This window comes from Chrysemys picta, chromosome 3, assembly GCF_011386835.1.
Source record: "Chrysemys picta bellii isolate R12L10 chromosome 3, ASM1138683v2, whole genome shotgun sequence".
Lineage (NCBI taxonomy): Eukaryota > Metazoa > Chordata > Testudines > Emydidae > Chrysemys > Chrysemys picta.
The window spans coordinates 203,346,419-204,471,721 of NC_088793.1; the positions used below are offsets into that span (position 1 = coordinate 203,346,419).

At 42.7% G+C, this 1,125,303-nt stretch overlaps 8 protein-coding genes across 37 annotated transcripts; 5 read left to right on the plus strand and 3 right to left on the minus strand.

Annotated features, from left to right (window-relative positions):
* Positions 1 to 13,848: 13,848 nt before the first annotated feature.
* On the minus strand, positions 13,849 to 15,973 carry LOC135982573 (uncharacterized). The gene is made up of 2 exons (XM_065589822.1): positions 15,048 to 15,973; positions 13,849 to 14,452 (listed from the first exon to the last, which is right to left on the minus strand). Exons 1-2 carry the CDS (start codon positions 15,586 to 15,588, stop codon positions 13,950 to 13,952), a joined length of 1,044 nt encoding a protein of 347 aa, XP_065445894.1. The 5' UTR covers positions 15,589 to 15,973; the 3' UTR covers positions 13,849 to 13,949.
* A 40,196-nt stretch (positions 15,974 to 56,169) lies between these two features.
* On the plus strand, positions 56,170 to 395,668 carry SLC24A3 (solute carrier family 24 member 3). 2 transcript variants are annotated; one of them, XM_065589824.1, is made up of 17 exons: positions 56,170 to 56,864; positions 102,859 to 102,996; positions 259,052 to 259,128; positions 290,672 to 290,746; positions 298,256 to 298,340; positions 300,835 to 300,938; positions 339,437 to 339,511; positions 345,581 to 345,606; positions 347,378 to 347,431; positions 348,091 to 348,224; positions 354,090 to 354,250; positions 354,854 to 355,118; positions 356,845 to 357,011; positions 359,337 to 359,451; positions 361,038 to 361,150; positions 378,864 to 378,929; positions 379,708 to 395,668. In XM_065589824.1, the coding sequence occupies exons 1-17, from the start codon at positions 56,648 to 56,650 to the stop codon at positions 379,855 to 379,857; spliced, it is 2,022 nt and encodes a 673-aa protein (XP_065445896.1). In that variant the 5' UTR covers positions 56,170 to 56,647; the 3' UTR covers positions 379,858 to 395,668. The 2 variants fall into 2 exon arrangements, with proteins under 2 accessions (XP_065445896.1, XP_065445895.1); XM_065589823.1 differs by having other exon boundaries at positions 56,171 to 56,864; positions 348,091 to 348,236.
* Positions 395,669 to 415,253: 19,585 nt separating this feature from the next.
* RIN2 (Ras and Rab interactor 2) lies at positions 415,254 to 529,482 on the plus strand. Of its 17 annotated transcripts, none has more exons than XM_042846621.2 (14): positions 415,505 to 415,523; positions 427,742 to 427,819; positions 461,871 to 461,963; positions 478,619 to 478,684; positions 480,828 to 480,922; positions 490,199 to 490,391; positions 492,973 to 493,084; positions 495,166 to 495,238; positions 500,213 to 500,304; positions 503,401 to 504,531; positions 518,073 to 518,378; positions 520,606 to 520,737; positions 523,388 to 523,551; positions 527,578 to 529,482. In XM_042846621.2, the coding sequence occupies exons 2-14, from the start codon at positions 427,784 to 427,786 to the stop codon at positions 527,896 to 527,898; spliced, it is 2,814 nt and encodes a 937-aa protein (XP_042702555.2). In that variant the 5' UTR covers positions 415,505 to 415,523; positions 427,742 to 427,783; the 3' UTR covers positions 527,899 to 529,482. The 17 variants fall into 17 exon arrangements, with proteins under 17 accessions (XP_065445898.1, XP_008172198.2, XP_042702560.2 ...); XM_008173968.4 differs by lacking the exon at positions 415,505 to 415,523 and adding an exon at positions 416,847 to 416,990; XM_065589826.1 differs by lacking the exon at positions 478,619 to 478,684 and having other exon boundaries at positions 415,254 to 415,523.
* A 2,682-nt stretch (positions 529,483 to 532,164) lies between these two features.
* Positions 532,165 to 540,189, plus strand: NAA20 (N-alpha-acetyltransferase 20, NatB catalytic subunit). Its single transcript, XM_005287481.5, has 6 exons — positions 532,165 to 532,316; positions 534,755 to 534,779; positions 535,278 to 535,368; positions 536,463 to 536,598; positions 537,681 to 537,826; positions 539,543 to 540,189. Exons 1-6 carry the CDS (start codon positions 532,264 to 532,266, stop codon positions 539,626 to 539,628), a joined length of 537 nt encoding a protein of 178 aa, XP_005287538.1. The 5' UTR covers positions 532,165 to 532,263; the 3' UTR covers positions 539,629 to 540,189.
* Positions 540,190 to 542,182: 1,993 nt separating this feature from the next.
* Positions 542,183 to 566,352, minus strand: CRNKL1 (crooked neck pre-mRNA splicing factor 1). The gene is made up of 14 exons (XM_008174011.4): positions 565,996 to 566,352; positions 560,256 to 560,408; positions 558,776 to 558,867; positions 558,501 to 558,659; positions 557,968 to 558,134; positions 557,094 to 557,272; positions 554,720 to 554,890; positions 553,330 to 553,521; positions 552,318 to 552,377; positions 550,296 to 550,376; positions 547,406 to 547,645; positions 544,829 to 544,930; positions 542,877 to 543,125; positions 542,183 to 542,439 (listed from the first exon to the last, which is right to left on the minus strand). The coding sequence occupies exons 1-14, from the start codon at positions 566,041 to 566,043 to the stop codon at positions 542,272 to 542,274; spliced, it is 2,061 nt and encodes a 686-aa protein (XP_008172233.1). The 5' UTR covers positions 566,044 to 566,352; the 3' UTR covers positions 542,183 to 542,271.
* CFAP61 (cilia and flagella associated protein 61) lies at positions 566,063 to 760,994 on the plus strand. Of its 3 annotated transcripts, XM_024110661.3 has the most exons (28): positions 566,109 to 566,185; positions 567,110 to 567,224; positions 569,834 to 569,984; positions 571,886 to 572,033; positions 574,982 to 575,058; positions 575,998 to 576,065; positions 576,429 to 576,555; positions 585,064 to 585,196; positions 588,192 to 588,345; positions 594,593 to 594,684; positions 596,389 to 596,481; positions 597,778 to 597,965; positions 602,919 to 602,958; positions 610,526 to 610,665; positions 618,398 to 618,524; positions 618,898 to 618,975; positions 620,254 to 620,460; positions 624,240 to 624,374; positions 656,974 to 657,101; positions 683,728 to 683,826; positions 689,385 to 689,553; positions 693,884 to 694,058; positions 704,359 to 704,651; positions 712,961 to 713,288; positions 717,441 to 717,532; positions 722,156 to 722,361; positions 756,157 to 756,247; positions 760,537 to 760,994. In XM_024110661.3, exons 3-28 carry the CDS (start codon positions 569,842 to 569,844, stop codon positions 760,735 to 760,737), a joined length of 3,732 nt encoding a protein of 1,243 aa, XP_023966429.2. In that variant the 5' UTR covers positions 566,109 to 566,185; positions 567,110 to 567,224; positions 569,834 to 569,841; the 3' UTR covers positions 760,738 to 760,994. The 3 variants fall into 3 exon arrangements, with proteins under 3 accessions (XP_008172205.2, XP_023966429.2, XP_065445897.1); XM_008173983.4 differs by lacking the exon at positions 567,110 to 567,224 and having other exon boundaries at positions 566,063 to 566,185; XM_065589825.1 differs by lacking the exons at positions 566,109 to 566,185; positions 567,110 to 567,224 and adding an exon at positions 566,517 to 566,767.
* Positions 760,995 to 765,492: 4,498 nt separating this feature from the next.
* Positions 765,493 to 771,025, plus strand: INSM1 (INSM transcriptional repressor 1). The gene has a single exon (XM_008174184.4). The coding sequence runs from the start codon at positions 768,009 to 768,011 to the stop codon at positions 769,461 to 769,463; it is 1,455 nt and encodes a 484-aa protein (XP_008172406.2). The 5' UTR covers positions 765,493 to 768,008; the 3' UTR covers positions 769,464 to 771,025.
* Positions 771,026 to 793,682: 22,657 nt separating this feature from the next.
* Positions 793,683 to 1,070,821, minus strand: RALGAPA2 (Ral GTPase activating protein catalytic subunit alpha 2). Of its 11 annotated transcripts, XR_010599988.1 has the most exons (42): positions 1,070,077 to 1,070,821; positions 1,058,921 to 1,059,031; positions 1,055,626 to 1,055,675; positions 1,031,135 to 1,031,192; positions 1,024,833 to 1,024,876; positions 1,024,284 to 1,024,461; positions 1,022,005 to 1,022,120; positions 1,017,562 to 1,017,700; positions 1,015,372 to 1,015,571; positions 1,013,260 to 1,013,484; positions 1,008,718 to 1,008,885; positions 1,007,576 to 1,007,713; positions 1,004,316 to 1,004,464; positions 1,001,729 to 1,001,840; positions 997,262 to 997,499; positions 994,974 to 995,138; positions 987,497 to 987,637; positions 983,284 to 983,421; positions 981,138 to 981,235; positions 979,378 to 979,468; positions 979,026 to 979,202; positions 966,960 to 967,153; positions 966,198 to 966,296; positions 965,709 to 965,864; positions 942,689 to 942,817; positions 938,547 to 938,675; positions 935,948 to 936,006; positions 931,580 to 931,688; positions 924,956 to 925,066; positions 924,428 to 924,496; positions 924,124 to 924,258; positions 920,390 to 920,573; positions 912,986 to 913,757; positions 912,433 to 912,504; positions 907,335 to 907,458; positions 902,490 to 902,645; positions 894,256 to 894,414; positions 882,461 to 882,588; positions 818,199 to 818,320; positions 800,930 to 800,969; positions 799,254 to 799,400; positions 793,984 to 796,212 (listed from the first exon to the last, which is right to left on the minus strand). XR_010599988.1 is itself a non-coding variant. In XM_024110679.3 (41 exons), the coding sequence occupies exons 1-40, from the start codon at positions 1,070,180 to 1,070,182 to the stop codon at positions 800,965 to 800,967; spliced, it is 5,754 nt and encodes a 1,917-aa protein (XP_023966447.2). In that variant the 5' UTR covers positions 1,070,183 to 1,070,821; the 3' UTR covers positions 793,880 to 796,212; positions 800,930 to 800,964. The 11 variants fall into 11 exon arrangements, 9 of the variants coding, with proteins under 9 accessions (XP_023966447.2, XP_042702491.2, XP_065445905.1 ...); XR_006173556.2 differs by lacking the exon at positions 800,930 to 800,969 and having other exon boundaries at positions 793,683 to 796,212; XM_024110679.3 differs by lacking the exon at positions 799,254 to 799,400 and having other exon boundaries at positions 793,880 to 796,212.
* Positions 1,070,822 to 1,125,303: the final 54,482 nt, after the last annotated feature.

Genomic DNA, 1,125,303 nt, shown 5'->3' on the forward strand with positions numbered 1-1,125,303 from the left:
CTTTCTCTTCTCTGATTGGCTAAGTGTAACTCTTAGAATTAAGTTTCCATTGTGAAGACTTGTGATTTATCAATGAAAAATTAGCTTTCTGCAAACCCTCCCTTTCCATAATTACTTTAAAATATGCTGTTTCTATGAAGATTCCTTGTTTGCTGGACTATTCATAGGAAGCAAACACACAGTGGAATTAAGCGTTTTAAAATTCAAATGGATATTCACATTTAATTTTTTCACAGTACTCACCCAGTCTTAGTTGTAACAGTTGATTACAACATCTGGGAGCAGAGCTTTCCCTAGGCCACGTTGGATTGATGTAGTGAATCATGCTGTCCTCCTCATATAGACAGGATGTCACAAGCACTGCACCTGCATCCATTCAGCCAGTCCTCCTAACTGCATCTCACAGTGCAGTGCCTCTGGTTTGGAAATTACCTTGGCAGTACTGGGTTGGTGTTTCACAACTCCTCCAATTCACTGGCACAGCAACAGCTGCAAGGCATTCTGATGGTGGATACTTCAAAGCAATTTTATCAAAAACAGTGTCGTTGTGCGCATACGATGAAGTAGGCTCTCAAAGGACCCTAATGATCTGGAAAACGCCAAGGCTTCAACTCAAATGCTCAGTGATGGCCAAAAAATCCCAAACCAAAACAACTAGAAAGTTAGGATGCATAAAGAATAGGATAGAGAATTGAGTTGGTAGGAAACATGGGTTTTTTTCAGACATTTTCTGTGGAAAACTTCAAAAAAACAAAATTATCAGATTTTCAGCTAAAAATTGAAATTTGAAATGTTTCAGCCAAACCCTGAAATATTTTCATTCTGAAATGCAGCTATGGTGCCTCATGGAAGCTGTAGTTCAGGTGCCGTATGGTCCTATTCTCTATAAGCGAACTTCCTGGTTGGACTGCATCTCCCATGATGCACCAAGGTCTCCCCTTTTGCTGGTGGGAGCTGTTGCATCATGGCAGTTGCATGGATACAGTGCGTCATGGGAGATGAAGTCTGGATGAGGAGCCTGGCCCATAAAAGAAAAACGAGAGCATGAGGCATCCAAACTACAACTCCCATGAGTGATCTCAGCACCATTTCAGATTAGAAAAAAATCAAATCTTGAGTGTTTGATTGACGAAAAACTGAAATTTTCTGTGGAAAGCAGATACTTTTTGTGAAAATCTAGTTTATCTGGAAACCCTTTTTTTTCCTACCAACAAACAATTTTGAGAGAGAACTTTAAACCAGCCCTAACAGAAAATATTATTGCCAATATACAACTGATCATAAGCCCTTGTGTAGAATACTGTTTCAGGTCTGGGCATCCTCTCTTTCTAAAAGGATACAGCAGGAATAAGTGTGTCCTGAGATATGTGATTAGAAACATGGAAATACTTCCATGGGAAGAGAGAGTGAAAAGACTGGGGACTGTTTCTCCTTAGAGAGGAGAGAAATAAGAGCCAAATAATGAATGGTCTGGAGATATTAGATCAGGCATTTCTATTCAACCTGTCTCTCAATACAGAAACAAGAACTGCCAAAGGGAAACGCACAGATTTAAAACTTTATAAGAGTGTAAACTTTTTTTACTTGGTACATGCTTGGCCTGTGGAACTCATTGCCACAAGATGTCATTGAGGCCAAGAGCTTAGCAAGATTCAAAAACAGGATTGAATTAGATGACAAGACTATCAAGAGCTACAATAGCAAGGAAAGGATTAAAAAAAAAAAACCCAACAAACAAAATGAGGAGTTTGGAAAGGATACAAACTGCTTCAGGGCACAAACCAACCTCTAACTACTGGGGTTTAGGAGGGAATTTTTCTTGGAGGCAGATTATCCCATAGCTGCCTCTGCAGGATTTCTTACACCCTGTCTCTGAAGGATCTGGTATTGGTAACTATCAGAGACAGGATACTAGACTAGATTGACCCTGGATCTGCTCCAGTCTGTCAGTTCCTACATTCTTATTGCTTTTAAGCCCTGGTTCTGAATAGCTGGCTATTTTTGTCAAATAGGATTGAGACATTATGGGTCTTCCCATATGGAGTAGCAGTTTTTGGCCAAGCCAGGCTGTGGAGAGGGAGGGAGTGATACATGCTTTGGTTCCTGGCTGGATAGAATCTATTGCATTTAATAGAAACTGGCTGCTGCGGCGCCCTTTGCCTCTTCTTGCACAATTTGTGTAGTGTTGAGCACTGGCTCTCTGTAATCTTCCTTCCCCGAGTACCGTTGTCCTTGTGGTGCTGGCTCCCCACTGGCAGCAGCCTTGTGGTTTGGTTGGCGTGCTGCCGAGATAAGGGGCTCTTGAATTCTATCTGTTCCCTACATGTTTTGCGGTTGGTGTGTGTTTCAGCAGGAGAGTGCAGAGCTCATTTTGGGGCTGCCCAAGAACAACTGACAGTGGAAACACAAATCGTTCCTGCTAAGGGATGGTGTTTGCTTTGATCCATGTGCCAGCCTCTGAGTATCACAACAGTTTGTTCTTTTTCCTTCTGTCGACTTACTCGTTTAAGCTGTTCTCCTCTCCGGTTCAGTGTATGTCTTTGGTTCTGCTACGTTGTGCAGGGCCATCAGCCTGTGAGACTGGTACGTGCATACACAGCTGGGTATGAGGGAGTGCATCTTGCAGAACCCAACAGGGGATCTGCAGTGATCGTACTGTGAATACGTGAGCCACAGCCAGTATCTGAAACATCGGCTTGTTTAAAGGAAGGACATCAGGGAATGGTGTGACCTCCTGCACGAGCTGAGAGACATTTGTGTCTAGGCCTGTAGGTGGCTTTTTGATAAGGCAGACGTACGCAGTTCATCAGGGGGTCCCTTCTCTTTGCTGTCAGTGAGACGTACCTGCAGTGGGCATGAGTGAGGGGGTGTGCAGGAGCTATGGAGATGCCTGGTTAAGTATTTAGGTCATTCGGGTTTAATTTGACTGTACATTCTGACATGAACAGCTCAGGCTGTTGTTATCCAGCATAGTAAGGTCTCTATTTTGGTTGATTTGCCTTGTTTTCCCATCAGTCCTTCCCCTTCCTTCACCCATTGGTCAGATAGGCACACTACTCTCTGCCCATGAGCCATGTGCCTAGCCATTGACTCCCCTTCTGAGATATCTGAAGTGATCAATTTTCCTTCTGATTTTAGGCCAGATCTTGCTGCTGAGAGAGACACATTTCTGGTGCATCCAAGGAATCTTTTAGTACATCAGGTAGAACTAGGAAGAGAGAGTACTCTTCAGTTCTGGGCCCATCCTTTTAATTGACTGCAGGGCATGCGTGGCAGGTGATGCATAGCACGCAATGTCGTGTTGATTTCTTGTAAACGTGGAAAGCTGAGTGGTGTTCAGTCAATGCCGTCCCTGGTTATTGTTTGTACATTTTCAACCACAGGAGCTAGTCCATTTCATACAGAGCAACTCTGCCCTCTCCCCATCTTCACATAAAGATCCCAGATCAGAACTTACCATGACACAGGGGACTGCCCCTGTTTCAATATGCTGCTCACTGGTCTAAGATGCTGCTGGCAGTTGTTATTTCCTGCTGTAGTCTAGCCCTTTCTTTTCATGTAAGGATTTGGGGTTAAAGTCTGCTGCAATAGCCCCCTTTTTCTGCATCACTTCTCTTTTGAGCAGGCATATAGCTGACGGGATGAGTTGTCGATACTGCCCCAAGTGGCGTTTGCGTTTCTGATACCGTCGGTCTGTCTCCTGGGTCTACGTGTGCGCCTCCCATTACACAATGGTCACCACATAGACTCTGCTCAGCCTCCTGCTGAAATGCTAGCCCGCCGGCAGAGCAAAAAAAAAAAAAAAAGATCGGTCGGGACACGGGACAGACACCGTAATATCGGGACGTCTGGTCATCCTACCTGGAATAGTGCAATATATTGCCCCAGGGAAGCAAGCACTCTCTAGATGCTGAATGTGTAGTTAGCATCAGGCAACTCCTGAAGTCAGAGCAGGGAGCAAACGTTCAGAAATCCTCTTCTGCTTGCCCATAGCTTTGAAAATTCCCCTGATTTTGAAGAGCATCCCTCTCTGAGCTCCCCAGTGTTCTGATACAGGCTCACTCTTTGCACACCAGCCTGCTTTGTGTCTGAAGATGGACGCCCACAAAACAGAGGTATCTGAAAACAGCGAACATGGGGGGCACGTTGTGCAGTTTTAGAACACTGGTGACAGTGCAGTGTCCAGCCCAAGCAGCTTAGATCTATCTTAGGCCCTGGTCACTGTAGTCTCTGAGCACCTTACAATCATTAATAAATTTATCCTCCCACACCAGTGGGAGTGCTATTACCCCCTTTTTACAGGGGCGGACTAAGGCCTAGTGACTTATCCAAAGTCATGTAGAAAGTCTGTGGCAGAGCAGGGATTTGAACCCCGGGCTGTTGAGTCCTAGGGCAGCATACTAACCACTAGCCCATTGATCAGCGCATTCATACAGTGTGTCGTTTAAGTGCAAGAATGCCCCAAGGAATTATTTCACTGCACCTCCCTCAACCCAGCCCTCGGCCCCATGTATTGTGGTGTCATTGCTCATGGCAGGAAGGAGGAGGCTACGTTTGTGGGGATGGGGTGTTGAAACTCTTTTGCAGGCTCACACAAAATTGCTAAGGCCAGCAATGAGAAGGACAGCTGCACCACTACAAACAAAGACGGCTGTGCCCGTGGCTGGTGCTAGGTTGTTGCTATTAATACAGCTGCCCGGGCTGCTTGCCTCTTTTGTTCTGCGTGTCTCCTTGCCCACACTTGGCTCCTCTGCCCCTGTGTCATTAACGTCTTTCGTGGAGCCGGAGCCCTGTGAATGCAAGCTGTTTCATCCTGCTGGGGTTGTTTCTATTAGAACGTGTAAGGTCACACTAATTGCTTTGCTGACCAGGGTAGCTGCTTAAGCGGCAATCCTATGTGCCATAGCAAGATATGGGGGGGGGGGTTGTAGCTGCCAGTCCTTGACTTGACCCACACCCTTTGATGGAGTAACTGCCTACAGTAGGATCTGCCTATTGGGCATCAGTCCCATCAATGCCTGGACATTGAACCAGATTCATCACAGGAACAAAGGGTAGGTTACGTCTTACTTTAGTCCAGGTTCAGTCAGTAAACGGCAATCTGAATGTAACCGTTTCCTTTCCCATTTTAACTAGTAGTTTTTGCGGTGGTGACCAAATTCTGGGAGAGATTGTCTGCCCATCCCAGCCCTTATATGTCACTGGGGCAGGGTATGGGGCTAGACAGATGCCTCGAGGGGATGGGAAGAATTCCCCCATCCCAGAAACAGTCTGGGATCGGCAGAATCAGCCCTGGACAGCTCCTTTTGCAAGCCCTGGTGTAGGGAGAATGCCATTGGGCCGTCTCCATAATGGTGCTACAGTAGTGATTCCGCACCATGAGTGACACAGCCCAATAGGCACTGTAAATTGAAGCAGTCCCTCTGGCTCCTCTTACATCTGTGGGGCTCAGCATTGGTTAGGGGGTTGGATGGTCTCTGTGCTGTGGGTTAGCTCCTGAAAGTCCATGTGGTGGGCTCCATGGGTGATGCTCACCTTTGGCAGAATTGACATTAGGGGGTTGGCTGCTTGTGCTTAACTGCAATACACCGGCCCTGCACTGCCAGGACTCACTGTTAACAATGAGCAGCCATTGAGCTTCCATCCTGCAGCCCCCAGTTCTGGCCGTGTGCAGTGTGAAGTCAGACCCCTCCAGGCACAAGAGCTCAGTAAGATGATCAAGCAATGCCTGCAGGACAGGGGAAAGAGAAAAATATCTGTTGGCCCTCCACCCTGTGCAGTGGTCATTATCTCACTGTACTTGCGACTACTTCTGCAGTTAGAAGTTGATGGAGAGGCCATGCTGGAAATCTCAAGGGGCAGCAAATATAAAATATGAAAACCCGCCGATTGCTGACATGTGGCAAAACGGGATGCAGCATCAGCCAGTTTGCGTATCACAAAGACGTGGGGCTCATGTGAAGCTCACTACAGATCATCACTTGTTGACTGCACCAGCGTCTATACACATCTGTCTGTGCTAAAACAACATGGTACCAGCACTAAGAGAATATGTCAAGACTCAGCAGCAGTATCCACCTTGCAAGGAGTTTGAAAATTCCCCATAGGCTTGGAGGGAGAGACTGGACTGAAGTTGAAAGTTAGTCTCATAGGGAGGCTAGGGGAAGGAAGGAATTTTTTCTATGAGCTTCTTAAATTGTTCTAGTGTTCCCACCGCTAATAAAGAACATGGCACTTGCTTGGCGGATTGACTCACCTGAAATCAGAACAGCTCAATGGAGCGATGTTAACTTACGCCTGCTAAGGATTGGGCCCTCTGACTCTGCAGCAATGTGGGGATAGAAAAATAGGTCCAGACAGAAGTTGAATTAGAACTGGTTAGGCAACCTGGCTGAAGTCCATTTGTTTGTGCTGTTATGTTCAATGCAACAGCTGGGTATAGTGCTCGACTTACTTTGATGTTTAGGTCAAAGGTGTTCAGGAACCACATCAGATCTAGCTGGCAGAGGACAGAGACAGACTTGGAGTGTTTTTTTCCAAACCTGGGTCAAGATCCTCTGCTGGTGTAACTGGCATTAACTTCCATGGATCTATGCCGATTTTCAGCCCCAGCTGTCTTGCTTGTTTCTTATCCTTCTTGCCACACAGGAGTGCTCTTCGACAGCAGCATGGCCAGGGTACTCATGGTACGGCCTACCACCACACCTCTCTGGATGCAAAGGACAGGCTGGCTTGCCTACTCGCTGGAGAAATCAGCTGTCCAAAGAAGAAATCAGAAAGATAAGCTGACAGCTGTATGGAGAGAGGGGGCCAGAGATGGAGACAGTCGAGCAAGAGGGGGTAGTGTGGTGGGAAGCTAGGAAAAGGTCTGTCGGAAAGAGGCTTTTACCTTGCAGGGTTCTGGTGGTGAGGAATTTGACACCTCAGCCTCTTCAGAACTTGTAGCCGAGCTTGGAACGCTGTCAGCTGGAAAACCTTGTAAGTTCTTTTGGATAAGATGTAAAACTGAGTGCTGCTGAGTGCCCTCCCATGGGCATGACCTAGCACAGGGTGGTTTGGTTTGTTTGTTTTGTTTGCAAGAACAGGGCATGGTTAACCAAATTCCTAACCAGGTGCCAACTTGTGCTATAGCATTCTGCCTCCTTCATTCCCCTCTGCAGTCTCAGTTGACTACGTTATTCTTCGCTGCCCCTCAGTAATGGAGTTGCTGGCATAGAATAGCTGCCATGTTCCACCCCCAGTGTGAGTGGGCGGGAGGTGCCTATGGGCTGAACACAGATCTCCTGCAATGAAAGGTGTTCTATCAATCAAAGGTACTAACAATCCTATATAATTATAGGGGTCTAATGCACTGAGTGAGTGAGGAACAAGACGTGCTTGAGCAAAGAACTACTACGGAGGAAACATACTGGAGACAATGGGTCAGATCCTCAGCTGGTGTAAACTGGTGTAGCTCCATTGTTGCCATGCCAATTTGCATCATCTGTGGCTCTGGTCCTGTCTTTCCATGCAAAACACTAATTCAGGCCTAATTCTTCATTCCCATGCATTTTGTGGAGTCATTTACAGCAGTAGCATTTTACTCTCACTTTGCATGGTTCTACACCCTTCTCTGCATTCATTCACACAGGTGTAATGACAACACAAGGTGCAGGGCGATGGGGAACCTGGCTCTACTGCTTACCTTCGTCTTCACATTGCAAGTCCTTTGTTTCTTATTTAGAAGGACGACTTGCTGCAGGTCAATGGCAATGCCAGGAATAAAACCCAGGTCTCCTGACTCCCAGTCCCAGTATTCTGCTCATTAGACCACATGGCACCCCCCAGTTGTCGCAGCAGTCATACAATTCTGAATCCTATTAACCTAAAAGGAAGGAAAATCTGATGAAGAAAAAGAATCATTTTGACCTTTAATTAAAAAAAAATCTGGGGACCAAAAATTTGCAGTTCTCGCGGGTGGTTGCTTCAGATCCATTAACTGCAAAATGATTATTATTACTCACTAAATCTGGTCAAGGCAATCATACGCTCTCACTATAGGCACAGAATTGCCAGGCTTAAAACACTAAGCTATCCAGGAACCAGCTACTGTGGTGGATGGTCAGTCATGTTGGTGTTGATTTGCTCAGACAATACAAACATCGTTCAGAAGTAAACCCCTACTGGGCCATCATGTGCCTACGCAGATGTCTGATATTCTGGCAATACCCGGAAGTGCTGCGCATTAAAAAGTGTTGCTAGTGATTGTTTTAAGCTTGTAAACAGGAATCCTGAAGAGACGCACTGTTAATCCTCAGTGCCAATGAACATGATGATTCACGCTCTCTGACCATCCAAGTATTCCAGGCAAATTGTTCCACTACACCTTTGCTGTTACCAGCAGAGAGGGAAAAATTATCCACCACCTGCCTGCCTGCCTAGGAATTCTGATTGACATTATGAACTCTCTGCATGTTTCTATCGCAAACGATCCGCTCCGTTTTGATTGCAAGGTGGGTCTGTGCCGTCTGCTGTCTTTTTATCTGAGTGTTGGACTGAAATTCCAAGGGGTGTTGACCCAGGGTTAACAGTGGTGGGTCATTACATTTTGATGGTCTTCTAGTCAAATGGAGTCACTCTAGGTTGATAAACTGGCTGTTATGTTTTGCAGCGTACACGCAGAGAAGTTGGATAAAAAACATAAAATTCTCTTGTTGGAAGGTTGCAATGTAACACGACTGTATTTCTTAGAATCCAGAATAAAACACAAGAACCCTAAACCCTAACCCTTAAGAAAAATAGAGGCATAACTCACCCAACCTTACTGTAGCTGTCTGTCTGCAAACCGACATGCATGTCTAGAAAGCCCCCTAGTCTGCAAGCAGGACTAGAAAACTGCCTGAGAATTTTAAAGGGATCACAATTTTAACACAGTTTTCAATACATCATGCTAGCTACTGCCCAAAAAAACCGGTTCAAGTTGGTAACTAGGCAACTGGTCACCTGACAGGGGGCTTGAGAGTGACCAGAAGGGTCATGTGATAAAGGGGTCTGAAAGTCTATGAAAGGACCAGGTCTGCTCAGAGCTGCTGTCACTCACCGACCAGAGCAGGAAGAGAAGTATGCGCTGGAGGAGTAAAGTCCAGAAGAGGGGACTCTGGTCAAATCCCACAGAATGCTCAAGAATGATGAGGAAACTGAGGCAGGGAAGGGCATAGAAGTATATGTTGTTTTGCCTACTTCTGCATCTCTCTTGAGCTAAGGTGTAGAGTGAATGGGTTCAGGAATCCTTCAGCAAAGCCTGTCTCCATTTGCTTCAACTATCACGAGTCTCTGAAGGATTAAACCGTAAACTAGAGCGTCCACAAAGTGGCGCGCTGAGAAAGGAGTGCTTAAGCTCAGAGGGTCCGCAGAGGGTCTGGAGGCCTAGGGCTGCTGGGGTGTTGGGTCCTACTTCCAGATGGGTACCAGACAGAGAATCTGTGCCCTGGAAGTGTGCCAGAGAGGCCAAAAAAAAAGACGGTGACTGAAGCCTGCCCAGACAAAGGGAAGCTTATGAATGCACGTGGGCGCAGCATGTGGGTTTACGCACAGCAGCCTGGCCAGCAGGGGGATCTTGACCAGGGCTATGACACTGCTGTCAGACAAGTGAAAATGACTTTGCCTGTCCGGTAGCTGCAGACAGGGCTAGACTTTCGTAAGTGATCATTACCCACAACTGCAACCAGATTTTTCTGGTGCCCCGGAATAAGTAGCTAGATTTTCAAAGCACTCAGCAGATTGGGTGCAGACTGAGTACCGAGTGCTTTTGAAAACCTGGCCCTTATTTAGGTGTCAAAATGGCAGCTCAGCGCTCTGGCAAATGCCCCCCTGCCCCTTGTGGGTGCTGAGCCCTTGAAAATCTGGTCCTGAGTTCCTTTAAATCTGGCCTGAATTCTCCTTAGTGGCTGAGGTGTACTTTGTGTTGGGTGGGGAAGAAGGGTTAGTGGATTGAGCAAAGGAGCCACTTTTTATGTTCATCGTTGTTTTTTTCTTATGTACGTGTTTGATCTTTGTCTTACCGCCTCCTCCCTGGGTTCCTTCTGCCATGGCAAATAGGGACGAGGGTGGGGCTCAGGGCTTCCTGACCTGACAAAATATTTGTTGTTTAAATCCTTTCCTCTCTAGTTGCTGCGTTTCTATGGATAAATAAATAATATTTTGCTTGTTGGAAACTGCTTGGTATTAGTGCGTGTACCTAGTCCTGGGGAATGCTTAAAACTTTTGCCTCGATAGCTTTGTTAGTCAGGGGAGTTATTTTTCGTACCCCGGATTGACACAGCTATTCTGGCAAAAGCCCTACTAGAGATGCAGTTATAGCAGCAAAAAAGTACTTTTCTGGGTATAGCTTATTCCATTCAGGGAATTGGTATAACCTATACCAGCAAAATCACTCTCTAAGGGTACGTCTACACTACGAAATTAGTTCGAATTTATAGAAGCCGGTTTTATTGAAATCGGTTGTATACAGCCGATTGTGTGTGTCCACACAATAAAATGCTCTAGGTGCTCTAGTCGGCGGACCGCGTCCACAGTATAAGGCTAGCGTCGACTTCCAGAGCATTGCACTATGGGTAGCTATCCCACAGCTATCCCACAGTTCCCGCAGTCTCCGCCACCCCTTTGAATTCTGGGTTGAGATCCCAATGCCCGGATGATGCAAAACAGTGTCGCGGGCGGTTCTGGGTACATGTCGTCAGGCCCCTCCCTCCCCCGTCACAGCAACGGCAGACAATAGATTCGCGCCTCTTTACCTGGGTTACCTGGGTTACCTGTGCAGACAACATGGAGCCCGCTCAGCTCAGCTCACCGTCACCATATGTCCTCTGGTGCCGGCAGACGTGGGACTGCATTGCTACACAGCAGCAGCTGCTAACTGCCTTTTGGCGGTAGACGGTGCAGTAGACTGGTAGCCTTCATCGGCGATCTGGGTGCTGGCAGCCGTGGGGCTTGCCTTTTGGCAGTAAATGGTGTATTACGACTATTAGCCGTCCTATTACAAGTCGGGTCATCGCACGTTAGCAGAGTCTTCCCCGAGCAGCCGATTGTGCAATAGGCCTGAAGACCATCGTCATACGCCGCCCCGTATTTGCTGCCAAGCACCCAGAAAGATGCCGAGGGCTATCAGTCACGCTGCACCGTCGTCTTAAGATGTAAAAAATAGATTTGCTCTGTATTCATTTGCTTCCCCCTCCCTCCGTCAAATCAACGGCCTGCTAAGCCCAGGGTTTTCAGTTTAATCTTTGGGGGGAACATTCTGTGTGACAGTTGTTTGTGTTTCTCCCTGATGCACAGCCACCGTTCTTGATTTTAATTCCCTGTGCCTGTACGCCATGTCGTCACTCAGCCCGCCCTCCCTCCTTCCCCTAGTCCGTCAGATACTACGTTTGCGCCACAGCTCAGAGAGCCGAGAAGCGGTTCGCGCCTTTTCTTTGAATTCTGGGTTGAGATTCCAATGCCCGGATGATGCAAAACAGTGTCGCGGGCGGTTCTGGGTACATGTCGTCAGGCCCCTCCCCCCTCGTCACAGCAAGGCAGACAATAGATTCGCGCCTTTTTACCTGGGTTACCTGTGCAGACAACATACCACGGCAAGCATGGAGCCCGCTCAGCTCAGCTGAGCTCACCGTCACCATATGTCCTCTGGGTGCCGGCAGACGTGGGACTGCATTGCTACACAGCAGCAGCTGCTAACTGCCTTTTGGCGGTAGACAGTGTAGCATGAGTGATAGCCGTGGGGCTGGCAGCCGTAGGGCTGCATTGCACCAGCCCCTTGCAGGCGATGGTATATTATGACTGGTACCCGTCATCGTCATACTGGTATGGCTGTCAATCATGGCCACCTGGGCAGACATGCTACTGTTTTTATGATGATGGTTACCAGTCGTAATATACTATTTTCTGCCAATTGCCCAGTATTGTCTGCTAAGCACCCAGAAGAGGCTGAGGGCGATGCTGGGTGCTGGCGGACGTGGGGCTGGCAGACGTGGGGCTGCATTGCTACACAGCAGCAGTCCCTTGCCTTTTGGCAGATGATGGTATATTATGATTGGTACCCATCGTCGTCATACTGGTATGGCTGTCACTCATGCTGCACCGTCGGCTGCCACCTTAAGATGTAAAAAATAGATTTGTTCTGTGTTCATTTGCTTCCCCTTCCTCCGTGAAATCAACGGCCTGCTAAGCCCAGGGTTTCCAGTTTAATCTTTGGGGGGACCATTCTGTGTGACAGTTGTTTGTGTTTCTCCCTGTTCCTGTACCTGTACGCCATGTCGTCACTCGGCCCTCCCTCCCTCCCTCCCGCCCTCCTTCTCCTGGTCCATCAGATACTACTTTCGCGCCTTTTTTCTGACCAGGCGCCATAGCTAGCACTGGGATCATGGAGCCCGCTTAGATCACCGCGGCAATTATGAGCACTATGAACACCACGCGCATTGTCCTGGAGTATATGCAGAGCCAGGACATGCCAAGGCGAAACCCGGACCAGGCGAGGAGGCGATTGCAGCGCGGCGACGAGAGTGATGAGGAAATTGACATGGACATAGACCTCTCACAAGGCACAGGCACCAGCAATGTGGAAATCATGGTGTCACTGGGGCAGGTTGATGCCGTGGAACGCCGATTCTGGGCCCAGGAAACAAGCACAGACTGGTGGGACCGCATCGTGCTGCAGGTATGGGACGATTCCCAGTGGCTGCGAAACTTTCGCATGCGTAAGGGCACTTTCATGGAACTTTGTGACTTGCTGTCCCCTGCCCTGAAACGCCAGGATACCAAGATGAGAGCAGCCCTCACAGTTGAGAAGCGAGTGGCGATAGCCCTGTGGAAGCTTGCAACGCCAGACAGCTACCGGTCAGTCGGGAATCAATTTGGAGTGGGCAAATCTACGGTGGGGGCTGCTGTGATCCAATTTGCCAGGGCAATGAAAGACCTGGTGATAGCAAGGGTAGTGACTCTGGGCAACGTGCAGTCAATAGTGGATGGTTTTGCTGAAATGGGATTCCCAAACTGTGGCGGGGCCATAGACGGAACCCATATCCCTATCTTGTCACCGGAGCACCAAGCCACCGACTACGTAAACCGCAAGGGGTACTTTTCAATGCTGCTGCAAGCCCTGGTGGATCACAAGGGACGTTTCACCAACATCAACGTGGGATGGCCGGGAAAGGTACATGATGCTCGCGACTTCAGGAACTCTGCTCTGTTTCGAAAGCTGGAGGAAGGGACTTTCTTCCCGGACCAGAAAGTGACCATTGGGGATGTTGAAATGCCTATCGTGATCCTTGGGGACCCAGCCTACCCCTTAATGCCATGGCTCATGAAGCCGTACACAGGCAGCCTGGACAGGAGTCAGGACCTGTTCAACTACAGGCTGAGCAAGTGCCGAATGGTGGTGGAATGTGCATTTGGACGTTTAAAAGCGCGCTGGCGCAGCTTACTGACTCGCTCAGACCTCGGCGAAAAGAATATCCCCATTGTTATTGCTACTTACTGTGCGCTCCACAATATCTGTGAGAGTAAGGGGGAGACCTTTATGGCGGGGTGGGAGGTTGAGGCAACTCGCCTGGCCGCTGATTACGCGCAGCCAGACACCAGGGCGGTTAGAGGAGCACAGCAGGGCGCGGTGCGCATCAGAGAAGCTTTGAAAACGAGTTTTGTGACTGGCCAGGCTACTGTGTGAAACTTCTGTTTGTTTCTCCTTGATGAACCCTCCAACCCCCCCCCCCCCCGACCCGGTTCACTCTACTTCCCTGTAAACCAACCACCCCACCCCACCCTCCCCTCCCGCTTGCAGAGGCAATAAAGTCATTTTTTTTTAACATTCATGCATTCTTTATTAGTTCCTTACAGAGGTAGGGGGATAATTGCCAAGGTAGCCTGGGATGGGTGGGGGAGGAGGGATGGAAAAGGACACACTGCATTTTAAAACTTTAACTCTTATTGAAGGCCAGCCTTCTGATGCTTGGGCGATCATCTGGGGTGGAGTGACTGGGTGGACGGAGGCCCCCCCACCGTGTTCTTGGGCGTCTGGGTGAGGAGGCTATGGAACTTGGGGAGGAGGACTGTTGGTTACACAGGGGCTGTAGCGGCGGTCTCTGCTCCTGCTGCCTTTCCTGCAACTCAACCATACGCTCGAGCATATCAGTTTGATGCTCCAGCAGACGGAGCATTGCCTCTTGCCGTCTGTCTGCAAGCTGACGCCACCTATCGTCTTCAGCCCGCCACTTGCTCTGTTCTTCCCGCGATTCAGCCCGCCACCTCTCCTCTCGTTCATATTGGGCTTTTCTCATCTCCGTCATTGACTGCCTCCACGCATTCTGCTGTGCTCTATCAGCCTGGGCGGACATCTGCAGCTCCGTGAACATCTCGTCCCTCGTCCTACGTTTTCTCTTTCTAATGTTCACGAGCCTCTGCGAAGGAGAAACATTTGCAGCTGGCGGAGGAGAAGGGAGAGGTGGTTAAAAAAGACACATTTTAGAGAACAATGGGTACACTCTTTCATTACAAGGTCGCATATTTCGGCTTGCAGGCAGCCATCATAGGCCACAGTGTTTTGGCTTTTTTAACCTTCTTAACATGCGGGAAAGGTTGCAAACAGCAGCGCATTTCCCATATCAAGGATGAATTGGGTTGTCCATTTAAAATGGGGTTTCAATGTAAAAGGAGGGGGCTGCGGTTTCCCGGTTAACATGCGGCACAAACACAAGTAACCCCCCCCCCACACACACACACACGATTCTCTGGGATGATCACTTCACCCCTCCCCCCACCGCGTGGTTAACAGCGGGGAACATTTCTGGTCAGAAGAGCAGGAACGGGCGCCTCTGAATGTCCCCTTAATAAAATCACCCCATTTCAACCAGGAGAGCTTTCTGGAGATGTCCCTGGAGGATTTCCGCTCCATCCCCATACACGTTAACAGACTTTTCCAGTAGATGTACTGGCCGCGATTGCCAGGGCAAAGTAATCATTAAACACGCTTGCTTTTTTTTTGTAATGTTTACAAATAGTTACAAAGTTACACTCACCAGAGGTCTCCTGTGTGCCCTGAGGGTCTTGGGTGAGTTCGGGGGTTACTGGTTCCAGGTCCAGGGTCACAAACATATCCTGGCTGTTGGGGAAACCGGTTTCTCCGCTTCCTTGCTGCTGTGAGCTACCTACAGTACCTCCATCGTCATCTTCCTCGTTCCCCGAACCGTCTTCCCTGTGTGTTTCTCCAGTGAGAGAGTCATAGCACACGGTTGGGGTAGTGGTGGCTGCACCCCCTAGGATCGCATGCAGCTCCGCGTAGTAGCGGCAAGTTTGCGGCTCTGCCCCGGACCTTCCGTTTGCTTCTCTGGCTTTGTGGTAAGCTTGCCGTAGCTCCTTAATTTTCACGCGGCACTGCTGTGTGTCCCTGTTATGGCCTCGGTCCTTCATGGCCTTGGAGATCTTTTCTAATACTTTTCCATTTCTTTTACTGCTACGGAGTTCAGCTATCACTGCTTCATCTCCCCATATGGCGAGCAGATCTCGTACCTCCCGTTCAGTCCATGCTGGAGCTCTTTTGCGATCCTGGGAGGACTCCATCACGGTTACCTGTGCTGATGAGCTCTGCGGGGTCACCTGTGCTCTCCACGCTGGGCAAACAGGAAATGAAATTCAAACCTTCGCGGGTCTTTTCCTGTCTACCTGGTCAGTGCATCTGAGTTGAGAGCGCTGTCCAGAGCGGTCACAATGAAGCACTGTGGGATAGCTCCCGGAGGCCAATAACGTCGAATTCCGTCCACACTACCCCAATTCCGACCCGCAAAGACCGGTTTTATCGCTAATCCCCTCGTCAGAGGTGGTGTAAAGAAACCGGTTTAAAGGACCCTTTAAGTCGAAAGAAAGGGCTTCGTTGTGTGGACGTGTCCAGGCTTAATTCGGTTTAACGCTGCTAAAGTCGACCTAAACCCGTAGTGTAGACCAGGCCTTACTGGTATAAGCTCTGTCTCCACTAGGAGGGTTTTCCAGTATAGCTTGACTGGTAGAGGTATAGCTCTACTGCAGAGGTGGGCAAACTACAGCCCGTGGGCCACATCCGGCCCACGGGACCGTCCTGCCTGTCCCTTGAGCTCCCGGCCCCGCCCCTGCTGTCCCCCCTCCCCTGCAGCCTCAGCTTGCCGTGCTGCCGGTGCTCTGGGCGGCGGGGCTGCGAGCTCCTGCCGGGCAGCGCGGCGGCATGGCTGCCAGTCCTGGTGCTCTGAGCGGTATGGTAACGGGGTGGGGAGCGGGGGAGGGGTTGGATAATGGGCAGGAGGTTGCAGGGGGCAGTCAGGGGACAGGAGCAGGGGTAGTTGGATGGGGCAGAGGTTCTGGGGGGGGCGGTCAGGGGATGGGGAACAGGGAGGGTTGGATAGGGTTGGGATCCCAGGGGGGCGGTTAGGGGCAGGAGGTCCTGGGAGGGGGCAGTCAGGGGACAAGGAGCAGGGGGGGTTGGATGGGTCAGAGGTTCTGAGGGGGCAGTCGGGGCGGGAAGTGGGAGGGGGTGGATAGGGAGCGGGGGCCAGGTTGTTTTGGGAGCTACAGCCTTCCCTACCCAGCCCTCCATACAGTTTCGGAACCCTGATGTGGCCCTCAGGCCAAAAAGTTTGCCCACCCCATCTCTGCTGGCAAACCCTTTCTAGTGTAGACAAAGCCCTACTGTTCACAGCTGAGGGGAGCATATAGCAGGAGCCAAACTGAATTGGACCTGCTGAGGAAACGTGGTTGGTAAACAGGGCTGGGATAACCTGGGGACCTGGTCTAAAGCTGGGATGAATCGTGGGACTCCACTCTCTGAGAGACGTGCAGGTGATGGGCTTGTCCCCTGAAAGGAGTTCCCATGGTGGGATGGAGTGAGGAGACAAAGGTACAGTTCACCCTGGAACCGTCACTGTTGTTCTCCCTGTCCCTCTTCATTGTTAGCTGATGGGGCAATGTCAGAAAGAGCATACTAACCAATGTAACTTTGGTTCTCCAAATGTACCACCTCTGCAGAGCCAGCATGGCCCTTTCCCCTCCCCTCTACAGCAGAGCTTTAAAGGATGTGTTGGGGGAGGCAGGGGCTTTCAGACCCGTGGCTCTAGAATTCTGGGACCGAATGGGACTGCACACACTCTCCCAAAAGCTGACTGCTTTGAGATGGCTTCCACACAGGTGGTCCTGCAAAGTCGATACACCCAGAGAACAAAGGATACTTCAGTCAGTAACCCTTTATAATTTCCCCAATGCACTGCCGCTACAGAAATCTTGCTACACATTGATTAACGTAAGCGGAGAAGCAGCATTACATTGAATTGGGGGTGAAATATACACAAGGAATTCTGCACTGACTTGACTAGGGAAGGTGAGAAGGTGGGGAGAGCATTGCGTGATCCCAGTGAGCCTGCTGCCACATAATTCCAGCAACCCTGCTGCATAATTTAGCTCTACAGGACACAGGGTCTAGAGAGAGTGAGAGAGGACACAAGGGCATGTAGCATGTGAAGCAGAGGCAGTTAGCTTGCAGAAGAGAGATCCTCTTCTGATTAGGGGAAAAAATCAGTTGTGATTTAGAATCAGTAAAAGACATAAGCTGATATAAATTTGCATGACTATATTGATGTCAATGAAGCTATGCTAATGGACACAAACTGAGGATCTGTCCCACTATTATTTTCTATTTCTGCATGGTCTCATTTATAATTGTTGACTAATATATGCTGGCTAGCATATAAATATAACATAAGAACGGCCGTACCGGGTCAGACCAAAGGTCCATCTAGCCCAGTATCCTGTCTACCGACAGTAGCCAATGCCAGGTGCCCCACAGGGAGTGAACCTAACAGGTAATGATCAAGTGATCTCTCTCCTGCCATCCATCTCCACCCTCTGACAAACAGTCTAGGGACACCATTCCTTACCCGTCCTGGCTAATAGCCATTAATGGACTTAACTTCCATGAATTTATCCAGTTCTCTTTTAAACGCTGTTATAGTCCTAGCCTTCACAACCTCCTCAGGCAAGGAGTTCCACAAGTTGACTGTGCGCTGTGTGAAGAAGAACTTCCTTTTATTTGTTTTAAACCTGCTGCCCATTAATTTCATTTGGTGGCCCCTAGTTCTTGTATTATGGGAATAACTTTTCCTTATCTACTTTCTCCACATCACTCATGATTTTATATACCTCGATCATATCCCCCCTTAGTCTCCTCTTTTCCAATCTGAAAAGTCCTAGCCTCTTTAATCCTTCCTCATATGGGACCCGTTCCAAACCCTAATCATTTTAGTTGCCCTTCTCTGAACCTTTTCTAGTGCCAGTATATCTTTTTTGAGATGAGGACACCACATTTGTACGCAGTATTCAAGATGTGAGCGTACCATCGATTTATATAAGGGCAATAATATATTCTCCGTCTTATTCTCTATCCCCTTTTTAATGATTCCTAACATCCTGTTTGCTTTTGTGACCGCCTCTGCACACTGCGTGGATGTCTTCAGAGAACTATCCACGATGACTCCAAGATCTTTTTCCTGATTTGTTGTAACTAAATTAGCCCCCATCATATTGTATGTATAGTTGTGGTTATTTTTTCCAATGTGCATTACTTTGCATTTATCCCCCTTAAATTTCATTTGCCATTTTGTTGCCCAATCACTTAGTTTTGTGAAATATTTTTGAAGTTCTTCACAGTCTGCTTTGGTCTTAACTATCTTGAGCAGTTTAGTATCATCTGTAAACTTTGCCACCTCACTTTTTACCCCCTTTCTCCAGATCATTTATGAATAAGTTGAATAGGATTGGTCCTAGGACTGACCCTTGGGGAACACCACTAGTTACCCCTCTCCATTCTGAGAATTTATCATTTATTCCTACCCTTTGTTCCCTGTCTTTTAACCAGTTCTCAATCCATGAAAGGACCTTTCCTTTTATCCCATGATGACTTAATTTACGTAAGAGCCTTTGGTGAGGGACCTTGTCAAAGGCTTTCTGGAAATCTAAGTACACTATGTCCACTGGATCACATGTTTGTTGACCCCTTCAAAGAACTCTAATAGATTAGTAAGACACGATTTCCCTTTACAGAAACCGTGTTGACTTTTGCCCAACAATTTATGTTCTTCTAGGTGTCTGACAATTTTATTCTTTACTATTGTTTCAACTAAATTGCCCGGTACTGACATTAGACTTACCGGTCTGTAATTGCCGCGATCACCTCTAGAGCCCTTTTAAAATATTGGCATTACATTAGCTAATTTCCAGTCATTGGGTACAGAAGCCGATTTAAATGACAGGTTACAAACCATAGTTATAGTTCCGCAACTTCACATTTGCGTTCTTTCAGAACTCTTGGGTGAATGCCATCTGGTCCCGGTGACTTGTTACTGTTTAGTTTATCAATTAATTCCAAAACCTCCTCTAGTGACACTTCAATCTGTGACAGTTCCTCAGATTTGTCACCTACAAAGGACGGCTCAGGTTTGGGAATCTCCCTAACATCCTCAGCCGTTAAGACTGAAGCAAAGAATCCATTTAGTTTCTCCACAATGACTTTATCGTCTTTAAGTGCTCCTTTTGTATCTCGATTGTCCAGGGGCCCCACTGGTTGTTTTTATACTCCTCCCTGGACCAGACATGGAGATTTTTACACCTGTGCTGCACAATTGGGTAATTTCACTATCAGATTTAGGAATACATGCTTCCGGTGATGGCTATGGGAATTAGCCCTAGAGTTATGCATGAAAATCCCCCATGAATGGAGAATAAACCTGTCCACAGGATCTAGGTAATTTCAACAGCTTTATAAGAGGTCCACTATATTAAAGAAGTTGCAAAGAGAATGCTAGATGAGTCATTGTAAATCAGTGGTTTGTATAGAGCACTTTGCAAGACTCTCATGGCTAGCACTGGTGGAAAAACTTTCAACCAAACTTTTTTGAAAAATGCTCTTTCACCAAAACATTTTGTGAGTCCAGGGTGAATCTCCCTCCCCATCCAATAACCCAGTGGTTAGGGCACTCACCTGGGATGAGGGAGACACCATTTTTAAGGCCTTGTTTGGCTTGATTCAGAGCAGAGTCTCTCCCGCATCCTAGCCAAGTGCCCTCAAACCCTGGGCTATCGAAGCCAGTTTCTATGGCCCTGTGGATATTTAACTAGTTATATAAAGTGGAACACTGCCAACAGGAGTGACAGAGAGGCTGACTTCATAGCCCGGTATTCAGAGCACTTGCTTGAGAGGTGGAAGATCCAAGTACAAGTTTTTGTTCTGCCTGGTTCAGAGCAGGCACTCCTGGGTCTGCTACATCTCAGGTGAGCGCCCTAAGCGCCGGGCAGTTGGCTGTTCTGGGGCGTCTCATGTTTTTTCACAATTTTTTTTAAAGGCCTTGTCTTGTTTTCATTCTGCATCAGAATGAAACCTTGAAATTTTTTGTGAAATGGAATTGTTTTCTGGCCATCCCTACTCACAGCACTTCTGAGAATTACAACATGCCAATATCTAGGAATCCCTTCAGACAGCCCACCAGTGAAATGCATTCACCTCTGGGCAGCCACGCTTTAACAATGAACAGTAACACTGTACAAATGTTTTAGGACAGGAAGTGGAGAAGAATCCTGTATCCGACTGAAAATACAGCGGGGAATGTAGAATGCAATGACCCAAAATGTAATTTAGCTGGGACATGCCAGCTCTTTCAAAAATCACCAGGCAATCCTCTGTATGCAATGCCTACCTTTCCTCCTGGGCTCTCCCATCCAATAAATTATTTGATCTGATTATGTTTAGTTTATAAGAGCTGCCCCAGATCACAGCATAAGGTGTTATTTCTTACAGACAAATGTTATTACACTCGTTATTACACTCGTAGACAAATGTGCTTAGACTAGTGTGTGTGTGTGTGTGTGTGTGTGTGTGTGTGTGTGTGTGTGTGTGTGTGTGTGTGTAAGAAGTTGATGTAATAGCAATGTGTAGAGAAATGTAAAAGGGTAGCTACGCGATGCAAACCAGAATCCTCTACAAGTGTTTATTCTACACTGTTTTCTGTTCCAGTTGATTCAACAATCAGCAACGTAGCAAACACAGAAATACACAAAACTTATTTCAAAACAACTTTGGAAAAGGTCACATCAAGTTTACTCAACCAGTTAGTCATATATTAATACACTACCCTAGCACACGTTACCGGAAAATGAATCAACATGGTTTTATCTCATCCTGATGTCAGTCAGTATGGTTGTTTTGAGTGCAGTGCATAATTTTATAATTAGTACCTTCTCCTATTTCTAATATAAGAGAATGAAACAAAAAATTTTTTTAAAAAGGGTGTATTATTAATCTGACATGTATTGGGTGGCTTGTAAGCTTAAGAAACGTCAGATGTTTTCATTCCCAGTAGGCTGATTATGGGAATTTATTGAAATGATTCCTACCGAGTGCCGACATCAAAAGCCAGACACTGCTTAATGAAGGAAGGCAATAACACACATGTCAGGCTCTGCCTTGCTCTGAATTTGGACCATTCATTAGCCAGGCAGAACTGAACAGCCAGCCACTAACAATAATGGGTCAGGAGAGCATTGAGAGCGGCATGGTGAAAAAGAACAGAATGTAATTGGTGATTGATACAATCTGATGGAATGCTGAAACAGAAGGAAGGAAGTCGCCTGCCTCATTGCTTCCTGCACCGCAACCTCAAGAGCTGTGGCCGCTGCTGAAATGTACACCGTGCCTTGTTGATTTCCCAAGTGAATGTCTCTGAACTCAACGCTGTTACACTTACTGTATTAACGTGTGATAGGAAGTTATCGTTTCTTTCTATTCATCCAGATCGCCCCGTATCACTGACCCGTCCTCTTCATTATTTACCACTCTCCCAATTTTTGTGTCATCTGCAAACTTGATCAGTGGTGCTTTTATGTTTTCATCCAGGTCATTGATAAAGATGTTAAATAGCATTAGGCCAAGTCCTGCCGGACCCTAATGGAAACAGACCCACTTGATGACAGTTCCCTATTTACAGTTACATTTTGAGATCTATCAGTTAGCCAGTTTTTAGTTCATTTAATGTGTGCCATGCTAATTTTATATTTAGTTTTTTTTGCTCGTGTGGCATTGAGTCAAATGCTTTACAGAAGTCTAAGTATATTATGTCAACACTATTACCTTTATCTGCCAAACTTGTAATGATATCCCGTTAGGATCTATTTTCCATAAATCCACATTGCTTTGCATTAATTACAGTCATTACCCTCCTTTTGTTCATTATTAATCAAGTCCCATGTCAGTCGCTCCATTACCTTGCCCAGCATCTATGTCAGGCTGACCGGCCTATAATTACCCTGGTAATCCGGTTTGCCCTTTTCAAAAATTGGCACAACACTAGCTTTCTTCCAGTCTTCTGGAACTTCCCTAGGGCTATGAAACTTATTGAAAATCAGCATTAATGGTCCAGTGATCTCCTCAGCCAGCTCTTTTAGAACTCTTGGGTGCAAGTTACCTGGACCTGCTGGACATTTAAAAATGTCTAACTTTAGTAGCTTCTGTTTAACATCCTCCAGAGATACAAATGGAATGGAAACTATCACCATATGATGAGACTGCATCATTTGTTTTCTCTCCAAATACAGAACAGAAATATGCATGGTTGTCAGTCTTTGCTATACATAGCGTGTGAACCATCTACTCACCCAGCATGAAGCTGGAGATGGTTGCTCTGCTCTCAAACAGTGCAAGCAGGGACAATGTGCTCAGCACATGGGAACCTTAATATGATCCAGGACATGACCACCCTAAACAGCAATAGCAAATATGCTTTCAGTGAGTGCTTTTCCCCGCAGAGTCTCCTCCATCCCTGAGCCAGGGAAAGCCTTGCTTTTCTCAAATATAGCAGGGTCCGGTATTTGTGTTGAGGCCAGTGGCTAGGGTTGCCAAATCCAAGACACCCAACCAAAACCCCCACTTCACTCCCCTGCTGGTGTCCCATGGCCCTGCATTAGCCTCAAATTCCCTGATTAACTGCTTGCTCCCGAGGGACCAGATTCTCATCTCTGAGCCAGTGACTTTGCAGGGCCTGAGTGGCCCAGAGAAGCCAGAATTGGCAGTACCTGGCAGCAGAGAGTTCCCTGATGCCTGGAACTCCGAAGTGGCATAAAACTAGCAGAGTTGGCTTCTGCACCAACTCTGAACCCTCTTGGCACTGGAAGTGGGTCTGGGCATGGCAGAGCCCCCATCAGCTCTGCCAATCCTCAGATGGAGCATGTTCCCTTATGCACAACTGGTCTAACTTAGAGCAGCTCCTGGGCTGCTCTAACTCACGCTAGGGCTGGCGCAGGCTAACCCAGAGAATCAGGGTACCATAGCCAGCTCTGTGACTGGTTCCCCCCCCGCCCCACACACACACATTCTTCTTCTCCGAGTGGCTCTCACCACAGCAGAGAATCAGTCCCTGAGCAGCACAGTTGTGCTCAGATTTGCTCACGTACACATGTGCGCACACACTCACAGAGCCGTCTGTGCTCTGTTGTGTCTCTGGAGTTTGTTAATACATTTGGAGTGGGTGATACCTCAGGAGCTTCATCTGCCCCTGTTGTTTTGATGGTGCCTCTGACACAGCTGAGCTCCTAGCACGTGGGGGAGTGCTATTGAAAATGCTGGCTAAGCAGCCTGCTCCTTACCCACAACCCAGCCCCATACCCCCAAACTCAGGGACGGGGCCACCACTACCAAGCTGATCTGAAAATCCCCTGGGCACCCAGCTGTGTGGTGAGCCCCATTTGCAGTGTGTGCACTACTGTCTCCCTCTTCCCAGCGGCAGGTGCCTTCCCCGAGAGCTGGAGCAGCAGAGCTCAGTGCAGCACAAAGCAGAGGAGCAGAGAAAGGCCTGGCCCAGAAGAGGCGGAGAGCAGGGGGCCGTTAGCGAGAGATCTATGAGCATGTAGTACAGACGGATGGAAGAAACCACTTCTCTGGCGCTGTGGTTTGGCAAAACTGGATGGTGACAGCCAATACACATTCATTTTGCTTGGGCTCTTGAGCAGCACTAGAGAAATGGGGTTTCTCCCAACCAGGGCCAATGAGAGAGCTGGTGTAAAAGCGAGTTAGCCGCAAACTGCTGGGTCAGAGGGCCTGGGAAAGACAATGCCGGGCACTTAAAGAGGTGAGTGTATTCACAGCCACTGCCTCTTGGGGGCAATGTTCCTGTGACGGAATGGGGCACGCGTAGGATGGAAGATACACAACGAGGAATGTGACATGTTAGACACATGAACATCTTAAAAACGCGTTTTGATTCTTCTTAATGTTGGTTAAGAGCTGGGCCTGGAGTTCTGCTGTGGTCTCTGCCTGCTGAGCATGGACCTCTCCGACATTTTCAGGCCAGGGTGTGTGGAGCTCCTCTGAGTTCTCAGAGTGAGGGACATGGAGCTCTGCTGGGTTCCCCATGTGTTGCACATCCTGTCACACGCAGATCTAAGAGGAGATTCAGCAGCTTAGGAAGAGACCTAGGCTCAATATACAATAAAGGAGGAAGCTGGAGGCTACAAGCAACCAGAGGCATGAACGGGGCAGGCAGGTCTCAGGGAATCACAGCAAAATCTTCTGCCCCCTGGGGACATCATCAGGGAAGGTGACAGGGGCGGCACTTCTCTGTGGTGTTGTCCAGAAAGGAGGAGCTGGCAAGCCTCCTTGTGCCTACAGGCTTGGAGGGGGACTTCCTTGACCCAGACCTGGCCTGTGAGTGGCTGAAGCCTGGCGTGGTCCCCTCCTGCCATGGACTTACTCCCTTGTTCTTCCTCACCTACTGGTTCCGCTAGGATCTCAGGGTGCCCCTGTTCCTGGGCCAAGTTCTCCTGTTCTCCATGGTTGACTGGCCTTTTCAGGATCCCAGGTTGCTCCTGTTCCCCAGCGATGCTCCTCCCCTGCCTCTGGTCTACTGGGCCTCCCAGTGTCCCATGCTGCTTCTCTTCATTCCTGTGCAATATAGTAGGGGCCTCTCCTCCCAGGTCGTCACCCTGGGGACCTCTATTATTGTCTCCCACACTTTCACCCTCCTCTCGCCCAGGCTGGTCCATCTCCTCCAGCAAGTCCCCTTCATCCTCTGTCCTGTGAACCATGGCCACCACCTCAATGTCCCTACAGTCCCCTTCCATGCTGGTGTCATCTGGGAAGAGGCGAGAGAAGTCATCCACCCTCACCCTCTCCAGCTCACAGGGGTCCCAGTCACTGATGGAGAAGCTGAAGATCTCTTCTGCAGAACTGTGGAGAGACCTGAGAGTTAGGATCAGGTGGAGCTGTATATATAGGGGACAAGGTGCCCTGCCTCTGTTCCAGTACATAGGACTCCTGGGTTCTGTACCTGGCTTTGGGAGGGGGAATGAGAGGCAGTAGTTACAGCAGAGGGACTAAGAGTCAGAGTTTCTGGATTCTATCCCACGCTCTGGCTGGGAATATTAACTGGCAATGTTCCCTATTTAACAACAGCCCCTAAAAGGAGCTATCAAGATCAAGAGAACAATAAAAAGATAGGAAGAAACCCCCCCCCAATGCCTTTATGTTAAGGGTTTAATACCCAAGCCAAATCCCCTACCCCAACTAACCTATATCTCAGACAGCAGGGCTGAGACGTATACAGTAACCCTCTGGTCCTGCCCCATAGCACTTATAATGTGAAGATCAAATTGGACTTCCCTGTGGCCATTAATACCGGCCAAAATAATGAAAACCACAGATTAGAACAGAAACTAGATGATAGAGCTACATATTTGTGCTGGGATGAGAGGTGAGTTTAGAGATTAGATAGAAACAGAGAAACTAGAGGTTGTCTTAGAGATGGAATTAGATAGATTAGATTGATGATACGAGATGGATGGATGGTAAAATAGAAAGGTGGATGAGGGATTGGGATAGACAGATGGATGGAATAGACAAAGATGACTCACTGGGGAGGTTAGAGAGCGGGATGTATTAAAAATTGAGATGCTGACAGATAAATAATGGCTAGGTTAGAGATTGTGATGGATAGATGGGATAGAGATTGAGAGATATTGATAGATAAGTGGATGGACTATGGATTGTGATAGATGGGTGGAGAGATGGATGGCATGTTAGCTTTCTCCCCTAATCTAAGGCTGGTGAGAGAGACTCCCTATGTCTCTGCCGTCCCCCCACCCCAATCCTTTCCCATCCAGTCCCAGCCTAGCTTTGAATCTACCTCCTCCTCTTTCTCCCAAAGCAGCAGATCAGGGGACCGCAGAAGGAGCTCCAGCATTTGAGCTTCCGCATGCTCTTTGACATCCTGGTCTGGGCTAGAGCCTCTTGTGAATCAAGATTCAGCTGCAGCCTGAACCAGCTTGGGATCAAATTTTAGCAGGCAGGGGTGCCACGTAGGCCCTAGGTATCCTGTGCCAGGGCTCTATGACGCTAAGGCCAAAGCCAGCTCATAGCTGAGTGATGTCACTACAACCGCTGAGCTGCCGTTAGCCAATCCTCGCCTTCCCCCTCCAGTTCATTTGCATATTGCCACCTTATTAACTAAGCTGCAGCAGCCGAAAAGGCGACAGGGAGGCAAAGGCAGACCCATGGCCTGATGGTCAGAGGTGCTGAACACCTTCATACCCCAGTGAATGCAAAGGATGCTCAACCCATTTGAGAATAAGGCCAGGAAACCCTCTTGAGGAGAGAGGAAGCAAAGAAGTGGGGGGAGATGCAGAGGCCCAGTGCTAAGGGGAGCGAAACAAATGAGAGCAGATAGAGAGATAAAGGGCAGGGGAGAGATGGCTATATTAGAGATTGAGCGAGATGAATGGATAGATTAGAGATTGGGATAGGTGGAGAGAGGAATGGTTAAATATTTTTAAGGCAGGCTGAGAGCCTCGTAATCACAGGACTCCGGGAGCTGGAACTTCAGAGGAGAACACCAAATAGGGCAAGACCCGAGATAACATGGCGAGAGTTGTCAGTCCTGGGGATTCCCTATAGGCTGCAGGTTTCAGACACTTTTAAGGAACTATGGAGAAACCCTGTGAGTCAATGGAGAAAGCCCTCTGATTGGTTGTCCTTCCCCACTTCTTCGCCCCTTCTGGAAAGGCAGCCAATCAGAGATGCTTCATGGGGTGAGGAGCTTCCTCTCTTGGCAAATGGATCAGCCCTGCAGAGCTCTCCCTCCCCACCTCTCCCACAGGGCTGGGGCCTACTGCTCAGTCTCCTGCTCCCCTGGTGGCTTCGCAACAACCTAGTCCAGCTCCAATGCTGCCCCCTCCAAGGCTGGGATGTGGGGAACACACTCCTCCTCACATAGGCGCTGACTTCCTCTCTTCCCGGGGGGTGCTTGACCCCGGTTCCACCCCAGGCCCTGCCCCCACTCCACCTCTTCCCTCAACCCCCCACCCGCCACTTCCAGCCTCCTCCCCCGCGTCTTCCTGCCCCTGCTCCTCCCCCTTCCCCCCAGTGCCTCCTGCATGCGGCTGAACAGCTGATTGCGGGAGGCACTGGGAGGCAAGGGGAGGAGCTGATCGGCTGGGCCACCGGCGGGTAGGAGGTGCTGGAGGGGAGGGGGGCTTTGATCCGCTGGGCTGCTAGTGGGTGCAGAGCACCTTTTTTTTTTCCTCGTGGGTGCTCCAGCCCTGGCGCCCCATTGGAACCGGCGCCAATGTTGGCTCATCCTTGCAGAGAAGGGTCCAATCGAACACCTCTGAACTCTGGGGAAGTTCTGATCCAGACGCAAACGTCACCACCAGCCTTTAGCACTGGAATGGGACACGGAATAATCGTGGATCTTAGAACTCTGGCACTTTGCTTCTAGTGACCTTCTCTGCTTCTTAGTGTCCTGGCAACATGGCAATCGAATGCCTTTGTTTTTTATTTATATTTGGACCTCAACATTCATTTGCTGATATTTTGTGGAGGTGGAAAAAAGGGAAACTTTAATTCCAATGTGCATACATAGCATGGTACCACCATGGGACAGTGGGTCCCGTGATTAGGCTACAAAACTGGCATTTGAGAGACCCACATTCAATTCCTTGCTATGCTCCAGAATTCCTGTGTGACCTTGGGTGTGACTCAGTGCCCCATTCCTGAAATGGGGACAATAGCACTGCTCTGCCTCCCTGGATAAATACACCACAATGTTCTGAGGTGCTTGATGCTATGTGACAATGGGGTCTATATAGGGAGCTGTGATAGAATTTTGTACCATCTCCCCAGTTCGTCCCATTTACAGTCAGTCTTTGAGTGTCATGCTCACCTATGGTTGAACTTCTGACATGATCTCTTAACAACCAAATGTCGTGGAAAAAGTCACCCAGGCATTGATTTTAGTTCACAGACTCAAGCCTGAGGCCAGTTTATTGCAATACGTACCAACGCGTTGGGGTAACTGTCCGAAAACCACTACACCCAGCAGCAGCTCGCAGGCTGCTTTATTCTGTCAAACCGCAAGCATATTACAAATAATACGTCATTTATGTGAAAGAAGAGTAGGGGTCTGTTCCTTTTTCCTGGTAGCTTCCTCATTATTTACGGTACCTATTGGGAGGGGGGTTTTCTTGGTGGTTTTGACATGGGTGGTACTTGGCACCAGCGGGGGTGCAGTTATCATGTTTTTCCATCAAGCAGTTGTTATCATATTGCTAAGGCCTTTCGCATGGCTTCCTTCCCCTCCCTCCTCTGGTCATGGCCCATGACCGTATTTGGCAGGGGATTGCACAGCCTAGTGTAGTTCAGGTTCTGGCCTGTACTGCCTTACGTAAAGGCCGTCTGTGTAGTCAGCTTCTGTCAGAGGGCCTGAATTTGGGCCTTTGGTGTTACTTTGGTTGTCATTAAGAAGGCTACCTAGTTCTTTATCCCCACACAAGTTCCCTTGCTGGAACTCCTTGAGCACTTCAGCCAGTAGCTGATGCGTTTCTGCGAGGTAGATGGCACCCCACCTTGCACAGTTTATGTGGTCATATCATGTGAAGAATGGCAGCATATATTTGAATGTGAAAAGATGTGGCTTCCAATTTCCTTCTGTCTAGGCACACTTGGACATGAGCAGTATGGCCACCATTTCTATGTACTCCTACCAAAAACCTGAAGTTCACACTACCTTTACCTTTGCTGGTCAGAGGTGAGCTTTCGAAATCCTTGTGGAGCATGAACTGAGGTGAGCTCACCGTAAGAGTGTGGCTGATTAGCTTTCAGACTGAGCTCTTAAGCACATGCTGCTATCAAGTCCAAGTGTTGTGGAAGAAGCAGACACCACTGTGCTTGAAATGTCAGTTTATGGGCCTCCATCACCCTGGCATGCGACATGCCATTCAGAGCTTGTTCTGCTGAGTTTAGGCCAAGAACTTTATTTTCAATCCAGGCATCTGATGCTTGTGTCTGCTGGCCTATAAGTTTTTGAAAGTTCATTGAGATATAGAATATCAGGGTTGGAAGGGACCTCAGGAGGTCATCTAGTCCAACCCCCTGCTTAAAGCAGGATGAATCTCCAGATAGATTTTTGCCCCAGATCCCTAAATGGCCCTCTCAAGGATTGAACACTCAACCCTGGGGCTAGCAGGCCAATGCTCAAACCACTGAGCTATCCCAGATATAGGGGTTTCCTAATCATGGAATAAGCAACTCTCTGTACTCTGGTGTGTCCCATTTTAGTTCCATCAGTTTACAGTACAGAGTTTCATCAACAGTTAGAACCCCATGCTGCTGCCCAAGCACGGAAGACACGCTTGCACCTTCCTACAACAGTATTGACGGTGTTTAGCTCATGGACAGAGGCTTGAATGATTGGCAAGTATCCAATCACAGTTATTTCTGTTGTCATGTGCAATTGGCTGAAATGTGTCCATCCACATCTTGGGCTCTCATTTTGATATTTATTATAAAAGCTGTCTCAGTAGCTTTTTGCCTGCACTGCAGCTTTGCAGTTTTCTTCAGCTTCAGAGTACCGCTCTTTGCAAACACGGTCCTTGAATACTCGTTTAGCTTTACCCTTTCTCACCTCGGCTGGTACGAGTGTGTAAATTGCATCAGGAACATTGAGTGTGCTTTTATCTGATGGTTTTAAACCACTCAACGCCAGATCAAGGGCAAGCCCTGTTTGCCAAGCAACCACTTGGGTAGCATGGAATGTGTTTTTCCCCACCCAGAGAAGCATCATGAATGTCAGTATTGTTGGCTGTATAGTGAACAAACTTCCTGGGAATGGGTTGGGAGGAATAACAGCATCCATAGCGTGTAGGATTTTCTCTGCTAGGGCTGTGTCCACCTTCAGGATTCCTTTGTAACTAATACAGTGGCCAGCCTTCTGGAAAAGCGGAACTAGTTGTCTGGACTTTGCCTGAGAGAGGGGGCAGCCAAACCAATATGCTTTGGTGTCCATTTCATTCCAACACTCATATTATATACAATGTCTTGAGCTAAGCACCTTGAATGTCACTGCTTCTTGTTTCTCAATGTTCTCCATCAATATCCCACTCAGAAAGAGATCAGCCTTCAAACAGCAGGTGGCGGAACATGTGTAGGCTCTGTGGAATGCAAGCGTCATCCTCACTGCCACTCAAACCTCTTTGGCCAGGGCGTGACCAAGTATCTCACTGAACTTTCAATGCAACATGTACCAGTGACAGAAATATGTCTCTTGGGGATGGTAAACGGGGATGGCCATTTGTGAGGTGAGTACATATTTATACTTCTCTGGAACAAAGAGTGTTTGTCTCTCAGCAGGAGACAGATCAGGCAATGAAATGAAATAAATCCCCAATCTGAGCTTGGCATTTTTCCTTGTATGATGATCCACAACTGTTGTAGGAGTGTGGAATTTCAATGCTGGTTTCCTTTGCAAGGTTGCAGTAATGATGCCAAACCTCAGGTAGCTCCAAACCTGGCCTTGATTTGGCTGCATGCTGAAGCTCATTTTGAAGCCGAGGCGTTGCTGTGTCAGTAATTTTGGTGCCCTCATTCTTCTTCATCACAAACCTCATAAATGGGATGTAGCGAGTCAGGTGGTACTTGCCTTCAGCAGCTATGAAGTCATTTCTTCCAGCTAAACGAACACTCATTTTGTGGTCAAATACAGCTGCCTTCATTACCTGTGCTCTCATCTTGAAAGTAGTTATAGAGATGAGTCTCTGTTTAAAGTGCACTTCTTGACAAAACATGCAGCATCTTCCGTCCATAGGTTTCACAGAACTGGACTCTCTTGTACTGAAGACACTGGTGTCTTTAGGGATCGCCACAACTCGCCACATGTGATACATCAGTTGCAGATGCTCTTTCTTTCTGCAACCTCTGGATTTTGCGTTTGTCAGTGTATTGGGCATAGCAATTTCAAGGCCACATGACTGTCACTGTCTGTTCTGAATGAAAGATGAACTCAGTTCTGTCAATGGCCTCTCTGTATTTGACATCTTGCAGTTTCCTTCTAATGGCTGTTGCCTCCTTTATTCTATGCAATTCTTGTTCACCTGCTCCATGCACATCTTTACTTGGTTCTTGGCAAATAATGCAGAGACTGTGGGAAACTGGCATGGATCTCTTGAGACTTACTACCAGTTGTATGGTTTACCTACAATTGTAACCAATATGAGTATCATAAACCAACATTTTATCTAACTACTGGTGCACTGTCTATCTGTAAAAAAAAAAGACAACCCCAAACCCATCACTTCTATGTTAATTCTGTTCTAACTACAAAATATTATGTACTATAAAAACAAATACTAAGTATGCAAGAAAATGATTTCACATTACAGGAAAAATAACTTCTGTGTCTGATTAACTTGTATCTAATATTATGATATATGGATAACTAAATGCTATAAAAAGTTCAATATAATAGGTGTTAAAACCATGACATGTCTCTACTAATTTCATTTCTTAATAGGCTGAAAAAGAATTATGCCAAACAGCTTGATTTTGCTGACTAGTTCATGCACAGGCTGTTGGTGTATCGAACATTTCCGGTGAATGTTGGTGGCCATATTTATTTGCAAGTTTGAGAGTCTAAACATCAAAATTCACCTTGGTAACAGCCATTTTTGAAATAGGCAGGTTCAAATTATTTTAGAAACTGTTGTCACCATCTTTTAACAAAAAATGCCTCTGGACTCTTTATAGAGGATTGATTTCTGAGATTTCTATCTGATCTAGTAGTGAAACTGACCTGACTCTTGTTGTCAAGAGCCAATATCACTGTTGCTGTTTCCCAATGGGCAGCTGTGGAAATGACAAGAATTATGTCAGATCCAGTCAGCAGCTGGGCTTTCAAGGCTCCCTGCTAGCCAGCCTGAAAGCCTGGGAAGCCCAGGGAGCTCAGTAGGCCACTGTCTGAGGTCTGTTGGAACGTTGTTGAAATTGAACTGTTCCCATGAAACAGCTTGTTTTCGATGAATCTGAAAATTCCAATGGAAAGTTTTGTCAAACTTTTTTCTGACCAGTTCTGGTGAGCACGTTATAGGAGATGGCTAGTAACGTGAAATGCTTTGTACTGCTTTATCTTTATGAAAACATGTTAATTGTAGCCGCGGAGGGTAGAATGGGGGTCAAATACAAGAGGCAGGAAGCAATGAAGAGCTGCAATCGCTATTTTTCTCTCTTTGGTATTTATAGAACACAAATCACCAGATTATCTAGGCCCTGAAATACAATAAAATAAGAAAGGCATAAGCCTGGAAGCCAAAGTGGGCTCAGGTTTTTGCTCTTGGTCCTTGGATTCTTTTTTTCCTCTCAGTTTATTCTATTATCAGTCAGTTTGGAACTATGCAGAGGGTGACCAGATGTCCCATTTTTAAAGGGACAGTCCCATTTTTTTGGGACTTTTTCTTATATAGGTGTCTATTACCCTCCACCCCGTCCTGTTTTTTCACAGTTGCTATCTGGTCACCATAACTATGCTGTTCATACCTACCAAGACTTATAGGACAGTCAATAGTGTCTTGCGGTTTACTGTGCTGAAGGCTGCAGATAGATCGAGTAGGATGACCACAGAAGTTTGACCTTCATCTACAGAAATGAGACCACTGATGTGTGCTGTATAGGTCTTTCCTATGGCACCACCCAGTCTGAGGCCATGGTTCAGCAAATCTCTTAAATATGTGCTTAACCTTAAATGTGGGAGCAAATCTATCCCTGTTCACCAAAGCTCTTAAATTCCTGTTTGAGTGCTTTGATGAATAGGGGATGGATTTAAACATGGGCTTAAAGTTAAGCATGTGCTGAAGTGCTTTTCTGAATCAGTTAATTCCTATAGAGATAGAAAAAACCACTACGTTAGCTAACTTGATTCCATAGGCATAGATTGGGGGAGGGGATTGCCCCCCCCACCCCCAAACTGCAAGCCTCTGGCAGGCGTGGAATTTTCCCACTCACGTGCGGCCCTGCTGGCCTGACTGGATCTGCCCGCCCAAATATAGAAATCAAACTACACCTATGCTTGATTCTAATTATTACTGTGATTATCAGTATAAACTCTTTTCCCATCCACATCACTTGCAGGTTCCAAAATGATGGATGCATTGTCCTCCAAAATTATAAAGCCTAAATATTCTGTGCTAAATCCCTGGAAGTCTGCAGGAAAGCATACACAGAGGCTTCTGCGCTGTTCTATGCTGTGTACAGGTCCTTTCGTATCAAAATAATAATACACGTAAGTAATAAGGGCTTTGAGATCTCAAAAAAGGAGACTGACCTTTCACTACCGAAGTTTTAAAATGCATGGGTCTCGTTCTCTTTTTGTTTACAGGAAAAACTCAACTGAAATCAGTGGAGTAAACGGGTGTAAGGGAGAGGGGAATCAGTCCATTGCCTAAGGATTTAATGAATCTGCTGAGTTGCCAGGTAATGAAAGGCTGGGAATGTGGATGATTAACTCACTGAAACAATACCGTGAACACCAGAGAGTCTTCTTTCAAAGCCGTAGCTATTTACTTCAAATATTGGTGTCTTTCTAACTATACAGCTTTGCTATGAGCAGAAAGGGAGTGCTCATTTACTGCCCTAATTAACGACATAACTTGTAATTATCCGGGATACTACAGGAGATCACCACAAAATGCATTACAAGCAGAATGACTGAATACCTGCTTGGCTAATTGGAGAAATATTAAAGGATAAAGTGGATTTGTTAGTTAATATTGGTCATGCTAAATCGGTCTTGGCTAGCACAGAGCATTTCATCATAGGGTGGTCCACTTGTGTAGCTCTGAGATCTGCAAATTAAAGGGTCCTGTGCAAAGGTGAAGTATTAGTGCAATCGTTATAATACTATCAGCTAGACTGGTGATATTAGTTTGTGACCAGTAGGTAAGATGGTTTTATTACATCCCAGTTTTGCTAAACCAGTGGTTCTCAACTTTTCCAAACTACTGTCCCCCTTTCAGGAAGCTGATTTGTCTTGCGTACCCCACATTTCACCTAATTTAAAAACTACTTGCTTACAAAATCAGACATAAAAATACAGAAGTGTCACAGCACGCTATTACTGAAAAAGTGCTGACTTTCTCATTTTTACCATATAATTATAAAATAAATGGTTTGGAATATAAATATTGTACTTATGTTTCAGCGTATAGTATGTAGAGCAGTAAAAACAAGTCATTGTCTATGTGATATTTTAGTTTGTACTGACTTTGCTAGTGATTTTCTGTACCCGGTTGTAAAACTAGCAAATATCTAGATGAGTTGATGTACCCTGTGGAAGACCTCTGCGTACCCCCAGGGCTACGCATACCCCTGGTTGAGAACCACTGCACTAAATTATAGTAAATGCCCAATGTAGCACTCCCCATCTGCTGTTCTCATAAGTGTCCCCCTTCCCCGCCATCTTTACTGTGCTTATCTTCAAAACACCCCTGTGAGGCAACATCCCTGTTGTACAGATGGGGATCTGAGGCCCCAAAACCCTGAGTAACCAAGACAAAGTCACACAGGAGAGTCCATGGAGAGCAGGGAATGAAACCCCAGGCTCCTGAGTCCCAGGGTGGCACCCTAACTGCTGGGCCATCTGACCTTCCCTCAAGACTTCTCTTATAACAAGCCCCACACCCCATTTCACATGCTCGTGTTTAGGTTATGAATTTAAATGTGCAAATGTCAGGAAATGCCACGGTGTCGAGTTTGGGAGAAAATCTCCTTGTGACACATGCATTGTATTTTTTATTTTTGTCACGCTTTAGCTCTATTAGGTTAAAATTTTCAAAGATGCCTAATGGGATTTGAATGCCCAATTCAAATAATGACAATGGCATGTCCAAATCCTCTATGCAGCTTTGATTGTCAGACCTTTTTCCCTTTTGTGTTGGACCACCACGAACGATCAGCGCATATCTCCATATACCTGTTGCTCCAGCTAATCATGTCCAAATCTAGCCTTTTGTGGGGCAACCTCTGGTAGAGTCCGCTCTGGATGGAATCACCATAGGATGCTACCTTGTGAGGTTGGAGGCCCACCAATGGGTATCATGATGGGTCAATGATGCTCCCAATAGAATACCAGCCGGTTGGAGCAGAGGACAATCACAAACGCTCTGAAGAGATTAGCTCAGTCCATCCGCTTGTATTCCATGAGGTCACAATGTGATAACTACCAGGTCTCTGTAAGAAGTCAGAGGGGATGGTTAACTAGCCACCAGAGTGGGTGATCTGCATCCTATTGTGGGAAGAGTAACAGAAGCTGGCTGAATCAGCCATCTGTATGGGAGGGAAATTTTGGGGCCGAGACTGTCTTTTTGTTCTCTGTTTGTACAACGCCTAGCACGATGGGGTTCTGGCCCATGACTAAGGTTCCTAGGATCTACAGTAATACAAATAATGAATAGTAACAATAATAAATACCTGACTGGCTGTGGTGTTCATCTCCCCTGGTAGGAGAATGGAAATTCTGCGAGGGCTTCCATTCAACTCAGGAGTTCTCATTTCAGCAGAAATCTGTCTCTCTTCTGCTCCAGGCACTGGGAAAGAGGTGAGTGGAAGATGAAGGCACTTGTGTCAAAATTTAAGAAAAGTCAGGCTAGAGGATCTAATGGTCTCTTCTGGCCTTAACATTTGTTATTTCATTGTTTTTACAAAATATACATTAATTAAAAGGCCATGACATTAACACAGCGAGCTATAAAATGTTACCAGAATTAATGAAAGCTACATTACCATTGAAAATACAAATCAACAAAGTGCATTTCATGATGTTTGCCTTGCTTTTTGTAACACTACTTAGTCGTTTGTGAAAAAATTCTCATTTGCATAAGGACTTTCAGTCATTAATGCAAATGAGTGAGGTTCTACTGCATTACAGTTGACTAATTACTGTGTTTCGCTGGCTACAAATTACTGCTGTGTCTCTTACAGAAGTGATAACTAATTTCAGAGATTTTTAAACTGCTGCTCCTTTGTGCATGGGGCATTGTGAGATGGATAGTGCGACTCTGACCATTATTGTCCTTACAAGACCGTTGTTCATGATCTGGCTAGAAATGGCGGAATAGTGAGGGGAAGGTAACTGCCAGTGATCTGCAATCCTTTTGGAGCTGAAAAGCGATCCCATTAATTCCCAAGGTAAATGGTAGGACTAGTTGAAAGAATGGGTTGGGGGAATCACAATTTAAAAAACTGATTTTTTTTCTTGTTTTTGTTTTCCAACTTTGGAAAATATGCTAAATGTTGAAAAAGTAACATTCATTCCAAAGCCCATCAAAAAACGAGGGGGGAAGAGAAATTTCCCTGACTTTATTTTTTCTTTTTTAATTTGGAACCTTTCAATAATTTCTAGGAAGTGGCTGGTGTTTTAACAATCCAGGTGCTAACCAGTGGCTGGGCTTATGTTCAAGAGAAAACTCAATTAGTTCGAAGGAAATAGCAGGAGGGTTTTGATCCTAAAAGTGCATTCCCCCTTGCAGAATTAAGGGAGATTAATATGTGATGCTGATGCATCTTCTCCTTCCCCTCTGCCCTTCCTGTCTTCATCACCCAACTGCATAGCTCCCTCTAGCCAACCCCTTCTTCCTTCTGCTCACCCCCTGTTTGGACATCAGCCTGCTTCTCCAACGCTTGCTCAGCTCTCTACTGGTCCCCACCCAGACATGCACTCCCAGCTGATGTGCCTCTCCCCAGCGCGGAGGCCAATGTTTAGAATAGTATAGAATCATAGAAATGGGGGACTGGAAGAGAAGCCATCAAGTCCAGCCCCCTGCACTACACTAGGGATCAGCAATGTTATCTGGTAATGGGAAGGGGGTGAGAAGGGTGGATCTAGATTCAGTCTATACAAAAATCCCAACCCTCCCATGTATTGAGAAAATCTCACTGACCTCTCTCTAGCAAAGCCGTAAACTCAAGCAAACTGTATTCTCCCTGATCTTTCCTTCCACTTCTAAGCTTAGCTCTATAGTGTCACAGACAGGGTATGTCTACACTGCCGTCATGGGGTCTAGTTGCAGCTCATGTAGACATACCTGAGCTAGCATTAGGCGAGCTAGCTCAGGTCCTGGAGCAATGAAGTTATGCTGATGCATGCGCGGTTGAGGCTTAGCTGTTCTGGTTAATGTTAGCCGTGCTAGTGTTAAACTGCTGAGGACTGGCGATGGATTTGAAGCACGTGTTTCCAGGCCGGAGAAGAGTGTGCTATATCTGTATAGCAGCCACATCCTAACTCTTTGGGGCGCCCTCACTTTGACCTCTTTTGCACGTTCAGTTAAGGCTGCTGAATTTTTAGATGCTAATTGATGAAATGTTCTATAAAGCCTTCCCTGCCCCCTGCACACATTTTATCGGACAACGTAAAAAGGATGGTGAGCAGCAGAGCATATAACTAGTAACAGGAAAGATCAGCACCGCTCTGATCCTTGCATCTACTCTAATTAAATGACTTCAGCGGGTACAGTAAGTTTAGCTCACCCAGCCAGGCTGCAGAAAGACAGCAGAGTTTATTATAATTGGGGAGTCTCCAGCGAAGCTGCACTACCAAGAACTGCTTGTGTCAGGCAACATGCGATGTGCTGATTTGGGGCTAGAGTTTAACCCCGGGAACGCTACATAGCCCAGGTCCTTTGGGGGCACAGAGAACAAACAGCCTATTCCCAGCAGGTTCAGAACACCATTTCCGCTCTCCGTGAGCCTTACGAACACCGGAAAGAGTCGTGAGACGATGGCGTTGAAGGAGGAAAGAAATATTTATCTGCTGGCCAAAATAAAAAATATGGGAAAGGCCCCAAAGAGTGATAACAAAGCATCTGATTTTACCAGGGCAAGGTAATTAGTGTCTGGGAAGTGGCCCTTTGCTATGGCTTACTGGAGATGTTGAGCTAAGCGACAAGCACTGCTGCGTCTCTAATCCCTGAGTGAGGGCTGAATAGCCAAATCCTTGCACTTCCTTTTTCATTAAAAAAAAAAATAGGTATGCTGTAGCGAGTTGGAGTGGCCTCCCTCTGTGGCTGACAGGGAGGAACCATTCTCCGCCCTCTGATGGGCAAAGCCAGGCCGGGCCCACGCCTCACGCCAGAAGCAGAGGGGTGGAACTGGAAGTATAAGAGGCTGGGTCCAGTTGAGTTGAGTGAGAGACAGGGAAGGAGCTGGATGCCTGCGCCTTGCGGGTGGCCTCCGCACTAGGGACTGAGTTGTACCAACCCCTGCCCCGGAGGAGGACCCCGAGGGAGGGGAACTGCTGGGACTGCCAGCGGCCGAGTACCCCGAGCAGACTGAGGACCCACGAGCAATGGAGCTTTATGGGCAGGCAGGGGTAGGAAGGAACTCGATGTTAGTCCGGTTGTGTTGCTGTAACCACGGTCAGCATGTGGGTGCTTGGGGTGGAGGAAGGGCACAGATCTAGGAGCTAAGGGAGGGACATGTCGCTGCTTCCGGGGAGCCTGTAGGGAGCCTGCCAGTCCCCCCCCACAAGAACTCGCGGCACCCCCCAGGGTCGCCCCCCCCACAAGCACCCGCAGAGCCCACCCCCCCCCCCCGGGCCATACCCCGCCACGAGAACCTGTGGCACCCCCCGTCCAAGATTTAATCAGGGGTATATAGTACAAGTCATGGACAGGTCACGGGCCGTGAATTTTTGTTTACCGTCCGTGACCTGTCCATGACTTTTACTAAAATACCCGTGACTAAAACGTAGCCTTACTCATCAGACAAGTCAAGTCTAACATCTTAGTTATTTTCACTCTTCCACTATGGAGTTTTCTTTCAGGTACTTTCATAACCCCTTATCCATGTATACTTTTATAAAGATTTATTGCATAGAGCTGCAGTCAGGTCCATCCAACACTTTTCCGCTGTGCTGACAGGGTTTCTAGCAGCCGCACTTTGGCTGGTTAACACTTCGTGACCGGCCCGAATGAGTCTCTGAATCCAGAGTTGAAAGGGATGTGAGGAGTGCCAGTCTCCAGAGCCACTGGAACAATATCAAGATTTGGGAGAGTGGGATCCAAACCGAGACACACAGACAAAACATCTCTTCTGGGAAAAAGAGCCGTGCATCTCACGTTTATTCCAAACGGGTGAGATGAGGAGGTTGGACTGGTTACGCATCGGCATGAGAGGCATGAATTAATCACACACATCGTAGGCCTATTCTGCGTGTGTAAGAATGTGGAGCAATGGAACAGAAGGCAGGAGGACGCCCATTGAATAGGTTTAATAGACACCGAACTGCTTTATTTATAAACTCGATCACTTTAAAAGTTCACACACTGGCTGCCAGAATTAAAACAAATCCCCAAAATAGGTATGGCACAGCCTCCCTTTCAAACCACAGGAAGCCCTGGTATCCAGTGCCGTAACTAATATTTTTTTAATCGTACCAGGACTTTTATAGCATCTTTCATCCTGAAGGAACCCAAATTGTTTTATACATTCAGCAAACTCAGTGTAGTAATTGCTTCTCCTGCAACTGAAATAGACACCCCTGAGTGTAGCAGCTATTTAACAACACACACAAGACAACACAACGGTTTAGTCCGGGAACTGAAGAATACTGTATCCATTTGAAAAGGCTGGGAGAATTTAGGTAGACAGCATGCTAATTACCCAGATTGGAGTTTGGCCAGGACACTACTGTTAATACAAGAAATCAAGAGTGCAGGCTCTTATCTGAACTCAACGCATACAGTGCTAGGGCATTGGTTTAATGCTAACTGAGAAGGAGGAATGCGCTCTGCTGAATTACAGATACTTAGATGTCCCTTGGAGGTTTCCCAGCCCTACACTGACCTAGGCTAGCGCTGCTTTTCTTGTGAGATCTGACTGGATTTCACCACGCTGTTGCCTTGACTCTACCACCCAACTGTACTCTGGCACCCAGCAAAAGAAAGAAAATCATTCTGTGGAACTGACTGTGTAGTAAATGAGCTCCAGTGTGTCCGGACGGTGATGCTTCTGCCAGTGGAACAGAAGAAGACCCTAAACTACAGGTATAATTACCCAGAATTCCCAAGAGCATCACACCCTAACGATGTAGGCGAGCAGCAAACACCACCTATTTGACTTAATGCATTTCCGCTACAGGCTCACACATCATATATCATTTGAAATTTATTTTGTCTGCTCTAAGTGAAGTATGATGCGGAGCTGCCAAGTGGTGCCATTACCATAGAAATGGGGATAAACAATGACACCATCGACATGTTAAGATGACCGTTTTGAAATATTTGCATTCCTTTGTTTAATGACATAACATCGGATTTCCTTAGGACTTCAAAGCATCCCAACAACAATCTAAAGGCTAAAACGAAATTCTAATAATAAATGTATACAAGGATCATTGGGAAAAAAACAGGATTTCTCCATATTCAAAGGCAGTGTGTACTACTTCTGGGAAATTGAACGTAGCAAGAATGCAGATTGGTATTCACCTGGCAGAGATTGGCCTGTTTCCTGTAAAGAAGAATGGAAACATGGCATGCTCTGTGTGTAGGCGAAGTTTCTAATCATCCTTTTGCTCTGTACAGACATTTAGAAATAGTATCTGCATAATCTGGAGGATATGATCCCAGAACTTGAATGTAGGAGACGGGGCATATTCCCATGTCTGAAATCGGCCCAAAGGCGGTAGCCTATGCTGAGCGTCAGCATCATCAAGTTCTTTAATGACCTGTTGTAAGCACCCAGTGTCTTCAGACTCAAACAGCTTTTGAGTGACAGATAACCTTTGCCAGACAAATGCTGGAACTGCATGAGCACCTCCTCCCTTGTGGTTGAAACCAGTCCAAAAGGGAATCACCTGAATATGAACACTTATCAGTGTCATTTGGTATGGGCAGGACATCATGAGGTAGTAGTCCTAAGACAGCAAGAGAGACCTCGGAGAGCATTCACCTGCAGGTGACAAGAGTTTATTTTCTGAAGTACTTTTTCATGGCAAGGTGGCTCTGGACATGTTCTAGGTTTTTCAAATGCTGCACACTGCATAAGAGACTCAGATTGTCCGACGAGAGTGACTTTTCTTTCACACGCTTCAGTGATATTTCTTGTGATGCTGGACTATCTGCAGACTGTTCTTAAAATATCCCTCCAGCCATTGAATGGCAAGTGATTTAGTTGGGGTTGGTCCTGCTTTGAGCAGGGGGTTGGACTAGATGACCTCCTGAGGTCTCTTCCAACCCTAATCTTCTATGATTCTAAGTGTTCTTTCCATCAGTGGCCTCTGCCTTGATGTCTTAGAATCATCTCCTCCACCGATGAGATTTCCATCCGGAAAGAAGTGATACTATTCCATTTGGAATGAACATACCTCTCTAGAGTCTTTCTGCTTTAATTTTTGCAGCAGTGGTGAACCAACTCTGCTCGTCATAACTAATACAGAGTCTACGAAGGTGGTAGGATGTCAGTTAAATTGTGAGACCCAAAATCACGGTATAGCTGTGCAGCAAGGCTTATATGCAGTGATGTGATAATTTTGGAACTGTTAAATACTATGCACTGCACAACAGAGAGGCACCTTTTTTGAATGCCTTCTGAAGGATGATACTCATTGCTAGCTGAATTACATGCCGCTTTATGTATCAAACAAAGGACAAGTTCCTGCACTAATTGGGGCACAAAAATAGCTGACCTCTGGAAACTTCAATCATTTGGCTTTGAATAATATTCTGAGGGTTTCATTTCAGCTATTTCAGACATAAGGATTTAAGCGGCATTATACAAAACCACATAAGAACATACGAACTGCCATACTTGGTTAGAACAGTGGTCCATCTAACTCAGTATTCTGTCCCCGCGAGTGGCCATTACCAGAGGTTTGTGGGGCGTATATATACAACAGGGCAATTTTAGAGAGATCCATCCCTGTTTTCCCCTCCTGGCTTCTGGCAGTCAAAGGTTTCAGGTCATCCCGAGCATAGAGATCCCTGACCATCTTGGCCAATAGCCAGTGATTGGACCTATCCTCCATGAACCTATCTAGTTCTTTTTTTTAACCCAATTACAGTTTTGGCCTTCACAGCATCCCACGGCAATGAGTTCCACAGATTAATTGTGCATTGTCTGAAAAAGTACTTCCTCATGCTTGTATTGAACCTGCTGCCTATTAATTTCATTGGGTGACCCCTGTTTTTTGTATTTTGTGAAGGGGTAAATAACACTTCTCTATTCACTTTTTCCTCACCATTCATGATTTTATAGACCTCTATTAGAAGGTGAACACCCCTAATATTTTTAGTCTCTCCTTGTAGGGAAGCCATTCTGTACCCTTGATCATCTTTGTTGCCCTTCTCTGAACCTTTTCAACTTCCACTATATCTTTTCTGAGATGGGGTGACCAGATGTGGGTTCACCATGGATTTATATAGCGGCATTATGATATCTTCTGTCTTATTTTCTATCCCCTTTCTAACCGTTCCTAACATCCAGTCGTGATGGGTTCCCCCCGGGGTGCCACTTGGAACTGGGGTACCACTGAGCCTGCCTGACCCACTAGCCTCGGCTCCTTTTCGCACTGTACTGTAACAGGCTCTCAAGCCCCCTCCAGCACACATACAGGTAGGGACACACCCAGCTGCAGCCTCACAGAGATGCTGAGATCAGCTCTGCATGGGACGGCTCAGCTAAGGCACCTCCCAGTTCCTAAGGCATGCACTCACTTTGCAGTGTAAACCCAAAATTATACCATTTTGCGCTACAAAGGGAACTGTACAGCATACGCTTATAATATTCGTCCCCTCCCTCAATGTGACGAGAGATATGCAACAGCTTTCTGCCCCAAGTTATAATTTCCACACACACTGGTTTAGACAAAACAAGTTTATTAACTAGAAAAGATAGATTTTAAGTGATTCTAAGTGATAGCAAACAGATCAAAGCAGCTTACCTTAGTAAATAAACAAAACCGCAAACTGAGCTTAACACACTAAATAGGTAGGATATGAAATAGCAAATTCTCACCCTGAGTGATAAACAGGCTGGCAGATTCTTAAGGCACAAGCTGCCTTGGCTTTGCCAGGTTTTCATACACAGGCTAAAAATCCTTCCAGCCTGGGACCATCACTTCCCACAGTTCAGTCCTTGCCCCTCAGGTGTTTCCAGGTGTGTTGTTGCAGGGAGAGTGAAGTACCCTCATGATGTCATTGTCCCCCTTTTATATCTTCTTCCCACTTGCTGGAATGCTGTTTTGCTGTGACCTGGGTCAAACAATTCCCATTGTGTAGTGCTATCTCTGAGAGGTTTCTATTGTACACAGTTCCTGGGGTAATCCTTGTGCTTGTGTGCATCACCTCAATAAGCCATTTACATTGTTTGGCCTTTTTACTGTTGTACACGTTTCAGTGACACATACATAGCCAAACTTCATAACTTCACATATGACGGTAGCACATAAAATCCAATGAGCAGATCAAGACTTTTAGAATGATACCTAACAAGGCATACTTTGTACAAAACATATGCTAATGACATGACAGTGGTGAATATTGGGATGCCAGGGTGTCACACCAGTTAGCTCTTTTGACCATTGCAGTCCATTGTTCATTTGAAAGCCGTTCATCAGGCTCACTCACTAGAAGAACATTCACAAAACACATGGATGACTCTGTTCCTGCTTCAGATTACTGGCAGCTTGGATAGCATCAGCTAATGTTATTGTGCTGCACAGAACACGGTAGACTTGCCTTGTCCATGCTGGGCATGGAATGAAAGTGAAGAACCCTAGTGTTTTGCTAAATCATGTCGGTAATTTGCTGCTGGAATAGCTTGCCATTTGTACATCTGAGGGAAGTAGCTCTTTATATCTTTGTAGCAGTTTGGACAGGAGAAGAGCCTTCTTGTTGTACGTAAGATCATTGTCTATTTCTTCAATCAGCTGATAAAATGCAATGTCATAAGGTGACCGTATTGTTGCAATGGAACTAGCTGGTTTTGCGTTCAGGTTTGTTGGACTCAAGTAGGAAGAAAGGCGTGTCGAGTGATAAACGGCATCCTTAGCAATTACGTCTTCCACGGATACTCTGTACCACGTGTCATCATCTCCTTCTGGACATGCTGCCTCTCTCAAATTGGTTGCTTTCTCAGGTGTTTCTGTTTTATGAAGTTTCTTGACTTCTTTGTGTGTGTTCTCAAGCAAACAATGCAACAAGACCAATCACCGGAGGACATTGCTTGCTCTGGTGGCTACAGAAGCAGGTGAATCTCATGCTCTCTGATCAGATTCAGAGTCTGTTTTCTTTTCTGGGTGAATTCACTACAACTCTGACAGGTCGGTGCCAAACTCACCTAGCTAGTGTATTTCTGAAAGCAACACGTGATGGAGTACTGGTGGCACATCATCTCTACTAAGAGAGGTTTCAGAGTAACAGCCGTGTTAGTCTGTATCCGCAAAAAGAAGAACAGGAGTACTTGTGGCACCTTAGAGACTAATAAATTTGTTAGTCTCTAAGGTGCCACAAGTACTCCTGTTCTTCTTTTTTCTACTAAGAGACTCATCCAGTAGCCACCAATATAATCTCTCCGGGCTCCTGCTGCCAGCATCACAGAATCCTGCCCAGCACTGGTGGCTTTTGCCAGTTTTGCATCCTTTTGATTTCCTGGACAAATAACCCATTTTTCAAAGTTTGTGGAGAGTCTTTTTCTCTTTGGTGGATGCTTTAAAAAGCTTGTATCCTCATGTCTTCATATTCTGTAATTCCCTGAGGAAGTAAAATTTCCAAAGGTATTTGGTTAGCACTGCCCCTACCCTACCACTGGTTTTCATGTTATACAAGGATACAGACTTGTGCGAATTAGATCTCTCTGTTAGTATCAAAATTGCCATTTTCGTTGAGTGAGCACTTTGACTGAAGCCCTGTAGGAAGCTGTGTATTTTTAATCTCTAAAACTGTGCATAAGTGGTGCTGAATTAAAAAGCTAGTTTGTAGGATATTTCAAAGGCGAGCACTGCATGCATAGGCAATTACAAATTAAAACCGTCTACCAAGCAGACTAGATGCCACATTGCATGTAAAAAAGCTGACAAATGGAGAAGCATTTCATGAGGAATTCACATACATTTATATCTACCCACTCTGCAATACCAAGGGTGGGCATGCAATCTACTACTACTGCTGCACAACCTTCAGTGTGAGATTGTCTGGTTAGCAAATTTCAATTGAAAATATAGAAAACTTATAATTGCTTGTGAGGTACTTTGACGATTAAGAATACGCCACGTGATAACATTTCATGTGCGTATATTGCAAAATGTTGATCTTTGCCATTTTTGCCACACGTTAAATAGTCTCATCATTTAAGATGCAAAACCAATAAAAATGGCTTAATACATCGTTGTATGGTGGCATTGACCAACAAACACCACATTCAGTGCTTGAAATGAACTAAAACTGTAAAAACTGTAGTCTGAGCCACTTGTGGTGTTTCTGGACCTGTGCAAAAAAAAAAAAAAAAAAAAAAAAAGACGTTTGCTCATTTTTGGGTGCCATCGTTCCAGGCTTACAGCACCATCTAAACGTACTTAAAATAAGCGTTCAAATGCTTCATGAGGGGTGTGTGTGTGTAGGGTGGGTGCATCAAACACCAAAAATGTGGCCTTTTTTGGAAAATTGCCACATACCTCATGGGTAGGACCCTACTAAATTCACAGTCCATTTTGGTCAATTTCACGGTCAGAGGATTTAAAAAATAATAGAATTCATGATTTCAGATATTTAAATCTGAAATTTCACGGTGTTGTAACTGTAGGGGTCCTAACCCAAAAGAAGGTAGTGGGGGCATCACAAGGTTATTGTAGGGGGGTCGTGGTATTGCCACCCTTACTTCTGTGCTGCTGCAGGTGGTGCTGCCTTCAGAACTGGGTGCCTGGCCAGCAGCCGCTGCTTTCCAGCCATCCGGCTCTGAAGGCAGCACAGAAGTAAGGGTGGCAATACCATGACCCCCCTACAATAACCTTGCAACCCCCCCTCCTCCCGTGACCCTCTTTGGGGTTGGGACCCCCAGTTTGAGAAACGCTGGTCTTCCCTGTGAAATCTGTATAGTGTAGGGTAAAAAGTACACAGAAGACCAGATTTCACTGTGGAGACCAGATGTCATGGTCTTGATGTGTTTTTCACAGCCGTGAATTTGGTAGGGCCCTACTCATGGGCCTAGCTTCCTCAAGATCCTTTGGGGAAAAGGCCTCCATCCCTGTGGTCAGTAAATGGGGCTTTGTCACTAATGTGCACAGCCTAGCTCCAGCACACTGTCCCCGGGCTGTCACTGCAGACTTCTGAAGCGGCTGGAACTGTGAGGGAAAGGACCATTTTCCCCTCTCCATGGAGGGGCTAGAGCAACTCTGCAGCTGTTACTGTAGCCTAAGTGTTGCCCTAGCTGCCATTCTTGCTATGGAGAAGGCATGGCCAGTGGATCTGGCTAGTTACAGACTGACGGGCTTTGATCCCCAAGCACACCTGCTGTGGGGTACAGGAAACCCCCGTGGAGCTGTGCTGAGCCACAAATCAGCTATTTTGCAGGATTTTTATTTTCTTAAACAGCTGATAGACTGAGCGTGATTCCCTCTGCCCCCTTTAAAGATCGGTTTTGTTATATATAGTTTGACAGACACCAGTTGCCCCGGCCAAGAAAGGAAGAAAGAAAGCCAGAAAGGGGGTGGTGTGTGTGTGTGTGTGTGTGTGTGTGTATCATTAGAACAGAGCCAACCAGCACTGCTTTTACCCTACACCTTGCACTTTGTTGTTTTTTCAGCTGAAATGTTTCTTTATTTTATGATTGATCTGAGCCCACCCAGGAAGAGAGCTGAACTGAACTGGCCAGATTCACTCTTCCTTTGAGTATAGCACCTGAGGATGGGGGAGCAAAGATGGCTTTAAGCCACCTTTGTGACTCCATAATTCGGGCCTTCCTAGGTCCTGGCGTAATTTAGAGTAGCTCCGGGGCTGCTCTAAGCTGTGCTGACCCCCTCTGTGGGTATAGAGTAGCCAGAGCACACTGAGCTCTGGTCTTGCCCTCTCTGCAGGGGAATGTGCGGGGGCTGGCCAGGAGCCATTATGTTAGTTCTCGCTACTGGAGAGGGAACCCCCTCTTACTGCAGGGAAATCCTTTGCAGTTGCATGTTACCCTCAGAGCACATTGGGCAGACACTTGCCCAGATCCTTTTGAATCTGGGGAAATGATCAGCAATTGGCGACTCGTGGCTTTTTCTACGCAAGACGTTCACTTCAGGTGTGAATTTAAACCGGTGTAGTTAAACTGATGCAAACCTCTATGTAGACACTCCCTTATTTTTGTCTGAGTGGCTGATTTAGATTTAGCTTAAGTTGATTAGAAACAGGTTTAAGCTAAATCAATATAAGCTTCTCTTAATTTGAAATCAGAGCGTCCACACAGGGTTTTGAACCACTGTAACTAAACTAAATCAGTTTAAAAATGACAGGTTAAACTGATGCAATTTCCCCATGTAGGCAAGGCCTTAAAGGCTGGGTATGGGAGAAAAACAAGACATGGGAATGAAAGGCAGACCAAGAAAACAGCAGGCATTTGGGGTTGACACCTTTTTCTGTCCTTAGGATAGCATATGTGCTGACGTACATGCAGGGAGAGGAATCATAATTTAGATTCCTAAAGTGAGAGGACATACAGCAGTGTTACCTTGTGGGTAGAGCACTGGACCAGGACTCAAGAGACCTGCCTGGTATCTTGGCTCTGCCTCTGGCCTGCTGGGGGCCCTGCCCTGTGGTGAGAGAGTCCCAGCATGGCACCCTGCTGCCGTGGAAGGAGGAAGTGAAGTGCCAGGAACAGATATTCAGAAACCCTTTGTGCCTCTGCAAATTCCATCCTTTGTTTTTGATTTGTGGCCGAGGCTGATGATCCGAATCGGGGTCTCGGGATCAAATGTTTATACCTTGATCCGCTTGCAGCTCCTAGGCCCAGATCCTCAAAGGTGCCAAACTCCCACTGCAATCAGAAGTCAGCGCAAGAGTCCCAACTGACTCCAAAGAGGCAAGACATGGCGGGTTTCAGTTGCAGCCCTGGTGTGAGAGCTGCTGACAGAAAAGTACATAAAAGATTGCTACAAGGAGGAGGGAGAAAAATTGTTCTCCTTCACTTCTGAGGATAGGACAAGAAGCAATGGGCTTAAGTTGCAGCAAGGGAGGTTTAGGTTGGACATTAGGAAAAACTTCCTGTCAGGGTAGATAAGCACTGGAATAAATTGCCTCGGGAGGATGTCGAATCTCCATCATCGCAAATTTTTAAGAGCAGGTTGGACAAACACCTCTCAGGATGGTCTAGATAATACTTAGTCCTGCCATGAGTGCAGGGGACTGGACTAGATGACCTCTCGAGGTCCCTTCCAGTCCTACAATTCTATGCTTCTATTACATTAGCTGCCCGTTTTCCTCCTCTGTCATGCATTGTTCTTCGTTAGTGCTCTGTTCCTGTGCCACTGGCGGTGACCATGCGATCCTGGAGCGAGATGAGTGAAGGATCTCAGAGCTTCTCTCTTTCTTGTGAGTGTCTCTTGAGCCCACGCCTTGCTGTCACAGAGCCGTTCTCCATTTCACCAAGCCAAACAATGACGAGAGAGAAATACAGGTAAACAGTGCTGCCCCCTGGACGCCTGCTCATTTGAGTATTCTTCTTCCTTGAAGGCCAGCGGGACCCTTGATGAGCGTCAGCGCTGCGTTAAGGTCTGCCTCACGACGGAACAATACAACAAACAGCACTTGAAGCCAAGCAGTCTCTTTCCCTGTGCAACGGCAGTGCACTCAACTCAGATTTGTTATAGGAAAATGGCTTGGGGTGAGTGAAAGGATATTTTTTTCCCTTTAACAACGCTGGTAAGGAAGCAAACGTCACTGGTTGTCAAGTTACACAAGCTGTGTGAGACTTCTCTATTGTATATGTTTTATGGGGACGTTGTCAAGGCTAATAGAACTCCGGGCCAGATTATGCCTGGGCCCCAGCTCCAGGAGTCATGTGATGACTTCAAAATCTCAGCTTTCATTTAGAAAACAAGCTTTGAGCCCTCAGGGTTGTGACAAGAACTCCCCCATCACTAAAGTACCTCAGAATTTTTAACATGTGTCTTTTTACCACAACTCTGTGAAGCAGGGTAGTGCTATTATCTCTATTGTACAGACGGGGAATGGAGATGCAAAGAGACCATATGACTTGCCCAAGTCACACAGTAAATCTGTGACAGAGCAAGGACTGGAACTGAGGTCACTGGTTTCCTAGGCTAGTGCCCTATCCACTAGATCACCCTTCCTCCCTGTTGGTTGTGATAAGCTGGTATTTAGGGCCTGATCCAGCAGCCATTAGGGTGGCCAGTTTTGGTTGATGTGTTCCTGGAGGTTTCTTCGCATGACAATCCTGGAGGGTTGGCAACCCTAGCAGCCATTGCTGTCAATAGGAGGCTTCCCATCATTACAGTGGGAGCTAGAACCAAAGGGGGACCACGCGAGCTGTCTGACAGGCTGCCGATTGCCACTGCGCTCTCAGGGTGGAGCTGTCACGAATCCTGAATAGCTGAGATGATGCTGAATGCAACTTGTCCTGGCCCGTGCTGAGCACCGTGCCAGCTCACTGGGACGCTCCCACGTGTGTTCCAACACACCGTGCCATTTCATAACACAGACAATCCCTCAGGGAGGAGAAGAGCCCTCCACCTTTTCTTCTTCCTTCCCCTTTCCTGACAGGGTTTGCTCTGCTGCTGCCTGGAGGCACTCGCCCTTATAGGAGTGATGTGGCTTGGCGTGGAGGTACATCAGAAGGTTCTTTCCCTGGGTGTCTAAAATAGCGATGGCATTTCCCATCTCCCTCTTTTGTCTTCCTTTTCTTAGGTCTTGGCTAAATGTGAGTTATCCCGGAATAGTCAGGAGCCCTGAGTTCTATTCCCTGCTCTGTTGCTGATCCGCTGCGTGACCTCGAGCAAGTTTCTTCCCCTCCGTTTCCCCTCCCACCTTTTATCTGTCGTGTCCATTTCGATTGCAAGCTCTTTGGTACCAGGCTTACTATGTGGGGCCCTGATCTCAGCTGAGCCCTCTAGGCTTAATTTTAATACTAACACGTTACAGCGCGGCTTACACGCAGGTAACTCCAAATATTACAAGGGGAGACGATGTTGATTCTCCTCTGTGTTGTGAAAAGGAGGCGAAAAAAAGTTAAAAAAAAAAGAAATAAGAGAAAGGAAGCCCCAACAAATAATTAAAAAAGAATGTGTAATCGCCTGCTCTTGGTGGTCTTGATATGAATTTCAGCCCCACAGTGCATCCACCCAGGGCCGGCTCTGGCTTTTTGGCCGCCCCAAGCAAAAAACAAAACAAAACAAAACAAAAACGGGGCGGCCAGAATGGCAAAGCAAAAAAAAAAAAAAAAACCTGCGGCGCGGCCGGAGCCAGGGTGCAGGGGGACTCCCTGCCCTGCAGATGTTCCCCGGCTAGCAGGGGGAGGGGGAGGGAGCGGAGGGGAGGGGAGAGAGAGAGAAGGGGGGCGGCCCCGCAGCCCCGCCACCTGTCGGGAGGGCTCTGTGCTGCTCCGGTTGGCTGGGAGGGAAGGACGCGGGCTGCCCTGGCGGGCTTGCTGCAGGGCACTCCCGTCCTCCGCGCCGCCGCCCCCTACAGGAGGGCCGCAGTGGAACACCACCAAAAAACCCCCAAAAAGGCGGCCGTGCCGCCCTAGGATTGGGCAGAATGCCGCCTCCTACAAGCTGCCGCCCCAAGCACCAGCTTGCTCGGCTGGTGCCTGGAGCCGACCCTGCATCCACCATCTTTGATGCTCGTTGTTTTTAACCTTGTTATGTACACGTGTGTTTGAGGGCCTAATTCCCTGCTACCCTGCCCACTGTATAGTCATCCACATCTCATAGACTCAAAGACTTTAAGGCCAGAAGGGACCATCGTGATCATCTAGTCTGATCTCCTGCACATCACAAACCACAGAACTAGGGTGACCACATTTCTCGAAGGGAATACAGGATACTATGCAGGGCTGACCTGAGCCCTCCCCACTACCAGCTGCTCGCCTGAGGTGGAGGAAAATAACATTAAGGGGAAAAAGTAACAGATCCATCAAGGTTTCCACTAGAATGGGTTGAAATTTGTCAAACACATTATTTTGGCGTTGAAAAGTGGGTGGATTTTTTTTTTTTTTTCAAAAATGAACTTTTTCACAAAAACGTGTTGACATTTTTTGGTTTTCACAAAAAAGTTCATTTTTTTCTACTGAACATTTTAAGAGAAAACATTATTGATGTGATCATCACAATTTTGACAATGCTTTTAATAAAAAAAATTGGGTAGGTAAAAATTCACCAAAAATTCCAAAAGTATGAAAAATGGGTCCATTTAGAAACAAAAACGTCGTCTTCTTTTTTGTGTGTCTGTGCAAAATTAGCTTTTCATTTTTCTACTATCTCTAATTTGCGTAAACTGTCGGTCCTTCATCAGTTAAGACTGAGCCGATCACAACACGTCTTCCAATCTTCTCTCGCTCTGGCCATCCTTCGCCATGCTTGTCCATATCTCCTTGTTAGGAAATCATCCCACCTCTTTGGAGGCCGACCGCGTGGCCGTTTCAGTTCTCGCGGATACCACTCAGATATAGCTGCAGTCCATCTGTTGTCACTGAGTCTCTAATTTATGCATGTCTTAATGAGTAACTGGGTGTATTATCATCAGTGCACTCCCTTCCCCCTTCCTTGCCTTTATGGCCTTTGCTTGTTGTGTCTTCTTAAGTCTAGTTTGTATACTCTGCAAACCTGGCACTGTGACTTTGTTTGCTCTCTGTAGCCTCTAGAAAAAATGTATTTCATTCGATATAGGCACTTTATACTATGCTCATTTCTGTAGAATATGAGCACCTTCCAGTTGTACATGAAGCCATGTGACTAACCTCTGTCACATGTAGTTTGTTCTTTCTCTCGGCCTTTTTTCTGGAAGAGAGTTGCATGTGCGGTGCAAGGTTTTGTTTTGGTAGGGTTTTGTTTTTGTTTTAAATGTCCACGCTGCCCTGTGTTGATGTTGAAGAAGGAATTGAAGGAATGCACCCTTCACTTGGAGTAGAAAGTGGTGAGGTTTGATAGTCCTTAGTTTCTGGGGGAGCTCATTCGACAGGCTTGGACCAGCGCCCAGGAAAGCTCTGTCTTCTACACAGATGAGCTTTACCCTTGTGGTAGAAGGATAGAAGAATTTTGCCTGCTTATACATATAACAATGATAAGAAGAAGAAACCGAGCCAAAGAGCAAGAAGAACATAACATTTTCCTCAGAGGCTGAAATCTGTGCTGCATTTTTCCAGACCGTAGTCTCAGCACAAGGGGAGCAGTACTAACGTCTCCATGTTTCCCGGCTAAAGTTCCTTAAAGCTGACATGAAGGAGCATCCTTAAGGGGTGAGAAGATAGTTCAGACTCCATGGCCATTCACTCCTTGGCCTTTCTGCTGAGAATGCCAACAAAGCTGCCAGTTAGGCCAAGTACACTGGTTCCTTTTGGTGACATGTTCGCACTGGGAACTGGACTGAGACCACTAAACTCATTTCACAGAAGCCACTGAATGGCCCATCAGATGCATCAACAATTTTAGCTTGGATTTGACAGGTGACCTAGTGGTGAAAGTCTCTATAACTCCCTGAGCCCTGCAAATCTTGGATAACCAAAAGCACCTACTGCCCCCTTGAGGTTACTCCTTGGGAGTAACTATAATAAAAACTAAATGAGGAGCAGGAAGGAGAAGAGGAGGTATATATCTAGGAACATATGAAGAATAGTGTTTGCCCCTACCCTGCCTGGCCTATGCCTTCTATGTTGTTTTTTCATGCGCCATGCTCCAGAAGACAAAAATAGCAGATTTTCTCTCAAAAGAGTAACCTCCATTGAGATTTCTCTCCCTTCTGTTTCATTCATGCTGACAGCTGAGTTCAAAGCCTGCTCCACCCACATACTCAATTATCAATGGGAGAGAAGAAGAAATTCTCTTCTGTCTCCGATAAGGAAGTGTATCCGTCTATTTAATAGAACATCAGGACTAATATGCTATTAAGCAACTGACTAGAAGGCCCCCTAGATATAGGTTAGTTACACGGAACTCTCTTTTTCGTAAGCTCCCCTTCAAACCCGCTCTGATGCTTCCCAGGAAGCCTGCCAAAATTTCAGGTTGAATTGAATCGTTCCATGAGCAGCAGAGTGGAGCAGGCCCAAGAGGCATGACCTGAGATGAGCTTGATGTAACTGACACAACTTCTTTTTCCTCATTTCATTATGTCCCTCCCTCCATCTGATCATTAGGCAATTCCGATGTTTTGCAGAGTCTGTGTTTTTTTCCTGCTCTGGTTAGTGCTTGCTGACCATGTAGCTCCAGCTGAGGGGAAGAGGTGTAGAAATACCAGGGTTGTGTGAATGAAAATAGCATTGACAAGGGTTGGAGGCTAGTGCTTCAGTTCTGTCAGGAACATGAGTCCCATGTGAAAGTCAGTGGGACTCATGCTCCTAAATTACTTAGGCTATCTTGAAAATGCCAGCCTCTTTTCCTAATATAAAATACCTCCAGATTAGTGCTCACGCGCCACCCTACAATAATAAAACTGCGTGCATAAACAATGGAGGTGGGAAAACAATTTTTGTGAGGAGACTTACGGTAAAATGTTCACAGAGTTTCCAGACACTGAATAATTATGTTTAAACTTAGGAAAAATATCTCAGCGCTACCCTCTTTAATGTTGTCTGTGTGACATATCTCAAAGCTGTGTGTCAGCCGGAAGCCAAAAGGAGCTTTCTGTGATCACGTGTGTCATTCTGGGGATTGTATCCGAGCATATTAGTTGGTTTCACGCTGGGACATGTGAAACATTTTGGTGATTTCTTTTCACCTACTACACCAGTGCATGGTGAGTGCAGTGGACATGTTCATGAAGAAGAGAACACTGCATATGATCCTAAACCCTTAATGACCACAACTAAGGTTTTCCCATGGTTACAGGTCACATAACTAGCCTATCACCAGACTGTCAGTGCTGTGGAGGTGGGAAAGAATGAGAGAAGGAATTGTTTTCTATGTCCATGTGTGTGATTTGGGGATCTGTGCACTCATAGTGCCTCAGTCCCTCATCTGTAACATGAGGATAATAAGTCTCCCTTTGTGGACTGGACTGTAAACTCTTTGAGTCAGGCGCTGTTCTCACAGTGGATTTGTACAATGCCTTATTTTAAGTTGTAGCTTCTAGGTGCTGGGTAATAATAAAAAAGAGAGAGGAATGGAAAGATTCAGGCCATTTCAGCTCTTTGAGACCTTGATTCACAGCCCACTAAAGCCAATGAGAAACTGTAAAGCTTGTCTACAATGGCATTTTTCTCAAAATCCTCCACCATTGCATTACCTGTGATGTAGCAACCCCCGGTGGTTGTATTGGCTTGAGTGCTAGTGGAGTCTGGCCGTCAGGTTTATCACCAGAGTGCTGTCTAACTAGACCTGCTGAGAAGCGGAGTGGTTAAAGTGCTAGCAGTTTACGCTAGTGCTCTTGCTGTTGTGACCACTGGGGGTGCTGTGCTGGTAGGAGATTTGAAGCAAAATGCTCAAATCGACAAAGCCTGAGTGTTTGGAAAGGGGAGTGTTCGGTTAGAGAACTCTGTACCAGCCGTTTAAATAGACAAGGTATCGGGGTCTAGGCGCAGTTTATTTGACTGCAGAGTATAATCTTATCAAAGTGAGATAACCTGCTCTAAGACTAAATAACGAATATTTGCATTTATGGGGCACCTCCCAAGCATGCTTTATACACACTGCTGAAGCGGAGCGACGATACTCTACGAGGTAGGAAAGTCTTGCTGTGCCCATTACCGAGATGGGCAGACTGAGGGACAGAGCAGTTACCTGACACATGGCCAAGGCCCCACAGGAAGTGAGTCACAAAAGTGGGGCCAGAACCAGCTCTCTACTCCCAGCCCAGGGATTTAGTTACAGGACCTGTTGGAGGCTTGTCTGTTGGGTATGTCTACACTGCACACTAAATCCAGCCCGGCTCCATCGCCGGTTTGAACCCAAGCCCCCTTTCCGTCCACACACAAACCAGTCTCACAAAGGACACAGCTCCTAGAACCTTGCTGGAGGAGGTTGGTCAGAGCCTGAGTTCAGCCAGGACTTGGGTTCAAGGCCTGTTATTTTGCAATGTGGACACAGTTCAGGTCCCAGACCTGAGTCTCAAGGTCAGTGCAGTGCAGTATGGATGTATTAGCAAGGGTGTGAGAGCCAGGTCCAGCAATTATAAGCCCAGGTTCCCCATGCACGGTGGACACTTAAGCATGGGCTTGGAAACACAATCCGGGGTCCTGGGACCTGGGTGGACAGTGCAGTGGAGACACTTAGAGGGGCCGAGCACCTGCCTCTCCTATTGATTGCAGCTGGAGTTGGAGGGGGGGAGGCTCATTGGTTCTGACTGGCTTGGAGGAGCCCAGGGGCCCCATTTCACCTCATAGCTCCTTGGGAAGAGTGGGGTTGCAGGGGAACCCCTATGGTTCAGACAGCGCTCAGGACAGGCCGCCCTAGGTACCAGAGAGCAAGTGTGAAAAATGGGGACACTTTTTTCGGTGGTGGTGGTGGGGGGGTTATATAAGACAAAGCCCCTAATATCGGCATGGCCCTGATACTATGGGGCCCTCTGGTCGCCCTGGGCCGCCCCCTCCAGGGGAGAGGCTGGCTGGGCTGGGGTGCGTGAAGCAGCCCACACCTGGCTGTGTGGGGCGGGGGTAGTGTATGGGGGACCCCCAAACACACACACACTCCTCCACCCCAGTGCCCGGGGACCAGCCCGGGGGGGGCGCCCCTCGCTGCAGCGCGGCTCCCCCCGGAGCCCCGCCCGCCCGCCCAGGGCTGGGGAAAGCGGGGGACCGCGGCGAAGGCACTCGGGGCGGATCGGAAAGCGTCGGGTGGCTCCTGGCCGCCTCCCCCTCCCCTGCCCGCGTGTGTGTCTCCCTCCTCCGCCCCTCGCCGGGCTGGCTGAGCAAGCGGCTGCACACAGGCTGGGGGCTCGACTCCGGCTGCTGCTGCCCTCGGCGCCCCATCCATGGCACCGCCCGCCGCCGCCGCTCCCCGGGCCGCTGCCCCTGCACCCCGGCGCGGCATGGAGTAGGGGCCAGGCAGCCTCCTGCGCCGCGCCGAGCCGAGCGGGGGGTCCCCCCCTTGGAGCTCCGCGCCTGGCAGCGCCCCCAGCGCGCCCCGCAGCCCCCCGTCCCCTCCTGGCGCCTGGGCCGCCTCGCCAGCCCATGGAGGCGGCGAAGGAGAAGCGGCGGCAGCCAGTCCCGCCGGCGGTGGCCGGGGCTCGGGTCTCCCGGCCGGAGATGCTGCTGCCGCTGCCGCCCGGGAACCGGCACCGGAGCCAGGCTCGCCCGAGAAGGAGGGAGCTGCTGCTGGCTCGGCTCTGCCTCGTGGGCTCGCTCACGCTGCTCCTGGCTTCCCTCTCCAGCTGGGCTGGGCGATCCGGTGAGTCCCCAGCCCCTGGCGCGGCCATCGATTATCCCTCCGGGGGCCGTGTCTCGGGGGGGTGGGTGATCCCCCGGGGCCGGGGATGGAGTTCATTCTAGGGGTTCTGCTTCCCTGGGGGGGAAGGAGGGGCTCTCCGGGTGTGTTAGTTCAATGGCAGGTATCCCCAGAGAAGGGTCACGATCCGTGGCTGTTCAGGTATTCAATCCAACCCTTTTTCGCTGGCTTTTGTGTGCGTGAATGTGATAGCTCTGTAGCTGTGCAGTCAGCACCGGTCGGGCTCTTGGTGGTCTCCAAGAAGTCACTGTCACCTCCTGGAGTCCAAGAGACCAGCTCCTACCGCTGAGTTGTGCCGAATAGCTAAAGATATTCGCTAATCAGGGTCATTTACTGGCAGGTGTGCTGCTAAAGTGACCTCTAGCATGACACCTAGGAAAGAAAGTGAGGAAAAGTTGTTGTAGCTGGTCTCACTCCATAAATATGTTTATATGTAACATTCTGTCTCCTGCACTTACCTCCACCTCGGTAGCTGTGCACATAACCACCTGGGTTTCCTTCAGCACAGTGAAAAGATGGACAATATCTTTCACATTCCTCTACATAGAATATAACTTCACCTTATGCTATATGCATTAACACTCCTCACTTGCTGTGAATGTAAAAATAACTAATAAAAGGTGACTTTTTGGCGTGACTTAGACATTGCTTTCAGTTCCTCCAGTTTTGATTAGTATTAGTGAGATCCCATCACTTGTGCTTATGGTGCCATGGGAATCTTCACATTTTGCTTTGTATGTGCCTTTTTCAAATCTGTTTTTGAATTTCTGCAGTCCTCAGTGAGATTGACAGTCCACTTTAAGCTCAGTGCCTGTTCAATTTCCACAGCCTCAGATCTGAGCACCAACACAATCCCACTCCTCACGCTTCCCAGTCCTGGGCCTTTCCTGAGATGACATAACCAATCATGGAAAAATGGGGTAGTCAAATGTGCAGAGGAAACTACCTGGACTGAGATCGCTGTCCTCATTTCGCTTGTGATCTAAGCAGGCTAAAACCCAGGTCTCCAGAAGAACTGTGCATTCAACCACTCTCTTAAATTCTCTTAAACTAGTCTCTGAAATTGCATGATTGGTGAATACATATTGAAAATACCGCACAATATTCTTATCAAGCTATAACACGTGATTAATATTTGCATGTAAAATATGCCGGTGTAAGCAAAAACTGTGCAAGGCTATTTTTCTTTAAGTGCAGTACAATGGCTTAAATTTGGTCCGAAGGGAACATTAATGTTCATAGTGTTTAACTGTATAAAGTAAAGAACTAGGTAGTTTGTAGTATTTAGGAAAGGCTGTAAACACCCTGAATAATGGTTGAATGCAGTATTTTATTTATTACGTGTACAACCACGTTTTGAAGGATTATTGTAATTTTGGACTTAGTGCCCCTAAACTATTTAGACGTTTCTTTGCTCTTATTGTTTTTTAATTAAAGCTATTTCTTCTTAAACATATTCATTGCTCTTTCTACTTTGAGAGATCAATATAGGATCAGAAAAGACAGAAAACATCTTAAATATAAATATATGCAGATATCTTCCACTTTTATAAATGACTTTCTTACAGAAAAATCCCAACGTTCTCCTTTGCTTTGAGAGCTTTGCCATTGACTTCAAAGTAACCAGGATTTACCCTCTCTCTATATCAATTGCATAACCTAACACCACTGAAATGCAGCCACCTCTGAGATGGAACATAGCAGCTGCTTAATATTGCACAGCATTACTATAGAGCAGTTATTAGATCATGTGGAAAAGGGGAATACCAAGTCTATTTTAAAGTGCAAATGTAGGGCAAAATTCTCTGTGATCTGTAGTGTGGATTTCTGTTGCATATTTTGCACTGGTTGAATGCACAGTTTTCCCACTGATGTCAAAGGGAACTCCATATGTGGAACAAAGGCAGAACATGCCGTAGAGATCTGTACTGAGATAAGAGAGAAGCGTGACCATACTTTGTTTAAATTGTTCAGAATGTTCTGCACCAGGTACTAATAAATTTTGTCACCGCTGACCCTGTTTTTGTCTTCATTCAGTTTTGGTGAGTGTCTAGCAGCATCCGTAGTCAGTGTTGCTTGAAAACTGATCTGAGAAATGAGAAATATCATTGAGCGTCACACATGCACCCCGGTATATACATCAGCAAGGTGGCAAGATGGAGCTGGGCGCAGGTACATTGTGCATTCAGGTCGCAATAAGTGGGATTTTCAAAAGCTCTCAAGTGACTGAGGAACACAAATCCCATCGACTTTCCAATGGGACTTATGCCCCTAATTCACTTAGCTACTGTTGAAAATTCCACCGACTGATGATAGCCTGTATGTTTTAACTTGGTTGTATGTGGCGGAATTTCTACATATTATATTTTAATGATTTTTTAATCTGTGCAAAAGTTGTGCAATTATTTGGAAAATGGGATCAGACACAAGCAATGCGCTAGATTATAGCACCCTTATGTTGACTCATGCCTTATACCATAAGTAGCTCCATTGTAGCCTACTCAGTGTGAGTAAGATGATTTCAGCCTAGCCCTATGGTGTTTAACTTTATATTAAAACAGACACTATAATGTAAGTTTTTAAATTAAGAACAGAGGCCCTAACTCAGTGAAGTATATAAGCAGGTGTGTCTGACTTTAAACACATTAGTCTCAATGACTTCACTGGGATTATTCATGTGCTTAAAGTTACGCAAGTGCTTAAGTACCCAGCTGACCTGGGGTTGACATGGAGACGTGGAAGCAGTCTCAGTTCTCATAATGCCTTTTAGATCCAAGTATGACAATATTAAAACAACACAATGTTTGAATCATCTAAGCCCTATTTAATACATGTTCAATTTTTCCCTTGCTTTACATTTTCTCCTTTGATCTCTTCTGCTTTTCTCAGTTTTCCTAGCTGTTCTTTTCACCCACCTTTCCCCCGAGACTTCAGCAGCGCTGTTGCCTGAGACATCACTGTGGGACTCTTTCCCAGAGAGAGCTGGCAGAACTGACAGAGAGCTCATAGGACTGTGTAGATCAGCCTGACAGTACAAGATTTTTACAACACCCCTGAAGCCCAATAAAATGTGAAATGAGTTTCTGTCCCTAACACTTCCCCACTACAAATGTAAATATTCACTGTTCATTTCTAAGGTTTGGACTGAGTCTAGTTTCTCTCTCTGTGTTTGCATGTAAGTACTTCAGTCTACCTAGAAGAATCTTAGGAAAATAGGCTAGAGAATAGCTGAGGATTGCAAGCTGTCCCTAGGAAAGGACTTGGGGAGACTGGTAACCAAGGGTAACTATCTTTACTGTGTGTGGCCTACTGCCTAGAGGACTGAACTGGGACTCAGGGGACCTGAATTCTATTCCTAGTGTTGCCACTCATCTGCAAGGTGACCTGGGGCAAGTCATGGTCCCGCTCCGTGCCTCAGTTTCCCCATCTGTAAAAAGGGGAAATGATACTGACCTCCTTTGTAAAGTACTTTGAGATCAACTGATGAAAAATATTATATAAAAGTTAGGTATTATTGATGTATCATGGAAGAAACACGATGTATGAATTAAAAAAGGTGTACCCATCACTTGTGGCTATATTTTCTTACTAGGGCTTACAAGTATTGTATAAAGTGTGTTCCCATGCATCATATTTTCCCCTAGACAGTTGCGTGGAACTTCCAAAATGCATTCCGTGCAAATGGATGGGAATCCAAAGTCACAACATGCATTTTCTGTGCACAGAAAGAAATGTGTAGCTGGGGTGCCTGGCTGGCTCCCTCCTCAGGCTGGTGTTAAATCAGGAGTCAGTGGAGTCACACTGGTGTAATGGAGATCAGACCCACGTCTGTGGTGTTGGAGTGTAACTGAGTGCACCCAGGATCTGCTCTGCACTGTGCAGTGGATTGGAGGTTAGGGAGAATTTTAGAAGTGTCTCATTACCTGTAGCAATATTTATTGTTTCTAAGACTCCCCTGGAGAGGGAGACAAATCACAGGTTCCAAAATCCTGCACTTGGGATTTTTCCCCCTTGCTCATCAGCCTGACTCTTACGCGTGTTTTACGGGAGAGGGGAGGAGTGCGACACCCTCCTTCGGATTGCGATGATTCCAGTGTTTTGGGGCAGGTTTCTGAGTCCTGACCGTTGGGTGCTGGCCTCGTGTACAGGAGAAAAGGGGGAAAACTCTTTCCCCGGGATTGTTTTAATTGCCTGTGGTTTGGGAACAGCGGTTAGGAAATGCCGGGCCCAGTTCTGCAGCCCTTATTCATGTGAGTAGGCTCATCCGAGCAAACGGAGCCACTCACATGATTAAGGGTTGCAGGACAGGGCCTCTTGGGAGTTTTGCTCTAACTTGAGCCATGTTGAGGGTTCAGAACGAACTCTGAGTCAAGGCCAAGCTGGCAAACTTTGTCAGGTTCCGTGTCTTGTTATGAATCCAAAATTCAGGCCGCTTTTACAGAAAGGATAGCTGAGTTCCACTGCCTTTTTGACCTTCGTGGGCCAGAGGAGGGCTCTGAGCCTGATTATTGATTATTAATTATTATTAATCATGTTTATTCTGCTTGTATATAAGAGCCAACCAAGAGTGAGGCCCCATTGTGCTGGGCAGTGTACAAACACAAAGTCCCTGTCTCAGAGAGCTTACTGTGAAAAGTGACTTACAATCTGATGCTTGGTTACATCGTTCCTGCATTTGGGTAGGGTTGGAGGAGAAAAGTGACTAAATTACTGTATGCCATTTGCAATCCCTTTATTCTGGGCCCATGCAAGGGTCTACCAGGCCCAGGGTGTAAGTTAGAACAACCTCAGGGCTGATCTAAATTACGCTCTGCTTCCCGTGGCCAGAGACAACCCGTGCCTGCCGACAGTAGGGGGATGGAGGAGAGGGGCAGAGTGAGGGCAGCTGGCTTCAGCAGTGTTACTGAGCATGCTCAGTCTGTGTGAGCATGCTCAGTACAAGTCAAGCAGCAAATCTGGGGGGAGACACGTGACCCCGCATGTCCCCCACATGCATCACCTCTGCCCATGGCCCACTATGGGACATTGGAAGCAGAGAATAGCTGTAGCAAAATGCACTCTGGCCGTGTCCCTGACATGTCTCTGATCCCTCCCCCACGACTGGGTGGGCAGTTGGGAGCAAGGGCTGTGTCTTTATGCCAGCTGTCTGCTGGCTGGGGAGGCTCCAGTCTTCCACCTTCTTTAAGGCCCCTTTATTGTGGCTGGAGCAACATAAAAAGTTGTCAGCTGAACTTTGGGTTAATTCGAACTGAGAAACTCAAAGCAAACTTAAAGGAGCATACAATGAAACCAAAAAGCGTTCGTCCTCCACACCTCTGGAATGAAACTGCCGTTGCACGTGACTCTGATCCTAACCTGATGTGTTGCTGTAGTCCGTGGACTCCAGGCTATGGGAATATATTGTCAGAAACCAGGGCGGGCATCAGGTCAGAGCCTGATATGTGACCTTTTCTGCAGGGAGCTTGTTAAGCCTTGTGAGAAATTACTTGTTCGTTTATTTAGTGCTTGTTCACGGTCCTGGACTGACAGCCTGGGAGAAGGCAGTGCTCTGTTTAGCCATAGGACAGCATAGGCAGCAGCAGCGCTCACCAACGGCTCTGCTTTGTCACCGTGGCTTCACCACAACTTTAGGCCCCCTGCCGACAAAGCCGCGTTCACACTGCTGCTTGCGTTGGCAAAACTTTTGTCTTTTGCGGGGGGGGCTTTTTAAAGTACCCACCAAAGACAAAAGTTTTGGCGACAACTGCGTAGTGTAGACATACCCTCAGTGACGTTGATGGAATTTAAGCATGTCTTTAAAGTGAGGCATGTCCTTAAGTGCCATCCTGAATAAGGGCCTTAAAGAGTGAATGGCTGAATCTCCAGGCCTCTTTGCTCCCTGGTGCCTTTGCCAACAATGCCAACAAATGTGCCAATTTGTCCAGGTTGTGACGGTGGTTTTTGTGAAATGGATGTTTCCCAGTAGGATCTGAACTGAGTCCCCCAACTAATTTGTCATCACCCTCAAACGGTCATAAGATAGTCAGTTTGCAGCGTTGTTGTAGCCATGTTGGTCCCGGGATATTAGAGAGACAAAGGTGCGTGAGGTGATATCTTTTGTGGGACCAAGTTCTGCACTCGAAGAAGCACTCTGTGTAGCTCAAAAGCTTGACTCTTTCACCACCACTAGTTGGTCCAATAAAAGATATTACCTCACCCCCCGTTCTCATTGTATAAGGCAGAATTTTGAAAAGTGACCGGTGATGTGGAGCACCCCCATTTTCAGGCACTGTAACAGGGTGGGTTTGCCCCGTGGACTGGAGAGCCTGGAACTCAGGTTGCCTGATTACAAAATGGCCCCCACCTGACAGCAATCAGATGATTCCTGTGTAGAAGGAGCCTGGCTTAAGTAGCGATAAAGCCCACCTGGGGAAAAAGCTGGAGGGAGATTCCTATAAAGGCAAGAAGCTCAGGGAAGGAAGTGTTAGTGAAAGGGGGAAAGCCCAGGAAACTGCTACTATAGCAGGAGAAAAGCTCTCCAGGGAGGGAAGGCTGGGAGAGCCCCTGATCAGACAGGGAAGCGGCTGAAAAAGAGTGCTAAAGGGGAAGATGGTTCTGTTTTTGCGAAAGACATCTTCGGGGATTTCTAGTGTGGACCGCTGTGTTCCCTGTCGGGATGGACTAAAAATTGCCCTAGCTGAAGGCCCGAGTCCCCGGACAAGTTACCAGGCAGAGAAACTGCTGGAGTGACCTTTGACAGGGGATGCTAATCCAGCAGGGAGCTGCTGTGCCATGCCTGGCCCCGAGGGGGCGCGTAGTGGTGAGTGCACCCAGTTACAAGCCCTAATTAAAATAGTTTAAAGGGGTCTGATTTCCAAAAGGCAGGTGCTCAGCATTTCCTGAAGATCAAGGCCTCCCTTTAAAAAACAGAACCACCAAAATCACACATTCCTTTTCAGAATCCTGGTTATAAAGTCTCCTTATGTAGCAGTGGGATGGCTTCCTGGTGGTGGTGAGGGAGGTACAGGTGAAAATTTCTCTTGTTCCATCATGGCTAAGTCGTCTCTGAATAGTGAAATATACCAGATTGTTCCAGAAATTCCTGCTAAGTGAAACTCAGTCACATCTCACCATCTGAATTACTTTCTTTCTTTATGTGATGAACATGGAGTTGCACTGTAGTACTGTATGGAGGCTGCAGGATGACCTGGTTATTGAGATGTTCACTGTCTGAATATATCAGTTTAATAGTGGGCTATAAGAAAAAGCAGGCAGGGAGGAAACAATGGCTCAAGATATGCCACTCCTCAGTAAACACTTAAGGGTTGTGAAGAGACAACGATTAGCTGTGAAGACTACCTCCTGGGTGCAGTTGTCTTACTGGCCTGGTTTGGTCAAGAAGGACAAATGCTCAGGAAATGAGAAGAAATGAGGGACTGTGGCTGAATTTTAAGGGACTCTTTGAAAATTGGAGAAGTTATCAGGGTGCTGATGTCACGGAAACCAGCCGGATACTGGCACCTGTTGAGTTCTCTGAGGAAGCTAGGCCTGCCTAGGCCTCCATCACGGAGTGGTGGTAGGGCTCTAGGTAAGATAGACCTGTGTAGGTTTAAATACTTTGTTGCTATTGGTAAAATTAAACAACACTTTGCTATTAAGAAGGCCATCTAGTCTCTCTGTTCACTACTGGTCACGGACTCCTGAAGGGAAGAACCACAGGTGCCACACCCAGTGGAATCTGCTGGGTAAGCAGTGTTCATACACAGGGAGCTGTAAGCTCTGGTCTGACCTAAGAGTGAAAGAACCGCAGAGTGCCACGCTAGAAGAGGTACAGGTGAGAGGCCCGACACCTGAGGGCATGCTCTGAGAGACCAGGATGGGGACAGGTAGCATAGCTGTGACACATCCTTTCCCCCTTTATTGACTTCTTTTAGCGGTTTCATGCTTTTAAGGCAGTCATCTGCCCCAGGCCACTTTGTTTGCTCCGTTTCATCTGTCTCCAGCTCTCTAAATTGGGAGCTGATACATGTTTTGTAGCAGGAAAAATTGTCTAAAGGAAAAATAAAATCTTTCAGTGAACTGTCACTTGAACTGGATTGAGTTGCGTAGATATCTGTCAATCAGGAGCCAGGTCCCCAAGAATCATGAGATTTTTAAGAAAACAATAAACTTGGAGTTCTTTATATTTGCCTTCTGGTTTCTGAGTCTTTTGGTTGCTCTTGAGGGATACTTTCAAGCTTCTCTGAACCTGTGAGGATTTGAATTTTTTTTTAAGTGATAACCAAGATTATAGAATCAGAGAAGTTGGGCTGGAGGGACCTTGAGACATCAGCTAGTCCAGCCCCTTGTGCTGAGTCAGGCCAAATATGACTGGACCATCCCTGACAGGTATTTATCTAACCCAGTGTCTCTCAACCTTTCCAGACTATTGTACCCCTTTCAGGAATCTGATTTGTGGTGTTACCCCCAGTTTCACCTCACTTAAAAACTACTTGCTTACAAAAACAGACCTAAAAATACAGGAAATGTCAGTGTTACTGAAAAATTGCTTCCTTTCTCATTTTTACCATATAATTATAAAATAAATTGATTGGAATATAAATAGTGTACTTACATTTCCTTGTACAGTATGTAGAGTGGCATAAACAAGTCATTGCATGAAATTTGTTTGTACTGATTTTGCTAGTGCATTTTCTGTAGCCTGTTGTAAAACTAGGCAAATATCTAGATGAGTTGATGTATCCCCGGAAGACCTCTGCGTACCCTGAGGGGTACGTGTACCCCTGGTTGAGAACCAGTGGCCTAATCTGTTATTAAAAACCTTCAGTGATGGGGATTCCAGAACTACCCTTGGAATGTGCTTCTAGTTAGAAAGTTTTTCCAAATATCTAACCTAAATCTCGCTTGCTGTGGACTAATCTGATTACTGCTTGTCCTACCTTGAGTGGTCATGGAGAACAATTGATCACCATCCTCTTTATAGCAGCCCTTAACATATTTGGAGACTTATGGGGTCCCCGTCCCCCTGGTCTTCTTTTCTCAAGACTAAACATGCCCCGTTTTTCTAACTTGTCCTCATAGGTCAGGTTTTCTAAACCTTTTGTCATTTTTGTTGCTCTCTTCTGGAATCTTTCTAATTTGTTAACATCTTTTCTAAAGAGGGGGGCCCAAAACTGGACACCGTACTCCTGCTGAGGCCTCCCCAGTGCCGAGTAAATTGGGACAATTACCTCCCTTGTCTTAAATACGACACTCTTATTAATACATCCTAGAATATTACCCTATTTTGCAACTGCATCACATTGTTGACTGATTCAGTTTGTGATCCACTATAACCCTCAGTCCTTTTCTTCAGTACTAGCCACCTCGCCTGTTCATTTGAGGTTTTTCTTCCTAAGTGTAGTATTTCACGCTTTTCATTACTGAATTTCATCTAGGTGATTTCAGAGCAATTCTCCAACTTGTCAAAGTTCTTTTGAATTCTAACCCTGCCCTCCAAGTGTTTGCAACCCTGCCCAGCTTGATGTTACCTGCAAATTTTAGAAGCATATGCTCCACTCCATTATCCAAATCATTAATGAAAATGTTAAATAGTACCGGACCCTGGACAGATCCCTGTGTGACCCCACCAGGTATGCCCTCTGTTTGACAGTGAACCATTTATAACTGCTCTGCGAGTGTGGTCTTTCAGCCAGTTATGCACCCACCTTACTGTAGCTTCATCTAAACCACATTTCCCTAGTTTTCTTATGAGACTGTCATGTGGGACTGTGTCAAAAGCCATACTAAAATCAAGATCTATCATGTCTGCAGCTTCCGTCCCCCTGCCTCCCCACCAACTATTCCAGGATCCCTATCAAAGAAGGCAATTAGGTTGGTTTGACATGATTTGTTCTTGACAAATTCTTGTTGGCCATTTCTTATAACTCTACTATCTTTTACATGCTTACAAATCGATGGTTTAATAATTTGTTCCACTATCTTTCAAGATATTGAGGTTAGGTTGACTGGTCTATATTTCCCCGGTCCTCTTTGCTTCCCTTTTTAAAGATTGTCCTCTAATCATATGCCTCTAGGAGCTGGGGCTTTAAGAAAAGCACCGCATAGACTGAGACTCACGATAAAATCACAAGAGTTGGCAACACTGCTTTAGCCTGATTCCCAATATGCATAGTGAGAGCATTTTCCATCAGGACACGTTTAGTGTGGATTGCACAATGTTTTATTTTAATGACAGTTGCATCCATGCTTAGGTGTTTTTTTAAAAAAGTCCACAAATACAGGGCCTTATCATTTGGCCTGATCTTTTTGAGAGACTATTCCCGCTTTGTGTAGCTAGATAATGCTGAGGGCTTTTTGTTGCCTTTTTCAAGTGAGAATGAGTTCATGAATTAAAGTGTCTGATAGAAGCATCTGGTTGTTTCCACTCTGGTGCGGTTTCATTGGGTAATTTTGAAAAGAGGTCGTTTTCTCACAGAAATAGTAATAAGCTCTTGACAAGGCTGCTGCCTTACAATGATTCCCTTCCCTTCCAAGGCCTGTGAGAGAATTTGCAACTTGCTGGAGTAGAGCTGTGAATTGCCACACTTGAATTCACGTTATGTTAATGTGAGCAACCACTGTGTAGTTGTGTTCTGATTGTATATTTCTTCAGCGAGTGTTTGTTTTTTCATTAAAAAGCAACAGAGGGTCCTGTGGCACCTTTAAGACTAACAGAAGTATTGGAGCATAAGCTTTCGTGGGTAAGAACCTCACTTCTTCAGATGCAAGAAGTGAGGTTCTTACCCACGAAAGCTTATGCTCCCAAGAACCTCACTTCTTGCATCTGAAGAAGTGAGGTTCTTACCCATGAAAGCTTATGCTCCAATACTTCTGTTAGTCTTAAAGGTGCCACAGGACCCTCTGTTGCTTTTTACAGATTCAGACTAACACGGCTACCCCTCTGATGTTTTTTCATTGTTGACATTGTCTATTGCTTTGTCTAGAGGAGACTTTAAGCAGGGGATTTTCAAAAGCACTCAGCCTTGGCCTGCTCTATAGGAAGTTTTACTTCTGTGGGAAAAGAGGTAGGTGCTCTTGATAATTCTACCCTGAAATTTTCCACTGCTGCAGCTTCACCAATGCTAACAGGGGGTGGAGTACTAGTGTAGACAACATTGATGGGTGCTGGCATTTTAACCACCATTTCCTCTAGACATGCTCTGAGTAAGGTTAGATAACACAGTGGTTAAAATGTCAAGGTTGGTCTATGCTAGAGCTGAACTGGTTATAGTATTGGTGGGGAAAACTTCTGAAAAGTTTTGACACAGTCTAAAGTTAGTGCACAAACTCCCTGCTGATATGAAAGGGACTAAGGTTCCATCTCTGAGTATGACTGGTAGAATATTAGATCCTTTCCCAGCTTTAGAACAGCTTGTCCTTGCATTATTTAATGTCAAGGACAACGTGACTGGGGATTTTGCCGTTAGCTAGCTGAAACTACACACAAGGGCCAGTTTCATCTTTCTTTCTTTTGGCTTCCAGCAAAAGATACCCCAAACTGGCTTACATAACTCTGCCCCCAAAGAATACATCTGTGCCACTGCATAGTGAGATTTCAAATAAAAGCAAACTGTTTAATCTCTAGAGGCAAAATACATGTGGGTGGTTTACTGGATAATTCACTAGCCTTTACCTCAAAGACCACACCTAACATCTAGTCCTGACCAGACAGCAAATCCTGTTGACCAGATAACCCCTACATGAATTACTTCACTTTTGAATCCCATGAAGATGACATCTGGACTCTCAAAATCATCTGCCTTCTCGTCAGGAATGTTTCGATTAACACCCCCTTGCCTCCCTCTCCACCCCCCCCCCAACCTGAACTCTTGCCTAAAATTGTAAACCAGAACCTTTTGGGTTAAAAGAAATTCACATTTTTGATTTTTTTTTTTACATCACTTTTGTTCTCCAACACCCCTGAACTTTGTCCTGGACTGCAAGCAGAAAAGCAGAGGTTTTCCGAGACGGCTTGTGTAGTCATTTACGCCAGTGCAAAGTTTGTGCACGAAATCAGCAGAGTGGCAGAGCCTCGTTCTTTTCTCACACCATTGAAGTCAGTGGATTTACACGGGTGTAAAATAATTATAAGCGAAAGGGGACTCTGGCCCCAAGTGAAAATACATCCACTTTACGCTGCTGTAAATGGCTACGTAGGATGCAGGGCAAGAGAGAATTCAGCTCACTGCTCTTGTACTGATGCCAGAAGCAGGAAAGACTGAAGACCATGACCCAGAGATTGTTCACCCAGCTGACTTTCTAGATTTAAGAGGTTCAGAAACATCTGAAGTTTGTGGGTGCTTAATTGAGACCAAATCCCCAAACTGTTGGAGCCCTTCACTAATCTTCATGCATCTCCGCACAAAAAAGCGATATTGCAAATAACACAGAAATAACTTTTCACTAGAGTAAGATCAGCGTCAGCCAGGGCTGAAGACAACTGGAAATGTACTTGGTGGAAGCTAATTACGTGTTTGTCTGCCATGCGCTGCCAGCTACTATTAGGCCCCAAGCTAAGGACTGACTTCTCCTGTCTGTGGGAATAACCTATGCAGCTGAATGGCAACTCAGGGAGTTTTAAGTTGCCTGGTTTCCACTGAATTCTCCTGTCAGGAGGGGGTGGGTTTCTAGCCAGAGATCTCCTGAGATCCATCTGGGGTCTACTAGAGGTAAGACATCTACATGCATGCCTGATAAGGAAGCAAAGGGCATCTAAGTGCTCCCACACCTATGGACAGCTCAGGAACCCTCCTCCAGGGGAGCAGTTCCATACCACGGCCAGGTAGTTCAAGGGGGATCATAATGGTCCCCTAATGCTGTCCCCTGCATGGAACTGGGGATTCCTGGTGGACTGTGTCCATAAGCTTGGAGGTGAGGGGAAAGGAACACGCCACATAGGTAACACCCTTCCTCCTCACCTGGGTCTTTTGTGTGAGGAAGCAGAAGATTGTGGGAAATTCCATGATATTAGTGGATGTGGTGGTGGGAGTGTTACAATCTCCACTGAAAATAAAACTGTCTTTAGGTGTGCACTGGCTGTAAAAATAATTCAAAGACATGAATTTAGTTGCCTTTAAATATTCCCTTGGGCTGTAAACCCAGCTGCTGTGCCAACCCGAAATTGAAGCTTCCCCATGTGTTGACCATTCTTTACCTTCAAGAGCCATCATCTCTTGCCAGTCTCATGTATAATACTTGAGACAGGCAAGAGATGATGGCTTTTGCCCATAGGAACTTGGCTCTGACTTGCCAAAGCACGAGCTTCACTTGAAGCATGAGCGTAGTGCAGTTGACTTCAATGGGAATTCCTCTGTGCATGAAGTTATGCATAATACCACCTAGCTCTTTCATCAGTAGATTTCAAAGTGCTTTACAAAGGAAGTCAGTATCATTCTTTCCATTTTACAGACAGGAAATGACTTGCCCAAGGTCACTTAGTAGGCTGGTGGCACAGCTAGGACTAGACCCCAGGACTCCTACAGCCTAGTCTACTATGCTAACCATAGGACCACACTGCCTCTCATAAATTCCTTTGCAGGATCAGGCTGTATGTAAGTCTTTTTCAGTGTTGAAGGCGACCAAAGGGTAAAAAGTAAACGAGCCCTATTGATGGTGATATGTGTATATGTTGCAGTGTTGGAAAGGGGTAAGAATTTTTGTTTCGAGAGAATTGTAGATTGAGAATTTCCCTTCTGCTTTGTCTCTTTGACCTTCTATTTTTAATAGTCACTTCACCTTTCATTCCTGCTAACGGCACCTATTTTTGAAATAAGAACTTCAAACAAATGTTAATAGTTTCTGTTATGCAAAAGCACATTAAAGGCCAAGAAAAGAATCCTTTCTGATAGGCAAGCCAAAAAAAGGTTAACAGAATTTCAAATAATGGAAAGGTCTGCTATTAAAGTAATATTCATTCAGCAACATATTTGTTTCTTTTCCCTAAGATGGCCCAGAACATCCTTCAATATTAAGGACAGAGAGAGAGAGAAAACTATCCTTACATGGGCATTCCTTTCTGTGTGGAGAAGATGTGCCTTTCAGTTCCTCTGAGTGCACCTTCCCTTCGCCCCGGTTGTTTTGTTTGACTTCTCCCCCCGCCCAGTTCGTTGGGAGCATTTTCAGAAGAACATTGTGTGTGCATGTGAGGGCAGTGCAGGGGTTTATTTTAGGCAGTACATCGAAATGAGCCATCCCAGTTGACAGTTGCAGAACAAACTGTGTTAAGGGATTCTCTCCCGTGTTTCTCATTTTTAGCGAGGTGCCACATATGCAACTCCAGGGGGTGGTGAGTAGAAGAGTTTTAGTGAAAACTTTGCCATGCAAACTGTTAATTAGAGTAACTCCTCACTTAATGTTGTAGTTATGCTCCTGAAAAATGCAACTTTAAGCGAAACGACGTTAAGGGAATCCAATTTCCCCATAAGAATTAATCTAAATGAGGGGGCGGGGGGGTTAGGTTCCAGGGAATTTATAATATAGTCTTTTGTCTGGTATACTTATACTGTGTGTGTGTGTGTGTGTATATATATAAACACAGTATAAGTTTTAAACAGTTTAATACTGGTACACAGTGATGATGATTGTGAAGCTTGGTTGAAGTGGAGGAGTCAGAGGGTGGGATATTTCCCAGGGAATAGCCTTACTGCTAAATGATGAACTAGCAATTGGCTGAGCCCTCAAGGGTTAACTCACACTCTACAAGGCAGCAGGAATGGAGGGAGGGGAGAGAGCATCGCAGACAGAGACACGCACTGTGTGTGTGAGAGAGATGCGCATTTTCCCTTTAAGTACACTGCCTTGTTAATTAGATCAGCTTGCTGAGACAGCAGCTGCTGCAAGCTCCCGCCGTCCTGAGCCCTGGTGTCCCCCCCCGCTCTATGGAAGATGGGGTGAGCAGGGGGGAGGGGGACACCCTGACATTAGCCCCCCTCTTCCTTCCCTCCCCCCCCGCACAGCAAGCAGGAGTCTCAGGGAGCAGCACATGGCAGTGGGGGGAGGGACAGCTGCAATTGCTAGCCTGCTGGGCAGCTGCTGCACAGGGAACTTAGGGGGAGCTGATAGGGGGGGCTGCCGGTCCACCCTGGTTCCAAGCCCCCACCAGCTAACTGCGACGGGCTGCTCTTCCTGCAAGCCGTGGACAAAGGCGGCTGCCAAAGGACGTTAGAAGGGAGCATTACACAACTTTAAACGAGCATGTTCCCTAATTGATCAGCAACGTAACAACGTTAACTGGGACGACTTTAAGTGAGGAGTTACTGTACCTTACAAGTCATGGGCTTTCAGCCATGTCAACTGTCATAATAAACTGTTTGAGTCACTCTCGTACAAACCATAATGCACTCCAATCTCTCTCTGCTCCTTTCTGTATACAGTGCATTATGGTACAGCAGTATCAAATATATACAATACTCCTCCAATACAGATGACACCATAAAGAAATACATACCTCAGCTTCATCAAACTCTCACTCTAATGCAAAACTTAACAGTGAGCTCAGACGTGTCAAGGCAGAATAGTTTTCCCAAATGCATAGCAGGTGGGGCAGTCAGTTGTGCTGATCTGTTAATATTAAAGCATATAGGGTCATTTCATGTTTTGTGCAGGTTTGTTGAAATTGCTTTTGAACGTCTGCTGGAGATGGAGGTAAAAGCCTTACGGAGAATTGGAGTGAATTCGTGACAGTGCTGTTGGTCACATGAAGGTGGAAAGGTAGCACAGAATAATAAAACGATGGGCTGCAAGGGACTTTGAGAGGTCATCAGGTTTAGCCCCCTGCTCTAAGGCAGGACCAGGTAAACCTAGACTATCCTTGACAGGTGTATGTCCAACCTGTTCTTAAACCTCCAGTGATGGGGAGTCCACAACCTCTCTAGGTAACCTGTCTCACTACTTACCTGTCTTTATAGTTAGGTTTTCCTAATATCTGGCATAAATCCCCCTTGTTGCAGATTAAGCCAGTTATTTCATGTCCTGTCTTCAGTGGACATGGAGAACAATTGATCACTTTTCTCTTTATAACAGCTGTTAACATAGTCAGAGACTGTTATCAGGTCCTTCTTCTGTCTTCTTTTCTCAAGACTAAACCATGCCCAATTTTTTTTAACCTTTACTCATAGGTCAAATTTTCTAAAACTTTGATCATTTTTGTGGCTCTCCTCTGGACTCTCTCCAGTTTGTCCACATCTTTCCTAAAGTGTGACACCCAGAATTGGACACAGTGCTCCAGCTAAGACCTCCCCAGCGCTGAGTAGAGCAGGACAATTACCCCTTACATCTGACACTTCTGATAATACATCCCAAAATGACATTAACCTTGTTTGTAGCACATATTGACAGACAATCCATTAGAACCCCCCCAGATGCTTTTCAGCAATATTACCACCTTCCCAGTTGTTCCCCAGTTTGTTGTAGTTCATTTGAGTTTTCTTTCCTTCGCATTTGTCTCTGCTGAATTTCATCTTGTTGACTTCAGATCAATTCTCTAATTTGTCAAGGTCATTTTGAATTCTAATCCTGTCCTGCAAAGTACTTGTAACTCCTCTCATCTACATTCTACCCGCAAATCTTGTAAGCATACTCTCCACTCCAAGTCATTAATGAAAATATTGAATAGTCCTGGACCCAGGGCAGACCCCTGTGGGACCCCGCTGGATATGCCCTCCAAGTCTGACAGTGAACCATTGCTAACTACTCTGTGAGTATAGGCTTTCAACCAGTTATGCATCCACCTTTCAGTAATTGCATCTAGACCACAGTTCTGTAGTTTTCCTATGAGAATGTCATGTGGGACTATGTCAGAAGCCTTACTAATATCAAGATATCATGTCTACTGCTTCCCCACTCATCCAGTATTCCAGTAAGCCTGTCAAAGAAGGAAATTAGGTTGGTTTGGCATGATTTATTTTTGACAAATCCGCATAGAGTGATAAGCAATAGTCAATTTTCCTCGAGGTGCTTATAAATTGATTGTTAATAATCTGGGTCCAGTATCTCTCCAGATATATGCAGTCAGCCTAACTTCAATAATTCCCCAGGTGGTTTTCGTTCCCCTTTTACAACATAGGTATTAATGTTAACAAGGGGAAGAGGAACACAAGCAAGAAGAGAAAAAGAACAGGTTAAAGAATATTTAGATAAGTTACTATTAACTTTTTTAGTGAAGACTAAAGTAAAATAGGCATTAAACACCTTAGCCTACTTGATGTCATCAGTTCCTCCTTCATCAGTTCTCCTTCCCCACTGAGTAGAGGACCTATACTTTTCTTTGCCTTTCTTTGGCTCCTGATTGCCTTTTATGTCCTTTGCGAGGTATACCTCATTTTGTGCCTGAGCCTTTCTGATTTTTGTCCCTATCATGCTTGTGCAATTCTTTTGTAATCCTCCTTAGTAATTTGCCCATGTTTCCACTTTTTGTAGGATTCCTTTTTTGATTTTTCAGGTCATTGGGGATCCCCTGAAAATTGGGGACCCATATTGGCCATTAATATTAACATAAGAATGGCCATACTGGGTAAGACCAATAGTCCATCTAGCCCAACAATGGCTAGTGCCAGATGCTTCAGTGGGCATGAAGAGAACAGGGCAATTATCACGTAATCCATCACCTGTCATCCAGTCCCAGCTTCTGGTAGTCAGAGGCTCAGGGACACCCAGACCATGAAGTTGGATCTCTGACCATCCTGGCTAATAGCCATTGATGGACCTGTCTTCCAAGAACTTATCTAATTATTTCTGAACCCAATTACACTTTTGGACTTCCAAATATCTCCTGGCAATGAGGTCTACAGGTTGACACTGCATTTTGTGAAGAAGTACTTCGTTATGTTTGTTTTTTTTAAACCTGCTCCCTATTAATTTCATTGGGTTACCCCTAGTTCCTGTGTTATATGAAGGGTAAATAACATTTCCTTATTCACTTTCTCAACACCATTCATGATTTTATAGACCTCTATTATATTCCCCCCTAATTGTCTCTCTTCTAAGCTGAACAGTCCCAGTTTTTTTAATTTCTTTCATATAGAAGTTGTTCCATATCCCAATCATATTCTTCCTGTCTTTCCTTTGCATCAGGATAGTTTGCAGTTGTGACTTTAATATGGTCTTCTTGAGAAACTAAAAGCTGTCCTGAACTCCTGTATCCTTTAGATTTTCTTCCCCTGGAACATTAGCAAATTCAGAAGACTGGTAGGTAAAGTCTGCTTTTTGAAGCCTATTTTCCTTATTCTGCTGCTCTCCTTCCTTTCCTTAGAATCGTGAAATCTATCATTTCATGCTCACTTTCACCTAAAGTGCCTTCCCTCTTCAGATTTGCAACAGTTCCTCCCTGTTGCTCAGAATCAATCTAAAACGGCTGCCTCTTGGTTTCTCTTCCACTTACTGTAACAAAAGTTGTCCCCCAAACATTCCAAGAACTTATTGGACATTGTGTGTTTTGCTGAATTACTTTTCCAACAGATGTCTGGGTAGTTAAAATCCCCCATTACTACCAGGTTTTGTCTTGGATGTTTGTTGTAGAAATGCCTCATCCATCTCCTCTTCCCGATTTGCTGGTGTATAGTAGACTCCATGATGTTGTCCCTATTCTTTTTTCTCTTTTTAATCTTTACCCAGAGACTTTCAACTTGTCTGCCTCTCACCCACTTCTGGACCGCAGAACAAGTGTACCTGTTGTTAATGTATAATGCAATACCTCCCCCGTTTTTTTTCCTCTGCCAGTTCTTCCTGAAAAAGCTATACCCTTCTGTACCAATATTCCAGCCATGAGATTTATCCCACCAAGTCTTTGTGTTGCCAGTTAAGTCGTATTTTAACTTGTGTACTAATACTTCCACTTCTTCCTATTTCCCCCCCATGCTCCTTGCATTTGTGTATAGACATCTAAGATATTGAGCAGATTCTCCCACTAGTTTTCCTCTTGTAGCTTCTATGACCTTATTGTAATTTTCCATGTCCTCCCAACATCTTGCTGTATGTTAAGATCACACTGTTTTGTGCTCACCCATGGGCTTTTGTGACATTCCCCCCCCCTTTGAACCTAGTTTTAAAGTGCTCCTCACTAGGTTAGTGAGTTGTTGATGCATGAAGATACTCTTCCCTTTCTTGGCCAGCTGGACCCTATCTATTCCTTCCCAGTACAGCCTCCCATAGTCGAGAAGGCTGAAGCCCTCCCACAGATATAATCTGTGCAGCCTTGCATTCATCTCCACGATGCACATGTCTCTGCCTGAGCCCTTCCCCTCCAGCAGGAGGATGAATGAGAATACAATCTGCACCTCAAACCTTTCATTCTCACTCCACAGTCCTGTAGCCACTGCTCCGGGTCAGACATGGCCGTATCATTAGTACCCGTGTGGATGAGCAGCATGGGGTAGCGGTCAGAGGGATGGATGAGCCTTGGCATCCTTTCTGTAATGTCTTGGATGTGGGCTCCAAGCAGACAGCACAGCTCCCACAGATGTATCAGGCTGGCAGATGGATACCTCCATCCTCTTCAGAAGGGAGTCCACAACCACCACATCACCCCCTGTGCCACCTCCTCTTGGGTGTGGTGGCCATGAGCCTCCCAGGTTTGGGGGGCAAGTGGCTTATCCCCCACAATGCACAAGTCCTTCCTCTTAACTTATTACTTGTGCTCATAAAGTTTTTGGAGCGGATGAGGTGTCCTGCTGCAACTTTAGCTTATTTATTGGTATTGTGGTGGTGACTGGGACCCCTCTGTGCTAGGCACTGTACAGACACAGAACAAAAAGATGGTCCCTGCCTCGGACAGCTTACAATCTCTAAGTAACTCTCACTAAAGGTAGCTTGTGTTCACTAATATACACTGGTTCAGAATAGCCTGATCTGCCAAGAATGCTGCAAGACACTTGTTCTTAAGAAGGGTGGTGAAGAAGCAAGTGTTTTTATTCTGGGGGAGGGGAGATGTTTAAAGAAAAATGGTGAATTCATTTTATTTTTGTACTGCTGGCTATTTATTATTCATTATTATATGTTTCGGGTTCCTGTTTATTCTTTACCCTAAAAGTAAAGAACAAAAATCCTTGTTTGGAATAGCTCAACATCTGAGCAACAAATACTATCTCAGTATACGTTCTAGGAGCATTGTCTTCTTGTGTCGCTCCGTGCTCATCACTCTTACCATTCCAGTGCAATGTGCAACAGCAGATTTCAGAAAGGGTATAGGTCCTCCTCCAAACCCCATTGAAATCCGTGGAAAAACGTCTGTTGATCTCAGTGGACTTTGGCTCAGTCCCAGACTGTGCAGAAAATGGTAATTCCATGAAAAGATGGTGGTATCTCTGTTAGCTGGAAAGTGTCACAGTCGGCAGTACCTCTAGGGACAGCGGGAGTGACGTTAACTCTTTAAGACCCTGATTCAGCAAGGGTCAGCCTCCGCTTTAAGCATGGGGGTAGCTCCATTGACTGGCTATGTACCGCCTCAGAGTTATGCAGTGCTTAAGTAGCTTGTGCCTACGGCTATGTCTACAGTTACTGCAGTGTCTAGAAAAGCCCAGGCACTCCCTATGGAGCGACAGGCTACAGTGAAAGGCTCTGGCGGCAGGGAAAGGCTCCACTGCTAAAAATAGCAATGTAGACGTAGGAGACACTGCTTTGGCGAGTAGAGACCCTGTACAGGGTATATACGCTGGAGACTGAGGTGTGTAGGGCGTTCTACTAATCTAAGCAATGCCTCACTATCTGCACTGCTGTTTATGCCCACGCTGACTGGGCGTGCCACGTGTGTGTGTTTACTCTACATGCCAACATGAGTTTAGACATACCCTAAGTAGCTAAGTGTCTTCTACAACGCTGCCTACCACGGTGGTCAAGATAGTCAATGGACCAAATGTTCTTCTGATGGCAATGGGATTTCAATGTGAAAAGTCAGTACAGCATCTACCCTATACAGCACCTAACTGCAAGATTTTTTAGTTGCCTGGGGATTTAGTCAGACCCAAATCAGTGATTTTAATAGTGCTAATGACACTGCAGCAAGCCTCAGAGGTGTGTGTGTTTGGTAAAAGATTGTCTGAGACCATGAGATTTACAGAAGCTGTGTGTGTTGCAAAGCTACATATTTGGGCCTGAGTCTCATTTTGCACTGCTCTGGCAATGTGAGAATGCCTTTAATTGGGGGTCAGTAACCCTAATTCACTCCCGAAGCATTTTTTTTAAGGTGGCAAGTATCAGAGGGGTACCATGTTGGTCTGTATCCACAAAAACAGTGAGGAGTCTGGTGGCACCTTAAAGACTAACAGATTTAATTGGGCATAAGCTTTCATGGGTTAAAAAACCCACTCCATGCATCTGAAGTGGGTTTTTTACTCACCAAAGCTTATGCCCAAATAAAGCTGTTAGTCTTTAAGGTGCCACCAGACTCCTTGTTTTTAAGGGGGGATTTTCAAAAGTGCATAAGTGATTTATGAGAACAAGTCCTGGTGAAACCCAAGCCCCCTTCTGACATTCCACCCTTAGTGCGAATGAAACACATGGGGGAAGGGATAGCTCAGTGGTTTGAGCATTGGCTTGCCAAGCCTAGGGTTGGAAGTTCAATCCTTGAGGGGGCTAGTTGGGGATTGGCCCTTCTTTGAGCAGGGGGTTGGACTACATGACCTCCTGAGGTCCCTTCCAACCCTAATTATTTGTGTAAACTAAGGCTGTTTGCTCCCAAGACAGACAATCGGCATATTCTGCACTGCTTAGTCACACTAACCAACAAAGCAGTTTGTGAAAGTTGAGAAGACATTGGGAAGATTTGAAACCCTTAAAATAAAAAAATCAATTCCTTCCCATTGCCTCATGCTGATAATTACATTAAGGTAATTATGCATCAGTTAATGTTTAACAGAACTTACAAATTAAAAATACAGTATCTCCATTTAAATGTTCCTTCAAAAATGTAATTATCTTACAATCAAGTTTTTAAAATCAATTTATCACGTCTTAGATTATTGAATTGATTTTCCTTTTTAGTAAAAAATATCTGAAGTCTTTTCCTAGGGCAGAAAAATTGTACTAATAAATACCACAAACCTCATATATATTGCCTTTCTTTCATAGATCTCAAAGCACTTTATGATGGAGTTAAATATCATTATCTTCATTGTGTAAATGAGAAAACAGGCACAGAAGGCTAAAGACCAGATTCTCATCTGGTATAGATTGACTTTGACTTTGCTGGAGTGACACTGATTGACATCACTCAAGAATCAGGCCAGAATAACTTGCCTAAGGTCACCTAGCAGGCTAGTAGCAGACCAATGAATAAAACCCAGGTCTGCCTAATATCACTCTGAGATAAATGACAAATGAATACTGCCTCCTGAAGGAATAGTGTCAAATGTTTTGGGATGATATGGATACAGTTTTTTTTTTTTATTAAAGCCAGTGCTGAAAATTCTCTGATTAAATAGAAGCACTCTTTTCTATAGTGTATAGCCATTTGTTCTTCCCAAATATTTTAGGACTTAAATTATTTTATTAAGAGGTGCACAGGAGCTGTATTTCTTAATAAAAGTAAGTAAACTCAGCTGGTTGAAGATCATTTCTTGGAGAGAGGAAAAAAATGGGGTGGCTGATGTACTACTAGCATTGATATCTGCTTCTGTTTTGTCTGAGTGTAATGCAGGAGGTAGGGAGCCATTCCCAAGACCATGCTAAAAGTAGTGAATGATTAACACACTCCTTTTCCTAACCTCACGCACATGTAGAGATATTCTGTAGATCAACTGAGATTAATTAGTGTGTGAAATCTGGAGAAGTTTGGAGAGGTATTTCGACAAGCTAGGAGACTGACATCCTACTCTCCAGCAGCTAGGAAGAAGGCTGGCCACTAGAAACCTACTTCTGACCACTTGACACCATTTCAGATTTTGGGTAACTATATCTGAGGTGTTTTAGACTATTGTTTTAGATGTGTGCTTTAGAGTCAATAAAAACAAACATTTTTGAGTGAATGCGCTCTTGGGTGTACCGATCATTTATCAAACAGAGGAGGTGTGTCCCCACTGATTTATGTCTTGAAACCACCTGGAAAATGAAGACTAGTTACCATAGTTTCGGGTTCAAAAGAAAACCCCGGGTAACAACACTTCTGAGTTAGCTCTCATGGGCAGGGAACGTTTCACAGAAGAGTGTTAATTGTACAGGAGAAAGTGTGATTACAACACTGGAATTCTTAAACGAAGAGCTCAAAAAAGTCTTTCCAAAATTACCAGCTCTGCTTCCATTTCTGTGCCTAATTGTGAGAGAATGATTTAGAAGTAGCTTCCTCATTTACTTTCTTTCACAGGTCCTGCCTAATGTTTTCAATATGCTGTACAGCTATTAAACTGGAAACAAAGGACCTAGGTTAAAATAACACGCAGGTACATTTTCAGAATGATGCCCATTGATGGGAATCCCACTGCTAATTTCCCCATGTGTGGCAGTGACGAAGTACCCTAAAGGTTCAAAACACAAAACAACCAAAGCAAGAGACTTTATCTCAACCCTGTTACTCCTAGGTATTGCAGAACACCCCCATGGCTAGCTCTGTTAGTTAGAGTAGCTGTGCCAAGCCGGTCTCGTATACAAACGTAACGTCTTGCTTCCTGAATAGCCATGCTGGAGGAGGAATGGCTTTCAATTTGCATCCTGGGACAGAAGGGAAAGAGTTAACCCGATGTAGCTCAGCAGAGACACCTGCTGGCTAATCAGGAGGGCCAGTAACTGAGACCCAAACAGGTCAATGCCACAATACAAGACGTGTACCCAAAAGCCAGGGGAAAGATCAGGCTAAACCTAGGCCTGCTTCACATGCATGGAAGAGTGCATAGAACGCCAGGCCCCATCGTGCTTGTGTGTATCTGAGGAGCCTACTGTGGGAGAAGCCAAAAGTAGAATTAAGATTGTCATAATGTGGGTTAAGAAGTGAAATATACCACACAGGGGAATGTTCAATGTATTGGTACTCTTGGATCAGTCATGAGCTGTTCTATAGGAGTTCTTCCTGATAAATGTAATGCAAACATTCACACATGGCCCAAGATTGTCAAAAGCAACTTGAGATGCCCAAAAGCAGCATGAGTTTCAGAGGGTGGGAGCTCAGCAGCTATCAAGACCTTTTCAAGTGTGTCTCAAGTTGGGCCCCGCAAATCACTAGTCACTCAAAATTTTTGGCTACGGCCACTTAGCGGAAGTTCTCAGAGCAGCGAGTCATCTTACACTATTAGCACTGAAAGCATTAGCATAGGTGGTTCCAAGGGAGTTTGTGCAGAAGTTGCTGGGATACAGATATGGTCAAACAAGCAACTAAAGGAGGTCCAAGCTAAGCAGTATGTGGCTGGAACATCAGCTGCATGGTCTTATGCTGTCCTCCAGCGTATAACAAGCTTCCTTCTCATTGCAATAGAGAGTGGATGAAAGAGGGGATGTTACTCCTGCCTTCTGGCAGAAGTAACAACCTTGGGCTGGAAAGGAAACAGCTTCACTTCCTTCACCTAGATGGTGGGAAAAACCCAAACACGGATCCCAAAACAAATCCACTCCCCTGCCTGGGATTTCTTATTCTTTGCTTGTTGTCTCTAAGCCATCTGCCTAGTCTCCTCAGGGATCCACCTACGGTCACTGCTCTCTCTATGGTTCTCTCCCTGGTACGAAGGAGAGAAGGGTTTATATAGCAAGCCCTCTTTCCCAGCATGCTCCGTGGTAGCTGCCAGGTGTCTTTTCGAATGACAACGTCCCCGGATGGCTGGCTTGCTGAGGTTAGGTAGCATGGCACCCTGTTTTAAAGGCGCGGTATGCCCCATTAAACTGCTCACCCCCGATCCTCGCTACCCTTCGCTTGTACCAATGCTATTAGTCCTTTTGTTTCTTGAGCTCTAAATTCACTTATTAACTTGATTTACTTCTTCTGATAAAATCTCACAGAGAGGCCAAGATAGAGATTTCCGGGTGGATTTGTATGCTTTCCTGTGACAGGCAGGATAAACTGCCTAAAAAATGATTGATAAAGTCAGGTTGTGAGACCAGCAGATATGTGAGTGGGATAAAATTCATAATAAATATGCCAAGTTATAAATAATAAACACAGCCACACTGACATAGCTAAAAGGTAATCGCTCCCTCAATATTTAATGAAGCCAGAGCTATAAGGGAAACATTATATGTAGAGTTACCGAGGTAATTCTTCAACCCAGCAGGTCCACAGCGTCCTATAGCATTCTGAGTCCCAGCAACAGCTGGGATACAACAGACCCTTGGGTTTGGCTACACTGCAATTAAAAACCTGCAGCTGTCCCAGGCCGGCTGATGTGGGCTTGTGGGTGTGGGGCTGCTGTGCTGTTTAATTGCTGGGTTGATGTTTGGGTGCAGGCTCTAGGACCCTGCAAGGTGGGAGGTGCCAAACCTCGGGCTGCAACCCAAGCCAGAATGTCTACACTGCAATTATACAGTTCGAGTCAGCTGGCATGGGCCAGCTGCGGGTGTCTCGTTGCAGTGTAGACATACCCTTGAAGACCACAGCTTCATGGTAAACATGGAGAAGAGTTAAATGTCTGCAGTACAGACATAATCACAGTATTGATCGGAGAGGTGAGACAGGCTGAAGACATCATAACAAAGGTCTGCTGGTCCTCTGCACCTTCAGCACAGTCTTTAATGTACCTTGTAGGGATGATGATCCTACACTGTATGGATACTCTACAAAGGCCAGACTTCACATGAGGACTTTCCATGGCTTTCTTCTCTCCCTCCCACAGCCCAGCAGACAGAGGCAGAGTCCTCTCCAGGCTTGTTCTCCGGTGGATGGAAAAGAGCAAGTTTGAAAAGGGGGCTGCTGGATTGCTGAACCAGACGGAACAATCCTAACAGATACCAGCCAGGGAGACTGGGAAATGCATGACTGAAGGGGACAGCTCTAGGGAGTTTGATCACATGAAGACAGGAAGCTCAATATCAACTGGCTGATAGTGGCAGCTAATTCAGAACAGATCATTCTTGAACCCAGAGGTCAGCACATACTTAAGTGCTTTCCAGAACTAGGGCTGTAACATACAGGGAAAGGATACTAATGTCCCTTTGTGAGCAAAGACCATGCGTATGCATCACCAGGTTCTAATTCTTTGCCATCCATCAGCTTCTCCACACTTGCTTTTCACTAAATATCTCCCACTCTTTATACGAGCACTTGGGAAGTTCAACCCGCGTCCATATCCCTGGGTGCACCCATGTAGACAAGACCCATGAGAGCGAAGCTTGAGTGGTTTGTAAGGGGGTCAGAACCCAAGGGAGGGGGTGTAGATGCACAAAGGCACATATCTTCCGTTTTTCTGTTTTGTGTGTTATTCTGTGGCTATCACCAAGTTTTCTTAATTTTTCGTTTCCCACAAATGCATCTGAAAATGGTTCCAGGGGACCAATCCAGGTACAGAATTCTCTGAAAGTGTTAAATACCAGAACCCTTGTCCTCATATTTACCTGTAAAGCACCTAGCACATTTTCGATACTATATGAGCAGTTCATAACGACCGTTAAATGCCACAGATTTATGTAGCACTATTCTAGAGAAGCATGGGGGGAAGAAATGAAGAGGCAGAGGGAGGGGAGAAAATAGAGTCTTTTTAACAAGAAAAACATGTTTTTATTGAAATCAGACACAACTCCCCTCCTTTCCTTCTGTGTGTTTGTTTGTTTTTTTGTAAGATTCTGTTTTTTAACAAAAATGAAGAAAAAACAGTTCTTTGGCTTCATTCGCATGGTTACCCTGTCATCAGAGCACTGTGGTGTTTAGACAGCCTTGGCTCACAGTTACTTGTGTTGTACTTATTCTTTTTGTGTGTGTGTGTGTGTACGTGTGTGTGATTTTTAGATATATAATACACTGGCCACCAGAGAGGTACATCACACACTCAGCTGGCATATTACGTATCCAAATAATAGTTGCGGTAGCTAAAAGCATCTGCAGCTTGTTCTTGGCAGGTGCCCATCTTCCACTATGGCTGCCTCTTGCAAGGTTCTATCCTGTTGGTTTGTAGAGGGGCATGGGAGACAATGCCTTCAGCATGCTGATGATGCCTGGCTTTGTTTCCTACTCATCTGGCGCTGCTGCTGAGGTTCAGTAATCTAACCGGATCTAATTCAGTTGAATTGTAGCTTGGATGAGGGATACATCCTGGAGAAGACTTAATGATAGAGAGAAACAGCAAGAAGAACTGACTTGAATTGTACCATACTCCTTGATCTGTGGGAGTATGTCTGCTATTGATACTGGGGTCCGTAACCTAGGTCTTGGCAGATCCTCATCTATTCCTGTATGTCTCTAAATGGCAACATAGCCAACGCTGCCTTTTATTGCCTATGCTTGGCATGGAAGTGCCTCCTTCTCTTTCAGTTGCAGGCTTTGCTACCATCACCTGTGCCTTTTTCACCTCCATCTTGGATTGTTGCAACACCGTCTACGTGGGCTCGGATTGTCTGGGGACTAAGGTTGATGCGAAATGTGCCTGTTGTAGAAAGTGGTTGGGCTTGCTTCATGGCATTTCATGCCGAGAGCATGTCAGCAGTTTGGAGATCTGCTCTAGTTGCTGGTTAAGTGAACTTTAAGGTGTTGGTTTTGATGTGAATGGTTTGGTGTCTGTTTACCTAGGAGACAGGCTCTCTGCCGGTGAGCGTTGGAGACAGCTGAGCCAGTATCTCCTATATTTAATAGAGATGGCACAGAGAGATCCTAATTTCTGGAATTCATTTCCCTTCTTGGTCAGACGGAACCTGGATTTGTTGACCTTCAGGAAGGAATTTCCACTCTTCAATGTCATAAGACATGCGGGCAGGGGACTGGACTCGATGACCTCTCGAGGTCCCTTCCAGTCCTATAATCTATGATTCTATGGTTCTATGATTCACGGCATGGCCCATTTTTTCCTTGGTGGGAGCAGAGTGGGGATTCCTTCAGTTTATTATCTAATTTGGAGGTCCTTCACTGTTATAAGGTAGATTGTACTTTGCAGTGGCTCTAGGTGGTAAAGGCAATTTGCTATGAAGGATATGTCTGTTGGATGTGACTTAAAATTTTGTGCAAACACCGAGGCTCTCAGGTCCTTTTAAAAACTGAAATAAGTAAATGTTCTATGCAAGCATAACAACATTGTGATAATAGCACTTGCACAGTGTGTACTCCTCCGTCTCAGCCAGTGCCACCTTTTAATATTCAAAATTTCAGACTAGTTTTTAGACAGTTGTTATTTTTGTAACGTCACTTCCTTGTTGTTTGTGTGTTTCTATTGCAGTAACACCTAGGAGCCTCTGCCCTGAACCAATCGTGCTAGGTGCTGTACAGATACGGAGTAAAAATCAATCTTCCTTCCACATCGCCAAGAACATGTGCATGTTCCCTCCAGAAAATGACCCTGCTCTAGGCTCCAGGGCTTACGGCTTCTAGTGACATTGCTTAAACCATCCTGGTTAGAAACACTTGTCTTACGACATTGAAGAGTGGAAATTCCTTCCTTTCCAGCTACATGTGACATTTTGTTTCCAGGTCTAAGTAGCCACAAGACCTTGGGGCTTAAAAACGTAACATGCTGATGGATAGGAAATCAATTTTAGATTATTTTTAGACGTGTTAATAATTTATTAGCACTAATTTTTCCTCTCTGCCTACCATTAAAAAAAGAAAACCACACCATGTGGTGATAAGTTTCATTCACGTAATGATCTGGGATGACCTGCATGAGTTGTAATGCAGCCATTCCAAACACATGCCAATGAAACTTTATACCACTGTGCTCTCCAATCGTCCTTTGCTTTCCTCTTCTGCCAGCCCGGGAAGGCAGGATTATGGCCTCCTGGCTAAATCAGTATTCCCCCAGGGAGTATAAAATGGGACTGTAATAGTGATAAATCACTCTGCCCCTAGTTTTCTCTTCCTCCTCTTTTCTTTTTTACAAGCTGCTCAGTAAAGGAGGGAGGGGGCCTTGGGGCCTGGGCCGAAGCCCATTGAAGTCAATGGGAGACTTTCCATTGACTTGGCTGGATTTTTGGATCTGGCCCATGCTTAGAGCAGTGGTAGAGGAAGAGTTTAGGAATGTTTTGGACAGACTAGAGCAGGGAGAAGTGGTAAACTGAGAGAGGAGCAGCAGGATACAGTGTTGTAAGCGGAGATGTCGGAAGAGCGGACAGGTCTTTTAGGGGAAAGAGGGGAATGTTAACATGGAGTCATAGAAAAAGAGATAAAAGGCCCCGTAGCAACTCCACAACCTGCATCAGGCAACTTGGAAGAAACAGAGGAGAGAGGAGGATTCAAGGGAAATTAAGTGCTTATTGGGAGGGTCAAGGGGAAGACCTCGGTGATGCTGTGGTACTTGTGTATGTTGGGGGAGATTTGCACAGTCACAGATGAGATTTAGGTGCCCAACTCCCTTTGTGCCTTTGAAGATCTCCCCTCTTCATGAATCCTGAAGCTCATCCATGATTAGTAAGTAAAAGAAATTGCTAGTAACTCATGCAAGGCAAACCAGAGGGCATCACTCCAGCTGCCCCCAGGATTAGTCTCTGGAGCAGACACAGAGCACGCAGCTATGCTAAGTATAATTGGTTGTATTTGTCCTGGGCAGGGTTGGGATATTACTGGTATTTGTACCATTTTGGGGAGCAGCAGCACAGGGGAAAGAAATGGTCTATCGCTTTGTCAGGAGAGAGGTACTATACCAGGGATACAGACAAAATCACGCCTGACAGTCAGCAGATGCCAAGCATCTCAGATAACATCAACAGCTTTCAGATCATCTGTGTGTAAAAGGCAGCTCGTTAATGAAATAAATGTCCTGGTGGAGAATTTAAGATTCCCCTGAGTAACGAAGCACCAGAGAATAATGCTAAAAATACTAGAATGCCCTTGTATAAATCAGGGGAGCACTCTCACCTTGAATGTTGCATGCGGTATAATTTCAAAAGGGATATAGCAGAAAGGGAAAGGTCCAGCAATGCCCAATGGAAATGATGAGAGGCATGAAAAGGTGTTCATAGGAGGAGAGATTCAAAAATGTAGATTAGCTTAGAGAGGAGGAGAATAAGAGGGCTCAGGGTAGAGGTATATAAAATAATGGTTGGTATAGAGGACGTCAGTTGGGCGCTTCTATCTAGCCTCTCTTATAGAATAAGAATAAAGGGATGCCCAGTTAAACTAGTAAGCAATTCATTAATAACAAATAAAAGGAAAGGTAATTTTTGAAACAACATATACTTAACCTGTGAAACTCTCTGCCACAAGATAGTAAGCAACAAATGTAGTCTCCTGTTCAGTTAATCTCTTAAGCATGTGCTTAAAGTCTGCCCCTACTCAGGATGGCATTTAAGCAAGTGCTTAATTTAAACATGTGCTTAAATCCCATTGCCTTGAATTGAACTTATGCATGTGCTTAATATTTAGCACAGGCTAACTTGCTTTCCTGAACTAGGGCAATTGTAGGGTTAAAAAATCAACATTTTAACGGTTTGCCAAAAAACCCCATTGTTCAGTAAACAAAAATGTTTAATAATATTATCAAAACATTAACAATCAAAATGATAAAAATCACAATCAATTTAGAAAAAGCCAACCTTCCCCCCCGCCAACTTTTTGCTACTGAAGAAAAGGCCATTTTCCACCATGAAATATCTTTTATTTTGGAAAAAGTTCCATCGACTTTACCAGTAAACCTTACAGGGGATATTGGTGGAAAATGCCGAAGACGTCAAACAGTTGGACGCACTTATAAATAGGTATTTAAAATGAATTTTGGGAAGACCTCTCGACTTTTAAGGAGCAGAAAAGGAAAAGTGCTCCTGAGGTTAAAAGATCTTATTCTTCGCTAGCTGAGTTGCTAATTTTCTAGTGCCAGTAGTACTCAGAGTGCATTATTGCCCCAGCTGGGGGCCTCCATTTCTCACAGTAGCACAGCACTGAATCAGGCACTATAGAGTGTCATTCCTCCCGAACTAATTCAGCTTCCTTGATGCTCCTTTTTCTTTAATGAATTCAGGCCCTCATGACTCCTACAGCAGTGACAGACAGTGCTAACACTCATACATACAGGGAGGAGAATTGCTATTCCCAGGAAGGAAACAGTGTGTGTGTGTGTGTGTGTGAATCCCTGTGCTAGGAGTAAAAGTATTTAACATTGCACAAAGTCATTGCATCTACCTTTCATCTGCACTCAGATAATGGGTCTGACTTCCCCATTATTAATTATTATTATTTAGTTATGTTATGGTAGCACCTAGAGGCCACAACTCAGATCAGGGTCTCATTATGTTAGCCACTATATGGACATGTAGTAGGATACAGTCTCTGCCCAGAGACGAGACAGACCGAAGGTGGGAACAGGCACAGAGACAGAAATGTCTTGCTTGAGGCCATACAATAGGTAAGAAGCTGAGACTCCTGACCCGCTGCTTAGTGCTCCATCCACAGGCCCAGACTGGTCCAGTCTGATCTTTGTTTTCTTTTAAGTTATTTCTTTTTTAAAGTAGTGACGTGAGCAACAGAATGTTCTGCCTCCTGCAATGTCCTTCTTCGATATATAGGACTTCATTATGTGGGCTGTGTAAACATTTGAATTAACTCAGCTCAGTACGATCGTCCACTAACAACCGCACGCACACAATTAGATGTATGCAACATTTCGAACACCAGCGCAGAGACACACAACTGTGTCAAAACCACACATAAGTGGGAGAAGCCCTGATCAGTGTCACATTTAATTTTGAAAGGAAAAGGTCCGTTTCAGGTGAACCACTTGACAAGTTTTTCTTAACTAAAAAATGGATGAGTTAGCCATAGCATCTACATGTCTGTGGTATGTCAATATCTCCATTCATAAAGGTAAAACAGTGAATGAGAATTTGTTATTCCCAAACTTCTAAACAACGAAACACTCTCCTGTAGGGATTATTAAAAGTCCTAGCGACACTAGCTCATTGAGTGAGGCGCTACAGGTCTTGAACCCAGAAGCAGGGGTTATGAGGAAGCCTTTGCATTCTGGCTGCCATCCGGCAGCTTGTTAGCAACCGGTGACTGGAGTGGTAAAGGGAACCTTAGCCCCACCACAGGCACCGCCCACAGCAGTCCTGATTGGGGGAGTGCCCGTCCCACTGATTGGTCCAGCCGTGCTACTTAAGACCGAAGGAGATGCATAGACAGCTTCCTATAAGTGGAGCAATTCCTGCTTGGCTGCTACATTTGCCCTGCCGCCTTGCCGGACTGCTGAGCCTGGGTTCTGGCTTTCCTGCTTTGTTCCTGATCCCTGCCTTCCAGCCTTGTTACTGACTCTGGCTCTGACCCTTGGCTCAATCCTGACTCAGACTCCTGCTCTGACGGCAAGGTCTGGTCACCCCAGCCCTGGCTACTCACATATGGAAGTGTTTGCAAGTTTGGAGCCTTTGGTTAAAATCATCTTTATCTGGACTGTAGATACTCGGGGGTGGAGTTTTCCAAAGCACACATCATTGACCCATCTCTGTGCTCATTGAAGTTCTCATTGATTTCAATGGGAAAAGAGAGAGGCCCATACCGAATGTTTTTGGTTAATTCCTTCCTCAGGCAATAGGTGCCTTAGGGAGGTAGCTTTTTTCATGGAAAAAAAGCTAGTCTTCTAAGCGATAGGTTCCCAAATTGTGCTATGTGAAGCAGGTCACAGTCACTAGTGGCCTATAGACAGCTCTCTGGTCACATGGTCTTGGCTCTCTAACCTATCGCCAAGTGCTAAACTGCATTGACAGACAGCTGCTTCCCTGCTGGTACTTTTCCATGCAGGCCGTGGCTTGAACAGCAACAGATGGGTTATGCTACAGACCTCCAGGATCTGATTTGGATATGGATACAAACCTCTTCAATATTTTAATGAAATACATGCTACTGGAATTTGTGTGATTTATGGGAGACTTTAATTTCCCAGATATAGATTGGAGGGCATGTGCTACTAATAATGGTAGGGCCCATATATTCCTGGGTGTGATAATCCTCAGATTTCTTCACCAAATAGTCACGAACCAACAAAAGTTGATGCCATTTTAGCTTTAGTATTGATCAGTAGCAATGACCTCATAGAAGAACTGGTTGTAGAGGCCAACCTTGGTTCAAGTGATCATGAGCTAATTCAGTTTAAACTAACTGGAAGGATAAACAAAAATAGATCTGCAACTAGGGTCCTTGATTTCAAAAGGGCAGAATTTAAAAAAAAATTAAGGGAATTAGTTAGGGAAGTGGACTGGACTGAAAAACTCAAGGATCAGATTGTTGAAGAGGCTTGGAATTACTTTAAGTCAAAATTGCAGAAACTGTCTGGAGCCTGCATCCCAAGCAAGGGGAATAAATTCATAGGGAAGGGTTGCAGACCAAACTGGATGAACAACCATCTCAAACAGACGTGTAAGAGGAAGTCTACAAGGAATGAAAGATGGGATGGAGCATTCCTTGCTGATATCTCTTGGCAGTCAGAAGGTGAAAAAGTGAGAACTTTCAAAAGCCAAGCAGAGTTGGACCTTGCTAAGGAAATTAAAACCAATAGTAAAAGGTTGGTTTTTTTTAGTCACATAAATAAAAAGAAAACAGGGAAAGAAGTTGGACTGTTAAGCACTGAGGATGGGTGGAGATTAAAGATACTCTAAATATGGCCCAAGCGCTAAACGAATGCTTTGCCTCCCTTTATTAAAAAGGGCAATGAGGAGCTTGCGGGGCAGTGGCAGAGTGGCTAATAGTAATGAGGACATGGAAGTAGAAATTACCACATCCAAGGTGGAAGCCAAACTAAAACCACTTAATGGGACCCAACTGGGGGGCCTGGATAATCTCCATCCAAGAATATTAAAAGAACTGGCACATGAAATTGCAAGCCCAATAGCAAGGATTTTTAACGAATACCCTGTGACGGGAGAATCGCTAATATAGTATCTATCTTTTAAGAAAGGAAAAACAGTGATCTTGGAAGCTACAGGCCCATTAGTCTGACCTCGTTTGTATATAAGGTCTTAGAACAAATTTTGAAAGAGCTAGTAACCAAGGATGTAGAGATAAAATACAATATGGTTTTACAAAAGGTAGATCATGCCAAACCAACCTGATAGCCAACTTTCTAGACCAAGGAAATGCAATACATCTAATCTACCTGGTTTTCAGTAAAATGATACAAACAGTTCCACATGGGAAATGATTAGTTAAATTGGAGAAGATGGGGATTCATATGAGAACTGAAAGATGGGTAAGGGACTGGTTCAAGGGGAGACTGCAGTGAGTCATGCTGAAAGGTGAACTGTCAGGGGAGAGGGAAGTTATTAATGGAGTTCCTCAGGGATCAGTCTTGGAACCAAACTTATTTAACATTTTCATTAAGGACCTTGGCGCAAAAAGTGGGATGTGAATACAATTTGCGGATGATACAAAATTGGGAGGTTTTGCCAGTATGGAGGAGCTATGCAATATCATACAAGAAGATCTGGACAACCTTGAAAACTGAAGTAATAGAAATGGGATGTAATTTTAATAGTGCAAAGTGCAAGATCATGCACTTAGGGACTAACAAGAAGAATTTTTGCTCTAAGCTGGGGATTTACCAGTTGGAAGTGACAGCTGAGGAGAAAGACCTGGGTGTATTGATCGATCACAGGATGACTATGAGCTGCCAGTGTGAGTTGGCTGTGAAAAAGGCTAATGTAATCCTAGGATGCATCAGGTGAGGTATTTCCAATAGAAATAGGGAAATATTATTACCATAATACAAGGCACTGATGAGACCTCATCTGGAATACTGTGTGCAATTCTGGTCTCCCATTTTTACGGGAAAGATGAAAACAGGTGCAGGGCCACTAGGATCATCAGGGGAATGGAAAACCTACCTTACAAGAAGAGACTTAAGGAGGTTGGCTTGTTTAGCCTAACCAAACAAAGGCTGAGGGGAGATATGATCACTCTATAAATACATCAGAGGGATAAACTCCTGGGAGGGAGCGGTGTTGTTTAAGTTAAGGGCCAATGTTGGCACAAGAACAAAGGGATATAAATTGGCCATCAACAAGTATAGGCTTGAAATTAGATGAAGGTTTCTAACCATCAGAGGTGTGAAGTTCGGCAACAGCCTCCCAAGGGGAGCAGTCGTGGCAAAAAAACTAATTAGTTTTAAGACTGAGCTTGATAAATTTATGGAGGTGCTCATCTGAAGAGATTGCTTACAATGGCATATGGCCCATCCACGACTGCTATTAGCAAATATCACTAATGGCTGGAGATGGGACACTAGATGGGGAGGGCTGAGTTACCACAGCCAATTCTGTCTGGTTGGTGGGTGTCACCCACATGTTCTGGGTCTAACTGATCGCCATATTTGGGGTTGGAAAGTAATTTTCTCCCTCCCAGGTGAGACTGGCAGCGACCCTGGGGGGTTTTCACCTTCCTCTGTGGTGTGGAGCACGGTCACTTGCTAGTTTGAACTAGAGTAAATGGTGGCTTCTCTGTAATTTGAAGTGTTTAAATTAAGATTTGAGGATTTCAGTAACTCAGCCAGAGGTTAGGGGCAAATTACAGGAGTGGGTGGGTGAGGTTCCGTGGTTTGCGATGTGCAGGAAATCAGACTAGATGATCACGATGGTCCCTTCTGGCCTTAAAGTCTATGAGCCTGTATGACTATGAAGGGGAGGGATGTAGGGTTTGTATAATTGGGGAGGGGAGGGGAAGCAGGGTCCGTGTTGTTGTGAAGAGGAGGTATTGGAGAACCTTGCGAGACGGGAGTGGAGAGGATCCATGTGATTGTGAGGGAGAGGGAAGGTGGATCCATGTGATAAAGGCGAGGCGGTGGGAATGTGAAGGGGTGGGGAAGTGGGGCCCATGGGTTTGTGAACAAAAGGTGTTCCACAAGACAGAGAGACTCTGCACCTGGGAAGAGTTTGAGAACTGGTCTAAATCCATATCAGAATAGTGAGAGACATCCCTGTCTCCTCAGACTCTGTACTAAAAGGAATGTATATTGCCAAATCCTGGCCCATGGCATGTTTGTGGGATAGTCACTCAGGACCTTCACAGCTCAACTTGGCTATGTAGCCGTGGAGGCTAAAATGGCTTCTGCAGTCGTGGCCATATGTCACCTAAGCCACCAGCCAGCTCCTCCACAGAGCAATGCCCATGACTCTTGCATCCCTCCTCTGACTGCCCCACATGGCAATCAGGTGATGGGGGATGATATCAGATGAGACATTCTGAGAGGACAGAGTCTATCAGGCCAAAGACCATCTCTCTCGTAACAACCCACATGGGAGCAGGGGAAGAGAGAAGGCCCAGATTCATCCCGCCAAGCCCCTTCCCCCTGGAGGAGGTGCTGGATCCTGGTCCTAGACCCTAGAGCTGTAGTAACCCCTGTAGCCCCAGAAGGGAGGAGATGAATGTCAGGATCTGTGGATGAGGGAATATCTTTGACTGGTGAGAGAGACAAGCTTTCGAGCTTACACTGAACACTTCTTCAGGGCCAGTCAAAGATATTCCCTCATCCAATTTGTCTCTTTAACATCCTGGGACAAACACAGCTACGACAATATACGTTTTTTGGAGGGCTGATATGGGCTGATAGTATTTGTGGGAGCGATTCCCCCCGCCCCGCCCCCCCCTTCAAAAGCAGCTCCCACAGTCTCTCTTCCATAACAGTCTCAAGCTTTATCAGGATTGGCTGACTCAGTGCAGAGGCGAGTTACTGCAGCGCTAACAGGCTACCACGTCCACGTCTTGGGTACAGGGTTTGCTTCGGGGTTAAGACGTACTGAATGGGCTTGGGCAGAGAGATTTAGAAATCAATACCCAGTCAGGCAGTTCTTGTCCAGAAAAGATAATCGCTCAGGGCGATAAACTATAACAGCCGGGAAGAGTAAATTCCCAGAAAGGCCTGTGAGACAGAGGATGAATCCAGTTAAGGGGCTCTCAATACATTCAATGTGTATGGGCCAGGGTATTGAGGCTGTAGACATGAATTATAAGGGCTGGGGCAGAAGAAATCCTGCATCTCTTCAGCTGCCAAGGTCATCAGCTTTTCCATAAGTCAGCGATGAGGATTAATGAGAACCATGATGAAAGGCGCTGAGGTCCCCCAGCCCTGAGCCCAAAGCACCTCATCAGCACACGAACCATTTTGTGTTCCCTGTTACCCAACCACATCTGCCTTCACATCCTCTGCCTCTCTGTGAGCCAAACTCGTCCCCCGCCGCCCTCCCTCCGCACAGTCAAATACTAGGGACACCCCTGCACCCTGTCATCTTCCACTAGCCAGGGGAAATGGATTAGGTTTCCTGTCATGGAGTAGGGCCACTTGACTTTAATAGCACCAGTTGTGGTGGGACTCTCAGCTAGCTGTATGATCCACTCTGTCCAAATGACAGCAAGAGGTAGTTCCTTTGGCTTCTCCGAGACAGCGGATTTTTCCCAGAGCCTCTGTTTTCAAGGGTGGTTGTTAGGTTTGCAGTTCCTGCAGGGCCTCTCAGAGTGTGCAATGCTGCAGGAGCTCAGTGGGTAATGCTCTTTGCAGCTGCCATGTTAAAGTGCTGGGGGATGACTGATTCTGAGGTGAATATTAATTTCACCAAATTTCTTGTTAAAAGATTTTTCAAAAGTACCTAAGTCCCAAATGGCCTTAGACATTCCAATGCTGATCATTGTCGTGCCTATCTTTTAGGGGCCTAGCCAGCCAGTGGAATCCACAAACCCCGTCTACACTCCCTAATCAATGCATGGGGGGGTGGAGTGGGGAGAGAGATTGGCTCCTAAATCCCTTGGGTGCTTTTGAAAATCCCACCCACTGTTAGGTAATTTTAAAATGCCTCTTAAGTGATCTGCTGCTTGTTCTCTGAACCTGGGACCTCCTGATTATCTGTTTATATTGTCACTGCTGCTGAAGCTACTTCTCCTTTACTTTAGCGTCTTGTCTTGCCTTAAAGGGGACAGTATTTTAACAGGATTCCAGATCACAGTGAACCAGTGATCAAAGGCAACATAATCTTCTGTAGGGCCCCAGAAGGGTGGGTTTGAAGAACTGTGGAAATTCAGAAGTTCCTTGCAAACAGGAGCTTAGAGGCAGTGTTGTCCAGTGGCTAGGGCACTGGGCAGGGAGTCAGGAGAGCAGTGCTGTATACCTGTCTCTGCCCCGACTGGCTCTGTGACCTTGGGCATGTCCCTTCATCTCTCTCTGCCTTTGTTCCCACCCCACCCTCTGTTGCTCTGGTCTAAGGTTTTCAAGGCAGGCAATGGGTCTTGCTATGTGTCTGTACAGAATCTAGCACAATGACCTCTATGTCCTACTCTGATACTAATACAGATGATGGTGCCCTAGGGGACTCCTATTGCACACCCTCCTTTCCCCTTCCACTGAAGTTGGTACAAATAAAATTGGGTTTGAAAAACTGGCTGCTATTCAGAGCCAGGAATTTTGTTTTTTCATAGGCAGCCTCTGGTGCATAAGCATTTATTGACCCCCCCCCCCAAATCAGACTACAGTGAAATAATCAATGTATGAAATGATTATGCAATTCTGAGCTCAGATTACTCTGTGAAAAACTGATGTGTCTGAGCTGACCCGGAGGCTGTTGATTACTTACCACGTTCCACCTATAAATGCTGGGGGAAGTGGACCAAAAGCAGTACATTCAGAGGAGTGAAATGAAATTAACAAGGAATAAAAATGAAAGGATAACTTCATATGGTGCAGTGCTCCAGTGAATGCAGCCAAAGCAATCCTATTAAGGAGACTCGCGGCGGGATAGCTTGCTGTGAACCCCCAGCAGTTTGCTGGCCGAGGGCCGCATATGAGATTGTTCTTGGTTGCTTCGGTTTCGTTCTCCCCAGGAATATTGTGCTGTTGTAATCGCTGTAGTTATTATAGAAGTTTTAGGGAGGTGGAGATAATTTGTCCAGCCAAGCGGAAAAAAATAGAGACAAAGAAGAGGGAAAAATACAGGAGAGAGAGAGAAAGGCAAAAGGTCTTAGAAAAGCGGCGTTGTTTTCGGCTCCTGCCAGCAGTATCTGTGTGCATAGAAAGTAGTTTATTGTAAGCGAGAGCTGAGGATACCTGCCATCATTGGAAAGTCCTTAGTGGTAATGCATTATGTTTTTGAAATGCCACAATGACAAATCAGTCCCTTTTGTTTGTTCAGCTGGGCTAGTCTCTGGTCTGTCAGCTTCTCTCCGCTGTCTTTTTTTTTTTTTTTTGTCAGCTAATGTAAATCAGTGCAGCTCCATTGGAGTCTATATCCTGATATACACCAGCTCAGGATCTGGCCCATCGTCTCGTCTTATGAATGTTGTTCCAGCTCAGAGTTCTTGTGTCCACAGCCCAGACTCTGTTAGGACAGCTATGCAAAACTCAGGCTTGCCCTCTGGCTCTTGAGTTCTCTCTCTATCCCGCCGTCCAGCCCCCGAGCCTCAGGTGCACTCCCGCTGGGGTCAGAGGGAAGAATATGCCCCTAAATCCCGTGTCTCCCTTACTGTGTTGAGTTGCTTGTTGGCAGCACATGGCTTTCAACAGGTGATCGGGTGGAATCCAAAGCGTTGGTCTTCACCTAAAAGCCTGGAGTTGGCTTGGGTCCTAGTTACCTAAGGGCCCTCCACTTCTTCTGTGCCGTGCTGCTACACAGGCTCTCAGGGAGGGCTTTGGATGGAGCTGGCTCATTGCAAAGGGGTGGGCATGGTTGGCAGGGCGTTCTTTTGGAGGGTCCCTTGAGTTTGGAGGTCACTCCCTTGCCCCCCCAGAGCCCAGGTGTATTAAACTCCAGGCAAGCTGCAAATCTCAGGCTTTTGTGGCGGGGCTGGGCTGATGACTGAGATTGATCTAGCTGTCCGGGTGGGATGAGCAATTCTTTATACCGTAGGGTACGTCATCGTTAATATCTGGAATAAGCACCCAGACTGTGAATGTCTCCATTCTTCCCATTTATTACCTTGCACTCTCCCCCATTTATTTATTTTATCCATTCGCTGTGCTAGACCTATGTATAAATTGTGAACTCTTAGGGGCAGGGACTGTACAGCGCCTAGCGCAGTGGGGCCTGATCCCTGACTGTGACCCCCCACCCCACAGGCATTATCATAATCAGAATCCTTTCCAGCTGGTCAAACATTGCTTAGGGCACAAATAAGGCTCTACCACCCCGTCTCTTCTGGGCCTGTCCAGCTTGGGTAACCCTATCGGGAATTAAAACTCACCCTGGCATAACTCCCACAGGGTCACTGGAACACACAAGCCTTCCCAGCACATCTAGGTGCAGTCCCCAGGGATGGACTGCCATGGCAGAGGTAACTACTAATAAAAATCGTGGGGAAAGGGCAGGATCGTCTATAAACGTAGAGAGATAAAATAAAGAAGGCAGGTTTTTCCTCTTCTGTGTTGGGATATTAAGTAGCCTACACGTGCAGCTGACTGGTTTTTAGGGAATATTTGTGCATGGGTACTTAGTTGGCCATTGAAGTGATGGGCAGGGTTAATTTTTATCCCCAGGGAAAAATCACTAGAATCCCCTACAAATAAATCATCTACTTGCCTTCCCCTTGCCAGACACTTTTTTTTTAAATGATAGTTACATTGACTGGTCACATGAAGTCACCCCTGCTCCCCAGCCGTGTGTGTGTGTGTTTGTGTGTGTGTGAGAGTGACTGAGAGAGAGAGAGCGAAACCCAAGGCCAATTTGGTTTGTACTCATCAGAACATAACCAGGTATCATCTCTGAGACCCTATTAAGGCTGTTCTCAAGACTCTTTTAAGTCTGTGATCAGCTCTTAAGGTCTGACTTTGAAATTCAACAGACATCCTTGAGATCAGTTTGTAATTGAGGGACACAAGTACGTTGCACACTAATGTACTTGATCCATTAAGACACAGCCTGCAGGGTATTTTGATGTGTTTCTTTGCTACTTCAAGCAGTATACTATAGACCGTCTGTTTGAATGAATAAATGAGAGAGACAAGATGGATGAGGTAATATCTGTTATTGGATCAACTTTTCCTTTTTCCTTTTTCTTCATGTTGTGGAGTTTCATTTCAGATGGTAAAATTTGATATCTCCACTGTTGTTTGCAGTATTGTTGTAGCCATGTTGGTCCCAGGATATTAGAGAGACAAGATGGGGAAGCAAAAAGACATTCTAGTTATCCACCACTGAGGGGACATAGGCTCAAAGGGTGCTGTTCTCTTATTTCTTAAGTCCCTATGTCCCCTCAGTGATGATAACTAGAATGTCTTTTTGCTTCTCTATCTTGTCTCTCTAATATCCTGAGACCAGCATGGCTACACCAACATTGGATGAAATAAGACACTCTGTCCACAAAAACCTTCACACAAAACGGAGACCTGATCAGCTGTTTCTTTTCCTGCATTTCACTTTTGTAACCATTAGCATAATGCAGCAGCTATCTCATAATAGAGCTTGTTCTCACAAGACTGCTGCCCCGATTTGGCAGCTCCAAGAAGAGTTTTGGATAAACACACACATGCTATCTATATTATTTAGGGCCTGTCTACACAGGAATACTCAGGAAAATTAATCCGATTAACATAAAACATGTATTTAAAGGGGATTAGTTAAGATACATTAAACCCCTGTGTGGATGCTCTTACTCAGAATTAAAGTGACCTTAATTTGGTTTAGTTTAATTCACTTTCAAAGGGACGCCTGGGCAAACCCAGTCTTGACTCACTCTAGTGCTTCCTCTGATCTACCCTGCCCTTTCTTCCTTGCCCAGATCTCTCCCTCCTGCCTAGAACAGCACTCCCTGCTGACCTCCCTAAACCTCAGAAGACTGATCAGGTTTGATGCATCTCAAGGGTTAAACCTGAGTTAAGTCAGTTCCACTTTCACATAATCTGCCCATACACTGAGTCCAGGCTCCTGTGTTCTCTTCACTACAGCTGATGACATTGCAACCACCTCAGGCAGGGTTAGCTTCAAGCCGCTTCCCGCTCAACTTCAGGATGCACTGGGGAAATGTGAAACCCCAATTTTGGGCCTTAGCAGCAATGGTGTGCGGTGGTTGTTTTTTTTTAAATTACATCATCAAATGTATTTATCTGGAATTTTAAAATCTTGGCATGCATTCTGTTCCTGGGCCAGGGTCTTAAAGGGCCGAAACTTTTAGTAAAGGATTTCATTTCACCTTTTCTTTTCATTTCCCCTTGATTTAGAGAGACAAATTCTCTTTACACCGGAGTATCCAAAGGCAGAATTTGGCCAATAGGTTGCAAACTCCGCTCTGAGATGGTTTAACCTAATTAAAGCTGGAGTCTCTGAGCCAGATCCTTCAATGTTGTACATCAACAGAGTTTCATCCATTTCAGCTGGAGCTAATTCTGCTCTTACGCACACCCATTTAAGTGAGTGCAGAATGGAATCCTTTTACTCACTGTACGTCCTTGCCAAATGGAGCTTTTCCCAAGCTCATTCTGAATGACTTATGTTTAGTTTTCCTTTTGGATAGGTCCAAATTCTGAAACAAGAAAGCTGCTCTGTATTGTGAGGAGAAGGAAGAGATCTGTCAGGCGTTTAGGGGAATAAAAATCCTAGAAAGAGGATGGGGTTTTTTTTCTCTTTCCCTTCACCGGAGAATGAAACTGTAACTGCTCAGAAAAAAGCCCTTCGCTCTGAAAACAAGTGCTGTGTGGATCTCAGACTGCTTAGCTCAGCTGATGGAAGTATGTTTATTATGAAAAATGAAGGCTGATGCTGTAAATGAAGTTACAAAATTCATCTGAATTAATGCCTTGGGATTAAAATCTGTCTCCATCCATGACATATTTATACAGTTAACTCATTGAAGGTCACTGAGAGACAAAGCAATTAGGAAACAGTGTATTTTGAAGTGCGTGAAGTGTGTTGAATGCCTGTCGTTCTGACACGCAGAAAAGCTAAGTTAAAATACTGATGTTTAATTTACTAAGTCAAGTGCTCAGAAGTGGCAAAATGGCAGATTTAACGTTGCTTGTGAAACTTTAATTCTGCCCCCTTGTGTGTATCCCCTCTGTGGACTGAATGAGGCGGGGTCCTGTGGAAAAAGCAGTATGTGATCATATAATTAAACGGTGTCATAATACATACTAACACAAAATGGAATTTCTTGGGACAAAGAAAAGGCACTTTTCTGACCCCGGTGATTTCTCCCTGCTGAATTTTAGAGGCTTGTTGCAAACCATGGAGATGTTAAAGCTTCTCAAAAAAAGGTCACAAAATCTTTTATAGTGGAAAATATCAGGCAACCTAAATATAGGGGCTGTTCCTTTTCTTTAATCCTCAGTGTCCTGAGTCCCTGCCAAAGATTTGATGATCCCTCCTGCTGTATTTCCCTCACTGTCTCTCACGTTCTCTCTCCCTCTCATACTGTGATGGGCTGTATGAACTCTGCACTGGTACTAAAAGGGTTAAGGGGAGCTAGAGAGCAGAATTAGTGCCCATGATGGCAGCTGGAGGGTGTATCAGGTTTAATTAAGACTGAAACCAAGCTTGAGAGGAGCTGCAGGAGGGAACTGGGATGGGCCATGAAGGAAGAAGGGACGCAGGAGTGAATTGAAACAGGTCTGGGAAAAAACCCTGAGGGTCAGCAGCTTGGTTGGGAGGAGCTGGTGTCAAGGGAGGAAAGTCCTGTGAGGCAGCACTTTGTAGGAGAGCAGCAAGGCGCTTTCCAGAGCCTGGGAGGGCAGTGAAAAATGTGTTGAGGATTGGGCCTAGCAAGGCTGGAAGAGTGTATGTTCCTTTGCATTTAGTTTGGACTGTGGGTATGTAGTGGGAAGGAGTGAGAGGGAACGGGACCTGGCTGGAGGGCCAAGTCATAAGAAGTGGACCACCAGCAGGCTTGAATGGCATTTGGTGAAGACCACGGAGAAGGCCTTGCAGTGCCCAGCTATAAGGGGTCGTGCGTGCCAGTCAGCCATTTTACAAATACCCTCCATCCTTCTGTCTGAGAAGGATGGGGTGAGGCTCCCTTTTGAAGCTAACATAGTGTAGTCCCCAGTCCTGTACAAGGATCCTACCTCTGAGCTGACCCTCCCATGCGCTGAAATTCTCTTCCAGATTCAAGGCCGTAGTTTCTTAGTTGTCTGGAAGAGCCTCAGTTGGTTGATACGAAACCTCACCTCCTCTCTAATGGGTAGAATGACAGAGCTTTGCAGCACTCTGAACAGCTGTCACCATGGGGGCAAGAGACCAACTGCGATTATATGCATCTTTAGGATAACATGTAAAATGCTGAACTAGCAAAACAAGAGTTAAAGAGAGGCTGGATTCTAATGAAAGAAAGATGTACAGATGTGATGGAAATCCAGCCTAAACTCCATTTGCTACTTATTACATTGGACTCAAGGATTCAGTAGGAGATGTGCTTAATTTTTTTATTTTTATTACAATGGGCACCCCTCTGTCTTCAAACTTTGAGGGAAAATATTGTTTTAAGCTCTGTAGGATGGATGTAGCTAACATATGAGCATACACTCTCACTAATTAGACCAACATGAAATGTCCAGGCCTGAGCAGCGTCATGCCAAGAATGTTATGGAAAATGGCCAAGTGTTTTTGTTGATATTGCTAAAGTAGGGCTTCATTTAGCAGCATCTTCTCTAAGCCAAAGCAGAGAGAGAAGATGGGAAAGTGTGTGTGTGTGTGTGTGTGTGTGTGTGTGTGTGTGTGTGTGAGTGGGGAGGGGAAATAGGAAACAAAAGTAATAACTGAATAAAGAACGAGGAGTCCTTGTGGCACCTTAGAGACTAACCAATTTATTTGAGCATAAGCTTTCGTGGGCTAAAACCCAAATAAATTGGTTAGTCTCTAAGGTGCCACAAGGACTCCTCGTTCTTTTTGCTGATACAGACTAACACGGCTACCGCTCTGAAACCTAATAACAGAATGTTACCTTTCACCAGGTTACTCACAATATTCATGAAAATGAAACCATCCTGTCATCTGCAAAGACGTGAATGACAGAGGGACCAAAATATTCAATTGGAGATGATTGCTGGTTTTGGTACACAGGGTTGGTTTTGATCGTTTCCAACAGCAGGATATGCTTTAAGCACTCATAGGAGTCTGGGTTCTGTTCTGAAATGTTGTATTTTCAAGTTCGTTATGCATAAATTACAATTAGTTTTGGTGGCCAATTTGTCATCTTTTCCCTTCACAATTGTAAACTCCCACTTCATGCGTGACAATTTGGGGTGTCTCTGGACCGTTCAATCAAGCTTGTCTGCAAGAAGGGCTGGTTGGAGCAGTGGCTTTTCCCCAGCTGGAGAATAAAGGAACCAGGTGGTGGTGGTAGCAGGACGTATACATTCAGAGGGACTCAGAAGTGCAAAGCAAGCTTGTGCAAGAGAGAGGAAGAGAACTGCATGTTTTCATAGCAGAGGGGTCTCGTTTAACTGCGGGACCAGCCAAGGTCAAAGGCAGTTGAGCTGGAGCAGAGAGGGAGACTCCATCATTTGGAGGAAAAATCATGAGCCATATGAGAAGGTTCTTGGCCACCCTAGAGAACTTCGCCCCTAAGCCCAAAGAATGCTCCAGAGTGGTGAGGAAACGGAGGCCGGGAAATGTGTATAGGTGTTTTATTATTTTATCTGTCTCTGTACGTATTCTGTGCTATATACAGAGTAATTGTGTTTAGAAACCCTTGCAAAGCCTGTGCGTGAGCCATCTGCAACACCTACTATGTGTCCCTGAAGATGTAAACTGTAACCCAGAGTTACCACAAGATGGAGCTCTGGAAAAGGGGTGCTTGAACTACTGGGAAATCTGAGACTAGCCCTGGGGGGCTAGGCTAGCTAGACTGCAGGGCCTCGGTTCCGTGAAGGCGTAGCAGATAGTGTCTGTATCAAGGAACTGTGAAAAGACCCTTAGGAGAATATAGGCACTAGCCTCTTTATCCTCCTCAGAGCAAGAGCATTCATCTCGTGCCCTTTTCCTCTAGGTTATGATGTCTTGAGCTATCCTGTGGAAACTTACGATAAGTGGAGTGGGAGGAGGCTGCTGCAGGCAACAGAGGACAATGCCACTGAGATCCCAGAGGAGACAGAAAATCGATATATCAAGAACTGCACTGAACCAGGTAGGAATGAATAATTCCTCCTCTTCCTCCTCCTCTTGAGGTTATAGCCAGCTGTCCTAGCTACTGAAATTCTGTACTGATGCCACCAGGGGACTTTGGTTGCACAAATGCTGTACCTATTAGTTTTAGAGTCCTCAGACACTCTAATCATATAGCCCCAGGTGTATTAATGTTGCAAACTTCCTCTCCTGATGAGCTCCACAAGTTGGCAGGTATTGGCTACCGAGCAAGGCAGATATTTGGGATGTATTAGTAGCCGAATTTCCGGATTAAGCAAGCAGATGGGAAGGTTGAGATCATAGGAGGAATGTTTTGCATATTTACTGCCTGGAAATGTAACTCGAACCTTGGCATAATGGTCAGGAGTCAGGTAACTGAGACTCTCACCAATAGGATGACAGTCTGGAAATATGGGCTGTAGTCTTATAGTAACAAAAAAATCAAAAATTGATTTTGGAGGAGGGATTAGGCAGAGCTGAAGATGTTTTTTGAAGCTACCTTTGCAAGTTGTTTGCTTATTCTAAATGCCTCCATATCTTTATTTATAGGGTTATATCCTTTCACCGTCATTAAAAAACAAACCACTTGCAGCTCTGCACAAAACTTTCACAGGTCTTCCTGAGCATAAAAAAAAGAGTAGGGATTCTTTAATTTGCGTTCACTTGATTATGTATCGCCTTTGATTTACCTAACTGAAAACCCTGATAATAAATCACTAATGGTAGGGGAAGCTTTATAAGAAACCCAATCCTGTATTTATTTTTTTAATGGAAGAATTTTGATGTGGTTCGAAGTTATGGAAATAACTTAAGGCAGTTCTGTAATCTTCAAAGGATTATATTGGTTAACCTCTCGAAGAAATTCTGTTAAATACAGTTTGTATTGTAACTCTGTGCATATATATTTCCCCCTTTGTAATCCTTAATAACATTTCTGAGACAGTTGGATGATTATGTTCCATTTTCAAAGACAAATATATTACAAAAATTATTATACCACTCTTTCCTTGATTATAATCCTCCCATGCAAAGAAGATCCCTTCTTACACTTTCATACCAACATTTGTAATAATCCATCTTCCTCTCTTTCTGAGCATAACATCTGCTGTCTCATCACCATAAGCCTTTTCCATTACCATCCCAAAATAAATTTTGTCTATTTGAAATGTATTTTTTGCAGGCGTGTGAAGAACAGTAATCACATGAGTTAACTGTGTGGTTTCCATGAGATAAAGCAGAAATGGTAATGCAAATTACGATTGTTACCATGAATTGCCATGAGGTGATGATGGAATATGTTATTTTATGGTAATTATGAAGCTAATTAACACGTTGTTGGCTATTGTAGACAAGTAGGGTTCTAAAAATGATTTCTCTTTCATTGAAAGCTGATGCTGTTTTTGTAGTCCACACCTAGCCAGCCCTAAAGGAGAAAAACATGCTTTTTGTTTTTCTCCTAAACTTTAGAATAAGCCTCTGTGTTAGAGCTGGTCAAAAAATGGAACACTTTTCCATTGGACAATTCTGATTCGACAGAATCTAGACGTTCCTCAGGAACATAGATTCCATCAAAATGTTTGACGAAACACCAGCCAGGCTTGCTGCCTCTCAGCCCGGTTTCCTGCCAGCCAGACCAGGTACCCCTGGCTTCCTGATCCCCCTGGGCAGCTGCCTTCTGGCACTGCCCAACCACCTAGGCAACTGTCTGCCTGCGGAATCAGGTAGCCCCAAGAGCCGGCTGCCCAGAGAATTGGGCAACTTGGTGCAAGCCCGTTCTCCCAAAACGGAATTTTTTATTTTTTGAAAAACTACAATTTATTTTACTTCTTCATCCTGATTCCGGGCAATTCACCTCTCATTTCCTCCCTCCCTTCCCAAAACCAGAACTTTCTTTGAGAGGGAAATTCCATTTCCCAGCCTTCCTTTCTCTTTTCCTCTGACCTAGAATGGGAAGAACCTCCTTTTAGCAAAGCCCCAGTAACAACTTTCACATTTACACACATGGACAGGGTGCATTGTGATTTCATTCGCTGCTAAGCTTCACTGATACTGATCATTCTGCCACTGCTAAACATAGCTGATCCAAGGTCTTTGAAGTCAAATCAAGTATTTCCACTGGCTTCAATTGATGCTGGATCTGGCCCTTACAGAGCATCTCGTCTACTGTGATGTCTACTTCCAAGCTGATGATAGAAAGTGGAATATAAGGAGTAGAAGATAGAATCTGACAGGCAAGAAGGCTGTAGTCAGAGAATGTATCTCTTTGCCATCGTACCATAAAGGCTAGTATAATTTTTTGTGTCTTGTTTAGTTACAAAACTGCATTTTCATTATAAAACCTGGAGTTTCTAACAACAATGGGTTAGAATTTTCAGGAAAATTTCATCCCTTTATATGTTGAAATGTTGATGGAAAAGTTTAATCCAAATTTGTAAATTTTGACTATTTTTGCTATATTTGGCTTTTATTTTTCCATTAGCCTGCAGTGCAAATTGGGAACAAATTCTTGTGTAAAAATGTATATATCTCTTCTTTTAACACAGTGTATTTTTTCAGTTTCTCTTGAGAGCACAGTCTTACATTTTGTGCCTGCTGTCTTTTTTTCTTTTTTCTTTCTCTTTTTTAGGTAGTTTTCAGAGAGTGCTCACTAAGTAAGCCAGTTAAAGAATTTTATTAACTAAGATTCACACAAAATACCGTTTGCGTAATTTCCTTTGACATATACATTTAAAATGCATTCTGGAAATGATGATTATTAATAATGATAAATAAATATATAATTCCTAGCTTGTATGTAGCATTTTTCATCAGTAGATCTTGAAGTGGGAATACAGGGCCACATTCTGAGCTCTGTAATACTGGTGTCAACACCACTCAAGTTAATGCAGTTACCCTGGTAGAACCGACAGTATCTGGCCCATGTATGTTATTCTACTGTATTTGTATGCATACTTGTGACTTCTCACTCTGTGAAACCATCACTAGTTACTCCGTTGGAATTTATGAATGAACGGGATGAATTTGACCCATTATCTTTGTAATTCACTGTAATTGTGCGTTACGCAATTCCCTCTGGTCCCATCCCATGGAGCGTGTGAGTCTGTTGCAGCCCCTGGATGCAGAGCCTGGCTCTGTAACTCAAGCTGTAGGAACTCCTGCTATTAGCTCTGGAAGATCCATGGTTCAGTCTTAGGTGTCGGCCAAAACTGGAGACTGAGCTGGCATGTCTTTATTTATAAAACCTGTCAAACATAAAACATGCAATGCTGATCTAATATCCATCACTACCTGTCTCTTTGTATTTTATCAGTACATGCAGAATTTGTTAGCTAATGTAAATATATTTGGATCACACACCGAGATCTTTTGTGAGCGACCTGTTCGAGAAGCTACTGCAAACTAGAACCAGTTATAAAAGCTACAAAAGGTGCACATCCAAACTAGAATAGTTTTAAAAAAAAAAAAGGTACATTGCAAACCGAGATAAAATTCGCTTCTGGATTTATAATGGAAACCATATTTTTGCAAATATATTCATTAATTTTAGCTACGTATTCTTACTAGCTCCCAGCACCTGCAAGTAGATTTGAAATTCATATTGCTTGCTGTTGGGCCTGGTATACAAGAGACAGAATTTGGATGGCAATGTTATTTATTATTTGTACTGTGGAAGCACCTAGGAACACTAGTCATGGATCCCGTTGTACTAGGCACTACATAAACCCAGAACAAAAAGATGGGCCTTGCCCCAGAGAGCTCGCGGTGGTGGGCAACCTGCGGCCCGTCAGGGTAATCCACTGGTGCGCTGTGAGAGAATTTGTTTCCATCGGCATAGCCGCCGGCAGCTCCCAGTGGCTGCGGTTTGCCCTTCCCGGCCAATGGGAGCTGCAGGAAGCGGTGCAGGCCGCAGGGATGTGCTGGCTGCCACTTCCCGCAGCTCCCATTGGCTGGGAAGGGCAAACTGCAGCCACTGGGAGCTGCCGGCGGCTATGCCAATGTAAACAAACTGTCTCGCGGCCCACCAGCGGATTATGGTGACGGGCCGCAGGTTGCCCACCACTGGTTTACAGTCTGTGCATTTCTACTCTCTGCGACACAAATCCTTCAATCAGATCTGCACTCCACTGGAGTCAATGTGGTTCCACATAGGTGCGGCTGATTATGCTCTTAGGTAAAAGAAATTCTGTCTCCTTTTTGCAACCATCACCTTTTCCTCACTGTTTGGTTTCAAAGCAGTGATCAGTGGGATTACGCAGCACTTTTACTGATGCAAATCCTGTTGAAGTTAATGGAAAGACTCCCACGGTGACTTAAGTGAACTTTAAATCAGGTCCTGTTTGCTCTCTTATTCTGAGCTAGAAATGCTCTATAGAAATGTAATGGATGAAACATGTTGTGGGAGGAATCCAAACTTGCTCATCAACAGCCATAAAAGGAAAGAGGCCTGATCCTTCACCTCTGCTGTATCAGCTGCAGGATCTACTAGTTTTTTATTTTGATTCGGGTTTAATGTGAACATTTTGGATGTTCTCCTAGCTTCACCATTCAAAACCACAGCTAGCAATGACGGTGAGTAATCACTTTGAAGAAAAGATTTTTATTAACCATACCATGCATTTCAGCTTTTAAGACCATGTGCCACTTTAACAGTTGTGGATCTTAAATGAATTAGAGTGAATATTGACTATTCATTTAAGGAGCTCTCCTACCATTTATTTTTTTAAACGCAAAGGGACATGTGGAAGGATTTTGAGAGGAGACCAGTTTTTTCCGCGCTGTCTGTGCAAACTGTTCATACACATAACCCTAATGAACAAAAGTTAATAATCTTTCGACAGTTGGGCTCACAGCATAAGCAATATAAATAAATACAATCAAATGACTTACTGTAATCCAGCAACCGAGTGATCATTTCTCTAAGTAGGGAGTTTGCACAGAGGAGATAGGCCAGGAAAACATGCTAGATAGCAGCTTCTTAATTAACAGTGGCCCACAAGAGGCCAAAGGACCAGGAGGCTAGAACTAGGCAGGGATTTTATACTCCAGACTAATGAATAATTTTAAAGCATCTTCTCAAGCATGGAAGTAAAAGAGCCTGATAATGTGTACTTCAAATAATTCAGTGCCGCCTAAGATCTTCATTTTTCAGAAGGTCTTTAAAAATCACTGCTATCAAAGGATGCAGCTGGGCTGACTGCTAAATAGCACGGAGGCGCTGTCATGGGTGCCCTGGACACATTGGGGAGAAATTTGCAAGGAAATAACCATGTCGCTGCCACTTGTGTTAAGGGGAATCCATTATATTCTCCTGTATCACAGTGGAAATTTACTCAGAGTGCTGTAGAGAAGTGGGCACTCATTAAAAAGAAAAATGAGCATGACTGGAGTCCAGCATGATGCATGGTCACCATATGCGTTAGGCCCCTCTGCAGTCCACACAGGCTGTGACCCCTTTGCTGATTGCAGGATCCAGGGCTTTAGCCTAGGGGACAGAGGGTTCAGTGTACAGAGTATATAATTAAGGGGATGGTCTAGACAGTATTTGGTCCTGCTATGAGGGCAGGGGACTGGAATCGATGACCTCTCAAGGTCCCTTCCAGTCCTAGAGTCTATGAATCTAAGGGGACAGAATGAACCACCTTCACATGTGTACCAGTGTCACAGTTTGATTTTTTTTTTAAACTGTGGCCTGCTGTTACATAAGCCGATTGGACTTCTTTTGAAAGAGACTCCCTTCCAGTAGTTTCTGAGGAGAATGCTGGGTGTGAACACTTCAGAAATGATTGAATCTATTCATTTTCTGAAATGAGCATCGCAGAATATTAAACCCCCTCTTAACTTATTTAGCGACAGACTGCGTTTGCTGTACATCCAAGTACCTCTCAAACCCCGGCAATGATAATCCTGTCTAGGACCTAAAACAGCTCAAAAGCCTTCAGCACAGCCTGGCTGGGCTTCCAGGCTAGAAATATGGGATACTAAAGTGGAATGGGCTGTCAGGTACAAGTAGTGTCGTGGGTTCATTTTGCCGGCTGCATGGAACGTTATACTGTAGCTCCCATCCATGCCTTTGAAGGAGCAAGAGTGCAATCAGTCGGTATTTCTAAGTGCTTAACCAAAGAGGCAAAATCCGAGTGCTCTGGCCTATGTCTCCATGTCAACATGGAGAAATCATAGAAATTGAACTTGGAAAAGACTTATTTGGCCCTTTTAGGTTGTCAGAGTGGTCCAAAGGAACCTTAGGGCCAACGTGCAGGGTAATGGAGAAGCAGACCGTTAGGTCAATTAGTTGATCCTTCTGTCCGATCAGGATTATTAATGCAGTAGGGGCACAATAAGCTAGGCAGATAAGTAACAAGTGCCTTAGCCCCATTACAAGAACAGAAAATCCTGTTTAAAGAGTGCAGCGTACAATATTTCTTTCAGATGTCCTGATGCAAATGGCTTGAAAAAAAACTGACAATGAACAGAGATGATGAACTATCTAGAACTGAGGATCCCAGCCTGTGCTCCATGGACAATGGTGGTTGAAGAGTCCCTTTCAGGTGGTCCGTAGAGCTGCTGCTTTCAGCATCGATCAGTTTTTAAGCACCGACGTTTCCCCATACTTGCAGCCCAATCCTAGACTCTTCAGAGGACTGCTCAGAGGATTTTCTTGATCAACTAAAGTAAAGATAAAAAACAAATTTCTGCACCCCAGGCAGCTGCTCCATGGTTTTCTGTGCTGAGAGTATTGTTGGTATAAAGTTCAACTGTTATCACATTTGTGGATGACACCCTAATTGGAAAAGGTGGCAAAACAGTGGAAAACCGATCCAGACTGCAAAGGGACCTGGACTGATGTAGAGCAGTGAGGGCTACAGTCAATGAGGAGACATCCAGGACTGATAAATGTCAAGATGTCTGACACCTAGAGAGAGGAGTCACACAGCACCACTTGGAACTGAAAAGACACTACAGCGCACTGAAGGCAGTATATTTTCTTCTGGTCTCCTTAGTACTTTTCATGTAACCCACCAGCCAGTGTGTGTCATGTCTCCCCTTTGTGCCTGATCCAGAAGATATGGTTCTCTTAAGTCCCCAGCTACGGAGTTGCTAGCTCAGGCTGTAGAGACTCATGCTTTCGCTCAGTCCGCAGTGGTTGGCCAAGATGACCGCCATTCAATGAGCGCTATCATTTCTGCCAGGGGATTGGGTCTTGGACACTGCCCACTAGAGCATTTCCACTTGAGAAGTGGTCCCCAGTAGGAATAAGTTTGGAAGCCCATTGTGAGGACTAAGACACTCTGGGCCTGGTTCCGCCCCGCCTTATGCAGTTACTTTAGTGCAAATTGTGTGTAAGTCGTTACCATTCTAACCTGGGGGCATTTATACCCACGCTGGCATGAAGGACTGCACAAGGTGCAAGGCAATGATAAAGCTGGCCCTCTGTGCTAATAACTGGCAGTTGTTTTACTGTCTTAGGGGCGGATTGTTCCTCCTTGACCTAAGAACAGAGAGGTACCGACCTCCAACCTCCCCCCTGGAGCAGGGTCTGTGAGCCCCGGAAATGGCTACAGAAGGAAATGGGTGTCTGCATTTCTGCTGTGCTGGTGTTAGTGTAGAAGGGAGACAGAAGAATGGTTTTTCCATCCCCACTTCCTCCTCCAGGATCTCCTGGTTGTTTGCAGAGGTTAATGGTGGCCTCTGCTAATCTACCCCTCTCCCATTATCCTCTTTTGTTTTGTGTTCCCCTTCCCTGGGCCAGCAGCACTGGCAACCTGGAATTGACCAGGTTCTTGTCTCACAGGGATCTGATCAGCTTGGACTCTTAATCAGGGTGGAGGTCATGGGCCTAGGCAGTTAAGGAGATCCTGAATTCTTGGCACAACCTAGAACACTGAATTGTGGCATGGGGAATTATTGCACAGAGAACAGAGTTTTGCTCAGTTACTGTGGCAGCTGCCATGAAATACATTTTATCCTTTTTATTAAGCACACTTAAGATGAAGACAGAAACTTAAAATGAAGAAAAACTTTCATGTTTGCAGTTTTCCTTAGTCCCTTTCCCAGCCGTCAAAGGAAATCTCCTTTGATTGACAGTCATTTGTACTCTGTCTTAAAGATGGTGACACATGAACATGATGTGGAAAAGAGAGCATCAGTTTTAGGTGGTACCCTTTGGGTTGCTGTCATTGGAAGTCTGAGCCTGATTTGCCTTAAACAAATACATACACAGGTTTAGCTGCTTGAAAAATTACAGCCACTGCACATGGTCTCATAGACTTCAAAGTCAGAAGGGACCATCATGATCATCTAGATCAGTGTTTCTCAAACTGGGGTCGCTGCTTTTGTAGGGAAAGCCCCTGGCGGGCCGGGCCGGTTTGTTTACCTGCCGCGTCTGCAGGTCCGGCCGATCGCGGCTCCCACTGGCCACGGTTTGTCGCTCCAGACCAATGGGGGCTGCTGGAAGCGGCGCGGGCCGAGGGACATACTGGCCACCGCTTCCAGCAGCCACCATTGGTCTGGAGCGGCGAACCGTGGCCAGTGGGAGCCGTGATTGGCCGGACCTGCGGACGGGGCAGGTAAACAAACCAGCCCGGCCCGCCAGGGGCTTTCCCTACACAATCGGCGACCCCAGTTTGAGAAACACTGATCTAGATCATTGTCTCATTAGCCAAACTTTGAGCAGAGTCAGGCTCAAATATAGCTCATAACCTGTCTGGTCACAGCAGTGTTGCAAAAGCTGGATTTGTCCTGGCTGGGTAAGCAGTCTCTAATTAGACAGAAGGCATAAAGAGAAAAGTAAGAAGGGAGGTAGAAATAAGAGGGAGGGATAGAACACTGACACACACAAAAGGTTAACAGAAGGAACCTCAAGTTCTTTTTATTTGCTTTCTCACTTTGAGCCTTTAGGGTGGACCGGGGTCACATTTTGAAGCTTTCTATGCAGCCACGAGGGCTAGAAACATACTTTTTCTTTAAGAACTAAGGCTGAAATCATCACAATCCACGTGACTCCAGGATCTGAGGCTTTAAGGAAAACAATTATCATCATGATACTCATGACAAAATCATGAGAGTTGGCAACACTGGCTATGTATAATAGTCCCACATGCTGAGTTTCAGACAGGACTGGCAATAGGATAGGAGATAGAGGAGGGTGTTTGGTTTTGATCACAAATGTTAGGATTTACCAACTTCTGTTGGTGAGAGAGACAAGCTTTCGAGCGACTCAGAGCTCTTCTTCAGGTCTGGGAAAGGAATGAGGAAGTTTCTGTGTTGCTCGAAAGCTGTTTTCTCTCACCAACAGAAGTTGGTTCAATAAAAAACGTCACCTCACCCGCCTTGTCTCTCCCATATCCTAGGACCATCATTGCTACAACAACACTGCATACTGTAATTTACCAACCTCAGAGAAGTTGGCCTGTTAATATAAAGGTATAAAAAGCTGTTGAGATACTTAAGAGAGAATTACCATGTGGTTCATTTTTTTGTGGTTATTCATGCAGCTCTTGTTTTGGAACTCTGTTTTTGAAGGGTATTTTCCATCCATCTGGTCCTTGGTATGGCAATACGGCTGCTTGGACTTCTGATATTGCAGCTTTCCTGCCTGCTTTCTAACTCTATGCATTCAGCGCAATTGGATTGTGTTTCAGTGTGAACTGGAATTAGGATTATTTTTTCTTCTGCAAGGAAACATTTTTTCTGAGGGGAGTTAAAAAAAACAAACTTGTCAGCACGTTTGCGTGTGTGCGCTCAGCACAAGTTGGTGTGGGTCAAGGAAGGGGGACCATCTTCAGTTAGGCCCCCACATCCCTGAAGAAATGTGCTGTCAACAGCACTCAGCAAATATGAAGTCTTGTTGGTCAGCTTTGCTGGTCTTGATTCATTTTGTTATCTGGAACTGACAAAAAATAAAGACCTGGAGAGATGAAAATGACAAGGCATAGAGGAGCTTATTTAGAGGGGAAATAGTGCCTTTTCCTTAAGGGTAAAGTAACTTCTATTTACCACTTGGCTGGGGAAAAAAATAGCAAAGATGGTCAATGACAGAGCTGTTGCCATAGTATGTAAAGCTGAGTGCTAAGATATATTTCACTGTCATGGGAGCACATGTAAAAAGAACTAGGGGTCTGTTGTCAGTGGGAAAAGATTCCACAGCTGGTTTTGCTTAATACTCCAAGTGGGGAAACAGTGCTTTGCTCTTGGGGATTTGTGCTTGGAAAGGGGAGGGCCGGGGGAGGAAATTATAGCGACACACTTCAGGGGACTGTAGCTGACAGTGTTGGGGTTTGCAGTGGGGTTTAGCTATGGAAAGACTCAATGGGAGCGGCATGAATACTCTGACTGTCCTGTGACATGCATAGTCTGTGTGTGGCATCCACACGTGCATGCAGTGGAAGTGCTCTTTTAGTGCGATGTCATAAAAATGATCTTGCTGGAATTTGACCGTGCGAGAGTTTTAGCTCCAGAGTCGTGCTGTGACTTTATTTTGATTCCTTACAAGTATGTTTAGCCGTTCTCAAATTAGAGCAGTGCAAGCAACATATTTGAACTGAAGAGCAGTGCAAGCAACATATTTGAACTGAAGAGCAGTGCAAGCAACATATTTGAACTGACTTTAGATATTGCTGTGTTCTGCACTTAGTAAATAGGTTTGCTTTGTACACTGTATTTTGCCGGCCTTTTGTCTATAGGATCTGTTAGACCTATTTGGCTGGGTTTGGTTTCTTTAATTGGAGATAGTCGGGTACTTATGCTGGGACTTTCAAAGTAACCGAAAGGATGGCCAGTTCACTTTGACTTTCAATGGGATTTGTTTCAGTGGTAGCCGTGTTAGTCTGTATCAGCAAAAAAACCGAGGTGTCCTTGTGGCACCTTAGAGACAAACACATTTATTTGGGCATAAGCTTTCATGGGCTAGAACCCATTTGTTAGTCTCTAAGGTGCCACAAGGACTCCTCATTTTTTTAAATGGGATTTGTGTGTGTAATTTCTTCAGGGGCCTTTGAAAATCTTAGCCCTGACTTGTAAAGCAACTGAGGTATAAAGTTCTGGGTAACAGCCATTTTCCTTAATGCACGTGCTAGTCGCTACTTATAAAACATACTTTTAGGAACTAAAGGCTGTGTATTTTCACATTGTTAAAACGATAGACTTTCACAGTTATAATGGTACTCAAAACGTTAAGGTCATGGGCCAAATTGCTCTAGTGTCACTGAGGCCAGAATTTGATCCCTGGTATTTAGAGAGACCACCGCTGCCTCCACTAGTCACTCCGGAGGGAAATAATTTGCTTCTTTGCTATTTAGGAGAGCCCGCAGTTGGTTGCTCTTAAAGGGATCCATTTTCAAAGGGACGGAAGCCGGACCTCCCTGCGTGTAGGTGCTATTTGCGCCCACATTTTTATGTCTCCCACTCTGGGAGTTTGAAATTGAAGTCCTCAGTTTTGCAGTTGCAATTCAATTGCAAGTAGAAAAGGCAGGTGCAAGCTGCCCATAAACACGGAGGCAGACAAAAACTGCATAGGAATACAGCGCGGTCACGATGAGCAAGGAGCTTGAACTCTGCACGAAGGGTTAGTTCCAACCCAGATGCAAAAGAGATTGGAGTATCTTTTTGGACCAAGGGAGCTAGAGTCTAGGACAAAGGGGTTCTGCAAGGAAAACCCAAGGAGCAGCCAAATTTAGGGAGAAATATTTTGGCTTCAGTTTTTCTTTAGCGGTGGTTGTCTGAATTATCAGCAAAGACCAGTCCCACCAAGGGAGTAAATTAGATTAGATAGAGAATGTATATTCTGTTCAAAGCAAGATGGGAACTGCTACCTGGTTACACCACCCTACTGACAACTGAACACTTGTATGTGCCGTAGACGGCAGTTTTGGTTTTCTCAGCATTGCCATCTCCAAGTTTTCAAAAATCAAATGTCGCCCCCCCCCCCCATCCATGTGATGGCTTGAAAATCATGAGATTTTACAAAATAATACATTTGGGGTTCTTTTTGTTTGCCTTTGGGTTTTTGAGTCTCCCGAGTCCACTCTGCTCATATGTCCTCTGCAACGAGGAGAGCTAGAAACATTGAATTTGCTAGGAAAGCTGAGCTTCTCACGTAATCACCTGACTCCAGGAGCTTGGGCTTTAGGGAAAACACAGATAACACAAGGTTTGTGATAGCATTGCCAATACTTGTGATTCTATATCCCCATTTGTCATTGGTGTCTTGCATTTGGTGACATTAAAGTAGATGTAACAAAATGTAAAAAAAAAAAAAGGGTTATGCCGTTCCAAAATGAGTGTCCCCACACAGTCCCTCTCCTTTTCTAACAATTTTTCTACATAGAGGGAAGTTTGTTAATGCCTCATCCCCTGGGGACTAGAAAGTGCCACAATACTCTGGCACAAAGTTATTTTGGTTTGTAGAATAAGTTATTGTAAATGTCAATATATATTTTAAAATACTTATTATTTGTGTTCCACTAGTGCTTACAAGCCACAGTGATGGAGTAGGACCTCCTTGTGCTAGGTGCTGTACAAACACAGCACAAAAAGTTGGTCCCTGCCCCAAAGAGCCTACAATCTCTAATACAAACAAGCCCCATTAGACTACTTGGCTTTTGGCTCATCCATCATTCAGCGTCCAGCTTTGTGTTTCTCAACACGCCCAAGGTTTGCTCCCATAATCTACTAATGGAAACCTTGTTGTGACTTGCTGCTTAATTGGTGACACTAGTTATTAGCAAGTTTCCCCCATAGTAATTATTTGTTAGTGGAAATTACCACATTGTTACACCCTAGCTATGCAGTAAAGGACATATTTATGAATTTTTAGCATGCATTGGAGGCCAAAGGATGAATGACCTTAGCCAACCAAGAAATACAATAATTGTCCTGAGAAATAATGCCTACCAAAAAAAGGAACATATATTCATAAAATAAGTCTTGTGCTGTTTGTGATAGACATTGGTAGGACATCACTAAGAACCAATTAGAAAGATCCCATTGTCTTCAGAAATTGACATGGGACCTCCTACAGCCATTGAGTTTAAGGTCAGAAGTGACCAGCCATTCATCTAGGCTGACATCCCGTGGATCACAGCCCGGCCACCCCATACCAAGTCCAAGAACCAGGATTAGACCAAAAGATTCCAGGCTTTAGGAGACTATTTTGTTATGCGCCACAGGAAGAGAACTGGGGGGTCCAAGGTGCACCAATGCCCAAGGCCCCCACAGTGGCAGGGAACTGATTAAGTGAGACATACCCAGATGATCCTGACAAAGACGTGCGCTCCATGCTGAAGAGGAAAGTGACAATCCCCCAGGGTCACTACCAGTCTGATCTGGGGGGAAACTTCCTTCCCAACCCTGTATCTGGCGATCAGTTAGATTCTGAGCACATGAGCAAGACACGCAAGGCAGGCATCTGAGAGCGAGAATTCTCAGTACTGCTTCAGAGCACCGACCCACCTTGTCTGATGTCCCATCTCCAGCAACTCTTAACAGTCTGACATCGATACTAGTGCCTTTCAGCCTGAAGCGCCCAAAGATTATTGCAAATATAATAGACTTAAACAGGACCTCTTGAGTACAGGGGCAGCCGCATCCACCGCCAGCGTGTGGGGTGGGTCACAGCAATCGCATGTACAGAGCAGCGAAGTTAGGGGGGATTTAGGGCCTGACTCACTGGCACGGATAGGACTTGTTGAATGGCGTTAGATCAGGCCCTTACGTAGGTGATATATAATTACCTGATTTGGAATTTGACCACAGGATTGTAACCTTTGCTTGTCTCAAAAAAAATTTGTGACATTTGATCAGGGTCACAGCGCTGAACTTCCTCTGGAAGACGGCGTCTCCAGCTCAACCTAGATGCTCCTCCAAGGGCCTTACCTTGCTTAGCTCTCCTGAGCTCAGCACCTGCAATTCTGGGCAGCCTTTACGCAATCCACGAGGGGCAGGGAGTCCTTATTTCGAACACGCACACACTCGCTCGCTAGCTCTTAGTCTTTTGCATTTCATACTGCTGTGCTAGCAATAGACTGCACAAATGAGTCAGTCTTTGAAATAATAAGCCGGGGACTATGTGCATTTTCAGATTAAAGTCATGGACCCTTTAAATTAGGCGTAGGTTGGGCGTGACAACTTTTTCCTTTTGTCTTTTTCAGAACTATGCTAAATACAAATCCCCCAGCCTCCTCCCACCCTCACTATTGAATAAACCCTGTTCTCTAGGGACTGTCAACCCAGCGTCTTTTGCAGGCACTAAACAATCTCCGCATTTTAAATCTTGACTTTGACACCTGCCAATTATGGCGAGAAGGTTTCCTCTCACAGTGGCTTTTATTAGAACTCCTTTCAGTCTGGATGCTGGCAGCAACTGGAGGCTGGCTTGGTACATGCTTGGAGATGTCTTATTTCCACTGAGTGGGGGGGGATGTGCAGTCACAGAGAAAGGAAATGGGCCTCCAATACACCCACTGACACCGGGGGCGGGGGTGGCTGAAGAAGAGACCTTTTGGGTCACTGATGCTTTGCCGAGTGCATTTGGAGCCTGGTGTGTGGGAGGATGACAGCGTAAGGTGTCAGGCTTGCAAATTGATTTCTCTATTAAACTGGGGCTCCGAAGGACATAGAGACTATATAGGCCTGAACCTAGGGGGATGAACTTCTTTAATTTCTTCCACTGACGGAGCGCGCCGTTGCAGTCTTCCCTCGACGCAAGCTTCCAGCTCCTGAGAATGCCCGGCCTGCCAGAGCCTGCGATGAAATACACTGTGTGTTTGTGTCTTGGTTGCTGTCAGCTCTGGAATGGGTTGAAAACCTGAAACTCATTTTGCTTTGGACCTCAGCTTGGCTGGCTGCCAAAAAATGAAAAACAAACATGACAGGGCTGCACTGTACATCTCAACCCAGCAGAGCACTTATCCCATGTAATGTGCACAGCTCGCTTCGGAGACCACTGCTATTTTTGTTCCTTTCTTCCCGGCGTAACCCTTTGTTTTCCCTTTCGAAGCCGGGGCAAAACGCAGGCTCACAAAGAATGAGCGGTGGCCCACCAGGGATCTGGAACCCAGTTTGTTGGATTGAGGAGGGAAGAGACTTTTTGTGAAAGTGGTCCCCAGTTTAAAAAAAAACAGAGGAGCACAGGGTGCAGCATTAGAAATCAAAATTCCTAAGCAGATTTGACTGATCACGGTTGCAAAGGTAACTGCAGTTGGATAAACAAATCTCTGTTACTTTTTGTCTAAATGCAGGGAGCAAATACTAGCGTTCTTAAGTACAAAGAAGGGGGAAATACTTTCCTAGGTACATCGCCTACAAATTCTGACAAATATCAATCAAGAACCCATAATGAAAGGAGATCAGCAATGGAGGAAAAACTGGGCTCTTGTGTGTGTGCGTTTTTTTTTTAATGATTTATGGAAGAAAGCCACGATGATTTTTTCAGTGTAATTTTTTTTCAGCTTAGTTTTTGTTTTAGAAATAGACCCTGTTAAATCTTGTTAGGTAGTGGTGGGTGTTGTGTGTGTGTGTGTGTGTGTGTGTTTGGAGGACTTGCATTATGTGGCTTGGGGAGTGAAACACGATCAGCTGCCTGCTGTGTGTGCCCCCTTGTGGACAGGGTTGCCCAACTGTGCCTTGCCTCAATTCCCCTCTTCGTTCCTCAGTAAACTCAAGAGACTTGTATCAGTCCAATAACAGCCATTCTTGGGGTCGGTTTCTGCTAACATAAAGTTCCAAAACAAATACACAAAGTCTTTGACTCAGCGTTAAGTTGGGCGTTGCCCCTCCTGCCTGAGGTACGGCCACCTCCTCTGTTCTCTAAGTCACTGGAGCGGACACAAGGCCTGGCCTGCCTTCTTTGCCTCTTCCCCATTCCTCCTGCAGGGACCACTGCAGGAGACTCTCTCCTTGAAGCTTCACTCTGCAGCCCCCTTTTGTTTCTTGTTGCGTTCTGGCTCTTTATAGATGCCAGTTGCAACAACGACAACAAATTACCGTGATTTTAAAGAGTCACATAAAAATGACATCCAGTCTCAGCAAATCAGATTTCACTTCTTTGTTACCTCTGAAGTCCAACTGTCTGCGCTACCCTAGTTCTCCAGTTACCCACCGAAACTTCCATGGTAGCCAGACCTGAATTTATAATGTTATAAAAACAAGCAGAAATAAAAACCCCAGTGCATTTTTTGGGGGGGGGAATACTTTTCTTTTTTTGGTATACATTCTAAAGAAGCCAAACATGACTCCAAGCCAATTTGTATATAGTGGGTGTATGTATTATTCTGTACATTGAGAGATTACAAGGCCAGAAGGGACCTTGATGGTCATTTAGCCTGATCTCCTGCAGAACACAGATCCTATACCTTACCCAGTCATTTCGGCATCAGGTCCGCAACTTCTGTTTGAACTAGGCTCCTTTGAGAGACATTTTCTTAATTCTAATACTTTGCATCACCAGCATAGAGAGCCCAGTTCTGCCCTCTGATATAGCCTTGCAACTCCTATTGAAAACAATGGGAATCATGTATATCTGAGCACAGGGGTGGACCCATAGAAACCCGCCCACAGAGCTTATAACTTTATGGGGGAATACCCATAGCTACCTTGTATTTGAGATCTTGCCTTCTGACGGTTCAGTGCAGTCGGCAAACTACTGCCTATCCGGCTAGCAAAAGCTTTCGAGTGAGCTGCATCTCTGAAATCGTATGCTTGATAGATGAGCCTTGGTGAGTGGAGTCCTTTAGAAGAGGGATCTTCGCTCCTCTCTTATGGACAGTCTGAGGTCAACACTGCCATATCAGCATGGATTAAAGCTCCACCTCAAGTTTTGCAAATACAATGGCAGAGCTTGATTAGATAAAGGAATAAGTATTTTCAAGCTGCACCATTGTTGTTGCAAGACTCTTGCTGTGGTGCTCGTAGAAACTTCTGTTGGAATTGAGTCAGTCTTGCAACACACAGCCACATTCCATTGCTGGGGATAACTTCTGTGCCTCTCCCTTTTAGTTTCTAGAGTGCCCATCACCTTACTATCTAAAGCCCAGATTTTTGCAGGTATTTAGACGTTGTTCCACTCAGCGATGCAAGGGCTAGGTGACTTAGATGGCTAAGTCCCATTTTCAGAAGTGTCTTAGGCACTTAGGAGACTAGGTCCCACTGACTTTCATTGAGACTGTCACTTTCATTGAGACTGTCCATTCCTAGGAGCCTGTCACTTCTGAAAATGGGACTTCACTATCTGTCACATAGGCCTTACAACACTGAGTGGAGCAGCCCTAAATACCTTTAAAAATCTGAGCATCAGAGCTTCCCAGGTACATTAGAGCACTATGGTGAGTTCCTTAGGGATCTCCATGGGTCCCTTGTTCTTTTCCCTTCCCCGGTTAAATGGGCTTTGTTTGAGTTATACATCTTCTGCATCTCTCCTGTCACTCTAATTTTGGTGTGGAAGCTGTCTCAAAGAGTAGGGTCTGGCAGAGAATCCTGGAGTGTAGTCAGGCTCCAAATTAGCCTGATCCCCACTGGATCCCCTCAACTAAGGATGCTTTATCTCCAGTTCTCAAATGCTTTCATGGGCTTTATGAGGTGTGTTCTCCCAAGAAGACCCAACTGTCTGGGAGGATTGTGGATAGAATTGCTGATGTAGCTGGGTCCTAACACTTTGGAGTCTTTTAGGATCAGGTTCAGTGCCTTGAACTGGCAGTGGAAGTGGACTGGGAGCCAGCAGATGGATCAGAACACAGGAAATTATGTGTTTGTGGTGTCCCGTCCCACTGAGGAGGCAGGCAGTCACGTTCTGCAAGAGTTGGAACCTCAGCATGGCTTACACCTTTGACTCCAGACACAATGACGTGCATTAATCCCACTGGAGGTGACTCTTCCACGGATCACTGTGGTCAGATCCACATCTGGGAGGAAGGGACAACATTTCCTAGCACGCTTGGGGGAGGGATGGGGGGAAGAAGGCATCCTTTGTCACTGACGCTACCTGGTCTTCTAGGCTAAGTGACAGGCTGAGCAGGATCTGTGGGCTTTGCACTGGTTTGACAAATGGGAAGTAGATGCATTCTTCAGAAGGGGAAAGGACTGTGTCTTAACTATTTCTTCAAAGCCTCTCCACCTTCCAACCAGTATCTTGCCCAGACTCCGTCTGAGACAGCTGCTGTTCAGCCAGTGGCCAATCTGTTGTAGGAATTGGGACTTCTTTGTGGTGGCGCTGATTACATCTCTGGAAAGAGAGATGCACGGCTGTGAGCAGCTCTTTGGTAGTGCAGCCCAGCGGGACTGACCACTCCTCCATGTGGCCTCCTGTACATCTTCTATTAGAAAAGAGGAGGGACGGTAGATTCTTGTAGAACTGGTCAGGTGAGAGCCTTTGAGGAAGAAGAGCAGTAGGCAACTATAGTTCTCTGGGTCAAGCCACAGCAGCTCTGTGCTATCTACTCCAGCTGGGTCATGTGAGTGAGTCAACGGTACTTCGTGGTCAACTGAGTCGAAGGCTGGAGATAGTTCAAATAGCATCCGAAATGTGATGTGGCCTCTGCCCACTAGGGTTGACTCCATGCTGTGCCTAATTGTGAGGCATCTTGAATTGGTAGATGTCACATGTTGTCACTATCTTCTCAGTGATTTTTTTTTTGTTTGTCTAGAAAGGGGAGGTTGGAAATGGCAGGGGGTTGGCTGAGGAGGCATTTGGAGAGGCTTTCTGCATCCAATGTTGGGTATTTGAAGATTGGTAAATCTCTAGTATTTTTCAGGGAGGAAAGCAGGTTTGCATCTCTGGTGATTTCTGTTACCAATGGCCGTAGTTGTTGTTCATTGGCTTTAACTAGCATGGATCTGTTTTGCAGGTGGTGTCTCGAATGTCGCTATAGAATTCTTGAGTTTCATTGTGTACGGTTGAGCCAAGCTCTGTCAGGGTGATGGGGCAGGTAATGCCGTCTGGGCCAGAATCTACTTTTCTACTCATTGGGTTCCTCTCACATTTGGTTGACCTTGTCTGAGAGGCAAGAGTAGAACTCTCCACAGCTGTCAGTGATTGGGTCTCATTAGAGGAAAGGCAGTTGCTGTGCTTAGGGTAAACTTGCTGAATAGTGGAACAGCATTCTTGGAAACTGAGCTCGTAACAAACTGGATTCTGTTTCCAATTAATTTGAATCTTTCCAGAGTCTGAGATTATGCCCTCCCCACCGTGTCCTGTTGGGAGTTCATTGGGCAATAGTTAAAGTCCTGATAATCAGTTTATATTCCCTACTGTATGATTTTAGGATTTCATATTTTGATTTGTATGTTTTAGGTGTAGAAAAAACATTAACTTAATTTCTCTTGGGAATCTGCTTTCTTAGGGTGTGTGTGTGTGTGTGTGTGTATTGTGTGGTAATATGCTATAAATGAAGTGTATCTGTAACGAGCCAACTTTAACGCTGAGAAATCATTCCGAAGCCAGAAGATCTCAGAAGTTCAGCTTAACTTATCCATAACTTTCCCCCTTGTGCAACTTTCTTAAAAATATAGTCTGTGTTCACTTAAAGGTTACCTATGAAGGAAAAAAGGGAGAAGAAAGCCCCCAGCCCACGTTTCTATACGCCACAAGAATACCTGCAATAGAAACAGGGAAGAAAAGACCTGATGTTCCTGAGAGTTCAAAATGAAAAAAGAATTAACAAGCAAACCCCAAATCCTTCAGGCCTTTGTTACATACATTGCAAGGAAGGCTGGAAAAGGGCACAAAGCTCCCCTCTCCTCCCCTCCCCATTCCCCTTCTTTTCAAGCCATCTTTAACTAATACAAATGGAATATAAAAATGGAATTCCATGTGCCACTTTACGTACCATCATCAGAATGTGCATTGCATGGTTGGTTACAAGGATGTTACATCTTAGTAAATGGTTGCTTAGCAGCAAGGGCCTGATCCTGCAAAGTGCCAGGTGCCTATAATAGGGTTCAAAAAAGAACTAGATGAGTTCATGGAGTCCTTCAATGGCTATTAGCCAGAATGGACAGGGATGGTGTCCCTAGCCTCTGTTTGCCAGAAACTGGGAATGAGCGACAGGGGATGGATCACTTGATGATTACCTGTTCTGTTCATTCCCTTTGGGGGACCTGCTACTGGCCACTATCAGAAGACAGGATACTGGGCAACATGGACCTTTGGTCTGACCCAGTATGGCCATTCTTATGCCTCCTTTCAGATGCTGAGCACTGCCTTTTGGGAAGTTTTGGCAATGCACGATGGGGCCAAAATGAGTTGCTGAGGGGTCACTGGGAGCATGGAATCAACTTCCCAGTATGCAACTATCTCCATCGCATACTGTCAGTTGTATCCCATAATTTTTGCTCCTTTTTTCAAATCCCACAAACCCGCACGGCCCTCCTTGCTGTCCGTCATCTCCAACAGAAGCACAGAACCTGCACAGTTCTATACTATTGTCACGAGCTTTGCAAGTACAGGAAGCATGATCGTGCAGTATTTGCAGAGCCACAAGACGTACCGAATCAGTGGGGAACATGATGATTCCTTGGAGGACAGATTGCTGTGGGACACAGTGAGAACCAATTCAAGTGGTTGGTGGCGTTCATGGAGCAGCTGCAGATGGTGAAGTGCCGCTGCTTGGCCCAAAAAACAAGCACTGACTGGTGGGATCGCATCGAAATGCAGGCGAATGACAAGCAGTGGCTGCAGAACTTTTGGATGCGCTAGGCAACATTCCTAAATCTGTGGGCCAAGCTTGGCACAGCCCTCCAGTGCAGGGACACAAAAACAAGAGCTGCACTGACCGTGGAGAAAGAAGTGGTGATCACACTACGGAAACTTGCAATGCCAGCTTCCTTCCGGTCAGTCTGAAATCAATTTGGAGTCGGGAAATCCACCTCAGGGGCCATTGTCATGCACGTGCGCTGGGCCATTAATCTCCTCCTGCTATGCAGGACTGTGACTCTCGGCAATGTGCTGGACATAGTGGATGGATTTGCAGCAATGGGGTTCATGGACTGCGGTGGGGCTATAGATGGTGCACACATCCCAATTTTGGCACCAGACCACCTTGCTACAGAATACATTGACAGAAAGGGCTACTTTTCTATGACAATGCAAGCATTGGTGGATTGTCAGAGATGCTTCACTGACATCAGTGCGGGCTGATTAGAGAAGGTGTATTTTTAAGAACACAGGACTATTCAGAAAGTTGTAAGCAGGGACTTTGTTTCCTGACCAGCAGATTACCATTGGCAGTGTTGAAATGCCAGTAGTGATCCTGGGCAACCCAGCCTACCTGTTGCTCCCCTGGCTTGCAAAGCCGTATACCAGCCATCTTGACAGCACCAAGGAACGATTCAAATAATTCAACAACTGGCTCAGCAGGTGCAGAATGATAGCTGAATATGTTTTTGGTTGATTGAAGGAACACGGGTGATTTTTACTCACAAGCTTAGACCTTGGTGAGAAAAATATCCCAATAGTTATAGCTGCCTGCTGCATCCTGCATAATATCAGTGAAGCAAAGGGGGGAACCTTTTCACCGGGGTGGAGGGTGCTGAGTTTGAACAGCCAGACGCAAGGGCTGTTAAAGCTCAATACGGAACTGTACGGCTCAGAGAGGCTTTGAAAGACCATTTTAACAGTAAGCCCCAGTAATGCTTTGTTGCACTGTGCACTACCTGTGGCCTGTTAGGAATTGTGTGGTGATTGCTGTACATGTAGGAATATGATTGTCAGTACATCTATTCATTTTGTTTGTGGCTTATTCTAGGAGTTACATCACACTGTCAGTAACCAGTAATTGGTTGCTTTCTGACCTGCTAAGCACTCAGTAGCAGATGTTTCAAAGTAATAAAGATGTTGTTTTAAATAATAGACATTTATTTTGTAACAGAATTCAGTGCAAAAAAAAAGTGGAATTTTAAAACAAGTATATTTAGAACTCACTAATGGAAAATTTATGTACACACTTACCCAAGGTTCTTTCCCCTGCATCGGGTTTGCCCGTGCTCAACTGGCTGGACTGCGATGGAGTCAAAAACAGGCCCTGGCTCACTGCACAGCTGGAACCCCCGGTTGCCTGTCCCTGATACTCCTCCTCTTCTTCCTTGTCCACCGCCTCCTCCTTGCTGTTCATGGCAAAGGCCTGTGACTCAGGCTCCTCATGGGTTTCAACAGTGTTGTGCAGGGTGCAGTGGGCTCTTTGCCGAATACGGCGTGCAGCTTGTAAAAGCGGCAGGTCTGCAGCTCAGCACCAGATCGATTGTTGGTTTCCCTGGTCTTCTGGTGTGCCTGCTGCAGTTCCTTGGCTTTCTTGCGGCACTGCTGCTGGTCCTTTTTATACCCCCCTCTCTTGCATTCCCCCAAGGATGGGGGGAGGGATAGCTCAGTGGTTTGAGCATTGGCCTGCTAAACTCAGGGTTGTAAGTTCAATCCTTGAGGGGGCCATTTGGGGGCAAAAATCTGTCTGGGGATAGGTCCTGCTTTGAGCAGCGGGTTGGACTAGATGACCTCCTGAGGTCCCTTCCAACCCTGAGATTCTATGATTCTAAGCAATCGGCTTGTAGCTGTTCATATTCCTGTGGCTGGTTCAAAGCTGTGCCCGCACAGCCTCTTCCCCCCACAGGCCCAGGAGAGCCAATATCTCTTTTCTACTCCAGGCCAGAGTGTGTAGCCGGCAGGATCAGCTGGGAAGTTGCACTCAACAAGGAGAGCTGCTAGGTATGCTCAGCAAGCCAGGCAATCAGGAGAAGGAATTTCAGAAATTCATGGCATTTTGAAAAGGAGCGGGGCTTTTGGTCTACATGAATCCGGTCAGTGGAGTTCACAATGGTGACCAGAGCGGGCATTGTTGGGCATTGTGGGGCAGCTGCTGGAGGACTGTTAGATTGGACGTAGGTAACGCAGTGTGTACACACGTGCTGCATCGATCTCCGTTTGACCTTGGCTCAATGCTTCTTGTGGAGGTAGTGTTACTATGTCAGCGTAATGAGCCACCTACATAGGTGGCAGACAAATTTTAAGTGTAGACACATGTACAACTGGGTCAACACAAGGCGGCTTACATTGACATAACTTTGTAGTGTAGACCAGACCTTAGTCATCTCTTTTTAGGGCACTCCTTTCCAGCAACGCAATCTTCACACCAGAGCAATGTGGGTACTTCCCATGACCAACAGGCAGCAGATATCTGATACTTTGTTGAGGGTGTTTATTTTTATACAATGCTTGTCTAAATGGGCTTATGAGGAAAGACATTGCGACTGGAAGCTAGGATAACCACAAGAGAGATGTTGGCCGTCCTTACAACCCTTGCTCTCCTTATGCAAATGAAGACTCTCTGAAAGCATGCTGGTAAAACCAGAATTATCAGCTAGGCTACAAAAAGAAAGAAGGACTCGTAGTTAAAGCACTTGATTGGCGTTCAAGAGATCTGGTTCAGTTTCCAGCACTTGTACAGACTTCCTGGGAGATGTTCACTTACTCTCTAGGTGCCCTAGCTGGAAGGCAGTGTGGTTGAATCCCTAGCACACTGGCTTGGGGCACTAGAAACCTATTCCTGATTCTACCACAGGCCTGCTGGATAAATCATTTCCCTTTTCATTCCCTCAGTTTTCCCAGCTGTAAAACAGGGAAAATAATACTGACTCCATTATAAAGTGCTTCTGAGATCTACTGTTGATAAGAACTAGGTATTAACATTATTTGTTCCCTATCTGAAAAATGGGGATAATAATGTTAACCATACTTCCTTTGTCTGTCTTGTCTATAAAGATTTTAAGCTTTTGTGGGGCAGGGACTTTCTCTTATGATGTATATTTAAAATGTCCAGAATATTGCTCTCTGTAGGCTCTAATGAAATACAAATAGCCAATCAAAGTAAATGTATACCAGATATAGATGTTCTAGCAAGCAAAATCTTGACATACCAAATTTAAGTGTAATTTATTTTTTACATCCAAATATTATTCTCGAGTTGCAATGCATGCAAACTACTGATCTAAATATTTTTAAATGTCCAAAAATATTGCTCTGTTTTCTAAAATGACATAATCCGCAACACCATCCTATTTCATACACCTGGTGTTTTGTAAACGTATTTCCTGTGGCATTGTATGACCGTGCTCGGAGAGGAGGACAGCTGGGTTTTTGAACTATTTTAGAGCTCTGAACAGATGTAAGTTCTCATAATGCTGCAAATGTCTGCAAGCCAGCCCTGTTGTGTAGCACAAACATAGCGATTTGTGAGAGGGGGGATTATGAATAATTGAAATTCTACATTTTCTATCTTCTCACTGACAATACAGTGATTATACTGACAATTTAGAGGCAGACTCTGCTGGCCAAATCCTCAGTTAGTGGAAATCAGAGGGGCTCTGTTGGACTCAGTGGAACTATTCTGATTTACACCAGGTGAGGATCTGGCCCTTGGTCACACAGTATTTAAAGCATAGTGTGTCCAGTGGGACAAGTGCAGGTCCCTGGTGCAAAGCCTGGGAAAATAACAGGATCTCTGTGGGTGTTCTGGGGTACATATCTTTCCCTCCATCTGTGTCTGCAGCCTATAACCCCAGACGATGCCTCTGTGTGGGAGGGGGGAGTTTGAACAGTCGAAAAACAAAGTCGTCAATCCTCTCTTGGACTGCCTCAGCCCGCATTCCACTCCAAAATGCTGAGCAGAGAGTCACTGCTCTTTGGGTGTGAGAAGTTGGATCCCTGAGCAAGGTCTCTCCGTGGCCTGCTTCCTTGTGTGCCATACAGTGGTTCAGCCACTTTGCAATCCTTCTGAGCCCATTGATAAGGGAACGGGGCAGCATTTGCTCCAATATGTTTAGTGTTCAAGAATGCCATTCTGCATCATAATGTATAGTCTGTTGTTTGACAAGTAATATACAGTGATTTAAAGGGAGACCATATTTTATGCACCAGGGGACAGAATTATGGTTGAGCTTTTCAGCCTTAGCCTTAGAAATTTCCTGAGTGCTGAATATATGATTTCAGAAACATAATATTTCATTAAGACCAGTGCTGGTATTTTGCATTAAATTACATTTTCATAGTTTGCACAAAGGAGGTGATGGGGGAAGAAACAAATCCAAGCTATTCAGCTTCTGGGTCGTGTATGTTCTTTGTCCCAGAGCTATTCGTCTTATACAATTTGAATGTGAAGCTGTTTTACTTGATACATCTTGAACCCAGTCACCTTAACTGAGGCCTTCCAAAACTACCTATCCTTAAAAGACTTTTATGTTTTTCTCTCTAAAAATATTAGACTCAGATAATTCAATTATCTTCAGTTATAGATGCCAGAATTGGCCTTTTTGTAGCTTATACTGAGCTAGAATAATTGTACTAGAAATTTCTAACTGAAAATGCTCATAAATTTTCAAATTCTGGACCAGTTAGCTTAAAATTTGGCTTGATAGTTAAACCTCAATGAGATCTACAAAAGAAGCTGAGTTTGAAGTTTCTAATTTTAGCTCTTTCTTTTACTCTGATTTTTTTAAAAAAAGACTTTGGGTCAAAGCATATGGAAAAACAGTATCTTTTCTAACTAAGGTAGTTTTGCTCAAACGTTCAAAAGAAAAGAAGTCTCCTTTGAGTGGAGATTGAGACCAGTCATAGAAAATCTCAACCCCAAAGAATAGCTATATGTAATTGAAAAGGGAGGTTTAGAGCAGAAATTGGAATTCAGTCTTAACTATAGAAGACTCTTCTAACTCCAGCCGTTGTGTGTGCACATGCGTGTGTACTTGGCAGAAGATACTTGAATACTTAATTTTTAAAAAGACTTTTAATTATTATGCTCCAATAAATATCTGAGAGCTTTGGTTTTTTTTTATCAGAAGGGACAATACATTTTCAGAAAACCAAATGCAAAGAAAGAAAGACAGTAGATACCTAAGAATGACCATATGGGGTCAGACCAATGGTCCATCTAGCCCAGTATCTTGCCTTCCAGAGGGATTGAACAGAACAGGGCAATTTATCAAGTGATTCATCCCCTGTTGTCCAAACCCAGCTTCTGGCAGTCAGAGGCTTAGGGACACCCAGAGCATGGGGTTGCATCCCTGACCGTCTTGTCTAATGGCCAAGGATGGACCTATTCTCCTTGAATATATGTGGCAGTGGGTCTCCACGCCTTGGTTAACAGTCTGAGGTTCGCACTGTGGTGCTAAAAATAGCCATGTAGATCGTGTGTTAAGTTGCATCTTGGGCTGGAGCTCAAGCTCTGAGACCCACCCCCCTTCCTGGGCTTCGGAGCTTGCGCTCCAACTTGAGCCGGAACATCTACACGGCTCTTTTTAGCACTGTAGCGTGAGCTCCACGAACTCACATTTGTTGTTCACCCGGGCTCTGAAACTCACTACCGCGGGTGTTTTCTCTTTTTTTTTTTTCAGTGTAGACAAACCCAGTGAGGGAAATGAATTGCTGAATAGAAGTGTTAAAACTCACCTTTTTGGGGTACTCTATATTATCAGCAAAATAGCACACCTGAAGTTACACCTGTTGCGTAAGGCTGTATTCTTAGGCTAGATTCTCCGCTGTTGTAAATAGGTGTAGCTCCCTTGTCTTTAGCTGAGTCATGCCAGTTCACACCAGCTGAGGATCGGGCCCTCTGTATCTAATGAGGCTTATATCACTGAAAACTAACCGCTTGCAGAGTTTCTGAGACCACCAACTACAAGTTAACCTGAAACAGCTTCTCTTACGCGAGTCTGAGTTTTGGATCTTTCTGACGATCCAGAACCGCTAGCACTGCAAGGGTCCATTCACTAAAGTGTAATAAATTACTGTGGGAAACCTATGGAAATAGCACCGAGTGAATTCATTACGAGCAGTGGACGCTCAAGGAATTCGTAGTAATGGGACCCTTACACTGTCACCATAGACCCCTGAAATGCTGTATGAGTTTTTGAACGAATAGGCTAGTATTCGTTTTGTGCTCAAAGGACGCAGAACCCAGTATCCCACTACTCTGAAGGGCACTGAGGTAGAAATTGACGGGCATTCTTGGGTCTGATGACATCCCTACACTACACGTTGGCCCCAGTTTGGTAAAGCATCATTATTCAGGAAAGCACTCGGGCAGGTGCTTCACCTTGGGCTTCGTCTGCACATAAACGTGCACTGGTTTAAGTAATTCCATTTTTAAACCCATTGAGTTTAAACTGATCTAATCCCCTGTGTGGATACTTTTAAATCTGTTTTAAAATGATTTAGCGTAGCTGATTCTTCACCAACGTAATTTATAGCACCAGAAGACATTTTAAAACCGATGTAAGTGTCTGCACGTGGGGGGATTTGCACAACTTTAACTAAATCGGTTTAACAGCTAGGACAAGATTGTGTGGAGACAAGGCCTAAGCACTGTCCTGAATAAGGAAGGACTGAAGCATATGCGTAAACACTGGCCAGACTCCGAGCCCTTCAGATGACCCATATAAACATTAGAGGCATGACCTGAAGAAGATTGGTCCAATAAAAGTTATTATCTCACCCACCTTGTCTCTCGAATATCCTGGGACCGACAGGGCTACAACAACAATGTATACTTATAAACATTAGTAAAATAATGTTCAGGCTTTATCTTGCCCAAATTAAATAATTGTCATAACAAAATAGTCTTCCCTCTGTCAATATGTGGAATCAATCACATTAATGATTATAGGAAACGTGTATCAGATGCATGCTGACCAATATCATCCCATTGATTCCATGTAATGGAGTCTCTCATTGATACTAGCCTACGAGGATTCAGCAAGCACTGTAGATGACCATATATATGTGAGGTCAGACCAATGCAAGAACCGCAAATATGGTTACATATGTGACAGACGAGATTGTCCATATCCATTGCAGGCTGTTGTATCCTTGCTTTGCGCTGTTCATGCGTTTCACATAAGGTGTTAATGCACCTTCCTTCCAAGTGATTAACGGTGACAAGACAAAGCTACCGTCACCTTTCTCTATCCTGGTATGTTGCTTCCCAGTTGCTGGGGCCAATGTGACATGCTTTTAAGTTTGACTTTGGGGTGTCTTTGTAGCGTTTGTACTGGCCATCATGAGATTGGGAGCCTTTCTTTAGCTCACTATAACATATGTCCTTGGTATTCTCAAGTCGGCCAGATGAATGAGATAGCCAGACCAACACAGCTGAGCTTTTATGAGCATGCTTTGAATGCCAGACATCTGACATCCTTGTAGTCCCCCCGCTGGTCTGTCTGTAGCCATCTGTTGTCTCTAGTCTTATATTTACATTGTAAGCTCTTTGGGGAAGGGACTGTCTTTTTTTTCTTTTGTGTTTGTACAGCACCAAGCACAGTAGAGCCCTGGTCCATGACTAAGGCTTGTAGGTGCTATGGTAATACAAATAATAAAAAGAAGAAGATGTAGCGAGAAGAGGATCTACTCCAGCATTTGCATACTGGATACTTTTTGGAGTGTCTTTCCAGTGCGGATACTAGGGTATTTCATCCGAGGGAATATGATCCAACATGTAAAACACCCTAGCATCTGTTTCCTAGGACCCAGTGCAGTTGATATCATCTTAATTGTTTTAAAGAATTTCAAGAGATGCTTCAAAAAATATTCCCTGCATCAGATAAAGAACATGTCAGAGCTAAGTGATCTTTTGTTTAAAACATGACCGCTGCCAGAGTGCAGGAAGTCATGGCAGTTGGGGTACTTGTTTGCAAAGTGTCAACAGTAATTACAAAGCAGACAGTTTAAAAGCTAGACATGAGTGGAAGAGTGGACTTCACACTGACACTGGGGCTGTGTATCGCTGGTCTGTCAGCACGCGGAGTACCTAACACAATTTCTGCATTGCTAGAAGAGGAGATTATCACTATTAAACACAACATGAAACACTTCTTAGAGCTCAGAAAATAATTAGAAGGGGCAAAAAAACCCGACCAAAACATATTTCTCTTGTTTTTAGCAAGTCCATGAAGCAAGACATAATAGGCACTAGAAATACAGAGTCGCTAATAGTAATGAGTTTGGGGCCTTTCCCGAAAATGTGTGTCATTTAATTGAATTCAACTACACCAATTTGCACACACTGAGAATGTGGTTCAGGGTCTGAATAATACATAATCTTTTTTTTTTTTGTCCATAATGAAAGAGCTCAGTATAATTTAGATTTGCGTATCATCCCAAAGAGAATAAGGTAAACTACATCTAGAAAGAAATCCAACTAATTCAAGCCCCAATCAGCAAAGCATTGGCGCATTTGCTTAAGTCAGTCTCTGTTCAGTAAAGTAATTAGGCATGTGCTTAACTCCAAGCACATGCTTAAGTCCCATTGAAGTCAATAGCCTGATTCTCTTTTCCACTAAGGTCACTTTCTAGGACTTTAGCAATGTAAAGGGGCCTTAAATTGTAGGTGTAAATATAATTTCGTTCTACTTCTAAGGTTCCTTTATGCTGCCAGGACAGGATAAAGTGGCCTTAGTGGAAATGAGAATCAGGCCCAATGGATTTAAGCACTTTGCTTAAGGTTAAGCACATGTTGAAATGCTCTTCTGAATAGAGATGAATGGCTAACTCAGGGCCTTAACCCTAAATTAAGGTTTCATTGACTTCAACAGGGCTATGTTAGCTTATCCCACCTGCGGATCTTGCCCACTGTATTTAGGGTTGTATTATATTATTCTTGCCTGAACGGGTTTTTGTAATTGGCAAAATTGCTAAATTTTGAAACTAAAATGGGTAAAGAGGAAGAAGGTGGGTGACCCATCAGAAGCTGTTGAAGTTTTTGGAACTTGGGAAGTTCATGCCAATATCAGGTATTTAAACATCAAAGGCCCAGATTCTCAGCTAACGTAAATTGTTTTTACACACACACACACACACACACACACACACACACACACACACACACACACACACAATTATGGTTTGAATTGTCAGTGTTAAAGCAGCCTCGTTTAGTGCAGAGCAGTGGGTACAATTAAAATGGAATTTTTCAGCGCTTGCATAAAGCATTGTCCAGATGAGCCCATGGTCACTGACGTGTAAATTCTTTGTTGCTCCCCCCACTTTTTCCATTCGGGAAGGGAGAGGCGAATGGTTCTGTCTGATAGCTCTGCAGGAAGAAGAGAGGCTTCACGGTTGGTTCAGTGGTGAGAGCAGGTGGCCGTATTCTCAGCTCACCATAGATGCAGACACCACAAGCTGGGAGGAGCAAGCCACCAACCGACCTCAATGGTGCCACATCCTCCATCAGGCAGTGGCCTGCTTTGAGGAGAAACGCCTTGTCCTCGAAGCTGAAAAGAGAGTGCAGGAAGGAAAAAGAAAGGACTTTCTCCCAGCAGGTAGTTGGCCTGCCAGGAAATGTCTGTATCTACTGCGGGCAGATCTGTGGTTCCAGGATCGGACTTCTGAGTCATCTCAGGACCCATACGTAAATCTGTGCTAGAGCTCATCCTCGAATTGAAGGATTGCTGATAATGATTCTCAGGGAAGAGGACTGTTTTTCTGTTTGGGCTTCTCCTGCCAGATTTCCATGGATGATAGCACTTGGCAGCCCCCACTCTTGCTGGGCACATAGTAGAAGACAGCCCCTACACCAAAGTTCTTACAATCTGAAGAGACAAGACAAAGGGTATGAGGAAACACAAAGGATACGTCTACGCTGCATTTTGTCTGTGATACCTGGGCTTGTGGCATAGGTGCTAGAACTAGGGGTACTGGGAGTGTGGCCGCACTATCTGGCCTGAAGTGGTTTCTATCAGGGTTTACACTTAGGTTCAATGGCTCTCTGCACGCCCACTATACAAATTGTTCCAGTGCCGCAAGCTTGTTGAGTTGGTGTTTTCAAGGCCGCAATTGAGCGTCCCCACTACATTGTAAACCTGGGTTCACCATTGCTGGACCTGCATCTCACAGCTGTGCTAACACATCCATACTGCACTTCTGACTTGGGTCTGTGGCTTGAGCTGCATCCACACTGCAAAATGACAGAGCTTGGATCTGTGTCACAGCGGGACTTGGGCTCTGACCTGCCCCACTGGGAGGGTCCAAGGACCTGGGTCCTGAGTGCTTGCTGATCTGAGTCAGACTGATTTGTGTATGGACAGAAGAGGGACTTGGGCTCAAAGCTGAATCAGAGCCTGGGATTAGTGTGCAGTGTAGACATACCAAAGAGGTGAAGCGACTTCGACAATGTCACACAATAGATCAGTGGCAGAGCCAAGACTAGAACCTAAGGAAACTCTACGCTACAAAAAAACCAAACAAATTCTGCAACAGCGAGTCTCAGAACCTGGATCAACTGACTTGGGCTTATGCTGCTGGGCTAAAATAGCAATGTAGACATTCCTGCTCGGGCTGGAGCCTGGGCTCTGCAACCCTCTGGTTTTTGGTATTTTTAGACCCATGCTCTGAGACACTTAGCCGCAGTGGGGGAGGTTTGTTTTGTTTGTGGTTTTTGCTATGTAGACATACCCAAACTCTCCTGATTTGCTGGCCAGTGTTCTACCCAGTAGACTACACTGTTTCTCCGTCAGAGGGCAGCATGACAATGTTCATCATTGCAAAGTGTTTTTGGTGCAAGTGTATTCTGCCTTCCTCTCCTTTCGCCTCACCGTGCACTTAGCCACAGAGAGGGCATCCTGTGTACGCCCAGGGGTGACAGATGTACACGGTAAGGAAAGATGAGACAGTAGAAAACAGTAGAGTGCTGAAATTGAATAACACAGCTTAAAAATTATACCTGCCAGAGACTGAGTGGGGCTATTTGACATTTGTAAAAGTCATCAACGCATCAGATGGAAATTTTAAAAATATACACCTCAGCTCAACGTTACTCAGTGGAAAGGGCTCTGACCTTTAAAACTGGCTAAACATGTGTGCATCACGTGCGTCACCCGCTTTGTTGTGACTTAGGATGCAATTGCAACGTTAAAGTCGCACTGAACACACCGCCTGCTTGTCTCATGCTAATGTGTTATTTCCACATTAGTTTCTTTACCTTTTTCATTGGAGGCTTTGTTTTCCCTTCCAGTGCTAGCTACTAGAGAGGCAGGGTGGTCCAGAGGTTAGCGTACTTCCCTCCGACTCAGCAGATCTTGGTTCAACTCCTTTGTCTGCCCCAGATTTCCTCACTGACCTTGGATGAATCACTCTGTGCTTCATTTTCCCATCTGTACAATGGGGATAACAGCACTGTTATGAGGTGCTCAGATACTGTGGTGATGGAGATCACATAAGTACATGAGACCGAGTTTAGTGTATCCTTAATTCCATTGCTATTCAGCTGAGCAATTTGTTGACTGTCATGGGACTTAATAATGTACTTAAGGGTTTTGCTGAATGTGATCGGATCCAGCTTGGGAGTTCTCTGTACCCCAAAGAAGCTCTTCGCCTTTGGATGCATAATCAATCATGCTCTTATCCAGCCATGAGGCATCCAAGCCCCCTTCAGCTTATCCCTCTAGGCCAGATCCGTAGCGTCACTAAGGCCGGCTGACAATGGAGGATGTGTACCTCTGTAACCAAATGGAAATGTTCCTTCTTTGCCTGTACACAGCGCCGTAGATTTTCAGCAATGCTCAGGAAAGCAAGTGGCACCCACAGGGCATGGCTTTTTAATCAATTAGCAAGGTGTACATTATTCAACTGTAGCTGTATGTCTTGGATGTGTGGGGAGCTGCCAGGCTTAGAACAGCCACCAGTATTTATTTTTCCCTGCTCGCTCCGGGATAAGGCCAGTATTCAAAATAATACTTTTTTTTTTTAAGTCTGTCTCCAGGACAGCTCTGACTACTAACCATGCACAAAACACCAGCTCTGTGTAAACACTTGCTTGAGAGCTGCTGTTAAGCATCTTCCCAAAGGGAATAGTTCTTGAAATATATCAGTGCCTTCTGGGATGAAACTGTGAAAGAAAGTGCAACTATACAGAAAACAAACAAAACCCACCCTCTCCAATGCAGTATATTCACAGCTAGTAATTATTTCCAATGAGAAGCATTTAAATATCCAAATAGGCTGCTTTATGTGCATTTAAATATCCAGAAAGGCTCCTTTTTCCTCTTGTTTCTAGCTTTTCTTCTACCCTTTTTCTCCTACCCTAGGTGTCCTCTTTCACCCCGATTGAACTTGTCCTCAGCACTGGTGGCCAATGATTAAACTTGCCAGGACCTACTACAACCTCCCATCCTTGCTATCAATAGCAGATATCAAACCAATCCATCCCTTCAGAGCAGACTAGATACAAGATCAGCTTTGGGGGTTAGTTAATCATAGTAACAGCTGGTGATTTCTGTCTGAGGGGAAAAAAATCTTTAAAGCAAATCCTTTTATTAAAAAAATATTAAAAAGGTACCAAGCATCACACCCACATCTACAGCCTAAAACAGTCCTGAGTCTAGGAAACCTGTCAGCTGAAGAAATGCAGAAGCAACATTCAATACGTCCCATGCACTTGATGATTGACAGGGTGGGGATGATGGGGGTAAATGTCCGTTTCTGATTAGCACTTGTTAAGAGACTCTCAGAAGAAACCCATGGCAGAGTTAGTTCTCCTGCTAATCGCTACATGACTTCCAAACGACCTGCCGAATTGTGACCCTTCTGTCCTTCTGCAATTCTTTATGCCACCACTGTCCTGATCACTTCCAGCTGCACTGGCAACAAGGAATGAGAGGTGGTTATTAGCCATTAGTAAAAGACGCTGTCTTCTGATCGCTTAATTGAGGGGAGAAGAAGGAGAGAGAAAGAGGTGATAATTGTTTTGTGTTAACCGGGAATAATTACTGCTGTAGAATTCCACTACAAACCAAAGCTGCAATTAATCATTAATTGCCAAACTAAGAGGCAGATTAGCAGAATCATGGGTCACCAATTTTCCTTTGGTCCCAGTTATGGCCAGGTGGATGAGAAGTGTGTCCCTCTAACTGTGGATGGGCTGGCGAGCAGGAGCATGAAGATTCACAGTGAAAGTGTCTGACAAATTGTGACCCACCGTCTCCGAAGGAAATAACTTTATGGTCTATGGAGTTTGGAAGCAAGGTTGTGTTGCTCTGTAAGAGCAATGCTGGGAGCCCTGTGCATTGCAGTCTGACACTTTTAGTAGCAAGTTGGGAATGAGGCTCGGTCTGGGCGTCAAGAATCAGGGCCTGCAGCTGAGCCTGTGACCAGGAAACAGCCCTGTCGCTGAACATCCTGATGGACCAAACCACGAAACTGGCTGAGAGGTGTCAGACCTGTTCTTCTGCCCAGCAGCAGTAGGCCAGCAGCTGCTCAATGCTTATACCTGCAGCTGCAATCATTCCTGTGCCTGCCTCGTTCCCAGCCTTGCTCCAGCCCTGTTCGGTTCCTGATTCCTAGCTCTGACCCCTGGTCCCTAACTCTGGCTCTGACCCTTGGCTTTGATTCATGGTCTCTGACTGTGACTCTGACCCTTGTCATGGTTCCCGGCCACCTCTGCTCCGACTAAGAGGCATGACCACCTGTGCCGCAGTCCATGAAACTGGAGACCAGGCATCCCTTTGGGACTATAAAAGCGTACAAGACAAGGATGTTTCAGAACGTCTCTGACACAGGAAAGTGTAAAATGCATCTGATCCCAGCAAATCCATGCAGATTTATGATGTGAACATCAACTAAGGCGTATGGTTTCACCAGGCCAGCTCCCAAGGAGATGAGAGGGAGTCTTTTTCCATTCACCTTAAAGGGAGTTAGATTGGACCCTCCATGAGAGGGGATAAGGAAGAGCTGGAGATCCAGAACGCTGCAGTTTTCCTGCAGCTGTAGGAACTAGTTCCGAGGCCGTGGAAGATGACTGTTTAATGGCAATGCAAACGATGAAATAACCTATAACAATTCAGCTCAATCAGAGGATATGAGCAAAAGCATGGTGCTAACCCCGGTGTGTGGGTGCAGGGAGACCACAACATATGTGTGCATAGGTACACCTAGCAGTATTGCATCAGCAGCAACGGCCGAGCATGCTTGTCAGCTCTGCAGTGGTGATTGTCTCACTAACGCCAAGGGAAATGCAGTGTGTAGTTACATTGGATTAACAACATTACAATTCTGCAAGACGTTAATATGAACGTCAGTTTCTCTTCTATTCTGGGGGAGAAAGGGGGAAGATAACTGACTTTCTTCTCAGCGCCTGGCTCTGACTGAAGGAGTGCAGATTGAGAGGGCTGCCATTCGCACTACTGACTGGTGTTGCCCAACGTATGGAAATCAACAAGCTCAAACTCACACCAGTGGCACACAGCCCACTGCTGCTATGGGCAGTTTTAAAATGCACTTGCAGCTGTTATGAAAACCAAGGGAGAGAAATAAAAAATTAAAAAAAAAAAACAGAATCCCCAAAAAGCAGAAGCATCTAGGGAGTGGCAATAAATGTCAGTGAATATGTCTTAAATTGAGACTTTTGAACACCTGCTGAGCATGGGACATGGGTAACTAATGCCAAGTTTCTCCCCCCTTTTTTCCCCTGTTTGCAGTAACTACAATTGCAGATTTAATCAGGGTGCATGAGTAGGCAAATATTCAGGCTGGACTATGGAAAGTTCCACTGACCCACCACCTAATGGGGCGGCGGTGGCAGTGGGGGTGGGGAATGGGGAAATAAGGTGTTCATGCCGCATACATGCTTGAATTATTTTTATGTTCCTCTTACACTTGCTCTTTTTACATTTTAAGTGAGACTGTCACAGCCTGTTTCAGAGCTTTGCTACAAGCCAGCATATCTCCTCCTTCACGCCAAACACATCTCCTTCTCACTTCCCCCACTGCATAATAAACGGGATGTCCTTGGATTGCATTGATGTCTTTTGTACTCCCGGGAAAGACTCTTGCATGGAGGGACACTTAACTTTTCCTTCAGTTTAGAATTAATTGATAGGTTAGCACACAGGAAGGGGGAAAACGTGTTGAATTTGTATATCTGTTACCATTAATTTTTAGGATTGCATTTATTGAAATAGCTCCTGAAAGGTGCCAAACCATTTACAGAACATTAAAAAGTAAGTGCTCCCCAGTAGTAGTAAAGGTGGCACAATCAAACCCCAGAAATAACGTTTAGCTCATAGATCATAATGAGTCAGTTGGAAGGGGGCCAGGAAGAGGAGGAAGGGGGAGGTAAGGCCCCCAAAGAAGAGGACGTAAAGCATGGGGGGAGAGATGATAGGAAGAAGAGGAGTGGGCAGAGGTGAAGATATGAACAGATGACTAAGAGCCTTCCTTCTATTAAAATGGTGCAGGTGGGAACTTCGAAAGCCCTCAGCTTTGGCCCCACTCTGCTGTCATCAAAACAAACCACCAAGCTCCCATTGACACAGTGGGAACGGAGGTAGGCCAAGCCTGAGCGCTTTGAGCAAGAAGGACGAGAATAAGGCCCACTGACGTACCTCAATAAGGGGCAGGTTTTCACAAGTGCACAGCACCCTAGTGGAAGACACTATACAGCAGTGTTTCTCAAACTGGGATCGCCGCTTGTGTAGGGAAAGCCTCTGGTGGGCCGGGCCGGTTTGTTTACCTGCCCTGTCCACAGGTCTGGCCGATCGTGGCTCTCACTGGCCGCGGTTCGCCGCTGCAAGCCAATGGGAGCGGCTGGAAGCGGCGGCCAGTACGTCCCTTAACCCGCACCGCTTCCCGCAGCTCCCATTGGCCTGGAGCAGCGAACCGCAGGCAGTGGGAGCCACAATCACCCGGACCTGCGGACGGGGCAGGTAAGCAAACTGGCCCAGCCCGCCAGGGGCTTTCCCTACACAAGCGGTGACCCCAGTTTGAGAAACACTGCTATACAGGCTTCCTCCCACCAGCTCTGCTGATGCCACTGTGGCCTGCAGCATCTCTACTCTTCTATTCGTGGTCCTCCTGTGAGCAGGTCTGTTCCTGTGAGTTCTGTGACCCAGGCAAATGTCTAGTGATGAATTAATTGATTAAGACACATGAGGGCCTGAGTCTCATTTATATTGTGGGCTCTTTACACTCTCTGGGAGTGTAAAGGTGCCTAGGAATGCGTGTAAATGGAATTTATGCCACTTTATTTTCGATTATCTATTTATTGCTATGATTTAATTTGTACTGCGGTAATGCCTAGAAGCACACTGACAATCCTGGACTGGGGCCCCATTGTCTAAGGCGCTCTATAAACACAGAACAAAAAGACAGCCCCTGCCCCAAATCGCTGACAATCTAAGGCCGCTGTAGACCATCAGAGTGGCAGAAAAGGTCCTTCATGTACATGAGATTCTGACCCATACATATTTCCCTTATGACCTTAGCTAGATTTCAGGCTAGGTCATCAGGATAAAGGCCAGTGATTTAACACTCATTTGCCGTCTAGCTGGTTGACTTTGCTTGTCTTTTTCAAAGTTGTTTGCAAAGCTCTTGTATCCGTGTTGGTCCTAGGGTAGGAGAGAGACAAGGTCTTTTATGGGTGGAAGAGACACACTTTGGAACTACACAGAGTTCAAAAACTTGTCTCTTCCCCCAACAGAGATGGGGCCAATAAAAGATATTACCTCCCCCACCTTGTGTCTTTCTTTCTGAAAACTGATCAGTCCCATGAACAAGTGGCAATTCGATCCGGAAAACGGAACCTGGCGCAATTTTGGCTTGTCGCCCCTCTTCAGAATTGTGTTGCATTTTTGAAATTCGGAAAGAGAGATGCTCCTACTTTTTACAGCCTTTTATCCCAGCCCAGAACAAGTACAGTACTGCAAGGCAAAAGGCTCCCTACGCTGTGTAGATCTTAAAGGGCATTTTCAAATTCTGAGCGAGATCTGTATTATGCGTATGTGCAATGTCATGAAAATTAGATACACTGTTTAAAAAGACATTGTGTCCATATTATTAAAGGCCGAGTATTTGGGGGTGATTTTGAATGGCTCAGGTAATGAAGTGGTTGAAAAATGGCAGAGCCTGGGGCTGATTCACCTCTAATATACACCTGTGAACATTTGGAGTAGCTCCACTGAAATCAGCGCAGGTACGGCCGTGCAGAAGTGGGGTAAGTGAAAGGAGAATCAAGCCCAAGCGGGACAGCTTAGAACATAAGAACATATGTTGGGGTTTATGTTCTGGACAACTGTACTACTAGGAACTGGACTGAGGCTACTTACTCATTTCACAAAGGGCACTAAGCCACCATATAGTAAAGTATGTTAGTCACTATCACGCTGGATAAAATGAAGCACTGGATTTCAATAACTTTGGCATACATAAGAATGACGGCACCCTTAGGGAATGCAGTAGCTGTTAACCTGTCATATTGTTCCATGTGACAAATTCTCCATCCCTTGGAACCTTTAAACCAAGATGGGCTGGCCTTGTAAGGGATACAATCTATTTCAACCACATGGCATTGGGAAGGAACTGCTAGGTGAAATCTAGGCTTATATTTTTTCAGGAGAGGATCAGAATTCTCCATTCTGGCCATAGAATCTATGAATAAAATAGAAAAATAGTGCTACATTACAAAAATACTACTACTACTAAATAATACATTGAATAGAAGGGTGACAAAGTCTGTTTTCTAATTACAGAGCTATATGTAAATCAGACAAATCAGACTTAATTTATTGCATAATATGCTGCTTCAATAAGATTTTGGGAAGAGACATTTTTCTCTATTTTAGCAGTAAATTTTTCAGAAACGGCTGAACTATTAAAATGACATTTGCATGTGTGATGGATTAGATGTATGCAAAACCACAACATAATTAATTATCCAGTGCTTGGCATTGTGAAGATCATTCCCCATCAACTTTGTAACTCTGTGTTACATTATTATGTAAGTGCTATAAATTGCAGAAATAGAAGGCAACACAATACAAAATAATGCGATATACACTGTAAAGTATTGACATTTTTAAAGTTTCTGTATAGAAGCCAACGAGAAAAAGGTATAAAGTTTAAGTGCCACTGGGAGGTTCAGAATCCTTTATAGCATATTTAAATAACCTTATATTCTGTGACAGTATATACCCTTTTGCTAGTCTTTCTCTTTAAAAGCCGAAATTGTCTGAGGCTCTGAAAGCATTAGGGTTTATATTGTATGTTATGACAAAGCTTTTCAGTGAAGTGGAGATGTATTGATGTATATGGGGCTGAGAAGAGAAGGTCATTTGAGATTCAGGGTGAAAAAGACTATTCTGAAAATAAAACTACCTCTTGAAAACTGATTTACTTACCTACATTGTAAGCTAAATCAGGTTTCCTGTTCATTTGACTACAGAAAACTCCATGATTAGTTCTTACATGAATATGTGTTAAAAGAATATTAAGGTTGCATGGCAAAGCAATCCAAATTTTGGACATGTCAAAGGTAAGGTTGCCTGTGCAAATTCATATCTTTGCCCCCCTGTGAATTATGACACCGTCTCTTCACACAATCCCGTTCTTTATTATCTGCAGGATCCCTACTTTGAAAAGAAGACACAGTCAAAACCAGTTTGAAACTAGACAGTGTTGTAGGTATCCACAGGAATCCCCAAATAAGTCCAGGTTTGCTCGGGGGGTGCAGAGCAAGTTACAGTTTTATAATGAAACCCCAAATCAGTCTAGTCCTGCACAGCTCTATCACATCATCTGCGCTTGTGCACTGCACTGCGCCACTCAATTCTGTGGCCTCTACTCACATGAGTAGAGCCATCAAAACCAGTGTACTACTCAGGTGAGCAAAGGAATTGGGGCTGGGTTATTCAAAGTGGCCTGAAAGGGTTAGGCACCCAACTCATTAAAAATCCATGTGATTGGTCTCCTAACTCCCTTAGGTTCCTTTGAAAGCCCCCACCTTCTTGGTTCTAAGTAAAGGGATGAGAGTCAATTGCAAAAAAAAAAAAAAGTGACACCAAGACTTCCTTGTGACTGGCAACATTCCATGAGAGGCTTGGGGTGAAACTCTGTCTCCACTGAAATCAGTGGCAGTGCTCTGAACGGCTTCAGCAAGGCTGCATTTTCATCCATGGATTTCATCTGCACCATCAACAGCAACCTCTTTTCCTTTGAAATAAAATTTTCCCAGAAAAGGGTCTCGCGGACCGGTAATGTTAATAGCTGAGTTATCTTTGAAACACAGGACCCATGTTCCTAATTATCTCTGGATGAAGTGTTCCCGGGGTGCAGAGAGACTTTGGGAGAGGGTTGCCTTGCGGAGCTGTCACAGGTGTGCAGTGGGTTGTTGAAAAGGGAGGGTAATTACACTTGGTTTGCCAGGTGCAGTGCTGAAAAATAACCCTGGGTAATAATTATATCTTTGGGTGGCATGTTGCATGCTCAGAAGCTAATTGAAGTGCCGCCCAATTTATCGTGAAGTTATTTTAAAGGATTAAAAGGACCGCTTTAGTAATTTCCAAGGGATTTGCTACAGTGCCATTATTGTGAGCCTCAGAGTTTCATCTGGGCACTCAAATGCACATGACATCAACATCTAGCCCAGACAAGATCATTCTCACACCTCCAGGCCCTCCCCATTAGCTGGTTGAATGGTCTTAAGTGAAGATGATTAAAGGATTTGATACATCCCATGACGAACCCCCCCCCAACAACTGGCACCTAGTCATAGGCCTTCTCCAGTGGACCAGTTCACTCAAATAACTGAGTCTCTGATTCTCCAAGTATTTAGGCTCCTAAATTCTGTTGATTTCAATGCATGTTAGGAGCCTAAATGCCTTTGAGGATCTGGGCCTGAGTTGCTTCTGTGGTTAAGTAGTTTGAAAATTCAGTGCATGAAAGTGAATCTTGAAAGGTGCTTTGGTAAGGTAGGTGCCCGTATTCTGCTGAATGGGGACATCTATGCAGTTTGTGCTCCCTTAGAGCTTGTCTCCGTTTACCGGGGGCTTGACACACGGTGATCGATCCACTGGGGGTTGATTTAGCGGGTCTAGTGAAGTCCCACTAAATCGACCGCTGATCGCTCTTCCATCGACTCCAGTACTCATCTCATGCATCTCGTTGCAGTGAAGTCGATGGGAGAAACTATCCCGTCGATCTAGCGCGGTGTAGGCACTGCAGTAAGTCGACAACGTAGCTGGAATTGCGTAACTTAGGTCGACTTAACCCCGTAGTGTAGACCTGCCCTCAATGTCCAGTCTTGAAATCTTCACTCAGGCAAAGCTCTCATGATTCTATTATCCATTCTTATGCATTCTTAAAGTGGCGCTTTACTCCATGACAATTCAATGGGATATACTTCTGGAGTAAGGTACTGCTCAGTACGAGGAAGCGTTGCAGAATCTAGTCCTGAGCAAGGACTCAGCCTATAAGCAGCCTCTTTGGTAGAAATGCCTGTTTAAAAAAATCCAACTGCTCCCCTTTGTAACCGATGTGACCCGTGGGATTTCATGTAAAGTGAGCTGTGCATATGGTTTATGGCCAGTTCACTGATGATCCCTCGACTTTTGGGCCTGACAAACGCTGCGAGTTCATTTGATGATTTACAGGGAAGTAACTTTGAACATTGCATAGTGCAGTTCTGCTCTGAAAAATGAGCCCATGAAACCGCTGTATGGGGCTTCACACAGCTGTTCAGCTACATAGGCGTTCTGGAAGCAAATGTTTTAACTAAGTGCCTTCTTCAGCGTGACACTGAGCAGAGAGAGGCAAAGAAGGCGTTTCGCCAGAACCTTTGTCTGCAGAACATTATTTATTTAGCTTTGGACTTGCAGTGCTTCTAAATGCTCGTGTGTATCTTTTCTTTGCTTCATTTTAAGTGGAGCCTATTAAGTGTGGCCATGTCTACCACAGGTGCCAACTTGTGTTTCTGGGGCTGGAGCTACTAGGACAAGATTTTCGAAAGCAACTTATGATTCTGAGCGCCACAGTTTTTGAGCATTTGGAGCACCATAAAGGAGCCTGATTTTCAGCACGTTCAGCCGTGTTCTGAGAATCCAGTCTATTTAAGATGCCGCAAAGAGACACCCAAAGTCACTAGTCACTTTGCAAATCTTGACCTGTCTCCGCTTTTATGGATTAGAATATACATCTCTAACTCGATCTCCAAGTGTGTCAACTGCAGGCTATCTAGGCAAGGCATGGAGTGATTTAAAAATAAATGTAGTGAATATAGCACTCTTCAGTCTAAAAATGTGTAGCATGAAAATGGAATGTTTCCTTGTCTATGACTTCTTCTTTGGGTTTTTTTCTTTACTTGTTATGGCTGGAAAATTACAATCTGGTCCATGTTATTTCAGAATCTCTGTAACTACCAGCCGTCTTCCGCCCTTCTGTATGTTTTTCCTACATAGTGAGAAAGTTCTGTATTGTTGGAGCTCTCAGCTAAGCACTCGTGAATGTAGAAGGGTCAGTGTATAACAGATGGGTAAAGAGTGTCTTTGGAATCAGAGCTTTGAGCACTAATTTGGGGCTGAGACATAGTAGTTCAATTATTGGACAGGTAGTGAGTCTTTAAAGCGAGAGCTGGGTACAGCTCCTGTTCTATTTTGCAGGCCTCAGGTACTTTGTTTCCGGCATGGGCTGCACCTAGCCACTGTGAAAAGAACCAGCAACTTTCAGCAACAGACTGGTGGGAAGCCCGCCCTGGTCAGGGCCGGTGCAACCCATTAGGCGACCTAGGCGACCACCTAGGGCACTACAATTTGGGGGACAGCGACCGTAGCGGTATTTCGGCGGCGGGACCTTCCGCCGCCTCTGCGGGGGGCGGCATTTCAGGGCAGGACCTTCCGCCGCCTAGGGTGGCAGAAAAGCTGGTGGCGCTCCTGCCCCTGGTAATTGGACTTCCAAGAGAAGAGGATCACAGTGCATGAGTCCGGGAAACAGCCTACTGGAGTGGTGTGGTAGGAAGCAGTGAGGGATTGAGAGAAACTGCTTCACGCAGACCCCCTGGATTGCAACCCCGATGGTGGGTGGGTCTGGGTTCCCCTACCAGCCCAAGCTGAGGGGTTAGTAAAGCCTGTGGAGCAAAAGGGTGTGAACCCCAAGAGGCTCTTGTCTGTTGACCCTTTGCTAGAGTTATTGACCTCCTGACCCACCAGATTCTTTGCTGGTCTGAGAGGGGAGAGACTACTAATGACCCAGCCGGAGTGATAGTGAGGAACTACCAGCCACAGGGCTAAATGGTGATTTAGCTAACAGAGGGGAAACTGAGAACATGTCATAACAGCTGCTCAGACATGGAAGGGAGCAGCAGCTGCTGAAAGCAACCCCATGCAGGCTGCCTTTTATGTTATGCATTAGCTAGTGAGGGCAAAATAGTCATTTTCTGGGATGAGTACACATGCATGTACAAACCACAGCGAGGAATCTCTCAGTGGGTTAGCCTGAAATTCATAATGAAAGAAGCAGAATTTCCCAGTATCTGTTATAGCAGATAATTGGTAGCAAAACTATAGTTAAATGTTGACGGCTAATGTAACAAAGTTTGCAGAACCACTTCCCCTGTTCTTACACAGCCACTATTCTAGGCAACGTTTCCCCATTAAGCTGCAATGCTCTAATCTTGGTCGCGATCCAAAATGACCTATTTTGGGGAGGAGTGTTTGCATTGTGGGGAGGGAGTTTGAACAGAATCCAGGATGGCATTTTTAGTTAGCAGTTACGGGAAAAAAACATTTTTTTTCTCACAGGTCATTGTGTTTTCCCACATGGATAATTCAAAAATGGCAGACGGTTGGCTCTCTAAACTGAGCATCTAAGGAATGCTCAGAGTGAATGGTATGCTCCAATCTCACGCCCCCTCCCCCCCACACACACACGCACCCATCCATCAGAATAAAATTTTAAAGAAATGGGAACTCCCACCATTGAACTTCCACAGATGCAGATCGAAAGGCCCAATCCTGAGAGGTACTGAGTGTAACATTTTCAAATCCACCTTAGTGGTTTAGGATCCTAACTCCCCTTTACAAAAATGTCTTAGCCCCAGATCCTCAAAGGTAGGTGTCCAAATAGCTTTGAGGATCTGGCCTTCAGGCTCCTAAATCTCATTGAAAGTCAGTGGGACGTCAGCTTGTAGGTTCCTAAATCCTATTTCCAAAGTGATTTAGTTGCATAGATGGCTTGGGAGCCTTTGAACATGGAGTCCCTTTAAATGAGTGGGGGCAGTCAGCATAAATGAGAACAGGGGGAACTGCTGGGTGCTGAATACTTCTGCAAATCGGGTGGTTTCAATCGGATCCCTTAATGGAAGACGACAGTCCAGCTATTACTGGGCAGATGCTGTGCAGAATGGCTACGTCCCATCTGGTGGGCTGAAATGCGGCGATTTTGCAGTTACTGCAGACGAGGTATCCAACATGGGTAATGGAGTTGGGAAATGAGCCATGGCCTTCTGAATGCTTGCCAAACCTCCTCCTAGAAAGGGCTTTCAGTAGTATTACTCCTGGGATTATAGCTCCCAAGGGGTGTGAACAATAATCACTAATGACTTTCCAATTGGAAAGATGCATAAGGGGCCAGAAACAAAGCCACCCCCTAGTGCAAATGAGAAGTTGTGTTATTTTAAAGTATTTTGACCCTTGGAACATTAACACAAACAAATTGATTGTGACAAACTAGAGGACAGAGGGACCAGTGTTACAAACAGCCGCTTGCTTATAGTCAGGTGCACCGTCTGCAATAGACAGCATAGAAGAAAAACAGATCAGCAGACCAATGAGACTTTCCAGTAAATACTTTGTCTCCTTTGTCAGGTGTGACCACTGTATATTTCAGAATTGTCTAGGTACGCTTAGGAGGTTGAAATTCACCAATAGATGTGGTGGATTGTCCATCCCTGGAAAGAGAGACTGGATAGCTTTCTAGAAAACACTCCAATTCATTGTTTCTCAGCCTCTCCACTTTGGGTACCCTTCATTTGAACTCAAAACATTTCACAACTCCCCTGTTACATTTTTACTCTTTCTTTTATAGTAAGTGTCTACAGGCTGAGTATTGATAATTGATTGATGTGTGCTATGTGGGGAGTGAGACTTTCTTTGCTTTAGATTGTAATAAAACGTCCAACATCACGTGATGCATCCCCAGTTGTGTGTTATGCCCTCTCCTTGTGGGATGTGACAAACCGGTAGAGGAACACTGCACCAGTTCAGCCACAGGTGTGGTAGTTTGAAGCAGCAATGACCAGGTGATATTTTATGGCCTGGGTTATGAAGGAGGGCAGATGATCAGAACGGCTTTAAAATCTATGAATATGTATTTTTTCTTCTTTGTGAATCACATTTTTCTTCTGGCAAAGGTGAAATAAAAACCCTCTGGTCCTTTAAATATTTTCTTAGTTGCCATTAATGAATGAATATCAGATTTCCCTAAAGTATCTTCTTTTTTATCTTGTCTCCTGCAGCTCCCACTGGTCTTCTCCATTTCCCTCTCTTCTCCCCCACACGCCGGGGCCAAATATTAAAGTTTTAAATAAAGGACAAAGTAGTACAGGTTAGTCATCTCTGTGCAAATCATGCACACACAGGGCCTAGACAAAGGGATGGATTGTATAAAAGGGCCACTGCCAACTGATATTTGATCCCCTACTAAAAATGGTATAAAAACAAGCTTTTATAAAATCTAAAACCCATAGAAATGCCTCCCCCTCCCCCCAATTTATTGTTTCACCTTCCAGGAAAACAGTTGTGTTTAAATCAAATAAACATTACCAGGCAGTGTCTGAATACTGTGACCCTAAGGCCCCGATGCAGACAGGTACTTCAATACGTACTTATTGGAAGCCCTACATCGGATGCATATGACTCCCCCATCTGTACCAGCACCACTGTGTTGGCTGGCAGATAGTGGATGTGGCAGGGATGGGGGCTTCACCCATTCCTCACCCTTGCCTGCCCACATGCACAGCTGTCCCGAAGAGGCTGCTATTTTTCCCCCATCCCCCCCTCGGCGTTGTGCTAGCCAGGTAGCCTATGCAGGGGACTCAGGGGGACTCTTCTTTTTCTTTCCCTGCATGGACTTAGAGAGAGATCCACGGCCTTAGCCCATGATACGTTACTATGGGACTATGCTAAGGTCGCACCCTCTGAATGAAAGCTGGTGCACCTGGAAGCGGAAGTAAACAGAACTGAAGAGCCGTGCCAACATAGAATTTGAGCTTGTAGCTTCTCAGTGCCGTGTGAGTCGTGGCTCTGTCTGGATGTGCTCACAGTCATTACTCTACGCAGCAAGTTGACACAATAGTTATGACCTCCATTCTACTCATGTGGATGTTCAAGCTTAGAGACTGTCCAGGGATTACACCCATAGCTGAAAGGCCATATTTTATACAGTCCATAGAAATAAAGGACATGTTGGCAGGGGGGGAATGGAGCAGGATCAGCAATACCTGAAACTCTCACTAAACGTAGCTGGATGATGTTGTCTAAAGTGTCCCCTTTTAAGTAACTATTCCTAATTCCTTGGAATTAATGTGTGGTTCCTTGTGCTAACACTTACGGCTGGTGGGGAATGTGCCTCAATTTGAGTTCTCAGTAAACAACGTCATTGATTTGTGTAATACAGGACAAGACTACTGTTATGCAGGAGACCAACATCAATACCCCCTGGGGAAGGGAAAGTTGGTTCTATTGCCGACCAATTGCAAAAGATCACAAATGACTAATAGTCGATGAGATTATGAACATACTGTAAATGAATGGTACTTGTGGAATGGAATTCTGCAAAAATAAACAATACTAAATAATAGTCAAGAGGGTTGGAAGGGATCTAAATTCTCATGCTTCAGGGCTCAAGTGAACCGCTAACTAACAGAGGTCAGGAGGGAACTTCCCCTGGGGCAGTTATCTCATCACTGCCCACTGCTGGGTTTCTTGTATTTTCCTCTGAAGCAGTGGTATAGATCAGTGTCAGACAGGTGTGATATTGGGGACTGTGCTTTTAGGGACTGAGCACAGTCAGTTGAAACCAAACCTAGAATAAAGCAGATATCTTGCTAAACCTTAAGTACTAAGTGCTCACTGAACTAAATGGACCCCTGGTCTGAGCCAGTCTGGCAGTTTGTATATTCCTGTGTAACACAGGGCATGGTTAATGCCATGAAACATACAGTAGTGCAGTGGAAGGGCGAAATCCTGGCTGCACTGAAATCAATAGGAGCTTTGCCATTGTCATCAGTGGAGTCAGATGTCACCTGAAGTGTCCGGTGACCATTGTTTCAAAGTTAACATGACCAATTCTAGGGAACATGGGGGAGGGGCAAAAATGGAAAGTCCTCTTCAGCATTCAGCGGGGAAGAAGTACTCAGGGATACATTTTGGGCCCAGTTCAGGAAAGCATCCCTATTCAGGAAAGGCACTTAAACATCTGCTTAGCACTGAGTATGTGCTTAGCTGCTTTGCTGAATCGGCGCCATTATGAACAAACATTAGCGCACAGACTAAGGCTTGCAAAATTGCATTTGCTAAAAATCAGTTTTGCTGCACAGATGCCCCAGAATCTCAGGACAAGGCTGTAAATGATTAAAAAAAAAATGGATTCAAGTGAAACAAAATTGCAAGCAACCAAATAAAATCAGCATTGAGTCTCACAACCTGTGGGCCAGGGTTCAGCCTGAAGTGCATTAAATAGATGAGGTACCAACCCTTCAACAATGTGACTGCAGTGGAAATAAGGACTGATCCTTAACAGGCTGAGTATTGCTACCGCACATCCATAATGCGTACATCCCCATCCGCAAAAGCCTTTTGGGAAAGGCTGCAGAAACATGCGCATTAAGCATTGCTGCACACTGGGCTGTCCAAATGCACTTCATGGGGTCAGCACCTATTGATGTGAGAGTGGTGATCCCTGAGGATATCCGCCTTTCCGTTGATGCTGCTTGGCCAATTCATTCCCTTTGCCCTGTGATTTTCACATTAGACACCTGCTATTAGGCATTTAGTTTCTGATCTTGGATTTCATAGAACTCGAGGCTTGAGTTAAACACACCGGCACTCAAGGCAAGGGGGGAAAAAAAACCTTGGGCTTTTCACCATGGAAAATATAATTGCATTCTTTGAGCATGGACTAAGATCTGATCCACCTTGTGTCAGACGGATCAGGAAGCATATTGTCAAAAAGCCAATGTCCAGAATTCCAAGGGGCGCATCTTTTATCTCCTTGGAAGCAGGCTTTTGATCAAGCGACACAATGCCCTGAAACATGTATGTTTCGTAGTCTCCCCCCTGCTCCCCGGGATGGGGTATACAAACCCCACACAGGCTGGAAAGGGTTAATGAACTGCGGTGAGTACAATCAGCCCCATCTGCTACAGCTGTAGTGGGTCTCGGCCTGTAGGAAGAGGCTGAAAGGAGAGAGTTCACCTACTGGCAGTCAGGTGGCTGGGAAGGAGAGCAGCCAAACTGCTGTCACTTGGGGAACGGAGCCTGGCTGGATCCAGGAGCCACATAGTATGGTGGCTGGTCAGAGCCTGCCTGGAGAGAAGGCAGGTCTGACACTGGACTCTTTGGGTTTATTAGGGGCCTGGTTGGTAAGCCAGGAGACTGCAGGTGGTGCCCCATGTGAGGGGAAAGATGGGGCAGGTAGAAAAGAAACTTCAGAGTGGGGGCTGAGCATTAAGCCCAGCTGGGATAAAATCTCCTTTATTTTGTGTAATTTTGGAACCTGCTGCCCGGGAAGGGGTTTAAACGTTTGTAGTGCCCTGGCCAGAGGGTTGAGCCATAAGACAAAGAGATCAGGCTGGCAACCCTGTTGGGGAAACAGGCAGAGGAGATGCTACATCGTGCCTAGCCATAAGAAGGCACATGGAGACAGTGACTTGATGAGACCACCAGCTATCCGTACGCTCACTAACTTGGGGGCATGGGTAGAGCCATTAAAAACATGAAAGCTGACAACACGACTCCACCCTGAACTCAGAAACCATTTACTTTGAATCCTTGTGGTCATTGCAACTTGTTCTTATTGCATTGGGGTGGGCTGGAATTTCCAAAGGAGACTAAGGAAGTTCAGTGCCTATTTTGGTAGGATTTGAACTTCCCTTAGGCTCCTCTGAAATTCCCAGCCTTAAACAATATCCCTCTCTTTGTTTTGCCTTTCAGGGCCTAAATCAATCTTAAAGTGCAAGTTCTTCTATCTGATTTACTCATTTCAGTTTCGTAGTGCCCATCCTACTCCAACGAGCGGGGGCAGTCCATCCCACTACAGAGGGAAGGGGAAGTGGTTGTGGAATGTAATTTATTCAATTATTGGTCAACCAACACCTTGAGATTAATTGCAAAGCAATTTTTTAAATTCAGCAGGCTATGGTTCCACACCACTTCATCTGAGTCTTGCAAAATTTCAAACACTGCTTAGGCTGATCTCCCCCCCGCCCACCCATTTGAAACTTGATCTTTTAAGGGGGAGGAAAAATCTGAATCCAAAAGGGGAGATAAAGAACCAAGATCTGAACAAAGAAGCTTAAATTATTGTCCGTGGATGCTTGTTGCAATGAATTAATTCTAAATTGTCGCTGGCTCTCCTCTGTAGGGCAGGGTGAAGGGAATACAGATTAAGTTGATTAAGAAAGGATTCGCTTCGTCCACTAAGCTAGTCCCCGCAGCTTGGAACAAAAGGAAAGCTTCAGCTGTTTGAACTCAAAGTGAAAGAATAATTTTTATTACTAACAATAAAGTCATAATTAGAATAGATGGCCTACTAAATGAGGGCCCCATTTTTTGATCCATTTTTATTCATGGAAACCAAAACCATACCATGTTTTAGGACATGCAAATCAGTTTATAGCCCTTATGTAAGGATGTGTCAGAATGTCATGAAAGGATAAAGGAGCAGACAGTTAAATATTCAGAACTCCTTACATTGGGGATTGCTGACTGGGGAGGGTGTAGATCTACAAGGGCATTCCCTTTGCTTATATTTCCAGTTACGCAAGATCCTGTGTTTTGATCTCTCATTCCGCTTATCAGGTAGCGGAGAATGAGTACGTTTGGAAATAGAGTGCTAGCACTTTAAGAAAAAAAGGAATACAAAACCAACCCCGTATTGCCAGACTCAAACGCTCAAACCTCATGAGTCATGTCCCTGAAAATTATGAGGTTGGCAAAAAATCATGACTTTTTTTTATTAAAGTAAAAAATCATGGGTTGTTCCGATTTGGGAATCACATTTTCAAGCCTTTCTGTGGAACCACGGAAGTGAGAACTTGACTCATTTCAACAAAGCGTGTGTGTTGTCCCTTTGACTGCGATGAGACTTAAGCCTGTGCTTAGCGGTGAGCATGCGCTTAAGTGCTTTGCTGGCTATGGGGCTCGTTTAGAAAAGGGAGACCTTATTTTCCAGAAATGTCAGTATTGTCACCCCTGTATAGACAAATATCTGCCTTTGAAGTTGAATGACCTTGCTAGACTATGGTAGCCTGACTCTGGCCATTTTTAGTCACACAATTAGGCTCGTTAAAGTTGCTGAAACTACTTGCGTGAGTAAGGATTACTCAGGTAAGTGTGGGTTTGCTGGAGCAAGCCCTTCACTGGCTTGGTTGGGGCCCTAGCTGCACAGAGAAAAGTAGAAGTTGCCAAAGAGTCAACGAAGAGCAGGAAGGGGTCTAGAGAGGAAATGCAGCTACGTGCCTGCCACTAGCCCCGCTGTACAGCTCACCCCACTTTGTGGTGAGAAGGAGTGGATGAGGTGGAGGAGTGGGGAGCAATGCCTTTGCATGGCATGTCTCCCGAAGAAACCAATGGCAGTTGCACAGATCTTTACCGTTCAAGTTGTTTCTCCAAGCAGCGTTGACTCTCCGTGTGCGCTGAAAGCTCCTTTAGGGGCAACAAGGCAACCGAGCGCCTGTCAGTGGCATATGGGCAGGTTGCTGCTGTGGCCCTGATCTGCAAGCATGTCTGCATGTAGAGATTACTCATGTAAGTAGGGTGAAGCGCATACTGCAGTGTATGTGCAACCAGTGGGGGGAGTGTTGCAGGTCCACAGTGGATATGAGGCTGTTACAGCCCACAGTGAGGCCGTCTTGGCTCAGTTATTCAAGCTGTATCATCGCATGCCTTTAACTCAGGATGTCTCCAGTTCAGTCCCTAATATGTACCACAGCTAGTGTTTCTGAACTGTCTGAAAAACGCATCAAGTGTTTTCTTCTGGCCAGTGAGCATGTATCTATTCAGGTGCTTTCCTAGAGTCTCATGATAAATAAAGGAATTTGTGTTTCATTTGACCAAAATAGGCATTGATGGCTACGGCCTCCTCTGTCAACTGCTTTTCCGCCGGGGCTGTTGGTTAGTATTTCCGCTTGGTGCGGGAAGCTTGTTAGCCTCTTATGTAGATTACTTTGAGGAAGAAAAGGAACAGTTTGGGTAGCTCAGCTGTCTGATTGATAAGAAAAGACTTAAGAACACAGAGTTGAAGGGCAATCTTACATTTCCCCAGCTGTTCTATTAGAATTCTGCTGAATTTCAGCAATCGCAGAGATTCTATGCTAATTCTGCCTCGTAGAGGTCTCGTGGTTTCTTGTATTGTCTGCCACAGGCATATGGCAGCAGTATGAACTGTTGCCATAGCAACCGTTCAGCAATATGACATCACCAGTGCTGTCAGATTTAAACCCTTCAAGGCTTTTGGATTTCAAGGGTTACATAACTTGGGACGGGTTAGGCTGGGGCATGGATCTAATCAGTTTTCAAGGTTTTAGTCAAATTAAAATGAAATAAAAGTTTCATGGCAGCATCAGCTTTGATCTGGAGCATTTTACAACTTAGCTACGCATGCACTGCACCATGCTGAGTTATGGGGAGCCCAGCAGTAGAAACACTGGATTTTACCCTATTTAGGGATCGTCTCCACCTTGAGTCCTGTTGCAGACACCTATATGTTGTCCCTCTGAAGCCCAAAGTGTCCCCATGCTGGAGCTGTGGCTGAGAATCATTTGGTCCATGAAACCGGGATTGATTGTCTACCCTTGGTTGTTTTAAAGCACAGAATATTTATTCTGTGGGTTGAGAAGAGTTGTGGGCATTTTAAAAAGACACAACTCTGTGGTTGTGTCCACCCAACCTCCATGTTTCCCAGCACAGCCACGCTTAAAGGCCCATGGCCTATGTGGTAGCACATGGTATGCCACCAGTCATGATGTGACTAGGGTGGCCAGACGGCAAGTGTGAAAAATCAGGACGGGGTGGTGGGTAATAGGAGCCTATATAAGAAAGAGACCCAAAAATCGGGACTGTCCCTATAAAATCGGGACATCTGGTTACCCTACGTATGACCCACATGACATCAGTGCATTGCCATTCTGCTATTGATTTAACTTACAGGTGGCAAGAAGGACCAGTGATGGAGATAGCAAGATGCCTGCAACGTCCATGTTGGGGAGAGGGCTGGCTAGGAAGCAAGCTCACTGCAAGGAAAGTGAGAGCCGGAGAACAGGGTAGTCCTGATGATTCCTGACGGGCACCCTCTTGAATGGAGAAATCAATTGAGTGGAGTCACATTGAAGTGGGGGAGAATAAATGTGGGCTGGCAAGTGTGCACATCTATACATGCATATAGGTGCCATGCATTCCAGTGGGTCCAGATCTGCTGACGGGCTGAACACCCATCACTCCAACTGATCCCCCCCCAAGGAGCTACCACTATTCCAGCCCCATGAAAGGCAGACCCCTGCTGTGGTGTGGGGAGGTGCATTGAGGCTGAGGGAATGTGCTGAAATTGTAGAGGTCAGGGTCTATGCTCTGAGTCTCAGATCAGCCAGTCATACAAATTATAGTAAGATAAGCGTTTTGAGGAGCACTCCTGAAAACAAGTCTATGAATTCATCCTGCAGCCTTCAGGGGCATTGCTCGCTGCCTACTGCTTTGATTTAAATGTTCTGACAGAAGGAGACATTTTAATAAGAAAAAATAAGTTTGATGTAGTCTCTTTTTCTTTAGTCAGCATCTGCACTGACCTCCATAAATGGGTACCTAGATAGCTGGAACCTAGCTGTGTTCTGTAATGATTTTATAACAGTATTTCCATACAATCAAGTCTAGTTTTGACCTTTATCCTGCTAGAAAATGCTATGCAGAGTGGAACGGAGCATTCAAAATATCCCAGCCACCCGGTTACTCATAATGATGTTTTGAGAGTCAGTTTAAGTGAAAGATGGGCATTTAAAACATCTGAGAAACAGTATGATAAAACTATGAGTTTCTTTCTGTGATTGTTCTACTTATCTAGTCTGTGCTTCTGACTGAGTGAACCAAATGATGATTATACAGAAAATATTTGCCTTTACAAGTAACTATATAGTAGAGAGAGAATGTATTTTTCTTACTTTTAGGTCAATAGGCGACTATATTCAGTGCTGACATGGTTTTATGGGTATTTTCCTTGGGTAGATTTCAGCGTTTTTCAAATGAAGTGCTTCCTGAGGGTAAGAAATTGCCATTAATTGAGAGTAATGCTTTTTAACACCCCACCACCACCACCACCACTACTAAGGATTATAAAGGGTTTATTAAGACTGCGGTTGTGGAGTAAGTTGTAGGATGCAAGTGATGGATAGGACTAGAAGTGTCTAACGCCCCAACTGCTGCAAACATCTAGAGACTTAACTCTAGCCTGTGAGTAGTCTCCTTGATTTAAAGAGGACTACTCATGTGAGTAAAGATAAGCATGTGCGTAAGTGTTTGCAGGGGGGATCAGGGCCTGAGCTGATGCTGTTTTTTTAAAGACAGCACTATTGAATTACTATGGCATGTTCTTAGCACAGATTTACTCCTGGGACAAACAAGTATTTACTTGTTTTATTTGTGTTACAGTAGATGTTGGGGATCTAATTTCCTACACTTATTAACTGAACATTATCCAATATTCTTGTCATCTTAAAAGCTGAATTGTTTTGCTTGTAAGCAGTTTAAAGTCTTACAAAACGTATGAAACAGCCATTTGACATGCACTGTCTTGGTATATAGCTACAAGATATCATAACGTCTGGTGGCTGAAGCGGGCTAGGGGCAATTCTGAGCAGTGGGCAAATGTGTGTGGGTGGTAGGGTTACCAATTTTGGTTGGACATATTCCTGGAGGTTTCATCACATTACATAATCTTTGATTCCTGGAGATTCCAGGACAATCCTGGAAGGTTGGCGACCCTAGCACTGGTCGGGTAGCCAGGAGATCGGTCAGTATCGGTGGCACTCTGGGGCAATGGCCGGAGTTCTGACAGCGGTCAGTAGCCGGGAGATCCAATTCAAGGCGGCGGATCTGTGGGTTAAGAAGGTGAGGGCAGCAAGGTAGGTCAGGTGAGGCAGCAACCAACAGGCAATGGCTTGCTGCTCAAACAGCTTCCTCTTTCTGTTGGGGTCTTTCTATAGTCTAGGTATCCAATGAGAATCCAGCCAAACGGGAGGCTGGGGTGGGGCTGCAGGCCTTGTGCCCTAAGGTTGTTGACCGGGGCGACAGTTCAACATGCTATTGTGACACGTAGGCCAGGGATGATGCCTCGGGTCCCGGCTTATCGGGGTTCAATAGCAAAGTCCTGAAAGATAGAGAGAAAATATGCTGCAAGGAGAGAGGTAGTGAAAGGAACTTAGAAAAGCGAGTCATGTAAATTAAAAGGTAACTTATTCATTTAGTAAAAAAAGCCACTTTGGGAAACACTGTAAAAAAAATCCTAATCAAGTTCAAGTACGTGGTATTTTATGGGGGGCTAAAAATGGAGGCTGAGATTTACAAAAAAGTTACTTTAAGGAAAATCTCACCCATAAATTTGAAATAGTACATTGATTTTTTTAAAGAAAACATTTCTTAACTATACATATAGTTTCTGTGTCAGCCTGAGAACAAAGTATTCTGAGGAGTCAAGTTTCACATGCAGGTATTACAGCCTTTGTTTGGTTTTTAAGTATGTGAGTCCACGCAGTGGCCAAGAACGTGAGGAAGTATTTAACAGGACTAGTAGGTGTCCTGCAACCCGTCACACAGCTCTGCTACTGCACTTGAATCCTGATGGGCAGCAGTCCTGCTCTTGAAATGATTCTATTCAGGCTGAAAGAATGACATTGCTAAAGTATGTGGCGATTTTGGATTGTGAACCAAGGAAGAGTAAAATAAAACCACCACTCTCATTTTTAGGTCTAAGTAAGGGCCCAATTCAGGGGAGCACTTACCATTTTAATTGGACTTAAGCACATGCTTAAGTAAGTTCCTGACTTAGGGATGCCTGGAAATGGGGTCTAAACCAGGGTTTGAATTTAATTTGGGGGGTAAAAACTGGTGTACTAACTCCCTAGCTCCGGAACCGTTATAGTGCCTTAAATTTAATCTCTGCATACTTTGAGACCCTTTTTAAGAGTGCACTTCTCACAGTGGATAAGGATCAGTGCAACTTAATTAAAGGTCATCCTTGCCTTTCCCTTCTCTTCACTATGAAATACCTCACTGAAGTGTTTGTTTGCTCTTTACTGGCTTAGTTCCAGTCCCATATGCCCTCCATTTTAATTTTTCATAGTTCTTAGCTTTGGTATTTCTTTGTCCACCTTGTTTAGACTTCCGTGGCTCCATTATGTCTTTTCATTTCAAGCTCTTCTCCAGCACTGTCAAAGACTTGCAAAAGCGAGTGTCTAAAATGTGGCTCCCAAATCCATATTTAGCCACACAAATAAGTCACCTGATTTTCAGTGATTTCATTTTCAACTCCCGTTGAAGTCAAATGGAACTTCCAGGTGCTCAGCCCTTGGGAAAATCAGGCTACCTCTTTAAGTGGCTAACCCATAGATTTGGGAACTTAATCAGAATCGCCCACTTTAGATCATTCGTGCCAAGACAAGGGTAATCAAATCACATGTTTCAAGACTCATCACCACAAAGAGGAGGAAGGAATTTTTTCCAGTTGGCCAGGTGTATTATGGGGTCATTATTGTGTCATCATTGCAAGTACCAGGTAGAAGCAGGACACTGCACTTTATGTTCCAGTGGTCTGATCCAGCATGGGAAATCCTATCTTCCTTTTACATTAGGGATATTTGTCTTTTACCGGCTCTGTTCCTCCTGTCATTCCTTTTTCCCCATCTATATCTGCTGCTTTCCTTCTCTCATAACAGTGAAGATCTAAGTTCATCTAGTTCTGTAACTTTTCGATTGGGTTACAGCTGGCTATAAGGTGAACCCAGATTTTTCTCTTGGAGAAAGAGATTCAACGCCTTCTTCCTGTAGTCTATAATGCTGTCTTAATCTTTTGTTTGTGTTTGCCCTTGTATTTATGAGTTCTCATTATATTTGCAGGTAAAGAAAATTATTGACACTTAAAATGCAATTAGCATAACTCTCAACCCTCCAAGACCAAAATTGGTTGCACAAAGCTTTTAACAGCTGTCATAAAGATTCTAAGTCAAGTACACAACAAAGATAATGGTGGGGGGAGCTTGAAATGATGCTGGATGCATGTTTTTAAACCATGTATAAAGTGTTCTGTACTCTGGATTCATGATTCAGCATTCTTGATGTTAATAATTTACAGTAATACCTGGTGAGTTAATACCAGGTTTGTCTGGGACAGAAGAATGTCTTGATCTGAAATGAGTGACTTATCTTGGAATCAGGCTGAGTGGAATCAGCGCTACCGTATGGAAATGAAGGGAAACATTGAAATCAAGAGTAAACCAGCATTTCCATTCTTAAGCAGCAGCAGTAGGTTTTCATGTGGACCTGTGCAGAGCTCTGTTCTCAGCACAATGCTGCTAAATGTTTCTTAGAAAGAAATGCAGCAAAACACACATCTCTTGGAAACAGGTACTGGAGAATTTTCTTTCTCTGTTTACCTGCAAAAGGTGCATTTTATATCTCATGTCACTTAGGCCTCGGTTGTGCATTTGCAACCATGTGTAAGAGGTAGCACATAGCCATGCTATCCCAGGAGCATCATGGGAAAGCAATCTTGACTCCAAGAGGATAATGCCCCTTTGCTCCAAGGAGACAGTAATCTACTACTAGCCCGGACCAGTAGCAGATTACTACCACGCTTCCCAGTCCGGCTCATCTTTCCGGACCTGTGCATTGGGAGCAAAGACAAGGTCTCCACTTGTTTGCCTGGTAGAGAAGATTGGGTGCGCAACATCCGCTTACCCTGCGCACCCAGATCCAAAGTCCGGGATGGCCATGTAGGGGAATGGGCGTAGAAATGTAGGGCTGAAAGGAACCTCGAAGTCATCAAGTCCGGCTCCTGTACTGAGGCAGAACTAAGCAAACACAGACCATCTACACCAAGTGTTTGTTCCACCTGTTCTTAAAAACCTCCAATGACGGGGATTCCACAACCTCCCTTGGAAGCCTATTCCGGAGCTTAACTACCCTTAGAGTTAGAAACTTCTTCCTAATATCTAACTTAAATCTCCCTTGCTGCGCATTAATCCAATTACTTCTTGTCCTACCTTCAGTGGACATGGAGAACAAGTGATTACCATCCTCTTTATAACAGCTCTTAACATATCTGAAGACTGTCTCTCTCTCTCTCTCTCTCTCTCTCTCTCTCTCTCTCTCACACACACACACACACACACACACACACACACACACACACACACACACACACACAGAGTCTTCTTTTCTCATGCCTTGTTTTTTAACCTTTCCTCATAGTTCAGGTCTCCTTATAGATCAAGTTAACCTTTAAGCATTTTTGTTGCTCTCCTCTGGACTCTTGCCAATTTGTCCACATCTTTCCTGAAGTGTGACACCCAGAACTGGGCACAGTACTCCAACCGAGGCCTCACCTGTGCTGAGTAGAGTGGGATAATTGCCTTACATACGACACTCCTGTCAATACACCCCAGAGTGATGTCAGCCTCTTTCGCAACTGCGTCATTGTTGACTCCTATTCAATTTGTGATCCATTCTAACCTCCAGATTTTTGTCAGCAGTCCTACTACCTAGCCAGTTAGTCCCCATTTTGTAGTAGTGCAGTTGATATGTCCTTCCTAAGGGCAATACTTTTCACTTGTTTTTTATTGAATTTCATCATGTTGATTTCAGAACAATTCTCCAATAACTCCCTATCGTGCCCCTTCACAGCCATCTAAGCCGGGCGACGACCTAGCCCTTTACCCATAGCCCAGGGTGGAGTGTAAGCCAGTGGGCAAACTCACTGACTGGAAAGGGAGGGGGAAAAAACTCACAACAATCTCCTAATGCAAAACTCTTTCCCCAGGGCTGGGTACTAACCAGCTAGAGATTTCCAGCTCCAACAACCGGAAGGGGAAAGGTCACCCCCTTCCTTGCTATTGTGGAGAGACCCATTCTAGGCCTTCCCTGACACTCATTCTCTCATCTGTTGCACTTGCCTCAAAGTCAAGGAGCCTTCTGTTTAGCTTCCTGCAGGTCACATGCTTGCTCCAAAGTCATGTGACCAGCAGCTACAACCCTGGGTTATAAAGGGCAGTAACAGGTTCATTGGAGCATGTATATGGGCCCCAAGGCTTAGAACAGTCTTACAGAGGGGTTGGGCCCCCAACGCCCAATAACATTCCATGGGCGTTGGGCATTCAACTCCCCTTTGTGCCTTTGGAAATCTCTCCCTTATTCAAAGTGGCCACTGAACATGTTCTCCTCAGAAAAAGCTGGAGCCCGGATTCTGTGTGTAGCTGGAGTTTAGGTGCTATTTATCAATTCATGCTGTGTCTGTCTTGGACCATCTTTTTCAAAGCACCATCGTTTTGAAAGATGTTTGATCTGTGCCGCCTACGGAGGGTTGAGCCAGTTTCTAACAGTCTCTGCCGGCAGTTGACAGCTGTCCAGGGACAGGAGACAGTCACTGAGCAGGAAAAACCGAGTTGTATGTATTAATCTGTTTTACGGTGTCAATATCTTTGTGTACTTGTCATCTCCTAGCACACGTGATGGACGAAAACAGTGATTTCCACTGGGCCGGGGATTGAGTTTCATCACCACTTTACCTCGCTTCACCTCAGTGGTAATATTGAGCATTTCATGATTATGTCATTTGAGCATAAGAGCCAATAATAGTTAGCATACATTTGCTGCTCACCTACTTCAGCAATCACTTATCCGACTCTTTGGCATCATTAAAGTGCACGTGTGTTGCAATACGTACTCTATATAGGCAAACTTAATTCCATATGGGACTACAGATTTATTTTTTTTAACGGCACAAAAATTGCACCATCATGGAAATCTGCCTCTATAAATAAGTGGTTCCACTGCAGTTGTTAATTGCTGTTAGTTCTTTTGCAACGGGGCGTGACTGAACAGAGACATCTAGGGGTATGGTTCCGGAGAAATATAGCCAGGCAACTTTTGCTGATGTTGGTGGAACTCAGAGGGTAGCTCTCTCACAAAGAAATGAAACTATACTCGCTCTCCTCGCTGAGTGACGGGAGCTGCTTGTTGAGCTCATGTGTAGCTCTGCACCTCTTGTGCCTCTGAAACCCCAGCCTCGTTCCTATTCCTCTTACTCCCTTTTCAGTGGAAAGTTTTTAGTAAGATCTCTGAAGTCTCAGCTTTTTCTTGAAAGGCCTCTGGGGCAGGTATGATGCCATTTGGCATCAGCATGCACCTCTGAGATAATGAGGAATTGGCTGGATGGAGAAGGATATGAAAGAGCTCTCCTGACTGAGTGGCTCCTAACTGGATTTATAAGCTCTTCTGGCCATAATCTGCCCTCTATTTGCATGGGAAACTTCTCTTGCTGTTAAGGGAAGGTGTATGCATGTATCAAGGACAATATATGTGCTTCCAGTGCTGCCCGTGTGGGGAGGTCCAGTGAGCCAGAGAGTAATTGGGCATTTGGGAGTCAAATAAGCCCAGAGTTGGCTTCTAGAGTCTCATCTATGAGTGCCTGCCTGAGCCAAAAGTAACTGGGACATATCTAGCCTTCCAACCTGCACCTGAGTAAGGAAGGTGCAGCAAAGCCAGCAAAGTGAGGCTCAAAGCCTTAGAGAAGGTGCTGAATAGGTCTGGGTGAGGGGGTTGAACAGGAGCTGGAATCAAGATCTCTGGAACATGAGTTGTTCTTTTCATATTATTTTGTGTTTACGGACCATTAGGCTGCAGGGGGGAATGTGGTTATGGACTCTGCTGGTTTGTGGTTCCGCACAAAACCTGTAAAATAAATCTGAAACTTTTGGGAGGGTTTTCTCTACCTAATGTGGGAGTCATGGTGCATGGACAATGGGACCCAATTCACCACTGCATCTTGTGGAGTCATTTATACCCGTGAAATGTGAAGTGCCACTGTTCTGATCTGACAACGTAAAGGAGCAGAAGAATACCCAAAGAGAAATGTGACACGGGTTGTATTGCAAGAGAACTGAGTGGGACATATGAGTTGAAGATATTGGCAGTGAAAGACAAGCACAGGCAAATAATTGAGGATGAACAAGCAGAGAATAAGCAATCAAAATATTCTTTCTAAGAACAGTACAAGATGCGGAACAGAGTAGATGAAACAGTCCTGGAGAAGCTTCCCAGTCGAGATGAGGGAGAGCAGATGCTGGAATTCTTAGAAGAAATAACCCTCTTGATAGAAGGTTTGGAAAAGAAAAAGGCACTGGAAGTGACAACATAGCAGCAGAGCTTCTGCAGGAATTCAAGGAACACACATGGGCCATGCCCAAGCTGTTTAACAAGATTTACAAACGAGCAAGTGCCGAGAGAATTGGGGAAAATGAAATCTCCTTTTTTAGAGATGGTACTGTGTGTGAGCTCAAGAACCCCAGAGGAATGAGGTTATAGAGTGTTCTGGGAAAAGCGTTCACCAAGATACTGTTGGGGGGAATTAGAGATACTTAGAAATAGTGCTTGCAGAGGAACAGGCCAGATTTAGACCAGGACAGAGTACAGCAGATAAGCTATTTGTGATAAGAAAAATATCGGCGAAGTACATAGAACACAATCTCACCTGCTACAACAACTTTATAGACTTCAAACAGGCTTTTGATTGCAGAAAGGGCTATGGCAAGTTTTGAGAACATATGGCATCCCCGAGAAATTGATCAAGCTGATAGAAAACATCTACAGCAAGTTGATGAGAGTGGACAAGAAGCTGACAGATGGTTCAGGGCGACTGTAGGAGTGAGACAAGGATGCATTCTATCTCCAGATTTCTGGAAGCAGCAATGGTTGAAGCACTGACAGATGAAAGGGGAGGAGTCATGTGGGAGGACAACGAATAATCTTAGATTCACAGATGTTATTGACCTCATAGCATTGACCAAATGAGGATTTCCAGAGAATAACTAACAAGATTGACCAGGAAAGCAGAAAATTTGGATTGAAGATCAGTACAGAGAAAATCAAAATTATGGCAATTGGAAGACAAGAGGAAGTGGCAAAGATCAAAGTCTGAGAACTAGAACATGTGGAAAAACTTCTGTACAGTGGAGGACTGGGATTGAAGAATGGGAATTGTGAAGATGACATTAAAAAGAATTGGACTAGCCACTACTGAATTCGGAAAACTCCAAAGAGCTGGAAGGCTACACTCATTTCAATTTAAAAACAAAAATGGCATATACTAGACAATTGTGCCAATGCTTCTCTATGGGTTGGAATGCAGGAGTATGAGGAAAGCTGACAAACGAAAAAGATTTCCTGACTGCAGAAATGAACTGGCTGAGGGGAATACTGAGGTTGTCAAGACTGTAGGAAATAAAGAAGTGATAAGAAAAGGGCAAGAAATTACACCGTTACAGAAGATTAAAGAAAGATGACTGCAGTGGTTTGGGCATGTGTCAAGAATGGACCTGAAAAGGAAACCACGCATGGTGATATATATCAGAGCATAAGGAACTAGAAATAGAGGAAGCCTGAGGATGCATTGGGTAAACACGGTGAAGAATAACATACCACAAAAAGGTTGAGAGATGAACAAAGCTGTGAAGCTGGTACAAGACCAGCAAGTGGTGGGAAGACTTCATTTGGCCCCATCATGACTGTTGAGCTATCGGATGGAAATCAAAGATGACAATTCTGGTCTGGCAGCATTTTACACTTGCTTTGTAAGTGACTAAACTGTGGGTAGGCAATGGTGAACTGGGCCCAAAAAGATTAGGAGGCTTATTGCGTCAGTGTACCGTCACTAACAAAAAAGAGATGTTCTTACCTCGTGTTAGCTAACGCATGGGATAAAATCCTAGTGAAGGCAACACAAGGAAGTGTTGTGTTTTCATATGAATTAGCAAGTCAGGGTGAAGACTATGGTGGAATCTAGGGTTAACTCTAGTCTGGTAACTCGTGAAAATAACTCACTTCCTTGTATTGCCTTCACTAGGAATTTACCTCATGCGTTAGCTAACATGAGGTAAGAGTACCCTTTTTTCCCTTGTGAATACAAGATCTAGACAGGAATCAGGCCCTTTGTGTGTGGAGAAAATAAAATTGTGCCATTATTATTTTGTAAATGTCCACTGTGAAAACTGAAATTATTGGAAAAGTACACTTATTTTTTGGCCATTGTAAGGTTTCAGGTTAATTAAAAGTAGATTTTTTTTAAAAAATACATTCTTATTTGTTTAATAAAACTAACTTTCACTGAACACTTATGCTTGTCAGAGCCATTTGCATCACAAGACACTATGCCCAGTAGTGTTTATGGGACTAGCCACTTACTGTTTAAACAGCTGGTCGCACTGGCAAAAAGGGAAGTTGATTTTCCTGCCTTTTGACATAACAGAAAATGTGTAATAAGTAGGTGGTCGTGGGTTTGGATTTTTTTTTTTAACGCAAATCTTGCAAAATATTGTGTGGGGTGGGTTTTTTGGTGGGGAGGGGTTACACCTCTAATAGCAAGAAATAATTTGGTTAGCTTCTGTCTCTGAATACTGAATATTGAGTGGGATAGCTCAGGTGCCTGTGTCTATCAATTAGAGAGGACATTTAAGATTCCCTTGACAAGGTGGCTTGCACAATTACGTGCCACAATGCACCCGATGAGAAATAACGTGTAACTGAACTGGATTATAAACAAGCGATCTGCTCTTCAGCAGGTATTAATCAACGCAGGCCCTTTGCAGTGAGTGGATCTGATCTGATTTACACCAGCCAAGGATGTGGCCAGATAACTTTGTGATAATTCTGTTTTTGGTTTATATATTTTAAATTGCACTAAATCTCTGCTGTAAGATTAGCTATCAGCTCCAAACGCACAGCACAATGCAGCCTCTATTTGGTTCCTGTAGTGTCACTTATGTAGATAGTGGGGGAAAAAGGGATAAAATCCTGGATTCATTGAAGTCAATGCAAAAATGCCCTCCGAGTTCAACAGGACCATGCCTTGTCCCTTACAAAGAAAAAGTTCCTTCCCATGTTTTAAATTATCCATATGTCTAAAGACTCATATGTGGTTTTTAGTAACTCTGAGTACATGTAAATGAAATATTCAACTCTCTCTCTATTTTTGTGGCTCTGTAGCCCGTCTCCCAGTGTTACAATAGAAAAAGCCATTGCTGTCCTGAAGCAGTACCTGCTACCTGATATGCGATGACTGTCTTGAAATAATACTCCAAACTATTCCCCAAACCTTCATTCAGTCTAGAGCTTAACCAAAAACATCCGCACTAAATAACCTTAACTGATCATGTCTCATATTGCGTGCGCCAATCAGATTTGCTGGCACTCCACTGATTTGGTGGTGGTGTAATTGGAGGCAGATTTCAACGTTATGCTGTGTAAGATATCATTAGCAAGGAACAAAGACAATCATAAAATTGAAGTTAGTAACTGAAAGTCAGGATTAGGGGTTGCGTGTGTCCAGGTGAAGAACTGAAAGTGTGTTTTTTATGTAGCATGAATTGTGTAAGTGGAGTTGGATATACATTTGATTTTATATTGAGTATGTTTATCTGTGACATTTAAAGACAGCTGGGGAGAGGTTACGTAGGGACCATTGCATCAATAGTCATAACAGATATCATCTCCATCATCAATAGAGTGCTTTGTTTTCCATGGAAAAATTTCACTGGTTGAAAAAGTGAAACCCAAAATATTTCTGCCAAAAACCCAAATATTTTGATTTGGAAATGGTGCCTGCTGGCTCCTGGTCAGACTACATCTCCCACGATGCACCATAGTCTCCCATCATGGTGAGGGAAGGTGGCTGCATCATGGGAATCTCTGACAATGGTTCATCATGGAACATATAGTCCGGCTGGGGAGCACTGCCACTGAGTAGAATGGGGATATGAGGAAATTGAACTACAACTGCCACGAAGCCCTGAAGTATGGTATCTGAAACAAAAGATTTCATGTTTTGGGCAAATTTTCCAAAGAAAAACCAAATTTTTTCCATGGGAAGTAGGCACTTTTTGTGGAAAAATTTCATGTTGTTGAATATTTTCCATCAGAAAAACAGTTTTGATGGAAAACTTGGCCCTAGTCCTGTGATGACATGAGAAGCTCAGCTTTCATTTCTAGCCTTCATAGTTATGGAGAAAAGCTGGAAAACAGGAACTCTAAAGCCCAGAAATTAGAAGGCGATTAGAAAAACCTCAACTCAAATCATGCGAATTTTAAACCAATCACTTTTTCAGGGGGTCAGACTCACGATTATCATCGATCGCTTGATGTCGTCAGTAGCACCCGTCGTACTGAGCTTTTGGAAAAATTAGGCCACTTATTTGGGTGAAGTGGGAGTGGGGTTCTATGGAAAAACTGGCCCTAAATGTGGGTGCCATGATTTTTTTTGAAAACGTTGCCCTTAGTGTTTCCCGTTCAGTGGAACGTCTCACCGCTAACGTCAGGTCCATGCTTAAAAGCAGCTCTAAAGAGCAAGGAGCTTAACTACTGGAAGAAATAACTTCTTGAATCTCTAGCAATCCCAAAACAAAACAAATTCCCACTTCTCAACTAGATCCAGGGTAATCAAATGGATCAGTATGAATTGCAGTTTATCCCCATTTGGTTGACTGGACTATCCCTTAATTGAATTAATCATTTATGTTTTAATTACTAGCTGCCCCTGGGAACGGTCCCCTGTCCTCACCCGAGGGTTATTCTGTTCGTTCCCTAGATTTGTAAGTCTGAGACTTTAATTATTGTTTATTGTAATGTTGGGCTTTTAAGGGAGTGTAACGAATGGCTTGGTGTCAAGGCAGTTGTTATTAATGATAATTGTCAAGGTAGTAAAATAAAAACCATTTGTTCTTAAAAAATAACGTGCCAGAAAAGCATTGCACCTGATTAGGGATTATAGAGTGTTGTCAAACGCAAAGCAAATTTTAAGACCACTTTTTGCAAAGCACTTTTTATTTATGTGGTTAAAAAGGCATATCAGCTGGAACAAAAATACTGAACCTTGGGTGATCCACAAAGCAGATGGCAATTTACTGCCTAAATGAATAACATTTGCATACATTTGCTTGTCTGTGAAGAATGCCCTTTTTTTTCTGTCTACAGCTGAAAAGAAGAGTGTCTCCTCCTGTCGGATTTAGAATTAAGCACAGTGATCCCCACACATCAAGACTTTCATGCTTGATGACTGGAAGTCTCTGGGTGGGTGTCCACACAGCATTCTGGAGCGAGCCTAGGGGAGCCTGCCACCCCAAGGCAACAGACTCAGGCTAAAGGGGCTTGTGCTAGCACTTGAAAAACAGCTGTGTAGACAGCGCTTTGGTCATGGCTAGGCCTGGAGCTTGAGCTCTGAAGTCCACCCCGCTCCCTAGGTTTCAGAGCTGGAGCTCCAGCCCAAGTCCCAACTTCAGAGCATGGTCTATACAACTATTTTTAGAGTGCTAGCATGGTCTGTCAACCCCGGCTGAGGGGCTCCTTCCTGTGTGCTCTGAAATGCTGCGTAGGCATACCCTGTATCTAGTTATGGAATTGACTAGATTAAGCCTATAGTTGGTTCAAAATTTAGAAGTGCTCAAAAATGAAAAAGAAAATTGCAAATATTTCAAAGTTTTTTTTCATTTCATAGGGTTCAAAACAGCCTCTCTTGTCTTTAAAATTTTATGTTCAGTTCTTTTGACTTTTCCCGCCAATTTTTAATCAACACGTTATTGGTTATTTGTTCACTAAACAAAAGATGTCCATTAATCCTGTTGATAACATTTTCTATAATGTTCTGATAAGGCACTACTTCTTTGAAAAAAGAAAATCAACAGTGTGTTGTGAAAAAATCTGCGTTAACAAATGCAATGCCCCCCTCCCCCCGAAAAATGAGTAATTTCATGCAGCTCCGTTCAAACACAGCAGCCTGTATGCTCATCAATGCAGGTTTCAGTCTTCATCTTCAAAATCCGTTATTGGATTGGCCCAAAATACCTGAGGGATTATCTCCTGCTGTGGCATCCTGACCTTTTATGACAGTGATGTTCCACTAGAACAGGAAACCTCAGCAGTGAAATTCAGGTGTGCTGGAGATTGTTTCTCCTCCACACCTAGCCTGTGAGTCGGTACTCACTCTCAAATAGAACAGCATGACCAGAACAGAAAGATAAGAACTTAGAAAACTCCACCCTGGAAAACCAAATCCTTGTGTTTCTGTATTTCAGAAATAAAATGTGTGAACATTCTGGGAGTGGAGAAATTACCAGGGAAACAAGGGGTCTGACCCCATTAACCATAGGCCCTACTAAATGCAAGACATCCATTGCCAGTACTGCTGACACGGTGTTCAAAAATTGTGAGTTGGGCCTCAAATGATGAAATTGGCTTGAAAATCATGAGTTTTTTTAAAGTAATCAATTTGGGGGTCTTTTATATTCGCTTTCTGGTTTTGGGGCCTATAAAGGTCGCATTTTCCAGCTTTTCTCCGCAATCACGAGGGCTAGAAACTTTTGTTATGCAATGGAAGCTGAGATTTTCCGGTAATAATGTGACTCCAGGGGCTGGAACTTTAAGAAAAACACCAAGTATTGAGAGACTCATGATAAAATCACCACAGTTGGAAGCCCGGCATGACTATGTCGAGGTGGGGGGGAGGGGTGTTTAAGGAGTTTTTCGACTCTAGTCAACATTTTTTTTGTCATCAGAAACTGCTGATTTGTTGAAACCAAAACTTCATGCAGAAACGTACCAGTTGTGGCTAAACTTTTTCAGATCCAAATTGGAATGTTTGGTGAGAGAGACCCAGGTTCAAGTCCCTGATCTGCCTGATCACATTCAGCTGAATGCCCTAGCTTAGTTATTGGTTACAACGGGGTGGGTTTGGGTTTCTCTCTCTCTCTCACTCTCCCCTCCACCCCCCGTTTTTTCATTAAAAAATCTTCAAATGAAACTAAATACCAAAACCTCCAAATCTTTCACAAAACAGAACTTTTGTTTTCAGGCCAGCTCTAAACCGGACCGTATGAATGTATTAGATTTTGTTCCTTTCTGGGATACAAAATAGGTCGGCCATGAACTTAAAACCAACCCTTCTTGACTTTACATTGACCAGGAGTACCCTCCCAAGCACCCAAAATATGGGACCTAATTCTTATATATGCTAGGTTCCCCTTACACTGCTTTGCCCCCCTGCATGTTTGATTCATACTGATCCTAAAAGCTCATGCTTCTGGGTTTCAGACAGCCACCTTCAGGGGTCAGGAAGGGATTTCCCCCCAATGGGGAAGGTTTTTTTTAAAATCTCCTATCTCTGAAGCATCAGGGATGGACACAGCTGTAAATGGGACACTGGCCAAGGTGGGCCAGGGCTCTGAGTTGGCACTGAGCATTGAGCTGGTTGGCTGGTTCTTGCTCACATGCTCAGGGTCTAACTGGTCACCATAGGTGGGGACAGGAAGGAATTTCCCTCCAGCTCTGATTGGCAGTGGCCTGGATGGGGGTGGGGGGGGGCAGGAGGAGGCGAGGTTCACCTTCCTCTGCAGTGTGTGGGTCATTGCCAGTATTATCTGGGTGTATCTCACTTAATTATTTCTCTGCCATTGTGGGGGCTTCCGGCATTGGTGTACTTTGGTCCCTCCGATTATCTGCCTGTGGCACACAGTAGTCTCATCTCCTGTGGGCTGTAATGCTTTGGTCTAATTTTGGTGGTTGGGTTTAGCGTGTGCGTGCTGGTGGCCTGTGATAGACAGGCGGTCAGATTAGATGATCTGGGGTCCCTTCCAGCCTTAAACTCTATGGTCTGCTTGGGTTTACTGACATGGAGACTTTTCACTCCTGACATCAGCACAGAGTGAGTAACCTACATAAGAACATAATAAGAACCTGGGAAAGAGCAAAAGGATTTCTGCTCTCTGTGTTGTCAGGATCCTTATGATGGTCTGCTATGCGCATCACTAACAGCAGAACACTTGCTTTTGAGCCACGAGGCTCCACTAGTTGTTCTGGCAGCGAGAGATCAATCTTATTTTAACTCATAAACTGATCAGATTCGATGTGGAGGGAGAATGAACGTGCAACCGCAAATGTCAGTTTTAGTCTTGTGAGTTTGGGGTGGGTGTTCTCATTTGGTTTGGAGCTAAAAATCGCAGTTGGGTGACAAGGCTGTTAGCATTTACTGCTGCTGCCACAGACTAGCTTGCATCCATGGACGCACGTTACTGTCACTTGCCTGGATTGGCAGCCACTTGCAGTCCTGCCTAAAGAAGAGACAATGTGTAGCTGCACTGCTGCAGGTGCAGGGCAGAGAGAGACTGAATGGTGCCTGAGAGTCACCATGTCAGCACGGCTTCCCCTTGGCTCTCGTGGGGCAAAGTAAGTAGTGCCAGCCTTTATCCTGGTAGAGGTCACTTCCCACTCAGTGTTGGCTCAGGTATCCTGGCTGGCACATGGGTGGACGGGAGGCTCTAATGTCCAGTGGCCAAGGCAAGGCGGGGGGGGCCAGTCCAGAGCAGTAGTCAAGTGTGTGCGTGTGGTTGGGTAGCTGGCAGGTGAAGCCGTATCCCAGGCAGTCCGGGGCAATGGTCGGAGTCTTCGCCGGGGTCAGTAGCCAGAAGATCCAATCCAAGAGTCCAGGAAGGCAAGGTCAGATGAGGTGGCCGGGCGGGATCGGACGAGGTAACAGGGCAAGGTGGTCTGGGGAGCAACCAGCAGGTACTAGACTGCTAAAACAGCTTCCTCTTCCTGTTGGGGGCGTTTATATAGTCCAGGTACCCAGGGAGAGCACTGCCTGCCCATCCAGTCAGGGGCCTGGCTGCTGTGGGCATTAGTACTGAGGTCAGCAATGACAGTTCAGTACGTCCTGCCTGAGGACCTGGGTTCAGTACCAGGGTCCTGAGAGAGACAGAATCAAGGCTCCCCCCACTCCCTGCATGGGAGGGGGAGCTGTGGTCCTGCAGCCTGTGTTCTCCCCCTTGTGTTGTGACCTGTGATGTAGGTAACAAGGGCAGGGGCTGCCGTTTATTTCCCTGGGCAGCACACTCCTGGGCTAACACCCAATCCCATGGGGATTGGCTGGCAACTTCCTGCATCTTGCTACCAGCACTTCACGCGGTTCTCCCATAGACTTCCTGCCCCTTCCTGTTGGGTTGGGCGGAGGGGCAGGGTCGCTAAATACAGCTGCGGTGCTGGGAGTTGGTGCTGTGCTCATCAAATACAGCTCCACTGCTGGTGGTAACCAGTTTTACAGGGTGGCATGTGGCTTCAGATTTAATTCTTAAAACCAAAACAAAAGACAACACCTACTTAGTCCTTTAGACTGGGTGAATGGCTGGGGTAGCTGAAGTCAGCAACCCATTCGGCATGTTAGACTTGGCCACGTTTACCAGCCCCCAAGCAGGGACTAGAGCCAAGACTTTCCCTTCTTCACTAGTGCCACACGAATGCCCGACCGACAGCAGTGTTTAGTAATGCCGCCCCTCTGCCAGACCTGACTAAAACCACTTGATAACAGCACCAGCACTTGTAAAATGATGCTGACGATTTATCTGTGTTACAAAAATTAACCGATTAACCCTTCCTGGTAGAAAGGTATTATCATCACCATTTTACAGATGGGGAGGCTGAGGCAAAACAGCCAAGTGGCTCCCTCAAGATCCCCGTGCAAAGTCCGCGACAGAGCAGGGATTGGAACTCAGCGGTTTCTGGTTTCCAGTCCCATATTCCGTCTGCTAGACCCCCATCTTTGTACTCTGTGTCATATGTGAAGGGAGCACGTCCGCCAACCTTCAGGCTTCTCCCACTCAGCACTATGGCCACAGCCATATATGTATCTGTGGATGCAGGACCACTTCATACCAACTCTTCACATTCATATCCCAGAAAATCCCCTCGGCCAGATTTGTAAATCAGCGTAGCTCCATTGACCTCAATGGGACTATGTTGACTTACTTCATCAGTGGATACGGTCCTAAAGCTTTAGATTTTTTTTAATAAAACTGGTGAATTATACTATTATAAATATACTATTATATTATTATAAATAACTATTGTATTATTATACTGTGCCTGCGTGCTTTACCATTGCTCACAACTACGCTTTAAGTAAAGTAGAGCTGGTCTGATGCAAAGCCGGTTGAAGCCAGCGGAAAGACTCCCAAGGACTGCAGTGAACTATGGAACGGGACTGTATACGCTTGCTGCAATGTTCATCCCATGCAGTCATGGACAGGCATTTCACCAGCCTTGTCACAGGGGTGGGAAGGCTTACAAACCACCTCAGGGATGGAGCCATGGCATTGGCAAGGGATGAGGTTCATAGTCGCCGATTCTAAGGCCAGACAGGACCACAGTGATCATTGATCTGATCTCTTGCATAGCACAGGCCACAGGACCTCCCTGAATTGATTCCTCTTTGAACTAGAGCATGTCTTTTAGAAAAGCATCCAGTCTTCATTTAAAACTGCCAGTGATGGGGAATCCACCGCAAACCTTGGCGAGTTGTTCTAATAATTAATTATCCTCACTATTAAAAATGTCTTATTTCCAGTCTGAGTGTGTCTCGTTTCAACTTCCAGCCATTGGATCTTGTTATACTTTGTCTGGTACTCAATAGTCCCCTGTTTATACATTCAAAGATGGTATTAATCCTTTGGCCACAGCAACGCACTGGGAGCTCATGTTCAACTGATTATCCACCATGACCCCCAAATCATTTTCCGAGTCACTGCTTCTCAGGATAGAGCCCCCCTGTATGTATGGCCTGCATTCTTTGTTCCTACATTTTATGATTGTTTGTATGATGTATGATTTTACATGTGGCGGTATTGACACACATAATGTTGGCTTGCCTCCAGCTGCATGGACTCATGTCACTCCAGTTGTAGGGTTGGGACCACAATTCTTCTCCTCCTTTTTTTGTGTTGCGGGAATCTAGAAGCCAGAGCCACAAGATAGTCCCTGCCCTGAAGAGCTTACAATCGGAGACAATAAGTCCATTCTCCTGTATTTTATATCTAAACTATAAAGGCATTTCTCAACTCAGAGGAGGTCTCATGAACAATTCTTTGTTAGTTTAGAAACAAGGGAAGGGTTACATTGATTTCATTCACTTACATAACATAGAAAACACAGTAGCAGGTATCAAAGGTAACCCCCAGCACAGTGTGGATTGATCATTTCATATGTTGCTTTTGCTTAATCTTCAGCATACAAGAAGAAAACAACGGTGCCTTTTGCTGGCAGCCCAGGGTCCCATGTGCTTACCCACGTGTGCAGCACCAGCTTGCAAATAATTATCTGATTGGCTTCTAGCCATTAAACTTCCAGTGACCCGCCTGCTGATGTTATTTTGTGTTCTGCCTTCTCCTGACATATCTCCGCTAAGCACATGGCATTGTTTTCGGGATAAATACAAAGATCAACGAAGAGAATTGGAAACAGCCGCCTGGGCTGGCGCTGAAGAATAAACTTCGCGATAGGTATCGGAAGTACAATCTCTGTTCTGGCTGCCCTCTGTAAAAAGGAGACCGGTTGCTTTTAAAGTGAACAATACCAAAATGAACTGTGCTCCACTTTCGCCACCTCTGCCCCAACACACACACACATGTAGCGTAGGCAAAAGGCAAACAAACAGCAGTTATTGAAGTATCATGCTGTCGTGTAGGTGAATAGCCCGGGGCTTGCTTTATAAATTCATAGGGATGTAATGGCCTTTCTAGCTGCATGGTCTAATAGACAGAGCGCTGTATTGGCACTCGGGAGGCCTTCGTTCTATTCCCAGCTCTGCCACTAGTCTGTTTCCTGAGCAAGTTACTTCCCCTCTCAGTGCCTCTTTCTCCTCCCTTGCTGTGTGTGTCTTGCCCATATAAACTCTTCAGGGCAAGGAACTGACTTACTATGTGTTTGTACAGCACCTAGTACAATATGCTCTGGAACTTGGGGGGTGGGGCCTCTAGGTGCTACGGTAATATGACTGATCTATTGACAGTGTAATTTTACTTCTTCTTTGAGTGATGGTCCCTATTGTATTCCACTGTGGGACACTCATACGCCCTGGAGAATTTGAAGGTAGTGTCTGTGGATCCGTGCATGTGCCCTGGCTGACCTCCAACCGATGGGATAAACGGTGGGGCAGACCAACCACCTCTCCAGTCCCTTCTCATTCCGCATGCTCCAGGTCGGAACCTTTACTGTCCGCAGCTTTGGCTTTGTTCTACAAAACAAAACCCTTCTAGTTTTGTAAATAGTTTTAATAGTTTTTAGTCTCCTGCAGGGACACCCACACCCCATCCGTACCCTGCTTGGCTACTGGACTGTGCCCACTATTCCAGGCTACAAACTCTGTACTTCCTGCCCACAATCCTTCTTGGTCAGGGATGACCACAAGTTCTGCCTGTACGACCTTGGTGAAGCTCACATCACTGTGAGGTGCAGTATCTGCCCATTGTTCCCCAGCTGTACCCGAGGAGGATGGGAACTTTGCCTCTGCAATTGCCTTCTAGAGAAGGCCATGCCCCAATCAGATCCAGGCTGGGGAACTGCCCCTGTACATCAACCTGATTCAGCAACGAGCGTGCCTCCTGCTGCAAAGTCCGACTCTGGTCCAGGAGAATCTACCCCCACAGAACCCACGACAGGGTCTTGTTGGGAAGCCGGGACGCACTCCCATAAGCACAAGACGAAATCTTCCTCAAGGTCCACTTCAGAGAAGGCTGATTCAGTTGTAAGCAAGCCTACCAGCTTGGCCCTTGAGGATTTAATATGTTCCAAGTCTCAGAGGCATGACAAGCAAGCCCCTAAGCATTGGGCTCCTTCGGTTCCAGACTGCGTTCCATCGGTACCATCATCCCCAGCTCCTCTGAAACCCTGGGATCCATCAGCACTGACAAAGTCCCATCACTTCCAACTTTGGATACCACCGTCCTGGGAGGTGCATGCTTAAAATCTAAGGGAAAAAATTATTGATGGTGCAAAGGAGTGGATGATTGGCAGTGAATAATTTTGTATTTATGTTCCCACACTGAGTTTGGGGGTCAGAGGAAGGTTTATACTACCAATTACCTCTGTTCTCCAGTTGCAGGAGTGGGTAGAAACTATTGGACTGAAATGCTGATCCTTTTGCATTACTTATTTTTGCTCTGTAAAACAAAACCATAACAAAGAACCCGAAGTCTCTACCCATTGTGAAGTCATTAAGCATTTCGAATATGAACCTGTGCGTTTCCTAGAGAGAGAGCCGGACAACATCAAAATCCTGTTTTAAGATGCATAGGTGAAACGTCACCTTTTAAAAAAAGTTCTGCATGGGGAATTTTATCTAGACACTGCCACTCAAGGCAATAGGATTTTGAGGGATAAAATCTCAGACATAGAACTCTTGAAAATTGACCCTCCAGCAATTTAATGATCTCATAATGTTCCAACTTGGCAACAAAGAGAATAATGTGGGGGGAAAATCTCTGCATTAAAAGAAATTTCAAGAACACCTTGGGAAACGTTCCCAAGCAACCACAAACTCGCTCAAGGGTCCTGGCCACATATTCTAGAGAAAGAGCTGCACATCCCAAAGAGTTCAAGAGGAAATATTTGGTACCGTAGCTCTTGGATGGAGGAGAGGCAGGGTTAGATGTACTGCCAGAGTGCTTGAGGAAAAGAAACTGCTGTGCTGAACTGACCTGGTCACCAGACAGGAAGCCTTTCAGGAAACTAATAAGAAATAATATTAGGGAAGAATTGTAATACTTTCCCCACGTGTCTTGTAGGAATATCCTGCCCATCAAGCAAGCATTGCTACAGCAAAACCAACACTTTCATAGACTGTCGCAAGACTTGGTGATGGGTTTGAATGCATGTTACACGTGGCCCAGATTCCCTGCTGGTGCAAATTGGCATCGCTCCATCTCAGCCATGGGGAGGGAGAAGCCTGTAAACGAGTCAAGGTGTGTCCCAGCCTAGATAGACAGACTGACCAGGGGTGGGGGAGAGACTTGCGCTAGCCTGCCAAAAATAGCAGTATGGACCTTGCAGCTTGGGCTCTCAAGCCTTAGGGGCCGGGTGAGCTTAGGAGCCTGACCCCAGCAGCCCTACTGCTGGCTTTAGTGTAATACCTCGAGCGTCACTAGGATGACTCTGACTTTGTCTGGGCACGGAGGCTTGCTCCCAGCTGCTGTGTGGGCTTACTCTAAGGGGCGTTTGTCTGCAAGCAGGCTGTGAAGGGGCTGGATTCTGACAGCTCCAATCTGAAGCACAAGGATATGACTCTAGAACAGGGGTCGGCAACGTTTGGCACGCGGGTCACCAGGGTAAGCACCCTGGCGGGCCAGGCCAGTTTATTTACCTGCTGACGCGGCAGGTTCGGCCGATCGCGGCCCCCACTGGCCGCGGTTTGCCGTCCCAGGCCAATGGGGGCGGTGAGAAGCGACACGGGCGAGGGATGTGCTGGCCACGGCTTCCCGCCGCCCTCATTGGCCTGGGACGGCAAACCGCGGCCAGTGGGGGCCGCGATTGGCTGAACCTACAGCGTCAGCAGGTAAATAAATCGGCCCGGCCTGCCAGGGTGCTTACCCTGGCGAGCCACGTGCCAAACATTGCCGACCCCTGCTCTAGAACATACAAGGGGTGAAGAAGGCCTATAGCAAACGTCCACCATGAGCGTGAGAGATCCCTCTCTATACCAGGGGAAGGTGGAAGGAAGTTAGTGCACTTTTCTTTTTAAAATGCCCCTTGCTGGGATTGCCAAGAAGCCATATTTAAAGCCTTTTCACAGAACTGTCTTTATTTGGTACCATGCTTGACCATATTATTCTTTCTCCATTTAGGAGAAGCAGGTTAGGATCACATTAAGCCGGTATTTAGTGGTGCAGAAGAAAATGGCAAAAGTCCTTGATTGAGAGGTCTGAGTTAGAGATACTGTGAACTTAATTGTTTTACTAACATCTGCACCCATGTTACAAGGAACTTTATATTTTTAAAACTGTTCTGCCTCTAATCACCTGGTTTCCTTTTCTCAGTCTGTGCTACTTGTTACATTTCGCATTTCTCTCAGCGGCTACAATTAATCTGCGCCAGGGCTTTGGAATTTTTAAATCCAACCGAGTGTTTGCCTGGAAAATATTACAATGATCATTAAAGGGCTGCTGGCTTTTTGCCCTCAGAGGGAACCCAAAATGTATATCGACACCAGTGGATTAACTCCAGATTGACACCAGCGTCACTAAGAACAGAATCTGGCCCTGACGTATTAATGAGCACTTTTAGATTCCCAATCCCATTACTTTTCAAAGGGAATTGGGTATCCATGTCTCTTAGGCAGCTTTGCCAATTCCAGCCTAAAGGCTGATGCTATACTTTGTGGTGGGTATCCTGGAAGCTTTGTAGGGAAACTATCTAGCCTTCATTCCTCCCCCTTTTGCTTCCCAGTGAGCTGTTTTTATAAGGCTCCCCAGTAGAAGCCCTTCGCTCTTGATGGCTCTCAGTCCGCTGCCTTTCTTCTTTACCCCAGCCTGAGATCTGAGCGGGAAGCCCTGTCTGCTGGATCCAACGTCAGGCCTCCCCCACGTTGCTGTGCCAAGAGGTTGAACTGGATTTCAGGGACACGCGTGGTGTTGTTAATTACCTGGAAGCTTTACTACTCAGCCAGGACAAATCAGAGCAAACTCAGTTCATTCTCTGAGCCTGGTAGCAAGCAATGAGGAATGCAACGGAGGAAAAACCTGCAGCTTAAGCTCTCTAAGGGCCTGATCCAAAGCCTTTGGAAGTCAATGGAAAGACTTCCACTGGCTTGGGTGAGCTTTGAATCAGGCCGAAGACTGTAACTTCCAGGAGGGAAATATAAAGACAGAGATGCATAGGTTGAGGGGAAAGGATATTTTTAAACTTCCATAAAAGCAGCTTAGATGGAGTCGTGCTACATTTAATGTTTGTATCGATCCATGGAAGGATAGGAGTGGATTGCTGGTATTACACAGAGCCTTGTGGAAGCATTAGTAGGTATTGCAACCATCCTGTATGGACCTTAACCTTTGCACACTCCCTGCCTGCCTGCACCAAACTGCCAACTGCCTCCCCCACATGTCGCTGCTTGGAATCCATGCCACCAAATCCTGGTCCTTGCCCCCACTACTTCCTGCTGCTCCATGATAGCCGCTTCCCATTAGTCCCTCAGTAAGGGAGGGCCCAGGACCTGCCAGTAGAACTTAGGTCACTGTGAGAAGACTGGTTCCTGGCAGAGACGAGGCGAGTTGGGACTTTAGCTAACTGATGTAGTTCTGCCTTCTAGCACCCACACATCTTTCCTACTTCTGGGGAAAGCACGTAACATGCTAAGGGCCCAATTCACAATTGCCCGGTGTCTTGTGTTGTCACCAGTGCAAAGCAGGGCTGAATCCCTGCCGTTCTGATGGGGTAGCATTTTAGATTGGCTTCTTTGAAAATCCCAAGGGGAGTTAGATGCTTGATTCCCGTAAGTGCCTTCAAAACGCCTGTCCTCTCACTTTGCACTGGTGTGAAAGGCTGTGCAGAGTACAAGGCAATAGTGAACAGAGCTGAGCAAATAATGGGTTTTTCCATTTCCAAATCAAAAAAAATGGTTTGATTTAAACCAAAAACAGTATTTTAAAAACGTGTTTTCATTGAATAAAAAAACCTCAAAATTCATTTTAAATTGACTGTTGTGAGTCGACTCAAAGTTTCAAATTTTTTTTGAGTTCTTCATTTTGATTAGTCTGTTTCAGGGTTCCTCACCACCCTTTTTTATGTTTGGCCAAATCTGAATGTATTGGCCAAATTTGAAATCAAGATTCCTTTTCACATCCATCTTTTTCTAAACCAAATCTTTTGAAAAGGAAACAGCTGACACAAAATGTCTCAACTCTTTTTTTTATTATTATTATTTTCCCCAGCCAAATCTATTCATTGACTTCAACCTAAATTTGGCAAATAGTTTGGAAAAAACAATTGGGCGAAAAAAATGTTGCCCAGCTCTAATAGTAAATCAGGCTGAAAAGAAGCCAGTCCCCAGGTGAGCCCACCTGGGAACCATGCAGTTTGCTCAGAGAAATAATGCAAAAATCATTTTTTGTGTGTGTGTGGGAACATTTGAAATCCACACACCCTTCGTAAGGAATGGAAAAAGATCATGGGAATGAATGCCACAAAGAATCTGAGAAAATGCATCTTGAAGGCAAAACATTGCACTCATGATGAAACGGTGAGAGATGTTATCACTGGAAAAGCAAGGGAACGTGAATCTGCTGAACCAGCGGCTCCTGCATTCTGGCGTGAGTCAGCAGTTGTGGGCTTTTTATTAGTTCAGCAGCACGAGAGGATGATATGTTTAGTCTTCTTCCAGATGACTAATAATTAGCAAGTGTTAATTAGAAATTGCAGTCTAGGAAAGAACAGGAGTACTTGTGGTACTCCTGTTCTTTTTGCGGAGACAGACTAACACGGCTGCTACTCGGAAACCAGTCTAGGAAAGGTTTCTTGTCTGGTGTTTAGAGCAGGGGTCTAGGAACCATAGCTCTTGGATTGTATTCCCAACTCTGTGCGTTCGGTTCCCTGCTGTATGATTTTAGCCAAGCTACTTAATCTCTCTCTCTCTCTCTCTCCCTCCTGCTTTACTTCTTGGTAAAATGAGAAGAAGAAGACCTACTTCACAAGTGTAATACTCTTGGAGATCATTAGATGAAAGATGGGCTAGAAGTGCAAAATGTTGTTTGTAATCGGAGTGCTCAAAACTACTCATCCATCTCTGAATTTATACCCATGTTATGTCTGCAAATGTCAAGTGCCTTACATGCAATACAGGAATTGCCTTCAAATTATCTTTGCAGAATTATTTTATGAAATGCCAGTCTCGCTTCTCGGTTAAAAACAGTAATTAAAATATCACACTCGGCTTGATTGTAATGTGTGCTGTCATATTTTAAATGGTATCCCTTAGTTTGAACTGTACCATTTTGGTTATGAAAACGCCAATGGCTCCAGAGGGTTTCAGTCTAGATGCTACTACTAAGGGAGAGTTAATATACAGCCGATTTATTTTTTTTTTATCCAGTGTATCCCAGCTAGGTGATGTTTTCTTTCTACTTTTAATCTCAACTGTTCCCCAATTAGTTGTGCTAAAGACTGAAGGTGCAATTCTGGCCCCCTTGAAGTCAATCGTAAAACTCCCATTGACTTCAACTGGGTCAGAATTCCACCCCCGACGTGGTTTGTAGGTCTAGCCACCCCTTTGACAAGGCTGGTGAAATGCCTGCACAGGCCTGCCAGCGAAGGACGTTGCCATAAGCTCCGCCAACTGCCGTGAGCTTTGGAGGAGGGAGTCTTTCCATTGGCTTCAGTGGGCTTTGGATCAGGCCCTAAATGTACTGGGACTTTCCTGGAATTAGCAAATTGCCACCCCACCTACACAATCCCGAGAAATGGCTCACTGGCAATGCCCATAGCTCCCAAAGTTCTGCCAATCCCACCCCTTCTCTCTCCTCCCGTCTGTTGCAGTAGCTGCATCTTCCAAACTGAACTCTTACTTGATCGGACTTGAAAATCTCTGAGTTTAGCAGGCTGGGATTTCAGCCCAAGCAAAACAGAGCTTGATTCCTACATTCCTGAGAATGGAGCAGGTTGGCACAGCTGTTTCATCCCACCTGTACTTGTTCTGTAGCTAAACTGCAAAGTTCAGTTTACAGACCTGTGAGTCTAGCACTAAACTCTCTCGTTTAAAAACCAAACAGCAGACCCCTCGAATCTATCGGCCGAACGCTTGTGTGTTAATAGCCCAACAGCCATTCTTTGCCATTCTTCCTTGCCAATATAGTAAATCTCCTTATTTTGATTCATGTCAAGATCATCAGTGGAGCGACACCATTCTCTCTCTGTATTTGTCTAGCAAAGTCACTCTTTCTTTCCCATGCTTAGGACCCAGTCCAACTCCCATTAACTTCAGTGGGAGTTGGCTCCTACCTGTACATATCAGTTGCCACCAAGGTGGATTTGATTTAAATCAGGTTGATTTAAATCACTGGTCAGGAAGACTCGATTTAATCATGGATTTCTACATAAAAGTGCATTCTGTTGGTTGTTATAACCTTAATACATATTCTTCACAACTCCGAGATAGATGTAGGTTTCATTTTTAGAAGATACACACTATACATTTTAAAATGATTAATTTTGAAAGCTTTTCAGATTAGTTTTACAGCTATATCAGAAAATTTATGATTGTTTGGTTATTTCATTTACCAAAGGTAATTGAAGCAGATATTTATGAAGTCACTGGGAGGTGAACTACCTCCAATTCAACAGGTTAATCATTAATATTTGGAGGATTTTCTTGCCCTGCTGTATTAGGAGGAGAACATCACCAGACAGACATTTAAATTGTTTTATTTAACTAAAACAACAACGTTATGTATTCTGGATTTTTTTCTTCAACAGCAAACATATAATATTTTAACAAAACAAGCATATGAATATTTGAATTTAGTTAAACCATTCAAGTTTTTAAAAATCAGGTTTGTTTTTGTTAAAATTGTTTTTAACTAAAATAGTTAAATGAAATATTATTAAAAAAAACCAACTCTGATCTCAGTCAGTAATATGATGATTACTTAATTTTTTTATATTGTGGTAGCACTCAGTGGCCTCACTCAGGGTGCGGTGCTGTCCCAAGTGCTATCTATATGTGAAATTAAAAGACAAAGCCTGCCTTAAAGATCTCATGACCTCAGCATATGGCAAAGAACAGCAGGTGGAGAAAACCAGCAAGCACAGCATGATCGAGTGTGGCATCATAAGTTGGAGTCACAGCATACCAATGGCAGGATCTTTATTGGAAGTTACTGTCCTGTAACCTGTGATCCGGTGCCCCCTGTATTTTATATTCTCCATATCTGGTATTTTTGCCAGAACTACAGTAGAATGGTCACAGCCTGAATTTTATTTAGAGGTTTCTATAGGCCAGGATTTTCAAAGGTGATTTTTGAGGGCCTCAGTTTTTGGGTGTTCAACCCTTAAAGGGGTCTGATTTTTCACCGGGTGGGTGCTCAGCACTTTCTGCAAATCCGGCCCCTTTCAGGGGTCTCAAGCTAGGCACCACAGACTCAGACTGAGGCCCCCAAAATCAGGAGTAACTTTCTGAACATCTTGGCCTTGCAGCTTTTTGTTTCTCAAAGCCCATGAGATGTTATTCCCGGTGACCTAAAACGCTACATTATTCACAACTCTGGCCCATCAGATAGCCTGTCTGTCTGTACAATTATCATACAGGACTCATTGCACTAAGAGGAGGATACAGGTTATGGCAACTTTTGTTCTTGGTTACATCATTGATGCTAACGTGGCGTTGCACAAATCACCCCCTGCATTGTCTGTCACATTGTATTGATTGTCGGCCACTAATTGCCTTCCACACAATTGTGTTGTCATGCTTTTCTCTCTGTCTGAATCATTAAGAAGCTAAACTCACACATGCAATATGTAGCAAGGAAAAACCTTATGAAAACAACCCCCCGGATGGATCATGAACATGGGTTTAATATTTCAAAGGTGTCCGTAATTCCAACACAAGAAGACAGAATATGATATTTTCATCCAGTAGTTCCCCTCTAGCTAAGGGTTAGTCAGCATCCTGCTTTATAGGCCACATCCTCAACCTGGTGTCAATGAAATCAGCAGAGCTACCCTGATTTACACCAGCCGTGGAATAAGCTCTACCACGTTTTTTTTTTTCTAAAGCACATAAGACTTCCCCGTACAAATGGCTAGAAAAAGGAATGTCTTCTATAGCAGAGACATGCTTCTCCAGGCATGTTCCCTGCTGTGAAACAGTCAATACGTTGAGATTTAAAAGGATACTCTTTTTAGAAAAGGTGGGAGGATACAGAGTGTACGGGACTGATCTGTAGCTCACAGGAACCAATGGGAATCTTTCTCTCCAGAGCCCAGGGGCTGCTCCCTCTAGGTGACGTTAACTCCCGTGTGGAGGACCAAAATAAGATGGTTGAGTCCAGTGGGTGGGGCAGTGGCCAGTGAGTCAGGGTACCTGGGTTCTATTCCAATCTCTGCCACTGACCTGTGTGATTTGGGACAAGCCGTTTTGCCTCCCACCCTTTGAGGAACCAATCATGATTTTCCTGAATAAAAGTCATACCTTTTAGTCTTATTAATATTTCTGCTCATCGATGATATTTTGCTTCATTTAAAGCTCCTTTAGAAATAGTGTATGATCCTCCTAAATGCATACCACACCAACCTAGCAGGATCTAGATAAGGCATGTTGGAAAGACCTTTTAATTTACAATAATAGAAAAATGAGAGTGCACTTGCTACCTTTTTAATTCTACACAGGCCAGAAAAAGCATCTTCAGTCTGGTTGATTATTAGACAGATATCTGATATTATGTCGCACTGAAGCAGGGACAGCTTGCCTGTAATAAATCTTTCATTTTTTTTAAAGCACCATCTTTAGCATTAAACATATTAACGAGGCTTAGAAAGGAGTTAAATTGTTGGGCAGAATATTATTTAAAATGGAGGAGAGTGAGAGAGACAATACAGCACTAGTTGTTCTCAGCTGTTGACTGGGACCTACAAATCAAAGCAGATGTCAAGCGTGTTACGCAGGGTTCTGTCGGTTTCATCCAATTTTTGGTATGCTTGTATTAGCAATAGTCATGTTACTGAGGCACTGTTGCCAGCTCTGGAGATGTCTTATGATATCTGGAGTTTTTATTGTAGTTCCAACTGCTGCAATCCAGAGATGGCATGAGAACCTCAGCTTTCATTAGTGGGGGGAAACAGTAAATTTCTAGCCCTCGTGGTTGCAGAATAAAAGTTTAAAAACATGAAGCAAGTGTGATCTATAGGGTCAGGAACCAGAGGGCATATAAAAAGAACCTAACATTTATTATTCTAAAGCTCATGGTTTTCAAGCCAATCTTATCTTTATGTGAGGCCTAGCTCATGATTTTGAACACTTGAGGTTAACAAGACTGCAGTAGCACCTAGAGGCCTTAAGCAGATCACAAGGTACTGTATATACACTAGGTATGTCTATACTGTAATCAGGAGCTGTGATTGCCTCATGTGGAAACATAACCAAGCTAGCTTTGATTCAGCGGGAGCATGTACCCAGGCTCCTAGGCAGGTGGGCTTAGACTGCAACCACCTATCCTGCCGCAGCGTTGCTGCTGTTACTAGATCAAAGCTAGCTCAGATATGTCTACACACGCTGCAGTCACACCTTCTGATTGCAGCGTAGACCTACAACTGGCAAGAGACAGTCCCTGTGCTGAAGATCTTACACTCTCGTCTGTAGGGCAGGAAGGGAAGTAAAGGTACAGAGAAGTGAAGGGACGCGCCCAATGTCATGTATCAGGGCAGTAGCAACTCCTAATCCATCCCCTCCTTCCACAACACAGGAGGTGTAGCATTAGGGTGACCAGATGTCCCGATTTTATAGGGACAGTTCCAATTTTTGGGTCTTTTTCTTATATAGGCTCCTTTTACCTCCCACCCCCTGTCCCGATTTTTCACACTTGCTGTCTGGTCACTCTATGGAGCATGGAGCAGGGGGGCATTGCTATGGTGACCCCATCTGTCAGAACAACCCTGCAACAATCTTGGGGTTCATTACACAATGAACCGGAGAATGAGAGGAATAAGACTTCTATTAAAAAGGAGAGAACATCCACAATGAACTGCTGTACACAGCTACCTCTGTTCTCCACACTCTTGCTTCCAGAGCACATCTCAAAATTCCTATATTCATAATACTGTCTCTTCTGGGGGAGTCGCTCTAAATTTATCATCTTTCACAAACCCACTGGAACCAAGGGCAGCCAGTTCCAACAGCAGATAGGGCCAACGTTACTATATAGCCCCCTTTGCACACAGCCCCGTGCACCCACGCTGCACTGGGCGCACAAAAGCGAGGACTCAGGAATGGCTCATTTTGTGTGGCTTAATTTGCAGAAGGCCAGGGTCTGAAAAGTCCACTTGCCCATTCATATTACTGCAAGATACAGACGCAATCCTGCAAATAGATAGAATTAATCATACGCGTAAATGTTTTCAGGATCAGGCCCTAAATGATTAACCTTTGACGTACAGGAGATAGTATAATTGAAGCACATACTTTTCATGAGAGTTTAAAATATGTAGGGAAACCTTTGGCTTGACATGAAAACCACAACATTTTGAATATAATGCATTAGAAAGACACACAGCACACAATGTGATTCTCAATGCCAGCCAAAGCCCCGAAATCCAGTAGATGAATAAATCAATTGAAAGGACATTACACTGGAAGACTGTAATGAGACCCACTACACCGCAAGTGATATGGTATGGAGAAAATTTATGGTGTGGTGTATGTCCTGAATGGAGAAACATAGTGCAAATGTCTCTTCCTCATGCTGAATAGAGATCTCTTACAGTTTTGAGGCTTCTTAAATGGTGCTACTTAAAATGGTACAGTATGCCCTAAACATATATTTTAGTTCCTGACAGATGAAACTGTTGTCAGAATAGGTTTACAGAACTTTAGACAGACAGGAACATACCGCTTGCACTTCCTATGGCAGCATTTGGAAAAAAGGCATTTGACAGCCTTGAATAACCAAACATTTCTGTAATGTGTATCCTTATTATGGGTAGGCCTGTTACTCATTGTGGAGGGGGGGACAATAACAGAAAATGTGGAAATGGCAGAAATGCTAAATTACTTTCTTTTTTGTAGTTTTCATCAAAAAGGTTAGTAGCAATTGGACATCTAACATAGTGAATGCTAATGAAAATTAGGTAGGATTGGAGGATAACATAGGGAAAGAACAAGTTAAAAATTACTTAGACAAGTCTTCAAGTCACCAGGGCCTGATAAAAAACACATCCTAGAATACTGACTGAGGTGATATCTGAGCCATTAGCTATTATCTTTGAAAAGTCATGGAAGATGGGAGATATACCAGAGGACTGGAAAAGGACTAATTTAGTGCCCATCTATAAAAAGGGAAATAAGGACAACCCGGGGAATTACAGACCAGTCAGATTAATTTCAGGACCCAGAAAGATAATGGAGCAAATAAGCAATCAATTTGCAAACAACTAGAAGATAATAAGTAACAGTCAGCATGGATTTGTCAAGAACAAATCGTGTCAAACCAACCTAATAGTTTTCTTTGACAGGGTAACAAGCTTTGTGGATAGGAGGGAAGCAGTAGATGTAGTATATCTTGACTTTAATAAGGCTTTTGATACTGTCTCGCATGATCTCATAAACAAACAAGGGAAATACAACCTAGATGGAGCACTACTATAAGAAGGGTTAATAACTAGTTGTAGAACTGTTCCCAGAGAGTAGCTATTAATGGTTCACAATCAAGCTGGAAGGGCCTATCGAGTGCGGTCCTGCAGGTATCAGTTCTGGGTCCAGTTCTGTTCAATATCTTCATCAATGATTTAGATAATGGCATAGAGAAAGTTTGTGGACGATACCAAGCTGGAGCAAGTGCTTTGGAGGACAGGATTAAAATTCAAAATGATCTGGACAAACTGGAGAAATGGTCTGAAGTAAATGGGATGAAATTCAATAAGGACAAATGCGAAGTACTCCACTTAGGAAGGAACAATCAGTTGCACACATATACAATGGGAAATGACTGCCTGGGAAGGAGTACCGTGGAAAGGGAGCTTGGGGTCTTAGTGGATCACAAGCTAAATATATCAACAATGTAACGCTGTTGCAGAAAAAGCAAACATCATTCTGGGATGTATTAGCAGGAGGTTTGTAAACAAGACACAAGAAGTAATTCTTCCTCTCTACTCCATGCTGATTAGGTCTCAACTGCAGTATCGTGTCCAGTTCTGGGCACCACATTTCAGGAAAGATGTGGATAAATTGGAGACAGTCCAGAGAAGAGAAACAAAAAAGATTAAAGGTCTAGAAAACATGATCTATGAGGGAAGATTGAAAAAATTGGGTTTGTATAGTTTGGAGAAGAGAAGCCTGAGGGGAGACACGATAACAGTTTTCAAGTACATAAAAGGTTGTTACAAGGAGGAAGGAGGTAAATTGTTGTCGTTAACCTCTGAGGATAGGATAAGAAGCAATGGGCTTAAATTTCACGAAAGGCAGTTTAGGTTGGACACTAGGAAAAACTTCCTTTCAAGGAAGTTAAGCACTGGAATAAATTGCCTAGGGAGGTTGTGGAATCTCCATCATTGGGGATTTTTAAGAGCAGGTTGTACAAACACCTGTCAGGGATGGTCTAAATAATACTTGGTCCTGCCATGACTGCTGGGAATTGGACTAGAAGACCTCTCGGGATCCTTTCCCCAGTCCTATGATTCTATGATTAACTCAACACGACTTGCAGAGAGAGTGTACTGTACAGTTAACTTCACATACACTGACTATTGGATCTAACCGGCAATGGGATGGGGTGAGAAGGTAATTTCATTTTAAGCCCTGTGAACGGTATAGAAAAAGTTCTCTGTGTGCTGAAATTTGACTTTCAGCCTGGAATTGATTTCTCGTATGATATTTAAAGCATGCTGTGAAACTGAAGGTGAAAACCTCATGTTTCTTCATTAGTTAGTTTTCAGGTGCTATTTTTTTCCTCACCTCAAGAATTACTTCTTTATCATCGTCAAACTTGTCCTGGACTTAGTCTGACATGGAGACAAATGGTGTTGGCCAAACCCGAAGAAATTTTGTTTGAATCAACAAAGTTTTAGAGCATTAAAATAACTAATAGAAAGTAGCGGGCTGCTCCTTACAAAAGCCTGTGAAGTGAGATGCTCCAGACATACATATCTTCTAGACTATCAGGCCGTTCTGTTCAGTGTCAATCTCATTGGTCAATCTTAACCTGGACAAGACGTGACCCTATTCTGAGGACTTAAGTGGTGCATAGACCTGTCCTCCATAGAGGTGAATGTCACCTACTGTGACTGAGTATGGGGCCAGACCCTCAGTGGCGTAAATCAGCCAGGTCGATTTACAGCAGCTGAGGATCTGGGTTATAAGGTGTAAACTGGTGACTACGTATTTAAATAAACAGAGTAGGGGTGTGAATAGTTGGGCAGAGAGCAAGAAAGACCAGCACTGACATGGTAGATGGACCAATAATAAATTATCTTGAATTTCACATGCTCTGTAGGCACAGTCCCAGAACATTGTGAGAAGAATGTGGGAGCTGGTGACCACTAATTAAGTTATACATTTTTGTCTTTTGGGGACATGCACTTTCTTTTCCTTTCTTTTTAACGAAATAAGAAATAAAAATCAACCCCCCAGGGGAATCCTGTAAATACAAACAAGCCATGCTCATGAGACATTAACATTGAGATTTCACGCAGAGAATTCTGGAATTCAAAGTTATAGTTTCCATAACCACCGTCACAACTTGGCCACCTACTGAATGCTACATACACAATGGAACACACCAGGAAAACAAGTCGCTCTTTAGGGAACCAGAGCTCTGGAATTCTTAACTCTAAAGCACGCAAAATGTCAACCATAACATTTAAATGCATTGTATTAAGGACTCAACTTTTGCTTGGCCACAAGACCTGAGTACGTAGTTGTGCTGCCCCAGGAGCAGACCAGGAGCCAGACTGCAATCCAGAATCACAATTTAGTCCTAACTTCCTGCTTCACCCTTTACTCCAGGGGGGAAGTAGACTGCTCCAACTCCTATACCTCCCCCAGACTTCTCCCCAATATGTGCCCACTCAAACAAGGCTGTGTCCATTTGCTGCCCCTGCCCACCCATGCCTTGCCCACCTTCATGGGAGAGGGAGTACTAGCCTCACTGTGGCTGCTTCCCCGCACTGCCCTGCTGTCCATAATATGGGTATCCCGGGCAATGGCACTAGGGGGGCATAAGGCACCATTTACTCTATGCACCCACTCACAGGAATAAGTGAGAATCTCACCCTAAATAGTTAATCTGATAGGGGGCAAGGGTGAGCACAGGACTGATCTGTTTACCTACTGGACCTGGAACCGCTTGCTGAGGGAAGTAATCTATGAAGAGATTCTGATGATAGCTCACAATTTGAGTGGACAGGGAGCGCTGCAGAATTCCAGAGAAGTAATTTCACAAGAGAAAAAATCCTGGAGCAGAGAGAATATTCAGGATGACTCCTCTCCCACTTAACAGAGGATAGACATCTATAGCAAAGTCCCCCAACATAGAAGAGTGGCGAGAACTACTTGAGGGAAGAATAGTGCCTGCAATCAGCTAAGATGACACCACCTTTCCTTGCATGGAATAGGGGCTAGGAAGTTTCAGGGAGAATTCACTTCAGCATACCTATCAGTGACGAGGAGAAATGCCTGTTTGCTTATGTGGCAAAACTTAGCATTTGAAAGTTAGGCTTTCTTTAAAGAAAGCTGCCCCAGTTTGCTCAGGGCAGCGTTCGGAAAGCTCACATAGTGAGAAACTCCTCATCCATATAAATTAAAAATTGCATTTGCAATGAAAGGTTGGATTCAAATTGGCATTTCGGAACCTTCTGCTGCCAGCAACCATATTACTGTAAAGAGATGTAATTTATATTTGCAGTGGTGTTGCAGCGGTGTTAGTCCCAGGATATTGGAGTGAAAGAGAAGCTTTTGAGCTCCACAGAGTTCTTCTTCAGGTCTGGGAAAGGTACTCCGTTTCACAGCTAAATGTAAGGTGGAACAGATTGTTTAGCACAAGGAGTTCAAATATGGTAAGAGACCATTCAAGTGAAGTGGACAGTTAACACCACTGCAGTTGTAGGACAAAGGAGAGTTAGTGGGTTATAGACTGTTGTAATGAGCCATAAATCCATTGTCTTTATCAACTCCATGATTTTTAGTGTCTAGCAGAGTTATGAATTTAAGCTCCCAGGCTCATCTTTTGAAGCTGTTGTGGACGTTTCTTTTGAGGACGAGGACTGAGAGGTCAGATGTGGAGTAATTATTTTGTGAAAAGTGTTTGCCCACGGGTGATATGGTATTTTTGTCTTTTATCATTTTTCTGTAAGAGCTCATTTGAGAGCGTAGTGACTCTGATTTCACCCACGTAGTTGTTGGGTCATTTAGTGCAATGGATGAGGTACACCACACGTTGTGATAGGCATGTGTAAGACCCATGGATCTTGAAAGGCATGTCATTGGGGGTATTGATCATTGTAGCAGAGGAGATACGGCTGCAGGTTTTGCAGGATCTTGCTCCTATGAGCTTGGCAAGGTTGGAGGGTTGTTTGAAGGCTAGAAGAAGGGGCTCGGGACAGATTTCTTTGAGGATATGGCACTAACTGTTTTTAAGTGAAATTGTGACCCAGTATTTCAGTCTCTTGGGAATTGCCTGATTTTTCTTATCTGGGGCCAGATTCTGCCACACTTACTCCGGTTAAGTAGCATCTAGCTCGGCAGGTAGTCTCATTGAAACCAGAACTAATTAACATGTTTTCTTCAAAACTTTTTTTTTCAATGAATAATGACTTTTTTGACCACAGCAAATTTTTTTGCAGAAAATTTTTGTTTTGGTCAGATTTCTGTTTTGTTGATGGAAAAAGCAGAAATTGGAAATTGAAACACTTACTTTTGGTTTAAGTTTGGTGGCGCTGGTAAAAAAAAAATTGTTTTCATTTGTCTGTAAAACTTTTTGAAACAGAGCTATTTAACCAAAAACTGACCTTTTTTTTAACCAAAACTAGTTTTTCAAAACCAACTGTTTGTTTTTTGTTTTCTGTCAAACTACTGAATGTTTTTCACCAGAAACTTTGAGGAAAAACAAGAAGGTTTTTTTCAAACGTTCATGTGAAAAATTATTGGTATTTTTTGGTTAATTCCATCTCTGATTGAAACTAATGGGACTATTAGCTAAGTAAGGCAGTGCTCAGCCTGAAGAATGCTAACAGCATCTGGCACCTTGGGATTTCTTGTTCTGGATAGATGCCCCTTTCTGGGATGCTCTCCATGCTTAAATAGTGCACCTGGACCAATCAGAGGTGATGAGGTTCCAGAGGTGATGATCAAGCACTTCCTGCAGTGCTTGATCCCCTAGGATTCATAATGCCTGGATCACCCCTCAGCCATGGCTGCTGGCGGGCAGTGTGGAATCGTTGGTCACCTGGAGCCCTGCGGATCCAGGCCTCGGGATCCTTACAGTTTCCCTACCTTTGTTCATAGCCCACAGAATCTCTGGTGATGCTTGTGGCCTTGTTGTGCGTCTTCCCATCTCTGGGGCTCCCTCAGTGTCAAAGGTACACGGTTGATTCTGTGGCTCTTTGATCCTAGTGAACCCAGGAGAGTGAGATTTTAATGAGGCCAGCAGAAAATGCTACTTCTGCTGAATGCCAACAGTGGGAAATAGTTGCAAAAAGAAGGGGAATTTCTTAACAAAAGTGTGTGTGGGGTGGGGGGGGACTGAGTGTGTGGGGAGAAGGAAGAGGCATGGTGAGGAATCTAAGCATTGGAAGAGAAGGGTAGATAATGGCAAGAAGCCACCTTTTCAGGCTGTAAGAGGAGGGAAGTAATGCAAAGCTCACTATATGGGAGAAAGGGGTCAAAATTAGGGAGTTGGATAGAAAGAAAGATACTGTCAGGAAACAGAGATGGGTTTTCTGTTTGGGTTAGAGAGAGGAAGGGCTGAGATGCAGAGAAGGCCAGTGGATTTAGGGGGAAGCAGAAGTCCTCAGACGGTTAAATGGGCTTGGGTAGGCACTAGGTAGGTAATAGAACCTCCAAAACTTTAGAGGTTCGCCTACTGCTAATTAGTGGACTACCCAGAGGAAGGTCCTGGATAATACAGTGCTCTCAATTTCTTCAAGCAAAAGGAAGAGTAGCATGGTAGATCCCACCTCACCTTTTCATTGTTAAATCCTATTACCTTGTTTTTCAAAATTATATGAAACAATCACCAGAGAAAGCAATGTCCACTGCATCCACCTTTTGTGCATTCAGATGTAAAGAGAAAACGCCACCTACCTTTTAATGAAGGAGGGACCTGGCAGAATTAGAAATGAATCTGAGTGTGCCAGCAGAAGAGGAAATTGAAGCTATTAATGCATGCATTCATTTCATCCAGGCCTGACTTGTCCGATGCAACTTTAGTATGTTCACCCAATAAAAAAGCTGACTTGAAGTTCACAGTTCACTGCCTTTTCCTAACTTTCACATTCACGCGTCTAGTTGGCTTGGTGGCTATTAGCTGAATGAGAGATTGAATATAAAGTTAATTCACTGGCTCTTTAACCCTTTAAAAATCAATCCTTTGCTACATTTCTGATATACAGCAGGGCCGCTTTTCCAGCTGGCTCAGCATTGTCTTCTCATTGCCTCTGAAAAGCCTTTTGAGCTTGTCTGTCTGCCCACATGGTTTTTGTTTATGGAATGGTCTTCCTGTGAAAACCAGGGTGAAATCCTGGCCCCTGGGATGCCATTGGGACCCATTATCTGTAATATTGTAGTTTCCTTTTTCATTTATTCATCAGCAAAGACCCTGCTCTTTCATTCAGGTTGTGCGTATATGTAATATGACTCCTTTTTACTGTATGTGACAAATGACAGACATAATGCATCATGATGGGTCATTGTTTTCTTCTTTGCAACAAGAATACACAGTGTACTAAGCCTCCCCTCCCGCACCGACTGGATGGCAGATGGGTGTGGTTTGAGAAATAGCAGGGGGAGTGGGAAATTGAAACAGAGCATCATTTAGATGGTGCCAGCTGTCTCCCGCTGTAGGAGACATAGACACTGACGGTTGAGGGCACCAATTCCACTGAAGTTTGTTGGATTTTTAGATAATGTGGTCTTGCCTCATTTTTTCAGCTACTCCTGATGTTTCAACAGCATGACAGGGTTTTTGTTTAGCGAGGAAACCGCTTTTGCTTTAGAGTTTGGGTTCTCTCCATGAATAGTTAGAGAGCGTGCGTGTTTATCCCATGTGACTCCAGATGACTATAAAATCCAGAGAGGGCTGTCTAGACGCTTTTTTGCTGGATGTCGCACAGCGAGTGCACGCGACACGAGGAAGCCAATACTTTCAGATACACTAGTAGTGTTCAAACATCCTAGCCAGCCTACTGTGTGTGTGGGAACGTACAGGGTGGAGTTTCCAAAAGCGCTCAGAGTGAGCAAGTCTCAGAGGGGTAGCCGTGTTAGTCTGAATCTGTGGCACCTTTAAGACTAACAGAAGTATTGGGAGCATAAGCTTTCGTGGGTAAGAACCTCACTTCTTCAGATGCAAGTGTGAGCAGTTACATCAATACTGAGGTCAGTGGGAGTTTTTTACCATGGATTTCAGTGGGAGCAGAATTAGCCAAAGTGGAATGAAGATCAAAATTTAAGTGACTTCAGAGCACAAGTCCCATTGAAAGCCAATGACCCTCGTGCACACGTAGGTGCTTTGGGAAATCCTGCTTTGATGGGGTTCCCTGTCTCCTGCTAGAGAAGAGGAAATAAACACAATTGAGACATGTTCCACACTGTTGTAGTGATCGATTGCCTCCTGGCCAGAGGGGTGGAACTAGGTGGTGATCAATTAGGCATCTGGGCCTGGCAAGCTGGCTGAGGGAGTGACCGCATCGGAGACAGGGCTCTTATGCAGGGACAGGTCCAGAAGTTGGGGACTGGTTGTGCCGGGGAAGCTGAGCTGCCGTAGCAGAGCTAATTGGAGCCCTGGAACAAGAGGCCAGGTGTCCAGAGAGGCAGTCCTAGGGCTGATGTTCCGGTAGAGGAACGGGGGATAAAAGAGGAGCAGGGTAGGCTCCTGTGGAAGAGCCCTGAGCTAGGGCCTATAAGGAGCAGAGAACTGAAGAGAAGACCAGGAAGAACTGTGAGCTGAGCCCAGCCCCTGAGGGGCAAAGGACCTTTGGATTGTGTTGAGCCTTTGCGTATCACGGAAGGGGATTGAGCTTTGAACTCTCATGTGACTTGGCTGGAGGGCTGGGCCACGAAAGACCCAGAGTTGGATGGCCTGCAGCAGGTGCTGGAGCCAAGGATACCTGCAACATTCTGCCCTGATTCAAAGGGGTGCTTTAATGGTGGGGGTGCACCATAGCGCCTACCCTTGCAAATAAGGATATCCTGAACTGGCCCTAAGTGATCCCACCCCCACACAGTTCTCCACTGTCTCAGGCCTTCGGTAGTGACCGTGCTTCTCAGTTCGGATAGCTCAGCACTCCGCAGCCTTGCGGCATGAATTGGCTCGAAGCTCAGAAATGTTTAGCATCGCATTACTCCCTGTGTCTTCTACAAACGCTGTCGGGAGCATTTGCAATCATTTCAGACACAAGTCCCCATGGAACCTCTCCACACAAATCACAACCTGTGGGGCGCCCTTCTGGAATGCCCTTTGCAGATTTCATTTATTTAGGGAGAGATCTTAAAAGGCACAAGCAGTAGCGAGGCAACCAATTCCCATTGGCTTTCAGTAGTAGCCAGGTGCCTTACCCCTAATCCAAGCCTTATCTGCAGCGGGTAACAGCAGAAATAGCCATGGGCAGTATTCGTGCTTCTGCTAATTGCGTCTGAGCCGCTGGTATGCTCTCTTTGAATTCACACGCAGCGTCTCCTTCAAAATGTTCAGCATTTCCAGCTTTGTGCATCAGTAAAATGAAATGTCTATGCAAAAAAGAATGATAGGGCCTCTTGGAGGGGTGGTTGTCGATTACTCACTTCAGAAAACTGTAACCAGTAGGCAAAGGTTACACTGCTAAGGGTTACATGATAGTTAGCATCACAACTCCCATTGAAATCAGCTATATAAAAGAAACCCACAGATCACCACTCATACCTACACAGATCCTGTAACCACTCCAAACACGCCAAGAAATCTGTTATCTACAGCCAGGCCCTCAGATACCACAGAATATGCTCTGAGGAGAAAGTCCGGGATAATGCTCCTGAACATATTCAAAATTTCCTTCACCAAACAAGGACACTCTACCAGAGAAGTAGATTTCATCATGGAACGGGCCACCCTGATACCCTGAGAGAAACTGCTTCAATAGGGGGAGGGAATCCTCTGACTGCACACCCCTAATTGTCCCACACTGGAATCCATACAGGGTATCATGAAACAGTTACAACCCATAGTTGATGGGGATCACGTACTGAAATAAATCTTTCCCAAACCCCCTCTCTGGCCTTCAAACAACCCCTGAACCTCACCAAGCTCATCACCAGAAGCAAGCTCCCCACAGTCCAGGGTCTACCAACTCACAGCAGCCCCAATCTCTGCCATAACAACAGATACAAAACTTGCAGACATCTCTCCACTGCTACAACGATCAACACCCCCCATAACACACTTTTCAAGATTCATGGGTCCCACATATGCCTATCTCCATACGTATGCAAGCGTTGGTCCCAGGATATTAGAGGCACAAGTTGGGTGAGGTAATATCTTTTATTGGACCAACTTCTGTTGGTGAGAGATAAGCTTTTGAGCTTACACAGAGCTTGTCTGTCTCACCAACAGAAGTTGGTCCAATAAAAGATTGCCTCACCCGCCTTGTCTCACAACGTATGGTGTATCTCATCCAGTGCAGTAAATGTCCCAATAACAACTGTGTGGATGAAACCAGATAATCACGATGCTCTCAAATGAGCTCTTACAGAAAAATGATAAAAGACAAAAACACCATGTCAACCATGGGCAAACTTTTCACAAAGCGATCACTCCATATTGTACCCCTCAGTCCTTGTGCTCAAAGGAAACCTACACAACGCCTTCAAAACACAAGCCTGGGAACTTACTCCGTATCTTTGCTAGACACTAAAAATCAGTGTCATGATAAAAACTCTGGATTTATTACTTATTACAACACTCTGTAACCTACTAACTCCCTTTTTTGTCCTATGACTGCAGCGGTGTTAACTGGCCACTTCTCCTTGAATAGTCTCTTACAATATGCATTAACTCCTTATGCAAACCATCTGTTCTGCCTTGTATTTAGCTGTGACACTGAGTACCTTTCCCAGCCCGGAAGAAGAGCTCTGTTGATCTCCAAAGCGTGTCTCTTTTACCAATAGAAGTTGGTCTAATAAGAGAGATTTCCTCACCCACCTTGTCTCATTGAAATCAATGGACATTGTGGCTAAATCTCCGTACGGTGCTTTGGAAATGTATGTCTGTTTCCCCCAAACATGATTCAGATGTAGGTAGATATGAACAGGGAATTGTCTAACTCTGATTAAAATTAGAATATTTATTAAATACTCTCTACCGTTATGTTGTGGCAGGTAATTTCACTGTCTCTCCAGTCTGCACCAGGCCTCTTAGCTACCAGGCACTGAAACAAGCACCTTTCTCACATCTCGGATCAGGGGAGGCTCTCCAAAGCCCAGGTTCATGGAAGCATCTCCGTTCAAGATAGTACTTAAGCATGTGCTTAATGGGATCCACAATGGAGTTTAAGTGCATACCTAAAATTAAGCAAATACTTAAGGATTGGCCTGCACAAGGATAGATTTCAACACATGCTTTCCTGAGTGGAGGCCCAACATAATGCAGCCTCAGGCTGCGTTCACATGCATCAGCTTCCTCTTCAGGTTTCAGGGAAGCAACTGGAAGGTTCCATCTGGCCACACTCTGGCCTTCCTCCCACTTCTGGAACCCCACAAACCCTGCATAGAGGAGCTTCTGCGCAAAGGCAAGCAGGCTGCGAAGGCTGCACTCCTCCTGTCTTCAGAGGTAGACTTCCACCCCCTCCTGTCACCACTGGGTTTCTGGTCCAGTCTTGGGCAATACAGGTGCTCACTGCCCTTTGGCTCAGACGTTCATGGCAACAGCTGCCCCCGCCCCCCCCCCACACACACACCTGCCCCAAATCATTTCCTTTTCACTCCTTGTGGATCTCTTACCTCCTTAGCCCTCTAACTTTACATGCTGTCTCATTGGGGGCTGTATGGAAGCATAAGGAAACTGCATTCTGGCAGGCTGATTTTGCTCAGAGGACATGACCGCTAATCCAATAGAAATACCATGGTGGACATTTCTGAGCAGGTGGAGTAAATGGGAGGCAGGCGGCTATTCACGGCTCAGTCCACTGTTGAGACCTGCCTTCTAATTGCACTGGATGAGCTTGCTATAGGGACAGGAGTGCGGCATGCCGAACCATTGACAGCAGTAGAGCAGTTATCCCTGCGAGCGCAGGCTCTTTGTCACCAAAGTTTTAATTTTCTGCTTTGGCAAGAGCAATGAAAGATTTGCAAACAATGCCCTGAAATCTAGATATTTGCAACTAAAATATCCAAACTACCCTGACTGGAAATTTCTCAAGGTCGGGTGGAAAGCTATGTTTTTCGACTGGATCCTTATGTTTTATCACCCTGTGCGATATCTTCCTCCCCACACTTTTCAGATGCGAGTGAATTGTAAAGTAATGGTCATTCAAATTCTAACCCAGCATCTCTAGCTACTAGAGTGTCATTCTGCTTCTAGCCTGCTGAAACAGAGAAACATTTACCAACCTCCTTTGCTTTGTGGTGTAGATGTATTTTATCTCCTTGTGTCCATTAAGGCTTAAAAGCCACATGTTATGCAAGTGGATTTTCTCTGTATTGGTGTTTTCAGGAGCCTAGTCCATTTCATGGGTATGTTAAAAAGAAATGGAGTCCCACTCTTGGGAATCGATGACATTACAAAATAAAACATTTGAGGCTTATACTACAAATAGCTGCATCTTTGCAACCGATGATTAAGGTTCTCACAAATGTGCAATCTGTCCATAGGTGTGGCAGAATTTGATTTAAAAAAATGTATGTAATTCTGACAGATATTGATTTATTTTAACAAATTTCTATTTAAATTTTCACAGTGGCAGGAAAGTATCAGGTGGGGAGGTCAGGTAATAATTACTTGATGACTAATAACATTGAGATTCAAAAAGTTAAAGCATTATAACGGTTAAAACACAATTTGTTGACATCACCTGTCAAAATATACAGAGTAAATATCCTTAAATCAAACTCTAAGTTCTCAAGCAGCATTTTTCTTTCTTTGCCTATCTGTAAATTTCAATTACCTTCAATGGACATATTTTTTGTTGATTTGTGTGTGTCTTTGGTAAAATTGACATTTACAGATAATACCCTTCTAAGCCTATCTATACTTTAGAAGGGGCAACGTTAAGAACATAAGAACATAATAACGGCCGTACTGGGTCAGACCAAAGGTCCATCCAGCCCAGTATTCTGTCTGCCAACAGTGACCACAGAGGGAGTGAACCTAACAGGTAATGATCAAGTGATCTCTTTCCTGCCATCCATCTCCACCCTCTGACAAACAGAGGCTAGGGACACCATTCCTTACCCATCCTGGCTAATAGCCATTAATGGACTTAACCTCCATGAATTTATCTAGTTCTCTTTTAAACCCTGTTATAGTCCTAGCCTTCACAACCTCCTCAGGCAAGGAGTTCCACAGGTTGACTGTGTGCTGTGTGAAGAAGAACTTCCTTTTATTTGTTTTAAACCTGCTGCCTATTAATTTCATTTGGTTGCCCCTAGTTCTTATATTATGGGAACAAGTAAATAACTTTTCCTTATTCACTTTCTCCAAATCACTCATGATTTTATATACCTCTATAATATCCCCCCTTAGTCTCCTCTTTTCCAAGCTGAAAAGTCCTAGCCTCTTTAATCTCTCCTCAGATGCGACCCGTTCCAAACCCCTAATCATTTTAGTTGCCCTTCTCTGAACCTTTTCTAATGCCAGTATATCTTTTTTGAGATGAGGAGACCACATCTATATGCAGTATTCAAGATGTGGTCGTACCATGGGTTTATATAAGGGCAATAAGATATTCTCCTTCTTATTCTCTATCCCTTTTTTAATGATTCCTAACATCCTGTTTGCTTTTTTGACTGCTGCTGCACGCTGCATGGGGACATTTTCAGAGAACTATCCACGATGACTCCAAGATCTCTTTCCTGATTAGTTGTAGCTAAATTAGCCCCCATCATACTGTATGTGTAGTTGGGGTTATTTTTTCCAATGTGCATTACTTTACATTTATCCACATTAAATTTCATTTGCCATTTTGTTGCCCAATCACTTAGTTTTGTGAGATCTTTTTGAAGTTCTTCACAGACTGCTTTGGTCTTAACGATCTTGAGCAGTTTAGTATCATCTGTAAACTTTGCCACCTCACTGTTTACCCCTTTCTCCAGATCATTTATGAATAAGTTGAATAGGATTGGTCCCATTTTTTAACATTGCATATGTTCAAAGATCTCTGACAAGAAAAAAAAAGAAACAAACAAACTACTGGGACCAGGAGCTAAAAGTCCCACAGTTCCTTTGTGATATGTAATGGGGCAATGTCTCTGACCTTGTCAAAATAACACAGAAAGAAGCATTCTGAACTGTTTAAGGGGCTTAATATGCCTTTCTTAAATGAATTTCTAGAGAATAATTTCCTATAGGATGGAACCCAATTCTATTCTGTGCTCTGAAGAACTCTGTTAAACCTTTAGAGGTTCATGAAATATGAAAATGTAGTTTGCTAAAGAGAGAGCCTAGGTAGTCTGCAGTAAATTAACCCAATTAACGTTGTAATTTGTCAGAGTGGGTGCTGCATGTTGGAGCTCTCCGACTAAGATGGCTGTTCTCTACAGGCAGCCATGGAGCTTTCCTGCCTTTAATTAATGCATTTTCTTAATTGTGCAGTTGCCTGGAATGGATTCCATTGAAATGAATGGATTTCCTGTAGAACAGAAGGTAGATGACTAACGTGTTGGTTTAATTTGCTGCACAGGAACGGTTGAGCTAGGCAGCTAAGGGGCTCAGTCAATCCCCACACATAGCTCTCTCCTGAGCTCAACGGGAGCAGAACTAATTGGAATGGATGGATCTGTCATCTCAGGAGAATTTCTGCAGCCTCTAGATCCCCCCTTCAAATGCATGATGTAAGCTGTCGGCACTAGCTGCTGCTCTCAAGGCATACTTATGCAGATGCTAATGAAAAGCAGGGCATAAAAGGGATTCTTTGCAGATTCATGCAGAAAAAGGCTCTCATTTCTTCACCAGCCTCATCACTACCACGTGGCGCACAGACTTTGTACAAAATGCACATTTCATTTCTTGAGGGAAGCTGCCCGTTCAGATGAGGAAACTTCCTCAAGCCTGGGAATGCTGATTTTATTCAGGATGGCAGAAGGGGGATAGGACAGGGCAGAATGCATTGATAGACTTGAAATAGACAATTAAATAAGGACCATAATGCATTTTTCTGTCTGCTGCTGCAGATGTAACCAGTAGGTGAACATGCCAACTCAAGAAATGGTGCCTGAGACCTGACAAAGAAGCCACTCAGTATTGATAGACTTTGCATTAGAAAATAATGTTGGTGCAAGAAAAGAAATAGGACTTGATGTAAGGAGGGAGGGATAGCTCAGTGGTTTGAGCATTGGCCTGCTAAACCCAGCGTTGTGAGCTCAATCCTTGAGGGGGCCACTTAGGGATCTAGGGCAAAATCAGTACTTGGTCCTGCTAGTGAAGGCAGGGGGCTGGACTTGATGACCTTTCAAGCTCCCTTCCAGTTCTATGAGATAGGTATATCTCCATATATATATATATATATATATATATATATATATATATATATATATATGAGGACCTTCTAGCCCAATGCAGTATGTGTTTGGATTGTGCACCCAGAACTTTGATAACATAATCCACAATGTTGCCTTCTGCTAAGACTGGCAGGCTTCTCCAATAATGCTTTTGGATGATCCTTTCGTGCTTGGCTCTTTATAATCTACTTGCTCCTGGCCAACACTTTTAACTATATGACTGTTAACCCAAAACATAACTTTTCCCTCTGGAATTCATCTGGATTATGCTAGGACCAGCAGCCGTTGAGATGGACCCCTTGTTCAAAAGCAAGAGCTCAACCACAGCAATGCAATGAGAAGGACAGTAGATTAACCTCTTGCTTGGAAAAAAATACTTTCAATCAAAACTTACCAGCCATGCAATTTGATTTTGTAACTCAGGTAAATCCAGTTATACTCTGCCCATTGAAACTGGGTTAAACTTTATAGGCTAAATTCTATGCCCATGTAAACTGGTGCAGGGCTGCTGATGTCAGTGGAACTGCATCAATTTATGTCAGCAAAGAGTTTGTTCATAGGCATTCTGTATGTGCAATTATTACTTGTTAACTGGGTTGTGTTAGGGCCTGGAGGTGTTGGGTTCCCAATGTGCTAGATGCTGTACAATTAATACTTATTTGTATTACCCATAGAACCCATAGCATCATGGGTCCCTGTTTTCATAGAATCATAGAACTGGAAGGGACCTCAAGAGGTCATCTAGTCCAGTCCCCTGCACTCATGGCAGTAATTATCTAGAGTATTCCTGACAGGTGTTTGTCTAAACTGCCCTTAAAAATGGAAATGATGGACATTCCACTACCTCCCTAGGAAATTTATTCCAGTGCTTAACCACCCTGACAGTTAGGAAGTTTTTCCTACTGTCCAACCTAAACCTCCCTTGCTGCAATTTAAGCCCGTCCTGTCCTATCCTCAGGTTAAGAAAAATAATTTTTCTTCCTCCTCCTTGTAACAACCTTTTACATACTTGAAAACTGTTATCATGTTCCCTCTCGGTCTTCTCTTTTCCAGACTAAACAAACCCAATTTTTTCAGTCTTCCCTCATATGTCATGTTTTCTAGACATTTAATCATTTTTGCCACTGTTTTCTGGACTCTCTCCAATTTGTCCACATCCTTCCTGAAATGTGGCGCCCAGAACTGGACACAATACTCCAGTTGAGGCCTAATCAGAGAGCAGTAATCAGAAGAATTACTTCTCGTGTCTTGCTTACAACACTCCTGCTAATACATCCCAGAATGATGTTTGCTTTTTTTGCAAAAGCATTACACTGTTGACTCATATTTAGCTTGTGGTCCACTATGACCCCCAGATCGCTTTCCACGGTACTCCTTCCTAGGCAGTCATTTCCCATTTTGTATGTGTGCAACTGATTTTTCCTTCCTAAGTGAAGTACTTTGCATTTGTCTTTATTGAATTTCACCTATTTACTTCCAACCATTTCTCCAGTTTGTCCAGATCATTTTGAATTTTAATCCTATCTTCCAAAGCACTTGCGACCCCTCCCAACTTGGCGTCATCCACAAACTTTATAAGTGTACTCTTTATGCCATTATCTAAATCATTGATGAAGATATTGAACAGAACCAGACCCAGAACTGATCCCTGCGGACCCCACTTGTTATCCCCTTCCAGCATGATTGTGAACCACTGATAACTACTTTCTGGGAATGGTTTTTCAACCAGTTTTGCACTTACCTTATAGTAGCTCCATCTAGGTTGCATTTCCCTAATTTGTTTATGAGAAGGTCATGCGAGACAGTATCAGAAGCCTTATTAAAGTCAAGATATACCACGTCTACCACTTCCCTCTATCCACAAGGCTTGTTACCCTGTCAAAGAAAGCTATCGGGTTGGTTGGACACGATTTGTTTTTGACAAATCCATGCTGACTGTTTCTTATCACTTATTATCTTCTAGATGTTTGCAAATTGATTGCTTAATTATTTGCTCCATTATCTTTCCGGGTACAGAAGTTAAGCTGACTGGTCTGTAATTCCCCGGGTTGTCCTTATTTCCCCTTTTATAGATGGGCACTATATTTGCCCTTTTCCAGTCTTCTGGAATCTCTCCTGTCTTCCATGACTTCTCAAAGATAGTCACTAATGGCTCAGATATCTCCTCAGTCAGCTTTTTCTGTCTCTATTTTCTATTACTTCTCACTCCTTTGCCACCACGCAAAGTTCTGTAATTTGTTGATCCGTAAATGTAGCTTCTTCCAGGGTAACCAAGTTGTGTGTCCTCCGACCTTGATTCTGAGCCTCGCCATCAGTGGTAAGGTATTGTCCCATTTTAAGACCCTTGATAGTGCCAGAGCACTGGTTCCATTTAAAACAAAAAGAATATAATGGGGATAAAGAAGAAGCTTTATTATCTTAATAAAACAGATGATCCTTTATCTAGCCCTACACTAAATAAAGTCCTGCACGTGTATGGATTTACATGAAATTATAGCCACCCTTGTAGTTTGCTGATTATTTTTTCAGTTTTATAAGTGGGAGGAGACCAAAACTACATGCACCTGTCACTCTAGAGGTTTGAAAGTTCTTAACTCACTTCTTGTAAAGTGGTCTGTGCAAATGGAACCTGATCAGCCCCCAGTGTCTCCTTAATTTCATTGGGACTCCCACGGCTGGATCTCTTTACAGGCTTGGAGCCTGCAACTCGGATCTGTGTTGGTGACATTTCTCAGAAAGTTTGAGCAAAATTTTTTCTGCCATTTTGATATTAAATGGGAGTGGGGATACATTTCCCCCAGTTTACTAAAATCGTACCTGCCGTTTTGTTTTGTTTTGTTTTTTCAGACAGGGTTCTATTTAGAGCTGGTCAGAACAATTCAGCTGAATCATTTTTTGTTGGAGTTTGCCGATTTGGTCAAAATGTTTTGCAGAGCCTGTTGTATTTCGATAAAGTTCAGTCGGACACCTGTCTGGTTTCCTGCTATCTTGCTCACCTGGCGGGTTGCTGGGGAGCCCAGGCTTCCAGCTTCCTGTCTCCTTGGTAGACAACCTGGTGGGTTGACAGGGAGCTTGGAAGTCCAAGAAGTCCCAGCTCCCAAGCTCAGGGCTCCTCAGTAGCCCATCAGGAAGCTGGAGCTGGGCTCCATTCCCATTTGCTGAGAATTTATTTTTTGGGCAAAGGGAGAGGGTTAAATTCTGAGTTAGACCAAAACCAGACTTCAAAATAATACAATCTGCCACCAAACGGAAATGTCTTCCTCTGCCCAGCACTAGTTCTGACAGAAATGGCTGAAAAGTCATGACCACAGCCCCCACTAAGGTCTAGTTATGCCTTCTGCTTGTTTTGAAAAATATTGGCTAAGATTTAACATAGGAAGATGTAACTTGGGAATGAGTAATCAATTGCACAAATACAAAATGGGAAATGACTGCCTAAGAAAGAGTATTGCAGAAAAGGATATGGGTGCTATCGTAGATCACAAATGACATATGAGTCAGAAATGTAATACTGTTGCCAAAAAAGCAAACATCTTTCTGAGTTATATTTACTGGAGTGTTGTAAGAAAGACACGAGAAGTAATTCTTCCACTCTACTCAGTACTAATAAGGCTTCAACTGGAGTAATGTGTCCAGTTCTGGGCATCATACTTCAGGAAAGACGTGGACAAATGGGAGAAAGTCCAGAGGAGAGCAACAAAAATAATTTAAGATCTAGAAAATATGACCTATGAGGAAAGATTGAAAAAACTGGGTTTGTTTAGTCTGGAGAAGAGGCGGCTGAGGGGGGACATAAGTCTTCAAGTACGTAAAAGATTGTTATAAAGAGGAGAGTGATAAATTGTTTTTGTTATCCAGTAAGGACAGTACAAGAAGTAATGGACTTTAATTGCGGCAACGGCAGTTTAGGTTGGACATTAGAAAGAACTTCCTAATTGTCAGGGTGGTTAAGCACTGGAATAAGTTGCCTAAGGAGGTTGTGGAATCTCCATCATTGACTGTTTTTAAGGACGTTTTAGACAAACACCTGTCAGGGATGGTTTAGATAATACTTAGTCCTGCCTCAGAGCAGGGGACTGGACTAGATGATCTATCAAGTCTCTTCCAGTCCTGCATTCCTATGATTCGGTGATAGACGTTGGCATTTGAAAACCGCACATTGAGCATGTACAGGAGAAAATGTCGTCTTTCCAATGTACATACTAAGGCCCCAATTCAGCAAAACACTTAAGCACACACTTAACTTCAAGCATGGGAGTAGTCCCAGGGTGCTCATGCACTTAAAGTTAAGCATGGGCATAAGTGCTTTGTTGAATCAGGATCTGAAACATAGATGCATGCACAGCTGACTCAGTTTGCATTTGGATCAAAGAACTTTCATGCTCAAATGACAAAAATTAGTGGCGCTTGTAAAGAATGCAAGTTGATTGCATCTAGATTTTCTTTTTTCTTTAGTTTGTTTTGTTCCTCCATTCCCCCTCCAAACGTCTTAAGATTTTTAAAACAAACAAAGCTAGACTTGGTGCAGCATTCATTATTTGAAGTCAACCTCTCACACTTAGAGAATTCCGAAGTTTGAGTTTGCTCTGGCACCCGTTAACTTGGCTACATTGCATATGTGTAGTATCATCTTTTCCTCTTGTTGACTATAAATCATGTTGTATTATTGCTTTTTGTTATTAAGGTATACAGAGCTTTGGCATAGCATGGGATGTGCAGGTTGGCTGAGTTAATGGAGAATCAAACTTTAGAAATTTCCTAACTTGGAGTTCACAACCTTGCTCAGTCCTTTCCTTTAAGTTATAGCTTTAGTCAAGTACATCAGCCTAGCTCCCTTCAAGTCTGTGGCGCTAAACTGATTGATTTACACCAGTTAAGAATCTGGCCTACAGTTTTCATGTCCCTTATAAGGTTATAGGAGCACTGTGGGATCAATACTAAAAATAAAATATTTACATGAGAAAGACCACAGTGTTGCTGTCGCTAATCATGAAAACTTTCTCCTTGGAAACTTCAAAGACAAGCAGGGGGGAGGGGAGAAGCTAGGAAGGGATAAAGCATTATAAATGTCTCTACAATTAAAGCCACTGCTGCCAGAATTTTACAGCTTCTTGCTAACATTGTCATGATGTTATTTTGGAAGAGTATTAAAGGTGACCTGCAAAGACATTTTAAAAAACTTGGACTTCTGCCCTCTTTTTCCTTCTCTGTGATGAACAAAGAAGGCCTGGAAGGTTTTATTAGTTTTTAAAGAAAAAGGAGATTTTCTGTTGGTGTGTTTTTTTTTTAAATTATTATATTATTTTTGCTTTAACCTTAGCAGCATCGGGAATGTCGTGTTTGGCTTTCCCTGGCTTGTTGGAGACCTTTTGGGAGGCCTAAGGCAGGTAGTTCTTCTGGTGTCCCACAATTTCAGTCCCCACTTCAGCAGAAGATGTTTCTCTGTCCTTCAGGAAGGTCACAGTCTAGGTCAGCAGCAAGTAGTGGAGAATATGACTTATGGAGCACTGGAGCACATGACTTATGAGGAGAGGCTGAGGGAACTGGCATTGTTTAGTCTGCAGAAGAGAAGAATGAGGGGGGATTTGATAGCTGCTTTCAACTACCTGAAAGGGGGTTCCAAAGAGGATGGATCCTAGACTGTTCTGAGTGGTAGCAGATGACAGAACAAGGAGTAATGATCTCAAGTTGCAGTGGGGGAGGTTTAGGTTGGATATTAGGGAAAACTTTTTCACTAGGAGGGTGGTGAAGCACTGGAATGGGTTACCTAGGGAGGTGGTGGAATCTCCTTCCTTAGAGGTTTTTAAGGTCAGGCTTGACAAAGCCCTGGCTGGGATGATTTAGTTGGGGATTGGTCCTGCTTAGAGTAGGGGGTGGGACTAGATGACCTCCTGAGGTCCCTTCCAACCCTGATATTCTGTGATTCTATGATTTAGGGCAGGGATTGTCTTTCTTTTCTGTCATTGTACAGCACAGAGCACGAGGGGTTCTTGCTCCATGCCTGGGGCTCCTAAGTGCTACCGCAATACAAATAAATAATAATGCTAGTAAGTGGTATAGCCATCTAGCCCTCCCTAAAATCTAAATCTAGGTAATAATACCTCAGAGTGGTGAACCCAGACTGGCACCTGGCAGATTAACATCATCTTCCCCTTGCAGCCTCTTCCATCCTCCTGAATTTCACATAATTTCCTCATCAGCAAAAGGATGGTCTTGTGGGAAGGGCACTGGACTAGCACTCTGGAGATCTAGGTCCATTTCCTAGCTGTACCACAGACTTCCTGTAGGGTGGTGGGCAGGAGTATTATAACCTGAACGCACAAAGGGGCCAAATTAAAGTTGGGTAAGCATCCTTCATTCTAGCATTGCTGAACTTTTGAGTGTACAGTGGCAACATTCTTCTAATGTCATTTTTTTTTAAATGTACGTTTACAATACTATTAAGCTCTTTTAAAAAGAAAAGGATGTTTTGAGTCATGGCCAGACCAGCTACAGGTGTTAATGTCCTGCATAATAGCCAAAACAACCTTATCTTTGTCCAAAGCATGCTGCACATCTGCACACACCTATAGCATCTTCAGGGGGCTACGTTATTTGAAGATTCTGGGGACAGGAGTAGCTTTCAAGATTTCATCCGAACTAAACAACCTGCTTTCTCAGTACAGCTTTCTCATGACAAATCAACACACTGATATCAAAAGTATCAAGAGGAGTGGTGGATTTTTCCTTTCTCCATCTGGTTTATATATATAATAGTTCTCAAGGCCACCCTCTGAATGTTTAACAACAGAATATTTCTTCATTGCATTCTGTCTATGAGGTATGTAGAAACTTTAACATGCCAAGGACGAAGCAATTCCAGAAGCAATGTATTTGTATGTCACTTTGTTTGTCTGAAAGTAAGACAGTATTTTAATCAAGGAGAAGTCCTGGTCAATAATGTTCCTAGGATTCAGTATTTGCTTTTGAGGGTGAAGAACTGTCCCGATCAGTACCAACAACAGCTACAGGAATGTTTTGCAGTACATGTAATGCAATTTAGCACAGTTTAGCTCTACTCTTGTTACCTTCTGAATTGCCGCTCTATATAAATAATCATGTATTTGCAGCATATTCTACTGGTGGAGTTCAGTGACTCTCGGCTGGTGTACATCTAGGGTGGTTGAGTTCTTCTATCTCCTCCCCCAACATATCTTCACTCTGAGCAAAGCACTAAGCAAATTTTTCAGACAGAGTATCATAAAAAATTTGGTGTGACACAGGATACCAAAGAGAAACGAAACAAAAGTGATCCACCCAGCGTCACACTCCAAAAAAGACCATACAGATCCCCACAGTAAATTTTCACAAATGTCCTCCACAAAGTTTTGATCACCCTCACCATTCTTAGTCAAATATACATGAGGTGTCCAGATGGCAGAAGTAATGTGTTTGTGTTGTAATGCTAATTCCTAGTAATAGTACATTTTATGTTCCTTGAATATCGTAGCACTGTTCTCTTCAAAAATGGTAATAAAGTGCACATTTGCTTATTAGTAATGAATGTCAAACCATTCACCATGATGGAAATATCCTATTTCCATGGCTTTGATAAATAGCTGCTGGAAATCATGCATTTTTAATAGCAGTCCTATATTTAGGGGCTTTCAGTTTCTGAGGGAGATAAAAGACTCTTCAGGGACAGAGCTCTGCAAGCGCCTAGTCTTCTGCAACTGCTGGTACCTATTTAAAGCCAGTGTTGTCTTTGTGATGTATGACTGTTATGCAGACTTTGATATGGTTTTTATGCTGGAGATCAGGCTGTCCATCAGGATAAATCAAAATATGTTTCTGCAGAGGAAGCTGCGTAGTATCTAGGTTCATGGGGATGTTTTTGTTTGGTTTTTTATATGCTCTGACCACTCTGATTCTCATTTACACCAAAAGTGGGTATAAATGTAGTATGTCCGATCAATGTAAAGAGGTCATAGTATAACTAAGAATCCAGCCCTAAGGTTTAGGTGTGTGCTTCATTACTTGCTGTAGAAAGCACACAGCACGTCCTGTATAAGTGAATATGCAAGAAATATCGTCATGTTCCCTCTTCACAGCTGCAGCCACTGTGGGAATTTGGCGTATTATGATAATACACTCAGTACAAAAAGGGCATTCTGAATTATAACCATGGAATGTACTATGCCTTGTATTAATGAATAATTAGTTAACTGATGACCAATCCCAAAGGGGACCCTGAGGATACGTCTATACTTACCTCCGGGTTCGGTGGTAAGCAATCGATCTTCTGGGATCGATTTATCGCGTCTTGTCTAGACGTGATAAATCGATCCCGGATCGATCCCGGAAGTGCTCGCCATCGACGCTGGTACTCCTGCTCCACGAGAGGAGTAGGTGGAGTCAGCGGGGGAGCCTGCCTGCCGCGTGTGGATCTTTGGTAAGTACCTTTAAGTTCGAACTAAGGTACTTCGACTTCAGCTACTTTATTCACGTAGCTGAAGTTGCGTATCTTAGTTCGAACTGGGGGGTTAGTGTGGACCAGCCCTTAGTGTATTAACCCAACTAAAACAAACTTTGAAGAACAAGATGACCAACCTTATATGAACCTGAGAGTGAGAATACACAGCACCCACTGTGACCCAGAATTGACACTGGTGCAAACCAGTGTACAGTCCCTAAGCCCTGATCCTGCAAAGTCTCAATGGGACTGTTTGTGCGTTTAAAGTTAGGCACTTGTGTGTGACTGGGACACCGACCTCTGAAAAGCTCTCTTGGCCTGCAGGGTGTATTCTGCTAAATAACATTGAGATCCTGTAACAAAGATATTGCCTTCTCTGCAGAACAGAAAGCATTTTGAAGAACTAGCTCTGTGCAGACAATTCAAAAGAGAACAAAGTCATCGGAGCTTTGCCCTGCAGAGTTTAAGTTTTGAATTTTGGGACAAGTGGAGCGTGTGTCCTATCCAGTCTGTGGGTTGGGATAGCCAGCTGTTCCAGTTTCACTGATTGAAGCCCTCAGGTTTTTTTTGTTTTTATTTAGTGTGCTGGATTCTTAACTTGTGTGTATCAGTGTAGATCCACTGAAGTCAGTGGGTGAGATTCCCCAAGTGACAGATTCTCTGACGATGTCAATCAGTGTCGTTCCGCTGAAGTCAGTGAGACGGATTCACAGCTGGTGTCCATTGTCAATGTATCATTGAATTCAATGGGCCAGCCCCTCAGTTGGTGTAGCTCAGTGTCGCTCCATTGATTTAAATGGAGCTATGGAGCTGAACACCAGCTGAGGACCTGCCCCGCTGTGTCGGATACGCACCGCAATATTTCTCTTTGGCTGCTTTAGAGTGTGGTCTGTAATTGCTGGAGGCATAATGTGATCAGCGACAATGAGTGAGCTGTGACCAGTGTTCATGTGGCGAGCCTGCGGGTTTGATCTCCTGTCCTAGTCTCTCTTCCCTAGGACAGTAGGAGCTGGGGATACTGTAAATGCACCATACACATGGCTTGCTAGAGAAGGAGGACTTCGTGCTGCACCGTTGGTGACCAGTAGAAGAAATGTCACTGACAAGGTCTGTTTCCAGCTTACATGGCCAGAAGCACAGGGAAATGTGTGGCCTGAGTTATGAGACTCAGGGATGTATTTAAACACTACGGGTACGTCTACTCTACCCGCCGGATCGGCAGGTAGTGATTGATCTATGGTGGACTGATTTATCGCGTCTCGTCTAGACGCGATAAATCGATCCCCAAACACGCTCCCGGTCGACTCTGGAACTCCACCGCTGCAAGAGGCAGAAGCGGAGTCGACGGGGGAGCGGCAACCGTCGATCCTGCGCCGCGAGGACGCGAAGTAAGTCAATCTAAGTCGATCTAAGATATGTCGACTTCAGCGACGCTATTCTCATAGATGAAGTTGCTTATCTTAGATCGATTGCCCCCCCCCCCCCCCGTGTAGACCAGGCCTTTAAGTAGGAGCCACATCACTGATTAGTAGATACAAATTTGTATCCGCATCCAATCCACGATCCACAAACATGATCCGCGGATATAAAGAGGATATCCACCGATTTGCTGGGCTCTATTGATTAGCCAGTAAATTATTTGTAAAGATTAGTTGCTTGGGGAGGGTACTGTATCTTGGTATGTTTTTGTACCGCACCTAGCAGTTCTGGTTGGGGGCTCCTAGGTTCAATCTCAATATAGGGGAAGACTTTCAAAAGTACCATAGGATTTAGGAGCACAAGTCCCAATGATTTTCAAGGGACTTGTGCTCATTCCTTTAGGTGCGTTAGATAATTTCCCCCTTACATTTAAATAATAATCATTTGGAGCGTTAACTACAGGGAAGTGTAATACCTGTGGAAAAAACATACCCAGAGAGATTTCAAACGCATTTGCTCAAACTCTATTCTGCTCATACAAACCCTTAATTTGCTCATATGTAGATATGCGTGCATGCACATTAGAGCTTTTACATGCAATTTGGACATGCACTTTAATGTATGTTGTTTTAGAAATCTTCCCCACTTTGAATAGGTTTTAGGTTGATAATTTCAGTAGTAGTTTATTTCAACTAAATTATCGCTGTTTGGCATGGATTACAATACTGATCATGATGATTGCATTTGGTATTCCAATGAATACTGTAGGTTTATTTCCACAAGAGTTTCCCTGTAAATCAGCATTCATTAATATACCATTAAATAAAGGATTACTCTTAATTTCCCTCTTAAGGCTTCATTAGTTTGGCATATCTTCTGCACTTTGCAGCCTCGGGATGAACATTTAAAGTCTTAGTTTTATATGAGAAAAGCAAAAATATGGATGCCTGCAGTATCTAACTCATTTCTACCTGGGTATTTTCTGTTCTTAAAATTGACCAAAGTAAGTATGGCGAGTGTCTTGCTTGGGACAGTTAGTGTTGGGATGGGAGAAGGAAGTAACAGCAATGTTCCTCTGCTCGCTTGTGAGGCTGATCCATTGAGGGTCTGAAATTTGAAAGAAAAATCCCAATAACGGTCGAGGTGCAACATTTGGAAAATGATTTATAAATCCCTGTGTGTGCGCGAAGTAGCCAAAGTTGCAATGGCCCTTTCAAAGGCTGCTGCAGGGGATGTCTTTATACATCAGCTTTGAAAACATTTGCTCACGGTGAAGTGACTGGGTCACACCTTGGTAGAGTGGGCTCAGTCCTTCATCATTCAGGTGGATAAACAGTTTCATGCAATTTACTGGTGATTTTTAAGACCAGACCATACAAACTGAAGCTGTCATGGCTGCGTATGAGCTCATGGGGCATCTTTTTTGGTAAGATTACGGGGTTTATGCAGTTGTCGTTCAAAATTTCCCATCTCCAGCTCTCCGCACTGTTGTTCAGCATATTGCACGTCAGCTGGCTGCCGCCCTCTTACTCAGAGACCGTTTTAATTCCATGATACCCTGTGTGCATAACAACAACAACGAGTCCGGTGGCACCTTAAAGACTAACAGATTTATTTGGGCATAAGCTTTCGTGGGTTAAAACCTCACTTCTTCAGATGCATGGAGTGAATCAGGCATTCTATAATGACACATGAAGAGAAGGGATTTACCTCACAAGTGGAGAACCAGTGTTGACAGGGTCATAACGTGCAAGATGCTTTGGGTTGGAAGGTGCTGTATAAACATAAAATAGTGCAGTGTACTCATGTTTAACTGAGACGTGCAATATGACAGGACATTTCTCTTATTTATATGTCTCCCAGGAAACTGATGCAGCCTAGTGATCATGAACCATAATGATCCCGGATTAACTGGGATAGCATTAGTGTCAATGGAGCAAAGACAGATTGCTTAGGCCCACATTCTCAAAGGTATTTAGGCAGCTAAATTCCATTGAAATCAATTGGAGTTAGGCACCTAAATACCTTCGAGGATCTGGGCCTTAATGGAAATGAAACCAAGTGTTAAATAGCTTTGAAATTCTAGTTGGTATTTTGAATATACCAATTGCTAAATAAAGATTACAGCTTAGATTTTCAAAGCTAAAATTCATAGGAATTGGGCATCCAAATCTGCTAGATGGCTTTGAAATTTCCCCCTCCTGGTATGTTTTCCTGGGCACTCACGAGCCCTTACTGAGGGTTGCTGGGTCCTAGTGACTTTGGTTGAGGGTAACTAGTTTGGGGAGTGTCTAGTCCACATCATGGCATTTACGTGCTGTCCTTGCTTTTAGATTTTGCAAACCATCAAAGCTTCAAAGTCCCAGAGACAGTTTCTCCTGATTTTGTGTTTTTCCTAAACAAAATGAACCAAATAAAAAAATCTGAATTCCCACATACCAATGTCACATTAAAAATGACATTCATGGACGTTTAAGAGTTAAGCGCTCCAAGTCAGGAAATACCAAAGTTAAGGCTGAACGTACAACCTTGTCCCCTTCTGTGTGCCTTACAGTGTTCTAATTACATGGTAAGATACTATTTGTTAAGCAGTTGTATAATATACAAGTTGTATAGATGTGCTGGTACAGCATCTTGTAATAACTATCATAGAAACATAGGGCTGGAAGGGACTTTAAGAGGTCATCTACTCCATCCTCCTGGTTGAGGTAGGACCATCCCTGACAGGTGTTTGTCTAACCTGTTCTTAAAAATCTCCTGTGATGGGGATTCCACAGCCTCGCTTGGTAACCTGTTCCATGCTTAACTATCCTTATAGTGAGAAAGTTTTTCTTAATATCTAACCTAAATCCCCCTTGCTGCAGATCAAGCCCATTACTACTTGTCCTACCTTCAGTGGACACGGAGAACAATTGATCATCCTCTTTGTTATAACACCCCTTGGTCATTCTTGTGTATTTATGCTAATTTCGCTGTCATAAATATATCTTTATTAATAGCCCTGCTCAGCAAAGCACTTAAGCACATGTCTACCTTTTAAGGGCTTGACTTGAGTAGTCCCAATGAGCTGTTAATATGGTATACTCTATTTTCTTCAAGGGATGCATTTTAATAACTTTGTCAGCACTAACGTACTAGCTTTCAAAGCCTTTTTTTGGCCATGTTTTTGCAATGTTGAGCCTCAATCCAGCTTAGTCATTTTGTTACTAATGCAATATTTTGCACATTGCAGAAGTCACAGCTGTATAGTGAAGACATCCAGCTGTTGTTGCTTAGTTATTTTGAGCTCCTTTAATGCAAACTTTTTCAGAGATAAGTTAGCGGTGACTCACTGATGTTGCTGAGAATAGTCAGAAGCGGGGGTCAGAGATGTTCTCCTTTCCTCCCACTGTTTCCAGAACTCCCAGCACTGCGGTATAGTTGGGGTGCTGGGAGGATGGCAGCACCTCCTGGCTTGACGTGCTTTCCATCATGTACAGCGTCTACAGTTTTGTTCAATGGCTTTTAGAACCCCCCACCAACACCCTGGGTATACTACTGGTTCCACTTAACTTAGTTCAGCATTTCACAGCTACCTGGAGCGTACAAATATTGGTAATTCAGGCTTCTGTGCTGGGCTCCCTGGAGGGAGGCGTGAAAGTCCTTAGGCAGTTAAACCCCAGACTTGGGTGCCTAAGTCTCAGTTCCAGGACCACCGTGATCCACAAACCTCCCACTGAACCCTAAAAGCACCTTCGCTTACTCAGCACCTAAGTTTTTCATAGTTAAAGTTTCTTTGGTGCCTCAGTTTCTCCCTCTGGGCTTGTGCACTGCTGTGTCATTCCAGGCATTCAGCTGCCAATTTCCTGTCTAAGCTGCAGAGCAATCCATGAACCAGGGGAAGGTCGCCATTCAACCATCTAAGCCACATTATCATTCTCTCTCTGTCTCTGATCCAGTGACTGTTCACTGTGGATACATACTTGGGGTCATTGGGCTAGAGAGAGAGAATGAGGTGGGAGACCCCTTCTCCAACCACTTTTTCATTATTTAATCCACAGTGGAACAACTTCAACAGGAGGGACTGAGGGAGCCCCCACATCAGAATATCCCATAGCCCAGTGGTTCTCAACCAGGGGTCTGAGGCCCCCTGGAGGGCCATGAGCAGGTTTCAGGGGGTCCACCAAGCATGGCTGGCATTAGACTTGCTAGGGCCTAGGGCAGAAAGTCAAAGCCCTGCCACATGGGATTGCAGCCCAGGGCCCAGAGCTCCACCACCCGGGGCTGAAGCAGAAGCCTGAGCAACTTAGCTTTGTGGTGCCTCCTGTGGTGGGGCCCCAAGCAATTGTCCTCCTTGCTACTCACTAACTCCAGCCCTGGCTTTTATATGCAGAAAAACAGTTGTGCCACAGGTGGGCCGTGGAGATTTTATAGCACGTTGGGGAGGGGGGAGGGGCTCAGAAAGAAAAAGGTTAAGAACCTGGGAGGTGCAAGTTCAAGTCCCCTCTCAGGTATAGGGGCAGAGGGAGACCCCTGTTCAAATCCTTTTTCCCTCTCTGCTTGAGGTGGGAATTGAACCTGTGCCTTGCACATGCCATGAGAGAGCTCTAACCACTGAGCTAAAAGTTATAAGATGGGCAGTGGCCCCTCTGTGTGGAGCAAAGCGGGTACCTGACTCATTCCCTAGGCTCTGACAAGTGGAGGGTGCCCACTTGTGGATCGCGAAGCGCCTCCCTGCAGCCTGGAACTTGGTGTCTGCCTCTGAGAACGCTGAGGCTTAGCGCACACCCCAGTCGTCAGCATCTCCCATTGGCTAGCTTAGGTGGCTCCCTGCCTAGCATGTTGGCTTTTGTGGATCTCATTCTTTGGTGACTGTCTCCTGCCATTCATTGCACGGGGAGCCTAGGCACCCAACTCGGGCTTTCTGGATCGCAGTGGTGTTCTTGGATTTTCTAGGCACCTGGAAGTTACGTGCCGTGATGCTCAGCATTGCAACACCTAAGTCCCTTTGTGGATTCCAGCCCCCCTTACTCTTCTAAGGATGACCCGTGGCCTCCATTCAGCTGTGCATACTCTAATTTGTAGTGCAGCATGACAATAAGACTGGGTTAATTCACACCCCAACCTTCACTGTAGTGTAAAGTGCAATTTCAACAGTCTGGGTGGGCAATTAGCACTAGTTGGTAAAGGTGTGGTTGTCGTCTGGCAAAGTAGTACAGTTGACAGGCACTATCGCAGTGTCATAAAGGCAAGATGGATGAAAGACTACTCCAGGGACATGAATGCATAACAACATGTAAGCCTAGATCTTTGCTAGGTCATAAAGATGCTTTCCCTCACAAGTTCTTCACAGGGGCCAGGGGCCAAGTTTGTGATAAATCGTGTCCTTGTGTCTGTGCTGGCTAATTCTAGCAGGCTCGCCGTGTTATCTTTGTCACAACCTCTTCTGTGTTCATTGCAGTAAAGGAAACTGAAAGGGAATTGCAGCTAAGGGGACTTGCAGCTCCGTCTGCCTGTATCTCTTTCTAACAACTAAATTGGATAAGTGCCATGCAGTTTGCCAGCCCGAGTCTCAGTTGCAGCTGCCTAGAACACAGAAGGAAAGTTCAATTAGAACTTGATTGAAAAATAGACATCTCAGGGGATATGATGGATTGCACTGGAGACTTTGCTCTCCTTGTCTTAGGATACAGAGCATATGGTTAGGGATGTAGATTTATGTTGTCTTAATCTTTAATTTATTTTTTATTTTTTAAACACCTCTGAGTCATTGTGGTTCCCTTTCAGTCTGTCCTTGGCTGGATTTTACTTTTTCCAAGCATATGTGGTTTTTTAGAGTGCTGCATTAAAGAATTACTGATAAAAGAACAAAACCTTTATAAAATCATCTGTCTGTACCCCACACAATTTTATAAGTCATGCTGATTACAAATTCAAATATGAATATTACCAAAATGGGTGATTTTTAAAGACTTTTTTTCATCTATCATATTTATTTGTAATAAGATCAAATGGTCTTGGACAATGTGCCTTTTTCTTAGGAAGGTTTCAGAGATGCAGTTTTAAAGTAAATCTTTTTAAAACTGAATTTTAATGATTAACCAGAGACTTAGAAGAGACCAAGATGATCTGTTGCATGTACACACAAAGTCTGTACCAAGAATAGGCACTTAACTTAAATAAATCAATAAAACAAAATCTTCTTGACAGCGGTCAGTCCCTTGATGTGTTCTGACAACTGCTTATGCTAACCATTATCCTTCATAGGGAGGGATAGGAGAGAGGTCCTGGAGACCAAATTTAGGCTGCTAGGTACGAGATTGAAGTCCAGGACCTCCATGGTAGCATTCTCTGAAATGCTTCCAGGGCAAGCTAGACAAGCAGAACTGCAGGGTCTCAGTGCGTGGATGAGACGATGGTGTAGGGAGGAGGGATTTAGATTTATTAGGAACTGGGGAAACTTTTGGGAAAGGGGAAGCCTCTACAGGAAAGATGCGCTCCACATAAACCAAAATGGAACCAAATTGCTGGTGCTTAAAATTTAAAAGGTCGTAGAGCAGTTTTTAAACTAAGGGCTGGGGGAAAGCCGACAGGTGCAGAGGAGCATTTGGTTCGGACATCCCTTAGGAGAGGATCTATAAATGGAGATTCCCTATGTCCTAATAAGGAGAGGATGGAAGATGATAAAATACAGGTAGGATCTGATGAGAAACAGTCAAATGAAAAGAAGTCCCATTCAATTACATCATGTAATGACAGACAGCTAAAACGTGACAAGTTTTTAAAGTGCTTATATACCAATGCTAGAAGTCTAAATAATAAAATGGGTGAACTAGAGTGCCTTGTTTTAAATGAGGATATTGATATAATAGGCATCACAGAAACTTGGTGGAATGAGGATAATCAATGGGACACAGTAATACCAGGGTACAAAATCTATCGGAAGGACAGAACAGATCGTGCTGGTGGGGGAGTGGCACTATATGTGAAAGAAAGCGTAGAATCAAATGAAGTAAAAATCTTATATGAACCAAACTGTACCATAGAATCTCTGTGGATAGTAATTCCATGCTTGAATAATAAGAGTATAGCAGTAGGGATATATAACTGACCACCTGGCCAGGATGGTGATAGTGACTGTGAAATGCTCAAGAAGATTAGAGAGGCTATTAAAATAAAAAACTCAATAATAATGGGGGATTTCAACTATCCCTATATTGACTGGGTATATGTCACCTCAGGACGGGATGCAGAGATAAAGTTTCTTGACACCTTAAACGACTGCTTCTTGGAGCAGCTAGTCCTGGAACCCACAAGAGGAGAGGCAATTCGTGATTTAGTCCTAAGTGGAGCACAGGATCATATTCAAGAGATGATTATAGCTGGACCGCTTGCTAATAGTGACCACAAGGTCGGTCCCGGAGCTGGTTTTGTTCAACATCTTTATTAATGATCTAGATCGGGGTAGGCAACCTATGGCACGTGTGCCGAAGGTGGCACTCGAGCTGCTTTTCAGTGGCACTCACACTGCCCGGGTCCTGGCCACTGGTCCAGGGGGCTCTGCATTTTAATTTAATTTTAAATGAAGTTTCTTAAACATTTTGAAACCTTATTTACTTTACATACAACAAGAGTTTAGTTATATATTATAGACTTATAGAAAGAGACCTTCTAAAAAGGTTAAAATGTATTACTGGCACGCGAAACCTTAAATTAGAGTGAATAAATGAAGACTCGGCACACCACTTCTAAAAGGTTGCTGACCCCTGATCTAGATGATGGGATTAATTGCACCCTCAGCAAGTTCGCAGATGACACTAAGCTGGGGGAGAGGTAGATACGATGGAGGGTAGGGATAGGGTCCAGAGTGACCTAGACAAATTGGAGTATTGGGCCAAAAGAAATCTGATGAGGTTCAACAAGGACAAGTGCAGAATTCTGCACTTAGGAAGGAAGAATCCCATGCACCGCTACAGGCTGGGGACCGACTGGCTAAGCAGCAGTTCTGCAGAAAAGGACCTGGGGATTCCAGTGGACAAGAAGCAGTGTGCCCTTGTTGCCAAAAAGGCCAATGGCATATTGGGCTGTATTAGTAGGAACATTGCCAGCAGATTGAGGGAAGTGATTATTCCCCTCTATTCAGCACTGGTGAGGCCACACCTGAAGTATTGCATCTGCTGACAAAAACTCTTCCAAATGGTGAGACCTGCACAAGAGATTGGTTATGCTGGAGTACAGACAAACAATCTCTGTACTGTGCACCCTGCTTCATTTTGAACAAAAGTGCTGCAAATGCATTAGTTCTCTCTGATCAATCAGGATGGAGCATCAACGGAGGTTGGAGGAAGTTGAAAGACCGAATTCCATCCCATGAGAGTTCAGCATCACACAAAGAAAACTGTGTTGCATGGAAATCAGCCAGTAGGGCAGCATCAGCTGAAAGTTCAGTTGAGAATTTACTCTTGACTGACGTCTCTACAGAAACTAATAACTGGAAAAAACGTCTTGAACGCATCCTGAAATGGCATCCTTTTTCTTTCTGAGCGTGGACTGGCTTTCTTTGGTTCCAGTCAATGTATTGGTGATCATGCAAATGGAAACTTACTAGGCATAGTTGAGCTCCTCAACAAATATGACCCACTTTTATCAGAGCATGTTCAATGTGTTCGAGAATCGCAAGAGAGTCAAAAGCACATGCAAGTCCATTCTCTCTCCACATGCATACAAAACGAGTTTATTGAGCTAGGTGGGTCATTCATACAAACAACAATTCTTGATGAGATTCGAAATGACAAGTATTTTTCAATTGTTGTTGATGCCACTCCAGATTGTTCTCACAAGAAACAGACTACTATGGGTATTCTATATGTTAAGACTGTAGACAGCTCACAATTTTCAATTGAAGAAAGGTTTATTTTGTTTGATAATTTCACAAGAAAAACTGGGAAAGAAATTGCTGCTCAAGTATTAGCAGTTCTAGAAGGTTTTAAGTTAGATTTTCAAGTCTGCACTGGTCAAGCCTATGACAATGGATCTAATATGGCTGGGAACTACAGAGGTGTACAAGCAGTTCTGCTTGAACATAATTCAAACTGTATTTTCTCCAGCTGTGGAAAGCACACACTAAACATTGTGTTGACTGTGCACGGATTGATGGTGTTCAACCAGTTGCGCAGCATTTGAATTCAATGAGAAAGGCTTTAAAAGAGCTTGAATCTCTCAATCTCACTGCACAGGGGCTTGAACTGAACTTCAGTCTGTTCAGAAGCACGTCTAAATTTGAATGCATTCTGATGTCATCTTTGTGGATGAAGCTACTTACAATGATCCACCAAACTAATCTGGTAATTGAAGCATGCAATGCTACTCTTGATGTTGAGAAGGATAACATTGAAAGTCTTATCAATGACATTCAACAGATTCATGAACAATTGGATGTAATCCTGACTGAGTCCAAATAAGTAGCACAGAATATGGGCATTTCATCTGAGTTTTCCACCAATCTCAACTTATCTACTGAATCCGATGCCGAGCAGCATTATAGGGTCAATGTCTTCCTTGTCATCGTTGACTCTATTCAGTCAGGTCTTACACGTCGATTTGAGTCACTGCGACTAAGTTGTACCCTTTTGGGGTTTCTTTGACAGTTCAACAGACTGAGTAATGAAGATCTACTTTCTGCAGCTGAACAATTTCAGGACCAGAACAACAAAGCAATCTCAAAAGATCGCTGTGACGAGGTCATCTTCCTCAAACAAATATATTCCACGAACTTTAAATTGGATTGCAAGCCAAAAGAATTACTTCAAGAAATACTCGAACTTGGACTCTCTGGGGTGTTTCCTAATATCACAATTGCATTGCGTATTTTTGTCAGTTTGCCTGCATCAGTGGCTTCAGGTGAACACACCTTCAACGTGCTGAAGCAGGTAAAGAACTATCACCATTCAACTGTGGGACCAAGAGCGTTTGAATGGGCTTGCCATGCTTAATATCAACTGTGACATTGCACGAAAGCTAGATTTTTTTCCTCAATAATTAGTGCATTTGCACAGAAAAAGGCTAGAAAAGCATTTGTTAAATAAAAAAATATTCAAATTGTGTCTCACCCTTTTTTTGGTGCCTTATTTTGTTTTCATGTGTCATCATTTTTTATTTTTATTGTGGCCAGGGGCTTCAAAAGCTGGAAGTGGCCCTGGCCTCTCTGGACCTCTGAGAGGGCCTGCCTCTCTGTGTACCTCCAGGGATACATATACCCCTGGCTGAGAACTACTGGCATATCTGATAAATTAATAAAATATTTTAAAGTAATCCATTGTACTAATGCACCAGCCATTATTTTAATAGTTGACTTTGTAATTGGCAGGATTATGAAATATGAGAACAAGAATATACCATATAATAGTAAATTGTGTTTGTAGAGAGAGAAACCCTCAAATTAGGGCATAAAACAATCACTAACTACTGGGGGCTAGGAAGAAACTTTCCCAGGGGGCAACTTATCCCATCACTGCCAGCTACAGGGTTCTGACACCTTCCTCTGAAGCATGTGGAACCAGGGCCGGCTCCAGGCACCAGCGAAGGAAGCAGTTGCCTGGGGCGGCCAATAGAAAGGAGCGGCACTCTGTCTGTTGTTGGGGCGGCACGTCTGGGTCGTCAGCGGTGGCACTTCAGTGGCAGCTTAGTCGGCCCGCTTCAGTCTTCGGCGGCAATTCGGCAGCGGGTCCTTCACTTCCTGTCTTCCTTTTCGGCAGCACTTCGGCGGTAGCTCAATCGGGTTTTTCTTCTTTTTTTCTTTTTTTCTGACGCTTGGGGTGGCAAAAAAGCTGGAGCCGGCCCTGTGTGGAACTGGCCGCTGTCAGAACCAGGCCACTGGATTAGATGGACTGTGAGTCTGATCTAGCCATGCAATTCATATATCCGACTAGTGGGACAAAACTACGGCTGGACAAGTCTCGTTGGAATAGCCAGAACTGCTTCTTCACAGTGCGATCTGCTAAGCTGTGTGATAGACTTCGGAAGACGCGGACGAAGCCCCCCGCCATTTGCAGTATTTATAACTAGACTAGATAAAGCCCTACAACAATGATGTGTGAGGAGCAGGGTCCCAGCCCTGACTGGGAGCTGAGTGATTCAATCAAGCTTTTCCCTTTCTAGCTTCTACGATGCTATGAAATGTGTGCCCCGCGCTTAGCAAAACCAGCTCACAGCTGCCAAGTTGTGTGCAGCTCCATGTGACATTTCTCATCCCTGAGCTATGAGGAGGGTATGTATGGGTGGCCAGCAAGAGGAGGAGGTCAGAACTGTGTCCATCCCACTCTTCAGGACTGGGGAGCCATGCACGACTAGGGATCCTAGTGAAGAGCCAGTGATTGAAGGAAATCAGGACCAGCTTGAGGGAAGGATTTCGGATGGGGAGGGATCCAGGAAGGAGGTTTATAGTGAGGAGAAGGAGACTGAGCCCCAGGGGGTGGGGGGTGTGAGGGGAAACAGCATGGAGCATCCTGCCAGGTTGCTAAGGAAAGTGAGAGCCAGGACTCTTGGGAGGTCGCTGAGGGATGACAAAGCTTGGAGTGGTATGGGTAAAGGACCATGGGTAGCCTTCCTCTTTCTGCCCCTGTCCTCATTAACCTTCCCCCACCCCACCTTCTTCTCTCCCTGTTCCCATCCTCCCGCCACTCCTGTAGACTCCATCTCCTCCTGAATCACTGGTGCAACTAGTGGCTGTTGTCTCTTCGTCCCTGCAGGTGCCAACTCCATGTTGGCTCATAACCAGCAGAGGGAGCACTGAGAGTAGAGGAAGAGAGGCCACCTCCCTGCTCTCAGTGGCTCCACATAGCCGGGAGGGTGAATTGGTGGGATCCCTGGTCACAGTTTCAGGGTAAATGCACCTGTCTGTGGTCCTCACTTAAAGGCTTTCCGCTCCCAGCTGTCACATCTCTTGGGCAGAGTCCCACCTCTCATGCCCTTCTGTCCCAGGGTTTTAAAACTGCATAGCTCCCTGATCTATACTGTGATAAACCCAGCAAGCCAGACTGCTCCTAAAGGCCTTCGCCAAGGTCTCCTATGACCCGTGTATTGTCCTCAGTCATAAGTTACCACCCGGCTCCTTTTAACCAAGCACTTTTATTCTTAAGGTAAAAGAGAGAGCATATAAAAACCTCCACCCATGCTAAAAAGCTGACCAGAGTCCACCCCCAACTCCAACCTAGCATTCTGTTAGAGGTCAAACCCCACAACGGGATTTCCCACTTGGTTACAAGTTCATGTCGGGCTTTAGATCAGGAACCAGAACGAAGGCCCTGAGTCAGTTTAAGCTCAGGCTGTTTATCCAGAGATTCTTGGCCTGCAGGTTTCTGGAGAACCTGGTTGGAACCAGAAGATGTACGTGTCCTCAGGAGGTGGTACCTCTCGGGAGGTGTTATAACCTGAGTGATTTGCATTGTTCATTCCCTACTGTTTTCACTTCCTGGAGGAGCTGTGGGAACCCTCCCCTGTGGAGTGCACACAATCCCTGGCCCACAATGACATGCAAACCATTTATACCCTGCATACGATAGGGTCTCCCAAAGATATTGCGAGAAGTTGCCCTGTCTGTCACACCCTGCAACCCTGCTGGATGCTGCAGGAATGCGTTTGTCATCCGCAATGCCTGGTATTGGGCATCCTTGCCAACTAAAATGGACTCTTTTTTTTTGTTTTGGGGCTTACTCTAGCTAGAGTTTCAAAGGATGTTGGGCGTAGCCATAAAGAGAGCACGGAGATAGTGGACACTGAGTTGGTATGACTGTTTTAATAGAGAAACAATTATTTTAACTCACTTGCCTTGTCTGAGCCAGTCTGGCTAGAGGAAGAACAGGCCGTGTAGCTTAAACCCCCATACGCTGCTCCGAATTAATCTCTCAATAATGCCAAATGCTGACTTTATCAGAGTTAAATAGTTAATGGGGATGCTTACTGTAAAATAACCAAGAGATTGTAATAGCTTAAAGCGTTTAGAATTTTGGGGGAGCTTAAAGAGTATTAGAGTTTGCTGCGCAGATGAGCTGGACAGTTTAAAAGTCAAATTTCATTTGCCAGCTACAAATCCTTGCAGTGATGACATGGGCACATGTATGTGAATGCCAGAATGTATGGGTCACATTGCTGCACCTTCAGTTCGCAAAGAGCAGACATGCTGTTACAGGTGGAGACCTGTCTTAATCAGAACTTGGGGATGCATGTTTGCCAGCTGTTTTTTGGTAGGGAAATCAGATGTGCTTTGAAACTCATAGTAAGATCTCAATGTTTGGTAGCCACCCTTCCACTCCCAGGATTTAAACGTCTCCCTGCTGCATATTCAACTTGTCATGATTATTCACGTTGCTGGTGTTACTGTTTCTTGCCATTTTATCATGAGTCTTGATATTTGGGGTTAGAGCCTCATTTCTTCCAAGTCACGTTAATGTGCGAGAATCTCAGCTTTCATTTAAAAAAAAAACAAGTTGCTCACCCTCATGTAGGGGAAAGCCTGAAAATGTGCACCTGAAATGGGCCGATGCTAAAGGCCAAGAAAAAGAACCCCAGATGTATTATTTTTTAAATCTTGTGATGGGGGGGGGGGGAAGAGGGGGCTGACACACAAATTTTAAATGGTTGGGACTGAGACCTTTCTTGTTTAATTAGTGGGATTCTTCCTGTGCCATAAGCCACTCCCCCCACAAAGAAAAAAAGACATGAACCAAGAGAGTTGGGGTGAGGGGCTGGTAGATGTCTGTACGAGACATTGTGACCTTCACTTGACGTTGTAACCATCATTTTGAAGAACGTGGCTTGCATTTTGAGCGTGTAGCTGTGATTGCGTAGAGATGTCAAGGACAGACCAAGGCAGCTTATTGTAATGCCGGACGCCTTCCAGATAGATTGACACAAGAGTCGTCAATGGTCATTGCCTTAACAATAGGTTTGATACAGGGAATGGCTAGGCTAAAGGAAACTGGTGTCCCAGTTGCACTCCACGGAGGCCAACCACCTGACTAGGGCTCTGTAGCTGACCAGGTAGTTATATGACAGAGCGGCCAGAAACCTTCTTTAAGTTTAGACTAGTCCTGCTCCCAAACTTGTGTAGTTGTAGTTTATTGGGTAGCAGTCTGATTACCATCCTGGCAGAGGGTTTAGTTACTCTCACCAGCCTCTTCTAGACAAGGTGCTCCTCTAATAAAAAAGGATCCTCTTCTCCCATCAGCCCAGCTCTCTAGGGCAGTGACTGGAAGTAGGTGACTTCGTAATTCTCTCCCTTCACTCACCTGTCTCTTGCCTTCACCTAGAAGAGACAACTCAGCTGTCCCATCTCCGTGTGGAGGAGCAGGTTAAATGACTCAGACTGTCAGGGAACCATTGTGAACTTCAAGGACCAAGTCCTGTACCCTCTGTAAATACATCAGAGGAAGCAACATCTGAAAAGCTCCAAGCGTTGTTATGAGACTTGGGGCCAGAGTATGATCCCAGGACAACAGTAGGGCTGCAGTGGCCCCTACAGGGGTGGGAGGGATTCCCCTACTGCAGGAGCAGCATAGGGGTGATGTACATGACCTTACATTGCTCCCCACGTGATGGGGGAAGAGGGAGAGTAACCATAATGCTTTCACTATGCCTTTTCTTCCATTGGAAGCCATAAGGGATGGCAGCATCTCCAGCTGGATCCAGAATCCAGGTGACACAAAGGTGGGTTTAAAACTGTTTGCCCATTTGACCTTATGTGCTGTGCTTCACGGGAACCTTGAAGTATTCTTTTAGCAAGTCAGCACAGTATGAACCAGCCCAGACCCCTCCATTCTCTTAGAGATCACACTGACTTGAATGACACTCGAATTCCTGCCCCCACAGCCACCAGGCCTTGTTTTTGACATTGCCATCACGCATTTTGCTTTAAAAGTCTAGCTCGGGCTGCTACAGTCTGACAAGTCATTCCTGCATTGTTATGTACAGTATCCTCTGATTAATTTCAATCATTCTAGTTTAATAGCACGTTATGCACCTGATGACGGAGCAAGTGCCTACTGCACTGTTTCAGGAGAATGGCACAATAATCTAATACACTCATACTTTGTCTCTAAGCTCTATTACCACTGCAGAAACTCTGGTATTTTACATATAACTTCCAGGGGCGGAAGACTCCAGCTTTCTGTGTTTATTCTCGGGTCTTTTGCTGGAAACCGACACTCTCCCGCTTTAAAAAAACAGAAACATATTCAACTGTTTCCTTGCTATTGCCTCAGCCTCCTTTTGTCCCTTTCTGAATGCTGATGTTAAAGGCATGTCCTGCTTCATTTGCATCTGAGTGTGCACGTGTGCGTGTGTTGGGGGGAGGAGGTAGCTATTGCTATGGGCAGAAAATGTCTTTGGATGGTTTGAAAGATCTTTCGTTCCTCCCATGTCCTCTATCCTTCACTGCCCACCCTCCTCTACAGGTCAGCATCACCCAGGGCCAATAACATTCAATAGTCTCATGTAAAAAGCCCGCTAGGAAAAGACCAGCTCGGGTTTTTAGGAGAAATGGTTTTGGATTTGAAAGAGGAAAGCATACGCTTGTGCTCGGACTGGAATGCTCAAGTAGTCTGGGGTGACCTGAAGCAGGCATATGCCAGATGAAGTCCATCAGAAATGCCATTTCAGGTCAGGAAGTGGGAAAGGTTTTATTTTGGTTGGAAACTTATATAAGGGATATGCTAGTGCTTCAGCCTGCAAGGCAAAGCGAGGGTGTGTGTAGCTTTGTGTAGCTCTCTGATTGCATGACCTCCCCTTGACTGGGCAGCCTGAGTTCTTTACCATCAGCTGCTAGTCCACAAGTCCCATTCTCTAGCCCAGCCCCCAAAAGTTCCTTTCAAGTTGCAAGGGCATCCTGACTACATTAGCACTTTGGTCCCAGTCATGGTGTGCTTGTTTGTAGAGTCTTCTACATTCCCCTGCTTTAGACATAAAGAAACAGAAGCATCTATTGTGGGCCACAGAGCCTGATCCAGGTTTGGCTGCTGGAAGGACCCATCACTGAAGGGATAACAGCTGGAAGCACCATTCCCGTTTGATTACTGGAGGGTCAGAGGGAATGAGCTAAGCAACAGCCCTTGCACAGTTGTCTAAGGTGGTGTAGCATGCACCCTCTTTTCCCCCTGTCACAGTTCATTGGTAATAGTTCGTGCGCAGGAAGGAAGGGCAGGGCTTGGGCGGTTCAGGGGTAGGTTGAAAACTGAGACTAGTTTCCAGGAAATTTTCTAAGTTGTTTCTGTTTAAAAGTTCCTGAAATTGTCTCTTTTTACCACAGTTACTCTGAAGTTGCTCTTCAGATCAGCATGAAACGTAGACTCAAGGTTTCTCAGTCGTCTTTAAAAAGCGTAAAGCAGAAGTGATGGGATTTCTTTTTCCCTGGATTTCACTTAACTGAAGAAGGGACAACATTGGAGGGTGAACTGGAAGCTTGTTTAAACAAAAGTGATTCATAACAGTGATCTACAAATAGTAGTCCCCCAACCATCCTCTTCTGACTGCAAATACCAGCTATTATGGCCCTGACTGATTGCCCCTAGTGGACAGTCACCAATCCGTTGAACGGGACCCAAACTTGGGATCCCAAGTGCTTCCAAGCCAGCTAGGTCTGGGCAGCATCTATCCCTGTTTCTAGCGCTGGACTTCTAAGGCACACACCTGGGTGCTGACTTCCTGGGAAGTGGAACTTCACAGTCCAAATGTTCCAGGCCCAGAAACTGGTGCTAAACCTCCCAAGACTCCCCAGATGATTATGCATGCTCGCCCCAGAGGTCCATGCTCTGGGTTATACTTCAACTCTTCAGGGACCACAAGGCAGGGAACATAAGGAACACAGACTTTGCATGGGGATTTCTAAAACCAGTAACTTTTACTCTCAAAGCATACAAGCGTTACAGATCGTTAGGCAGAAGAGCAAAACCCTACATGCTCTCCCCTATGAATACAATCACCCCTTCGTGTGAGTCCTTAGGCCCAGTGTGTGTGTCAAGCAGGTAGTTCGCTCCTTCCTTCTGCTTCCTGCAGTCCTTCTGTTGCCAGTTGATCTTTGGCTGGTCAGAGAAGGAGAGAAAAAAACTAGCTGGACTGATCCTGCCCTTAAATCTAGTCCTGGTCCTTCATCTGCAAAAGCCGTGCTTCCACCACTTGAGCTACCAGAGAATAGCCACTGTTGGACCTATTCTCCATGAACTTATCTGGTGGCCGCTTCCTGGGAGCTGCAGTAAGCACTGCCAGGACCCTGCACCCCAATCCCTTGCCCCAGCCCGGAACCCCCTCCTGCACCCCAGACCCCTTATCCCCAGCCCCACCCCAGAGCCCACACCCCTAGCTGGAGCCCGCATCCCCTCCTGAACTCTGGAGCCCCCTCCTATACCCCAAACCCCTTATTTCTAGCCCCACGTAGAACCTGCACCCCCACCCCAAAGCCCACACCCCCAGTTGGAGCCCTCACCCCCCTCCCACACCCTACCCCCCTGCTCCAGCCCGGTGAAAGTGAGTGAGGGTGGGGGAGCGTGAACGACGGAGTGTGGGGGGCAGGGTGTTCGGTTTTGTGCAATGAGAAAGTTGCCAACCCTAGCCTACTGGAGCAAAGAGAACATTGGAAAAACATAACAGAGCTTGCCTTCTAGGCAGACTTTTGTAGCTCTCCCAGCTTTATCTTGTAGGGTTAATATAATAATCCATTCTCTTTGAAAGAAGACCATTATCTGATTGCTTTTGAAGGGGAGTGCTGAGTACAATTAGCTGGAACAGGATCAAATTTGCAACTCAGTGGACTGTGGTTTCTACATTTGCTCCCTAAAGATTGTGAAATTACTTATCTTTATAGTCTCAAAAAGAATTCCTTGAAAATGTTTAGAGATGACACGGTCGCTTTCTTAAAATTTTCAACTTCTCCCTGATATCCAGTCCTGGCATCTTCAGCAAACGCTTTGCGTGAAAGGTACTGATCATTTTAGGCTACTTCTAATGAAAAGTTATTTTTCTTATGTCCTGGGAAACATCAGAGCTCACGCTTTGGACTCACGGTCTCCTCTCCGTAAAGGGATTTAGAAGCATTTGTCTTTCTTAATGGCCATTGGTACGAGGCTAGATCCCTTCTTGTGTAATCACAGAATGCCACAAGTCACTACCTTTGATGCATCCCCAGTTCGCAGTGGTTCCTGCCACCCAAGATAATTAGAGGCTCTAATCAACATGGTTTAAGATTGAAAATCTGTTTTAATTTGGATAAGATGCTTTCTTTATTCAGATCATCCGTTGTTTCGAGATCCAGGCAAAACATCAAAAGAGCTTTCATAGATATGTTTATTCTTCAGACGCACGCTTCTTTGGACTTTTAGCCCATATGTACATATCCTTATTTAACTTAAAGGTGCTTGTGAGTAATGAAACAGCAATATAATGAAAGAGTTGTGCTCGGGTTTGTTTATATTCTGTAAAGCCTCTTCAATGAGTAGAGCAGCTCTTCATTTCTTGGCAATGCTTTTCTTTCAGACTGAGGGCTTACGCTTCGCATGTATCATTGGAGGGGCTGGTAGCACTGCCTACTTATTGAAGTTGCCTGACACCATTATAAAATCTTGTACTCAGTTGCTTTCAGCTTTGCCAAACTTTAACCATTGGTCTGAAATCTTCCATACTGGGTGTCTGTCTCAGGCTGATTTTGAAATTTCTGCCATTTCTGAAAACGAGGATGGGGGAAACTCGTTTTTTCCCATGTTAAAAATTCTGGCAAATTCTTTGATAGTGCTTTGCAGTAGGGACTTGAAATTTGTCAGTGGGGTGGTCTTTGTGTCAGGGATGTGCCTTTTGCTGTCCTCATGAAAATCGGCCCAAATTTGGCCAAATTATTAGCCTTTGAAAAATTGCCGTTTGCACATGCCCAGTTGAGACATCTTAGATTTTTAAGCAGCTAAATTCCCTGAAGATTCCATCTGTACTGGCGCCAGTCCTGGGCTGAGAGTACTCTCCACCCCAATCTCCCCTTCCCGCCATGCTCCTTTGTGCATGTGCATTATGGTACAGTCTTTAATTAGATGAGCACATAGTATTTTTTTCCACCGGACTTCTGCTTTATTCAGTGCACAAGATGGATCTGCTCTAGGGATGAATCAGGGTGGTATATCGCTGGTGGCTGTCCATAGGACCACGGCTTCATTTGTTGCAGAAGCTGGAAGGTGTGTAGTGAATGAGACAGGGGATTGCAGGATGAAAAAGCAGGGTCTCCTGTTTAAGGTAATTGAATGTTGCCCTGGAGAACTGGATTCTATGTAGCATCTGCCACAGTGTTCTTGTATGATGCTGGGCAAGTCACTTACACCAAACTTTTCACAAGTGGTTGCTGATTGTGTTCCATATTTACTGGGTGTGTGACTTGAGGCTCTGGGGCCTGATTTGCAGAAGTGCTATCTAAATGCTAACCAGTCTGGAAAAATCAGATCCTATGCAGCTCAAATTGGGCACCCAAATATAGTGGATAATTTTGACCTTAATCTCTTTGTGCCTCAGTTTCCCATCTGTAAAACAGGGATCCACCCTCCCACCTCACAGGGCCATTGTGAAATTCATTCAGTAATGTTTGTGAAGCGCTCAGATCCTGTTGTGGTGAGCACCATAGAAAAGCCCATGAGAAAATTAATAATTCTATATTTCCAGCAGGGTTTGAATCGTGTGTGGTAAATAAGGCCTGGGTCACACATCAAACAATGAGGAGAAAAGAAAATACCGAATACCCGCTTGTTAAGTAAGCACCATCCATTTGGTGCACGGAATGAGGCAGGGGTCCTGTGGAAGAAATACTACATGATCATGTAATTAAAGGTATAAATAAATAAGGCTTATGCACAAGGGGGCCAAATTAAAGATTGCACAGACAACCTGAATTCTGGCATTTCCTACCTCTCGAGTGCTTTACTTTGCAGTCTTAGTGGTGTTGTTTTAGTGGAGTTGTTTTGTGTGTAACAAGTCTTAGCCAGACCTGCGCTGCTCAGGGGACAATGTGATTTAATTTCTGTTTGATGACAGAATAGCGTGTTCTGATTTTAAAAGCTGCGAGTTTGGCTTATTACTATTGTAGTAGAGTAGTTTTGCTTGTAAGCCCATCAGTTCAGCCTGTCCCAAGCACACAAATCACCTCTTTGAGTCCTAGGCAAAAATGAGATTTAGAGTGAAATCCTGACCCTATAGAACTCAGTGATAGTTTTGCCATTGATTTCAATGGGCCTAGGATTACACACACGCTTTCTGTCTCCTCCCAGGAACAGCTATGCTGCCTGGCCTTCACTCGAACCAAAGAACCCCACCCTAGAGAACCTATTCAACATGCTACTCTTCTTCCACTTGCAGTTGTTCACAAAGATTGGGCATAGATTTGAGAGTGCTCAGAACCCGTCAGAGTGCGCTTAGAAGAATCCAGAAATAAGAAAATAAGAAGTGGCTGTTCTAGCTGCAGTGACAATGATGAAGTTTGTCCGAAGTCTGAGCTAAGCCTGTTCCAATTGGCGGAAAATACTGTTACCATATCTGAACAAATTAGGGTGAATGATGGTAGCTATCCCCTCCAGCGGTCTCTATTCAGCTCTCCACTTCTGCAGTGTTATCTTAATTTAGATGGAATATATGGGCCAAAGGTGTTAACATAACCCAGTCACTGTCCAATATTAAACAGTGTTAAACAAGGTCTGGGGTTTGATTTAAAGTACCATGGCAATCACACCATTAAACATCCTTTTAACTTTTTATTAAAGATAAAGAAAAGCAGCAAAAACAATTATAACATCTGAAATGTAAAGTATTAAATAAGGCTTTTATCTTATCAGCTTCCCTTGTTCGCTCCCCTTTAGCTGGAGGGAGTTTTTAGAAGGAAATCCCCTTGTCTGACTGTTTTAGATGGTATCCAGGATGGTAATAGCTGTCCTTTTGGGGAAAAGAGAAGTTAGTTGAGATGAGCTGTTGCTGCTGTTGTTAATGTCCAATCCCATTTCATTCCATGGAGTGGCTGGATTCAGCTGGAGCCGCAGAGGTGGTGATGTCATCTGCTTCACTCTCTCTGGCCTGGTCTGGGCAGGGCATCCCTCAGGATCAGGGTGATGAATATGTGTGGTCCCTAGGAGACAGTGGGGGTCATAACCACGATGGGAAAGCTTACTGCAGAGCCTCCATCTGTTCTTTATTCTCCCCTCCCCCAGCAAAAAATCTTCTTTAAGGACCCAAAAAGGGAGTGGTGGTGCCCATGCCCCTTGTTATTTTGTCCACCAATTAAGCCTAGTTTCGGACACCCTAATTTTGGTTCAGTGAGTTCTGGTTCCACGCTTTCTTCTTCTTTATCAGTCATTATCTCAACACAGTCTTCATGTCATATCTGTAGGCCTCTTTGTCTGGACTAATTCAATCTTTCTGTCTCCCTTGTGTACCTTTTCCCATCAACTTTTGTTAGTACAGGTTATTGTGATGTCTTATGAACTTTCCCTTCTTTTTTTTTTTTATAGTTGAGCTCACACTTAGGGTCCATTTGTAGGCCCAGTTATCACAACAGCAGTGAAAACATTGTCTCGCTTTCTGCAAGCCAGGATATATCACTTCTGCATTTCTCTCTGCTGAGAATATCTTTGGCATCCGTACCAAATAGCTAATATTCCTATGTCTCTGGCCACACATTGACTTCAATGAAGCGATGACAATTTACACCAGCTGTGCATTTGGCCCCAGGACATTCTACGGGGTAACAGTGTGGAGCCCTACAGTAACCTCATACTCCCTGTGTTCAAAGTCTGAAAACATCAGCACATTTTCCTCTCCAAATGCAAGTTGCTTCCCCCAAGATGTGACAACGATCCTTTTTTACATTCCTGATTTGATCTCTTTTTTCAACAGTCACTTATAGCCAATACAAGTCACCCCCATCCCCCAAGAAATGAAGGCTGGGTTTATTTTAAAAAAATAAATGAAGTTAATGGAAGAGGAAGCAGATTCTGCTCTTTGTTAAAGTGAGAGCACTGTAGGAACCTAAGAATGGCCACACCGTGTCAAACAAATGGTCCATCTGGCCCAATATCCTGCTTTCTGACAGTGACTGATGCCAGCTTCTGGCAGTCAGAGGTTTAGGGAAACCCAGAGCATGGGATCGTGTCCCTGACCATCTGCCTAATAGCCATTGATGGACCTATTCTCCAAACATGTATTTAATTCTTTTTTGAACTCAGTAATACTTTTGGCCTTCACAACGTCCCCTGGCAATGAGTTCCACAGGTTGACTTTGCGTTATGTGAAGAAGTACTTCCTTCTGTTTGTTTTAAACCTGCTGCCTATTAATTTCGTTGGGTAACCCCTGGTTCTTGTGTTATGTGAAGGGCTAAATAACACTACCTTATTCACTTTCTCCACACCAGGCATGATTTTATAGACCTCCATCCTCCCTTGTTCATCTCTTTTCTAAGATGAACTGTCCCAGTCTTTTCAATCTCACCTCAAATGGAAGCTGTTCCATCCCCCTCCTCATTTTTGTTACCCTTCTCTGTACTTTTTCCAATTCTAATATACCTCTTTTGAGATGGGGCGACCAGCACTACTTGCAATATTCAAGGTGTGAGTGTACCATGGATTTACATAGTGGGGCTATGATATTTTCTGTCTTATTAGCTCTCCCTTTCCCAATGGTTCCTAACATTCTGGTTGCTTTTGTAAAGCCAGAGTAGTTGTATGTAAGCCAATGAAGTTTTCCACCGGTGTACAGGGGGGCATGATCTGGCCAAGGGTATTTCTTCCTTGTCAGGGATTTGTTGTGGTCATGGTGTTTGTAGTGAGCTTTGTCAATGCCAGTTTTTACTGACCAGGGGGCCTGGCTGATGACTGACAACCTTACATAAGCATTACGTTTGCTGAGGGAAGCTTTTGGAACTGGGCCTGCATGGACTACCTCCAACAGGCTACCAGCTACTGGCAAGTTCGCTTATGCCTCAACTTGTTTTTCTTTTGGAAGAGTAACAGTAAGGGTAGCAGTGAGAAAATCACAGCATGTTAAAAGTGAATCCGCAAAAAGCTGGGGGGCCCTGAAAATCACTGCCCCAAATCTGACTTATGGCAGTAGAAATAAAACCCTTCCTCTTAAAAAATGGCATAAAACCATCTCTTTTGAAAAAGCACCTGTAGTCCTTAGCAAGCCCCCCTCTATGAACCATCCAGCTGTGCCTAGAGCACTTCTCTAACTGCCTGCTCTCAGCTGTATTACCCTCGTCCTCCCTTGCCCTCTCCCTCCTTTGTTTAGCAGACTCATTTGTTGCCTGTTTTAAATTAGACTCTGATCCTGGAAACTGTTCCACATGGGTAGACATTTTGCGCAGAACCCCTTGGCCCTCACTGGGGCCCTAAGCAGGTATTGGGGTGCATCCTCAGGAACAGCTCCCAGGTTTGGGGCCATACATGCTAGGGCGAGAACTGCCTCTCTTTATTTCTGGCCCTGATCAGTATTTAGGACCTGAAGGTGCTACAAATAGAATTCAGCTTTTCAGAAGACTTTTTGGGTGCCTGGGAAGGAGTGTACTACCTCTTTAAGGGACAGGCTGGAGCCTGCAACCAAGACAGCCTGGATGTAATCAAAGAGGCACCCACTTTAAAGGTGCCTGCGTTTTAAAAGATGGGTGCTGTGCACTTTCTGAAAAATCAGGGTGTCTCAGACTCAGCGTCCAAAAATGGAGGCGCTCAAAATCACAGGTCACTTCTGGAAATCCGTTGTTATAAATAATGACAACAGCACCGCTCCTTCTTTAGATGCCTGTTAAATAGAGTAGAACTCCAACACAAAATATCACATTGGTGTAACCTACACATGGCCAGACCTTCACACCCTAAGGCCTAGAGCAGGAACAGCAAAAGTTGCTACTGAAGTCAGGAGTGGGGCTTATTGGCGGAGTTAATGGGGAGAACATTTACAGACAGGGAGATTTGCTGATTGGCTTATTAGGGAAACCCTGAGCTCTGTTGGGCCATGCTTAGTGCTGTTGGTCTCTTGCTTCTCATGTGCACTTAATTCACCCAGAAATGAGAGACAAGCCATTGCTTCCTATGAGAGTGAACATGTAGTTACAAGCAGTACAACTATGCATGTTACATATTGTATACATTCCTATCCTGCGGCCTCACACTCCTCCTCCTTCTCCCCTGCACACACACCTTTTCATTCTTTGAAAAATCCAAACAATTCAAATTATGTTTATCAAACGGTGGATTCAAATTGGCAGTTAGGAAAGGTGGGTAATTGGTAAAGGAAGCTAAAGGTATGGATGAAAAATATATGATCATTAGGGTTAAGGATAATAAGAAGCCTAAATTAATGTATACATCCAAAGCCCACTGAATCCATGGGACTCTTTCTCCGTTGACTTCATTGAGCTTTGGATCAGGCCCCAGATCCTCTGTCCTTGTGTCTGGTCCTTTTCCCTCCATTTGAGGGTGATACTGAATTATTGTTCCTATAGGAAATGTGAAATTTTATTAAAATATTATTCCATGCTGCTGAAAAGGATATATAAGTAAATCCCTCAGTGAACATCTAATTAGCTGGATTAAGAGAAGTATTTTTGGACTAATTGGATTGTTTTTTATGGAGAGATGAGGGCTCATTCATGAAACAGCAGCATCATAGTGACTGAGGAAAAGATTGCCGGAGGGTGGGGTGGGAAGGAGGAGCATGTCTTTGATTGCTGCCCGCTAATGATTTTTTTTTCAGGGACAAATTGGCTGGGCAATTCTGATAATATTGCAAGATTTCTCCTTGAGGAATAGGCAAAAAAAACCTAATGGTGTAGTTCCTAACCTGTAGTGCAAACTATCTCAGGGCCAGGTTCTAATTCCTATTATGAACTAACTCCTTTTAAGTCAATGAAGTGACTACAAATTTACATGGCTAGCACTGAGATCAGAACGTGAACCTAAAATGTCTGTGGTTGTTAACATCTTGCCTTCTTTAAAAACAAGGAAGAACTGGGGACTGATACATTTTGGATGGTATTCCAGGCCAGTTAGGATGCAAGAGAGGCATTCTTAATGCATCCCTTTCTGTTCAAGCATGCCTATTTAATTCCCTGTGCTCTGATTGGCTGGCAAGGACTATGGAAACATTTGGTCATGTATAGTTGTTTCTAGGTTCCCTTCCTCATCTCTCAGAGCAAGTACAGTCCAGCATTGTTGCATTGTAAGCATCTAGCCAGCCAATCTAAATGCAAGTGACTATAGGCATGTTGGAATCCAATGAGAAAAATGTTCATCTGCTTAGCAAAAAAATGAGCTGAAACAGTTTGAAACTGACACGCTGCCCATTCTTAAAGGGAAAGCACAGCACATTGGAATGGAATGCAACAGAGAGCAAGTCGCTGCAAATGATTTTGGATTTCTGGGTGTCTTGCAAAAGATGTTTGCATTTACCTGCAGCTACTGTATTGCTATTCTTTGTTCATTGAGACCAATGCAATTAAACTCCTCACAGTGCCCATCTCTTCCAGTGGGATTGCCTGATCATTTCTCTATAATGGGTGCAATCAGTCCTGGGCTGGAAATCCTTTAAAAAACACACAAACGCAGGGTCAGAGTCTGTGATCAGGTGACTCAGCACAGGGGTAGTCCGGGCAATGACTGGCCCGCCTGGTTTCTGGACTATTCTGGAGCCTGAAACATCCCCTTACTACCCTTGGGCTCCTAAATTAAGAAAAGCCATAGTCAGACCAACAGTCCATCTAGTCCAGTGTCCTGTCTCTGACAGTCAGGGCCGCCCAGAAGGGGGGGCAAGTGGGGCAATTTGCCCCAGGCCCGGGGCCCCGCAAGCCCTGGCCGAGAATCCCTTCCCTGGCTACTCACCCGGCAGCGGTCCGGGTCTCTGGTGGCACTTCGGCGGCGGGCCCTTCAGTCGCTCCGAGTCTTCGGTGGCATTTCGGCGGCGGGTCCTTCAGTCGCTCCGAGCCTTCGGCGGCATTTCGGCGGCGGGCTCTTCAGTTGCTCCGAGTCTTCGGCAGAATTTCGGCGGCGGGCCCTTCAGTCGCTCCGGTCTTTGGCACCATTTCGGCAGCGGGTCCTTCAGTGCTGCCGAAGACGCAGAGCGAGTGAAGGACCTGTCGCTGCAGACTCGGAGCACCGCCTGGTGAGTACAAGCGCCGCAGTGGGTGGCGCCTTTTTTATGTCCGCTCCCCCGCTTTGCCCCAGGCCCACTGAATCCTATGGGCGGCCCTGCTGACAGTGGCCAGTGTCGGATGTTTCAAAGGGAATGAACAAAACAGGGCAATTATCGAGTGATCCATCCCCTGTCGTGCAGTCCCAGCTGCCTGTTAATTTCATGGGGTCACCCCTAATTCATGTGTAATGTGAAGAGGTATATAACAGCAGTGTGCCCAATGCTGCCTATGGCTGGCATCACATGCCAGAATGGCGGGTGCTACTGCCCTGCCCCTGGGTCCACCCTGACATGCCCCATGTGCTGGGGATTGTTGTGGGAGGGGAGACAGTGTGGAGTTACAGAGTATAGGGGCCAGAGCAGGAAGCAAGGCACAATTCCTCCTATTGTCCGTGTGTGTTTTCAGTTTTGCAGCAAAGTTCTGTGGTGCTATCCACCTCGCCTTTAATTTTCATTGTAATTTTTCTGCTGCACTGTCCACGTGAATAATTTGGTGATGAGAGCTGTGCACACACGGCGGGCTAATCGGCAATTCTTGGGACAACGGCTCTTTAAAGGGCATCTAATTAGAAGTCTAGTATAGTAAGAAACAAGCAGGGAAATTCATTGAGGATTTACACACCATGCAGGTCCCAGTGAGGCCATGGCATTACAGAGGGTGTTAATCGTCAATGAATTTGCCCCAGAACCTAAAATCTCAAAATATCACTTCACTAGATACCAGGAACATAGGAATTTTCAGACTGGATCAGACCTGAGGTCCATCTGATCCAGTATCCTGCCTCTGACAATGTCCAGCACCAGATGCTTCAGGTATATGACTCCCCACAGTAGGCAGATGAGGGGTAATCTGTTCCCCCATGAAGGTCTCATCCTAATTCCTGATAGAGATTGTCTTAAACCTTAAGACATGAGGCTTTCTCTCCCTTCCAAATACTGTTTTAGGCTTAACTTCACGTTGTTCAAAGAAATGTCCAGCCTCTTTGAATCTTTCTAAATTCTTGTCCTCGGTGACTTCATGTGGCAATGAGTTCCACAGACTGATTATATCATGTGCGTATGGAAAAAGTTCCCTCCTCTTGGTTTTGAATTTGCTACCTTTACTGCGGGTTTCCTATGTTGCAATCTCTGCTTTTATGTTGGGAAAGTGGATCGCACCTTCTGGAAGCTGTCAAGATCAAATAAGAACAATTAAAATATCCTTACATAAATCATGCTTGGAGTCGACTATATCAGGACAGCCACTCCTAGCAAGTCATCTGGTGGTGGCTTGTCCCACCTCCTTACATCCTGGGGCTGGTGCAGGTGCATATACACAGTCAGGGGAGCCTCCAACTCTCCAGCATAGCACAGTTGCTCAGGAAGGAGCTGCAGAAACCTATGGGGACCTTGTGGCTGTCTGCCCTAACTCCTGATCTGTAGAGTCATTCTCACTCCTTCTGGCCCAATGCGTATTTATTTATCCAAACTAGAACTGCTTCAAGACTGAGAGAGCCCCCTCAGCCTGTGTCATTGCCTAATGGTTAGGGCACGTACCTGAGAGCTGGGAAAACCCTGTTCAAATCCCTGCCCATTAGGCAAAGGGAGGAAATGAACTAGGGTCTCCCACAGAAGGGTTATAAAGGAGGCTGCTGCCACTTTCTGCCTCCCACAGTTGTTTTGTGTGGAGTTAAGCAGGCCAAATAGATGGAGCCCCGCAGGTGAGATAGACGGACAGTGCCTGTCTTCACCTGGTTTGAGGATTGCACTGGGCCTGTGGCATTAGATAGGTGTGTGGGTACCTGCCTGAGGCAGCAGCGTGCATACAGAGGCAGAAACATAGGTAATAGGGAACTTTTACAGTGAAAGTGTAGATGCCTCCTGAGTTAGGTGACAGCTGAGTGGGGCCTGTCATGGAGTGTGGGGGAGTCAGGGCCCTGCACCCCCCACTTCCTGCAATTCACCGTGACTCTCAGCCAGCCAGTAAAACAGAAAGTTTATTAGACAACAGGAACACAGTCCCAAGCAGGGCTTGTAGGTACAACCAGGACCCTTCTGCCAGGTCCCTCTGGGGGACAAGGATCTTAGACCGCAGACTTGGGGTTCCCTGCCTCTTCCCAGCCAGCCCAAAACTGAAACCAAAAACCCCTCCAGCAAGTTCTCTCCCTTTGTCCAGTTTCCCGGGCAAAGGTGTCGATTCGCCCCACCCCCCTCCTGGCTCAGGTTACAGGTTCAGGTACCGTCCCTCACCTAAAGTCATCCCCTGCTCTCCCATCCCCCATGCAGACAGCCCCAGTAAAATTAAACGACATTCCCAGGTCAATCCACCCCGCTCCCTACTGCGTCACAGGGCCTAAATCTGGTGTTAGGTGGCAAAGTCCCTTTGTTGGTCTGGACCCAAGTGACTTGCCAAAGCTCACATACCAGATCAATGGTCTAGAACCCACTTCTCCCAAATCCCCATCCAGTGCCATGTCTTCCTGCTCTGTCCAATTCATTTCAGTTTTTTATTAATAAAAACTGCATCCAATCTCACTCCACCTTTGATCTGTCTTAATTGGCACTCTGCCCTCAGTAACGCTGGATATCTTCAGACAGCTAGGAATAGTTCAACACAGCTGCATTCAGCCTGTCTAACCAAAAAACAAACAAACCCCAAACAAAATATACAGCCCTGTGTGATTAAGGAGTTGAAACTGCACTGTGATTTATATTCAGGCAGCATGCCATAGCTCCTTTTCTCTTGCCATAGTTAATTAAAGGGGCTGCTTTTCTAAAGTATGCACCTCAAGCAGCCAGGAAGGTGTGAGTACATGCACAAACAGAAACATTTCAGAAGAGCAATATATGCGATGAGTGCAATTGGGGTTAGAGAGGTTTACGTGAGCAATAATAATATCAACCAGCTCTTATGCAGCAATTTTTACTAGGTCAGTTTCACTATCCCCATTTTACAGAGGGGAAAATTGAGGCACAAGGAAGTGAAGTGCCTTGCCCAAGGTCACCGGATGCATTAGGAATAGAATTCAAGTCTCATGAATGCCAGTACAGTGCTATATCCACTAGGCCACACTGCCACCCAATTGTTTGCATGAACACACTAGATGGGATTTTGGGTCCCACTATGGCCCCAGGATGCTGCTGCCAGCCTTGGGGCAGACTGTCCAGGAACAGGGCACACCCCCCAAACTGGTGGTATGTTCTATAATTCAGTTTCACCAACCGAGGAACAAGTGTGAACTCCTAAAGCACTATAACAGCCTTACCATGGAGTCACAGACAGTTCCCATTGGGCACTCCAGTCTATCTTTCCATCCAGACAAGCTTGTCTCTGTGATAGATGGTCCCTTACATCAAAAATCACAACAATATTCAGGTTACTTCCAGTCCCAAAGGACCAGTCACTTACCCCAGGTCAGCTATACTCAGATCTCAAACCAAAGACAGCACTCGTAGCCAATCCTGTAATAAACCATCTAAAGATTTATTGACTGGGAAAAAGAAATAGGAGTGTTGTTTACAAAGTTAAAGCAGATAAACATCTACACACAAGAGTTACAGTCTTAGGTTCCAAAAGGTAATAGAAACTTCTATAATAACTAAACTCTGTATATCTATTAGGGCTAACCCAAGATAAACAGCTGGGGACCCCTTGCTTATGCTTAGAAATCTTTGGCCCTCAGAGTTCAAGCCGCATAGGGATCACAATTTCTCCTTAACAGGCATTTGTATTCCCTTCCTCCAGCGTTCAAGCTGTGATGGGACAAGGTCTTGTGGCTGTACCCACTTCAGGTGTGGGGGGGAAGCAATCTACAAAGTGTTTTGTCCCCAATGGCTTGTTTGACGTCAGTAGACCTTCTTTTGTTGAGGAGGAGATGACACCTCTTGTGGTAAACTAGTATTTCACACTTGGTAATACTTCTCCCCTGACTGTGGGGGATTCACAGTCTTAGCAAACATTTTTACAGTTACAGAGTAAACATTTAAACCCGGGGTTGGCAACCTTCAGCACACAGCCCATCAGGGTAATCCGCTGGCAGGCCGCGAGACATTTTGTTTACGTTGACTATCCACAGGAACGGCCCCCCCACAACTCCCAGTGGCCACGGTTCACCGTTCCCGGCTAATGGGAGCTGCGGGAAGTGGTGGCAGCACGTCCCTGCGGCCTGCCGCTTCCCGCAGTTCCCATTGGCTGGGAATGGCGAGCCACGGCCACTGGGAGCTGCGGGGGGCCCTGCCTGCAGACGGTCAACGTAAACAAAATGTCTCGCGGCCCACCAGTGGATTACCCTGATGGGCTGTGTGCCGAAGGTTGCAGACCCCTGATTTAAACTTCACCTTATCACGTGGGACACAGATATTATAAGTAGGATTAATACATACAGCATCCTATAAGCATTCCATAAAGTCTAAACACTAACACACAGGTGAGCCAGATTGGATTCCAGCTGTGCATTTATCAGTGTTCACTGAGTCCTGGGGCCTTGGCATGGGCTGGCACTGGGTCTGCCAGCATCACGCCAGGCAGAAAGGCAGATTTTTGCCCTCACTCCATTTGGGCTGGGTCAGCACAGCACAGAATCTCAGCCTCAGTTAGATGTCCAAAAAACTAGATTGTCAGAAAGTTACGGGGAAAATGGATCCCAAGTGTCCACAGATCAAAGTCCCCTTTGCTCATTAACTCATGTTCCCTCCTAATTCTGCTCTGGTTTATGCTATTACCTCTGCTTCTGACAGCTCTTCCCTTCCTTCAAGCAAATAGCCTCTCCGATAAATAGAAAGCCAGTGACATGGGAAAGGTGGGGTTTTACTGATGCTGAATCGTGTATTATGTTAATTACCTTAAACAATATTAAAAATGTTTCTTCCAATCTCCTTTCAACTTTTCAGAGAGACTGAATTTGTACCTCTGGAAAAGAGGCTCCCTCTCAGAGAATTTTAAAAAAGAGTTTTGACAAGAAAAACAGGGTTTCTCCTTCCTTTTACAACCACTTAAGTAAAAGTCTTTTGTTCAGTGGGATTTGTATGGAAAGGTTTTTCAGCTCTTTCCTATTACTTGGGCTGTGCAATAGACGATGAATGGGAGCCTTTCTCTAAGAAGGAGCGATTTGTTATCGGAATTTGTGGATGTTCATAATGCATCAGACACGGATAAGCAGATAGAGCTTGCCTTACTCAGGGATGAGTAGGGGGTCTCTTTTGTGTGCATATAAACATAATGAATTTAAAGTCTGTTATCTCTGGCCTTTGCTGAGTAAAACTAGACAGCTGGGAAATCTTGCCTCTCCAGTGGTATAAAGTATAAGTTTCCCATTCAGGTAGGGCACACGTGTTACTCATATTGAAGTCAATGAGAATTAAGCACGTGCTTAAGTTACGTGCTTTCCTGAATCCAGGCTCCTCTTTCTAGTGGTGTATGTCAAGAGAGAGCAGAGTTTATAGCTATAACATTTTGGGGTATAGAAATGTTTCTATTGAGCCAGGGCTGATTTCTGCCCATCTCGGGCACTGGGCATAGTGGGATTGGGGAGGAGGAAGGAAGATGAAAATTTTCAGAGTGTTTTTTGTTGTAAACTTTTTAGCCAGGCAAAATTACGTTCACGTACATCATTCACTGCTCGTTACTTATTCAGGATTGGATTATGTGACACATGGCCGGAAAGGGTTAAACATCCTGCAACATAAATAACCCTCAAATGACGCGGGGAGATAATGTTTGTGTTTTTGTGTATTTACATATGTATGAGTAGGGTCAACGATGGAATCAATAGTCCCTGTCTATGCTGTATTCAGATAGTTCTGAGATCAAAAGAACATCCTAGCATTTAAATGAATTGTAAACACTGGATATCTCGGTATTCATCTCTCTTTGAAAGATACTATGAATGGTGGAGGAACAAGCAAATGGCCTTATGTCAATTCTATAGCTAAGTACCCATGATGGACCTCCTTCAAAGTCATCCTAATTACCTTTTGTTCCCTGAGGGAATCCCAACTTGTCAAAAGAAATGAAATTGCATAAAAGATCCTTGGGTCCTGATTCTGTCATCTCAGATCTGCTTAAGCTTCCTCGGGGGAAGTTTGAGTCACAAGACTGAGGTCCCAGTTATGCTGGTACACCCTGAATATGGACATTGGACTATAACCTATGAACTATTTCTGAAAGAACTCTTTGCAACTACAAAGCTCACCATCTCTGCAATGAATCTGCACCTAAATGAATTGAACTCATGTTTGTATGTATATTGATCTTTTAACCATACTCTCTCTCTTGTTTTTTAATAACATTTAGTTTAGTTTAGTTAATAAGAATTGGCTGTAGCCAGGGCCAGCACAACCCATTAGGCGACCGCGGTGGCCAGATCTTCGGCCGCCCCGGTTGTCATCGCTATTTCGGGGGCGGGAGCTTCCGCCGCTTCTGTCGGGGGCGGTATTTCAGGGGCGGGACCTTCCGCTGCCTCTCTTGGGGGCAGCATTTCGGGGGCAGGACCTTCCGCCACCTGGGCGGCAAAAAAGCTGGCGGCGCTCCTGGCTGTAGCGTGTATTTGGGTAAGATCTGGAATATTCAATAACCTGGGAGGTAATGTGTCTGATCCTTTGGGATTGGTAGAACCTTCTCTTTTATATGATGAAATAAGATTTTCAGGAATCTTCATCATATTTGACTTAGGTACCTGGATGGAGGCCTGAGGCTGTATCACTTTAAGGGAACTGTGTAGTTTGAACTTCTGAGTAACCAGTACGGTAATAAAGAAGCTGTTTTATGCTGGCTTGGTGAATCTAAGTATTGGAATATCCACCAGGGTTATGGGGATTGTCTGCCCCATTCTTTGCAGTTCACCCTAATTGAGTGACCATAGCTGGTCCCCATTGGGACCCTGGTCACAGGTTAATATTTAAAGAACAGGGCTAAAGATTCTGGCTTGCTGGCTGGGAAGTCACCCTCCTCTGAGTATGCTAAAAAGGGTGACCAAACTTCTAAATGCCTGTCCTCTTCTTTAGCACTTCTCTTGGTGTGAGAGCTCTTCCATTACAGGGACAGACCATGTTTTACTGTGCCTCAATTCCATAAGAGCAAGGATTGGAGAAGGTGGCTATTGAAAACTGCCCAGCTGTCTGAATTGTTAGAATAAGTCCCAAGGGAGAGGGATTAGTAAGCAGAAAGAAGGCCAGGTGTTTACAGATGCAGGAAAAATACATCACATGGCTGTGTGATTTGTCACATAGACAGTATTTCGACATGTGCGGTATGTGTAGCTCTATATTATCGGTATTGCCATCCATAAGTGTTCAAAAATCATGACTCAGGCCCCCCAATATCATGAGATTGGCTTAAAAAGCACACGACTTAAATGGATCCCGTATGTTTTTTTTTTTTTTTTTATTTGCCATCTGGCTTTTGAGCTTTCAGGGTTCACGTTTTCTCTGCAGTCACAAAAGCTAGGAAGTTTCAGTTAAAAACAAAAAGCCCACTGAGATTTTTCACGTAATCACCTGGCTCCAGGAGCTGGGACTTTTAAGAACAACTCCAAATATGGTGAGGCTCACCATATAATCACAAGACTTGGCATAACTGTGTTTTATATACTTAGATACATACACTTAGATTGTAAGCTCTTTGGGACGGGGGCTAATTTTTTGGTTCTGTGTGTATACAGTGCCTAGCACAACGAGAGCTTTGGTCCATGATTGGGGCTTCTAGGTATTACTGCAATTCAAATAAGTAATAATCACTATTAATAATAAAACATATAGGGTCTGATTCTTTCTGATACTCAGGCAGTCTGAGCATCATTTTTGGTAGTGTAAAGGGGTTGTAATGTGAGTGCAAATTACATGTATAATTACTTTACGGCCACGTCATACTGCTAAACCGTGCAAAGGGCCTAAGTGTAATTGAGAATTAGGCCGAGATGATGGATTGGTAAAAGCCTCCATAGCTATGTTATGTGGTTGGGCTCAGTGGAAGTGCGCATCAGACGTGCATGCTAAAAAAGCCACAGGTGCGAACATGCCAACAGCTGTAGCAATGCAGTGCATCGGGACATGCTGGCTTAAGATAGAACAACCAGCAAGAATCACAAGGGCTTGTTCCATTCTCAGTATAACATTTCTGCTAAACATTCAAAACTGCAAGCATGAACTCTGAGCTGGCTGGTGATAGGACTAACCTGATTTTATAGCCACACACATAATACACGATACTGATTTTGCACACGCGTTTAACCATTGTGCAACAAAAACAACAGTGGAGAAAATGGAAGCAGCTATAAAAGAAACCTAAGAACAAAAGAAACCCTTTTGTTCGCTCTCCCGGTACCCATGACCATATGTATTGTGTGTATCTCCAGTATTTCTCTGATCAAGCAGAGCAGTGAGCAATAAACCGTAGAAATGAATCCTTGAATAAACTCACTGCAGTCTGAACATCTACAATAAATATTTCAGTTTTAGTTATTAGAATTCATTACTGCAAAGGTACAGAGAATCCCATCTGATCAAGCATTGTTAGGCAAGAGTCAGGCCTTGTACCATTGTTACCGTGTATGGGATAGTGCCAACAATGACTCTCGGAGGGGGGGAGGGGGTGCTGCATGATTTATAAACGTACTCAACAGCACTTTGCTATTTCAGTTGTTTGTTTTCAGTAGTTGAAAGTAGAGATGCCTGTAAAACATTAGCAAGATGATTTATGATTGATATGGAAACATAGCTTGGTTTCTTTAAATTGTAACTCATGTCACTCTAAGGTAAACGCCACCCTTATGTCTTCCATGTAGAAACATTTTCCGCCACCGCAAGGAGTCAGAATGCAAGAATTTAACATTTTTAAATATATTGGGGGCACTGACAGACTCTGGGGACTGGTGATGGAATCTCCAAGGATGACAGTTCTAATGTAAGCTGGATTGCTTGTAGTGGCAGTAGCATATTGCCAGCCAGTGACTGATGTCTTACAGCATGGGAATTAAGTTGGTGGTCTCAACCCAATTCCTAATGGTCGGATGTCACAAGCACAGAGCCCATCATCTTGATGGTCGGCCCCAGCAGAGAAGTCAAGGATTGAATGAGCACAGGGACTATTCGATCTCTTCACTCCGCGAGGTGGTCCCTACAGGTCCGAGTTGTAGCGCACTAGTGGGACAGCATGAGGAGGTTGTGTTGCTGCTCTCCATGCTCTGCCTGCCTGCCCATAAGCTGAGAACTCTCATCAGCCTTTTGGGGGAGCGTCATTGTCTTTATTCAAATATTGCAAATGACCATCCTGTTAATTGATTTGCTAACCCTGAAGGAAGCAGTTCTAGTTGAAAACTGTGGGTCAGGTGTTCATTTGCATGGAGGCCCCTTGTGACAGAGTGTGAGTAGGCTTGGGCTGACATCACTCTGGGCACTTGGTAAGCGTACCCCATGGGAGAAATTAGAGAGATAATTGGTTAGGGATGGAATGATTAATCAATGATCATGGTGGCTCAGCTCATCAGGGGAGGACAGCTAAGAGAGAGATGGGAAGAAGAGGGGAGAGAGGTAGGCTGGAGGGAAAGGCCAGAGAAACCCAGGATTGCAGAGAAGTGAGATCGCTTTTCCCCACTCACCCTGTGCTTGGGGAGAATGTAAGAACCATGAGCTGTGGGGAACGTGTTCTGTTATATTCACACTGTAAATAAGGCACTTGGTTTTGCATTTGCCATGCGTTCTGTGTGAGGACTGTTTGCATGCAGAATCCAGGGTGAGGAAATCTGGCCCGGTGATACCCCTTGGCACCCGTCTGGCCTGTATGTAACTGGGAACCTGGCTCTGTATGTTGTTGTAATTGCACTGGTTCTGATTGTTTTGAATCAGAATTAGCCCCCAGTGCTATTAAAGGCAATCAAGGGTTTCCATGGGCACTTGCATGTTTTTTGCCACTAGATTCAAACAATTCACTTGGCTGGTCCGGCAAGGCGCTGAGCGCTCCAGCGGGGGACTAAGCGTGGGGCAATCTCCACCTTGTATGATTGAGTCCTGAAGCCAAAGTATGAAGTTGCAGTTCAGAACCAGTCCTTCTAATGTATTAATAGAGCATCTGGAGGCTGCTGTACCACTTCTTCGCTCTCTTCACACAGCACTAGGCTTTAACTCAACAGATGTTCTGGGCTTGACGCAGGAACGACAGACTGGGTTAAGTTTTCTGGCCTGTGTTACGCAGGACGTCAGACTAGATGATCGTAATAGTCCCTTCTGGACTTTATATCTATGGGTCAGATGTAACCTCAGCAGATGGCTGTGTATTCCACATCTTGTTCTAACCGTTATTAGCTTTTAGGGGTTGGAGCTTTTAGTAACTTGATGCGCTTTCAAGGGCATTTATTCTGCACATCCAGAGTTTCCCCTTTAACATGGTCTGTCCTGAGCCCACATCCTTCTGTACCCTCACCATGCTGGGGAGCAATCAGAGCGACTGAGGTCTGAGAGCAGCTGGTGCTACTGAAAGCATGTGTCTGAGCCCTGCCTGGGGCTGCTCCGTTCTGTGACCTCCCACTGCTGAGTGGCTATTTGGAGAACTGAGTTCTGCGAGCAGCTGATGCTGTCCTGTCCCTGTGAGTTTGAACTGTATCAGCCTTTTCCCTTCTGTGACCTCACCCTGAGGATTGTTAGCTGAGGAATGGAATTCCAAGAGCTAGCTCTTTTTCCTTTGAGTTTTGGTAGGGCCTACAGCAATGTCAAGTTGATAAAACTGAGAAGCTATTAATTATTACTGTTATTGTAGAGGCCTCGACCAGGTTAGGGCCCATTTTGGAAGGTGCTGTATAAACAAATCGTAAATTTAATCACGGTATTTCCAGCCCCAAGTGAGTCAGGCTCCAAAAACCACAAGACTAGCTTAAAAATCCTGAGATTTTTGTAAAAACATACATTTTGGGTGCTTTTTATTTGCCTTAGGTTTTGAACCTTTATGGTTCACCTAGATCACATTTTCAATCTCTTCTCCACATCTGCCTCTTTAGGTACCTAAATACATTGACTTCAGTAGAAAATGAGTTAGCCAAATGCTGAGTGCTTTTGAAAATCCACCCCTGAATTTCCTGGCTCTGTGTGGTCTCGTTTTCATTTACACTAAGGGTTTGTCTACACTGCCCCGCAGTTCGGACTACAGGGTGTGAATAGTAGCAAAGTGAAAAGTGCTGTGCTGTAACTCTCTCATGCGGAACTCTGTTAATGTGAACTAGGAACCTTTTGGTTTGCACCTGCAGCTGCCACACAGGGGAGTTACACTGCAGCACTTCGGTGCGCACTGCTATTTGGACCCCGTTGTCCGAACTGCTGGCCAGTGTAGACATAGCCTTGAACACCTTTTCCAGTTCTCTAGCAACGTAAAGCATTCTTTTAATGAACGTAAATGCAATTCACCTTAGCCCTCAAAATTGTTGATCAAAAAAAAATGTTGATGAAATTTTTTTAAAGTCTAGGTAATTGAAAATTGTATTTTTAATGAGCAGTTTGGTAAAAATGTAGAATTCAGAATTTTTCAACCCTAATTCGTACCCACTTTAAGGGCCATCTGCTCTGCCATAATGGTGTGGAGGAGCCTTCATGTAAATGACCATCAGGGCCTCATGTGTTTTAACTCAAAGCCCTAACAGATTAAAATTCACATATGTCTGAACATTTTTTACCTAGTATTGTAACATGAAGTGACTATAGAATCATAGGACTGGAAGGGACCTCGAGAGGTCATCTAGTCCAGTCCCCTCACTCATGGCAGGACTAAGTATTACCTAGACCATCCCTGACAGGTGTTGGCCTAACCTGCTCTTAAAAATCTCCAGTGATGGAGATTCCACCACCTCCCTAGGCAAATCTCCCTATGGCTGAATGAGATCAGAGGGGAAGAAATTCTTTGTTTATTTTTTAATTTGACAAACACTTGGTGCATAGTCAGCTTCCAGGTCCCCCCTGTCAGTTAAATGTCCCCAGTTTTTTTCCATGGGTCCTTCTCCAGCAACAGGAGAGAGAAAAAAACCCTTTGTATTGATAAAAGTAAAAGGTGGTTGAGAAACCACAAAAATGAGTATGTGTAGTACCTGAAATTACTCAAATAAACGCTTTGGGGCAGGGACTGCCTCTTCATCATATGCAAGGTACCGCACCTAGCCTATTGGGGTCCTAATCCCTGACTCGGGCATTTAAGCACTACTGCAATTCAGATAATAAACTGGCTTTTTGTTCCCTGATGGATTTAAAATTATACAAGCAAAGAGGTTAGTTTAGAAATACGCTGAAGTCACTTTCTGGTTCCTGAGTCTTTCACCTTATCTGACTGTAGAGTTTTGTTTATAAAACATAGACTGGTGCGCCAGCAACCCTAGTATTTTATTCCCCCACCACTGGAGTCAATGTCAAAACTCCCATTGGCTTTATTTGGGAGAAGAGCAGGTCCCAGAGTAGTTAGCCTGGTGAGAAAAAAGTAAAGAATTTTGTTTAAAATCCTATTGCAGCTCCAAGAGCTATTGATCTGGTAGAGAATGTTATTCAAATCTTTGCAGTGACCTAATTTTTCATTTAAACTGAGATAGCGAAAGGAGGGTTGACCTGAGTTCATAGGTTTCTCGGGTCTCAATTGCATCTTTTTATATACTTCTCACACAGTCCCTAGAGCTGGTGGATTCCATTGTTTGTAATTAGATTTGACAGCTCTAAAAGTAACAGTGCTAATATCTTTTTTTTTTAAGGCAGAAGTACCCTCTCGGTTACATGAAATCCTAATGTCATTCATCCCATGGAAACAAAGAACCCTCTATAGTACAAATGTAGGAATCGGTACTAGTTCCCTTCAGTAATGCAACTTTGCTATTGTGAATCCAAGGTTTCTATGGAAACCTCTACAGCTCACTTTGTCTTGGGAGCTGCACTTAAAAAAAAAAAAAAGTTTGGAGGGGAACCATCAAATAAATGGGGGGGAGGGAGAAGAGAGGTTTCCACGTTGGTGAGAGCGAATATTTTTGGTAATGTTTAAGTGACTGACGAAGCGTCGTGTTCTTTCTGCATCTGTTCTCCATAGCAGTGTGCAAACCACTCTGAGGTAGCGCTCTCTGCTACTCTGAACAAAGAGGAGATTCTGTAATACTTTTCCATTCAAAGGATTTTCACTTGTAATGCAGATGATTTTGTAAGGCAGTTAAAGCTTAGGGGAAGATAAGCAGGATTCTGATTTAATAAACGACATGCTGATTTTAAAAAATGGCAAAACTTCATTCCACCTACCCATTTTATTTTGACTGAAATATAACCAAGCAAGGATAAAAATCCTCATCACATCTTGACGAGGGAATATGCTCTTATGTGTCCTTTTGAACATTTTGATTAAAATTAACAGCCGCAGGATGAGTCCTGATCTCTTCTATGTTAGTGGCTATCAATGTGTGTGTTGTAAAATCAATAGCCGATGTTATAACGTGATAACCACCATCTTTGAGATCAAAATGACACCCATTGTCTCTACTGCTGCTCTGTAGCAGCAACTAAATAAATAGTTAAAGAACTGGGGCCCGATCCTTAGTGGATGTAAAACAACATAACTCCAATTTCATTTAGACCAACAGAGGATCTGGCTGTTGATTATTTGTCGTTAACAAGTTAGTCCATAAAATGCCATCTGGCTAATTCAGATTCTACCACTTCTAATAGCTAATAGCTCCGATGTTTACTTTTGTTTAATTGCTAATCAAACGTTGCTGACAACGGAGTGCACTTTACAATTTGAGCCGTTCAAGCAGCCAGTCCTCTCTGAGGACATGGCCCTTTCATTATTCGCGCCTTCAAAAAAAAAAGTGAATTGCAAGCATTTCGACGCTGAAATTCATAGGAACAATAGTAATAAGGGCCTGATACTGCTGACTAACATTGTACCTAATATCTACATAGAAAATCTTCATGGAAAAACTGATCCTGTATGGAAATCTTATTCTCCTGCAGAGTTTGTAAGCCAAGCTTCCTGCAGACATTGAAGGCCAGAATCAGTCCGACTGGACAGAAACTCAGCAGGAGTCATTTATTCTGTGGTTTCAGGTTTATTTACAGGTTTTTCTGGTACAATCTGGCAAAGTCTCTGACCACCTTCTCTCCTTGAAGCTGCACAATCTGAAGACGCTGTAATAAACAAACTAAACACCCGACATGCAGTTCAAACAGGGCAGCTGTTGGCTGAGTAGCTTCCAAGTAGCTTCCTCCACTTCTTCAGAGAAAGGAGCTCCTTTTTTAGTAAGACAGTGCTCGTATCTGTGTTTATCTGTCCCTGATTCATCCCCGCCAACATCCTCTAACAAAAAATGCAGTAGATAGCTTATGCAAATTTGCAGTCTTTTATAACTCCATGAATTCAGGTACAAACCATTCAAAGCACTTGCCTTCCGACTATGTCTTGATAACCTAGTGAGAGACATCTTAGAAAAACCTTGGGTAGAGAGGTGTCGTGCTAGAGAGGTGGGAGATCTGAATTTGGATAGGATTAAATGTTTCTGTTATGCACAAAAGGAGTGAGGTCTGGGATTCCCCATCCCTTTCCAGTTGCTTGCAACTTGCTTTATTTTTTTCCTACCTGCTTTCACCGTTGTCACTCTTCTTGAATGAGTACAGACACTGGATAGGAGACTGAATTTTTATTATCTCCATGTGTCAAAAATTGTCATGCTAAATTCTTTTATGCCTATGTGTGTGCATGGGGGTGGGGTGAGTAGATACTTGTGTGTTAGTGAATCATTATGTACATTCATAAAACCATGCCTGTCATGTTTCCTTTGCAATCCCTGGTAGTTGTGATTGATTGTGAAAATCTCTCAGAAGGAAGATGTGATGTGAACGTTTGCCTTGCACATAACAGCGCTGTAGCTGAGGAAAATTGAATCATTTAAGATAGTTTTCACCTCATTGCCCTTTATCTTTGCCTTCCGTGGTGTTTTTTTATTTTTTTTAAATTCCAGTATTAGTGCTGGAATCTGTTTAAATAGATTCTTAGACAGTAAATTCTTTGAGGCAGGCAGTCTGTCTTAGTATGTATTTGTACAGTGCCGAGCGCAAAGGGGGAGGGAGGGGAGATCTTGATTGGGGCATCTGGGTGCTACCACAAAATAAAATAGTAATAATAAAATACCCATTGCATCGTCTACCTATGGGTCACAGACGTCAGTCCACATAAAAGGACTGATTCTGCCATTTGAGGCATTCACATGGCTTCATCTGTGGCCCAGAGTGGGGTGTAGACAAAATGTACAGCCAAGTGTGCTTTGTCCTCTGATTGCTGGAGACAGTGGGTGATACCTGGCAGGATGTTTGCCGCAGATTGCTTTTAGTAAGGTCCTGTTGAATAACTATGTAATTGCACCAGCTCACAGTTTCCCTTCAGCCTGTGTGTGCTAATGGGCCTGTCTTTGCCAATTATGGGTATATTGTAGCATGGGGCAGTGAACAGTCTTTGTTTGCTAGCTACTTCCCCTGCTTCCATTCACCTGATGTCTGGTGTGACAGAAAGACTCTCCTGTTTCACAGGGTTGAACTGTCTATACAGTTCATTTCATAGAATATCAGGGTTGGAAGGGACCTCAGGAGATCATCTAGTCCAACCCCCTGCTCAAAGCAGGACCAATCCCCAATTAAATCATCCAACAGATTTTTGACCCTAAATGGCCCATGACCCTAAATGGCCCCCTCAAGTATTGAACTCACAACCCTGGGTTTAGCAGGGCAATGCTCAAACCACTGAGCTATCCTTCCCCCCTTTGTCATAGGGTCTCTTTTCCTACACTGTGGGATTGTCTTCATTGCAACAGTTAGCGTCAGTACACACGAGGTATTCTGGAGTGAGAGCAGAGCCATGACGCTGCAAAACATCCCATGGGCTCGTCTTACTTGCAGGGGTAGCTTGCGCTATAACTTGAGTTTTGTCACAGCCCGACTCCTGTCCACACACACAAATCTTTAGCTCCAGTTAAGTGGTGCTTTAAACTCCAGCAATGAAGACAAGCCCATAGAGGACTCGGGGCATGGCAGCATGGGCTTGGGACTCAGGGTATATAATATACGTGAGCGGCCAGCCTGTACTGCCGCCTCTGCAGCTGTGGTGTCACGGCTATTGTTATTCAAGCTAGATAGATCAAAACTAGCTCAGGGACGTCTATGCATACTGCAGTCACACCTCTGATTGCAGTGTAGACGTACCCTCTGCGGTATTGCTGATACTACCTCTTTCATGGAAAGACTAATACTAAGATGTCCTCTGTACTTTTATACTGGCTCACACCCTAGTTTGATGATAACTTTGGCAGGACTTACGGTATAACAATGTAAGAACGGCCATACTGGGTGAGACCAATGGTCCATCTAGCCTAGTATCCTGTCTTCCGACAGTGGCCAGTGCCAGGTGCCCCAGAGGGAATGAACAGAACAGGTAATCATCAAGCGATCCATCCCCTTTCCCATTCCCAGCTTCTGGCTTATGACACATTATAACATTGCATTTTTACACTCTCTGAAATGTGTTATTACCAATGCTAAACTGCTGTTTTGGTCAGAAAAGTGACTATGTGAAAATGGCAGTTTTTCACCTGACAGCTCTGCTCCCTGTGTGTATTTAGTCTTTGCTGCTTACATTAGTCACATTAGGATGTAGCTTTTTACTCCCCTTACACGGCAGAGGTAATCCAGCTATGGGAGAGTGAGCTGGATTGTTTTTGATGTAATCATCTACAGAATTGTTAATTAAATTCCAACTGTAGAACTTTATTAATGATAACGATGTGAAAGCCAAGAAGAACATAGCTTGATTTTTGGACTCCTGGTTGAATGTGTAGGGCTGCTGGTTAGCAAAAACGACAGCTTTTTATTTGTTAGCTGAACAAACTCAATCTGGAGTTATTGAGCGATACGACACATTTGGAAGGCCATTTCTACAACTGCTTTTCAGCATATAACTGAAAGCTATTCCGGCAACCTAACAGGCTGACAATCTTTAAATGCTTTTTAATCCAATTAACACATGTAGCGTTAACACAGCATTTCATTAAATGAAAGTAATTTGCCTTTATTTGACTAACAAAACCACATTTGCAATACTAATCATCACATTATCCATCTCTATTACATGCCTCTTTAGATGGTGGTAGTAATTGTCTGCTCACCTTGGAAATACATTGGCTAATCCCGCAAAATACCTTATTTACTGACAACAAATCGAATGATTTAAGCGAGTGAGAGGTGTGGGTTTTATTTTGTCTTGTTTGCACTCTAGTTAGTCGATAGTTTTCCATGACACTTGTTATGTTATTGGAGAGAATCAGTAAGTCTGTATTATACTGTAATAAAGGGTACGTCCACACTACCTGCCGGAGCGATTGATCTATCGGGGATCGATTTATCGTGTCTCATCTAGACGCAATAAATCGATCCCCACCGCGCTCCCTGTCGACTCTGGAACTCCACCAGGGTGAGAGGCGGAAGCGGAGTCGACGGGGGAGCCGTGGCCGTCAATCCCGTGCTGTGAGGACGGGAGGTAAGTCGAAATAAGATACGTCAACTTCAGCTACGCTATTCTTACATCGACACCCCCCCCTCCCCCGTGTAGACTTGCATCCGGGGCTGGTAGAGGCGAACTGCAAACCGTTGATATATGTACATTCAATACACTAGGCCTGATACCTCCCCTCCTGCTGTAAGGAAGGAGGGAAGCAAAAGCAGGTGCAACATGGATATAGGTGAGGAAGCAGTGGCTCCACTCCATTGGCTGCAGGCTTGTGACCGAGGTAGCTACAAGACAATCTAACCTCTTTCAATTGTACTGCAATTAGTGTCGTTAGTGGCTTGCAACACCAGCATTTGATTGGCCAAAACGCATTAATACTGAACAGATTTTAATCTATTTCTTTTCAGTTTCAATATTAAGGATACAGCTTCCTAAAGAATCCACAACCCAAAGCAATCTGACCGAGCAAAGAGACTAGGGGCCAAATTCTGATCCCTGTTATGCTGCTGTAAGCCCTCTGTTTTCAATGAAGTCATTCTAGGTTTACATCAAGAGTAACTGAGATCAGAAAGTGGGCCTGTGTTTTCTCGTGATGGACAGTTAAAATGCATGTGATTTGGTATTTCTTTCCATCACCTTATTTGAAATAATTATGTCTCTGCATGAAGTTTCTTCATGGTTGACTTCTACCAACAGATGCTCTCTTCTAAGCTAATTAGACCATGGAGTTTGCCTGAATCCTACAGCATTACTGCAGAGTAAACATTCATATTCTTCATTCAGAGCAATAATAACTTTGCCTTTGAGTCTGCTGCAGGGGAAAAGCTATTATTTGAAATGAATACAGAACATCCAATGGAATCTTCTCTCATACAGGCAAATACATCTAAATATAGAGCAGCTGTTATCTCTGCAGAGTGTGTTTACTGGACTCTGCAACTGGGGTTTGGTTTTGAAAGACACACCAACCCCACACAAACTAGCATGCAAGCTTTGATTAGGAACAGTAGGAGTAGGAGCTGGAACTCTTACCAGAGATATTGGCCCTGAAACAGGACTTATTTCCAGCAATTTATTTATGCACTGGAATGCTACTGAAGTGAAGATATAAGCAGCTGGTAGTGTCTTAGCACACGTGTTCAAATGTGATTTGCTGGCCTGCTGGGTGACCTTGGTCAAGGCACTTACCTCCTTGTGCCTCAGTTTCCCCATCTGTAAAATGGGGATAATGATCCTGCTCTCCTTTGTAAAGCACTTTGAGCTCTATGGATAAAAAGTGCTGTATAAGAGCTAGGTATTATCAGTGATTACAAAAATGAAAGAAATAATAATATTTAGTCCTCATAATACTTCTCAGTGTCGGGTAATGTTAAGTGCATTTACCTTTTTCCTGGGGAGTAGCTTGGCAGTCACCAGCATATGTGACACACTCACTTGATGAATAATGTAGTGTTGGCACCATGCAACCTCCAAGCTGCTCTTCTCCAGCTATGTGTTTCATATTATGGCCGTGCGGGGTGAGGTTGTAGTGTCAATAAGTGTGTCGCACCAGTAAGGCACAGTGAAAATCCTTGCATTCAGAGTTCTTTGCTATTTTTCAGCATAGTTTGCTCTGAGAACTAACAAAGCTCCTGGTAGAGCTAGTGTCATACAGAAAGAGTCTTGCTCACCTTGGGGACATGGAGAAATATTTTAGGTAAAAAGGAATTTGGTTCTGATCCACGAATAATAAATTCAGGGCAAAGTTCAGAGGTGAGATCAAGGATGTCTACAGTGACATAATTTGCACCGTGCCTTCTCAACATGTAGATGACACCATTTGACACACCTTAGATCATCCTGCATTTATCTAGAGCTAGTTGAAAAATAGGAATTTTTGTCCCATGGGAAAGGTCAATATTTTGACATTTATTTTCGCTCTGAATCAGTCAAAATTTTTCATGGGACAGAAACTTCTGAAAAATGTTGGCCTGGAAATGTTGAAGCATTTTGCTTCAACTTGGTTCAACAATTATCCCCCGGAACTGCCATGGTGTCTCATGGTAGAGTTGAAAGGATTCAATTTTTAGTGGTAAATATTGGCAAATGTCAATTTCACCATATATACACGATCCAACAAAATATTTCCATCCATGATGATTGAAATTTAATGATAGGCAACGTAAGAAAAGTTCTGTTTGAGAACTTACTAAAGTCAAAATCCAGAGATTTAGGCTTATTACAAATGGACTAGTGAATGAATAGTGAAAACAGGTATGATTTGTTGATTTAAGGGTTTTTACTTTTATTATTGTGACACAATGTTGACAATTTGTGTTTTAATGGTTTATAAAGCTTTAACTTTTTGAATCTCAGCGTCTATTGTCATTAAATAACTCTGACCCACTGCCCCCAATTTCGCACAATTGTGAAAATTCAAATCACTATAATTCTAAAAAACACTTACAACATATCATTTTGCTGAACTGTGAACATTTACATTGATAAAAATCTAAAAAAAAATGCTTAAAATAAACATTGATAGTATCCATCGAAATTGTTATTTAAAAAAACAACAACCAAGTTCTGCCATGTCTATTCATGGGAATTGTAGTTCAAGTACTTCATGCCTCATTCTCACTGGGCCATACCGCTTTTCCCATGATACACCTTGGTTATGTGACTCCCATCATGCATCACCTTCGTTCAACCAGAGGAGAGACCTATGTGAGCTTGGGCAAGGCACTTTGGCCCAGATTCACAAAGGTATTTAGATCCCCAGCTCCCAGGGGCTAAGTACACTAAGTGAACTAAGTACAATTGCTAGATATGAAAAACAAACATGACCTCAGGGAAATGCCCTTTCTGCCAGAAGAAGAACTAGTTCGAAAGTATATAGGCAGGTACATGTGCAGATCTTTTATTGCTCCAGAGGGAGATGGGGCCAAGCAGCCATCTGTTCATCAGGACAGCCCAGGGGATGATGCTATAGTTTATAGTGCTGTTAGTGCTATCCTACCATTGGAGCTGTGACATCTTCCCAACCCAGCAGAATACACAGGTGATGGTTCCTGTCACTTGTGGAGAGGAAACTGCCTCTATTGTACATCCACCCATGATAGCTGTGGGTGTCCACTTTGAAAATGATTGCTTCACGCTTGGTTTGAATTGTTGTTCTCCCTCCTGTGTGTTCAGATCGGATGGATGGTGTTTTCTGAGGGTGCAGATTACCGTCTACATTTATTTCACTGTGGCTCAAGCATCCACACCCCAATCACATTGTTAATGCCGTCTCTTAATACATCTCTGTATTATGTTTATTCCCCTGTCCAGACCAAAATGGTGTTAGGAGAGGTCTGACTCAGAAACAAGACCCAGCTGTTCCTAATCATGATGGGTTTTGTGTATTCCAGGAGTGTATTATGCTGAGAAGGCCATGGCAATAAATCCTTTTGACTTTAAACATTTCTAGCACCTGCCATTCTTCTCCCCATCCCATTCTGAGGGTTTTCCCTTTTCAAATACAAAACGTTGTGTAAAAAATGCTTTGTGATCTGTATTGCTGCACATCTGCTTAATCCAGAGTAGAACATTTTCCTCTTTAACACTGTATGGAGTATGATGCTGAGCTTAGAATTTGTTCGGGATCTCCGAGGCATCTTCGTGAGATATAATGTTATGGTTGCTATGGCTCTGAATTACACAGTAAATATACACAGATCTATAAATGGCCAGAGGACAGATTAAGCAAACTAACATAACATAAAGCAGTAGCAAAACCCCATGGCACGGGATCCCATATTCCTGTCTGTTGCAAGATTACCAACCTACAGAAGGACTCATCTGTTTTTATTACCTTACTTTGCCATAAATTGTTTCCAATACCCTGATTAAATGTTTCTTTTTTCTCCTTTCCCAGCTCTCCATGAATTCCCCAGCGACATCTTTACAAATGAGGACAGAAGACATGGAGCTGTAGTCCTGCATGTCTTCTGTGTAAGTGTTTTGACTTCATTTGCACTTTTTTTAAAACTGGAAGTAAAATATTATCAGACAAGCTGATGTCATTTCTTATTCATCTGGTTTTCTGTTGTTGCAGTTTCTTCCCGTGGATATATGCTTATGCACAGAATTCTCAAGAGCCATTCTCAACCTCGTTTGAGAATGGCGAGTTACAAATAATTTTGATTCTTTAATATTACAGCTTTTCCTTTATATACGTTATTATGCTTTTAAAGGCCCCGATCCAGCATGTAAGCACATGCTGAAATTTGCACAAGAATAATCTCATTTAAAATCAATGGGACTGTTCATGTGTTTAAAGTTAAACATTTTATGTGGAAATCATTGGGAGATAAGATAATCTATACAGCTTCAGGATCCCACTTTTAGGGGCTGCTTTTTGGCATAGGATCTGCCTTTAATGTTCTCTGCCCACTTGCTGTCTCTTTGACTTTTGATAGCTCTTCTTTGTGGTGTTATTATGCAGTAGGCCAAAAAAAAAACCCATTTTTTAAAATGAAAAATCAGTTACAGTTTTCCATGAGAAACGAACAAGTAGAAGTGGTTTCAAGGGAAGGTACAATTGTAAGGCTGAAATGCCAGGCAAGCTTGAGGGAATCTGAACACACAATGTTAAATCTCGGAGCTTTTCGTGGCAGGGACCACGTCTGTACAATATGCCGCCGAGTCTTGGCCAGTGTGTGGTACATCACGGGAGCAGGGCCTGGCCCAGGATTCAAACTTCTGTGGGCCTGAGGCACTCAGAATGAGCATCCTTTGAGCAAAGGAAGTTTGTAAGAAACTGGTGAGTGTGTGGTACAGGTCCCCCTTGGTGCCAGATCCCCAGAGGGTATAAATCTGTTACAGGCCCAGCTGGAAAGCCTGCACTTAAGCAATAGTAACATCTTATGCTTTTAGCTCTGAAATTCCCTGGTTCAATCCCAGGTGTATCACCCAAGATGGTGGCCATTACATCAGGATACTCCCAATGCCTCACTAATTGCAATGTCACTGCCAGGCCTCTATAACTTTATCTTTTAGAAGTAATTTGATGTATTTTTGTAGTATTATGAGGTACTCGGGTACTTCAGAGATGAGCACCATAGAAGTATCTATAAATAACAACAAATAAATGTAGTGCCCCACATTCTGCGGCATCATAAATACAATATTCTCTCTCCAGTACTGCCGAAAGCATTGCAAAGTCAGAGTCAGGCCCGAAAAATCATGAGATTTCAGAGGTAACACTACGATGGGATGTGTACCCCCACACAGGCCCTGAAAGGGAAATGAGGGCCTCAGAGGCCAATTACATTATCTGGTTGCACCCGGAGAATGGACAAGGCTTAATTAGGGCTGAAGCCCAACTCAGGAGGAGCTGGGGAGTGATTATAAAGGCAGGAAGTTTAGAGCGGAAGAGGGCTGCAGGGAGAGAGTCTGGAGTCACTCTGGGATTAGAGAGGAGGAAGTCCAGAGGGAGAGCGACCTCTGGATCCTCCCCTGAGTAGACGAGGCTGGCAACTGGCCAGGAGTTGCATAGAACAGCCTCACTAGTGGGGAGCCCTGGCAAAACTGGAGTCCCTGGGAAGGAGCCCTGAGAGGCATTTACTTGAGAGGGATGTAAGGTCAGGCTGGGAGTTTGCTAGGGGATTCCAGGAGAAGGCCCTGAGAGAAGGGAGGACTTAGAGTGGTTGTGGGGAGTAGGCGTCAGGAAGGCTGCACAGGAAGAACCCCAAGGAAGCAGCCACAAGGACTTGGCCTAAGCAAATCTTGGCTGCTGGGTTTAGGGTCCCTAGGCAGGAACATAGTGTAGCGGGAGGGCCCAACTTCCCCCACCCAGCCACTGCTATGGTGGCATGAGGGACATGGACAACGGAGAGCCCTGAGAACAGGAAGTGAGGCCCACGAGGCCCAGAGTCAAGGCCAAAGATGTGATACAGGGTCTTGGATTGAAAGGGTGGACTAAATCATATCCTGGCCAGAGGGCTGAGTCACAGGAAGAGACAGCCACTGCAGGACCAGAGCGGCTGTCAGCAGGAGGCACTAAATGGAGCAAAAGCTACCACGCCACACCTGGCCACAAGAAGGTGTTCCCCAGAAGTGAGTCCATTCCTTACCAGCACATTTTGGATTTTTTTTATTTGCCTTCTGGTTTTGGAGCCTTTGGGTTCTAGTTTTCAAGCTTTTACCCACTACCATGTGGGCTAGAAATTGTATTTAAATGAAAGCTGAGTGTCTTGTATAATCACATGACTCCAAGAGCTGGGGCTTTAAGAAAAATGCCTAATATTATCAGGCTCAGGATACAATCTTGAAAGTTGGCAACACCGTCTCTCAAATACTTCTAGTAAGAAAGAGCATGTGCCACAATTTGCAAGACTGAGATTTTTGAAAATTGTCACAGAAGCACAGTTATCATGGGAGATCCCCTGCAATCACAATTGAAAGCCCAGATTTCGCAAAGTACTTAAGCACGTGCCTAGTTTTAAGAGGTGAATAGTCCCATTGTAGTCAATGGAATTGCTCATGTACTTAAAATTAGACGTGCTTAAGTGCCTTTCTTTATTGGTGCTTTGAAGTACTAAAGTAGTAATTATTGTACTCCAGGAACTGGGTAAAAATAATGAGTGTTTTGAAACTGGAATTGTGTGATGTAAACTCTGGTCTGCCAATCCATTATTCTATGCATCCAGGACCTTATGCTCAACAGCTGCTGTAATCTCAAAGAAATAGAAGTGCACTTCTCCCTCCAGAGCCTCTTATTAACTTTTGTACTGTAGATGAAAGACCATTCTTTTCCTTTTAATGTCTTCATAATTGATATAGAAGTGCCAAATCGTCCCTACTTCTCATGGGTGAGAGGCATTTTCAAACAGCCAAGAAAATACCTGCTTCTGATGAATATTTAAAAACATTTTATATCTTTAGTCGGCTTAAATGAACAGTCACTGTTAGAAATGTGTGATTCATGATTTCCTTTCCCTTTCAAATTACAATGTATCACATTCTGTCATCATGCAAATACTCTGTGTTATGATTTTTTAAGAGCTAAGTGACTCCAATTATAAATTTGTTGTATAGCGTCAGTATTAGAAAGCTGAATATTTCCAAGGATTGGTGGCAAAATATTTGACTATGGGATGTTCTGGACTGTGTATCCTAAACCAGGGTTAGAGAAAGAGCTCATTTAGTGGCTTAGATTACAATTTTTACACCTGGGTGCCCAAAGAAAGGTGCTTAAATAAGGGTTCAGATTTTCAAAGGTGCTGAGTACCCAGTTGTTCCTGTTGATTACATAATGATTTTTGAGTGGTCAGTGCTTCTGATCATCAAGCCGTTTACTTTAAGGTGCCTAAATATGGATTTAGGAGCCTAATTTGAGGCATTCGGTTTGAATGTATCTACTCTTTGAGCAGCCTGAATTTTTTTAGGGTATTTTGGTCATGTGCAAATATTCTAGGAAAAGAAATAGATGATCGAAAAAATCCCACTTCTCAGAAAGTTTTGCATGTGCCAGAGCAGGAAAAAGAATCCTGATGTCTGGGGAGGCCTAACTCTCACGCGACAATAGCTCTCCAACAGATGGCACCAAATCTTTGTACTTGGGCCAAATGTAAAATCAGGCTGATCCTACTTGCACTGACCTTTTGTAAACTGCTTTGAGATCTGCCGACAACTCTGTAAGCAGGTGTAACCGAGGGCCGGACAGGTGCAATGTCTTTGCTGGGAGTCAGTGCGGCCTTGCATGGTAGGGATTGGCTGTGGAACCCAAACTATGGGTTTGAATCTTAGGCTTGATGCTTAACTCGCAGTGATGGTTTTAATTCTACTTACCGTCATTTGGTGACTATGCATGCTGGTGCCTTAGCTATGTAGAATGGGCTTTCCAAATTCCCTCAGTCCTACCTCTGCTCCATTGAAGTCCATTGTGGTTTTATCACTGACTTCAATGGGATCATACTTGGCTGAAACTGAGCACTTTGGGAACTTTCACCTATAGTGAGTGTGCACATCTTGTGAGGTGGAATGAGGTGAGGCTGTCGAGTGTCCCTGTACTCTGTCACTGTGTGCTATACACAATCTACTAAGGATTGAGGGAAGTGGGTCATCTAGGGCCAGTCCCCTGCGCTGAGGCAGGGCTAAAGATGATCTAGACCATCCCTGACAGGTGTTTGTCTAACTTGTTCCTAAAAACCTCCAGTGACAGAGATTCTGCAACCTCCCTAGGTCATTTGTTCCAGTGCTAAAATACCCTTACAGTTAGAACGTTTTTCCTAATGGCTAACCTAAATCTCCCTTGCTGCAATACCATACCATGCCACCCTTTCTTCTGTACTGCTGCTGGTAGTGGTGCTGCCTTTAGAGCTGGGCCAACGGGGAGCGGCAGCTGCTGGCCAGGAGCCCCAAGGTGCTGGGGCTGTGAACTGCCAACTGGAGATGCCAGGGCTCGCCCCGGCAAGCCCTGACACAAATTAAACACTGTAGGCACCTAGTGGGATTTTCATAAGCACCCACGCATCTTTAGGTGCTTAAATACCTTTGTAAAACTGGCCCTTGGTTACTGTGTCTTGAGTGATATGCAACTTTGCTTTGTCTGAGTATTTTGTCAACCCATATTACCTTCTTTAATCACTGACTGTAAATTTACTCCTGAACTGTAGAAATGACTTTACTGGAAGTCATTCACTCCACCCTAGGACAAAATATGAACCTGTGTATGCGTGATGTTCCACAATCAATTCCTATACTGTTCAAGTTTCTAAGGTCTTAATCAAAGAAAAAAGATATTTTAAAAAGTGAGCTAGACCCAGAAATTGCTTCATATTGAACCCATTGTAACAGTGAGATAGTAAAATCGTTATTTTCCATCTCTGTGCAACAGAACACATTTGCTCAGGCTGCTTAAAGCAAAGAAGAGAGAGCTATATTTTTGATTTATTAATTACATTGAACTGACATAAAGTTTTCTGGATTCAAGGGACTGAATAAATCATGAGTCAGGTTCTTTTCCAATCTACCCATGATTTGGGCTTCAGATTTTCTGCTCCTAGGACAGCTTAATATTTTATAACCTTTTATATTATTTTTGAATAAATGAAATGCAACTGAACATAAATCAAAACAAATTATGTTCATTGTTTCCTGCAGGCCTAAAATTCAAGGTATAGCAACTATATCAGATTCAAATATAGCAAATATTCAAAACAGGTAGCTGATATAACAATATTTAAGAATCTGCTATCCCAATAAGAGAATATTTGTTTTTTTCCTCTAGAGTGACACATGCAAAGTGGTGAAGCAGATGTCTTACTCTACTGGGGTACTGTCATTCCATGTAATTAAAAAAATCTGTATTTTGTGGAGGGCAATGATATTGTTAAATTATGGAAGAAATTAACCCCCCAAAAAAGAATGCATGTCACACCATGTCTAAACACCACTCATTTAATCAGCTAGGCACGGTTTTAACAGTTTAATATTTTAACATTTTTAATAATATATTGGTTAATATTTAGTTGCCAATACATGAAGGCCTATTAGGTCATATTTTGCTTTCATTCTGCAAAATGAATGTGTTTATTATATAAACAGTCAAAACCCGCTGATTTGAACAATGGACTCGTCTAAGTCAGAGTATTCTGTTTTGTTTTTTAGTGTAAATGTTCAGCCCAGACCACAAGATTTTAACATTAGAGACTTGTAGTCACCCCTCCACAGTGCTGAACTGTCATCTCCAGAGGCAGTGACTAGAACAGGGGTGGGCAAACTACAGCCCGGGGGCCGCATCCGGCCCTTCAGATGTTTTAATTGAGCCCTCGAGCTCCTACCAGGGAGTGGGATCCAGGGCTTGTCCTGCTCCGCGCAGCTCCCGGAAACAGCAGCATGTCCCCCCTCCAGCTCCTACGTGTAGGGGCAGCCAGGAGGCTCTGCACACTGCCCCCGCCACAAGCACCGCCCCCACAGCTCCCATTGGCGGGGAACCGCGACCGATGGGAGATGCAGGAGCAGCACCCGCAGACGGGGCAGCGCGCAGAGCCACCTGGCCGCACCTCTGTGTAGGAGCCGGAGGGGGGACATGCCTCTGCTTCCAGGAGCTGCTTGAGGTAGCACTGCCCGGAGCCTGTGCCCCAACCCCCTCCAGCGCCCCAACCCCCCGCCCCAGCCCTGATCCCCCTCCCGCCCTCCAAACCCCTTGGTACCACGGTCCTGCACCCCAGAGCCCGCACCGCTAGCTGGAGCCCTCATCCTCCCACCTGCACCCCAACCCCCTGCCCCAGTCCGGAGCCCCCTCCCACACACTGAACTCCCTCATTTCTGGCCCCACCGCAGAGCCCGCACCCCCAGCCAGAGCCCTCATTCTCTCCTGCACCCCAACCCCCAATTTCATGAGCATTCATGGCCCGCCATACAATTTCCATACCCTGATGTGGCCCTCGGGCCAAAAAAGTTTGCCCACCCCTGGACTAGAAGATGGTCAGTGGCAGTTAACTTTTGCCCCGCATCAATGCCCCTGACCGGTGTTTGGCAACTCTGCTAAGAAGTGTTAACTGACAGTTCCTTGTGCACAGCTAGATACAAAGAGGAGACTGTACTTAGTTTCAGCTTATGATGGCAAAGAAAGAGTTTAATATTAGTCATTATTGTCCAGGGCTGCAATATAGCTCCCTTTCCAATGCCCTTGAAAACATCTTTAAGAAGATAAGTGTTCCACTTCCTGCAGCCAGCTCCCTTGTCACTTTCTGTACTTCATGCATGTCGACAGCCCAACCTGTCACATGCAGACTCCAAGCCCATGCAAGCCTGCAAGCAGGATTGTTGAAATCTGGAGGCTCGTCTAGGAAACCAGGGAACTCCCTGTGTAGAACTTCTTCATTTGCTACCCCAACAGCAGACCTTGGACAAGAATTTGGGATGGAGTCTCCTCTTCCTTATGCTATGAGCTGGCAACCTATTGGAATGAGGTTTTCCCAGCTGTCTTTCCTCATTTAAGGATTCGTAATCCTTGCCCGACTGACATTTACCCAAACAAGATTCTGAGCAATTTTAAAGTTGTGCGTCTGAACTGACTCTGTAACTGAAACTTCTGCAGCTCTGTGTAGTTAGGAACATAGGAATTGCCAGATTGGATCAGACCCAGGCTCCAACTAGTCCAATGTCCTGTCTCTGTCAGTGGCCACCACCACATGCCTCCAAAGAAGGTGTAAGAACCCCTCAGCGGGCAGGTGTGGGTTAATCTACCCCCCATCCCAGCCTCATCCTGACTTCCAATAGATAGATTCATAGATTCTAGGACTGGAAGGGACCTCAAGAGGTCATCGAGTCCAGTCCCCTGCCCGCATGGCAGGACCAAATACTGTCTAGATCATCCCTGATAGACATTTATCTAACCTACTCTTAAATATCTCCAGAGATGGAGATTCCACAACCTCACTAGGCAATTTATTCCAGTGTTTAACCACCCTGACAGTTAGGAACTTTTTCCTAATGTCCAACCTAGACCTCCCTTGCTGCAATTTAAGCCCAGTGCTTCTTGTTCTATCCTTAGAGGCTAAGGTGAACAAGTTTTCTCCCTCCTCCTTATGACACCCTTTTAGATACCTGAAAACTGCTATCATGTCCCCTCTCAGTCTTCTCTTTTCCAAACTAAACAAACCCAATTCTTTCAGCCTTCTTTCATAGGTCATGTTCTCAAGACCTTTAATCATTCTTGTTGCTCTTCTCTGGACCCTCTCCAATTTCTCCACATCTTTCTTGAAATGCGGTGCCCAGAACTGGACACAATACTCCAGCTGAGGCCTAACCAGAGCAGAGTAGAGCGGAAGAATGACTTCTCGTGTCTTGCTCACAACACACCTGTTAATACATCCCAGAATCATGTTTGCTTTTTTTGCAACAGCATCACACTGTTGACTCATATTTAGCTTGTGGTCCACTATAACCCCTAGATCCCTTTCTGCCGTACTCCTTCCTAGACAGTCTCTTTCCATTCTGTATGTGTGAAACTGATTTTTTCTTCCTAAGTGGAGCACTTTGCATTTGTCTTTGTTAAACTTCATCCTGTATAACTCAGACCATTTCTCCAATTTGTCCAGATCATTTTGAATTATGACCCTGTCCTCCAAAGCAGTTGCAATCCCTCCCAGTTTGGTATCATCCGCAAACTTAATAAGCATACTTTCTATGAGAGCCGGTCCCAAAACAGACCCCTGCAGAACCCCACTTGTTATGCCTTTCCAGCAGCATTGGGAACCATTAATAACAACTCTCTGAGTACGGTTATCCAGCCAGTTATGCACCCACCTTATAGTAGCCCCATCTAAATTGTATTTGCCTAGTTTATCGATAAGAATATCATGCGAAACCGTATCAAATGCCTTACTAAAGTCTAGGTATACCACATCCACAGCTTCTCCCTTATCCACAAGACTCGTTATCCTATCGAAGAAAGCTATCAGCTTGGTTTGACATGATTTGTTCTTTACAAATCCATGCTGGCTATTCCCTATCACCTTACCACCTTCCAAGTGTTTGCAGATGATTTCCTTAATTACTTGCTCCATTATCTTCCCTGGCACAGAAGTTAAACTAACTGGTCTGTAGTTTCCTGGATTGTTTTTATTTCCCTTTTTATAGATGGGCACTATATTTGCCCTTTTCCAGTCTTCTGGAATCTCTCCCGTCTCCCATGATTTCCCAAAGATAATAGCTAGAGGCTCAGATACCTTCTCTATTAGCTCCTTAAGTATTCTAGGATGCATTTCATCAGGCCCTTGGTACTTGCAGGCATCTAACTTTTCTAAGTGATTTTTAACTTGTTCTTTTTTTATTTTATCTGCTAAACCTACCGCCTTCCCATTAGCATTCACTATGTTAGGCATCCTTCAGACTTCTCGGTGAAGACCAAAACAAAGAAGTCATTAAGCATCTCTGCCATTTCCAAGTTTCCTGTTACTGTTTCTCCCTCTTCACTGAGCAGTGGGCCTATCCTGTCTTTGGTCTTCCTCTTGCTTCTAGTGTATTGATAAAAAGTCTTCTTGTTTCCCTTTATTCTCGTAGCTAGTTTGAGCTCATTTTGTGCCTTTGCCTTTCTAATCTTGCCCCTGCATTCCTGTGTTGTTTGCCTATATTCATCCTTTGTCATCTGTCCTAGTTTCCATTTTTTATATGACTCCTTTTTATTTTTTAGATCATGCAAGATCTCGTGGTTAAGCCAAGGTGGTCTTTTGCCACATTTTCTATCTTTCCTAACCAGCGGAATAGCTTGCTTTTGGGCCCTTAATAGTGTCCCTTTGAAAAACTGCCAACTCTCCTCAGTTGTTTTTCCCCTCAGTCTTGATTCCCAGGGACCTTACCTATCAGCTCTCTGAGCTTACCAAAATCCGCCTTCCTGAAATCCATTGTCTCTATTTTGCTGTTCTCCCTTCTACCCTTCCTTAGAATTGCAAACTCTATGATTTCATGATCACTTTCACCCAAGCTGCCTTCTACTTTCAAATTCTCAACGAGTTCCTCCCTATTTGTTAAAATCAAGTCTAGAACAGCTTCCCCCCTAGTAGCTTTTTCAACCTTCTAAAATAAAAAGTTGTCTGCAATGCAGTCCAAGAACTTGTTGGATAGTCTGTGCCCCGCTGTGTTATTTTCCCAACATATATTTGGATAGTTAAAGTCCCCCATCACCACCTAATCTTGGGCTTTGGATGGTTTTGTTAGTTGTTTAAAAAAAGCCTCATCCACCTCTTCCACCTGGTTAGGTGGCCTGTAGTAGACTCCTAGCATGACATCACCCTTTTTTTTTACCCTTTTTAGCCTAACCCAGAGACTCTCAACACTTCCGTCTCCTATGTCCATCTCCACCTCAGTCCAAGTGTGTACATTTTTAATATATAAGGCAACACCTCCTCCCTTTTTCCCCGTCTATCCTTCCTGAGCAAGCTGTACCCATCCACACCAACATTCCAATCATGTGTATTATCCCACCAAGTTTCAGTGATGCCAACAATGTCATAGTTGTATTTATTTATTAGCACTTCCAGTTCTTCCTGCTTACTACCCATACTTCTCGCATTTGTATATAGGCATCTAAGATACTGGTTTGATCTTGCCTCCCAGTTTTGTCCTGACCCTCCTTTCTCTCTGCCAATATAGCCCACACTCCCTCTCGTTTCCGACCCATCTCCCAGGTCTCCATGTTCCCCACTTACCTGTGGGCTTTGCTCACCTGTCCCCGTCGAACCTAGTTTAAAGCCCTCCTCACTAGGTTAGCCTTAAGATTGGCTTAAGCTCTGAAGTTTAGTTATCACTTAAAGTGACAGTGGCAGGTTGCATGATACAAACCACAACGTACATCTGAGCTGTGTTTGTGCTGTGGATCTGAATTGTATAAGTTAAGGGACCAGGTGGGCTCATGAGGTGTGTGTGCTTACTTCCTACACAGGGCTTGCTGTGAAACCAGACTTAATTGGCTAATACTAACAGAATTCTTAGAGACAGCATTTGTACACATGAGGGAAGATCCTCCGCTGATGTAAACTATCATAGCACTATTTGGAGATGTGACAGTTTATACCACCTGAGTATCTGCTTGCGTCTTTTAGTGGGCCAGAACTGAAGCCCACTGAAATCAGTGGAAAGATTCCTATCAACACTGGTAAATATATCACTTGTTCTTCAAATGGGTGTAACTGTTATTTTAACATAGAGTCATGGTGAAAGCTGATCTTAACAAAAATGGAAGGCAGTAATGGGCTTTTATAAGGATGCCTCTTTCGTCTCAGTCAAAAGAAGTTGTCATCTGGCTAGGATGCTAAAGCTGTAATTCTGTTTTGTTTTCTTTTCTTTTCCCCCCCTCCAGCAATACACTTACCAAATGTCTGATCAAATCAGAGAGTGTGCACAACAATGCACTTTTTAAAGAAGGTTGTAACCATAGAATCAAATTTTTATTAAGGTTCTCGAAACCTGTGGAGAAATTTGAACTTCACAAAATGGAGTTTTAAAAGGGGATGAAAGAGACTTTTCCTCACATTTGTTGATATTCTGTCAAACTCTTTTGTTACTAATTTTAATGAAAATGTGTTTCCCTCCTCCTTCCTCTTTATCCTTATTGGTGACTATGTCTGTAAGGGTACGTCTTCACTACCCGCCGTATCGGCGGGTAGCAATTGATTTATCCGGGATCGATATATCGCGTCTCGTTAAGATGCGATATATCAATCCCCGAACGCGCTCACCGTCGACTCCGGAACTCCACCAGAGCGAGCGGCGGTAGCGCAGTCGACGGGGGAGCCGCGGCCATCGATCCCGCGCCGTCTGGACCCCAGGTAATTCGATCCAAGATACTTCGACTTCAGCTACGCTATTCGCGTAGCTGAAGTTGCGTATCTTGGATCGATCCCCCCCCCCCCCAGTGTAGACCAGCCCTAAATTATGCTTCAGCTGAACTGTTTTTAGGGCTTGGCTGAAAATTGCAAAGCAGCCCGGGTAAATACTACAAATTACTGAGTATTTTAGAAGGAGCAATATACAGCCTTTCTAGGGAAATCCAGAGGCATCTTCCTCTTGGCATTACAAAACTATCAATCAATAACACAAAGAAATAATGATATAAAATAAGTTGTTATAATTTGATTCATTCCAAAGGCAAGAATTAAATTACTCTTCACAAATACCTTTAAAAATCCTGGAATCCTGCATGGATGGTTTTGCTATGCCCAGAGAAGGGGTGTCACATACACACGTGCTTCTTTCCACTGTGGCAAACTGCAGCTGTGTGCAGTTGTGATTAGCAGAGATGTCTGAGCTGGAGACACCACAGTTTAAACAATAAGAGGCTGCTGGCAAAATGTTCTTCATTGTGAGGTGAAAAGGTAAACTCACATGGTTAAAAAGGTTTGGCGAAGCTATAAGCAAATTAAAATAGGATCTTATAAGGGGAAGTATCAGGCAACCTTAATAATAGATGGCACAACCAGCCCTGCCTGTAATTTGGCCACATCCTCAGTTGGTGTAAATAATTCATTTGCAGTCAATAGAGCTACACTGATTTACGCCATCTATGGATCTGGCCCCCACTATGTATAGTGTGTATACGTGTATAAAAGGATGCTAGCATTCAGTATTAAATAATGCTTTCCTTCAGAGTTCAAATATCGTAAAAATAAGGACTATATAGGCACAGATTTTCAGAATTGTGCCCACATATAATTTGCACATGTAATTACAGTGATTTGAGCACAAGTAAGCAATTGTATGTGCATTTACAGGGCATTTATATATCTATTTTGTCATTTTTGACTATAGTCATGGTAAGTGTGTACACAAATTATGCACCTGCTTTAGTGTGAGCAGTTCCTAAAATCTAGGCCATTATTTATAGAGATTGTCTTCTTTTTTTCTTCTGTATGAAACTAGAGACCATCCACACCTCATCTGTAAGACCTGTAATTGTCTCAGCTTGTTGATTTTTTTTTATATATATATACATATACTTCCTGAACATTTTTATTTAGTTGATTGGAGACCATTATGACTAGTTGTTGGTTCATGAATTGCACTGATACAGCAAAGTCACTGCTACCCCGAGTTGACTTTGGTCTCATTTTTTTTATTCCCCCCCATTATGTGGACTTCAAATGGCTGAGTAAGTATTTGGAATGAAACAAAGGAAGGTCCAATCTTCAATTACTGTAACCTCAGTGTTTCATTATAGAACGTTTTCAATGCCTGCGTTGTATAAGTTTGCAACTATTTTTCTGTGGAGGTCATGTGGTTAGGAATGGGCAAATTGGTTTAGATAAAATATAAATTCAGATCAGCCTTTGTCCTTTGTTCAGGGCTCAAAACAAATGAGTTCTAAGAAACTTGTTTCCTCTTTATTCCTCCCACATGTTTTTACACATCCGGGTTTATGTTGGCACCAGAAGTGGAGATATTGAGACATAGTTAGAGAGGCCATTCTCCTGGAATCCCTGACCCAGTTGGAACCAGAAAGTACCAGAAACTAAAAATAGTCTTACAAGACTCAGCTTTGTTTCTAAAACAAAGAGGTTTGGTTACGCAACAGTTGAGTTTTCTGAGGTACATCAATAACTGCTAGGAAGCAAATAACCAAATACCTTTGAGCTACCTTGAATTATTCCCTTCTCTCTCTCTCTCTCTTCCCTCCCTCCTCACCAACTATGTTTTTGGCTGTGTTTACTTTTAGATCTTTCCCTGGACATGACAGAATTTTAACATCAAACCTTGTAGGCATAAAAAGGGACTGAAAATTATGGTGCATAACAAATACTCTGTGCAGTGGGGTATAGCCTTTGAAAACAGATATGGTTCCTCCAAATTTGGTTCTGAGACGCTCTGTTATTATCACAGTGCCTTCCCGCCATAGGGGAGGGGCGGGAGAAGAGCACTGGAGGTAATGCTGGGTAGAGATGTATTTGTGGCCACTCTGACTAAAATCCAAGGAAACTTTGGTTGTCTAGAACTAGATGACAACAGCTTTGTCAATCCAGTGAGACACCAAGTGGCTAAACTACCGCAGTGATCTGGGGGGCAGATCTAATGATAATTTGATAGTTCTTCCTGAGAGAACCATGGACAGCACCCTTTTGAGTTCTTTCCCACTGGAATGAAGGATTTTTGGTAATGTAGATCCAAAACATTTGAACAATGTTCAACTTGCCCAAAAGGGATATTTTGGTTTTAGCTTCTTTCTTTTTAATTTAATTTGTTTATTTATTGGCTAATAAATTTGGATCCTTTGGCCATGGAACAGCTGTAGCTCCAAGCCCTGACCCTTGACCACTAAACAACACCTCTGCTCTCCCAACTTATTTCCATATATTCCTTATTTCTTATGTTAGATCGGTTGATTGACTTTATAGTGCTGTGAAATGATAGTACTTCTCAGCAAATGGTTGAAGCAGGATATGGTACTGGACGGGGAAGAATTTGGGTTATTATTCATGTTGGGTCCTTTCTGTTGCTTTGTAAGATAGTTATTGTGGTCCCACTGCTTGTGAATAAATCAGGGTGTTTTTTTCCAATAATGAAAGAGAACTGGATCAGGAAGGAAGGAAAGTCTGTCTTCAAATGCCTGGTTGATTTGGTATGGCCTCTAATTCTGGAGACACAGCAAAGAGAGGGGCATGTTCTAAGGCTCTTAGAAAATTACTTTTTATTGCACATGTTAATAATAATACATGGGGAAAGTTGATGCCTTCTCTTCTTCTCCATTGTATCTGCAGTGCGTCCAGATGCAGAGCCTTTCTATAGTGCGAGCAGCTTTCAACCTGAATACAGGAGGGACAGGATATTAACTTCTCAAAGTCGAGCAGGGTCAACACATAATATCTCACTGTCATGCAGTGAGCCGTACACCACACCTTTTCTATATCACTCCTGCCATACGAAAGCTGGTCCTGAAAAGGAAAAGAAAAAGATGAGGAAAGACATTAATTACTTGTTGACAGATTATCCCCAATGATTAAAGAGTCAGCACTTCTGGGAGCCTGAGGTTCGAAGCGCAAAGAATGAGTTTGGAAAAACTGTACAGACATCTGCATATTCAACTGAAGCTAGTGGGGAGGCATAGCCAAAAGCAGTCTCCCCCACCTCCCCTAACCTAAGCAGAGCTCCTCTGCAGTCAAAGAGGCGGGATTTCCTCTGGCAGGTACCCTGAGGAAGAAGATTCGTGAGTTCCAATAACCCTCATCTCGGCTAGGCCGGTTGTGCCTCTACTACTTACAGAGCTTTCGGTGACAGCAATGTGACCTCCTTAAAAATGTAGAGCCTAGATTCTCATTTGTGCCAGAGCTGTGTTTGGTGCAAATAAAAGAAGGGGTAAAGGTGGCTTTAAGCTGCCTTTGCACTCCCACATTCTTTGAAGCAAGAATTCAGTCTCTGTGGTAAATTAGAGCAGCCTTATGGCTGCTCTAAACTATGCTAACCTTGTAACAGCCCCCGAAGGGCTGTTATTCTGGACTGGAATCACCAGCACTGTCTTAGATTTGGCACACCCCCAGGAGGGGTGGTGCAGAGCTGTAGGAATCCCATCATGCCCATTTAATAGGGCCTTGTGGCCCTTCCAAACCACTGAAGCCATGCAAGGAGGTCTTAGCATGGGCCAGGATCTGGCCCTATGGGTTTTAGGCTGCATGCAACTAAATATAGGAAACGTCAAGGTAATTTGAGTGCATCTTTATAATTGCTTTGCAAGTTGTGCTGCACTCTGATATTATATCAGTTTTCTACATTTTTATAGTATGGTAGCCTTTGATGCTCTATGTACAGCCTTTTAGTCATTGGTGGTTAAGTCTGCTCGCTGGTCATCGACGAGCCCTTTGGCAGAGTGGCGCTCAGAGCTACATTGTGATACACACACCTGGCTCTTCTTGCCTTTTAAATATTCCCATCTGAGACTAGTTCCTTCCTTTCACCACATACCTGCCAATGTAGGTGATTAAGGAGTCCCCTTTGTTGGCTAGGAGGCAGATATAGGTCGTAGGAAGTGAAAGTGAATTAATGGGACAGAATGGAGTTAATGAGTTCTTAGTCCTAACTAGCTTTGGCAAGCAGAAAGGAGTGTGTGTGTGTGTGTGTGTGTGTGTGTGTGTGTGTGTGTGTGTGTGTGTGTGTGTGTAAAAGAAACTGATACGTCCCTCAGGGACACAGAGTATTTCTTCTCTTCCCATATCCTCTTGGAAAAATATCACTAAATGCTAGAGCATTTCAATATTTCTTTGATGGTTTGTTTCTTGTGCTAGGTCTGTAAAGCAGCAGTTAATTTTAGTATAAGTACTGTTATGAATAACTAGAAGATATATTGGACAAATATGGTAAATTATCATTTGTAATCAGCCAGCCCAAGAAAACACATTTCAAATAAAATATGTGATCTGCTCTGATGTAGAGAGACATGATTACTTTTCCTGTCCTTGTTTGTTAGAAGCATTTTTTATAAAATGATCCGAATGTATTACTTTACTCAATCTGGCATTTGTAATCTTTTTATGCAAAGCATTGTATCTTCATTTTTTAAAATGCCCTTTTAGGGAGGAAAAATGCCAGATAAATAGGCTGCCTATTTAAAGGCTTTAAGACGTGCTGAGCTAAACGTTGCTAAATGAAGATTGACCTAAGCCTAATTTTTTTGGACGTCCTCTGCTATCGTTGCCTCCCCCTGTGCGCCTTCTTCTCCAACACCAACCTTGACACTTAATTTCCTTCTTTTCTCCTATTCCCACCCCAGTCCATGTTTTCATGCCCTTTCCTATGTGTGGAAGGGCCTCTGAGTCCCAGTTCACCAAGCTACCACCATCTCCTTGTTCAGATGCCGCCTCAAAACCCACTTCTTCCATGATGCCCACAAGGACTGAACTTACCATAAATGTAAGGGAAGAAGCGAAGAGATGAAAATTCCCCTTGATTGTCTCTACCTCTGGATTCACTAGTGTGTCTTGGCTTCTGCGTGTTGAGCTTTCATATCATATCTGAATCAGTTATTAGCCAGCTAGCTCTCATGCAAGCCTCAGTTTTGTGGAGGCACTAGGAAAGCTGGGAAGACTGCACCGTCCAGTAAGGAGAGTGGATGCTGCCTTTGATCAATCCATTGATGACACTGCAGCCCAAATCATCTCACTATCTCCCTTTACACGTTAAACAGGAGGGACCTTGTGTTACCCCACACAAGAGAGTTCTCGGGGCACAGAAACAATTGCCCAGTACCGCCCTATGTTCTCTTCCAATTGCAACTCTATCTATCCTTGTCAGGTTCTGCCTCTGGGAAAGTCTACACCGGGGGGCAAAACTGATCAGCTACCAGAAAGAGAGCAGTAGGCGTCCTGATGCAGCAGCAAGCCAAATTTGGGTTGAATGCAAAACCTGAGACCCTCCAGGTCTGCTGTCAGATTTCAAAGAGTGGGTTGCACATATGGCCGTGTTTCAGTTTGGGAACCAAATTGTTTTCTGATCAGCCACTCTATGTGTTTTATTACACCACAACCGCTGCCTCGCTACTGCCCACTAATTTTAAAAAAGGGGCCGAATCCCAGCCAAAAACAGCATTTCAGCAACACCGAGCTGGTTGTAAGAGAATAATCAAAGTGATGGGTCAAATCTGCTGTGCTGAGCGGGCCCGATCCAATGCCGGTTGAAGTCAGTGAACAGACTCCCATTGTCTTCTGTGCACTTTGGTTCAGGTCCTGTGTCCCACCACACCTTGCATTTCCAGTAGGCACAACAGCCTGATGTCCAAAAGGTTAGAGGACATACGGCACTCCATGTTAATTTCCCCACTTTTATAGTTTTATGTCACTACTTTTAATGTTCTTCTAGGCCCTGACCAGGCAAACACTGAAGCACATGTGTAAGTTTACTCATGTGAGTAATCCCACTGAAATCTCAGTGCTGTTTTTGGCTGCAAGTCTACTCCTTTTAAAAAAAAATCAGTGGGCTGCGGTGATCTATGGTTTATATGTTCTAAATACACCAGGACTACTCACATGAGTAAAGTTATGAACATGCTTCAGAGTTTGCAGGATCAGGCCCTTATTGGTTGTGAAGGCTGCTTTTCTGTCCTGAAGGCTGGATGCACTTTCATTAGAAAAGGACATTGAATTTAATCTGCTTCAGTTCAGCATGGAGGGGTGAAACCTATTTTTTGAACAGGCATTGCATGGATTCCCCTTGCTGCTACTCAGAGTCCTGTCTGCATTTGCAAATGATGTAAGTACAGTTCTCACTTCATTTGCTTTTCATGTAAAGACTCCCACAAGGATTTTTATGCACTTCATCAGACGGTCAGTTTTAAGTACGGTATCTGTCCAGACTAATTGCTGACAGTATCTACTGCATGTAGCACAGAGCAGAATAACCTTGTGTGACCTGGAAAAAATAAAAAAAAGCAAAAGCATACAGTAAGTGGAGATTCTGTGCCTCATGTTGAGACAGATGCTGACATGGACAATTTGCAGAGCTTGAAATGACCTGATTTGCCTTTTAAGTCTTTGCTTTTTCTCAGGATGAGAACCACGGTACTAAACAATAGCAGATTGTAGGAATCCCAGGCATGCATATGTATCCTATGCTCTGTGATGAATATACATTATATCAAATATAGTCAGCACACTCAATTAAGAATGTGGATTGGTGCTTCTGGAAGGCATTAAAATGCATTTAAAAAGGGAAGATGCCTAGCATGGCGGAATGACCCACAGCAGACTGACTATATGCTGAGAAATGGATAGTAGCAAGACATAAATAAGCAGGGCATCTTTTTAGAAAATAAAGTATCCACGAAGGAGTTCTATTTCAATGGGATGTAGGCACTTGAACTCTCTTAGGCTCCTTTGGAAAGCCCACTTCTCATTTCTCAACATCTTTTCTATAAAGCATAATGTTTGAGCTTCCCTGTTGTTGTTGTTATTTATTTGTATTGCAGTAGCAGCACGAGACCCCAGGTACGGATCAGGAGGCTCCATCACGCCAGGTATATTTGTAAGACCAGATTCTCATTTTCGCATAGGCCCCTTTGTACCCTAAAGGGTTCTTAAAATGGGCATAAATTCCATTTATACCTATTTCATATGCCCAGTATAAAGGGCCCTCAGAGAAAATGAGAATCTGGCCCATAGTCTTCAAAATGGCTGTTATTATTTTGACACCAAACTCCAGTCTGCCCCGGTAGAAATTTTCTGTCTCAACTGTTTTTTCGATGGAAAACTGGGTTTTCAACAAAATGAAAATTTTCATGGAAAGTATGTTTTTCACAGTAAATTTTGACATTTCCTTGAAAAGCTGAAAACCAAAACCTTTTTCTGCCAGGTTTTTGATGAAAATTCAAATTGTTTCGTGGAAAATGTTAACCATTTTCCCCCGAAAATTTCTACAAAAAAAATCCATTTGCCGACCAGCCCTACTTAGAGTATCAAAGCCTTAAAGGTGAACAAAGCCAAGTTACCCATTAGTGACCTGGCACTCCGTTTACACTTCATAAGTACAGGAGTTATGACTTGAGGGCAAGAGATAAAATTCAGCAATGTGAGGGTGCCATCTGAACTCCATTGTGTAGATAGAACCACACCACAGAGACCTGGGTAATAAGGGCAAACACACACAAAGTTAATGGTGGAAAATTCCCTCCTTCCACTGACCTAAGAAACCTACCTACCTTTGCTTCCTCACCCATCCCAGGAGAATATGGGAATGAAGAGCAAACATCTTTGTAGGCTGGGAACTATGGCAAGATGAAGATTACTGGAAGGAAAATACCATTTCCTCCCTCCTTTCCTGACAATGTGAAGCAAGGGAAGAAACAGTAGGATTAAAAGAATGTTTTAAGATAAGACATAAAATTTGAGGTCTGCAGGAAATCCGCACCAAAGGTTATACAAGCCCAGGCTCGGAACTTCCCTTGAAGGTGCCGATTCAGCAGCAGCATGTGCCAGAGTTTAACTGATTGACTTCAGTGGGGCTTCTTGTGTGCTTAAAGTTAAGTCCGGGCTTGAATACCTTGCTGAATCAGTCCAAGTAGGGCTCTGCGGTAGCTGCCAGTTCCAGAGACAGTGACAGCTCATTAGCAGGCAACCCGAGAGCCGGCAGAGAGAGACAAGGCCTCGTAAGGTGGTTCCGGCCTATTGCAGGTCCCATCAAATCAATAGTATTTGGTGGCTGAATCCCCCCTACCCATTCTATGGAGAACAAGGGAAACCTCCACCATGGAGAGCTCCTAGGAAACTCCCCTGAGGGGTTTCGCTTGGAATTTTCCTCTTCTCCCAAGTTCCAGTCCATGCTGTAACAGTATGTTGCGAAGTCCGTGGATTCTGACCCATGCCCACGTGTCAAAGGCATGGTGACAAGGGAACTGTTTTGGTCTTACACACACCACAGATGTGGATTCTACTGCCCTGACCCTCTTTACAACAAAGTCTTGGTTTGGATTTAAAACTCAACAGATGTGCAGTTATAAGTGCAGTCACAACGCAGATGGATGGATATCTGTGTTACTTCTGAATGGCTAAGGATGCACACATCCTATTACTTTCATTAGTGTTAGCAAACATTAACTACTTAAGTAGTAGTTTACACATAGCCCTGTTGTGAGGGAAGTAGAGCCTTATTATCCTTATTTCCCTGATGTGGAAACTGAGATACATTTGACTATATTTGAACCCTGGGTCTAGTGGCTCCTCCCCTTAAGCTGGGGGAGGGGCCTTCCAATGCTTGTGCCCGCCCGCTCCCAGAATTCAATGGGTACACTTTACTTCTGTGTCTCTGTTTCCCATCCCATCTTTTGTTTGTTTAGACTGAATCCAGTTTATAAACCTACTTATTTGCTTTGTTATAACTTTCTTATCTTAAAATTGACATGACACAATATCAAAAAGGATGGAAGGATGAGAATTTAGTATTAAGGTTTACAATTCAGATAAATAATTAGAGCTGAGGAGAGCAGCCAAGGTTTGTGGAAAACAGCAGTTTTATAGTCTTCCGTGCAAGATTTGCATTGGCTTTATTTTCATCTAAATTAAAATAACTTTTAAAATGTATGAGAAAATAATGATCTTTCTGCTATTTGTCTTTCCTTTTTTACCAGTGTGTCTACAAAGGAAATTGTATTACTTTTTTATTGGGTGAGTTATCAGAGTCATTTAGATTGCTTCCTGAGCCCACGCCATTTTATAATTGGAATTATGTGGATTCTCACATAACAAATAGGCAATTCATTTCTTGCTTATCTCTAGCATTTTTCTTTTGTTTTTTTGCTGGAGTAAAGGTCGTGTTTCAGAGGTATTCCCACTTGCCATTTTCCTGCTTGAGTGCCTGCATTAGCATTTCTGCGGTAATGTAGATCAGACAAGGAATTATCATGAAAACATAATCAAATATTTAAAGATATAAAAAGCTACACTGAAAGTTCTTCAGAAAAACCTTTGTGCCTTGGTGTCACACATTCTGCATCAAACACTTGAATACTGATCCAAATGTTGGCCTGGATCCCACAAAGACTTATGCATGGTTTTCACCTTATGCACCATGAACAGACCCAGTGCATATAGTTAAGTATGTGCGTAAATCTTTGCCTTGGGCTTTCTTCAGCATTCCTTACTCAGCGAAACTCCCATTATAGTCTAAGGGTACGTCCAGACTACCCACCGGATCGGCGGGTAGCGATCGATCTATCGGGGATCGATATATCGCGTCTTGTCTAGACGCGATATATCAATCCCCAAACGCGCTCCCGTTGACTCTAGAACTCCACCAGGGCAAGCGGCGGAAGCAGAGTCGACGGGGGAGCCACAGCCGTTGATCCCGTGCCATGAGGACGGGAAGTAAGTCGAAATAAGATACGTCGACTTCAGCTACGCTATTCGCGTAGCTGAAGTTGTGTATCTTACATCGACCCCTCTCCTCCTCCCAGTGTAGACCAGCCCTAAGTCCCAGGAAGGAACTCGCCCCACTGTGATATACTGTTAATGTCAAGAAATTCAAGCATCCTTGTTCTACAAACAGACACTGACTAGGTGCTTGCCCCGTGGTACCTAGTGTACTGATAATAATCAAAAGACTTTCATTATTCCTGGTGAATGTCAGTGGGGTTTGCCTGAATAAGATGGGCTGAACGGTGCCTTTGGGGATTTGTCAGTCCAGATCAGAGACGGCTTTTGCCGTCCTTGCAAAGCCTATGGCTGTGGGCTTCCCCTAATTTGTGGAACCCAGAAATGTAAGCAGGAATCTCAGCTTTCATTAAGAATAAATAACGTTTTTAGCCATTTTCCCACACTAGTGGCTAGGGTTGAAAGCTTGTCTCTGATTTTTTCCTGAAGTCCGCAAGTTATGATTAGTGTTGTTGTTCACAATCCCAGCACAGCCACCTAGGGCTGAGTTTTGGGTTCTAGAACAACCATAGCCAGACAAACCTGGGTTTTGGGGAAGACCCCAGATGTACAGTTGTAGGTGACAAGTGCCACCCAGGATATCACTAGGGTGACCAGAGAGCAAGTGTGAAAAATCGGGACATGGGATGGGGGGTAATAGGCATCTATATAAAACAAAGCCCCAACCATCGGGACTGTCCCTATAAAATTGGGACATCTGGTCACCCTAGATATCACTGAAGGCACTTGGGCCACTGCAAGTTGCCTGCCAGCTGTCTGCCTATAGCTGAGCCAGCTTCTCTTCTGAGCATCCAGCCCCCTGGCAGTACCCCTACAGTTCTGGGTCTCCCTCTCCCAGGGGAACCCGCACCCACTATCCCCACCTCGCCTCAGTATAAGGCTACTGCCAGTCCTCATCTAGCCCCACGCCCTGGGGCAGACTGCAGTATCAGCCTACTCATCACTGGCAAGGTTGGGTTTGGACCTGCTGCCTTGGCCTACCCCTGGGCTGCCCTCCACAACCCTCAGTACCCCTTGGCCTTCCGCTAGGCCGCAGCCTGGGGCTTTCCAGGCTGGAGCTCCCCAGCTCCTCTGCCTTTCCCCAGCCCTGCTCCACTCAGGTACCCTGTCTCTAGCTCCCTGCAGCCAGGCCCTTCTCTCTCTGAAGGCAGAGAGAGACTGCTGAGCTCCTGGCTCCCAGCCTTTTTATACAGGCCAGCTGTGGCCTGATTGGGGTGTGGCCCAACTGCGGCTGCTTCCCCAATCAGCCATCCCCAGGCACAGCCCTCTCTAGGGCTGCTTTCAAGCCCTTCCAGGCAGGAGCGGGTGTCCACCCCACTACATGCCCCTAGAATGCTGGCACCCCTAGGCACATGCCTACTGTGCCTAATTGGAAATCCGGCCCTGCTGATCCCAGAGCTCACACAGACTCTTTCTCTTGTCTTGGTCAAATCACATACCTGGCATAGGCCCAAATTTTCAGACTTGGGAGCCTGAAGTTAGGTACCTAAATCCAGAAGTGCTTAGCTCGTCCACCTGCCATTGACTTCTGTGGGAGATGTGGATGTGAAAATCAGGTAATTCTTATTCTGGTATCTAAATATGCATTTATGTGCCTAGTTTCATGTACTCAAATATTTTGGTTTTAACTTCCGTGCCTCAGTTTACATATCAGGGAAACAGGGATAATAAGGCTCTACTTCTCTCACATCAGGGTTGTATGTAAACTACTATTTAAGTAGTTAATGTTTGTAAAGTCTATATCAGTCCTGAACCTCTCCAAAATGCATGCCAAGCCCTCCAGTGTCTGAGGACTTAGCAGCCCCCAGAGCCTCAGCTGACGTGGACAATAGTCCTGTGCAAAACTTTTATACATATTGACAACTATTGGCACAACCCAGCACAAGCAATTGGGCTTTACTTCTGCAGTTGTAGCCTGTTGGGAATGGGGCCTAAAGATCCACCTTGCATACATAAGAACTGACATATCGGGTCAGATCAATGGTCTATCTAGCCCAGTGTCTTGTCTCCAGCGGTGGCCAGTACCAGAGCTTCAGGAGGAGTGTACAGAACAGAGGAGTTGGAGTGATCCACCCCTGACTTCTCCTCCCAGCTTCTGGCAGTCAGAGGTTTAGTGTCGTCCCAAGCACGGGGTTGCATCACTGACCATCTTGACCAATAGCCATTGATGGACCTATTCTCCGTGAACTTATCTGGGGTTTTTTTTGAGCCCAGTAATACTCTTGGCAATCACAACATCCCATAGCAATGAGTTCCACAGGTTAGTTGGGTGAAAAAGTAGTTCCTCTTGTCTGTATTAAACCTGCTGCCTATTTCACCAGGTGAACCCTGGTTTTTGTATTGTGGGAAAAGGGTAAATGATACTTTTTTGTCATCATTCATGATATTATAGACTTCTAAGATATCCACCCTTAGTCACATCTTTTTTAAAAGAACAGTCCTAATCCTTCAAGTCTCTTCTCATGTGGAAGCCATACTTTTGATCATATTTGCTGCCCTTCTCTGAACCTTTTCCAGTTCTACTATATCCTTCTTGAGATGGGATCACCAGAACTGCACATAGTATTCAAGGTGTGGGCAAAGGATGGATTTATATAGTGGATTTATGATATTTTCTGTCTTATTTTCTATTCTTTTCCTAATAGTTCCTAATGTTCTGTTAGCCTTTTTGACCACTGCTGCATATTGTGCTGAAGTTTTCAGAGAGCTATATATGGGTATCCAAGATTTCTTTCTTGAGTGGTAACAGCTAATTTAGAACTGATCATTATGAAGGCTAAGATTTTGTCATGGTTATTTTTAGTAAAAGTCACGGACATGTCGCGGGTAATAAACAAAAATTTACAGAAGCCGTGATCTGTCTGTGACTTTCGCTGCTGCGGCTCCATAGTTTCCCCCACCACCGTGGTGGCTGGGAGCTGTAGGGTTCCCCTCTGCCCCTGGCAGCTGGAAGCTGAGGGGGGCCCCCTTCCACCCACAGTGGCTGAGAGCTGCAGAGTGACCATTTTTCCCAAAGAGAAAACGGGACACCCCTCAGCCGCTTGCCCAAGGTGTCCCCCACACAAGACTGTCGCCTGTCGCTGGAACCCTGAGGAGGGTCCCCTCAGGAGTCTGTCACCAGAACCTTGCAGGAAGTCCCCTGTCTCCTGCCGCTGGAACCCTGCCAGGGCCCCGTTGGCTTCCAGCTCCAGAATCCTGCCGCCCCTGGGGCTGAAGCAGAGAATGTCACAGAGGTCTCTGGAAGTCACCATGGCCTCCGTGACATAAGTGTAGCCTTAATCATTATATATATATGTGTAGTTGGGATTATTTTTTCCAACTACATGTTTCGTACATGATGATTGTTGTCATTTAACATTGCTTGTATTAAGGTAGGACCCACAGTGGGCTAGGTCCGGCATACAGTAAGTTGAGCACTGCTATAAAGAGCTCACAAGCTAAGAAGGCTGGAGGAAGAAGGGTAAAACATGCGTATTTTTTCCAGCTGGGCCTTGACCTAGTTGGTGAATTTTACAGCAGAAGTGGGCCTTGTGGGAGGACTTAGAAGAAGAAAGAGTACTTGTCCTGTTGATCAGTTCAAATAGGGCATCCAAGGCATATGGGGTAACATGGAAGAAAACATAAAGATGGTTGTGGAAGAGTCAAACAAATAGAATCTTGAGACCAGGATCATCGGCAGGGTCAGAGAGGAGCGACACAGTGAGAGGTGAATAGGCAAACACGGAGGGGCAGAGTTGCGAAGGGACAGTTAAGTCGGGGGGGGGGGTTACTGGCAGCAGAGGGAGGTCAAAGAATCATCTCGCTAACTCCATCCCAAATCCTCAGTCTGGCCCTGGGAACGTTGCTGTGATCAAAGACTTTACATTTGTTGGGGTGGCAAAAAATTGTTTTGCAACCTCTCCCCCCACCCCCACAAAAAAAATGCTAAGCCGGATGCTGCTGGGAAGCGCTCAAAGAAACAGTTATGCACAAAACCAACAGGCATCCTGACTTGGATGAGGAACAGCCACAGAAGTTGTGCTGAAATGACACAGATGATACCTCCCCTCCGCTGAAGTCTTCACTCTGTTAAAAATAGACCAGTCACGGATTTACTGTCAACCGCAGGTGTATCATTATGCATTCTCTCCACTGTTCCTATGCGCGTGGCTTCTGCAGAACCAAGCTTTTACGGAACTCATCAAGAACTTCTTGAGATCTTCAGTAAGTCAAGAGAGACTCGGGGTTTGCAATAGTGTCAATAAAACACCAACTATCAAAAAGCCAGAGTGCGACTGTCTGACAGATGAATGCATATGCAAAAAGTCAGAAGGTCCCTCATAAATGTTAGGCTGCTTGAGTCTGAGTCACTGCAAATGTTTACAGTAGATAAATAGTGTGAGACAGTGTTTACATTTAAAAATGGTTTTATAAAGCGACCAGATTTTCAGTATTTACAGCAAATTAAAACAGCCTTGTATGCGGTAATTCCTAATGGAGATTTATGTAACTTCATTTGCATCTCTTTAGTAAGATAGAGTCAAGGCTCCTAAAAAATATCTTTCTCTGTGACCAGCAATTCTCATTTTGATAGGTTTATCTTGAAGAAATACATGATTTTAATATAGATTTTTAGAACAGAGGCTCTACCAACAATCCATGTCTAGGTGTAAAATGTTGCCTCATTAAAATTACCCAGAAAACTGCAGTCAGAGTGACAGAAGACTTCTAGGATGTGAATTGCACCTACAGAATCAACCAGCCTCAGGTTGGAAGGAATTGCTGTTGAATTCTCTGAGAGAACACAAAGCAATCGGTGACTTCCATGTTATGGAACAAGACCTCTTCTAAATTATAATCATGAGTAAGGTATTGGGTGTCCTAGAAGCATATTAAGATACCATCAGAATAGTGACAGTGACCATAGAGGCAACCTGTTTTACTAGCTCCTGTGGAACATTGCATAGGGCCCCCAGTGGCAGGAAGTCCGCTGCAGGATTGTTGTCGTGGTTGAAAGCAGATTAAACCTCCCTTTTGGGGAGGTCTGTAATGCCTAATGGTGAGCAGGGTTTACCCAGGTGCAAAGCATGGCTGCCAGGGTAGCCTGGTTCCCTGGAACCATCTCTGGCTTCAGAGCTCCCCGTCCTGAGCATAGCTGGTGCAGTTGGAGGCCAGGGGACCCATGCAGTGTGTTCTCTGCTGAGTCTTCATTCCTCCACTGTGCTCGTGTTAAATCCCTTGAAAAATAACACACCTGTCCTTAGTAGCTAACTGCTTACCGTGGAGGGGTGGTACACTGATGCTGTGAGAACGTTGGCATCCACCATTCCCAGGGGAGCAATGCCACAGGCATGTTAAAGGCCTAGTGCATGGCACATGGTATTACACACTCTTAAATGGCAACCTCTCATCCCTTCAGTAGCAGCCAGTGTAAAGCGAGCATTCGGGGAGGCCACGTGCACAACCCATGGGCATCACTACTGTCTTCTTCAGGATGGGAAAGGGAAACTAAACCGAGCAGCCTAGGCCCCACTTCTGCTTTGCCAGGAGGAAAGTAGGGAGCTGAGGAACACCACGGCACCGAGGCCTGCCCCCTTGCTCAGGAGGGGAGGGGCAGCTGAGCATTCCAAGTGCCCCTACCGATTTTGCTGAAGGGGAAGAGGCCCACTCCATTTTATTGGGGAGCAGGGGAAGGCAGGAGTGAGCATGTGAGCAGATGGCTGCATACTGTTGTGTGTGTGTCAGGAGTGGGTGCATGTGTGATGGAGGGGGCATGGGTGAGATGGATGTGAGGGAGTAGGTATGTGGGAGTGGGTGCACAGACTGGATGAACACAATAGATTAACTTTGATCTTTCCTATGCAACAGTTCAGGAACCCTTCGTTGAAAACCGCTTCAAAGCAGGTATAAAAATCCTGCCTTGACCCTGGATCTAACCTATCAGCTTTGAGGCCCGTATTCTTATGTCTGTGAATTTTAGACAGGGGTCTACAGTCGGGCTGCTAAAGAAAACTTACCTGCAACCTTAATTATGGAGCCGAGTAACATGCATTTACCTGTGGGAGCATCCTAGCTTCTGTCTCCCAATTCACTTTCAAAGCAGGACATCAACCATGTTGCATTTACTTTGCGGGATGGGGCGGGGGGAAGAGGCTTGGTGACCTGGAGAGAGCGAAAAGGAGAAAAGAGGGGAAATGTGGCAGAAGATGAACAGGGAGAGGAGCTGTCAAAAGCATGTTTACCTTTTGTTCTAATGATTCCCAAGCAGCCAATTCACTATCCCATTTTGACTCTTCTTGGTTTTTAGGGCTCTTTCGTTCCAGTTTGAATATTGAATTTCAAATGTGTGTATTTCAGCTTGAGGGCACCTTCTGTTAAATTGGCAGTAGCCAATCCTGGCTATAAATTCCTCGGCCTTCCTCTCAATACTTCAGCCCCTGGGTTATCTCATATACAGGCAGCAAGCCCAAGTTACACTTAAATATGGTCTCTAGAATTCTTTGGGTAGCTCCAAAATGGATTTCTTTTTCAGTTGAGCATCAACCTAAAATTCTCACTGTCAACAATATACATGTATTAAAATGTTGTGGGTTTTTTTCTATATTTAATTCATTTTGTTTCTGTTGCTTTCTCCTTATCATTAAAGATTTCCATTTGCCCAAACCTCTCCTCATTTTAAACCAGGACCTTTTTTCTAGTCAAATATGGGGATTCTTTCCTGCGTTCATTTTATTTTACGATCAGCATTTCCTCTTTATAGAAAATCCTGCTGGCTGAAAAAAGCCAGGGAGAGAACAGGGAAATGGGAATGGTGGTTAGATCATGTCAGCAGGGTGAGGGAATTGGGAAAGGCCTAGTTTAGCCCCCAAACAATTAGCAAGCTGTGTGGTTACTGGGTTGTAAGTTTTGTAATGGAAAAAGATGACCAGAAAATAAATATAACTGTGTGTGATCATTTAACTTGCAACGGAGAATGAAGCCAAATGAGGACAAATAATTGACTTTATTCAAACATAATTCCATCAGAATTCCAGATTGATTCCCACAGGTCTCTATTCCACTTCTCTAAAACCACCTTATAAACAACCATCAAAAACCCACAAAGAAACCTGGGAGGTATAAATTCAGTAAAGAGGCATATGGGAAATTAGTCTATTGCGGCTAATGCTGAATAAAAGTGCCACAAACAGCTGTGGTGCTGAAGTTGCACAATTTGAATAAATTAAGTAATGCAATTAACGATCCCTCTTATACAGTAGAACCTCAGAGTTACAAACACCTCGGGAATGGAGGGTGTTCGTAACTCTGAAATGTTCGTAACTCTGAACAAAACATCGTGGTTGTTTGTTCAAAAGTTTACAACTGAACATTGACTTCGTACAGCTTTGAAACTTTACCGTGCAGAAGAAAAATGCTGCTTTCCCTTTATTTTTTTTTTACTAGTTTACGTTTAACACAGTACTGTACTGTATTTGCTTTCTTTTGTCTCCGCTGCTGCCTGATTGCATACTTCCGATTCCAAATGAGGGGTGTGGTTGACTGGTCAGTTCGTAACTCTGGTGTTCATAACTCTGAGGTTCTACTGTATTTAGATAAGTGCAGCCGAACGCAGTTAACGTTGATGACATCACTGTCCATACTCATTTCCTACTGCTTTTGGGGATCATTGATATGCTGTGTGATGGCACATCCTTGCTTTGTGGTTTGGGGTACGTCTACACAGCAAAGAAAAACCCATGGCTGGCCTGTGCCAGCCGTCTCAGGGTCACGGGGCTCGGCCTGCAGGGCTGTTTCATTGCTGTGTAGACTTCCAGGCTCGGGCTGGGGTCCCACAGCCTGAGCGCCAGCCCGACTACGGAAGTCTACACAGCAATGAAACAGCCTTGCAATCCGAGCCCCACGAGGCTGAGTCGTCTGGCACAAGCCAGCTGTGGGTTTGTCTTTGCTGTGTAGACGTGCCCTTTGTGTGATGGTGGTGGTGGTGTTTTTTTTAAAATACTCTTCTTTCCTTGATACCAGTGGAGAGCTATGATCATGACAGCCTGTTCCTAGGTGCTCACGCCGGTAGAAAAGCTGCACTGAGAGCAGTGTTGTACCGTTGCACATTCCCTGCCCCTTCTGTGGAGCCTATGGCCCTGATCTTGCAAACATGTCTGTACTTAACTTTAAGCACATGAGTAATCCCATTGGGCCAGAACTCCGCACCACTGAAGTCAATGGGAATTTTGCCATTAATGTCCCTGATGCAGGATCAGGCCCTCGATGCATAAGTGTTTGTATGATTGGGGCCTATGCTTCTTTACCTCTTCACCATGCCTAGTCATCACTAGCTCTCTGCAAGCCACCATCGGCAGTCCTGTCCAGAAATCAGTCTGCATCACAACACAACGTACCACCCCAGGGCCCAAAGCTTGCTAGAGCTTTTTTTTATGAGTTCAAACCAGTCTTGTCTTTTTTTCCTCTGTGCAGCTTGTAAAAATAATGCTATCAAGGGATATGACAGGCAGCGCAAAATGTGTAGACTGCTTTGAACTTTAAAACAGTTCAGTCTCACTCTGAGGTTGGAAAGGCAACTGAGGTTGTAATGCCTTCAGTAGAAATGTAAAAAGAAGGGAATTCGGGATACAGTGGTGCGCCCTATGGGCCCAGCTGTAAAAAGCACTTATTTCTGGGGATCTGTACTGTTCACTTTCAGACATATCCAGTCAATTTTACTCCATCTGACAGGCTATGTGTTTAAAAAAAAAATAACGAAAATTGCAGAGAGAGAGTTTCTAAGGTGAGGGTGATTTGCTTAATCAAGTGAGACGGGGGCCATAAACACTTGGCAGGATGGAACTGCAGATGACAGGGGCTGTTGTGGTACTATAAACCAGCCCTGAAGCAATGCAATGTTATCCTAACGTTAATGGTTCATTTTGATACTCCAGTGAACGATATACGCAATTTCATTTCCGAATCCACCCTAATACCATCATTAATGACAGTAACCCCATGCAACTGTGATCATTACAGTATTATTTATTGTAATACCTGAAGATCTCCCCTAGTACTCCCTGTGAAACTTACAGATACTGGAGTCTGCTAGGAATGAGATCCAGGAGAGAAATGTTGTATCCCAATACACAGTGGGGCTGTTCCGTGGCAGTTGATTGAGGCAGACCATTTCCTAATCTCTGTGTGGGATGCCAGGCTCATAAATACAGCATATACCTCATTTTCCATAAAACCGGTAGAGCCAAATTATTGCGGACCCTACATGAGTGCACTGGATGGGAAGAGAACAGTCATAATTCGGCTGCAGGCGCCCAAAGCGCGATGAGGAGCACACTAGCCAGATTTGGAGAGAGGACTCTGCCTTTCCTCTTGTGTCTCCCCTTTCCATACTGGGAGAAGCCCTGGCTAACCCGTCACCAAGGGAGTCCAGCATCTCACTGCTCTGACCTCAGCCCCACTGGATGCTTAAGGCTTTGCAAGAGCATAATAAGCCAGATCCTTAGCTGGTGCAGATTGGAGTAGCTCCACTGAACGATTTAAACCAGCTGGGGAACTGCTCCTGTGTCACATGGCTCTGGTCTCCCCAACTCAGTTCAGACCCTGAGGAGCCATAGTGGGCCCTATGATTTTAGTTAACATTAAAATGACGAATTTACATCTTTTCCAGCCACTCATTTGGGGGGGTGGGGAGAGAGTTCTTTCTAAGACTAGCATTACTTTGGATTAAATAAAATCCTAGGATTAGAATTCTAGGTATCATTCCAGGGAGTCTAAGCACAAACACACTTCTTTGCTCAGCATTGAAGCACTAGCAATTGAAAACCCCTTCTGGAGAGTTCAGATTTTCATGGGACACACTCATACTTTAAAAAAAAAAAAAAAGACCTCGGATTTATGGAAAAGGGGGATAAAGGAGATATTGAACGTGTTTCAGCAACATCTAGAGAACTTTAAAAAAGCATCTGTCACTGTCTGATGCTAAGTGACGGTGGCACTTGATAACTTGTAAGACGTTTTGGATAAATACTTCATGAGCCTTCCATTAACTACTAAGATGCCCCATAAATTGCTCTAGCAATACAATTTAAAAACCCAAGCTCAAGTGGGACTTGACAATCTGTGTCTTTCCCTGGCACCTTCTAAACTCAATGTTATGTTTTCTCTTTCAGGCCATGTATATGTTCTACGCTTTGGCAATTGTCTGTGATGATTTCTTTGTCCCTTCATTGGAAAAGATTAGTGAAGTAAGTATCTGTAGATATTTCTTGGACCTGCATGTCACTTTAGTAGCAATTTCCCTTGAAAACCTCAAGAGGTGTCCATAGTAGATAGCATTATATTACAGTTTCTCCTTGTATTTTTTTTTTTAATTTAATGGGTAAGAAAACAGATGTTTGTTTACATTGGATTATAATATCGTGTAAATGATTGGTTCAGCTTTGTGTGTTTCTGTTATGGGAGCCTGCGTGTGCATTTCTTACTGGGAAAATAATGTTTGTAGGGTACCCTTATAAAGCTTGTGATTGCACTTCAATAACAATAAGAACAGTTATATCTGCAGAGCACTCCTCTCTTTAGCAAATAGTTAGAGGCCCTCTACAATAGAAAAAGCATAAATACTATATAGTAAAAAACATACCTTAAGAGGTACCCAGGAAAAATTGGTCTTGTGGTTAAGTTGCTCATCTGGGACTCAGAAGTTCAGTTCCTGGCTCTGTAACAAACTTCTTGTGTGAGACCGTGGGCAAGTCACTTAACCTTTCTGTGCCCCAAAGGTTATTGGCGTTTCTTCTCTCCCAACAGGTGAGGTGGATGAGGCTTTTTTTAAACAACTAACAAAATCATCCAAAGCCCAAGATTGGGTGGTGATGGGGGACTTCAACTATCCAAATATATGTTGGGAAAATAACACAGCGGGGCACAGACTATCCAACAAATTCTTGGACTGCATTGCAGACAACTTTTTATTTCAGAAGGTTGAAAAAGCTATTTAACAAATAGGGAGGAACTCGTTGAGAATTTGAAAGTAGAAGGCAGCTTGGGTGAAAGGGATCATGAAATCATACAGTTTGCAATTATAAGGAAGGGTAGAAGGGAGAACAGCAAAATAGAGACAGTGGATTTCAGGAAGGCGGATTTTGGTAAGCTCAGAGAGCTGATAGGTAAGGTCCCATGGGAATCAAGACTGAGGGGAAAAACAACTGAGGAGAGTTGGCAGTTTTTCAAAGGGACACTATTAAGGGCCCAAAAGCAAGCTATTCCGCTGGTTAGGAAAGATAGAAAATGTGGCAAAAGACCGCCTTAGCTTAACCACGAGATTTTGCATGATCTAAGAAATAAAAAGAAGTCATATAAAAAGTGGAAACTAGGACGGATTACAAAGGATGAATATAGGCAAACAACACAGGAATGCAGGGGCAAGATTAGAAAGGCAAAGGCACAAAATGAGCTCAAACTAGCTACGAGAATAAAGGGAAACAAGAAGACTTTTTATCAATACATTAGAAGCAAGAGGAAGACCAAAGACAGGGTAGGCCCACTGCTCAGTGAAGAGGGAGAAACAGTAACAGGAAACTTGGAAATGGCAGAGATGCTTAATGACTTCTTTGTTTCGGTCTTCACCGAGAAGTCTGAAGGAATGCCTAACATAGTGAATGCTAATGGGAAAGGGGTAGGTTTAGCAGATAAAATAAAAAAAGAACAAGTTAAAAATCACTTAGAAAAGTTAGATGCTTGCAAGTCACCAGGGCCTGATGAAATGCATCCTAGAATACTCAAGGAGCTAATAGAGGAGGTATCTGAGCCTCTAGCTATTATCTTTGGAAAATCATGGGAGACGGGAGAGATTCCAGAAGTCTGGAAAAGGACAAATATAGTGCCCATCTATAAAAAGGGAAATAAAAACAACCCAGGAAACTACAGACCAGTTAGTTTAACTTCTGTGCCAGGGAAGATAATGGAGCAAGTAATTAAGGAAATCATCTGCAAACACTTGGAAGGTGGTAAGGTGATAGGGAATAGCCAGCATGGATTTGTAAAGAACAAATCGTGTCAAACCAATCTGATAGCTTTCTTTGATAGGATAACAAGTCTTGTGGATAAGGGAGAAGCTGTGGATGTGGTATACCTAGACTTTAGTAAGGCATTTGACACGGTCTCGCATTATATTCTTATCGATAAACTAGGCAAATACAATTTAGATGGGGCTACTACAAGGTGGGTGCATAACTGGCTGGATAACCATACTCAGAGAGTTGTTATTAATGGTTCCCAATCCTGCTGGAAAGGCATAACAAGTGGGGTTCCGCAGGGGTCTGTTTTGGGACCGGCTGTGTTCAATATCTTCATTAACGACTTAGATATTGGCATAGAAAGTACGCTTATTAAGTTTGCGGATGATACCAAACTGGGAGGGATTGCAACTGCTTTGGAGGACAGGGTCATAATTCAAAATGATCTGGACAAATTGGAGAAATGGTCTGAGGTAAACAGGATGAAGTTTAACAAAGACAAATGCAAAGTGCTCCACTTAGGAAGAAAAAATCAGTTTCACACATACAGAATGGGAAGAGACTGTCTAGGAAGGAGTACAGCAGAAAGGGATCTAGGGGTTATAGTGGACCACAAGCTAAATATGGGTCAACAGTGTGATGCTGTGGCAAAAAAAGCAAACATGATTCTGGGATGTATTAACAGGTGTGTTGTGAGCAAGACACTAGAAGTCATTCTTCCGCTCTACTCTGCTCTGGTTAGGCCTCAGCTGGAGTATTGTGTCCAGTTCTGGGCACCGCATTTCAAGAAAGATGTGGAGAAATTGGAGAGGGTCCAGAGAAGAGCAACAAGAATGATTAAAGGTCTTGAAACCATGACCAATGAAGGAAGGCTGAAAGAACTGGGTTTGTTTAGTTTGGAAAAGAGAAGACTGAGAGGGGACATGATAGCAGTTTTCAGGTATCTAAAAGGGTGTCATAAGGAGGAGGGAGAAAACTTGTTCACCTTAGTCTCTAAGAATAGAACAAGAAGCAATGGGCTTAAACTGCAGCAAGGGAGGTTTAGGTTGGACATTAGGAAAAAGTTTGTAACTGTCAGGGTGGTTAAACACTGGAATAAATTGCCTAGGGAGGTTGTGGAATCTCCATCTCTGGAGATATTTAAGAGTAGGTTAGATAAATGTCTATCAGGGATGGTCTAGACAGTATTTGGTCCTGCCATGCGGGCAGGGGACTGGACTCGATGACCTCTTGAGGTCCCTTCCAGTCCTAGAATCTATTAACATTTTTTAAATTAAATTAATGGAGATATCCTATCTCCTAGAACTGGAAGGGACCTTGAAAGGTCATCAAGTCCAGCCCCCAGCCTTCACTAGCAGGACCAAGTACTGATTTTGCCCCAGATCCTATGTGGCCCCCTGAAGGATTGAACTTATCACCTTGGGTTTAGTAGGCCAATGCTCAAACCACTGAGCTATCCCTCCCCCAAGTTTGACTGTCTTATCTATTTAATTCACAAGCTCTTCGAGGCAGGGACTGTCTCATAGTGCATGTTTGTTCAGCATCTTGCAAAATGAATTCCCAATTTTGGCTGGGACCTCTCAGTGCTACTGAAATAAAAATTATAGTAATATAGTTCTAAAAATACAATCTAGCGTACTGTAATTCAGACGAAGGTGGCCAACAATTGCATATTTTTAGCCTTCTGATGAAAAATGTCTGTTTGAGCCTGGATTACATTAAAATAGACATTTTTTCAGTAAAAGCTAAGTTTTAAAACTTGCAAAATTACAGCTTCTCAAACTTGTGCACTCTAAATTCTGATAAACTACCAGTAAATCATTCCATCAGCTCCACTGGCCAATTCTTGGGAGGGAAAATGAGAGAAATGTATCTTGACTTGGCCATGAAAATGTTGATCCACTGGATACTTCCAAGTTTCAAATGATGTTTTAAACCCTCTCTGTATCACACTGAGGCAAACAGGTCACCCAAAGGGGCAGAGTCTGGCCAAAAGAGGACTATTTTGGTCCTACACACACCACAAATGTGGATTCTACTGCCCTGACATTGATTACAACAAAGTCTTGGTTTGGATTCAAAATTCAACAGATATGCAGCAGTCTCCTTATATGTGCAGGCACTGGGCAGATGGATGGATATCTGTGCTCCTCCTGCTTGGCTAAGATCCTATTACTTTTGCTACCTTAGTCCCCACCCCAACCAGCTTCTCTGCTCCACCCACCTGGTGTCTTGTCTTTTAAACGATGAGATCTTTGGGGCAGGCCTTTCATTTTCTATGTTTTACACACCTAGCATTGGGAGCCCTTTGTCTCACTGGCCTGCACATGCTACTGCAATATGAATGTATAATAACAATAATAATTAATGGTAAAAATTCTGCTGAGTGCACGTCACATTGCAGACTTCAGTTTAAAACACTGGGCCAGATCCTCAGCGGATATAAATTAGGAGCTATGGTTGATTTACATTAGCCGAGGCTCTGATCCCTTATTTGGATTTCAGACCTCCCTGCAAGATTCTAATTCCATTTTAAATTGTACAGCAGCAGGGAAAGCTGCTCTCACACATTTCAAGCAATTGCAAAGGAAACTATCCCCATTTGGCTCAGGCCAGCAGGATGAAATTTTAGAAGATAAGGAGTATTTCCCAGCCTGAATAAACACAGAAAGATAATTATTTGTTGAGCGTGGGCCATATGTTTGAAGTGTCTTCAAGTCTTTCCCAAAGCCAATTCCATGTAACGAAATCTGTGCTCCAGGTAGAAAATACAGATTGGTTTTGCCACTTCGAGATCTTTGTCAATTAGGAAAGACACCTACAGATCTCCTCTGATGGTAGAACCACAATTATCCATCTTCCTGAAAACGGAGCTGCTCCTGTGCTGGGGGAGGAGGTGTGGGAGGTTAGTTGCAAAATCATTTCTATCTGACAGTCTGATGGAAGCTGATTCCTAAACTGTACTGGTGTTTCTGGTTCATCGGAATACAGCACAGCAAAAACCGTTTGGATGATCAAAGGGGTGACTGGGCAACTGATCCATGCCAGAGATATAGTTGTGGTGCAGAGAAGAGGGAGTGTGGTTTAACAAATATTAGATAAATGTGATCATACTGTAGACCATAGCAATGTGATATAGGTTAACAATACATGTTAACCATGATTATCCAAAGATGCCTTAACTCTCTCAAAAACATGAGGGTTTTTTTTTTTTTAATATATTTGTTCTCAGCCCAAAGGTGACCTTTTGGGGACACAAAGTCCTTTCTTTCCAACGACATCAAGCTGTTCTCGAGTTCTGTGACGATGAAAGAAATACATGTTCCTCTTTTCAGAGTTGCTCCAATTTTTTTTTTTTTGGTCTTAATCTGAAATGGCTTTTCTTTAAAACTTCCAACTTGCCTGGACATAGCCTTCAGTGTTAGCATTCAGATGTTCATGGGAAAGAGGCCCAACTAACCTGGGAAGGGTCTCCACTGCCTTTTCTCCTGGCGCCCTTGTCTGCCTTTTTCAGACTAACGGGGAAATAGTTTGATCACACTTTCGGATAACATCTGGGGCTGGATTCTGCTGCCCTTCCTCACACAAAGTAATCGTCTGCTCCACAAGAAGTCCCATTGAAATCAATAGGACAGCTTTGAGAGCCGGGGATTATTCAATGTCACTAAAGGTGACAGATGTGCAACCCTATCGGATGATGTGATATGCTTTGTATATTTTTAGTAGCTTCTCTCACTTGTTAACTTGCAAAACTTTGTCATTGGAAAGAGGTCTCGTTGTCATTCAGTCACATTAGGGAAGTCCTATTGCCTAAGGGCTTGTAAGCACTTGGAAATCGACATTCCACAATAGCTCCTCATGTGGACATGCTTATTCCAGAATAAGAATGGCTTTTTCCGGTTTAGTTCCATCAGCACTGGAAGTGTATTAATATTAGGGTTATAATAGCATATACAGGCCCCAACTGATAGCACCGTGGAATAGATTTTTACTTCCCTTTCCACATCTTTGACTACCCAGCTTGTCGTGGCCATTTGAATACATTGCCTCAGATTTCTCTGCTAGGGAAGCCACTGTTATAATAATCTGTCTTTAGGAAGTACAAACTCAAGCATATCCCTTGACTGATTATCCCTCCTCCAAAGGCATCAGCGTGGTGCAGGCTGTATGTTATACGATGAGTGAATCTGTGTTTCCACTGAGCCTGGTGCAGAAGAAACTAGCCCTTTGGGAGATCTGCCTTTGTTCCTAGATACGTCTTTCACAATATTTTTAGTCCTGGTTAGATCACTTTCAGAAAAGCTTTTGTTTAATCAATTTGTCACACATTATTATGATAATATAACACTTTTAAGCTTTCTGCCTCCCATGGAGGCCAGACTCTGCCCACACACCTCCTCTTCCATTGCCCCCCTGTAACATATATGAAAGACTGTATAATTAGCATGTGAGGGGGGGCAGAGTTAAGGGTATCTGGTGTCCTTGTGAGAAAATGGAGCTGTGATTGGACTGTTAATTGAGGATTCGATTACATGTTCTGCATTTTTTGCAAAGTGAATTAACTCTCTACCTTATCTTTGCATAAATATAGTTTGCTGAGATAAATATTTATGAAGAACCCTCGGAGATTCTTGTGGTAAAAGTACAATGCGCGATGGGATTTTTTTCAGTTTTCAGCCTGAATTAATGGAAGATAGAGGAAGTGTTTAGATCGCCTGTCTGCTTGCTTGCTCTTTGTTGTTTTAAACGACGAGTGCTGTCTGGAAAGCGTTTCTTCACATTCCACTGCCCCTCATTCCACTGATGACCCATACCCAGGCGCTGCAGCTTACGTGTTTGGGTCTGTTTTGTGTAGAAACAAGGTAGCAGTTTGCAGCCGTGCTACAGGGGGGTTGTTTTCTAGCTTCTTCGCATAAAACAGTGGGCGGTGCCAGCTGGGCCTGTTAGTTTTAGTAGTTTGGTCCCATTTACTGAACTGTAGCTCGTACCGATGGAATGGTGGGACTGCACAAAGCGTATAGTAAATAGTTAACTAAGCAGATATTGGAAAAGGTTTATACCAATGAAATCTGTATACAGTAGTGAATGCTTTTCCTCTCAGGAAATAATGTTTTAAATAAGATCAGCCCCCCATATGTCTAGGGCTATGAAGGCTAGCAGTGGGCTTTTGGGTTTCTTACAGCTAAAACAAATTTGGTAAGTATGGGTATTTTAAGAGAATGCCAGTCCTTGATTATCAGTGGAGATTATGTTAGCTGTGCTGGGTAAATCCCATACAGCGAAGTTAGCATCTTCCGTCTGGGGTACTCACACCGTTACATACTCCCCAGAGCACATGGGCAAGAACTTGGCTCCATCCCCCAGCCCCCACCATGTACTGGCCAGAGTAGGTGAGACAGCGTGTGCATGGAGACAGGAAAGGAATCGTGACTCAGAGGGGTGTCATCATGCCTCCTGGGGTGGAGCAGCTAATATACCTTGCCCTGCACAGGGCAGTGCCCAAAGGAACAATCTAGCCCTCTGTAAATTGAAATCAGAAGGCACAACCATCTTGCTTTTTTAGACTGAGAATGCAATATTTCCCCCTGGTAACTAATGCCTCTCTGTCCTGTTGGTTCGTCCCTTCTTTCCATTTTAGCATATAAGCAATTTCCTGCTCAGACAGACAACTTCACTTTTTCAGGTGAATTTCTTCTCACGTGCCAGTGTTATAATCATGGACTTCATTTTGTTTCTCTGCAGCGCCTGCATCTTAGTGAAGACGTGGCTGGGGCAACTTTCATGGCAGCTGGAAGCTCCGCTCCTGAGTTGTTTACATCTGTTATAGGTAACTAACTAACCAGCCATTTCTTCTTTAAACAGTTTTTAAAGGCATTAAGTACAGCTGGAATTGCCAAATGACATTAAGAGTTGTAATAAGTCTTAACCTGTTCTCTCATGGACGCATGGAAGATTAATTGTTATAAATCCTTACTAAGTCTAGGAGCTATATGTATAAATCTCCCGGTGTGGATGAAAGAACAAACTCCTGAATTTCTGTTTTTATGTACAATGTGCGTCACCGAGCATAATCCAGGCTCTGTGCACCGTGAATAGATTAACACCCACTAAAGTGTACCTACACACACAATGGCCATGCTTTGCGTCCATTACAGATGACTAAGCACAGTTTGAGAATGGGCCAGTCCCATCTACACTGCAAGACAGAACCATGTTTTTAACTGTGTTGAGGGGCTACATAGCTCGATTACAGTGTGGATGGAAATTTTAGTGCCTATCAGGGGGGTTTTATGTTTGGTCTTGTTTTGGATGAGAGGCTGGAGCCCAGGGGTATAGCTGTGTGCACTGGAGATCTATGCAAGCAGTTCTCTCGCATGTCCAACCAGCCCCTCCTCCTCTTCCAAGAACATGGTGAGAAATTCCCGACCCTCTCTGTGACGCATACAAGGGCATGCCGTGAGGGCTGGTGGAGGCTGCTGGCTTGTGAAGTTGTGGATTCAAAACCTTCATAGGGAGAGATTAGTTGAAAGCTTTAAAAAATTGTCCTTCATCCCACCAGAAGGCTCAGTTTAGAAGAGAAGGATGCGTAGCCATATTGCTTAAGGCACTGCAGGAAGGTACTCAGATACTACCTTGATGAGCACAATATTGAACAGAGGAACGGAGGGGCTCCCTCACAGCAGCACTCAGCTCATGGGGGGCAGAATAGGGGGCTATCCTATTGCAGCAATGCTCAAGAGTGAGGGGCTTCTTTCTTCTACACAATTGGTTCAGAATCAGCAAAGCCTGCTAGTTTCAACCACGTTTCACCACTGTTGTTGTTAGCACAGTCCTAGCTGTGGTTCCTTTGACCAGTGGGGACATGGATTTTGGTCTGAGAATCATGCTATAAACTACCTGGGTTGAGGGAAGTGCATAGCCCTGTTTATACCCATCTGTGCAGCAAGAGAGTAATTAACCACTGGCACAACTTACCAAGGGTTGTGGCAGATTCTCCATCACTGGAAATATTTTAATCAAGATTGGATGTTTTTCTAAAAGATCTGCTCTCATTCAACCACAGCTATTGGACTTGAAACTGGAATTCATTCAGGGAAGTTCTATGGCCTGCATTGAACAGGAGGTCAGACTACATGATCACAGCGATCCCTTCTGGACTTAAAATCTATAAACCTAAAATTGACCAAAACGGGGACCGTGTTATAGTAAAAAGGTCAGCATTGTAAGCTGGTTTCAACATGATTTGGCTGTACAGGTGGGACCACGTTTCAACATGGTCAGGTCACTACTTTGTTATAACAAAGTCCCCGGTTTGGTAGAATGAGCCCCTTGTGTAGCATGGTTCTGAGGGGAAAAAATCCCAGGCCACAGTGGTCAGGGAAACTCTTCCAGACCCCTGCTAGCAACAGCTGAATTTCAACAGACTTGTAGCTAGCAGGTGCCGTTGGGGGGTTATTTTTTATTCTCTGACATATATTTCTATAGTACCCATTACTGTAGCACTTTTGATAAAATTCTCACTAATCCTATCAAAGAGCCAGATTCTGCCTCCTTATTCGCCCTTTTACTTTCCTCCACAAGTTGTCCTATTAAATTTGAGTCAAAGTGGCATAATCAGGCAAATGACCAAGATCCGGGTACAGTAGAACCTCAGAGTTACGAACACCAGAGTTACATACTGACCGGTCAACCGCACGCCTCATTTGGAACTGGAAGTACGCAATCAGGCAGCAACAGAGACCCAAAAAAACCCCACAAAGACAGTACAGTACTGTGTGAAACGTAAACTACACCTCTACCCCGATATAACGGTGTCCTCGGGAGCCAAAAATCTTACTGCGTTATAAGTGAAACCGCGTTATATCGAACTTGCTTTGATCCACCAGAGTGCGCAGCCCCGCCCCTCCAGAGCGCTGCTTTACCACGTTATATCCGAATTCATGTTATATTGGTTCGCGTTATATCGGGGTAGAGGTGTATTACAAAAATAATGGGAAAGTTTAAAAAAAAGATTTGACAAGGTAAGGAAACTGTTCCTGTGCTTGTTTCATTTAAATGAAGGTGGTTAAAAGCAGCATTTTTCTTCTGCATAGTAAAGTTTCAAAGCTGTATTAAGTCATTATTCAATTGTTGTAAACTTTTGAAAGAATCACCATAACGTTTTTTCAGAGTGATGAACATTTCAGAGTTACGAACAACCTCCATTCCCGAGGTGTTCGGAACTCTGAAGTTCTACCGTATACAGCAAAGGGATGCAGTTTTTTGGAGTAGGATCCCTGTTCTTTTCGATTTACTCCGTTTGCCTTGAACTTGTTTTTCAGGTGTTTTTATCACAAAAGGAGACGTAGGAGTCGGAACCATTGTTGGCTCTGCCGTATTCAACATTCTCTGTATAATCGGGGTGTGTGGCCTTTTCGCAGGACAGGTAAGAGCAGCTAACGAGGTCTACAGGGTTCTCAGTTCCACTGGCTCTCCATATATCCCAGCAAAATACCAGTGCAAGGCAGCAGCTCATGCAGACTGAGGTATCCGTTCGTGGGGGAGCTCTGGGTGTGCAAAATACAAGGGAGCTTTATTTAATTGGGGGTCTGAAGACAGCTTTGAGGACACCAGCAACAGCGTGGAAGGGAACAGCGTGAAATACTGCTGCCGAAGCAGCTGGTTCTGAAATAAATGGGGGAGAAGGGAGGAAAAGCTACATTTTCTGGAAGTTTTGAGTCTCGACTTTAGTGGAAGGAGCAGCAGGTCTGAAGACCATTCCCCAGCATCATGTAAAAAGAAAAAAAGAAATAGGGGGCAAGCGAGACATACGTTAGTTCTTGAGCTTGTGCTAGTTGAACTCAATGACCCAAAGAAATATGCCATCCTTCCCTTCTTCCCTGTTTTCACTCTTCCTTTACATTCTTCCCCCAATTTCCCTTCATTTAGTGCAGGCCAATTGAGGCTTCTGTCACCAGCCGAGACATGACCGAATTAGTAGCCAGTAAGGCCTTTGAGGTTTGGTTGCAGATAACTTTTGTGTTTCTCACCATTTCGTACAAAGATATTGATAACCACATCCTGGGCGCTAAAGCCTAGTTGCTAAAACAAATCTGAAGTTATAGAAGGAATGCAACAAATGATATGAAAATATCTTACAAACAACATCCTATAAGCAACTGCACGTCAGCTGTATTGGCAGCTTAGACGACAGCTGCAAACACTGGGAATGTTTATGGCAGGGAGGACAGGGCTTTATCAGCAGTGAGACCTTGCCTATGGAATGCAATCCCACCAGAAATGAATGAGCCCAGATCTCACCTCTTTCAGATCAGAGGGGAAGAAACGTCTCTTCCCACAGCAACAGGAACACAATGGCCTGGCAACACCTCACTCCAGTTAAATAAATAATGATTTAAAAGAATGTCTTGTTTTTCTCATACAATCAGACCTTATAATCGAAGGGTGGAAAGGAAAACACTATCGGGCCAGATCCTCAGCTGGTGTAAATCTCCATGTCTCTGTCGAAGTCCATGGACCTAGGCTGTGTTATACCAGCTAAGGACCTGGCCATATAGTCTTGACAGAGTTTTCTTCTGTTTTGTCCCATGAAGGATGGTGGTGGCTGCACTATAAAAACCTAGATAGATTCAATTCAGACTTTATGAAACAGGTTTCAGATCATTAAGGGGGATGGAAATATTTTACATAGGTCAACCCTGTGATTTCCTCCGCCGGGAGCAGCAGGGATGGGGAGCCGCTGAAGGTGAGCGCCCCCCATCCAGCACCCCAAGACCTCTTCCACACCCCAAGCCCCTGCCCCAAGTCCCCTCCCAAACCCAAACTCCCTCCCAGAGCCTGTGCCCTGCAGCCCCTCCCATGCCCCTGCCCTGCACTCCAAACCCCTCCCTCTGAGTTAACTGGCATTTTAAATGTACCGGCACCCCCCGTTCCCCCAGCATGCCGGTTAAAAAAGCTTTTACTGTATATTGCTCCAGGCATAGGCGCTGACTTCTGCTCATGCCAGTGGGTGATCAACCCCCCTCTGCCCCCGGCCCCACCCCGACTCCACCCTGACCTGTCCCCTCCTGCCCCTGACCTGCCCCATTCCAACCCCTTCCCCAAAGTCCCCGCCCCAACTCTGCCCCCTCCCTGCCCCTATTCTGACGCCTTCCCCAAATCCCCGCCCTGGCCCCACCTCCTCCCCTGAGCATGCAACGTTCCCACTCCTCCCCCCTCCCTCCCAGAGCTTGCTACACTGCCAAACAGCTGTTTGGCGGCGGCAAGTGCTGGGAGGTAGGCGGAGGAGCAGGGATGTGGCGTACTCAGGGGAGGAGTGGGTGAGTTGGGGCCGGGGGGGAGCTTGGCTACCAGTGGGTGCAGAGCCCCCACTAATTTTTCCCCATGGGTGCTCCAGCCCCGGAGCACCCACGTAGTCGGCGCCTATGGCTCCAGGTCAGTGCTGCAGGGCCAAGGAAAAAATAGTATGTGATCATGTAATTAAAAACTGTATTATAATGAATACTTCCAGAGGCTACACATTTAAGTTTGCGCAGGCAAGTTAAATTCTGACATTTCCTAGCTTTTGGGTGCTTGGCTTTGCAACCTTAATGTTCTTTTAATGTAGCTTTTGGGGTGTAATATGTATTTAAATGCACCCATATAAAGCTCTGGGCATCATTGAAAAGGGGTGCCATCAACTCTTGGTATTATTTCTTGAATGCTTTTTGCATGTCAGACTACCTATGGTTTCCTGAGTTATCCATCCGAACTTAAAGTAATTACATTGTGAGATTTGAGTTCCTGTCTGAATTAGTCAGGTGATTGACTCTGTGTAATTAAATATCTGAGTATTGGAGTTTGCAGAAATGCCAAATATTTTCATATTCTTTAAGGTAGTCTTTGAAATGTCACTGTATGATCCTGTCTATAAATGGGAAGTGAAGAACAATAGTGCAGGCAATACAAGGCAATGGGTCAATTAACTCTGAAAGACCAGACAGGGAGAAGGGGATTGGATACCTGGATCAGTACGAGAAAGTGAGCAGGCAGTTTGAGTTTTCACCAGAAAGTTTGGAATTCAGCTTTTATCATTTTTTCAAGATGAAACTGGATATTTTCACTATTAGGAAAATTTCATGGCTAAGCTGTAGATGGATTCCCTGAAGGAACGTGCAGTTTAAAGCTCGCTATGTGTGCTCAGTGTTTAAGTGGCACCATTGTAACTCGTACGGTGAAAGCCCATATGATTCAGGCCAATTATTAATTACCAAAGCTTTCCCAGGGCATTGAGCAATGTTCCCTGGAGGTGTTCTCTTTTAATCAGCAGGAATTTTTCTCAGTCAGGTTGCCATGAACAACATTTAAACAGATGGAGATTAACTGTGCAACACGATGACCTAGGAACAACCAAATATTTCTTCTTCCACTATTTCCTGGCATTGTTGTCCATCAGTCTGAAACCTGCTCCGAAAACACAACCACAAACCAGAATTCTAGATGAAAAGAAGTTGGGAAGTCCAGAAAAAAATTGAAAATATTTTGGAAGCCCCTTAGATATTTTTTTTAAAAGACATATCTTAGAACCAAAAAGTTCTGTCTCAACTCTCCTCCACCCTTCCACACCAGATATATTTCAGAAGTTCAGGAGGGACTTGGCTGCACTAAATTATTCTGTGTGTGGTCTAATGACTACAGACCTAGGAGTGTGGAGCTCTACTTGTTCTTTTAAAGGCCTAACTCCCCTTGATTTCAATGGAAGCAGGGCCGGCTCTAACTTTTTTGCCGCAAAAAAGAAGAGCGCCGCCCTGCCATACCTCCCCCCCCCGCGAGCGCCGCTGAAATCCCCGCCCCCCCAGCACCATGCCACCCGAAGCCCCCCTCCCCCCGAGCACCGCCCGAAGCCCCGCCCCCCTCTGAGCACTGTGCCGCCCAAAGCCCCGCCCTCCCTCCAAACGCCACGCCGCCCGAAGCCCCCGCCCCCCTCCGAGCACCGCGCCGCCCGAAGCCCTGCCCCCCCAAGCACCGCCCAAAGCCCCCGCCCCCTCTCCGAGCACTGTGCCGTCCAAAGCCCCGCCCCCCCTCCAAACGCGACGCCGCCCGAAGCCCCGCCGCCCGAAGCCCCACCCCCCCTCCGAGCGCCGTGCCGCCGAATCCAACTAACTAAATAAATAAATAATGGAGCGCCGCCCTGCCTCAAGGTGCCGCCCGAAGCACGTGCTTGGTCGGCTGGTGCCTGGAGCCGGCCCTGAATGGAAGTGAAGTGTAACACCGACAGACCCCAGTCATTGGTGGGCAGGATTGAACCTGGGACCTCTGGAGCTAAAAGCCACAGGGCCCTTAGGGAAGGCTGTAGCAGACTCATTAATCTCTAAGTGGTCTCGATGGCACTAGATGGGACAGAGCACCAAACCCAAGCGGTATGTGGGTTACATACTTCCCGTAGCTGAGGAAGCGCATCCCAAACTTCAGAGACTTTCCAGTTGAAATCCGGGCTGAGCCCCCACTTGTAACACCGACAGACCCCTATCGTCGACAGGCGAGATCAAACCTGGGACCTCTGAAGATTAGTGCATGAGCCTCTACCGCATAAAAGCCACGTGGCCCTTTGCTAAGGCTGTAGCAGACTCATTAATCTCTCTCTAAGTGGTCTCGGTGCCACCAGACGGGACAGAGCACCACACCCAAGCGACGTGTCGGTTACAGAAGCACCTTAAACGTTAGACCTTTAACCTTTGTTTGCTTAAGTTTTTTCATCTGTCAGAGAGCAGGTGTAACCATACTTACTGTAACAGGGTAGCTGGCCCCTTAAATGAAATTGGGCTCAGCTCTCCTTTCCCCATCCAGGTGCTGAGCCAATTAAGAGGGTGGGGCAATGCCTGGGGGGCTATCTGAGGCCTGGTGAGACAGAGTGTTAGAGCAGTCTGAGTCAGTCAGGCAATGTCAGCTCCTACAGAGAGAAGGGGTTCCTGGGGGAGGTCTGAAAGCAGGGGAGCAGTAAGGGATTTGCTGGCTGGCATCCCCGAGCCAGGGCCAGAGGGCTGAAGGCAGGAGGAGCAGCGGCTGAGGGAGATGCCTGCTGGCTCTAAGCCGGAGAGTCAGAGCAGAGGGGGTTCCCTGCTGACTTCCCTTTGCCAGAGAGCTGGACTCTAGAGGAACCATGACAGGCTCCCAGCGGAGAGGCTGTGCGAGCTCCTGCTGGTAAGAGCAGGGTTGTGCCCCAGAAGGAAGGGCTGGGGGTGGCGAAAGATGCCGGGATGGTAAGATTGAAGCTGGTTTTAAAGAGTACAAGTCCCGAGGGACATGGACTATGTTTGGGGACTTTTGCTTATGGACTGTTTGCGCTAAGTGTTAGTTAATAAACGCTGTTGATGGATTGGAAGATAAGTTCGTATGGAGGTAGCGGGGACCCAGAAGGGAAACCGAAGTGAGGGGCCACTTGCAGGGTGGCCCTGAGGCTACTTGTTTACATTTAGTTCATGAAGCAATTCTGACCATTACCTTCCAAAGCGCTTTGAAATCCTCAGATGAAAGGGACTGTAGCAAAGCGAACTATTATTTCCAGTTCATGAGAACTTGGGAGTAGAACGTCAGTGGATGGGTTTTTAAAAAGTGCTCAGTTTTGGCGTAACTCTGCTTCCATTGAAGTTAGGGAGAGTTTGACCATCCCCTAAATGGGAGCAGAGTTAATCCAACACTGAATGCTTTTGAAAAAACCCCACTAGCTTTTTGCAAGGCTTTGTAAATTTGACCAAGGATACTGATTCCGTTTCTGCTGAAGAACACAGTATTGTGTGGTAAACATGGCCAAAATTAAGAGTTTTCCCAGATTTGTCCAATAATGAAATGGTTGCCATTTTCGCTGTATATTCTCAGAGATCTTCTAAAACAGACGATGTGTATCGGAAGAAAAGGAGAGTAGACTTTTGGTTTTGACATTGTAGCACACAAATCTCAGATGCCTCTTCGCATGGCTTATGTTCAGTGAGGGAAACGGAACTTTACAAGGCAGCTTTTCTATGCCAGTTTCAGTCCCACAATGTTCAGGTGAGCTTCAAATTCAGGAATTAACCAACTAACTGTCCCTACTCAACCTTCCTTTCCAACTGTGGCTGTTAGGAATCGCCAGTATGGACATAGGGTTTAACTATCCTCTCTGGTCATGCTGTCTACCTCATTATTCTACAATTGCCTCAGGGGGTTGATAGACCCTGTGGGTCTGCGAATTAGGAAAGTTGCTTTAGTTTTAGCATTTTGGTTTATTGCACTATTCCCGGTTTCTAGCACCTTTTCCTCTTTACTCTTTTTCCTAGTGAGACTATGTGCATTTAGAACCAACTGTTATTCCAGCTCATTATTGTAACTACTTGAGTGCTACCTCAGTACCAGGCACATCGCTTTGAAGAGCCAGCTTTCCATTAGGAATATGTTGTTGTGCGTCAGCCTCCCTCTCCCTTGCCTGATAACTTTTCCCTACATCATCCCATGTAGCATCTAATTTACATTGTACGCTCCTTGGGCCAGAGAAGCATGGCCCAGATCCTCAGATGCGGCTGAGGAGCGGTCAGCACATGTGTGTGTGGGGAGGGGGGGAAATATGCTGATCTTCAATCAATAAAATGCTTTGCATACCTAGCTACAGTAAGTCTGTGCTGCTGCCCTGTATAACAAGCTAATAATTCTTGATGAAGTTGAATTCAGGAAGCAAAGTGGTTCATCTTTTCCTTCTTTGGGGATTTGGTCAGCTTCATCTTAGAGGGAGTGATATGGGGGCCTTGAAGGAACTTAGAGGACAGTGGAGAAATTGAAGCAACCAAAAACTAATGACCGATATAAATGGATCAAATCTTTGGCTAGCGTAAATTGGCGTCGTGCCATTGACTTCATAATGTTGCTGTGTGACTGTGTATTGCAACCCCTACTGAATCTTTATGCAGTAGCACATGGCAGATACACGAGACCCAGCCACTTCAGTGCCCTAGATGAAATCAGAACTGGTTTTTAACTATGCAGCAGTCCTTGGGGGAGCAGTTTGTAACGTTGCTAAATGGAAAGAAACTGGAGAGACATTTCCAAGCATAACTCTTTGACTAAGGGATTCTCTGATATGACGGGTTTTGTTTGTTGTGAGGGATGCGGGACGTTATTTAGGACCCACATAAGCAATTCAGCAAACAGCTGTATTGTAAATTAAATGAGAATCCTTACATAAAACATACAGGGCTGCTAATCCAGCCACAGAGCAAGAGGCTCTTCTGACATCTCAGGGAAGATGGTTCTTAAGCTAATGGCCCATCTGGGCTCTGGGGTGCCATGACCTAACCTGGATAATTACAGCGCTAATGCGGCAACAGTTTTGAAATGATCACATAGCTGTTCCCTGTAAGGGTGGTTCCTAGGTCATCATGCTGCACAGTGGGCATAGAAGTGCTCTGGGAGTTATTTTTCTGCACTCTTTTCCAGCAATGGGTGTGTTATTTTATCTTAACTAAAACATAGGTAGGAGCCTATATTATTATGTGTTATTTCTATTGCAGTAGACCAGAACCCTCTTGTGCTTGGAGCTGTACAAACACAGAAATGAATCACAAACTCCACCACAAGCAGTATATGATCTAAGTAAGCTTGCAGTCTAGGTTTACCAATGAACAGAACATGCTTAGAGAGTGAGAGATACCATACTATGGGCCAGATTCGGGCTGGCTCTTTGAGATGGACAAGTTGGGGAAGGATTCAAGGAGCACTCTTCCCTATACAGGTCAGGCATAAATGCAGCCCCTGATGTCTTCTGAGTTCAGGGACTGTTCTGTTGTATTCTCTCTGGGGATAGCCCTTTGAAATCGCCCGGGCCCCTGGGCAATTGCCCCCTTTGCCCCCCTGTCGACGGGCCTGGTTAGGGACCATTGCTTAGTTACATGGTTGTGTAATGCCACTGCAGAACAAATCATGAACAATGTGCACCAGACTCCTGCCTTGGCTCCAGGAATGCAGCTCGCACTGCTGCGTAGGGCACTTCTGAGGATGGAGTCTGGCCACACAGCATGAGGTCTTATTTTGATTTCACCCCAGAGAAATGAGTTTATTTTCGGAGGACTGTTTTTATAACTATGACAGTCTGAGTACATTCCCAGCCCCGAAGAAGAGCTCTGTGTAAGCTCGAAAGCTTGTCTCTCTCACCAACAGAAGCTGGTCCAAGAAAAGATCACCTCATTCACCTTGTCTCTCTATTTTTATAACTGCAATAAATGTGGAAAAGAAGTCCAGAATTAGCAAGTCAGTATCAAATTTGTCTGTCTTTTCAGAGCTGGAATGAAAGCCATCTAGAAAGAGTTTGTCCAGATGTGTTTATAGGATCTTGTGATTAAAGCGGCTCAAAAAAGTGGTAAAAACATTTAGAAATTTGTTGGTTTTCTTGGGGATTTTTTTATTTTATTTTAATGTCAACAAAGTATTTTGAAAATAAAGAAAAAATGCAACCAGCTTTTTATCCTTGGGGGGAAATGGATCGTTGCCAGCCCATTAGTTGAGCACCTTACCTATTACAACAGAAGACCTAGGAATTATCATTATTTCATTACTAGATCTCAAAGCACTTTATAAAGGAGGTCAGTATCATTACCCCTGTTTTACAGATAGGGAAACTGAGGCACGGAGCCATGAAATGCTTTACTCAGGTTTACCCAGCGGGCCGGTAGCAGAGATGGGACAAGGACCCAGGTTTCTGGAGTCTCAGGCTGTGGTCTAGGCAACACTGCCTTTTATATTTAGTAATTATTTGTATTGAAGTAGCTTAGGCATGGTCCCTATTCTGCCCGGAAGCTGCACTTTACTGTAGGGGAAACAGGCTGGTTGTGTTCTCCCCACAGCACACTCCAAAAGGCAGGCCTGACTTCCCATAATGGGAGAAGACTGCAGTAGGGTTCCATGGTACAAAGGCAACAAGAAGGTAGTAGGAAGAAATGCTTCACCTAGGAGGGAGCTTTTGGAATTTGAATAGGATAGTAGAATATTCTAATATAATTATTAGTGTAAAATAGCATTCGGAAGTGCGCACCTGACACCCTAAGCCAGTGCAATAATTATACAGACTTCCTTTTGCTTTCTTTATTTATGTATTGAATGTGGATTTTCTAAGGTAGTTCTTAGCTGGGTAGCTAAGACCCCAGTCCCGCAAGTGACTCCATCCAGACACAATCTGGCACTCTCACGTTGGTTTCCATCGCTTACAGAATTAGGGCTTAACAGGCAAGGATAGAATCTCTAGCCTACCCAATTCTTCCTGGTTTTAGTATCTCATCATGGCTCTACTAGATAACTGAGCGTTAATGTCACGGGTCCTTTTAAAAAACATTCTTAAACTAAAACTCAGTCACCACTATAGATGAAAACCATGTTCAATATTGCGTTGTCTCTTTGTTCATTTTTGGCCCATGTCACGGAGTCCCCGGGTGATGCTCTGGAACTGCTCCCCACATAGCCAGTCAAGACTTTGGGGAGCCTCCTCTCCCATGGAGCAGACTGTCTTCAGGGCAAGAAGCTCACACGGCTTCACCTCCTGGGTCTGACCTTGGAGCATTCAGCATATGCCCCTCCGTGCGCTTCCCACAGCGAGTCCGCCCAGGCTGGGTCCTGGGGAAGCCAGAGGGTCCTGCATGCACCCCCACTTCACAGTCAGACTTGACTCTCAGCCAGCCAGTAAAACAGAGGTTTATTAGATGACAGGAACACGGTCTAAAACAGAGCTTGTAGGTACAGAGAACAGGATCCCTCAGCCGGGTCCATTCTGGGGCCCAGCGAGCCAGACAACCCCATCTGCACTCAGCCAGCTCCCAACTGAAACCCCCTCCAGCCCTTCCTTTCTGGCCTTTGTCTCTTTCCCGGGCCAGGAGGTCACCTGATCTCTTTGTTCACCTTTAGCTATCCCCTTGCAAGGGGGGAAGGGCCCTGGCCATTTGTTGCTAGGAGACATATTGTTGGCCATTTATGCACACTGGAGAGTTAAGAAATGCATAGGGGAAACTGAGGCACCCACACAGTATTCAGAGGAAACATTAAGAACAGTCCCACTTCGTCACAGCCCACCAGAAAGAACTAGGTGGACTAGAAATCAGAGCACCTTGAACAAGGTCAGCAACTAAGAAGATTCACTTTGTGGCTCTCATTTTCCAGCAGAGCTGCAATTTTTGAGTTGCAAACACTGAAAGGAGGAGAGATAAATATGAACAAAACTGCTTTCACTGAACACTTTAAAAATCACAAAGACATTTCTATTAATATTAGGCCCTGCCTCCTCCCCTTGCCCCTTTTTAAAATAATACCTACAATTTGAAAATGCAGCTTATGTACTGATATTTATAGGCGTACAAAGGAAGTGTCATCTCTCCCCGTCTGACCCTAAAATTGGCTGGTTTCTTTTAGACTTCGGGGCAGAAGTGGATCAGAGTCCATCAGAGCTAGTCAAGTTAGGGTGTGTTCTGAAATGTAAGATATGGTCGCCTCAAAGTGAGTCAGTTTTCTCTTCCAGTGAGTGATGTGACCCTTATAACTTAAGAACAGTGAGAATAGTGTACGTAGGGGCAGTGATGGAATTGATCACTGGGAGACGGAGCGGCCCAGGGAGTATAATAATACAAGAACTGGAGCCACGCTTCCTGCTCCCCAAGACCAAACTGACCCCTGGGCGATCACAGGGCTCAGTGCCCATCGCTGGGGGCAGAGGAGGGGAGGGAAGGCTGCCCTACAACACAATCAGGGTTCAGGGCAGAGGCTGAAAGAGGTCTGCGTAGCTCTGTTTGGGGCTTGAACCCCCCGTTCCAGAGCTTCACCCCATCGGGTTCCCCCACACACTCCCCCCAGCGGCTCCTGGTCCCTCCTCAGTCTGGGTGGTTCCATGGCACAGCGACTGTCTGTAGGATCGTGTGCTCTGGGCCCTGCCCATTGTGGACCCAGCCTAGCATGGAGCTGCTGAGTGAGGCCAGGCTGCTGACCTTCCTCCATGGCTTCTAGGGCGGCCGTCTCTGCAACGTGGAGCTGCTTGAGCACTACAGGATCCAGCGGGAGCTCGGGGACAAGGGGGGTGTTTGAGGAGATGATGGTCCCTGGAAGGGGAAGCCCCCGGATTCTTTTCGGTGGGGGGGGGCGTCTATCTGTGCCACTGGGGATGGGGGTGCCCCCTGTGCGTCACTGAGCCCCTCATGGCCGCAGCACAGAGCGGGCCTGGCCACTGCCTCAGAGACGCTGGGCACAAAATCAATTTCTAAATGAGAATTTCAGGTGGATCTGACAACCCAGGGAGTCTCATATGCTTTTCCCCCCGGCCATATGCTCAGCCCCAGGGCAGAACCCCCCAATCAGCCCTTCCCCCGCACCCGTTCCTTAAGAAAATTCTGATTGCCCCCTGCTTGGGGCTTGTATATATTGTTCTCACCGAGATGAGCAGTGACATTTCCCCAGGCCTTTTACCCTGTTACCCGAGGGCCAAGTTTTGCACAAGTGACTAGTTTCTGAGCGCCCAACCTGACACACCCGAAAGGGCCTGGATTTCAGCAAATGCTGAGTGCCCCGCACTGAAGATGAGGCCTCTTTGGGCAGCGAAAAACAGACACATCCAAAATCCCTCTGTATTAGGGTTACCATATTTTGAGTGTCCAAAAAGAGGACACTCCACGGGGCCCCAGCCCCGCCCCCAGCCCCACCCAACTCCACCCCTTCCCCAAAGTCCCCGCCCCAACTCCGCCCCCTCCCCTGCTTCCCGCGAACATTTGATTCGCGGGAAGCCTGAAGCAGGCAGCAGGTAAGCTGGGGGAGGGGGAAGGCGCGGCCCAGTCTAGCCCCCCAACCGAGCGGCTCCCTCCGGCCCCGGCGTCTCCTGCCTGGCTCGGCTCGGGCCCTGGGGTGCTGGTCCCGGGCCAGCCCCCGGCCTAGCACCCCCGGCCCCGGGCCCAGCACCGCCGGCCCCCGGCCCTGGGCCCAGCACTGCCGGGCCCAGCACCGCCAGCCCCGCACCGCCGGGCCCAGCCCGGCCCCCGGCCCAGCATGTCCCTATTTTCCCGGACATGTTCGGCTTTTTGGGATTTCCCCCCGGACGGGGATTTGAGGCCCAAAAAGCTGGACATGTCTGGGAAAATCCGGATGTATGGTAACCCTACTCTGTATGTTGAAGCAAGAGAGAAACTCATTCCCTTGAAAAAAGCAACAGAGGGTCCTGTGGCACCTTTGAGACTAACAGAAGTATTGGGAGCATAAGCTTTCGTGGGTAAGAACCTCACTTCTTCAGATGCAAGGCTTGCATCTGAAGAAGTGAGGTTCTTACCCACGAAAGCTTATGCTCCCAATACTTCTGTTAGTCTCAAAGGTGCCACAGGACCCTCTGTTGCTTTTTACAGATTCAGACTAACACGGCTACCCCTCTGATACTCATTCCCTTGAGTTACCAGACACAATCCCATGGACTGAAAGAGGATTATGCACCCAGAAAGCTTTGTGTTACCTCTTCCCTGGAACCTCTACAATATCACTGAAGTAGTTTGTCACTAACACAGAGAGAGACTGAGTTGCCCAGACAGCACTATACCACTCGGAGCTCTAGATACATTTTCCAAGGGACCTCCACAGGTTCGATTCATGGTGCCATGGGTCCACAAATGTGCTGGCTAGGCTGCAGGATGGGTGTCAGAGAAGCTGTTTCCCTTGTTGTCTCTGTAGCTCAAGGAGCTCGTGTCTATTCCGCTTCAGCTGTAGAGATCTCAAAGTCATGTAGCATTAACACTGTTTATTTAGCCGCTGTCTGATTTATTTGTACACTTGGGAGTGAGGGAAATTGAGGAGGAGTGGGAGAAATCTGAGAACACTGTGTGCGATGAAAGCAGGATATCAATTCCACCCTTAAGACACAAATCAGCCAACATTTCTTGATGATGCTTGTTATACCCCAGGGCAGAAATGTGAGAGTGGGAGACTTCCCTTTGAGCTGGTGGTGGATTTAATTAGGATCGTTCCTTGATTGTCAGTCACATTTGTAGAGATGTGAAGATGATGCCCCAACCCATAATTCCACCCACACCTTATTTTCAGTCCCACAGTCCTCCACTGTACACTCGTCTGTGGACCTGTGCCTCCTTCTTATCTCCTTCGTCCCACCCTCTCCTCATCCTTGGCTGGAATGGTGTGGAACTTTTGCAAGCACACAGTATTGGTCTACCTCTGCTGGCATTAAAGCCAGTGGAAGTTATACCCATTCGCTTCAATGGGAGCATCTCATCTGGATGCCTCATCCTGACCTGCAACTTTGCTGTGGTCTTCAGTGCCTGTCTACTGATATTCCTCAGTATTCACCCAAAATAGAGAAAGCAGCTGTAACAGCATGAGCTTCAGACAGCTCACGGTGTTGTCATATGTAGAAGAATTCTTATATATATCATACAACTTGCATTTGTTAACTAGGCACCTAGCAGCTGGGTTCTTGTTACACCACTGTACCCGTCTCCGTAATGAGACAGGAGACTGTTCTGAATGGCATTAGAGGCTCGCAGTTGCAGTCATGTGCTGGAGATTCTACAGTTGTTATCTGGTTGTTCAGCGTTGACAGTGTTTTTCTAATTGTGGGTATTTCATAGATTCATAGACTCTCAGGCCAGAAGGGACCATTGTGATCATCTAGTGTGACCTCCTATATAACACAGGCTATAGGAATTGGATTAATTCCTATTTGAACTAGAGCGTATCTCCTAGAAAAACATCCAGTTTTGATTTTTTAACATTCCATCTGATTGAGAATCCACCACATCCTTAGGTAAGTTTTCCCAATGTTTAATTAACCTCAATGTTAAAAATTTGAATCTTATTTCTAGTCTAAATTTGTCTAGCTTCAGCTTCCAGCTGTTGGATGTCATACCTATTCCTTCAGGGCTCTCTCAGATAACTGTGTTGAACTACCTAATTTGTTAGGGTGGATAAGCAGTGCCTACTTACCCAGAATCTTTCAAACGCCCCATTCAGAGGTAGCCCAGTTCATTGCATTAATCTTGTTAGTCTGTCTCTCACTAAAACGCCTCAGAACCTAATGGTACATTTTCATTATTGTGTTTAAGAGACAGATGCTGTCAAGTACCAAAATCAAGTGCGTTGGGTCGGCCACATTTCCACCTCAGTAGCAATCTTTTGTCTGAATAAATAAAATGAATGCTGAGGGTTTTCCATTGTATGAGCTACGATTAACATATGTTTAACTGAGGAATGCTTCTGAAAAGTTGTAAACTAGATAGTGCTTTGATATATCTGGACATGTGAAAACTTTCCCCATGAAATAGGTGTTATAAATAAAGAAGAGTAGGAAAAAGAACCTGTGAACAGGAATTTAATAACCAGGGGGAATACTGCTTATTGAAGAGATTGGGATTTTGCAATCTAATTTTGTATATTTTGTTCTTCCATACAGTTAGTCTGCATGCATCTTAATCTTTTAAGCTTTAATTTCACTGTCTTCATGCATTCAGACTGGCCCAGCTATTGACCTCTGTTTTTGTGATTGTATTTATGAGATTCTTTCCCTCTGACTTTTTTATTTTATTTTTTGTATTGGAAAAGGGTTTATAGACATGGAACAGTAGTTTAAGGACACTGTGCTGTTTTAGTAATATAGGGCAACATTTTGTTTTGTGTCAGAAGCTGCGGGCCTGATCCTCAACTAGTATCAGTCGATGTAGCTCTGGGAAAATTAACACAGCTAGACCACTTAACACCAGCTGAGGATCTAGCCCTGAGGATTTTAGTTAAATGCAAAATTTGTCCCAAAGCTCAGCACATTGACCTTAATGGAAATATCCAAATAGCTGCACATCTGGCCATATATGCATGAAACCTGATATAAGACTAGAAAGAAGGCAATATTATTCATTACATACTGTAGCATGTGGGGGGGGGGGTCAAAAAGGGGCCACAGCAGAACATATAGAGAGGAAAGGGGGTATCACTAGGGTTTTGGAACAATGGGGCATCATCTAATATAAATACATTGAAACAGGAGCCTGAAAAACAAAGAATCACACTGTCAAATCACCCAAGCAGTGAGCCCTCTAGCTCTCCATCCTCCAGCAGTGTCACTGGGTACCCGACAATCCAAACCACAGAGCAGGTTGAGCTAAAAGTTGAATTGGCATCGCGTACTGCAGGGTGAAAGGAGGTGATGCAGCGGCTGCAACTTCCTTTACATGTTGCCCGTTAGCTGTACAGAGGTATTGCTGAGTGCTGTGGGACTTTCCATCTCTTACCCCTACTGACCTCTTGAAATGATTGAGCTGTATTTTTCCTCTTTCTTCGCTTTTCTAGAATTGCGTTTTCTCAATATTTCTCCCTTGAGCAGCCCCTCCAAAAGGACATTCACCGACTGCAAATGCAACAGAATCTTTCTGGTGCTGTATTTTCCCAAGAATGCTCCTTTTTCTCAAGATTTTCCCCCAGGAGGTTTGGCACTGGTGACTTCACAAAGAACAGTTAGACCAAAGTTGAATGATCCGGCAAGTTAGATTTCTCTTCAGCTTCCACTTCCTATGCAACAAGCATTGCAGCCATGGGAATCGAATATTTATTGATTTCTGACGAAACTGTGCCAGGCAAAAAAAATGTCTTTACCTGGTACCAAAAACTAGTGGAGAAGGTTGTTTTCCCAGTTCATAGGTACAGCACTACGCCCTGCTGCTTTTGTCCCATCCACTCTAGCACATAGAGAAAGCTATGCCAAAGGTGTCCCTGAAATCTGTTCCTTCTAACAGGTTACATCAAGCGTGTTCCTTAAAGAGGAGAATCTCTAAAGGGTTAGATGTGGAGTTTGAATAAGCACTAAAGGAGCTTTTATGCTTATCTGACCCTTCTCGAATTAGAGACACAAGATGGGTGAGGTAATCTCTCTTATAAATCCAACTTCAGCTGGTGAAAGAGACAAGTTTTCGAGCTCCACAGAGTTGTTCTTCAGGTCTGTGGAGCTCGAAAGCTTATCTCTTTCACCAACAGAAGTTGGTCCAATAAAAGATATTACCTCGCCCAACTTGTCCCCCTCTCATCCTGGGAGCAACAGGGCTACAAGAACACTGCAAACATCTTCTCAAATTACCCATGCTACTTGAGAACAGCCCCCCTCACAGTACTTCTGCATGGGCTTACATGCTTTGCTGTGTCAGATCCTTCGCTTCTAGTTCTAAACTAGAACCACAATGTGAAGGCATGTTCATTCCCTTTAACGGGGGTAGGATCAGGCCCTTCATCCTCTTCTCCTGAGGGTCAAGTCTATTATTTTTGCAATCACACCTAGGAACCCTAGTCATGGACTGGGTCCCCATTGTGCTAGGTGCTGTACAAACACAGAACAAAAATACAGGCCCTGCCCTGAGGAGCTTACAACGAAAGTATAAGACCAGAGACAGCAGGTGGCTTAACAAACAGGGAGCACAAGGTAATAATGAGACAGTGCTGGTCAGCATGATAGGCAGTGGTCTCACCACACCAGCAGCCTGACCATTAGTTGTCAAGTGTTTTGTAGGCTGCATGGGAGAAGAAGGGTTTGAAGGAGGACAGTGAGGTGGCCTTGCAGATGTTTACAGGGAGCTCCTCTCATGCATAGCAGCTGGCCTGAAAGAAGGTGTGTAGGTACTTACTGAAAAAGTTAACCCATGGACCATGAAGGCTGGCACCACTGGCAGAGTGGAGGGAGGAGTCAACGTCTAAGTAGCAGATTACAGATGATTTTGGATAGGGACAGGCCGTGAAAGTTCTGCCAACTTCTCAACCATAAGCCCCTTTATTCAGTTAATCATTTGTTGCCCTAGAACAGTGTTATCATCCAGGGAGGTCATGAAAGACAATGGAGGTGGGGGTGGAGTGGCGAGGTGTTGAAAATTTTACTATGGTCTAAAGCAAAGAAAATGTCCCTCCCCACAAACCCAGACCCTTCAAGGTCAAGTACTCTCTGTCAACCTCTCGAAACACACACACACACAAATCAATTCTATAGGTTTATCATTGTTAGCGTCAAGACACTTTACTCTTACAATAAATGTAAAGGGATCACAAACATTATTGCTTCTAATAAGGGGCCAGCTGCCTGAAAAGATTAGGAAACACTGTCCTTCGCCAACTAGTCTCCCAAATATCGACATCTCTCTGAACTTGTCTGTGAATCCTTCAGAGAATGCGTCTTTGATTCAGAAGGCCGCCCTTATACACAGCACAGGGACCTACCTACTGACCTATCTGCCTAAGAACTCCAGGAATTTTAGCTGAAAGATTGCATTAATCTGAGCAGTTCAGTGGGGATTATGACTGTCAGTCGAAGAGGAAAGTATTTTGTTTACCTAGTGATGTTTGGAATTAGCATCCTCCCTGTTTCCATTCTGAGCATGTCACAGAGACAGATGGCTGCCACCCTAGCAGAATACAAAGTGCTGCTTAAAAGAACCGAACGTACACAGAGAAATAATCAACATCAAAGGAGGCATTCTGTGCTGATCATCACATGCAACCCATTGGATTCTACAAAGAATAAAAAGCCAGCAGCAGGCTGAAGGCCTGATCCAAAGCCCATGGAACTTGGTTCATGAACTTGGTTCACACAGTGCAGTTAGTGCAGGTGGGTGCCCTAGTACCATAGAGCTATCTAAAGGACGGCTTGAACAGCTAGATCCCAGGCATACAGCCCACAGGCCTGATTCTCCTCTCATTTACCCCGGTGTAAATCAGGAGGAACACTGTTGAAACCCCTGGAGTTATGCCAGTACAAAACTGGTGTGAGAACAGACTCGGGGCCCCCAGTTCAATGACTGTGTCTCTCTAAGGTCCTTATGGCCGCCACCACCATAGTATCTGAGCATCTCAGAAGCTTTAACATATTTATCCTCACAGCACCCCAGGAGATAGGGCAGTGCTATTATCCCCACTGCACAGATGGGGAACTGAGGCACAGAGAGACCGAACTGGTTGTTTGGTTTAGTGCTGCTGGTGCTGGTGGCCTGTGATGCACAGGAAGTCAGATTAGATGATCTGGTGGTCCCTTCTGGCCTTAAGCTCATGCTTAAGCTTTGACAATGGTCTCCAAACAGTGGGGTGCACCCTCCTAAGGGGCATGGAGGAATGTTTGCGGGGGGCACGCAACAGGGCCCGGGCCAGCCCCCACAGAGGGGTGGGGAGGGAGCACCACCCAGCTGCAGCTCTCCTACACCCCACCCCCTGCTCTGCCCACAACCCGGCCCCAGCCACTGCACCAATCCATCCCCTGCTCCAGCCCAGCTCTGCCCTCATTCCCTCTCCACCCCCAGGCCAGCTCCACCTCTAGCCCCAGCTGTCCCCCCATCCCCAGCTCCACCTTTAGCCCAAGCTCCTCTGCTGAGCTGACTGTGCAGTGGTGGAGCGGGGGCATGGACAGATTCCGTTACTGGTAACGGGGGGCGTGACAGGAAAAGTTTGGGCACCACGGCTCTATGACTTGCCCAAGGTCACACGGGAAGTCTGTGGTGGAGCAGGAACATGAACCCAGGTCTAACACGCTACCTATGGGCATATCTTTCCTGCCCTGTATGTTGTATATTGACTTGCACCTAAAAGCACTGCTAACCCACCCGCCACAAAGTAACTTATACACTGGCTTCCTGCAGTCATTTCTTATTGTGAGTTATAGGCAGATTTGCAGTATAATTGAATACTAATAACAAGATGTCACTACCTTAAATTAAGATATAGTGCTTCATAAAATAACGACACATTGTGATTAAGAGACAGGTAGGGGAATCCCTTTAATTATCTGAATGTAACGAGGAATTGTTAGAATAATAAATGTCAAGCACGGAACTGTAGATAATGCTCTTTGGAAGTGAATTGAGAATGCCTGAAAAATACCTTTGTGTCTCTCTTGGGTCTGAAGCCCTCCACATAATCACAAAAGAGAGAGAGTGGGGGAAACCTGCCCCATTGAAGTCAACGGCAAGACTCCCAGCTTTCACTCAATGCCGGCTTCCCTTCATTGCCCCATTAGTGTGCCTCTGCCCTGGTAGGGAGAGTAATTTTATTTCTGTGTCTGTTCCATCTTTTGGCTCTGTCTAACGAGGCTGCCAATAAGGCTGTTCCTAGTGACATGTATAGTGTGGACCACTGGGAACTGTACAGCACCAACCAGATGAAAACCTTCAGCCACTAAACATCTCAGCTTCATTCAACCTGGTGACCCAGCCCTGAGAGTATCTGTAAACTCAGTTGGTAGCGCAGCAGACCTTTAATCTGAGGGGCCAAGGTAAAAGTCCCTGTTGAGGCAGAAGTGCGTTAGAAAGGAAGGGGTGAACGAGTAGTTAGGGCACAATTCTGGCGATTGGGAGATCGGTGTTTGATTCTCTGCTCTTTCATCGACTTCCTGTGTGATTTTTGGGTAAGTCGCTTAACCTGCATCTCAGTTCCCCATCTGCAAAATGGGGTTAATAGAATTGCCCTACCTTACAGGGTGGTGTTAAGGATAAATACATTAAAGATTGTGAGGTGCAGTAGCTGAACACTACTCTGGTAATGGGGTCCCCCCCAAGTCGATAAATGAATAAACCATAACCAACCCCTTGTGCCACTCACCTTCCCATTTTTACACACTTGCCAGCATGACTAACACTTTCCAGTTCTACCTCCAGAAGCTTCGTAATATAATTTAGTTGGTATAAAATTGCACCCAAGCATTAGAATGTCCCTGCAACTAGTAGCTAGTTGGCCTTCCATTTTACTGGGCTAAGCCCTGGGGTTAGAGGGCAAAACAGAACTCTAGGCGCTCCAACTCTTCCTAAATGCCAAGCGAAAGTATGTAATTAACGGATGGATCCCAGTATGCTGTGAATCCAGGGGGTTGGCTTGGGCTTCTCTCTATTCTCATTTGTCATGGGGTGTAACATGCTGCATTTACATAAGAAAACAGAAGAGCCCTGGCATGAGACAGTTCTGTACATCTGTGTGTCTTCAGGGGGTTGCATCTCTTTTCTGGACACCAGTGTTGTTTCATTGGTGCCTTTCTTCATGTGTAAAGAGAGATGAGCAAAGGGCCCTAAGATATTGCACTCGGCTTTGCTTCACCTTGCAAGTAAAGCTCCGTGACATTTGATTGTTGTGGTTTGAAGGATCCGTAAGAAATTTTTTAATTCTGTTCCCCTTCAGGTATTGTTTTTAATCCCCAAGTTACAACTGGAGTGCCAGATTTGAACAAGCCGAATAGACTTCAGCAGAAACTACACCGTTTTGCGTGGAATGCCTGCGAAATGGAGTTTCGCGTGATTTCCACCCAAAACAATGATAGCAAACCTGTTGCAAATTTGAGCTTTGCAGCAGAAGTTTGGGCACAGGTCAGATTGCCACCTACCATATCGCGTTTGTTAACATTACAGTCTAGTTTACCGCGACCTGGCCTTCTTGTAGGTATTGTATCACTGTGTCAAATCAAGTCATTACCTCTTTCACAAATAGCTGTCAGGAAAAGCACCAATCATTTCATGTAGATATTTTAATTTTCTGCTTGGATTCACTGAGCAGCTGTGATTTCTCATCTTTGGACCATTGGTTGGATGTGCATAAGGCCATTAAGGACTGTTAATGATGTTTATCACCAATACAGCTGCCATTTATATTAGTGTGGCGTAAGTAGAATTAAACATCACTAATATTAGTCATTATTATTGCCAGTGCAATTAACGATCCTGAAACTTATCAGCAAGATGATGATCTCTCAATGTACTGAGTGTATATTACCTCTGCAGAAACAAAACTAGAAGCACTAAAGCAAAGTTATCACAACTTTGCTCGCACTGAATGTTAGAACTGCTGCAATACAAGTGAATCCGAATGATTATCAAACTAAAGAGCTCTTGTGCCAGTTACTGACCTGCCTGAAAGGGATTTGAACAGTCTTGTGTCTAACGGTTTGTTCCATGTTCCCTAGACAAAGGGAGGATTTCAGGACAGGATTTAAGGCTTTTGCATAGTGAAATGATGCAATGTTTTAACAGCATTTGCTGCTTCCTGGGGGGATTTAGCTGTATCCTAACCCACCCCATTTTAATAAGGAGTTTGACATGCTGCAGTGTCTATATGAAGGATTCTGTAGGGCCATACAGAGGGACACGTCCCCTGTGGGGTTCAGAATTCAGCTTTTCCTGAGCACTGCAGGCCAGAAAGGGCAAATCTAGATTTACTGCCACCTAGATTGTAAGCTCTTTGGGGCATGGGGCCGCCTTTTTGTTCTGTGTTTGTACAGCAGCTGGCTCAGAGGGGGCTTGGGGCAGGACTGGAGGTACTAGCCATTATGGTAATGTAACCCACACATCTCCTGGGTGTGCTGTTCTGGCCCATCTAGTGGCACCAAGAGCACTTAGAGTTAAATGAGTCTGCACTACAGCCTTAGATAACAGCCAGTTGGCTTTTAGCTCATGCAGTAGAGGCTTATGCACTAAGCTCCAGAAGTCCTGGGTTTGATCCTGTTCTCTGACAACTGGGGTCAGTCAGCATTATAATATATGGAGATATACCTATCTCATAGAGCTGGAAGGGATGCCGAAAGGTCATTGAGTCCAGCCCCCTGCCTTCACTAGCAGGACCAAGTACTGATTTTTGCCCCAGATCTCTAAGAGGCCCCCTCAAGGATTGAACTCACAACCCCGGGTTTAGCAGGCCAATTCTCCCATCCTTTCTTCTCTCCAAGGAGGCATACAATTGTCACAGTTCCTTTCTCTTGTTCCATGGAGCTGTCCAGAGCAGAGCCCTGGTATTCAAGTTGTGCTCTACCTCTCCGAATTTGGCCCTGGGACAGATTAGTTTTGGTCTACCAGTAATTCAAATTTGGGGCCTCATCCAATGCCCACTGAAATTCATGGGAGTGTGTCCACTGGACTTTGGCTTGAGTCCTTAATGCAAAGTCAGGCCTTGTCTACCCTCAGAAATTGCACCGTTTTGACGCAATCAGTTTCTAAATCGATTTGTGTAACTCTGTGCAGTCCCCCAGCACAGACACTCTTAAATGGGTTGAGGGGCGACTAATGTTCGTGTAGCTTAATTCAATTTGTTAGGGCTTTAGGTGCTAGACTTTTCTTAGACGTCTGTCAGTCAAGCCCAACTCTGCCAGTCTGAGGCAGTCAGAGTAGAATCAGCTGTTTAATTAAAAACTTAAATACTGCTGCAATTCAAGGGGATTAGCAGATATCCACAGTAAATGCTGAGCAATAATACGACAGTATTCCCTTCCTAAAGGATGTATGGACACACACTGTGGTTAATTTAACTATGCACTTAATGCAACTGCCTGGGCAAACAGTTAAGCAGGGGAATTTTTCCATGCAGTTACTCAGTATTCATACACGGTTGTGGTGTTGGGATATGCAGTCCTTTTTCCTCCTGCCACAGGACCACACGTGCAGTCAGTTGGCTCCCTCTCTGTTCAGAGAGCAGGCAGGTGGCTGGTTCTCAGCGAGGTGCCCTCCGCTCACAAACAAGTTTCCTGACCCTCCTCTCTGTGTTTCCCCCACCCCAGCTCCGGGATAGCGCTGGTCTGTTGACCATCAGGGCCTGTTGCAATGTCTATCTGTTTACATGGGCTGCTGCAGAGGCTGGGGTTTGGATCTGTATGGGGAGAGGAAATCTGTGTGGTGTTGGACACTGAATTCTGCCGGCTGTTAGGAGGTACAAGTGCTATTTAATTTTATTCTTGTCATTTGCACTGGGGGTGCCGACACCTTGGAGAGAGGTCCCTTCTTATTTAAATTAGACACACATTTTAAATGGGCAACTGTGAGCCTCAGTTGCCTTAAAATCTGGCCCAGAACCTCCATCTCAGTTCATTCCTCACGGCAACACTGGCCAGCAATTAATCCTTTGACTTCCATCGCTCTGAAATCCTATTACGATATCCGAGGACTGATTAGCAGCTTCCATCAAGGATTTGAAGAAATATGCATGTCAGACATGCCACTGGGCCCAGAAAGCCATCTTCCACAGGGAGCTCCCTCTAGCTTTAAAGGGACTTCCCTGGCTCCTAGAATAGCTCACACAAATCAGAAGTAGCATGCAAGGAGATTCCCAATTTATATCTTGCCACAGCTAATTAAAGAGCCTGATACTGTGTGTGCTCCCTGCAAATCGCAGGGCTTCGGGATGCTTGTAAATTACCATGGATAGCAAGCAATATGTCAGGCAGCACAGAAAGCATTTAGAAACCTGATCTCGGCCTCCAGCTGTGTGGCACAGACGCAGCTTCACTGCCTGCTCCCATGCAATTCCGACCGGAAAGGGAAAAGTGCAAAGAATGATCCAAACCTCTGTGCTTCCTTTAGATCATCGTAATGCTTATTATGGGCTTATTAAGAGTACTGAACAGCTGAGGTAGCCGTTCTAGCTCGCCCTCTTGCCTTTCCTGTAGCCACTGCAGGATGGATGTGTGTCACGATGGAGATCCAGCCGCAGCAAACCTTTCAGTATATCCCTTTCTGCACGTCTCTAGTACACTTTCCTTCATCTTCTCTTAAGAACCTGTTTGTTGATACAATTACCTTTGTTTTTGCCTGCTATTAGCGGCATGGAAGTGGCTTGAAGTGGTGTAAAAGAGCTATTCCATCATGGACAGTGGGAAAATATTATTATTATTATTATTATTATTATTTATTAAACATGTATAGTCCAGCAGGGCCTAGAGGACAACCAGATCACAGCCCCTTTATGTTAGACACTGTACAAACGTATAGTAAATGATAAGACACGCCAGTGGGCTGAGATGGGGATTGTGGGAGCTGGGATAACGTTCTTAGCCAGAATCAGAAGCTGTAATCAGCACCCACCTCCTATCCAATGGCATCTACTGGAATCAACCACTGTTCATTTCACCACGTGGCAAGCTTTCTCTTGGTCATTTTCCTTTTATGTTTACAGCTGCTTCGGCATGCATCATACTGGCGATCAGTGTAAAGAATGAGTGAGAGGTGACTTTATAAATTAATTGTATTTACAAAGTAATTTCACATACACTTAGGGCTTGATTATGCATTTGCACAAAGCCCTGGGCTGGGGGCAGTGTGGAGTCACACTGCCCAGCGAGGAGCAGCGTGGGAGGCTGTGCGTGGGATAGTTTGGTGGCACGTGGGGAGGAGGTGCACTCTGCACCATGGCACTGAGATTGGAAGCTCTTTGAGGCAGAGACTGTTGTTCTGTGTTTGTACAGCACCTAGCACAGCGGGGTCCTGATGCACAACTAGGACTCTTGCGCTCTACAGTAATGCAAATAATAAATAATAATAATAACAGCACAGACTGCTTCCCCACTGCACCAGCCTGGCTTTGTGGGCCAGTGCCGAGGGGAAGGAGGGCAACAGCTACGTCTCACCCTGCCCCTGGTAACTTGCCCCCAAGACAGAGTAAGGCAAAACCACTCCCCATTCACAGGGGTTGCTGTGAATATGCCACACTTCTTTCCTGCACCCCGCTGCCTGGGCACCTGCATGCAACAGTGAACAGTCTGGCCCTACATGTCCAAAGCACACATGCCGTTGTTCCATCTTATTACAGGTCAAGCTTGAGATTTTCAAAACCACCCAGTACTGGCCTAACTCTGCTCCCATTGAAATCAACTCCAGTGCAAGCAAAGTTAGGTGGTCTCACCCCAAACGATTAGCTGTCTGTAAGAATACCACAGAAATGATCTAGCCTCTCAAGTTAAGTCATCACCTGGGAGAGCCTAGCGTTGTCTTTTATCCATAGTGTCAGGTAAGGAAACATTTTGCTGACTGCAACTCAGTTTTACAATGTGTGTCTTTAAAGGGAAAACTAGACACTGTCACTTCAGCAGAGTGAGCGTTTCATCATGGAGTTTAAAAGTTTCCTTTAAATGAAAACTGCCCTGCTAGTCACTCTAAGTGCAAAGCAGATTAAAACCGTCACTCTAGTCACATTAAAAAATGGAAGCCACCATATTGTTTGTGACAAAGGAAAAGCTGCTCGGCAGATGAATACTAAGAAAATGGTTCAGAGAACTATAATATTATGCCTAGCACCTACTGTCCAAGGATCCCCAGGCACTTTCTGGGATCTTAACAGAACAGCATCCCTATGTGAAGCGGGGATTGTTACCCCTGGTTTACAGATAAGGATTCTGTGGGCCAGGTACTTTCCCAAGGTCACTTAGCTGGTCAGTAGAAGAGTCAGGACTAGAACTCAGAGCATATGGATTCCAGTCCTATTGCTTATGTGATGGCTCATGACTGCCGTTGTGGCCGGCACACTGGGGACTGAACCGGGGACTTCCAGAGCTAAAGGCATAAACTGCTGCAGCTTGAGCTAAAAAAGGCACAGCCCCAGCTGAGGCAGTAACAGAGTCACACCCTCTGTGGGTGAGGCACGCACCAATCAGTGGGTTACATTTAACCACTAGATCAAACTCTCTCCTGAAAACAGAGTTTGGGCTGCCAGCGTGGCTTCTTATGTAATCTTGGGGTGAAATTCTCGCCCCACTGAAATCAGTGCAAAACATCAATTGACTTCGGTGCGCCAGGATATCACCCTTGGAGCGCAACACTAGGAAATCCATGAGGATTGCTTATATCAAAGCTAATTTAAATTACATAAAATCTAGAACGGCCCTGGAAACAGCTCTCAAAGTCTTCACTGCCGTGTAAGTTTTCAGTGCTACGCACAGGGCTGACGGGTCCAGTTGAAACCAAAATATGTTGCAGACATGGAGCTAGCTGCAAATCGGGTGACAAGTCTGGCCAGCTCTCTTCTTCTGGGGAATGCCGGGGGCTGGCAAGAAGGTTTTCTGCCCCTGCTAGGAGGAAAGGAGTAGTCAGGAAGAGTGATGGAGGGGCATGTCTAATAGAGGAGATAGATGGCCGTGTGGGTAAGACACTGGAATGAGACTCAGAAGCCTTGGAGTAAGATGCTGATTCGGCGACAGACTGTGTGATCTTGGGTAAGTAACTTACTCTCTCTGCCTCTGTTCCCCATTTATAAAATGGGGATAATAACACTTCCTTGGGCTGTTCATATTGTGTGCTCTTTGGGCCAGGGACTGTCCTACCGTGGGTGTGTGTACAGCACCTAGCACACTGGGGGATGATCTCAACTAGGGCCTCTTCGGGTACATCTCTAGTGCAATTAAACAACCGTAGCTGGCCCAGATCAGCTGACTCAGGCTCACTGGGCCTTATCTACAGGGCTAAAAATTGCAGGGTAGGCATTTGGGCTTGGGCTGGATCCCAGGCTCCAGCCCAAGCCCAAACGTCTACACAGCAATGGTTAGCCCCACAGCCCTGAGCCAGCTGATCCGGGCCAGCTGTGGCTATGTCCGCGGTTCCTTTTTTCCAGTGTAGACATGCCCTTAGTGTTACTGTAATACATACAATGTCAGTACGTGGAGGTAAGGATTGGTGGGAGTGTTTTCTCCAGTGGCTGAGAGGGTAGGGTAATGATCATCATTTTGCATGGATCATAGCTTGGACTAGATCATTGGATCTTAGACTTTTTCCTTTTGCAGCCTGTGTTCCTGAGCTTAGCTCATGGTCATGGGTGCTGGAACTAAGGGTTGAAGTGGTTTTCATTATATACAGGGTTTACAGTTTGGTTCAATGGCTCTCAGTGCCCCCACTATCAAAACCGTTCCAGCACCCCTGCTCATGGGAGATGGATTGGGTTTCCCTCTGCAGGACACGCAGAAGCACTTTACACCTGGAAACTGACTAGACTAGCAAGTCAATTGCCCTCGGCAGTAATTCTGTGGGTAAAGTGCTAGTGTTTTGCCTCTGTAGAGAAGTCAGAAAGCAGGGAACGATGCAAAAAGACTCATAAGAGGAAAAGGGAGAGGAAAGAAGGCACAAAAAGAGAAACAATGGGGGAAACTTAGATGCTATCAGAGTATAAACGTTTAATAATAAATCATAAATTAATTGCCCTGATTTTAAACTATCCCCTGCTTTCCAGAACTTCATAAGGTAAGTAGCTTGGTGATAGCAGTGGCATGATTGTGCACTGCATGCTGAGGTCCTTTCTTCTGGTGACCCGATTGAGTGGGGAATGACCACCCAGACCTCAGCACATCCCAGCAACCCTACCACTGGGCCCCAGACAGTTGTAACTGAGTGTCCCTGTGATCCAGAGTTCTTGAGCACTCTACAGCTAACAGCTTGATAGCAGCAACCGCTGAGTTAACAGAATCATCAGCGCAATGTTAACCGGAGGAAGGGGGATTTTTGTAGCCCTTTCAAGTGCAGCTCTGCTCTGGAGAGTGGCTTTGCAAAGACAGCACCGGTGGGTTCGACATCTCTTCTGTTTCAGTGATGTCCATATCCGATTGCGTGATGTAGGAATAAAAGAACAGATTGCCCATCGACCCTCCAATCTGAGCCTGGGCTCGGGAGATGTTTGCTTTTTCTGGCTCATGCATCTTCATTAGTATAATAAAGATGTTGCCCTCAGCTACACCTGTGTCCCTCTGTTGTCCCCATTCTTCTCTCAGTTGGGATGCACGAGTGTAACTGGCAGGATTTGAAGAAAATGAGGCTTCACAGATGGCCTCACAACTGGAAATTAGTTAACTACTGTAGTCGAACAGGCTCCCCGTTCTCCGATGAGTCAACAGGTGCTTGTCAGACTGACCAGCCTGGCTACCAAGCATACTATGGCGCTTGGGGGTTTGGGGTAACCCCTGATGACCTTCCTAAAGCTCACAGGTTGGGAGAGACGACAATGAGACTAAGGCATGGAAGAGTCCTAAGGATCATTTGGGATTCCTCCTTCCAATAAGTCTTTAAGGGCGTCTAGGGAGCTGGTTGGGGCATTCCTCTCCGTCCTATGGACCTACTGAGGTCTGCAGGATGAGAGAACCTTCAGCCATTGGAAGGAGACGGTCAGAGCCCCTCGTGAGCCTTTCGGTGGGAAAGATCACTTTTTTTCCTTTACCCTCCCTGCTGATTGGTTTACATGTTGAAATCTACATCTGTGGGAATTCATTTTTAATTTTAGGTGTAGTCTCCAGTACTCATGTGCTTTGCTTTACTAGTATCAGCAACGCTTGTGATCCCTAGTCACGCCCCCGGTTCAGAAGTTAATAACTTGTGAAATTAAAGTAAAATGAACTAAACGTTAGTGCTGCGCACTAGATCTCAGCTAGGGGAGCCCAGTAAACTAGGGTGACCAGATGTCCAGATTTTATAGGGACAGTCCTGATTTTTGGATCTTTTTGCACTCTTGATCAGAGATTTTGTCAGCAGTGTCCAATGCGTTTGAGGTCTTGACAGCAATAATCAAAACTAGGAGAGTTTTGACACGGGCTGGATGTAGTGTCTTCCTTTCTTGCTAATTAGTTCCTTTCTCCCCTCCCCTGCACATGCTGTCTGTTGCCTCGTATTTCTTTCCTGTATTGTAGAGTTCTTTTCAATGACTGAGGAGTCTAAAGCAGTGATACTCAGACTGAGGCTCGCGAGCCGCAAGTGACTCTTTAATGTGTCCGCTGCGACTCTTTGCAGCACATATTAAAACACCGTGTGATTTAATTATTAACCAGTCCAAGTTATTAACCAATCAGGATGCGTTTACTATGTTATTAACCAATTGTTGTTGATAAAATAATAATACTTGGTCAGTCATTTTGCTGTGAGAATTTTATACATATTTTATATAATTTCTCCTGTTATACAGTTTAAATATGAATACATAGTACTACAGTAAATGAAACAATGAATGCACACTACAGTGGCCAGGGGGAGGGATGTTTTAGGTGTCTTCTAATTTAACTCTGTAGCCAGGCACTTTGCAGACTTAATTAGGTTTAATTCAGAGACCAAGGCAGTTAACAACAAGCTAATATCCCTGCAAACTTAGCTCCCAATTCTGCAACCTGCTCTCTGATGGAAAACAAACCACTCCATCTCATGGAGTTCCATTGAAATCAATGAGATTCTATGTAGTCTGTATCTGTAGCAAATTTTCACTGTTAATTTCACTTCTGGCCAGGGGGAGGGATAGCTTAGTGGTTTGAGCATTGGTCTGCTAAACCCAGGGTTATGAGTTCAATCCTTGAGGGGGCCACTTAGGGATCTAAGGTAAGAATCAGTACTTGGTCCTGCTAGGTCAATGACCTTTCAGGGTCACTTCCAGTTCTATTTAATAGATATATCTCCCTCTCCATATATATATATAATGCCTGAGTATCACTGGTCTAAAAGGATCAAGATAAATAACTCCATTTTAGATACAATAAGAGAAAAAATGGTATTTCCTGTTTTCCTTTTTCTAGAGTGTTTTCCTCTCCACATCATTTCTATCCCTACTCTCACTGTCACTCGCCAAAGATTTCTTCACTGTGGGACACTTGGTCATGCTGAGCCAGATATGGGTTTCAGGAGCATTTGTAATCAGTCCCCATAGGGCAACTTTTCCATGCTGCATGGCTTGACAACTTGATGCTTATATTGCTTTGGTTACTATGGTTGCAGTGCATAACTTAAATGGCAACACCAGGAATTAAGTTGTCTCTTGGATACATTAAGATGTATGTGTCAGCCTGTGAAAGGTTTAAAAATGTAACTAACAGCCCTTCACATTTTCCACAGTAACTCTTTAGGGATTGACCATAAAGAGACAAGGAGAGTGATATATTTTTAACTGAGCAATCTGTAATGTCATAGTTACAGTTTAGCTGTACCCTATAATGAAATTCTTCATCTCACAGAGAAATATAGGGCCAGAGTCTCTCCCCCATCCCAATCCCATTGCACTGCTCCAGCAGCACAAAGGAGACTGAATTTGGCCATATATGGCCTGCTGAGAATTCGCCTGGGGGGTTCTCATCAGGCATAAATCTGCTGTAACCTATGCCATCCCCACCCCCAACCCAGATCTCAGCTTTACTTTGCAATAGCAGCATAGATGTATCATGAGCTATGTGAAACATGAACTCCTCGTACAAGCCCAATTCCTTATATAGGTCCCACTCAACTTGGCATCAGAAGCTAGGTTCTTTCCAGCTCTTAAAGCATCTCCAGTCTGCCATCGGGTACATGTTTGTAATCCCCTTTGATATAATGGGGTTGTTCAGGTGTGATGCAGGGCCGAATCTGACCATCTGTGGGATAGCCCGGCTGTATCTGAAGGTCGATTTTGACCTTCAGGATTGTTATTACATATGATGATCTATGAGTCAGAAAAACGCCAGCTTGACTTTCAGATTCCAACCTGAGATGGACCCATGAAGCTTACATAAGGAGTTCACAGGAAAAGTTATGTGAATCAGCTGATACAGGGTATTATCCCTGTATAGTGATCATTCATTAAATGGAGGTTCCATGGCAACCAACAAACTTCTTTACTTGGGAAATGGTAGAACTGTTACCACGTCTCTAAGTAATGCGAATGATTATAGGGGTAAAATGTCCAACCCTGATTCCGCCCACCCCAGCACACAGGATGTTACACAGCATCATATCAACAAAGTTAAATAGAATAAATGTAATTTTATACAACGCTTGTAAAAATGAAAAAACAAATTCAAATGAGGGAGCCCAAGAAAAAAAGACCATCTAGGAGCCTAAATATGGATTTAGGAGCATACCTCTAGGCATCTAAATTTGAGTATTTCAATCAGAACCTACAGATGTGCATAGAGACAGACCCTCAACTGGTGTACATCTAATCTGACCCACCGATCGCATGGGCCTGATTCTCATTTCAAATAAACGTTCTTTCCACGGCTCTGGCAGTGTAAAGCGTTGTTAACTTGAGCATGAATTACACTTACAGCTACGTAAAAAGTCACAATGTAAAGAGGCCTTAGAGTATGACATTTCAAACGATTTGTTTTGCTAGCAGTCTGGAAAATGCCAGGAATGGAAGGGTTAATACCAGAGATCTCTGGGGAACTGTTTTCTTTCAGCTTTCTGAAACAGGACCCTTTGTCTAGATAACGTGGAATGAATGAGTTGCAGCGTGTTGATTGGATTGAATTCTTGCACAAGCATGACTTGAGGATGTGGCTGGAACACGTATTTATAAAGATAAAGCCAGATCCTCTGCTGGTGTAAGTTGGCCCAGCTCCCTTGACTTCACCAGAGCAGTGCGGATGTACACCAGCGGAGGATCTGGCCCAGAATGTTTGAAGTGCCCTGGAGAAATGGAAAATAGAGATTTGAGGAGACAATTCAGCTGTGGGGACATCCTAGGGCTGCGGAAAAAATAGAGCATAGTTTAGCAGATTGTAGATGTTACAGCCCCGTGACAGCTTTTAATCTGCCCTTTTGAGACTATTAGCTAATGAAGTCAAGGACTGAATTACTCAGTGGCCTTTCTCGTCTACAGTCCTGTCTAAATTGGCCCACAGTGACCCAAATTCCTTCCGATTTCTGTGGCTTTGAAAGGTATTGAGTGAGAAGAACTATGCAGCAATCCTGTTTTATCCTCTATTGAACGTGTATTGCATGTCCTTTTATTCTTAAGGCTTGTCTTCACGGCACTGCTAGCTTGAGGTATAACTTGAGTGCCGCCCTTAATGCAACTCCTGTCCACACAGTGAAATCTCTAGCTCAAGGGAGATGGTGTGTTAGACTTAAGTAGCTGGCCTGTGGGGGACAAGGGGAGGCTTTGAAGCTCAAATGCTGCTGATACTGGAATTAATAATATGGAGGGGACAGCTGCAATGGGCTGCTAATAATTAAGGCTGTAAGAAAATCAAAGGCCACGAGTCCGGTGCAGCAACAGCAAATTTTAACACTCACCGCAACTGTCAAATCACGCTGCAACTCTTTTGAAATGCCACTTGCAAATTTGCCCCAGCTACCACTCCATCACTGCCCATTGGGGGCAGGGATGGAGGAGAGTGGGGCCAGGGACCCGTGTGGGTCAGGGCCAGGATCTCCAGGGGCTCCCCCAACTCAGTACTCCGGCTCTGTTGGCCTCACACTTTGTCCAGGTGCAGTTCTGCCTCTGTCACGTGGCACGGGCCAGGCCTGCTGAGCAGCAGTGGTTCCTGCACAACCTTGAGGACTTTGCCTTCCATAGCTGCCTGGCCACATTGCGGGATGGGCTCGGGGAGGGCTAGGTGGGGGTTGGGGCGTGTGCCTCTCACAGAGCACAGGGCTGTGCCAGCCCCACACAGGGCCTCCAGCAGTCTGAGCTGGGGCCAGCTCTAAGATGTGGGGTCTCAGCCCTACCCCCACCCCACCCTACCCTATCGACTAGAGAAATGGGACGATAGCCAGCCACTGTTGGAAAGTAAAGGACCCAACCTCTAGTCAGGTACAAAACAAGTGTTTAGGTCCTGCACCCTCCCCCACACACACGCAGCACCCCAAACCGCAACTTTAACAAACAGTGGCAGCAACTTTTGAACCAAAATATCACAACTTTCTGACCGCCTTACTAATAACACAAACCCTGTGTGGGTATATCTACATCACAGCGTAAGGCGTGATTGTAGCACAGGTAGGCCTGCCTGTGCTAGCTTTAAGCTAGCCAGCACCGGTAACAGTAGCAGTGAAGATGTGATGGCTCAGAATTCAGCACAGGCTAGCAATCTGTGAATACTCAGGGCCTGATTCTCATTTATACTGTCTCTCTTTACGTTGCTCTGGTGGGCTAAAGAGCATAGATTGGGTGTAGGTTGCAGTTACAAGGCCCCGTTATACTGCCTGAATGGTGCAAAGAGGCCTTCGTGTAAATTAGAATCATGCCCGACATCTTCCAGAACATTCCTTGGGCCAGCAGGCTGCAAAATGCCCAGTGTTCTAAGGGTTAATCGTTGACAATGTGGGCACACAGTTACGCTTCAATCTTCTGTGAAAAGAAGGGGTTTTACAAATAATGAAAAGTGAAAATGAAGTTTCTTTTGGTTTGATTGAATTCATGAAGCAACATGACTCGGGGATGTGGATAGAAACCATATTTTATTAAGGGAATGTCTGACGTACCCTCTAGAAATGGAAAATAAGGATTTGAGGAGACAGATTAGTTATGGGGCTGTGGAAGAAATAATCATAGTTAAACTTTAGCTGATTGAAGAAGTTAACAACTGTATGAGCATTTGTCATTCACCCCATCAGTGCTTTTAGTTAAGAAAGTCAAGAACTAAATTAGCCTTCTGTCTTCATGGATCATGGTTGTCTCTGACGTATATATTTTAATAATGTGTGTGCGTTGTGTACTGTACACAGAATCGTCACCTCTCGCAATTTTGTTCATAGATTTTAAGGCCAGAAGAGAGCATTAGAAAGGCACTAGCTCCCCCGAAAGTGGGCAGGCAGAAAGCAGGACCATGTCTGTGGAATGAAGGCTTCCTCTAACAATGTCTATCAGAACTACCCCTGCGCTTGTACAGCGATGCCCCACCTCCATCTCAGACCTGTGTCTTATGGGACCATCTGGCCTTCGGAAGTTCAAAGAGTCCCTTCTCACAGTTCTAAAATTGAATGCAACCACTTGAATGCAATGGCCCCCATTTAAAGTCGACATTTGCCAGCAGTGACCACAGAGCGAGACAGGGAAATACTGCAGTGTGAGATAACTGACAAATGTTGCCTTTTTCATGGCAGCCATTGTGCATGCATATTGCAGAGTTTTCCTAAGGAGAACTCTTAGAGGTTTAAATAACCATCCAGTACAGGGAGGGAGAGCTCAGTGGTTTGAGCATTAGCCTGCTAAACCCAGGGTTGTGAGTTCAATCCTTGAGGGGGCCACTTAGGGATCTGGAGCAAAATCAGTATTTGGTCCTGCTAGTGAAGGCAGGGGGCTGGACTCGATGACCTTTCAAGGTCCCTTCCAGTTCTAGGTGATAGGATATCTCCATTAATTTAAAAAAAATTATTAATTACATGTTGTGACAGACCCAGACCAGTGGGGTACAGGAGTCGGGTAGAGGGCAAATATATACTGGTCACTGGATGAGTAGTTTTCTGTTCCCTGAGTGACCAGAGCAGGGGCTGCACTAGAGTAATCAGGAACCTGCTAGAATCAATTAAGGCAGGCTAATCAGGGCACCTGGGTTTTAAAAGGAGCTCACTTCAGTTTGTGGTGTGAGTGTGAGGAGCTGGGAGCAAGAGGCGCAAGGAACTGAGAGTGAGAAGGTGTGCTGCTGGGGGACTGAGGAGCACAAGCGTTATCAGACACCAGGAGGAAGGTCCTGTGGTGAGAATAAGGAAGGTGTTTGGAGGAGGCCATGGGGAAGTAGCCCAGGGAGTTGTAGCTGTCATGCAGCTGTTACAGGAGGCACTATAGACAGCTGCAGTCCACAGGGCGCTGGGCTGGAACCCGGAGTAGAGGGCGGGCCCAGGTTCCCCCCAAACCTCCCAATTGACCTGGACTGTGGGTTCTCCCAGAGGGGAAGGTCTCTGGGCTGTTCCCCAACCCACATGGTGAATCTCTGAGGCAAGAAAATCTGCCAATAAGCGCAGGACCCACCAAAATAGAGGAGGAACTTTGTTACACTATCCAAAGCTCAGGAGAATGGATGGACTATGAAAGCTAAAATACCAATAGCTCAGTCAAAAATGTGAGAGCCTAGTGTTATAGGGATAATTCCACTGATTTTTGCCTTTGGACTGTAATTCTGATTGTGACAGAGTTATGCTGCTTTAAATGTAAGCCTTCCAAAAAGGAGATTCTGAATATAAGACTCGGTAGTATATCTGATCTTTCCCCAAGTATGTTTGTCCAGTGCGACCTAGCTAAAGAAAGGCTTTTCTGTTTCTGAGAAATATTATAAAAATATTCTCAATGACCTTGCCCACGGTTTTGAAAATGTGTGTGTTGCTCGAGAATTGAATCTTAAATTCAACCACCTTCTAAGGTAAGTAATCCCTATTCTAAGGACTTGATCTAGATATCTCCAGATTAACTCATCCTGTTGTTATTGTGTTGATATCATCTCATAACTTCTGAGTTGTTATGCTTGATTAGATTTCCTGTATAACACAGGCCAGAGAATTTCACCCAGTTACCCCTTCACTGAGCTCGATGATTTGTCTGACTGTTAAAAATGTGTGCCTTATTTCTAATTGGAATTTGTCTAGCTTTAATGTTTTAGGTGTCTTCTAATTTAACTCTGTAGCCAGGCACTTTGCAGACTTAATTAGGTTTAATTCAGAGACCGAGGCAGCTAACGACAAGCTAATATCCCTGCAAACTTAGCTCCCAATTCTGCAACCTGCTCTCTGATGGAAAACAAACCACTCCATCTCATGGAGTTCCATTGAAATCAATGAGATTCTATGTAGTCTGTATCTGTAGCAAATTTTCACTGTTACTCTAGCCTATATACTAATATGGAGCACCTATAGATATGGTATACTGTGTTCATTTCATATACATGACTTTGTTATCAGCAAATCATTGGTGGATGATATGAAGTTGTGAAGCATTGTCAATACAGAGGAGGATCAGAATATTATACAGGAATAGCTGGATGACCTTGAGTCACAGAAATGAGATGAAATTCAATAATAAGGTCCTGCACTTAGGATCTAATAATAAAAATGTCTCCCACAAGCTGGGGCAACAGAGGAGAAGAAAGACCTGGGTGTGTTGGTGGAACACAGGATCACCATGAGCCACCAACATGATGCAATGGTGGAAAAGGCAAATATGATCCCAGGATGTATCAGTCGAGGCATTTCCAGTAGAGAGAGAGAAGTACTAATGCCATTGTACATGGCACTGGTAAGATCTCAACTGGAATGCTGTGTACAGCTCTGGTCACCCATGTTCAGGAGACATGAATTCAAACAAACAGGTGCAGAAGAGCTACTAGGATGACCAGGGGAATGGAGAGTCGATCTTATGAGACTGGGAAAACATGGCTCGTTTAACATAGCAAAAAGAAGGCTGATTTGGGGGGGGGGGAGGGGAGGGATATGATTGCTCTCTGTAAACCCTACGGAAGGTGAAGAGCTATTTAAGCTAAAAAAAAAATGTTGGCACAAGAACAAATGGACCAGGAACAAATTGAGGCTGGAAATTAGAAGAAGGTTTCTACCCATCAGAGGGATGAGGTTCTAGAACAGCCTCCTAATAGGAGTTGTGGGGGCAAACAACTTAATTAGTTTTAAGAGCGAGCTAGACAAATTGATGAGTGTGATTGTATGTCCTGATTGCTTGTGATGGTAGGTGGCAGGGCTCACCAGCCCTCAGGCTCACTTCCAGTTTACACCTTCTGTTCCTAAAAGCTTATGTTTCAGGGTTTCAGCCAGACACCTGGAGGGGTCAAGATGGGATTCCCCCCCCACAGACATACAGTATACTCTGGATTGGGTCTCCTTCCTCTGAATCATTAGAGATGGCCATGTTGGAGATGGGACACTGGACAGGGCCAGTGCTGTGAGGTGGCACCAAGCATTCTGTCCCTAGGGTGCTTGGCTGGCTGGTTCTTGCTCACATGCTCACAGTCTAAGTAGTCGCCGTGTGTGGGGTCAGGAAGGAATTTTCCCCCATGTTAGGTTGGCAGTGACCTTGAAGGTGAGGGTGAGGTTTCACCTTCCTTTGCAGCAAGGGGTGTAAATCACTTGTCAGGATTATCTGGATGTATCTCATTCAGTCAGCTCCCTGCCACTGAGGGGACCTCAGGCATTGGTGCAAATAGTCCCTTTTATTTTCTGCCTGTGGCACATGATAGTGTAGTCTCCTGTGGGCTGTAACAGTTTGGTCTAATTTTGGTTGTTGGGTGGTGGTGGCCTGTGATATACAGGAGGTCAGACTAAATCATCTGGTGTTCCATTTGGCCTTAAACTCTATGACTTTCATGACTTCTGTTTTCCTGTCCTACTCAAAGTCATTATACACAGCCCTACAAGAGTCTACTTAACTATCTAAGTGTGTAGGAAAAGTCATCTTCATATTATATGGTACTACTTGCATATGTGACCATACAATTCAAGACTAAATTGTACCAGATATGCACTAAGGGGCAGAGTTAAGGTTATGTTACTTTAGCATTTTTTGATTTTTTTCAGTGCTTAACTTTGCGACCATAACACAGTATTTTGTATGAGATTTCCTAAGTTCTGTTTTTTTTTTAAAGAGAGAGAAGTAGTAAAAAAGTAGGAAAAAAAATAAGAAAAGAGTTTCATTGTCCAGGACTTCAAACTCTGTTGGTTTACAAAAGTTTGTGAAGAGTGGTTGTGATTTTTTGACTTTTAGAAGCACAAATCAGATTGACTGCCACTGATAGTTGTGCTTCTGAATCCCATTGGCTTTCACTGTGCTTCGTGTGCCTAAATCACTTGCACCCTTTTAAAAATCCCATCTAGAGTGCGTAACTAGTTGACTGTTGTGCACCAATTGTGTATGTCTGAAGGTCTTTGGCAACACACCACCAAAATGCCCAGCATGGTGCATTTCCAGAGATCTACAAAAGGCAGCTCCTCTCCACACTGCATTAGGAGTTGTGCTGCATCTCAGATGCATTGGAGCAAAACTCCTTTTGTGAGCTCTTCACAAAATGACAAGTTTCCTCACAGGTCTCTTTTGAAGTTAAATTAATTAATGTTGGTGAATGCTTGGAGATCCTAGGGTGGGAGGTGCTTTCTGTACAGTGTTAGTCTGCATTTCTCAATCACAACCCAAAATTGGGATGGGGAGGCAGAACATTTCAAAGGATTCACGCGATGGCTCCGGGCCTGCAGGATTGGCTGGGCTCAGCTCCCTACTCTGGGTGTTGGATTCTGCAGGGTTACAGCGCCACTCAGATTTGGCCCAACCATCCCTCCATCAGGAAGATGCAGGGGTGGGGGGCTGGGTCAAACTTGAGTGAGTGGCACTGTGAGCCCATGCACCAGGTCACAACTGTGCTCACACAGATTTGGCCCAGCTGCCCCCCCACACAAGGGAGTTCAAGGCCAAATCTAAGCAGCACTGCAACCACAGAGGTTGCAACACCCAGAGTGAGGAACCGAGCCCAACCAGCCCTACAGGACTGGAACTGCAGGAGCCGTTGCTGCGGGGTGACTGCAGGGTGGGATCTGCAACAAAGACCCCCAGGCCTCCTGCCCCGCCCCCTGGGGCCAGGACCCACCACCCCACCACCAGCCTTTTTACTGGCTTATGACAGGCCCTCAACCTTGACAAATGGGTCCTGAGCCTGAAAAGTTTGAGAAGTTCTCATGTAAATGGCTCTGCAGGGTGGGAGGCAGCAGAGAACCAGGGCCCCCTGCATCCTCCCAATTTTCTGTCTATTCCTTTCCATTTAAAATATAAACATTCCCTACGTTTCGCCATTAAAATCGGATATTGTGTGGTCCTGATCCCGTCACATAGGGCACCAAAAGCTCTCTCAAGGGGCTTGCAGGGTTTTTAACAGAAGATCAATACCTCAAAGGATTGAGGGGGGCGGGATAGCTCAGTGGTTTGAGCATTGGCCTGCTAAACCCAGGGTTGTGAGTTCAATCCTTGAGGGGGGTCATTTGGGGATTTAGTGTGGGATTGGTCCTGCTTTGAGCAGGGGGTTGGACTACATGACCTCCTGAGGTCCCTTCCAACCCTGATATTCTATTCTATGATTGGGCCCTCAATCCCTCCACCACCCACATGCCTTACAGGACTCTAGAACTGTGACTTTCTCCTAACCAAACGATTTGGGCCCAAGTTCTGCCTTCAGTTACAGCTATTAAAAAACCTACTGATACACAGGGATGACTAGACCTGCCTAGAAGTAACTGAGGGCAGAATGTGACCCTGGATAAACAATGCAATGCAAGTGCTGACCATTACCATGACTTTAGGTGCCAGAGATTCAGTCTCTCCTCTGGCCTTTTTGTGCCTCTGGGTAGTGGTCTCAGAAATGCAATGCATTCCTAAACTTGGATTTCCCATATCACGTGCTAATGTATGGGGCCAGCTAGCACTATGAAATGACAGTCCATCCTTTGACACAGAGAACTTGTGATGATGAGAGCCTGGCTCAATCCTCCTTTTTGTGTATTCTCTCAGGTGGTTGCACTGTCATCGTGGAGTCTGCTGCGAGATTCAACCTATTACACACTGTCTGTTGTTGCACTCATTGTGGTAAGTTTTTGAAGGCTATTATGACAGTGCTGCTGCTCAGGAAACCTAAGTGTCTCCTACGATCCTCATCATTATTGTCACTGGGGACAGATTAAGACATAGGCACTATAAACTTGTGCCCTGCCTCCAGGAGTCATGTCACAGCTAAACCTCAAATACCTCCCCCCCGCCCTCCCCCCCCCCAAAAAAACTGCTTCTAGCCTTCCTGGTTGCAAAGGCAAGCTTAAAAAGGATACAGCAGTGCTCACTTGAGTCTGCAGAGAGCATGAAACAATAGCTCTGAGAGGAGTGGACAGCCCCATTCATCTCAATGGGATGGTAACTCTGAAACCCACAGTACATCTATACTGCATCTGGGAGAGAGCCTCCCAGCCCGGGCAGACAGACTTCTGTTAGTGGGGCTCACATTAGCCCACTGAAAATAGCTGTGTGGATGTTGCACCAGTGGAGGCTCGGGCTTGCCACCCAAGCTCGGACCCCTCATACCCCCAGAAATGCACGAGCACAGGTCCCGCTAGCACAAGTCGGTCTACCCGGGCTGGGAGGCTTGCTTCCCGCTGCAGTGTAGACGTATTCCCAGAGCTCTGGCCTCCAATCAGGCCATGGAGTGGGTGCTTAGTCCTGTTTCGTTCCTTATGTGGGGAGAGGATGGAAGGATCTGTGCATTTCCAACTTAAAATTTGAGTCATTTCCCCCCATCCCCTTGGTCCTCTGGCTCTGCTACCAAGAAGCCCTCCATACTCCAGGAGGGACATGCTTTGCCCCTGTGGGAAGGAAATCAATTCATGAATACAAAATGTTACTGTGAGTCCTATACATGCACACAGGCTCATGGGATTTAGTGGGTACTAGTGCCAAACCCTACTGGTGAGGGTGCAAGATGGTTTCATTGATAACACCTTGTGACCAATTGTTATAATTCTCCAAAATATTTAGCAGTTGTGAAAATCAGGCCACTTATATAGCACCCTAACCGTGGATTTAGAAGCCAATGGCCTGGTTATCAACAGTGCTCCCTGTTCAGCTCCCATCATGTGCTGTGGGAAGTGTAGGTGCTCAGAACGGCTGAAAATCAGGCCACAAATGGAAACAATGTTAGCATAAGAATTGAAATGTGAAAACGACAGCAGTTAAATGGCACATTTTCATCCAAACTCGCACAAAGTCAGGAAATACAAAAGTTACATTTCCCAGAGCAAAGCTGCATATTGCATAAATGTTGTTTTCATCTATACATTACTGTCGTCTTGGACATGTTGCCTAAAATAAACTATTCCCTACTAAATAGGGGAAAGGGAGAGTGAGATCTTCTTGTGTTCACTTTAATACATTTGTAAGGTCAGGTCAGCGTCATGGTGAGAAGATGAACGTTTGCAGTTCCAGAATTTGTGTGACTGTAACTAGGCAACATTAAAGTTTCCTGGCTGTATTTTCTTTTGCCTTTAGCATGTGTGTGCCTGCATACTGGGTACATATTCCATGTGCATAGCTAGTCCCTCCCCCTGAGACTTCCAGCAAAGAGTTTGCCTCAACTTGTTTGAGTTTTGTAATCTCAACACTGCAAGGTCAGCCTTCTGCAATGTATGAAAAATAGCTTGTCTTCAATCTAATTCATACCTCCACACCCAGGCAAGAATAAAAGCAATGTAATTGACAGCAATGATGTGTGAAACCAACAAAGGCTGCTTTGTTACTTCCAGGGCTTAAGAATAATGAAGCACAAGAAAGTGGCTTTTCAACAATAAACGAACAACCCCATATATTGTAAAAAATTACCTCCCAAGGGCAGAAAGGCATGTAGGCAACATCCCAGCCCTTTGATTGATTTATTTGTTTATTTTTAATCCAAAGGAAGCGTGGCTATGGAAAGCCGCTTTGCTTCTAACCTGATAGCATTCGGATTGTGTGTTTCATTTGCAGAACAGTTGCAAATCAGTCAGGGGAGGAGGTGGGGGGGGGGGGTTGTTTGTTTTTTTAAAAAACCTTCCAGTGATCTTTCTGCTCACAGGGCTTGGCAGCTTTATTTTTGGATGCTTCTCAGCAACCTAACAGTGGCCTGATACAATCATACCTTTTGTGGCATATCTAGCATATTCCTTAAACTAGGTATACAGCAAGAAACTCAGACAGATCATTAAACAGAACTCTCTGGTACCTGTAAACAAGGTATATATTACTCTTTCTTTCTGGTTCCTTCTCTCTTCCCTCACAAATGTCTTCCAGGGAGGGCTATTCTTCATGGCTACAGAACTACAAAAGTCCTGTTCCTTGGGATCTTCACTCCAAAGGACTAGGATATTATCATTCCTTCTTGGGCCTGTACCCCACTTGCCCAGAGTCAAGCCCGATCCTTGGCAGCTCCTTGCTATCAATAGGACTATGTCAATTACCATTTGTTAAATGCACATAAAGGGGAATGGGGAGAAAGGAAAAACAGTTAAAGTATTTAACCCCTCTGCTTGACATTTTCTCTGGTGGCATTAAAAGACATTGTTAGGTCAAACAGAGTCAGATTTCGCTGGTAGCACTTGTTTGGTTCTTAAAATATGTAGCCTGCCTTCCTCCCCTCTAAGACCCCACCTCCACCCAGAGACAACCACCTGACAAAGAATACACCATCACCTTAACTCTGCCCACAAGGGATGCTGGATTTCCAGACCCCCGTGCCCCAGAAGTGAGTGGGTGCTGCCCCAGAACTATACCAAAGGGACGCCCACTGTTCTGTGCTGATGGGTGAAGGAAAAAGGGGGCTGTCCTGCTAGGTGGCTTAACTTTTCATTTCTTTGCTTTTGAGGTTTTGCATCAGGTTGGTTACACATGCAGCACCCTTAAGCGCGCCATCCTGTAGCGTTTAGTGTCTGAATTTTTAAATAGTATCACTCAGTTGCGGAGGAACATGGAAGCCTCCTTAGCATAAACTCCCAGGGTGAAATCCTGGCCCACGGAAGTAAAAGGCAAAACTCCCCTTTATGTCAGCAAGATGAGGATCTCGCACACACACCCAGTCTTTAGATGCTGTTCCAGTTCAGTGCTGTGCTCCCTACTTGAAATCATAGTGATCATAAATTGTACTTGTGTAGCACCTTCCTTTCGCAAGGCACATACCTGCTGGAGTGAGTTCAGCCTCAGCACGCTCCTGTGAGATGAGCTAAGACAATGCATTGTCTTCAGGCCCAGCACTACCTTTCCCCCACCATGCAGGGTGAGTTGAGGACAGCCATTCATAACGAAATGGTCCATTTTACTGGCTGCTCTGTGATTTGAAGTGAACCAGTTTCTCTCTTGCCTTCCAAAGACACGGTCGTGCTGAAATAAACATTTATTTCACATTAACCATGACAATAACTAGATTAATGTCATAGAGAAGAAAAGGGAAAAGTGGTAAATTTCACAAAATACAGGTGCCGGCTAGTTACACTTATAACTGATCATTCTTGCTCTACCAGTCATCTGAATGTTCCCTTAGCCACTTTTTTCTATGAGATAAAATGGGCTTCTTGATCATTGAAAGAAGGAAGTAAATTTTCTTGGGTTAGAATAAATAAATCCCATATGATTATTGTTAATTTTGAGACATGAATGTATACAAACAAGAAATGTCCAATCACATGTAGGTCCTAGTTCAACAAAGGACTTAAGAACATAAAAAGCACATAAGTATGTGCTTTATAATAAGTCCCTTTGATTTAAATGGGACATAAGCACATACTTAACTTTTAGCACAATATGGGATCTTCTATAATGGATGGTGTTGTGTGTGTGGAAGGTATCCCATGTTCTTTTAATAAATAGACTGTGATGCTCTCATAGATGTGAATGCTCCACCATTGTTTTGCCTAACCATATATGTGTCCCCATTGATATTGAGTATTTTAAAGTTATGGGTTTAACATTAAATCACTTAAAAATCCAGGGATTAGATGTAAACTGGCTTGGCTTCATTTACACCAGCCGAGGAGTTGGCTCTATACCTCTTTTCCAAATAAAAAATCCACCAAGACCTTCTTTTAATTAGAGCTTGGCAAAACAACATCTAATTTCTCAAACTGTTCCAAAGTTATTCTTCATCCTGCATTAGAATGAAAAAAATTCAACAATTCCAAATTTTAAAGGGATACTAGCCCAAATCCTCAAAGGTATTTAGGTGCCTAACTTCCACCGATTCCCATGGGAGTTAGGCACCTAAATACCTTTGAGGCTCTGGGCTGCTGTCAAAGTTGTTAGGTCAAAACGTCTGGCCCATGGCTTATTTTCATTTTTATTCGCAAAGATGAGTGTGCGTGCTTGCGTGTCCTGTCACACCAAAACATCGCAGCCTGAAACTATTGTTGCCACATAAAACCCTGGTGAGTATGAGCAATAACCTGTGGTGTGAATGATATATAACAGCCACGTTATCTTCTGATAACCAATATTACTGGTGTACATTACAAAGAAAGAGATGTTTGCTCTTTACAGAGTGTGCAGGCTAAGGGGGTGTTTCCCTTTCCCTTGGTTGCTCTCTGGTACCATAATAGTGCTTTTTCATGATGGTGTTTTCCTAATGAAACTGTATCTCTTCATGTAGTGTAGAGATGAGGGCAAATAAAGAGCCATGAAGCTTTAGAATGGCTGAGCAAAAGTTTCCCCCAACCTAATAAAAGTTGAAACCAAGTACAACACACAGTCATTTCCTGGGATGTCAAGTTGTAGAGTGACTATGGACTGAGGCTGCAGGCCACATGGCCCAGAGAAGTACAGCTCTGGCATTGATGCGGTGGCATGTTGGCACTTAGCTATTCTGGGAGGATGCCCCTGGTCCCAGGTTACTGTAAGCATGTCACCTACGCAGCGCTGGACTTGACAGGGTCACATTCTAACAACAGCCGTGGTCTGACACTGAGCCAAAGGGCAAAAACCATGGGGCCTCTTTCCTAGCTGTCAGGTAACATAAAATATGTTACATGATGTGTCTGTTCAGCAGAACAGGAAGGCTGAATGGCGCCAAGGGACGGAGAGAGCAGGTGCTTTGGCAGAAGACTTCAGGATAAGCAACCCAAGGAAGCCCAGCTATCTTCTTGACATTGTGTTGCCACAACATCTTGTCATGGCGCATTACAACGTGATACCGTTCCACTGGCTGAAAACAATTTTGAAATGAGGCCTGTGGTTGGGGGTGATAGTGAGGAATCAGCAGGGAAGCCAGTAAATTGCAGATGTCCATTTAAAGTAAGAGTGCATGGAAAGACTGGCACCGCTGACTATTACCAGCGCGATATCCACTGGCACTCTTTCATTCTCCTCTCCCATCTCTCCCAGAGGCCCTGTTGGAAATAAGCTGTGGAACATGAGGGCCATCTAGTGGTGACTAGGAAAAGCTCACCTTTAAGTTTCTACTTTAAAAAGTGAAGCCAAGGATAAATTGACAAAAGTCAGATGTAACAACTTTTGTGACATGATGTTATTGTTACTCAGAAAGATGCCACACTCGGAGAAAGACATGTTCCCTGCCCCAGAAGGTTTTGTGTGGTGTTATTGTGAGGCCCTGTTTTCACCAGTGTTTTGAGTTCAGTTGGAATAGTAGGTGCAGCTCAGCACCTATGAAAATCAGGCCCTGGGCCAGATTCTTAGCTGGTGTAAAATGCATGTAGCTTCATTAATTTCATTGGTGCGATGCTGATTTACACCAGCTGAGGATCTACCCCCCCCCCCCCATGGTACATGTTTATCACATGATTTCCATGGGACACCCTTTTTCCCACATAACTTCATGTGCTTTACCGCCATTAAAAAACTCACATCCTTTGGACACTTGCTCTGAATGCACCTTTTATACAAAAATCTCAGAGCACTTGGGTAAGTCTGTCATCCCCATTCTACTGATGGGACAGACTGGGGGACGGAGAAGTTAAATGAGCCCAAGAAAACAGCACCCGTGTGGTACCTAGGCCTCATGCTTCTGTCTCTCGCTCTGATCACTAGATGATGCTGCCTCTCCGTGCCACGTGTTCAGGTAACAGGGTATTTTCAGCTCTAATGTACGCTGTCGCATTTCATGGATAACGTGACTTTTTTTAATTTCCTCCACAGTTTATTTATGATGAAATCGTTTCTTGGTAAGTGTATCCAGCTGTCACTTTCTGATTATATTGCAGGAGCTGAAAAATCAGGGTTAATGAGAGCGGGGAAAACTAAAGTTCTGCAGAGCAATTCAGGCACCAATTTCCTGCTCAGCAGGAAACCCCATTAGCAGGTGGACTGGCATCACTCATTTTCTAAGCTAGGGAGGAATGCCCAGGAGAGGTTCATTCAGAGCATCCCCTGATGCAAGGAGGCAGTGGTGTCGGTCTGCACCCTCTGTCCACCCACATACACTCCCCCAGAGGGCAGCGGTGTCTATGTGGGCAGACTGGCAATACAGCATGGCCCTTAGTCAGAGATTTGCTGCCAGGGTGAGGTCAGAGCGACTGGGAAGGGGCAGTGAAAGCCAGAGGGGAAATGCCATGAAACATGAGCATTAGAAAGGTCTTCCAAAATGTCTTCCTTGAGTTTGTCCAAACATTTGAACTTTTAAAAAGAAATGGAATGGTAGAACAGTATCTTTGTAATGGTGGTGTTAAAAATAAAATGACCTGAGATAGCATTAAAGGGGCACTGTCCAGTTAAAAATCATATATTAAAATGAATGCATTTCCCTGTGTTATTAATAACACTGCAGTTTAGTAGTGGTGAAAATAGAAAAATCTAATTTACTTCAGCTGTTTACTCTGTTTGCTGCCTGTCTCTCAGATCGGACAATGCCATTAGTCAGTTTAACTTTTGCTCATAGTCAGTTAAACTTCATTTTCAGGTTTTCTATAATGTTTGGGTTACAAATGTTGCAGGGAGTTGCGGGGGTTAATTTGTTCCCCCCGGGATGTTTACTTTTAATTTGAGACATTTCCACAGTTTGGCAGAGGTTTTTTTTTTTCTTTTTAAACTAAAATTAAATTTGAGGGCAAATTAGACATAACTGCTTCCTTTTAATGAAATACATCAACGGGGAAGCAGAGCGCTGGACTGTCAGAAACAAGGGAAATGAATTAATATGGTCAGTGCTAAAGCTGAGAGATCAAAAAGCCACAGCTCGACTTAAAAGAAAATGAACAATGAGTCTTATTGTGTAGGACTGTGGTGATGCTTATTGCTGGAGCTAGTTGTTTGTCACAGTAAATGTAAGGGTGTGGTTAGAGGAGCGGGGGGAAAACTCCATACTGAGAAGTATCGAAAGCCATTGGCTGTCTAATTTTAATACAAATGTCCTTTATTTTGTAGTAGAAACTGCTACAAAAATCATTTCATAACATTTAACTAGCCGTTTAAACCATGCAAAGTTGCTTGTCCAGTGCCTGCCAGCTCAGCTATGTAGCTGCAGCCACAGCCTGGAGAGAGAGCTGGAAAGAACTGGTGCTACCTCTGGTTCAGTCTCTTCTCAGCAGCAGTAGCGCTCTTAAACCAGCTCTGGGAGCTCCAAGAGCCTGATTCGCCATTTGCTTTGCACCGTGTGTCAACATTCACCTTGTGCAAAGTGGGCACAAAATATCTCCACCCGCTCCACTGCACCCCATGCCCCAGGCTGCCCTTCCCAAAATGTCCAAGTTGCTTAGTGGCTGCACAACTACATTATATTTTTTTCAGTTGACTTTGATTTTTTTGCCAAGCAGGATCAGAGTAGGAGTTAGAATCCCGGTGCTTTGTGTGCCGCTTTCTGTGTATGCAGTACAATGCCCAGTGGGTTGAACATTTCCATGTGGGTTTACTGAATGACTAACGCAGGGAGTGCCGTCGGGCACAGGTGACCTCTCTCTGCTCTCCTGTGATTTGTCCCTCATCTGCCTTTGTTTGCAGGTGGGAGTCCCTCGTCCTAGTACTGATGTACTTCATTTACATCCTGATCATGAAGTAAGTCAAATATGCCCTTGGCCTGTTTAAAATGAGTCTGCAGAGGTAATTCCAGAGCAGAAAGAGGTGGAGCAGGGTTTCTGTAATGCCATCTAGCCCAGGTGCTTCTCTAGCTCTAATGTCTGAGTACCTGGCAATCTTTGATGTATTTATCCTCACAACACCCCTGTGAAGTAGGCTGGTGCTATTATCTTTATAGTGTATCGGTGGGGAAACCAAGGCACAGAATGACCAAGTGACTTGCTCATGGTCACACAGAAAATATGCGGAGGGTCAGAGAATTAAACCCAAGTCTCATGAGTGTCAGGCTAGTTCCCTGACCCCTATACCATCCATCTTTTGACCAAGAGGCTGATTCCACTGACATGGCGGATGGTGTAACAGAATTACAATCTGTATTTGTTTTAGCATCCAGGACACTTTTTACACATTCTGTTTTATGGACTGTCATGTTTGAGGACACAGAGATTGTTTTGCGTGTAACTAAGCTACAGCTGTCCTATTCTAAGGCTAGATTTCTTTAAAACCAGCGGGGCCTTCCTTGTCCTCTAGAATGCTATAGTTTTGTCCTACGTGGTCTGGCTCAAGAAAAGAAGGGCAGTTGAGAAAGCGGCATATAGGGAACAGAGATACAACAGGCGTTTGTTTGTTTTGCATAGGTTTAATTCCTCCATACATCACTGCTTTGAAAGGAAGACAAAAAATGCTGCAAATATGGTGAACGGATTAGCAAATAACACAGAAATGGACGATAACAGCAATTGTGACGCCACCGTGGTATTACTAAAGAAAGGTAACTGTTCCAGTAAGTCACGCTGCTTGTTTGCATCATTCTGAATAATTCTCACTCACGTTTGCTAGTAATTGAGCTACCTGGAATGGTTCTGTACTGTCAGGGATTGAGATGAAAGGGAATATAGAAGAACTGGCCCGTTTTTAACCCACACCACCAGATGGCAGTGTAGTTACAGTGGATGCAGGTCCATTTCCAGTTGTGTGCATCCCATCCTTGGAGAACCCCTTCTCTGAAACGTCTTAGTTTAGGATTCCCTTCCCCGGGGCAGTGTGCACAGAGATGTGCTCTCACTCTTCTCTGGGAGCATATCTACAAATGATGCAGTTCAGAATTCCATACGGAGCTCTAATTACAGTCGTCATCCAGACAGTGAGCACCATAGAAACCGAGCATATGCGGAAACACAGCAGCAGGAAAACAGCTCGAGTTTTTCCGCTACCCCCAGTTAAAGTAAGGAAGTGGTGGCTCATGCACTTCCTTTCCTGAGCTAGAACTGATTTGCAGTTAGGGAGCTATGCATGTGCGCTTGCCACTGCTGCAAACTAGGGTTTTCCTTGTAGTAGACAGCTGTTTCTTCCAGCTAAAATTACTGCTCTGGATCAAGAATTTGAACCGCTGCTGCTCTTCTCAGTCAGTTCCTCAGCTGGTGTAAACTGGCATTAATTTCAATGGAGCTACACCAATTTACAGCAGCTGAGGGTCTGGCCCATTACGTTTGCAAACCTCTGCATGGACCTTCTCATTTCAGATCAGGGTTTGTCTACATGGGAGATATTTCCAGTTATCCCAGTATAATTATACTGCAATAGTTATACCAGAATGACCCCTTCTGTGGACACTCTTATTCTGGAATTAGTGGCTTTTTTTTTTTTTTTTTGCCTTAATTTAAACATCTTCCATATTGACATTAGCTTAAACTGGAAAAAGACCATTCTAATAGAGGGTTGCCAGGCGTCCAGTTTTTGACCGGAATGCCCGGTCGAAAAGGGACGCTGGCGGCTCCAGTCAGCACTGCTGACTGGGCCGTTAAAAGTCCGGTTGGCGGCCCCAGGTCGGAACCCCCTCCTGCACCCTAACTCCCTCCAAGAGCCCGCATCCCAAACCCTCTGCCCCAGGTTGGAACCCCCTCCCACACCCACACCCAACCCCAACCCCAGCCCTGAGCCCTCTTGCAGAGCCCGCACCCCTTCCCACACCCCAGCCTGAGTCCCCTCCCGCACCTAACCCCTGCCCCAGCCCTGAGCCTGCTCCGGCACTCCAAACCCCTTGCCCCCAGTCTGGAGCCCCCTCATCCCCAGTCCCACCCCGGAGCCAGTACCCCCAGCTGGAGCCCTCACCCCTCCCGCACCCCAACCCCCTGCCCCAGCCCAGTGAAAGTGAGTGAGGGTGGGGGAGAGTGAGCGACGGAGGGAGGGGGGCTGGAGTGAGTGGGGCGGGACCTCAGAGAAGGAGCAGGGCCTCAGAGCAGGGGATGGGCAAGGGTATTCAGTTTTGTGCAATTAGAAAGTTGGCAACCCTACTGTAATACCAAAATAAGGGTGTCTACAGGGAGAGTTACAGTTGTACAACTATAGTGCTTTAAATTCACACCCTACCTTATACTAATGTAACTCCCCTTGTGTTAGGGTTACCATATTTCAGCAAGCAAAAAAGAGGACGGGAGGAGCCCCGCCCTAGCCCCGCCCCTCCCACTTCCCACCCCCCCAGAACCCCCAACCCTCCCCCCGTTCCTTGTCCCCTGACTGCCCCCTCCTGGGACCCCTGCCCCTAACTGCCCCCCAGGACTCCACTCCCTATCTAAGCCTCCCTGCCTCTTGTCCCCTGACTGCCCCAACCCTTATCCACACCCCCACCCCCGGACAGACCCCCTGGGACTCCCACGCCCCATCCAACCACTCCCCACCCCCTGACAGCCCCCCCCAGAACTCCCAACCCATCTAAACCCCTCTGCTCCCTGTCCCCTGACTGCTCCGATCACTCTCCCCACTCCTGCCCCCTGACAGCTCCCCCCCAGAACTCCCAGCCCCCCACCCCCCCGCTCCTTGTCCCCTGACTGCCCCCTCCTGGGACCCCTGTTCCTAACTGCCCTCCAGAACCCCACCCCCTACCTAAGACTCCCTGTTCCTTGTCCCCTAACTGCCCCCTCCTAAGACCCCCCCAACTGCCCCCCAGGACCCTACCCCCTACCTGTACCCTGACTGCCCAAAACTTTCTCCACTCCCCCCAAAAAGCCCCCCCCCGTTTCTTGACTGCCCACTCCAGAACCTCCCTGCCCCTTCTCCTGCACCCTGGCCCCCTTACCCTGCTGTTCAGAACAGGGTGTTGGGCTCTGTGCCAGCCGGACACTTGGCTGCGCTCCCCAGCACAACAAAACCCGGTCCCTGGCCCTGCACAGTGCTGCCGGACCGGGCTGCAGGGGAGAGCTGCCCTTGTATCAGCACAAAGTGCTCTCGCTCCCGTTTTGCTACGCTGCATGGCAGAAACCGCTCCCAGTTGCAAAAGGGGAGGGCTGCACTTTGTGCTGATACACTTGCTCAGAAGGCAGGGCGGAGCTCCTCTACAGCTGCTCCGGAGTCCAGCCCGGGACTTTCCTGCAGCCCTCCCAGCCGCTCGCTCTGCTCTGCCAGGGGAGGGGGGAAATCCCGGACATTTTGAGTGCTTTACAAATTCCCCCCGGACGCTATTTTTAGCACAAAAAGGAGGACATGTCCGGGTAAATCCGGACGAATGGTAACCCTACCTTGTGTAGACAAGCTCTTTAAAGGGCTTATTTCAGTTTAATTTAAACCTGTTCTCAGTTGATTTAAACTAAACAAAAAAAGCCATTAGTTGCACCAGTTTAACAAAATCAGTTTAAATTCACACTTTAGGTTAAACTGGTGCCAGTTTCTCTTGTAGACGAGGCCTGTATAGTGTCTGAAACCATCCTGATTTGTGTGTCTTAATGACAAAGGGAGGTCTCAGGGCAGAAAACCACTACCTCGTGCCTTGTCTATGTTTAATAGTTTTGACACTTAATTATGCCGGTATACTTAAAGCAGCAAAAATACAGGGTGGCTGGTCCCTTTTAAGAGGAGACGGGGCTGAGGCCCCACCTGTGCCAGGATCAGCTCACCTCCTCAGGTGGGGAATAGTCCATGAGGAAGTAATGTGGCTGTGTGATTAGCTCAGGCTAGGCTGGGGACATAAGGGAGGAAAGACCGATTCCTGGCTAGTCTCTGGGGAAGGAAAGTTGTGTGGGAGCCAAACACTCCAGCTAGGCAGGGCTGAGAAAACCACTCAGGACGCTGGCCTGAGAAAGCAAGACTGGCTCCTGGAGGGAATAATAAGGGTCTGTTTGATTATAAGCCAGCTCTGGGAAGGAGGGCTAGGGGCTCCTTACTCAAGGAGAGAGGAGAATGAGGGTATGTCTATATACCACCCAGGCCATGCTGCGGGTCATTTATCCCAGTGTAGAGCAATGCTAGCCCATCAGGTGCCCTAAGCAAGAATATTTTTGCCCCGCCCCCAAACACACAACACATACTAAAAAAGTAAATAAAGGGCCCCCCCTTGAGCTGCTCGGGGCCCTAAGCAATTGCTTAGTCTGCTTATGCCCACCCAGCGCTAGGTCTGCCTGAGAGCCAGAGGTTGGAGCAGAAAGGAGGGAGAAGGCAGGCCGGGCCTTGTGTCTGCTCCAGCTGCTCAGGGAGCAGGATCTTAGCGTATGCACAAGGTGCCTCGGGCGGACTCATCACCGAATTTGATCAGCTGGTTGGATCATTAGCTTCCCTGGCTTGGGCTGTGTACTGAGCAGGATGAGACAGTCCCTCAGGGGGGAGGGGCAGGGCCCAGCTGAGGTCTGGACGGAAGAGACTTTATTTTTCAGTGTATTTGGACTCAAAGTAGAACCTCAGCAAGGGACTTTTGTCTTCCGTCTTTGGACTGTGTGGCGTTCTTAAGGGACCCTAAACAAAAGGGGAAATTGTGGTATGGTATTGCAGAGCCCTCTGTTTTCCCACTGGCCCAGCGCGCACACATACAGGCCATGAGGGGGCGCAAAGGAGACAGCTGATCCTGTTACATACTGGTATAAAAGTGCTTATGCCAATATATTTTATTCTGGTTTGAGGAAGTGAAATAAGCAATACAAGCATATAATTGTGTCTGCGCTGTGGCCTTAACCATCATAGCTCTGTCTGCAGAAAATCACACCCCTTACTGACATAGTTAGGCCAGAAAAAAAATTAAGCGTAGACCAGGCCTTAGTCATTCAGGTAGCTGACATCAGGGTTACTAACACAAATCAGAGAGTTTTGGTTATGGATTCGTTTACGCACACTTCTTTACAAATATTTCCTTTTTTGCATGACATTTCTCGTGTCTGGATAGCTTTTTTGTTTTGAAACTTTGTGGTTACTAAGACAAGTCATTTGAGAGAAGAGATGTTTCTTCACTTTTTGAAAACAGTTTCAAAGTTTATCTGGCAATTGGCCACTAGTAGCCAACAAATGACTGACAGTAAATCTCCAGTGTTGTTTCACACGCTAATCTGAAGTATTAGCTCGCACACCACACTGTTTTTACCAGTTTAGACAGGAAACTCTTTGGGGCAGGAACTGTGTTTTTGTTCTGTGTTTGTAAAGTGCCTAGCACTAGGGGGCGCTGTTTCATGACTAGGGCTCCTAGGTGCGCCAATAATACATCATACGCTGGACTGCAATTCTATTGCAAGGGTCTCGGGTTTCTAGTCACTTTCTCAGCCTCTGCTTTTCTGGACACACTGAAATATGAGAGTCATTCTGTATTTTGAACTGTGAAATCTTATTGGATCATTTTGATTAATGCCCGAGTTCTGCCCGAAAATCGAAAGCCCCGTGGGTCTGCTGTGTTTCCCGCGAGCGCCATTCTTGAAATACAGCTTTGACAAAAGTTTCAAGTGACAACAGTTCCGTCATTTTGGTTTATACTAGCATAAAAACAACATCTTTTCCCACTTCAGTAAAAACAAAGCGAATACCCAGGCAAAATGTTTCCTTGATGAGTTAAGGCTGAGAATATATTGTTCTTTGTGGCAATATGGATAAAACAACAATAATAATAGTTATTAATTGTGGCCAGAACCCCATTGTGCTAGGATCTGTGCAAACACAGAAGCGCACTGCCCAAGGATACAAGAACCTGCATTGAATTTCCCGTATTGCGCCGCAGATACACAGCAAAAGCTACCTGCCCCAATACATGATGAAATGGTGGGTGAGGATTATATCCTCGTGCACGTAAAGATTAGGCTCTTGGAATCAATGCAGCCAGTACCACAGGCCTAAGCACCAGATGGCATCTACTGCACTGGGACATCTGCTCTTTGGTGTGTAATCATTGTGTGTAGGAAGTGTGTGATAAATTCTTGAGAGTAGGTTAGATTTTGCAATGAAAAGCCTCAATGATGGGCCAAGTGAGAGATTTATTTCAAAATCCGGTTGCTCAAGGACAGAAATGAATGAGAGAAGAGGCCCTTTTGATGCCAGTGTCTGAAGTTGAGTGTCTCACCCTGGGCCCACGAATCTTTATGGTTCACTGAATTCAACCTTTTGAGAACCATGTAGTGTGGGGTGGGAGATAGAGGTCATCTTTCCTGGGCCACTCTTGCCAAATGGTTCCTAAGCTCCTTGGGGCTAGGGTGCTGAGAGGAAAGGGTCGCTCTCTTATGCGGTGGCTTGCAGAGTGAAAAAAGGATGGAAAACCTGTTGCTCTAATGCAAAGTTGACTGTTCGGGCTGCTAGCTTTGAAAAGAGGGAGGATTGTAGAACTCTCTCATTCTGAGAGGGGCCACTGGATCAGCAAGCAAGGTACCTCACCCCTTTCTCTGTTAATTCTCTGCAGGGAATTTCCGTCGTAAAGCCTCGGTGATCATGGTGGACGAGCTGCTGTCTGCCTACCCACACCAGCTTTCCTTCTCTGAGGCTGGGCTCCGGATAATGATCACCAGCCACTTCCCTCCCAAAACCCGTCTCTCCATGGCCAGTCGCATGTTGATCAACGAGGTACGTGTTACTCCCTGCTCCTCAGCCCGAGTCCGTGTCCATCCTGAACTCTACTGCCACAGCAGTCTTCAGACTGAAGGGAGACTGACTGACAGACATGTCTGTGCTCTGATGGAGTTTCTCATCTTCCTCACCCCTGTCCAAGTGTGCTGCTAAGCCATCCCTTGACACTATTCCCTGATGAGATACCAGAAGAGAACGCTTTTTCCACACAATGTACCAGATCACACTAAATGGCAGAAGAGTTCCATTTCCCTCCCCACAGCCGCCCCCAGGAGAAGATGCTCCCAGACATTGGTCTTATTCTGATCTCACTTATGCTGATTCTACAAACACTGTAATTCCACTGACTTCAGTAGACTGGATTAGTATATGGCCCGTGCTTTCAGTGTCAATCTGTTTTAGATTCCCGTATACTCGGTCCTTCATTTACCGAAATGATAGTATTTGTGTCCGATCCGCAGCAGGTGTAGATGTCAAATTTACACCAGTTGAGGATCTGGCGCCATATTTTTGAAAACCTGCTTTTACCAAATTCTTCAGATTTCTCCTTATTTTTGTTATCATCTCTTTTTCACCAAGACTTTGTAACTCTGTTTCCAGAGGCAAAGGCTGATAAACAGCAGAGCCTACACCAATGGGGAATCGGAAGTGGCTATCAAAATTCCTATCAAGCACGCCCTGGAGAACGGGACAGGCCCCAGCAACTCCACTGAAAGGGGCGTGAATGGGACCCGAAGAGACGAGGACATGGCTGAGGCTGGAAATGAGACCGAGAATGAGGACAATGAGAACAACGAGAATGATGAGGAAGAGGAGGAAGAGGAGGATGATAATGATGGCCCTTACACTCCTTTTGACCTACCCTGTAAGAAGCTCCTGGGCTTTCCTTGTTTCAGTATAACTCTGAAAACACCAAACAGCATGACAGTTACATTTGAAATTCTAGGTGCTTCTCTGATAACCCCATTACAGTTTAATTCCTCATCATTGCTGAAATGGGATTGTGTCCATCTGGTTTAAATAGATAAGGCCCCCTCCCCTCTGATGGAAATAACAATAGAGTGGGATGTGACAGAACCCAACCAGGCTGCTGTAATTGCTAAGACTTGTCTGGACTAGGAAAAAGGGTGTGTTCTTATCTGGGTTATCTAAAACCTGGTAACAACACATGGTGAAAGCCTACTGAAGACAAGGCAGTGGTATTATTAACAGGTGTTAACAGGTCAACATAAACACCTTTAAAAACTACACACTGCCTTGTCTTCAATAGGATTTTTCCTCATGTTAGGTTCAATCCTAGTGAAGACAAGGCAGTGTGTCGTTTTAACAGGTGATAACAGGTTAAAAGTATAGGGGAGCCTAGGGCCTACATCTACCTCGACATGTTAACCCCCTTTTATACTAGCTCACTAACATGAGGGAAGAACAAACCTTTATTCCTAGTGTAGATGCGCCCACGATGAGCTCCGTAGTCCACCTGGACTGCACAAACAGTCAGAACCGTTGCATTTTATCATCACTTTGCACTGGTATAAACAACTACACAAGATGCAGGACAATGGTGAACCAGACATCAGGGCCTAGTTCTCAACTGCACCAAGCCCCCTTTACGCTCCTCTGGCTGTATAAAGGGGCATTCAAGTGTGTGTGAATATGGTTTACTCCTATTTTATGTCCCCATCTATACTTCCAGAGAGATATAAGGGGGTCTTAGTGCAAATGAGCTTTTGGCCCATTATGTTCAATATCCTGAAGTCCTGAGAGTCATTTATACCACTCCGGCAGTGTAGATGGGCCTTAAGTGGGCACATTTGGGGTTTATTTTCCAGTCTTGGTCTCTTGTTCCCCACTTTGACATCTTCCCAGGGCTGCCAACATCCTAGTGTCACCTCATGATGCAGTGCTGCCCTGTTACTGTGCCTTTACCAGCATACAGTAACACTGTGTGGGTGCAGAAGTTACATCAGTTCCACCCTTTACCACCCTAGTACTAGGTGTGCCAGCTCGGGATTGGCCCTTTGAAAACTGGGATGAATTCCATAAATCTGTGATGAGTGACAACCCTAGGCACACACAGACCTGGAGTGCTGCAAATTAGCCAGCATATTCAGCCCCTATAAGGGACTGTTCCTGCCAGATACAGAGTGGTTTCACAGCAAGTCCTTTTCCAGGGCTACTCACCCAGAAAGCCGAGCTGTAGTAGGAGGGTGGTGCTTAAGCAGGGGAAAATGAAGGCTCTAAGAATGCTATCAGAAGGCTCTGTGAGCCAGGGCACTAGATCAGATCCCTCCTTAAAACTCTCTTCTTCTGTGATAATGTGATACAAAATACTTGACAGCAGCTAGGCAGCTGATGTGCTATGACCATGGCTTATCCCAGTAATCAGGATCATCTCAGTCTCCTTGCATCTCCCTGCCCCTTGTCTTATCCTCAGCTTGTATGTTCTTGGGCAAGGACTGCCTCTTTGTTATGTGTTTGCTGAGGGCTCAGCAGTCTCGCTGTAAGCACAATACACGGAATAAACCCTGCTCGGGATTCAAGCGGAGAGGATGGGGCAGAGATGTATGGTTGTCCCCTTTTGTTTTTGGCAGCTGGCAAAATGGAAATCCTGAAGTGGCTGTTCACCTGGCCGCTGAGCTTCCTTCTGCACTTCACGGTGCCCAACTGCAACAAGCCCTACTGGGAAAAATGGTTCATGGTCACCTTTGCTTCCTCTACCCTCTGGATTGCAGCCTTATCCTACGTGATGGTGTGGATGGTACGTATCAAGCCGGGTGGGGAGCTGACTCGGGGCTGGGTCCAGAGTCTGTTGAGGTCAATGCCTTTCCATCAGCATCAGTTCCCATTTATACTACAGCCCCTTTACGGGGGAGGGTTCCAATGCTGGCTCCATTGAAGTCAGGGCAAAACTCCCATTGATGTCACTGGGGCCAGAATTTTGCCCCAGGTTTTTAATTTGGGAGTAAATTCCACTTACACACAATTTAAGGCCACGTTACCACCAGAATAGTGTAGACCGGCCTTAGTGCAAATGAGAATCAGGCTCTTTAATTGCTTTCTCTCTCTTTCTCCATGGAGTAAGCAGGTTTGAAAGGCAGGGCTGACAAACGCTACAGCCCAGCCCCTGCACATGGTAAGCCATGAAACTCAGCCTGTTGCTGCATTACTGCTCTACTCAATAGAAATAGATTAAGTAGTTCCTATCTTGTTATTTAAAAGGTGGTTGGGGATCAATAAAATGAACAGAAGCCATCCAAATGTAATTGGCTTATTCTCTGCAATTACAGTCCCGTGTGCTTGTTAGTTCATTAAGCTGCTGCAAGCCTCATTAGACAATTGGGTAGGTGATAACATTTCTGTAGCCCCAGTTATAATAATGCTAGCAATGCAGCATGGATCATGCTTCCTTTCCAATCCCAGCTGTCTTGAGGAAAAACCAGACAGTCATGGGGTGCAGAGAAGGTTTGGGGGAACTTGGAATAGAGCTTATGCACTTGTGACTGAGCATTTGACAACTTATTCTCATTTTAGAACTACAGAACTACATCTAATCTATTTCTAAAGAACTGAACAGGCCTTCTTCACTTGAGATCAGAAATTAGAGAAAATCTTCCAGTCCATGCACAGTTAACTCCTGTACTGAATACAAAATTAAGGTCAGGGTTTTCTCTCAGAGCCAAGCCAAAATCTTGCGAAAGAAATTTTAAAGAGAGCCTTAATTCCCTAAACAGGAAATGGAGAGTGACTAGTCTCCCCCGTCCCCCCAAATGTTCATTTGAGAGAATGAACTGTTTTTAAGAACGAGTACCTGTCCAAGCTTTCCAAAGCTGGAATACCAGAAGACATAGGATCTCTGGGTTGCTTATAACATATGGTTCAAATTTGTTAGACTACATTTTAGAGAGCATGGAAATCAAGTATTATCCTGAACTGAACTTTTTTATGTCACTCCTTGCAGGCAGATATGACCGCTAGTGTAACTTGATAAGTTCTGTGTTAAGCAAGAGCTTTCAACGTTCCAAAATGCATAGTGATTCAAAGAACACTAATAGATTGTAACATGCATACCGAAATATGATTAGCAGTATCTTCTTTGTGTTAAGTTGCCTGCACTGACTTGAGGCTATACCCCTGAATACAATATGCTTATGATATAATTATCTGTGGTTTCCATGATTATTTAACTATTATTTGTATTATAGTAATGCCTAATGGCTCTAATTCATAGATTTTAAGGCCAGAAGGGGCCATCATGATCATCTAGACTGACCTGCACATCGCAACCCACAGAACCTCGCCCACCCACTCCTGTAAGAGCCCCCTAACCTCTGGTTGAGTTAAGGACATCCTCAAATCATGATTTAAAGACTTCAAATGACAGAAGCTACGTCTACACTAGAAACTTCAAAGTGCTGCTGCGGGAGTGCTTTGAAGTGTGTGTGTGGTCAGGTGCGAGCACTGGGAGAGAGCTCTCCCAGAACTCCTGGTAACCAGCCTCCACAAGGGGAATAGCTCCTAGCGCTTGGAGCCTGTCCACACTAATGCTTTAAAGCACTCAAATTTGCTGCACTCGGGGGGGGGGGGATTTTTCACACCCCTGAGCCAGCAAGTTAGAGCGCTATAAAATGTAAGTGTAGACAAGCCCAGAGAATCCACCATTTATGCTAGTTTAAACCTGCAAGTGAGCGGTGCCCCATGCTGAAGAGGAAGGCAAAAAACCTAGTGAAGATCAGGCCACTGTTGTGCTAGGCACCGTACTGACAGTCCCTGCCCCAAGTAGTTTACAGTTCAAATAGTCACAGCAGATAAAGGGCGTAGAGAAACGAAAGGCCTTGTGAGGTGAAGTGGCTTGTCAACGGTCAGTGGCAGAGCGGGGAATAGAACTCAGGTTTCCTGATCCTATGCCAGTTGCCCTGCCCACTAAACCCCTCCCTCTCTTAATTTTCCCTTTTAAAAAAGTTCTTTTGCATCACCATCCAACTTAGTTATAGAAACTGACCCAGAACATATTGCAATGTAGGGACAAGTTTGATTAGGTTTTAAATGAATTTAAGCCTCTTGACAATTCCATTTATTTCCTTAGGTTACGATCATTGGCTACACGTTGGGTATTCCAGATGTGATCATGGGTATCACATTCCTGGCAGCTGGCACCAGCGTACCGGACTGCATGGCTAGCCTTATAGTAGCAAGACAAGGTAGGTTTGCCTCCTATATCAGCAAACATGGATGTAAAGCATCTCCTACGCGTCCACTGCCTTGTAAGGAGGTACAGAGGAAGTATGGATTGCTAGCCTCCAGATAAGCTTTCCCGATAAAGGGGATGATATGGAAGTGCATCTTCCCTGAGGTGTACAGATGCTATTCTCAGGGGGTCCAAGCTTTGAAAAAAACCAAGCTGGGGCTGAAGGGCAGGACATGAGCATTCCCCAGCTCACCCTTACCAGCTCAACTGGAAAAATGGGCATGATGTTTAGTGTGCCTGCTACTCGGGTTCTGTAATACAGGGTTTCCAAGATGTGGCATGACGTAAGGGTTTCAAATAAGACTCCAACAGATCTGTAATAGGCATAATTACTTGAAGCCATTGCAGCCTTTGGACATCCACTCTATTATTCAGAACCATAGGTTTCCAGAGCTATTCTCTGGGCAGGGCAGAATGGGCAGAGGGGCATGACACAGATGAGATAGAACAGCCTCTGTCCTTCTGTCCTTTTCCGGTTCTTATGCCTCTAGAGGCAGATCATCAGCTGGTGGAAATTCTCATAGCTCCATTAGAGCAGAGGAACTGGCCCTTGGAGTCTTGTGTTGGTTCCACTTAACATTTGGGGAGGGCCACTTTAGTGGCTTACTAATATGTCCAAAGGAGCAGCAGGGAGTGGTTCTGAGGAGTGAAATCAACGCTGATTTGAAATTTAATATTTGCAGAGAGAACAGAAGATTGTCCTAGAACAGGGGTCGGCAACCTTTCAGAAGGGGTGTGCCGAGTCTTCATTTATTTACTCTAATTTAAGGTTTCACGTGCCAGTCATACATTTGAACGTTTTTAGAAGGTCTCTTTCTATAAGTCTATAATATATAACTAAACTATTGTTGTATGTAAAGTAAATAAGGTTTTTAAAATGTTTAAGAAGCTTCATTTAAAATTAAATTAAAATGCAGAGCCCCCAGACCAGTGGCCAGGACCCGGGCAATGTGAGTGCCACTCAAAATCAGCTCGAATGCCGCCTTCGGCACACATGTCATAGGTTGCCTACCCCTGTCCTAGAACTAACTTGCCATCACATATGATAGTAAAAGGCCATTACTGAATCTGGACCCTGCTTTAGCAGCATAGCCAATGCCAAGCACTCAAAAAAACATGTTTAACTTGAAAATTAAGGATTTTTTTTTTAATTGGGCTTCTGTTTATTTGCCTTTTGGTTTCTGAGACTTTGGGGGCACTTGAGTCATTTTCTCCAGCTTTTCTCTGCAACCAGGAGGGCTGGAAAGTTATTTTTAATGAAAACAGATTTCCCATGACTCCAGAAGCTGGAGCTTTAAGAAAAACTGAGTTGGCAATACTGCTTTAGGAGGCCAAGAGGATGTTTCTTAGTGAAACATACGCTTTCCCAGTATGCCCATTATTTTTTGGAAGAAATGAGCATCAGTTATAAAGAGAGGCCAAATCTAGCTAGTGTTAATCTATGCAGAGTCAGGAGTAATTCAGATGCAGATATTCTTGCTGAAGAGCAAGAAGCCTTTACTGAAACGACTGATTGTATCCGGTTTCCTGTTTCTGCAGGCATGGGGGATATGGCTGTGTCGAACTCCATTGGAAGTAATGTTTTTGACATTTTAATTGGCCTGGGTCTCCCATGGGCTCTGCAGACTCTAGCAGTGGATTATGGTTCATATGTAAGTCCTACGTTTGATTGGTTTTTATTTTTATTAAATAAAAATATTTCTTTTAGGCGCCTGCCATGTTTTCTGTCAGGTAAAAGTTCTTTCAGTTGAAATTTGAGTGAGCAAATAGCAATACCTATGTATGATGTAGGAAACTGTAGTTAATTCTGTCTAGGATTTGTGGCATGAGTACTTTTATTTCCCGTTGAATACAATAGCCCAAACTGCAATAAGATACCATATTATACTGTATTTTGAATAGATACATGAGAGAGACAGAGGTAAATTGCTTAATAATAGACTGAGAGCTCTACTCTGAAGGGATAAAAATAGAATGATAAAATACATAGATGAAAAAGTTTGGATAGAAACAAACCAGGATAGCTTTTGGAAAGGAAAATCATGCCTCACTAAGCCATTAGAATTCTTGGAGCATGTCAATAAAGGAGGCTGTTAAGAAAACTAAGTAGTCACCAGATGATGGGTAAAACACTACCATGGATCAGAATATCACTAACAAGGCAGAAAACAAAGTGTAGAAATAAATGATCAGTTTTCAGCATAGGAGAAGGAAGCTAAGGAGGGCTGTACTGTGCTTCCCTCTTGCTCCTGAGCCTAACTCAGCAGCAAAGGTTTGCACCCCTGTGCCGGCTCGGCTGGACAAAGTTTTGTGGGGACAAAGTCAAGGCTGTAATCACACCCTGCCCTATCCTTGCCCACCTGCTACAAGCAAGGGCTGGCATGGGCCTATGGCATCCACTACCCCCTGCACCCACAGACTTAGGGACAATCAAGACCATAGTGAAAAGCCCATGGGTCTTGTAAAGTGCAAAGGGATTAGGGAGTCCTAGTGAGCTGGGCTTGCACTTGCACGGTTGTACCTTTGCTCTGCCGCTCTCCAGCAGACCTCGTGAGGGCTCAGGAGAGGGTATCCCTCTTAAGGTGCACCGGAAAGTGCTTTCTGACGGCGTTGAGCGGAACAGTTCCTGATTATGGAACTGACACCCGCCATTGCCAATTCCTGCCAGCCAGGTGAGCTTTCAAGTCCTGCAGAGTGAAGCTGCTGCTTCCTCGTTTCATGGGTTTCTCTCCCCGCCTCGTACCCTCATCTACCAAAAAAAACCAACAACCCCAAACTACAACCTGGGAAATTCCTTATCAATGTGATAAGGGAACATTAAAGGCACACGGTCAGGCACTCAAGGGTCAGGAATTGCCAAGAAGGTTTCCCCACCCCCACAAATGCATCTAGGATTAATTCACAAGAGGAATAAAGACACCTTTGCACGTGGATTAAACGTTGGCACCCTATTGGACAACGCCAGTAGGCGTTGTTCATTGCTTTAAGTGAATACAGTGCATATTACCTGGCATCCCTGAAGATTGCAGTCCCCTGTCTGTCTTCAGGGCATGTTTGGTATTTAGAGGCAGTGTGGTCCAATGGATAGAGTACTGGGGCTCAGGTGACCTGGCTTCTATTCCCAGCTGTGCCAGTGACCTGCTCTGTGTGTGACCTGGGACAAGTGCCTGCCCCTCTCTGTGCCTTTATTTCACCTCCCACCCTTTATCAGCCTTGTTTATTTACATAGGAAGCTCTGGGGGGCAGGAACTTGCTCTTACTTTGTGTCCGTACAGCACGTAACCAGATGGGGCCCCAATCTAAGAAGGGGTCTCAAGGATCTGCAGTAATACAGAATCCTAGAAATGTAAGGCTGGAAAAGACCTTGAGAAGTCATCAAGTCCAGCCCCCTGCACTGAGGTCTAATATACAGAGACTATCCCTGACAGGTGTCCGTCCAACCAGTTCTTAAACACCTCCACTGGCGGCACTACATTCACTTAAAGCAATAAACAACACTTAGTGGCTTTCAAATATGATTCTGTATTACAACAGCACCTAGAGACCCCCACCCCCACACTCAGCTCAGGGACCCCTCAACCTCTCCTGGAAGCCTATTCCAGAGTTTAACTACCCTTAGCTGTAGAAAGTTTTTCCTAATACCTACTAAAAGTAGCAGCAGTGCAAGCTCTCCTGCCCCACCCCACCCACATGGCGCCAAGAGAGAGCAAAGGACTAATTAAAACGCAGTACATATCAAAAAGATCTGTGCCTCTATTTCACCTATTCATCGTTTTATGCTTCAACGTGTGAAACATCTTCCATGAATAATGATACTTTCAATCTTGAGCTAAAGTCTCCGTGTGGAGGAGCAGTGACCTTATGACCGAACTCTGACATTTCACTTGGACTGGGGAAAAAGGCTGGGGTTAAAAACAAAACTAAATTAAATGTAGTAGGGATCAAATTCATTTTTCTAGATCGTAGCTCTTCCCTATCCTTGTTGTGTTTTTCCTCTAAAAGGGACACAAACAAGAGGCTGAACATGAGTAGCGTGCTTTCATCCATGTGTAACAATGTCCTCACTGTTTAATTTATCCCGATTATTTGTTATGCAATGTGGTCACATGTTTAAAAAGCAGCTTTAACAACAACCCTATAATTCGCCATGAGCGTTTCCTCACTATTTACTTCAAGTTAACGGATTTAGCCCAGACTCCACAGCCAGCCAAACTAAAAACTGTATCTGGCGTGTAAGGACTTGGCTCAGTCCGCTGACACGGACAACACTTGTGAATTATGATTGTTCATTATTTATTCAGCCCCATCGGTGTGCCTGGTACTGGACTAAATCTAGAGAAGACAACCACACGAAGCTTACGCTGAGGGATTTGTGAAAATAAGTGTTAGGACTCCTCACACCAACAAGGCTTACTCACATCATTCAGGCCCTGCACAACTGGGCCCATGTTTTTAACAGACTAATATGACTTTGCTTACATGTTAAACACTGGAAGATTTCAAAGCTAAAAATTACCATTTCTATAAATGTTTGGCAGGTTCCCAACTTCCCATTTGGATTGCCTCGTCCGAAAGAGGAAGTCCCCAAAGCTATTTCTGAAGCTTTGAAGCATTTCTTCCTGCCCCCCCCCCCCCCCCCACACACACACACACAAGAAAAGATTAAGAAAAGAAAAGCCAGTTTGAGCATAATTACTTTTAAATTACCATCCAAAACTGCAAATGACCCCACCGGAATGAGCAAGATAACTGAATCATGCCACAGCCGGATGACGGGATTTGAAATTAAATTTGAGAGAAAGCAGAGGGTAAATGCATTTTAATAAACAAACTGTTAAGGCACTTGTAGCTTTAAGACCAATGGAGCGAAGACACTGGTGGAAAGAGTAGATGGGCTAAAAGTGAAACCTCCAGTCCAGAAATGTGCTTAAGTGCATGAGTAACTTTAATCATGTGAATAGGTTCGTTTGCTTCAGTGCCATAGGGAAATGAAGTTTAATATTGAACAAGACATTTCAGGTCATTTCAACAAATCAAAATCTTTCAATTCAGGACAGCCTGATCCAAAACAAAATAATGTTTCGGTTTTCCTGAAAGAAATTTTTTTTCTTTAAATGTTGGCAGAATTGAAGTTTTCCTGTGGAAAAATTTTAATTTTGTGAAACCACATTTTCCATAGAAAAACCCTTTTGATGGAAAATTCCCAACCATCTCTTCACTTGAGTACATGTTTGTCACATTAAGTCAATGGGATTTAGGTCCATGCTTAAAGTTAGGCACGTGCTTCCATGCTTTGCTGAATCAGGTCCAGGATGAATATCTTAAAACACATAGGGTGAAATCCTGGGAGTTTAGCCATTGATTTTGGGGTGGGGGGTGGGCAGGATTTCACCCATATCATATGCTCCTGGGGCCAGAGTTAGCTCGTGCCATCATCCATCAGAGGAAACCCATCCACAGGGTCCCTGAACTGGTTAGCCTGCTTGCCGGGAAGGTACTGGTGACAGAAAGCAGCCAAAGGGTCTGTGATGAGCAGTGCAGCCCAGAAGGTGGAAGGATCTGCTGGTTGGGACGAGGTCCTGGGCAGAGCAGCCAGTGAAACATTGATTCAGTACATCCCTTCATCAGTCTCTGCCAGGAGGACTGCTGTGGCACCGAGGGTATGTCTACACTGCATTTTAAAACCATGGCAGTGAGTCTGAGTCTGAGTCTACAGACTCAGGTGCTCAGAGCTTGCGCTGTGGTGCTAAAATCAACACTGTAGATGTTGCTGCTTGTGCTGAAGCTTGGGCTCTGACCCACCCTCCCACCCTGGGCTTCAGAACCCTTGCTTCAGCCCAGCGTCTACTCAGCTGCTTTGAGTGCCATAGCACAACCCCTAGTCTGTAGACCCTGAGACTCGCTGCTGTGGGTTTTAAAACACAGTGTAGACACCACTCTAGTCACATACCAATGCTGCCCCCACCCCCTTCCTGAGGCTAGGTCAGTGAGGCTGCCTGTGGGGAACCCTAGAGGGATCCTCCTGATGGAGGAGAACGGGCAGGGCAAGAATCCATGTGAATGATGTGCTCTGACATTCAGATTGACATCTGCTCCTAGACTGGTCTCCTATGTCAGGTCTGGTGAAATCCCTCGATGTCTGTTGTTTTGTCCCATCCGATTTATAATCACCAGTGGCCAAATTCTGCTCTCATTTTCACTGGTGTAAATCCAGAAGAAATCAGTGGCATTACGCTGGTTTTACACTGGTGAAATGTGGAGCAGCATCTGATTCCTTTTTCTTTTGTCTGTGTGACAAGCTTTGGTATCGAGATGTGTGTACACAACTGGCAATGTGCTGTGCTATGATTTTATACGTGCTGACATTTTTTTAACCTTATGTGGTAATGTGGTTTCACCCACTAACCAGCCGATCAAGTGCTCATAGCAGGAAATAGGTTTAAGTGGTGAAGTTCTGAATGTGAGGCCCCATTGTGTTGTTAATATTGTGTTGTGCTTCATCCAAGGATCTCTAAGTGTCTTACAAACAGTAAGCCTCACAAAACCCCTGTAAAGCAGGATTCCTGTGCCCATTTTACAGAGGGTCCATTGAGCCACAGAGATATTAGGACATGAGGTCGGCATTCTCTTGTTTGCTGAATTGTAGCTCGCTAGCATTGTAAATACTTCTAACATATCACAGCAACTCTGTATAGATTGTACTGATCAATACTAACAGTGCTGTGATGAGACTCATCCCAAAAGGTCCCAGTTCTGCCTCCTTAGTAATAGAGTAGTATTATTTATTATGTGTATTACAACCACACCTAACGGCCCCAACTGAAATCAAGGGCCATCATCCTAGTCACTGGAGGCACCTAAGTCCAATTGAAATTGTTGGCAACTAAACATCCTTAAAAATCTTGCTCAGTACAAACACATAATATAAACAGAGTCCCTGGAAAAAAAATCTTCCTGGTAAAGGAACCCGTCAGAGAGATGAATTGACTTCCTTAAGTTCACACAGTAGGTCAGAGCTGGGAATAGAAGTCCCAGTTCAGTGCCCAGGCCACCCCATTGTAAGTGACACTCCTGGTTCTGATGGCTTGTTTCCCATGCTCTTTGCTTTGGTACATGTACATTTTAGTGCATGGATTATCTTATTCTTCAGCTTTTATTTCAGAAAAAAATCTCTATCTCTTGTCTCTTGTTATGTGTTTGGAAGCCCGCGCCCTATTGTCTGAGTTCGTGGAAGTTCCCCTCCTCCAACTTTCCCAAGTAGTGTCAAGCATGTCTACATTTTGAATGCAGGCCGTTAGTACCCATCAGCATAAATGGAGACCTAATCCAAAACGTCGCTCATCGCAGAAGGCATTTTTCCAGTGCCCTGAGAATCTACAAAGCGGGTGCATCATTCATCAAAATCCAAAAGGAATCCTTCAAGAAATGGAAACCTGGACAAATTGCTAAGGAGTACAAAAGAACAGCACAAGCATGTAGGGACAAAATCAGAAAGCCTAAGGCACAAAATGAGTTACACCTAGCAAAGGACATAAAAGGCAATAAGAAGAGATTCTTTAAATACAGCAACTCCTCGCTTAATGTTGTAGTTCTGTTCCTGAAAAATGAGACTAAGCGAAACGATGTTAAACAAATCCAATTTCCACGTAAGATTTAATGTAAAGGGTGCGGGGTTAGGTTCCAGGGAAATTTTTTTTCACCAGACAAAAAACTATATTTTATACACAGGGGAGTATTAACAGGAGTATGGTATGTAAGATATGGAAGGTAATTATCCTGCTTTCCTCAGCATTGGTGAGGTCTCAGCTAGAGCATTGTGTCCAATTCTTGGTGCCACCCTTTAGGAAAGATGTGGACAAATTGGAGAGAATCCAGAGGAGAGCAACAAAAATGATCAAAGGTTTTAGAAAACCTGACCTATGAGGAAAAGTTGAAAAAAGAGGGCATGTTTAGTCTTGAGAAAAGAAGGCTCAGGGGAGAGCTAATAACAGTCTTCAGTTATGTTAGGGACTGCTATAAAGAGGACAGTGATCAATTGTTCTCCATGTCCACTGAAGGTCGGACAAGAATTAATGGGTTTAATCTGCAGCAAAGGAGGTTTAGGTTAGATATTAGGAATAACTTTCTAACTCTAAGCCCTGGTCTACACTAGGGGTGGGGGTCGACCTAAGGTACGCAACTTCAGCTACGTGAATAGTGTAGCCGAAGTCGGCATATCTTAGGTCGACTTACCTAGCCGTGAGGATGATGGCGAGTCGACCGCTGCCGCTCCCTCGTCGACTTCGCTTCCGCCTCTCATGAGCTGGAGTTCCGGAGTTGACGGGGAGTGTGTTCAGGGATTGATTTATCTGCGTCTAGAAGAGACGCGATAAATCGATCCCTGATAGATTGATTTCTACCCGCCGATCTGGTGGGTAGTGAAGACCTGCCCTAAGGGCAGATAAGCTCTGGAATAGGCTTCCAAGGGAGGTTGTGGAATCCCCGTCCTTGGAGGTTTTTAAGAACAGGCTGGACAAACACCTGCCAAGGATGGTCTAGGTTTATTTGGTCCTGCCTCAGCGCAGGGGGCTGGGCTTGATAACTTTGAGATCCCTTCCAGCCCTGCATTTCTCCGATTTTATCATTTGGTTTCTGGTATCATTCTCCCTTTCTCACTCGGCACTGGGAAGATCTTGGAAAAGATGGGCTCAACCGAGGTGATCTTTAGTTCTTTGCCTGGAGTGAATCTTGGCTATAGTGAATCTCCCTTCTTGGAATCATTTGTTCCCCCATGGACTACAATGTGGACTGCTCCTTTACAATGTCAGACAACCTCATTGTGATCATTTCTCCTGGCACCCAGGAGGCAAGAAGCCACCCTGATATTTTTTTCCCTCTGGGCACAGATGCTTGGAGCCAAATCTCTTCCTGTGCAGTCACCAATCTGGATTACTGGATCTTTCTTTCTTTCTTTCTGTCCCTGGCTTACTTCTTGGTCACAGATTGACAGAAGTCTGGTCAAAGCTTACAGCTAGTTCTCAATTTAGTTTTCCTCCAGGGCAGAACAGCTACCGTTGGTGACCAAATTGAAAGGTTCCATAGTTGTTTGCTGTCTCCTCCTTCAGGAGGATTATCCATGATCTCAACCTGTGATATCCCTGGTGGTTCCTTTTTTTGCCTCATCCATCTTGTCTTCTTAGGTTTCTCCCAATGCCTTCAGCTGTTGCTCAAACCACCACCTCCATCCTTTCTCCGCCAGACAGTAAAGCAGCTTGCAAATCAGATGCAAATGAAACCCTCCTAGCCTTTGTCTTAGAAAATAAATATCAAGAAGCTTCCTCACCGGATTACCTTGGTTCCTTCTGTATCTCATCTATATCCCAGTTATATTAATTCGAGGTAGCTTCTTTACTTGTTAAGACCTGTCTGTCTGAAAGACCTGTCAGTCTTACTCCTTCAGAGCTCGCCTCATCATTGCTCACAGAGTTTGTTTGGTCACACACCCTTCTACCTGCCTCTGTACTGGCCCTGTCACTCATCCAGCCCTCATGCAGAGCTTTCCAGCAAAGAACCACACGATCCTTGTCCCCGGCAGCCCTCACATTTTCAGTTCTTCAACACTCGGAGTCCTGAACTGGTTGTTGCTTTTGAAATGCCATTGGACTCAATCCTTGGGAGCCAAGTAATGCAGGCCTAGCAAATGCAGAACAGAAACAAAAACCGTCCATGGAAAAGGTTTCCTATCTTTCTTCCAGGTGCTTCTCAGGGTCTCCATCTGGCAGCCGTAGTGAACCTGCAGCACCGTCAGCAATCAGAACAGGTTTGGGCCAGGACTTTTTTTTTTAACTTCCTTAGAAGAGCAGGATCAGCTCCACCTTGAAATGGAGCTGTCAGTGATCTCGCCCCATTTTCCCCTCCTGTATCTATTTTCATTCTATGTATCTGTATAGCGAGTATACTAGCTGCACTATGGACTGTTGATCAATCTCCCCATCAGCCACTGGGGCAGGCTTTAACTGCACAGGCTGTTGAAAGCTGATGTCTGGCTCCTGTTTTGGGCATCCCCCAGGTGCATCGGAGAGAACTGCCTGTGAGATGAGAGGTGAGGCTAGCACTAGCTCCTCCACAGAAGAACGTTCGTGCCTCCAGCTGTGGGACTGTGTCGTTTCTTTGGCCAGGAGCTCTCAAACAAAACCTGGTCCTTAGGCCTATTCAAATTATATAATAGTCACCTGCTAATGTCTGCATACGCCTTCCTAATGAGTGTGCTTTGCAAAAGTGCCACCGATGACCACGTGTTGGCATCAATTCATATCACAGTATAACAATGACTGACCGGGCATGTAGCCGTTTTGTGTAACTAGGTCCTGCCTGACAAAGTATTGTTCCACCAGTGGCGTGTGCCCTCCGACTCAGCCTCCATGGTGTGAAGTCTTGTACTCTTCAGAAGCGCTAGCAACCATAAGGCCAATTTTGCAGCCCTTACTCATGTTAAGTCGCATCTGTTCACATGGGGCAGGATTGGCCCTTGCAGTCCAGTCTGAGCAAGGCCCTGTGCCAGGAGTAGGGCACAGACTGAGTGGTGTGACAGTCACAGTTGGGTCTCTGTTTCAACATTGCCTCAGCCTTTGCAGTGGGACAACTTCCTTCCCAGTCCGCGCCAGCTCAACTGTGTTGGACTGGGGGGAGTGAAGCTAATTTCCCACCCATCTGCACAGGCAGGGGAATAGCAGCTGCTCTCTCCCGCACCCAGAGCCTGATGATATCCGTAGCCTGTGACTGGGAGTAACAGAGATCATGACTCCCCTGGGCAGGGGCATAGCCGGCCTAGAATTGAGCCCTGCGGCTTCCTTTACCTAGTTTGCATTGATTGATTGATTGATTGATTCTCTTCATCACGGGCTTTTACGACTGGGTGCTGGAATGATGTACAGTGAGAAAAGCTTCCAGTTAGGGTTACCAAGCATCCGGTTTTCGACGGCGCAGCAGGGCCGGGCCGGTCAACGGCACAGCGGGGCTAAGGCAGGCTTCCAACCTGCCCTGGCTCCGCACAGCTCCCGGAAGTCGCCGCTAGGTCCCCTGCGGCCCCTAGGCACAGGGAGGCTCTGTGCGCTGCCCCCACCCTGAGTGGCAGCTCCACAGCTCCCATTGGCCAGGAACCGCGACCAATGGGAGCTGCAAGGGCGGTGCACGGAGCCTCCCTGGCCACCTATGCACCCAGGGACCGCAGAGACCAGGCAGATGCTTCCTGGGAGCCATGGTAAGTGCCGGCGGGACCCCGCACCCCCTCCCTCACCCCAACCCCTGCCCCATCCCAGTGAAAGTGAATGAGGGTGGGGGAGAGCAAACAATGGAGGGAGGGGGGAATGGAGTGAGTGGGGGGTGGGGCCTCGGAGAAGGGGCGGGGCAGGGCAGGGGGCAGGCATGGGTGTTTGGTTTTGTGTGATTAGAAAGTTGGCAACCCTACTTCCGATCCCAAAGGGATCTCTCAGCACAGGATCCAGTCCTCCTGTACTCCAGCATTCATTCCTTATTACCTTGAGTTTGTAGATGCCTGCATTGTTCAAAACCAAGCCCTTGGTGATACGAATTGTGTTGGATTGTACAAAGGAAATTCACACAGCAGCCCTACTCAAAACTATCCAGTAAGGAAATGCACACAGACAGGCAGGAATGTAACATATGTCCTAAATTACAGCTGGATTTGTTGCACTCTGGAGACCCCGTCATATTTCAGGGAATGCAGAGTTCACTGACTTGTGATGCCAACCCCAGCACTGCAGGAGAAGCTATACCAAAATTAGGTTTGGGAGCAGACTTAGAACCCTCAGCTTTTGCCAGCAGGGAGGGCTGGAAATATACCAGAGCCCTTGAGATCAAATGAGATAATTTCTTACATATATGGATCCTGGAGCAAAATCAGTTTGGTTTTGGCAACAGCAAGTCCTTTTCCTCTCAGCAATTTCCAGAACAGAACTGGAGATTGGAATTACATTATTTCCCTTTTATCCCCAGTGTTCAACTTCAAATGCTGCTAGGCAGGTTGCCCTTCAGGGCTCATTACTGCAAGAGCTATCTGGATTCATGGTAGCATCTTTGCATGTGCGGTGCAAGAAAGGGGAGAGGGGAAGCGCCCTGTTTAAATTCAAGCTGTATGTATTTTGAACTTGCAAACCTGTCAACTATAATCAGTCAACGCAGGGTATTCTCCTGTTCTGCTTAGCTGTGTGATTACAAGCCAAACCTCGAAGGAGAGTTTATTTCTCCTGATTTCAATACCAGACCATGCTTTGCTTGTAGACAATTGTCTCCCAGGAAAGGATTTCCTGTTTTTAAATAAAGGGAGGGAGTTGAGTTTTTCTTTCCCTCTATGATTTAGAAGGAAGCGGTGTTGGTTGGAAGTAGGGTAAATCCAACTAAGGATGCGTCTACACTGCAAGTCAAGGTGTGATTGCACCATGAGTAAGCATACCCGGGTTAGCTTTAATCTAAAATACAGGTGACAATAGTAGTGTAGACGTGGCAGCACGGACTTCTGCACAGGCTAGCAACCAAGAGTACAAGCCCACGGGGGAGCCTGGGTATGGACTCTGATTCCTAACCTGTTCTGAAGTCCATGCCAACATATCTACTAACTCTTGTTACCCAGGCCCTACCCATGCTACAATCAAACCTTCACTTGCTGCGTAGACGTACTCTTAGACCCCGTCTCCCACTCTGCTCAAAACGCAAATGAAGCCCAAGCCCTGTTTGAGTTTTTAAAACATTTTGCTGGCTTTATTTTCTCTGAATTTAGAAATAGTGACATATGCCAAGCAAGCGTGTTTTTACAGTATTCCAGAGCTAAACTGGAGGAGCAGGAAATACCAGTAGTCTCCTGAGAGAGCTTGGTCTTGGTTGATTTCCAGCTAGGGTGACTAGATGTCCCATTTTTAAAGGGACAGTCCCGTTTTTTTGGGACTTTTTCTTATATAGGTGCCTATTACCCCCTACCCCCTGTCCCTTTTGTTCACAGTTGCTATCTGGTCACCCTATTTCCAGCTTAGTTTTGAAAGTTGAGGAGGTCTGAACACTTTTGCCTAAGCATTTGAACCAATTTTCAGAGCCGTTGCGGCTTCCCCTGTGGCTAGTGGGAAGCTGAATCGGGAATAGGTCAGGCTGCAGCATTATAGTGACTGGCAAAAGGAGACAGTGAGAAGGCTACAACAGTAAAACTATGTGCCGGTAAAGCCAGTGAGACACTGAGCCATATTGTGGGCTGAGAACAGCAGCGTATGTTACATGTCGGAAGTAAGTTGGCTGGAAGACGATAAAGCAGTGTGACCTGCATCACTCTGGCCATAGGTGTGTATGTAAAATGGGCGTAACTTACACCCCACATGACAGAAGCGGGTGTGCCAGGGAAAACATCTAGCTGGTTAAGCAGTGAAATAAAGCAGTAGGAGCCCATTTCCACCTGCTTTGCTTTCCTGCCCTATTGTCACATGTCATGGGACACCACTGTTTACATCACCAGATAATTTGGCCCAGGCAGGCACTTGCATGGGAGATGCAACCTGCTTACACCAGGTCTGAATCTGGCCCCCTGAGCACTCATCTCTTCTTTCTTTCAGGGATAGAAGAATCACAACTGTGTCTTTTGGAACAAAAGCTACTGTGTTTTCATGGATATTAGGGGAGTGGGTTTAGGTGTCTTCACCAGAGGTGCTGCTAGGGCTAGGAATGGGCTGGCTAAGTGTGCAGCTGCAATCTCTCTCCCCCGTGCTGCTCAGACAATGAACTCAGCCCTGCTGGGAAGAGACCTTTGTCTCCTAGAGTGAGAACCCCGTCCAACAGCCCTTCAAAAACTGGAACAGCTTCGCCCTCCAGATCCAAATGCCCTTCATCTCAAAGAGGCCTGGTCCTTTTCTGCCTGCCCAATGTAAAGCCCGTGATGACAGAGTCCTGTAGGATCCTAGTATTCAGTGACACGTACACACCCTGCAGCAGCAGGAGGGAGGCAAAAACAGGAACTGAAGCTGGAACAAAAAAATGAATTATATCCATGCAGCGGGCCAACTCCTCAGCTGGTGCAAATCAATGCCGCTCCTAGTCAGAGGGAACCACAGGAGCTGTGCCTATTTACAACAGGTAAAAATCTGACGCGTGGGCAGTTTTTTATTGGCAACTTTCTTTGCCTTCTGTTGTTCTCAATTCACCTACTAGCAGATTCTTTCCAGTTTTCCCCCTTCCAGTCTGAGTCCTTCCACTTCGCTGGGCCCGCATGTGGCATACCAGAGACACATTTCCGACTCCTGAACCACCATGGAAACTTCTTCTCAGTCGCTTGTATAATGCTTTGCGTTTCCCAACAAGGTTTTTGCCCAGTGAATTGTAGTTTTTGTTCCAGAAAATACAGCTGCGATATCGATTCCAGCCAACTGAGCTTCCTGACAAAGTGCATTCCATGGCGACCATTGTTTTCCCCAAGGAAACCATCCCTCTCTGTTTACATGGAAGGGGTTTAATCCTGCCGTCAGAAAAAGGCTTGTGTAATGATTTTCATTGCAATGAGGCTGTAACACTCAGCAGCACCTCCTCGGGCCTCATGTGGGGAAATCCTCACCCCTGTCCGCACCCTGTCCAGAAGCCACTCAGCCCCTTGCTCCAGTCAGTCACTCTGCAACTGCTGTCCTGCTAGTCCAGAGCTGCAGTGCCTCTCTTTCGTGGCTTAGCCCTCCAGCCAAGTCACCACCATTCTCTCCTTCTGGGATATTATCCTCTCCTTCTGGGATATTATCCTCAAAGTCTCAGGCAGTCTCCTCTGTGCTGACTCTGCCACTCTTGCAGTGGTTGGTAGGGGAATCCGGGCCCACCCTCTGCCCCGGGTTCCAATCCAGGGTCCCTCAAACCAGCGGTTCAGATCTATCCCTCTCAGATCTGACTGTTTCCTACCCTGCCTTTCTCAGGCTCCTGCTCTCCCCCTTGTCTCAGGGAGTGTGACCGCAGATTCACCTGACTGCAGCCCCCTATCTACTGCTAACTTCCTCTCTGTATAGACCCTGCCCAGCTCCTCCCCTAGCTGGACTTCATCAGCAATTAGGCCCTAGCACTCCCTGGCTTTCCTCCAGGTGCAGCCAAGAGGTTAATTGGCCTAATTTACCCCTTCAGGCCTCGTGTGGGGGTGGATACCCCATCACAGGGGCATAGAGTGCTCAGACATGAAAATTAAAGTAGATAAATTAGACAAATATTCTCCCGTCGCTTCCAAGAAATCATCCTTTTCTAGGAGGATGCCAAGCCTCACAAAAGAAAAGCTGTTGCAAGGTTGCCTGTCTACAATGGGTCATTTTATTTGACTCAAGGATAGAAGCATATCTAGTTACCTAAAGGTGACAACAAGAACTGTCAAGCTGGAGTGAGAGTTCATCTCTCCTAGTGCAACTCCATTACATGAAAACTGATGCTCAAGTCTCCATCTTGAGGAGTTGTGATGGGTGGCAGTTGATTGGATTATTTGATTTGCTGTTGTGAGGTGAGACACACTTTATACTGTTAATAAATAATTAAAAGACGTTGTAAACATGTTACAGTCTTGAGTCATGTGTGTTATAGGGGGTTGTTACCACATCAGTAGAAGGTGTTACAGTGGTCATAAGCAATCCATTGCCCTTAACAGTTGAGTAATCATTTAATAAAACATTTGTTAACCCTTATTAACCCTTTATAAACTCAACCTTCTTGTCAGGCCTGCTGGGTTTTAAGACCAGCAGATCTTATGGTCATGCCTTCTATTAAGGCTCCATTTGTAAATAGTGTATAAAAGATTAATAAATGATTAACATATGTTTAGTACATTTTAATAATTCCTAATTAAGAAAAGGATTTTTTTTTGCAGATGGGCTGAAAAACAAATCCCTGTAACAAGTGTCCTTTTATATGTCAACATTTGGCCCATTTTAGATGTAGGTTTAAGAACTTTTCTGCTTTCAAAGGTACATTTCCTGTTTTCAGACCAGTCCAGTCATGTCACTGAGAAGCACCATCTGTCCTTCATGTTGAATGCAGGTATTTTCCATGCTAAAAACATCCAGCTACGTCAGTTTATTTCTTTTTTCGGCTAGATTCCACTTTAGTTGGTGTATTTAATACCACCAGCTATTAAATATATTGGAGCCTGTGAGAAACAGCTTCTAATCAAAATCCAAACAAGAATTATTGTACAAAAAAACTAGCGATTCTGGGTCAGCCACTGGGAGCTCTGCAGGAGCCTAGGGGCTGGATTCTGATCTCAGTTACCCCAGTGTAAATCCATACTACTGTCATTCATTGAGCCAGTCAGACTACTTGCTGTCCTAGTTTAGGGTCAGGAAAGGATGGGAGTGGTCCAAAGGCAACAAGCAAAGGGGAAGTGTCAGCATGGTCAAAAGGCCAGGAAGGGAATCTTGTCCAGACCTCCTTCCCCATAATTACAATGTGAGGATCTCAGAGGAGAGCAGACAGGTTTAGAGAGAAGTATTGGAGAAGGTCCTCAGAACTCAGACAAGGAGGCAGACACTCCTTCCAACCCTAGGAGAAAATGTTGTTTCAGAAAAACTGTGAGGGAGGGCTGTGAAGAAGCGGTAATTGCTGCTGTGAGCAGAAATGGCCCAGGAGTCTTCTTCCGTTCTCCATCCACAGCTACACAAGCACACAGCGCCCTGGGTGGCACTTGCAGCCTGCAGTTTACATTAAAAGCAAGATCAGTACTTTTCCCTCCGTCCGTTACATGGTCGATGCCAGATTTGGCCTTACTGTTTTGAAGCACTCCATGTTCTAGTTTCCTGGGACAGTCAGACTACTGAGAATAACACATGATGGTCTCATTACTCTGGGGCAGCAACAGAATTCCAGAATTTGATTGGGCTACAGGTCATGTATAAAAACCGTAACCTCTCCAGTTTATAGCAGCAATACGAATTTAATGAACGGTTCTCATTATTATAATTTAGTTTCATTCCAGTGGTTTGCAGAGGTCCCATTGTGCTGGGCTCTGAACAAGCACGAAATAAGAGACAAGCCCCTCCAGCACAGATGCCCACTTCATAACTGTCGGTATTAAATGTGCCAGTTGAAGTGGAATCTAGCGGAAAAAGAAATAGTGCCTGCACAGAGGGATCTGCCTTTATGTGGTTTATTGCAGGATTGTGACTGCCAAATACCAGAATTGAGCTCCTCTTTCCAGTCAAATTCTACTCTCAGTTGCACTGTGGGACTGAAATCGGTGGAGTTATTGTGGATCTACACCTGTGTCACGAGCACAGAGTTTGGGCCAGCAGGCGGCCAATTTGTTTTTCCTGGGTGTATCTGTAGAACTCCGTGAATGCCTTAGGAGTCCTGTGCCATGTAGTTCTTGAGCTTTTAGCCATCCCTTGCATTTGCAATTCCTAATTCTCTTACAAATGTGCCACTTTATAATCCAGCTGAGAGGATGTGAGTGCTGAAAGATGGCTGGTGATACACTGTGTACCATTATTTCCCTGTTGGCACTTGAGTAAATTACATTGTCACAGAAAATTCTCATTTGAATTGCTCATTGGATTAAGGACAGTTTTACAAATCAGAAAGAAATCCAGCTGTTAAAACACAAGGCCCACATTGTTAGAGGTGTATGAACTTTTATCCTCAGAATTATTTTCTGCTCTGCAAATCATTTGCAGTAATGGACTAATGCTTTTGCTTTGCTCTGTATACATTTGTAGACCCAGCTGAGTAATTAAGAGCTGGAAATCAGCCCACTTAAGGAAGAACACTGCACTTTCAGCTGTCCCCTTGGATCCCAGTAACAAGTAGAGTTATGCTATTGGAAATATTCCGGCTCGAAATGAAAATAAACACACCCAGACAAACATTAGAAATGTCCTCATTCGAAGTATCTTTTAAAGATGCTTGTAGTGTGTAAAGTGACTACAAAGAATCTTAAACTGCGCGAAATGATTTGCCTTTTGGAGGCCTATTGATTCTAACTGACCTTTGCTAATGATTTATTTGCACAGAATGAGCCAAATTCTTCCCTTCTGTAACTCCATTGATTTGAGTGGAGGACTAAATTTGGCTCAGTTACTTTATAATGCTCTGTTGCTAGTAGTGCACTATGGGAATACTGCTTTAATAGACTGCAGCATCTACCCAGCAAAAATTCTCTACATTAACTTGCTTTTATGTGATAATATAAAATAATTTTTTTAATGAAACTTATTCCGTGAGGCGTACCCAGGAAAGCATAAGCAGAATTTGAGACAGTCTTAGATTATTTAGGCTTTAAGGTTTTAACTGCATGGAGAAAATAAAAAAATCAGGAGCCTGAAGGGTTAAATTGCAGTAGCCTATGCTACCCACTGCACAATGGCCAGCCGCTTTGCTTCCAATTGGGAAGGTATTAACCTTCCAGTGAAGGAAAAGACTCTTGTACATTTCTCTCTCATTGAAATCCTAGTGCAAACACCTGGCCTTCCAGGTACGTGGCCCAGTTGAAGCAGAGAGTTTTGACTCAACCAGCCTGAGTCCGGAACTGAATTCTCCAATATGCCAGTTAGAAAAAAACAATTAAAGTACCTAAAGGAACAAACAAAAACAGCTCTGACGGACTCATATGAGCATAAAGGGAGGAAGGATGATCCAGTGGTTAGGAGTTTATCCCAGGACTCGGGAGAGATGAGTTTGATTCCCTGCTTCTGGGTGACTTTGAGTAACTCGCTTAATCTCTGCACATCAGTTCTCCAGCTGCCCAGTGGGGATAATAGCACTTCCCTACCTCACAAGGCTGTTAGGAGGATAAATTCATTAACAACTGTGAGATGCTTGCATACGCTGGGTGGATGGGAGCCTTAGTTAGATAAACAGAACCAAGAGCCTTAGCACTAGATCGTTGAGATCCCCTTTAATGACATAAACTGACCATGCCAATTTGCACTATTAGATTCCATCTTTGTTTCCTTTATGCAGCCTAATAACAGTACGGGGGAAAGGACATTTTTATCCTGGGATTTCTTTCACAATAGTTGGGAAATCAAATTATGGGTCAGGAGAAAAAGGCCTTTCCCCATCTTATTCATGCAGGAATCACACAGGAGTCAATCAGAAGGAAGGTACATTCTCATGGTATAATGAAGAGACAAGTAAGAAAGTTGGGGTGGGAGTGGCAGGCTTTGTAATGCTCTCAGTCTCTGAGTTTGTCACCCTTTGATCAAACACCTTCTTCTGGAATGAGGAGTGGGCTAATAACAGTGATGTAATGATCTTACTTGGCTTTTACATTGCTGGAGATGTCGTTTAGAAACTGCGGTTTAGGGCTACAGAACAATTAGCAGAGATTAACTCTATTCTTCAAACTTCTCACATAGTTTTAATAAAATTCCTTCTTTTCAGATCCAGTTAAACAGCCGAGGACTTATCTATTCCGTCGGCTTGCTGCTGGCATCAGTTTTTGTCACCGTATGTATATAATCTCTTGTTTTTCATTTCCAAGATAGTAATTTTATAGACGTTTGCTTTTTCTCCACGTGCTCCTTTTCTCTTAGAGTCCTACTGTAAAATTTCCAGGGGCCTAATCTGGTACTTTGCAAGCAATTATTTGGCCCTGACACAAGATGGCTCATACATTGTGTATTTTTTCCTGAGAGGAGCCCCGGGAAATTCACTAGTAATCGTTGGTTACTTTCTGGGATAGAAATGAAGCCAGACTTACTCTTGTGCACAATCCACTCTCCAGCTGGGCAGATATGAGTTTGCCATAAAAAACAACAAAACTGACATGTTCATATTCAAGCATCAGGCTGTTTAAAGCATACAGAGGTGTTTGCACCTGCAAATTGCAGGCCCAGGTACACAGGTGAAAGCTGTTTTAGACACACAGAAGGGAGCTGGCCGTTGAAAAGTTTAAGGGGTATGAATCTCGTAGAATTAAATGCAATTGTTCTTGCCAGAATGAACTGACTATTAAAATATTGGGCCAGATCATTAGCTGGTGTTAATCAGTGCAGCTGATGTAGCTACGCCAGTTTACTCCAGCAGTACGTCTCGCCCACTGTATAATAATATCCTAAAATGATAAATTGCAATTGAGAACAGAATATTCTTCAAGCAAATCAATGGCACTCAGCAACGGAAAAGTAAATTTCATGGTCACGCTATTGAGAAAGGTGCTTGCCACTGATTGTAAATGTTTTTGATGTTGCTGTTTACTCTGAGCAAATGACTGTGTGTATTGTAGGTACTTGGTGTCCACATGAACAAATGGAAGCTGGATAAGAAGCTGGGAATTGTGTGCCTTTTCCTGTACGGCATCTTCTTATGTTTCTCCATCATGACAGAATTCAATGTTTTCACTTTTGTGAACTTGCCGATGTGCAGAGATCACTGATCCAGGTGGCAGACTGTCGAGAGGTACTTCCTTCTTACCTGTGCAATACAAAACACGGCTGGCATCTCCAGAACACGGTGCACCCGACGGTCGTGAAATATATCCTGCTCACTGTTCATAGGATTCTCCTCCCATCTCGGTTTACCCTCTTCCGACCCCGAAACCTGGAAAAATCCTGCATCGATGTGAAGATAATTTTTTTTTCAACATTAATGTGATTTCCAAGTTCAGTTTTTGAACAGTGACTGGGATTCTAAATGAACTGGCTGCTATCTGGCGTTGAGCCAGGCAAAACTGGTCTGCTACAATTCCTTCCTTTTTAAGTTATTTGGTGGAAGACTAATCTAATTTATGATTTAAGACTATTGCTAGAATGCAGAAGAAGAGGGTACATTGTATATGGGGTGTTTTTCAAGCAGAACTGTGGGAATCTTTTATTTTTATTTTTTTCAGAGATCAACAGCCTCTCTTTGCAACTTCTTCTGAGCGCTGGATTTCGTGTAATGATCCAAAGGTCACAAGTGCAGTGTATTATGGGAACTCAATTTGAAATACTCAGCATATGAGTGGATTGACTGTTTATTAAAAAAAATGACTGGCAAGGCAGTGGATAACAACTTTATACTATGATTAATGCATCTCTTAAAGGTGTTGTAAGGAATGCAAGGTGAACATGGATTCAAAGGGTAAACACTGCTACCATTTTCATTATTAACGTCAGAGTTTTATTGCTAGGTTATTTATATGTCCTAGGTTATAAGCAATGGTTTAGGACTGCCAGCCTCACAAGGACTAACGAGGAGGGGTCCTGGTTTTTAATGATCCACACATTGCGATGCAAAGTCAGAAGCTTCAGAAGATCATCCAACTTCTTGTAGCTTTTTGGGGGAGTGTGTAGTTTTATGTCTTTTTCGTTGTGAGAGGGACATAAGCACAGTCACACATTCTCAAAATGAGTTGTAGACACTGGTTTCTTTAAAAGGAAAGAGGCATATTTTGCACCGACATTGTTACTGAAGTCATAATTTGCCACTCTTTAAAGAATACACTGGACCTGGCCAAAAATTTTTACAGCTGAACTTACCTGATATCAGATTGTTGTGGATTTATTCCACCTCCTTCTGGAGGAAGAAAGAGAGAGAGAGAGAAATGGCACTTTTAAAATGCAGAATATCTTTAATGCAGATTCACTCACAAATCTAAGTTATGATGAAGGTTTTGCCATTCGCTGTTCTAACAGACCTGCAAGGTTTTGTATAATACTGTATTAATATGCAGGCAAATTCCACTACATGAGGAACACCTATGATTGCCACACTTGTATGTATTGAAATTGTGGAGTCTTGCCAGTGCTGGCTGTTGTATTTACTTTAAGCATTGATCACTTCTGATTCATTTGGTATGGTTTTTTCCTCTTCCTTGTATATGTTCTTCTATGAAGCGTAATAAGATACTACCAACAAGGTGAATGTTTTTGTCTATGGTACAGACAGTGGCCAATATTGGTAGACAGGACACAACAAAACAGGGCCCTAAGAGAAAAAAAAAAATCTGAACTAGCAGAAGAAAAACAGTTCAGAGTGAAGACCCGTTTAGCAACTCATTTGCACTTGATTATTTAAGATTAATTCTCTTCGGACAAATAAACGTTTCCAATCTGTGATCTCCATTCGACACAGCACGTTACTTTCTATCCTTTTCACACGGAACAAGCGAAAATACAAGTTTATCAGGCAAGTTCCATGGAAAGTTGATGCACATCCACCTTGGGTAAAAGCAGACTGGTGGGTCTCTGGAGGAAAGTAGGTGTGAAGACAGAGCAGATGTGGATAAAGGGGAGAGAAAAGAGGGGCTCCATTTTATATATGTGTTGCTATTTTTTCTTCAGGAACATAACTGTGATCCCACTTGTTTCGCTAAGCAGCATTCTAAGAACAGCATGCTAAGAACTACACCATATGGAAATTCCATTGCATTAGAAATCCCCATTGTACCTTCTTAGTGTGTTTTTAATTAATAATAACCACTCAAATGTCTCAAAAGACTTCCTTAAATTAAAAAATAGGAGCATGATGTGATACATTTCAATAAATTCCAACCTTGAGGACAGTTATAAGCTTATAACAAGATATAGTAGCTCCTAAGCTGAATCTTTCCTTACTCACAGAAGAGACAATATTTGGAAAAAAAAAAGTTTCACATCAGGGCCTATTATTATTTCTATTTTGAATATTTATACTGCTGCTCCAATGGAGCCAGTTGGATCTATTTCTACGAAATAGCCATTATCTATCCCATGGCACAAAAACTGCATGACTGGTTTTTTAGGAACTTTTCCTGTTGACGTACATCAAATACTGTAGTATCGCAGCTTTGCATTGTATGTGTATCCTGAACTTTGTGCATTTTGCAAGAATATTCTGAAAGTTGCTCATTCCAAGTGTAAGCAAAGAGGTATCTTAGATGCACTGAACTGCTCTTACCTGTGCCATATTCTTACGAGATGTGATAGAATGTTTTCTTTGATTACCGTTTGAGTTGGATGTACTTGTGATCTGAAACCAAAGCACATGATACAAGCATGATTTGAAATTGAGGGCAGGTTGAGTGTGTGAGTTCTCATTTGTTTTTAAAAGAAAGAGCCTTTCAAACTGATAGCTTGATTAAAGCCCAGGGAAAAATCTCCAAGACAAAAATGTAAGCACTTTTCTGTGCAAAGTTTATTCTGCGATCACTCTTCATGAAAGGTCTCCCTAAGGCATACAATAATAAGATTGCTTCATATGCTGACTGATACAGTGACTATTCACAGCTTTCATTTTGTTTTCCTTCCAAGCTTTCACTTTAGTTTTCCTTCCAAGCAATCGTAGACCATTTTTAATGAGCATTTCAAAGAGAGCTTAAAGAGTCTTCTCCCCAGTAGTGAACACCTCACTGCAGCTCTAACTTTTGACCTGATTTTGTCTAGGCTGACACCAAATATCTGATCCCATAGTTTCAACTCTGTTTGACACATGGTTAGCCCTCCCTTGACAGTGATTAAATGCCAAAATCTTGTGATGTGGGTGGTTTTAAGAGACAAAGGAAAGATTGCTTTTGCCCTGCCAAAGTAGAATTCTATACCTGCATTTTATTATTATTATTATTATTTTATTTTTAAGAAATAGTGCATTTTTTTGTAGCTATAGGTACCTACAACAGAAAATATCTCGCGTGGAGGGCATTTACACTAGTGTGGTTTGGGAGATTTCTGTGTTGCTCTGTTCCTTTGTGTTTGACTTTGTGTCCTGAGCTGTGTCATAGAAGTTAGTGAATTTGCATGCTTTGGATTTGTGGCTTTTGCGCCTGTGAAACAGCAATTTATGCTAATTTTAAGCATTCAAATGCCTAACAAAAAATTATTTAAAAAACAAAGAAAAGAAAGTGGGAAAAACACCCACAAGTGCTGAGGACATAATGTTTAATGTCAGTGTAAGAACCGGAGGTTAACATCTAACGTGCAATGACAGTAGCCCAGATTTTCAATGACTTTTCCTAATAATCTGTAGAATAAAATGTAGGTAGCAAATACTGTTGGATACAAAAACTACAACTTTCTGGCTACTGACAGATGTTTCTTTTACCAAATTTATCTTTCCAAATTAAGTATGAGGACATGTCAGATCATGCTGCAATGTCAGGCCTTGTCTATATTCAGAGATACACCATTCATTTGATTCATTAATTCTCCTGCTCATCGAGAGTAGAGTACACATGTTGGATCAACCATTTCTAGAGAGCTCAGTCTCCTGTCAAGGTTGTGGCCTGCTCCATATTAAGGCTGTGGCAGGCGAAGTCAGAAGTCACAATATCCTTCCAGCCTGTGCAAGGCCATCCACCAGGTCTTCACCGTCCTGCTTTTGTTGAATCAAATGCATAAAGCTGTTGGACTGGTATGGACTCCAGTATATGAAGCAGATGGCCAAGCTAGCTGAGATGGTGTTGAGTCACTTGGGAAGACACTGGAGACTGATTGGTCTGACACCTGACATCCTCATTTAGAACATGATGAAACCACCATATACTTTCAATACGACGTTACTGTTTCATGTCGAAAGCATCCAGTTGGCACATTTGCATCTCTGTGGTGGCCCAGGTTTCAGAGCCATACAAAAGGATGGAAGTCACTGCTGCTTGATAGATACTCATCTTAGAGTTGATATGTGGTGTTGATGCCACAGAGGCTTCCAAAGAGCATGCATAACAACCTTGACCTTGCTGAGTTGATGTTTCATGTCAGCAAGGCAACCTCCCTCCCTAATGACGATGGAACCAAGACACTCAAATGCATTGACAAATTCAATCTCTTGCCCACTGATTATGATGGATAGGGGTAGAGGTCCATCAGCCCCTTTCATCAGTTTGGTCTTCTTCCAATTGACTTGAAGACCAGTCTTACTTCTTACTTGCTTCTTCCATAAATATATTCAGGGCATTGATGAGATTAGTATTTGAGGATGAGAGTCTAGCTGTGGTATCTTCATATTCTAGGTCTGCTATGCAGGAGTCATGCCAGTACCACCCCTGGTATGCGACTAGTGACAGTTTCCATCGTTCAGTCAATAACAGTATTGAGCATATCAGGGCAGCCAAGCATCCTTGATGGACACTGCTGTTCTACTCAAACCAGTTGGAGATCCTGATACCTAAGTGGACACAGCTCTCACTTTGGTAGTGTATTTCTATGAGAAGGTGGAAGAGCTTACCAGGCACACCAGCAGCTTGCAGACAGGGAGCAATGATCAACAAAGTTGGAGGCAGCGTTTAGATCAATAAAAGCTGTATACACCTCATATTCTCTGTGCCAAAACTCTTGATCTTTTCCAATAATTTGTCTAATGGTAAAAATCTGCGCTGTGATTGATCGGCTTGCTGTAGGTAGCGTAGATTCTTTATCAGGGGGTTAGCATGCTCACGAAGAATCAGCGTGAACAGTTTACTTGCAATGGAAAGCAAAGTCATGCTGCAGTGATTGGAACACACCAGACTATCGCCTTTTCCTTTCTAAAATGGGAGAATAATCCCATGGCTCCAGTCATCAGGTAGTTTCTCATGAATCCATACGTCATTGATAATTTGGGTCAGCCATCCTAAGATAGAATCCTGGCCATTTTTGATCAGTTCAGCAGCTATACCACAAACATGGGCAGCATGGCCATTCTTGAGCTTACAGGCTGCGCTTCAAACCTCCTCGACCGTGACATCCTCTACATTACATGGAGGGGCTCTCATTGGGCTCTTCACATCCTCCCGGAGATGTGGAGCTGCAGCTCTGATAGGATGGTTATAAAGCACCGGAAAATGTTTTTTCCATCTACTCAGACATTCTGCCTCAGTGAACACAACACATTACTCAAATGGAACCCAGAAGAGACGCCCCCTCTTCCCCACTGGCTGATGGAACCACCATTTTTGGACCTTTGCACACAATGTAGATTTGCAGTTTGGAACGTACCCTGAAAACCATTGGTACTCCTACCCTCCCAATTGAACCAGTAAGACAATGATTAACAGCAATCGTTATGTATGGTCAGGCCTCAGCAGTGTTGTCTTGGCCTTGTCAAGGAATGCTTGTAAAGCCCTCATAAGCTGATCTCCCATCTCCAAATGTATCATGTGGCAAGGACTTTCTTATAGACATGGCAACATCCCTGCCATTGATGCTTATGGCCCCACTTACCTTGCCAGTCAGGAGGACAAGGACCAATACTCATGAGCCATGTATTATGTCATCAGACGAGTATCCCCTCATGACAGTATCATTGCGCTATGTGATGCCAGCACTACACTGGGAGCCAATACTAGGAAAGCTTGGCCAGAAAGCATTGGGCGTTTTGTTGCGGATGCAATTGTGAACAGCAATCGTGAGCGACTGCTTGAACTTTGTGCTGCAACTGGACTCCATGTTTCTGATACCAATTTCCAATGGAAGAACATACACACATGGACTTGGTATTCCAATGAGGGACAAACCCACAAAGCACTTGATCACATTCTCATATTTTAATTGGTGGAGAAGTTGTATGCACCACGATTGGGTGTTCAGGTGTGCTGAAGTGGTCAATATCGATCACAGGTTGCTCGTGGCCATGGTGGAACTGAGGTTGAAGGCAACTCAAACCAAGCCTTCCATTAGTCATTTAGACTTACTGAAATTGATTGACTGCTGCTGTCAAAATGGAATGCCAGCTGAAATCTGCAACTGATTTGACACTCTGGCCCTTGCAGAAGAAAGCCTTGAATAGGAGCAAGTCAACAATTTATGAGGCTCTTTCCAGTCTTCTGTTATGGATGCCATCAACAAAGTGCTGGGGAAAAGGCACCCCAGGCCTAAACATAAATGGATCAGTGAACAGACCCTGGGCATCAAAGAAAAATACCATGTGGCTTGCTAAAATGGGAACAATCAAGAATACCAATGCCCCAAAGCAGGACATTTGGGGCAAATAAGGCTCAGTTGATGGAAGCTGCATCAGCCAGAAATGACTGTGGGACTGTCTATAAAGAATTGTGCACCTTAAAAGTTGGTCCAGGGAACAAATCCTCACTTGTCAAAGATGGATGCTATAACACGCCAGTTTAACTTTAAAATGGTTTTAAAAACGATATAGTTAAATCAGTGCAAACTCAATGTGGACAGACATTCTTAATTGGATTTAAACCTGCCTTATAGCAATGAAACTTCATTTGGTAAAGCATTGGCTTAAGCTAAATCAATATAAGGTAGCTTTAAATCCAATTAAGAGCATCCACACAGGGATTTGCATGAATTTAACTGAATCAGTTTAAAATCACACATTTAGGTTGAAGTGATGCGAGTTTGAATACAGACATGGCCTTGGCAGCTTTGTTTCAAACATAAGGAATTATGCCTGGTAATGCGTGTAGTTTGAATAAGCTATACAAATGCATTGGGTATATTGTGAGGCTCTAAGTTGAAAGAAAGATAAGCGTTTCCAGTGCCCTAAGACTCTGAGCGAAACCTTGGCGCTGTTGAACTCAATGGCAAAAATGTCATTGCTTCAGCAGGGCCAAGATTTCTTCCTATATGTCTTTACAACAGCACATCCTGTTGGTCTTAAAAACAGTTACACCTCTACCTTGATATAACGCTGTCCTTGGGAACCTAAAAATCTTACCGCGTTATAGGTGAAACTGCATTATATCGAACTTGCTTTGATCCACCGGAGTGCGCAGCCCCGCCCTCCCCCCATCTCCAAGAGCACTGCTTTACCGCGTTATATCCGAATTCGTGTTATATCGGGTCGCATTATATCAGGGTAGAGGTGTATTTAAAAATATGAATAAGTGAATCAGACACAGAACTCTTTTTTTTAAGCCAAATCAACAAACTAGTTCTTTCTAATACAGCTTGGCACAAAGAAGGAGATTGCACATGGAAGTGTTATAGGAGTTAGGAACTGTAGGAGCCTGAACTTGGAGCATATTTCACTTGGAGCAAATTCATTCACTTTATCCCTAGCTCTGCTGACTCATTGGACAGACAATCAAAAGTTTTTAAGTTTCCAGAACTGGAGTTGTAGCCAAATTTATGCCACGGGGGGAAAGGCAAGGTATGCCCAACGAGGCAAGCATGGAAGAAAAACACATTTTTGTTTTGTTTCTTTGATCACACATCAAGTGGTATAATTTGTAACATTTGGCTGTGAATCTAACTCTATCCACTTCTAACAGCCCACTAACTATGCCAAGTCTTTGAAGAGTGCGTGGAGCCAGCTAATTTCATTTCAAAAGCTTTTAGTAACAGAAGCACAGTTCTTGTAAGGTTCCAAATATTTTTAATAGTTTTTCATTGTAATTTTAAAATGATCAGTAAAACAAGTTTTAAAACTTCCACACCAAAAAAACAAACAAACCCCAAACCCCTACCTATTTTGTTCTTTTCAACTGAGTAGTACTTGAATGTGCTAAAATTAACATGGAAGTTTTTAATAATAAACGTGACTTTTTATAGCAAGTTGGAGAAATGAGGTTCAGTGTTAAGTACCTGAACTTTCATGGACAATCATTATAGGCACAGAAGTTTGTTCAAATGCTGAATATTTTCCCGTTAGCCTTGTGGTTTCAGATCAGCATATCTGTGACAGGTAAAGCAGGTAATTTAGGAGGTCTCTGTTATTGGGTCCCATAGAGCAGTGTACAGATTTCATAATAGAATCAGCTGTAAGGTTGTTACAAATCGTATCTGTTTCTTTCTTACCTCTTCTTGCAAAGAAAAAATGTCTATCAACATAAATGGGCTTCATCAGCGATAAGAAACCTAATCTTAGTTACTATGTTACTAGAAGTGTCCAGGTAAAATTCTACTTACAGATAGATTTAGATTTGAACATAAGTAACTGATACTGGATGGTTTTGGTAAAACAATTCTTTGGACAGATGATCTGTTTACAAACCGTTGTCTACCTACAGAATGGCAAGATTATAAGGATTCATGCCAAATTTTTGAGCCGTTACACTAGATGAGAGCCTTAGGAAAGAACACTCCTTTACCTTCACTATTAACAGAAGAGGCAAGAAAAGAATGCAATTGCCAATGACATTAAGTTAATAACATCAGGAGTATTTTGAACAGAGTAGCTGTTTTGAAGTTTCGGTACTTCCCTAGTTTTAGATTTCATTCTTCACATTTAATATACATTACCTGAATGTTACCATCTTTGAGAATGAGCCAAATGTTTTGATTCCTATCAAGAGTTGCAGTTATAACTCAGGCAGATGTATACAATACAGTTTCATTTTGACGGGGGTCAGGCTGCAGTTACTTTGCTGTTCAGCAGAGCGTTAGAGGGAGATAACCACAATCAGAATAGAGTTTCTGATCATGTATTTCCTTTCAGTTAGCCATGACATTATGGAAAAGAAAAATGTGCTTAATGTTCCGCTGTTGTTGGTTTCTGAAATTAGATAGGCTTAAAGTATTGGAGGAGAGGGGGTGCCCATAGACATGATTCAGCCCAGTGTCATGATGGTACTTATGGGCTTAACGCCACACACAGTGCTTCTGAGGTAGCCAGCGCATCAGGAAAGCTTGTCTGGGAACCTGCAAAGACACAGTGAAACCCCAAAAATGTGTGGCATTGAACAGGGATGGGGCATGACTAGTATAGCTGATTTTGTGTAGCACACATCCCCCCTCCCCTCTATCAGCAGCACTCCTGTGGAGGTCCAACCATAACTTAAAGTTCTCTCTCCACCCAGGACCCTGAGGTTCATTGGGGTAAATGCCCATAAGGATATAGGGGGCCAGGCTGACACAACATGGTGTCATTTACACCTCCCTATGGGCCTGTTCCAACTTCCATTACAGGCTCTGACAGGAGTCCCATGTACTATAATGAGAATTGCATCAGGCCCTAAAGCCTCAATTCAGCAGAGCATTGAAGCACGTGCTTAAGTTTCAAGGAAGTCAATGGAGCTTAAGCGTGCACTGAAAGCTAAGCATATGCTTATGTGCTTTGCTGAATTGGGGTCTAAAGGTCAGGTTCAGTGGATCTAACCCATTGGCATCAGTGATTTTTTTAAAGTGTTTCAATGAATACAGTGTCTGCACCATAGTCGTGTGGATTTTATAAACCGTGGATGCAGTAACGTATACCCATTCCAAGTAATGCTGTAGAAAAAAGTCATTCAGTGATGAATGAGCAGAATACAAGACTCCAGCAAGGAGAGTCTTTACCGAATGTGCCTTTGACTGAAAAGAGAGAAGTGACTTTGAAAGGCTTCGTAGATTTTAACTAAGAGTGAACTACTGAGCAAGCTTTTTACTCTTTATAGTATTCTTTAGGAAAGTAGATTTTCCCTGTTAAGTTTTGCCATGAGTTGGCATATCACATTCCTGGATTTTGCTACACAAATGAGGCAACATGTCGGAATGTTTTCGGCAAACATGGCCTGATCTTAAGCCCACTGAAGTCAATTGAATTCAATGAGCTTTGGGTCAGGCCCACAGTCAGGAAAATCAAGAATGCTTATTACTGTTTTCTCCTACAGATAGATCACAATTCAGCTGGTCTGATTAGCAAAGTTTGTGTGTCACTGTTCATTTGATTCTGAGTGATTCATAAATACATAAAAGGGTGTGAGATAGCACATGCTATACGTTCAGTAAGCTTGGCAGTTTCTCTGTATTCCAAATGTTCGTTGACTGACTTGGAGCTCTTTGTTGCATTTTAGTGTTTATAGCCTAGTTTGGAGGAGAAAAGAGATTTCTGGTACGGCTGACAAATTTTGGCCTCAGGTACTGCAGTGATAGTTACCCCTTTTCTCCTTCTGTGTATATGGCTGCATCGGTAGGTGTGGAGGCTAAGATATAACATAAGAGAAGAATCCTGGCCCCACTCAAGTCAATGGGAGTTTTGCCATTGATTTCAAAGGAGCCAGGATTTAACACAGAATGTTGAAAGCACTCTTATGATAACATTCTAAGGTGAAGGTTCACCCAGAGTCTGAGTCCAGTCGTTACTTACACATACAGACCCATTTGAGTCCATAGGATTACTGTAGGAAGGGCTACTCTTGTGATTGAGAGTTTGCAGAACGAGTCCTTTATCAGTACAAGTCTCATTGTCCCTGATGCTGTTCAGGACAGTCTTTGTCAACTGAGGAAAGGTTAGTTTCCTTTAGTCGGATGGGGAATGCACCTTGCAATTTATTTATGAAGGTCCTTATGGGGTGGGTGGTACAGAATCCATCCACCAGTCTCAAAGCTATAAAATGAAGTCTATAGCACAGGAAAATGTCATCCCTGTTGTAAGAGTAATAGAGTTACACCAAGGATGACTATAGCTCCATGTCATAATATTTGTAGCAAATGATAATAATAACTGAACAAAAATATGTGGGGGGGATGGAGTGGGAGAAATACATTTCATAGCACGGACGCTCTTGAATGTTTGAAGGGTGAAGGATCAAATTTCCCTATAAATATATGACCGACTGCACGTCCCACCACATTTTTAGGACACAACAACCCGAGTGATGGCTGGTTGGTCCATAGACCATTATATCGGAAGACTTCTGATATAGTTTGAGAGGTGGAGAATTTGAAAAATTAGCAGATGTAAAATAATGTTGGGCAAATGCTGTGGATTCTGTTTCAAAAGCAGCTTCCCCTCTGAATCTGGTTGGTTGCTTGTCGATGGGTATTATTGGTTTCCTTGTGTTAAAAAGGATGTGAGTTTGTGCTCCCATAATCCCTTTATTAAGTATAGAGTCAGCCTGTGGATTTAAATGTTTACAAGTGCACTACCTAAGGCAGAATTCATGCATTGGACTAACAGAAATAGGAGGCAGTTTTGGGCCCAAGAATAGGTGAGAGAAAATGCAGAGTGGACCTATTGCTTCAAGTACCTGTCTCGATACCACGCTGGTGTAACTCACAGTGTACCCTTACACTGCACATGTTCATTGAAACATCAGCTCATTACACAGGCCATTGGAATCCTCTCCCAAAATCTTTTCCCAAAGAGAAATCAGTGTCTCTTCAAAGTGAAATTTGCACAATAGGCAGGTATTTTATATCCGATCCTCTTCCTGGGGATCCCTGTTTTGTTCATTTCTAAACAGACAACATGCTTTGTCCACTGTAAGCGAGTGAAGTGGACAGGATCCTGGCTTTTTTATAGACAAAGACCATGATTACACTCTGAGCGTTACTGATTCAACTGAATGATTATAGTTTTGACGTGGATATTTTGAGCTTCCTGAAGCCAGGCCATCCCATATTTAACTATATTCATTAAAGGATTTGGTCATGAATATGACAGATTTTGGGCCTTATTTTTTTAAATTTTTAAACAAAGATTTATATTATGTACTTTAACCCAGTATATTCTCTGTCATTTAAACAAAGCCCTGTGGTAGCTGGCTGCCATGTGAATAGGAAAAGAAATCTATTATGGCTATTGAGAAGACAGAAACTGATGTCAGTATTTAAGATACTTACACACACGCACACGCACATTTTTTGTAAGTGCAAAAGATGGTTACTTGTTTTTAATTTGTTTCCATGTTTGTATCAGCAAGTAAATATTAGCGTTGCATGCCAATCATATATGTATCTAAAAAATATAACAGGACAAGTCGAAACAGCATATCTTTGTAAATTCAATAGTATTTCCAATTATTGTTATACTACTATGCTAAATTCTAGTTCCCTTTCCTGAATGTAAGCAAGTTTTTAAAAAATGATCAAAGAGGTCAGGAAATTGTGCACTGAAATATTTATACACTTATTTATTTATTTCTCTTACATGAAGAATTACGCCCCTGAATCAGGAAAGCATTACCTTGTTCAGGAAGAACAGTTAAAACCCAGGGCAGTCAATGGAATTTAAGCCCACGCTTAAAGTTAAGTGCAGGCATCGGTGCTTTCCTGAACCAGGACCTAAAGTTGGAGCTGTTTAAACACATTAGTACCATTCTTTTGAACTTCTGTGAAAAGCGGTGAGACATTTAATTTACTGTGATTTTTTAATCAGCTTGCTGGTCCCCTTCCTGCAACCTGTATGGTGAGGGTAGTTATCGAACATTGAGAGAACCTGAAAAATGTCTCTGTGCTGGTCACTTGTACTGATCGCTGGAGTAGAAATGCGTAAATATCAAACCTTCACCTCCATCTGTCAATCTATCATATTTTGAGGGCAACCAGACCTGTTTTTTCTGAGCACCATTTACAGTCATTAAAATTTACATTTCGTGAGGTGCCAACAGGTATTTTATAAAAGATCTTCCTTTCCCAAATTTGCATTAATTTCTTCCGAAAACTGTTTTTAAAAAGAAGTCTAATTGACATCAAGTTACATGTGATGAGCTCCATTTTTATAACATGAAAATAAATGTTTGGGTGCAGATTATCCGCCGGTGTAAGTTGTCATGGCAACATTGACGGAGCAATGAATCAGCCCCTTGAAATCTTGCAATAAAATGCTCTTGCTACTTGCAAACATGCAAGTGGGTACCCTCATTTCAGTAAACCTGTTTTTTCATGTAGGTCAGTACATCTCCATTCTAGGAGGATGTATCACCTGGCATTGCTGTCAGGGGGAATTATGGTAGAGCTCAATGTGGAGGAGGCAAGGAGCAGTGCAGGAGTCTTCGTAAGAATGGGACAGTGGAGAGGAAAGGTCAGAATTTTATGCTTGAGGAAGCTCTTAGACACTTGGGTGTTATTCATTTTAGGAAAAAAGCCTGCAAATCATAATCAGCCTGCATAATCAGTCTGATTATGAAGCAAGAAAATTGCATAAAATGAACCTCCATTTATTGTAGAGTTCATGACTCAACTGAATTCTTCTTCTTAAGTTCTCACAGAAAACATCTTTCTTTCTGGTAGCTCTCCATAGTGAGTCTAAATCTTCACGTACAACATACATTTCTTTGTATCAAAATTGGGATTTGAAATCAGAACATTCCTAGATAAACTAAAACTCCAGCTAAAATATTGCATTTGTTGAGATCTTGAAAAAAGACAAAAATTAATTCTTGATATCTTGGTCATTAAAGCTTTCTAATTTTAAAAATGAATGACATATCAAAAGGGCACAGCAGATAAATACATGTTTTATACAGCACAAGTGGAGAGCAAATGCAAAGGAAAGTAAAACTGCATTATGAAACACAGATTCTTGTGTAATGAGAATGTTTGCAAGTTTTTCAAGGATTGCATTTATGTTGTGATGTGTCTGAAATAATATTTGATCTTTACAGTTCACTTACCAGTTCAGAAAAAGGGTTTGGTTTTGGTTTTTCCAGTAACAAGTACTGTATTTCTTTACCAGGCAAAATGGGGAAGATGAGTCCAAAATATTGCACGCGTCAGACTTGATTCTTACTTTAGGTAAATAAGTGTGTATCACTGATCATGAAAATCTACTGTGCACATGTGTCAGTCTAGACCTATATACCTTAGAGACGAATTGCACCCTTGCAATTACTGAATTCTCAGGGCCAAATTGTGACCAACTTCCTCATAAGAGAAGCCTCACTGAGTTCAACATCTACTCTCATGAACAAGGAAGTCACAATTAGGCTCTTAGGCCTAGATCCTCAAAGATATTTAGGTACCTAACTCCATGGTTAGCTGATTAAATAAGTTTAAGAACTACTTTATTCCCCACAGTGAAATACAAGATGGAAAATAAGCTAGAAGAGACATATTCCCCTCTCTGGCAGTGTCCTGTGTAATGTCAAATTCCCCAGTAAAATGGTGAAACCATGGAAGTGTTCTCATGATTAGAAAGCACAAGCAAAAATTCAAAAGGGTGTGTACACACAGGAAGAACAGTACTGGTGCTTTTTTTAGTGCATTGTTATGTATCCAGAAATAGGCACAGGATAAGCAATTCTATGGGGTGAACTTCACCGCGTGCAGAAAAGCAGTACAAGGCTGATGAGACATTTAAACCCATAAATAGGATTTAAGTAGGATTTACGTGCCACATAAGCCTAGTACTAACCCTCTGCAGAGAGGTGAATTTCAGCCATCATAAGTAGCAGTGCTTTCAGGGTCAGATGTTCATTAGCACTCAGCATCCCGACAGCTCCCATTTAGGCACTAAATAAATGGATGGCTTTAAAAAAACTAAATGCTGGGCACGCAGTGACTCCCATTGAAAGTAACGAGTGCTGCCGAGTGTGAGCCCCTTGATTTTTTTTTAGTGGCACTGGCTTGACAGCACATGCTTCTGTGGCTAGAATGAGTTTACAATTACATTGTTGTAAGAGATAAAGAATAATGTAATGTATTCCCTGGAACTCTTAAGGAAAACTTTTTTGTTTTGCTAACCTTGCTAAAGTCTCTAGACCACTGAATGCAGTCTCTGGTGTGGCTTTTTCTAAACTAAACAGTGATCAAACTGTATAGCTTTCCTTAAACTCTTGTGTGCATGCTTAATTTTCTACTTAATGGTGCATCAGAAGCACAGCAATAAAAGTGATTGATCTGAACATCTTTTATTCAAATAACGTCATCTGGGTTCTTTTCCATTGAGTTTGAAGACTCCATGATGCTTCTAACCATAATGAAGAAAATGTAGGTGCAAGTGAGTGTAAATCTGAAATGCACACAACATATAGTTCACTTATAGCAGCCGGGGCTCACCAGCAAGGAGAAAATTCAACTGTTTATAGTAATAAAGTTCTATTCCAAATAGCGTCTTATTAACGTGCTTTTGAAATGTCAAAATGGCGGCGCCACAGACAAAACATTTGTTACCTTTTCAGATAAGTTACAATAATTTTGTCATCCTTGTACAAGTATTATTGTCTGTCTTTCTGTACATTTGTTTTGCAATTTGTTATAGAGTATTACTTGTATGCATAGTTGTTCCACTTGCCTGTGTCAGTTAGAAATTTAACAGAAATGAGAGCATGCATTTCTCTATTTGCTGGTAACCTATGAATTAGAAACTTGTATTTTCTGTGTTTTTCAAGTGTTATAACTATAAACAAAAATTCACATCACTGTTGTCTAAGGAATATCAGAAAGTTTTAATAGATTGAATTACTTTACATGTTTTGTCATTTGATTTGATACTGTGTCAGATATCTACACTAAGACAATACGTTTTATCAATAAAAAAAATCTTCTCTTGGTACCAACTTAACACTTTAGGGCACATTGTGACAAATAGAAAATCAACTGTGGGTCAGTATCCTACTTTTTAATTTTCTGACTTATTCTTCTAAGGACACCCAGTACCATTGTTTTGAGCTGAACATTTGAATAAAAAAAACCAGGGAAAAGAAATGTAGTAGTATTTATACTTTACATTCCCTTCACTATTAAATTTTCACCCTCTGGGACTTCAGAAGCTCTGTTGGACATAGTGCGGAAGGAGGCTGCTAGATTGTATGTATCTGACTGCCATATAGAAAACAGACACTGAGGAATGTTATTTGCCTAATAGATGGCCAGATTCTGCTCTTTTACATCCATATAAATCTGCAGTCATTCCACTGAAGTTAATAGAGTTGCTCCAGATTTACCTTGCTTTAACTTGGAACTGATCTAGTCCAATATCTTTGTTTTGGGACCAGTCTTGCACCACTGATGTTGATGGCAAAGCTTTCATTGACTGCACTGGTGCAGATTCAGGCCCCATGGAGCCAACCTTAGAAGACAAAACTTAGGAGGTTCTATTAGTACAGCAAGACTTGTTGTAATCAACTTTTGTTGGGAGCCAAGCTTCAGTACCCTGTGAAAAGGAATATTATAGATAGGAAGGGTTGTACATACTTCTGGAATAGTGAAGTACCAGTAAGTAACTTGAAGAGGAGCAATTTTTGTCTTCCATGAATGAGTCAGACAGTAATTTCTTCAGGTATAAAAAAAAAAAATACGGTGATGACAATGTTATTATGTAGGATAGCCCTGTGATCAGATGGAATTTATCCAGTGTACATTCTGCCCTGCACCAAAAAGAACTTGGATAAAGGTTAGATTTCTCTTGTCCCTATTCAAAATGTTGCTTGGATCTCACAAAACATTGACATGTACATTTGCCACACCTGAGCTGTCCCATCCATGCAAGGACCACAAAACTGCTCATCTTTCACATGGTCTCTGCATCTCCCGACTTGTGGAATTTGTCTCTCTGGTGATGCTGATCTCTGTGGACCTTCTTGGAAAGCGTTGGTCATTGGGAATGCACAAGCTCTCCCTTTGCAGCACCAAGGATTCAGAGCCATAGTTATCAGTGCCAAGATCTCCTTGGATATGAGATCTGACTCTCCTCTGCCCTCAAGCACCAGGATAAGAATAAGCAGAGCTCAGGGATAGTCTCCACAGCATGGGACTGGGTGTTATCACAAAGGAGGAACAGCACCTGCAGCCAGGGAGCTCAAGAATAGATCAAAAGTTTCTGTTCCAAGGGCACCTCCCGCCCTTACAGTAATAACAATGCCTAGGACTCTGACAGCTGTCCCTGTTTGGGTGACAGGTTCTTTGTGGCTTCTACTCAATATAATTCTTTATTCATGGGCAGCAGTGTGGCCTACTGGATAGTGCACTGGACAGGGGTTCAGGACAGTTGGGTTCTATGCCCAGCTCTTCTACTGACCTGCTGGGTGACTTTGGACAAGTCACCTCACTTGCCTGTGCCTCAGTTTCCCCATCTGTAAAATGAGGGTAATGTTACTGACCACTTTGGAACGTTCTTTGAGAGCTATAGATGAAACATACTGTATAAGAGCTAGGTAGTAGTATTCCAGCAAGCTGAATAGGTCTCATCAGAAATGTCCGGTCCACATGCTGACTTTGGCTTTTCTTATCATTTATCCTTTCCCTAAGAGGTTGGTTTAGGGCTCTTCACCTATCAGGCTAGCTTGTCTCAGATACTTTTGTGTGTGTGGGTGACAGCCACTACCACAACAAAGTCTTTCCTTTGGCCATTCTGAAGCACCACAGCTGTTCCCCAGTAGTGGCTGTATATCTCTTGCATCAGGAAGGACCCATATACCCCTACATGGACAGCTTGCTGGCTGATTCAAGCTTACACAAGTTTACACCCTTTGAGAAGTCCCTGGCAAGGATAAATTATCTGTTTCAGTCATGTCCATGAATAAATGGAGAATAATCTGCCTTGATGTTCTTCATCAATTCAAGACAGACACAGACTGGGGAAAGAATTGGTGTATGCATTTCCAGTCGTTCTGCTGGTACTCTAGAAAGTGGTTGGCAGAGGGCCCAGGCCAGTCTGATGGCTCTGTCTTAGGCCAGACTATGTTGGTGCACAAATCTGCAGGGACACCCCATTGGACACCCCATGTGGTTTTTCACTCTCACTAGACCTTTTGACTCAGGAAAATCTAGGTTCACATCCTCATTTGGAGCCACTCCACCTGGCTACTTAGCTCAGGGGACATTAGCTCAATGGACTCGGTCTTAAAGGTGCGCTGCAAAGGGCTTAAAAAAAAAACCCTGGGCTTAGGCTGTTATTTTATTCTCTATGATATATAAGAGCCTGGAAGTTTGGGGAGACAGTATTTATTACTGTTGCTTTTTTAACCATAGACATATCAGAAACATCCAGACTGGTCTTTCCTGGTTTTGCTGGAGAACCTTTGAGAGGTGTCTCTCTCAGGGATGTTGATTGTAAGTTCTAACACTTTAACTGAAGGAGCAAGAGTGTTGAATCTGTAACAGAACTTTCTTAAGCCAAAATATTAATCAGTCGCTGAAGTTTCATAGGTGTAAATAAAACACAAACTACAAACAAAGTTTTAAGCATTCTCACTCAAAAATACCTTCCTCACCCAGCCTCTTAACTTCTGTCATGTCACCGTTGCACTTATTCTCCAGTCAAAGTCTTCCAGCCTTGACAGGACCTGAATTTCTAGGGTTACACACTCACACACACATGCAGGAAGGAAAAACTAGGGCACAACCCCATTTTATTTGTCTCTTTGAAGGTCACCTTTAGCCTACTCCATGGAGGTTCAACCTGTATTTTTGTCATCTGCTTTGAAATGTTACTCCCAGAAACTCTCCCAGAAAAGGCCTCTCTCTCTAGAGGTGGCAGATAACATCCATGCTCTGCCACATTGATTTGGGGCTGTTTATTACACCTGAAGTATCTCTGCCTCTGCGTGTCATGGATCAAATTGCACCTGTCTGTAGCCTCATCATACAGCCTCCAGTTGACAAGGTCTTCAGCCATCTCAACATCCTGGAGCACCTCAAAGGGCTAGTTAATTATTTCCTCTGTTGCCTTTTTTTTTCACTGAAAAAAAAAAAAACATCTGCAAGAAGTGTTAGATGCAGATTTTGATGATTGGTCATCCAATCTCTTTATTCTACAGGGACAAAGTTGCCCTATATTCACATCCAAAATGTAGTGTCTGAATGCACCTGGACCAGAATGTCAATCTGGTTTTCCTTCCAAATCCTCATTCTCACCCAGAGGATACTAGGCTCCATACCCTCACCAGAAAGAAGACTTACATGATTGTTTATTTGGGTAGGACTAAGGCCTTTAGGCAATCACCTGAACTTTTAGTTGCGTTTGGGGTTCTATAAGGGGAGTGCAATTTCCACCCACTCCCTATCAAGGTGGAGTAGGCTTGGCACTGATCCTTGTTCTACCCAGGCAAGAGCATTGGTATCTGCAGGTTTTAGGCCTCATTTGACCAGGACTAAAGCAGCATTGACAGCCTGTCACTAGTGTTCCAGTTCCAGATATGTGAAGGGCTGCTACCTAGAGTTCTGCACACAGCTCTGCTCTCTCACCTTGGCAACAGAGCTGGTGCTTGTTTTGGGAGGGGAAATCTACAATACTTGTTTAGTTAGAACACCTCAGTCCACCTTCCTGGGGGCTGTACTGGCAGCTAGACTCCCACAAGTGAGAATAGACAAAGGCCACCTTGCAGAAGAAAGAGTTATTACATACCGGTAATGGTGGCTCTTGGAGAGTGTTGAACTTGTATATTCACACGCCCTGCCCACTTCCTCAGGTTTCTGCTCTCTGGGACTATGTGATTTTTAGCAGAAGAAACTGAGGCAGTTGGAGACCTCTCAGCCCATTGTAACCTCAGCTCCTACCATTTGGTGCTGTGAGGTAGGGGCTCTCATGCAGTCCCAACAGGCTGTCTAGAAAGTTCCAGAAGCTCATTAGCAAATGGGTGGCCACATCTCCCAAGTGGGACTATGCAGAAGCAAGACTCAAGGGGAAACCCTGGGTACCCTTTTTTGTGGCTGTTGCTTCAGTAATTATCTCTCCTTAGACCAGCTCAACATCTGCCCCATTTCCCTTACATCTGCTCTAATTGGGATGGAGTGCCTCTTAAACCGCCTGTCTGTCACGACCAAGCATGCTCTGAAATTGGTGTGACCCTCTCTATAGGGCCAACCAAATCACTAGAGATGAGCAGCATGGAATATTAAAAACAAGCAAATACCACAGTGTTGAGAGCAGGTGCAGAGAAACCACTTCAGAACTAAGCAGTCACTCTATGCCTCTCACACAAGAAGATTTTACAAGCGATCCTTTTTAGAGAATGCATGAAAATAATGCAGCATACTTAAAGTATCAGCTGTGGTAAAAATGTGTCATGCAAATAGCATTGAAAAGAAACTCAGTTATATTTCTTAAATCAAAGCTTTGTCTGCTCATAGAATCATTTGCTTTAGTTGCAGAGAAAGCTGGTTTTCAGCATTATATTTCCTAATGTTGCAGAGCAATGCCATCTGGTGCATACACACATACTGGTGAGTATTTTCCGCCCCCCCTTAAATTGGATAATAATATATATTAGATCTGGGTGGGAAACAGTTTTTCTGTACTGGGAAAATTTGAGATTTCAAACCTTTTTCCGATCCCAAATTGGGACAAAAAGATGAAATCTCAAAAATTTTTGCAACCCAATAATCTGAGGAAAAAATTAGTTCGGGTCGATTAAAATGTTTAATTTCAGTAATTTCATCATTGTTTTGTTGTGCTTTCAACTTTTTATTTTTATTACCATTTTTTTCTATAAATTAACTTAAAATTTCAAAAATAAAAGTCCTTTCAAACCAAAATATGGTACTTTATGTTTAGAAAATGCCAAAACAGGCCACTTTGACAATTTAACACCGTTTTTCAAAAAAAAAATTTTTTTTGAAAGGGCAAATTCATTGAACTGGTCTCTTTCCCAGAAAATGTTTTGGTTTTGATAAATGGACATTTTTATGACAGCAAAACATTTTGTCAAACATTCCTGAGCATCTCTAATACTTATTTTAATGCAATTAGAATTTGCTCATGTCATACTTATTAGTGGTAGCTGCTTTTGATTTTCCAGGATATGTTCTTTGTCAGATAGTAAATGACAGCTTTTTCTTGGTGAAAAAGAGTTGGAAGCTAACTGAGCTTGTGTGTGTATAATAATACACTTAATCATTTTAATCTGTGTGGCATTGCCACTTTATTGATATTCTTACTAATCATCAACCACTGGAGGCCGCTACGGCTGGCAATAATTAGCGCAGTGTGGGGGTAGAAAAGATAATTACCATCTTGTATCCTTGGATGACAACTGAAAAATGTATGTATTATAGGCCACATTTTGGCACCCGTACTCGTGGTGAGTAGCACTACTTGAATAATCCCATTAAAATCAACATGGCTATATGTAGAGTAAGGTGCTGTTTAGCATGAATAAGGCAATAAGAATCTGGCACTATTTTAGCTATATCATTACCCTGGATATCACCATTACCTGGGCTGTTTTATATCATAAAAAATTGGCAGAAGATTAAGGGCCAGATCTTCAGCTGCTATAAATCAGCATGGCTCCACTGGGGTCAGGGGAATGACCCTTAACTGGATGAGCGGGAACTATACTTTCTTACACTCTTGGGCCATGCCGACATTTATGGCAGCATGTAGAATACATACACTGCACTGCTTAAGCGAGTGGAGCACAAACACACCAGAACCCTAGGGTGTGTATCCTACACAGCTCTCAACACACCCAAGTAGTGCCTCACCCATCTACATTGCTATTTTTAGCAGCGTAGTGTCCCATTGGAACCTTTCACTGCTGCATGTAGCTACACACCGCAGTGTGGACGCAGCCTACTTTTCACTGTGGTATGTACCCTGCATGTGGCTGCCATTGTAGACAAGGCTTAGGGGTACAGTCCTGGACTTTCACTCCAGTTGCATCCTCTCAGTTGGCATAATTAAATGCAGCTGGGTCTTCTTTGTAAGGGGAGGAGTTCAGCGCACTGATGAGGAGCTGGGAGGCCTCGAATGTGATGGGAACTCTGGCCAAAGGCCAGGAGGGTCATGGAGAAGACGCTGGTGGAGAGAGCCCTGTGGTGAGCCTTGATAAAAGGGCAGGAACTGGATATCTTTGGGCTCAACCTTGCTGATGAATGACACCAACATTCAGCTAGGTTTTAGGAGGGCATCACCTTCATAGGGGATTTCCTACACAGGTTTACACCTGGGACCTGCCCCCACCCCAGTCAGCAGATCACCTGAGGTCCATAGAGGCTCATTGTTTTCACAAGCTGAGGTAAGATGTGGTCTCTGTGCTGCCTCCCCCGGGCAGATCCCAAGCACACTCCCAGCAGGGTGCTGATACCTTTGGAGGGAAGGTGAAGCAAAGCTGGGGAGGAGCCCCTCTCACAGCAACAGGCACGGCCCTTTGTTGTTATAACATGAAAGCACCTGGGGAAACGTCCGCAGTTCAGTTGCTAATAAAAAAATCATGGGCGTGCTTAACACAGCTGCTCTCATTTCTTTCCTGTCTACTGACACAACAGGCACATCACTGCACAAACAAGGATAGGACCCGAACTTGTGTCTGGTTTGTGTGTGGCATGCCTATCTGCTTCTCTGGGAGTTCAGTGCCTGGCATGGCTGGGAGGTTACGCCAATACAGAGCATCATGCAAGGGAACGATTCTGGAGACCAGTGTGGAATGGTTCACCCCACACTGGCAGCAGAAGGGTTAACAAGAGCCTGAGGCCTCAACTAGCTTACATGGTGTCACCTAGAGGGTGTGGCAAATCAATTTGTTATTAGACCCTGCTGGGCCTTCTTCATAAAGGGAGGAGCACAGAGCCTTAAGGGTCCTTTCCTGAGATGGGAACTCTGGCCAAAGGCCAAGAGTAACACAGAGAAGCCATAGGGTGGTGTGAGCAAGTCCCTGTGGTAAGCCTTGATAAAAAAGCAGGAAGTGGACCTCCAGGGAGGAAACTCTAGGACAGTGTTTCTCAAACTGGGGTCTGTGGACCCCGGGTACTCCAGGAGGTCCGCAGGCCCTGCTGATCAACTCCTCTTCCTCCCTCCCAGTACCTCCTGCATGCTGGGGAAAAAGCTGTTGGAGGGGTGTCCCTGTAAATTTTTTAATCAAAATGGGGGTCCTGGAATTGCTAACGTTTGAGGGCCGCTGCTCTAGGAGAACATCCCTGGGTACAAGAAGCCAGAAAGAACTCTGCAGAGCCCAGAAAAGGGCCTAGAGGCAGGCCAAGGTAGGAAGATATCCCCAGAGACAGGCAGGAGTCTGGGACTCTGAGAAGAAGGCAGGCCTGGGCCCCTCGACTGGCCCCAAGGAAGGTGATGTGAAACTCCTCCTGACAGCTGACTCTCAAGAAGAAGGAGACCGCTGATGTGGCTGTTGGCAGAGGGTAACTGAAGAGAGCCTTTTGCACCACGCCTGTCCATGAGGAGGCACGCTGGCTGGTGACTCACACTCTGTTAAAGCCTTTATTCCTCTCTTACCATGTTACAGCTTGCATTACATGCACACAACCTGGTGGTGGGGTATCATGACTACAGGATTAGCTGTATGTTTGACCCATCTTGAGTCTCTCTGAGGTCTCTTTGATTAAGCCTCCAGCCTTTCCTTCTCTGGGGTGTAATCCCATGATTCTCCCACTTGCAGACCGGCCCCTAGGGTACAGCCCCATGTACCAACAGTGATTTGTCAGCAGGTTTGACTGGGTTCAAAGCATGCAAATCTTCCTACACGAGCTATGAGCAATGGTTAATACAGGGAGTAGAGAGCTTTCTTTTAGCAAAGCACTGTTTAATCTTAACAGCAGGAACACCATAAAACATAAAATAGGACTTTAGAACAGTGGTTTTCAAACTGGGTCTGGCACTGCAAGGCACTGGATCGCAGTGGTTCTGGTCAGCACCATCGACCGGGCCGTTAAACATCCTGTCAACGGTGCTGCCCAGATAAGGCAGGCTAATTCCTACCTGTTCTCCACGTGCTGCCCCTGCCCTGGGCCGCCGTGCCTGCGGACGGTCAGTGTGAACAAACTGTCTCGCGGCCTGCCAGCGGATCACCCTGACGGGCCGCAGGTTGTCCACCATGGGTCTGCACTCATGTCTATCTTACCTGAAGCTTACCATTCCCCTGGAAGTTTAGGAAGGTCCAATGACTTCAGGAAACCAAGCCAGTGTGGGTGTTCCTCATGGACAGTCCCTGACAACTGCCACCACCTCTGGACACAGAGAGAGTTTTTAAACTGTTTTTGGTCCTTTTTGATCTGTTTGTTTCCAGGCTTGGCAAAACAGCTCTATATCTTTGGCTGGAGCCTCCAAGTAGTATCTTCACAGCTAATAGCTCAGGTATTGTTGCTTAACCTCCTACAAGTTTACCCAGAGGTGCTTTATCTGGATCCATAGTGTTGCCTTCCTGCTTGTTTCCTAACAACCTTGTTATTAAACGAAAACATTAGAGTGGTCATATTGGGTCAGACTAATGGTCCACCTAGCCCAGTATCCTGTCTGTGACAGTGTCCAATGCCAAATACTTCAGAGGGCATGAACAGAACAGGGTAATTTCAAGTGATCCATCCCCTGTTGTCCAGTCCCAGCTTCTGGCAGTCAGAGGTTTAGGGACATCCAGAGTATGGGGTTGCATCCCTAACCATCTTGGCTAATAGCCGTGGATGGACCTGTCCTCCATGAACTTACCTAATTCTCTGTTGAACCCAGTTATACTTTTGGCCTTTACAACATCCCCTGGCAAGAGTTCCACAGGCTGACTGTGCATTGTGTGAAGAAGTCCTTCCTTACTTTTGTTTTAAATCTGCTGTCTATTAACTTAATTGGGTTACTCCAAGTTTTTATGTTATGTGATGGGGTAAATAACACTTTTCTGTTCACTTTCTCCACACCATTCATGATTTTATGGACGTCTATCATATGCATGCCTTAGCTGTCTCTTTTCTAAACTGAACAGTTCCAGTCTTTTTAATCTCCTTGTATGGAAGCTAATCATTTTTGTTCCCCTTCTCTGCACCTTTTCCAATTCTAATATATCTTTTCTGATATGGGGAGACAGAACTGCATGCAGTATTAAAGGTGCGGGCATACCATGGATTTATATAGTGGTATTATATTTTCTGTCTTATCTTTCCCTTTCCTCATGGTTCCTAACATTCTTAGCTTTTTTTGACTGCTGGTGCACATTGAGCAGATATTTTCAGGGAACTATCCATGATGACTCAAAGATCTTTCTTGAATGGTAACAGCTAATTCAGACCCCATCGTTTTGTGTGTATTGTTGGGATTATTTTTTCCAATGTGCGTTACTTTGCACTTATCAACACTGAATTTCATCTGTCATTTTGTTGCCCAGTAACGTAGTTTTGTGAGATCCCTTTGTAACTCTTCATGGTCAGCTTTGGACTTCACTATCTTGCGTAGTTTTGTATCATCTTCAGATTTTGCCACCTCACTGTTTACTCCTTTTTTTTCCAGATCATTTATGAATATGTTGCACACATGTCCCAATACGGATCCTGGCGGGACACTGCTATTTACCCCTCTCTCCATTGTGAAAACTGATCATTTATTCCTACCCTTCGTTTCCTGTCTTTTAACCAATTACTGATTCACAGCAGAATCTTCCCTCCTATTCCATGACTGCTTGTTTTGCATAAGAGTCTTTGGTGCGGGACTTGCTCAAAGGCTTTCTGAAGATACCATATGCATACAGTGAACTAACCTAGTGTAGCCATACAGTAAAAATTCCAGTGACCCAGTCCTGGAAGTGCTAGTCCACTCCCTGCTTCATGGAGCTATGTTGATTTACACCAACACACAGTCCTCTTCCTATTTCTTTCATCCCAGCAACAAGAAATTATTTTTGTATTTAAAAGGGTTGATCTGGTTTTCAGAGCCTATATCCCCAGCTGCACACAAGGCAAGCCCATATTTAAGAGAGCACCAACAGAATAATTTAAACTCTTTTTTGGCGCCTTGAAAAATAGCACATTTAGCATCACACACACAATACCAGAAGAGCATAGTAATGGAAGTCCTGGAGAGCAATGAGCAAATGTTAGCTGCACTAATTAAATGTGAATCTGATTAACACATCTTTGTTAGGTTCAGTTAAAAAGCAATTTGTGTTAAGAGGTATATGTCAAGGTGACAGATAATTAGTTAAATGTTGTTCTCTCCAGTGATTTGTTTTCCTTTAAATTAACAGCCTGTGTATTGTTTTCCCCTTTTAACTGGAGGTTTAAATCACTCTCATTTGCCTTTAATGGAATAGCTTATGGGCCGATCTCACAACCTGAAACGTGGCCATTTTCCTTTCTTTTCCTTCATCAAGTTTTAAAGATGAAAGCAAGGCTCAAGTTCATTAGTGTTCTGCAAGTTAAGACTGTCCTGACTCCTGATGACTGGAAAGGCCAGCAGGTGGTTTGGGGATGGAGCCAAAGAAGCTGAATGAGATCCCTGGTGTGAAGATGTATGATAATGTAATGGTGCTACTCCATCATGATAATTAAGGTTGAGACTAAGGCTTGGGAGTCAGGTGCCTAAATACCATTGAGAATCTGGGACTAGCTTTCTGTTTAACTTTCTAAGCACTCTAAATCCTGGCATACTCTGACTTGAAAATTGCTGTGCTTAGTGAGGGTCTGAGATGGGGGTAGTGGTCCAAGTTTGAAATTGTTTAATTAAGGGTTTCTGAGATACATACAGCCCCCGCCCCCCCCCCATAACAGGGCAGTCTGCATTCAGGGCCAGGAGGTCTGGGGCCAGTGATCCTACTCTGCTACACCTGTCCTGGCATTCTGGATTTAAGAGGAAAGTCCAGCAGCTGGGGGGGGGGGGCGGGTGACTAAGGAGGAGAGTTGACATGCTGCTCTTACCTCAGGGGAAGAAGCCTGGGTTTGAGGGCCAGGAGGACTGTGGCAGGCCAGGGTCCTTTTGTAGAGGGTGTGACATTCCCCTCTGGTGTTATCTGGACCGGTGATCTGCTAGGTCACTCCAATCCTTGACTCTGGGAGCCAGCCTTACTTTGCTTTGCTGTGAGAACCCCCACTCCTGGACTGTTCACGCACAGCCTCTGGCATGTAAGCGGCAACTTGGATTGTGGAACCGAATGACACTAACCAATATCTCTGGTCCCAGACACAACCCTAGGAACTGCCGTCTTGCAGTGTCCAGTTATGCCAGCTGGACGCTGCAAAGTTATATGAGTTCGTCAATTTAACAAAGAAATTGATATGTGTCAGGCTTGTTATCCCAAGGGGAGTCTCTGAATACTTCAGAAATATTGTATGGGAAAATAGAATTAATTAAATATAAGGAAGATGAAAGACTTTAGTTAGCTTTAGGGTAATGCAATCATGCTGCATGCTCCTCACCCATTGCCTGAACAATGGCACTGAGTGTGATCAAAGAAAAGCAAGAAACTGCAGTTTTCATCAATAGCAGCATGTTCATAGTGACTGCTAAGCATCAGAAATGCACTCCCAATAGAGAACCCTATTCTAAGGACTGGCACATGGTTGACATTGACAAAGGGCTTGTCTACACTTACATTTTATAGCGCTCTAACTTGCTGGCGCAGGGGTGTGAAAAATCACCCCCCCTGAGCACAGCAAGTCTAAGCATTTTAAAGCCTTAGTGTAGACAGGCTCCGAGCACTGGGAGCCGCCCTCCCAGTGCTCAGAGCTAATCCCTTTGTGGAGGTGGATTACTAGGAGCGCTGGGAGAGCTCTCTCCCAGCACTCGCGCGTGACCACACTCGCACTTCAAAGCGCAGGCGCAGGAGCGTTTCCATGGCAGCGCTTTGAAGTTTCCAGTGTAGACATACCCTAAAAAGCAGCACCTGGATATGTTGTCAGACAAACCAGTGGCTTATGTTTTAGAATGAAAAACAAACATAAAACAAATTTGAGCTCTCTACAATAATTCATCCAATCTACACAAACTAAGGGATCACATCTATCACTCGCAACCCTCAGAGTTGTAGTTTCTTGGAAGGAGGGGTCCAAAGGAAATATCAGACACCAGAAAACATTCAGTCACATGTCCCTTTTTGAAACAGTCATAGCAAACCTCCAGTTACATCCCTCTCCCCCTGCCCCCGGCCTCACAAACCCTATCGAAAAATCAGGCAGTGCATAAACAATAAGCATGTGTAAATCCTACTCTAACCCAACAGACAGACCATCTGTAGGCTTTTTTCACCCCTGTTAAAATGGAAACCCTGGTGTAGCCTGAACAGTGGTAACACTATTGCCCCACAATAATATTGCTGTGCCACAGAGTTAGTGGGTGCAAATTGATGTCATTTTGGTCAAGGCTCTTCAGGGCTTGTCTCCATGGAGTAATTGAGTGGAATAGCAACTTTGCAATAGTTCCCCCTGTAGACACTCTTATTGTGGAATAAGTGTCCACATAGACAGTTATAAAGGAATAGCTATTGTGTTTTAAATTCACACCCTATGTTATTCTGGAATAGCTCCCTCGTGGAGACAAGCCCACCGATACACCTCCCTCAATAAGGACCTGATTTTAATATTTAAATTGCTCTAAAACCCACCTGGATAGTGAGATTATTTTGAAAACTGGTATTCCTTAACAGGGGGTAGAGGCAGAGGAGACATGAGACAGATGGGTCAGTTCATGCCTCCGGAGCTGTATTCACTTCCATGTGGTTTTCTGATTCATCTGAGAACATCCAAATGAGATCAATAGGCCATTTCACACCTCTCTTGTCCCACTGAGAGGTTGAGGGGTGTGCATCCCTTCGCACACTAGCCCTGGAAGTGGAGCGCAGGCTCAGGCTCCCTTCCCCTACCCCCATCACTGCCTCCAGCTGATAATGTGCTGCTCCCAGCCCATCAGTTACCACCTTCCTTCCTCCTCATGGTGCTGCCCATCCTACTGGGGGCATGGAGGACCAGGACAAGGGCAGAGTTGATATTTGTGTGGCAGTGAGGTATTCCCAGGGGTCTTCTTTATATCTCCCCCCCCACACACACAGGTGCTTCCCAGTCATGCCCCCCTCACTTCTCTCACTTCCTCAGAAAACCAGGGAAATTCAGTGCCCAAAAATGTTATGTATGTGAATAAATGATGGCCCAGCACACTCCTGACTCATCTCATAGCGCTCTGTCCTTCCAGAGGGTATGGGGCACTGCAGAAACTCAGCATGTGGGGTAGTAGGAGCAACTGTCAGATCATGTTCTCTCTAAGTTGTACCTAGGGCAGGTTATGCATGACCTATAATTAACCCCTTCCTCTACTCTGCAAAACCACCTTAGTGTTACCACCTCTTGTCCTTTGTCCCAAGGAATCCTTCTGGAACCTCAGCTGCACTTATCTCTGCCTTATAGTGCACTGCCAAGTATGCTACAGACTGCCCTAACTGTCTACAGCAATAAAAGACTTCTGTGCTCCTCTACTCGCACAACAGACATCACTCTGCACAGAAACCACAGATCCAACATCCCCTGGAGGCAGTTCCCCATTACAGACAACGACCTGAGGCACAGTTACTTGCTCAAAGTCATACAGGCAGCCTGTGTCAGAGCTGGGAATTAACCCAAGATCTCTGATTCTCAGCCCAGGCCCTCAACCATAAGCCCATCCGTCCTCTCCTCCCTAGAAACCACTTTTCAGCCCAGGCTTTCATTGGCAGCCAGCAGTTAAATGATATAGGAGAGTTTCCGTGCTTACCTGGCTGTCTTGCCACGCCATATTTTCATGGGATATGGTGATGTTCTGCTCAAGACACCCAGAGCTGTAAGCCATGGTGCTACCTCTCTGCCTCAGCAAGTGAGAGCTTTGCTGCTGCTAAGCTGTGTGCCTTAAGAGTCTGCCAGTGTAAACCTTGCTTTGCATGTAACAATCAGTGAATCCCAGTTCCCCAGAGATGTCGTTTTGCAGTGTCCAGTGTGACGGGTTGGATCACAGAAATCCCCTTTGTAGCTGCCACCTAATGTACCAAGACTAACTCTGCTCCTGTTTTCCCTGCCAGCTCAGGACTCCAGCACCCTGTCTTGCAGAGCCAGACACTCCCATCTGCTCCAACACAGACCCAGGGTCTGAATTACTTGCCCCAAAGCTGCAGGTTTACCTGAAAACAGCTCACAGAAGTGTACTTGTCTTTAACACTCAGATGCCCAAATCCCCATGAGGTCTAAACCCAAATAAATCCGTTTTACCCTGTATAAAGCGTATGCAGGGCAAACTCATAAATTGTTCGCCCTCTATAACACTGATAGAGATATGCACAGTCATTTGCTCCCCCTGGTATTAATACATACTCTGAGTTAATTGCTAAGGAAAAGGTGATTTTATTAAATACAGAAAGTAGGATTTAAAGTGGTTTCAAGTAGTAACAGACAGAACAAAGTAAGTCACCAAGCAAAATAAAATAAAATGCACAAATCTATGTCTAATCAAACTGAATACAGATATGGTCTTGCATGATATTCTTATCGATAAACTAGGCAAATACAATTTAGATGGGGCTACTATAAGGTGGGTGCATAACTGGCTGGATAACCGTACTCAGAGAGTTGTTATTAATGGTTCCCAATCCTGCTGGAAAGGCATAGCAAGTGGGGTTCCGCAGGGGTCTGTTTTGGGACCGGCTCTGTTCAATATCTTCATTAACGACTTAGATATTGGCATAGAAAGTACGCTTATTAAGTTTGTGGATGATACCAAACTGGGAGGGATTGCAACTGCTTTGGAGGACAGGGTCATAATTCAAAATGATCTGGACAAATTGGAGAAATGGTCTGAGTTAAACAGGATGAAGTTTAACAAAGACAAATGCAAAGTGCTCCACTTAGGAAGAAAAAAATCAGTTTCACAAATACAGAATGGGAAGAGACTGTCTAGGAAGGAGTATGGCAGAAAGGGATCTAGGGGTTATAGTGGACCACAAGCTAAATATGAGTCAACAGTGTGATGCTGTTGCAAAAAAAGCAAACATGATTCTAGGATGTATTAACAGGTGTGTTGTGAGCAAGACACGAGAAGTCATTCTTCCGCTCTACTCTGCTCTGGTTAGGTCTCAGCTGGAGTATTGTGTCCAGTTCTGGGGCACCGCATTTCAAGAAAGATGTGGAGAAATTGGAGAGGGTCCAGAGAAGAGCAACAAGAATGATTAAAGGTCTTGAGAACATGACCTATGAAGGAAGGCTGAAAGAATTGGGTTTGTTTAGTTTGGAAAAGAGAAAACTGAGAGGGGACATGATAGCAGTTTTCAGGTATCTAAAAGGGTGTCATAAGGAGGAGGGAGAAAACTTGTTCACCTTAGCCTCTAAGGATAGAACAAGAAGCAATGGGCTTAAATTGCAGCAAGGGAGGTCTAGGTTGGACATTAGGAAAAAGTTTCTAACTGTCAGGGTGGTTAAACACTGAAATAAATTGCCTAGGGAGGTTGTGGAATCTCCATCTCTGGAGATATTTAAGAGTAGGTTAGATAAATGTCTATCAGGGATGGTCTAGACAGTATTTGGTCCTGCCATGCGGGCAGGAGACTGGACTCGATGACCTCTCGAGGTCACTTCCAGTCCTAGAATCTATGACTCTCACCCTCAGAGGTGCTTCAGTAAGTTTTTTCTCAGATTGGACACCTTCCAGGCCTGGGCACAATTCTTTCCCCTGGTACAGCTCTTGTTCCAGCTCAGGTGGTAGCTAGGGGATTCTTCATGATGGCTCTTCTCTCCCCTCTTTGTTCTGTTCCACCCCTTTGCATAAGGTGGAAACCCTTTGTACCTCTGGGTTTCCACCTCCCCCTCCCCACTGGAAAAGCACCAGGTTAAAGATGGATTCCAGTTCAGGTGATATGATCACGTCACTGCAAGACTTCATTACCCACTTGCCAGCACACACACATACAGGAAGACTCACAGGTAAACACAGCCATCTGCAGACAATGGGAGTCATCAAGATTCCAAACCACCATTAATGGCCCACACTTTGCATAATTACAGTAGGCCCTCAGAGTTATATTTCTAGTTTTAGATACAAGAGTGATACATTTATACAAATAGGATGATCACACTCAGTAGATTATAAGCTTTGTAATGATACCTTACAAGAGACCTTTTGCATGAAGCATATTCCAGTTACATTATATTCACTTACTATCATGTTTTTATAAAACCATATAGACTGCACAACGTCACATCCAGTCCTTCCCACTGTGACTCTTACAGGAATTATTAAGATCCCTGCTTCTGAAGAGACAGTGTAAACACCAACCTGTTCATCTAGCTTGGAGCCTTACACTTCGTTTCAGTACATAGCACTGCGCTAGTTTTTTGTAGTAAAACAAAAATAAGTTTATTAACAAAGAACAGAGATGTAAGTGTTACTAAGCAGAAGGCAGAAACATTGATAATTATGGATGTAAAAGCTTAACCGGTAAGCATTAGTCTTACTGGTTAACCTGCCTCAACTGTTAACTCCGGGCCGGCTGGCTGACCCCCGCGGCCCTGCGTCAGCCGGAGCCGTGCTACCTGGCCCAGCCCCAGCCACGCCGGCCCCAGCCGCTTAAGCGGTTAACCGTTTAAATGACATTTTTAATCATTTAAACGGTTAACTTTTTAAACGGTATTTATATCTCTAGTATGGCTTTTCAATCAGTTGTGCACCTATTTTATAGTAATTTAATCTAGACCACATTTCTTAGTTAGCATATGAGTATGTGGGGCAAAAGACTTATAAAATCAAGATGTATCACATCTACTGCTTCCCCTCCTCCACTAAAACAGTAATCCTGTCAAAGACGGAAATGAAGTTGGTTTGACATGATTTGTTCTTGACAAATCCATGTTATCTATTACTTATCAGCCTATCAGCCTTTTACAAATTATTTTAACAATTTATTCTAGTGTTTTTCTGGGTATCGAAGTTAGGCTGACTGATTTGTAATTCACTGGGTCCTCTTTGTTCTCCTTTTTAAAGATAGGTAGGTATTATGTTAGCCCTTCCCCAGTCCTTTGGGACCTCACCCATCCTCCAGAAGTTCTCAAAGATAATTGCTAATGATTCTGAGACTGCTTCAGCTAGTTTCTAAAGTACCCTAGGGTGAATTTCATCATCCTATGATAGCTAGTTAATATAAGCAGTGCAACTATTGGTGCAGCACATATGAGTAATGCTGCTACATATCCTTAAGTTAGTAAGCTCAATAAAATTGTTTGTTTGTTATTCAAGTGTAACACCTTGGGAGCAATCATCCACCAGGGCAAGTTAGAGCAGCCCTGAGGTTCTGGGGAGTAGAAAGGTGTATCCATCTGGGGATCTGGCCCAGAATTGTCTTCTAAATTATAGCTTCCTGATGGATTCTGAATTAATAGAATCAATTGCAATCAACAAGCGAGTATTAAGTAGTTTGCTTGATCTCAACATTCTCTTCATGTAGCTGTCCACAGTGACTTTGTTCCTCACTCCACCAAGGCACCTGCTAGTTGGCTCCATAAAAGAAAGGGGGGAAGGGTAAATTATTTAAAAAGTGATAGGGTTTTTTTGGGCTAGCAAAGCAACTGGGGAAAGTTATATTCCAATGCCAGCACATGCAGAAATGTGTGAAATGCTTTGGTGTTATGACGTGTTACCCTCTGTATAAACCTATTGGGTCCATAAATTAAAATGTCAAATCACCAGTCTCGGGGAGAGCGGGGTTTGCTTTTAACGATATGGCATGGCCTATGCCTCCCTGTCTCTCCCTGCTCCTTTGCACCGGTGGGGAATAAGCAGGCATTTCACATCCTGACCCAACTGCTTCCTGCTGGGGCATGTAGTCCAAGCCAGTCCAGTCCAACTAAGGCACCTGGCTTCAGACATGAGGAATAGAAAAGTAAGTCATATTAATATTTCTGTTTATAAACTCCTTAAAACATTTCTGAAACAAAGTAATGGGCAGATGCACAGAATAGAGTCAGAGATTCCAAGGCCAGAAGGGACCATTGTGATCATCTAGTCTGACCTCCCGTATAGCACAGGCCAGAGAACTGCCCCACAATAGTTCCTAGAACAGATCTTCAAGAAAAGCATCCAATCTTGATTTAAAAATTGTCAGTGATTGAGAGTCCACCACTATCCTTGGTAAATTGTTCCCATGGGTAGTTACACTCACCATTTTAAAATGATACCTTATTTTCAGTCTGATGCTGGTTTAGTGAAATATAAAGGCTTTATTGGCACTTATTTAGGATGGCCTACAGAATCTATTTTGCTACACCACGTGTGAATAATGCAGACGTTCCAATAAAAACTTTACATCACATCATCAGGAGCTAGCTGTAATTTACAGCGGGGGCTACACTGGAGCCCCATTAGCAGAAGCTGCTCAGGGCAGGTCTTCACTACGGGTGGGGGGTGTCGATTTAAGATACGCAAATTCAGCTACGCGAATAGCGTAACTGGATTCGACGTATTGGAGCTGACTTACCCCACTGTGAGGACGGCGGCAAAATCGACCCTCGCGGCTCCCCGTCGACGGTGCTTACTCCCACCTCCGCTGGTGGAGTAAGAGCGTCGATTCGGGGATCGATTGTCGCGTCCCGACGAGACGCGATAATTCGATCCCCGAGAGATCTATTTCTACCCGCCGATTCAGGCGGGTAGTGTAGACCTAGCCTCAGATGTACTTGATGACTACCTGTTCTGTTCATTCCTCTGGGGCACCTGACATTGGCCACTGTTGGAAGACAGGATACTGGGCTAGATGGACCTTTGGTCTGACCCAGTATGGTTGTTCTTGTGCCTCCCGCAGACTATTCTGGCCACATCCGCCCCCCGGGTATCAATGCCCTTTTGGAGCATCCCTGAATTCTTGTGACTCTTTGCACCCAGTATATGTGAGGGAACTGAAGATACTTTGTGCCACCACAACCTCCCTCTATGGATTTTCCAATGCCTGGGGCTTTGGCTTGAATCAAGCCCTACCAGTGTTTGAAGTGTAAACAACAACATGGTGTTTGGTTGCACTAATACCCCAACATGGCTCTCTTAAGAGTGCCCTATTTATGGAGAAAGCGAAAGCCATACCATAGGGAAAGGCTTGTTCTTAAAGTTTTGTTAATGAAGCAAAATGCAATAAAATAAGTCTGATGTGTTTGTGAAATATTGTATGTGTGGATTTTGGAAAGAACACACCTTGTCTGAACTACACAATCCTTATATTCAAAATGCATTGGGTGCTGTAGGTCATTTTCAATGTCTCTATTGCATTAGCTGAAGTAATGAGACTGGGTGTGGAAAAATCTGGCAGACCAAAAAGGTGCAGGAGGGAACATGGTAATTGCCATAGTCTCAGATGGGTAATCAGTCCAGTATCCTGTCTCCACTGGAAGCCAGTGGTATCCGTTTTGGATGAAGGTCCAAAAAACCCTGCAGCAGGCAATTGTGGAATAATTTGCCCCAGGGAAAGTTTGTTCCTAACCCACATCAGGGAAAGAAGTGTGTTAAGACACCCAACCACAGACATTGTCATGCAGTTACACACACTCCTCAGCAAGTCTGGACTTGCTGGGGTTTATTGCACTTATGCCATTAACCCTCTCCTGCCTCTGAGACACAGGAGGTTTAGTCAGTTGCTGTGTGCAAGCCACTGGGAGACCTTGGATGCGAAGCGCTTATAGCACAAATCACTATGATCTGTGTCCCTCTGCCCACACAAAGCTGGGGTTTCAAGCGCACAAACAGCTAAACAGGCACGCATTTGGAGCAAAGGGATTCAACAGATGCCTTTGGAATGTAGCCCTTTAAGTATGCAGCTCGCTAGCTTCCTATGTTAGTGTTTAGCAGAATTCATATCCTCTTCCTCCTCCTGTCCTTCGGTTATCCAGCTCCATTCTCTACCCACTGCCTTCCAGGCGTCAGGTGAGACTCTCACATTTCCCTTTGTCCCATTTTCCTCCATAGCTGTGATCTCCCCTACAGCGCAGGGGAGAGCCAGGTGCTGAAGGGAAATGGGGCTGGCCCTTTAAGGACACAAAGGGCCCCCCACTACCCCTGCTCCCCCCATTACCCCAATCCCTCCCGCTTCCAGCCCCCCAACTTCCTCATGGCTCCAGTCCCTGCCACACCTCCCAACCCAGCTACGCCTGCCCCTCAACTTTCCTGCTGCTGCAGAGCCCTGATTGTCTCTGCTCCGCCAACTCCCCCTCCAGTTCCTCCCCGCCCCCACCACTGCCCCCCAGCCTCTGCCCTCCTGAGCTGCTCCCCGCCCCTCAACTCCCCCCAGTCAGTCAGTCCTGCCCCCAATCCCTACCCCTCAACTCGCCCAGTTCCTCCCTGCCCCCACCACTGCCCCCCTGCACTACTCCCCGCCCCCAATCCCTACCCCTCAACTCCCCCAGTTCCTCTCCACCCCCACCACTGCCCCCCTGCACTACTCCCCCCAATCCCTACCCCTCAAGTCCCCCAGTCACTCCTCGCCCTCACCACTGCCCCCGCCCCCAATCCCTACCCCTCAACTCCTCCCCAGTCCTCCCCACCCCTGCCCCCCAAACTCTGCTCCCTGCCCCCAATCCCTACCCCTCAACTCCCCCCATCCGTCCCCACCACTGCCCTCCTGCGCTGCTCCCCGCCCCAATCCCTACCCCTCAACTCCCCCAGTCCCGCCCGCCCCCACCACTGCCCCCCGCCCCCAATCCCTACCTCTCAACTCTCCCCAGTCCCCACCACTGCCCCCTGCGCTACCCCTCAACTCCCCCCAGTCCTCCCCACCCCGCCCCCAATCCCTACCTCTCAACTCTCCCCAGTCCCCACCACTGCCCCCAATCCCTACCCCTCAACTCCCCCCAGTCCTCCCCACCCCTGCCCCCCAAACTCTGCTCCCTGCCCCCAATCCCTACCCCTCAACTCCCCCAGTCCCTCCTCGCCCCCACCACTGCCCCCCAACCTGTGCCCTCATGGGCTGCTCCCCCACCCCCAATCCCTACCCCTCAACTCCCCCCATCCGTTCCCACCACTGCCCCCCTGCGCTGCTCCCCACCCCACTCCCCCCCGTCCCCTCGCGGTCAGCACTGTCCCTCCCCGCGGCTGCCCAGCTCCCGCAGCAGGCGGGACGGCAAATGGCCGCAGCGAAGCCCAGCCCCTGCCCCCTGCCGGACCCTTCTGCCCCGCCCTCCCGGGGGGCAGTTGAGGGGGCTCGGCGCAGGCGCCCTGCCCCGGGGGTTCGCCGGCCGGCCGGCCGGCCCTCGGCAGTGGGGAGGGGGTGAAGCGAGGGAGCCTGGCCGGCGCGGCCACACAAAGCCCCGGCTCCTCCCTCCCTCCCCGCCCGGCCGCTCGGCGAGCGGGCAGCGCCGGGCTGCTCCCGCCGCCGTGGGCAGGAGGCCGAGCAAGGTAAGGGCCGCGGGGTGCGCGGACACGCGTGGGGGGCAGGGGGCGCAGTGGGAAGAGGGGCTGGGCTGAGTGTCTGCGGGGCCCGGGCCGAGCGATGGTCCCCAGCGCTCCCCCTTGCCCCGGGGGTCCCCCCTCCGAGCGCTGGGGCACGGGCGGGGCCCCTGGCGATGGGGCCGGCGCCTGTCAGGGGCCTGGGGGGCGCCCGTGGGGCCGCTCTGGGTTTGCGCTGCGCCGGCTGGGAGGAGAATCTGGGCTTGTTTGGGGGAGGGATTTTCAAACCCCTCTAGGTGATTTCGGAGCCAGTCTGGAGCTCTGAAATGGCTCCGCTGCTTTTGAAATTCCCACCCTTTGTCCCAGGGACTAGGGTTCAAGGACCTCCTGTGTGTGTGGCAGGTAACCTCAGCAACCGAAATGAGACCGAAGTATTACAGCCCACCCGAGACTAGACTGTCCTGGGCCCTAGGCAGGGAACAGGATGGACCCAGGCCTTCTGGGTCCATCCTGTTCCCTGCCTCGGGCACAGGACAGTCTGGTATTCAAGGCCCCCACAATGGCAAGGACATGACTGAGATACACCTCGCTGGTCCTGGCAAGTGACCCGCACCCATACACTGCTGAGGAAGGTCATTGCTATGGGGGCATTGACCTGGGGAGGGGACATTTTTTCCTGACCCCATATATGGTGATCAGTAAGACTCGTATAGGTATCCCGAAAAACTGAATAGGAAGTTGTTCTTATGAGCAATGCCAAGCAAAAATATTAGAATTCTTATGAAGTCTTATTTTTAGCCTCCTTTTAAATTATCTTATTACTCTCCTTTATTGTCTAGTATCCTTTTGAGGGTCTCGCACTCAGTTACTAGTGGTTATACGTGAGGAAAATTTCTTGGTTGATTTTCTCTTTAGTAGTTTTATGAGGCAGATCCTCACCCTATACAAAAAACACACTACTTTAAAAGGATTCACAACAACCAGGTTGCAGGTGTAACTGACATTGATTATCACATGTTCTCACCTTAGTTTGCCTTCTGTTGTTGGTTATACATACTTGTCACTTTGTCTTAACTTAAATCATAAACTCTTTGAGGCAGGGACTGTGTCTTACTATGTGTTTGTACAGTGCCTAGCACAATGGAGTCCTGATCCTAACTGGGTCTGTTGGAGCTACAGCAATACAAATGATAAACTTGGTCCAGTAGTCTGTTCCAGTGACTGTTAGTCTCTTTCAAAATGGGACGGGTGTACACACTCACACCCCATCTTTTAAATCTTTCCTTAAAACTACCTATACTATGATATTTACAAATTGCTCCCGTCTGGGATTGGCTAGGCAGGTTGAGAACTTTGACTTCTGATTTTCTGCAAAATTTTGTTTTTTTATTGTTACCTCATTCTCTCAACTCAGCCAGTCTCCACTTACTGTTTTGCCCACCTGTTGCATCCTGTCTGATGTGTAGATTATGAGCTCCTTGGGGCAGGGACCATCTTCTAGCATATGGTGTGTAGCACAAGGGGGCTCTGATCATTCTGTGGAAGATCATTGAGTGGGGAATTCCAGGCCTACAGTACAAACTTTTGCCAGCTTAGCTATGTTAGTAAGGATGATCCCAATATAGTATAGGCCAATATAGCTGTGCAGGCAAAAGTCCCTGGTGTATAGTTATACTGGTATAATTTATTTCACTTGGTAGTTAGGGGTAGGGCACTGGAATAAGCTATGCCAGCAAAAACACATTTTGCTAGTATAAGCTTCATCCATGCTAGGGGCACTTTGCCAATACTATTCAAGTCTATTATAGGTTTTGTATACTGCATGCATCACTGTAGTATCTGAGTGCCTAAAAAGCCCTTGCTCCTTAACGGGACAAAAGGATATATTGCATAGCTATACCAGGAAAGTGCTCCTAGTGTAAACCTGGACTGAGAAAACACAACCACTTCTTTAATATGTAAGCTCTGTTATCTTTAAGAGAATTTAATTGTTTCTTAAATAGTAGACTCTATTTGGGACAGACTTTTTGGAATGTTACTTGATTATATGGGCAGTTAAGACTGTACTAGCTAGAAACATCTATTAATAACATGTTATTTGTAATGTTGTCGTTGTAGCAGCCAGGTTGGTCCCTGCATACGAGACAGGGTAGGTGAGGTAACCATTTGTTGGTTCAGTAAAAATATATTACCTCACTACCGTGTCTCTCTCTCAATCACATAACTAAGCAAGAAAAATGGGCCATATTTCTTTCTGAATTGAATTTCTGATTTGGAACAGTCTTATTTAGCTGTACACTATTAAATACAGACTGCATTTGATATCACTAACAAAAGGTGTTGCTAAATGCATTGATTTATCTTTTATATTAATTTAAAAATAAAACTAAATGCTTAGCAAGATTAGTATTGGAGGGGAAATAAATATTGACTTTCTCAAAATATGGAGGAACAGTTATGTAGATCAAAATCCTTAAATCTTGCAACTTTCCCTGAATCCACTCATCGAAGATTCTATGTTTATAGCTCTCAATGTTCTCATCATAATTTTGTTGGGAATCTATCTGGCTATTTGTTCACATTTAATAAACTAATAAGAGATTATATACGAAGTTGTGAGAAGAGCTGGTCAAAAATGTCAATTACGCCTCCCCCGCCCCCAAATTTCTCAAGAAAATTTTCTGGTTTTATCAAAAACTGAAATAAAAACTCAAAAATTTTCAATTGAAAGCAACCCAACTCTTTCAAGAACTGAACACCATATATTGTTACCAAAAGAAAATCAATTTCTGGCTTTTCATTGGAAAGCTTCAAGAAAAAACAAACTTTTTCTGTGAAAAGTTTTGCTTTGGTGATGCAGCCATTTTTCATCTAAAAATGTTTAGATGAAAAATTTGCAATCAGCTTTTGATATGATCATTGTGAAATGAACTGGTGGATTTGTACAGCTAAATACCCACCTCCTTTCCCCCCTAAGGATCTTCCATATCCCATGGTGGTGGAGTTCTGAGGATTCCCACCACACATACTATTATTTTTAACATCCCTTCAGGCCCTGGGTTGCAGCCGTAGTCTTTCAGGATGAGGAGAATTGGACTGGTATTGGTATTCTACGAAATGTATTGATCTGAGGATCATTGTTGTGTGAGATACGGTAGTTCCTTCTCTAGGGTTTAAACGTGATCTTTCTGCAGCATTCTTTGTGTCTCCTGACCCAGACGATAAGGATGGAAATGGGAACCCAGCTAGGGTGTCTCGCCTGGAAATGGAAAGCATCCCTGATAGGTCAGTGAGTCAGTAACCCACATATGTTGTGGAGCAAAGTAATCTAGTATTTAAAAATAGCCTCTAAAAGTGCTTGTATAAAACACAAGAGTTTGGAATGGCAGAGTAAATATTCAAGTCTAAGCAAAGAACATTGGAAATTTCATATTGGTCATATCTTTGAACATGAGAATTAATAGATTGCTTAAAAATCGCTGCCAAATTGGGACGTTGTTTTTGCTGATACAGACTAACACGGCTACCACTCTGAAACCTGTTATTAAGCAATACAGTTGCTATTGAAATGGTGCTCTTGTATGCAACAGAATATCAGTGCTGAAAGAGACTGTTTATACCAGGGGTGGCCAACCTGTGGCTCCGGAGCCACAGGCGGCTCTTCAGAAGTTAATATGTGGCTCCGTGTATAGGCACTGACTCCGGGGATGGCGCCAACTTGCCAATGTGCTGGGGAGGGGGGTGCTCACAGCTCAACCCCTGGCTCTGTTACAGGCGCTGTCCCCACTCCACCCCTTCCCGTCCCCTCCCCTGAACCTGCCGTGCCCTTGCTCCTCCCCCAGCCCCACAGAGCCTCCTGCACGTCACAAAACAGCTGATCAGGAGGTACAGGGAAGGAGGGAGAGATGCTGATCGGTGGTGGGCAGGAGGCACTGGGAGCGGGGGAGGAGCTGATGAGAGGCTGCTTATGTATTATTGTGGCTCTTTGGCAATGTACATTGGTAAATTCTGGCTCCTTGTCAGGCTCAGGTCGGCCACCCCTGCTCTTCCCCTTCTTCCCCCCCTCCCCTTTGTAGCCTGATCACAGAGCTGAAATGGGTTGGAAGGGTCCTAGTTTGCATTGAAAGTGAATCTCACTCTAAGGTTGTGTCTACCCTAGACTTCTTAGCCTTAAAAATTCCTATTCTTTCTAGCACTGAGTCAGCTCTATCAGTGATAGCAATGGTGGGAGCACTAATGCAGCCACTGGTGCCTTGTGTTACAATTACAGTGTAATCTAATCCCACACACAGCAGTTCTAGACAAAACAGTGGTTAAAATGCAGGTTGTCTACCTATGCTAATTCTCCCACTCTTAGGTCCATCCATGGACCTGAACCAGTTAGTGCAAAAATGAGAAGGCCATTTGAAAAGAAGGCTAGTATAGACAGGTGATGGTGGGTAGCCTTTCAACTACACCTCTACCCCGATATAACGCTGTCCTCGGGAGCCAAAAAATCTTACCGCGTTATATCGAACTTGCTTTGATCCACCGGAGTGTGCAGCACCTCCCCCCCCCACCCCCCCGGAGCACTGCTTTACCATTTTATATCCGAATTCGTGTTATATCGACATTACTCAGGATAAAAGCAAAAGTAAGGAACCGTGTGAACTTTGCAAGGTTTCACAGCTTATTATTTGTGCAGTAACAATAGCAGAAAAGAGAACCTTGATTCGATCTAGATTAGGGGTCGGATTCTCCTTTTACATCAGTTTTACACTTCAAAGGAGTTACTTCTGATTTACACCATTGTCAATGAGAGCTGAATCAGGTCCAAATAGTTGATCTGCACTCTATAACTTGCTGCTGCCTCATTGTACTTGCATGTAAGCACATCTATTATTCAGTGCTGTTACATTGAGCACATGTTGTTGTACTTTTAAGTACAACTGAACATTCATTTTGCAAAGAGAATCCCTGAAACTATACCCTCATTTAATCTAACCAATAGTATGGGGAAAAGATAGTATATTTAAATCTTATTTCAACAATGGTTTGCTTTAAGTAAAGTGACAAACAATTGTGATATCCTCTTAATGCATTTTCATGAAAGGATTTTTGTGATGTAGCCCTTTATAGAGCCATTAAGGAGCAGGTCAGGAATATTTTGCATTCTGTGTCTAGTCATTTAAACAATAGCATAATCAAAATTCACGTCAATGTTTATTGTTGACATATGGAACACATTTCTCCATTTCTGACTGCATGCTGGTTTATATGGACTTTACTGTTGCTTTGATCTTCATGCGGAGAGTGCAGTTTGGAAACATGGTCCAGGTGTCACCATGCTGTTTGAAACTGAGGGCTTGTCTACACTGGCACTTTACAGCGCTGCAACTTTCTCGCTCAGGGGTGTGAAAAAACATCCCCCTGAGCACAGCAAGTTCCAGCGCTGTAAAGCACCAGTGTAGACAATGCACCAGGTTCAGGCCCCATTGTGCTGGGTGCTGTACAAACACATAATAAATGACAGTTCCTGCCCCAAGGTACTTACAGTCTAATACACAAGACATAACAGGTGGGTGAGACAAAAATGTGGGTGGCATGGGAAGGAGGACAAGGTAGCAGTAATGAAAGGGAACTTAATCCTCTCCTTCCTTAAACCTCAGAACACAGGTGAGTGCAAAATTCCCTGCAAAAATAGGTTCTTTGGAGAACATGTGTTTTAAATACCCAGTTCAGGTTTAATATCCAATTTTGCCCTTGGGCCATGATTCTCTCCCTGAATTCAGAAAAGTTCTGCCCTGTGTAATTTTGTAAGCTATTTAAATACCGAGAGCCAGATCCTCAGATGTAAATCAGTACAGTTTCATTGGCATTAATGGAGCTGTGCAAATTGACACCAGCTGTGGATTTGGTCTGCACTGCACACACTAATTTGAGGCCTGTTCAATTTTCAAAGCCTTTCCTTTCAGAACCTCTTTTTGCTCTCCTTTGCACCATCTCCAGAATGTGTATGTCAGTCTTTTGGCTCAACGCCTAGGACTAAGCACAACACTAAATGTGACCTCACAAGTGCTTCGCAGAGAAGAATTGTCTTTCCTTACTTGTAAATGATTCCCCTGCTTCTGCATTCGAAATTATTCTTTTTACTTTTACTTTGGTTTTGGTCAACACAGAGTCCCTATGTTCATATATTTAACTCTGGGGTTCTTTTCATTCTGTGTTAGAGCCAAAATACATTTCAACACAAAAATAACATACAGTCTCATTAGCTTTCCCTGCATGCATGACATTACATTTGCTGACATTCCCTTACCTTGATTCATCTACCTGAAGATCCCTAACATCCTCTTTCAGCTAACTCTTGCTTCCTTTGTTCTGTTAATGATTGACTCTGGACATATGCCATATAAGATATTTAAATACCCAATTAGAGAAAAGTTCCGAAGTACCCAAGCTGCATCTTGGCCAGACTTAAAATAGCAGATTCATCTGTATGCTTAGAAGGGTGAGTATATGGAGAGACCTGGAAATCCCAGCGTGGCCAACCTGAGACTGCTTTATGTTCCTCCAGGAGCTGAAGGGTATGGCAGATTGGGTAATGAATGGGATGGAGCCTGGACTCAGCCAGCTAACATAGCGGAGCTAGTGCATAGGGGGAAGTAATTTGTGTCATGTAATGGACTTGCATGGATTACATTCCCCCATGGAGCAAAGGACAAAATTGTGCCTCTCTGAGTCCCAGTTCAGCCTCATATCTGCTCCTGGACAAACATAACTATGCTATATCCAGCCTTCTACTCAGGATTCACAATACTCCATAATTGAGTCATGTATTAGGTTTGACCTGATAATGATTGAGGGCCAGAATGCAATATGAATATTTCCACTGGCATTAATTAGACTGTCTCTGTGTGTGTGGAACAGCTCATCAGTTTGAGCAAATGAATTCAGTTTGGGATAAACATATCATTATAAAAAAGAACATCAAGTTCACGAGAATAAACACCCACCGCTTTTGGTGACTGGGCCCTTGCTGCATTGCTGACCCTGAGTTTATTTGGCCAATAATTTCTTGGGAAAAAGTTTAGATGTTGGGAACTGTGGGAGATAGACAAGTAGTAAAATTTTTATAATAAGCTGTTCTAGCAATGGTTGGGGATTTTAAAAAAAAATGTTTTGCAATGTTCAGAGCAGTTAATGCAAGATGAAAAAGATGATTTAGAAATTTTAAATAGCTATCAAAAAGGAAGCCAAAATTCTTAGTGTGTTCATAAGGCCCACACCTGCTTGGCTGCTTGGGGAACATCAGGGTACCATATATCATTTAAAATTTCTCTGTCCAAGTGCCAAGTCATGAGCACTGCTGTTATACACAGCTTTTATTAGGGTCTAGAGAAAATCTTATAAGTTGTGAATACACTGGAATTGGAATTTGATAAAAAACTCAATATTTGACATGAGTTTCAGTTTTGGAAAGTGTAACTTGGTGATATAATATTTTTGGTCCTGTAATTTTTATAATATGAGACATTTGACCTTGATTTTTATACATATGAAGCAGTTTACTCTAGCTAAGATCAGGTATCTTTCATTACGTACATTAGGAACTGGGAGCTGAATGCTTTGTAAGTTGGCTATAAAAACTGAAACTTGGAACATGTCTTAGCAATGAGCAAACTTTTTCTCTTTTAGTTAGATTTGTTGAACTATACATACCAGTGTGGGAATTTGTAAATAAAATGCCAAAAATACAAACACATGCCCAGGTCTTGCAAAAGGAGCACAGGCACCAATCCTGGAAAGACTCCTGTTGACTTTGATGGGCTTTGAATCAAATCAAATGTAGGCAGAACCCATTGGGACTTGTAGGAGGGATCTGTCTGCATAGATACAATTGCAGGATCAAGGTCCCTACTTGCACAGAAATATGCCATAGAAGGCTTTGGTTTTATTGCCTTTCATAATTTCAAGGATCCCAGAGGGTTCTCTGTTTTAATATCAGGGAATGGAGGGGTGGAAATTGTTCCATGGTGACACCTTTTTCCAAGTGTCAGCACAGCAAAAGAATAGAAAACTCATTTACAAATTTCTGAGCAACAAACCTGAGGTCAGAATGGAAGAGCTACAAGAATATCACCTATAGCTGCAGTGGCAAGTGACAGCTTTCATGAAAGTTGTATGGTACAGAGCAAATTCAGGCTGTAGAAGATATACCCCATTGCCACATTACCCCATCCTGTGTTAAGAGCTATAGGAGGAGACTCTGTGGGAGGAAATATCTGAGGAGACTCACAGCATCCTGTGATGTCCCAGTGTAAAAAGTGTGTGATGACCATGCCTGAACTTGGAGTGCTACCAGGCATGAAACCAAAATATGCTAATTCTATGATGGTATCAGGGTTATCGAGAGTTATATCTAGCAGTGGCAGCTCTATTTTTCCTTGATGCAAATATAAAAATATAAAGAAATTCCCAATAAAAGTTATAGTTAATAGACCACAAAGGTTGTAGATACCTATGTATTACATAAAGAAACACCATCCATTTGAAATCTAGTCAGGCTTAAATTTGAGATAAAAATAGCTTTATGTACTTCATGTGTCCTTTAGTCCTCTTGCCAAGTTTTGTGATTTTACAGCCTCTCCTTTTACCATGTAAATGTGTTTAAAATATTTTTCTCTCCCCACACGACCCGCATAGGCAAAGAAAACAAGATTTTATTGGTTATGCAGAGTAAATAGTGGAATTGACTACGTACCATGTTTTTCCTAGCTCTTTCAATTATAGTAATGTTAGGTTGTGGTCCTGCAAACACACACGAGACCCAGTCCCGGAAAGACTTAAGCATGTGCTTAAACACATTGACGTCAGTGGGATTACTTGTGTAGTTAAAATTAAACGTGTACATGTTCAAGTGTTTGCTGGATTGGGGCCATGACTAGTTCCACTCAGTGTCCTGGGACTATGTGTGTGTGTAAGTGCTTTTAGGAATAGGCTCTTGAATCTTGCCTGACACTGGTAAGTGTGACATTAAAAAAAAAACTGTCTGAAAAAGTTGTCAGAATCCCTTTAAAAAAGTAAGTTGTGATTATAAAAAACAAAACAAACCCCCAAATACTGGAAAGCCAGGAACTAAACTGACGTTAAAGTTTTGAAAAAATATAACAGAAATGTTTCAAAGTCTGGCAAATTATAAATAATGATAACTAAAGGTTTCACAGACAGCCTTAAGTCTGAGGGCTGGTCTACACATACAGTGTTAAATCGGCACTGGTGCAGCGGTGCTGCTGTAGCACTTAGTGAAGATGCTCCCTATGCTGATGGAAGAGCTTCTCTCATTGGTACCCCACCTCCTCGAGAGTCAGTGCTGTATTGACGGGAGAAGCTGTCTCAACAGGAGTTTGGGTTATATACCTGCGTTGCTCAGAGGTGTGGATTTTCCAAACCCCTGAGCGCCATAATTATACTGAAATAAGGCTATAATATAGATCAAGCCTGACCTTGTGTCAGTTCCCATTTACTTATCCACTATGCTTTTTGCTAATTACTGTGCTTGGAATTCTTGGCATAGCTGGTAGTATTAGAAATGAAGCTGCAGTATCTGGAGAACAGTAAGCCTTACTAAGGTTAATTCAAGTTTTCACATAATTTTTTCATCAAATTTTGTAATTATAATCAAATTTCTGTCTCGCCTAGGCAAACGGATAACACATCAAATTGAGTAGGAATTATTATTAAACATATACTTACCATTTTTATATGCGTCTTTGAAAACACACTTTTGTTGTGGCTTTTTCCAAAACACGCAAACTGCCAAGATAAATATTTGATTTACTAGATTTTAGATTCACTTTTTTTATGTCTAGAAGAAAAGGATTATTTAATCCCTTATTATTTCAGCAACTGTTGCACACATGTAAGCTATCATTTATAATATATGTTTCCCATGTGGTTAACCGTGGTTCTAGAAACCAAAGAAGTGATTTGGCTCTACTTCACATCTCTTGTTCCTTGCTGAAGATAGCTTAATGATATGTATCCACCTTTCTTCTAGACTAGGCATTTCCCGTTTATTGCCTTCCTTTTATTGGTAATTTTATAGTTGCCATGTGTTGTTGTGCTGACTGAAAATCCCTACAGTTTCTGTGATGTGGCATATAGTGGAGATTAAATGTCCCCAAAACACCTTGACAGTTTTGGCAAACTAAAGCCTTATTCTGCTTCAGCTTTCTTTTGAGGCCAACCAATCCACAAAAATATTCTGCCAAGTTACTTGATTTTGTGTGACTTAATTTTCATGATGTATTGTGTTTTGCCAATCACTGAAAGTTATTTTATAGGTTGTGTAAGAAACAGTAATAACACAGTACAGTTGCCTTCTTTATCAGTTACAGCTACTAAACCCCCAGCTTTATTGCTAGCTACTCATGTATTTTGCAGAGATGTCTGTCATAAGGTGGGAGTACAGAGGTTTACTCTGTAGAATTGTGGAAAAGTTTGGAGCCTTTGAATATGCCATTAATATGTTTCATAGAAGGCCGAAAGCAGAACGTGCTATTCTAACTGTGCTCATAAAACACATTTATTTTCTGCTAGTGACTAGAGAGGGCTGCTCTCATAAGACCAATTAATATACTTTGTCATACAGCCAGCTCTTCCTTCCGAATCAACATCCTTGCAGACATTATTATAACTCCACCTACCAGGAAACTATGTGTCAGTTGTGACTGGCAGACTTTTATTTTATTTTTTTGCCTTCTTGCTTCCTGGTATAGGTGGAGCTGTAATACTGTCTGCAGGGATGTTTCCTTTCCAGGATGGGAGAAGAGACAGACCGACAAAATACATTACAGGTAAGTAATTATTTTCTTCTCTGTGTGTAACCAAGCCTGGTGTACTCTTTTGAATTCCGTCAAATCTTACAGAAGGAAAAAAACTTTACTTTTTCAGCAGAGCTTGATTTGGAGTAGTTTCCTGACAGAAATCTGGATTTCATAGGACAAGTGTGATGAATTTAAGAAAGGCAGCTGAAAGGAACTCAGCCCTGCTCAGTAGTGCCCTGATGCACTGAGGTACTTGACTTCAGTAGGACTATGCACGTTTAAAGTTATGCACATTCTTAAGTTAGATCTATCATGGCATAGGCCAAGAAGAGATTTTTACTTAAGTGTAACTGTTAGAGTACTATAATGGTCCTAGTACAGTATTGGCCTTAGTGGTGTAGAGCTTGTACCCCAGTCTCCATTGTTTTTAAAACAATATTCAAAATGTGGTTGCTCATTTAAATGTATGATTGCAAAAGTCTCATTATGCTTGGTACCTTTGATAGCTATACGTTAACGAATTTTATAAAGGCATTTATTCCCTATGAATTGAGAAACTCAGGGCCAAATAATCACAGGTTTGAGATTAGTACTTTAATTTTACTTTTGGGAGCATCAGACCAGATTACACAGCAGATGTTCTTTTAAAATTATACAAGATATTGTTACTTGATAACTAAATAGCAGAAGTACACGTAGAATATTGAACTTTATTAAATGCAATACAATGAGTGTTGTTTGGGGGTTAATTCATGATAATGAATTTAAATGTCTAATACACCTCTACCCCAATATAACGCTGTCCTCAGGAACCAAAAAATCTTACTGCGTTATAGGCGAAACTGTGTTATATCGAACTTGCTTTATCTGCCGGAGCATGCAGCCCTTCCCCCCCGGAGCGCTGCCTTACCGTTTTATATCCGAATTCGTGTTATATCGGGTCACTTCATATCAGGGCAGAGGTGTACTATGAAACTCTGTGCCAGTGAGAAATCACTCCTTTGAACCGTATTAAATGTTTCCGCTGTCTTGCACTCTAAACTTTCCTCTGTATTGTAGTAACCCAGACAGTGAACAAACTCAAACTCTTTTGCTTCCGGGTAGCTGCTACACAGTCTATTAATCAAATCCAAATAGCAGGTTTACTTTCTTTATCCCCTCTGGAAGATTTTGGTCCAATTTTCCAGAAATAGGTACCTAAAGTTGGGCTTCCAAATCCATATTTGCAAGAGTGCTCGATTGCTCAGTAGCTCCCATTGACATCAGTAGAACCTTCTGGGTGAGCAACACTTTTGAAAATCAGGTCACTTATTTAGCAGCCTAAATAAAGACATAGGAGCCTAACTTTAGGCACCCTTCTTTATGGAGGGAGAGTTTTTTTCAAAGGCATACAAGGCAGCTAAGCATCCAACTCCTATTAACTGTCGATAAAAGTTTGGTGCCTAACTGCCCTTTGTGCCTTTTGAATATCTGCCTCTTTAACTATGGCTCCTAAATCCCTCTGTAGGTACCTATATAAAGTGTCCTGATTACCAAAGGTGCTGATCAGTGAAGCTCTCATAGATTTCGGTGGAAGTTGAGAGGACTCAGCACCTTAGAAAATCAGGTCGCTTTTATTTAGGTTCCTAAATGCCTATTTAAGCACCTAATTTTGAGCACTCAAATTTGAAAAACTTCCCCTTTATCTCTGTCACTGCATCCCTTAACTAGGATCTCACTCTGGTTTTCAGAATAGAAAATATATTTGGAAGGTCACTTGTTCAAGAACAACCTGACTCTCACATTTGGTTGTATGAGAAGAAAATATAATTATTCCAAATGTCTTGGTTTTCTAAAATGAATAGTTTGGGTTTTAAAATGTTCCTTCTTCAAGAGCAAGATGCTGAGTACATCTAGAGGAATGATGGCCCAGAGATCAGAGTGCTAGTCTGAGACTTAGGAGACCTGGGTTCCACTCTCTGCTCCTCCACAGACTTCCTGTGTGTAAAGGAGGGTAATATAATTAATGTCAGTCAGCATGGGTTTATGGAAAATAGATAATATCCAACAATCTTTTTTTTATGAGAGTGCAAGTTTGGTTGATAAAGTTAATAGTGCTGCTGTAGTATACTTAGACTTCTGTAAGGTGTTTGACTTGGTGCCACATGACATTTTGATTAAAAAACTAGAACAATATAAAATTAACATAGAATCATAGAAATGCAAGGCTATAAGGGACCTTGAGAAGTCATCAAATTCAGCCCCGTGCTCTGTGGCAGGACCAAATAAACCTAGACCATCCCTGACAGGTGTTTGTCCAACCTGTTTTTAAAAACCTTCAGTGATGGGGATTTCTCCCTTGGAAGCCTATTCCAGATCTTATAATTAGATAGATTTTCCTAATATCTAACCTAAATCTCCCTTGCTACAGATTAAGCGCATTATTTTTTGTCCTACCTGTAGACAACATCGAAAACAATTAATCACAATCCTCTTTTGTAGCAACCTTCAACATATTTGAAGACTGTTATTGGGTCCCCATCTCAGCCGTTTTTTCTCAAAACTAAACATGGCTAATTTTTTTAACTTTTCCTTTTATAGACCTTTTATAATTTTTGTTGCTCTCCATTGGACACTCTAGATTTGTCTACAGCTTTCCTAAAGTGTGCTGTCCAGAATTGGAAACAGTACTCCACTGGAGGCCTCACTAGTGTCATGGCACACATTAAATGGATTAAAATGGGGAATCATCACCAAGTTGGTACATTTTGTGGTGGGGTCCCACACGGATTATTTGGCCTATACTATTTAACATTTTTATCAATATTTTGGAAGGAAACATAAAATCATCACTGATAAAGTTTACAGATGACACAAATTGGTAGTAATGAAGAGGAAATGTCTTTGATACAGAGCGATCTGGATCTCTTGGTAAACTGGGCACAAGCAAACAATATGCACTTTAATATGGCTAAATATAAATATATACATCTAGAAACAAAGAAGGCAGGCCATACGTACAGGATGGAGGACTCTATCCTGGGAAGCAGTGACTCTGAAAAAGGTTTGGAAGTTGTGGTGGATAATCAGCAGAACATGAGCTCCCAGTGTGACACTGTGGTCAAAAGGGCTAATGCGATCCTTGAATGTGTAAACAGGGGACACAAGTAGGAGTAGAGGGGTTATTTTACCTCTGTTTGGCAGGGTTACGACTGCTACTGGACTACTGTGTCCAGTTCTGTCCAGAATTCAAGAAAGATGGTGATAAATTGGAGAGGGTTCAGAGAAGAGCCACGAGAATGACTGAAGCGTTAGAAAACAGGCCTTACAGTGACAGACTCAAGGATCTCAATCTATTTAGCTTAACAAAACAAAGGTTAAGGAGTTATCATAGTCTGTAAGTACCTTTGTGGTGAACAAATATTTGATAATGGACTTTCTTTAGTCTTCTTTTTGATCCCACCTCTAAATAGCAGTTACTCCCAGGACTGTAGTTTGGGAAGAGTGCACGCACTATATAGTTGGTCATTTTGTCTTCTCAAAGTGCAGGATGGGGTCTGACTGAGCTGTCACAGAGGAGTTTAGGAAAAGTAGAGGATCAGATGAGCAAATCAGCTTTCTTTTTTGCATCCAAAGGTGTTTAAAAGTAAACTAAGGTAAGGGTGAGCTTTCATTTCCAGCCTTGAAATGGACTGCACCCATCAGTCCATGCTCTCAGTATTGCGAAGTGCAGAGGAGCAGCTTGTCTGGCATGCAGCAGTTAATTGTCACTTTTCTGGAACTAGTTTTGGGTTGTCCTGACCTGATGGACAATAGAATTTTTCTTGGCTTGTTGGTTTTCAGCAGTTTATGCTTGGCATCCAAAACATGAGTACAGAGCTTCAGAGGCTCAGTGAAAAATCAGGTCAATGTAACACCCATAACAATGAATAAATGTCAGAGATGTTCCCGCAACTGCTGGGCTCTGTTGGCAAGCATGCAGTTCTGACTTATACAGTAGAGATGTTTAATTTACATGTATGCTGACAAATGTTAGCTGGCATTACAGATATCTCTCTTAAAATATTATTTCAGAAACCTACTTTTTATGTTGGAATCACAGCCTCTCCCTCGTGTAGTTTTGGGACTGGGACGGCTGCTTGAATGAATCACAAGGGTTATAAAAAATGTTAATGTTGTAACATTGTTAATCGACAAGGTATACTGAGCAGCCACCTGCATGATACTTCTTATGCCCAATATGAACAAATTAACATTTGTAATTTATCCAGTTATATGTACTTTATTTTGTTTTGCATCACTCTGCCTGGTATTTTGTGGCATTATTTCTTTATTTCGTTGTGATAAATTGGCATTAGATTAAGGTTATGTTTTAGGCCCTGCTCCTGCAAATACCTAAGCATGTGCTTAACTTTACACACAGGCAGTAATTCCATTGACTATAATGAAACTATTCCTTGTGTGTAAAGTTAGGCTTGTACTTAAGCCTTCGCAGGATTGGGGACTTAGACTCTGTCCTGAAAAATATACAGTCTGTATCTTTCTCTGTGAAATTAGGGTTGTACTTGAACAAGAGATATATCCATTCAGATCTTCCTTCAACATCTCAAACATTGAAGATGGACCGGCTGCTTCAGGATTCCCCAAGACAGAAAGTAAACATGTTTTCTTCTGAGCTACTCCCTCTTCTGACAGAGGTTTTCTCAATGACCCAGCACAAGGAGGCACACTTGTTATGGCAGGTGTCACCAGGTGTTTCTGTTAAATGTAGGGTATGTGTACACAGCTGCTGGGAGCCAGTCTCACAGCCCGGGTCAACAGCCTCATGCTGGAGCACTAAAAATAGCCATGTAGACATTGCTTTGACATTCGGGCTCAACTGGAGCTTTCCTTAGAGATGGGTGGGTAAGCTTCGGAGCCTGAGCTGGAATGTCCATATTGCTTTTTTAGTAAGCTTTTTTAGTGGACCTAGGCTGCAAGACTCGCTCCCAGAAGTAGACAGATCCACCATGTGAGCAAGTGTTCAGTTTTGGGAAGTCGTGCTTTGTTGTAGTCAGTTTTTGTTATGCAAGGTTCTGTGCTGAGGCAGTGAGTGGCCCTTAGAGCATGAGCTCTGTGAGCAACAGGGGAGTTGCTTTCTGGTTAGAGCCAGTTCATGAGACACAGATGTTTCATGAGAACTGGGCACTGGAGTTAGGCTGAGATTCCTGAAAGGTTGGATTGCCTTGCATGCTGTTTGACCACCTCTGTTCCAGGACTGGTACATATGTATAAAGAAAAGAAGTTACACATCAAATATACCCAGACTGGGAGTCGGTGATTTTTTTTCTTTGACTGAGGCTGATTTGCTACCCCTTAACAGAAGGGCAGTGCTTGTATTGGAATGTAACACTGGTGTCAGAAGAAGGAGCAATAGCGTAAATGAGAATCAGACCTCTTGTCTGCTTTTCCAGCCCTTTTAGTATGTTAGGCCTCTATCACACCATGCCCAATAATTCCTTTTTGAACATACTTAGCTTATTTTGAAACTTTAATAAAATGTAGATGGAAATACTAAGTAAGACAGCCAACATCTGTTATGTACAAGATAACTTTATAGAGCTATTTCTTACCTTCACAAGACAGACAGGCTGCTAGGGGTTTACCTTTCATAGATAGTTTACCTCCTTGAATGCTTTCAAACCTCCATTTTTCCTGTATTATTATTGACGCAGATAACCTATACCCATCAAATTTTGCACCGCAAAGCAGAGTCCAAGATTCAAATTCTAAGCATAGTCTGCAGAACCCTTCTTTGTCACGTGGGATATTGAAACACAGCTGCTTTCCAGCTCAATCTGTTGTGAAGTTGTTAGTTTAACTGTATCTATCTTGTCATTTCTAATTCCCGTTTTGCTAGCAGACTGAGTTTAATGCGGCACATGTTTTTGTAGTATCATTGTATTAAAGCAGCGTTTCTCAAACTGGGGTGCACGGGCCCCTGGGGGTCCCCCGAGGGTACTCCAGGGGGACCCTGGGACCCCTCCCTCCCCTCAACTCCTCTCCCTCCTTCCCAGCATACAGGGGAACAGGCTTCCTACCTGCCCTAGCTCTGCGTCGCTCGTGGAAGCGGCCGGCATGTCCCTGCAATAGGGCGGGGCTAAGGGTCTCCGTGTGCTGCCTCCACCCAAGCGCCAACTCCACAGATACCATTGGCTGGGAACTGTGGCTATTGGGAGCTGTGGGAGCAGTGCGCAGAGATCTCTAGGTCCCCCAGCCTAGGAGATGCTGCCAGAGGGATGTGCCGGTTGCTTTCGGGAGCCACCTGAGGTAGGTGCTGTCTGGTCGGAACCCACACCCCTGACCTCCTCCTGCAGCCAAACCCCCAGCCCAGAGCCCGCACCCAAATTCCGTGCTGCTCCCAGAAGCGGCCTGCACGTCCCTGCAGCCCCTCGGGGAAGGGGTCTCCGTGTGCTGCCTCCGCCCCGAACGCCAACTCCGCAGCTCCTATTGGCCGGGAACTGTAATTCTAAAATTGTGTTTGTTGTTAGAAGATTGGAGTGAATATTGTGCATCACAGCGAGACTTCTCATTCTTTGATGCAAGTACTGAGGGTAGCAATATAATTGAATGTCAACATATTGGAGAAGGTGTTTAGTGTGCTGAGCTGGGTGTCATGATGGTAGCAGGCTGATGCTTGGAGGTTGTTGTATTGGGTGTGACTGTTGTCTTGACTCGTTACTTCCTTGTTTTTTAGTGTCTGCGTTTTGTGAGGAAATACACATGAGCAGCCTAACTTTGAAATTAATGAATTTCTGAAGTGTGGGATTATATATTGAGAATCTGTGGTGGCGTTGTACAATTTTTTTTGGCATGAGTTTGTTATGGCTGTATTACCCATGAGTGGTAGTGAAACCACAAGTTTTGGGATCAACTGAGTAACTTGCAAGTCCCCCCAAAACTTCATCTCTTATTATATGAACATGTATTCTGTAAATATAACCAAAAGGACCAGAGAAATACGATCTTCCAAGTGATCACTCTGACCACTTTGCTTATACCTTGTATCTCTTTCCCTCACCTTTTTATTGTTTTACTTTGTAAGCTCTTTGGGGCAGGGATTGAGTCATCCTGCGTGTCTACATTGCGTAGTAGCACATTTGGAATGTCACTGTGATAAAAATAAAGTCTAGTATAAGCTACGTATTTAACAGGAAGCCACTTACATTTTTTGATTATTTTTTGTATGCTTCAATCTGTAAAGCCAGGTGCCTTATTTACTGTGTCCAACTGTGCTTAGAAGCGCAGGGAGAGAAAGAAATATAACTAATATATTTTGTAGAACTTCTGCAAATAACCTCAAGTAGCTTTTCTGGACATAAAAAGGTCATCTTTAAATATTTAATATCTCTAGACAGCCCAGGACTAGATGCATGTGCTTTGTCTTAATGGAAAGCAGCAATGTTCAGTGGTAAGCTCCCAAGTTCTAGCCTTGGTAGTCATGAGATCACAGATCTTAAACTCACTGTTCTAGGAGTGAATATGAAAAGGTGCTGCTTGTGTAACTTGTACGTGGGTGTGGGATGGGTATGTTCATGTGAAATTCCACATTTGGGGAGAAAGAAAGGAAGCATGCTTGTGGTAGGCTGCTTAAAGAAACGGCAGCTGTTTAAAGCTGCTCACAAGACTGGAATGTTATTAATCCTGGCAAAGAGAGATTAATGGGCAGAGGCAGTCAAAGGCCTGCAGTAAATTCATTTTATCAAAGGGATGTTGCCCCTAGATGTATGCTTATTATCATTATTTATACGATGGCAGCACAAAGTGCTGCCCCTTGCACTAGGCACTCTACAAATGTATAGCAGAAGCCATTCCGTGGCCCAAATAACTTAGTCTAAATCGACAAGGTGGACAATGGGTGGGAGGGGAAACAGAGGCACAAAGAAGGGAAAGTGACTTGTCCAAGGACACAGCAGACGTGGCAAAGCTGGGACTAGAACCCAGGTCGTCTCGTCTGAGTGCCGGTCCGCTAGGACACGCTGCCTCTGATTTGTAATAATATCTTTGGGCAAGGGAGACTAATGTGGTCAGGTTCTGCAGAAACTGAATTTATTTAAAATAAATTTAAAAACAGGCTCTCGCCCTTAAGGCTGTGAACAAAACCTTAAAAACACGAGCTGAGTGTAACCAGTGCAGCAGCTGCCAGGCAATAGGAGAGGAGCTGCCACTGCTGTCCCTTGCTCTACCTTCAGTTCAGCAGCCGAGCATGTGGCAGGTCAGTTGTGTAACAGCTGAATCCTCTGGGCCCAGGAGGAAGGGGAGGGATGATCAGCAGCCCCTCTGGGCTCTACCTCTCCTGGGCCAGGATGGTTCCCTCCTCACCAGATGCCATACCAGTGGCGCTCCTACTTAACCACTCGGAGGCTTTCTCCCATGGCTGGCTCTAGCTGGCTCCTCCTCTTGCCCAGTTCCAGTGATTGCTTTCCCAGGCCTAGTGAGAGGAACAGATAATACCCAGCTCCTTACCCACCTCTAGGGAGAGGCCAAAATGTTCTAGCAGCCCTGGTGGGCAACTCCTTAAGGGGAGGAAGGGACAGAGCAGGGCCCCCAGCCCTTTTTGGGGGGACTGGGGAGGGGGAGAGAGGTGAGAGGGCTTCCATCAGGGGAAGACTCAAGGCTCAACTGAGGGAAAGATGCTGCAATCACGAGGAAGCCAGGGTAGGGCTTATATGACTGGTGCAACTGTGGATACATGGTGCTGAAAGCTGGGTTGGGGAAGAGAACTGGTGAATTTGGGGTATGGGTAGAGAATTGATAGGCTGAGGGTAAATGGAGAGGTGAATGGCAGGCATATCCCCAAACGAGGTAGCCTTGAGAACTGAGTGAATGACTGGGTATGTGGTTGTGCAGTTTGAGACACAGAGGATTTGTGTGTGTGAGTGAGAGATTGGTATGAAGTTTGCATGTATAGTGTCCATGAGTGTGTGCGTGTATGTTACATAGTGCAGGGAGAAGTGCACGTATTGGTGTTTAAGGATATGTGAACAGATCTCTATCAGGGCTGGTAAGATTTTTATTTTTTGGGACCATTTTGCCTGGGTTGTTATATACAGAGAGAAATAATATTGACTAGCACTAATGGCAATACCAACAAAACATTGTCCAAATATTGCCATATTAAAAACAGGTCTTGAAATTATGGCATACAACCGAAAGAACAATTTTTACTCGCAGGCAGTTTTCTTTTTTATGGTCTCTGGAAAGAGATGGGATTTAATCACTTCCCCCAGATGTTAGTTGCATTACTTAAACAAGCTAACTTATTCTTTTCCAAAAGAGCAGTAAAACCTATTTTCCAGCACCCTCAGTGATTATTTTTTTCCAGAATTAATATAAGTTGTCAATATGTTTGTTGTTACTATCAGCCATGGGAATTCCCCAGGTGCCAGTATTCCAGAAAGCATTTAGCCAGTAAATGTATATTTAGCTGATTGACACTCCCCTTTGGGTTTTACCACCATGTCTTGATTCACATCAGATACATAACACACACAATTTTAAATTAATAAACACATCCTGTATAACACAAATCCCTGAGTATAATAAAGTGTTGGACTCAGCATCTGCACTTACCAGCATGTTTCACTTTCAACCTTCCTCCTCTACTTTGGTCACTGCTTTGATCCTACCATATGAGGCTTGTTGTTTTTTTACAGAAGCTTTTTTTCAAATCTCTAACTCCTGGGAGGGAGAAAAAAGAAAAAAAATAAAGAATGAAACCTCCACTCTCCTTTCCTGAGGTGTTCCACTTTTAGAGATCTCTAGAAACTCTCAAATCCAGAGGGGAAAACAAAGAAATGTTTAAATAGGTTTCAGTCAGATTATTCCTGACACTAGTGCTCTGTGTGCTCCTTGTGGCCGGGAGTAAGCAGGATAGAGTGGAGTGAGAGTGCTGTTATGGCAGAAGACACCAGACACATGTAGGCTTACAAGTTTTTTTCTTGGCATATGAATAGTATATAGTCTTGGAAGAAATGTGTATTATTGTTAGGCCATATCTACACTACCATTTATGTGGACAAAACTTATGTCGCTCAGGGGTGTGGAAAAAAACACCCCCCTGAGTGACGTAAGTTTCGCCAGCATAAGTGCTAGTGTGCACAGCGCTATGTGGGCGGGAGAACTGCTGCTGCTGACATACCTACTGCCGCTCATTGAGGTGGTTTTATTATGCCGATGGAAGAGCGCTCTCCTGTCAGCATAGAGCGGCTACGCAAGTGATCTTACAGCAGCGGAGTTGAATCAGTACAGCTGTGCCGCTGTAAGTTTGCTAGTGTAAACATGGCCTTAGTTTTTTGATGAAAATTCTTCCGGGAAAGCTGTGGTAAGCTGCAGGAATTGGCTTTCTGCCTTGATCACGTTACTAAAGTCAGTTGAGATTGCTGTTTGGCCCGAGATTTCTGAAAGGGGGGGATTTCTATGTGGTATTTGTGACTACCTCTGTTCAGGAATTGGTGTTCAGCTTAAGATTTCTATATATTGTTGGTGACCACTTCTGGACTTTAATTTAAGAAAGTGATGGGACGTTAATGAGAAGATGCAGGAAAGACAGAGAGATGAGAGTCTGAACAGTGGAGGATCTGTTCAGGGTGGATGGGGAGATTTGAGAGGACAGCAAACACGTGATAGCGGGACCCTGGTTATGGGTATGTGGACACCCACATGGTGAGTGTAAATTTAGGAAATAAGGGAACCAAGAAGAAACCCTTGAGGTCAGGGACACCATTAGACGTGGGAGGTGACAGGAAGAAGATTCACGGAAGGTAACCCTGAAGAAGTGTCAGAGGAGTAGCCGTGTTAGTCTGGATCTGTAAAAAGCAAGAGAGAGTCTTGTGACACCTTTAAGACTAACCAATGTACTGGAGCATAAGCTTTCGTGGGTGAATATTCACCCGGTTAGTCTTAAAGGTGCCACAAGACTCTCTCTTGCTTTTTCCTGAAGAAGTGATTATCCTTGTAAGTGGAGAACCAGGAAAAGAGGGACATAGAAGCCCCAAAGAAGGAAGGTTTTTAAGGAAATGTGTGTGACTGACTGATTCAAAGATAGTAGAGAGATTGGGGAGTATGGAGAAGAGACACTAGGTTTAGAGCAATGTCAGTGGGCTAGAGAAGGCCTAAGTCAAACTGGAGCGGCTCAAGGAAGGAATTGGAGGGAAGAAATTCAAGACATTGGGAACAGATTGCTCAGTAAGCATAGAGGTGTAGACAAGTGGAATGAGGGTGTGGGGGGAAAGGGAAATGGATCAAGTGAGGATTTCTTTAGGGGCAGGGAAATGATTTCTTGAAGGAATTCAGCGGGCAAGGCAGCATTGCCAACTCTCATGATTTTGCCAGTCTCATCATATTTGATGTCTTACTTAATGTACCAGATTCTGGAATTATGTGATTAGGCAAAATTCTCAGCTTTCTTTTTTTAAAAGTGCGTTTCTAGCCTTCATGGTTGCAGAGAAGAGCTTGAAAACATGACCCGAGTCAATTTAAGGGCTCAAAAATCAGAAGGCAAATGAAAAAAATCCCAAATTTAACTTTGTTGTAAAGTGTTGTCAGATGCTACCAGTGTGGTGCTCTGCTTTCTCCTATGTTGATATCACTCGGCTGCGTGCGTGTGTTCCCTCTGTGTGCTGCCCCAGCTCTGCAGATAGCTGACACAGCAAACCCGACGAGAACCCCCAATAACCACAGAGTCTAGTAAGATGCAAAGTCACGTCGACTAGGTTTATTGCGACCTCGGACACAATTGCAGTTCCCTGTAGGTTTCTTAGCCTAACTCAGGGCATACTACGAGAAAGTGCCTCTTGGCAAGGACCCGGCTCAGTGGCGGGACTTTCCACTGCCCCCATGGCTGGACAAAGACACCACCCCAGGGATACATTCTTATACACAGGTACAAACAAGTTACACATCACTCCTGACGTATTGAGGTGCAACCCCTCTATGTAGTAAGGTGCCGCCTCTCACCTTGTACATGTTGGTTCGCTCAAAACAACTCTATCCATCATTTTACCCTTTTGCCCCTGTCATTGGGATGGGTCAGCCTGTTCCATGTTATCTGTGGAATGTTCCGGTATAGTGTATATTCTGATATCTGGTGTCCAGTACTTGTTAGGTATGTCTCTTTTTGCAGCATCAGCCCTTTCCTTGCCAGCTTCTGTGAGCAGGGCCTGCCTCTGGCTCACAGCTTAACTTTGCTTTATGTTAGCAAAGTCTTGACCATTACTTTAGTTCAGGCCTTAGGCCTCATACCAGGCCTCTGATACCAAGGTTTATATCTCAGGGCCTCCTCTTAACTACATAAAGGTTATGATTTTGGAGAGCCTAACTCATGACACTTTGTCTGGAGTTGGTAATACTGGAAAGGAGCCAGTGGAGAGACATCAATTGATAATCAGCGATAAGGGATTGAGGGGAGGGAGCAATGGAGGTTAGGAAATATGCAGGGATTGGTTCACTTTGAAGGAAACCAGGGAATGTAATGCACCTGCTAGATTCTTTTAGTTTTGCCTTTAAGATCTAAGGGAGAGAGAGGTAGAAAAGGAGAAGAGCGCTTGATCAGAGACTTAAAATGGTGCCAGATTGTTGCGTATTAGAGACATGAAAGCGGATAAAGGAGGAGAAGTGGGATGGGTAGGCCAGGAGCAGAGCAGAAAGAAAAAAATATGTATAGTGGAGAAAGCTGACAATCTTGGGGACTGCCTCCCCTGGTGCTCAGCAGTATGAAAGAAAGAGTAGTCTTTGGAAAAGGCTGGGAATAGGCAGGGCAGAGAAATTGATTGAAAAAATCACAGGAGAGGTGCACCACAGAGTGTGAGGGGGAGGAGAATGAGTGATCCAAGTCACTGAGATGGTGGTCAGGGAAAGGAAACTGACACTGAGGTCAGAGAGAACAATGTTCTGTGAAGATCAGGTCCAGAGGGGAACTGTGACTGAGAGAAGGATAACATGTTTACATGCCACATAGCTTGGAGCTTCCTGGCTTTGGTCTAAGGCTGACGTTCAGCTCTATACTACAGTGTTTTACATAAAGAAAGAAAGAGCAATGATATTAGCTCAAGGAGACTGATCAGCAATTTTTAGCATTGAATTTCCTGGGTTTTGTTAACGTGTCGTAACCTCAATATCATCTCACTATTTATCCTCTTTTCTTGACACAAGAAAATTAAACACATTATAATAGATCAGACCATCATGTTTGATATCTTTCCGATCTTGTCGGTAAATATATATATTCAGAATGAAATCCAAATTGGCTTGTAGAGTAAATATGTAGATATCTGATTTTAAAAACAAAAACAAAAAACCAACCAGCCAACCATGTAAGAAAAAGAAGCAGGTCAGCTGTATGGAAAACCCATTTAGAAGAGCATTAGTGACATAAATGAACAAATTAAATAAGTCATAATTAGAGCTATAGGGTAACATATATAGGGTAAAGCGACTTAAGCACTGATGTCCCAGTGACTGTCAATGAGACGTCAGCACTTGGTGCCTCATCTTAGAAGTGTTAGATGCAACATCGGTGTATGAATCACAAGGCCAAATTATCTTCATTGCATTGAAAGAATAAGGGGTATATAGATATTTTATATTAAAAAACATGTAACCTCTTTCTTCAGTCTCTCTCAAAAGAATCAAATAGTCAAGTGGTTGGGCTCACATAGACTTACTGTGTCATCAGAAATACCAATAGCAGGGTATGTAGTGCCTGTGAGATCAGTTGATTGGTCTACCAGTTGGGAAGTTGGGAGATCTCACGAGATATACAGACAAACTTCTCTAGTGAGTGCTTGGGAAGAGTCCACTGTGGTTGTTCATATTGGTACTACTAATAAACAGAGGCCTAGGAGAGAGAACCTAGAAGCTACATTTAGATTACTAAGAAAAAGACTCGCATCCAGAGCCCCTATATTAGATTTCTTCCAATTCTGTGGATAAGGACAGCAAGACAGTAGGGACTAAAGCATGTCTGTGTGTGGAGATGATATCAAGTGGAAGAAGTTACATTTATAGGGTACTGAAGAACCATTTAGGAAAGGGAAAGATCTCCCTTAACCAAAGTGGAACCAGAGTGCTGGCACAGACAGTTGGCTGACTAGGTTTCACAGGGTTGATTATTCAAACTAGGAGCTGGAGGAAAGCTGACAGGTGCCAAGGGGCACTGGTGTTTGCCAAAGACATCTGGTAGGGATCTCAAGAATACAAATGTATCTGTCTCCAGCATATGCTAGGAGAGAAATTTAACTGCAAGAGGACAGGTGTTGAGTACAAGGAATAGAACCTTGACAGAATAGGCATCTCTGAAACATGAAGGGATGGCAAAACTCAAGGGGATGTTATAATACTGGCTATGAACTATCCAAGAAGGGTAGCTGAGGTCCTAACAGAGAGAGAATAACACTATCAAAAAGATTCCACAGGATACCATGCCATTTTCCTACATTACTAAATAGTCTGTTTCTGTTTTCCTATGATATATAAACCCCTGTAATCTCAATACATGGAGCAGTGCCTTGCTATGTCATCGTTCAGGTTGCAGCTATGTTTCTGTTTAAAGGCAAAGTTTGCATTAATCTTGGGTACTTGTAAAGTTTGCTTTAACATAGCAGAACAGTGGTATGTTTAGTGCATTCTGGAGAACTTCAGAATCTTGGAGCACTAAACATACTGGACGAGAAGTAAGGGCCAATAAAACTTTTTTTTCCAGAGGCTTCATCCACTGCGATATGTAGCTGGCCTCACTGAAAGGACAAGAAAATGGTTGTGCTTTGAGGATTATCCTGCTTGGTATGTTGGCACACTTGTCTGTGAGTCAGTTCAATGCTGTACATGGCTCAATCCCTGTTTATTTCCATAGCTTAGTTGAGAGAGTGTGATTCAAGAACAAATTACACATTCGGAGCAAGACTGTCATTTTCCCTAAAAGGATCTTAATACCCTGTTGCCACTGGTACACTTTAAGGGGAGGGGCAATGGGGTATTATGATCATTTTATTTCTCTGTGTGGCTTACTCACATTACCGAGCTGGTCCCATTCCAAAGTGAAGCCAAATAATAGTAGTAATCTGATACAGAATGTTTCATACCAGCATATCACCAATGCATTCTAACTGAAAATAGGACCGTCAAAGCTGTGCGTGTTTAGAGCTCTGTTTTAGGCTTGCTCTCATTAATGTCTATTAAATTTACTTGCAGGGTTTTTTGTTATTCTGTGGGATAATAAAAGTCTGTTTTCGTTAGATAAAGTATATGTCTCCAGCAATCTTTGTGTGTGATAAAGTGGAAAATGGACATATTGAGACATTTACGCACCATCGTTTCATGTCTGTGGTTTTTTTTTTTTCCAATGAAAACCTTTTCTTTCAGTCAGTGAGTCATAAATGTGTTTTTTCCCCTGGTACTAAACTTCATGACTCACTGTATTTATACAGTGTATCTGCAAGAGGAATTGACAGCAGCTTTGAAGAGTGTGCTGCAGAAGACAGGACTAAAAGGAGGGGATGGTATTTTTGCAAAATATCTTATAGGTGAATGTTGAGTGAGAAAATAAGTGAAAACTATCTGTAAATCCTATCTCATGTGGGTGGTGGGGATGAATAATCGAGGACCTTATTTGTGGTTCATGTAATGTGGGATATCCATGCATTAACTTTCTGGGTAGGAGGTGAAGGTTATGATATCAGAAAAACAACTGATCTCTTTTTGTTAGAAGTATTTCATGCACAATTGTTCACGAACCAAAAAACCCCCCTGAGACCAGAGGCAATGCGTGTGTGTGTGTGTGGGGGGTCACATGGGGGTCACATGCTCTCCCCAATTTGCTGCTTGGCTTGTGCTGAGCATGCTCACACGGACTGAACATGCTCAGTAACATATGCTGAAGCCACTGCTCTCACTGTGCCCTCCCGCTATCGGCTGGCCCGGGTCGTCTCTGCCGGAGACTGTGTAGTTTATACCAGTAAAGTTAGTAAATTGTAACTGAGCCAATAAAAAGCAACTGCTTGTGAGAATTCAAAGTCAATAATATTTCCCAACAGACATGATGAAAATTCAGCCCTGATATTTCTGAAGTCAAAGAATTTCCAAACATTTACTCTAGCTGGTCCAAAATGTTCAGTCTGTTCTCATTCTTGGGGTGGAGGAGTATCTTTCCATTCCATTACATCTTTACTGCTTTTTTTTTTTTTTTTTTTTTTTTTTTAAATTAAGATACATGTTCTGCTTCACATACCACTTACTGGATGAACTGCCAAATTTCTATTCATGTTTTCCTTTGGGGGTGGGGGGGAATAACTAAATAGCTGTGACTGCTTAATAAAGCTGTCCATTGTAGACCAAAGAAATCCAAAATTATTTTCTCTCTGCTGATGTCTCTTCAAAGATTGGTCAGATATTAGATGTTTTCTTACCTAGTGGTGAAGCTAGTGAGTTTTACCTTTCTGAACTACTTCTGAAACCATTGGTAGGGCCACCTTAAATCTTACTCCCCAGAAGTACTATTAATTCAAAGATTTTTATTCCCAGGAGTAAGCTCAAACTGTTCTATAGTATTAAGTCAAACAATACGGAGCGATCACTCCTAAGGGTGAAATCTTGGCCCCACTGAACTCTGTGGTGAAACTTCCATTGACTGCAGTAGGAGTAGGGTTTCATCCTAGGTGTTTTGCCTTCCATAGGGGGTATTCACAGGAATTAATAGTAGCCATATTTGCCCTTTCCAGTTCATTGTCCCACAGAGAGCACAAGCACAGAGTATCCGGTATCTGCCCAGATAGATTATTTCCATTTCACCTTTACCATAGGGTCCCTCAAAATATTTCCATTTGCATATAAATATAAAATTACAACTTAACAGGTTTTGCATTATTTATAAAATAATTATCAGGGTTTTAAATATGTGAATTCCATTGAGCTATGCAAATGAAGTGACACCGTGCAATAGTATCATAGGAAAATTTGAGTTACAGAAAGAAGGCAAGAAACAAAGGTTTCATTCAAGAACTCATTCTTACTTTCCTCCCTTCCCCCCAATTAAATAAAAATCAAGGATGGGAAGCAGACTTGGACAATACAGGTCTGTACTTTGCTTTCTTATCTCCTCTGTATAAACACACTTGTGTAAACTCAAGACCTACTTCCACTCCAGTGCTATATATAAAAGCATATCTGTGTGAAGCTCCTGGTAAGTCAAGTGGAGAGGAAATACTCATTTTCTTGACATTTCCATCATGGGTGTAGCCCTTGTTTGTAGTGAAAGAGAGCCTAATATATGGTGGTGTAGAAACCCGGAGTTTCTTTTTAAATTATTATTAGGCAATCAGAGACTTTATATTAGTGTTGTATGGTGGTCACATGTTGTCTCCTTATCCTCATCTCCAGTGTTCCTACTGGAACAGGGTTCCCTGTTACGCACAACCAGCTTTTTTTGTTCTCCTTTCTTCCTTGTGGTCTCTCCTGATTTTGCTCTCTGTCCTCAGCCCACTGTTCTTATGTTTTCCCTCCTGCTTATTGCCTTCCTGTATTTGCCTATCTGCTGCAGGTACTTACAGGGCCCCAGAACACCATAGTATTTGAGCGCCTTACATTCTTTAATGCATTTATCCTCACAACATCTCACACAGGACAGTGCTATTATCCCTGTTTTTACATATAGGGAACTAACACAGAGGGACTGGGGACTTGCCCACGTTCACAAAGGAAATCTGTGGCAGACCACTCAAATCCAGGTCTCTGCCCTACCCACTGGAGCTTCTTTCCCCTCTTCCACAATATGGTTCCTTATACTCTGACAAAGGATATTAAACTTTAACCAATATGACAGTTAAAACAAGAACATTAACTTGTGTTCCTAGAACAAGCTGCATGCCAGCAGTAAAGGGGCAACCAGCTCTATACTGGGAGTTCTTCGAAAAATAAAGATTCTGAAAGTACTGGGTTTTTTTTAGAACAAGCAGGTGATACCCCAGTTCATAAGTAAAATGTTAGAGTAATGGGAGCCAAATTATTTTAGACTCTAAAAGATAGTTTCTTAGAATGTCTTACATAAGACAGTTCAAGGTTAGTAACACAACTAGAATTTACCTTTCCTTCTAGTAAATCATTACCTCAACTTCTAATGCTGTGCTCAAGTCCAGATGCACAATTAATTGTAGCAAATACACTGAGAAATTGCATGCAACAAAAACGGGTGAGTACTATAAACTACTTCTATTTTAAAATATAATTTGGAATGACAGGTTTACTGGCTTAAATACTTCATTGGCTTTTTGTGCAAGCTGTTTAATTCACTGTAATTTGGGTCCCGATCCAGTGCCCATGAAAATCAATACAAGTCTTTCTGGTGTCTTAAAGGCATTGGGTTTGGCCTCTCATGTATTAGCCACTTCAAATAGAAAAATCTTTCGCTTTCCTAATCTCCATAATTTAGCAAAAAGTAATCACTAAAAATATGATGTTTTCATTAGAATAAATTTGCAGAAGGGAAAAAAATTAAACATGAATTATTTTGCATTTACATAATAGATACTATCATTCTAAAATAAAATGATCTATTAAACAGAACTGATACATCTAGAATAGCAGACTAGTAAAAACTATAAACTGCTCCAGTATTATAATTTGACAAGTAACATTTGATAATTATGAACTTAAATGCAAATTTTCTAATTATATTTAATAGTCTTTAAAATACTGAAATGGCTAAAAGATGCATGTTTTCTTTTCACTGAAATACTATAGAGCATCGAAGCAGCCTTTTCAAATTACCTTGCTATCTTTTATGTCCGTGTGTGTATGTGTGTGTTGAAAATGTAAAGGTGGCATTTCTGAGCACTCAAAAGTCAGGAGATAACAAAGTTAGGGTTGCTTATCTAACTCTGTCCTGCATACGAGTAGTATCTTTTACTGCATGCTACTTCATGTAAACAAACAGAATCCTGAAAGTCAATCATATACAGAGTGTGGAATTTTCAAAATCATTCACTATTGGCCTAACACCGGGATTGGAATTGTCTTCATTGAGAACCAGCCAAAGGCCATTACTGAGCCGTATCCAAACAGAAGGAGTGCTATAAGTCATCTCTTCGATTGAGTTGAACCACTGGGTTCCTGACATTAGGGCAAGAAAGGACATGAATAAAGAGAATAGTTAAAAGTGTTTTCAGGCTAACTAGATAGTGCATGGGAATTTTAGGTCAAGATTTTAAAAAGAAAATAACGATTTGCGGGAGCTTGAATTTTTGAAGGTCCAACCGCAGACACCTTAAAAATAACCTTATTTTTTTCATGTGGTGGGTGCCCTGAACTTTCTGAAAATGAGGCCACATTTTGAAATGTCCCTGGTTGGGCACCTAGAAACTGAGGCACCAAAAATCACTAGCTGTTTCTGAGAATCTTGACCTTAATGCTTGAGTAACATATTGGCCATTCCTGCTCTCAAAATTGATAGAATGGATTACTTACAGAGCCTGCCTTCAGCCCAGTATTGAATCTCCCTCTCCTCAGACAAATAAGCTGTGGCCATTGGATGGCCAACACTTGTGAAAGGATGCTGCTGCTGCTGCTGCTCTGTGGATGTATGCTTCATTACACCTCTAGTCTCTGGTCCCTGATTTTATTAGGTTGAAGTTGTTGCCATTTTGTGGTCAGTCTAGGGACAACAGGAAATGATGACTCTTTGGAGGCTTAGACGAGAAATGACACATCGTAATCTGAGGATGTCTGTCAGTTCTGGAAAGTTACTTAAAAACTTGGTTTAAAGATTGGTTTAAAAATATAATCATCCATAGGTTTTATACCAGATATCGGCAAACTTTGGCACGTGGCACGTCCGGGAAAGCCCCTGGCGGGCCGGGCTGATTTGTTTACCTGCAGCGTCCACAGGTCCAGGCCAGTGGGGGCTGCGGGAAGTGGCGCAGTCCGAGGGATGTGCTGGCTGCTGCCTCCCGCAGCCCCCACTGGCCTGGGACGACGAACCGTGGCCAGTGGGAGCCACGATCGGCTGAATCTGCGGACGCTGCAGGTAAACAAGCTGGCCCGGCCCGCCAGGGGCTTTCCCTGATAGGCCACATGCTAAAGCTTGCCGATCCCTGGTATATACCTTATAGGCAGCTTACTACATTGAGTAGATTTTATTTATGTTCTCTATTTTTAATTCCTTGGAGTTTGTGTGTGTATGTGTAAAATAGAAGATATAGGAAATTACTGCTGATTTTGTGTGTGTGTGTGTGTGTGTGTATATATATATCTATATATCTATATCTATCTCATGGTGTACAGTGCTGAATTTAATTTTAGGTAAGCAATTATATACAGGTGCATAGAGAGAGTATAGGAACTGTTAAACTGTTGGTATTAGGATAGTATTATATAGTATAGGTATATGTAATCACTTAAAGCTAGATTGTGGAATTACCATGAGACCAAAGTAAGCAGTGTCATGTAATTGCATTGCCCTAGGAACAGCTCAGGTGCTTGCTTCCTCCTTGGTGTGGGAGGAGGTGGGAGAGAAGTTATATGTGACATCACTATAGTCAAGGCTCTGCCCAATGCCTGCCCCTAACTCGCACCTGCCCAGGAAGGAGAGTAGTTGCCCCATGGGAGCTGCTCTTCCCTCTTCTGCGATCTGTGATGCAGGTACCCCATGCAGGGGAGTAAAGGGGCACTTACATAGGGGCATAAGACAGTTGCATAATTTGAAAGAATGAATATAATCTCTTTCTGCAGTCAGAAAACTGACGGAAGTTGGAATCCTTTTAATATAATTATCTTACTTTTGCTTGTGGATACAGCTGTACTAACACAATGTAACGTTTGAGTTAAGAGGTCTGTTAAAATCCTGGCACCAAAAATAGTTTTCATACTGAGGCCCTTAATTGATAGATATTCAAAGTGATACTGTGTTTGGTTGCATCAATGTGCTGCTTAAACTAGCCCTTCAGCTGACCTCCAAAAGGAAATAATTTCAAAGGGAAGAGTTTAAGTTTGCCAACATCCAGATAAGGACATCGTAATTAGACAACCTAGGGCTTTGTGGATTAGAAATAAAATACAATTCTTTTGATGGGGCAATGCAGTTGCACCAAGAAAATGGGAAATAAAATGTGTGAGGCTCATATGATGTGATTACGATCTGAAGTTTTGAGTCTGTCTTTTAATTTACCCTGAAGAGCAAATCTGATTTTTTTAGAAATGTTCCTTCTCATTAAAAAGAGTTTGAAAAATGTATCTAGCCTACATTTTCTTAAAGGTAGGGAGCTTTTAATTTAACCCTCAGAAAAAAGATTCACTGAAACTGAGTGCAGCTTTGTTGCTGGGGTCATTATTCGCATTTTGTTAATTTAATTTAAAAAACCCCATATTTCCTCTTTATTGCTGTAACATTCTTGCTCTGATATGATATGTGGTGGTGATTCACAATGGCCTATTAGGTACATAAATAATACTTCCAGACAACCAGCATGTGTTTCTGTACTGAGGTGGTGAAGAATATATTTCAGCTACTATATCATAACCAGACACTGGATAAATGGAAGGCAAGGGGCCAGATTTTAAGATGAGTAAACAATTATAACTCCAGTGACCTCAATGGAGCTATGCCAGTTTGCACGTGCTGAGGATTGGCCCTTATAGTTGGGATTATTCTTCCATGGTAGGGAGTAACAATCATTATTTATTAGTGGCAGTGCAGCAGCTCCTAGTAGTCCCAGTCATAAATCAGAGGCTGCATTATGCTAGGCACTATGTAAACATAACAACAAAAGATAGTCTCTAGCCTGACGACTTCAAGTAACAAAAATGGGATCTAGAGTGGGATTTTCAAAAGCACTCGATGTTGTCTTCCAAGGTAGAAGAGTCAGGTGAGTGCTGAGGACTGCCGAAGATCCCACCGCTGATCTTTGTGAGCCAGGTGGGGTGGTAGTGGAGTTTGACAGTAAAATTGTTACTTTGTAACAATAAAAGAAATTTCAGTATCGAATGCTGCATTTGCACTGAATTTTTCTCCATTGCTTCAGTGTTTAGTTCAGAGCTTTCAGATACCTAGCCTATGGGCTGGATCTGGGCTGCTTGATATATTTATGCATTCCCTGTAGCGTATTCGATTCTGTGGATTTTTTTTTTTTTTTTAAGTTTCTAGCACTCATAGTGTCAAAGGAAAGCTTACACTCACTTCATATTTGTATCTCAGGGCTTGTCTACACTTCCATTTTATAGCACTCTAACTTGCTGGCGCAGGGATGTGAAAAATCACACCCCTGAGCTCAGCAAGTCTGAGCGCTTTAAAACACCAGTGTAGACAGGTTCCGAGCGCTGGGAGCCGCCCTCCCAGTGCTCGGAGCTAATCCCCTTGCGGAGGTTGGTTACCAGAAGCGCTGGGAAAACTTTCTCCCAGCGCTTGTGCGTGACCACACTCGCACTTCAAAGCGCTGCCACGGGAGCATTCCCGCAACAGCGCTTTGAAGTTTCCAGTATAGCCATGCCCTAATTCAGTTCTGTCTTCCTGAGTCTGCAGACAGCCTGAAACAAGGGCATTGCGAGGGTGTGAACTCATCATCTCCCCCATTAATGTGATTGGGGTGTAAACTCCAAAGCCAATGCATGCACTTTACTTGCTATTGTTAATGATTTCATCACTGGTCATCGTATCAGATGGGGTTGGGAACCAGGTTGCAGTAAACCCACAGGTTCCAGGAATTGGTAGCTCCTGCCAGGTCGGGAGAAGAAAGGAGGAGAGATGCAAAGACAAACGGAGGAGAGAAACATGAAGGAGGATGTAGAAGGGAGAGAAACACAGGACAAAAATGAAAATGGTCCTAAAGATGAATTTATTTTCCCAATGAGGAATGCTAAATGAGACTGAATAAATAACAACAGTGCTAACTAAAAGTACAGGACCTACTCTTCCCTGGATATGTGCTTTGGGATTACTCTGACTTTGGTTACTGTTAGACTAGGTCGTGTAGCTTTCCAGGCTGGTCTGTCTAGACTCAGAAAACTAGGTAGAGCTCCATTATCCTCTGTTCTTGTGTGCAGTTTCCAGTGATGTCAGGGGGAGTTGGATGCACTGATTGAGACATGATATGGCCCCATAAGTACCTGAAACCTAGAAAAAAGTACTGAATAGACTCTGTTCAGAGTTAATGGATTCTACAAATGTTGGAGTTTGCCTCACTGGGATTATCTACAATACACGACCCTAACCACAGTACAATGTTCTAGTGATGTAAATGGGTGTTGGATCAGGAGCTGTGTGGAGTTAGCAAGCTAACTTTTTTTCACAGGTGGGTCTCCTACTCAGGCGAATACACCTTCTCTAACTAGCTAGGGTTAGGTAGGTCGACGCAGGTAATATAAATTACATGTTCAGTATAATTAGATAATACAGCTCATATGCATGTAATTTGTTAATTGAAACTATTGGAGCTTTATGCAGTACTGTTGTTCTGGTGTGTGTTTGTCGCATAAAATGGGCCAAAGCTCTGCTGGTATAAAATGGCATAGCTCCATGTAGTCAGAAGCATCATTTTTCTTTCTTTGTCTATCTCTAAATTTCAAGTATTATCGGTGGAAATATTTTTTGTTGGTTTGTGTATGTACAATGAAGTGGATATTTGCTGACCTTTATCAATAAAGATCTAATCCTTCCAAGCCTATTGATAGTCATTGTTTCCATGGCACCAAGGGAGATTCCATTGGCCTTCATTAACACCCTTCATTGAAAAGATCATTAAATTGGACACCATTTCACAACTACAGTGTGACAACTGCTTCATTGTTGTAGGAAAAGAGAACTAAAGGATTTGACTGGTTTTTGGAAACATTTTAAATAAAAAAAAAATAAAAAAATCTCTGAACTCAATGGACTTTGCCTTTATTAATATTACATTTTTAATTAAAAAACCTCTTAATAGCCAGTTTCATTTTTATTTGTAGCTTTCAAAAGACATGCAGATATGTTCAGATTAGAACTAACTTTTTATTTCTTAAAAACAACACATTTACACAGATGAATAGATTAGTTTTTTAACAAACTAACTCAGCACCTTTTTGTTGCGTTCCTTATTAATATATTTTGTATAATTAAGGTGTTGCATGAATTCCTGGAACAAGAGTTAAAGCAGAACATTCTAATCTGCTATTCCTCCTCCTCCTCCAACATTCCTGCATAACTAAGGGCTCCTGTACACTTAAAATGTTACAGCAGCACAGCGAGCCCCTGTAGTGCTTCAGTGTAGACCCAACCTATGCTGATGGCAGGGATTCTCCAGTCAACATATCCATCTCCCTAAGAGTCGATAGCTAGGTCGACAGAAGAATTCTTCCATTGGCCTAGCACTGTCTATACAGGGATGTAAATTGGCTTAACTATGCTGCCCAGGGATGTGGATTTTTCAGACCCCTTACCACTATAGCAAAAATAACCAAATTTCCTAGTGTAGATCAGGCCTAGGTAGCACTTTGAGATTGTAGTCAGCATGGATGGTAGGGGCACCAGTCTTTTCACTTCAGGTAGAAAAATTCACTCTGCACTGAAATTAGAAATATCTGATTCAGCAAAACAATCAGGCGTGTGCTTAACTTTTATTTGCATGCCTTGGCTTTTAAGCTTCTGCTTTGCAGTCGTTCCATAATATGAGCAAATATATTTTTTGGCCTGAATTTTCATTTACGCTAAGAATCTCTTGACATTGCTTTAGCCATGTGTAAGGGCCAGAAAGGTGGAGTGAATTATAGTTACACCTAGTTAAGGCTTGTTTACTCTCAGGCTGCCTTTAAACCCGATCTGAATGTGTGAAGTTCCTATTTGAGTGAGGAAAAGGAGGAATTGTAAACATCCTGGGCCTGATTCTCCCCTGTGTTCCACCAATTTTATATGGAGGTAACTTCATGGAAATCAGTGGAGTTGCCCTGGGCAAAAACTGGTATGACAGAGAGCAGAATCATATTTAACTGACACAATTTTAAAAATATAATAAATATGCATACATTTCATATAATGTAATAAATGCTTAATTGTATATACACAAAAAGAAGAACAGGAGGACTTGTGGCACCTTAGAGACTAACAAATTTATTAGAGCATAAGCTTTCGTGGACTACAGCCCACTTCTTCGGATGCATCCGAAGAAGTGGGCTGCAGTCCACGAAAGCTTATGCTCTAATAAATTTGTTAGTCTCTAAGGTGCCACAAGTCCTCCTGTTCTTCTTTTTGCGGATACAGACTAACACGGCTGCTACTCTGAAACTTTTAATTGTATATAGTGTACCAACACCCAGAACAAATGAGATCATTATAACCACTCTCTTTAAAAGGGCTGAGTTTTTCTTTTGGCTACTTACTATCCAACACAAAAGTAAGCCTGCAGAGATGATACTCAAATACGTGAGTAAATTGTGTTTTACCCTTTCATGAGGGTTTTTTTCAGACTCTGTTTTTTTTTTAAAAAAAGTCCATATAAATGCCTTATAAACAAATAAATATAAACCCTCACTCTGTCTACTGTATAGCTTCAATCTGATTTTATGGCTCTTGTCATGACCTAAACATAAGTTTCCATGTTTAATGTTTTTCTCAGTACTTCCTGATCCAATCAACGTACTTAGCAAAATTTGTTTTGTTTTTAACTGCTAGTCCTGTAATCTCACCCCAGGATCTGAGAGCCAAACTACATTCTTCCCTTCTCATGGATTGTCACAAGGAATCCAGGTTCTGTAGCCCAAATTAATCCCTTTGTTACATCTATGTCATATTCAGCTAAACCATGACTGAGGCTGCACATGTGTTCGTCAGGGCATGTTTGAAGACAAGGGGATTTCACAGGTGTAACTGCGGAGATGGTTTGACCATCAGAATCTGTATTTCTGAGGCTGATGCTCACACAAGGGAAAATCCCAGATTGACTTTCAGATCTCAGAGTGAGTTTATGGGGTTGGCAAGTAAGAGAAAAAAATGGAGCATTTCAAACAGAGTACATTTGATCTGGAAAGTAGAGAGATACAATAAGCCGAATTGCACAATGTCATTTTTCAGAGCAGAACAGCATTTAGTGTGTAACTATAATTAATGGGAACTACACCTCTACCCTGATATAACGCTGTCCTCGGGAGCCAAAAATCTTACCGCATTATAGGTGAAAGCGCGTTATATCGAACTTGCTTTGATCCGCTGGCACACGCAGCCCGCCCCCCCTGGAGTGCTGCTTTACCGCATTATATCCGAATTCGTGTGTTATCGGGTCGCATTATATCGGGGTAGAGGTGTATCTGTGCACGTACCTTTTGTCTACCCAGCTGGAAGGTAGGATCGGTAATCTTGCTGTTTTTGTGTTTGTGAAAGTATGCAGTGCATTACCTGCATTGTAACCCATAGAGCTGTTGGTTCCTGAAAAACAGAGGCAGATGTTATCACTGACATCTTACCTGATTCCTGGGTGTGCAGATGTAAGTTCTATAATTCCTGGATGGCTCCTTCCCTCCTGCTAGACCAGGGATTCTCAGACTTTTGTTACTGGTGACCCCTTTCACATAGCAAGCATGTGAGTGCAACCTCCCCTCCCCCTTATAAATTAAAAACACTTTTTAAAATATATTTACCACCATTATAGATGCTGGAGACAAAGCAGGGTTTGGGGTGGAGGCTGACAGCTTGTGACCCCCCCCATGTAATAACCTCACGACCCCCTGAGGGGTCCCGACCCCCAGTTTGAGAACCCCTGTGCTAGACTATACAATTACAAGTACTGCTTTTCTTTGGCTGTCTAGAATCTGGACGTGGGAAGGGGGGGGGGAAGAGAAAAAAAAAATCTGCTTTGTTGATTCCTCTGAAATTCAATGCCATAAACTACATCTTCTCCTGGATGTCCCAACACCCACTCAAGCTCTGCATTACAAAAACTGAACTGCCACCTCCTGCTTCTCAGTTACACTAAGCCTTTACCCTGTCTGGCCCTTAGTGTAACTGAGACGTCTGACCTTTGTCTTGGGGGAAATAGCAGAGATTTTCACTGTCTCTTGTGATTGTTTTTTTGATTTTTATAATTATTAGTAGTGGTTTTGCTATCAGAGGGGTAGCCGTGTTAGTCTGTATCCACAAAAATGATTTATGCATATATGAAATGGTGGCCCTGATACTGCAATCAGATCCACTAGTACAGGCCCCTGTACCAACATAGAGCCCCACTGACTTTAGTAGACATCTGTACTAGCAGACCTGAATGCAGAATCAAGTGTAAGTCTGTACTCCCTGCGTCTAATTGAAATAGAAGCTCATTGCTGGCAGGGGCAGCATCTGTGTTTTGTACAGCACTGAACTACATTCTGAATGCTGAATAAATAAATAATACATGTATTCTATACTCATCTGTTGGCCAACGTAGGTTATTGGGAACAAACCACCTGATAATGCCTCTCCTGATTGAACTCTCAGTCCAGTTCAAGGTCACTATACTGATTTTCAAAGCCCTACCTAGTCTTGGCCCTGGTTGCTTGAGAGACCGGGTCCCCTTTTAGAGACCATGACCTGATGACAGCTTCGCTGCACTGGCAAAGTGATGCTGTTGACAAACATGGGAAGACCCAACTTGGCAGGAGCTGGACCCAAGGCTATGGCATTTGCTGCTAAAAGAAATAAGCATGACCTGCTACTTTCTGCATATTCTGAGCTAAATTCAAACCCCACCTCTTTCACTTAGCTTTCTTGCACTAACTCTTTCAAACACAGCAGCATCTTCACGCTTTACATAAAACCAAACAAACAGTAACTTGCAGCTTGTTCCTACCGGTAGGGCTGGGGGATAAATGTTTATATAATTTTGTGCATTTGTTTTTATTGCTCATGGGAGCAACTGTATTAAAACCTAAGTAGGTAGGTAAGTGTATAGAATTGCGGTAGCAGTGCTATCACTCAGGCCCTATAGCAGCAAAACGCGTAAGCATATGTTTAAGTCCCATTAAAGTGAATGGGATTTAAGCATGTGATTAAAGTTAAGCTGTTAGTGGTTAGCTGAATTGGGGCCTTAGGTCACAATGGCACTTCTATTCTTACAACTCTCTCTGTACATCAGCCTTTTAACCAAAATTTCTCTTGCTTCATCTTAGCACTAAAAATATTTTTTTTAACAGTTTCATTAAAATCCATTGAGCCATTTTTAAGGATATGGGTGTGAATGTTTTTCACCAGTTAAGAAGCTTTCCAGATCTTTTTTTGCACTCTGTCTCTAACGATATGTCTACACTACCTGCTGGATCAGCAGGCAGCGATTGATCCAGTGGGGATTGATTTATCGCATCTAGTCTAGACGTGATAAATCGACCCCCGAGCGCTCTCCCGTCGACTCCTGTACTCCAGCGCCGCGAGAGGCACAGGCGGAGTCGATGGGGGAGTGGCAGCAGTCGACTCACCGCGGTGAAGACACCACGGTAAGTCAATCTAAGTATGTTGACTTCAGCTACGTTATTCACATGACTGAAGTTGCGTAACTTAGATCGATTTCCTCCTCCCTCCCCCTCCCCCCCCCCAGTGTAGGCCGGGCCTTAGGCTATGTCAATGCTGCAAATCGGCGGTGGGATTGCAGCTTGCATAGGCCCAACAATCTAGCTAGTGTGGCTAAAAATAGCAGTGAAGAGGTAGTGGTGGACTTCAGGGTTTGCTGAACAAGCCCCCCTGGAACCTGGGGTACATATTTGCATTTCGAGCCAGGGCTGAAGACTGCACCTTCACTGCTATTTTTAGCCATGCTAGCTAGACTAAAGCTAGTGGGGGTTTGCCTACATGAGCTGCAAAATCATATCTTTGATTGCAGTGTGGACATAGCGTAAAATAGGAGGCTAAGATTTAATGAGGAAACCTTTTTCTCTTGTTGCATTTACCTGTTGATAAGAACAGCCACAGGACCATTTCCTTGCTTGTGGGTTTTCACAGTGTTGCACTAAAATATTGATTCATAGATTCCCAGGCCAGAAGGGATCACTATGATCATGTAGTTTGATCTCACGTGTAGCGCAGGCCATAGAACGTCCCAAAAATAAGTCCTAGAGCAGATCTTTTAGAAAATTATCTAATTTTGATTTAAAAATTGTGATGTAGTTGTCTCAATGGTTAATTCCTGTCTGTTTAAAAACTTATGCTTTATTTCCAGAATTCATGAGACTTCTTTCCTAATCTCTTGGTTATACGGTTCCATTTGTGCTATTGTTTTAGGAGAAAGGCAGTTGCCGCTGCTAAACTGATGGCTTTTGTTCTTTACCTACTTCAGCCTGTTTTATACCTTTATTGGGGTAAATGAGTGTATGATCAAGTGTGGCTCAGTTCATTGTGAAATGCTAGAGTATGCATGGAGCTTACTCTGGACAGATGAAGCTGTTTCTTTCTCTGGCAACTGGGGAGATGAAACAGGATATTTTAAAGGAGCAATGGGTGTAATTTAAGGAGTCTGTGTTTTTCACAGAAACTAAGGTTTGGCTGATGTATAAAGTTGCCCTTAGTGCTGGATCTTGAATAGAGAGGCGTATTTGGAGCTGAGAAGTTCTGCTTTAATGTGAAGCACAAAAGGAAATATACATTATGATTGTTTTATTTATTATTTAGAAAGATCTGCTAAAGAGGATAAGGGACTGGTCTGGAAGAGGAATTAAGAGTACTGTAATTGGTTTAACAGAAGGTTTTTGAGTCAGTTTTTGGTGGGAAATGTTGAAGAATCAACTGAGTTTGATCTTGGGTTTTCCGGTACACTTTAAGGTGTCCGCTACCTTGCTGGGAATTTGTTTATTATAAAGTCCTTCGTCCTTGACCTTGGTCTTTGCCTTTTTGGCTCCATGACCAAGACCTTGGGGGCTGATCTTTCCTCCAAAGCTCCTAAACACATTTGGGGTGTGTATGTGTGTGGAGTGGTGATGGAGGTGTTAGCATGACAGTAGCACCTAGAAGCCCCAGCTGAGACCAGAACCCCACTGTGTTAAATGCTGTACGTGTACATAGTAAACTCTTTGGGGCAGTCTCTTGCTATCTAAATGGAGAAGAAGGACAAAGGTTGGGAGAAGGGAAGAGGTTTTAGTCCCATTTTACAGATGGGGAACTGAGGCACAGAGAGATTAAGTGACTAGTCCAAGGATCGCTCTTTAGTTCCTTACTGAAAAAGACCCTTATTAGCATCAGCCAGGAAATATAAATAATGAAATTTAAACAAAACAAATCAGGCCTTACTATTTAAAGAGAGCTCTGTCAGAAACTTAAATCTCTCTTAAAATTAGAAAAGTTAACCACATCTCTTTAAAGAGAGTACCTGCTTCTAGCTACTCCTGGGGGTATGTCTACAGTGCAAGCTGGAAGTGTAAATTCCAGCTCAAGGAGACGTACCCATGCCAGCTCTGATTGAGCTAGCATGCTAAAAACAGGAGTGTAGCCATGGTGGCACAAGTGGTGGGAGGGGACAGTCTCCCCGGGTATGATCCCATCCAAGACACTAGATGCATAGCAGGGCAGCTAGCCCCTCCCAATATTCATGCTGCTGCGGCTATACTTCAAGCTACCGTGCTAAAAATAGATCAGAGCTAACATGGGTATGTCTTCTTCCGCTGGAATGTACACCTCCACTTTGAAGTGTAAAAGTACCCTGGTAAACCAATCAGGGCTGCCCAGAGGATTCAGGAGGCCTGAGGCAAAGCAATTTCGGGGGCCCCTTCCATAAAAAAAATTGCAATACTATATACTTGTGGGGGCCCCTGCGGGGCCCGGGGGAAATTGCCCCACGCCTGAGACCATCCAGTCAGAGATTTTTCCGGGTTTCTGATACTCTGCTGTCTTCCTTGACTCATATCTGTCTCCAGAACGTCGGGTTCATTTAGGTTAGAACATAAGAACAGCCATACTGGGTCAAACCAAAGGTCCATCCAGCCCAGTATCCTGTCTACCGACAATGGCCAATGCCAAGTGCCCCAGAGGGAGTGAACCTAACAGGTAATGATCAAGTGATCTCTCTCCTGCCATCCATCTCCATCCTCTGACAGAGGCTAGGGACACCATTTGTTACCCATCCTGGCTAATAGCCATTAATGGACTTAACCTCCATGCATTTATCTGTTTCCTAGAGACTGGCTCCATGGGGTCCCTCACAAACTGGAGATGGTTACTATGGGTTTGTCTTTAGTATAGCTTATGTACATACTCCACGAACTGAGCATTTGAGCTTGTTCCAGAATCTGGGATGAGCCTATGTTGTGAAAACTGAAATGCTCAAAATAGCACATGCATGTGAATGGACACAGGGTGCTAAAATTAAATTAACCCAGGGGTTCTCAAACTGGGGGTCGGGACCCCTCAGGGGGTCACAAGGTTATTACTGGGGGTCGCAAGCTGTCAGCCTCCACCTCAAACTCCGCTTTGCCTCCAGCATTTATAATAGTGTTAAATATATAAAAAAGTGTTCTCAATTTATAAGGGTGGGGGGTCGCACTCAGAGGTTTGCTATGTGAAAGGGGTCACCAGTACAAAAGTTTAAGAACTACTGAATTAACCCCTTTGAAGCCTGAGGGAATGCAGGGGAGGGGGGTCTCCCTTGGTAGGGTTGGGAAGGAAGTAGGTGGTGTAGGATATTGCTCTTCTCATGTGATCCCTCCCCCAGTGGCTATTTTTAAATGAAGCTACCCTCCCCTGACATGAATCTCCCTATGGCACTGAAATTAAATGTAGACTATAATTTGGCATGAGAAGTGAAAGGGACGGCAGCCATAACGGAAAAGCTAACAGCTTGGCTCTTCTGCAAGCCTCCAACTGCTGAGTGAGCTTTAGGGTAGAGAAGGCTGTGCCTCCCAAACAGCTTGGCCCTGCCCCCATCCGACCCTCACCCACTTCCTGCCCCCCAACTGCCCGCCCCCCTCAGAATCCCTGACCCATCCTGCTCCTTGCCCCCTACCGTCCCCCAGAGACCCCCCACTACCACCACCCCGGGACCCCACCCCTGCTCCCTGTCACCTGACTGCCTTGACCCCTATCCCCCCCCCCCCGCTGAATCCTGACAGACCCCCGGAACGCCCACGATCCAGCCCCCCCCATTCCCTATCCCCTGACTGCCCCCCCCCCAGCCTCTGCCCCCTCCCTGTCCCCTGACTGTCCCCGGGACTCCCTGCCCCTTATCCAACCCCCCAGGCCTCTTACCCCCAGTTCCCCACCCCCCCTTAGCGCGTCGCATCCAGGAGCATCCCTGAACAGTGGTGCAGCGTGGCTCCAGCAGGGCCTGAGCTCCTCCCCGCTCAGAGCCGCGTGGTAAGGGGGCAGGCCTGCGAGCTCCAGCGGGCCCTGAGCTCTTTCTGCTCGGCCTGGAGCTCGCAGCCCTGCCCCCTTACCACGCGGCTCTGAGCGGGGAGGAGCTCAGGCCCTGCTGGAGCCACGCTGCAGCTGTTCAGGGACGCTCCTGGATGCGCTGAGGCTCCTGGAGAGGAGCGGAGGCGGGGTTGGGCCGGGGCGGGAGCCTCAGCCGTTCTCTTGGGGGCCCCTCTGGAGCCCAGGGCCTGGGGCAAATTGCCCCACTTCCCCCTCCCCCCCTCACCCCCCCCGCACCCCGGGTGGCCCTGAAACCAATGGAGTTTGAGGTCAGTTTGGTTAGGCGTACAGAATTCAAGATTCAGATTGAAAGTCTCTTGAAAACAGGCTCATTCCTGAGTTTCCCAGCCCTAATACTTTTCTTTCTGGCCGCACCTCATAAGTGAAAAACGATCACCTCTTCTAACGTTCTGCACTTTCAGATTAGCTCTAGAAATGGGCACAGGTTCAGGGCGGGGCGAATGGTAAGCTTCCTGCTACATGCTAAAATGAAAGAAAATACTCGGTTTTCTCCCTCTCTCCTCTTCTAGTTCATAGTTTTCCCTCTCGTTCTTTTGTAGGTCTTTTATCTGTTGCTTCTCCACTCTTTTCAGTCACCCGTTTAGTATTATTTTTTTAACTCCTCCTTCGTCCTTGACCTTGGTCTTTGTCCTTTTTGGCTCCTTCGAATAATGCCAATAAAGGAAAGCAAGAGTGGCTGGTAGTGGTTGTTTTTTTTAAAGCTCTTGCAGACATTTTTGGCTCAGCTGCTACTTTCACTCAGACTTAAACTGCAGCTATTCGATGCACTCAATTTTTCACGTACATTTGTATACAAACAAGCGTCACGTTTTCTGTGGTATGGTACATTTTGCACATCCAAGATTTGTAGATAATTAGGTGAAAACGCCAACATAATAAACTAATGTAATTTAATGAAGCGGGGGTGGGGGGGCGGGGAAGGAGGAGAATGAGTTTTTAACTTAAGGTGAAAAATGATGACTAAGGACTGCAGATTTTGACCTTTGTTTAGTTCAGGACTATGTTTGCAGGAAATACAAACTTGAGGCAATTGAGACTGTTTTCAGCTAAATATATTTATGGATACATGCATATAGTAAAGATATGTTTGTGCAGTCATTATATTCAGTGAATCACATTTTATTCAGCTATGGAAAAAGGTGATATCTTTGTAATTGCTATGGGAAAAGGTGATATCTTTATAATTGCGTCCCCAGTATAAATTTCTCTGATGCAAGGGTTCAGAAAGGTTAATGATTATTTCATCGTCTTAAAGTAGGATTTCCCCCCTCCCCCCTTACATTTACAGTAACTTGTTCTCTGTCCCTTGCTGATGATATTTTTTTCTCTGATCAGCTACATTAACGCTGTAATCTTTGGGAGCGGATTGTGGTGACATCGAACATTTGTTCTATTTGTACTTCAGACTGAGGTCAAGCAAACAAACAAAGCAATCATTATGTTTTAGCATTCTTTTTTAATGAGTGCATTAAAATCCTCTCAGAGAGCATTACAGGATCAGTTGTGAAGGGGAAGGGGGGAGAAACGGAACTTCTAGTAGCTGTCTTTTGAAGCAGTGCAATTTATAGGAAATAATAGACAAAAAGGATATGTAAGGGCTTTGGTGGGAAATCAATGGCACTATGTTGTTGACGGAAAAAGATCTTGGCAGCACTGTTGTTGTGACTGTTCCTGTGGCTTAGAAAGGAATTTCCTACAGACTGGACTAACCTTTAAAAATGTCTCTACTTTTAGGAGTTCAAGACGTTCAGTGGAGTCTTCCCAGGGAAGATGTCGTCTGTGACAATGGAAGCCCGTTGTCTGGAAAAGAGAGGAAGTTTCTTTAAGGTAAAAGGAAGATCTGATTTACTTCAATAATTAGGAAGACACATTTGCTTTGAAAAGTATGGCTGTTTATAATCTCACTACCAGCTGCAGAGAACCTTGGTACTTTTACAAAGCTATGCTGCGAGAACTTGCCTTAGCACAGTTGGAAGTTTATCCTGTCTTCCAGCAGTTTAGGATTTTGTAATTGAACAGACAAATACAAACACAAAGCACATGGCTTTATGTGAAACTGATGCTGCAGAATATGCCAAACAGCCTTTGATATGTAGAGCGCTTTATTTGTAAATTGGTAAGCATCTTACTATGTGTCTCACTTTACAAGTTTTCCGGTCTGATTTAAAGTCCAGTCCTTTCATTTGTGTGTTTTTTGCTATATACTGTATATAACTATACATTCTGTGTAAAGGTTTCTCGTGGCTTTCCCTGCATCTGCTACTGACAATACACATTATACACACACACACAGACATCACCTGTTCTTAAAGTTCTTACAGCAGGTATTGCTGTAGTTAAAGTTGCAAGACAACTTTGACTTTTTTCATTCTAACTCCTGATTTTGCTTTGTTCATAATTTTTCTGAAAAAATTCTCCCTTTGGTTGAATCTTTCTGTGCTTAGTTTCAGTCCATAGATTATTTTATGAAAACTTGTAGAAAAAGTCTTTAATGGTTTTTGAGTTACCTGAGCATGAAAAAATATATTGTTTTTCTACTTTAAGCTGATATTTAAGGTTTTTTTTTAATGTACTGATAAACTCAAATGACTGGACTTTTAAAATTCTGGATTTCGTACATGGCTAGTCCTCAGTGAGGAATAGCTGTGTCAATTCTGAGACCATATTTTAAAATACCCAGTTAAAAGTGACCTGAAAGTGGAGTTCATGCATTTACTGTTAAATAATGTACTAAGTTTTAAGCTACATGCTCATCTGCAACACTATGGAATAGCAAAAAACATAATTGTGTAACACCACAGTCCTACAATCAGGATTTTTCTTTCTTCCACTCCCCTGAGTTATATATTTGTAAGTAAAAACAAGGAAATTAAATGCAACAACCATTTTTCATGTGACATTAAGACAGCAAATTTCAACACAACAATCACAAAATTGGAACAGTAAAAGTTTACATAGCAACATTGATTTACCTCCATGGTGCACAAAGATATAACAAGATCTAGTGGCTGGAAGTTGAAGTTAGACAAACTCAGACTAGAAATAAAGAGGAATTTTTTAACAGTGAGAATAAGTAACCATTGGAACAATTTGCCAAGGGTTGTGGTGGATTCTCCATCACTGGCAATTTTAAAATCAGGACGGGATTATTACTAAAATAGATGCCGTAGTCCAAACGGAAACTATTTCAGGGAATTATGGCCTTTGTATTATACACAAGGTCAGACTCAATTATCACAATTGTTCCTTCTGGCTTTGGAATCTATGAATATTTTTTATTACTACTGTAGTTGGTATGTTAAAAGTATACTTAATGTGCAGAGAATGTGTGAAGTTAGTTAATTCTCTGTTGCACCAACAATGTATTGCTGGATTGCGGTTTGTTTTATATTTTCATTTTATTTAAGAAATCCTTTTTCCCTCCTGAAGATAAGGATATAATGAAAGCTTTTACACAGAAGGTTGTTGCATGCTGACATAAAAATCATTAGTTTGTGATGTGGAAAATGTCTGTGACTCCTAGGGGGGGCATGTGTGTGTATGTCTGAGGTTTTGATGATACTTGCCCTTTTGAATATTATCCGCCTGTACATTACAATGAAAACAGTGTTACAATAGACAGTGAGGACACTGCAGGAACACTTGTTTTTTAAATTTAAGAATTTGCAGTTATCTTCCCTGCTAACTTAGGGTCAGATCTTCTGAGGCATTTAGATGCCTAAAGATGCAGATAAGCATCTAGTGAGATTTTCAAAAGAATCTAAGAAGGCTAGATGCCTAATTCCCACTTAGGCCTTTTTGAAAACCCCGCTTGGTACCTATCTATATATTTGGGAGACTAAATGCCTTTGAAACTCTGGCCCTTAGACCCTTTTTAAGTTGCTTAGACCAGTATACTGGGTGAAACAGATATTGAGAAATCCATCCACCATGGCAATATACACATTGGGTTTATTGAGAGGAAATGCTAATAGCTTCACATAGGATACTGGTTAATGCTCTCTGATTCTTAGGATACTGTTTTAGCTGTCACAGTTGCATACAGGTACTGATATCCTATGTTTCAATACAAAAGGCCAATGAACCTGTCCATTCTGCACTGCAGAATAGAGCTAAAGTGTAAGAATTGCATGAAATGGGCCAGGAGGACATTTATAGAAGGATGGAAAAGAACCAACAGCCTGGCACACCGTCTGAAGCACTGACACCAGTTGGGGGTTCTATAGATTTGGAAGGGAGATCTAACTGCTCAGAGCTGGGTGACAGTGTGGTGCCCCTGCTGTAGGCATCATGGGCGCCTCAGAATCCTACTGAATACTCCTTGGAAGTGCCTGAATTCCTGAACAACAGTAACTTCAGATCCAGTGTTTTTTTACCCCCACTAAGCTAATCAGGAGCATCTGCTTGGGGAAGGTACACCCTGTGGATTCCCCAAAACCAATGGGCCAGAGCTTTCCACAGATCCTTAGGCTCCCCATGAATGAAAAGTCTACTACCCCCTCCCCCATTCCCACCCGTTGTGCACCGCTACAGATTCCTACTTCCCCAGGGAGCATGTGTCAGGAACTATCCTGCTGAGTTTTTGACCTAGCTGTTCCCCCTTTTCATTGCCGAGTCAAGCCAAGTGATTAGCACCTGGGGAACTCAGCCTGGGTGTGAGCAGCCACACTGCAAAGCCATAACCCATTTACTGCATCCTCCCCATGTGTGTCGCTAGGATGCTGTGCACTGCAACCGCTCAGATTCTTTCCCAATGAATTGTGGGAGAATTGGTTTGTCATTTTGGGCACATGGTAGGGAATTGTGGGAAGGAATTGGAGGACATTGAGTGGTTTAGCCTGCAATCTTACTGCGAAGTGGGTGGATTGCCCACCCAAATGAAAGCAACACTTGGGTTTTGGCCGATGGCTCAGATGAGCGGCTGGCTTGGATTGAAAGTCCCTCTAAACTTGGGAGAGAGGATTTTGTGTGGATGGGAGAGGAATTGAGGCAACACCTGTTTAGAAGCATGAGTTAACTCTGCAGTGAAGAGGTATCCACAGAGTGATTCTCCACTAGGAAAATCTGTAATTCTGCCCCAGCTCTACTGACAGCGTAAATAGTAGTGCAGACCAGACACTGGCATTTCTGTTTAATTCTGCTCCCGGACCAGTCTGCACTACACCTTACACCACTGCTGAAAAAGTACAAGTTTCTCTAATGTAGACAGGGCCTATAAGTAGTGACTGAAATGCTAGGAGGCCTGGCTGGTGCTGAATTAATATGTTTGGATTGTTTTTGTCTCAGAATATTGTCATACTGCTGCAAACTTAGTTACTTGACACTGAAGAGATGGATCTTTCAGAAATAATGGTATTGACTCTCTTTGCCTGGCATTGCTGCTAACATACATAAAAAGCTAAAACGTAACTGACCCTGGCAGCTGCCATCCTGCTGAGTCTTACTTGCCCCGCCTTCCCCATCTGTTCTAGTCACACCCTAATCTTCCCCCCAGCAGGTTACATTCCAGACATTTCACAGCTGTTGCCCTTCCCGCACCAAGGCTGAAAACATCTCTTGCTGTCTGGAATCCCTCCCAGCAAATTGTACCCTAATGCCTTATCTACAGAAGAGACATTTGGTATGCCTAGCATGCCAGCAACACTTCATGTGCCCATGAACCTCTGTGCTCCCAATGGTGCAGAGACAAGCACAGCAGTTTGGATTAGACTTGCTTCCAGCAAAGCTAACCATGGTGTGCCTCTCACGAGTGCCAGTATGAATGGGGATAGCTTACATAATAGCTCTAGGTTTCAGAGTAGCATCCGTGTTAGTCTGTATCCGCAAAAAGAAGAACAGGAGTACTTGTGGCACCTTAGAGACTAACAAATTTATTAGAGCATAAGCTTTCGTGGACTACAGCCCACTTAGGAAGTGGGCTGTAGTCCACGAAAGCTTATGCTCTAATATAATAGCTCCACTGGTTTAAACAGTCTTTCCAGAAGGCATTCTGAAATCTCCCAGAAGCCATTGCTTCAGGGAACTGTGCTGGGGGCTGTGAGGTAGGTATTCGGAGGACAATGCAACTGCATTGCAAGAGCAGCTGTCTGGCAAAAGTGCATTAAAAGCAGCATTGGTACTTGCACCAGTGAAATCTCACCAGTTCAGTTATAAATGGATCAGTTCTCCAGAGTGGAATCAGCGCTACAGTGTGTCTACACTATAGTGTTTTGTACCAGTTTTCTAGTAAAATCTTAGTGATGCTGATGTTAGTAAATGCAGTGCTTAAAATGGCCAGAAATGTGTGTGTAGGGGGGGAGGGAGCGCGTAGAATGTCTCCGTATCCTCACATCAGTTAATCCTCCTGCCCAGCAATTAATTCTGCATCCCAACTCCCAAATCAATTTTGCCCAATCTATTCTGTCCCCTCCAGCCCCGCCCCTCCGCCCCCCCCCTACACCCCTGCTCCTCCTTCAGCTCCTGGGGTCCCTTTATTCCTCTCTCTCTGGCCTGGGGTCCACACTCCTTCCCAGGCTGGGTGATTCAGGGAGAGTGGAGGAGCTGTTGTTGCTTGGAGGGGGAGGACGAGGGAAGGGAACTGCCTTGAGGGGATGGGCTCTTTCTGCTCCCTTCTCCCCCTCTCTTTGTGTGAGAATGATGTTCTCTTGCTGAAGGGGGAGGGGAGGAAGAGAACTGTGCCTGTTTCCTGCCAACTGCCCTACCTACCCCAGGAGACAGGCTGAGGCAAGTGGAGAAAAGCAGCCAGTCCGAGGTGGCTTTCTCCCAGGTGGTACTAAGAATGTGCAACTTTGAGCTGTCCAGCTCACTTCTTAGAAATTTTATTTCTCAAGTCTGTGAGCCCCTCAACCTGACGTACTTCAAGCACTGAGCAAATGTCGGAAGCAGTGGAGAATAGAGGGCTCAAGTGTTTTAACAACTGGCACACCGATAACTGACACCTTATCTACACTAGAGCTTACGTTGTTGCTAGCATTGGTATTGCTGCACCACTGATGGAAAATGGGTACAAAATTTCCGAGTGTAGACAAGTCCCTGGAGTCTGGTATTCAAGGTTCAACCAATTGAGAGATTTTCCTCTTTCTCCCCTCTACTCCGCTCCTTGATGAAGGATGGTCAGTATCTGTGAACTGTGCGCTATATGTATGCTGGAAAGGTGGCAGTAGAGGGTGTCCACAATAGTGCAGTGGGACATATGGGTATGGCAGGTCAGACACAACCCTACTCGCTGTCTGTCCTGCAAGATGGATCAGAACTACCTACAGCCATGGAGAAGTTAAAACTTCTGTAGGCATTTCTTAGCTAGTATGTCGGGTTTGAATTGTAATGCTATAGCCTGGGGTTTAAAAAAAAACCCAAAACTTAAAGGAGTTAGGTGACCATCTTCCTCTGAATTTCAAAGGGATTTGGACACCTTAAGTTCCTTGGAAAATCCCAGCCGTACTCATTTTAAAATATATATTTATCAATCCAGCTGTTGTTTAAAAAACAAAGTGCAAGTCTTCCTTTTAAGTCCTTAGCTGGCAGTGGACGTGCCTAGACTCCCCAGCACATAGGGGGTTATAATGTTAATTGACAAAGCATCATGTCATTAATTTTCACTTTGACAGCTTCATAGTCCGATTACAATGACATACTTGCATGTTAAAATGCTCCGTTAATGCAGCACAGATTTTGTTTGTCTATTATTTTAACACAGTCTTATTAGGCAAGTCATTGGAAAACAAATGAGGCATGAGTTATATTGCAGTGATAGAGCTTTTCCCCCTGTGGTAACTTACGGAAAGCCTCATGCAATCAAAAATAACCAGGTTCATTTGGGGATAGAATTAGCTTCTCCGTTTTTGGAACACATCCTGGTTATGTCGTGCTTTGTATAAACCCAGCCTTTGTGTTTATTTGGTGGCAATCAACAGTCTTTTTCATTTTGAGTGAATGGCCAGGCAATTCATTAATATGATCAAGCTATCTCAATTTCTCAGGAGTATGTGGAGATTATCTTCAGACATGGTGGAGGCCGGGAGTTTAGGAGGGTATGTATGGTCTACATTGACTTCAGTGGGACTTAAGCACATGCATTGTGCTTTACTGAATCGGGTCTTGATGATTTTTTTTTTTTTTTTTTTTTTTTTTTGTGGTAAGTGAGATGCTCTCATTAGTTTATGTATAATTGTTGAAAACTATTGCTGTTTTCAACTAAGAAACAAACAAAACAAGACCTCATGGTAACTAAAACAAACAAACACAAACTGACCATTTTATCTCCTTTTTTTCAAGCCTCCTTATTGTAAGACAATTATATTAGGAGACCAAATTCTCCAGGTTATGAAGGCTTCTTTTTGACACTATAGCAACATAAGCAGCTGTAACATCAATTTAACTGGTCACTGAAGATTTCCACCCTCCTTTCTCCTCCTTCCCCATGTAAGGGAATTTTTGGGTGGTACAAGCACTTCCCGCCAGCCTTGCGCACTGGTATGTGGGTAACTAGACAAAAAGGGGTATGATTAGGACACATGTGTGCCCCAGTAATCTCTAGCTACCAGAATGTCCCCTTGTGGCATTAGCAGCCAATGTAAAAACAGCCCCAAGGCTGCTCTCATTTTTGCCAGGGACCAGTCGAGTAGGTGGATGGCCCTTGGATTGGACGGGTGGAAATGTGGCTCAAAGCTACCTTTTCATTCCCACTGGAGAATTGTGCTGAGTACAGTTTGGCTGTAGCTCAGGATCTAGGCTAGAACATCTTGGCAGTTTCAAACAATCTGTGTATTCAGGCTGACTACATTCCTTTTGTATTGTACAGTTGGAGAGCAGATGTATTGGTGACGTCTTTCACTCTACAGGGGTGTTTCCTTCTCTTTCTCCATATGTGGGGTCATTAGAGCACAGCTAAGTAATGTAGCTGCATCTGGATGGGATAGACAAGAAAACACTTCAAAGTTCAGATTTAAAAAAGAATGCTATATTATTTTCTCTTTTTTTTATTTTTATTACTGCACCCAAATATTTTACTTAATCTTTCATTGCTTTGTGTTTGGAGGGCATATCAGAGACATGTTCATATCCATGACGACTCCTAAGATATATTTCTCAGAATGTCCTCCCAAATTCACAGCCTGTCGTCATAGGAGAATTTAGGGACATTTTGCTAATATGTTTTATTTTACATTTATTCCAGTTACATTTAATCTGCTGCCCAGTTTCTGAATGTACTTAAATCTATCTGGAATGTCTTGCCATTCTCAGTACCTTTTACTATAAAAAAACAACCAACACAAAAAAACCTCCTAACAGGTGTCGATGGCAAACTTCATCAACTTGTTGTCCTTTCTCAATAATATTGAAATGGTCCCCACTGTAATAGCTTCTGAGCACCTGGTAATTTTTAATGTTCATTCTCACAACGGAGGAAGCTAGGGAAATATTACTATTCCCATTTTACTAAAAGACTAAGGGCATATATGCACTTATTGCGGATCAGCGCTGGGGTGATCAATCCATTGGGGGTTGATTTAACAGGTCTACTGAAGACCCGCTAAATCGACCGCAGATCGCTCTCCCGTCGACTCCGGTACTCCACCGGAACAAGAAGTATAAGGTAAGTCGATGGGAGAGTTTCTCCTGTTGACCCAGCGCGGTGTAGACTCCACAAAAGGTCGACCTAAGCTATGTCCAGGCCCACCGAGAGCGATTCTGGGCCCCAGGTCCAGGGTCATCCCTGATGGGGGCGGGGCCCGGGGTGAAAGTGATGATTCGTCACTTCTGACACCGTTACTTCTGGGACCGACCATGCCAGCCTGCGGGGGCCCCCAAAGCGCAGGGCCCAGAGCAGTCGTGCACGTCCGTAGGAGCCCTGCGGCCCACCTGGGCGATTTAAAATGGCCCGGGGCTCCCAGCTGCCGCTGCTGCTACTGCAGCAGTGGTGGCAGCCGGGGGCCTCCAGGCCCTTTAAAATCTCAAGGGCCCCTGGGCAGTTGCCCCCTCGCCCCTCCACCCCACCCCCAGGTGTAGACCATAGTGTAGATCTGCCCTAAGTGACTCACCCCAAGGTCACACAAGATTTTTTTTTTTTTTTTGGCAGAGAATTGAATCTTCATCTCCCTAGTCCCAGGTTAGTATCTAACCAACAGGTCAGGTCATCCTTCCTCTCTGTTGGCTCCCGCAACCGTCAAAACATTTTAGAGGGACCCATCTATTGTCTGTCTTCCCTGAAAATAAACAGTTTCTAAGACTTGCCTGTTACTTAACCAGATTTTAATCCATAACAGAGTTAAATGTTACCAGCCCAAGGGAGGGGATATTAGAAATTCCTGGCTCACGGCACAAATTGCAAGTTGCTGAAGTATATAAATACTTCAGTTCTGTACAGACATTGGGAAAAGTCCACAAATAGGAACTCTTGAGCATTCGGCCATCATTGGCTTTTTGCCAGGTTCTTATACAGAACGTCCTTTGAGAATTGCTGCACTCCACTTATCAAAACAGGAAGGAAAAAGCTCAGATGCCAAAGAGGATGCAAGGCTCCAGAAAGAATGAAAAATGGAAATGCTGGGGGGAAAGGGAGCTAGAGCAGAGAGTTGCTTCCTGATGAAGTACAGCATAGGTCCTTGTTTTTAGGCTATGCTCCCTTTCCAGGTTAGAAATGTTTATCCTCCTTTTTCCATCTTAGCTATTTTAAAGGTCTGAGGGTATTCCCTTGGAAACATTCAGCGGTCGCCACTACAGTTGATCTTTGAAGTGCATTATGAGCAACTTGGAGGTTTCATAAATTCACAGTGAACTTTTAGTTACATTGCAGTACAGAAGCAGGTAATGCATCTGCCATGCAAAGATGGGCATCATTTTTCTTTCTAACCGATGTCTTGCAACATCCATCTAGACAAAAGGCACCTGTTTTGCAACACAGACTTTTTGCACCAGTCCAATGGATAGAAAGACCCACCTGTAAAAATCAATGGTATGGACAACTTTCCGAGGGCTATGTGAGATAGGGGCTAGATTATCCATTGTAGCTGCACTCCTCTAGACACAGGGCAGTAGTGTGTGGTGATGGGAGGGGGACTTCTGGGAGATGGTTATAGGTCTCTGATTGTGTGGTGCTTGGCCCCAAAGTCTGTTAGAATAGCTTAGAATAGCAGTTCTCCAACTATAGGTTGGTACCCCAAAGTGGGTCACAACCCCATTTTAATGGGGTCACCAGGGCTGGCTTAGATTTGCTGGGGCCCGACGCAGAAGCCTGAGCCCCACCTCTTAGGGCCGAAGCTAGAGCCTGAGGACTTCAGCCCTGGGCAGCGGTGCTCAGATTACAGGACCCCTGCCTGAGGCTGAAGCCCTTGGCTTCGGCTTTGGTCCCCCCACCCAGGGCAGTGGGGTTCAGGCTTTGGCTTTGGCCTTCCCCCACCCAAGGCGGCAGGGCTCAGGCAGGCTTAGGGCTTTGGTCCCCCCTCCCTGGGGTCGTGTAGTAATTTCATTGCACCGCGATCCCCTTCTGACAACAAAAGTTTGAGAACCCATGGCTTAGAGGCTGTTCTGACTTATACCACTGGTATAAGGTCCTAAAGATGGAAAGCAGAGTGGAAGAGCAATTTCATCCGTTCAGGAGCAGAGGAAACTGATGTGCATGAATAGCAGTGGTCTATTCCATTTGTGGACAGTGTATACTAATCAGTATACCATCTGTACTAGCCTTCAAAGTCTAGGCCTATGGGATGAATATTGTTGGCTGACATTAAGCATAATGGGTTGCAGTATAAAAGAAAACGGGTGCGTGTGTTGTTTTGAGATGCTTGTATTTTGCAATTTCGTTCCTGGATTTTGTGAGTGTAAATAATTAGTACTTGGGTAATGTTTGGAATAGGTTTTGTTGGGCAATATCATGCCAGAGAAGAGTTCTGTGGTTGCTGATGTATACTATGATGGTATGCTAATATGTGATGTCATGTACTCTGGGTCATGATAATAATTATTTGGGTTTATAATGGCTGTGTATTTCTTCAAATGAAAATGAATGGCTAAATGATGTTATTACAGAATTTGACCTTGAAAAGGGTTTTCCTTTTTTGGATTATTTCTGAGGAAGCATTGTGGATGTGAAACTGGTTGTTATATATGTAGAAATTACTGACTTAATTTAAACTTTGGATTCCAGATGATGACTTTCTATTTCCACCTAGGCGTTTACTCTGTGTGGTGGTGTTTTATCTTTTTATTCTTTGTATATGTGCACCAATGGTCCCAGTTTCAGTAATTCCTGTAGTATTGGCTTTGGTATCAGTATCTCATTGCCATGAATAATCCCTGTAAGATCTCTGCAGATCACTTCCATGGTCTTAAAGCTTATGATTGCTATGAGCTTGGTACAGAGCCTGCAAACCGAAATGTATTTCCATCTGATCTTTTAAGAAAATTTCCTCAAAATATTAGTCTTTTGGGGCCTGATCCAAAACTCCTTGAAAGTCAGTGGTCTTTTTCCATTGAGTTAAATGAGATTTCAAACAGACCCTTTGTGAAGGCAGAACTGAATTTCAAGAATTCAACTATATTGGGCCTGATGAGGTAACGAGCACCTGCAACTGCATTGACCTCTCTACATCATAACTGTTGTCATTATGTCAAGTATCAGGGGGTAGCCGTGTTAGTCTGTATCTACAAAAACAATAAGGAGTCTGGTGGCACCTTAAAGACCCAAATAAATCTGTTAGTCTTTAAGGTGCCACCAGACTCCTTATTGTTTTTGTTGTCATTATATGTTCAGCGTTCTAGCTGGTAGTTTTGGGTAGAAGTGTGTTTGTTAAGAGCGCCATGTAAAGATCTGCACACAAGCTGCCCTTTTTGGTGTACAACTGTGAGCAACTGGGGGATCTGTCTGGACAGCAGTGGTCACCAACTGGTAGATCGCAATTGACTGGTCGATCCTGGAGCCTCTGACAGTTGATCGCGATCTCTGTCTGCTAACCGGGAGCTGCCCGAGGTAAGTGCCACCCACATCCCAAACCCCTGCCCCAGCCCTGAGCCCCCTCCTGGAGCTGTACCCCATACTCCCTCCTGTACCCCAACACTCTGCCCCAGCCTGGAGCCCCATCCTGCACCCAAACTCCCTCCCAGAGTCTGCACCCCACACCCCCTCCTCACCCCTACCCAAGGCTCAGCCCAGAGCCACCTCCCACACTCTAAACCCCCCAGCCCCAGCCCAGAGCCCACACCCCCTTCCCGCACCCACCTTCCTGTCCCAACCCCATGAAAGTGAGTGAGGGTGGGGGAGAGCGAACAATGGAGGAAGGGGGGATAGGAGAGGGGTGGGGCCTTGGGGAAGGGGCGGGGTAGATCCTGGGTGGCACTTAAATTCAAAAAGTGATCTTGTGCGTAAAAAGGTAGCAGACCACTGCTGTACAGTCTGTGCATTCTGTGTGAGATTATGAACTCTCTCTATATATACCAAAATGCAAACTCCATTTTGAATGTGCAGCCTTTTGCCTTGTCTCTTGTCTGTTTCAGCTTATCCATTCATATGGGTAGGTTCTATTCAGTTCAGGTTAATTCTGGTCTTGAACCAGAATGTTAAGTGATTCAAATATCTCATCCCTTCCCTTTTACAATCAGTGTGCAAAGTGCATAGGGAAGTTCAGACATGCATACTAATCAATAACATATTACCAAAATTTCCACATCCATCCCAACAACAAATATTTCTATTGATCCTAGAAAACCCAGGAACTATGCTACACATTCTTGAGCTCCATCTGCTGGTACATTAGCTGTTAGCACCTCTTGTAACAATATCTGCCTGTAAATAGCAAAAAATGTAAACATTCTTATAACAATTTCCAGTTGGAATTCTGTCAAGACTAGGGCAACTATTTTTGCTTTGACTAATTGTTTGTTTGTTTGTTGCAAAAAATTGTTTGTGCTTTCTGTGAAAAATTCATTTTTCTTTTGTCAAAACAAAAACAAAAAAACAAACTTGAAAACAAAAATATTTTGGCCAAAAACTGAGATTTTGATTTGGATATGTTTCCCCAATGCCTTCTGGGAATTGCAATTCGGTTGGCTTATGTCCCCATTCTCTTCTGTGGTTTGTACATGTCAGCTGGGCTTCAGCTCCCAAGATGCATCCTGGTCAAAGAACTCCCATGGTGCACAGCCTTCTCTTAACAAATCGCTGCGTCCTGGGCTTGCACCAGCTGTCCTGCCACTGTGACAGGGAGCGACACTGCTCCCCACCTCCAGTGTGTACCTCCGCTGCAGGTACCCCATCCTTCTCCCCCAACTGTACCCCCTCAGTTCCTGCCCCTCCGGCAATGTCCTCTTTTTGGGAACTTGAAAGATGGTAACCCTAGCATGGGGTCGCAACGCCACTCATGTTTAGCCTGCCCACCCCTCCATCGTGGATCTTGGGTGGATTGCCAAAAAAGAGAAAATGCAGTTTATGGGCCACCTTCATAAAAAGTTTGGGAACTACTCTGTTAATAAACTCCACACAGGCTCTCTCATGGCTAACACCAGTCTTGCCTGGAGCAGGTTTAATAACAAACAATTCAAAACAATCCTCAAAGTCCTAAAACAAAGTCCATCACCACAACAACATAAACATTCATACTCCACTCTGGGACATTCAGCCAGTCCTGAAGCTTTTTTGTTCCAGTCTGTTCTTCATCAAGCAACCACTCCCAGACCTTCCTTGCTGGAGCTGAGCCTTTTTCGTCTCTCCGTCTCTGGATAGCCCCCTTTTGCTGCTCTCCTGGACCCTCCTCTGGTTATTCAGGGTCTCCTGCAGGAACTTTCTGCTCTCTACAGCCTCTGCCACAACTTCCTTTAGCAACATCCTCACCTCCCTGGGTTGAGAGAAGTCAGCAGGTAGCCAGCCTTCCCCTTTTGCAGTCTCCCCCTTTATAATGCCCAGGTGCTTTTCCTTAAGCCCAGTTGGGTAGCAGGTAATCCATCGCAGGTGCACTGGCCCCTGCTCCCTCTTAAAGGGGCCAGTCATCCAGTGACGACAGATTGCTTTCAATAGAAAAATAACACAGGGCTACTGTATCAATTGGTTGCTTTATTCCAATATTTAGTTAATTTAAAAACCTCAATTTTTCAAAAATAAGTGAAGCTGCTGCAACAGTGGCAGTTTGATACCCCATGGAGTCCAGGGATCTTGCTAAAGAATTTAGGGCCAGCTTTCTGTGGACTAGCTAGGGCCTTTTCTCAGATGGACAAATGGTTCTCTAGCTAGATGAGATTTTGCTTGGGTCACGCTTAAGAGGCCATGAGGAAACAATTAAATAGCAGAACTTTGGAGGGGCAACCCAGGTTGTCTTTAGATTCCTGTTCCTTCCTTAGAGTGAAGAGCGCTGTGATTTTAATGTTCTCCCCTGCTGTTCAGAGGTTTCCTTTTGGCTATTTTTTTCCCCCTCTTCGGTTTAGTTAGGCAAGGCTAAGAGGAAAGCAACCAAGTGCTCCTATTGTGGTGAGAGTGCACAATCAGGTCTGACCAGCTCCTCTGCATTTTATATGGCAAGCTTCTCAACTGTAATGCATGATCATGGCTGAGGTATCTAAAACACCCAGCCTTGCTGCCGCTGTAGCTACTGAGGAGAGCAGACCTCTACAATTGAAGAGTGGTCAAGGTTGGTAGACCTCTGGGATGCCAAAGTAGTACAGGTAATTAGAGAAATGACTCTTCCTTCCCCCCCACTCCTGATAGACTTCTCTGTACCAGTTGCCTTTGTGGCAGCCAGAGGGCAGCTGGAGAATCCTTCCTCTGCTCCTGCTAAGTCCTAAGAAAGCACCTGAAATTAAAAGAGAGACCTATCGTGGAAGTCACTTGGGTTGCAAGTCAGTGCTTAAGAAATCTCTGTTCCCTTTGCCTCATTTGATAATGTCTTCTTAAAAACTGTGGCTCCCTCTTTTAATGTGCCAATTAAAAGTGGTCCACACAGTTATTCTGAATCTTTGCCTCATGTAAGATGCTTGCAGGGCAGGCCTTAGGGCTTATGGGACCTTGTGCAAAGAAGGGTGAGGTACTATTGTAGTTCCTCCCTCCTTGCGATCAGGCCCTCCATTCTCTATGGTGTTGTTGGAGGCACTCTGACAGGAGGATTGGGTAGGAGGAGAGGGGACTCTGTGTCACCACATACATAGCATAGGTCTCAGGATGCTCCTAAATACCCAAAATGCTGCTCTCTTGACTTCAGAGATGTCCCTGTCAGCTTAATACTTCATATTGCAAAGGTCATTTTTAGAGTTGGTATACTGAATTAACCAGAATAATCTTTTAATAATAATAATTAATAATATATTTTAAAAATCTGCTTCTGTGTAGTGATTTTCATTGTAGGATGAAAAAAGAAGAACAGGAGTACTTGTGGCACCTTAGAGACTAACAAATTTATTAGAGCATAAGCTTTCGTGGACTACAGCCCACTTCTTCGGATACAGAAGTGGGCTGTAGTCCACGAAAGCTTATGCTCTAATAAATTTGTTAGTCTCTAAGGTTCCACAAGTACTCCTGTTCTTCTTTTTGCGGATACAGACTAACACGGCTGCTACTCTGAAACCTGTCATTGTAGGATCTTGTACTTTATAAAGGTAAATAGAATTACAGGTCACACAGTGCATCATTGGCAATCAAGAGTTTGAACCCAGGTTTTCTAACTCGTAATCTTCTATTCTAATAATTAGCTGACGATGTAGCAAGTCTCCTGGAAGTAAGTGGTTACTCATCCCTGTACTGACCTCAGCATTTCAGCCACTTGGCATGCTCAGGGTTTGAAAACTCTGTTTCCTCACAGTGAATAGGAAACCTCTGAGGGCATGTACCATCACTTTCCGCAGAACCTAAGCGTTCTTCTTTTTTCCAAAACGAACACAAACCAACCCCACCAAAAAACCAACAACAAAAAACCCCAAATAACCGTTTCTAGCCCTTATTGTGCAAAAAAACAAAAAAAAACTGCCAATCCGAGGTTAATCCATTGCACTGCTGCCTTTCTGGATGTGCAGACAGATTGTTCCAGTGCCTCTGCTGCTGCTCATTGCTTTTTCAAACAGTAGGAAAATGGAAACAAGCCACAATCTTTCAGTTTTCAGTTCTCTGCAATGATAGTGAAACTGACAAAAATAGTTCAGTTGCACTCTGCTGCCTCTTTGGAAAGCTCTTAGCAGCAGCAGAGATGATCAGTTGAGGTATTTGCTGGGGAGAGAGACTCAAAAATGAAGGATGTAGGAAGGGTAGAGTAGTGGAAACACCAATATTCCAGCCAGAAAGCTGAGGGAGGAGGTAGAGTAGTGGACTCACACGTCTCTGTTGCAGCAGTCACGAGACAGAAGGGAGGTATAAAGTACTGGAACCTTGAGAAAGAATTCTCCTTCATTCTTCCAGGAGTCAGGCAGGTTGGGGAGGGAGAGAGAAGGTGCATGAGTTTTCCAATTTATCAGACACCTACTAGCTGGAAGCTGATATGAAAGATAGAGCCCTGGAACATTACCCTTTCCCTATATCTTGATGGGGTAGGGAGGGATGGTACAGTAGAACTTCAAAGTTACGAACATCTTGGGAATGGACATGGTTAGTAACTCAGAAATGTTCGTAACTCTGAACAAACATTATGGTGGTTCTTTCCAAAATTTACAACTGAACATTGACTTAATACAGCTTTGAAACTTTACTATGCAAAAGGAAAAAATGCTGCTTTTAACCATCTTAATTTAAATCAGGGGTTCTCAACCTTGGGGTCGGGACCCCTCAGGGGGTCACTAGGTTATTACATGGAGGGTCGTGAGCTGTCGGCCTCCAGCATTTATAATGGTGTGAAATATGTAAAGAAGTGTTTTTAATTTAAAAGGGGGGTCGCACAGAGGCTTGCAATGTAAAAGGGGTCACCAGTACAAAAGTTTGAGAACCACTCATTTAAATGAAACAAGCACATAAACAGTTACCTTACCATGTCAAATCTTATTTTTTAAACGTTCCCTTTATTTTTTTAGTAGTTTATGTTTAACACAGTACTGTACTGTATCTGCTTTTCCTTTCCTTTCCTTTCCTCTCTGCTGCTGCCTGATTGCATACTTTCCGTTCTAAATGAGGGGTGTGGTTGACTGGTCAGTTCGAAACTCTGGTGTTCATAGCTCTGAGGTTCTACTGTAATTCATTTGCTGAACAGTGGAACTCTGAATCTCTTGTCTGTGTCTGCAGCTAGAAAAATTAGTTCTCGGGAAAAATTTCCCAGCCTTGTTATTTGAGTGCACAGATGATGAGATAAGTTTGGGTGAGGGGAGAGGGAAGCACTCTGTGTGTATTTTGTGCATATCTGTATAAATATATGTGAGATTTTATTGTGGGAGAGAGATGTGGTGACAGAAAGAGAGACAGAATATATAATGGAGGAGGTAGCGTGCACAATTTAGGGAAAAGGAGAAGAGAGAAAGAAAAGTGGAAGCAAACCTTGAAGACAAACCTTGAAGACAATTCATAAATTCACTATGATTTATTACAGGAAAGAGAGGAAAAACTGGAGTGGAGTCAGGAACAGCAAGAAGGTTATAAAAGCCAGAGAAGTGCAGTAAGTCGTACTGGTTGTGTAGGACTTGGCATATATATTTCTTGACTAGTTTAGCTGATGAATAAATCTAGCCTGGGACTATGGTGATGTGAGTTCAATTCCCTGCTATGTCACAGACTTTTGTGTGACCATGGCCAAGTCACTTAATCTCTTTGTGGCTCAGTTCCCCACCTGTAAAATGGGGGATAATAGCACATCCCTGCTTTGCAGAGATGCTGTGAAGATAAATGCATTAAAGATTATAATGTGCTCAGATACTGTGATAATGCGAGGCACATAAAATAGATAATACCTCAAAGGGATCACTCATCCTCGTGGCCTAGGTCTATCAATGACTAGCCTGCTTTTTTCCAACCAACAGGGTTGCCAATTATTTCTAGGCAGCGTCTCCCACCTAGCACTTCCCGGTAACTGGTTGATTGATAGGATTGTTCGCTGTTTATAACCTCAGAAATACATGACCACATGCTAGAATTGGATTAGGTTTGGCCAACTACATCTTTCAGTTTAGATTTTCAACTATGGAAACGAGGACTCTTTATTTTAACCATATAAAGCAGGACTACCTGGGCTGGATTCATCCCTACGGTAAAACCGGGAATGAATTTGGCCCCATGTATTAAAAGCCAACCGAATACACAGCTCTGTTCTTGGCAGTAAAGATGCCATTTCCATTGGTGTGTAGTGCACAAGAGGTGGGTTGCCTCCTAGTGTAGGGCAAGAAAATGACTTCAGTACAATTTCACTGTCAGTGTGGCTACTTCTGATGCCTAGAGACTCACCATGCTTTTTCCCAATTCACTGTAGTGAGTCAAAGGATGCAATATGCGCATTTTCCTTAGTCAACAGAGGAAAGTCTTTCTTTTGTAAACTCTCAAAACAATGGTACACTGGTACTTAAGATTACTTACTAGAATTGTGATCCTGAAAGGGAAAAAGCCTATGAAAAGATAGAAGGATGTACTGTATTTCCTGTAGTTTTATTATATAAACCCTGGAACCTATAACAGGACTGGAGAGCTCTAATCTAAATGTAGACTGAAACTTTGCCTTTGGATTGATCAAAATAATAATGTGCAATAAAAGAAGGCATGCCTGTCTGATGTCGGAGGAGAGTCTCTTTGTGATTATGACACAATGGGGAAAAATGGTGTTTGGTAATAATAGTACAGCACTTTGAAAACACTGTTCTTGTAAGGCTACCAATATTACTAAGGTCTTAAGATATTGCCTCTTATGTGATGAAGAAGATAGCTTAGAGTTGGGTTGGAAAGGGTCTGGGTTTTGTTTTGTGGGGTTTTGTTTGTTTTTTAAAGCTTTGCTTACTTTTGGCTATTTTATTTTTTAAAAATCTGACTTCTCCTGTATTTATTCCATCTCACTTGCATCATGTACCAAGCACACTTTGATGCTATCCCTATGGAAAGTATAGGGGACTGAATGATTATGACTTGTAAACTTGATGGGAGAATCCTTTTCTGCTGTTTCCTAGCAAAATATTTGCAAACATTGGATTCATATAGGCCATAATTCCCATAATTGCTCAGTCACTGAGATTTCCCAGTAACCCTAAACTGAAGTCTCGTTCTGATCCCTTTGTTAAAGTACTGGACCACTTCATCATTTAACTAATAACCGGTCTGTTCAGATGCAGTCCAAGAGTTAGTGCAAAAAGTAATTACTCTTTTATTTGTGCAAATATATTTATTTTTGTACCAAAGAATGCTGAAAATATGGTTTTGTGTACCTGTGAAAGAACTTTTGAAGTTTGTGGGTTTTTTTTGATATTTTTATGGGCCTTTTTTTTAATTGTAGAACTGAATGTTACTGTAGTTAAACCATGTTTTTTTTTTTAATTAATACCTTACTATGTTTGTGCCTATTGAGACTACGGTATTAATATATCTAATTAAAATAATAAACTGATCCAGTTTCCTGGGATGTTATATACTGCAGTTAAACTTCAATTGTCCTGCCTCCAAGAACAAGTACAGTCTGTCCCTTACCCTTATTTTTTCTATTGTAAGGGAAGTCCAAATAGAATGGGATAAAAGGTTTGTAATGTCCAGTGACTAAACTTGTCCATTCTGTTTCCACGCCTCTTCCGCTTGCTTGACGTCATACTATTTTTGTCCCTGTCTAGCTCATTGACACAATTGCCTCAGAAATTGGAGAACTGAAACAAGAGATGGTACAGACAGATCTCATGCTGGAAGATGGATCCACTGATTTGCAAAGGTGATTTAAAAGTATAATATACCGGTAATAGTTCCTGGCAACATAAAGCCTATTTTCACCGTGCCGCTTTATTCAGGAAGCTGACATTTCTGTCATATTCATTAGCTTTCCTCCTGCGAACACAAAACGTTGTCGGTGCTGTGTAGGTGCTGTTGTAGGTGCCTTAGTAATGAAGGCGTTTTCCTGTGAGCAGTGGGAGTGTCTGCCGAGTATGTTGTATGTGTATTTGTTTTAATTTCTTTTAGAAGCAGTTGAACTTTGTGCACTCCCAGTTCCTTATAACAAACAACAAATCCCAGGAAACGGATACACTTTTAAACACGGAAACTACTAACATTATTACTGCTGGTTGTGGAAATGAATCTAACTTTTACACTGTAAAGTGTTTTAGAAATATTCTTTGCTCCAGTCAACTTTGTGAAGATTCAATGGAACTTACATACAATAACACATGGTAGTTTTGCCATTACAGGTTAGTAATAGTAAAGTATCGACTGCTATAAAGTGACCCACGTTATTAAAGTATTTGTGAGATATGTGTGAAGTTAGTTTAATTGAGACAATCTTTAAATATATGGACAATTGATGAATTTTGGGAAGGCTAAGAAAGATGTTACAGTACAAATAAAGTTCTGACTCTTTTTTTAAATGAAAGAGTGCAGGTGTGGGTTATTGTAACTGTTAATCTAAATCTATTGCTTTCTGTTGTCAAGCTAGGGAAATAGATAGTGTATGGTAAATATTAGGGTCAGACCTCTTTGGTTTTATCTTTTTTAATGTCTTTTTTAGCAGTATTGATATCTAGAAATGTTTGACAATTCAGTCCATGATGTTAAATTTTAGGGGATTTTTATTCCTCCTAAAAGGTGAAATATTAGTTGTGAAAGGAAAGTAACAGATCCAGACCTTTGAGTGTATTGGGTAAATACGCAGGTTTCTAACTAACTGATCTTTTTTAATATGCAACCTTGTTGTAGCTGTATTGGCCCCAGGATATTAGAGAGACAGAGATTAGAGGTTATATCTTTTATTGGTCCAATAAAAGATATTACCTCACCCACCTGGTCTTTTATAAGGCAGTGAAATGACCTCTTATTGCAGTACCTATTCATATCTCTGTAGCTAGTGCTTAGTTGCTGTTTTCATTGCAGATGCTCATTCAGGCATCTATAACTTGATACTTGAATTTGAATCCAGAGAAAATGTAATATACAAATTGTGAGCCAATAGAGGTCTGTGTGTTTGGTTTCCTTTTAAAAATGATTTAAATCATCTTAATCGCTTTTCAGATACCCAGGATTTTAGAAATGTAGCGGCTGCAAGTACCTGTAGTTGTGTTCTAAAACCAGCTCCAAATAAATGTTCAAATTGTGACGTTTCCACTTCCATTCATTTCAGCAGTTGTGTGGCACAAAGAAGTCTTAAAGAGATGTAATCAGCATCTTGGGGAGTGTAGCTAGTGTTGCCCCACCTTCTGTGAGTTGGCTCCCTTCATTAACAGGCATGAGGGGGAAGGGCATACAGGGGTAGTAGTAAGGAGCGCCACAAAGCCCATTGCTCTCCATGCTTTCTGAGCCATCCTGCTTTGTGCCTACAGGACAGCTCAGGGGTCTTCTGTTTGACTCCTGCTATTCTGTCCGTCCATGTCTCCCTCCCAGCCCCCGCTATTGTTCTGATAAGGCCAGAATTTGGCCCTGCCTTTTTCAAATGGAGTCTCATGTAGGTTTTTTTTTTTTTTTTTAACTGATTAGACATAAGGCTGCCAGTCTCACTTAAATGTGTTTTACATTTGTCAGGGCCAATTAATAATGTATTTAAATACTTTTCATGGTGTGGTATTCTAAGGTATATTGTCCATATTAGTGTCATCTGGCAGAGATTTTTTTTTTTTTTAAATCAGTGGTTCCATTCATTTCCTTCCAATCATAGCAGCATGGAGAAAATTCATCACAGAGCTACCTCTTCCTGAGTGAAGGAGAGGAAACAGTCATGTCTGCAGCTCTGTTCGCTCTCCTCTCCTTCCTCCCCCAACCTTTCCCTGATCCCTGTGGACAGGAGAGAAACAGGCTGGGAGAATGCACATCACCACTGTTATATGAGGAACTTGCTGTCATATGCTACACTGGAAAGTTATGCAGCCCTTCCGCTCTAGTGAAGTCCCCTTGAGGAGCTGGGGCCCAGAAGTTCTGAGGACTAAAGGAAGAGCTGGCAGCAAGTCTTCATTAAGCTGCACTGTCAGGGAGGTGTGAGGGCCCCAGAGTCAGATTTGAGACACAGGGCCTCTGTTTGTCTCTCTGTCTAGAGACCATGGTACCCTTCATCCTAGTATCCGAGCAGTGGAGATAAAGTAAAAGTGGCGTGGAAATTTGTTGAGGAGTGGGACCAAGAAAGAAAGAACAAATGCATCGGCAAGCACAAAATAGAGGGTATGTCTTTGGTGCAGAGGTAACTCAGGCTCTTACTAAAGCGTTGCCCCAGCCGTCCTTCTGTCCATACACATAGTTCTCTCATCCAAATGAGGTGGTGTCTTGAACCTGGGCTAGCTGGCCTGTCTGGAGCTACAGCGCTATCCTTGAGCTGGTAACCTGGGTACACAGGCTAAACCACTCAGATTGTTAGTCCTCCAGTGCCTTCCCACAGTTCTCCCTTGTGCCCAGAAGGACAGACAAGTTCTCCCCCAGTTTACTGAAAAAATGGAGTGATTCAGCTTATTGCAGCATGGAGAGCCGTGGGATTCCAGTAACACGCTGGTGAGAACAGTACCTGTGAGAACACAGTAACTTGGGTAGGAATTTGCAGTGTGCCTGCTCACACCTGGGCTAGGTTAACCTGCTGCTCAGACCCAGGTGCTGATCACCGAGTTAGCTCTGCAGTGAAGACATACCCAAAGTTACAGAGTAGGGGAAAGACGCTGTGTTTTATGTGCATGCTTTAGAGGGAAAGCTCCACTATCCTCTTAGGGTTTGTCTTGGCTGGGGCTTTGCTATAATGACACTCATCCGAGCTGCACCAGCACAGTCCCTAGTCTAGGCAAACAGTGATGCAGAGCACTAGTGCAAACAATTACTTCATCTGTCTACACTCCAGGTTGGACCAGTGTAGCTACACTGATAGCTGTCATTGGAGCAAATCCTTAAACAAGGCCTTAGACTTAGGGCACATCTAAACTGCCTATTAGTTTGGACTACAAGGTATGAACAGTAGTGAGCACCAAAGTGCTTTGCTGTAACTCCCCCATGTGGACGATGCAAGCATGAGCTAAAAGGTTCCTAGTTCTCATTAACAGTCCTCTTCATACAGAACTTCATTAATGTGAAGTAGGAATCTTTTAGTTCACACCTGCAGGGTCCACGCAGGGGAGTTACAGCGCAGCACTTTAGCGCACACTGCTTTTCACACACCCCAGAGTCTGAGTTGCAGAGCAGTGTAGATATGCCTTTACACAAGGCCTTAGACTCCGGGAAGGGACAGCAGCTCAGTTATTGCTACTACAACTACAGCAGCATAATTCATGTCTCTGAAATATGTGCAATCAGTAATGGCCCTTTGCACTACAGAAATTTTAATCTGTTTATCATGAAAGTTGAACTTACAAATGTAGAATCATGTACAAAAAAACTGCATTCAAAAACAAAACAGTGTAAAACTTTAGAGCCTACAAGTCCACTCAGTCCTACTTCTTGGTGAGCCAATCAGTCAGACAAACAAGTTTGTTTACATTTGCAGGAGATAATGCTGCCTGCTTCTTGTTTACAATATCACTTGAAAGTGAAAACAGGCATTCGCATGGCACTGTTGTAGCTGGCATGGCAAGATATTTACATGCCAGATGTGCTAAAGATTCATATGTCCCTTCGTGCTTCAACCACCATTCCAGAGGACATGCTTCCATGCTGATGATAGGTTCTGCTTGATAATGATCCAAAGTAATGCGGACTGACATGTGTTCATTTTCATCATCTGAGTCAGATACCACCAGCAGAAGGTTGATTTTCTTTTTTGGTAGTTCGGGTTCTGCAGTTTCCACATCAGAGTGTTGCTCTTTTAAGATTTCCAAAAGCATGCTCCACACCTCGTCCCTCTCCGATTTTGGACAGCACTTCGATTCTTAAACCTTGGGTTCAGTGCTGTAGCTACACCTCTACCCCGATATAACGCAACCCAATATAACATGAATTCTGATATAACGCGGTAAAGCAGCGCTCTGGGGGCGCGGGGCTGCGCACTCCGGTGGATCAAAGCAAGTTCGATATAATGCGGTTTCGCTTATAACACGGTAAGATTTTTTGGCTCCCGAGGACAGCGAGGTAGAGCTGTATTTTTAGAAATCATACATAGGTACCTTCTTTGCGTTTTGTCAAATCTGCTGTGAAAGTATTCTTAAAATGAACATGTGCTGGGTCACCATCCAAGACTGCTATAACATGAAATATATGCAGAATGCAGGTAAAATGGAGCAGGAGACGTACAATTCTCCGCCCAAGGAGTACAGTCACAAATTTAATTGACGCATTATTTTTTTTTAATGAGCATCATCAGTATAGAAGCATGTCCTCTGGAATGGTGGCCGAAGCATGAAGGGGCATATGAATGTTTAGCATCTCTGGCATGTAAATACCTTGCAATGCTGGCGACAAAAGTACCATGCAAATGCCTGTTCTCACTTTCAGGTGACATTGTAAATAAGAAGTAGGCAGCAGTATCTCCCGTCAATGTAAACAAACTTGTTTGTCTTAGCGATTGGCAGAATAAGAAGTAGAACTGAGTGGACTTGTAGGCTCTAATGTTTTACATTGTTTTGTTTTTGAGTGCAGTTATGTAACCAAAAAAATTCTGCATTTGTAAGTCACACTTCCACAATAAAGAGATTGCACTTCAGTACTTGTATGAGGTGAATTGAAAAATACTATTTCTTTTGTTTATCATTTTTACAGTGCATATATTTGTAATAAAAAATATAAAGTGAGCACTGTACATTTTGTATCCTGTGTTGTAATTGAAATCAATATTGAAAATGTAGAAAAACATCCAAAAATATTTAATAAATTTCAGTTTGTATTCTATTGTTATAAGTGCGATTAATTGCAATTAATTTTTTTGAGTTAATCACGTGACTTAACTATGATTAATTGACAGCCCTACTTTTTACAGTTGAGCTCACAATTAGGGTAAATTTGTATGCCCAGTTATTACAGTTAGCATGGATTAAATTTAAAGATCACTTTAAGGTTCTTTTATGCTGCCTAGGTGGTATATAGGGGCCTTCATGTAAATGGGAATCAGACCCACCATCCTGTTTGCAACAGTCCCGGGAAACAATAAGGACTCAGTTCTGAATTTCCTAACCTTTGTGGGTTAAACTCATTGTTATATGAACAGCAGACCAGCCAGATCTCCCGTGTTTGGGGTGTGTCTGTCCTGCCCTCTTGCTCGGAGAAGATCATTTTCTGCATTTTTTTTTCTCGAAGGGATAAACTGTCACAGTAAAGCTTGCAGGATTTAAGAAGAGACTTGGCCTAGGAATGGGCAAGAACCTTTAAAGATTGTATAATCCCCCATTTGTATAAGAGAACAGCTATTCTTTTGTGCCCTCTCCTGAAAAAGTGTCTTTTTCTTAGATATCACTGATTTCATATTAGATTTCTAACTACAGGTGTGTTAAAATCAACACTGGTTGATTTCAGTTTCTGCACTTTTTGGTGAGGGTTTCAGTGGGGCTTTCTTGGCTTCACTGCCCAAGAACTTTAATTTTGATTTCCAAAGCCCAGAATGCTTAGACATAGCTGCTAAGCACAACAAAATCCTGTTGTTTTGGTTTGGGGTTTTTTGTGTCACTTCCCGGCCTAACAAAGAGAAATACTGTATGGGGAGGTGGTCTGTATTTTTACTGCCGGAGCAAGTCATCTGAGCTTAAGCAGTGATGGGCAGCGATGACACAAGCAACTAAAGGCCTGCTCCAGGTAAAGAAGTGCCTGCAGAGACCTTAAATGAACTGATTATGGGGGGACTAAAAATGAAAAAAACAGAGTCAGGAGTGCAGGTTACAGGGTCAAAGCAAGAGATCCAGAGGGGATTGAGAAACTGACAAAAAGCCACTATAGCTGACAATCCCAGGGGAAACGGACACATTGGGTGGCAGAGGTGTGCACATGGATGTGGACACACATTCCAGCCCTCTGCTTACAGGCAGTAGATCATACTGATTACAAGTTTCAACGTGCGCTGTGGACTTATTACCATGAGTTAATTGTAGTTAGGATACAGCTAATTATTCATTTCAGCTCTTACCTTCCAAGTATTTCCTCCATAATTGTGGGGTTTCATGAACATAAACAAACTAGGCAAAATGTCTGGTTTTCTTTAGTTCCCATGTGAGTTATGCTGAAACCTAGGGAGAATGTAAATCTTTCTAGGGGGATTTGAACATAATCAGTGCAAAACATACCAGAATCTATAATAGTTTTATCTCAAACCTACAGAACTTCCATGCAGATTTTTGTTTGCTTTGGTTTTCTGGTTTACTTGGCACTAGTCTTGAATATCAACAGAAGACAGCATTATAAAACACCGGGAGAATCATTAAATAGTAAAATGTAATGCATTTTAAAAATTAACTTGTGTGGGGTTGATAAGATGAGTCACTGCTGATCCTGCTCTGAAGCATTAGTTCATGTGAATAAGAGAGAGCATTTGGTAGGTGTGGAAAGACACTTTACACTGATGTATCCATAATCTTTTGTCTGTGTGAGAGGCCAACATAAACAGCTGCAGTGAGCTTCTGCAGTTTAATTTTGTGTATCTAGGTCATGGAGGTGTGGACACCTATACTATGTTCCTTCCTGTACCTGGCATGTGGAATGGTTAGTGTGGATAGAGCTTTTGATAAACACACTCTGGCTGAAATAAGTAGGTGTCAAGGTTAATCTTCTAACATATAGCATAAAGAGCGTGTATGACCATGCGTTTGGAAGCATTAAGATCTGAGTTGCTTTTAATCCACTGGTAAATCACTCACTCACTCACACTCACACACACACACACACACACACACACACACACACACACACACACACACACACACATCTCTGTAACTTGTTATAATTTATCATTTGTTTCTGGCAGCACCAACAGCAGCCTAGGTGTTTTGCAAATATAAAAGGGCCTGTCTCCACTTATAGCTTGTATTCTAATGTAACAAGCAGAGATGGAGGGTAGGGGAATGGGGAAATGCAAGCCAGGCAGGTGGTGATTGGACACATTGTGGTAATAGAAAATTTTCATGACTGTTGTAGCTCTTACCTGGCCATGCAATAAGAGTGAGTAAGTCCCCATCCCTCCTCCCACTCCCCCCCCCAATTTCCCTTCTCAGACTTTGATCATAGTAGGGAGAACCTGGGACTGTTTGTCCAGCTGTCCTGACTGTGAACAAGTAGTCAGCGAGTGGGGGAGCAATGGGGTGTGGGGCGTGGCTCTGCCCCTCCTGTTCTGACTGGAGTAGCTGGCAGGGTGCATAGTGGAGAACGAGCTGCTCCATGAAAAGGGGTGAAGCAACTTACTCCCCCTTCAGAACAAGCAGTGAGCATGGAGAAAATGTGACCTACAATTTGGTCCCTGATCTGCTCCTGGGGTGGCACAGCTACGTGCCAGACCTTCATACTCAGGGCAGATCGTAAAGTCACAACGTAGTCTGGTGTGACTGGTAGGATTGAGAGCCATGTTCTCTCATTCGGAGGCAGAACATCTCTGCTCTTGATCTCTAGGGCATACAGCACTTGTGCTCAGAGTTTTCCTGTGCCTGGTCTAATTTCTGCATCAGGAGATCAGTTACCAAAGTAACAGTTCTGTAATTGTTTCTAATAAGGGAAGAATCACAGGATGTTCTTTAGTTGGGAAATAAGGAAGGAGTGCAGACATTTATGCGCAAGCCATACTGCGTGTTCAAAAGTTTGGAATTGATGAAGAAAATTGGAATAAAACAACCATACAGTGCTGAGTTCATTTTGTTTCTTTGCAAGCACATGGTTTTAGTATGTAGTATCAGCAGCCCCAGTGCGTGCTGTTATTATTCAGTTAAACAAGCATTTTAATAACTTGCTACCCCGCCACTAAATAAATTTAACTCAGGATAGCTTGCCAAGTTCTCCTTTTACGGCCAGTTTCTGCCTTCTTTCCCTACTTGGAAAGAATTAAGTGTCAAAACCAAAGCACTTTAAACTTTATACATCGATTTATCTGTTTACTTTCAATTGTGAGGCAAGGACATTTTAAAGGTAGTGATGAAAGGCCTCACTTTGACACCCAGTAAAATGTTCGATAGAGAAGCTGGAAGAAAGTGGGTTTAAAATGCAGGCCACGTTTGTTTGCATTACGTTAGTACCGACAGGCCGTGGTTAGGATCAGAGTCCATTGTCCTTGGCGCTGTAGACGCAGGAAGGACAAAAGTAGTCCCTGCCCCAAAGAGCAAACAGTCTCTGATTATGTTAGAACACAGCAGATGGGTAAATGGGAGGATGAGGGATTGGTGAAACAAGCCAGTCACAGCTCATTGTGGTCCGCTGGCAGCATATTGTAGGCATCATAGTCAAGGTGAGTCTTAAGGAGGATCGTCTGAATTTTTTTGGAAGGGTTTCTCCCATGCATAAGGGTCACCAAGGGAGAAGGCAGAGAGGTGTTTGAAGGAGAAGCTGAGTGACAGGAGCATTAGATTAATAGAGTGGCTAGGTAGGGGGAGCCTAAGTCATGAAGAGCCTTAACAGCAAAGAGAAGAAGCAGGTGTTTCATGTGGAGGAAAAGGGAGTGCCAGCTGAGTGGTGCAAAGAGGGGAGTGCCACGGACTGAGCAGCATTTTGAATGGACTTGAGTGGGGCAAGGTTTCTGCAGGTTCTAACTTTTGGGATCCAGATGGGAATAAAAATATCTGAATAATAATAATAATAATAAAACTCTTAACATGAACATAAGAGAGGAATGGGTTTTAAAAACAATACCCTACTTAATATAGACAGGCATGCATATGGGTGTGTATAGTATCTCCTTGTAGTTAATTGCTGGACTTCAAAAGGCTATTATTCACCAGACAGTAATGTACTGTAACTTGCTCTTAAAGAGAATTTGTGGTCAGTACTAGTGATATGAAATCTCAACAGCAGAAATAGCTAGTAAGGGGGATACCCACAGTGTGGTTATTTAAGAGAATTCCCTGTTTGTAGAATTGTTTGTTCTTTGAGAAATGTACTTGCCTACATTTTAATTGTTGTTTAATTCTCTTCCTCATAGCCTAGTAAAGGACATGGATAATGTCTGTCCTGAGAAAAAGGACTTAAAAGGCTGTCCCCGGGACTCTGGCTATGACAGCCTCTCCAATAAACTCAGCATACTAGATAAACTTCTCCACACCCATCCTGTGTGGCTACAGCTTGGCCTGAATGATGCTGAAGCAGTGGAAATTCTGCAGGCCCAGCCTCCTGGAGTAAGAGACAAATCTTCATCATGTTTTAATTTATTTACAGTCTCTCTTCCTAAGGTAGCACACGCTCCCCAGTGGGTTACATACATAAAAGGAAGCTCATTCCTTAGGGCCACAGCAGTTCGAGTCTGGGATGAGACATCCCCCTTATGTGATAGCCACCATCTTGGCTGATGCTTTGTGGATTGAACTAGGGCCAAAAACATGAGCTGATATAGCTACAGAGCCCTGCCTCTCTAGCTGGGGCTGTAGAAGACTCATGTTTTCTATGGATCAGGCACAGAGGAGGGACCTGTAACGCACACTGACCAATGGCTCTCACTATTATTAGATTTGCTGGGCCGGACCCTGGGCCCAGGTAAAAATTCTCCCTAGGCGAGGGAGCTCTCGGCTAGTGTAAAGCTGGAGTAGCCAGTTTGTTCTCTAGGTGCACCCCACCTCCTGGCCCACGGGGCTTGTCAGAGGTGGGAGTGGGCAGGGTGGAGTGCAGCTGCACTCCATTAATTCTTGGCTGGTGTATGGGCCTTGGGGACTCTGAGACTCCAGATCTCTCTAGCCTGTGCTGGAGCTGGATTAGATGCAGCATGTTAATTTGGGGAGCCTTATCTGGCTCTCTGATAGCACCTCATCTTTCTCCTACCCTCAGCAGATCTCTGTGCAGGAAAGAATCTGACCTGCTAGGCTTACAAGTGCAAACAAAAATCTTTTTCTAACTATCAGCACATCACACTTGGCCTAAGGCCTAAAAGGGCCATCATCAATTTGAATAGCTCATTTCTGTCTGAAAATGTTGATCTTCCATTATTATGAGTAATACTGTGCCTAAGCTGAAAACAGTTAGTAGAAAACCATTTTCCCACCTTTTGTTTACTTTGTGCCAGTGACAGCATTTGTGTACAGTCAGTGTAATTGTTTCCCTTCTACAGTCAGGCTCCAGTCCTTCAATGAGCGCCGTGTGGGTGGACCTCAGTGTCCATGTGGAGCCCTGTTGACTTACATGGATTATTCCTCAAATATGTGAAAAGCAGCTTGCAAGAATGGGACCAAAGTTAGTTTCTTTCTTGATGAAAAGCCCCTTATAAACATTGGGAGGGGAGCAGAACAGTGCTTATAAATCCATTTTAAAAAAACAAACCTTCAATTGAAGTGAATTTCGGTGGGAATTGGGCACCTTAACTCACTTAAATTCCTTTGAATGTCCCAGATTTAGTTTTTCAACTCTCTTATCCCTGTAATCAAATCAAAATTTACACTTTATTAAACATATTTTGGGGATTGAAATTTGCATTCTTGATTATAGCTATTTACATCCTCAAATATTTGTGTTGCATTTGTGTTTTAAAATGTATAACCCTGGAAGTTGAAGCTAGACAAATTCAAACTAAAAATAAAGCTCACTTTTTTTAATAGTGAGGGTAATTTAACCATGGAAGCAGCGTACAGATGGATATTAGTGGATACTCTGTCACTTTGTCTTTTAAAATAAAGATGGGATCTTTCTAAAAGATGTAGTTTAATTCCACCATAAGTTATTGGATTTAAGAAGACAGGTTAGTAATGGAGAGTGAGCGAGATCACTTAATCAACTGGATATAAGCAAATAATATGCATTTTAATACAGCTAAATATAAACATAGACCACTGGGAACAAAGAATGTAGGCCACACTTACAGGATGGGGGACTGTGTCCGGGGAAGCAGTGACTCTGAAAGATGTGGTGTGGAGGATAATTAACTGAACATGAGCTCCCAGTGTGACTCTGTGGCCAAAAAGAACTAATGCAATCCTGGGATGCATAAATGGGGGAATCTCAAGTAGGAGTAAACAAGTTATTTTACCTCTGTTTTTGTCACTTGTGTGACCACTTATGGAATACTGTATCCAGGTACCCACAATTCAAGAAGGGTGTTGATAAATGGGAGAAGGTTCAGAGAAGATCCACAAGAGTCATTAAAGGATTAGAAAACATGCCTGTAGTGATAAACTAAATAGATGGAGCTCTTTGTATCTAATGGGGAACAAATATTTAATAACGGGCTCTTCAGTTTAGTAGAGAAAGGTGTAACACGATCAAATGGCTGGAAGTTGAAGCTAGATAAATGTAGACTGGAACCGAGGTACACCTCTACGTCTATATAACATGACCCGATATAACATGAATTCTGATATAAAGTGATAAAGCAGTGCTGGGGGGGGGGGGGGGGGGAGTGGGTGGGCTGCGCACTCCAGCGGATCAAAGCAAGTTCGATATAACGCGGTTTCACCTATAATGCGGTAAGATTTTTTTGGCTCCCGAGGACAGCGTTATATCGAGGTAGAGGTGTATACATTTTTAATGGTGAGAGTAATTAACCATGGAACAGTTTACAAAAGGTGATGATGGATACTCCATCACTGACAATTTTTACATCAAGATTGGATGTTTTTTTAAAAGATCTGCTCTAGGAATTTTGGGAAAGTTCTCTGGCCTGTGTTATGCAGGAGGTCAGATTAGATTATTTTAATGGTCTTTTCTGGCCTTTATCTATGAAAAGCATCTATAACAAAGATTTCTAAAGTTTTATTTCTTTTCCCCTCTTGATAGATCTTTCTGGTTAGGAAATCCAGAGGAATGCAGAAGAAAGTCCTATCGCTCCGTCTACCCAATGAATTTGGATCTCGCCTCAAGGAATTTGCAATAAAAGAAAGCACATATAGTAAGTCATGTATCATGGGAGTCATTTGCTATACTGTATGGGCCAGATTCACTTTGCATCGGTGACACCCAGTGTCTGGGCTCTAGGCTGTAAGCAGCAAAAAAAATCAACCGGAGTCAGGGGAATAACAGTGCAAGCTGCCTACAACCCACACTCTGCTGTGGATTCCAAAGCCATCTGGGCAGACCTTCACGTGAGTGGGGCTGGCCCTGGAGAGTGTGGGCAATGTGCAGATTAAGGCTTTGATTCAATGAGGTACTTAAAAACATATGCCTAACTTGCCATAAGCAAGGGAGTAGTCCTACTGAAGTCAATTAGAATACTCATATACTTAAAGTTAAAGCATGTGCATAAGTACCATGCTGAATGGGGGCCTCACTGCTTGTTATAGGCAGTCTCCACTTGTGAGGCTTCCCTAGAACCCCACCAGAATTTAAAATTGTCCTTCCCTGATGATGCCACCATCACCCTCCACCAGGTGACTTCTCTTCTGGCACATCTTTGCCCCGGGCACAAAGGAGAATCTGGGTTTATGTATTATTTTTAGTCATTTGTTTCTCAGATTTAAGAACAATTTTCACCAATCACGGGATCAGAAATGTAACCCCATTGAGAAACATTTCTAATAATCCTTGGTTTTCATGATGATGCAAGTATTATTTGTTCCATGTCTAAGGCCTTGTCTAAACTGCCACTTTACAGCGCCGAAATTTTCTCGCTCAGGGGCGTGAAAAAAACACCCCCCCAGAGCGATGCAAGTCTCAGCACTGTAAAATGGCAGTGTAGACAGTGCACCGGCGCTGGGAGCCGTGCTGGTAGCTCCTCCCCTCGTGGGGGTGGGTTTTTTACAGTGCTGGGAGAGCGCTCTCCCAGCGCTAGTGCCTTGACTACACAGCCGCGGCAGTGCTTTAACATTGGTAGTGAAGCCATACCCTTAGTTAGGAACATAGGCTGGGTTCCAGTAAGTTTCAAAACAAAGCTGTAGTGATCTCTATGAAAAGAGGGTGTGAAAAACAGTTCTAGGTAAAACTGAAAATAAAAATAGGAAGCTGTATCTTCCTCAGATTGTAGCACAGTTTGGAAGCTGCAAATAGAACAAAGGGGTTATCTTAACAACATGCTGAAAACTGGGATTGAAATTGAGCAACGGAGTTTCAGCTAAGCAGCCTTCTTCAGGAATGATCTGTGAAGGAAAAGATATAAAGACCTTTATCTTTTTATGGTGTCCTTATGTGATTGAGCTTTTTTTCTTTCTCGTGTTTATCCATTACGATTCCCCTGAATCTTTACTTACATGGCTTCTTTACTCAGAGTGACATTTACTACTGACAGGAATGGCTGGCTCCATGTTTGAAGTCAATGGAGTTGCACCAGCTTGTATTTGTATTTATCCGTGGTCTGTAAACATGTATTGATATCAATACAAAACCATGGTGGAAATTACATGGGAAAGGTCTTTATTATTTCTGTGCATTTAAAATAACAATTTTTGAATTTTTAGAAAAGTTCTAGTGCAGCTTTATTAGAAAAAAAATATTTAGCTAAACAATTTGTAATAGCCATCACAAAGCATTAGTATGAATCAGACTTGGTTGGAGAGCTTTGTTAAAAGGGGAATGATTCATAGATTTGCCACCTATCATTACTAGTGGTTACTGTATTGCTGCTAATGTAATTGAGGCAAAAAATGGGTGCCAAGAGAAAGAAAGAAAGAGGTTTTTAATTAACTTGTCTGTATTAGTACTATGAATAACACAAGGTCTCAGTTGTTGACTGGCTGTTCTGTTAGAAGTTGTGCAATTTTAATCTCCTTTGATTCATTTCCCAAGGATTAGAACATGTTTGGAATGAAAAAAACAAACCCACCGCCCAAACTATCAGTATGTTTACTAGAATGTTTTTGACCAAGACACATACTCCTCCACACAGTTGTTTTTGATTAACAAAACAGTAGTCACTTAGATGCTGCAAACTCCTTACTACGTACGCTGTGCAAAAGCCAGGAGTGTTTATATTAAGCCTGGTTTCTTGGAATGTGCATTTAAAGACTGATCTGTTTTTTTCATAATCTTTCTTTGCAGCCTTTTCTTTGGAGGGCTCTGGAATAAGTTTTGCTGATTTATTCAGGCTCATCGCTTTCTACTGTATTAGCAGGTAAGATTGTATTATGTTATGTTTTGAGTAGCGTTTGCTAGACCATCCTTAAAAATAAGTAACCATCCATAAGGATTTTCTTGATTAAATATGGTATAAATATTCATCATCATCATCATCATCTCCCTTTGCCAAGGTTGGATAGGGTTGACTTCCATTGGTTTCTTGGCTTAGATAAGTACCTAGACTGCCAGCCACCTTAAGTCTAGTATAAATATTACTAATCTATAAATATTAGTAGACTGTTTTAGAGGATAACTGGCTAAATAATAAGAGAGCATGAACTGAAGCTAAGAAAACACGAAAGAAAGTCCTTGTTACCCACTGTCTTACGTGGCACTGACTAACAAAGGATAGTGACTGTTATTGCAGAAAGTAGTATAGAACACTTCATTGACTAGACAGGGTAAATGTCTGTTTGTTATGCAACAGGACAGCCAAAAGGTTTGTAAACTGCAGAGAAAATGTGAAAGTTTTGACAAATTTCAGTGTTATGATTGTCTTGTTAAACCAGGGGTGGCCAACCTGAGCCTGAGAAGGAGCCAGATTTACCAATGTACATTGCCCAAGAGCCACAGTAATAACGTCAACCGCTCCCCATCAGCTCCACTCCCCATCAGCTCCCAGTGCCTCCCGGCCACTGGGGATCAGTGCCTCCCCCTCCCTCTCGATCAGCTGTTTTGTGGCGTGCAGGAGGTTCTAGGAGGGAGAGGGAAGAGCAAGGGCACGGCAGGCTCAGGGGAGGGGACGGGAAGGGGTGGATTGGGGGCAGGGCCTGTGGCAGAGCCAGAGGTTGAGCAGTGAGCACCCCCCGGCACGTTGGAAAGTTGGCACCTGCAACTCCATCCCCGGAGTCGGTGCTGTGATGGGTTGGATCACAGAAATCCCCTTCGGAACTGCCACCTGATGTGCCAAGACTACTTCTATCCCTGTTTTCCCTGTCAGCTCAGGACTCCAGCACCCTGTCTTGCTGAACCAGACACTCCTGTCTGCTCCAACACAGACCCAGGGTCTGAATTACTTGCCCCAAAGCTGCAGGTTTACCTGAAAACAGCTTGCAGAAGTGTGCTTGTCTTTAGCACTCAGATGCCCAACTCCCAATGGGGTCTAAACCCAAATAAATCCGTTTTACCCTGTATAAAGCTTATACAGGGTAAACTCATAAATTGTTCGCCCTCTATAACACGGATAGAGAGATATGCAAAGCTGTTTGCTCCCCCAGGTATTAATACATACTCTGAGTTAATAAGTAAAAAGTGATTTTATTAAATACAGAAAGTAGGATTTAAGTGGTTCCAAGTAGTAAGAGACAGAACAATTGTAAGCTACTAAGCAAAATAAAATAAAATGTGTAAATCTATGTCTAATCAAACTAAATACAGATAAGATCCTCACCAGTTCCAGAATGCTCCCTTTTACAGACTAATCTCCTTTTAGCCTGGGTCCAGCAATCACTCACACCCCCTGTAGTTACTGTCCTTTGTTCCAGTTTTCTTCAAGTATCCTGGGGGGTGGAGAGGCTCCTTCATTAGCCAGCTGAAGACAAAATGGAGGGGTCTCCCAGGGGTTTAAATAGAATTTCTCTTGTGGGTGGAGACCCCCTCCTCACCCTGTGTAGAATCCAGTCACAAAATGGAGATCGGAATCACATGGGCAAGTCACATGCCCATGCATGACTCAGGACTTGCAGGTAGCAGCCATTACCCACATGCTACCTTGAACATCCTCAGGTAGACTTCTTATGTGGATTGGAGTCTTCCAAGCTCTTTTGTCTGTTAAGCGCTTCCTGATTAAGCACCTAATTTGCACATTCCTTTCCCAAGAAGTGACCAAATGTTCTAACTAAGGCTACTTAGAAATCAAGCAATTATACAGCCAGTGTTCATAACTTTGAACACACAAATGGTGCCTGCATACAACTAGGATGAACATAACCAGTAGATCTAATCTTTACATAGATATGTTACATGGCATATGTAGCAAAACCCTATTCCAGTTATATCATACATACATTTATGAGCACCTCCCCTATAAAGCCTTATGGGGTACACTGTCACAGGTGCCTATACAAGGAGCCACATATTAACCTCTGAAGAGCCGCATGTGGCTCTGGAGCCACAGGTTGGCCACCCCTGTGGAAAACAGTTGCCTCACTGGTTGTGTGTGTGTGTGTGTGTGTGTGTTGAAGTGCCTGGTATGTGCCCCCTAAATTCCTTATGTGTGAATTCAGTACCTGTGACAAGTCCCAGATTGATAGCTCTGGGGACTCGGGTCCTATGTTTAGCCATAGAACAGGTAGAGCAAGGCCAAACTTCATCTCTACGGGAATCTGTTCTAAGGGCGGGGGCTGGGAAGAGTTCGATCTCCTTGGCTCACACTGCCAACATGGTTGCCAATTATTGCTGGTTATGGTGGTGATTTATGGCAGTGTGAATATTTACTCCTGGAGACTGAGAGCACCAAGCTTGTTGTTATTTACTTTATGGAGCACACAGAACCCCCGAGATCAGGACCCCATTGTGCTAGATGCTATAGACGCACATGGTAAAAGACAAGCTCATTCATGTAAATAACTTAACAGCACTCGGCGAGTGACTGAGCCAGACTGGATTGAAACTGGTAATTTAGCAACGAAAGGTCCTCTATCTCATCCCCATTCACACTCTGTTTAAAATTCCGTTTCTACAAAATGGCTTTTAATTTTCCATACATTAATTTTTGTTCGGTGCAAGGTTAAGCCTGAATCTCCAGTTAAGGCCCAGCAGTCGCATGGAATCCTCCTGCCTGGAGAAATCAGAAATTGCAGGGGTGGATGCAAGACTGCACCGTCCCTGCAGCTGTACGCTAATTTGCAGCCCTGCTTCCTTTCTTGCTGCACCCTCATACAGTGAAAGACGAAGAAAAGTGAGGAGAAAACGGAAGGGTGATGCAAACCCACACATGGCTGTAACTATTCCAAAATGCTACTCCTGGATGTTCATAAAGACACCCTCACCTGAAATCATATCCAGGGATTTTAATAGATTTTTTTTTTTTTTTTACCCTCCGTCATTAGCAAGAAACTCCTAGAAGCTTGTGGTTTATTTCCCTGCCAATGTCTGTCTTTGATGAACATTTTATTTTGCTGTTTCTCGAGTAGCAGAAACCATTCCAGTTCCTATCCTTTTCAGACTGTGTCTTGGCATCATGTGGGATATAAGTGGGAATATGCACAGTACTGGGGGAAGCTGTAGTCAGTGACTGTGACAGAGCAGCAGAGGGAGCACATGACATCTGTTAGTGTATCTAAGGCCTTGTCTACATTACCAGGGTAAGTAGACCTAAGTTACGCTACTCCAGCTACGTGAATAACAGAGCTGGAGTCGACGTAGCTTAGATGGACTTACTGCGGTGTCTACACCACACTGCGTCGACAGGAGATGCTCTCCTATCAACTTACCTTACTCCTCTTGTTCCACTGGAGTACCCGAGTCGACCGGAGAGCATTCTGCGGTCGATTTAGCAGTTCTTCACTAGACACACTAAATCGACCCCCTGCTGCATCGATCGCAGCAGTGTCGATCCCTGGTAAGTGTAGACATGGCCAAAGAAAACACAGGATAGATTCTTGACAAGAATGGAGAATTTAAAAAAACACAGGTGGGGTTTGCAAAGGAGCCTGTGAGAGTTGGGTACCAAAGTCACAGTGAAATTCAGTAAGATTTGGGTGCCTGATTTCTTTAGGCTCTTTTGAGAATCCCAGCCTATGGGTGAAATCTGTGTCCCGGTGAGATCAATGGGAATTTTGCCATAGCCTTAAGGAGGATCAGAATTTTACCCTATATATTTAGCATTTGGAGACATTCCACCCTAGATTAAAATGGAACTCAGATTTTGGCCCATGGAGATGTTGACAGTGTCCTTTCAATTACTTGTTAGTAAGTGTGTCAACTCACTGCATATGTTTGTGATTTTCATCTGTTTGGAGTTTGCTGTTGCTGATTTTTGAGGGTGTAAACATAAAATATGGCAATTCAGTGATCAAAGAACTGTTGTCTGTATTACACCAGATGCTAAATGTGCTTGCAGTTTTGAAAATAAATCACCTGTATTGACACCAGTTGTATCTGAATGTACATAAAAGTGTGTAGGACATTTTTGCTACATGACCAGTTCTTATTTACTTACTCTCATTACATAGGTACTTCTACAGATTTTGCAGGTTTTCAGGCTCTGGTGTTTAAGAATGCACTGTTACAAGTATAAACAAGTGGGTAGAGAAAAGATTTAATATACAATGTAATAAATGCTTACACAAAGTACTTAGACAAAGTAATTCTTAAGTTCTTGTTTCAAAGGATTTATATAGTCAATGTGGTTTGTAGTTAAGTACCATCTGCGGAGTCCCATATGTAAACATCCATTTATTATTTTAATACGTATTGAGTAGAAAACAGATATGGTGACAGTAGTATGAATGGAACTGTATTTATTGGAATAAATATTTTCAAACTAGAGGTATGTTCAGACTGACAGAGTTTACAAGCACTTCTGTATTCTCTGTCCTAAAATACATTCAGGTTATTTTTGAAAACTGGAGGTTAAATTGGAACAAAACTCAAGTTTTATTCACAAATAGGAATTTTGGATAAAGTGCTGATTTTGGCAGATGTACGCTAAAAGACCAGTGGAAAAGCTACTGCTGTAATAAGAGGAAAAGTGGGTGGAACAGGGAGAGTCAGTCCAGAAGAAAGGAACATCGGGGGACTGATTCTCATTTACCCTAAAGTTTCTTTACACCAGTGGGGTTTAAAGGATTGTTGATTACATCATACTCACTTTATGGCCCCTTTCAACTGCCAGAGCAGTTCAAAGTAGCTTTGCTGGAAATGAGAATCTGACCTGTTGTCATTGCATGTGCTGGAAATAAGGAAAAATTTAAAATATGGAAATAACAGCAAAAATGACCAATACTGTTCTTTCTTTTAAAATAAGGGATGTCCTGCCATTCACCTTGAAATTGCCTCATGCTATTGCGGCAGCAAAGACAGAAGCTGAACTTGAAGACTTTGCTCAGCTGGGACTGAGTAAGTATGACTATTTACATAGGTTTATTGCCCTGTGTCGTTGTAACCGTATCAGTAAAATAGTCTTTATGCAAAAAATCGGTAAACGATGGCAAAGATGATATTGTTGTTTGTTTGTTTGTTTGTTTGTTTGTTTTGCTTGTCTTGCATCTGAAGAAGTGAGGTTCTTACCCACGAAAGCTTATGCTCCCAATACTTCTGTTAGTCTCAAAGGTGCCACAGGACCCTCTGTTGCTTTTTGTTGTTGCAAGTAGCTTAATTATCCCACTTAGTAGCAGTCTATTGCCTTCCTATCCTGCCGATAAGCCTCCGTGATTTGGTTTGCTGTACTGCTGCCCCCTACTTTCTGTCTAGCTGTATGCACTCTGTCCCACAGAACACCTCAGACTGATCCAAATACAGTCCCATAGTCCTGACAGCAGGGTTTGGTGCAGTCCCACATGCATTGTAGGTTAGAGCAGATGCAGCTGAAAGTGGAATGGCAGTTATTGGCTTGTACAGCATAGCTCTTAGTTTGGTAATTGCTGGAAGATTTTGAACGGAATTCATCATGAACAGCACATCATTGGCACATGCTTACATTTGCAAAGCGATTTAGGACTGACTGTTCAGAGGTGTGCTGATCTGAATGCAAGTAGAAACACATGTGAAGTATATGTATTCACATTAGTATGATGAGTATTTTCAAGTGGGAGGGAAAATACAGGGGCGTGTCCCTAGCAAATGCTTAGTTCCACTGCTAAAACAAATACGGGCACATCCCAAAATGTGCCTTGAGCCTAAAGCAGAACTGAAACCTGGCAGAATTTGAACATGGACCTGAAACAGATAGTGTTGAGCACCTCCGGGCCATGCTGAATTCTCTTTGAAGTCAGTGGGAGTTGAGGGCACTCTGGCCCTCATACCCATTTAACTGAGAGCAGAATTTGTCCCAGTAAAGTTTTGTGTGCCCTTTCCCAGCACAGTGATTTGCTCTGTAATATGACTTGAACACAAGGATCTTCACAGGATTTTACTCTGCAGTGAGCCCCTGAGGTGGCTCTGGATTTTGTTTGCAGCAGTAACCCTGGTGATCATTTTATAAGACTCTGGTCACTGAAGTCAGTGTAAAGTGTGCTGAAGAGTGTTGTCTTTTGCATTGATAATCTGTAGCTTTAGGTAACTAATGAAAGTTTAGACTTACACATGCTGCAGCCAGGCGAGGGGGCAAGCACTCTCTTGGGGGAGTTTGTTAGGTCACTGTACCCAAAGAAGGGCATGATGAGCTGGGTTGGGGTGATATTGGTATCTCAGCCCCTTGTACACCTGATGGCAACACGTACTAGAGGAATCTGTCCAAAGGAGGTGCATATGCCACTGCTCACAAGCTCTCCACCACATCCATACCTAGAGTTATTGTGCTTGTGTTTGTCCTGTGCAGATAGAATACCCGAGAGCACCACTGCTTGTGTGCTGCAGGTCTGTAACCCCTATCCCTAGACTTCCTCTGGCTGAATTTCTGCCCTTGGTTTTGAAAATAATAATAATATGTTTGAAAGCTGAGAGAGGAATGCTCTAGTGGCTAGGCGTAAGCATGGGAGTCAGAAGCCCCAATTTCAATTTCCTGCTCCACCACAGACTTCTGATGTGACCTTGGATGAGTCACTTAGTGTCTCTGCCTCAGTTTCTCATATGTAAAATGGGGTTAATAGCATTTCTCTGCCTCATGGGGTATTGTGAAGACCAATTGGAAGGAAGTGTTGTTTACTTCTCATAACACAAGAACTAGGGCTCACCAAATGAAATTAATAGGCAGCAGGTTTAAAACAAACAAAAGGATATATTTCTTCACACAACACAGTCAACCTGTGGAACTCCTGTGAAGGCCAAGACTATAACAGGGTTCACAAAAGAACTAGATAAATTCATGGAAGCTGGGTCCATCAGTGACTATTAGCCAGGATGGGCAGGGATGGTGTCCCTAGCTTCTGTTTGCCAGAAGCTGGGAATGGGCGACAGGGGATGGATCACTTGATCTGTTCATTCCCTCTGAAGCACCTGGCATTGGCCACTGTCGGAAGACAGGGATACTGGGTTAGATGAATCTTTGGTCTGACCCAGTCTGGCTGTTCTTATGTTAAATTCATTTGTGTGCGACACACTCAGTTGCTGTGATAATAGGGGCCATATAAGCATCTAGATAGTTTTTGAATGTAATTGTCAGTTAGTGCCCGAATTTATTTCTGTCTGATGACTTCATTTTTGAGCTAGTCAAGCCGAAGCATGTTGAACACCTGTAGTATAGTTTGCAGGAGTCTGAGGTTGCTGAAGGAACTGTTGTCTGATTTCCATAGACTCTCACAGATGTATTACTGAGGGCTATGAGGAGACTTCAGTTGCAATTTGTCAAGTTAGTATAGATTTTAGTGTTAGTGTCAGTACACATTTTTTGCTGATGGTCCTGCATATTCAACTATTTATGTGCTGCTGAGTATCTTAAAATCTCAAACAAATTGTGTAATTATTACAAATGCACAGCTGCAGGTTGAAACACAGACCCGAATGCCTGATCAGCATGACTAAAGATAGTATCTGCCAAGGGGACAAAAATCTGATTCCAACCTCGTCATGCTCAGCTTGTTTAATTTTTTACTCCAAACAAAAATACAGTTTTTTTGCAAATTCCCAGGGCTTAACCTTTGTAAATCAGCATAGTCCTGCTGATGTTAGTGGAGCTACGCTGATTAACACAAGCTGAAAATCTGGCTCTTATTTTCTAATCAAGGCCGGGGGTATTAGCTCAGGGTCTATTTCAGTCTCAAAACAGGAATAATGGATACTTTATAGCAATCATTCTTTTCGGTATATCCCAATTTATTTGCTATGAAGATTCGCATTGGCCAAGATATTTATAAACTCTGTAAACAAATAGCTGCAGCCTGAAGGTTTAGCATTCAGTTGTGTCTGGCAGTGTTTTATGAGGCTTAAGAAAATTTTTTAAAAATAAAAGCTTGTTTAAAGTTTTCCACGCTTCAACCTTGTTCTATTGAGTTTAATGTTCTGAAAGCCAACTGCATAATATCTAAATTCTTATGTTAACACAATAATGATTTTCAGATTTTTGGAGCTCTCCGGCTAACAACAACCCCCCAAATCCTTCACCTCCCCGTAGGCCTCTGCCCTCAGACAATGCTTGCAAAGACTCACATCAGCTCTGCCTTATAAATGGAGTGCATTCTATAAGAACCAGAACGCCTTCGGAGCTGGAGTGCAGCCAGACCAACGGAGCCTTGTGTTTTATTAATCCTCTCTTCTTAAAAGTGCACAGCCAGGATGTTAGTGGAAGTTTGAAAAGGCAGAGCCCAAGAACTCAAGATGTGAATGGGACAGAGAAGCCTCGCTCCCCCCCACCCAGACCTCCACCACCTTCTATTAATAGCCTTCTCACAAGTCCACAGCTCTCCAGGACTATAAAGCAGGCGAGCATGCCAGGAACAGTCAACCATAACAAACATAGGAACTTGGATTTGCTGCAGAAGAAACCAACCCCTGTTCCGCCTCCTCGTCTAAAGAAGCAGGCTGTTTGCTTAGAAGGGGAAGGTAATGCAAAGACCGTGGCAGTAATTCGATCTAGTCATAACTCGGTGCGTGGGTCAGAAACTGCGAGCGTTCCAGGTGAAGCCCTGTGTGAGCAAAATTTAGCAGCTTGCAGAAAGACCTTGGCTACAAACTCTGAGTCACAAGTACAGTGGAATGGAGGCAGGCAGAGACTGAGCGACATGAGTATTTCCACCTCCTCATCCGACTCGCTCGATTTTGATCGTAGTATGCCATTGTTTGGCTACGAAGGGGACACTAACAGCAGCCTGGAGGACTTTGAAGGGGAAAGTGACCAGGAAAGCATGGCACCCCCTTTGAAGCCCAAAAAGAAACGGAACAGTTCATTTGTTCTCCCCAAGATTGTGAAATCTCAGCTGAGGAAAGTAAGTGGGGTGTTCAGTTCTTTCATGACCCCCGAAAAGAGGATGATCAAGAAAATTGCAGAGCTGTCCCAGGACAAGCGCACTTATTTTGGGTGCCTGGTGCAGGACTATGTCAGCTTTCTCCAGGAAAACAAGGAATGCCATGTTTCGAGTACTGACATGTTACAGACGATTCGGCAGTTCATGACACAAGTTAAGAACTATTTGTCACAAAGCTCTGAACTGGACCCCCCCATTGAGTCACTGATTCCAGAAGACCAAATAGGTAAGAAAACATTGTCTCTCTCTTTTCAGGGCCTGGAAAAAAAATAATTCTGAATCTGTGGTCTGAGTCTTTGAACCAGATTTGGCGATATAGATTTTTCTAGCAAAATTCAAAACCACTGATTTTTGTGTTTTTGTTTTTGTGTTTTTTAAAGCTCAAATGCAAAAGTTCCATACAACTATGTTAGAATGAAAAGAGTTTTTGAGAAGTTGTCTTAAAACTATAATGGTGAATGTTGGACTTAATTTACAAGTGACTAATTTTTTTTTTAATTTCAGTGCTGAAATATTACATTGGCGGATTCAACCCTGCAGTTTTTCTCTGACGTGTGTGGAAATATTTTTAGTATTTATTTAAAACAGTGTACACACACACACACACACACACACACACACACACACACACACACACACACACACACACATGCACCCCCCATATGTTAATCATATACGGCAACCATAAAATTAAAATACATTGGAAATGAACAACAGATGGTGACATGGAGAGATTTCATAACTTACTATCCAAATACTCTCTCATTCACTATCTGCAATTTGCACTGTCTCCACTTGATGTTGTGATATAAACGAGATTTTTATAAAAAGGAGAGGGAGATGCTAATCTCTGGATTTCTGTGTCCCTCTGTCTGTAAGTTTTTTATAAATGTCTGAAAATGAACTGGATGATTGGGTTCACATTTTACTAACAGAGAAGGATTTATGTATGCACAAAAGTGAAATAGTTGGATGGATACACACATTATACTAACAGACAATGACTTGTGTATGTACAAAAGTGAACTAGTTGTATAAAAACTCTGATTGTCCCTTAGTCTTGATGTTTCTCAGTGGTGTTAATAAAAGAGTTTGTAAGCCACATTTACGAGGTAAACATCCCTGAAAGAGAAATACTTTCCTTGTGAGGTCATTTCAGTCATAATTTGCTTGTTTTCCCCCCTCACTTCAGTGTCCTAACAGTTTGGCCAGTGAATAACTCAGTGACTTTTAAAATTGGCAGATATTTCTTTCACTGGCAGTGGTTAGTGTTTTTGTTTTGAAATTTTGGAACTTATTGAGTAAGAGGTGCTTTTGTCACATTGCTAGTCAACAATGAGGGACTGAGGTTAACAAGTACTGCCAGGCAAATAATACACTCTGAAAAGTTTCCTGTAAAAGCAAGAGTATTTTAAAGATTCGGATTGCTTTAGTTAGAAAAGTAAAAGTATTGTGTGGACATTGTGTTTGGGCTTTTGCTCTGTACAAGTATCAGTTCTGTTGTGTTCTGCATAATCTTAGATATTTGACAAAGAAATACAGAGCTTCTTTTTCGTGATTTGGTCAAGATTTGATTTTAACTTTCACTGTTCTTTGCAAGGGTGTGGTTTAATCCAGCCAGTGGGTCTCATAATAGCTTGCTAAAATGAGGCTTGCTTTTGAATGTCTCAGTAAATTAGAGTGACTGAAGTTATTGAGCACTGTAACCAAACTGCCTTAGTCTTCTTCAGTGATTGAGCGTCTGACTTTCTTTGTGCAGTTTCTTCTAAATAATTTATACACTGAGGAAGTTAAAGCAAACATGGAACTTGCATTTGAACAATCTGTTGCTTTCACCACTACTGGAGCCCGCAAAACACCACAGCAGAGCAGGAACATCAAATGTTGCTGACCTAAGCAGATAGCTATGCGGCAGACAGGCTCAGTCATCCTACATAGCAGAACCTTTTACAACAGAACAAAGGCCAGTCTAATCTCCCATTTAGTGTTTTATTTCACGGTTTTGGTACTGAATTGCAACCAGACTTGTGACTACAGATAAATAGTCTGTTAATTTATAATTCCTATTAAAGTTACATTGTGAGACAAAGGGCTGGTTTACACTACACAGTTAGGTCGACATAAGGCCCCTTATGTCGTCCTAATTATGTCAGTGTCTACACTACAACCTTCCTCCCACTGATCTAAGTGCCTTACTACACCGACATCATAACTCCACCTCCACGAGAGGCGTAAGGCTTATGTCAGTGTAGTTAGGGTGACACCGAGTCTGTGTAGACACTACATCCCTTACATCGCCTGTCTTGTCAATTTCATGACAGGAGCCCTCAAATTGACAAAAAAAAAAAAAAAAAAAAGCCCCTGCTCCCCTAGAGATCTGGGCGTCTGGACGCTGCTCCTAACTCGGAGCTGGGGTGAGAAACCCAGGAGGCTTTCCCCCACTTCTAGTTGGGAGCTGAAACTGGGGCGGCTTCTGACCTCTGCTCCCAGCTGGGAGCCGGGGTGGTTTGGGATCCTGCCCACCCCTAGTTTGGAGCTGGGCAGTGAGCTGTGAAACTGACAAAGCTGCCTGGGTCCCGGGGAGCAGGCAGGATGGGGGAGTTAGAAGCTGGGGCAGTGGGACTCCACTCCCAGATGGCAAGAAGCCCCGGGCGGCTTCCCCCCTGCTCCCGGTAGGGAATAGGGTGGGGGGTGAGGAACCCTCGGCAGCTTCCCCCCATTCCCAGCGGGGAACAGGCATGGGGCAGCCCACCGGGAGCCTGTGAGGCAGCCAGGCCCCTGGCAGGGAGCTGCCAGCAGAGCTGAGAGACTGGGCTCTCAGCTCCCCACACTGTCCCTCATAGGTCAGTGGAAGCACTCCTGGTGAGGACACGCACCACCGACCCAAGGAGGGTAGCGTGGACATGCTGTAAGTTGAACTAATGTAGGTCGACTTAGATTTGTAGTGTAGACATAACCCAAAGGCTGTTACTGTAGGTACATCTGACTTGCTTATAGATCTGCTGCACCTTCTGGCATGTTTGGAAAATATTTCCTTTTAATATCCTTCATAGAGTATGCCGTGGTGTTGGTGGTGGTTATTAATAAATGTTTATTTTATGATTATATACACTTGCTCTGATCAGGGTCCTATTGTGCTAGGCCCTTTACAGACATAGGCCTGGTCTGCATTACAGCTGCCGGTCGATCTAAGCGACCCAATTTGAGTTACGTGCTCTACCACCGACATTGCTTCCACCTCTCGTCGAGGTGGAGTACAGAAATCGATGGGCGAGCGCTCTCCATCGATTGAGTGCGTCTTCACTAGACCCGCTAAATCGATGCCACTGCATTGATTGCAGCAGCGCTGATTTAGCTCCATATTGAAGACAAGCCCATAGAGGCAGTCATGGCACCTGCCACAAAGAGCGGATAGATTTAGAGCCAGTGGGCGCAGCTGCACCCCATTGGAAATGCTCAGGAGGAGGAGAGGTGCTGTTTGCAGTACTGCCTTCCTGTGGGGAAGGGCAGCTTTATGTTGTCTCCAGGGCTGGTGGAGGCTGGATACAGGACTCTTTGAATAAGCACATCTTTGGGCATCCTGACCGTTTCCCTCTCCCTGGCCTGTTCTGCACCCTTTGAGAGCTGCAGTAGCCAATCCCTGCCTCATTTCCGCCCCCCCCCCCCAACAAAACAAGTGTTTTGGCCAGCTTGTTCCACTGTAGCCAGTCAGACTTTCTTCAACAGGCTCCCCCATATCCGAGGTTATGCTGCGGGAAGCTGGTGTAACCCTGGGCTTGGGCATCAGAGCTCCAGTTTCTGAGAGTTCTGTTTAATTATCTGCGTGACCGCGTGTAGTTTTTCTCAGACTCCTGAAAACAAAAGATACTGTAGGAAATCGTCCAGGTTTCCCAGAGAGAGGCAGATGAAATAGTTTAACTTCTGCCAAACCATCCAAAGAACATGCTCCAGCCTTTCTAATGATTCCTGACAGATGTCACCTAATTTTAATGCTGTAGACTGCTACCCCTTTATGAAATAACAGCCTTCCCCGGTAAGAACAAAGGAGTAGGCTCCTGTGCATTAGGACTCAGCAGAGCATGCGTGTATTCCTCTTTGGCACCAATTTGGAAATGACGGGGGAGATTTGTGAAGCCATAAAGGGGAGTTCGGTGCCTCAATTGCATGGGAGTTGGGTGCCTATCTGCCCTTTGTGCCTTTGAAAATCTCATTTCTAAATTTGGGAACTTGTTCTTTCTATTCTGTATTGCTGGGATAGTAAAAGTGGGGGTATATTTTTACATTGATGGACAGTAAATAACAGCTGATCAATATAATAAACTTAAAATAAAGCTCTAAGGTGAGATTTCAAAGATCTTAAGGGATTTGGTTACTTAAATCCCCTTAAATTTCAATGGAGTTTGAGCACCTAATATTTTAGGATGCTTTGAAAATCCAGTCCTAACCCATTTTATTATTTAAGAGTCAATAGAAACTAAACTGAGTGTAAAGAGTTGAATCCACGTCTAGCTGTATAAGCACAAAATAGAGATTGAGACTGGTTTTGGAAAACCCAGGTTGAATTCAAAGTTCACAGATGTTTGAATTGCAGATGTTGGATGCTTTATTTATGTTTAATCTCTGTGGCACCTGACAAAACAATAACAACAACCCTGATTATTCTTCTGTCCCTGGCCAGAAAAAGATTAATGTGAATGCTTATTGAAGGCAGTTGTGGCTAGAAAGGATCTAAAAAACTCAAGAGCTCCAGCCTGAGCCCCAAAATCTAGGCCTATCCCAAGAAATTCCTAGTTTAAATACAAACAGGTAATAAAACATTGAGTGGTGGGAAAAGGCACCTAAATATAAACTAAATTGTTTGTTCTGGCACTCTTAGCTGTTCACAACATGCTTTTTAAGGTTTGTATTTTAATGCAGGGCCTATTAGTATCAGTTTGGAATTGGCCAGTCCCTTCATTCAGGACATCCTTTGTCACAGACCGTTCCACAATTGAGAAATGGGAATCAATGTTATCCTGTGGTGAGAGATCAGAACTGAGAGACGTGACTTCTGGTTTCTTTTCCTGACTGTACCTCTGACTTGCTGTGTGACTTTGAGCAATCATTTAATTCCCCGTCCTTCAGTTTACTCTTTCTGTAAGAAGAGTGTAATGATGTATACCTACCTCACAGGCAAACTGTGCAATTTAGTCTAATGTCTGTAGAAGCTTTAACATACTCTGATGAAAGGCACTATAGAAATGTCAGGAAGTCCACCAAGCATAGGAGGCATAACCTTTCCAAACTAAACTGTATCTCTCTTGTAGCTCCATGTGGTGTAGTACCAACCTGCTGATGTATGCAGGGTATTGAGAAAAACCCAAATTAGGCTAACACCGTACAGTGTGTAGCAATCAGGTCCCCCACATTTCCATCTCCGCTGTACCTAGGTGATCTTTTTGTTTTCAGCCTTCCAAGAAATTCTGTTCCTACAGGCTGCATCTTGTTGTGACATTGCCCAGACTGGGCGCATCTCCCCTCAACACTGTCCGTCTTAAATTACCAAAGTGGTAAACAGAACAGTGCATGCGGTCATAATAGAGGGAAACATGGCATGGGTGTGAGCATGGAGGCTGAAGGGGAAAGGGGGGAAGATAATCTCAGTGGAGGAGCTGTAGTTGGAAACTGGGTGCAGAGAAGTTTTAAAATTGGGACCTTGGAGAAGGGCAGGGGAAGGTGAAGACCATGGTATTCTCAGTGCAGGGAGGACTTGCAAAGACACTTGCTATGACCAGTGTATCAAGCATCCCAGATTTAAACTTGTCCTTTGTTGCTCCTTTGCAGAGTCAGCACAGGGTACAGATGTATTTCCACAAGCCACAGCGAAACTCGCTTTATCAAAGCACTTCCCGTTCCCATTTTGTGGCTAGTGACTAATAGAAAATATTGAGTAAAGAAGGCATAACAAGACTTAATTTAAAACTATGTACATGGAACCCCTCAGTGAGTGTGTGCTGATCCACTGAGGAGATGAGTTGTTACAGCCCCTGGCGCGGGGGGGCTTGGGACTTAAGCTCAAGCTGTAGCAGCTCATGTTTTTAGTTCTGGAGGTTCCTGGTTTGATCTCCAGTGCTTTGGCCAAGATGGTGGCCATCACATAAACACTTAAAAATGTGAAGTATATGTATTTTTTTTTATACAGACGCCCCCCAAGTTACGCAAACCCCACTTACGCAAATCTGCACTTACGAAAAAAGTTCTGTAAGCTAGAAATCGGAGGGTGGTGTTTTTTTGTTTTGTTTTTGTGTGTGTGTGTGTGTGTGTGTAATTGTTGGGTATATGATTCCGATTTACGTAAAATTTGAGTTACGCAAGGCATTCCAGAACGGAATGCTTGCGTAAGTCGGGGAGCATGTGTAATGTCCCCTGAACACTCTTGGTAGAATTTTCAAGAATGCTCAGCGTTGGCTAAACTGTGCTCTTGTTTAAATCATTCGGAGTTATATCACTGATTCCAGTGGGAGTTGAGTCAGGCCAATGCTGAGTGCTTTAAAAAATCCCAACCTCAATACCGCAGAAAAACACAGGCAACTAAGGTTGTCTGTGCAATATATCCTACCAAATATTCATTAAATGCTATGTTTTCAGTTCCCAGATTTCCACTGGTCACTAATGCAGCCCATTAGGAAGATAGTAATTGCCAGACTGAGGGCCATCTAACACAGTATTCTGTCTCTGACACCTTCCGGCACCAGATGCTTCAGAGAAAGGTGTAAGAACCCTACAGTAGGCACACCCACGTTAGGTCTCATCCTGATCTCTAATAGCTGGAAATTGCCTTATGATATGAAGCATGAGGTTTAATAGCTTTCCCAAGTGTTTGTAATTCATTGTGATCACTCTGGATATTCTTGTTTATCCGTATAGAGGTCCAATTCCTTTTTGAATCTAGCTAAATTCTTGGTCTCCAACAACTTCCCGTGGCAATGAGTTCCACAGTCTAACTTCACGTTGTGTGATCAAATATTTCCTTTGATCAGTTTTGAATTTGCCATTTTAATTTAATTGAATGTTCTTTTGTTCTTAGTTTATTCTGATAGTTTGGGAGGGAGGAAGAAGGATTTTTGCAATAGAGACTATGAGATTAAAAGAAAAGCAGCTATTTACAATAATAAACCAAATGCCAATGTAGTCGTGTTGTCAGTTATATTCTCTTCGGCAGTAAAGAAGTAAATGACTTCCTTGGTCATTGATTATCTCTGTGCAAAACCACTATATTAAAAAAGGGCCATTAGCTTCAATTTGTCTAGTCAAGTCTAGGCATGATTAGTGTGTCTTTGAATAGTGTATACATTTTTTCCCCTAAAATGTGGTCTTCCTTTATTTAATTTTCATCTTTCTTATTATGTGTCATGAAGTGGGCCTGATGAAATGCATCCTAGAATACTCAAGGAGCTGACTGAGGAGATATCTGAGCCATTAGCAATTATCTTTGAAAAGTCATGGAAGACGGGAGACATTCCAGAAGACTGGAAAAGGGCTAATATAGTGCCCATCTATAAAAAGGGAAATAAGGACAACCCGGGGAATTACAGACCAGCCAGCTTAACTTCTGTACCCAGAAAGATAATGGAGCAAATAATTAAGCAATCAATTTGCAAACACCTAGAAGATAATAAGGTGATAAATCACAGTCAGCATGGATTTGTCAAGAACTAATCATGTCAAACCAACCTGATAGCTTTCTTTGACAGGGTAACAAGGCTTGTGGATAGGAGGGAAGCGGTAGATGTGGTATATCTTGACTTTAGTAAAGCTTTTGATAAGTTCTCGCATGACCTTCTCATAAACAAACTAGGGAAATACAACCTTGATGGAGCTGCTATAAGGTGGGTGCATAACTGGTTGGAAAATCGTTCCCAGAGAGTAGTTGTCAGTGGTTCACAGTCATGCTGGAAGGGCATAACAAGTGGGGTCCCACAGGGATCGGTTCAGGGTCCGGTTCTGTTCAATATCTTCATCAGTGATTTAGATAATGACATAGGGAGTACACTTATAAAGTTTGCGGACGATACCAAGCTGGAAGGGGTTGCAAGTGCTTTGGAAGATAGGATTAAAATTCAAAATGATCTGGACAATCTGGAGTAATGGTCTGAAGAAAATAGGATGAAATTCAATAAGGACAAATGCAAAGTACTCCACTTAGGAAAGAACAATCAGTTGCACACATACAAAATGGGAAATGACTGTCTAGGAAGGAGTACTGCGGAAAGGGATTTGTGGGTCATAGTGGATCACAAGCTAAATATGAGTCAACAGTGTAACCTGTTGCAAAAAAACCCAAACATCATTCTGGGATGTATTAGCAGTATTGTAAGCAAGACACGAGAAGTAATTCTTTCGCTCTCCTCCGCGCTGATTAGGCCTAAACTGGAGTATTGGGTCCAGTTCTGGGCGCCACATTTCAGGAAAGATGCGGACAAATTGGAGAAAGTCCAGAGAAGAGCAACAAAAATGATTAAAGGTCTAGAAAACATGATATATGAGGGAAAATTGAAAAACTTGGGTTTGTTTAGTCTGGAGAAGAGAAGACTGAGAGGGGACATAACAGTTTTCAAGTACATAAAAGGTTGTTACAAGGAGGAGGGAGAAAATTTGTTGTTCTTAACCTCTGAGGATAGGACAAGAAGCAATGGGCTTAAACTGCAGAAAGGGAGGTCTAGGTTGGGCATTAGGAAAAACTTCCCAACTGTCAGAGTGGTTAAGCACTGGAATAAATTGCCTAGGGAGTTTGTGAAATCTCCATCATTGGGGATTTTTAAGAGCAGGTTGGACAAACACCTGTCAGGGATGGTCTAGATAATACTTAGTCCTGCCTTAAGTGCAGGGGACTGGACTAGATGACCTCTCGAGGTCCCTTCCAGTTCTATTATTCTAAGTAATTGAGCCGTATGGAAGGATTAATATCCTCACCCTACGCCTTGCCCCATGCACACTTACGAATATCCCCCAGATACTCTGATTTGCTTGACCAGAGTAATGTAACAGAAGCCATTAGGAACAGACTTGTATTAAACTTTTCACTCTTTGCAGAAAGGATGAGACCAAGTATTGTTAACATTCATGAATCACCAGCAAGTATTCTGTGAATCACAGTTTGGGGATTTCTGCATTAGACCATGCTGCTGCTCGTGCTGCTATGTTGCCTGCCTTATGGCAAGATTGTATTGACTGCTTTGCAGAGGAGCTGTCTCATCTACGGGCAGCTGGCTAGTGGTTGTGTGGGAGCTTGCGATGCGTAGCACTGTCAACAACTGCCTGGGCAGTTCAACCTCTCTCTGTGTACAGTTCCAGATAGAGTAAGTTCCCTGAAAAATTGGGGAACTTATTCACTGGCTATCGCCGGTATGACGGGTTCGGTCACAGAGACCCCCTTTGGGACTGTGACTCGATGTGCTGAAATTACCTCTGAGCCCATTTTCCCAGCCAGCTTGGGACTCCAGAACCCTGTCTTGTTGAGCCAGACGCTAGCCTGCTGCAACACAGACCCAGGGTCTGGTCCATGCCCCCAAAGCTGCAGACTTAACTGAAAACAGCTCACAGGTACCTATCCCCAGCACCCAGAAACCCAGTTCCCAAGGGGATCCAAATACCAAGTAAATCCATTTCACTCGGTATAAAGCTTATACAGGATAAACTCATAAATTGTTCGCCCTCTATATTACTGATAGAGAGAGAGAGATACACAGCTTTTCGTTCCTCAAGGTATTAATCACTTACTCTGGGTTTATTAATAAACTAAAGTGATTTTAATTAAGTATAAAAAGTAGGATACAAGTTACCAAGCAAAATAAAGCAAAACCACGCAAGTCTAAGCCTAATACATTAAGAAACTGATTACAGGTAATATCCCACCCTCAGAGATGTTCCAATCAGCTTCTTTCACAGACTAGACTCCTTCCTAGTCTGGGCCCAATCCTTTCCCCTGGTACAGTCCTTGTTGGTTCCAGCAGACATCTCAGGTGGTAAGCAGGGGTTTTCTCATGACTGGAAGCCTCCTTGTCCTGCTCCACCCCCTTTTATAGCTTTGGCACAAGTTGGGAATCCTTTGTGTCTCTGGGTCCCCACCCCTCCTTCTAAATGGTAAAGTACCAGGCTTAAGATGGATTTCATTGTCAGGTGACATGTTCACATGTCCTGTGAGACCCCAGCCTCCATTCTTCCAGGGCTGGCCCACAGGTACCCAGGAAGGTTTGCAAGTAAACAGAGCCATTTACAGGTCACTGATTCTGAAGCACCATTAATGGCTTCCACTTAATATGTTTACATTAGTAATACAAGTTTATATCTTTATTCTCCTAAATCCAGACATAGAAATAATACATGCAAACAAGTAGGATGAACACACTCAGTAGATCATAAGCTTTGTAATGATACCTTACAAGACACCTTTTGCATAAAGCATATTCCAGTTACATCATATTTACACTCATAAGCATATTTCCTTAAAACATATGGAGTGCAATGTCACAGCCAGCTCCAAAGGCCATATCTTGGGATAACTCATGATTGCTAGGAATTACTATGACAAATTGCAGATGTGATGGCAGAGGCAAAGAACTTTCTCTTTGCCTTCCTGCACGGCCGCAGTAGGAGAATTGAAAAACTCTCAGACGCATTGTAATCACGGTAATCCCAGAGGTCTCAGATTCTGTGATTTTCCGGACCTCCACAACTTCTTCTGGGGCTGGAGCAGCAGCCCCTGGAACAGCTGTCTGAGGGCCAGCCTCAGGGCTGCCGGAGAAGCAGCCAGGGGGTGGGCGCCTGAACAGCTTGACCAGTGGTCAACCCCGGGGCTGCCAAGCAGCTGACTGGCAGCCAGCCCCAGGCCCGCCAGAGCAGTGGCCCCCAGAATAGCTGGCCAGTGGCCAGCCCCAGGGCTGCTGGAGCAGCGGCCGGGATGTGTATATGTCACTAGAATAGCTGATGGGTGGCCAGCCTCAGGGGCCCTGAACAGCTGACGGGTGGCCAGCCCCAGGCCCGCCAGAGCAGCAGCTTGGGACAGCTGCAAGCCCCGGCAACGCTCTGTTTGTCCTCCCTCCCTGCAGTTATTTTTAGTAATAATCAGGGACAGGTTACGGGCTTCCATGAATTTTTGTTTATTGCCTGTGACCTGTCCCTGACTTTGACTAAAAATACCTGTGACAGAATCTTAACCTTACGCGTTGTTTATCCATAAAGCAGGGTGACCTGTGAGACTGACGTCAGGGAAGAGGGTACCACCCACACAAAGGTTAGAGCTTCATCATAATCTTTTGTCCTCACTAACGTATTGGTAGAGTGAGTGCTGGCAGCATTCTCCCTCCCAGCCCTTTGAGACTGCTTAGGTTCTGTTAGCCTCTGAAGACTGGCCAACAAAACAGGTGCCTTGCCTCAATCGGAAACAAGTGCGCCAGCTTCGAACTACAGGAGGTAGTGATTGATCCAAGCCATGGGCAAGAGTTCTGTCCTCAGATCCTAGCCTAGACGCTCCCTTAGATGCATGTGTCAGATAAAGACAGTTATCACGGACATCCCACTGCCATTAGAACCAGGCGATGTAGGGAATCTAAACTGGATCTGTTGCATTCCAATGGCCTTTGTATGATTTTGACACGATTTGTTTAGATTGTGGTCTCTGTTAAGGGTCAGATCCTGCTAGTTCTCTGTGTAAGCAACTCCAGTTGAAGTCAGTCAATGGGAGTTTTGATTCACAGTGAATGGAAAGTTAAGGCCTTAAATGTAATGTTTGGCAGCACTTAAAAAATAGCCTTTGATTTTGACTTCAACAGATTCCAACAGGTGAAATGCTAGCTACAGAAGTGTTCCACTTAAAAGCACATCAGTTACACAGAGCTTTTGATAGTTAAAGAGTCAGTAAAGTTAAAAAAAAAAAAAAAAAAAAAAAGGTAAACTGCCAATAAATACATAAATAAATAAAAAATCTGACATTAATGATCTTAGCAAGGAATAGTATGTAGCATACTGAAATAGGATTATCCTAGTTCATTTACATTGAGGATTAGGGTGTGTATTTCCTGGATGGGAACAAATTTCTCTTCCACCAAGTATGAATGTAAGTACTTTCTCATCAAGCCTGATCTTGAGTGAATGTTAGTCCAAATGGGGTCTAAAGATTCTCACTCTATTCTGGAATCCACCATTTATACCTCTGTTCCTTCCTGGTATTCCTTTATGCTTTTTTTCTGGCTGGGTGAGCAGTGGATCTCAATGGATGGGTCAGGAGGGGATTGCCTAGCTCACTCCCTAATGCTATAGATAAGATACAATTCATTTGAAATGTCATATCTGGTCACAATTGGCAGCTATGGCATAATGGAGACTTATGGGTTAGCTGAATCCACCTCCACCCTTCATGTTGTATCTTGTATACTTTGACCTGGACGGACCATCAGTGGTGTCTGATCGGTAGACAGCTGGCAGGTCACATGGTACTTCAAGTTGCCTTTACAGGCTCCATTGCCAAGCGCCTGGATGCCTATAAAAACAGCTGGAAATGAGACGGAGCCAGCTTACCTACCTCCATGAGGGGCTTCTACCTAAGAGGAGGAGTGGAAATAGGAGATCGGAGCCACCAGCAGGACTGGAGCATGCTAGAGGAGGCAGGAGCTGCCTGTGGGAGAAAAAGGAGTTGGTATTTTGGGAAGTATGTGCCGGGAAAGAGGAGATGGGGGGTGGTGGTCATGTGGTGGAGAAACGTGGGGAGGAAGCAGTGGGAGAGGGGTTTGAGATTGAAAGCTCTGCAGGGTATAGATTCTTTCTGTGTGTTGACAGTGCCCAGCATAATAGGGCCTGAGTCCTGATTGAAGCCTTTGGGAGCTATTGCAGTACAATTAATCATGTAGTGACCATATACTTTCCTAAAGTTGTTTTTCCATATGAGCTACTGTTGTCATTGCCATAAGGATGCTAGATGATTGTGAATGAGAGGTGATGTGGTCTGCATGACTGCAAGGGTAGAAGAAGAGACCTGGGTACCCATGATTTGCAAAGGAGGTGATCCACAAAGATGGGGTCCACACTGAAAAAATCAAGAGTATCTGTTGTTAAACCTAAGTGGAGCAGGAATAAAAAGCCAAGTGGTTGCTATATCATGTGTGCCCCGTAGCTAAACAAAGACCATTAGGATTGATGACAGAGTTGAGCATGACTTCCATAATGAAATCTGAACTGGACAAAAACAGCTTGATTTTCATTTCAGTTGAAAAACCTATAACCAGGCCAAAGTTCATAAACCTTTTGGCAAAGCTGGGCTATTTTAGCAAATCTGGATTGATTTATGGCTTCTGATGGAAACTATGCAAAACTGGATCGTTTCAACCCCAAACCAGAGAAAAGTTATGGGTTTTGACTGAACTGTATTGAGTTGAGATTTGTTTGAAACTGAAACTCAAAGCAAAACTCAGAGTCCCTAGATCCTTGTCCATCAAATCCAAGAGGATAGGTTTGCATGAACTCCTGTGAACTCGAGCAACTATGTTCCATACAGCTGAATAGTCTGTTTTTATTTTGTTTTTCATATTTGCCAGACTGCTGTGAATTCAAATGAAATACAGATTCTGTTTTGCCTTTTGATGCCTTCTTAGCAAACATCTGGAAACTCGGCTGCATTAATATATAGACCTTAGTGAATAGCGTCTACTCTAATTTCTCCTTTGGGAGTGGATATGTAAATACTGATTCTACTCTAGACGCTGAAATCAAATGAACGTGTGTTTCCCTTTGCAGATGTTGTGCTGGAGAAGGCCATGCACAAGTGTATCCTGAAGCCCTTGAAAGGCCACATTGAAGCAATGCTGAAAGAATTCCACACTGCGGATGGCTCTTGGAAACAGTTAAAAGAAAACCTGCAGCTGGTGCGGCAGAGGAACCCTCAGGAACTGGGTGTATATGTCCCAACACCGGACTTTGTGGACGTTGAAAAGATTAAAGTCAAGTTCATGACCATGCAGAAAATGTATTCACCTGAAAAGAAAGTCATGCTGCTGCTGAGAGTGTGCAAACTGATTTACACGGTCATGGAGAATAACTCAGGTAATGCTCTCTTCAGGTTAGATCTCCCTGCTTTGAAACCGTTAGGAGGGGGGGAGTAAATCCTTTGTCTCCCTGCTGATTGGAGTTCCCCTTCCTTTCTTCCCTTAGCTTTGATCTCTTGTCATCTGCCTCTCTGTTCCTCAGAGTCTCTGATAGACTCTGCGACTCAGTTTCTTTCTAGAGAGCTGTGCTGCTCCTGGCAGCGGATCAGTTAAGATACGCAGATTTATGAACTGCAGGAGCAGCCCTTGGAAGAACAGCTCTGGTTAACTACTGGCGTTTGAAGTAGACATTGAAGCTATGAGCACAGATTTCCAGAGCTGTCCTTTGGAGCCTGAATTTGATATTCTTAGGCTGTATCTATATTACAGCTTATATCGGCAAAACTTACGTTCCTCATGGGTGTGAATAAGCCACGTCCCTGAGCAACATACAGTTAAACGCATTCTGTATTTCTGTAGTGGAGTCTAACAACGTAATACAGTACTACAGTCTGAAAAATACTTTGTAACTGGAAGGTGGCAAACAAAGGCTATACTTCTGGCTAGCAGTGCCCGTGGATGTTCTACTCTGAGCACTATCTTTTATGTTTTAGATCAAAAATAACATTACCACTTCTACACTGCAACAAGTATCTAAAATACAACCAGGGACCTTGAAAGCTAGATAATGAAATGGAGTTACATACCGATAAGAGGCATTTTTAAAATACTTGTGCAGAGTCAACAGGAGGCATGCAGCTAAAACGTGCTGCTAGATGGTGAGAATGCAGGGGTGTCACCCTGTTCTCAGGCTGTGGCCTTATCGGGTGTCACAAGCGAAGTTGGGTGAAGCTTGTGTTGGGAGAGTTCCCAAGGCAAATACAAGATGTTGCAGGAAGTGATGTTGGTAGGTGCATTTTTCCTCTCTAAGGAGACACTGAATCTGGACTCCAGGATAGGGTGACCAGACAGCAAATGTGAAAAATCGTGATGGGGGTGGGGGATAATAGGAGCCTATATAAGGAAAAGACCCCAAAATCGGGACTATCCCTATAAAATCGGGACATCTGGTCACCCTACCCCAGGATGGTGCTAGAGGCCCAGTGCTCTTGGAGGTGCCATCTTTTCTTCCTATGGATGGCACTTCTGCATGAGTCAGGTCCGGTATCCTGCCCAGGTTATATTCTGCCTGTCTGAATTCCTCTTGCAGTTTCAGTCTGATGTAGTAGTGTTTACTTCCTGGCCCTAAACTGCTGCAGGTTGTTACTTTGTGGTATTTAAATGGCTCTTACGTTACAGTGTTGGGTGAAGTGTTTCTTGCATGGATAATAAAAATATTTACTGACTAAGAAGTGGTGGGGCTGGGAGCGGGTGAATGTTCCTGAGTTGTGCTCTATTGCTAGCAAGCACATTGTTGCTCCTAAGTGTTACTGTAATATAAATCATGAGGGGTGGGGCGGGAGGGCTTTTTCAGGGGTTAGGAGCTGCTTAAGAATCTCTGCTGTATATCCAGCCAGCAGAGGAGTCTCTAGGGGGCCATTTAGCTGGTGTAACTTAGGGTCTGTCTACTCAGCAGCTGGGAATGTGCTTCCCAGCATGGCTAGTCAGACATGAGCTAGCTGTGCTTCAGATAGGGTGCTAAAAATAGCTGTGTGGCCACGGCTGTACAAGCAGCGGTGCGGCTGTACAAGTGCAAAGTATCATTGTTGTTACTATTAAGAAGAATAAAAATAATGTAGCTCAGGAGTCTAATGCTCCTGTATATTCAGTCTTCTGTGCCAGAATATCTGGTTCAAATGCAGGCCCGAGGATTTCCAGTCAGGTCTGCCTAGAAATAGAATTTTATTCTTAAATATAAGAGAGAGGAAATGGTTGCTTTCTGTTAATCTGCTCATGGAAATCTATGTGGAAAACGTCAGAATTGTATGGCAAGTTTGGCCTCAGTGAATCAGTTAGTTGTGTGCCATCAGCAATGGATACCAACATAGGCCTTGCTCCTAAATTCCTTGTGCATCCAAAACTCAGTTTTGGGTGCGTCAGTAATACAAGATCAGACTCTGAGTTGGTATGTTGCTATAGCCGATTTCCAGAGACTCCCACCTTGCCACACACCAATAAACACCATTCTGTAAAACAGTGTAATTGTGCAGTATCGTGAAAACAGCAACAGATTGTAAGCTTTGACCAGCTGAAAACAGCAAAAGGGTTTGGCCATTGTATCAGTGTCTGTGCTCCTTTTGCTCCAGGGAGGATGTATGGAGCGGATGACTTCTTGCCAGTGCTGACCTATGTTTTGGCCCAGTGTGACATGCTGGAGCTTGATACTGAAATTGAATACATGATGGAACTGTTGGATCCGTCTTTACTACATGGAGAAGGTAAATGTTTGTTTTTGTTTTTATTAAAACCAGTTGGAAGTGTGCGGGGGGGCAGAGGAGGGGAGGGGAGTTCCCTCATAACATAATGTTAACCAAAAGTATTTAAAGGAGCCCCAAAGCTAATGGTGTGTTGCCAGTAGGTTAACAAGAGGCTCCCAAAACTGTCCTCCTTAGGCTGTGATATACCCTGAGTCCCAGGGGTGCATGTGGTTGCAGCGTGTAGAGGTGAGGGACTGGGGAATCTGTTTGCGTGGGTTCCCATTTCTGTGACTAGGATTTCAATAACCCAGGAGGGACGTGGCATGACTTGGCAAACAAGCTTATATTATGTGCACATGCTGGATGTGTTTTATACTTCAAGTCCTGAAAAATATTCTGAGTCTATATATAGTGCAGCAGCTTTCAATTCACATGTAATTTGGAATGGGGGCTGGGGTGAATGCTTGGGGGATTCTCTCCTGGGAAATAGTTTGAGAATACCTCCCACGTGATACACTCTGGCCTATTCCAAAGGCAAAATATTTACTTCTTGGGAAGTATTTTTTTTGAGCCCCTGGAACACGTTATCTGTGGCTGGGAGACAGAGAGGGCTAAATGCCATCAGAGGCAGGAAAATCACCCCAGCCCTCTCCAGTTTCATGGTGATATTTAACAAGGTGCTCCTGCGAACTGCCCATTGCTATCTATAGCTAGGAACATAGTTCTTAACTCCTGTGGTCAAGATCACTTTTGAGTCTAAATTTACGTATTTTTGCCATCAAGAAAATTCAACTCCCTACTCTCATTAGACTGAACAAAACTGCCGTATCCCATTGGAAGTTGGCATGTTTGAGAGGATTAAGTCAGGTCTCTTCTGATCCCACAGTTGTCTGTTCCCTGCGTTGGAGTATAGAGCTCCTCCAGCACATTGTTCAGAAATCTCATAATGGAAAACATGTGATGTATGAAGCTGAGGAACATTAACATGCTTGAAACAGAGAAACATCTGCTGAACTAACAGGAAGTTTTGGTTTTAGTTCAATAAAAGGAGAAGTCCACAGTTGATTGGCTCTTGTCTTTAACACCAGGTGTTCTGATAATGCGTAGGAAGAACTGTCTAGTGATTTGGGACCATGCGGTTCTAAAGGAATGTACTGTCCAGTTTGACTGGTGGGGTTAGTGGTTATGTCACATGTTTTATGTATAAAACTTGTTTGGAGACTAAAAGCCAAGAGGACGCTAATTATAATCCTAAAATTACTGCCGCCAGCATGTTGGTAATCTTGAAATGGCACTGAATGGCTATAGCTTCAGCTCAGTGGAAATCTCCCATTTGACTGGCTTGTTTAAAAAACAAACAAACGGGGTGCCCTGTGTCCCCTACTTGCAGAGCGCTCAGTCAGTGTTACGATTGACTTCACTCTGGGACTTTTACGGCTTTGGGGCTTGCATTTTCTGCTGTAATTCTGTCTTGGCTTCATTTAAATCCCTAATAAAGATGAAGTAAATAGCAAGAGAGCTATTTACTAGAGACTACCTCCCGAGCTAGACTGAAACAAGGGGATGCCGAAGGAGATAAAGAGCCATGGGAGATTCCTTTTAAAAAAAACACAAACTAGGGCCAGGCTTCTGGCCAACAGACTGGATTGTGTCTCAGCCTCCACATTGTAGCAGACTCTCTGGAATATTTGTGAATTCTTAGCTGTTGCTTGAGAGCAATTACAAAACTCAGGAGGGGGGAAAAACCCCACTATTTGAAAATGGGGTGTTCAAATTAATTAAGGGAAAATAATATCCAACTTCAAAGAGCGTAGTGCAAATGCTCCGAAATAAAGGAGCATTGCTTATGTCTTTTTTTTTTTTTTTTTTTAAAGAAAGCACATTTTAAGTAACTATGCACAGTATTGCTGCGCCTAGTGCTATAAATGCCCCATCACTTCATAACGTGCAGTGTCTATAAAACTGAGAAACACAGGTACAGAGCGGGGGGAGGGGCCAAGCTTACTGACCCTCCGAGCTACATACGACAATCTTCAGAAGTTTGAGAACCGGGGCGCGCCTGCCGGGGCTTGGGGCTTCAGCCCTGTTCCTGCTGACGCCCCGAGCCCTGGCAGGTGTGCTGAAGCCCCGAGACCCCCCCTCCCTGCTGGGCAGAAGCCCCTACCCCACCACTGTGCTGCAAGGGAGGGGTCCCCTCTCCCCTGTCCCAGTCTGGTAGGTGGAGAATGTGGGGGAGGGATGTAGGGTGCTCCACGAGCTGGACTTTAACTGTAAAAGAGCCGCATGTATCTCACAAGCCATGGTTTGGCCACCCCAGTACAGAGCAATTTTAATCAGCCAACGCGTTAACCAAATCCATTACTGCAAACTACATGGATGGATGGATGGATGGATGGATGGATGGATAGACTGATTTCAACAGATGAATTTGTATTTTCCACTAGTGTTAGTAAAAGTGTTGTCTGGTTACATTGTTAAGAATGTTCACATAGGGTAACAGACCCACTGTGGTTTTGTTTTTTTCTGTAGCCAGAATATGACTACTTTGGAAATAGTATAGAGCATTTTATGGGTATTCTGATTATAGTTTTTCCCCTGCTATATCAGCAGGGCTGACTAATTTCATGTTCCTGAACATTTTGAAAATCTCTTCTCTTGCACTCCTTCACAGGAGGCTATTACTTGACAAGCGCGTATGGAGCACTTTCTTTGATCAAGAATTTCCAGGAAGAACAAGCAGCCCGGTTGCTGAGTTCAGAAGCCAGAGATACCCTTCGGCAGTGGCATAAGAGGAGGACAACTAACAGAACAATTCCTTCAGTTGATGATTTTCAGGTACTGCATATGGCTTGTGAGAGAAATAAAGGGCCAGATTCTCCATTGCGGCTATGATCTCTTTGGGGAAACAGCTAGTTTGGCCATGAGGAAAAGGGTTATGGCTCCCCAATTCTTGTCCAGCTCTGCCGTGGCACAGCTTAGAGCAGCCTGGAGGTTGCTCTAACCTACAGCAGCTGGCAGTAGCCCTTCAGGCCACCTCCTCTGTCATTCCCCACCATATTCCCTAGTATAAGGGAGCCTGTTACACAAGCTGTATGCCTTCTGGAGACCTTCTGCTGGGAGACTCGCCAGATAGAGAGATGTTGTTAGTTTTCACTCCAGAACCTGACCCAAAATGTCTCACTCAGTTTCTTTGACAGTCCTTGCATCATACTGTAGAGTTGAATTACCGGATGGCCTGGAGAAAAAACATTAACTGAAGGAACTTAATTTTTCCCTCCCCTTTGTACAAGTATAAAGGCTCACAAGTGTGCTAACCTGCTGCATCTTCATTTGGTTTCACTTCTCTATTTGCTTCACTACTGTTGTTATAAACCAAGCACAGGCGCATCCCGTCAGCTTGTGTAGTTTAGCATAGCTCTGTTGAAGATAATGGAGCGAATCCAATTTACAGCAGCTGAGGATCCGGCTTACTGTGTTTCTGAGAAGCCTAAATGGTGAGCTGAGTTGCAGACATTGAGTAGTCTTTCTGCCTTTCCTTGCTACTCTTTAAGTGTAAGGCAGTAGATTCCACTAAAAAATTACTGATATTAGCGTTGGGATTGTGTCACCCCTTTAGAGCAGAACTGAGAGTCGTTCACAGAAATCGTGGTGTACCCAAGTACTGTCTAGACAGACTGTTCTTGCAAATTACTTCAGATTAGTTGGCTAGATTGTGACAGAGAAATTAGATTTTTACTTAAAGTGACTTTTAAAATCATTTGTTTAGTTACGTAGACACACTTATTGCCTGGGACATACTCATCCTACAACTTCCTGTGAATGTTTGACAATAACAACTTGTCCTTTCAGATCAGCATTAATAAGAAAAGCTGTTTCCATCCCCTCTCTTCACTAGTATCAGAGGGGTAGGCGTGTTAGTCTGGATCTGTAAAAGCAGCAAAGAGTCCTGTGGCACCTTATAGACTAACAGACATATTGGCACATGAGCTTTCGTGGGTGAATACATGCATCCGACGAAGTGGGTATTCACCCACAAAAACTCATGCTCCAATATGTCTGTTAGTCTATAAGGTGCCACAGGTCTCTTCACTAGGTATTTCCTGCCTAAAATTGTGTTCTTTGGAACTTGTATTATAATTTGTGAGCCATTTATTTGCATTCCTATAAACTCAGAAACTGAAGTGGTATTTCTTTCTACCTTCCTCTCCAGGATGAGTCTATCCCTTTAAAACTAACACACAATCATTACTTCGCTTTTCTACTTGTATATAAAAGCCCAACTTCAATAATTTTGCTCAAAGTCTGAAAGTTCCATCTCTCTCTGAATGTTTCTTGCATTTGAAAATAAAGGCCAAGAATTAAAAAACGAGTGCCTAAAGTTAGTCTGTTAAATAAATTTGACTCAAAAATACTGCACACCCTTAGCTCCCGCTGAGTACAGTGGTTTTGAAAATATTGATAAAAATTAAGCAACAGAGGGTCCTGTGGCACCTTTGAGACTAACAGAAGTACTGGGAGCATAAGCTTTCGTGGGTAAGAACCTCACTTCTTCAGATGCAAGAAGAAGTGAGGTTCTGACCCACGAAAGCTTATGCTCCCAGTACTTCTGTTAGTCTCAAAGGTGCCACAGGACCCTCTGTTGCTTTTTACAGATTCAGACTAACACGGCTACCCCTCTGATACTTGATAAAAATTGTAATTACAGTTGGAATTTCTAGGCTATCTTGCTAACAGACTGACTGCAGTAATGGCATTGGCAGTATTGAGAACCTAGTATAAGAGGCTGTAACGCACCATAATCCTTGTGCAAAGTTTTAACATTATAAAAGACCTTAGTATGGTTCTACTCTGAAAAGTGTCTGTACAGACCTGTGTTCTGGGTGTATTCAGAATCCTATCAGTTGTCAGTGACAAGGAAGTGTTTTACTTCCTCCTAACACAGCTAAGAAAGGGTGAGCTGGGACAACATCTGTTTTAAGGGAGGATAGTTTTTCAAGTCTAGAGTTACACAACTCAGATAGGTCAACTGCTGGACTAAAATATGTGGGTGGAGGGTGGATCCAGAGAAAACTCTTTGGTTTCAGTTATTTACAGTTCACATCATATTCTCCAAAGTTTCCATATTCGTTAATGATGATTATCTAGTGCGAATTGCACAATCAAGGACTGAGGGGGTAAGAGGAGGCTGTCAGTGGATAGTGAAAATTTATTTCATTCAAGGCAACTATAATGTTCTCTCTGCCTGCCTGGCAGTTTTCATTGCAAAGAATTAAAGATTGAGGTTGAATGTGAGGGAGTTGGGAAAAAGAGCAGTCTTGCATAATGTCTCTTTTTAGGAGGAGGATTGATTAACTTCGACAGCTAACCATGACCACTGCACAGAGCTAGTCACGTCTCGCCGAGATCCATTTTATAATTACATCTCAATTTTCCTGTACTTATGACATCTCAATCTACCTGAACAACAAGGAGTCTGGTGGCACCTTAAAGACTAACAGATAGTCAAGGAGTTTGAAGTGCCACCAGACTCCTTGTTGTTTTTGTAGATACAGACTAACACGGCTACCCCCTGATACTTGACATCAATCTACCTGAGTCTACCCTCCCCATCTACCAGACTATTGCAAACTTTTTGTAGCAACTTTGCTAAAGAAATGTCCTAATCTAAATACATCTCCCATGGAGGACTTCATCTCAGAATGCTTCTGCTGTGGGCTAAATTCTATACTCTGTGCCACCCCTTCTTCCTGTGCACTCAGATTTCAGAGTCAAGGTGTGTCACATGACTGGGAATTGTGCTGAGTGAGGATGCCTGGAGAACAGATTTGGCACTGCATAAGAGAGATCACAGCTTCCCTTTCTGGGTGCTTCTTCCAAAACAGAATCTTAAATCATCAGGATTATACCCCAGCCAGACTACGCTTAGCAAAATTCATGCACTCAGCTGGCTGCTAGCGATGCCAGAATTCTTCAGATCCTTTCTCACACATCCTGTGTTCCTGAAATAAAATGTAAATGCACAACTCACATGTGAGTTGGCTCCTTTAATGACTCATTCCATTTAGTCGCACACAAACACAAGTCCCATCTGCAGTTCTCACTCAATACTAACCTCTTCTTCCTCGATACTAGCCCCTTCTTCTTTCTCACTTTTTCCTTTCCTCCAATTCGACTCCCAGATACATTTTTCCTGCAGAAACTCTCTGTAGCAGACTTATTTTTTCTTGGTTAAAAATGTGGATATTATTTCTCAGTTTCCATATTTTACTTTTCTAATGCTTATTGGAAAGTAGAAAGGTAATATTATTTCTTCTTATGTTGTAGTATTTAGCATTTATATGTAATGCCTGGGGGAGAGGGTGTCACTTTGCAAAGAGAAAAAAGATCTAATTCTGCCTCAACATTGTATCGATGCATTCAAATATTGCACAGTGGATTGTCTTCAGGTACCATCTTTCTGTGCCTCTTAAAGAAAAGTAAAAATGTAACTTATTTTAAAATAGGCAGAGAGTTCAGAATTCATCTGATTTGTTACACCGATTCTGGTGCTTTCCTAAAGTCTCTATCCTGCAATCTAGCACAACAGCAGTATCTTTTGGACATACTGCCCAGGATGTGTGTATTGTTTCCCAACATTACAAATCACATTGTTCATCAGCAGTGATATCAGTTTCGTAGCAAGATGGTCTCCACTTACAGGAAGCTTGGAAATGTAGTGTGATATTTCTCACAATTAACGTGTGGTGAGCTTGCTGCTTACTTGTTGACCTTTCAGTCTGCTGGGCTGAGCAGAACAGTTTCACATTTCTTTTTAGGTGTTTAATTTGACTTTTGGTTTCTATCTGTTTTCTCACTTTACAGAACTACCTTCGAGTTGCATTTCAGGAGGTTAACAGTGGCTGTACAGGAAAGACCTTATTAGTAAGACCTTATATCACCACAGAAGATGTGTGTCAGCTCTGTGCTGAAAAATTTAAAGTGGACAACCCAGAAGATTATAGCCTGTTTCTTTTTATTGATGATACTTGGCAGCAGCTAACAGAAGATACTTACCCTCAGAAGATTAAGGCAGAGCTGCACAGCCGTCCACAACCCCAGGTTTTTCACTTTGTCTACAAGCGCATTAACAGTGATCCTTATGGTGCCATTTTCCAGAACAATGATGACAACTCCACTTTATAGAACAGATGCTTGTATTTGTGTTCCTTGTTAAAAACATCTCTTGGGTGGCTGTCTTCTTCTTTAGGAGGCAAAACAGTCTATAGATTAAATGCCTAGTAAGAACACGAGCAGCAGCTTTTAGCACTGCCTATAGAAAATATACATACAGTACTTAAGGCCAATTGTGCAGTATATGCTACCACAGTGTCTGAGTGAACAACCCATTCAGCTGAGTTTCTTGGTTCACAGATTCTTCTACGATATGTTACACTGTGGCCCTCTGCAGGTCTATCCCTGTAAGCATGCTGAGATTAAGTTTCTCATACTTATCCTTCAGCCAAATGTTGTCTTGATTTAAACATGTATTCTAGACAAACTTTTGGGTGGACTGGCTGGTACACTCTCAATTTCACCAGCATAAGTGTGACAAGACTGTCCGATGCAGGGCATCAATTAATTCCCAATTATGTGGATGGTTGCATCCTTTTCTATCTAAAACTAATTTTTTTTTTTTACAGAAAGACTCCATGTTTTTATGTATTTCATAGAAATTTTATAGCAGTTGCAGGTAAACTGTAAGGGTGGGTTTTTAAAATATTTTTTTAACTATAAAGTATTCTACAATTATGCATGTGACTTTAACATTTAATATACAAAAATAAATCTCTTGCTGGTTTTAGAGTATTGCATTAAATGTCTGTATTTTTTCTCTTCCTCGTTACTGGAGGGTTTTATGCAACTTTTGTTTTTGAGATTGTGTTTCTGTAAGCAATTTGTATTGTTGACACTGGCCACTTAGATGCCTTTAAATGAACCTGATGTACTGTTATCCAGACTATTGTTTATATACAGCAGTTTTAGACAAGCAGGTACAAGCGTGTGGGGGGACATGAAATAAATGGATGTAGAGAAGAGGTAGAGAATGTAGAGAAACTAATTTAGGAATCAAATGTGTTAGTCTGCTGGTTCAGGCGCCTTGCTAAAAATGGGTGAAGAAGATTGATAAGGAACAATTGTATGTTTAAAGTACTGTAGATATGCTGATGGATAACTCTCCCAGATATTAGTTGTGTTAGCAAAGGATTAAAAGCACCAATAAAATGGATGAGAACACTAACCATTTTATATAGATTGATACTAGCAACCTCAAACATGTTTTTGACTGAAACAAAGATTGTTGTAGCTTTTGATGAATCTGAGATTGTCTTTAGACAAGAGAGAAACTGTAAAGACACCTGAAAGTCAAAGCCTTAAACATAGAAAGGTACAATGAAATTAAACGTTTATGTTCTATAAAACCTGTTCAAAATACTGAATATTGTGGTTGAAATTCTGGCCCCCATTGAAGTCAATGACAGTTTTACCACTGACTTTAACAGGGCCAGGATTTCTCCCTAAATTCTTGTAGCAGTGTAATTGAAGACAGGTGGTCACAAGAACATAGACCTTGGACTTGTACGGATGTGTACATATAAGATCTGTACCTTTTTTCATGTTGGTTTGCCACATATCTGAAATCCTTGGCACATGTTTGTGTTTTTATTTCATTTTGTAAATGATAAACAATGAGTTTTGCACATAATACATTGTAATACTGTATTATAACCACAGGTGTTGTGTGATTATTTTGAAGACCGTCCATGTGTTGAATGTTTGTTTATCAATAGAATTTTATGATACAAATCTCATATAGTGTATCAGTGGGTAGCCCAGCCTACATGGTTTGCTGTAAGAGAAGGCCCAGGAAGTATTTGCTAGTCTGTATAAAATATAGTTGTGAGGAGAAGCTGAATGATTTCATTAAAGGAAAGCAGCCTTTCATTTTTATTGAAATTAGGAATAATTAATACAAAGAAAGAAAATGATTGAGTTGGATGGTACAGGAAGGCAGCAGCAATATGAAGGAGCCTAAAGTTAGATTTCCCCCATCCAGTGTCTTCCTCTATAAACTGGAAGCAGTGCTTATTTATAACATTTCAGTGCACGTTTTGTTAGGCCTTAGCCCTGCACTGACTTTTAAAGACCATGCGTGTTGAAGGTAACACCTGAAGTTCTTGGTGCCAGGGACTAGAACCAGTCAGTCGTTCTCCATGATTAAATCCTAGAAATGTAGGGCTGGAAGGGACCTCGAGAGCCCATCTAGTCCAGTGGTTCTCAACCAGAGGTCCGGGGGGCTACAAGCAGGTTTCAGGGGGTCCTCCAAGCAGGGCCAGTGTTAGACTTGCTGTGGTCCAGGGCAGAAAGCCGAAGCCTCACCGCAGAGGGCTGAAGCCCAGGGCCCTGAGCTCTGCTACCTGGGTCTGAAACCAAAGCCTGAGTAACTTAGCTTCGCAGGGGCCCTGGCTTTTATATGCAGAAAACCAGTTGTGGCACAAGTGGGCTGTGGAGTTTTTATATCATGTGTGGGGGAGGGAGGGAGGCTCTGAAAGAAAACGGTTGAAAACCCCTGATCTAGTCCCTCCTCCTGTCTGAGACTGTGACTTATTAAAAAAAAAAAAAAGTCTAGTGAAACAGGCTGCTAACTTTATTGCTCAACCATTTCTTGCTAAGTCAGGAGTGACACTGGCTCCACAGGAAGTTCTACCATTCTTATTTAGCTGACATCTATGATAAGGAAGGGAGGAAAAGAGAAAAATTGTTGGGTAACTTCAGAACTTCAAATGTGCGATGCAGGAAGCCAAAAAAGGAGCCAGGAGTGGAGGTGGGAGGGCGGAGACACGTGCATAAACCACCTCAAGATGATTCTTCTGTACACTTACGCAATTAGAACACAATGTTTTTTAACTAATTTTCTTCACTGGGCAAACATTTCTCACTTCTCATAATGCCAGGAAACAGACGACAGTAAAGGTTTGGAAAGGATACATTGCAGTAAAAATAAATTGCTCACTTCTTGTTGGAGGAACAAAAGAGCATGCTATGACATATTAAGAAACCAGGGGAAAGTTTTCAAACTACGTATTATTTGGAAGTTATATAACTTACTTTTGAATGCGAAGTCCCTATCAATTTTCCTTGCTGAGTTGGAGAAGTGACCAGGGCCTAGGTATGAATAAAGCTAAACACCTTGGAAGACTGCTTCAAACTGAATGAGTCAACAATGTGATGCAGTTGCAGAAAAGGCTAATATTCTGGGATGTATTAATGGGTGTGTCATAAGGGAGATAACGGTCCTGCTCTACTCCGCACAGGTGAGGCCTCAGATGGAGTACTGTGTGCAGTTCTGGGCACCACACTTCAGAAAGGATGTGGACAAATTGGAGAGTGTCCAGAGGAGAACAACAAAAACGATAAAAGATTTAGAAAACCTGACCTATCCAGAAAGGTTTTTAAAAAAATAGCTTCTGGGCATGTTTAGTCCAGAGAAGAAAAGATGGAGGGGGGGAAACCTAATAAGTCTTCAAATACCTTGAGGGCTGTGATCATTTGTTCTCTATGCCCACCGGAAGTAGGACCAAAAGTAATGGGCTTAATCTGCAGCAAGGGAATTTAAGTTAGGTATTAGGGAAACCTTTTTTACTATAAGGGTAGTTAAGGTTTGGAATAGGCTTCCAGAGGAGTTTATGGAATTGCTGTCCCAGGAGGTTGTTAAGAACAGGTTGGACAAACACCTGTCAGGGACAGTCTAGGTTTACTTGGTCCTGCCTCAGTGCAAGCGGGGTAGACTATCCCCTTCTCAAGATCCCATCTAGCCCTTAGGGTCTAGAATTCCTTGGTGGATCTTAGCGATACAAAAACGCTTGCACGGCACCCGCCAAGAGTTCAGGCCCAGTTCGGAAATAATTCCTCCAAACATAGACCCTGAATTCAGAAACAAGTTCTGGACAATCGCAATAAATGAAACGTTAAATGACCCCCCCCCCCCCCAGGGGTTATCTGTGCTCTGAGGTTGGTTTCTCTGGTCTCACTGTGAACGTTTTAACCTTCCTCACCAGGCTGGAGCTCCTCTGCTCCCGGGAAGCCCCCGCCCCGCCTTGCAGGCCGCTCCCGCCCCCGGGTCTCCAGGAGCTGGGCCGGGCATCCTGGCGCCGTGCAAGGGCTGCCCGCGCGAGGTGCAGCTCCCGGGCCGCACTGCCCGGGCCGGCTCGCAGCGGGACCCGGGGCCCGCCTCTGCAAAGCTCCGAGCAGTGACGGCGGGGGTCGGCGCGCCCCGGTCTCTGGAGAGCCGGGAGCCCAACCTGCCCGCGGCCCCAGGCTCTGAAATTTGGGAGGAGGGCGGGGTCTATCTCGGCCAATGGGGCGCAGGCTTGTCAGCGGCTCGCCTCTAAGGCCGCCTGCCCACAGTGTTGCTTAGCAACCCCACCAGGACGGAAGTGATCCCGTCTAGGTGGGGTCAGAGGTAGCAGTTCCGGGTCGGCGCCTGGCCGAGCGGGGCGGAACGGAACCATGACCTCGCTCCGGGCCTTCACCTGCGACGACCTCTTCCGTTTCAACAACATGTGAGCGGCTCCCGCCCCGCCCGCCCCGCTCCCGGGGGGTCGGAGCGGCCTGGTCCCGCGCGGGGACGGGGTCGGCGTTAGTAGCGGGGGCGGGAGCCGCCCCTGCCCTGTGGGGCCCCTCAGCGCGCGGCTTCGAGCCTGCGGCCTCCCCGTGCTCCCTCAAAGCCCCCGCCGCCCTGGGCTGTTCGGCGGCCGCCAGGGGCAGCCCGAGGCGGGTTTCCCAGCCGCTGTCGGGGTTTGTCCCCGCGCCCTCTTACCCCCGGGGCTGTGAGACCCGCTCTCGCTGTGTCTAGACCCGGGCTCGAGGGGGTTGCAGTTGCTGGCGCTGGGTCTCGCAGCCAGGCGTGTCCACAGATCTGCTGACTCGGATCCACGACTTGAGCTGCGTCCGCACTGCAAAATGACAGGGCTTGGACCCGAGTCACGGTGGGATTCAGGCTCTGATCTGCTTCCCTAGTAGTGCCCTAGGACCCAGGTCCTGGGTGCTCGCTGATCAGAGCTCGACTGATATCCTGAGATGGGGTGACCAGGACTGGTAGGTTGTAGCAGAAATAAAACCGGTCTGGAGATAGATAACAAAAAAGATTATAGGCGGGCAGAGACTTTCATACAAGGAGAGAATGGAATTCTTCTGTTTGGAAAAAGATAAATAAAAGGGGGTATAATAGAAGTGTAATAATATAAAACCAAGAAATGGTATAGAGATGGTAAATCTTACCTTTGCTGACAGTAAAGTGCAGGCGGACATTCAGAGAAAGTGAAAAACAAATGTAAAAGGAAATACATTTTAGGCAATCCATAATTTACCCGTGGGACCGTGAACTACAAATATTGAGGCCAGTTGCATAATAGCATTTGAAAAAAGGTTAGACATTGACATTGATTAGACATGTTGATAATGGAAACATTGACAATGACATAAACATCTTTTAAACATTTTTCTAGAGGGGGTATAAACCCTTATGCTTTGGGCATAACCTAAACATGAACTGATGGGAGCGAGGAAGGAACTTTATGTATGGACAGGTTATCCCATAATTTTTCACTAGAGGGTTTCTTAACTTGAGTGTTTGATACTGACCTTTGTCAGCGATGGAGAACCAGGTTAGATGGACCTCAGGTGTGATCCAGTAAGGAAATTCCTGTAGTTGGTGGGACAACTTCCTGGGGTTAGATATTAACTTGTCTGCCTATTATGAGGGTAAGGGGGGAAGAAAGTCCAATATTTTTGATCATTGTCACTGACATTTACTAGTTCAGAGTGAATAATAAGAGCAAAAGAGTTAGAATTAGGAACTAAAATGGCACTTTCATATACAATTCCCTACTGTATCTCTAAGTCTTTCCTTTAATTTGGACATTTGAGTAATTTTAAAGTATAATCTTCCATATCTCCTGTTTTCAGAAGGGCTTACAGCTAAGGCTAATGAGAAGTTTTGGTGCAGAACAGAGTGTGAGCCACTAAAATATCCCTTTGAGCTGGTTCTAGGAGTAATGGTTGTAGACCCTGCTAGAACAAATAACTTATTCTTTGTTTTTGTCTTTAAAAGAAGGGACAGTCCACAGAGGATGGTAATCACATGCCAAGATTTAGTTTCAAAACTGGCACTATAGCTGTCCCCTAAGCAGCTACTAAGGGCTGTGGGGAAAATAACAATGAGAAGCAAAGAGAAAATAATACAGTAAGAAAACTATTAATATGGTGGAAATAAATGAGTCCCCATCCCCTTCAACAACTCCTTTTTAGTTCAGATAACAAAAATAAAGATTAAGGCCACAATCCTGCTATTTAATCCCCATGTGAGTACAATAGTCCACTTGAACAAGAGTCCCATTCACCTAAAGGCAACGCTGTACAGGTATAAAGGTCTGCCATTTGGATCAGGGTGCAGGAGCAGGGCCCCAAGACATTGTGGTAGCATCTGATGGTGAATTTCAAATATTTGGCGTTCGAACTGGATGCTCCCTCTACAGCTATATCTACACTGTAGTTGGAGGTGTGATTACAACTCATGGGCATACCACTGCTAACATGAATCTAGCTAGCATGGCTAAAAATAGCAGGGAAGGCGTGGCAGTTAGGACTCTGGTGTGGGCTAGGAACGCCAATACATACCCAAGTTTCTGGGTATGTTTGTATAGCCCATGCTGCCAGATTAAAGCTAGTGTGTCTATGCTTACATGAGCCTGAAATCACATGTCTGACAGCAGTGTAAACATAGCTTAAAGTTGTTGCTTTCACACCTATATGAACTCATTCAGTACTGAACATCGTCACCAGTGATCGATTCTTTTTGTGTGTGTGTGTGGGCGGGGCGGGGATTGTGTTGTCTCTTGGAAGTGTATTGTTTGGAAGTAAAACCTAACCAGATTAATATCCAACTAGAAATATACTTTGTAAACGTTTTTAAAGTTTAATCTGTTCTTATTTTTTACAGTAATTTGGATCCACTTACAGAGACTGTATCCTTATTAAGCTTTTCATTTGTACTGTACATACAATGTTGATAGCAGCTTTGTTTCTTCCCATTATTGTAGTTCTTATTACTACACGCATCTAATGTACCCAAAACCATAATATGGTCTTTACTAAGTTTATCAAAATTGGGTAAATTAACTTACAATAATTTGTAGGGGTTCCTCAGGGCCTTACATTTCCCTGCAAGCCACCCTAACCTTTAATTCCTTCTAACATAATACTGTATTTAAAACCATTTTGTTTTATGTTGCTCTCACATAGACTATTTGCTGCCTTATCCCTACTCATCTCTTAAAATCCTGGGGGGGGGAACCCAGACACAAATCTATTTTATCTGAGTAGAAAGCTGGCCATCCAAGGTACTGATAAAAGGAAGGTATAAATGCAACCAGTGGAGCTAAGACTCGCAACAGACAGCACATGCTGTTCAGTGCATGTTGTTTCAGTGCTATTCTGTATACTTCTTAACAAGAACTCTGTAGTATGGGATACCCTTTTACCTACAGTATCTGGCTCACTGGCCAGAGTATTTTATTGTTGCAGAAGCACCAGGTGGAGAGTTAATGGGTTACAGTAAGTGGAATATTGAACACTTAGTGTGACAAAGCTTATAATTTTTAACCATTTAAGATTCTATTGCATTTTAATACTTTGGGGCTATAAATCAGATTTCAGTTCACTTCCTGTTTTTTAATATTCACACCAAATTGGAGCATTTACTGCTAATGCCACCTGACAGATGTTGAAGGGCATTACATAAATTATGCACTCATGTTTTGTGGTGGTGGTCCTTGTGTGGCAGTGAAGCAGGACGAATGCTGAGCTCTAGCAAGACACCTGCTTATGTTACATTTGTGTAAGTCTTTGCAATATCAGGGCCTTTGTCATTGGCCTACCATCCTTCTGCTCACATGTGAGGGGAAATGTTATCCTTTTGTTCACACTCTTGCCTTTAACAGGACACAGTCAACTGGATTTATTTTTTTAAATTAACTAATTTCAGCACATTCAGCTTTCTCAGAGCTCCCTCCTTTTTTTGTTCGTTCCTTAAAACAATTTTTCTGCTCCCCTGCTTTATTTATAAGAGGCTTCTGGGAGGGTCTGAAAGCAACGCTACCTAACATGCTCAGGCCCGCCTCTTCTTCCCCTCCCTTTTCCTGTATACATGCCCACCTGCTTCTGCTTCACTTTATTCAATTCCTTACATAGCAGTGAGTGAGTGATGTCATTATGGTAGTGCATGAGACAGGAAGCACAAATGACTCTTCGTAAAGCAAAGCTGGTCAGGAACAAAGTGCTGTCAATCACATTAGATAAAGACCTGATCTTGCGAGGAACTCTGCCCACAGTCAATGTGCAGGATCAGGGCCTCGGCGATTAGGGTTACTTGTAACACTCAGAAGTACACAATTTTCCAATGGAAATGTGATTTTTTTTTTTTTTAATGTTGACTGTCCCCTGTTCCTTCTAAATGAAGCTTGTGCAGTTAACTATAGTAAAACTGTTTCATTCCATCATCCTGAAACACCACTACTGCAGCCTTTACAGACTCACTAAAACATTTTGGCTTAGAAAGCGGTTTCAAATACATCTGTGGGTTTCCTTTGCGGGGATGGCGTACATTAATTCCAGCGTGCTAGCTTGTTAAGTGCTCCTTCCGTTTGCAGTAATGGGTAAAGCTGAAGGCTCCGTGGCCAGGGAGGAGTGGCACGGGCATGTCACTGCTCTCTCCGTTGCGCCCGAGTTCCGCCGGCTGGGTTTGGCTGCTAAGTTGATGGAGCTACTGGAGGAAATTTCAGAAAGGTGAGCACCATGTACAAATTCTAAGTAACTTTTTCTTGTGTCCCAGAAAACGGACCTTGCTTGCCCACTGAACATGTGATGTTCTGATTATGATTCCCAGTGGTTACAGAGAGCAAGGTTTAAATGATAGCTGGCAAATTTTAAGATGTTTCTTAGCTGTTGTGAAAGTCTATTTGTGGGGATGAGAGGGAAGAAACTCCAGGTCCAGCAGGTGCACCCTGTAAAATTGCTTGTCTTGGGCAGAGAGAAGATTCCCTTCACAAAGAGTCAACTCTTTTTCCTGTAGTGCCCACAACAGTGTGTGCAGTGTGCAAACAGGGTGGGAACTGCCCCTGCCTCAAAGAGCTGACTGTATGAGAGAAGTAGAGAAAGAGATTAAATCTGTGAGGCTACTGAGTTTAGTGCTCACAGGTTTTTTTGTTTGTGTATTGGGAATGAGATTGTTCCCAGCTGATATGATCTGAAAACACTGGAGTCTTTTTTTTTTTTGTGAGCAGATAATTTCTACAAAATGATCAGGACACAGCTTAGCAATAGATCAGATAAGCACCGTCTAAGGTAGGATAAATGTATATAATGCAAGGGGGAAGGTAAAGCCACATTTTTTGCAGAGCTGAGGTCCGCAATAGAAATACAAAAAATAATTACATGTGTGACTCATTTCTGGTGTACAGGGCTCTCCCCTTTCTTGTTTGAGAGATGAGGCTAGCGGGGAAAGTTATTCATGTAGGTCTTTAAATGGATGGGTAAAAAAGTCTGCTCCCTCTCTCCTTCTGGAGTGCAAACTATATCAAATAACTCACCCAGTGTTTCTTTGGTCACTTGTACACAACTCCACTCTGCAGAGAGTGTGTGAAAGCCTGAGATTGTTCATGTGGACAGACTCCTCAGTTGTACCCCAGAAAAATACATCTGCCTGTAATATAAATCAATAATGCACCTTTTATCATCATTGAATAGGATGTATTCTGTGCAGAATCTTTGGAAGAATTTCTCTTCTCTCTGATTATTGGCAGTAGATTCATTATATTATGAAATGTATTCTTTTGCTCTTCCTCATTGTTGTTTTTTCCTTTACAAAGAAAGGGTGGCTTTTTTGTGGATCTCTTTGTAAGAGTGTCGAATCAGGTTGCAGTAAATATGTACAAGCAACTGGGCTACAGTGTCTACAGGACGGTATTAGAGTACTACTCAGCTAGCAATGGGGAGCCTGACGAAGATGCTTATGGTAAGTACTTGGTTCCTTAAGAGCAAATCACCACATAGGTGGAAAGCTCCAGTGTTGTTTTCTTTACTTTTTTGAAAATAAAGCTAACTCCGTTTCTTATCAAGTACACAAATCTATACTTTTGGATAGTTCTTTAAAGAACAAATCTGACTTGAAATTACACTTCAATTATACAATTTGAAATTTTTCAGCAAGTTATACTTTGTGGTATTTATTGTATCAATATGATACTTTTGTTTTGAATGTCATTATTAATTTGATACTTACTCCTTTATCCCGATAGATAGTTTCAGTAGTTTAAACAAGTTATTTTGCCATTATAACGAGTACAAGAAATGCCTTCTATAACGGTGGTTAAAATGCAGTGACTATTCTGATCTCTCTTTTCATATGCACAGAACTTTATCTAGCAAATTCATCTTGGGCTGAAATTATTAACGCTTTGCCTCATCCCAAAAGTGAATTTATTTTATAAACAGCAGCAAAATTGGTTGAGTATTTCTGCAGGGGTTGAAAAATTCATTCACTTAATCATCAATGACAAGTAGAACACTTTCCCTGGTTAGGGACGAGTCAAGTCTTCAATTTCTGCCGAACATGAGCTTGTTGTGTAAACTGGGTTGTGAAGATAACCTTCCAAATGTAAATGGATACAGTGCTGTCTTCCTGAAACTATAGACACATGCTGCCTGAGCACTGCTGATGCCACTTACAGCTTTTCCAAGCAGTTGAAGAGTGACACTGACATGTTCCTTGTCCTTATTACTGTCACTATTCAGAACCCTATGGACAGCTGCTGAAGCTGACCAGAACTTGTGTTAATTTCACTCTGCTGCTGGCAAAAGCTGGAATCAGCAACCGATGTAAGGAACAGCAGTTCACAGGGAAAGAGGACCCAAAAGAAGTTGGGACAGGAGAGCACCTGAGACTCCCAACTTTCAAACACCCAGGATCCAGGGGCTGATATGAAAGCCCTGAACCTGGGAACCAGCTCCTTTCCAGCTGGGAATGGAGGGGGCAGGGCTTTTTACTAGTTCTATTGGTGGGGGGCCAAGCCAGCCATTCATATTTTGTTTGGCCTCTGGATAGCAGATGCTGGTAACCCTTTGAAGCCTTGCTTTTCTCAGACACCCTGATCTTAAAATTGTGAATATTTAAAGTCAGGCAGCGATAAATGCATGCCTTGGAACGTTTCACTGTGAATGCATTTGTTAATGACGTATTCCGCTGGCGATGCTTGTCGGTTCCTCAGGCAATAGAGCCCTGGATATTCTTTTTTCTATTAAAAAACAAAACAAAAAACGACATTGATGCATCACTATACTTAAGATATCAAGCAGTCACTGTTTGAATTTTATTATCTTTGTTTGCTCCCTGAAGATTTACTTGGCTGCTTTTCGCATTGTTTTTGTTCCTGCTTTGTTACATGTAAATATAGGTAATGATTTTATTAAAGTATACAATAAAATACATAAGAGGTGACAGCTCACATTCTTGGAGCAACCTTACATCAAGTGTTTGCTATTTTGACTTTAATATTGCATCAAAGCTAATATTTTTGCATCTAATTGCATTTTATTTGTAGCAGTCTTATAGTACTGGAATTTTTCTCATAAAAGATGAGCTTTTTTATTATAATCTACAAGAACATTCACTTAACATGGGCTTGTTTAATGTTGTCTGTCTTGTAGTAGTAACATTTGTGTTTGTCAACAGATATGAGGAAAGCGCTTTCCAGAGATTCAGAGAAGAAATCAATTATACCATTACCTCATCCTGTGAGACCTGAAGACATTGAATAACTTTAAGCTGTGGTTCTCAGGCAACTTACCAAAAATAAGGTTTATGGACAATTTAAAATTTGCAGTGCAAAGAGCATCAAATGTTTTTTGAAGGTAACAGAAAAGATCTTGGCTGGATGAGGAGGAAGGCAGCACAGGCTGAAAAAAGGAATTCAGACACAGGGTTTTACTTTTCATAAAGCCCCAAAAGCAACAATAGGAAGTTTACAGTCACACTGCTTATATTTTGATTTCCTGTGCTTTATAAAAAAGCAGACAAGTTTAAACATTCCACCATCATGTTTTATACCCCATATTAAAACTCAGTGATGGAAAATATCACTACTTCCTCCTACTGGGCCTGAGAATCACAGCTGTGAATGTTCTTTTTTGTTCTAACAGTCGAAGCTCTAAGGGTAGATATGAAAAAGATGAGGTGCATAATAAAATACAAATTCAGCTGGTTTGTGTAAAGTTGAGCCATGGCTCTCTCTTACACTGTTTATTTTATGTCCTGTTCACATGTATTGTTGTAGCCTTCCTTAATTAGTTTTCTCATTTAAAAATCAGCTTTGGCAGAAAGTGGGATATTGCGCATCAGTTATTGATTAGACCAATCCAGTTGTGTGTGTGTTCTGTACAGTATTATTGGAGGTAAGTCAGCACTGTTCTAAAACTGTAAAAAAAATGTACATTTATTCGCTCTTTACAGAAAATTTGATTTTACAGGCCAAGACACAAAGTTCTGAAATCAGAAAAGGTGGCACCATTTGTTACCAAGTTAGAGTAGCAAGTCCTATACTAAAAAATGAAAACTTTAGGCTGCAGTCTAGTTAGTTTTTTTTAATACTGTGCTCAGTGCAGTGACGGAGCAGCACTTTAACATTTCCTCCTCGCAGATTTTTAATTGATGGAAAGTTAAACAACTGACAGAAGCTTTGTGTGGGTGCTCAAATGTTTTCAGGGGCTGAGTTTCAGTCTAAGGCAGCTGTTGAAAGCTCTGTAACGTCTCCCTCATGTGGTTGACAGATCTGTGGTTCCATCAAAACGGAGCCTGTTGTAGATGGTCGTGATCAGATGGGATTCCTCGGGGCATTTTAGCTAGGTCCAAAGTCTTGCATGCCATAGGAAGCTAGTGGAGAGCAGAACAGTAGGGCGATGTCTGTTGGGCAGTTTCTGTTGCTGAAGAGGGTAGCAGATGCAGGCCTAGTCGTAGGAACCTCACAAAATGTTTTTGGCTGGTGGTGGTGTGCTGCAGGAGTGATTTGTTCGAGGATGAGGAGTCTAATGCTGTGTAGTTGTGCTTTGCTCTGTTTAGTGAGAGGTGGGAATAAGAACTGAGCAGGAGCAGCTAATTCATGTTCCCAGACTTTCTCCACAGAAAGATTTGAATAATACATGGATTTTAGTCTGATCATTGAAATAAGCCTCTTTCCTCAGAAGTAGGGAACAAACGGGAGATTGGCTTCTTGAGGCAAAGAAAAGTCAGAAACTCCCCGTTTTCTTCAACTCACCTCCAAATTGCCCTTACAAAAGTTACAAAGCACATTAGTCGCTTTGGGTGTTACACTGTATGTAACACTTCAAAAGAAGTGATATTCATTCCAGTATGCTAGTGTTAACTGTAGAGAGAATCAAACTGCGGGAAGAGAACAGAAGCATCTGTGTTAACATGCAGAGCGCCAATCATACTTCAGTCCTGCAGCCTACTGTTGCATATTAAAGTCGTACATGAGAAGGTAGCGTAGTATATAGTTAAAATCTACAAACAAATTCTTCAAAGATGTCCAAGAGCTTTGTCTTCGTTAAGGGAAAGGGTGAGGCCGAGAAGTTTTAAAAAGCCAATTGTTAGTCTAATGTGATGCACGTGACATGAGCTGGCTTGACTAACAGCTTCCATCGGAAGGTCTCACCCCTGTTTTACAGAGCGGTGAAGTGACTTCCCCGCAGGGCTACACAGCAACAGTTGGGAATAGAATCCAGCTTTTGAGTCCTAGGGCATGTCTGCGGCAATTAATGCACTGGGGGTCAATTTAGCGGGTCTAGTGAAGACCCTCTAAATTGACCGCAGATTGCTCTCCCATTGACTCTGGTACTCCACTGGAACAAGAAGCATAAGGTAAGTCAATGGGAGAATGTCTCCTGTCCACCTAGCGTGGTGTAAACACTGCAGTAAGTCAACCTAAGCTACATCATTCATGAGTTGCGTAACTTAGGTCAACTTACCTCCATGGTGTAGCCATGGCCCCAGTCCAAATACCTCCCTGGGAACTTCTAGCTGAATGGAATGTTATTAAACTCAAATTGACCCTTTAGCTTTAAAGCTAGAGAGAGGGATGGCAAATATTTAACTCACTGAAAAAAATTAACATCTGCACACTGGCATATAATGAAAGTGTTTTAAGCCCCCCGTAGAAGGCTTAGAAAACAACTGGACTGTATGTGTTCCATTTCCAGCTACTGTGATCAGAGAATATGAAAAGGAATTTAGAAAGTGTTAAACGAGGTTCATACGCAGTCTCTTAGGCAAGGGGTCACCTGCTTGGCGCTTTTCTAACAACTTAGTATTAAAAAGTTACTCAAATACATTTATTCAGTCAGTCACAGATGAAATACTGTACAAAAATCAAATGCACAGGGGGGCAGAGGAGGAGAAATGCAGCGCTAGGATTCACTCTCATCAATGTCCTTGTCTGGATCCATCTCTTCAGCCTCATTTTCTTGTTGCTGTTTCTTCCAAAGTTTAGCCATAGCAAGCAATTTGAGGTTGGGCTGGTTGGCAGCATCTTCTGGAAAGATATAATCATAATATTCCTCCCAGCCAGCATCGGACTAGAAAAAGAAAAGTACAAGCCCTAGGTTAGTTTATTTAGTCTGAACACATGTTTTCACAGTAAGAACATTAAGTTCCTGGAGTACTCCGAATCCTCCTCTCTAACAAGCATGGCAATAAGGGCTAAGGACTAAACCAGAACTGAAGTTTTTATTCTTCATTCATTAGCGGACTGCTAAAACTAAGGAATCAGGAGGGCATGGAGTCCACTGCCCATTAATGTTGCTGCCTCTCTTACATGTAACTAAAAGGGAGAATGTATACAGAAGAGAGAGTTGAATAGCTTGAATACACTTAGCCTTCATTCTCAGAAATAACACCATGCATATAGTTCAACTAAATTAAAGTTTAGTCTCAGATGCATTATAATGTATTGTACACAAACAACTTCCTGTGATTGTAGGTGGCATTTTATTTTCCCAGCCTTTACTCTTACCCCATCTTCAGCCTTTAATTTTCTTCTCTTCTTGACTTTATCTGGCATAAGTTTATCTACTCTCTCTTTATTGCAATCTGTTCCAAACTCCTCTTCAAAGTTTCTCCAGGATTCCAGAAGCATGAGTCTCTCCTCCTTCTCTTCGCAGTTTCGCATTGTTTTATTAGCCTCTTCGTATACCTGTCTGCATCTTAGCAAGCTCTCCTCTTTTCCCGCGGACAGTTCAAACTGAGCAAAACTGATCCATACCTAGAGGAAAAGCAGACAAAATCTAATGGAAATTTCATGGTGAAAATGTCACTACAATAAAAACCAGCAGGATGTGGCCAAGCTGGAAACCATCTATGTTAGTTTCAGCACTTTTTCAAGCTTTATAAACACCAGCTAGACAAAACTCACGTCAGAGTAAGATTTGGTTACAGCCCCATTTTAGTATTAAGAATATTCTGGTTTTACAGCAGAGTACCATTGTTTCTTTCTTTCTTAAGAGGGAAGTGATTTCAACAAGGCTGAAAGTTGTCTTCGCAGAAATCTTGCATCGAACCCGATGTTAGACACCCCTCATAAGTATAAGAGGGGTAAGACTAGTGTCTTGGTTCAGTCCATCTTTGGTCTTTCTACTCAATTTTCTGCCAGTTTTTGTAGCCTGACCATAAGAAAGTGGATTAACACTCCCAATTCATTTTCTGTAAGCCACTTAGTCAGCTGGTGGCAATTATTTTTGGTCATCATAAACCTGGCTGAATTTAGTGAAATCATAGAACTAAAGCAGTGCTAAGGCTGGTTGTTTGTCAAAGCGTCTGCAATTTTTTGAGAGCAGTTTTTTTTTTTTTTTTTAAAGAGACCATGGCTGCTCAGAAGAACAGACATGCTTCTGCAGAAGTGATATAGTTTTTTCTCTTTTTTAAAATTAATTTTATAGCCATTGTGGGGTTGTCAAGATAATTTTCCAAATGTGGGAAGTGGAGGAAACCTGACATGAGAAGTAAAACTGCCTCTAAGTCCTAGTATCCCAGGGATTCTGCAGAGTGATCCTTTTTTAATAGAAAGATATAAAGACATCTCTTATCTCTAAACGTGTCATTTAGCAATACTAACATTTTCCCAAGGCCCTGAGTCACGAAGGTCCCCACAGAATAATGTTGATAGTTAATTTTACAATGCCATACCACTGAAGTAGCCGAGATTCCTTCCCCTAATGTAGGATTCTGACTCTGGCACATAGAATGTTGGGAATCATTAAGAAAATGACAGATAATAAGACAGAAAATATATTGCCTCTGTATAAATCCATGGTACGCCCGCATCTTGAATACGGCATACAGCTGTGGTTGCCACATCTCAAAAAAGATGAATTGGAAAAGGTTCAGAAAAGGGCAACAAAAATGATTACGGGTATGGAACGGCTGCCATATGAGGAGAGATTAATAAGATTGGGACTTTTCATCTTGGGAAAAGAGATGACTAAGGGGGGATATGACAGAGGTCTATAAAATCATGACTGGTTTGGAGAAAGCAAATAAGGAAGTGTTATTTACTCCTCCTAACACAAGAATTAGGGGTCACCAAATGAAATTAATACACAGCAGGTTTAAAACAAACAAAAGGAAATAGTTTTTCACACAACACAGTCAACCTGTGGAACTCCTTGCCAGAGGATGTTGTGAAGGCCAAGACTATAACAGTTGTTCAAAAAAAGAACTAGCTAAATTTAGGGAGGTTAGGTCCATCAGTGGCTATTAGCCACGATGGGCAGGGATTGAGTCTCTAACCCCTGTTTGCTAGAAGCTGGGAACGGGCGACAAGGAATGGATCACTTGTTTTGTTTATTCCCTCGGGAGCACCTGGCACTGGCCACTGTCGGAAGACAGGATACTGGGCTAGCTGGATCTTTGGTCTGCCCCAGTATGGCCGTTCTTGCGTATGATCAGTTGTGAGTACACAAACATTACCTTGACATGCTGTGTCCGCTGAAGCAATCTGCGGTAAAGGTTTCTTGTTTTCTCATACTCTTCTTGCTCAATTTCAAAGTCAATGTAGGATTTCCAAAGAACCTGAGAGAGAATGGGTCAGTAAGTTCAAAACTATTGAGGTTATGATTGTTCAATGCACTTCATAATACAAGCCTTAAGAAGTTAGGTATAGAGGTTACTGAACAGAAAGGTAGCCAAATAATTTTAAACATTAAGGCAGTACTAGGTATTACTGTCACACATAGTATCACCTCTAATCTATAGCTCTAGGTAAGGGTAACAGGACAAAGGACAGAAACCACTATCACAAACGAGTGAGTGAATAACTGGTTCTAGGCTGAATGAAACATTGGGGTTCCAAGAGAAAGAGGTGACATCAAATCATTAGAATTTAGATGGAGGAAAGAGGCTGAAAAGGGATTTAAGAGGCAGAGAGTCAGAAAAATGTGAACAATGAGGCAAAAGAAACCATTTGATACTCTGCTTGCTTTTGGACTGATTGAAAAGAGGATGCTGGAAGACCACCCTTGATATTTCAGACACTGAAGCACAAGATCACAAGTGTGTGTGTGTGTGTGTGTGTGGAGGGGGGTGTCAGGATTTCTGCTCTAAAGCAAAACCTGTGGATTTGTGAGTTGCTTAAACTTATATGGAACATTTAATATCATGGGAAACGTAGTGGATAATAAGTTGCTCGACAGACACCATCTCAATAATGGGAGCATTGTCCAGAGTGAAAGGTGAGCTGTAGAAATAAGTGGGGGAGACATTAATTTGCCATTGCAGTACTTGTAACTTGAAGCAATTGAAACTGGAGAGACACAACATTCTAGGTATAAAAAGAGGGAGGGATGTAGTTGTATATTCACCTCTAGCCTGTTATAACGTCACCCGATATAACACGAATTTGGATATAACATGGTAAAGCAGCGCTCCGGGGGGGGACGGGACTGTGCACGCCGGTGGATCAAAGCAAGTTCAATATAACGCGGTTTCACCTATAATGCGGTAAGATTTTTTGGCTCCCGAGGACAGCGTTATATCAAGGTAGAGGTGTAATTAGCTTATAAATGATAGCTTAGGCCATGAGCAGAGAATATGGCGAACTGAACAGACACATCCTATAAGTAACAAATTATTTGAAGACACCCTAGAAGACTGACCAGCTATATAAGGAGGAAACTACAAAACACTGGAGTGCAGCCTCAGAAAAGACATTATGTGCAAGCAACAGAAGTAGACAGGTAAGCTATAGTGTCCAAAGCATCTAAACTACTAAGAACAGAAGTGTGACCTATTTTACAAACATATGTATTGCACCATTTATTTTAATATATATATATATATATATATATACAGAGAGAGAGAGAGCGAGCGCAAATTTGATATTACGCAACCCTGACTCTAGCAACCTCCTATCTAATACCGAGGCAATAATATTTTTTTTTAAACTAGAACACATGGCCATGAAATATTGAGGCAAAGAATTCAGAAAAGAATTAGATACATACAGAATACCCAATTATACTAGCTAGGATAAGATATAAACAGTGTCAGCCCTCATGCTACAGACACAAACCAATCACTAACTACTTAGGATTAGAAAATTATTCCCTGAGGCATGTTACACCACACTTGTTTATTGTGGACTTGTCTACCACCTGCTGAAGATGTAGCTGAGCTAGATTAAATGGACCACTGGTCTGATATACCATGACAAGTCCTATGTTTCTATTAGCACAGGGGTGGGCAAACTATGGCCCGTGGGTCCCGGCCCTCGAGCTCCAGCTGGAGAGTGGGGTCAGGGGCCGCTCTGTGCATCTCCTGGAAGCAGCGGCATGTGTTCTTCTCCCCCTCTCTCCCAGCTCCTATGCGTAGGAGCAGCCGGGGGGCTCTGCTCTACACGCTGTCCCTGCCCCAAGCACCACCCACACAGCTCCCATTGGTCGGGAATGACGGACTGCAGGGGCAGCGCCTGTGGATGGGGCAGCACGTAGCAGAGCTGCCTGGTCATGCTTCCGTGGAGGAGCCGGAGGGGGAACATGCCGCTGCTTCCAGAAACCACTTGAGGTAAGCGCAGCCCGGAGCCTGCACCCCTGAGCCACCCCTCTGTGCCGCAACCTCCTGCCCCAGCCTTGATCCCCCTCCCACCATCTGAACCCCTCAGTCCCAGCCCGGAGCACCCTCCTACACCCCAAACCCCTCATCCCCAGCCAGAGCCCTCACCCCCGTGCCCCACCCTCCCTGCCCCAGCCCGGAGCCCCCTCCCGCACCCTGAACTCATTTCTGGCCCCATCCCGGAGCCCGCACCCTTAACTCATTTCTGGCCCCATCCCGGAGCCCGCACCCTCAGCCAGAGCCTTCACCTTGTCCCGCACTCCAACCCCAATTTCGTGAGCATTCATGGCCTGCCATACAATTTCTATTCCCAAATGTGGCCCGTGGGCCAAAAAGTTTGCCCACTGCTGTATTAGCAGGTTAGTTGATTCCCCCCTGCCCCCAACCATGCAGTGTGTTGAGGAGTAGTACTTCAGAGTTCTTCATGTACCCCCTTACCTCTGGCATGTCTAACCGAGGTTGACCAATAGCCAATTCGTATATTGCCCGGGCTCTGTCAGTATCACCAAGAATGGTTTCTAACTCAGCAAATTTAATCCATGACGTGCAGTTTTCAGGTGTAAACTCTAGGAATTTTTCATACAGTTTCCGACAGCGATCAAACTCCCGCAGTTGTAGCTCCAGTTCAATGTAGCCTTTAAATAGTTTGTTCTTTGGGCATTTTCCTATGGATGTTCCCTATAAAATGAAAAAACAGTAACTACTTATGCCATTTCTATGAAGAAGTGCTTTTTTCAGTGACCACTTACTGTTCGGTAGTAGTGTTTAAAGTAATCTCTGTTTCACTACAGTTTCTGTTGACTACTCCACTCAGGACTAGTGTGAAATCTAACTAGTACTGATTCAGCCAGATCATTACAAAACTAACGTGTATAAAGTATCCAATTAGTGCTCTGAAAACAGAAAAAGTACAACTTGTTGCAGACAGTGTTCAGGTGTATAACGTTTCTCCATGAGACATCACTCAAAACTGAGTTTATGCAAATGAGTGCTTCATCTTCTGAGTCTCAAGACTGTCACCACACCGACAAAGGATGGCTCCAGCCTCTGCTTCTCCAGGTAAGGGGTCCATAAATATATTCATAGTGTGAACCACATCTTAAGAAATGTGGTCTCAGGGACCACCTCCCCTCCTACTCACAATTGCACAACCACCGTCGGGTGCCTATAGTAATAACTACCAGGATAAGTAAGCTTAGAAAAGTACTGAATGTATTTTAGCTCCTTTTAATTCACTTTAGGAGCTGAAAACAAGTAGAACCACCACCACCACGTGCCCAGCCAGGATGGCAACCCAAGAAGTAGCATTCTGTGATTCATAATTTGAGAACCTCTCAGATTAAACAGGTTCAGAGAGGAGTGCTTGAGGACAGGGAAGAAAGGACAAGCCATGTGTCTCCTGCATTATTGGACTGTTATACTGGAACAACAGAACTCACGCCCCTCCCCAATCACTTCTGAGGGAGGCAATGAACGCAAAAATATTCAAATATTTATAAAATGTGCCCAGTACCTAAATCTCTGCCCATGAGCTAAAGTAACTGACTTTTTAAACCAAAGTCTGCACACTCCCTCAATATAGTCCCCCACAAAACCTTCCTTACACTTAGAAAATGCACGAGAGTCACACCCTATCACTATACTCACTACAAATCAAGGAAGCCATAAGTCAAGCTAGCATTAGCATTCAATTCACATGCATTACCAATCAAGTCATCAGTTCCAACATGACTACCCATGCTACACCCACCCACTTCGTTCCTCCATTTCTCCTACCATTACCTTTGTTTTATCCAGATTAAGGTCCAATTTGCTGTCATCCAAGTCCTAATCTCTCACAAATACTGGGAAAGCAAAGACCCCACACCATATGGGTCCCATGAAAATAAGGCAGAACAGTGTGTTATCTGCATACTGATCACAGCTCAAAAGCAGGAGCCTCACATATGTTGAGAGAGAGAGAGAGAGTGTGTGTGTGAGAGAGAGAGAGAGAGAGAGAGAGCAGAACCTCGCAATACCTCCTAGAAAAGCTCTGGACAGAAGAGTGATTATGTCCTTTTGGGATCTCATTGTGAACAAAGAATGGAATTGCATACCAGCAACAACGTCAGGGCCAGAGAGGGACTAGAGCTATATCAACAAAACCTAGTGGCCAGTACTATCCAAGTTGAGCTAGTGAGAAATCTTCAATCGAGGAAACAAGCACAGTTGCCCTAACATACCCAAATCAAAAACGGGTCTTTGAAAGGATCAAGGAAAGCTAAGATTTCTAAATGGGATCACACCTACCTCTTTAGAACCTACTAAATCACCTACCCCCAAATGGGAAGGTTCGAGACAGTGCTAATTGGTGAGAGTGCCAATGTGAAGAGATGGCATCTTGAGAAAAGCCCCAGCAGCAGCACAGAAGGACAGATGGCAGACTGTCCTCCTGCAGGGAGACATTAACCACTTCACAATGGACTTCACCCTCTGCTTCATTTTACCAGCCAAGGGCAAGAGTCCAACTCAGCAGGCAAAGCCCCTCCAGCATTTCAGGGATCAAGCAGCGCACTCTCAGCCAGAGAAGACATTCATATTTACTCCCAAGCCCTGCTCTGCCACCGTAAAACACAACAAACCTGATCTGTTTTATCTACAAAGAAACAGATGTCTCCTCACAGCAAGAAGAGTGACTCAGTCATTACTAGACTAGCTTTTCCTCGGTCACAAGTAAAATGCCTCAGTTTTTAACCAAGACTACTGGAAAACTAAGAGTGGAGGGAAAGGGAAAGATTTTCATTTAAAAGGGGCTTCTGTCAAAGCCGACTCCATCTTTGGAGAGGCACTACCGTGTTACTAAATTCGGCCCAAGAGCTTGATGCAGTTTCTTAAGAGACTGTCCAACGTCCCTCATATTGCTTTCGCTATTAGTCTGGATGTTGCACTCAAAACTCCCAGGAAACATGTCCTATTACCTGGATGCTCAGAGTTCTCACAGAGCCAGGGTGGTTTTTAAATGTTTTCAATTCATACACCAATTAATACTCTATAAGCACAGAAAGCTGATTCTCTGGCTTCTCAGCTGAATGCTTTCCAGCTGAAACAAGTGGGGCTCCATTACTTCCAGCTATTATCCAAACCTCTAAACAAAGCCATGCCTGCCTTTAAAATACGCACAACAGCATATATGGGACACATACAGTTCTCAAATACACGTAGACACTTTGATTTGCTTAGCTGAGTTGTAAAGGAGACTTTTCAAAATTCTTTCAACTCTGTTAACCCTAAAATTCTTAATTTTCTAAAAGACAATTCAGTAATTACCCTCTTGTCTTCCTTTACTTACCAAAGCTCTTCTGGCAAATGGAAGATTTTTCTGTCTTATTTCAAACTGAGCATACAACAGCCACATTTTGGCAAATGTAAACTGGAAGAAAAAAAAATCAAGACACATTTGGCTTAGATGGATTCTTAGCAAATAATGCTACTTATGTAGTTCCAGACATTATTTCAGTTTTTTACTGACTGTGTAGAGTCAAGTAATATTACTGTAACTGCATGGATAGTCTTATTTGAATTAACAATATTATTCTGCTGAACAGGTGAATGTTACACAATCCAAAACAATTTATCATGACTATGATAGGGCATTCACCCCACACTGGCAGAGAAGAGGTTAATAGAGCCCTAGGGAGGCTGTGCAGGAAGCAGCCAATTAGAGGGAAGCTGTACGGGGCAGCCAATCAGGGCCCAGCGGGCTCACATAAAAGGGAGCTGCAGGGCAGCAGAGCAGGTTCAGTTGGTGCTGGGAGCACAAGGAGTGAACACTGCATCTTTAACAGGCTGAGATACCTGCAGCACCATGGACAGAGCAACTGCTGGCAGAGTCCATGGAGCAAGAGGAGCTCCTTGCTGGCTTCCAGGACTGAGCAGCTGAATGCCCTGAAGAAGGTACTGGGGCCATGGGGAAGTGGCTCAGGGAGATGCAGCAGCAGTGAGAGGAATAAGAGGGCTGGGACACAGAGTAGTGGGCAGGTCTGGGTCCACCCCCAGTCACCACTGTGGAAGTGGCTAGACTAGAGAACTGAGATACCACCCCCAGAAGGGGGGAAAATGAGGATGGTGACATGGCCAGAGGACCAAGTCATTAAGAGGATGCTGCAGTACTTGGACTAAAGCCAGTCAGCAGGTGGCTATGACAATGGGCAGGGCACCACAGGTGAGGGTGCATTGGGTAACAGAGCTAATCCCTGTGATGGCCAGCTGGGGGTGCTGTACTAGTGAGTGAACCCATGACAGTGACTGGCAGAAACTGTCTTCCCACAGGAAGAAAAAAAGCTATACTTTGCAAATTAAGGCTTTTGAGAGATGTCTTTAAGAACTCAATATCCTGCATAGATCAGGACAATGCCACAAGGGAAAAGGAAATATGACATGCAACTGTTTCCAACAGCAATATACACACAAATTAAAATTAATTTCTTCTAACAAAACAAATCAAGTTAGTACTATCTATACTAGGGGAAAAAAGAAAATCAAAAATGTAAAGACTTGAGTCCAAATGGACCAGGCTAATATAGGGAAGATTCTTTAACTGTAACATTAAACTTTTTTAAATTAAAAGCAAAACAAAATGTACATCCACATTTTCACTAAGTCACAAGTTTCCATTTTGTGAAGCAGAATAGCATCTGCTCTCTAATTCACCCGTAGCAGCTTTAAAAACGTTTTTTTCCATTAAACAAGGAAACCGGGCTTGTATGGGGATAATATTAAGCAAGTCATTAATATGCTAGACTGTACTTTGAGCGCTGTAACAAGGTGAAATAATGTGTAAATTTAATGTTCTGATAAAAGAAGTGGAAAAATACCCCAACGAGTACAATTCCTATATTAGGAAATACAAGTAGCACATTTGGCCTGCTGTTACTCACATACCATAAACGTCTACCAGATTTCTATTATGCCCACATAGGCACTATTTACTGATTTAAATATTTCTTTTTTAAATAAGGGACTAGAATCAACTTAATAAGCAGCAAAAACAAAATGTAGAGAAGGAGAAAGCAGTGTTTTTATATCTAACACAATGCTGGAAAGGAACCTAATCAAAATCCAGAGTAACCCTCTGACTCCCATTCCAGAACAAAGACTACATGTCTATGCTGGTGATTCTGTGCACAAAACACTTCTGTGGGTCTGAGCCCTGCATCCCCTGCTGACTGAGAAGGGAACAGTCCAATTGATCTCGTTACCAGGGAGGAGCACGTAGACCTGGGCAGTACAGGGGTAGGTAATATTCAGGATTTTGAATAGTGTGTTTTGAGCCAGTCAGGGTTTTGCACTAGACCCATTAGAAAAGCCATACCTTTTTGTGGGGAATGAGTTCCACACATGCTTGATATACCTGTCTGGTTCGTTCTGGATCCTGGAAGGACAAGCAAGCTGGGTTTGGGTTAAATATTCTATTCAATACAAAGATTATTGCATGGCTCTAATAAAATTCAGATTTAACAAACTAAATTCTGAAACAAAGGAATTTTTGGAGAATTATGTTTAAGGCTAAAAGTTTAAAACTATGCAAACTAAAATAATTTTTTTTAATTATATACTCAAACAACTTGCCCACCCTGTTGTGTGCACAAATCTAAAAAGCTGGCTCTTCAAGGTTTAATGTTAGGATCAAGAGTATAGACCACTTTTTAGACCAAAGTATTATGGTAAGGGTTACAGACCTTCGACCCTTATAGTGGGAACGTTTTTGTAGGAGAATAGCTATGATGCTATGTAATCATATTAAACAAAACTTTAAAGCAACTACAAAATGACTGATTATAAACATGGAAAAAGAGGTTCTATTTCCACTAGTAACTTAAATCACTTACTCAGTGGCTGAGGCTAGAGTAAGAAGGATTTCAGATATTCCCTGCAAGAGTCATTTTTTAAATAGTAGTTTTACTGAATTTGAAAGTGCTACCACAAAATGTGAGTTCAGACAACAGCCTGCCATGGGTAATTTATCTAAGCCTGAGGAGGCTTGGTTCTACTTTTCTATACCAATAGGTTATCAGTGCGGATTGGGGAAAATGTTGAAGGATGTACCATTAGCAACTTCACAGGGTACTTCCATAAAATGATTGTTCAGTTCATGGCAGATTACCAGAGATAAGCATATAATTTAAATGTCTGTTATAAGTGGAAAGCTTAATTTTTCAGAGAAAAATAACAACTCTGCCTAGAAAGTCAAACCCCATTTCAGTTTTGCAAATTAAATAAGACAATAGATTTTGCTTATTTAATAAGAAAAACTCAGAACCAGACAGCCTCTTACTTAGTAGGTCACAGCCAGATGTGGAGAAAGGGGAGACTCGTGTTTTTACCTTTGCCTCCAGTTCTTCATACAATGCATAGTTGATCCAGAGATATATGTATCTCTTCCAATGTCTCTTCTCTTGAATTGGTGGAACGTTAGCAATGGCTCTTTCATAAACTTCACGTACGGTATCCGGATCTGCATCACTTTCAACCAACCGCAAGTAATCAAACCATGCATCGTAATTGTGGGGATTAGCCTTCCGGAAAGGGATGGGAAACTTTCATTAATGCAATTATAATACAGGTTCCTCTCCCTATAGTTTAAAGCAGAACTGTGTAAATCTGTAAACTTGCACATCTACTTTTTTCTAAAGTATTCACTGAACTATTAATGAAAGGTAAAAATGTTCGAGTGTCTAAATCATTTAGGCATTTTTGCAGCTTTTACTCAGATTCATGAGGGTTAAAATGAACAACTAGAGTGGGAAAGAACTGCCACCATTCTATGGCTTCAGCAGTTCAACAGTTACATTTACTAGAAAGTGGGCATACCAGATTTCCCCCCATCGCCCAAACATAGTTAGACAGAACTAAAATGCTTTGTAAATGTCTGTGAACAAGTATATGAACCGAACTTAAATCTAATAACTGACTATCAGCAATAGTGCAATTTGCAAATATAGTAACTGTGTTCCAAAGGAACAAAATCCTGGTTTTGATTTGTATTTGACTAAATGGGTTGTCAGGCAGGCGTCCCAGTCTGTGATATTAGTTACTCAGAAGTGGAGAAGACAATCAAAGCACTAATTTCATTCCTTCCCTCAATCTTTCGACTTAATCTGAAAATATAACCCCTCCGTTGCATCAGTTTCTTGGCAACACCATGGTGGATAAAGAAAAAATTAATAATTCATATCTTAGCAGGTAATTTTGGAATATGTTAAGTTAAGGGCCAAAACACTCATGATATCATGAAGCCGTAGACCCCAAAGCTGATAAATACCCAGAATGTTTGTTTCTAGATGAGAGGGAAAGAGTTGTTAGGTTTAACTATCGTTGAGACACATTAAATATTTAAAAGCCAGTATGCAGTTCTAAAACAAACAAACAAAAATCCAAAACCAAACAAACCCAAGATTAGGCTAGTTTTTGTTACACTTTCTGTAGTTCATGTAGTGAAACTGAATCTATCCCACTCAACTGACATGTACCCCCTATAGCCCAATTCCCATTAAATCCAACAGCTAGATGTTTTAAATGCAGTACGAGGAGCTCCAGATAAACTTGTATCACTTGCAGATAAGTGACGATTAAACTAAAAAGTCAATGATTTCATATCACCCACACGTGCCCTTTAAAAGCAGTGCCTCAAGACCAATAGACACATGAGAACCTCAATCAGCATTGGAGATTGGAAAGTGTTTCACATCTGGAAGCCTCTAGATCAACACTTACCTTCACTTCCTCTTCGTACTGGAATCTCCTTTTGCTGACAATAATGTCTTCAATGCCTCTTCTGTCTCCAAACTTCTTTTCAAAGACGGTGTAATTTTTGAAGAGTTCTTGGGCCTCCTGTTTTGGAATTCTATCCAGGGCATATTTGTAGATGACTCTCACCCTCTCAAACTGAAAACATCAATACATGACAAATCAAAGTGATTGTAATACATTTTATAAAACATCTCCTTTCTTCCACTCCCCGTAATCCATAGCTAGTAGTAGATTAGTTTGCTAAAGGTAAAGGATATTTCAATCTCTCACTGAGTACACAGCAACTTTTCAATATAAATGTTTTGCCTTTTTTATCACAGGGCTAACATGCATTCCTTCATGAGCTCTGTGAGGAGTAAAACTTGGAATAATTGTATTACTACCATCAATTAAGCTGAAATATTACTTGCCTTCTACACTGCAAAGCATGGCATTGCTATCAAAGAAAGGAGCAAAATCAAAAGCCACTGGCATATTGAAGAATAGGCACCAAAGGTCTGATCCTGCACCACAGAAGTAACTGGGAGTTTTGCCACTAATTTAAGTGGGAGCAGGAGCAGGCCCAAGGAGAGGAAGAGAGAAAAAAGCCTTTTACCTAATATACAGGAAAACCAGAGATGCAGGTGCCTCAGTGGGTTACTACAGAGAGAAAATGAAATGGGGAATACAGCAGAAACATACTCTGGACTACTTTGTTGCACAGTAATTGTATAAGCTTTAAAAACCTATCAAGATACTCTCTAGGGCTGGGACTTTGTTTGCAGAGCACCTAGCACAATGAGGTCCTAACCTGATTGGCCTCTAGATGCTCCCACCATTTTAATTAATAGTAACATGCAAAACTTGTTTTTCATATTGCTGATAAGTCACCAATCATGATATGACCATGTTAAAAAACAGCAACGTAATAAGCCACAATCCCTGCCTTGTGCCACAAATAAGAACCTACAACAAGCACTTGCATGGTAACATCTAAGGGGCTGGAAATCTGACAAAGCAAGGATCAGTGGTAGGAGATAAAAGGGTCGAGTACATGATGCTTTGGTGGGGAAATGTTCTATGGCAAGCAGGGTTCACACAGAAGGAATCTAAAAGATATCAAATCAACGAGGGAAAATTGTACACTAAGACGTAATGTAATATACCTTTGGCTCTAAGTACCGTTTTTCCTAATGAAACTTCTCTCCAGTTTATACTTTTAGACTGAATCCCTGCTTTATAAAAATAAATCCAACAATGACATTTAAACCAAGAGCAATGAGACAGTGTATCACAGGGTTCTTTAGGCTCCCTAGCATCCTAGCTTGTCACAAAAGCTCTACAAGGGGGCAGTGTTTGGTGTATACCAGAATTAGAAAACATTGTTCAGCGTTAACATGAGGAAGCATGGGACTGTAGGCAAATCTGTGCAGAAAAGTAGGTACTGAGCCAGCCCCTCAGCTGGAGTCGGTGAGTGTAGCACCATGCTGATACACCAGCTGAAGATCCAGCTCATACCATATGTAAAATGATAACAATTTGGGGTCCTATTTTTCCCTGTGTTGGACCCCACCCTTTCTCTTCTCTTGTTTAAAGTTTCGGGATAATTCTTAAATGGTGGATTTTTTTTTATTTAAGTTACGTTTTAACTTTTAGGATGTCTTTAGTGTATTGTTACTAATGCTCCAGCGGGGACACACGTTTATCCCTGCAAGTTTCTCATATATTGGGTAAAAAGACAAATTTAGGCCATGATTAGAGCCCTGTGCAGATACAAAATTTGTATCCGCATCCAATCCACAAACATGGTCTGCGGATATCCACAAATTTGCAGGGCTCTTGCCATGATCCTGCAGAAACTTACCCATGTGAGCATTCCCATTGAGTTAATCACATTAATTCAGGGGGGGAAGATAGCTCAGTGGTTTGAGCACTGGCCTGCTAAACCCAGGGTTGTGAGTTCAATCCTTGAGGGGGCCATTTAGGAAACTGGGGTAAAAATCTGTCTGGGGATTGGTCCTGCTTTGAGCAGGGGGTTGGACTAGATGACCTCCTGAGGTCCCTTCCAACCCTGATATTCTATAAGTGTTTGCCAGATCAGGGCCCAAGTCTCCTGATGGCAAGCAATAGTATCTTGCTTAAGTTAACAAGAAGAGAATAAGTTTCCCTTGATATCAACAAAAGGCAAATATAAAAAAACCCAGCCTCCTTGTTACTACATTCTACACACAAGTACTATGAACTCCATCAAGATGCCGAGAAACTACAGCCAAAGAGAATTTTAAATGGCACAGACCACAACATTCAACAAGAAATCTGCCTTTTTATATTAGTTCAACACACTTTAGCAAGTCCTTACTTCTTTCTGGTTCTCCTCAAATTTTGCAAAGGCCACAAACAAATGCTCATTCATATGTTCTTCTCCAAAGAACTCCACTGCTCTCTCATATACTTTTCTTGCATGGGCAAAGTAACTGTGTTTCTCTTCAAAGCGGGCGTACTTGATCCAATTCTTAACATCAGGATGCACAATGACAAGTATAGAAATGTTAAGGAAATGGTAACAGTTCTCCATTTCAAATTCCATTCTTCCCGGGATCACATGACCATGGATCATGTGAGAACAATAGTTAAAAGATGAACCATGCAAAGAACATGCCCAAGAGGTAGAAGAAGAAGGTTCAGGGGTGTTCCATACACAGGGGGTTTCAGACTCAGGCCCTACAAGTTTTTAGGAAGGAAAAATAGTGAATTAAAAAAAAAGGGGGAATATAAGAGGAGGAACTACTTTTTAGTAGCTCTGGCAGGAAGGAGGGGCAAACATCTCAGAAGAGAGACGTGACCCTCTACCTCATAGCAATTTTTAAATGCAAACTTCCAAAGCTCTCCCACCACACTTTACTGTAGTGCTTTGTAACGTTTACTGTTTTTGTGTGTGTTTTGTTGGTTACAGTGCTTAAATTGTCAGCAACTTTCAAGCCAAAAATATACACCTATTGTGGCACAGTTAAATTACAAGCTCTTCCAGGACATTTATACTCCTTTAACTGAATTTCACTGTGGTAAATAAAAATTCCCATCCACGTGTACGCCTAGGTATCAGCAGTGTTTGTTGCTCACAATACAACTAAAGTGGAGAAAGGTCACATACAAATTCATGGGCATTTAAGATGGATAACGGTAAAATGTGGATCTAAATATAAGTGCAAGACACACTGTTTTAAAAAGGATATATCTCTCATAAATAGTGCGTGCCCTCTCCACCTCCTTGTATCTCAGTTCAAAGTTAATATAGGAATGCCAAGCTTGTTCCTCCGGTTGCCACTCCATCCAGCGTTCAAACACCTGACGTGCTCCAGCAACGTTCCCCAACATCTCTTCCATGTAAGTATACTTGTACCTTTAAAAAAGGCAAACAAGAGCTATCATTGACAAAACCATTTAGAAATGTCCTTAACAAAAATTAGTATTTATAGGTAACTCTTTTGGTGGTATTCATTATTTGCATCACAGAATTGTCCAGAGGCTCCATTGTGCCAAACTCCTATCCTGGTGAAATTACAATCAAGGGGGGCGGGGGGGACACTTTCCAGTAATGTGAGGCTTTTTTTTATATTAGCTTGCAGAGTCTGAGAAAAAGAAAACTGAAACACCAGAGATGTTGAAGACTATTTGCACATGCAGACAACTTTCTTTTTCACTAAGTGAAAGTTCAATTGTTTTTAGTATTAGGTGAAATAGCGAGTTCCTCTGTCTGAAAACTCACCAGAACTGGTTGACCCTGGGGAGGGTAGTGATGGCTCGATCCCAGATATTGCGGGCATGGTTAACCTGGCGGTTCTTCATTTCCATTTCTGCATACTTCAGCCAGAGAGTGACATTTCTGTAGTCCACGTCTAAAGCACGCTCGTAGATGGAACGAGCTCTGGAAAGCAGACAACATTGTTGAAGTAAATGCATGTATGATGCAGTTCAAGGACTCTGACAGAATTAGTTGCACATATTCTTGAAGGCATGTGAGATGGCCATCTTCATAATTACCTTTGTACTTCTTTTAGGCTTTCCTCCCATTGTGCGTACTTTATCCAGTTACTGATAACAGTCCTGTTTTTTCTTATATTATCTTCAAAGGTCTGAGAAGAAAGTTATAATTTATTTTTAAAAGTAAAATATTTCTCTATGCAGAAAGATCCCATTATAAACCAAGAGTGATGTACTGGTAATTCAAATACAAGATATCAATAGATTGGACTAAAAATCCCAAACATATTACAATTAGTTTAAACAGATGTTACAATAGCTTAACTTTTGAGATCAAAATGAATAAGAGGTTTCCTAAGTCATGGTTTCCTAACTTGAGCAGTTAGAAATGTAGCTGGAGTTGTGATCAGTGTAGATCATAGGAGAGCTATAAGCCTGTGTCCATCTGTAACACCGATGGACTAACAATTATAACAGCATTCAAAATTATTTTTAAAACCCTATGTTTAGATATTTTAATAGTAACATTAATTGAAGTTATGGGGCTCAATTTTTGCACACAACACTGACAATGTATTAATTTGAACATGCCACATGCATTCTTGTGTGGCTATAAACTGATCACTTGATGGAAGTATCTGATATCAGACATGCCAGCACTTCGTACTTCCCAATGGTCCAAACATCTATAACATGTACATACTTTACTAGAGTTTATAGGCCCTAAGAGATGCCTAGGAACTCTCCCTCTTCTTGACTAAGTATATTATGACTCATTTATGTGACCAAATGTCGGGAGGCAAGTTTTCAGTTCCATAACGAAGCATTTCCACAACTTGATGCAGCAGAGATAGCACATTCAGTGTTACAAGTTGCCCCCAACCTATGTCCAACTAACATCACAGTATCATTCTTATCTAACAGATGGGTATGAAGGGAGATAGCCCTTTGTATAGCCCTCAGCACAACAGGGCCCTAATCCTCATTCAGGGGCTCTAAATTCACATCCCTTTGGAGACTAGCTTCAATAAGCATTCAGACACTATACACCAGGGGTTGACAACCTTTGGCACGTGGCCCATCAGGGTAATCCATTGGCGGTCTGAGACACATTTTGTTTACGTTGACCGTCCACAGGTTCCCGGACAATGGGAGCTAAGGGAAGCTGCGACCAGCACATCCCTATTCCCTCCCTCTGGCTGATTTTTACTCTTATTCCCTTTTTCTATAGCCTGCCTCTCAAGATTCTAGCACATATGAATAGACTCATTAATAGTATACATACAGTTTCCAATACAAAATCATAAGTTTTACTGTTAATTTGCTACTAAATCCAAATTCTAAAAAATTATGTATTTAATTGTTTAAAGGGAACAGGTTAAGTACCCTTAAACAGCTATTTGTGATTTTACCTTACAACCACAGAATATCTATTTTTTCTCTGAAGTTAATGAAGAATGAATGAAAACGTTCAGTAAAGTTTAAAAATATGCTAGCTTCTTAGTACTGTACAGGAGCATCAAGTCACTTGTGCGCTTACCTTCCTTTTCCGAAGCTTGTAGTCATTTAGCTCTTCTTCATCTGTGATCTTTTGTTGCGGAGGTGGTGGAAGAAGTTCAAGTTCTCTCTCCTTTGCTTCTCTTAACAGCTGTTCTGCTGTGATCTGTACTTCTGCTGGCGCTTTGTTTTTCACCTTTGGAAGACAAAAAGATTTCATTTTTTTGGTAATTTTATATTTTTCTACACCCATAAAATACCGAAAAAAAAACAAAGTGAGTTGACCCAATGATTTAATATGTGAAATATATAAAGGAGCAAGATTTGGTGACTGGCTGAGAAATAAACGGAACTGAATTTGCAAACAGACAGGAAAGAGCAACACCAATTATAAAATACTTGTTACTGTATCCATTTCACCCCATAAAAATGTCAAACTCAGAAGCTATAACCCTGCCTGGAGTGCAAAAAGATGGGAAATGTTGGAACAAGTCCTAGGAGTGTATTCATGCAAGTATATGTGGGACCGAGGTGACCACCTACCTTGGGGGGAAAAAAATTTAAATATGAAAATAGATTTGGAAACCTTAGTTTATTTATCAGATGACATGTAAAGTTGGGAATATGATATCCTCTTTTTAAAAAACTGTAAAGTAAAAAAATCATATCACAGACAATTTTACTTTTTACCTATGTTACTGATAACTCCTTGATATTAAGCATGAAAGAGTTTTTAAACTCCAACTTGACTATTTATGTCCTTTCTTTACTTTTAGCATTGGACAATGAAAACCAATGTTGGTTGGTTAACTTTGGTTTCACATTTTCAGTACTGTTTCAAAATTGAAGAGCAATATTCATTTGTTTTAAAAACTCTTTGCTTTTCAAAAAAATGGTGTAAACAGTCTATTGAGATTACAGGTTTCATAAAAGCTGGGATTTAGAAAGTTTGAAGTGGGGCCACACCTCTGGAAAAAAATGGCATATAAGCTATTGACTGGATTAGAGATACCACAACTACAAAAAACAGGAATATCATCTGTTAGGGAAAAAGTAAAAGTATAAAGCCAGGAGTTTCAACATTTTTTGGAATATAGAGTAAAGCTCCAACCCTGAAAACACTTATGGACATGAGTAGTTTCATTGAATAAAAGGATTATTCATACTCAAAGCTAAAGACATGCATGTCAGAACCGCATGGGAATTTTTTTTAGGATACTTTTTTTGTTGGAAAATGCAGATTTGTCAAAGCCAGAACTTTTCACAGAAACGTATACTTTCATTGGGAAGTTTTTTCAGGTCCCGGGTGGAATTTATGGTCAAAATCAGAAAAAAAAAAACACTCAACCAGAATAGCCAACAGCCCAATGATCAGGAAACTCACTTGGAATGTAAAACACCCAAATTCCTGCTCTGCCTGATTCAGAGCAGGGACCTAAACCTGGGTTGCCCACATCCCAGCTGACTGCCCAAACCACCAGAGTATTAGCTATTCTCAGATAGGTCTTTCTCAACATCTCCGGTTGGAGCTCTTCCACTTCATACAAATAATTAAATATCCATTGAGCCAGAGAGAGAGAGTGACTCTATGGCATTGTTCTTCAATTGGCGTCTCGCAGGCTAGATCCTGCCACCAGGGACTTCTGTTTGGCCCACTGCTTGGCATTAGCTGTTCATTCATACCCTCAAAAGCAGCCAATTAGAGCTCCTTGGAAAACTGTGGCGCTCACTCCCCCGCCCCTCAGGAGCCCAACCTATTCTCACGGGAAGGGGTGGGGGGAGCTATCCGTGCTTACAAGAAGGGTGGGGGAGAAGGGTGCAGAAAGAACCCTGCAGCTCAAGCTAGCTCCACTCCTTTTTACCCCTCCCCTCTATAAGCAGGGATGGCTCCTCCCTCCCTCCAACACCCAGCCAGGGAAGCAGGGGATGAAGAACCCCTGGAGTTGCCTGGAAGGGGGAGGCGGAGGGATACCACCGCAGCCTCCCTCCCCTTGGCCTGGGATGGGGGGGTGAAGAACCCAGTAGGAGCAGAAGTGAGGCTGGAAGCAGGATGGGCTGAGCCAGTGGTTCTCAACCTGTGGCCCAAGTGGCGCACAACTGTGGCCTATGTGACATCCTTAGGGCTATACAGGTAGTATATATATAGTGTGGATGTGGCCCACATAAAACAGAGAGGTACATACGTGGCCCACAATGGTAAATAGGTTGAGAACCACTGGGCTGGGCAGATGCGGGGAGGCCACAGGGCAGAACTGATGGGAACTTGGCAGATGCACTTAAGTTTATTTTCCCTATGTTTACCATCATGCCATGTATTTACTTTAGAAATTTTTCATTTACATTTAAACACAATGGAACTAGACTGTGTTGATGCATTTTGACTTATGGTGATACGCTTTTAATCAGGCACTTAATCAAATGCTTATGCAACATAAAATCATCAGTAACTGATGTACTTTCATTAGTTAAACTGACTGCACAGTACTTTTTTGCGAAGGTGTGCGGGCTGGGACAGTGCAAGAGTGTCAATATTTCAAGCAGTAAGAAAGGGAAATTAGAAGTTAAACTCACAGGAAATTAATGAACTTCTAATTTTAATTTCATAGTTGTAATAGAATTAACATTAATAGCATTACAGTGTATTTGTATAATAATTTGTTTGCAAGATTATGTTGTACTCCTGTCCACTGGCATGCTTAGCCTTTTACTTTGAGATTAATAAATAATATCTGTCACACCACTCTTTAAAGGTTGCGACCTGTGGCCAGTAGCAGACTTACTACAGAGCAAACACCTGAAGAGCCCTTTGACCTAGCAAGATTTGGACATTAACTTATTTAGTCCACCAGAAATTTTAATTGAATACCACTGCTCTAAAGTGTAGTAGATAAAGCACCAAATCAGAACAGGGACCTGAACCTGGGTCCTCCCACATCCCAGGTGAGTGCCCTACCTACTGGCTACTTGCTCTTGCTCACACTCCCTCACTGGTCAGGGTTTAATCCAGATATTGAAACGCTGAATTTTTTTCATAAAATGGAATTCTTGCTTTCGGGTCAGCCTTAAAGCACACGTTTGCAGGACCAGAGTTTTAGACACTCACAATTCTGGTCAGCCTTCTGAAAGTCAGATGATTGGCTTGCAAAGAATGGTCTGTTTGGATCAATGGGGCTCCACGTGGGTGTCTGAGTCCATGTGGGGACTGAGTCCAGGATCAAGGCCTTAGTAATAACTGATTATATGTTGTTGTTATGGCAGCAATGCTATACCTAGCAATAATTATTGGAGGATTCCATTTTTGTTACTTATGAATTACAAGTATTTTAAAAAAAATTAATGTGGATGAATTTCCACTAGCAGGAAATTAACTGGCCCAGAGCTTCATAGCGGTAGCCTCTGTGCGTATACAGAGCTCTACTGCAGTCAATGGGGCAGTATGCAGGCTTTGGCGCACCAGCAATGTCAATGGGGCACCAAGGAGGTGAAGTGTCTGCCATGATTTAACTCAGTGTATGGTCATTGCCTATATCTGTATTTAGTCAAAATAATGACCATAGACGCAGGGATTCAGACTCTTATTTCACCAGTCAGTACTCCAGGATTAGGGTTGTCACCGTGAGGGGGGAAGTCACAGACAGCATGATTTTCCCCTTTGCCTGTGGCTTGCTTCTGTGTCCATGACTCCCCCTACAGCAGCATCTCCAATGGCTGAGCCTGGCAGGAGCACCGGGTCACAGCCCTATTCAGGTTTGAGCACCCTGGATGCTCTGTCATGACCAGGGGTGGGGCGCAAACGTCAGTGAGTGGCATTGTGATCTGGTGCACTGGGTTGCAGCGCTGTTCTGGTTCAGCCCACCTGACCAATGGGGGGGGGGGGGGGGGGGGGGGGCGGGGAGAAGAAACCTGAACAGCTTTGCAACCCCACATGCCAGGTCTCAATGCCTGGAGCAGTAAGATGGGCACAGTTCTCCACCAATGGTAGCAACACTGGCAACTGTAGCGTAGACAAGGCTCAGGTGTTTTTAACCATGATGTCATACAACCCATCAAACTGAGAGGGTTAGCTGCTCATACAGTGCTGGCTCCTTCTCTTCACTAACAGATACTAAGCGTGATTAAAATATAGCTTAAAAAATACATCTGATACTTTCCTAATTTTACTTTTCTATGTTAACAGGTGCTGTAGTTGCCACAGGGAGGTGATGGGATAGGGAATGGGAGTGGAAATGATCCACAAGACAATCTCCCCATTAAAACATGGGGATTTTGATGACAGTTAAAATACCCTCCCTGTGTACACTTCAGTCTCCCACATTGCTACTAGTGCTGTAGCCACATCAGTGGTTCAACAGGTGCCATTTTCCCAAGAGTAAACAGCTGGGATAACTTATCTGTAACCTTCAGTTCAGCTTCATCCCTCCCCCCCCCCCCCCCCCCCCCCCCACACACACACACTGTTGGGTTATTTTCACATTCTTTAAACTAAAAATGGCTTTGAAACTGTCAGTTTTTTTAAAGAAACACTATAAGTGGGTTGAACAGAAGTAGTGCTTTGTGTTAACTCCATACCAGGACTTTTCTGGTGGTCTCCTCTATTTCCTTAATATTTAAGATTTTATTTGAAAACCATGTTTTTGGCCTTTAGTTGTTTAGAAAACTTTCCCAAGGGAACATGTCATTCCCAAAGGGACATGCACAACAATATGCCATATTCAGATCCTGGTGTAAGTCAGTGCAGGGGGGCTGAATTTTGCCCCCCAGTAGGTCTGAGATGGAGAAACTGACCTTTTGTATTTTAAATAGCTAAAATTGCTAATCATTTAACTGCGTCATTTTAGCAGAAGTTTCCAACTGCTTTGGAACCATGGGATGAGGAAAATGGGGAAGCATAATATATTTTTCCTCCATGAAACAAGGATACTCCACCATTCTAAATGTCCCGTATTTAGTACTGACATCCCCCAGCATGTATCCCAGAATGGTCCACCAGTATGTGTGTTTGATCAGATAAAAGTTAGTTTTCAAGCAAGAATCATGAGAACCATTGTTGTACCAAAAAAAAAAAAAAGTGAGTGAGGCTGTTTCTAAAATGAAGCCCCCACTAGTAGCTGGGCTCATGCTCTATATTACAGACAGCGAGCCGCAGAGCACTATGCACAAGCTAGCATTTCCAGCAGGATTCGCACCAGTGACCCCACCACACCCACTTTCCCCATTGCCCTCTCTCCCTCATCCCCCTCCCTGGTCCAACTGGGCACCCCCCGTCCACAGGTCCCCCAATTCCCCAGCACCCCTGAGCCCCTCACCCCCCGGTCACAGGTTCCCCAATTCCCCAGCACCCCTGAGCTCCCCAGTCACAGGTCCCCCCAATTCCCCGGCACCTCTAAGCCCCTCACCCCCGGTCACCCCAATTCACTGGCACCCCGAGCCCCGGACACAGGTCCCCCCCAATTCCCCAGCACCCCTGAGCTCCCCATCCTCCGGTTACAGGTCCCCCACTTCCCCGGCACCCCCGAGGTCCCCCCCCCCTAGTCACAGGTCCCCCGATTCCCTCCGCCCCCCGCTTTGCCCCTTCTCCCCCATTCCCCTCCCACAGACACCCCGGCCCCCGAGAACTTTCACTCCCTCCCGCCGTTCCCTCCACTCTGCCTCCCCCTCCAGGCACCCCCCCCCGTCTCCTTTCCCTGGGCACCGCGATCCTACCCCCCCCCGCCGGGTCGCCCCCCGGGGCTGGGTCACACCGGGTTATTCCCCCCGCTCAGCGCTGACCGCCCCCCCCGCACCTTCGCCACTTTGGGGATTCGCTGCTTCCCAGCCGCCGTAGACGCCATGTTGCCGCCGCTGTGAGCCCGAGCTCCGTCGACCCCGCCCTGACCCTTCACCTCTCACCCCGCGCAGCGTCGCCCGGGTTGTTGCCACAGTAACGGCGGCCGCGCGTCTCCCAACGGCTGCAGCGGAACCGCCGCGTCCCAGGTGAGTCGTCGCCGGTTCCTCTTAGCGCTGACCGGGGGGACCCCGCACACGCCGCGCCCGACGGAACATCCGCGACGCTCTGGGAGTCCGGGGAGGAGGCGCTCACGGGACTGGGTGTCCCATATCGCACAGCTCCCCTCACCTTGGGACTACGCCGCCCAGCATGCAATGCGCCCCCCCCCCCACGGGGACTACAAGTCCCAGAATGCAGCGCGTCCCAGTCCCTCCTCTCCCCCGGGTACTCTTTCTAGCGCTTGCTCTGCGCAGCCCCCTAACGGCCCGCCCGAGAACCGCAGCTGCCAGAGCTCGCCCAGCGGGGTCATGAGCCCCCAGGTGTTGGGGATTGCGGCCATCCTGCTCTTCCCTCTATTGCTAGGTGGGAGGGGCATGGGAAAGGGGTTGCAATGGAGAAAACAGGCTGGCTAACTACCACCTGGCTCGTCCCTTGTCCTTGCAGCCCCACTTCCCATGGACTCCTTCTGTTGGCACCTGCAGACCCATGTGCCAGGGGCAAGCCGGCCCGTCGAAGGACCGTTGTTCCCTGTAGAAGGGTCAGAGTCTTGTGGCAGTGTAGCATTTACTGTAAGTTGCAACAGGATTACCACCACAGAGTTGTCTCCAGACAGTAGATCTGTGCTAGCGAGCCAAAGGGAAGACTTCCTGTGAGCTAATGAATTTCCCACTCGCTCTAAAATGCGGCCCAGACTGACGGCATTGGGCCAAAGCTCACCCCCGTCCAGTCCAAACCTCAGCCCACCCCCAGAGTCCTCTCCCTCAAACCCAACAGCCCACTGTCAGGATAGTCCAGCAGTTTTCAAACTTTTTGAACTGTGCCCCCCGACACTCACCCACTCTCAGTTACAATTCTTGGTTGCACCTCCCCAGCCCAAATAAAAATAGACACAATACCCCTTTGGTTTTCAGGATTGGCAAAGGTGTGTGATGGTCTCTGGGGGGCAGAGCTAGCGCTGGGTGTGGAGGCTGCTGGGAGCAGAAATCAGCACGGCTGCAGTGGATGTTGACATTGACCCACAGGCTGGTGAGTTAGGGAGTGGAAGTGACGTTCCCTCCCCGAGCCCTGCCTGGGGTGGCTGCTTACCCCCACCCGAAACATTCCACTGCACACCGTAGGAGGGTGTGCCCTCCAGTTAGAAAACCTCAGGGGTAGCCCTACTCTGAAGCTTAATGTGTCCATTTTTATTCCTTCCAGTCTTGACATTGGTGGTGTGGGAGGAGCTGCCCATAGTCCTTGTCTCCAGGACAGTTAATTAACTCCTTCTTCCCTGATCCAGTGTGGAATTTGTGCATCTCATCACTCTTCCACAGTCAGAAACTTGGGGCTGTGCTAACCTTTTCCTACATAATCTTATCACAAGTACATATATGACATATTTGATCTGATTTGGATATAAGCCTCAACTCACCTAAAGAGAAAAGATGGTTAGGATGGGAAATTTCTGTTGTGTTTAAAAAGAGTGTTTGTTTAATGTTGATAAACCAGAGAGGCAATTACTGGAAGAATTGGAGCACGCAGGGAGCAGAGTCCCCTATTTACCTGCATGGTTCTCCAGATTCTCTGCTCCTAATCAGTGCTCCCTGTCTCAGCTCTCCTCCACTCCCCAACTTCCTTCTTTGCATATCTTAGACCTACAGGAGCTAATGCAAGAAAAATATGTTTCCTATCCATGCTCTTAAAATGTCACATTTGGTCTGTGCACTTTGTGAAATAGATGGTAGGGACATTACTCCTGTGGACCTTCTAAGACCTTCCCTAGCTCCTACAGTCTTAATTTTAAAGCATTTAGAAAATAAATTCATAGCTGCATAGTGTTTTTAGAACACAAGCAACCAACTACGAACCATGGAAATTCACCAAAAAATATATTTATCAGAGTTAAGTTTCTGCTTACCATTAAAAGTTAAAATTGAGGTATACAGTACAATTACAATTCTTAAAAAGATTATCAATTTAAAAGTGTGGACATGAACAGTTAAGGAAAAGTAGATAAATATTCAAGTTCAGTTCATACAACCTTTTAAGTAAATGTGTATTAAGTGGAGCCTTCTCTTTGCCCATTCTAAAAATCAGCATTCAACTATCAACTCTCTAACCAAAATATACCTGTCATCATAAGTATTATAATTTAAGACATTTATTTAAAATATTGTTTACGCAAGAAAATATAATTAATTCTACAGACTTCATTGCCATTTTCTTCTCTACTGTTGTGATGAATGCGGCAGTCTGAGATCAGTGGCCTCTAGAGTCTAATGTATGTGTAGCATGGAATGAGTAATGCTGGATGCAAAGTCTGTATCTGGAAAGTGAGGATGGTGAATGTGGAGGGTAAAGTGAGGTTCCCAGTTCCTGTAGGGACAGTGGATGGGGTAGACTGGGTCTTTTGCCCAATACTGGAAAGGCGGATGGGAAGAAGTTGGTTCTGGAATGTATATGGGCAGTAAGGCCCAATTCTGCTCAGAGAACCACATCAATGTAATTCCATTCAAACATACTGGTCTCAGCGTGAGCATAGAGATCCGCAAATATAAACTTGCAGGACTGGGACCTATGATACTATATGGTGTGGCCTCTTGACTATAATGGGAAGTTGGGGTGGGCTCATGTCTCTATTCTATAAAGGGGAAGATATAAGATGAGATGTTGGTGTCTCTGCCTCATATTACACAGGTGTGCTGGTAGATGTTCTGAGATAGGATGTGTGGGCCATACTTGGGATTGTGGTGGTTTGCCTGGGGTTGCAGCTGATATGGGAAATGTATATGATGTAGGGAGGATGAATATAAAAGATTTTCTAGTCTATAGCTAGAGTCTGGGAGGGGATGGCGAGCACAGTAAAGATTTATTTATTTATTTTATTTTTGAATGGGCAGTGTTATATTTTACATATAATCTTGTATGTGAGTTATTGTATGAACTGTGATGGTATTTGAACTGTTCATTTTCATACCTTAATGCTTAGGTTTTTTTTACTTTAAATTGTGACATTATTTGGTATGTATACATTTAAACTTTAATGCTAGGTGGCAACAGAATTGAAAGGTAACTATGGTAAGATTTTGTTGGTTAAGCACAGTTGGACTGAATTCATATCACATTATATATTATGAAACTGTTAGGTATACAAAGGACAAAATGGGTTACGAGGACACTACAAACACATTGCACATGGAACTGCAAAATAAATTTTTATTTGCATCCAGGGTTAGGGCTATTCAGTAAAGCCTTCCACTCTTCCTGAAGTGTAAATAATCTTATTGATTAAAAAACTTGGCTTTTGGACAAATAGTTTGAAACGGTCGGATACTATGATGATGAGCATTATAGAAATGTCTACAACTAAATGTGAAACCATTTCATGCAGTTGTTGGCCATTAAAAACATTCCCTCACTGTACAGTAATATTTTAGGTGGTAACCATTATACTACATCCAATTTGAGACTATGGTTTTCAAAGGGGCCTGTGGGAGTTAGGCACTCAAATCCCATTGATTTTCATTAGGATTAAACTGCCTAACTCCCTTCCTCCCTTTGAAAATCCCATCTAGAATGACTAACTTCAAGGCTGAAATCACTGCAGAAGCCGTTCACATTAGATAACAGCAGTGTTTTCCTTGTTTTTGCTACAGTGTATAAAATGACTGCAATAACTTCTGCAAGAGGAAATACAGAAGTGGTCACTGTCAGAAGAACGGAAGCACATGATGTTTCTGGTATTATCAGTCTCATCAGCTATTTTACTGAAAAAACTTTTGGAAGGATTAATGTCATCTATCTTTTGTAAGTAGCAACATTTTAAGACCATACATGACATTCTCCTCAAGGTACCCAAAATCATAAGCCACCGTGTTACCTCTCTGCTTCAGCAAGAGAGTGCTTTGCTCAATTGTGTGTCAGCTCCCTGCCTTGCGACTCTGCCAGTCTTAACCTTGTCTTGCAGGTAATAATCAGTGAACTCCAGTTCTCAAGTTCCCCAGAGAGGTCTCTGTCAGTATCCTGTTACTCTCACTTTATTTCAGTATAACAGCACTGAGATAATTCATAGTAAAACTAAGAATATGTTTCTTAATAAAGAACATAGATTTAAGTGATACCAAGGGTGATAGAACCTACCCAAAAGTTGGGGGGGGTCAGGGGCCTGGGCCCCCTACCTCTACTCTTCTGTCTGAGGCCCTGCCCCAAGCCAGAGTGGGCCAGGAGCCACAGACTCTCCAGCTGCCTGGGGTGAGGGGGCCAGGAGCAGCCCCCAGCCTGTGTTCCTGCCCCACAGGCCCCTGGCCCAGGGGAGGTGGAGGGACCATGGCACGGCTCCCCACAGCTGCCCTCGCTGCTCTTACCATGGCCGGGCTGTAGCCCCTCCCTCCCCCCCCCCAGTTGGAGCCAGGTCCTGGTAAGAGCTGCATGCAGGCAGCTGAGGGGAGCCACAGATCCTCCTGCCTTGGGTGCAGGGCCCGTGGGATGGGGACGCAGGCTGGGGCCTGCTCTTGGGCCCCTCTAACCTGAGCAGGTAGAAGGTCCACAGCATGGCACCCCACAGCTGCCCAGGACCCTGGCTGGGCTCCAGCTGCTGTACCAGCCTGGTCAGGGGGACAGGGCCTCGGGAGGAAGAGGAGGGGTGGGGGTCGGGCCCCTGCCAAAAAGTGGATGGTCCAGGCCCATCCACTTTCAAAAGTGGTATACATCCACTTTCAAAAAGTGGGAGGGCCCTGGCCCCTCCTATTCCGGTGCCACTGAGTGATACTAAGCAAGAGTAAATGAGGTAATTATGGTTACAAACAAAACAAAATAAAACACACTTTCTAGTGTCCAATTCTTAACTTTAAAAAGCTACAAGCTTTGTCTAAACAGCTTTCTCACTTACATCAAGTTACCAGCACCTCCAACCTTACAGCAAGAAGATCCAAGATGACAAAGCCCTGGCTGGGATGATTTAGTTGGGAATTGGTCCTGTTTTGAGCAGGGGGTTGGACTAGATGACCTCTTGAGGTCCCTTCCAACCCTGATATTCTATGATTCTATGATTCAAGGTTCACAGACTCAGAAGGTGCTGTCCCCTTTGTTCTCTGAGTGATGGATAACATACTAGTTGTGTCATGTGTAGGCTAATAGAGTAGTCAGTAAATACCCAGTAATAAATCAGACACAGCTTTATGGTCCATATTTTCAAAAGTGTCTACTGATTTTGGGTGCTTCAGTTTCTGTGCCCAGCTTAAAATCTCTTGGGCTTGATTTTCAGAAGTGGGGAGTACCAACAGCTCCAGCTGAAGTCAGTGGGAGTTGCAGTTGTACCTCTGGAAAACTGGGTCCAATATGGCTCAAATGTATGGTCTAGGTATACTTAATCCTGCCTCAGCGTGGGCAGACAGACTACATGACCTCTTCAGGTCCCTTCCAGCCTTACATTTCTGTGATTCTGTGAAGTTGGGCATCTAAAATCAGAGGACCCCAGATCAGTGGCCAGTTTTGAAAATGTGATTGTTAAACTCTCTTGGTCCCACAGAGAAGATGGATTTACTGGCAGGAAGTGTTTGTATAGATAGTATCAGCGACCCTATCTTCTGGTTCCCTCATGATGCTGTTGAACAGTTGTTAACTTGAAGACTAAGAAATCTAAAATCACTTTCTGAATCTTCTTTTTGTCATTTCTTTAACTTTTTTGCAAATCGAAATTGTTTCCACAGAGAAAAAGCTAATCTTGCTGTGACACTCAGCAAGAAGAATGAGGTTATTGCCCATGCTGTATTTCTGGACTATCCAAATTGGAATATTGTTGATCAAGCTGATTGGGAATCATTCTTACATGAAAACTACAGTGATAAAAAGTGCACAGTAAGTAGTTATTTTGTTTCAGATGTGTTTCACTTGAGGGACCTCAACTTGGTTTTCATTTTGTTCCTTTTGAATACTGTATGTGTTCAATTTTTGGTACAATATAGGGGGAAAACAATTAAATTGCAACCGATGTTAGAGATGCATTACCCTTGTTACCTGTATTGCTATTCCCTGGGATTTGGGAAGATCAGCGTAAAAAATGGTATTCCTTTTACTGGAGATTTTTGTTTTGTTTTCCATTCCAAGTGATTTCTTTTTTGTTTGACTAAATTGGCCAATGGATTTTTCTACACAAATGTTCTGACTCACTGAAAGCACATCACTTGGGGTCCTAAACATTCTCAAAACTAGAAAATAACATATTAGATTTTATAACATTACCTCTCATCCTAAAGCCCCGTACGTTTTTACAGCATTGCCAGCTCTTAGAATTTTATTGAGAGTCTTGCTATATTTGGCATTTTTCTGAAAGCCCTAGCTTCTGGAGTTAAATCATTATGCGAGAATCTCCACGTTACTTTTTTCATAAAAGGAAATTTCTAGCCCTTTTTGGTTGTGGAGAAAAGCTGAAAAATTTGAATTCTAAAGGCTCAAAACCCAGAAGGCAAATAGAGAAACTAAAATGTTTTATTGTTAAGCCAGTCTCATGATTTTTGACCATCTGGAGTTGGCAACACTGAAATTATCCAAGTGATAGGCAAACTACCTAGAAATAATGTTATCCACTAGTGATATTAGGCAACTGTTTTAAATAAACTATCAACTCCAGTAGTGCCATCTGAAATTGTTGTGTATACTGTTATTAAAATAAACTCTTAAAGTTATTATAACTGAAGACACTAATGCTATGTTTTTTTCAGTTTGTTTTCTTTGTGCACTTGACAGTATTTTGAATACAGTTGATCCCACTGTATTGTTGATGGTGCATGCTTTTCCCCAGGCTGTGCACCGGGTGCTCACCAATATCATCATCAACAAAGCTGTAACTGAACCTGAAGAGACAGCTGGCAGAAGTGTGTACAGAGAAAAGGTGGAAAAGAGAGAGCTTGAGCATGTGTGATGTTATTGCTCCCATGCCTGCCCTGAAGTCCTTTCTGAACATGGGCAAAAAGCAGAACCACCCTTTTTATATTTTTAAAAAGAGGATTTTTTGAAATTGAGGAATGTCATTTTAAAAGTGTTTTATGGTCCTGATCCAGAAAAGCAATTCAGCATGCGTTTAACTATAGCCACATGAGTATTCCTGTTGACTTCAAATGAAAGCTAAAGTTAAGCACATGCTTAAGTGCTTTATTGGATTAAGGCATATCAGAAAATACAATTTTAAATAAAATAAATAAATAAATGGAGATATCCTATCTCCTAGAACTGGAAGGGACCTTGAAAGGTCATTGAGTCCAGCCCCCTGCCTTCACTAGCAGGACCAAGTACTAATTTTGCCCCAGATCCCTAAGTGGCCCCCTCAAGGATTGAGCTCACAACCCTGGGTTTAGCAGGCCAATGTGCAAACCACTGAGCTATCCCTCCTCCCTTGAAAAATTCAATTTGAAAGTGTCTCTTTTTCAGAGCACAGCAACACTAAACTAGTTTAAGGTCATAAAGTAAAGAATGCTACATCCAATTAAAATCTCAGGGGCATTTACATGGGCAGAATATAGTTACCCAAACTGAACTTGGCAGGAATGTCCTGGTTAACATCCCTACTCAGAATCAGGATTGGAACTGAAGTTCTTGATTCCCAGTCCTACACTTGGACCTCTTTAACAGCCCAGTCTCTCTTTCCTCTCTCTCTCCTCCATCTTTCTCTCTTCCATAATACTATACATTTAAAAAAGAAAAAGAAAAAAAGGAAAGGAAAGACATCTCTGTTTTCTAAATGGATCCTGACATTTAGGGCCAGGTTCACTGGTATACTCTGGCTGCTTCCTGCTGCTCCAGCAATGCAAAACAGTAGGAAATCCAGTTTAGTTGGCCAGTTATACCATATTTATGGCTGCTTTGCATTGCTGGAACCAGGCTCTGGCTACATTGCATATTGGTGAATCTGGACTTTGGATTTTAGTTAAGGATTAAATTACCCCAAGGATCAGGGAAAATCTCCATATCTAAAAGGCAAAGAAGAAAGGAAAAAACATGGAAAGGAATGATCTATCGGTGTCTCTGTCTAAGCGAGGCTTTCATTGTCTCACCATTTGGAATAAGGATGAAAAGACAAAACTGATGAGCGAACTGTAGTTTCCCTCTCCACTTCAGGTGTACTCCTCTGGCTGACATTTGTGAGGTTAGCTCTGCAGAGCAGTATATGCCAAATATGAATCTTTAGGCTGACCCTACTCTAGATGGAGACGTAAACATGCATGTAGCTAATATATGATGATATAGTGTAAAGGTTTTATTGGCATGAATTTGGGATGGCTGCATTACGTAAAGAATAACTGAGCCACATGTGAATTATTCAGGCAATTCGTACATTTTCATATGGTAGCATTGTTTTTGGGTCTCAGTTTACAGAATAACTGTTTTAGAAATGTGTGATTTGTTTTTTTGCTTTCTGTATAAAAAAATTACAAAGTGTTTTCAATCAAGTTTTGTTAAATTAAAAATGTAGCTCTGGTACTTTAAAATTTATAACTGTAATATCAAACTTGAGTGTAAGTCAAGTGTTTTGGGTTTTTTTTGTTAATTTACTGCATAGCGAGAGAGACACACACACAAATCCAATCATTAAGACCCCGCTCCTGCAAACACTTATACACATGAGTAAATTTACCCATGCAGTTAGTCCCATTTAGTCAATGAAGCTACTTATGTGTGTCGAGTTACTCACGTAAGTATGTACTGACAGGATCGGGAATTAAATTTGTATATTAAGATTTTAATTACTTTAAAAAACACTATATGCATGATCTTATTTTATTTAATTCATTCGTTTCTTTGTACTATAGCCTCTGAATACACTGTTTATGCATCTTTTTGTGGCAAATGATGAATATGCGGTTGGATGTGCCCAAGAAATCATTAGGTGAGTTGATGTGTAAGTTGATGCATAGTGAAGCATGTACAGTTTCCTACTAACTCTCACCTGTAGAGACTGTGGAATTAAAAGATGGTAATGTAACAAAAAAAGCTTAAAGGTAAATATTAAGAAAATTAACTAAATTTCTTAACAATTTCAGTATGTGACATGACATGACACAACTGTGTGTAGCCTGATGTACATTCTAGATTTCAAAGCTAGACTCTTACAGTTCTGAACAGTGTAATCCTAACAGTGTAATTTCTTGCTATATCTTTTGCTGTTGTTCTTGACATAAATATCATGCGGTCATTGGGACAAATTGATTTTTTCGAGTGGAGGGATAGGAAGGTTCATAGTGCACAGTTGTGCAGGAAGCCTAAAAGCTGTGGATATTTCTGAAAAATCATTGTCTGCAGGTTATCCTTTGAAATGTTTGTTAGGTACAGACTATGCAGTACAAATAATACAATATAGCAGAGTGCTAGCTCAAATCACAAACAAACAAAGTGCTGCTTAAGTTAGTGAGGTTCAGTGCACGGCATCCCTACATAAATAGAGTAAATTGCCTTTGGTGCTGTTTCTGTCGGCTTTACAGTTACCCTGTAACTGTAAAAGCCAGCTCATCCAGATTCCAGGTCAAATATCTGCCAGCAGAGATCTGGCATCTTTAATTTTTCACCACTGGGGAACTGATATAAAAAGAAAGCTATATGAAATCACAGGATTAGAAGATTAAAGAAATGGGGTTGAAAAAACAGTGAAAAGGCCTTAATAATTTTCATGTAATCTTTTTTGAGAAATCACATTTTAATTTTTTAGCCATGTGTATTTATGAGGGAAGATTCAGGCACTGGAGAACAAAGTTTCTTTCATTAAGAGACTTGGTGCTAAATTTGATGTGTGTCGTTACTGAGACTAAATAAAGTAATATTGTTTGTCCAGGACAGTTTTTAATGCAGTACCAGAAGTGCACTTTATTCTTCTTTTCGTACCAAGTCATGTGGATTTAGGTAAGAGTTTATTTAATATTATTTTAATCTTAAAACAATTAGTGTAGTCTTACATATCATTATGATTAATACAATTGTGTGGTTTTCAACATATTAACAGAAATGATTGTCCTCTAGACCTGTGGAAAAACTAATCCTAACATAGCATTTTATACTTCGAAAAGCATAATCTCAGCTATCTTGCTTAACATTACATAAAAAGGCTAACCGTGTATGGTCCTGATCTGCCATGGTAGTAGAGCATAGCGCAGTATCATGGCCTAAATTTGAAATCACATTTTGCTCAAACAGTCCTACTAATGGGTTAAGAAATTTCTTGGTGAAATTCCTTGATAGTTTTTAACTTGTTTTTGTCACTCTTAGGCCCAGGCTTAGGAACTTTTTTTGAGCGGATGATGAGTGTTCCAGGTTCGACAATTGATGTGGACTTTACTTTGTTTGTGTGCCACAGGCACCAACATTGTCCCCAGCTGTACATTCGCAAAGCAAGGTAATATGCCTTCATCTGCTTTGTCTGTATGAGTTTGTCTGGATCAATTGAAGGAATCCTGTGACTACGAATTGAGAAAGTGTCATTTTCATTAAATCACCTAAATGTCTCCTCCTCACATTTTCCAATTTTCTTGATGACCCAAGCTGTTGACTCATGACTGCTACTTTTATTAAAGAGACAAGGTGGGTGAGGTAATACCTTTTACTGGACCAAGATACTGCCTCACCCCATCTTGTCTCTCTCTCATATCCTGGGACCAACAACTACGACAAATCTGCATAGTTACTTTTATTCTAATTTGTCACAAGACTAGTTGTATTTTTTATAAGATAGGTGGCCTTATTTCCATATGATTAAACTGACGGTTTTATAGCAGTAATACAGTTTCCAGATTTTGATATTTCTCCTATGCATCCGTTTATTTCCCCATGTCATGTTGCTACATATTTTACTGGGTACAGAACTTTTGTAACTTCCACATTGCCTCTTGGAGTAACTTGCTGTGTAGTTCCTGTTTTCTCCTATTAGGCCAAATTCTGGGCAAGGTCTGGGTAAGTAGATTTTGCTGTAAAGGAATTGCATTTGCATAATAAAACTGACAAAGGAGGCCTTAGGCCCAACAATCCTTCAAACATGCTAGTGCCTGCCTTCCTAAACATTGTTTGTCACTTGTGAATGTACTCTGTGTACAAACCCATTGGGGAACCCCTTAGCAATCTCTACTCACTGTCTGCCTGGGCAGGCCTCCATGCTGCAGAGGGGGTGCAAGAAGAAAACAGGAATAATAATCCTACTTTTCTCCCACTCTTTGTCTGTCTTATTTATTTAGATTGTGACCAGTTTGGGACAGGAACTGTAGTTTGTACAGTGCCTTCCACAGTGGAGCCCAGAACTCGGTTTGGGCTTTTAGGCACTAATGTAATAAAAATAATAACAACAACAACAACAAATAGTTAAACAGTGCAGAATCCAGCTGTGTGGCTGTCTGCTTCTCAGTCCTCCAGCTCATTGGAAGTGTAGCGTTTCTGTCACATTTAAGCCTTAGGTGGTCAAGGATATCCCTACAAAATTCATCCCTAGTTCTTTGCTCTCCGTTTTATTATTCTCTATAACATTTTCAGTACAGTCTAGGTCCCTATAACCAAGAGGTGTTATTCACAAAATACCTGCACGTGTTTTCTTCTCTCAGGAAAGGTATTCCATTGCAATTCCTTTTTTAAAGAAAAAAATCAGTTTCTTTTAACTAGGAAGTTGTGAGGAATATGTTTCTTAAATCATTCTGTGTGTTTATATACTGCGAAATGCTGCTCTAGGATGTTCTTTACAGGTTTGAAACTTACGCTTTTCTCCAAAGAACATCCACCATAGTAAAGCCCCAAATGCAAAATCACTTAACACACATTTCAGCATGCCAACATTGGTGTGCAGATTGGTTCGCGTTTCTCTTTAAGTCCACATTCAGTCTTTTTTTATATTTTATACTCTCCACTATCAATCAATCGTGTGTGAAGGGACCTTAGTGTTGAAGTAATAGCGCAAGGTAAACTCACTCCTGGGCCTTGAAAGGTATCCATGCCCCTTGATTCTGTCGATCATGTTTGTCCTTTATTAATCTGAAGAACATTTTTACCTTTGGGGGCTGTCAAACAATGCAGTTTGGGAAATAACATTTTTGACATGATTGAAAATGTTAAGAAAGCCATTCCAGTATTATACTGAAGGGATACCATCTTGCCTGAGTTTTTGTAATACATATAGGGTAATAATGGAATGGTTAGCTTTAATGAAAAGCAGAGTAGAAAACTAACCAACAAACAGTTTACTCCTTTTAAATAAAGTAACTACTTGTGCTGTAAAATTCATAGTTTAGTATAGTTTGTCATAGATTCTTCTAGTAAGCTAAATTATGTTTACTACTGATGCTTTTCCTTCCCTTTTCCTCTGTATTTGCCTTTCTACTTCACTAGCATCCGTAGTGACATTCAGTGGAAACTCTTTAGAGACTTATCCATGAAAAGGTTTTGACGCAATCCCCAGCCACCTGCCTAGCAACACGTTCTGGGTCAATGATATGAGATTAGAGTAATCTCTGTTCCCTCGCCCCCTTACCCACAGGAAAAAATATGCTGTAAATTGATCCTTTGCTTAACCCCTGTATATTGAAGTTATTCTTTATCTGACCTTTAAAATGTGAAATAAAGCTGTAGCACCCTAGAACACAAACCAGTGAGCTTTCATATTGAAGTCCCTTGCCTGTACCTTGCCATTCGATCTAATTATCGTTGTTTGTGCTTCTCTTTACTTTACAGCTGTGTACAATAGATCACAAATCTGCCTTTACAGTGGTGTTTGTTTGTTCCAATCTGGGAAGACAGTAGAATAGTATCCATATGTGTGAAAAGCCTCTGCCTCTTATAAAATAAAAAAGGCAGGGGGATGGTTTGTAGAAGTAAACATTGTGGTTCCCATCCTGCAACACATAGCATGTGGGGAGGCTGTTGCACTCACGGGGAGCCCCACTGACTTCAGTGGAGCTTTGCATGCATACCAAAATTATCTCATGCTACAGGCTTGCAGGATCAGGGCCCAAATCCTGAACTGTGATCTCAGGCAACCTCACGTTTTAGGAGGGAGAGTGTAATTTCAGTATTGCACTGCTTTAAAAGGGCCAGTGGCAGCAGTATAATGAAATGTCATAGTGGTAAATATATAGGTTTAACACTTCAGTTTAACTGAAAAAAATTGTGTTTCTTATCCCTTTCTACCTTTCACTGGTTGGCACAATAAAACAGCAAGTTTAAATTATAGTACAGCCTAATGGATTTGAACAGAAAGTTTAGTTCTGATTATTTGAAATTTCATAGTAAACACACTATATAAAATTCAGTTAAAGTAATGAAGACATGGTAATAGATCCCACTAGAGGCTTCCAACCAGGAAATCTTGCCTGAGAAGAACGGAGAGACCACCATTTTTGAGTGTGAATTGTGAAGTGTGTAGATTATTAGTTTTAGCCAGGGTCTGCTGTACTAATGGAGTCATTTTAGGTGGAGGTTTCAGGTGGATAACTAGGGTCACAATTTATAGTGCGTTATATTTACCCATAGTTCCTTCTTGCTTATATAAGCCCATTTAAATTACCTATCCAAAAACTGCAGTAAGGGATGGAGGTGAGATGTGGGGTGGGAAATTTTTGTCACTGATGGCAGTTTGTGCTCCCAGTTTGGAGTGGGTAGCTGCAGAATCCACCTGTATAGGGTCCCCAAGATTGTCATCCAAACTTAAAAATCATGTGAAAGAATCCAGTCACTACTAGCAGAAAAGGAACAAAATCTCTAAAACTATTATGCAGAATGAAACAACAGTCTGACTGCTTGGGTGTATTTGTCTTGACACACTGATGGAGACAAGATGACATGCAGGCACCCACCCTTCCTGCTGCAAAAATTGATAACAAATGAGTTACTAAGAGAGATCAAGGCATGCATAGCTGATATTCACTCCAAACTACTAGGTATTAAAAACAAAACATTAGTGAATCTAATGTAATAGAGACTGAAGAGAAGACACTGAATCTTCAGACCAGAATCAAGCAAATGGAGAGAGAGGGACAAGGTGGGATCTTTAAAACTAATGGTGCCGAGAATGATAAAAGAAGGGACAATGTAAGAATAAAAGGATTCATTGATGACCGGGAGAAAGGGTAGTCTTACTCTAAGGGTCATATTCACTCCTATGCATAAGGTCAGCACAAATCATCTATGCACCACTTAAGCCATGCTTAAACCCTATGTTCCGTTCTGCCATTCTACTAATATTTACAAATTTGGCCACAGTATTTGTCATAAAATTAATAAACAGAACTGTTGGGACGTTTACATCCACTTTAAGGCCTCTTTAAACTGCCAGAGTGGTCTAAATGGGAATCAGATCCTATATTTATTTGTTTTTTAATCACTGGCTGCAGGAAAACTCGGTACTAAGGAAGAACAGGAGTACTTGTGGCACCTTAGAGACTAACAAATTTATTAGAGCATAAGCTTTCGTGGACTACAGCCCACTTCTTGTCCACGAAAGCTTATGCTCTAATAAATTTGTTAGTCTCTAAGGTGCCACAAGTACTCCTGTTCTTCTTTTTGCGGATACAGACTAACACGGCTGTTACTCTGAAACCTGTCGGTACTAAGGGTTTCATTTTACGTACTTGATCAATAGGAACATAAAGGATGTTATGTTATGTTAGTTTTCTGAAAAGTTGGAGAAAGGAGTTAACAGAAAAATAACCATTCTTCAATGGCTATTTTTCTGTTATCAGTATGATCTTCAGAAAAAAAAGCTTATCTAGTATGTACTGCTCTAAAGGAAAATTAATTTTAGATATTGTTTCAGTGGCACCTTATTCCAGAAAAGCTTAACAAAAATTATAAAGCAACTGGTGACTAATGGTGATGAGGATGCGGGAATATTGGAAGCTTTACTCATATCTAGTGGGATTGCTCACAGGTAGAATATTATTGGGGTGGGATTACTAGTCAGATTGGTTCAACAACTGTATGTGGTCTGTTTTAAAGGACCACTAGTAATCCTTTTAGATCTCACAATTAATATCATGGCCTTCAGTTAGCATAATTCTTCAAGATTTTTCATAGCAATATGGCTCTTATTAGCCAGGGATAGGAAAAAGAATAGTCTCTCTTTTGTTAATATTTTGATTCATTAGAGTTTTAGGACATAGTGGAAATGGAGAAATGGATGCGTCAAATTAAAACACAATAAAGGAGACAAAAACCTAACATACCTAGCTTCCCACCTTTCTTCTATTGGATTTTCATACCAGAAACAACCACTCGCTGTAAAACTGACACACTTAAAAACTCTGGGTTTTAAATGAGAGGTTGATTGTGAAAATCTCCAGTGGAGAGGGCCATCAACAATAGCAAGAAATACAGACATGTGCAACTGCCCTTCCTGGGGAAAAGGAGAAAGAAAATAGACTTAAGACTGGTTTTATTTTAAATTAGTGCAGCACCTAGCAAATTAGGGCCTTGACATAGCTGACTTCTGGGAGCTATCACAGTATAAATGTTATGTAATCATAATTAATGGATTAAAAACAAAACACTACGTAATAAATAAGAAAGAAGTGTAAATTAACTAAGGCTTAACTTTACAACCCTCTATAATGGAAATTATTATATTGATTCATGTATTGTAGGAACACTGTAAGAATGTCTTATTTTTATTTTTGTTTTGTAAACCATTTTGAAAAAAAAACAAGTTATTTTTTTAATGGCAGGAAGGTGCCAATTTTGAACACTGATCCTGTTGTTTTGTGACCTCTGTTTATAAAGAAAACAAAAACGTGAAGAAAAGGGAAACTACTATAGTATATCAGGCAACCTTTTAATCTCTGACCTATAGATTTCTAGGAGTACAGCATGTAATGACATTTTCTAGTGGTTTTCAAAGGCTGTTTAATAAAAGGATTGCCCCCAATTAATGAAGGAAATTGATGAACTAACAACTAAGAGATTTAAGACCATTAATCTTCTGAGGGATTTGCAAGTTACATGGCCCTAGCCTTATAAAAAGTTTCCTGAGTAATTAATTGACTATGTTACAGAACATTTTCAAATGTGCTGCAGCACTGTGAGTGCTTGGATGAATAATTTATAAGAAATGTGTTTGTTAGTTGACCACTAGAGGTCACTAGAGACCTTGCAACAAAATAACCACTCACATTGCTTCTGGGTGGCAATACATGTCCCAGTTTTGGTTTTATTATCTGAATTGAGCCAACAGACGGGCCTAATTGTAGCCACCCCAGCCCTTTATTACTTCATAACTGTATAATACTCGACAGGTCGACATGATGATAGTGTGATAAAGATTGACTGCACCGCCTGTAGGTGTAATGTGCCCACTCTTTGCCAAAAATGTTAACAGTCTTGGGGTACTTTGGGATCTCCAGCTCCTTTTAGATTTCAAGGTAGCAATAGTGGTTCATTCTACTTTTTAAAATCTGTGGTTAGCGAAGAGGTTGTTAGATATTGCTAGTCATCATGCTCTAGTTATCTGCAGTGCGCTATACTTCCAAGGTACCTTTAAAGATGGCCTATAAGTTTTAACAAGTGAAGAATGTGCTGGCCCACTTGTTTTAGTGCGGGGGGTGGGGGAGGGGGATATATCACCCATATGCTCAGTGAACTGCCTTGGATGCCTATCTTCTCTTGGGGCAGTTCATCATGTTGGCTCAAATGTCTAAAGCTTTCCTGAGTTTGCTTCTTGGCCTTTAGGGACCATCTCTGCCAACAGTGTACGTCAGGCCAAGTGGAGACAGGTTGAGGTAGCTTTCACACTGACAGCAAGTTGAATGTAGAAGGAACAGTAGAAGTAGTTAAGATCTGGATCCTGCAAATTGCAACATTACCCCTGTGCTGGAGCCTCATTTTGACTTCAGTGGGAATCCATGTGGAGTCAGGGGTCTGTCTTTGCAGTAAGTTGTAGGATTGGGGCCTAAGTCTTTACTGCTCCCTTCAGTTTAATGATTTATGTTGAAAAGTTGATTGGCAGGTGTCAGGCAGAGAAGGTGAGGAGATTTTGACCATCCTTTTGGGCTATGCCTCCAGGCTCCCCAGCCTTCATGAAGAAGGCAGCAAGTGCTTCACACTGTGGTGCCATCTTCAGACATCAACCACAAGAGCCATGGAAGACCGCACAGGCTCTCCACACAGAAGGAGAACCACCCAGGAGCTCCTTCCAGTTCTTGAATGCAGGGCTGACGTGCTGAAACATCCAGCCATGAAGTGGTTCCCATGCCCAGATGGCTGCCAGTGGGTGCAGATCTTAGCAAGGTGACCTCATTTCAGAGCTCCCCTACCTGAGCACAATGAAAAAGAAGGTAGGGGGTTCCCTTTAGGGAGTGTAGCATAGGCTAACCTTCAGAAGTAACTCACTGGGCATTTTAGAGGCAATGTCTGGAATGGGAACCACTTGATGCTAAATCTTCCTTTTGATTGGTCGTTTGCTCACTGACACCAGAGTTGAGGGAATGCACCTGTTGCTCACGCTAGCTCCCCAAGTCACAGAACATCAACTAGCGAGTAAGCACATTTAATTCTTTTGAATGAAATTAGATAATTTAATGGTCTCTTTCACACAAAAGCACACAGTTGCGGCAGATTCTGCACAGGTGTGCTGGGGGAATAGTAAAGGCACAGGGAGCTCCTCCCTGCCCATCTTTGGTATGGCTCCTTTAAGAGATTTCTACCAGCTGAGGATCTGGCCAATTGAATGTAGATTTTTGACAGCCGTGTGTTGTTTTTTTGCAGCTGGGGGTTTTAGATGAGCTATTTGAGTGTGTAGGCTTGCTTTGTAAATTAGCAATCACTGCCAGCAATTCAGCAGTACATTAAAAGGACAAGTTTTTATTTCTCATCTTCAGGTAAGAGCCTAAGCAAAAGCATCCTCCTACCTCAATCATTATCCCATTTTTTATTTATTTTGTCATGGTAGTAGTTATAGACCACTGACAAATATATGATGATGAACATGACGAGACTATTGGTTTGTTAATGGTATTTGTTTCATTCCTATGTTACTGTCATGGGCCAGTATACTCCCCTCTGTTGCATAGCAAAATCACAATGCGTTTTTTGGTAAATGCCATTGGATGCACTGCAGGGAAGAAGGTTATTCAATATGTTCATTCCCCATCTCAGAGTCAATGGCAGCCCCTTTATAACAGCAGTGTGGAATTTCTGTTTCATGTCATTCAAGGATGTGGGTGGGTAGAATCGGAGTCACACTATATAGTGTAAATGGCGCTCAAAAATGTAGTATACGTTATTTCTGGCCTGAGCAGCAGTAACTTATCCTGTTATTAGAGGAGTCATTTGCATCTGCCAATGGAAGCATCACAGCAAAGAGTCCGCTATATTGCCAATACTGGAATTGTGGGGCGGGGAAGTTCACAGAGGTCTCATAACTAGGCCTGGCTGTTTGAAGATGCCTGGGGTTGGGTTTCCTTATGGATCTTTGGTTTCTGCTTCAGCAGGGGCCACACCTCCAGTAAGGAAAGAGGTGGTCGATGTTTAAAGTCATGGCTTCAGCTACATTCGTAAGATCTCTTGTTTAAAGTGTTGTAAAGAGTGTCTGTGCTGTAAGAAATAACAGCTCCCCAAATTTCCCTTTTCAGTTACCTCTGGTGTGCCCAGCAAGACATCAGTTCTTTCCTTCTCTGTCCTTCTCTGTAGTGCATCAGAATAAATTCATAAAGAGTTTTAAAAAATATTTAACAATATAACACTGAAAATATCAGTTGTTTTTTGTTTTACAACATTCTAAAAATGACAGTGTAATTGAAATCAAATAAATGGTTGACTTTGTGTAGAAGTTATCATTTGCCTACACTCTGAAAAACAAATTAGGGAGTGAAGGATCAGTATTCTAGTATTAGAAGTTTTAAAACATAACTGACTCTAAAAGAGAACATCTGTTTTACAGGGTGGAAGACCATGATGATCTCATGCCTATCTTCATGCACCAGAATGAAATTCTGAGAGAAACCTATGGAGAATACTTCCTTGCAGAACTCATAGATGCTCAAGATGAAAAAAATCATGCTGTTGTTTGTGAGGTAGGTCCTTGACATGCACTAGGCATGGGTATCCCTAACATTCATTATGCTGTATTTGGTAACAGCTGGTGCACTGGCTTCTTGAATAAAGAAAGAACTAAGTAGGACTAACTATGCCTTAGAAAGCAAAAATCGTAATTTTGATTGCCATTTGACACTTGAGAAAATCAGCCATTTTCCTAGTAAGCTTTCAGTTCTTTCAGGAAAATGATTGCCCTTTTACAGTGGGTATAACCTTTAAGGATGGAACATGACAAGTGAATCAGTAATAAATAGTAACAATACTTGGCATTTCTAAAATGCCTTTCCATCAGAAGATCCCCAGTTACTTTACAAATCTCATTTGTACCTCACAATATTCTTAAAAGGATGGCAGGGTCACCCATTCTACAGATGAGGAAATTGCGGGCAAGCAAATTAAGGGCCCATTTCTGTGGGATTCTGATGGTCTGTGAGGAGCCATATGACTTTAACTCATGTTGACCTCATTACGCTTTGAGGCTGCTCAGTACTTCACAGCAAGTGCTCCCCCCCTTTGCAGACTTGGGCCTTAAGTGACAACAGAATCATAATTGTATGTCACATGAGAACTTCTTTCAGAAAAGAATGGAAATGTATTAATTTACTCTTGACTGAGAGCTCGACCTTGGCCAGCTCTTCTGTGGGAGGCAGCCAGGAGCTTCCCTGTCCTTGTGTAGCTAGTAAAAGCGCTATCCAGAAGATCAGCTCCTCTGGTCAAGGAAGCATTGAGATTACTGCTGAGATGTTTCCATCGGGAACATCTCATTGAAAAGGGGCAGGGAGTCATGGTTCTGCTCCTCCCATGCAGAGGCCAGCAGAGGTGGCTGGACATACCGTGAGCAGTATGTTACACCCTTTAAAGGGCTGCAGCAGTTTGTATTCACCCTAGCACAACTGGAATGTGCAGGCAGGCACTGCCTTTCGATGCTCCCCCTGGGGCAGCCTGTATGCTCCTGAAGCTGTGCCTCCAATGGAGGACTGTGGCTAAATGCCACCGTCTAACCCAGCGTGATTAGTTTGTATATTTTGTTTCTCATCGTGATATAAATGAAGTTACAATTTAGACAATTCGGTAGATTTTCGAGATAATTGGAAGAGGTGATCTTAAATCAGTTATTGTTATTTTAGGCACTTTGCATTATAAATAACCAAATTAAATCCACTAGCAACATTAATACTGCATGTAATGACTGGTAACCAAGGATACGTAGTCAAAAATATCTCCAAAAGGTAGAATCATAGATGCTAGAGATGGGCAAGATGAGTGAATATTGTAGTTTGTTTCCATCTCCTGATCCATGCAGGAAAATGTATGCCAGCTCCAAAAATCAGGAATTAATTTCTTAATTAAAAGAGAAATGAGAGTGGCCAGCATGAAACAGATTTTTAAAACATTGATATTTTACATTGTCTCAGGGGCATGCATTTCTAAAAGAGCATTCTGTTTTACAATATGTAATTGCCATACTTTGTAATTCTGGGAAGTATTGTAGGCAGATAGGAGCTATAACCTACTTTAACTCCAGAGATCTGCTTCCTTTAGCAAAACAGTAAAAAAAAAAAAAAAAAAAAATCTTTAAAATGTAATCACTGCAGTTTGAAACCAAGTGGTAAACAATAAGCCATTAGTGTAATAACACATTACAAACAGCTATCTTATAAATAATATATTTCTATCATACATTTATGGCTCAATATGAAACCTGCAAAAGGTGCTTCAGGCCTTCATAGTATAGACTCACCAATGCTGCTGCAGATTGGAAAGACGCCTCCATGTGAACCAAGATAGATGCCAATTTTCCCTGCAGAGAATGAAGCTGGCAACCTCTTTTTGCACATATGGTAGATGGATTGGTTAATCAGCCTCTGCTGAGCCTTGGGCCTAAAATTACATAGCAGCCAGACAACTGCAGAGACCCATCTTTTGTTCAGTTACGCAAACAAGACAAACAAACAATCACTTGTTGTTTGGGGAAAAAATAAACTTTTATTTTTATTTTTATTGAAGTGTTGGTGGCTTGATAAGACAGCTGGACAAATCCAGCATTTTATCGCAAGATTTTATTAAGTATAGGAGGAAAAATACATATAGTGGTTATTTGTTTTATCAATAGGTTGCAAATAATACTAAAAATTAAGTTGCTATCTTCTGCCTGCCTTGTTTTAGTGAAAAATCAATGATGATTCTTATTGTCAGTGTCTGTTTCTTGCTTAATATTGTAACTTGCAAGAAAATTCCAATTCCATGCATTAAACCAATGTCACCTGCTATTTCATCAATGCAAAAAAGGTCCTTATCGCTGTCATATCTGCCTGTGCATCTATTAAGGCATTTGTTGCTTTATATGTCCTTTAAATTATCTAGTGCTTATAATTACTATGCTTCCTGTCCCTGAATTAAACCATGTCACAGGGAAATAAAATATTTTCTTCCATTTAAGAGCACAAAGAAATTTGTATACTAGTGTTTAGTAATTAGGCAACCATTGTATTTAGCTAGATCCAGATTTTACTTAAAAACGGTTTTAGATTAAACAAGAATCTTTTCTGAAATTTATAATTACAGAGCGCCATCTTTAGCTATGTTTTGTAGCTCAATATTTATTTATAAATGGTACATGGAAAAACACATCAACCCTTATAGACCATAACTAACAATATTTTTTTTATTCTTCCCCTGTGCATATTTAAGTCAAGATAAATTACATTTTCTTGTACCTTCCTCTGAAGTATCTGGTATTAGCCACTCTCAGAGACTGGATACTGAGCAAGTCGGACCTTCGGGCTGATCCAGTCTGGCTATTCCTATTTAAATCTTTCAAACCCTGGTACAAAGTAGCTTTGTTAAGGTGGGATTTAAGATAAAAAGTATGCAGTATATTGGACTGTCTGGCCTTTTCTTGTGCCCCAAATTCATGTCTTTATATAGACTTGCAGCTTTTAAGAGTGTGATCATGTTGTTTTGATATTTCAGGATGATGGCACTGCAGTAGGTTTCATGAGTGTGTGCTCTGAAGTGAATATACAATTGCTTCATGACTGTTTTGACCTGGGGCCTTTCCATGGTCTCTGCAAACCACATCCTGATGATATTCTCAAACTACCACAGGAGCCAAGTATTGAAACAGGTAAAAACAGGGTAAAATATATGGATTCAAAATCAGTTAGGCTACATTTATTTTTAACTTCCAAATACATTATTATTTCATGGGGTTGGAAGGGAACCTTTTGGAATGGTCTATGTCAACACTTTCTACATCAAGCAGAAAACACAAAATGACTGTCTGGCATGGAGATGGTTGCACGATGCACATTACTTGCGGGGGAGGGGGGGTTGAGAAGGTTTGACAGCTGTTGTCTCTGGTTATTATATGCTTGTCACTGTTGAGGAGAGTGGAGGATCTTTCAGGATCAGTAGCATTATATAAACACAGTTCACATTTTGGAAAGTTAAAGCACTAGACAGGTCCCCCAGATGTCATCTGCAACTGGGCTGTTAATTGAAGGTCTCATTTTGAAGCTGATTCTAATGTCTGAGAATAGTTAGGCAGCTGACTAGTATCATCTCATTGTTTCTTTGTGCTCCTTCTGTCTGTCTGTCCTGTCTGCCTGTTCTGTCTATAGTCTTGTACCTAGTCCCTGACCCGAAGAGTTTATAATCAACCTCTTTGTTATATGTTTGTATAGTGTCTAGCACAATGGGGCCCTGTCCTTTAAGGGCTACTATAATATAAATAAACAATAACGATAATAATAAAGTTGGTGCATGAATTGCGGAAAAGTTCTCTCAATGATGCACGGTCATCCTCTGGGCTCTTAAGAAGCACTGAAGAGTTTTTTGTGTGTGTTTGTTTTTTTTGCATAGACAACTACATTTTGCTATTTGTTAATAATCAATAATAGAATAAGAATGAGCACTAATAAGAAGTTACCACAATTATCTGTTTCAATGAATGCTTCTAATGCCTTATCTCTAGGGTGACCAGATGAGAGGAAGAAAATATCGTGACACATTGGGGTTGGGGGGATTCCGCCAGTGGAAGAAAAAAAAAAAAAAAAAGCTGAGTGCTGCTGGCGGAGCCAAATATCGGGACAAACACCCAAATATCAGGACGGTCCCGATTTTATCGGGATGTCTGGTCACCCTACTTGTCTCAGACAGAAAAGAGGGTCACTGAGCAGCCTAAAACCAGTCACCCACTGATATCCTAGAACTGTCAGCCTCAGGGAAGAGGATGGAGGAAAGAACCCACTCCTAGCTATCCTATCAACTTTCCTTTACCTCCCATGCAAAGAACCACCATGTTAATAAAGGAACTCAGTCATTTTATTCTATCTCACCTCCTTGCCCCTGGAGCTGCTGGAGTGTTACTGCAGACCTAGGTGAAGGACAGTGCTTGGAATACAAATAGGGCTGTGGGAGGAGGAAAAATCATTAGTACAAGTCCACTGTTTGTTGAGAAGCTCCAACCTCTTGACTGTAGTGTGTGTGGGTCCCCTCTTTCCTAACCTTGCATGCTGGGTCAGCCTTCTTCAGGATCAGTTGGCCAGGTACACAGTCAGCTGAATGGATCTTCTAAAGCCATGTAAATTAGGGTCAGGATTGGGTCTTTAAAAGGCCAGATGAATATTTACCAAAAGACACTAAATAATTTAATCTTCAAAACTTTAAGAAATACCTTTAAAACACTAAGCTGCACCAATAAATTCTTAGTAGGTATTGCATGTATGCTTTAAAGAGTTAATCTATTGTAGCTGGCCAAAGTGGCCTAGAGAAAATGGTTCTTGTTGTTTTTAAAATCAAAGTAAAAAAGTTAATATATCATCTATTACCAAATTAGTTGATATACTAGCTGCTTGGAGGTTACAAAAATGTGTATGTCTATATTTGTTGTCATTTTGCATGGCTTCTTTATTGAAAATTTGCACTTTATTTGGTAAGTTTTCCAAAATCTGCACCTCAGTTGATTATTTAATAAGAGCAGTTCTTCCTATTGTTTGTTAGTTATTAGAGTTTAATGTCTGTTAACAGAAAGCTAGTGTTGTAAACAGTCTGTATAAAAAACACTTCTGCTCTCAGTTAATCAGGTTTCACTTATGTGGCATATGTGATGTCGTAAATCTTGTGGCTCTCCAGTCATTCATAAAGAATGTCAAGAAAAACAGGTGACCCAAAATTTTTAATGTAAAAAACAACACACTAAAAAAAAACAAAAAAAACCTTTCAAGCTTTTTTTTTTTTTTTTTTTAAGAAGTATTCAGGAAAAAAAGGCATAAATCTAATTCCCCCCTCCTTTCTGTCATCTTTAAAAGTATATATTTTTAAAAGTAATGTTATATGTTATAGCTTGATTATGGTAGAAAAAGAGTCAATTTATAACAATTGCATCTTGCTATTCCCTGGATGAGTCTTTGCAAAAATCAGGGTTTACCTACAAGCTTGAAATCAGTAGAATTACTCATGTGGCTAAAGTTAAGTGCATAGGTATATCTTGCAGGATTAGTACCTTTATTTTTGTGGGTGCACCATTTGTGCACTGCTTTGAAAATATGGAACCAAATTGTCTGCTGGTATAAAGAGAATGAAGCTGTGTTAATTTATACCACCAGAAAATATGGGCCATTATATCTTTAATGAATTCAAAGTCTGAATACTTAAAATGTAAGCTATGTTCATGTATAAATAGCAGTAATAAAGATTTCCAAGCTGTTTAACTTGCTCTAGCCCTTGTACATGGAGACCACAGGTTGTTGTTGTTTTTCCTTTCAAAATCTAATACTGGGCAATAAAAATGAAAGAGTATACAAAATCTATGTTTAACGTAATGTTGATATGCCACTTACATTTCATGATAATTATAGTAATTTGGCTGTTACTCTATATGGAGTCAGGAATTGGTAGCTAGAAAACACTATGATACAGTGGGAATGATTCAAGAGGTTTTCATCAGGCTTCTTATTGAACTGGCTTTTTGATCCTGCTGACTTTTACTTCTACCATCAACCTAGCAAACAGAATCCTTTTAATTTTCTTTTGGTTGAAGTCTTCTTACTTCAGTTACAATACATAATGTTCCTCCAGATCACACATGTATGTCACATATACAAATAACAGTGATGCAACTGTATTTGACTGTGTTGGATGGAGGAGCCATTAGAGGGTTGCATTTTAGTATAACATCAGAAACAACATATCAATATTTATATGTAAACTGGAGGCATATATTAATGAGAAATACTGTTGGATTAATCAGGATAACATTTGATCATTTCTATGAAGATGCCCATCTGTGATACCCCTAGAGAAACCACATATTATATATAGTATGTGCACTTTTGTTTGCCTGCACATTTTGCGTCAACATTTTTTTCTTCTGACAGTGATTATAGCTTTTTTTAAAAATATCATGCTGAATTATTTTAGGCCTTTGAACTCATTATTTAAAAAATTAAATTGCCTGAGATTGTCCCAATAACTACTTACCTCAGGGAATCTAACTGTAAGTTAGTTAGGTTTCTCAACACAAAGCATGCATAGTGTTTTTTGAAGCCCCCTCTGAGGGCTCAGAAGTCTTCAAATTCATAGGTTACTGTTTTGCCATGCTTTATCTTAAAATCTCAAAGAGTTTTTGTTAATTAAAGCTTCTCTTCAGAGACTTCATTTTTAAGTATATAAAAAGATGAACTAGGAATATGTTTTTAGGATTTGGAAAGTGACTTTTAAGGAATTTTGATAACTACCGGTAATTAACATATATGAAATGGCTTACATATAGGGATCTCAGATTTTATTGTTGTGGGTTTTTGGTGGTTATTTAATTTATTGGGTTTTTGGTGGTGGTTTAATTTATTGATGCCATCAATGTTTTTAACTGTTTCTCACTTAAATGAACTATAATCAGTTAATATTTAGTCCCACATATTGAATATAAATTTGACAATTGCAGCAGGATTTCAAATTATTTAAAGTAACTCATCTTGATATTATACGTAAACTACGGGACCGTTCCTGCAAGATGTTGAGTAATCTCACCTCTCATTGACTTCAAAGGGAATATAGTGTTCCTTACCTGGCAGGGCAGCGTTAGAGACTGTGTTTTCCCAAAATTGTGTAAATGCTGTCAAGCAGCTACCCAAAGGCTGCCAAACACATAGATGGAATGAAAGTAACACAGCAGTCAACTTCTGTTGCATTGATGTCAGATTTCAGTAGGGTCCTATTGCACAAATGGTACATGAGTGTAAAATAGGTAAGTTGTACACAGTAGTTAAGCCATTACAAATCAAATGCAATAAGGCATCATAAACATTCTGAAATTGATTTTGGACATTTTTATCTGGATTTTCCTGCCATTTAGCATTTTAAATGTGAGGAAACAACCTTGGGCCAGATCATCATCTGATGTAAATTGGCATGGCATTGATTTCAGTGAAGTTATGCCACTTTACACCAGCTGTGGATTTGGTCCATGTGAATAAAAAGTTGAACATGGTGAAAATTGTGAAATCTGGTGTTTATCAATATTAACAAAATTAACTCTATTGTTCAAATTTCTGCTTTAATTGGATCTTACTGGTTTAAACTGTAAAACTAGAAACTCTATTGACACAATATTCTCTTTCTCTGTATAAATAATAAAAAATATCATGTCTTTCAATGGCTAAGTATAAGTTGATAGGGCAAGTCACTAAAATTAATTGAATCCTATTGCTTTAGTCATCACTTTTGACACCAAAAATACCATTAACCTGTTAGCAATTGACTAAAACAGAATCCCATCATCATTGCTTTTATTACTAGGCATTGAGCTCAGTCAGTGTGCTCAACGCTGTGTAGACTTTAAGATCTGGTCTCCGTGAATTTGAATGTGTGTTGTCCTTTCCTTTCTTGTTTATAGAGCCCTTTCATCCCTGCTTCACTTACCATAGTTTAAAAACTGGTTTCTTTGTATTTATCTGCCTCCTCTGCTAAAATGGGTGTTCATTAAGCAGATTAGCCAGTGTCTGCCTTTTGGGACTGAAAAATGTAGCCAAGCTCCTTTCTAACTAGTTGACACAGTGCTTTAAAGCAGTTACTTCAGCATCCAGTGGAGAGACTCCTGCTGCTACTGAAAATCATAGGTAACCAAAACCCTGGTTCATACTAAGAAGGTGAAACCCATTGCCAGTCCAGTAGCTCCTCTGGGGCTCAAATGTGCTCCCAGATCCATATGCAGATGCTGCAGTGCTTCAAAGGAGCTGCAGCAGTTGTGTAAAAGGAGCCTGGAATATGTCTGATCTGAGCCCCCAAAGGCAAGCACCAGCTGCAATGGAGGAGACAGGTAAGTAACAAGATAGGAGAGGCACCGTTAACCCTTTTGGACTGCCAGCCAAAGTATTGCCTAGGGCCAGAGTTTAAAAATTGCTCAGCATCACTACCATAAAATATAGTCTTTAGTTTCCAAAAGGTTAAGAATCCATTAAAAAAAAAAACTGGAATAAAAGTAGTAGGGGGAGAGAGTTCCTCAGGTAGACTGGGAGGGAGAGGAGAGAAGGGAAATTTTCTTTTATCTCCTGGGTTTTTTGTTTTAGTAAAGGGTGTATATAGCAGGTGGAGTAAGTAGTTTATACTGAAAACTAGTGACCCTTGGATTTAAAAAAAGAATGAGACTATTAGTAAACTAGTACCTTCATTTATGCCTTTTGAGATGTCAAATTTGTCCGACAGTTTTTCAAGCACTGTGTGATAATTTCCCACTAAAATACACAGGATCTCAAAGGGCAGACTTCCATAAAATGTAACTATAGTCCCTTTAAGGTAGGGAATTAACTATTTTAATTTTATAGATGATAATCGTAATACTTCAGATTGCTCTGGCACCTGCCATCTGAGGATGTGTCACTTCTTCACAAACACTAATGAATTAAGCCTCACAGCATCTCTGTGAAGTAGAGAAATATTATCTCCATTTTACAGATAGAGAGACTGATGGAGACAGGTTAAGTGATTTGCATCAGAGATGGGTCCTGAATGCTAGGAGACAGACTATCCAATGAGTGGTTCAACCGTTGATCCACATTGTCCCCCTTCAGTTAGAGTCCAAATATAATTTTACATCTAAACACAGTATTAGTCAGGAATGTCTTCCAGGTTATCTTTTGTTCAAATCCTCTGTTTTAAAATGACCTCTACAGTTTTGTCTTCAGAGTAAATAATCAGATTTGCTGAAGTCTTAGTAAAGTGAATGTAATGGGTCAAACTTAACCATGATCATAAGAAACATCTTAATGGTGGTGTTCTGCTGAGAGTTATACTTTGTGTACTGCTGTGATTCTGATGTTTATGGCTCCATTTTGTAAGCTTGTTTGAAGCATTTACTCCTTTTCATTATTCAGATGAAGAAAAAAGCAGCCAAACAAGTCAAGAAGCCGAATCTGTTTTATCTCAAAACTCTGAATGTATTAGTGCCCATGATATGGATATTCAGGTAATATTACTAAACATAATTCATTAGACATTTAAACAAATGCCATAACTATCAAATACAGGATGCCTTTTAAATAAAGCACTAGAAACATAGTCATAAATTCAGAAGGATAAAAATTGAGATTTGTTGTTGCTTGTTTAAAAAATACATGCAAAAGAGGAGTCCAGACTACACTTAGTCTCACTATGTGGCTCTTTATTCACCCAAGTCATGCCTCCCTGTTTACACTGCTCTTTTTAGCAGTGTAGTGTCCCACTGCCTCCCTGCAGGAAAAGACTCTGGCAGTGGGGAAGGGGTCTGGCAACTGGGAGGTAGCGGGGAAAGGCTCTGGCAGCTGGGAAAGACTCTGCCAGCTCTCTGCTGCTGGATCCCTTCCCTGCAGCAGGGAAAGATTCCAGGAATGGGGAAAGGCTCTGGTGGAGGGAACGCTTCCCCACTGCCGGAGTCTTTCCTCGCTGCAGTGAAAGACTCCAGCAGTGGGGAGCTATTTAAGCCTTTTTCCACTGCCTCCCCTCTGCCAGAGCCTTTCACTGACACATATAGCTACATGCCGCAGTGTGGACACAGCCTGCTTTTCACTGTGCCATGTTAGCCATATGTACACTATCCGCTGCCTCCAGTGGTGTGTAGTATAGATGTAGCCAGAGTAGCCTGAGTAGTTAAAGTATCTAGCAAGATCCACTGGAGTTGGGTAAGTACTTAACTATAAATCTGCTTGTCTGTTCTTTTACAAAATTACTCCTGTAATTTTGAAGATGTCAGACTATTAGGGTCCCTCTATTTCCAACTCTTTTGCAGTACTTTAAGAGCATTCATACTCACCTGTGCAGTAAGGCTCAGGGAAGTTATGAAGTAGTCCTTAGGATTATTTTGAAACCACTGGCATCTGAATTGTCTTGAAGCATCTGGAAAACAGAGGAGGAAATAGCTAGAATTAAGTTGGCCCTGGTGCAGCTTTGGGGAAGGCACTGCCCACTGACTATGAGTATGCTTGCATTCTGTAACACTATGGGAGCTGGGCACTTAGGCCTTGTCTACATTAATAAACACAATAGCTGTAACTGAACTCCAGAGAAGCTCCGCTGTGGGAGAAGCACTAGTGTAGACCAAGCTTTGGCATTTTTGCCACTATGTTGTAGAATTAAGTGACGTGGTAAAAATCCCCATGTCCTATCTACACTATAGCCTCCATTGTTGCTACCTCTGGTGAAGCTCCAGGGATGGTGAATCATAACTATGAAATTTACTAGTTCAGATGCAGCCTTTACAAGCCAACGTAAATCTGGTAAGGCAGATGGCAAGGAAGGTGGAGTTAGGATTGCCAGATTCCAGTTTAGTTGCCGTAACAGCCTGACTAAATGAATCTCTATCTGCCAAAGGAATCTGGGATGAAGAAACCAAGCAGAAGACTCTGGAATGTTTTTGTATGTGTTTTTATTGTCCTTGGTGTTGCAATAAGCTGCCTTTGTCTGCAGACATAATTGGTTTTAAAAGGACTATTTGAAATGGCAAGAGTCATGAGCCAGTTACACTAGGTAGTGCTCCATAGAGGGGGCTTTCAAAAGCGCTGCGAGTTTTTACATTGATTTAAAAGGGATCAGAGTTATGAATGAGAGCTCAATATGTCCAGAATTAGTGATCCACAGGAAAACAAATGATTCATGAATCTTAATTTGTATATGTTACTGATCACTTTCTCTTCAGATGGACACTAAAACTGAAGATGTCCTTCCCCAAACCTTGGATATTGCCACCTCACATTCTACAACAGAAAGTGTTCAGAATAATGTTTCAGAGGTGAGGTCCAGGTATAATCGAGAGTTTATCAAAATATTCATCCTCAGTGCATTTTTTAATGAAATTCATTTTTTTGGCACGTGGCCACCCAAGGCTTTCCCGTTGTTGCCAACTTTTGCAATACTTGGTATTTTTCTTAAACCTTCAGCTCCTGGAGCCATGTTATTACAACAGAATCTCAGCTTTCATTAAAAAAAAAAGGTAAGATTCTAGCCCTTGTGGTTCCAGAGAAAAGTTTGAAAATGTGTTACCTAAATGCTGAATAACCAGAGGACAAAGAAAAAGAATGCAAAGTTATTACTTTTTCAAATCATTAATTTTTGTTGGCTGTTTCCCAACTGTATTGACACTGTGATTTGCTTCCACTCTTTAAAGTGAAATAATTTGTTATAAAATCTTTATTCAATATTAGCATTTAGGTGACATAGCAGGTTATAATAAATCAATTGACACGACGCACATTGAGTGGATTGATTATTTTAAATACATATAAGGTATGGATATTTTGTACAAAGTTCTCATTTGAGACCTATACAATAGTAATCAATTTTAATATATTGTTAGATTTGGTATTGGATCTCAGGGAGACCAATATACCAAATCTGAATTCTTCCATGCAGATCTAAAAGGAAATTTTTTTTAAACAACAAAAAATAATATTTATGAAGTACAACTATTCATACATAGGAAATTAGCATTTCTTTAAGTGAGATGACGCAGGTTCCCTTACTATGCAAGACTATGTCATGATTTATACCCCCTGCTACCCGACAGAAGTAATTTGATTTTGTATGGGGTCAAAGTTAGTAGAGAATTTGGCCATAGAATTTTAAACAATTGTATCTGTCTTTTATTCTCCCTTTCAGTCTATTTTCAAAACTAGTTTCTTGTTCTTCAAATATAGCAGTTGTTAATCTCCAAGATGACATTTTCTGAATTGCTCTCATTTTTGTTCTTTCAAATTTTTACATTGGAAAATATTTCCTAAGATTAAATTTCTGTTACTGTTCCACATAGGGACAGTAATGAGAAATATCTGTTCCCAAACATATTGTTGTCTTTATTTCAAACCTCTTACTGCAGGCATTAATCATTTTATAGCCATCAGAAATTTCATTAAAAATGCCCCCCTAAACTTCTAGATGTGGCAGAAAGTAGTGTGCTGGGTGAAATACAACTCTGTATTTCTGCTGGGAATGCTGTAAAATAAGAATGATGCAACAAAAGATTCATTAAACAAACACACAAAAAAGGAAATGTGGTTTCAGTTTGGTCCCTTGTCTCTTCTTGCTGCAGAAGGAGGGCGTAAACATTGTTTCCAATGCTGAATTGCCAATAGATGATGTCATAGGCACAGATTTGAAAGCCGCTGGGACACCTACCTTAGAGACTGACGAGAGAGATTCCTTTCATCCTGTGTACAGAGGAGCTGTAACTGCTTTCTGTATTCAGCTATTCTGTATTGATGAGAAACATGAAACAAGGCAAGTATAGACATATAGGTATTCAGTTTCTAGTTTCTAATAACAGCTTAACAGAACCCTGATTTATTAAGGCAACTGGGGGAGTGACAACATCTGCTGCAGTTAAGGTTGAATTAATTTCCATCTAACTGTTTGCGTGCATTCACTCATAACTTTATGAAGCATTCACCTTCCACCTAAAATTTTTCACACATCTCCTCTGATGGGGTGCCCTATGACAGAAAAGTTATCAGGTTGCAATATAAGCAGCCATCCTTTTTTGGGCAAATACTAATTGCAGCAGTGGAACAAGGCTCACATATCCTGTAATGGGGCAAACCTGTCTTTTTAGAGTGGAGGAGGCCAGAAGATCCCATGCCAGGGAGCTGGACTCAACAAAGATCCAGGAAATGGCCTGGTAGAGGAAAAGAGGAAGCAGTGCTAGGGAATAAGGAATTGGATGGGGTGGGGGAGGGACTTCAAGACTCTGTTCCTTTATGGGCCTGGGATCAGGAGCCCTGTGGGTAGGATGTGGCAGGCTCCTCTCTTCCAAACAATCAGGAGGAACTCTCTGGAGAAGGACAGTATATAGACTGCCCTTTCCCTCAGAACAGGGGAGACAGTGGTAAAAGAAGGAAGCCAGAGTCAGAATGCTAAACTCCAGGGAGAGAAAACTGTGAGGCGCTCTATACCTCAATACAAATAATACAAATAATAAATAACAATAATATGTGTGTGCTCTAGACCTTGTTGATATTTACATAAGGATACATCTCAAGCACGGAATGTATTTCAGATTTCATATGGAAACAGCAACAATACAGTGTATTGCCTGTTGGGTTGGTATCAGTGCTGCATGTTTCCATCAAATGCTTGGTGATAGTGACCGTGAGCCTTCATAAATGAGTGAATGCCCTTCCTTATCTAGATGAAAGATGTCAGATATACAACCTGCAGGCCAAATCCAGCCTGCATAAGATATTTATGTGGCCCACGTGACTTATTTGGATGCTCCAGAATCTAAACTTTTTAAAGTAAATTTCTAGCCCTGGTGACTGCAGAGAGTAGTCTTCTAAACATGAACTGTGTGTACACAATATTTGCCTGCTAGTATATGCCTGAGTCTGCAGATGTCTTGGAACAATGACCCAGAGGAGTCAACTCCTCTGTTAATCTGATTGGAATGTCAGTTTTACAGTCCCATGAAGACACTTGGATGTCATCCTTAACTATTCAGTCACTGATTACTCAGCAATAAATATGGGTAGGGGATGGCAGTGAAACACACTGAATTGGTAGGGGATTGAAACTGTGAGTTGCTGCAGGGAAGAAAATGTAGGGGGGAAAACGGAGGAGACTCACAAAGGAGAGAAAGGGGGGAGAGATAAGAGGATGTTGAAGGAAGAGAAACAAAGAGCAGAAATAGCAGTGGTCCTAATGGGAATAGATTTTCTCACTGATGAGTGCAACAAATAAGCACCAAAATAACAAAATGTTTCGTTATTATTTATAGGTCTTTTATGGTCCCTTTGATCTCTGGGTATATCTCTCACTGACACTCTGCACTATGGGGACCATATAGTCCTAAATTTATACCCCAGGCCACAGACCATAAACACAGAATTTGACCCTCTCCTTCGAATGAGTGATGCCCTTGATCTAGATGATTGGTTTATCAGAAAACACTCTTAAAATGTCTCCAAGGATGAGGTAGTTTACTCACTAGGAGCTTGTCTACATGGGAAATGTACAGGCCCAATTATGCCACTGTAGTTATATCAGTGTAATTTCTGCATGGACACTCTTACTTGGAAATAAGAGAGTGCACATGATGAGTTTACACCAGTTTAACTACAGTGGTATAATTATACATTGTAAGTATGTTGGTAAATTTCCCCATGTAGACATACTCAAAGTCACAATTTAGTTTGTTCCTCAGAAAGAATTATAGTACGTAGCAGCTATGCTAGATTCCACTTCTCCAGGACGAGATGTGTATCACTGTGGATCTGACAGATGATTTACCAGAGCCAACAGGTGTTTCCTAGAGATGAAGTTATGAATTTTGAATCTGATGATTGTAACATTATTTGAAATACTTATGGCACATTTCCACATGAGACAGCCTCAGGAGACCCTCGGTGACTGACAAAATCTAAGCTTCACTTAGTGGTAGTCCAGAAACAAAGTATAATTAGGAGTGGACTTCAAAATTCCTTCAATACCAACTGGATTCACCAAAGATTCACCCTGCTTGGAATGGGGAGCCCCCCCCACTAAGGGTGTTATGTACCCCATTGAGTATCAGCAGCTGTATGTCTATTTTCTGGATATGATGACAGTCCTAACTGTTCTAAGAACCTTGCGATATTTTAGTATCCCAACAGGTGGCTATGTTTCAAAAAGACAATCAGATTTTTATAAACAAGCAAGGAGGGTCAGGATCATGCCTCTTGGGTCAGGAAATCCTGTTACGTGTAAGATTGGGCAGTGTCCCACAAGACATTCCCTTGTCACGTACCTGGAAGAAAAAGGAAAGGTTATATTGAGAGGTATATGTGCTACATGTGCAAGTATCCGTTATGTTCGCATTCAGGAGAGATGCAAAGCAGGCATATAATCTTCTGTATGTTTTTTACCAAGCAGTCTTGCCTAGATTCAGCATTGAGAGAGAAATCCAACTTTGAGCTATCAGTTTTACAAATCTATGGGTTGTGTACCAAGGGAAATCGATGGGCACAGCTATCACTGAATTCCACTATACCTATTCTGGAATAATTTCCCTGTGTGGACACTCTAATCTAAAATAAAAGAGAAGTGGAGTGATTATTCCATAATAAGATCACTTTTATTTTGTAATAGTATGTCCATATGGGAGAGTTATTCTGGAATAGCTCCCAATGTAATGGAACAGCTATAGTGGAATAGTTATTCTGCTATAGAATCATAGACTATCAGGGTTGGAAGGGACCTCAGGAGGTCATCTAGTCCAACCCCCTGCTCAAAGCAGGACTATAGCTGTGCTGGGAAATTTCCACCATGTAGACAGGACCTATTTGTGGGTTGAGAACATCCAGCTCTTCTGCCCTCTAGCAGTTTTGTTTTGCTGGGGGATGTATCTTTAATTTATTTGTCCACCTTTATATTTTTCTCTTGACATTTCCCCCTTCACACTCACCATTGTTGCTATTGCTCAAGGTATGCTCACCTTGCTTACCATTATACACTACAGATTGCAGTCTCCTTGACTTTTTTTCTTAGAGACATCTTTGGAATTGGTCAGACTCCAAGATGGATATCTCTGGGGAAAAGATCATTACTTACCTGTAACTATTTTTCTCTAAGCTTAACACTGAAACAGCCACCTCGTCCATGCAGTTGAGTTGTCTGTAAATCTTGTGACTTAAATATATATAATAATAATCATATACAACATATATCTGTCTCTCTTTAATTAACTTTACCTGAGTGTATGTTTACCTTTTTCCGTGAAAGAAACTGACCACTAGAGCACTGGGGGTAGAATAGGTATCAGAGGGGATGGCGTGAGATAATTGAGACTGGGAGTGGTATTTTAGAATGTTGTACTGAAGGAATTCCTACTGAACTTGCATGCAGAAGCACAGATCCAAGAGTAGTAATTTGCAAAAATGTAACAGTTACTGAGACGTAACTATCTTTTACCCCTCAAGGGGAATTCAGTAGTGAAGAATTTGTATTATCCATTAGTTATCAAATGTTTTCATCTCTTTAAATCTAGAGCCAGAATGTGGACTGGAAGTAATATATGAATGAACTAAACTTCCAGTCTATCTGAAATTAGATTCTTTGATCCTTTGCTAATGACAGAAAAAAAATTATGATTCCTCTGGGGCCGCCCTCATTCTTCAGCCCACTTCTGTCAAGAAGATACTGAGTGTTGGAGAAAGGGACATTGCATTGTCATGGATTTACTATATGTGGGGGGGGGAGGGGAAGACTCCTCTCAATTAAGCATAGCTTTACATTTATATTATACAGGATAGGTGAATGTGTTACTGCATTATTTTGGTTCTACAATCCCAATCCCAACATGTGGAGTCATTGTATTTTCATAAAGTTTCACTTTTATCCACTCAATTATAAACACCTCAGTTAAAAATGATTACTCTTTCCATTTTTATTGGGACTGAAACCACAGGAGGGTTATTTACTTTAATTGTTTACTGCCACTGTTATTAGTCTTTTGAAATAACTGTGCATGTGAGTGTTGGATGCATATAAAATACATACTTTTTTCTCTTTGAGAGAGTAGAAATAAAACTTCCACATAACTCTTGCTGGGTTTAGAACAGTTTCATATTCTTTTATGTAGCAGAAACCGGATAAAATAATTAAGTTTTTATTGTCTTACTCAACTTGAACATTACGTTTCACTTTCACCAGGGAAAAGAAAGGGGATTTATTCCAAAACACTAGGTGAAAAGTGAAAAGAAGGAAAATGTACAGGAACAATTTTCAAAGTATAGATGTTCCTTTTAGTTTTAAAGGTATTGGGTAGGTCTACTAAATGGATATTAGTGGAACAGTAAGTCTTTTGGTGCATGATGGAAATACTTTAGTCCTTAGCTACAACTCTTTGTACCCCCTGGTGATCAGACTTACTGGGCACTAATGCTACTAAAAGTCTTCTGCAGGATGCTTCTGAGTAAACATCATCTTACTTTTATTTCTTTCTCGCATAGAGGAGACTTCTCTTGAGTTAACAAGCTCAAATCTCTACGCTTACTGTTGCTTACAGTGCTGGAAAATGACAATTGAAGTACAGCATACAACTTCTGCAATTGATTAGTGCTGAACTAGATGCAATTTCAGATTAGAAAGTATGAATAAGTGCTGCCTGGATGGATGGGGGAGAGAAATCTTTTGAAATATACAGTACATATTGCATATGCTTTTGTTTATTCACATAAAAGTGTTTGCTCTTGATTGCAGGTCACTGGATTTCTTGCAATATGTTTTCAAGCTCTTTCCAGTACGTATAAATGAAATCTTAAGGTGAAACAAGTCTTTTCTTTGAAAGTGAATGAAAATGGTATGATAAGAAATAAAATCACTTGTAACTTGTACATAGCTTGATTTCTCCCCTCTTTTGGGGGACCCACCCCTACACACCAGCATTAGGGGCCTGTGGGAAGGAAATCTCTGTGAGGAATCACTTGTTATTGTTGGGTGGTAGCACCACAATGGATAAAGTTGAGATTAGCTTACAATTTAACTGTTTTTTTTTTCAAAGTGCTCTGAAATTCACATTCTTACTCTGTCTTGAAAATTGCTATGCTTCATGGGGATCTGGGATAGGGCTACTTATCCAAATTTGATGCTCTTTGGTCACGGAGTTGTCAAGATACAGCCCCCCCACCCCAAAATCATGTAACATCAACATTTTAGAATTCCTATCATTTTTTTTGTGTACCCCGAGGATTCAAACTTTGGCTCAGATCCACCACAAACTGATTTCACCCTCTTAGGATTGAATGAGAAGCAATATTTTAAAAGTTATTCAAGATCAAAGTTGGATCTACAAGGTGGGTTGAGCTAGGTTGATGAGTCAGAGAAAGTAATTTGTGTACATGCAGCAGAACTGGGGCTCTGTTGCAAGTCAGAGTATTTGCAGCCAGCCTGATGTCAGAGTAGGGGGCTAACTTAAAGTTCTTCTTCGAGTGCTTGCTCATATCCATTCCATTAGGTGTGTGCGCGCCGCGTGCACGATCGTCGGAAGATTTTTACCCTAGCAACACCGGCGGGTCGGCTGTGGAGCCCCCTAGAGTGGCGCCTTCATGACGCTGAATATATACCCCAGCCGACCCGGCGCCCCCTCAGTTCCTTCTTACCGCCCCTGACGGTCGTTGGAACTGTGGAGCGCTGCTTAGCTGTTCTCCACTTTCCCTAGCTTATATTGTTGTATCATAGTTATAGTTATAGTTATAGTTCTAGTGTTTGTAGTAAATTAGTTAAGTAGTTTTAAAGTTGTTCTAAGTAGTCCAAGGGATTAAGGGGGTCGTCTCCCCCCTTTCTCCCCTGGCCGCGGGGCCGGGCTCATGCCCAACGCTCCCGGCTTCAAGCTGTGTGCCTCCTGCGCTAAGCCTATGCCCACGAGCGACCTGCACGACTCCTGTCTGAAGTGCCTGGGAGAGTCACACCAGACAGATAAGTGTAAAATCTGTAAGGCCTTCCGACCAAGGACCAAGAAGGAGCGGGACTTTCGGCTCAGGCAACTTCTGATGGAGGCGGCACTTAGCCCGGACACTCCTTCCACGGGCAAGGCCCCGGCGCCTAGCACCTCGGTGCGCAGTGCCCCGGCGGCACCGGCTACGACGACCACGCGAGTGGCGTCAGACAAGCCTCCCCGGCACCGGACCTCGTCGGCACCGCAAGCACAGCAAGTGCCTCGGCGCCGGTCCTTATCCCCGGGGCATAAAAAAGCCCATAAGACGGGGACATCCGTGCCGAAGACGCCGGCTCCCCCAGTGCCGGGGGTAGAGCCGCGTCCGCCGGTGGAGCAACGGAAACAGGTGCCTCCAGCACCGTCGACTCCGGCGCCGAAGCCGTTGAGTCCGGTGCAAATAGCGTCTCCTCCCAGGCCGGCGGTGATACAGTGCCTCCCGTCGACTCCAGAGACCTTCGCGGCGGCGAGAGACTTAATAGCTCTCACGGAGCCGGCACCGCCTCAACCACCGGCACCGACTGCACCGTTGACTCGCTCGGTCCAGTCGAGGGGGAAACCTGCCTTGATGCGCCCGCCATCACAAGGGCTGGAACCTCGGCACCGATCCAGGTCCCGTAGCAGGTCCCCACGCCGCTCGCAGTCCCGGCACCGAATATCACCTCGGCACCGGTCGTACTCGCGGCCAAGATCTTCTTCGCGGCGCCGCTCTTCGTCTCGGCACCGATATGATCGTCGGCACCGATCAACGTCGAGACGTAGTTCTCGGCACCGCTACGGTCGACGCTCGACGTCGAGGGGTCGCTCCCGGCACCGGGCATACTCCAGGTCCTCGTCGAGGTCCAGATCCGACTCCCGGCACCGACGAGGTCATCGGCACCGGTCGCGGTCCCGGCACCGATCGCCGGCACCGCGCAGAGATAGATCATCTCCGGACCGGCACCGTGCGGCACCGCAGCCCACCGGGATGGTTTCATCTCTCTCGGCACCGCCATGGCCGTCAAGATCGGTGTCTCGTTCCTCGGAGGACCTGTCGAGATCGGCATACCCCCCTCAAGGGCAGGCCGAGGAACAAAATTTCGGCCATTGGCAGGAGATGGCAGAGGACCACTCTCATGGACCATCTCACTGGTCGTTTTGGACCCCGTGGGCGTACCACCAGGAGCAAGGGGCTCCAATACCATCGACCTCTCGCTCGGGTCACTCGGTCAGAAGGGCCCCAGAATCCACCATCTCTCGGGCTCCGCCAGGAGGCATGGAGGCTTCCGTGTCCACGCCACCCGACACCAGGGACCCAAGTGCAGGTGATGCTCCGGCCCAAGAGCAGGGGGATCAGGACCCCCCCTTGGATCCGGTACCACCGGAGGCATCCTCTTCCTCCTCTCCGGATGAGGCAGTGGCGGGCACTTCATGTACGGGTCCCCCTCCGATAGATCTTCGGGCTCACCAGGATCTCCTGCGTAGGATGGCCCGCAATATGGACCTGCAGGCGGAGGAGATAGTGGAGGTGCACGACCCGATCGTGAATATCCTTGGAGCGGATGCCCCATCGAGGGTGGCGTTACCCCTGATCCGCACGATCCAAACGAATGCGGATACGATATGGCAAACTCCTGCCTCTATTCCACCCACAGCGAGAGGGGTGGAAAGGAAATACTTTGTCCCGTCTAAGGACTATGGGTACTTGTATACCCACCCCCAACCGTGTTCACTGGTGGTGGAATCAGTGAATGCACGAGAGCGCCACGGCCAGCAGGCTGCAGCGCCTAAATCAAAAGAGGCTAAGCGGCTCGATCTGTTTGGCCGTAAGGTTTACTCAGCCGGAGGGCTACAACTTAGAGCGGCAAACCAACAGGCGCTACTGAGCCGCTACAATTTCAACTCCTGGAACTCTATGGGGAAGTTTAAGGAGTTGATTCCCCAAGAGTCCAGGGAAGAATTTGGAGCCATGGTAGAGGAGGGTAAGAAGGTGGCTCGGACCTCCTTGCAGGCCTCCTTGGACATTGCAGACTCAGCTGCGAGAACCCTGGCTTCGGGTATCGCTATGCGTAGGATTTCCTGGCTTCAGGTTTCGGGTTTGCCTCCGGAGCTGCAGCAAACCCTACAAGATCTGCCTTTTGAGGGTCATGGATTGTTCTCAGATAAGACGGACTCTCGCCTGCAGAGCCTCAAGGACTCGAGAACAATCATGCGCTCCCTCGGGATGCATGTTGTGGGCCCTCAGCGCAGGCCATTTAGGCCGCAGCCCCAGCGCTTCTACCCCCCCCCGCCTCGTCAGAGACAGGACTCGGCCCGGAGGCGAGGGCGAGGTGGTAGAAGAAGGTGGACCGGCCCTCAGCCTGGTCAGAACCAGGGGCCACCTAGACCACCTTCAGGCCCCAGGCAGAACTTTTGAAGGTGCGGTCGAGGACGGCGCCCCAGTCATCCCCCAGGATCCAGCCCCCTCCTTTCGGGATCGCCTCTCCCACTTCCACCGTGCTTGGTCACTTATAACTTCGGACCGTTGGGTCCTTCGCACGGTGGAGAGGGGATACGCTATCCAGTTTTCTTCTTTTCCCCCCTCCTCCCCCCCTTCCCTGTCCCTCTTCAGGGACCCTTCTCACGAGCAACTTCTTATACAGGAAGTTTCTACGCTCCTCGCTATGGGGGCCATAGAGGAGGTTCCAGTGGAATTAAGGGGCAGGGGATTCTATTCCCGTTACTTCCTCATTCCCAAGTCCAAAGGACTTGGACTTGCGCGGACTCAACAAATTCGTAGTAAAGTTGAAGTTCCGCATGGTCTCTCTGGGGGCCATTATTCCTTCCCTCGATCCTGGAGACTGGTTCGCCGCCCTCGACATGAAAGACGCATACTTTCACATTGCTATTTACCCGCCTCACAGACGCTTCCTGCGATTCGTGGTACACAGGGTGCACTACCAATTTGCAGTCCTTCCCTTCGGCCTATCCTCGGCCCCACGGGTGTTCACGAAATGTATGGCTGTCGTGGCAGCGTACCTTCGTCGGCAAGGGATACAGGTGTTCCCGTACCTAGACGACTGGCTGGTACGCGGTCGCACCAAACAACAAGTTCGCGATCACGTCCACATAATAGTGCACACATTCAACAGGTTGGGTATCCTACTCAACAAGGACAAATCCACTCTAGAACCTACCCAGAGAATAGAATTCATCGGTGCGGTTCTAGACTCCAGACGTGCACAAGCCATCCTGCCACACAATCGCTTTTGCACCATCACGAGCCTCATTCAAGGACTCAAGGCCTTCCCAACTACCACGGTGAGGTCGTGCCTTACCCTGCTGGGTCACATGGCTTCCTGCACGTACGTAACCAGGCATGCCAGACTTCGGCTTCGCCCACTCCAGACCTGGGTGTCATCAATATACCGCCCACATCGGGACAGCCTGAATATGGTGGTGACAATCCCGAACTCGGTCCTGACCTCCCTCACATGGTGGCTAGATCACAATGTGGTTTGCGAAGGGATGCCGTTTCACGCACCACAACCCTCTCTGCACCTGGTCACAGACGCTTCTTCTCTGGGTTGGGGCGCCCATCTCAACGAGCACCATACCCAGGGCCTGTGGACTGCACCCCAGCTAGCCCTGCACATCAATGTTCGGGAACTGATGGCGGTGCGCCTGGCGTGCCAGGCATTTCTCAACCTCCTACGTGGCCGCTGTGTGTTAGTTCTCATCGACAACACCACGGCCATGTTTTACATCAACAAGCAAGGAGGAGCACGTTCGTCAATTCTATGCCAAGAGGCCATTCGCCTGTGGGACTTCTGCATCGCCCACTCAATCCATCTCACGGCATCGTTCCTCCCTGGAGTCCAGAACACTCTGGCGGACCGACTCAGCAGGTCCTTTCAAACACACGAATGGTCTATCCGTCCGGACATCATACATTCCGTTTTCCAGAAGTGGGGGTTTCCCCAGATAGACCTGTTTGCATCTCGAGACAACAGGAAGTGCCACGTGTTCTGCTCCCTGCAAGGTCGAGCCCCGGGCTCCCTCTCGGATGCGTTTCTCCTTCCATGGAAGGACCACCTGTTTTATGCCTTCCCTCCGTTTCCTCTGGTCCACAAGGTACTGCTCAAATTGCGCAGAGACCAGGCACAGGTGATTCTGATCGCCCCAGCGTGGCCGAGACAACATTGGTACACCACGCTGTTGGAACTCTCGGTTCGGACACCGATCCCGCTTCCATTATGCCCGGATCTCATCTCTCAGGACCACGGTCGCCTGCGTCACCCCGACCTGCAATCACTCCACCTCACGGCGTGGCTGCTCCATGGTTCACCCGGGCAGAGCAACAGTGTTCCCACTCTGTCCAACAGATTCTGCTGAGCAGTAGGAAGCCCTCAACACGAACCACATACTTGGCCAAGTGGAAGCGATTCTCCTGTTGGTGCGAACAGCGAGCCACGTCCCCGTTGCACGCACCTATTCCTCTCATTTTGGAATATCTCCTCTCCCTAAAACAGCAAGGGTTGGCGATATCTTCAATTAGAGTTCACCTGGCCGCTATATCGGCCTTTCATCCAGGGGAACTCGCGTCCTCGGTATTTTCTAACCCGATGGTCGCTAGATTCCTCAAGGGCTTAGACCGGATGTACCCACAACAACGTCAGCCCGTTCCGACGTGGGACCTCAACCTGGTTCTTTCCAAGCTCACAGGTCATCCATTCGAGCCACTGGCCACCTGTTCACTTCTGTACCTATCCTGGAAGACAGCCTTCCTCGTAGCCATCACCTCAGCAAGGCGCGTTTCTGAACTCAGGGCGCTTACATCCGAGCCCCCTTACACAGTTTTCCATAAGGATAAAGTGCAGCTTCGTCCACATCCTGCCTTTCTCCCTAAGGTGGTCTCTCCATTTCATATCAACCAGGATATATTTCTCCCGGTCTTTCACCCTAAACCACATGCTACTCGCCAGGATCAACGTTTGCATTCTCTGGACGTACGCAGGGCCCTGGCCTTCTATATTGACCGCACAAGGCCCTTTAGAAAGACGACGCAACTCTTCGTTGCAGTGGCCGACCGAATGAAAGGCTCACCGGTCTCATCACAACGCCTATCCTCCTGGATTACGTCTTGCATCCGGACTTGCTACGATCTGGCAGGTGTCCCAGTACCACACCTCACCGCTCACTCCACGAGGGCCCAAGCTTCCTCGACGGCTTTCCTGGCGCAAGTTCCGATCCAGGACATTTGTAGAGCTGCGGTTTGGTCGTCAGTCCACACGTTTACGGAACACTATGCACTAGTGCAACAGTCCAGGGACGATGCTGCCTTCGGATCAGCGGTTTTGCACACAGCGATGTCTCACTCCGACCCCACCGCCTAAGTTGGGCTTGGGAGTCACCTAATGGAATGGATATGAGCAAGCACTCGAAGAAGAAAAGACGGTTACTCACCGTTGTAACTGTTGTTCTTCGAGATGTGTTGCTCATATCCATTCCAAACCCGCCCCCCGTCCCCACTGTCGGAGTAGCCGGCAAGAAGGAACTGAGGGGGCGCCGGGTCGGCTGGGGTATATATTCAGCGCCATGAAGGCGCCACTCTAGGGGGCTCCACAGCCGACCCGCCGGTGTTGCTAGGGTAAAAATCTTCCGACGATCGTGCACGCGGCGCGCACACACCTAATGGAATGGATATGAGCAACACATCTCGAAGAACAACAGTTACAACGGTGAGTAACCGTCTTTTACAGGCTGTGGCTATTGAACTCATGTACTTTGAGTCCTGGCACTGAGGCCATTTCTGAGAATGTGTGTTGTACATATTAGTTGCTCTCTGCCTACATTCCGCAGGGGATCCTCAGGAAGTTTTGCACTAACAAGTAAATTTCTGGTTTAAAAGCTGATATTTCAAACTGCTCTAAAATCCACAGAGACAATCCTCCATCCCACAACCTTAACTCTGCCCTCTGAGTGATGCCTCAGCATGGTCCTGAAAGACCCCAGAGCACACTATCCTTCCAGATGGTATGGAGCACTGTGGGGAAGTGGCATATGGGTACAGTAAGAGAAACTGTCAGATTGAGTCCCCACTAAGACAAAAGTTGTATTTAGGGGACCACGGATCTTAAAGCATGAGGTTCAGCTAAAAAGTATGGCTGGACTTGTAGCCAAAATTCATCAACATCTATATTTGGTCCAATCACCACTAGAGAGGGACAGAGTGCCACAGAGTGTAGGTGAGAATTATACTTGCAGCACTGTGTCTATTTTAAATGTTGATCTACATTTATATGTCCATTTTTTCTTAAGTTTCAGTGGGAACCTGTTTAAAATTTGTTTTTAAAATCACTAATAGCCTGTTTGTTGTTATTGACTGATATAGAGTATTCTTTGTCAATCTTTTCAGGACAAAGACTTTTGCATCATCACAGTGCCACATCTTGTGCCAGAATTCCTTCTGATCCAGAATTTTGTTCGAGTTAATCCTTCCAGCCACTCCACTCTTGATCATGAGCTCTATGTGTTTCACCGTGCAGGACTGCTCAAGTAAACGTTTTGTTATAACAAAGTATATTAACATAAAGGGACTGTATAGACCGTGGCTGAAGTACTTTATATTTTTATTTAAAATTAATTAATGAATGACTTTCCTTCAGTGAAATTACAAATAGGGAGACGGCTACAAATGCAAAAGCAAACAAGCTTCACTGGCTTGCAAAAATTCATATTAAAGTAATAAGCACAGTAAAGTGCTACATTAACAGATTCAGATTAGTTACAGATGCAAAGTGGTATAAAGGAATTAAATTCTCTGAATTATCTAATTGTAGACTAAGAGCATGTAATAAACATGGGGCAGATAAGGAACAAACCAATCTAATTTCTTTCTTTGACAGATAACCGGCCTAGTGGATAATGGGGAAGCAGTAGACATGATATATCTGGACATTAGGAAGGCTTTTGACATAGTTTCACATGACATTCTCACAAGCAAACTAGGGAAATGTGGTCTAGATGAAATTTCTATATGATGCACGTACAACTATTTGAAAGACCATACTCAGAGTAGTTATCTATGTTTGCTGTCAAGCTGAGGGGGGGGGGAGACATATCAAGTCGGGGCTTGCAGTGGTCTGTCCTGGGCCCAATTCTACTCAAGATTTTAATTAATCACATAGATGCTGGAGTGGAGAGTGCACTTATAAAATTTGTGGCTAACACCAAGCTGGGGGAGGTTGCAAGAACTTTGGAGGACACGATTAAATTCAAAATGACATTTATAAATTGGAGAATTGGTCTGAAATCAATCAGATGAAATTCAATAAGGTGCAAAGTACTGCAGTTAAGAAGGAAAACTCAAATGCATAAATTCAAAATGGGGAACAACTGGCTAGGTGGTAGCACTGCAGAAAAGGATCTGGGGTTTATAGTAAATCACAAATTGAATATGAGTCAATGGTGTGATGCTGTTGCACTAAGGGCAGACACCATTCTAGAGTGCATTAACAGGAGTGTTGTATGTAAGACACGGGAGGTCATTGTTCCGCTCCGCTCTGGTGAGACCTCAGCTGGGGTACTGTGTCTGGTTTTGGGCACCACACTTTAAGGAAGTCATGCTGCAGGTTGCCTGAACTGTAAGGTCCTTATTGCACCTTCCTGTTCACTGTTTTCTGCCTACTGGATCATTACCATTTTAATCAAAGACTGCCTTACCTTTGAAGCAATGCATCTCTGAAACACACAGACCACAATGATAACTTCATTGGGAAAGTCCATTTCATCACCTTATTTACCTCTTAATTTTCTCTTGTAGGGCATGTACTTTGTATCTTTTAAGTTTAGAAATACTCTGAACATTGCTGTTTGCTGGGATATTGGCCATGGTCTTATGTCATGACTTTAATAGTTTATTATAACTCTTATGCTGTTTAGCATGATAAAGTTTCTTGCTATGAGATTCATGTCTTCCACCTCTTTCATAGTGTAGCAGCCATGCTGGGCCCGTAGCCTGCCTTAAAGGGCCCAGTGCACCCTGTTACAATTATATATTGTCCATCCCATGGTCTTGTAAATTCAGTTGTTCATTGAATAATTGCTCAGCAACACTTCCATTTTGAACTTGTAATTAGTCACCTCAGGTGATATACCAATAATTCATGCAGTAACAACAGTTACTCATGGGCCTAAGCAAAAGTTTATTTCCAGAGAAGGAAACTGGGCTTCTGTGTGTTATGTACAGAACCCATTTCATCTTCCACTTCGTAGGAAGTCATTGAAGTAATTACTGGTAATCTCAGGCACAGCTGTTGAGTAATTCATGAGAGATTGGTAGCCATGTGTCCTTTTGATATTTGTGATCAAAATTGAACTTGTCTTAAAGGTTTTGTTAAAGTCTCTACAGTTCTGCATAAATCACGTGCGTTCCAAGTGGTATGCATATTTCCATGAAAGCACCAGGGTTAGGGCATCAGTGATCTTTCCTCAGACTGCCTACAGTTCTGGAGGACATTCCTTCTGAAGAGTCTCTGAAGTCAGACTTCAAAATTAGCTTGTGAGTGAAGTTCCGTGATCAGAAAATCTAAAGGGGAAAATGGTTCAGGGTAGTGGGAAGTTTCTGAAGAACATAAAATTTAATGTGCAGCAGCAAACTCGCTGTCACTTAAAGGCAAAATATGAAAAGTAAAAGATCAATATATTCTAGAAGTACCATGAGCTTTAAAAATTCTGGTGACTGGAAAGGGAGTTGCATAAAATGGATTAAGAGAAATCACAGGGTTGAGTTAAGGGGCAAAGTAGAGACATGAAAGGGCAAAATCAGAAAAAGAATGGCACAGGCACAAAATGAGGTACTGATTAGCAAAGACAGTAAAAGGAATAAGAAAAAGTATCAAGTACACAAAAAGAGGATGGCAAATGGAAGTGTAGCTCTGCTACTTAACAGAGAAGGAGAACAAATAATAGATGACAAAGCAAAGGCTGAAATGCTTAATGGATACTTTCCTTCAATTTTCACTAAAAAGCATAATAATAATAATAGTGTCCTGGCTTTCTGAGCAGTCAGAGGAACTGGACTTCTAGAATGGGTTTATTCCATACTGGGAGAGAAATGAGAATACACAGACCCAGATAGATTTTCCTAATCTATCGTACTGACAATAGACCCGACTTTCTTGTTGAATGCCGCCTCCGTTTTTTGCAGGTGCTATTTTGCAGGTACTATTTTACTCATGCTAAAAAATTGCTTCCTGCAGTTAACTGGGTACAAAGATGACCTCTTTGACATCTAATTATTTAATTTGCTTAAACAAATATGTTAGTGCAAATCTAGTATCTAGAGGTAAAAGAAGCTCTGGATGCGACCCTTGCAGCAATAGCTGGCGATGGCCTACTCCCAGTTCAGGCACCACCTGGAAAAGGTCATCACCATTCCCGCAATGATATTCACCTCACTCTGATGGTGGTCCGACCCCAGGAATGTCTTGGAAGGAGTCCCCATCAACAGCACTCCCCACTCGGTCGAACTGGTCTTGGAGGCCTTGTATCACAGTTGGGGGGCGCACCTCAGCAATCTCCACACCCAGGATAAGTGGTCCACGGAAGAGATGATGTTACACACTAACATCAAAGAGATCAGGGCGGTCTGCAGGGCATGCACGTTCTTCCTTCCTCACCTGTCGGGCAGAGTGGTCAGAGTCTTGACGGACAACACAGCCTCGATGTTCTACATCAACAGACGGGGAGCTCAATCCTCAGCCCTGTGCCAAAAGGCACTCCGTCTCTGAGACTTCTGCATCGACCATGGAATCCATCTAATAGTAATGTCACCTCCTGGGGGTCAAGAACACGTTAGCGGATCACCTAGGCAGGGACTTCTCCACTCACCGCGAGTGAGCGCTCCACCCAGAGGTAGCCTGCGCAATCTTCCAGAGGTGGGGATTTCCCCAAGTGGATCTGTTCGCCACCAGGCAGAACAGGAAGTTCCACTGCTTCTGCTCCAGATGGGGTCTGGGCAAGGACTCCCTCTCCAATGCCCATCCTGGGCAGGAAGCCTGATGTACGCCTTCCCCCCCGATCCTGCTCGTCAGCAGGGTCCTGGTAAAAGTCAAGAGAGACAGGGCCCAAGTTATCATGATCGCCCTAGCGTGGCCGCGTTGAGCTTGGCGGTGGTCCCGTGGTGGCCCCTGTCGGACTGACCAGACCTGCTGTCACAGGACCATGGTCGACTCTTGCACCCCACCCTCGTGTCTCTCCACCTCACGCCGTGGATGCTGTGGCTGAAGCCTGAAAAACTGACCTGTTTGGAGGGGGTCCAGCAGGTTCTCCTGGGAACCCTCAACTAGATAGACCTACCTGGCAAAGTGGACGAAGTTTTCCCACTGGGCGGCTGAACGGGGCGTCTCCCCTTCGCTTTCTTCGGTGCAGTCGATCTTAGACTACCTGCTGCATTTGAGGAATCAGGGCCTGGCACACTCCTTTACCAAGGTGCATCTGGCGGCTATCTCCAACTTTCATCCGCCCGTCCAGGGGCAGATGGTGTTCTCCCATGACATGACGGTCAGGTTCCTCAGAGGTCTCGAGACTTTTTTCCCTTGGGGGGGGAGGGATAGCTTAGTGGTTTGAGCATTGGCCTGCTAAACCCAGAGTTGTGAGTTCAATCCTTGAGGGGGCCACTTAGGGATCTGGGGCAAAATCAGTACTTGGTCCTGGTAGTGAAGGCAGGGGGCTGGACTCGATGACCTTAAAAGTCCCTTCCAGCTCTAGGAGATAGGATATCTCCATTCATTATTATTTATTAAGTTTGGTCCCTGGTCCCTCAGTGGGATCTCACCTTGGCTCTGTCCGGGCTCACAGGCCCGCCCTTTGAGCCTTTGGCGTCGTGCTCCCTGTCTCACCTATTGTGGAAGGTAGCTTTCCTGGTGGCGATGACGTTGGTGAGGCGAGTCTCTGAACTGCATGCCCTGACCTCGGAACTGCCATAGACAGTCTTCGATAAGGACATGGTCCAGCTCTGGCCCCACCCGCACTTTCTTCCCAAGGTGTTGTCCATTTTCCACATGTGCCAGGACATCTTCCTTCTGGTCTTTTGCCCGAAGCCCCCTGAGACTAGTGAGGAGAGGCGCCTCCACACTTTGGAAGTAAGAAGGGCCCTGGCTTTCTACCTAGATCAGACAAAGCCTTTCTGAAGGTCGACTCAGCGTTTCATCTCTACAGCTGATAGGATGAAGGGCCTCCCAGTGACCACGCAGAAGATTTCTAACTGGATTACCTCTTGCATAAAGGCTTGTTACGAGCTGGCAGGGGCCCCACTGCCAGTCGTCAGAGCCCACTCGACTAGAGCGCAGGCATCCTCGGCGGCCTTCCTGGCACACATTCCAAACCAGGACATCTGTAAAGCTGCGATGTGGTCCTTGGTGCACACATTCATGGCTCATTATGTCATCACTTAGCAGGCCAGGGACGACGCTGGGTTTGGCAGAGCTGTGTTGCAATGTATATGTCCGTGAACTCCTTACTTACCTCCATGGGTACTGCTTGAAGTCACCTAAGTTGAATGGACATGAGCAATCACTCGAAGAAGAAAAGACAGTTACCTTTTTCCATAACTGGTGTTCTTTGGGATGTGTTGCTCATGTCGATTCAATGACCCGCCCTCCTTCCCCACTGTCGGAGTTTCTGGCAAGAAGGAACTGAGGGTGGAGGGGGTTGGCAGTGCCCTATATGCCGTGACATATGCGTGCCACTCCAAGTGGTGCCAGAGCCAGTTCCCTACGGATGCGGCTGAGGGAAAAACTTCCGGCACCGGTGCATATGGCGAGCACACACACCTAAGTTGAATGGACATAAGCAGCACATCTCGAAGAACACCAGTTATGGAAAAAGGTAACTGTCTTTTCCTGGCGTTTATAGCAATTGTCAAATTTTATATTTTTGAATCCTTCTTAACAGAAATACTTGGTTTTGTGATGGTCAGGTCTGACATCCTCCCGTTGATGTCTGCAGAAGCTCATGGAACATGGAACAGGAGGCAGATCCTTAGCTGGTGTAAATTTTCATAGCTCTCTTAAAGTGAGTCTAGAGCTATGACAAATTACACAAGCTGAAAATCTGCCCTCAGGTCTTTGACTGGAGTTGGAGAGGGTGTCAATTCTGGCATGTTCACTGTATCCTTTGTGCCAGCTGAACAGCTCTGGACTATATACAAGCTTTTCGCTGAACATCTAACACCTCTTGTTGGGCTCGTGGGGTTGCGTGTGTAACAACCTGTCAGCTTCCCTGGTGGGTCCTGTCAGTTCCTTCATCTGGAGCTAGTCAGCTTCGAAATGGAGAGCTACTGAGCTTTCAACATACCAAGCTGTTAAGCCTCTTGAGTTTTCAGTCCCCTCTGCTTCATCAGCAAATTCCCCTAACCAAATAGTTGCACATTTAGTTAACTATCTGTGCACACGTGTATGCCATACCTATCCCTTCTTCTCACTGATTATTAAAATAGCAAAAAGCTTCAGAAAATTACTCAAACTTGTCTCAAGTTCCTTGAGAACATGGTAGCAATAGCAGTCAAGAATACTTTTTTCCACCTTCAGATAAGACTTCATGCCTTCCTCTTCTTCCTCAAGGGCATGGCAACCATGATCCATACATTCAGCATCTCAAGAATGGGTTACTGTCATTCCTTTTACCCAGGGCTATCAGTCAAAGCCAATCAAACTCCACCTTTCCAACACACCGCAGCCTGTGTGGGACTAAACTGCAGTGAACACATAATACTAGATCTCCAACCCCCCTGACTCCCTTTTCATTTCATAGTCTCCATCTTTAAACATCTTCTTGGGTTGGGACCAGGCTTCTGTAGCACCTGCCTCTTCATCCCTAGCTCTCCAAGACTGCTGGGCTAATCAGGAACACAGTAGTGGAAGGGTCCAAAGGGAAGCTGTCAGGAGTTGGAGGTATTTTCAGCGCTGGGAAGCTGTGGAACATGCTAGCAAAGGAGATCGGAATGTGATTCTTTCTGATCATATTCGCCTTGTGTAGTAAAACCCACCTCTGCACCAAAGCCTACTCTAATAATAGATGTCAGAACAGTGATTAAACAAAATAATAATTTTGAGTACAAGTGATGACACCCTAGGAAGGCAAGAGTGGAATTCACTTTTGCTTTTCGTTTTATGCCCCTATACTTTGACTATATTTCACCACTACTCTGCAAGAGAGAGTAGCGTATGAAAACAGGTGGATGGAATGGGAAATGTTCTGCACCCTTAGTCATAGTGGTTGCTATCAGCAAGACTGCAGCATTACTTTCTGGTTTAATTTAAAGCCCAATTCAAAGCCTATTTTCTGCTTGCTTTTACTTTATTATACCCCACAAGTGACTCTCATTGCTTCCCATCTGCTAGGCCTTCATCTCTTTTGCACATTCACTGTTTGATTTAGTGTTCCAACTGAATCTATTTTTACTCTTAATTCAATTTTACAAATTTAGATTTAAGGCCTGCTATTTTATCATTTTGACTGAAAGGAAAACTAACCCTGCAACAGTTTTTTTCCTCCTTGGACTGCAGTAAACATTTATTTTTTTCCCCAGGTAATTTCATTTAGTCTGTGCCATTTTTGCGGACAATCTAAGGCTCCAGTCTAACAAATGCATGTGCTTAATTTTAAACATACAAGTAGACCTTTTGACATCAATACACCTACTCACTTGCTTAAAGTGAAGCAAGTGAGAAGGTGTTTTGCAGGATCAGGGCCTAACACAATGGTTCCTAGCCTTTCTTTGTTGGAAACTTATTGGTGTGGCATTGATGTCCCCAATGTCCTCTTGCTCAGTGTTCCAGCATGGCTTCTTTATTTTGTTTTCTCTCTCATTATTCTTTTCTGTCTCTGTCCTTTTTTCCTAGTTTGGTCTGATTGTTTCTCTCTATGTGTATTTTTTTGTGTGGTTGATTTCTATTTTATAAGATTTTTTTGGTTCCTTCCTATGATGGCTCCACCCTCATTCACTAGAAAGCTACGTGCTGCTTGGGAGTGGTGATGATGGGGCTGGGCCGTATGTACTTTAACATCGGCCAAGTATTGTGCAGATCCATGTGGGACATTTTATGTAAATTATGTAATGAGCTAATTTACAGGTTTGAAAATAATTTGCATAGAACAGTACATTTCATGTTTAAATAACTGTGTGGAGGTAGTGATAGTGAAAGGCATTGACTTGATTGAACTGGTGAATGAAATCGTCTGTTGATCAGCAGGGCAAACTTTTCATTTTTATCTCCTTTAATAGGTCATTTAAGGTAAGAGCAGCAACAACTAGTGATACACCTGCTGTTGAAATGCTCATCAAAACTCTTGACTTGAATGAAAGTATACTGGATGACTTAAAGGTCTTCACTCAGGCTCGCAGAGATCCAGTGAGTACTTGTTGCAGACATACCAGTCGTTGTCCAATGTTAAACCTACCATATACTAAAATATCTTTCCTAGGGTCCAAACCTAATCCATTGAAGTCAATGGGAATGTGGCCATTGGCTTCCAGAGGAGCAAGATCAGGACAATATACCTTACATCAGTGGGACTCTGTTTGGGCACAGGGGTCCATCCATATGGAGCTTATTGCAGGATTTTAGGGAAAGATGACTGTAATAGAACAGTGCACAGAATGTACAGAGGGGAAAGTATTTTACATTTAGCATGTTATTGAAAATTGCAGTTAAGATCAAATAGCAAACTTAGAATTCTAATATTGGGTGTAAATCAGTGATCATATTATCATTTGTCTTTCAGGATGGGACACCAGTCCAGGCATTTGTAGCAGAAGTTTTGGATCAGATAGTTGGCATTTCTGTTATTAAAAATGAAATGGTAAATCTTTGTATTTTTTTCCTTTTCCTATTTAAGATGTGTGCCCTGAGTTTGCACAGTGTAATGCTGACTTCATTATTATTTGTATTACAGTTGCCCCGGCCAAGATCTTGGCCTTCTGCTAAGCACTGTACACACACACAGTAGAAGTCCCTTCTCCAAAGAGCTTACAATCCACACAAAGACAGACAAAGGAAGGATTATTATCCCTTTTTACAGATGGGGACCTGAGGCACAGAGAGAGATTAAGTGACTTGTCCAAAGTCACACAGGGAGTCTGAGGTGAAGCAGAAAATTGAACTCAAATCTCCTGCATCCCAATCTGAAGCCCTAACCTCAAAACCATTCTTTCTCTCTCTGTGACTTGATACTCCTTTAAATTTAATACTACAAACCTGTATTTTGGCCCATATTTTCCAAAACAGAAAACCAGCAGTTTGTTCCAGCATATTGAAAATGGCACTTCCACTCCTCTCAAATTGCCTTTTTTTACAATAGCTTCTGGATAAAGTGCGTCATACACATTTAACTTCAAAGAAATTAATATTGTTTTAAAAATAGATAATGGGTGGGGTTAGAAGCAGACAGAAAAGCTGTCAACTGTAATTGGGAGGTGAAGAGAATGAATATTTCCAGTTCTGTTTTAAGTTAGTTGCTACAAATTTAAAACTTTCCTGGCATTTTGCTGGCACTAAAAAGGCAAAGATTTGTAATATTCAGTTTTAAAATCATATCAAGCAAGGTAAGGATTTTCATAGATGGTTTTTAATTCTTCCAAATGCATTGAAATCCGGGGTCACTGTCTGTAAGGTGGCTAAACTAGCGCAAACCCCAACTCTCCTAACAGGATGATGAAGAAATTCATGCATGGGGCTCCTCACAGAGATTTTCTTCCCAAAAGTCCCCTGCTCAGCTTTTACTGTGGGAGAGACAGTCTGGCCTCTCTCTGACACCTTGCAAAATAGAAAACTTATTTCTTCGTAAATATCTGTCAAAAAATGTCAGGCACTCACATGCTTTACTGCTGGGGTCAGATATACATTTCTTATAGTAAATAAAGCATGATGAGTTATACAAATTGATTTTGATACAAAGGAAAGATTGTGAAGAACCATTTGTTTGGCTAATGTGCTTTGCTAGTGAATAGCTCTCAAGGTAGTCTTGTTTCAATGTTCAAATTTCATCATTAATAAATATAAAGGCAGTTTGCTGTCACATCTTTTATCACAAAACCACAACTCTTTCTTCATGACTGATTTAAAATGTCTTATTTCCTAGGATATTGAATATATCCGTTCACATTACAACCTTGAAGATTTTATTTACTTCAATCATCACCAGCAGGAGGAACATGGCCATCTGTACCACTTTGCTCTAAATCCCATATTCCATCACTATACCAAATATTTTCTGAAAGAGATCCTTCGCTTAGCCTACAAGTCTTGCCTCTACTACCCTATTTATCCACAGTCTGTGGACGGCGAGGTAAAAGAAAAAGTTGGCAGTGATTTTATTAAATATCATAGGTCCTGACCTTTATTTTCCTTAGGTTTTTTTGTTTTGTTTGTTTGTTTTTCTATGACTGCATATATAGCAGGTGATTGGTATAGAGAAATTTCTTCAGAAATGTTGCAAACAACACTTTGTTCTCCTCTCAGATCACACAATCTCCATTTGTGTTGATGGGTGACACGTGGTGTCAGGGCTAGATTGTGGCTTTGCTACAAGCCCTGTGTTTGGGGCAACACGTTTAGTGTGTTCCCTGAGTGTGGGAATCATGCCTCAGAGAGGAATGATTTGCTTTCTACTTCCCCGCTTGCTTCAGTGGTAGAGGTAGTTTGGTTTTTGCCTATGCCATTACTTTCCCCTCTACTGACCAATGCATTGTTGGGACTGTAGCCAAAGCTTCACCCATTCCCTGCTCACTCCCAATGTACCTGCTCTAGGACAGATTAGCAATACCCCGTACTGCTGGCACACCTGGACACAATGTTCAAATAGCCAAATAGGAGCAGTTTTTCCTCTACCTTTTGCCCCTGCCTGGATGCATAGTTGAAGGAACAGTCCTGCTCATACTGTGTATTAACTGGGGAATACTCCATGATATTTTCATTGAATTGTTTAATATGCTGATATAGCTTGTGTACCCTTATGTGACTTGCAGATCAGTTATGTGGCATATTTTAAAACGTCAAGATATAAAGCATTCATAGCTTCTTTGTCTTCACCTTGTAGTTATATTTTATGTTACTTTTTAACCAAACTTTTCTAATCAGTCATGTTCTCCCACCACATGTTTTTCAGACATTACCTCTCAGTTGCATAGTGGATTTTGAGATGTACAGATGCTCACTTTTTATTTAGAGATTCAGGGTGGGACAGTGGGAAGAGGAGAAGGGGGAGGAAGGAGGTCACTGACTACAACATGATGAGAATAGATTAAGGATAAAAAATTTAAAAGTACCTAAGTGTCTTAGGAGCCCTATTTTCAAAAGTGACTTATACACTTAGAATATAAGAGTGGCAATACTGGGTCAGAGCTAAGGTCCATCTAGCCCAGTATCCTGTCTTCTGACTGTGGCCAATGCCAGGTACCCCAGAGGGAATGAACAGAACAGGTAATCATCAAGTGATCCATCCCCTGTCACCCATTCCCGGCCTCTGGCAAACGGAAGCTGGGGGACACCATCCCTGCACACCCTGGCTAATAGCCATTGATGGACCTATCCTCCATGAACCTATCTTGTTCTTTTTTGAGCCCTGTTATAGTCTTGGCCTTCACAACATCCTCTGGCAAAGAGTTCCAAAGAGTGACTGACTGCGTTGTGTGAAAAAATACTTCCTTTTGTTTGTTTTAAACCCTGCTGCCTATTAATTTCATTTGATGGCTCCTAGTTCTTGTGTTATGAGAAGGAGTAAATAACACTTCCTTATTTACTTTCTCCACACCAATCATGATTTTATAGATCTCTATCATATTCCCCCCTTAGTCATCTGTTTTCCAAGTTGAAAATCCCAGTCTTATTAATCTCTCCTCATATGGAAACCGTTCCATACCCCTAATCATTTTTGTTGCCCTTTTCTGAACCTTTTCCAATTCCAATATATCTTTTTTGAGATGGGCGACCACATCTGCGCACAGTATTCAAGATGTGGGCGTACCATGGATTTATATAGAGGCAATATGATATTTTCTGTTTTATTATCTATCCCTTTCTTAATGATTCCCAACATTCTGTTTGCTTTTTTGACTGCCGCTGCACATTGAGTAGATGTTTTCAGAGAACTATCCACAATGACTCCAGCATCTCTTTCTTGAGTGGTAACAGGTAATTTAGACCCCATCATTTTATATGTATAGCTGGGATTATGTTTTCCAATGTGCATCACTTTGCATTTATCAACATTGAATTTCATCTGCCATTTTGTTGCCCAATCACCCAGTTTTGAGAGATCCTTTTGTAGCTCTTCGCAGCCTGCCTGGGACTTAACTATCTTGAGTAGTTTTGTATCATTTGCAAATTTTGCCACCTCACTGTTTACCCTTTTTCCAGATAATTTATGAATATAAATATGTTGATAAGATGTTGAATAGGACTGGGCCCCGTACAGACCCCTGGGGGACACCACCATTTATCTTTCTCCATACCTCTCTCCACTTAGGAATCTAAGGGCTTGTCTACACTGCCCTGCAGTTTGGACCACAAGCAAGACTACGCTAATGTGAACTAGGAACTTTTTAGTTCACACCTGCAGCATCCACAAAGGGGAGTTACAGCGCAGCACTTTGATGCGTACTTCTATTCACATCTCAGTAGTCACAACTGCGGGACAGTGTAAACATAGCTTTGGTGTCACTGAAAGTCAGTGGGACCTTTGGCATCTCAGTCACTTTTGAAAATGGGACTTAGGCTCCTCAGTCACTTAGACACACTTGAAAATTTTACCCTAAATTCGCTTTTCTTTTCTAACACAGGGCCTTTCTAGACAGAAAGCTAGTGCACAGCAAATTAGAGTGTAACTCCGTAGCACACTAGCATGCTGCTCATGGCCGTGTAGACCCTTCTACTATGCACTCAGAGTTTCCTAGTTCACATTGACCTATTCCCATTTCAAAGCAGAGTAAATCAAAGCACACTAGGACACTTACAGTGCGCTGTAGCAAGTTCCACACTGCCAGTTAGTGCACAGCATGCTAGCGCACTGTCAACATACATCCCAGCTTGCCACGCACTAATTCTCTGTCTAGACAAGCCCATATAGGAATCTTGATAAGATAAATACACAAATTTTCAGAAGAATCTTTTTGCTTCTCCAGCATGTGTTCTTCTATACAGATTACCGCTTGGTGGAGTTTTAGTAATTGCCTCCTTGAGGAACTAATCTCGCTGAGTAACATTTGGCTAAATGTCATTCACAGAAATGAAGGTAAACAGGGATGGATGGAGAAGATGAGTTAAATCTCAGTAGTATTTTCTCCTTGGTCTATTTACAGGTTAAAACAATTTCGCTTTAACTCAGCAATGCATTCTAATAAGTGGTAAAATATAATTTTGTTCAGCTTACATTGTAGTAACATTAATCATGATTAATTTTTTTGGTGTTGTGGCTATGATATAGACTTCAAAGGCACTTCAGTGTAATTTGCTTTCCGTTAATGTCCACTCTGTTTCTGATAATTCTCCTATTTTGTCCTTTCATGTGATGTGTAATTGGGCCAGTCATGCTGGAATAAAGCTGCTTCTAATGACCTGCCCTATCCAAGTTAACATTTGGGGGTTTTGTTCAGTTCAAATTTTTTCCAGTTTATTAACATTTATCACTTGGATGAAATTGACATTTCAGTCAGTATAGATTTTCTATATAAATTCTTACACCATCGTTTGCCAAACAAGCAAAGGTTAACAGTAAGCAGATAATACAGCTTAATGAGGTCAAATCAAGCTGATTCATGATCACTGTGGAGAAAAATATCCTCCTGGGGAAAATACTTGTGCTGAAAAATCCCATAAACCAAACCACTTGTTTATCTGTCATTCCCACAGAGATAGTAATGTAATTACTCTCATAATTATCTTCATTAGTGTCAGGAATTATCTGCAATTCATTCCTCTGCTCTGAGTATGTTTGTTTGTTTACTGATTTTTCTCTCAGATTTAGCCAACAGAGTTAAGAATTTTGTAATTTGCAAAGCCATACAACAGACATCTGTGATGCACTGTTCTGACATTCTCTGTGCTAAAATATAGATTGCTCTCTTTCAGTTTCAGAATCCCTATGCCCATTCCCTGACATCTGCCCTTCATTACATGGTTCCCGTGCGACCAAGACGACAGATTGTCTATCCTCTGGAAAAGCTTGGCATAAACGCTCCATCAAAGCAGGTCTCCAAGGATCAGGTGGGTAACAGAAGCAGCAGCAGGCAGGAGGCATAGTGCCAGCTAATGCAGGGTTTGGCAGATGGGATGACATTACTGTCTTAGTGTTGATAGGCTGCTTCTTAATTACATTGAACGTGGTGTTCATACCCTTACAGTCTAAGCTTTGCTTATGCCATACTGTATCTTTCTAAGCATATATTTCAAACTGACAATTATAAACCACAGCCACTGAGCTCTACAGTGTTTCCCTATTAGTAAATATTTTCAGGTTTGCGGTATTTCCTATGAAATTACTTTGAAATTCATAGGTTTTAAATTATTTTAATTAAAACACAGATAGCTCTTTGTACTGATGATTTTATCCTTTATGTTGGTGCTCTGCTTTGAAGACCAAAAGTACGATACACTTCTGACAACTTGTGTAGAAATACTGTTTGATGTATTTTAAATCAATTTATTCTTCAGACCCACAGCCAGGCTTGTTTAATGCTTCAGAACCCCTTCAAAAACCACTGCAAAGTGTCAGGAATGATTTAACAGCAAAGTTGATCCCCCTAGTCAAAAGTATATATTTATAGAACTCTCATACAGCTTGGAGATGCTAAACTGGAAGCTTGTTAAAGTTAAATTTGTTACACTTTTGTGCATTAAAATATCCTGATTTTTTTTTAAATGACTAAAATCTACAAAGATGTTTTCTCTGAAGTCACCAATGAAGTTAAAATGTCAGGGAAAAAACCACATCAGTGATGGATATTTTCTGTAAGTGGATGTAATTTACTTGGGGAAACATAATTAGAAGATTTTACATCTATTTAATGCTAGATCCCAATTCGGGAAGACAGGATCATGTATAATATCCTTTAGCACTGTCCCCTCCATATTTGGTAGATAGTTCATGGCACTGAAAACTCTTAATTAGGTAGCAGTTAACAAAGCAGAATCCCAGAACCTGTCTCAGCCAATTGGATTGTGTGTTGCTTTTTGAAACAATCTTCCCCTTCATATTCAAAACATTTCTCCTGCCTGCCTACCCTCTCCCTCATTGGCTGCCCATCCTTTTCCTTTAAACTGTTTCCTATGTGTCATCAAATTATATTCAAGTTGCCTTAATGGCAGAACCCATTACCATTTTTGCTGGAGCCACAAAACACGACCCTCACCTCTCATTTTTGAGAGTTTTGTGTTTATGGGGTTCATAAAACACTATGCAAAGATCCTTCCTGAGGATTTTGGATAGGATTAGTGAGAATTGCTTGAAGCCTCCCAAATTTAACTAATTCCTTTTATATGAAAAGCTGTGTGGACTTTTCAGGTCACCACTAGCCTTTGGCTGAAAGAGAAATGGAGCCCAACTGCTTCGCTAGGGTCTTCACATATGCACTAACATTCAGAAATGATTTTCAAAGGGCTATTTTCTATTTAAACTGGAAATCTTGGTCTGTTGAGTCCCCAGCAACTTGAGGGTTACTCTAGTCCACTACCACTGCTCATAGCTTTTTGAAATTAACAAGACTGAACTACCGTGGCCTTTGGCTACAATGAATTGGGTCATTTTAATAACTTAAGAGGCAGCCTAGTGAGGTGGATTGATTGTAGTACTGAAAATAGGAGGCAGGATCTGCTTTCTGATCCTGCCTATTTTACTGATTCCCTCTGTGACCTTCGTCAAGTCACTTGCCCTCCTTGTACTCAGACCTCTCAGGAAGGAAGAACTGTACCCATGAATAATCCTGTTCACCCTGTAGAATCCCACAGCCAAGTCAACAATGCACATTGTGATGAAGGGAACTGGAGGCTACAGCTAGAACTAATACAATCAACTGACATAGATGTGATTATTACGTTTTTATAATATGGTAGCACTCAGAGGCACCAGTCAGGCACAGTGCAAACAGAAAGATGGTCTCTGCCGTGAAGAGCTTAAAATCAAGACCAGACAAAAAGTGCAGAGAAGGAGGTGGTCAGGTTGAAAAATGTCATTTTGGTTCCACATTTTAAAAAGTCTGCATTGTGGGGGCCCGGGTAAGATAAGTGGGGTTAGTGAAAGAGATGAGCTAACAGGAGCCCAGAGTAAGAAAAAGGGAACGATTATATTGATGAGGGAGAAGAGAGGAAGCAAACAACCAATCAGCAAAGAATAAAAATGTCCAACGTCCAAACTTAAAGCAGAGTCTGATGATGATATCCTCCTACCCACATGGATGGGAAAAGGGGTCTCAGTGGATCATGGTGTCCTGGAGGGGTGGGGTGTCACTTCTAGATTGAAGTAGCTGGAGGGTCCTAGTTTGGCTTCACCCACACTTCCGTGTTCTGGTTTTCTCAGCATCTATTGAATGAGGGAGTCTCTTCTGATTGTGAAAAGTATTTCTTCTTGACCAGTGCTGGTGATTTGTGCCTTGATGCATGAAGACTGAGAGTCCTTGTAATTTTCATCTTAACTTGTGTAACTGCAAATCTTTTCCCTATTAAATACAGCACAAAAGCTGTAGTGTCGGACAGTCATAATTCAGGAAATGTGACATTTTTCATTTGAATGTCCATTATGACCAACTACTGAGTTTCTCCGTCTATTTTTGCTATGGAAACAATTTTACTAAGATTCTTGTTTTGGTGCCCAGACCCTGTCCCTTAATGCCCATCTGTCTTCAATCTACTGCCTCTGCAGCTTCAGACCTGCTTTCTGCCTCCCTGTTGTCTGCCCTCCTCTCACTCCAGCTGCTGGGACTGGCCTGTGTCTGTCTCCTGTAGTAACAGCTTCAGGCTGAGCAGTTTGGTAGTTCCCTCGTTAAGCACAACCTTTGATTTGCATGCACACACACACGCCCCATGGACCATTAATAGCTTAGTATCTTAGGGAACTTTGCACATTGGGAGCCCTGGGGCACTAGCGACTTGTGCATCCACTTGAACATGTTCCAGCCGCCTTGTGAGCATGAAGAGATTCACTCCTAACTATTGTTCCACTTGGGATAATTCCGGCAGGGTCTCCAAGGACCCAGTTCACCCCTTTCATTCCTCCAGAGATCAGATCAGAGATGTAAACCAGAAGACCTTTGCCTCACTTAATTCGCAGTGCCTGGGATTGCCAGTCCAGACTGAACTCAGCCTGTTGGGAGGAGGCAGTTTCCCTGTGAGCCTGGACAGGTTCTGTCACATACAAATGAGCACTAGTCGTTATCTGGTCTAGTTATGTGCTAATTTTTCTTTCTGCCCCCTCCATCAGATTTTTGTGCTCTCCTTCCATGGCTTGAAAAGAAACCTGTCCTCCTGCAGAAGGTTCACAACTTGCTGAGCATTAGGGCAGTTCAGACTGTGCCACACTCAGAGAGAAAGAGCTGTTTTAGGGTGTCCAAGACACCATGGATCTGTCTCCCCTCAATCCCTTCATATGGAGAGCCAGACTTGGTTGAGATGGTGACTCTTCAGATCCAGGAGATCTGTAATATGATTGCCTGTCTTTGGTGGACCATTACCCCTGTACGTCCATACACCCTGTTCATCTTTCGTATCTGTCTAGGTCAATATCACTTCTAGTATGGCCCTGGCCTCTGGATTCTCAGTATCTCTTTGCTTATGGTCAATGATTATGGCTCTGAGGAAAGACTGAATCCACGGTCTCAGTTCTTTGCTGCTTTGAGCTCTGTTGCCTGGCCCCTGTATCAGAGCAATCAAGGGGCTGCTTTAACTGATGCCATTGCCTCTGCATTGCCCCAGCCCCTATGCTGGGTCCATCTCACCAGAGCCAGATGTTTTATACCCCAGGAGACTTGTGAATCTCCACTTGCTTATGGGGTAAATAATTTTGCTTCCAGATTCAATAAATCGTATAATATTGAACCTTAAAAGCATGACAGCACCTTGTGTGTAAAAATTGTTTTTCTTCGAGGGCTGTTGTGTGTGTTCTCACCTGTGGGATTGCACTTCCTGGTCGCGAGCACAAGGAACCATCTTTTGAAGCCAGGTCCATTGTGGAGCACGTGAGCACCCTCGCACGGCAACTTATGTCAGAAGCCCTAGGCTATATAAGGGAAAGCACCTCCCTATTCTTGGGTCTCATCTCCAAAACTCGGGGGATCATAGCAGTTCCGTTTGAAGGGCATGCCCTTTTAGTGATGAGACTGACATGATGCTGGAAAAAATGAAGTCTTCTAGGACCACAGCTAGATCTCTTGGCCTTTCCCAGACTTCCACTTCTTCTCAGACGATCCTCCTCCTGTCCAGCCTCCAAATTCCAGAGGCAAGGGACAGCAGTGTCTCAAAGCTGCTCCTCTCAAAAGAGGTTCCATTTCCCCCCAGAGCCAAATTATGGAAGGATGCCTCAGCAACAATATACGACTAAGAACACTGGTGTTCACAGACTAGACCACCGACTCTGCTTCTAAGTAGCAGACTGATAGACCACCTGAGAATCAAGTTATTGTCTCCAGTTACTTTTCCCCTCACCTTTCCCCATTCCCTCCCTTCAGTCCTTGTCTGTCCTTATTTTACACCAACTGGTGCATAATCACTTCTGATCCCTGTTTTAGAGACCATCCTCAGCAGATATTCCATCCAGTTCTGCACTGGGCCCCCCCTCATCTTCCCTCCCTCCCTAGGGACAGTTCCCATGAGAACATACTCCTATAGAAGGTGGACTCTGCTATCAGAAAGGGTAATGGAAGGAATTCCTGCCCCTCCTCCCCCCATAATCCATCAAGGGAAGAGCTTTTATTCCTGGTATTTCCTCATTCTCAAGAAGGTGGATGGTCTAAGAACCATTTTGAGCTTCAAGAACCTGAACAGGTATGTCCAGACATCAAAATTCAGGATGCTCTCCTTGGAGGAGATTATTCCCTCACTTACCAAGGAAAGTGGTGTAGCTCTGTCTTTGAAGGATGTGTACTTCCACGTGGCTATTAGGAAGAAACATTACAGTTTCCCTAGTTTCTAGGAAACAGACTCCCAATTAAGATTTTTCCTGAGATTTGGCCTGCCAACAGCCTCATGGATTTTCACCAAATGCCTAGATGGAAGTTTATCTCCACACCCAGGAGTACATGTATACCCGTATTTAGATGATTGACTGATAAAGGCCAAATAAAAACAGGACTTGAGAAGAATCATTGCCACTACTTGAACCCTGTTCCACTACTCAGGGCTGCAAATAAACACGAGAGTCATTGATGACTTCTCCTAGCAAAGGATTTTTTGAGTGGTGCAGTACTGGGCTTGGTACCAGTCAGAGCATTCCTTCTGGAGGAAAGCTTCACCACCATTCAGCAAGCCCAAGTCACATTAAGGGCCCAGAGAGAGCTGTCTGCTCATCTCTTTCTGAGGCTCATGGTCTTCATGAAATCGGCAGCCTACATGACCACTCACACTAGACTACTCACGAGACCTCTTCAATGGGTAGTGCAGCATCAGACCCCAAATGTAGACAACCTGCACAGAAGGCTGTCAATCCTGCCACAGTGTCCACCCAGGGATGCCTTTAAATCTCCTGTTCCCACAGCCATGATAACCATGATGCTTCTACTTTGGGTTATGAGGAATGCATTACCAAGCTCTGGAAGTGCATGGACTATGGAACTTCTGGGACTCAAGGTTCCATACCAACATCCCAAAGCTCAGAGTGGTATGCTGACCTTCAAAGTATTCCTACCCTCATTTCATCATCATGTAATACAGGTGCAGACAGACAACAGCATGGACATGTATTACAGCAACAAGCAAGGAGGAGCATAGTCTGTACTCTTTTTTTGCATAGAGATAAAAAAAAATAAACCTTGGCCATGGTGCATAAGGCTCCAGAGGTAGCTCAGCATCTGGCAAGAATGTGCAAGCAGATGCTCAGCAAGAAGATTCAGGACCAGCAAGAGTGGTTCCTAACAGCATCAAAAGGTTCCCAGCTGTTCAAGAACAGAGGACATTCAAAGGTGGACCTGTTTTCCTCTCAGAACACCACCAAATGCACGAGAGCAGGTAGGGACGAGAAGTCTTTGGATTGGAGCATATACCTGCTATATGCCTTCCTTCCCTTTCCTCTCATTCCCAGCATGCTTAGGAAAATCAAGAGGGACAGAGCAAATGTCATTCTGGCGACCCCAGTGTGACCAACAAAGCATTGGTATGTGAACTTGTGAGAACTCTCTGTAGAACTACCTTGTCCACTGCCCCATCTCTAGACCTTCTGGACAAACAAGTACTCCAACTGAACCCATATAGCAGCACTGAGGATAATCTGTTAACCGTAACAGACTGCCCCTGCTCTGAAAGAGTGTAAACCATATTACTCCAATCTAGAAAGGGTCTTCTATGAAATACTACAATCAGAAATGGAAAAGATTCTCCATTTGGGCCATAAGCAAAGGATTGATTCCATCACAAGCTGAGATTCCATCTCGCTTGGTCTAGCTTCTTTATTTGCAATCTCAAGGATGTTGCCTCTTTTTTGAAAATGCACTTGGCTGCATCAGCACAGTATCAAACATACTGCGAGAAAGACCTATCTTCTCCCACCCTATGGTTGCCAGTTTCCTGAAAGGTCTTATCAGTGCTTACCGCCCTACATGGGAACTTCCCCCAAGACTTTAACTGTAGTCTTGACTAAGTTGATGGGGCATCCCTCCAAACTTCTTGGTATGGCATTCCTGGAACTCCTGTCACTAATGACTGCCTTTCTGATTGCTATAACATCAGCAAGGAGGAACCGTGATCTGCAAGTTCTTATGGCCAATCCACCTTACACAGCTGATCAAAATGACAAAGTGGTACTTAGACCTCAACTTATTTTTTTGCCCAAAGTGGTATCTAACCTTCATCCCAGCCAATACATTTCCCTTCTGGTTTTCTTTCCCAGACCCCATTCCCATGAGGGAAAGTACTTCTCCATATCTTAGACATAACGAGACTTATGCTTTTATTTGGGAAAGAGAAAGCTTATCTGAAAATCAAACAGGCTATTCGTAGCTCATGGGAAAAGATACCTGCATCAACCTGTCTCTGATACCTCTATCAGCTTATCATAGTGGATAAGAAAGTGTGTAGATCTGGTACACTGTAGCTTGGGAGCCAGTACCTACAGGATTAAGATACTATTCAATTAGAGCCTCTGCTGCATGTGTGGCTTTTGTGTTTGGCACTTACCAGTAGTGGAGATTTGTAAAATATTAGTATGGAGTTCAGTGCACACTTGCACCAGGTACTACTCTTTTTGGATTTAGCACCATGCTCCCATGCCCAGTTTGGGAGAGCAATGCTACAGTCCATATCTAGCCAAGAATTCTTCATCTAACAGTAACCTGATTAGCACTGCTTGCTAATAACCCACAAGCGAGAATACACAGAGGCCCTCAAAGAGGAAAGGGAGGATACTTACTAGTAACTGTTCTTTAATCTTTGCCTCTGTGTATTCAATCTCCCCACGCACTTTCCCCTCTGCCTCAGAGTCCTATGTGCCCTGGGACTCTGTGGTTCAGAAGAAGGAACTGAAGTGGTTGTGGGCTGCACTCCCTTAGGTAAACTAGGACAGTGGTTCTCAACCAGGGGTACGTGTACCCCTGGGGATATGCAGAGGTTTTCCAAGGGGTACATCAACAACTCATCTAGATATTTGCCTAGTTTTACAACAGGCTACATAAAAAACATTAGCAAAGTGAGCACAAACTAAAATGTCATACAGACAATGACTTGTTTATACTGCTCTATATACTATACACTGAAATGTAAGTACAATATTTATATTCCAATTCATTTATTTTATAATTGTATGGTAAAAATGAGAAAATAAGCAATTTTTCAGTAATAATGTGCTGTGACAAGTTTGTAGGTTTTTTGTCTGATTTTGTAAACAAGTAGTTTTTAAGTGAGGTGAAACTTGGGGTCTGCAAGACAAATCAGACTCCTGAAATGGGTACAGGAGTCTGGAAAGGTTGCGAGCCACTGTAGCCACTCTGTTTTGACCAGCACCAGGAAGTACTGTCCTCAAAGTATTTCTGCCCCAGCTGGAAACAGGAAGTATAGGAATATTACTCAGAGTGCTTAGTCTCACAAAAATTCCAGCTCAGTTCTGCCAGACCCGGGAGGTTGAAACTTAGGAATGCCCATTCAAACTGAAACTCCACAACGTTTCAGGGGCCCCATCTCTTCTCAAAATCATTGCAGGATATACATCTATCACACTACAGAGTTTCATGACAGTTAAAACTCCTTTCTGCTCACTAACAGATCACATCATTTCCAAAACTGTTCTAAATCAAAATGAAATGTCCAGTCCATGTATTCTGAATCTGTAACCTGAGTTGAACAATCCTCTTTCATAAGAGGAAAAGACTCAAAATTTTAACTTTCACATTATTGAAACAGATTAGATAATATTGTACAGGAGTCCTGCCCACCTGTCAGTCATTTTATATGAAAAAAATTAAAAGAATCAGAATAAAAAATAAATCTATTGTCATAACTTATTTGTAAAGTGCTTATAATTAAGGGGAGAGTAGAAAACTATAGATAATTAAATAATTTTATAATCTTATCTTCATAAATAAACAATTTATAAATTTTTGTTTACTTTCTCACAATCTGGGAGCATTCTATTATCCATCTGCTCCATGGAATTATCAATATAAGAAAAGAGTAGTTGATATAATTTATGAGAATAACTGACCCACAATGAAAAATAAAAATATCACGTCTGTTGAATTATTTTTTGTTTCTGTCCCTTCATTATTGTTCTGTTGGATTTTTTTTTTTTATTGCATGGTTGTATTCAAGCTGTTAGGTTTTATTGCACACTTCAGGATTGTTGTTTCTGCAACAGCTCACAAAAAGAAGGCAGAGCAATTATTAAAGTATTACGGAATCCCACACAGCTGTGTGTGGATTGATAAAGGGCATCTTTGTATTACTCAGATAATTCTGTACTGCTCTAGATATTCTACAGGTAAAGCTACAGAAAATGTTAAAATCAAATGGGATATGATGGAGTGAAGTCATTAAAACATAGGAGTCCATATCCTCAGGTGATGTAAATCAGCATAGTTCCATTGACTTCATTGGAGCTATGCCATTTTACACCAGCTGAGGATCTGGCTTTGGACTGAATTGCTTAATTTGGATACAGGAATTCTTCTACAATACTGTAAAAAGCAACAGAGGGTCCTATGGCACTTTTAAGACTAACAGAAGTATTGCAGCATAAGCTTTCGTGGGTGAATGCCCACTTCATCAGACGTCTGATGTACTGGTTTGAGATCTATAAAATGGCTTTTTTTGAACAAGAAAAATTATTAATAATGGAATCTTATTCCTTATCCCTTTTCTTTCAAATTCTTTTCATTCAGAAAGAAAACGCACACATTGTATGGGAGTCAATTTATCCTCCACTAAAATGTAGACATTTCTGGATTTGAGGTTGGCAGCTGTTGTATAGCACTGCTCTGTGCTATACAAGTTTAGTACAGGAAGAGAAGGCAAATCTGCCTAGGGTATTTGTCATGTTATCTAAACACCATATATCATATTCAACTGCAAAAAATCTTAAACATTTTCAAACTGATGACTGAAACATTTCTATGCCACTTCCCTCCCAGGTAGCATGTGCAGAAGTTGATTCCCCATACAAGTATTTGGACTAGAAAGCTGTGGCTGCAAGTTAATTATTAAATGACTCTTGCAAAGCAAACCATTAACCTTATGTATTGCTCCAATGCTCTTATTATTAAACTGGCTAATTGCAATATGCCTGAAGTTCCTTATTAATATCCCAGTCAACTTGGGACACACTATACCTGGCCACAGGTCCCCTCATCACCACTTTACCTGTGGAAAAAATCAGGTGAGGATCTTTAATGTACTGAATAATGGCTGGACAAGGCCAGCATAGACATGATCCCTCATCCCAGGGATGTTGCACTGGAAGGGCTCTTTGTTGTTGTAATCAAGTGGGAATGTTGACTGCCTGCAGCTGACATCTTTTATCCCCCTCAGTAATAAAGATTGTCAAGGGAACTAAATTAGTAACATCAGTTAGAATAAAGGGGTGGTCTATAACCTGTGGTCTGTTGGGACACTTCCCACTTTCCAGTGCACTTTCCCTTAGGTCAAAGAATATTTTGATTTTCAGGAATCAGCAGTGGAAAGAGGATCCAATTTGTGTGCATCCCATCAAAGATTTAGTTCTGTGTGGCATGCTGAAGTGACAAACTGTGGAGCATTTCATGTGGATGGAATGTTGAGTGATTTTAGCAACAAGTCTCTAACAATCTCTACTAAGCCTAAGACAGGCTGCAGATGGTAAATTTTGATAGCATGTGACTTAGTCAAATCTGAACAGATTTTCATAGGTACAGAAAAAGGCACCTTCCTGACCCTAGGGCTATCTCCCTAACATACTTCAAGAACTGCTGTAAACAATGTAAGTATTAGAGTTGGACAATGTTGGACAATGTTTTTAATAGAAAGGGTTTGGCAACCTTTATAGAGTCACTGCCCTTTGTCATAGTTATAGTACTGCAGTGTATTGTTTTTAACATTGAAAAATACTTGTGGCCCTACACGTGGTAAAGAGATGATTCCCTGATCTAAATATAAAGGTTAATATATATTTACATTAACGTTAAAATGACATGAGAACAATTCTGTATCTTATAGCATATATACGGGATCACATTGAAATTGCAAATAAAGGCTCAGGGTGCATGTTTTCATTTAACCAAAAGAGAGGTATTAATTTTTAAGCGGTAACTCTTGCTTAAGATGCTGTTGTGCACGAGTAATAAATTTTTAATGATTTTCTTGTACGTGCATGGATTAAAATCCATTATTTATTGTACCTTCACTTGTCTAGTAAAGGTGCTGCTTTTATAGCACCGGCAGTCATGCAAACACATTTATTTTGAACTGATGGCTGATAATAAATTTCCTTACTGTAAATGTCAGTGCGTTTTGTGTGTTGCTGCCATTACATCTTGTTTGGAAGGCTGAATATTACACAATTATGGGAGGCACCAGATGGCATCATTAACAGGAATGCTCTGAATGTTTACCACTTATGTGCATGTGTGAAATTAAAAGTAAGATGACCTATCCTTACTTTGAAAGCATGATGTCAGTAGTATACAGGTGTTAATGACATTTGCAGTGAGCTAGAATATTCATTCCTGCCTACAAAATAGGATGGTTTTTTTTAGCTTTTTGAAAACAGCTTGTAGATTGGACCCATGCTAAGTGTAAGAGCAGTTTGCAAAGAGGAAATAGACGTTTTTCTCAAAGAAACTTGCTGTTCAATATTACAAAATGAAAAGCCACAGCTGCTGTCACTAAAATGTAACTCTGCAACAGTAAGCAACAAATAAATCTCCCCTTGTATCACATTATTGCTATTTAGCCTTGCTGTGCTAATTATTGTCAGTATAAAATTTGATGTTGCTGGTTTTATTTTTATTAAGGTTTATTTTTAAAGGTTACAGGTTTAGGCCTATTCTGAGTTTGTCAATGTATTTTGTTCTCAGGCAAGATGCCATTTTGATAACTTTGGAACATGTTGTCATGTGTTTATCTACAGAATAGGTAGGGTGCTGAAGTCTTTCATTCTGCTCTGCTAATGTGCAGCAACCCTGTTTTGAAAGGGGTGAAAAGGTAGTTGTGACATGGTAGGCATCTTTAGGTGCCTTCTGGAGGCCGTAATGCCCAGCAATCATGATGTATCCCCAGGACCGTCCTTAGGCATATGCAGCATACGCAACTGCGTAGGGCACCCAAAAATTTGGGGCACCATTCCCCTTGCTGGCCGTGGCTGGAATCCTCTCTTCTCTGCCCCCTCCCTCACTCGCTCCTCAGCCAGCCGGCTGAGGGTCCAGCCTCCGCCTCTGCTGCACCAACCCCGGGGCACCCAGAGCGGACCCTGTGTGCCTGCACCCCCATGTCACAGCGTGAAGCCTGCCTTGAGCCACTGCGTATGAAGCTTGGTGGGTCAGCAGTGGGGGGAGGGGTGTTCTGGGGGTCCATGGGGTTGGGATGGTGGTTGTGCCCCCTCAACACACTGGTCAGCGGCGCCAGCTGGGGACTGCCTTCAGTGGAGCATAGGGGCACCAGTTTAACAATACTGCGTAGAGCCCCATAAATTCTAAGGACGGCCCTGTGTATCTCTCTCCAAAGCAGCCCCTATGGGGAGACCTTGCTGAGCCAGACAGCACGGTGGAATTTTCTGAGTTAAAGCCCAGCAGTATTTTTACAGTCCTATCTATTAGTGCCTCTCTGAGCTGAGGCAGTAAGGTGCAACTGAGTCTGCTTAGTCTCAGAACCTTAACGAGTCCGAGTTTCTTTCAGGGGAGAGAGTGTTTGCCAGGATAGCGAGCTCTGGAGAGAAAATCTGCTCTGTTTATATTATTTTGTATTTATAGCTGACCTTATTTAGTTTTATTTCAAGGTTTTAAGCTGCATGAAGGAAATGTGGCCAAAGACTGATGCCCTATGTGTGCTGTTTTGGTTGCACAAGAACCATGTGAAATACACATGAAACACTAGAGATATTTTTTTGTAGCCCAGTCTAAGTCATCCATGACATTTCTCTCCAGCTGCATAGACCCTGGCTCTGCCAGGGAATGTTATTTTCCATGCTCATGTAAGGCCTGAGCCAAAGTCAGTGGGAGTCTTTCCATCTCACTGAGTTTTGGATCAGGCTCTTAGACTTAGGAGGTTTCCAATAAAGGACAAGCTTTGGTTTAAAAAATGCATTTTCAGCTCAGCTACTTAACTAGTGGCCGTATAAATTAATACTAAGAACAAGGCTTCAACAATACAGAGAGCTTCTCTCTTTACTCTCACTGTCCTTTCTGACATCTTGGTAACAGTCATATCCTCACGCACGTCTTGATCTTGCGAGCTATTCCTTGCAGGCAGAATCCTGTGCCCATCTAAAGTACTGTTGACCTCAGTGAGGCTCTGCATGGGCATAGGGGTCAACCTGCAGGGAGCAGCCTGCAAGATCAGGGCCCATATCTTTTCCTCAGCAGATACTGCCACCTTTCTGTCTGAATTAACATTCTACCTCAATTAACAGTCTACCTTTGTCTCAATTAATGTTCCTCACCTGTTGATTTCAACTGGTGCTACAGGTCCTCAGCACACTTTAAGACAATAATCAGGAATTTTAAAAATATATTAGGAACAAAAAGAATCCTGACAGTGGTATTGGTCCACTGCTAGATGGAAATGGTAGAATTATCAATAATAATACAGAAGAGGCAGAAGCGTTCAATAAATGTTCCTGTTCTGTTTTGGGGGAATAAACAGATGATATGGTCTCATCTTATGATAGTGATAACACTTTCCATTCCTCCATTCCTCGCTGGACTGTTAATGCTGATTTTCAATAAGTCATGAAGCACTAGGGAAGTTCCAGAGAACAGGAAGAAAGCTAATGTTGTGGCAGTTTTTTAAAAGGATAAATTATTGGCCTGTCAGGCTGACATAGATCCTAGGCAAGATAATGGAGTGGCTAATATGGGACTTGATTAAAGGAGGGTAATGTAACTGATGCACATCAATGTGGGTTTATGCAAAATAAATCCTGTCGAACTAATTTGGTATCTTTTTTTGATGAGATTGCTTGGAGGGGCCCCAGATTAATTCTGTGAGGTCCATCTCATTGGAGATAGACATGGAATTTAATAAAGTTGCCCAGGTGAATGGCAAAGATTGCCTAGGTTGGAGAGACCAGATTTCTCTGGTCAGAGAAAGTATCATCAGGGAGTCTGACTTGCTTCAGGAACAAAGTGTGGAACTCCTGGCATTGGGAAAATACAGTATAAAACTCTTGTGCCTTTAGCTAACGTGCATTTGGAGTGTGGAGGATTGGTTGTTGGATTGTATTCTGATGGGAAATGATGTATTAACTACGACTAAAGCTATTAACATTGTAACCCATAGTAAAAAGAAATATTATTCTGTAATACCAAAAGGGAATGGTACAAAGAAACCAACTCTTGCGTAGTAGAGGAAAGTAGCATGCCCTCAGGGCTGATGGGGAGGAGTTAAAGCCCATCTTGCCAGCATTTTGCAGATCAGCAGAGGGAAGACCCTACTCTAGAAAGTGCAAGGGGAAGGGAAATGGGGCAAGGTTTTTTGAATAGGAAGCAGATTTTACAGGAAAGCTCCCATGGGGAAAGATAAAAGCCCTGGGAAATCTTACAAGCAATTAGTTATGCGTGCCTAGCACCATGGAGAGTTAATATTCCTGGACTATGACTGCCTTTTTCCTGGTCACTTAGGAACACAGAGGACCTATGAGAGATTAAAAAGGAATTTTTACTGGCCAGGAATACAGAATAATGTAAGAGAATATTGCAGAACTTGTGACTTATGTCAGAAGAGAAAGAGATCAGCAGAACCCTAAAAAGTTACCCTACACCCCATCCCTATGATACAAGAGGCATTTTTCTGGGTAGACGTGGACATTGTGGGCCCTATGCCTCGTCCTACCCAAAGGAGGAAGAAATATATCTTCGTTTTAATGGATTTTGCCACTAGATATCCAGAAGCAGTGGCTCTGTCTAACATAGAGGTTGACGCTGTGGCAAAAGCTCTTTTCATTATTTTCAGCAGAGTGGGTTTCCCTAAAGAGATTTTATCAGATCGTAGGTCAAAGTTCATATCCCAAGTTATTCTGAGAATTGTGGAAATTGTGTGGAGTGAAACAACTAAAGGATGCCCCATATCATCCAGACAACTGGTTTGGTCGAGTCATTCCATGGAACACGGAAATCCATGCTGGGAATGTATGCAAACAGGAGGGCCCAGGACCGGGATGAAATTTTACGCTGTCTATTATATGCTTATAGGGAGGTCCCCCCAAGAGTCCACAGGGTTCTCCCCATTTGACCTGTTCGTTGACCATCTTCACTCTTGGATCCGTGTTCCAGGAGTGTGACTAATCAGGAAATGCCTGCACACCTGCAGACAGTGTGTTCTGCTCCAGCTAAAGAGATGCAGCTGCTAGTCTCTCTATGACTCTGATGCAGCTGTGCCTTGAGGAGCTGATCCAGCAAATGGTGGAAGAACTGAGGCACTGTGGTTGCTCTTCCTTGAATATACGACAAGGCAGAAAACTAATACCCGTGGTGAACTAGATTCACTTGGTGAATGGGTCAAGAGAGCTGGTCTTGTTTGAACTGCTGGCACATGGAAGGCCAGCACTGATGAGTAAATGGAGCACAGTGTAGCTGACATTGAGAGGAAGATGGGCGGTTACTCCCCTCACCAAGCACTTAGGAGCCATGGAGAAGCAGCAGATGAAGGGTTGCTATAGTAAACATCCACTGTGCTGAGGAAAGTTACTTATGAGGCTGTCATTAAGGCCACCACCTGAAGCACAGAGATGTCTGTCTGTCCAGTGCTGGTCACCAGTACACTGCCCAAAGCAGAGAGGAGCACCGAAGAGTGCCCCAGTTTAATGGTGTTCATGGCAACCTCTCTGAAGCGTGCTTTCTCTGTACAGGAGACCAACCTCCTGCTGCCATCTCCAAGTAGGCTGGCATGAAACAACACAACTCTGAAAGGCTCAGTGCCATACTTTGCCTCCTCAGATAGGCCACATCTCTAGCTGTCCTCTTGGAACAATCTAGCCTCATGTGCTCACTGCCTGAGAGAAACCACGCACCATGCAGCACTCCCCCGGAGCAGCTTGGCGCATAATAGCGTGCCATCTGAGCAGCCTACTGCTCTGCAGTGCTACCTCTGAGTGGCCTGCAGCCAGGCAATCACCGCAGCAATGACACTGCCAGAGCACAGTGTCTCTGATACATGCCTCTACTAGAGGAATGTGACAGCAATGCTCTCTGGATGTTGTGGACAATTACATGCTCCTAAGGATACAGTCTAGCCTCTGCGTGTATTACGCAATTTGCATTTCTGCTAGGAGAAAAGCACTGACAATTAGAAATAACTGCCCTTTGGGCTACAGTCAGCATTGTGTGTTTATAAATGCTTAGCAGCCGTACCTGCATTTCTACACAAGATGGAAGATGTTTCTCTCCTCCTCAGATGACTGATTAATCAAAGGCAACATCTTGGATTGGATCCCAGGATCAGTCAGTGCCACCAGTAAGCAGTATCAGCATTGGCTTATTTGTCCCTGCAAGGAAATGGGATGTCCATGCCAACTGTTATTTTTTTAGGGAGTAACTGAAATTAATCTCTTTTTGGTGCAAGCTGTGCAGAGCTCAGAGTGTTCTTATAGGAGTCCATGCCATACAGAAGGGCAGTGCATATCCACTCCCCCTCTCCCACTATGTACACTTTCAGCATATTAAAGTCGGCTTCTTGAAAAGGATTGTGGAGGGGAGAGTTAGGAAGCCTTTCAGCAGTGCTGCAGAGATGCTACAAACAGTAGAGCCCGTATTAATTTCCTGCAAGCCCCAGCTTTACTGTTGCATATTTGAGACCAGATCCCCAACTGGAGTAAATCACTATAATTCTACCAAAGTCAGGTTATAAAAGAGCTATGTTAATTTACACAAGCTAAGGATCTGGCCCTTGTAATACATAAAAGCACAACCAGGCATGGCTTTCTTTGAGCCTTCCTTCCAGTTCCTGATCCACATAACTTTTTGGGTTTCAAAACCTGGATTCACCAAACCCAGCATCCCAGATTTTTCCCCACCTATACTTGGACTCTGAAAGAGCCCTGCTAAACAAGACCCCTCCACCAATCCCATCTTTGAGGGTATCTCATACAAGTTAAAATTCTTCATTGTTACCATTTTTATCAGGTCCTTGAATCTTAGCAGAAAAATATCTTTTAAAAAATACTTGTATGGTGTAAATTGGGATAGCAATAAACCATGGATAAAGATGGAGCAGAAAGAGTTCACTATCTCTGTACGGTCAATGGCTTTCTTACAAAAACAGATGAGACCTGTTGAAAAAAGGGCTCCCAGTCAGAAGTTTCCCTTACCTTAAAACCTGGGGGAAACCCAGAGTGAAAGCCAGCCTTGCCATGCTTCTCTAAGCCCTGGTCTACACTACGGGTTTAGGTCGACTTTAGCAGGGTTAAATCGAATTAAGCCTGGACATGTCCACACGACGAAGCCCTTTCTTTCGACTTAAAGGGCCCTTTAAACCGGTTTCTTTACTCCACCTCTGACGAGGGGATTAGCGCTAAAATCGGCCTTTGTGGGTTGGATTTGGGGTAGTGTGGACGGAATTTGATGTTATTGGCCTCTGGGAGCTATCCCACAGTGCTTCATTGTGACCGCTCTGGACAGCACTCTCAACTCAGATGCACAGACCAGGTAGACAGGAAAAGCCCTGCGAACTTTTGAATTTCATTTCCTGTTTGCCCAGCGTGGAGAGAGCACAGATGACCACAGAGAGAGGGGGAAGCAAATGAATACAGAACAAATCTGGTCCATCTATTTTTTACATCTTAAGCTGGCAGCAGACGGCGCAGCATGACTGATAGCCCTCGGCATCTTCTGGGTGCTTGGCAGAAGATACTGTACTACAACTGCTAGCCATGATCGTCAAGACAGTTCAATAGGACTGCCGGCAGGACTGAATCTCCAGGAGACAAAGCATGTCTGCCCAGGTGCCTATGATTGAACTGGAGTACGACGACGACGGATACTAGTCATAAGACACCATCTACTGCCAAAAGGCAAGGGGCTGCTGCTGTGTAGCAATGCAGTACCACGTCTGCTGGCACCCAGATGACATATGGTGATGGTGAGCTGAGCTGAGCGGGCTCCATGCTTGCCGTGGTATGTTGTCTGCACAGGTAACCCAGGTAAAAAGGTGCGAATCGATTGTCTGCCGTTGCTCTGACGGAGGGGGAGGGGCCTGACGGCATGTACCCAGAACCCCCCACGACACTGTTTTGCATAATCAGGCATTGGGATCTCAACCCAGAATTCCAATGGGGGGCGGAGACTGCGGGAACTGTGGGATAGCTACCCACAGTACAACGCTCCAGAAGTTGACGCTAGCCTCAGTACTGTGGACGCGGTCCGCCAGCTTCATGCACTTAGAGCATTTTGTGTGGGGACACACACAATCGACTGTATAAAACCGATATCTATAAAACCGGCTTCTATAAATTCGACCTAATTTCATAGTGTAGACATACCCTAAGATGATTAGCTCAAATCCAAGTTTCCTTTCAGGAGACACTAGAAACCTTTTTTTAAAAATGGGCCTGCGAAGAGTAGGACCATTAATTTAGGGGGGGAAATGTTGGGCCCAGCCACATTACAAAGAACTTTTAATGTAGAGAAGATAGCAGTATTGAATTGTGCACAATGGGCACATTGTATTTGAAACCCCCAAGAAAGGCCAGGCTTCAAGACACCACACATAGAAAAGGTGATAATCAACTGTAGAGTCTCAAAAGGCATCATTTAAAAGTGACACAGTGACTTTATCAAACTAGATATGGAAGGCAAATGTAATTTCATGAGTAGCTGGGAAAAGATAAGGAAATTCCCCTTCAGCACTGGGCCCTTATTTGGCATAAGGCAGCTTTGTCTTCCATATGTGTAAGGGAAAAATAAAATCATAAGTTATATCTGCAGATATTCTTTAACTGGGGGTACTGCTAATAGAGTATCAGCTGGCTGTTGGAGAGTGTGAAATGTAAGGTACCTTTTCCATATTTGGTGGGAATGTCTCCAAAGCACAGAGATTTTAAATCTTGTAATGGATGTAACAAAAGTGAAATTACCAATGGATCCATTCGCCATGCTTTTGGGACTCCTAGGTTAAAAGATCTACCCACTGCAAAATAGTAAATGGCTATTTCTCCATCGGATCAAGGTGTGCTCTGTCAGAATCTGGAAGCTGATGGAGCCCTTTATTAATGGATCAGATCCACAGCTAGTGTAAATCGGTTTTTAAACGGTCAGATTTTGTTTCAGACTATTAGGCCTTTTGCACATCTGTCCAATTGAGACCATTGCATTGCTATTGGAGAATATTTCATCACCTCACCTCGGTGGTAAGGACCAACTTGTCACTGTTCGTGCTGTGTTTGTGTTCTCCCTTTTATGATGGTCAAAACCAGAACTTTTTTACAGGGGCATACCCTACATTCTGACTCCACTGGCAGTTGTGTTGATGATAGATGCTTCAAGAGTAGACTGGAAAACATACCTGTATCAGCTCACAATCTGTGGCCTCTGGACACAGACTAAGCATCACATAAATGTCTTGGAATTGAGAGTACTCAACCTGACCTGTCAGGAATTCTTTCCTTGACTGAAAGGCACCTTTAGATTTGAATGGACAGTATCAACACCATTTATTATATCTGCTGATAGGGTGGGGCATATTAGAGACCTCTGTCCTGGGAGTGAAACTTTGGAACTAGGAGGTCCATCATTGCCTTTCACCTCTGAGGTCTTTGAATTGGGCATTCTGGATACTGTCTGGCTGAGCAACTTGGACTGTGATTGCTCTGTAGAAGTTCAGAAAATTCTGCTGGGAAACAGGAAACTTTCAACAAGAAATCTCTATGAGATGGAAGTGGTTTTTCTATCTGGGCAAGGCAAAAAGGACCTGCTCTTCATCGGTCTTTCATTCCACTCCTTCTGAACTACCTGCTTCACCTCAGACAATCTGGTCTCTCCCTAAGACCAATGAGAATTCCCCTGGCTTACAAGTTTGGTCTTTCATTCTCTATTACAGGACTATACTGTATTCTTTGATCCCACAGTGATGAGATGTTTTTTAAGGCCCTACTTCATGTTTTACCTGTGTTCTGAAGCTATCCATGTCCTTGGACAAATGAATTGAACGCCACATTTGAACCCTTGTCAAAATATTTCTTGTACCATATCAACCCGGAGAGTCTGAAAGCTGGCAATAATAGCTGATTATCTACCATACACGGTGTTCCATAAGGATAAGCTGGTCATTCACCACACCATGTATTCTTCTCAGTGGTGGCTTGTGATTTCCATCGACACCAATCTATAGGTCTACCTATATTTTCCTCAGCCTCATTCATTTCCAGGAGAGCCTAAGCGACAACTTCTAGGTATTAAGAAAGCTCTGAACTACTATCTGAACAGGACTAAGCCATTCCACAGCTAACAGCTAGATAGCTTGAAGCGTATGGGGCACTGGGGGCCAATCAATCCCAATCCAGAAGACCGTCCAAAAGAATCAGACTGTGGATAAAGCACTAGACTGGGACTCAGGAGACCTGGGTTCTATTCCAAGGCCTATCACTGGCCTGCTGGGTGACCCTGGGCAAGTTATTGAACTTCCCGGTGCCTCAGTTTCCCCATATGTAAAATGGGGGAAATGATACTGACCCCTTTGTAAAGTACTTTGAGATCTACTGCTGAAAAGCACTATATAAGAGCTAGTTATTATTTTATAATACTCTTTTGCTATGGACTAGTAGTTATTCTGATACCAGCTGGCATCAGAGCACATCTACTGGATCTAAGGCAGCCTCAACTGCCTGTCAAATAGATTTTGCTCTATGCAAGCTGTATCATGATGTTCCATCCATACCTTCGCTCAGCATTACTAATAGGGCCTAGCCTCCTCTTCGGATGCTCTGTCTGGGAGAACAGTCTTGCCATCTTTATTCAAAGACTCATCAGACCTTCCTCCTCTGGGCTTGGGGACTGTTCCTGCTCTAAGAAAAAAGAACAGTTAATTGCCCTAGTAACTGTGATTCTTCAGGATGATCTACACCCACCCTCCTTCCCTACTCTGTTGAAATCTCCCAACAAATCCATAGTGAATAGCAATTGAAGGGAAAATGGGGCATGAAGACATAGGTAGGGTGTGTACATGGTCCAGTGGACAATGTTTTTCAGTAAATTCTGAGGACCCAGACTTCACCTAAAGTGGGGCTCTACTTTCCTCATCTGTAAAATGAGGATAATACTTGCATCCTTTGAGGTTTATGGATGAAAAGATCTTGTAGAAGGTGCACAACTGCCAGAGCTGTTCCTTAACCTCTTGCTCTCCAGTGTGGGGTTTGTGTGTCCCATCACAGAGCTTATATGAGAGCTAGGTGGTCGTGTTATTATCCAGGCAGGCAATTGTCTCAAAGAACCCAGTTACAGTGGTAAATACGTGTTCTTTTATAAAGAATACAACAATTTGTTTGTGCTGTTTTCTCCATCTCCAAATGGCTTTATTTTCTGTTCCCTTCATGTTTTAAATGTATGTATAGAACTATGTTTGTTTGGACACAGCTTTGAAAGGAACACTTACATATACTTTCTAATGTTACTTTTAATAATGTGATTTTTTTTTTAAATCTCCATTGATATGTTTTCTTAAAAGCTTGCCTCTTACAGTAGTGTTTGTGCATAGCTCCTTGACAAACATTGATTTTTATTTTCCATTTCTTGTGTTTCAAATGGAGCTTGAAATTAAAATAGCTCTGTTTGTTCATTTCCTTGTTCATGCACCACCATTGTTGACCTCAGCACAATTCTAGGAATAGGCTTGTTAGTCACTTTGTACTCCCATTTTGGTTTTACAATAGCAGAGTCCATATAGCAGAGTCGAGAGTTTTCAGTTCTGTATAATCAGTGGATTTTTTCCCCAGATTTCTCAGTAATAAATAGCAAATTAAAAGAAAAGCACGTAGAGTCTAGTGGACATGCATAGAGCCATAGATCATTGGGCTGGGAAAATCCTCATAGGTCATCTACTGCAGCCTCTTTTAATAATTCAGATTTTACTTCACACTCAGGACTCAGTCCAGCAAGATACTGAACACTCTAGCCCTGATCCAACAAAGCATTCAAACACGTTAACTATAAGTACCTGAGCAATACCACTGGATTCAATGGGACTACTCAGGTGCTTAAACTTAAGCAAGTGCTAAAATGCTTTTTGCTGGATCAGGCCAGAGTGCTTAGCACCTTACGGATCAAGCCTTAAATCCTTAAGTTTTGTTGTATCTAGTCTTCTCTTGGACAATTCTAGTGACTGTGCCATAAAACTGTCCCTTGGTACATTATTTCATTGTTTACTAGGATGTGTTTCTTAGTATCTGATTCAAAAAGCCCCACAATTTCCTTTTACAACAAAGCAACAAAATCATCTATCCCAATGTTTACTCCCCACCTTTTCATTTTTGTGCTGGTTCATATGCTTCGTCTAAATTGTCTACAATTTTAACATGTTTTTCATTGTTTAATCTGTTTAAATTAAGATGTAATGTGGTCCAAAATAAATATTCTTTCGGGAAAAATGTTTTTAGGCATATTCTAAATATACCATGGGTCAAATTTTAAAAGCCGGGCCAATAGATGGTGCACCTGTTAAAACACTTCCCCCTGAGTCTGCTTCCCAAGCCCCTCATGTTCACAAGCATACCTATCTACTCTATTTGGCCAAGCATGGGATTTGGCACACACAAAATGGGATGATGTTTGCTGGTGCACTTATCACATCCTGCTTTGAAAATATGGCCCCAAAAGCAAATCAGATTATATCAGAAAAGCAGAAGGCAAACCATTTTCATTGATGGTATCTACGTGAGAGGGAAAAATGTTTAATACTGTAGAAGTTGCCTGCTCAGGCATATGTTGTGCTGTGAGTCCATGAGCCTGAGACATGATTTACAGACAGGATTTGCATTTTCACTTGAGTACAGTGCAAGTTGAGCAAGCATTTTTAATGGAGGTGAAGTATGCCGTCTTCTAACTGGATGGAATTGGCTGTCCACATGCAAAAACAACCCCCACACAGTTCAATCAAGAAAAGTCACCTTTGTCAGCAGTTGCAACTGAAGCAGCAGATAGGCACTCTGCCCTCCCAGGTGGAAGCAACGTGACAGATGGTACAGTAGTAGATGCTTTCAGGGACAAGAGTAGTAGAAAAAATACAAAAACCCCATCCTAATAAAAGAAAATGTTACTTCTGAGCTGCATATTCCTTTTCTAATAGTGGTAATAATTGTTCTGTGCCTTACTGTAGTTAATGGTTGCTGTTTTATTTAACAAATGGATACAAAAATAAACAAGTTGGAGCTCACTCTTGACCTATCTAAGGTGATATCTGGTTGTTCCTCTGGGGAACTTCACCGTCTCGTGATATAATCTTTCGAGGGGTCTCTGCTTCTTCTGACTGATCCTCCTTAATTTGCTCTTGGTCATAGCAGTTCCTGGACCCTCACCTAGCAGCCCTTACATTACGTCTAGCAGTCCTTCAATTTTAGGGCTGGCAGTCTGCTTTGGGCTTCTGGCTGTTTTCTTAGAAGCAGTCTGATGAAGGGCTGTCATCCCTTTGCTGTCCCAGGCCTTTCTGTCTTCTCCTCTTCTCTACTCTCCCCTTTATAGCAGGTCTTGTTTTCTCTGTTGGTTGCAGCTGTGGGTGCCTGCCTCCAAGATTGGCAGCTCTGGCTGCTGCATGGGGGTGTGATCACGCTGTTTGCTTGTAAACAGAAAAGGCTCTCTTCCCCTCTCTATCTATGCTCAGTATGGGGTTTGTGGACCCCATTACATATCCTCCCCTGCAAAGCCAAGGCCTGGCCTGGGCTGACGTAGGCTACTTCCCTGGACAGAAAATTGGCATTACGATACAAGCTTCCTGCCTGGTGCTGTATCTCAGAGGCCTATAGTTGTAGTGACAGGTACCATCTCATGATCCTCAGCTTTGTCTCTTTCATCACATTTAGCCAGCATAAGGGAGCATGATCAGTAACTAGTGCCAGCTCATTTCCTAGGATGTAGTACCACAGGCTCAGTTGGCAGCCAAACACTCTTTTTCTATCACTGAGTGTACTTTTTCACAGGGGAAGTGTTTCCAGCTGATATATACTATTGGGTGGTATTCTCCATTTACGTCTTGAGAACAGACTGCCCCAGTCCTACCTCCAATGCACCTGTTTGTAGTACAAGTTCTTTTTCGAAGTTCAGGCTATAAGGCACTGGGTGTCTGCAGAGCATGGTTTTGAGTTTTTGAAAGGCACTTTTGCGGGTTGGTGACCATAGCATCTGTCTTGGGGCAGCATTGTCAATTAGCAGGACTGCTATGGTGGTGGATTGGGGTATGAACCAGTGGCGGTAGTAACCAGGTGAGCCTAGGAAGGCAAGCATTTGCCTTTTGGTCATGGGGATCTTGTATGCCTGTAAGGCATGATCTTTATCCACCAAGGGGCGGACTTGTCCTCCGCTGACTCTGTGTTCCAGGTAACCGGCTTCTTCCTTTACTATTGTACATTTAATAGGATTTGCAGCTAACCCAGCTTCTCTCAGTGATCGGAGAATGGTGGCTACTTTGTCCAGATGGGAGTCCCAGTCCTTGCTATAGATAACTACATCGTCCAAGTATGCCACCACTTATTGACTCCGCAGTTGGAGTAATTGGTCCATCAATGTTAAAAAAATGGTCGCCACCCCATGTAACCCAAAGGGCGTGGTCTTAAAATGAAATGGGTCAAGCGGCATAGAAAAAGCCGCCTTCTCCTGGGAATCCGGTGCTAAGGGGATCTGCCAATACCCCTTTGTCAAATCCAAAGCGGGCTTCTTGCAGTTGGTGTAAGAGTCCATCCACTCATGGCATGGGGTAGGCATCAAATTTAGAAACTGTGTTCACTTTTCTGAAATCTGTACAAAAACGTAACGAGCCATCTGGCTCTGGGACCAGCAAAAATCGGTCTCCTCCAGTCATTCTGGGATTCTTCTAGCACCCCAAGTTCAAACATGATTCTGATCTCTTTCTCAGTGCCCCCCCCCTTAATTTGTTGGGAATTGGTCACAGCCCTTCCTGTATTACTGTTCTTGATTTTGTATTAATGCAGTGTGCCGAGAACATCTCCCTGAGGAGAGCTGAAACTACCTGTGGGAAAGCAGTCACCATTGGAGCACCTGTTCCTTTTGCTTATGGTTTAGGTTCTTTGGGAGGGGTACTGAGCTTTCTTTAGGCAGTCATTAACTTGGTCCAGTTCCTCAGGATATGGTGTGATGAAAAGATTTTTCCTGGCTTTCTAGGGCCCCACTTTATCACCTCACAAGGGCCTTGCCACTTAGCCATTAACTTCTGATCTTGGAAGAAGTAACAGGACTCTGTCGCCCAGTTGAAACACGCACATCCATGTCCCTTTATTCTACTGTTGTTGTTCCTGTGCTTCCTTGAGAATTTTCTCTAGCATGTTCTCCCATAGCGGCCAACCTGTCATGTAACTTTACAACATGTTTTTATCTCTCAGTGTTGAGGCTTGGGGCATTTTTCTAATGTTGAAGAGGAAGGCTGGGAATTGTTAATCCCATGTTGAGGATCCCGAGAAATGAATTTGTGGAGCATCCTCTTGAGTGTCTGATCGAATCTACAAGGCAGTCTGTCTGCAGGTGGTACACAGATGTGTGTAATGCTTTAATAATTCCCATACTTCTTTCACCAGACGGGATATGAAATTTGTCTTTGGGAACTCCTACCCCTACAGAGACCTTCAGCAGCTCATTAGCAATAGTCTTGTCATTTGTAGTCCAGAGTGGCATGGCTTGCGGCTGTCTGGTGGCATGATCTATAGTAAAAAGTATAAGCTGATGTCCAGAGACGCTCTTCTCTAGGGGGCCTATCAGGTCAATTCCTGTTCTTTCAAAGGGAGTCCCCACCAAGGGGAAGGGTACTAGTGGTGCCTGCAGGATTTCCTTAGGGGCCGTTAAGATTGGCATTCAGGACATGATGCACAGAAATTCTTGACTTCCTTAAAGACTCCTGGACAAAAGTACCAGACAAGGATTCTAGACTGCGTCTTGTCCTTCCCAAGATGTCCCACACATTGGGTTGCATATGCCAGATGCAGAAATTCTCAGTGATATACCCAAGGTTGTAGCAGTTGTTCTTATCTCTTGTGTCTGCTTGTCTTGGTCTACGAGATATAACAAGAAGTCTGCCTTAAGGGCAAAATGGAAATACTGCCATGCATTTAGGGATCCACCTCTTCATCATCTATCGTGACTACTTGTTCAAAGGCTTGGCTCAAAGTCTTGTCATTTCCTGTGCTCCACACAGAAATCCAAGAGTCTGGTTAGCTTCTCCAGGTTCGGTTGTGGAGGGGGTGTTGTGTTTGGGCCCACGGGTGGCCCTTCTCTGGGGTCTTCTGTCCCACCAGCATCACTCCAGTGTCTGTAGTCTCTATTATGCTATGGAAGGGATTGTTTCTCTTACCTCTCTCCACTCTTTCCTTGCTATCCATTTTTCTTTCCAGGATTTTTTTCCCTTAGGCCAGGAGGTAAGAAGGTCAGGATCCTTAAAAGGGAACAAGATCCCTAACATCTCTTCTGAGATGTCTTTCTCAGGCTCCTGTGTTAAGGGAAGCTTCTGCAAGAGCTCTGGGAAATATGGCCAGTCTTGACCTAATATTACAGGGTGGAGAGGTCTGGAGACATGCATACTCTCATCAACAGTCAGTCTTATTGTCATGCTGGGATACCGTAAAATATCTCCGTGGATACATGTAATGGGGTTTTCCCATTTCTCGAGTCTCCCTACTGCTTCAGCTATCCATTCCTGGATAAATGTCTGATCACAGCCCGAGTCCACAAGGACCAGTGTCTTTTGACCCTCTATTTTCACTAGGATTGTGAGTTTCCCTGGGCTTTTCTTCCAGGCCCTATCCTCTCTGGTCAAGACCTGTCCAAAGTTACACTCCATGTGGGGACAGTCATGAAATCTATGTCCTGTTGTCTACAGGAGTAACAGGCTGTTGTGTCTTCCTTATTTTCTAATGGCTGGGTTACCCTCTTTCTGAATTTCACTGGGTCCTTGTTTCTGCAGATGCATGGGGCGAGGCGTTGGTGGAACACTTAAAGGTGTGGGCCTACTGTTGCAGGGAAGTCTTACCCACGGACCTTGAGGTGTTTGACTACCCCCATCCTGTCCATCAACTAGTCAGCTATCTATGTTTTCTTGATGTTTACCCACGAGGAGCCACCAGTCTGGAATTCTCAGCCATTTCCTTCTCCAATGTGTCTGGAGCAGTTATTTCCTCTGATGAGGGTCCCCAAATGGCTTGAGCAGCCATATCGTTCTCCATGAAGTAGATGGCCTCCACTAGGGTTACCAGTTGGGATTTACAAACCTAGTCTTGGCCAGCAGGTGGAAGAATCTGTATGAACTGCTCCATAACTATGAGTTCTCCTATCTGGGGTCCTGTCCAAGACTCTGGCTTTAGCCAGCACCAGCAGAAGTCCTCAAGTCTTTGGGCGATCGTCCATGGTCATGCCTTGGAGGTGGGGGTAGTGCTTGTGGCAAAAACAGTGGTGCTAGGTCTCTTCATCTATGTCTGACCTGTCCAATATGGCTGCCTTGACTTGCTCATAGTCCTGGGTCACCATGTCATCAAGCCCCCTGAATGCTGCCTGGGCTTTCCTGCTGAGGAGTGGGACGAGCTGGATTGCCCACTGGGATGGAGGCCAGTGGGAACCCATGGCTATCCTCTCAAAGGTTACCAGGAACGATTCTGGGTCATCATCTGTCGTCATCTTGGGGAGCAGCAGGGTTGGAGTGGTTCCCTGAGTTGTGGGGGATGTAGTCTCTGTAGGACTGGAACTCTGAGGGGTAGGAGCCGGCACCAGTTCTGCCACCCTTTGTAACAACTGTTGCTGATGGGCTGCCATCTATTCAAACAGCTGTTGTTGTCTCTCTTGTTGTGCTTGTGAGTCAGCCAGCCATTGCAGTCGCTGATTCACCTCCATAGTTCTCTTGTATATATATGCGGGGGGAGAGGGGAAAGGAGGGAAGTTTTGTTCTGTTTAATTTTGGGTTTTTTGGTTTCCCATGTCTGCATGGATGGTTAACTGCAACCCCACTTTTGGTACCACGTTGTAACTGCTCCCTGGTATGATCTTTCAAGAGATCTCTGCTTCTCCTGACTGAGTTTGTCCTGTCAGGGGAGTTTGTGGACCCTGACCTCCAATTACATCTAGCAGCCCTTCAATTTTAGGGCTAGCAATGTGCTTCAGGCTCCTGTCTGTTTTATTGGAAGCAGCCTGATACAGGGCTGTCACCCTTTGCTGTCCCAGGTCTTTCTGTCTCCTCCTCCTTCACTGGACTCTCCCCTTTATAGCAGGCTTTGTTTTCTCTATTGGCTGCAGCTGTGGGTGCCTGCCTCCATGATTGGCAGCTCTGACAGCCGCGCGGGGGTGTGATCAAGCTGCTTGCTTGTAAACAAGAGAGGCTCTCCTCCTCCCTCTATCTATGCTCAGTATGGGATTTCTAGACCCTAGTACACGAACATATGTAGTCATTTGTCCTGACGTTTTGTTAAAACAGGGTGGTATTCTGGGACCAATTCACCTAATTCCGAACTCCCTGGGGCCGTTAGCTTAGCGTTAGAAAGGTGTTTCTGAAGCACGACAGATGTTGGTGTTGGGTCTATTGTGTGGTGAACAAAAACGGTAATATTGTGCTCATATGCTGCCTTTGTATCATTGATACAGGAGCCATTTCACAAATTAGGTACAACTCTTCCCCAGCAAATTGCATTACTGCTTTATATTTCGTTGTTGGGCTACATTTTTTTGAAAATAACAGCACTGTTGTGGAAGAGAACATTTGAATTTAGGCCTTGCTGTAAGGCATGTTGGGTTTTGATCTCATTAGCTGCTGACATTCCTATCTCGTTGTGTTGGTTGATTGGATACATTTGCAGAAGTTTCTCATGTCCTCATGTGCTTTTTACCACCTTATTAGTTTTGTTTAAAAGCCACATTTCAGTAAATACGTTTCTCATCATTTCCCCCAGAAGGCAATGCTTTTTAGAAAACTGCTGCTCAATCAATGATCAGTGACTCACATTGGAGAAAGCCTTCCACTGTCCATGCTTGCAAAGCACAGATAACTCACTGCACACACAAGCATGCCTAGCTTATTCCCAGCGTTCTGCGGACCATAGAATTATTCTAAAATGGTACAGTCCTGCATAGACCATTCTCAGGCCTGACCTTTTTAATTTCAATGTAACAGAAAGTACAGTGGTGTGTAACATCCAGGCCCTCCCAAACTGGGGTGAAATATTGGCCTCGTTGAAGTAAATGACAAAACTACTGACTTCATTGGAGCCAGGATTTCACCCCCGCTCTCTAACATTGTCTGCAAGTCAGAAAGATCTAGATTATCAAAACTATTTAGGTGCCTAAGTCCCATGGGAGTAGGTGCCTAAATGCCTTTGAAGATATGGGACAAAGTACTTTAAGTGTGAGAAGCATGTGTATTAGAACATCCAAACAGTATTTTGGGTGAAAAAATGTAGATGATGAAAATTGAAAAGCAGTTTTAATCACCATTTATATGTTTATTGCTTTAAACTTTTTGTTGCAATAATACCTAGCTCTTATGTAACGCTTTTCATCAGTAGGTCTCAAGTACTTCACAAAGGGGGTCAGAATCATTATTCCCATTTTACAGAAGGGGAAACTGAGGCACAGAGTGGCGCTGTGGTCTGCCCAAGGTCATCTGTAGACCAGTGGTAGAGTTGGAAATAGAACCCAGGTGTCCTGAATCCCAGTCCAGTGCTCTATTCACTAGGTCACACTGCTATATAATGCAACTGTTGGTTCAAATAACTAAAGGAACACCACCAACTTAAAATTCATAGTTTTAATTCATAGCCTGAAACACCCCCCACCCCCACTATTAGTAAAAATAACACCTAAAGTAACAGCTGAATGAGGTTAGAAGAATGTTTTTCTCTATTTTTTCATTTTGTTTACTTTGTGCATCTGACAACATGTTCTGAATAGATCGTTCAGCTGATTCTCGCCTCTATTATTAATTAGGCCTCAATCCCTACAAATACCTTAATATGCGCTTAACTTTAAATATGTGAGCATTCCCATCAGAATAAATGGGGCTACTTATCAGGGGGCAGATCGTCAGATTGTCATAGCTCATAATTGTCATAGCTCCATTGACTTCAGTGGAGTTGTGACAGTTATCACCGCTGAGGATCTGCCCCTATCTGATAGTAGAACCTTAGGCTACATCTACACTACAGGGGGGAGTTGATTTAAGATACGCAAATTCAGCTACGTGAATAGCGTAGCTGAATTCGACGTATCGCAGCCGACTTACCCCGCTGTGAGGACGGCGGCAAAATCGACCTCCGCGGCTTCCCGTCGACGGCGCTTACTCCCACCTCCGCTGGTGGAGTAAGAGCGTCGATTTGGGGATCGATTGTCGCGTCCCGACGGGATGCGATAAATCAATCCCCAAGAGGTCGATTTCTACCCGCCGATTCAGGCGGGTAGTGTAGACCTAGCCTTAGTGAGTTTCCCTTGTTTGTCTGGGTCTTTCACAAAGCAAAAAGTGAGAGGAAACTGTTTTTAAAAATGTGATTGTACAACCACAAAAATTGTCAGAGTGACTCATAGATGTAATACCTGAAGCTACCTTTAATTCATTTTTTTGAAACTGACCAGATTTCAAGTTCACAGAGTCGCTTAAAGTATATTTAAAGAGTCAAGGGGTTCCTGATCAGGAATCGTAGCAGTTGCAATTTACAGTCCAAGGCCCTGACTGCAGTCGCCCATGTGTAGAACCACTGAAGTCCGGTGGGAGTTCCGTGTGGAGCACTTGCTGGGTTGGACCCTGAAATATTACATTTTTCATATTGCAGAAAGGTATAAATATGCACATTTTATTTTTTTAAAACAAAACTCTGCTGTAAAGACATTCCACTAATAATTTGAACTTTGTTTCCTGTTTTCTCGAATTTCCTTTCAAAAGATTTTCACTTTTTGTCACATTATAAATGCATTCAAACTTCTGAAATGTTGAAACATTATATATTTTCATTTTCATAAAATCATTTCCCTTAAACATGGAGTTTATTATAACAAATCTTGCTAAAACAAATGTCTAAGTAGGTGAAATATTACTCTTTTTGAGTTAAATTGTTTAAAATGGTAAGCAGAAATTTGTGAAATACTCAGTAAATCAAAAGTTCTGACTGTGTGGCAGTCTTCTTCATAGTCAAGTCCTTATAAATCAGATCATTTCTCTAAACATGGATAGCAGCTAAACAGTTTGGAATCATAGGAAGTTGTGCTAGATTTGATACGTTTGACATCTGTGGTGATTACTATTCTGATTAGGATTCGAGCAAACTTCCTAGAATATCTTCTGGAATATTCTTAGGGAAATCCCATAATTGAGATTAAACTAACTGGCCACTGGATGTCATCATTGTACCATAAAAAAATACAGTTGGAGGAACATTTATCTGGCAGTAAAAAAAAAAAAGTGGAAGGGCAAAAACATGAATTTAACATACATTTATCTCTGGATTTCAAAGATTATAAAATACCCTTGTGTGGTACAAAAGATTTTTCCAAACCTTTCACATGTTTGTAGTTCCTGGCATGGCCAGCCTCTTTAAAGTCACCTTGTTTGTTGAGGCTTGATTTTTAACACATCAAGCTATTGTGTCAACTAATTTATATAAAGAGAAAAATTCTCTAATCTAAATCCATAGAAATCTTTGTAAGAATAATTTATTTCGAAGAATAAATGTTATTTTTCCCCACTTGTCTCCTAGAGGTAATAGAAGGAAACCTGTTAGAAGTTTTAGATTGCATCCTGAATAAGTGTGTCTGCAGAAATGTAGAGCAAGAGAAGAGTGTCTGATGAATAATAAAAGTAGTTCTGATTCCTATTTCTCCCTTCAATGCACATGTGAATTTACAATTATGCATTCTGTGACATGTGAAGTTTGTGCAACCCAAAGCAATAACTAAAATGCAAAGTGTGTAATGCTTCAAAATGGAAACAGCCTCTCTGCTTTCCATGAGAAAACTGAAAACTCTATATAGCACATAGCACATTGCAGAGATTTTCTGTCAAATGCATTATTATCTCTTGACTCCTCTCTCACATATTTTCTGGCGCCCTCTATTGGTTAGAGAAACCAAAGGATACCAGTAAAGATGACTATACCAAGTTTTACTGTCTCAATCAGTGTATACTTTAGGAAGAAGGGAACATGAGAAACTATGAATTAATTATTTAAAGTCTACTGACCAGATCTTCAGTTGGTGTAAATTGGCATAGCTCCCTTGAAATCAGTGAAGATGAGCTGATTTCTGCCAGCTGAGGATCTAGCCCTCAGTCTAAATTTTCTTTATTTGGAAAAATGATTTTAGAAGCCATTTCTCAGTGTGCTGCTTGAACACAGAAAAATCCAAAACATTAAAACTATATTAAATTTATGTTTCAGGTAAAGATATTCCCATGAATTAAAAAAAGGTAAAATCTAAAACAACAGCTCCAGAAAGCATAAAAATAATGAAAAGATTATATGAACATATGCTCCTAGGTGCTTGGTGAATGTTAATAAATTATAGAAAACTCTCAAAGTTCAGTCTCTAACCTCCAGCAAATACTCCATAACCTCTTCTCCAAGAGAAGTTGGAACATTAAGTTCTAGAACTTTTCTGTAGCATGTTAAACATGTGCATACTTACTCAGCAGTGTTCAGCCACTAGGTTGATTTGTGGTATGCCTGGGGCAATTCATAATGTTGGTCATGTGGATAAGCCATAACAATAGTTTTAGAAAAATGGAAGATAATGCATTACTAATGTTCTAATGATTCTTAGCTGGTTTCTCCTAGGTTTGTACATATGTATATATGTCTTGTTTTTGGTTTCTTTTACAGTTAAGCTATGCTTTGAACCACATAAATCGAAAGCTGACGCTAGAGCCTAAAGTGTCTGTCAATGCTAGAATTGTGGTGGTTGGTGCATCAAATGTTGGAATCTCCTTTCTAGAAACACTGATTTTTTGGTAAGTTTTTAAATTTTGCTGGCTTTCCTACAGTGAGGGGACTAAGCCACTTTTTTAATTTTAGAGGTCTTGATTCGGCACTGAGGCTTCAACTCAGCTTCTATTTCTTTTGGTGCAGTTTTGCATCCACAAATAATTGCACCTGCATTTTGATGTTTGCATTTGAATTATGGATGCAAAATTAGTAGTCAGATCTACGACTGTCTGATATGTGGAGGTAAAGAGGTAGATTTCTCCCTATTAATTGATTCAGCAATTCAGAAGTACTAATGTAATTGTTTGCAGGTGCAAAATTGTGCCCACAAAAACGAAGGCCATCTCTGAAAATCAGGTCCTCACTAGCAATAGAGAGAATTAAAAATACAAATTTTAGAGTGAAAGGACATCCTGTATATCAGCCACTGAAGGTCTCACAGGAGGACTGAACAATGAGAGTACATTGTATTCTACCTGCAGAATCTTGGCAGTAATGTTGTAGGGTGTGTGTCTTGTACATTCCAAATGCATTTGAAGTTAGCAGCTTGATTAGGTAAATTAAAAGCCTAGAGCCTATTCTAGAACATGTTTTGACTCTGTCAGCATTGGCCAGCCAATCATATTAGAACACTGTTTAGCTTAAACCGAGTCTAAGTCCTCTTTGAACATATGTTGTTAGACTTGGTTGCAAAGTCAAGATAGATGTGGCTTAAAATTCTAGCCATTTCTATATAAACCAGTGTACTGTTGACCTTTGGAGTTAGGTCTGCACAATACCAGGGCTGGTTATAGTGGTGGGGGGGTCATACCGCTGTGCCGCTTGGCCATTTTTTGTTTGTTTGTGTTTGCTTCACTGATTGGCTGGCCCTGTGGTTTTTGAGGGTTTTTTGGGGGCGGGGAAGGGGGAGGAATTGTATTTGGGTTGTTGTTTTTTTTATCAGCTGCTCCAGAAGAGTGGTGCTAAGAATCTTTTCCACCCTGGCTGTCAAAACATTTAGCGCCATTCCTTCACAATACTGTCTGTATAGTACCAGAGAGAGAGATGTACACTCATTTCATTTCATTTCATTTCATTATGGTATTATTTTCAGAGCTAAGTTGGAACATACATAATGGGCTCAAACCAGAGCCCCACTCAGCTTCTGCAGAAGCCCTCAGATCTTTCTTTGAGGATTATCCTGGCATTCGGGAGTCTTCAGGAAGCACAGAGATGCCATATCTAGCTCCTACACCAGGGACGGGCAAACTTTTTGGCCGGAGGGCCGCATCGGGTTTCGTAAATTGTATGGAGGGCCAGTTAGGGGAGGGGGTCGTGGCCCGGTCCCCACCTCCTATCTGTCCCCGCCTCCCCCCGGGACCCCTGCCCCATCCACACACACCCTTCTCCCTGTCCCCAGACTGCCCCCAGAACCCCTGCCCTTGACTGCCCCCAGCTGCCCCATCCAACCCCCCCTCCTTCCTGACTGCCCCCCCAGGACTCCTGTCCCCATTCAACTCCCTGTTCCCCCCCTGACCGCCCCAACCCCTATCCACACCCCCGCCCCCTGACCACCACCCCGAACTCCCCTGCCCTCTATCCAACCCCCTCTGCTCCGTGCCCCCTTACCACGCTGCCTGGAGCACCGGTGGCTGGTGGCGGCGCTACAGCCGCACCGCCCGGCTAGAGCCGGGCCACGCCACCACCGCCACCACGCAGCACAGAGACCGGGTCAGGCCGGGCTCTGCAGCTGCGCTGCCTTAGGCTAGGTCTACACTACCCGCCTGAATCGGCGGGTAGAAATCAACCTCTCGGGGATCGATTTATCGCGTCCCATCGGGATGCGACAATTGATCCCCGAATCGACGCTCTTACTCCACCAGCGGAGGTGGAAGTAAGCGCTGTCGACGGGAAGCCGCAGAGGTCGATTTTGCCGCCGTCCCTACAGCGGGGTAAGTCGGCTGCGATACGTCGAATTCAGCTACGCTATTCGAGTAGCTGAATTTGCGTATCTTAAATCGACCCCCCCGTAGTGAAGACCTGCCCCCAGGAGCTCACAGCGCCGCCGCCCAGAGCATTGCACTGGTGGCGGAGCAAGTAAGCTGAGGCTGCGGGGGCGGGGGAACAGCCTCCTGGGTCAGGAGCTCGGGGGGCAGGCAGGACGGTCCCGCAGGCCAGATGTGGCCCGCGGGCCATAGTTTACCCACCTCTGTCCTACACCATTTCCCTTGCAGCCCCTGGTATGGGGGTAGGGAGAGGGCCTAACTGGAGTGTGCTGCACTCCAGTAATCCCTGCCTCCCAGAAGTCCCACTAGGGGCATAGGCAATCACTGTAGATCAGAAAGCTGCAAACCAAATTGCCATGGTTATTATAAGTTGTCCAAACCAAAGCAAATCAACTGTGCAGGCAGAGTCAGAGAACAAGTACTAATATTTTTAATAGCTAATACTTTCTAACCTCGACTTAGACTGTTGAGATTTTAATGTCCATTACCTTGTGACCTGCCAAGGCTAAATACAAATGCTGCTTCCGGTCTGGTTAATTTATAGTTCTCCACCCTCATTTCTAATCCTTATGGCTCATGAAATCCTTATGGCTCAGAACTTAAAACCATCACTGCTCCAGGACCAAATATTGCAAGGTTTGGACCAGAAACCAAGGTCATTTTTGTTCCTTGCACTCATCTGTTCTTAGCTGCCACAGATGGGGACAAAGAGACATTTTTTGCGATAGGATATTTTCCTAAACAAAAATTTGGCTGTGTGAAAGTTGCTTGACAGGATTAGTAGCAGTCCTAGTGTAATGATGACGTGGTTGAGCAGAATTCAGGTGAGAAGATCAAAGATTCATAATAAATTATGTTTATTCAATGGATGGAGAAATAAAAAAGTTTATCCCATGAATAAAAACAAAACAAGAATCCCGTTCTCCTACAGCACATACAATCTATTAAAGTAAAAGAGGTCTAATTTTATGTCTACCCTACTTATTGTCATTGTTCTTGGAACACTCTTCTTAAAGAAAATGTTTGTATAATTTTCATATCTTGGCGATATGAATATCTTTTCCATATGAGTGCATTTTCAGGCAGATTAAAAATGCTTAAATGTGTGTTGAAAAGCTTTTTAAAAACCAATATAAAGTTTTAGATGCCAGATTCTGAATAGAATCCTCACAGCAAAGTATTCATTACAGAAACAAAATAATGGAAAAAAATATTGCCATTTTAATGACTCTCTGCCTGCTAAGAGCTGAGTTCAGGGTTTTGTATTTTTACTACCACTGTTGTTGATATCACAATTAGAAATATCTGGATAGCATTAGAGGGGGGGAAATAAAAGCCTTTTATGAAAGGTATTGCATTGTTATAAACAATTGACAGAATAGCTCCCTTTCCCACTCCCTCCTCTGGGCTGGCAATGCCTTTCTTTCTAACATTCAAGCCAGTGTATCCCCTGTTGGTGTAAGACCATTCTCCTCTGGTGCTTCTGCCTACCGCACCTTAGACTCTCTATCCCAATGTATTTTTTAGCTGTTACCCTTTTTTCTGTTTCTCACCAGGTGCTGTTACTTACTAAACTGTGTAACTGTGTTATGCATATGACTCTTGCAGTGTTGTTACTAATTTATATTATAGTGCCATCTAGAGAGCCTAGCTGCTTCCAGTGCCCCATTATGCTAGGCAGTGCACACAAAAGGAAGAGACGGTCCCTGACAAGCTTACAGTCTAAATAGACAAGACAGACAAAGGGTGGGAGAAAAGAAGTAGTAGTATCCCCATTTTACAAATGAAGAATTGAGGTACAGTGAGATCAAGTGACTTGACCAACGTCACACAAGAAGTCTGTAACAAAGCTGGGAGTTGAACCCACATCTTCTGAGTTCCAGTCCAGCACCTTAACCACTAGAGAATCCTTCCCATTTGTACAGCATTTTTCATACAAAAATTAATTGAATCCTTGACAATTTACCTTTACGGCTCCGAGAGAGTTCCACAGACAAGACTTCTCAGCAGTAAGCCTTATTCCAGCTGTGTTCTAATTAAGAGTTCTCACAAGATCTGTTTGTGTGATATTTAGGAGTACTGGTCTTGAAGACAATATAATTGGAACTTTCAGATTCATGAAACTTGAGTACTGCCACATAAGAACCATTAAGAACTCAAAGAATCAAAGGAGCTAGTACTCAGCATCACATTTTACATATTTTTATATTAATGTAGTATAAGCTTAACAAAGCTAAGTTTTAATTTTCATATCAGCAGTTGATAAAGAAAGTCTCCTGGTCAATGCAGAGACCTTTTAATACAATTTAATTTAATATATTCACAATTTTCTACCATTGTTTGCAAAGGTTACATGTACTAAAAATAACTAGATTGAATCAATTTATAAACCCCCTAATCCTTAAAAGAGGAAGTAGTTTTCTCCTCATTTTTCTTCCTACTTAATTATTTTACATTAGTAGTCACCATAGAAACACACAAATATAATTCACTTACCTGCATAACAGTCATTACAACTAGATTTTAGAAGTGATTTCAACTTGATTGAGACTGAGGAAATATATTTTTCATTAAATACTGAATTATATCTACTTGTTTGAAAGATGTAGAAAACTGCCTCTTGGTGCTATTGTATTGTAATATTAAATGTGGCAGTCACACTGTAGTTTGTGGAAAATCCATTTGAGGCAGAGTACTCCAGTTATTTTTCTAGGACATTCAGTGCTTTCACTGTTTGAACAGGGCAGATTCTAGCATCAGTTCTTATCATCCAAATGTAAAAATGTGCTCTGTAGCCCATCCTCCAAAATGCTGAAGTATATTTTGTATGATATTATTTTATTAGAAAATGCTTTTTAAATCCCTCATTTTCACTCATGGAGTGAATATCGGGAGTTTGGAGTAACACCCTCCAAACTCCTGGAATTGCCATACTGAATCAGACCAGTGGTCCATCTAAATCTGTGTCCAGTCTGACAGGGGGCAATACCAGCTGCTTCAGGGAATCCTGTAGTCATAGTGGACTATTATACCCTCCAGGAAAGCTTCTTTCTAACACCCCTTCCTTCAGCAAGTGGTTGGTTCATGCCCTGAAATATGAGGGTTTATAGCCCTAATGTTTTACCCCAGTGAATGTGAGTGGAGCGGTTCTTATTTTCCATGTGCCATTATCCAAATAAATGACTCCTGCTCCTTTTTCCTGAGTTCAGTCTTCTGCTTTATATGTTAGTTTTAGCTCAACAATAATTTTAGTTTAGTCTACAAACGAGTGAGAATTTTTTTCTTCAAGAATTGACCAAAAAGGGCACAACTGTCAATTACTCCTAGGCAGTTACACAGGAGAGTGAGGGTGTATAAGCCCCACCTTCATCAGCTGCATAGCCTTCCCTGATTGTGAGTCCACATGCAGGCGTGAAAGCAGGCTTCACACAGCCACTACACCCCATCCCTAATCAAATGTGTGCGAAGGGGCAAAAGAGAGGAAGCAAGCAGAGCCTTGGTTCTGCCCCATAAATTCATCAGCCAGCAGAGCTGAACTAGTGGTGGGGGTGAGAGGGGAGTGAGTAGCACTATAAATTGCTACAGTAATTAACTTCCCGGCAGGAGCAAAGACAAGCAGGGAAGGAATTGTGACTCCCACAATTCATACCCAGGGCTCCTCCTGGCCAGTGCGATTATATGCTTCTCCTTACACAAAGACAGGAGTTAGGGCACTATCTAGGATTAAGACAAGGTAGTGCAACATCACACCTTTTGTTAAACCAGCACAATGTTTGCATGTACACCAGCCCTAAAGCAGAGGCAGCAGCCTAACAATGCTCTTTTTGTGGAGAAGCAGTTCAACCCAGCAACATGTCAGTCCCTATTGTTCTCCCCGCTCCAAACTATCTCATTGGTGCTCTTGCCTACCGTTTGTTGTAGAATGTCAGAAGAAAAGACGATTTTGGATTGAATCAAACTAAAGAAGTACCAGGGACAGATTTTTAAAAGATGGACTTTTTTTTTGCATTGAATTACTTAGTCTTAGAACAAGAAGCAATAACAAGAAAAAGAGTTTGATCAGACATCAAGTAAAAATATATAATCTTACTTTCTCAGTGTTGTGAACATCAAGTTATAAAAAAAAATTGTGTCAGGACCCCCAAAAACCATGCGATTGGCTTAAAAGTAATTAGATTTTTAAACTAAGAAGTATTGGGTTATTTTTATTTGCCTTCTGGTTTTTGAGCTTTTAGAGCTCATGTTTTTAAGCTTTTGTCTACAACCATGAGTTCTAGAAATGTTCTTTTTTTTTTTTTTTTAAATGAAAGCTGAGATTCTGATTACACAATTCCGGGAGCTGAGGTTTTAAGAAAAATACCAAATACCATGAAACTTGTGACTAAACCTGGATAGTTGGAAACTGTGCATTTTTTGGAAGTTTGGGGTATACGGAATGCAAGATCTGGTTCTACCTGAATTTATTTTAGTGTGTGATCCTTGAAATGTTTCCTGTTATGGACCTATAGTCATATTGGAATAAATATACCTGCTTCCACTTATGTCACTGGATATTGAAATATCTACTGTAATTATTAAATCACTGCAGTGAACTTAATGTACTGGTCATGTGCATTATAAAATTTTAAATTGCTCTTAACTTCCTCATTTCAAACTTGATAAATTATGCATTCCTTACTGAGATATACTGGCATATACATGCTAAATTTAAAGTTATAAAACAAAGCCATATTTGAATTATTCAGCTGCAAAAAACAGCACCTGTAAGTATTTTTCAAGTGTGAATTCTGTTTTTAAAAGTACATAGTTCACAGTTTAAAAAAAAGACCTTGAAGCTGAGATCAAGCATGAGAAATACCAACCTGAGTTAAATATTTGATTTGAGAAAATTATGAGCAACTGGAAACTGGGTATAGAATGAAAGACATCTCATTTTAATGACTGTTGCCTCAACAACATTTCCACTTGAACCTAGTTTATAGCATTATATTTTATGCATTTTCTTAAATATTGACATACTCTGAAAAAAATATCCTAGTTCCCCATTCCTCAGAGTACTTGATTTGTTGTTTTTCATTTATTCTAGTTTTCCACAAACATTTAGTGTCAGACGGTGTTTAAGAATGGCAGTTACAATAGGAAAGTTAGGCCAGGGAAGAAGATAATTCATGTTATGTCATTTTTAGTTTATTCCAGCATATGATTCACTGAACAGCATGCTAACTAGACACTCTGACAACAGTTGATTAGAGTTTGGCTACAAGATCCCAGAAAGTTTCCTCACGGCAGTATTTTGTCATTGGTTCCAGTACAATGAACCAATTAGCTTTTTATCCATCTCTTTGCATATAGGTGGGGGAAGTGTTATTGTGTCCTCATTATGGAAAACGTCCCTTTTAATCCATGATTTTAAAACCTTGTTAATCCAACCTCTGGTGTAAAGAATGACTTATTCTCTGAATTCTATATATGTAGATGTACTATACACATAACAAATAAGAGGTTGCTGAGATCACAAAATGTAATACGAAGACACAGAATAGAACATATTTTGGCACTTAAAGGATCATTGTCTTAAAGTTTATTTCAGTAAAACATTGAATCTGGTCTTAAAATTAGATGGTCTCACTAGTTTGCTAAATCCCCGATTTCCTGTCAAGAAATCTGCTTCCCTCTGAAGGTATCTAAGAATAGCTTAGAAATACTAGTTTTTATTTTTTTTTTAAAGCACTATTTGCAACAGACCAACTACAACTCCTGTTATCTGGCAGCACGCTATTACACAATATCCTGCACATCTGCCCTGTTTGGCAATAGCGAGCATAATGCTTGCTGTTTAATTAGGCTTTTTATCTTTACATTTGTCTGAGAACATCTGAAGCTTTCCATGTTGCCTGTCACTAATTAGTTGACTAATTAAATAGTTAGTGCTTACTTGCTGATCACAGAGCTAACATGTAATGAAGGGTTTAGTGATCTTTATTGTTTTATTCTATCTGTCTTTGCCACATGAGTTGATATATGTATGCTTCCTTTTGACTGCTTTTTTTTTTTCATACCAAGGCAAATGCAAAACAATGTTGTAGTCTACCATGTGTTCAATGTCACTGGGCCTGCATCATTCAGACATTGTTGCCTTCCATCATTTCTAGTGAATAGAGATCAAGTTGTGACAGAGATAAATAGGATAGGTCATATCTTGCCTTGTTGTTAAATCAGTGTCACAATGGATACTGTCAGTGACTGATACTAGCATAACCTATAGGGAAGGCTATGAGTCAAGATCATCTTTCCTAGCAATCATTTGACTTTATTCTGCCAAAAATAATTCTGAACTATTACAGCCATATTATTATTTTATAATGAAATGGCTTGTTTTAAGTCTATTTTCAATTCAAAAACAAGAATATTTCTATTTTAAGCATTTGCCATTTTAAACATATTGTGCAAACACCAGGCTGGAACCAAGCATTCTGGCATGCTTTGTATTTGTATATATTTGTAGGTGTTGCTTTTTATTTTTTTTAAAACTATATTTAGGGCGAAGAATATTATATATCACAAAGGACCTGTTGCAATGTCCAAAGTAATCAATGAGAAGAAATGTTGATATTTTAATTCTGGAAAAAAAAAAGCTGGGTGACAAAGCATGATAATAGCACAAACAGCTCATTATGGAGCTTTGTATCTGAGTGCCTTGGAGTTTGTTGTAATCTGGACAATGCAGTTGAGAATAAAAAAGGACCATTCAAACTGCATCACAATCCATTTATATTTTCCATTTCTTTGTTTAAGTGGTACTGGAAATCACTGCTTTTCAGTTCTGTTCATGATTATTTTTCATTGTTTAAAGAATAGGGTGACCAGATGTCCCATTTTTATAGGGACAGTCCCGTTTTTGGGGACTTTTTCTTATATAGGCGCCTATTACCTCCCACCCCCGTCCCGTTTTTTCACAGTTGCTATCTGGTCACCCTATTAAAGAAGCATGCTTTGGAAAAGAGATTTTTCTACCCATCATTGAGATGTGACTATTGGGATGTTCAAAACAGGCTGTCAGCTGCCCATTGGGGTTTGTTGGTTTGTTTGTTGTTTTTTGAAGTACAGTGGAATTTGCAAGTTGAAATGTGAGATAGCTGGCTGGTTATGCTAGTAACTCTGCCCTCTGGTGTAACATAGGATTTGATTCTTGCTTACACATTTTTTAACGTTAATGTGTAGACTTTGTATGACAAATTAAGACATTTGTTTGAAGGTATTTGCTTATTTATTATTTTATTTTTGGATGCTTCTTGCAATGCCTTTTAGAGATCACTTTTGGGGCATAATTACCCCCTGCACCCTATGTTTCTGCAGTGCAAAGAGGAATACTATGGGTGCAATTTATGTTGAAATGGGATTTGGGAGGTGCACAAGGAGTGGTAATGTAACTGCGTGGTATGTTCCCACAGCAACATAACTGTGAACAGCATCTATACACCAACCAGATGTGTGATTTCAGTAGTATGCGAAACAGAAGGCATGGCCTGCTGGAGGGGGAGGAGTTGGAGAACAGCCTTTGTAGTCAGTATGTTCTCCTTGTAAAGAGGTGGGTGTACCATGACTTAATGTTACTCTCCATCACAGAGCTCCTCTGCCTCCAGGGGAGCCAATGCCAGCCTAGCAACTGTACTTGGGATGTTGGAAGAACCAAAAGGGCAGCTGCTACATGATATAGCCTTTTATTTTATTTAAAGTGAATTTTGTAATGTGGTATTACACCACCGTGGGTTTGGCTCTGGTGGCTACAGTGTCAAGCTTAACCGAGTGAAAGTCACCTCTGCTACTTGCTTCAGAGTTGGAGTCTCTAGGAACATATAAAGACCAAGGATAGTGACCACACATACATTCACCAGTACAAAGTCTAGTCCATTTTACTAGTTTTATTAAAGTTACAATTAAAGTTAAGATTACCCAAGCATACAGAAATTCTATACAGACTTATGCATAGCTACAAATGTAGTTATACTCACATCCTTAACAATAGTGTTAGGGTCTGATAGATGTCCCATGGCTTGATCATCAGTAAAGGAATGGTTCCTGCAGGAGTCTCCCATAGGGAGCTCAGTTTTCCCGTTCTGGGCATCCCCTTTTTATAATGTGATTCTGTCTATACCTACGTTCTGCACGTGTCCATAAAAGTGTCAACCCTCTTTTCTCTTATTGGTCTGTGTCCCCTGGAAACTTAAGGGACCCCAATTTTCTATAGGCTGTGTAAGTTCCCTTTATTCTCATTAGCATTGATGCACAACCTGTATCCCAAGGTTAAGACACATGTCTGAGACACATGTGCCTTTACAGCATTTTTATGATCTAATATTAATCTTCTGGGTAATTTTGTGTAGTATTACCACTTGGTACCTCTTTTCCCATAAACTTAGGGCAGTAGGTTATTTCTCGGTTATTGGCTTAAGTCATCATTTCTTGCCTCCAAGGCCTAAAATAGCTTAAGCTAATGTCTTGCAGGCCTCAACCTACGGGTTCTTGCATTTCAGCTTGTCTTACTCATGTCTAATACTTGGTTCCTGTAAATACTGATCAATCTTATACTTCTGTAATCCTACAAAGTAACTCTAATTAGCATACAATTAATATATATATAATAGAACATTGATTAATCATAACATCACACAATAAATGGATAATAAACTAAAATCATTGGCTACAATGTGGATGTTCTGAGATCAGGGGTTTTGGGCCTAGTTTTTCTCTGGATCTTCAGCTAGCCATGGCCCCTTCCCTTACACAGCTGCCCGTTTTACAACAGGACAAGATAGCACCTTGGTGGCTGCAAAAAATCACACAACTTTGTGAGACATGCTCTCTTTCTGTGTGGATGATGTCTGGGGAACGTCTGGCCCTGGGTCAACAGGGAGAACAAGCATGTAGGACAGAATCTAAAGCCAATGTGAGTCTTTCTACTGACTTCATGCTTTGGATCAGGCCTGTACTTTTCCTCTCACTCAAGAGCAGTACATTCAGTATTTGTGCCAAGCGATGGGGAGCATTTCAGAATATTAGATCTTGTCTTGTAACAACACTAAAAAGGATTCAAATTAAGCATTGAGGTTGCAAAAATTGATTTGCAGCATAAGGAAATAGGCCATAGTATTAAAACTACCATGTTAAAGAGCTAGAATTTACACTAGATGTTACTCACTGAAACACTGGGAGCCAGTCTTTTGCCACATTCATACAGCAACAACAGAGTAGTAGCAGACAAGAAACTCAAACACACTCCTGATGTTCTTTCCTAATCTGCAGCTTCTCAGGGCCTTATTTGCAGAAGCCAGTATTAGTAAGCACTGTACCTCACCAGTGATTTTAACTGCTACGTTCCAGGTGGTTATATCTAACAAAATCAAGTATACTGTTCCCAAGGTGGTCATATACATTGAGCAAGGGTAGAATGGCCGGGCCCAGTAGCTCACAGGTTCTGATTAGGGTTTGAGGATAGATAGCATAGCTCCCTGCCAGACAGTGAATTGATTGCAAAGACTGAGCAAAAACAGTTCTGTTATTAATAAATAAATAAACCTTGCAACATTTTTGAGCAGCTCTAGCACGGAAACATCTGGGGAAAGGAAGTTTGAGATTTTGACACCAAAATAGCCCTCAATAAGGAGAAGTCATTTTGTGTGTTCTGGTGAAGATAGGTTTTGATCAAATTCTAAACGTTTGAAAATTGCATTTTGTACTTGTTCAGTAAATTCTGCGTGGGAGTATTTCTCTTGTAAACTGTGCAGCTAAGGAGGTTCATAATGTGTGTGTCTGCCTGAATAATTTAGCTGCACATCTTCCCCACATGAGCTGAGACAAGACCTTTTGTAAGGTACCCTGCTCTGTCAGACAAACTTACAAGTGGTTCTCTCCTGCGGGTTGTTATGGACTAGAAGATCTTGGAAATACCACAAACCCTAAGTGAAGGGTGCTCTATACCTGTGCTTGCCAGGAGGCGATCAGGGTCCAAATTATACTTCAGAATTATAATTTGGTCCCTACTTATTCCTTGCTCCAGGAGGGGGGTAAACTGGATCAGCCCTATAATGGGTGTAGCTTACTTCTGCCAATGTGTTTAGGAGCGGAGACAAGGCTCCAAACATCTCCTCCCCCTGCCCACTTACCTATACAGGGCCCTGCATCAGCAATACTTTCCCCATCCCACACACAGACCAGCAATTCAGGTAGCTGGCATCTTACACCACCTTATCCCAGCACAGGCAGGTAACCCAGCTCATACTTGAGCCTAAAGTGGAGCTTGGGTAAAGGAAGAGAGAGGGAAGAGAAAGTGCTGTTAGTCAAGATTCATGTCTAAGTTGGTTGTAGTAATGCATGGTCCCTCAGTTTCCCTCTATTGTTGTCTGTGTTTTTTCCTTTATACTTACACTCTGGGGGTTTTATTGGTATGCATGGAGAAACAATACAGATATTCTTTAAAAATATTGACAAGATGCTAGGCAATACGATGATGTTGAGAAGAGGGTTTCAGGAGAGCCAAGGGGCAGAAGGGTTGGGTGTTGAAGACACATGGGTTGATCAGGGTTTAGACGTCATGTTGCTTGGAAATGAAGAAGACAAAACAGAATAAAAAGAGAACTAATTGAATTATGGGGAAACAGTCAAAGATGGAGGTTGGAGCAGTGTGTGTGTGAAGGAAACCATTATAGAGGAGAAAGCAGAGTTGAAATTAGAGACCATGGAGTTGACACAGATGAGGAATGGAAAGAAGGAGCTGAGAGTTGCAGAGATGTTAGATAAATCTACTGGAGAGCATGAAAGCAAGGAGAGGGGAGGGTGAGTTATTCAAGGAGATGAAATGGAGATCGGGGAGGGAGTTTGAAGATAGAAACTGGAAAGATTAAGTGTCTGGCAAAGACTAGGTCAGGAGAAGGGCTGAGATGGCGAGTTGGCCCAAAGCTAGCCATCAAATGAACAAAATGAAAAGAACTGAAAAGGAGAAGTCAGACTAGTGAGTATTATGGGAATTTAAATTGTCTGGGATAAGGGCAGGGATGGCGCAGATTTAAAAAAAAATCAACCATTAAAGTTAGGCGAGCTCAGGGAGTCTGGGGAAGGGAGCTGCTACTCAGAGGAAGGGAGGGAGGAGAAGTGAATGGAATGAAGTTAGAGGAGGAGAAAGGAGCAGGATGTGACAGGAGGAGAGGACCACCTTTGAGTGAGGATGATTAAGAGGAGTGATCACCAAAGAGGAGAGAAGCATCCCAAGCAGAGTCAGAGGAGAGAGCCAGGTTTTAGAGAGGGAGGAAAGAAGCAGGAAATAATTTGTGGATCAAAATGAATTTATTGGAGATATAGCAGGAGTTAAAGGGGTATCAGGAGGAGAGAGAGGGAGCACAGATTATAGGAATAATCTTAGCAGAGAGAGAATCTGTGGGGCACATATGAAGTCTGGAGTGAGGGGTCATTCTGTTGCTCCCCTGGCATTCAGGGAGGTAAAGCTGCAAGATGGGGGAGAGAGAGGAGCCCTTGTAGCTTCCTTGAGGAGAATCAGTCATAGGTCAAAGTGAAAATTCCTTGGCTTTTTGGAAAAATTGACAGTAAGATGAAGGAGACAGTGACTGCTTAATGGACTGGTGCTGCATGGTGCTTTGCTTATTCTGTCTGTGGGGTACAGCATCTGTCAGAGGGTGGAGGAAGAATGTCATTACTAGAGCTGGCTGGAAATTTTCCAACTGAAAGTTTTTCTGTCAGTAAATGCCACTTTTTTGACTAAATTTTCTTTTGAAAAAAATTAAATGAAGTGTTGTGATGATGATCGATCCGTTTTGATGTTATTGGAACAAAATGTTTTTATTTTTTGTTTTGAAAGACTTTGTTCTAAAAAATTTTTTAAGTCAGAATGGAACAAAAGTCTTGATTTTTATCAAAACAAAACATTCGACCAGATCAAAATGAATTTTTTTTAAATATTGTTTTGTGGGAAAATTTGTTTTAATTTGGAACAAAACAAAATTTTAAAATGGTGGATTTTCCCATAGAACAGAAAAAGTTTTGACCACCTCTAGCCACCAGAGCTGGGAAGGTATGTTCCTCTGCCGATATAGCCTACAATCAGCTGATGGCTATGGGGAGCCTGGGGAAAGATAAGGGATGAAAACCTGGCCCCACTGAAACTCTCATTGACGTCAGTGGGGCCAGGGTTTTATCTAAAGTGTCCGCTACTAAGAAGCCCTGTGGAGCAACTGACAGCTAGAGTCATTTTTAGTCCTGGTGCTGCAACTCCGATGGAGAGGGAACTGTCGAGGAAAAGCCAGTAATGATTGCTGAGAAGTTTTACAGAGAATGCAGCAAATTCTGGTTTTGAATTATTCAGACAAAATCTTTGAGAACCGTTATGTATGCTTGATCCAACGGAGCATAATTCTATACCTGGGAATCCTGTTAATTAAAAATTCCACTAGGACAAAAAAATGTATTTAAGGTCACTTCCTGGAGTCCTGTCTTGAAAGCGTCCTGATAAAAACTCCACTACAATGCTTCTCTTCACCAAAGCCATTTCAGATGTCTTGGCATTTTTTTCTCCAGTGTTGGTTCACTGGAGAATTGGTTTATCTTGGAGAACTCTTAATTAAAAATGTATAATTTCTTGATGGATATCTGTGTATCAGTTCTTAAGTAGGAATCCTGTTTTGAAAATCTAAGTTGATGTACATATGTAGTTTCTTGTCTGCCAATACATTTTTTGGAAGTCATTGTTCACACAATGATCTCTTTTGCTTCCTCCTTAGTTGGCACTCTCACTTAGAGCATAGTAAACAAGAAAGTCTGACTTCAGGTGTGGGGCCTTCATGATGTTGGTATGACATCCTTTCCACAGAGAGAGAATATTGCGCATTATTTTCCTATGACTCCTCATACTTATAAAATCATAGAAATGTAGGGTTGGAAGGGACCTCAAGAGGTCATCAAGTACATCCCACTGCGCTGAGGCAGGACCAAGCAAGCTTAGAACATCCCTGATAGGTGTTTGTCTAACCTGTTCTTAAGAACCTCCAATAGTAGGGATTCCATAGCCTCCCTTGGAAGCCTATTCCAGAACTTAACTACTCTTATAGCCAGAAATTTTTTCCTAATATCTAACTTAAATCTCCCTTGCTGCAGAATAAATGCATTACTTCTTGTCCTACCTTCAGTGGACATGGAGAATAGTTGATCACTGTCCTCTTTATAACCGCCCTTAACATATTTGAAGATCATTATCAGATGCCCCATCAGTCTTCCTTTCTCAAGACTAAATATGCCCAGTTTTTTAACCTTTCCTCGTAGGTCAGATTTTCTAAACTTCTTTATTACTTTTGTTTCTCTCCTCTATACTCTCCCCAGTTTATCCACATCTTTCCTAAGTGTGGTACCCAGAATTGGATACAGTACTCCAGCTGAGGCTTCACCTGCCTGTGCTGAGTAGACCGGGACAGATACCTCCCATGTCTTACACATAAACCAGAATGATGTTAGCCTTTTTCGCAACTGCATCACATTGTTGACTCATATTCAACTATAACTAGATCCACTAGAACTTCCAGATCCTTTTCAAATGTACTATCACCTAGACAGTTATTCCCCATTTTGTACTTGTGCATTTGATGTTTCCTTCCTAAGTACTTTGCTCTTATCTTTACTGAATTTCATCTTATTGATTTCAAATCAATTCTCAAATTTGTCAAGGTTGTTTTAAGTTCTAATCCTGTCCTTCAAAGTGCTTGTAATCCCTCACAGCTTGTTGTCATCCACAAATTTTATAAGCGTACTCTGCACTTAATTATCCAGGTCATTAATGAAAATATGGAATAGTAGCAGGTACCCAGGAGTGACCCTTGCAGGATCCCACTATAGATGCTCTCCCAGCTTGACTACGAACCATTGGTAACTACTCTGTGAGTATGGGTCTTTCAATCAGTTTTGTACTCACCTTATAGTAATTTCAGCTAGCCCACGTTTCTGTAATTTGCTTGTGACAGTATCACGTGGGAGTGTGTCAAAAGCCCTACAAAAATCGAGATATGTCACATCTGTTGATTCCCTCCCTATCTACTAGGCCAGTAACCCTGTCAAAGAAGGAAATTAAGTTGTTTGGCATGATTTGTTCTTGACGAATCCATATTGGCTATTCCTTATAACCCTGTAATCATCTAGATGCTTACCAATTGATTGTTTAATTTGTTCCAGTAACTATCCATTTACTGAAGTTAGGCTGACTGATCTATAATTTCTCTGGTCCTCTTTGTTCCCTTTTTTAAAGATAGGTACACCTCTACCCCGATATAACGCGACCTGATATAACACGAATTCGGATATAACGCGGTAAAGCAGCGCTCCGGGTGGGTGGGGCTGCGTGCTCCGGCAGATCAAAGCAAGTTCGATATAACGCAGTTTCACCTATACCGCGGTAAGATTTTTTGGCTTCCGAGGACAGCGTTATATCGGGGTAGAGGTGTAATATGTTTTTCCTTCTTCACTCCTCTGGGGCCTCAGCGGTCCTCCATGAGTTCTCAAAGATAATTGCTAACAGTTCAGAGATTGGTTCAGCTAGTCTCGTAAGTGTCCTATGATGAATTTCATCAGGCCCTGCTGACTTGAATACATCTAACTTATCTAAATAGTCTAACCTGTTCTTTCCCTATTTGGCTTTCATTTCTTTCTTATTGTTGTTAATATTATTTGTGTTGTTTGTCTGGTCATCGTTAACAATTTTAGTGAAGACGGAAGCAAAACTGGCATTAAATACCTCAGCCTTCTTGATGTGATCAGTTATTAACTCTCCTTCCCCTATAAGTAGAGGACCTCCACTTGTCTTCATCCTTTTCTTGTTCCTAATGTATTTAAAGAACAACTTCTTCTTCCCTTTTATGTCCCTTGCCAGGTGTAACTCATTTTGTGACCTAGGCTTTCTGATTTTGTCCCTACATACTTGTGTTATTCTTTTTGTTCTCCTTCCTAATAATTTGTCCATGTTTCCACTTTTTATCGGATTCCTTTTTGATTTTTCAGGCCATTAAAGAGCTCCTGGTGAAGCCATATTGGTCTCTTAATAGCTTTCCTTTGCATCTGGATAGTTTTACATTGTGCCTTTAATATTGTCTCCTTGAGAAACCACCAGCTCTCCTGAACTCCTTTAGCTCTTAGATTTTCTTCCCATGAGACCTTATCTACCATTCTCTGGATTTATTAGTCTGCTTTTTCAAGTCCATTGTCTTATTCTGCTGCTCTTATTCCTTCCTTTCCTTAGAATCATGAAATCTATCATTTCATCATTTTCACCCAAATTGCTTTCCACCATCAGGTTTGCAACCAATTCCTCCCTATTTGTCAGAATCAAGTCTAAAATGGCTGTCCTTCTGGTTCCTTCCTCCATTTTCTGGAGAAAAAGAAAGTTGTCCTCTATACATTCTAAGAACTAATTGGAAATTTTGCATTTTGCCATATTACTGTTGCAACAGATGTCTGAGTAATGGAAGTCCCCCATTACTACCACTCTTGTGTTTTGTATATTTCTGTTATTTGATCTAGAAATGCCTCATCTACCTTCTCTTCCTGATTTAGTGATCTGTAGTAAACCCATATCATGACATCAACCCAATTTTTCCCCTTTTATCTTTACTCAAAGACTTTCAACTGGTCTGCCTCTCACCTCCTTTTGGAACTCAGAACATCATTATTCTTGATGTATAATGCAATACTTACTTACTTTTTCCCCTGCCCATCCTTCCTGATCCCCTGTATACCAATGTTCTGGTAATGAGAACATGATCTTATGTTGATTCTTATATGCCAGAAAAGAATGCTGGTACCTGAACAATGGGAGAAAAAGAAAGGCGTGTAACTGACTTCAGCTCTGGCTGGCAAAGCAACAAGTCACAAGGCAGCAAGTAGCCAAGAAAGTAATTAAGATAATTTATAGTATCATAACATAGTTAACATGTCGAGAAAGGTGCACTGAGTGAAGGCCACTGTGCCAGATTTTAATTGAAAATTAAAGTGATTTCATTTATCTATCATATAATGTATGTACAGATTTGATTTTCCCCATTTCCACAACCTAGGGAGGTTATGGAATCTCCGTCATTGGGGATTTTAAGAACAGGTTGGACAAACACCTGTCAGGGATGTCTAGATAATACTTAGTCCTGCCTTGAGTGCAGGGGACTGGACTAGATGATCTCTCGAGGACCCTTCCAGTTCTATGATTATTATCAGCTATCCTTATTATACTGTAGCATTTGCTTCTCTAGTTTTAAATACTCCTCAAAACTGGCAATTTCTACAAATTTTTTAGAACTGTCTCGAGCTTTCATATTTAGAACCACTTTTATGAGATCAGGTTAGAGTATAATGGAATTCAAGTTGTCTGTGCCTTTGACTTAGTACGTCATATAACACCAAATATTAAGGTTGTTATTTAAATACTCTGCTTACAGGAGACCAGCACATCGGATAACCTTTTTTTATTATTCTGAGACTGTATTACTTCCTAGTACAATTTTGTCATTTACTTTAAACTACTGGAAAAGCTGCACAGGTGTGTAATATTTAGGTTCAAGAAAATGAAATGGAAACATTTAGATCCATGTGGGCTACTGCTCTTTACTTTGTGTTAAAAGGCTATTTGGCTATTTATTTGTTCAAATGAGAGGTTTAATGAAAGCAGTTAATTAAATGACTTGCTTAGACAGTTTTTGCTAAAAACAGCAAAAGCTAAGGAAGAATAATCTGGTAGATTTGCAAATGGCTCTTGCCAAGATGCCTGTAAGTAATATACTAATTTATTTATTTTTTTGCTTACTTCTTTTATTATCCTCACAATAAATTGGCAATGGGACCCTTTTTTATTTCAAGAACAAGGATGTTTAGGCCTTCTTTTGTAGATGTCCTCTAGAACCGTGCAATGAAACTCAATACCTTTTACTTATTTCCCTAGATACTCTAATCCCTCCCCGCTTGACAAGTATCTTTAGCTGTTCTTCCCTTTTGTCTCCACAGCAACATGAATCCCTGCAGGAATTATTTGCTTCTAAATTGCAGGTGCACTTGTGTAATGTTTCATTGGTTTGAGCTCTTAACTTGAAGACTTGTTCACAAAATGGTGACCTCTCCTTTTACAGCACTTGATGTTGGGCATTGTTTATATACATTAAAAGCATATAAGCCACTATGTTTCCTACTATGCAGTACCTGTTTTTCAGTATCTGTTGTTGTTTTTCAGTTATCAGGAGCTTGCTTTTAGACTGGCAGTGAGGAACTAAAGCCAGAATGTATGAGCCATTCTTTCATCGGCTTAGAAATAAAACGATATAAAAAGAACCCCAAATGTATTGATGGAAAGTATAATGATACTCAGCAGTGTCATTGGCCAGTATTTTCAAACCTGGCTGCTTTCACATAAATCTGTATTCCAGCACCTGATTTTCATAGATGTTGAGCACCTGCAGCCCCCATTGACTTGTCAGGCTAATTATATTTAGGTGCCTATATATGGATTTAAGAGCCTAACTTTTGGTGCACAGGGTAAAATTTTCCAAAGCACCTTTGTCACTTAGACATTTTTGAAAATGGGATTTATGCACCTGAGTTACTGACAGCCAGTTTTTTAAAGCTATTTAGGCCCTTATAACTGCAAATAAGGGCCTAACAGGATTTTCACAGACACCAATCTGCATCTTCAGGTGCCTAAATACCTTTAAAAATCTGGCCCTTTGGCACTTTTGGAAATGTCACACACAGACTTGAACATTTTGGCCACTAAATTTATGAAATTGACATAATTTCCATTATTGGGGGTTCATAACTTGGCTAGAAGAGATACTTTGGACTCTTGACATACAAAATCTTATTTTAGATATTTAAAAAAAGATGTATTTTACTAATCAGTGTTAAAGAAGGACAAATAATACAAAAATGTTTACTGGGTTTTCATGCTTTCCATATGACCCTATAACTTAAAAATAGCCTTCTATTTAAAATGACATTGTTCTTATGATTAGTGCGATAAATAAATTCCTTTTGAAACACAGGGGTTGCCATGTTGGAGCTCTCTAGTGGTCAGTCTAGTCCAACCTCCTGGTCTGGTCTCCAGCTATGAATTTGTCAGTTCTTACCTAATGCCTGCAGCCTGGACAAGAGCCGGCATCTGGCCTGCCAGCGCCACAGTTACACCCCTGTGACGTTCCTCACCGTGTTCTCTAGTATTGCCCAACCTAAATGTTTTTGTGTCTTCTGCTAATTTTGACATCTCATTCTTCACCTCCTTTTTGAGATCATTAAGAATATGTTAAACTACACCAGTCCTAGTACTGAATCTTGTGGCACTCCACTGCTAACCCTTTGCCAGGTTGAAAACTGGCCATTAATTCCTACTCTGTTTTCTGTCTCTTAGCCAGTTTCTCATCTATGGCAGTACCTTGCCTCTATGAATGCTTACTTCCCTTGATTTCATTTTGTGAGGGATTTTGTAAAAAGTTGTTTTGATAAACTAAGGGTGGTATTTTCAAAAGCACTCAGCATTGACTTAACTTTGATCCCATTAAAGTCAGTGGAGTGCATTGACATAAATGAGAGCAGAGTTAAGCCAATGCTTGAGCACTTTTGAAAATCCCAACCAAAATAATTTCAAGTGGTTCTCCCTTATCAGCTTTTTGCTGACATGCTCAAAAATTTCTAATAAATTCAAGAGGCACAGTTTTCCTTTAGAGAATGCAGGCTGCTTTATCCCTTGTTGTATCTTGTTCTTCTAAGTGTTTTAGAATTCTATTTTTAATTATTCTTTCAACCAAATTATCTGATAATGGGGTAAAGCTGACTGGTCTCCAATTCCCATTTTTGTATTTAAAAAATAATTAAAATGTCAAAGAATATGAAGGTTTAAACGTGGGACAACATGTCAACTACTTATTGTAAGGGCTTTCACTGTGCAATTATGTTTTATTATATGCACAGGAAGCGACACCTATCATTAAGACTGCCGAACACTTCCCATCGTAAGACCTTGTTTTCCGTTGCTTATAATTAGGGCTCCGTGTCTGTCACAGAAGTTGCGGAAGTCACGGATTCTGTGACTCTCTGTGACCTCCGTGACATCTGCAGCGACCAGTGTGGCTGACCCCGGGGCCGCCCAAGCAGCTAGCCCCAGGGCCAGCTACTCTGGTGGCCCTGGGGACAGCCACACCGGCCGCTACTGGAGTGGCTCCACAGCCAGCTGCTTAGGGAGCCCCATAGCTGACCGCACCGGCCGCTGCTGGAGCTGTTCTGGCGGCAGCCGCACTGACCCTTACTCGGGCGGTCCCTGGGATGGGGACTGCCTGAGAAGCTGCTGATGCGGCTGGCCCTGGGCACTGCCTGAGCAGCCGTCCTGGGGGTGGTGGAAGCAGTCATAGCTTGGTGGCCTCCCGGCATTGGTCCCATGGATGGCCAGAGCAGCAGCGGGGAGACGGGCATTGCAGCTGCTGCTAGGGTGGCCCCTGGCAGCTGGTGCCACTGGCCCTGCACTCCCTCCCCCAAGCAATGCCTTCCTCCCAGGGCAATCCCCCAGAGCACCAGCCCCCTGGGGGCCCTCCAGAGCAGCGGCCCTCCAGAACAGCAACCCCCCGGCTAACATTTAGTCGGGGATATTTATAGTACAAATCATGGTCAGGTCACAGGCTGTGATTTTTTGTTTATTGCCCGTGACCTGTCCATGACTTTTATTAAAAATACCCATGACTAAATCGTAGCCTTACTTATAACTTTGCAAAACTTTCACCATTCGTGTTGCGATTTTGTGTTCATTTTCTCTGCCTCAGGCTGAATTGTTCTAGAAAGTTTCTACAAAAAGAGTTCAGCCTTTTCTTAGTACAAGGTTATAGAAAAATACTTTGTTTTGCTCATGTTAATGAAGTAGTTGTAAGAAATTATTTTAGATGCTCTAGTGTCTTCATGCCTGGGAGAAGGGTCTTCAAATTTGGCAGGGAGGCCATCCTAGTGTCAGGGATGTGCCTTTCATTGTTCCTGAGAAAAAATGCCCAAATTTGACCAGATTATCAGCCTTTGTAAAATCTCAGTCTGCACATGCTTGTTAGAATCTGGAGGCTAGAATCTCTGAAGATTCTGTCTGTACTGAGCATGCTCCAGCCCCTCACATCTTCTAAGTGTGACTGGACTATAGGTAGGGCCCTACCAAATTCACAATCCATTTTGGTCAATTTCACGATCAAAGGATTTTAAAAATCATAAGTTTCATGATTTCAGCTATTTAAATCTGAAATTTCACAGTGTTGTACTTGTAGGGTCCTGACGCAAAAAGGAGTTGTTGGGGGGGTCGCAAGGTTATTGGGGGGGAGGTTGCAGTACTGCTACCCTTACTTCTGAGCTGCTGCTGGCGGCGGCACTGCCTTCAGAGATAGGCAGCTGGAGTATGATGGCTGCTGGCCAGGATCCCCGCTCTGAAGGCAGCACCCCCGCCAGCAGCAGCACAGAAGTAAGGATGGCATGGTATAATATTGTCACCCTTACTTCTGCGCTGCTGCCTGCAGAGCTGGCCCCTCAGTCAGCAGCCGCCACTCTCCGGCTGCCCCGCTCTGAAGGCAGCAGTGCAGAAGTAAGGGGTAGCATGGTATAGTATTACCACCCTTACTTCTGCGTTGCTGCTGTCAGGGTACTGCCTTCAGAGCTGGGCTCCCAGCTAACAACTGCCGCTCTCTGGCCACCCAGCTCTGAAGGCAGCGCAGAAGTAAGGGTGGCAATACCACAACCACCCCTAAAATAACCTTGCGATCCCCCTGCAACTCCCTTTTGGGTCAGGACTCCCAATTTGAGAAACACATGGTTTCCCCATGAAATCTGTATAGTATAGGATGAAAGCACACAAAAGACCAAATTTCACAGGGGAGAAACCAGATTTCACAGTCGGTGACGCGTTTTTCGTGGCCGTGAATTTGGTAGGGCCCTAACTATAGCAAGAGGATGACAGTTTCATGATTAAGTGGAATGCTACCCTGGAGAATTGGATTCTATGTCGACCTCTGCCACAGAGTTCCTGTGTGATGTTAGGCAAGTCACTTAAACCAAAATGTTCATAGTTGCCCAATATGAGACACTTGGGGGCAGATTTGCAGAAGTGCTGAGCACTGACACCTGCAGCCAAACTCAGTTGGAGCTGTGCTTTTGACATATTAAGTGCTATAAAAATGCTATAAAAGTATTCTGAAAATTCAGATCCTAAGTGTCGCCAATTTGGCCATCAGAATTGGTGAATGTTTTTGAGAATTTGGGCCTTAATCTCTCTCTCTGAGCTTCAGTTCCCAGACAGTAAAATGGGGATAAAAACACCACCCAATCTCACAAAGGTGTTGTAAAGATAAATTACGTAATGTTTGTGAAGCACTTGGATGTTATGGTTAGAACATCCTAGAAGTGCTGCGGAGGAAATTAATAATATTTCATTCAGTGCAATGTTGGAATGGATAAGGTGGCCTGGGGCCACACAGTGAGGATAAAAAGAAATATTAAATAACTACACATTTACTGAATGAGGTAGATTTCCTGTAGAAAAATAATATGGGATCATGTAATTAAAGGCAGTATCAGAGTGAGAGGGAAAATTAAAGTTTCACAAGCAACCTTAAAACTGTCATTTCCTAACTATTGAGTGCCTGACTTTGCATCCTTAATGTTATTTTAACTTGATTCTTTCAATGTAATTTAGTATGTACATTACAGTAGCACTCAAGATTGGAGCCCCCGTTGTGCTAGGTGCTGTACAGCATCCATGAAGAAATGGTCCCTCCCCCAAAGTGCTTACAATCAAAGATGATAAGTGATGTATGAAGGGGGCAGAGGGACAGATTTATACATTGAAACATCAGTAATTTGTATATCAGTTTCCAGTTATTGTCCTGATAACTGTATGTAAATTGCCAAGTATCTGAATATTATGGATCTTGACGATTAATGGTATTCATTCACACTCACACCCACAGTAGCAGCTCCAAATGCAGATGGCGTACTGTATGTTTTAAAATGCAGACGAATGGATTGGGTCTGTTTTTTCATTTACACTAAAGCCACTTTACAACACTCTGAGTATAAAGGGGCCTTAAAATGGGAGAAAATTATATTTATACCCACTTTAAGGACCTTTTGCACTGTTGTGTAAAATGTCTTTTGTGTAAATGAAAATCAGGCCTATAATCTGTATAAATATATGCACGCTGTTACATTCAGGTTATTTATTACATTGTGCCCAAAGTATGCATGGAGATTTATAGTAGATGATCCATAATCCAGAATTAAACTATTAATATGCATTTATAGAGTGGCAGCCATAACCTTGAAATTCCTTGGTTTAAGTATGACCTTTCACTTTGTTTGAATATATTTTTTTAAATGTATGAATAACAAATTAACATTAGTAGATAAAAAGCATACCATTTCCTTGTAGCACTTATATCTATCCATATTTAAGTGGTACAAAGCCTTGAAGATTATAAGGCTTAATCATTCATAATATTTATTTGTTTTTAAATGTCAGATCCAGGTTAGTTTAATATATTGTCGGAGCCCACGTTGTTAATCAAAATGCAGTGGGACAAATTCTCTTGATATGTGTCAAAAAGCACATGCAATTGAGAAAATGGCAGAATCTCTTGGTGCTTAGATTCTGGCCCACACAAATGAATTGCTCTGTGGAACCTGCTGGGGATGGCATCGAAAAATCTGCTGTTCCATTGACGAACCCTCCTCATTCCAAGAAATCCATTACAGGAAGTGGATGTACTCTCCTCGTTGCCAGGAATCCATTACAGGAAGTAGATGTACTCTCCTTGTTGCCAGGAATCCATTACAGGAGGTGGCTAGAGTATTGCAGGCCACGAGGCTCTCTCATGCCACGGTGGCCTCACTGTCCAGCTATTTTCCTTTGGCGACTGAGCCACAAACAGCACTGACAAAGTTGGGATAGCCTTATTTCAACCATCCCGCCAGCGGGACTGCTTCCTGCCTTTGTCGCATGTCATGTAATGGCACGTTGGGAGGAACCGGTCACTCATGAAAACACTATATCCTGCTTTGGGCAGTGCTCAGCAGGTGTGGGACTCTGCTCTAAGCATAACCTACACATTGTTGCTAAGGGTCTGTCCTTTTCCTAGCATGCACTGAAGCCATGTGAAAGCAGTAATTGTAGTTGTCCACTGATATTCATCAGCTGTCTGAATAACTGCACATTTCCAGCATGCATTGTGTCTGTCTGAATATGCGCTTTGGCCCCAATTCTGCAAACCACTGAAGCACATATCTAAATCCATTCCTATTCAGCAAAGCAGTTGAAATCAATGGAAGTCGAATGTGTGCTTAAAGTTAACGTTGCTTTGCTAAAACAGGGACTTTATTTCTGCTTTGCCTTCTCTTTACTTGCACTATCTTAACTTTGCATGGGTGTGGTGAGCTGTATGTTTACTAGAGAGACAGAAAGATATAGCCATGTTTAAACTCCCACATGAAGATAACACAAGGGTCTTCCTTCTACCGTTGCTGTCTATCAGCAACAAACAACTTTATTTGTATAAGTGAAGCCTCGGAAGGGTTCCGCTTGAGGGTCTGAAGCAGGAATGTCAGCCAGGCCCTCTTACGAAAACATCTGCTGAATCTTAACCTTATCCAAGAATTTGAATTAGCGATCCAGATTGTGGCTGGCACTAATGGAGCTCTACAGGGATTAAAGGGGGAGTAAGATCATCTTCACTAACCAGCATGGCCTCCCCAAAACTTGGGTTCAGATGTGAGGGGAAGAACAGGAACTGCACCCCTGAGAAGGTGGGCAGAGAGTGGGGACAGCCTTGGCTCCATCCCCTCTGTAGTGCCAGCAGGCAAAGCTGAACTGGCACGAGTGAAAGCAATCTACACCTAGTGACATGTATATCTTCCTAAGGGCAGGGGGGGATCAGAGAAGGAATTTTAATTCTATAGAGCTTTGTTTTCCCCAGAAAATTAGGTCATGTGGGTGGGAGCACTAACTAGAGAAGCTGCAGTGACTGACATGGTATTACACTCAAGGTTGACAAGGACTATTGTGTTTTAACTTCATGCCAGCTACTACAGCTAGCCAACGCTATGTCAAACACAACAGCCCTCCTCTACTCAGAGTGCTAAGTCATGCTTAACACTGTGTTCATTACTATGACTCCTCAAGGCCGTTTTCTAACACAACCTAATTAGCAAGTGAAGGCAAGGCCTGAGTCAGTTCCTGCCATGGCGCACTTCTGAGGCAGCATCGATACATGCTTCCTCATACCCAAGTCATTGAGCAAAGGCTCAGTCTAGCTCTAGGATGACTTTCAAGTTAAGTGGTGACTGAAGTAATTTATGCCATATAGCTCTAGGGACACAGATCATAATTATTTGTATTGTATTTCTTATCTGTATTATGATGTAGCCCAGAGATCCCCAATCAGATTCAGGGCCTCATTGTGCTGGATTCTGTACAGCTAAAACAAACTTCTCAGGAATAGATTGGGAAACCCTGTTGGATGTAAACACTAATTATAACAGTACATTTCAGCAAAATCAAATTGCAAGTATATCTAACTGAACTTCAGCAAACTCATGCTGATCTATGTTTTGCATTTTGTTTTTACTTCTTTAGTCCGCACCTGAAGTTTAACAATCTGACCCTGATTTCAACTCATGGGCTTCCAGGAAAAAATCCACCAGACTCTAAGAACAGAGGATTTTTAATTCACAGGTTTGATTTAATTTCTAAATATTTGTGATAGTTTCAAAGGAAAATATAATACATGTGAATTTTTTTGTGACTTTGTAGTACAATTCAGCATACATATTTACAGAAATGTGTATTTTCCTCAAGTCTTAGCGCTTATAATAAGAAACTAAAATACAAACATAATCAGAAAAAATAAAAACATAATCAGAAAAACTCTCCAGGTTGGGATTCGACACAGTTCTGTTGTGATCCTCAATTATTGATGTGCTTTCTCAAAGGCATTCTCCACGTCTCCTGAACTGCCACACCTTGTGGATATATGTATCTGTACCTACAAGTGATGGAAAGCCATGTCACAGAGATTAATTTTGCATGGAGTTTAGAACATCATGAAGTATTGATCATTTTTACCTCTTGCCAGAAGGAATTCCACTGCCAGAGCCTTTCCCTGCTGCCACCCACTGCCAGAGCCTTTCATTGCCACATGTAGTGACACACTGCAGTGTGGACGCAGCCTACCTTTCACTAGGGCATGTAGCTACATGTACCCTACACACCCCCATAAGTGTAGGCAACACTTTAGGTCTTTGTCTTCAGGGAGTATGTCAGTACAATGCTAGGTGCCAACCCAACTAATAGGGCAAGACAAAGGCAAAGAAGATTTGAATTTAACAGATAACCCACATCCCTATATACATGTTTCATATGTAAACAAATATTTCCAGTGACATTTACAAAATATCTACATTTATAGAAAATTGTAGTTCATAACTGTGTAACCAGAGCTAGTTTTTAATTTGAAAATAGATAAATAATGGATCTGAATTAATTTAATTAAGGAGCAGCTGGAAATTAAAACTATCTTTGGTGGGATTTTAAAAGCTCCTAAGTGATTTTGGAACACAAGTCTCATTGACTGTCAATGACATTTGTGCTTCTAAATCACACGTGTGCTTTTACAAATCCTACCTCTCTTTATTATTCACTTTATGGAAAGTCCTTCCTCTTCCCTTCATCCTATTTGTTCATTTCTGTCTCTTATTTGTGTCCTGTCGGAACTTACGGCAAGATTTTCAAGAGCATTGACCATCCAAAACTCTCCTCAAAGTGAATGGCAGATGTGTATGCTGAGAACCTCTGAAAATCTGCACATTAGATCACAGAGCTCGTCAGGGCTCTTGTTTCTGTGAAGCATGTATCCCATTTCTGGGTACTCTAATAACAATAATAATTAATAACCATTAGCAATCAGACCTGTGTTTGAATATGAATATTTATAAATATGAATATTTATATTTAATAGTCATCTTTAATATGAATATAAAATATGGCAATATTAGTACTAATAATAATCGTTGTTATTACGTTGTTCCTTTTCAACTTTCTCTGTTTATTGTTTATAATGCCGAGGAACTTAGGGGTTCAAACTTGATCAAGATCCCATATTTTTTAGTCACGCTGTGTTTGGGACCTGGTCCATAGCTCACTGAAATCAGTGGAATAACTCTCATTGCATTTATATTGGGCCTTTTTCCACTATACACCAAATAAAAAATAAAGTTGTTCTAGAGGCACTCAATGCTGATGTGCTTTGTTTGCTAAATGGAATGTTTTATTCCTGGTGGCAGTGACTCCAGCTCACAGAATGAGTGAGTTCCAGGCTTTGCACGTTGCTTCAAAAGGATAAAGTAGTGCTACAGATTGGTCCTAGATTCTTTTTAAATGTGGCATCTGCGTTTCACCTTAATCAGTCAGTTATATTGCCAACATTTTCTGATGTATATTTCCCCATAAAGACCTTACTTCACAAGCTTGATGTTAAAAGGTCTATGACTTCTGTCTAGAACATCCATTCAGCTTTCTATTTCATTCAAAAGCCACTGTAATTTGGATCTTCAGGGTCCGTCCCTTCATGGGCCTGTAAGCAGCTTGTCTTTACAAGTAGCACAAACCTCCAACTGTTCTAGAAGAACCTTGTGGAGTTTTTTAAGAGATGATTTTCCCTCTTCCGATGTGAGGATCTGGGTTTAAGCCAGACAAGTAAGGTGTTCTGTCACCACCTACCCTGTAGTCCTGGGTGCCTTTGTACTGTGCAGCTTTGGTTCAGAGCCCTGATACCAACAGCCTGATGATTACCACACTGATCTCACCCTGGCTTCCACCAGCTTGGTTGCTCCTTGCACGGTAACACCAACACCTTTCCAGTCCCAAGTTCTCCCCAAATAACACCTTTCTCTGCAGTGCTCAGCCCCTCTGACTGTAGCATTCACAAAATCTTAGCAAGTTCACTGCTCCTTTAAAGAGACACAGCAGCTTATTAACTTAACTGGGGTTGACAGACTTTCCACTTCAAACAAAGCACTGAGTTGGTTTATAGGTAAAGTAAAACAAGTTTATTTACAAAAGGACATAGGTTTAAGTGATACCAAGTAGAAAGAATAAAGATAAAAATGGTTACAAACAAACAAAAGTAAAATGTGTTTATAAGACTGAAACTTAACTTAATTAGTTATAGTTCTTGTTCAATATAGTTTCCCTACTTAAAGCAACTTCTCCAGCATGACTGGCTTTTCCAGCCAGGATCAACCCTTACAGATTCAAAGAGCTGGCTGCTTTGTTCCCTCAAGAGATGAATAACTTAGGGTTCAATTTCCCTCTCTTCATAGTCCCGCAAACCTCTGAAATGTATTCTTCTATAGGGTCTCCCCACATAAAGTTCCTTTCCCCTGCTGGGTGTGGACGCCGTGCTGTCTGATGCAGACTCCATGCTGGTTCCTCCCCATTGTTGATTTTTACAATGCAAATGATTTCTTCCTGCAACCTCCAATACAAATGAATAGCCCATTGAATTTGACCACATATGGTTTGAGGTGTTGACCTCTTTCCTTTGGAGAAAAATTGTTTATGAACTCTTCCTAACATGCCTGGTTTAAACATATTTTAGTCACATATTTCCAGCATATCTGTAAAGTTCTTTGTGGGTTAACCATACAGACATCACTCAATATTAATAATCAGAGGGTTATTAGTTTTCCAATTATATATTACATGCCACCTTTTGAATAAATATCATGACAACAGTGTGTCATCTGACATCGGGGTGCTCTTAGGGTCACATCTGGGTTTTTGTAAGGGAAGTATCAAGACTCAGAGGATTTGAAGAGCAGCCAGCCACATGGAGTTCTCCACATACTTCCACAAGCCACTATTGCAAAGACTCAGCCCTGTACAATAATTCAGATTATTATAGTTTCCAGGTTGACAATGCTTTCTCCCTGGTCTCCTAGATATTTTGTGGGAATAGGTCTATAGATTGTTTAGGTATTTTATCTTCATATATGAGAGAGAAAAGCAATTTGGGGAGGAGTGTTTTTCTTCACACCAGTCTGTAAAGCAGTGAGCACACTGTTAGTGTAATATAGTTGAGACTTTGGGATTTCTTATAATTTGAATGAATAAGGGTGCCAAAGAGGCTCCGTTTCTTTCTGGTTTTGCTAGAAAGATCCCTTTGTAAACAGCAGCTTCTAAATCTTTGATACCCTCTCTAGAAAATACTGGCCAGTCACATACCTATTTAAGGAGGCTAGATTTAAAACAGGCAATTTACCCCCTCCCCCATAGACTTTGGTGCAGCAAAAATAGATCTTGGCCAATATTTTCAAAAGCAACCAGTGATTTGGGGTGCCTACCTTGAAACACCTTAAAAGGGTATTATTTTCAGAAAATACACAGCACCCACTTACTGAAAATCAGACTCCTTTGGGGTGTCTCAGCTGGACATAAAAAATTGAGGCAATCAAAATCACAGGTCATTTTTGAACATCTTGATCAAGCTTATCACCATTATCTTCGGTTTATACCTTCCATCATACTTCTGTAACAGCACCAAAGGCAATGGTGTTATACAGGTATAACTGAGGGCAGAAGTTGACCTACAAAATTTTAATTATTAAGATAGTGTGTGAGCCAGAAAGAACCAGCTTTGCTTTCAGAACCCAGAGTGAGTTTGCGTGTCTGACTGGTGGGGGGGAATAGTAAAATGAGCAAATTTGATATGGAGTCATTGAGACTCAATAAATGTGGCACCCCTGAGAGGAAAACCACCTTTTAAGATCTAAGCACTAAGATGAATGTCTGCTGGTAGTCTCCCATCTTCCAAAATAGATGAATTTCTATATACAAATGTCATCTGTGGCACCAAAGTTCTGTTTTCACAAGAATTTTAAGAGGTTGTCGCATTTACTTTCATTGAGACTCTGGCTCCTAAGGGCCAGATTTTCAAAGGGAATTAGGTGCCTAACCTGCTTAGGTGCTTTTGAAAATCCCATTAGGCATTTAGCTACATCTTTAGCTGCCTAAATACCTTTAAAAATCTGTCCCTGAGTGCCTAATTCACTTTTGAAAATGAGATGAAGGCTCCTACATAACTGGTACTTTTAAAAAATTTATCTAAAGCGTAGGTTTTATCATTCACAGTGTCATTGGGCCATCAGTCTTTATGAAAACCTTGAACAAAATAAATAAATATGACACTTGCTAAGAGTTAGGATAGAAGTAGTGAGTCTGTCTGAACAAAACAACTGAGTAATCTGAGTAAACCTCTTTCCTCACTTACCACCAAACAGTCAAGAGTAAAAAAGGCCTCTATGGCTGCAATTGCTAAATGGAAGAGGGCTTTGTTTATAGAAGAATTGCACGTAAACTGTTCTTTGTTGCATTGTATATAAATTAATTGCTTTCAAAATTCCTCCTCTCCTTAAGGGTTGGGAATGAATTGCTTGTCAGTCAGACCCTGTGTTTATGAGGATTATCAGACATACACTTTCAAGAGAGAGAGAGAGAGATTTTCATTTGCCTGCTAATTTCTTCCTCTTGGCGCATATGATAATCTCCCTCTCCCTCCTGTGAATGGCATCTCTTTGGTTGCTTCATACAGCATTTTGAAGGTTTCTTTAATGTCATTACAATGTTTTTCATCCTTACCATTTTGGAAGAGCTCATCTGGAGAGGGAAAGCAGAAGAGCAGATCTGATGATATCTCTGCCCTTTACTGGCATTTCTGCCTTTGTAGCCGTCTTTGTAGTTGTAAACACTATCAGAGCAGGGCTATGTAAGACAGTAGTTATACTAGTGGTTAGTGGTCTCACCACAGCTGTTACTGGTGGAGCTGAACTAGTGGTAGCAAAAGTAGGAATATTTTAGCAAAAGGGCATTTTGTAGAGACAGCCAAAGAGAGGAAATTATCAGGTAAGAAAAACAGTTTATTTTACAGATACAAAACTCTGCACGGTGCATCAGACTGCAAATTTGAACCATAGTAAAGTATATATTTCGGACTTGTTTTTAAACTCTGTTGTAGTGTGGCCTGACGCTGGGAGGAATTATTTGGTTTTAACAGGAACTTGTCAGTTTGTAACTGAGTGTTTCATAATGAATAATCTCTCACTATAGGCTTTAGTAAGCTCACAGCAAGACAACAGACTTGAACCACTAGGGGACTTGAACCAACTCACCAGATGTCTAATTAATGCCTGCTGTCAGCTGCTAAAATGTCACTTATAGATATTCTTTCTTCACAGCCACTGTTTTAATGATAAAGATTATGCATTGATGTCACTTTGTTCCTGGGTTAATGTTGTGGTTGGTAAAATGACTGGCATAGACCGAGCTGCCAAACATGTAGTGGTTTCCAAAGGAAAAAAAGTGCCATATGACCACCTTGTTCTCTGTACTGGGCAGCAATACCAGGTAAGATTGTGCACATAGTGAATAAATGAACATTTGATGTTTACAGTGATTACAATTAATATGTTTGTGGAGAGGGTCACAGTTCAGGGCAGCTGCACCTGTATTTCTCCCCTGATGGTTCAGCAAGGGCGGTTGCTTTAGACTCTCAGCTTTTCAGCAGTCACCTCTCTTGGGTGGGGACCCACATCTCTCTCCTTCTTGTCCACAGCTTTTCCAGGCTGCACAGATCCCTGGCTATACTGTGAGTTGCAAGCTAGGTGGCCTAAACGCCCAGTATCTGTATGTTGCTTTCTCCTGAAGGACTATAAACAGCGTAATTGCCCACCGTTAAGTTACCACACAGCTCTTTCCATTTATTCTTATGATGAAAGTATTACAGAGAAAACATATTAAAATAATAAAACAACCTACAGGCATGCTACTAAGCTTACCTCTGATTGCCCCCAGCACCAACAAGGGCTTTGGCAAGCAGGGCCAGCTCCAGGCACCAGCTTAACATGCAGTTGCTGGCGGCGGCCAAGGGAGAGGGGCGGCACCTGCGGCAATTCGGGGGCAGCAGGTCCCTCACTCCCTCTCGGAGCGAAGGACCTGCCGCTGAACTGCCGCCGCCGATCGCGGCTTTTTTTTTTTCCCAATTGCTGCCGCCGATTGCGATCGCGGCTTTTTTTTTTTTTTTTGCTTGGGGCGGCAGAAATGCTGGAGCCGGCCCTGTTGGCAGGTGATCAGTCCATCAAACCCCACCAAGCAGTGGTTACAAATTCATAACAGCTTCAGCTCAGAACAATCACCCCCATGAGTCTGTGAGTTCCTCCTTTATACAGTTTGGGCCTTTGATCTTGGGATCCTGGGAACAGGTAATCGGCAGACAATCACCTTGTCCTCATGGTATAGCTTCAATGGGCTGGGTGTTGCATAACTGGAGGTGCTGTGGAGGGTGGAATTAGCATTTCCCCCTAGATATCGCCCAGTAAATCCACTTTACATGTGTTGTCCCAAAAGATCATTCTTTTCTGCTGCATTGTCCAATATAATCCTTTGGTCATCCAGGCCCGCAATGATACATAACCTTTGCATTTTTAGTACAATAGACTCCAAAGATGGTCAAATTTTATTCAGGAAGGTTTATCACAGGTAATGCAGGAAATTATCTTATCTGTTAACATAGCAGTAAAAGTAGGTCCAGACATGGGAACCTTCTCTGCATTAGGGCTTCTATGCAGCTAAACCCGTGGTAGCACTGGTGGGAATTTTTTTGTAAAAACCACCAGCATGCACAAGGCTTGAGAGAATTGCAACTGAATATAATAATAGTCCTAAGTCCCCACAGGCATATATTACAGTAACAAATACTTTCTTTAAGCATAAAATGAAATATATTTCTATTGGAAATGTAGATTCTGTTTGTTATGCAGTGAAGTCATACAGCATTTACTTTATTGGCCAGAGCCTTAGCACAGGAAAGAAGGGGAGTCGTCTGGGGCCAGTTCTCAAGCTGCAGTGGTTTTAGCCTCAGTGTAAGCTGAAGCAGTGCTGGGGCAGCTCTAAATTGCTACACCTGACTGTGGTCCCTAATGGTGAGAATTTGCAGAATGGGGCTGAGCTCTGCTCTGTCCCTGACACATGCCCCTTTGTGTGTGGCTGGGCCGCTTTCCATTTTGTACCGTTAGTGCAGTTCTGCTCTCAACAGTGACTCTAAAAAGGGCATTGTGGAGTTCCATGTTTATTGTGCCTCCGACTTCCACATTAAATGTGCTTAGAGGTAAATAAAATGATGTTTCATGCTATCTGTCAGCCCTGCAGACGCATCTTGGACTCGGCCAGCCACAGTGGGTTCTTTTTCTTGTGTATCATCACAAGGCAATAAGATTCTAAAACCAAGTTGTGCCCTATGTCACACATGTGCAGCTGCATTGCCTTCAATGAGTTTACACCAGTAACTAATTGGTTTTTAGGTAAAACGCATCAAAACCCTATATTTGTCACTAAAATCAGCAGATCTGACTGAATATGTTTTTTAGCCTTTTTTTATAGCACTTGTCCCCTTAGTCATAAACATTAATGTTAATCTTCAACCCCTCAGTGAGGTCAGGAATGCACACAAGGAACAGAGCTGTTGAGTAAAAAAGTACCATTTTTACATAGTTGCTTTTCAGAGTAGAACGTCGCTTTGAACAGCTAAATATGTTCACAGCTCGACAGATGGACTAAAAAGTTAAACCAAAATGCACCCTGAACTTGTTTGGATCTCCCTCTTCAGCTTTTACAATGTGAAAGACATCTTTTGGAAGCACCCTACCACCTGCAAAGCATGTTGGGGACAGTAGCTAAGCTGGAGGAGAGAGAGAGAAAAATAAGGAGGGGAAGGGGAAATGCAGAATTTATCTGCCTTTGCTGTTAAAAAGCTCAAGATTTTTTAAAAGTACAGAAGCTAGGGAGAAGTATTTTATAATCCAATTTCTATTTTATTTACGTAGGGCTAGCTTTTGCCACCCTTATGAGTTGTACCTTACTTGGCAAGTAGTGGCATTGATTTCAATAGGTCTGCTGATTTAAGATGCTATTCAGTATGAATGAAAGTGGCAGAATGTTTCCTTATTGGGTAAATAAGATATGGAGATGCCACATCTGTGTTTCATGTGACTAGATCACATGAAGCCAAGTGGCCAATGAGAGCATTGCTCTGGACAGTCCTTGCTCAATGCTTCATAATCATAGTCAATTTGCTTTTTCTTTCTTCAATAAAATTATGGTTTAATTGGTTACTGTAATAGTAATGTTAAACCATTCAAACTTTCATGTAATTTTTATCTTACACACACAAAAAATTGTAGCCCTCTCTCTCACACAGAATTGCTCCAATTTTAGAAATTTTAGTTTTGCTGTGAAAAGGAAAAAAATTGTAGTTAAAATTTTGCTTGTGAAAATTCTTACTGTATGTTAAACAAATAATTACCAAGATGCTTTATCTGCATATTTATACAATTCTGGTAGCCAATTGTTGTGAAGTCCCTTTTAGTCCGTACATTATTCACATTTTTGTTGTTAATTTTCTTATGTTCACTTCTTAACACCACTGTTTTAAATGGACACTTATTAAGAGTTGCGGGGAGTTCCACAACTATGGAGTTCCCCTAGAGCCAGTTCCTGTTAGTGTCTGTTTCTGGATCATCAGAGCACACCTGGCTTGAACAGGGTGATGTGAGATTCAAATTCTATTTTCTACCATGCCATTCTTGATCATCTTCTTTACTTTTAACCCCCTAAGGCTGTTCAGTTGCAATTGCAAGATTCTTGTGGAACTTTTTAACATTCATCATTCTCTCATTTATGAAAACTGTCTGTGATGCTTTGCATACTGATCATCGTATATAACTCATTACAAAAAGCAATAACCATGAAATGAAGCACAATTTTATACCATTGCCAGCAATTTTGCTGTTCAGCAGAATGTTTCCACAAAAGTGATAGTCACAAATGTAATTTTTCTGGTGAAACCCTTTCAGTGTTCCAAGAGGTATTTTTGAACATATTGTTATAAACAATGGCCCAGATCCTGTTGTTTACCTGAGCTGTCCTTGTGCAAGAGCAAAGGAAGGGGGATCAAAGGTAGCTTTTAGCATTCTTCATACTGGGACTGACCTAGATTCTGGTTCTAATTTATGCCCTGTTGTCCTCAGCGTCAAGAGATTGTTTTGGCATTCGGGGATAATCAGATTGTAGAGAAACCCAAGATACATCTTCTTTCAGCCACACTCCCTATGCTGGAGATCAGGAGAGTGGTGGTGTGGAACTGCACTAATATTCCTCTGCCACCCCAGGAGTCTCCTACAGCAGGAGAATCCTCTGATAGCTGAACTCACAGGCTGTCCAGCTGCTCTGCACAGCCAGAGCAGGGCAAAGCATGAAGAGCATGCCCCAAGATGGGAGCCAATAACAATTGTAGTAAAAGACAATTCCTGTAAAATGGAGAATTGAGGGGTTTTTGTCATTTTGGTTTTTAATTGACTATGTTTGAAGATAAATGTAAGCATATGATGTGTGCTGCATTGTGTGTGTGTGTGCACGCGCATGTACACATAGCAAAAAAAATTGCTAATTTCTTCAAAATCCTGCATTGCTTCACAGATCCTGCAAGGAACAGAAAATTAGATATAGTAACACTCATCTGTTCTCTTTATGACCAGTGATTTGTTGATTGCAAATTATGTGTCCAAAAGGAATCAGAGTGTTACAGGGCTAGCAATTTTTATATGGTCAGATACTTTGTGTCATTGCTATTCAAAGTCTCAATTGACAGTTATCAATTTTATGTGCTTTATATTTATGTCAGGTTCCATGTCCCACTGGAGCAGAGATCAGTAAACTTCAGACTAACAGGGAAGTCATACACAGCTATAAACAAAGATATACTGGTGAAGTTCCTACCAATCTCTTTAATCTCTCTGATGATCAAGACTGCTTAAAGGCAGGGCACTGGTTAAAAGAAAACTTTATCAATTCACAGGGTAAGGATTTTAGTGTAAACATGCACATTTTCAGAAATGAATTTAGGCTTATTGTTTCTCCTTTTCCAATGTATAATTAGTGCCTAATTAATTCTAACAAAATCTTTCATCTGCCACGCTTTGTTTTCCAGATTAATTTACAATTTGTTGTTGTTTTTGGGTATCCAGCATATTTTGCTAGGAAAAACGGCTTGAGATTACTTAATTATCTATAATTATTATATGACACAAAATGAATGTCCTAAAAGCAAAGCCTGGCTAGAATCATTAATTAAGTAATTGAAGAATAATTTAATTGGTAAACATGTTTTTCAATTATTTTGGAAAATATGTCGATCTGAAAAGCGCTATAAAGAAAAGAATTAGCATGGATATTTTTTCAAATGCTATTGTCTTTGTGCTGCGTATCATCTTTAGTTACAGCCCCTCAGACAGAATTGCTTGTGTACTATATTTTCTATTAAACTATAAAAGTCACACATTTGTGTGAATCTCTATATCCATCATCACATTTATGTTGTCTCAACTGTCTTCAGTAGATCCTCCATTTATTGCTCACAAATTATTAAAATTAGACTAAAATACACCTTATATTTTCTTTGAGAGCCTCATAGATTTCACATACATGGTGCTGAGTTCAGTTTGTGTATGCAACAGAAAATATGTGGGATCATCATGCCTTCCTCTACAGAAAAAAAAATAAAATGGGCTCACATTATAGCACTTCCGAGTTTCTGATCAGAACTTATATAGAGTTAGGAGGAGGAAATGTATCTTTAGAGATAGGTATTCTAGCTGATTGCTACAACTGGAGTTCCCTAAAGGTGTAGTCTAACCTAGTGGTTCTCAACCAACGGCCCGGGGGTTTCTGGGGGGGCTGTCAAGCAGGGCCAGCATCAGACGCACTGGAGCCCAGGGCAGAAAGCCGAAGCCCCACTGCATAGAGCTGAAGCCCGAGGCCCTGAGCCGTACCACCTGAGGCTGAAGCTGAAGCCTGAATAGCTTAGCTTCATGGGTCTCCCTGTGGCACGGGGCCCCAAGCAGTTGCCCAGTTTGCTGCCCGCTAACGCCGATCCTGGCTTTTATATGCAGAAAATCAGTTGTTGTGACACAGGTGGGCTGTGGAGGTTTTATAGCATGCTGGGGGGGCTTCAGAAAGAAAAAGGTTGCGAACTTCTGGTCTTCATCTACTCACTTTCACTTGAGAGCATAATAAAAAAATGATAGTTATAGGGTATGGTCTACAAAAGTGCATGTCCTACTTAATAGGCCTTTAAGGAGATTGTCAGACTGCTAGAACTTTTTATTCCTCCTCCACTGGGGTACTCCTGGGGGTCAGTTCTTGGCCCTACACTATTTTATATTTTTATCAGTTACCTAGAAGAAAACATAAAATTATCACTGATAAAGTTTGCAGATAATACAAAAATTGTGGGAGTGGTAAGTGATGAAAAGGACAGGTCACTGATACAGGGAAATCTGGATTCCTTGGTAAGGTGGGCGCAAGCAAACAATGTATCTTTTAATATGGCTAAATGTAAATATATACATCTAGGAACAAAGAATGTAGGCCATACTTATAGGATGGGGGACTTTGTCCTGGGAAGCAGTGACTCTGAAAAAGATTTAGGGGTTATGGTGGATAATCAGCTGAACATAGGCTCCCATTGTGATTCATGGATGCATAAATGGGAATCTCAAGGAGGAGTAAAAACGTAATTTTACCTCTGTATTTGATTCTGGTATGACTGCAGCTGGAATACTGTATCCAGTTTTGGTGTCCACAATTCAAGAAGGATGGTGATAAATTGGAGAGGATTCAAAGAAGAGCCACAAAAATGATTGAAGAGTTAGAAAACCTGCCATATAGTGACAGAATTACAGAGCTCATTCTATTTAGTTTAACAAAGAGACGGTTAAGGGGTGACTTGATTACAATCCATAAGTACCTACATGGGGAACAAATATTTGATAATGGTCTCTTCAGCCTAGCAGAAAAAGCTGTAACGCGATTCAATAGCTGGAAGTTAAAGCTAGCCAAATTCAAACTGGAAGTAAGGTGCACATTTTTAACAAAGAGTGTAATTAAACATTGACCAAGGGTCGTGGTGAATTCTCCATCACTAGCCATTTTTAATTCAAGGCTGGATGTTTTTCTAAAAGATGTGCTCTAGGGATTTATTTCGGGAAGTCCTATGGCCTGTGTTATACAGGAGGTCAGGCTAGAGGATCACAATGGTCCCTTCTGGCCTTGGAAACTATGAATCAATGAAAAACTAATACTGGTACAACATGTGAAACGTTTCATCAGGCGAGGAAGAAGAACAGTAGAGAATCAGAAGGCTCTTTCTGATTAATAGGTATTTCCTCATCCCTAGACTCTTATTGTTCCTCTGTTAAAATCCTTAGATGTAGCAGGAGGTTCTTTCCTATATCCTTGCCTGATTTTCTTTTTCTTTTTTTATCATCAATATGCCTTCCATAGTGGTGGGGGACTCGTGTCAGAGTTTGAAGAGGAATCAGAATTGTTGGATGAAGAAACCACTAATGTTGGAGCCATAACAGAGGATTGTAGGATTTGAGTGGGCTCACATCCTTAATTGTACTGCCATGTTGGCTCAGAGAAATTTTCACCACAAGAAACCCTGGTTTCTTCCTGCAGAGGTGATTTAGTTGGCACCAAAATTAAGGTGATCAGGTTCTCCACAATTGGTAACTCAGGCTCTGGAGTAACCTTGAGATCTGCTAAGGACACAAATAAAACCTCTCCCTGCTGAGAAATTGTTTGGAAGAGGCATCTGTACTGAGGGTGCTATTGCTGTCTTCCTTTGTGTTTTGAAGAATCTTCAGAGGCTGGGACCACTGGTGCCGAGCTAGATTTAATGAATAATGAGGATGCCAACAAAGAAGAAGCCAGACTAGATAGTGCTGAGTGCTCTGGAGCAATGGGGGACAGTGCCAATAAACCTGGTGCCATGGTGCAGTGTAATAAATGTAAAGTTTCAGAGTAGCAGCCGTGTTAGTCTGTATCCGCAAAAAGAAGAACAGGAGGACTTGTGGCACCTTAGAGACTAACAAATTTATTAGAGCATTAGTCCACGAAAGCTTATGCTCTAATAAATTTGTTAGTCTCTAAGGTGCCACAAGTCCTCCTGTTCTTCTTTTTGTAATAAATGTATCTTTGCACTCCTATGCCCTTGAGCCCTCGTTACTGATGAAGATCTCTGTGCTGACTTTTTACTATGGTGCAGCACTGAGAATTCTGGTCCCACTTTTTCCTGTGCTGGCAGCAATGGCTTCTTTGAGGAGCCCTTCCTCTTACCCAGTAGTGGGGACAAGCTTGGTGTTGGGAAGCCAGCTTGGAGTCTAAATGTCTCAGTCTTCAGACAGCAGGAATCCCTGACTGCTCTGATGGATTTTTGTAGAGTCTCTTTCTATTTCTTTATTGCTCCTGAGCTCGATATCATGACTCTAGTGACTGGAGCGCTGGAAGGATGAGCCAGGAGCGAAGAAGTCTTTTTGGTCCGTGTAGACCCTGCCGGTGTGCTTTAACATAGTGCTGTTCGATAAAGTACTACATTAAAGGGCACTAGGCAACCTTTGGTGTATATGGACCAATTAATGCGCAACATGGCGCACTTTAGAAATCACATCCGTGTTGAGCGCATTACCCCATTGTGTAGACAAGACCTAAGTGATGGGCTGTGTTCTTCACCCAAATAGTAGAGACGTGTCAAGCATGTCTGTCAGAGGGACAATCCCCCCATAGGACGGGCATGACATGAAGCCAGGAGATCAAGGCCCTGTCATAAGCCCTGCTCCGATCTGCTCTCTCCTCTTCTTTTTTACTACCAACGGCTAAATGAAACAGTAACTACAACTAAGAATAAACAAATTAACTACAAACTACAGAAGGGACACAGTGTTGTTCACTGCCTAAGGCTGTTTGAGAGAACTGACTGGCAGTTGGTGTCTTTGTGCCCTTTATGCCCTCAGAAGGGGTGTGTGTGAGGGTATACATGGTGCATGTGCGACACCTGATGGACACAACGAATGAAAATGTCCCAAGCTCCTGTATTGGGGAGTAGACAACATAGAATCATGAGACTAGAAGGGACTTTGAGAGGTCATCTAGTCCAGTCCTCTGCACTCATGACAGGACTAAGTATTATCTAGACCATCCGTGACAGGTGTTTGTAGGTTTTTAAGAGCAGGTTAGACAATGATGGAGATTCCACAACCTCCCTAGGCAATTTATTCCAGTGCATAACCACCCTGACAGTTAGGAAATTTTTCCTAATGTCCAACCTAAACTGCCCTTGTTGCAATTTAAGGCCATTGCTTCTTGTCCGATCTTCAGAGGTTAAGAAGAACAATTTTTCTCCCTCCTCCTTGTAATAACCTTTTATGTACTTGAAAACTGTTATCGTGTCCCCTCTCAGTCATCTCTTTTCCAGACTAAACAAACCCAAGTTTTTCAATCTTCCCTCATAGGTCATGTTTTCTAGATCTTTAATCATCTCCTTTCAAAAGAGCTAGCCTGGTATTTGAAGCGCTCAGTGAAACTCGATTGGCAGATGAGGGCATTGTTACAGAACTGGCTGGGGGTTGCACCTTCTTTTGAAAGGGAAAAGAACCACACGAAGATAGAATCCATGGGGTGGGAATTGTCATCAGGACCAAACTCTTGCAATGTCTTGAAGACTTTCCATTAGGCATTAACAAAAGACTCATGAAACTCCGGTTACCACTAAATAAGTCGCGATTTGCTACCATCATCAGTGCATATCGCCCATCTTGACAAGCCCCACTGATGCTAAGGAACAGTTCTACTCTGATCTCGACTCTCTCATCAAGTCAACACTACAAAGTGACAAACTCATCATCCTAGAAGATTTCAGTGCAAGAGTAGGTAAAGATAACTGGCAAGGAGTCATTGGGAAAAATGGCATGGGAAAAATGAACAAAAATGGTCTCCTACTCCTAATTAAGTGTGCAGAACATAGCCTGACAATTACAAATACCATCATGTTTTCATTGATCTGACAAAAGCATTTGATACAGTCAATAGAGAAGGATTATGGATGATCCTCAGCAAACTTGGTTGCCCACCAAAACTTGGGTAAAGATCATTTGTTTATTTCATGAGGGGATGAAAGGTCAGGTACCTTTTAGTGGAGATCTCACTGACTCCTTTCCTATTTCAAATGGAGTCAAACAAGGCTGTGTCCTTGCCCCTGTACGGTTCAACCTCTTCTTCACCCAAGTTCTCAACCATGCTACAAATGGGCTCAACAGAGGCATATACATCAGATACAGATGGCTCAGTCTTCAGTCTAACAAGGCTTAAAGCAAAAACAAAAGTAAAAGAACTACTAATAAGAGAAGCACGCTTTGCGGATGATTGTGCCCTCCTAGCACACACAGAGGGAGATCTCCAGTGCATTGTAGATCGCTTCGCTGAAACATCAAAATTGTTTGGCCTCACAATCAGCCTGGAGAAAACTCTGGTGTTTCACCAATCATCTTCACCGCTCCATGCCATATCCCCTAGCATATCCATTATTGGAAGCCAACTAAAGCAAGTTGACAGTTTTACCTATCTCGGCAGCAACATCTCCAATGATGGATCTCTTGACAAAGAGATCACGAACAGGATACAGAAGCTTCTCAATTATTAGGAAAGCTACGTAGCAAAGTCCTGAAATCACACAACATAACCCTCTCAACAAAAATAAAACTTCATAATGCTTTTGTGCTCACATCTCTCCTCTACGGCTGTGAGACCTGGACACCATACAAATGGCATATCAAACAGCTAGAGGCCTTCCATATGCGGTCTCTGCGCACCATTATGGGGATCCGCTGGCAGGACAAAATTACCAACCTGTAGGTTCTCCAAAAGTCAAATGCCATAAGCATTGAGGCTATGCTAATAAAATCCCAAGTACGCTGGGTTGGACATGTCATTAGGATGCGTGAACATCGACTCCCCAGAAAAATTTTCTATGGAGAATTGGCACAAGGACATCGGAATCAAGGCCTTCCCCGGAAAGCACTATAAGAACAGCATCAAGAACAGCATACACTTTGGTACAGTAAACCAAATAATCTTGAGAAGGCTGCGTTAAATAGATTAGCCTGGCGACACACAACACTCAGCGCTTTCCAAGCCTTAGAAGAGGACAGAAATAATCAATGGTTAGCTGCACGGGAGAAGTGTCCTACTACTGCGATAACTCCCAAGATACTCACCAGTGAATTTGTCTGCCCGATCTGCTCATGAGCATGAGTGTCACGCTTTGGACTTCAGAGTCTCTCCAGAATCCACAAAAAGAGAGCGTGAAAATGTCATCGTCAAACTGATAGACTAAACACACACACACACTTCAGAACATTTCTCCAGTTTGTCCAGATCATTTTGAATTATAATCCTATCCTCCAAAGCACTCCCAGCTTGGTATCATCTGCAAACCCCTCCCAGCTTGGTATCATCTGCAAACTTTATAAGTGTACTCTCTATGCCATTATCTAAATCATTGATGAAGATATTGAACAGAACTGAACCCATAACCCCACTCGTTATGCCCTTCCAGCATGATTGTGAACTACTGATAACTACTCTCTAGGAATGGTTTTCCAACCAGTTATGCACCCGCCTTATAGTAGCTCCATCTAAGTTGAATTTCCCTAGTTTGTTTATGAGAAGGTCATGCAAGACAGTATCAAAAGCTTTACTTAAAGTCAAGATATACCACGTCTACCACTTCCCACATCTACATAAGTAGATCCACATGTACAGAACATCTCAAAGAACCACAGTTACTGTAAAGTAAGTAAACTTTCTTTCTGTGATAAAATCCAGCAACCTAATGCACTGTAGCCTATTATAACTCTAATTGAAACTAATTGAAATTCATCTGCTATTACCTCTCCACTTTCCATGAAAATAAAAAAGTGGGATGGTTGTAAAGTAAAGAACAAAACTTCTCTAATGGCCCAAAATGGATCAATTATTTTCCTCTTTAGGTAAAGACAGTTTACTGCCTTATTAAAAGCATGTTTGTAGAAATGCTGTAGCATTAAAATTCCAGTGCACGAATCACCGAGCAGAGCTTCTGTTGCTCTGTCTAATATGGTTGGGTCTTTATTTTTCCAAGCTGAAAGGATTTGGGTCATGCTGGGGTCATAGAAATCTTGTATTTCCACTTATAGGAAATGATGAGAATGCTCTGTCGTGGAACACAGCATGTAATATTAAATGATAAAGTACTGTGATGGTCTTTATTTATGATTCCTGTTTTTCTGCTGAATATTATTATGTTTACTCACAGATGCATTTTCATGCAGTTAAATAATAAAAACATCTTGAGGAATTACTGTCTGTCTGATGGACATAATTTTAGTCTATAATGAATATCTGTAGTTCCTACAGTACAAGCACTGTAATCTAAATTCACTAATATTGTAATAAGCAGAAACCATAAATTGTTGATTTAACAGAGGTCAGTAAAGGAACAATGTTTTCCTTAATCAAATGTATTGCATTTAATGTTACTATATAAAACAGATTTTTAATTTTTCTTGAGTAACCCAGTGCTTAATTCTGATCTTGCATATATAGAAATGCCAACATATATTACAGCAGCTGACCTTTCCTCTAAAAATTTTGGCCTACCAAATTGCTAGGATATGTGGGTTTCTCAGACTTGAATGCCTTAGAGCAGGGGTAGGCAAACGTTTTGGCCTGAGGGCCACATCAGGGTTCTGAAAGTATATGGAGGGCCAATGTAGTGCTCCCTGTAGGAATGTGCTACTTACGGCTGCCAGTCCTGGTGCTCTGAGCAGCATGGTAAGGGGGCAGGGAGTGGGGAGGTTGGATAAGGGGCAGAGGGTCCGGGGGGCAGTCAGGGGACAGGGAACAAGGGCGATTGGATAGGTGTGGGAGTCCCAGGGGGCCTGTCAGGGGACAGGGGTGTAGACAGGGGTCGGAACAGTCAGGGGACAGGGAGCAGGGGGGATTGGATAGGGGGTGGGGTCCCAGGCGGATGTTTAGGGTTGGGGGGTTCCAGGAGGGGGCAGTTAGGGGACAAGGAGCGGGGAGGTTGGATGGGTCGGAGGTTCTGAGGGGGGCAGTCAGGGGGCAGGAAGTGGGAGGGGGCAGATAGGGGGCAGGGCCAGGCTGTTTGGGGAGGCACTGCCTTCCCTACATGGTGTAGTGTATTAAATTGCTCCCCGTAGGAATGTGCTACTTACGCTGTACTACTTACGGCTGCCAGTCCTGGTGCTCTGTAAGGAGCACATTCCTACGGGGAGCAATTTAATACACTAGATTCGGCGGCTCTCGCAGCCGCACTGCCCGGCAGGAGCTCACAGCCCCATCGCCCAGAGTACATAGGTGCCGACTCTGTGGGTGCTCCAGCCCTGGAGCACCCACGGAAAAAAATTGCAGCTCCTCGTGGCCCCACCCCGCCCCCCTGCTTCAGCTCACCTCCGCCTCCTCCGCAACCGCACCGCCGCGTCCTGCTTCTTCCCCTCCCTCCCAGGGCTTGTGCCGCGAAACAGCTGATTCGCAAGGGGGGGGGGAATGCAGCACGCTGGGGGAAGAGGCAGGGCCGGGGCTGGGATTTGGGGAAGGGATCCAATAGAGGCAGGGAGGGGGCGGAGTTAGGGTGGGGGCTTTGGGGACGGGGCCAGGGGCGGGAATGAGGTGGACTAAGGGCGGGGCCAGGGGCAGGGAAAGGGGCGGGAAGCGCGGGCAACCACCGACCCTGGAGGTCCGCAGACTGTGTGTAAGGGGTCCACAAAAAGTTGTCATTAGCATATAACAGTGGTTTTCAACCTGTGCTCCGCGGACCTCTGGGGGGCCTGCAGACCTTAAATAAAAATAAATTTTTAAATTAAATTAATGGAGATATCCTATCTCCTAGAACGGGACCTTGAAAGGTCATCGAGTCCAGCCCCCTGCCTTCACTAGCAGGACCAAGTACTAATTTTGCCCCAGATCCCTAAGTGGCCCCCTGAAGGACTGAACTCACAACCCTGGGTTTAGCAGGCCAATGCTCAAACCACTGAGCTATCCCTCCCCGCTATGTGTAAGATTTCCGAAGGGGTCCGCAACTCCATTTGAAATTTTTTAGGGGGCTGCAAATGAAAAAAGGTTGAAAACTACTGCCTTGTTGGAATGGCTGCACTGTTTCAACCCTCTGATTTCCTTTGAAGTACATGTTTTCCCGACAGACTTTTGTTGAACACCAAACCATGGGCCAGTTCTGTGTGCGCAGGGAGGACTCAAGACTCTTCTGCCACACCATTCCCCCTCTTCCCATATCAGGCAGAACCTCCACTGTGGTGTCCAGAATCCTCACTCTGAGGGAAGAGATGGAGACTGGACATGCCGGGGGAAGGGGGGCTGCGGTATGCACATCCTTCTCCTTCCAGTTTTATGGCCCGTACCTGAAAAATTCCTGCCACAACCTATAGTACCTTCTCTTTATATTGCTGTTCTGGAGCGTCTGAGGTCCTCTGCAGCCCATTGGTCCCCCCTGTTAGCATGGCTCAAATGGAGCTGTGCTGCCAGAGAGCTGGCAAAGGGATAGGCACCAGGAGCCAGAGCTGGTACAGAGGCACAGGACTTCCCTATGATTGCCCAGACCTCTTGCAGCTCTCCAGAGATCTGCAGGTTTGGAGGTGGGACCCACATACTTACCCACAAGGGAAGAGGCCTCCACCCTTCTCCCACTGATGGGACAACGAGAGGAAATCTCTGTGAAGGATTCCTCATGACCATTTTCCCCCCTGAAGTCCACTCCAGCAGCTCTTGCAGCAAGAGGGGACAAAATCCAGACCCATTTCTATGTAATTTTCAAAACTTTAAAAAAAAAGTGTTTTCCTGTTAACATGATATTTCTACATTTTGTAGAGAAAATAGATATGTTGTGATTTCGAGCCTGTGTCTCTAATACATGCTTTAAATAAGCAAAATGGAGAAAAGGGACAGAGGGGAAAGGAAGGGCAAGATACAAGATTTTTATTTTAGAGGTTTTCAATCAACATAGTTTAAGTTCTGGGGTCATAATGCATGTCATACTTCTGTAATAAGTACTTGCCTACTTTGTGGGATGTTTTGCACAAATTCTTCACTAAATTATCTTAGTTACTGTTGCTAGGTAGCATTGTTTGCTTCATCGTATCAGAGCGATAAGGTCAAAGAGAGCAATTCTGTATTATCATCGTCTGAGTTACACTGATAGAGTTGTTGTTGTTGTGTGTCTTAGAATTTTTTTCCTTTTTCCCCCAGGGAATGTCATTGTCTATGGGAATACCATTGACATTTATTCCACAGCACAAACCCTCCTATCTCTTGGAATTCATGGTTCTCGCATACACCTTGTGCAGCCACCACTTAGCTCAAATGTAACTTGCCTTAACAACAACGCAATCGAAAAAGCTGTTAAAGAGGCATTGTCAGAGAATGATGTGTGTGTCTATTATGACAGTATATTGGCACAGTGGAATGAAGGTGACCACCCAGATCCTATAACATGTGCTTCTTTCACGACTAATACAAGACCATTTAAACTGCAATGTACAGTAAGTATATGCTTTGTATTCCTTTTGCCCAGCCTGCAAATATAATCAGACCAAGCTAATCCCTGGATGGTTTATCTAGATTTCAGTGTATCTAGAAGATTTAACATTCATTTATTAATCTGAGGGATTTTTTAAAAAATCCAAATAAAACCATTTTAGATTTACAAACAGATTTGGATTAAAGAAGTGTTTAAATCAACAGATATACAAACTGCTGTTCACTGTTGAATGACAGGTAGTTTTAATTATTTTTTCAAAATCATTCTTAAAATATTTCTATTGTTTAAATACTTGCAGTACTCCTACCTATAGTTATCTAAATTTGATTAGGAAACTGAATTCAAGTCAAATTGTAAGATCGCAATGTTAATACTGATGTGCATAAAATGTAACCTACCCTTATTCTAACTATTTTAAATAGATTTTCTTTACCAGGAGGAAATATGTATCAGCCCTCTAAATTCAGGACTGCAATTAACATACAATATCGGCACTGCACTATTTGGCCCAGTCCTTTAACACTTACTGTAAATTGGCTTAGTTGTCTGACTAAGAACTGCTTGTATGAGTCTAAGTTTCAGGATATGCACTTACAGGCAGTCACATGACCATTTTGACATGTCTTTGCTTTGCATGCATTCCCCATTTGTGTAGTAAGTTTGCCACCAAGTTGGAGGGGAAGCCCTCTCATGAGGCTCCGGCAATAAAGTTCCCTCCCAGTTCTCTACTCCTGGAATCTATAAACCCTTTCCTCTCCCCAAACATTCCCTCTCGCCCCTCCTTCTTCCTCTTAGCAACTTGTCCAATTTCTCCTCCTCCTCCTCCTCCTCCTCCTCCTCCTCCTCCCCCCTATAAATGCATCATTCTTCCTTCCCTCTCCCTTACCCCAGCCATCCCTCAGTCCCTTCAACCTATCCTTCTCCCTCCCTCCCACACAGAGCCCTTAGTCTGCTCTGCCACCAACTCCCTCATTTCCCCTCCATCTCCCCCACACTCCCTCATTCTTTCCCTCTTCCTCCCCTCCAAGTGCCCCTATTGTTCCATCACTCACCCCTCTCACCTATTCTTTTGTCTCTCCCTTTCTGTTTGTCCCTCCAACATCATTGCCTTTCCCTGCTCTCCCCCTGCAATGAGTCTGCCATGGTCACTTCCCAGCTCCATGCTTTTCTGAGCCCAAAGATGGGGGAAAGAGTACTCCTATAGTGGCTGCTGACGTCAGGGACTGTGTCTCCTCTCCTCCTGGCCCTGCCCCATCCCTGTTTGGCAAGGCTCTGCTCTGCACTCAGTCATCTGGGTGAGAGAGGCCCAGACACTGGGGAGCCGAGCTTGCTCCAGAGAAGTGTCTCATTGCAACCTCCTGCCTTCCCAGCCAGGGGACAAAGTGGCTCGTAGAGTTTCATGCATGGTCGCAGGCAGCCTACTGGAACGTACAATTTTCTTGTCTCCTCTCCATAGATATTACACAGCTGATAAGTCTAATTTTAGATCTACCATTGTCAGTATTCCTTTAGTAATACTATGTTGATTAAATATTTTCATGTATGAAGAAGCATAAGTACGTCATAGGAACTCTTATCTCCTTCTGCAGTGCCTCTGCTGTGCCAGGGTGCCAAATTCCAAGTCCCCTTCGTTTCCCTCTCCCGTTGCATGTTGTTTTCCATGCTGCCCCATGTGGATGGAATGCTTTCTCCAAATCTTAATGTCAAGTCACCAGTCTCTCCTCAATAACATTCTTCCAAAAGTCTCGCTTCTGCCATGTCACCTATGTTAAAAACTCTGTGGGACAATCAAGGTGTGTTCATATCTTAATTCTGTAACTGCTTATTCTTATTATTGATCAATCCTTGTTTCACCCAGTCTCTTCCACGCCTTTTTGAACTTGTTTCTTGTCCTCACTTATTATTGGACTTGGCAGCATTTGATTTTTTAAAATCATTTTGATGGATAATGTCAGTGCTTATTTTTAAGCATTTTTTGCTATTTTTATCGATTTAAATTTTCATGGTTGTGCAAAATTATGGGTTAAGAATTTTTTTGCTGATTTTTATCACTTAAAATTTCACAGTTGTGGGAAATTATGGGAGATCAGACAACGGGATTTGGAGTCAGACAATAATTATTTAATGACAGTAGAGACTGAGATTAAAAAAGATAAAGCTTTTAATACACAAACCATCACATCAGAGCAAAATGTTTAGCTTTAAACTCTAATAAGCTCTCTAGCAAAAATTTTCTTACTTTGCCTATCTGTAAATTTTGATTATTGATGGACATTTTTTGTCAGTTTGTGTGTGTATGGTGAAATTGACGTTTGTCTGAATCTACTGATTAAAAAAAAATCTAATCCTTCCAAGCCTACTTATAATTTGTCTGCATTTAAGGCTTGATCCAAATTTCCACTGATCCTGAATCATGTTGGGTGAACACTCGGACATCTAGACTGCTGACGTGATTGATGAGAGCATTTTTCAGACGTCTAGTGTGGTTTTTCTTTTTTTATATCAAAAAAGTAGTTTTTGACCAAACAATCTATTGCACTTCAAACAGTCAGAACTGTGATACGAGTTCATCCAGATTGAATGGGTTGTAATTTCAGCTTCTACCCTCACATGCTTGGGTCAACAGTCCTCACTCTCTTGGCAATATCTTAGATTTTGGAAGGATTGCTCCATGTACCACAGGGGTTACTTGAGGCAGCTGCTTTACCTTCATGGCTGCTCCAAATGACTCCGGATTTCTTTGTGGCAGGATTCTTGTGTTGTGAGTACCCCAAGGTGGATGAATACGTTTATCTGCCCAGGAGATATGTCCTCTTGTGCCAGTGTCTCATTCGATTTGGGGTGGAGCCTTGTGTCTCAAAGCTCTTGCTCTGCTAGTTGTCAGAGTATCATTCGCACCATACACTTGAGGAAAGGATTTTTTCATAACCATTGCTACTGCCCAGACGTACTGAGACACAAACCACATGACCCAGTTATCTGTAAACTGTAGTCCTATGTGAAATGTTATTGTGACAGTTGGTTCCCTCAAATCCCCATTTTCAGTCTCCAGTCATCTCCATTTCCACCTCGAATAGGCCTCTTATCTGTCTGTATTTCTTTTACGTCCCTATTAAGACAAGTCAAGTGTTCATTCACCCAGATGTATCAAACGTATTCAACTAATTTGAAGACAGCATCCATTGCATCTCTCATGTTTTTTGTAGAATTTGTAACGTTCTTGCTTGAAGCTGTAAATGTACATATTTGCGGGGCGGGGGGGGGGGGGGGGGAATGTCCCTCACTACAGTCTGATGTGGGAGTGTGAAACAGTGGCCACTTCCAATACACTCTTGGACTGCCGTCTACAACTGATGCTAGTTTTGGCAGTTTTATAGTCCTCATTTGCCTAGAACGCCTCAGTCCACTTTCCTAGGGAGCTGAGCTGCTTGCTAATTTCCCACAAGTGGGCACATGCAGAGGGCACTTGAAGAAGAAAGAGAGGTTGCTTACCATTAACTTGTTCCTTGAGAGTGTTCTCTGAATATTCATACTACCTGCCCACCCTCCCCTTTCTTTACAGTCTCAGATAAAGAATTCCAAAAGTAGGGAAGGAACTGAAGGGCAGATGGGGCCACACACATCCCTTTTATACCCTTGGAATCCTCTGCAGGGCCCTCGGGGCAATTGGCCCCAATGGGACTGCTGACTAGAAAAATCCTGCAGCTTGACACCCAGGGTGTTCTATTCCACCAGATGCTTCAGAGGAAGGAGCAAGAACCCACAGTTGGCAGATGTGGGATAATCTGACAGCCCTCATTGGTCTCATTCTGATCCCTAATTATTAGAGATTTGCTTAAGCCCTGAAGCATGAGGTTTAATAACCCTTCCAAAATTTTCATTATAATCTGGATATTCTTGCTATGCATATAAATGTCTAATACCTTTATCAATCTTGCTAAATTCTGGGCCTCAACTGCTTCCAGTGGCAATTAGTTCCACAGTCTAAGTAGACGTGGAGTGATAAAATTTCCTTTTATCAGTTTTGAATTTACTAACTTTTTATTCTTCTTCAGTTGCTTGCTCATGTCGATTCCATGCTAGATGTGCGCACGCCCACGTGCACAGTCGTCAGAGACTTTTGCCTTAACGGTATCCATAGGGTCAGCCTGGCCGCCCTCGGGAGCACCGCGCTCATGCGTCGGTATATTAGGCGCTCCTGGCCCTACACCCTCTCAGTTGGTTGGAGGCCTTTCCCTTGCCTAGCAAGTGGTTAGTGGTTCTCTCCTTTCTTCCAGCTCTAAGTGTCTTGTAAACAGTTTGTTCACCGTAGTTCGTTAGTAAGTACCTGTTAAGTAGTGTAGTTAGTAACTTAGGCTAAGTCTACACTACGCAGCTTTTAGCCACACAGCTGTGCCACTACGTCACCCACGGTGACAGTTAGCCATCAGACTCAGGCATCAACGGCCCCACCGTGGTCACCAGAAGGGAATTCCTCCGGCACGGAAAGGGAGTTTAATCCCTTGCCAAGGCAGCACAGTGGGCACCTGAGGCCACGTCAACTGCCGCAATGCCATCCTGGCAGCAAGGCCAGTGGTTGGTGCAGTGGCCCTATTGGAGGGCGGGGGTATGCCAGTTATGCTGATGCCCCCTTCACATCATTCTTCATTGCGAAGCACAATCGGATGCCAGAGTGGAGGAGCGAGTGCCCACTCCAAAACCTCCTTCCCCAACTTGTGATGATGCCCCTGTGCCTCCTGCGGTGGTCCAGTCATCGTCCTCATCTCCAGATGAGGTGGTTTCAGGACCCTCTCATGCCAGCCTGCCGGACAACTTTAAGGAGCACCAGACTCTGCTTCAAAAGGTGGTCACGAACTTGGGCCTGGAGATGGATGAGATGAAGGAGCAGTTGGACACCTTGTTTAATGTGCTCTCGGCATCTGCCCCCGCACATGTTGCACTGCCGGCGCACAAGGGGGTCTTGAAAATAGCCAAAGCCCTCCGGCAAACCCCATCTCCCATCTCACCCACCTCCAAGAGGGCTGAAAAGAAGTATTTCATCCCAGCTGAGAGTTTCGAACACTTGTACACCCACCCGCCTCCGGCTCGCTGGTCATTTCGGCAGCCAACGAGAAAGACAGACAAAGGCAAAACAGTTCTACACCTCCTCCTCCCCCCAAAATAAAGAGGCCAAGAGGTTGGACCTTTTTGAAAGAAAGATTTATTCAACGGCCAGCCTTCAATTCAGGATGGCGAACTACCAGGCTTTACTGGGGAGATATAACTTCAACTTACAGGACTCGCTCCATAAATTCAAGGATTCCAAGCCCCAGGACTCGGCCCAAGAATTTGGGGCCCTAGTTGAGGAGGATACATCAGCAGCAAGATGCTCCCTCCAAATGGCCTGGGATGCAGCTGATTTGGCTTCCAGGGTGGTCACATCGGCAGTGGTCATGAGACGCAGTTCCTGGCTTCAAACCACAGGCCTGTCCCAGGAGATGCAGTCCTCCATCCAGGACCTCCCGTTTCATGGGAACCAACCCTTTGCAGAACAAACGGATGCGAAGCTGCACAGACTGAAGGACACTTAGGCCACCCTCCGCTCACTGGGTCTGCATATGCCATATCGACGAGAAAGCAGTTCCAACCATCCCTGCCTCCAAGGCCTTGGCAGCTCCGGCAGGGATCTGCAAGGAGAAGAAACAGAGACACGAGTTTTAGTCATCGCCGCCCTTCCTCCTCCTGCTCACCTGTGCAACCTGGCCCAGCGAAACATCAATATGCACTTACCCAGCAGACCCGAGACAATGCTGGCTTTGGTACAGCAGTGTTGCAAGCCGCACGGCCCACCTCAGGAATACTGCTTGTGAGTCACCTAGAATGGAATTGACATGAGCAAGCACTCGAAGAAGAAAAAACGGTTATCTACCTTTTGTAACTATTGTTCTTCAAGATGTGTTGCTTATGTCCATTCCATTACCTGCCTTCCTGCCCCTCTGTTGGAGTTGCCGGCAAGAAGGAACTGAGAGGGTATAGGGCTGGTGGTGCCTACTATACCGACACATAAGCGCGGCACTCGAGAGGGCACCACAGCCAAACCTACAGATTCTGCTAAGGCAAAAATCTCCAACGACTGTGCACGTGACCGCGCACCCACCTAGAATGGAATGGACATGAGCAACACATCGCAAAGAACAACAGTTATGAAAGGTGGGTAACCGTTTTTTTCATTGAATGTCCCTTTTGTTTTTGTGTTGTAAATAATAAGTTAAAAAAATGTTAAGTTAGAAAGAGATGCAAACCTTGTTGAAGAAAGAACACATGATGTATAATCAAGAAAATTTAAATAGAAACCTAGCATCTCATAATTCTGATGGAAAAATCTTTTACTTGACTAGTTTATATTTTATCATTCATTTGTCTTCATGTACTAATAAATGTTTGAAATTACCCCAAACATTTGTTAGTTGAAAAATAGAATACCATTATATCTACAGATTATAAAAACTAATCTGGCAAACATGATAGTTATGGTTTCTCATAAATATTATAGCTTTAGCATACAAAAATATATGTAATGCACAAATACCCTTTCAAAGACATGAAATTGTGTTATTTTCAAGTATATTGTTTTTCAGTTTCGCTTATATGTTGCGGGGGTGGGGAGAATTTTGTAAAGCCTTGCGTTCTTTATCATATACTTGTAATGACAAAGATAAAATATGTACTTGAGTTCGGGATATTTAAAGGACTAAATAATATAAAGCTATTAAAATACAGTACATCTAGTTAACCAGAAAGTAGGAAATTATGAATACTCTTAGCTCAATAAATCTCAGCTCTTTGGGTCTGTGACGGGTTGGATCACAGAAACCCCCTTGGGAGCTGCCACCAGATGTGCAAAGACTACCCCTGCTTCTGCTTTCCCTGCCAGCTCAGGACTCCAGCACCCTGTCTTGCTGAGCCAGACACTCCCGTCTGGCTCCAGACACAGACCCAGGATCTGAATCTCCTGTCCCAAAGCTGCAAGTTTACCCGAAAACAGCTCACAGCTTGTCTTTAGCACTCAGATGCCCAACTCCCAACTCCAAACCCAGATAAATCCGTTTTACCCTGTATAAAGCTTATACAGGGCAAACTCATAAATTGTTCGCCCTCTATAACACTGATAGAGAGATATGCACAGTTGTTTGCTCCCCCAGGTATTAATACATACTCTGAGTAAATTACTAAATAAAAAGTGATTTTATTAAATACAGACAGTAGGATTTAAGTGGTTCAAAGTAGTAACAGACAGAACAAAGTAAGTCACCAAGCAAAATAAAATAAAATGCGCAAATCTATGCCTAATCAAACTAAATACAGATAATCTCACCCTCAGAGATGTTTCAGTAAGTTTTTCTCAGACTGGACACCTTCCAGGCCTGGGCACAATTCTTTCCCCTGGTACAGCTCTTGTTGCAGCTCAGGTGGTAGCTAGGGGATTCTTCATGATGGCTTCTCCTCCTCTCTGTTCTCTTCCCCCCTTTATATATCTTTTGCATAAGGCGGGAACTCTTTGTCTCTCTGGGTTTCCACCCCCCCTCACTGGAAAAGCACCAGGTTAAAGATGGATTCCAGTTCAGGTGACATGATCACATGTCCCTGCAAGACTTCATTACTCACTTGCCAGCACACACATATACAGGGAGACTCACAGGTAACTACAGCCATCTGCAGACAATGGGAGTCAAGATTCCAAACCATCATTAATGGTCCACATTTTACACAATTACAATAGGCCCTCAGAGTTACATTTTATATTTCTAGTTTTAGATACAAGAGTGGTACATTTATACAAATCAGATGATCATACTCAGTAGATTATAAGCTTTGTAATGATACCTTACAAGAGACCTTTTGCATGAGGCATATCCCAGTTACTTACATTCACTTATTACCGTATTTTCTCTAAAACTATCCCAGTTACATTATATTGACTTATTATCAAGTTTTTATAAAACCATATAGACTGCATGACGTCACAATGTACTTGAGTTCGGGATATTTAAAGGACTAAATAATATAAAGCTATTAAAATACAGTACATCTAGTTAACCAGAAAGTAGGAAATTATGAATACTCTTAGCTCAATAAATCTCAGCTCTTTGGGTCCCTTTTAATTAATCTCAAAATTTGGTCAATAGGCCACATCAGGGTATACAAAGTCATGTTGTATTTTGTGCTGTAGTTTGTAAAATAAATCACATTAAATAATGAGTCACACAACCTCATTTATTGTGTTAGACAATGACTAATGTAGTATGACCTACATTTGTTACATCTTTTTAGGCATTCTTTAACTTTTCCAACAAGGGAGTGGATTATGAAACCTTCAAGGCGATTAATGACGCGTGCCTTGTTTATGATGGAAGACTTGTGATCGATGCCAACTTCCATACTAATGACGTTACTATCAGAGCGGCAGGACCTTTAACCAAGTTCTCCAATATATATTATGCAAATGAATGGACACACAGCAATTTCAGTTCGAAAGAGATTGGTTTCCAGCTTGCTGCAGCTATGCTGAATCTCTTTGATCCAACTCTTGAGCCAGTTTCTGAGCCACCAGAAGATCTGGATAGACTCATCCCTATGTACAGGGGATGTAAAATTCAAGGTGTGTCAAAAACAAATTCTTCAGTTTGTTACACTTCTAGGTTTTCTTCAATACTTTCTTCTGTAGCACAAAATGCCATAGTATGGCATGAATTATATTAGTATTGTTGGAATTTTTTATATAAGTAAATATTAAGTAACAAATTGTTGAACTGTAGTAAATTTTATGCTGTACACCTGAGCTGATGGGTACCTGCAGGAGGTGTAATGTTACTTTATTTATACTTAACCATATTAGTGAAGGAAGACTCCCATGTCCTCACACTTTGTCACTACCATCAAATTTGTTCTCTGTTCTATTTGTTTGCCATTCATTCTTCATCTCTATCCTTAGACTCACTTCTTGATGATAAAGGTGTGTCTAGCTTAACACTGTTTGATGAGAACATGTAGTGCAGCTAATTAGATCACTTATACTTAGCTTGTAACAACACATACTAGTTTTTAGCCTACAGTACTTGAAATCTTTCAGATTTGCCTCTCCCAACCTTGCAGTTTACATCTTTGACCAATTGAATTTTCTGAGAATTTCATATTAATGATCTAATTGTCAGCAACAAACTCTTATGAAAAAACTCATTATTTCTCTCTGTGATTTATCCTTGTTCTTATTAGGCACTGAGCCAACAAGTTCAATAAAATAACAACTTTTTCTCAAATCTTGCCCCAAAGGAATCAGTTTTGATGCTGAAATCCGATGGTAAATGATTCCTAGTAACACATAGAAGGTTAAATTTTAGTGTGTCTCTGCACTTCCTGGTTTAGTCCCAAAACAGACGTGTCAGAATGTGCCAAGAAATTCTATTCTCATGTTATTTCACATCGAGCCAAAACAGAAATTTTGTAAAAAAAAAAAAAAAAAAAAAAAAAAAAAAAGCTTAGTCTTGTCAGATTTCCAAAATAAAGTTAATCAGAAACAAACTGGATATCTGACATTTTGGGGACCAAACTTTCAAAATCCTTTGCAATGGATGGACCACATTGTGTGAAATTCACCCCTACACAGAGAGCCAGCACTAGCCCTCAAATCTGAGTTAACTGGTTCACAGACCCTGTGTTGGCCCTGTGTACAGGCATGATTTCAGCCAATGCGTGTAGGCCTTTGGGCCCATAAAAAATCACAGTAGTGTGTGCAAATGGGGTAATTGCAAGTGCAATGTTCCCTCTGATCTATTTGCACATGTAGTATGTCTGATATATGTTCTATTTGGACCAGCAGAGAAGGAGATAGGAAAACAGCTGTCTGCTGTGGTGGTAGCTTTATTGTTCTGGCATCAAAACTGAAACCAATGTGTAAGTGAGGCTTTTCACTGGGGCAGGGGGACTGCAGAGTGCCCAAATATTTAAAGGGACAGGACACCACATTCCTCCACCCTACTTTAAAGAACTTCACAAAAATACATACATTATCATTTACACGGCTAACAAAAAACACTCTGTACCCTAATTAAAGGTTACAGGTAGACTACCGCAGACTCTTAAATTGCAAGGAATTATTCTGCCCTGGAATAGCAACTCACTAACTAAATAATTTATATGTTCAGGTGCACCACTGGTGTTCACAGTCTTTTGTGATAACATGGTAATGGTGGTGTGGCAGTGTGCTGAACAACAGCAACAGTTGATGATAAGGAATCAGTTGGATCTGGTAAGGAATCAGCTAGACCAGATACCAAAGTTTCTTCCACCAAGCCATCAAAATTAGTAGTTTTAACTGGAGAGGTTTCAATCAGAGGAACAGAAAGTCCTACTGGAACATCCCCGGATTTTGGTACTTGCTGAGGCTGCAACTGATCTATATGTCAATCCATAGAGTACAACTGGATAGTTTCACCACAAACAAAACAGATCCCATGCATTTTACAAGATCTCCAGGTACCCATTTCATTCCACAACCATAGTTGCAAGTCCACACTAAGTCTCCTACTTCAAAAGAATTATGACAAGTCTCACGTCATTGATCATTATGCACAGCTTGGGATTTAGCTGCACAGGAGGCACCATCAGCACATAGCAGGTCCCAACAGGTATGCAAATATCACTTCAAGAAAAGAGTTGCAGGTGACTCCTGGATGGTGGCATGTGGTGCATTTCTGTAGACAAGCAAGAAATTGTCCAATTTCTGCTGATGACTCAAAATATACTTGTTAGCTCTTAAGGCATGGTTAAGTGTCTGTACAAAATGTTCTGCTAGTCCATTTGTAGCAGGATGGTATGGAGCAGAGTGTATGTGATAATTCCATTTGAAGCTAGGGACCTCTGAAATTCTCCAGAACACAGTTGAGATCAATTGTCACTCACCAACTGTAACAATAAACTAAAATGATTAAACAAGGTACAAAGGTGTCCAATGGTCTTGGTAGCTGTAGTGGAAGTCATTCTGAAAACTTATGGCCATTTCAAATGGGCATCAACTACAACCAAAAGCATGTAACCTTCTCATGGTCCAGCAAAGTCCATGTGAATATATTTCCAAGGAGTCTGAGGCCAAGACCAAGGATATAGATGAACTGGGCGAGGATCATGCTGAATTTGCTAACACATAGTATAGCACTAGATCTTCCTCGCAACGTCTTTGTTGATCCCTGGCCAGCAGACATGACTCTGGGCTATTGTCTTCATCCAAACAATGCCACAATGATCTTTGTGAAGAGCTTCTAAAACCAGCAGTGGAAAGGTCACTCGCATTCCCCATAATATGCAACCATGATTCACAGATAATTCACATTGACATGACACGAAATGTGTAAACTGGGGATTCTTATGTTCCAAAACTGTACCTTTTATTACCATTCCCTTCACAAGAGAGAGCATATCATCCTTAGCACTTTCTTTGTAATGGGTAACCAATACATCAAACTGAGATAAAACACTTTGTTGGAAGTTTCTTTGGGTTGACGAGAGTGCTGTCTGTGCTTGATCGCCCTCTGCTTGCTGAGTGCCTACACTGCAGAATGCAGAATTCTTCCTTTGGCTGCAATTCGGCACCCTCTGCTGGCTGAAGTCCTCAGTGCAGGATAAAGCTGTCTCCCTGCCTGCTTGCACATGGTTCAGCCAAGATGGCTGCTTGTTTCCCCATCACTAGGGTTGCCAGTTTTGGTTGGCTGTATTCCTGGAGATTTCATCACACGACAATCTTTAATTAAAGATTAATCTTGAATTCACGGAGACTCCAGGCCAATCCTGGAGGGTTGGCAACCCTACCCATCACTGTTCTGTTTGAACAATTCTGGCAGCTCAGCAGCAATGGCAGAAACCTCTTCCTTGGTTCTACTTCTAATTGCCTACTTCCTCCTCTCTAGCTGGCTGGTTCCAGTTATGCCTGAAGCAAAGTGCAGCAGCAGTCTGCCACCTTGTTTCTAGGGGAAGTGTTTTCCTTTCTTAAAATAGTATCTGTTTACTTATTATTCTTCTTGTTAAGGAAATGGGAGCACTGGACACTCGTGGGATAGAAGGTCCTCCTAACCAATATGTAATATTTGGACCCAGCAGAGAAGGAGATAGACACACAAGGCACTGATAGAAACACAGCGGTCAGCTATGATGGTAGCTTTATCATTCTGGCAGCGAAAGTGAGGCCACTGGGAAGGGGGAAGTGCAGTGTGTCCAAACATTTAAAGGGACAGGATATCGCAATATATATATGCACAAATCCATTGCTTTGTTGATGTATATTTGTGCATAAGTGTGTATGTTCTTTGCAAGAGTTACATGCTGCATGGATCTTTGAAAATGTGTCCTTTGAGATTCACCATCCCTAGTTTGTCTTAAGTTGCATATTACATCTTACCGTTACCAAAAGAAATATAAAGAATATATTCTTTGCTAATAATGTACCAGATTATGATGTCACGTACACAGTTGTAAATCTGGAATAATTCCGTTGAAATCAGTAGCTATATTCCATTTTAACACCAATATAACTATGATCAGAATCTGGCCCAATGTGACTATTGCACTGAAATACACAAAAATACAAAAACATATACAATATGAATGCCATCAAAAAGCAACATTTTTTTTTCTCCAAGGAATTCTTTAGTAAATAACATATGACTTGGGGGGAACTTGCTTTTTTTTTATGACTGAATAAATAAATTGTGATTTACAACATTAACAAAGATATTAATCTTAGCTGTTTTGTCTATGGTAGGAGGTGTTCTACCCGGAGGTTATAATTACTTGCATATTTCCAAACCAGGAATCCCTACACGCTTGGATGTACAAATTACACAACCTAATTATGTAAGTATTATTACTGAATTTTTCTTTGCTTTGCCTTTGATTCAGGAACGCATTCTTATTCAGGACATTACGTAAGTACCATGCGCTTGAGTAATGTCCTGAATAGTGATGGACTTAAGTACATGCATAAACGCTTTCCTGAATCAGGGCTTTTATCAATAGATCCATGAACTGTGATTCTTTATTACCAGTGTCTTTAAGGCATTTTCAGCTCTTCATTTACCAGAAACTTAAATTCACAGGTATACCACAAATACAACATACACACAAACAACCTAAAAGGACTGATTCTCTAAGATACCATCTGTGCAAGACCTTCACTCGTGGCAAGAGGCCAACAGAACCCCCATAGCTTTTCAAGGATTTTTGGTTCCTTAAGTTCAGAGATCCTTAGTAAGAATAGAGAGTTTAAAGTGTGTGGGGGGGAAATATAGACTTAGAAGAAGCTATGAAAAATCAAATAATTGGTCCCCCTCTTTTTTGGGTTCTGTGTGATGGATCCAGAAGGAACCTTACAATAGCCCTTTTGGGGGAGGCCTGACAAGGAGTGTCTCTTCTACTCTAAATACCAAAAGCATTATTAGAATTTTTTCACTGTACCTTTTGACTTGTTCACAGTCCTCTTAAAAGAGAACATCTTTTAAAACATTCCAAACACTTCATGCACATCATCAAAGAACACACTGCAGAAAGAAATGAGAAAAACTAGCAAAACGTATTAGCAGAGTGCTGCGGGAGTAACAGAGCTTGCTGTAACCTAGCAACTAATTTTCAAAACTAGAACATGAGCACAGCTCAAAATATACCTGTGAAATATTTGGCCACAACATTGAAATATGAGGTTTAAAATGTATGATTATCTTTTGTCCATTCATTCGGTAGCTGATTGATTTTGGCTAAATGAAAGCAAGCACAGTCACACCAGAATTAACAACCAACACAACTAGTATTTCAGTTGTAGTGATGTTGCAGTAAAGCCTAGAGTCCCCAGCGAGGATTGGGGTCTCATAGTGCTAGAGTAAAAGACAGGCCCTGCTATGAAGAATTTACCATTTAAATAGATTAAACAGACTACATCTCTGAAAGAGAGTGGGGAAATTATTTATCCAAAGTCACATGGCATGTTTATGGTAGAAATGGGAGTAGAACCAGGTTTCCTAGTCCCAGTATAGTGCTATATCCACTAGACCACACTACCTCTTGACAGTTTAAAAGGCTGCTCTGCGGGCTTATTTCTCACAAAATTCAAACAAACTAGAAACAATACGCATCCTCTGCTGACTAGAAGGAAAAGCGAGTTCAATAAGTATACCTTCATTTGTATGTTTTTTGGGCCAGATCCTCAGCTGGTGTAAATCTATATAGCATCATTATTTTCCACAGAACTATGTTGATTTACACAAGTTGAGGATTTGACTTTGTAATTTTAGGAAGTGCTCTAGTACAGCAGTGATGGAAGGTGTAGAAAAACTTAGAGAGATGTAGCACCCGAATGGATGAATAGTGTGAAAGAATTGCATGAATAGATGATAACTGCTCTTGCAGTTTGTCAAGACTAAAGTATCATTTTTAAATACTGTAGTTGATAAATACAGTTTAACCCTATAGACTGGGCTGGCTAAAAGTGTAATATGCATTTCTAAAGTTAGTACAACTATGTCAAATAATAATAAACAGTGATTTACCAAAGAGAATATTTACTAATGCGGTTTAACATTTATATGAGGTCACTGTTATCTTTGGGTAATAGCAATTCCAAATCAACTTCAGCAAATAAAATAAAATAAAATAAATCCTATATCGAGGTCATTGCTCAACAAAATCGCTGCAGAAAACCAAAATGCTTGGTTAAGAGAGATTTGCTCAATGCACCTGTTTTATCTTTTACATTCTTTTGTAATTCACTAAATTTTTGTGCAATTTAATTATACTAAAATACTGGACTTTGTGTCTTTTCTTGTACTGTTAGCAATGCTAAATGAGTTTCCTTTTATTTCTGTCTGGTTACTGACTTGGCTATTTTTGCATCATAATAGTAGTTTTTAAAATCCTTGTTACTGTAAGCTACTTTTGATATTAAAAGTAAATAGAAGAGCTTAAGTCCGGATCTTCCAAATGATCGCATGCAGGCAGACTTCTATACCCATATAGGTCCCCATTGACTTCAAAGGGGTGGCATAGCAGGCAAATGGCCATTTTTAGACTTCATTCTGACTAACAGGGAGGAAATGGTTGTGAGTCTGAAAAGTTGAAGGCAGTTTGGGTGAAAGTGAGCATGAAATGATAGATTTCATGATATGAAGGAAAGGAAGAAGCAAGTGCAGCAGATTAAGGACAATGGGCATCAAAAAGCAGACTTTAACAAATTCACAGAGACCTGGTAGGTGAGGTCCCATGGGAAGAAATTCTAAGGGAGAAAGGAGTTCAGAAGAGCTGGTAGTTTCTCAAAGCAACAATATTAAAGATGCAACAGAAAACTATCTTGATGCAAAGGAAAGATAGGACGAGTAGTAAGAAGCCAACGTGGCTCCATCAGGAGGTCTTTAAAAACCTGAAAATCAAAAGGGAGTCCTACAAAAAGTGGAAACATGGACAGATTGCTGAAGAGGAGTACAAAGAAATAGCAGGGACAAAATCAAAAAGGCTAATTCACGAAATCAGAAGGCCTCAGGCACACCTAGCAAGAGGCATATAAAAGGCAATAAGATGACATTCTATTAATACATTAGGAGCAAGAGAAAGATGGCGGAAAGTATAAGTACTCAGTGGGGAAGGAGAGCGAATAACTGATGACATCAAGCAGGCTACATTGTTTAATGCCTATTTTGCTTCATTCACTAAAAAGATTAATAGTGATCAAATATTCAACACAATTCATATTAACAAGGGGGAAGGAACAAGAGCCAAAATAGGGAAAGAACAGGTTAAAGAATATTTAGATAGGTTAGAGGTATTCAAGTCAACAGGGCCTAATGAAATTGATCTTAGGATACTTAAGGAACTAGATAAAGCAATTTTGGATTATCTTTGAGAATTCATGGAGAATGGTTGAGATACCAGAGAACTGGAGAAGGGCAAATATAGCAACAAAGAACAAAGAGAGCCCGGGGAATTATAGACTAACTTCAATAAATGGAAAGTTACTGGAACAAATTATTAAACAATCAGTTTGTAAGCACTTAGGGGATAATACGGTATAAGTAATAGCCAATATGGATTTGTCAAAAACAAATCATGCCAAACCAGCCTGATTCCCTTCTTTGACAGGGATATTGGCCTAGTGGGTAGGTGGGAAGCTGTAGACGTGATATACCTTGATGTTTGACTCATTCCCACATGACTTTCTCATAAGCAAATTAGGGAAATGTGGTCTAGATGAAATTATTATAAGGTGGATGCATAACTGATCAAAAGACCATACTCAAAGAGTTGTTATCAATGGGTGCAGTCAATCTGGAGGGACGTGTCTATCAGGGTCTTGCAGTGGTCTGTCTTGAGGTCCAATATAGTCAATATTTTTGAATGACATGGATAATGGATTAGAGAGAGTGCTTATAAAATTTATGGCTGACACCATGCTGGGAGGGGTTGCTAGCACTTTGGAGGACAGGATTAGAATTCAAAATAACCTTGATAATTTGGAGAATTGGTCTGAGTCAACAAGATAAAATTCAGTAAAGCCAGGTGCAAAGTACTACACTCAGGAAAGAAAAATCAAATGCACAACTACAAAATAGGGAATAACAGGCTAGGCAACAGTACTGCTGAAAAAGGGGGCTGGGGTTATAGCGGATCTCAAATTGACTATGAGTGAACAATGTGATCCAATTGCAAAAAGGCTGATACCTTTCTGGGGTGTACTAACAGGAGTGTCGCATGTAAGACATGGGAGGTAATTGTCCCACTCTGCTTGACACTGGTGAGTCCTCAGCTGGAGCATTGTATCCAGGTCTAGTCTCCACACTTTAAGAAAGATGTTAACACACTGGAGAGAGTGCGGAGGGAAACAAAAATGATCAAAGGTTCAGCAAACCTGACCAATGAGGAAAGGTTAAAAAACCTGGGCATGTTTAGTCTTGAGAAAAGAAAGCGGAGGGGAGATCTGATAACAGTCTCCAAATCTGTTAAGGGCTGTTATAAAGAGGATAGTGATCAATTGTTCTCCATGTCTACTGAAGGTAGAACAAGAAGTAGTGGATTTAAGCTAAAGTAAGGGAGATTTAAATTAGATATTAGGGAAAAACTTTCTAATTATAAGGATAGTTCAGCACTGGAATAGGCTTCCAAGGGAATCCCTGTCAGAAGTTTTTAAGAATAGATTACACAAACATCTGTCAGAAATGGTCTTGACTCAGATCAGGGGGCTAGACTAGATGACCTCTCAAGATCCCTTCTAGTCCTACATTTCTATGATTATGCCATCAGCCTTACTAAGGTGCCTTGCTTTATAAACTACATTTCCTAAAGCTGCTATTTGCTACTAAAATCTTCTTAGTTTCAGAAAGAACTAGTGTAACTATCAGGATGTGTAACATCAGTTTTAGCTGATACTATACATGTGCCAATTGGAAAATCCCCTCAGTCTAAATAGTTTTCTTAATATTCATACTATTTTTGTTCCAGGGGATGGAAATCATAACAGGGGCTGCAACAAAGGGGAATTACTTCAGGATACATGTCAACCAATACTGTATGGTAGAAACCATTACCTGCCTTTCAAAGGAGCCCTTCCCTGTCTCCAACTACATTTGTTTGTTTGGCCAGCATGAGCGGGTCCTTAACAATCTTTGTTCTCGCTGGAAGGAGGGATTGATCAAAGATCTTTATAGGTAAGATGAGAGCAAATTCTGCTTTCTGAATAAAATTATTGTTTCATTTTATTACAGCATGTATTCTATGCCTAACTACTCTATTTGCTGCCCTGGAATATTTGGAAAACTACGGTTCTTAAACACACATGTATGTATATAAATCTTTCAGTAAATTGGCTGACATTCATTGCTGTCTAACAGCAAAAGTCTTTCAGAGAGAGACTTTCTGCTCCCAAAATTTTATTATAGATGAGTGGTAGCTGCTGTGTTATTAAGGTTGGAACCAGCTTTTATTTAAAAAGCCTAATTTTAGCACCCCTGGAACCTGTGCTTGGAAAATTAATTTGGCCTCAAAATTACCAAACTTACTCTGAAGGCAAAGGAGAATGTTTCTGTAAAGTTTGGTTGAATTTCATGAAACAGTTTTTAGTCACAGGTCATTGCAAATATTTGAAGTAATGTGTTATGTATGGAATTGGATCTAGTCATGACATTCCTGCACTGATTAGTTTGTGGCTGCTTACCTGGCATGTAACAGACTCTATGGACTTTCCCCTCTAGACTTTTCATGTCCTGTGTGTAAATACAGAGCATTGGGAAGTATTTTAACTTTAAATCAATTTTCCTGCTGGCAAACTTTGCCTGGATTCTACCCGGATGCACAACAGAGATCCCCCTACCAGTTCTCAGCAGGGGGATGGTTATGTGGATTCTCTATAAAGCTGATCTCCTTGTGCCATCTGTGGTTAGGTATGAGGAAGTCTTTTGGACTAGGAATTCTGAGGCAGAGCTCAGTTCCAAAATTCTTCTCTCAAATGATAAGAGACAGTAAACCCTGTTTTGGAAAAGAGGCCTGGTTATTTCTGTTTCTTATGTCTCCTTCCAGAGAATTTTTTGTTCCTTTTGGGCATTTTTAACTAATTAAACAAGGTATTTTGGGGATATGAGTGTTTGAAAAATGAGAGAAAGTGTTTTTGAAGTCTTCTGATGCTTTTTAGCAATGTCATATCTCAAAAGTGCCTTGGCCTATAGACACTCTACATTTATTTTATTTAGCAGTCCTCAGTCAGAGCCAGTGCTTTTGAAGATAGCTTCTGCAAAGGAAAGTTATGCATCAGTTCTTTATTAGAATTCTTTGACTATGTCAGTAAAATAGTGGATAAAAAAGAACTAGTTGACATAATTTATTTGGACTTTCTAAAAGTCTTCGATAAAATCCCTCACAAGAGTCTACTAAAGAAACTAAGTAGTCATGGTGTGAGAGGCACCAAGGATTGTCCTGGAACAGAAACTGACTAAAAGACAAAAAATGAAGAGTAGGAGTAGATAGTAAATTTTCATTATGGTAAAAGGTTAACAGTGGGGTGCCAAAAGGTTCCAAAGTAGATCCGGTCCTGTTTAGTATATTTATAAATGTTTGCAGATGGTGGCAAAATTTGCAGATAAAACAAAATTATTTAGGTTAGTCAAGACTAGACAAGACAGAGAGTAATTTCACAGGATGTATCCAAGCTTGTGAATTGGCAGCATGGTGGCAGATGAAATTTAATGTTCACAACTGTAAAATAATTAACATAGGAAAGAATAATCTGAACTACTCATTCACCTTAATGGATGCTAAATTAGCTGCAACAACTCAAGAAAAAGACCAGGTCTTCACAGCAGACTGTTCAGTGAAAAATCTCTACTCAATGTGCAGTAGCAGTTGAAAAAGCAAAATGGGATAAAGCATAATACTGTCTATATTACAATGCCATTATGTAAATCAAAAGCGAGCCCATACCAGGATAGCTATATTCAGTTCTAGTCACCCTGCTTCAGTATCTTCAATCTTCAGTATCTGTCAGAAAGGGAGGGCTTCAGATATGGGCAAGGAGAATCATTAGAGGCATGGGAAAACTCATACGAAGGGAGATTGAAAAGACTGGAACTGTGTACTTTGGAGAGGAGATGAATAAGAGGGATAAAGATATAAAAAATGGTATTTAGAACGTTGATTGGGAGCCTCTGTTTGCCTTTTCCCCAAACACAAGAACAAAGGGGGGTGTTCACTGAAATTGAAAAGTGAAAAAGGAAATATTTTTTCACACTGCGCACAATTCATTGTAGAAATCACTGCCACAAGATAACATTGAGGCCAAAAGCTTAGCCGGATTCAAAAAAGAATTGGACATTTATATTGATAGCAAGAATATCCAGAGATACTATAGTAAGAATTAAAAACCAAGAGTTTTGGAAGTGATATAAACCTCCCTGCTTCAGGGCAGAAACCAATCCTGACTATTTAGAGTTAGGAAGAAACTTTCCCTATGGGCAGGTTATTCCAGATTTCTTGCACATTCCTCTGAAGCATCTGGTGCTGGCCACTGTCTGAGTCGGGGCATTGGTCTAGAAGGACCACATGTCTGATCCAGTCTGGCAATTCCTATGGTTCTGTGTGCTTATTTTTGGAATTGTTGCATGGTTAATGTTGGAGATACCCACTCAAAATCTTTTGAACTTCTCAGAAGCTTGTGAGCTCTTTACAAACTTTAGAAATTTTACAATCAGCATATATATTTCCCCAACTTCTGCACTCCTGCTGATTTCAAAGACTTTGAAAGCCCTCTTTCTTAATGTACCAAAGCAGTTGTGCACTGATAAACATGGGGATGTGGGAATGCTTCCTGAAAATCACAGGAACCAGACTTTCAAAAATTTAAATATAACTCTCACTTAGAATTTCCTGGCTTCCAGTTTTGTTTTGTTTTATTTGTTTTTAATATAATTGCAAGGTTCCAATAGGGCTTTTTACTAAAGAACAAATGAGCATTTACAGCCTTAACTCCATTTTAAGAAAATATTTTGTCTTTGAAGATGAATAATAATTTCAGTGTGCAGCCTGAAACAATGATAAGAAAGGAACCAGATCATATACTTCAGAGCATAAGACTGATTCCCTCTTTCAGGAAGTACTTTATTGCACATATTAAGCATTGAACAGTTGCAGAGCTGCATTAAGGACAAGGCCCTCTTGCCTATTAAACATTAGGTACTAGTCACTTCCAGGGGCAGAATCAGATTAGATGGACCAGTGAACTAATCCAGTATTGCCACCCTGTGGGTTTTGAAGTTACATTTCTCAAAGCAGTCAAGGCAGTTTCATGTCTGCCAGTAGACAGGTTTTTGCCTCTTGTTTAGGCAGTATGTTGTTTTTCCCAAGCAGTCTGATACCAGCCTGCTTTATTATAATTAATGTTATTATTATTAGCATTACTATAGTGGCTAGGAGCCCTAGTCATGGAACGGGACCCCACTGTGCTAGGTGCTGTTTTGCATGAGAATGCTGGGCCACATAGCGCCATGTACATTTGTTAGCTGGCGTACATAGAATAGAATATCAGGGTTGGAAGGGGCCTCAGGAGGTCATCTAGTCCATCCCCTGCTCAAAGCAGGACCAATCCCCGGACAGATTTTTGCCCCAGATCCCTAAATGGCCCCCTCAAGGAGGGAACTCACAACCCTGGGTTTAGCAGGCCAATGCTCAAACCACTAAGCTATCCCTCCCCTCCTCAGTTAATGGTGGAAGGTTTTTTTGTATTCATTTTGGGGAGGAACGTGTTACTAAGTGTCACCTTAAATAGTGAAGTCCTTTGAAAAGTATTCCCATTCCCTTAGCCAGGACTGGACTTGCATCTTGTCAAGAACCCTCAGATGTGTGGGGTATTATTTCTCCTCCTGAGATCTCTCTTCCATCTAAATATTCTGGCATTTAGCTATTTGGCTGGCCTGTTCTCCCAACCCTGTGCAAGAAGATAGGGTTGAACCAGATGAAAAAAACCCCACAGTAATGTATTACTTGAACTCATAAGGTTTTAATGTTTCCAGGTCAATGTTTCTATGCAAGTACGAACCATTTTTCTCCAGGGAAGTCTTTCCTATGGCAATCTACATAGAGGATTGTGAAGTTTCTGATTTATTAATATATCAGAGATTGGTTTTTATTTACGGGAAAGGTTAATTTTGATTTACAGAAAAGGTATGGCACATAGCAAATGTAAAGTTAAAGTAAAGAGTGTGTTACCAATAGCAGCTAAAGAATAAGATTCTGAGGGAGAATGAGATCACTATAGTAGGGATGGACTAAGATGGCAACGTTCTTTACATTTTCACTGATACTGCTCAGTTAATACATTTTTAGATTTACCATGAAAGTGATTCAATAACCTGGTTGTAGTTAGATGTCATCAGTCTTTTTAATTGCTTATATTTGTGTTACAGTGTGTGCACGCAGCTGTGGCCACATCTTTACCATGAACCACAAAATGTTCCCGACACTTTTGCCTTTGTTATGGGCCCAGACATGGTTACACTGTCACTTGTTGTTAGACATGCTAGCAAGGGTCACACCAGTGGCAGCAAAAGGAAAGATGAATGGTTAGCAATTGTTTTTTGACCTTGGCAGAAGCAGCAGTTGTTCCCTTTTCCTCTGCTGCTGTCTAAAGTGCCTATACAGCTCTGCAGCAATTCAGAGAAGGACGGATCGTTAGCTTGTTTTATTGACTTTCATTCTTTCATGTTAGACATGGTTTTATATACACCACTCAGCCAAGTTCAGGACCCCTTCTGGTTCCTCTGTTTCTCCAGCCACTGATTCATTCTCTCTTGTAAAGATCCATCAGTATTAGTGGTGATGCTGACATCATAAGGCAGTAATATCAGAAGTGGCAGTGGATGGCAGAATCCTGATTTCAATAGCAACATGGTCGCTAAGGCTTTCTGTATGAGAGGAGGCAGGTAACAGGTTCAGCCGTATTTATAGTAGTGGCAGAAATGCTACACTTACAATTTTGGTCAAACTTGTAATTGATACTGATGAGCTTTGCAAGGACATGTCATCTTGTAGATGCCAAAATGCACCACCAGATGAATAAATAGTGCTGTATTGAGAGCATGAATCACTTCTGACTGCATGTTTTTGGATTTACTCCGTGGGACATATGAGGAAGAGAGAACTCTCACCATGTATTAAAAAACAAAACAAAGCAATAAAATGTCTCAATTAGAGGTGTTCAGACCCCAGAATTCCCATTCCTTGCGAAATTCCAAAATGTTGACACTTCAAAATTGTGATGTTTTTCCACCGAACAAAATTCCAAAATTTCCTAATTTCCCCCGCTGATACTCACATCTTCTTGTCAACTGTTTGAAATGGGCTACCTTGTTTACATTGGCCTCATTAACATTTACTGTTTACAGGATACTTGTGTTCAGACAGCTGGGCAAAATGAAATCACTACGATGGGTTCCAACAGCTAACACCAGTTGAATTGGTTTTGCTTCCTAAAAATTAAAGGATTCTCACTGTACATATCAGGATTTCACATTGGGACGCCCAGGGGAATGACATAGGGGCTGGTGTTTGCCTTCATTGAAGTAAAGGCGCCCTTATTGCATACCTAGGTGTCTCCACCCCCCAGGTATCTCAGCACTGTTGAGTCCTTTGGGGGTGATGGAGGCATTCTTTGAATGTAAAAGTAATAACAGGAAGAAGCTGACACTGGCACAGCACACTTCAGTCAGGGCTTCCTACCCCTGCTCCAAAATGCAGTGGTTGAAACTTCACATAAGAAAATCTGTGGCTAAGAAAAACAGTAATTGTAGCCTACTGCTTAGAGGGAATTACCAGTAAAAGGAAGTGAGAGAGAGCAAGAGATGGCTAATTATTCATCCTAGCAAAGGCTCTCAACTGCCATCAGAGAACAGCATTGTTTACTTTGTTCTTGCACAGAGCATCCCGGTAGCTTCCCCCCCGCTCCTTCCCACCCAGGCACACGCTAATAACCTTTTGAAATAAGCCTTAATGGATATGGATATCTGGTCTGAACTTCTTTGAGCTTTAATTCTCCGTCTTGTATTGTACCTTTAGCCTGTAGTGTGAACAGTTCTTGCCCTAGATTCTTTGTACGACCCCATCAAGTACTTATACACCAGGCTTAAGTCCCCTCTCAATCACCCTTTTTTAAGGCTTAACATATTTGACTCTTGAAGTCTATGCCCATAAGGCAGGTCCTCCCCCCGCTCCCTCCCCCACCCATCCAATGAACTTTGCTGTCTTCCTCCACACTTTGACAAACCCTTGAACATCCTGTGCAAACAACATTGCACACAATATTACAGATATGGTTGGGGTAAATGAGACATTAACTTTCTGAATATGTAGGTCATTTCTCTGTAATTACACCCACGAACCTATATGTCTCCTTTGCTTCTAAAGCACCTGTGTCCTTATCTTCATGCTGGGATCCTGGGATCCCTCCAGAAAGAATCCCCATAGAAACCACAAGCCAGTTGTCGGGGTTGCAAATTAAGGACAAGGCACAAACCTTTCGTAAGAGGTACATTTTCAATCTCTAGATAGATGAAGACCCCTTGAATGAACACAATGGGAGGATTTGGGGCAGCCAGTATCACAGGGGTAACAGGGGTGATTGGGGCAGACAAGGTTACCTTATCTTATCCCAGGAGAGTCACACATGCAGGGAGAATCCCCAGCTTCAGTCAAGGTCTGGCCACATGTCCCACAGGCCTTGCCTTTCTCTGTGTAACCTTGGATTATCTGGTGGCTGAAATGCCTTCGCACGAGGAGCTAAGCCACATGCTCAAATTGCTTGTTGAGGAGCCAAGGGAAAGACACTCTACTGCAGCAGGGGGAAGGAGACACTAGCAGACAGAACTCAGCTGCTCTTGCCTCCTCCCACAGTAGTCTGTTCCTCTACAGCCGGCCAGGGAAGAGGGAGGTCTGAGGCAATAGAGAAGATATAACAAGAGAGAAAAAGATGGAAACAAATTGCCCGCAAAAACCAAAGTGGCAGGCCTTCCTCAAAGCAATATGGTACAGCGAGCAGCTTCTGTCAGATGGAGGTAGAACAACCTCCATCTGACAGAATCCTGGCTATATATAGCGGGAATTCTTCGGTCTCAAAATTTCTATTTGGTGAGTTGCCTACATAAGTGCTGGTGGCCGTGGTTACCCAGTAGCCCGTTTCCATATTGGTGGATTCCTTGTGAATGAGAATGTATAACGTAGACTATGATATACTATTGCCATTTTATAAAGGAGCTATCCAGCCACACAACACAGTTTAAGGTCATTTTTGTTCCAGGAAGTACTGCTACATCTTCTCAGTAATCCTTTTGTTTGTTTTTTGAAAAGTTTGAAAATATCTTAATCTTCTGTCAAGTTCAATGTTGTTGACTTGTTGCAGAAGGTGAACATAATGTTTAGTCAAGAGGGGAGTAATTGGTGTTATTAGTTCACTTTCCTAATCTGTACATGTATCAGTGAATTCATGCCTGATGACACTATGTGAATGAGGACAAAGTTAAAAGCACAAAGTCACCATAGTTATTAGTACGGGGTAGGCAACCTCTGGCATGCGTGCCAAAGATGGCACGCAAGCTGATTTTCAGTGGCACTTACACTGGTCCTGGCCACCGGTCCGAGGGGCTCTGCATTTTAATTTAATTTTAAATGAAGTTTCTTAAATATTCAAAAAACCTTATTTACTTTACATACAACAATAGTTTAGTTCTATATTATAGACTTATAGAAAGAGACCTTCTAAAAACGTTAAAATGTATTACTGGCACGCGAAACCTTGCATTAGAGTGAATAAATGAAGACTCGGCACACCACTTCTGAAAGGTTGCTGACCCCTGTATTAGTATATTCTTTAAATATTTTATAAATCACAACACACACACTCACATATAAAATTACATTAGAAGAACATCATTAATGTTACAAAGTCAAGAACTCCAAAATTAGGATATGCCAGAATTAAGGTTCCTTGTGCATACTTGATGACATACTATTTTTTCCACAGGACCCCACCTCATTCCATGCACAGGATAGACAGTTCTCCCTTACTGAGCAGCTTTTCAATATTTTGTTTTCCCCTCATTGTTCATTGTGTGGCCCCAGGCCGTATTTACTTCACACTATTCAAACCTTGCTCTGAAGACAGAATTATTAATTTCCTCATGGGCTTTTCTGTGGCTCTCAACACTAGAGTATCTGAGGGCTTCATAAACATTAATTTATTTTCACAACACCCCAGTGCGGGTGGTGGTAGTATTATCCTCAGCACCACCCCTCTGCCAAATTTCAAGGCTCTGCCCCAAAGCATGAGGCACTGAAGCTTCTCAAGAAAAGGTTGCCAAAAATGTTTAACATGGAGAAAACAAGTATTTTTCCCTAGTCTCATTCTTGGAAATGGCTGAACTGTTTTGGCTGAAATTTTCCAAAAACTTCAGTCCTAACAGACAACAGACATAGAAGAATTCAGCCCAAATGTTGAAAGTTTGGCAAAATTATAAGCAACTGAAAAAAGGATCTTACAATGGGAAGTGTCGGGCAACTTTAGTAATAGGTGGTGCTACCTGCTTTTTCTATAATAAATAATTCTATTGAGATGGGGCAATCTGCAACTGTCCCTGATATCCCTGTCAGTCATGCATCTTCCTGTAGAGTACGTCACTTGCATAGAACTTTGAAAGTATTCCATAATATATATCTTTTTAAAAGCTACCCATTAGAAAGAAAGAAAATATAAAGCATTATGTTTCTGCATCTCTTGTGAGATTAAGTCTCAAGCCTTGAGGCTTTTATCCAAAGAAAAAATGCAGTGTCATAATAACTTTACGGTCCTGCAGTCAGAGAGCACAAGATTCTCATTGATGTTAAGTACATTACATTTACACCCATTTTAAGGCCCCTTGACGTGGCCAGAGTGGTGTAAAGGGACCCTATTGTAAATGAGAAGTAGGCCTATAAAAGTGCTCACAGTCTAATCAGTTAAATTTCTCCTACTGTACTTTTGCAATATGTATTTTCCCTCTGTTCCTTTTTTATGATAACTCTGACTTGGGGAAGCCCCTCACTGTAAGGCAAGAAAGTCCTAGCTCTGTTTTAATCCCTTTGTGTCTATTCAGATTTTCCCGGCATGACATCCATTGCCAGGAATGGACACAGTGAAACAGCTGTCACCTGGGAGATAATTTGTCTCTGTGTAACATGCAAATTATCTTTTAAATAATTAGAGACAGCACCTAGCAATGAATTTCCTCACTGCCTTGCATTCAGTAAAAAGGCGGATGGTTAACCCTGTGGTACTGGATTTCCTGAACATAATGTGCCAGCGCAGTTTTCAAATTAACATTAACAACAGGCCCTCAAGATCCTGCTAGCTCTAAGAAGTAGCCTCTTTCTGATGTGTGCATGAAACTGCCACTAATGCTAATAACAGGATAAATCTTGTACTTTGCATCCAGGCAAGACTCCAATTGATTTCAACAGGAGTTCTGCCTGAGTGACAACTGACAGTTGCACATACAAATCAAGGATGAAATCCCCCCTACACACACACACACACACACACACACACACACACAAAAGCAGGAGTAAATTTGCTTTGTGCAGGAAACTAAGTGGGGTTGTGGTGAGTCCATCCTTTAGCCCAGGGGCAGGCCATGGGACTCCAAGTGCAGCGTTTCCATGAATATTCTTCCAATCTAGGGACTGGAAAAGCAGCTGCTGTCCCTCCAAGCCCCAGATGGGGTTTCCAGCACTAGATCAACATACTCCGCAATCCAGGACTACAAAACTACCCCACCCCCGACACTTCCCTCCATGCTGGCCTGTTCAGAGCTAACATGGAGCCCACTTCCTCAGTAAAGAAGGAGAGAGAGGTCTTCTTTGTACAGGTGCTCTATCCACGTCCCGTTCCCCAAGCAGGTATGACAGGTCTGGATCAGCACAGAGGGTTTGTGTGGGCTTTCACTGGCAGATGAATTTCACCCCAAAAGAACTCTTTTGTGACTTTACAATCTACTAAGAATTCTGATCTCTTAAGTTTAGTTACCATGGCAAACATAAGTAAATTTGGTTAAATCTTGAACCTAGCAGCCTCCACAGCACAGAGCAGGCAAAGCTGCCTGGCCCTGCACCCACAGAAGCCTCTGCAGTTCCCGAGAGTTGTGGCACTCCTTGTCCATGCTGTGTAGTCTGGACCTGGCTGTCCATACTGGCCTCTTCTGCATGGGAAGTCATGGACTCATGCCCTACTGGGCACTTGGGAGTGGTGTTAGGGAGGCCCTGAACATGTGCAGCGCCTCTTCAAAATCCAGATGGTGGGGTTGGTTCTCCTGGCTGGGGGACCCTAAAGGGGCTACATCAGTCTCCCTGACTGACAACTAACTGTGTTTCAGGGTTGTCAGCCAAGGAGAGACTCACGCCCCAGTGGCTACTGCATGGGTAAACATGGGCCTGATGAGCCATAAAGACATGCTTGAGTGTGGAGTCTTGCCATTTACTTGAGATCTGTCCGCCATTCTTTGAGGGGCTACATACCCTATTCTGGTAAGGTGGTTGCCTATCCCTTCCACAACCAAAGCCTATTGAAATATACGGGAGTCTTTCCATTGATTTCAGTGGATTTTGAATCAGTGGATTGGGGGCGGGGAGGATAGCTCTAGTGGATTGAGCATTGGCCTGTTAAACCCAGGGTTGAGAGTTCAATCCTTGAGGGGGCCACTTAGGGATCTGGGGCAAAATCAGTACTTGGTCCTGCTAGTGAAGGCAGGGGGCTGGACTCAATGACCTTTCAAGGTCCCTTCTAGTTGTAGGAGATGGGATATCTCCATTAATTATATTATTATTAGTCCCCAGATCAGGGTTGTCTGGCCCAGTGGATTTGCATAGCTAAATGACAGAGAAGTAGCAAATATTCTTGCAATTTCTCTTCTGCTATTGGTAAGTCTTTAAATTCATGAACTGTCTAAGCAGTAATTGCAAAACAGCATAAGATCATCTGGCTGCATTTCCAGAGTCACTTGATTAGAAGATGCTTTACGATACTGTAGGTTAAAACCACTGGAAGCTTTTACTGAGTTAAAGATACTGTATAGTATAGTACTGTCACAGCTCAGTAAAAGCCTCCAATACCTGTGAACTACATTTTTTTCCAAGGGAACAATGCTTTTAGTTTTCATGGTTAAACTAGCCAGCACTGGATCTGATGGAACTATTCAGTTTCAGAGTTTAAGATTTTTTTCCTTTTTTCTTTCTATTATCAGACAGCTAGTATGGACATTTTGCAAGGCTGCATCAGAGCAGTGTAGTAGATGCACATAAGACCATAACTATGGCCATATTGGGACAGACCAATGGTCCATTTAGGCCAGTATCCTGTCTCTGACAGTGGCCAATGCCAGATGCTTCAGAGGAAATGAACAGAACAGGGCAATTATCGGGTGATCCATCCCCTGTCGTCCAGTCCCAGCTTCTGGCAGTTGGAGGTTTAGAGACACCCGGAGCATGGGGTTGCACCCTTGATCATCTTGTCTAATAGCCATTGATGGACCTGTCCTGAACTTATCTAATTCTTTTTTTTAACCAGTTATAATTTTGGCCTTCACAGCATCCCCTGACAACGAGTTCAATAGGTTGACTGCATTGTACGAAGAAGTACTTCCTTTTGTTTGTTTTAAACCTGCTGCTTATTAATTTCAGTGGGTGACCCCCTAGCTCTTGTGTCACATGAAGGGGTAAATAACACTTCCCTATTCACTTTCTCCACACCAGTCATAATTTAATAGACCTCTCTCATATCCCCCCTTAGTCATCTCTTTCCTAAGCTGAACAGTCCCAGTCTTTTTAATCTTTTCTCATATGGAAGCTGTTCCATAATAATTTTTGTTGCCCTTTTCTTCACCCTTTCCAATTCTAATATATCTTTTTTTGAGATGGAGTGACCAGAACTGCACAAGGTATTCAATGTTTGGGCATACTATGGATTTGTATCCTGGCATTAGGATATTTTCTATTTTATTATCTATCCCTTTCCTAATGGTTCCTAACATTCTGTTCGCATTTTTGATTGCTGCTGCATATTTTCAGGGAACTATCCATCATGGATCCAAGATCTTTCTTGAATGCTAACAGCTAATTTAGACCCCATCATTTTATATGTATAGTTGGGATTATTTTTTCTGATGTGCGTTTTTGGACTTTGCCTACCACACCACCAAGCAGATGATCTGGCAACAACAACCAGTTCCTCCAGCAGCAGCAGCAGGAGTTTCAGTGGCGGTGGCAGAGAAAGTGGGATGAGGAGGAGGAAGACGAGGACATCACCAAGCAACTGATATTACAGGAGCTATTCCTTGAGCAGCTTCACAGCATGCAGCACCATTTCTGGAATTGGGAAATCAGTGTTGGCTGGTGAGAAAGGATCATTCTGCAGACCTGGAATGAGCAGCAGTGGTGTAAGAATTTGAGGATGGCAAAGGCAGCCTTTTTTGAGATATGTGCTGAATTAGCCCCAGAACTACGAAGGCAGCGTGTCAACATGTGGTGCCCCATAATTGTGGAGAAGCTGGTCGCCATTGCCATTTGGAAGCTAGCCACCCCCTAATGCTACTGGTCCATAGCCAACCAATTCAAAGTAGGGAGATTGACTGCTGGAGCCATTGTCATACATATTTGATATACCATGTATAAGGTCTTATTGCACTGGGTTATAAAGTTACTAATGCTCAGGAGATTATTGAAATCTCTGTACATATGGAGTTTCCAAACTGTGTTGGGGCAACTGAGCCCATTATTTTCCCTCATCCCCAACCAGGGCTCAGAATTTATAAACCAAAAGGGGTATTTCTCCATGGTTCACCAAGGGCTTGCCAACCACTGTGACAGGTTTACGAACATATGTTGTGGACAATGCATACGTGGTCTGGAAAGGTCCAAGATGCTAGGATCTTTCAGAATTCAGCTCTAGTTATTTTATTGGATAAAGGACGGTTTTCCCCCAAGACACTATGGACATTAATGGTGTGGAGATTGCTCCAGTTATTCTGGGAGATCTGAAACTATTCACGGACCATTTGGACAGAAGAAAGGAACTGTTTATCAATTCAGTGTCACCTCAGTGGAATGTGGAAGATGACGGGTGGAAGATAACCTTCATGCAGTCCACCCTGTTAAGTTCGAAACCACGACTAATGTCATCAAACCACTGACCGAATGTCACCTGTGGACCTCTCAGTCAAAAGAGCAACAGGATAAGCCCCCCCTTTCAGGGCTAATGTACTAGGCAGATCAGACTTGGATTAAAGATCTGCCCATTGAATATTGAAGGCCTCTCACAGTCCAAGTGTGACTACCTGGAGAAAGACGACCAACATCACTGCCCTCACCCTCCAGGAGACCCATGTCACAAATGAAGAAAAAGCATGTTGTACAAAATCAATGGTTATAAACTCATAGCTAGCAATTACCACCCAAAATATGGGCTTGCAATTTACATAAAGCGGGAAATCAACAAATATGTGGTCCTTCCTCCTGTAGCGCACAAAGAAACAACTATAGTCTCCATGCACATCGGCAAGCTAAACATCATTAATGTATATAAGCCACCTTGTGCACAGTGGCTTCAGCCAGCTCTACAAAATGCACCAGACCCTGCTGTATTTGTGGGTGACCTTAATAATCACCACACACTATGAAACTATGCAGCAAACAACATTGCAGGAAAAGAACTGACACACTAGGCATTAGGAAATGATATGCTACTCCTTTTTGATGCAAATTGGCATGCCACTTTTCACTCTCCAAAATGGGGCAGAGAATACTGCCATGACCTGACGCTCATCTCTAAAGGTGATACCAGCACATCAATACCTCGATGACTTCCCGAACAGCCAGCAGAAACCAGTACTGACCCATATTGGCATTCAAATCCCAGTTCTCTATTCAAAACTGACACTGCACTGAAACTTCAAAAAAGCAGACTGGGTCACTTTCACCACAACTGGGGATAATACAATCTCCTGCATTCTCTCAATGCTGAAGACTTTTGACTACTTTACTGTGCTCCTAATCTCCGCCACAAAGAAGAACATCCCCTGGGGATACAGGTCATCGTACACTCCTTGCTGGACTGCAGAGATCCAAGAGCTCCTCCACAAATATGATGCGTATAGAGACCCAGAAATTGGAAAAGCCTTCCTGGTATCACTGGATGCAGCAAGGCGGAAACGGTGGCTTGAATGTGTAGAAGGTCTAAACTTCACACTCTCGAGCAGATTCTAGAACCTGCAGAGACACCTGGAGACTGCAAATCCCACACAATGCCATTAGGCCGCAGGTGAAAGTCGATACGCTTGTTTCTAAATTTTGGGGACATCAGAACAGCCAGTGGACAAACAGTATCGCAGACAAGTCCAGTATCAGCTTTCGCCTGTGATATCCAGCTGCACTCCATCATCTCAATGGTCTGGACCATTCACAAGGAAGGAAATTGATGCAGCCACGAAATTCGGAAAAACAGTGGGAAAAGATGGTATCTATCCTGAGTTCCTATATAACCCGTGTCTTCTGGCATGGAAATGGATGATGCAGCTTTTCACCAGCATCCTGGAGACCAGTGAAATCCCCTGCATATGGAGAGAGCCAAGGTCTTTGCAGCCCAAAAGCCTGGAAAACCTGCAGATCACCCTTCTAGTTATAGGTGATGGAGCATATGATTCTGAACTGAATCGGGCCCAGTGTGGACACCAGCCTACCCAAGGAACAAACTGGTTTTCAACTGCACAGAAGTGGCTTCAACCAGGTTCCTCACTACAGAACATTGAGGCTGGATTCCAATGAAAACTCAAGACCAGTACTGCTTTCATAAATATGACACAGTTTGGAAGGATGGTCTGCTACTGAAAATGACCAAAATGATTCCTGTGTGCTGATTCTCAGGCAGCTAAACCCCATGCTTAGCAGACAAAGGATGCGCGTATACTTTGGAGATCAAACCAGCAGCTGTGCACTTTGAATAATGAGCTGTCACAGGCTCTGTACTTGCTCCAACACTCTTCAATGTATACACGAGCAATATGCATGAAACGATAGTACAGAAGTTTGTGTATCCCAATGATTTGGCACTCACAACTCAGGCCTGTAGCTTTAACAAACTTGAAGTGACCCTTACACCTGATCTTAAGATCATGGAGGAGGGCTTTCAAAAGTGGCAGCTGAAGTCAAATCTGAGCAAATCAGTAGTCTCTACTTTCCCCATTGACAATAGAATCACACAAAATACTTTAACTGATGAGTTCTGTGGTGAAACTGTGCATTATGACCGAAATACAACATATCTCAGTGTCATTCTTGATCGCACGACCACCTCAAGAAAGTAGCCTCTAACGCGAAGACTCGTATCACCATTATTCAAAAGTTAGTGGAAACAAGCTGGGGATCAATTGCCCTGGTGCTACGAACATTGGGCTTGGCCCGGGTGTACACAGTTGCAGAATACTGTGCACCAGTGTGGACAAGAAGCTGCCATACCCAATTTGTGAATAGACCAATGAATCAGACCATATAAATCATCACTGGAACTTTAAAATCAACACCTGTGCTGTGGCTTTCTATATTAGCAAATATTGACCCCTCCAGCTGTCCAAGATATAACCACAGCATGAGAACTTAAACACACTGAAGACTACCCAGAACTTCCCCTCTGGCTGGTTATGGATCACATACCCCAACTCCTCCTCAAATCGCAAAAGTCACTATGGACCACATGTGACCACCTCATGTCTCTGGATCCAGCCAGGGAATGGCAAAATGTCTGGACCTCCTCTTCCATTCCAAAGAAGCACATTATTACTGACTCAACAAACTGCCCTCCCGATTTCAACCTGCCAGGCAGCCTTTGGACCACAGTGAACCACATCAGAACAAACCATGGAAGATGCGGCTACTTGATAACAAGTGGAAAAGCAAAGACACACCCCCCCCCAACTTGTGGTGATAACATCTGAACCATCGAACACATCATAAAGCAGTACCCAAAGATGGATTCTAAGGTGAACTGGATGATATCCACAGCATCACAAAGGAGGCCTTGAAATGGCTTATGGACCTTCAACTGCATCTATAGAATGTGGCTGTGCAGATGCCATATGTGAGAGAGTGGAGTGTGCATTTGTCCGTTTGAAAGGTTGTGTAATAGGTTAGAAGCCGCAGAAAAAAATTTGCCCACGATTATAGCTGCATGTTGTATTTTGCACAGTATTGGTGAGAGTAAGGAAGGTTGAGGTGCAGAGACTTGATCAGTGGTTTGAGCAGCCAGCAAGGCATCCAATAGAAAATGGAAACCACAAAAGCAATACTCTCAGGGATGCTTATAGCTCTTACTTTGAGTCTCAGGCTTGAAAATGTGCAGTTGTATATCCAGCTATTAGCCCGTGGCGCGGGTTGGATGGATTCTGAGCAGGCAGGACAGATACTGGAGGGAAGATAGGTAGGTAGGTAGGCATGCACCCTCCATGGTTGGTCTTGAAAATGTTCGATAATCAAGGCTTTAGCATGAGACAGAGGCCAATTGCCCGGCTGGAGCAGCCACATTTTGAAAACGTGTGTGCGGGAGGGTCAAAGGAACACTGTGAGCCGAGGGAGGGGGCAGGGCTGGATACTCAGAAAGGCACCTAGCTCACATCTGCCTAAAATGACCGCAGGCATGAGGCATCAGAATAGAAGCTAGCATGCCAGTTAGCATAACAAATGTTAAAGCTAGATACTGGCATAACGAGCTTCCCGCAATAGGATCTGCCTCCTCAGTCCTGGCATGGGTTTCTGGCTCGGAGGGCATCAGAGTCCTGAGCCTGAAGAGACCCTGGCTTTCCAGGAACAGCTCTTCACTGGCCACCTCATGTTCATCCTCAGATGTCTCTTGCTGCTCGGCCTTGGGCAGGAGAAGGGAGAGGAGGAGGGTAGCAGAGGCAGCAGCAGGGTCCCCAACCTTCTTGGGTTCAGTAGTGGAGTAATTGATCGAAATCTTGTCCAGCTCCTCAAAAAATGGACAGGTAACATTTTCGCTGCCAGACCTTTTCCTGGCATCCCTGGTTTGTGTACGTTCTCCTGAGCAGTTTGCTCTTTATCCTGCACTGGTAGGCGTCCCGGATGTGGTCTCTCATGGACATCTGCTTAACAATGTCCACAAAAAGATCTTTATTCTGGTGGCTGGCCACAAGAGCTTGCTGCATCGACACTGCTCCCCCGATGACGATGAGATCTAGGGTTTGGGCACAGCTCCAGGAGGGTGCACGAGACATGTTGTAAGGCTGAAATCAATATTACATGGTCTGGCCAAGATTTTCAAAAGTGGCTGCCTAAAGTTAGGCTCCTAAATCCATATTGGAGCATCTAAATAAAAGGCCAGTTTTCAAAAGTACTGAGCATCCAGCAGCTCCCATTGACTTGAGTGTAGCACCTTAACGAGCCCATTTATTCAGTACCTAAATATGATTATAAAGCCCAAGTCATCGTATAAATTCTTGGGGGCACATACTATTAAGCTAGAAGATGAGTGCCCCCGTGATCAGACTGCTGCCCCTTTTAGAACTAGTCAGCAGTGCAGTCTCATCAGCTTCTCCTCCTGACAGTTTTAGAAAATTCCAAAATCTATTGGGGGAAATTGCAGATCTGTTCCTGTGCGCTCTCTAAGAAGAAAAGTAACGGTTCCCGTCACTTAATCCAGCTCAAGTAGAACTGTGTGACATTATAATAATTTTGCTGAAAAATACATTTTGGGGGTACCAGAGCTATTTGTGAATTCCACAACTCGTTTGTGGGGGGGGATTAAATGTTTTGACCATTTGGAAATGTTTGGTTTCAACATTTTCATTTTGAAACATTTTGTTTTGACTTTTTGTTTTGGAACAGCATTTTGTTTTGAATGTGACCAATTTAAACAAAACAAGGGTGAGAAACAGCCAAAACAAAACAAAAAACTTAAAAAAACATTGTTTAGTTTTGAGTTGACCAAAATGTTTCCGGTCAACCCAAAACAAATTTTGGTTGCTTTGATGTGGTGAAAAAAAATTAAAAATCAGTTTTCATTTGTATTGAACTGAAATTTTTTTGATTTTTTTTTTCTTTTTTCTTTCCGGCCTCCATGTCGGTCGCTGACATCTGTCTCAGTCCCTCAAAGATGTAAAAGAGATGATAGGCTCTATCAGTTGCCCTAAATTCGGTTGCAAACTCCCCTACATTCTGTGGCACATGTGGAAATGGGTCTAACGGGCTTGCATAATAATAGGGCAGTGAAGAGCTGGAGAACCCAGAAGAGGAAACACTGAAGCTGAAGACTTTGTATACAAACCTGTTATACTGCAGTACCCCAGGGTCTAAGGACACATTTCACAAGGTGTAAGCAGGCAGAGAAATGTATAGGGCTTCTACTTGGAGATTTATTCATATTTTTTAAAAATTAGTTTCTTAATATATGGGCTAGATCTGATGCCCATGTCAGGAAGGAGGTTCTGCAATCTTCATTGAATTAATTATTTGTCGCTGCTCAGCCTTAAGGGGTTGAAGCTGCTCCACTGAGGATAAATAATTGTAAAAGTCATTGGGCCAGAGAGAGAGAGAGAGAGAGAGAGAGCACTCACCTGGTAGGTGGGAAACCCAGGATCCAGTCCCCGCTGCTCCAATGACTTCTTTTATTTATTGACAGTGGAACAGCTTCAAGAGGAGAGGCTGAGGAAGCCCTACAGCAGAATATACCATAGCCCAATAGCAAGGGCCCTCACTAGAGAGGGGGAAGATTACTTGTTCAAATCCCATCTGCCTCTCAGTTGGTGAGGAGACCTGAACCAGAGGTCTCCCATATCCCGGATGAGTACCCTCACCACTGGGCTAAAAGTTATGAGCAAAGGGATCCCCCCCAGCCTGGATTTAGGTGCTTATCTCAGTGAGAGTGGCAGGGGTTAGCACACACCCCTTGGCCAAATACCTCACATTGGCTAGTTTAGGCAAGGAGCCACCCAGCATGCTGGCTTTGTGAATCCCATTCTGAGGCACCTATCTCTCCCCATTCATTGTATAAGGAGCCTAGATGCTTAGCTCAGGTTGGTGAATCCCAGTGTTTTTCTAGGTGCCAAAAAGTTGTGTGTGGCAATGCTGTGAATCACCCCATTTAAGGTCCTTTGTGACTCTAGCCCTAGATATTTACAATAATTCCCAAAAGAGGGGTGGGGTGAGTTTTGACCGGCAGATTAAATCACTTGTTCCTCAGTTCCTCCCCCTTGTTTTCCTGCAATAAAACAACCACTGTGGAAGCCATAAGACACAGTGGCCAAGTTATGGACCATATCCTTAGAGCAATGTTTATTAGCCAGAATGGGCAGGGATGGTGTCCCTGGCCTCTGTTTGCCAGTAGCTGGGAGTGGGCAACAGGGGATGGATCATGTGATGATTACCTGCTCTGTTCATTCCCTCTGGGGCACCTGGCACTGGCCACTGTCAGAAGACAGGATACTAGGCTAGATGGACCTTTGGTCTGACCCAGTATGGCCGTTCTTATGTTCAGTGGCATTTCCTGCCGCAGCATCTTAAGTACAAAATAGATAATTAGAGAATCCTCCTGATACCTGGCAACGAATTGGATATTCTTTGGTATCAGGGCATTAATATGATATGAAAGTGATTCATATAAGCTTCATTTTGCAGTAATGAAAATCACATTTGTTAATACAATGCACAAAATCTCTCCCTACCATCTAGTTTCTAAAATACTTAAGTTGCTTATTTAATGAATGAAAGTGTGAGTGGTTTTCATACATGAGATTTGTAAAGTATCAGATGAGTGAGTTTGTTTTCAATCATACTATGTAGAAGTTGATCACCATGATATGATGCAGTAATGTTGATGCCAAGACAAGGCACGACTGCTCCTCAGATTCAGCCTAAGTACCAGTGTATATGTCATAACTGGAAAGAATAAGATAACATAGGACAACGATGAGACGTGTGAGTGCCTTTGTTCTCCATGTTACATTATAAAAGAGCACATCTAGGGGTGATGTTACTGGAAATACTGTAGTGGGAAGCTGCATCATGCCATTCTTTCTTCAAAAGCCAAAATGGAGGGTTTTTTAAAATGTAATGACAATGGACAATGTTTATTACCCTTATTTTTAGTGTTTACCGTCATCAAGGCTAAGGGTGTCTTCCTGCGTCTTTTTATCATATTGACTTTCATATTTCGAAGGTGGTAACATTACATTCTATTTCCCCCTCCCAACCTCTTTTTGTACATTACTACTGTTTAGTTTAAAGTTTATGTAGGGCTCTAGTGGATTAGGAAGGCTTTGATCGGATCCGAGATTTGTGTTTAAATCCTAGTCCTTCCACAGACTTTCTTGACTATTGCCAAGTCACTTAACCTCTTCAGTTACCTGCTCTGTAGAAATTAGAAATAGTAGAAAGTTCAGAATGTTCTGTTAGCCAGTGTACATCTTAATAGGCAACCAGTTGCTTTCTAGGTGAAATTTAATGTGTTGTTTTGGACCTATAAAGCCTTGGTTATTTTAGAGACCTTTCTGTGTTGTACAGTGGCAGTCGTGGTCAGCTCAAGTGCTCAGACTAAAGTCCTCCTGGTTTAAAGGGAAGAGGGACAGGAGTTAGGGGATTCTTGATGATGTGCCCTTGACTCTGGAATCCATTGTCCTCGCTTTGTTCTGCAGAACAGTGGTGACTTTCACGACATGCCATGACACAAGTCTTTTCCACAGACAAAGCATTCAAATTTTCAGCCCCAAAGGTAATGTTATAGCCATGTGAAAACAGGAAGTTATAATGGGAACGATTTTGTATTTTTGTAACCTTTGCTATCAGAAATAATGCTATAATTTCATCCTAAAAAGCTACAATAAAATAACTTTAAGGTTGCAAAGACCAAACAAGTGGAGAACATCACTGGATGTTCTGGTAACTGTTCTCTTCAGTCTTGTCCACATCTCCCCAAGTCTATGATCCTAAATAGTCAAAAATATTTCAAAATGATATAAATAATACCGACATTTACAAAATGTAACTATTTGGCCTTCTCTTCTCAGATTCACTTTGCACACAGTATTTTTTGCAGTAGGCTAGAATTAATGAATTAGTGTAATTTTTATGAGATTCTGAGCAGAAACACCACAATAGAATGTTTAATGGCACCATTCTAATAAATCTCAAAAAATAATAGACACATTAGGAAGGAGAAAAATATTGAATGTTTTAAATTTTATCTTTAATAGGACTAGTGAAAGATATTAATTAAAAAGGACTTATGGACAGGATAATCATTGCATATCAGGGATTATATTAAACATGGTATATGTGCTGCATATAAAGATTTAGACCAGCCTTTCAAAAAATTAAGAGCATTTGTTTATTAAAAATAAATATTAGAATGCATTGCTTTCTGGAATTTGCTGGATCCTGTCACATTAGTGTGCCTCAATTACATAAAAGGGATTCCACCTTACTCTTTTGTTAACTCCGCAGACTTGTATGAGATATTTTTTCCCTGCAGGGAAAAAAAAGAACGAACGGAAATGGGAAAGGCTGTGAGCATGGTTGAGTGGGACTAATGCTACTCAGTACCCTTTCCAGCCTAATTAGAGGTAAATAGGTGTGCTTTTTATGAAGAGAGAACCAGAATAAGAGGAGCTCATGAAGGGATGGATACTAAAGCCCTAACAGCTTTTCTTTTCTACTGGAATTAAATGCTAGCCATGATTCACACTATTAAAGCTGTACTTACATAACAAATCAATATAAATAGCCTGACATCTTTAGGTGGCTTAAATTTATTTTATATATTTAATTAATGTCATTTTTAATGAGCAACTAAGCTTCTAATGAACAGCTAGGTTACTAAGAAACCCCAAGGCCAGGATTAATAGGGAAAGGCTAGTCACCTAATCTTAACATAGTTTACTTATGGTAGAACCTTGCTAATTCATATTAATAATTAGACAGGCCATTGTGAATTATTGAATGTTCCGAATCTGTAAATGAACAAATAATTTTAGATAAGTAATCATACTGCACCACAAAGTGTATTTTATTGATTTTGTTTGACAGTTTTAGTTTTCTTTTAATTATTTTTCATAATCTATTAAATATACATCATGCAGTATGTTGTGTAGAAATACACAAAACCTTAAAACATCTGCTATTTTTTTTTTTTTTTGCGAAATAGGGGGGAGACTGCCATTTTGGGTGCCAGCTGTAATGTGTTTGGATTAGCACACTGCAGTTTAGCAAGGCTCTATTGTGCAGTAGCCACTATTAAGAAGTAAACATTTACCAACAGTTCGGTCTGTGGTACTGAGGTAGTGCAGAATATCTGTATAGTGTTCTTAGAATAGGAAATAACTACAGTACCTCAGTTACTGGGTTGAAGTAACTGTTGCTAAATATTCACTTTTTAATGATGACTTTTATCAATGATATTATAACATAATATTCCTTTGATATTAAAAATACAGAAAATAAAAATGAGAAATCAGTATGATATGGATGAATATTTTTTACAATTTGAAGATGCTGGCAAACAACATAAATAGGTACAAGTATAGGCCCTGATTCAAAGCCCATTGAAGAGAGTGACAGTCTTTTCATTAACTGCAGTGGGTTTTTGAGCGCATCTATTGGGAGTGGTATTTTGCTCAATAGGAAAAACCTCTATCCAATTCAATGGTGGTTTTTCCTGAATGAGGATCACAAGATTGGGCCTATAGTGGAGTGTACTTATGTACTATAATTAAATTATAACAGTATTTTAAATGCCAATACCCATGTTGGATTTTAAATCAAATGAATTATTGCCAGTTTAACAATAGTCCCAGTGTTCTTTTAAAAAATGATAAATAGCCACAAATTTCCTTCTTTGATTTTTATATTCCCATTGAAAGAAGCATGAAATAAATGTATTCCTCTCAACTAGTGAATTGTATTATTTTATAATCCTGCTTCAATAAAGTAAATCATAGGGCCTGGTTGAATATCTCTTGAAGTCCGTTGTAATTTCTGTTGATTTCACTAGGCTTTGGATCAGGCCAACAGTAGCAGAATCAAGGTTGCCAATTTTCTAATTCCAGAAAACAAATCCGTTGCCCCATCCACTGCCCCGCCACTTCCCTGAGGTCCCACCCCTGCCCCTTCCAGAGGCCCCGCCCCCGCTCACTCCATCCCCCCTCCCTCCATCGCTTGCTGTCCCCCACCCCTGCTCCCGTGCTCATTTTCACTGCAAGGCCCAAACAAGCATATTTATTGTTTTGACAGATGTATTATGCTAATTTCAGGTTTTATTTGTTACAGGACACCAGAGCTGTCTGCAAAATAGTCAAAAAGGATAATTTAAAAAAAATGAAATTTCACAAAGGTTTTCATGGTTCTTTCCCTCCCCTCTTCCCATTTTTCATAACCAGCTCCATGTGGAATTAGGACCACACATTATCACAGCAGCAATGGGTGGCCCACTCCTGAAGCCCAAATACAAATCCATAAAGCACAACCACAGAAATGCACACCTGTCCATACACCTATGTAAATAAATCTGTAGAAACTCACTCCTACACCTACATGCAGATACACATGTGTACACCTCTAGCATGCACTAACACATATACTTCCATGTAATTTATTATTACAATTGTTGTTCAGTGCCTAGAGACCCCAACAAAGATCAGGGCTCCAGGGTGGTGGGTGCTGGACATACACATGAAAAGAGAAAGTCTGCAACAAAGAGTTTATAATGTAGCTAGACAAAGGTGGGGAGAAATGTCTGATCCATCGGCTCTTCTGCAATCACTAGTCAACAACATTAACTTTTTAAGAAATAACACATTTCTTTTAGAGTTCCCTTCTCTTTTAAAAATGAAATGAAAACACACATATTTTATGTCATCAATTTTTTTGTGTGCTCAAGCCAGCAAAAGGAATAAAAGTCAAAGAGTTAGGGTGCAAATTTTATTCACACAGGTATACACACATGCGGCAATACATGCACCTCCCTACACACACACTGCCTCTTACACACATACAATGCATGCATGCACACACTTGCCTACAGAAAGATGCTTTTTCATACACTTTTCCAGGGGCTGCCTAAATCACCCAGCCAGGAAGGGAGGAGATGGGCTGAAGGGGAAAAGATGTTGGGGGGGGGAGGAGAAGAGGATGGGGAGGGAAAGAGGCTAAGGATGAAAGCCAGGTGGGGGTGAGAGGGGGCAGTGAAGGAGAGAGGAGGCGGTGGGGGGGGTATGTGGAGTGGATGGGGATGCAGGGGGAGGCAAAAGGCTACAGGTGCATGAGGATGTGGGGGAAATGGGTATATAGGAACATAATGGGAGTGCACCAGTGTATGGAGGTGAATGGGGTGCAGGGTTGTGGAAGGTGAGGGCGGCTCTGGGAGGTGGAGAGGATGGGTGGGAGAGAACTGGAAGGGCTACAGGTCTGGGATGGTAGGTGATGGGAGCGAGGGGGGGTTGGGACGAGGAGGGATGCAGTGATGGGGGATGCGGGTGCAGGGGGGTTGGGACGGGGAGGATGCAGTGAGGGGGATGGGAGTGCAGCCCCCTTCCCAGCACTCGGAGACAGGGATACACATACCTCCAACTCCCGGGTGCCGGCGATGGGGTGACAAACACGCCGCAGCTCGAGCCCAGCCACAAGAGGAGCGCGAGGAGAAGAGGGCTGGCCAGCAGCAATAGCCTCAATAGCCGTCTGCTGAACGCTCACGAGCCGTGTTAGTTCCTCCCCTGCCCTGACCCAGCCAGTGGAAGCTGCACCTGTGGGTGGGGGCAGGGCAGTACGCAGACCCCATCCCCTTAGGCTAGGAGCCAGACATGCCGGCTGCTTCCCGACCCAGGAGCCACGTGGCGTGGTGGCTAGCAGAGAGCCTGCCAGCCCCGCTGCACGGCGCTGCAAACCGGACAGTCAAGCGCCAGGTCAGCGATGCTGACTGGAGCCACCAGGATCCCTTTTCGACCGGGTGTGCCGGTCCAAAACCGGACACCTGGTCACCCTAGCAGATTCCCAAATAACTGAATTATCCAGGGAATACCTGAAACACATTGATAAATAAATGTTCAGTAAGTAGTGTTTTTGTGCAAGGAATTAAACAGTACTCCTGCAGTGGTTCTGCTGTAATGTACTTCTGTTTTCTTGTTCCGTGGTTGTAAATAAGTTATAAGCCCTGTAAAAAAAAAATTACAAAAACAGTTAAAAATTTTTATATACACAATTTAATATTATTGTTTGCCTAGCCATGCAATATAGCTTTTTATCTCATTTAAATCATCTGGGGTTGGTAGCAAATTTTCAGTGTTGTTTTCTTCACCGTGAATTTCATTTTCTGGTCTCATCACAATCTCATTGTAATTCAGCATCTCACAAGTCAGTCTCTCTCTCCCTCCCTTTTCCACCTATATGATTCACTGAATAACTTCAGTTTCAGTCAATTAAATTGCAGTCGCAATGCCACAAGCCCAGCAACATCAGCATCAGTAACCCTGCTATTTATTTCCAGCAGGGTTGACTTTTTGAGTACTTTTTACAATGGTCTTTTTTTACTTTTGGATGTGGTGTTCGTTAGCAAGTTTTTTTAAAAGTTGTCTTCCATTGAAAATAAGACATCTTTTGGAAGGTAGTTGCTAAATCCTTTGTTTGTATAGTCATAAATAATACTCTACTATCTTAACCAACCTTTACTGCGTGGAGAGGCTGGTTGTTCTCAGCATATAGAGAACATGATTTTTTGTCCCCATGATTGTCACTTGTCATTTTTCACAGACCAAAAATCTGTATCTAATGTGTCACCATTACAAGCTTCCATTATTTTCTATTCATGCAGACTGTCTCTGAGTCTAGATCTTGATCAGAGTTTTTATTTTCAGCCGCCTTTGATGTCACTACTTGTTGTAACACCATTTCCATCATTCTGATCAGCACTGGCTGCTGAAGATGTGATTTTCAGTAGATTTATAGGACCAGATTTTCAAAATTGCACACACATCCTGCACACTTAATTAATGTGACTGCACCTGAGTAACACATAACCGTGTGTAGAAATGACCAGAAATGGCCATTTGCATACACATATGTCCTGTGTGCATCTGCAGTTATGGCCATTACATGTTCAAGTTAGGCACATAGTTGTACATGTCTAAATGTCATATAAAACTTGCCCATGTTTTCTGTGACAGAATAAGAATTTTCCTCTTGCACTTCTTAAATGTCCTTGCAACTGAGCAAAGGCTTTAACTATTTAAATATAGCACATAGTGTCAATGTGAAAACATACATAGCTGGGGGGCAACATAATGATAACCTATGGATCTAATACAATGCTTCAGATTAAATAGAGCTGTATACGTCATCCGAAAGATAATAACAAGTGGTGTGTTGCTGAATAGCTGGGCTGCTGCATTCTAAACCATTGGAAATTCTTGAAGGGTCAGAAATGAACTACAATATTTAAGCCTAGAGTCTGATGGGATAAGACACAGTCTTCTGTGTCTTCTGATGGGATGAGACACCCATCAGAAGACTCTGATGGGATAGACACAAGCTCTGGATGAGCATTTTTAGCAGCTGTAACTATTTGAATAACTACAACGAATGCAGGAGGACACTATGATCCATCTTTATGATCCATGATTTAGTTGGGGATTGGTCCTGCTTTGAGCAGGGGGTTGGACTAGATGACCTTCTGAGGTCTCTTCCAACCCTGATATTCTATGATTCTATGATCTTGATGATTGTAGGGCAGTCACGTTGATGAAGGGTGAAGTTATGGACATCGTGAGTTTCCATCTTCCCTGCAGCTGTTCTTCAGCTAAGTGCCAATGACTCCATGGCCATACCTAAAACTTTGCCAACCCTATAGCTAGACTGTAGAGGTTCTAAGTAATGTCTTGATGAGACTAACAAAAGCTCCCAAACAAAAGTCTACAACGTAGCTTCCATAGGTGCTGAAACTAGGGGTGCTACCACACCCCCTGGCTGGAAGGGGTTTCTATCATATGCAGGGTTTACAGTTTGGTTCAACGGCTCTCAGCACCTCCACTGTACAAATTACTCTAGCGCCCCTGGCAGCTCGTAATGTGCTCATTATCTTTAAACACATTGCAGTAGTGCTGAATACTTTGAGCAGTCACTAGAATAAAAAAAAAGAGACTTGATTTCTGGAAAATATCTTTCACCACAAAGGCAATCAAATGACTTTTGAGCACAATAAAATTTCCCCTCCAGTGGTCTCACGTGAAATTTGCTATTTCCATGTGCAGGTCGAGCTATTTTATACTTAATAATCACAATTTAAATTGGAGCCAATATGAGCTGCCCAGCCTGTATGAATAATGGCCACATGTGTCAGTCAATTCAGGCCAAGATTTGTTGCGATAGCACAGGTGTTTGTCGTACCAAATGTCTGGTGATAACAATGGGAAGTGTGGGAAGCAGAGTGTATAAGAGTGATGGCAGACTCCAACATTTGGGGGGGGGTTTACTTTCCACCAGCACCAGTGAAAAGGGACTGGCAGACCCACTAGTATTCACCTGGCTACATCCCACCTCCTAGATCAAACCTTGCCAATCTTGAAAGGCTGCATGTCAGAACAGCGATGGTTTCCATAAATGGTACAGCATAATTATTGGCTTAAGGCATCTAAACAGGTGAGGAAAATTGCTTGGAATATTTTGGGTTATTTGAAATTCTGAACATTTGAGAACTGATATAGTATCTCCAAGATGTACCTGATAGTATCGGCCAGGTTTTGCATATTTACTGTATTTCAAAAATCCCATTTTTGTCAAAAATAAGGTTAAAACTTTTTTTTTTAAAATTTTGCTTGGCTGTCCACTGCATTGCACTCTGTATAGGCAGCCATGCCCAGTGCTGTGGGCATTAAACGTTACCACCCAGGAACTGCACCTACTGTAAACTTCTATTTCTGTTATGCTGGCTGGTTCTGTGAGCTCCAAAATGGAACAACAGTCCTACCCTGCACCGACTCTCTATCTGGCGGACTGCATAAAGTTGGTGTGAGTGGCCGATATAAACTATAGCAGCCTTGAAGCTGAGTTGATCTAAAGTGCAAAGCTAGCATGGAGGGACACCCCCACACAGCCCATCATTGGTTAAACCCACTTGTAGCATATTTAGACTGTAAGATGTTCAAGGCAGATATCCTTTTTTATTCTGTATTTGGACAGTGCCTCACACAATGGCTTCCCAGCCATCATTGGATTCTGTAGGTGCTCTCACACTAGAAATAAGGAAGAGAGGCAGAACTCATACTAGAATCCAAAATGGCTCCTCTGAAGAGCAACGCCTGAGTTGGTTGAAATATGGATTTTTCTGTATTGCTCCTTAATCCCAACTTAAATAGAGGAAAAGTACACCAAAGTGCATTAATAACCTCAGAGTTTGGGGCGCTGATGTGCCAGTCATCTATATATTGGTGTACTTGGAGTGCTAGGTGAGGAAGTTGAGAATATTTAGGGCCTGATCCCCAGCCCACTGAAGTCAGTGGAAAGACTCCCATAGAGTTCAGTGGAGTTTGGTCACTTAGTGAACCATACTGTTGTGGCTGACCCTAAAAAGGGGCATTTTATTGTAGTAATGGTTGATTCACAGCTTAAACAAGAGATTCTTCCAATGAGACTGTTTTATCAAGATATGAAAGTCAACAGTCAAAGATCCAAACTAATCCTGCTGATTTAGAGAGTGAATTATGACACCCAAATACACCCAGACAAATTTGTCCTGATTGATAAATTTGTTGGGATTCTGAAATAAAGAGAATTGGGTGTGTGGGAAACTGGGGGGAGGGAAGAGTGGGGAGAGCAGGAGTAGGAATAAGAAATAACAGACCCTTGTTCTTTACTTTAATTTGGTTTTTTTATTGCTGCTACTATAGAAGTTTTTTTTAAGTAGACAACTGAACACCAAGAGAGGACTCGCTATCACCATGGTTAAATAACTCTAGCTGCAAGCATACTGGTAACTTGTGCCGAGATTTTCAAAGGGCAGTTAGGTGCCCAGACCCCATTGATTCTCAGCGGGAACTGAGTGCCTACCTACCCTTTGTGCCTTTGAAAAGCCACCAGCCGTCACCACACAGACTCCTTGGTCTCATCTCAGAGCAAAGCCAATACATTGGTAGCATAAGGCAATATAGCAATGGTAGAAATCTCCTAGTATTTATCTATACCGGTTGTTTTCTACATTTGTTTAAATTATATTAACATGATTCTGTTCTAGAAAAAAAACTGTCTCAACAGACACACAATTCAGATCATTTAATAAACTCACCAGCAGAAAGAGATTTTTCCTGGGTAGTTAATGAGTCAGTAAGTCAGCAATACCCAAAGTGTAGGGTGCACCCCAAAGACAAGCCAGCTTGGGGGACAAAGGGTCCTCTCAGCTGTCCTCCAAAATCCAAGCTTGCTTGCTTGCTTTTTTTTAAGTACATTTTTATCTGTTGTGGTTGTGAAGAAAACCTTGAAAGCATGACCCAAGTGTGCAGCAGTGTTTGCCAAGGAGTCTGAAACTATTACTCTGAAGTATGAACTGCCGCATTCATTACAGTCGGTGCTAACTCAGATGCCAATGATGACACTTTAAATGCCAACATTGTTAAATATACTACTGTTCATTGAAGCATGTGAAAAAGGAGAGGCTATCTCGTATTAAGAAAATCTACATAGCCGTATAACATCAATGTTAAAAAAAGATAAGTTGGGACACAGACACACACACAGATTGGCTTAAAAATCATGAGATTTTAAAATATAATAAATATTGGGTTCTTTTTATTTACCTTTTTTTTGAGTCTTTATAGTACACTTGGATCATATTTTCAAGCTTTTCTCTACAACTATGATGGCTAATTTCCTTTTTTTATTTTCTTATTTAATGAAAGCTAGGATTCTTCCACACTCATGGAAGTCCAGCAGCTGAGACAAAGAGAAACACAAACTATCACAAAATCCATGATAAAAATCACAAGATGTGACAACATTGTACTATCTGCTCTGCACGACTGCTCATTTTGGACAGATCTTTAACAATTTATGGTGGGATTGAGGTGAGGGTGTGATTGGTTTAATTTTCCTGAAAGAAGGGCTCAGCTTTCAGTGCTGCAGTGGGTGGTAAAAATAAGTGTCATGTCTATATTCCTTTATAGGAGTATGCCTAAATGGCTAATAACCTATGCCTGGCAGAATATGGGCTCTGTTGAGAGACCTGTAGTACTATTCTCTTTTTTTCATCGTTCACTACTGTTACCCATTACTCAGATGTCATGGGACTTTTTTTGATGTGATTAAAGTTCTCATTAACCCTTTCTTTCATGGTTTCTTGTTGTGGATGCTGAGCTTGGCATTCTCAGTGTAAAAGTACCTCACAACTTTCAAAGTCTTTAGATTTTTTTTTTACATGTTCACATCCAAGGAAAGATCTGATGTCTTGGATGGTGTGGATGACTTAAGTGGTGCAAGTGTGGATAAGGGTCAGTGTGCTGTCCTCCTCTTTCTTTCTTTTTCTTTTTTTTAAGTACCAGTAAGCATCGGAGAACTACTGCTGCTTTAGAATGTTTGAAAAAAACATTGTCCTCTGAAAGTGGCGTATAGCAGTACCTTAAATAAGAGTCTGGAGAATAAAAATAAATGGGTTTTGGATGGGAATCCAATTACATGCAGATTTCAGAGATACCACATTTTTATTTCCCAGGATTGGCCAACTTTATCTGCTCATTTTTATCCTGTGTCCCCTTCTAAACTAAAAAGATTCAGCTCCTTTTGCATAGGATGCCACTCGATAATTTTCTTTTTTCTCCCCTTCATCTAATATAGCTACACATCACAGATGAGGCAGAACAGACTTTATGTATTGTTTGTCAATGAAAGGAGAGAACAGCTTCCTAGCAACAAAAAGGATGTCACATATTGTCTTCAAAAGGAGACCATTTCACCCCATCTAGTTACAAATGCCTTCCAATGATAGCTTCTGTAGATATAAAAGTCTACCAGCAGGGGATCCCCCCTTAAGAAGTGACCAAGTTTTAAAATCGGTTATGCCCCTGGCAAACATTGTACATATTTAGCTTGATCATTTTGGCAGGTTATGAAAGACTAAATGGTGCAAACACATGTGGCAGATGCTGTTCTCATGATAGTTGAGGAGCCTCTGAGCCTCTGTTGGTAGCATGCCAGGTTCATCTTGTACACTGAAGAGCATTATACTTTCAAGCTTTCTACAGCTTGCCCTTAGGGACTACTGTTGAAGTGGTAATAAAATTTAAAATGAGCCTCAGAAAGTCAACTTGTTGGTTTGGCTTCAAGTGAATCTTTTTCATTATTAAACTTCAATTTAATGGAACATGTGTTGTTGTAGCTTGAGAGAGTAAATCCAAATATGGTTGTTAGAAAGGTGATTCTGTCTTAAGAATAAATATGCACTGCCGGAAAGGGAAGAGAGCTGCTTATATATTAAAACACTCTGTGATGGTTGCATTTCTTTATTTGAAATGAGGTAAAGGAAATTTTGTATTAAATAGCTGGTTATTGGTAACTCCTGTACAACCAGGCTTGAAAATATACACAAGAAATTGTCCACTTCCAGAGTAAACACACTTTTATTTGAGCCAAATACTGTAGGTTGGTGAAAAATTTCAGGCCTTAAACTCCCAAATCTGGGAATGCTGTGATGAACTGTAAAAGTCTGAATACCCGAAGATGATATCAGCTGAACTAGTAATAATAACAATAATACTCAGAATCCTCAAAGCATTGTACACATGTCATTTAATCCTCATAACAGTTCAGTGAGGTAGGTAAGCAGTTTCATAAAGGCAGGGTGTTTAAAAGACTAGCTTCAATCACAAGATGAAATCAGTGTCAGGGACAGAATTAAAACGTGGGAATTCCAGGCTCCCAGGTTGGTGCTCAGATCTATAAACTATTTCTTGCCCAATAGATGTTTCTCTGTTAAAACAGATTTACCAGTAGTAATTGCACAACTAAAACTAAGATGCCAGGTGAAAATACAGGAAAAATTTATGGCAACAGGGCCATGGATTTTGGCAGTGCATGTCAGTGTAATGTGAGCATCTTTAATTATCTTGGTATATCTTTTTCTTGTCCTCTCCTATCTTGCTTTGCCATCTAACTGTTGACATTAAATGAAAAATGTTTTGAGATGAGTTAGTTAAAATGTTTTGGGGAACTGTTCATTTCTATCTATGTATCTTATAGGGATATGATAAATACATTTTAAAGTACGTTTTTAAAAGCGCCTCTTAGAGCTGAGTTCAGCTTTTGTAAGATTTTGGACCGAAATATAGAGATGAAATCAGTCTTGGTAATGTGCTAGCAGTGTGCAGCGAGATGCTCCTATGTCTGTCAAAACGGAAAGGTAAAGATGAGTAGCAGTGTCAGTAAATATTTATATTGTGGAAATGTCCTTCATTCTGTTTGAGGCCTTGTTGTGCTGGGTGCTGTACAAACACACAAAAGAGACAAGCCCATATCCAGAGGGCTTACCATCTAAAGAAGCAAATGGAGGGAACGAGATGGGGGTATAACACACAAGTAGATGGGTATGGTGAAGAACTGGCACAGCTCTATTAGTTACATGCTGTGGTGTTGATTGAGTCATTAATATCTGAAGTCCAATGAAGCTTTTATTTATAGAAAAATTGCTGATAGGAAATATCACAATTCAACATTTTTAAAAGGTTGGCTTCCTTTTAGAAAGAAACTGAATGCTGGTTTTCTGTGGAAATTGTCATTAAAATTATGTAATTTGAGTTTTTATTCTAGAAATGAATATATTTATTGAAAGGACATCAGGCCAGATCCCATCAGATTTACAAATGCAATATTGCTTATTCATGAGAGCAATCCCACTGATGTGAATAGACTACAAGCTTCCAATGACACTGTTCATGTCTAAGGACTATGGTCATGATCTTGCAAACATGCACATGTTTAACATCAGTGAGATGATTGAAATGAGCAAAGCTAAGGATTTGCATAAGTGTTTGCAGGATCAGGCCCTATTTAGCTGATACCCAGTTTAATAATAAGTCACACTGATTCTTTTGGTGCTATTCTTTCTTCAGTGGGTCCTTTTAACTTTCATTAACATTAATGAGAATTGCATACACACATCAAGCAGAGAATATACCTTGTGTAATCTACAGATTATTGACACAACAACCATTATTTTTCGTTATATAGGAAATAGAACTAACCAGCAATTTTCTGTGTCATCCAGTTGCCTCTAGCTGCATTTACAGTATCTAACTATATATCTCGTTATGGCCTTGCGATAAATAGATACTTACATTTTTCTAACTTTTCACAGAAAAAGTGTAATGAATGCTTTCTATCAATAGATATAATATAAATGTTAAGATAGTTCCTCTTAAGATAGATTCAATTTAGCTTCAGTGCACTAGTGGAAAGAACATATTGCAACACTGTGGTGGCCTGTTTTTCTGGCCTTTATTAATCCAGAAACCTTAATGATGAACAACATTTGTGTCATTGTCTACACAAATTTAATTTGTTTATGCAGGAGTTCAGTTAATCCTGCAATCTGCTTTTCTCAAATGAGGACAGATAATGGAGACACCGTTCTTTACAGGTCTTCAGGCTTTTAAATTCTGATAAAATCAGGATTCTTCACTGGGTCTTGCCACAGCTCTGAATTAAGCCACTTTAAATGTAATTACTGAAGCTGGCTGTACATCAGGAACATCCATTAAAAGAATTGATTGACCATGCTGTTACGGGAGGCATTTTATGAACAAACGATCATGATGGGTCCAGAACTGTAATTTATAAAAGCAAAAAAGCAGGTAAATACTTTATTAGTGGTTAATGAGAGGTTCACTGGATAACTAAATTTCTTCTTTTTCAACCAGCTATTTCAGGGAACCTTGGTCCATGGCCATCTATCATGATCGGTTTATTGATCTTAAGAAAGAACTGCGCCAAATCCTAATATCCAGCCAGGTAAGAAAAATGACTAGCAATTGCATTTTATTATTGGAGTCATTTGTTATTGTTGAGCACTTAGGTTTTTTGCTCCCATCTTCTGCCTTAAGTTTCACTTTTTTTCTGTTTAATTACTCACTTTGGAAAACCTAAATAGACATAGAGTCTAAGCAGCATAAGGGAGAGTCAGTAAATATTGGAAATTGCTTATTTTAGTTATTTTTACAAATCTCAAAGTTGCTGGTAAGGTTTTTTCATTGTTTATGTTGCTCCATTTTCCTATGCAGGATTTTTATACCACTTATGTGTCTTTTTAGTGCAAACTTGCTACTGACACATGGAATTTCCATTTCTTTAGTTAATACTGCTTTCCATACAGTTTCGTTCATTTTTCTGCGTAGTGATATAAAAGCACTGTACATGTCATCCTAAAATTTCAGATCCTGTGAGCTGTAAATCTTTCTATAAATACCCATGGGCACAAGCTACCTAGTTGATAAAGTAACACAAAAGGGCTTTTCAATGATAGATGAAATTCCCAAATATAGGGGTGGGGAGAAATTAAGATGTTTGTTAATGTCATTTGCACTGTTGACCTGAGCATAAATTCATAGTAATTTCTCTATTTTTCCTCCCCAAGTGTCTGATTCAAAGCCCATTGAAGCCAATGAACAGGCTGCCACTTGATTCAGTGGACTTTGGATCAGTCCCAAAAGACACAAAGTTGTAAACAGAATTTTTTTTCTAGTCTAAAGCTTGCTGCTACCTAGTGGGTGGTTTAGTGCCGTTCTACCGTATCCCTCCATGTACCTCCTTCGCTTCTGTTTTACATATCAAAATTCTATATTGCTGCACTACTTTTTAATGGATTGCTGCGCTTACCATACAAAATTGTTAACTATGTATTGAGGTAATATCACCCTAGTCCCTAGGAAAGGTTAAAATAAAATATAAAGGTGCTAGATAGTATTGTCTCTTCTGTTATAATATGAAGGGTACTTAAGTGAAGTATTATTTTTAGATTTTCTTGAAAACAATTTATAAAGAACAGAAAATGGAATTCTAACCAAAAAATTGTGCCTGAAGATAGTGATTTTCTGCTCTGTTTCAGCGGAGCTTCCTGTATTGTAATGTGAACTTATCTCTTATGTAATATCTGTATTATTGTTTATGGACAGCATGGAAATGGTGTATTACATATTTCAGCATTACTGACTCAGTATGCAAGCTGTGTCTCATGTGAGTTAGTCCTGACACACACATGCAAGTAATCCTGTTGAGATCACTCGGACTACTCCTGTGAATCAGGATTACTCACATGAGAAAGGGTTTACGAGATCAGGTCCTATATCTGACAGGGTAAATGCACATTTGTCTATTTTTATTCTAATTCCCTTCACACAGATTTTGATATTTAGAAACACTAGGTTTAGTAAATATGTATCTTCTATGTCTGTTTGTAAGCACTGAGCATGCTGTTGAGTGCTTAATAAATACATAATGCACCTTGGAATATATCAAAAGTGTCTTTTAAATTGTCATTATATAATTTGGGAGCAGGAGGACCAGGACCTTTACTATCTGTTGCTCATATTGCAGTTGAATGTTAATTCAAATAAATGTTCAGTCAAATGCAAAAAATAAGTAACATAATAAGTAAAAATGTTTAATGAGCACTGTTATAGTTATGGAGATAGGTATATCTCATAGAACTGGAAGGGACCCTGAAAGGTCATCAAGTCCAGCCCCCTGCCTTCGCTAGCAGGACTAAATACTGATTTTGCCCCAGATCTCTAAGTGGCCCCCTCAAGGATTGAGCTCACAACCCTGGGTTTAGCAGGCCAATGCTCAAACCACTGAGCTATCCCTCCCCCCGGTTGCATTGAGAATGTAAACTACAAAAGTCAGGAATTTTAAGTTATGATTACCATAGAAAATGGAACTCAATTAAAATGTAACAAGACATACAGTAAGAGAAACTAAGACATGCATAAGAGCCAAGTTAGAATCATTGTGTGAACTATGTCTGTGAACTTGTGTGTTTAAATTCTGAACCATAAAATTGTATTTATTTGAGGAGTCTCTTGCACAGGATATTCTTCTTCTTCAAAATCTGATCATGCTTTGAATATTTACCCATTTTGTAGGATCCCAAACATGTATTTATTTCAACATGCGGTGCTCCAGCTACGCAGACATGCAGACGATAGAGATGAGTTTTTGCACCTCCATACACGGCTAGATACACACAAAAACTGAAGCCTGGTGATGCTATTACAGATTTAACATGAAGGGCAGCTAGAAAATTGCTGGGATTCACAAACCTGGGTTTGGCACCTAGGCTTCCCGTGAAAGAAGGGAGAAGATGCCTCAGAATGGATTCACAAAAGCTGCATGCTGGGTGGCTCTTGCCCAAACTAGCCAATGGGAGATGCCATGTGTCCTAAGCCCCGCCTTTCTCAGCAAATTTAGTAAATCTAGTGAAGCACCTCCTTCTACTTGGGTTTCTCAGCTGCACACCCTGTCCTGGAGTTAGGCACTTACGCTGATTGTACAAGAAGCTGGAAGGGGAGGGGAGAATACAGAACATCCCTCATAACTTTAAGCCCAGCAGTCAGGGTACTCACCTGAGATGTGGGAATCCCCCACTTCAAAGGGATTTGAACAGGACTCTGCCATATCTCAGGTGCAAGCCCTTATCACTGAGCTATGGGATAGTCTGTTTTTTGGGTTTCCTCAGTCTCTCCTGTTGAAGCTACTGCACTGTGAATAAATAATTTTAAAAGTAATTGGAGGTGGGGGACTTGATCCTAAGTCTTCTACCTTTCAGGTGTGTGCTCTGATCACCAGGCTCCAGAGTTATTCTTCATGCTTGTGTGCACTCTCTCTCTGGTCCAGTGATTCTTTCATTATTTCTCCATAAAAACAACTTCAACAGGAGAGACTCAGGGAGATTCACATCAGAATATCCTCTAGCCCAGTAGTTAGGGTACTCACCTACGAGGTTGCGGATACCTGTTCAAATGCCATCTTTCCCCCTAAGTTGAAGAGTCAACTCCCAGATGAATACTTCAACCATGGGGCTAAAAGTTATGAGGGAAGTCCTCCCCAAGCCATTTTATGTAAGCTCGCATATAGAGGCCTGATTTGGTAGGCAAGTTCTTAGTATGCTTTACAGATGGGGCCCCACACACAAGGTAAGCAGAGGAACACTTATCTTCCCCCAGTTCATGCACTGCTCTGGGGCTGAAGAGTCCAGACATCTAGAGCAGAGCTGTAGTGTGCATGCACAGATGGAGAAAAATAGGTGCCGAGGGAACATTTATCACGAAACTTTAGGTGCCAAGTGAGTTTAGGCTCCTACAAGGTTCAGTGGTAGTTGAGCAGGGATTTTGTGAATCAGTCAGGCCAGATTCTGGGATTTAGGCACCTAAAGTGGCAGTTAGGCACCTGAGTCCTTTTGTGAATCTAGCCCTAGCTGTTAAAGTATTAATAGAAAATTGTATAGTACACGTGCAGTATGAGCTTTCCAAGCAAAGGCACTTGTCTTCAATAAGAACTACTAACCTGGTTTTCAGATGGCAGCTGGGGTTGACTGGAAAATCAGGCCATACGTTGCTTGCAAATTTGACATTTAAAAACATACACTTCTGGTGCTCAGATAGTTCAGAAAGGTTTATCTGGAAATTCAATTTCTAAGAAGTTCAAATACTGAAATTGTTGTTTCTTGCCCAAGACAGTTGTCAGACTTTGTACACAAATTCTACATATATCTGTCTGTACACACACAGACACCTTTTGAACTCTAAATAGGTGAGAATTTTCAGACCAAAAGATAAAATTAACACCTGAATGTATGGTCTTATCAAAGTGTCCTTTGAGCCATTAGTGACACCACACTGCCACAGTGTGATAATCCCTCCACTGCGTTCCCGATAGCTATTGCCACCAAACACCCCTTTCCTCATCCAAGGAATGTGGTGACCAGCTGTCTCTGTATTTGCTGCCAGGGAGAATGAAGGGTGAAAGGCAGGCTTAGTTGGCTGCCTCAAACGAGCGACCTAATATCAATAAATCCTAATTTATCTGGTGCCTGACCCTTGAAGACTGTTGCTGACCTAAGTCCATCTAGTTGTACAAACCATTGAGTTCTGTTACATTTATGTGTTTCTCTAATGCTGTTTGGAACTATTGGTGTGTGCATCCACCCTGCCTTTTCATCATAATAGAAGCTAGTGTTTCTATACCTGCCCATCATGTTTTGTCAAGTCAATGCTTCTCTTTCAGCTTATTCCTCTGTTTTACAGGTGGATGGCCTTCCATCATTGGAACAGTTGGTTCACCAGATAGTGGATGGCAAACTCATTCTTTCTGAGAAACCAAAGAAATACCTGAAAAGGTTCTTTCAGCAAAATATCTACAAGAGACGGGTGGAGGAAAGCATTCTCAGTTATCTGAACTACAATAATTACCATCTGCCTATGTATGCATGGCCAGGGATTGTTTAGTTAGGATTGGCTAAAGGAGGCTCGCTTTTCACTCCTGGTCCCTAGGGCCCCCTAACTACCAGCCCCTCTTAGGGAGCACTGAGCTGGCTTTCAGGCGTAGGCTGCATTCAGCCAGCAACATGCAATCTTCTCTTTCAATTCTCCAGTAGGTGGAGCAGGACTTTGATTTCCCATTCCGCAAGAACCAGCCGGGCCAGGCCCAGCCATTCCTATGCAAAGCTGGCCTGGCTTTCAACAATAAAAGCCCGCTCCTACCAGCCATGCCTAGCTCGTGTTTCTCTGATCCGGGCCTGGCCGGGCTGCTTGTGGATGGGCCGGGAGCAGCCGCTGTTTGGCTGCGCGGGGGCAGGGGTTGGAGGCTGACTCCCTTGCGGGCCGGGCCGGCGGCCCCCGCCCCGCTGGCAGATGGCCGGTGGGGGCTGGAGATCGCCGTGTCGCGGCTGAATTGTTCATTCCCCACGCGGCCCGGCCAGAAGGTGCATTGTGGCGGGGGGAGGGGGCGCGCCAACGGGCCGCCTCGTGACCTAGCAGCTGCGGGGTTAACTCCCTCGCGGGAGGTGCCTCGGCAACCAGCTGACCAATGGCCGCCGGCGCTTGGCTGCGCAGCCAGCCAATCGGCAGGCGAGCGCCCAAGGCGGGAAAGCTGAAGCCAGGCACGGAGCCGGGCTGAGGCGCTGCGGCCAGGTGCCTTGTCGCGCCCGTGGCCAACGCTGCCCGGCCTCCTGCGATGGCCGCGGGGGGCTAGGAAGGGACCAGTGACCGGGGGCTGGCGTGTTACCGCGGGACAAAATCACACCGCGCTGCCGGGTGTCACGTCCCTTCTTCAGACACCGCCCCGCGGCCTGCACCCGGGGAGCATTCAACTAACGAGCAAGGGGCCGCCTCCGCGACGCCCTTCGCAGCGGGGTATTTGTCCTCGGTTAAGGCCTCACTGAATCCCTCCTCGCCCAGGCCTGAGGCGTTCTGGGGGCTCCCCGGCCCCTGGCAAAGCAAGGGGGAGACCCCTCCGGGACAGGGCCGAGCAGCGGATAAGAAAGCAACGCCGCGGGCCGCGTTGTCTAAGCACACCCCGGGCCTCCTCAGCCACAAACCGCTCCCCCGCCGCGGGGGCAAGGAGCCCGCCCCTAGGAGGATACGGGGTAGGCCGTCGACGAAGGCCTTGCCCCTTCCCGGGTTTGCTCGTTGGTTCTGATCATGGGCACGTGGCGAGTGCGCGCAAGATACGCGGGAACCGCTCCCTAGCGGATGCTGATTTCTGGCGCGAGGCACCAGCAAGCCCCGAAAGTGACGCTCGCAGGCTGGCCTTGGAGGGACTCGCTTCCAGGCCATTGTTTCAAATGCGCCGAGCGACCGAGAGCACAACCCGGACAGCAGCCCCAAGTGCAGCAGCGGGAACAAAGAGAAGGCCCCGGCCCGCAAGACGCAGGCTAGCTACTGACCATGGACACTGCTGTATGGGGCAGACACTCCTTTGGGCAGGCACACCTGTGATTGGGAGTGTGTTTGTTGTGTTTCTGCGCCAGACACAGAGCTGTTGGAACTCTACCCGCCAAGCGCCATAAACTCTGGGAACCCAGGGAGACAGCTACGTACATGGACTTAAAAAAAAAATCCTATGTGGCACATGAAACGAGTAGCTCTCCTATCCCGTGTTTCCACTCTTAAAAAGCGTGACGCTAAATGAGCTTTTGCATCACGGCAATAATTGACGGATGTAAGTGAAAAAAGATGCTGCCGTAATCCCAGCACGCCTGGTTTTCTCTGTACAAATAATACAGCCCCCCAAAAAGGGAGATGAAAAAGTTAAAATATTCTTTGCTGCGGGAGATGTAAAACACGTCTATCACTATTCAGACATGGGGGGCGGGAGGGGAACGTAGCCATGTGTGAGTAGCTGTTGATTGTTTTCTGGTTGAGAGAAGTGATGATAAGGTTGGGCTAAAGTGTACATTGCTCGTGTAGGGATTGCTCGTGTAACCTGCAGCTGTATGCTAATGATAATAGAAACAAATCCACTGCCTCCCCCATTAAACAGCGAGGAGGCAGGGAAGCACACATCACTGAACAAATACACTCGCACTAGACAAATAAAATACACATACACACACACACCAAAACCAAGAGAGAAAGAAACAAGAAAGGGGCAACCCACTCGCCAGCATGTGGCTCGGTGCGAATCTCAGTTATTTTCTCCTACTTATTTTTACAGGGTATTGGCTGATCACTCGGTTTTAGGACATGCTTATTGAGGAGGCTAAAGGAAATCAATGCTGGATGGCTGTGTGGCACTATTGAAAGGTAACATAGTCTTTAGGGCGTTTGTCATGCTGGTCCTGCAACAAATGCCATCGAGCGCTGTTCTCTCACACTCGCCTATTTACTTTTTCCCTCTCTTCCCAGAAACGGTGATCAATTTACCCACCTTGCGCTGAAAAAAACCAAAACTTTCGGTTCATTTAGGCCTTTGGGCAGCTATGCCTGAATAGCGTAAACAAATCGCCATAAATGCGCCACTTAAAAGAGAAAGCTCTTCTACCCAGTATATTTTGCGTAATAAAAGAGCCGCTCTCTTTCCCCCACACCCCCCACCCTTCAAAAAAGCTGAATAATGGGAGCAGAGCAGATTGCCATTGGGGGATACTTGAAACTTAAGCAATAGAAAATACTTCAGGTCTTTTTCTTCTGGTAGCTGGGTGAAATGGAACAGACTCGTGGGCTCTTTCTTGTTTTCGCTCGCTTTCATGTAGTATTCTTTTGTGTGTAATTATTTAAACGGGAGATCCATAGCAGCTTTATGCTAATCTGCTGAACAAAGGGAGCGGGGCGGGGGAGAGGGGAAGGTGAATAGAAGGCGCGGGGGGAGGGAGCGGGCAGAGGGATTCGCGTGTCTCTCGCGTGGCCCGCAGACAGACACAACAATCGCTAATTCCTGCAAACGCGCTGCGCTCGCTCCCGAGCTCCGGGTCAAACAGTAGCAACCCAGCAATTGTTTATGCGTCATGCAACAATGGGGGTTAGGAACCTGATGAACCTTTCTGATTGCAACTTTCAAGGGTGTGTGTGTGTGTGTGTAAAAAAACAATCTCTAGTCAACTTGATACGTACAAAAATGTGAATGTGATGAAACTGTCTGACAAGGGGGTATAGGTGTAAGTAAAAATCTGTAAGCCACTTGATACTTACACCAGGAAGGGGGAAGGGTAGATTTAAAAAGAAAAATCTAATCGGAGGCAGGGCTCTGCTCTTTGCATGTAACACTTCAGCCCAATTCTGGGTTTGTTCCGCCAACCACATTACGCTGGTGCTGTGTTGGGTAATCAAAACCGCTGTGCGCCTGTCGGCTGATACAGGGAGGCATGCTTAAAATCTTGAGTAAAGTAGGCAAATCAATAAAGCTGAGGGATGGACAAACTGTTCGCTCTGATGCACTCGCAGGAACATTCAAAATAGCAAACACCTTGGCCCAAACTGTGCTCTCTCCTATTCCCCCCCCCCATGCCTCGTCACAGGACAGGATAATAAGGGATCTTGTAGAAACGCGTCTCCCCAGCAAGCCTCGCCAAAAGGAAAACGCCATGCAATTGAGCTTTGCTGCCACTGATTTTCCAGCTTGGCAGAATACAAACGAAACGGAGCTAGAAAAACACAACATGCCTTATTCCCTTCCAAAAAAAAAAGTTGTAAAACGTGGCGCTGAAGTGACTCAAGACTGGATCTCTTTGTCAAAGCTGGGCTCTGTTTCAAACAGGAATTCATTCAGAGACGGCCTATGGCCTGTGTCACACAGGAGGTCAGACTAGAAGATGACAGCGGTCTCTCCTGGCCTGAGGAGCTATGAAATATTCCCTGTGCAAATTCCCACATATGCCGTTGGTCTCGTCTTGCTTGTGAAGGGAACTTGGCGCAAACAAAGTGGTTTGTAAGGGAAGGGGGCGGGGTGGACTCAGCTGGGAATCCCCTGGGGGAAACGTGGAAGTTTTCTGCTGAAGACAAAGAGTTAAATAGGGATGGAGCAGAAGTTGCTTTGTAGTTTCAGAAGGACTCAGTCATTCAACTCAAGCGCTTCAAAAATAACAATCGCGTCTTGAGTTTCAGGCACTGATACTATTTGATTTTTAAAAGGATCTGTTTATTACAACTGCCTGGACAGCGCCTTTCCCCAGATCGGTGCTAAAGTCATTATTACTAGTATGCTGTGCAGCTTCGTGCAGATTGCAGTAGGGCCCGCAGCATGCTCCGGTAAGAGCTGCCCAAATGCAAAGGAGGGCCCAGTCTTTGCCCCGAAGACTCCCCAGTCTAAAACGGCTTTAGGGTTAAACGCAAGCCGGTTTGGAGGGTGATCCATAGCTGCAGTGCTAGAAGCAGCAGCTCCAACTGTCAGATGATGCACACTGCTGCACCTGCTTTTGAAGACGGGTGTCTTCCCCTCCCCAACATTTTTTCCACTCCGTTGTTGTGAAAATTAGTTTAGAATACTTGTACCTTTCAAGTTTCAATTAATCTTTACCGTACACGACTGAAAGCAAGGAGGGGTTTGGTTTTTTTCAGCTGGCTGGGGCTAGCAAAACAACAAAAAGAAACGGATCCTTTGAATCTAAGTATCTCAATAGGTTTCAATAGATTCCCTTTGGTTAATTCATAGCACTGTTTGAATTCGCTGTGCTGCAGCGGGTTTTTGGTTTTTGTCGGGGTTTTTTTTTTTTTTTGCATTCAGCTTTTTAAGGTTACGTATTTTGACTTATCTAGTGTATAATTTTTTAATGAAAAAGAGTGCCTATATTCCTCACATATATAGGGCAGGAGAAGAGTCTGAGCAACTACAAAACTAGCCAAGCTGGAACGTACAGAGTAATAAAAATTGGAGGAAACAAAAACATTTTTCTCGTTTTTCCCAATGGTCTGTCTTTAACTGACTATTTGCCCGATAACGAATGGCAGGCAACATAGGAATTATTACACGAGGGTCTAGCTTGCATCTCAGCGCTACCTTAAATTCCCAATCTTGCAGATAGGCACGTGCTTCCCTTAACTTTATTGCCGTGATACTAAAGCATTGGCACAAGCGTTCAGCACCCTCAACATCAGACCATTTATTTTGGTGGTTCATGCTCAACCCTGGCCCTGCGTAATGAAGGGCAATAAATAACCTACAAACAAAAATACCACCATGTAGATCAGCTAACAAACTTCAGCGTTGGGGCACTGGGAGAAGAGGGGGGCTAATACATTCCCTTCGATTAGGAGCAGACACAAGAATCACACGGGAAGCCTGAGTAGTCTGGCTGGCTTTCGATCCATTTCTTTCTGAGGCTGTGGGGAAATCATTGCCACTTTTTTTTTTTGTCCCTCTCCTACATCTTTTTCTAGACAAGATTAAAGGACAAGCAGCTCTGGGAAGGTTTTAGCCTATCCCCATGTAACAGGTATTTATTGCCTGAGACTTTGGTCCATGCTTTTCCTTGAGCAATCTGGAGAGAGACAGAGACTTTAGAAGGATAACGCCTTTTCCGTCCCAAATTTAGCGGGGAGGGAGGCGGGGTATTGGGGTGTTGTTTGTTTTTTCGCTCTTATGACTTTTGCTGGCGGAGGGGGGGGAGCGTCTTGTGCTATTGCAGTCTCTGCCTTGTCTTGGACAGATTTCTCTCCCCCCCCCGTCTTTCTCCCCCTGCCCCGCAGCACGCGTCTCTTTCTAGTCCAGATTGGCCGCGGGTCGCATTCAATAGAAAGAGGTTAATTTCCTTCACAAAGGTGAAGGGAGTGAGGCTTTGGGAAGCTACTGTGCAGAGACAGACAGACCCTTTCTTTATTTTTTAGCTACTTGATTAGACCCCTTGATTTAGCATCTGATGTCAAACAGCAGACAAAATGCACCAACTGAATTAAAATGCATGAGGCCGCAAAGGATCATGTAAAATAAGTTTGTCCGGCTGGAGAACAAAATTATATATATATATGTAATGATAAACTAGAAATGCATTATAATTTTAATAAATAACACTGAGGTTGACACACTGTACTAAGTGGTGGAGGCTTCATTTACCAGAATGAGCAATTGTATTTTCAGTAACTTAACAAAAGTTTTTTTTCTTTTGTAATTAAAGCTCCCCCTCCCCCAAAAAGTCAGTCCCCTCACCAGCGCCCAATTTCTTCAGCTCCAACATGCACCAAATCAACAATTTGCTTTGCTGATAACGTGTTTATTTAAGGTCAGAACTTTTCGAAGAGATTCTGGTAGTGCTGGATTTTATGAGCGCTTCAGACTAGAATAACCAGCTTTTAAACCCCTAAAGTATCCGCTGCTAATCAAAATACCATCATGTATGTTTCTCCTCGAAATGGCTTCCCATCACTTCCTGAGGACTCTTCTTTACCAGTATATTTAACGTCCTGATTTTCAGACTCCAGTGGCAATATCCTAAAATGTTTTGTTTGCAATTACTCCCCCTCCCCATCCCAGCATTTCCTGAGGGGTGGGAGCTTTTAAACAATTCAGAATCTACATTTTCTTTCTCTGCCCCCCCCCCCTTTCTCCAGTTTGCATATTGAACCCTCCTGACATTTTTCTGACCATTCTTCTCCTTTGTTGCTATTTTGCTCCAGAACCGCGGGTAATCCCCCCGATTTGAGATGCTGCTCATTGTCATGCTGATGGACATTTCCATTTGGCAGATCTGTGCCCCCCGGAGGAGACACACAAAGGCCAGGCACGTGTGCCTTCCTATAGAAAACCATCAGACCGTGAAAAGAGGAGGGGCCAGGCGTGTGCCTTTAGCCGGGAGGGGCCAGAAGTAAATGGGGGGAAAGGAGGAGGGAGGGGGGGAAGAGAAAGGAAAGCGAACGAGAAAAACCCCTCAGGTACATCTGCTGTACCTAGCAAGCGACCCCGCTGTCCCTGCCCCTTTCTGCGAGCCTGCACCCTCCCACACTCCTCCAATCCATAGGAGCCGCAGGAAGCGCTGATTGGCTCGGGGATGGAGCAGGAGGCTCGAACAATGGCATCCTCTCCCCTTAAAAAGAGTGCAGCGATCCGGGCAGGGGCAGACGGGACCCATTTGCGGGGCGCCCACCAGACAACAAGTGCAAAGGGGGACCAGCAGCAGCGGCACGTCGGGGGTTTGTCCCTCTGCTGCTGAGCCCGGACTGGATGGCAGAAGCAGGCAGCAAAGCCTGAGCGAGGCAGCCGGCTGGAGCCAGACGCACAAGCCTTTTGCTGCAGATCCGCGCCTCTGCCGCCGCCCCAAGTGCCTTCCCCGCCGGCCCAGCCGCCAAAGATGCCCCGGGGGTTCCTGGTGAAAAGGAACCGGAGGGCCACGCCGATCTCCTACCGGGTCCGCTGCGGCCAGGAGGGCGAGCCCGAGCTGCTGCTGTTCGCCGGCGGCCAGCAGCTCTGCTCCCCTCCCCTCCCCTCCGCCGGCCCCGATCCGGCGGCTCCCACCGCGCCCCGGGAACCGCCGCCGCTGCCGCCCCCCAAGCCCATGCAGTTCGGCACCCCCGAAGCCGCGTGCCAGGCGCTGTACAGCCCCACCCGGCCGGTCAGCAAGGAGCACGAGAAGAAATCCTTGGAGCGCAGCTTCAACCTGGGCTCGCCGGTCTCCGCAGAGTCCTTCCCAGCCCCGGCGGTGCCCAGCACCATGGACCCGCAGCTCTTCGCCCCGGCCGAGCTCAAACTGTGGGCCTCCTCCTCCAGCCCCGCGGAGACCAGCGGCCCCCAGCGCAGCACCCAGAGCGGCCCCCACAGGGACACCCACTGCAGCACCCAGGGGCCCCTGAGCGGCACCCTCTGCAGCGGCCAGGCGAGCGCCGGCACCCGCAGTCTATCCGCCCTGCTGCCCCCCTCCTCTGCCTCCTCGGTCCGCCCCCAGCCCAAGCGGCCCCCCGCCGGCTCGGAGCCCGGCAAGCACAAGCCCCCGGCCGCTAAGAAAGCCAAAGCCATCCGCAAGCTGAACTTCGAGGACGAGGTGACCACGTCGCCGGTGCTGGGGCTGAAGATCAAGGAGGGGCCGGTGGAGCCGCCCCGGGCGCGGGGGGCGGGCGGGCCGGGCCCGCGGCCGCTGGGCGAGTTCATCTGCCAGCTGTGCAAGGAGGAGTACGCCGACCCCTTCGCCCTGGCGCAGCACAAGTGCTCGCGCATCGTGCGCGTGGAGTACCGCTGCCCGGAGTGCGACAAGGTCTTCAGCTGCCCGGCCAACCTGGCCTCGCACCGCCGCTGGCACAAGCCGCGGCCGGCCCCCAGCGCCCCGCCGCCGCCGCCCGCCAAGGCGCCCGAGGAGCAGCCGCCGCCCAAGGAAGCCGGAGGCAGCAGCAGCGAGCGGGACACGCCCAGCCCCGGCAGCAGCAGCGGCGGCGGCTCGGAGTCCGGCTCCGAGGAGGGGCTGTACGAGTGCCCCACCTGCACCCGCCGGTTCCGCCGCCAGGCCTACCTCCGCAAGCACCTGCTGGGCCACGAGCCGGGGCCCGGTCCGGAGAGGCCCGGCCCAGAGGAAAGCCCCGGCGTGCCGGCCGCCAGCGAGTGCCACCTGTGCCCGGTGTGCGGGGAAACCTTCCCCAGCAAGGGCGGCCAGGAGCGGCACCTGCGCCTGCTGCACTCGGCGCAGGTCTTCCCCTGCAAGTACTGCCCGGCCACCTTCTACAGCTCGCCCGGCCTCACCCGCCACATCAACAAGTGCCACCCCTCGGAGAACCGGCAGGTCATCCTGCTGCAGCTGCCCGTGCGCCCCGCCTGCTAGGCCGTGCCTTCCCCCCTCCTGACCCCCGGGCTGCAGCCTGGCCGCTGCCTCGGACCGGCTTCGCCCTGCAGAGCCGAGCTCTCCAGGCCCCCGGCTGATCCCCCCCACACCCCACTCCTCCTCCAGCGCCTGGTTTATTTACAGCTGAAAACAAAGGGGGGAGGAGGGGAGTAATCATAAAATCCACTTGTGCCAGTGTCTCCTTGGTGGTGATTCCTCCGTCCTTCTACTGTAGCTCAGCCTCTGAAAAGCAGCCCCTCTTTGATCGCTAGCGGGATCAAGGTCCCTTTAGGAAGTCTCTCTGGTTTTCCTCTGCCCCCATCTCTCTGTGTGCGTAGCCTAGGGGTTGGGTTGGTTGTTGGTTTTATTTTTTTTTTAAGTCAATCTCGAAGAATAATGCCTTTATATTTCACAGGCTGTAAATTGAATTTACCACATGATTAGCTTTATTATGGCTTGTGAACTGCTGGAAGCTGGCTTTACACCCTCACCCCCTTTTATGTGAACAAATAAAACTGCTTCATTTTGTTTTCTTTAGTATAGCCACAAATGCCTTGACTCTACTGTTGATGGTCTCCAGAAAATGCTGTAGAAACTGCCTTAAATATTACCTGCCAACTTTCTTTTTTTCGATTGTTTGTCCTTAGCGAGGTAGACTCCCGAGCTGACTATATGTATATGTTGATTTGAGTAATTGTTATTTATTCTTTATTTATTTATATTAATTATGAAGATTGATATTATTTGATCGTGAATATTTTGATGCGCTTTTCCCCTCCCCCTTCCTGCCATTTCACTGTGCATTTTAGAAGAAGATCTTGTTCTAAAGGGATCTGCTAAAAGGTTTTAACTTTTCTACCTAGAATAACACACAATCTTGACCATTTTATCGTGCTCTAAGGGCGCAGACAGCTCTTGTGCAACCGACAGCTCTTACTTTTAGATGCAATCTCTTTTCTACACACATTATTTTCTTAACTGTTAGCTATTTATAGAATGCTTCAATAGAACTGTTTCAACTGTATAACTATTTACTATTCAAATAAAATATTTTCAAATTCAAATACACATCCTCTCGCCTCTCATATTTCTCATTAATCAAAGCCTTCCTGCTTGTCTTTAACTAAGAATCATGTATTCATTTAAGCTTAAAAGAAGGAAGAGCTACCAGCGCCCTAGATGGTATATAAAATGTCTCCGGGGTGGTCATTTCCCCATCCCTCCTTGGAAGGCGCTCTGAGTGACTTAGCAAGCTAAAGCCTAGACAGTCTATTGACACCTTCTGCCGCTTTAAACCCACCACCCACTAAATCGTTATTTCTTTGCGCGCGCAGCTTGGGAGACCAGAGGAGTTTGTCCATCGTTTGGTAAAGTTACCAGAAAGCAAATTACTGTAAACCAACGTGTTACAAAGGGGAAGGGCTAACGCTGAGGTCAGGCGGGCTAATCCCCTTTCCCTTGCGAATTGACCGTTCCTCACCGAGGGCTGCCTCATGGCCTGGGCCAGAATCAACGTTAGCTCCAGCCCCAAATCACAGACACAGCAGAGCTAATGTTTTTTTTTTTAATAAAATAAAACTCTGGTTGTAATGATCAGCGCTAGCACATGGCTTGTTAGCGCGCTCAGCTGATCCGTGGTGAAGGTGAAAGTGAGCGCTCGTCTTCAGCCATCGCAACTTTCATTTCACCAGTGCCGGGGTCTAACCACCGGCATAGCCCCACTGCAGAAACTTTCACACGCTCGGCTTTGGGGCCCCAGGTGAGGAAGGTCACTCTAAAGCACTTATTCTCGCCTCTCGGGGGGGGCTAGACACATGCACTGCCCACCACATTGAAGCCACTGGGCTGACGGGTATGGAGGCTGGAGCCGAACAGAAACAGCAGGAAATCACGCTGGAGACACTCAGGGTAAATCTCACTTGTATTATTTCCCCCTTGCCAGCAGCAGAGCGACTGCCCTTAACCCTGGCAGAAGCGCCTCAGGGCTGGTCCTTTTAGCTGCGTTTCTCCTGCAGTCCAGAGCGCATCACAGGCTCCCTGCTCACGTCCCCTTTTTGCGGCTCGCCCGTCCGTGCATTAACCTAGCGTGCCCCCCCCCCCCCCCCAGCGGAGTGAATCACCCAGGAGCGCAGCACGGATAAAATAGCATCACCGCACAAAGGGCAAAGGCGACTGCACTGCGCCCTGAGCTGCAAAGGGCCTGGCTGTGGAGACTACCCCGCCCCCCAAAATCCAGGGGAGCTGCATTCACAGACTCGCCATGGCGCAGAGCAGCCTCGATTGCACACGTACTCCCGGGGCTGAGCGGGGCACAAAGGTCCCCAGCACCGCGTGGGAAGCCCGTGTCCAGGGTGCGGTACTGGAGAGTCTTGCAGGAGAGGTAAGGTAGCAAATGAGCAAGGAATTTGGACGCACCTGGACTGGCCCCTTCCATTAGGTGCTGAGTTACTCAGCAGCTTTTAATGTGTTACACAACCAACCCCCTGCACAGCAGACCTAGCATGGAGGGCGGGTGCAGTTTAGCCTTAGATACCATCACTGCAAACAGCAGCAGCGAATAAGGCCAATAAGCACCCTACAAAGATGACCTGGTGGCATAAAACCAGAACCACAAATGGGCAAGGGGCGCATCTGAGCCGAATCAGCGCTATGCAGCTGCTGGAGACCAGGAGCTGGGAAAGGACAAACTCAGCCTGCTGCCTTTCCCCTCGCACTAGCGCAAAAGTTGCCCGCTGTGTAACACGATGGGACTGGGAAAGAACCCGAAAGCCAGTGCTGGGGATTTTTGCCAAGGCCCAGGCTCTCAGGACTCAGCTATTGCCTGTTGCATTCAGGTTCGTCATGATCATGAACATTAACACCGAGGCTGAGTTTGATCGATCGCGTCCAGTCCTAGATGAGGCTATGCGGAACAGAAAGCACGGCCTGGATTCCCAAAGCACAAAATAGTATTTGCGCATGGGGGGGGAGGGCTGATTTGTAATCAGCTTGAAATACTTAACTCCGAACGTGTTAAAATCACCTATTCCCTTCTCCAGTATCTTCTGCTTGAAACTGGTTTCATGCAGTTACCAAACTATGTGGAGGGGATGAGTTCTAGCAAAGATGTGACATGAAACCTGGGAGAATTCTTTACTGGTAAGGAAAACTCAAGCCCTTTAAGGAGACAGAGCCTCGTTTGTAACATAGTGCAGATGCCTCACAACTGTAATATACCAATGGCTTCAGGGGAAATAATTGTTTTTTTATTGTGCATTTAGGACTAAGGACCTGATCCAAAGCCTGTTGAAGCCAATGGGAACCTTTCTATTGACTTCAATGGGCATTGCAGGGCACCCTGAATCCTCTGAGCAAATCCGAGATAAGCAGTAGCCAGGCACGTTTATCTGGATAGCTATGGAGAAATGGTGAGTGTCTGGCTGCCTCCCACTCCCAACAGGAATTGGAGCCTATGGTAGGGTTACCATATTTTAATTTTTAAAAAAGAGGACACTCCATGGGGCCCCGGCCCCACCCCAACTCTGCCCCTTCCCCGCCCCAACTCTGCCCCCTGCCCTGAACGCTCCATCCCTTGCTCCTCCCCCTCCCCTGCTTCCCGCAAATCAAATGTTTGCGGGAAGCCTGAAACAGGGAGGCAGCAGGTAGGCTGGGGTGGGGTGCGGCGTGGCTCAGTCCAGCCCTCCTGGCCGAGCGGCTCCCTTTGGCGGCCAGCCGGCTGGCCCAGGCCAAGAGGCTCTGGCCCCGGCGTCTCCTGCCCGGCTTGGGCCCTGGGGCCCCGGCTCCCGGGCAACTGCCCGTGCCCCCGGCCCCGGCTCCGGCCGAGCACCGCGCCGGCCCCTGGCCCAGCACTGCGCCGGCCCTGACCCCGACCCCCAGCCAAGTGCCCACGCCCCTGGCCCTGGCCCCTGGCCCGCCCCGGCCCCCACCTAAGTGCCTGCGCCCCCGGCCGAGCACCGCGCCGCCCCTGGCCAAGTGCCCCCGGCCCAGCACCGTGCCGGCCCCAGCCAAGTGCCCGCACCCCCGGCCGAGCACGGCGCAGGCCCCCGGCCAAGTGCCCGCGCTCCTGGCCCGGCCCCTGGCCCAGCACTATGCCGGCCCCGTGCCCCTGGCCCCAGCCCCTGCCGAGCACCGCGCCGGCCCCCGGCCCCGCACCGCCGGGCCCTCCCTCCCTGTTTTCCAGGACATGTCCAGCTTTTTGGGATTTTCCTCCGGATGGGGATTTGAGGCCCAAAAAGCCGGACATGTCCGGGAAAATCCAGACGTATGGTAACCCTAATATGGACAGTTTTGCTTGGGCTCATTTTGTTCTGAGAATAGCTGTTAGATCTGCTCAGGTGCAAAATATATTTAATTCCTTTGGTGGAATTACTGATGCTCAGCAGCGTCCTCAATTTGAGAGTCACTGAGGAAGTGGGTGGTTTATTGTACCTCATTTTACCCATTGCAAATGACTAAGGCACCAAAGCAATGGCAAGCCCCTAGAAAAGAAGATTGAAGACATCCTAGGGGCAAGCAGCATTGGAAACTATGAAATCACACTGCCTATTAGTCCAGATACTTCCTGCATGGTCAAAGAGCCATGCCACATCCTTCGTCTATCCACAAACTGTAGACTAGGGCTCTGCCATTATATGTGCCTAGCCACATGGCCATGGAAAGTTTCTGAGCAATAACTGGTAATTAGGGGTGTGCACCAGTTCCTTCAATCCCAACCTTCTATAGCCCAATACCTTGACTAAACACATAAGTTACACTGGTTTAATCAATTTTTTTTGGTATGTGACTATGCTATGCTAAATCATTATAAGTCTATTGTAAACTGAGAGAAGCGTGTCAACAACAGGGAGTTGCATTGCTTTAACTGAATTGATTTAGAAAATGTTTTTAATTTGGTGCAACTTTTGTCTCCCTCTGCCAGCCAGAGAAGCCACAGAACCAATCTCAGTCAGTTCCTATTGTGCAAGTCTAAATGTCAATGGCTTGTTAAATAGTTGTGCTGTTAGAGTTCAGCTCAGGCATTAAAACTGAAGCCTTTCTATTTTACTTTTTTGGGGGGGGGGTGTCTGTTTAATCAATTTTGAGAAATGATTTAGGCTGTCATGGGCCTTGCTATAGGTGGTGGGCCTCAGTGAAACCACCGGCTTTGAGGCACTCTCTTGACCTACTTCATTCAAGCACAAAAGAGTCTTTTCTGCCTTGGGAATGACAATGGCTGCAAGGTCTTTCCTACAAGCACCAGAAGATTTGCTCCAGAACTTGCTCCTGTACATGTCTTTAGGTATACGTCAGCCTGGGTGGTCCCCCCTAAAAAGGGATCCCCAGGCATGAATAGTGTGATTGCTAAAAACATCGCTTGGTGCAGGAGCCTGATGCAAAAATCTGTGTCTGAAAAGGGTCGTTCTTTTGTAAAGGCTGCCAAAACAAGTGCACTAGGCTTAGAGGATTTGGGTTCATTGGATGGAAAGCACCTCTTATGGAGCCAGCAATTTCAAGAGGTTGTGTGGTAGGAAAAAGATGCTCTTAAAAGGATCCTGCTGTTGGAGCCATCCAGACTCTGAGTTCAGATTCCCTGGACCTTACACTACACAATGTTCCAAACATCAGCTTGCTTGTGGTCTTGGTAGCAAGTGAGAAAGTGAAAACTGGGGAAGTGGGGGACAAGGAATCCAAAGTTGGATATGTTTGGCAGGAAACTTTTTCTCTCCACAGCCCTGGTCCTGGGAATCCCTAACTTCCAGGTTGTCATGACCTATTATAACTTGTCCTTACGATCCAGAATGGCATCGTGGGCCCATTTCATTACAGACAGAAAGCAGTAGTTCTTCTATGAGTGATTGTTCACGGCCATTACACATTAGGTGTGCGCACGTCGCATGCACAGATGTCGGAAACTTTTTCCCCTCAGCGGCTCCCGTCCATCCCCCCTCCCCCGCCAGAGCAGCGCCCAGCTCTAGCATATATATATATACACCTGCCGATCCGACCGTCCCTCAGTTCCTTCGTACGGACAGCGTTGGAACTACTCTTATCTCTCGTCTGAGAGTGTCCCTTAGCGTTAATAGTTATCAGTGTTAATGTTAGTAGTTAGCAGTTTGTTCGAAGATAGTTAAGCTCCATTGTTTAGGTGTTTGGTTAAATTCCGACACCTGCCACATGCCGCAAGCCTATGCCGATTAGTGATCCCCATGACTCGTGTCTCCGTTGCCTGGGGGAATCACACCAGAAAGAGCGCTGCAAGATCTGTAAGGCTTTCAAGCCCAGAACTAAGAAAGAGAGAGACTTTCGGCTTAAACAGCTACTCATGGAGGCTGCATTACAGCCCTCCACTTCGACTCATCCGACCACGGCACCGTCAGCCTCGGTGCGGAGTGCCCTGGCATTGGTTCGTGATCCTGCACCGGTGGGGCACCCTAAGCCTACGGCACCGATACAACAGGACCGCCCCCGGTACCAGTCGTCTTCGCCGACCAAATCGAAGGGCCAACCCAAGGCCCGAGGGCGCTCCCCACATAAAAAGGTAGCGCCCGTGAAGGACTCGAGTGTGCTAAAGGGCATTGCTCTCCCAGGACAGATCCTGGTGCCAGTGGCTCTGGCGCCGAAAGGCCCGTCGAGCCCCGGGATAAGCGCCTCGAGTGAGGAGGAAGGGCTGGAGGAGCTTCTGGAACAGCCCTCCACGCCGGACACATTTGAGGCAGCAAGGGACCTCGTCAAATTGTCCGCGGAGAGCCCCCTCCAGGCCAAAGACAAGCATCCGGGGCAGACATTGAGATTGCCATCCAGAGGCAAACCGGCAATGGTGCGCCCATCAAGTCACCATCTCGGCACTGTTCACGGCGCCGGTCCCGGTCGAGCTCCGCCTTGGTGGACTCCCGGCTACCCTCGGCGCAGACAGCCTCACAGGCGTCTTGCCCTAGCAAACGCCCAGCACCGGTCCAGCGTTCCCCAGCTCCTTATCCAAACAGGCTCCTGGATGTTTCAGTCACGCGATCGCCGAGACCGACCACTAGCAGTTGTTCCCGGTCCCATGGGCAACGGTACCGTTCCCGGTCCTGGTCAAGACAGCGCTGCTCTCCGGTCCCGGACCGGTACCATTCCATGGCACCACCATGGCCCTCAAGGTCGCTGTCCATGGTTTCTGAGGCAGACTCGGGCCATTCCAGCAGATATGCCCACAGGGCACCAGCCAGCAGGGAACACCAAGCCCCTTGGCACCCACAATGGGGCCCGCCAGGACAGAGGCCATTCTGGATTCCATGGGCCTACCACCAGCACCAAGGCCCCCCGTCCAGGGCCTCGAGATCCGGCCTCTCAGGACACCGCTCCCACTCCACAGAGGGGCGCCCCTCCTCTCACAAGGAGGCCACGGTCTCCAGACCACCAGAGCAAGAGAGAGCCAACACGGCACCGAGCCGGGTACCGTCTCAGGCCCGCTCAGCTGGACAGACTCCAGAGGAGCTCTCAACCAGTGAGGAGCTGCAGGAAGGGCTAGAGGAGGAAGCACAGAAGGCTTTAACTTCTTCCTCCTCACCAGATGAAGCCGTGGCAGGCACGGCAGTATCAGGCCCTCCCCCAATTGACCATCGAGCGCACCAGGAACTACTCCGCTGAGTAGCCCTCAATTTGGGGTTACAGGCAGAGGAGATGGTAGAGCAGGAGGATCCCATGGTGGACATCCTAAGCCCTGAAGGCCCCTCCAGAATCGCGCTCCGGCTCATAAAAACGATACAGTCTAATTATAAGACAGTATGGCAAACACTGGTCTCCAGTGCACCAACTGCAAAGGGCATAGAGAGGAAGTACTTCGCCCCCTCCAAAGGGTTCGACTTCCTCTTTTGTCACCCGACCTGTTCGCTGGTCATATTCGCGGTCAACGAACAAGAGCGACATGGCCAACAAGCCCCGGTCCCCAAGGCCAAGGAGGCAAAACGCTAGGACTTGTTTGGTAGAAAGGTCTACTTGTCTGGGGGCCTCCAATTAAGGATCTCTAATCAGCAGGCGATCCTGAACAGGCACAATTTCAATTCGTGGATATCAGTCTCCAAGTTTAAGGACTCCCTGCCTCAGGGCTCACAACTCGAGTTTGCAGCCATCGTGGACGAAGGGAAGGCGGTGGCCAAAACCTCTCTACAGGCCTCCCTTGACTCTGCGGATGCAGCTGCCAGGACAATCGCGTTGGGGTGGTGATGAGGTGCTCAGCGTGGTTACAGGCCTTCCACTAGAGGTGCAAAACACCTTACAAGACCTCCCGTTCGAAGGGTCAGGCTTGTTCTCGGACCAAATGGATGCCAGGCTGCATAGCCTCAAAGACTCCCAAGCAGCCCTCAAGTAGTTGGGAATGCACACCCCAGTGACGCAGAGGAAGCCCTTTAAGCCCCAACCGCCGCAGCAGAGGCAGTACCACCCTCGCCCCGGCAGGAACCGTACCGCAGAAGGGGCAGAGACAACAGGCCTAACCAAAACCAAGGCCAGGGTAAGCCACAGCCTGGCAACAAACAAGGATTTTGAAGTTGCGATCAAGGACAGCATACCGACCCTCATACCGGATCCTCCCCTATGTTTCAGGGACCGTTTGTCGCATTTCTACCGTGCTTGGTCCCGTATAACATCAGACCCGAGCCGCTGCGCGGGGGGGAGGGGGGGGGGACCTGAGCCGCGGGGGCTGCGCTGGGGGGGGGGATCCGAGCCACGCTGCGGAAGCCGCGCGGGGGGGGGACCTGAGCCGCGGGGACCGGGCCGGAGCTGGGCCCCGGGGGCCGGGCTGGAGCCAAGCCGGGCCGGAGCCGCTGGGGCCTGCAGGAACAGGCCGCGCCTCCCCGGAGCCCTTCTCCCGCCCCCACCACCCCCACCCCAGCTTACCTCGTGCTGCTGGCCCGCCCCTGCTTCGTCTCAGACTTCCCGCGAATCAGAGATTCGCAGGAAGCAGGGGAGGGGGCGGAGCGTTCAGGGGAGGGGAGGAGGGGGAAGTGAGCTGGGGGCGGGGCGGACAGCTGCGGCGCGGGGCCCAATTCAGCCGAATCGGCTGAATCGGCCTAAAGCCGGCCCTGGCCCTTGATATGAAAGATGCATATTTTCACATCGCCATCTGCCCTGCTCACCAGCGGTTCCTGCGTTTCACCATCAACCAGCACCATTTCCAATTTACGATCTTGCCCTTCGGCCTGGCAACGGCCCCTTGAGTGTTCACGAAAGGCTGCCACCACAGACATGCATTTCTTCGAAAAAGAAAGAAAGATGCAGGTATACCCATACTTGGATGACTGGCTCCTCGCAGGCAGGTCAGAGGACGAGGTTCGCTCCCACGTGACACTGGCGTTACATGTCTTCCACAAGCTTGGTCTCTTGGTCAATGTGCCCAAGTCCTCACTGATCCCCACACAGAGACTGGACTTCATAGGGGCAGTCCTAGACTCGGTGGAGGCACGAGCAAGTCTTCCAGTTCCCAGGTTCCTGGTCATTCAAAGAGCTGTAACCTCCATTCAGCAATTTCCCACAACCACAGCCAGGTGCTGTATGCAGCTCCTGGGGCACATGGCGGCTTGCACACAGGTAGTCAAACATGCCCGCCTGAGACTCAGACCGTTATAGCTGTGGCTAGCCCAAACGTATTGCCCCAGCAGAGACCCCTTGGACCCTGTAGTGACAATCCCAGCTCGGGTCTCCAACTCCCTCCGCTGGTGGCTCGATCAACAGTAAGTTTGTGAAGGGGTCCCCTTCACTACACCACAGCCCACCCTGACGCTAGTAACAGATGCATCAGACCTGGGCTGGGGGGCACACTTAGGGGACCTACGAACGCAGGGCATATGGTCCAGGGAGGAAAAGTTGCTCCACATCAATGCGAAGGAGTTAAGGACAGTTCGTCTTGCCTGCCAGACCTTTCACGCTAACATAGAAGGCCACAGCGTGTCAGTTCTGACGGACAACACTACCGCCATGTTCTACATAAACAAGCAGGGCGGGGCCTGCTCCTCTCCTCTCTGTCATGAGGCGCTCCTCCTATGGGACTGCTGTATAGCCCACTCAGTCCAATTGGTGGCAACATATCTTCCAGGGGTTCAAAACGGGTTAGCAGACCGCCTCAGCCGGTCCTACCACATGCACGAATGGACGTTGAGACAGGACATCCTGCATTCAATCTTCCAGAGGTGGGGTTTTCCCCAGGTGGATCTCTTCGCCACCAAGGACAACAGCCAATGCCTTCAGTTTTGTTCATTCCAGAACCTCAGCCCAGGCTCATTGGCAAATGCCTTCGCGATTCAGTGGGACGGGAGCCTGAGGTATGCCTTCCCACCATTCCCATTCATCCACAAGGTCCTGCTCAAGACCTGCAGGGACAAAGCAGCGATTATCCTCATCACACCGGCATGGCCGCACCAGCATTGGTTTACGACCCTGCTGGAACTGTCATTGACAGCCCCGATTGCCCTACCCCTGCACCGAGACCTCATCATGCAGGACCGGGGTCGCCTACTCCACCCGAACCTACCGTTGCTACGTCTCACAGTGTGGAATCTCTGTGGCTAAATGCTATGGAGAATAGGTGCTCCCACCAGGTCCAACAAATTCTCCTTGGTAGTAGGAAGCCCTCCACAAGAGTGACTTACCTTGCCAAATGGAAGAGGTTCTCCCACTGGTGCGAGCCTAATCACATACAGCCTCTGCAGGCCTCCATCCCATCAATACTGAACTACTTGCTGCACCTCAAACATCAAGGGCTCACCCCCTCCTCAATTAAAGTGCATCTGGCCGCAATATCGGCGTTCCACCAGGGAGAGTTGGGGCATTCGGTATTTTCCAACCTCACAGTAGTCCGATTTCTCAAGGGACTGGAAAGGGTGTTCCCCTACTCACGCCTGCCGGTCCCTACATGGAACCTTAACCTGGTCCTAACCAAGCTCATGGGACCACCCTTTGAACCCCTAGCCTCTTGCTCTCTCATGCACCTCTCATGGAAGGTAGCGTTTTTGGTGGCCATTACATCGGCTAGGAGGGTATCGGAGCTGAGGGCCCTCACTTCGGAACCTCCTTATACTGTTTTTTATAAGGACAAGGTGCACCTGAGACCGCATCCCAAATTCCTCCCTAAAGTAGTCTCGCAATTTCATATGGGGGAGAACATTTGTTTACCGGTGTTCTTCCCCAAACCCCATACGGACCCGAGCCACCGCAGCCTGCATAACCTCGATGTCCGTAGAGTCCTGGCGTTCTATCTGGAATGGACCGGGCCATTTCACAAGTCGACACAACTGTTCATTGCCATTGCGGAGAGAAAGAAAGGCCAGCCTAGCTCGGCACAACGATTATCATCATGGATTGTGCTTTGCATCCGCACATGCTATGAGCTCGCCAAAGTACCAGCCCCAGTGATCAGGGCTCACTCAACTAGGGCCCAAGCATCCTCGACGGCTTTCCTGGCGCAGGTTCCACTCCAGGAGATCTGTAAAGCAGCCACCTGGTCGTCGGTGCACACATTCACAGCCCATTACGCAGTCCATCATCAGACCAGAGAGGACGCAGTGGTCGGCAGGGCTGTGCTTCAATCAATTGTTGCTTGACTCCTACCCTCCTCCTATGGTAAGCTTGTGAGTCACCTAATGTGTAATGGACATGAACAGTCACTCGAAGAAGAAAAAACGGTTACCTACCTTTTGTAACTGTTGTTCTTCAAGATGTGTTGTTCACGTCCATTACACTTCCCACCTTCCTTCCCCTCTGTCGGAGTCACTGGCAAGAAGGAACTGAGGGAGGGTCGGGTCAGCAGGTGTGTGTGTGTGTGTGTGTGTGTGTGTGTGTGTGTGTGTATATATGTATATATATACACACATATATATATATGCTAGAGCGGGGCGCCGCTCTGGTGTGTGTGTGGGGGGAGACCCCTGCCAGCCCGATGGGAGCCGCTGAGGGAAAAAGTTTCCGACGTCCGTGCACGCGACGCACGCACACCTAATGTGTAATGGACGTGAACAACACATTTAGAAGAACAACAGTTACGAAAGGTAGGTAACCGTTTTTTCTTCAAGAGAGATCTTGAATGATGTACCCAGCACAGCTGTCAGATTTTAGCCTTGCAGTGTCTTCCAGAAGAGCCTCTAAATTCCAGAATTCAGGTCTTTGCTGCAGTATAGTATCAGAAATTCCTTGCTTTGACCCTCCATAGCTCAAGACAGGGAACATACCTCCAATGCTTAAGTCACTACATGGCATCAGTAAACAGCGAGGGAATTAATTTGTGGTATCATCAATATCCTATAGTCTAGGGAATCCAACTAAGCTCCTGTAGGAGACAGATGACATCTATTGCAATGAGACACATTTTCATAGGATGAAGGTAAAATGAGGCTGCAAACCTCACCCCCTCTGTCCTTGCACAGACCCATATTTCTGAATGTGACTAGTGGTTTTGGGAGCCTCTATTTTTGGGGGCCCATCTCGAGTCAGGTTCAAGTGCTGTGAATTTTGGAAAGTGTGGAACACCTTAAAAACCAGTCCCTGAAGGTGTCTCAAGTTAAGCATCCCAAATCACTTTTGCAAATTGAAGGCCCCAGTGTTTCTCATTTTGGCTGCTAGGTCAGAGACATCTGAGGTACCTGTTAATTTTTACTTTTGGTCATGTCTACACTACAAAACTAAGTCAACCTAATTTACGTGGGCATACAGCTGCTGCAGTAATTACGTAGCTTGTGCGTGTCTACATTTTGCTCCTTGTAACGGTGGTGTGCGTCCTCATCAGGAGTGCTTGTATTGATTACACTGTCAGTGTGGGGCATTGTGGGCTGACATCTGAAAGCCAGTAAGCAGCACAGCGTCTACACTGACACTGCGTCGCTGTAACTACATCAACCTTGACTCTACACCGCTCATGGAGGTGGAGTTATTAAGTCAACATAGTGGGGCAGGTATGTTGGCAGGAACCAAATACAAGTGTAGACACTTCCATAGTTAGGTCGACATAAGCTGACTTATGTCGTCCTAACTCTGTAACGTAGACCAGATCTCAGTTACTTGACTTGGGAATATACATTACTACTAGATCACACACTTTGAGGCATTTTACAGATGTACAACACAGGATCCTGAGCCAAGGATCCTACAATCAAACAGACAAAACAGTAAATAAATAAAACAACAACAAAGGAGTACAGGAAATAGTATCTATTCTATCTGCATCCAAAGCACTGACTAATGGGAGGCCTGGGGAAATGTTCAGAGTCCAAATTCCTTAGATGGAAGTCCAGAGAGACTGACAGGCTACTAGGATTATAACAGTGCCAGGAAATGTGCAGGCTCTCTATGGTATCAGACGGGAATAGTCTCCTATGGCTGTAATAATCTAGTCTCTATTAGACAGGCGCTAGCCCTAATTGTTACAGTAATAGCTGAGGGATGTACAACCAGCCTGAAGCCTGAGATCAATGCGTGCAGCAACTTCTGGGAATCCGTGCTTTGCTTTTGGTGCCATCCATCAATGAGAGGGACAGGCTGGAACTGTGCAAGGAAAGCCACCTCCTGTCTACAAACAAATCACTTTGCACATGACTTTGGATTCATCCAATGAGTAGTCACCTCTCATACAGCAGGCTTGACCATGCTACCTGATATGTTACGATACATGATTTTTGATGGTGTTCAAAGAGCAGACAAAGAGGTTGTTCATACTGTGCAAATGGTCACACGTGCCTCTCCATTGTAGGAGATTATAGATACTCTGTCTGTTCTGTCAGGACTATTACTTGCAAGAACATAAGAATGGCTATACTGGGGCAGACCAATGGTTCCTCTAGCCCAGAATCCTGTCTTCTGATAGTGGCCAGTGCCAGATTTTTCAGAGGGAAAAAACCGGGCAATTTATCTAGTGATCCATCTGCTGTCGTCCAATCCCAGTTTCTCTGAGTCAGAGGATTAGGAACACCCAGAGCATGGGGTTGCATCCCTGATCATCCTAGCTAATAGCCACTGATGGACCTATCCATTTTTTTTAACCTAGTTATACTTTTGACCTTCACACCATGCAGAGTCAATTTGTGGAACTCATTGCTAGGGGATGTTGTGAAGTGGTGCTTCTTTTTGCTGGTTTTCAACCTGCTGATTATTAATTTCATTGGGTGACCCCTGGTTCTTGTGTTATACGAAGAGGTAACTAACATTTCCCCATTCACTTTCTCCACACCAGTCATGATTTTATGGACCTCTAACATATTCCCCCTTAGTTGCCTCTTTCTTAAACAGAAGAGTCCTAGTCTTTTTACTCTCTCCTCAGATGGAGCCTGACGATAGGTTACATACCAAAGTTAGTAGTTCTGCAATTTCATATCAAATTTATTCTAAAACCACCTCTATTGACACCTCAAGCTGAGGAAGTTCCTCAGATCGGTTATCTAAAAAGAATGGCTCAGGTGTGGTAATCTCCCTCACATCTTCTGCAGGGAAGACAGATGCAAAGAATTCATTTACCTTCTCTGCAATGGTGGTGTCTTCCTTCAGTGCCCCTGTAGTACGTCAATTGTCCAGTGGCCCCACTGAGTGTTTGGCAGGTTTTCTGCTTCTGAAGTAATTTTTGCTGTTAGTTTTTGTCTCTTTTGCTAGTTGCTCTTCACGTTCTTTTTTGACCTGCCCTATTATACTTTTATAATTCTAGGCAAGGAGCTTTGGAATCCTGCAAATGAGATTCAGATGCCTCCACTGAAATGTGGATGCAATGTTAGTGGCAGGTTGAAAGGTGTGATATGTATATGACAATGCATGCTCCACACAGTATGCTCTTAAATTCAGCATTCCTTTAGTGGATGACAACCTACTTAAGCAAGGAGTGGTAGTATCGGGGAGTATCTCAACCACAAGAGCGGAATGCCTCAAACACAGCACTCTAGATTACTTTGCTTACATGAGGCTACATTTTCTTGTTTTGCTGACATTCCTAGAGCTTGTGTTCACTTACCAAACTGTGACCCACACAACACACAGGGTTTCCAACTTTCTGACTGCACAAACCCGAACACCCCTCGCCCTGCCACTTTCCCAAGGCCTCGCCCCCGCTAACTCCAGTTCCCCTCCCTCTGTTGCTCACTCTGCCCCACCCTCACTCACTTTCACTAGGCTGGGGAAGGGGGTTGGGGTGAAGGAGGGGGTGAGGGCGCCGGCCGGGGGTACGGGCTGGGGGGTGGGGCTGGGGATGAGGGGCTGCAGGGACATGTTGCCGCTTCTGGGAGCTGTGCGGAGCCACGGCAGGCAGGGAGCCTGCCTTAGCCCCGCTGACCGGACTTAACGGCGCAGTCAGCAGTGCTGACCGGAACCACCAGGGTCCCTTTTTGACCGGGTGTTCTAGTCGAAAACCGGACGCTTGGCAACCCTAACAACACATGCCCCTAGAAAGTGCTTTTCTCGTCTCCATGTTTCTATTGCGACATTGTGATCAGCCTCAGGTAGCATTTTGGGGGTTTGATCTGTTGCATCTGGAAAATTGCATATTCAAGCCATAAATGTTTTCTTCTGGCATGTATAAATGGTGAGCAGATGGGCCTGAGGGTGAGTGCTGACATGCATCTTCTTGTTTTATGATTTGTACATAGTGTTGTTTGATTATTGAGGTTTCTATGTAACCGATCAGTAACTGCCTTTCCTCGTTGTTAGGTGCACGTGCCCATGGTGACAAGCCAATCTGGTCTAGTGAGAATGCACACCAGGATGCTATTTAGGCACATATCCACTGATAAAGTACAGTCTTCTGCAGTATCCTCTCTCGCGGGTAATATGTACAGGGTTAAAAAAACAAAACCTAAGGGTGGGATTTTCAGAAGTGCTCAGTGTTGTCCTAACTTTGCTTCCACTGCAGTCAAATGGGACCAATAAATTATATTTATACCCACTTTAGGGCCCTGTTAGTGTGCCAGAACAGTGTAAAGGGGCCTTAGGGTAACTGAATTAAGACTCAAGTGTTTTACTATAGAGTTTACAGTATAATATACATTGTATTTCATTACTTGGAATATCACTGTGGTTTTCTTAAGGCTAGTTTTGGTAAAGTCACAGCACGTTTGGACTTGCTGCATATAGCGTATTTCATTGAAGCATCTCAAACCTTCACAGACACACAAAAGTCAGGTTACAGTTTTAAATAATTTTAATGAAACTTAGTTCACTGTAAAACTCACATAACAAAGATTTCAGATTTGCATCATAAAAACTTTTGACATGTTAACCAGAAAAATGGGCACTTCAAGCATGGGTTTTCATCTTCAAATATTATAGTACAGGTAAATGCACCAAAAGAGGACATTGTAGCACCTGCTTTTTATAACTGAACAGATGATCTTATGCAGCCTAAGATATGTATAGACATCCCAATGTGACTGTACTTCTGGATTCTGATTTTTTCCATTATTGCTCAGCAGTACAGCCAAGTCAAGACTAAAACCATGCAGAAAGGAGTTCCACATCTCTCATGTAACCCTACTGCAGAATACAGCACACTCACAATCAATACATTGTGCCTAGTGACATGTCAGGTGAGGTAAGGTAACATTGGAAAAGTTTTCAGAATGCACCCTTCAGTTATGAAACTTCACTTTAAATGATTTTTTACCAGTAAGTGCCTACTCTCCAGGGTAACACACCTTTGCCTAACATTACTTTTAGAAAAGGATCAGTTACTATTTCTAGAAATGAGAACACTACTTTGAAGCTAGCATAGTCTAGTATAAATAAACACATATTCAATATTTTTCACAATGCCCTGGGAAGTTCAGTGGATTAGTGCAAAGTGTTAATTTTACATCACCTTTCCTCTTAGATTAGAAAGTTGACTTCTTTTTCCTTAATCTACACATAAAACTATTTCAAAGCAAAGCAAAGGTTCTCTCCTATCTCTGAATTGCCTGGCTTTTGTCAGTTTAAAGCTAAAAGTCCACTAGAAGTTTGGATTACTGTAGTAACTGATGACATATCTGCTGTAATACCAAGGCATGGCAGAGTAGGTTAACGGCATACATCGGTGACAGTTCAGACGTTGCTGGGTTAAGCCAACATTTTACTGCTCTTTTCTATAGTTTTTCCATATATAAATTAAATATTAGTTCAAAAGAAAAAAAAAAGCTCAAAATGCCTGATACCTCCATCTGGTGGGTACTTAGATTCTTTTTAACAATGCTATTTACTTGGCAGACCTAAGAAGTTTGGTATACATTTCTATTTAGGGACATTTATGCTATTATCATAATCGTTAATCATATAGGCCCTGATTCAGGAAACACAAATGTTCAAGACAAGCACATACTTAACTGCTTATGTTCACCCTTACTCCGTGAAACATTTAAAGTACAAGTAGCTCCTCTGACTTCAACGGAATTTCACATGTTAGTAGGTGCAAAGGGCCTCATCCAAAGCCCATTCAAGTCTATGGAAAGACTCTGCATCAATTTGAATGAGCTTTCGCTCAGGCCCTCTGTCTGGTAGCAAGTGTTTGTAGGATCAGGCCCATAATTATTAGAGGACTCAGTGCTCATCTTCACTATCTGGGTGATGGTTTAAGCAACAAGGATCATGATGTGGGTCATTTCTCAGGGAGTGATGTAAATGGGAGAAGTTAATGGCCTGAAGCACAGTTAAGAGACCCTAGATGATCATTAATCCTGAGCATCAAACTTATTGCTATTTTGCATGCTGGAAAAGAAAAGAAAAGAAAAATCTCATGGGTGGATAGACTTGTTATGGGTCAAATAATTATACAGTTTCAATGGGAACGTACAATTAATGCCCTGTAAATTAGCCAGCACTACATTCACATTACAGTACTGTTCATCTTACAGAATTAGCTGCTGCTCACCTCTGTGCAACAGCACTAGTTCAGGCATATGGCAATGTGGACTAGAGCCGGGGTTCTCAAACTGGGGGTCAGGACCCTCAGGGGGTCACGAAGTCATTACAGGGGGGGTCACGAGCTGTCAACCTCCACCCCAAACTCCGCTTGCCTCCAGCATTTATAATGGTGTTAAATATATAAAAAAGTGTGTTTAATTTATTAGGGGGGGGGACGCACTCAGAGGCTTGCAATGTGAAAGGGGTTGTCAGTAAAAAAGTTTGAGACCCACTGGACTAGAGTATCTGAAACCATTTGTGAGCTGTTCATGTCTTTTGACTACTCAAATGGATTAGTTAAGAACAGCCATAGTGGGTCAGACCAATGGACCATCTAGCCCGGTATCCTGTCTTCCAGTGCCTGGTGCAAAATGCTTCAGAGGGAATGAACAGAAAAGGGCAATTTCGAGTGATCCATCCCCTGTTGTCCAGTCCCAGCTTCTGGCAGTCAGAGGTTTAGGGACACCCAGAGCATGGGCTAGTGTCCCTGATCTTGGCTAATTGCCATTGATGGACCTATCCTCCAGAAACTAATCTAATTCTTTTTTGAACCCAATTCTAATTTTGACCTTCACAACATCCCCTGGCAATGAGTTCCACAGGTTGACTGGATATTATGTGAAGAAGTACTTCCTTATGTTTGTTTTAAACCTGCTGTCTATTAATTTCATTGGGTGAACCCTGGTTCTTGCTTTTGTGAAGGAGTAAATCCTTCCTTAATCACTTTCTCCATATTATTCATAATTTTATAAACCTCTACCGTATTCGCCCTCAGTTGTTTCTTTTCTAAGCTGAATAGTCCCAGTCTTTTTAATCTATCCTCATATGGAAGCTTTTCCGTACACCTAATCATTTTTGTTGCCCTTTGCTGTACTTTTTCCAATTCTTATATATCTAATACCCTGTATTAACATTAACCCACCTAAATGTAAACATCAAAGATATTTTAGAGCCATACAAGAGCAAGATACTCCTGAATGAAGCAGGCTACAACCTCCTGATAATAGACATGTTTCTGATGGGAATGTTGACATATACCAATACAGTAGTAAAAATGTTAAGACACTGATCCTGCAAACACTTAATAGGTGCTAACTTTTGACTTAAATGGATTACTCACTTGTGTAAAGCTAAACAGGTGTGCAAGTGTTTGCAGGGTTGGGGTCTCTCCCTTTTGATCACCTAAATATCATGCATGTTACATGCATATAGGGAAGGGAAAGGAAAGGTGAGATTTTCAAAAGCACAAAGAGGACTTAGATGCCCAAATTCCATTGAGGAGGTGGTTCGCTAACTGCCCTTTGAAAATTTCCCTCAACATGTATCAAATTATTTTTACAAATTAAGGTCCCTGTCCTGCAAACACTCGTGTGTGAGTAGCCCCACTGAACTCAGTGGGACTACTCATGTGTACAGTCACTCACGTGTGAAAAAAGTGTGCACAGCATCTGGGCCTTCATCTCCATCAGTGCTGGAGAAAACAAACGTTTTACACAGTCTCTCAATTCTGGAGTATCTTTCAATTATTTTAAACCTTTTCTGATTGTCCTTAGAAACTGGGCTCTGGTACAGCTGTCTCAGCTTGCCAGTCCTTGTCTGTAAGAAGAGCTGATTCCCAATTGCTTACAAGGCAGCAAATAATCATAAAACTATTATATCCTAAGACAGACTTCAAAGGTGGGGGCCTGAAGTTAGTCACCTATATCCATATTTTAGTACCCTAAATCAGTGGCCTGATTTTCAGAGGCTCTTATTGACTTCAATGAGAGCTTCTGGCTGGCAGCACTTTTGAACATCTCATCACACATTTAGGAGCCTAACTTTAGGCCTCCATTTTTTAAAAATCTTGGCCCAAAAGAACAGTATTTTTAACCGTAAAATGAATTTTAAAGACTTTGCTAACATTACAGCATAACAAACAGAACACATGTAACCCATTCTCAGCAGCTCAAACTAATTAACTCTCAGATCACACTAATCATTTTACAAACAAAATGACTTTAGAATTCATCTCCTGTTGTGTAGGATTAACTTTCCATTTCAGTATCAAAAGTTCACCCAAAGGCTATTTAAGAGAGAACTCTGTCACCCCCTCATCTCTCCAATATAGACAGTGTGGGGGTCCCTTTTCCCACCAACAAACAAATACCCCTATAATATTCCCGTTATGACAGAGAACTGACCCCCTTCATTTTCCTATGTAAACTCTCTGTAGAGTAGAAGATCAACATTAGAAACAGATCATTTTGAATGTTCATGTAAATCACTCTGCAACAAGGCGTTATGAGGCTTAGAAGAGGAGGAACTCTCATTAAGCATTTCTTACACTGAATGGTACATAAATAATGTCTTTGGGGGTTGGTAATGGTCTGTAATTATTATTAGCAAAATGCTGCAAAAGCCCCTTCAGAGGAAGCTGAAGATAATGCCATTGTTGCACAGCCTCTGCTGGTTCAAACCGTGCTAGAGGCTACGGCTGAGAATGCTTGCGAGGTTCAATACAGTGGGAGTGCTCTCATGAGGGCCTCACTTCTGCACTTATCCAAAGGGCCATTTCTTTGAAAATATTGATCAAATGTACTTACTACTGGCAGCTGAGTGCTGCAATGAATGCTCCTAAATATGATCCAGAGAAAGGATGCCAGTGGCAGCGCTGGGCTCTAAGTTCAGTAGTCAAAGATCCTTTGGAGGCGGCTAGGCTTACAGACAGCGGGTGGGGGCGGGGATGGGGGGAATGAAAAAGGAGCGAATTTCAGTCTGAATTGCCTGTGTGCATCAAGGACACAGCCATCTGCGTGAATAAAAGATGTAACATTCCAATGAAGAATCAGTTTGATTATCTTGAGTACCCTGTCTCTGCTCAGTTCAGAACTCCTCACTCAGGCAAATCTCTCTCTGACATACTTGCTGAACATTTCACTTGAAGGCAATCCAAGAGCTATACAGCTTTGCCCAAATGGGGAGAGAGGCTTTGCTAATTGCAGCCCTTTGCATTTGTTCGGGAGCATTTTGGACTTTAAAGCATTATGTCAAACATTATTACTTGATAAGGATCAAACCCTGTATTCCTAGGGAATACACCTTGCTCCCATGAGTTGTTCTTATCAAGTCTGATAGAGTGAATTCACCCCGGGGACTCTCCTTGACTTTGATACGGTCACACGAGGGATGACTCTGACCTTCCTTGTGTGAGAGTTGCATGACTCAGGCCCAAAACAATCTGAGAAACCAACTTTCTCAATCAAATTTTAAGGGGAGCAAAAGTTTGTAACTGGCCTATCCAGTGAAAGTCACCAATAGGGCTGTTTTCACTTTCTCCCAGAAATCATCCTAGGACATGTATTAAATGGCTTCAAGCGAGGCAGTGCCTAAGAAGCTAAATAATCTGGAACGTGGTTTCTGAACAATCACAGGGTGCGATTTGAGTGCCTCATTTGTGCACGGGATTACACAATGAGAGTGCATTGTGGAGCTTGTACCTTCTTCTTTCATTCAATCCCAGACTAAAAGCACAAATGCAGATTTGATAACTTTTCAAAGCCTTTTAAGGGCCAGACTGTGCTTTCTAAGCCATTAGCTACATTGGGGGACTGAGGAGCGGCTCCAGCATAGCATGAACCCCAGATGGAAATTCAACTGGGGCTCTGGGGAAGCACATGCTGCACTGACACATTGCCACTCTGTTTAAAGGTGTAGCATGCACTGTGCTCCGTGCCAAGCCAGCATGGTTGCCGGGAGTGAGATGCTTTTACTCTTCCCCCTTTTGGGAAGTTAGTAGAGCTGTCAGCATGAGCTGGGCGCAGTGCCTGTGCTCTCCAATGGGATTATTCTTGGCCCCTGCCCAGGAGTGTAAGGGAAGGCAAGGCTCTTTGCATCGTCACATCTTTGGGCACCTGCACTTAGGTCTGGCTGTCACCTAGACCTTAGAGTAGTAAAGGATTTAGTGTGGTTCATGACATGTTGGAATTCAGTCTCAGAGGGGACAATTTATTTGCTGAAATTCCACTGTTTGACTTTCGTGAGGATGATCAACTGGGAAGATTGTTTGGTATGTTCAGAGACAAGAAAATTATAAAGCACAGCCATTTTCACGTCATCTGCTTCTGCACAGTTCCGTATACTGGACATTACAGATGGGCCCAATAGGAGAACATATAAAAGACTGAAGCTTTTCCAGCACCTTTTCTACTAAAAGCCACAGGAGCCGTGACTTTATAACCTGTGATAAAAGCAAAGCCACTGTTGTGAAAATATCCATGTAACCCAGGGGTTCTTAAACTGGGGACCTCAGGGGGGGTCGCGAGGTTATTATATGGGGGGGATCGCTAGCTGACAGCCTCCACCCCAAACCCCGCTTGCCTCCAGCATTTATAATGGTGTTAAATATATTAAAAAGTGTGTTTAATTTATTAGGGGGGGGGGTCGCACTCAGAGGCTTGCTGTGTAAAAGGGGTCACCAGTAAAAAAATTTGAGACCCACTGAATTGTAACCAGTTGTATATTAGGAAAACAGACTCCCTTCCTAATAAGTGGAGACATTCAAATGTTGTATCTTACTGGTTCCTGGAGGCATTTTTAAAAGACTCACAATTTTCCTGCTTTACTAGTACAGAGGGTACAAAATTGCCCCTTTACTATGAAGAATGCCTCATTTTGAAGGAGGGAAGCTTCCTGAGTTTTCTAAAGATACCATGATTGTTCCCTCCATCATTAGAATACAAGCATTTACAAAAGAAATATTACGAAAGCACAATTAACTTATACTGTATGACTACCCTTACACTTTGGGGAAGGTATCTACCCAACACATATGAAGGTATATCTAGGTGAATAAAAATTCCTGGATGTCTTGTTCTTGTAAATTATCTTACTGACAACTGAATGGTTAGATATATTCACTACCACACCTTAGCCAAATGGAGTTGCACTATGGTAATAAGGTCTTGCATCACAACAGCACACACTTCTGGAGTATTTTATTTCCCCAGTTAAGGGTACTATGAAGCAAACAGTCAAGAGCACTGGAGTAGGAGAGAATTTTCAGCCACAGCTGTTGTAGAGTTTGGTCCAACACAAACTGAAAAATATCTTTAGTCTCATGATTTTAAAAAAGGTGACCCCCCCCCAAAGTTTTACAAACTATTTTTAGACACTACTATTATTGTCACTGTATGGAAGGATTAATTGGAGGTCTTCTAATGTCATCAGATACTGAAGATGTTCTGGAGATTTCCCTTGAATATTGAAATGAGTGTATTTGTAACATTAGTTTTAAAATTTCTAGGAAACCCTATGGCAATACAAATATTGTTATGATGAGGGGCAGGGAGTGAACTGTCCTTAGATTAAATTAAATCTAGTTGTTGGTGTTTTATTATGCCAAGTGGAACCTGAACCAGGCAAGTATGTTGCTGGGTAGCCAAATAGTTTTCACTGATAAAAGCTAAACAAACAAAAACTTCCATCTGTCAGAAACCAGCTCATTCGTAAAGTACAATACACTCTTCAAAAATGGGCCTGATCATCCTGTCAGGTGACTTCTCAAGGACCTGCATATGCCGATGTGATGGAACAGTCTGGTCCCCTGTACTTTTATGGATTAGCAGTGTACTTGTCTGTCTGAAGCCTACAATGGGCCAAATTCAGCAGTGGCTTAAGAATGGTGTAAGCAGGACAAAAAAAAAGGTATAACTCTTTGGTGTCCAATTTATCCTCCCACATCCTACCTTACACCCCCACGTTAGGGGTTCTTCCTGGTATACAGCCTATTCTGCTGCTCAGCTTCAGTTACATGAATGCCAGATCAGTGTCAGCTACATTGTTTTACCACCTACACCAGATATGGTGCGGATAAGAAAATGACCATATTCATACAATGCATTAAAATCTACATTTATTATTGCAATATTGGAAATAAAATCCATTGCCACAGGATCAATGTACCTTGTTTTAACCTGGCATCTAAACAAAGGGCCAGAGTAGCTGTATATATCACAAAGATACATTTAACATATTTTTAATCAGAATTATGCAGTGAACTGAGATTTAATTGATTTCTGAGGAGTTAAGAAAAGGGTGTACTGTTTGTTTTATACTACCAAAACCCTTGGATTCTAATTTTCCATTTAAAAAAAAGAAAATAAGTTATTTATATAACAGGGAAATAATAATTCTGCACTTTCATTCTTCCCTGCATTAGAGATTGGTATTGTTTTAGAAGGAAAGATTTTGTCTCATTCAGAAAAATGCTCTTTGAGCTACTCCAAGTGGTGTGTATTTGACACACATTTTACTGGGTAACTAAGCACAGTCATGGCCTCCTTACCCAACAGTGATTAAAATGAAAACACATTAGATAATGCAATACACATTTTTTTCCTAACTTTATAGACACACAATCAGGAAGACGCAAAGAACAGATTTGAACAGAAAGTCAAATGGCAGTCTGAAATGTTAGCAATTAATTATGCCCTGTGCCAGGAGGCTGGCTGCATTTACCTGTACTTACTAGCTAGTGTAGTCTATGTACTAACAACACAAGCAACAATTTCTAGTTTCCGCTCTGGATAATGAGTGCATCCAATTTTAATTTTTCCTGATAAATTGGTTGCCACTAGAACCAAATAAACTATTACATAAAGTCAGTAACAAAATGCCAAGCTATAACTTAATATTACTGTAAAGATTTATCAAATAGCATTCATTATTTACAGAGAATAAGCACAGATCACTGTCAACGTGAAAATAAACATTCACTTAATGTATACACAGAAACTGAGTGCAACAACAAAAAGCCCAAATAATAATGGCTACCCAATCGTGCATTTAGCTTCACTTAAAGTAGCTCCCCTTCAGTTCAGGTAAGAAGTCACATTAAATTTTTCAGGTGTGCATCCAGCTTAATAAACACAAACAAACAGAGACTATGTTAACTAGACCTGAGGAAGATTAGGAAGGTTACAGGGGTATGATACAAAAATCAGGCATATATACTAACACTAGTAGCCAAAATGTCAAAAAACAAACTTATGGTAACATTAGGTGTCTGACAACTACTCCCTGTCCCTCCACCAAACAAAAAAAGGGTCAGGAAATTCAGTTTTGAAACTCCACCCATTTCATACCCTGTTGTTCCTAGGTATTACAGCATTATTATATGGAAAATCAACATCTGTTTAGAGACCTTTGCAATACAGAGTCATAATGGATGATAGAATTTCAGCCTTAAATCTAAATTCCCTACCTTCTATTAAGTGTTTAAGTGGTTACAGTATATGTCTCTTATTTTCCTTGCTTTTATGGTAATATTAATTTTCTAAAAGTACAAAACATTCCCCTTAATTCCTCAAACCCACTATTCACTGAAACTGTACTGAGTTTTTTTTATATCCAAAACATTTGCACAATATGCAGATCACCAAAAGAACACAATGTAATGTGTCCTTGGAAGGTTATTACAATATCTAGGACTAATTAGGGATACTTTAATTTGCAGATTATTGCCGTGTTGATGTACTGTGTCAGTGTGGCTACCCAGGATGTGAACTGGCTCTCAGTTATACAAATCTGGGTGAAAAGTAGTTATTGCAAATGTGCAATATTCGCTTTTCTAAATGAAATCACTGGTCATTTTATTTTTCCACACAAACAGAAAAAAGGTGATTAGCTCACATTATGCATTAATCACATGCAACATTTCATATGACAAAATGACCCTATGTCCAAGATAGTGCTGCAAAAGAAGATTTCTATCAAAAAATAAATGGACAGATATAAATTAAATGGTTTGAACCAAATTGTACACGTTAACATCTAACCTGTATTACATGTTATGGTATAAGTATGAATCTTTGTTAATAGATACCAATAATGCCAAAACTGCAGCATTGGCATGTGATGGTTATAACAAACACTAAGAGAGAGAATGCAGGGGTCTTAAGTCTGCTCTCTGGTATGTTAATATGCAGCATCCCACAAAGGGCCCAATTCTGCGAGGGTCAGCGCAAGCTGAATTTCAGGATTTTAGTAAATGTATGGGGACATGCACCCTTGAATAAAAGGGGAAGATTAAGCCAAGTGACTTTAATCCAGGTCTTGGTGATTTATGCAATTGGCAGCACTTTCCTAGATTACAAATAAATTACCTAAACCAGCTATTTGATACTTACGTTTTTTATGCACAAAAACTGTACTGGGGTATCAATTCAAAACAGAAAAGGAAGGGAGCACTTGATGACATACTGAAAAGCACCCAAGTCATTCACCCACACTTAAGAGAAAAAGTCCATCATATGTTTAATTAAATGAAAACTTGTTTTCCATTTAGACAAAATTTGCTAATATACACACAAGTGTTAAACTATAATTGGAATGATTAAACGATCAACACAATGAAAGTAAATTAAATAACTGGTTTCAATACTTGCTTTGCATCCTCTTCCTGTGACAGCTGTACTTGCATCTACAGATTTTAAGGGAAAATAAGTGAGTTACCCCACATCAGTTAAATGCTTCACACATTGAAAAAGATCCAGTTTTGACATAGTTATTTCGGTGACAACAATAATCATGTGTAATGCATGATGGGTAAATCAAGTGATAGCTGTCCATCAATAATTTAAGTTTTGCAACATAAGGGAAGTTACTTCCTTATGTGCTCATCCAAAGCACGTAGCAATGTTCTATTGATACAGTAAATGATTTTATTCTGGTTTTGTTTTTCAGATTCCCTCGAATGGGCTTCCCCTTCCAAAGTGCTTTAATCTGAAGATTTGCTGAGAGCACTAGCAGAGCGACGAGGTTTTCGTGGCAGGGGGTAGTGTTGGAGAGGTCTGCTCTGCTAACTGTATTCCTGTGGTTACGGTAAGATCAGCACTCGCACTCATAGCGAGACAGCCTGAAAAGCAAGTGGGCAAAGAAAATAAAGTATTATTAGAACAATAGAATGCGTCCAATGACAAAACTGCTTCCTAAAATACAAAAAAGAAACCAAAATTCATCCCATACGACTCCACTGAATTGACCAGAGTTGCTCTAGGAATGTATTTGGCCCAAGGACCCTAAGGGTTAAGAAGAATGAGCTTCTCATACATGGTAAGGAGGCTGGTATTGGCTGTTTCCAGAGAAGGTATCAAAGGGCTAGGTTGTGACTTGGACTAAGTGCCCAGGCAGGGGAGTACGAACCTTCTTCACACCCCTCTGCAGGCTACCCAGACCGTGAGACAGAGTGCAGGAATGAGTGCCAGCTCCTCACCCACCTCAGAGCAGGTGTGTGGGTAGGGGTGGAGAAGTGAGTAGAGTCTTGGCTCCACTCTCTCAATGTGCTGGCCAGTTCAGCAGAGCTGGCACAGAGGGTGTTAGAATTTACTGGTGCCCCCTGAAGCAAGGAGGAAGCAGGGAAGGAACTGTGAGAGACTCAGAGGAGTATTTCTGGGTCACTGTGTCTCTGGGGTCTACTCCTAGGTTGGTGCTTAAAAGTACAATATAGCTCTAAATCTCCCTCTTGCACATGTATTATTAAAGGTGCTAGTCTTTGTTTTTTGTTTCACTGAATGGCTCTGCAGTATTTAATTTCTCTGTTTCTGAAGACTGAAAATTAGTTTCCTTTGTATTAATATTTCTGATCATACAACAGTAAGGTGCCTTAACTGCTGATGCTGAAGAGAAAAAAAGCAACATTTTTTAAACAATTCCACTAAGGAAGCAGTAAACGAAATCACCATAATTTCTGTTGTATTTAAGAAGGTTATTTAAGAACTTTATGCAAAGCTTAGCAAATCCCTGTTGGCTACCATATAGTCCACATGTATTTACATATTGTTATTTTACACATTTAAGTTACAACTCATTTATTCCCAAAAGGTGATTACAACTAGAGGTCAGGACTAAATAGTTTGTCTGAATGAGAACAGATGAGGACACAGCTATTAAACTCAAAGGTAAATGAATAATATTAAAGCATGTGTGCAACTCTTGTCTTTCCCCGGTGCAATTATAATCATGCTCTGAGGAATACAAAAATGCATGCTGCAACACAGTTCTGTTGTTGCTACTGTCGTTTTGACTTGTCCCAGGACATTTCTGTAAGCGTGAATGCCATTTCATCAGCTCTCTCCTGGTACAATATTTTTAAACAATGGTATAGTTCTCCCTGTAAATCCTCAATACAAATATTTTTATTAGAGATGGGACTGAAGCAAAGCCCCTTATCCAAACACCTCCAAACCTCTGGGGATGGAGGAGGAAGATTCAGAATCCAAACTCAAACCTAGATCTAAATTTCACAGTTAGCCTCTATGTCTATAAAGGGCTGAGCAGCCACAAACTTCAGACCTAGAGCTACGTTTTGCAGCGTAAGCCCATTTCTAATTTATCTACATACTCTCTTTTCAGATTGCTCCTGTACCTGGATTTAATTTACTTGTGTTAAGATAACGTTTTACATGTTTATAGCACCTTGCATCCTGCATGATCCCAAAACGTTTCAAATACTGTGCACAAACACCACCACTGAAATGCATCCGCTACTGAATTACGTCTGCAGTGGAGGCTGGCAACCAATTGGTTGAATAGCATGCTATACAACAGCAGCAGGAGGGAAATAATTGGCCCAGAAACCATGGGGTAAACCGTGCCCTTATGAAAACTGTCAGGAAATCTTTCCTATCCAAGAAAAGAAGACAGGACATCAGTTTGTAATGTCTTAACTGGAAGATCCTCATGTAGTAAACTGCATGATATTCCATTTACCTTGGAAGGACAAAGGACTAAGTTGAGTCTGCTGAGATTTGAACATGTGGTTCTAGGTATTTTAAACCCGATGCTTAGGGCCACTAAACTACCTCATCCCATCCCTTCTTGTAGTGACCATAAAACTAATGAGCCAGATTCCCTTGCATGCCATGAATGCGTAAAGGAGCTGTAAACCCAGTCTAATGGGTGTTTTGCTTTGCTGGAGCAGTGGAAAGCAGACTCAGCGCACTGGTGAACCTAGCCCAGTATGTTTCTAAACTAAAGCATTTTCATTTGAATAATTCTTTCCTGACGCCTGACAGAAGGGACCCATTCTAATGACTGCAGCTGGCATTCTAACCATGACTCCACGGCTTTAGTTCCTCCCTGAAGGGGTTAAGATACTTTACAGAAAGTATATTTCATAAAATTATAAGTTTAGCAGACAGATTCTCACAAATCAATTACACAAAAAGCAACTCCCAGTGGTGTAGCTGCAAGCAATCCTGGGTTGTCTTCTGAGTGCTTCTGGAAATTCAGCTGCACCACTGTGAGCTAGACGCCTGTATTAATCTTACTTCTTCCTAGAAGCAGTCTGGAAATGCAACAGTATAGACAGTGTCTCAGTTTATTTCCTTACTGTAAGGTTTAAAACACAGCACTCATGACAACAGTGAAACTTGTATTCATTAAATGCAACTATGTTAATAAATATGATTGTAATGCATGAAAAAACCAAAGAACGGACAATTTAGTTGCGGTTAATCTGAAAGCATTTACTGTGCATTTGAAATTCTTAAATTACTTAATAAACCTGATACTCACATTTCAAATTATACTTTTTACTTACCAGTTTTATATTTTAAGTCAACTGTTTTGAGCAGAAAAAAAGCACTTCCAAATAAGTGAAAAATGTGATTTAATATGCAAAGACATTTTCTGTGAAAAATGTGGACCTATTAGTTTTGGCTTAGAACTGGAAAATTGCTGTGTTTTCCCTAAGAAAGAAAGTGCGGGGGGCGGGGGGAGGGAGGGTGGTGCTGTATTTTACATTCCTGCAGCTAAGCAGAATGGCAGATGGTCAAAATAATACAATTTTCACCAAATGGACAAGCTCAAGCAATATTCATGCAAGCTCTCAATACAGCTCCTGCGCATATGAAAAGCAGTGCAGTTCAAACAGTGTGTAAGAAGGCATAGCCACACCTAAGCATTTAGAATCATCCACAACATTCCTTTAGCCTTTAGAGTTTGTACATTCCATCAGTCAAAACTTTCTTCTGGCAAGTCCTTAACTATGCAATCAACCTTGAAGCTCCCTCTAAACCGTCTTGATTGATAGGTAGACAGCAGCTGCAGAATGAGCAAGTAATAACCACAAAAGATAAAGGCTTTCATACAAATATTATAATTCCACTTGCAAGCTGTCTGGCACGAACTCAAATTACTTGGCCTTCTCTCGCAATGGAAGCTTGGAACTTTATTCAGATAACACACTCTAGCCCACTTAACTATGCACCAGTTTAGTGAAAGGAAAAAGGACAATACCCACATATGTAAAAATAAATAATACATTAATGTAAAGGTTACAATGAGATTTCAAGATTTTCCAACAGCCCAAAGGAGGTTTATCTAAATTTATATTCTAAATTTGGGGAGGGGGGGGGGGAAATAGGCAGCACAAAAGTTTTAACTCATCAAAGCAATTATAAAAATGGACTGGTAAAAAAGTCCATCACTAAATATTAGAGTCTGAGATTCTGATTCACAGATGGCTCCGTTTTCGCCCTCTCAAATACACAATTCAAACACAAACACTTACCAAAAGATACTCTAAGCCTAAAATCCTCATTTTGGGTAACGTAAAACAATCAATCATTTATAAGCATGGAACACTTTTTAGATGATACAATGTGGGTTATAAATACCCGTTCATCCATCCATTGATCTTCTAGTTTGACAGGTTATTATTTAAAGACGCTTGGGTTGCATCCATCTGTGAATCAGGATTCAAGGAGTTAATTCAGTGCTTCAAGCCTCTTTGCCTAAGCCCAGCCTACCACTGAGCGTATCCAGCCAGCATGCTGCTGTCAGGCTGCTTCCTTCCATTCGATCAGTGCATTGGAAATTGCCCAGACAAACAAACAGAACCAAGGAGCCTGCAAAGGTCACACCTGGCGTGTGGCCGGCCGGCCTGCTCTCTGGGTCCTAAACCGCACCCCCAATCGCCAGGTTCAGGGCACTCTGTGTTTCCCCTCTTTTGTTTTCTTTTCCTCCCCCAGCTGTTCCATTCAGAGGCCCAAGTTCAGCAATCTGCCCTCCCCAGAAAGGGAGGCCCTTATTAAGCTGAGCTAACTCAAAGGGCCAGCACAGCACGTGCCGCTCCTTATCGGCCCCATCTCAAGATCCTATTCCATGGTGCTTAGCCAACAAAAAAGTAAATGGACTTAACTCCCATTGGCTCCCCTGCAGCAATTCAAACAAAAGTGCAAAGCAACAAAGACATTTTCCACTATGGCAGGTGTTGGTGTCAGATTCCGCCTGCAGCAAACAGGAGCAGAAGAAAGAAAGAAAAAAAAGTATGTGCTTCTCAGACATGCAGGGGGATGCTAACAGGGCAGGCAGCCGGGCTCTGAGAGCTGCTACTCAGAGGTGGGCATAGTCAGGGTCGCTCTTTTCCAGCACAGAGCTTGGAACTCATGTTTTGGGGGGAAGAAAGAGAGACCCGGCCTGAAGATGAGGTGGGACTGCAGTGCGAGAGAGAGACCCCACAAACCAAGAGTTGTTTCAGCTTTATATTAGCAACAGAAGGAAGGAAGGAAGCTGGTTAGTATATCTAGCGTGATGCCAGTGCTGTAGCCTGCTCGAGGTGTCACTCTTACCTTTCTCAATTACCGTAATGAGACCTTTACATATTTTAATCTAAAGGGAAAAAACACAAAATCATATAAATAAAGGAACAGCACACCTACTGCTCTGTTATGAGGCTCATAGACATTGCTTACACCATTTAGTTGTGCAAAAACACTAATTGTGCATCTTAAAGCTAACTAAACATTCAGAAAGTAACTAAGATATCATTCATAATAATAATGGAAAATAATGATATTCTTTAAAGTTCACATTAGTGCGGTTATCTCGCGAGGTGTAAGTGGGACGAGCAGACCCACACTTCTCTCCAATGTTGGCTGAAATGTGGAGAAAAAATTTGCGCACACAATTATTTCCACCCAACTTAAGGATATATTACATGCACATTACTATGAAATTATAGACATTCTAGTGCTCTATTATTGTCAGTCAGTTAGTGGCTGTATAATTTCCAACAGCTGTAAACTCTGAAGTTTCATGAAGATTTAAATAGCTTTTACTTGCTGGTCAAGTTAAAAATCAGCAAGTGAATATATAATGTTAAGCTCTTTGGACTACATTTTTATAATGTAGAAGCCCACTTGTGCATGCAAAAATGCATGTACAATTGTGTGCGTGGATGTGCATACAATTCGTACAACCACATGCACAAGCAAGGTATTTGCATGAACAAATGATGATTCAGATTATTCTGTGATCATTTGCATATGCAAATACCTGATTTGTGTGCAAAATTATGATAGCTGTATTGTGCAATTGCACATGCTTTTTGTGCATGGATCTCGGGCTTTGTATTTCTGTTGCATTACGTCTAAAAGGGGATGACAACGATCAGTTTGTAATAAAAAGGAAAATTATACTTCTAATGAATGGTTTGTGATCCATGGAAAATTAAAAAGTCAGTTTAAAATAATTCAAGTTTCTGATAGAGCACCCTTTAAACTGCATGTAGATTTTTTTTTTAATTCTTAAAAAATGAAAGATTTTTCTTCTCTGCTGATATTTATAAGGCTCATTCTATCTGGAGAGGGAGGGCAGTCCTGAAAGCAATACCAATAAATATGCCCTGTCCCATTCCTATCTATATGCCACCTGCTGCCTCAGTTTCAGATTTTCTGCTAACACCCTCTTGCATTTGCTGTGAAAGAACATACATGTGAGCTCTCCTAGTTCATGAGGGTGATTTCATCCTGCTAAAATAGGAGACAGGAAGTGCAACTGACCAACACTAGAACAGTGAAACTGATTGGAAGGGATGTTAAACGCACAAAATAAATAAACTGGAAAATATTGTTTTCTCTGCAATCTCTCTCCAGTCCAATAATTTTAGGTGTTATTGTAAAAACAGATGCATGTTATTCAGTAGAAAATGTGGTTTTCAAGTTGATAGCACCCTTTTAATAGTATCTTCAACAACTACATTTTAGATTAACATAGTGCATGTCATCTCAAAGAGTTTGATAAATGGTATACACACAAGAATTCAGTGCTGCCAACTGTCAAAATTTTTATCACAAGTCTTGCAATATTTGGTGTTTTTTCTGAAGGCCCCAACTCTTGGAGTCATGTTATTAGATGAGAATCTCATCTTTCATTTAAAAAAAGTTTCTAGCCCTCATTGATGCTAAGAAAACCTGGAAAATGTGAACCCTAAAGGCTCAAACACCAGAAAAACAAATGAAGAGAACCCCCACATTTTTTATTTTAAAAATATTCTGATTTTTAAGCAAATCTCAAGATTTTTTGAGGCCTTACTCATGATTTTTTAACATGGGATCAGGGGTGTTTGGCAAACCTGGAAATTGCTTTATCACTAATATCTCATGGGTGGGAGGATAAAGGAAGCAGAAGATGGACAGCACAGTACAAAATGGGGAAGTTTTGACCAAGTTGATAAATCTCTCTTTTCGCAAGAAAAGCTTTCAGACTTGATCTGAGTGTAACTGATGCAGCAATACCTGCCTGAGTCTGTGGAAAGCCTGAAACAACAGTTCAGATGTCTAAAGGGTTGTTAACTCTGACACCTGTTGCTCTGTGGGCAGCCCTGACAACACCCTCACAGCAGTTACTTGATCATAGCTCTGCTGAGGTGGTGTTGGCAAAGCAGTCTCTGCTTTGGTAGGTAGCGACTGAGTTCTCCCCACCTCTGGGATGGAACTCAACCTGCCAACACAGGGACAGTTGGTGAGAGAAGGGCCAGGGCTACCTGAAAAGAAGTGGTGGAGGGCTCCCCAACACATAGTTTATTGGATTGCTCCTGTCCCGTTCCAAGGAAGGCCAGAGTCCTGAAGGGGCCTCATTTAGGGAAGTGTCTAGGATCCTTGATTGTCTAACTCTGGTTCTGCGAACTAGTAGTTCCAGGGTTGCAGTATTTTGCACCTGATGTTTAGGTATCTAAAGGTATGTCTATTCTGCAATTAAAAATCCATGGCTGGCCTATGCCAGCTGATTCAGGCTAAGGGGCTGTTTAACTGTGTGTAGATGTTTGGGCTCAGGTTGGAGCTCAGGCTCTATGACCCTGTGAGGTGGGAGGGTCCCAGACCTCAGGCTGCAGCCTGAGCCTAAATGTCTACACCGCAATTAAACAGCCCTGTAGACCTGAGCCAGCCGTGGGGTGTCTAACTGCAGTGTAGACATATCCTTAGGGTATGTCTTCACTACAAAAAAAGTGTGTGTTCTCAACTTGGGTTAAAATAACAGTGAAGACAAGGCAACTCTGCTTTCAACTTGGATTAGCAGCTCTAGTTCAACCCAGGCTCCCCTATAGGCTTTAACTCAAGCTGCTAACCCGAGTTAAAAACCCAGCTGCTGTGTCTTCACTGCTATTTTAACCCGAGTTAGCTAACCTGAGTTAAGAACTCGTTTTTTGGAACGAAGACATATCCCAAGTCATCTTTTTTTCATTTTATTACAACTTTATTCACATCAAACCAACAGAAAATGGTTAGCTGTCTGCCATTCTCAACAGACTCTTGAGTCTTGGTTCTGAAACTTTCATGTGAACTCTTCTTTCCTTCTCTTTTCCCACTTTGGTATAAGTGAGAGATTTTGGGGGTAAAAGGATTCTTCTTATACCAATAATACCAACATTATCATCTGTCCATTTACTGCATGAGTGTTTCTTTTGCCCAAGTAATTTTTAAATCAAACATGCTTGAAATAAAGCATGTCATTTTATAGAAGCAATGCCTGAATCAAAGAAAAAATATAGTAACCAAGGAAAGAATGCTCTAAGAATACAGATGGACTGCAACTTTGCCGCAAACCTCTTTCACTTGACTTGAAAATCTTAGTTTTAAAATATTAAATGCTAAAAGAATTGAAAATACATTCCCTTTAAAGACAAATGTTCTTGGGGAGAAAAGGCAGGTGTTTCCCAAAAGAGTTCGTCGCTGGGAAACTACAGGCATGTATGTTTGGTATGTTTTCTCTCTGTCTGTCCCTTGTCACAGCAACATCTGAGGGAGTTTGGTTCTGTGTGTGTTAAGTAAGAACAAAAAGATAGAGAACAACAACATCATCTCATCTGTAAATTCAACCTTAGGTCCCTTATTCCTGCCACTCCTCACGGTCGGCTCACTTTCCTTATAATTCATCATACTTATATGACTCCCATTACTGTAGTATCCACTTTTAATAATCACAACACTCCTGTGAAATAGGAAAATACAATTACCTCTATGTTAACACTCGGGGGGGAGGAGGGGACTGAGGCACAGAGAGACTAAGTGACCCACCCAAGGTCACACAGGAAACCCATAGCGGAGCAGAGAACTGAACTGAGGTCTCTGAAGTCTGAGATCAGTACCCTGACCACTGGGCTAGCCTTCCTCATAAACTATTCCGTGGTGACGGTATTTCTTAGGTGGCTGCCTCAGTAGAGTGTTCCAGGCTAGGAACCATTATCTACCCAAATATCCCTGCCAGGAGATTAGAAGGTTTTCTTCCCTTCAAGTTTATAATGCAGCGACTTTAACTCAAAACAATTCAAGACTCATAAGAAATAACAGCTGCCATACTGGGTCAGACCATGATCTATCTTGCCCGGTATCCTATCTTGCCTTGTACCAAACCTTCAGGGGAGTATGCAAGACAGGGCAATTATGACATGATCCACCTGTCTTTCACTCCTGGCTTCTGGTAGTCAGTTTTAGGTCATTCTGAGTTTGCATTTCTGACCATCTTGGCTAATAGCCATTGATGGACCTATCCTCCATGAACTTATCCAGTTCCTTTTGAACCCAAGTTATACTTTTGGCATCACAACATGCCATAGCAATGAGTTCCACAGTTTAGTTGTGTATTTTGTGATAAAGTACTTGCTCTTGTTGTATTAAACCTGCTGCCTATAAATTTAAATCGAGCGCCCCTGGTTTTTGTATTGCATGAAATGGTAAATAACAGTTCTCTATTCACTTTTTCCACATCATTCATAATTTTATAGATCTCTATAATACCCATCCCCTTAGTTCCTTTTCTAAGCTGAATAGCCCTTACATACACCATATATTTCCAGAGCGTGCATCTTTTTTCCCTTCTGACCCTTTCAACATGTGGCAGGAGAGGCACATCTTCTTTCAGATGTCTCGTGTCATGGCCCCCTCCCTGACGCACAACTCTGTTACACTTTTCAGGATCCTTTGATGTGCCTGACTTTTCAGACCTGACACCTCCCTCCCCCAAATATACTCTCTTATGGTATCTCTAAAGAGGGAAATTTTAGTTTCTCCCTAATGTAAGGCATTAACCATTGTAATCACTATGCAGGAAAAACAGTTTAGGTTCCTATTTTTCAGAACATCTTTGGACTTTGCCTACACAAACACTGAGTTTGCGGCAAGCTGGGGTGCAAATATACCCCACACTAGCCTGCCAAGCACTAAGGGTGAGTATGGACCCTGCTGCCACATGCTAACCGTTCCCTAGTGTGCTTTGATATACCCCACTTTGAAATGGGAGGAGATCAAAGCACACTAGGGAATGGTTAGTGCACAGCGGCAGGGTCCAAAGGGACATACCGCACGGCACGCTAGTGTAAGGCAGATTGACACCCCAACTGCCGTGTACTAAATGTTTTGTAGACAAGCCCCTTCATAAGTTGAAGTTTCTTTGTAGGAGTTTCTACGGTGTAATTGTTTCTCTGTTGACCCTCTCACCGAATTACCCAAAAAGGTATCCTTCGCTCCAAAGGCCTTCTGCTCTTTCTTCTGGCCTAATAACCATGATTTCACACGATGATTGTCCTTGCTGGACTGTTAACCGAATCCCAGCATACTGTCTGTCTTGCATCTAAAGTTTAGAGAGACAAGGCTCAAAGAATTCTTATCTGTCTCAATATTAATTCTAATCAAATATGGATTATTCGCAGTTTAAATGTAATCGGTCACATATCTGAGGTAATTATTAAAATGCAGTTGTAAATGTGCCTTGCTTTAATTTCCCTTTGAGACTGGAATTATGCAAGAATTTAAAGATTTTTTATGATGATCAGATTTATCCAGTGATTCTAACTTTTAAAAATAAAATTGTTCTAAAGATTCTGACACTTCTGATTAGAGCATGTTGGGACAATGGAACTGAGAGATCTGCTCTGTCTACAGGAGAAAGACTAGGGCCAGGTCTATACTACAGCCATTTGCAGTCATAGCTGTGATGGTGTGTGACATAACTGACCTAGCTGTGCCAACAAAAGCCACTAGTATATAAATGGCCTAAGATATTTAAGGCCTATGAACTATTCCCTGGTACTCTGGAAAAGAACTAAAATCACTTATCTGAAACTATGCTAAGGAGTTCATTTTGAGAACTGGCCTTTTGTTGATAGGTTCTAAGATTGATCAAAGCTGTATTGTTTATGAGGTAAGATTGCTTGGGTAACAAGAATACTGAAAATCTCTGGAAAAACGACTGACATGGACCACTGCCTAAGAGTATAAATCAGGAATAACCCATAGTTGGGATCTGTATCGATTCTGTCTTTCCTTTTCTTTGCCTCCCTTTATTTCCTTCTCTCAAGCCATCAGTCTAATGGATGTCATGTTCAATGAACCTGAGGCCATGATGTCCTGTAGGTTTAAGAATGGATCCTGCTACCAGGAAAAAGGAGAAAACTTACTCTAACAACAGGACTTTGCCTCCAATCCAGCCATCCAGATTGACCTAAGATGGCCCAGGGAGTCTGCCTGCCAGAGAAAAGCACAACTCCTACCTGAACTTGACAAGTCACTACTTATCTACTTCAGCTGGACCATAAAAAGGAGTACATATTTAAATGTTTTCCTTTTCCTTTCTCTGTTGTCCAAGTTTGGCTGGGGAAACTGATTGGCAAAACTAACATCAGAGTGTTTTGGCTGTAACTGGGAAAACATTTCCTTCATTTAAGGAAAAGATTGAGAAAGAAAAGCTGGGTTTGTAACATGCAATGCTTAAGTAAATAAAGACAGAAGGATTAACATCAGGGCAGTTATTAAAGGGTTTAAAGCCTTAGACTATGGGAAAAAACCCTAAACTATTCTACTATTATCCCATTATTTGTGTTACTGTAGTCATGGACCAAGACATCGTTGTGCTAGGTGCTGTACAAACACTGAACAAAATGACAGTCCCTGCCCCAAGTAGCTTACAATCTAAGTATAAGATAAGAGACAACAGATGGATACAGACAGACAGGGGAGTACAAGTAAACAATGTGAGAATACTGGTCTGGACGGCGGTCAATGGTCTCTGCACATCAACAGCTTAACCATTGTCAAGTTTTTTGTAGGCTATCAGGGCAAAGGAGAGTGCTGAGGAAGGATCTGAAGGTGGATAATGAGGTAGCTTTGCAGATTTTTAGGGGAAGTGCCTTTGGGCAGCGTGGGAGAAAGCACAAAGGTGCTTGTTTGTCCACCTGTTAAATTTTCAAAGGAATCTGGCATCACGGGCCAATCAGAGGTGAGTATAAATAGTTTGATAGCAAATGAGAGATGATAGGTAGAGTGGAGATTGACTGTGAGGGGCCTTGACAGTGAAGACAAGTAGCATATGTTCGATGTGATAGAGAAGAAGGAGTCAGTGGAGAGATGCAAAAAGAGTGGTGACAAGGTCAAAGTAATGGGCTAGGGAAACGATCCTTGAAGCATCATTCTGATTAGTTATGGGAGGGGCAAGATTGCATTGGTCAAGGGAGGAGGCTATTGCAGTAATTGAGGTGCATGATGATGGGAACCGGGATGAGAGTTTTAGCTGTGTGAATACACAGGAAAGGCCGTAACTTAAAGATGTTATACAGAAAGAATTGGCATGAATTAGCTATAGCCTAGATATGAGTTCCTATCAGTTCCTATCACTGGCCCTGGGGTGTACAAAACAACATGTAATTAACCTATAAGCCATGACAGGTCTATGAAAGTCTTTGTTTTCAGGATATTACAGTCATGTCTATTGTTAAATAAACAGCCACAAAGAAACTCCCTAGTAACTCTGCTTAGTTCAATATACTGTACTTGTATACCTGCATAGACACTGGTTACTGCAGTTATAATCACAGTGTAACTGGAAACTTTTAGCCTACATGTTCAATTCAGTATATTTTGAAAAAACCATCAATTTAACCGACAATTGTGGCTGCATTCACTCAGACACAAACATGTTTTAAACACATTATGCTCAGAAATGCAGATCTACAGTAACAAGCTCCAGGAGTGTGGGAAAGGAAAACACTAGAATTCCATTTGCACAGTGTGTTAAGAATGTCATGTCTGGTGTAAGGTATTAAAGGATTTGATAATATTTGGTTATACATGATCACTCATTTAAATCTTTATTTGGAGATCTCTCATTTGTAACTTTTTGCTCAAAATAATGATTAAACCACACATTCACTACATCATCTAACTTTTAGTTATATTTGGAGGTTCTTTTTTTAAAATAGTTGAATTTAAACTGAAAAGAATATACATGAAAATGCTGCATGTGATGTGCTGTTCCCCATGCCAGAGCTATGACAGCTGTTATGCAGCACATTTCTTTGGGCCAGCAGAACACACGAAGCATATGGAGGATGTCAATGCAAAGGACAGCTTAGCCCTGACTCTGCTGGAGACTCAAATATGATAGGACTCAGGCTTTATTTTTAGGGACGGATGCAAAGCTGACTGAAGTCAATGGAACTCTTTCCAGTGACTTCAATTGGCTTTGAATCAGACCACTGGTAAATGTCCAGATGTAAAACTACTGTACAATAAGGTTAAAGGTAATAATACCTAGCTTTTATACAGAGCGTTTCATTAGTAGATATCAAAGTGCTTCACAGTCTTTAAATGTATTTACCCTCAATGCCCCTGTGAGGTAGGACAGTGCTATTCTCCTCAATGTACAGAAGGGGATCTGAGCAACAGAGGGGCTAAGCGACTTGCCAAGGCCACATAGGAAGTCTGTGGCAGAGCAGGAAACTGAACAGGGGTCTAGACTAGTGCCCTAACCTCTGTGCCATCTGTGGTTCAGAAAAAGACAATCCCCTGACACTAAGAGGCACTTGAAATATTTCCAGGGATGTGAACTTATCCTGAGAGAAGCTAATCACCCATGACTCCCACTGAAGGCAATGGGTGCTCAACACCCCTCAGTATCAGGCCCTTTGTTCTATTAGAGAATTTCGAACCAAAAGCAATGGTCTACAATACAGACATAAGTAAAGCAGTGTGGGCTCTGATTAGCCTGAGGCCACTTCTGCAATTTCTCGCCAGCCAGCAAAAGCTCCACAAACCTCTTAAGCTTCACAGCCAGAGGAGCTGCAATCTGTCTCAAAGAAGTATGTCCCTCTTGAATGAGGCCATATAATGCTGGAGATAACCTTAAAATGCCAGCCAACCCTGCCTCCTTCTCGGGTGGAGTTGGTGAATGGGAATGACACCATCACACAGGGGGCTGGCTCATAATTGGCTGGCTGACAGACATTTGTCAGCCAGGGAAGAAATTTTAAAGGGGCCATACTGCCTGGAGCGCTCTTGCTGGCTGACAGGTCAAGCAGCTGGAGCTGTCAGTTCGAAAGAAGAGAGAGGCCCATCAAGTTAATATTTTTTCCTCTACAAACTCATTGCTAGGGAGGACGTTCCCCCCACCAATCCATTGTCTCTTCCAGAGATCATGGAGGGGAGAGTTGCCCCTGACCCAACCAACAATTTAAAGAAACAGGACCAGGCAGAGAGACTGATTGCCCTTCGCAGATCATAGCCACTAGCGCCACGCATAGTGGTTACAACAGTCTAGGCCGGGAGTAGCTCCTGTAGCCTAAGCAGCCCTAGGGGGACAGATACAAATTGTGAGCAATGGTATGCAACATGCAGGGAGAACTCCTGTCCTGATACCCAAAACAACTTCCAGCCACACACTGTTTTTTCTTCCCTTTGTAGAGCAGGACGGCCTTTCCACATGGCAGTTCAATCCTGCTGCATAGCTACTGTATGCAACCTTCTTAGGCCTCCCAATTTTGCCTGACTAGATCTCTAAAAGAGAGGGGCCCAGATCCTCAGTTGGTGTGAATCAGCATGCCTTCAATGGAGCTCACCAACCTACATTGATTGACACCATCTCAGGATCTGGCTCTTGGTATTCACTACAGCTTTTTGTCACTGATTTAATAGAGCATTCCTGACACACAACTTATACATTTTACTTCTTAACTCCAGTATTTCTTTTTCCTGAAAAATATGCAAATCATCTGCCAACATACACAATATTAAATAATTTTAAAAATGTTAAGCGTCTGATCAACGTACAAAAATCAGGAGAACAGTGAGTTTAGCATGTGTCTTCTTCCCATATTCCACTGCACATAGCTAGTGGAGGAGTCTGAGAATTCTGAGACTCGTCATACCCATTAGCAGATCACTGAATTAAGGAGGGTATGGCAGCCTGAAAGAAGAAATTTCTTTACTGGAAAAGGAGAAATGACTTTGGCTGTAATTTTCAGTGTTGTCCTTCTGACCATGGCAGACATTTGTGTTTGAATGAGATTTCTTCATTACTGCCAAGCTGTTACATGCTTCTTCAGTGAAGTTACAATTTTGCTTATGTTATCAGTTTGTTGCCACGGAAATGACTCTCATCTCACAAATTCACAGATCCAGAAGATGGACCAGAATTTCTGTGTTATGTTGTCTGAACACTGATTCTAAATTTACTATAATGAGCCATACAAAATTATGGAAAATGTGAAATGGATTTATGTTTCAGTCAGATCTCAGATTTCCCCAAGATGAAAGGGTAAATTTTGCTCCTCCCTGTAAAATGGATTTTCTATGGGGGACTCCAACAATCTGAAAACTACAGAATTTTTTCTCCTTTGTTAAATCAGTTAGCTCCACCAATCAGCTGACAGAAACTTTGGCACCTCTTCATCCTCAGGTACCAAAGCACACTCTCTGGCCAGTTGATAGCTTCCTTAGATGGAAAGACCAAAATATCCCTCTCTGCTCAGGGGGCTCTAACAACTGGAATGCTGGGCCTTGCCTGGCAAAACCCAAACCCAGACTGGGAGGACTTATCTTGGGAATTTTCCAGAGGTTCCTTGGACTAAGGCACTCAGGATCACAGGCCCAAAAGCTGCATCAGTGGGAGCTTTGATGCAGATGATAATGGCATGGATGGAATGCCAAGAGTCCATTTGACAGGTTTCCTGTACTGACGCAGATTCTCTCTCTGCCTAGGAGGAGACTACGTTTCAGAGGAAGAAGCTTTAATGCCTATGGAATAGGGAGACTGCTATGTATGCTTCCTTAATACATACACAAACCCATTTAACAATGACTGAATCTGAATGGGAATTATCTGCCTCTTTTGTGGGGAAGGGAGGGCAAGGAAACTGAAGAAACCCTAAATTCCCTGTAGGTAAAACTTCAAGGCCCCACCACCACCTACAGAATGCCAAGCCCCTTCCCTACACCGAGTCATCTGAGGACAAAATGGTAGGAAAATCCATGTCAAGATCCCTATGGAGCTCAGAATTAATCTTGTGACTAGATCTGGGAAGCAGATGAAGGGTTACTTTATGGGATACCTGAAAGAGGAACTGGCATTGCAGGAGAGGGCTGCCAGCTCACCCACTCTCCACAGGGAGGAAATGGCTAACAGGAAGGTCACTTTTAGTGAGCCAAAATAAGGGTCCCAATCCCAACACCATACGCTTGAAGGGAGAGGTATGGAGCCACAATGGAACTGGCAGCAATGGAGATAGTTACTAAATTATGGTTTCTAGTTATTGAATTTGCATTTGGAGACAAAAGGGTCCTTCAGGCTTGCAGTACCTTACATAGTGAGAGCTGATGACTGTACTGAGGATGTAACTGTATGGTCTATACAGGGCAGAGTACCCCAGAAGATGACACACCTTTTTGGTTATCTATAAAAGTTATGCATAGCCTTAGGTAAGGTGGGCTTCACATCAGGTTTCTTACAGGACTCAGCGATTAACTCTTAAATATTTAAGTGAATTTGGGAAACTCTGTCTTGGCTTAGACAGTAACTTTCTCTTATCTATTATCAAGGCTTCAAGAATCTATCCTGAGGGTCTTGTGATTCTCCCTCCTATCACTGACCTCCTGGCACCTAACAATTTTTAGAATGCAAAGTCATACTGAGTTCAATCAGACTTTGCAACAGACTCCGTGTTAATCATAATCTGTTACGTTTCCTCTACATTTGGAGATAAAAATTGTCTTTGAAATGGAAGAATTGATAGTACAGGAGCGATCCAGGCACAGGCTATATACGATTCTTCAGCTACAGCACTCCAGGCTAGTCATGCAACACCCCGGAGGCAATTCTAGTTTTGCGTCTTTCCTGATCAGAAAATGTCCAACTGCCGCATGGACCTATCTCCACTGCAGAACAGGAAGTCACCATCATCCCAGGAGGGTCCCAGAGCCCAGGAATCAGCCTGAACCCAAAAGTCTACACTGCAATTTTACAGCAGCCTGAGTGCCGCGAGCCTGAATAACCTGACCCAGGCCAGCTGTGGGTGTTTAACTGCAGTGTAGCCATACCAACGTGTTCACAATGAACAGCGAGGAGTACAAAGAAAATCAAAACTAGAAAAAGTGTCTTTTGAAATAACATGGCTGCACTGAATGTTTCTTTCCCTTTAAATATCAAAAGGGATCAATGAAAGCTAAACACACAGCAAAAGGTATTTTAAAAAATAGTAAGTATGTCTTGGGCAGGGAAAACATTTTTATTATACATTCTAGAAATAAAAGAAAGGTTAATCCTTTTCTATCTTTTTTAAAACAAAAGCAAAACAAACAAAACAAAAAATGGAGCAACGAGGCTGCCAAGTTTCAATCCTATGTAAATGAGCATGCAAGAGTTCCACAGCCTGAAAAACCTGGGAATGCTGGAAATGGCTACAGTTCCTTAACTGGGCAATGCTACAATACTCATTAAAGAATCCCTTTATCAACATATATTATTGGGTGCCACAGTTTTCCTATATAGTTTTCCTGTTAGTCCAGTGACAATAAATAAAGACTGCCTACAAAAAAAGTGCAATCTGAGATTCATTTGTCTTTCTTTTCATTCTGCTAGGGCCATCGGCGACTAAAAAGTAAAGATTTACACTATTTATATGCTTTCTGATAATGTCAAGCATTATGCTTTATTTTCCAAATCATTAGCATGCACAAGAATGACCTCATGGTGAACAGATGCACTTGGATATGGCAGTGATTAGATCAGTCCTCTCAGCAGTCAAGTGTGCCCATTCCAATTAACCCTTTGAAGAATCAACTGCAAGTCTGCAATATTAAAAGAATGCTTGCAGATACAATTTCTGGATTCTCATGTCAGTAGAAAGCTACCGTGATGAGTATCCAAATATGCAGCACAAAGCTCTTTCTGAAGGAACTGTTATTTAAAGTCTGAATATTGATTCCCTTTTCTAGAACTTTCAAATGTTTACATCTCTCAGCAATTAAAACCACTGTCGGGCTTCTAATCTTATACTGCTACTCTATTTGTTTCATCAATAAGGGCAATTAGACTTGGAAACGTATTTTATGCACCTGTTAGTACATATGTATTGACCATTTAGGATTGCTTTTTTGAAAGGATGCACCATCAAGTTGCACTTTCTGAAGTGTGTGTGGAGTACCAGTATTTTGTCCAACAAAGTTGTTTTTGTTTTTTTGGCCAGAGAAGGCAGGAGGAAGAAGAGGAAAGGATTGTAGCTAAGAACACCCTTTAAAGTGGGAAAATCTGCAGAGGGACAGGATGAGAATAATTAAATACTGTAGGACAACTAAGGACCTCTTGGGTTGACTCTTATACTCAGCCTAATTAAAATAAGGCATGTAACGTACCAGTTTAGCAACGAAGGACCTTATTCTGATCTTTTGATCCTAAATCTGCACTTCCCATAAATGAGTTATGGGGTGTTCATTCTGCCTAGTATTCAGTATTTTCAGTATCTAAGATGCATGGAGATCTAACACTACGTATAAAGAGTTAAAGGCCCTGGTCCTACAAAGATTTACACAAATCGGTTGGACTACTCCCATGCATAAAGGTAAGCATCTGCATAAACGTTTGCAGAATGGGAGCCTAAGTCAGTGCACACTTTATAATCCATGTCACATGCGAGTCTGGGGGCAACATCCATTCTGCAGCACCTTGCTATTTGCTAGTAGTCTGAGGTTGTGCAACAGGACATAAAAGCCCCCAAAAGGTAATTAATAATATCATACAAATTGCATATGTTAATGGCTATATTTTCACTGCACTAATTTATAGTATATCACAGGATGCTTTTTGAATCTTATGTTGCATTAACTGCTTAAAAAATCCTAGATAAAATAAAACTGTACTACTCATTGATCCCTGGGATTGTCTATCTGTATATATAGTGATCTTGGATTATGATGAGGTGATGTTGAGGATTGGATGGGGGGAAGAATGGGCCCTAAATTCACCATGAAAGCTTAAGCTGTTCAGGGTCAATTTTTCCAGTTGGCTTGCTGCTTGGAAGAGGATAAAAACACAGATAGATGGGCCTGCCTTGGGCAGTTCCACTTTTCTTTGCAGGTTTCATTTCTCTGTTTTGGGATGGGCATTCCCCTCAGAGTAACCTGAGATCTTATCAACATGTGTCAAATTTCTTAAATGGAAGAATACCACTTCCACACAAATTGCACAGTCAACCTGTGCTACATACACATGTCAATAAGGCAAAATTCTGAACTACATGAGACATGATGGATGGGAGGATGTGTATCTACAAAGACAGCACTGGTAATACTTACTAGCTGAAATTATCACAACTTGTGTTTGCTTGCACTCAAACTTGCTCTGGGAATAGTTCACATCAAAATAAACCCACTCCCCTTTCCCAGACATTGATGTGAATAAATAAATGGATGTGAACTAATTAAAATTAATTTAATAGTAGCTTGATTTTTATTTTAAGGGAATGGCATTACCATCTCATGAAGGATCAAAATATTCCACACCTGCCCATAGAGATACAAATACACACTGTCCTGATTCATGGTTTTATATATTGAGTTGGTAATGGAAGATCTACTGCAAAGTACTAACCTAAAATGTGATGATAATGGAAATATTAGATGAATCCAGATGTCCCTGATCTCACAGGTGGATGGGTGTGGGCAGACCACAGTGCCCATGCGGAGCTCCACTGACTGCAGTGCGGCTCTGTTGGATCTTTTTGCAGAATCAGGGCCTATAAGCCCTGGGACTATTCAGCATTAACAACGATTGTGGAATTCCAGGACTTCTGTCTGGTTTCAATATTGACTTCGAGCCTAAGAGTGCACAATCCTGAAATCTAATTATCATAGGACTCATAGTAATCCTGACACTAAACAATTTAGCAACTAAACAGTAAAAGGTAAAAGTATGGATAGATTTTCTTTTAATCCTGGAATAGGGAAATTCCTGAGTCACGGATTTACATGTCTTTGTAAAGGCTAATATGACAAGTAATTTTCATGATTTAGGAAGTTGTCTAATCTAGAAAATTCTGTTTTAAAAATATTAAATAAATTATTCTCTTCTAATAGCTTGAAACCTTACGATATAGAATTTTCTAAAGCCCATAAATGAAATGATTTTCTCAAGTATACAGTTTGCTGTGTTGTTCTTCCAACATTCTCTAATTACAACAGATCTTTTAAATCAGGTATTAACTGTCTTGTAACACTGAGTAGACTAAAGATTTGCTCAGTCAGAACAACTTGAAACCTTGGAGGGGAATAAGGGAGACTGGCAGGGGATGCTTATAAATTCAAGCCTGGATCGGAATTTTGTGCCTCTGACTATAGCTGGGAAAACTGAAATCCCAGCTCTGAACAGCCCTGAACTTTGGAGACTTGAGTTTTGGTATCTGACTCATGACTGGCCCTAGTATTATAACAGGCCAAACTAAAAATATGATTTCAAACACCCCCAAACTTTGGAAGGCTGAAAATCAGGATCTGAATTTTGTGACAAGTTCTGACTAAGAAAAATTAAATCACAAAAAATTATTCTAGTACTTAATGATTATTTAACTATTCTTCTGAACAATTTAAATAAATGTTAAGTATTTTTTGCATATAACAGATATTATAGAATTTAGAATGTTATTCCATAGTAATGTCTTTTCTAATTATGTTTAATTTGATCAGAATAAGATGACCAAATAACATATGCAAATGTGGTGGAACAGAAGTATGGAAGATTGATGAAGACAATAAAATATGCTTAAAGTATTTTAAAATTCTGCCAAGATGCCTATATTTTTATTTGCTGATACTTACACAGATAAATGACTCAAAGTTTCTAACAAAACTGGGTATGAAATCTACATTTCTATTGAAATTGATAATTTTTTTGTCTCCGAGTTTTGGCAGGGCGTATAAAAGAATTTAATTCACAGCTGTTCTACTTTTTTAATGTAGAAAACATTAATCAAAGCTTTAAGTTATAAGCTTTTCTAATGTTGTTTAGTATTCCAGTTCAACAAAGATCAATAGAGGCCATCCCTGTGTTTCTTGACGCCTCTCCAGGAAGCAGAGGCGCGATTATGTAAATAGCACTGGTTCCCCTTTACTTCTGCCAGCTTGCTTATCTCCAAAGCCTTCTGCCTGCTGCTACTGGCGACCAATACAAGTACATGCATATACCTCTTATCTCCTAACAAAGCTCTGAAAGCTCAAGGATTGGAGCCAGTAATGTTAAACAATGATGCATGGCTGATTTTATTTGTAAGTGATTTATTTCAGTAAATTTAATTTCTTCCTTCAATTTTTCAGTTTAGATGGAAGATATTTGTTAACAAGTCAGAATATAGGGAATAAAGCAGATGTGTTGAAACATTTATACAGGGTTGAAATAATCTATTCAACAATCCAAAAGAGTATCATGAAATAATTAGAAAGTGTACACCCAATCGGTGCAAAGAAGGGATTAAGGAATTCATCAGGCACTGACTGTATACTTTTCCACAAGAGAGGAAAATTAATCCTTAGGGTGCTAGAAACCTACTCTTCAGAATTAATGTTTCCTTTTAAACCAATTTATCAAGGATAATTAAAATGACAAAGTAGCAACTGGTATCTTACTGACCTTAGAAGTTAACTTAAAATCTTGTTATGACATAAAGAATACATTCACTGAGTTTTACATAGATTTCCATCTTTCAACAAGATTGATGAAATAATTGTTGAAATAGAGTTTAAAAATGAGATTCCAATCCAGGCATTGGTAGGAAGTTTGAAATTTGTCCACACATATATCAAATATTAAAAGGAAAATGTTAGCATACTGTATTACTGTTATAATATTCTAACCGAACACTATCCTTACATTTCTTCTGCATTAATCCCTGACCCTGGTATCTCAGCAGCATAATCCCCATTTAGCATTAGTAGCAACGGCTTCTACTGTGAGGAACTATTTTTCGATAAGTAAGCACTGATTCAGGCATAGCTTTTGAACAACATATTCCCAGCTCAGCAAGAAACTCACACTCCTGAATGAACCAGAGCACATTACTGAGAGAAAGTTCATTAACCTTGCTAGATTCGGGGGTTAACAGGATAGCTGAAGAAAGGAACTGAGTGAATAGCTCTGATGCAAAACAAATTAAAATGAATGTCATCATTCCTTTTGATATTCATTAGTTGATTCAGAGGGAGAATGCTCTTCTTAAATTTGCAAGCATTTATCTACGAAAAACAGGTGTACATCTGCTGCTCAAGTGCTTCTTAGTGCTAAACAGAAGAATAATGTACAGAGACTCACCAGTTCCACTGAGAGAGTAGCTAGGAGAGGGAGAAAAGACCTGAGCTGCAAAATCCTCAAATGTCATTACTTCTTTGTGATTCTGGATTATTGCTTCAAGATATAGAGCTCTTTCCTCATAACTGCAATAATCAGGTTAAGGAAATGCACATGCAAAATTAAATGCTGTTACACAATGTCCTAGAATGCTAACAGTTCAATCCATACAAATACATGTAGAGAACTACATCATTGGTGTGAAAAATATGCCTTTCAAAATTTCTTTAAAATATTTAAGATTTCTAAACATAAGCACTGAAGTGTAATAACACTGTACTTTTTGAAATTATTTATCATATCAATAATTTTTTTTTAGCTTCAACACAAATATCGTTCTTGAAAAAGGCATGGTTTAGTGACTGAATCCAAGGGATCTCTGAAGTTAGTGGGGATGAAAACAAAGACCCTAGAAGTATATTCCTGGGAAATAAAAATGTTACATTTTTAAGGTGAAAAACAATAATGACAACAGAAATGTAGTGCATGTTTAGCATGCTCCTGATGGATAATATTTGCATTACAATTATTCTTTTCATCCTACCAAAAATAATTGAATTGGGAGTACAGGTTATAGGGAAAGGGAAAGAATAGATGCAACTGATCATTGTGCTACTTAAAAGAAGGAAGTATATAAGATTCCTCAGCGTGTAAAGTTTACGTTAAAGTTATACTGTAGAAGGTATCATCGGATGTACCAATAAATTATACGTATTAATAAAATAAGACCTTGCATGCAATACAGTCTACATAATACAGACAACAAAGCTAAACCAAGGTTATTGCCTTTTAATTAAAACTCGGCAACCTGGAACACGCAGCATTCAAATGTGTAATCAAAAACCAGTCACCAATAAAACTTACAAGCGTAACAAGCTGAAGCAACTTTCCAGCTGTCTTAATAGGACCCCTGCTTGCGGCAGCTTTCCACAGTGGAGAAAGCAAATCTTTTCCTTTTGTGTGCAGCTTCTGTTTTCTCAGAAGGTGAATCATGCATTTCCAATAACAGGATAACGTCTGAAACAAATCTACAATGGACTGAAGAATCTCACATATGACTTTATGAATTAACACTTGAAGAAGCCAGTATGACATCTCATTCCCCATTTCCTCATTAAAAAAAGAGTTTTCAGATCTTCATTGCGTTTTTGTCATGTGGAAAAGCATGCTAATTCTACGAGATTGCATTAAGTAGGAGAAAGTGCCAATTCATAATTACCAAATTATGAGACGATGAAATAACACCAGTGACTCAATATAATGTAGGTGATTGGATTTTTTTAATTGAAAAGCCTACGTTACTCATTAGAATTATTCCAAGATGCACATTTGTAGTTTCTGCTACATTAATATGATACTTTAAAAATGACTGAACATTCTTTTCAATTCAGGGTAAAATAATGGAGCATTAGATTTCTAGTGCTCTCTCTCAGTGGGGATAATCAATGTGTTTATGTCTTAATCATATGCAAGTTACTGTAGTCACTAAGGTTAAATGACATTTTAGAAAGATTTTCATGCTAATAGAGACAGATACACATATGATAAATCCTTCTATAAACTCCCTTTGGGAAACTGAAGAAAGAAAATTAATACTTAGCATTTCAGAGATTGCACCTGCTGACAATTTTATTTACTTATTTTCTTTTAAAGCCCAGCAGAACACATTCCTGATAGCACAAGTATTAGGCTGAGTGTATTTGGGGCTGCTTCACTATTATAGGCTGAACTCCTGATGACTCTTGTTAATGAATAGGCTGCCAAACTTCCTAAGAGAGGAGGCACACGCCTAGACCCTATTCTAAAGGGACTGACTGATGCCATTCACATCTCATTATGAACATGCTTATTCTGCACAGCACTTGGCTGTTGCCAAGGCTCTGTATTCCATACTGCCACAGCAAGCCGCTGGTCCTGTTAACAGCAGGATGTTAGGCCTGAGTGGCCGTCTGGCGAACAGGCACTCTGACACTAAGCTGGCACGTGCTGGCGCAGCAGGAGCAGACCAAGGCGTGACAAATTACTGAAAGAGCTAAGCTAAACTTATGGCTGACAACCACCTGAGCCTTAGGACCTCTATGGGCCTGCCATCAACTCTCAATTCATTGCTCACCCTTTTAGTCTGCAGCATGCTTGTGGGCCAAGTTTAAACAAGGCAGATACACTATAAAGGCTTTTCATGCTATGCCTAATAATACCCTGCTGTTTAATGAAAGGCCTTGCACGTCTAACACATAAGCATACAATGCAATAAACCATTGCTAACAAAACAGAAGTTCCTATGTATTTTGCTAAATATTGCATGGAAAGATAGCAAGATGGGGCCCTTCCTATGTTAATTCATAATAAAATGAATTATGAATATTCTTATTTAGGAGGCTGAAGATGTCCCTAATATAGAAAAAGGCAGAGGGACTATGTCCTTTATCTTACAGTAACAACATAAAAAAAAATACATGTAGGCAGGCTAAGCAAACATCCAGAGATCTACAAAGATTTAACATGCTTGAAAGGCATAAAAGGAAGTTTTCATTTCAAAAAACCAAAACCAAACAATTTGCACTTGAATTTCTTGCGTGTGAAAGATTAAAAGCACTACCTGTAGCTCAATCCATGCACAGCGTGGGCAGGTTTTGTGAAAGTTCCCCCACACAACTGTTCTCATGCATTTTATTCTTGAATTTAACATGTTTTTATTCCAGTTTAAGACTACCAAGAGGGCCAAGTTGCAGTTGTAGACAGAAATTCACTAGGGACTAGACAATGATCAAACTCATTTTCACTTGTAGCCTAAGCCAGGAAGTATTAAATGATTAAATGTAAATGAACTAAATTCACTGTTACCTATTTTAAAAGTGAAAAAATATTTGTAAAGGCAGTCTGAGAACAAAAAATGGTTTTATCAAGGTCACTTAAAATGATATCTTAGATGGGAGGTAAAAACCCTAATTATTTTAAGGGAGACTATAGAAGGATTATAAATTATAGTATATAGTATGGTATAGTAATATATAGAGCCCTTTGACAATAATATATTTTTAAAATAAAGGTAATCCTAACAAATATATAAATGGGCCATTTTCAAAGACATTTTCTCCAAATCTAAATATCTAAGCACATACGCTGGGATTTTCAAAAAGGACCTAATGGAATCAGGTGTCCAAATCCCATTGAATTTAACAACAAATAGCATGACTTCATTATGAATGCCTGTTAATCACTCAGGCCAGGTCTACACAAGGAGAGCTTTGCCAGGAGAGCTATATTGGTACACACTATACTGGCAAAGTGCTCCTACTGTGGACACAGATTGTACTGGCAAAACTACACAGATTGACTACATTTTTGCTGGCATAGCTTATTTCAGCCCTCCCCAGGAAAATAAGTCATGCTGGCAAAAGCACAGTTTTGCCACTATAACTGACTCTACACTAGGGGGTTTTGCTGGCACAGCATTGTCAGTTAGGGATCACACCTCCTCATACATCTGACTGGTAATGCTATGCAGCAAAAGTCCAAATGAGTATTTACCGAAGGAAAAAAGGAGAACGGAAGGACTTCCAGAGGATCATTTCAAGAACTTTTGTACTGCTACAGGTACTCTGGTGACTTACTACTGTTTAATTTATCAGCTGGAGTAAACTGTCATAGCTCCCTTGTCATAATCACATGCTTATCAGGATTGTTTCTGTTGGTAAAGGGAACAATGTCAGGTGGAGCTGGAGGGAAGGGGAGAGTAGCTAGAAGACATGCTCCCCTCTCTATCTGAAAGTCCCTCTGCAGATATGTTTTGGTTATGTGGGACTAGAAGGAGTGGAGACATGGAACAGTCATTCAGAAAGCTGGCACAGAAAAAAAATCAACAGGTCTACTTCACTAATAATTAAAGATCAGTTCAGAATGGGATACAACATGATGAGAAAAAAAGAATACTCTGAGAATAATAGGAGCGATGAAAAGCAGACAACAGCTATATGAATATAAACTGCAGCAACCTGAGACCTGAAGACAGAAGGTATTCCAAGACATGATACAAGTGGCAAATAAAGGAATCTAGGGAGAGACTTGAGTATCACAATGAAAAATGTGTTCACTTAACTCCACAGATTGGAAGGTTTACTATCTACTGTTAACACCTGCCTGCAGGAATGGGGAATATTATTAAAGCTTTCAGATTATTTCCTTTAGGAAATAGTTGATATCAACAGCAGCTCATATTTATATATAGTGTGTTTCACCTCAAATGATTTCAAAGTGATTATACAGATACTTTATATAAACACATACATTTTATTTACATATATTACACACACACACACAGTACACTCTTTGGAGGCAGGGACTGTATTTTTTGTTCTGTGTGTACAGCACCTAGCACAATGGCTCCTGGTCCATGACTAAGGTTACTAGGCAGCACGATAATACAAATAATAAATAGCTCTCTCTCTCACCCACACAAAATGAACATTAACTCCATACCTCAACTCTAGATTGAACTGCTGCAACAGACAGAAACAGACTCCCAGATAGACATTTCTAAATTTGGACATCAGATCTTAACTTTCCGAAAGTCCTAAATGTTTGGTTTTAGTATTTGGATTAGGCTAGTTGTAGAGATCTTGGATGCAGACCCCACTCCAATATTTTATTTATTTATATATTATATATATATATATATATATAATGTGTATGCAAGAGCGGCACACAAAAATAACTGTAAAATAGAAACATATACAGTAGAAAGAGCCGTTATTTACCTTACGGTAAGTGTGGTTTTTCGAGATGTCTGCACATGTGGATCCCACTCATGGTGTATGGGCACCCCAGCACAGTAGCTTGGAATCGTTTCACCCATAGTGTTCTGTAGGGGGTCACACTTACACTCTTCATTTCCTTGTGCTCCCCTACCGAAGGTATAAAAAGCATGACATCCCCAAAATATATCAGACTCTGAGTTGTGGGGAAGAAGTGAGGTTGTGGGATCCACATGTGCACAGTTACTCTAAGACAGTAACCATTCTTTCTTCTTTGTGAATGACACATGTGGGTCCCACTTATGGTAGTTAGCTAGCAGTGACCTTAAATAGAGGTTGGGGCTAGGAATTATTTGAAAAGAGATTGTTAAACTGCCTCTCCAAAATGGGTGTCTGATCTAGAAACATTCACTAAAAATAATGTTTTGTCAAAAGTACTAGTCAAAGTCCAGGTAGCTCCTCTGCAAATCTCCAATATTGACACTCAACTTAGACATATAACAGATGGTTTTTCAGGTGATAAATCTAAGAACTGTCCCAGACTGAGGTGTCAACAGAGAAGGTTTTGGAACAAATTGATACCTTAAACAGTAATACGTCACCAGGACCAGATGGTATTCACCCAAGAATTCTGAAGAAAAACAAATAAGAAATTGCAGAACTACTAACTGTGGCATGTAACCTATTACTTAAATCATCTACCAGAAGGGTGGAGGATAGTTTATGTAACACTGACTTTTAAAAAAGGCTCCAGAGGTGATCCTGGCAATTACAGGACAGTGAGCCTAACTTCAGTACCAGGCAAATTGGTTGAAACAATAGTACAGAACAGAACTATCAGACACATAGATGTACGCAATATGTTGGGGAAGAATCAACATGACTTTGGGAAAGGGAAATTAGAATTCTTGAGGGTGTCAACAAAAATGTAGACAAGGGTGATCCAGTCGATATAGGGTACTTGGCCTTTAAGAAAGCCTTTGACAAGGTACTTCACCAAAAGCTCTTAAGCAAAGCAAGCACTCATGGGATAAGAGGGACGGTCCTCTCATGGATCTGTAACTGGTTAAAAGAAAGGAAATAAAGGATAGAAATAAATGGTCAGTTTTCACAATGGAAAGAGTTAAATAGTGGGATCTCCCAAGGATCTGCACTGGGACCTAAGCTGTTCAACATATTCATAAATGATGGAGAAAAGGGGGGGGGGTCAACAACGAGGTGGTAAAGTTTGCAGTTGACACAAAATTATTCAAGATAGTTAAATCCAAAGCTCACTGTGAAGTGTTACAAAAGGATCTGAAAAAAACTGGGTGACTGGGCAACAAAATAGCAAATGAAATTCAATGCTGATAAGTGCAAAGTAATGCACACTGGAAAACATAACCCTAAGTGTATATAAAAAGCGATGGAATCTATATTAGCTGTTACCACTCAGGAAAGAGATCTTGATGTTATGGTGAATAGTTCTCTGAAAACATCTGCTCAATGTGCACCAGCAGTCAAAAATGTCAACAGAATGTTAGGCTAGATTATAAAACAGAAAATATCTTAATGCCACTATATAAATCCATGGTAGTCCCACACCCTGAATACTGCATGCAGTTCCAGTCACCACCTCTCAGAAAAGATGTATGAGAACTGGAAGAGGTACAGAAAAGGGCAACAAAAATGATTAGGGATATGGAACAGCTTCCTTATGAGCAGAGATTAAAAAAACAGATTGTTCATTTTAGAAAAGAGACAACAGAGGGGGGCTAAGATAGTGGAGAAAGTGAACAGGGAAATATTATTTACCCCTTCACATAACACAAGAACCAAGAACCATCCAATGAAATTAATAGGCAATGGATTTTAAACAAACATAAGGAAGTACTTCTTCGCGTACCACAGAGTCAACCTGTGGAACTCATTGCCAAGGGATGTGAAGGCCAAAGGTATAACTGGGTTCAAAAAGTATTAGATAAGTTCACGAAGGATAGGTTCATCAATGGCAATTAGCCAAGATGGTCACGGATGCACCCATTCTTTCAGTGTCCCTGATCCTCTGACTGTCAGAAGCTGGAACTGGACAACAGGTAATGGATCACTTGATAAATTGCCCTGTTCTGTTTATTCCCTCTGAAGCATCTGGCACTGCTCACTATCAGAAGACAGGATACTAGGCTAGATGGACCTTTGGTCTGACTCATTTATCAATGCTACCTTCATTGAGAAAAGGTGAACTGGACAGCTTGGTAAGGTTTCAAAAAGGGGGTTCCATTAGAGGAGAAAGCACTAGATTTAAATCCCATGTTTGCGTATTCTTTCTTACAGGAGGAAAAACTCAAATCAAGCCTCCCAGAAGTCTGCTCACTGACTGATGAGAGAAAACAGAACCTCCTTTTACAGGCAGATGAAATGCTGATATCACTTCCAAATGTACCTTAGTCAAAGCAACAGATAGACTCAGTACTTTAAATATAATGAATAATCCAAGATTATCGGAAAAAAGCACCGAGAAGAAATGTGACCCTTTGATACTGCCCATAATAAGAAATACTTCTACAGTAACTCCTCACTTAAAGTCGTCCCAGTTAATGTTGTTACGTTGATGATCAATTAGGGAACATGCTCATTTAAAGTTGTGCACTCTTACGTTGTTTGGCTGCCTGCTTTCTCCACAGCTGGCAGCCTCCCTATGCCCCCCAGCGCCTCCCGCCCGCCGGCAGACCCCGCGGATCAGTGCCTTCCTCCTCCTCCCCCCACTTCCTGCTCGCAGCAATCAGCTGGCTTGCGGCGTTTAGGAGGCAGGATGGAGGAGCAAGGAGGATCCCCCTCCCTCCCCTGCCTCCTGAACACCGCAAACCAGCTGATTACAGACAGGAGGCGGGGGGGAGGAGGAGCCTGCGCGCCAAGTCCTCGCTCCTCCCCCTTCCCGCCTGAACGCCACAAGCCAGCGGATTACCCTGGGTAGGAAGGAGGGGGAGGAGCGAGGACTCAGCGTGCCTCCTCCCTCCCTCCCCTGCCTCCTGCCCGCGGCAATCAGCTGGCTTGCAGCGTTCAGAAGGGAGAGGAGTGAGGGGGGAGGAGTGAGGACGCAGTGTGCAAAGTAAAGGGGGAGGAGGTGGAAGGGGAAAGCTGCGGGTTAAGGGTGGGGGCTTGGGGGAAGGGGTGGAGTGGATGGGCCAAGGGTTGAGCCTCCTGTCCCCGGCAAAGTCAGTGCCTGTGCTTGCAAGAACAGCAAGAGGAGCAGCCGGACAATCCACTCTCTTCCACTCTCTGACTCCACTACCTCAACCAAGCTTCATAAGCAGCAGTGATGATTGTAGTATTAAATTGTTTCTTTAAAATTGTTTAAAACTTATACCTGTATTAAATTGTTTAAAATGATCATAATGGTCCCCTCTGACCTTAAAGTCTATGATTCTATGAAAACTTATACCTGTATTAAATTGCTTGTTTAAAACTGTTTAAAATGTATATAATGCCTTTTGTCTGGCAAAAAAAAAAAAAAAAATTCCCTGGAACCTAACCCTCCCCCCATTTACATTAATTCTTATGGGGAAATTGGATTAGCTTAACATCATTTCACTTAAAGTCGCATTTTTCAGGAATATAACTACAACGTTAAGCGAGGAGTTACTGTATTTTGCAGAATGCATAATTCCTTTAAAAAATGTCCTGCTCTAAAGCTCTAAAGTAAGATATTCTGTTCTTCTGAAGAACATTGTGTCTAATGTAGACATACAGAACCCATCCAAGCTGTGAGATGTAGCAATGCTGCATTTGGGTGAAGAACTAAGTGGAGGAGAAAGCTTCATCATATAAAGAAGAACAATGTGGAGGAACAGATGAATCCTTCTGGTGGATCGATACTGTCTCATCACTATAAATTCTGTTGTTCTTATGATTCCAAGCAGGAGACTTATGGGACACTAGAGAACTTGAATTATGTGACTTACATGTATGCCCCATGTATTGTGGGGGAACTTGTCCTGATTGTTAGAGATACTGAACGTAATATGTTATGTTCACCTAATATTGTAGCTTTGCTATAATAAAAAGTTTTAAAAAATAACTACTATCATAACTAACAGAAAACTATAAAAGCTACACTAATATTGTTCCAGCTGCTCTGCCTTCAATGGTCAGGGTTGCCGTACTCTTTATGCCCTTGGTAGGGGAAGTGTGAGTTGATCCCTTCTGGACACTGCTAGTAAAAACATTCTGAGCTTCTGCACTGGGCACCCACACGGCATGAGTAGGATCCACATGTGTAGTACTTGAAGAACCACCCCTATTTTACAAACTAATTGAGGGATTGAGGAGTTCATTAAAACAAACAGTTCATAAAATTGAACATCTCAAAATTACAGTAGATCTGGTGCATAAACTGCAGTAGGATGTACTGCTATCTTCCTATCCTTCAAACCACTGCAAAGCGATTTCCAATGCACTGAAGTCATCAGATGTTAAGGGATGTTGATTTGTTCTTCCTCAACAGCACTTTTGTTTTATGATTTCCCCCTTCCCCCGGTCAGGAAAAACAGTTCATATAACTGGTCATTTGTAAAATGGAGATTCTACTGTAATTAGAAATGAAACTGCTGTGGGAACTGAGGTAGGCAGAACATAGTTGCCCAAAGCAAAATCTGAATGTTCTGCTCTCACAAACTTCCATTGGCTCTGCATTCCTTACAGTTGGAGATCATCATACTTTTAAGTCTCAACTTAGAAATAAAGGGATTCTAGACAGCAGTTCAGGGTAACATTTAAATACTTTCACCAACATATGGAGCATGATTACCATCACACATATATCTTGCTGACATGCCATTATTTTAATTAAAGCACAGGGTTAAATTCTATGAGGGTCTGTGGATAGGGAGAGGAGGAACTGACAGACCACAATATAATTATTTGTACGGGGGTAGTGCGTAGGAGCCCAGGTGACGGACGAGGACCTCAGTCTAAACACAAAACAAAAAGACTGTTCTCCAAGTGGCCCTATGGGGTTTGTCAAGCAAGCTAATGCTAACTATCAATATTAATCTTAGGTTTAGGGTTCCCATTACTGGTAGAAATTCCACCCTGAGAGACGACTTCCGAGTATGTGGCAAGTGGACAGGCTGAGATAATGTGGAGGCAGAGGGCTCCTCTCATATGGATGGCCGTGCCCTCTAGGGGATAAACCAATTTGATGAACCCACTCTATCCATTCAGTGAGAGGGCAAGCTTTGCCAACTGCAAGAAATTAGGAGGAAATTTCAATAGCCCAAACTTGGAGTTTCCAGCTTCCTACATAGGAATAACCCACACAGTTGATTATCTGGCCAACAATTATTACAGACAAGACCAGGGAAACTCTTTAGTGAGGACACATTTCCTTCTTTCAATTTTGCAGTTTACAGGATACAGAAAGAATACAAGAACTTACTGAGCTTTTATTTGTTTTGTTGATTGCTCCTTCAAGACTCCAGTGCCAAAGAACAACTGACTGGTAATATCAATCCCCCATCCACATTAACAATTATATCTTTTGGGCATTACATTTACTTTCTCAGTTAAGTGTAGGAGTGTCCACAGCACGCCTCTTGATGTACAGCTTTAGAATTGGTCATGGTAAAAACAAAAGAGGCAACGGTCTTCATATTACTGGAAATAGCAACAGCAGGACAAACAGGGCTTGTTAAAATTTTGCCATCCAATTTCCATCCTAGCACTGTGATCCTGTTCTCAATAAAGTCAATGGCAAAACTCCCATGGACTCTAGTAGTGCAGAATCAAGCCACATATGCTAACGGAAACTGACTCTTGGTTCCTGAATACTCCAAAGTGTTCAGCCACAGTTCCCATGTAAAATCACCAGAAGGGGAATCACTGCACTCATATTTAAAATATGCCTTAGATAAGAATGCGGTTAACAGCCGGTCAAACCCCACCCAAGAGCTGGAACATGGATGTGTATTTCAGTTGTTCTTTTCATTGAATATTGTGAAGCTAAAACATCCTTATTAAATAAAGAAATTGCACAATAAAAATAAAATACTAGCAAATATGCTACCTTATAAAAACAAATGGGGACTGGAGCACTTCGGAATTGCAGGTCCAAAATATTAATGTAGCTTTACATTTTATTCAACAACCACCTTACATTGTCTCCCAAATGGCAGAAATGGATCTCCAAAGAGATATTAACCATAACACCAAATTAATGTAGGAAAACGAATATGGATATAAATATTAGGGGGTTACCAAAAGGGAACAATGTAGGGACCATAAAAAAATATTTCAACATCAAGTGTTAGTACACAACCCTTATATACCTAATCAGCCTACTGCTCTAAGCACTGTAAAAACATATCATGTCATACTTTAAAATAAAATGTTCTGATGGTTGATTTATGTGTGAAACTCAATCTGCTTGTTAGGCTTGCTATCAGTTATGGTCCAGTTACTGCCACTACTGCATAAATTTAACTGAAAACTTTTTGGGGAATTCTGGTAGCATACACCCTTCACAGAACAGGTGCAATGAAACCACATTGGTCAACAGTTACACATTTTTTAAATAATATTTTTGGTAAGTAAAGCAGTGCTTTCCATATTATAAAAATATCAGATGCTGGAACTTGTAAAATGAACAAGAGTTTCTCACTGATAGGAATGTTTAAGAATATGGGGAGAAATTCAATCAGCCCTGCACAACTCCATGAGTCAATGGCTTTCTGTGAGGGACTAGGTGGGAGCTGAAGGATGAAACTCACTGCTTCAACCCACAGCCAAGCCACAAGAATGTAATGTAGCCCCTCTGTGGCAGCTACTCCAGCCTTTGGGATGTAATAGTCGCTGCTGTCCACAGTGGAATTGGACTGGCTTAGAACAAATGCAGTTGCTCCTCCCTAGTCTTTCCCCTATTCAGAGCAAGCACAGAGTCCTCCTCTGCAGAAATTGGGAGGTGCAGCCACCTTGCCTGCAGCCCACCGCCCTGGACTTACGTTGGACAGAGGGCCTTGTGCTGCCATTCCATACTAGGTTTGTCCTGCCCATGAGGAACACATACTTTAGAAAAACTAGACAAAGCAGCAAACTTAGAAGGAGGTTTTCAAAGGCACAAAGGGCAGTTAGGTGTCCAGCACACATGGGCTTTCAATGGGAGTTAGGAGACTTTGTGCCTTTGGAAATCTCCCCTTTAATATTTTCAGCAGCTAACACCTGAACCATTTGTCTGTTGTACCTGTAGATGATGCTGTGAACAGTGAGAAACTCTGCTGTACCTTTTCAACTGTATCTTCCTATATGTCTACACAATCCCTAAACACAATGGGACCCCATGCCCAACTGAGGTCTCTAGACGCTATCATAATATAAATAATAAAAAATAATTGTATATGGGAATGTGTTGAACTGTTCGGCAGTAGTCTGTAAAATGTAACCTGAAGGGATACCTTGTGTTTCTCAGTGATGATTAATACCACTGGCTTTAAAATGAAAATAAGACAATTTTATATTAGAAGTCCAAAACCTTGGAAGAGGAATAATATAATAACAGAAACATATAGTGTCTGCCCTTGGGTGAAAAACTAAGGCGTCTGCTCTTATGTGCTGAAATGCTCTGTGCCATCTGCGCCTGGCTCTGGTTTAATCTGTGGTAGCCCAAGGTGTGCTAAGGACTACCAGGTTAGCAGGGGGTGCTTCTGCTCTTCTGTAGAATGTCAAGAATATGTGGTAGATTAGTCATCCCAAGCGCTTTGGGGGGAAATGTTTCATTTGTTACAAAAAAGGGAGTAAAGCATCATAATTTGTTTGCTACTATTCCTTCCTTGAAGGAGACCTCCTGGGAGCAGATGCATGATATCATCTAAATGATTAATTTCATGAGAATATTGAAAGAGCAATGGGTTACTTTCCTGGTACCATCCAACAGTTCTGCATTTTCATTGCATTGACGCATATCCACCACCTTTAGGTGTGGTCTTTTTTCCTAGTTCTTTTAATTGCCTTTGTTATCAGCTACTTTTATTTGAACAGCTATCTGCTCTGCAGAAAAACATTACAAATGCAATTTATCTTCATTATAAGTTACTTCTCTTATTACAGATCATTCTTAATATAAAACTCCCACATACTTTGGAAATGATTTTCCACTGCGGCATTTAGAAGGATTGAAAAAAGAAAAAAAATCTGTCAGTCAAAAAAATTGTGGTCAAATCAACCAATCTAAGGAATAAAAAAGATTGTGATCTCATGAGACACATTAAGTTTCTCTTGACAAGAAAACTATATGTTAGACATACTGTATTTTTCATTTAAAAAATATTATGTAGGAAACAGTAGAAAGAAATCCAAACTATTAATCTTTATGATGTTATATTCAGACCTCTAATACAAAATTGTCAAGCTGTGTGACAGACAAGAATAAAATATTGTAATTCTGAGAAAAAGATACTAATTTCTTACTTTTAACTTCTCTGTATAATTCTCCATACAAAAAGTATTTGTCAATTTGACAAATAAAAGCCTATTCAAATAACTTGTACTATTAAAAATCAACATGAATAATATGGAGAATCCTAGATAACAACACATACCTACAAATACACTCCCATATAAACTGGCATGCCAAAATATCGTCATTGCTCCAAGGACTTCAATGGGCTATGACAATTTACACCAAATGCACTTCTGTCCCATTGATTTCCCCCTATTGTTCAAAAGCACAGCTCATAACACATGATACATCTCTTCTCCAGGCCTCAGCTTTGCTGAATAGAGATTGCTAATTGTCAAAGGCACTCTTGGTGATGAAACAGACTGGAAGCAGCTGGAAAAAGGCAACAATATCTTACTGAATTAAAGACAAGAAAACTTTTTGAAACCAACGGCTGGAAGTGCTGTTGGCGGGGAATGGGTGAGCACCTGGTTTGCCCACAGGGACAAACTCCTTGGTGAGATCTTCCCAGTCTCATCAGATGGTCAAAAACTGTATGTGATCGAGGCACCAGTAATATTACCTACCCCTCACTTCAAGAAATGGATTCCACCACAAAACAGTTCAACCCCCATCAATCTGAGTGATCTGGACTATGTTACAGAAAAAGTAATATATCCCCAGTCTTCCAACCACTATGCAGTTGAGAGATCGCTCCCACCCACCTGACAGCTGTGTGGTGGTAGCTATTTGGACCCTTTCCGTCAGGGCCATCAACCTGGTTGTCAGCGGTCTAAGAACGGCAGTCCTATAAGAAGAAAGAAAAACTATAAAGAAACCCCACGCGAATGCATCAGAAAGGAAAATACGTAATTGTGGCTGTGCACAAGATAGATAGACAAGTCAAAATAATACCTGTGCTACATAAAGAGAATGCATTAAGAAAACAAGCCAAAAGCTGCAAAACAAAAAGGAGTGTACACCTGTGCTACAAATAGGGCATTTGTTCACACAAGGCATTGCAAATGGCAGACTCAGTCCTCTACAAGCTCCATATTCCACTTAGTACTATGGTCCCTCAGCACCCCACTGGTGAGGTTTTAATCACCATAATTAAGCAATCAAATCTGCCTAAGGGATAAAGTTAGCCCCTATTATATGCATATTATGTGCTTCTGTAAAGATTTCAGCATTTATCAGTGTACAACGCTAGTATATTAAAAAGCAGGCTTCACAAAACACGACTGCTGCGGCTTGTTGGCAATGCATTTAGTTGCAGTGTAGGAAACTTAAGTTCACAGAGTCTGACCCAAAATTTCAACAGAAGTCAGTGGAAACTGTGGGTGCCGACCTCCACAGTTTCCTGTGCCTTAGTGACTACATTTTTATCCTGGGGTTCTCTTCCTGGCTTCTGTGTGCCTTTATAATTCTGTTACGTTGCCTCCAAAAACCTATTTTGCCTCTAAATTTGATAAATCTAAATAAAACACATACATTTACACTGATAACATAATGGAATGTTTGCATAATGGAATGCAAAGCAGAATCCTAAAATGACAAGATGTTCAATGCCTCTCACTTGTAATTCATTTTTAAATCATAAACGCTCCTACTAAGCTAATGAAATAACTATGTACCATGCACAGCAATCCTATACATGTCTTTAATACTAGGTAATTTCTCAGAACACCAAATGCTAAGGCATATCTACTTTCAAAAGAGCTCTTCTACCCTGGGGTGAAATCCCGGCCCCACTGAAATCAACAGTTCTGTCATTGACTTAAATGGGGCCAGGATTTCATCCCGGCTGTATTTTATAATATGGATACCCTCTGGTTTAATATTTTATGTCTAGTCATATGATGTTGAGAGACTAAACCCATCATTTCTCATTCTGACAGATAAATGTCATAGTAACAGCAAAAAGGACCAGTAACTCTAGAATTCAAATATAAAAGTCCAGACCAATTCATTTATGCCTAGGGGACTTTCCATACTTCAGCCTCAAATGGTTATAAGATACTTGATATCTACTTTGAGATCAATAATTCAAACAACTAAGCTTGCTGTTATGCATAAGAAACTGTTGTTACATTCCACCAAAGGACATATTTTCTTCACTATACTTTGATATCTATCAACATAAATAATCTTAAAAATTTAATGAGTTGTCCTGTTTGCTTTAAAAAACCCGAGTAAATGTTCATCACCTGTTTGAGAAAGTTTGACTTTTCCATTGCAGAAAATAAAGGATTCAAAATAAATAACTTGTGAACAATCAGATGTGTCAAACAATCAAGACACTCATGCATCTTGAATGGAGGTTGGCCCAGCATTTCCCAATTATTCAAATCCTGAAAACATCTCATTTCAGCCACTTGAAGGGATAAATTATCAATTTAAAACAGGGATCGGCAACCTTTGGCACACGGGCCCATGTCCGCAGGTTCGGCTGATTGCAGCTCCCACTGGCCACGGTTCACTGCTTCTGGCCAATGGGGGCTGTGGGAAGCGGCGCAGGCCAAGGGATGTGCTGGCCTGGAGTGTGAGCTGCGATTGGCCGAACCTGCAGACGCGGCAGTTAAGCAAACCGGCCCGGCCCGCCAGGGGGCTTACCCTGGCAGGCCGTGTGCCAAAGGTTGCCGATTCCTGATTCAAACCAACCTTAATGGGAGAGAACACAGTGGAAAAAACCGATGAAACTATAGTACTAACATTCTGGTTACCACACAGAAAATGTTTATTACAATACTGTATGATGAAATGACTCATGCCACTATAATAAATGAACCATATTCAGCAAAGTTTGCTCGGGGAGGTGTAAATACACTTGCCTACACCAGCGTAACCCACTGCACCCCCAGAAGATTCAACTCTGCTGAACCCCCAAAACAGAAGTTGGTGCTGCTTTGCATGGCTGCAATCTGGCCCCAGGCACCATCCACTACCAGGGCTCTCTGCTACTGTTTACATGAGTGCAAACAGTGGACAATTTACCTTTGTACATATAAAATGTCTATGCAAATTGTACTGAGTCATTTAAAAAGAGATGATACATGAATCAAAACTGAGAAGGGTCTTATATCATTACAGAGCTTTCAAATCAAGTTCAATATTGAATAACCAGAATGAAAAGGAGGTTGGAGATTTTGTTTTTAAAATGTATTTGATCCCAAAGTAAAGCACAGAGCATTGCAAACGAGGAGCAAAGTTCTGTCTCTGCATGGGAAAAAGCTTCTCAACTAAGGGAAGGCATGCCCTGCAGCTTGAGCCACGCTAGCCTGAGTCTGCTGCTACAGGCCAGCCACGGGTTCTTAATTGCAGTATAGACATACCCTAAAGGTCCTTAGGGAGTTCAAGGCCACTCATATCCAGAATACTGATGGTGCAGAAGTTATTCCTGGAGAGGCCAAGCTGCTTGGGTGTCGAGTTCCTATGCAAGGGCTCCTCATCCCAGGAGGGACATATCTGTAGTGACTGCAATTTGAAAAGGGGGCATAATGAAGGCCCTGTCCTCACTGAAGATTGTCTATGGACTTCCACTGGGCCAGAGATCATTTATCACCAATGCATCTGAAAGACCCTGTGCTGGCTGCTTCCATTAGAGGGTTTTTTTGTTCAGTAAGGTTGTTAGGTCAGGTTTATAATGCTCAAGACCCTTATATCCAAAGAATTACCAGTTGGGCGGAAGGGTGATGGCGGCTCGTGCACCAACATACTACTACTGCCCACAAAGACCAAAAAGCTGAGAGCTTGAAGTGAACTGCCTGTCTCACTTAAGGGAGCACAAAACCCAGGAGTGAGAAGGTATATTCAGAGAAACCTAATTACAAGCAGGACTTGGGCACCTGTGACCTTTGCCAATGCAGAGAGCAGGTGTTGATTCTTAGGCAAGTGTGAAAGGGACCTGTTGTCATGCAGAGGCTTTATGCAACACTCATTTCACCGCAAAGATCCAGGATGAAAGAAGCCTGATGATTACAGAAGACAAATCCCTGTGTCATTTTTCTACAGAGATCATTATAACAATGTAACTGTCCCATTTTATCGATGTATGTACAGCTGCCGATGGTCATGTTCTCTAATTATCTAGCTTGTTCCACAAACTAGGTGATCATGGAGGGATAAATAACTGGAGGAAAGGTCACATGTTACTAAGCAATGCTTCCCCCGTGCTTTGTTAATGTGTTAATCTTATTCAAAATACTGGCGAAATACACCCATTTCAACAAGTCCACTAATGAGCTGTTACTTTTGGACTTTAAGGAAGGGGACAAACTTAATTGAAACCTACTTTTTATTTATTAATTTGTCATTCACTAATCCCTTCCAGTTCCCTGAACCAGGACATTCTAACTGATAGAAATGGCATGCCATCTTTGGTGGGCTACTGTCAAAAACTACATACAACTAATTATCGGAGAGCTGATAAAAAAGCCAACGTTGTGTCAGAATGGTCTCTGCTACTTTATGTATATGCTTAGGGAGGATGAGACATTTCTTTTCAAAGCATGAGATTTTTTCCTCCTTACAACAACATTCTAAGCCATTTATTTATTTGTAAAAACTACGGGGGTTTTCCCAAAAGTACTCGGCATTGCCCAACTCAGCTCCCATTGTAGTCAATCACAAAATGCCCATTGGCTTCACCTGGGCACGAGGTGGGCTAACCCTGAGTGCTCTTTTCAAAAGTCCCAACCTTACATCAACTGAACATCTGCACTACTGCTAATGTAATAATTCAAATGGACATAGGTTCAAAATGTCACATCTTATGTCTTTCCCGAATGTGTAATTACTGGACACGGGCCTATTTGCATGCTTAAGTGTTTGCAGGATCGGGGCCTTAGTTTAGCCAAGGAAGCAAGCTAAGAACCTTTAAAAAGTGGATGGAAAAAACACTGTAAATTCACATTAGGTGACACACGAACATTTTCATTGCCTTTCATTTTTTTTCCAATATAGAGAAAGTGATTAGACACTAATTAAACAGCTGTACCGCCTAAGAGACCATTCAACTGCCAGATGTAAATTTTAAAAGTGAAAATATTTCTTTTGAGTTATAAAAGAGTCTGATCGTCAAGAAAGAGCATTCAAGCTGAGCATACACATACTGTGCCAGCCCTCTGCTTAGCATGATTGATTTCTCAGCATGTGCAAGTTGCATCCTGGTTATCAGATTGAAAAGAAATTCTTAATTCATTAATTTGTACAGTATTTCGGGGCTGCATGTTCAACTAAACTCAAAACCTAATCTATACACTCTCACAGTGCAAAATACATGAAGGTGTGGAATAAAGATGTTATCTGCATGACTCTGGGATAGCTGCATTCAGGGCTTAAATTCAGCTGAAGCTGTCCAGAGAGGAGCTCCAGTAAATATTTTCAAACCCTTGGCCCCAAGCCTCATGGCATCTACCACCCTGCGGGGGCAAAAGGCGCCCAACCACAGACACCCCCACCATGGGGCTAAAGCCCCGAGACTCCCTCACCGCAGCTGAAGCCTGGAGCTCTGAATGCGGTGTGTGGAAGGCTTCAGGAAATAATCTATGAGAATTGAAGTTCTGGCTGCATTACTTATGAATAAGGATATGACTAAGTCACGGATTCCGTGATTTTAACAGACCCCCATGACTTCCGCTTCAGCTTTGGCCCTGGGCAGTTGGCCCGCCCTCCCTCGCCCCATGTAGGGCTTTGGCTTCAGCCCCGCACCGCTGGGGTCCAGCATCCACAATTTATGCTTTATTGCCTGTGTCCTACCTGTGAATTTTAATAAAAATCCCCATGCCAAAATCTTAACCTTACTGATGAATGGTGAAGCCACGTGAGTGTTACGCAGGTCATCCCAAATAACTGGTATTAATTATTGATTATAGCAATGCCAGAGGTTTCAGCTGAGAAAGGGGCTCCATTATGATAGGCAATGTAAGAACATATAGCCAGAGACTAAGATATTCTGGACAGGGACAATCTAAATAGACAAAACAAAGTATGGGAGAACGGAACGAGTATTATCCCCCATTATTATCCCAGAGAACTGGGGATGTTTGGGGAAACGACATTGAACTCCTGAGTTACAATTCAGTCCCTTAACCACAAGAACATCATCTCCTTCAAAATAAAGCATTTGTACCATACCACACTAGCATGTAATGTGTATTTTAGTGAAAAATCTATTTCAGGGCTGTTTTGATGAGTTTTACAAATGTAACTGGTACGATTTTCATCTCTGTCCCTCTGCAAAACCAGGCTTCCTTATTTACCAGGAATCCAAAAGCAAAAGTCTCAGAGGAAGAGGACAATTCTGCTAATAGAGCAGAAGTTGAAAACATTTTTCTGGTAGTTTATTATTGTTGTTATCTTCATTGACAGGTGTTTGAAGCTGCTGGTTGGAACATTAGTAGTAGTTTTTATGAAGATGGATTAGAGGGCACCATACAGGTGAGTAAGCCAAAGATGAACGATACATGCAGTTTAATACATGGCTTTGTTACGTGGATGCAACTTCACCTAGACAAGATTGATAATACGGCTTGGTCATGATAGGCACTCAAAAGAGGTGGTAGAATTTATTTTTGGTCCTCCTGATTGAAAAAGTGCAGCAGTGCTTCTAACAATAACGCCAAACTTTCGTGTATTATTTGATCTAGGGAAGCTTTCGGATGTCCATATAGGGTCAGTGACCAAGATCACTTGTTTCATGTGCCCATGGAAGAAGAACATGATCTTTTCTCTTTGATGTGGTCTGTGCCTCAATGCTCTATGCCTTAGTCACCTCCTGATATACATGGGCCTACATCCTCAAGCCACTCAGACAATAAAGCTAATATAAAATGTAGCAGTTCAATGATTAAACAGAATTACATATTCGGAACACATTACACCAGGATCTGCACTGGATTCCAAAATGTTTCCAGGTGGAGTTTGAACTGATGGAGTTAACCTACAAACTGGTTTGTGACATGGTCACTGGGGAGATCATCTTCCTCCCTGGGACATATTGTAACAATTCAGATCAGTGGAGACATCTGAACTGGAGCTCCCTTGCTATAAACCCGAAGGAGCTGGTAGCACGACACTGTCTGTGAGACTTTAGAATTTGCTCCCTCACTTGGTCTACCAGAACCCAAATTTCTTAAACTTCATAGCATACTGCCAATATCCATCTTTTCCCAAGGCTTTTGTGGAAGTTATAGGCTCAGAGCTACAGAGATTAGGATGTATTATATTATCATCATAGCAGTGGGATGAGCAGTATTGGGGCCCTACACCATAAGATGGGGACTTATACAGGTCTTTATAGATATAAATAAATGTTATCACATCTGGACATGCGTGCATGTATATATATATATACATATTAAATAAATAAATAAATTATTTTTTAATTTATAAATGTGCCTATCACATTTTGCAAGCATAGACATATTACTTAAATTAAATACATAAACACTTAACAAAATCAGCACAATGTCAGTTAGAGAACTCAAACTCTACAGCAAGAGAAATTCACACTCTGCCCCTCAGCCCAGGACCAGGCCTCGCAGCATACCTTGAAGGTCTATCAAATCAACATAGAAATGAGTTCCAGAGTAGAGGGTCCTCTACTGAGAATAACTTGCCTGCAATCACACAAATCTTGCAGCTGGCAATGATCACAGCGGTCTTTAACTTTGGGGATGGAACAAATAGAGAGGGAGAGAGAGATAAAGGGTATGTCTACACTACCTGCCCATCGGTGGGTAGTGATCGATCTATCGGGGATCGATGTATTGTGTCTTGTCTAGATGCGATACATCGATCCCCAAACGCGCACCCCGTCGACTCCAGAACTCCACCAGGGCAAGAGGCGGAAGCAGAGTCGACGGGGGAGCGGCGGCCATCGATCCCGTGCTGCGAGGACGCGAAGTAAGTCAATCTATGTCGATCTAAGATACGTCGACTTCAGCTACGCTATTCTCGTAGCTGAAGTTGCATATCTTAAATCAATCCCCCCCCCCCCAATGTAGACCAGGCCAAAGGCACAGCTAAGAAACGGGACCTAAACGATAGAGCTTCATTGTTTAAAACCAACGCCTTGAGAGCTGCACCCACAAACTAACTGGAATACTGTTTGTTTAATTAAGTAATTCTTTCATTTTTTTCTTTATCCTCCTGCATCTTCATCATCCACCAGTTTCCACCATTTATTTTGGTCTTGTGTTGGTCTGTTTAGGTTTCTGAGTCATGTTCATGGTTTTGGTTCTCTCTATTTTGCATAGTTTCTCTAAAGGCTCACTTTTTCTCTTTCCATGGGCTGTCCATATTATCACTTGTGACGGAAGTCGTGTTGGTGGCATCCTTAAAGCGTGTCCTAAATATGTCCATCATTGTCTTCTTACCATATTTGATGTTTTAGATTGTTTTACTCCACTTAGAATTTTTGATGCTGCAAGAAACTCTTTCCAATGGACTCTGAAGATGTTCCATTGACATTTACTTTGGAATGAGTTGATCTTATCTATTTCTGTTGTAGGTTTTCATGACTCTGCGCCATAAAGGAGGACAGTCATTATGCTGGTATTAAAAAATCATATTTTTGTGTTAGTGCCAATCTTGCTACTTTTCAAAATCTTTTCAAGTTTATGAAAGTTGTCTGCTGCTTTCTAAATTTGTTAATTAGCATCTAGCATGGTGTCACCATCATTGCACATCTCATTCCCCAGGTAGGTAAAAGACTTTCTTTTTCTAGTGTTTCTTTGTCCTTTCTAATGGTTACACTTGGGACATTGATAGCCATATAGTTTATCTTCCCCATGTTGATGAACAAACCGATTTGTTTTGCTATCTGTGCCAAAAGCTGTGTCTTTTCTTCCATTAAGCAATGTACTGAACTAAGCAGGACATTGTCATCAGCAAAAATGAGGTAATCCAAGTCTGCTTTATCATTTGTCCATACAATTCCTCAGTTGCCTTCGGCAGTTACTTTCCTCATGACATAGTGGCAAACAATAGTGGGGACATATTACACCCTTATCTTACTCCAGTAGTCACTGCAAACCTTTGGCTGATATTGTCACCATTTCTGACTGCATATTCAGCATTATCATACAGATCCTTGATGATTTTAATTCTCTTTGGCTAGCATTCGATAGTATGCCGTAATTTTCCAAAGACTGTCTTTGTAATTATGAATGTAATTTTCAAGTAATTATGATAGAATAATTGAATATTTTCAAGTAAAGATTAATTTTAAATCTTTGATTGTCTGAACACTGTATCCAAATTTCAAGGAAACCAAACATAAAAACTATCAAAAATATTTTTCCATGTATAGTTTAGAATTATGGTGACTTTGGTACTTAGGAAACTAAGGATGTGATTTCACCCAACTTGATACACTAGATATGTTTGGAACAATTCAACAGCAAAATAAAAAGTCTACCTACATCTGTAACTAATGGAAAAAAGAATCCTATCTACTCTGATATATAGATCTATCTAAGAACATAATACTTAGCTCTCACATGCTACTTTACTTTTTAAAGCACAGCAGATTCCTTAATCTATAAACTTGTACAAGCAAAACTTATCCACACTAATAAGACAACAGTAGTTGACAGGGTTTTTTTTCCTGCTGGGTGCTGAAGACAGCTCCCTGTGGTTTTCTCAGAAAGGAAGACAGCATAATGGATTTAAAAACTGTATAAAATAGTTTTATAATCTGCTAAAAATCACAACTATGATGCAATTTAAATGATTTCTTAAATAATTTAGTCCAAAACCTTTTCTTGAAACAGAAAATAACCTACACCTTTTCCCATAAACTAGCTAACCTTTCCTTGAAGACATCTAATGATGGAGGAAAAACTACCATATCTGACAAACTGTTCCACTTAGACAAGGTGGATGAGGTAAAATATTTTATTGGATCAACTTCTGCTGGTGAAAGAGACAAGCTTTCAAGTGTACACAGTGCTCTTTAGGTCTGGGAAATGTACTCAGAATGTCACAGCTAGGTACAAAGTGGAACAGATTGTTTAGCGTAAGTAGTTAGCAGATATTTCAAGGGACCATGCAAGGGACATGGCCCATTAACACTTCTCCATTCATAGGGCGGAATGGGGGGGAGGGGAGAAGCTGGGTGGGAGGGGTAAGTGGGTTATAGATTGTTGTAATAAATCATAAATCCAGTCTCTCTATTCAGGCCATGATTGTTAATATCTAGCAAAGTTATGAATTTACACTCCCCAGTTCATCTTTTGAAAGTGTTGTGGCAGGTTTCCTTTGAGAATGGGACTCAGAAGTCAGATATAGAGCGATCACTTTGTGAAAAAAGTGTGCACCCACAGGTGATAGAGTGTTTTTCTCTCATCATTTTTCTGTGCGAGTTCATTTGAGATGAACATCAATCAGTAGTGATTGACTGGTTGTTATTGGTGCATTTAGTGCACTGGATGAGGTACACCATGTGTTGTGATAGGCACACGTAGGATCCATTTATCTTGAAAGGTGTTGTGGGGGAGGGTGTTGATTATTGTAACAGTGGGGATATGTCTAGAGGTTTTCTATCTCAGGGACTAGTGCTGCTTTGAGTTGGTGGGACCTGGTTTGGGGGGAGCTTGCTTCTGGTGATGAGCAGGTTGGAAGGTTGTCTGAAGGGCAGAAGAGGGAGTTCAGGAAACATTTCTTTCAGGATGTGGTCCCCGTTGAGTATGGGTTGAAATTGTTTGATGATACCTTGTATGGGTTCCAGTGTGGGGTGGTAGGCGACACCTAGAGGTGTACAGTCAGAGGGGGTTTTATTTCTGCTTTGAAGCAGGTTCTCTCGGGATATTTGGATGACCCATTCCATGATGCAATCTACAATCTACTGGAGCACCCTTGTTTAGTGAAGTCAGTTTTAAGTGTGTTACGGTGTATATCCTGAACTTTCTCCTCAAAGCATATTCTGTGGTATCTGAGTGCCTGGCTGTAGATAACAGATTTCTTGGTGTGTTTGGGGTGGTAACTGGATTTGTAAAGGTAAGTGTAGTTATTGGTGGGATTCTTGTATATAGTGTCTGTAGGTTCAATTGTTGAAGATGATCATTGTATCCAGGAAGTTGATGCTAGCATGGGAGTGTTCTAGAGAGAGTTTAGTGGATGGGTGGTAATTGCGGAAGTTGTGGTGGAAGTTTATGAGGGATTTTAGATCAGCTGTCCAGAGGATGATAATATCATTGATGTATCTCAGGTATATTATTGGTATCATGGTGCATTTGTCTTCACAGTTAAATAAGATATGCCATTTTAGAATGCAGTAGGGTCTTAAATCAGTGGCTCTCAAACTTTTTTACTGGTGACCCCTTTCACATAGCAAGCCTCTGAGTGCAACCCCCCTTATAAATTAAAAACATTTTTTATATATTTAACACCATTATAAACGCTGGAGGCAAAGTCAGGTTTAGGGTGTAGGTTGACAGCTTGTGACCCCCCATGTAATAACCTTGCAACCCCCTGAGGGGTCCTGACCCCCAGTTTGAGAACCCCTGAATTAAATAATGCATTTTGTACCCAGCCTATTGAAATATATACAGTAGACAAGATGACAAAAGATTTGGTTCTACCCATATTTATGCCCCAATTCTTCCCTTGATTAGGGCAGCTCTGTGCCATTCCGTGGGCACAAAGGAGTCCTACAGCTGGTATAGCTGGCCACTGGAAAAATTTCAGAGTATGTCTAGGTCTTATATTACTCCTCTGACAAACAGCATAGAGAGTGTGCCTGGGAAAAATTGCATGCACTCATTTTGTTTTGGCTTTTCATTGAAAAAATAAGCGAAATGCATTGTATGTGCCAATGTCTAGTTGAAGTAACAATTTTCATTTAGTTCTGACTTAAAATGTTCTGCTTCAAAATGTGATTTGAAACAAAAATTGTCATTTCAAATTGGCTCAAAAATCCATCTTTTCCCCGGGCTCTGGGAGAAAGTAGGCTGAAGGCTAAAAGCCACCTCCAAACCCTCCTCCCTAGGGTTACACCAAGCACTCCTTAAGAGAATGTGGCCCTTAATATACCGAGGAGTAAGAAGCATTACAAGGTAGCTATGAAGTAACGAATGGACTAATCTAATTTAATTGAGACTGCAATGCTCACTGTATCATTTGAACAAAATCCTATTTGATTTCTGCTGTTCTATAATGGAGCTTTTAGTTATTCACAATTAACACCTATTTACATCTGAATAACATTTGAGTAGGCCTAAAGAAGAGGATTTAATTTGACTGAGAATGTATGTTTTGTAAAAGTCAGTTTTAAAAAAACCTAAAATATACAGAAATATTTGCATGCATTTAACATTTCTGTTCAAGATAAGAGACTAGCAAAAAATAAACAAACAAACAAACAGTTTAATAGTGAAAAGTACATAACATTTCCTTCAGTCTTAATAATCTGAGGTTTTATCAGAAATGAGTTTCTAAAAGTGTATGGAGCCTTATTTCCAAAGGGCCTCAAAGTGGCTTTCACAACATCTGGATAGACTTTTGAGCACTAACACACCCACACATGTGATTTGTATGTGCCAGTTCTATCACCCATCTGCACATCTGTAAATACTCTAAAAGCACAGGTAAAGGGGTTTCCACACACACAAATGAAGTCCACATTTGGAAATTTGGACCAAAATTTGTAACCTGACAAAAGTTGTTCCCTGCCAATGTCTATTTAACAATACATCTCTTTGCAGGGATGGCTTTTTCAAGTGTATTTCAAAATCAGTATATTTTTCCCTATTGAAGATTAATATACCATAACTGCCAGTTTGATAACAGAAAATGATGCTCAGACAGCTGTAATCAGAACAAAATATTACTATACAAAATAATCCCCACTCCCAGGTAAATTTATTACAGAGCTTTTAATTATTTTGAGAAAAATACTAAATACCAAAGTTTTAGGTCCATTACAGCTGATAATTTAATTGCAAAACAGAGATATGTTACCCGGGGGCTTATCACTAAGTACAACATTGCCAGTGGTGCTGGATACTAAATGTATTTTGCTGCTGTGGTGCTAAAATGCCCAGTGATGGAGAATCCTCCATAATCCTTGCTAAATGGTTCAAATGGTTAATTACCTTCACTTAAAAGTCTGCACCTTATTTCCTGTCTGAATTTGTCTAGCTTCAATTTCCAGCCATATCTCATGCTGGCTAGCCTCTTGAACACAGACACAAAGCTCTCTGTAATATAAATATCACCTTCAGAAACACAGTTTTCAGCTTTCCACGTTGCATCCCCTGGAAAGCCTCAGCTTTGACTAATATCAAAGCAGATATTCCAGTGTTGTTTCCTTTTATTTGGTGCAGAAGAGTCTAATTTCAGCAAACAGATTCAGCATTAGTTCTACCTGAGCTCATCAGGAACAGTTGCATAGTCAAGAGTCAAAAACTAAAAAGATAGTTAGCAACAATCTTCAGATTCTAGCCTCCCAGCCATACTGTGCAATCATGCTGTTTATTCCATTGTAACAATCAGACAGACAGAGCAGAACACCTGGTACTCTCAATACTTGGCCTTCCTTGGCAGTTGACAGCAAAATCTCCCTACCAGGTGGTTGCACTTCAATTACATTAGCTAGTCATTGTAGGGTTAACAAGTACCAAATGGAAATCTTTTATTCATATAACACAGCGTCCTTTGTTGATCACTGAACAATGTTGCTTAAAATCCATTAAATTAAAATATACTTTGCAAACATGCAGATTGCAGTGGTATAAGTACAGCAGTAAGTTTCCACTGTGTTCAGTTCGCAAAGTATTGTAATGGTTCCTACCAGTTTCATGATGATTTGATCCCCAAAGACAAATTATTAGGTCAAAATTTGAAATAGCAATTTTTCTTGAAGTGACCGGTCCATATGTAGAGCAACTTCCCGCTCACTACCTATCTCCACCCAAAATACATGTATTGATGTTTTTCAGTTTCCCCAAAGGAGTAAATTAAAATACTAGTGGCACCTCGGTGAAACCTCTTGGGAAGTTTTCACTTGGGAAGTATGGTAATGACGCAAAACTGAAAGTGTTAGCAACTCCTTTGCAACAAAGTTATGTGAAAGTTTGCCCACTTTTGTTGATTCCTCCTAAGCTTTGTTCCTATTTCATGATTTTTTTTCAAAGCAATGACATTTAAAAGTTTTTAAAAGGAAGAATTTTGTTTAGTTCTAAGGAGGGTAGTAAGAAAGAGGCACAGGTTTGCTGTAGGGTCTTACAATCATGCATTGAATCGTGGAGCATGAAGCAGAGTGAATGATTCAGCACAGGTTTAGAACATACTGTTCACACGAAGAACTCTCTCAGTACTAAAGCGAAGCAAGGGTCACAGTAAGAAGGTGGGAGAATGGGTGGTGACACGAGACACAGAAGTGCAGGGATGGGTGTAAAAGGCTGGTAATAGTCCTGGTGTGCAGAACTGGCTGACAGGTCACTGAAGGGATCAGAGAACACATCAGTTTTGAGCTACATCTATAAAAGTGTTGTGAGGCTAAGACACATGAAGGCCGCAGGCTTTTCCAGACAGATGATGTGACTTCTGACAGACAAGAATAGGGACTACAGAGCTGAGAAGAGGCCAGGGATGGCTGTGAAGAATATATCCGTGTATATAGGAAGAGATTAGATTACAGAAATAACTTGAAGTGGGTGACCATGAAGGGTCTTCAAGAGTGATTTTGTAATGGATAGAGAAGATGATGGAAAACCAGTGGAGTTTGTTAAAGATAACGGTGATGGTAAAGTGTTTCTGTATACACATTTGACGGCATGCTGCAGCACAATAAACAAAGTGGAGTTTGGGGAGACAAGGTGGGTGAGGTAGTATCTTTTACTGGACCAACTTCTGTTAGTGAGAGAGACAATTTGAATAGCTGTGTATGGCACGAAAGCTTGTCTCTCTCACCAATAGAAGTTAGTAATCCTCACCCACCTTGTCTTTCTAATCGCCTGGGACTGATACAGCTACAACTACATTGCATACAAAGTGGAGTTTGGATATAAAAGACTGACAGACATCTGAGGAAAGAGTTGTAATAATCAATGTGTGAAGCAAAAACCATTCAAATACAATAGTGATGGGGCTATACAAGTATGTAGCTAGAAAGACAGATAGAAAGCATCAATGAGAACTTCTATAGTGTAAGTGGTGAGGTAGGTCCAAATTCATAACGGGACTTGGGTGTTGCACCTACCCACCCAAAGGAATCCACAAACCCTGGATTAACTGCCTAGCCTCCCTATAAAATGCATGGGGAAAAATAAGTGCCTGAGAAGGGGAACCACAAAAGCCAACATGCTAGGGAGGCAACAAGCAGGGTGTGTCCTAAGCCCTGTCTCTCCCTTGAATTTAGGTGTCTAAATCTGGGCTGGAGCAAGATGCCTATTTTTGCTTGGGATCCACATCCAGGAACCCTCTCCTGGAGTCAGGCATCTTTGCCGTTTCTTAAAAATAGCAGCAGTGCCTGCCTAACTTCATACAAAATGGCTGGTGGAGGTTGGGAGGAGGAGGAGGCTTCCCTTATAACCTTTAGCTCAGTGGTTAGGGAACTCATCTGGGAAGTGGGAGACCCTTGTTTAATCCCCCCCCCCCCGACCACCACCTAATGAAAAGAGATTTGAACATAGGTTTCCAACATCTCAGTGAGTGCCCTAACCACTTGGCTACACAGTCACTCATACTCTCTTGCCCAATACATATTTATTTTTTTAATTCTTTATATGCAGTGGAACAGCTTCAACAGGAGAGACTGAGAAAGAATATCCCATAGTTCAGAGGTTAAGGCACTCACCGGAGAAGTGGGAAACCCAAGCTCAAGTCCCATTTTCTCCACAGAAGGGGAAATTGAACCTGGGTCTCCCATATCCCAGGTAAATACTCTAACTAGGCTAGAGGATGTAAAGGGAGGCCTCCTCCTTTTCCACACCCCGGATGGCCGTTTTGTGTGGAGTTAGGTGAGCTCACAGCATGCCTACTAGATTGGCCCTGCAGGAGATGGGGAACACACATTTTCACCTGGTTTGAGGATCATGTTGGAGCTTAGGGGTGAAATAGGTGAATGCCCAGAGGCAGAAAAAGACAGTTACCTTTTCCATAACTGGTGTTCTTTGAGATGTGTTGCTCATGTCTATTCCACAATAGGTGTGTGTGCTCGCCACGTGCACCGGTGCTGGAAGTTTTTCCCCTAGCAGTACCCACAGGGGAGCGCCCTTGCAAACCCTGGAGTGGTGCCTCCACAGCGTGGTATAATGGGCGCTGTGCACTCCCCCACACTCAGTTCCTTCTTGCCAGACAACTTTGACAGAGGGGAAGGAAGGCGGGATGTGGAATAGACATGAGCAACACATCTCGAAGAACACCAGTTACGGAAAAGGTAATTGTCTTTTCTTCTTCGAGTGATTGCTCATGTGTATTCCACAATAGGTGATTCCAAGCTATATCTGTTGGAGGTGGGAAGGAGTTCACAAACTCTCGGGATGGAGAACAGCCCTGCCGAACCCAGCGTCCTCCCTGGTCTGAGAGACAATCACATAATGCGAGGTGAATGTGTGAACTGAAGACCACATGGCAGCCCTACAAATGTCCTGAATGGGGACATGAGCCCAAAAGGCAGCCGACGAGGCCTGCACCCTAGACGAGTGCGCCTTCACAATTGGTGGCAAGGGATTCCAGCCAGGTCATAACAGGTACGGATGCACAAGGTGATCCAGTTGGAGAGCCGCTGAGTGGAGATCGGCCGACCTTTCATGCGCTCAGCCAAGGCGATGAACAGTTGCAAGGACTTTCTGAATGGCTTAGTCTGCTCCAGGTAAAAAGCCAGAGCCTGTCTCACATCCAGCGTGTGGCGGCGGCGCTCCTCACTGGATGTGTAGGGCTTGGGGCAGAGGACTGGCAGAAAAATGTCCTGACCCATGTGATAGGTGGAGACCACCTTCAGGAGGAATGAAGGGTGTGGTCAGAGCTGGACCTTATCATTATGAAACACCATGTACGGGGGCTCAGCGGTCACGGTCCTGAGCTCCAAGACCCACCTAGCCAACGTGATCGCAACCAGGAAGGCCACCTTTCACGAGAAGTGTGACCAGGAGCACGTGGCTAGCGGCTCAAACGGGGGCCCCATGAGATGGGCCAACACCAGGTTTAGGTCCCACTGCAAGACTGGGGGCCTAACGTATGGGAAGAGAGGATCCAACCCCTTAAGGAATCAGCCAGTAATAGCATGGGAGAATACCGTGTGGCCTGCACCAGCGGCGGGAAGGCCGATATGGCCGCCAGGTGCACCTTGACTGACGAGGGCGCCAGGCCCTGGGCTCTCAGGTGAAGGAGGTAGTCCAGAATAAGCTGAATCAGGGCTGCCACCGGGAAAACGCCCCACTTATCCGCCCACCTGGAAAACTGAGACCACTTTGCCAAGTAGGCTCAGTGAGTGGAAGGCCGCCTGCTTTCTAGGAGGACGCACTGAACCCCTTTCGAGCACGTCCTTTCCTCCCTATCTAACCATTGAGCAGCTACACCGTGAGGATGGGGTGGAGGAGGTGGCTCTGGTCCTGAGAGAGCAGATCCAGGCGGGAGGGCAACGGCCACGGGGGGGGGGGTCCACTTGGGGAGTTCCCCACACTTGGAAAAGTCTGTGCACCACCTCTGGGTGGAGAGACCACTCATGCTGAGATGAGAAGTCCCTGCTCAAGCAATCCGCCCGCGCGTTCTGGGCCCCCGGCAGATGGAAGGCCTGTAGGCAGATGTCGTGGGCTATACAGAAGTCCCACAGCCTGAGGACTTCGCGGCAGAGGATCGGGTCCCGCCTTGCCTGTTGACGTAGAACATCGAGGCTGTGTTGTCCGTGAGGTCCCTGACCGGCATTGTCTGCCTTGGTCCCATCGGTGTTCGCTCCTTGAGGCGGAGCAGTGCCGAGAGTCTTAGTCAGACGGAACCCAACCAGACAGCCTGGTGGGCGTTGAGGGCGACCCCTGTGGACTTTGCCCTGAACGGTTGCTGGGCGGCGAACGGTGTCAGGAACGTTCCCTCGACCAAGACCGGTACTGAGCTGGGGGTGACTGCAGAGATCCCAGCAGTGACTTGCCTCTGGAGTGCAGGACCACCATCGGCGGTGCTCCTGGTACCGGCAGGGCCATAACATCCCAGGCCGCCTGCAGGGCCTCCGGTGTGGAGGGCATCCGGACATCCAGGGAGGCCTGCTCCGAATGGTGTGAATATGCAGAGTCCATCTCAAAGAACTCTGGTTACAAGTAAGTAAACTTCATGTCTTTTTCAAGTGTCCTCTGCATATTCCCACTCTTGGGAAAGCTTGGCAAGCAGTTGAGTAAATTGGATGGAGAGCTGTGGAGTTCTAATTAAACACAGTTTGGAATACCGTTCTACTCTATTGGGTATCCAACTTAGATGCCATATCCAATGCATAATGCTTCAGGAAAGTGTGAATAGACTTCCCCAAGGGTGGCTTTGCATATTTCAATCAGGGGAATGTGTTTATTAAAAGCTGTAGATGTAACTACTGCCCTAATAGAATGAGCTGTAAACGGACTAGGGGTGGGAAGAGAAGCTCCTCCATAACACTCTTCAATGCACTGTCTAGACAGGGACTGAGATGAAATGACTTTCCCTTTGCAGTCACTAGCATATGAAACAAATAACTTGGAAGAAGACCTAAAACTCTTTAAAAAGAACAGGAGTACTTAATATGGTAGTACTCTCTTGGCATCCAAGGAACATAACCAGACCTTCCCTTTAGATGAATGAGGCTTTGGAAAGAACACTGGTAAATTGATGGTTTCACTTACATGAAACAACTTTAGGAAGAAATTTAGGGTGTGGTCCAATAACCACCTTGTCCTTATAAAAAGTATTATAAAAGGTGTCCTCCACCAGTGCATGTAGCTCACTAATTCTTCTTGCATAAGTAATTGCTATTATAAAAGCCATCTGCACAGATAAATAGAACAAAGAGCAGCTCACTAAAAGTTCAAATGGTTGAGACATAAATTGAGTCAAAAGTAAATTCAGATTCCATGGAGGGACAAGATCCTGCCCTAGGGGACACAGGTTCAATAGTCCTTTCAAAAAGTTCTTAATCAGCATATGCTAAAAAAGAGATTTGCCATTAATATGAGTATGGTATGCTACTACTGCTGCTAAATGAACATTAATGGAGAGCAGACACAACTAAGGAGACCAGATAGCAAGTTAGCAAAAGCAGGATGGGTGTTGAGGGGTAATAGGCGCCTGTGCAGATTTCCCAATTTTACTCTTGACAGCCATCAATCTGCTGCTATTCAAGTCCTGGGTTGCTCCTGTGCAGAAACTGCAAAACTATGTCTGTTTTCTGGAAAACATCCACCAGGGTCTAAAATGAGGCTGCCCAATTAATTTCACTTCCTAATTAACTTTTCAAATAGATTACAAACCAGTTCTCAAGAGTTACTGTAAAAGGCTAGTGTAATCGCCTACTACATCATCTAGCACTCTTTTTATTTTAAAAATGAATTACATTATTTGGTGTAATAGCAGTAATGCTAATGGAACTACATGTAGTTACTAGACCATGATCAGATTCTTTGAAAATAAATGTTTCAGTTTTTCTTCAACATTTATTTTCAATAAATGCCGTGGCATTTATCTTCTGGGGCAGACTACTATCTGGTGCCAATGTAGAATGCCATTAACGTTATCGTTTATTTTCTATTACCCTACCTTGGACAAGGTTTGACTACAAAGGTATTAGAATGTGCCTATTAGAAGCAGATCCTCTTCTACAGCTCAAAACAATAACCAGCACTTCTGAATAAATACAGAGAAAGTGAACATTAGCACATCAAAAGGCCCTTTCTGTAAAGAAAAAAAATTGCATGATGATTACTTTAATCTTTCTGACAATCTATGCATGGATTGAACTGAAGTCCATTTTTCATACAAACATGAATGCTTGGTACAAGGACATCTTTACCAAAAGTAAAAAAGAACACAAAAAACGCTAGTGCAGCCTTTGAACTTTAAAAATCTTTATCACTGGACAATAATATTTAACTAGTGATAGAGTAATATACAATTTTCGGCTGTTTCATTAAAAAACCAAATAATGATTACATGTAATATATGAAAAGCTTTAAAATAGATATTATAATCTTAAAGTAAAAAAACCGAACAGACCTTTTTTATAACTTTTGATCAACCGACAATGGTTTAAAAATCTGTTAAATCATAATTAGAGGAGAGCCAACATCTGAAGTATTAAAGTATCTTTTTACTCCATTAAACCAACTATTCTTAATATAACAGTCTGAAGTTTCATAGATATCAATTGAACTTTCACCTGGGTAAGAACCAAATTGGGCTGAGACTCAGTTTTAAAGGAACAATGTTAAAAATAAATTAGTAATTTATATCTCACATAAAGCATGGCTCTGTAGGCCTAACTGGCTTAGCTCTTTTGATCTTCTAATTTTGCATTAATCATTCTTCATAACAATTCTGAGAAAAATACATTTTAGAGAGCTAAATCCTTGGACTTGGAGAACTCTTTTTCAATAAGAGCTGGAGAGCAGATACTTCCAGAAAATAAAATGACATGCCTGTAAGCCAAAAGTATTTATTACTTCTGGGACGTATAGTTGATTAGTTTCTCTATCTACCCAAGATGGAATGATTATTTCTTACTGTACAATACTTATTAACAACTTCGATTAACCCCTGTTTTGCCTTGATGAGTAAAACCTCATGTTCCATTCTATTGATTTATTTTGAGTAGGGAAAGTTAAAGGAAGTAACTAGAATACTCTAACTATATTGCCTTCATAGATCCATATTGCTGCAATAGTGTAGAGTGCTTTCTGAGTCCCAGAACTATTACAAACTGTTTTTCATTAAGAGTCATGCACACAGATCAACCCCTGGCTGCAAATATTCTGACAGATGGAGTCAGAATTGTATATTTTGAGAGGAAAGGCAAGAATAGCTTGGGGGTGAAGGGTGACAGATTCTTCAACACTTCTCCTCCCATTTCCCCACAAGGATGCTCTAGCTGCTACAGTGAAGTGCTGCCAACATTTTATCTGGGGCTTCCACTCAAACCTTCCCCTTTACACTATGTTAAGCCCTGTGCACGGTGGGCTGACATGCCTTAAGAGAGCAGGGATGAGGGAAGTAGGGAATCTATTTGTGTGTACTTCCATTTAAACAAAAATGCATTGCTGTAATTATAACCTAGGAGGGAGATGTGGGGCCAGGAAGCCTCATGGGAAGGAGGACTGATACTGCTGGGGGATATTAATACCTTAGAAAGAGGCTTGAGTCAGTCAGAATTGGGGCAGTCATGGTGCTGGAAGGAGACTCATGATGGAATAAAAGGCAGCTAACAGGTGCTATCGCTAAACAATTCTCACACAGCCTCTGAAAATTTTAAAGACAGGCCCCTGTGCTTCACTCCTGAAAGGAATCATAAGCATCAAGGTTTTGACCCAATCTCTACACCAAGAAATCAAGATTCCTCCCTTATCTTGGATGCAGTCCAATCCCTGTTAACATAAGAATGACCATACTGGGTCAGAACAATGGACTATCTAGCCCAGTATCCTTCCAACAGTGGCCAATGCCAGGTGATTCAGAGAGAATGAACAGAACAGGCAGTCATCGAATGATCCATCCCCTGTCGTTCACTCCAAGCTTCTGGCAAACAGGCTAAGGACACTTAGCACGTGGCTGCATTCCTGACAGTCTTGGCTAATAGCCATTGAGGGACCTATCCTCTATGAACTTATCTAGTTGTTTTTTGAACCTTGTTATAGTTTTGGCCTTCACAACATCCCTTGGCAACAAGTTATAAATCCTTAGTTCTTGTATTTATGTGAAGGAGTGAATAACATTTCCTTATTCATTTTCTCCACACCATGCAAGATTTTATAGATGCTATCATAGTCCCTCTTACTCGTCTCTTTTCCAAGCTGAAAAGTCTAAATCTTATTAATATCGCCTCATACAGAAGCTGTTCTATACCCCCAATTATTTTTGTTGCCCTTCTCTGTACCTTTTCCAATTCTAATATATCATTTTTGAGATGGGAAAAGCAGATCTGCATGTAGTATTCAAGATGTGGGCATACCATGGATTTATATAGAGGCAATATGATATTTTCTGTCTTCTTATTAATCCCTTTCCTAATAGTTTCTAACATTGTTAGCTTTTTTTGGCTACTGCTGAACACTGAGTGGATGTTTTCAGAGAACTATCCACAATGACTCCAACATCTCTTTCTTGAGTGGTAACAGCTAATTTAGACCCCATCGTTTTACATGTATAGTTGGGATTATGTTTTCCAATGTGCACTACTTTGCATTTATCAACATTGAATTTCATCTGCCATTTTGTTGCTCTGTCACCAAGTTTTGTGAGATCCCTTTGTAACTTCTTGTTATCTGGTTTGGAGTTAACTATCTTGAGTAATTCCACCTCACAGTTTGCCCCCTTTCCCAGACCATTATGAATATGTTAAACAGAACAGGTCGCGGTATAGACCCCAGGGGGACACCACTATTTAGCTCTCTCCATTCTAAAAACTGATAATTTATTCCTACCCTTTGTTTCCTATCTTTTAACCAGTTACTGATCAATGAGAGAACCTTCCCTGTTATCCCATGACTGCTTACTTTCCTTAAGAGCCTTTGGTGAGGGACCTTATCAAAGGCTTCCTGAAAATCTAAGTACACTATATCCACTGGGTCACCCTTGTCCACATGCTTATTGACCCCATCAAAGAATTCTAGTAGACTGGTGAGGCATGATTTCCCTTTACAAAAGCCATGTTGACTCTTCCCCAACAACTTGTGTTCATCTATGTGTCGGATAATTCTGTTCTTTGCTATAGTTTCAACCAATTTCAACTGGGTACTGAAGTTAGGATTACTGTCCTGTAACTGCCAGGATTGCCTCTGGAGCCTTTTTTAAAAATTGGCATCACATTAGCGATCCTCCAGTCATATGGTACAGAAACTGATTTAAATGATAGGTTATATACCATAGTTAGTAGTTCTGCACACCTGCCACCAAAATGTATTCCAATCTCCCTGACCTAGGGAAAGAAAGACATACCTGAACCCAGTCAGCTGTCCTAACTTTGGATGCTGAAAAGTAATTTGACAGGGTTGAGTGAGATTTTGTCCTAAATATATACTTGGATTTTTGAAAAAATGTCAAAGTAAGGTAAATAAAATAACACCATGCTACAGCCACACTACCTCAGTATAAACAAATTATCTACAGATCACAAACCCAAAGCAGGGCACCAGGAAAGCGTGACCTTTCTCTACTCTACTAGCCCCTTTTGCCCTGAAACCACCAGTGACAGCAATTTGATATATGGATTTGACATATCAATTTGATTGTATGAAGTCTTCCTGAATGCAAGATTTATTACAAGAATGTCAGTGGTTAGAAATCCTGTCTCGATAATTACAGAAATAATAACTGCTATATCTGACTGTAGAGTTATTTTAGAGTCCAAATTCAACAGGCTCTAATTCTGAAATCCTGTCACTCCTTTCTCTATGGGTAAGAAACAACAGTTTACCTGGATTAAAACAAAAGATAAACTACTCATCCACTCCTAACAAATCAGGTACTCTTAAAGTTATTGGACTATTGGTTAAAACATATGCACAAAGAAATAAAATATGATATCACAGAGACTGAGTGATTTTAAGGCAAAGGTTGGAAGTAACAATGATGGGTTAGATAAAATCATGGGCAAGTGCAGGAGGAATTCGGACATGAACCAAAATGGTGAAGGATTAGAAGAAATTTGCAGTGTAAGCAATAGATGGAACAATAGTTCCTCATAAAGAAATCTATAAAGTGACATGGAACTCCCAGATGGTACTACAAAGAATCAGATAGTTCTGTGGTTCTCAAACTAGGGACGCCGCTTGTTCAGGGAAAGCTCCTGGCGGGCCGGGCCGGTTTACCTACTGCGTCAGCCGGTTCGGCCAACTGTAAGGTGTTTTAGTTGGTACCACATGACACTTTGATTAAAAAACTAGAATGACAGAAGATTAACATGGCACACATTAAACTGATGAAAAACTGGCTAGCTGATAGATCTCAACATGTAATTGCAAATGGTGAATAGTCACTGAGTGGGTATGTTTGCAGGGATCATTCTTGGCTCTACAGTATTTAACATTTTTATCAATGACCTGGAAGAAAATTTAAAATCAACCAGATCATAAAGTTTGCAGATAACACAAAGATTGGGGGAGTGGTAAACAATGAGGAGGACAGGTCACTAATTGAGAGTGACCTGGATCATGTAGGAAACTGGATGCTAGTAAACAATATGCATTTTAATATAGCTGAATGTAAATGTATACATCTAGGAACAAAGAATGTAGGCCATACTTGCAGGATGGGGGACTCTATCCTAGGAAGCAATGACTATGAAAAAGATTTGGTGGGTGTGGTGGATAATCAGTTGAACAGAAACTTCCAGTGCAACACTGTGGCCAAAAGAGCTAATGCGATCCTTGGATGTATAAACAGGGGAATATCGAGCAAGAGTAGAGAGGTTATTTCACCTCTATATTTGGCATTGGTGTGACTGCTACTGGAATACTGTTGTCCATTTCTGGTGCCACAATTTCAGAAGGATGTTGATAAATTAGAGAGGGATCAGAGAAGAGTCACAAGAATGATTAAAGGATTAGAAAACATGCCTTATAGTAGAGAGTCAAAGAGCTTAATCTATTTAACTTAACAAAGAGATTGTTAAGGGGAAACTTGATTACAGTGTACAAATGGGGGAACAAATATTTAATAGTAGGCTCTTCAGTCTAGCAGAGAAAGGTATACCATGATCCAACTGCTGGAACTTGAAGCTAGACACATTCAGACTGGAAATATGGCATAAAATGTTAATGCTGAGAATAATTAACCACTGGAACAATTCACCAAGGGTCATGGTGAATTCTCCAACACTGACAATTTTTAAATCAATACTGGATGCTTTTCTAAAAGATATGCTCTAGGAATTATTTTGAAGAAGCTCTATAGCCTGCTATACAGGAAATCAGATTAGATGATCACAATGGTCCCTTCTGGCCTTGGAATCTATGAAAATAATTGCAAACTATGGAATACCAGCAAAAATAATTAAAATAATTTATATGATAATACCAAATGTGCAGTCAGAGATGGTGATAGCATCAGCTAATGGTTTGCACTTATAACTGGAGTAAGACAAGGGTGTATTATGTCCCCACTGTTGTTTACATTGGTCATTGACTATGTCCTGAGGAAAGTAATTGCAGAAGACAACTGAGTAATTTTATGGACAAATTATAAAGCCCAATTGGATAACTTTGTTTTTGCTGATGACATTGTCTTGCCTAGTTCAACACATGGCTAAAAGGAAGAACCCCCCCCCAGCTTTTGGCACATACAGAAAAATAAGTTGGTTTGTTCATCCACAAGGGGAAGATGAGCTGTATGGCTATCAATGTCCTAAAGGTAACCATTAGAAAGGACAAAAAAACACTAAAAGTAGTACATTATTTTACCTATCCACGGAGTGAGTTGTGCAATGATGGTGTCACCATGCTATATGATAAGCAACAAATATCAAAAGCAGCAAACAACTTACATAAACTTGAGAAGATTTGGGAAAGTGGCATAATAGGCATTCAAAATAGGAATTTTAACACTGGCATCATGTCTGTTCTCCTTTATGGAGCAGAGTTATGGAAACTATAATAGAAATTGGTAAGAAGATAAACTCATTCAAAAATAAATGTCCTTGGAAAATCTTCAGAGTCTACTGGAAAGAGTTTCTTGCAACATCAGAATTTCTAATTTGATGCTTTAGATTTGTTTGTCTAACATGATAACATGACAATGAACTTATTTGGGACACAATTTAAGGATGCCACCAACACAACTTCCATGGTGAGTGATAATAATGGACAGCACATGGAAAGAGAAAAAGAGGACAACCTAGAGAAACATTACACAGAACAACAGAAAAAGAAGCCAATCCATCAACATGACACTAAGAAGCCTGAACAAACCAGAAAAAGACCAAAATAAATGGTGGAAACTGAGGGATGCCCTGTGCACCTGAGAATGCGGGAGGACAAAGAAAGAGAAAAGGCAGAGAAGTAAAAGCATTATCATTATTTATATTAAAGTAGCACCCCGAAGCCTCAATCAGGATTGGAATCTCATTATGCTGAGTTTAAACACAAATACAGAGTAAAAAGACAAGCCCTACCCTGGAGCTTACATTTTAAATAACTAGGCAGGTGAAAAATAAGGGGAAAAGATATGGGTTTATCTGCTATATCTTGATTTCCATTGCTTTCCTTTCAGCAAACACTAAAGACACACATACTGAAACATTTTTTTACTGTAATTATCCATATATCCTTCTCACCGGCTGTGATTGAAATATGACCATGTATATCATTAATATTTCTACTGTTAGACAATTGCAATGAATCTTGTACAAAACATTATGTAAGGTGTCAATGAAAAAAGTTATGATTTGCTAAATAAGATTATCCTGTTTAAATCCATGTATCATCACTGTATCTGAAGTTATGAATATTGGCTATATATCTGTATCCCAAATGTGTTTGTTCCTGGGGTAACACCCCCTAGCTAAAATCTACTTTGAAGTCAGACAGGTAGGTGTCGATGGCCTATTAAAGACACTGAACTCTCACAATGGGCCACAGAAGAAACTCTTTCCGCCCAGCAAGTCTACCTGTGGATGCCTTATCACAGAAATGACCAGTGGCTGCCACTGTGAATCAGCAAGCCATGTAAGGACATGCGAGTGGATAAGGGTCAGGGCAGTCAGGGGACAGGTAGGGTCCTAGGGGGGCAGTTAGGGTGGGGGGTTCTCAGCAGGGGGCAGTCAGGGGACAAGAAGCGGGGGGGGGGTTGGGGTTCTGAGGGGGGCAGTCAGGGGGTGGGAAGTGGGAGGGAGTGGATGGGGCGGGGCGGGGAAGCCCTGCCCCCAGTGTCCTCTTTTTTGATTGTGGAAATATGGTAACCCTAAGTAAAACCCCAAGCACCTGGCAGAGGGTATATAAGACCCTTGAAACATCTCCCTGTTGCCTCTTTCCTGCTCCGATTCTCTGTACTGGGGATTTACAACTAAAAGGAGCACACAGAACTGAGTACCTTCCAGTCTTTTGAAAGTTACCAGAGACTTTATGAGCCAGCAATTCATTCCATCACTGCTACAAACCTGATATAAGAACTTTGCAATGATTGTATGTATATAATTTATTAACCATTTTAACTCCCTTCTTCTTTCTTACAAATAAACCTTTACATTATAGTTACTAAAGGATTGGCAGCAGCGTGATTATTGGGTAAAATCTGAGTTATACACTGACCTGGCTATGTGGCTGATCTCTTGAGCTCAGAAAAACCCTTTGTTTGATTAAATTGGTTTTCAATAACCACTCATCATAAAGTCTAGTGTCTGGGTGCTGAAATAAGGACTGGAATGCTTAAGGAGACTGCATTTTTGACTTCTTGATATCCAAAGTGGTGAGACAGAAGTTTACTTTTGTTACTGGCTTGGTATACCTAATGATAGAATAACCACCAGTTTGGGGTGAGTCTGCCCTATTTCTCAGCAGTTTGTCTGGAATCTGGTATTTTCACCAGTGAACCACTGAGGCACGGTGACACTGGCATACACAGGAAAAGAGATCAGAAAGATTTTAAAAATGCTAAAACCTTTAGACAACAAAAACAGTAATAAAATTCATGTGAGAATTTTATTTGTAGCCCCATCTTACACAAACTGTAATTAATCAAGTAGTCATTATACAAGTCAAATCTCTCCAATTTGCATCAAGAATTATGAATACTTTGAGTGTGACTTTTGGAATTTCATAATTAACACTATTGTAGTTTTATTTAAAAATAAGGTGGAAATGCTGGCATACAAATCCTATGCAACAGCTTGAGAATACTAAGAGCTTTTACAAGGCAAAGAACACGTTAAAAGTTCATTAATTAAACAGTGCTTGTGGAACAGATGGAATGGCTATCTGGACTCTAATTACTGTACGTTGGTACAGAGGTTTGCAGACCTTAACGAGGTTCAATAAAATGAATAATTACACATTAGTCACAATTACAGAAACCTGCAAGATGAGCTGAATTATCATGGCAACAAGTCATAAAACATGGTAACACAAAGACCAAAAGGCACTCCAAAACCTAATAAAGAAAATGCTTTTGGATTCAAACAATACATTCTCACATCCCAGTCCATGGAAAAAATCATCAGGATTTAAAGTAACTGTTTACCGTCTTTATACATGCTGTAGAATTGATTAGTTGTAGCAAAGTATCAGGGAAATGTAGCACCTAAAGGGTTAACCAAATGAAAGCCAACAGGGCAATGATCTGAAAAATAACTAGCTACAGAAATGAACAGAACAGGAATCTTTTTGTCACACATTAAATGCATTATTGAAAATGAGACACTGAAGTTTCCTTTTATCTTTACAGCAAAATGGAGATGTAATATGTCAGGCACTGAGGCTGTTTAAACCAGTATGATTAGTAAATGCAGCTATCCAGAAAATTGGATTATTAAGATTATTTAAAATTTATGTTTTTTTCAGTAGCTCTAATTAGACCTTTACTTATATAGATGTAATAAGTCCTTAACCTTATTTATTTCATAGCTTATTTTTGTTTCATGTGATACTGAGGAGACAGTTGTCATGAAGGATGAGAAATTATTTTATTCATTGAATACAGTAAACCCAATTTGATGAAAACCTTTGACTATGTTTTCACTTTAATAGAACATTTTCTTAAATGTTTTTATGAATCAAGCACATATTTCATCGGTGTAAACTGTCACTATTTCCCTATTTAGAAGACCAGTTATGATAATGTAATTAAAGGTGGCTGCATTAAGCACAGAGAAAATGCTTAGAAGAATGTACTACAATACAACCATCACAAATAAATTACAATCCTGTAAAATACTTTAGACACATTTGTACTTAACTGGTAAAAGTGACATTTTAAACTAAAATTATAAAACTTAAAATTATGTATTTAAACCACTTTAACTGCAATTCTGCCAAGTTCTTTATATTGTTGTTTATTTTAAAGGCGTTTACAACTTGGATGAAAAATTAACATGCACCAAGGTTAAACATAGCATGCAAAATTTTAATCCACTGAAAATTTAATATAGAGTAAAAATTTTCATATATTTATATGGTTATCAATATAAAATTCAACTTTAGGACATATTTGCTGTGCCAGGACTCTGCATCCATGGAGCATTCTCCATTTCTAACTGGGAAGCACTCCGTATGTAAAGCTAACGCACCCATGCAAGTCCTGTCGCCTTCCTGGCGTGGAATCTGTGACTAATTGCCTAGCCCTTTTTTGTCATATATAGCACTGGGTTCCAGGGACGGAAGTACAAGCAGGCAGTGGGTATGCTCAACAGGTGGCATTTTTCTCCGTCTGAGTGACAGCTCAGAACATAAACTCGGCCAATGAGAAGATAGGTTGGGGTGCCCTCTGGCAATTGGAGGTGAAGAAGGAGATCACCCTCACTGCAATTAAGGGAAGGTGAAAGGAGCCACAGTCACAACTCAGAGATACAGAAGATCTGCCCCTTGTCAGAGGCAGAAACTTTCTCAGCCTGACATACCACCAGTCAGTGAGAGAGTGACTCCCATCATCCCCAACCCTCACGGTAACGTGTTTTGTTTTTTAACAAAAGGACAAGAAATTAGTCTCAGTCCTTTCTTCTCTCTGCCATTGGAACTGCTTAGAGGGAAAGGTGTTACTAAAGCCCAGAATTTTTAGGCCAGTAGTAAATCTCAGTAGCTCCAGAAAGATGGAGAAGACGCTCTTAGGGGGGAATGGAAATAAGTAATAGAGCTACTCATGGAGGGGCTGGGCTCATTTACATACAAGTTTTTAGCCTTCTAAGCAGTTTCAGTGCTGTGCTCTGGGCAATGGGTGGGTTTGGCTTCTGTACTTATCTACCTTGGAAGATGTTCTGGTGCACAGACTGCTTATGCACTCCAGAGATCAACATTCTATACAATGAAGGCTAAATAGGGTCCTAAAATATGTAGTAATGAGCCAAAATGTGAACCTCCAAAAATAAGAGGAGAAAAAGAAAAGAATCTCAAGGTCACATGTATAGTTTTCTACAATCTCAGTTTCATAAGTCAGCATTTTTGAAGTCAGTACTTTGTAATATCAGACAGTGAGCAATGACTATGTTTGTGTGGTAGAGTCATGAATTTTGATTTAAAATGGAAAGATATACTATCTAATCCAGCTAAGAGGTGCATGAGTGACGGATCCATTTTGCTTCATGAAGTTAGCGATTTGCAAGCTAAGGTCTGGTCTACACTACAGACCTATATTTGTATAACTATGTTGCTCAGCGGTGTGAAAAATCCACATAGCTACTGCCTCTTAGGAAGGTGGATTAATTATGCCGACGGGAGAGCTCTCTCCAGTTGGCTAAAAGCATTAAAGCACTACAGAGGCACAGCTGAATCAGGGCAGCTGTGTCGACGCAGCATTTTAAGTATAGACCTGCCCTTAAAATTGTTATACGATCATCTCCCTAGTAACTGTTACTGCTTAGGTAGACAACCTACCAGATTTATAACACAGCCCATAACTTTCCAAAAGATACCATTATGGATTCTGAGGAAAATTATATTTTTTTCAAAATAAACAATTAAAATAATATTTACCTACCAGGTTACACTACTACACTACTTCAAAGGAGTACATATATATATATATACACATACACACACACACATCATAGTATATCAGGGAAACCGAAAAAGGTTTTCAAAGTTAGTAATTATAGGAAAACACTACTTATCCATTGGAATCTTATTTATGTTTAGATTTAAGTGAAATCTAGATTTAGATTTAACTGAAACAAGAGCTCTAGCCATTCTGAAGTAATCTTACAACAGTGCAACACACCCACAAGCATTACAAAATAAACATTTACACAGAAACAAATTAACTCAACTCAGCAGGCAGAAAATCAGTTGCAGAAAAGTATCTTTCCATCAGCCCTCACTACTACTGTCTCCAGAACCATAGCTTCAACCTTCTACAGAAGCCCTATCAGATAAATATGCCTTTTTCAAGAGCACATAGAGAAAAATGTGCCTTTTTCAAGAGCACATAGAGAAAAATGTCATGAAGTGCTTAAGAGCTGAGACAAAAGAGCATAATGACATCCGGTATAAAAGCCCTAAATAATTATATACCAGATCATGGAAGTTCACAGATTCACAGAAGTTCACAGACCAAAGTAAATGTATTTTGCTTATGAGACAAACCAACAAAATTCAGGTTTATCTTTGAATGTCCTTAAAGTCCACTTTTATTTTCCAAAGGTCCCACCACATTCTTAACTCTTTTTAGCTACTGAGGTACATATGATCCATAAAACCAGGTACTGAGCTCAGATTACTTTCAGAATAAGAAATTGGAGCGTAGTGTACAAAAATGCATATTCAATTGTATATTAGTATATAAATTTATTGCATCTGCATGTATAAATTGGGTATCTGTACATGCAAATAGCCATTTGGACATCTAGCTGGTCTTTTGCATCATCACTCATTCTAACTACAGGTGCAAATGTAAGTGTGCATTTTTAGGAGCATAGGAATTGCCATAGTGGATCAGACCCGTGGTCCATTTAAGTTCAGTAACCTGTCTCCATCACCACATCCTTCAGAGGAAGGTGCAAAAACCTTGCAGTAGGCAGAGTTTATCCTGTGATTATCCTGAAAAGGTCTCATTCAACTCCTTAATACTTAGAGATAGGCTTTAACCCTGAATCTCGCTAAACTGGGCCTCAGTGATATCCTGTGACAACTTCCCTATTCTATTCCTTATTTTATATACTTATCTCATGCCCTTTCTTCTTTGTCTTGTCTCTAAGGTAAGCAATCCTAATCTTTTCAATCTCTCTTCTTGAGAGTTTTTTTCATGCCCAATACCATTCTTGTACCCACACACTCATTTTCCAATCTCTTGGTTTTTATTGTTTTTACTCTGAATCTCTTTGATTTTGGCAGTTTAAATTGGCCACATTACTTCGTAAAAATTTGGTACATCCCCTTAAATATAAATTAAATTAAGTACTCAAAGTAATTTAATGTAGTTAAAATATTGAAGTGATCACTGTATGTTCTGCAGATTGTGATTATATTGGATGGTTTGGGAATACTATAAGCAATATCAGTAGCTCCCTCTAGTTGGAAAATTTATTTTTGTCCCCCCTCCCCACTCAGAAGAACACGGTATCCTGGGGAGATAAATAGACATTTCAACCTTCCCATTATAAATGGGTGGCCTCTGAATACTATGACATTCAAATATGATAGTTGCACACCCAGTTGTTATATTAATATATTGATTGGTTCTCTTCCTTCTGAAATACAATTTATAATGTTCTGTGTTTGTACAGGGTGACTGACTAGCTTTCTAACACAGAACTATTGGAAAAGTTAAAAACCTCAGATTTAGAATAGAACAATGTATGGTTTAACTTGTTAGAAAATGAAGCTGGAATTTTTATATTATTCTTAGTTTTTAAAACAACAAGAACTTGCATTAATAAATATAAGGTTTCATATATTGATCCAGAAGCCACCTACTTACATTTCCAAAGCTTTGAAACTAAAGAAGAGGCTTTTTAGCCTGAGGGGGTTAAAAGTGTGGGTGTGGAAGTGGGCTTTTGTTTGAAAAATTAGCAATGCTATGAGTCATTGTGCATTAGTGGCAGAATAGTTTTGCATCTTGTATGAATCCAGACACCATATGCCATGCGAGGACCTATTACTTTATTCGGTGCCATTGCTGACAGGCAGACACGTGGGTATCCCCAGTGGAAAGGCTGTCTCCTCTCCGTGGTGAGTACAGGAACCCAGTGATCTGAACACATCAGACATTGTAACTAGCAGCAGGAACAGCTGGTAAGCAAGCAAGAAGCAACGGCAATACAGAGCTAGAATGTTAATGAGACTGCATGAGCTCACAGCACAAACCTCAAAAGAGAAAATATCAATTTGAATTTTGTCAGTTCCTGCATCTCAAAATGTGTAAATTTTAATTTATTTTTGAGATCTTAAGGCTGAATCCTGTGATCTTTATTCAGGCAAACTCCCACTAAAGTATGCGAGTTTGCCTGAGTAAGGTCTGAGTAAAATCTGAGTAAGGGCCTTTGGATTTTGCCATTTAATTCTATTATTTTAAAACAGTGATCTTTATTTCCAGCCAATAACATAGTAAGTGGCCAACCTGGTAATCTTTAGTCAGGCAAAACCTGTGGTAAAGCCAATGAATGTTTTTTTTTTTTTTTATAAGGGATTACACAGGAGCTGCACAACAAATTCCCTAAGGATTGCTTTGAAAATTTCAGAGTAAAGTCCTTACTTTGTGCTGGTGCGGGGTTAAAAAAAAATGTTTAGAGTTATTAATTCAGTGTTAGTCCAAACATAGGCAACTATGGTTAATTTTCTTTTATGTCATAACTTTAAAATATATTTTACCTGGGAGTATCGGAGTTAGAGGTTCATTGTTTTTCCTGATAACCCAGTTGTAGGGAGCTGTATTCAGCTCTTTCTTGGAGAGGAAAGAGCCCTACACTCAAGGGATGAAGTGACTATTAACATTTTGTTTAAAAAATCTGTTTAGGATGGAACCTAATTCTCTTCTTACTAATAGGCAAACCTGATATTGTAAACAGACTTCTGTTGTTTCACCATAATTTCCAACACAGATTTAATACTAAGAACAATGTGTAGTGAGGGCTCATAATACAAATATTTCATTATTTTCGAAAATATATTGCAGTACATTTACTATGTAGTATGAACTTAGTGTTACAAATAAAACTATATTTCTCTTAAAGAGTGCCCAACTTTGCTAATTTACATTGAGTTGCATTGTGTTCTGTGAGTAACACTACTGAAATCAGTGTAATTACTCACCGAAGAAATCACTACTCAACAAACAGCAATGGACATTTCAAAATTGAGGATTACTGTTTAGTATTTCTATAGCTCTTTACAGGCTGGGTCCTGGCTTCAGAGTCGTGCAAACAGACTATAAAGCTACCTTAAATGCAACTGAGGATATTCTTGTGGTGGGTCCTACACAATCCCCCTTTGCAGGCTATGGCTGGGATAGGCCTGCTCACCTTTGAGCACTGACAATCCCATGTTATAATTACCCCAGGAGCGCTATTACCAGCCAGTACAAATTAGAGTACAGTGAAGTTCCCTTTACTCGATTATTGGTTAAACCAACCTCAAGCAACCCAAGGAGAACAAAGGTGGCGTACTGTCAATTATGTGCAACTCAGGGCTGGTCTACACTTGGGGGGGGGGGGGGAATCGATCCAAGATACGCAACTTCAGCTATGCGAATAGCGTAGCTGAAGTCGAAGTATCTTGGATCGAATTACCTGGGGTCCACACGGCACGGAATCGACGGCCGCAGCTCCCCTGTCGACTGCGCTACCGCCGCTCGCTCTGGTGGAGTTCCGGAGTCGACGGTGAGCGTGTTTGGGGATCGATATATTGCGTCTTAACGACACGTGATATATCGATCCCGGATAAATCGATTGCTACCCGCCGATACGGAGGGTAGTGAAGACATACCCTCAGCCTGATCCAAGGACTGGGACCTGCATGTTTAAAGCACTATACACATAACAACTAACAAAATCCTGCGAAGTGTATGGTGCTGTATAAATAAAATTGTTACAGGTGGGGAAATAAGTCAGAAAGGGAAAGTGATCTGTGTAAAACAACAGTGTTTTCCATGACAGAACTAGGATTAGAATTCATAATTCCAAAATCCAAACCCTGTGCTCATTTCTGTAGACAATATTGCATCTAAAATCACAATAGACCTTCCAGTTCTCAGTGTGAATCAGAGGTTTACTGTATATTTAGGCCAAAAGTTTTAATTCACTGGAATTTACTCCACATTTATACTAGTTTCACAGAAAGACTTGGTATCTCACACACTTACTTTATTATTGGTTTTTAAAATTATTTAGCCTACCCAGAACATTAGTTAACAAGAGATTCTGTTTTATGAACTGTTACACTAAACCAATATCACAAATAAAAACCTTTTTAAAATTGCTTACTATTTACTGGAGAGATTATGGTTTCTGCACATATGGAGATCATCATTAAGAGAGGAGGAAGTCAGGGCAATTGAAACTTCTACCAGTGGATTGGAACTATATCAATGACATCACTGTCAAGAGTTACAGCACTAATGACTACATCAAAAACAGGGAGATGCAGAAAATAAGCACTCTCATATTGAGACTAGTGCCTTTACCAATAAAGGGACCAGGCTCAGTTGTCTTGCAAAGCTCGCATCACCTAAATGGGGTGACGGGTAATGAAGTTCAAAGTCATGGTGGAAAGATTAATTGGATTGTTTCGGGTTAATTCTAGGCATATGAAAATATGGGGGCGGAGGCGGGGGACAGGGGACGGAACGACAACAAAGGCCTCTGTGCCAATAACCTTTTTCAGGGTGGTGCACTCACAATACAATCTGGATATATATAACCTGGAAGTCTTTATTTGATAACCCTGACTATAGTGTCAACAATGATTTTAAGGAATCGAATGGAGTCTTGAAAGCAATGAAGAGGAGCAATGCTCCTGTTATGATGAGAGATTTCAAAGAACAAGAACAAGAATGAATTGGCAGGAGGACTAAACTATTCAATACTGGAGACAATCCCTCCTATCACAATGCTGAGGGATGTTGGAAGTTTGAACTGTAATTGTTGTACCTGTTCTATGAATAAAGAGGACTTTGCTTTCTGGGCTATTGCTCTGGCTCTCAATTCAATTCTTAATTCTCTTAACACTGTATACATGAGATACAGAAAGGCAGAGATGGCACTGATTTTTCGGGATGTTGCTGATCCTAAGGGTACGTCTATACTTACCCGCTGGTTCGGCGGCCAGCAATCGATCTTCTGGGATCGATTTATCGCGTCTTGTCTAGACGCAATAAATCGATCCCGGAAGTGCTCACCGTTGACGCCGGTAATCCTGCTCTGTGAGAGGAGTAGGCGGAGTCGACGGGGGAGCCTGCCTGCCACGTGTGGACCCGCGGTAAGTACTTTTAAGTTCCAACTAAAATACTTCGACTTCAGCTACGTTATTCACGTAGCTGAAGTTGCGTATCTTAGTTCGAACTGGGGGCTTAGTGTGGACCAGGCCTCAGAAGTGAAAAGGAATTTGTATCCAAGATATGTGAAGAGGGAAGATGAGCAGTCAATTAGTACAAGAGAGGAAGCAAAAATGTATTTGAAATGTAAAGTTTTAGATGTTTATGAATGCTTCAGTGTGAATCTGTGGAAGCAAATATATACAGAACTATACAGTACCACTGGAATGCAATACATTTCTCTCCAAGTCTAAGAAGTGCACTATGAATAAGAGCTGAAGAGCTGCCTCTACAATCCCATGTAATGCCACCTAAATGCTTTGCCTCGCATGACTTATTACAGGCTGGAACAGATTAGAGCTATCGATTGCTGCCTGGAGAAGGTTCTCACTGTGAGAACGGAAGGCAAGCAGCAGAGACAGACAGCTAAACTATCGATCTACTTCAGCAGGGAAACTGCACTTCAAAATGAAGGTCAGTACTCCTTACACCACCTATTAGAGCTACTGTAGCATTCATCAGGATACTTCAGAAATTGGTGTGACTGGACCACTACTCCTGTCTCAAACTCCAACCTGTCTTGTGATAGCTGCTTACAATAGCTGACAGAGAAGCTAAACATGGCAAGTTAAATCTGTTGCTTTTCTGTAGATAAGGTATCAGAGACTGACTATAGATACTCCTGAGAGTCAGAACTGATCATTTCAGCAGAAAACTGTCAGGTGCCATGTCAAATAATTGCCAAAGCTACACTGATACAGTCTTAAGAATTTCATACTAATTTCTAATATGATCTATATAACTTGAAGGCACAAATTTCACTGGATTAAAAAAAAAAAAACCCAAACCTTTTCTGAAAAGATTCTTAGGCTTTTTCCTTGATTTTCAAATCATCATCCGAATCGAAGATCACAATGGTATTCTTCTTATAGTCCAAAAAAGCAGGTAACACACATTTCAAAATGTTATGGTGATTCTTTCAAAAGTTTACAACTGAACATTGACTTAATACAGCTTTGAAACTTTACTATGCAGAAGAAAAAATGCTTTTAACTAGCTTAATTTAAATGAAACAAGCATAGTAACTGGTTCCTTAGCTTGTCAAATCTTTCTTTTTTAAACCTTCCCTTTATTTTTTTAGTAATTTATGTTTAACACAGTACTGTACTGTATTTCCTTTTTTTTTTTTTGGTCTCTGCTGCTGCCTGATTGCATATTTCCGGCTCCAAATGAGGTGTGTGGTTAACAGTTCAGTTCGTAACTTTGGTGTTCGTAACTCTGAGGTTCTATGTTCGTAACTCTGAGGTTATAGCACATAAATCTTAAAGAATTGCTCACATGCCAAACTACTGTACTAGAAATAAGAGAAAAGGGGATTACAGTGGACGAGAAGCTGGATATGAGTCAGCAGTGTGCCCTTGTTGCCAAGAAGGCTAACGGCATATTGGGCTGCATTAGTAGGAGCACTGCCAGCAGATAGAGGGAAGTGATTATTCCCCTCTATTTGGCACTGGTGAGGCCACATCTGGAGTATTGTGTCCAGTTTTGGGCCCCCCACTACAGGAAAGATGTGGACAAATTGGAGAGAGTCCAGCGGAGGGCAATGAAAATGATTAGGGGGTTGGGGCACATGTCTTACGAGGAGAGGCTAAGGGAACTGGGCTTATTTAGTCTGCAGAAGAGAAGAGTAAGGGGGGATTTGATAGCAGCCTTCAACTACCTGAAGGGGAGTTTCCAAAGAGGATGGAGCTAGGCTGTTCTCAGTGGGGGCAGATGTCAGAACAAGGAGCAATGGTCTCAAGTTGCAGTGGGGGAGGTCTAGGCTGGATATTATGAAAAACTATTTCACTAGGAGGGTGGTGAAGCACTGGAATGGGTTACCTAGTGAGGTGGTGTAATCTCCATCCTTAGAGGTTTTTAAAGCCCAGCTTGACAAAGCCCTGGCTGGGATGATTTAGTTGGGGTTGGTCCTGCTTTGAGCATGGGGTTGGACTAGATGACTTCCTGAGGTCTCTTCCAACCCTAATCTTCTATGATTAATTATCAGACTTTTCTACTAATCTGCAGGATTACAAACTCTCTCTAACATATCTGAGGAGAGAAATAATGACACCCAATGCTCAGCTATTACATAAATCAAGTGTGTGTTCTTATTGTGTGCATGTATATACAGACATATACACAAATACATAATTTTGCAGTGGAATAGTATGAACATTCAAGTTAAACTTGAGAAGATACTCATTCATAGATTCATAGATTCTAGGACTGGAAGGGACCTCGAGAGGTCATTGAGACCAGTCCCCTGCCCACATGGCAGGACCAAATACTGTCTAGACCATCCCTGATAGACATTTATCTAACCTACTCTTAAATATCTCCAGAGATGGAGATTCCACAACCTCCCTAGGCAATTTATTCCAGTGTTTAACCACCCTGACAGTTAGGAACTTTTTCCTAATGTCCAACCTAGACCTCCCTGGCTGCAGTTTAAGCCCATTGCTTCTTGTTCTATCCTTAGAGGCTAAGGTGAACAAGTTTTCTCCCTCCTCCTTATGACACCCTTTTAGATACCTGAAAACTGCTATCATGTCCCCTCTCAGTCTTCTCTTTTCCAAACTAAACAAACCCAATCCTTTCAGCCTTTCTTCATAGTTCACGTTCTCAAAACCTTTAATCATTCTTGTTGCTCTTCTCTGGACCATCATCACTCTCTACTTTCAGGGTTTATAACTGGAAGAAAAAATCCCAACCCTGGGGTGGGACACCACAAGCTGTCATACTGGGAGTGATTTTTTTTGCTAACCCAGTGAAATGTGGTTCAGCTTTACTTTTTATTTATACAATAGAAAAAACAAAAACAAAATCCCAAACCAATAAATGATAGTATTTTCAAATGTTTGGAACCTTTTTGCTCTGCTCCTAAAAGCAATGAGTCTAGCATCAAGAGGAAGAGGTGTGGTAGAGTTACTGGTTGGGCTATCTCCATTTCTACTGAAGACAGGAGACAATCCAGTACTGTAGCGCAGTGGAGATTTTACAAAATGAAATTATAAACATATGCAGGAATCAAATTTGCAGGAATCAAGTGGCTCAAAAAGAAAAGAAAACAGCATCAGTTCTGTTGATGTCCTCTAAAATGAGGCTTTTAAAAATATGTCTTTAGATTGATCATGTATTTATTAATCCAAAGCAGATATTAATTTAACATCTAATGGTCCCTGAAAACACAAACTGTAGTTAAACTATTAAGGAAATAGTTAGGAGACCAGAGTCAGATTACCATAGAGTGCAGAAAGCATATCAAGCAGTTTGTGTCCCATGAAGACAACAGACTGTAAATCTTATGCTCTGTGGATGTCTTGCAAGCAGTTAGGAAAACCTGGGACAGAACTTCAGATGCGTACCCAAACATTTGATTTCTTTACATTGTTCTAAGCAATGAGAGTTAGTGAAACAGTAAATTGGATGGGAATTACTATGGTCACATCCAACCAATGAAGACACCTAGTCAATACCCAAAGTCAATAGAAGACTAGCAGATTTTAGCACCACAGTCTCTTCTGAAGTTAGAAAGGACTTTACTCACCAGAACTATCAGAGGATAAGCATGCAGGCATTTCCATCGAAGAAGTGAATGCTCCAATTATAGATGTGCACCTCTTAAAGTTCAGGCTCAAGCCAGGTGCTCTCTCTCAGAGTCCCACGCAAGGATCCAGTTCACCATGGATCAGTGTGGCCATTCTTCAGAGGCAAGATAGGAGATACTCTTCTCTCAAGTTTAGAAGCAGGCAGAAAGGACAGAATCTAGTGAGGCCTATTTCAAACCTTAAGAGCTTCCCAGCACAAGTGGGCTGAGTTTATCCTTTCTCGTTAAGTGATGTAAAGCATCACTGACTGTACAAAGACAGTTTTGCATAACACCAGATTTTTGTGATCCACAGACAATCCAGGAATGGTTTCATTTCTAGGAGGCTGACATGTAACATGGGACAAAATATCCTGGGTATAAAATTTCCGGCTGAGCGGCCCAATTGTAAACCACATATGACCAGAACTGATTTAGATTTAGGAAGCTAGGAAATTAATCAGACAGATTGGATTTGAAGTCAAAGACGTATTTTTCAGTTGCATTCTGAGAGTATGTGCATGATGTGAGGTCACTGAAACTTCAAAATCCTTTTGGCAGTCAATGTGAAATTATGAAACAAATATCACTTAAGTCCCTGAAACCTGCAGACTGAATTGCACCTTCACCTCCAGAGGATAAAACTAGTACCTAAGATTCAAAAGAACATAGCAATTTAGATTTAGAACAGTATGAGTGCATCTTAAGATACAACCTTGTTTTGTTTCTTTTTTAATCTTTACAGATAAACTGAACTCTCAATGATGCATTGTAAATGACTGCAAGGTAACTTAGGAAACAGTACCTGGGGAACAAAAGGATGCTCAAAAATACCTTCCTAATGTACAGTTCATTTAGGAGAATCTGGAGGAAAGCACAAAAATACATTGTACATGTGCCATTGTCAGAAGTTATCCTTACTTAAATTACAAATACATAAACCATGTTTAACCTTTCTCCATACTGTATGAGATCTGGATTCCATCAAAAGCCAAGTACATAAATATTTTTCATTATGGACTTTCTGCAAGTGTATATATTTCTTCTAGGTGTTCCAGCAGCAGCAAATTCCAGTTTTATATATTTCAGTTATTGTATTTTTATATACAAGACAGAAGATGTATTGTTTAAGAAAAAAACAATAGGAGCCAGCCTGAAGTTCATTGGGCTAAATACAAGAAATCAATATCGCGGAAGAATCCATTGTTGGCTAAATCAGATTTTTATATGCACTCAGGGTTCCAACAAACCTGATCTCTCCTTACATAATTTCATCAGCATATGCCTTGAAGTCAGCAACTGGCCAGTTTAGGTTTTATTAATTGCTTTATTTATTAAATTTACATGTACAAACACTAGTTTAGCCCATACTATTTTTTCTGACATTCTGATTGTTTTCAATTAGCCCTAGTGAACCTATTGCTTTTGTTTTAGATGGTGTCTCTCCCGTATATGCCAAAAATAAGTATTTTCCATAATACAAGGGACTGAGAAACTTGTGTATTTTCTGAAACTTGCAGCACCATAAAATCTGCCCAAACCAATTCTTGATCCTCACAAGCATCACTTCGTATCCTTACCACATGCTCAGATATTTCTCTAACCAACAACACCAGCTTCTTGAAATTCTCTTGCACATAATATACCATTATTTATCTTATTTTTTCTAGCACTTTTGGTAGTCAGTTCTCAAATTAATCCATAGGGGGGACTCCTATCCAAAGAACACAGGACTTGGTAGTGAAGAATATGATCATGTAGCTTATCTAGATATTGCCTGGTTTCTCACAAGGAAACCAAGCAGAGTTAGCAGAAACAGCAATTTAATCTTACAATATTCCAAATAAGGCCTCAATAGCTTAATATAAAGTACTTAACTCTCCAAAAAATGTCATTTTTTTTTCTTATTACATTACTTGATTAGGCTCCAAAACAATCTTCTTAGACAAGGGTAAATCTAGAGAAGGACTGGCTCTCTCAAATTTTTACTGCCATGACTTTGGGATGGCTGAGTCACACATATGCAGAGGAGTCGCGAGTGACTTACGAAGGTCTTTCTCAAACAATTGTCTATGAAAACTTTATAGCAGCTCCACACAATTACATTTTGTTTATATTAGATGTTTAGACTCCCCTCTATTCCCCTGCCCTGAAGTATAACTGATGCAATTGTTATTTGGGGGAGAAAGAAGAAGAGGAGAAAAAGGGGAGGAACTTACTGCTGTCCTCAAGTACAATGTAAAGTCATTTTAATAGTAGTTTGAAATTTCATACCATGATTTGTGAGATATACAATTTAATGTGGTGGCCATTCTACACATTGCTTCACCAAGCACCATTCATTCTCTCTCAGATGCTTAGCTAACTGGTTCTTGCTCATATGCTCAGGAAAGTGATCACCATTTGGGGGGTTAGGAAGAAATTTTCCCCTAGGTTAGATTGGCAGTGATGTTGGGAGTTTTTTGCCTTCCTCTTCAGCATGGATAATAGCATAGAGAGTACACTTATAAAGTTTGCGGATGATACCAAGCTGGGAGGGGTTGCAAGTGATTTGAAGGATAGGATTAAAATTCAAAATGATCTGGACAAACTGGAGAAATGGTCTGAAGAAAATAGGATGAAATTCAATAAGGACAAATGCAAAGTACTCCACTTAGGAAGGAACAATCAGTTGCACACATACAAAATGGGAAATGGCTGCCTAGGAAGGAGTACTGCAGAAAGGGATCTGGAGGTCATAGTGGATCACAAGCTAAATATGAGTCAACAGTGTAACACTGTTGCAAAAAAAGCAAACATCATTCTGGGATGTATTAGCAGGAGTATTGTAAGCAAGACATGAGACGTAATTCTTCTGCTCTACTCCGCGCTGATTAGGCCTCAATTGGAGTATTGTGTCCAGTTCTGGGCGCCACATTTCAGGAAAGATGTGGACAAATTGGAGAAAGTCCAGAGAAGAGCAACAAAAATGATTAAAGGTCTAGAAAACATGACCTATGAGGGAAGACTGAAAAAATTGGGTTTGTTTAGTCTGGAGAAGAGAAGACTGAGAGGGGACATGATAACGGTTTTAAAGTACATAAAAGGCTGTTACAAGGAGGTAGAAAAATTGTTCTTCTTAACCGCTGAGGATAGGACAAGAAGCAATGGGCTTAAATTACAGCAAGGGCAGTTTAGGTTGGACATTAGGAAAAACTTCCTGTCAGAGTGGTTAAGCACTGGAATAAATTGCCTAGGGAGGTTGTGGAATCTCCATCATTGGGAATTTTAAAGAGCAGGATGGACAAACACCTGTCACGGATGGTCTAGATAATACTTAGTCCTGCCTTGAGTGCAGGGGCCTGGACTAGATGACCTCTTGAGATCCCTTCCAGTTCTATGATTCTGTAGGGTGCAGGCCACTTTTTGGGATTATCTGGATATATTTCACTTGGTCAACTCCCTGCCATCTGAGGGACATTTGGCAGTGGTGCACCTCAGTCCCTCTTGTTCTCTGCCTCTGGCACATAATAGTTTAGTCTTTTGTGAGCTGTAATACTTTGGTCTAAGTTCAGTTATTGGCTTCAATGTAGGGGTTCTGGTTGTGTTGGTGGCCTGTGATATACAGGTCAGACTAGATAATCTGGTGGTCCCTTCTGGCCTTAATCTCTATGACCAATTTGCTTCAATCCTGATCTAGAAGGTCCAGGCCAAACTGGGAGATATGCTACTTCCACACCTGCTTTACATAAAACCAAAGACAAGTTAGATGTACAGCAGCAACTTGACCTGAAGTCTTGAATTACAAGAATTTATCTATATCTGACACCGTGTCTATGTAGCTGTTCTAGTCAGAAGCTACATCATCTGCTAAAACAAGCAGCAGTTTGAATCCTCTGAAACTGACAGTATAAAAATACAGCATATTTTTCTGAGCTTTGTGTACAATATTTAGCAAAAATGTGCATTGCTGTCATTAGAAAATGCTTATAAGTAAATGTTATAAAGAAAATACATTTAGGGAATCCTAAATTGACTAAAAAACTATTGGATAACCCCGAAGAAGAGACCACACAGAAGGAAGATTCTTTTCACATGGATGCCTTTTTCGTTGCATCATAGATTTTACATGCTCTTTGTTGTGCCCTGCCTTTTTCTTTGTGTGTAATTAAACTGATTTAAAGCCTTAGTTTTACACATACATTGTTTATCAACCCTACTCCTAATAAATGCCTAGGACATGCTGCTTATAGCATTATGTTCTTTTCAAGATGGTACTGACAATTAGCAACCTCAGATTTAATTGCCATTTGATTAGGAGGATCTTTTGTTTATCTGCAGTCAATTGTTTTAGTCTGAAAGAGTACTCAAGAATGATATCTCTTGAAGATTACTGGTTCCTTCCTCTCTCCAGGAAACAGAAGATGGTTTTGAAACCCTCAAACTCATATGTAATACTTATTATGTTAGTATATAGCAATTTTTAGTGGGTTTGCATATTAGTATTATATTCTTATTATATGTCATGTCATATTTTACATGTGTTTTAATGACTAAGCAGAAAGCTTATGGTTAGCCATTAAAACACATGTAAAATAAAATTCTTGCCTCAAAGATTGAGCATGATAGTGAGGCTACTCCCTAAAGCATATCAGCTAGTACTTCGTAGCATCTTCATGTTTGTGAGAGCACTCCTTAGCGTGGGTTAAAGCCAGGAGTCCAGACATTTCTAGAAGCTTTACAAATAATCCTCTCATTTTCAGGAGTACATTTAAATGTATGCTAATACCGGATACGTGAACTATATAACACTTCAAGAGAAGTTGGGTTCAGATCTTTCAAAAGACTACTATTCTATGCTCTATTTTGTTATTTAACTTAACTTGAGTTCAATTATATACTTTGGTTTGGTTTTGTGTGATGTCATCACTCTGTCTGAATTGTGTAAATGAACCAGTTTCATGAGTGGCTTTGAGATATAAGACAGCAGCTACACACTAAAATTTGAATACGTCAGTTAACTGGCACATTTTTGAATGCTTTCCATGCTCTAATAAATGCTTTAAAACATAGAAGTCACTGCAGCAATATGAAAAGTTATTTAAGAACAGGAAAAAACACACATACACTCTTTGAAGTTTTTACCTTTCCCACTTTTTAACATCTTACTAATAGCAAAAAATATATTTGGGTACAACAGTGGAATTTGAGTCATCATGACCAAATGATTACAGTGCAAACCCTAGATTCTTCTGTGGCTCTGCAGGCTTCTGGTACCCATGGTAACTAAACCTCAGATATTGTCCTCCACTCAGCTGGAGTACTAAGTATTGGGAGGCTTTTGTGTCTGATGAGATTTCTTCCACAACCTTCTAGCAACAGACCCTAGTGCTTCCTCCTGACTCTTTTCTAATTGAGATGCAAATTAATCTCGGTGGCTGATTACACTTCCCTTATAGCTACTGATAAGTGCAGCTGTAACCAGAGTTTACAGACTTTCCAACAAGTGACTTCAGCTGCCATTATTTGCATGAGGCTGCCAGGACTTTACAGCCCACTATTTAGGAGATGTAGATCAACTTCCCCTTAGGCAGTGCAAGCATTTTATTCACTGCATGTTGTTTAAAATGTAAAGTGAAAATGAAAGCAAACTCTGCTATTTGAAATAAATGTTTTTTGTCCTGTCCCTAAATTTTGTCCTGTCCCCAGAATTATTCTGCTCTTTGCACCATGTTTCTGACTCCACTATCATTCCCCGTAATGCAATTTTTTACTTTATTCCAAATCTAGGTCATAAACACATTTCCGAAGCCCCCTAATTGTTTTTGTTGCTGTTCTCGGAATGCCTTCAGATTTGTCAATATTTCACTGCTACTGAGCTGCCCGGAACTAACTGGAATATTCCAGGTATGGTCTCAGCGGAGACACAATGCTCTGCATGGCTATCATTTACCACACCATAGTATCAGATTACCAGTTTCCACCTATACACAGGATAAAAGGCATCTCTAGTAACTTTGTAGTAATGGTTGACTTTTTAATGGCTTGTACTTTTTCTATGCTCTGAGTAGGGTTGCCAGGTCTCTGGTTTTCAACCAGAAAGTCCGGTTGAAAGGGGATCTGTACAGTGGCCAGTCACATGTACTGACTGGATACCAAAAGTCCAGTTGCCATGGGTGGGGGGGCCAAGGGATGAGGTGCTGCGTTATCAACCCATGCCAGCTCCTGCTCAGCGGGGGCTGCCTCCTACCTGCATCTTGGGAGCCTGCCTGCCCAGTCCTAGCCCTGGAGCAGAGGGAGCCCTACTGGGGCGGGGGGGGGGGGGGGGGAGGGAGGGCATAGGTAGGTGAACAGGACCAAGTGAGGAGGAAGGGAGTTGGCGGGGGAGGAGGGGGGAGCGGCGAGCGATGAGGGCGGGACCTCGGGGGAAGAGGTGGGGAGAGGGGAGGTTCCAGCTCTCCGGCTGTAGTGTTCGGTTTTCAGAAATTAGAAAGTTGGCAATCCTAGCTCTGAGATGCACTTCTTTTATATATATGTACCCTAAAGTTGCAACAACTTTTTCTGGTGTCATATCTCTAGACAGCAAATTAAACATGACTTTGCACTGATCTCAATCTTAATTCTTTTAGCATTATTGCTTTCTGGGTTTACCCCTTCCATTGAATATTTTAATTAGTTCACTCCCAGGGGTGCTGGAACAGTTTTTGGAGTGGGAGTGCTGAACTGTATCCCTCTAGCCCTTGTCCGTACCCTCACCACCCCCCAGAACTGGGGCCAGTAGCAGGGCCATGACTCCGGGGGGGGGGCAGGGCCACAGCTAGGCGTGGGTGCGGAGTCCCAGGGACCCTGGGGCTGGCAGCAGAGCCCCCCGGGCCCTGGTAGCAGGGCAGGACCCCACGTGCGGGCCGGGGGCCAGGACCCTGGGGCTAGCAGCGGAGCCCCTGAGCATGGGATCGGCGGGACCCTGAAGCCAGCAGCAGAGCCCCTAGGCAGTAGCCAACGGCCAGGACGCCAGGCGCAGAACCTGGGCGTGCTGAGGCATCCCCACTTCCCATGCCTAGGTTCACTCCAGATTTCTTAACTAGTGTTTTTCCAAGTTTAATCTTATTTTGTTATTTCCAATCTTACTAGATAGATCCTTTTCAATTATTTCCTTTTTCTCATTTAATTTTGGAACACCTGCAGTTTTTATCATCTGAAAATTTTATTAATATGGTAACTAGCCCATTTTTTTTGGCCATTTTAAAAAACTGAACCCCAAAGAACTTATGATCTCAGGGCCTAATTCTGCAACTCACGCCAAGTAGCACTTACTCATGACAGGAGTCCCATTAAGTGGGACTAGTTACTCAGCATGCATAAGCATTGTAAAAATCAGGCCCTAAACAAGGATGTAAATGAGACTGGACATAAACTTCAGCACCTGCTAGACATTATCCCTGCACCTCAACACATCGTTATCATTACAATTTGGTTACAGTTCTTCAGCTCATTTCCAGTCTATGTGGCACTGTCCATACCTAGGAAAATCTAATTAAATGAAGAGAGTAAGATTTCCTGAGACATCAGAAAAGCTTCAATAATATTTGAACACTGTACAGTTATTGAAACTACCGTTTTTTGTAATTCTGTCAAAAATGCAAATAAATATATCTGGCAACATGTGTTCATGATTAACTCATGATCCCATTGCTGATGGTTCTATTAACCTGTAGATGCTTAGAAAGTTTTTCTCAGTATTTTTTGTATTATTTTACTGGGGTTTGGAGCAATTCTTTTTTCACGAGGAATCGCTGGGAGATAATTATCAGGAGGATGATTATTCTTTCCCTTTTTAGAAGAAAAGAGGACATTGATCTTCTCACATCTTATAACTCAATCACTACTGTATTCAAGTACTTCTGTTTAAAAATCAGATGGTGCTGTCCAAGGAACATGTTTAGTTAGTAATCCAACACAAATTTTCTTCTTAACACAGTCACTCTCAAAACGTCAGGGTTGGGTATCACCAAAATACAACATATGAAAACTATGGAAACATACACATATCAAGCTTTTCATTATATTACTAATTCCTGAAGTTTCTCCCTTTTGGTATAAGAATTTTATGAGCATATAGGTGCATGGAAAATTATACTTGTATATATGAACCTTTTGAGCTTATCCTGTCAATCCCTCTCCATTCCTTTCTTATTTCCAAAGGATAGCCTGACAGATTCCTTCACCCAACAGGCTAGATCCTCAGGTCCCTAGAGTGCTCTATTCTATCTTGTTTTCCCCACTAGCAATCACTTGCTTCAATGAACTCCCTCTGGCAGGGGTCTCCAACAAAATGTTCTGTCCCTTTAAGAAAGTCACCAAACCTTTACTTTGTGTTTAAAGAGGACTCTTTATTCTCTCTCACATCCAATAAAAGTTGCTTAGGACTTTCCATCCTACTCCAGCTTTTTCTCTTCTCTAATGTCACCTCCTCACTACATTACCTGTTGTGAGGTCCAGCAGCTGCCTTTGTCAGGCTCCAGTATTTCTACTTTCCATTCACATCACATTACCACATGCACAGTACGGTTTGATGCCAAAGTGCACATGTGCAAAGTAATGATGCAGCTAGACCTCACAATGCCCCCAGAAGGGTACAGTGGCATGCATCATACCTAGTCTCTGTGTGTGTTGCATTTAAGTATAGCGAGAAAGAGGCCTGGCAAAGGTTGGGTCACAGCAGGCTGGTGAAAACCAAATGCCTATGACATGTGGAGAGACTCTAGAGAGGCTTAAGGCCTGTGGGAGATGAAAGTCACGGTGATCTCTCTGTACATTGGGGGGATGGAGCTGTGACAATGAAGTAATTGGGGACCTGTTTATGGGGTACTGTTACCTTAATAGGAACCTTAAAAATGGTTTGTTTTGGAGAAACAGCTGAATGATACAGTTCCTTATGAAAACCAGTTTACTTATCCCTAGTATTCTTGTATGGATATATTTATTTATATAAAATAAAATTTTTCTTCTTAACCCAGTCACCCTCAGACTCCAGCATATCACCCTCAAATGCTATTACTTACACACACACACACACACACACACACACACACACACAGTTAGATACATACATATACATTATAGATAGATAGATATACACACAGACACACACAGTAGAGTGCTAGGGATTAGTCAAGTGGTTCTCATAAGGTAACTGTATCAGATCTGAGCTCTTTCTTTAAAACTAATCCAAGCCTGCGTGTGCGTGCATGCACACATATATGTATATCACTACCTATGCCACAGACTCTGACACACAAGCATAAACTGTTAAGATATGTGTTTTATCATGTATACAGTGCACTGAAGTTATAAAATGCTACAGTACTTATACTTGCTATGTATCATTGGTTTTTAGGTGAAGGAGCTCAACTTTAGAGAAATAGGTTTTGGGCCTGATACCCAATGACCATGATTTGATTTTAAAATCATTGGTTAACTTGGGAATTGTAACCATAGCAAGTGGCAAACTTCCAGTTTTCAGCACTCTAGACATTGAAATACGTCCACTGATTGCCCACTAGGGAAAAAAATAAGCAGATGGCAGTTGAGCTAGCCCTCACCACTGAGAAAGAGCAGTGACCACTAGATAAAGGCTAAACTTGACAGATTCTACTTAGCCTGCTGAGAAAGTTATTATAGGAAAATCTAGGAGGGACAAAGGGCAAGGATGAACATTACATCAAATCATATCTTCTGTTTTCCTACTGTGTCAAAAATCATTTTTTCCCTTAGAGATAATGGCATGTTTTTCACTCTTATAATCTCGGTTACTGTGTTCAGGTTACCAGCAACACTAGACTGATTGTTTTATTGTCAGACACAGCTTAACACATCTGCTCATACAGTCAAGGTTACTGAAAGAAGGAACTACTTTGACAGTAGTACTTAGTTGAATTACCCACTCATGACACAAAAGTGAAAAAGCTAGCGAGTTTTGAGTCTGCTTTTAAGTACTGACATAATCTTATAACTAAGGTATTGTGTGGGCCTGCCTGTGCAACTCCAGACAACTTCACCTGGTTTAAACTGAAGAGGAAAAACAAAAAAGGTAATAAAATGTTATTTAGTTTCTTTAATTCTTATGCAAATCTTCATTTCTGAAGCTTTCCACAAACACAATGAATCAAGTTCAGCTCTTCTACAAAAATTACTATTTCTTACATAGCCATAGTAACTAGAAAAATTGAACCTAAAATGTAAATGCCTCTGATAAACTCTAACAAAGCCATCTTTCCTTCATCATAAAGATTGAGTATTCCAGTTGTTTCATCTCAGGAAAATCAAGCGAGGCACTCCTCATTACATAATTCAAAAGCCCCCAAATTAAAAGCCTTCAAAATAAACTGAAATAAGATGAGTGCTGATCCATAGAAACATATGGGACTGTTAGCAATGTGGTTAATGAAGCACACTAGAGTAATTTTATAACATTAGTGGCATTAGGAGAAAAGAAAACCAGAATGTCAAGTAACAAGTGATTTTATGCGATTAGCCTGCATACCACACAAGAATAATAATTCACACTACACAATTCTACAATACTGAAGCATGCCTTCCAGTTACCAATAACTACTGCTGGAAGAATGTGTTCTCAAAACTCTAAGACGCAATGTGGGTAAAATGAAAAATGAACATAAAGACTGATAAATATCAATACCATTGGCCAAATGTTACCTATCTTATTGATGTGAAGATTTCCAAAGAAGACTGTGGAATTACTTGCATTATTACATAAGGGAGTAGAACTGGGCTCCTTTTGTAAATATTAAGCTAATATAAACAATTATTTTCTCGTGCTACAGAAATTTGTAAATTATTCCCTCTTAAAGTTTAAAGCACCATTATATCTAACAGTATACCTGTTGACTTTGCAATTAACAGGTAAGTCCAAAAATGCTTGTATTGTTATCCTTTATTTTTAAAGCATACCATATCAGATTAAAGCCCAGCAAGAATGAGTCTAAAAACATGCTGCTTGATATGAAGAAAGCTTTGACATTTTCCTGATGCACAGTTCTTAGCATAAAGTCCAACTGAAGAGATCTCATTCGCACTTACCTCTATCAGGAGAATATTTGTACTTATGATTCCTACATTTAAATTGCATAAAATGCACAGAAGGAAAGGATACAAGCTCTGGTAGAGGGGTATGAGAGATTTCACAGCTCTGCTGGCATTAATGCACGTGGCACATATAAGGCTTGGCAGCAGTTTTGCAGTCACTATTGCTCCATCAAAAAGAGGACCAAAAAATGGGACCTGCAAACCAAAAAATAAAAGTGATCGCATTTTCAGACACAGCATTCTCCAGTCTTCATTTGATGGTATCACTGGGGGTGGACGGAGATTTTCAAAGTCACAAATGGAAACTAGGTACTCAGTCCCCATTGACTTTCCAAAGGAGTAGGGCACCTAACTTCCCTTTGTGCCTTTGAAAATCTATTCCGAGGACATTATATTAAATCCTGCAATACACAAATAGGGATCAATGAGGTTTTGGAAGGGAAGATTACAAAAAATTAAAAATATCTGACCCATTATCTCTTTATAATGAGCCTCTTCCACTATTTACGACAGAAACAAAATAAGCATGTTATTATATGTACCAAATAATCTTCTAGTAAGACATACATGACAATATTTTGTTTTCAAGAAAACATACATTTGTTCAGATCTGGCATTGTGCTCTAGCTATATATTTGTATACCTAAAGTTTTGCCACTGGATATTCTTCACAAATACCATCAATTCCCATCTCTCTTGGAGACCAGGAAGATACTAATAAACAGTTTTTCAGTCTGACTGCAGACATAAAAAAATTGATTGTTAGAATAGTTCCTACTGCATATGTGTTAGGGATGTAGTCTCTCCTTTATCCCATCACTTGGGCTAAGATCAGAAGAAAGGTAGGTCAATGAACATGGAAGAAAATTCATACCCAGTAGAGTTTAGTTTTGGTAAGTACTGCAAAGCAGGTTTTTTTGTCATGGATTTTCCTCCTCAGATAATAATTTTTGCTTGAGCACAAAGCTATAGCTTAAACTGCAGCACAGATTCAAGTTAAGAACAGAAAAATGTGATGGCAACTGTCAGTATTTGCATTTATATATAAAAGTAGCATTAAGATACAATGTGGAAATAGCTTAGATACTGTATCGCAAATCTGTTAGGTGGTGATTTGTCTAGCATGGGCCATGGGGACTGCTTTACCCTCTTATGCCCCAGACCTTTAGATGCAGCCAGTGCATGTTTGTCCAAAGGGGACCAGCCCTCCCCCCCTAATTTAAACATCCATTTGGATACTGACCGCCATAACCCATTTTGAATAAAGTGAATCTTTAGGTATATTCTCATAAACCATAGCACTGGGGTGTAGTCATGAGTTTGGAATTGAAACTAAGGACCTGCTTCCTGTCTAGAACCCTAAGTATAGTTTAACGAAAAAGGTAACAAGAGTAAAACTCAAGTCTCCAAGGGATGCAAGAGAAGAGAAACTCCCCAAAGAGGTCAAGAATCTGGTATAGCTGGTAAGTAAACTTAAATGGAAGATAGGATTAAGCTAAGTATAAAAAGTAGGGCTGTCAAGCAATTAAAAAAATTAACCACGATTAATTGTGCAATTAATTGTGCTGTTAAACAGTAATAGAATACCATTTATTTAACTATTTTTGGATGTTTTCTACATTGTCAAATATATTGATTGCAATTACAACACAGAATACAAAGTGTACAGTGCTCACTTTATTTTTGATTACAAATATTGCACTGTAAAAAACAAAAGAAATAGTATTTTTCAATTCACCTAATACAAATACTGTTGTGCAATCTCTTTATAATGAAAATTGAACTTACAAATGTAGAATTATGTACAAACACTCCCCCCACATTCAAAAATAAAATAGCATAAAACTTTAGAGCCTACAAGTCCAATCAGTACTACTACTTGTTCAGTCAATTGCTCAAACAAGTTTGTTTACATTTGCAGACGATAATGCTGCCTGCTTCTTGTTTACAATGTTCTCTGGAACAATGGCCGAAGCATTTAGAGGTATATGAATCTTTAGCGCATCTGGCATGTAAATATCTTGCGACACCAGCTACAACAGTGCCATGCGAACGCCTGTTCTCACTTTCAGGTGACATTGTAATTAAGAAGTGGGCAGCATTATCTCCCGTAAATATAAACAAACATTTCTCTTAGCGATTGGATAAACAAGAAGTAGGACTGAGTGGACTTGTAGGCGCTAAAGTTTTACATTGTTTTGTTTTCGAGTGCAGTTATGTAACAAAAAAACCTACATTTGTAAGTTGCACTTTCATGAAAAAGAGATTGCACTACAGTACTTATATGAGGTTAATTGAAAAATACAATTTTTTTTGTTTATCATTTTTACAGTGTAAATATTTGTAATAAAAATAATATAAAATGATCACCGTACACTTTGTATTCTGTGTTGTAATTGAAATTGATATATTTCAAAATGTAGAAAAACATCCAAAATATTTAATAAATTCCAGTTTGTACTCTATTGTTTAACAGTGCGATTAATCGCGATTAATTTTTTTTTTAGTTAATCGCATTAGTTAATTGCGATTAATCAACAGCCCTAATAAAAAGTGTTTTATTCTGTTGACCTAAATGAGGATTGGTATTTAAAAATAGATTAGGGTAGATTTCTGGGTTCAGATCGAGGCCACAATCCTGCACCCTCAACTGTACATTGGGTCCCTAGTTATTGCATGCAATGTTCACAAACATTGAAGTCCTTACAAGGTCTAACAGGTCAGGAACATGGTGCTCATTGCCCACAGGTTGTGGGCTTCCTAAGCTCAGGAATGGAGTAGGGACAAGGGGTCCAGGAAGACAGAGGAGGAAAAATGAGAGACATGGGTCCCCAAGGGGGTCTAGTGTGCAGATGAATGGAGAGAGACAGCCACATCAGGAAAGGGTCATGGACACACATGGCCATTGTTGTAGAGTTTCTAAGTTCTGCAAAGCTTAGAAACATTAGCTCTGCAAAGTCTGATGTGATGATTATTAGTTCTTCAAGGCCAGGCCTGTTTTAAATTAATTCATAAAAATGTAAGGAAAATACATTACTAAAAAAGCCTATGAGAATTGAATTATTTGAAAATATGTAGCTGTATCTTCAAGGATGCTTTAAAATAATTTACATCTTAAAAAAACAAAACAAAAACAAAAAACCAACAACCCCAGCTCTCAGTCACTAGATAGACACCACAAATTCAGTCAAGATCACCCAACCAACCAACTCTAACTTGAACTCCTTCTCTCACCATTCAGATACTACTGTGATAGCTTCAATATAGAAACCAAGACAGTATTAGATATAATTCAATGCATATAAGATGGATACATTTTGCTGAGAGGCTAAACACTACATAGCTATCCTCAGCACATCTAACATGTAAACAAATATTTTCATAAGCTTTTTAAGATTTAAATGTGCTTAGTTTTCATATTATGTATAACTGCAGAGTTCATCTATGAACTTGAAGGCGGCAGTGTGCTTCTGATAGATATTCCTTTATGATATTCAAGCTAGATATTTATCTATGCTGAATCTTACAAGTGGAACCTCACGTAGAGTTCCCCTCCCCTGTACAGCCCCCCTTGGTGAGTTTTATAAGGAAAAAGAATGATCTGGCCCAAGGTAATTAGCTTCTTAGCAAAGGGGCAGTAATGGCAAAAAGAAACCAAAAAACCCCATCTTAAAACTCTGAAACCTTTCATCTTAAAACCAGTATCTCATAGATACATCTGGGCAAGATGCTGACAGGCTCGCCCTGTTACATGAGTTAGAACTGCAACACCTTTCATTGGTTTAGAATCTCTCCCTAAGGAACTGAACACGTAATGTAGGTTGACAACTTGCAGTACTCTCAGTACCTCTGACCATCACAAGTAAATGCTAGAATAAGCACAACGTATGGAGAAGCCCAAATCATTTGTAAACTGGAAAAATGTGTGGAAACACACACAAATAAAATGAATATGGACTGTTAAAAGAAAAATGAAAAATTTTAAGAATATTAAAAATTTATAATAGATACTGATTTTCAGAATAAGTCAACCATGAACTAATTTCTCCACCACAAAAATCAAAATGAAAAAAACTAAACGGAGCTAGTAGTAATTATCAAAATTTAATCTATGGATTTTTTCCATCTGTACTGGGGCTTATAACATAAATAAATACCCTCTATTATTCTTCTGCAACCGCTTTGTGGGTGACTGTGACAGTCATTCAATAAACGGACAAAAGGAATAATATAAATCCCCTGCATCAGGGGAATCCCTCTAATTAGAAGTGGCAATGAATCACAGAAGAAATTTGGTTTTAATATAACATCTGCAAATGACAGCTGTCTTTTCACACAGTTCTTGTTAATGTCATTCCTTTACTTAAAATAATTACTAAAAACAGAAAAAATAGATTAGTATAAAATATTTCCATAATTTGACTAATTTTGGATGATTTTCAGCACATGCAGTTTAACATTTAGAGCCTTCATCGATTTCTGTATGCAAGATTTAGTAGATTGCCAGCTGGAAAAAACAAAAACAATCTATGCCACAGACGTTCTACAGCATCAAGTTTTGTGCTGACTCTGTTTTTAAATTAAGAATTGCAAAGACCAAAACATTTGTAAGTATAAATTCATTTGAAAACTCTATGAAAGGAAGAACATTTTTAGAAGTATTGAGACAGGGAGCAGAGAGTCAGACCTGTTAATTTTGTATGCCAGGTGTGAATAACGAGGGTATACACTTATAAACAACATATGCAGACCTCACACATATTTTCAATTTGATATTTTGGTGAGTTATGAACGTAAATGCCCAGAAACTGATATGTGTTAGTCAGTGTATTAAGAGTTAATTTTACAGAGGTTTTAATATCCACATAAACAAAACAGTTGATAATGTAAATCACTGGAATTATAAAATGAAAGTAATATTCAAATATTCTTATTGACTATCAGCCATTGCTGGTAAGGTCTTGATACCCTCATATTAAAGAAAATTATTAGAATCTTGGAAATGTGTTGGGTTGTCTTAAAGCAGCATCACACAATGAGTTACTAAATTTTTCATGACATTTTCTGAAATTCAATAGGTAATCTTTAACAAATGTCAAAACATTAAATGTTTCAAAACTGAGCCATTTTCATCTACAGAATCAAATGCTAGATTATGACACATAAATCTATTTCAATATTATATCCCTAAAGAGAAAAAACATGTATTTTTTCCATTCATGATTGTATTTTCTTAGTATTCAAGAGAAGTATGCCATTAAATCACCTTCTGAGCTAAATGTAAAATGTTTTTCTGAACAATACAAAATGTAGAAGAAAAGCAGAATTCTGAAAACTGCAATTATTCTTACTTTGTACCACAGATGAGATTTTATTATTATTTGTATAACTCTAGCAGTGTCGTAGGTATTTATGGATAAATGTGAGGACAAGGTCCCTGCCCTGAACAGCTTACAAAGTAAGGGCTCAATCCTGCCAACATGTGCAAGTAATTTTACTCAGGTGAGTATTACCATAAATCTATTCATCTGCATAAGGATAGGTCCCATAAAAAACAGTTACCTACCTTTTGTAACTGTTGTTCTTCAAGATGGGTTGCTCATGTCCATTCCGTTCTAGGTGTGCGCGTGCTCACGTGCACAGTTGTCGGAGACTTTTGCCTTAGTGGTATCCGTAGGGCTGGCTGTGGTGCCCTCTTGAGTGCCGTGCTCATGCGTTGGTATATCAGGCGTTGCCGGCCCTATGACCTCTCAGTTCCCTCTTGCCGACAACTCCGACAGAGGGGCAGGAGTTGGGTAATGGCATGGACATGAGCAACACATCTAGAAAGGTAGGTAACCATTTTTTCTTCTTTGAGTACTTGCTCATGTCAATTCCATTTTAGATGACTCACAAGCAGAAGGAGGAGAGGTGGACTCTGAGTTCACAGTCTTGCAGCACTGCTCTACCGAAGCCAGCGTCGTCTCGGGATTGCTGGGTAAGCGCATAGTGAGACCTGAACGTATGGACAAATGACGAGGTGGTGGCCCTGCAGATATTTCAAGAAGAAATTCAAGGAAAGTATGGGCCCCCTAATTGAATGAAGGAGGCAACCTAGTGACAGAGGATGTGGAAAAAGCTAATGTACTCAATGCTTTTTTTGCCTCTGTCTTCACGAACAAGGTCAGCTCCCAGATTACTGCACTGAGCAGCACAGCATGGGGAGGCGGTGACCAGCCGTCTGTGGAGAAAGAAGTGGTTCAGGACTATTTAGAAAAGCTGGATGAGCACAAGTCCATGGGGCCGGATGCGCTGCATCCGAGGGTGCTAAAGGAGTTGGTGGATGTGATTGCAGAGCCGTTGGCCATTATCTTTGAAAACTCCTGGCGATCGGGGGAGGTCCCGGATGACTGGAAAAAGGCGAATGTAGTGCCCATCTTTAAAAAAGGGAAGGAGGAGGATCCGGGGAACTACAGGCCAATCAGCCTCACCTCAGTCCCTGGAAAAATCATGGAGCAGGTCCTCAAGGAATCAATTCTGACGCACTTAGAGGAGAGGAAAGTGATCAGGAACAGTCAGCATGGATTCACCAAGAGCAAGTCATGCCTGACTAACCTAATTGCCTTCTATGATGAGATAACTGGCTCTGTGGGGTTTGTCCGATGCGGCAACCGAGGACTCGTGAGATGGGAGCATCGGCATAACCGGCATGACCCAGGTATTCCAGTAAGGCCACTGCGCTGGCCACAAGCCCTGTTGCCAGGTCAGCATCGCTGCGGCAGATGCAACCTCTGGAGCCCAGTTGCTACGGTGCTATCTCAGTGAGGGGCTGGACTCCCTCTCCAAGCTGGAGAAATCCTCCTCTGGTGACCAGGGCAGGGCCTGGGTGACTGTTGCCTTGAATAGTCAGACTGGTGACAGGAGTAGTGGGAGCAGCGCCATGTTGGGGAGTGTCCCAAAGGGCTCGGTGACTGTTACTGTCAGCGCGAAGATGACCGGTGCCGACTGTAGGGTGACCAGTGCCTCCCTCTGGGCAAAGCCTGGTGTGAGGGTGGAGACCGGGAGCGGGGCGACAGCGACCAGTAGTGGCACACCGGTGACCTGGGCTGATGCGGAGACCAAGGGCACGATGACAAAGGGCTCTGCCTTGGCTCTGGAGACTGGTGGCACTCACTCGCCTTCTGGGAGGCCTTCACAGATGGCTTGTCCTCGTAGGGAGCCTTCACCAGGTTCATTGCCACACACAGTGCTGGCTGTGGTGGGAGAGTCCTTTGCTCTCTGGGCGCCGGGAGCTGAGAAGGCGTTCACTGTGCCATCAGTCTGGGTCCCCTATCGCTCCCCGGAGTTGTTGGTGGATCCCTTAGGGGGGTAAGTAGGTCCTCTTGGGAGCATGTCCCCTTGCGTCTCTGGTGTGGGTGGGCAGACCAAGCATGGTCATTTGCCCAATGCCCCTTGGTCCGACTTGCTCAGTGCCAGATCCCTCTTCTTTGTCTTCTTCTTGGGCACCGGCGAAGGGTGCCGAGAAGAGCCCAGTGCCAAGGGTGCGCTACATTCTGAGGCTGAAGTGTTGGGCATTCCTGAGGCTAGGCAAAGAGCGGCCTCCATGAGGAGGCCCTCAAGCGAATGTCGCACTCTTTCTGTGTCCTGGGACGAATGTTCTTACAGATGCGACACTTTTCTTTAATGTGGGAGTCCCCCAGGCACTTCAGACAGCTGCCACGTGGGTCACTAACAGGCATAGGCCTGTTGCAGTCAGAGCAGGGCTTAAAACCTGGAGACCGGGGCATGCCCTGCCTGGGGCAAAGTACCCGCCGGGACCCTAACTGACTAGCTATAGTACTTAACAGCTACTTCCTAACCAAGGGCGGCTCTATGTTTTTTGCAGCCCCAAGCACAGCAGGCAGGTGGCTTTCGGTGGCGAGCCTGCGGACGGTCCACTGGTCACGCGAATTTGGCGGCATGCCTGCAGGAGGTCCACCGGAGCCACGCCATCAGCGTCCCCGCCATCAAAGCCGCGGGACCAGCGGACCTCCTGCAGGTGCGCCTCCAAAAGCCACCTTATTGCCGCCCTCACAATAACCAGCAGGCCGCCCCCCGCGGCTTCCTGCCCCAGGCATGCACTTGCTGCGCTGGTGCCTGGAGCTGCCCCGTTACTAACTAATAGAATTTTTCACTTGACCAGAGCTCAAAGAGCCGGGAAGCGGGAGCTGCCGCGTTACTAACTAATCTACTATAAAAAACAAACTATTTACAGCTGGAACATGAGGTTCGATGAGTAGGAAAAAAACCCACTGATCACTTGCAAAGCAAGGGAAAGAGGCGCTCCGACCAACCACCACGGGCGGTAAGAAGGAACAGAGGGGGCGTAGGGCAGGAGGCACCTGATATACCGACGCATAAGCGTGGCACTCAAGGGGGCGCCACAACCAGCCCTACAGATACCGCTAAGGCAAAAGTCTCCGACAACTGTGCACGTGGGTGCGCGCACATCTAGAATGGAATCGACATGAGCAAGCACTCGAAGAAGAACATAGGATATGCAAACAAGGATGTGGTAAGAAGGGTAGCAATAAAAAGTTGTCTTGTCAGTTCCATGATTTTGTACGGATTACTTTTTATGTGACTATCTTTCAGTATATCAGGTGGAGGGGTGGCCTATGGTTTACAGGCCTCTTTAAAGAAGCATATTTTCAGGAGGACCTTGAAGAATAAAGAAGGGGGTAGACAACTTTTGGACTACGTCAAGGGAAGTTCCAGGCAAAGGTTTGTATGAAAATTATTTAATTCCTGGGTTTTATAAAAATTTAAAAACACAAACAAAAGATGACAGGTTCTATCAACATGTATACACAAACACCCTTTATGCACACATCTCTTTCTCAGTGCAGTATGGACTCAGAGACAGTGAACACAGGGAGGTACAGAATTGACTTTGCATGACAGTTACTGCATGCACACTATGAAAGACAAATATTCAGAATGCCAATGTGTAACACGGTGCTGGGGCATCCAGAGCTGTGAGCCCCCATGCTACCTCTCTGCCTCATCAAAAGTGAGGAGTTTCTTGGTGAGGAAGACGGGGTCACACAGTAAAATATGGAGTTAGCAGGATTTTATTATGAATAAAAATACATATGTATCAATTGCCAGCTATACTTATAGCACTTCTCAAAATGTGTTAAATCCCTAACATAAAGAGATTTCAGTTTAAGGGTCCAATCCTCTGAATTGTTGAGAATGCTTAATTCCATCTGAATTCAGTGGATGTTGAGGGTGTTCAGTACATTTCAGGACTGGTATATAAATCCCCAATTGTGGACTCTGATTCTATGGGAGTGTTAGCTGCACAAGAAATACACGACTGGGCCATAAATCCATATGAACAAAAAAAGACTAGAATTATCAATTCCTATGCACTCTCAATGCCCATGCTGAGGCCCATTAAAATCAATGAGACTCCATGCAGTCATAAGCTTTCACCCATGTGGATCTTTTTGCCTTAATGAGGGAGTTTGGTTGAATAAGTAAATTGAATATATATTACAATGTTCTCTCTTCAGTAAGTTATGTAAGTTGATATTATTTTAAGGAGCCAAAACAAGATTACCTTTTGAAGAATTATAAGTGTCAGAGGGATGAAAAATAAATATAATAATAGAAATAAACTATAGTTGGATAAAATTTACAGATGTGGAAAGAAATGGACCCCTTCTTTGACCACTACTAATTCTGAAGTAAGTTATCCATGAAACACAAAAATTAATATTCCCCACATTGCAAACACCTGCTTCATTACAATCACTAAGAAAAAAAAGGTTTTTTGTTGTTGTTGTACACACTAAAAGAAGGCAAGGTTAAATAAACCTTTTGAATATAACTACTTCAGTTCTATAGTAAGCAGCACTAGTTAAAAGACTGGGGAATGGGTAAATTATAGTACCAAATGGCTGAGAATTAATCTCTGATGACTAGCTGCAATCTAACGAGGCATCTGTGTCCCAGGGAACCCACAGTATGTCCCTGGCGGTATGTGTAGTGTGTAGAGTCTGCATGGCATTCTTTGTCCTCTTTTGCAGGCAGCTTTTCGTCTCATTGTTTAGAATATCCTCATGCATCTGTGACGCGTGGAATGCATTCATACTAACAGACTTACTATTGTTTTCTCTCAGAAGCTTTGTTGAGCAAAGACTGCATCACAGTTCCTGATAATTATATTGCTTAATTAATCAAGACAAAAAAAATTTGCAAATCATTGCCTGGTTGCCAAGCAGGGAGATAAAAATGAAAACAATACAAGCTGAAGCAATATAACAAAAGTAACAGCTATCTGATCAGAAATTCTTATATAATGAAGCTATTAATGCTAAATCGGTTAATGTTAACATTGCTCCAGGTGTCTCTACTTAGATGCAAACAAAAAGGCTAACATTATGTATATAAAAGGCCAAATGTTGCCATGGATTCTGTAACCTGATAGAGAGGACAGCCTTTTCATTTGATTAGGGAATGCAATTTAAATACCAGGGACTGAAGCCAAACAACAGACATTTCTCTCTGCAAGCCTCTTTCATTCACCCTGGGGTCAGTAGCTGGTGAACAAAAGGTCAGCCACACTTGCCCTGGAAATGTCTGGATTAATTTTATTACATTGTAATGGTTTGTACTTTAAATGTAGGGATAACACTAAATTTCCAGTTGGCTATTATTCTTTATGCCTTTGGGTGTTTTTTTGACTAATATGTAAAAGAGAGACAGCTTTTCTTGGATCGATTCACACAATTTTCAAACCAGCTTATAATGCTAAATTCTAAAAAATGTTTATGAAACTCTCATAATAAGATATTGTTGGCTATATTATTGTATAATACTTCAGCATTCTAAGATGTCATTTTCACTACTTTTAAGTCCCTGACAAGTGGATTGCAGATTCTTTATATACCCAAAATAAAAGTTTAACAGCAATAAAAGGTCATAATTTTAAAAGTTGCAAATTCTAAGGTTTATTTTTGTAAATGTATGCTGACAAATTACTAGTTATTAAACTGTACAGTTCTTGTATCTTTCACTAAGTTCTGAAAGATGTATCATATTCAACTTGAAAAACGTGTCACTGGATTTATGCATCATTTCTGCACTTGGCAGTGCTCCAAGACAAATATCATCCTTTATGTATGAAGGAGATGATACTGTGGACTATAGTTACTTTTATAAAATAAATGTTGCCTTGAAAAGCTAACATATCAAATACATTAGAACCAAAATTTACACACACACACACACACACACACACACACACTTTCAGCATTTAAAATATAAAAATCCCATATTTATGTAAACAACTTTTTAGACAATGGTTGCTTTTGCTTTGAGATTTAAATCCACATTTACAAGGAAGTTGAAAAAAGTTACACTATTTTAAATTGTTGACAAAAACAGAAAAGAAATCAAAACATCTTACAAATACAAATTTTTTGACATTTCACACAAAAACAAGGATGCTGAGTGAGAGGAATCACACACAATTCTTAAATCATCCCAGTGAGTCAGATTATTGCAGAGGTTTGAGGGTACATACAGTACCATCTGTGCAGCAGTAGCTAAGCATGATGGGGTGAATTAATGCCAAGGGAAAGCCTGAACTCTAAATTCCCTTGCTTTTATTAGTTTAAATGGATCTTTGCCATTGTTTAAAAAAAATCTTTCTCCTACACTTTTAGAATTTGCTAAGCATTCATGTAATATGAATATGTTCTTCATTTCAGATCTAACCATTTAAATCTCTATTCAGATTAAATTTTCAGAATAAAATTTCCTTTAAGCTACACAAGAATTGTTGGCCATTTGAACAATGTTTATGATGGACACAAAGTAGTCAAAACATACCTCTGGTTTCTTCATTATCTCCACGAAAAACATGTGATTCTTCATTGGATAAATAATAATTAAAACATCTCCAAAATCTGTTGGTATAATACCCCTGCGGTAGTTCCTGGTGTGCTCAGACCAGACGATGTGAACCTCATCATTTCCCAAGTGACGAAGCTGCAACGGCAAATTGGCTCTTTATTAATCAGAGTGATAACAACAGTTTATGAGGGGTCATGGCTTACAAATTGAATTACAATGCTTGACAGTAGAAATATTTCATTACAGAAAAGGTTAAAATATTGCTTTTTCTATGCTTGTTGGAATTAAAAGCAACTAAATAACTTGCCTCATTCAAAACACATTGTTATTTAATGGTTTGATTAAGTAATTATCAAATTATCAACTTGCATGAGGTGTACATACACAGTATATATACAGATTTCTGTGCTAATCTGGATTATTAGACCAAAATGTTAATTAGTGGAACATTTTAATTCAATTAAAATATTATAGCTTTCAAAGTGATAGGAACTGCTATGATTCAGATTTCCATTTCACACTTTCCATTGTGGCTCCCCATATCCTAGTTTCTCAAATATCTGAAAGATTCACTTTTGGGTCTGAGACGTACTGTGCTATATCTGTATCAGAAGGCAAACTGTGTTTTGAAAAAGTGAGCAAAATCTCTGAAGTAGTTTTTGAGTTATGACAGAATAGGAGAAAAATTACCTTTTTAAAAAAACACAAAATATGTCGGAGGTTTAAAGTTGAAACGTAGTATAGAAATAGTCCTTATTAAGTAGTAGTGCCTTTTCTTTGCGAGGAAAAAAATGTTTGTGAGTTAACAAAGGTAAAGTCATTTGAAAATTACATATTGAGCATCCACAATAGACTGCTTCTGTTATACACTTTACCTTGACATTATATCTATTATTAAAGGTGATCATTTACGCCTATGCAGAGGGCCAGCACAAGACCTGTGCAATACTTAAATTCCATTTAAACCTTAAAATAGATAAAGCTGGTGATTAAAGTGAAGCATAGGCCTTGTTCTGGCCTTCTGTATAGTGATGAATTTCACGCTACTAGAATTGGATGGTAATTTTTAACAGTAAAGGATTTCTATCAAAGTTGCAAAACAACATTGCGAGGATCAGAATGCTAACAACAGTACCTTTGCTTATGACATTATAGGTTAATAATACCTGGGATTTATACTTAAGCAAAGCAAAATAGGACCTGTTCATACAATAACTCAAGTTCACAGCTCATTATTTGATTTTACTTGACACAGAAAAGTTGCTGAATTTATTTCTCTAATTTATACATATAAATGAAAATCCATTTCAATCCTATCTACAAAACAAGTAATCATCAGTCCCTCATTCTGCAGTTTGAAATGTGTAAACACTACACAAAGTATTTTTTTTTCCTGGACCAATACAGATTAGCGTAAATTAACTTTCTCACTATCGTGTCCATGGCTACAAGCATTTCATTATTTTCTAATGATATCTGATGACTGAGATAAAAATAACAATAATGTGTGAATATTGGGACTATTGTAAAGTAAAAAGGTAAAAGGTAAGGTAATATTGTAAAGTAAAAAGGTAAAAGGAAAGTGGAAGGGAATGTGGTGCATTAATATATTAGTTTACTAGCTGAACAACAGTAAGGGCCCAATTAGACCACCTGTACTCACTGAATAGCATTTTTGAAAACAGTTCAATGCGATTATTTTTGGAAGTGCAACTCAATGTAAATGAGGATTAATATATATATAACCCAACTCATCAAATATAGGCTTGGAGTTAAGACAGAGCTCTAGTAGTAGCTTTGCAACAAATTAAAAACCTGCATTGCTTCAATTTTTAAACCTTCACTAATTTAACAAATTTCAGTAAATAACATACATGAGTTCACAGAACACCCTCTTCATAGATTATCCAACCACACAGGAAAATGCACAGGAGAACACAAGCACATTCATTTAATTGTAAGATACAAAGTTATGAAGAAATGCCTCCTATAATGCTCTGCCTCAGAGTACTCTGGAAGGACAAACAGCATCTTCAGGTGTATAGAAAGCAGGGAGCAAAACATAGGACCAAATCCTTTTAAAAATGTAACATTTTTTAATCATATTAATTCTTCAACCAATGATTTCTTATATTTATCAGCACTTTTCATTCTGAAGAATCCCAAAATACTTTACAAACATTACAGTGATCGGTCCACCTACGTCTGAAACATAGCCACTTCTAGAGTGCTAACATAGTAGCCATTCTGAATCAGCAACACTATATTTCGTAGTAGGACTTAGATGCAAGAGAACATCCAAAACAGGAGGAAATTAGGCCAAAAGAATGTAATTTTGTTAGTTGCCATTTAACCAGGAAACAATGGCTTATGCCCCTATTTTTTGCAAAAACCACAATGGCATACTTCATGATCACACATGATTGGAGCCTAGGCTTTATGTCTTTTCTGAAAGATATCTCCCTTCAGCAGCATAGCGCTCCTTACTTAGTACAACGCTTTTGGCATCAGTTTGATACTCACTTAGAAGAAAGACAGACACCTACTGAATCATGAACCTCACTTCCTATAGCTCCTAGGATTCTCTGAGACGTTACACCCATCCAAGTACTCGCAAGGCTACATTCTGCTTCATCTATGAGATACAACACAATCACAGCCCAAAGTAACATGCCAGAAACATGCATTTGCTTTACATTAGAATGACAATTGCCTTTAAAGCATAGAAGACCATTTATCATAATATTTCTAAAAAGACATATCTCCTTGATCAGTAGTAGTATTATTTGTACTACAATAGTGCCTAGGGGCCCTCGCCATAGACCACATTGTGTTAGGCACTGTACAAACACAGAGCAAAAAGACATTCCCCACCTCCAGAGACTTACAATCTAGTGTACAAGATGAAAACCAACAGATAGATATAGACAGATGGGAATATAAGTAAACAATGAGACAATATTGTTCAGCATGACGGGCAGTGGTTTCTCCACCCAACAGCTTAACCATTGTCAAGTTTTTTGTAGATATCATTGCAAAGCAGAATTTTGAGGGGGATCTGAAGGTGGGTAATAAGGTAGCTTTGTGGATGTTTATGCCAAATGCCTTCCAAATACATGGGGCAACAAGGGAGAAAGCACAAAGGTGCCTGTTTGAAAATTTAACAAGTGGGCAGTGGAGACTGGCATCATGGGCCAAACAGAGGCGAACGTCGACAGCTCAGCAGTGAATGAGAGATAAGTAGGATGGGGATTTACTATGAAGGGCCTTGAAAGTGAACGCAAGCAGTTTATGTTTGATTCAACAGAGAAAGGGGAGCCTATGGGGGGATTCAAAGAGAGGTGACATTGTCAAAGTGATGGGCTAGGAAAAAGAACTTAGCAGCAGCATTCTGAATGGATATGAATGGGGAAAGATTGCACTTGTCAAGGCCAGAAAAAAGAATGTTGCATTAATCAAGGCGCAAGATGATGAGAGTTTGGGCGAGAGCTTTAGTGGATGTAGAAAGGCCGTAGCTTAGCGATTTAGATATAGCCTGGCTATGAGGACCCAGAGAGAGATCGGAGTCAAAGGTGACACTCAGGTTATGGCCTGCCTGACAGGCACGATGGTGGTGTTGTCCACAGCGATAGAGAAAGGAGATAGTAGGGAAGATGTCAGAGGGGGAAGATTAGGAGCTCTGTTTTAGCCATGTTTAGCTAGACATTCACAAAATGTCAGGGAGGCAGACGGAGGCTTTAGGTTGGACAGAAGACAACATGGAGTAGAGATGTAAATCTGTGAGTTGCTGGCATGGTTGTTAAATTTGTGTTCGCGGCGGAGATTACCCAGAGATGAAATGTATAGGCAGAAGAGAAAGGGACCTAAGCCAGAGGCCTGTGGAAGTCCCACAGAAAATTAGAGGGCAGATGAGGAAGGACATGCTGAAGTAGAGATTAGAGGGTTAGGAGGGGAACCAGGAGAGGACATAGTCTTGTAAACCAAAGGAGGAAAAGATTTCACTGAAAATTCAGTGAATTCTGACAATATTGATTATATCGTTATAATACCGTACCTATCGATTTTTTTGAAAGATCAGCTTTTGTGTTTTGCTAAAACATGGTTATATTGCCAATGACAAGGAATAGTAAAACCATAATACACTAACTGTAGACTTCTTACTTGGATCACTGAAAGAAAATAATATTTTGGATTTTGTGTGCGATATATCTAAAGCTTCTGAGCACAAACTAAACAACAAAGGAACAGTTTTGGCTATGGCCAAATAAGCAAATACATGAATAATTCAGAGCAAAAGCGACGAGCCCTCTCTCCTCCAAATATACATAGTTTGAAAAAACCAACCAACTGACCATGAAAAGGACGAAACAACTGGAAAATAAGACAAATAAGTAGACTGTCGTTTTAAATTGAGCCCTGCTCTGAAAGATACTGGAGAGGTACATAAACATACATTCAAGGAAGGAAGCTCTTGCAGTTGTTTGCATTTTCCGTCTCAAAACTTCATAGATGAGTATTAATTTATAAACTGCACATAAAGACAACTTTAATCATCTGAATGAGATTTACACACATTTTTAACCACACATTTGTTCAAGTACAGTAGTTTCCTTAATGTCTCAATTAGATCAAACCATGAATATACATATAACTTTGGTCAATTTATAGCCTCTAATTTGAATTATGCCATCATTAATCATGTCTCGGCTGCACTCCCTCAGCTAGAATATGTGCTTCAGAATGTACTTGTCAGTTACAGCACAAATGCTCATTTTTCAAGCCTTACAAAAACAACTCCATGTTCTGAGGCTAGTCGTGCGCCGCTTCCACTCACTCACTTGAGTAAATAGTTTTAAAGGCACTCTGCTTTAGCTAGTCTACATGCTGCCTGCCAGGCAACACGCCACTGCTGACACTGGTCATGGTACACACCTAATAGTCTGACCTCCTTTTCCTACTAATTGCATTACTTAGCCAGCTGGCTCCAAAAAGGAGTCGTCTGTTTGATTGAAGAATTCCTGCTTTTGGGTAGGCATGGCTGCTACTTTTACTAAGTAACAGTCAGGCCTGACATCCCCATTGTTTGTCTGACAGTGAGCCCATCCTAAAATCTAAGTTTTATTTGTAAATTAACCAAGAAACTTCCTGCCAGAACAGCGCTGCCTGGAGACTGATAATGTGTGCCTTTCATTCCCTTTCACTCTTACTGTATCACTGCCAATTTGTTTTTCTGCTGCTGGCCAGCCTGAGGCTATAAAAGCCTTGTAAGACATAAGTGCAATTATAGTCCTGGAGTCAAATGAATTGGACAAATCCAATAGCACAGCTCTGTCCCCACTTTGCAAACCCCTACAGCTGTTAGATTAGCTGCTAAAAATCTAATCTAGCTAGAGCTAACAAATTTCTGAAGCGAAGGAGCAAGAGTTCAGTATAGGGTTGCAACCAGATTTCTGAATTGAAAATGTTCTACTATGACAATGGGAGAAGATGGAATAAATCACTTGGAAATTTTGCAGCTCATTTTTAAACTGTTAGGTACAATTTAGTTAGACTAAGACAAGGAACTGTAGGATGCTGTTACTGAGATTGATTTTTATTCTAGCTGTGAGATATCTGATAAAAGTTTTAACACTAATGATGCTAAATCTTACAGCTGGAAAAGGTACCAGCTGAATTTTGATTATGTCAGTAGGAAAGCTTTTGTTCAGGGCCAAGTCTTTTAATATTATTTGGAGTTGTAGCATTTATTTTAAAAAGAGCAACAACATTTTTAACACAAAAACTTTATTTTTAAAATGTAGGCCATACAAAAATATGTAAAGGAAAAAATATTTGTATTATTGTAGTCTATAGAATTACTGGGCCAAATTCATCCCTGATGGATGTGCACTAATTTTAGTGAATTTTACACCAGAAGTGGATGCATCCCCTTGTGCCTAATAAAAAAAATAAAACACCATAACGAAATATTTAGGTGGAGTTACTGCATCAGACTGTAATTCCACAACCATAGAATATACAGCCCACTGTACCACTGCAGTATTTACAGGATGCTTCCTTGGCCAGCAGAGGTAAAACGTTCTGTTATACTCTTGGGTTTGCAACCTAAGCAAGATGATCAGCACTCTGAGTCTTCTGCCTGGAGACAGGCAGAAAGAATAGAGCAAAGAATACAGATATGAAAATAGAGCTACTGGCCTACGAGCCACCAGGTTTCATGCAGGATAAAGTGTCATTGAGAATCTGCCTGGTGGAAGCAGAGGGAAAGAGACTGCTACCCTTCTCTCATCCTTGAGTGGCAGCACACTATGAGTCTCACCTTTCTGTAATACAAGTTCTTTTTTTTTTTTTTTTAAACATAGCATTGGATATTTCTGTAGCAGCATCAAATGAATGAAAACTACTCAAAAACATGAGGTTTTAATGCCACAATATATAAATCTCTCTTAACTTCCCAACAGGAGTTGAGAAAGAGATGACAGGGAAAGGAAGGAGTAGAAAAAGAAGTATAAAACTCCTTGTGGTCTTGACATTCTTCTCCACTGATTTAAGATGGAAACATGGATTCCTCCTACGTGAACATTTGGATGGGTAACATCAGTCCTGTTGTGAATATGGCAGATACATGTCATGATCTTATCTGAGAGTATCACCCAGATCTCGCATCTCTCTCTTTCTCACTCCTGGATGACTGACACGACAAACCCAATCTTTTCATGATTTGTTCTGGTCAGGTATTGACTCATGTGCCGAAAAAAAGGTGTGCGTGAGGGCAACTATGACATTTTTCTTCTGATTGAACTACACGAGAGAGTCACATGGACAAGTTTATTCAAGCACATAGCCCTATCTGGTTCTGTTGGCATATAGACCTCTAAATGTGGGATTTCATAGCTTAGTTCTCGGAGCTGGTCTGCGTACTGCTGTTGGAGTTCCAGTGGATTATTGTTTTGGGGGATTTCAACGTTTATACTGATATTAGCTCATATGGATCAGCAAGTCAGATTTGAAGAAATGGACACCTTGGATTTTACCGTGAGGATGAGGGAAGCTCCCACAGGGCTTGCTGTATATTCATCCTGGTCTTTGGAGCTGGTTTGGATATCACAGATATTCAGGCTCAAACCATCAGCTCATTGGTTTCACTGTGAACCTTATTTCATATCTATTATCATTGCTAGAACCAAATCTCACAGACCCAAGTGAAGATATGATCTGAAGGCAATGAGATTGCATAGGTGTGAATTAAGACCTGCAGGATCTTTATTACAAATATTATGGGAAAAGGAAAAGACACAGCTTGACTAACAAAAAATAGGATGAGTTTGCAGGGCTGGTAGTCAGAAATTCCATCTTTTTAATGTTAACTAAGCAAATGTGATATGGAAATCAACATGTCAATGAATATGGCACCTCACAATGACATTTAACAGTTATTTCTCAGGGCACAACCATATTTTAAAGCAAACGAGTTAGCTATGGTGCCATTACTGATTGATCTTAACAATTCACTTTACGAGGGTAGGGTGCCGACCATCCTTAAACCACGCAGAAGTTTGCCACCTGTCCAAAATATCTCTGAATTCTGGAGTGCCCGCCAGTTACTGCTCAATCTTAAATGAAAAAGTAGCTGGATATCAACAAAATTCGGAGTTGGTTCCTGTCTGGGTTCTGGCCATCCTTTGAAGCGGAGATTGCTTGTCTGGATTGTGAATGATCCAATCATGGTTTTAAATTGAAGTTGGTTGGTGATTTTTGCTACTATAACTCAGCACTTTTCTTTCATTCCTTTTCTTTTCCTTTATTAGACTCAATGGCTCATTTATTCATCCATGGTTGTATTTTAAGAGAATGATATTTTATCACATTATATTGCCTGTGTTTTTATTCTATTGTACTGAACTCTGAAGGTTTTGGCAGTGAGGCAAATGAAATAAAATGATTGCTATTATTATTACTAATATGGTATTTGATGCTGCCATGGAAATGCAGAATCCAATGTTCACAAGGCACTTAATTTGGGGGATCTAGCTGCAGAATTTAACTCCCACGTGGCTGCAGAATAAAGAGGGGTTTGCATACATAGCACAATTTATGTTCCATTCAAATTTTGATTTGAGCATCTGAAGATTAACTCCTGTATTTCAAAATAATGTACTACTAATATCTTAAAAATATGTCTATCATAGTAAATGATATAAGTGAGTTACCTTTTTGGTCAGTGAATCATCTGAATCTGACGGCATTCTTGTGGACACATGAAAAATGACTTCCACAGTAGAGGTAGCATAATATGGTGCTGTTTGTCCTGTGCTGCCATTACGTTGCAGACCACCCATAAATCCACAATGTGTTGAAAGATCAACCTTATTGATATAAAAGGGAAAACAATAAGGAAAAAACCTTCTCCTTACTGAGCCACATTTAAAGGATATTATAGCATAGACAATCAACGCTCTGTGTGTGTGTGTGTGTGTGTGTGTGTGTGTGTGTGTGTATGTATATATATATATATATATATATTTAAAGTGTTAAGGCTTTAATTTTCTGCGCGTGGGGGATCTTTGTACAACATTTTAGGATACACCAGCTTTCTGTTTCTGTATCTGTAAGCTGCTAAAAAGAAACATCTCTAAAACTAATAACCAGACAGTCATAATGGAGACAAGGTGATTTGCTTACCTGTTAATATAGTTTCTTTTAGTCTTTAATGGGTCATTACAGACAATTGGTATTATATCTTTCTACTAGCAAATGACAAGAGGGATCAAAATAATTCTGTAACACTAGGCTCCTTCATTCTGGCTAATGCTGTTTGAGCAAAGCAGTTCAAGAAACCTGAGAGTAGTTAACCACACCCATGCACCCTTAATGAAAAATCAATGTTAAATATGGAGAAAACACAAACAGGGAAACCACAGGTGAAAAGAAGAGCCTCTCTCACTAAGTGTGGTTACCATTACAATTTAGTAACAAATATAAATATCTAAAAGCATAGATACTCACTACTGCTTCAGTCTTATAAAACCTTTAGAACTGTAAAACCCCACTTTAAACGGCAAAGGGGAGTCAAAGTTTGCACTCCACAGCTCAGCAATCTTGGCTGACCCATTAAAAAGAGAAGCTAAAATTAGGGCAATAGAACTATCTGTTTTCTCTTATATCCTCTGGGTCAGTGCAGACAGTGGGAACTTTAATGGCAATATCACTATAGGCATTACTGTAACAACAGTCAACAGACCACAATATACAGGGCTTCCTTGCAGGCATGCCAAACTGGCAGTGGCAAGAGAAATGATGTAGGAATGCCTAGGTTTACAGCCTTGCAGAGTTCTAAAAGGAAAGCATCTCTCTCTTTCTGCCTGTGAGATGGCTAAAACCCTGTTAGTGTGGGCTCTGATGGTTGGAAGGTGATACCTGCTTTAGACCACAGAGATGAGAGAACGACTGAGAGGTGTATCTGGTGATTAAGTCCTTCAACTCCCTATACTGCTGTAAGATGAACAAAAGGTCAGATAACTGCTTCTAGGGCTTTTTTAAGCGTGACCCCCAGTTTCTTCTTTACATTAAAGGTATGCAGTAATTCTCATTATTTAGAAAGGATCAGAGAAAAGGAAGGACTCTCTTCAGCCAATTTGTCAGGGAAAGGAACATGGGAAAGGAATTAGTGAGGGCCAATTTGGTTATCATTGCATTTTGATTAAAGAGCTTTGAAGGGAAGGGTCTGAAGATCTTCCATTCTCTTAGCTGAACTGATGGCCTCTAGAAAAACTGTCTGAAGGGCGGAGAATCTTTTGGAGACTTGTCTTACAGGCTTGAAGAGAAAACACAGGAGGGCATATAAGACCAGGTTCAGATCGAAAGGGAGTATAAACAGTTGGAAAGGGAGTAGAGCCTTGGCTTGTTTATTGCCTTACTACCTTTGGTTCTGATCTAAAAGGAAACGGTTCAAATTTGCTTATCTTACATGTCGAAAGTTGTTTTTTTCCTGTTAGCTATGCAGACTCGGCCTCTGAGCTGAAAGTTAAGCTAGGTTCTTTTTACTGTTTCATGCATTATCACTAGTATTATGGACCCCCTAGGTCAAATTCTGCCTTCAGTTGCACCTCAGTAGGATTGCACAGTGTACATGAGGACAGAATATGGCCATGCAGTTGGACCTTAATTAACAATCCTCTTGTTGATGTGTGATCCAGAACAGAATCCAGCTCACTCTTCTCATCGCTGCAGTGACTCTGCAGGGCTAACAAGAGTAAACAGCTGTAAAAATTTACTTTTTTCACTGAAGCAAGGAGAGTAAGACTAAACACATAGAGCAGCTCTGTTGAAAAGAGGATTCCATTTTTGGAGAGTAATTTTCTGACTATAATTTCCTTTATGGAATAGGACCACTTCTGGGTGAGACTCCACTGGCCTTTTCTTGTTGCTACTTTTAGCTCTCTAGCTCAGCTGTGCTAACACAGGTCTGTCTATTTGAGCTGGAAGGCACACTTCCAGCTGCAGCAAAGACATACCCTGAATGGATGAGGCGGTATACTGCACCAAGGTGCCCTGGATCAAATGAAGAATACTGAGATGCCACTAGCCTAAGATCTCAAGACCTTCTAATGTAACTTTTCCATTGGCAGGGAAAGAGAAAAGATGTACTACCTGTGGCATGTAGGTGGTACAAGGCATCAACCTTAAGAGCATCATCCTCATTCAAAAGGTGGACAGCAGAAGAGGAGCTTCTGTACCTTCCAATTTTCTGGTATAATGTTTAGGTCCCTGTGGGGCAAATGCCCATAGCTGTCATATAAGGAGAATACCTAGATCTGTGGTTCCCCTTAATGGATCGGACGGAGGCATAGCCAGTCTGCTCTGCAATTCCTTTTTCGAGACTATGTGAATATGCAAGCGACCATGGTCATGTTCATCTTCACCACTCTGCCCTTTAGATCACAGCTGAAATGAAGAAGGACAAACTACACTGGCCAGTGGCCATAGTTTCAGAGGTGCTAAGCATCCACAGTTCTCATTCAATTCCGCTGGATCAGTGGGTTCTCAATATCTCTGAAAATCAGGTCCTTAGTTCCCAGACAGTTAGGAGCTCTCTGATTTAATCTGGCAGCCTTATGCTACTTTGTGACAAAAGTGAGCAGTACAGGTCAAGAAGCTACAGATGACCCATAATAGATAATATCCTTTCACAGTCAACAGCCCAGGGATAAGTTCAGGTCTAGTGAAAGAGAGTAGCAGCTCTAATGGGTACAGAAATCTCATGAGTCAGAGCTGAAGAGAGTACTTATGGAAGTGAGCCCACTAATAGATGGATCTATTTATTGAGGTTATTTATCGAGTGCTAGTCTTTGTAGTATGCAAGCTTTCTAGGCAAAGCAACATGAACTTTGAGGTAAGCCTCTGCAAGAGCAGAGATTTGATCCCTGAAAGCCTACTGACTCAAGGCTTTAGGAAGAACAGCTTGCCACAGTGAGTACTGAGTCAGGGTAGGGGCAAAGGATTTATTGGACTATAACTTCGCTCTGGGATTATAGTAAGGATCAGACAATACCTCTTGGAATATCTGGTCTCAGAATGTAACTCAGATGAATAGGTCTTCCTCAGAAAGATGTGTAAAGAGGTTCTCCCGCTAATGAGTAACAGCTAACATCATCATCACTTTGATGGAAGTCTGGGGGTCAATGGCTAGACCAAACTCTAGGGCTTTATTGATGTATTAATATTATTAATATTGACCACAAGACAAAAATGTAGAGAAACAGATAATGGGAATGTAACAATTTACATCCAGGGCATAGAGACAAACTTCCATGTTCACTGCTGGAATCACTGACTTCAGTCATAAGATGAGGAAAGAACCAGCCAGGAAAAGGAGTTCAGAACCCCAATGAGACTTTGGAGACTACAAAAACCACATGATACCCTCTCTGGTGGGACTTGGCTCACTGTCCCAACAATCAGCAGGTTTTCAGCATCTCCTGATTCATTTATCATTCAAGCAAGTCTTTGGACACAAGAAAGGGATTAAATTTAAGCTGTGTTACCTAAAGTAGAGAAATTCCTTTTCAGGACTCAGTGATCTGACAAGTGGGCTTCGTGTTTGTGAAAATCTAGGAAGGGAAATGGGAGAACCTAGAATAGGGTACCATGAAGTTGCCACAAATGGTGGACAGTTTTTCCATACAGCATTCTGTGGAGCAAATGATAGAACAGAAGAAAATAACTGGAACCATTTTCCAGTGGAAACGGTCTCCACTAGCCCATTTATACCTCCAATGGAAAACAAACCATCTCAGAACAAAGGGAAGATAAAAATAAATTACAAATAGCTAAAATCAGAATTGATCCAGACATAATTGTAGACAGAAAATGAACTGGTTTAGCTGAGCTCAAACTAGCCTTTCTTAGGGCAGCTATACAATATTATTTTATTTCTCCGTCTCCATCTGCAGGTAGGAGGAAAAACAACAAACCACTGTCTGGCCTGACCTATGGGATACAGGAGAAAACTTATTTTGTTCTGAAACATGTCAAAATGTAACACAAGCTGCTCCTACAGTAATTCCTCTAATAATTTAAAGCAAATTTCTTTCTTTTTTTAAAAAGTTAATGGAAAGTTGCATTCAAGTTGCTCCATTCAGAGCAGCCCCCTGAAACACCTGATGGTAAGAAATATTTCACAACTGAATAAACTATGAATACACACATATATAAAAAATAAACTTAATTGAAATTAGTACTGTTAGCCTCCTTTTTTTAGAAACTATTTTCTAAAATATTTCACAGTTTACACGTGGCAGGTAGTGCTTAACATATTAACTGTCAGGATTCTGCTTCGTATATTGCTCAGCATTTTTTTAAATAAACTTTTGCCAAATATCATGCAGTATGTAAATTATATTAATTAATTAATTAAATTAATTAAATTAAATTATTTCTCCGGTTTTGAACATTTAAATATGTGTAGCTAATGTATAATTTACACGTTTTTAAAATGTTGATTTCAACATCCCTACAAAAAACATTCGAAGTTTGCCTAAATTCGTTACTATTACCTCCCAGCCCAATCCAGCAACAAAATCTTCATATGCTTGGCTTCCTCTTGCATTGGACAATATTGAGCATTTGTCCTCTTGTCCTTCTGCAATGTAAAACACTGCAATCTTGTGAGTTTCACGGCTGCAATTAGAGGTAACAAGAAATCTAAGTTCATTTTAAAATGTGGAGGTTACTTACTGTAACTGGAGGTTGAGAAGTGTGGTCCCTAACCATAGTCCACGTGTGGGCCACACGTGCGCTCCAAATGCCCAAGACTGGAAGTTCTTCAAAGCAATGCCTGTTGGCCCGTACATGCACAGTAGCTCTCATGCTCCCAACCGAAGGTATGAGAAAGTGTGTATTGACGCCTCTCCAGTTCCTCCTCTTACTGCAATCCAACAGGATCTGAAGCAAGAAAGGCCTTGCATGCAAGGCAGACCACTCTCAGTTTCAGTAGGTTTATATGTAGTCTGGCCTCTTGTGTGGTCTAGGTACCCTGAGCAGTTTGTTGTCCCGGTGAGCACCCCACCTCAGAAGGAAGGCATCTATCACAATGGTAGCCCTGGGGATGGGAGGCCTGAAGGGAACTTCCACCATCAAGAGTGTGCACAAAGGGGGACAAGCAGGGACATGCCCCTGCCCAAATCTCTGTGCGTCTTGGCAGTCCGGGGAGGGAGGAAGCAGCGGCTGGGCTCCTCCTCCCCTCACTCCTACAGCTGCAGCCAGCTGCTTCTCCTTACCTGCCAATGTAATCATCGAGAACTTCAGTTTTCAAATAAAGATGTCGAGTTGCTGAAGATCCGGGACGGGTCTCCACCCTCTGTCTTTTTTTGGAATTAGGAAATAGAGGGAGTAAAATACTCTCCCATAGTAATGAGGCAGGATGTGTGCTATTGCCTCTCAGTGTAAGAGGGATTCAGCTTCCCATTGAAGAATTACCTCATGAGATTGGTCCCTGAAGAGGTTTGTGAGATGGGAAAGAGAGAAACTCTATGGAGTACCCCTTGTGGATACTCTCCAGAACCCAACTGTATGTAATGATCTTATTCCGTTGGTGGGCGAAGAATGCAAGACGGCCCCCAGTAATAACGGGACGAGGTGGTTGGCATCAGTGGTGATACGCATGTCTTCACCAGTGAAAAGACATTCTTGGTTCGTGGTTGAGAATGAGTAGAGGTTATGGCAGTAGCAGGGCTGAGAAGCAAGGTCCGTGAATTTTCTGACCTTTGTGTGGTTGTTCAGTTCTGCTCTGATAATAAGGTGCATAAGGAGAGGTGGCCTCGGTCTATAGAGTAGCCTCTGGTGTTTCCTCTTGCGGGTCAGAGTATAAATCCCCAGGGAACACAGAGTCAATTTCAAGACTTTTAATGAGTGCAGGGACTTGTCCATTTTCTCATTCAAGAGATTCAACTCATCAAAAGGGGAGGTTACTGGATGGTGTTTTGGACCTCCCTAGAAAACCCTGATAATTGCAGCCAGGAGTAGACCAGTGACCAAACTTCTGGAAGCCATGTCTGCTTCATCCACTGCAGCCTGCAAGGCTACCTATGCCACTAGCTTCCCCTCATCTACAAGAGGCTGAAACTGGGCCCTGTCATCTGTGGGAAGCTGGTCTGTGAAGTCCACAAGCCTCGAACAGGTATTAAAATCATATTTTGATAACAAAGCTAGATAGTTAGCTAAAGAAATTGCAGGCCTGAGGAGAAGACCTTTCTCCCCAAGAGGTCCCATCTCTTAGAGCCTTTATTTACTGGGGTGGTTCCTTTGATAGCATGACCTAGCTGCCTGTACTAGCAGTGAGTTGGGGGCAGGATGGGGGAATAAGAATTCAGTCCCTTTTGCAGGAACAAAATACCTTCTCTCGGCCCTTTTTGGTGTCGGGGCACAGGATGCTGGGGTGTGCCATACTGTACTACCTGGTTCTAATATGGTCTCATTGATGGCTAAAGTCACCTTATTTGGTCCTTGTGACTGTAAGATGTCCAAGAGCTGGTGTTGAGGGTCCTGGATCGCCTCTAAAGGGATCTGTAGGTAACTGACCACTCTTTGTAACAGCTCCTGGTAATGACAATGGTCATTTGGTGGAGAAGGAGTGACTGCTTTATCTGGAGATAACGAAGAGGCACCCATTGGAACTGTTGGTACCTGCGGATTTGGTTCCACCCCTTCTTCCTCTTACACTGACAGAACTGGCTGGCGAGAGGGAGAGAAGCAGTACAACTCCTGAGAGGGGCTAGGACACCTTCCATAAAAATTCAATGGACCCAATAAGGCTAGAAAGAGGGATCAATCAGTTTCAGGGGACCCCAAGGAAATCAGTATCAGCAATCCCTGGGGAAGTTATATGAGGCAGAATGGTGAGCGTAACCCCTTGACTGCCTATCAGGGCTCGAGTGCCTCTATGGAGATAATGATGTGGCCATCTCATCTGATTCAAGTCCAAGAACAGCTGCATTGGTAGTGACAGTGCCATCAGTACCAGGGCATTCCTGGTGGTTGGAGGTGAGACAGCTCCTGGGACAGCGATGTAAGGTCCTCCTCCCGAGTATGGATAATCTTTAGGACAGTGGTTCTCAACCGGGGCCCCCTAGGGGGGCGTGAGCAGGTTTCAGGGGGTCCGTGAAGCAGGGCCAGAATTAGACTCGCTGGAGCCCAGGGCAGAAAGACAAAGCCCCACCGCCTGGGGCTGAAGCCTGGGGCCCTGAGCCCTACCACCCGGGGCCGAAGCTGAAGCCTGAGCAATGTAGCTTTGTTGGGGCCCCTGTGACATGGGGCCCCAGGCAAGTGCCCTGCTTGCTATCTCCTAATGCTGGGCCAGCCCTGGCTTTTTATGCAGAAAAGCAGTTGTTGTGGCACTGGTGGGCCATGGTTTTTATTACATGTTGGGGGCGGGGGTGGGGCGCTCAGAAAGAAAAAGCTTTAGGAGGGCTGAGCCAGAAAGAAGTGGAGACTGAGGATAAGGAGGAATATATCCTCCGATATTATATAAATCTTGGTATGCCCTGATGCCTGATGGGTTCCTGCAGTTAAGTCTGATGGATCCAATGCATCAACAATAATTGGACAGTCTTTAGATGGATGAGGTGGTACCGACGATGGATTTGGAGCAGCACTCAGACAGAACTGGCAAGCGTCCATCCTTATGCTTCAGTACCAGGGTGACCGACGGAATTGGTGGACCTTTCTTTTTATGCATCTTGCCCTCAGATCTGGGGGTCTTCATTGGAGCTGGCTCCTTAGGTTCCGCTTGCAACGTCTCACACAACTCAGACTGCTTTGGGGAGGAAATGAGTTTCTTACGGACAATCCTCAACAGGGATCTGTCCTTGCGCTCATGAGAGTGCCCTCTACTCTCATGAGGAGCCCGAGAAGAAGAGTCCTCGGGTTTAGATGTTGACAGCACCACTCCAAGGCACATGCTAGGTAGGTGAGGCCGGTCTCCTGGGTCTGGATCGGACAGGGGCCCCATAGCCTTCTCCATGAGGTGCTTCTGTAGGAGAAGCTCCCAGGCTTTTTGAGTTCTGGGTGGGAAGAAGCAGCAAATATTGCACTTTGCGGAAATATGCGCCTCACCCAAACAGTACAGGCATTGTTGATGTTCATGACAGATGGAGAAGGATCAAGGACAGGAGACACAATTTTTGAATCGCACGACTTTGGGGCATAGTCCCCTGGGGGAGGGGTTCCCCAACCAGACAGAAAGAAACACTCAATACTATACTGTAACTTTTTAACTACTAACTACTAGTCTAAGAATATAACTATATACAAATAGATTATACAACGAAGTGAAGGAGGACATGAGTCCAACTAAGGCCATGTGGCGGTAAGAAGGAACTGGAGAGGCATCAACCCTCACTGCCTTTTTATAACAGTGGTCAAGAGCACAAGGAGAGCTACTGCACATGTATGGACCAATGGACACTGCTTTGAAGAACTTCTGGACTTGGGCGCATGGCATGCATGTGTTCCCCACATGTGGAATATACACAGGGACCATCACTTGAAGAAGAACTTGTTAGTTCAATTAATTTTTCTTCAAATTAAGAGCAGTGTACTCTGAAATGTGACTTTATAAAAATCATACCATTTTACTTAACAGATCTGATCCTTATAGGAATACAGTCATGTCATCCTACTTCAGTGGCAAAAACTAATTTTTATCATGTTTTACTTCTGATTACACTGAAAAGTCAACACCATTCGGGGGGGGAGAACTGGATTTTATTCTTTTTGTGCATCAGCAAAAAATTGATTACCTAATTACAATTACAGGATTAATCACTTACATCTGTGCAGCCTCACTGAAGACAATGGAATTGCCCAGGTGTTAATGAGGGCATAATTTGGCCTGTAGAATCTTAATTACTGATGTAGAAGAAGGAAAAAACGTTTATGGACTTTCAGAACCCAAGTTGAGTTTGACGAACCCAGGTGTGTAAAAAAGGGTTTTTTGGGGGGGTAAACTGAGCATATTTGTTATGAAAATTATTGGGACACAATGCTATCTTTACAGTCACTTTGTAAAGAAAAAAAATCACACTTTAAGGAATGGGAAATAGTACACAACATTCAGAACTCTATTCTGCCATTGCCTAGTTCTAAAGAGATGGGTTTGAGCTTGCTCTTTAGAGGACTGCTATTGTCATATGAATCATTTTGAAGAAAATTCTTCTTTGGGAAAATATTCCTTGGCTAATATACAATTATAGTAGTTCCTTTCACCTATGTCATTATGGACACTGGCATGAAAACAGGATTTTTGTTTAAGGAGTCATATATTTCTGCTACTTATATTCAATCTCATACATAGTGACACCAAAAGTAATTTGCTCACTCCAGTTTAAAAAAAAAAAAAACCACCAAGAAACCTTTTCGTTTCAAACTTGTGAAGAGGGTGTCACCCAAATGGACTGAAAGCATGGGGAAAACAGTAATAAGCTGATTTACTGACTATCAAGGTTCTCTCATCAAAAACTCAATACACAACAAGTATTTGCATTGCTAACACAGGCAACTTCTTCTGGGAATGATTAGTTTGGGGGATGCCGTTGTGGTGCCCTCCCTTGAAAATGTGGCCTTTAACATTAGAACTGTTGAGTAAGTTTCACTTACCATTGCCGGGAGTCCAGATTTTTCAACTCTCTCAATAATTTAGAATTTTTCTTAAGTAGATGAAAGCTTTTTCTATAGATACATAAAACAAAGATTTAAGGGAAAATGCATCACAGAATACATGATGCAAGTTTCATAATTCACACAGCTAAATAAGAGGATGACTTAAAATATATATCTAAAAATTCCATTCATTATGACTAAACTGCATCAGTTCTGTCCCATAGACCCCCAACCAGCACAACCAAGTAAAGACTGAAAAATGCTCTTTTTCCAACTACTAACCAACCTAACTGTTCTCTCTTTTCCTATATTTTGGGAAACAAAGGTATTTTGCAGCCTACCCTGAAGCTAATCAAATTGGGCTATTTCAGACCCAGGGACCCTTCTCTGCTATGCCAGTGGCTCCATCTGATTAATACCAAGGGGGCTCCAGCACGAGCATCTTTGTAAATCACAATTGTGGTAGTATAGCACAGGGAAACTGAAGAATTCTTCAGTTTTTTTAGATAGCAGCAGCATTACAAACATACATTCATAGATACATTCTTACCTTCTATCCCAAGAATTCATTCCTAAGTCGTTCAGCAAAAGCCTACAGAAATAAAATGGTGCTTGTGGTTCAGCAGAACTTGGTTCTTCTTCATTGGCTACTTTCATATCAAAATCAGAGCTGCATTTATGTACATGCTCTTTTTCTTGGGCACTCTGCCTTATTATGGCTTCTATGATCTCATTCTCTTGATCATGGCTCATACCAAATGGTGGTGGTGATGGCTCATTTAATTTTAGCTGTGGATGTAAAAGGCATTCAGGACTAGTGTTCCCAATCTTTTCTAGCAATTCGTCAAGAGCATCCTCTCCTTCTTCTGTTTGAGAAAAGTCTGTCTGGGCCTCAAATTGCCCTTCATGACTGCCCGAAACCATAAATGAATTATTTCCAGTCTGACCTGCTAGACAGCCTTCCAAAGGTCCGTATAATATCGTGCCATCCCAAGAATATTTCCCTGAGATATCTCTGACAATTACTCTTACATCTGAGAGGGCTCCTGCTGGCTCAGTATCCACAGTCGTTTCTGCAGGAATTTGAAGGTAAGATATAAGAGTACTGTCATTAAATACAAATAACTGCAAGTTTGGACTTCTGAAGACTTCTGAAGACAGCTCAGAAGATTCCACATAAAAGTTGTCATGATTCTCACTAATAAGGCTGTGAAGAATAGCAGGTCCTCCACTGAGGGGATAGTGACTTAAGTGGTTTACTAGATGTGTCATAACCATCCGTGCAGTTAGAGGTATTAATTCCAAGCTTCTTCTTCTTTTTTCTAAAAATCAATCAATACAAAGATAATAATCAACCACAGCAGCAAATGAGCACCCACACATTTCAATCAATATGTAGTCCATTGCAGCCTGCTTTGATTTTTTCTTTTAAGCCATCCATTTTTCCATTAAAGAGACATTTTTTTAAATAAAAAAAAAAAAACACTTCACATTCCTTTTCAAACAATCTTTAAGTTTCAAAATTCTCTTTTGGGTATTTTACATTTATTCTAATTCACATCTCCCTCAAAATGTAATTATCTGGGAATAAGACTACAATGACATCCAGTGAAAGTGGTAACATTTATTTTATGAAAAATTTGACCTGAGACTGGCTATCAGAGTTGTCTTATCTCTACTGTATTAGGCTCATATTTATTGATAACCCACAAAGTGTAGCTCATCCACAGATATGAGACACAGAGAGCGAGAGAGCAAGAGAGTGTTTAACAATAAGGAAGTTGGGACATTAAAGAAATCTGATGAGACAAGATGGGTTAGATAATATTTTTTATTGGACCAACTTCTGTTGGTGAGACAGACACGCTTTCGAGCTATAAAGAGCTCTTCTGCAGGTCTTGGAAAGTTACTCAGAGTGTCACAGCTGAATAAAAGGTGAAACAGATTGTTTAACATAAGCAGTTAACACATATTCTAAGGGACCATTCAATGTGAAGTGGCCTGTTAATAACCACCACAATCATAGGACAAAAAGAGGCGTTAGTGGGCTATGAATTGTTATAACAACATAATAATTGTTATAATCTAATGAGGCAGAGCTGATCTATCACTTCCTGATCAATCATAAAGCAGTTGTCTATTTGCCATGACAGTGCTAGTCGTCCTTGCAAAGTGAGTTGCAATCATGAATTCTCTCTGTATACTGCCAAATTTGATGCAAAACAACACTACCAAAGTATTGTTGTTGTGTTCACAAGGCGGGTGAGGCAATATCTTTTATTGGACCAACTTCTTTTGGTGAGAGAGACAAGTTTTTGAGCTTACACACAGCTTTTCTTCATGTCTGTGTAAGCTGTATTTCACAAACTCCCTGATTCCCCCCTCCCCTTTTTTTTTTTTAAAGAGTGGAATCTTCAAGAACATTTAATTTTACTGTCCCTGTCCACCCTCAAAGACACAAAACAGCTGCCTGCATTCTGTCACAATGGGCTGGAAACAGCTCTTTCTGGACCTAATCAACGATAGTCCATTCATCTGCAAGAAGAGGTTACAAGAGTGTTGTCAGGTGTTTCCTCCTTCCTACGGGCTGAGCACTGACAAGCCTCTTAATAAACAATACTTATCATGCATACAGTGCTTTACATCTGCAAAGATAGACACACAACACACAGATGATTGTTTTCAAATGTTCTTTGCTGCTACTCCAGTCTAAAGTCTCATTAAATCTTGAATACCATAGTACAGCGGATCTCAAGCTGTGGGTTGGGACCCCAAAGTGGGTCACGACTCCGTTTTAATGGGGTTGCCAGGGGTGGCATTAGACTTGCTGGGGTGGAAGCTGAAGCCTGAGCCCCACCGCCCAGGGCCCAAGCTCAGGCTTGGGGCTCAGGTTACAGGCCCCAACCCCCTGCCTGAGGCTGAAGCCCTTGGGCTTTGGTCCCCCCAACCTGAGGTGGTGGGCTCAGGCTTTGGCAGGGCTCGGGGGGACTCTGGCTTCAGTCCCTCCTCCTGGGGTTCTGTAGTGATTTTTGTTGTCAGAAGGGGGTCACGGAGCAACGAACCCAGCCATAGCGCACTAGCAACAGCTTACTTTCATCTTATTTGACATTGGCTCACGACTTCTTAGCTGTGTTACATACTCTTCAGAATGAATTTATGGTCCAAACAAGTTCATAATCTAGAACATCATCACCACCGTTACAGGGCAAGCTGTGATTTAAACCCCTTTCAGTCCCTCTTCAGTGCATCCCCCAGGTGACCAGCCTGGATTCCTGCATGTCACTTTGGGTGGAACCACATCATCCTACCATTCTTGGACTAGATTCTGGGCTACAGCTCCCTTACCAAATGTGATAACCTGACAAGCCCAACTTGGCATGTGGGTTTGGCACCTGTAAACCCATTTCCTCTGGAAAACTGTGACAAAATAAGTTTGCAGTGACATGGAAATAGCTTCTTCAGAACAAAGCATTATTTATTCTTTCAGCTAAAGGTACCTAGCAACCAGAATCAAAGGTTAAAACAATAAAGGTCTATATGCATATTTCCCATTACCTAAACCCTGATCTTTTGTTGCAAGTTGTAGTAAGTTCCATTCAGCCCAGTTAGGCCCATCTCTGGGCTGGGAGGGACAGTCTGCATTGTTTCAGCAGCATGCTTGCTCTCTCTCTCTGTGTGTGTCACGAATACAACTCCAGCTGCTGCTGACAGCCCACTCAAACCTGCACTCCCCTTCCAGCCTAGGCCAGCATCTTTAAGGTTTTAGTATACCCTTTGATCCTAAGTTTGGCCTCGGAAGAGTAAACTTAGCCAACCTAATGGGCACCAAGCCAGGGGTTATTTCCCATTTCCCTACAGTTTCCCAAAGGACCCTTGCTAACCCTTGTAGTTTCCCCCCTTACCACACCCTTTGATTTAACTTGCATTCAGACAGGATACTATCAAACTGATATACTGAGGTGCATAAGATATTAAAAGATACACTTAACTCCCTCATTCTCTACAAAGAAAGATGACTATCTCCAAGTTTTTATTCAGGTATTCAGCATTTCTTTCACTGGGGCATAATCAATCACCGACAGGCTTCAAGTTCATCCCAACACTGCAACAGGATATAAGTGTCTATAAAAGTCAGCTGAATCAGGCTGTGAAAGAGTGTCCAGGCCTCTGTCCATAATTCATAGTTCATGACAAAAGAACAAAAAACCTGTCTAAGGGCTTTTAACAAGATACAACCAGGTCTGTGAAAGTTGGCATCTGAGCTAGGTCATTAAGCTTTTATTGTTCAATAGTCTACCTCTCCTCAGTGGGCTACTTCCTGCAAGATGAGCCATGAATCTGGTACCCTACCGTGTGTGTGACTGAGGTGGAGAAAACTGGTTTGGAAAGTGGAGATACCTGCCCTGGATCAAGGATCTTGGTACCGACAGTGAGCAGAGCCGTGCTGAGACAAGGACCAAAGGGGTTAGATACAGGGGACTGCTTTCATGAGCAGTAACTAAGCCGAAAATGCCTTACCTAGTTTATGAGAATTAGAAATCTAGATATGTTAAGCAAACTATTTCTCTTGCTGCAATTCTATTTCTCTCTGTTTTTAATAAACCTTGTTTTTGTTACAATTATTGTTGTATGGGTAGTTTCATGCAGTCTGCCCTCAAAGAGAAGAAAACCCTCCAAGAAGAAGTGCTGAAGGGTAAAGAGGCTCTGGAACCTACACTCTCCCCTCTCAGTCTCAGGCAAGGAGTATGAACACCGGTATTCGATCCCAGTGAGGTACGTTGTCATTATGCTGCAGTGGGTAAACACAAGGTTAGAAGCTGAAGGGCCAAGCAGAAGAAAGCTGAAGGGGGTGGGCATTACTCTGGTGCTTGCTGATTATACAACAACAAAAAAGCCCCCAGAAGATCCAATCAAAAGGGAGAAAAAAATATCCCGTTTACTGCATAAACTTTGGTTTTTAGAATAAATATGTTTAATATTCCTAATGTTGAGGTTTTCATTAATATAAAAATAGTGACAGTGATTTCAAGCTGTCAGGTTTCCAAATTGTTGGGGACTATGTTTAATTTTCTTGTGGATGCTGAGAATACTAAAGAAGTGGGAGAGACGAACAACAGAAAGCTTTATTAATTTTAATTGATCTTGTAATGATTAACTTTTTGTATTTAACTTATTTTAATTATCCTGGATAGTTACCTTGCAAAATTAGTAATCTGCTTTCTTCCTACACTATTATTATATTTTGAATAAAAATACACACTCAGTATTGCTTCTACAATGCCTGTTGCTACTATAGCAGCTGTTACTGTAATGTGTTTCCTCTTTTCTCTGACCTGATTAAACCTATTGTATTGTTGTAGCCAGCTATAACGAGTGATGAATAATGTGATAGGTAAAAGCCATATGTAAATAACATAAAAAATGTAAAAAAGCAGGAAGAATCTCTTTTTAACGTTCGTTTGAAAATAGCACGACAGTAAAATAAAGAGTGTATAAGGCACAAACATATCCAAGATGAGAAACATTTTGTTCTACCTAAAATGACAAATCTCTCTCACATCTATTTTTATCTTTCTGCTCTTCACAAAATGTACCCACTCAGCAAGAAGTGTGTGCAGAGCAATTGGTTTTAATGCCTCTAATCTTTTTGTTAAACTAAAAATACAGGTACAAGGGAAGTAAAAAGAAAACATGCTGTAGTGATGAAAATTTGTTCCAGTATGAAACACAGAAAGAACTGTATTTCAAAGTAGCATAGAAAGTCTAGCACAGGGGTCGGCAACCTTTCAGAAGTGGTGTGCCGAGTCTTCATTTATTCACTCTAATTTAAGCTTTCGCGTCCCAGTAACACATTTTAATGTTTTTAGAAGGTCTCCTTCATTAAGTCTAGAATATATAACTAAACTATTGTTGTATGTAAAGTACATAAGATTTTTAAAAGGATTAAGAAGCTTAATTTAAAATTAAATTAAAATGCAGAGTCCCCCGGACCAGTGGCCAGGATCCAGGCAGTGTGAGTGCCACTGAAAATCAGCTCGCGTGCCGCCTTCGGCATGCGTGCCATAGGTTGCCATAGGTTGCCTATCCCTGGTCTAGCATTATTTTGTACATCCTTATACTGCATCTGTGTTTCTGAATCCTGTGTAAAAAATATTTCTGTGAAATGATTTATATAAAGTTTTTAGAACAATATTGAACTCTGGAAGTTATTCTTAATCTAATGCTTGAATTAATGATATTGACCAAAATACATAAATAGATGTTTTCCCTTAGTGAATACATCCTTGTAGCAGTTGATTTTTTTTTTAATGGTTGAATCAAATGATGTGACATCATAGAACTAAATTCACTATAAAATATTGTGAGAGAGATGACTCACTCTCTCTCTCATCTACAAAATGTTTATTTGGCCATTTTAGGTATTACAATCACAGGAGTTTTTCTTGCAACAATCCCCAAGAAATGCTGCATGTTTATAGTTCTTTACTAGAATTTTATACCATTGAGCTTGCCGGCGTTTATGGATGACATGTTTTGGTTTTCAGTAAATCAGATAAGGTCCAAGTTCTGCTCTCAAACATTCCTAGTGAGACTCTCCTTGAAACCAATATTTACAAAGTTAAAAGTCATTTTTAGTAAAAAGTGAAGAGCCACTGCTGTTTGGAGAGTTTTCATATTATTCCATCAACATCAGATCACTGATGACGCTGTACTTGTTTAACTTCCCATAGAGCAGAAAAGGTGTTCAAACATGGTACACAGTGAACTAGCCACACAGTTCTCAAAAGGATTTGATTTGGAGTTAATTTTATTCACTCAGTTTTAATTCTGTATACGTAGCCACAAGCAAAAGTGATTGCCCAATGCCATCGTATCTATGACTTTCTCACTATCGAAAAGGCACACGGGAGAAGTGACATTTTTTTCTTTGTTCATCTTAGTAGTTGAACCACTGACAACGAGTATTAATACTCTCTTATTACACAAGGAATTACCGGTAAATTCCAATGCCTGGATTACCAATTGTGCCTTTTTACAATGATTTTGTGAGGTTGCAAGATCCTAAGTATTCCATACCACATATCTGCAGTCTATTAATTGACTTTGGGAAGTTTTCATGATGCTCTGACAAGCAGCAGAAATAGAGCTGTCTTGAATCTAGCCCCAAACTGTTGTACATCAAAACCAGTTTTTATTATTACAAACTCCTATCTATCTGAGGATTTGAATGTAATCTAACCTCAGAATTTTTATGCAAATTAAATCTGAATCAATAGATAAGGTCATCTTCTCTGTCATACATCACTAAACAACTAAAATTAACATAGAAAGCATACTCACAATTAACATTTTTTTATATACTTTACCTCAATACTATTATCTACCTAGACTCCAAATGAGAATTTCAATTAGACTTCTTAACTGGGACAAAAATTTACTCTCTTGCCATTCTAGCTCAGATGTGTTAGGAGTTCCAGCCCTCTCTCTTTTCAAAACAGTATATCAACTTCCTTATGTGGTTAACTAGTTGATGGTTTTCCCTTCTAAAAGAGGGCTCTTGAGGTAAACATTTAACGTTTGGAGTCATATTGAAGATGTCTTTATGTTTTCTTTTGATGTATTTGAAGTCATAATTTATCATGGCTGCTATCTTATCTACAAAGAAATTCTGGTTTTGACACATTTTAGTAAGCATCAAGAAGTGTGTGAAATTTTCTGGTCCCTCACTGGTATTCTCCTAATATAGTGAACACACCTAACGTAAGTGAACTCCAGACTATGAATGCGTTGAACCACATGGCTTTCCCTGTAAAATAGCTGTAGAATTATTCAGTGTTACCTGTGCAAGCATGTTTTTCAACTAAGAAATGCCACTTAGCAGGTTATTAAATCCTCATATTGTTAATGTTGAAATCCTAGCAATCTTCAAGTTATTTTCTTTGGAGTTACTTACCCTCAACAACAGTGAGTAGATTTCCCAAATCTGGGGTGGAATAGGAATGTGCTGGCTCAGAATTCTTGACATTTCCCAATGGCAAAAATGGATCATAGTCATTAGATGAGAGATCTGCAAGGCTCAATATGTAATGGCTTTGTTGCGTGTATGTGCTTGAGCCGTAAACACAACAGTGCAACACCTGTAAGAAGAAGAGAGACGAAAATTGTACTAGAAATAAATTGTACAAAAAAAATATCAAGTCAAGTGACATACAGTGATGAGATAAATTTACTATGCTGTTAAATTCTGACACATTGTAGCATATGTCTAAGGCCTTGTCGACACTGCCACTTACAGCACTGAAACATTCTTCGCTCAGGGGTGTGGCAGTGTAGACAGTAGCTATTCCCCTCGCAGAGGTAGTTTTATTACAGCACTAGGAGAGCTCTCTCCCAGCGCTGGAGCCGCAACTACACAAGCCGTGAGCTTTAATGTCGGCTGTGTAGACATACCCTAAATCTTGCTGCTTCTTCCTACATCACTTTGCTAAAATGAAACTCTAGTCCAGGCCCTCATTTTGTATCCTGATTAGCGCAACAACCTCCATTTTCAACATTCTCCCTTCTGGCCTTGACAAATTAAATTTCTCCCTGCTTGCATCAATATAAATAATTGCTGCAAATGTTATTTTCACAGTTCGCTGCTTTGACTAAGTCACCCTTCTCTTTGCATCTCTCCACTGGCTTTTGCTTCTCCATTACTATCCTACTTGTCATCCCTTTTAAGGTCCTTCACGGCTTATCCTTATCCTACCTACCACCTCTCAAACTATCAAGAGGATAACTCCTGCCTCCACTATGACAATGCCTTTAGCGTCATTTATCGTCCACTTGCTAAATTTTCAAATAAGCATCTTTGTGTTTCTGTCCCATGCTGCACTTCATAAACATTTGCAAGATTACCTCTCCATAAAACCCTCCTTTGCTGTGATGTCTACTAAAAACTTGACAACACATATACATCTGGTGTGCTGAGAATGCTGACATTGTGCTGACCAGTATTGTCTCTCTGTTTCCTGGTGCTCTACCAATCTGTCTCTTGAATCCACCTGTTCTCTCTTATCTTATACTTAGATTGTAAGTTCTGTGGGGCATGGACCATCATTTTTGGGTGTTTGTACAGCACGTAGCACAATGGGACCCTGGTCCAAGACTGGAGCTCCTCTGGGCTAGTACAAGGCAAATTATTATTATTAATAATAAATATGATATATTATTGATATCATAATAATAATGCCCATTGTTAAATTCTCACCGATTCTTTAAGAATGAAAGAAAATGCTTATTCTTATAAAATTATCTTTTTATCAGTAAACTACTATATTAGCCATGAAAACAAAACTATTTATCATCACAGATCTTGATTTTAAATAAAAGCAATATAAACATGCTATTTTTATATTTGGAAAATGTGTTAATGCATATTTTAAAGTAAGACTGACTTCATGCTTGTTAAGTACAATTTCACAATTGGGACAAAATCCACTGTGGTATATTGTTATAAATTGGAATGCCATTATAGAATATCATCCCTCAGGCATATGCAGACATATTCAAAAGTGTATTACATCAGTTATAAACTAGATTATTTTGTTTACTTGAAAGATGCACTGATATTTCATAAAACATGTTTAACTTACTTATGGAAAATTTTGCTAATTATACGTAGTTGTACTGTATTTCTTGTCTTCATTTGATTATTATTGGTATTTGCATTAAATGAATGAGTTCTACAAGTGTCTTAGTATGAGCAGGCATGGAGACTGCTCTTTATTTTGAGTGGGTGCTTGTCCACTGGGAAATGGCCACAAAGCTGAAACTGGCTTTACACAACTGTAGACTTCTATCTCCTCAGTGTTGGTCTTGAGTATTTATAGTGTGTTTTCCTACAGAGCTCCTCTAGGGGGACCTCATTCAACAGTCACAGCTCTGGCAGCAGGAGGTGCATATAGTTTTCATCCAGATCCAACTGTCCTCAAACATGTGTGCAAGAAAGACATAACATTGCCATGGATCTCCTAAGGTCCTCAAGACAGGAACTCCTTTCTTTGTGAAGTTTACTAGTCATGCTATTAGAATACAGTAACTCCTCACTTAACGTTGCAGTTACGTTCCTGAAAAATGCGACTTTAAGCGAAACGATGTTAAGCAAATCCAATTTCCCCATAAGAATTAATGTAAATAGTGAGGGTTAGGTTCCAGGGAAATTTTTTTTTGCCAGACAAAAGGCATTATATACATTTTAAACAAGCAATTTAATACAGGTATAAGTTTTAAACAATTTTAAAGAAAATTTAATACTATAATCATCATTGCTGAGTATGAAGCTTGGTTGAGGTGGTGGAGTCAGAGAGTAGAAGAGAGTGGATTGTCCGGCTGCTCCTCTTGCTGTTCTTGCAAGCACAGGCACTGACTTTGCCGGGGACGGGGGGCTCAACCCTCGGCCCATCCACTCCACCCCTTCCCACAAACCCCACCCTTAACCCGCAGCTTTCCCCTTCCACCTCCTCCCCCTTTACTCTGCACACCACATCCTGCTCCTCTCCCCTTCCTCCCCTGCCTCCTGCCCGTGGCAATCAGCTGGTTTGTGGCATTCAGGAGGCTGGAGGGAGGAGCGGGGACGCGGCACGCAGCCTCTCCCCTCCCTCCCCTGCCTCCAGCCCGTGGCAATCAGCTGGTTTGCGGCATTCAAGAGGTAGGGGAAGAGGGGGGAGGCTGCGTGCTGCATCCTTGCTCCTCCCCCCAGCCTCCTGAATGCCGCAAGACAGCTGATTGCTGCGGGCAGGAGGCGGGGGAACAGGGGGAAGGCGCTGCTCCGTGGGGTCTGCCGGCGGGTGGGAGGTGCTAGGGGGGTGTAGGGGAGCTGATAGGGGGGCTGCCAGCCGTGGACAAAGCAGAAGGTCAAACCACATTATAGGGGAGCATTGCACAACTTTAAATGAGCATGTTCTGTAATGGAGCAGGGACGTAACATCAAAACAACATTAAGTGAGAGGACGTTAAGTGGGGAGTTACTGTAGGTGCTTTCCCTGGTAGGACTCCTAAGCACCTAGGGAGTCAGGACCCTGCTTCTCTAGTGTTTTAAGATCTGTTGGCCAAGGCACTTTCTTTTTTCTCTTAAAACTGCCACCATTTAATATTTTATACTCCAGAGATTGTGTGTGTAACATTTCAGATCTTGGCATCAAATGACTTTTTTTTTTTAAATTGGTATTTATAATGTAATAAAAAGAGTCACGACAAGCAGTGCTCAGAATATGTTGTCCCTTTAATTTTTTTAACTAACCTATACATACTATTTTGTTTAGTTATTTATCCACCCAATGATTGAAGCATTTAAATAATCATTTGTAAGTCAACATGATCCCCAAAACACTACAAACCAGCCCTGAAATTTCAAAAAGGAGCCATTTTAACTCCTTTAAGCTCCAAAGCTACTGAGCAGACCTGTAACTTTCCAGAAAATCAAATCTACCCCCTAAATGTTAGGGGTGACATTTTAATTTGTTTTCATAACTAACCCATGGATTTAAACAACAGTAACTGAAAAACTTCAATGTAATTCAAATGGAATCATCAGTTATACTTCCATAATGCTTCTGTGCCTCAATGATCCAGAACAGGCACATCTTTACACATTTAAAAACTTTGTTAAAAACAATTCATACTGAATTGATCCTTCATACTCACCCTATATATGTAATCCAGTAAGGGAGCTTTGGAGGAATGTTGATCTTCCAGAACAGTAGATACTGGCTCTAGTAAGGTTTTCATTGGTAGTGCCATGCACCAATCCAACAAGCAAAGTAATAATGAAACTATAAACTAAACAGAAACATGCAAAAGAATACATAAGCAATACTCATCAAATTCATCAACATGTATAAATATTAGCTTAATATCTTAAAAATAAGATTTAGGACTAAACGATTTCATTTAATATGTAGTTCAAGAAGCAAAAACAATGATGGAGTTTATGTTTTATGCCACATACCTTTTTATCTGTTTCTACAGAGGAGTATTCAGCACTTGGCAAAAGAAATGCAATGGTGGCCACGAGAATCTGCACAAAAACCAAACCCACAGGCAAACAAAATTACAAAAAGACATTTTGTATCTTTAATAAATACAAGGCCTGAACCACTGACCTTCAACAGACTTTGGATGAAGACTATAAAGAGCTGTTAGCAGCCGTTTTTGTATATAGCATCTGAACCAAACTGAGAGTTCCACATTGTTAGCAGATTCTAGAAATAAATTAGTGCAAATTGGAAAAAATTACACTGGCTCCAGCAAACTATAGCAAAGAACTCTCCTAATAATGATTGCAGAAGGAAGCAAAGAAAGTTAGAGTTCTAAGATTGTAACTTTATGGTAAGCAACAATTCAACTGTGAAAAATAGCATCAGTTGGACATTCTATTAACTTTGAAGCTTTTTCAATTCTATGAACAATCAACACAGAACATCAGATGTGTTATTTTCAATTCCCAGACATGAGTATTTGAAGAGATAAGACATACTTCAGTAATTTTCCTGGATAGAGAGGATTCATACTTCTGAAGCTTTTCCCAATAAGAAACTAGCAGTTGAAGAACATCACAGGCTATCTGAGCTACCAGTTTATTAGAAAACTGTAAGAAAAAAAATAAAATTAAACAAAGTATCATGCCAGAAAAAAATATTCACATATAATAAACAGTAATGTTAGAGTTTCTACTATTTTAAATGGTACTACAGCCATAAAAACTACATTAAAGGAAAATGAAGGTTACTTGCAACTGGAGTTCTTCGAGATGGCTCTGCTTATTCACATTTATGGGTTTTGTGCTGCCTAGTGGTGCTTAACAAGAGAACCTTCTCCAAGCTGTGTCTATTAAAGTGCTCATGTGCCCCCTCCTAGCCCACTCCCTAGTGCCACCGAATGTTCTGAAGGTGAGACTATGTAAGGGGGAGTGCCCTCTACCAACTGAGTTCCTTTCACCAACCCAAGGGACAGAACGAAAATAACTCTGAAAAAAAGGGGAAGGCGGGTGGGAAGTGTGAATATGCAGAGCCCTCTTGAAGAACTCCGGTTACAAGTAATCAACCTTCATTTCTTTTTTTTGAATGGCTTTGTATATTGCCACTTATGGGTAGTTTGATAAGCAGTACTGAAAATAACCTGGAAGAGAGAACAGAGTCCTAAATAAATTGAGAACACGCTGATGTGCAAAGCTCTCTCCTGAAAAGTCAAGGACCCTGAACTATAGGATAACTCAGATGTTGCCCTACCCCAACCATAGTTTGACACATCTCAAGTTATCTTCACTGAAAGTGAAGGGGGATAGAACTGGACACCCCTGAGAATGTTTTCTCTGACTGACCATCACATCAATAATTCCAGAATGTTTTGAGGCATGCTGACTAACATCTGGAGATTGTCCAGATTTGATCTGTAGACCTGAGACAGCCAAAGCTGCATTGGCCTCATTGTGAGTTGTGCAAATGGAGTCACATATGTAGTAGCTGCCATAAGACCCACAAAGAAGGTTACTTTCTGATTTTGACATATTTGAATGTATAAAACATACTGAGCTATTTTTGAAAATCTGTCCTCTGGTAAAAAGGCTTTCCCTGCTACCAAGTCCAATATGGAGCCTATGAATAAAATTATCTGAGTTGGACAGGGATTTGACTTTTTTGACATCCAGGAGAAATCCCAGTTTTGAAAAAAAGCTATGGGGCTTAATAAATCATCACAAACAGCCTTTAACAGACAATCATCAGAATAGGGTAAACAAAAATACCCTGCTTTCTCAATTGAGCCTCCACGACAAAGAAGCACTTTGAAAGAACTCTCGGTGCTGTGGAGGTCAAATAACAGCCCTTTATACTGGAAATGGTGTCCCACCACCACAAAATGAAGGTACTTTTCGATGACTGTGCCAAACAGAGATATGAAAATGTGTCCTTTAAATCAAGAGTCACAAACCCAATTCATAATTGAAAGCAAAGGGATTCTGGAGGCCAGAGTTAACATATGAAACCAAAACTTCAGAATATACTTGTTTACATTTCTTAAATCTAAAATGGAATGAACTCCCCACCCCCACCCCATCATTTTTCAGCACCAGAAAGTACCTTGAATAAAACCCCTGATCTTGCAGGTGCTCTGATACCTCATTAACAGCCCCGACGAGAAGAAATTTCTGTATGTCTGAAAGTAGACTAGCCTTATGAGAAGGTTCTCTAAAAATAGACGGGCAAGGGAAATTGAAAGGGGTAGTTTCCTGAATTGAATGGCATAGTCCTTCTCTATTTGTCAGATGTAATAAGCCTGCATCTGATGATAAAATGGGCTAGCACATCTCCAACACAGGTAGGGAAGGGTCCTGTCTCATTGATTCTAGACTCTCAATCCTCATATCAAATTTGAGGCCTAGCGTGCGACGAAGATGACAGAAAGGTAGCATATTGCTTAGAGTTAGGCCTCGATTTAAAGGACCTTTTCTTATGCTGGCTCTGGAAATACGTAGACTGCTGGTGCTGTTGTAGATGTCTTTGATTTGATAAGAAATAGGCTGAAGATAACTGTGGATAATACAGTCACACCGTACTGGAGACATACTGCATTCATTTATATTGATAGGTATCAAACAATGATCTTTTTTTTCTTTTGCTTTAACAAGTGTATCAAAACCTTAGTGTTTCCTGATATTACCCAAAACATTTTGTGTTCCAAGGTGGACAAAGCAAGTATCTGCATTTCAGTACATTGCATAGCTATAGCAGTATGTTTTTTTCCCACTTTTATTTGTTTCTGTATTGGGTTGTCCTGTAGCTGGTATCAGCTTTTTCTGACAGTCTCTGATAATGGAACTAAAAAACAGAAGGTCTCCTAGTAAAAGTAATAAAGCACAAAGATCTTGTCTTCTTCAGCTTCTCCAGCAACGCATCCGTCTTTTCACAGATTAGACCATCTCCTCTGAAGGGGAGATCCTCCACTTTAATTGTAGTATGACGAGTCAGAGAAGAGGAATGAAACCAAACATGTCTCTTCTAAGTAACTGCAGAAGTCAGTGATCCAGCAGAAGAGTCTGAAGCATCAAATGAAGTCTTGAGAGAGTGCTTTGCTACATTTTGACCCTCCATTAGGATTGCATTTCCCAATCTCTTTTTGTCATTTGGGAAATCCTGCACAAACAGTGCCTTCTTTTCCCACAGGTGGAACTGTTAGCGAGCTATAACAGCTTGGTAATTTGCCACCCTATTACCAAGAGAGGAACAAGAGAACATCATTCTCCCTAGGGAATCAATCTTCTTCCCTTTTCTGCCTAAACAGGTCCAAACCTCAATCTATTACTGGCAGCAGTCACCACCAGTGTAGTAGGTACAAAGTGTGAATGCAAATATGCAAAACCCACTGATATAATTTGTCTATTTTCTTGGAAATAGGTTGGCAAGGGGCAGGAGAGGACCAAGCAGCCTTAGCAGGCTGCAGCAAACTGTCAAGGATTGGTAACAACATCCTATTCTTGGAGGTAGCCCCAAAAATGTAAACACCACATAGGATGTCTCCTGCACCGGCACTAAAGTTAAATGCAAAGTTTACACCATGTGATCCACTAAATCATGAAATTTCAGCATGTCCTCAGAAGGGGAAGAGGCAAAAGCCATTCCTGCATGCTCACATGGTGACAAATCAGGATTACAGTCTGTGCCAGCATGCTCCAATTTTAAAAGAGGAGCAATCTCTTCATCATCTTCTTTAGACAGAGAATCAGGAACCACTGTTTGAGGTGCAGATGGATATAGTGGAATCGGATGCAAGGATCTCTCCCCCACCAAATCCTTTACAGATGAAACATCACCTCTCCATCCATAAGGAGGACAACTGAAAAGTTCCTGTGGTGGCTGCCAACCTGGCAACTGGATATGGGAACATACCTGCAAGAGGACCACCAAATAGAGGGACAAATCGGGAGGAAACAGGTTTCTATTATTCCTCTATTCTCCTCTAGATACAGATCCGGCCTTGGATCCACTATGGAATGCACCAGAGACAACAGATCCAGACAGAGGACAGAAACAAATGGAGAGAAAGTTCTTTGCAGAGAGAAAGCTGTTGGGAGGACGACAGATCAGGAGATAGACTGACAAACTCCTCTATTACTCCCCTTTTCTCAGGTGAAGAAGATGCAGATCTCGGAATGGTCAAAACCTGTCTCTTTTTCGAGACCCTCTGATTCTCCCTCAGATCCAAGGAATGCTCAGAAGCTAAACAGTGCGCATCAGCTACCAAAGTAGAAGTCTACTTTGGAACCGAAGATGAACCCGGAACTGGAGTAGGGGTTACGGCCAGAGCCAGAGACTTGGACAACACAGGATCCAATGAAATACTCAAATTCACCTTCTTGGATCCAGAAGCTGAGCCCAGAACTAGCCTCGATTTTGGTATTCTGTCACATGGGACTTTGGATCTGAGGACTGCCTGGATCCAGAAGGTTAAGCCTCCAGGGCCTCCTTATGGAGAAGCACCTGCAACCAATTCTGCCTCTCCCTGTGAGTTCTGGGCATAAAAATGCAGCAGATGGAACACCCAGAAAGTGAGTTATGCTCTCCCGAACACATGAGGCACCTAATGTCATCTGACATCAAGAAGACAGCAGAGTACAAAGTACACCTCTTGAAGTATCCCAGCTTCTTTGGTTCTGCCATAGCCTGGAACTGAGTTACTAACTACCAATCTATACTTACCACAAACTACAATACTAAACAACTAACAATTCACAATGGAGACATACATCTCCCACCATCCCTGGATCCGAATGGACCGGAGTGGTTCACTTGCATCTAGGCAAGTGGTTGGAAGGAACTAAGGTGGTAAAGGACCTTGTGACCCCTTATATAGCCTCGCCATCAGAATGTTTGGAGACATTGGGGGGGGGGCAGGAGGGGGCATGTGAGCATGCTAATGGACACTGCTTAGAGAAGGTTCTACCATTAGGCACGACTAGGTGGCACAAAACCCATAAGTGGGAATATGCAGAGCCCTTGAAGTAGTAGTTAAGATTGTAAAGTCAAACACTCAAAGTTAGGAAATGTCATAATTAAGATTACCTATGCAATCTTAATGTGGACTCCTTTTGTATATGCAAATCATATCATAACACAGTCTTTTAAATATATGATCCACATACTATTTTTCCACAGGATCCTATTCATCCACTCTGTGAGAATGGTGCATGAGTAGTCTGGTTAGTATGTAGGAGCTATGGAGCATGCTCAGTGCAGATGGACCCTTCAAAGAATTTAGCTGCCAAACTAACAGGTTTCTACTGAGCATGTGCAAACAAGATCATTTCAAAGGCTCAGAAAGTAGCCAAATTACGGTGAATTTTTACAGAGAAGGCAAAAGGCACATCCCTGGCACCAGGTCAATGCCAGTAGCCAAATTTCAAGTCTCTTTTCTATAACACGGAGATGCTAGAGCTACTGAGCTTCTCAATGACACTGTTAAGAATTGTTTTTAATATGGGAAAAACAACATATTTTTCTCTAACCTCATTCTCAGAAACAGCTGAACCATTTTAGCTGAAACTTTCAAAAATAAATAAATAAATAACTATAAAATAAATCAGCCTGAGGCAGGTACCCAGCATGGAATATTTCAGCCCAAATGGTTAAAGTTTGGCAAAGTTATAAGCAACTAAAAACAGGGTCTTATAATGGAAAGTGTCAGGCAATCTTAACTAAAGGCATTGCTACCTTCACCACCTATAATCTCCATTATTTAGTATAGTATAACTAATTATTATGAGTAATTATCATTACTTATGTAGTATAACCATTTCCTGCTTATGACAGGTTAATTTTTTACATGATCTTTTCAAGCTCTGAGTTTTTCACAAGTAGGGCCTCTTAAATCATGCCAATATTTGTGTGAAGCTTTCAAGTTTCTGTTGTTTGACCAATATATCTCTACGCACATAATGAAATTTCAAACACACATAGGTTTATGAAAATTAAAGGCACATGCTAACAAAGATGATCATACTGTGATTATTTCAAAAATTATTACTAGTTGAATAAAAATGAGTGAATTATTTGAAGAGTAAAAATAGAAGATATTTCTTCCACTTCTTCCTTAGATGGCTAAGCCTTACCTATAAGATTTTGAAAAATTATTAAGAATATTTACTAAAATAAAATATTTACTATTTCAAAAGAACTGTACGTTCATTCTGTTCTCTATAAGCCAAAAGAAAATATAACTTTCCAATAACTGCACCAAAATTTGATACAATGAATAACGGTCACTCCCCTGCATCTACCAAATTACCAATCATTTGATATGACAGAAAAGTCATTTAACACCATCTCTAGGCAAGTGTCTCCTACCGCTCATCAAAATTTATTTTCAAATGAATGCCTTGTCTTAGACAGTATTTATACAGCTGCAGGAACTTATCACTCCATAACAAACTCTATTCCTTTGCCACTATGCGTCTTCAATACAGCTGAAGAGGCTGTATCCAGAAAGCAGCTGTACCACACAAAAATAAGAATCTTTTCATGATTCTTTCATTTCCCCTGCTAATATATTAAAGTAAAACTGTTTCATTCATTCCATCTCGACTGATATTAAAGACAGCATCAAGCAACCTGTGACAGAGTGGTAGGAAACTGGCTGATCCAGCACTCTGGTCATTGGTACTCCAATTAGATGCTCTCTAGAGTACTTTGAAAAGTCGGTGCCTTTGCTAACAGTGATATTTTAGATAGTGAGTGAGTGAAAGACAAGCCAGGTTCACTAAGTCTGTGGAGCAGCCGGAGAACATGTGGAAGATCCTGAAGAAAATTTCAATCAAGCAAAAAATAAATTCACTGAGCAGTTCCATGGTCAGCAAATGCCTGATAATCCCCATAACATATAATCCCCATAACATTTAAAAAACAAACTTGCAGACAGATAAAATTGTAAGCATAAAGAACCAAAAAATCAGGATACACAACTGGGACACATCTTGATCCTAAGTCAGAAAAGAATTTAAGTACATGCTTAACTTTAAACATATGCTTGATGAATATTTCAAGTATCTAGAATACCTTGTTCATACAAATGTTCCCTTTGTTAATCACACAAACACAATTCATACTAATACCTTTAGTGTTACACCTATAACATTTATTGCATCCTTCACTTGAGGATGGTTTGTGCACTGTACTAGTTCTTCACATATCCAAACTCCAAGGCAGCAAACAGCTATGCACCTTTTAAAAAGAAAGGGAAACAACTATTTAGTTATAAGCTTAAAAAGAATATCCTCCCTTCCTTAACATTTCTCACTTTCTGAAAAATGTATTTTGGAAGATTTCATAATGATTTCTCAATGACACACTACAGATCTTTTTTACTGACAGATTTTATGGCTAATTACAGAAAGCAACAGAATCAAATAGAGAGTTTGACACTGACTGAATGTCAGTCAACCTGGGACAAATTTTAAAACCGCATTCAGGCTGTCTGTACCCTGAGGGTGTGATTTTTTAGAAGTACTCAGAAGTGGCCTAACGCTGCTCCCCACTGAGGTAAACAGGACTAACTTTAAAGGAAGCAGAATTAGGTAATGCTGAGCACTTCTAAAAACCAACCCCAAGTTTCCCTTTCAGCCAGGGAGAAGAGGAGAAAGGGCCCATCAAGCCACATCTCTCTTTCCTACCTCTTGGCACAACCAATGATTTTGGGAGCAGCGAAGAAAGAAAGAAGGCTCCTTAAACATTTAGGAATGATTTTTGACAAGCAATAGAGGTGCTTGCAAAACCTCTAATGACTATGGGCGGGTAGGAAAATTCCCTTCCTGCCAAAAAGCCCTTATAGATTTTCTATTATTTTATAAACGACAGATGGTGTAATAAAGGTGCAGTACACACAGCAGTGTTGATAACAGACTGGTCTCTGTTTCCTGTCCCCAGCCACATAACACGGGTCAGTTTTGTTACAAAAGGCTATACTCCTGTCACAAGGCAGGACTCCAATGGCTACTGCATCTTCCCATTAAAAAATAATCAACTGTAAATAAAACAATATCAGCCAAAAACATCAACCAAAAATTAATGCAAGAGTAAAAGAAAAGAAAACAAACCCAAATCCAAACAAACTAACAGATATTTAGGATGGAGATCAGGCTAGACAACCATAAGCACCTCCAACAGATGGGAGAACTATTCTGTTTCTTAGCCATCATTTGTTAACTACTGTCTCTGAACCTTGGTGGCTTTCTGACCACGTGGTCACTTCTTCTCTGTTAATTTAACTTTAGCTGTCTATTCAGCACTCAAAACCATTCTTCTGCAATAGCCCATACAACCATGAGGTGTCTCCACTTCCTGGAGCCTGTGCTTGCTGCTCCTGGTATTTTTCACAATCAGAGACTGAGTGGGCATACTTTACTTCCACCAGCTCACAAGCATGATCAGTAGCATTCTAAATGTCCTCGAGAGACCGAGAGACAATGGGCTTGGTTTTGTTTGAATGTCTTCTGTTCCTCCTGTAAGAATGGACTTCACGGATCACTGAGATGTAACACCTTGGTGAGGGAGGTACTGCTCTTACTTCAGCAAGTTGGCAGCCACTTTATATTTGAAACCTTACAGTCACTCTCATTTACAATGGAGATAACTGTTGGGCATTCTTGTTGTAGCCTTCCTCTAGTTCTAGCCTCCTGAAATATAGCTCTTCTGTAACTTCCCCAGAATTAATGGTCTTTGGTTCAAGAAGCTTGTTAGATGCTTTTAGACTTTTATCCACAACTTTCTAAACTGGCGACCCTCCTAAAGTATTATGAGTTGTGTTGTGCTATTTTAACATTGCTAAGTTTTGAACCTTTGAGTTGGCTGCTATTTTTCCCAGCTTTCCTGCCAACCCATCTGACTGCGCAAGAGTAACCTTTGGAAGCCCTTAGGAATATCTAAACCATTGTCTACAAAACTGATCCACGAACTTCCTGGCTGGGGAAAGCCATCAAAGAATAAAATGTTCTTACTAATAATGAAAATATTCCTCCAGTAAAGAATCCTCCAATAAAACTCTAGTAATACATTAACCAAATAAACATTTCCTAGATGAGACACATAAACTTCTCTTTCATAGTATTATATAGTGAACGTAGATCTATTTATATCATGTCATATGACTCATCCATTTAAAAAAAATCAACTCCTAAAAGGATATCTTCATTAATTGAAAACATCTTTTTATTCATCTTAGTGACTAAGCTGCTCCTTCAGATAAGCAACCCTGCCAATTTACCTGAAAAAAGCGTTAGTCTGCTCGTTCTTGAAAAATCCAACATTGAGTGAGAAAGACCTTTCCATCTCTCACCCCATCTTCAACCTTGCTTTCTTAGGAAAAATCATCAAGGATGTAATGTGTTCATGCTTGCAAGATTGGGCCGTACTTGTGATTACAAAAATTATTTGTAGAAGAACTGTATACTGCATTAAAATATATTAGGTCAGATCCTGCTGCCACTGAACTCACGGATAAAGCTCTCGTTGAAGTCAGTGGCAAAGAAAAGCACCGATAGGAATTTTTTTTTAAACTTCTTTCTTTGTCTGGTATCAGTCTTGATTGTTTAAATGTAAAGTTTAGCATTTCTTTTAATTTAGAATCCTTAAAAGAACCTTCGCCCAAAATAGATGGCAAGCTCTTGTTTATAGCTATGATCTACTCCGTGTATTTTCTGACTTTTAATTAAATGTTGCACGTAACTAATAGAATGTTAAAATATGCAGATTTTGAATACTTAGAGATAGATCTGATGGAGTCAAATGCCTCTTTCAAAGCTGTATGTAATATTGCTGTAGCCACGTTGGTCCCAGGATATTAGAGAGACAAAGTGGGTGAGGTAACATCTTTTGTTGGATCAACTTCTGTTGGTGAGAGAGACAAGCTTTTAAGCTTACACAGAGCTCTTCTTCAGCACTGGGAAATGTATTCAGTATCACAGCTAAATACAAGGTGGCACAGACTGTTTATCATAAGTAATTAGCACATATTTCAATGGACCATTCAAGGTGAAGTGGCCCATGAATACCCCTCCAGTCATAGGGGGGAAAGAAAGCAGCTAATAACATCCACACACACACACACACCCCCGCCAACTACCTTCCGCGCCCCTTTACTTTACCCCCTATGACTAGAGGGATGTTAACAGACCACTTTACCCTGAATGGTCGCCCACCTTGTCTCTCTAATAACCTAGGACTGACACAGTTACAACTACACTTTTATCATGGGTAGTCAATAGGTGGACCGCGGGCCAAATCCAGACTGTCAGACACTTTCAAACAGACCGCAAAATCTTATTATTTACTTATTATTATTGTTACTATTTTTGTATTATTTTCTCTGGAGTCTGGACCTTGAATATATCTTGACCAAGTTGAACCTTGACAAAAAATAAATTGATTACCCCTGCCTTTTATCTTTCAAAGTTGTCAGGGCACATGTAAATACATTTGACATCCAGTAAGCCAGGCTGAAAATGTCTTAAGAGTAGACACCATACGGTTTACCTGCTTTTTACATTATTCAGGATGATGTGCTTTGTCTATCAGATTAACCTTTTTAGTAAGAAAATGCATAAGACAGATTTTATTAAAACTAATAGTTGAAAAGGGAAAATAAAGGTTAAAAAGAAACTTTTTGGTTTTATTTTAAATATAAGGTTTCTTTTTTTAGTAAGGTTTTGAAAACATGAGTTGTAGTGATAGACTCAATTTATTTAGCTTAACAACGGGAAGGTTAAGGGGTGACTTGATTACAGTCTATATGTATCTATATGCAGAACAAATATTTAATAATGGACTTTTAAATCTAGTACAGAACAAAATCTAATCCAACAACTGAAAGTTGAAGCTAGACACATTCAGAGTGGAAATAAGGTGTAAATTTTTATCGGTGAGAATACTAAATCATTGGAACAATTTACCAAGTGTCGTAGGGGATTCTCCATCAGTGACAATTTTAAAATCAAGATTGGATGTTTTTCTGATATGCTTTAGGAATTATTTTGGGGAAGTTCTATGGCCTGTGTTATACAGGAGGTCAGATGATCAAAATGGTCCCTTCTGGCCTTGGTATCTATGAATAAGTACAAAATCAAAAAGACCAGGCTTCAAGGTATGTATGCGGGTAACAGTCCAAATTTTGATCTTCCTTACACTGCGACTGAGAGCAAAATTTGGCCCCGCTGTCTGTGCTACAAAACAAAAGTTCAAAAAGGGAACCATGGATATAGTTATTTGTTTACAGGTAGATGAAATAATAGTAATAAAAAGCACCTACAAGAATATAATATTCTTTTACAAGAAATTTCAGTCCAATCCATTTTAAAAACTTTACAACACACTCAGTTTCAAATATCCCCCAAAACACTGTCATCCAACTTATTATTTTTGAACTTATTTCTGTTTCAATTTGCCATCTTAAGACTCCACAGTATTTTCTCTTTCATTCAGGATTTTACCTTGCAGCTTCACTGGGTTCATCTGTGGCATTCTTCAATAGAATATTTATGAGGTAACACTAAAACAATAAAATTCATTAGAATAAACACTTTGTTCCACAAAGAGATTACTTCTCTATTAATTCAAGTGTGTTAGATATCTAATTCGGACTGGGTCACAAGTGAAATAAATTTGGTAGTCTCAGTACACTCTTTCTAAGGGATATTTGTTTCATATCATATTTTGACAAAAGTGAGAGCCACACTGGTGACAGCCAACATTTATAAAATTGGGTGGATGACTAAAGTACCTAAATTCAAACATCAGCATCTAAACTGAAGTCGGTTGATTTTCAGAATTGCGGAGCACCCATTGGTCTCATTGGGAGTGCTCAGCATATCTGAAAAGTCAAAGTAACTTTTAATAGCCTAACTAGGGATTTATGGGATAGATTCACAAAGAAATGTAGGTGTGGTGATGCTGAGTGTCTCCACGCCTAAGCTTTAGGTGCCTAGAAAATTGCTGGGATTCACAAAGCCTGAGTTCAGGCCTAGGCTCCCTATACAATGAATAGGGAGACAGGTGACTCAAAATGGGGTTCACAAAAGCCAGCATGCTAGGCAGCTCCCCGCACAAGCTACTCAATGGGAGATGCCAAGATGAGGGATGAGTCCTAAGCCCCTCTCCCTGAGGGAGTTTGGTGCATAAACCCAGTCTTGAGGGAGGCACCTCCCCATCTTCTTGGCATTAGGCACCTAAGCTGTTTCTGCAATAAGATGGGGATGAGGGGAGGTTCAGAGGAAGAGCTCCCTCCTAACTTTTAGCCCAGTGGTTAGGGTACTCCAGGTTCAAGCCCCGCTCCACCTGAAGAGTAGATGAATTTGAACAGGGATCTGCCACCTCTCAGGCAAGAGCTCTGGGATATTCTTATGTGGTACTCCCTCAGTCTCTCCTGTTGAAGCTGCTCCACTGTGGATAAATAATTTTAAGAAGTCACTGGAACGGGGGACTAGACCCTCGGTCTCCCACCTCCCAGGTGTGGTCGCTAACGCCCAGGCTACAGAGTCACTCTCATGTTTGACCTCCCTCTTCCTCTGGCCAAATGATTCTTTCACTATTTATTCAAAGTGGAAAATCTTCAAGAGGAAAGACTGAGGTACCCCACATTAGAATATCCCATAGCCCAGGGGACTCACCTGAGAGGTTACAGGTACCCATTCAAAACCCTTCTCTCCCTCAGATGTAGGGGATTTGAACCAGGGGTTTCCCACAACACAGGTGAGTACTCTAAACACTGGGCTCAATGTTATGAGGAGGGTCCTCCCTCCCCCGGCCACTTTGTATGAGTCTGTCCATAGGGCCCCATTCTGGTAAGCGCGCTCAGAGCTCCCCTACCAAACTGGGCCTTGCAAGTTAATTAGGCGGAGAAATGCCTGTCTTCTCACTGTTGGTACATTGCTCTGGGACTAGGCATCCAGATGCCTGGCATGGGGCTGCAGTGTGTGTGAGCAGAGGCAGAAACATAGACGCACAGGGAACTTTTGCTGAAAAAATTTAGGCGCAGAGTGAGTTGAGGTGCCTATACAGTGTTTGGAGGCAGCTGAGCGGAGGGGGGCGGGGCGGAGTTTGAAACCCAGTGTTGTCAGACTTTGTGAACTGGCAGTTAGGCACCTAAGCCCTTTTGTGAATCCAGCCTAGGGTGTCTCAATTCTAGGCAGACAGGTCTGAAAATTTTAGCCTACTTTATTTAGTTCAGAAAAGGACTCAACCCTAATTTGGTTCATTTTAATATTTCTCATAACCCCAATAATCCCATAACCTCAAGCCCAATTCATATCTGGTTGAGAATGCAAGAATCTCATACCAGGTGTCAAGGAGTGGGTGTGTGGGGGGGGGGGGGTAGTCTTTCTCCTCTTCCACCACCTGAAGTTCCCTACTTAGCATTTGAAGATTCTACCACATCCTTACCCAAATTCCCCAGTATATTACTGGGGTATCTTATGGCTTTTGTGCAATCTTTCCCACTAGGGTTGACTTCAGTGTAAATTAACATTTTATCACTTGTTTAAAACAAGATGATTATTATTAAGCCCCTATACTGCAAAACATTACACCCATGTTTACAGTTATTCTCCTATGGAGTCCCATTGAAATTAATGCTCTAGGAAAACACATCAGAGCAAAACTGAGTTCTCTCTCTCCAGTAAATGTACATTGTTTCATATTTTAATATAATATGAAAAATAAATGCGTCTCTGTGCATAGCCCAGTCTGTCAATGATGTACATATATCTGTGGAACAGATTCACTACATCATAATAAAAATAAATAGTTTTTTTATAATTTGAGATTAAAATGATTTGACTGACAGAAATGAACAGCACCTGATTTTAGCTAGTTCTCTCTTCTTTAAATTAAAAAATTAACTTCACAAGTCGAAACATTTACACTATATTTTTAGTTCAGTGCTAAAAATGGTCTGTAAAATTAAGAAAGTATCACGTATCAATTAATGTATGATCATTTCTTTAATGCATGATACAAAATAATCAAATTATTTAACCAAATGTAAAACTTCACTAGATTAAATAAGGATTTACTAATATAATTTTACTTTACTTTGACATCTGCAGCTCCTGTGATGATTTCATCAGCTTCAGGGATGGGTTGTAATAGAGGGATTTCTTGGTAGATATTTGGAAAGCAAACAAGAGAACCAAGAATGGTATGAGCTTCTGAGCGAGGGGCCTAAAGGAAAAAATACAAACATAATATATGTTATTTTTCCAATAAGCTATAAAGAGGACATTTTAAAGAATGGTGATACTGTGTAACACTATCAAAGAGACTCAAAGTTCTTTGTACTTGATCACATTTCTCTTCTGCTTTTTTTTTGCTGAATTTGTACAATACATTAAAATATACCCTCAATAGTAATCAGGCATTACCTTTGCATACTCAGCATAAAGTTTTGGTTTTATTATGATACATACTGCTCCTCCCACTGTTTCCTCCTATTTCCATTTTCAAATGGTCTTTAGGGTCAGTAGTTTGGCAAGAAGAGACAAGCAACTGCTTCTGTAGGATCTAGCTCTCTGACTGACCACACTGACCACTCTTGGAAATTAGGCCATTACATCCCACCCCAGGGTTAAATTTTCATTGATCCTCATCTGTTGTTCGTGCACAATGCTTTATTGCCAACTCTTTTGGATAATTCTGTAGTGTCACAGTTCTGTGGTTATCCGTGCTACGTGGAATTGATTCAAATATACATGTAATACAGTAGAACCTCAGAGTTACGAACAGCAGAGTTACAAACTGACCAGTCAACAACCACACACCTCAATTGGAACTGGAAGTACACAATGAGGCAGCAGCAGAGACCAAAAAAACCCCCAAGCAAATACATCACAGTATTGTGTTAAACGTAAACTACTAAAAAAATAAAGAGAAAGCAGCATTTTTAATCAGTATAGGAAAGTTTCAAAGTACGAAGTCAATGTTCAGTTGTACACTTTTGAAAGAACAACCAGAATGTTTTGTTCAGAGTTACGAACATTTCAGAGTTATAAACAACCTCTATTCCTGAGGTGTTCGTAACTCTGAGGTTCTACTATAATAGGAAACTACAAGATGTGCGCTGTGCTTGGTGGACCGATGATAGAGGCATTTAAATCTTTGCTAGCTTTAATTATTTCTCTCAACCAAGTGATGTGGAAGTGCTCAAAATGCTACTTTCATGCAGTATCATATCAATAGCAATTTATGCATACATTATTATGCTGCATTCATTACAAATAAAATACTTGTGGCACGGCTGGAGCACGGGTGCAGGGGGACCGGCTGGGGGGGGACAGGAGGGGGAGGGAGCGGGCGGGAGAGAGAGAGAAGGGGGCGGCCAGGGCTACAGCAGGGGCGCTGCCACGCGGCCCCTCCCGCTGCGCCGCCTCTTGCCGCCTGCCGCAAGGGCTCCGCTCCAGTCGGCGGGGAGGGAAGGAAGAGGACTGCCCTGCAGGGCGCTCTGGTTCTCCGGGCTGCTGCCCCCTACAGGGCGGCCGGAGCGGAACCAAAGAAAAAAAAAAAGGGCGTCCGTGCTTGGGCAGAATGCCGCCTCGATCAATCTGCCGCCCAAAGCACCAGCTTGCTCAGCTGGTGCCTGGAGCCGGCCCTGATTGTAGAATTTGGATCCAATGTTTTAAAATTAGACTCACATGCACTGGATGCTAAAAAGTGACTATACAATTAAAAATTAGAAGCCTATTGATATACTTCGAATGCCCAAGTAAACAGAGAAAGAGACAAATATCACATTTCTCTTTAAATATTTGTCTTTGAAATTTTGTGTTAAATATTCTCTCTTTATACCTCTCTAGGATAAGGGAAACAATAATTATTTACTAAATGTTTCTCTTAACCTAGTTATCTGATACATTTAGGCTAAATGATTTAGCATATATGTTGGTAGTTACTGATGTTTATAATTTGAGCTCAACCTATAAATTGATACATATTTACAATCTCTAAATCTAGCTACCTGACTCTAGGTTTTTAGGCAGTTCTCATCAACATGGTATCTCAGTGCCATAACTTTAACCTAATTAAGAAGTCTGTGCCTTGGACCTCTTATTTTGTTTACTATAACCTCTCTCTTCTCCGGCAACTCCCCACTTACTACCTCTCTCTCTGCATTCCTCCCTCTTCAGGTGCTTAATTTATGTTACTCTCATGCATCTATGACCACATCAAATTCTCCTTGAAGCACTCCACTACTACAAAAAAAGTACTTTACTTGGAAAGAGCCTGTGCTACCTTGCTCCAAAGTTTCTTTCTACACCCCATCTCTATTCCCTAGTGTCCTCCAAATCCTCCCCTAATTTTTCCACTCTGCTTTGCACTCTTTCATGCTTGGAATGACTTGCCTAACAAATACATCCTCTCCCTTCCTCCTCCAAGTGCTTCCTTAAAATCAGTTTCTTCTAGAAATCCTTCCTATCTTGTTTCTGCTCTCCAGTCTCTTCACATCCATCCTCACTTGTTCTGTTCTGTTCAATTTATTTGCAATTTTTGCTATGTCAGTGTTTCTGGCCAGGGAACTTGTCTAATGTATTTTGTACAGTAGTGTAGATATTTATGGCACACTATAAAACAATTTTAATAATGTACAAGACAGTACTGCTTCTATTTGTTATGGGTTTTTTTATGCAAAATAATTTAATGTAAATATTCTTTAGATAAACTTTCTTTGCGTTTGAACTGCAGTGTTACAGAACCAAATTTAATCAAACTTGGTACAGGTTAAAAAAAATTGCTCTTAGGTTAGGGTCAAGCATGGAAAAAGTCAGCCTACATTTTAGGTATTAATTTTGCTCTCTAATCAAATATTTCAATTTATGGCCTGAGCGAGGAAGTTCATATGCGTTGGTATACTTCTGTACCCATGTGGAACTTCCTCGATACTGATGGCTCCAACCTCATGAGCTTTCAGCACCAGGAGCTATGTGCTTTTATATTATGCCCATTGTTGCAGTATCTAAGTGTCACAGTTATGGCTGCAAAAACCGATAACCCAAACTAACCAACCTCCCCACATACGCACACAAAAGGTGTGCATGGGTCTTGAATGGAAATTCAACATTTACAGTAACATTGATAGCATGACACTAGAAGGAGAGCATAGAGCATACGCTAGAGTAGACAATATAAATAGACCAGGAATACAACAAAATGTAAAGCTCTATTCTAATTAAACTGCCCAAGAACACTAAGGACAAATGGATATTTGTGCATTAAGTATATTAATTAATTCTGTAATCTTTCAAATAAAAATACTGCATAGCAAGTATAAAATGGTTTGTGCCATATAGGTCTTTTGTCAGAGGAAGGATTTTTTTTTTTTTTTTTTTACATATTTACATGGTGTTCTGCTGTACTTACTAGCTCTGCAAGCTTTTGTTCAATAATCGGATTGGTTAATTTTTGTGATAACTGTACAAAATTAACAAAAAGTGAACTAAAACTGATGGCTGTAAATCCAGAGATAACCCCCAAAAACTCAGGTTATGGACAGCTGGGGTAAAATGTTTCACCATTTGAATTCCGCTGAAAAAAAGAGCAAGTGATCTTTCTTCTTCTTTAACTCATACTATGTCTAGCTATTGCAGCTAACATACCTCTACACAACAATCTGAAGTTACTGTGCAGAAGAACATCAATAATTATACTAGTTACAATCACAGAGAAAGAATACCCTTGTTCTGATGTCCCATTCTTATGCACTAGTTCTGCTTTTGCAGGCTTGTCAGACCTTTAAACTTATTTTAGCCTGCCAGTAATAGTTTTGTATTTTATTAATTTTTTAAATTAGATTTGATGGTATCTGGTTCATACTGCTATTAACCCTTTTAAAATGTAGGAAAATCTGCATTTGTTATGAGAAAGCTTTGTGTTTTCAATATTCATTTCTTGTAGAAAGCTAATGAGATTCTGAAACCCAAGTCTTGCTTTTAGTGTGTAAATGTGCTGCAATATTAGTGAGGATATGATTTCTCACACTTTGGCCTTTTGATGAAACACCTTTGCAATACTAGTATGTCACCTTATCCTACAATTTCACACATCAGCTGCCATGGTATCTGCCCCGAGAGCCCAGTTTCACATTGCACTAATGAGTCAACACCTGTTAGAGTAGAGAAATCTGAACCTTGTTAGCGATTGTGCACTCTCCTGGGAACTTGGATGTTGAGCATTGTCATACTCACCTCCAACATGTCTGTACTAAGGACTCTGGCTGCAGCTGTGATGAAGTCTCCTATCAGCATTGTAAAACCAGGTAAACCCAAGAAGAAAAAGCAAGATGGGCAGTGTTTTATGACGGTATTTAAAATATCCTGAAAAGAAGGAGACTTCTCTCAATTTTTATAGAAAAAATATTTGAGAATATTTATCATTGTATTTTATAATGATGTTACTGGTAACAGAAATTAAGTGCTAATATTTGATATATAAACCACAAATATACATATAATGGAGCACCCCAATACATTGATCTGGTTTACTATTCTGTCCTCGAGGCGCACACCTCCTAAAATGGTTTCCAATTTCTGTAACATTTCAATTCTTACTCCCTTTGAGAAAAATTCATAGGTTTCTTTATTTAGAAACACATTGAAAAGGAAACATCTATTTATAAGATGATGCATTTTATGTTTATTAGATATACTAAAACATTCAACTGGTTCGTAAGATTATGATAAACAGATATACCATCAGAAATGGACCATAAAATCATTTTATTCAGGCTTCCATAGCTATATAACATTAATGAAATTACACTAGCTGATGTCCTTGTTTCTGAGTAGTTCAAGACAATAACCTATAGCCATTATTAAAACTTTAGTATGACTGCTTCATAGGAATGCACAAAAAGTACCTGGGCATAGAAAAGAAAAAGAGAGTAACCGAGAAATCTTCGTTTAACTTTTACCAGAAATCACACCTACCAGTTATCATAATAAACTAGATGGGGTAAACATCGTTTTTTAATGAATTACCATATATACTCCATCTTAAGCCTGTTTGTTTATAAGCCGACCCTCCCAAGATGGATAAGTAAAAATGGAAAAATGTTATGACCCGTTCATAAGCCGACCTATAATTCAGGGGAAAGCAAACTTTGGCTCCCAGGCCATGAAGATAAGCCGCAGGTGGGCTGAGATGGTTTGTTTACCTCGAGCTCTCCCCATCCCATCCCACCTTATCTGGGGAGGATGTCTCTGGCCTGGCTGGAGGTGCTCCGGCGGGCCGGGCAGTGTGGCTGCAGCCTGCTCCGGCAGGCCAAACCAGGCAGCGTGGTCGCAGCATGTTCCAGCGGGCTGGGTGGCACGGCCGCAGCATGCTCTGGTGCCCGGGCGGCGCGGACACAGCCTGCTCTGGGGGGCGGAGCCAAGCGGCATGGCTGCAGCCTGCCAGCCCCAAAGCTGCAGCTGCTTCGGAGGCTGGGGGGAGAGCAGCGTGGCCAGAAGCGGAGAGACTCTGGTCCCGCCTCTTCCCTTCTGGCTGTGCTGCTTCTCCTTGCTCCCACTGTTGGGGGAGGGGCTGTGTCCCACCTCTCCCTCAATATACCAGTTCATAAGCCGACTCCCTTCTCTGGTGCTTCCCTTTTTTACTAAAAAAATTCAGCTTATGAATGAGTATATATGGGTATTTCATATGCTAAAGGGAAGTCTGCATTAGGTTTAAGGGGTAGAACACCATCAAAAGCATTGCTGCCACACATACGTATTGTGTGTGTACACACTTTCTTGGAGTGAGAATTTTTTAATTCCTTTTCCTTTTCACTGGCTGTCCTTATCAAGAAATGATCCCAACAATGTCTGAGTTGAAGTTCCAAACCTACAAAACTTGAGTGGGTTCAAAATTAGACACAATGTTTGCATAAACTCTGACTGCAATTATTACTTTTTCAGAAGAATGAGGTAGTTGATTTCCATAGAAGTTCAAAACCATTCTCATTCCTAGTAAAAGATTAAAGAAAACTTACTCAAGAAAATTATTAGGCTCCCTCCTTTCCCCACAACTTTTTTAATGCACTAAAGAAGGCCTGAACTTATTTTAGAACACAAAATATTTTTCCTGCTTGATTTTTAAATTAGAAATAAAGATTTGTCTATCTTAGAATAGTACATCAGTAGCTTAAAAACTAGCAAGAATTTTACATCACAGGTATCAAGGAAGTGAAACTTGATTAATAGTTTGAATAAAATTATTTATCCTGTTTAAAACTTTTTTTTTTTTAAATGTCACTTATTTAAACAAAAACACCTGAGAAAAACTCGGTTTGTTAAGGATTCAACATTTCCATCCTTTCGACTAAGATCCGAGAAAGTTATCAATCTACACTAATTCTGAAACCTCCAGTTATCCTCAAGAACAATGAAGACCAGATTTGACATTTCTGAGATTTGGAAATTAAAAAGCATACATATAATAAATAAGCAAAAAGAGCATAAACTCAATCTTTTTTCCACTTGCAGATCAACCTTTTAAGTTACATCAGTAATTTGCAAAACATTATAGAAGTCTGAGCAAAAACTATTTATTGTTTCTCCTTTAAAATATTTATATTAGCATACTGTGAAATGATAAACCAGCTTGTCCGTTATAAAATTAAGAGAGAATTTTTAATGTTGGCATTGCAGAAGATAGTGTTTTCACCTCTCTGAATGACCACAATGCCACTCAAGTTAATGTTTAAACTAGTTTTAATCACTTCCTTTGAAACATTTTAAAGTCAATATCAGTCAATGCAAACATTCTAAAAGACTGAGCAGATGGATGCTGCAGCTCATAAAGTGGGTGGTAAACTCATGCTCTGAGGGCAGAACAAAAGATCCACCCTTTTTTCATAATTAAGGGGCTGATTAATGCATTGGGCTCCTCACAACACACCTGTAATTACTAACAGAGGTAGGTATTGCACTGTGCTCTGAATATCAGGCATCAAGCTATACAGCAGCAGATGGGCGTACACTTCTGCTGACATATGCTACAATAAAAAAATGCACGCAAACCTGGCTTAAAAGGTGGCAGAACGTAGCAGATTTGATGAACACCACAAACAACTGCATTAACTTTGTCCTGCTTTCATTAATTCCATCTGTTCAAGTTAGATATTAAACCAAATCTTCAATTTTTGTTTTGAAATCTTTAAAAGTTGGCTGTGGAAACTACTGGGGGCAGGGCTCTGTATGGACAAAAGGTCTGTGAGCCTCCTGAGGAGGCTTCAAAGATTCAATAAACACCCAGTCTTTTCGGTATTTATCCAAGCTGAACCTGAACCTTTAGGAGGATCACCCTTTACTAATGTCTACTGCTAGCATGGTGTTGATTAGGTTAAGAAAACACTGTACACAGGATTATGAAGCTTTAACTTTGGTCCTTTTTATATCACCCTTTGTAAATAAGCAGTGGAAGAAACTAATATAAATGGAAGACAAAGCTGTAGGTCTGAGAATACAGTTGCAATATAAAACAAGATGATGCAACTTTAGCACCAGATACGTTTTTACATTGCATTTTTCTAAACAATGCAAGAATTTAGTTACAGATGCCATAATGTTTGCTGCTGAAGAAACATAGTAAAGTATCTTTTACAAATTAAAAAAAAAAAAGGATTCCACCCCCCCCCCCGAAGTAAGAAGTCAGAAAACGTCTATATAATTGTTTTGAAAAGACTATTACAGTGGAGTGACCCTGAGCTTCTCTTTTTCACTATTCACACTCAGGAGTTGCAATTTTACAACACACGTCATGCTACTGGGCGATATGGCAGGCTCACAGCTATTGGCACCAAAGTTATCTACGTACAATTGAGTAAAAGTCAGTTTACACTCAGTCTTTGATTTTATGTCAGTTTCCACAGTCAAATTCTGATCTCAGTGATACCAGTGTAAATCCAGGGTGGTTCTATTGACTTGGTTAACATTAATCCTGTTTTATACCAATATAAATAAAATCAGAATCTGCAAAAAATAGGAAAAAGGCTTTACATAAAATTAATATTAATAGTATAACCTTAAAAATGCAAAGTTTAATGACAAAGTTTGTCAAATTTTATGTCTTATTTCCTGATTAACACACTTTTGTGCATTATACACATCTAGTGATAAAAGCTAGATTTTATGTAGTAATACAGTAGGTTTGCAGCTTATCAAAAGATTCAGGTTTATGAGAAAGCAACCAAGTGAGAACATCTGTCCTTTATCAGTGATCTTGCAAAAATCAGGTAATTCAAACAGAGGCAAGTTGTTTCCTTCCCTTCCAAGCACGGTTCTATAAATGTAAACTGTATTCAGCAGCTTACAGCCTAGTAAATGAATCACTTTAATTGAATGCTATGTACACAGTAACTGGAAAAACACAAGCAATAAGAAAAACATATGGTGATGGCAATAGAAATTGGTTTACTCATTGTGTACAGTGTTGTTTCTTTACTTCTTTCATAATTGACCTTTAGAAGGATAAATGTGTAAAATAATTTTGGTTTATTATGGCTCCAAACCTTTCAACAATTACACAAAATGAAAATCTAAAATGAAGTATTCATTCTGGAAGCATTTCCATTGTTTACATAATTGCACAGCTATAATTTAGTGTTCACGTTGTTATGGAAAAGTGAAAAAAAAAGAACCATTATGGACTATTTCAATTCCAAATGCTTCACCGTAGTGTCAAAAATGGGGGAAAAAATCCCGTTTATGGCAGTCTAAAATAGATTAACCCTATAATTGATAACATAACGTATTTCAATACAGAGTATTCTAGTAGTGAACAAAATAACATCATATGGTCATCACCATCCTCTCAGTATGTGAAAAAAATGTTTACCCAAGTTCACTGGAAGGTCAATTATAAAAATATTCTTCACTTAGTTTTTGCTCAGGCTATTGCACATTATAGGTGTAACAAAATAGCTTGCCATCTGTCTTTATCAGGTTTCCCAACTGTCCCTCATCAGGAACAAGCTGGGTTTTTCACTGAAAGTTCACCTTGTTCTTCAATGAGATCTCACCAGGGACTGGAATTTACAAAAAGGAAAATATCCATCACAAAATTGCTCTGTTTGTTTTCAATTTTTTTAAAAGGAAAAAATACTTAAATATGCTGGTTTTGGAGTTTCCCAGAGAAGATTTTCTGTCCTTTTCCAGTGTTTCAATAGAGCTACTATATGGTCTGAATAGACAAAGGATAAACAAGATGAAATTGTTGATAAAGGCACCCTCACTATTCTAGCTACAATGATATTTTTAGTTTCTAAAACATTAATCTACTTTCAACAAAAATGTATAAAGAATTTTAATTCACATGAAGCAAGAGGATTATTTTGATAGAAGAGCCATTAAAGTCTGTCACTTAAAAGTACTCTCAAAACAGAAATAGGTACTAAAATGTATATTCATCTAGCAGAAGGGAATGATGTTAAAATTATATATGGTCAATACTTTGAAGCTGGTGACCCAGAGAAGTCAGCATGAGGAAAAAGAGTGCTTAATAAGGGAAAAGAATGGAACTAGACACGGAACCAGGGATGACTGGAGATGAAAAGGGATAAGAACATAAGACCATAACAATGGCTATACTGGGTCAGGCCAAAGATCTATCTAGCCCAGTATCCTGTCTTCCGACAGTGGCCAATGCCAGGTGCCCCAGAGGGAACGAACAGAACAGGTAATCATCAAGTGATCCATTCCCTGTGGCCCATTCCCAGCTTCTGGATGGATCTTGGTGCCAGCCTGAAGGGTCAGGGGCATAAAGCAGAAGAGAGACTTCAGAGTTTGAAAGAGGAGTGAAGATATGTAAGAAAGAAGAGGGGCAGAGGGAGAGAAGAAATCAAGTTGGATGTTACTTATTCTGGAATTAACAAATTCCTGGGCAAAAAAGGGGGTGGGAGGGAAGGGCAGGAATGTGGGTTTAAACAGCTGGGCTGCAAAGGTGCAGAAGAGACCGGTGAGGCCTTCAGCATAAGAATTGATTAGCAAGGAAACGTAAAGTTATTTACCAAGGACAAGGGCAGAGATGAGAGGCCAGCAAGGGAATTTAAATTGTAGCATATGAGCATAGCCAGCAGACTCACTCCAGAGTTTCTTGTTTCTGTAACAGACAATTTGCGATTGGAGGGGAGGGGCTATGGAATGGGGAAGGGATCGTACTAGGCTGATGTTATGGGAGCTCTCATTCCCTGGCCTCTGAAGAAGGGTTGGAAGTTCCACCAGGCATTGGTGGAGCAGCTTCGTGGAATGGCTTTCAATGTAGCTTTGTGACTCTCTTTAAAACTATACACATAATACCCATGTGTCCGTACAGTAGTTAAGGTTTTATTGAAAAAAGGTGCACTACTAAATGCTTATCTAGAAAATAGCATTTGGGGAGAGAAGGGAAGGGGAGAAATTCATTTTAACTCTTGGAAGGAAACCAAAATTAATAAAATAATAGTAGACTATGAAAGTCTTATGAAGTTCTATTAGTTGTATAAAAACATCAATCTGTAAAGATGAATCTAATACGCACAATGGCTTACGGTTTCTAAACTGCCTCAGAACTAAGGGTCCTCATCTGCAACACTTCATCAGCCACAGAAATACCTACAAAGAGTACTTTTTCCATGGAGAACAAAAGCAAAGCTGCTTGCTTATTGTGTCTTTAGAAAACAATGCTCTACCCAGCTAATACATGTTCCAGTAAACAGCACTAATAGCTTGGCAGTCTAAAAGTTCTACACTCCTCCTCATTGTAATTATCAATAAGAACTTAATAGAAAAAGATATAAAAGCCCACAAGTACTTTTTTTTTTTACTTCAAATCAATGGTGATACAAAATAGATAATTTAAATGGCTTCTATAACAGCCCTCACATAAAATGCTTCATATGATAAATTAGTAAGCTGCCTAACTAAATCAAACTGACATCTCTCCATATACATTGTTTCTACAGAAGCTTGCTACACAACTACTGTGTTATTTCCTTGCCACAAGTACCAAGAGTATATTCAGAGTATGTTTAAAATCCCTCCTCTCACATCGAAATATGCAGACTATATTTATAGACATATGTGGCATAAGTAATTTGTATCAATAATGTACATTCACTTTTTCTAAGCTTGGTCTGGTCACACTTATTAAAATGAAAAGAAGAAATGAAGTGAAAATCTAACCCTTAACTTTTCAGTCTTCAGCTGTGCAGCACTTTGCTGGCTTATACTTTCTATATGAAGGAACAAATCCAATCTCTCTGTATTGAAATTTAATCACCAAGTACATCTGTTAACTCAGCGGGGTTTCTTCTTTAGGTTTTAGTTTTATTCTTAACTTCATGGAAGTAAAACATGGTTCAACTGCAATGCCTTCCCATTATTCTAAAACTGCAGTTATCACTGAGCATTTCTAAAATCCTATTCTTTAAGAATATTCTCTAATATATTTTCTATCTTAAAATCCCAGCTCCAAAATGGACTGCTCAATTACACTGAGACTGCAGCCATGAAATCTAATTGTTACACTTCCACATTTTTTATGGAATTCAACCCAAAAGTTTGGAATGTTATCTAACCCATTTGCCCACATCTCAAACATTCTCCTTTGCCCAATGGCCATGTATTGTATGTCATATGTTATAAAGACATTATACTAAGTATATTTACCAATGTCTATAGTTGTGGCAGGAGGCGGAGAATCTCTGAGGGAAACTGACACCAATCGGGGCTGGGGGTTCTTTAAAATAATCTCTCCTTTCAAGTTTAAAAAGAAAAAACTTTAAATCTAGACAGTGAAGTGACCCTGCCCCACAAAAGCAGAGGTCTTTTTTTTTTTTTTTTTTTTTGAAGAAAATCTAGAGGGACAGTTTCAAATGGCAGCTAGGCACCCAATTCACCCTGAAAGCCCTCCTCAAACTAGATGGTGCAGCTCTTGCCATAAATAGCAAGGAGTGAGCCATTAAACCTGTGAAGATTTGGTTAAAGAACAAAAAATCATCCAAAAGATGGAAATGTTTATTCAAAGCAGATCTGGAGTTATCCAGACCTCTTCTGTCTGGAAATTTGAAACAAACTGATCCATTCATAAGATTTCTAGTACTTCTGCTTTCAGATGACACCAGGAAATTACAGAGCTGTATGAAGCGTGTCTTTATTAAGGTTTGTGAAATAATAAAAAATGATTTCTTACCACAGTAAATATGGGTCTTTGAATATACAGAGGCAACATTCTCAAACACGCTGTAGGATCTACACCCTTTTGGATCCCTTCTCTGACCTTTTTGAAGACCTGTGTGCTCCTATGCTTTGGGAACCAAACCTATTGAAGCTACAGGTATATCCTCCTGTGGCACTGAACGTTTGAAGTTGAAATCATAAAAGGGCCATGCAGCACCAATCACATCAGACCCTTTTGCAAAACCCCTATGGCAACAGAAGATGGTGGGAAGGTGGTTGGGTAATGTGAATATGGAGAGGCAACATTTTTGAAGAAACAGTTATTATGGTAAACATTTTTTCTTCTCTGTAGGGCCTCTGAATATTCCTACTTGCGGAAGATTGGTGAGCAGTAGAATCCCCAAGAAATGCTAATAAATAAGCAAGCAATAATAGATGTAGATGTCAAGTTGAGAAAGCTGGGCTGTGTAAAAGTGTGGGTAGGAGTCCTACAGATTTCTATGATGAAAACATTTTGAATGCATGCCATCAGTCCCATATTGGTAGTGGTAGTAAGCTCTAAAACCAAGAACTACTGAATTCCTTGCTAAAGCATAACGTGTCTCAAAAGACATCCTATTCTACTTAGATAATTGTTGCGTGTAAACAGCATTCAGGTTATACCAAAGGCTACAAAAAGTCAAAATGCCTTAATCCTACCCAAATAAAAGCTCAAAGCCCTCTTGAAATCTAGCCTGTGCTACCTAATTTTCCCCCAAGCAAAAATGAGATTGTGGGAAGAACACCAGAAGAAAAGTGGTCTGACTAAGGTGGAAATCACACACAATTTTTAGTATAAATTTGGGCTGAAGACATGGAACCTGCATGATACCATGTCTCTGCATGATGCCATGAAAGGAGGATCAGAACTTAAAAGCCTATAGTGCACAGTTCTTCCAGATGTAATTCCAATTAAAAAGCACTGGGCCAGAGTCACAGTTGGAGCAAATTGGCATAGCTCTACTGAAGACAATAGAATGGGATCTCTGACCTTTTGGAAGAGTTTAAACAGATATTTCAGGTGACTAAAACTGTATGGCCATCCACTTGCAAAAGATTGCTTGTTCAGTGTGACAGATGCACCTTGAAAGAGAAAAGACAGCTGCTGACAACAGAACAAAATAACTCCAGATCAGACTCCGACTGTTTTCCTGAGATAGTAGGTTCAATGATACTGATAGAAGAAATGACAGCAGGTCTATGAATGGCCAGTCCCAATTCTTGAACAGCAGATTCACAACATACTGTTCCAAGAAACACTTATGTTATCTCTGAAGCTTGTGACAGGGGTTGACTGCCAGCACATCCTTTTTGCCATCCAGATGTAGAGCTATCAGATGCACTTGGTGAGGCAAACATTGCTTCCTGACAGGTTTTTTTGAGAGTGAGCACGAGGTTGTTTGTTGATAGAATTCATAGACCCTGTGCTGTCTGTTTGCCCTTAAACAAAACCCTTGATGAGTGGTAGAAAATATTTTAGAGCCCACCATTTAAATCCAAAACATTTAAATGGAATTCAGTCTCGCACACATTCCATTGAGTATAAACTGGCAGTGCTTGGGGGATGAGCTCCCCAGCTTTAATTGATGACAACGACTATCACAAGAGTTCTGGGTGAAGGACTGAAAATTTCAACACACGGGCTGGAAGCTCCCACCAGCGGAAGGTCATAAGGCTTTCAGAGGAACACATGCTAGAGCTGCCATATCATCCACATTCGGGGTGAATTTTTTTGCATTAGATGGGTACTTGGTAAAAACCTTGGTGAAGCAGACATGCCAAAGGACAACATCTTGCACTGATGTTTGGTCCCCCACATAAAAATGGAGTTTTTTTGTGAGATTTGGAAAGTGGCATCATTTAAATCAAGAGTCACAATCCAACTGGAGTTAGAATGACAGAAGCTAGCATCAAGCATGTGGAATTTAAATCTTTTGATGAAACTGCTTCGTTTCCAGGAGGCCATCTTTCTTTTTTGCTATAAAGAAGTCCTGTAAATAAGAAGCCTAACCTTTTGCCTGTGTACTGCTGAGGAACTTCTATGGCTCCCATTCTTAAGAAATGTACTTCTTATCGGAACAGGTTTCAGAGTAGCAGCTGTGTTAGTCTGTATCCGCAAAAAGAAGAACAGGAGTACTTGTGGCACCTTAGAGACTAACAAATTTATTAGAGCATAAGCTTTCGTGGACTACAGCCCACTTCTTCGGATGCATATATGTTCCATTCTATATGCATCCGAAGAAGTGGGCTGTAGTCCACGAAAGCTTATGCTCTAATAAATTTGTTAGTCTCTAAGGTGCCACAAGTACTCCTGTTCTTCTAATCGGAACAGTTTCCAGAGAAAAAACACTGATAAGAAGGAAGGGGATTTAAGCAGTGGAACTGGATCATATTTTGATTAAAAAATGAATGGCCTCAAGTACTGCATCAAATAGCAATTCCATCTCAAGACATCAGGAAACAACTTCCAAAGGTTGGTGGGTGGGGTACAGGGGAAGGAAACCGTTTATGGGTTCATGGGCAACATCAAATTGGAGGCCTTCCTCAGAAATTGCTGCTGCATATTAACATCTTTAACTCCATTAAATAAGGTTTTTCCCCCTCTATTGGAATAACTAAAGGAGACATGGAGTATTTAATTTGATACAAAAGAGGAGAATCCTAACAGTTTCTACTGAATCAAGTGTTAAGAAAAACATCACTCTAGTGTATCATCTTTTCAGAGAGCATTATACAATCAAGTCCAGAATTTAGATGCGTCAGTTAAAAGAGTATAGCACAATTTGTCTAGCTAGCAAACAAAAAGATTGACATTTAATACACAAACAGTGTACAAAGCATTTGAAATACTCTTAAATAATTTAAAACAAACACCGTAACATAGTCAGTCTACTACTGTGGTAAACATAGAATGAAATTTGGTTTGTAACACTGGGCTTGTTTTTGTGTCCCTTGAAATCAATAGCAAAATTCTCATAGGCTTCAGTGGTGCAGCATCAGGTGCATAATGCAGTACAACATAAGATTTTAGCATAACATTTATGTATCTATACTTTAGCGCATGCACAGCATGTTCTTTCTCTTCTGATCTTCTTTCAGAGGTCATTTTTTTCTTTGTAGTATGGCCTAAAATGTAGTGTGTCGCCTGGATTCTTTAGAGCTTGAAAGGAGACTGGAGTGTTTTTATGTTGAAATCCTCACACTTCTGCCTTGTCAACAAACAAAAGTCTGGTGGCTCCTACTAGCTAGCAGCATCCAGTCCTTTGTTAATAGGAACATAGGAATTCCCACAGTGGATCAGACCTGGTCAAGTACCTGGTCTTTGACGGTGGCCAACACCAGATGCTTCAGAGGAAGGAAGAAGCAGCCAGCCATAGGCAGATATGGGATAATCTGTCCCCACATTATGTCATCCTAATTTCTAATAATTTAGGATGAGTTTAACTCTGAAGTGTGAGGTTTAATATCCCTTCCAAAATTTCTGTTAGTAATGGTTATAAATGTGGATATTGTTATCTGTTTTAGTTTTTGTTATCGGTTTTTTGATCTTGCTAAGATTTTACCTCAATGCCATCGTGTGTCAATGAGCTCCATGGTCTAATTATATGTTGTGTGAAAAAGTATTTCCTTCTATCAGTTTTGAATTTATCACCTTTTAGTTTCACTGAATGTCCTTGTTCTTGTGTTACGAGACAGGAAATAGAGAACTACCAAATCTACCTTCTCTAGACCATTCATTATTTTATATACATTGATAACATTCCCTCTCATTTCCTCACTAAAATAAACAATCCCATTCTTTTCAATCTCTCTTCATATGAGTTTTTCCAGGAATTGGATCATTCTCATCACCATTTTCTGAATCCCCTTAATCTTACAATATCCTTTTTGAGACAGGGTGACCAGTACTGTACACAGCATCCAGATAAGGCGTCTACATCACTGGATTTATATAATGTCACGATAGCTATATTATTCTCCATCCCATTCCTTATGCATCTTAATACCTTTTCAACAGTGAACTTCATTTGCCATTGTGTTGCCCATTCACCTGGCTTGGGTAGGTCTCTCTGAAGTTCCTCAGCGTGCTCTCTGATCTTGGCCGACTTAAAGTAACTTTGCATCATCTGCATATTTTGATACCTCACTGCTCACGTCCCATTCCACGTTTTTGTAGGGAGAGCTGGGAGTGCCACCTATACTTAAGGTTGCCATTTATATGACTCTTCAGTTCCTCATAATTTTCCAAACTTTAACTGTTAGGGCTGAAACTTTCCATGGTGGGTGTGTGCCTCAGGTTGAATTGGGGGGGGAGGGAAAGGGGGAGAATTTCAGCAAAAGTTATTCAGCTGTTCCAGAGAATGAGATTAGGGGAAAATATACTGCCCAAATTAAAAAACTTCTTACAACCATTTTGTTGAGAAGCTCTAGGGCCCCTCCATGCTTTACAGCAGTAACTTGAAATTTGGAAGGGGGAAAAAGAGCCCTAGTGTCAGGGATGTGCCTTTTGCTGCTCCCACAAAAAATGGCTCAAATTTCACCAAATTATAAGACTCTGAAAAATCTCAGTTCACGTACTCAGAAGACGACAGTTTAGCAGCTAAATTCTTTGAAATAATCAATCTGCATTGAGCATGTGGCAGCACAGGAGTGCCGGGTTGAGCAGGACATTTTTTGAAATTGCTGCTCCTGGCTACTGAGATGTGAATTGAGAGACTGTCTCATGTTCTCAATGCCCCTGCTGGGCCCACACAAGGGGAAGAAGCTGAATTCAAATGCAGAAGCGACAAAAGCTGGACCTAGGAAGGGATGGGGGGGAAGGAGAGGGCGGAGGGAGTAGACTGGGACAAAGAGTCAGGGGACATGTATCGACTGTGTCTAGGAGCTAATAGTGGGTGAGGAAACTAGGACTGAGAGCCAGTGTAAAATAGGGATAATACCACCACTTCACCTCACAGAGGTGATGTGAAAAGACACGTATTAATGTTTGTGAAGTACTCAGATGATAAGCTCCATATAAAAAGCTATCAAGAAATTAATAATTCTGTATTCAGAACAGGGTTTGAATAGTTTATAATAAATAAATCACAGAGCCACACATTGATCAATGTGGACTAAACACTATATTGAATAGCTGCTCCTTTTGTTAGCATCATTGCACAGGCAACCCTAATTCTGGCATATCTGCAGATCTAAGAGTTGTCTTTGCCACCTACCTTTCTTTTCAGTGTGTGTGTGTGTGTGTGTGCGCGCGCTCACACACATGTAATTCGTTAATATATTTAACACAGGATCTAGTACGGATCCTGGAGGCACCCCACTATTAATCTTTTGCCATGATGAAAATTGACCATTTAATCCTACACTCTTTGTTTTGTCTTTGCCCCACGGCAATACTTTGCCTCTCACCCCTTGATTATTTAATTTCTTTTGTAGCCTCTTGTGAGGGACATTGTCAAAGGCCTTTTGAAAGTCTAAATTATGTCCACTGGTTCTCCTTTATCCACTACACTTCACTGACACAGTTCAAAAATTCGAATGGAGTAATGAAACATGATTTTTCTTTGTAGAAACTGTGTTGGCTAGACACTATCAAACCATGATCTTCCAAGTGTTTTATAATTCATTTTTAATTATTTTAATAGGTCATTCACTCTCCTCAGCTTGTGAGGCCAAACAGGAATTTTTGCCTATAACCAAAGTGTTACAGGTTTTAACCTCTCTCCTGGCATCACAAGTCCAATAGGGCTTTCAACAACTTGTATATTTCTAAGTTCTTTCCTCATCCCTGAGCTTTCAAAGCTGCGGATGCGTAAGACATGCATAACTATCTGCCCATAACAGTGGCATTCTGTACAGCTTCTTGAAAACTACTGATCATGCTTAGTAAACTAGAGCTGGGTGAAAATTTTTAAATGAATTGTTTTTTCACTGAAAAATGCATTTTTGGCATCAAAAACAAAATTCATTTCAAGGCAATTCAAATTTTTTCAGTTTGATGAAAAAATTCCAAAAAAATAATTGTTTTGGGTTTGAATCGGACTGGATTATTTTTAGTTCGGGGGGCTGAACTAAAAAGTTACATTGTTCACTTAGCTTTATTAGAAACTACCATAGACTACTTCTGGAATTTTCTGGGCATGTCTAGCTGAGTTCCCCTTTCTGCAATTTGCTCTCAGCACACATATAGAAACACAAAGGATTCAAACAAATCCATTCCTCCTCCCCTTTCTTTGGACTTACAAAAGAGAAGTTCAGCATAAACATGTGGCGTATGATGGCATATCAGCCCAATATGTTCTCTATCTGTATATAAAAATTTAAAATTATAAGGTGGGAGGGTATTCCCACACCGTATGTTATGACTAATTCTTATTTTCCACTATATAATATGAATTCACTAGTCTGAAAAAAGGTGATGCAATTGTTGCATAGGATTATTCATGTCTTTGTACAGGGATGTTTGTTATTAGAGGCAGGTATGGCCAAATTACAGGCATCTCAGTTACATCACTATCTTTCTCTCTCTCTCTCTAAGCTAATTGCTAAATCTTAAACTCACAATGCCTTTGGGAGCTTTGCATAAAACACTCTCTCTTACATTGCTCTTTTATATACCTTAATAGAGGAGACAGACGTTTCTGGCAAGTTTGAAATGTTAGGTCACGTTTACTATTAATTATACTGTATGAACATAAATCAAAAGGATATTTTTTAGTTTTATTCCTTTTCTAACAATATAAAAATTGACAGGGCCGCCCAGAGGATTCAGGGGGCCTGGGGCAAAGCAATTTCAGGGGCCCCTTCCTTAAAAAAAAGTTGCAATACTATAGAATATTATATTCTCGTGGGGGCCCCTGTGGGGCCTGGGGCAAATTGCCCCACTTGCCCCCCCCCCCCCCCCGGGTGGCCCTGAAAATCAATAACAAAAAAAAATTCAATTTTCGCACACATATAGCCCTCAATAAGGAGTGCTGTCTTTGCCAGTCTGACTAGAGTTGTGAGAGAAATAAAGTGATAAGCAAATAAAGACAGCATATATGCTTTAGCTATGAGGTATTGTCCTTACCAATTTAAGAGTACCCTATATGCAGTTATCCAGATATATACAGTATGCAGATAAATATGCATACACATCTGGATGCCTCTGCACTGACATAAACCCAGCTGTGTTGGCTGTTCAACTAGTATCTTCTTGCTAATACTTTGCATGATTTCTTTTCCGAAAGAAAGCTGTCAAACCTCTTTGTCATAATGAAAACCATGCCAGCTGTGTTGTGAGCAACTATTCAATAATAGGTTTGCATCTGTGATAAAAGGTTTGTGGGATTTTTGTTTTTAAATAATGAAACATTTCAGAAAAGGCTTATTACTGGTGCCAACTTGCAAGCGGAACCAATGAAACTCTTGATAGCACATTTCAGTGAAAAGGCCCCTGGGCTATATATTTACTTAAGTATATAACCACACAAGAACTTTAGCTCAAATAAGCAACATGGTTGTGTGGTGGTCCTCAGTTTTTGTGCTCTCTCGTCCCTGTGAGCTTTGAAGACCGGGCACTCACAGTGCCCAACCACCAGGGGATGTGATTATTAGTCACAATATTTGCTTAGGGCTTGTCTATACTTACGCGCTGGTTCAGCGGCAGGCAATCGAACTTCTGGGTTCGATTTATCGTGTCTTGTCTGGACGCGATAAATCGAATCCAGAAGTGCTCCCCGTCGACTCCGGTAATCCTGCTCAGCGCGAGGAGTAGGCGGAGTCTACGGGGGAGCCAGCCTGCCGCGTCTGGACCGCGGTAAGTTCGAACTAAGGTACGTCGACTTCAGCTACGTTATTCACGTAGCTGAAGTTGCGTACCTTAGTTCGAATTGGGGGTTAGTGTAGACCAGGCCTTAGATTGTAAGGTCCTTGGGGTAAGGACTGTCCTGTATGTGTCTGTACAGTGCCTAGCACAATGAGGCCCTGGGTCTATGATCGGGGCCCGTATGTGCTACCATAATACAAATATTAAGTAACTGTGATATTACTATACTATATAAAAAGTTGTTAGGCATTCATTTAAACAAATCTATTAAATACCACTGACTTGTGTTTTTTTACCAGTGTCTACATTATTAATTATATGAAGTTTAATAAGTTGCGCTAGCTCTGCACAGTAATTTGTTTAGGTCTAAGGCATCATTTAGTTCCCTGAGAAGCATGATCTAAATTCTGCCCCAAAACCACTGCATTGTGACACTCCATTGCAGTCGTTTTGGGGCATCCTGGGGCAGCTTCAGATAAATTAGAAAACTTATGTTTTTATTGAATTACATATGGAAATAAACATGAAAATAAAGATTACAATATCACCTCCATTTTAACGTGATGTTAAATTAAATTGTGTTCTAATGATAAATTTTAAATTTTGAGTGTGCTGTAGATTTCTGTATTGAAAATCCACAACACTGCTATAGACTCTGTCAGGGGAAATCAGAAGCTTTGGCAGATAAGGCAAAGGACTGTTGGAGTTTCTGGCACCAAAGCAGCTATGGTAAATGTTTGAATCTATGTGATAACTACTACATTAGCTAAATGTTAAAATGATCAGAAGTGAAATAGTTAACAAGACTGATGATGCAATTTGCATAATTAGATTTCAACGTTAATACCCCACTGAGCTGAAAGGGGTAATTCATATTTGTCAGAGCTACTGTTTCAGGCGGTCTGCAGATTCAAACAAATATCACTATATAAATTTGTACCATTTCTTCTTTGTGAGGCTTTCATCACAACCTTAAGGGCCAGGAATTTTTTTTTTTTTAAATGAATGTTTAGGTTCTGGTCTACAGTTCTGAAGCAAGGGGTGAATTCTGCAGAATTATTATGTACTTATTATGTACTTATTATGCCCTGTTTATGATGCGTACTATATGTCCAATGGTACTTCATCCTATTATACAAATATATCAACAGGTAGCAAATTATTAACAAATATGTAGGTTCATGTAATCAAAAGTTTACACAATAGAATAGAATATATTATACAGTAGTATATTGTAGTTGTTGAGCAGCAGGCATTAAGACTGAGTACTTTGATGTCAGGTCATAATATTACACCACATTTGGTACAAATATGCTTGCTGTGTATTATAATTTTTCCAGTTGAGAAACAAAGTTTTCCCAAATCAAATCAGTTATTTTTGGCTAATACAACCACATTCTCTGTAAATATTCGTACATGTCTATTTATAGCAGATTTTATCCTCAGTTTAGGAAACATATCTGAGTTGTTGATCTAGCAGCACGATATTAATCACAGTTGTGACACTCAGATAAATAAAAAATAGTAATCATCAGAACAAACTCATTTATTCATGAGTTTTGAAAATCAAAAGGAACAAAAAGTTAATGATTCCTCTGAGCAGTTTTTCTGATCATTTAAAAGTAGACAAAAAAAATAAGGGAATACAACATGACAGGAAACTTGCAGTCAAGTGTGCCACCAAGAGGCAAAAATCAGCAAGCCATGTAAGAACAAAAGGACAGCGTTAACATGTGACAAAACAAACACTTCAGAATGGTTTATAACTAAGGAGCTGCATTCACTATGTGGTTTTTACACCTTGACCAGATTTAAATTCTAGACTGTAAAAATATATTGAAGATATACAGTCATATATAAAAATTAAATTAAATTAAATTAAAAATGGCTCCAAGATGAGAGTGTTGTCTGGTCAGTAAGTTCCCTGTTTTTAAAAATGCCAGCGAAATTCCACTTTGTGATAGTAAGTTACAGTAAAAGAGAAACAAGGACTGTTTATGGTTAGAATACATTGCAGTGAGCATTTCATTTTAAATTTTGGCACTGATTTTTTAAGAAATACAAAACAAACATTGCAATGACAAGATGAAAAATACAAGACATTAAATTAATATAGCAGTCATTATTACCAACACTAAGATAAAGGAATCCAAACACACAGGGCTAGATTTCCAAAACAGCTCAGCATCAGCAACGGAGGCCAGATTTTCAAAAGAGCTCAGCACCCAGAAGATCCCTTTGTTCTCAACAGAAGCTTCTGGGTGATGCATTTTTTGAAAGTCTGACCAATTTGTGTAGGTACCTACATGGAAGAGAGAATCTTGTTGAAAATGACCCACATCCCACTTTAAAGTTTCTGTTGGTTCTTTGTTTTGTTTTTAATTTTTTTACTGGGGAGGGGGGTCCAAGACCACTGTGCCAAAGAATACTAGTTTTTGTAATGTCAACGTAACAGCCATGCTACAGCATTAATGCACCCATGATACATCAAGTTATAGATGTGTCTGCAATTCTTTTAACCATTCTAAATAAACTGGATCTGTATTAGCTTTCCATTGTCTGAGTATTAAACATTTTACTACCACAAGACACATCAGTTCCCATTTCTTGGTGTTTGCTGGAAGAGTTAACGTGTCTACTAATTGCAATATAAAGATTTATGCAGATACTTATATTCAGGGCAGCACAAAAACCTTTATATATATCCCTCTAGAATTTTAATAATTGTGGCACGGAAAATTATATTGCACAGCATTTACTATGCCTACCTAAACCTGCTTTAAATAAATGTTTTGATACTCAGTAAAATCTGTTTGAGATTTCATCCTGGAAATATAAGAGATAATGGTCATCCTTAGGCTCCCGAATTGTGTACATTCGGATGCTGAGGCATTTTTCCTTGTCAGGATTCTCACATTCCTCTTGAACAACATCCTTCAATGACAGGTGCCATGGAAAGGCTCTCTCTCCACGAATCATCGTCACATGAATACATTTTTTAAAGATTTACTAATATCCTCATAAAAAAACATGGAAAACAATTTTTAGAGATGTTCCATTTTGTTTAAAATATCTTACTTCCTGTAGTTTTTACATTATGTATATTTGCCCGAAAATAGAAACTTAGTTTAAGAGCAGATCTCTTTGTGTTGCCTGTTCCTCACGTTAATCCATAATTTCCTAATATCACTCATTTCCTGATTTCCCATTGATTTATTGCTATGTCTTTCACCAAGATTTAACACAGGAGCTAGAAATTGTATTTATGCAAGCCACGCAAGTAAGCAGGATCACATTGGCAGCTCATAGTCATCCTGTGATCAACCAATGCACCCAGATCTTTCTTCTCCTCGGTCACTTTCATGTCCCGTTTATGGCAAAAATTCTTGTTGTTAGTCCCTAAATGCATGGCCCTGCACTTTGCACTATTACATTTCATACCATTTCTATTACTCCACTTTACAAAGTTTTCCAGATCTTCTTGTATGATATTCTGGTCCTCCTCTATATTGGCAATATCTACCAACTCTGTCTCATCTGCAATTTTATTAGCACACTCCAACTTTTTGTGACAAGGGCAGTAATAAAAATGTTTAATAAAATTAGTCCCAAGACTGATCCCTGAGGCACTCCATTAGTAACCTCCCTCCAGGGTGACAGTTCACCTTTCATTATGACCTGTTTTTACCGGTTCCTTATCCACCTTTCAATTCTCATATTAATCCCCATATTCTCCAATTGACCTAATCATTTCCCATGTGGAACTGCATCAAATGCATTACTGAAATCCAAGTTGATTAGATCCACTGCATTTCCTTTGTCTAAAAAAATCTGTTATCTTCGCAAAGGAAGAGATGGGGGGTTGGTCTGGCAAGATCTAGCGTTTGTAAACCAGGTTGTATGCCACTACCCTTAAGATCTTCATTAGCCTTATTAAAAACTGAGGCAAAAATATTTGTTTAGGTGTTGAGCCATGCCTAGATTAACTTAAATATCCATCCTCAGTGCTTAGTAGCCCCACTTCTTCTTTCCTTGTTTTCTTTTTATTTATATGGATATAGAACCTTTTACTGCTGGTTTTAAAACCCTTTGCAAGGTCCAACTCTGCTTGGCTTTTGTCAGTTCTCACTTTATCCCTACTCTTTCTGACTTCCAAAAGGTAGCTTTCCTTGCTGATTCATCCCATCTTCCATTCCTTGTAGGCTTTCTGCTTTCTCTTAATCACTTGTTTGAGATGCTTGCTCATCCAGCCTGGTCTGCAACCCTTCCTTACAAATTTCCCCCCCTTGCATTGGATGCAGGTTTCAGATACATTCTGCAGCTTTGACTAAAAGTAATTCCAAGCCTCCTCCACATTCAGATCCTTGAGTTCTTCAGTCCAGTCCACTTTCCTAGGTAATTCCTTTAATTTTTTTAAGTGAGCCCTTTTGAAATCAAGGACCTTAGTTGCAGATCTATTTTTGTTTATCCTTCCATTTAGTTTAAACTGAATTGGCTCATGATTACTTGAGCCAAGGTTATCCCCTACAACCAGTTCTTTTATGAGGTCCTCACTACTCACCAATACCAAATCTAAAATGGCATCACCTCTTGTTGGTTCAATGACTATTTGGTGAAGAAATCTGTCAGCTATCACATCCAGGAAAATCTGGGCCCTACTATTATTACTAGCGTTTGTCCTCTAATCTATATCTGGGAAGTTAAAGTCTCCCATAATCACACTATTCCCTGTAGTATTTATTTAGGTAAAAACATTAAAGATACAGCTATCTATATCCAAATAGGATCCAGAAGGCTGTAGCTGATGAGTAGCTTTTATGACCAAAAAGGTCCAGATATTTCCAGTCCTTATTATAAGGTGAGGCTTTTGGGGTATGTTGCCTGCCCCTTTCATTTACTGCACCCACGACCAGAGAATTTGGTGCTGGATGAGAAAATAAAAATTCAGAATCTATGCCCAGGACATAGTATATATTTTTAATCAGCCCACTTGCACATGTGGCAGGGAGGGTGTGTGTGTTTCTGGAGTTTGCCAGATGGTCTTGGCTGGCTCAAGAAGGGCTTTGTTAACTGGCAGTCCCATCTGCACTGAAGTAGAAGTGTGCAATATGTTCAGGAGCTTGTGATGGGATTCCTGCATTTCTTCCAGGGGAATCTGCAGAGTGTAAGGGACCCACTTCATCAGGATCTGGAATTGCATGAAGTCATCAGCTAATCATGGCAGTGATGTCATGACTGCCTCTCGAGGTGATGATGACAAGATGTTTGTAAAAGGGTAACCTCCTTGGCTGCCCTTGCCTCTTGCTTCTCAAAGGTCTCCTTTAGCTCAGAGTGGAGAGGAGGGATGGACAGTGCCCGGGAACAAGGTCTTCTGTGTTCCTTATGGGACTGAATCAGGTCCCCTGAAACTGCTAGTGGTACATTGCCCATGGACCCCAATTAGACCAATAAGAGGGATCATAAGGCATGGAGGGAGGTATCCAACGTTGGTCATCCCAAGTGTTAGTAGCCAGGGGTCTGTTATCCTGCCTTTGTTGCATCTGTATCAAGAAATAAAGTCTCCTGGAATAATCTGGAAAGCCTTAAACAGAAAATTTAGAGTCTGAGTCAGACTGCTCCTCCACATATTGTATCGTAACTGACAATCCTTCATCATGGCTAACAGAAGTTGTGGAAGAGGCAAGTTTCACAGAAACATGAGCAGTTGGTGACTCAGCACACCTTGGTACCGAGAGATGTCTGGAGGTCACAAGCTGTGGAGACTCAGGCTCATTCAGTACCATGAGGTCTTTTGGGTACCAATATTCCTACAGTACTGGGAGCACAACAGAACTTGGTACAGGCACTGATGATGTTCTGGATGCCTTTGTCCAAGGCATGTCAGTATCGAGGGGATCACAGATACCATTGAAACTGCTCTGTTGCTCATATTCGTCTTCACTATCGAGTCCTTTACTGCTGCGATATGGGATTTAGTTGACATCTTACAGTGCTTCGCAGTGGCTGAAGTTCTCAGAGCCTCATTAGCACTCCTCTTGGGGCCTGAAGTCTTGAGTAACCATGTCGTCTTTGAGGAACTCTCTATTTTGCTCCTCTTATCATCCTCTTTAGTCTTTGAGTGGGAAGCTCTCGGTACACCCTGCACCGCTGTCGGTACCTCACTCATGGACAATGTCGGAGGCCGGGGTTTCGATGCCATCTTCACCTTGGAAGCTTTCATGACCATGCTCTTGACGTTGACAGGGCACTGACTGAAGTAGAGGGGCTCTGTACAGAAGGGTTTCTCTGCACCCGGGACAGAAACCGGTCTTAAGATCTGCTCCATAATTAAGAGCCAATACTTTATTTCCCTGCTCTTAAAGGATCTTCCCTTAAAAGAAGTGAAGATTTTGCATTTGCTGGGAATAGGAGTCTCTCTCAAACAACTAATACACTGAGATTGCCCGTCACTGACAGAGATTGCTTGTTGACAAGAGAGGCATATTTTAAACCCTGAGGAGTGCAACATTCCAGACAGAAGAAAGTTTGTTAGGGCCCTTCAATGAGGGAAAACACAAACAAAAAAAAAATTTTTTTTTTTTTTTTAAAGAAAAGAAATAAATGTGAACAAACATTCCAAAAGCTATAAAGGTACTAAACGTACCATTACTACTGCTGCTAAGAACTAATAATGCTAGGAATACTAATAAAAGAGGAAAAAGGCGCATACTACATTCCATCTCTGGCAAGAGGAGATTGAGAAGAAATTGAGAGCAGTTTGCCCATGCCTTTGCTACATTGCCTCTGTATGGAGCACAAGGATGTGTAGGGTGCATGCGCAAGCTGAATGGGCATTGCTACCAAAATTCTCCAATCAAAGGTGGATGCACAGCTGAAGTGGAGCACCCGCAGGGACATGACTCGAAAAACAAGAATTATTTCTTACTCATGAAACAAGCAAACCAGGAGCAGTTTGAAAGTTTACATGCTGGAGAGAACAAAATTTGGAAGAACAGAAAAGGAGGTAAATATACAATACATAGACAGGGAGAGGAATAGTTTAGGCTACAGTATAAATCATTTCTAGTCCATACTTTATTGTAGTTTGTGGTACAGCCATTTCCCTCCAACTTCACAGCTTCAAATTTGCTAATTCAGGCTTTGCCATCAAAACAATGTAGTAAAAATGTGTAAATGCAGTAGTAAATATAGTAAATGCAAATAAATTATTTTAAGTCAAGCTTTTACCTGATCTTCACTAGTTAAGCCAATGTGCATCACGAGATAAAAATGCACTAGGAAATCAGAATTTGGCAAAACATCTTGGCGCCTAGTCATCATAGCACAGATCAACCTGTATGCTTGAAGTTTGCCTTCTTTATATTCATTTGGTAAGGTTGTTGCCTGAAAAGAGCAGAGAATTTTTATTAAGAGATCTCTTCTAGTTACTAAATAATTCAAATCTGTATCTCCAGCAAGAAAATTTGCAACATACAGCAACCAACTGTATGTATGCTTGCCAATAAATGTTTTGAAGCCACATTCTAAATATGGATTCTCAAGAGTCATTTAGCTATTCGAGACAAAAGTATAGCTAAAGGGTGGACACTGATTATTTTTCTAATACATCTAGAACAACAAGGATTGCAGAAAGCAACACCGTAAAAATGCCATTAAGTGATTCAATATAGACATGCAGCAAAATACTACTCTGCGCAGAATTTAAAACTAATTTACCTTGAACAACCATGATGCAAATATTCTGACAGGTGGAATTAAAACAGGAGGAGAGGGTGTAGACTGGTTGTCCAAACTTATAGCAAGATTGTCCCTTATCTAATTTAAAAAGAAAAGGGAGGGGATTAATAAAATATTTAATACATTAAAATGAGTATTATTTACAATACATGATTACTTCCCAGCCTTTCTACTGGAAGTGCTGTCCTCTGTCTCTCTCACACGTGCGCGCACACACACACACACACACACACACACACACACACTTACTTTCCAATTAACTCAAATTCAACAGAAAAGTGTGTGGTAGTATTCCTCCATCCTAATAAAATATTATCATTTTAAGGGTGTATTGTGGAAATTTACACTAACTCCCAACATTTGTGAATTATTTTGTACTTTTAATTCATTGCTTCTATTTCACTATTTTACCATCTCAGAATATATTAATTTAAATCCTTTTTGTTACTACACAGAATTGTCTCTTATTAGGTGTTTTTACTGAACTTCAAATATCCTTTTTCTTTATTTACAACGCAACCTTTCCCTCCAAACACCACACTTTATTGGTTACTTCACTGTTAAAATTACAGTATCACTAGAAGAACCAGCATGAGCAGTTGAAATTCCTTAAATATTCTAATAAAAAGTGCATTTTACTGCTTAGTAAGCTTTTATTAGAATATACTATAAATTAATTTTTATAGCAAATACAAAATCACACTCTTTGCATTAGAATAAAACACACATTAAAAACAATACCTTTGCCAGTTTGTACCATAGTTCATAGAGATACCCAAAAACTTTGGCATGAATTTTAGGAGATTGGATATTGTTCACATCTCCAAGAATTCCCAAGATCCTTCTCCATAACACAGCAGCTGAATCAGGATGCCAACCTATGAGGTTTCCACCAGCAATTATACTGCAGTCATCAGCAAGGAACTCGCTACTGTCTATAGAATAAAAAAAATTGGTTTCCATCATTTATAAATACAACGAGTAGTATACCTGTGGTCCACAAAACACAAACAATCATATAAAACAAGGGAGTAATGGTCATGAAAAAAGTTCTGAGCTATGAATTTAAGCATTCATTATCCAAAGTATATATTCAGAGCAACAACTTTCTCAAGGAATGTTTCTACAGATAATTGGTAAAATTGCCGTCAAGTCATTTTTTCTCCTGGAGATGCATCCAATTTTGGCCCTTTTATAGCCTCTTGAACTTCCTATTGTGAGGTATCCTCATCCAGTCTCTCCTTTTCTAATTCCAACATGATTGGCATTTGAAACTCAGAAATAAAACATCAAAAAGACATTTAGCCATATGCATTCCCTGAGATGCAGTAAGTTAATAATGGGAACAAACAAATGCTTTCTTTATAAGTTTAGGAGTCAAATATGGGAAATTTTGACTCCAGTACAATTAATTTAGTTAGGAAAAAATAAAATTTACCTAATACCCCAAGTACTGTGTGATATTCCCCATTCAGAAAACACAAAAAGATTCAAAACAGTGAAATAATGGTTTTCATTATTAAAACACAGACTACTACTTACTAAAATCATGGCTAACAGATTAGGCAAAATGAAAGGGAAACTGAGCTTCATTAATTATTCTACACAAGAAGTGGGTAGTATCTACAGATAATGGCACATTACATGACAGACAAAGAATAATTTGTTGTCACTGATGGTCATGTAATTAGAGAAGGCTTTTGTTAGGGTTTAACAGCAGTATCTAGAGTCTCCTAAATAATTTGCTCTGGGTTCAAAGTTTAGGTATTTGATTACAATGATTTATTCATGCCCTGTAGTGGTGGTACATACAAAATGCTTACAATTTCATTTTTTTTCTTATTTCACTAGGTAGGATTTCCCCTTAAGCACCATTCCCACTTATCATTTACTAGCAGAAGCAGAAGGCTATGTCCAGGATTACACTGCAAGGGGATGACATGCTATTATTAGTAAGAAATCCATGTAAAACTATTTGTATCACTTAAATCATCATGGAGAAGTTTGGAGATTTTTCTGGATATAAATTAAATCATTCTCAATTAGTAAAAAACCCTACATTTCCACCATGTTTATACTTTGAGAATTTAAATAAGTAACAAAAAACATCGATTGTTTGGGAATTAAGATGACTATGTTATTAAACAATGCAAGTAGGCATACATGGAAGCCAATTATAGAAAACATCAAGGAAGGAAAGAGTGGGATTCCCTGAAACTTTGTTGAGTACGTTTCAGAGGAGTAGCTGTGTTAGTTTATATCAGCAAAAACAACGAGGAGTCCTTGTGGCACATTAGAGACTAACAAATTTATTTGGGCATAAGCATTCGTGGGCAATAACCCACTTCACCAGATGCCTGGAGTGAAAAATACAGTAGGCAGGTATAAATATACAGCACATGAAAAGATGGGAGTTGCCTTACCAAGTGCGGGGGGTCAATGCTAACGAGGCCAATTCAATCAGGGTGGATGTGACCCATTCCCAACAATTAACAAGAAGGAGTGAGTATCAACAGAGGGAAAATTACTTTTTGTAGTGACCCAGCCACTCCCAGTCTCACAGGACTTAATCCTGGGGAGCAAGGCATCCTTTTGGTACCGAGCACAGTACCAAAAGAGGAAAACCGGTCCAAATGGATACAAACACAGAAACCTAATGCTAACTTACTTAAGAAAAAAAACAACAAAAAAATAACCAACCATAACTAAAAGACGGTTACTCACTGTTGTAAATGTTGTTCTTCGAGATGTGTTGCTCATATCCATTCCATTAGGTGTGTGCGCGCCGCGTGCACGATCGTCGGAAGATTTTTACCCTAGCAACACCGGCGGGTCGGCTGTGGAGCCCCCTAGAGTGGCGCCTTCATGGCGCTGAATATATACCCCAGCCGACCCGGCGCCCCCTCAGTTCCTTCTTGCCGGCTACTCCGACAGTGGGGACGGGGGGCGGGTTTGGAATGGATATGAGCAACACATCTCGAAGAACAACATTTACAACGGTGAGTAACCGTCTTTTCTTCTTCGAGTGCTTGCTCATATCCATTCCATTAGGTGACTCCCAAGCCCAACTTAGGTGGTGGGGTCGGAGTGAGACATTGCTGTGTGCAAAACCGCTGATCCGAAGGCAGCATCGTCCCTGGACTGCTGCACTAGTGCATAGTGTTCTGTAAACGTGTGGACTGACGACCAAACCGCAGCTCTACAAATGTCCTGGATCGGAACTTGCGCCAGGAAAGCCGTCGAGGAAGCTTGGGCCCTCGTGGAGTGAGCGGTGAGGTGTGGTACTGAGACACCTGCCAGGTCGTAGCAAGTCCGGATGCAAGACGTAATCCAGGAGGATAGGCGTTGTGATGAGACCGGTGAGCCTTTCATTCGGTCGGCCACTGCAACGAAGAGTTGCGTCGTCTTTCTAAAGTGCCTTGTGCGGTCAATATAGAAGGCCAGGGCCCTGCGTACGTCCAGAGAATGCCAACGTTGATCCTGGCGAGTAGCATGTGGTTTAGGATGAAAGACCGGGAGAAATATATCCTGGTTGATATGAAATGGAGAAACCACCTTAGGGAGAAAGGCAGGATGTGGGCGGAGCTGCACTTTATCCTTATGGAAAACTGTGTAAGGGGGCTCGGATGTAAGCGCCCTGAGTTCAGAAACGCGCCTTGCTGAGGTGATGGCTACGAGGAAGGCTGTCTTCCAGGATAGGTACAAAAGTGAACAGGTGGCCATTGGCTCGAATGGAGGACCTGTGAGCTTGGAGAGAACCAGGTTGAGGTCCCACGTCGGAACGGGCTGACGTTGTTGTGGGTACATCCGGTCTAAGCCCTTGAGGAATCTGACGACCATCGGGTTGGAGAATACCGAGGACGCGAGTTCCCCTGGGTGAAAGGCCGATATAGCGGCCAGGTGAACTCTAATTGAAGATATCGCCAACCCTTGCTGTTTTAGGGAGAGGAGATATTCCAAAATGAGAGGGATAGGTGCCTGTAACGGGGACGTGGCTCGTTGTTCGCACCAACAGGAGAACCGCTTCCACTTGGCCAAGTATGTGGTCCGTGTTGAGGGCTTCCTACTGCTCAGCAGAATCTGTTGGACAGAGTGCGAGCACTGCTGCTCTGCCTGGGTGAACCATGGAGCAGCCACGCCGTGAGGTGGAGTGATTGCAGGTCGGGGTGACGCAGGCGGCCGTGGTCCTGAGAGATGAGATCCGGGCATAATGGAAGCGGGATCGGTGTCTGAACCGAGAGCTCCAACAGCGTGGTGTACCAATGTTGTCTCGGCCACGCTGGGGCGATCAGAATCACCTGTGCCTGGTCTCTGCGCAATTTGAGTAGTACCTTGTGGACCAGAGGAAACGGAGGGAAGGCATAAAACAGGTGGTCTTTCCAGGGAAGGAGAAACGCATCCGAGAGGGAGCCCGGAGCTCGACCTTGCAGGGAGCAGAACACGTGGCACTTCCTGTTGTCTCGAGATGCAAACAGGTCTATCTGGGGAAACCCCCACCTCTGGAAAACGGAATGTATGATGTCCGGACGGATAGACCACTCGTGTGTTTGAAAGGACCTGCTGAGTCGGTCCGCCAGAGTGTTCTGGACTCCAGGGAGGAACGATGCCGTGAGATGGATTGAGTGGGCGATGCAGAAGTCCCACAGGCGAATGGCCTCTTGGCATAGAATTGACGAACGTGCTCCTCCTTGCTTGTTGATGTAAAACATGGCAGTGGTGTTGTCGATGAGAACTAACACACAGCGGCCACGTAGGAGATTGAGAAATGCCTGGCACGCCAGGCGCACCGCCATCAGTTCCCGAACATTGATGTGCAGGGCTATCTGGGGTGCAGTCCACAGGCCCTGGGTATGGTGTTCGTTGAGATGGGCGTCCCAACCCAGGGATGAAGCGTCTGTGACCAGGTGCAGAGAGGGTTGTGGGGCGTGAAACGGCATCCCCTCGCAAACCACCTTGTGGTCTAGCCACCATGTGAGGGAGGTCAGGACCGAGTTCGGGACCGTGACCACCATGTTCAGGCTGTCCCGATGTGGGCGGTATATTGATGACACCCAGGTCTGGAGTGGGCGAAGCCGAAGTCTGGCATGCCTGGTTACGTACGTGCAGGAAGCCATGTGACCCAGCAGGGTAAGGCACGACCTCACCGTGGTAGTTGGGGAGGCCTTGAGTCCTTGAATGAGGCTCGTGATGGTGCAAAAGCGATTGTCTGGCAGGATGGCTTGTGCACGTCTGGAGTCTAGAACCGCGCCGATGAATTCTATTCTCTGGGTAGGTTCTAGAGTGGATTTGTCCTTGTTGAGTAGGATACCCAACTTGTTGAATGTGTGCACTATTATGTGGACGTGATCTCGAACTTGTTCTTTGGTGCGACCACGTACCAGCCAGTCGTCTAGGTACGGGAACACCTGTATCCCTTGCCGACGAAGGTACGCTGCCACGACAGCCATACATTTCGTGAACACCCTTGGGGCCGAGGATAGGCCGAAGGGAAGGACTGCAAATTGGTAGTGCACCTTGCTTACCACGAACCGCAGGAAGCGTCTGTGAGGCGGGTAAATTGCTATGTGAAAGTATGCATCTTTCATGTCGAGGGCGGCGAACCAGTCTCCAGGATCGAGGGAAGGGATAATGGTCCCCAAAGAGACCATGCGGAACTTCAACTTTACTACGAATTTGTTGAGTCCGCGCAAGTCCAAGATGGGTCGCAGACCTCCTTTGGACTTGGGAATGAGGAAGTAACGGGAATAGAATCCCCTGCCCCTTAACTCCACTGGAACCTCCTCTATGGCCCCCATAGCAAGGAGCGTGGAAACTTCCTGTATAAGAAGTTGCTCGTGAGAAGGGTCCCTGAAGAGGGACGGGGAAGGGGGGGAGGAGGGGGGAATTGAGGAAAACTGGATAGCATATCCCCTGTCCACCGTGCGAAGGACCAAACGGTCCGAGGTTATAAGGGACCAGGCATGGTGGAAATGGGAAAGGCGATCCCGAAAGGATGGGGCTGGATCCTGTGGGATGACTGGGGCGCCGTCCTCGACCGCACCTTCAAAAGTTCTGCCTGGGGCCTGAAGGTGGTCTAGGTGGCCCCTGGTTCTGACCAGGTTGAGGGCCGGTCCACCTTCTTCTACCACCTCGTCCTCGCCTCCGGGTCGAGTCCTGTCTCTGACGAGGCGGGGGGGGGGGTAGAAGCGCTGAGGCTGCGGTCTAAATAGCCTGCGCTGAGGGCCCACAACATGCATCCCCAAGGAACGCATGATCGTCCTGGAGTCCTTGAGGCTCTGCAGGCGAGAGTCCGTCTTTTCTGAAAACAACCCTTGTCCTTCAAAGGGCAGATCCTGCAGGGTTTGCTGCAGTTCCTGAGGCAGACCCGAAACCTGGAGCCAGGAGATCCTCCGCATAGCGATACCTGAGGCCAGGGTTCTCGCAGCAGAGTCCGCTATATCTAAGGAGGCCTGTAAGGAGGTCCGAGCCACCTTCTTACCCTCCTCCACCAGGGCTCCAAACTCCTCCCTGGACTCTTGGGGAACCAACTCCTTGAACTTCCCCATAGAGTTCCAGGAGTTAAAGCTATAGCGGCTCAAGAGCGCCTGTTGATTAGCCGCTCTAAGTTGCAGCCCTCCGGCTGCGTAAACTTTACGGCCGAATAAATCGAGGCGCTTAGCCTCCTTCGATTTGGGCGCTGCGGCCTGCTGACCGTGGCGCTCCCTTGCGTTCACTGATGCCACCACCAGTGAACACGGCTGGGGGTGGGTATACAAGTACCCGTAGTCTTTAGACGGGACAAAGTATTTCCTTTCCACCCCTCTCGCTGTGGGTGGGATAGAGGCAGGAGTCTGCCATATCATAGATACATTGGCTTGTATCGTGCGGATCAGGGGTAACGCCACCCTCGATGGGGCATCCGCTCCGAGGATATTCACGATGGGGTCGTGCACCTCCACTATCTCCTCCGCCTGCAGGTCCATATTACGGGCCATCCTACGCAGAAGATCTTGGTGAGCCCGAAGATCTATTGGAGGTGGACCTGTGCACGATGTGCCCGCCACTGCCTCATCAGGAGAGGAAGAGGAAGATGCCTCCGGTGGTACAGGATCCAAGGGAGGGTCCTGGTCTCCCTGCTCCTGGGCCGGAGCATCACCTGCGCTTGGGTCCAGGGCGCCAGGTGGTGCGGACACGGAAGCCTCCATGCCCCCTGGCGGAGGCCGAGAGATGGTGGACTCCGGGGCCCTTCTAACGGAGTGACCCGAGCGAGAGGTCGAAGCTATTGGAGCCCCTTGCGCCTGATGGTACGCCCACGGGGTCCAAAACGACCAGTGAGATGGGCCATGAGAATGGTCCTCTGTTATCTCCTGCCAATGGCCCAAGTCCTGTTCCTCGGCTTGCCCCTGAGGGGGGTATGCCGATCTCGATAGGTCCTCCGAGGAGCGAGACACCGATCTCGATGGCCATGGCGGTGCCGAGAGAGTCGAGACGATTCCCGTGGGCTGCGGTGCCGCACGGTGCCGGTCTGGAGATGATCTATCTCCACGCGGTGCCGGCGATCGGTGCCGGGACCGCGACCGGTGCCGATGACCTCGTCGGTGCCGGGAGTCGGATCTGGACCTCGACGAGGACCTGGAGTATGCCCGGTACCGGGAGCGGCCTCTCGACGTCGAGCGTCGACCGTAGCGGTGCCGAGAACTACGTCTCGACGTTGATCGGTGCCGACGATCATAGCGGTGCCGAGACGTAGAGCGGTGCCGCGAAGAAGATCTTGGCCGCGAGTACGACCGGTGCCGAGGTGATATTCGGTGCCGGGACTGCGAGCGGCGTGGGGACCTGCTTCGGGACCTGGATCGGTGCCGAGGTTCCAGCCCTTGCGATGGAGGGCGCATCAAGGCAGGTTTCCCCCTCGACTGGACCGGGCGAGTCAACGGTGCCGTCGGTGCCGGTGGTTGGGGCGGTGCCGGCTCTGTGAGAGCTATTAAGTCTCTCGCCGCCGCGAAGGTCTCTGGCGTCGACGGGAGGCACTGTATCACCGCCGGCCTCGGTGGAGACGCCATCTGCACCGGACTCAACGGCCTCGGCGCCGGAGTCGACGGTGCTGGAGGCACCTGTTTCCGGTGCTCCACCGGCGGACGCGGCTCTACCCCCGGCACTGGGGGAGCCAGCGTCTTCGGCACGGAGGTCCCCGTCTTATGGGCTTTCTTATGCCCTGGGGATAATGACCGGCGCCGAGGCACTTGCTGTGCTTGCGGTGCCGACGAGGTCCGGTGCCGGGGAGGCTCATCTGACGCCACTCGCGTGGTCGTCATGGCCGGTGCCGCCGGGGCACTGCGCACCGAGGCGCTAGGTGCCGGGGCCTGACTTGTAGATGGAGCGTCCGGACTAAGTGCCGCCTCCATCAGGAGTTGCCGGAGCCGAAAGTCCCGCTCCTTCTTGGTCCTTGGTCTGAAGGCCTTACAGATCTTGCACTTATCTGTTTGATGGGACTCTCCCAGGCACTTCAGACAGGAGTCGTGCGGGTCGCTCGTGGGCATAGGCTTAGCGCAGGAGGCGCACAGCTTGAAGCCGGGAGCGTTGGGCATGAGCCCGGCCCCGCGGCCGGGGGAGAAAGGGGGAGACGACCCCCTTAATCCCCTGAACTATTATAACAACTAGAACAACTTTTAAAACTATTGAACTATTTAACTATAACACTAGGACTATAACTATAACTATAACTGCGAATAACAAACTAAGCTAGGGAGAGTGGAGAACAGCTAAGCAGCGCTCCACAGTTCCAACGATCGTCAGGGGCGGTAAGAAGGAACTGAGGGGGCGCCGGGTCGGCTGGGGTATATATTCAGCGCCATGAAGGCGCCACTCTAGGGGGCTCCACAGCCGACCCGCCGGTGTTGCTAGGGTAAAAATCTTCCGACGATCGTGCACGCGGCGCGCACACACCTAATGGAATGGATATGAGCAAGCACTCGAAGAAGAACTGCAACTATCTACAATGAGAGAGGAAGGTACTTGAGTTAATAAGACCCAGATGGTTCCAACCACCCTCACTGGTGTTAAGGAGGAACTGAGGGGAGTCGGGGGTGGCCCCACCCCGTTATACCAGCATGCAGCAGCATGTGGCAACATAAAGTGCACAAGCCACCTGATGGGTACTGCTGAGGGGAAAAAAATCTCTGGCCTCTGTGCACGAGGAGCACCCACGCCTACAGTGGAATGGCCATGTGTGATCACTCAAAAATGTCATACAATATGCATACATGAACTTTAATTAGCATAACTTTTCCTGTCCTTGCTATTTTCATGTTATTTCTCTTTTCTGATAGGTTTATTACCACTGATTACAAACTCTTATCCAACACCAGCACTAGAGGCTTCTACAAACAAACTGTAAATTTAGCTTCAGAGAACTTTTAAATCACAAGACCAAATACTCTTACCTTTGGAGAAACAGGTATTAATGAAAACACTAAGTAAAATTAACGCGAATACCCAAAATATAAACTGAAAACCATAAGTGAGCTCCAGTTAGATGTATCATTTTACTGCATCTATGGAAATTCATCACATTATCTCCTCTACTACAGTGCACAGAGGGGAGCTAAAAGAGGAGTATTTACAGTGGAAACTCCAAAGGAGTTATGGCAACAGTTCCACAGCATGCTCTTGTTCTTTCCACAGTCCAAGAGAAGCCATTCAAGCAGGTGCACTACAGAGTAGGTGCTCTGCACATTGGGAGGTAATGAGTTTAGGAGCGGGATGCTCTCTATGGCATCATCCCCCCAAGAATTATGATGCATTATTAACATATGCTGGTTGCTCAGTGAAACCCTCAAAGGTTCTGAGGGAGCTGTGGTGCCATAGGAGAAGGGGGTGTCTCAGGGAGCTCTACAGAAGTATTCCAGCATTGACAAGGAAACTTGAATCCCTCAAAGGATATGAAAGGCCAAATCATCCATCTTTTCTGCATGAACTCAAATATTTTACATCAGACAGAAGAAAATGAAGTTAACTCAAAGAATTAAACCTTGGAATTTTTGAGCCCCACTAAATCTAAAAATGGTTTCAAAAAAAGAAAGAAATATATTAATATTTAACATGACTAACACGCTCTCAACATGTGAAATACAGTTATGCACACTCATTCTGTTAGGTAATTACAATCTTTTTACTACATTTGCCTTTCTACTCTAGGTTACTGATCAAATTATTTTATAAAACTAGTTTTCTTTTGCATATGGAAAGAGCAAAGTTCTTGTATTATGGATAGAAAGCAAGCTAGCAATTTGTCTTCTTCACATAGGTAATAATCCTTAACATATGTTATATTACAATCTCCTTTTGTACTGATGACAAGCTGAACTATTGAACTGGGTGCACTTATTCATTATATTAGTAGTATTTCAAAGAATAATTGAATAAATGGAGTAGCTAACCCTGAAACTATATCTCATCACAGAAAATAGCCTACCAGAAAAATTCTTATGTTACCTGATTAAGTTACTGAAATAAAATCTATGATGCACTTATTAAAAATTAGATGGAAGGTAGCCTTTACAAAGAACAAAGCACCAAAAGAATACAATACATAGTCATAAATGTTGTATCCTATATGTCAAAGTTACAACAATTAAAATGAAAAGGGTAAAGGAAAATTACTAACAAACTGACTTTTCTTAGGAGGTTCCCTTCATTAGATCCATATTCTAATGCATTTCCTAATGACACTGGAGACTTCTACATAATTAAAGCAAATGCACAATACTATACAAAAAACTTCAACATAGAGGGTGAAAGCCTGCCCACCTCTCTCGCCCCAGATCAGTAAGAGTTTTACTGACTTCAACTGGACAAAGATTGTACCAATACAGTGGTTGTTTCAGAGAGTATAAATACTGAATTAAAATTTACCATTATCTTCAGTCTGACTTTCTAAATCTTTTAAAAAAGGGAGTCTGCAATTCCCATTTCTGATTCAGCATTCAAAGCTAGAGCTTGAAGACATGGATTCCAAATGTTTAATCTTGGGAAAATCATTGTCATGAGGAAAGAACAGCAACTGAAGAATAGCACATTCTTTCTTCCTGAATCATGGCTAGCAAATGGGATTTCCCCCTTATTTACTTATACAGGTCTGTCGCATCTTACGCGCATTTAGCATGCAAGATTTCAGCTTTACGCGGTCGGCAAAAAAAAGAGAGAGAAAAATAAAAATTTTAATACTGTACCTGTAGTGCAGGGGATTCCGCCCGCCATTGAACTCAATGTAATTTTGACTATACGCGGTTTTTGCTTTACGCGCTAACCACGGAACGGAGCCCCCGCGTAAGATGAGACAGACCTGTAGTATCTTTCTAATCTCCAATAAATGCACTCTATGAAAGTAAAGTGGTAATGAAGTTTCTATCTGAAGGAAACAAGAGATAAAAAATAAAAAGCAAGGAACAAAAGCACGAGAATATAGTCAGTACCACTATATTCTTTGATAACCTTTGGAAGGAACTTTGTATAGGTACTTGACATGTCTTTAGTTTTGCCCACTTACTGCTTTCCATATGAAACAGAAGTTAACTACCATTTCAGTCTTCTATTTTTATACCAATTATCAATCATAGGCCATCAGAACTTTGTTCTTTAATCTCCAAAGCTACACTTACAAGGTTGAGCCAAATACCTGCCCTTGTGTACAGACAACCTGCCTCTTAAATCTTCATAAAGATATTAGTTGCTTCTCATTAAAATATGATACATTTCAAGAGTTGGCAGGCTGGAAGAGATATTAACTAAGTATAGGATTTTCAAAAGTGTCTCAGTGATATCATCAATTATTCCCTGCGTCCACTGAAGCTAGGATGAAAAGTAATGGGCTTAAGCTGTAGCAAGTGACATTTAGGTTAGATAATAGGAAAAGCTTTCTAACTATAAGGATAGTTAACCTGTGGAACAGGCTTCCCAGGGAGGCGGAGGAATCCCCATCATTGGAGGTTTTTAAGAGCAGGTTGGACAACCTGTCAGGGATGGTTTAGGTTTACTTGGTCCTTCCCTCAGTGCAGGGACCTGGATTTAATGATTTCTCAAAATCCCTTCCAACCCTACATTCCTATGATTCTAAAATGGTATCTGGTGTAATTAAATAGTAGGATATTAAGTTCTACTGCCAATTTTAACTCTAGTAGACCCAGTTTCTTAACCCTTACATGATATTCTTGTGACTACAGATCTCTTTCTCCACTTTCTAAATATCCAATTACTTATGTCACTACCAAATCTCAAGATGAAAGATAACCAGAGGACAAACAAGGATCTTCGAGATGTCCTTCCCTTTGAGATACTAGTGATGTCTGACATTCTTTTCACTATCATGTTTTTCCAGAATTGTCCCTCATTTAATAACATTCAGTATACATTTGCTGGGTGTGTTTCATTGTCTTCCATTTTCGTGTGTGTCTGTGTGTATTTTGTTGTGCAACATTTGGCCTAGGGAATCAAATCGATACATCATTGTGATGAAGTGTAAGAGGAGTGTTAACACATTCTCTGAGGAAGGGTTAACTTTCTAGACACTAGTGCAGTAAACAGTGTTATTAATATTATTCAAAATTAAGAAAATAAAGCATTACTACGATTTTACAATATTTTATCTTAAAAGGTGAACCATGCCATTAGGGTTACATTTAATGTCAAATAATTCTCATCTCAGTTAAAACAAACACTTTTAAAAAGCAAAAAAGTGCATGCAAATTGAGTTGTATAAACTAGCATGTGTAAGTTCTACCATTTTGTGACAAAAATCTACAATATCTATTGCATTTTCTTGAACATAGGTACCTGTTAAATTTGCAGCATCGGAAGGACTAAGCTGCAGCCAGTGACGAGCATCTGCATCTACACAAACATCTGTTGGTATATTAATTTCATGTTCTTCTTCACATGTTTGCCAGGGGACCAGGCTTATCTCTACTTCATTATTGTAGCCAATGAACATGTCACTGCTAACACTTTCACCTAAAGTAAACAGGAATTACTAAGTGTCATAAGCAATGTTCTACAATAAAAAAAAATCTTATTTTCAAAAACATGGTTAAAGGTAATCAATATTATATATGTGATTAGTCAAATTAGCACGTGCCACCACAAACTACTACTCCTTAGAAAAATAATTTGGTTTCCTGGAACTCACTCATTTCTCTTTCTCTATGATTTCCAAGTGACTGCTGCAAGTCTGCTTTCAAATCTAATTCAGCTGGACTGCTGCTCCTTCGTATTAAAACCTTCAGAAAAAATATAAAATTGAATTCCTCTCAATTCATTTCTGGTTAATTTGAAAAATATATCCCATAAGATGTTAGAATACTTTCCTCTATTAAGATGCATATACATTTATACATAAGTATCATTGAAAATTAACTCTGACTTATTCAGAGTTAGTCCTGCCTCAGTGCAGGGGACTGGACCAGATGGCCTACTAAGGTCCCTTCCAGTCCTACATTTCTATAATTCTATTAATAAAAGACCATATCACATAAGGCATAGAGTAGGAGCATGTTACTAGAGTTAATTGCTGTGGAAACTTTAACTCTAAATTTCCTAGATTATATGGGTGTTAAAAACTTATCAGTTAAAATGTTACATCAAAAGGTCTGTTTTTTTTTATTTGCAATTAATATTCTTAATTTTTTAAAAAGGAAAGATGACCTAGATGTCAAAAGACCTTAAGGGTTCTTGATACATTGGTCAGGCCTTATGACCAACTTTTCACCCTATTTGGTTTCTCAGGCCGAAGCACTGCCATCCAGGAGGCAATGAATTCATTTGCAGAGGTTGTCTTTCTGGAACTTGTGGCCCCACAGCTGATTTTTGTGGGGAAGGAATTGGCAACCAATCCTCAGGCATATGCAGCATGTTTGGAAGACTGCATACAGTTTTGTTTTTCCCAACAAATCAGGTTCATGTTGAGCAGTGGTCAGATAAATCCAGCATGTAGTGATTTTTGAGCTGTGCACTGGTTCACATAATATTTTCAGTTATTTATGCAATAAATATGGCCACAACCTCAATATCAACTTGCAAAGGAAGTGGGAAGTGTAATATTGATGGCAGCATTATCAGGAGGTAGTAAATATTTTGACCAGCATGTCAATAACATAAAAAGGGGGGAGGAGGGTTAATCTCTTACTCCCACCACCATTGTCTTTGCCTGAATTGGGTAAAGAAACTGCAGCAGAGCAATACATAGTGTTCCCCCTCTGTTAGAGCCAAGTGTGCAGTCCCAATGTTGCTTTTAGATTACACCCACTTAATAGCAGTGGACCAAACCAGAGTTTCAAACTACAGTCATCAATTTGATATTGCATTGCACTTCTAACAGTATCACCAGTTTCAATCATCAATTATTTCTGCTGTTTATTCAAAAGTAACATGAAAAATTAAAAAAACCTGTCAGAATGCTGACATAGACAAAGTTTTGAAATAAATGGCCGATGGTGCAAATTGTGCTGAGAAAGGCATTTCTCTGAACACTTCATGAACTATCAAACATTTGTTTAAGTACTATGCAATTCGGTAATGAGTATATTTTAATTTATATGACAGTTATGAACTCTGTGTTTATTTATATATATATATATATATATATATACACACACACACACACACACACGTATACATAGTCTTTATCTGTTGCTTTATGTAATCTTCATTATAGTATTTCCATAAACGAGTGTTACAGCCTGATAGTATTAGAAGATGCAGAATATTCAAAATACTTGCTATTAACAGCTACAGTTTTATTCCAATTTCTATATCATCAATGGGATCCACAAACTTAAAATTTCAGTTGTTATACTTTCTAAACATTTATATTAATAATTAGAAATGAAAAGTTCTTAGGACCTTGTCAAATATTAGACCTTGGATCAGAGTCTATCAATTTTGCCTTACATGTTCGGCTTCATTTTCTTTCTTCATATATCCCTTCTTGTCTTGAATGGATTTGGAATCCGAACAATTTAAATTCTGCGAACTCTCAGTCTTTTTATCTGCATAATCAAAAATTTAAAAAGTAAACAAATGAGACAAGAAATACAGACAGTTAAGGAAATGGAGTCTGTGGGCTAATTCTAAAACGATTCAAAACAGCACTAAATAAGTGCATCTTTTTCATCTTTCTAATATTTACAGAGAAGTGATTGAATATGACATTCTGATATGATAGTGTAGAATTGTTGTGAAATCATTTATATCATGAAAGCATTCAATTATGTGGATAATTCCCTCATAAATAGTGTAAAAAACTGCTATTATGAGAATACAACTAAAATCTTTAGCTGTGGTATGTGAAATGTAAACGCAGTGCTAGATTCTGGAAATGACAAGTTACACACCAATCACAGATATTTTCAGTGGCTTTCATTGTGAGACAAGTCCTGCTTTAACAAAGATGATATTCTACACCTCCAAATGACAACTGCCTAAAGCCAAATTGATTTTTACAACTTAACTAAAAACGAGACATTTGTCAAAGAGAATTTAGTGCTTGTGAAAAGCGTTGGAACAACAGAGCTGGAAAATGAAGTTATATTTCCCACAGAACAGATAGAGCACATAGAATGGCCACTCAAGATTCCCAACTCCTTTCTACTAATGTGACCTGTCTGCTGGTACTTCCTTTTTGGGGCATAGCAGGTAAAATATTATCAGGCTATGTGCTAATGGCAAATCAATTATACAATGAAATCAAATATCTCACTAAACTGCTCAGTGTCCATTTATGAGGCCCTTCAATAAGGCAGATAAGAAAGTTTGCTTGACTGTTCCCTATACTTCTTAGATGAATGGCAGGCAAATGGATGTAGCCAAGAGTATAGTCAGCATCACAGCAGATAAACCCTGGAGGAAACATCTCTAAAACTATATAGGTAAATTATTAGGCAATGATAGCTGTCTTTCAATCATTGGTAAGGTACTCAAAGCCCTGGTCTACACTATAGAGTTACATTGGTATAACTACGTTGCTCAGGGGTATGAATAATCCGCCGACCTAACTACCAGTGAAGACAGCCCTATGTCGGCAGGGACCTAACCAATGCAGCGTTTTAAGTGTAGACCTGCCATAGTATAAAGCGCCTGTAACTAACTCACATGGAAGGTTTCAACATACTCTCCTATAAACAAAACATTATAAACAGGAAGTTTTTATAAATGCTCTTGTCCACACTGGGGAAGAGCGAGAGTTCACCGAAGCTATTTTGAAAACTGGTCAGCTCATTAAGTTTACCACCTGCACGTAATTAATGTTACCACTGTATTCCTCTACAATGGGGAGTATGTGCAAAAAGAATTACTTATGAGCAGGAAGTGTTAATGTTTTATTGGTGACCACTCTAAGCTTACAGCTATACTGGAAAATTAGGACTTGCAGTTCATCAGTGGTTGCACAAGGAGAGGAAACTGTAGTATTCTAATGTGTTCACCAAGTCATCTAACCCTGTTAAGAGTTCAAATTAATTAACACTACCAAGTACTCCAGTATAGAAAAATACAATCGTAGCACTACTTTTTTGCAAGAGATAAATTACATTTTAATTATGATCACTAAAGCAGAACTTGTTTTTAAAGCAGGATGGTAAAAATAAATGGCTCTTACCTACACTACAGCATCCAGTGATGCTGAATTAGGAGCTGCACTGGTAAATTAAGTCCTAATTTTTCTAATGTAGCCAAAGACTAAGGTTAAATATACTTTCCTTGGCCATTTTTAATGCACCTTCAAAGGGTTAAAACTAACTTTTTAAGTGAGATATTTATACTATTGAACATCCTCAATGCGTGGGTGGATGGAGATATTCAGAGGTATTATTTTAGGAGCATGTTTATGTTACATTTAAATTTGTTATTTAAAAAACAGGGTTTAGAACACTGAATAACAGGATTTATTGTACCATAGCTTAAATGAACAGACATTATGGCATAAATATACATTCATACAACAGCAATGGGACATTTTTCCTTCCAATTCACAAATGTAGTTTAATGAGATTCAAAGGCAGCTTAATACTGTATAGCTACTGTATGTCACAAAATTTACCTTGAAAAAAATCAGAACTAAATTGGTCTGTAACGTCTGAAGTGCTACTGCTTCGAGTTAGTTGTTGGTCCTGGTCTGCAAAGAGGCCACTAGACTCTGCTCCTGTTGTATTTTCTGATTGCTGAGCTTCTTCAACTTCTGCAGATTTCAATTAAAATAAAATGTGTTACAAGGATTCTAAAAGTCTTTGCACATTTACTACACACTAACATAGCAAAGTCAGGTGAAAAGATGAACAAGCTAAATATTTAAAACACATAGAAATTATGAGAATAAAATGAAAAATTTCAATTTTAGTTACCAAATGCTCTCCACAACTGAAAAGAAATTCATTAAAAAATGTATTCCAGCAGCAGAATTAGGAAGAGGTTCAGAGAAGGGAAACTCAAATTATTAGAGTCATAGAGTGGGTGTTGAGGGCCGGGGGAGGAGGGGGGAGGTGTCACATGGAGAGAGATTAAAAAAACTAAGACTTTTTAGTTTAGAAAGGAAAAGGGTGAGAGAAGATATATAAATTAATGAACAGTATAGAGAAGACTAATTTGGTGTTCCCATTTACTTTTCCCATAATAAAGGAAAAAATGGAAACTTAAAAAGTCAACAAATTCCAAATGGATAAAAAGAATATATATGTTTAATAAACACCTTGCATAACTATCCAACGGGACTCACTTCTAAGGGATCTGATTCAGAAAAACAGATTAGTAAGTCTCAAGCAGTATTAGACATTCATAACAATAACGGTAAAATCTAGGGGCAGAACATTCTCCCCATTCCTACTGACTCCCTCATAGCCTATTCCCCTAGTTATGCCTTCCTCAATCATCCAGCATTCACCGCTGGCACAGACTGGACACTGAACTAAATAGACCATTGGTTTGTTCCCATGTTGCAACTCAGACTTAGGTGCCTCCTTACACATACAGGAGGGGATCACCTTTCCTGCAGTCCTTAGAATGGGCACAGAAAGCTGGATCCTTTCCTGGGGACCTTATGAGATTTGTAAGTTGGGAGAAGAATAGGAGATATAAGGAGCAGGGGGAGGGGGATCCCTGTCCTTCCAGTGGATCGTCTCACATCCATAAGAGCAATACCTGCACATCTTAGGAGATGCACAGGAGGTCCACTCTGCAGGTATTAGCAAATTTATACCCCTCCCCCTTCCCTATACTCCCTACATGCAGGTGGTATAAGGAATGTGAGGTTCTGTTATTAGCCTTATGAGATAGGTGGGCACAGCTTAAACATATCCAATGTGAGCCACAGATTCCTTTTCAGTGGCCAATCAATCCTTCCTAACCTTAGAAAACTTGTTCTTTCTTGATGAGCAAAATCTGAATCATTAGTCACCTGACAGGCCTAATAAGATGGTCAGTCTTTGGACAGTTCTATTTAGGTTCATCAGGGGGCTTGTGACCCTGAGGGCCATGAAAATCTGCCAAACCTAATAAAACCATCCTCCCCCACCAGAATCATTAAGAGATCCCAATTAACCCATTAAGGCTTATGAAGGGTTGGACCCCTCTATAAGTCTACTAAGGCATGTTGGAAAATCCTCAGTAAGTGTCCCAAGGCTATTAGCAGGGTTAGTTAAGTATGAGCAATACTATCTGCTGTGATGGGGACTGGATAGGGTTTTTAGCGTGTTAAAAAATTTAAGTTACCTATTTGTTATTTATTTAACTGCCTCAACGACAACACTAACTTGGTTCAGGTTTATGTTGCCAGGAAATTTGTTTTGCATTACCAATTTCAGAAAGTCTGTTCAATATATATTAAATATACAAAAAGAAAAAAGTTTAGAGATTTAAAGCATTTTTAAAAATTATGTAAACCATAACTTTAACATACTCTCTCTCATTCCTTCTCTCTTTATTAAGACAGCAAAACCTCCTGCTTGACAGTTTCTTAGATGATATCAAATATGCTTGTTGGGAAAAATGGAGACTCAGTTTTAAGTGTTAGCTCTTGGATTTAGGTGTTAAAGTCTGATCATGTTTCTTCATAAGATAGAACAAGACAAGCACACAAAGGTGGAGAAAGAAAAGGATAGCAAACACAGCAAAATTCAGCATCTGTCTCTGTCTACAGCTGTAATTCATTTGCTGGAAAAGTAACCTGAGTAGCACACAACCGTATTAGCCTCTTCAGGATCTGGCAAACAACTACCAGAATTGAACTATGGTATCACTTTATCTTGCCTCTCTGGACACAGCAAAAGATTGAATAGTTTGACTTGTCCTGGCAGGTTAAGCTGAAGTCTCATTAGACTGAAGTCAAACAGATAAAGAGAAGAGAGAAATATGAGGAGTCAAGTGGGGAAAAAGGGAAAACAACACACAAGCAAAGGAGTGACAGCAGGAACCTTAGGTTCATATCTCAGAAGTTAGTCAGAACACAATTGTGGAGATGATTCTTTTTGAATCGTCAGAATTTCTCCCAGGATCAAGAAACAGAAGACCTAAGAGTTTGATGGTAAAGTCATGGGTCCTAGCATATGGTTGTGGTGGTAGTGACAGGCCTGGCAGTGATGCTAGTTAATGCTCCCTGCCATGCCTAAGCTAACATCCAGCTCCTTCCTAGAAAATATTCCAACGGGATAGCAAACATATCCTATCAAAACTGACTCTTCAGAACAAGTATCCAATGATTCACATATGCACACTTCCTCTCCTCTTAAAAATGTTTTGGTCTCTTGCTAGAGCAATTCCTTGGGAGCCTTGAAAACCCTACTCAGAATCTTAGTTCAGACAAATACAGATTACACCATTGCTTCCAAGCTCTGGTTTCTTCAAACAATATTACATAACAAGCATATAAAGTACACTGAACTTTCAATAAGCTTTCAACTCACTGAGGGACAATTCAAGGCCATCCCTGAGAATTCAACACAACTCTTCTCCACCCCCCCTACCCTTCCCTACTCCTCCACTATGCCTTCAAACCTTTGTCTGTTGGCACCTTTGTTCTGCTGTCCCTCTCCATGCCTACCTCCTGCACATCTCCTAAAGTCTACATGAAGTGAACACCAAAGGCAGTCTGCAGAAGGGAGCAGTGGGGCTAGCAGGGGATTGTGGTGGGGACCAGCAAAAAAGGAAGACATTCCCGTCTCCACACACTCTGTTGACCACCCCACCTTTGAGTGTGTTCGTTTATAAATGAATTGCCTGATTCACTTCAATTTTAATGGAAAATATCCTGAATTTCACATTGATAAAACTCTATTAGTTGCTTTACATGCTGAGGCCTCTCAAAAGCGAGAATTTACATTTTTATTTAAAATAAAGCTTAGGTCTCCAGCACTAACTTAATGGGTCTATTTTTAGTTCAATGGAGTGGTCAAGCTTGTATCTTTCAACAACAGAAGTTCATCTAATACAAGATATTACCTAACTCAGCCAGTCTATATAATTAATGGGAAGGCAATTAAATTCAGATACATTTTAATTTAGTTACAAAGGAAGACATACCTAAATAAACTGTAGGTCAAGATAAATCCTTAATGTTTAAGTGTATAAAATAGAATAGTTTGTGGGGCTCCAAACGTCTGAACAAAAACAGAAAAGGATACTGTCTAAGCCTTGTATGTTTAAATAATTTTTCGGTAATAAGAAGCATTGATAGAAAGTTTTTTTGTTTCTGAAATCAGGATCCCCAGGAAAATGTCTTTAGAGGCAAATATTTACAATTAGCATTAACTTGTGCGACCTCATTGTTAGATTGATAGTGAATGGGATTTATTGTCGAAAAACCATGGCTGGCTGGATTTTTCCAGCATGATTTGTTTTGAAGCATCATTCAAATAGTTTTAGGAATATTTTCCCTGAAACTACTCCAAAAAAGAAATATTTTAAAAGGTTTTGTTCTCCTCGTCCTCAAAATGGTGCTCCATTTTGACAGTAAGTACAGATCCAGTGACCCAAAAATAAAAATCACTAGAATTATTTGAATATAAGTACTTACCATCCAAACAAAATTTGATAGTGAACATGAGATAACCTTATGATTAAAGAGGAAATATCTCCCAAGGACTACAAAATGCTGCTTTAACAACAGAAGTTGTTACTGATTAATTGTAAGATAAGGAGAGACAGAGAGTGCAGTGTAAACCATACTAATGCACTAGAATAATTAAAGAGACAGAAAAAGCCAGCAACAGCAGTTTAAAAAATATAAAGAACATTTAGATACAAGATGGCTTTAAGTACAGTACCTGAAAGTCTGTGAGAGCAAGAAGTGTAAGAGATACCAGGTAAGAGAGAGCTCACAGTGTGAAGCAGAAGAGGTACACTTTTAGTGGCTGGCAAAGCCTCATAAAGATGAACACAGTTGCTGATAGACTGGCTTCGCTTAGCTTCCAGGGAAAAATAAAGTAATAATTATGTCAGAAGAACAATAAAATATAGGGATTTTTCTAAGGATATTATTTAAGTGCCATGGCAAAATAAATGCAACACACATCTGAAACAGTTCCTTAACATAAATATTCAGAAATCCTACATAAAAATGAATTCCCATACAGTAAAGGTTTGAATGTGTTGGAATAAAATTGCCACATAATAAATGTGCAATAATCAACATGTGTTTTTTTATTTACAAGATTGTGAAATATTACAATACCATATTTTACCATAAATCCATTTTGTCAATTAACATAGGTTATCTTACTAAATCTTACTCAGTAACTCTGTAAAATTATGATGTGCCATCAGTCTAACCTATCCCAAATCTTTAATACTTAGGAATATTAGAAAACAGATAAGAAATATATCCAACAATGTGTGCATCTCAAAACTAAATGAATGGGAAATTTCTTCCCTGATAATTTCTTTTCTGTTATCGGTCTCTCACAATTCGGAGATGTATGGGCTCCTCTCTGCAGTTCTGGAGGCAGTTAAATATTGTAACACAGTCTGTGCAGGCCATGCCCCTTCTCTGGCTTGCCACCAGACAATTCATTCCAATATTGTGTACAAACTCTGAGACTATAACATGCAACAACAACTTCAAAGCCAACCAGTAAACTATGTATAGCAGCCCACAAACTGTAAATATAAAAATTAAATTTTGTCCTTTGGCTAAGAAGCCATGTGGGAAAGGTTGAAATGTGGAAGACACTGCTAGCAGAAAGGAAATGATCTGTTAAGAAATTTCCCATTCTGCAGCCCCACCAACTCCACAATTCTGAGGTGGATGAGAAGGAGCAACCAGTGAACAGAAATAGACTGAGATAGGGAAAGTTTCCCCCTGAAATTAAGTATCAAACTGGCAAGCTGTTTGTGGACCAATGCATGCAACACGTTCCTTCTGAAGGAGGCCTCCGCAGAGGATAGCATGTCCACATTCTAGTGTATAACAAAGGTGTTAACAGAGGACCTTGTTGCTGCCCTGCAGATTTCCTCAGTGGAAGCAAAACCTTTTTCTGTTCATGATGTCACCAAAGACCTTGTGGAGTACACCTTGATTTCATCAGGAAAAGGTTCATATGATGTATTGTATGCCTCTGTGATGCATAATTTGATCGTCCAAAGTCCATTTTTAGCACTTCTGGTGGAAGGAGACAAAGAGCCTGACCTCCTTGTTAATTTGATGCTCATGAAGTATATTTTTAGTGCTCTAGGAGCATCTAGATTATGCCATAGCCTAAGTTATAGGTCAGGGGGAGAAAGATGGGAAGACAATTTTCTGCAACGCATGGAAAGAGGAGTTCACCTTTGGTAAAAAAAAGCATCTAGATTCTGGTATCACAGCGGTCATACAGCACATTCTTGTGTGCCTCAGAATCATGTACAAAGTCTGTCCCCACTTTGATTTTATTTAAATTTATACACAAAATTAAAAGGGGCATCCATTCAAGGCTCCAGGTGCCCCTGACATAGATTATAAAAACATTAAACTGCCCACAGAACACCTTCAGCACTAGAATCTCAACCTTATGCCAGCACTCCTTATTGGGTCTGCTGGGTTAGAAAATCATCCAATTCCAGGAGAATTTTTCCTCATCTGACAGACATGGTGCAGAGGCACTGACTCTGTCAATTTTGGGGGGCTGCTTGCCACCCGGCTCCGCCCCAGGCCTGCCCCCCTCCACCCCTTCTCTCAAGGCTCATCCCACCTCTTCCCACTCCACCTCTGTTCTGGCCCCTCCCCTGAGCGGGAGGGAGGGGAAGGAGCTAATCAGCGGGGCCACTGGTGGGTGGTGAGCACCCACTATTTTTTTTCCTGTGGGTGCTCCAGCCCTAGAGCACCCATGGAGTCGGCGCCTATGCCGTGGTGACATTCAGAACTATCCCTCCTCTTCCACAATAGTACCTATGCATGCAGGAACACTGTCCCCACACCACGAAGCTCTTGCAACTAACCTACAGTGCGGCTGAACAGTAGAAATTATACTAATGATTTTGTTTAAAGTTTTGGCAATTGAGGCTTCAACTGCCCATTATAATGCACTGCAGCATTAACCTCCAGCCCGCTCCTGGACAGTTCAAATATATTAAGTCCATTATTCCTTTAAGGGACCTTACATGGAGTTACCCAGTCACATTAACTTGATAAAACATCAAAAACAAATGTACTAACTAATTGAGTACAAGTAATGAGACATTAGAGTCAGATATGGTCACAAGAAAAATAAAGATAAAATGCTTTCTAGTGCCTAACTTAAACTATATTAGATTTAAAACAAAGTTGCTCACCACATGTCTCCAGCAGCATTACTGACTAAATATTTCAGGTCAGGACTACTCCCCCATAGTCCAACAGCTGCTTCTTTTGTCTTCTAAGGTGCAAAGAGTGAGGTGGAAAGGGAGGGAGGGAGAGGTGTCTTGGGATATTTACCCCTTCTTTTTATAGTGTCAGTCCCTCTTTGAAAAGCATTTCCAGCTGAGAACCAAGAGACAGGGAATCTGGTGGAGGAAGGAGACCTCATGCTGTTTCTTTGCTAAGATGCAGACCTCTTTGTCCCTGTCCCCTTCCTTGCCAAAGAATGGCCACTTGATAGGTGGTGGCCCATCAGCTTTGTTGACACCTGGATGGGACATCAGATTGCCTTTTGTCTTTGAGAAACTGTTTTAGCTACTCCTGAAACTTATCTGGGAAATGCATTTCAGCCATGATTTCAGATTATGTTAATAAATTTACATATAATGTTGTTACCTGCATTCTACCATGATATTACTGATCAGCAAGTTATGAATTTTCAAAAGATACCTCACAAGGCATGCCCTGTACAAAGAATATTACATCAGGTGCAGGGTGTGAATCCAGGGGTACATTCCACCACACTTCCCCCCCTTATAAAACTGCAGTAGGGTTAGCCAAGAAAAAATATTTTGCACATGGCTGCAAGAATTCAATCAGAATGTGAACCTCGGACATCTCACACTCAAAGCAAGATTCATATCCTTAGAAAACAAACCACTTGCTTGCCACCAAATAGTCTTTCCTTACCCTGTACAGTACCTACCATTCTTGAAGGCAAAGATTTTTTAAATTTTTATTATTGAGTTCCCTGCAAACCACTAACTGGCTTCCACTCCAGTGGAAGAGTCGTGTGTGTTTTCACTGACAGTGTCTCAGAGTTTAATGCCAGAAGGGACCATTAGATCATCTAGTCTGACCTCCTGTGTATCACAGGCCATTTATTTTCACCCAGTTACCCCTTTATCGAGGCCAATCACTTGAATTTGGCTAAAGCAGTCTTTGTTCCTGAAAAGCTCTTGAACTTTGCTCAATGACTTGGGGAGGGGCAGAGGGAGATGGGTGCAGTACTGAAGGAATCAAAAGATTACAGCCTCAATGCTCCAGTGACTCCTCAGCTGAGGAGAGGAAGAGCAGAATTAGAAGCTGAAATGAAGTCACTACCGCATAAAAATGAATAAAAGGAAATGTTACTCACCTGTGCAGTAACTGGATTTTTTCAAGATGTGTCCCTCTGTGCACTGCACTCTAGGTGTGCATGTGCCTCCTGAGCCCCCAGTTGGAGATTTCTAGCTAGCAGTCCCTGTTCAGCACACACACTCACTCTGTCCCTCCTCGTGGCAGACACCAAGCTTAGATAGGGGTGCATGGGCAAACTACACTCAGGTCTTTTTCTACTCTGTCATCATCTAAAGAATGACTGAAGCACAGAGAAAGGAGGGCAGGTAATGAAGAACCCACACCCCTCAAAGAACTACAGTTACTGCACAGGTTGAGTAACATTTCCGTTTTTTCTTTTAGTAGTGGCTCTGTGACTTCTGAGCAATATCCCCAGAAGGAGGAGAAGGCGGTGCGGGGGAGGGTTGCCTTTGGAACAGGACCTAGAACTGAAGATAGTATCACAGAGCCGAGTGCCACATCGTATTTGATGGCATGGAGTGGGGTGTAATGCTCTGAAAATATATGGATTGAAGATCAGGTAGCAACTGTACATATCTCTATTGTGGCGGAAGAGACTATGCAGACCCTTAATAAATCTGGATGATACTGGGTGAGCAAAAATGGAGAATCCCTCCATCGGGGGATGGAAGGCTGGTACGGCAGCCAGGTGAACCTTCACTGAGCTGATGAATAATCTGGATGTCTTCAGATCCAGCACGTAATCCATGATGAAGGAAAGGGGAACCAACTCAGACCAGAGGTAGCAACCGCACCAGTAGACAACTCTCTTCTGTTTCTGCAGGTAAGCAGTGAAGGCAGATATCATGCTGTGGAATAACAGCTGCTGCACCGCTCTGGAGCAGGAAATCTCTATTTATGAGAACCTTCAGGAGTCAGGCTCTGAGATGTAGAACCACCAGGTTGGGCTGAATCGCGTGACCCGCATACTGAGACAGGAGATGGGGAACTGTCGGGAGCTTGATCAGTGGTTGTACTCGGATCTAAAGCAGGTAATGGTACCACGGTTGTCTCAGTCAGGTAGGTACTATGAAAATAACTCTGGCCTTGGACTGCCTGATCCTGTTCATCAACTTTGGAATTAGGGGCATCAGAGAAAAGGCATAGAACAGACTCCTCTTCCATGGAACAAGGAGGGTGTCCCCCAGGGAGCAAGGACCCAGACATCCACTTAAACAGAAGAGAGAATACTTCCTGTTCTCGGAGTTGGCATATAGATCAATCTCTGGCTGTCCCCATCTCAGAATATGTCCTGGAGGACCTGCGGGTCCAGCTCCCATTTGTAGTCATGGATGCCTGTAAGGTAAGCTGCTAAAATCTGCATGTGATCTCTTGACCTGGCTCAGAGGCAATTGCAGGAAACGCTCCATTGCCAACAAGTCTGAGCCTTATCTCGCTGTTCTTCCTAGCCCTGGACTTAAGGACTAATCAAAAGGAGCACTTCTGGGAGATATGGGACTCTTCCAGACAACAGAGCCACTTGGAGTCTCCATCGCTCACTGGCATAGCCTCCCAGCAGGAGAGACAACATTTGAAGCCTGGCAAACTAGGCACACCCCCTAAGAGAAGACAAGTCTCCCTGAGGAAGAGAGAAAACAGTCCTCTCACCTAAACTAAATATACTAACACTAACAACGACATTAAACTAACTTTAATAGAAAAAGTAAAGAGAAAGGCCAAGTATGCTCTAGGCAGACACACTAGTGTTGTCTCTCAGGCCGAGGCTGTAGAGAAAGAACTGAGGGTTGCTCTCAGTCTGCCATGAGGAGGCATAGGGCACATGCATGGGATGAACAGGCACAACTAGCTAGAAATTGCCAATCAAGGGCTCGAGAGGCGCATGCGCACCTGGAATGGAGCACTAATAGGGACACTACTTGAAGAAGAAATTGAAGTTATAACAAAGTGGTTAGGAGAAATTGAACCACCAACTTGTTTCTATTATCAGAGACTGAATTTCTGGTGATCTGACCTGGAGGGCAGGGCCTAGTCCTGGAGCCTCCAGCAACAATATTGGACTGTCTCCAAATTCAACAATGAGATACCCATTTGTTATGAATGAGGAGAGATGCTGTGCAGTGGAATATCCCTTACTCAAAAGCAGTAATGAACATCTGCTGTGGCTGCTGCTTGATGGCCCATTGAACTGGAATGAGCGGCACTTGTGACCATCAAATCAGAGAAAGACAATCTATTATCTGGAATGTTTGAAAACCGTGTATTCTCTTCTGCATCTGGGGACTCAGGGAGACTCTTCCATCATCCTCACTCCCTGACCTGCCCTCACTCTCCTCTTATTTTTCTCATTTTCTCTTTCTTTATAGAAGAAACAGAGAAAAAGAATATGGGAGAACACCGAGCTACTGTATATACGTATTGAGCTACCATACATATTTACTTGGCCTTATTTTCAAAAATGCTGGGAACTCAGCACTGCTGAAGATCAGGTAACCTATTCAGGCACCTAAAATATGGATTTAAGAGCTTAATTTGGGTACCCATTTTTGAAAACTTGTGCTACAGATGTATATTTCACTTTACAGAAAATACATAACAAATTTTAAAAAGGTTTCTATATTGAGAAAGTGTAAGATGTAATAAAGTATACAAAGGGATATAGGTATGGATGTTAAGTACGACTAAATACAAAGAATGATAATTTAAAAATATTTTCATGAAAAGATGACATTTTAGAATTATTAAAATAAGAGATTTTTCTTAGGTTGTAAAAATGATAGACTACTCCATAACTATTTATTAACCGTTTGATATTTTTACAGTTATACAAATACACTATTTTATGGAAAATGGCTTAGTTTTGCAGCACTTTTTAATTGATTGTAGTAAGAGAATTCCCCAATAGTAGGTATTATATATTTCCTAATAGTCTGTAAACCTCTCATTAATTTTCTTGTTTTACTTGCTTAATTTACAGGTACTATAACTGTTTAATGAAACTTTAAAGTATTTCTACACCTCCATATAATATTTACCAAATACTAAGTCGTGTAGTCCAGAATTTAGTATATACATAAAAAAGAACCTATTCATAATGAATACACTAAAATATTTTCATACACAATCGTTCACCAAAAAAATCCAAGGGTGTTTTACAATTCAGATCTGGTAAAAGCAGCAAGAAAGATTATTGTGAACACATACAATTTTAAAGCCAGAAAATACAATATCTTAATACCACACTAACAGGATTATTTTGCACAGAATATATGTAAACATCAGAAGGACATGATAATTTGGTTATTTGTACCAGTACTTGAATGCTTGAAAGTCTGAGCAAAGTTTTAAGGAATGAAGCCAACGTGTCTTGATTCACTAGTGAATGCTGACTTTTCCAGGGGAAAGTGGCCTGTGACAACATGAGTTATTGCTTTTATAAAAAGTTATTCTAAATGTCTGAAAGGTAGTCATGCTGGCTAAAAAGTCCCATCTTGAACAAATACATTAGTATAGTATATCTATATAGTTCACAATACTTAGCCAATCATTCTTTATTATCTAGCCCATTAAAAAAATACTCAACAAAATATTAAATCATTGTGTCCTACCTCAGTAATCAATAAATCTTTCCTATTTTATATAATCATAGTATGTTTGACTAAAAGGATCCTGAAGTAAATAAAATTGACCTCTCTTTCAAGGTAGAAGAAAAGTGAAGAAAAAGATTTAGAGACAAATTTGCAAACATTTGTTCCTAATTAAAAGTCACGAGAGTAGCTTTTAAAATAATTTCAGTTTTATAAATGTTGATCTTTCAATTTATAATTAAGATGTTAAAGTAGCCAGTGCCTAACCTGTTGCTCTTTGTCGGACTATGTTTCTTGCTTTCTCGACTCCTGGTGCTCCAGAGGTAGTAGCACTCCTGAATCTCATTGGTTCCACAACTTCAGGATGACTTCTCCAGCTTAATGAAAATGATCGTCCCACTGTAGTTGCCTTTTGAGGATCTGAGATGCCACCTTTTAGATAAAGAAAGCAAAAGCAACATCAATCTAGAACATTTACAATTAATACTATGCTTACTACATAGAGTTAAGTGTTTCTACAAAAAGGAACTAAAATGGGACACGTTTTAAACCTATTATTTTTGGCAGAAAAATATTATTCAAAATAATTTAAGAGATGTCAACTGTGGAGAAGTTGTACCACAAAGCTCATGTGGTACAATTCCTCCCATTGTTTCTTCTTTCTATTCATTTTCTCAAATAACATAGTTATAGATAGTGTCATCGGCATAGAATGATGTACTTAAAGTTGAGCCATTAAATTGATTTATTTTCATGTACAGTAATTTGTCACTTGGCCAGAACTCAAAGTGCAGGACTTAATCAAGAGTCAAAATAGGTTTCTACAATAACACCGCATTGTACTGCGCGTTCCTTAATTTAAATTCAAGAATCAAGTCACTGGCATTGACAGTCCACCTTGCTCCCCCATCCAATTCCCTGATTTTCAGGATGTCTAAGTGTTAAGATTAATCTATGACCAAATTTAAAAATAAGGGGGCTAAAGTTCAGAACCTGTACCTCCCACTGATTTCAGTGGGTGCCTGGCATTTTTGAAAATCACGCCACTTATTTAGATGTCTAACTTTAGACACGTATTTTTTTTAATAATCTTGGTCTATATGCTTCTAAACCCTATTCCTTTTATGGAGGTGGCAGAGAAAACTGTAAACTCATCACTAGACCTAAAAGCTTGCTAGTTACTTTTTCTGAATCTCAGATTATTCATGGTCATCACCCAGGGCTGGCCTTTGGGAGTTGTGAAATTGGACCTCTGATTTTTGAGGGAGGCCCCAGAACCAATAAAGGCTTGAGGTAAGGGGTGGGCAGTACTGTCATTAAGCGTGTACGGTCAATGCAAGCTTCTCCCTGGCTAACTGCCTGCAGTTGAACTGGCTCATCTGCTGAGCTACCAGTGAGGCCTCTGCCCACACCTGGTGACATTTCAGTGGAGTTAGAAGCAGCAACCTGGTAAAGCAGACTAAACACAGAAGTGAGAGTAAGGGATTCCTGTGCTTTAATCCTGGTTCTAATATTAACTCTCTTTATTGTCTTGGGCAAATCTTAGGAATGAAATTCTGTGCTGTACCTCTAAGACACAATAAAGACCTTGCAGCTCAGAGGGAGGAGATGCTAAGATGACTAAGTCACCTTTGCACTCTCCTGATCCTAAGTTGCTTCAGGAGCTAGAGAGGCCTCTGATGTAATTTAGACAAATCTAGGGGTCTACCTAAATTATGACAACCTCCTGGGATTACCCTATGGGCTTTATCACTGCAGCACTATATTCCTGCCCCCCTAAAACATGCTCCTCCTGGTGTCATCCCTGACCCCTGGTTTGTGAGAAAGTCCTTGCAGGACAACCTTAAGGCTATCTTCCATAGTGCCTGTGCCCAGTGAATAATCCCCTGGCAAGTTATAGGCCTATAAGGCCCTCTATGCTGCTCTGGCCCTTTTACCCAGCCTAAGAGGGTTGGTGCATGGAAAGGGTCTCACCTTGGGTCTTTTTGCCTTAGTTTTCCCACCTGTAAAATAGGAATTACATTTATCTACCTCACAGAGCTCTAACCATGTTCACTAAGATAGTTCAATTAGTTAATTATTGTAAATTGCTACGAAAGCAGTGTGAAGATTCACAAGACTGCCCACAAAATCCTCCACTGACCCCCAGACTCTTACTTAAACAGGTTTATTAAAATAAAATGCAATAAAATTAAACTATATTGAAAAGGATTTCTAGTGTCGGTGGCTATGCACAGATTCCAGCACAAGCAGCCATGCTCCATTCCTACTACTGCAGCGGAGACTGGTGTTAAGCCCCTAAACACCCATCCACATTTTTAAAAAGTTTTTATAAAAACAGATCAGTATAAGTATCTTATTAATGCAAATGCTCAATATTTTTGCGTGAAATAATACTAAGTAAAGTAAAATGGAGTGCATTTTTTCAAATGAATCTTTACAATGTGCAAAGAACCATAATGTTTAAGTTACACTTGAAAATCTAATATAGTCCAACTAAGTTTGAGTATCTTAACTTATTTAACATAAAATACACTAAAGAAGAGAGACTTTACCTTTGCCTCTTTGTTTTTTTTCCTTTTGCTCACTTAGTTTATCCAGTGGTAAGTTTGTCATTTCAACTCCATACACCATTCTTGCTAACACTGCCGTTAGAGAATCCATGATGTTGGCCCATTCAGTAATCAGCTCCTCCCAGTCAGTAAGGGAAGACAGTATGCTGAGCAGCTCATCCCAGAGTTCTCGAGAAATGTAAACACTCAGATTTGCTCGGATCCAAGCCACAATAAGAGTCTGGGAAATAGGAAAGCAATGACATTTTGTACATTTCTAAAAAGTACAGAATTAAAAATTTGGAAATGCATGTCCGAAGACCAAGAGAATTTAGACTTTTATAACAGCTTATCATCACATTTTTAATTTCCAGTCACTAACACGAGTTTTCTTTCTTTCCTTCTGTTATTCTTTACTTTCAGAAGTTGCCACTTCCTGAGGCTGTTAGTGAAAAATTATGAGGAACTACAAACAGAAAACATGGTTTCATGGGAGTTAAATGAGTTTAGCAGCTAACAAGAAAAGAACTATAAAAGAGAGGTTTCAGAGTAGCAGCCGTGTTAGTCTGTATCCGCAAAAAGAAGAACAGGAGTACTTGTGGCACCTTAGATTTAAAATTAAAACTTAAAATTTGTTAGTCTCTAAGGTGCCACAAGTACTCCTGTTCTTCTTTTTATAAAAGAGAGAAAATTCTGCAGCAATAATGCCCCCTTATTTCAGCAGCACATCAGGGCTTAATTCTGTGTGAGAGAGGGGGAAGATTCAGGACTTTTGTCCATGGAATGTAGAAATGGGAAGGAGTAGCTCCCCTCTTTCACTTGGTTCTATCTTCCTTCCCCCTGCTTCTACAGAAAAAGAGACTGCCATGTCTTTCTTTCCCCACCACCGGAGCTGAAGAGCTGGCTGATACTGTAACAGTAATGATACAGGGCACTAAGAGCTGAGGAGAGTCACAGTAACTCAGATTGAGCAATCACCGCAAGATCATTTAGTCCTGAAAATAACGTGGGTGCCAGGAACGTTGGTGCTGGGAGAATCAATGGGTTCGGCACTGGAGTTGAGGAGCACGTGTCATCAGCACTGTGTGAGGTGATGTCAGTACCAAGAGATTGGGATCAGTGAAGTGCGGAACATTGTCTCAAAGGCTACCAAGTGTGCTCAGTGATGGGTTTTTGCCAAGGTGACGGAGGGACTCAATTTAGACCTTTTGGCTGAGTAGTGAGGAGATTTATGCCCCATTTTAATAGGTTCCATTAAGGGTAACCTCGGCCTGCACTCGCTGTGGAAATAACATTCATTCCTACCCCTTTCAGATAACTGAGTGGAGGAGGACTTAGCTTCCCTACTGCTCTGATTGTTGAAGGGTCTGAACTTTTTGATGAATTGTGTGCCTTGGAGTCTTGGATCTGAGCTGCCACTTCCAAGAGCACTAACTGTGGAAACCTGGTTAACCTGTTCAGCCCTCGCTGGAGTGTTTTCTCTGGTTCTGAGGAGGCTCCCATAGAGTGCTCCTATCTTTTGTGTCCTCCTGGAGAAGGAATGACACATTGAGCATTTATCAGGCATGTGCCTTACATGAAATAGCTGCATCACAGGAGGGACAAGTTTTGAGCCCCTGGGACTTTGTTTTAGCCTGCTTTGCCCTTTATGCCTTCCGATGGAAGGGGGAGATACAATGGCACCTAGGGCACAGGATTGGCCTCAATGGACACTTCTCTGGCCAAAAGAATTTGGGGAGCATGCACACCAGAAGTGGAATACACATGCACAGTCACTCAAAGAAGAAAAGACGAATAATTACTTTCCATTTAAGAAATTCCATTAAATTATTCCATTTAAGAAATCTAATTACAACATAAACAATTAAAGGCTGGAGATGCTTGTATGGCCCCAGCAACCTTTAACTCCAACATGGAACTTTTTTTAATACAGTCATTTAAAAAAATTGCTATAAATTACGTTTACATTAGAAATTAAATGCAAAGTTATATGAAACAGACATTTATACAACGGTACTGGTTTTTGGATGTGGCTCTACTGTGACATCAGTTAATAATTAGCAACCCTTTCTTTATTGCAGATATTAATTTAACCAGTTTGTGGAAAGTATAGTTTGGAACAAAATTATAATGGAAAAGCACAGTCTATGCAGAAAATGAACATATAATAGCCAGAAGGTGGTGCTAGAGATCCAACTTTTCAAAGCTAAGGATGCTGATTAAAAGAAGATAAAAGGTTACATTTATTTTTATATTTTGTCTTGAGCAATGTTTCTGTGTACTCAAAAAGAAGAAAAACAATCTATTTTATATGTGTTCTGTTATGATTTTTGAAAAAAATATCACAGAAAAAAATTCCTTTCCAGCTCCTCCTCATTTTCTTTTTTCTATTGATTTCTGAGTATAGTTCCATTAAATTTTCTGACTCAGTTTTCCTTCCCTTCTGCTTGTATTCTTTTCTAGAAAAATACTTGATTTGGCTTACTGGATGTAACTTGAATGATGTTAAGAAATTAACAGAATCACAGTATCCTGAAACTTTATAGATGCTGGTACACACAATGTTGTGCCACAATGTGCTATTTAAATTACTTTCATAAGCTATAGGAAAATTTCTTACTAAAAAGAAATTAAACATAATTGGTAGGGGGAATGTTATTGTCAATCTCCTATAAGACTATTTTTAAAAAGGAAGTTAAGATTACTATTTTGATGGTGGAATTTCATCATCATTTTAGGAAGGAATAGGCACTCAATTCGCTTGTAAATCCAGAAACATACATAGACCAATTTGGTGTCTAAACACTTTAAATAATATGACTGATACCAGAGAATTCTCTAAATCTGAAATAATTAGAAACAGAAATACATCATATATCCATCAATTTAGGAGTCCAGGTAGACCAATTTATACACAAGACAAAGTTGTCCTATTCACATTGAGGTGACTGATTGTAATCTCGAATAGCTTCTGACATGTAACATGCAACAGTGTATAAAGATACACAGGTAAGGCACCCAAACAAAATTAACTCTGTCCTACAATGATGTCACACGGGACAGAAAAATAAAACATCTTTAAAAATTTGTTTCATCTACGCAGCCTGAGGCAACAAACGCTAAAATGACTTAATCTTCATCATTATGGTTATTGCTTAGGGTCACAATATGGTAGAGTTAAGGGTGTTTGGGTGATTTAACTCATTTTTCACCTTAATGTATTTAGATTTCTATTAAGTGTAACCATTTTGAATTTCCTGGGTTTATGCATGCTTGGCTTTGGGTTAATTACAACATCCTTGTAATGTTTTTACTTGTAAATTACTGACACATACTCTTCACCTTATATCCATCTTAATTATTTTGGGTGGTACTGTTGGGATTTTTTTGTTTGTTTGGTCTAAAAATTATGCAGAACATGTTTTAATTTTTCATCAATCCAAAAACTTCCAAGGATCTTGCTGAGTGAATAACTGTGAAGGTTACTGATGAAGGAAATTTATGAAAGCTGGAATATAGCTCCTAGGTTGCCAATATGACTCATATGAACTTGCTGAAAAATTCTACACTTGTTCGTAAAATGCTTTATTTATGAAACCTGAAATAATTCATTGATACAGAGAATTATCAGCATGATAAAAAGCACAGGGTGCAAAGCTCCTCCACACAAGCTCAGGATGAACATAATGCTAGACATAAAAACGCTGAGATACACAGTGCACAGACCTAGATATTTATTATACCTTAGGATGTAACTACTTACTAGATGACTTATGAATATTTTTCTCTGGTCCACATAATGCAGCATTTTGGCTCGCTAGATATTAATTTACCTTTAGGAAACAATTACAAAAAGCTCAGATTTTAGAGACAATGATTAGAGTAGTCCTGCAAAGATACAGCTGTCCTACAAAAGGGGCATGTATTGATTATGGTACACTTTATATGCTATTTTATTAAAGTATCCAAGTTAAGTTCATATGAAAATAAATATTGTGTGACCACAAGGGGGCAAAATGAACAGAAAGCAATAAACTACCATGATGACTAAACAACAGGAAACCTACCCAGCACATGTAAATAAGGGATCAGTGAAACATAAGGGAAATGCAAATTTTGAGTACATCCTGTACCTTGCAATAGTAACAAAAGCAGATCCTGTAACAACAACATACAACATTTGCAGGTCTGTCTGCCTACTAAAATATACAAGTATATACCTAAACTGTATTATTAACAAGAGTCAATATTTTATGGGTTATAGATAGTATTTTTTGTAATACAGTGCAATATTTAAATAAAACCATACCTTTTTGAATGGCATAAAATTATATCATGAAAAACCTACTTCTGATATAAAATAAACTGTCATTGAAATTTACTTTCCATTCTTTGAAAACACTTTTAAAAGAACAAAAATAGCACTCCATTTCAGTTTTACATTTTCTTATCAAAAAGAAAGGCACTTACCCTGAAAAGTAATCCTGCCAAGCTTTGAGCAAACATGTCCTTTACTTGGTTATCCTTCGGCTTCTGCATGACACCTTCTGTTATTCGCAGGAGTATTTGTAACATCTGTTCCCTGGTACCAAAATAAAACCTCACATTTCAATTACAAGTTTTATTAATCTTACTTGTTCAGTTTCTAGATATGAAAACCACTCTTAATTCATTGATAAAGTCTCTCAAACTGAAAATGTGACAATACTCAAAAACACTTTGTAAGTCACCTTTAAGACAACCTTATCTGTATGTGGAGACTTATGTTGAGGATAATCACTTTTGAAGCACCTCACAGAGGAAAGAAAAACAAACTTTCAATTTTAGAGGAAGCCAGGTCAGGAGTGGAAGTAACAGCCTGGTCCCCAAAGTCAAGGTCGAGAAAGTATGAAATCGCTATCCCCAAGTATTTCCAAGGCACAGCTCATTGTGAGCACAGGGAGAACTGAATGTACTGAAGGATGATAACTCTTTATTATACACTAAGGACATTACTAGGCATTGAAACTAAACGTTTCCATAAGCTGACAAAAATGTGACAAAAACTACAGAGTGATAGATCAGTGGAGCTGGTAGCAGCGATTAAGGTTGCCTGACTCTTTCCATTATAAGACCCCCTTTTCAATTGCTTATAACTTTGCCAAACTTCAGGGAAACTTTTTGGGAAAATGGTTGGGGAAAATATATTGTTTTGCAGACATTACAAAATTCTTGAGACCTGTTCTTTGAGCAGCTCTCGCTCCTCATGCTTTGGAGCAAGGAACTTGAAATCTGGCCGGGGTAGCCTTTGTGTCAAAGATGTACCTTTTACTATTCCAATGAAAATCGGCCCAAATATGTCCAAGTTATAGGACTTTAATCAATCAGTTTCCACATACTCAGTAGACTTGTTAGAGGTTTGCAGGCAAAATCTCTGAAGATGCCCCATCCCCACAAAGTGACTGAGCATACTCCATCCTCTCACAGCTTAGTGCTGACCAGACTGCACATGCAATCTGGGCCAGGGACCAGACCCAAGAGCAGAGACTCTCCTTCTCAATGACCCCTTGCTGGCATCTAAGCAACGTAGAGGAGGTAGAAATCTGAGTCAAATGTTGAGGGACAAAAACTGAACCAGGGGGAAGGACAGGAGTAGATTGGGACAAGGAATCTGGTGAGACTGTATCATGACAAAGCACACACACATGAAGGGGCGGAATAAGGTTGCACATCAATTCTGGCATTTCCTAATTTTTGAGTGCTTGATTTCGCAATTGGCTGAGTGAAGCAAGGTCTTACACTCAACTCAATGGCATTCCTATCTGTCTGCCTATAATGCAATAACTTTTGAATACAGGGTCCAATCAATTCCAAAATTTAAGGGAATGTTCTAGGTATCGATGGCTATAACCCTATTGATTTGATGAAAATTGGAAAAGCCAAAAGGGGGAAATGGGGACACATCACACATGGAGCTCCTGTCATCTGGTTAGCAGAGCCAGCAGCTTCAACCACCTTTATGCACGTCTACAGATCAAAGAACCAGTTCATGACAGCCATTAACACATTCCAGCACCCCCCCATTTTAGCTCTGCCCATCTTCCCAATACAGATTTAAACCCTGAAAGATTTCTCTCCCAGACTGTAAAGAAAAGAAATAAGAATGAGGGTGAGGTGACAGGATGGTAGTACACACAGAGGGGGGAAAAGGGGGCAGAGTCCCTAGCATGGGGAGCAGAGCACCTCACGTGGTGGTGTGAATTGGGGGATGGGGAAAGTCAGATACATACAGACCATTACAGGTGTGGGGGTAATGTGGGGTATACTGAGACCCTGACATGAGGGAGGGGTTGCTAGGTATTCCAGAAATAGAGTGAGATGGGAGGGTAGTGGCACAACAGGAGCTTTTGGAGGGGAGGGGGAATGGAAGGATGCACTTGGCCTAGAGAAGCAACAAAGTGTGTGACCCTCCAGTAATGTTCTTTTACCAATTTTGTGTGTGTAAAGTTTTACATATATTGACAAACAAAATTAGTCCAATTAGCATTAGAAAGACAAACGTGTTTATTTTAAATTCCACTGATTGATTAAATGTACAGTTAGGTGCATGTGTGCACAAACCCATGCAAACATGCACACATTTGCATGTATTTAGTGATTATAAAGCATCTGGCAGCCCTAGCTATCCACAGAATGTGTATAGTAAGAAAAGTTTCTTAAATTAGTTTTTAACTTATCTATACTAAGCATTTCAAGATTTGAATAAACTGTATTATTAAAAGTTGAAAATTTAGTTTGAACAAGAATCAAATTTGAGCTAAGAACAGTAAAACGGAAGGTTACATGAGCAAAACCTTTAAACAAAAATCTCTTACATTCAGTATTTTAGGAATCTTCCCCCCAGTGGAATCATGAACCTTCTTACAGAATAGGTACAATCTTATCATACTTTTTACAAAGGTACAAAAAGAAACATTAAAGAACCAAAATGTTATGGAAATTCCTTTATCTTTTTTCAATTATTCAGTCTTAAAATTCTAGCGGCGGTTATACTATTAATTAATTTAGTAAAACTTACCATGTCTTTTTATTCATTGAAAGTTCCATTATCATGTGCCTAAAAATACTCAAAACTGCTTTGCAAGCATCAACTTGTTCCTTCAGGAGAGCAGGGACTTCGGCACATGGTTCCAATAAAAAAACATTTGCGGAGTTCGTCAAAAACACCTTGAAAACAAAGCATTTTAATTAGGAAAAAATAAGTTTATACACTATCAAACAAGACCAACGGTTAACTTTCAAAACAAACATTTTTTCCTCTTCTAACCAAGCCCTTATCTTTCCTTAAAGAAGGATATGTAATATTATCTAGCACACTATTTTCTTTAAGTTCTCCCACACCATTTAAAAGAAGAGAGTCATGTTATATTTACTATTATAGAAAAAATATAACATATTCTTGATCTTTTAGATGCTTGTCTTTTCCATGCTACCCCATGGGGGTATTCTTCCCCTCCCAACCCATTTGCTAATTATACATATTTAAACAATGGCCACCCATATTTTTGATCATTTACATTCAGCACAGGCAAATGTACAGATTTCTGAGTAATTCCCAACTCCACAGGTATAGAAACAGTGTCTAACTGTCTAGCGTTCTAACGTCTCTAGAACTGGTGTCTGGTTCTGCAAGATAGGAACACACAGTTAATATGAATTTTTTTAAAAAAGAAAGAGAAGTCCAATTGTTCACAAGGTAATCCATGAAAATGCTCAACTCCTCTAACAATTGCTTTCTGACATCTGAGAGCACAAACAAAAGGAGCTTTATCCAAGCTCTCCTTCAAAAAAAAAAAAAATCTGGAATTATTGTTTACATGAACCAGAACTCCATTTTTGCACAGCAAGAGAAGGTACACGGTGGTTTCTGGCATGTAAATGCATTCTGACCACTTTAATTGAGTGTCCTCTTTTAGGGTCCAATCCAACATCTGTAAGGTTAATGAAAGGACTCCCACTGACCTTAATTTAAGTTGGAGGGCCATTAACTAGGATCATTTTCTCAAAACACAGCCATCAAAGACAGCATTTTGAAACTGGAATGACAGCATATTAGCAGAAAAGGTCTTTCATCACAGACTACTTAAGCAGGTCATTTATTGCTAGGTATACAGAATGGGACCCCAGAAAGTCCCAAAGGCTAACCCAGAGTAATTAGGGTTACTGTACATTTAGCCATTTTTTTTAATGGAGTTCAAAAGAAAGGAGATGATGAAGAAACTGCATAAACCAAATTATGTTTTCCCTTGAAAAACAAAATATAGCTCCATGGACTACAAATCTTTAGTTTGGATTAAAAACTGGGATAAATTGCATTACTCATATATGACACAGTCTCTTTTGTGTCCCTTACATTTTGCAACACCTAAGAACAAACTCTCTGTTGAGCTGCTTTACTACTGCAGTGAATTTTACCTGCTCAGTTAGTTTGCTGTCGTGCTCAGAATGTCACCTCCTGATTGTTGATATTGCAAGTAGATTTGTCTTTAAATTCTAGATAGCTAGCTCTGTGACCTTCCTCTGACATATTTGTTTCTTGGCTGATCATCTTGACTTATATATACTAGTAATATTAATCTGCCTGACTGAATTTTATGCTTTCCCTATCAAGTATTTCTGCAAAGAGATAAGAAAAAAAGTTCATATTTTGATCAACAGATACTTCCTTTCTATGGGTATTACAAGGTGTCCAGTTCATAGCTACTACTTCTGCTGATCCTACCTATATGATCCCTAAGCTGTACAAGTGACCGAACACTATAACCTAATAAAAGCTGCGTAACTTCAGTTATCTGGTCAGATATGCAGACTGAAAAGGGAGAGACTCAGATCAGCTGAAGTGAGCACAGTGCAGTTGCATGCCCCAAAACAATTCAGGCTGTAGAGAGAAAATAATAAAACTTTCTCTCAGCTATTTGGGCTACATGAAAGTTATGTCCTATGCTGCTTATCATGCTAAATACTAGATAATATCCTTAAAATCACCAGGATTCTACTGTTCACGTCCTCTGAATAATCAGTAATGATATATGTTTCCTATCTGCTGGGATGGAGAGTCCAGCTGTTTGGAATATAGTGGGAGACCAATATAAAAACAACACTTTCTGAAGGGCGGGATTTTTGGGGGAAGCAAACTTACACACCACACATTTCAATTTCTTAATATATAGTATGACTAATTTTTACTTGTGTACATGGTTCAGAATTATAAAGTGATTCTATATAATCTCTGGCTTAATTATTAAATAACATTTAAGGAAACATCAAAAACTAACTGAAAAAGTCAACTTGACAAAAAAGAAACTAGGCTTCTTTCATACTTACAGCAGCAATAAACAAACATGGATCTACACAAAAGCATATTTTGTCACTTTTCAGTATAAATTCACACTTTAAACTTCACTTTTTTTGTTTATTTTATCACCAGAACCCTCTAAAATAATCTCTCAGCTCTGAATTCCAATATCGTAGGCAGGTCTGAGACCACCACCTACTATTAAGGTTGCCTGGCACTTCCCATTATAAATTTTGTTTTCAATGTTTAATGACTTTGTCATAACATAAATAAATAAATAAGAAACCCAACCTCTAACCATCTGGGCTGAAATTTTTCAGGTCAGGTGTCTTCGCCAGGCTGAATAGTTTTGGAAATTTTCAGCCAAAATGATTCCGCCATTTTGAGAATGAGGCTAGTAAAAATTATATTATTTTGCCCACGTTAAAAGATTTTGGCAACCTTTCATTTGAAATACTCTAACACCCCCATGCTTTGGAGCAAGAACTTGAAATTTGGTAGGGAGAAGCCATTGCGTCAGGGATCAATCTTTTGCCATGTTTGTGAAAGTTTGCTCAAATTTGGCCAAGTTATAGGCCTTTGAAAAATTGCAGTTTGCACATGCTCAGTAGAGACTTGCTAGAGCTTAGCAGCTGACTCGTCCTCATTGTTACTAGTGCTGAGAAGACTGAACATGCAAATGAGTAAGCTTTTTTTTACCCTATAAATGCCCAAATGACTTCATGAATTTTACTTAAACTTACCCTAGAAACATTCATCTTTGAGCAAAGATTAGGTGAATATTTCAGAAAGTTATAAGCATGTGAAAATTGGCTTAGAATGGAAACTGCTTTGCAGCCTTTAGTATAGCAATTGGAAACCTTATATTCCTTTGATATCTTTGTAAAAAAATGTCCCTTCTGCTGACTTCACAAATAATTTAATGGAATCATTACAAATTTATTTTTAAATTGATAACCTAATGTTCTCTCTATATACCATACCTGTAATGAAGCCTGAGCACCAGCCTTAACATTCTTGTCTTCATCTTCTAGTATACATCCTCTGCTAACAGCATTAGAGAAGGAGTAAGTTCTTCCCCAGCTGGAAGATCTTTTATGTCCAGAATGACCAGAGGCAAGCTTTCAAAAACACAAGTAAATTAGCAATACAGGATTATAAAAGATGGATTCCTATATAGATCATATAAAAGCTAAAAAATAATAATTTTTAAACAGTCATAGGTTCTGTGCTCATTTGCATAACTATTAATAGTTACTCTTATTAAGAGATCTAATTTGTATAGGGTATAAGGGCAGTCCATATTACCTTAAAAATATTTAATAATGCTTTTCATAACCCATTCATAGCTGTAAAATTTCCCTTTTAAATTTTTTTTATAAATAAAAAAATTATTAGTTGAATTTTAAGCTTTCTGTAAAACAGCCTAAGCAAAGACTGGTACTATAAGTATTTTTATATTCTAACTCTTGTTCCCCAATGAGCAGAAATACCCTTTTAAATAACTTCACACCTCGGAATAGGGCATATACATCTGGTTCAATATATTAAGATATGAGCACCCAAGCCACAAAGTTCAGATCTGAGACTGAACTTCCCAAAGTTCAGGGTGTCTGGATCCAAGGTTTAGGTCCAGATCATAAAATTGATGGACTATCTGCAAATATAGCTGGGCGCTTATCAAGATTTTATGATGGATTTAGATAATCAAATATTTGTAATTTTAATTGTGTTAATGTATATTCATGCTAAAATATTTTTGTCAAAAGAAAAAATACATTCCTGCCAACAGGGAATACTAAACCAGTAGTCTGAACAATTCAACATTGCAGAATGTAATACTATTTGTTCCGCTAAGTCCATCCAAAATGGTATTTACACAGAGAGTTAAAAGATAGATTAAAGATCAGATTTTCAAAACAGCTCAGCACCCAGAATCACTCATGGTTGAGAGCAGCTGGGTACTCAGCACATTTCAAAATCTGGACCTAAAGAAATAAAAAGGTGCATAAGCAAATATGTATCATCAAAAAAAAAAACCAATTTTATGAAAAAGGATTGAAGACAAATAAGAATAATATCAATCATTCAGCTTGTACACAGTAAGTAATGATCGGTACCATACATGTTTGCAATCTGTCTCTGTATGTTCCAAGTTGGACACATTATCTTGAATATTTTCTTGTTTATCTGGTTCTTCCATGAACACAGGCTTGTCTTGCAATATCCACTTTCTATATACCTTAACCACTTTCCGTGTTGCAGATATATCAGAGGAAGGCAACAAAAAAGCCTAAAATGCAAATTTAACTCAATTTACCTATACACACAATATTACAAATTACACAGACCAAAAGAAAATAGTTTAAAATCTACTTTTAAATCACTACGATCAAGAGCTATGATTATCACCAAGCTATATAAAAATCAACCTAAAAATACATCGCACAAATCATTGATTAGTCAAGCTAATTATTGAGCTTAGCTGACTTTCATATTGCATGTGCTCAGACTGCAAGTAAAAGGTTATTTTTCTTCACTGTCTCTCTGCAAACTCAACCTGGGTTCTTTTCCCATCTTGCTCATCATTATCAGTGATAGAAGTTCTGTAAACTAAATTATGCCCTTAGATATACAACCTGTGCAACCCCACTGATTTCAGATTATGTTATCAGTGTCACATGTAAAATCCCAGTTAAGCAAATGCTGTTAAAGGGGTGCCACCAAGGGCATAACCTGGAGGATGGGAAAAACAGGTAGCATTCTGTTGCTTTATACTAAACTTTCTGAGATCACAGAAGAACATATTTTTGCGTACTTTCTATGGTCTGCAGCTGGAAGCCTCTCTGTAAAGTCGACCATTCAAGAGCCTTGGGAGGTTAAGCTGGCAGCCTCCCAAATTTGTGAGACTCATCAGTTCCTAACATTTCTAAATAGGTCTGTCAGCCCTTCACAACATTTCTAAGTAGGGTCACGGGACCTGACAATCCTACTAAGACTTCAGAGGGTGAAATCCCCCAAATAGTGTAAGGCTCAAATGGGACCAGAGGACCATCAAAACATGTTATATATAGGGCTGTCAATTAATTGCATTTAACTCACACGATTAACTCAAAAAAATTAATCGTGATTAATTGCAGTTTTAATTGCACTGTTAAATAATAGAATACCAATTGAAATGCATTAAATATTTTGGATGCTTTTCTACGTTTTCATATATGTTGTATTCTGTGTTGTAATTGAAATCAAAGTATATATTATTTTTGCTTACAAATATTTGCACTGTAAAAATGATAAACAAAAGAAATAGTATTTTTCAGTTCACCTCATACAAGTACTGTAGTGCAATCTCTTTGTCCTGAAAGTGCAACTTATAAATGTAGGTTTTTTTTTTGTTAAATGACTGCACTTAAAAACAAAACAATGTAAAACTTCAGAGCCTACAAGTCCACTCAGTCTTATTTCTTGTTCAGCCAATCGCGAAGACAAACAAGTTTGTTTACATTTAAGGGAGATAATGCTGCCTTCAGGTGACATTGTAAACAAGCAGCATTATCTCCTGCAAATATAAACAAACTTGTTTGTCTGAGCAATTGGCTGAACAAGAAGCAAGACTGAGTGGACTTGCAGGCTCTAAAATTTGACATTGTTTTATTTTTGAATGCGAGTTTTTTTGTACATAATCTACATTTGTAAGATCAACTTTCATGATAAAGAGATTGCACTACAGTACTCATATTAGGTGAACTGAAAAATACTATTTCTTTTGTTTTTTTACAATGCAAATACTTGTCATAAAAAATAAATAAGTGATCACTGTACACTTTGTATTCTGTGTTGTAATTGAAATCAGTATATTTGAAAATGTAGAAAACATCCCAAAATATGTAAACAAATGGTATTGTTTAACAATGAGATTAATCGTGATTAATTTTTTTAATCATGTGATTATTTGCAATTAATTTTTTTAATCACTTGACAGCCCTAGTTATATACTTTCAACCTAAATTCTACCATAACATTTAACTAAGGAAATGTCCCTTGTTTGGGAAAAAGACACTGGATAACAGGAGATCTTGAGGAACCTCATAAAGATCACTGTAGTCTGTTATGCCAATATCAAATTCCTACTTCGACATTTAGTAGTCTTTAAAATTAGAATTTAACAAACTAAAACTTTGATCCTCTGCATTCGATAGTGGTTAAAACTTCAGATTACTGAATTTATCTATCTTTCACTTTGTGTTCATGCTATGTAATAACAAACAAAGTTAGAAGATTTTTTGGACTCTGATGAACATTTATTTTGTAATGTTTTAGAACATTGTACACCTTGTGTGATTAACTCCAAATAGGGTAGAAACATGTTATCCTGGCAATAGATGTACCATTCCCAGCCCCACCAAATATTATGATGCAGCTCAAAGTCTGTTTTATAAGAGGCTTACTTCTAACTATGGAATAGTTACCTACTTTTCATAAATATAGTCTGAAATGAGTAGATATAATGAGTCCAGTCTTAATCTTTTTCCACCTGAGCTACCCGGATGGGGAGCACTGCAGTGGCATCTTGTTTGGAACCTGGATATCTGTCAATACGATCCCTCTGACCAACATGCGGTGCAGCATTAACTGGCTAGAACTGGCATGGGCAACTCGCAGTCCAGGGTCTGCATCCAGAACACCAAACCATATATTTGGTCCAGCCATCAGCGGGGTCGCAGCCCCAGAAAAAAGAATTCTTTTTTTAAAGATTGAGCCAGGTTGTTGAGGGGCGCAGTCTTTTAGTAAAATTGCTGCCTACTCACATAGGAGGTGGACTCTGCCCCATGCCACCCAGCTTTGATTACTGCCATACCATTGGCTCCCACAACTAATTTGTTTGTGGTCATTTGCCTGTGCCCGTGGGGCGGCAGAAACTGGGAGAGGCAGAGGAAAAAAATTAAGACAGATTTGTTTTGTTATTTTCATTTATTAATCTCCTGTTCTTCTGCACAGTGAAAAAAAAGGTTATAGATTAGTTTAATTTGTATTTATTTATTTAAAGGCTGGGCTATAAGGGACTTTTATATTTAAAAATACTTCAGTTTTATACTGTTAATACATGGTTAATTGTATGTTAAGATGCTCTATTGTAGGAAATATTTTTGAGTTATGCAATATGTATCCTGCCGTGGCCTTCTGCTACTTTAAAGTTAACCATTCCTGGGGTAAAAAACAATAGGACCGTATTAAGAAGTCCTCAGCCCTAATCAGCTGGAGGGAAGACTGCTTCAATATACATCCTTAAAGGGAGGGTTCAAGAGAAGCATGAGAATTAATTTACACAGTGACCAGAAGAGATTTTCACTTCCCCTTCTTTAAAAGAAAAAAAACAGACCAAAAATCTATTCTCTGTTTCAAGTACATAATCCATACGTATATTAAATAAAAGGCAAAGCAAATTTCTGTTGTGATGTTCTTTATTTCTATAACATACAGTGAAGTTTTAAGTACTTTGAAGGAATGCTGAACTAATTTATCATCATGCCAGAAGAGGGCAGCATAACACAGTATTCCATAAAGGATACCAAACTATTCTTTAGTGTCAAACCACCTCCATCTCTTTTTCAATATAGAAAGCATCTGTACTGCATATAGATATTTTCCTCTTAAAAAAAAAAAAAAAAAAGATTTCAAAGATGGCAAATTAATATCAGGGGCTAAGAGAAAACATCTAATGATGACACTTACTGTTGTCTACATAGAAATTATGAATTTACTTTGATCATAGCTGCAGAAGCAAGCTTCTTGCAAACTCAGCTTTACACACACATATGCAGTAGCAGACACTACATGCTTTTTAATTATATGCACCAGTGTACGAAACATCAAAATTCATATGCAAGGCTGCATTAAATGATCTAGGGAAGTGTGACAGAATTGCTATTTTGGTCTGAGCAACACATTTGTATTCCTATTTGACTTTCTTATCTTCATCTATCAAATTACTAATTTATCCTGATAAATAAAAAAGTTTGAGATTTTCAATGCTGGCAAATGTCAAAACTTCTTTTAATCATGCTAATACAGCATCTTGTTATATTGTATAAATAATACAGTTTTCCTCACCTGCATCCCTTGCAAGTTATCTTATTTCAGAACCCTCTTCTAAATTTATCAAGTAGATATACAAAATCTTAAACTTACTTTAAGTTTTCAATGGTAACCAGTAGTCAGTTTATAACCAGAAAATGGGAAACAAACTCAAGGTGATAAGCATGGGGGGTGGGAGAAGTCTCTCTGGTCACACTAAGAAATAGCAGAACACAATATCACATTTCATGGTTTTTAACTGCCTATGTCTCAGCTTAAAAACTACATCTTCAGATGAATTAATGAATATATTTAAAATATTGTATATAATATATATGAAAGCTTCTTTAACAAATGGTGCTTTCCTCTATTTGGAACATTATAAATAATAATCATCTACGGGCTGGACTTAGAAAGGACTTCTAAAGATAAGGACTTGCAGATGAGACCATGGTGAAGTTTAGTCAATCTTTTGGTTCAGCAGCATTTACAGTTTTCTTTCACATAACACTTAGCCACACAGTGCACTTATATATGTGCTTCTGCAGTTTTTAAAGTTATACAATAGTATGTATAATCTCCTACTACTTACTTGGCGAAATACTTCATTAACAAAATTGACGTAACCTCGAGTGGACAACAGAATTCTCTGTACCATCTCATACACTGTCCGATGTTGTTCTTCGATGCTGCAAAGACTAGAGTTACTGAGTCTCCTATCAGACAAAGTGCTGCTATTGGAATGATTTTTCTCTTGCTCTGATAGCACACTAGTTTCCAACTCGGGGTTTTTATCTTGAGTTGTACCACCAACAGTCTAGACAGGAGAAAATACAAGCCTAATAAAATATTTGTAAAATATTGCATATAAACATACCAAAAACCTGGGTTACTTATTCTGAACTCCAGTTACCAGCAACTTTCACAAACTCATTGAATCCCAGGAGCAACTGAATACAACTTTTAATAAACTTGAGCTAAGCAAAAAATTAGTCATAATATTTAAATGCCTAATGTGCATCCTATTCCCCATCTCAGATCTGTTGACTGTGAGATAGGAAACCACGAGATAGGGTGAGTTGGACCATGGAGATTTAAAGGAGTTTACCGATATGGGGTACACCAGCAACTTTGATTTTCTAACATGAGATCTACCTTCAAAGATTCTTGCTTTTTAGTCTTTAGAAAATAGATGGCACATTAGGGCACAGTGCTAGGGGATGATCCTTAGGTCACTTTACTCCATCGGAAAGAAGAGTAAAATTGGGGAGGAAAAAGATGCAGGGGGAGGAAGAAAACAAATAGCGGAGGAATTCCAAGTCACTTTTTTCGTTTGTAAAAAAATGTCATCCTAATCATATTCATGAAGCATCTTGGCAAAATGGTAAATTACGGGGTTATTTGCATAGCTGTAACATTTCGTAATAAAAGGGATCCAGTCATGAGAGAGAAGATGACAGAGGATGTAGTCCTTTGAAAAGAGGTTCTGTAAAACTTACCTACTTACTTAGTGGAAGAAATGCTATCTTAAAAGAAAACACGTAATCCACATGCAACAATGTTCAATTCACTAAAAATATTGCCTGGGCATAGGTGCTGATTAGCAAAGGTTCCTTTCTTTTTACAGTATCAGATTCCAGAAATATTTCTGAGTGAAGTTCACAAGCTGCATGGGAGAGCTGCTCACATTCAGTGAAATTCAAAGTCATTAAAAAGTCAGCACTGCCAACAACTACCACATAGTTCTTACCAATTTTGCTCTATATTTAGAAGAGGAATCTCATATCCAACTATAGGGTAACTTGAGAAATTCTGACTTTGAAGGTGAACATTTTACCATACCTCACTGGGTTTTAAACCAAATATTTTTTTCAGTACTAGCTTTCATCCAGTTTTACTAGAGAGAAAAAGTCTCTTCCAGCTCATGTGGCTATAAGTATGTTGAACGTGGCAAGACAACTCTTCAGACAAAAATCTGGGAGACATAAATTGATCTACAGTACTTGAGCTTCAGAGAAACAAAACAAAAAAGTCCTTCCTGTTATATAGCTACACAAATTTCAATTTTAGACTTCTGACTACGGGACTTTCTATATTTCTTTAGAGAATCTGCAGTCAAAGCCAATTGCTTGCTATGAAACTCTTGGTGTGTGAAGCTACCAATCCTGGCCAGATTAGAAACAGTAACTTGTAAATTAAATGTGTGCTCTGGAGACTGCTGGTGGATCATATGGGTACTGTTTTTCCTCATTTCCAGATGGTAAATTGTATTAAAAGAAGCTAAAAATACATTAAATACTTTCCTAGTATTTCACTGTAAACAACTGCTAAAGTTGTTGTAAAGATGTTGTGGGATTATTAAAGATTGCCATCAAGATACTCTCTCTATTGAGAAAAGGTCTGCAATATAAAAAAAAGTTCAAGAACATCTGGTTTAGAACAAGAATGTCTAATGATTATATTGCATTCAGAAGGTTGCTTTTCCTCTTTAAATAAAGCAAAGGGCAAACAGCTACAGAAATATTTTCCGGTACATTGCTAAGAGTTCCTCCAAAGACTCACTCCTCCATCAGAGGAAAGCTAATTTAAACTCCATCATTCACCCACCTAAGCAGAACATTTCCTTTTTGTTTCAGTTGTCAATATATTTTGATCATCTGCAGCTTCTCTAGCATATACATAAGGAAACAAGTTTATGACATACCTGAATGATTTTAGGCAGCATTTCTCCTCCATTTTTAGTATTCTGCACTGAAGTGAAGTACTTCTTTTCAAGAAAGAAGGTTACAAGCCATTTAATAAAAACAACACGAGCAGCCATGAATGGGATTTTCGTGCTGTAGATGTTTTCATTATTCCGAGTTGCAGTAATGTATGCTGGTTTTGGCCTCAAATCAGGAATATCTGGTGAGATTAAACAGATAATATAAATAATTTTTTTTTTTAAAAAACAACTGCTTGGTGAAATGAATTGAACATTAGACTTATAGCATTTTTTCTCCATGTGAAATAATAAATGTGATGCACCAGCTGCTTACGCCTAATATTATTCTTATTAATATATGTTTATATACTGCCATCATTTTGAATGGTGCTGGAGAGAAACAAGACAAAAAAAGCACAGCTCCTGCCCTGAAGAACTTAATCCATACCAGATAAACAGCAGACAATGCAAGCAACGAACAAAAGAAAGGGATAGGGAAGGGAGGGACAAGACTTTAAAAGTAAGAATATGAGTCACAGTAGAATGTAAAATTATCTTTTAAATTCTGATCATTTTTATTGAGAAAAGGGTAAAGAGGGATGAAGTAAATAAATCAGGAGCAGTCAAATAGTGCAAAGCCAAGTGGAAGGAGTGAGGCTTGAGGAAGAAAAAAGGATGTGCTAAGGCACACTAGAAAGGGGAGATCAACTCAGGTGCAGGGAGCAGTGTGAGAAAAGCACAGAAGAAGTGGAGAAAAGACAAAGGGCTCAAGGTGTGAAGAACAACCACAGCACAGGAGAGGAACTATATAGATGAGAGGTAAAACATAGGCGGGGCAGAGTTGTGCAGAGGCTTAAAAGTGGGCATGAGTACTTTGAATGTTGTGAAAAAAGGAGTGAAGAGTTTCTACGGGTGAATAACTTGGTTGAAGTGGCAGTGAAGTAAGATTGTATTAGCTGCTAAATGCTGGATAGACTGAAGAGGAGAAGGTTCACAGTCAGGGAGGATGCTGAAGAGGAGTATTAATACTGGTCAAGTATTAATGGCTTTGGTTCCATTCAAACACCAGCACTTGAGTTCCAATGCACCACTTAATTGGTGTATTAGGAACAGCTCAAAAATAAAAGGATTTCAACATTTCTAGAGTGACGGAAGCCTTTAATCATACAACTGGATTTTTTGACTGGCTCTCACAGCACATCTGTGCTCACATCGACATCTCAGCCTCCACTGACTGTGCTACAGTGTGTCTACACTTTGAGCTGGGGGTGCGATTCCCAGCTTGAGGAGACATCCTTGTGCTATTGCTCATTGAGCTAGTGCAGTAAAAACAGTGTGTAGTCACAGAGCTGCGAGCAGTGGGACAGGTTAGCCACCTGAGCATTTGCCTATCGTCTCTCATGGTCATGCACTCAGGGCAGATAGCTTCTCCTGACACCCAAGCTACAGTCTGTTTTTAGCACACTAGCTCAATGAGAGCAAGCACAAGTCTGTCTCTCAAGTTGGGAATCACACCCCAGATCAAAGAGTAGACATATCCTTAAGATGCCATTCTCGCTCTCCCCCGCCCTTCAAAGATGAAGAAGATAAAATAAACATGATTTTATTTGTATCAAAACTAATATCTGGCTTTTGGGCACCTTAACAATTCTTTCAACATCTACCCTGTATCATGTATTTTACTATCTTTGTGCACGTTCTTTGTCAACCTAAAACAACATGAAGGCTATGGAAGTTTTGGGTGTTCAAGGAATGCAGGACTGGCTCCAGCCCACATGTTGGGAATGGAGTTAAAAACAAAAAACAAATCTTCCTGTGTTCGGGCCACTCCTCCCAGGGGGCATGAGGGATTGAATCCAACCATGGAAGTATTACAACCCGTTTTTCCTTAAAGCAAGAGTTAAATAACCCATGGAACTAATATCTGTGATTACATGTGAAAGATCAAAGTTTGTTTTTTAAATGAATGGCACCTAATAATTTGATAAAAATGCAAAATAAATACAATTATCTTAATATGTTTCACCAATATGTTAATATCAAAAGGGGAATTTAAAATAGTACTAGAGAAAATATTTTTTTCTTATAAGCCACAAGTGTCACGCATATATAGTTGTAATGATCACAAAGAAACTACAGAAAGTAACCACCAAATATTTTTGCTACTTAAAAGTAAAACTCACTACTTACCAAGCACAGGTTTGTAGAGGTTGGTTAGTTTTGTAAAAGATGGAAACAAGTGAGGAAGATAATACTTTCTAAACAAGGCGAAGAGAAACTTAAAACCAGTGTCTTGGTTCTCCTTATTCTTCCACTCTAAGCTTGCAGCCTTTGCCATGGAGTCAAAAAAAATGTTTCAAGTTAATACACATTCTATTAAAAATTTCTCCATGTTGATGATAAATGCTGCTTTACTGAATGTGGAAGATGGAAAACAACACTTCAATAATAGATATGAAATATTAGTATTCTATTTCCAAAGCTCTACAGAGTACAATAAGAGCATAAGAAAAAAAATTATGCATGCCAGGTCATTTAAAAAGCAAGCACAAAGGAAGCTCATTAAAAGCTGACACACTTATACTATTATAATCCAATCACTCACATAAATGTCATAAATTAATGTCATTGTATTTTGTTAAAATATTTTACTAAGATTAAACAAAGCTTCTTACCTCTAAGTAGGGTTCTATGAAGCTACTAGTCTCTCCAGGGTATATTTTTCTCTCATAATCAGCATAACCAACTCCTGTCATTAATGGAGTTGCATATGCACATACAAGATAACCTTAGAAAGCCTCAATCTTGAGCCATACGTATTTGCTAAAGTCCACCTGATCCCTGTACACCAAACCAGAAAATATCAACTCTAGCCATCTTCATATTTTCAAATCTAAAATTAAGATGGGATACTGGTTCTTCCTTTACTTTCCATCATTGATTTGTCTGCTTCAGCCATAGTCCTATTACATTTTCCCGCTTTCATCAATAATGAGCCTACATCCCAATTAAATGTTTTTAAAACTTCCCAAATCACCAAAGATCCTGTAACTTGCAAGGCTTTATTCTGCAAATACTTACACATGTAAGCTTTGGGAGTGAAAGTATTGTCTGGAGTTTTTCTTTTACTGTCTACTGTCTGAAGTAAATTGTTGCTCCTACTTGATTATTTTATGTTGGTGGAGTCAATTTTAATGTATTAATGCCACAGTGTAGTTACTGTAAGTCTAATTATTGTCAGAGTACTATGGGATTTTGTATACATGTTCTTTTTATAATGTCAAATCTAAATAAAATAAAATAAATCTACTTCTGAATAGCATCACTGAACACAATGTGTACTTTATTCATGTGTGTAAAATTACTGTTTGCTCTGATGCTGCAAATATTGCACAAGAATATAAATTCATGATTGCCTTTAAAATTTACTGTCCAGTGATTGCTTTCTTTGGCCATCTCAAGTCATCTGACATAGTCAGCTGAATTTCCACTAAATATTTTTTGATTGCTTCCACTTTACGCTGCTTTTCTTAGTTTCAAAAACAAAATTCAGTTTAAAAGTGTGTATTTTTGCCAAAACTTTATTTCTATTTTGCATCTTTAATCAGGGGTATCAGTTAACTTTTCTCTGTTCTCAGTTTACATGCTATAAACTAACTGGGCCATTCTTTTGGTTCCAATTACACAATGTACTTAAGCTAATTAATGTACAATGTATCAGCTCTCCTTTCTCCAAAAAATCAAAAACCAAAAAACTAACAACAAAATTGTGGTCTGAATTCAAAAGACATAAAAATTTGTTCCCCAGAAAGAAGACTCTTCAAAATACGTACAGTCTTTAGTCCCGTTAAACATTAGGGAGTTTGTCTACTGCTTTCTTCCCTAAAGCATAGCTTTTCTCTAAGTGTTAGCTCATTCCGTACTCTGAATGGGTGTTTTTCATCTCATCCATCACCATCATTAAAAAAGGTTTGTACAGCCAAACTGGGTCCTCAGCTGCACTAGTGCAGCACCATTTTCCACAAGTGTAACTGATCAGAATTTAAAGTACATTTCTGTTTATGAACCAAGATGGAACAGAATCTGCAGTGCACACAGTCCTAAGGTATTTTGGCTTTGCAGGGCCAACAGCGCTAAAAAAACAAAAACAAAAAACTGAACTTATTTTTGCACCATAGTATGTTGGATGTTTATATACATGAAGGGAGCAGTTCTGTTGAGTAGGAAGGGTATCATTTTTACATAGTCACTTTGTGCAGTAAAACTGCACTTTAAGCAAGATGACACAAACACTTAAAACCATTTACCATTTTGCTCACATAACCTTCCTAAAACGCATCTCCTGTAATAAAATATCAATTTTCCACTTTTTAGTTTTTCATTACCTTAGTTCTTTTTACAGGAAATATTAGAGTTATTTAACACCTAATTTGTATATGTTTCTTTGTTCTATTAGGGTTGCTTTTTAATATTTCACTCCCTCATTTTACTTTAATTTTGTTTTAATCTCAATTTTTGTATTTTTAGAATACTTTCATTATTCTTCTCTCCTACGGGAAGAGTATGTAGACACTATTGTGTCTTATCTATTTTTTAATTAAAATTTTGATTTAAATCAGCCTTCACATCCTTTTAAAAAAAACCTCAATCTCTCCACTCCTATCTCCACTCATTCCTAGTATCTGTTTTCATCAATGTGTGTATCACTAACAAGGAACAAGTTATATCTACACCCCCTAACCAACATTCAAAATGCAAACCCGTACACAAGATTATTTTGATCAAACCAAATAGTCCCATGGCCTCTCCTCCTTTCCTCACTTACTGTACATTGGGGATTTAAAACACCCAGCCTGACTAACACATAAAGATGGCTGTAAAAGGCAATTTTGAGCACCTTCTTGGATCTGCTGATAGCCAGAAATAACACCTTGAAGACCATGTCTTCACTATGGGGACTATAGCAGCATAGCACCATCGCTATGTTGATGTAACCTTGTAGTGTAGACACAGCCTACAACAACAGAAGGGGATTTTCCACCACTGAAAGAACATCACCCCCCCCAAGTGATGGTAGGTAGGTTGATTGAAGCATTCTTCCATCAACCTAGCTGCATCTACACTGGAGTTAGGTCAGCACAGCTACAGCACTTGGGGTATGGATTTTTCAGAGCCTTGAGCACCATACTTATGCTGACCTAAATTTGAAGTGTGGTGGACCAGGCCTAAAACAGATGTGAACTGCTCCCATTATGAGATAGCAAGCTGGTACCAAGCAGCAGAGGGAGGAAGAGTATAGTGAGAAGACTAGTGATTCTGGACTGCCTTGTCCCATGAAGAACAACCTGGCTCCCGTTTTCACAGCAAACCCTGCCCCCCTTTGTCACAACAACACTCGAGGACATCATATGCCCCTAGTAAAACATCTATCTGAGATGACTAATTAAAAGGTAGGGGGTCCATTTATATGTAAAATAGATTCCAGATTAAACAAAGTCAATTTTTTAAAAAATGTCCAAAGTCACTGTCAACATCAGTACCAAATCCTGCTGTAGCAACTATCTAGCTGAAGAAAACAAACCAGTCACAGCCATGGGTGCTACTAAATCAACAGCCAATGAACTTTCTAAGCTTTGCTAAAATCCTGGGTTATATGTCTATACTGCATCTTGGAGCAAGCCTTCCAGCCCAGGTCCACACACATGTGCTAGTAAGCCTTGCACTAGCACGCTAAAAATAGATGTGTAGATGATGCTTTAATGTTGTGGCTCAGGCTGGAGCTCAGGCTCTGAAGTCTCCCAGGCTTCAGAGCCCAGGCCGCAATGTCTACACAGCTATTTTTAGCATGCTAGCATGAGACAGTGGACCCAGGCTGAGAGACTCACTCCCAGATGCAGTGTACACATATCCTTAGAGACTAGAGGTAAAATAGGAGACAATATGGAATGAAGTCCTGTGGAGAACATTAATTCAGAGGTGTGGCTTACTATAATGCATTTCATAACTACTTGGCTTTATCTTGATTTAACAGGATGACCTTCCTCAAAGGTTACATGAAAAGTAAATTACTTGTTAGAATTCTGTAACGTAACCAGCAACAGGAATTTAAAGAGTTATGACTGAATCGTTTGACTGAAAGGGGTCGACCACCTCTTATCATACTAGCAATACTGATGGCTGAGAGAGGGATTATTCTATTAACAGCTTTTGAGATACGTGCAAAGTGCAACTATTGTATGAAAAGTCAAAATTAATTAAGCTTTGAAATCAGCTTCCTGATGTCAGATGCTGGAGCATAGTGACTAGGGATTTGTGTGAAGCTGTTTACCTTGTGAGAAACCTTCTTTATGGATATAAACTAAAGTTTAAAAAAAAAAAAAAAACACACAAAACCCCACAATATAACATCATCCCTTACTTGTTTTACTTATTTGAGATAGAAATAACCAATTTCAATACAAAAGCCACAACAAAATATTTGACTTCTTTTCTTTTATAAAAAATAAGCAACTCTCTGGATGACAGTAACCTCCATCTGAAAAATATTGTACAAGTAGAAACAATGAAAACAAACTCCCACCACAGGTATGTTCCCCCACCTATTAAAGAGTTTACCAATTATTCTTTTCGCACCTGGATTACCATATACTTTAACAATATCTGAAGAAAATAGCAGGTTTGGTCCTCAGCAACCTTTTCACCAGAGATAGCTGGCAGAAGTGGAGTTATTTCTTCAGGATAAATCTTTGCTAAAATACAGAGAAATATTTTTTTAAAAAAGATCAAATTTTAAAATAGTGGTATAAATAAATTAAATTTGTGATGTAGTCATGTTCTATAAAATATTATAGTATAAATACATCTACTGATTGCACAAAGCCACGTTCCATTAGTCAGCTGGATTGTTTTCATATCTACCCACGCCCCAAAATATATAGCTAGAAACAGCATCAGCCCTGGCCCCCTAACCACCAAAACCTAACATACAGATTTTTCCTTTATGAGACCAATTTATCGAGAGAGGAATTTCTAACCTTCACAGTAGTGACAATCCTGAAAATAATGAACTGAGTGAGAACTGATGCAGTGATGTCCGAGTTTGCAGATAGCCTGAAACAGTAGTTCTGACAGATGTGAACTGTCCAATTCATTTTAATACCTTGTTAACTATGAAAATTAAAAATGATAATCTGTGGCACACTAGCAATGTGAGAACAGCATAAACTGAATTTAATACTGAAATGAATAACACAAGGTCTATTATTTATACTGAGTTTAATTTAAACCTCTGTTTTTAAAATATATCTGCAGTTGTCACTGAATAATAAAAATTTCCACTGGAGTGCCAGAGAATCCAGGGACCTTACTACAGAATATATGAAGCCTCGACAACACTAGACATATTAGCTCTTAAGAAAGAACAAGATTGCCAACAACTGAAAAAATAATAGAAGGAAGGGATTAACTAACGATGGTTGGAACCACAGTCCCTTATACACCTTTGTTCAGATCAGTGAGAGGATGTGTATGGAATCAATAATCCCTGATATCCATCTGAAGTATATCAGTAAAGTATCCAATTTAACAATTAAGAATGGCACTAAGCGCTTTCCCAGAAGGTAATATTCCCACAGATGCCCCCTTCCCTCTTATACTATGCAGTTTTCAAGTTTTCCTTCTCCTGTTCCTCCTCTTCCATCCCCACTGTTTCTTCTTGCCTGCTAAACTTTTCCCTTTACAGGCTGTGGACTCCTCCTGTGGAAAGACCTTAGCAAAGAGATGATACTTGCATTTCACTTGAATAGTTAGGATCAATCTAAATGTCCTTAAATGAAAACTCTGGAATTGGCTGCTGTTTGGTCTGCAAGAGTCCAGATTTCAAGAGTTTCAGGGAGGCTGAAAAACTCATCTATTTTCCTGGGCTTTATCTTCCTTTAGGGGATATCCTCCCCTAATCTTGATTTAAGTTTCAGTTGATCAGGGAACTTGACCCCCTACTAAACAAGTACCTGCTCTGGACACTTGCCAAGTTGCGACAACATGAACACTTTACAACCTAACCTACCCACCGGGTCACTGGACTGCTGATAGGGGGAGTGGAAAAACCCACACTACCCGGCCAATCTACTAGTGAGAAAAATTCCTTCACAGATCCAAAAAGGGATTAGTGTGATGTTCACACCATGACCTAGAAACCAGATAGCCCACATGTAGAACGGCATCCTGGGGATGGACAAGGACTTATAAGACTTCCCCTCTAATGCACAGAAACCCATAGGCTTCAATCTAGCCAGTTAACAAAAATCCCTCCCAAACCCACAAGAAGACAGGAAGGGTGAGCAATCCTTAAAGGGCCCCAAGGATTTTCTTTTCCCTGCTAGCACAAACAAAACCTCTCCATCTCTGAGGGGAAGAGGTCGAGGTGCTCACGGTGGATCTCAAATATGAGATCCATGCTGACAATATATGAAGTATAATTTGGGATTCATTTTCTACTTATAGGCATCTAAAAAGCAATTTTCACCTAAATATAAGTACTAGCCATATAGGATTCAAGTTCTTTTTAAATTTTATACTGAACAGAACTGTCTAGATCTACTTACACTCAGTGACCAGCAGGAAGTAGCAAAGCAGTGCAAAAAGATCTGGCGACTTCTTTTCTATATCTTTAACACTAAGTAACATAAAAATGTTCTTCACTCTGGAACTACAAGACTACAGGGATACAGTGCTATGAAAATATTTTAATAGATAATAATCTCAATACGACATGTCTCTGGTTCACTGATTTACAGAGATGGATAGTATGATCTATTAGATATTTTCCCCCATTAGCAACACCTGTAATTCTATGAATTAGCAGCCAGAAAGGGCTATATATTCAGCACTTTAATTCTGATGATTTTACTTACCATCAGGCAAATTAGGAGTAGGGCTAATGAGCGTATCCAGTGTACAGGGACCTCTTGATGACATGATCACTGGAAAACCAGGCACTAGGCATGCAAAAATTAACACTTGCTCCTCTGTGGAGTTTGTCTGAAGTGCTTGAAGCCAAAGAAGAAATAGTCGGATTCCTTCACATCTTATCTAAAAAGAAAAGAAAGTAGAAAGTTACATTGATATAAACAGGAAAATGCAGTAAAAATACTGAATATTTAAAGAAGTAAAAAATACTTTTTCAAACATATGAAGATAAGCACCTTCACTCCTATCACTCTCCAGTGAGCCCTCCGACCATATTAAGAGGCAGCATTGAGGGTGTGCTAGAGGCATATTCAGGAGTACTGCTGCATTCTGCCAATATCCGGCCAATGTAATAGTCGCTAGAAAGCCAATATTGCCACCGTAAGTTAGAGTAGTCCTGAAGCTGCTCTGCCTTGAACCAGGGGCCAAACGCCTCTGGTAGCTCTGGAATTAAAAGTAGCAAGAAACACTAATATGTCATCTAAGGGAAATACCTTAATAGAGTTTCCAGTGTGCAAAAGTTTCTTCAAAACTGACCCTGAAATTAGAAAAATGAAATAGGAAAATACATTAAAATTATTAAATGCATTTTTACCACAACAGACCATTTAAATGCTGCTAACCAATATTACTACTGCAATGTGTTCATTTAAGAAATAAATACCTGTAGGGAATTAGCAATGTTGTAGCTAACATATTATATGTTCTGTTGAACAGAAAGATGGAACATTAAATTTGATTTTTTTATCTGACGTCTACTTTGTTTTACTCAGATTTCTCTCATTTTAAAAATATTATCAGTGAACAACTGATAATATTTTTTTTTAATAAATTAAATTTATAATTTTATATCTTTTTTTTAATTATTGTATTAACATTTCATGCCCACAGTTCACATTATGGTATACTGACTGGAAAATTGATTATAATGTTTTTTTCATTTGGGGAAGGGAGAAGCATGGGAACAGAAAAAGAACTAATACTGACAACAATTGCTGAGAAAAAAAAAAAATATATATATATATATATATATATATATATATATATATATATACACATACACACACACACACACACACACACAAGGAGGCCTGCAGATGTACGAACAACTAAGAGAACAAAGACTAAAAACTGTTTTCAAAAAAGACATTTTCAAAAAATTAGACAACTTTGAAAATGCCAGTCAACTAACATAAAATACTTTAATATACATCAGAGCAAATTTGAAAGTGCAGAATATCATTAGCTGAACTCTCAAAAATAATCTCTCAGTGGAAAAGTAACACATCCATGGCTTGTTATTAAATGCATTACTTAAACATGGTACTCTATGCCCTACTGAACAAAATTTAACCATTTTGCAACACAATAGTAAACCTACTGCCCCAATACATTTGCATCTTTATTGTTAGTGCACATGAACATTAAGTAAATGTTTGTCAAAGCAAACCATTTGCATGTGCAAATACTATTTGTACACACAAATGTGCATGCACAAATCAATGTGCCATCAAGTTTACTTGCCCATTAATTGAAGCTGGCTAAAAATTTCCCAAATTATGACTTTTTGACTGAAATCAAAACAATACAATAGTTACAAAATGTCTGAGCAAAACCCAATTTATGCTGTTCAAATTTACAGGAAATTATAATGAAGTAGTTCAAGCAGATGTCTCCTTTTATTTTTGTATGTGCTAACTGGAAATTTGACAACAGCCCTTTCCTTGACCTTTCATTTCCACCCATTATTTCTGCTGCCATCACAAATTCATTGCTCAGCTAGAAAACACACTGGTTGATGAAACAGCAAAATCAGTGTTGAAATCCCAAATAAAGAACAGTGCTTTAAAAATGTGACATGTGTCCAAATTATATTCAATAAACAGAACAGTAAATGTTCTGACTGCTTTGGTGCTAATCAGAAGTATAGTTTTTCATTTTCAAAGCAGTAATAAGTCTGACATATTCAAATTAATTTACAGGGACACCATCAGGTTAAAATATATATGTTAAAGTTTCCTTCCCGTGTCACAAACAAGTTAGATTATTAAAACTTAAAGAACTTTGAAAATTTAGTTTACATTTCAGTATTTATGGTCTCTCTTTACTCTACTTAATTCATCCAGGTCAATGAAACAACAATGATCAGGTTTGCTTTCTGGTTCTCGTGCGTTAACACAAGCCACAATGTTTGGCTTACAAATATTGCAGTTTAGAGCCCTGAACTACCTGAGAAAAGCTTGTCCCTTCAAGCTATGAAATTTAGTCAGAAAAATTATTTCTGCCTCATTTTATTATTGGCTTTTCCACAGTGCACAAGAGAATAATATTAGCTTGTTAGCCATATTGTGCTATATCTTTATTAAATAAGCAAACTACATTAAAAACATTAACGTTGCAAAGTCAAGCACTCAAATATCAGAAAATGCCTGAATTAGGTTTGCCTATGATATCTTAATTTGGCTCCTTTGTGCTTACGCATTATGATACACAGTCTTTAATTGCATGACTACATACAATTTTTTCATAGGACCCCAGCCTCATTCAGTACAGGAGATGGAGAGTGCTCTGGGAACTAATCAAGGTTGTAAAATATGAGGCTGTTGACTGTAAGGACCCTTTCCTCATTTGTTGCATAAGTTGGAAGGTGTGTAGTGGCACAAAGCAAGGAAAGGAAAAACGAAGGAAGGATGTTCTAAGGGTTTAGGTTATTAAACACTGTCCTGGATAATGGAATTTTATCCCTGTCTCTACCATAGTTTTTCATTTTCTGGGTGCCCACATAAAATACCTGGGGCCAGATGTTCATAAGTGCTGGGTATACACAACTTTAACTGAAGGTCATTATAGCTGTGCTTTCAACATATTAAGTGCTATAAAAATGCTAAGTACTCTGAAAAGTCAGGCCCTAGGTATCTCACATAGGGCATCCATAATTAGTGGAGACTTGACAATTTTGGCCTTATTCTCTCTGTGCCTCAGTTACCCAGCTGTAAAATGGGGACAATACTACCACCCAATCTCAAAGAGGCATTATGAAGATTAATTCATTAATGCTTGTGAAGCACTTGGATACTACGGTGAGAGCACCCGACATGTCAAGGAGGAAATGAATAATTTTGTATTCAGTGGAGGGTTTGAATTGCCTGTGTTAAATAAGACCTAGAACCACACAATGAATGAGGCGGATAAAAAGCAATACTGAATAACTAACTACCTATTCACTGAACGAGGCAGGGGTCCAATGGAAAGCATATTATGTGTTCATGTATTAAAGGCTATCATAATGCATAAGCACACAGGAGCTGAATTAAGATTTCACAGGCCACCTTAATTCTGGCATTTCCTAACTTTTGAGTGTTAGGCTTTGCAACCTTAACATTCTTTTAATGTAGTTTTTAAAAATGTAATTTTCTTAACTAAAAAACCTTGAAATATCATCATGTGGAGGCATACTGACACTCCCCTGCCGCCCTTGGGGTCATCAGCAAGGTTTGGATCTTTAGATGTACAACACGGACTTCCCACTTGATCTAAAAAGTTCAGACAGGGTTGGGTGTAATTCCAGGTTCTATAGGAGAACGTTCTCAAGTGGGTTTATAGACCCTTCTGCCTCTGTGCCCCCAACCTGTTTGTGTCTGTTCCCTCTGTATTTATCTGCTCCATCCCTGCTCCTTACCGCCTTCCCCTTATCGGATTGCTTCCCCAAACCCATCCTGGCTCCTGTCCCCTCAAACCAATCCCTTCTCCCCCTGCTCCTGCCCTCTCACTCACCCCTCCTGTCCAACTCTTCCCTCAACCCCCCTCCCTGCTCTTGCCCCCATCCTTCTATCCAACAAAAGGCATGTCACTCGTTTTTTCAGATGTAGTATGCCACATAGTTTGTACCACAACACTGCTAGCTTGCAAAACAGGTGCTATTGTGCCACAAAATACAGCAAAACCCTCTCTCATATTGTAATCTCCATTCTATTTTTTCAAGAACATGATGTTGTGCAAGGAGTTAACAGAAAGATTTTTCAGATCTGCTCATCCCAGAGGCATGAAGTTTCAAAAAGATAATGGCAAATTAATCTCCATATTTCTCAGTTTATACAAGCTGAAAAGTGCAACTTATCTTTTTGAAATTTCAAGTATTGGTCTCAAGAAAATGGATAGGGTTTCATATAAACAACAAAACATACTGGAGCCAGATTCTACTATAAGCACAGATGAAAGTTCTCTATTTATTTGTCATCCTAATCCATTAATCGCTTTATGGATCGAAACTACCTCAGAGTGCGTCATCTTGTGTGCTACTTTTTGCCTTTCAGTGATTAGGTCACAGATACTGTACTGCTTTTCATCCAAGAATCTCAAAGAACTCTGCAAAAGAATGCCTAAGTATTATTCCCATTTTACAGATGGGAAAACAGGCACAGAGAGGTTAATACATCTGCCCAAGGCTCCACAAGTCAGCAACAGAATCAGGAGTAGAACTCAGACCTTCTGGCTGACATTTTCCTGCTTTTATCACTCTACTAAATACAAATGCTAAAGACATGAGCCTTGAAATTCACTCTTTTTGTGATGCCCAGGATTTGTACTATTTGGGGGGAAAAAATCCCTGGAAATAAAAGCTACAACTATATAACAACTCTTGTGGCAAAAGAAGAAACTAGACAGCAAAATACCAATAAATAAATAAATGTAAAATAAATCAGGGGATGTAGCTGAAGGGTTTTGTGACTGCTTTGGCAGGGAGAGAAAAAGGAACTGAGGACTGTAGCTGAATGGAGCCTTTAAGAGCTGAAGGTTCAAGAATGTTTAGCTCTAAGGCTGGTATTGGAGCTCTTCCTATGCACTTTTCTACTACTACTAAATGGTTCTGTGGTTCATAGGGCATGATGTGCCCTTCCTTCTGTGGGGATCTTCATGGCAATTTATGTAGGACGACAGTAGCCTGGAATTTTTACGACGACAAAGATGCCCTTGAAAATTTCACTGAAAATGGCATTACTACCCAGCTTATATTTATACTAACAGAAAGTTTTTAATGGTAAACAACCATATTTTACGCACATATTTTAATACTGCTGTGACAATCAGGGTTCAGGCACCCCAGGGGAGAACAGGGGGGCTGAACCCCAAAGAATAAGCAGTTGAATCAACTGATTGTATACTGTACTATAAAAATATGTTGAGTAAGGTCTTTTATAAAGCATGTAATGTTCTGAACTTGATGTTCATTTGAGATATGTATATAGATTGTAGTTATGAATTTATGTATTCATGAATATAGCAAACTGTGCTCATAATTAGTGGTGCTGTCAGGCTGAGGAGGGGCTGCCTTCCTAACAAGAAGAGATTAGCTCTAACACCGACCATTGTACTACCCAGGAAAAGACAAATAGTAGTCCATTGAAATTAATGGGAAAACACTGACTTCCTGACTATCAGCTTAAGAAGGAATTTCCCCCACTCTGAACAAACATGAGTCACCACGCAAGAGAAAGGAAAAAAGTGGAGGGGGAAGGCTTTTTAAATGGAGGCATTAAATTATTGTTTTCATAGAGAAACTGAGGGACAATCACTTCGTGTGTGCTGTCCATGAAGCACTAGATCCAATCTATAGCAGGAGGTACTTTGGGAAACTGTTCAGAGATTTTGGGTAAATTGCATTAGAGAAGGGAGTTTATCTAATTTGATTTATGTTTATTATCATTATGTTTATTTGCTGTGTAACTTGTATATGTTTGCTATTCCATACTATTTTACCTTTGAATCTGCGATATTTTTTATTTAATAAGCCTTTTGTTTATTTTTACCCCAAGCAGGTCTCTGGCATGCAAACTGTCAAGTGCAGGGGTAGGCAACCTATGGCACACGTGTGAACACGGCACACCAGCTGATTTTCAGTGGCACTCACACTGGCCGGGTCCTGGCCACCGGTCAGGGGGACTCTGCATTTTAATTTAATTTTAAATGAAGCTTCTTAAACATTTTAAAAACCTTATTTACTTTACATACAACAATAGTTTAGTTATATATTATACTTATAGAAAGAGACCTTCTAAAAACGTTAAAATGTATTACTGGCACGCCAAACCTTAAATTAGAGTGAATAAATGAAGACTCGGCACAGCACTTCTGAAAGGTTGCCGACCCCTGTGCTAGTGTGCACCAAAGAAAGCTGGTGTCTGCGGGGGAAGGGGGGGGCGCTGGTTTCACACCTTTGGGGGAGACAAAGCAGAGGATAAAAGTCCAAGTGTCTAGTACTTAAGAACGCAGGGTGGATGGATTTGGGGTGACTTGGGCCTGGAAGGGCTGTTTGTGGTACTCTGCAAAGAGTAACTAGGCTGGTGGAAGCCAGGGTGAGACCTTGTGCTTGTGGGCAAACTACGGGTGTCAGGGTTCTGAATGAAAGCTCCACGGCATAAATGCACCCAAGGTTACAGAACAGATGGTGACTAAACCCCTTACTGGTTTGGGTAATCCCCAAAACATCACAGTGGCATAGTGGTTACAGGAGTTGCACCCCAACATCAGCAAATTGAAGTTTACACTCCAAACACTTACAAAACCAGACTCTAACAGACTGAAAACTGAGAGAACAAAGTACAAGCTTACGGTTTGTTATTTTCTTTTCTTTACTTTGGGTTAAAGGAAATACAACAAGGAAAGTGGAAAATGAGCCAATTAGAGTTCTTGCATGATCAAGCTAAATATGAGGGGAGGGACAGGAAATCAGTAGTGTGAAAAAGGACTTTTATTTTAAGCTGCTACTAAAATATTTTTTAAAAGTGTTTCTTCTTACCTATACTGTGGAAATGCCATCGATAAAATATCCTCTCAGGTAGCAGTTGTAATATTTTCTGTAGAAAACAAAACTAAAACTGTTAACTTTTCCATAATAAATTAGATTGTTCGGCGAATCTTATGGAACAGTTGATGTGTAACTCTAAGCCAAACATGAATTAAACAATACAAAAATGGGCACCTACAGTAGCAAGGATTAGTGTCCACTATTTTACTTTCCCTGGATATTTAGCGTATATCATGTTCATTAACCACAATTGTAATTACATTTTTAAAAGTATCACCGTCAAGGAATTTTTGCTTTTTAAACTTTCCATTGTTTTAGAAAGGATCCAAACCCTAATATTTCAGAGCATAAACCAACTTCTAACTGAAGGAGTTAGAAGAAACTTCATCTATGGACAGGGTATTTCAAAACTGCACACTTCAGAGTTTTTAATATGTTCTTTTGAAGCATCTGATATTGTCCACTGTCAGAGCCAGGATATTGGACAGATCTGAGCAAATCTTACACTCTATGGATTAGAAGGGTAATGAACACTTTTGTTTCCACCACCTAATGCTGGCAGATCCACCACCTAATGTTGGCAGATCTACCATCTCAAGCAGCCCTAGGGGAACTTTTGTGAGTACTCTTACAGAGAACTGATTTACCTGCACTTTCATCTGCTGGGTGGAACTGACTAGAATTACACAAAGTTACATTAATTACTCCACAGCAGATGCAGTTAGTAAAGCACTCATGTGGAATAATATGTAGTGGGGTCTTCCTCTGTAGTTTTGGGATGACTCTGACAGAGGAAGATCAAGGCAAGGAAGAGGGAAAATCTTGACCACAACCTCTAACTTTGGTATTCTATATGGTATCAATAAAGCAATGCAATTAAGCACATGCTTAAGTACTTTGCTGAATGGGGGCCTATTATCTTGGTTGGAAAAACAGTTGGGGCCATCAAATTTTGCTGCTTGCCAACCCCATGAATTAGAATGCTACAAAGCAATTTGTATGAATCACCAAAACTTTTTCATGACTTTTAAGTGTAGCGCAAGCCAATGTGGCTAACTTGCATTTATAGGTCTTTTTTATGAAAGTGCATTATAGGCTGATATCCAACAGAAAGGTAACTCCTGCAAGTAATTGCTAGCTTGTTGCTGCTGAGGATATAAAAGGATCAAATTAATACAAAACAATGAATATGGATTTCTTTTTCTTTTCTGAAACCTTTTCAACTGCTGAGCGATGGATTTTAAGAAGAGATTAAGAATCCAAAAGGGAAATTAGTTTTAACACTAATATTAAAGGTCAAATAATTATCTCTAAAGAAACTGACAGTACTGTTTAATCATCACACAAAACAATAGGAACAAACTTTCACAAAACACCAGTTCTTGAGAAAAAACTACATGCAGGATGCAAAATGAGTGACGAGTAATAATGTAAGCAACTGTGACCCACTTCTTGGTCTTTAAAAATAAAGACTGGTAAGAGGAATTAAGGCAACACAGCCAAGTAGACAACACTTAACATTTTAGTTATTTCTTCATACAGGGCCAACAAGTGAGCCATTATTGCCATTGGAACGATATGCTCAAAAGATGGATTACGACAGAATAAATCTGTTGGAAAACAAAGTGTTTCAGAAATTGTATACAGTACTCCAATGACAGTCTCTGAAAATGAAAAACATTCTTTTCTTCATAGCAGAAAATGATAGTCATGGCAACTTCATAGACATTGAGAACTAGACCTCAGGTCACATCAGCAGCCAGAGTAGGGTAAAAGTCCTCTATAACTTTTACTATGGGAGTTGTCCCATAGACAGTATTAAAAACCTTCTTATAGTTAACTCAGAAGAGAAAGTAAGTCTGCGATATCCCTTCTATGTTCCTCATTGTACTTTGCTTCAATATAATCCCCACAAGTCCTTCCATAGATTTTCACCTGGGGCTTACCTTGGCAGCAGTGGCTAACAATAATTACCCCGAAAATCACATGGCCAGATGTCTAGCTCTGTGTCTATGGGCAAGGTAAATGTGCTTGGAATGGAAAGATCTGGCTGGCTAAAAATGAGGTCATGGTTAAAAAAATTGGGGGGTTACCTGTTAAGGACCATGTTTCTGCCAATCAGATTGCAGGATATACAAGGATATAATAATTATCCATCTAAGTATTAAAATACTAGGAGATCTGCATCTTTCAATACTACTTTTGACATTAATCAGCTAATCTCTGTTTTCTTCTATCCTAAATTGTGAACTTTTCTTTTTGGTGTTTTCATTCTAAGTTTTACAGTACTACATGTACCAAATGTGAAGAATAAAAAAATCACGCTGAATTTTTCATGCATTCGGATAAATGTTAGACACACAATATATGCTATATGCATAGTGCACAGTAAGAATTCATGGCTTTTAACAAAAACAAATTTGCTACAAAAAGCTGAATGAACTGATGGACCTTCAGAATTATCTTTTAAAAGGGATCCAATGTGGAAATGTTCTAACTTTTTTGTACTTACTATAAACTGACTAAAAGAAAAAAAAAGCAAAACAACTTACCACAAGGAAATAAACAGAAATAAATACTTTATGATGTATGTCTTGGATATAATTTCCTCTAACATTAAAACACACTCTTGATACCCAATTTTTTATACCTCTAAAAAGGGCCAGTGACCTTTTTCTGCATCAAAATATTTCAGGACAAACCTGCTCAAAGACCGTAGATAACGTAAGATTTTAAAATGTACTACTTGCTCTAGTGTACAAAGAAGAGTAAAATGTTATGCTGTAAGGCAACGCAATGTAAATGGGTACATAATGAAACACAAGTAAATTGTAAATATGGCTCCCAATAGCATGAGCATTTGCAGTACATGGCATAGTATGTTAATCTTAAAAATATATGGAATTCTCCATATTAAAGTATTATTAATAAATGTCTGAATATAATGTGATGCACAAATTATGTCAAAAACATAATATAACAACTTCAGATGCAGAACAAACAGAAGTAAATGAAAAGCAAACAAAGAAGTTGCTTCCATAGAAATACGCTCATTGATAAAGTGTGGGAAGAATTATAGAAAATGTAATATACAATATAAAAGCAGCAAATTACTTCTAAAAACTAGTGTTTTTTAAAGGGTGGACTGTAAATGCAGAATATTGAAGAAAAATTAAACTAGTTGTAAGATTATGTGAAGAATACCCAACCAGTCAAGGACAAGCAGCACTCTGAACGTAGCTTATTCATCCACCTTTCAGAAAGCGCAAAATCATGACTCCATAATTCTTGCTCTACGAGAAGCACCAACATGCACTATGTTGATGAGACTGCAAACCCATTGGAAACCCCACTTTAGTATACAACCCAGATTACTGGAGGAAAGAATGTCAAAGAAATGACTCTTTCAAACCACCAGGGTTTTGCAAAGGTTTATTTTATGTGTGTGACATGTTTCCTTTACATACAATTTTCCTTTATTTGCAATAAGAAGTTAAGTGTCCAGTCACTTGGAGGTTTCTGTGGGTTGCAGGAAAGTGTAAAATGTCTTATGTCCTGATGGGTCACTGACTTAAATAAATAAAGGTTACTTGCCTGTTACCAGATCGCTTCGAGATGGCTCTGCATATTCACTTATGGGTATTGAGCCACCTTGGGGAGCCTTATGGTAAAAAGCTCTTCTAGCAGTCAGCTAGAGTGTTCCCACACTCCCATCTCACCCCTCCCCTCAGCATTACAATTTACCAAGGGCGATGCTATAAAGTGGGTGGCGCATTCTCACCACCCCAGATCCTTCCACTGCAAAGCTAAAGACACAGAATGACAAGGACTTTTATAGAGAAGGTAAGGCAGGTGGGAAGTGTGAATATGCAGACCCATCTCAAAGAACTTTGGTTACAGGTAGGTAACCTTCATTTCTTCTGTGAGTGGCTCTGCATATTCCCACTTATGGGATAGATTGATAAGAAGTGCTGAAAACTAACCTGGAGGTGGGGACAGAGTCCTAGCTGAATAGAGACTAAAGCACTGCCTTACCGAATCTGATGTCCACACTAGAAGCCAAGTCCAGATCATAGTGCTTAGTGAAAGTATGTTGCAGCCTTCAAATTTCAACAGCCGGCACTTGCCTAAGACAGGCGAAGGAAGTAGCCACTACAGTTCTTATGTGGTTGAACTGCAGCAAGTAAAGGGATTTTCATTAACATGTAGCCCTCAGCGACACATTGTTTAATCCACCGAGAAACAGTCTAGGAAGAAACCATATATTCTATGTGGTTCTTGGCATAAGAAAAACAATATAGGTGATTTACAAATACTCTTAATTCTGACCAAGGAATAGGTAAGAGCCTTTCTAACATCCAAAGTGTGTAGAACTGATTCCTCCTTATTAGAGTGAGGCTTAGAGGAAGAAAAAAAGGCAAATTAATGGACTGATTGATGTGGAAATCAGACACTACCTTAGGTAAAAATATGGGATCAGGTCTGAGAACTAATTTGTCTGTAGGAAAAGAAGTGAAAGGTGGGCATCATTCACTCACTCACTCTCCTGGCTGATGTGATGGCAACAATGAAAGCTATCTTAATAGCTAAATGGCACAAAATACTCAGCCAAGGGTTCAAAGGGTGATTTCACCAGCATGGCAAACATCATATTGAGATCCCAAGAAGAAATGGGATCCCTAACCGAGGGATAAACGTTTGATAAAAGATTTATGAAAGGGTTAATTAAACAATGAGCAAACAGTGATCTACCATCAGTTAGACAGTGGTATGCAGAGATGGCTGCCAAGTGAATCTTTAATGATGATGTGGATAACCCCTGATTTTCTAAGTACATGAGGTATTCCAGAACACAAGGAATGGAAGCAGATACAGGAGAATCAGATCACCCCTTCATCCAAGTCTGAAATCAGAACCACTTTAGATGGTAACAGTTCTGGTAGACTCTTTTTGCAATTTAATTAGTAGATCCTGCACAAACGAAGAACATGACTGCTCAGCCATGCCATCAGGTGAAGAGACTGTGGATCCAGATGAAAGATCCTGCCCTCCTGCTGGAACAGGAGACCTGGGGACAGATGCATGAAGACTCCATGAAGACAGCTGAAGGAGATCAGTGGTTTGCCACTGACATGGCTAAGCCAAGGCAATGAGCATCATCCTTAACTTATCCTGAGCCTCTTCCTTACCACTATCTGAATGAACAGGAAGGGGGGGGGGGGGAAATGCATACATCAAGCCCTTCCCCAAGTGCAAAAGGAAAGCATCCAACAAGGACCAACTGTCCCTGCCTTCTCTGGAACAGAGGAGGCAACACTTCCTGTTGACCCTCATTGTGAACATGTCCACCTCTGTCGACTCTAGTTGGCTAATTTAGTCTAAACCAACTGATCCCTTAGGGACCATTCATGCATCCAAGAGCGGTCTCTGTTGAGATGGTCCATGACTATATTGTTTTCCCCTGCAAGATGCAAATTGGTGACAAATACACCAATCCCATAAATGTCTGGCCTCTGTGCACAGAAGAGTGGAATGGGCACCCCCTTACTTGCTGATGTACTACAATCACTAATGTATTGTCTGTCACTACCTGTACAACCCTCTCTTGCAGGTGGGAGAAAGGAATGACCTAAGAGCCAGATGAACAGCTCTTAATCCCAAAACACTGATATGCAGGGATCGCTCCTGAGAGGACCAGTGCTCTCAAACTGTCAAATGATTCAGATGCACTCCCCAACCCATGATTGACACACATCTGAACTCACTGTCCAGGATGGACCCAGATAATTGAACTGTACATCCCTGAGCACATCCATTCTGACTGACCACAAGTCTAGGAAGACTGTGATATTCTGTGGCATGGTGATCAATACCTGAAGGCTGTCCCAACTTGGCCTATAAACCTGCGACAACCAGTGTTGTAAAGGTGTTATTTTTTAGACGGGCAAACAGAGCCACTTATGTAGTGGCTGCCCTAAAACCCAGGAAAAGTTTTATTCTCTGGGTGGGACATCGCTGGATCTGTAACAGTTACTGGGTCATCTTAATAAATCTGTTTTGTGGCACAAAAGCTCTGCCATCCACAGAGTCCAGTATGGCACCTATAAAAGGGATCCTATGAGAAAAGCAGAGGACTGACTTTAGGCAGTTGAGAAAGAGCCTGAGGTCTGAAAAGAGATTGGTTGTGAAGGCGATATTATTTAACAGATCTTCCTGCAAGGAAGCCTTCAGTAGCCAGTGATCTAAATAGGGGTAAACAAAAATACCCTGATTTCTCAGATGAGCCACTACCACAGTGCAGTGGAAAGGCCAAATTGGAGCACCCTCTACTGAAAGTGGCATCCGGTCCCCACGAATCAAAGTTACTTGTAATGAGTTTGCCAAATTGAAATATGAAAATAGGCATCCTTTAGATCAAGAGTCACACACCAATCCATGACTGACAGCAAAGGGATTACGGTGGCCAGAGTCAACATGCAGAACCAAAGCTTCCAAATATATTTGTTTAAATACCTTGAATCCAGCAATTCATCATCTTAGAACCCCCCACCCCCCCCTTCGAAAGGAAGATCTTCCAGCTTAATTCTAGTGTCCATAGGTGGGGAAGAGGAACAGAGCCATGCATGCCTCCTAATAGTCACAGCAGACACCAATGCTCTGGCAGCACAGTCCAAAGCATCAAACAAGGCTTCTTTTGTCATTAAGCATGTCATCTTTTCCCACAGGTAGAATTGGTAACAGGCCACGACTGCCTGATAATTTACCACCCTAATACCGAGGGACAAAGAAAAGAACATTTTTTTTCCCTCAACAAATCAACACTTTTCCCTTCTTTATCAGCCAGGGTGAATGTGATAGTTCAGATCTAGTCACCGGTTACTGGTAGCAGCCAGTCCGATTGAGTTAGGGACAGAGTGGGAATGAAAGTAGGAAAACCCTTGAGAGTATCTGATACAACTTGTCAGCTTTCTTAGAAACAAGTTGGCAAGAAGCAGGTGTTGTCCATATGGACTTAGCTGGGTGTAGCAAATCATCCAAAATGGGTAGTGATCTTGTACTCCTTGAAGCAATCCTAAGCATATCAAGCCCCAGGCAAGAATCTCTTCTGCAGGCACTGGAAGATGATGATCCACCAAGTTGTGGAACTGAGTAGTGTCCTCGAAAAGAGAGAAGGCTGAAGCAACCCCCCAAATGTTCATCTGGTGATAAATTGAGCTCAGTTCATTTCCAGATGCTCCTGATCGAAGAAAGGCGCTACCTCCTCATCTTGTTCCTCAGATAGGGTTTTAGGCATCAGTGTCAGTAATGTTGACAGATCTGTAGGAGTTAAATCAGAAGATCTCTAGACTGACAAATCTTTAACAGACAAAACATTACCACTTAAATCACTTGGAGGGTAATTAAAAGGCTCCAAGGTGGCCCCCAGTAAGGCCACAGGCCCCTGGATTGCCAGGCTCCCCAGCAAGTAGGGTACAGGAATATGCCTGCCAGAGGACAACTATAGGGTGGCACAAAGAGAACTACAGGTCTCTATATTCTTCCTTTTTCTTCCTCCTGGTAAGGATCCAGGTCCAGATCTGATATAGAATGCAATGGTGGTAACAGTATATTCAAGAGATCCAGCTCTTTGCAGAGATCCTGCAAGGTCTTAGGAGGAGGGAGGAGTGTGAGCCAGAGGAAGACCTACAGCATCTTCTGGCCTCCTCTGCTTAACAGGGAATGAGTAAGAAGACCTTGGAACTGGGGAACTGTTTCCCCCACTCAGAACTGAAGCAGCAACTAGAACTGGCAGGCGAACCTGGGCTGTCACAGTGACAGAGCTGTCCGGAAAAGAGGACGTAGCCAGGACTGACCCAGGAGCCAACATTAGATCTGAAGACAGACACTGATCTATATCCCTTACTACCAAAAACAGAATAGATCTCTGTTTCAGAACCATAGCAGTCTTGTCATAATCTGGCAGATCTGATAGTTCTGATGCACAGGAACCAGCACTGCTAACACCAGCTGTTTTGTCTCTATGCCTCTTTTTCTTGGCACCACAACCAAAGGCTCTGGTGGCCCAGAATCTGACACACTAAGCTATTCCATTTTCCTGGATCAAGAAGTGGAAGTCATAACCAGCCCCAGTCCTGCAGCTACAAGGGTTCTGTCGGGGTTGGATAGCTAGGAGGCACAAGGTATGGGCACCTCTCTTTGCCTCTCTTTTGGAACCAGGGAAGTGGGATCTGACCACATGCCCTTCGGTTTGGGCATCTGTAGCCTCAGAGGCTTGACTGAGGGAGCTACAGTAACTGAGTCCGACCCCAGCAGAGGTTGTGATTTCTTGGAATCCATCCAAGTCTCTGCACGTCTTCACTAGCAAAGTTAAAGCGCTGGCCGCAGCAGTGCTTTAACATGGCTGTGTAGTCACAACATAAGAGGAATAGCTACCAGTGCTGGTGCACTGTCTACACTGGCACTTCACAGCGCTGAAACTTGCAGCGCTCAGGGGTGTGTTTTTTCACACCCGAGTGAGAAAGTGGCAGCACAGTAAAGTGCCAGTGTAGACAAGCCCTTAGACCTATGATCCAAGTCCAGAGGATCTAGCCTCAAGAATAAACAAAATCCTGGTGATAATCAAGGTTGAACAGAGAGTGAGTATGTAGCTTGTGGTCCAAACAATATCAAACTAAACAACTGTTTCACTTGAAAACACGCTGGGGTTGACTTTACCACCAGGTGATAACCCAGGTGCCAATGAATTTCAGGGTGTGTCTACAGCCAACACTGATTAGAAATGGTACAGAGGAGTCTGTGATACACATTGTGAAGAGCAAATTCAGGATCTCAGTTGCATGGGACAGGTAACATGAAAAAAAATACATCTTTTTGGTTTTCCCTGGAAAATGCACTATTTGGTAGAGGTAGGACTTTTGGTACATCCTTGCATTAGAACAGCCCTTTTAGTCCTGATCATCAGCTGGGGAGAAGTAAAATGGGTGGGAAGGAAAGAATGTAAAGTGGTCCTGGCTCAGAATAGCCTCCATATCTGAAATCTTGTGATAAAATTAGATTTAGGACACATCTGACCCACATCACTTCCCCTTCTCCTCCACTGCTCTCAGCAGTTCAAAATCAGAGATGAAAAATGAATGCATTTGGAGAAAAATATTAAATAGGCTAACAGCGATCAGATTAGTGAATCATCTGCATAGTCCAATCCTGAACATTTAGCTGAAGGGGGTCTTCCAATCTATGTAATTATCTGAGGTCAATCACATCACAGCTTCCATCTAAACCACTTTAAAACTGCGCAAGTTATTAAGAGAATGGATATAAGTAATCAAAGTTAACTCAGCACACTTTGCTCCTGGCACATAGGAAATGGCTCATGAAGTGTCTGAACTGCTAAATGAGGTGAAAAACACAACCTAATTCAAAGTTAAGACTGAAACTCTTGTGTTATTAGTGCTTCTTGTGGCTATGTATTATTGAGTCCCAAGCTAAACATGTTACTTTACATATTAACATTAGAGAGGTGAACTCCCAATCAGATGGACAACCACCCGTGTTTGTATTCCTGAGAATCCATTCTTTGCTCTCTCCTCTCCAACACAGTTGTAAGAAATGTATACAGCCTTTACTGTGAAAAACAAATGACATTTTCTTCTACTCCAACCTCGATTCTTAGTTATACTGCTGTGAATTCCAAACTGGCTATTGACATCTTGTTTGTAATTTCACAGTAAAGTAATATGAAATATTTTAAGAAATCCCACAGTGTGAAATAATATTACTTTTTCAAAAAACACACAGATCTATTTAATGCTTAGTGCTTTGCTGCATCTATATGGTAATCCATTATAGCACACTTGAAATAGAAATTAGGTATTACTACTGATCAACACATCAGGGTATCTGTCAGTTCTTTTAACTGATTATCCATAGTTCTTTTTCTTCTGGGCTTACTGCATGACTAGGAATAATGTGAAGTTTCAACCTTAGTTTATACAGGATGCTGCTTTTTGAAAGAAACACTTCTTTGTTTTAAACTCGGTTTTCATTTTGTATGTGTAAAAAGAATCCTACAGCTCAGATTATTAGGGTGAATGCATCATTTTTTAGCAGATTCACAATCTCGATTAATAATGCAGTTTCTGGGGGGGAAATAGGAAGATATAATGCTTCTATTTTCCCAACTTTATTTAGCAATATAGGGTTGGAATACTGCACCCAGTAATGCCCACTACCCAGTGCTTTCAAGGGTAAAAATAACTCCATAAAGTAGCTATCTATATGGAAGGGGAGAAAATTCCTTCCTGACCCCAGTAGGTTTCCAGCTTACACCTTTAAGCAAGAGAAATGATCCTCATAATTGTCTTAACTTATACAGCTATAATTGCAGGTGGACTGAAACACACTGTGCTGAGTGCCTTACTAAAAAAAGCCAGGGAGTGAGTGTATTCTTGTTGACTGGATAGGGAAAGAAAAAGTGTATGTCAGTGCAATGGAGATGGTGTCAGTCATGTCACTTCATGGGGTTACATATCCAGAAAGCAGCAAATGTTTGATGCAAACTCTCACATTACAGGGAAGTCCTAATATTCAGCTGGTGAACTGAGCCAACAGAGAGATCCAGGGTAGCTCTTCTACTTGGCTATGTGTGAGCACTGCAATTTTGCTGGTACCTATAAGCAAAGATTTGTACCTTTAGTATTAAAGGATTCCAATGGTAAGGCCCATAGCAAATTAGGATGTAAGCTATTATTCACAGACTTAGGAGCTTGGTTAAAGCAGTGGGAGGCCACTGAAGTTAGGATGCCAGCAGCAGCTCAATCTAGACTGCAGGATACTCTCTTAATTACATCACAGTAAACATTTATAAGTACTTGAGGCCAAGTGGAATGTGTGCCCAACCATGCAACCTACTCCTTCATGCTCCAAAGAAGCACCTTAAAATAAATATTTTAGAAGTGGAACATAAGCAGCATACTGCAAATTTTACAACAGAAAGCTATCAGAATATTTTAAGGGTACACTAGGGCAGATATGTCTGAATGAATTACAGTCATGGTAGACAGAGCCTTAGAAGGTACAGAATGCCCTTTCCCATGTGTAAGAGAATCAACACTCATGAACTGAGGAATTTCCTTCAAAGATCGGAAATATAGCGAGGAGAGAAAGGATGTGATGGCAAACAATTCCATTATTAAAAATAAACACTGCTTAACTTGCGAGGACCAACAACAGACTAAAGACCTACCAACCTGGCAAACTTTCACATTCCATATGCCAGAGGAAGCTCTCTTATGTATATATAGTAGAAGCAGAAAGCAGAGGTCCAGAGGCTCCCAGAATAAGATATGGCTGAACAAGAGGACATAGAAGACTGGAAGTCTTACTCTGGCCCTATTTTTATGGGAATAAAAATAAATGGTTTGTCAATGCTACAGTTGACTATTTAGGTTTTTGTTTTAAACAGCTTGACTCAGTATTGCTAACATACTGTAATATGTATGAAGTAGTACTGCATTGAGATTTTTACATATGGTGAGACTATGTAACGTTCATGAGAGTCTTGCCATAGTCCACAGATGGCTGAAATTTGTATAATTTTAAAATATATTTATGCTAGTTATGTGGCACTGAAAGTAACACACATTCTCTTGAAGAGTGTTGGTCTTTGGGTTTATTGGGCTCACCTTAAATATACAGTCTCAGTGAGTATTTGCCTGACAGACTGATGCTTCTCAGGTGTATCCAGGGTTGTGAGACACCTCACAATCACCTGCCCTTAGTGTGAGGAAGTTTTCACTGGACCTGCTGTGGATCAGTGCCCTGAAACCACCAGCCTCAGGCAACAGAAGCACTACCTTCCAGGCCTCGCTCTCTCTGCAGCAAGAGGCACAGGTGCCGACTCCAGCCCTGGAGCACCCACGGAAAAAAATTAGTGGGTGCTGAGTACCCACTGGCAGCCTGCTCCCCCTCTCCCCTCCTAGCACCTCTTGCCCATCACGATCAGCTGTTTTGCAGTGTGCAGGAGGCGCTGGGAGGGAGGGGGAGGAGCAGAGACAGGGCATGCTCAGGGGAGGAGTGGAACTGGGTGGGAAGAGGTGGGGCAGGAAGAGGCAGGGAGGAGGTGGGGGGGTTGGGAGAAGGGGTGGAGTGGGGGCAGGGCCTGGGGTGGAGCGGAAAGAGGGGGTGGGGTTGGGGGCTTGTGGCAGGGGTTTGAGCACCCGCGGGGCCCAAAGCAAGCTGGTGCCTATGCATACACATCCTATCAGCATCCCTCTGGAGCACTCAGCCCTTGTTCCGATGAACATGGTCTGAACTCTCAGACTCACTATTTCCAAAGGAACAGTACACACCAGCTTATAAAATTCAACTCAGGATCACTCTACTCAACACACAGCACTTTAGATTAGATTAGATTAATAGATAGATAGATCATGAATAAATTTATTATCAAAGAACAGAGATTCTAGTGATATTGGAAACACATGGTTACATATAAAACAAAATTATAACACTCTCTAGAGCTTAAACTTAATCCACATGCATTCCCCTATCTCCTACAAGATAGCTTACCCCAAAATACCTTTTCCCAGGATTTTTAACCAGTTTGGCTAAAACCTCCTCCTTATAAGATCAAGTACACTGGTTGCCTGTCCTCAGAGGATGGAATCCCTGGCAGTTCATCTGCACTCCAGATATAATTTCAAAAGGTCATTATCTTACTGCTAAACAGGATAACCCCTGTTGTTTTTATTTTTCCCTCCAGCCCCTGCAATCTCCTGATTAGCATCTAGCTCAGACTGTAAATGGGCATCTATTGTGAACCGTATAATACTTAATACTTACATCACCAACTACAGTGAGGTAAGCGTCATTTCCCCTCTGCCTGCAAGGGACATACGCATCGCCTTTCCATTACACTTGCCTTAACTCGCAGTGCTAGAGAACATAATTTTTAGTAAAAATATATAACTACATATTTTCCGTATACACATCTCACAATGATTATGATAACCAGTGAGACACAGGCTTTCATTAGAAATCTTACATGACATTCTTTGGCAGAGTAGAAGATAAAGGCCAGACCCAGGGGATCTCTGTAACCTTTATGTACACCTGTGCCCTCTGCCTGGGTCACACAGACATCTTAACATTTGTTTAATTATCTTGTTTGCTGTATATTATTTATACTACATTTTCCAAAAAAGGATATGGGTGATCCATGTTCAATTAAGCTCCTACTATGACTGTATGCACAATCTGAGTATGTGCACACAAGTGAATTTGTGCACAACCGCACACATAAATTTAGGACATAAAAGTGCATACACCTATTCCATTCAGATTCTTAAACCATGCCCATCATAATGGCATGTGTGCACCATACATACATATCCTTCCCTTTTTGAAAATATTGGCCTTTACATTTTTATATCTAGATATATTTCTAAAGAGCAATCATTAGTTCTAGACAGAAACAAGCAGTACCGCATAGGATGGGTTTGTAAGTTCAAATATTTTTATTCATTATGATCTTTGAAAAGGAAAAATATATATCCTCGTGGGAAAACCAGTGTAAAACCTAGACTTTTCTGCAATATAATTCTTATTTTAATCTTGTGTTTTCCTGAAAGAGTTTGCACTTATGAAAGTTAGGAAACTATGCTTTTGTGTTTAAAAACAAGTAACTGAAGGGATTTGGAAGAAAACAATCTCCAAGCTACGCCACATACAGCACAGTACAATTGTCTAGCTGCACTATGGAGGTGGAAGGGGATTTTCTTTTCTTTGTCTGAAGCATTAGACATTGGCTGTTATCCGAGGCAAGATATCAGAGGTTCCCAAGTATGCATGGCTATAAGAGAAATCAAGCTCTCTCAAAATCCAGTTCTCTCAATTACCTACTCTGGCAGTGAATTCCAGAGATTACTATATGTTATGTAAGGTTACATTTATGTAAATATAGTCCTCATAAAAAGGTGCATCATGACCAAGTTCAGCCTTAACGAGTAATGCCTTCTGTAGTCACAGAAAGTTACAGCCCAGACAATGGTAGTACAAGCTTCCCAAAAATATTCTGTTACTTTGACAGGGAGTGACCATCGCTAAGGAAGAGAGGGAAATTCAGTCTTCACATTTATGCAGTCTTTGACCTCCATAGTAGGACTGTGAATAAGGGTGCTAATTATTTCAATTGTGATGGTAATTGATACAGAACCACTGGGAACTGGACTGAGGCCAAAATCATTTTATAGCATATTCCAGGTAGCTGAAGTTTAAAACCTTACATTTTCTGTTTGGTCATAAAAACATTCCAAAATAGTCATTGTGAACAAGTACTGATGTCTGATGTTACTGCCTTTTAATTTAATAGACTTCCTCCCTTCTGATTGTTTCATATCCATTACTATATTGGTTTTAATTAGATATTAGGTATATAAACACCGACGCTGATGTGCAGACAAATATTCCAAATTAATGCAGAAGCAGCCTTCTCTATTTGGAACTAAAATGGTTTTATGCTTTCAAACTATTTGTTGAGAAGGGAGTTACTTTCTTTTGTTTTAAACGAACACTAGGTGTCACTCAAAAACAGTTGCAAATACCACCAAAATATACTGGAAAAAGTAAAAAAAATTATGTAAATCCCCTTCCTAAATATGTTTATTGATTCTTAAACTCAGTTAACCCTCAGCACCTGTATTGAGGATGTTTTAATCCTAGCTAATTAACTACTTACCTAATTAGAAGAAAATATTGGGAAAACCTTGGCTCCTGCTGAAATAGGATTACATATGGTAAACTAAACAACCAATTAATTTCATCTCCTATGGCTTGAGGTATGAACGTTTCATTTATTGGCATTTACACTGTTTTCTCTGTCCTATAGTCACACTGAGGTATCCTTTGGTCTATGAGTTAACAGCTCCTTCCAAAGGTCCATTCTCCTTTGTGCGTTACATTACTAAGAGTATAACAGAGATAATGAGTGATAAACTTAATAGTAAAATGGGTTGCCATCTTATTTCCAAAAGTTAAACATTATAGAGCAGGTCACTCCTAGTTTTATGGAAAAATCTTACCTGTGGATTTCCTCTTCCTCATGCTGTTGATAACTATACAATACATATTCCTGAATGGTAAACATCTCAGTAAGTCTTATCCACCAATATCCTTTGACTTCTATTAGCTTTCAAAGTTTTTGGTTCTCTTTCAAGCCTTTAAAGCCGGGGTAGGCAACCTATGGCACGCGTGCCGAAGGCGGCACACGAGCTGATTTTCAGTGGCACTCTCACTGCCCTGGTCCTGGCCACCAGTCCAGGCCTCTGCATTTTAATTTAATTTTAAATGGAGTTTCTTAAACATTTTTAAAAACCTTATTTACTTTACATATAACAATAGTTTAGTTCTATATTATAGACTTATAGAAAGAGACCTTCTAAAAACGTTCAAATGTATGACTGGCACGTGAAACCTTAAATTAGAGTGAATAAATGAAGACTCGGCACACCATTTCTGAAAGGTTGCCGACCCCTGCTTGAAGCCTTGTTTCAATAAAGTACATAAGCACATGTTTAAAATTAAGTAAATGTAAGGCTTTTAATGCATTTTATTCAGCAAAACACAATCATGACATTTAAACACATGCATAAGCAATTTGCTGAATCAGGACCTAATGCTGTTATGTTCATAAAAGTTACTGTGCAATATTTTTCCATTTTACACAGTATTTTTGTCCTAAGTGTTTTCAAGTATTTTTTTTAGTACTGGTCACCCATACAGTGCCTTGCATTTTTTAAATTAATGTAGAGACAGTAAATATTAACATACTGGGTGGGTATTAGCTCTGTTTCTTGAGTGGAAAAATAGACACAATTACTTTTCCAAGACCATAGAGTAAATTAATATAGACCTAAGATTAAAACTCAGGGAGCAACTGCCTTCTGATGCCTTGCTCAGGCCACAATGCCTTCCTCTTACTCTTCGGGGGGGAGGGGGAGGAAATATTTTTCTGCTGTTGCCACTGAAGAGCTAAAACAGCTATACAATAGCTAACATGACTCTGTTCTGCCTCATGTATAAACTTAATAGCTAAACTCCTACTGCAGATTCTTTTATTAGTGTTAACATAAGTAGCAGAAAACGTAGCTTGGTTTTCAGATTACAGGTTGAAAATGAAGTGTTGCAAGTTAGGAAAAAACAAGATACAAGTCAAAAGATAAGAGACTGAAAATTCCAGATTGCCCAAACTCCCATTTCATAATTTTTTTTTTCAGATTACAGACACACATTAAGATGACCAAGTGTTTTTGTAATTGTTTATAATCCTAGTTTATTGGCAATTAAAATATAGATGCATGTAAAACAAAAGAGGGAGTGTTTCACTGATCCTTGCTCTGTAAGAAGGAAGATCTATATGCAGGAGTTAAGAACAACCTTAATTAAATTTCATTTTAACTTTTGTATTAAAGAGTCTTCTTTTCTTCCTCGTTCTAGAAAATAATCCCCATTTCTAATGCCATTTTGAGTATAAAGTCACCACTGGAGAAGTAGTTCCCAGCTGAAGACAATAATTCACTTCTGGACTAACATCAAAGAAAGAGAAATTGCAGTCTCAACATTGCTTTTTTAGCAACACTAACAAAACTAAAACAGGGAAATCAATTACAGCTGCTATATGATCAGCACTTCTGAAAATCAGGCTACCTTTTTAGGTAGCTACAAATGGATTTAGAAACCTAATTTTAGACAGCCATTGCTATCTGGGACTTCAGAGGCAGATTAGGATTATACTGTGTGATATGGCTTCTGGAGTACATTACGAGCAATTTCATTTTCTGTTCATACAGTTGAGATTCATCCACTCCAATAGGGACGTTTCCTTCCATCCAAATGCACTTAAACAGCTGCTCTAATCAAATTAAAATTATCCCTGAAATAATCTTATCCAGCACAGTTCCATTCCTCTTAATTTTTGCTTAAACTAGGATGGTTTTAATTTAATTATTGGGTTAATCTCTCTGCCACACCCGGTGTGAAAAGCAGGGACCACAGACCAAGTGCTGACTGGGGGTTTGCTGCTATATGTAGAACAAGATGCTCCATTGATTTTAAACAAAACAAATCTAGACATACCAACAGTTCAGCCCTGCATTTAACACAGTCACACACCCAGATCTCTCTCAACCTCTTGTATTTTCTTTGTATCAAGATCAAGTATTGCTGTCAAAATGGCTGCCCCAATTTTTAAAAAAAAATGAGTACAGGCTAAATAGCTCTTATTACCAGTCTTGTAAATTTAAACTCTTTTTGAGGTTTCATATTGACATGGAAGAGGACGACTCCATCTGTTCTTGTCAGGACACACATCCCCACTATTAGCGCCTTGACTGACACATTTTTAAGCATTCATATTACCCCTCAGAAACAGCCAACATGTAACAGAATTTACTTTGCTTCAGCAAGCCTTCCCTCATATCCCATGACTACTTGCTTTGCATAAGAGCCTCTGTCATAGGATAGGAGGGAAAGTCCTTCCTGGATCAGTAACTGGTTAAAAGACAGGAAACAATGAGTAACAATAAATGGTCAGTTTTCAGAACGGAGAGAGGTAAATATCAATGTCACCCAAGAATCTGCACTGGGGCCAGCCCTGTTCAACATATTCATAAATTATCTGAACAAAGGGGTAAACAGTGAGGTGGCAAAATGTGCAGACGATATAAAGTTACTCAAGATAGTGAAGTCCAAAGCAGATTGCGAAGAGCTACAAAAGGATCTCACAAAACTGGGCAACAGGGAAACAAAATGGCAGATGAAATTCAAAGTAATGCATATTGGAAACAATTCCAAATATACATACAAAATGATGGGGTCTAAATTAGCTGTTACCACTCAAGAAAAAGATCTTGGAGTCATTGTGGATAGTTCTCTGAAAACATCCGCTCAGTGTGCAGCAGAAGTAAAAAAAACTAACAATGTTACGAACCATTAGAAAAGGGGTAGATAATAAGACAGAAAATATCAATAATGCCACTAAATAAATCCATGGTATGCCCACATCTTGAATACTGTGTGCAGTTCTGGTTGCCACATCTCAATGAGGAGACATTAAAAAGACTGGGACAGTTCAGCTTGGAAAAAGGAGACGATTAAGGGGGGGATACGATAGAAGTCTATAAAATCATGAATGATATGGAAAAAGTGAATAAAGAGATGTTATTTAGCCCTTCACAGAACACAAGAACCGGGGGCATCTGACGAAATTAATAAACAGCAGGTTTAAAACAAACAGAAGGAAGTACTACTTCACACAACACACAGTCAACCCGTGGAACTCTTTGCCAGCAAATGTTGTGAAGGCCAAAAGTATAACTGCATTCAAAAAAGAATTAGATAAACTAAACTAATGAAGGATAGGTCCATCAACAGTTATTGGCCAAGCTGGTCAAGGATGCAACTCCATGGTCTGGGTGTCCTTAAACTTCAATCAGAAGCTGGGAGTGGACGACAAGGGATGAATCACTCGATAATTGCTGCGGCAGCGCTGTGAAGCGCGAGTGTAATCGCGCCGCCAGCACTGCGAGAGCTCTCTTGCAGCGCTGTATGTACTCCACCTCTCCGAGGGGAGTAGCTTGCAGCACTGCGAGCGAGCGAGCAGCACTGCAGGCGCTGATTACACTGGCGCTTTACAGCGCTGCACTTGCTGCGCTCGGGGGGGGGACGTTTTCAAACCCCCGAGCGCAGCAAGTTGCAGCTCTGTACAGCGCCAGTGTAGCCAAGACCTAACGCATCCAGCATTGGCCACTGTTGGAAGACAGGATACTGGGCTAGATGGACCATTGTCTGACCCAGTATGACTTATGTTCTTAATTTAAAGACTGGATAAAAGTGAAGTCTTATGCTTCCTACATAGACAAAAGGAGTTTTTCCCCATCAATGTAGTTAATCCATCTCTCTGAGACGCAGAAGCTAGGTCAACAGAAGAATTCTTCTGTCAACCTAGTTGTGTCTACACCAGGGTGTTATAAGTTGACCGAACTATGGCTCTCAGGGTTTGAAATTTCTCAAAGTCCCAAGCAACATACCTTTGTTGATTTAATTTTTCAGTCTAGACTGGGCCTAAACCACTTACAAGCCTATGTCTCATTGAAAGTCAATGGGACTTAGAAACTTTCTAAATTTTATCCTTAATTCATTACAGCATATACACTATTATATGATTCTGAATATTTCTAAAAAGGAATTATCGACACATTCAGACCCTAGCCTCAAAGCTCTTCTTCATCTTTCACTGCTGCCTGCAAGGCTGAATCCTGACCCTACTTCTTTGTCTTCAAGCATTCTGCAATCTGCCACTGTCAGTCCTCTAAATTCTCCTCAGAATCATTCCCTTATATTTTAGCTCTGTCTTCTCAGGCAGTCCCAGAGAATGAAGCACCTTTTCTCCTTTTAGGTTTCACACACTGAAAATCTTGCTGTAATAGGTAAAATGAGTTTATAGGGAAAATCCCATTTACATTTTTGTTCTCTTTGCCTTAATTCTTCTGTTGCTTTCCTGCCTCAAAGTTTCAGTGAAGTCTTCAAAGACTTTGATTTTATGCCCTCGGGAAAAAAAAAAGTCCTTTTTGCTCTTACATCTGCTGTGAGTCACAGGATTCTCTCATCTGATAGTAGTGCATCTTAATAATTACATCTCTAGGACAACTTCCAGTTTTTGGAGTGAGGGAGAAACCAGTCTTAGAGCTCCATCAATAGCTACTTCTGCTTTAAATTCAGTGCATTTTAAAACTTTGCACCAGCAGGAGGTTTCCTTTATTCAAAAATTTTCAGAAACTCTTTATTGTCATATTATTTCCGCACTAAGTCAAGTCATTTCTTGCCGTCTCTTTTTGAGCTGCTTGATCTAAGGAGTGAAGATTCAGGACTGCATCAGTAGCTTCTCCAACTCCAGGTTCCACAGTGCGCTTACTCTCTAACCAAGCTGGACAATTTTAAATATTTTTCAGGGCTGGGAGTTTAGTTTTAATACTGTTTGGATAGCGTTAGTTCCAAGGGAAATAACTGTATATCAGTTTAACTGCTGGAAGTCTGTGCTTGTTTTTTCATTTTTAACTTTCACTCAAAGCTGCAGATCTTCAGAGGGTGGCAAGCTATCACTGTGTTAAATACTTAAGAAGTGGAGGGACCATATTTTACGGAATGGGAACTGGGGAGGTTGTTAATGGAAGCAGATTCTGTAGCCACTAACTCAAAGTTCAAGTTCAAACTGTCATCCTCAGTGGGTCCACCTGACAGGCTCAGGATCTACAACTGTTAAGATTTAGGCCTGGTCTACACTTAAAAGTTAGGTTGACATAACTACGGCACTCCCAGGTTTGAAAATATTCACACCCCTGAGCACCATAATTATGCCAACCTAACCCCTGGAATAGACATAGGTAGGCCAACAGAAAATCACATTCCATTCCCATAGGAGGCATCTACAGTATGTTGCTACAGTGGAACAGCTGCATTGACATAGCTGAGCCATTGTAGTGCCCGCATTAACAAACACGGGCCTGAATTATCAACAGGATTTCTGAATAAGGTATATATAGATAATCATAGTTCCATCAAAAAATAAATCCAGGCAGGTCAATCAGCTGGTAGACATTCCACTTCTGACCAAGAAGCTTGATTTGAGAACGCATTTTAATTCCAGAACCAGTAGGGTCATTCCAATTTCTCCTGTGACACAACCTACATTCAAATGAAGTTATGGGCTTCCTATGATTTTGTAAAGAATTCAGCATGTCCATCGGAGTACTTTACACTGGTATATTTAGCCTCTTTTCACTTCCTTGAAGTGAATATGCAGTGCGTATGTTGTCTCTCCACCTGAAGTCCTGGAAAAAGGTGATCTTAGTAGAGTTATTTGAGAGTGTTTTTAATCCATGCTAGCTGCAGGATCTTATCCATATCCCAGGAATTGAGAAGAACAATAATTCACATCTCAAAGCTGTTGTTTCATGCTGTTTACAGTCAGTCATTAAAACTGACTTTTTGCATGCCAAAGTAATTTTCACCCAAACAAAGCCTCAAAACTTCTTCCTCCCTCATTGGTCTCCATAGATCTTGATAGCCTTAACGCAATCTTCTGTTACATGTTTGTACAGTTCCTTGCATAATGGGCCATGATTGGGGCTCCTAAGTGCTACTGTGATACGAACAATAAATATATCGTAGACCAGACATCCTTATCAAAATTCACACACCAGAATTTCCTCTTTCCTCCCTCACCAACAGTTGAGAGGCACTTTCAAATGAATCAAGCATCCCATTTCCCCCCTTCCTTCAGCAATTTAGTTCCCCTGGCATGATTTTTCCTCACCTGCCTTCACTCCCTTAAGCTGTGTTCACACTAGAAAAAAAGATGTGTTAAATGACAAGTTAAAATACAAATTGCTTTGTCTACCCCTGGGACAATCCCAGCATGCTAGTTTTCCATTTCTAATCATATTTGCAACTATTTAAAAAAAAAAATTTTTTAGTTAAAATAAAAAAATCTCATCCCTGTGTGAATTCCAAATTATATCTGTTTCCTTCAGTTAAGAAGATATACACATTTTTTAAACTTTTAAACTCGTTAGCACTGCAGAATCAATATAAGCTACTGGCAAGTGTACTCTCTTCTTTGGTGGTTTGCACAGTCATTAAAACTGTTAGCTAAGTTCCAAATACAGAGTCTCTATTTCAGAAGGTGATGTGCAAGACTGATAGACACATGCTGGCTTTTACATCTCAGCTTGAGTTTGCACGGCTGTTTGAAAACCATCTCTTTTTTCTGTGAAGTGCAAAAATTAGATCCAGTTGTTACTGATGCTTTGTCTGCACTGGAGAACTGAACCGTTTGTAATTAGTCATTTTCTGCACCAATTGAGACACAAACAATTCAGTGCATCCACATTAGGTATGCTGATCAGTTATCTTTCACCCAGGCATCCATATTGGCATTGCCTTAAACCATTTCATCTCAAATGCCTTAGGAGTACTTATCTTCAACACAGAGGGGTGTCAGGATCCAGTTATTTGTTAGATCTTTCTCTAGGCACCTTCTCCAGGCCTTGTGAGGGATAGAAATGGGGTGTGGGAGAGGAATGGACAGCACAGCTAAGCTGTCTTGGACCCCTCCCCAGCCCTACTTCTCTAAGGAAAGGACATACCTCTGCTCATGGCCCCACCAGCCAATGAACCACAGTTAGTTTGCTAGCTAAGGACCAAAATAGGGGGGCACTAGTGAAGAAAAAGGGATATATCTAAGGGATAGAAAATGCAGTTTTGTGGCCAATAATCATTACTCAGGGGAAGCCCTCATCTGTCTCTGCTACACTGCTCTCAGAGGGTACATCAGAATTGTTTCACCAACTGAGGATATGAGCAGGGGGGGGAACTTGTAGAGATTGAGGGCTTTTCTGGAGGGGAAATGGGGGAGATGATTGGGGGCAGAGAGGAGACTCTTCGGTGGTGAACCAAAGGTGGTTTGCCAACTGAGGCAGCTATTGGGAGATAGTTCCTCTATCCACACTGACACAAATAGTTGAGGCAGGAATAACAAAATCAGTTGTTAACCCCCAGAAACAGTGTGTAAGAAATGTTCCTTAGAACTGAATCACTTGTATGTGGATGTTTTACACCTTTCAATTGAGTAAAGGGGAACAAATATTACTGAGCATGGTAAGTTTTTATACTGTATAGAAGGCCAGAGACACAATGTGGAATTCCAAATACTGTGATGGTGGGAGCTTTAGAAATGTGTAGCAATATTTTTTGTTTTCAAACACAAACTTAAGAGTAAGACTGCACAGAGATCTGTGTTGAAAAATTCCACTAGCTAGGCTGAAGGGCGCCCTTAGCTCAAATGTATGTTTTAACTTGCCTTTTTGCTTTTCATTTTCTTCCCGCTGTGAAATCCCTTTTCACATGGTACTTCACTGAAGTTCTAAGAGCGTGTCACTGTAACACTGGGTATCATGAGCTATGAAGAATCTCTGGGTATCTGAAATCCTAGAATAAAGCACTCAGAGAACTTTAGTGAAGCAGGAACTGAAAGGTGGATTTTGGAGGGGAAAGGAGAAAGACATTTTAAAATGCAAGATAAGACTTATTCTGCTGCTGAATACTTTCCTAAAGCCTAGTGGAGACATTCAGCAGTCAAGTCTGTGCTCCCCACAATTTTCATTTCAGCTTGCATTTCATCAGTATGGACAGGAAAATATTTGTTGGTTCAACAAGATAGAAATGTACACAGAAAACATGATTCAAATTGAAGGGATAACTTACAACGTTATTCTAATTTGTTTTTAGCTATTTCATCTCTAATTATAAATCATACCTTTCTACCAGCAAGCAAACCCTCAACCCCTTAATGTGCTGAAGCATTCTTATTCACACTTTAAAAAATTAGAAGTTTTGATTGGCAAGTTAAATTTAATTTTTCTCCTGGTCTGACGTAGCTACCGCAACATAAAGGGTGTTCAGTGCTTTGAAAAAGCATAGATGAAAAGAGTACGTAGGGAATTCTTAACTGCAGAAAGTTAAAGGATTTATATCATCTTTAGAAATAATGCATCACTTTTACACCATAAATGTCATCTCATTCAAGGCACTGGCAGAGGCAACACTATTAGACACAGTACCCCCAACAATACAAATTAACATACAGAAAATTAATCTCCAAATTGTGTGTTTTATATTTCTACAATATTTATGGTCTAAAATAATTTAAATTTGATTTTTAGTTACATTTTTCATTAGCATTCATCAGAAAGCCTAAAAGGCTGAAGTCAAGAGATTTTAAAAAATCCTTTATTCTGATTGGAAGAAACTGACTAATACAATATATAATAGTGATTAGAGGCCAGAGGAGTCTAGAACTAGGCTCCATATAATGTTGCAAGATGAAATAGCTTTTATTTTCATTTTGAATTTCTTAGGTCTCGATATTACTCAAGCTCATGGTATTCATGTATCATAATACAGAGTTTATTTCTGAATATTTATTTAAAAAAGTAGTAATAGTAAATACATGGCCTGAATCTCTACTGACTTGCAATTTATATAGTCAGGGCCGGCGCAACCCATTAGGCGACCTAGGTGGTCGCCTAGGGCACTAACATTTGCGGGGCAGCGACCACAGCGGCCAGATCTTTGGCCGCCCCGGTCGTTGGCGGTATTTTGGGGGCGGGACCTTCCGTCGCCTCTGTCGGGGGCGGTATTTCAGGGGTGGGACCTTCCGCCGCCTAGGGCGGCAAAAAAGCTGGCGGTGCTCCTGTATATAGTCACTGACACTTGTGCAAAATGGGAATAAAATACTACCACCATTTTGATTTGTGCATATTAAATTTACTCTGCACAGCTGTATATGACTACGCAAGAAATGAAGCAGTGAAGAATAAGTTTTGTAGGGCTCATTGTGGAGTAAACAGTGTAATAAGATAACTTACTTCAAAAAGAAACAGAATGGAGTCCAGCTCCTCCCTTTGTGATTTATTCCCTGCAATACAGAAAACAATATTTCATATCAAAATAACATGGTTTGTTGTTCTATAATAGCAAGAAAGCATAAAAAGGAACAGAGTGATTTTTTTATTTAAGTGAACTGAAAGGCTTTGAGCCAGTACAGAAAGGTATATCCCCATATTGCAGTATATTTAGCAGTTAACAATATATAACATCTAAGGCCCCAATCCTGCAAACTCGTATCTTCACGCTTAACTTAAAGCACATGCATAGTTCCACCGAAGAACCTTCATGTTAATTAAAGTCAAAGGAACTATTCATGTGATTAAAATTGAGCACATGCGTATTTGCAGGATCGGGGACTTAATTATTCCGAAACAAAATATATAAACATAAACAGTGCTTAATTTTTGTGCCAGGCATAATCTATATTAAAATTATCATTAAAGTCTTTAAATAGCTTTCAGTTAATAAAAAGAATGTATTTAAACATATATATTTTAAAAACGTGTTTTTTAAAATTATCCATCTGAAGACTAGTTAATCCTTCCCTTCCCTGATAAGGCCTTGTCTACACACAAGTTGTACTAACTTAAACTGGTTTTTAAAATGGATTTAGTTATATCAGTGCAAATTCAAAACCTACATGAACACACTTATCAGTTTAAAACCAGTTATATTGGATTAGTGGGGGTTGTACATTTACCAAATCCAAACTAAACAGATTTAAGTCAACTTAAAACTGATTTGTGAGTGTCCACACAGGATTTTTCACGGATTTAACTAAATTGCTTTAAAAATCTCACCTTTAGTTGACGTGGTGCAACTCTGTGTTCAAACTACACCTATGTTATAAACAATAGCAAATTGCCATTTCTACATGCACCATAGAATTTGAAAAAATGCCCATCAATTTTCTGAACGTTCCAACTGTACTTCAAGTGTTCAGGGTCCTGCTGAACTTCCTGCACAGTGTGCATACAACACACACACAGAGCTAGCGCTCCAAGCAAGACAAGCAAAAACAATCTCATCCCTCAAAATATCCTTTGGCCTATAGAAAGACCCACTGTGATGGGAGCCAGGAGACCATAAAGACTGGTCTCACTGCTTCTATCAACTAGTCTTAATAATTCTGTTAATTTCACACCCCTGTTGGGCAAGGATTCATATTCCCTTGTTAGGAAGCAGACAAATATCACGTGAGAGCTGGAGAACTCCTGTTCAAATCCCTCACTAGAGGGAGAAATTGAACCAAGGTCTCCTACATCCCAGGTAAGTACCTTAAAACTCTGGGTTAAAGGTTATAAGGGAGGCCCTTGCTGCCTCTGGCTCCTCCTCCTCCATCCCAATCCCCAGTCATTTTCCATGGAATTAGGTGCTGAAGCCATCTTACTCCAGGAGAGTGTTCATGGCTGTGGATCTCAAGCAGAGATAGGAATCTCCCTGCAGCCTGGACTTCAGTACCGAACTCTGTTGGAGGGGCTTACGACACCTTCCTCGTTGGCATCACCCATTAGGTAGCTTAGGCAGTTCCCCACCTAGCAGGCTGGCTTTTTTGGATGCCATTCTGAGGTTCCTATCTCCTCCTATTCATTGTACAGGGAGCTTAGGTGCCCAATTCAGGCTTTGTGGATCCCATTTTTGTTCAGTGATTTTCTAGGCATCTAAAAGTTAGGAATTGCAACACTTAAGTCTCTTTATGGATCTGAGCTGAGAAGTTATGGAGGTTCTGAAAACTCCCTGTCAGCAATCGGTCATACCACTCTGAGTCCGGTGTCATATGAAGCATATTTTAGAAATAATATTAGGGCATATTGCAAATATCTTTCTTCATTCTTTACGGGTCTTATTGTCCACCTTTAATTCATAGTTTCAGTGCAGTTTCATAAAAACCTCTGATTTGTAGATATGGGTAAAATTGTTTATTGCTAAGTGGAAAGTCAAACACATAATGGTCAATGGATTTTAAATTAGTAGTAGTTAAGCCAGCAATATCCCCATATCTACAAGTGTTTTTGAAATGCTTTGTTCTAGGTCAGGGGTGGGCAAACTACGGCCCGCAGGCCAGATCCGGCCCGTCAGGGCTTTGGATCCAGCCCACGGGATTGCCACCCCCATGGTGCCACAGGGCTAAGGCAGATTCCCTGCCTGCCCTTGCCCCGCACCGCTCCCGGAAGCGGTCGGCACCACATCTCTGTGGCCCTTGGGGGAGGAGGGGCACAGAGGGCTCTGCATGCTGCCCTCGCCTGTGGGTGCCTCCCCCAAAGCTCCCATTGGCCACGGTTCCCCGTTCCAGGCCAATGGGAGCTGTGGGGGGAGGTACCCACAGGGAAGGGCAGCACGCAGAGTCCTCTGCCCACCCCCAGAGGCCGCAGAGTCATGGTGCCGTCCGCTTCCGGGAGCGTCGCAGGGCCAGGGCAGGCAGGGAGCCTGCCTTAGCCCAGCTGCGCGCCACTGCCACCCCGGAGCCACTCAAGGTAAGCTGTGCCAGGCCAAAGCCCGCACCCCAAACCCCTCCTGCACTCTGCACCCCAACCCCCTGCCCTGAGCCCTCTGCTGCACCCCTCCTGCACCCCAACCCCCTGCCCTAAGCCCCCGCCATACTCGCACCCCTCCTGCACCCCAACCCCTTGCCTTGAGCCCCCAACCCCTTGCCCTCAGCCCCTTCCCACACCCCAACCCCCTGCCCTGAGCCCCCTCATATACCCTGCACCCCTCCTGCAGCCCAACCCCTTGCCCTGAGCCCCTTTCTGCACACCGCACTCCCTCCAACACCCTGCACTCCCTCCCGCACCCCAACCCCCTGCCCCAGCCCTACATTCATGGCCCTGCATGCAATTTCCCCACCCAGATGTGGCCCTCGGGCCAAAAAGTTTGCCCACCCCTGTTCTAGGTAATGATTTTTGCATGTACTTATAACACCTTCTATTGATCGTTCTAAGCAGCTTTCCTTTGTTTAAGATTTATAAATCCAAATTCTTAGAAAAAAAATCAGAAGTTGAAGGGAATGCTCATAAATTGCTTTAACAAGTTACTTTTTCTGGCTTGAGTTTACAAAATGAAGCTTAAGTACCTGAAAACTTAAAATGTAACAGTATTGATGCTAAGGGTACATAAAATATTATAATGTATGGAACTATGAAAGCATTATGAATTCAGCAAGGTATGGAAGACGTACCAATTAGTGTGTGTTTATTGGAATGCTTTTAAAACTGGTTAAGAACACGTGAGGTTTATGAAAAAATCACGGCAAAACTGTAGGACAGGACAGATTACCTTTTTGTTTCAAGCTATTTTCCAGTGTTATGAAATTTTCATAGAAGATAAAATAAATTTGAGAATAGTTGATCTCAAAAAATTGCTTCAGGTCAGTTCCATCCACAATATCTGAAAAATTAAGAAAAAGTATAAGTTAAGACACTAACTTACAAACAGCAGAAGTATGAAGCCTGTATTTTCCCCATACAAAAATAAAAAGTTACCATGGAAAATCTACTATTAATGTAGCAATAACAGAACTGTCACATTATTTTCTATAAAATATTTAATATTAAATTTATACTGCACTACTAATGTTCAAAAGTGGATATTTAAACTCTCTTCCATTTCCCTTTACGAAAGGGAGCTGACGAAAAACGGATATTTTCAAGAAAACAGTTCCCAATATTTCAAGCACAAGTTTTGTCCTATCATTTACAAATAAAAATAACAAACAACAACAATGGCCAGACACACATACTTATACATGCATTTGTAGTAAACAGAAAACCAGCAAGATGTATAACTGGCCACCTACATGTGCAAAAAGAATTGCAAGTAAAACTGCAGTGATTGCAAATACAAATTATGCTTGGACATTACTCCATGTATAGTTATGAAAACCTAAAAGAGGCCACCAGAATTAATTTGGTGCACCAGATGATTGTGTGCACCAGATTTCTGAGAAGAACGTGCAGACCTCCATTAATAATATTCGCTAGTCAAATTCTGCTGCAAAGCCAGCATGGAAGCTCACCGATATAACATCACATTACATTATGGAGGTTCCTGGTAGCGACTCTATTGTTAGGGTTGTACTCTGAAAAGGGCTTAGAATGGATCATAAATGCCTGTTTTTCTCTAGACATAGATGGCCAATCTGTACAAAATTGCACAGTGGGCTAGTTTCTGTATCCTTTTAATTTTCTGTGCTATCTTTATTTGATTTCTCATCATAATTTGTTTTTACTGGGAAGAATTAACTTGGACACCGGCTGACACTTTTCTTGGTAGTCCTACTGATCTTTTATGAACAATAGCAACACTAAACCTGGTACAGAGAGCACTCTGAGGAGATCTGGTGCATCAGGTAGTTTTCTTTAAAATTATATATAGATATAGATATATAGATAGATAGATGTTTCTTACTGAGATATCAAATTTTGAGCATACCTTAATATCAGCAAGATCACATTTTACAACAGTAAAATTAGTTTACTATATTTTTGCAGAATCAATATGTTTATATTTTGTTTCAAAAGCAACTTTATAATCAAATATGTTTAGCAAGTCAAAGCATACAGTACATTCACAATAGTAATTATTATCCTAGTAAGTGGTCTCATTTTCAGAAATACAGAGCACCCAGATCTCCTATTAAGTCAACATGTACTCAACACCTCAAAGTCATACAGCTAAGTAAGTGGTCCATATTTGAAAGTGTTGGCTTCAATCTCTTTGTGCCTCTGCTTTCTCATCTGTTGAATGGAAAGAATATTCCCTTACCCCAAAGGGAATTAATGCTTGTTTGGCATTATATAAATATTAGGTTCCCCCACCAACAGCATAGAGAAACAGAACAAGCATCCCTCTGTGTATCATAGTTCTGCCAGCTTCCACAAATGATCTTTTCATCAAGCAATTCTTCAGTGACACAAACATGTCTACCCTGCATTAGTTCATCATGAACCTAACAGAAAAACTGATATCACCATAAAAGTCTGTTAATCTTTATCATCTATTTACGCACAACTACCGCTTATCTATACAATAAGATTCCAGGATTGCTGACCTATGCGTCACTCTAAGGTAGGGGTAGTCAGTAGGCAGACTGCAAGCCAAATCCAGACTGCCAGATGCTTTGGAAGTGATCCCAAAATCTTTTTATTTACTTACTATCATAATTGTTAATTTTTTGTATTTTCTTCTCTGGAGTCTGGACCTTGACTACACCTTTACCAAGAAATTTGGACCTTGACAAAAAATTAATTCACTACCCTTGCTCTAAGGCCTAGCAGGTCTGTAGAGTCAACATGAAGTGACAAAAACAGCTAAAAGCATGATTGAGTGCTCATTTTGTTCAGAATATCACCAGATTCAATCATCACTGTAATATGCATCCTTTTAGCACCCAATTTTTAAAGTCAAAATGGCTGAGAATTTATGAACTACACCTGTGCAGTATACTGCTATAGTAAGGGCTTGTCTACACTAGCAATTTACAGCACTGCAACTTTCTCGCTCAGGGGGGTGAAAAAACATCCCCCTGAGGGCAGCAAGTTTCAGTGCTGTAAAGCGCCAGTGTAGACAGTGCACCAGTGCTGGGAGCTACGCCCCTCATGGAGGTGGGTTTTTTAGAGCCCTGGGAGAGCTCTCTCCCAGCCCAGCATCACAACCACACAAGGCACGTTAAAGCGTTGCCGCGGCAGCTCGTTAGCATTGCCAGCGTAGACTAGCCCTAAGGCATGTAACTAAGCCATGCCAAGAGTCCTAGACCACTGGTTCTCAACCGGGGGTCCATAGCTCCCTGGGAGTCCGCGAGCCAGTTTCGAGGGTTCTGCCAAAATAAACCGGGCTTCAGCCCTGAGTGCCGCACCTCCTCCATCCCTTGACTCACTTCAGTGGGCCACCCAGCCTGTCTGGGCTAGGTGAGGGAGGGAGCACTACCAAAACTTGCAGTGTCACTGCAGAAGAGAGATCTCCCCCTGCCTTCAGAAGAAGTTACCTCTCAGCCAGCCACTGACTCCACAAGCAGACAGCAGCTAGCCAAGGAGACATACCACTGCTCTGCCCTGCTACATCAGCACTTCAGGGAGCAAAACCCAATAGAAGGCAAAAATCGGGGGGAGCATGTGACCTCACGTGACCCCTCCCCAACCTCCTGGTTGGAGGTCCGCAGGTTTGACTATTTAAGTTTAGGGGGCCCCTGCGTAAAAGAAGGTTGAGAAGCTTTGAGAAGTAACTCCACAGCTAATATACATGCAACAGTTTCATTGATTGTGTAAGGGGGAATGCACAAATGGTGGATTACTTGGCTCAACTGCCATAGTTCTTTAAAACCAATCACACAACCAGCACACACAAGAACCCCAAATGCAGATAGCGAAAGACACGCCTCTTTGCCACAAGCACAAATCAACACAAAATCTCCCAGCACATCACACACTCACTCACCCTCACTCATATTTACCGTAAAACCATACGTTTGAGTGGCAAAGACACTGATCATCACTAGTATGCAATAAGGCACAAGTATACACTTGTCTAAAAATCATGGTCAGGGAGGATTGATTTAAATCAAAATTATTTAAATCACTGTTTTAAATTACCAAGCTGGAAACCTTTGTTTAAATAACTGATCTATACTGGTTTTGCATTTGTATTCTTTAGTTATTTTCCTAAAGTAAGATTCCGTATAGCTGACTGGTATAACAACTAAAATATGTTAATTTGATACTAAATATAGACTTTACCCTAAATTTGGTACTTTTTGCTTACCAGGACAATACACTTTATCTATGCACATGTATTTCAGCAATTATATAGCTAAATATATATTTGTTCAGCTTCTTCATTTTTTACTTTTATGATGTTAGAAAATGGTGAATGACATTAATTTACTAGATACTTTTTACTCATGTGTCAAACTGCTTCTGAATGGAAACTGGAATCCAATTAAAAAGCCAACAAAGCATTAAGATTATTTAACTAGAACAAACAAAGCTACCTTAAAGGGATGCATACATAAGAAACAAATAAGTTTATCAAAACATTTTTGTATTTAAAACTTATTTATTAAACATAGGAACTACTACATGTAGTTAATGAATTGCCATATTGCTTCAGATCACTATCGGTCAATTTTTTCAACAGCACCTCAAGATTCAGATAGTTGAAAATCTCACCAGGCATCTTTTTGCAACCTTAAGTGCTTAAATACCTTTGAAAATTTGGTCCCATGTCCTCTAAGTTTTTAGAATTAGCTCTCATCCTCTCCCACCTGGTTATAGTTTATAGACTGGAAGAAAATCTTGCCTGCTATTTTAACTCCCAAACGGTTTGTCAACTTTGAATGAATTAGTTCAAATGAAGAAAATACTCTCTCTGATGTGCTCACTAAGCTGAAATCAAAAGCAATTAAGGCAGTGGTTCTCAAACCTTTGTAGTGGTGACCCCTTTCACATAGCAAGCCTCTAAGTGCGCCTCCCCCGCCCCCCATAAATTAAAAATGCTTTTTTATACATTTAACACCATTATAAATGCTGGAAGCAAAGCGGGGCTTGGGGTGGAGGCTGACAGCTCACGACTGCCCCATGTAATAACCTCGCAACCCACTCAGGGAACCCTTGAATTAAGGCAAACCCCTTCTGCACAACAAAAACTGAAAGTACAGTACTTATATTTGGAAAAATGTAAATACCAGCATTTGCCGCATTGTAAAGATTGAAAATCGTATACTTAATGCAGTGCATGACATTGTGACATATTTATAAAGCTTGAGTTAACCTCAAAAGTTTGAGATGTTTCACTCCGATTCCGTATGTAATTCAAAAAAAAGCAGCAGCACTCTTTAACTCATTAAAATTTGAGGAATTGCTAATGCAGCATCTTGTCTATTTATGTTATTTCAAATTTAATTTTAAGCAGATTAATTTTATATATATACACACACGTATATATATTTTTTAAACAAGATTTTTATTTAATCAATTTTTATCCACTCTGGTCATGGTAGGCCAAACCCAACAAGTCTATCTAACAATGCACTGGGAATAACAGCACGGTAGATAATGCATGTTCTGTTGTCCCATGTCTCTCTCTATTGTGGTGCCATTTCTCAAGGGGCCATTCCTTATTTTAATCCAAGTTATAGAGACTAATTGGCAAAAGACAGCTCCACAATATTGTACAATTTCAGAATGTAAAATAATAGTTTTTGTTGACTTGCTATTTGTACATTTTGAAGGGCCAAGTTTTTTGTTGTTTTTTTTAAAGTCTGTACTATGAAAGTGATCTACCCATGGAAAGTGTTTTATGTGCCAATTGTTTCCTACAAATACAGGTCTTGAATTTGCAAACTAACTGTTTTGTTCCTCTCTCTGAATGCCTTCTGTTAAATACAACAGCTAGTAGAAAACAAGACTTCCATTTACAGGATTTCACATGAAAGAGATGAGATCATAAAAAACTTTCCCTTCTATTCATGGGGGAGTGAAGGGTGGAATGCCTAATCAAAAATAAACTCATTAACAACGGGGTAGATAACCACTCACAAAATTATTGTTATTCTGAGATAAGCATACGTTTGTATAGCTACATCCTTTTCCTTCCAAGCTATTTTGTTCCTAAAATTCTCTTGCAGAGTACAGAGAAACAATTTGCAACTTTGAATGACAAAAGGTCAGATGGGCACTCAACAGCAACACTCTCTTTTTACTGCAGCAGTGGCAGCCAGTTCCAGTATAATTAAGGTTCTGCTGAAATTCTGCACACAAGTTGTCAGTTCTGGTGCAAATGATCAATTGATGTAAACAAAATTCTGAGCACTCGTGTGTGTAAGATCACTGGATTTCCTTATTCTGTTGCACCCAATGAAAAATTATGTCTGTCCTCCTCCACACGGTGCACCCTCACAGCAAGGAGAGGAATACAGAGACAGATTCTACCAGCATAGGTGGAATCTTACACTGCAGAATGGAGCTCTCTCAGATGGAGAGAAGAGGGAAAAAAAACGAGTGAGCCAAATACATAAGGCTTGTCTGGTGGCAGAACTTCCTCAATCTTGCAAGTCCGTGCCAACATGAGTTGGAAGCTCCAGGGACGCAGAGACTTCCATTTCTTTCTAGTGAAACTTTCCTAGCCAAATGAAGCAGCAGTGTCAATGGTATTTTTTAACTTTTCAGACTTCTTCTTCCCCCTCAGTTTCTGTGGTTCTGCCCAATTCCCTGTTCAATTTGGTCTACTATTCATTTAAAACCCTGTTTTTCAGTAGTAGTACCTATGGTTATCACAGATTGAGCCTTTGTCATTTCTGGGTGTCAAAGATGAATAGAGACTGCTTCTCAATGAAGCTGATTATGAAGAGTTGTGCAGAAGACCCAGAACAGAGACATAAAATCATTGTCACGGCCACATTTCAATCAAGGCACCAGACATAGCACCTGAAGGATCAAGCTCTATAGTCTCTTCTTCAATTTCAATTCTGAATGAAACTTTAAGTATCTTATTTGATCTTTAAGAATACAGCTGATAGGGGGGCTGCCGGTCCACCCTGGTTCCAAGTCCCCATCAGCTAACTGCAATGGGCTGCTCTTCCTGCAAGCAGTAGATAAAGCAGGCGGCTGCCAAACGACGTTAGAAGGGAGCATTGCACAACTTTAAACGAGCATGTTCCCTAATTGATCAGCAACGTTACAACGAAACAACTTTAACCGGGACGACTTTACGTGAGGAGTTACTGTACAAATGGGCTCGAGTTTCTGTACTGCGGCCAAACATAAAATAGGGATAATAATTCTTACTCACCTTTGTAAAGTATTTAAGATCTACAAATGAAAAAATACTAGGTAACTGGAAAGCATTATCATTAGCCACATTTTTCAGATGGTGTAACTGTGGAAGCAGAGAAAGAACTGACAGGAAGGGGATTGCAATGCATGACAGTTTGTTAGCAAGAGTCAGGCTAACTGTAACCCTAATAACGCGAGATTTGTAGAAGCGAGGATTGTGTGAGGCGAGTGGGAAAGAACTGTGTGAGAAGTTGTTGCGACCTTGTGTAGATAATGTGTAGAAAATATTGTATGTAGACTAGAGTCAAAACAAGTGAGAAAAATAAGATATCAAGATGGCCTATGTATAAACAAAATGCAGCTGTTGCTTATTATTGTCTGTAATGAAATGTATAAAGGCTTGCTGTAATTGTTTACCTGGAGAGAGACCTGTTTAGCTCTCTCCCTCTACACAATTGCTTGGGAGAATAAAGTATCTGACTTGCTGTACCCAAACAAGAAGTGAGAACTCTGTTATTCTCCACCATAACCAAGGGACAGAAGTACATTGACTTGCCTAGGAGGCTTTAGCTGTGAAAAAAAATGTGCGTTCTAGTTTTGGATCTGACAATTTGCTGATTAAACAACATTTGAAATGAAGTTAGACTATGCTCCACATGCATGTTTTGGTAATTTAGCTACCTAAAGAGTATATCTTGTCAGGTGTGTATCAAATGAGACAGGCTTTGAAGGAACCATTTTCAGCTCTCTTAGTTTAATCTGGTGATCCATCCTATCCCACTTCTTTATATTTCCTACTGTGCAAATAAAGGAAAACACTAAAACCAAAAGTAAATGTTTAAAACAAAACAGACACTATGAAATTCCAAAACCTTTACAAAGACCAAAACAAAAACAAAAAAACAGCAACTTTGTTTCAAACAACAATTAGGGCTGTTAAATAACAATGTAGTTTCTTATCACATTATTTAGAAAAACCAAACAGTGGAAATGAAAAATTAAGGACCTCAAATCTTACACTGCACATAATAAGAAAGTGTTTATTTATTAAGTATAAAGAAATGCATATACTCACAACAACCTTCACTCTGATCTAAAAATACTATTCTTTCACCAGTAAACACACAAAACCCTTTTAAAAGAAATAGAATTTTATATTTGAGATTAATGACACCTGTTGACCTGCTTCTAATGCAAGTTCACATATATACATTATTTTACTAATCACTAATGGTTATCACCTTAATATTAAAATGTCAAAATTTATTCCCGCAACACAACAATTATAAGTACTTTACAAAAAAATTCAAATGTCAGTTGATAAATATTAGCTAATAATAGTTCCCATTTAAGACTATCCCTTGAAAGAAAACTCTACTGAAATCAAGATAGCAAAAAATCTTTTAAAAAAACAGCAAACCATGGGTTGGAGTTAGGGTTGTGCTGTGATGAAATTTCTTTATATGGATGAGAATGCGTTCATCTAGGCAGTATTTTTTAATTCTTAACTATTAATTTCTTTGCTTTATAAGCTTGGATTTTGTGATTGACAGTGTAGTTTACTCTTAGCAACTGTCACTCTTTTTAAAATTACATAAACTTATTTTCTATTAAATTTCTAGCCTAAGCGTAGCTTGTTAAGTTATTTAGGTCGATATAAAGAGTAACCAGCCCCCCTGTAATAATGTTACCTACTTATCGTATGAACCAAGATGCACGTTTTCATGTTCTTGGCTGAGTGAGAATCAAATGTAATCAAAGAATGACTAAGCAAACAAGCAAAAAGTTTACAAGAATTTGGTTACTTTGGTTTGTTTTTTATTTTTAATATTATCATCAACTCTCTATATATTGATAAACAGAACATGTTCAGAATTTACAGAAAGTCACAAGACTGTATTTGGGCAAAATCTTTTATTTCAGAGAACTAAAGTGATCAGGAAATAATCAATGGACAGTAAATATTTCTTCTATATTGCCTTTTATCAAGGACATCTTCATAGCATAGATCAGGGGTAGGTAACCTATGGCACGCGTTGATTTTCAGTGGCACTCACACTGCCCGGGTCCTGGCCACCAGTCCGGGGGGGTCTGCATTTTAATTTAATTTTAAATGAAGCTTCTTAAACATTTTAAAAACCTTATTTACTTTACATACAACAACAGTTTAGTCATATATTATAGACTTATAGAAAGAGGCCTTCTAAAAACGTTAAAATGTATTACTGGCACGCAAAACTTTAAATTAGAGTGAATAAATGAAGACTCAGCACACCACTTCTGAAAGGTTGCTGACCCCTGGCATAGATTGACTCCATACAACTGATATGACACAACAAGAAATTAACCCTGTAAGGGCTGTTTTGGATTTTATTATTTTAAGTGACTAGGAAGAAAAACGTTGGGCTTGTTCTCCAGAGTGGATTGATTTAAATCAAAGTTATTTAAATCACCATTTTAAATCATGATTTAAGTCACAAGCAGGAAACCTCCATTTAAATATGTTGATTTTGTTCTGTAATTGTATTTTTAGTTATTTTCCTAAAGAAAGTTGATTCACGTTGGTTGGTATAACCACTAAAACACGTTCATATGCAACTAAATATAACCTTTACTTTAAATTTGGTACTTTTTTGCTAACCAAAACGATACACTAAAACTATAAACATTTATTTAAGCATCTAGACAGATGAATACATATTTATTCAGATTCTTCGTTTTTACATTTTTATGATGTTAGAAAATAGTGGATGACATTTATGTACAAGATTATTAATTTTTTACTCATGGTTTGTTTCAAGCTAGATTTGGAAAGGAAATTGGAATGCAATTAAAAATGCACAAAAGAGCATTTTAAAATTAGTTCTTTATTAGTTAAATAAAAGTACCTTAAAGTGTTGGGTACATGTATAAAATAAGTTTATCAAAACATATTTTGTACTTAAAGCTAACTGATTTACTAAACAATTAATATTATCTATAGTGAATTGAACTAATTGCTTCAAGATTTTAGAACTAGTAGATCTCATCCTCTCAGACCTCTTCATTATTCATAGCTTGAGAGAGGAAAACAAGTTTTTCTACCTTTTCAATTCCCAACTGGTGTCTCAACTTTGAATAAGCTAGCTACTGAACTAAACTAGTTCAATGAACTGAAATGAAGAAAATATTCTCTCTGTACCTGCAGAACAGGCTACTGCTGTCAAAAGCTGGTCTTAGCACTTCAGCAAGTTCTGGTTCCAGGTGCTTAGCCACCACTTCAGTGGTTTGACTTTCTTTAAAACTTTGGCAACAAACCTGTACTGATTGAATATTTTTATTTTATTTAAATTTAAATTATTTTAATAGATTATAGTAAGTTAGGCCTTAATGTAGATTATCAAATTCATATTTAATTTTAAAAATTTTTAAATAAGTTATTTAATTTTAAAAAGCCTTCAAGTTTTATTTACCCTGTTGTTCTGTCAATCTCCACCTAAACCACGTTCGCATAATACTCACAGGTTAATTGAATAAAGTATTCCATCAAAATATCGCTAAAGTGATTTGAATAACTGATTTATATTTCACTTCAATTAGAAATAATCTTTTTACATTTCCTGGAACATCCTAAAAGGTTTTATCCATCCTATTGTGTTCTTTTCTACTAATAGTTTGGACTACAGCAAAGACATCCTGAATTCTGATTTTATAAAGCAGCCATTTCCTTTTATCCTAATAGAATTTAAGATATTTGCTTAAATGTATGTAAGAGACATTAATCATAACAGTATCAGCTGCAACATTTACAATTAAAACAGAAAATGGGATGGAGACTATCCCCTTGCTTAAGTTTTGCCTCAGTATACATTACTCAATAGATTTTATTTGGAAAAGAAGTTTTTCTTGATTATTATATAGTATAGCTACAATTAAGAATGACATAAAAATCAATTGCTTTGATTAACTTATATGAAACTAAGGTCGTTTTTTTTAAACCACAAAAATGAAACTGAGAAACAAACAAAAGCAGTTTTTTTCCCATTCTCTGAAAATGCTCACACACTCAAACGGAGACAATTCCCTTTTTGGGAGGAGTTGGGGGAAAGAAAGAGAAAAAGATTTCAAAGCAATTTTTAAAACTAACTCCTTCTTGTGATGAGAGACTATGATGTGTCCACTGAGGTCCCCCTTCCCAGTCTTCTTGTGGCATCCTTGTGCCATCTTTCATCTATAAGTTGTATGGGGCAATGGAGGTCTTTTTTTTAACTTGTGCATTCAGTGCCTAACAAGATGGGTCCCTGATTTGGGGCCTTTACATGCCACCATAACAGAAATAAATAAATCAGAGATGCTTAGCAAGTGTGTCCTCAGAGCCTGAGAGCAGAAGTCCCTTGGCTTTTAAGAGCCCTGACCAGAGCAACTGGATTTCAGCCATGGACTCATTCATTGAATGGCAGGAAGTGACAGACAGACCCAGAGCTGCTGTGGCACCTTTCAATCTCCTTTTATTGGTGCCTGCTCTCAGGATACAATATTCAGCACCCAGTAGGACAAAGTCCTGCAGTGGGGAGGAATAATCCAGTGGGGAGGCCAACTGACAGCTCCTCACACCCCACACAGAATCCTTTAGTTTAAAGCCCCCAAGGTCTGCACCCTGTCTGTTGCCACCCCACCCCGACTCACCCAGCAGCGCTTTGAGGTGCTTGAGGCGGGTCAGGACGTCCTTCTTCGGGTCCAGAGCTTTCTGTGTAGATTTCTTGACATCGGCATGGCTCCTTCTGGAGAACATCCCGCAGGGGGAGACACTCCCTGACGGCTGAGATGGGGGATCAGAGACTCCCTGATGCTTGGGGGGCAAAGGGGGGGGTGCACCCCCTGCCGTGGGGGGATGGGGGAAGAGCGCCCCTGTTAAGTGGGGGAGGGGAGCTGGAGATGTGCTGGGGGAAGGGAGCAGCACCCCCCTGCTGAGGGGGGCAGGAGAGACCCCTGTTCGGTGGGGGAGGGGGCTGGAGAGCTCTTCTGCGGGGATGGGGGCAGCACCCCCCGCTACTGTATGTCTGAGGAGGGGGGAGGGGAGAGGTTCCCTGCTGGGGGGCCCGAGGGACCCCCCGTTCGGAGAGGCCGGAGAGCTGTTACTACGCTGGGGAGAAGCTCCCTGCTGCGCCTCGCGCTGCGCTCCGCTCTCACTCCCCGGGGTGGGCGTGTAAACACGGAACTGACCGGACGCCGCGACGGTTAACTGCCTCCAGTCCGGCGCCGCACTGCGCAGCCGCCCCCGGCCGGGCCGGGCCGGGCTCCCCGCGGCGCCGGAGAGCGCGAGCCCCGCGTCCCCCACGTCCCGCGCGCGGCGCCCCAGCCCGCCGTGCCCCGAGCGAGCGGCGAAGAGACAGCAGCCACTTCCCGCAATCGGGGACCCGCCGAGCGCCCCCCCCGCGAGACACTACAGCCCCCAGCGTGCAGCGCGGCCGGACACGCGGCGCCGCGTGGAGCGTTGCATGCTGGGAGCTGTAGGCGCTGTAGAGCCACTTTGCAGACGCTCCCCCCCCGTCGGGGTTTCTGTGCGCTGTGACCTGCAGGGCTCTCCCCCTCAGACACCGGCTCTGCGCTGTGACCTGCAGGGCTCCCCCCACCCTTGACACCGGCTCTGCGCTGTGACCTGCAGGGCTTCCCTCCCCCCCCCCATGCTGTGACCTGCAGGGCTCCTCCATACACACATACACTGACACCAGCGCTGTGACCTGCAGGGCTCCCCCGCCACATAATCTCAATCATGTTTTGAATAGCTGTGTATTATTTATGTATTTATAGTCCAAACAGTGTTCTTAAACTCTACACCTAGTGAGAAAACAAAAGACCAAATAGATTTGCACGTGTAAAACTGAGAGCAAAATTTGACTCAAAATTCCAGACCCCACAGAATTTAATGAGATTCTGAGGCATCGGAGGGTTAATGTTAGTAAACTCCAACTCAGAATTAAGGTCTAAAAAAACAATCTATCCCATGCAAGTAAATTACAAAGACCCTTCTTTTTTATATTACTGTCAATCACAGAAGAATATAAATTATTTGTTGGTGAGAAGGGGTGGGTGGGGAAACTACCACAGCTCACAAAACTGAATACTCTTCTCCACCCAGCTCTATTGTACCATTTTAACTAGACTGCTTTAAAATCAGTTAAATCAGCGCAACTTTCTCATGTGGACAAGGCCTCAGTCCCCTGTACCTCCCTTCTCCCATCCCTGAACTCTCTAGTGCATCTTTCACTGGGCAGGGCAGAGTGTCTCTGCTCCCTCTTCTTCCTCACAAACACTTATTTTACTGGTGGCAGTGGTTGAGGGAGTCTCTGCTGCTCCCCACTGCTCCCGCATTCCTTCCTCAGTAGCTGCTTTTCTCCATGGAGATGGGGGAATTTCCTAACAATTCTCCCCTTCTCTGTCCCCTTCTTTTCAGGCTCCTTTTGCTCCACCAACCTGCCTGTCAGTGGTGTTCCCTCTTTCCGCTCCTTTAAATAAAAACAGGGTGATCCAAAGAGACAGAGGCTTATAATGGCAAAGAGCAGGCCTGGGAAAGAGGGAAGTTTTGGCATCTTGCCTCATTGAGGCAACTTCTGCTACCTGCCAAGGTAGAATGGATGCGGGTAGGGAGTGAGCCTAGCCGTAGAGGAGGTGGAAGTAAGTCGTGTAAGGTTGCAAGCAAAGACTGAACATCAGAATGAGAGATGGGGGGTGAGGAGGGTTGAGACTTTTCACGCTAACATGTCCTTTTGAGTTCTGGTGGATTGGGTCTCAGATTTACTGAGTTCTATTGAATTCTATTCCAATTCCAGCCCTGAAATTACTTTCCTTTGCTCTCTGCTGTACATTTCTGATTTTTGTCCTTTAGTGTTGCCAACTTTTGTGATTTTCTTTATTACCATGTTCACTATATTTGATGTTTTTCTTAAGGCCCCAGCTCCTGGAAGCAGTTGATTATGTGAGAATCTTAGCTTTCTTTTTTCTTTTTCTTTCTTTTTTTTGGGGGTGGGCCGGGGGGGGGGGGGAGAAATAAGGAATCATCTAGCCCTCATGGTTCCAGAGAAAAGCTTGAAAACGTGACCCAGCTGTAACCTTGAGGTTCAAAAACCAGAAGGCAAAGGAAAAGAACCCAAATTTAATATTCTCTTAAAATCTCATGATTTTTGGGCCTGACTACTGATTGTTTAACAGACTTGGGGTTGACAATCCTGCATATTTGCTTGGTCTTTTTATCCCAGTTTTACAGACTAATATTTCATACTAGGAAAAGCTTTAAACTTTGTGAAATTGTCTTAAGTTATTTGTCATGTGTTATTTGTCAGAAAAATTGCAGCTTCCCAAGAAGAGTGAAATAGGTCATTACTCTTTCTCATGTTTAAGAACATCAAATAACAAATGTGGTTGGTTGAGGCAGAACATTACTCAAGGTTTGGCTTCATCCTTCCTTATTTAAATTAGAAAAATGCTAAGTTTCAGTTTAGCTCGTCTGATAATTTCTGCTATTTTCACATTTCTGCCTCTGCATTGTTAAAAAGGAGTTGTTTCATTTTTACATAAAATCTGTTGCTACTGAATCAGTCTAATTTTCCTCAAATCACTTAACTTCACCCACGGTTCCTGAATTAAATACACTATGCCCTTCCAAGAGTGTTTCCTGATTAAAAGCTACTTCCATGCAGGTATGTTTTAGATACAGAAGATGAACATAATGTCACTGTGAATTTCCATGACCAAAACAAGAAGTCAGTGCCCTAGAAAAAGCTGAGACATTGAACCTGCTCCACTTTCTAATCAAATCTGTAATGCTATTATTTTCTACACTTCAAAGATAAAATCTTAACTAACAAAAATAGTACTGTAATCAGTACACAAATAATACTTTGTTATTTTATGGCACTTGCACCGAGGAGTCAAAGCACTTTATAATAATCCTCAGAACACCAGTATGTGGTAGGAAAATATTATTTCCATTGACAGATGCTAAAATTAAGTTAGGCTGCATGCCTAGCTCACACAGCAAGTCAGTGGCATGATTAGGAATAGAACCAAAGAATCCAAACTCTCAGTCCTCTGCTATAACCACTCAATAATATCATAATAGCGATACGTTATGGTCATATAGTGACTTGCATTCAAGGATCTCAAAGCAGTGAATTGAATCTGACAGCAACCCTGTGAGATGGGTAAATATTATTCTTTCCATTGTACAATGATTCGGCTGAGGCTCAGAGAGGTGAAGGCTATAATTTTCAACTTGGGTGCATACCTGCATCCATATTTAGGCAACAAAAGTTAAACAGTCGTATTCTTCAGATGTGCTGAGTAACAGTATTGAAGTCAATGGGAGCTGTGGCTGCTTAACACCTCAGAAAATTGGATTACTTTTATCTTGTTAACCAAATATGGATTTAGACCTCTAGCTTTAGGCACTCACATTGAAAAGGTTGGCTTAAATTACTTGCTGTCAAAGTCACACCAAGATGGGCATAGAATCCAGATCTCATGACGCATTTCTGTGCTTTAACAAGACTGTCCTTTCTCTGTTAGCACTGTGGAGCACAGTCCCATAAAGTACAGGGTGACTCATCATAAAATTTGTATAACTAGAAAGAATGGATTTTTAAAATTGCATGCTTTAAACACTGAACTCAAGTTATTTGGGCCAAATTCTCTGACTTTAGTGGTGTTATGCTATGGTGTTATGTGGTTAGGTCCCATGATGGTGTCCCTTGAATAGATATGCAGACAGAGTTGGCAACGGGGTTTGTTGCAGGACCTAACCACATCAGCCACACCATCAGGGGCTTGTTCACCTGCACATCTACCATTGTGATATATGCCATCATGTGCCAGCAATGCCCCTCTGCAATGTACATTGGCTAAACCGGACAGTCTCTATGCAAAAGAATAAATGGACACAAATCAGACATCAAGAATTATAACATTCAAAAACCAGTAGGAGAACACTTCAGTCTCCCTGGACACTCAACAACAGACTTAAAAGTGGTAATTTTTCAACAAAAAATCTTCAAAAACAGACTTCAATGAGAAACTGCAGAATTGGAATTAATTTTTGCAAACTGGACACCATCAAATTAGGCCTGAATAAAGACCAAGAGTGCCTGGGTCACTACAAAAAGTAATTTTCCCTCTGCTGATACTCACACCTTCCTGTCAACTGTTGGGAATGGGCAACATCCACCTTGATTGCATTGGCCTCATTAGTGCTACAAAGATAATTTTCCCTCTGTTGATCTTCACCCCTTCTTGTCAACTGTTGAGAATAGGCCACTTCCACCTTAATTGAATTGGCCTTGTTAGCACTGACACCCCATCTTTTCATGTGCTGTAATATATATATTGCTTACTGCATTTTTCACTCCATGCATCTGATGAAGTGGGGTTTAGCCCACGAAAGCTTACGCCCAAATAAATTTGTTAGTCTCTAAGGTGCCACAAAGACTCCTCGTTGATTTTACTATAGAGTTAGGTTGACGCAAGGCAGCTTATGTTGACCTAACTCTGTAAGCGTCTACACTAACATGTTGCTCCCACCGATGTAACTCACCTGCTATGCCGACTTAATAACTCCACCTCTACCAGAGGTATAGCACATGGGTCAACATAGTTAGGTCAAAGCAGTGTCTGTGTAGTCACTGTGTTACTTATTACATTGACTTTAGTGGCCTCCAGGAGGTGTCCCACAATGCCCCACCATGACCCCACTCTGGTCACCGTTTTGAGCTCCGCTGCCCAGCAGCCAGGTACACCCCCTCCCTTCTAAAGCCCCGCAAATTTTTGAAATTCCATTTCCTGTTTGCTTGGTGTGGAGAGTTCACCTAGGGACTGCCCAGCTGACCATGCCAGCTCCACACTGCAGATGCACTCCTACCTGGAGTACACAGGAGATGGTGGATCTCCTTTGTCTGTGGGGAGAAGAGGCTGTTTACGCACAGCTCCTATCCAGCCCTAGAAACGTCAATATCTATGAGCAGTTTGCTCAGGGCATGGGGAAGAAAAGCTACAAGAGGGACCTGCAGCAGTGCCATGTGAAAGCCAAGGAGCTGTGGCAGGCATACCAGAAGGCAAGGGAGGCTAGCAGTCACTCTGGTGCAGAACCACAGACATGCCACTTCTACAAAATGCGGCATGCCATCCTTGGCTGAGGCCAACCTCCCCCCAAGAGCCCTGTGGATACTTTGGAGGAGCCAGAGTCACCGGTCCTCAGCGTGAACAGTGAGGATGAGGTGTTGGACGAGGAGGAGGAGGAGTATGGGGGACAGGCGACTGGGGGATCCAGTGGGCACAGTGGGCCTGGACCTTTTTTTGACTACAGAGCAGTCAAACCAGTCTCTATAGTCCAGCATGGCTGAGCCTGATGCAGGGAAAGGAACCTCTGGTAAATATACAGTTTGTTTTGATATTGCAGGGACATATCTGTTCATTTACTCTTTTTTAATAATGCTAGAAGAGGTAGTGAAATAACCAATAGAGATAGAGTTGTTATCTGCTTCTCATTGCCCTGTACAGTTAGGCAGAAGGAGCCCTGCAGAATAGTTTGTTTATGTCCCGTGAATCCTCCATAGAGATCTCCATGAAACTTTCTTGAAAGTAGTCTGCAATCCTCTGCCAAAGGTTTCTGGGGAGGGCTGCCTTATTTCTTCCGCCATGGTAGGACACTTTCCCGTGCCAGTCAGCAATTACTTCAGCAAGCACCATTGCAGCACTCAGGCTAGCAGCATATGGCCCCAGTCTGCAGCCAGACGCGTGCAGGAGCTGTTTCCTTTCAGCCTCCATTACCCTCAGGAGTGAGATATCAGCTAAAATAATCACCACTGTGGAAAATGATGCTGGTTTTCAGTTCAGATGCCCTATCTGCATATACTGATGCCCATGTGCTCACCTCCATTATCGTCCCAAATTGCCCCCTTCCTCCCCTGGGCTGTATTCACCATGTATGGGACTGCCGCCATGCTCTATGAGTCCCAAGGAGAAGTGAAAACCTAGTGCTTGCCACTTGAGTGGATCAAGGGGAGTGCATACCCTCTCAACGGTACCTCTGTGCATTGTATCTTTTGCAGCTAGAAATGTGGCCTGGAGGGTATCTCCATCCACATTGTTGGATTAAACAAAGACTGTGAACGGCTATCCAACTACAGAATCAGTTTCTCCTCCCTCCTCCTCCTCCCTCCTCTCACCTCAACTGCTAGCAGAGCACCTCACCCTCCCTGATTGAACTAACCTCGTTATCTCCATACTGATTTATACCTGCCTCTGGAGATTTCCATTACTTGCATCTGAAGAAGTGAGGTTCTTACCCACGAAAGCTTATGCTCCCAATACTTCTGTTAGTCTTAAAAGTGCCACAGGACCCTCTGTTGCTTTTTACAGATTCAGACTAACACGGCTACCCCTCTGATACTTAAATCATCTTTATTAGTTCACAGCATATGCTGCCAGGGGCTGACATAATTCATATTTATGCAATAGGTGCATTTGCAATGTTATATTACTACACACACAGCACTCATTACAAGTTCATGCTGGGGTACAAAAACACAACGCCAGGCAGACCACACTACAGTGACACACATCATCGTGGCTGACTATTAAAATGGTCTTTCAAAGCCTCCCTGAGCCATATAACTCCCCGTTGAGCTCTTCTTATAGCCCTGGTATCTGGCTGCTCAAAATCAGCAGAGAGCCGTTCTACCTCCGTCCTCCACCCTGGCGGAATTTTCACCCCCTTTGCTTCATAGATATTATGAAGCACATAGGAGGCAACTATAACCATTGGCATATTTTTTTCACTGAGGTCTAATCTCATGAGTAGGCAGCACCAGCGGCCTTTCAAATGGCCAAAGGCACATTCAACGGTCATTCTGTACCTGCTGAATCTGTAGTTGAAGTGCTCCTTGCTGCTGTCGAGGTGGCCTGTGTACAGCTTCATGAGTGTTATGCCCATAAAAAGCCCCCAAGATCTTGTATAGGGGAGAAGGCAGCATGCCACATTTATTGAGAATACAGCAGTTAGCATATGCTTTCAGTTACACAACACACACACACACAAGTCCTGCAGATGGTCTTTATAGTTACCTGTCTGTTGTAGCTCGAGTCAATCTAATGGCCAATTAGATTGAGCACAAGTGAGGAGCTGGGCTCTGTCGGTTGCGATCCGATGCTCCGAGGCTTTGCAGGACTGAACCCAAAGTCCCATGGCCAAGCACCCTGTTCTTATAGTCTTTTTTCTCTTTTGAAGTCTATTAATTTTGCACTGTCCGTTTGTGACCGGTTACTCCTTAATTGGTGTTATCTTTTGATGTTAACATTCCAAAAACACCTCCAAGAGGGTCATCCTGTCCTGGCTTTGATTTAATCAATTGTCTTGTCTTTAGGGGTGCCAGCCTCCACCTCAGGGTCGTCAATCTGCCCTTCCTCAATCATGGATGTGCGTTGATGGTTCTCTGGTGTCATTAAGTCTCTTCACTTCTTCCTTGACCATCTGGCTATAATAATGGCCTTCACACCGTATCTTTTCCTGATGCATACATTCCTCATTCACACAAACCATCTTTTACAGAGACCTTCAAAGGTATACAGCACTTTTTATGTTGAGCAAGAAAGGCATTGTAAATTAAACCTTACTAAATCTTGTAATCAAAACAGTTCACATTGTGGCCCGGGCCTTCAATATTCCTCCAATCTCATTAACCTAGACACTGTACAAGATCCTGTCTCTTACTTACTAAACCTTAAAACAAAGAAATGTATATTTAACTAGACTGCCTAATTTATAATACATATAGGAAACCATAGTAGACATTATAACTTATCCTAAAACAAAAGGGTGACCATAATCAGTCATAAGGATTGTTCTGGTCTGTCCCTGCCTTAACATCAGTACAGACACTGGCAGGTCAGATGCATTTCTACAAATGTCCCAGAGGGCCATTCCTTTCTGCTATTCAAAAAGGGTGGCTGGCAGGATGATCAAATCATACATTAATTCTTATAGTATAAATATAAAATCCTGCTCCTACATGAGCCCCGGGAGTTAGGGGTAGGCTGGGTCTCCCAAGATCACTATTGGCATTTCAACATTCTCAAAGGTAATCCTCTGGCCTGGAAAGAAAGTCCCTGCTTGCAGCTTTCTGAACAGGCCTGTGTTCATAAAAATGCGTGTGTATGCACCTTCCCTGACCATCCCGTGTTGTCTGTAAAATGTCCCCAGTGATCCACCAACAGGGGTGCCAGAACAGGGGGCCATGACTCCATCACTTTTACAAGTGGGACAGCTATGCCCCCCACTTTTAGAGAGTTTCCACCACTCCTGTTCACCAGTGCTTGCAATACTATAGAAAACTCGCCCTTTCTGTTGATTTACTCTGTGGCAAGGTAGTCTGGTACCAAAATAGGGATATGCATGCCATCTAGCGCCCCACTGCAGTTCGGGAACCCTACTGCTGCAAAACCATCCACTATGTCATAGAATATCAGGGTTGGAAGGGACCTCAGGAGGTCATCTAGTCCAACCCCCTGCTCAAAGCAGGGCCAATCCCCAGACAGATTTTTGCCCCAAATCCCTAAATGGCCCCCTCAGGGATTGAACTCACAACCCTGAGTTTCGGAGGCCAATGCTCAAACCACTGAGCTATCCCTCCCCCCAATGTCCTGCACATTGTCCAGAGTCACAGTCCTTTGTAACAGGATGCGATTAATGGCCCTACACACTTGCATCACAGAAACATCCATGGTGGATTTCCCAATTCCCAATTGATTCCTGACTGATCGGTAGCAATCTGGCGCTCCACATAGCAATTGCCACTTGCTTCTCCGCTGTCAGTTCAGCTCTCATTATGGTGTCCCCATGCTGGAGGGCTGGGGCAAGCTCTGCCCACACTTCCAGGAATGTGGCCTTGCGCATCCGAAAGTTCTGCAGCCACTGCTTGTCATTCCTTACCTGTATAACAATGCGATCCCACCAGTCAGTGCTTGTTTCTTCGACCCAGAACTGGCACTCCAAGAATTGTTTTTTTCTATGTCCCACAGCAAGCTAGCCTCCAAGGAATCGTCATGTTCCCGTGCTCCTCTGGCAGCTCTGTAAATACTGCAGGATCAGGCGCCCCAGGCTCGCAACGCTCACCACAATGGGCAGGGCAGGATCCGTGCTTCTCACAGAGATAGCGGACATGCGGGTTTCAGGGCTTTTGAAAAGAGGTGCGAAACATTATGAGATGCAGGTAAAATTATGGGATGGAGAAAAGGGCATCATGAGATGTTGAAGCCATGTTCCCAGTCACCCCTGCATGACTTGTTTGCCCCCATGAGGCATTGTAAACCCTTCCCAAAACACCCTGTGCTAGATGGGGATAGCACAGTGGGATAGCTACCTACAGTGCACTATTGGATGCAAGTGCTGGTAGTGAGGACGTGCACCACTGACACCAGTAACGTAGCATGGATGTGCAAAAGTGATTTAATTACTGTGGTGGCTGAACATTGACATAACTTAGGTTGACTTAATTTTGTAGTTGACTTAATTTTAATAAGTAGTTGACTTAATTTTAATTTTAGTAATAACTTAGGTCAACTTAATTTTAATAAGACTTTCCCTTATTACCACAATCTATAACTCACTAACAACACTCCCCCCTTTCTTCCTATGACTGGAGGAGTGTTAATGGGCCACTTCACCTTGAATTGTCCTTTGAAATGTGTATTAACTAGTTATGCTAAACAATCTGTTCCATCTTTTATTAGCTGTGATGCTCAGAGTAAGTTTCCCAGACCTGAAGAAGAGCTCGGTGTAACTCGAAAGTTTGTCTCTCTCACCAACAGAAGTTGTCCAATAAAAGATATTACCTCAACCACTTTGTTTCTTTAAATTTGGGATCATTTGAAACATTTTCAGACAAGTGTTACTGGTGTTTTTTTCCCTCCATCTTTTTTTTAAGTTCCTCTTTTAGTTAGCTGAACCATCTGAATGTAGGACCTTCCAGAATTGAATGATGAGCACTAGATTGACTCACCTCACGTTACCTTGGGGATGAAAAGTGCTGTATAAAATAAGAATAATATTTTCTCCACATAAACCTTTCACCATACACTATTTACTCCTCAGATTGCACAAGTCTTTTGCCTTTTAGATAAGGAAGTATTATTTACTCCTTCTCATAACACAAGAACTAGGGGTCACAAAAAGAAATTAATAGGCAGCAGATTTAAAACAAACAGAAGGAAGTATTTTTTCACGCAACGCACAGTCAACCTGTGGAACTCCTTGCCAGAGGATATTGTGAAGGCCAAGACTATAACAGGGTTCAAAACAGAACTAGATAAGTTCATGGAGGATAGGTCCATAAGTGGCTATTAGGACAGGGATGTTGTCCCTAGCCTCCGTTTGCCAGAAGCTGCGAATGGGTGATAGGGGCAGTAGCGTAGCTAGCGGGGTGCAGGGGAAGCAGCTGCTTCCCCCGTCTTTCCAAAAGCGGCCGGAGGAGTGGGGGGGGGGGGGCGCGCAGGCTGGAGGCCCGCAGTGAGGCCGGCAGCCATGGGGGGGCAGCGGGCGCAGCCGGAGGAGCAGGGGGGCGTGGCATGCGGCCCGCAGCGTTCCCAGCAGCCTCGGCCGGAGGAGCGATGGGGGGCACAGGCTGGCGGCCCGCAGTGTGACCGGCAGCCATGGGGGGGCGGCAGGCACAGCCGGAGGAGCTGGGGGGGGCGGCCGGAGGAGCGGGGGGGTGCGGCATGCGGCCCGCAGCGCGGCTGGCAGCCATGGAGGGGCGGCGGGCGCGGCCGGAGGAGCGGGGGCGCGCAGCATGGCGGCCGGCAGCCGCGGCCGGAGGAGCGAGGCGGGGGCCACGGTGGTGGCACGGCAGGGCCGGAGGAGCCAGGGGTGGGGAGGGGCGGTGTGGCTGGAGGAGGAGCCAATGGGGGGGTGCGGAGCGGCTGAAGGAGGAGCCAAGGGGGGCACCTTTTTTATGTTTGCTCCCCCTCCTCTTAGAAGCTGGCTACGCCACTGGACAGGGGGTGGATCACTTGATGATTACCTGTTCTGTTCATTCCCTCTGGGGCACCTGACCACTGTCAGAAGACAGGATACTGGGCTAGATGGACCTTTGGTCTGACCCAGTGTGGCCGTTCTTATGTTTTATTAAGGGTACTCAGACACTACAATGAAGAACACTATGGAAATGTCAATCAATAAAATCATTTCAAGTTCACATCTGAACTGAGTTCTAGACAATTAGGTATATACAAATTAACATACATATTTTGGGATTCAGAACTATAAGTAACACTTCTAGCCAATAGTGTATATCTTGAATAAATCGATATATTTTTAAAATTTGTCCAATGTTTTTAATAATCACTTTCTCTAGCTGCAGCAGTATATCAAAAAAACCACATAAAACTCTAATAAACATGCAGTGATGATATCAGCTTGTACAGAGAAACAGACCATAAAGTCCTATGACTTGTACCTTATAACAGTACAATGGATAATTTCCCAGAAAGTCAGATGATGCATTTCAGAACATTTAAGGTAGAACAATTTCCTGCCACAGATCCTGATCATTCTGTTTCCAGGCTCAGAAGTGACTGTTCAATGCAATTGTTTAAATAGAAAGATAAGGGACAAAGCAATTTACAGTAATCATGAAATTAGGCTTTTAAAACCTTTAAAACACCCAAAAGAACTGTTGGAGGCAATAATACCAAAGCTCAAGGCTCATATTATGCTCACACTATTTGATTCTTCTCCACTTATTGACACAACAAGGTATGTTGCCCTCCATAGGAGCTCCCTTATACAAGAGGAACAATGGCAAAACATGGTCCTTAATCAATTAATGGCTCATCTATGCCATTTAGGCACATAGTCCATAGTAAGGGGTGGGGGGACGGAAATCCACACCACTGAGCAGCATAGTTAAGCCGACTTAAATTCTCACTTAGACAATGCTAGGTGATGGAAGAATTCTTTTGTTGACCTAGGTGCCACCTCGTGGGGAGGTGGATTATCTACACGGATGGGAGAATCCCTCCTCTTGCATAGGTAGTGTCTACACTGAAGCACTATGGTGGTGCCACTATAGCGTTTTAAGTGTAGACAAGCCCTAAATCTCAAACATAAATAAAGCTGTGCTTTGGGATCAGCAGTCATGGCACAGTTCTGTTTATTATAGGTAGAAGTGGTAGTACTGCTTATTTTTAAGGTTACCTGAAACATCACATTATAAACTGCTGTTTTCAGTTTGCCACACTTTAACTATTTGGGATTAAATTTTCCATGCCAAATGTCTGAATTTGTCTGCAAAAATTTCAATTAAAACAATTCAGCCATTTTTGCCAATGAGACTATGGAAAAAATATAGTTTTGCCCATGTTAACAAATTCTGGTGACCGTTACTTTTTAAAAATCATACTACCTCATGGAATAGGGGCTTGAAATTGAGTAGGAGGAGGGTGGCCTTTGTGTCAAGGATGTGCCTTTTAAAGGATAATAAGTATAAGGAATAGCCAACACGGATTTGTCGAGAACAAATCATGCCAAACAAGCCTAATTTCCTTCTTTGACAGGGTTACTGGTCTATTGGATAGGGGGAAGCTGTAGATGTGAGATATCTTGACTTTACTACGGCTTTTGACACAGTCCCACATTAAATTCTCATGTCCATACTCCAAGAGTAGTTACCAATGGTATGCTGTCAAACGGGGGAGGGGAAGTATCTAAAGGGTTCCACAAGCATGTATCCTAGGTCTGGAACTATTAAATATTTTCATTAATGAGTTGGGTAATGGAATAGAGAGTATGCTTATAAAATTTGCAGATGACACTAAGCTGGGAGCACTTTGGAGGACAGAATTAGAATTCAAAATGACGTTGACAAATTAGAGAATTGGTCTGAAGTCAACAAGATGAAATTCAATAAAGATACGTGCAAAGGACTAAGGAAGAAAAAATCAAATGCACAACAGCAAAAAGGGCCATAATTGCCTTTAGCAGTACTATTGCCTAAAGAAGCTGGGGTTACAGAGGATCACAAATTGAATGAGTCAACAATGTGATTAATTTGCAAAAAAAGGGGTAATATTCTGGGATATATTAACAGAAGTGTTGTATGTAAGACATGGGAGGTCATTGTCCCACTCTAGTTGAGTGAGGCCTCAGTTGGCGGGCTGTGTCCAGTTCTGGGCACTATGCTTTTGGAAAGATGTGGACAAATTGGAGTGAGACTAGAGGAGAACAACAAAAATGATAAACAGTTCAGAAAACCTGACCTATGGGGAAAGGTTAGTCTTGAGAAAAGATGACTGAGGGAGGACTTGATAACAGTCTTCAGATATATTAAGGACTGTTATAAAGGCGATGGTGATCAATTGTTCTCCATGTCCATTGAAGGTAAGACAAGAAGTAATGGTCTTAATCTGCAGCAAGAGGGATTTAGGTTACGTATTAGGAAAAACTTTCTCACTGTCCGGATGATTAAGCACTGGACTAGTCTTTCAAGAGAAGTTGTGGAATCCCCATCACTGAATGATTTTAAAACTAGATTAGACAAACACCTGCCAGGTCTTAGGTTTACTGGGCTCTGCCTCAGCACAGAGGGCTGGACTAGATGACTTTGTTAGGTCCCATCCAGCCCCACCTTTCTATGATTCTACATACAGTGAAAATCTGCTCAAACTTGGCCAAGTTGTAAGCCTTTGAAGAACTGCAGTTCATGCATGCTCTGTAGAGACTTCTTAGATTTTAGCAGCTAAATTAGCAGCCGGGGTTTCCAGCCTGTTGTTATTGAAGCTCCAGTTTAGGATGGATTAGCAGATGAGTGCTGCCCATTTATCTCCTTGGACCACGTCCAAACAAAGTGTCGTCGCCTCTCCTTTTTTCCGTCTGTTTTCACTCTCACTTCTCCTTTTCTGTCTCTCTTTCCTTTCTGTGCATTTTTTCTTGTTTCTTCTCTTTTGCTCTTTCAAACGTTTTCCCCAACAATTCTTCTCCACCTCCATCGATAGCCCAGATTGCCACACTCCCTACACTGCTAGGGCGGGCATCCATTAGTCCCACCTGAGACAGAGCTTAGAGCCATAGAGGGACGCTTGGGCTGGAGGGCTATGGCCTGCAGCCCTGTATATGTGAGTAGAGGCCCCAGCAGCCAACTGCATTAGGGAACCGAGGGGAGAGAAAATGAGTGGATTTGGAGGAGCCACTGGCTGCTTTATTTGCAAACATGGCAGCATATTTGCAGTCTGGGGTTTTGCAGCTATCCCTATGCATTTTGATGACTATTTTTTCTGCCCCGTGGCCTTGGTCCCTCAAAGTAGTCTGGGGTTGGAAGTCATTGAATTATATGGTCTCATATGTCAAACCTATCATCATTTCCTCTTTTTACTTGATTTCAGTCCCCATTTCAAATGGTGTCAGTGGAGTTGCTTGTTGAATTCTGTTCCCTAAAGGTTCCACTCTGTCACTTAGGGCCCAGTTCTGCCACCCTTGCATTGAATAGTACCTGACTCCACAAATAGTCTAGTTAATTCTGCCTTTTGCATTTTATAAAGAGAAAGAAAAGAGAAGGAATTCGGTGGGAAGATAATTCCCAGTGATTTCTACTTTGAGGTGTAGAATAAGAGATACTGCAACTTCAACACAGCGGAAAGTTTCAGCACATTCTAAAATCCTGATCTCTTTGGGACTTCTTAATGCCAGAGGCACAGATGTACTTCTGAAGCCGTGGCCTATCAGTTCATACTGCACGTGTTAAGCATCTTGCCTCTCAGAAAACACGTCCAAAATACAGCTATCTCCCTTATTTAATTTCTGATGTTATTTCTAATACACTTACCAGTATGTGATCTAGCTTTCTTAAGCCCCAATCCAACAAAACATCAGTGCTTTGCTTATCATTGTCTTGAAGCACTTACAGTGTATGCACCTATTCCTGAATTCCAGGACAATGTGAGATATGTAATTTGCACTGTTTGTTTTGTTAGCCAGAGAACAATGACTTCCCATAACAGCTACCCACGTTTATGGAGTGAAAGTAAATTCACGTTTCCTTCACTCCACTGTAGCGGGGCAGTCACCCCACTCCAGCTAGGAGGGGTTAAAAGCAGACCTGGAGAGGGCTGCAGCTGAGAAAAAGGCTAGGCTGATTGGGGAAGCAGCCACAGCTGGGGCCACAGCTGGCCCTATAAAAGGGCTGTGAGCCAGGCACTCAGGCAGACTCTCTCTCCAGCAGTATAGAGAGAAGGACCTAGCTGCCTGGGAGCAGGGTACCAGAGGTAGAGCAGTGCTGGGGAAAGGCAAGAGGAGCTGGGGAGCTCCAGCCTGGCAACTCCCCAGGCTGCAGGCCTTGTGCAAGGCCTAAAGAAGGTACTTGGGCCGGCAGAGGTGCAGCCTGGGATTAGACAGAGGCAGCTGGTCCAAACCCCCTTGCTGATGATGAGTGGTCATGACAGACTGCAGTTTGCCCCAGTGAGTGGGGGCTAGATGACGACTGGCAGTAGCCACTGAGGCAAGATGGGATAGAGGGTTGGGGGTTCCCCTGGGAAGGGGGACCTAGAGACTGTGGGGGTACTGTGGTGGGCAGAACCCTGATGAAAGGGGCACTGGGGTCTGGGAGGGACAAGGGGGCCAGTGACAGGCGAAACACTGGCCAGAGGAGGGTGCTGGAGAGCTAATTCCCAGGATGACCAGCAGGAGGCGCTGCGCCGGTGAGTCGTTGCCTCGCTACACCACGTTTATGGAATGAAAGAAAATAAAAGGCCAAGTCCTGATTCCCTTACTCATTTGATTTCACACACCTGAATAAAGCAAGACAGAGTTTAGCCTAGAGCAGTGGTTTTCAAACTTTATTTCTGGCAACCCAGTTGAAGAAAACTGTTGATGGCCGTGACCTAATGGACCTTGGGATGAGGGGTTCAGGGTGTGGGAGGGGCTCAGGGCTGGGGCAGAGTACTGGGGTGTGGGAGGGGGTCAGGGCTCTGGGTTGTGGTTGCAGGCTCTGGGTTGGGTCTCGGGATGAGGAGTTTGGGGTGGAGGAGGGGTATCTGGGTTTGGGGGGGGGCTCAGGGCTGGGGCAGGGGGTTGGGGTGCAGGCTTACCTGCAGCAGCTCCCTGTCAGTGGCACAGCGGGGGTGCTAAGGCAGGCTTCCTGCCTGTCCTGGCACCATGGGCTGTACTACACCCGGAAGTGGCCAGCAGCAGGTCTGACTCCTAGGCGGAGGCACACAAGCAGCTCCACGTGGCTCTCGCCCGGAGGCACTGCCCCCCCCCCCCTCCCATTGGCTGGTTCCTGGCCAATGGAGTGGGGAGGCAGTGATCGGAATGAGGGCAGCGCACGGAGCCCCGTGGCCCCCCCGCCTAGGAGCTGAACCGACTGCTGGCTGCTTCCGGGCTGCAGGGTGGCATCAGAACATGTAGCCTATTTTTAAAGGCCCGGTCAGTGGTGCTGACCAGAGTCACCACGACCCGCAGTTTGAAAACCACTGGCCTAGAGTATGCTCTATAGTTGAAAAAATTAACCGCGTTAGTCACAGTATGTTGGAATCTGCTCCCCATTTCCCTAGCTATATGAAATAAGGGGGCATGTTAGGTGTATTACAGGGGTGTTGTGATCCCTTTTTCAATCTTTATTTAAATATAAAACATGCAATCTAACCTGTGAACACAGCCTCCCAAACTGCACTTGACTTGCTGAACAAGTATGATCACCTTACTCTAAGTCTGAAATGATAATGGCAGGGATTGAATTACGGAACTTCTCTACTTTGTCAACACTGCTTTGTTATGACTCCGGAACCACCGCTAGGAAACAAGCAAATCATGTAAACAAATTTATCTCAGGTATGTGTCTATGGAACCAATTATTTTTATTACTATAAAAGATGCTGGCCGGGGGATATAGATTTTTTAATGAGTTGACCAAGATAGTCTGTCTGGAAACAGAAAATTTGGTGCACACATGCATTAGAGTTTAGATTATGATTGATGAAGGAGAGTAATGGTGAGATCCGGGAAAACTGATGCCAGATTTAGGCACCAAAGTCCCTGTTTTGGCTCCATTGTGGTCCACAAAATTACCGCTGAACGCTGTAGGCACCTGAACTCACTGCCAGTGCTGGCATCACCTTCTCCTTTGGCTTGTCTGAGTGGAGCAAGGCAGGCGCCTAACGCATTCTGGCAAGAAACACCTCAGGGGCCTGAGCCGTCTAAGTCCAGGCAGCTGGTTCCCATTTGTGGATCACTAAGCAGAGCTAGGCACCTCCCTGTGACCTGGCCTTTGGTGGCTGTCTCTGCGAGAAAAGTGGGATGGGGTTTAGCGCACACCCTTGTCATCAGCATCTCCCACTGGCTAGCTTTGGTGGGTCCCAGCCTAGCATGTTGGCTTTTGTGGCTCACATTTTTAGGTGCCTGTCTCGCCCCATTCATTGTAAAGGGAGCCTAGGCCTGAACTCAGGCTTTGTGGACCACAATTTTGTTCCTGGATTTTCTAGGCGCCAAAGTTCGGTGCTGTGACTCTTAGCATTGCAATACTTCAGTCCCCTTTGTGGATTCCTCCCCCCTTCACCCTCCCATTGTTCCTACCTGAAGATTAAGTTTATAAAAGCAGAAGGTCAACAGCTGCATTTTGTCCTTATTTATTGTTCAGTAGGAAAAGGCAGCAGCGTCTTTATGTCTGAGGCATTTTCTTCTGTCTGTCTGCTATTGTTAGCCTTGCTTACAGGCACCAGCAAACCAAGCACGTGCTTGGGGTGGCACAATTCCAGGGGCGGCATTCCAGCCATTCTTTTTTTTTTTTTTTTGATTCGGCAGTTGCACTCTCAGAGATAGTTGTGTGTTGTTGTTTTTTTTTTGCTTGGGGCGGCAAAAAACCTAGAGCTGGCCCTGCTTCCTTAGATCTGCTGAGGGACAGTAGCTTCATATTCTTGTGGTGATTGCAACCAGTATTTGTCTGAATCAATTCACTTGATGTTTGCTGGATAATGCACAGTGTGTCTTTGTTCTACAGAGATCTGTTACTGCGCCAATGCGGTTAGTATGGAAATGGGAATCAAATATTTTAGTGATATGCCAAATTATATGTTAAGAAAGACTTACCCAGCTGGCTCTGAGATTAATGAGTGTGTTTTCCCATCAATGTCCATCTCTGTGACAGAGTACTGCTCTTGAAGGCATATATTTAAATATTTTTACTAATATAAACATAACTTGTTGTCCTAGGCCCTGATCCTGCAACCTAATCCACGTAGGTCAACACTGGAACCTGTGAGTAGCTCCATAGATTTCAGGGGAGCTCCATCAGCTACACCAGTTGAGGCTCTAGCCCTTTATTTTCATCTTGTTACAAAAGGGTTTATTCTCCCTGTACCTGTGGCACATGAATTAATGGCCCTAGATGCCTGCTGTGTTCCCACTGGCTAGAAGTGCCTGGGAAGACAGATGATATCACCGTAACAAATACTGTTCCTTGCCCCTGTATGGCTGCTGAAAGGGGAGCTGTGCAAGAAAGCACTGAGCTGGCTTCAGAGTGCTAGTGAAGAGTGTATTGGCTTCCAAGATGAGTAGGCTGCATCCTTCTCCTGTCTTTGAAACCCTTTATTTAATAAAAATTGAGAATTTGCTTTAGGAAATCCAAGTGGGTGCTTTGGTATTCCTCAATATTCACTGCTTGCATTTCTTCTCAAGGATATAACTAAATATTGAGTGGCCAGAGCTGCAAAATTCAGATCGAGTCGTGTGTCTGGATTTGGAACCAGTCACTTTCCCTTGGAGTATAAAGGGGTTCAGATATGGGTTCCAGTGGGGGCTCAGTATCCAAAGCTGGATTCCCGAACATCAGGACAATACCCTACCACACTTCTTCGGATGCATCCGAAGAAGTGAGGTTTTTACTCACGAAAGCTTATGCCCAAATAAATCCGTTAGTCTTTAAGGTGCCACCAGACTCCTTGTTGTTTTTGTAGATACAGACTAACACGGCTACCCCCTGATACTTCCCTACCACACTGGCATTGTTTGTTTAGATGTAAAGATCTAGAGACTCAGAGAAATATGGAGCTGGAAGGGACCTTGAGAAGTCATCTAGTCCACCCCACTGTGCTGAAGCAGGCCCAACCTAACCTAGACCATCCCTGATAGGTGTTCGTCTAGCCTATTCTTAAAAACCTCCAGTAATGGGGTTTCCACAGCTTCCCTTGGAAGCCTATTCCAGAACTTAATTATCCTTAGAGTTAGAAAGTTTTCCCTAATATCTAAAATAAATCTCCCTTGCTGCAGATGAAGCCCATTGCTTCAGTGAACATTGTGATCAATTGTTCTCCATCACCTTTGTAACAGCCCTTAACATAGTTGAAGACTCTTATCAGGTCCTCTCCTCAGCCTTGTTTTCTCAAGACTAACCATGCTCAGTTTTTTAACCATTTTTCATAGGTCATGAGGTTTTCTAAATCTCTTATCACTTTTGTTGCTGTCCTCTGGACTGTCTCCAATTTGTTCACATTTTTCCTAAAGTGTGGCCCGAATACTCCAGTTGAGGCCTCAGCAGTGCTGTGTAGAGCAGGACAGTTCCCGACCATGTCTTACATACAACACTCCTATTAATACAATCCCAAATAATATTATCCTTTTGTGCAACTGCATCAACTTGTTGACATATTCAATTTGTGATCATCCATAACTCCCAGCTCCTTTAGGCAGTAGTACTCCTAAAGGCAGTTATTCCCCGCATCTTGTAGTTGTGCATCTGATTTTTCCTTCTTAAGTGTAGTACTTTACACTTGTCTTTATTAAATTTCATCTTGTTGATTTCTGGCCAATTCTCTAATTTATCAAGGTCATTTTGATTTCTAATCCTGTCCTCCAAAGTGCTGGCAACTACTCCCAGCTTGATGTCATCTGCACATTATATAAGCATAATCTCCACTCCATTATTCAAATCATTAATGAAAATATTGAACAGTATCAGACCCAGGTTTGACCTCTGTGGGACCCCACTATATGTGCTGTCCAATTTGACAGCAAACCATTGATAACTATTCTTTGAATACAGTCTTTCAACCATTCATTCATCTACCTTATAGAAACTCTATCTACACCACATTTCCCTAGTTTCCTTATGAGAATGTCTCAAGGGACAGTGTCAAAAGCCATACTAAAGTCAAGATATGTGATGTCTACTGCTTCTCCCCCATCCACTAGGCCACTGACCCTGTTAAAAAGAGACTTATGTTGATTTGGCAGGATTTGTTATTGACAAATCCATACTGGCTAGTTTTTGTAAACCTATTACAGTAGAACCTCAAAGTTCCGAACACCTCGGGAATGGAGGTTGTTCTTAACTCTGAAATGTTCGTAAATCCGAACAAAAAATGTTATGGTGGTTCTTTCAAAAGTTTACAGCTGAACATTGACTTGATAAAGGTTTGAAACTTTACTATGTAGAAGAAAATGCTGCTTTAAACCATCTTAATTTAAATAAAACAAGCACAGAACATTTTTCTTTACTTTGTCAAATATTTTTTAAAACTTTCCCTTAATTTTTTTTTTGTTGTTCACATTTATCACAGTACAATACTGTAGTTCCTTTTTTTAATTTTTGTGTGTGTGTGGCTCTGCTGCTGCCTGATTGTTTACTTCCAATTTTAAATGAGGGGTGTGGTTGACTGGTCAGTTCGTAACTCTGGTGTTCGTAACTCTGAGTTTCTACTGTATCTTTTAGGTGCTTACAAATTGATTGTTTAATAATTTGTTCCAGTATCTCTCCAGGGATCAAAGTTAGGCAGACTAGTCCATAATTTTCCAGTTCCTCTTTGTTCTCCTTTTTAAAGATAGGTACTATATTTGCACTTTTCCCATTCTCTGGGACTCCGCTTTCCTCCACAAATTCTCAAAGATAATTGTCAACAGTTCTGAAACTGCTTCAGCTAGTTCCTTTTGTACCCTAGGATGAATTTCATCAGGCCCTGCTGACTTGAATACATCTAACTTAGTGTACCCTTTCCCTGTTTTGGCTTGTGTTCCTTCCTCCTTGTTAATATTAATTGTGTTAAGCATCTGGTCGTCATTAACCATTTTAGTGAATATTTACATGGAAAAAATATTTTCAGTGGGAGCACCATAATTTAAGGGCTAGTAGCCTGTTGGAAAGGTTGGTACCAATATTTTGAGCGCTGGTAGAAACTTTCAACTTTTCATTTAAAAAAAAAAAAAATTCTGCAAAACCATGAAGGCTTTTAGCCAAAAAGCTTTTGATGAAAACTTAACATTTTCAGTAAAAAGCAGACACTTTTCTCCCCAAATTTGCTTAATCAAAAACGGAGTTTTCCCTCTAAAGCCAGTTTGGATGGAATATTTTCAACCAGCCTCATATACGAGGCTACATAACTTTGTTGATACAGTAAAGATAAAAAGGAGGCAGTAAAAACAGCTAGTTCAAAAGAGACACCCATGTTCTGCATGCCAGGTGTTCAAACCAAGTCCAAAAAGAAAGATGAGAATTTACAACTGTGAATGGGAAAACACCAGGGAGAAAGGAACAACACATCTCTTATGTATCCCACACCCCTTAACACACTTTGAAAAGAGTAGGCCAGGGGTCGGCAACGTTCAGCACGCGGCTCGCCAGGGTAAGCACCCTGGCACATCGCTCGTCCACGCCGCTTCTCGACACCCCCATTGGCCCGGGACGGCGAACCGCAGCCAGTGGGGGCCGCGATCGGCTGAACCTGCCGCGTCAGCAGGTAAATAAAACTGGCCCGGCCTGCCAGGGTGCTTATCCTGGCGAGCCGCATGCCAAACGTTGCTGACCCCTGGAGTAGGCCGTGATAGAAAATTTCAGGGAGTGAAAATGTCCACCAAACATAGAAGCAGATGGGAGAGCTCAAACTAGGTTTGCAAAAGGAGGAGACATATAAGGAAGCTTATGGCAGGCTGGGCCAGCCCTGGACTGATTGGCTTGGCAAAGAACTCTTCAGACAAAGGTGGTGTGGTTTATCCTAAAAATTAGAAGAAAAATCAAGGATGTCCTGCACCTTTAAAGCTTGAATATTTACGACTCCAGGCTTCCCTCAGCCATATTCCATAGTACAGAGATAACATGCTGCTTTTCTCAACTGCACTAAATCCAGGATACAAAAGTGTTTGCTTCAGCCATATCCGAGGGGAAGGATCACTACTACTTCAACTGGTAGCTCTAGCCTTTTCATCTTGCAGTGTATACACCTCAGCCCTCAGGGAGTCAGCTGTATGCTGCTAATGAGGTTCATCAACATTCCTTGCCACAGGCACATGCTAATCCATTTTGGTTGGTAGCAGAAGGCAGGAATGTTTGGCTCTTTGGGGAGATGTTTTAATCCCATTTCTGCCAGATCCTGTGCAAGGCTTGCCATTAAAATTCTCAAATCACAGATAGGTCAAGACAGAATTTAAAATAGAACTTCATATGGTAGCTAGGTCCTACCAAAGCTCTGGTAGTGACATCCAGGCTACAGTAGCATCAAGGGGAAATTTACCATGGAGTTCAACAGGGCCAGGATTGTCACCAGTGATGTATAAATGTATTTCTATGCCTCTCATCAACACAGTAGCTGAGTATAAGAGAGGGAAACATGAAATTGTAGTCTGAGCAAACATTTAGGCACTTTAGGAATCAAGGACTTCTGACTCATAACCCTTTGTCTGAACCGATGCCTTCTTGGCCTTGCACAAGTCATCCACCCTGATTTTCAGAAGCGCTGAGCAACTTCCACACCAGAGAGCTTCATTTGGAATTACATAATCTCAGGTATTCAACTTCTCTGCCTCTTTTCTCTCCACCTGTAAAATAGAGATCATCATACTTATCTATGTGAGCAGGGTCTGCATGAGCTCTCCCTTGACCTCTAGTGAGGCACTGGGGGAAAAGACCTTGGGAGCAGACCGTATTTTCATTGACACACCTTCTCTGCCTAGGTGATTAGCCGAGACAAGGTGGGTGGGGTAATATCTTTTATTGGACCAACTTCTGTTGGTGAGAGAGACAAGCTTTCGAGCCACACAGAGCTCTTCTTCAAGTCTCAGCAGATAGACCTGCTTTGCCAAAGTGATCCATTTTGGCTGGTTTTGGGTTACAATTCAATAAAGTGTTGAATGCCGGGGCAATGAAAGTTATGCTTATTGTATGAGTAAAGGGCAGCAGAACTGCCCTTGCTATGCGCTGATTGAGGGGGTCACTCTAAACTGAACCTCTCTTGCTAAGCAGGGGGTAGGGATATAAATTCCCACTGAGGATGAGGGAATGCTGTTTAAATACAGTAGTTGTGGCTGCCATTTGATCCTCCCCGCTCTAGTATTTAAAGACAGTAATGACTGGCCTCAGTTGAGACTCCTTGTTCCTGTTCAATGATTACAAGAGCTGAAATCGCTGATGAACACATCTAGGGGGCTAAGCCTTAGACTTGGTGTGGGGATAGTAGCATTGCAGTAAAAGACAATGAAGAGGAAGCAGCATAGAGGTTCCTCTCCCCTACCAAGTGAAATCACTAAGAGCTGGGCTAAGGGAGGGGACCTCAAACATGGCATTGCAGACTGTGGTTGTGAGCTGCAAGAAGCAGCAATGAGCAGTGGCAGAGGTAGCAGTGGAGGCATTGCTCAATGTCCCGTCCCCCCCTTTTCAGGGGCAGGAGGTGGACCCATGTGAATGAGCCTCTGAATTCTGGGTATTTGATGACTAAGGACAACCAACTGTGTGAGTAGGGTGCAACAGAGGGAAAGGGGACTGGTGTGTTAACGGGACAGGCGTTCATTGGACTTTCAGGCCATAAAGTGGGAAACTGAGGCAAAGGACATCGCCCAGTGTACTGTGGGGTGGGTGTTTGCTTATGGTGACATGCTTTTGAATGGTGGTATGGTGTTTTCCCAAATCAATGCTACGTTTCCTTTCCCTTTTAATAAAAGCTTTCTTTTGTTCTATGCAGACTCAGCGCTTGCAAGTGGGGAAGTATTGCCTAGAGGTGCCCGGGGTCATGTTTAGTTTTCCCAGATTACTGGGTGGGGGCTTGAGCCAGTTCTGTTTTTTATTGTTAAGAGGAACCCCCCTGATGCTGAACCTGACCCTTGTTACTGCCAGCTCCACCTGGCAGAAGGGCTCCAGTCTACTCAAAGAGGTGGTGCTGTGGGCATTTAGAGAAGATTTGCAAAGCGCTACCATTATTATCACTTCTTGTGTAAGGCTGAGGGAGTTAAAAAGCATGGAGGCTAAGAAGGAATTAAAACAACAAAAGTGAACATAATAAAAGAGAGAAATCTGTTTTGTTAATGAAGTGGTGTATTTGCATCATTGTTTGTAGCTTGAGGTGGGGGAAAGGAGCTAAAAAATTGGGTTAACCTCTGAAAAAAGTAGAGGAAATTGCAATTTAATATAAATAAAGAAAATAAGAGCATTTAAAAGGGGTAAATTATAATTTAACATTTTTGCTCTTGCATTTCATTGATGGAAAAGGGAGAATTTTAAAGGAGAAGAGAGACCCTGAAGTTTGTTGTGGTCCTAGTTGCTGGGAAGAGGAGGATACCACTAATCTCTCCTGTGTTTCTATTACATTTTTATCCTGCATGACTCTAATGTTTCTGTGGAGGCTTTGTATCTGCCTTCCCTAATAAAACTATTGAAATAAGTGTGAACTTTGGGACTAAAATGAGTGACGTCCCTTGAAATGAGGGAAATTTGAGAGATATTCACCTCAGTTCTGAGTGTCTTGGCCTATTGACTTTATTGCTTTTAAGCACTTATGCCTAACTGACGGTTGGAGCTTTAAGTTGACTATCTATACTCCTGTATAAGCTGACTCTTTCAGGTCAAATAAGGAAGCCAACTTGTTTGCAGAAGGATGGAGATGGGGGGTGGTGTGGGTTGTTTATATACATGAGTCACCTGAAGTTATGTGTACACTTTTCCCAAACACCTGCAGAGGGCAGGAGCCTGTGGAATTTGTATCTTGCTTGGATTGCTTATTGGTCTGAGGTAGTATGGATGTTGCATATGAAAAGAAATGGGATACATTTCCCCAAGCAAAATAAGCCCCTCTCTGACATCAGCTCTCTGGTATCATTTATATGCATGCATAAATTCTTCAGCTAGCAATAATTTTGTAGAGATTTTTAAGTCTTAAATTAGGAGGTCATTTTATAAATTAGCATACATGGGAGTTATTTTTCTAAAAGTCATTGTTTAACTGTCCTTTGAAATCATTCCACAGTATAATTTTTTTTTCTACCACCAAAGCTTCATCAATCCAAGGTTAATGTTGAGAAACTAAGCCCAAAATATCAGGAAATTCAAAGTGAAGGTCCAGAAGAATTGTATTTCTCCCGTTGGGTGTAAGCATTATAGTTTGGGCAAACTGGTTCTTCCAAACTAAGAACCGGTTCCAACCTGAAGGTACACATTACAATTAAGTGTGGGAGAACTAGTATTGTCAAAATAAGGATGAAGGGGAAATTTTTGCCCATCCCTAAGGCACATCAGCTGATTCTTCAAAGTTTTAGTCATGTGCTGAACTTTGCTGTGTTGTTCTGGAGACTCACCCATTTGTAATCTGGGAGCAGAAAGCCCCACCTAGAGGATACTGAGAGCTCTAACTTGCTGAGAGTAGGAGTGAGCAGGGAAAAGCTGGAACACCCTGAATAGGTCCCCATGCAGCCTGAACAGGCATCCAGAGGATGTTTCTAGGGTAACTTTAAATGTCAGTAAGATGCTGATTTACAGATGGAGGTTTGGATAAGGATTAAAGCTCATTTATGGTTAATACAAGTTATATTTGAAGTATCCTTTCCCGTATGTACAAAGGGTTTTTCCTTCTATTGTTTTGTAAATATAGATCAATTTATTCTAATGGGCCTTTATTTGTTTTTCTTCTTTTGCATGGACTTAGTGGGTAGCGTACTATGTTAGACTTAAGAATGTGCTCGTTTCGTAACTTCCCTTACCTGGCGTCTGCTCTTTATCACTCCAAGGAACAGTAATTGAGGGAGGGAGGCAATCCAATGTGACCACCCTTGAACGAAGCATCTGCCACATCAAGAGTGAGCAGGCAGACAGCCTTAACCCTGAGCACAGTGATACAAACAAAATAGGGGTTATTTGGTGGCAGTGTAATTCATTAAATGTTCTCTCTGAAAGTAAAACATCAAGTTCCTTTGTATATCAGGAAGGGAAAAATAAATACAAAGCTATCCACTGGTGTGTTAGAGAGATTCTTTTTTTGCAAATGAACTGCTGCAGAATCTGGTGCAGTGATTATACCCTTCAGGAATCACTCATGCCCGCCCCCCAATAAGGATAAGGGGGGGAAAAAATCACTTTTGCTAACACAGCTGGTGTTTAGATGAAATTAGGCTGTTAGCTTTGAAAATATATTAAAAGAAAAATTTTAATTAACCTGTTCCACTGAGTCATAAGATAATATCTGATGCATATAACAAGCAAACAGGCGAAGTATGATAAAATAATTATTTGCAATTAGATATATGCATTACAGACAATGCCGTAATTAAAATGTACTTAATGTCATAGGAGGTCCTTTATTATCAAAATCATTCATGGAAGAACTGTGAAAACAATGTGATCATTATCCAGAGCTCTGAAAAATCTCAAAATTTACTAACGAGACCAAAGAATTTCCTATAACACGTTCTGTTTTTCAAACAGATAGTGATATATACAAGCAGCTGGGACAGCTGTTATTTTAGTACCTAATCCATTTGTTACTGGAGTGGTGCTTCGGTCACTTGTTCATTGATATTCTTTTCTTTCATACTCCCTGAAATCTGATATGCAGCAAGCTCCAGACTAGCTATTGCCAAGGAATTAACTAGTAGAACAGGGCATGTTTTTAAAATATAAATGAATTTTTGTGCAGATCAGATGGGGGAGGGGAATGACATTATACCATTCTCCCCATAAAATTAAATATTTTTAATTCTGCAATTAGTGGAATAGTCCAGTGGTTAGGGTGCTAGTTTGGGGCTTGGCAGACATGGGTTCAAGTACCTGCTTTGCTACAGGTTTCCTGTGGGGTGGGATGGGGTGGGGTGAGTCAGTTTGTCTCTGTGCCTTGGTTCTGCACCTTGAATACTGTGTGTAGTTCTGGTTGCCTCATCTCAAAAAAATCTCTTAAAATTGGAAAAGGTACAGAGAAGAATTATTAGTGGGATGGAACAGCTTCCATATGAGGAGAGATTAAAAAGACTGGGACTGTTCAGCTTGGAAAAGAGATGACTAAGAGGGGATAAGATAGAGGTCTATACAATCATGACAGGTGTTGATCAAATGAATAAGGAAGTGTTATTTACTCCTTCTTCATACAACAAAAGAACCTGTGAGCACCTAATAAAAATTAATAGGAGCAGGTTTAAAACAAACAAAAAGTAATATTTTTTCACATAACGCCCAGTCAACCTGTGGAACTCATTGCCAGGGGATGTTGTGAAGGCCAAAACTATGACTGGGTTCAAAAAAGAACTAGACAAGTTCATGGAGGATAGGTCTATCAATGACTATTAGCCAAGATGCTCAGGGATGCAACCCCATGCTCTGGGTGTCCCTAAACCTCTGACTGCCAGAAGCTGGGAGTGGATGACGGGATGGATCACTCCATTATTGCCCTGTTTTGTTCATTCCCTCTGAAGCACCTGGCATTGGCTGTTGTCGGAAGACATGATACTGGGATAGATGGACTTCAGTGGCAACAGAATTGAATTAAGATAGGGTGTTTTTGACAACACCACCTGAAAGGAATACTCAGAGAAGACCCCTTAGAGAGCCTCAGCATGGGGGGGGGGGTTGACTTGACTTCTCTAGGTGCCTTCTAGCCCTGTTTTTATGATCCTCACAGCACCCACATGAGGCAGAGAAATGCTAAAATCCCCATTTTACACATAAAATGGCCATACTGGGTCAGACCAATGGTCCATCTATCCCAGTATCATGTCTTCCGACAACAGCCAATGCCAGGTGCTTCAGAGGGAATGAACAAAACAGGGCAATAATGGAGTGATCCATCCCGTCATCCACTCCCAGCTTCTGGCAGTCAGAGGTTTAGGGACACCCAGAGCATGGGGTTGCATCCCTGAGCATCTTGGCTAATAGTCATTGATAGACCTATCCTCCATGAACTTGTCTAGTTCTTTTTTGAACCCAGTCATAGTTTTGGCCTTCACAACATCCCCTGGCAATGAGTTCCACAGGTTGACTGGGCGTTATGTGAAAAAATATTACTTTTTGTTTGTTTTAAACCTGCTCCTATTAATTTTTATTAGGTGCTCACAGGTTCTTTTGTTGAAGTCAGCATGCACTGTTGTAATCGCGTTGGTCCCAGGATATTAGACAGACAAAGTGGGTGAGGTAATATCTTTTATTGGACCAACTTCTGTTGGTAAGAGAGACAAGTGTTCAAGCTTACACAGAGTTCATCTTCAGGACTGGTAAACATACTCAGAACCTGCAGAGTGGGAACCTGGGGGGTTCTGGGCTGCTGACACCTCCATATTGCCTCTGGAGGGTGTTTTAACTTCCTGTGGGTTTATCCACAGGTGGGTTGACTGGGCCTGTAAAAATCCAGGGTGTTGGTGGTCAGGAGTGAAGTACGTTGAAGGTGTCTGTAACCTGGCACCTGATCCTGATCTGTTGGTAACCTGACGCTGCCTACCTCCTGACACCTAACTCTCAGTTAATCCTCTGGTCTATCTTGGACTCTGACTGTCTGATATCTGACTTGGCCTGACTCTGGCTCTGACCACTATGTATGACTGCCCACATCCTGATCATGACAATGTAAGCCCATGGTTAGTGGGACTCCAGATGACCTGGGGTTAGAAAACCCAGGGCTTGAGTATCTACACTGACTATTAACCCTATGTTAAGAAATTTCTAACACAGGCTCAAACCTGGGGCTCTGGTGTCCACATTGCAGCATGCAGACCCACGTCAAACCAACCATATCTCAGACTCCTTGGTACCCTGCCAAAACATGGCCTCTCTAGCCCTTTGGTCATAATGCACTCTGAGAAAACTTGACTGTCCACCCTGCACATTGCAGGAGGTTTGAACAGCCTGCCAACACATCCTGCCAAGCAGTCTTGTTGTTATGTGTGCTCCCAGCTACCGGAGTCAGCAACATGAAGGAGCATCTTTTGAAGAACTTCTCTTGCTTGTGCTTTCACTCCTGTGTCAGGAGATGGGCTGAGTGTTTGAGACTCTGGTGGACATTTCCTCAGCATTTTCTGACCCACCAAAGACACTTGACATAGCTCATGATGGAGCAAGAGGAGGAGGAGGCGTACTGAAGCATGGTAGACTCAAACTGGCTGCTTATGACACCTGGTAAAGCCACCAATGCCTGTTATATAGACCAATATTTCTGAAGCAGGGACACAAGCACAGACGGGTGATATCATCATGGAAACCTAGGATGATCAGCAGTGAGGTCAGAACTTTTGCATGAAGAAAGCTACATTTCTGGAACTTTGTAAGCAGCTTGACCCAACCCTCCAGGGTAAAGATACATGCATGAGGGCATCCCTGTGCAGAAATGGGTTGCTATAACTGTCTGGAAGCTGACTACCCCAGGCTTCTACAGGTCTGTTGCCAGTCAGTTTGGTGTTGGAAAGTCGACCATGGGCAAAAGTGGTGATGGAGGCAATCAGATGTGTGTTTTACCCCAACCTGGTGGGTGTAAAAGATATTTCTGAAGAAATTGCTGGCTTTGAGAGAATGGGGTGTCCTAACCAATTTGGGGCCATTGCCCATAGTTTACTCTCCTCAAGGAGCACTGGTTGAGCTGGTAACTGAATCGTTCCTTGGTGCTGTCGAGATGGTTGGTGTACCCCTTCAAAAGGCAAGGGAGCAACAGTTAGGCTGGGTCACCCAGGATCACTGTTGGCATTTCAACATTTCCAATGATGATCTGCCGTTTGTGATAGAAAGTCCCGGCTTGCAGCTTCCTGAAAAGTCCTTTGTTCTTAAAGATGTGAGCATAATGTACCTTTCCTGACCAGCCCACATTGATGTCAGTGATGCATCCCTGGTGATCCACCAATGCTTGCTTCACCATAGAAAACTAGCCCTTTCTGTTGATATACTCTGTGGCAAGATGGTCTGGTGCCAAAATAGGGATATGCGTGCTCTGTATCGCTCCACCACAGTTCAGGAACCCCACTGCTGCAAATCCATCCACTATGTCCTGCACAGTGCTGAGAGTCACAATCCTGTTTAGCAGCAGGCAATAAATGGCTCTGGACTCTTACCTGACAGGGGCTCCCGTGATAGATTTCGTGACTCCAAATTGATCTCCGACTGACCAGTAGTTATGTGGCATTACAAGTTTCCATAGTGGGATTGCCACTCTCTTCTCCACTGCCAGTGCAGCTCTCATTTTGGTGTCACTGCACTGGAGGGCTGGGGCGAGCTTGGCTCACAGATCCAGGAATGTTGCCCAGCACATCCGAAAGTTCTGCAGCCGCTGCTCGTCATCCCAAGCCTGCACTATGATGCAATCCCACCAGTCAGTGCTCGTTTTTTGGGCCCAGAAGCAGCACTCCACCAACAACCTTGAATTGGTTCTCGCTATGTCCCACAGTAATCTGTGGATTCGGTTCTTCTTGTGGCTCTGTAAATACAGCAGGATCATGGGTCCTGTGCTCGCAAAACTCATGACAATAGTGCAGCAAGGAAAGCTGTGTGGGTCTGTGTCATTTTGAAAAAGAAGTGCAAAAATTATGGGATGCAGATGACATTATGGGATGGAGACTGTTGCAAACTGGGAAATTGACCCCATGCGCCAGTCATGACTCGTTTTGGCCCCATCATGCATTGCCAAAACGTCTCAAAAGACAGTGCGCTGGATGGTGGCAGGTTGCACACTGGGATACCTACCCATGGTATGCTGTACTGTGCATCGATTCAAGCAATCCTGGTACCACCAACACAAGGAGCAAAGTACACATGCACACAAGCAATGACCTAACTTCTGCCTTATCCAAAGCAACTTGGGTTGACATAAGTGTGTAGTGTCAACATGGCCTGAGTACATTTTCTATGTCAGCGCTCCAACTTGTCTCTCCCACCAACAGAAGTTGGTCCAATAAAAGATATTCCCTCACCCACCCTTTTTCACTGTTCTGAGGTCAATGGGAGTAAAGCTAGTCCAAGAAGAGAGTTTTCAAAATCCTTACAATCTAATGTGTGGAATGCTGCATTCCAGTCATTTAATAAGCACAATTCAGTGCTTTGAAATAAAGACCAAATATAGCAATACGTTTTCTACACCAGGGGACCCACGCTGTGTCATCTTCATTTTCTTCCTTCCTTTAACCCCAAGCTTCTTTTCTTAAGTCTCTTGCAGCCTTGTTCATCTGCATGGAACTTAATCCCATTCTCCATGCTCAGCCAGAGCTCGGAGCTCCCCTAATATCAGTGAGGATTTTGTCTGTATGAGGAAGACAGGATTGGTCCTTAATATTTCATTAATCCTTTCTACATTTGAACACCGACCTATCTATTTCATTTCTCTTTTCCTTTCAATTTTTCATGTTGTGCTTTCCACTTCAGTTCTTTTCCTTCTCTCCCCCCCCCCCGCCCCGCCCAACCCTTCACAACAAAAGCAATTTACATTTTATAACACTTAGCATTCCAAAGCAACGCACGGTCCTTTCCAGTCATATTACAGATTTTTGAGACTGATTCTCATTTACAGGAAGGGTGGACTGAAAGTGGGCTAAATTACATAATCCAGTGGATTACGATCGTTTGGAATACAGCACTTTTATTCCAGAATAAGAGCGTCCACACACGGAGAGTTAGGCCTGGTTTACAGAGTAACCCTGGCCCTGGCACCTGCTTCTATTTCAACCAAGACAGCTAATGTTAAGGCCTCCAGGATGATGCAGTGGCATAGAAAGCTGTCCTGGGGAGACAGGCAACCAATGAGAGGGCAGCTCAAGCTGGGGGCTTGGAATCCACCAGGGGACAGCTGGAAGGTGGGTAGAGAAGGAGGTAAAAGAGACTGCACGGGGTGAAAAGGGGACGAGAAAGATGGGCCATGAAGGGCAATGTGCCAGGAGCCCAGCATGAGGGGCACAGAGTATACGACCAGTGAGGTTGACCACTGGACCGCGGACAGAGGGGATACAGTTTGGGTGCCTGCAGAAAGGGTGGGGTTCTCTGGGTGAGGAGTTTACAGGTGGATTTGCTGGAAAGAGATGCGGTCGCTGCAGTGTCAAAGCAAAGGAGCATCACCAGCTGGAGACAGGCACAGGCAGGACAACTGGGTGAAGCTGGACTTTGCAGCCAAGGAGGGAAGGAGTTGGTTCCCTCTTGCGTGTTGTTGAAAAACATCTTTCAGTGTGATGGTAACTTACAGTGTATTGTTTTCCTAAGCAAGTATTTGTTACTTTATATTATTTAGTTTTATTTTCTATTATTTCCATTATTTTATTGCTCCTACCCAATTTCTGGGTTTTTCCTTGACAAATTTAAATTTAATCTCCCTTTGGTTGGTTTGCCTCTGCTCACCGGAGGCATAATCTAGCCGAGGCCTAGGTCGCTGTATCTACACCTAAAACCTAGACTGACCTATATCGCTCCGGGGTGTGAAACATGTACACAGAGACCTGGTTACGCCCACGTCAGCCCCAATATAGACAGCACTAGGTCGTCGGAAGAATTCTTCTATCAACCTAGCTATTGCCTCTTGAGCAGGTGGCTTAACTATATCAACCGAAAAACCCCCTTCTGTCACTGCAGTAAGTGTCAATGCTACAGTGGCACAGTCGTTGCCCTGCGACTGTAGCACTATAGTGTAGACAGAATCAGACATAGTTAATCCACTTTAAAAATCACACCCTGCTTTAGCCTGAATCAATTTCCCTGCTTTGGAAAGCCCTTAGACTTGCACAGGAAAAGCAGGAGACGTGCATTACCACAGGCAATAAATTACATAAAGCAGTTCATGATACAGTAGTCGAAAGAGTGGCCAGCTGCTGTGAAACACTTTGACATTGAAGACACAAGAAAGCATGCCTGTATTTTGTGGCAATCCGTAGAGGATGAATAGAGTCAGTAAGTCAGAAAGCTGGTCTGCTTTCTATTTGTGCACAGCTTTGTCAATAAGCAGGATCACCATATAACAGATGCAAAACTGGACTCGTAGCTTTTGTAGCTGCACCTAGACTGGATGCACAGCTGAGAATTCTGGCTTCTGTGCGTTGTTCAAGTTGCAAACTCTAAATCAAATGGGCTCATAGGCCCATAGGAAAAGAACCGCAATAAAGACTTTGTGAATCCTAATAGGCCGCAGGTAGAACTTGAAGGATGCTGCTGTCGCTAAGTGAATGACTAGTGCTAGTGTTCCAGGATGTAGTCCGGGGCCTCATGTAGCTGCTTATCTGAAAAAAGCGGCAGGACACGTCCCCTGAGAACACATGCTGCTGACATTGATGTATATATTAGTCAGTAGAGCCGGTCAACATTTTTTAGGTGGAACAGTTTTCTATCAGAAAATGTAGTTTAACTGAAATTGAAACATTTGGCTTTGATAAAGTACACATGTTCCGTTTTCACTTCATCACTTTGATTCATTTCATTTAGTTTTATACTATATTTGAATGTTATATTTAATCTATACGATATTATGTTTTATATTTGTTTCAGGGAGTCCAAATAAAATATCCTCAGAATGATCATTCCGCGGGACGTTTCAAAAGGTTGGGCTTTTTGGTTCTGATTTGGAACAAAACCATATTTCAAAAGGCTGAATTTCTCACAGAATGGAAATGCTACTTTCTGACTAGCTCTACTGGTCAGCTTTGAGACTCCGCGCATCCTCTAGGCAGGGCTGCTGAGAGTGGGTTCGGGCCCCCCAGCAAGGGTGGACCGGCTAAACAGGGCCGACGAGAGGGGGGAGAAGCCGGGGAAGCAGGGCCCCGGTAAGACAACGGGGGGTGGGGAGTCGGGCCCCCTTCCGGACCACCGGGCCCCGGTAATTTGTACCAGCTTCCCCCCCTCTCGTCGGCCCTGCCCCTAGGACCAAGGTGTGCACAGGAACGACCGTAGCTGACCCGCACTTTTAGTACCCGGGAGCACTTAGAGATCCTGGTCTGCTACTTGAGTGTGGCGGGCAAGACGCTGTCATTTCTTGCCCATCCTTCCAGTTTGTCTCTTCAGAAGAGGGCAGGCTGCTGCTGTCTGTGTAACCCTCACACACCCACAGTGGCCTGCAGGCCCACTCTAGTAGTGGCTGGGCCACAGAGATTGATGAGTTTCCTCCAGCCTTGGCTAATGGCAAAGGAAGTAGAGGCTCACTCTTTAAGATTCCCAGGTTCAAGTGCAGCTGCTAACCACGCCCCCGAGGGGTCTGGTGTTATTAGTGCTAATAGAAATTTCACCAAATCTTTACATTAGACTAACCTTTTATCTCCTTGGAGTTGCCATGCCATGATTACTGAGATATTTGTTGTTGTAAGCCATAGCGAGAGCTTTTTCTGCTTGCAAGGGTTTAGTCGTGCACTGCTGCAAAATTTCTCTTGAAGTCCAAGGAGGATAAGCTGTTAAAGTGCATGTATTTTCCCAGTGCTGGGCCTTTCTGAGAATGCTACATAGTAGCAATCCGCCACTGTCCAATCAATGTTTATTTATACAAATACTCATTTCTTCAAACTGTAAATAATAAGTCAAATTGTTTTTATACATACCAAATGAAAGAAATTTCCAGTGGGAGCGGCAAACCCCCCTGCCATATAATCTGCTTCCTCTCCATGTCCCTTAGGCATCTTCACTTTACGGTTGTCAGAAGAACAAAGGGAATGTGCCAGGGCTGCGTTGGGATTTTAATGAAAAATAATGAGAATTCATCGCTAATTAGGGCAGCAATTAAAACATAATGATCGTTGCTGGGGCACTGTTGATGAACTTGTAAATTGCAGCTGTAGACTTGTATCCATATCCACATTACTGTTGTCTTAACTCAATTTGTATATCTAAAAACAGTAATCAAAGTACGCTGGCATTTTCTGCCTGGCATTGCAATCATCACTTGGCCCCCTTACAGCAGTCTAATAATCCCTGCTGTTACTAGTTGTACTGTACATTCATGGGGTCACTTTTAGGACATGAGTGGCATATAAATGATCATGGTCTCTATTCCAGAAGAATATCAAAAAGCTTAGTGATTTTAATAGCTAGTCTCTTGTCAATATGCACTGACTTTGCTGCCCCCAGGGATGGCACAGGTTCAGGATTGCTGATTCAGGACGTTCCTACTTTGCATAGATAACACATGTTTAGAATCTCATGTCAGAGTTAGGACATTATTCCAAATTTGAGAACGGTGTTGCACTGAACTCCTCAATGACTTTCATGTCCCATGCAAATGTGTTCTGTGAGGGTGGTCCTCTATATCACACTCAGGGAAACAGAGGCAATAAACTCATGCCCATCCAGGGAGGGGAGTAGGAGATGCACGTCTTACCGGGGACATTAGCGGGAGAGGTGGCAGGCACAGAGCATAGCATTGTGAGATGTTGTGGCTTACTGGGGTTGCTGCACTGTACGCCAGCTTTGCACTTCAGATTCAAGCAGCCTTGTGGCTGCTCTACTTTACTTTACACCAGTCACTCACACCAACTTTACCCAGGCAGCCAGCTGGAGAATACGTGCGGTGTGACTGTTCTTTTATGGCCTCGCCACACCCATATTCATGGAATAGTTGCCATGAACTTTGTTCCAGGAGAGAACAACCTTGGTGGTATACAGTGGATACAATTCACTGGTGGTAAATTTTAGTACCCAATTAAGGTAGGCTCAGCTGCCTACAAACAGAGCAGAGAATCAGGACTTGTGAACATGCCACACTTGGTTGCACATACAAACATATTTCCCACTCTTGTGCCTGAGGAACCATCATCCAGGAGATGTTTTTAATCAACAAAGAACCTATTGGGTTCAAATCTACAAAGATAAATGGGAATAATTATGTAACGCTCCCCGTGATGATGCAAAAGCGCGAGTACCAACCTCAGGGCAGACTGTTAAAAAACAGGGCACAAACTCCTAATGGGTTGTGAATTCTCAACTTAGATTTCACCAACCAACTACACCAAGTGCACATGCCTCAGGGCACTTTAATTGTCTTAACAGGGAGTCACAGGCATTCCTCTTGGGTACTCCTGTCTGTGATGCCACCCAGGTGAGTGTCTCTCTGGGGTACGTGGCCCCTTACACCAGGAAACACAGCAATATTCAGGTTATTTCTGATCCTAAAGAACCAGTCACTTACCCCAGGTCAATTGCGCTCTAGGTCTCAAACCAAAGGCAATGCTTATAGCCAATCCTATAGTAAACTATAGGAAGATTTATTAACTAGGAAAAGGAAATTAGTTATTTTCAAGCGTGAAGTGAGCCAGCATAGACACACAAATGAGTTAGAGTGATATAGGCTTCTATCAACAAGCTCTATTTGACCTTTAGGGCTAACCCAGGCTAAACAGCTGGGATTCTCTTGCTTATGCAAGAGACACCTTGTCCCCCAGAGTCCAACCAGCATAGAGATCCCTTGTTCCTTTTGTTTGTTTGCTTTTAATCCCCCTCTTGCCATGTGCAAAATCAGCTGAAGGGAGGAGTCCACTTGCATGACTCACCTCCAGGAGGAAGGGGGAGAGGGCAGATCAACAATATGAGTTTTTAGGTCTTTTTTTGAAGATTTCCCTAATCCAGATTTGGGGAGTTTCTAGTTGTAAGATCCACCCAAAGCCTGTCAGGTATCCATGGGTCTCCTCTTTCAGGAGGGGCATAACAATTTTTGTAGAAGAGCAGCTCTTCACACTAATTAACGTCCCTCTCGTGTATGGCGACTCATACAGTCACGGAATACGCATGGTGTGGATTTTTGATAACCATATCAGTATAACTGCTCAAATATTATATTACAGTATTAACAACAGATATTACAAGTAAGATTAATGCAAGCAGCAACTCACAAGCATTCAATAATCTAAACACTAAACACTGTCTTATCATTCTAATACTTATTTTATCAATATTAACCCAGACTGATTCCAGCTATGTATTTTGTCAGTGTCCAGTTGAGACCTGGGGACCATGGCATGAGCTGGCGCAGGGCCTACCAGCAGATTAATAAAGGGGATTGTATAATAAAACTGTTATGGAAAATTCATTTGGGGTCTTAAACAAGATTGAGAATCTTATAAAAGTTTTGGTGTTATAATACCTTTATAAATAGCATATTTAAAGGATGAAGCCTAATTGATTACATAATTTCAATCAGTCTTGATTTAATTAGGCTAGCTTTTCTATTTCTGTAATGGGGTGGGTGTAGAAAGAACAGTGTCAGTTAAGGGTACTTCTGGATAATTGTGATTGTGTGAGTGTACAATAGCACAAAACAGCCAACCACTAATCAATATAAATCTATACATTTACATACTCCGAAGAGGTATTTAATTAGCGTTAATGGTTAACACAACCTCCACCCACTTTTAACAAGTTAAGGGTCAGTGGTTACAGCTGATCTGTTCAAGCTTAAAGGGACCTCTTCTCCCCCCTTCTCCCCCCCCCCCCCCCCCCCCCCCGGACCTGTATATAGGTAAGGAGAAAAAATAAAAGGGTTGGGAAAAGTTGATCCCTTTTTTGTTCAACTGGTAATTCAAGGAGAACAAAGCAAACTGAGCCTGCTGTGTAACTCCATCACCTACAAAGATACAACAGAGTTACATCAGAGAGGCACTGGGTCCAGTATTTGTTTCTGTGGTCAGCTGCTGGGTGAAGGATGTTTTGCAATATGCTTCGGTTTAAGGATGAAGGTAGCATTACATGACATACGTGAAGCTGGTAAATATCAAGGACATCAAACAATTCTGTTAGGGAATTAAAAAGACAATGATAGAACCAGACAGGGATGTTCAGAAAGCATCAAATGTATTTCATTTTTAACTCAAATATATTCTTTTTCCAAAATTATTGCTATACAGTAAGGTTTTTGATGGCAGTTGCAATATCTCAAGTATTTCAGTTACTTTAACTCTCATACCCAAAGATAAATTCTTAAACATCTCTCACGTGTGTATGAAGTCTTAGGACCAAATTCAGTTGAATACTGGGTATATTCACATTTACTAAGCTCCACACTTCCATTGTCTGGAAGAAGGTCTTTGGACCTGCAGCAAACAAAAGAGCTCACTGCTACCACGGAAAGGCCCTCGGAAATGTAACGCTGATTATATCTATGGTATGTCCATTTTGTTTGCTTTTTATTAAAATAAAGAAGCATTTTTTTCTAGTGACCAGTTCAGAGTAAACCATCACTTTTAGCCTACTTTGGAACCTTGATTATTTTTTACACCACACTATGGGAGCACATGGTATTTGTCAGACAAAAATGACAGATCCTTTCCCCAAGAATCTTGCACTTGAAGTTAGACTTAATAGGCAAGCAAGTGATGACCCTTGTAGGGAGCCAGGGTGGCTTCCCTCCGAACCTGAGGGTAAAGAGCCACTCTCTCCGCCTGAGTGGGCAGGGCCAGGCCAAGCTTACTCCACCCCCCGGAAGGGGAGGGGTGGAACAGGAAGTACAAAGGGCGGGACCCTTAGCTCAGTCAGGGCAGCACACGGGAGGGAGGTAGACGCAGACTGCCGGCTGTTCCCTCCAGACCTTGCTGCCACGCCAGGGGAGGCCCCGGACCAGGAGAAACCTGCCCTGGAGGAAGGACTAGGGCTACCAGGACTGCCTGTCGCCGAGTACCCAGAGGAACTGGAGGAGCCTGAGACAGAGCGGGAGCTGGAGCTGCCAGCAGCTGAGTACCCAGACGAGCTGGAGGGACCGGAGGGACTCACTGGAGCAACCGGGAAGGAAGTAGCCCAGGGACAGAACTGCACAGTGCTGTGAGTCTATTCGGTCAGCGTGTTGCGGAAGGACCCCGCTGACCCAGTGGCGGGACCCTCGCCCAGCCACTGTCAGGGCCCTGGGCTGGAATGCAGTGGAGTTGGGTGGGCCTGCGTTCCCCTACCCCGGCCAACCTGCCTCGGGAAGCAGAATCCCGACAACGCTACAGACTTTTCCCGGCGCTCCCCCGCCTGAGGGGCGCTAGAGACTTTTCCCGGCGCTCCCCCGCCTGAGGGGTGCTAGAGAGTTTTGCCGGTGCTCCCCCGCCTGAGGGGCGCTAGAGACTTTTGCTGGTAGCTCTCACAATCTGCTCATTCTGAACCTCTGGAAAACTCCTCCCAGGTGAGGAGATGACAATGACCTGTAAACCCCTCAAGGAGTAGGAAGGATGATCTAGTGGATAGGGGTCTAGACTGTAGCTATCTGTGCAAAAGGCAGCTGTATCATATACCTGTTAGTAAATGAAACAAACCACCATAACCCTTTGGTTCTTTGTAGGTGAGCTAAAGTCCCACCATGCCTTGTGTATAATTCTTTGCATTTAAGCTAAACCTTAGCTGAACTTTAGCTGATCCTAGTGGGTTATCAATAAACTGATTATTATAAGTAGTCCCTAGTGAGTTATCAATAATGGCTTATGTGTCGTCTTACTCTGACTTGTAGACCCTTAGGAAATGTGGCCAGAAAGGGCCTACTTGAAATTGATGAGGCAGGTATTTTCTGTGTTTGATGAGACAAGGGTTTGTTGAGATGCTTTTAGCTTATCAGATATTTATCTAATACATTTTCTGTCATAATGACTTGGTCATAAATATCTTTTGCGACTGATAAAATAATGGATTGTTGAACAGGTGTTTTCAGTTGATCAATTATGTAAACCAGATTCCATGAGAAGAGCTCTGCGGGTCACTTTCTTTGTCTCTCTTCTGTACACATGCTGAGTATATAAGGGGATATAATTCTGGGAGTTAGTTGCAACAGTCTAATGCTGACCGCTCCTCTTCATAGTAGGTCTGGTGGGTATAACCTTCCTTTCCGTCTTGTGCTGTGTTAATTTTTGACTAATCTTGGATGAATACATTCCAGTTGAGCCAGTTATCTGACACTTATTAATATTAATATATTACTAATAACACAATTAATACAATTTTAAAACATAACACAACTTTCTGCTGAAATTGTGGATATTTTGCATTCCTGGCTAAATTCTAAGTGGCTGTTTGCTTGCTTTCTGTAGCTGTAAATTTCTGGAGTGTTACCCCGGAGGTCATTCAGTAGCTTCTTTCCTTTTCTCATTAGCTTTCACAAAATCTAACTTTTCCACAGGACACTTGAGCGGAGTGAGATTGATTAGTTTCACTAGCTCTTTTCGGTTTCCCGAGAATCAGGTTTGTGACAACCTGTCTCTACAGAGTTCTCTCTACTTACATGTGAGCTGTCATAGATTCCCATTGATAATACTATTGCAATCACAGGATGCTATTTCCTACTCTGTTACACTTCAAAAGACCCTCCTGCAGCTCTGTGCTATGATACCGAATGCTTGTTTACCTATTGAGAAAACAGGAATGTATTATTTTGTGTGTTCACCATGGACATCCCCTTCTTAACCTTACTGGATGCAAAGAATAACAGCTGACTGAATGGATTCCCTCCATTCGCTTGCAGTATTAGAAGACCAAGAAAAGCAGCATTTTCATGTTTATTGGCGACATTAAAACAAATATAGTAATTGACACTAACGGTCTCCAGTTTGGCATGCAGCTAGCAGAAGGACATTTTATATTTGCACAGTGCATATAAAAAAACAGGTGCTTTCCTTTTTTATATAGGTCAGGCCTTACATGACTTTTACAAGAAGAAAAACAATGCCATGGATATGCACACGCTTTAAATCTAGCTAATAAAAGTACCCAGGTGCCATGACCTTCAAAACACTTTTACTGTGTCCTGGGGACAAATTATGCAGTCTCAGTCACTGATGCATAATAAAAATAAAATAAAGGGCGGTTGCTTCACAGAGGAAGATGTTCCTTTTTATATAGAATACAGCATATTACTACTGTATATATGCACAAGGGTGCTATTCAGGTAAGTGTCGAGGGCCTGTACAAAGATTATCGGCTACTGAATGGCATCCAAATAAGGACAGGTTCTGATATCAGTTACTCCAGTGTAAATCCGGAGTAATTCCTTGGACCTCAAAGTTCCTCTTTCTTCATGCTGCCTTGGTGCAGAGGCTAGGGGGGAGTAGGAGAGGGGATACACTGCACTCTGGCTATCTCCAGCTGGTGCACTATCCTTTGGGGACAATAACTGGTTGGTGCACGTTACAGTAGACTGCAGGTTGTTCTCACCTGGGCTGGGGTAGAGAATCAGGGAGTCATAACTGGTTTTGGTTCACACGTTCTCCTCTTTTGTCACCCTCCTGTGGGGAGGAGAGCCATCCTTGGCTAGATGTTCCTCTAGCCTCTGGAAGAGCCAGTTGAGTTCCTGATCTCGCTGGGGACGCCAGAGCCTGGCTAGGAAATAGGCTTGTTCTTGCTGTCAGAGCTGGAAGAGAGACTCATTTTTGTGTTCCCTTCTCAAGGAAGGAGATCACACCACATACCAGACTGACGGATGACCTTCTAAACACCTAGTTAGCTAGCTGCTCTCTTCCCTCCCCTGCAATACAGAAGGCGGCCAGCAGGGGAATGGCTGAGGAGGGACAGTAGTGGCTCAGTGTGCTCTTGGCTTGCATCAGAGCTGCTCCTAAGGGCTTGTCTACACTAAAAACCCTGCAGCTGCGCCACCGTAGCGCTTAGTGAAGACGCTACCCACACCGACAGCAGGGCTTCTTCCATTGGTGCAGGTGGTCCATTTCCCCGAGAGGCGGTACACCTATCAATGGGAGAAGCCCTCCCATCGACATACCGCTGTCTACAGCGGGAGTTGGGTCGGTATAACTGCGTCACTGAGGAATGTGGCTTTTCCACACCCCTGAGCAATGTAGTTACACCGACGTACATCTATAGTGTAGATCAGGGTTAAGGCTGCAGGGGGAGTGGTGGGAAGTAGCTGTGGAGGAATGCCATCTCCCTCCAGCAACTGGGGCAATACAAATCACAGTGTGTAGCTCAGGGAGCACATTTTCAATTCGTAACCCAATGTACATATGTCTTAATACAGCGACCCTGGAGTCCCACCATTGAGAACCTCGTGAGCTATAACTGGCCTTCAGGCCACAGGTAGGGCACCACTGATCTCGTTGCTAAATTTTAAGATTTGGCATCAGATGTCTGGGTTCCGTTCCTGGTTCTGCCAGTAACTTGAAGTGCAACCTTGAATCTCAGGTCCCTGGCTGAGAAATGGACAATATCACCTCTCTGATGGGAATTTTGCCAGGTTTTATTACAAGGATTTGAAAACACTTGGGAATCTTCAGAATATTAATGTAACGTGCCATTTCAGGGATCCTGAAATTACTGTTTTCCGTCAATATCTGTCAGTCTGGTAGAATGGCCCTGGGTACACAAACAAAATTCAGAATCGTCAGCTCTCTTCCAATCAGACACCAGTGCCATGCATCCTATCCCAAAGACTGAAACGAAAAAAGGAAATTAAGTCTATCACATCAAAAGTCTTGCTCAGTTTTTACTGTTGAATGTGTCAGGAGAGTCTGCATGAGAGAACAGTATCCCTTTAAAGCAAAGAAAACTCCTAGGGCTTAACTTTCAGCAACAACAGAAACAAGCAAGCACCTGATTAGTGCATTCAGTGCGGAGATGTACTAGGAAAAATTATTCCATAACCAAAACTGTGAAATCTTTGCCGCGCTGGCTGAGTGTTTGTGACTCCAACACCGTATACTCCATGTGTTTAGTCTTTGTTAGGACTCAGAAGAAAATATCTGTGAACTCTGTCATAAGAGAGAGAGATTTATACAGGGGATTAATGTTGCCAGGCTGTCAAGCTGTGACAATTTGAATGAGGGAGATTTCCGATGTCTCATTGAAACGCATAGCAAAAACCATCACTGCAAGAGAGGTGTATTTTAAAATGACCTTAAATGTAATCCAAATGTGGGAGTTTCCTTCCCTGAGAGTAAGAATTAGGAGCTTTAAACACTGCCCAGTTCACGTTGTAAGGCGGACTTCTTTTTTACTATGCTCTGGCAAGAATTCTCAGAACAGCTCAGAACCTGCAACTGGGCACGAATGTTCAAAATGTTCAGATGTTAAATGTGCTGGGCTCCTTTGAAAAGCTGGTCGTAAGTGTCACAATGGGAGCTGAGCTCTTTTGAAAATCTGACCCTTAGCTAAGTGCCTAAATGGATGCTGAGCTCTTCTGAAAATCTGGCCCCAAATGTGGGTGCTGAGCCCTTGAAAACCTTGTTTGGGGCTCTTTTGAAAATCTAGCCCTAAATGTTTCCAAGTGGCTGGATTCTGCAGCAAATTACATGAAATAAGTGTCCCATGGAACAATGGGCACATCAAAACTCAGTTGTAGGGGGTGACAAGGAACTTCCTCAAAACTGAGATGCTGATAATCATTGCCACAACCATGTCTTATTTTGAAGGACCCTGATTTTTATGCCTGCTCTGGCCTCTGCTGCATCAATATCAGGCCCTGTTTTTTCACTCTTTGCTCTTAGCTTGGGGACTTACTGAGTTGCCCAATCTGGGGGTGCAAGTTCCCGCACCGGAACCCATGTCTTCACTCCTATTTATTCAACTGGATTTGAAATGAATCAGGACTGCTAGAGTGGCACCTGAGTGGCAGTACTTAATTTGTGCCAGGGCTTGCCAGGTTCTGAGCCCTGGCACCTCCAGGCATGGCAGAGTAGGCCATAAGCACTTTTGTCTCACTGCCATTCTTGTGACTTTATTGAATTTGATACTTATGTTTTCTCTTTTTTTTCTTCCAAATGTGGATATTTTATTTCTCGTAATGGTATCCCAAGGGATGCCAGGATAACAGAGCCATTTAAGGGATATTTCTATGAATAGACATTTCCTGATATAAAAATATTCCTGAACATTTGAAAGATTGAATACTGGGTTGCCAATAAAAAAACAACCATTGGAAATGCTTTAAAAGTTCTAAGGCTTTATAGAAAACTGATGGAACCGCACATTACATTTAGAATGCTATTGACTAATAGAAGAGAAGGCATTTTGATGAAATTGTACCAAAAGCCTTCAGCATAAAGTGCTGTGGAATAACCACAGATTTAGACTTTGTTACATTTGCAAATGATCTCTTACTCAAACTCGATTCTTACCCACCATCTGACTTCAGCGATTTGCTGATCATTAGTACAGTGTTTTGTTCAGCGACAATTCAATATCAAAATACAAGGAAAGGTGTAATAATAACTCATGATTGGAACGCATTTCCTTCCAGTTGTAATGCTATGCCTACATTTTATTTTGCACTTTGGGTTTTTGAGCCATAGCCCTACAGAAAGGTAGCTCAGCATCGGGTATTCTGCTCTTCTCACTCACACTAATAGAAAGCAGGACTAATTACTATGAGGTGAAGCCAATGGTGATACTGTGACCAGCTGCTATCTTGGCGGACACGTCAGGAATTGAACTGGGGACCTCCCAGGCGAAAAGCATGAGCTGCTGTTGCAGGAGTTAAACAGCCAGTTCTGCCTCTGTAACAGACTCATTTTCACAAGGTTCACTGTGCATTTCCTCCTGCACTAGGTCAGCTTCCTTGGCCAGGAGGGACAGGAGGCAGGACCTGGCCTTCTCTGCCTTCTTTGAGTCTTCCACTGCCAGTGCTGGATTCTTTGTGGTCCTTATGCTAATGAGATTAAATTCACCCCTGTGCAGAGGGCTGCAAAACCGTGGCACCACTGAAGTTAATGGGAATTTTGCCATTGACTTCAGTGGTGCCAGGATTTCACCTAAGGTCCAGTCCTACTAAAGGTGTTTTGGTTTGCGTGTGCTCATTTAACTGAACACTGGGCTGGGGGCTCCTTGGCTGGTAGCTTGTTAAAATTCCCACTCTGTGCCTTGGGAACTTGTGATGCAGAACTCTCTGACCACCTTTCACGGGGGTGGGGGAGACAGGAATTCACCCAGATTTTTTTTTTTTTTAAATGGAGATATCCCATCTCCTAGAACTGGAAGGGACCTTGAAAGGTCATCAAGTCCAGCCCCCTGCCTTCACTAGGCAGGACCAAGCACTGATTTTGCCCCAGATCCCTAAGTGGCCCCCTCAAGGATTGAACTCACAACCCTGGGTTTAGCAGGCCAATACTCAAACCACTGAGCTATCCCTCCCCCCCAATGTTGCAGAGCTCATTGGAGAAGCTGCCATGTGAAGGGGTGGGGTGGGGAGGGTGAGGAGAGGGCTTATATTGGGTGGCCCAAAGCATGGACTAAAGAAGTTATAATCTGACCTGTGTAATATTAGCCCTTATTACACAGTTTCTGGAGATCTAAATGTCAAACTTGTGCCTTGCTCATGTAACTACTTATTTGAGACCAGTAGGGTAAGCGTGACAAACAGCAGGATTTGGCCTCAAGGCTGTATTGTTTTTCTCTGTGGTCCTGCCCCAGCTTTCACCAGTCTTACTAATAGGATAAAAGCATGTACCTCAGAATGACGTGTTGATAAATAGTGCTATACCAACTCAAACGGTCCCAGAACCCCTCCTGTTTCAGCTCCTCAGACCCAGGGGAGGGTGTCTCCTTCTTTTAAGGCCCTGGCTGAGCATCACATGTAGGGCAAACTCTCTGTGGCCACACAGCCTGCTCTTTGGGCCTATCTCTGAGCCCGACATGTCTGTCCCTGCAGCAACAGCTGCACATGCCCTCTTCGGCAGCCTGCCAGTCTAGCTTTGTTGGGAAAGGGTCTGAAGAGATGTGATCCATATTCTGTTCTGTATAGGCTTTTATACTATGCCTCCCACTACAATATGAGTGCCTTCCAGTAGTGCATTAAGCAACGTGACCACACCTCTGTCACATGTTGGTACTCTCGTCCTCTCCCCAGAAGAAGTGTGTGCAGTGGAGTGTCTTGTTTTGGTAGAGGTTCCCGTCCTTCTCCACCGACATCGCTGTACTGGCCGAAGCCCCTAGTGTAGGCAGAGCTATCTTAGCAAAACGGCTTTTACCAGTATAGCTTGTTTTGCTCAGGGGGCTAGAATAGCAATATTGGCAAAAGTGCTGGTATAAACTGTCCACACTAGGAGCACTTTCCCAATATAGTATACTGCCACAGATAGACCTGAAAAGCACTCCTAGCATAGCCTTAGGCTCTGTGACCCAGAGAACCCCTCAGTACCCAGTACAAGGGGGGGTTACAGGAATGTCCTGATTATGGTATGCACATTCCGGTTCACCAATTCATGTCCTATGAGGACTTAAACGAAAGTCAGGGTCATTACTATTGTTGTGAAATGTATGTACAGGTGCTACATAAGGAGTTTTGTGTATATCTACTGACAATTTGTTCCTAAAGCCTGTATCCAGGCAGAGTTGAGGATAGGTTTTCTATCAGACAAGACGTTTACTCACCTGTCTCTCTGGCAGGTAAGTTACCACAAGGGAGAGTCCTTTACCTACAAAGCCAACAGGGGGGATGTGAAATCAACAGGGAGGCAGCAAACTGGAGAATAAGCTAGGGGGGCTATCCTGACTGAGATGCAGACAATGAACTTTGGAGAAGGCAAAGAAGACACCCCTTTAACCTGCACCTAGGAAGTAATCAGGCAATGCAATTACATTCATGAAAATGGGATCACAGCCTGCACTGGTTAGAAACACTGAGAAGGACATTTGGGTGAGATAAACTTCTTTAGACAGAAGGTTAGTCTGTTAAGTTTAAACTCTAGACATTGTATTTATGATTTTGTTTTATATATAACTGTGATGGGGTGTCCACCTCACTCAGGACTGGGGGGAGAGGGGGTTAAGGTGCCCAGGTAGGCCAATTAGCTGCCCAGGCTGCACCTGGAGGAGGAGCCAGGGAGCAGAGAGTTAAGTGATTGCAAGCAGGCCCACCTGTGCAGGAACAGGTGTGGCCTATAAAGTCAGGTAGAGGGCTACAGACCAGGTTTGTGGAGCAAGGTTCCTGGAAGCAGGCACTCCCTGGGAAGAGGGAGGAGGGTTCTTGGAGCTGATATATGATATATAGAGCAGTCCAGGGAAGAAGCAATGAGGGCAGAGAGAAGAAAGCCTACAACTGCTGAGCTGAGGGTCCCTGGACTGGAACCTGGAGAAGAGGACTGGCCTGGGTTTCCCTACCAGGGAGGGCATGGCACAGAACTGAGGCAGTGAATGGGCGGACTGCTGATGGACTGTACCCTGGAAGGAGGAATGCTCAGTGACCTAGCCAGAGGGCTGAGTCACAAAGGAGATGCTGAGGGTCCTGGAGCGAGAGGAGCTGCAGACCAGAGTCAGAGTGATGGTGTGCAAACCACTGATGGGGGTGCGGGTCTCGAGCTAATCATCAGAGTGAGCAGGAGGAGGTGCCAACCCAGCAGTTGAGTGGAGCATCCCGTGACATGTGGTGGAGAATGTGGGCACATGGTCACCCAATACAAGGCGAGGTTGAAAGACTCTAAGGCGGTTGAAGCCTGCCACAAGGTGCCATAACAGAGAGAGAATCCTAAGGGAAGGTGAAAATGGAAATGCCCACTGTACAGGATTTTGTTGCTGCGGGAAGTTATCCCCTATCACGGCTGATGCTGGAGTTGCCACTCCCACAGAGGGGAGCTGAAAAGCAACAGGGGCAAGCCCATGCCTCCTGGGACAGATCATTAAAACCCAGCAGAGACTGTGGGGAAGCCCTGGTATACCTCCAGGCCTATTTGGTGAGGGTAGCTGGTCAACAGCAGCGTTTGTGTGGGATCTTACAGGAAAGAAGCAGGGATGTAAGGGTCAGGAATGGGAAAGGCACTCTGGGAGTAGGAGGCCAGAGGCCCAATCCCAAAGGGGCTAGAACTGTGGGGATTCTACCCCAGAAGAAGGAATGCTGAGTGACCTAGCTGGATGGCTGAGTCATGAAGGAGATGCTGTGGGTCCTGGAGCGAGCAGAGCTGCAGACCAGAGATGGAGTGAGGGCGTGCAAACTATGGAATGGGACATCAAGAGCTAATCCCCAGAGTGACCAAGAGGAGGCACCAGACCAGTGGTGAGTGGTGCACCCTGTGGCAGTAACCCTTTTGTTTCCCATTATCCTTTCTTGCTATCTCTTGAACCTTTGATAATAAGCTTATTTTCACTATAAATATTTCAATGCTGTGGTATTATGCAAGAAACTGATCCTGAGGTTTGTCTCATGAGCTGGTGTGTACACTGCTCCCCTGGGGATAGCAGAACTGGTATTATTGTGAGTGGTCAGTGGATAAAGGGCTGGACACTACAGGGGAACACTTCAAAGGGGCTTGGACTGAGTGCGCCTATTCTTAAACTGCAAGGCAAAGAAAAAGCTGGCATAGCCCAGAGGAGGGTGGGGCTGACAGGCTGGTGGTGTCTGACACCCAGTTTAGCACAAGCAATTTCTCCCTCACTGGAAGCAGGAGGATAACAGCGTGTCTCCGTCCTGGGTTCCCTGAGAATCCTCACAGGCTCCCAACTCCACTGGGGAGGGAGATCAGTGGGAGTTGGGCACCCAACTCCCCTTTGGGCGTTTGAAAGCGTCTGCCACCCAACATGTATTGTGTCGGACAATCCTTTTCAAAAGCATTCAGTATTGGTCCACCTCTGCTCTTGTTAAAACCAATGGTAAATCTCTCATTGACTTCAACAGGAGCAGAGCTAGGCCAGTGTGGAGTGTCTTTTTGAAAATCCCATGCTTCCGTTACAAGCTGTGATCCAAACGGATGCTGTAATAAGCTGCCTTTATTATGCAGAAGCTTTATCACTCAGTGCTATGTTTAGGTAATCTTCCCATCATCAGGCTAATGTGCAGTTTACAAGCTGGCTGTTGGCCAGTCGACCACTGTTCCCATCCCCATCTGTGATTATGTAAACCTGGTCTCTTTCCATGGGGACCATTAATTGATCCTCTGAGCAGCAGGGCTGGGCTGAGCGTTTCTGCTGCTCTGTGCAAAGGAAGACGTGCAGCTCTCTCCTGATCTTTAATTGGGTTTACGACACTGGATATAGGTTGCGTGTGTGTTTGTGTGGCAGGGGCGGGGGGAAGAACCTTGTGGTAGAAAAGGTAGCAAAGATATAAAGCTACTCTGAGCAGGGCAACATAAACGTGGGAAACTGCCTTTTCCATGAAGACATACCAAGAAGGAGCATTTGAAAATCACACATAAGCAATAAAAATAATTGGAGGCATCACACCTGCAGCCTGATGCTTTTGCTTGCAGGATCATTTTTCTCAGGGAATGTACAGCAGTCTGCATGGTACGGTGAACAACTGGCACATCTTAGGTTTTTCAAAACAGTTCTTCCCTTGGAGTAGAGAGATCTCCCCTATGGTCATAAGTAAATGCACATATGGATACTAACAGGTTCAGCTCTGTTCCTCAGTTGCACCTTTGCCATAATGGACAAGCATAAATCCAGACTTGGAACAGCTAGATAAAACTTTGCCGTGGAGATGGTCAAATGAATTTCAGAAAAGGAATGCCAAATGAATGCACATCCTACTGGTTGAAGAGATCAATGCAATTTTTGAATCTTGCAATAGTTAAACCCAAAGTCTTACCTTAGCATTAAGGCAGCGCTGACGGTTGGGGTTTTAATGCCAATAAGTATTGCCGTTGCAGAAGAATGACTTAGCATCCTTTGGAGGGTAAACTCTTGGCTGAGGAACAGAATAAATGAGGGATGCTTCACTGGACTTGGTGCATTCCACAGAGCTCATCAGTAAACTGACAGAAGTACAGAGCAGCGCATAACAGTTGTGCTTCCATGCAAAAATTAACATCCCACTGCTAGTGGGGATTATTTAGTTTATAGGATACCGTTGCTTTGCAAGACTCTGAAATCCCAAATGTGCGACAGAAAAGCATGTTCTGTATCTCGGAGCTTATTTTGAAAGGGACACGGGCAAAGTATATAGGTCTCACAATAGCTTATTTTAAAATTATGGTGGGAAGGCGGTGGAGGCTGTTTGGGGTTTTATTAGCATATGGGTTAGGACTGCAGGATTCTACCATTGACTTTTGTTTAGACAAAGCATCTTTTCACTACTGTTGTGCTGAGGACCTATAGCTCCAATGAAGTTAGTGGCAATACCCTTGAAAAAATATAAATGGGTAGAGCCAGAGACTTAATGTTGGTCTCCAAACAACCTTTTGTATGAGCCCTGCATTAGAAGTAGAAGTATCTGCCAATGCCTCACATAACCATTTAAATCTGTTCCTCTAAGAAACAAGGAATAAAACCAGGTGTCATTGGCTACATGACACTTAGTTGTGTACCTTAAGGCTACATTTTGCATTTTGAATAAGTGTTTTTGTTTGTTCTGGAAAAGTCCACCTCTGGTTATTCACCCCCCTACCCTCCCAAGACACACTTATTTTAAAAGGAGTTACATGAGTTAAGGCTCACAGTTCCTGAATATCTACCTGGACTTTCTCAGGATAGAAAAAAGTCTCCGTACAATGTCAAAGGGAGGAAAATAGAACTGTCGGGGTAGTGTTTATATTTCACTTGTGGTGGATAGTGTAAATACATGTCCTGTATCATGTGCGGTTCATTTTAACTTTCTTCACAGGGAAAATGAAATCAAGCAAAAATTGCAACTTACAATCCGCTTTAGCTACATTATTTTTATAGCTTTGTTTATCCTTTCTCTGCAAGCCATCTAAGCTGTTCTTTCCTATGTTGGGTACTTCCCTGGCCTCTATCACTGTAATATCTGAGCACCTCACAATCTTTTTAGGTTGGAAAATTCTGCTGTCCCCATTTTACAGATGGGAGAACTGAGATACAGAGACTGTCTCCAAGGAAGTCTGAGGTGGAGCATGGAATAGAATCCAGGTCTCCTGAATTTCTGGATTACAACCTAACGTTGTTCCTTTACCCCAGCAGCCTAACAAACCAGCGTGCATGGAAGCAGTACAAGGGAGAAAAAAACCACAAGGACCCAGATGAAAATATCTAGCTTCAAGAGCTTTATTGCAAACAGAGTGATTAAAAGCATAATACCTTGGCAATATCGCTTGTAATTTTAATTAAGGCCTTGGTTCAGGAAATGGCACTACTCAGGAGAGCACTTAAGTACATGCTAAGCACATAACTTCAGTGGGACTTGAAGTGCTGTCCCGAAAAGGAACGGCCTCATGCTTAAGTGCTTTCCTGAATAAGGGCCTTAAGAGTTAATCAAATATTTGTTATTGTAATAGTCTATAATATTGGTACACTAGTATGTTAGTAAATGGAGCCCACTTACATGCTGTCTGTCAAAACAACAAAAAGAACTTCTGCACAGACTGTGAGCCCAGATCCTGCTAGCTTTACTCATGCAATATCAAAGAGACTCTGCATGAATAAGGCCCTGTATTTTCTACACACCAAGTGAAAACGTATTGAGAAGTGCACTGACTCTCTGTGGTCTATGTTATACAGGAGAGCAGAGTAGATGATCACAATGGACCCTTTTGGCCTTGGATTCTATGACTATGCATTACATTTTCAGTAAGGTAAAATGTAGAGCTAGTCAGTGGGTGGGTGGGGGGAGTTTAAACATGGAAAAGCTTGACTTTTCATTTAAAAAAAGGGAAGGGGAATATTTTAGTTTTCTGGCAATTGAAGACTAATTGCCAAAATGTAAGCAGACACCTGATGGCAAATGTAAGCAGACACCTTTTGTGGGAACTTTCCTTTAGTCTAAAACCCAATTTTCTATTAAAGGTTTTGATAGAAGATTTTCAGCTAGCTCAAATAAAATGCACTAGAGAATTCACCTATTAAAAGAACAGATCTGTTAAGTACATCTTCAGTATCTTAGAGGAAAAAGCTAAAACAAGCCTTCATATCTCAGAACTTAATTTGAAAGCGAACGTGTTAAAGGAACAGAACAAGGTGAAGAATGAACTTGCTGTACAACAAAGTAATCCCACTTAATGTATTTCTGCTATGTTACTGACTGTCTGTATGTAAAGATCAGAAGAACAGTGGCAATACTTTTACATTACGGTGCCATAATATTGAAAAGGAGAGGCACAGAGATGTAGGTCAATATACACGTAGTGTGAACTAGTTTCCAGAGTGCTGAAAATGATGGAAGCCCAATCTCAAAGAAGGGCCTGCTACAGTTTTGGCTTGTGAAAGGCTTAAGTCTTTAGCCCTTTCCTGGGCTACAATTGATCCTAGTTCACGACGTGTTACTATATGTATGGGAATGAAAGACAGCAGTTTTAAGTTTTTCTACAGTGCCCTCTGCTGGATGTTAGTTACTATAAGATGTATAGTATCTTATAGGCTCCAAATGTATTGAATAAGCATAGATTTTAAATGTGAACCCTGTTCAAATCTTTTAGGGAGGGGCTACATAAGGGAATTGAGCTCTTTTCATAGCATTCCTTGAGAGAGAATGGTTAATGGGTTAGTTCAGATATTAGCTTTCTAAGAATTTAGCCTGGGATTTTCAAAAGAGCCTAAGGGAGTTAGGCCTCTACATCCCAATGAAAGACAATGGGAGTTGGGTTCCCACTGTGTATTTGTGATTTTGAAAATCAGGCCCTATTCAGGCCACTGAACACTGCTCCCTAGCTTCACCAGCTCTTGCTGGGGCCAGGCGAGAGCTACAGCTCCATCGTTCAGTGACTTTCTGCAAGCAATACCACTTCTTTTCACACCCCTCTGCACTGCCCCATGGAGGGACGAGGCAGAACTACCGTCCTTTAACCAATTCTTCCCCAGAGGAATCAATGCAGTCACATGCACATCCCCAAAAATTGTGACTGTCCCTATAAAATCAGGAAATCTGGTCTCCCTAGTTCCAGCACCTGTAAATGGCATGTCTGCCAGATTTTTCATAGGATGGGTCAATGGTTTGGGCAGTAGCATAGGATCCTGGGTTCCTGTATGACCTTGGGCAAGTCACTCAGGCCCAGATCCTCAAAGGTATGTAGCACCTACGAGCAGATCAGGGGAGGATCTGTGCCTCACTTCCCCACTTCTAAAATGGCAATGCTAGTACCTCCCTTCCTCACAGAAAAGATTATGAGGTGCTCACAGATTGCAATGATGGGGACCATATAGACACTTAAATAGTATAAGATAAAGATTTTTGGCCGTGTTCATTTTAGTTCCACACCCATAGCAGAGGTGTTGATGTTACTTCAGAGACCTCTCTTTATTTTACTTTGTTACTGCAATACAGGTCTGTTCCCCGATTAGCTCTCAGTTCATTCAAATTACATTTCCCTGAGGCATATAGAAAACTGCAGCCTTTCACAGCTAAAGCAATTCTGCTATTTCACTTTGAAGGAACAAACCAGGTCCTTTAAATGCAGAAGCACACCCCAAGAAGGGACCTCACAACGATGCACAATCCAAACCTGCTTGAATGTGGCAGGGCCTATCTTGTTTTACATCAAAGCATTCCCCATTTCAAAACAAAACACTTACTACAGTACTCAATATCAAAGTATTCCCAGTTAAAGCGAATACTTACTTACCACAGTGTCCCCTAGCAGCAGTAAACCAGAGCATAGCAGTGCCTATCTAGCACAAATTGTCTCACATCAAATTCATCTTAGGTTATGTCTACGTTAGAGATTATGGCGGGGGCATAGCTGAAGAAGATTCCCTCTCTTAATAACACTACAAGGCTTGTGGAAAGGAAGGAGCCTCCTTCAATGTTTTGGGGTCTGTGGCTTTCTCTCGCTCCACTGTAAAAGCTTTCTTGAATGTTCTATAGTTATTTTGATTTATATAGAGGAAAAATGCCTATCCCAGGCAGTCCAGCCCATAGGCCGAGTGTAAAGCAGTCTGCCTGCTGACTTGTGCTGCAGACTTACTCATGTGATTTGCATAGCTTGTCAGGAAAAATGTATTCCACTCACATTAAGGAGTGCACAAGCAGGCAGAGCTATAGGAAGAGATCTTTAAGAATCATGCACAGAGCTCAGTACTATAGGCCAGGAGGCCTGTGTTTGGGTGCTAGCTCCATGGTCCAGACTGCATGCTTGAGCTTCCCTGGTGTCTCACTAAGCTAGGTCCCTCCTAAAACCTGACCCTATTTCCCCAGTTCCACTCATCAGGTTACAAGATGGACATAGCAAGCACAGGACGCGATTGAGCATGGGCGACAGGAAGTTTTTGGGGAGTTCAGTACTACATAACTCTCTTCTGCAGGGATGGGATTTTTCAAAAGTATTGTGTTGTCTAACCTCAAGACATCACAAATCATGAGTAATACCCCTTCAACTCATGAGTTTGATGGGTTTTTTTTAATGTTTTTAGTCTGGCTTTTGGCTTTTTAACTCCCCTCTACTTCTTTGCCAATGTGGGTCTGTGAATTTCAGGTTGAAAAGCCAACCTCTAATGCACACCACAGTCTGGCTGTTCAGTCCATCCACCCTCCCTCAGGTCTAAAACAGGGGAACTGCCATCTCTTTCCTACTACTGTCTTGACTCTCTGCCCTCCTAGTTGATTTCCTTTGATAAAAGAGAGGCTGGATGGTAAATAGTCTGAGAGCCGCTGACCTGACCAATGCACCATGATTCACACTGGCACATGGAACTTGTATTATTTTTTAGGGTTGATGAGTTGTAAATATACCTACTAAAGAACTTGAAACGTATATCAATCATTCAGATAAGCGATAGTGTCACAATAAAAACAACAGAAGTACTTGTGGCACCTTAGAGACTAACAAATTTATTTGAGTATAAGGTATTCCTATATAATTAGTCTCTAAGGTGCCACAAGTACTCCTGTTCTTTTTGCGGATACAGACTAACACAGCTCCTACTCTGAAACCTGTCACAATAAAACCACTAGGGGATTAGTTTAGCCTTTTACAAAAAGCACCACTCCCCTGACTCCTCC

Coding starts and splice junctions, on each gene's coding strand:
- RIN2 (XM_042846621.2), top strand. CDS start 427,784: ATGGGAGAAGAGACAGACCGACAAAATACATTACAG. Junction 500,305..503,400: donor CTTTGCTCAGCTGGGACTGA/GTAAGTATGACT, acceptor AATGATTTTCAG/ATTTTTGGAGCTCTCCGGCT. Junction 504,532..518,072: donor GATTCCAGAAGACCAAATAG/GTAAGAAAACAT, acceptor TTCCCTTTGCAG/ATGTTGTGCTGGAGAAGGCC.
- CFAP61 (XM_065589825.1), top strand. CDS start 566,590: ATGGAGAAAACAGGCTGGCTAACTACCACCTGGCTCGTCCCTTGTCCT. Junction 576,066..576,428: donor ACCAAGTCATGTGGATTTAG/GTAAGAGTTTAT, acceptor TGTCACTCTTAG/GCCCAGGCTTAGGAACTTTT. Junction 594,685..596,388: donor CCCATGATATGGATATTCAG/GTAATATTACTA, acceptor CTTTCTCTTCAG/ATGGACACTAAAACTGAAGA.
- CRNKL1 (XM_008174011.4), bottom strand. CDS start 566,043: ATGGCGTCTACGGCGGCTGGGAAGCAGCGAATCCCCAAAGTGGCGAAG. Junction 553,522..554,719: donor AGTACGAAGAGGAAGTGAAG/GTAAGTGTTGAT, acceptor CCTTTCCGGAAG/GCTAATCCCCACAATTACGA. Junction 552,378..553,329: donor ATGAAGAACTGGAGGCAAAG/GTAAAAACACGA, acceptor TTGTCCTTCCAG/GATCCAGAACGAACCAGACA.
- NAA20 (XM_005287481.5), top strand. CDS start 532,264: ATGACCTCGCTCCGGGCCTTCACCTGCGACGACCTCTTCCGTTTCAAC. Junction 535,369..536,462: donor TGGAGAGTTAATGGGTTACA/GTAAGTGGAATA, acceptor TTCCGTTTGCAG/TAATGGGTAAAGCTGAAGGC. Junction 537,827..539,542: donor GCCTGACGAAGATGCTTATG/GTAAGTACTTGG, acceptor GTTTGTCAACAG/ATATGAGGAAAGCGCTTTCC.
- LOC135982573 (XM_065589822.1), bottom strand. CDS start 15,588: ATGGAGTCCTCCCAGGATCGCAAAAGAGCTCCAGCATGGACTGAACGG. Junction 14,453..15,047: donor GGGCACACAGGAGACCTCTG/GTGAGTGTAACT, acceptor CTCCTCCGCCAG/CTGCAAATGTTTCTCCTTCG.
- INSM1 (XM_008174184.4), top strand. CDS start 768,009: ATGCCCCGGGGGTTCCTGGTGAAAAGGAACCGGAGGGCCACGCCGATC.
- RALGAPA2 (XM_042846557.2), bottom strand. CDS start 1,070,182: ATGTTCTCCAGAAGGAGCCATGCCGATGTCAAGAAATCTACACAGAAA. Junction 1,001,841..1,004,315: donor TCAATGAATAAAAAGACATG/GTAAGTTTTACT, acceptor TTTTGGTACCAG/GGAACAGATGTTACAAATAC. Junction 981,236..983,283: donor TAGTTCTGATTTTTTTCAAG/GTAAATTTTGTG, acceptor TTGATTATGCAG/ATAAAAAGACTGAGAGTTCG.
- SLC24A3 (XM_065589823.1), top strand. CDS start 56,648: ATGGAGGCGGCGAAGGAGAAGCGGCGGCAGCCAGTCCCGCCGGCGGTG. Junction 290,747..298,255: donor CATTGGAAAAGATTAGTGAA/GTAAGTATCTGT, acceptor GTTTCTCTGCAG/CGCCTGCATCTTAGTGAAGA. Junction 348,237..354,089: donor AAAGAAAGGTAACTGTTCCA/GTAAGTCACGCT, acceptor AATTCTCTGCAG/GGAATTTCCGTCGTAAAGCC.